At 46.7% G+C, this 1,153,433-nt stretch overlaps 4 protein-coding genes and 1 pseudogene across 5 annotated transcripts; 4 read left to right on the top strand and 1 right to left on the bottom strand.

The window, feature by feature from the left end:
- The first annotated feature begins 68,287 nt into the window (after positions 1-68,287).
- Positions 68,288-147,826, top strand: LOC146863580 (uncharacterized). 2 transcript variants are annotated; one of them, XM_085627374.1, is made up of 5 exons: positions 68,288-72,044; positions 104,931-105,065; positions 105,636-105,680; positions 109,842-110,223; positions 145,005-147,826. In XM_085627374.1, the coding sequence occupies exons 4-5, from the start codon at positions 110,055-110,057 to the stop codon at positions 147,704-147,706; spliced, it is 2,871 nt and encodes a 956-aa protein (XP_085483500.1). In that variant the 5' UTR covers positions 68,288-72,044; positions 104,931-105,065; positions 105,636-105,680; positions 109,842-110,054; the 3' UTR covers positions 147,707-147,826. The 2 variants fall into 2 exon arrangements, with proteins under 2 accessions (XP_085483500.1, XP_085483491.1); XM_085627365.1 differs by lacking the exon at positions 109,842-110,223 and having other exon boundaries at positions 68,289-72,044.
- A 106,354-nt stretch (positions 147,827-254,180) lies between these two features.
- On the top strand, positions 254,181-254,786 carry LOC146863579 (uncharacterized). Its single transcript, XM_085640886.1, has one exon. The coding sequence runs from the start codon at positions 254,181-254,183 to the stop codon at positions 254,784-254,786; it is 606 nt and encodes a 201-aa protein (XP_085497012.1).
- Positions 254,787-257,031: 2,245 nt separating this feature from the next.
- Positions 257,032-276,026, top strand: LOC146863578 (uncharacterized; annotated as a pseudogene).
- Positions 276,027-322,778: 46,752 nt separating this feature from the next.
- On the bottom strand, positions 322,779-872,352 carry LOC146863577 (vomeronasal type-2 receptor 26-like). The gene is made up of 5 exons (XM_085640885.1): positions 870,899-872,352; positions 819,216-819,507; positions 577,380-578,144; positions 326,683-326,806; positions 322,779-323,692 (listed from the first exon to the last, which is right to left on the bottom strand). Exons 1-5 carry the CDS (start codon positions 872,350-872,352, stop codon positions 322,779-322,781), a joined length of 3,549 nt encoding a protein of 1,182 aa, XP_085497011.1.
- Positions 872,353-1,123,715: 251,363 nt separating this feature from the next.
- On the top strand, positions 1,123,716-1,125,254 carry LOC146863576 (uncharacterized). The gene has a single exon (XM_085640884.1). The coding sequence runs from the start codon at positions 1,123,716-1,123,718 to the stop codon at positions 1,125,252-1,125,254; it is 1,539 nt and encodes a 512-aa protein (XP_085497010.1).
- Positions 1,125,255-1,153,433: the final 28,179 nt, after the last annotated feature.

Below are 1,153,433 nucleotides of genomic sequence, written 5' to 3'. Positions count from 1 at the left end.
GCACTACCTGGCTGATGGCCCTGGTGTCACGCCGGTATGCGTCCATGATGTTGCGTATGTGTGACATACCGGTCCCTTCAGCTGGCTGGTCAGGTACTCGCCTCCGCCTGCCTCCACTCCCACCACCCCTGCCCACACGAGCCTGGCCTGCCGTTGTGGGCACATCGGGTCTACGGGACCCCTGAGGGATGGCAGTTGCGGGGTTGTCTGCCTCCTCCTAGGTGCCCGGAGAACCTTCTCCCTCCAGGTCAGACTGGCTCAGTTGTTCAGTGCGGGCAGGGCTCCTGGGTGTCTCCTGGGATGTGGCAGGAATGGGGGTGGTGGTTGGCACAGATGTACCTGAGGCAGGTGCTGCAGGGGCTTGGACACCAGAGGGTCCAGGTGGGTTGGGGTCATCCGCGGAGTGTTGAGAGGCGTCGCTGCCGGTGGGATCAGGTTCCTCCCGAGCCTGGGACTGTGATTCTTCCCCCCCATTGTTGGGGGGAGATCCATGACGTTGCCCTGTGTGTGAGAGAGAGACAATGTTAATGCTGTTTCATGCGACATCCATGTTTCATACATATTCAAGTTGGCACAGTTCCTCCAGGTAGTTGTATGTGCCTAGCATTCCCCTCACTGTTCACTTGTGGATGGGTATGTTGCGGGGGACAGATTGATATGTTCTCCTGAGTGTTTGCCATGTAGATTTTTGGCTTGGATGCTTCTTTGGCTATGGATTGATCTTGTTGTGTCACATGTCCATTGTGAGAGTGGGTAAATCAATTGCCTGCCCCGGGGGTGTGTGCTTGTGTAAGGGGTGTGTGTGACAGGGCCTGCTGGTGGGTGTAGTGTGATTTGGCTGTGGTTCTCCCAGGTGATGCATCTGTCCCCTCATGGTGCATGCTGGCATGACAGTGAGTGTGAGTTCCTGTCCTAGATATCTGAGCTTTTGGTGTTGGTGTTTGAGTTTACAGTGGTCACAGGAGGGCCTTGTGCTGGCTACAGCAGGGCCAAGTGTCAGTTACCTTGTCAGTACTTTGCCAGTCCCTGTGCATTGAGCATGGTGCATGGGTATGTACCTGGGCCATATGGGCTGAGGGCAATGGTGTCTGATTCAGAGTTGAACAATGTGTTTTGTGAGCCCCACCCTCCCAGCATCCCGGACATCCAGTCTTGGGTTTGTGCTTCGTGTAGCCTGGGACATGGCATGGCCTTGCTTTGTGGATGTGGCATACACGTTAGTGGTATGAGCGTTGTTTTTGAGTGTGGTATTGTCCGGTGAGGGCTTGGGGGTAGTTGCGTGCATTTGGTGTAGTTGGGGTGTGGATGCCATTACCCCCATGTTACGTAAGTTGTTTGTGTACTCACCAGGCTCTGCAACTCCTTCGACTCCGTGTACTCCCACCGGCAGAAGCAGGGCCATCACCTTCTCCTCCCAGGGATGGTACTGTACCGGTCTGCGGGGCAGCCCACCTCCAGTGATGTTGCTCTGGGTGTAGTCCTCGTTCATTTTGCGCTTGACTGCCCTCCGCAGATCGTACCACCTGGCTTGGCATTAATTCCTGGTCCTTCTGATGGGCGCAACAGCATTCACCCTATCGACGATCCTCTACCACAGGCATGATTTTTCTGCTGTGCTGGTCTGTCTGACCAATGTTCCAAAGAGCTGTGGCTCTTTGGAACGTGTGTGTAAAGGTGTATATGTTAAGGTGTATGGGTGCAGTTGTTGGGGTGTGCTCTGTAGCTGCAGTGAGTCTGTTGCAAAGGCTCATGGTTTGTGTGTGTGGGCCCTTTTTATTGGTCCATTTGTGGGTGGGCCTGAGTTTGAATTTTTGGTGGTTGTGTTATAAGAGGTGGTTGTGAGTTTGGGCCTCTGTTTACCTGTTTGGATGTGCCAGGTCAGTCATTTTGATGTTTTTTGTACTGTAGATGTGTTTTGTGGTGTTGTGCGAGTCGAATTGACCCTCCTTTTGCTGTTTTACAGTGTCCTGGTTCAGTACGAGTCGTTTTCGCGTATGTAAGGTGCGTCCATACGCGATGTTGTTGTACTGTGCTCGCATACGCAATGTTGTTGTAAGGTCCGTACATACGCGATGCTGGGGGATGGTGCTGGGGTACGGTGCGTCCAAGTACGGGGCTGGGGTACAGTGCTGGGGTACGGTGCGTCCATGTATGGGGCTGGGGTACGGTGCGTCCAAGTACGGGGCTGCGGTACGGTGCTGGGGTGCAGTGTGTACAAGTACGGGGCTGGGGTACGGTGCGCCCATGTACGTGGCTGGAGTACCGTGGGTCCAAGTACCGGACTGGGGTACGGTGCTGGGGTACTGTGCGTCCATGTACGGTGCTGGGGTACGGTGCGTCCAAGTACAGGGCTGGGGTACTGTGCTGGGGTACGGTGCGTCCTAGTACGGGGCTGGGGTACGGTGCTGGGGTACGGTGCGTCCAAGTACGGGGCTGGGGTACGGTGCTGGGGTACGGTGCGTCCAAGTACGGGGCTGGGGTATGGTGCTGGGGTACGGTGCGTCCATGTATGGGGCTGGGGTACAGTGCGTCCAAGTACAGGGCTGGGGTACGGTGCTGGGGTACGGTGCGTCCATGTACGGGGCTGGGGTACGGTGCGTCCAAGTACGGGGCTGGGGTACGGTGCTGGGGTACGATGCGTCCATGTACGGGGCTGGGGTACGGTGCGTCCAAGTATGGGGCTGGGGTACGGTGCTGGGGTACGGTGCGTCCAAGTACGGGGCTGGGGTACGGTGCTGGGGTACGGTGCATCCATGTACGGGGCTGGGGTACGGTGCGTCCAAGTACGGGGCTGGGGTACGGTGCTGGGGTAAGATGCGTCCAAGTACGGGGCTGGGGTACGAAGCTGGGGTACGGTGCGTACAAGTACAGGGCTGGGGAACGGTGCTGGGGTACGGTGCGTATAAGTACGGGGCTGGGTTACGGTGCTGGGGTACGGTGCGTACAAGTACAGGGCTGGGGTACGGTGCTGGGGTACGGTGCGGCCATGTACGGGGCTGGGGTATGGTGCGTCCAAGTACGGGGCTGGAGTACGGTGCTGGGGTACGGTGCGTCCAAGTACGGGGCTGGGGTAGGGTGCTGGGGTACGGTGCGTACAAGTACGGGGCTGGGGTACAGTGCGGACATGGGGGGTACGGTGCTGACATACGGGGGGTACGGTGCTGACATACGGGGGGACGTGCGGACATACGCGGGGGGTGGGGGGGCTGTACGACTCGTATCCCGGGCACAAGTTTACACGGGATACGAGTGGTACAGAGATCGCTCCGTACGGGACGTTTTACATACGCTTGCATATTCGGAAGGGCATTATGGATCGTACTTGTGCGCTCGGACTTCAGTTTTATGATTTGTATGTAAAACTGTCCGGGTACGTCTCGTAGACCTTTTCCCGAAGCGATTTGTATGTATTTTTCACGTACGGATCGTACTTCACCGTTTGAAGAAATATAAACTCCTTCTCAGAGGTCTCACTGATACTTAGTCCATTCAAACCAATAATAAAGAATTTGGCACAGAAGCTGAAATATAAAAGAACATTTTTATTAATCTGAATGAGGTAGTCCCTAGAATGGTCTTACTTCACGTCTTATATACTCTTTATCCTGCCCCAGGCATATAAGGGAGTTGTACCAATTACATTCCTAAACAAATGGAAAATCTGGAGGGTCAGCAGGTGAGTAGCCTTTGGGGTTTTAACAGGATATGGGCAAAACATTATAATTACATAGTTCACAAAGGTTAATCTGATTTAGATGGCACTGAAGGGCATGGCATGATTACATGTACAGTATCCCAACCCAAAAGTTAATTATTAGGGATGGTACTGTACCGGTCTGCGGGGCAGCCCACCTTCAGTGATGTTGCTCTGGGCGTAGTCCTCGTTCATTTTGCGCTTGACTGCCCTCCGCAGATCGTACCACGTGGCTTGGCATTCATTCCTGGTCCTTCTGATGGGCGCAACAGCATTCACCCTATCGACGATCCTCTGCCACAGGCATGATTTTTCTGCTGTGCTGGTCTGTCTGACCAATGTTCCAAAGAGCTGTGGCTCGACTCTGCTGACTTCGTTGACAAGAAAGTCCAGCTCCTCCCTTGTGAACTTTGGATTCTTGTCTGTGGGCATGGTGTGGGGTGAGGGTGTGGATGGTTGTGGGTGTGTGGGTGGGAATGTGAAGGTGTGTGTGGGAATGTGGAGAGGGGGTTTGTGTGAAGGAGTGTGTGTAAAGGTGTATATGTTAAGGTGTATGGGTGCAGTTGTTGGGGTGTGCTCTGTAGCTGCAGTGAGTCTGTTGCAAAGGCTCATGGTTTGTGTGTGTGGCCCCTTTTTATTGGTCCATTTGTGGGTGGGCCTGAGTTTGAATTTTTGGTGGGTGTGTTATAAGAGGTGGTTGTGAGTTTGGGCCTCTGTTTACCTGTTTGGATGTGCCAGGTCAGTCATTTTGATGTTTTTTGTACTGTAGACATGTTTTGTGGTGTTGTGCGAGTCGAATTGACCCTCCTTGTGCTGTTTTACAGTGTCCTGGTTCAGTACGAGTCGTTTTCGCGTATGTAAGGTGCGTCCATACGCGATGTTGTTGTACCGTGCTCGCATACGCAATGTTGTTGTAAGGTCCGTATATACGCGATGCTGGGGGATGGTGCTGGGGTACGGTGCATCCAAGTACGGGGCTGGGGTACGGTGCTGGGGTACGGTGCGTCCAAGTACGGGCTGGGGCACGGTGCTGGGGTACTGTGCGTCCATGTACGGGGCTGGGGTACAGTGCGTCCAAGTACAGGGCTGGGGTACGGTGCTGGGGTACGGTGCGTCCATGTACGGGGCTGGGGTATGGTGCGTCCAAGTACGGGGCTGGGGTACGGTGCTGGGGTACGATGCGTCCATGTACGGGGCTGGGGTACGGTGCATCCAAGTATGGGGCTGGGGTACGGTGCTAGGGTACGGTGCGTCCAAGTACGGGGCTGGGGTACGGTGCTGGGGTACGGTGTATCCATGTACGGGGCTGGGGTACGGTGCGTCCAAGTATGGGGCTGGGGTACGGTGCTGGGGTACGGTGCGTACAAGTACGGGGCTGGGGAACGGTGCTGGGGTACGGTGCGTATAAGTACGGGGCTGGGGTACGGTGCTGGGGTACGGTGCGTACAAGTACGGGGCTGGGGTACGGTGCTGGGGTACGGTGCAGCCATGTACGGGGCTGGGGTATGGTGCGTCCAAGTACGGGGCTGGAGTACGGTGCTGGGGTACGGTGCGTACAAGTACGGGGCTGGGGTAGGGTGCTGGGGTACGGTGTGTACAAGTACGGGGCTGGGGTACGGTGCGGACATGGGGGGGTACGGTGCTGACATACGGGGGTACGGTGCTGACATACAGGGACGTGCGGACATACGCGGGGGTGGAGGGGGCTGTACGACTCGTATCCCGGGCACAAGTTTACCGGGATACGAGTGGTACAGAGTTCGCTCCGTACGGGACATTTTACATACGCTTGTATATTCGGAAGGGCGTTACGGATCGTACTTGTGCGCTCGGACTTCAGTTTTACGATTTGTATGTAAAACTGTCCGGGTACGTCTCGTAGACCTTTTCCCGAAGCGATTTGTATGTATTTTTCACGTACGGATCGTACTTCACCGTTTGAAGAAATAAAAACTCCTTCTCAGGGGTCTCACTGATACTTAGTCCATTCAAACCAATAATAAAGAATTTGGCACAGAAGCTGAAATATAAAAGAACATTTTTATTAAACTCAAATGAGTGTGACTACGTCACACAGAAGCCGTAGCAACTGAATGAGGTAGTCCCTAGAATGGTCTTACTTCACGTCTTATATACTCTTTATCCTGCCCCAGGCATGTAAGGGAGTTGTACCAATTACATTCCTAAACAAATGGAAAAACTTGAGGGTCAGCAGGTGAGTAGCCTTTGGGGTTTTAACAGGATATGGGCAAAACATTATAATTACATAGTTCACAAAGGTTAATCTGATTTAGATGGCACTGAAGGGCATGGCATGATTACATGTACAGTATCCCAACCCAAAAGTTAATCATTAGGAATGTCCCAAATTCAATCTCCAAAAGCCGGACAAACCTATAATTGAAAGCATAACCCATGTAATGAAGAAACATAAAAAAAGAAACAGTAACAGATGATGAACAAGATAAGGCATGTGCAAGGAAACTAAAAGTTAACGATGTCCTGAACATTGTTTGGCAATCTCAGACAAAGATCGATCAGGGAAATTGGCTTTGCAAGGTCAGTTTCAGGTGAAGAGGCCAGTTTCTTACAGTTAATTCCAGAGTCAGAAAGAAACCTAGTTAGGTGCCAATTCCGATCCTGTAAAACCCGGGTACGAACCGTCGGACGGAGCGTTTTCTCCGTCCGATTCGTACCCGGGAAAAACACCTTACAAACCCGCAAGTACGATTCGTACGGAAACACCATTTCCGTACGAATCGTAAAAAACACCGACCGGCTAAAAGATAACCACAAATCGGATCCGGGACACCGCGTACGCGACATTCGCACGGAGTCAGGCAGCGTTTTACGGATCAGCAAGTACGATTCGTACCCACAGCACTTCGGACGGCAACATTTTTACGGGACCCAAAAAGTGCCGGAAAAGCTAAGTACGCCGCGATGCATGACGAAAAAAGGGCCCGGTGCGCACCGTACCCCCATCCCTACACGTCTTAACCGTACCCCCAGCCCCCCCCGTACGTCTGGAGCGTACCCCCAGCCCCCCGTAGGTACGGTGCGTACCCCCACCCCCGTAGGTACGGAGCGTACCCCCACCCCCGTAGGTACGGAGCGTACCCCCAGCCCCCCCGTAGGTACGGTGCGGACCCCCACCCCCATAGGTACGGAGCGTACCCCCAGCCCCCCGTAGGTACGGTGCGGATCCCCACCCCCGCACCGTACCTACGGGGGTGGGGGTACGCTCCGTACCTACGGGGGTGGGGGTCCGCACCGTACCTACGGGGGTGGGGGTCCGCACCGTACCTACGGGGGTGGGGGTACGCTCTGTACCTACGGGGGTGGGGGTATGCTCCGTACCTACAAGGGTGGGGGTATGCTCCGTACCTACGGGGGTGGGGGTACGCTCCGTACCTACGGGGGTGGGAGTACGGCGCGTACATGGGGGGCTGGGGGTACGGCGCGTACTTAGGAGGGTGGGCTGGGGGGGGTGTTCGGCGCATATGCAGGCACATGTTTGGACGTCTCCATGGTTGCCATGGGAGTTCGCGTCGTACGGTGTTTTTTCCATACGGTTGTGCATTCGGACGGACGGGACGGATCGTACTTGCGCGCTCGGACTTAAGTTTACCGATTCGTACGTAAAACTGTCCGGGGACGTGTCGGACACTTTTTTCGTACGTAAAAAAATCCGGATACGATTCGTACGGGGAATTTTTTTCACGGATCGGAATCGGCACCTTAATGTATACATAGACTAAGAAGGCCAGGCCACTTTGTTCGCCAGGCTACCTTCACAGGCCTACGTGAGGGCAACACAAAATGGTGGCACAATATAAAATGGAGTCAGTCTCGAGAATTACAGAACCTCACGGTGGGACGGGACTTGTACGATTCGTACGTAAAAATATACGGATACGAGTCGTCCGGGAATTTTTTTTACCCGATCGGAATCGGCACCATAATATATAATATATATACTTACTTAATAATCAGTTTTGATAATTATTTTAATAACTTATAAATTATTTAAAATTATTATAAATTACAAATACATCATACACATAAAACAATAACATGAATAAAAATTAAATAATTATATATAACACATTAAAAAAATTACATTTAATTTGAATATTGTTAAAATTAATTATATATTACATTAGCTAAAATAATACAAAAAATATTAAATAGCACAGACAATGAAACTACTACTCCAGCTCCAAACAATACAACAGTAAGGAAAATGTTGGATAGCGTAGGGCTAAAAATTACTATTTCCACTCCAGGGAGTGTAAAAATAGGGAAAGTGTTGGATAACGTAGAGGTATAAATTACTATTCCCACTCCAGGGAGTGCAACAGTAAGGAAAGTGTTGGATAGCGTAGGGGTAAAAATGACTATTCCAACTCCAGAGAGTGCAACAGTAGGGAAAGTGTTGGATAGCGTAGGGGTAAAAATTACTATTCCCACTCCAGAGAGTGCAACAGTAGGGAAAGTGTTGGATAACGTAAGGGTAAAAATTACTATTCCAACTCCAGACAGTGCAACAATAGGGAAAGTGTTGGATAGCGTAGGGGTAAAAATTACTATTCCAACTCCAGAGAGTGCAACAGTAGAGAAAGTGTTGGATAGCGTAGGGGTAAAAATTACTATTCCAACTCCAGAGAGTGCAACTGTAGAGAAAGTGTTGGATAGCGTAGGGAAAAAAATTACTATTCCCACTCCAGAGAGTGCAACAGTAGGGAATGTGTTGGATAGCGTAGGGGTAAAAATTACTATGCACACTCCAGAGAGTGCAACAGTAGGGAAAGTGTTGGATAGCGTAAGGGTCAAAATTACTATTCCAACTCCAGAGAGTGCAACAGTACGGAAAGTGTTGGATAGCGTAGAAGGTAAAAATAACATACTTATAAATAAAATAATTATTTAAAATATTTAGTGATTTAATTATTAAATAACTCACAATTATTTACAAATACCAATAAATAATTATTACAAACATAACTACCAATGAATAATTAATTAACAATAAATTAATAATAAATACTAATAAATAATAATGAATACATGTTAATTACCAAATAATAAATCTTAAATAATATTTTTCATAACCAAAAACATATGAATTATTAAAAAGTAATTACCAATTAAAAAATATTGAACAATTAATTTTTTTATACCAGAAAATAATAATTATTAAACATTACCAATAAAAAAATATTGAACTATTTAATATTTTTTATACCCCAAAATAATAATTATTAAACATTAATTACCAATTAATAATTACTTATTAATATATTAATTAGATATATCAATACATAGGTGCCGATTCCGATCCTGTAAAACCCGGGTACGAATGGTCGTACGGAGCGTATTCTCCGTACGACTCGTACCCGGGAAATCCTCCTTACAAACCAGCAAGTACGATTCGTACAGAAATACCATTTCCGTACGATTCTTAGAAAACTACGTGCGGCTAAAAAATACCCACAATTCCAAACCGGGACATCGCGTACGTGACGTCCGGACGGAGTCAGGCAGCGTTTTACGGACCAGCAAGTACGATTCGTGCCTACGTCACTCCGCACGGCTCATTTTTTACAGCAGCCAAAAACTCCCGGGAAATTGAGGACGACGCGAAGAAGGAGCACCTGTACGTGACAGACAGCCATGGACCCCATCCTACGTGTAATCCCGGCCCTCCTAGCCTACGACCTGGTGCACAGAAACCGACGCAGACGCTGCAGAAGGTCAGAACAACACCCATGGTCAAAGGGGGAGGGAGCGAGGGGCATGAAACTTAACCCCTACCCAAAGTATACCACATATATCATGTACATACAGTACCTCCAGGGTTTGGTCACTTCGGCGGGCGTGTCCACCAATCCCTGCGTCCCGCCACAACGGAAATGGACGTGGACGCGTCCCGTCACCACAACAATGGTGGTACGGCCCGTACCCACGCTCTGAGGGCGTGGGTACGTGCCGTACCACCATTGTTGGGGTGATGTAGGGGTACGCGTGGCATACCACCATTGTTGTGGTGACGTAGGGGTACGGCCAGTACCCACGCTCTGAGGGCGTGCGTACGGGTCGTACCACGCGTACCCCTATGTTACCCCAACAATGGTGGTACGGCCCATACCCACGCCCTCAGAGCGTGGGTATGGGCCGTACCCCTACGTCACCACAACAATGGTGGTACGGCCCGTACCCACGCTCTGAGGGCGTGGGTACAGGCCGTACCACAATTGTTGGGGTGACATAGGGGTACGCGTGGTACGACCCGTACCCACGATCTGAGGGCGTGGGTACGGGCCGTACCACCATTGTTGTGGTGATGTAGGGGTACGGCCCGTACCCACGCTCTGAGGGCGTGGGTACGGGCCGTACCACCATTGTTGTGGTGACATAGGGGTACGGCCCGTACCCACGCCCTCAGAGCGTGTGTATGGTCCGTACCACCATAGTTGTGGTGATGTAGGGGTACGGACCGTACCCACACTCTGAGAGCGTGGGTACGGACCGCATCACGCGTACCCCTAGGGCACCAGTACATTAGTGATACAAGGCGTACACACGCCACGAATGTTGTCATAGGGCCTGGTGCAGCATCTAACCAGTATATTGGGGGGGGTGTATGCCCAGGAGAGCAGTGTACTGCACCAAGGGTGCAGGCGGGTGGGTGGGTGTCTGCCTAGGATTCACATCAGTGGACAGAGACATGTGAGGGGTGGGTGCCTATCACTCCCAGCAGGGGACAGAGACATGTGAGGGGTGGGTGCCTATCACTCCCAGCAGTGGACAGAGACATGGGGGTGGGTGCAGAGGAGTACCAGCAGTGGACAGAGACATGGGGGTGTGTACATCATCCTCAGATGACCACAACTCCATGGGTGTATGAACGCATCCCCAATGTGCGACTATTTTGAGAGTGCCATAACAACACATCACTGACAGCAGTGTCCCACTCCCATGAGGATGGATGTCCTTTCCCCACTGCATGACACACCACATGTGTGTGTGATGACAAATGACACATGCACACCCACCCCTGGTGGATGCAGCACAATACACACACTGAGATCATGCCACAAGACTGTATAGTCATGTTAAAGCCCACTAAACTAAGAGAGCCAAAGGGAACACACACTGTCACACACATTCCAGGACTGATAGGAATGTACAGGTGCTGGGACAGCCACCAAGTTGTTGTCTCCCATGGAAGGAATAGGGTTGAGTTCCCACAGATACAATGTCCACAATTGTGAGTCAGGTGCCCAAATACCCAGCAGAACAAGTAACATATGTGTGCTAGGCTGGGAGTACACACATGCATAGTGCGTAAAAGGGACAATTTCTACATGAAGGCATGGCAACATACTCTATACACAAGTACAGTGACTACCAAGGATGGCACAGACGATGCAGGCGGAGACATTGCTCAGCAGGCATGGCCATAGTTGAAGGGATCCGTCACCCACCAAGGAAATGTAGACACAGGTCAGCACAACAATTGTGCAACTCCCTGCAGGGAAGATGTCAGGTGCCACAGAGGAAGGAACACTCCTTGGGACAATGTCTCCAAACACAAAGAGCATACACGACCAAAGAATCTTTGCAGAGACCTTGTGATGGCACGCAGATACCAGGGTCCACTCCATGAGCAGCAGACTACAACATTTCCCAGACACCTAACACATTATCACCACCCCAACTCATGGAGCATCAGCACCAACATCAATACCAGAGAAGCAATAGTGTTCAAAGGAAAAACAAAATGCTTTAATCAGCATTAAATTAAAACGTATAAAAGGACACTATTTACAAAGGCCATAGGCCAGTCCAGATGCGAAGTCCTGGGGGGGGGGGGGGGACACATGGCCACGCGTCTCCCCTAGCTTGCCTGCACATTAGACACTTCATGTTCATCGACTGGGGGGGCATCATGTGGGGAAGGACCAGGCACCGCAGGGACAGGAGGGGGAAGGGTAGGTGTTGTGGGTGCAGGGACGGACGACTCCAACACAGGGGGTGGGGCAGCGCCAAAGGTGGTGGTTAGCACGGCGCTACACACTTCCACAAGCTCGTCCAGCGTCTCCCCTGCACCCGAAGAAACCACAGGCCCCATGGAGGGGGGGGTCGGAGGGATGGGTTGCAGCGCTACTGGGGGAGGTGGTGGACACGGGGGGGACTCAACTCCCCTATCCGTGGGTGCCTTGCCCGTTTGCGGGCTGGTGAACCAGTGGGGCTGAGGCCCAGCACAGCCAAGTAGGTCTCCTTCTCAGATTGTGGGGCAGGGGAGCCGAGGGTAGTGACATTGGAGGGACTGGGGAGTGAGGAATGCGGACTCCGACTGTGGCTGCGTGTCTGCCTGTGTGCCCCAGACCCAGTGGGTGTGCCTTCTTCCCCCTGAGTGTACGTGACAGGAGGTGTGCGTTTGCCCTTCCGTGTTGGCGTGCGTGCCTGGGAATGTCTGGGTGTGCTTGGGACAGGCATGGGAGTGGGAAGTGTGCATGGTGCAGGGGTAGGGGGGGGACGAAGCGCTGCAGGAGACTCACTGCTGCCGACAGTGACGAGTCCATGGACCTCAGCAACATCCGTTGGTTAGACATCGCTGATGACATGCCCTCCATGTACGACACCATCTGTGTCAGCAGTCTGGTGTGGCCATGGAGGACACTCAGCAGCGATGTCTGGCCAACCTGCAACTGCCGCTGAATGTCCACAGACTCGGCAGTGAGGGCAGCAGGGGAGACAGGGGCAGGGGGTGCGGTGCCTGGCACGAAGGAGACATGTTGTTGCCCTACATGGACAGAAGGGACCGGAGCAACTGGGAGGGCGGTGATGGGAATGGAGGGGGCGGTGACAGATGTAGTGCTGCTGCCAGCTGTTTGAGCAGCCTCCGCCCCCTCTGGGAGTTCAGCCTCGGACCCGTCAGCGTCATAGTCGGTGTTGGTACTAGACAGGTCCTCCGCCTGACTCCCCTCGCCCTCCGTGCCACTTGCTGCGCCAGACTCGCCAGCACTGGTGGCACCGGTGCTGGATCCCTCCTCCACGTCCGTGCAGGTGTCTCCCTCGGTGTCTCCCGATGATGCTGTGGGCAAGGTGAAGAGACAGGAAATAATCAGACACCTGTATACATATGACACATGAGTCCAAACAAAATAGGTCACAGTGCATATCAGGAAATGCATCATGAGTAACATCTAGAATACTCCGCTCATATGTAAGCCCTGCACTCCCCAATTGGTTGACCCATCATGCCACTTGGAAACAATGAAAATTAGGACACAACAGCAAATAGCTCGATATCCAATTATACAGAGGATATGGTGTCTGGGAATTGTTGAACACAGCCAGACTATGAAGGGATGCCACCTCTTGTTCACTGTGAAAGAAACAGTATTGGTGCACCCAAGGCCAAATAACAGACGCCAATGCTGAAGGTGTCCCCACACTCAGAGACCTGTGAGTAATTTGGAAAGCCAAAAGAAATACATTGTGAACCCTTGGGAATCACAACACTTTACACAATCGGCGTGTTTGGAATGTGTGAATGTGCCACTTTTTGATCAGAACACACATGTGCCTGTATAACAGAAGTCACACAAGGAGGTGCACAGAAAACTACATTTACACAGTCATTGTATGAGCTGGCAGCCTAAATCAAATAAGCCACTGTAAAGAAGAAATGGGGTATCAGTAAGTACATATACATGGCACCACGGTGGTCTGGATGACTTGACACTCGTAAGTTGGTATCAGCAACAACCAAGGACTTACCCAAATGCAACCACACTGTGGGAACATGTATATGTATTGTCTCTAAACACATTTTTTCCTAACTGTGCCTTTGTTTTAAATGTGCCAGCATGTCCCAGAAAAGTGTAAAGGTGGTGTCTTGTGCACTTCCTTCGGAGACATCTGTCATTCAGGCACATTATTGTCATTCACCACAAAACATCAAAGTAATGCATATCAACTATTGAGACATGTTGACAAGTGTAGTGAGTGCCAACGTACAAGACTTCTTGACTAACAACTTGAATCATGCCACCTGTCACATGGCCATCCGTACCATGATGACACATTTGGCAACACATCTGACCCACTACCTGTCATGTGGAGTGGCACACATGTCCAAACACAGGACAATGCATTAGCTAATGGCCCTGCAATTGTGTCGTAATAAGGAGCTCCTGCACTCAGGAGACACCCTCATGGGAACCAAGATTGTCCACACAGATGTCAGCACACACAGACCAAACTACGCAGCATCTGGACCACACACCGGTGCCAAAAATGGATGAGCAGGAACCATGTCTTTTAACTTTTGACACATGCTGCAAAGCACAAACATTAAACCCTGCACAACATGACTGGGTCACTGCATGTTGAGTGTCTGTCCAGACAATTATCACACACAGGTCAGACCTGGCAAGGAGACATAAGTTTTGGACATGTAGGCCTTGCCCGCACAAACCCCCCCCTACCTGAGACAATGTGATTGAGACAGAGGAAGTACTTACACCTCTTAATCTGGGTTTACTAAAATGTGCATCAAGAACTCCTAAATGTACTCAACATCACCTCGTAAGGCTGACCACACATATTAGTGACAAACAACCATCATCAGATAGTTGTACATAGACACACAGGCACTGGCCAGTGTGAGTATGCACAAGCCAAATGGGGTCACCCTGTACAGTGGACACATGTAGCACACTTTACGTAAATACAAATGAGGCCAGGGAACAATGCCACAGAGGCCAACCTATGCTGAACACACCGAGAATGGGCACAGTGTTGGATGACACACATGATTCCTAGGAAAAGGTGTCTCAGGGGACTGTAGTGGGCACACTGCTCCATGGTCCTGGAATGATCTGACTGTAACAGGAGCAACCGTCCCGGCACTATGCATATCTCTCACTCATGCACATCATGTCTGAGGCCACAACATCGGTCATGCATGCTGCAAGTCTGTTCATTTTAAACCTCACACTCCTATGTTGAGACTCAGCATCAGTGCTAACAATTATGGACCCCCAAATTATTGAACAGGACAGGGCACAGGCAAGGTACCAACACATGTCACAGACCACCCCCACACATGATGCAGCAAGCATTGTGCACTTGGATTAACTGGCAGCCTAGATGACCATGTGCAAGAGTGATTACACATAGACCAGGGAACACATGTCAAGGCGGGGAAGGGAGGAAGAACAGCCCCGGTTGACTTGGGGCAACAGGATATGCACTGCACATATAAACCCTGGCAGTGTATCCATGCGACTGAGCACTTCCTAAAGGTGGTGACACACAACAAACACACATGTACCTACCCCCTCCTTGCTGCTGTCCCTCCTGTAACCACCTATCCATGTCAGGGAAGACCACCGCCAGGACACGCTTCATCTGGTGGGTCAGTCGTCGACGCCCACCGTAGGGGCGTGGAGGTGAGTCCCCCAGCAGGACCCGGGCGATCCTCCTGGTCCAGCACCGGATGTCCTGCCAGCGCTTCCTCACTTGGGCTAGGCGCCGACTGCGACCCTCCACCGACATCACGGCCCTGACGGCCCGCTTCCAAATTCTCCCCTTCTCGTAGGCGGTTACCTGTGAGGATGACAAAGTGAGACAACATCACTACACCTGCTCCATGTCACAGAGACACACATATTAACATCTTTGATTTTTTGAACAGGGCATAGTATGCTGCCAACTAATAGCACCTTTGTTATAGGGACATTAGCCTCTGGGGAAGCCCCAATGCACTACATGGCATTGAAAGTACACAGGTGGCATGAGGGGTGCGACACACTCCCTGATCATGGCACACACTGCGCATCACAAGCAACACAAGGCTGATGGACAGCACCTCAAAGCAGTCACATGCCCCAGGCCACTGACGCAACCTCAGCAGAGTACACAGACACACACAGGGACAGATCAATCACCTGCCATTGGCAACAGCGGATACAAACCTCACTCTGCACATGTGCCACTTGCCTGGGGGTGTCACAGGTGTGGGGCTAGCTCAGCACGTCAGACACACAGCACGGCTTCCTTCCCACATCAGATGGGTAGAGCAGTTGCCTCCTCCAAGCAGCTGTGGTGCAACACTCGACATAGACACTCACCCACATGACAAGGAACATTCACACACATCAATGTCCAGGGGGCGTACACATCATTTGGACACTCTCACCACAGCTCCACTCAACTCACACACATCTGTGGGTACAGTCACCTGTCACACCGGGGGGGACCACTGAATCACCTCAGGACTATAGAACAAAAATGCCCAAGAGGATTAGCCAGGCTAAATGTGCCATGCACCATGAAGTGATTGTCACAGTAAGCACAATGCAAGTGAGGAGTGCAGACATGAACTACATCATGCTCTGCATGAGAGACATAAGGCATTCCCCCCCCCTGGGACCCACTCTAAACAACATTGCATGTCTGTCACACCTGGACACAATGCCAGAAGTGACAGTCACAAAAAAGGTGCACAGTCAAAGCTAGTGGAGTCAGCACTCACCTGCTCCCCTGGTCTCCCATACAGGCTGGGGTACTGTGGGAGGATGACGTCCAGCAATGCCTCATTCTCCTCCTGGGTGAAAGGCTGGGCCCTCTCCACAGACCTGGACATGGTGACAGAGGAAGCAATGACTGCAGCAGTGGTGTCCAATGACATGTTGTGCAGGCAAGTGCCCTCTCATGGGTTCTGGCTGCCTTATATCTGCCTTGCTGGGCTGTTTCATTTACAGGAGTACGGAGTGATTGGTCAGACTCATTTGCATCCTACGTTTCCTCCAATCCCTTTAAACATACACCAGTGAGTGCCTTTGCATGGTTCAAAATGTGAGCATCATGTCAAGTCAACAACCACTTTGCAACATTGTATATTGTCTCCAACCGACTTTTGCTGGCCACCTGATGGAAAAATTTGAACTGGAAACTCGGTCTCCATGACAACCAGCATGCATTTAGGCCTTAATACTTGTCCCTCATGTGTCCCCTATGTAATTTTACAATCCACACACAGGTACGGTGCGTTTCACACGTACCCCTACGGCACCAGTTACACAGTGCGTTTGACACGTACGTGTACACACTGGTCGTACACGTACATGTACACACTGATGGTACACATACGTGTTCCGGACCGTACACACGTACGTGTACGACCAGTGTGTACACGTACGTGTACAACGGTAGTACACGGACGTGTACTATGGTAGTACACGTACGTGTACACACTGGTCGTACACGTACGTGTACCACCAGTGCGTACGTGTACCACCAGTGTGTACACGTACGTGTATGACCAGTGTGTACACACGGTGGTACACGTACGTGTACGACCAGTGAGTACACGTACGTGTACTACCATAGTACACGTCCGTGTACTACCGTTGTACACGTACGTGTACACACTGGTCGTACAAGTACGTGTGTACGGTCCGTACACACATGCGTACTCCTACGCCAACACCAATATAGTGATACGGACCATACACACGCCCTCAGAGCGTGTGTATGGTGCGTTTCACATCTTCCACTGGTGATAGGAGGTGCACAGGAAAGGAATGGAGGTCTCAGACTTGCACAAGGCTGTACATCAAGTCATTGTCAGTGCAGTCCTTCTTGTGCAGGGCCTATGTGTGTCAGGCAGTGATATGGCACATGTCTCCTCATGTTTTTGCACAATAGATGTGTGATGACCTGTGTACACATGACATGTGTGATGGGGCACTATGTGGCACACTTCCCCTTCACATTTTGCACATGTTTGCATGTAGTACAAATGTGTCAAGCACTGCATCACTGGTATGGCACAGTCACCAACACCCGCAACTGTCCCCTGATGCCAGGGACAGGGACACTAACACCTGACATCTCACTACCAGCGTGCCCCGATGTGACTATGTCGTGTGTGTCCTGTGTTCCCATGAGCTTGCTGTTGGTGTTCCTTCAACTGCATCTGCTGTTGCTGCATCCAACACGTGTCTGTGCGTAGATGGCCATGGCACACATATACACACACCATGCCACATGTGGATTCACACGTTACGTGTGTCTGGATGCTTCGAGCATGTTCTTTTGACATGAGGACATATCTGCGTCGTCTCTATGTCTGTGTTTTCTTTTTTCATGTGTACCCCTTCATCGCAATGTGTGTGAGCTGCTAATTTTTAATGACATGTGCCCTGTGCGTCTAGCTTGCCGCCAGCTGTCTGTATGAGATGACATCCTTCAAATGCAGATATGTGGATGTATGTCACTCCTGTGATGTCTCTGGCTGTTCACTTACACTGGCCCACAGCTTGTTTCAGGACATGTAATGTAGAACTTGACAATCAACGGTTGTAGCTGGCTCTCCATAGGAGTCTCACCTGGCTGGCATACGTGTCCTGGATGTATTGCACAGAACAGACTCTGTATTTAGCAGATGTGTATTAGCTGTTGAACATGTGCTCAGTTTATTGACATTGGTGTTGTAATGTACTCACTCTTCGTTATTCCTTCCAAATTTCTGCAGGGCACCGCCTCTCCCCCGACCAATGCCAGACTTGGCTGCCATGAGGGAACGTGACTGCATAAGACGCTACCGCTTCTCGCAAGAGTTGATTGAGCACTTGACCGCCCGGCAGGAACCACACCTCCAACCGCTACACAGGTATCCTCCTGCGCTGACCCCCAAGATGAAGGTGATGACAGCCCTAAATTTTTTTGCCACCGGTACGTTTCAATTCACCATAGCTGATGTTGGTGGCATGTCCCAGACCATGTTAAGCCGTGTCCTGCATGATGTTTTAGAAGCCATGTTGGAGCACCTGGATGAATTCATCCATTTTCCGACTCATGAACAGTTGACAGGTGTCAAGGGTGAGTTCTATGCCCTGGGAGGGATGCCCCATGTAATTGGGTCCATTGATGGGACACATGTGGCTTTGGTACCACCACAGGCACAGGAGGTAGCTTATCGAAACCGAAAACGTTATCACTCTGTTAATGCCCTTGTGGTGTGTCTACCTAACATGCTGTGCACGTTTTCCAGGGTCAGCACACGATGCCTACATCATGAGGCATAGCAGGGTGCCACAAATGATGCTGCGGCTGCACAACGAACTAGCATGTCTTGTTGGTGGGTATACTCTGTTTGTCCTGTGTGTTGCGGTATCTCTGGCTCTTACGGCATCTCCTGACCCACTTATTTACATGATGTTTCCATGTAGGGGAATCTGGCTATCCCAACATGCCATGGCTGATGACGCCTCTCCGCAACCCTAGAACAGCAGCAGATCACCGTTACAACACTACCCATGGGCAGACCAGGCGAGTGATTGAGAGGACGTTTGGCCTCCTGAAGAGCCGATTCCGGTGCCTTCACAAGACAGGCGGCTCCCTCCCATATGCACCGGTGAAGGTCTGCAAAATCTTCATCGTGTGCTGCATGCTGCACAACATGGCAGTGGAGAAAGCTGTGTCACTCATCCTGGATCCGGATGAGCAGGAACATCCACCTGTGGAGGATGAAGGGCTTGGTCACGAGGCAAGTGAGGAGGAGGAGGAGGAGGAGGAGGAGGAGGACATCCAGAGTCAGCTCATATACGCAACTTCTTTTCATAATGGTGAGGCCCTGGGTCTGAGTGTGCACGCTTTGAGCCTTGTGTGGCATGTGTTGCAATGTGTGTGTCCAGCTGACTGTATGCTAAGTGACTTAGAGGTGTGTACTGATGTGTCACTCGAGTGATGATGTCATTCCACACATTGTAGCTGAGACAGTAAATTTAAAACTAGCATGGTTACAACCTTATTCCTGTAGAATAAATGACCATGCATGCGGTTGACTATCTTTTCACTGACTTCTTGTGTGTCTGTCATCCCCAGGTAGTTGCGCATGCTGTCTGCTCGTGGCATCGTTGGGCTCCTGCTATTCCTCATGAGTATTGCAACGTGTGCTGAATCAGCGTTACATGCACGGACATGGTGAAAAGTCTCCTTTGGGTAAGGATTGCATCAAGGCATTTTGGGTGTGGTAGTTGTTTGGAATGTGTGGGCACTGCTCCTGTGCAGGTTTTGTTACTATGCATACATGTCAACTCACCCTGGGGCACATGACATGTAGCATGACTCCCATGAATTGATAGTCACCCTACGTGACGGTCATCTGTAATGGGACTGTGGATTGTGATGAAGGCATCAATGTGTGTAAAACTTCCCTCTGAAACATACGGGAGGCTAGATTAGCAACATGCATGCTGTTCTTCATGGATTAGAATCTCTATTTTGCATGATATCCATGGTTGTGTATGTATTTGGGCATGTTGGTCCCCAAAACGGGCCCTCATCACCTGCTGAGGGTTTTTTTTCTTGTACGCAACTCGGTCTTCAGTTTCCTGATCCGGTGTCAGTCATCTTTGGTGATTGTGCATTCAACGGGCCCGATTCACAGAATGAACTTAAGACAAAATCCTAAACTTACTACTTTTGGTATTCACAGAATGCACTTACTACTTTTGATATTCACAGAATGAACTTACTACTTTTGGTATTCACAGAATGGATTTACGACTACTAACTTTACGTCCGCACTCGGGCCAGAAATTCCGGCCCGGAGGCGCAGCTTCCGGCCCGGAGGCGGAGTTTCCGGGCCGGAGGCGGAGTTTCCGGGCCAGAGGCGGGGCTTCCGGGCTGGAGGCAGAGCTTCCGGCCAGGAGGTGGACATTTTGGCCATGGCTAAATCTCCGCCACTGGCCGGAATCCCCACCTCCGGGCCGGAAGCTCCGCCTCCGGCCCGGAATTTCCGGCCCAAGTGCGGACGTAAAGTTAGTAGTCGTAAATCCATTCTGTGAATACCAAAAGTAGTAAGTGCATTCTGTGAATACCAGTAGTAGTAAGTGCATTCTGTGAATACCAAAAGTAGTAAGTTTAGGATTTTGTCTTAAGTTAATTCTGTGAATCGGGCCCATTGTCTCTGGGTGTGCCATGGAAAACCGGACACTCCTTCCTTTACATACGCCTGTTGCAGTTGTCCTTTCTGACATCCTTGTCTTTGTGTGCAACTTGTGGCATATTTTCCAGGACATGCCGCCTGCTGCTGCAGCCCCTGCAGCAAGGGCGCACAGAGTTTCCAGATTTGGCAACACACGCCTCAAAGATGCTCCTCCCTTCCTCCCTCCACCCATTCATTTGGCTGTCATCAGCTTGTCTGTGCCACTGTTGCGGCCACGCGGTGCCAAAGGCTGGACCGTCTGCACATGCAACGTGCACATTGCACGACCCTCATGTCCTTGCATGACCCACATCACACTACAGTCTGATGTTGCAGCCACCCTCCAAGCAATGTCCATCCGCATATCTACCGCCTGCTCTCAGGCATACACTAAGCACACACAACACCTTTGCATGATGAGTGTGCAACTCCGACTGCCTACACAGCGCTGCCACGCCTTCCAGGCCCTGTCACACCAACCAGGTCATGTCCCTCCTACTCCCCACCGGCTCTGTACCCCAGCAAGGTCATGGGAGTGGGACTCAAGGCTTCTGCATGTAGTATGGTGTCGTCGTCTGGCACATGGCACAGGTAGCATCTCTCAGCGTGTCAATCTACAATGTGTCCAGGACCCCCCTCACCACCATCACATGCGCACAGCACCTCATCATCAGCTCGTATGCCATTGACAGCTAGGTGCTCCTCACCCTCACCAAAGATGCCGACATGGCCAGTTCTAATATTCAAGAATGCATGAGATCCATTAATGAATGGCTGAACATCAGCCACCTGAGGCTGGACTTGTACAGGTCTGAGTTAATCATCTGTGGATTGTCCCCTTACAGCTGCGTCAACTGCTTGTGTCCCACCCGCAAGAGCCCTGCACAAGCACCCAGTGGGCACGCACACAAGATGGTGTGCATCATGTATTGCTCGCTCACATTTGCCATGCTAATCACCAGCATCTGTATCTCAGGCTGCAACACCCTCTGCATTATGCACATGATCCACAGATAGATCCACTCCAAGGAAAGACAGACCATCCCCCAGGTCCACGACAACATCCGTGTCAAATACTGCCCTGCCCTCTACGGAGCAAGTACATCCAAACTCCCGGAAACCTTGTACACATCCAGGGTGCATCTGCACTCCTCAGCTTCAACATCCGGCGCCCCAGCCACATCACCGTCCAGCAGAGATAGCTGCAATGGATCACTGTCTGCTGCAGGATGACCTTCAGACTCCCCACCCACACTCAGGAGGCAGGCCACAACCCCGACCCCAAACCAACTTTGTACCACTGTCATCCGAGACCCCGTTGGGCCATCTCCATGCATCCAACCTTGCCCTGGCCACCATTCTTCACATCCACCGTACTCCAGCATGCAGGACATAGTTCTCCCACCTGGCAAAACATACCTGGGACTCCCTCCCCGGGAACCTCCACATGAGCCATGACCTCTACGCCTTAATGATACTCTTCCAAATAGGTCTGTCCGCACAGTATTGCAAGCCCCCCCTCAGCAGCTTGAGGCCATCACAAGTGAGTATTGTGCTCCATGGCTGCATTGAATGATACATTGTGACCCATGTGTGTCCTGTACCAGACTCAGATCCCAGGGTATGGATGGGTGGAGTTAGTTCAACACTCAGGCATAGTTTGACATTTACACACACATATGTTGTGGACTAATGCAAAATGACTGCAACATCTCATTAAAAAAGAAAATCTTTTTATTTGCGGTGGGGTACGTGTTTTGGTAGATAAAATAAGGTGCTCTACCGGGTGCATGGAATGCAAAGTTCACAGGGGGAGATGGTATCCTTGGGGGGGCATTTTGCAGACACCAGGCAACGGCGAGGAAGCCACAAGGCAGCACTTACTTGGGGCACCTGGGGTCCAGCAGCAGCACCAGGCCCGCCGACGCTGCTTGTCGCTCTATCAGCGACCTGACACCCACGGCGGCAGGGTTGTACTACATCTCCCACCCTGCTGAGCGGCGCTCTGGGACTTCCGCCCGTAGTCGCGCCCGGAGGCGCTTAAAACAGCGAGGCTCCCTTGGTGGAGCGGGGGGCATTTTGCAGACACCAGGCAACGGCGAGGAAGCCACAAGGCAGCACTTACTTGGGGCACCTGGGGTCCCGCAGCCGCACCAGGCCCGCCGACGCTGCTTGTCGCCCTATCAGCGACCTGACACCCACGGCGGCAGGGTTGTACTACATCTCCCACCCTGCTGAGCGGCGCTCTGGGACTTCCGCCCGTAGTCGCGCCCGGAGGCGCTTAAAACAGCGAGGCTCCCTTGGTGGAGCGGGGGGCATTTTGCAGACACCAGGCAACGGCGAGGAAGCCACAAGGCAGCACTTACTTGGGGCACCTGGGGTCCCGCAGCAGCACCAGGCCCGCCGACGCTGCTTGTCGCCCTATCAGCGACCTGACACCCACGGCGGCAGGGTTGTACTACATCTCCCACCCTGCTGAGCGGCGCTCTGGGACTTCTGCCCGTAGTCGCGCCCGGAGGGGCTTAAAACAACGAGGCTCCCTCCGCGTCGCGGGACGCGCGTGGGTGGCGCCGGGAGAAGCCCGGGACAAGGGCGGGACCGTCTGTGGCCGTCCGGGGCCGACGGAGGCTGGGCTGGGCCACGTTACTAACTCCTGTGTCCCGTGTTGGAAGCGCTACTTATCTTCATCCTTGGGCATCCTTCCATAAGGTACTGTATTACTATTGAGGGGCTTGTCCCTGGCTTTTGATCTGAGAAAACTGTATAACAGCACACTAGCTTGCGTATGGTCGGGCGATTGTGAGAGGACTAAGATGGGTAAAAGAAAGATGTCCGCAGTTAATGGGGGTGCGGCTAGCTTAACTGGCAATAAGGGCAAAAGGAACAAGGCCAGAAAGCTGACCAAAAAATCTATGCCTGCTACAACGCTAGACCGAATTGTCTCCTTAGTAGACGATTGCACCACCATTTTAGATCCAGATATATCTCCCACACCCCCACTTCCATTGTCTCCATCTAATCACTGTCCAAGCTCTGTCACCATTCCCCAAATGTTTATGAAAAAACCTCTTGCACGGGAAGGGTTGCAGAGTTACAGTGTCAATCCCATACCAGCCACTGAAGAAGCAAGCCTTTGTGCCCCTCCTACTAATCCAGTACCTCTTGACCCTATTGTCATTGTTTGCTCAAATCGCTTCAAGCCACTAGCTGACATTGATAATGAATATGCTGAGCCTATTGCCAGTACTGCTAGCTTTGATGTACCTGTAACAACCACTTTGTGTACAGATCGGGGTTTTGGACCGGGGTCACAGCTAGATGGGGATAGGTTGCTCCACGAAGTACCAGGAAGCACTGCTACAGCTACAGGTCCAATTTTGGAAACTATTATGTCCCTGAAGCTTGAAATCAGTGACTTAAAAGCATTAGTAACGGAATTACTGCTAATAGTCAAAAAATTCCCTAGTCAGCCATTGCAACCACCAATAACCTTACCTACCACTGCTCACCATCCAAAGCTAAAAATACCTTTTTTTCCAATCCCCGATTCTACTTTATCTGCAGTGCCGCAGACGCCATCCTCATTTCTGCAGGATGGATCAAACCCTTTACCACTCACTAGAGCTCGGACTATTCCCTCTAATATTAACTTGAAGTCTCATTCAATTGCGAACTCTCATGCTGCCACTAGTTAGCCTCATTCTGCCCATAGACAAAGAGTCGACGCCCCGTCTCTTCTATCTTTTGCAGTACAAAGGCCGAGGTCCAGTATACAACCCATTGTCTATATGGTGGGTGTTCCTACGACTGCCGCCCACGAGAATGAAGAATCCCTAAAAAATAAGGTCATACACTGGATCTGCCAGGTTAGAGGCTGTCAATCTCTTATAAGAGATGATCTACTTAGGGTCCGTAGACTCAGACATGATAATTGCCTTACTGACACAATAGAGCTGACCCTAGCTAATCATCTCCTAGCTGATGGCCTTATAGCGCTTGAATATAGATCCTCCTCCCCGGATTCCTCTTCCATACAATTTAGACGCTCCTTCTCATTAGGCCAAGACTGCATGGAGAGGCGGGGGGGACTGCTAAATCATGGTTCTGAGGGTGTATCCAACTTGGAACAAAATGATTGACTTATCCCGGCAATAGATATTCTATCTATCTTTGGTAGAGAGCCCTATGTACCCTCGACTGCCAATTGTAGCTCGCCTACCCAAATACTTTCTCCTATAATTTTTAATGGGGCTAGGGGAGAAGGCGGGATACAATCTATAGTTCCAATTTTATCCACTCTCGACACTGACCTTACTCTATCTTTAGCTCCACTAACGAACTATAAAATAATCTCATGGAATATCGCCGGCTTGAAAGCTAAACTACCATTGCCGGATTGGAACAATTTTATTTCCACTTTTGACATCTGTATATTCCAAGAGACTTGGAGCCTAACACCTCTCTACAAATCTGGCTATACCTGCTATTGTGTTCCTGCCCGATCCACTGGCCGTGGCCGTCCCTCTGGAGGCCTCATAATATGGATAAATGTTGCCCTTCCCTGTAGAGCCCGTGAGGTACAAAGTCCTTCTCCGGACGTAATGCATATAACTTTGAGTGGGCTGCAAGGGGGGTTCTCTATTGATCTTTTTAACATTTATGTCAGAGGCACACAAGGAGGATCTAAATCACCGATTGTCACCACCTTAGAAGAAGAGCTTTCTTCTTGTCCATCTAATTCACTAATTATGGTTGCAGGAGATTTGAACTGTACTTACGAGCCCCTTGCCTCAGAAGATATCTTAGAGGTTGATGAGGAAGATGCCAGATGGGGGATACCCTCCTTGCTTGTTCCTCCTGTGAAGAGATGGACACCGGTGATAATTCAGTTAAATGCTCTGGCTCTGGAATTTGGCCTAAGAGCTGCTAACGGTCGGCTCCCTTCCGACCTTCAAGCAGCTTTTACTTTTAATAGAGTCTCCAGTCCATCTCGAATCGATTACATCTTAATCGATCGTAGACTCTGGCACTATGCAGTGGACTTGGTTATAGTTCCAACGATCGATAGTGACCATAACCCACTGTGCCTAACGTTAAAGAATCCGTGGCCATAAAATCAACCAATTTCTGACCCCTGTTTTATACTGCCCACCAAAGATATAATTCCATCGAATTGCAAAAGATTTCTGAAATGGCCCAAAATCGCCCTAGATGAACAAAAACTTCTTTCTATAAAATAAATATTGTTATCTAAAACTGCAGAACTTAGGGAAGCTCTCGAGGAATCTGATCAGAGCTCAAGGGCAACATCCATACATGTAGCCACAACCGAGCTGATCGGAGCACTTTTTATATCTTCTTCCATTACTAAAACCAATAAACACAAATCACCCGGTTCTTGGTTTAGCTCTGAGTGCAGGTCAAGTAAGAAGGAGCTTATAATTGCCATCAAAACTAAGGATTGCTCCTTTATTAAACATGCCAGGTCTGTTTAAAGGAAGGCTGTCACCAAAGCAAAGTCTGCTTGGGAGGAATCTCATTGGCAAGCTTTAACAACTGCTAGTCTAGCTAGGGATGGAACCACATTTTGGAACCTGTGTGGATACTCAAGAGGCTCTGACCCTGATGCAATTTCCAACCACATTACAAACCAAGAATGGTTTGTTCATTTTACAAATCTTTACTCAGGCGAAGACAATCAAACTTTGAGTATACCTTTCCCTATTGCTCCTACAAACTCTATTTTGGCTAACTATGATTTGTTTACAGAGGCAGAAGTTGTGACTGCCATTAATAGACTGGTCCCAGCTAAAGCTCCAGGCCCTGATGGCCTGCCTGGTGACCTGTTCCGCTCCAACCCTAAATCTTGGGCTGCTTACTTTACCATCTTACTTAACGCTCTTCTCAAGGGGTCTTCTATCCCTGAGTCATGGAAAGGAGCGGAAGTAGTACCAGTATATAAGAAGGGCTCTCGAGAAGACCCTGCCAACTACCGACCAATAAGTCTTATTGATGTTGGCCAGAAAGTGGTTGGCAGGGTGCTTTTGGAGCGTATATTGTCTTGGGCCACTGAGCATAGCGTCCTGTCGCACTTCCAGGCTGGGTTCAGACCGAATACGAGCACGATCGACCAGGTCTTTAGGCTGCTTTTGCTATACTGGAAGGTTGTCTCGATTGGTAAGGGCAGCCTTCATCTGGCCTTTATAGATCTGAGGTCCGCCTTTGATCTGGTCCTTCGTGACCGTCTTTGGTCTGTCCTCCAGTAAATGGGTCTCCCGCCTCCTCTTTTGGACCTTCTGGTCCGACTGCATGAGGGCAATTTCGCAAGGGTGCGGTGGGGAACTCAAGCACAGAAAACTGAAAAGATCCCAGTCAAGAGAGGTGTCCGCCAGGGTTGCATATTGGCGCCCACCCTCTTCTCCTTGTTTGTGAATGGAGTGGTGAAATTTTTGCAAGATGTTCCAGCTGACGCCCCCGCCCTGGCGGGCGAAAAAGTTCCCACCCTCCTTTTTGCGGATGACACCCTCTTGATTTCTAAGACACCAGCAGGCCTACAGAAGCTCTTAGATAGGTTTCATTTGTTCTGTTCATTGAGAGGTTTAGCTATTAATACATCAAAAACCAAGCTCCTCTCCTTCAAATCACGTAAATCACCCAGCGTATCTATTATGTCTGACGGAACCCCCCTAGAATATGTCAAATTTTTTGACTATCTAGGAATTAGAGTTTCCGACACTTTAAGCTGGAAACCCCATATTGCCAAGATGCTACTAAATTTTAAACGAGCCACGGGAGTGATTGCTAAAGAACATCGCTCCTCGAGGAGCAAGCCTATCACTCCCGCATTAATGATCTATCAGGCGAAAGCAGTTGGTTCGGCCCTTTATGGTGCCGAACTATGGGGTTTTGATAATCTTGAAGATATCACTCTGTCCGAGAACAAATTTATGAGAGACTTACTCTCAATGCCCAGGGGTACTCCTCTAAAACCACTTTTCAGCGATCTGGGTAGGCGCTCGATCAAAGATATTGCAAGGCTGCATCCTTTGCTATTCTGGGCCCGCCTATGGCGTACCCCGGAGCTAGAAAAATATACAGAGGGCTTGAGAGAAATCATGAACACTGCAGGCTCCCATAAAATAAGCTGGCTCCGCAACATCAAAAAATCCCTAAAACAACTTGATTTAAACGATGCCTGGGATCATGGAGCTCCCATGAGCAAGGCAGATCTCAAAAGAGTATATTGGGCCTGGATTGACAACGAGGACCTTAGCAACTCCAATGCAGGCAGGTTGACGGAAGCATTTTATATTCATAAGCAGTCTATTAGCTTTGAGCCTTATCTTGAGTTCGTTCAAAAACCTAGGGATAGATCTTTGTATCTCCAGTTCAGACTCGAGATTCTTCCAACTCGAGAGTTTACCAGCAAATGGAAGCCTCCCCACCAGACACCTGATACTTGTCTGATTTGTGTGGAGAAGGTCGAAAGCATTGCTCATATTATGTTTGAATGCCCAGTGTACAGTAATCCAAGAAGGAGATGGTTAGGCCCAGCCTGTCGCCTTCTGGGCATTTCAAACTATCGCGCTGCTTTACGCATCCTACAATCTGATACAAGCTTGGTGCTAGTCTGTGCCGTGGCGAAATTCCTGGGCTGGTCCTGGAACATTAGAAGTAAACTTACTAGCCCCAGCAGATGATTTTGTCTATAGTATTTTTATTCTTGTTTTTTAATTTTTTAACAAATTCTAATACTTTTTATCCAATTTATTTAATCAGTCAATAAGCTATTAGATTGAGAGCATTTCTTCAATTATTGTGGCCTTTTGTAAATACTGCTCTCCCGATGAATCGTTTGCTTTTATATGTTTGTATGTATATGCTTTTATGATAATTTTTATCGAAATAAAGCTTTTTTGACTTGACTTGACTTGTATCCTTGGCATTTGAAGTCATCAGAGTCCAGACAACAGTGTTGGTCATCATTGGTCAGACTGTGACCAGCAAGTCCATGTGGCAGAGAATGTCATTGGATGTGGTGCTGCTGTTGCGCCAGATGGCCAGGTGCCAGGCCAGGTGACCTGGGAGAAGTGGATGGTCCGCTGCCTCTCACGGTCTTTTCCGTGGACGACCGACCTTCCTCCGGGGACCCTCAGATGCAGGCCTTGACGATGTTTGGGACGCTCCGTCGGATGAATCTTCGTCCTCCTCCTCCCTCCCTGTGGCTGGTGCTGGTCTGCGCCTGGTGTCACAGGGAGGGTTGCCCATGTTGTCGGCGATCCGACGGAGTGAATGGCTTATGTCCCTTTGCACTGCCAGGAGCTCAGCCAGTCTTGCCTCCATCCGTCCTTGGTGTTGTTGTTGACTGGCATGTTGCTCGGCCTGCAGGTTCTTCATCTCGTTGAGGGTCCTCTACATCTCTGTGAGGCTCCCCACTACCTGGCTGATGCCCCTGGTGTCACGCCGGTATGTGTCCAGGATGTGGCGTATGTGTGACATACCGGTTCCATCAGCTGGCTGGTCAGGTTCGCGCCTCCGCCTGCCTCCACTCCCACCACCCCTGCCCACACGAGCCTGGCCTGCCGTTGTGGGCACATCGGGTCTACGGGACCCCTGAGGGATGGCATTTGCGGGGTTGCCTGCCTCCTCCTGGGTGCCCCGGAGAACCTTGTCCCTCCTGGTCAGACTGGCTCTGTTGTTCAGTGCGAGCAGGGCTCCTGGGTGTCTCCTGGGATGTGGCAGGAATGGGGGTGGTGGTTGGCACAGATGTACCTGAAGCAGGTGCTGCAGGGGCTTGGGCACCAGAGGGTCCAGGTTGGTCGGGGTCATCCACGGAGTGGTGAGAGTCATCGCTGCCGGTGGGATCATCTTCACGCCGAGCCTGGGACTGTAATTGTTCCCCCCCCCATTGTTGGGCGGAGATCCATGACGTTGTCCTGTGTGTGAGAGAGAGAGAATGTCAATGCTGTTTCATGCAACATCCATGTTTCATACATATTCAAGTTGGCACAGTTCCTCCAGGTAGTTGGATGTGCCTAGCATTCCTCTCAATGTCCACTTGTGGATGGGTATGTTGCGGGGGACAGATTGATATGTTCTCCTGAGTGTTTGACCTGTAGAATTGTGGCTAGGAGGCTTATTTGGCTCTGGATTGATCTTGTTGTGTCACATGTCCATTGTGAGAGTGGGTAAATCCGTTGCCTGCCCCAGGGGTGTGTGCTTGTGTAAGGGGGGGTTGTGACCGGGCCTGCTGTTGTGTGTAGTGTGATTTGTCATTGGGTCTCCCCGGTGATGTGTCTGTCCCCTCATGGTGCATGCTGGCATGACAGTGAGTGTGAGTTCCTGTGCTAGATATCTGAGCTTGTGGAGTTGGTGTTTGAGTGCACAGTGGTCACAGGAGGGCCTTGTGCTGCATACAGCAGGGCCAAGTGTCAGCTACCCTGTCAGTACTTTGCCAGTCCCTGTGCCTTGGGCATGGTGCATGGGTATGTACCTAGGCCATATGGGCTGAGGGCATTGGTGTCTGCTTCTGAGTGTCATAATGTGTTTTGTGAGGCCCACCCTCCCAGCATCCCGGACATCCAGTCTTGGGTTTGTGGTTCGTGTAGCCTGGGACATGGCATGGCCTTGCTTTGTGAATGGGGCATGGACATGTTAGTGGCATGAGCGTGCTTTTTGAGTGTGGTTGTGTCCGGTGAGGGCTTGGGGGTAGTTGCGTGCATTTGGTGTATTTGGGGTGTGGATGCCATTGCCCCCATGTTACGTAAGTAGTTTGTGTACACACCAGGCTCTGCGACTCCTTCGACTCCGTGTACTCCCACCGGCGGAAGCAGGGCCATCACCTTCTCCTCCCATGGATGGTAATGTACGGGTCTGCGGGGCAGCCCACCGCCAGTGATGTTGCTCTGGGCATATTCCTCGTTCATTTTCCGCTTGACTGCCCTGCGCAGATCGTACCACCTGGCTTGGCATTCATGCCTGGTCCTTTGGATGGGCGCAACAGCATTCACCTTATCGACGATCCTCTGCCACAGGCTAGTTTTTTGGGCTATGCTGATCTGTCTGACCAATGTTCCAAACAGCTGTGGCTCGACTCTGATGACTTCGTTGACAAGGAGGTCCAGCTCCACCCTTGTGAACTTTGGATTCTTGTCTGTGGGCATGGTGTGGGGTGTGGGTGTGGATGGTTGTGGGTGTGTGGGTGTGAATGTGACGGTGTGTGTGTGAATGTGAAGAGAGGGTGTTTGTGAAGGAGGTTGTGTGAAGGTGTGTAAGTTAAGGTGTAGTTAAGGTGTAAGTAAGGTGCAGTTGTTTGTCTGTGGGGTCTGGCAGCAGTGGGTCTGTTGCAAAGGCTCATGGGTTGTGTGTGTGGGCCCTTTTTATTGGTCCATTTGTGGGTGTGGCTGGGTTTGAATTTTTGGTGGGTGTGTTATAAGAGGTGGTTGTGATTTTGGGCCTCTGTTTGCCTGTTTGGATTTGCCAGGTCAGTCATTGAGATGTATTTTGTCATGTAGACGTGTTTTGTGGTGTTGTGCGAGTCGAATTGACCCTCCTTGTGCTGTTTTACAGTGTCCTGGTTCTGTACGAGTCTTTTTCGCGTAGGTAAGGTCCGTACACACGCGATGCAGGGTGAGGGTGCTGGGGTACGGTGTTGGGGTACGGTGCGTACAGGTACGGTGCTGGGGTAAGGGCCTGGGGTACGGTGCGTACAGGTACGGGGCTGGGGTATGGGCCTGGGGTGCGGCGTGTACAGGCACTACGGGCCTGGGGTACGGTGCGTACAGGTACGGGGCTGGGGTACGCGCCTGGGGTGCGGGGCGTACAGGTGCGGGGCTGGGGTATGGGCCTGGGGTATGGTGCGTACAGGTACGGGGCGGGGGTACGTGCCTGGGGTGGGGCATGTACAGGTGCGGGGCTGGTGTACGGTGCGTACAGGTACAGGGCTGGGGTACGCGCCTGGGGTGCGGCGCGTACAGGTGCGGGGCTGGGGTACGGGCCTGGGGTACGGTGCGTACAGGTACAGGGCTGGGATACGGGCCTGGGGTGCGGCATGTACAGGTGCGGGGCTGGGTATGGTCCTGGGGTATGGTGTGTACAGGTACGGGGCTGGGGTATGCACCTGTGGTGCGGCACATACAGGTGCGGGGCTGGGGTACGGGCCTGGGTACGGTGCGTACAGGTACGGGGCTGGGATGCAGGCCTGGGGTGCGGCGCGTACAGGTGCGGGGCTGGGGTACGGTGCGTACAGGTACGGGGCTGGGGTATGCGCCTGGGGTGTGGCGCGTACAGGTGCGGGGCTGGGGTACGGGCCTGGGGTACGGTGCGTACAGGTACGGGGCTGGGATACGGGCCTGGGGTGCAGCACATACAGGTGCGGGGCTGGGGTACGGTCCTAGGGTACGCTGCGTACAGGTACGGGGCTGGGGTATGCGCCTGGGGTGCGGCGCGTACAGGTGCGGGGCTGGGGTACGGGCCTGGGGTACGGTGCGTACAGGTATGGGGCTGGGATACGGGCCTGGGGTGCGGCGCGTACAGGTTCGGGGCAGGGGTACGGTCCTGGGGTACGGTGCGTACAGGTACGGGGCTGGGGTACGCGCCTGGGGTGCAGCGCGTACAGGTGCGGGGCTGGGGTATGGGCCTGGGGTACGATGCATACAGGTACGGGGCTGGGGTACAGTGCTGACAGTGGGGGGGTACGGTGCTGACATACGGGGGTACGGTGCTGACATATGCGGGGGGAGGGGGGCCTGTACGACTCGTATCCGGGCACAAGTTTACCCGTGTACATGTGTGCTACTGCGTTCACTCCGTACGGGGCCTTTTACATGCGGTTGTGTATTCGGACGGGCGGTACGGATCGTACTTGCGTGCTAGGACTTCGGTTTTACGATTTGCACATAAAAATGTCCGGCTCCCTCTCGTACACTTTTCCCTACGCTATTCATATGTATTTTTAACGTACGAATCGTACTTCGCCGGTTGTAGGGCACTTGTACGAATCGTACGTAAAAATATACGGATACGAGTCGTACGCAATTTTTTTTAACGGATCGGAATCGGCACCATAATATTTAATCATAATTAATTAACAATTAAATATTTTAAAATATTTGCCAATTAATAATTCATGTCCAATTAATTAATTATCCATACCCAACAACAAATGTAATAATTACTTAATTAGATTTCAATTACTTCCAACACTATTCCCCTATAAACGCACAACACACTCCAATAATAAAATAATACACTTAACATAATTATCAATTAATCAATTAATAAAAACTAATTACCAATTAATAACAATTAATTACCAATTAATACTTAATTAACAATAATATAATTATGAATACCAATAAATGAAAATAAATTATTCCTTAATTACAATTAAATTACTTCCCACCCTATTCCCCTATAAACCCACAACCCGCTACAGAACTTAAACGCAAAAATTAATTAAAATTAATTTATAATTCCTAAAAATGTATAATTAATTTGATATAATTAAATTACTTCCCACCCTATTCCCCTATAAACCCACCACCCGCTACGGTACTAAAACACATAATTGACTTAAAAAACCATTATTAACATATAAAAAGTGTATAAATATATTTTAAAACCAGTAGAACACTTAACAAAAAACATTTAACACATGTATATTAAATACATAATAAAATACATAACAATAATATAAATATCGATATTAGTAACTTCAAAATTAGTAACATCGATATAGTTGATATCGATATTACTAGCTTCGATATTACTAACATCGATATAAAAATACTTACCTTGGGGTCGATATTCTGTCCATAGAAATTATTGACATCGATATTCTGTCCCTTCGATATTGTCAACTCAATATTAGTGTAGGTAGATATTTTATTTTTTATATTTTGACTGCTCACCCAGTTTGTGCTGGTACTCATTTGTTTGCAAGCATTTGAGAGAACGAACAGGCACACCCATAGGAAGCAGGCAGTCCAAGGCAACCATAATTGCTTTAAATATGACAGTCATCAAATTGTGTACAGTAACTCCGTACAGGCAAACCAGACGGAGCTCATCTGTAACCTCTACCACTAATAAATGATGTAACACCAAGGTGCCGAATCCGATCCGTTAAAATAAATTACCGTACGACTCGTATCCGTACAAACGGCGAAGTACGATTCGTACGTGAAAAATACATACGAATCACTTCGGGAAAAGTCTACGAGACGTCTGCGGACAGTTTTACATACAAATCATAAAACTGAAGTCCGAGCGCGCAAGTACGATCCGTACCGCCCGTCCGAAAACACAAGCGCATGGAAAAGGCCCCTTACGGAGCGAACGCCATACCACTGGTATCCGGGTAAACTTGTGCCTGGGATACGAGTCGTACAGCCCCCTCTCGCCCACCATATGTCAGCACCGTACCCCCCATGTCCACACTCTACCCCAGCCTCGTACGTGTACGCACCGTACCCCACCACCGTACCCCAGCCCCGTACATGTACGCACCGTACCCCAGTGCCGTACCCTGGCCCCGTACATGTTATTATTATTATTATTATTATTATTATTTATTTTTGTAGAGCGCATAGTCACCCTGAGGTATCCCAGCGCTAAAAAAACCCTAACTCTTCAGTTCAGTGGGCCAGGGGCAAGCAAGAGGTGAAGAGGGGGGGAGGGGACAAAGAATCAGTGTAAGGGAAGGCGTGAGTCATTGGGGAAAAAGATGAGTCTTTAGCTGCTTCCTGAAGCGAAGGTATTGTGGTTCGAGTCGCAAGTCACGAGGGAGCGAGTTCCAAAGACGTTCGGTTTGAACTGAGAAGCGTCTTCCTCCAGCTCGGGCTTTCTTGAATCTGGGGGTAGTGATGAAATTTTCTGTGTCAGACCGGAGGGATCTTGTGGCTTTATAGGGAGTGATGAGTTTACTAAGAACTGGGGGGGCCTTGATTTTGCCGTAGTTTGTGGGCTAGGCATAAAGCCTTGAATTTGACTCGCTCCCTTATGGGAAGCCAATGGAGGAGTTTTAGAGCAGGTTTAGCGGAAGTTCTGACAGGGGTATTTGTGATAATCCGGGCTGCGGTATTCTGGATTCTCTGAAGCTTGTTGAGGGTCGCTTCAGGAGCACCCAGATAAATCACATTGCTGTAGTCAAGCCTCGATAGTATAAGGCCTTGAATTAGCAATTTTTGGGAGTTGAAGGGTAAGAGGGGCAGGACTTTCCTCAGGGATTTCAGGAGCCCGAAACAGGTCCCGGCTACTTTCTTTGCCTGTACTGTAAATGAGAGGTCAGTGTCGATCCACACCCCCAGACTTTTAACCTCTTCTTTTGGGTCGGGGGGGGGGGCCCAGGCAGGCTGGCCAGATGTTAGGGGAGAGTGAGAGACCTTTCGGGCCGAGGAGCAGGACTTCAGTTTTTGTCCCGTTTAATTTTAGAGCTGACTTATTCATCCAACAATGGACCTGCGTAAGGCAGTTGAATAGGTCTGCTGACATGTACGCACCGTACCCCAATACCGTACCCCAGCCCCGTACTGGTACGCACCGTACCCCACCACCGTACCCCAGGCCCGTACTTGGATGCACCGTACCCCACCACCGTACCCCAGCATCACGTATGTATGAACCGTACAACAACATTGCATATGTGAGCACTGTACTACAACAGCGCGTATGTACGCACCTCACATACGCTAAAACGACTCGTACAGAACCAGGACACTGTAAAACAGCACAAGGAGGGTCAATTCGCCTCGCACAACAGCACAAAACACGTCTACAGTACAAAAAACATCTAAAAGACTGACCTGGCACATCCAAACAGGCAAACAGAGGCCCAAACTCACAACCACCTCTTATAAGACACCCACCAAAAGTTCAAACTCAGCCACACCCACAAATGGACCAATAAAAAGGGCCCACACTCACAAACCATGAGCCTTTGCAACAGACCCACTGCTGACAGACACCACACACAAACAACTGCACCCATACACCTTAACTTACACACCTTCACACAACCTCCTTCACACATACCCCCTCTACACATTCACACACACACCTACACATTCATACCCACACACCCACAACCATCCACACCCACACCCCACACCATGCCCACAGACAAGAATCCAAAGTTCACAAGGGAGGAGCTGGACTTCCTTGTCAACGAAGTCATCAGAGTCGAGCCACAGCTCTTTGGAACATTGGTCAGACAGACCAGCATAGCCGAAAAATCACGCCTGTGGCAGAGGATCGTCGATCGGCTGAATGCTGTTGCGCCCATCAGAAGGACCAGAAATGAATGCCAAGCCAGGTGGTACGATCTGCGGAGGGCAGTCAAGCGCAAAATGAACGAGGACTACGCCCAGAGTAACATCACTGGAGGTGGGCTGCCCCGCAGACCGGTACATTACCATCCCTGGGAGGAGAAGGTGATGGCCCTGCTTCCGCCGGTGAGAGTACACGGAGTCGAAGGAGTTCCAGAGCCTGGTGAGTACACAAACAACTTATGTAACAAGGGGGTAATGGCATCCACACCCCAACTACAACAAATGCACTCACCTACCCCCAAGCCCTCACCGGACACAACCACACTCAAAACCAACGCTCATGACACTAACATGTGTATGCCCCATTCACAAAGCAAGGCCATGCCATGTCCCAGCCTACATCAACCACAAACCCAAGACTGGATGTCCGAGATGCTGGGAGGGTGGGGATCACTAAACATATTGTACAACTCAGAAACAGACACCATTGTCCTCAGCCCATATGGCCCAGGTACATACCCATGCACCATGAGCAATGCACAGGGACTGGCAAAGTACTGACAAGGTAACTGACACTTGGCCCTGCTGTAGGCAGCACAAGGCCCTCCTGTGACAAATGCAAACTCTAACACAAACACAACAAGCTCAGATATCTAGGACAGAATCTCACACTCATTGACAAGGCAGCATGCTCCATGGGGGGACAGATGCATCACCTGGGAGACCCACTGCCAAATCACACTACACCCACCAGCAGGCACCGTCAATCAATCAACAATCGTTCAGGGTACTTGTAAGGCGTGCTACTTACCTGTGAGGGTCTGAAGGCGCTGAGGGGGGGGGGGGGTTCTACCACTGCTCGAAGAGCCAGGTCTTGAGGAGTCTTCTGAAGGCAAGTAGGTCTTGGGTCAGTCGTAGGTGGGTTGGGAGAGTGTTCCAAGTCTTGGCGGCGAGGTAGGAGAAGGATCTCCCACAGGCGGTCGTACGTTGGATGCGGGGGATAGCTGCGAGGGCGAGGCTGCCGGAGCGGAGCTGGCGGGTGGGGGTGTAGAAGCTGAGTCTGATGTTCAGGTAGGGATCACTGGCATAATATCGACTACAAAAATATAGACTTACAAAACTATCGATGCCAAAATATAGAATACCAAAATATCGACTCCCTATCTCCAAACAGGAAAGTACAAAAATATAGAATCCAAAATATCGTTGTAAATAATATAGTTAGTCAAAATATCGAATTTTTAAAATGTTTTAAAAGTAATATAAAATTTATGAAATAATACATATAATTAACTGACACATACTTAAAAATACTTAAATAACATTAAAATTAATAAATATTTAATGTAAGTAAAAAAAATAATTAATACATATATATTAACGTAATATTTATTAAAAATATTCAATCTTTTCTGCGTAGGATAGTGGGCGGGTAAAATTTACTATTACCACTCCAGTAAGTGCAATAGTAGGGAAAGCGTTGGATAGCGGGAGGGTAAAAATGACTATTCCCACTCCAGAGAATGCAACACTAGGGAAAGCGTTGGATAGCGGGAGAGTAAAAATTACTATTCCCACTCCAGAGAGTGCAACAGTAGGGAAAGCGTTGGATAGCGGGAGGGTAAAAACTTACTATTCCCACTCCAGAGAATGCAACAGTACGGAAAGCGTTGGATAGCGTAGGGGTAAAAATTACTATTCTAACTCCAGTGAGTGCAACAGTAGGGAAAGCATTGGATAGCGTAGGGGTAAAAATTACTATTCCCACTCCAGAGAGTGCAACAGTAGGGAAAGCGTTGGATAGCGTAGGGATAAAAATTACTATTCCCACACCAGAGAGTGCAACAGTAGGGAAAGCGTTGGATAGCGGGAGTTCAAAATTTACTATTCCCACTCCAGTGATTACAACAGTAGAGAAAACGTCAAATGGCGTAGGGGTAAAAATTACTATTCCCACTCCAAAGAGTGCAACAGTAGGGAAAGCGTTGGATAGCGTAGGGATAAAAATTACTATTCCCACTCCAGAGAGTGCAACAGTAGGGAAAGCGTTGGATAGCGGGAGGGTAAAATTTACTATTCCCACTCCAGCGAGTGCAACAGTAGGGAAAGCGTTGGATAGCGTAGGGGTAAAAATTACTATTCCCACTCCAGAGAGTGCAACAGTAGGGAAAGCATTGGATAGCGTAGGGATACAAATTACTATTCCCACTCCAGAGAGTGCAACAGTAGGGAAAGCATTGGATAGCGTAGTGATAAAAATTACTATTCCCACTCCAGAGAGTGCAACAGTAGGGAAAGCATTGGATAGCGTAGGGATAAAAATTACTATTCCCACTCCAGAGAGTGCAACAGTAGGGAAAACGTTGGAAAGCGGTAGGGTAAAAATTACTATTCCCACTCCAGAGAGTGCAACAGTAGGGAAAGCGTTGGATAGCGGTAGGGTAAAAATGACTATTCCCACTCCAGAGAGTGCAATAATAGGGAAACCATTGGATAGCGTAGGGGTAAAAATTACTATTCCCACTCAAGTAAGTGCAAAAGTAGGGAAAATAATAAATTAATATTTTGTTAAAAATTAATTAATTATTAATACCAAAACAAGTATTACAATTAATTACCAATCACACAAGATTTAATAATTGATTATTTATAAATACCAATATATTTTTGTTTAATTAATTACCTATTAATAATTAATTAACAACCAATTGTTTTTCAATAACAAACATTAATAAATGCTAATAATACCAATTAATCATTAATTAATAATATATTGATTAACGATATACACAAATTATTTAAATAATTAATTTTTTACAATTATATTACTTCCCACCATATTCCCCTATAAACACACTACCCGCTAAAAATATTAAATGAATACAATTAACATAATTATCAATTAAACAATTAATACAAATTAATTACCAATTAATACAAATTATTTACCAATTAATAATTAATCAACAACCAATTAATTTTCAATACCAATTAATAATTAACTAATAACAATTAAATTACTTCCCACCCTATTCCCCTATAAACCCACAACCCGCTACAGAAGTAAAACGCTAAATTAAATTAAAGATATATTAATTAACAATATACACACATCAATTAAATAATGAATTATTTACAATTATATTACTTCCCACCACATTCCCCTATAAACACACTACCCGCTACAAATATTAAATGAATACAATTAACATAATTATCAATTAAACAATTAATACAAATTAATTACCAATTAATACAAATTATTTACCAATTAATAATTAATCAACAACCAATTAATTTTCAATACCAATTAATAATTAACTCATAACAATTAAATTACTTCCCACCCTATTCCCCTATAAACCCACAACCCGCTACAGAAGTAAAACGCAAAATTAAATTAAAAATTATTAATAATTCCTATAAATTTTTATTTAATGTACTATAATTAAATTACTTCCCGCCCTACTCCCCTATAAACCCACAACCCGCTACGGAATTAAATTACACAAAAATAAAATAACATAAAATTCATTACTTTAAAAATATTCTAACATACATTACAATATTAATACATACTTTTAACACCTATACTAACACTTAAAACACTATAAAAAATTCGATATTTTCAACAACTATATTATGACTGTCGATATTACTTACTTCTATATTATTGCAATCGATATTTCTTACCTGTTTTTCGATATTCTTCACCACTATATTTTGGCAATTCGATATTCTGTCCATTCTATATTTAAAACTCGATATTCTGTCCACTCGATATTTTTTTTTCGATATTATGTCTATTTACCTCAGGTAGGCTTGTCCGGAGTTGTGGAGTGCCTTGTGTGCGTGGGTGAGGAGCTTGAAGGTGATCCTCTTGTCGATGTGGAACCAGTGCAGGTCACTCAGGAGGGCGGTGATGTGCCTGTGGCGGGGGTGTTGACGATCAGTCGTGCGGAGGCGTTTCAGAAGCGTTGTAGCCGCCGTTGCTGTTTGGATGGGAGTCCTGCGTAGAGTGCATTGCCGTAGTCCAGTCAGCTGCTGTCGAGGGCCTGTGTCACTGTTCTACTTGTTTCGGTCGGGATCCACCAGTAGATCCGGCGGAGCGTGCGTAGGGTGTCGTAGCAGGAGGAGGAGACGGCGTTGACCTGCTTGGACATGGAGAGGGAGGATGTGAGGATCAATCCTAGAATGCGTGCGTGGTGGGTGGGTGTCGGTGCTGTCCCCAGAGCGATCGGCCACCAGGAGTTGTCCCAGGCTGAGGGTGCAGATCCCAGGATGAGGACCTCCGTCTTGTCCGAGTTCTGTTTCAGATGGCCGCTCCGCATGTTTGTTTTGGCGGTGTGAGGGTCCTTGGTGAGGGAGAGGATGAGCTGGGTGTCATCGGCGTAGGAGATGTTTTAGAGCTTGTGTTGGCGAGCCACTTGTGTGAGGGGGGCCATGTGGATGTTGAACAGCGTCGGGCTGAGGGATGATCACTCACCCCTTACACAAGCACACACCCCCGGGGCAGCCAATAGAGTTACCCACTCTCACAATGGACATGTGACACAACAAGATCAAGCCACAGCCAAATAAGCATCCAAGCCCAAATTCGACATGTCAAACACCCTGGAGAACATTTCAATCAGTCCCCTGCAACATACCCATCCACAAGTGAACATTGATGTGAATGCTAGGCACATACAACTACCTGGAGGAACTGTGGCAACTAGAATATGTATGAAACATGGATGTCGCATTAAACAGCATTAACATTGTCTCTCTCTCACACAGGGCAACATCATGGATCTCCCCCCAACAATGGGGGGGAAGTACCACAGTCCCAGGCTCGAGAGGAACCTGATCCCACCGGCAGCGACACCTCACAACACTCCGCAGATGACCCCAACCCAACTGGACCCTCTGGTGTCCCAGCCCCTGCTGCACCTGCTTCAGGTACATCTGTGCCAACCACCACCCCCATTCCTGCCACATGCCAGGAGACACCCAGGAGCCCTGCCCACACTGAATAACTGATCCAGTCTGACCTGGAGGGACAAGGTTCGCCGGGCACCCAGGAGGAGGCAGCCAACACCGACACTGCCATCCCTCAGGTGTCCCATAGACCCGATGTTCCCACAACGGCAGGCCAGGCTCGTGTGGGCAGGGGTGGTGGGAGGGGAGGCAGGCGGAGGCGAGAACCTGACCAGACAGCTGAAGGGACCGGTATGTCACACGTACGCAACATCATGGAGGCATACCGGCGTGACAGCAGGGCCATCAGTCAGGTAGTGGCGACCCTCACAGACATTAAGAATCAGCAGGCCGAGCAACACGCCAGTCAACAACAACACCAAGGACGGATGGAGGCAAGACTGGCTGAGCTCCTGGCGGTGCAAAGGGACATAAGCCATTCACTCCGTCGGATCGCCGACAACATGGGCAACCCTCCCTGTGACACCAGGCGCAGACCAGCACCAGCCACAGGGAGGGAGGAGGAGGAGGAGGATTCGTCCGACGGAGCGTCCCAAACATCGTCAAGGCCTGCATCTGAGGGTCCCCGGAGGAAGGTGGGTCGTCCACGGAAAAGACCGTGAGAGGCAGCGGACCATCCACATCTCCCAGGTCACCTGGCCTGGCACCTGGCCTTCATGCGCAACAGCAGCACATCATTCACTGACATTCTCTGCCACATGGACTTGCTGGTCACAGTCTGACCAATGATGACCAACACTGTGGTCTGGACTCTGATGACTTCAAATGCCAAGGATCCCATCTCCCCCTGTGAACTTTGGATTCGATGCACCCGGTAGAGCACCTACGTTTTTTCTACCAAAACACGCACCCCACCGAGAATAAAACTATTCTTTTGTCATGAGATGTTGCAGTCATTTTGCATTAGTCCACAACATACGTGTGGGTAAATGTCAAACTATGCTTGAGTGTTGAACTAACTCCAGCCATGCATACCCTGGGATCTAAGTCCGGTACAGGACACACATGGGTCACAATGTATCATCCGATACAGCCTGGGAGCCCAATACTCCCCCGTGATGGCCTCAAGCTGCTGAGGGGGGGCTTGAAATACTGTGCGGACACACCAATCAGGAAGAGGATGATGAAGACCTAGAGGTCATGGCTCATGTGGAGGTTCCCGGGGAGGGAGTCCCAGCTATGTTTGTCCAGGCATGAGAACGATCTCCTTCATGCTGGAGTGTTGTGGATGTGAAGAATGGTGGCCAGGCCAAGTTCGGATGCATAGAGTTGGGCCAACGGGGTCTTGGATGACAGACGTACAAGGTTGATTTTGGGGTCTGGGGTTGTTGACTCCTGAGTGTGGGTAAGGAGTGTGAAGGTCATCCTGCAGCACACAGTGATTCCTTGCAGCTATCTCAGGTGGACGGTGATGTTGATGGGGTGCGGGATGTTGAAGCTGAGTAGTGCAGATGCACCCTGGATGTGGACAAGTTTCCCGTGAGTTTGGATGTACTTGCTCCGTAGAGGTTGGGGCAGTAGTTGACACGGCTGGTGTCGTGGACCTGGGGGATGGTCTGTCTTTCCTTGGAGTGGATCTATCTGAGGATCATGTGCATCATGCAGAGGGTGTTGCAGCATGAGGTACAGATGCTGGTGATTTGCATGGCAAATGTGAGTGACAAATCCATGATGCACACCATCTTGTGTGCGTGGCCACTGGGTGCTTGTGTAGGGCCCCTGCGGGTGGGACACAAGGAGTTGAGTCTGCTGTAAGGGGACAATCCTCCGATGCTTACCTCAGTCCTGTACAAGTCCAGCATCAAGTGGCTGATGTTCAGCCATTCAACCCCTGACCTCATGCCTTCTTGAATGTTGGAACTGGCAATGGCTGCGTCTTTGGTGGGGGTGAGGAGCACCTGGGTGTCAATGGCATAGGACATGATGATGAGGTTGTGTGCGCATGTGATGGTGGAGAGGGGGGTCCTGGACACATTGAAGATTGACACGCTGAGAGGTGATCCCTGGGCCATGTGCCTGATGACGCCACTATACCACATGCTGAAGGCTTGAGTCCCACTCCCATGGCCTTGCTGGTGGACGGAGCTGGTGTGGAGCAGGAGGGACATGATCTAGTTGGTGTGACAGGGCCTGGAAGGCGGGGCAGCGCTGTGTAGGCAGTTGGAGTTGCACACTCAGCATGCAAAGGTGTCGTGTGTGCGCTTAGGGTATGCCTGAGAGCAGGCGGTTGAGTTTCGGATAGACATTGCTTGGAGGGTGGCTACAACATCAGACTGTAGTGTGATGTGGGTCATGCAAGGACATGAGGGTCGTGCAATGTGCACGTTGCATGTGCTGACGGTCCTGCCTTTGGCACCGCGTGGCCGCAACAGTGGCACAGACAAGATGATGACAGCCAAATGAATGGGTGGAGGGAGGCAGGGAGGAGCATCTTTGAGGCGTGTGTGTTGCAGAATCCCGCCACTTTGTGGGCCCTTGCTGCAGGGGCTGCAGCAGCAGGCGGCCTGTCCTGGAAACCATGCCAAAAGTAGCACACAAAGACAAGGATGTCAGAAAGGACAACTGCAACAGGCGTATGTAAAGGAAGGAGTGTCCGGTTACCCATGGCACACCCAGAGAAAATGGATGCACAATCACGAAAGATGACTGACACAGGATCAGGAAACAGAAGGCAGAGCCGCGGACAGGAGACACACCCTCAGCAGGTGTTGACGGCCCGTCGTGGGGACCAACATGCCCAAATACATACACAACCATGGACTTCATGCACAATCGAGATTCTAACCCATGGAGAACTGCATGCATGTAGACAAACTACACATAGACTCATATGCACAATCTTTGACAACTATGCCAGAGATGCCGCATGCAAAGTGGCAAGAGACCTTCATTGACAGAGATGAGGCACCTTGGAGGGTGAGGAACCCCTTTATTACTCAGGCTCACACTGAGGGAAATGCATCAAGATGAACAGACACACAGGTCATTTGGCTGAACATGTGGGACCCACACTGGACACCCCCTTCACAACACAGATGTAGCAAATCCAAATGGCCTGGCACACAAGTTAAGGGGATGATCCAAACACACCCTTCTGCACACGGAGAGGCTGCAATTCCCCATTGAGCCTGTTATGGGGATGTCCCACACCATGTCCACCCGTAGCATCCCGTGTGTTTCTGAGGGAAGTTATACACACATTGATGCCATCATCAGAATCCATAAACCATTAGAGATGACTGTCACGAAGGTTGACTATCAATTCATGGGAGTCATGCTACATGTCATGTGCCTCATGGTGAGTCGACATGTATGCATGGTAACCCAACATGCACAGGAGCAGTCCCCACACATTCCAAACACGTAACACCCCCAAAATGCCTTGCTGCAATCCTCACCCAAAATGACTTTTCACCATGTCCGTGCATGGAACGCTGATTCAGCACACGTTGCAATACTCATGAGGAATAGCAGGAGGCCAACGATGACACGACCAGACAACATGCGCAAGAACCTGTGGATGACAGACACACAAGAAGTCAGCTAACAGATTGTTATCCGCATACATGGTCATTTACTCTAAAGGAATAATGTTGTTACCATGCGATTGGAAAAATTAGGGTCACAGCTAAAATGAGTGGAATGACATCATCACTCGAGTGATACATCAAAACACACATCTAAGTCACTTAGCATACAGTCAGCTGGACACACACATTGCAACACATGCCACACAAGGCTCCAAGCTTGCACACTCAGACCCAGTGACTCACCATTATGAGAAGAAGTTGCATATGAGCTGACTCCGGATATCCTCCTCCTCCTCCTCCTCACTTGCCTCGTGACCAAGCTCTTCATACTCCACGGGTGGATGTTCCTGCTCATGCTGCTCCAGGATAAGTGGCACTGCCTTCTCCACTGCCATGTTGTGCAGCATGCAGCACACGAGGAAGATTTTGCAGACCTTCGCCGGTGCATATGGGAGGGACCCGCCTGTCTTGTGAAGGCACCGGAATCGGCTCTTCAGGAGGCTAAACGTCCTCTCAATCACTCGCCTGGTCTGCCTGTGTGCATTGTTGTAACGGTGATCTGCAGCTGATCTTGGGTTGCGGAGAGGCGTCATCAGCCATGGCATGTTGGGATAGCCCGAGTCCCCTACATGGAAACATCATGTAAAAAAGTGGGTCAGGAGATGCCGTAAGATACAAAGATACCGCAAAACACAGGACAAACAGAGTATACCCACCAACAAGACATGCTCGTTCGTTGTGCAGCCGCAGCATCATTTGTGGCACCCTGCTACGCCTCATGATGTAGGCATCGTGTGCTGACCCTGGAAAACGTGCACAGACATGGGAAATCAGCATGTTAGCAAGACACACCACATGGGCATTTATAGAGTGGTAGTGTTTACGGTTGCGATAGGCGACCTCCTGTGCCTGTGGTGGTACCAAAGCCACATGTGTCCCATCAATGGACCCAATGATATGGGGCATCCCTCCCAGGGCATAGAAATCACCCTTGACACCTGTCAACTCCTCAGGAGTCGGAAAATGGATGAATTCATCAAGGTGCTCCAACATGCCTGCCAAAACATCATGCAGGACACGGCTGAACATCGTCTGGGACATGCCACCAACATCAGCTATGGTGAATTGAAACGTACCGGTGGCAAAAAAATGTAGGGCGGCCATCACCTTCATCTTGGGGGTCAGCACAGTAGGATACCTGTGTCGCGGTTGGAGGTGTGGTGCCAGCCTGTTTGTCAGGTCCTCAATCAACTGTTGGGTGAATCTGTAACGGCGTATGCAGTCACGTTCCCTCATGGCACCCAAGTCTGTCATTGGTCTGGGGACAGGCGATGCCCTGCAGAAAATTGGAATGAATAACGAAGAGTGAGAACATAACAACATCAATGTCAATGAACTGAGCACATGCTCAACTGCTAATACACATCTGCTAAATACAGAGTCTGGTCTGTGCAATACATCCAGGATACGTATGCCAGCCAGGTGATACTCCTTCGAAATCCAGCTACACCCGTTGATTGTCAAGTCTACATGACATGCCCTGAAACGAGCTGTTGGACAGTGTCAGTGAACAGCCAGAGACATCACAAGAGTGACATACATCCACATATCAGCATTTGAAGGATGTCATCTCATACAGACAGCTGACGGCAAGCTAGACGCACAGATCACATGGAATGTCAAATGTACAGATCACACACATTGCGATGAAGGGGTACACGTGAAAACAGAAAACACAGACATTGAGACGACGCAGATATGTCCTCATGTCAAAATATCAAGTTCGAGGCATACAGACACACGTTACATGGAATTCCACATGTGGCATGGTGTGGGTAGATGTGTGCCATGCCCATCTAAACACAGACACATGTTGGATGAAGCAACAGCAGATGCAGTTGACAGAACACCAACAGCAGGCTCATGGGAACACATGACACACACATGACATAGTCACATCGGTGCACGCTGGTCGTTAAATGTCAGTTGTTAGTGTACCTGTCCCTGGCATCAGGAGACAGTTGCGGGTGGTGGTGACTGTGCCATACCAGTGATTCTGTGCTTGACACGTTTGTACTACATGCACACATGTGCAAAGTGTGAAGGGGAAGTGTGCCACATAGTGCCCCATCACACATGACATGTGTACACAGGTCATCACACATCAGTTGTGCAAATACATGAGGAGAAATGTGCAATATCACAGCCTGACACACCTAGGCCCTGCACATGTAGGACAGCAATGACAATGACTTGATGTACATCCTTGTGCGAGTCTGAGACCTCCATTCCTTTTGTGTGTGCATCCTATCAACAGTGTAAGCATGTGAAACGCACCGTACACACGCTCTGAGGGCGTGTGTACGGTCCGTATCACTAGAGTTGTGTGGACGTAGGAGTACGCGTGGTACGGACCGTACAAGTACGGTCTGTATCACTATAGTAGTGGTGCCATAGGAGCACGCATGGTACGGACCATACACACGTACGTGTACTACCAGTGCCCACACGTACATGTACTACCAGTGCCTACACGTACGTATACTACCAGTGCCTACACGTACGTGTAGGCACTGGTAGTACACGTATGGGTACGTGTACTACCAGTGCCTACACGTACGTGTACGCACTGGTAGTACATGTACGGGTATGTGTACTACCAGTGCTTACACGTACACACTGGTAGTACACGTACGTGTAGGCACTGATAGTACACGTACGGGTATGTGTACTACCAGTGCCTACACGTACGGGTAGGCCCTGGTAGTACACGTACGGGTACGTGTACCACCAGTGCCTACACATACGTGTACGCACTGGTAGTACACGTATGTGTAGGCACTGGTAGTACACGTACCCGTACGTGTACTACCAGTGCCTACACGTACGTGTCAAACGCACTGTGCAACTGGTGCCGTAGGGGTACGTGTGAAACGCACCCTACCTGTGTGTGGATTTGAAAATTACATAGGGGACACATAAGGGACAAGTATTAGGCACTGAATGCATGCTGGTTGTCATGGATACAGAGTTTTCACTTCAACTTTTTCCATCAGGTGGCCTGGAAAAGTCAGTTGGCCACAAAATACAATGTTGGAAAGTGGTTGTTGACTTGACATGATGCTCAAAATTTGAACGATGCAAATGCTGTCACTGGTGTATGTGGAAAGGGATTGGAGTAAACGTAAGATGCAAATGAATCTGACCAATCACTATGTACTCCTCCAAATGAATGCCCCTCAGCAAGACCGATATAAGTCAGCCAGAACCCATGAGAGGGCACTTGCCTGCACAACTTTCCTGTCGACAACACTGATGCTGTCTGTGCTTCCTCTGGCACCATGTCAAGGTCTGTGGAGAGGGCCCAGCTATTCACCCAGGAGGAGAATGAGGCATTGCTGGATGTCATCCTCCCACAGTACCCCAGCCTGTATGGGAGACCAGGGGAGCAGGTGAGTGCTGACTCCACTAGCTTTGACTGTGCACCTTTTTTGTGACTGTCACTTCTGGCATTGTGTCCAGGTGTGACAGACATGCAAGGTAAGTTTAAGTAAATATAAATATGCAGAATGGGCGGATCTGCAAGAACCTACAAAGATTTAACAATTTTTTAACCACTTCTGTGCTCAGGATGGCTCCCAGCCATCATGAGTCACAGTAGTCGTGTGCTCATGATGGTCGGGAGCTGTCCGACCATTGCCGCTCCGCCCACGCGCAGCTAATTCCCCGCCTATGCGGGTGAATTAATCAGTGGGTGGAGTTCGGACGGCTCCCAGCCGTCATGAGCACACGCCCACCGTGATTCATGACGGCCGGGAGCCGTCCTGAGTACCTGGGCGCCACGCTCAGCCACACCCCCCCTCGCACTGCGGCATAATTTGCCGCACGTGTAAGGGGTTATGCAGCTGTGCAGAGAGAAGCATAGATGTGCAACATATTTATGTACATATGTTGCATCCCTGTGCTTCGGAATTACTATAGCACACTGCAGTTAAAGAGGTTACTGTGTGATGCTGCAGCACTTCCTCATAGTTCTGCATTACATTCACCATACACTATTAATGCATTCATTCAGTCAATTACATTCTACACATACATTCATCTAAACTTTCACACACCAACAAACAAGTATATAGCTCTTTTTTTAAACCAGGAATGTTAGTTCTTAGAAGAACTTTTTTTTTCTTTTATATTTTTTTTTGTTTTTTGGAACAATTTTAAAATGTTGGGGGATTTTCCTTTTTTTAAAAAAAGGAAAAAATAGAACTGGAGGAAAAAAACAATGAACTTCAGGGAGAAAAAAAACAAAAAACTAGCAATGGTGACTTTCTTGCTTGCGGCAGATCAGACGATAGACTGCTCCCCGTAGCATAAAGTTGCATTGCATTTAGTGCAGAGCACTTTAAAAAATTGGAATTGTGGACGGATGTCCAAATGTTGTGCAGAAGGATCCACTCTTGAAGTGCTTGGCACTGATGAATCCGTAGGAGCAGGAGCGACTCTCATCCTTCGGCATTCCTCCCGAGCAAGATTTACTGGATGAAGGGTCCTCAGATGTTTCATCATGCTCGCCGTTCCGCATGAATATTTCTTATTTGGATCCCCACGAGACAGCACTCTCTGGCAGATGTGACCAAGGTGGCATTGGTCTTTGTTTGCCCCTCTGGATAAGTGAAAAATTTCCACACCACAGATGAAAAACGTGGCGTGCGTGCTGGCTCTTCGAAAAATTCATCCTCAGATGAATGAGGAGATCCAGGAGACGCCTGCTGCCCTGAAGCCATTGTTTGGTTTGAAAAAAGTTAGAGCTAAGTGTAAACTTAGTCCAAAAAAGCTTCTTCTCTGCAAAGAGATGCTCCTCCAAAGAAGGTCAAAGAAGAATGATTGAAATGGGTGGGGTCAAAATTTAGAACAGGAAGTGTAATGAACCAATCAAATCTCTTTTTTCCAGGTCACATGGGATCCGCGCACCGTGCGCATACGCAGCACGCACCCAGTGCGCATCCGCGAAATTGAATTTAAAAGGAATATAGTATTAAATGTAAAAATATATTACTTTTATGAGTAGTTTAGAGTTTGTGTTCAATTAATATTCACATAAAATACATATATATATGTTTTTTTAAATGTTAAATATTTCGTGGGATTCGCGCACCCACCGCGTCTTGCACGCACATCACGCATCGCGGAAGCGCGCAAGCGTCACGTAACGTGCATCGTACGTGTCGCGTATACGCTTGGAGTCGCGCACCAAACACGTACCAAACGCTTACCGTACGTGGATGCTTTCGCGTAGGGGTCGTGAAGGGTGCGCATAGGGTGCGCGGATCCCCAAAAAATGGAGAAAAAAAATAAAAAAAATAAAATTAAGTTTTGAAAATATAGTTTAAAAAATATTTTAAAAATATATAAAAATATATTTTAAAACATGAACATCTTAAAAAAAACAATATAAAGAAATAATATTTTTTAATTTTTAAAAGAATTAATTGAAAAAATATGTAAGAAAAAGAAGGTGATAAAATGAATTAAAAAAACCATAATTAAAGGAATTGACACACTGAAATTGAAAAATTTAGAAATCCAATGAAAATCATTAAACCTCATAGCTTTAGTGATAAATTATAGATAGAAATTAGCATTTAAAAAACCTTTGAAATTCACTGAAAAAACCATAGGTTTCATGCACGTTATAGTTAGGAATTGGCATTTAAAAAACCTTAGAAATTCAGTGAAAAAACCATAGGTTTCAGGGGCGTTATAGTTAGCTGGACATTTCCCTCGTACAAAACCCTAAAAATTCCCCCGTTATAGTTAGTTCAGCTAACTATAACTCGCGCGCCCCCGCAATGCACTGCTGATGACGTCACATATTACATCACTCATGACATGGTCAGTGACATCACTGATGACATCACTGATGACATCTCAAATGACATCACTGATGACATCACTGATGACGTCATCCATGTAATAAATAAGTGCATCTTCTCACACCCTAATATAACCTTTCATACACCAACTCAAAATTTCAGACGGCCATTCACAATACCATAGATACTCCAATACCAATAACTACATACCCACTCATTGACTCTTAGGTCTACACACACCTCCACTCACTCACCTGTAGAGTCACTCATACTTACAGTCACTCAGTACTGGACTATCATATGCATTTATACACCTATATAGACACTCAGACATCGCCAATCATCCATAGACATACTCACACACCTAGTCAATCATGCAAATAAATAATCACACTCCAATTTACTCACCTATACAGTTATACACACAAAAGTTCACTTACTCATGAAAATACTACCACATTCTTATGCTCTTATATAATTACTGATACAAGCACACACTCATCCATACAGCCACTCTCACAATCACACACTTTCACATATACCCAGTTATATACTCTTACACACATATACCCTGCCTTTCACATATGTAGTTACTCACACATGTACCACTGAGATATACATTCAATCACTAACACACCCATACACACACTCACCCAACCATATAGTCCATCACAGATGCACTCTTAAAACCATGCACCCATAGAACCACCCACTCACACATCTATGCACAGAGTCACACACACCCTACCCACACAAACACTCAGGCACCCATACAGATACTCAGACAACCAATCAATAACCCATATAGACACTCATATAGCTATTCACAAAACCATGCAGCCACTTATACAGCAACAGACAGACAGATACAGACATTCACACAGTTTTGTTACTAGTCTGCAGTAAGATACATTTCATGACTCACTTATAGAGTCAGTCACACACCTAGAAAATCATCCATTCACACACTTATACACCCACTCATTCTTCCATAGGTCTTTCCCTATATATATTAAACATATTAAAACTTTAAGAAACACACATTCACTGGATTATGTCATCAGTGATGTCATCAGTGATGTCATTTCAGATGTCATCAGTGATGTCATCAGTGATGTCACTGACCATGCTATGAGTGATGTAATATGTGACGTCATCAGCAGTGCATTGCGGGGGTGCGCGAGTTATAGTTAGCTGAACTAACTATAACGGGGGAATTTCTAGGTTTTTGTACGAGGGAAATGTCCAGCTAACTATAACGCCCCTGAAACCTATGGCCTTTAAAAATTTGGCCCAGAGGTGGCGATCCCCGGAGCTGCGGGGGAGCTGCGTGCCCCCCCCGCAAATCATTAACCAAGCCTCGGGGAGGTGGCGGTCCCTGGGGCAGTGTGGGGGGATTGGGGCCCCCCACACTTTTTTTTTCTCTGCCCCCAGGACCTGGCCCACCCGGGGGCTAAATATTAACTAAGCTCTGGGTGTTTCTACCCTGCCCCCTTTTCTTGTTTTTCGCATTTCTTTTTCTGTTTTCTTGTGCTTTGGTTCTTCCGAGGCACAAGATGGCTGCCAACACTTCCTGGTTTGGAGTGTTGACAGACAATTAGCATGAAGCTTGTGATCGGGAGGGTGCGTGGATCTTCTATATTTATTTCTTAATTTCTCAAAAACTACTGAACGAATTTACACCATTTTTCACACTGTCGTTTTCTGAGCCAAGCAGTACCTTTTTGCCAAATTTGGTGTAATTCCGTTCAGCAGTTTTTGCTATAACCGTGTCTAAACTTTCCTATGGGAAGTTGATTTTTTTACCTCTATTTTTTTAATTTCTCAGGAACTACTGAACGGATATACACCATTTAAAAAAAGGGTGCTTTCTGGACCAAGGGCTACCTTTTTGCAAAATTTGGTGTAATTCCGTTCAGTAGTTCGGCTGTAGCTGTGTCTAAAATTTCCTACGGGAAATAACATGGGGAAATGCGTTTTGGGACCCCCCTTTTTTCTCGGCCCCTGCTTCATGAATCACCCCCAAACTTTCAGGATAGGAGCTGACCGGAACGGGCCATTAGTTATAAAAGTTTTGCGAAGATTCGTCAACCGACGCCAAAGTTATTGGGAATAGAATGTTACGATTTTCCTATAGATAATAGGTCCTAACTATAACTATCTACTGGCGACCGCCAGTAGATAATACATATATATATTTAAAAAAATTGTGAATAATTTTTAGTAAGGAAAACTATATTCATTCTTTTTTTAAAAAAAATATTATACAGAAGTTGCTCACCCATTGCGCACCCTACACGATGGCAGTGTGCATCCCGGTAGCAATTTTGAAAATTTGCGCTGGGGTCACGATTTCGGCGTAGTTTGTAAAGTGGCGCTTACGTGAAGCACCTTGTGGGCTAGTTAGCCCCCAGGGGCCCTCAGGATTGAAGGGGAATGATTTCTCCAACTTAAAACACGCCATAGGGCGTGTTTGCACACGTCACCTCAGTCCCCGTCCCCTCCCTTCCCCACTGTGTAAACACGCCTTATGGCCGTTTTAAGTTGGGAGATTAAGTCCCCTTGAATCCTGAGGGTCCTTAGGGGCAAATTAGCCCACTGGTTATCTCCAGTAAGCACCATTGCAGAGAGGTGTAAAAAGGGGCACGGCGTGCACCACCTCTCTGCAACGCAGAGCAGTGGCACTTACTGGAAGCACCTGGTGGACTAGTTGGCCCCCAGGGTCCCTCAGGATTGAAGGGGAGTTTTTTCCCCAACTTAAAAAGCACCACAGGGCGTGTTTGCACATGTCACCTCAGGCCCCGTCCCCTCCCTTCACCACTGTGTAAACGCACCCTGTGGCCGTACTAAGTTGGGAGATTAAGTCACCTTGAATCCTGAGGGTCCCTAGGCTCAAACTAGCCCTCTAGGAACCTCCAATAAGCGCCACAGAGCTGCATTGCAGAGAGGTGTAAAAAGGGGCTTGGCCTCTGAACACCTGTCTGCAACGCAGCTCCCTGGCGCATACGGGAGATACCTGTTGGGCTAGTTGGCCCTCAGGGACCCTCAGTATTAAAAGAGAATTAATTCCCCAACTTAAAACGCGCCACGGTGCGCGTTTGCACAGTGGTGAAGGAAGGGGGCGTGGCCTGAGGTGACATGTCTGCAAACATGCCCTGTGGCGCGTTTCAAGTTAGAGAATTAATTCCTCCTCAATCCTGTGGGTCCCTGGGTGCCAACTAGCCCACCAGGTACCTTCAGTATGCACCAGGGGGCTGTGTTGCAGAGAGGTGTTCAGAGGCCACACCCCTTTTTACAACACTCTGCAACGCAGCTCCGTGGCACTTACTGGAGTTACCTGGTGGCCTAGTTGGCCCCCAGGGAACCTCAGGATTGACGAGGAATTAATTCCCCATCTTAAACCGCGCCACAGGGTGTATTTGCACACATGTGAACTCAGACCCCGCACTCTCCCTTCACCACTGGGCAAACGCGCACCGTGGTGCATTTTAAATTGGGGGATTAACTCCCCTTGAATACTGAGGGTCCCTAGGGTGCAACTAGCCCACCAGCTACCTCCAGTAAGTGCCACAGAGCTGCGTTGCAGAGAGGTGTAAAAAGAGGCGTGGCCTCAGAACACCTCTCTGCAACGCAGCCCCCTGGCGCATACTGGAGGTTCCTGGTGGGCTAGTTGGTCCACAGAGACCCCCAGTATTCAAGGGGAATTTGTTCCCCCTCTGCAAAGCGGCCAGGGGGCTCGTTGGCAGAGTGCTGCAAGAAGGGGGCGTGGCTTCCGGAGAGATGCCGGTCTTTTTCTTTTTTTTTGTTTTAAGAAGAGGCGTTGTGTGGCCCCCCTTCTTTTCCTAATATTGTGGCTCTGGGGAACCCATCCCCCAGGGCCTGCCCCCCAATTTTTCTTTAAATCAAAAATTGGAAAGGGGGCCGCGTGGCCCCCCTCCCGAGGCTTTAATCGCCCCGGGGACCCCATTCCCCGGGGCATGGCCTTTCTTTTTTTTATAAAATTCTTTTGGAGGGGGGCTGCGTTTCCCCCCTCCTTAGGCCACTTAAGGCATTGCTTTTCCACATGGAGAGCTGCTAAGATGCAGCTCCCCGTGTGGAAAAGCAATTTGGTTTGAATTTTGAAAGAGACAGCAGTTTTCCTGCTCTCTCTTTCAAAATTCAAACCAAGTTTGCTTTGGCAGGGCGGGAGCCTCGCGGCACCCGCCCTGCCATAGCAAACTACAGTGTCCCGGGGGTGGGCACCCCGGGACACTGCAGGAGCCGGCCCTGGGTTGTGGCAGTCCCCAGGGCCATCAATGGCTCCAGGAGGGGGGGCCGTGCGCCCCTCCTCCTCACATTTTCAAGGCCTAGGGGGGTGGTGGTCCCCAGGGCTGGGTGGTCTGTCACGGACCCCCCAATCTAAATATTTAGGGCCCGGGGAGGTGGCGGTCCCTAGGGCGTGTGGGAGGGCAGTGTGCCCCCTCGCAATCAAAATTAAATCAAGCCCCGGGGGGTGGCGGTCCCCAGGGCTGCGGGGGGCAGCGTGCACCCTCGAAATCAAAATTAAATCGAGCCCCGGGGGGTGGCAGTCCCCAGGGCTGGGGGGGCCTGAGAGCCCCCCGCAACTAATTTAAAGAAGCCCTGGGGTGGCGGTCCCTGGGGCTGGGGGGGCCTAAGAGCCCCACACCTAATGTAGAGAAGCCCCGGGGTGGCAGTACCCGGGGCTGGGGGGCCTGAGAGCCCCCCCACCTAATTCAAAGAAGCCCCGGGGGTGGCGGTCCCCGGGGCTGGGGGGTGCCTGAGAGCCCCCCACCTAATGTCGAGAAGCCCTGGGGGTGGCGGTCTCCAGGGCTGGGGGGCCTGAGAGCCCCCCCACCTAATTCAAAGAAGCCCCAGCGGGTGGCGGTCTCTGAGCCCCCTTTACATAATAAGTATTGTCCCTGGGATTTGGCCCCCTCGGGGGCTAAGTAACAATGAAGCGCTGGAGGACGAGCTTCTTTTATTAAAAAATTTCAGCCGAAATTCACGCTGGGTGCGTGAATCTCGCCGATTTTTTTTTTAATGCTTTTTTGGACCCTGGGGGTCCTTGTGGGACCCCCTGAGCAGGCCTAGAGGGTCAGGGTGTTTCTACCCTGCCCCCTTTTTGCATTTTGCGAGTTTATTTTCTGCTTTCTTGTGCCTCGGTTCTACCGAGGCACAAGATGGCTGCCAACACTTCCTGGTTTGGAGTGTTGACAGCCAATTAGCATACAGCTCGTGCTCGGCAGGGTGTGTGGATCCACCGCTACCGTAGATATATATGTGATTTTAATCACGAGTGAAATGTCCAGATAACTATAACAGCCCTGAAACCTATGGAATTTCAAAGGTTTTTGAAGTGATAATTTTTAAATGTAATAATAGTTATATGTATTTTTTTATACTGATTTTCTACAGTTTTTTAACTGTTTATTTTTACATATTTTATTTTTTAAATTACATTATATATTTTTAATATAATTTGAAATAAAAATATTTTATAAAATATTGAAACTGAAATATTGTTTTTTTTGTTTTATATTTTTATTTTAATATATTTATATTATTTTCTTTATTGTTTTTTTTCACATTTTTTATGGAGTCGCACACCCAATCGTACCATTCTCGATCACTACGTGTAACCTAGCTGCCATTTTAGAAATGTTGTGAAGGGGCCGCGTAGGGTGTGCAATGGGTGCGTATTTTCTGAGATGTGCGCGATCGCTATGTGACTAGTACGTGACTCCAGCTCTGGCGCATTTGCGACACATGCGCATTGCTGTGACGCTCACGCGCTTCCACATGACGTCATATACTTGTTCGACGTGGTGGGTGCGCGACTCCCGCGAAAGTTTTTTTATGTCTAAAATGATATATATATGTCTTTAATATGCATATTAGGGCAAGATATTATCTAAGCTAGTCATACAAATAATATTTTTTTACTTGTAATAAACTTATATTACTTTTAAATGCAATTTGGCGAAGTCGTGTTGGGTGTGTCCTGCCTGTGCGCAGGGTGCGCGGACCCCATGTGACCTGAAAAAAAAGATTTGATTGGTTCATAACATTTACCATTCTAACTATTGAAGGAACCCACCCATTTCCATCATTCTTCTTTGAGCTTTTTTGGAGAGTGATCTCTGAGCTTGGAAGAACCTCTTCCCATTACTTTTTTTTGTGTGTTTTTGAGAATAAAATCAACATCATGGCTTCAACAGCCACAGGACCAGGAGGAACATTCTTCAGAGGAAGAATTTTTACCGGAAGCTTCACAACCACAAAGGCCAGTATTGGTGGTGTGGACGTTTCTCACCTTTCCGGAGGGGCAGAAGAAAGTGAACCCCTCCAAAGTAACCTGCAAGATCTGTGAGCGTGTCATGTTCTGAGGTAGTGCTGAGAAAAAATACTCTTGCAGTACTGCCTCGATGTATAAGCACCTGAAGACTCTGCATCCAGTGAATCTGTCTCGGGAGGAGTGCAGGAGAGCACAACGGAACCCCTCACCTGCAGTGCCTGGTACCTCTGGCAGTTCTACATCACCCTCACCACCGGACATACGTCCTGAATTTCCTCTACTGAAGCAGCACTGCGTAAAGTGCAACAAACTAAAATCCTATGGAGAGCAGTCTGTTGAAGCAGTGTGTGTGGCGCAACGAAATCATCGTTGTTAGACTTTTGTTTGCAATTTTTTTGTTGGGAAAGGCTGTTAATTCCTGAAGATTCCTGTTTTTTTCGTTCCTTTTTTCATTTTTTTTTGTTGAAAAAACACCAAACCAATAACAAAAACGTTCATAAAAATACAAAAAAATATAAAAGAAAAAAAGAAGAAAAAAAAGTTCTTCTCAGAACTAACTTCTCTGGTTAAAAAAAAAAATTATATTTGTATGTTAATGTGTGAAAGTTTGTTTGAATGTATGTGTATAGCTTAATTGAGTGAAAGAATGCATTAGTAGTGTATGGTGTGTGTTGGTTAGTTAGGGGACTGCATGCATAGTGGATAGGGGTTTGAAGCAGTCCATGTGCTAAGGCCTGGCTCACTGCATGAGTACTTAGTTACTGACTGAATGATTGGAGTACTGCAAGGAGAGTGCCTGGGTGAATTTCTAAGTGGTTGGGTTTTTGCGCAGTGAATGGATTAGTACATGGTGCTGAATGGGACACTAGAGGAGTGCAAGGGGAGTGACAGGGTGTTTGCTGGAAGTGTATGGATACTGACTGGGGAATTGAAGGTGTGAAAGACAAGCGTGTAGGTGGTTACAGGAGTGCATGCATAGTGGATAGTTGTTTGAAGCGGTCCATGTGCTAAGGCCTGGCTCAGTGCATGAGTACTTGGGTACTGACTGAATGATTAGAGTACTGCAAGGAGAGTGCCGGGGTGAATTTATAAGTGTTTGGGTTTTGGCGCAGTGAATGGATTAGTACATAGTGCTGAATGGGTCACTAGAGGAGTGCAAGGGGAGTGACAGGGTGTTTGCTGGAAGAGTATGGATACTGACTGGAGAATTGAAGGTGTGAAAGACAACTGTGTAGGTGGTTAGACGACTGCATGCAAAGTGGATAGGGGTTTGAAGAAGTCCATGTGCTAAGTCCTGGCTCACTGAATGAGTACTTAGGTACTGACTGAATGATTAGAGTACTGCAAGGAGAGTGCCTGGTTGAATTTATAAGTGGTTGGGTTTTGTTGCAGTGAATGGATTAGTACATGGTGCTGAATGGGTCACTAGAGGAGTGCAAGGGGAGTGACAGGGTGATTGCTGGAGTGTATGGATACTGACTGGGGAATTGAAGGTGTGAAAGACAAGTGTGTAGGTGGTTAGAGGACTGCATGCATAGTGGATATGCGTTTGAAGCAGTCCATCTGCTAAGGCCTGGCTCGGTGCATGAGTACTTGGGTACTGACTGAATGATTAGAGTACTGCAAAGAGAGTGCCTGGGTGAATTTATTAGTATTTGGGTTTTGGCGCAGTGAATGGATTAGACCATGGTGCTGAATGGGTCACTAGAGGAGTGCAAGGGGAGTGACAGGGTGTTTGCTGGAAGTGTATGGATACTGACTGGAGAATTGAAGGTGTGAAAGACAAATGTGTATGTGGGTAGAAGACTGCATGCATAGTGGATAGTGGTTTGAAGCAGTCCATGTGCTAAGGCCTGGGTCACTGGATGAGTACTTGGATACTGACTGAATGATTAGAGTACTGCAAGGAGAGTGCCTGGGTGAATTTATAAGTGTTTGGGTTTTGGCGCAGTGAATGGATTAGACAATGGTGCTGAATGAGTCACTAGAGGAGTGCAAGGGGAGTGAGTCCTAGAGCCAGTGCTATGCTAAAAGACACTTGGAATACAGTTAAAACACCTACATACACTAGGGAACACTATGCGTTGGGGTACCCCTGTAATTAGAATGACCTCCTCTGTAAGCCCCTAGTACATAACAGGGCAGGGGGATTAAAACTACCTCTTAAAACGAGCCACAGGGCGCATTTTCACACTGGTGAAGGGGGGGGCTAAGTCAGTCCTTAAGCGCGGTGCGAGGCAGCCAGTACGACGCGGCTGGGTGAAGAGTACTCCACCTTTCAGCGCGATTGCAGCTTTGACATCAGCGGCAGGGTGCGCGGTGATCAGTGCAGCTCGAAGGGGTGAAACGAAGTGCGGTGCGGGGTCAATCTGTCACGGTGCAAGCTACGGCTCGTTGACGGTGCTTGTGCGGCTCGTTGGGCTCAGAGTCGTGTTGCTTGAGGCGGACGGCTTGGCACCGGGTTTCACAGAGTTCGAGTAGATCCTACGAGGCGCACACAGCTCCCTGCGTCAGCGCTATGGGGAAAACAGCATTTCCAGCAGCTCTCCTCAAGGCGGGTGAAGTCCACCTGTCCTGGGACTTCGTTCAGGGGGCAAGCTCACTCACAAGCCCTTGGAGATCTTTGGCACAAGTTAAAAATAAAGTCTTTGAGTCTTTCTCCTCTCCTTCAGCAGCAAAGCAACCACTCAAGGCCAATCCCCCAGGTCAGGGACAGTATTCCTCCTTCAGCTTTCCCAGTTCCTTCTTTTCAGGCAGAGGTTTCTTCTTGGCAAATCTAGATCTAATTTCTTGGGAGCAGGGTCCCAATACTTATAACCCTAATTCCTTTGTTCCTCTGGGGTAGAGGGGCCTTTGCCCAGCCAGAACCAGTTGCTGAGCACTTTGTTGACATGTCTCTGACTTTCCATTCAGGGTGCAGGGCAGAGACATCAGACGTTCCACAGGAGGTGGACCCAGCATTGTGGTGGCAGAGCACAGCCCTATTCAGAGTCCAGGTGTACTCCTCCCACCCATCTGGATGTAAATCTCTCTATTCACCATCAGGCTACCTAGCCCTGCCCTCTGGAATCCCCCAGCCCTGTCACTCACAGAAACCAGACAGTAGATACACATCATAGCAGAGGCGGGCTGAAATGGTTAGGCAAGCAAATACCTGCTTTCTAAAAGTGGTATTTGCAAACACAGAATATTAAAATAAACTTTACTAAAAGATGTATTTTATTATTCTGAGTTCAGGCATACTAAACTCGAATTTCTACCATGTTCCCTGGGTCTGTTAGGATCATAGAATGTAACAATTCTAACCAAACCAATAACAAAAACGTTCATAAAAATACAAAAAAATATAAAAGAAAAAAAGAAGAAAAAAAAGTTCTTCTCAGAACTAACTTCTCTGGTTAAAAAAAAAAATTATATTTGTATGTTAATGTGTGAAAGTTTGTTTGAATGTATGTGTATAGCTTAATTGAGTGAAAGAATGCATTAGTAGTGTATGGTGTGTGTTGGTTAGTTAGGGGACTGCATGCATAGTGGATAGGGGTTTGAAGCAGTCCATGTGCTAAGGCCTGGCTCACTGCATGAGTACTTAGTTACTGACTGAATGATTGGAGTACTGCAAGGAGAGTGCCTGGGTGAATTTCTAAGTGGTTGGGTTTTTGCGCAGTGAATGGATTAGTACATGGTGCTGAATGGGACACTAGAGGAGTGCAAGGGGAGTGACAGGGTGTTTGCTGGAAGTGTATGGATACTGACTGGGGAATTGAAGGTGTGAAAGACAAGCGTGTAGGTGGTTACAGGAGTGCATGCATAGTGGATAGTTGTTTGAAGCGGTCCATGTGCTAAGGCCTGGCTCAGTGCATGAGTACTTGGGTACTGACTGAATGATTAGAGTACTGCAAGGAGAGTGCCGGGGTGAATTTATAAGTGTTTGGGTTTTGGCGCAGTGAATGGATTAGTACATAGTGCTGAATGGGTCACTAGAGGAGTGCAAGGGGAGTGACAGGGTGTTTGCTGGAAGAGTATGGATACTGACTGGAGAATTGAAGGTGTGAAAGACAACTGTGTAGGTGGTTAGACGACTGCATGCAAAGTGGATAGGGGTTTGAAGAAGTCCATGTGCTAAGTCCTGGCTCACTGAATGAGTACTTAGGTACTGACTGAATGATTAGAGTACTGCAAGGAGAGTGCCTGGTTGAATTTATAAGTGGTTGGGTTTTGTTGCAGTGAATGGATTAGTACATGGTGCTGAATGGGTCACTAGAGGAGTGCAAGGGGAGTGACAGGGTGATTGCTGGAGTGTATGGATACTGACTGGGGAATTGAAGGTGTGAAAGACAAGTGTGTAGGTGGTTAGAGGACTGCATGCATAGTGGATATGCGTTTGAAGCAGTCCATCTGCTAAGGCCTGGCTCGGTGCATGAGTACTTGGGTACTGACTGAATGATTAGAGTACTGCAAAGAGAGTGCCTGGGTGAATTTATTAGTATTTGGGTTTTGGCGCAGTGAATGGATTAGACCATGGTGCTGAATGGGTCACTAGAGGAGTGCAAGGGGAGTGACAGGGTGTTTGCTGGAAGTGTATGGATACTGACTGGAGAATTGAAGGTGTGAAAGACAAATGTGTATGTGGGTAGAAGACTGCATGCATAGTGGATAGTGGTTTGAAGCAGTCCATGTGCTAAGGCCTGGGTCACTGGATGAGTACTTGGATACTGACTGAATGATTAGAGTACTGCAAGGAGAGTGCCTGGGTGAATTTATAAGTGTTTGGGTTTTGGCGCAGTGAATGGATTAGACAATGGTGCTGAATGAGTCACTAGAGGAGTGCAAGGGGAGTGAGTCCTAGAGCCAGTGCTATGCTAAAAGACACTTGGAATACAGTTAAAACACCTACATACACTAGGGAACACTATGCGTTGGGGTACCCCTGTAATTAGAATGACCTCCTCTGTAAGCCCCTAGTACATAACAGGGCAGGGGGATTAAAACTACCTCTTAAAACGAGCCACAGGGCGCATTTTCACACTGGTGAAGGGGGGGGCTAAGTCAGTCCTTAAGCGCGGTGCGAGGCAGCCAGTACGACGCGGCTGGGTGAAGAGTACTCCACCTTTCAGCGCGATTGCAGCTTTGACATCAGCGGCAGGGTGCGCGGTGATCAGTGCAGCTCGAAGGGGTGAAACGAAGTGCGGTGCGGGGTCAATCTGTCACGGTGCAAGCTACGGCTCGTTGACGGTGCTTGTGCGGCTCGTTGGGCTCAGAGTCGTGTTGCTTGAGGCGGACGGCTTGGCACCGGGTTTCACAGAGTTCGAGTAGATCCTACGAGGCGCACACAGCTCCCTGCGTCAGCGCTATGGGGAAAACAGCATTTCCAGCAGCTCTCCTCAAGGCGGGTGAAGTCCACCTGTCCTGGGACTTCGTTCAGGGGGCAAGCTCACTCACAAGCCCTTGGAGATCTTTGGCACAAGTTAAAAATAAAGTCTTTGAGTCTTTCTCCTCTCCTTCAGCAGCAAAGCAACCACTCAAGGCCAATCCCCCAGGTCAGGGACAGTATTCCTCCTTCAGCTTTCCCAGTTCCTTCTTTTCAGGCAGAGGTTTCTTCTTGGCAAATCTAGATCTAATTTCTTGGGAGCAGGGTCCCAATACTTATAACCCTAATTCCTTTGTTCCTCTGGGGTAGAGGGGCCTTTGCCCAGCCAGAACCAGTTGCTGAGCACTTTGTTGACATGTCTCTGACTTTCCATTCAGGGTGCAGGGCAGAGACATCAGACGTTCCACAGGAGGTGGACCCAGCATTGTGGTGGCAGAGCACAGCCCTATTCAGAGTCCAGGTGTACTCCTCCCACCCATCTGGATGTAAATCTCTCTATTCACCATCAGGCTACCTAGCCCTGCCCTCTGGAATCCCCCAGCCCTGTCACTCACAGAAACCAGACAGTAGATACACATCATAGCAGAGGCGGGCTGAAATGGTTAGGCAAGCAAATACCTGCTTTCTAAAAGTGGTATTTGCAAACACAGAATATTAAAATAAACTTTACTAAAAGATGTATTTTATTATTCTGAGTTCAGGCATACTAAACTCGAATTTCTACCATGTTCCCTGGGTCTGTTAGGATCATAGAATGTAACAATTCTAACAGCCCATTCTGGCCTATGGGAACAGGTAGCCTTGCAATAGTGAAAAACGAAAATGGCTGTAATTCACTATTAGGACATGCCACACACATCAGGGCTTGTCCTACCTTATGCTTACAATGCACCCTGCCCTTGGGCCTACCATAGGGTTGACTCACATGAAGTAAAGGGAAGGTTTAGGGACTGGCAAGTGGGTGCACTTGCCCAGTCAGCATGACAGTACCACTGCACGCCGGTTCTGCAATGGCAGACCTTAGGCACACTTTACAAGGCTGCTTCTGTGGGTGGCACAACCAGTGCTGCAAGCCCACTAGCAGCATTTGGATTTACAAGCCCTGGGCACTCCTGGTGCACTGTACTAGGGTCTGACAGTAAACCAAATAAGCCAATCATGGAATCCAATCAATATAGCAATTTACACAGGGAGCACTTGCACGGTGGCACTGGTTGGCAGTGGCACAGTGCTCTGAGCAGCTAACACCAGCAAAACACATGAGGCAACAGCAAAAAATGGAAGGGAGACCCACTCCAATGGTGCCAGGTCTAACAGCCCCCATGGGCCCTCAGGATTGAAGGGGAATTAATTCCCCAACTTAAAACACGCCACAGGGCGTGCTTGCACACGTCACCTCAGGCCCCGTCCCCTCCCTTCACCACTGTGTAAACGCGCCCTGTGTCCGTTCTAAGTTGGGAAATTAAGTCCCTTTGAATCCTTAGGGTCCCTAGGGTCAAACTAGCCCACTAGCTACCTCCAGTAAGCGCCACAGAGCTGCGTTGCAGAGAGGTGTAAAAAGGGGCGTGGTCTCTGAACACCTGTCTGCAACGCAGCTCCCTGGCGCATACTGGAGATGTATCAAAGAACAACCTGAGCTAGTCAAGTTAAAAGAACCTAACCTAGGGGGATGGGAGGTGCCAGAAAACAACTTGATTCTGAAATACACCAATTAAAGAAAAAGGAAAAGATTGTCTTTTTCTTGAGTCCCCTCACTCACCAGGGTTTCCCCACGGTGACATGCTTCATCATTGGGGTCCTCCCAGTCCTCTACGGACTGAGGCGTGCTGCGACTTGCGAATTACGTAGGAGCACTAAAAGATCAGACTATGTGTAGTGCAAGTGAAAGAGTGGAGTGGGATTTAAAAATAATCAGCTAGTGGGCCAAATAAACTTTATTGATGCTCTTAGCTGATAGGTTTAAAAATGGGGTGATATGCTAAGGCCCCTAGTTATAATGAATAGGTGTGCCTAGCATATGGTATGGTCAACTAGTTTCGAGCTTCCCCAGCTCTTCTTCAGGACAACACCGGGACCAGCCCAGTGTGACAGTGCCACTCCTAGTTAACCTAAATAAGGTGCAAAATGTGAGACGCTGCAACTATAAGGCATGCGTAACAGTTGATACATACGTAATGTACGTCAGGCAATTTTTTTTAAAAGACAATAATGTGCCTCATGGTCAACGGAGGGGGAGTGGCGATCTTGTACATTTGTACATGGACAGCCACGCTTCTGAACACCTACTTGGGCCAAAACCTACCGGACCGCATTGGAGATACCTGGTGGGCTAGTTGGCCCTCTGGGACCCTCAGTATTGAAGAGTCATTTGTGGGACCCCGTAAACAGGCCTAGGGGGTCAGGGTGTTTTTACCCTGCCCCCTTTTCGTGTTTTACGCTGTTTTTTTCTGTTTTCTTGTGCCTCGGTTCTAGATGGCTGCCAACACTTCCTGGTTTGGAGTGTTGACAGCCAATTAGCAGAAAGCTTGTGCTCGGAAGGATCCGCGGCCCTAGATATATATGTGTTTTTACTTTTGAATTTCTCAGCATCTACTGAACAGAGTTACACCATTTAAAAAAAGGGTTCTTTCTGAACCAAGAACTTTTTGCCAAATTTGGTGTAATTCCGTTCAGCAGTTCGGGCTGTAGCCGTGGCTAAAGTTTCCTATGGGAAATTGCATGGGGAAAACACGTTTTGGGACCCCGCTTTTTTCTTAGTCCCCGCTTGCCGAATCACACCGAAACTTTCAAGATGGAGCGGACCGGAGCGCCCAACGAGTTTTGAAAATTTCGCGAAGATTCGTCAACCGGCGCCAAAGTTATTGGGAATGGAATGTTGCGAATTTCCTATGGATAATAGGTTTTAACTATAACTATCTACTGGCGACCGCCAGTAGATAATATATATATAAAAATGTCGTTCACTCTTCCACTGCATCAAACCCCCTGTCCACGACCGGCTCCGGTAGGGATTTTCCGACATTTAAAGACAGCCCTGCACCCACAGCCCCCAGCCCCCAGGCATTGGGGAGCCCGACCAACGGTGTCCAGGAGACTCTCTACATTTCTGAACGTAACTGCCCATGCACCGGTTTCCTTCATTCAGCTTCCTGGCCCAAGCCTGAAGCCTTTGTTTGAGACAGTCATCCTCCATTGATTTCTATTGGTACCCAATGCTGAGTTGGCACTCTGCACTTCACCCAGGCACCCCAGTGCAGCTGATGGTGTATGTGTGATGTTGGCTAATGGCCCCCGTGCTTGTCCTAACTTCTGGAGGTTTACCTCCAGCTTTGCTTTACCTACCTGTAATTGGGCCTTCGACTCTGAATCTGACCTCTGCACCTGGTCGCCCTAGTGCAGCTGGTGTTGCAGTCTTGGTGTTCACTAGAACTTCGCCCTGTGTTAACCTTATCTGCTGAAGACTGGGTTTGTGAGTAAAGTACTTTACCTGTGAAATGTAATTTCTATTTTCCTCCCATAGGATAACATTGCTCATTTGAAATAGGGCACAAACTGAATTTAACTGCTGAACTGAAGTCCTGCACTAAGTATTGATTTACTACCTTGAAAAATATTACCAGTTTGAAAACTGTCCTTATCTGCAACTAAGTTTCTTTGGCTCTAGAATTAAAAGTGACAGAAGTATATTTTTACAAACAATTGGTCTTGGATTTAGTCATGGAGTGTGTGTAATCATTTCTTGACTTGGTGTGTACAACAAATGATTAACACAATCCTCTGATAAGCTTAACTGTTCAACCGCACTACCACCTAAGAGTGCATGTGTGTTATCAACTTTAGCCTCTGGAGACCCGCTGGACTCTGTGCGCACTATACCTTATTTTGGTATAGTACGTACAGAGCCAGCCTCCTGCAACTAGGACCAGAGACCAAACTAACAAGAAAGATTGAACATTAGTTTCTTCAATGCTGGTAGACCAGGTTTTAAAGCTTCTACGATGAAAAGCAGAGTTATTGCATAGCTCAAATCATCCTTTTCTGTATTTGTCCATCCTTAATATATCCCTGTCTCGAAGAGTAGTTGTGTGACATTTGTGGAAATATTGCATTTGAAATATTTCATGACGTAATATCCATTTAAGAATAGGCAGCTTAGTACTTCGAGGCATTGCTGTGAAGAGTTGTCCATAACCGCAAGGATAAAGGTTTCAACCCTGGCGGGGCCTTTCATCTGTCTGAGGTCAGGCAACAAATTGCTTTTGAGTTTGCAATCCAGATGCAAACATTCCACCAGACCCGACTCAGGTGGGAGACTCCAGATATTTTAAGGAATAAATGTCTTCATTTTGGCTGCCTGACTCCCACCTGAAATTGACTGTGTTTCGATTGTAGTCAATGGAGAAATACATTTCCCCGGTTATTTTTTTTAATTTCCTACTTTCTGCTTCTAGAACGTTGGCCTTTCTGCAGATATTACTGAGAAACGGATGATCCAGTCCTCAGGACTCAATTATCAATCAATCAATCAGTTACATTTATAAAGCGCGCTACTCACCCGTAAGGGTCTCAAGGCGCTGGGGGGGAGGGGGGGGTCAGTGCTCGTAGAGCCAGGTCTTGAGCTGCCTTCTGAAGGAGAGGTGGTCCTGTATGGCGCGAAGGTGGCTGGGAAGGGAGTTCCAGGTCTTCGCTGCCAGAAAAGAGAAAGATCTTCCTCCGGCGGTGGCTTTGCGGATGCGGGGTACGGCTGCCAGGGCTTGTCCGGTCGAGCGTAGGGTGCGCGGAGGAGTGTAGAAGGAGACGCGGTGGTTGATGAGTTTTGGTCCGAGGTTGTGCAGGGCTTTGTGTGCGTGGGTGAGGAGTCTGAAGGTGATCCTCTTGTCGACTGGGAGCCAGTGAAGTTTCTTCAGGTGTCCGGAGATGTGGTGGTGGCGGGGTATGTTCAGGATGAGTCGTGCGGCAGCGTTCTGGATTCGTTGCAGTTTCCTCTGCAGCTTGATGGTGATGCCGGCGTACAGAGTGTTCCCTTAGTCCAAGCGACTGGTGACGAGGGCGTGGGTGACGGTCTTCCTGGTGTCGGTGGGGATCCAGCGGAAGATCTTGCGGAGCATGCGGAGGGTGTTGAAGCATGCCGAGGTCACCGAGTTGACCTTTCTGGTCATGGAGAGGGATGAGTCCAGGATGAAGCCGAGGTTGCGTGCGTGGTCGGTGGGTTGGGGAGTGCTGCCCAGGGCGGGAGGCCACCAGAAGTCGTCCCAGGCGGAGGATGTAGGGCCGAGTATGAGGACCTCCGTCTTCTCTGTGTTCAGTTTAAGCCGGCTGTCTGTCATCCAGTTCGCTACTTCCTTCATGCCTTCGTGTAGTCTGGTTCCAGCTGAGGTGGGGTTGTTGGTGAGGGATAAGATGAGCTGGGTGTCGTCGGCGTAGGATATGAGGTCGAGTCCGTGTTTTCGTGCGATGTTCGCCAGTGGGGGTAATGTAGATGTCGAATCAATCAATCAATTCTTTAATCGGATACAAAAATATCCAGAAAAGTACAAGATAAAACCAGCACAATACATACAGGACTCAATTATCAAAGTGCTGTCTTGTGGATTGTGGCCTACGGTCACTTAATTTGCGCAAACGTACCCCGCAAGTTTTGGGGTGCACATTGGTTTGCAGGTCCTATATTTGGCATAAAAAGGTAAAATGACATAAATAAAATTACCGTGGGTGGGGATGGGGAGAAAGGACCGTAATAAGCACACTGCAGAGCTGCAAACAGCCCTGTGCTTGCGTGACCCCTTCCAGGTGAATGTCAGGCTGCATTCTGTAATTTTACTAGACCATTGCTCAAGCAAAGGAGCGTTTTCTTTTTTGTTGTTGCTTAAAAGGAGCATTGTCTAATATTTCTATCATTACGTGGGGAGAGCAGCTTTATTGTCCTGACAGTGAAGTGTGTCACGTGAGCGCACATGGACCGGTCACCCATGATCAAACGCCGGATCTTCGGGGTGTTATTGACCTGCGGCGCAAAGAAGTGAAAGCGGCCATATTTGTGAGGGGGACGGGATACCTGCGGCTCACTCTAGCGCCGCGGCGGCCATCTTTGCGAGGGATACCAAATCTCTAACGATGTAGGCTAGTTTCATGGCGGCCATCTTTGTGGTGGTAACAAGATCCTTGAGGTCTATTCTCGCCCCGCGGCGGCCATCTTGGCGATGAGAACACAAACCTTGAGGTCTATTCCAGCGCCGCGGCGGCCATAATTGAGAAGGAAACAGAATCCTTGAGGTCTAGCTGGTTTCGAGGCGGACATCTTCGTGAGAGGCACGGATTCCTTTAAATGTACCCTAGTACCGTCGCGCCCATCTTTTTACAGGAACGGGACACTTGAGGCCTATTCTAGCGCCATGGCGGCCATCTTTGTGAGGGGTCCGGGATCTTTGAAGTCTCGTCTAATGTCAAACGGCCATCTTTGTGGGGGGACGGGATCCTTGCGGTCTATTTTTGCGGCTAGGCGGCCATAATTGGGGGTTTTCTACTCGGGGTTGCCCCTGCTGCGCCTGTGTAGTATTGGATCTTCTTTTTTAGCGGCAGCATCCTGCCGGGGCAAGTGGTGCTTGTGAACCCACCAAGGAAGCCGTGACCCCTCTCCTGCATGGGTAGGAGCGCCTTCTGTGGATAGACAGTGTGCTTCAGAATGGAGACTATGGCCATGGCTAGCCCACTGACTCCTAACTGCTTATTCCGAAGACACATCAGTGACTGCCTCCTGCTAAGAGACCCAGGGTCTGCTGATACCCCTCAGTGACTGCTTCCTGCTTACAGATCAAGGATCTGCAGACATCCCTCAGTGACTGCTTCCAGCTCACATATCCAGGGTCTGCAGATGCCCCTCAGTGACTGCTTCTATCTTACAGATCTGCAGACACCCCTCAGTGACTGCTTTCTGCTCACAGTCTGCATACACCCCTCAATGACCGCTTCCTGCTCAGAGATCCAGGCACACACCCCTCAGTGACTGCTTCCTGCTCACAGATCCAGGGTCTGCAGTTACCCCTTCAGAGACTGCTTCCTGTTCACAGATCCTGAGTCTGCAGATACCCTTAGTGACCACTTCCTGCTCACAGATCCACAGTCTGTAGATGCCCCTCAGTGACTGCTTCCTGCTCACAGATCCAGAGTCTGCAAACACCCCTCAGTGACTGCTTCCTGCTCCTAGACCCACAGTCTGCAGATGCCCCTCAGTGACTGCTTCCTGCTCACAGAACCAGGGTCACCATACACCCCTCAGCGACTGCTTCATTCTCACAGATCCACTGTCTGTAGATACCCATAAATGACTGCTTCTTTCTCACAGATCCAGGGTCTGCAGATACCCCTCAGTGACTGCATCTTGCTCACAGATCCAGGGTCTGCATATGCCCCTCAGTGACTGTTTCCTGCACCCAGATCCAGGGTCTGCAGATACCCCTCTGTGACTGTTTCCTGTTCACAGATCCAAGGTCTGCACATGCCCCTCAGTGACTGCTTCCTGCTCACAGATCCAGGGTCTGCAGATACCCCTCAGTGACTGCTTCCTTCTCACTGATCCATGGTCTGCATATGCCCCTCAGTGACTGTTTCCTGCCCCCAGATCCAGGGTCTGCAGATACTCCTCTGTGACTGTTTCCTGTTCACAGATCCAAGGTCTGCAGATGCCCCTCAGTGACTTCTGCCTGCTTACAGATCCAGGGTCTGCAGATACCCCTCAGTGACGGCTTCCTGCTGATAGATCCAGGGTGTGCAGATGTCCCACAGTGACTGCTTCCTGCTCACAGGTCCAGGGTCTGCAGATGCCTCTGAAGTGACTGCTTCCTGCCCACAGATCCAGGGCTTGCAGATACCCCTCACTGACTGCTCCCTGCTCACAGATCCAGGGGCTGCAGATACCCCTCAGTGACTACTTCCTGCTCACAGATCCAGGGTCTGCAGATACCCTTCAGTGTCTGCCTCCTGCTCACAGATCCAGGTTCTGCTGATACCCGTCAGTGACTGCTTTCTGTTCACAGATTCTGGGCCTGCAGATACCCCTCAGTGACTGCTTCCCGCTCACAGAGCCAGGGTTTGCAGATGCCCCTCAGTGACTGCTTCCTGCTCACAGATCCGGGGTCTGCAGATACCCCTCCCCTCGGTGACTGCTTCCTGCTCACAGATCCAGGGCTTGCAGATAACTCTCAGTTACTGCTTCCTGATTACAGATCCAGGGTTTGCAGATACCCCTCAGTGACTGCTTCCTGCTCACAGATCCAGGGTTTGCAGATACCCCTCAGTGACTGCTTCCTGCTTACAGATCCAGGGTTTGCAGATGCCCATTCAGTGACTGATCCCTGCTCACAGATTCAGGGTTTGCAGATACCCCTCAGTGACTGATTCCTGCTCACAGATCCATGGTCTGCTGATGCCCCTCAGTGACTGCCTCTGCTCACAGATCCAGAGTCTGCAGATACCCCTCAGTGACTGCTTCCTGCTTACAGATCCAGGGTGTGCAGATGCCCATTCAGTGACTGCTCCCTGCTCACAGATTCAGGGTTTGCAAATGCTCCTCATTGACTGGTTCTTGCTCACAGATCCAGTGTCTGCAGATTCCCCTCAGTGACTGCTTCCTGCCCACAAATCCAGGGTCTGCAGATACCCCTCAGTGACTGCTTCTATCTCACAGATCCAGATTCTGCAGATACCCTCCAGTGACTACTTCTATCTCACAGATCCACAGTGTGCAGATACTTTTAGTGACTGCTTCCTGCCCACAGACCCATTGTCTGCAGATACCCCTCAGTGACTGCTTCCTGCCCACAAATCCAGGGTCTGCATATACTCCCCAGTGACTACTTTTATCTTGTAGCTCCACAATGTGCAGATGCCCCTCAGTGACTGCTTCCTGCTCACAGACCCATATGTTACTGTTCCTGTTCACTTGTGATGGCTTTCAGCTCATGGACTCTCCATCCTGTAGACCAGCAGGTGGACTTCAGCCTCACAGGCACATGAAGTGTTATCAAAACGGAAATCACAGTTTGTTTCTAAATTCTTCTGAAGACATGTCAGGCCTGGTTCCTCCTCACAAACCCACAGTGTGTAAAGACCCGTAGTGACTGCTTCCTACGCTCAGATCCCGGGTCTGCAGATACCCCTCAGTGACCGCTTCCTGCACACAAATCCAGGGTCTGCAGATACCCCTCAGTGACTGCTCCCATCGCACAGATCCAAAGTCGGCAGATAGCCCTCAGTGACTGCTTTCTGCTCACAGATCAAGGGTCTGCATATACCCCTCTGTGACTGCTTCCTGCGCACAGATCCAGGGTCTAAATGCACCCTCAGTGACTGATTCCTGGTCACAAATCATCAATCAACAGATGTTCAACATTATATCTTCCTGCTCATACATCCGCATTGTGCAGATACGCCTCTGTGACTATTTCCTACTCACAGGTCCACAGTGTGCAGATACCCTCAGTGACCGCTTCCTGCTCACAGATCCACAGTCTCCAGCTGACCCTCAGTGACTGCTTCTTGATTACAGATCCACAGTCGGCAGATACCTTCAGTGACTGCGTCCTGCCCACAGATCCACAGTGTGCAGATACCCCTCAGTGACCGCTTCCTGCTAACGGATCCAGTGTCTGCAGATACCCTAAATAACTCCTTCCTGCCCACAGATCCAGGGTCTGCAGATACCCCTCAGTGACTACTTCCTGCTCACAGATCAAGGGTCTCCAGATACCCACAGTGACTGCTTCCTGCTTACAGATTCAGGGTCTGCAGATACCTCTCAGTGACTGCTTCCTGCTCACAGATCCAGAGTCTGCAGATACCTCTCAGTGACTGCTTCCTGCTCACAGATCCAGAGTTTGCAGATACCCCTCAGTGACTGCTTCCTGCTCACACATCCACAGTGTGCGGATTCACAGTGACCTCCAGCTCACAGACTGGTGTTCAGAAAGGCTTCATTACAGAGGTTGTACTCCTAATTCCAGAACCATGGAATGCGATGAAGCAGGTAACAACATTTTCTTTTGGTTAAAATGTGCTGCAGCCAGTCATTTGGACTGTGCAGTTTATTCTCTGGGAGCTGAGGGGGGCCACAACTGGAGTTTGTTTTGTCACTGGATCTGAAGATGCTTTGAGTGTGCTCTTTATTGAATCACAAGAAGTTTATTCTCCTGGGTGCTGATGGGGCTCAGAGTGAGGCGGTTGTTTTGTTACGGAAGCTGATAGAACTTCAGGCTTCAGTTTATACTCATAAAGGAGTCGACGGGGCTCAGTGGGTGGATACTTCTATATTTGAAACTGATGGGTCTGAGACGGTGCAGTTTATTCTATCACAGGATCTGATGGGAATCAGGTTTGGAGGTTGCTTTGTCACTGGAACTGATAGAAGCTCAAGCTGTTGTTCTGTTACAGGAGGTGGATGGGCTCATACTGTGCATTTTAGTTTTTCACAGGACTGGTGGGGGCTGATAGAGCACAGACTGTGCAGTCTATTCTGTTACTTGAGCTGTTAGAGGTTCACTGCAACGTTTCCTTCTCAGGAGCTGTCCGGGCTCAGACGGTGCAGTTTATCCTCTCCTAGTGGCCTGAGGACCTCAGACCGTGCTGTTTATTCCATCACAGCAGACGAGGAGGCTCAGACTGTATAATTTATTCCATCACAGCAGCCCAGGAGACTCAGACTGTGCACTTTATTCTATCACACCGCTGACTGTGCAGGTTATTCCATCCCAGTAGCCCAGGAGGCTCAGACTGTGCAGGTTATTCCATCACAGCAGCCCAGGAGGCTCAGACTTTGCAGTTTATTCTACGACAGCAGCCCAGGAGGCTCAGATTGTGCACTTTATTCTATCAAAGCAGCCCAGGAGGCTCTGACTGTGCAGTTTATTCTAACATAGCAGCCCAGGAGGCTCAGACTGTGCAGTTTATTCTATCACAGCAGCCAAGGAGGCTCAGACTGTGCAGGGTATTCCATCCCAGCAGCCCGGGAGGCTCAGACTGTGCAGTGTATTCCATCACAGCAGCCCAGGAGGCTCTGACTGTGCAGGTCATTCCATCACAGCAGCCACGGAGGATCAGACTGTGCAAGTAATTCCATCACAGCAGCCCAGGAGGCTCAGACTGTGCAGGTCATTCCATCACAGCAGCCCAGGAGGCTTGGATTGTGCAGATCATTCCATCACAGCAGATGAGGAGGCTCAGACTGTGCAGGTTATTCCATCACAGTAGCCCAGGAGGCTGGGACTGTGCAAGTTATTCCATCACAGCAGCCCAGGAGGATCGGACCGTGCAGGTTCTTTCATCACAGTAGCCCAGGAGGCTCAGACTGTGCAGTTTATTCTATCACAGCAGCCGAGGAGGCTCAGACTGTGCAGGGTATTCCATCACAGCTGCTGAGGCGGCTCAGACAGAACAGGTTATTTTATCACAGCAGCCCAGGAGGCTTAGACTGTGCACAGTTCATTTTATCACAGCAGCTGAGGAGGCTCCGACTGTGCAGGTTATTCCATCCCAGCAGCCCAGGAGGCTCAGACTGTGCAGGTTATTCCATCCGAGCAGCACAGGAGGCTCAGACTGTGCAGTTTATTCTATCACAGCAGCCCAGGAGGCGCTGGCTGTGCAGTTTATTCCATCACAGCAGATGAGGAGGCTCAGACTGTACAATTTATTCCATCACAGCAGCCCAGGAGGCTCAGGCTGTAGGTTATTCCATCACGCTAGAGAAAAAGAACGAGGAAACCCTTACAGTCAAAAGGGACCAAGGGCAGTAGTTAATTTCAAGACACAACGGTCCCTTACAAGGTAAATAGTTAGATTCAAACATACCACAATATTACAATGAAGATGTGATCCTACCCTGTCCTTGAAATAAAAGGGGAGGCCCTGTGCCAGCCCAGTTGTCTTATTCCTCAAATCTCACTCCAAGGGTGAAAAGAAAGAAATTAGGTTTTGTGTGGTCTATAATGGCCTCAATGCTGTGACGGAAACCGATGCAGAAACTTGATCTCCTGTTCACTAACACATCTAATAATAAAGTGGAACCCCCTATCCCCTTGATCTGGTCGGATCATAGTCTATTGAAATTTTCTTTACAAATAGCTACTACTAACAACAATCCTAATATTGAACAGAAATGGAGCCGGCCCTGGAGGAAAGTCAGTTTAGCTACCTTTTCTCCCTACTTCAGCCCCCGCTCTTAACAAGCACTGATAATATACATCACGCAGTAGATGCCTTTGAGAAAGCAATCACCCAGGCCCTCGACATCTCTGCATCCTTGTCAATGGTCAAGCTTATGTCCATAGTGCCACCTTGGTTTATTAAATTCCTAAAATCGGAAAACTAGCCAGTAGGAAAACCGAACGCAAATTGAGGTAAACCAAAAGCACTGAGGACAGACAGGGGTACAAACTCATCTACAGACTGTTAGAATTGGGGATCTCTGGTTGACACAGGTAGGGACTTGTGTCAAGCAGGGATCCTCTCCTCTAGACAGGGTAAGGGGTTACGCTCCTAACACAACCCCTGCTCACCCTCTAGGTAGCTTGGCGCGAGCAGACAGGGCTTATCTCAGGGCGCAATGGTTAAGCATTTGTGACCACATACAGTAACTCAATGGCAACCCCACAAATGGACTCCACACTGGGATTATCAAAAATAGGTATTTTATATATAGGCAGGCTTAGCACAAGACCAAATAACGATAAACAGGCTCACAATACTTTTGGCAACAAGCAGTTCTTGATTTACGCGTACTTTTAAAGTTCTGTGCGGTTCGTTCTTCGTACGGTTCGTACGGGGACACGAGATGCTTCAGAGCGGGTCTCACAACGCTGCAGATGCTCCGGTGCGAAGCGTACACTCTGCGGTGTTTACGAATGGGGCTCACAACGCTGCAGACGCTCCGGTGCGAAGCGTACACCCTACGGTGCTTAAGAACGGGTCTCACAACGCCGCAGACGCTCCAGTGCGAAGCGTACACCCTGCGGTGCTTAACATACACAGTACCTTGTCTTGGAGAGTTCGTCACGGACGATGCGGTGAAAAACCAGCGCGTTGTACGTTGCCATGTCCTCCTGTTACGGTGCGAGCTACGGCTCGTAGGGGGCCTTAGTCACGATGTTCGAGGGGACGGTGCGTAGGTACGGTGCTCTGGCTGTTCGTTTCGGCGTACGAGCCGTACCTTGAGAGCGGCGTCTTTTCTTAAAGCGCGGTATGAAGCAGGCAGTACGCCCTGATTGTGAGCGACATACCAACCACTCTACGCGCCGCAGCCTGCCCACAACAGGGGTAGGGGGGCACGCTTGAGCAGTACGATGCGAAGAGGGGGAATCAAAGTGCGGCACGAAGTCCTCCCTTCACGGTGCGTAGGGGGCCTTAGTCGCGTTGTTTGGGCCGGACAGCTGGGCACATGCTTTCCAGTGTACGTGCCGATCTAGGAGGCGCACACTTCTCTCGGCTTCGGTTTCACGGTGAGAACGGCGGTTCTCAGCGGCGGTTCCCAAGGGGGTGAAGTCCACTGGTCCTGAGACTTCGTTCAGGGTGGCAAGCTCAGTCACAAGCCCTTGGAGATCTTAAAAGCACAAGTTGAAATAAAGTTTCTCAGCAATCTTTCTCCTCTCCTTCAGCAGCAAGGCAACCACTGCAGGCCAATCCCCCAGGTCAGGGACAGTACTCCTTCTACAGCTTTCCCGGTTCCTTCTCCTCAGGCAGAGGTTCGTCTTGTCAGCAGAATCTGATTTCTTGGGAGCAAGGTCCCAATACTTATAGTGCAATTCTTTTGTTCTTGCAGGCCAGGGGGGCCCTTGCCTAGTTCGGTCCGGTTTCTGAGCACTTTGTTGACATGGTGCAGGCTTCTGCTTTCAGTGTGCAGGGCAGAGACATCAGACGCTCCACAGGAGGTGGAGCCAGCATTGTTGTGGCAGAGCACAGCCCTATTCAGAGTCCAGGTGCACTCCTCCCACCCATCCTGGTGTAATCTTCCTATTCACCACCTGGCTGCCCAGACTGTCTCTTGGAATTCCCCAGCCCTGCCCCTCACACAAACCAGACAGCAGATACACATCAGCACAGAGGCGGGCTGAAATGGTTAGGCAAGCAAATGCCAACTTTCTAAAAGTGTCATTTGGAAACACAGAGCATTAAAATAAACTTTGCTAAAATATGTATTTTATTATTCTGAGTTCAGGCATACTAAACTCGAATTTCTACCATGTTCCCTGGGTCTGTTAGGATCATAGAATGTAAAAATTCTAACAGCCCATTATGGCCTATGAGAACAGGTAGCCTTACAATAGTGAAAAACGAATATGGCTGTAATTCACTATTAGGACATGCCACACACATCAGGGCTTGTCCTACCTTATGCTTGCAATGCACCCTGCCCTTGGGCCTACCATAGGGGTGACTCACATGAAGTAAAGGGAAGGTTTAGGGACTGGCAAGTGGGTGCACTTGCCCAGTCAGCATGACAGTACCAGACTGCACGCAGGTCCTGTAAAGGCAGACCTTAGACACATTTTACTAGGCCGCTTCTGTGGGTGGCACAACCAGTGCTGCAAGCCCACCAGCAGCATTTGTATTTACAAGCCTTGGGCACTCCTGGTGCACTTTACTGGGGTCTGACAGTAAACCAAATAAGCCAATCATGGAATCCAACCAACATATACATTTTATATAGGGAGCATTTGCACTGTGGCCCTGGTTGGTAGTGGCGCAGTGCTCTGAGCAGCCAACACCAGCAAAACACATGAGGCACAGCAACAAAAAAGTGGAAGGGAGACTCACGCCAAGGTGCCAGGTTTAACACGTGTCCACTCCAGCTGAAATGTGGGGAGAACTACCCTACCCCAGGGAGTTCCTCATCACTAAGGCAGAAAAATCTGGACAGACCGTCAGCATTGGCGTGATCTGTACCAGGGCGATGTTCCACCGTGAAATCCATACCCTGTAGGGAAATGGACCACCTCAACAGCTTTGGATTCTCACCCCTCATATGCATCAACCATCTGAGGGGCCTGTGGTCTGTCTGAACCCGGAAGTGAGACCCAAACAGGTATGGTCTTAGCTTCTTCAGTGCCCAGACCACAGCAAATGCCTCGCGCTCAATAGCACTCCATCTCTGTTCCCGTGGAAGTAACCTCCTGCTAAGGAAGGCTACAGGTTGATCTAGGCCCTCTTCATTAATCTGTGAAAGAACAGCCCCCACACCATGCTCTGAAGCGTCTGTCTGAACGATAAACTCTTTGGAGAAGTTGGGAGCCAAGAGCACGGGCGCCGCGCACATAGCAGCTTTCAGGGCCTCAAAAGCTTTCTGACAGGTGTCAGTCCAAATCACTTTCCGGGGCAGCTTCCTAGAAGTCAGCGCTGTCTAGGGGGCAACAATGTTGCCATACCCCTTGACAAACCTCCTGTAGTACCCGGTGAGACCTAGGAAGGCTCTCACCTCTGTCTGGGTTTTGGGCGACTCCCAATTCAGGATGGTTTCTATCTTGGGTTGAAGGGGCGCCACCTGGCTGCTCCCAACCTTCTGCCCCAAGTACACCACGGAACCCTGCCCGATCTGGCACTTACTTGCCTTGATCGTGAGGCCTGCCCGCTGCAGCGCCATCAACACTTCCCAGAGGTGGTGCAGGTGTTCTTCCCAAGTGGAGCTGAACACCGCAATGTCATCCAGGTAGGCAGCACTGAACGAATCCAGTCCAACGAGCACCTGGTTGACCAACCTCTGGAAGGTGGCAGGGGCATTCTTCATCCCAAAGGGCATAACCCGGAACTGGTAATGCCCATCTGGGGTGGAAAATGCTGACCTCTCTTTGGCCCCATCGGTCAAGGCGATCTGCCAGTACCCAGACGTTAAATCAAACGTGCTGAGGTAGTTGGCAGCCCCTAGCCGATCTATGAGCTCATCAGCTCTGGGGATGGGGTGTGCGTCAGTCCTGGTGGCTGAATTGAGTCCTCTGTAGTCCACACAGAACCAGAGTTCGGGTGTGGCTCCCGGCGCTGCAGCCTTTGGGACCAAGACCACTGGGCTGGCCCAAGGACTTCTGGAGGACTCAATTACCCCGAGTGCAAACATCTTGGAGACCTCCTCCTTGATGCACGCCCTCACCCTGTCAGTCACCCTGTAGGCCTTGTGCCTCAAAGGCGTACTATCCCCAGTGTCCACATCATGGATGCACCAATCAGTGACACCGGGAACCAGGGAAAACAGATCAGAAAATTGTCCCAGCAGCTGGTGACAATCATTCTGTTGCTCAGGGGTCAGGGTGGAAGAGAGGATGACACCATCCACTGACCCATCTTGCTCCAGGGCTGACAGGAGGTCAGGAAGAGGCTCGGTCTCCTCTTCCATCCCAGCATCTGTTGCCAAGAGCATGCCCACTTGGGACCTCTCCAAGTGGGGCTTCAGGCGGTTGACATGTAGGACCCTCAAGGGGTTCCTGGGAGACCGCAAGTCCACCAAATAGGTAACAGGACTCTTGCGCGCCACAACCTCAAAGGGACCGGTCCATTTATCCTGGAGCGCACAAGGCTCCACGGGGGCCAAGACCCACACCTTCTGTCCAGGCTGAAGCTCTACCAGAGTGGCATTCTGGTCATACCACCGCTTCATCTCCTCCTGGCTGGCTTCCAGATTTGCCTCAGCAAGTTGCCTGAATTGCCTAGTCTAATTCCTGAAGGCCAGCATGTAGCTATATACATTCTGGGGAGGTTTCCTGGTAGATTGCTCCCAGCCTTCCTTGGCCAGACTTAGAGGTCCTCTCACTGGGTGGCCATACAGGAGCTCAAAGGGGCTGAACCCTAGAGACTTCTGTGGCACCCCGCAGTAAGCAAAGAGAAGGCATGGTAAGAGGACGTCCCACTTAAGCCTCATGGGTTCTTCCAGACCCATTATCATGCCTTTGAGGGTACGGTTGAATCTCTCAACCAACCCATTTCCTTGGGGGTGGTAAGGTGTGGTAAACTTGTATGTTACACCACACTCTTGCCAAAGGGATTTCATATACTTGGATATGAAATTGGAACCCCGGTCAGACACCACCTCTAGAGGGAATCCCACTCTGGAGAAAATTCCCATCAGTGCACGTCCCACCACGGGGGCCGTCACTGTCCTCAGAGGGATGGCTTCCGGGTACCGGGTGGCATGGTCCACCAGGACCAGGATAAACCTGTTGCCCATGGCTGTCCTGGGGTCCAGTGGCCCCACAATGTCAATCCCCACTCGCTGGAATGGGGTACTGACCACAGGGAATGGCGGGAGAGGAGCCTTCTGCTTCCTCCCACTCTTTCCACTTGCCTGGCAAGTCTGACAGGTCCTGCAGTGAGTGTCTGAACTCCTGCGCATTTGAGGCCAATAAAAGTGAGTGACAAGCCTTTCAAAGGTCTTGTCCTGCCCCAAATGTCCTGCCAATGGCACATCGTGAGCCCGTGAGCCAGCCCCAGTAGGAAGGCTCTGAAGCTCTGTGGTACCACCAGCACACAGGCTGACCCAGGCTCAGCAACCTTAGGCTCTGTATACAGGAGGTCGTTCTCCCAGTAAATGAAATGTGACCACGACTAATCACCTGCGGCCTGGTCTGCAGCCTGCTGCCGAATACCCACAAGAGAAGGGCATTCTTTCTGCGCCTTAAAAAGTCCTCCCTGGAGGGCCCTCCTTCTTGCTGCCAATGGGTCAGCTCAGGCAGGTCCCCCAGTTCAGCTATCTGTTCTCCTGTCGGCTCCAGGCATCCCCCCTCAATGTCTGCTTCCTCCTGGACCGTGGGAACTTCAGGGGCCGGTTTCCCGCACCCCCTGCCTCCTCTCTCTAAGGCCGGTCCCTGGGCCTCCCTCTCAGGCTCCAGGACCTCTTGAGCACCTCTACTTGCTGCCATGGACCGTGTGGTGACACACGCCCAATCCGGCATGCCCAACATCTCCAGGTGAGCACTCCGCTCCACCTTAGCCCAAGGTGAGCTCTCCAAATCGTTCCCTAACAGACAGTCTACAGGCATGGCGGGCCTCACAGCTACCTGAAGAGTACCAGATACCCCCCCCCCCCCCACTCAAAGGGAACCTGAGCCACCTTGCAGTGACTCTCTGTGTTGTCAGCGGCAACAACCGGATAGAATGCTCCTGGGACCACCTGCTCTTGAGACACCAGGTGACACTTGACAGCTGTCACACTGGCTCCTGTATCTCTCAGAGCATCCACCCTACGGCCATTGATGGTCACCCACTGCCTGTATTTCTTAGTGTTATCAGGCAGCTGGGTTTGGGGGACCATCTCACAGTCCCCTAATGAGACAAGGGACATCTCTGCGGGACCCCACCCACCTTGGACTGCCCTCTCCTCCCCCAAGGCTACACTAGCCATCTGCCGGGGTGGAGCACCAGTGGGGGCTGGTTTACCAACAAAGGACACTTTTAATCAGAGGCAAAATGACCTATGTTACCGCACTTGTAACGTTTTATGGGCCCCTTTTGAACAGGTGGACCTGTCAGGGCCCCGGTCGGTTTCTGGGGTGGGGGAGGCTGAGAACCTTTCCCTTGGTTCCCTTTGGGGATTCCTTTGGGGCCTTCTTGGGAACTCCCTCTGTTTACCCCTGTCCCCCCAACTCTTCTGCTGGGCACCCTGCCCACCTTTGGCGGAGTCTCCCACGTGACTGTTGTGGACCCTGGTACTGACCCAGCGGTCCGCCTCCTCAGCAAGCTTCCTAGGGTTAGTCAGCCTATTATCAATCAGGTGCTGACGTAGCTCAGGAAAACAATTACTGGACAAGTGCTCCCATGCCATTAAATCAAGAAGCCCTTGAAAATCATCAACCTTGCTACCCTTCACCCAACCATCCAGTGCTCTGCAGAAAAAAGTTACATACTCAACATACGTAATGTTTGGAATCTTTGTGCAACCCCTGAACCTTTGCCTATACATCTCAGGGGTTAACCCATACCTAGTCATCAAAGCTTCCTTCATATGGGGATAAGAATTATAAACATCTGAAGGTAAATCTAGCAGTGTGTCCCGCCCCTCACTAAGGAACCGTCCCCACAACCCCGCTCCCCAATCCTTCTCAGGGACCCGGTGGGAAGACATGGCTACCTCATAGGCTTTGAACCACTGCCCTATGTCATCATTCTTAAAAAAAATCTTTTACTACATCTTTTGGTATGTACACCCTTGATTCTACCTGCACTGACGGTGTGCTGCCACCAGAGGGAGTAGACTCTAAACTTTTAGCTTTTAGATCTAATTCCCTTAACTTCATGTCATGCTCCATTTGGATTCTTCTTTCTTCCAGAGCTTTTTGCTTTCCAGCTCCAGTTGCCCATTCAATTTGAGCTTTGCCATCTCCATTTCATGCATCCTGGTTTCTTTCCTGTCTGCCAACTCTTCTGACGACAGGCCTCTGCCAAAGTTATGGACGCTTTCTGCTGGTTCAATTACTACCACATCCTCAGGTGACCTTGACTCAATCCAGGTCCTCAGCGCCTTGAGTAGGTCTGCTTTGACCTTGCATCCAGCATGGGGAACTTTGAACTTTTTTCAGAAGCCCTTCAGCTGGGCCTTGGTGTAGCTCTCTAGTCTCTCCTCTTCCCATTCTACTTCTTCGCTTTCAGAGACTACAGATGGCGCTTTCTCAACAATGACTGAACCAGGCATGATTCTTCAAAAAATGGATATTTCTTGGCAAACAAAAATCAAAAAGTATGTGGCTGCGTTATTGGTCTGAACTCACTAAGTGGCGTTCACCAAATCACTGTACATGAATCACAAATGCAAATTCAGAATCCTCACCGCTTACCACCAATGTTAGAATTGGGGATCTCTGGTTGACACAGGTAGGGACTTGTGTCAAGCAGGGATCCTCTCCTCTAGTCAGAGTAAGGGGTTACGCTCCTAACACAACCCCTGCTCACCCTCTAGGTAGCTTGGCGCGAGGAGACAATGCTTATCTCAGGGAGCAATGGTTAAGCATTTGTGACCACATACAGTAACTCAATGGCAACCCCACAAATAGACTCCACACTGGGATTATCAAAAATAGGTATTTTATATATAGGCAGGCTTAGCACAAGACCAAATAACGATAATCAGGCTCACAATACTTTTGGCAATAAGCAGTTCTCGATTTACGCGTACTTTCACAGTTCTGTGCGGTTCGTTCTTCTTCGTACGGGGACACGAGATGCTTCAGAGTGGGTCTCACAACGCTGCAGATGCTCTGGTGCGAAGCGTACACCCTGCGGTGCTTACGAACGGGGCTCACAACGCTGCAGACGCTCCGGTGCGAAGCGTACACCTGCGGTGCTTAAGAACGGGTCTCACAACGCCGCAGACGCTCCGGTGCGAAGCGTACACCCTGCGGTGCTTAACATACACAGTACCTTGTCTTGGAGAGTTCGTCACGGACGATGCGGTGAAAAACCAGCCCGTTGTACGTTGCGATGTCCTCCTGTTACGGTGCGAGCTGCGGCTCGTAGGGGGCCTTAGTCACGATGTTCGAGGGGACGGTGCGTAGGTACGGTGCTCTGGCTGTTCGTTGCGGCATACGAGCCGTACCTTGAGAGCGGCGCCTTTTCTTTAAGCGCGGTGCGAAGCAGGCAGTACGCTCCGATTGTGAGCGACGTACCAACCACTCTACGCTCCGCAGCCTGCCCACAACAGGGGTAGGGGGGCACGCTTGAGCAGTACGATGCGAAGAGGGGGAATCAAAGTGTGGCACGAAGTCCTTCCTTCACGGTGCGAGCTACGGCTCGTAGGGGGCCTTAGTCGCGTTGTTTGGGCCGGACAGCTGGGCACAGGCTTTCCAGTGTACGCGCCGATCTAGGAGGCGCACACTTCTCTCGGCGTCGGTTTCACGGTGAGAACGGCGGTTCTCAAGGGGGTGAAGTCCACTGGTCCTGGGACTTTGTTCAGGGGGCAAGCTCAGTCACACGCCCTTGGAGATCTTAAAAGCGCAAGTTGAAATAAAGTTTCTCAGCAATCTTTCTCCTCTCCTTCAGCAGCAAGGCAACCACTGCAGACCAATCCCCCAGGTCAGGGACAGTACTCCTCCTACAGCTTTCCTGGTTCCTTCTCCTCAGGCAGAGGTTCGTCTTGTCAGCAGGATCTGATTTCTTGGGAGCAGGGTCCCAATACTTATAGTGCAATTATTTTGTTCTTGCAGGTCAGGGGGGCTCTTGCCTAGTTCGGTCCGGTTTCTGAGCACTTTGTTGACATGAGGCAGGCTTCTGCTCTCAGTGTGCAGGGCAGAGACATCAGACGCTCCACAGGAGGTGGAGCCAGCATTGTGGTGGCAGAGCACAGTTGTGAGAAGTTGGCCTGGTATATGATGTTCACTAGTTAAAGTGACCACCTTGTACCATGCCAAGCAACCCTTATGGTGTGGTTGTAAGTCAACCTTTTCGGACTAGCTGCCCTAGTGGTAGCGTAGGCTAAGCAGTCTTTGAGGCTAAACTCGTTAAAGCGTGTTAAGCAGGCTGTTTTACCATATGTAACCCCCCTTTATACCAATGAAAGGACACCACACAGATATATATTCAAAATATATATGTATTTATTACTCAAAGTATCCCCTAGACTCTTTATGAGCACAGGAGCACAAATCGTTAAACAAGAAAGTATTACAATATACAGAAGTTGCACTTTATATGGATGGGCCCTGGTGGCCACTCAAACCATATACTAAAATAGTGGTATAAGTACCACGAACAGGAAAGGGAAAAGGCCTAGGGCCTCTAGAATCGCTGGGCCTACAAGGAGCTAACTTCAGTTAGTGACCAGGAGGTCCACGGGTCGCGTGTGCAGTGAGGAAAGTTACACGCGGGCTCCCATAGGTTTTCAATGGGTGCGTAAAAGTTTAAAAGTTACTGCAGAAAGGGTCTTCTGGATGGACTACGAATTTAAGACTTAAAACACAGACACTAGAGATGTTTCTCTACACTTGGGCACCGGAGTGCCAGCTTTACCTCACCCACAGGAAGCGGGTGCATAGGTCTCGAAGTGCGTCGGGTTTCGTCTATCTGTTCAATGGAGCCTGATGACAAAGATGCTGCAGGCGGTCAGTCCAGAAGAGATGCGGTGGATCCAAGGGTGGATCGGAGTTGTAGAAGACCTGTAAGCAGAGGGGACAGTGTTCACAGTCACTAGCCAGTGACCAGCGTGGCACCAGGTAGGTGCCAGGCGATGTCGGGTGCAAACAGGTGATGAGGGGTAGCTTGTCTCCGCAGCCACGTGGTCCCTGAAGGTCGACGACGTCCAGGAGTTGATTCACGAGCTGTCCCACGCAGGCTCTCGCTGTCGGCGGTGTCGGCGACTCGAAGGAAGCAAACAAGCCTTGGCAAAAGCAGAAGTCGTGAAGAATAAAGAAAGCTGTTTACTCTGACCAGCAAGGTCAGAGGGGCTGCTCCTTTGGAGGGCAGCAGGGGCCAGTCTGGAGCAACCAGACCAGTGTCGTAGATTTCAAAGTTCGTCGCCAAAATGGCCACTAGCCAACGGACCAGGGACCGGGCAGGCGCGTCGACTTGCAAAGTGCAGAGGGGCCCCACGCAGATCGTGGAGATGCTGGAGGTCTCACCTTTGGTGCAGATGCTGCTCGGATGTTGGGCTTCTCAGGACCCAAAGCACAACTTGGAGGGAGCCTCTGTTGTCGCGCTTGCAGCTTGTCGTGGGTCTTTCAAGATGGCTGGCTCCACGTGTCTCGGTGCCTCCACGGGTTCCTTCTTTGCAGGGACTGTGGATCGGGCTGTGAGAGGTCTGGAGGTCCAGTTCTTGTTGGGCTCTGGGCTCGGGCTCCGGCAGGAGGCGGCGGCAAAGCAGACGTCGAGTAGCTGGTTGGTGCTTGCGTTAGCAAGATGGTCACTCCCTGACCATAGGGGAGATTTCCTTCTCTCCTCTGTGCAGCAGAGCGTCGAAGTTCCCGTCTTCTTCTTGTAGTTAAGTTGATTCCAGGATGTCTGAAGTCTTAGGACACAGCTCCTACCTTTAAGCGGATTCTAGGGGCCGGACTACCTGCTAGGTCCCTCCCTAAGGGTGGGACCAGGAAGGGGGGTGGTTACACCCCCAATCCTTTGTCCAGCTCGCCCCAGGTCCGGGGCTGGTGTGCCCCAGGACCGGTTTGAACTGGCATATGCACCGAGGCTCCTTGTGAGCCTCAGGCATGTCTGATTCCATTCAAGCCCTACCTGACCAATACACAAAATCCTGTCTGGGGTGGTGCACGCACCTCCTCTGGCAGGAAACCCTTTGTCCACGTCTCCCAAGCTGGAAGGACTCCCAGCAGCAGGAGGGCAGACTTGTGTCTGTGGTGGCAGCGTCCATTTTGTGGAGCTGAGGCTATGTCTGATTTTACCCGAGTTTCAGGATCTGTACATGTCGTGTCCCTCTAGAAGGGTGGAATGCTAACCCCATCGCCAGAATTGGCGAGGGGTTAGTATTCCAATTCGTATGACACCTTACTCGACATGTTTTGATAAAGCCAAACCAAAGTTAGCATTTAACCGCGAGGTTCATAATGCACTTAAGAGTATATGGGATGGCGATATCTGGAAACGGTAGAAGGAAGTTGTTCCGACTACTGCAGACAGGCTCAGCTCATGCCAGAGCACCATCTCACATGGAACCAAGCACTCTGCCTTCAGGATTGTTAAGGCCTGCCATAGGAGTGACTTATAGGTTAACATGTGCTCCATTTAAGGTTAGGTATAGGTATACTACACCTAAGTAAGAGGTGGATACACCAACTTACCCCAGCTGAGTGATCAGCCAGTTGTGTCAAATTGCTAGGCCAGGCCAGGGGTGGCACAATACATGCTTCAGCCCCTGGTAGGCCTTAGATACACCAATGCCCTGGGTTCCTAGTGTACACTGGTACAGGGGCTCACAGGGTGATCTAGTTCCAATGGGTTATGCACCTAGGGTACATGGAGTCCATTTTAAAGAGAGAGCAGATAGGCTGAGATCCTGAATGGCAGGATCTCAGGCCAACGAAGTCGAAAAACCATCTAGACACTAGGCAAAAATTTGGGGGTAACCATAGTCAGATATCCACCTTCCTACACAACCCCCCCCCCCCCAACGAAGGGAGATAAGGCTGACCTTGACCAGGTAAGCCTATATTGCCTAAGTGGCCATATAAGGAAGAACCAGCACTGGCATGGTTACCCCCTGTCTCATGGTCCACTAAGCAATCCCTCACCCTAAAGGTATCATAGGGTCTCCACCATAGGGAATCTCTACCTTTGGTGTGTCTTTGCAAAGTAAAAGGCTGGTGTTGAGATGGAGTACTGAAGGGAGTGTCCTCAAAGTGAGGCCTCCGCTTCCTCCAATCATCCTCCACCATGGATGCCTTTCTTTCCTTAACTGAGTTGCACTGTGCTCTCAGGGTCAGCCTCTGGCTACCTAAAGCTGGAGGCTGGGTCCCTTTTGTGGGTTTACTGGAGGGACAGGTCATGTTTGGGGCCCTAAGGTCCCAGGTTTGCCTGTGCCCAACATAATCCCTCTGGGGGAGGTCCCTAACTACCTGTAAAGGGGATCCTTCAGGAATGTGTTTAACCATCACCTGGCTAGGGCTACTAGCCAGGCAATCCTCATTCTTTTGATGGGGTGGTTCTTGTGGACAGGGGCCCTCTTGGGGGCCACTGGCCTCCCTGACCTCTGCAGCTCTGGGCTGACTGAGGCAGGGTAGAGAGAGGCAGGCTACCTGCACCAGACTGGGTCCCACCTTGGAAAGGTCCACTGACATCAGTGGCTCTGCCAGGCCAGGCCTGGCTACCTCTGGGGCAGTTCTTTCACAAGGGGTGGGGTCAGATCCCTGAGGAGGCTGACCTTTTCCTAATGTCTGGGGAGAGGGAGACTTTTCTTCCTCCCCACTACTCTCTGTTTGTGTGGAGTGATCCATAGTTTCAGGCTTCACTACACCTATGTCAGTCTGAGTATGGACTGAGACTATTACAGTCCTGCCACCCTTTTCAGGGGGCACTCAGTTTGGGTTTGAGCTGTGACTGTCACAGCTCTGCCAGGCTCTACAGGGAAGTCTGTCTTTGCCTGGGCTGTGGCTACCACTGCCCTTCGAACCTTTTCAGGGAGGAAATCTACTTGGACAGGGGTTGTGGCTGGCACAACCCCACTACCCTTTTGTGAAAGGCCTACCATTTTAGAATGGGTGTCTTGTTCAACTCCAGCCCAAGCTGAGAGTTCTAAGTCATTCCCCAGTAAGCAGTCTACAGGCAAGGTTGGGGACACTGCCACCCTTTTAGGGCCAGTGACACCTCCCCAGCTGAGACACACCTCTGCCATGGGATGACTGTTCTGTTTGCCATCAATGTTAGTTACCTGGTAGGAGTAACCAGGCAAAAGCTGCTCACAGGGAACTAGCCAATGGGCCACCATAGTGATGCTAGCTCCAGTGTCTCTGTAGGCCTCAGCTTTTCTACCATTGATGTAGGGCTCCTGTCTGTACCTACCCAAAGTGTTGGGCCAGGCAGTGAAGTTGGCAAACCCCATGCCACCATCACAGACAAGAGTAGTTGCTGTAGGGGAATTGGCTAAGCTAGGGTCCCCCTGTGTTCCCCAAGTAAACCCACCCAAATTTCTGGGGGCACTCCCACCACCTGGGGGATTACTGCTGACAGTAATAGGTGGTGTGACAGGAGTAATTGGAGGAACAGTTTTGTTTTTAGCCTTTGGGCAACTGCTGTCAGTTTTCCAATGCCCAGGAATTTTACATTCATGGCAGTAAGGCTTTTTACCTGTGGTAGAGGAGGGAGCTTGGGACCCACCACCCTGTGTGGAGTTTTGGGGCCCTGAGGAAGATTTTTCTTTTGTTTTATCCCCACCCTTCTCTTGAGGTTTGGTGGTATCTTTCTTTTGGTCACCACCCTGATTTTTAGGCCTGATCCTGGTCCTGACCCATTTATCTGCCCTCTTTCCCAATTCTTGGGGAGAGGTCAAATCTGAGTCTACCAGGTGTTGATGGAGGAGCTGGTTTTGACAGTTACTTAAAATCTGTTCTCTCATCATCAAATCGTACAATCCTGTATAATCTGAAACCTTACTTCCCAGCAACCAACCCTCCAAAGCCTTAGTGGCACATTCAACATATTCAGACCAGTCCTGAGTCTGTGCCTTCTGGGTATCTCTGAACATTAACCTGTACTGTTCAGTGGTTAAGCCTAACCCATCAACCAGGACACTCTTCAGGGCTCTGTAGTTTCTGACATCCTCCTCTCTAACAGTGAGGAGTCTGTCTCTGCCTCTACCTTCAAAGGAGAGCCATAAGATTGCTGCCCACTGGTCCTCAGGAACCTGCTGCACTTTGCAGGCTCTCTCAAGAGCAGTCATCCACTTGTGGATATCATCCCCACTTTTGTAGGGGGGCACAACCTTGGACAGGTTCCTATTATCAAAGGCCCTATCTTTGTCCCTAGGGACAATGCTGCCACCAGTGGGTATAGACCCACTCGCTCTAGGTTGCCTAGCCTTGTTCAGTTTCTCTTCCATCAGGGCTACTTCTAGCTCCTGTTTCCTGATCCTCAGCTGAGCTTCCTGCATTCTGGCCTCATGCTCCCTCCTCTGAGGGCTGGTCATCCTTCTTCTGGAGTGACCCTGAGAGCCTCTAGAGGCATGAGAGGCATTAGAGTCACCTGAGTGATTCCTCTGTCTCCCAAACCCCTGGTTAAGTCCACTAGGGAGATTCAATGGGGGGAACCCATTGTCAGTCCCACGTAGTCTTAAGTTAGCTGAGCCAGGTATAGCACCTGGCACTGGGCTATTTCTCCCATCAGAACTACTACTACTATCAGACTCACCCCCTTTGTCATCCCTGTCCCTATGCTGATCCTCATCATCTGTAGTCTGATTCTCAACTAAGGGGCGACTGTTAGAAAGGGGTACTTCAGTAGCATCTTCAGAAGGAGGGCCTCCTGTTCCAGTCCCTGAGGGGTCTAACTGGGAGGCTTTCTTGAGAGCTCTCTGATCTTCATCAGCTTGTAAGAGTTCTCTGAGTTCAGCAGAGGTAGGGTTCCTGGGCTGTTTAAGGCCCCTGATATTTGCCAACTGCCTGAGCTCATTCTGGTTTGGGGTAGCAAAGATGGTTGGTGCCCTCTGGGGGTCACTCTCGACAGATATGGGTACATTGGACCCCTCTGCCCCAGCCATTGCTCTTAAGTGTGGGTGGATGTGTTGCAACTACCTACACTTGGGTTTTCCTACTAAACCTATCTAGTAGTTGTAGTCAGGGTGTGCTACTCCCTTTGCTCTACAACAACTAAGTTCAGTAGAACTTAAGTATATCTAATCTTGTTTTATATGTAGCTACAGGTACCTATGTGATCTTTCAATTGGTAACAAAGAGATTACAATGGTAAAACACAGCAAGCTCAAATCCCACCGCTGCCACCGATGTGAGAAGTTGGCCTGGTATATGATGTTCACTAGTTAAAGTGACCACCTTGTACCATGCCAAGCAACCCTTATGGTGTGGTTGTAAGTCAACCTTTTCGGACTAGCTGCCCTAGTGGTAGCGTAGGCTAAGCAGTCTTTGAGGCTAAACTCGTTAAAGCGTGTTAAGCAGGCTGTTTTACCATATGTAACCCCCCTTTATACCAATGAAAGGACACCACACAGATATATATTCAAAATATATATGTATTTATTACTCAAAGTATATCCTAGACTCTTTATGAGCACAGGAGCACAAATCGTTAAACAAGAAAGTATTACAATATACAGAAGTTGCACTTTATATGGATGGGCCCTGGTGGCCACTCAAACCATATACTAAAATAGTGGTATAAGTACCACGAACAGGAAAGGGAAAAGGCCTAGGGCCTCTAGAATCGCTGGACCTACAAGGAGCTAACTTCAGTTAGTGACCAGGAGGTCCACGGGTCGCGTGTGCAGTGAGGAAAGTTACACGCGGGCTCCCATAGGTTTTCAATGGGTGCGTAAAAGTTTAAAAGTTACTGCAGAAAGGGTCTTCTGGATGGACTACGAATTTAAGACTTAAAACACAGACACTAGAGATGTTTCTCTACACTTGGGCACCGGAGTGCCAGCTTTACCTCACCCACAGGAAGCGGGTGCATAGGTCTCGAAGTGCGTCGGGTTTCGTCTATCTGTTCAATGGAGCCTGATGACAAAGATGCTGCAGGTGGTCGGTCCAGAAGAGATGCGGTGGATCCAAGGGTGGATCGGAGTTGTAGAAGACCTGTAAGCAGAGGGGACAGTGTTCACAGTCACTAGCCAGTGACCAGCGTGGCACCAGGTAGGTGCCAGGCGATGTCGGGTGCAAACAGGTGATGAGGGGTAGCTTGTCTCCGCAGCCACGTGGTCCTTGAAGGCCGACGACGTCCAGGAGTCGATTCACGAGCTGTCCCACGCAGGCTCTCGCTGTCGGCGGTGTCGGCGACTCGAAGGAAGCAAACAAGCCTTGGCAAAAGCAGAAGTCGTGAAGAATAAAGAAAGCTGATTACTCTGACCAGCAAGGTCAGAGGGGCTGCTCCTTTGGAGGGCAGCAGGGGCCAGTCTGGAGCAACCAGACCAGCATCGTAGATTTCAAAGTTCGTCGCCAAAATGGCCACTAGCCAACGGACCAGGGACCGGGCAGGCGCGTCGAGTTGCAAAGTGCAGAGGGGCCCCACGCAGATCGTGGAGATGCTGGAGGGCTCACCTTTGGTGCAGATGCTGCTCGGATGTTGGGCTTCTCAGGACCCAAAGCACAACTTGGAGGGAGCCTCTGTTGTCGCGCTTGCAGCTTGTCGTGGGTCTTTCAAGATGGCTGGCTCCACGTGTCTCGGTGCCTCCACGGGTTCCTTCTTTGCAGGGACTGTGGATCGGGCTGTGAGAGGTCTGGAGGTCCAGTTCTTGTCGGGCTCTGGGCTCAGGCTCCGGCAGGAGGCGGCGGCAAAGCAGACGTCGAGTAGCTGGTTGGTGCTTGCGTTAGCAAGATGGTCACTCCCTGACCATAGGGGAGATTTCCTTCTGTCCTCTGTGCAACAGAGCGTCGAAGTTCTCGTCTTCTTCTTGTAGTTAAGTTGATTCCAGGATGTCTGAAGTCTTAGGACACAGCTCCTACCTTTAAGCGGATTCTAGGGGCCGGACTACCTGCTAGGTCCCTCCCTAAGGGTGGGACCAGGAAGGGGGGTGGTTACACCCCCAATCCTTTGTCCACCTCGCCCCAGGTCCGGGGCTGGTGTGCCCCAGGACCGGTTTGAACTGGCATAAGGCCCGGGGCTCCTTGTGAGCCTCAGGCATGTCTGATTCCATTCAAGCCCTACCTGACCAATACACAAAATCCTGTCTGGGGTGGTGCACGCACCTCCCCTGGCAGAAAACCCTTTGTCCACGTCTCCCAAGCTGGAAGGACTCCCAGCAGCAGGAGGGCAGACTTGTGTCTGTGGTGGCAGCGTCCATTTTGTGGAGCTGAGGCTATGTCTGATTTTACCCGGGTTTCAGGATCTGTACATGTCGTGTCCCTCTAGAAGGGTGGAATGCTAACCCCGTCGCCAGAATTGGCGAGGGGTTAGTATTCCAATTCGTATGACACCTTACTCGACATGTTTTGATAAAGCCAAACCAAAGTTAGCATTTAACCGCGAGGTTCATAATGCACTTAAGAGTATATGGGATGGCGATATCTGGAAACGGTAGAAGGAAGTTGTTCTGACCACTGCAGACAGGCTCAGCTCATGCTAGAGCACCATCTCACATGGAACCAAGCACTCTGCCTTCAGGATTGTTAAGGTCTGCCATAGGAGTGACTTATAGGTTAACATGTGTTCCATTTAAGGTTAGGTATAGGTATACTACACCTAAGTAAGAGGTGGATACACCAACTTACCCCAGCTGAGTGATCAGCCAGTTGTGTCAAATTGCTAGGCCAGGCCAGGGGTGGCACAATACATGCTTCAGCCCCTGGTAGGCCTTAGATACACCAATGCCCTGGGTACCTAGTGTACACTGGTACAGGGGCTCACAGGGTGATCTAGTTCCAATGGGTTATGCACCTAGGGTACATGGAGTCCATTTTAAAGAGAGAGCAGATAGGCTGAGATCCTGAATGGCAGGATCTCAGGCCAACTAAGTCGAAAAACCAGCTACATACTAGGCAAAAATTTGGGGGTAACCATAGTCAGATATCCACCTTCCTACAACAGCCCTATTCAGAGTCCAGGTGCACTCCTCCCACCCATCCTGGTGTAATCTTCCTATTCACCACCTGGCTGCCCAGACTGTCTCATGGAATTCCCCAGCCCTGCCACTCACACAAACCAGACAGCAGATACACATCAGCGCAGAGGCGGGCTGAAATGGTTAGGCAAGCAAATGCCAACTTTCTAAAAGTGGCATTTGCAAACACAGAACATTAAAATAAACTTTGCTAAAAGATGTATTTTATTATTCTGAGTTCAGGCATACTAAACTCGATTTACTACCATGTTCCCTGGGTCTGTTAGGATCATAGAATGTAACAATTCTAACAGCCCATTCTGGCCTATGGAGAACAGGTAGCCTTACAATAGTGAAAACCGAAAATGGCTGTAATTCACTATTAGGACATGCCACACACATCAGGGCTTGTCCTACCTTATGCTTACAATGCACCCTGCCCTTGGGCCTATCATAGGGTTGACTCACATGAAGTAAAGGGAAGGTTTAGGGACTGGCAAGTGGGTGCACTTGCCCAGTCAGCATGACAGTACCAGACTGCACGCAGGTTCTGCAATGGCAGACCTTAGACACATTTTAGTAGGCCGCTTCTGTGGGTGTCACAACCAGTGCTGCAAGCCCACCAGCAGCATTTGTATTTACAAGCCCTGGGCACTCCTGGTGCACTTTACTGGGGTCTGACATTAAACCAAATAAGCCAATCATGGAATCCAACCAACATATACATTTTATATAGGGAGCACTTGCACTGTGGCACTGGTTGGCAGTGGCACAGTGCTCTGAGCAGCCAACACCAGCAAAACACATGAGGCACAGCAACAAAAAAGTGGAAGGAAGACTCCCGCCAAAGTGCCAGGTCTAACACAGATGTTACCAAAAAAACGTATATTAGTAACAGAATCAACAAGGCTGCTAACTTCAAAAAGGAGCTTTACAAAATACTAAAAGAATTTACTAACCCGCCCTCCTGTCAGTCCGATAATCCCTCTTCAAAAGACTGGCTGGACTCGTTATCCACCTTCTTTGAGGACAAGATCAACAATATTTATAACTCCTTTCACAATCATACTACCGAAAATCATTATAATGAACCCAACAGAAATCAGATATCTGCTACTACACTCCTAGAAGAGTTCACCATATTCACTCAAGAAGATGTTAGCACTGCCCTCTCCAAGGTGAACTCGGGTTCCCCGGTCGACCCAGTTTCAACACACATTTTGTCCACCATTGCCCCCGCGCTCCTCAGGTGTCTCACTGGCCTCTTCAAGGTGAACTCGGGTTCCCCGGTCGACCCAGTTTCAACACACATTTTGTCCACCATTGCCCCCGCGCTCCTCAGGTGTCTCACTGACCTCTTCAACTTGTTCTTAAACGAAGCAACAGTCCCTATAAAATGGAAAGCAGTCATGGTCAAACCAGTTTTGAAAAAGCCTTCTGCAGATCTCAAGGAACCAAGCAACTATCGCCCTATTTCTCTCCTTCCTCTGATTGGAAAGGTACTCGAGTCCCTCATCAACAAGCAACTCACAACCTATCTAGAAAGCCACAAACTGTTGGACTCCTCCCAATCATGGTTCAGGGCTGCCCACAGCACTGAAACATCGCTGGTAGAGGTAGTTAACAATATAAGACTTGCCCAGGACAGCGGGTAGTCAGCCATGCTTGTCCTACTAGACCTGTCGGCTGCTTTTGACACCATCTCCCACAGGATTTTAGAGCATCGACTGTGGAAGATGGGAGTCAGGGGAACGGCCCTAGGCTGGTTTAAGAACTATCTAACTGACCAAACTTCAACGGTACAACTGGGCACTCTGGTCTCTCACACCTGGTCGGTAGATAAGGGAGTCCCCCAAGGATCCGTTCTAAATCCCATGCTTTTTAACCTTTATGTGGCACCTTTGGCCAAGGTGATTAGATCCTATGGATTCGACACAGTGTCATACGCTGATGACACACACCTACTGATCACTCTTGGTCCCAATCCAACTGACACTAGACTCAGATATATTAACTGCATGACAACATTAGCACCTGGATGCAAACCAACCACCTTCAACTTAATGCCAGCAAGACTGAGATCGTCCTTTCGGGAAGGCTCATGAATTCTGGTCTAATGACTGGTGGTCACAGAGTCTTGGTCCGTGTCCTTCTCCCAAGCCCATGGTACGCAACCTTGGAATGAAGATCGACAACAAGCTGTCTATGAAAGATCACGTAAACCATATAACGGCCACTTGCTATGGACTAATGTGAAGCCTATGTAAGATCTTTCAATGGATCCCAGTTGAATCAAGGAACCCGCTTGTCCAGGATCTAAGGCTCGACTACAGAAATGCCCTGTTGGTCTCCATCAATGAAGATCCTCTCACCAGACTCCAGGTCTTACAGAACGCTGCCGCTAGACTGCTGCTAAATCTTCCTTCACGGTCCACGTCGGCACCTAGTGTGGAAGCTCTACACTGGCTTCCCATCAGGAAGCAAATCTGTATTAAGATCATTTGTCTGGTACATAAGACTATGTATGGAAACAGGCCTAGTTACTTTGCCAAAAAACTAAATTGGTACTTACCTAATAGGACTCTTAGGTGAGGAACCAAACATCTTCTCAAGTCCCAGGAATGGCGGCAGATCCTTTTCTCATCTGGCCCCAGCTTTCTGGGTCGAGCTCCCATTGCAGCTTCCTATGGTCATCGTTCACAAACAGTTTTGGAAAAGGTTAAAAACTTGGCTGTTTTGATCACTCTCCTCTCCCTTTGTCGTCTTTTTTTCCCTTAACCGGCTTTTTCGCTAGAGCTTTGAGACACGCAGGTGATATGTTGTGCTTAATATAATCCTATGACTGATGACGTATGCACACCCAATCTCTAGAGCAGATGAATTAACTGATGAGTTAGGGGCAGCCAAATGTCTCAGTACCTTTGATCTCATATCAGGGTACTGGCAAATAGGTCTGACCCCTGGAGTCAAATTAAAATCAGCATCGTCCACTCCAAGTGAGCACTTCCAGTTTATGGTGATATCCTTTGGATTAAATAATGCCCCCGCCACATTCAAACTGTTGGTGAACAAAGTCTTTGCAGGGCTGGAATCCTTTAGTGCAACTTATCTTGATAATATTGATGTCTACAGGTCCCCCTGGAAGGATCACCTGGTTACCATGTCAAGGTCTTTGAGGCTCTGAAGTGCAGGCTTCACTATCGAATCAAGTAAGTGCCAGATAGGGCAGGGAAATGTTATGTACTTGGGTCACCTGGTAGGTGAAGGCCAATTTCAGCCACTCCAATCCAAGATCCACACCATTCTGGACTGGGTAGCTCCCACCACCCAAACCCAAGTCAGGGCATTCCTTGGCTTGACTGGGTACTATAGGAGGTTTGTAAAGGATTATGGGCTCATAATGACTCTCCTCACAGAACGTACCTCCAAGAAGATGCCCAAGACAGTGAGCTGTCAAATGGCTATTGGCACACTTAAGGATGCAATGTTCCCCCTCCCCAGTCCTAAAAGCCCCAGACTACTCCAAGCAGTTCATTGTGCAGACAGATGCCTCTGAGCATGGTATAGGCGGAGCCCTAGCCCAAACAAATGAAGAGGGATGTGACCAACCTGTTGCTTTTATAAGCAGAAGACTACTCCCTAGAGAACAGCGTTGGAGTGCCATAGAGAGGGAAGCATTTGCTGTGGTCTGGGCCCTGAAGAAATTGAGGCCATAACTGTTTGGCATTCTTTTCATAGTTCAGACAGACCACAGGCCTCTCAGATTGCTACAACAGATTACATTCCCAAACTGCTAAGGTGGTCCATCTCCCTACAGGGAATGGACTTTGTAGTGGAACTGCCCATGCCAATATAGAAGGTGTTGGAGCCGGCCTCGTGGCGTGGTCCTGTTCCCCCTCGCCAAGCCGCACAAGGTCCCCTGCACCTCGGGGCTCCTCCATTTTGGATTGTACGTAACCCTGCGCGCCAGCCTACGTGACCCCGCTCAACCCGACCTCGGCCCCAGCAAGCCCCGACATCAACGCACCAACAACTGGCCAGGGGGTACCACGTGAACACTTCCCCACTACCGGCGGAGGGCGGTATCGATGGGACCCCCCACCATCCTCCCACACCTAGGTGCGATCGCCCCACAGCTCTCTTGGGCCTGGCACCTCTCCCGCTGGGCGTCTGGCCTCTCCCAGCCCGGCCTCTCCGCCCCCCCGGCGCAAGGGTCCGGACATCAAAGGGCTCCAGACCTATATCTGGGGCGACCCTGCAACAGGACAGCAGTTGTATCCCGGAGTCGAGAGCCCTGCTGATTGAATCGCGGCCGACCCAACGGAGAAGAACTCTTGCTTGAGACTCTACCACGAGCCCTGCTGACTGCGTCGCGGCTCCACCTTATTGAGGTCACGAAGCCCCACGGAACATCGGAGCCCTGCTGACGCTGTCGCGGCCCAACCTCGCTGAAACCTCCTCGGAGCCCTGCTGACGTCGTCGCGGCTCGAGCTGAACCAAGACACCGTAAGAGCCCTGCTGACCTGGTCGCGGCTCGAACTCCAAGGACTGAACACCAGAGCCCTGCTGACGCCGTCGCGGCTCGACCCCTCCAAGATCCGGAGGCCCTCCAGCGTGGGGAGAAGAACTGGGCCCCAGGTACCCTCGTACCAAGCTGCTGCTAAAGACTGTCCCGCTACCCCGTCCCTACCAAAGACTTTGAGACTCTTGTGGATCCCTCGATCCCCCCTTGTAAATATTGATAACCGTAACTTCATAAGTGCCGATAAAGAACTGCTCGTCTTGCTGAATCCCCTCGAGTCCTGTGTGGTGGTGTTACTGTGCTAGTACGTTATAGGAGAAGGACCTCTCCCCGGAGGCTTCTCAGCAGCGCTCGGCTACTTCGTGCAGTGTGGGGGCCCCTCTGGGTGGTCTCTCCGACCCCCCGAGGCCCGCCTTCCAACAGAAGGCCTTTCCAGGTTCTTCTGCTTAGAAGATGAAGATTCTCCAGGGGGAGGTTAGATTCATCCTCTTTTATTTGTGGAGGGGCACATATGAGAAATTGCCTCTTTTGTCATGGTTAGCCCCCACATTTTGCCTGGTTTTGATGAGGTTTCAATTGTAGTGCACAGGCTCCCTGCCAATCAGGTCCCCTGTGCCAGTGCTTATTTCCAAAAACAAATCCACAATTGGCCCTTCAAGCCCCTTTAAGCCCTAGTAAAAGGTACCTGGGTACCGAGGGCATGGGAACTGAAGAGGTCCCACAGGGACCCCTCACCTAGATCATTCAGACTGCCACTGCTGCATGCATGGCCTGGTGTAGACGAAAACAATGAAGTCAACATGGCACACTGTCTGTGTGCCATGCCAACAATCACTGCCTAAGATGTAGGTAAGCCGCCCTCTAGCAGGCCTTACCAGCCCTAAGACAGGGTGCACTATATCTAAGGTGAGGGCATATCTGCATAGGCAGATATGCCTCTATAGTATTGGGGTCCATTCCTTAATATTGTAAGTGCCGGGAAACCATAGAGAGTACATGAGCTGGGAACTCGACAACTCCAGATCCACAGTACCATGATGGCTTCACTAAGCACAGGAGTGTTTGATCCCAAACAACTCCTCTCAATAGGTCCACACTGATGCCAGCGTGAGACGTATTTTACCATGTACCCAGAGGGACCCTCAGAGGGTCCCCTGGAAACCTACCAACCCTGGTGTGGTCACTGACCGGCTATAGGCAGCCAGCCACCACCAGACATTTTCTGGACCCCTGGGTGGACAGCTCCCTGCTCTCTGGGACCAGAAACAATGCACATCATGGACAGAGGTGTACAACTCCTTCCCTAGGGTAGGCCAGTGCTGGAAGGGGATGCTTCAAAGGCCTGCCTCCTTTGTAATGTGACCCCGGCCTCTGCTGCTAGCAGCAGATGGCATTTCCTGGTTTACACTCCCACTTTGAATGGGAAAACCGGCAGGAAAACCTAAGAAGAGCTAGGAGGTGTGCCCACCTTTGCCAACTCCACCCCTCAGGTGCAGGAGGCTAAGTTAGGCACGCTTTTCAGTCCCCTCCATCTTGAAGATGAGGGGACTCCTCCAATCAGGGCTAGGTCTCTGCATCCTCCCACAGGAAGGTGGAACAATAATGGGTGTAGTCCTCCCAGGTAAGGTGCCCATTGGCCCTACCTACTACTCCCCTAAGAACGCCCCCTAAATTTAGTATTTAGGTGGCTTCCCCAGACCTAGAGAGTAGATTCCTGCAACATACAAAGAAGAGGCTTTGCAGCAAAGCTTGAAGACGACAACTGCCTTGGCCCCAGCCCTACTGGCCTGTATCCAGCTTGAAGAGCCTGCATAGAAGACAACACTTTTGGGGAACCCCTGGACTCTGTGCTCGGTATAACCAGCTAGTGGCAATATCATATACAGTGCCAGCTTCCTATAGACTTCCACTGTCAAAAACAGATGTAGCACACTCATTAACAGAACCCCACTTGTGTCTTTTTAGTCATCCAGACGCTAGTTGCAGTGGGAAGGGGGTAGCTGCTCCCGGAACTAGTTTGTATTGACCTAGGAGGAGGGGGTTGCTTATTATCATGACCACACGTCTGGGTGGGCACACGGGTGAAAAGCTTTTTCCATCTTTGTATTTGTGAATAGGGGCATAGTGGTATTGTTTGCAGTAGGGCACACTGGTACTGTTGCAAAAGTGGGTACGGGACTTTGACCCTTTTGGTTAGGGAGGGGTCAGGAGTTACCCCCACCTCCAGACTAGTGCCATGGATAAACGTGGCAACCCATGGCATTCTCCTCAGAACACTAGTGGACCTACGGAAGAACAGAAGAAGGACTGCATCTGCTATTTGAGATCTGTGAGGAGACCCGAAGGGCTGGACATGTTCCCACTAGTACACAGAACAAAAAAGCAAACTCCACGGGTCATTTGGCTTACCTCCTGCTTGGCTACAGTGACAGGACAACCTGCTTGAAGCCTTTTCCAGAGGAGCTCGGCTGACCAGTTCCAACTGGACCTGTCCTTGACCCTGGAGTGAGTGATGACCTTTAAGTGCTGTTTCTAAAATCCTGGGACCCTTGGCTGTGTCTAAATGTCCTCCTCCTAACACCTACAATACAAGGGACGTAGAAACGTTTTGGCTCTAAAGACCTTCTGAGAACCAGGATAAACCTGCCAAGTCGATCAGCTAAAGGTGCGATGCTGCTGGGCTGAAGATACTGGATTCTCCTTTTCACAGTTGTTCTGCAATAAGCATACAAAACCGTGATGGATGGAATGCTTGAATTAATCTCAGCGACTGGTAATCACTCAGGGACACATCCCAGTCCATTGTTATTTTGTACACAATGCCACCTCAGTTTGGACCCAGCTATATGCAAATCAGTCTTGACCCTTCTCTAATAGAACAGTCCAGCCGAACTGCTAAGCCAGGTCTAATAGAAAAAGTCCAGCCGGGACTGCCAAGCCAGGTCCTCCCTCAACCAGAAAACAAGCAACCCAGGAGCGGTTATGCCCTAGTAGTGAGTTCATCAGCTGGGTACAGCTTGGTCCCAGTGACACAGTGTGCAGGGGACCCACATCTGAGCATACCCGTCCCACTTTGAGCGACACAATAAGTATCAACCGGTCCTGGGTTGCTTGTGTTCTGGTTCAGGGAGTATCTAGCTTGGAAATTCAGGCTTGACTATTCTTATTGGAACAGGGTGAAAACTGATTAAAACAATTCTTTAAAATATATATGGTCTTTCTGTAAATGTGCAGAACATACATGTATCACAGTATTAATAGAAGTGGATTTCCAAAACATTCTAGTTTGAAGAGTATCTTTTTCAATATAGAGTTCCACATCCATGTGTTGCAGGGATTCTGCTTAGAAACATAACTATTCCTGGAATCACAGAACGTCAGTATGTAGGGACTGAGTCACCATACCACATCAGTACCTATGAGCCCAATCCAGACTAGCTCATAGTGCTTTATCTGCCCTTGTAACCTTCTTGGAGTGACAGGTAAGCTAGCACCCCAGAACACAACACTGTACTCCCCTCAGGGAACCTTGGAAACAGACCATTAACCTTCCGCTATCTCACTCATGCATGTCCATATTAAACAAAAAAGACAAGAGAACAGTTTATGATATTTATAGAAATGTATTATGTACTATTATAAAACATCTGCGCTGCAACTAGAAAAAATATGCATGCTGACAGCGTGAGGAGCATTACAAGAAGACTGTAAACAATAAGAAGTCCTAACGTGGTGAGTTATTTATCTGTTTGAGCCCACCCCCTCTATGGAAAAACAGTGTTATATTATTGATCTCTGGGTTTAGTGGCGAACCCCGTACCTGCTATGCACCTGGAGTTGTTCTACATCTCAGGCAGTGCTTCTCTCTCTCGTCGGGCCTTTGTTGTTCTTGCATGCCTTTCTGTTTTCAAAATGGCCCGTCTCTGTGTATATGTTACGAGGTGTCTTCTTGAAAACAGCAGATGTGAATGTATGTTGTGTCTAAGTGCCATGCTACTTTTACTAACCATTCACAAAAGACCGGGCACGGTGTTGTTTGACCTTGTAAAAGATGCTCAGACATGTGCAGTTCTTTTCTAAAATAATGTTGTGGCACAAAAATACTTGTGCCGACCGTAATGTGTGCAAGCAAAGAAGCCTCAAGTAAAATATGAGCAAACTAAGCGGGCCTGAATGGGAACACATGACACATGTTTTCCCTTTTATGATTAATTTCCAAACTCAACTTTACATTATAATCATTCTGATTCAAATATTCATGATATTTCTTCAATTCTAACGCACTCCCTATCCAAATCATAAGAATATCATTGATATACCTTTCCCAGTATATCACTGTTTCAGTAAAAAAAGAGATGGTTATTCCAAGCTTACTCTCTCTCATAACACCCCATAAATAGGTTAGCATCAAATGGAGCAACCCTAGAACCCACTGCTGTGTCTCATTTTTGTTGATACAGTCTATCTTGGTATAAGAAAAAAATAATCTCAAGGACATACTTTGTAAGGTCCAATAACATTGTTGAAAGTGCTAGATTGCTAGCCGATTTCATAAACAAAAAAGATTTGGTTGCATCTAACCCTTTACCATGCTCTGTACTAGTACATAAACTCAGCTCATCCATTGTGATTAGAAGATACTCATGGTCTCATGGCATATCCATGATTTGGTTTAACATATCTTTGATGTACGAGGGAAGAGTAGACACCATAGATGCCAAATAGACATTGATATACTCAGACACACTCTCTCTGTGATTCAACACCTGAAAAAATCGGGCGTCTTGGAAGTACCCTACCCTCCTCATGGATCTTGAGGAAGAAATACATTATTTGAATTTTAGTATTTTTAACATCTAGGTTTCTAAATGTATCATCATTTAGTAATCCAACATGATGATATTCCAACAGCTTAATGTGTAACTTTAGTTAGTTTAGACTCTTTTATGACAGAAACATTGGTTGGCATATAGTTCTCGACATTATTTAACTGCCTTTTAGCTTTAATGTCCTAATCTGAGTAATTCATTACAACAACATTATCCCCCTTACCAACCTGTCTGATAATTATTGAGGTTTGCTCCTTCAACCTTTTCAATGCTGCAAACTCATCTATATTCAAATTAGAATGTTGTTTTACATAAGTGAATGCCTGACAATCTTGCAGTATCAACTCATAAACAATATCGATTACATTATCTATTTGTATTTCTGGAGTAATGCTAGGCCTGGATTTGAGATCGCTTTCTTTTGGATACGTTAAACTATTTCCAACTGAGTTGCTAGATCTTCAATATCCATATGTGCACCATCCTCCAAGCTCATCAGTATGGTTGTATCTACCAAATCTTTTATAGATTTATCGCTTCTATCCTCTTTAATCTCCACGTGACCTTTGTTCTGGCAATCTGTCAACAATTGTTTTTTTTGTGTCAATCAACGAACAAATCTAAATAAATCAACTTTATTCTATTATTGAATAAGGTGTTTCAAAGGAGCAAAGTCTAGTCCTCTTTTCAGAAGATCAAATTCATTTTTATCTAAGGATCAGTCAGATGCGTTTGTCACTATATTTTCTTGAAATCCCCTTTCCTTTGAACTCTTGTTCTTCTCCCTCTTTTTCACAGGGCTCTTCTGTTGATCCAACCCCTTAGCCCCTATATTATCTCTCGTAGTTGTTCTTGTTGACCTTGTGAGCCCTCACCTGTCTTTCCTTTTATTAGCATTCTCTGTTCCAACAATCCCATTTGCTTCAATTCCTCTAAACAAGCAGAGAATGCCATCAATGCATCATCCCTGTTGGAGCCCATCTGATTACAAGCAACACGAATTTCCGAGTCAGTTCCACTTAAATTTCGTTCTTTGCCAGATAATATACTGACACTCTGGATCTCAATATTGTGTTTACTAGTTTCTTCACTTTCTACATTCTTCTTACAAATGGTATTTTTGTATCTACTTGCATAGGTATACACTCTACCAGACAAATAGTCCCTTACATCATATAAAACTTGGATTTCTGTCTATTGCTGCTCTCTTCCTGAAATTTCAATATCACCTTTACTAATATAGCAAAATTCACCTCTTCTGTCTCTTTAGTAATTCTCAATCTTTGTGCATCTGTCTGATCTATAACCATAAACATAAAACCTCTGGAGGTTTCTCTTAGTTTTTTCTCCCATCTTTCAGCACTATCATTATTGAAATCTTCAACAGCGAAAGAATGTTGATCCTAAGAACCCTAACTATGTACAATCAACCTCTAGCTGCTTTGTCAGTGTTACGGAGTCCCACCATTTCGATGATTCTCGCTTCGGTAGTCTCTCCAATTTAAAGAATCAATCCTTGAGTCCTCTTGGTTTTCAACCATCTTTACTCATTTTCTTCTCAGACAGTTTGGAAAGTAGTTCATTGGCCAATGCCTTGTGTCTACTCATATGTTTTACCTTAATGATAAATTATTGTTAATTACAAATTAGTAATCCAATTAAGTCCAAAGGTGGAATATTGGCTGCTTTGCTTCTCCTTTGCTGCAAATGACACAGTTAAAGAGGGTCAGGAGAAAACCTCTCCTCCAGCACCAAAACCTTCACCGGTGCATTCCAAATGAAATCTTCTCTTTATTGGAGGATGCATAAATCATACCAGAAAATGTTTCCAATAACAGTATACATCCATTTCCGTGCTTCTATTTCTTTTTTTTGTTTTTGTTTAAAATCAATCTGCAGACAAAATATTCAAACAGAAAACTCCACCTATGTACTTAAAATATGCTGTGCGTCACCTGTTAATTTTACCACTCTGGCTAGACCCAAATGACCATGTTGTGAAGAACATGGTCATTTGGGTCTCGCCAGAGTGGTAAATTAACAGTTGATGCACAGCATATTTTAAGTACATAGGTAGAGTTTTCAGTTTAAATATTTTGTCTGCATTTATCTCCCCTGCTTCTCTACCTTTAATTAATATCAGGGGTCCCCTTATTCATGAGTAGTTAAAAATCAATCTGCACTCAGCAAACATGTGTTTCGAGTCCCCACCTCTTTTTCAAGGCTGTAGTAGAAATATAAATTCATGTATGAGTTTAAAATTAATAGAAAATATGTATATAATTGTATTACCTCTCAGTTCTAATTATATTATATAAATTACTTTACTCAAAATTCTTGTTTTTTTCACGTGATTAGGTATTCATACCCCTACAACAGAGAATAACATTCAAACTACCCTCAAACATATCAATCACAACAACTAAACACAGTTTCATAGCCTGTTCAAATGCAATTCTCATGATGTTATCTCTTCTCTTTGATTAGGTTCATTATAATGTTTCAATCATTCTCCAAAATAGTTGTAGTAACCAGTAGCTTTGAGACAGTGATGAAAAGATGAGTGTAAGACGGACGGGAGTTTGGGACTACAGTCTGCTAATTTCATTTTTATTTTTATTAGCTGCCGTGAAAAATTGTTAAAGGCAGGACGGGAGTTTGAGGCTACAGTGTGCTAATTTCAGGTTTAGTTTTTGCACCATTGCCTCATTCCCACATTAACTCATCCACAAAGCCACATGCAGAAATTTGAAAATGAGTGAAGAACCGCTTTCACTATAAACAGATCAGAGCTATTAGATGGACGAATGCTTGTTTACCACTAGCGATCTCTTTCAGACCGCCTAGGTGGGAAGTTAGACTGAATCAGCCTTGGCATCACATTTGCCTGGGCACCCATTTCATTAATATTCTTTTTTTAGTTTTATTTCATGTTTACTTGCAACCCATGCACCACCTCAGCCTGTTCTTCTATGACCATCAGCCTTTTAAATCTAAAGAGTCCACTGTTTTCAGCTGTGAGGAGGCGACTTCTTTCACAGCCACACATCGTCAGCCCTCACAACCAGAGAAGCCAGGCAGTGTGGAGGGGTCTTTAAGACACTTCTTTCACAGTTTGCCAACCTCTAAACATATCCTCTGGTGCCGGATTCAGCATGTATGGTCCGTCCTGGTCTCGTGTTTGTGGAGCAGTGAGGGCCATCCACTCAAAAAGCTTTACAGTATGGTTGCTCAAAATTCATGCACTTTTCGTTCTTCTGAGACATTGTTTCGATGCCTAAGTGAGGACTTGCATCGGTCTGTGCTGGTTGTATCACTGAATGACTTTATCTCTATATGCAGAACAAGTACCTACATCTAGACATACATATGACTTTCTCTTCTCTCACACAGATGAGAAGTGCCTTCCTGAACATGTGGACGACGTCCCGGAGGCTCCCACACAGTACATCCAGCTGAGACACCCGAGCAAAGTGTCCCATCAACCGCCCACAGGCGTGGTGGCAAAGTTGATGATCGTGCCACCTGGTAGGCAGAGCTCTCCTCTGTGTGATCATTGAATTGTTGTCGGAGTCTTATTTGAAGTTTCCCAGATACTTCACAGTAGCAGAATGATGTCTATTCCCCATGCCTCCCTGAGTTTACATCAACGCTCCCAAAGCATATTTCTGGAAGTATGAAGAAACTCCCAGGGGGGAAAAGGGTTGGGGACAGAGAAGAGACAGCCTCGTCTTCTATTTTCTGGTGTCTTCTATACTGTTACTTCTATCTTGCTTCTTGCGCTGTTTCTTTCAGTTTCTTAGACACTGTAATACAAACAACAAATTACTAAGATCTAAACAATTTTTTAACAGCTTAGTATTTATGTATTTCACACCCTCATACAACGTACCCTTAGAGACTGAGCTATTGCCTCTCTTCTATTGGTTATTTATGCGTTTAATACATAAACTCCACTATGGTGTGAAATGGAGCATAGCGATATCCTGTTGAAAAGCAATGACAATTTTAGTTCCTCTTAGACAGACAATAACACTCTAATTGTCTATTTAGTGCTGTAGGTAAATCTAATAACCTTTATTTTCTTTGATTTTACAGGTGGATGTATGGACACAGAATGCCCTTCAGGAACAGTTTCTTCAGGTAAGTTTATCTCCACTAACTCTAGACTTGTCTTAACTGAAATAACGGTTTGTGGTTTGATTATTTTAGCCCAGCAGAAACGGAATACTTATGAGTGAGATAGATACTCTGTAGCAGTGATGTGTGTACTAAATAGTTTTCCCTGAACGGGTACGTGTGTGACTGGGGCATCTCTGTCAGAGACGAAGCACTCCGGAATGCGTCAGGAATTTCTTCTGGTAATTCAAGAAAGCAACTTGAGCCTTTTTCCTTGAAAGCTTCTTTCAAACACCCAACGCGTTGAGAAATGCTTTTCTACCGCCGCAGAAAACAAAACGGACACTCACACTCTCTACCCTATTCTAAAGTTGCCATGGACGAGAAGGCAAGCACTGCTGCTCGCCTAACGGTCCTGGTGAAGTGCGCACAGCTGAGGGAGAGCGCGAGCCTCAGCTGTGCTGGAATCCTCGTGCTCACTGCTGGAAGGCTGCAGCGCTAACCTTAGCGCTTGCTGCCATCTTAGAAGACCATACATGTACCAATACAGTCCAGGACAGGTCATGTGGTTCCCTGAGGAAGCATGGGGCTCAGAAACTCCTTTTACTGTAAACGATTGTGGCCCCTACTAGCTGGCATTTATTCTTGGATTGTGGACACAGATTCCTGACAATTGTGTGTTTGATTATTATCAACTATCAGAGCAGACAGATGGGCACCTCAGTGTTCAAGATGTTCTCTGGCGTGCCCCTTCCATGGGCCATTGGCATTGCTTGTGAGATTATTGGCACTTTATACGGCAGGGAATCTGATGAAACCTCTGGTCCTGAAGAATTGCAGAGTTCATTTTTAACAAGGAAGCACTTGAACGGGGCAAAGTGTAACCCCACTGCCTTAGCGAATTACAAGTCCTGAATGCCGGCTCCGTAGCCTAGGCAGGCGGTCTCCTGCCTCTGCAGCTGTGCCGTAGAGGTCATGTGATATGTAGGTCCTATGCATTTCCTGTGCACGTATTGCTAAGTTTGGATATTAGCATTGTCACAGTTGTTCTTAAGAACGTTATTGTTTTGTATTCAGAGCTTTTGCTTTTCGTGACTTGCTAAGACAGGGTGTAGGTAAGGTATTTTCTAATCTCAGTGGCACATTATCAGGGTGTTCCTTATTCACAACTCAGTGGGTTTCCGTTAAATCGTAGGTAATCCTAGTAGAGGAACTCATCAGCACGAGCGAAGAAAATGAACAAGTTATGACCTACATATCCCCTCAAACGTACCTGAAGACAACGTGTGTAAAGCATGTGCAATACCTTTCGGACTCTCTGCAGGTATTTGTTTTCAGTTTCTGGCATCCTTCCCCAAAGTGAGCGCAAATAAATCCACCTTGAGTGGAATGCACTAGACGTGATATTTGCACAACTTCCGTAATCCCTAATAACTGATGATGAACACATTCCCAAAAGTTGTGGCCTGGTGCCATGTTAGCAATAGTGTTAACAACATGATATTTCCTTGCACACGATGTGATGACGTTTGTGGCTTTAGCTCTTGTATAACAGGGTATGGTGAAGAATATTCAAGAAGAGTGTGCATGTGCACCATCCTCAAAAAATAGTCAACACTTTAATCCATAAAACGAGGAAGGAGGTGCTGCAGAAACCCTACTGTGAATCCATGGAGGACGAATTACTTGACGCTTCCCCAGAACCCAGTAATCCTTAATTTGCGTCAGTCTCTTATTTAAGACATTGGCCGTCCCGGGAAGAGATGGAAAGAGGCCCCCTTGTTTCTTCAGGATCACCTCCCTACGCTGCTGCTTCTTGCAGTTGAAGAGAATGTTTCACTGTGATTCTTGTGGTGGTGCTGACGCAGAAGATGTTAAAGCCACTGATCGCACCAAATCAGGATTGGATTGTGGTAAAACTGGAGACTCAGCATCCCTCCAATATGAGAAACCATTCTTATCTTGGCTGTTTTGTTGTCAGTGAACTTCTATATTGGTCGTATCTGGAGGCCCTTATGTCTTGGTGGGGACCCGCTGAATAGTAATGGTAAACAGCCATTAATACGCGACTGTTTGTTCGCATACCATTGCAACGCGTAGCCTTTACTACGCATGCTATTACTTCGCATGCGTGGTTACAATGCATGCCTTGTAGTGCGTGTATGGCTGCGACTGAGGACCCGGCCAGATGGCAGCGATGACGGAAGTAGGGGAGAGGCACTGGTTCATGAGCGGGAGCTGGCAACATCTTTTTCCTGCTTCAGCCTTGAGGGTGCACTTCAGGGTCAAGAGACCCAGTATTTGTCCTTGGGCTGGTGATTCTGACCCTGGGGATGTGGTCTCCGATCCCAGTGGGAGTCTGGGGAGGGGGACCCATGCACGTCCCCTCCCTTTAAAAAATAATGAAATAAAACTTGCGAAGACCCCTGGGCACTGCCCCCATGTTCGTAGTTAGGGGAGAGGCGCTGGTGCCTGCATGTGTGCAATTCTGCTGCGAGTGAGGACCCGATGACGAAAGTAAGGGAGAGGCGCTGGTGCCTGGGGCGTATCTGCAGGCTCCTGTGTGCTGAATGGAGGCATTTTCGATTGAAAACGCTTGCAGCCGAGGACAAGGGACGTGCACAGTGGAGAGAGAGGTAAGAGGGGCTCTGTATTTTTAACGGTTTTGTGTTTGAGGAGTAGTGTTTTAGGGTTTAGGGCAATGTCGGGGGGGTTGTGCAGGGTAGTGTTTCAGTGTAGGGAGCGGACTGGGGGTAGGGGAGGGTCGTGCTGGGGTTAGTGTTTTAGGGTTTAGGGTAGTGTTGTAGTGTTTGTGTAGGGTAGTGTTTTAGGGTTTAGGGTAGTTTCGGGGGGGTCGTGCAGGGTAGTGTTTCAGTGTAGGGAGCAGACTGGGGGTAGGGGAGGGTCATGCTGGGGTTAATGTTTTAGGGTTTAGGGTAGTGTTGTAGTGTTTGTGTAGTGTAGGGTAGTGTTTTAGGGTTTAGGCTAGTGTTGGGGGGGTCGTGGGTAGTGTTTCAGCGTAGGGAGCGGACTGGGGGTAAGGGGAGGGTCGTGCTTGGGGTAGTGTTATAGGGTTTAGGGTAGTGTTTAGGGTAGTGTAGGGTAGTGTTTTAGGGTTTAGGGTAGTGTCAGGGGGTCATGTAGGGTAGTGTTTCAGTGTAGGGGACAGACTGGAGGTAGGGCCAGGGTTGTGTAGGGGGTAGTGTTTTAGGGTTTAGGATAGTGTAGTGTTGTGTAGTGTAGGGTAGTGTTTTAGGGTAGTGTTGTGGAGTGTGTGTTATGTAGGGTAGTGTGTATGGATGTAGAAATTAGTGTACTGTTGGGGGGTTAGTTCTTTAAAAAATTGCGTTGTAAACCTATGCGGGGAATTGGGATCCGTTGTAATGACATTTATTATGCATTTTAAAGCTAATGCGAAGTAATGGTTTTCGTTGTTGAAAAATGCGTTGTAACGGTACTTGCGAACTAAAAACAACGTTGTAAAAGTATGTGTTGTTTTAGTTTGCGAAGTATCGTCATATATTCAATAGTAATGCCTACATTATGCGGCTCGGTGTGTATCTTCGACACCTTTCTATTCTTCTTAGCATCAGGCAGTGGTAGTTGGATGATGGTCCGAGTGCTTTCTACTCTGAGAGCGGGAAACAGGTGGTCAGTGTGACTGACCAAAACATGTTTTTCAGCTATTTTCTCCTAGACTAATTCTGATGTTTTTTGGAACCACCCGTAAGTAGCTTTAATTTTGAAAGCAGCATCTGGAGAACTTTTCATTGTAGTGGGTTCTTCTATTGAGTGTTAGAGATTCTGCAGAGATCAGCACACAAACCAGTCTGTCACTGCACCTGTCCAGAGAGTATTGAGTCAAGGTGAAACATGAATGCCCATTTTAAGAGTTTGCATGGTATGGGACCATTAGGTATACCCCGTGGAAAATTGAGTGATTTTGAGCCTTATAGAGGATGTGCTACCATTACAATACTGTGTCCAGCACTCACAGTATACCGCAAAAGGAGAGATAGAGGTTTTCAGTTATCAGGCATCCTCCTAACATCAAACACAAAAGTCCACAACTGATACAATACCCTATGTCACGAAGTCCCCCTTACCGTTGGTCATACTGGTGGGATAAAACATGAATGGCGGCATATTCATAGAAACCACAATCCTCTCCCTTTTCATTCACAGACGGAGGATTCCCCTGATTGGTTCATTCCACAGGATCGAGACTCATCCAGAGAAAGGAGCGGCTCCTTTAACTGGGAGCAAGGTTCAACAAACCACGCTCCCTTGCCTGGCGTCATTAGCCCTAATCCAATTGAGGACGGAGCTCGGGAGGCGACGACGGACTGGGAGAGATGCTTGAACTGGGAAGACGCCGAGTACCGAACCCAGTGGGAGATGTCGAGAAAGGAGGGGGATACCGTGTGCAGAGCCCGGGAAGAGAAGTCGGGAAAGGATACCAGTGTTGACTGCCGAACGAGGAACCACCGGAACGGCGGAAGAACCAGGAGACCAACGTATTCGCGCATCATCCAGCCACACTCCAGGAGGAATGTGGCTCTCCCAGGTGCGTGCACAGATTTCGGGGTGGGCTGGGCGGCGGGCGAAGGTCGGCGGTGAGAAAACAGGCTAAAATCCCGTAGCGCTACCACCAACCCAATAACCCCCTCCCTTCACTCATACACCTTCCCCAGTGAAAGAGCACCGGGTGTCTCCTCACTCCTTTTTCCCCTTTGGTGACGGTGTGACGGTGTGAAAGAGAAGTCATAATCTCACACCATTTTTGTTTTTGTTTTTGGTATTTTTTTTTTTGAGGAAAAAGCCTGAAGGAAGTCTGCACTCTTGCAACTGAACCAGGATTCGTGGACACTGTAAAAGCCCAAGAAGTGGTGGATAAGGACACTAATTACGAAGGACAATTCTGGCATAATCAATTAAACGTGTATAGAAAATAAATCCCATTGAAACCTCTCTTGTTGTGGACGTCACTGATTCATCCCGCTCACACCATATCAGATCAGTCCATAATCGTAAACATAAGGGTCAAAGGGAATCAGTCATATTTAGAATGGAAGAGAAAGCCTCACCTGCATCACTGTTGCATGCTCATCGCAGGCTAACTCATCCCACACGGATAAGGTTATACTATCAGAGCGAAAACCAAAGGAAATGATGGACGGAGTGTTGAACATTGCAAGCACTCACCCCCAGTCAACTGATCTGGGTTTAATCCATCACCGTTCATTAGCCCACTCTGCCACCCCAGTACAGACATGGCCATATGCAAATCAGTCTGACCCTGTGCCTCATGGGAACAGTCCAGCCCGAACTGCCAAGCCATGTCTTCCCTGGACCGGAAACAAGCTTCCTAGGACCGGTTTCTGGCATTTCAGCCGTCTTCAGCCAGGCTTGCTTGAATCCAGTGGCAAAGTGAGCAAGGGACTCACGTCTGAGCATACCCTGCCAACTTATGGCGAACAAAGCAAAAACCAAAGGAAATGATGGACGGAGTGTTGAACATTGCAAGCACTCACCCCCAGTCAACTGATCTGGGTTTAATCCATCACCGTTCTTTAGCCCACTCTGCCACCCCAGTACAGACATGGCCATATGCAAATCAGTCTGACCCTGTGCCTCATGGGAACAGTCCAGCTTGAACTGCCAAGCCATGTCTTCCCTGGACCGGAAACAAGCTTCCTAGGACCGGTTTCTGGCATTTCAGCCGTCTTCAGCCAGGCTTGCTTGAATCCAGTGGCAAAGTGAGCAAGGGACTCACGTCTGAGCATACCCTGCCAACTTATGGCGAACAAAGCAAAAACCAAAGGAAATGATGGACGGAGTGTTGAACATTGCAAGCACTCACCCCCAGTCAACTGATCTGGGTTTAATCCATCACCGTTCTTTAGCCCACTCTGCCACCCCAGTACAGACATGGCCATATGCAAATCAGTCTGACCCTGTGCCTCATGGGAACAGTCCAGCCCGAACTGCCAAGCCATGTCTTCCTTGGACCGGAAACAAGCTTCCTAGGACCGGTTTCTGGCATTTCAGCCGTCTTCAGCCAGGCTTGCTTGAATCCAGTGGCAAAGTGAGCAAGGGACTCACGTCTGAGCATACCCTGCCAACTTATGGCGAACAAAGCAAAAACCAAAGGAAATGATGGACGGAGTGTTGAACATTGCAAGCACTCACCCCCAGTCAACTGATCTGGGTTTAATCCATCACCGTTCTTTAGCCCACTCTGCCACCCCAGTACAGACATGGCCATATGCAAATCAGTCTGACCCTGTGCCTCATGGGAACAGTCCAGCCCGAACTGCCAAGCCATGTCTTCCCTGGACCGGAAACAAGCTTCCTAGGACCGGTTTCTGGCATTTCAGCCGTCTTCAGCCAGGCTTGCTTGAATCCAGTGGCAAAGTGAGCAAGGGACTCACGTCTGAGCATACCCTGCCAACTTATGGCGAACAAAGCGGTACAAAAGGGGGTGGTGATGGATGGAGCATCAGAACCAATCAAACACTCACACCCAGTCAACAGATCTGAGTCCCTTGCTCACTTTGCCACTGGATTCAAGCAAGCCTGGCTGAAGACGGCTGAAATGCCAGAAACCGGTCCTGGGAAGCTTGTTTCCGGTCCAGGGAAGGCATGGCTTGGCAGTTCGGGCTGGACTGTTTCCATGAGGCACAGGGTCAGACTGATTTGCATATGGCCATGTCTGAACTGGGGTGGCAGAGTGGGCTAAAGAACGGTGATGGATCAAACCCAGATCTGTTGACTGGGTGTGAGTGTTTGATTGGTTCTGATGCTCCGTCCATCACCACCCCCTTTTGTACCGCTTTGTTCGCCATAAGTTGGCAGGGTATGCTCAGACGTGAGTCCCTTGCTCACTTTGCCACTGGATTCAAGCAAGCCTGGCTGAAGACGGCTGAAATGCCAGAAACTGGTCCTAGGAAGCTTGTTTCCGGTCCAGGAAAGGCATGGCTTGGCAGTTCGGGCTGGACTGTTCCCATGAGTCACAGGGTCAGACTGATTTGCATATGGCCATGTCTGAACTGGGGTGGCAGAGTGGGCTAAAGAACGGTGATGGATCAAACCCAGATCTGTTGACTGGGTGTGAGTGTTTGATTGGTTCTGATGCTCCGTCCATCACCACCCCCTTTTGTACCGCTTTATACTATCAGAGCGGCCTTAATCTCAGTAAGAGGGAGTTCACAATAACTATTGCTGGAAATGTGAGGGATCCAGATTATTACTAAAACTGCCTCTATGTATGCCTAAATGTCTTGCCTCCACTTAGGGGACACAGGGCATGGTTGAAAATCAGAAAGAGGGTGAGCCGTGAGAATGATGTCTCTGCTATTAAAGTGCGAAAACATGTTTCGGCCAGCTACAGCCCTTACAGAGTCTCAGGCATTCGTCAGGGCTGATGGGACCCTATTCTAACTATGTTGTGTATCCTTTTACAGCAGTAGAAATAGGACTTATTTTTCCTTTACAAAAGTGTTATCTCCTAAAGCTTAATGAGACAAACTATTGTATGTTATAGAGTAGTTTATAATCTGTGTTCTTTATGCATGCGATACGCATCTATGGTTATATTATACAGACCATTGGTTATCCATATTGTTTCGTAAACATAACCCACAAATAGATGCTGCTCCACTCAAAGGGCTAAAACCCAGAATGTGTGGTTTACCCAGGATCTTAGACAACTAAAGAAACAACTAAACAAGGTAACAAAACAAGATAAAGCACTAGCTACGCATCCGACTAATGGAAGGTTGCAAACATTATGCAAAGAATATAAGCAGAAGAAATGGGAAGCAAAGAGGGTTTACAAGAAATCACACTTGGTGAAGATTGTCGGAACTAGTAGAACACGCTCAATAAGGGACTTCTGAGCATTCATAAACAGAGTTGGTTTCCAGCCCTCCCTAACACAGGACATCACCATCTCTGAACCACTATGGACATCCCTCATAGAGGCAATATACGCAGATCATAGACAGGAGTAGCTTCATCCATTTACACCGGCTCATGCCCCTTCCCTAGTGAAGGACAAAGTGTTAAGAAAGATAGTGCTCCAAATCAGACACCCTCTGGGTCCCAGTGGCCTCCTGACCAGTCTGTTTAAATTTAACTTGACTTACTGGTTACCAATTTTAACAAATATAGCATCTTATGCTCTTGAGACCCAGTACGTTCCTACCTCACATTAGGGGTCTATTATAAATCTATACGAATGGCGATCCTAATATACCTGGTAGTTGTTGTATGAGTGGCCTGTTTGATGTAGAGGCTACATTCTATGCGAAAATACTTTTAAAAGAATTGGAATCCTGAGCCGAATTTACTAACCTAAATCCTCCCTCACAAACTTGTTTCATGGGAGTCAGCAGTACTTGAGACAACATTCTCATACTCTCGCTGGTTATTCAGGAGTCGCGAAAGGTAAAACGAACCAGCTTGTTTGCCTGCTCCATAGATTATCATATGGCTTTCGATGGAGTAAATCGTTCGATTCTATGGTCGATATTACAGAAATTGGGGGTTCCCGCCACTGTTTTCGAGAGCCATACAGTCTCAATACTGGAATACTTGGGTGCAAGTGAAATTGACATATAACAGACATATTTTGAAAAAGATTAAAACTAACAGCAGGCTTAAACAAGGGTGCGTGAGCCCCACTGCGTTGTATTCGTTACTAATCAGAATTGCCAGGCGCTGTCAAAGTACCAGCGACCTTTCCACCTAAATAAGCATCACTGCAATTTCAGTTCCTGCAGGATACAGACGAGACGGCGATTTTGGTTCAGATCATAACAGGTCTACAAAAACCTCTCCATGCACAAAACTCCTACAATGTATCCAGTGATCTAAGGTTGAACTTTACCTGGCATGCTGTACTAGTGTTCAGAAATAGGCACTGCAAGTTAACCCAGTGGGCTAACGGGGGCCAGTTTGCAGCTATACAAAGAAAGTACCACTACGCAGGGGCCTGGTTTGATGACAAAGGCTGCTCTAGACGGCATTTTGACAATTTAAACACTAAAAAAGATATGCTTATGTTCACCATCAAATGGCTCTATAGTAAAATTGAAGCCCCTTTTTTTTAAACCTTTACTATGGTTATACTTGCAAAGTACCTGCCAGCGCTGTAAATGGTCTCCCGGGAATGGGCATTATGTAGCTTAATAGGCTACTTTACAAACATTATTTAAGTACACCTTTCAACTTCGCAATTCTGCAAGCCAGTGCCACATAAGGCTAGAATTCTGCCAGACTCAGCCAGCATTGCTGTTTATGCTTCAGTTTTTTGTCCCTTGCCACCAGTTGTGATCATCCAGTGCACCTCCGTCGTAGACGGCAATCTGGTCTGCACTCTCTTCAGCTTCTGCCAGCCACCCCCCTGGAAAAATTACTTTAAACTGGCATTGCATACTCTACAGGCTGACAACTTCTGGGCCCTTTCGAAATCCATGTTACAGTTTAAGAAAGTTCTTAGGAAACAAGTGAAAGATATTTCACATGCGGCTGACATGAACGCTTTAAAAGGCAAAAAGAGTTTCCCATTCACCAATGACTCCTCCAAATGTTATGTTGTGTTAACAACACTTATATAGCGCAGATATACCACAGGTCTCTTGGTGCTTATCTAAAGATTATGATACCATATTGCAAAAGATATTCCTATGATGAGAAACTTAATCTCTTCCAAAAGCCTGTTCAAATAACAAGGTTTTCAATCTCGACCGGATTCTCTCCTCTGGTAATCCATAACAGAGCTGTGATATCAGAACTGAAAAAGCCCAACCGCCCAAGGTAGTTTTATTAAAGCGTGGGCAGGTCAGCAATATCGCCTCAGAGGAACGGAGACGCCGTCCAGGCACATAGTGCCTCAGCCACTCCTCAATATAGGCTGGTTCCGTGCCATACAAAGATAATGCCAGTCAATCAATTAGTATATTTTTTAGAGCTCGTCTTGTCTCCCGTGACGATATCCAGGCACTGTCATCCAGGCATATTTGGCATCCACTATGTCTAAAAAGGTCAGATACTTTGTTTTAACTCTTGCAGCTTTTTCCAGTCCCAATACTAGAATTCTAGCAAGTGTTATCTATATATATATATATATCCAGTAAAATACTACTTGCCTCTTAAATGGCTGTAAGAACGAGTCTCTGGCACACATTGTATCCATCTGTCCTTACCTCCTTCCTGAAAGAGTTAAATGGCTAAGGCCTATTTTTTTTAAAAGTTGATTGCCGAAGGGCCAGTGAGGCCTTAGTGTATGCCTTACACCTCTGGGATTGAGGTCAGCCCTTGTCCGGCCTCCTAGTACTCTCCATCGCGCTCAGCACTACCCTCCTTCACTCCTTGGCAAGGAACTCTCACTGCCCGCGCCCCAGGGGATCCGGCATGGCCCACTGAAGTGGGCGCTATTAACTGAAGCTCATCTAGGCAGCGGCACCACCCCACGGATATGGTGAAACCCCAAAGAATCAAAATGCAACACATGGGAGGTGGTGCCGCTGGAATGGACCCTTTGCTAGGGAACAAGACTCTTAGTAGCCTTCAACACCTCATGAAGACTCTCCAGGTTAATACGGTGCAGTTTAATAAGGTCCCCTAAGCCATGCTGGACCCAAAGACTTCCTTGGAGGCTCGCATTGAATCAGTCTCAGTCGAGGTAAACCTACTGCGTCCCAATCACTGCAAATTGAGAGACCGATTGGATGAGACCGAGTCTGCACTGGCAGTCCTTCACCCCTCAAACAAGGAACTTCAGGAGCGCCTAAAGAAGGTAGAGGACGGAGTTCACCCTCTTACAGTACAGAGCAGAAGATGCCGAGGGCAGGTCCAGGTACAACAACATCCACCTGATGGGCTTTCCGGAACGGTCAGCGGGCCCCAGCATAGAGATGTTATTAGAGAAATGGCTAGTGAAAAATGTCCTTGATGAAAAGGCACCAAACTTCTTTTTGGTTGAGAGGGCACACCGCACTCCGGGTCGTCCTCCATCCTGGGAGCTCATCCCCGCCCAATCATAGAGCGTCTCCTCAACTACCGAGACAGTTACCTGCTCCTGCAGCACTGCCGCGCCAAAAGCACATGGTCCTTTGAGAATGCTCAGATAGCCTTTCCTGATTTCACATTGAAAGTGTAGCGTTGTTGCGGATCGTTCCTGCGAGTCAAGCAGCGCCTCCGGGAGCTTCATTTCAAATATGCACTCTTATTTCCTGCTAAACTATGCACCGTTGATGGGGACATGACCCACATTTTTCAATCCCCAGACGACACTTGGACATGGCTCCATGCAAAGGATCGGCTGAAATCAACATCCTCGGAATGACCTGAGGATGCTTGGCTAGATCCCAAGCCATGGCGGCGTCTCCCCGGAACATGACCCTCCAAAGATCAGCGGAGGAGCAAGCCCGTGAGGTGATGGAGGCCACTTTTCACAGTGCAAACCCCTTTGCCCCCCTTCAGGACAGACACCCTCCCGAGTCGGGATCAGACTCGGGTGGCTCTCCCTCCTCATCAGGCGGTGTTCACCACAGACCGAAGGTTACTCCTAGGTCGGCAGATGATCTGTAAATACAGACCCAAATCTGGGGCAGTGGCCCGGCGCTGGTTGGTACCCTCGCACCACCTGCTGATGTCATGTAAGTAACGCACCATGGGCAGGGGACTGAGAGATATTTACAACTGCAGGGCCCACACCACTGTTCCACTAAACATTGTTGTTACCGTGTCGACTACATCCCCAACTCCGATGCCATGCCACCAACGAACTCCTACGTGGACTCCATGTCTCAATGCTTTATTGTTTCCTCTTTCATATTTATTATTACCTTCGTTGAATAGTTTTGGGGTGTTTAATTGGTCTCGACCGTAGAGTCCATTGTACTGGCGGGGATTATGTTATTACGTTGCTGTTATGATCTCACGAGCTGCTTTACAAGTGTCTGGAATGAACCTCATCACCTGCCGACATGCCCTGAATCTATTCTACACCGCACAGGAATTCCTGGGTTTGGCTGGGGGGTTGGAGAGTGTACTGCGTTCCCTTCACCTTTGATTCATGGCATGAATCACATGGCTATCACACAGACAAACACACATGTTCCCGAATATCATATGGCTTGGAACGTATGGGGCATGGCCACTTCATCGAAGGGTCACCGCCTCTACGCTTACCTCAAAAGACGACATGTCCACATAGTGATGCTTCAAGAAACACACCTCACCGCCGCTGAATTACACAAACTCCGTCCTTAGTGGCGGGGACATGTACATGGCACCACTGTCTTTGCCTTTGCCCCCGGGGTCCTCGTATGGATAGCGCCAGAGGTACCATATGTCGTTACTACTCAGAAAGTAGACGCAGTGGGTATATATGTGGTGCTGGAGAGGCAGCTGGACGGCTCTCCCCTAGCACTAACTGCAATATGTGCTCCCAACACCCGCCAGTGTGAGTTCCTTGACACCCTGATCCCGGCAATTTTGAGCGACTCGTCCTCCCCCGTGCTTTGTGGCGGAGACTTAACTGTGTCTCAGATGTGGTTTTAGATCGCTCTACACCCCCGCTCCGAGTGGCACCATCTGAATGCGCCAATCACCATCTACGCTAATGGGCAACCCACAAGTGACTTTGTGATGCTTGGCGGCTCATACACCTGACAGACAGTGAATATTCTTTCTATTCTGTACATGAATTTGATACCACAATTGATCTCCTACTCTGCACATCCTACCTCGGCGCTCAACTGGCCATAGTGGAATATCTGTTGCGCACCCTGTCCGACTATTCCCCATTACTGCTCACCATACTGCCCAATGCGTAGTGCGCTGCTTATTGCTTAACAATGGTACTGCATCATCTCGCACTGTTGAATGGGATGCTCACAAGGTGGTAGTGCGGGCCACTGTTTATCGACCACATGGGGGATACACAAGAGACTATCAGAGGACCTTCTGATTCTAGTACATGACCTCCGTCTCATGGAGGCGCGAATGGCCAATCAGACGGCTTCCACTGACCAACTCCAACAATTGCACAGGCAGCGCTCTGAAGTGGAACAAACTCTGAGCAAACATGACTATAAGCACCGGGAAACTGTTGGCGTGGCTGGCAGGCGATGACCAGCAGCGCACCCACATGGGCTCAATAAGATCGGTTGATGGTGAGCTGCTGGCCACGCAATTGGTTATCAACGGGGCCTTCCAGGATTACTATTGTGGACTTTACTCTGCCCGACCTCCCCACAACCTGCAGGATTTCTTTGGTGCTCTACACTTGAGGTGTCTGAATGCCTTATGAAGGACTGAGCTGGATGAACCCCTACAGTTGGAGGAGGTGGGCACTGCCGTATCTCAGATCGCCCGAAGTAAAACCCCGGGCTCCGATGGCCTAACCATCTTGTATTATGCTACATTCTTCACCCAGACCACACAACGCCTCTTTGACGTCCTTAATAAGGCCAGGGAGCACAGTCCCTTGCAGACACGCTCTGTGAGGCCCTGGTAAGGGTCCCCTCGATGTCCGCTCATATCATCCCTTAGCCCTGCTTAACATAGATTGCAAATTACTGGGCAGGATCCTGGCTAAACGTCTTTTTCCCCTCGTACAATCACTGGTCTACCCAGACCAATCTGTGTTAATCCTGGGCTGCAACACATTCCTCAACGTATGTCGCCTCCTGCAAAGTACCCCACCGGATGCTCACGACCGGGTTGAGGTGTCATTGAGCATAGAGAAAGCATTCAACACTCTAGGCTGGGAATACTTATTCTCAGCCTTTACCAACATGGGGTTCGGCCCGGGATTCCTAAGTTGGGTGTCCACCCTCTATGCCGATCCGGAGGTGCGTGTTAAAACGGGACAGGTGATCTCCAATAAGTTCACCATCTGCAGAGGCACGAGACAGGATTGCCTCCTGTCTCCCCTCATCTTTGACCTTGCTCAAAACAGGACCTCGAGGACAATCTGTACAGGGCTATTGGATCCATTCGCCGCTCGCTCCCCTTCTGTCAATCACTTCCATTGTCTCCATTGGGTCGGGTCGCAATCTCCAATATGCCTATACTGCCCACCTGTTGTACTGGTACGCAGCCCTATCCATCGTGCTCTCCAGAAGCCTCTTCTGCGATCTGCATAGATTGTTGCTGGAGTTAATTCGGAGCTTGGGCCACCTTCGGGTTACTCTGTCTGTCCTGTAGCGCCCACTCACTGAGGGCAGGTTGGAGGTACCCAATTTCAAGCTATATTACATTGAAGCACAACTACTGTGTCTATGTCCTGGTTGGGCGCCCAACCCACCCTGAATCCTTGCTTGTAGTTACGGCATTGCAGAGAACTAACATTTTTAACTGGCTATCTGATTCCACCAATCAGCCTGTGCTCGAATTTCGACAAATTACGGTAGCCCGCACCTACTGGCATAGGTATCTGCATCCCAAAAGGCCCATCCTTCCTTACTCTTCCTTTATCCCCATCTGGGACTTGCTGTGGCAGACACCGAGGCATATCGACTCGGCCCTTTGGACCGAGGTTACATTCAAACAAGCAGGGGATGTCTACAACAAAGGAATGCTCATGTAATTCGCCAGAGATAGTTGAAACGTATGGACTGCATGCTGGCCATGTCTTAACATATTGCATCCTACGACAGGTGGTCCACAAGACATGGGTTAATGGGGAAGCTGAGCCGCCAGCGTCTCAGGCCCTGTGCATATTATTGACGACCGACACCACACGCCATGCCATCACATTCTTGTATTCCGCTCTTAAGGCTGCCCGACCTGATCATGCCGCGAGGACACGTCCCAAATGAGACACCTCCTGCAACAACTTCTCACTGACGCAGCATTGGCTCGTGCCCTGACAGTTGACTAAGAATGTCTCCCGCAACCCCAGGTTTCGATTCACCTAGTTTAACTACATACACCACACGCATGTTCCCTACGCTCTCCCTGGATGCCCCCATTGCAAACTGCAGAACACAGATTTCATGCACATGATATGGACTTGCACACCACTATCATAGACATGGGCAGAACTTACCACATCGGTGGCGGAACTGTCTACGCACCCTCTCCCACCTCCCCCTAATCCGGACTACTGAGATTGCGAACCTGTGCGAAGTGGGACAAACACGTGCATCGCTTCATCAACCTAGCCTTTGTTCTATTTAAACCTAACATAGCTATGGCTTGGAAGTCCCCCGCTCCCCTGGTATCTGAGGATGTCTTTGAGTGCTGCTGACGTGGACCAGAGCTGAGAGACACATTTTCAGATTACTCCGCATGAGGGGCGATTCCCACACGGGGGGGTTAAGAGTGGGAGAAGTTCTCAGGGGTGTGGAATTTAATGAAATATCTACTTGTCCATGGGGCAGGTTGCTTCATTATTCTACTTGTCCTGTGAAAAAAATCCACTTGTCCCTTTGTGCAATGTAACGCTGTGACCAATTATGGCAGCAAAATCATTATATAGGAGGTCTGAAATAGCCTCTCTGATTATGCCAGGGCTCCTTGCATAGTAGTGTTCGAATATTAGCAATTCCCTTACATTGCCACGTTTCCACAGATGTACATACTGGGGCTGAATGTAGTGGTAAGCAATAGTTACAGGGTTGGAATGCCCTTTTGAGTTTGTGCAAACCTACTAACTTGCATGTTTTAAGGGTTTTCACCAAGTCTTCTCTAATCTTTTCCCATACTGAGAAAGGTTGGACAATGACAGACATACATCTTCTTCCAGGGTTGGGAAAAAAGTGGTTGGAGGGAAAGTGAAGTTGCAAACACTCAGATTTTCGCATGAGCAAATCTACACCTGCATATTTGCTCGTGCTAAAATGCAGTTCAGAAATATTTTCTAGGAGTACTATTTCTTGGCCTACTTCTGTAAAGTCTTGTGAATTCATGAAAGTCACATATCTGCACTTAATGCAAGGACATTTACCATGGGTGCACTTTGGAGACTATTTAATAATTGGCCCCCTAATGAGGTTTGGTGTTAACCATGACGTTTTGTGTTTATTAAAATTCTCTCTCTCTATCGGCCAGCTTCACTGTAAGTCACAGAAATCTGTTCTTTCACAAGGAGCATATCAACACAGTCCTATTTGTCCATTGCCAGGTACTACTGTGGCAATGTGTGCTTTTTGAGACCAAAACTATTTTTGCTTTTGCCAATGTTTGTTGTAATGGTAAGTGTCTGTCAGCTCCCACACCAATACGGTTTTACATAAGCCATGCCAAAACAAGTCACACATTGAAAAAACCAAAAAGCTGACCAACAATTGCAAACCTACTGGCTTTACCAGTGCTTGTTTATTTTTGTTTCCCATAATCTTATTAAAACTGGTTACACTGATTTTCCATTATGGATATTTTAGGGAAATACTAGCATACATCAACTTATTTTACTAAATGATGCTGTAAGGAAATGGTACCTGAAATTTTACAGAAGTTTAGCTAAATGTTTTTGCATTTTTTTGTGAACATTTTATTTTGAAAGCAAAGAATCATCAATCCTGCTTTTAGCTTCTGCAAATATTTGCTTCTAATGAGAGAGCATTCTGGGAGCATTATACATAGCCTCATATTGCTAAACACTGAAAACGTGTGTACACATTTGTATACTGGAACCACTGTCAGCAGTGCTGTCAGAGCTTACAACATTTACTTAGAGCGCTCACCCTAATGATAAAGACTTTGCATTAATGAGCAATAAATACAAGTTTGAAAAGCACTAACATATGGACACAAATATTACCTTAACTGCAGACAATGCCCTCTCCTGATCCATAACGTGGCACTGTAATCTGGCAGCCAAAGGGTTTGTGCTGTAGGGGGTTGGGCCTACTTGTCCCAAGGACAAAATACACATGAAAACTTGTTGCCCTTGACCCCAAACAATATGCCCCAGGCGTCGGGCTATAGAAATTCCACATCCCTGCGTTCTTGATTACAGTTGAAGTCAAGACTGACGTACGTCCACCTTGAACACATTGAGTAATGCACACTCTCCTACTAGAAGCATTGATGGGCAACACCCTGATGATCATGCTGTCACTTCTCTTCACACCCAATGTCACTTAACCTCTGCGCTATATCCATGCACCCCCTGCAATATCCCCCCCATGTGCGACTACCCCATCCCACAGATCTTCTCCAGGGACCCAGTCTGCCCTTCACTTTCTCACTTACGGCACGATTGGTGACTAACGGACATGCCCACCTGTCACCACTACGTAGCGACACACACACACATGCTGGACTGCAGCATAGCTCTCCGTCGTAACTGGGACATGTGGCTGTGTGGACTCAGTATCTCAAAATGTAAACTTTGCGGACCGTAGAGCTCTTACATTGTTGTATTGTTGTTTTCCGTCTCTTCTTCCTGTCTCTCCCCCCGTCCCTTTTCCCCTCCACTTTCTCCCTCCACTTTCTTCACATGGCAGTGGGCCACTCAAACAACTTATCAATCTGTGTGTAGTGCTTGATCGTTAAATGCTAAACGTGTATCTTGTTGACTCCCTGCATATGCAAGTAACAGGCTGAGAGCTCCACTGTTAACTGTTGCTCACTGTAATTTGTGTTGTTAATAAACAACATTTACTAAAAAAAAAAATATATATGTTGTGAATATATTAATGAAAAAATCCAAAGTGTACAGCTCCCAGGAAAAAAGAATTATGGATAATACCCTTGGTGTCTCCTTGAGAGATGTAGAGGTCGATAGTATTGTACATAGATTATGCTCTATCTCCAGCTGTAAGTCTACAGGCAGTTATACATTGTGAACCGTATATTGACCATTGACTCCATTTTCTTTTAAGTACATTTGTGAGCACGGTTTCGTCTAGTGTCTGTCTAACCCTGTCTTTCAGCTGCGAACACAGGCAGGCCCAGGTTACTTGCGCACACAGGTTGTTTATGTTTCTCACTTCACTGAGCGAGAGAGATAAGCTGCTGAAACATACGGGGTGGGATGCGTACAGTGTCCAAAGATGAGAATGTGAAGAATTCTGCCTCAGCTCTCATCGGAGTCTGACAAGCTCTGTTGAGTGACCTTGACGCAGAGAGTGTAGCAAGCACCTACATTTCAGATGGAGGAAGGGGAAGCTTCTCTGTGTTAGTAAAGACTATAAAGAAGGAGACCTCTTTGCACTTTGCCAGGAACTCTCAGCCTGTGAAGTATTCCAAGTTTTAATTACTTATTCTTGTGTATAAACAGTTATTTTTCCATACATTTAATCAATTGTAATATACCTTCATTACATGAATGTATGTGTATTGTTGCCGTTTGATATATGGGAACTTGCTGCAATAAATATTCCCCTTTACTTGGCAAATAAGTATTAAGCTTTGTTCACGTTGTATTTTGATATTCTAAAGTGTGTAGAGTCCTATTTTGAAGAGTGTCCTGGTGTTTTGAAGTCTTGCTTAGGTGTCCTGAATAGAAAGCAAGACATTTTGGTGTCAAGAACAGTCTACAAAGTGAAAGGGGCAGAAAGTTTGGCAGAAAAATGGAAATGGATGAAGCAGGTTTCCTTATACTAAATGAATACCAGGATGAGAATTAGTTCCATATAGTCAGTTTGCTCATGAGTGGTCGCAGTGAGAAATGGAGTGCGTGTATGTCTGATGCGCTGCCAGAATATGTATTAATTTGCTTGCAAAAGGTGCCAATGGAACAAGGGAAAGAGTTTTGTGTTTTAGGCCAAAGAACCTGCCCCATTGCCGCTGGTGGTGCAACTCGATTGCACATCTAGACCTTGGGGAACATTGGCCCTAACCCCGAAAACTCCCATCCGTAAGTCGGGTACTTACCCGAGAAACCGCTTACACTTTTCTCCCATAGAAACCCATGTTAAGAGATTTTGGGCCTAAAATCTTTTAAGTGTTGAACTGATGTTTGTATGGAGAAAAGAGAACTCAAGTGTAAAGTATAAAAAGTCTTACTTACCTTGTATTGGGAGATCCTTAAAATGTCTTGCATTTAAGAGCGTATTTTACTCACCTGTGCCAAGTCCTGGTTGGTTCACAAATAAAACATAAGTATACCATTTTCATATTGGGTTCAGTCTCTGAGTGTGTGTATCAGTCCTTGATGGAGTGAATGCAATAAATGCTTAACACACCCTCTGGATAAGCCTAACTGCTCGGCCACGCTACCACAAAGAAAGCTTTTAGTACTTACCTAATTTAGCCTCTGCTATACCTCTTAAGACTCCCTGGAATCTGTGCACACTATACCTTACTTTGGTATAGTATATACAGAGCTAGCTTCCTACAAACAGGCAATCCCTTGTCTCAGGTGCTTGAGGCAGTTCATGAATTAAGTTCAATGGCATCAGGGACACAGAGGTGGTGCCGCAAGTGAGATAAAATATTAAAGAATTTGCTGTGCCACCTGCTGCCAGGCCGCCCCGAAACGCACCCAAGAACCCTTCTCCTGCCGGAACTGCAGCTTCACCAGCATCCGGCCCGCCAACCCGCCCAACATGGAAACCAACTTCCTCAGATATATCCTGCTCAACACCCGCTCCGCCCGCAAACACGCCGTCGAACTCTGGGACCTACTCGACACCAACGCCCCAGACGTTGCCCTCCTGACGGAGACCTGGCTGACCCCCTCCTCGGCACCTGACATCGCCATAGCCATACCGGAAGGCTACAAGATCCCCCGCAAGGACCGCTCCAACGGAATAGGAGAGGGAATTGCCATCGTTCACAGAAACACTCTCAAAATCTCGACACACGCCGATGACACCCTCAGCACCGCCGAACACCTGCACTTCCAGATCCACACCGACCCAAACACCACCCTCAGAGGCACCCTCATCTACAGACCCCCCCAGACCCTGACCGCAGTTCAGCGACTCCATCACCGACCTCGTCAGCACACATGGCTTCGCCTCCACGGACTACATCCTCCTCGGGGACCTGAACTTCCACCTCGAGAACAACGACGCCAACTCCTCCACCCTGATCTGATCGACAACCTCACCAACCTCGGACTCAGACAACTCGTCACAGCACCCACTCACTCCGCCGGCCACACGCTTGACCCCATCTTCTCAGCGAGCACCCAAGTCTCCTTCGACTGCACCACCAAACTCCACTGGACTGACCACCGCTGCATCCACTTCACCTTCCAGAAACCCACCACACACCACCGCACCCAGCAGATGCCTCATTGCAGCTGGGGCAAGATCACCGAGGACCAGCAAACCGCCACCCTCGCCCAGAGCCCACCCGCAGACCCGACCGCCCCGACGCCGCAGCCCACAGCCTCAGACAATGGATCAACGACTGCGCCAACACCCTCGCACCGCTCAAGAAGCCCCCCAACACCCACACCAGCCTTCAGAGACCGCCTAGACAACAACGCACACAACAGCAAAGAGCTCTTCAGCATCGTGAAGGAACTCTCCAACCCCAGCTCCAACACCAACGACATCCCACCGTCACAATACCTGTGCGACTCGCTGGCCACCTTCTTCCATCGCAAGTTCGCAGACATCCACGACAGCTTCGACACCGTCACCACCCCGGCAAAATCCGACACCCCCGCTCTCACAACCACCACTCGCACCAACCGCCTGCTCGCCTGGACCAACATCAACGACGACGACACCATCAAGATCATGAACACCGTCCACTCCGGATCCCCGGAAGACCCATGCCCACACCACATCTTCAACAAAGCCAGCAGCACCATCGCACCCCACCTCTGGAAAACCATCAACATCTCCTTCGAGACAGCGACCTTCCCGGAGAGCTGGAAGTACACAGAGATCAACGCCTTACTAAAGAAACTCAAAGCGGACCCCAAGGACCTCAAGAACCTCCGACCCATCTCTCTGCTCCCGTTCCCGGCGAAGGTCATCGAAAAGGCCGTCAACAAACAACTGACCATCTTCCTCGAAGAGAACAACATCTTGGACCCGTCCCAATCCGGGTTCCGCAGCAACCACAGCACCGAAACTGCCCTCATCGCCGCCACCGACTGCATCAGGATCATGCTCGACAACGGCGAAACCGCGGCCCTCATCCTCCTGGACCTGTCAGCAGCTTTCGTCACAGTCTGCCACCGCACACTAAGAGCACGCCTCCACGACGCTGGAATCCAAGAGAAGGCCCTGGACTGGACCACCTCCTTCCTCTCCGGGAGAACCCAGAGCGTCCACCTCCCCCCCTTCCGCTCCGAAGCCACCGAGATCATCTGCGGCGTACCCCAAGGCTCATCTCTCAGCCCAATGTTGTTCACGTCTACATGGCACCACTCGCCCACGTCGCCCGACAGCATGACCTAAACATCATCTCCTAAGCCGACGACAACCAACTGATCCTCTCGCTCACCAAGGACCCCCACACTGCCAAAACCAACCTCCACGAAGGAATGAAGGCCGTCGCCGACTGGATGAGGAACAGCCGGCTGAAGCTGAATTCGGACAAGACGGAGGTCCTCATCCTCGGCTCCACCCCCTCGGCCTGGGACGACTCCTGGTAGCCGACGGCACTAGGAGCACCCCCTACACCCACCAACCACGCACGAAACCTAGGGATCATCCTCGACTCCACACTCTCCATGACAAAGCAGGTCAACACCGTCTCCTCCTCCTGCTTCAACACCCTCCGCATGCTTCGCAGGATCTTCAAGTGGATCCCCACCGAAACTAGAAGGACGGTCACCCAGGCCCTCGTCAGCAGTAGACTGGACTACGGCAACGCACTCTACGCAGGAGCCCCGGCCAAACTCCTGAAACGACTCCAACACATCCAGAACACCTCCGCATGCCTGATCCTCGACATACCCCGCCTCAGCCACATCACACCCCACCTGAAAGACCTGCACTGGCTCCCCATCAACAAGAGGATAACTTTTAAGCTCCCCACCCACGCAAACAAGGCACTCCATGACACCGGACCAGCGTACCTCAACAGACAACTCGGCCTCTACACCCCCGCCCGCCAGCTCCGCTCCACAGACCACGCCCTCGCCACCGTCCCCCGCATCCGAAGAGTGACCGCTGGCGGCAGATCATTCTCCCACCTCGCCGCCAAGACGTGGAACGCCCTCCCGATCCGCCTACGGCAGACCGAAGAACTTCTAACCTTCAGGAGACTCCTCAAGACCTGGGTCTTCGAACAGTAGCAGCATTTCCCCCCCTAGCACCTTGAGACCCTCACGGGTATGTAGAGCGCTTAACAAATGATATGATTGATTGATTAATTGATTGACACGAAACAGGAAGGAAGCTCGAAGGTTTATTGGATTGTTTGGTTTTTGGAGACAACATATCCCTCACTTAAGTCAGATTTTGGTCACATTGTACAAGATTATGCGAAAGAAACATGCGTTTGAGTGGTTAGAGCAGCAACAGAATGCATTTGAATCCCCAAAGGAGGCTATGCAGCGTGCCTTAGAGTTTTGGCCAGAACGAGAGGGTGAGGGGGAGCTGAATGTGACAGCCCAGGGGCAGTATGACAATTGGAGTTTGTGGCAGACACAAGAAAAGAAGAGGATGCTTCTAGGATTTTGGGCTAACAAGTTACTAGATGCTGGAGAGCGGTACACTCCATTTGAAAAGCAGTTAACTGCATGTTATTAGGCCCAGGTGGACACTGAGCAGTTGACCCTGGGGTACAATGTGATTTTGAGATATAAGGTAATGGGTAAAAAGTTACCCCAATACTCATAGAACAGGGCATGTGCAGGAAGCCGGCATTATCAAGTCGAAGTGGTATATAGAAGACAGGGCCCGAGTAGGTCCCAAAGGTACTGCAGTGATGCATAAGCAGGTGGCGCAGGCCCCAGTGGAAGATGCAAAGGTGTAACTGGATGTGCCTAAAATACAGGGGTCCCCTGTGAAGTGGGGTCAACCGTCTGCAGCATTGTCTTTAGAAGGCAAGAGACATGTATGGAAGAGACGTGTATGGTTTACTGTTGGTTCAGCCAGGTATGTGGGGGCTAAGAGGCATTGGAAAGCAGTATCATACAATACTACCACAGAGGGAAAGAGTAGCCAGTTGCAGAATTGTATGCTGTGCATCGGGCTTTGAAACAAGAATTACCTGGAAAGTGTTATATTTACACACACTCGTGGTCTACTTCCAAAGGTTAGCCACCTGGCTTCCACATGGCATGCACATAGCTGGATGATCCATTCAAAAGAGGTGTAGGGTAAGGAGTCAGTTGCAAGAGATCTGGGAAATGTTACCACAAAGCTCAGTTACTGTGTATCACATAGATATCCACTGCTCAACAGACTCATTACAAGGGTGGAGTAATCCTTTGCAAATTAAAATGCCAAGATTTTGGAGGACGAGGTGGCGACGCAAGATTCTGATTTGGTGGGAATGGCTAAGTGGGCACACCTAAAATGTGGACACCTGGGAGAGAATGCCACTAACAGGTGGGCAGAGAATAGAGGGATGCATATTCCCCTAGATTTGATCAAAACTGTGATTATGCAATGTCCCATTTGTCAGCATGCACAACATAGACCAATCCCACAGGTGGTGAGAGGTCAGCTATGCATAAATCCAGTAAGATTGATGCTGTTTAATTCTCAATGTTTTAAAGAACAAGAGCAACCCATATGTCCTTGTGAACTGGGTAAGCACTAATGCTAAAGAGACAAGTGTTCACAAGGAACTCATTGAATCATTAAAAAAAATAAATATGCAAAATGTAAATTTTTGCTCAGATTTGATCTTAGTCAAACTAGTAATATCCAATAAGACCTCTTGATTGGGTCACAGTATAGTTTACCTTGGATTGTATCTAAAAAAAGTCCATCACAGTAGTAGTCACCTATTACTTACTTCAGCCGAAGTAAGTGACATTTATTTCGCTTTTTCAATTATACCACATAAACATTTCATTGTAATTGAAACATTGACATTTTTTTTTTTTATAAATACATTGTGAGTGATTTGTGAGTCCCAGTGAAGTGACCCTAACCAAACTTAGTGAATCATAAAATAAGAAAGGTAACAAGTGAGGAATTGGTTATTGGGAAAATATTAGAAGGAGAGCTATATACAATAGACAGTGAATTATTTTAGGCTCTCTCTTCTATTTTGTCGACGGCGTTTTGACCCACTCTTGATACGGGGTCTCTTCAGGACAACGATTCTAGGGACTAAATGAGGGGAAAATTACGTTGTGGAAATTTAATACGTGGTGATGGTGACTAGAGCTAAAGTAACCACAAGGCATCTATTTCATGTAGATTCCTGGAAATTGCGTGTTGTTGGAAAGGGATCCAAGTTGGCTCTTGAGAAACTCAATAAAACTATACAGGAATTTAATTCATTTGAACTAAAGAAAAAGGCAGATAAAGTACAGAAGGACATTACTGCTTACAGTAAAGAGAGAGCTTTTCCATATCTACAAGAAGACTTCTACGCACAACCCCAGCAATTCAAGAAAAGCGTCACAAGGGGGGTAGATACAAAAACAACAATCTCATTGGCTTCTCAGACTCATCAGCAGGTTCTGAGTCATCTGAAGACGGAGGTGAAGGCACGAGTGGATTTCAAAAAAAGCAACAACAGCCTTTTTTAGGACAACCACAGAGGGGCAGAGGAACCAACCGGAGGAACCAAAGGAGAGTATGGCACCAGTTTACAGGAGAAAGACAAACGCGCATCTAACAGTACTATTTCTTTTCCAACACCATGCTACACTTATCTTGCATCAATACCTGTCCCATACTGTACTCAACGAGACCTGTTCACAAAGGCCTTTGGAGTACATTAAAACCTGCTCCTGTGGTACTCTGTAGACTTACATCTCTTTGTGATTCCGCTCCAAAATGCCCATCTCTCTATTAGTAAAGTGGAAAGATGGCACAGCCCTTTCTCTTTGTACTAATTGTGCATGAATATTTCCTTAATATTCTCATTTTACAACTCTTATAAATGAATACATAAATATAGGTATTGCACCAAATTAAACAGGTGCAGTAAAAGGGGCAGAAAAATTGGAACACAAAAGAAGTGTGTTGTATCCAGATGGCTCGCTTGCATATTCACAGGGTGTATGATGTTCAGTACTTGCATCTCTACTTTCAGCACATCCTTGACACCAACCCTTCAAGATGTAAATGTGGTGGGCCCAAGGCTTCAACCAGTTTGGTGCTAGAGGGAACACATTGCATCTGAGAGTACACACCAAAATACAAAAAAGAAACTTAGGCAGCCTCAGGTAGGAATAAGGCGAATACCAGGGCTCTGAGAAAGTAGTTCCAAAACAACAGAAATAGAACAGTACATTCTGAAATGAGTTTCTACATCGCACCTGTTTCACAAGTAGCAATTGCAGAGAGGAATCCTTTGGGCTGGTTGGTCAAATGTTTTCTGCTTTTACATTGTGTAAACAATGGGGTCTATTTGGCTGATGTGAGCGACTCAAGAATAAACGCTTACTATGTAAGGTCCCCACAGCCTGTCATTTGGATGCTCTTTTGTGATAAGGTGCCGGTTGGCATTTTGACACCTCTTTTGAGTGTTTTTCAGCTTTGTCAGTTTTTCACATTTTATATGATCACACTTACAATCTTAACTTCAGATTAATTCACATTTTTTACTTTATTGCGCACTTATATAAAAATAAATCAAGACCATATGTGTAGGAGAGTAGGATCTGCTTCACATGGGAACCCCCACTTTTTGCTGGTGTTTCACTGTTTTTCGACCTTAGTCTGGCTGTGGCCCTGCTAATCAGGACCACAGCCTAGCTGCTTCCTCTCTAAAACGGTTTCCATGTACAATACATACATATCCACTTGGATTCTGGAGTGCCCTATAAGCCCCTAGTATATGGTATACTATGTACCTAGGGCATAGGTACCTCAGAGACCTACCAGGGGCTGCAGCATGTATTATGCCACCCCTGGGAAGCACTCCAAAATGACACCACAGGTCTGCTACTGCGGCCTGGGTAAGGGTGTGCTTGCACCCCTTACTGTGGTATAGTCTACCTATATCACTATCATTGCACACACATATAAAACCTATAAGTCACTCCTATCGCAGGCCTTATCAATCCTGAAGGCAGAGTGGTTGGTTTTTATGTGAGAGCGTTCTCCTCTGATGCTGTTTGTGGTGCAGCCTGACCATATACTTTTAAGTGCATTATAACCTTGGGGTAAATGCTATCTTTGGGATGGCTGCAGCAAACATGTTTGGTGTCAAACGCTTTGGAATACTACCCCACCGCCAGTTCTGGCGGCGGGGGTAGCATTCCGCCTTCTAGAGGGAGAGACATGTTCACACTGGTCTAACCCGGTAGGACTTTCTTGAGCCCTGGCATCACAAAATGGATGCCTCTGCCACAGACACGGGTCTGGACTCCTGCTGCTGACCGAAACTCCGCCAGGGGAGGCCTGGACAATAGGTTTCCTGTCCCACGGAGGTGTAACCACCTCCCCAGACAGGCTGATGTGTATTGGGGCTGGGCAGGAGCACTCTCTGGTGCTTTGAAGTCCTGCACTGGGGGCACACTTGGTGTCCCTGTGCATACTCCAGTTCAAACCTGTTGCAGGGGCTAGCTGCCCCTGCTCTGGTGCGAAACTGGACAAAGGAAATGGGTGTAACCATACTTAGTATAAGTATGGGTACCCAGTCCTTGCGACTTTAGATTACCCTGGACGAAACTCTGCAATATATATCCTGGACTTTCGACGTTCTATCCTGACTAGAAGACTGAAGAAATCTCCCTTGGGGTCAAGGAGTGACTCCCCTGCGTGGCAGGCACCAAAGAAGCAACTGACCAGTCTACATCGCTGAAGCTCCTGCCGGACGGCGAAGTCTTTGCATCAGCAGAGGTGGATTTCCAGACTTCACCAGAGGCTACCCTGAGTCCACAGCAAAGCTGAGGCCCGAGGCTATCGTGGGTGACGTGGAACCTGGACCCCTGGACACCTTGAACGTTTGCAGCAACACTATCTTCTGGGACTTCCTCGAAGTTGTGCTTTGGGCTCCGAGTAGCCCCAGCCTTGAGCACCTCCTGCACCGAAGATTGCTGGCCTCCATTCCACGAGTGACCTGTGGGCCAGTTTCAAGTGCGACCGCTCGAGGCTCCTTCGAGATCGCTAGCCTGTTGGCTAGTAGGTCCCCATGAAGGCAACTCCTCTTCTAATTGGGCTTTCCTGGTTGCTCCAGACGTGCCCTGACTTACCCTCGCTGGGTGAGTCCCTCAGACCTTGCTGGTCTGCACCACAGTCCTTTCTCTGAATTCCAGTGACTTGCCGTTGCCAAGGCTTGTTGGGTCCATTCTGGTCGCCGACACCCCAGCACTCGACAGACTTCGTGGGACAGCTCGAATCCGGCTCGTGGACTTCGTCGATGCCTCCTGGACCTCGTGGCTGAAGAGTCAAGACACCCATCAACTCACCTGAAGCACCCGACATCTGTGGGCATTGGTCCATCCTGCCCTCGGTCACTGGCTAGTGACCAAGACTCTGTCCCCTCTGCTTTCAGGTTCCTTCCATCCTAGATCCAGGCTTAGATCTCTTTGGACACTTCTCCTCTTCACGGCAGCAGCAGTTCTTCGCCAGCTTCCATTGTAATCGACGACGTGACCCGCCACCAAAAGACACCTATGCACCTGGCTTCCCTGGGTGAGGTAACTCGAGTTCTCCGGTGCTCCCGTGGGTGCTAGCCCTAGAACTTCTTAAGTCCAAAAGGGTTTGGTCCTGACTCGATTCCAAGTGTCCCTAATCTTTAAATTTCCAACCGCGACATTGCCCATAGAAGCTAACGTGGTTGTGTTTACACACTGCATAGAGTCCCCTGTGTCACTACCTTGGGTGGTTCCTTGGGGTCCCAGCAATTCTACAGGCTCTAGACCTTGTGTCTGTTTCAGTTGTCGTTCTTATACCAATTTTTTGGTATATGGTTTGGTGCGCCCCTAGCGCCCAAATGTGTAATTGTGCTATTACTGTTGCTTGCTAACGTGTAAATTAGGTACCTCGAGTTCCAGTCTCATAAAGAGACTAGAGGGGCGTGTTTTATCTTAAATACATATATTTTAAATATATACCGGGTGTGGTTTTCTTTTCATTTGATCATTCATGAGATTATAGACTGGTAAAACAAGCTGCTTTACATTCCTTCAAGACTTAGCCTGAAGGCTGCTCTCCATAGCTACCACTAGGATAGCTTTCAATAAAGGTTGTCTTTAACCTATCACCATAAGGGGTTGTTTGGACTGATGCAAGGTGCCTACTAGAACTAGTGGACAGCATATATCAGGCCACCTTCTCACAATATGCACAAACATATTTTTACATCATAATTCAACTGTGTCTAAACTAACAGTTTGTCTTGCTTTTTCTTCAGAACACCTGTGCAAGACTTCAAAACACCAGGACACAATGTGAACACTCTTCAAAATAGGACTCTACACACAGAGTATAAAATACAACATAAACAAAAGCCCAACACTCATTTGCTAAGTAAATGGGAATATTTATTGCAGTAAGTTCCCATATATCAAAAGGCAAACATGCACAATTCAAATGAGTGCATATAGTGAACGTATATACACAAGAATAAATGCATAGATAACTGCATGACCACAAAAATGAGTCATTAAAACTTGGAATAATTCACTGGTTGTCTGTCTTGCATCATCCTGCCAGCAGGACTGGGGAACTGACAGTCTCAACAAGAGCTCTCAGCCGGAAAAGGGCTCTAGGCAGTGTGTCCACTCCTAGAAGAGTTCCTGTCAAAGCGCCAAGAGGTCTCCGTCTTTATATTCTTTAACACAGAGAGAGACTTCTAGAAGCTCCCCCTCCCTTCATCTGCACTGTAGGTGCTGGCTACACTCTCTGCGTCTAGGTCACTCAATGGAGCTGGCCAGGCTCCAATGAGAGTTGAGGCAGAATTCTTAATTTTTTCATCCTTGGACACTGGACACCACCCACACTGTCTGTGCTACCAGCTTATCTCTTTCGCTCGGTGAAGTGAAAAACATAAGCAGTTCTGTGTGCGAAAGTAGCCTGGGGCCTGCCTGCATTCGCAGCTGTATGGCAGATACAAGATGAAACCGTGCTCAGAAATTTAATTAAAGCAACTTTGGCTCAATGTCCAAAACAGAGATGCACCTAAGTACACACAGTCCAAGTCACAGAGCTAAATCTCTTCTTTGTAAGGTTCTGTTGTAATGATCAAATCCAGTCCACACAAGTCAAATTCTTCCACATCGTTTTTTACTTCAAAGATGAATTTTCATACAGTGTTGTCCAACAACCGCAGCCCACACGTGTTTCATCCTCCTGGACTTTTTCAAGGCTATGCATATGGAGACAAGTCCATACTATTCTTGCAGTCTCTCCAAATTAGGTGTATAGAAGGTGTAGAGGCAATTCCGTCTGTCTGGAGCCTCTGAATAATGGTTGTCCCAGTAGTAGACGATCCGTAGAATAATTCCCCAACTTGTGGTTGCTTCAGTACGAATTCTCATGAGGAACGGCACAGCTCTGATAAGCATGGCGTTCTGCAGTTTCCTGGGCCGTAAAACGCCGTATTTGCGAGGCAGTATGAAAATTTGTCTTTGAAGTAAAAAACAAAGTGGAAGAATTTGACTTGTGTGGATTGGATTTGCTCAGTACAACAGAACCTTACAAAGAAGAGATTTATATTTGTGATTTGGACTATGTGTGCAAGTTCGGACAATTTGCGCCACAGGCGGCTTGGAGCTTAGCACGACAGCACCACTAAATGCTTGAACATTAGAAATTGTGTTTGTTTTTTTACAGCCAATAACTAAAGATAGATGTGCAGACATTTGGCTTAGTCACCAGTTTTTGTTCTCAACTTGGGTCAATGGTCAACACATGATCTCACAATATACAAATGCCTGTAGCATTACACTCCACTCCTTGAGCATTGACTAATAATTAGCATAATCTATAGTTGTAAAGTCATAGTTCTAGGACAAAACAAGGGTATAAAATTAGTCACACATTGCATAAAGCAACACATAGAAATCAAAATACAAATTATAATGACAAAGACACTTAAAATATAGCGATGTTGTCCAAAATTAGGCAACCATCAAAAGAACCAATCCCACCACCACTTGACTAATTCATGAACGCATTAAGATGCGAAGGGATTGATGTGGAATGGTCAGACAAATTGAAACTACACAATTCTTCAAACTCAGCTCAGCCATGGTTATGTTTTAAAAGCAAATAATCAATAGGAGACCTATTTTGTAAAGCAACTTTTGTTGTTCCCTGAACATCCAACAGTAATTCAGCTAAAGCAGTAGAAGTTTTTTTTTTTTCACCATTAAACATGCAAGCTTGTTTATTATTCTAGTATTGTACACAGTTAACCCAGGAACGCCTACCATGGACGCAGCTAGACTCATATATTAAGTTTTGGATAAGAAGGTAATTTCAGAATCAATTAGACAATCGAAATGCATCTCTAGCATAGCGAAAATGTAAAACTGAATGCAAAGGAAACATCATAAGTCCTGATCGTGTTAAAGCACATGGTCCACCAGCCAGGTTTGCTGGAATGTAGGTGTATGTTATGTTATGTTATTATGTTATTTAGATTTATAAGGCGCACAGCTACCTCAGGGGTTTCCCGGCACCAGCCAGGTAGGAAAGGGAGAAAACGAGGAACTTACTGGTTAAATAGTCATGTCTTCACTCTTCTACAGAAGCTGCCAAAAACGGTTTCCTCCTGTATTGCAATAGGAAGAGAGTTCCAAAGGGAGGGTCCAAGAAAGAAAAAGGACTTACCGCACATCAGAGAGAGTTTGATTCTAGGGATAGTGAATTTTGACTGTCCGGCAGAGCGCAGCAGACGAGAAGGTATATAGAGTTGGGCTAAAGATTGCAAGTATTGTGGGGCCGTTTCAGATTTAATTTTGAACATAAACCTCAAGGCTTTGAATTTCACACGATTCTCCACTTTTAGCCAATGAAGATTGCGAAGAGGGCTGGCAACTGACAGTCCTCGGGACCCGACAAAGCAGCCTGGCAGCTGCATTTTGTACCACCTGCAGTCTTTGTACCATAGCATTGTTTGAGCTTAAATATAGAACATTGCCATTGTCTAGCCTGGATGTAATCAGGGCATGGACTACCGTTCTTTGAACAGAGAGGGGTAACCTCCACAACATTTTCTTTAACCATTTTAGAATGGTAAAGCAAGTTGAGGCCACCTTTGGTGACTTGCTGTTTCATTGACAGGTGGTCGTCAATGATGAATCCCAGGTTGCGAACTTGATGTACCGGTTGAGGTAGGGCACCCATTTCAGAAGGCCAGTGTTGTGATCCCCTGAGATCTTGTTCTTTTCCTAGAATCATGACTTCAGTTTTCTCTCCATTCAATTTGAGTGAGTTATTTTGCATCCAAGACGCAAGTTTTCTCAAACCAGCCTGCAGAGCAGATGAATCAGATCCCTTAGATGAAGTGAGGAAAAAGGTTATCTGCTTATCATCAGCATAGGAGAATATGGACAACCCCGCCTCTTCGGCAATATCTGCCAAGGGATGAACGTAAACATTAAACAGCAATGGACTCAGCACCGGGCCTTGGGGAACTCCATAAGGAGAAGGGTGGAGATTAGAGCTTGCTGAGGTAGAAAAAACCTGAGAAGTGCGGTCAGTTAAGAAAGAGCGGAGCCACTGAAGGGCTGAACCTCCAAGGCCCAAGACATGCAGGGCTCTCAACAGAACAGTGTGAGACACTGTATCAAAGCGGCGCTGAGGTGGAGTAAAATGAGAGCCACCGTATGACCTTGGTCCAGTTGATGTCTCAGCATTTCGGTGACTCCAAGTTGAGTAGATGCCATAGAGAATCCTACTCTAAAACCCGACCTAGAGGGGTAAAGGAAGTTCTGAGACTCGATGAAAGATGTCAGCTGGGAATTAACATGTTTTTAGAGGATCTTGTAAAAGCAACAAAATAGGCCGGTAGTTCGATGGCACAGTTGGGTCCACGTTGGATTTCTTTAAAAGAGGGAGCACCATGGCATGTTTCCATTCCGGAGGAAAAAAAACTTAAGGGAAAGAGGCATTGAGGAGGTCCATGATCAGCAAGAGCGTGTGGGCATCGAGCTGTTTCATCACAGAATTAGGAAGAAGGTCACAGGGGGAGCCCGATTTAATGCTTGCCAGGAGTCGGTTGAAGGTGCTGATATCCAAAAGGGACCACACTTCCTGTTTAACTGTGGGTTTGACCTTACCGTGTATCTGAGTCACCCCAGTGCTGGTAACAGTAGGTGTGGTGTCAATAGTGTGTAAGGTCATTAATAAGTTTTCACTGGCCAGTGCAGAATATTTTTTTTTAACTTTATCCACAAAGAAGAGAGCGAGGCTTTCACATTGCTTTTTAGTTAGAGCAAGAGGGGTGGTCTGAGTATTAGACCCGGATCATTTTTTAAATACCTTAAAAGAGTTTTAGGGCAGTTCTGAGCTTGAGTGTTTTTTTAGAGAGATGAACTCAGTGCGAGCTGCTTTGCATAGTCTGTGATAGTCACTTAAGACCTACTTATAGGCCAGCTTGGCATCTATCTGGTAATGTTTCCTCCACTGCCTTTCAAGAGTTTTGCATCTGGATTTCTCAGTCCTAAGCTTCTCAGTAAACCAAGGGGCTGGCAACTGATGGGTACCGAAACGTTTGTTGGAGAGGGGAAGGCAGGTATCTAGTACTAGAGAGATCCAGCTTTGGATAGCACCCAAATCATAAGTCTGGTCCAGATGGCTGGTCTGGAGTCATCTAGGAGATTGTTTAAGTCTTCAAGATCAAGCTTCGCCCAATTTCGGACTTTGGGTTTTAGTCCAGTGGTGCCTACCAACGGGCAGCCTGCTACTTTCAACAGAAGAGTAACCGCAAAATGATCGGACCAACACAGGGAAAAGGCGGGGGACAGGTAAGATCCGACAAATTGGAAAAAATTGGGTCAAGCAGGTGGCCTGCTGCATGGGTGGGACCTGAATTACAGAGATGAATATTCATTACTTCTAGGTCAACGAAGAAAGCCGCACTTTTAGTACATGCGGAATCTCCTGCGTGTAGATTCAGGTCACCCAAGATAGTAAAATTGGCGGCATTCAAAACATATGAGGTTATTAGGTAAGGGAAGGACAGTGCCCAAGATCCAACCCGGCCAGGAGGACAATCCACTAGCATACCAGACAAAGAAAACTTAGGTGTGAGCGTGAGTTTGAATAATAAGGCTTCGCAGTCACTGGCAGATAAATCCTCACAGTTGCATTCAATAGATTTTTTGTGGATAACGGCAATACCACCCCCCATTCTTAAATTTCTATCCTTCCTGAAGATGGAGTAATTCATTGGGAGTGCTGCTGCCACATCGGGCCCTGGGCTATCATGTAACCAGGTTTCTGTTAGAAAGACGGCATCAGGTTGGATATTGAATAAAAGATCAAAAATGTCATCTTTATGTTTCGGGAACGATCGACAATTAATACTGTAAAATGTAAAGTGTTGTTGTAGTAGAGGTGTGGCTATGTGTGTAGTCTTCCCTGATAAATCATTGTGTTTGGAGATCTCAGGTTCATTACTTAGGGGACGAGCCCACTCATTGTGGTCATTGTATAATGCACATGTGAAGGAGAAACTACAGTGCTGGCAGGTCATAAGAGCTTTGCCTAGAGCAATCTTTTGACAATAGGGAAAAGGGGGCAGACAAAATTCTAACAGTTGTTTAGTGGCGTATCTTATTTTCATTGTGTTGAATTGACATGAGGTCATGGTCCCTGGTCCAGCGCGGAAAGGGCGCAGGTGGGCTTGCCTTTTGGCGCGCCATCGGTGCGTCCGCTGTGCGTCCGCTCCAGGGCCTTTAATTAGAGGTCCGAGGGAGCCGCCGCGTAAAAGCTGGACCGCTAATTGGAGCGGAACGTGAGGCACAACAAGATGGCATTCACGGGGGAGGAGCCTCATTGTCTAAAGTACATGTGCAAAGAGTTACAGAAAAGCAAAGTTCAGGTCAAATTTAAAAAATATTGCATCACATTTGAAAATGCATTAAAAAATACTGAGTATAACATGCTCAGAAACATGCGAATAAAAACCAGATTAAAACATAAAACAAGCTATTCCGAGTTCCCGTAATTCAATCTATTTAAAAGCTATTCCGAGTTCCCGTGAATTCAATGTATTTACAAGCAGAGATGGCAATCAGAGTATAAGAGGAGCCTACCAAGTGCTGCATGTCCGCTCCCGGGCCATTAAGTAGTGGTCCGAGGGGAGCTGCAGCGTAAAAGCTGGACCGCTAAGTGGAGTGGAACGTGAGGCATAACAAGATGGCCTTCACGGGGGAGGTGCCCCGTCATCTAAAGTGCAGGTGCAAAGAGTTGCAGAAAAGCAAAGTTCAGGTCACATTTAAAATATATTGCATCACATTTAAAAATGCATTAAAAAATACTGAGTATAACACACTCAGAAACATGCAAATAAAAATCAGATTAAAACATGACATAATGCCACATGAAAAGAGCCATCCCTTGGGTAATTTAACATGAATTTGATACTGGCGATTGAATTGCTTGGCTGTGGGCATCCTTGGACACTCCCGGTCCCTTCCGGACACACCCAAACACAGTCCAAATAGAGCAATCAGGACGTAAACATGCCATGCTGTGATCTATAAGAACAGAGAACAAACATGTCTTATTCATTTTAGCAAATAGCATTTATCAGCAGACACATGCTCCCATTTCTCCTCTCCAGGTCTCATTAAAACTAGGATGTTGTCTTTTCCTGTAGCTATGATTTCAACAGGCTCGGGGTTGTTGGGGGATTCAATCCATACTTTGGCTCAGTGGAGCTGAACTCTTCTTGTCCTCACACAGTAACAAGGGCTGGGGCAGTCCCCTTCTTAACAATTCCTCCATAAACTGGCATGATGATAATCTGAGCAGAGAGGGGCAATCAATCCAAAATGCTCTAGGGGAATCTTAATTCCAACCCCAGTTTCAATTAAAGCGATATCTCTGGATTCAGTCTGGGAATCCGCAAAGCATGTAAATCAAGACCTGCAGCCTCTGGTTTGGCCCGATATGGAGCCAAGGCTCCAAGAGTTGTCACCCTGTACAAGATAGCGTTGAGGGCCACGTGAGGCAGAATCTGCAAAGCTGGTGTCAACATTCGCATTAAGGAAGTTTCTGCATTTGTCAAAGGCCTGTTGTTCAAAATGAACAATGCATCATGCAAGTTATCTCTCCAAACTTTTAATGACCCATTGAACAATGTTTTCAGTATCCACTCTATGTTGTGCTTTGTACAAAATCCTGCACCAATTTGCCTTTGAAATGAAAAGCATTGTCACTTTGGATCCGCAATAGAATGACATAATACGAAACAAGTAAATTGAATGTTTCCAAAGTATTCTGCTGAGTGGCACGTTTACACGGAAAGGCTATCAAGTAGCCAGAGTAAGTATCCACCCCTGTACATGCATACTGGCAACCCTGACTAATTGGCATTGGCCCAATGTAGTTGATCTGCCATATCTGTCGTGGCAACTTTCCCCTACCTAGCTTACCTCTCACCACCTGTGGGATTGGTCTGTGTTGTGTATGCTGACAAATGGGACATTGCATAATTAAAGTTTTGATCAAATCTAGGGGAATATGCATCCTTCTATTCTCTGCCCAACTGTTAGTGGCTTTCTCTCCCAGGTGTTCACATTTTTGGTGTGCCCACTTAGCCATTCCCACCAAATCAGAATCCTGTGTTGTCATGTGGCCTCCAAAATCAGCAAAGGAATTACTCCACCGTTGTTATGAGTCTATTGAGCAGTGGACATCTACGTGATATACAGTAACTGAGCTTTGTGGTAACATTTCCCAGATCTCTTGCCACAACTCCTTACCCTACACCTCTTTTGAATGGATCATCCAGCTATGGGCATGCCATGTGGAAGCCAGGTGGCTAACCTTTGGAAGTAGACCACGAGTGTGTGTAAATATAACACTTTCCAGGTAATTATTGTTTCAAAGCCCGATGCACAGCATACAATTCTGCAACTGGCTACTCTTTCCCTCTGTGGTAGTATTGTATGATACTGCTTTCCAATGCATCTTAGCCCCTACATACCTTGGTGAACCAACAGTAAACCATACATGTCTCTTGTCTTCTGAAGACAATGCTGCAGACGGTTGACCCCTTCTTCACAGGGTACTCCTGTATCTCAGGCACATCCTGTAACACCTCTGCATCTTCCACTGGGGCCTGTGCCACCTGCTTATGCAATACTGCATTGACTTTGGGACCTACTCAGGCCCTGTCTTCTATGTACCACTTGGACTTCATAATGCTGGCTTCCTGCACATGCTCTATTCTATGAGTCTTGGGGTAACTTATCACCCATTGCATTATGGGAATCACTGCTCTCAAAATCACATTGTGCCCCCGGGTCAACTGCTCAGTATCCTCCAGAGCCCAATAACCTGCTTTTCAAATGGAGTGCAGCACTCTCCAGCATCTGGTAACTTCTTTGCCTAAAATCCTAAAGGCACCCTCTTCTTTCCCTGCTTGAACATTCCTTGCCACAAACTCCAATTAGCATACTGCCCTTGGACTGTCACATTTAGCTCAACATCCCCCTCTCATTCTGGCCAAAACTCGAAGGCACGCTGTATAGCCTCCTTTGCTGATTCGAATGCATTCTGTTGCTGCTCTCTCCACTCAAACTCATGTTTCTTACGAGTAACCTTGTACAAAGGAGCCAAAATCTTTATCTTATTTCTCACTGATAGCAATACATTCATCAAATCCTAAGGAACACCTATTAAAATTGCAATCTTTATTACATCCTCATTCATTCTCTGCATTGCGTCCCTTAGTGTAAACCAGGGCTTATCAGTTGGCGGCCAATTTGACTCTATTGGGAATTTGCGTGAAATCCATCTGCCGCTAACTGCAGTAAAGTGGTCTGCGCATTTCCCTGAAACTTCCTAAACTCGTCTTGCACAACAGGATCATTGCTTAGTATACAAAATTTTGCTGCATCTCCATGTTCTAAATGCACTCTATGTGCCCCTAAATCAAACAAGCCCACTGTCTATGCAATCAATGTTTTACCCGACCCCTGTCGTAATCTATCTACACTCACTTCTGCTCTTTCAGCCACAAGCTGATACGTTTACAACTTATCATGCAACAATCTATTCTGACATGACAGCATTACAGAAGTATTCTTGGCTTCCACTAGCTGTTTTTCCATTGCTTCACACTCCTTTCCTAACTGAATACATTTTTCATGCATTTACATAACCATTTAAGAGGATCCAGCCTTTTTGACCCAATGTACACAACTCTTTTCCTTTTTTTATTGGCACTTTTTGCAAGCAAATTAATACATCTTCTGGCTGCGCATTAGACATACACACACTCCAGTTCTCACTCAACCAGCACAATGTAACCACTCATGAGCAAGCTGACTATGTGGAACTAATTCCCATCCTGGTATTTCATTTGGTATCTGCGAACCTGCTTTATCCATTTTTGTTTTTCTACCAAACATTCTGCCCCTTTCACTTCTTATCCTGCTAGTGACGCTAAAATGTTTTGCTTTTTCATTAGAATACCTGAGCAATAATTCAAAACACAAGGACACAAAGTGAACTCTCTTCAAAATAGGACTGCGCACACTGTAAAGTACCGAAATGCAACATAAACAAAATCCCAACACTCATTTGCTAAGTGAAGGGGAATATTTATTGCAGTAAGTTCCCATATATCAAAAAGCAATAATGAGCAAGTAAAATAAATGCATATAGTGAACATATATAAACAAGAATAAATGCATAGAGGGATAACTGCATGTACACAAAAAAGAGTAATTAAAACTTGGAATACTTCACAGGCTGTCTGTCTGGCATCATCTTGCCAGCAGGACTGGGGAACCCGTTGACAGTCTCAGCAAGAGCTCTCAACCAGGAAATGGCTCTAGGCAGTGCGCTCACTTCTAGAAGAGTTCCTGTCAAAGCGCCTAGCGGTCTCCATCTTTATACACTTTACTAACACGGAGACAGACTTCTAGAACCACCCCCCCTTCATCTGCACTGTTGGTGCTGGCTACACTCTCTGCTTCGAGGTCACTCAACATCGCTGCCAGGCTCCGATGAGAGCCGAGGCAGAATTCTTCGCTTCCTCAACCTTGGATACTGTACACCTCTCACACTGTCTGTTCTAACAGCTTATCTCTCTCAGTGAGGTGAAAAGCTTAAGCAGTTCAGTGCGCGCAAGTAACCTGGGGCCTGCCAGTGTTCACAGCTGAAAGGCAAGGGTAGACAGATACAAGATGAAACCATGCTCACAAATGTAATTAAAGCAACATAGTCAATTGATAACACATGATCTCACAATATATAAATGCCTGTAACATTACATAGTTTTATATATTTCTTGTGTATTTATATAACAACCTCGTATGTAAATAACACACTGATTCTAACTATCTTTCCATGAAGCTATATATATATTGTTCACAATTCAAACTAAATCTATGAAAATATATATATTTCACAATTTTTCACCAATCTCTTATTGCACTGAGATTGCTTGACAAATCATTTTATACTAAGATGATTTTATACTAAGATGATTAGTATCCCTTTCGCATTTTCATGATGTTGTTTACATTCCTAGTAAAAAGGAAATCGAGAGTGTAAATTCCTCCCTCTGCTTCCTTTATACAGTGAAGCCAAACTTTCATGGAGGGCGTTAATCTTCTCCAATGTTTTGTTAGGCATCTTACACTAGTAATGGACGGTTTGATCCATGTGGCAAATGTTGGATTCTCCCCTTCTACTTAACTCTACCTATAGTTGGCCATGTGATCTAGCATTTCCAAAACACTTTAACTCCTCCCATGAAGTCCCCTCCCTAAACACATCCACAGTTTGTGGTCAGAGGTGATCTCTATTGGTGCCTAGCGCTATATTCAATCGAAGTTGATCTTGGTGATGGTGAGAGCCCGCCAGAGTTGTGCTTAAGGAGTAGAGCTGCCAGAGAGAATGGTCTAGCCACAGTTCTTTCACGCAGTTAAGCTGCACTTGAAAAGTGAACGGGTGAGGAAATTGAAACATTCCCAAGGAGTGGCCAAAGCAGAACGCAGGATACAGACCCTGGAATCGGGATTGTCAATACTTTACACTAAGTATTCTGTGAACTCAGGGTGCTCTTAACAGCTGAGGTATATATTTATTCTCTATTGGGTGATGTAGTGTGTTCTCTAATTGTGTTGTACTTTATAGTTCTAGCGATCTCTTACTGTCACATTATAAACAAATCTCACATTCTTCTTCATTTGAACAGAAATGGAAAGCAGGAGTTTGCATCAGAACCAAGAACAAAGCTGTGATGAACCCAGGCTAAAGGCAGCATTCATCGGAGAAGATAAAGCGGTGGTTATGCAGAGAGTTAGCAATAACATACCATACAAAACAAGGAGAGTGAAAACAGCCCCTGGAAAAAACAGAGCTGATCAATATATAGGAAGTGATGGTGATAAATTAAAGCTGATTGGCCAGAGAAAGAACACATCTAATGGAAAATATATGTGCTCTGAATGTGGGAAAATCTTTAGTGAAAAGTATATTCTCATTGAACATAAGAAGATTCATACCGATGGGAAACTGTATCCTTCTGACGAATGTGGAACCACATTTCAAAGTAACTCAATCTTAATTCGACATAGAAGGGCACGTTCTGACCTTCAGTTATTTTCGTCAAAATATAAAGAGAGTTCTACTGAGATTCAAAACCCTAAACTACAGCGCAAGCAAGCCAAACCTAAAGTCTATAAATGCAGTGAATGTGAAAAGAGATTTTCTTCTTTGTCCAATCTTCATGTACACCATAAAGTACACACAGGAGAGAAACCCCATAAATGCTTGGAATGTGGAAAGCGTTTTCCCTATTTTTCATATCTGAAGATTCACCAGCGGCTTCACACAGGAGAGAAACCTTTTGTATGCACTGAATGTGGAAAACGTTTCCGTCACTCTGGATATCTTATCTGCCATAGAAAAATTCACAAAGGAGAGAAACCTTACAAGTGTGAGTGTGGAAGGCGTTTCAATAGAGTAGATGGTCTGAAAAGCCACAGGCTCCAACATGCTGGAGAGAAAAGAGAGAAACCATACTTATGTAGTGAATGTGAAAAGAGTTTCTATTCTTTACCACTTCTTCGCTTACACCAGAGAATACACACAGGGGAGAAACCTTATTCATGTGACACATGTGGGAATAGTTTCAGGCAGTCATCACACCTAATAAGGCACAAGCGAGTACACACTGGTGAAAAACCATATATATGCACAGAATGTGAAAAAGGATTCAGCGATGCCATGAGTCTAAAAATTCACCATCGTGTGCATACCGGCGAAAAACCATTTAAATGTAATAAATGTGGAAAGCGTTTTGTGGTTTCATCTCATCTGGCGGTTCATCAACGCCTTCACACAGGAGAGAAACCCTTTGCATGCACTGAATGTGGAAAATGTTTCAGCTATTCCGCAAGTCTGGTTACCCATTTGACAATCCACACAGGAGAGAAACCTTATGAGTGTAGTGAGTGTGGAAGGCGTTTTAATCGGCTAGACAGTCTGAAAAAACACCAGAACATACATACAGGAGTGAAACCATACCCTTGCACTGAATGTAAAAAGGCATTCTCTCGAAAAGACATCCTAGAAAATCACCAGAAAATGCACACAGTAGTGACAGGTGAGACAGATAAAACATACGCATGTAATGAGCGTGGAAAGCTATTCAGAGACTCAGCTCATCTAAAATGGCATGGAAAAATACGTACCCAAACAGTGAAACTTCATATATGTATCGAATGTGGGAAGTGTTTATGCTCTCAGTCATCCCTGAGAAGGCATGAGAGAACACACACGGGAGAAAGGCCATTTACATGTAGTAAATGTAGTAGTAGTTTCAGCCGGTTAGATCAATTGACAAAACATCTTTTGAAACACTCAGAAGACAAATCATTTTCATACAGTGCCTGTGGGAAGAGCTTCATTTCATCAGCAACATTGAAATCTCATGAGAGATTGCACACAGGAGAGAAATCCTTTAAATGCACTGAATGCGGGAAGAGTTTAAGTTCCGAGACAGCCTTTAGAATTCATGTGAGAACTCACACTGGAGAAAATTCATATGCATGCAGTGACTGTGGGAAGAACTTCATTTCACCAGAACAATTGAAATCACACAAGAGATTGCATACGGAAGAGAAGCCCTTTAAGTGCACAGAATGCTGTAAGAGTTTCAGAGACCAGGCATCTCTGAGAAAGCATGAGAGAACACACACAGGAGAAAAGCCATTTATATGTAGTGAATGTAGTAGGGGTTTCAGCCAGCTAGGAAATTTGATGAAACATCAAATGATACACTCAGGAAACAAACCATTTTCATGCAATGACTGTGGAAAGAGCTTTATTTCATCAGGAGAATTGAAATCACACCAAAGATTGCACACAGGAGAGAAGCCCTTCAAATGTACAGAGTGTGGGAAGAGTTTCCGATTTTCCCAAAACCTAAACCAACACCTTCGAATCCATACAGGTGTGAAACCCTATCTGTGCAACAGATGTGGGAAGAGTTTTGCTGACTCTGGAGATTTGACTAAGCACAAGCGAATACACACAGGTGAAAAACCATATATTTGTGCTGAATGTGGACGCGGGTTCAGTGTACTATGTTCATTGAAATCACATCAAAAGGTACACACTGGGGAGAAGCCTCATAAATGTATTGAATGTGGGAAACGCTTTGCATTCTTGTCAAACATGTTTGTACACCATCGAACACACACTGGAGAGAAACCCTACGCTTGCATTGAATGTGGGAAAAGATTTGCTGACTCTAGTTCCTTGACAAAACACATTCGAATACACACTGGAGAGAAACGCTTTGTGTGCAACACATGTGGGAAGAAATATGCAGAGCGTAAATACCTGACCGAACACATGAAAATGCATATAAAAGACAAGAATGATCAGTGATGTCAAATATTGCTTTCGCCAAAATGAACAATACTTCCCTATCTTTGAGTAGTATATGGTATGTAGTTATTGTTACAGAAAGAATATAAGGGCAGATTAAATGAGTTGAGAAAGCTCAAATTGAATTTTTATTGAAGTAAAGACTTTTTGATGCATAAAGTCAGCATGTCCTCCATGCACCATACTGTGACAATTCTGTGTATGTTTGATTGACCATCTTACAGTGGAGTATTACATTTTTTAGGTTGGGCCTGGACAGTGCTTGCTCAGTTGCTTAGCGACCTGTTGTAGATGGTTTGTGGAGTTAAACTCCAGCCATTGCTTGCTATTTGTCTCTCTGAGTGTCCTTTATAAATCCTTGCATGCTAGTGGTTAGTCCTGCCTCTTTGTCCCTCCTTTTTCTCTTCCGTTCCTCCCATGAGCAGGGACTACGTACTGTCTCATTACGCTATGGTTCTTTATCTGATCTTTGGGGGACTATTTTTTTCTTGGTTTCTTGTTCTGTTACTGTTTGCCTGTGTTCAGCTTCGGCACCATAGCTGCTTACATTTTAATTTAGCATTCCTCTCTTCCACCTACTCTTAATGCCACTGTTGTATTAGTGCTGCCTCCTGCATCATGCCTCCTGCTCGTTGCTTCTATTTTATTAACCTTTTTTGCAATTTTGGATGTTGACTGTCAGTTGGGCTCCTTTTAGCAAAATATTAGTTTGTTTTTTGGCAGCCTTTTAAGGGGGAATGGGCTACTTTTTAGCCTTTTTTCACAGCGAGGAAACACAAATTCACGCCTGTCATAACTGCAGCCAGGTAGATCAGGGTGGTACTGAGCAGCGGGGCCTCCTTCCACGTGCCTCCTGCCGGTTGCTTTTATTTTTTTGCTGTTTTGTTATTTCAGCAGTCAGTTGGGCTTCTTTTGGTAGGATATTTGTTTGGTTTTGGGTTTCCTTTTAAGGGGGATTGGGCTTGTTATTAGCCTTTTTTCACAGTGACAAAACTCAAATTCATGAGCTATTGGGGCAGTAGTAAGCAGCGGGTCCTCCTTCCATAAAGCCAGGTCCTCCTTCCATAAAGCTATATGTTAGTCTGTTATTTGGATTGTGAAGAATAGTGGGGGAATAAAAGAGGGAAAAGCTTTGCATTTATATAGCGCTTGCTGCCCCTGATGAGGTGTTGCAGCGTTTTTAGGTAAGTAGCACGCTAATTTGGAACCAAAAAACGATTAGTGGTGAATTAGTCTGGGGAAATAAGAAATTAATTTGAGCGCTGGACGTGTTAGTCTGTTTTTTGGATTTAAAAGGATAGGGGAGGTATGGAAGAGGAAAGGGTTTTCATTTACATAGTGCTTGCTACCCCTGATGAGGTGTTGACATGCGTTTTGGCGGGTAGTATGGTACTCCGGAACCCAAAGAGTATTAATGGGGAATTAGTATAGGGAAATATGAAATTAATTTGTGGTGGACATGTTAGTCTATTATTTGGATTGAAAAGGAATAGTGATAGGAATATAGTAATATCCACATTTGTAAAGCACGAACAATCACCTGTAAGGGTCTCTAGGCGCTGGGGGCCGTCGGGAAGATTAAGCAAGCTATTGCCCGGAGTCACATGGTACTGGGCTAATCTGCCGCCGGCGCCGGGTATCGAACCGTGATCCCCAGATTCCAGTGTCAGTCGCCCTGGCCGCGGCTCCACACCTCTTCCCTAGTGGAGTGATAGAAGAGGGAACGGTCTAGAGAGTTTGTTTTTTTGGAGTTCATAGCAGTAGGAGTAAAGGGGAATAGGAGGGATAAGAGTCAGAGGAAGGTTTTGGAAAGGTTTGTTTGGGAGAGCTGAATAGTAAAAGAGGTATGAGATGATGAAAGGAGGGGTAAGGGTGGGAAGAGTCTAGAAAGGGTTATTTAAGGGATCATAGTAGTAGTAGTATGGGGTTTGGGATGAATGAGAGTGAAGGTAAAGGATATATTGATAGAGGTATAGGGTGACAAATAGGATAGTGAATTGGAAAGAGTAGTAGAATGAGTTTTGAGATGAGTCAGAGAGCTGAGGTAGATTATATACTGAGAGTGGTATAAGGTGAGAAATAGGGCAGTGCATTTGAGAGAGTAGTTCCTTGGATATGCTGAATTAGACGCTAAGTAATAAACATAAAGATACATAAGTACATGGAAGGAATATATATGCCTAAGGAGGGTAATATATGAATAATAAAGTTGCACTTAATAAACTCAGACTTTCAAGTGTTATACATTAAATTAATGTATTTGTTTTTCTTTTTTGTAGTTCAATAATGAAGCAATTGTAGATAAATTGTTATGATAAAAGATTTACTTATTTATGCAGTCAATTATATACATGTCAACCCCTTCGGTGCTCATGACGGAACGGTTCTGCCATGATCACCAGTGGACGTGTGCTGATGACAGAACTGTTGCGTCATAGCACCCCCCTCTGGGGAAAGTGCTGGTGCCCCCCCATGGGCCGCCCATCTAACCCCTCCAAACAGGGATGGCAGCAGAAAAATGTTTCAGCTGCCACCCGACCCCCCCCCCCCACATCAGCGCTCACGGCACGTGCAGACGTCATCAGGAACCACTGGACTTGTTGGAAGCCATTTGGTTTTCAGACATCGGAGGGGAAGGTAGGTTTTTCCTGCCAAGTGTTGGTTTTATCATGCACAGAGGCATCGGGGTAGAGGAAAGAGATTTTCCTCTCCCCCGATGTCTCTTTGCAGGGCATTCCTGCTGCACAATCACGCATGCGGTCGCGATCGTGCAGCAGGAATGCCCCCACTAGCACCAAGGATTTTATTTTAGGGAATGGAAGCGACCATTTTCTGTCAGCCATTTTCTGCCCCCTCTGGGGACAGATCGGCCCAATTTTGAGGTCTATGTGCCCCCTCAGAAAACCCCACTAGCACCAGGGATTTATAATGTTTGTGTTTGTTGATACTTGTGGCCATTCCCTCCCTCCCATCCCCCCCCAGCGGCGGATCGGCCATATTTGAAGGCCCATTGGCCCCGGGGGGTGGGGGTAGGGTAGAAAACCCACTAGCACCAGGGATTTTATTTTTTGTAAATGGAACCGACCCCTTGGGCAAGGATCGCTTCCAAAGGGGGGCATTTTGTGTTGGCTGTTTTCTGCCCCCTGGGACGGATCGGGCCACTTTTGAGGCCCATGTACCCCCGGGGGGCATGAAACACCACTAGCACCAGGGATTTATAATGTTTGTGCATGTGGGTGATTCCTTGGGTAAGGATCATGCCCCAATTAGTTTCTGATACTTGTGGGCGTTTTTTTCTGCCGCCCTGGCGGTGGATCGGCCATCTTTGAAGGCCCATCTGCACCTGGGTGGGGGGGTAGAAAACCCACTAGCACCAGGGATATATATATTTATTTTTGGGGGTGGCGCCTTGGGTAATGGTTGCCCCTATTGGCGCTAAAAGTTTTTAAAAATTACTTTTGGCCATTTTCTGCCTGCTCAGGGGGCAGAACGGCCCTATTTTGAGGTCCATCTGCCCCCAGGCGACAACCCACCAGCACCAAGGATATGTATATATTTATGTTTGGGGGTGGCCCGTGGGGTAAGGGTTGCCCCAATGGTATGGGGCATTGGTTATTATTTACTTTTGGCTGTTTTTCTGTCCCCCTTGGTGGCAGATTTGTGATTACTGACATAGCGTGTTATAATGTTAATTGTTTTATTTCTTGTCATTTGCAATTTTAATTTTTTATTTCTCCTTTTTATTCTAGTTCAATGCTTTTGCTCTTCTGACTGATAATCCAGGTGGTGATTTCGTCACAATTAATTCTTCAGTTTGTGTAGTTGCATGTGTTTGCTAAGAAAACTTGTTTTGTACTATTTACTCTAAATGAGTTTAATTTCCCTGCATGAATGTGTTTTTGTAAATGGTGTAATAATAGCAGTATGCTTAGCTTCTGTTTTATTGTGTGTGAAAATCTTTTAGCATTTGTTCTCGATGTGTTTTAAGGCAGTACATTCCTAGCAAGAGGACACGTTATGGAATTAAGATGTATATGCTGTTTGAGAGTAGAACTGGATAGGTCTATAATTTCACAGTGTACACTGGTAGAGATTCCAGGATTGACCCCCTGGTTGTTCGTCCACTCTCAAAGTGAGTGAGAAAATTGTGTGGGAACTTGGTAGAGATCACCATTTATATGTAGACAACATCTACACTGGTGTGCAGTTGTTCAGGGAATTGGTCAAAGTGGACTCTGTTGCTTGTGGCACAATCCACACTAACTGTAAAGGTTTCCCATAAGAACTTGTTTGCCGAAAGCATGAGCAGGGACAGTGCAGTGCATTGCCTAGTGAGGAACCTCTACCTGTGAAGTTTGCAGGCAGGAGAGATATCTACATGCTGACTACCATCCATGATGAAAGTACATCACCTGTCACGGTTTGGGGTCAGGTTGCTGAAGTGTGCAAACCTTTGTGCATTTTAGATTATAATAGACACATGGGTGGTGTTGATAGAGTAGATCAGAGATTGGAACCTTACACTGCTCTTTGTAAGGCTTACATTTGGTGTAAGAAGTTGGCTATCCATCTTTTCCACTTAGCAACTTTTAATGCTTTTGTTATGTTCAAGAAATGTTCTCCTGAGTCAAGGATGACTTTTGTTAAGTTTTATGGAGTCTGTGAAAGGCAGCCTTGTAGTGGCACAGGCAAGTTTTCTTAGAAATGGAGTGGTGGAGGATGTGGCTAGATTGAAAGATCGCCACTTTGCTGATCACATTCCTCCCAAGCCCAAAAAAGATTTTCTCAGTAGGAGATGTAGAGTCTGTATGCGAAGAAGAACTCGGCAGGAGACTCGTACTGCCCTTACTGTCCTAAACATGCACTGTGTGTGCCTGCGTGTTTTAGAATGTCCCGCACGCATAAGCGTTTTTGGGATCATCCACGATTGTTAAAGTAAACTGCCTGGTCTGTATTGTTTTATTTTTTTTTGTGCAGTTTCAACGTTGGCCTTAGTGCAGTTATTTAGTAACCGCTTTTGTGTTTGCAGTTTTGTATCTACTTATAATTTGTTTGTGTTCTCTTCTTTTTTTGTGTGCGTGAACTGGCGCTTGGCTGGCGGTGTGTGTAGACTGGCACTTGGCTGGTGGTGTGTGTGGACTGGCCCTTGGCTGACGGTGTGTGTGAACTGGCGCTTGACTGGCCGTGTGCGTAGAGCGGCATTTGGCTAGCGGTGCGTGTTGACTGGAGCTTTACTGGCGGTGCGTGTGGACTGAAACTTGGCTGGCGGTGTGTGAGGACTGGATCTTGGCTGTCAGTGTGGGTGGACTGGCGCTTAGCTGCTGGTGTGCGTGGACTGAGGCTTTGCTGGTGATGTGTGTGGACTGGAGCTTGCCTGGCGGTGTATGTGTACTTGCACATGGCGGGAGGTGTGTGTGGACTGGCGCTTGGTTGGCAGTGTGCGTGGACTGGTGCTTGGCAGGCGGTGTGTGAATAAGGACTTGCTGCTGGTCACTACACACACTGGTAGCCAAACACCAGTCCACACAATCTGTCCGCCGGTGTGGTTGCTGTGTCAGGCATGTGCGCATATGAAAGTGATGAGCCCTTGAATGGCGCTGTCTGTTGATGTGAGTGCTGTAATGTGCTGGGCCCTCGGCTGGAGGTGTGAATGGCTTTGTGTGTGTCACACGTTTGAAAGGTGTATGAATGGCCTGTACAGAGGTTGGTGCCTTGTCGTGGCTTTGCACCAACTATTACCAGTACATTTCATTTTTGTAAAATCTGTCATTAATAAAATGTTATATATTGAACCATCACTCACCCTTGTGCCAAATCCAACCAGTATGTTTGTGTACTTGAGGAATAGATGGTTGTGCAGTAATATTTGTCTTTTCTGTCTTTCTTTGGCAGGGTGTACATAGTCTCTTTATGTGAATGATGTAATGTGTTGGTTCCGCTGCTGGCAATGTGAATGGTCTTGTGTGTATCACATATGAAAGGTGTGTGAATGGCCTGTAAAGCGGTTAGGAACTTGACACGGCTTTACAGCTCACGAGCTGTGAATCACTGGTTCAGTTTTTTGTCCTTCCTTTCACTTCTTAACAGTGCATTTTATTTTTGTGAAATCTCTTGTTAATAACATTTTATATATTGAACCATCACTCCCCCTACTGCCAAATCCAAGCAGTATATGTGTCTGCTTGAGGAATAGATGGTTGTGCAGTAATAATTGTCTTTCTCTGCCAAGGTGTACATTCCCTCTAGGTGATCCCACAACCTTCCTACGCAGAAATGTGAGGAAAATGTGATTGTTTTAGCTAATTTTAGGTTTGCTTGGGATTCTGGGTAGGAAAACTTTGGGGGATTCACGCAACCTATATCTCCCTGGACTCCCCCGGGTGTCTAGTTTTCAGAAATGTCTGGGTTAGGTATGTTTCCCTAGATCGCTGCCGAGCCCGGGACCAAAAAAGCAGGTGCCCCCCTTGCAAAACCAGGTCGTTCTGTGATAATTTTGATGTCGCCTGTGAGAAAGTGGGTTTCTGTTGCAGCTACCCCACCCGCCCTTTTTAGATCTTGGCCTGACGAAAGCAGCGCATGCACTGCTCTCGTCATACGAGAGCTTCTTGGAATCGATACGATTCCAGAAGCTTGCTTTCTGCTCCGCCCGTGTTTTGCATTGGTGCGCGTCATTTTGCGTCACCAATTATGCAAAACCGGGTGTTTTGATTGTCCAGGAGGGTTTTTAGTCTCTCCTGGTTACCACCCTGTCTCCTTTTCACCCCGCCCACCGGGATAGCATCTTTTACTGGCGGCGGGAGACAGTGTCTCCTAATTAGCCGCCAGGCACTTTTTTTTGTTATCAGTCAGCTTTTGCAAAAGCAGCCGTGTGTTTAATTTTGCATCGCGCTTTCACTTAAAGTGAAAGTGCGATGCAATTATAAACAAGCGGCTGCCTTTGCCAAAGCCGAGAGCTTGTTCCACTAGAAGTGCCGCGCATCATGTGACACGAGCTGAGAGAGCCACAGAAGTTCACGGGAGAGCCGTTCCGAGGTGCACGCCGATGTCTAGGCACAGAGCGCTTGGGAGCTGCTTTCAGTATGCTAAGAGTGTGTTTAGATGAGGGGATACGAACAGCAACTTGTCTGACACCCGCATCACTTATTTACAGATCGGTTGTTGGGGGCATTGTATCCGGGCTTAGGGGGGGTATATTTGGAGTGGGGCGGTCAGAATGTTCCTGAAATGTATGATTTCGGCTGTTAAATGGTTTGATGTAGGGAATGATGTTCCACTTTCACAAGACTTCAGTGTGTGCCTAGAATGACCGTCTCTGTGTGTTAGATATGTTTGGTGGCGGGGGTCACACGAACCAATGGAACTCGAGAAAGGGGGCATGTTTTGCCAGTATTCAAGATTTCGTGTTTCCCTTGTTGTGCGGGTGCCTGGCTCGGGCGGGCTCCCTAGAAGAGGCCCCTTGAGGGTCCTGGTTCACGAGGCAATTTGGGGCTTTGATATTGTCTCCCCGCTTCCTGTGCCTGTTGGGTGGGAGGAGGCGAGGTGGCAGGCCATTACAGGGTCTGAAACAGAGCGGGGTTGCCTTTACACGTGAAACTTTGCATTTCTTTTGCACGTTGAACACTGAATGGTTAGGAGACGGAGCCATCATTGTGAGGTGTCTGGGAGGGAAGGAGGTGAGTGAATGTGTAGTAGGCGGCGCGTGCTGCCCGGTGGACCGCACTGAAGTCCGTACATGAGGAGCAGAACATGTCTGTGTGAAGCTCCCGAGCATGCTAGTGCATTTCTTGTTTGTGAAGGGGGTGGGCGTGGCTCGTGCACTCACTGTGATTGCCAGGCACGTGTTGGGACGGGGGCAGACATGCATCTGTAGGGGTCAGACAGGGCAGCCCCCTCACCCGCTGGTCTGTGTGGGAATCCTCACTAGGGCACCTTCACGTGTCCTGCGGGAGAAGGCACGGCTAGTGGCAGACGCTCCCGGCTTCACTCATCAAGTGTGAGCCTCAGGCTTTGGCGAGCAGCCAAGCTTCCCCTGGCTCGGACTCTTACATGGAGTCTCACACCTAGACATTGTAATTTTTGTTCAAATCTGGAAGCAGCCATGGTGCCTGGATAGACAGGGGGGGTTTCTGTAGGGGTTTTCTTGGAGATGGTCGGTTTGTGAAACTGACCTAGTTGGGGTGAATGATTGTGGTCTTGGTGAGGTTAGGGGTGGTGTCAATATGCGGATGTAGGAGAGATGAGTAGGGTCTGGGTGCAGACATAGGGTCACAGGGTCCAGACACAAGACAAGAGGGGCTGATGATGTCAGAGGAGGCTGGGGGGCTCAGGCGCAGGGTGCACCCTCACTTGTGCGAGAAGAATGTGAGGGACAGTGGGGAATACCTGCGTTCAGGTGAGGGGGGTGCTCAAAATACCAGTTGAAAGCTCTGGGTACCTGTGGATTACGGACATTGCGTACTACAGGTGCACGAAAGTAAGTTTAGTTTCGAGAAAGAGGGTCTGTTTGTGCGGAGTTCAGGGTGGGGGAATGGGGGATTCACCTGCCCACATACAAAGCCACCTTTAATATAAGTGCAATTCGGGCACATGCATCTTCAAACCTCGGCTTTACTACAACCACACACCCCTCCACCCAAAGATCCACCTATGTAATGACTGGACTGCGAGTACACCGATGCTAGTGTCAGTTCAACGCTATACAAACACTCTATAACATGATGGAATCTAGCGCTTGCAAAACCAGGACATCCTGTTTGTCTTGGTGCGCTATATAAGGTCACTATCATGCTATAGGGTATGAAGCGAGGGTACCTGCCTGCTGACCTGGGCACTGTGTACATATGGAGTCTAGAGGGAGCGCGCGCAGTACCACGGTAGCAATCAGTAAGTGCACGTGCGCGCTGATCTGCCGCTCTCCAATACGTTTCCATTACTAAACCATATACTGGTGAATTCTAACCTCACCTGCCACTATCCAGCATGGTTCACCACTAAATGGTATGATGCACAGACAAATGCAATGTCAATGGATCACTTTGACTCAGGTGAGCGACTGTACCTTGTCCATAAAGGGTACCCAGATTCCGAAAGCACCACAGGGCGGTGCACAATGTAATAAGCGCTACATAAAAGCACATGACATAACGAGGGTGGCACTGCCCCGTAGGGCAGGTACCGTGGCATCGTATCCGAGGGATGGCATGGGGCACCCCTGCTTCTGCCCTAGAGCATGTCTTGGGGCATGTGGCGCTGAGAGGCGGAAAAGCGCTATAGAAAAGCCCATGACATAACATGGGTGGCACTGCTCTGCAGGGCAGTTACCCTGGCATCTTATTGGATGGATGGCATGGGGCACCTCTGTTGCTGGCTGAGAGCGTGTTTCGGGGCATGTGGTGCTGAGAGGCGGTGAAGCGCTATATAAAAGCACATGACATAACGTGGGTGGCACTGGCTTTCTATCTGAGGGATGGCATGGGGCGCCTCTGTTGCTGCCTGAGAGCGCTTCTCGAGACAGGTCGACGGGAGAGACCTGTGGCCGGCGCCCGCTGCTCCTCTTTCAGTCAGACCTGGCTGTGGGCAGTACAGGCTCAAACTCAGAAATGACGGCTCTACACACAGTCTTAATATCCATGCACTGTAAAAACGCACCCTCTACACCAAACCTTAAAACCAACAAGCGCTTCCGGATTTCTGGGAAGCGCTGTTTGTTTCTCAGTGAAGAAAACATGCAGTAGGCGGGTGGGGGAGGGAGAAACATCCACAGACATATGGGTTTAATTGAAAGAAAGGAAATGCCAGAGGAAGACCGAATGTGTGTGTTTTTTTTCCCTTTACAGAAGCAGCCTTCTTTTAAAGCTGAACGCAGGAGGGTTGCATTCCAACGTCATTGTGGTTTTCTTTTTACATTAATGCCCCTTGTTGTGCCCCCTACCAGTAATTATGCAAAGCAGGACTTTTATGAAGTGTTTAGTTTGTAAAATACTAAGTGCTGGTGCCCAAAGCTTTTGTTAGTAGCGCTCGGCTGGTTCTGCTGTGGGTCGGAGGTGCCCATTACTGAGACCTAGTTGTCTTGGTTCCACATCATATTAAAGCATAAAAAAAATTGATGGATGGAACGCTGGAATTAATCTCAGCCACTGATAATCACTTGGCCGCATCTCAAACTATCCTTGTTATTGCACACCATGCCACCTCAGTTTGGACCCAGCTATATGCAAATCAGTCGTGACCCTGCTCCAATCAGAACAGTCTGTCCCGAACTGCCAAGCCAGGTCCTCCCTGAACCAGAACCCTAGCAAGCCAGGACTGGTTTCCCGCTAGTTATTGGCTCATCGGCTGGGTACAACGTGGTTCCAGTTACACACATCTGCGCACACCCGTCCCACTTAGGGCAGCACACTAAAGTATACAAAAATGTGATGGATGGAATGCTTGAATTATTCTCAGCCACTCGTAATCACGTAGCATCTTGCCGATTTCTTCGACACCCTACCTTTCCTTCCCCATTTATCTTACTCTTATGGTCTCTTTTTCTTTCCTGCTTTCTCTCGTTGTCTGTTTTTTCAACTTTCTGAAAAATAGTCTGCAGATCATAAAAAAGTATATATAAAGAGTGGTTGTATTAAGTATAGAGCAAACAGGCCATGTTACAATGTTAGGTTGTACTCCTTGTTTTCTATTATATCTGCAGAGATTTATATTATTGCTGCCGCAGATGTTAACTTTTGTTACAGAGGCAAATGCAGCAAAGTCCTTTTGATGACAAAGCCAGCAATGTCTCAAAAGACAAGCCTACGCTGATATTGTAGTTCTTGAAGGCCACTTGTTAGATAAGGATACAGCCGACATGTGTTTCGACTTTTAGACGTCTTCTTTGCTTTTCAATCCTAGAAACAGCTTGTACAGTGACTAATAAGTGGATGTCAGTTGTGAGGGGCTATGTGCCGCTCATGAAATTGAGTGAAGAATTGTGAAATGGTGGTAATTTCTAAGAAAGTCGTATAAATAGCTAAGAAGTTGAGTGGAGAGCTTGTGGTAGCAAGGCCTTTAGGCCTTTATGGGTTGTAAGCCTCAGTTTCTGTTTTTTCACCCTCCACAGCCCACGCCAGGAGTGCCTCAGGGCCTGTAAAGGCACACCGGGCACTGAGGCTTTCATCCACCGCCCCACTCACTGCAGAGGCCGGGTACTGCTAGGCATGGCCAAGCTTACATTACACACGTGAAGGTATTCAGATACACAGTGTCCCGGAGACGCTGTGCCATCACACACTAGTTTAACGAACTGCATACTGGGAGTTTTAGCTCAGGTTCATTTCAGCAGAAGCAATTTGACTCGAGTTCTAAAATCTAAAGGTTTGTGATCAGAAAACTTAGCTTGGAATATAGTGTCAACGATAACCCTATTTAAAGGAGATATATTGAAATATAGAAAAAGCACCGATAAAGACAAACGACCATATTTTGTGTACACTGCAAAAATGTTTACTCAACTTCACACAAGCAAAATAAATAAACCCATAATCTAGCAAGACTATTTTAGCGGGTGATACTGTCCAGCAAAGAGGGCACCTGGAGCTGAAAGCACTTCTCAAACTCGATATGCGTGATTATTTTCTTGACGATAAACTTTTGCAATTTGGACTTTTTATACACATTTTGAGTGCATAGGAAAAAATAACTAACTTCTTTATTCAAAATGTTGTTCTTCGACACCACTTTTTGAAGCAAGTTTCAAATGTATCAACTAACACAGGTTTTCACATAAGCCAGAAACAAAACAAAAAAGCATTGGCATAGCATTTATATATCTATATATACACACATATATACATATTAATCTGCATATTAATATAAATGCACATCTAAAACATGCACACAGATGCATATATGGTTACACATATATACATATATATGCACATTGATATATGTGTATATATGTACACAAATATATATATACACATCTATATATAAACGAGCAGTAAAAATGCAATAGGTCTCGCCTTTTCTTAAGTTAAAGTTAAGTTTAAGCCATTTGCTTTGCTATACAATACAACTAGCAAAGCAAATGGCTTCAACTTAAAGGCGAGACCTATTGCATTTTTAATGCTTGTTTTTGTTGCCAGACTACTGATGCTCTTTGACTTGATGTGCTCTGGGGCCCTGCCAATCAGGACCCCAGGGCCTGTGTTCTTTCCCCAAAACAAAACCCAATTGGCATCTCTGGCCACATATCAGCCCCTGGTAAATGGTACCATAGGTACCCAGGGCACTGTGACCAGAGAAGGTCCCTAAGGACTGCAGCATTTATTGTGTCCCCCTTAGAGGCCATGTACCCTGACACACACCCACTGCCTTTACAGGCTGGGTGGGAAGTTTGGTATCAAACTTCTCAGCACATTAAACCCACACTGATGCCAGTGTGGGATTTAATGTAAAATGCACCACAGAGGGCATCTTAGAGATGCCCCCCTGAAAAACGACCAACTACCAGTGACCTGACTGAGTGGCTGCGCAGGCTGCCACCACCACACATGTTTCTGGACCCCTGGGTTGAGAGCCTGCTGCTCTCGAGGGCCTGAAACAATGCACATCCTGGGACGAGGTGCCAAGCCTCCTCCCCCACGATGGGCAGGGTTCACGAAAGGAGAAGCATCAAAGGCATGCTGCCTTTGTGAGCCTCTCCAGACCATTTGCTGCTTTCAGCAACTAGTCCCCACTGGTTCTACCCCCCACTTTGGGCAGGAGAACCGACGGGAAAAACAAGTGTGGAAAAGAGGTGTGCCCACCTCTGCCAACTCCACCCATAAGGTGGGGGAGGCGAGGTGAAGCACAACCTCGAGTCCCCGCCATCTTGAGGATGGGGGGACCCAACCAACCAGGGACAGGCTCCTACTCCCCTCCCACTGGAGAGTAGCAGAATAGTGGGTGTACCCACCCTAGGGAAGTGACCCATTGGTCCCTGTCCTTTACCTACCTGTAACACCCCTAAATTTAGTATTTAGGGGCACCCTGAACCTTCCTTCCTCAGATCCAGCAACCACAAGAAAAGAAGAAGGACGAAAAGCCGTGCAGAGCTAACAAGAGGACGACGCCCACTGACTTGGCCCCATCCCTACAGGCCTGTCTCCCCTCGAACCTGCTCCTGTGAAACCCCGGCATGTTCAGCGGCCAGCAACCTCAAAAACCCCGGAGGCCCTGCCTGCCTTCACTCTCCAAGCTGTTTCTCCCGAGAACACCAGACGTGTTTAAACTGCAGTTTCAGGTGCCAGCCAGGAACCGCAAATCCAGCACACTCTGCACCCGCCGAGCCCGGCCCGTGTTTGAGTGAACAAACACCACAAGGAGGTCCCCCCGGCGATCCTCACCCGAGATCCGGCGATCCCTGACCTGCCTCAAGCCTCCAAACGACGCCTGCAGCCTCAATCCAGAGGACCCCCCCTACCGCGACCAGAGCGGGTAAGAAAATCTGACATCCAAAGGCACCCCTGCACCAGACGCCCCACGGCCTTGTATGCCCAACCCCGTGGTGCCTAACCATCCCTCTACATCCCAACTTAGCCCTCGAAGTGGTGGTCACTCCTGGAAAATCCTCGTCCCCGAGCCAGCAGTGTTTCTTTGTCCTGGAGAATCTCCATTGAAATCAACAGGGCACCCGACTTCAAAACAGAACCCTGCACCCAGCTGCCTTGCGCCGCTGAGGGTGCCCCTTTGGTGCTAACTTGGTCCCCAACTTGCCCTGAGCTTAACCCTAGGAGCTTTGCTCCCACAACCCCGTGGCCTGCTTGCCAGCCGCCACCAACCGGAGCCCACCTATCCTCCATAGGATAACATTGGGCCTCAACACTCTGTACCTGGCCGCCCTAGTGCCACTGGGGGTGCAACAACTGTTCATCACTGACCCTGGGAGACCCCTGAGTCTAACTCCAGAACCCTAACTCAAAAGAGCGATTACTTACCTCGAGACCGATAACTCACTTTTCCTCATAGGATAAATTGACACTTTTTCTCCCAAAAAGTTTGTGTCGAGTTTTGAAAACTAAGAATATTCCTTAAAAATCGCACAAATAACCTAACCGAATTTTGTCAACTGTTTGCTGGAAAGGTCCCAGTGCTGAACCCTGCTGTCCAGCACTGAGTAAGAACAGTAACTAAAAAGTAACTTACCTGTGAATTGAATTTCCTTCCATAGGATAACATTTGGGGTTCTTTGTGAAAAAGTTTCTAAGTGTCAACTTTTGAAATACAAGAATATTCTTTAAAAATCTAAATAAACTGCAAAAACGTAATTACTTACCCGTTTTAAGTAGATGTCTCAGTGCTGAATCTAGGAGTCCAGCACTGGATTACAAAAGTAACGCAAAAGTAACTTACCTGCTAAGTGAATTTCCTCCCGTAGGATAGCATTGGTGACTATGTGAAAAAGTTTCTAAGTGTCAACTTTTTGAAATGAACTAATATTCCTTAAAAATCATACCTTTAACCAAAACGCATTTAATCACCTGTTTTCAGGAAATGTCCCAGGGCTGAATCTAGGATCCAGTCCTGTGTTAGCAAAAGTAATCTGAAAAGTAATTAACTGGATTTTTCTTAAAAGCCCATTCATTTGAATGTACTATACCTGCAATGTGTTGCAAACTGCTTACTTAAAACTGTAACCAAAACCAGTACAAGTATTACTGCAGTTTTGAACTGTGTTCATACAAGTAATTTACTACTGCAAAGTATTTATATGCGTACCTGTACCAGGCATGCTTGGTTCTAGAAATAAAACAACAGTATATTTTTTTATGCAAAACAATTGACCTAGAGTTCAGTTCTTGAGTGTGTGAGACCCTTTGCTGACTGAGTGTGTACATCAAATGCTTTACACTGTCCTCTGATACTGCCTTACTGCTCAACCAAGCTACCACTTAAGAGAGTAAGGTTCTATCCAACTTTCACCTCTGCCAAACCTTTGCAGACCCTTGGACTCTATACACACTGTACCTCACTTTGGTGCAGTATATATAGAGCCAGTTTCTTACATTGGTGGATCAGCGATGGGATACAAACTTGCATTTGTTGGACTACTTGGTTACCATCTGATCACACAACAGAACTCTTAAATTGCCTTTAGAATTCTGATTTTAACGGGGGGCGCTAGGTGGTGCGCTAGCAAGATGGACATCGGAGCGTGAAGCTCCTGCCATCGGGTGCCGGGATCCTGACAATTCTCCTGCTTCTGGTGCGGGTGGCCGCGACATAAGATGCCGGCCGCGGGCCAGATACCTCCCGCATCTCCAGGGCAGCGATCGGAGCCGGAGACAGCCTGTGGGCCCCGGCCGAGCCACGCTGAGACTGGAGCCGGCAGGAGGCGCGAAGCGGGGCCTCGACCTCAGCCGGCCGCGGGAGCTACTTCAGCTCGCGGCTTGACACGAGGCGGGTGGGCCGCAGGGGCGGTGCTCTCGATTGTGGAGTTGCGGCGGCGATCGGCCGTCAGGGGCACAGAGGTTGGTGCTGGCGGAGGAGGACAGCGACGGCCCTGGTTACTACTGGCATGCCTCGGGGATCCAGCCAGCAGGTTTGCAGTGGCACAGCAGGCGGCGCAAATACGAGCGAGGCGGCAGCTCACTGCAGGCCCTGTGGGCCCTGCGCAGGCGGAGTGCCGCCACGGAATGAGTTGGGGAGGCCGCCCCGGAGGCCCTACGCACGACCATGGCCCTGCGAACTGAGTCGAGTGATCTGGACGCCTCCCCCCTGCCGGAACTGCCCGGGTGAGTTGCGTGGGCCTATCCCCAGTACCCCGGAGGGGGCGTAAGGCGCGGCGAGAAGGCCCGGGAGTGAGGTGGGCCTCCTTGAAGACTGCGGCACCGTGGGGGGCACAGCGACGGCTGCAGCGATCGACTGGGGAGTGTCAGGGTGCCCCATCCCTGGCGGACACAACATTGAGGTCCAGGGGCCTGCGGGACTGGTGGCTGGTGTCCTGACCATTGCAGCCAGCACAAGTGGCACACGACAGAGGAGGCTGAGGGGAGCAGCTTGGCCCCAAAACGAGACTGGTGGCGGCGTTTGGTGAGCACCTACATGAGGCTGGCACACTGAGGAGGGACTTGCGCCCCTGAGTACCCCGTGCACCCGGGGGGCTTTTCAGCTGGGGGCGATGGTGTAGAGGGCCCGGCCCTGGACGACACTCAAGGCCCTACCTGGACTGCACAGCCATTTATGCGCCGCTGGCGGTAAAAGAAGAGTGACCAATTCGCTAGTGGCCTGGGCGCAGTGGGCATTGGCGGTGGAGTTGGTATAGTGACTAGCCTGACAGCTGCGGGATACGGATGCTGTGTTGGAGGAGCGGTGCCAAGCTGGGGATAACGGTCCCTGATGTGGGCGATGTGAGGTGACGCCGGCGACCCCGGGGCTTGGCAGATACCGAGTAGTGGGTATTGGACAGCAGGTGCCCGAAACATTCCGAGGGGGTCTTTGCCTTCCTCCCACCCTTCCTCCCTATTCCTGCGTCAGCAAGGAGAACGTGGTGATCTTTCCGTTGCACCTTGGCAGGGCGGACAGAGGCGACTGAACAGCACGCCGGGGACGGGTGTTGGCGTCCCATGCCCTCCGCACAGCAACTGGCCATGGGCCGACTACGGAACAAGCTGCCTGTGGGTCGGTCACAGACGGAGAAGCTGGGCACCACGCCTGGGCGTCCGGACAGTGATATGACGCTTCCGGCGACGGCGCTCGAGGTGATAATGGACACAGTACTGGCGGCGGTGGAGCGTCTGGGTACTACAATGGAGCAGACTAGGGCCTCATTGGAGTCCCGGATAGATAAAGTCACGGTGGACTTCACCCTCCTTCACGCGGACCATCGTAAATTGGCATATTCTGTCACCCAGGAATGCCAAATGCTCCAGGAGGTCCACCCCGTGGTGCGCCACCACACTGCGGCCTTGCAGGACTTGATCGACCGTGTCCATGCCTTGAAGGACCGTGCTGAAGATGCGGAAGGGCGCTCTCGGCGCAATAATGTCCGAGTGGTGGGTCTGCCAGAAGGTGCGGAGGGGTGGAATCCGGAGCAGTTCGTTGAAGGGTGGATTTGCGACATCCTTCCCCCGGGGGTGCTTTCTCAGCAGTTCGTGGTGGAGCGCGCACACCAGGTCCCGGCGCGGAATCCTCAGCCCGGGGCGCTACCACGCCCCTTTCTCTTCAGACTCCTCAACTTCCGAGACAGGGATGTGGTGCTTCGTGAGGCCAGGAAACTGGACGCCATCACAGTAGGCGGAGGACAGGTGATGTTTTTTCGGATTACACTTCCACAGTCCAAAAACTGAGAAGTTTACTATCTGGCGGTGAAGCTCCAGTTGCGGGACCTGGGGATCCCATATTCCTTGCTGTTCCCGTCACGTCCCAGAGTGATTACGAAAGACGGGACCCGGTTCTTCGATGCCCCAGCCGACGTCTGGGACTGGCTGGAGGAGGCAGGATTGAGCGGGGGCCGGAGACCTATGGACCCGGGAGCTAACGGCCGCCAGGAGAAGAGACCAAGACGGCGACGTCGGAAGGAGGCCCGCGGGGCAGCGGGGCCAAGCCCCGCCGTGGCGCCCAGCCCGGAAAGGATGCGACAAGAGTGACAGGAAGCCCTGGAAGCGGTGGCAATCCTGGGGTCCGCGAGCAGCCAGGGTGCAGCAGCTGGTCATGAACATAGTGAATCTGAGGCTAGCAGGTCCTCTTCCCCGTCCACCGTACTTTCAGATGATCAGGTCCTCCCGCTGGTGATGCCCCAAACTGCTGACCATATTGTATGAGCCCAGGGGGTTGGGGCGGTGGCAACTGCTGATATGAGGGCCGATCTAACTGGGGCAAGATGCAGTGGAGACTGCTTGGGGGGTGTCTCCCTTTCCTCCTGTAAGATGTGGTGCAGTGTTGGACGTGGGCATGCACAAGTCTGCTAGATCCTGCTAGGTGGATGGGGTGGGGGTGGGAGCTTCAGCCCGGGGGGGAGGAGGGGGGGGATTGAATGCGGTGGGGGGTTGGCGGCAGGCGGTGTCGGGAGGAGCGGTGGGGCCATTCGCGCACGCTTTACACCACTGGTGATATCAGAGGCACACCCGGTGAATGTGGGAGTAGCGCAGGGAAAGTGCAGGTTGCCTTAGCTACAGCCACATCGTGCACCCGTTAGTCATTAACTGGCTTAGTTTTGCTCAATAAGCGTTTAGCTTGCATTTTGGACGAATGCCTGTGTTGGGGTTTGGCCTGGTAGTTTCACTGTTACTGTTCTTTATTACATGCACACATCAGTTCGTAAGAGTTTGAGTTTGAGTTTGAAAGTATTTATAGAGCGCACGTATACCAGCGGTTTCTTGGCGCTATGGCTGACGGGAAACTGAGGTTAAAAAAAACAGGGAGGGAAGGGGGAGCGTTTATACAAGAGATTTAGCGAATAAGTGGGTTTTAAGGCATTTGCGGAACTGTGAATAGAGGGTGATGGAACGAAGTTCAAGGGGAAGGGAATTCCAGAGGGTAGGGGCAAGGATAGCAAATTTAGATCCTCCCCACTTCTTTCTCCGGAAGCGTGGGATGGTGAGGAGGAACTGGGAGGAGGAACGTAAAGTCCTGGTGGGGATATAAGAGGCAATTTCAGAAGAAATGAAGGCTGGCGCCAAGCCCGATCGGGCCAAAAAGGTAATGGATGCGAGCTTGAATTGAATTCTAGCTCGCACGGGGAGCCAATGTAGTGAATTCAGAAGTGGGGTGGAATGGTGAAATTTAGGGAGATTGAAGACCAGGCGAGCCGCCTGGTTTTGTATCTGTTGTAGGCGACGCAAACTGTATGCGGGGATACCGGCATACAGGGCGTTCCCATAGTCCAGGCGGGACATCACCATGGCCAAGATAATGAGTTTGAGGGCAGAGAAAGTGAAGAAGCGGGACACCCTGCGTATAGTGCGCAGAGAGAGGAAAGAAGAGGATACCACAGAGCTGACCTGGGAGTGAAGGGTGAGTTGAGAATTAAGTTTTATGCCTAAAGTTTTAACTGAGGAAGAGGGAGCAGGAGAGGGACCAAGGGCGGGGGGCCAGGAAAGAGGGGACCAGGGGCTGGATGAACCGCCCGTCAGCACCAACTCGGTTTTATCAGGGTTGAGTTTCAGGTGGTTGTGGTTCATCCAGTCCCTGATGTGAAGCATGACAGTTTGGAAGTTAAGGACAGCAGAGGGAGAAGAGAGATTAAAGACCAGCTGGAGGTCATCCGCATAATTGAAAACGGTGACCTCCATCTGTTGAAGAGAAAAAATTAAAGGGGCAATATACAAATTAAACAGAAGGGGAGAGAGAGAGGAACCTTGGGGGACCCCGCACTGAACTTTCCGGGTGTCCGCTGTGAATTCACCCAGGCGGACAGCCTGGGTGCGGTTGCTCAGGAAGGAGGATAGCCAGACCAGGGCAGTCCCCCCGATCCCCGCCGCCCCGATACGGGAAAGTAGAATGTTATGATCCACTGTATCAAAGGCGGCTGAGAGATCGAGGAGCACAAGGGCCTGGTGCTGATTAGTATCCATGCCCTCCCTGAGGGTGTCTAGAACCGACATAACAACGGACTCCGTAGAGTGTGCGGGGCGGAAGCCAGCTTGGCGGGAGGCAAGGGCTCCGTGCTTCTCCACAAAGGAACTCAGGGCGCGAGTGACGTGGTGCTCGAGCACTTTAGCCAAAAATGGCAAAAGGGAGATGGGGCGGAAATTGGCTGGGACAGAAGGGTCTGCCCCCGGTTTTTTCAAGATGGGCACAATTACTGCGGATTTCAGGGAGCTGGGGACTATACCTTGAGAGAGGGAGCTATTTAGGAGATGAAGGGGAGGGTCTGGGCAAGAGACAAAGATGTGGCGGAGGATATGGGCAGGACAGGGATCGTGTGGGGAGCCAGATTTGATCAAAGGGATCAGAAAGGTGAGATTTTCCTTAGTGATTGGAGGAAGGGTGGTCAGTGCGCCCTTGGGGGGAGGACATCGAGGAGCATCAAAAGAGGGGGAAGGAGGAGGGATGTTGGCCTTGATGGTTAAAATTTTGTGAATGAAATAATCATTGAGAGAGAGGCAAAGATCTTCAGACGGGACTGGTTTTAGAGTAATTCGGTCTGAGAACGCCAGGTTGTGAACGATGGTAAAAATCTCCTTAGACTGGTTCTCTGCTGCCAAAATCTTGGAGGAGAAATAAGATGTTTTAGTCTCCAAGATGTCTTTTTTGTACTGGCTCAGGATGTTAGAGTATTCCAGTTTGAAAGTGGGGCAATAGTTTCTCCTCCGGGCCCGCTCCGCGCGACGGACTGCTAATTTGGTGGTTTTGAGCTCTTTATTAAACCACCGATTAGCGTCTTTGTCGCATTTGGAAGAGATGCGCTTGAGCGGGGCAACAGAGTCGCAGCTATGGGAGAGCCACTGATCTATGGTATCAACCTGGGAGGCGGTGGTAAGGCCCTGAAGAGAGGGGAGAGAGCGGGTAAGAAGAGAGGAGAGATTCTCGAGGTTGACACGGCCCCATGAGCCGTGTTCTTTTGTTCGGGTGGGTTCTGTCACAGCACACTGACATGACACATAGAGTACATATTCGCCCCACCATCCGACTCGCCCCTGCCCCAGTGACCGCTGTGGATCTCAATCGCTCTAGATGGTTGCCACTGACGTAATCACATGGAATATACGGGGGATGCACACCCCTGCACGCCGATACTCCATTTTCGCTTACTTGCAGCGGCATAAGGCGGCCATTGCCCTTCTCCAAGAGACTCACATGACACAGCCCGAGCTCGACCGGCTGCGCGCTCGTTGGAGGGGTCAGCTATTTGGGACCATGTACTCTGCACATGCTCGTGGTACATTAATCTGGATGAGGGCGGGCACTCTGTTCACATGCATGGAGGTAGTGGTTGACACAGCTGGGCGGTACACTCTGGTGCGTGGGAAACTGAACGGCCAACATATGTTACTGGGCTCAGTCTACGCCCCGAATGTCGACCAACCGTCGTTTCTGGCCCACTTGTCCGCAGTACTGGCGCCATATGCGGGTCTTCCCTGGCTACTGGGTGGGGACTTTAATTCTGTCCTAGACACATGACTGGATAGGTCCTTTCCACCCCTCCGCAACACACAGGCGGTCTCTAATGCGCGGACCCTCACCGACTGGCTGTCGCGATGGGCGTTATACGATCTGTGGCGCACATTGCACCCTGATGACCGCGTCTACTCGTATTACTCAGCGGTGCATGATCTACACGTTCGTATAGACAGGGTGTGGGCTCTCATTCTCTGACTCCTCTGATGGGCCAGGCGGAGTATCTGGGTCGGACCCATTCAGACCACAACCCTCTTAGGTTGCGTCTAGTATGGGATTCCGGGCGGCCCCCTGTCCCTACGTGGCGGCTCCAACCGGCTGTTTTTTAGGACGCTGAATTTCGCGCTTCCCTAGGCACAGCGATTGAACAATTCTTTGACCTGAACGAGGGGACGGCGAGTAATGAGTTAGTAGAGTGGGATGCCCACAAATCCACTATCCGGGGACACTGTCTGGGTGCGACGTGGAATATCCGACGGCGGCTCGCGCTGTCGCTTGCGGGTCTGGAGTCGCGCCTTCTCTCTTGTAAGCGTCATGGTGAGGGTGGGGGTCATGACTCGGCACGGTTGATGCGACTTCGGGCACGCCATGCTGAGCTGCTGGAGCGCTTACGCTGCCACAATTACGCTGCCCATTCAGCTCGCGTTCCCGCCATGTCGGATAGGGTGGGACGATTGCTGGCCTGGCTGCTCCGACAGGAGTCCGCTCACGTGCCGATAGACGCACTTAGCAGGTCTGATGGGTCGCTCGTGCACACGCAGTGGGAAATACATCAGGTAATGACGGAACATTATGCGGCCCTATATCGTTCGACAGGGCGCTGGCAGGCGCAGGACCTGGATAGGTTTTTGGAGGATGCCTGCCTGCCCACGGTCCCTGAGGAGTATCAGGAAACGCTTGAATGCCCCCTCACCGTGGAGGAGATCGGGGATGCGGTGTCCTCTTTGGCCTCTGGGAAGGCGCCGGGGCCGGACGGGCTCCCAGCAGAATACTATAAGACTTACCGGGAGGCACTGGAGCCCAGGTACAATGCTCTTTACTTTGCGGCCCTTGAGGAGTGCACCTTGCCTGCTTCTATGCGAGAGGCCCACTTGGTGTCCCTGCTCAAACCTGGACGGGATCCCACCAGCCTGGGATCATATCGCCCTCTCGCTCTGCTTAACGTGGATTATAACATTTTGGCTAAGGTGCTGGCGGAACGGCTGGCCCCAGCGGTGTCGGCACTGGTACATGGGGACCAAAATGGCTTTGTACCCAAGCGTAGCACCTTTCTTAATTTGCGGCGGTTTTTCCGGGTGGCACATGACAGTGCGCAGCAGTGGCCTAGGACGGGCTGCCTGGTCCTAGACCTTGAGAAGGCATTTGATTGCCTGGAGTGGGGTTACTTAGTAGCGGCACTGTCCCACTTTGGGCTAGGCCTCGGGTTTCTACAAATGGCGGCCCTATTGTACAAGGACCCCACGGTGAGGGTGAGAACACGGCCATATATATCGGATGCCATTCGGATATGTCGTGGCACCAGGCAGGGGTGCCCGCTCTCACCCCTCCTGTTCGCACTGGCAATATAACCCCTTGCCGCCACGCTTCGCAAGATGCTGGCCATTGGAATTCCGTTAGGAGACGCGACACATCAGGTATCGCTTTACGCGGAAGACCTGCTGGTCTTGTCAGGGATGTGGCACACATCCCAGCCGAATTGGTGCGAATTCTACTTGACTTCGCCACTCTCTCGGGCCTCAGGGTGAACGCTGCTAAATCATGCCTCTACGCGTTTCAAGCCGACACCCAGGACCCGAACTACCATCTTGGAGGCGTGCAGGTTAAATGGCAGCCGGACACCTTCCGTTACCTGGGTATCCAGATATATAGACGACCAGTGGATCTCGTGGAGGGCAACCTGGGCATGGCTGTGACAGCGGTCAGGACCCAGATGCGGTTCTGGGGCACCCTCCCCCTGGCGGTCACGCGGCGAATTGCCCTGGTCAAAATGGTGATTCTACCCCGGCTCCTGAACTACTTCGCTAATTTGCCCACTTATATCCCGGCTTCCTTCTTTACAGCCCTCACACGGTCCCTCCGGGAATTCATATGGAGTAACGCCCGTCATAGAGTCACGTTGCCTAAGCTATATCTCCCCACCAACCAGATAGGCCTTGCGATGCCGTGTTTTGAGCATTATTACCTGGCCGCGCAGGTGCAATGGATAGCCCGGTGGTTAGCTGAAAGAGGGCGGGACGATACGATGACGACGGCGCCCCCCCTCCCTCTGGCTGGCCTCCTCAACCTATTCCACCCGGCTGCGAAAACGGTCAGGCCTGTGCCCCTCCTTATGGTGGTGGCCTACAAGTGCTACCGTCGAGCTCTTTACCTTACGTGGGCTCGAACCCCTTACGCTCCGGCTATTAGCGGGCTGGGTGTGCTTAGCGCCTCGGAGCGGGCGGACTGGACCGCGGCAGATATACAAACGATGGGGGACCTTTACCGAGATGGTGTTCTCCTCCTGTTCGCCTCTCTGGTGGAGGAGACTGGGCTTCCACCTGGCCACTTCCTTCGCCACCGGTGCCTGGTGGAGACGCTCGCGAATCGATGGGGAGATCTTCGGGAGGAACCAGAACAGTATCTCATGATACAATACCTTCATGTGATGGGGCGAGGGAGGCACCTGGTCAGATGGTTCGCGGCCTCCCTGCGCGCACATGCTACGATCAACCTGACCCCACTGCGCAGTAAGTGGGAGGCGGATCTGGTCCAACCCCTGACTGATAAAGAGTGGGGCGAAGTGTTGCAGGGCCCGACGAAGATTCCCCGGAACATGCGCTTCTGCCAAATACAATTGTTTATTTTACATGGAGCGTACCTTACGCCCGAATCCATCAACAGATATTTCCATTGTGCGGACGCGGGTTGTCCTCGTTGTGCAGAACTAGATGCCGGATTGGTTCACATGTTATGGAGCTGTCCCGCGCTGTGCTCGTACTGGCATGCACAGGGCATACCATCCCGTTCGAATGGTGCACCTACCTGCTGCATCTTTTCCGCAGGACTCCCTCCACGAAAACCGCCGCTCGGTTTATCGACCTGGGGATGGTGGTAGCGAAGCGACTGTTCACTAAGCGATGGAAAGCAGCTGACCCACCTCATGCGCACGCATGGCGGGGATCATTCCTAGTGTGGGCCAAGGCGGAGGGTATGGCTCTTTCAAGGGAGGAAATATTTGGTCTCAGGAAGACGCCTATAGCGCATCAGTGGGAGGCACTATTGCAGTCCATGGTGAGACCAGACGAGGAGAGTACAGGGGTCGGTCACGATCGCGGTATGAGCACTCTCCTAGAGAGGCCTGATAGTGGCCAGCCCAGGGCTGGGGTGGACAGTGTTGCGATGAGGACATAGACACGCGGGTGGGGCGCGCAGCGAATAGGATGTTGCCAACCGAGTGGTTACACAGGGGACATCGGGATGGGGAGGATGGATCGGGGGTCTGAGTTAAGCGACGTGAAAACATGAGTCAGATGCTGCTGGGGCTGTTGTTGTTTCGTTTGGGTATCTGATGTTCTACCCCATTATGTCCTGGTTCACTAACTGTTTATGGAACGGCTTCTGGGGAAGGTAGCCGGAATATTGACAGGCTCCTATGGGAGGAAAGTTTCTCGGCGGCAAGACATTGACAGGGACTTTATGGTTCCCCACAGCCGAAATGCCTCGCCTACTGCTTCGAGAGTTGGACATATGCCTGTCTTACGATACTTTATGTGTTTCTGCTTGGGTTAATGCCGTGGACATTGCTATTGCTTAAAGTTGCTCTGGCTTTAATGCGTGCTGTAAACCTTGATAAATGGCAATAAACAGATTATATAATAATAGAATTCTGATTTTAACAAATTTGCATTTTTTTCAAACTACTAAAAGTCTTGCTAGGGCCTTGCTTAAGTCCCTTTAGAATTTTAGAAAATAAAAAGTCACTATAGTCAAGGGTAGAGGGGTTATTACATTTTGTTAGAATGTCTCAAAAAAAGAACCCAGCTATTAGTGAAGATAACCAAGATAACATACAGGACATGGTTGAGGAGCTTGACCTCACCCCTTACCTTCACTTGTCTTTCAAGGAGTTAAGGTCCTTATGTAAAATTAAAAATATACCAGTGGGCCAGCATCCAACCAAACAAGGGCTCCAGGAGCTCCTGGCTGAGTATGCACAGGCCCACCCATCTGAAAATGGTGATGACCAGTCAGATGAGGAAAGGGATGAGGAGGACAGGGCTGGTAGCCCACCCCCAATAATCCCTGGATAGGAAAGGGTCTCCAGACTCTTAACTCCAAGAAACAACCCCTGGGGGCCTAGAGGTCACACAGGTGGTACAGGTCCCAGTGAGGACATTGAGGCCAGCCTCAATGAGGAGTACAGCCTGTTAGCAAGGCTGGCCAAAAGATTGGATCTAGAGTCTAGACTCCTGGCTCTAGAAAAAGAAAGGAGATGGGTTTAGCACCCATCAATGGTGGCAGCAACACAAATAATAAGGACACAGAGCAATCTTATGATCCTAAAATCCCCAAAGGGATTGTCCCTAAATATGAGGATGGTGATGATATCACCAAGTGGTTCACAGCCTTTGAGAGGGATTGTGAAGCCAGGAGGGCGAAGAAGACTTTCTGGGGGGCACTCCTGTGGGAACTGTTCTCTGGTAACTGCAGAGACAGGCTTCTGATCGTCTCTGGGCCAGATGCTGGGTCATATGACCTCCTGAAGAGAACTCTGATTGTGGATTTGGACTCACCACTGAGGAGTATAGAATTAGAGTCAGGGGGGCTCACAAAACCCAGAACCGGTATGGATTGATTTTGTAGACTACTCAGTAAAGACACTGGGTGGCTGGTTAACTGGAAACAATGTGCATGACTTTAATGGAATTTACAACCTGTTTATGAAGGAACACATATTAAGTAACTGCATTGATGAAAAGTTGCATCAGTATCTGGTAGACCTAGGTCCACTTTCTCCCCAAGAATTGGGAAAGAAGGCAGACCACTGGGTCAAAACAAGAGTAACTAGGACGGCCACTGGGGGTGACCAAAAGAAAGGGATCACAAAGCCTTCCCAGAAGAAAGATAGTGAACCCCTTAAAGAAAAGAGTAAGGAGTCCCAGGTAGCCCCCCAAAAACCTGTCCAGTACGGTGGGCCCAAAGACATCTCACAATCTAAGCCAGGGTACCAAGGCAAGAATTGGGAACCCAACAGAGTCTGGTGTCACAACTGCCAAAAGGCTGGACACCACACTAAGGTCCCTAGCTGTCCTAAAAGCAAGGCCCCTAATGCAGCCCCAGGGGTTACTACTGTGACTCCAGGGGGGATGTATGTTCATACATCGCGAAGGATTACAACACGTGCTTTTACCACACGTGTAAAACATCGCAAAGACCATGACATCGGCATTTGTAACAACGCACGGCGTTTCAACGCCAATGCGTCATTTCCTATTGCAAGTGTAATACCTCGCACACTGCCAATGCGCATGCCATTACAACGCAGTCCTACTACAGTTTCAGATGGTCATGTTGAAAAAGCGTGATCCTGCCTCTAACCCCCGGCCCCCACTGCCCCCCCTTCCCACGACGCTAACTCTTTTCTATTTTTTTGGTTTGCGACCAAAAATTCTAAAATTGAAAAGCGTACATTACCTCAATGTTTCCCTTCACATCCCTAAAAACTTAATGGGGCAAAGTCAATAGGCCTGGGTCTATGCTTCAAGTGAAGCGGGTTGGTGTGCATGAGTGGGGGCTGAAAGTGGGGTTACTCTCAGAAGTGCAAAGATGGTAAGTCTGTAAGCAGAGCACAGAAGTACACTATCATTTACTTTAGTACTGGCACACAATCTGCAACTGCACGAGCAGTGAGTTACTCTAGAACACTACAACCGTGGGGAGGGACGCCCACAACATCCAAGGGGTTTAAGGAATGGATGCAATAAACCACAACTGAATACAAAAGCAAAGTTGTCCTGGAGAAGGAAGAGGTTGGTCTTGAGGAGGTAGATGAAGGGAATTGAAGCAATTCATATCAGAGAAACTGCCCAAAAGAGGGCCAGCTTCTTAGCAATCTGCTCAGATATAATTACAGCGGTACTCATATATAATGATATTAACAAACGCTGCCTGAGTGTGGCTGCTTTCAGCCAGGCCTCCAGGAGGGGAGTCAAAGGTAGGTTCTGGGCGGACCTGATTGTCACCCCATCCACTCTCTACGTAAAGTATGTCCATCTAGATTTGTTGCATACAAGTCTACCGTATGTGTATGTAGATACCATGAGAACCTAGCATACATGTGACCCTCCTGGACCTGCGTTGGGCACTCACTGGCTGCACAATAATACACACCAGGCTACATGGTTATGGAAAGTTCACGTTCTGTCTTCTGGTGTTGATGGCTTGAAAGGGGGCTGCTGCAGCATAAGAAGGTTTGCTGTCCGCCACCGGAGGCTCTTCTGGCAGGTCATCTTAGTCGGGAATCGGATCCGCTAGCACCAAGACACCGCCTGGGTGTGTTTTATAAATATGCAAACAGACAGGCAGATGCCCACGGAGCTGTGGGGCAGCTTGAGAGATAGCTCTCCGGAGACAGCTCCACTGTCGGGTATTCCTGAGGGCTGTGTAACCCCAAAGAGAGCTCTCTCTGCGGACTCGGGTCTTCTCGCCAGAGGTGCACCAGAGCATCCTGCCTGATGCTGGACGTGTCATCCAAGAACTGACAGTCGAGTGCTTTTCTGCCACCCCCACTGACCGCTGCGGTGTGCCGCTCCTACCACGTCACCATCAAGATCTGCGTCACATGAAACACTGTGATAGGGGGCCAAAAACCAGACCACCTGCGAGGCTGTGCAGCGCAAGGAGCTGGGACAGCGCAGTGCAAGAAGGAGCTGGGACAGCACAGCGCAACGTAAAGAGTTGGGACAGTGCAGAGCAACGCAAGGAGCTGGGGACACGCAGCTCAAGGAGCAGGGACAGTGCAGCGCAACGCAAGGAGCTGGGGCTGCGCAGCGCAAGTAGCTGGGTCAGCGCAGCACAAGGAGCTGGGACAGCACAGCGCAAGGAGCTGGGACAGCACAGCGCAAGGAACTGTGACAGCGCAGCGCAAGGAGCTGGGACAGCACAACGCAAGGAACTGTGACAGCGCAGCGCAAGGAGCTGGGACAGGGCATTGCAACGCATGGAGCTGGGTCAGGGCAGCTCAATGCAAGGAGCTGGGACAATGTGGATAGTGCCACCCAATTAATGTTATACAAATGCGTCATAGTAATGATCAATATTTGTGCCACCCAATTGTGCCGTAAATACAATCAGAAGAGGACTATGACGTCACCATACGTAGTAACCCATTACGCTGTGTTGTCAATATGACCGTCGTAGTAGCACGCGGTAACGCTGTGTTGTCAATATGTTCACTGTCCCCAATTAATGTTAACTGTCCATAATGTAACGCTGTGTTGTCAATATGTTCACTGTCCTAAATTAATGTTAACTGCCCATAAGGTAACGCTGTGTTGTCAGTATTACCGTATAGCATACGGTGTAGAAAACCGCGATGTAACAGCATGCGTTGTTTCCTAATGCAATTTTTTATTAGCATTTCAGAATCATTAAACAAAAATAAGAAAACTCAAATACAAGTAATAAGGGTAAGGATCATATGATAGAGATTAAAAAGTAAATTCATATATAAAACAATATTTAATATTATGCTATCTAGGACAACAAATATATATAACAATATATAAAGGAAAGAGTAAAAAAGCATACACAATCAAGTTTTAAAAACGAAATGATAACAAATACAAACATGTTAAGAAAGTAAAAAAGGATTCCATATCTGTGAAAATAACTCTAGTTGAAATATAATCCTTTCGTGCGAAGCATTTTGAATCATAGCAGATAACCAGGACTCTTGAGATGGTGGAGTGGAAGATTTCCATTGTCTTAATATACAGATTTTAGCAGTTGCAAGCGCGGTATGTAGGAAACGAGATTGTGGTTTAGAAAGAGTGGGAACATTTCTGAAATCATGTAATATAATATTAGCTGCGGAGAGGGGTAAATGCAGTGAGATAGACTTATGTAAGGTCTGACCTATGTAAGACCAATAATGTTTAACCAATGGACACGTGCAAAGAATATGAACAATATCACATCCAGAAGCATTACATCTCCAACAATTGGAATGCGGTAACAAGCCTGCCTTATATAATCTAATCGGAGACCAATGCCAGTCATGTAGAATTTTAAATAAGCAAAACTTTAAACGAGCTTCTCGAGCTCCCTTATCCAAACCATCTAGTATATTCATCCATTCCATATCTGAAAAAGAAGTCTGTAAACGTGTTTGCCATTTATGACGGAGATCGCAGGATAATGGGTGTGAAAATAATTGAGATGTAATTGTTTTGTAGAGACCTGAAATGACACCTTTCTGTTTGCCCCAAATTTGTAAATAAAACACTATTGGTGATATAGATAATGACCAAGGTGTGGCACCAAGAGCTTGGAGAAGAGATTTTCTAAGTTGATCGTATTTGGCATGCTGCAGCGGGGATAAGTTGAATTCATCCGTTAACTGTGATAGAGGTTTAAGATCCCCGTCATGGAGAATTTGGTCTAGTGTGAGAATGCCTGCCAATTTCCATTGAGGCCATAGAAAGCTTTTACCTTTAATGCGTATTCTGGAGTTGTTCCATATAGGAGCCTTTACATGTAAACGAGAATTAATGCCCAAGATACGATGCGCTCTTTGCCATATCTTACGCATTGCAGACAATAGGGGGTTACGTGGATCTATTCGGCTTGAACCAGATCCATATAAAACTGCAAGACCATTTGTTGCAGAGAGAAGATGTCGCTCAACATGGACCCAATGTGGTGTATTTAAATTATCTTGGAGCATGTATGAGAGCTGAGATAAATGCAAGGCAATGGTATAATGTTCAATGGAGGGAAGACTGAGACCACCATAGGAATGAGGAGCATTTAATTTATGTATAGCCAGACGAGGTTTAATAGAACCCCATATGAAAGATTTAATTTTGGAATCTATAAGGCGCAAAGCGGATAAGGGAACATGAAGAGGACGCATACCAAGAATATAAAAAAGCGCGGTAACGTAACCATCTTCACCGTTTGAACTCTACCCCATAAAGACAGACCCAGCGCTTTCCATTTATCAAAATCTCGTTGCATCTGAATGATTAAAGGCCCTAAATTATCTGATACCATGGCGCCCAATCCCTTATTTACCAAGATACCTAAATATTTTAACCGAGAAGGTTGCCAATGAAATGGGTATCCCTGTATCACATCCCTTGAGGTGCCATCTGAAATGGGAAGTGCTTCACTCTTATCCCAATTTATTTTATACCCAGAAAAAGAAGAAATTTCCTCTATAATTTGAAGTAACGATGGTAAAGATCTGTTTAAATCAGTAATAGTGAGCAGTATATCATCCGCATATAGATAAAGTTTAGATTCACCCACCGGTAAGGAAATACCAACCACATTGGAAGATTGCCGAATAGCGGCCGCTAAAGGTTCAATGGCTAATAAAAATAAAAGCGGGGAGAGGGGGCATTCCTGGCGGGTGCCTCGCTGTATAGTAAAAGTATCAGAAGTAAATCCTCCACAATTGACCAGTGCAGTGGGTTGTTCATATAACAATTTAATCTTTCTTATAAATTGTTCTCCCAAACCAAATTTTTCTAAGATTAGGAATAAATAATCCCACTCCACTCTATCAAATGCCTTTTCAGCGTCTAATGATAATGCCAAAGCATCATCCTGTAAAGATTTAGCAGTATGCAGAGTGTGAGCTAGGGAGTGTAAATGATTTCTGGAAGATCGACCAGGTACAAAGCCCACCTGGGTATTATGAATGAGAGAGGGAATAACTCTGCGCAGACGAGAAGCAAGAATACTAGCTAGAATTTTAATGTCACAGTTAAGAAGTGAAATGGGACGATAACTGCTACAAAGAAGTGGATCTTTTCCTGGTTTTGGTAAAACTGCTATTACTGCTTTATTAGATATATAACCTAAGGTGGAAGTACGTTCGGCTTCTTGAAATGCCGCATGCAAACAGTCTATAATTTTATCTCCGGACCAGCGATAAAATTCTGCTGGAAAACCATCCTCTCCTGGTGCTTTGTGATAAGGAAGTTTAAGGATAGCGTGAGAAATCTCTTCTTTACTAATGTCTTCATCCAGTATGGATCTATCTTCATCAGAAAGAGATGGTAGTTCTAATCCATTTAAAAAAGACAACATTTTACCCTGATCTATATGGGCGTCTGGAGTGTATAAAGATTTATAGTATGTGGCAAATTCATTAGCAATATCCTGAGGACATGTTAACATGGAACCCTTAGAGGATTGTAAAGCAGGGATAGCCATAGCAACCTCTCTTTGCTTCAATTGTGCTGCTAGAAGTCTACCCGCTTTTTCACCCTGTTCATAATGTCTTCCTTTCATTTTTTGTAAGGCATATTCCGCCTTGGAGGTGAAAAGAGAATTTAATGCCATGCGTGATTGTTCCAGTAATTTTCGATTTTGTAAAGTAGGGCTTTTAGTATATGAACGTGTGAAATTGGTAATGTCTTGTTCCAATTGATTTTGTTTAGCAATATTGTTGAACTGGGCTGCATCTCGCATAAGTCTACCACGAATATCAGCTTTAGCAGCAGCCCATATGACCCTGTGAGAATCCACTGAATTTTGATTAAATGTGAGATAATCATGAAGATGTTCTTGCAATTGTTTTTTACCAAGGGGTGTTTTATGACGTTGGATGTTCATTCTCCAGGGTTTACGACCTGGTTTGGGTGTCCCAGTCTGTAGGCACAAGAGGACCGGAGAATGATCAGAGATGGATGCCTCCAAAATACAAGAATCTTGGCTTGATTGGACCGTTCTTTGAGAAATTAAAAATTAATCCAATCTTGATAAGGTGCCATGGGAGGGAGATGTGAATGTATATTCAACATCATTTGGGTGTGATAAGCGCCAATGATCTATAAGGCCGTTGTCTGCAATGATATCATTCATAAGCGCTCTGTCCGCTGCATTATTCTTATCAAGAGGTCCAGTTTTGTCCAAAACTGGATCTCTCACCAGGTTCCAATCGCCTCCGATGATGTATTGTGAGGCATCAATCTCCGACAGCAAACGATGCAAACGTAGAAAGAAATCTTTTTTAGCACCAGTAGGAGCATAAACTGAACCCACACATATATGAATATTACCAATTCACATTTTTGCAAAAACATATCTGCCTTGTGAGTCTTCCCATGTTTTACGTACACGAACTGGTAATGTTTTTCTGATAAGGATTGCTGCCCCACATTTTCGAGTAGGGCCTGCTTCTGAAGAAGACCCATTGCTGATACTACTGTGGATAACTTTACCCACCCAATCTCTACGAAGTTTTTCAGACTCGAGTGTATTTATATGAGTCTCTTGAAGAAGAGCCACATCCACCTTTTTAGATTGTAAATAGGAAAGAACCTTCTTCCGTTTGATATAGTGTGTTAATCCATTGACATTCCAGGATATAGCAAATAAATCATGAGCAAGGACCATGTTAGAAATAAAAATAAATAAATAAAATAAAATTAAAAAAAAAAAAAAAAAAGAGAGAGACTTGCAAAAAGATGTGATGGAAATGGATATAGAAGAGGAAAGGAAAAAAGCCACCAATAAGAAAGATAAAGTATAGAAAGCAAATAAAGAAAGATTTATAGACTACAAAAGAATAATAGAAAGAGTATAATAGAATAACAATAGACTTTTAACCGCGGGTCTGGGCGCACTATAGCACCGCTCTGGGCCGGGACTCCATTAATAAGGAAAATCCAGGGCTAGAACATTTAAAGAGAGAAAAAAGAAGGAAAAAAAAAAGCAATTTAAAGTGGCCAATAACATTGATATGAGAAGCTAGGAAAGAAAACCCTGAAAGAATAAAATAAAGTAAAAATAGAAAATGTGAACTAAGCTGGTAAGGAATATAAAGGGATATAAAATCTGCCCTTTAAAGGATAGCATATTAAGAGAGCATAACATTTATATTATAACATTTTGGAAATATATTAGAAGATTTAAGTCACAGTAAACTAAATATTGATAAAGATATAGGATTTTAAATATATAAATATCTAAGAATAGGTCAAATAGTCATCATAGATAAAATAACTATATTGCATGTGATAGATAAATCATGCACTAATAACCTATAAAGGACATCATCAAGAAATATAATAGTAGTGAATAATCAAAATCCATAACCTAAATAATAGCCCTAATAAAAGATAAGCATGAAAAGTTAATACTGAGACATTTTGATGACTAATATATGTAAAATGTTACAGAGTTGTGACTATCTATTCATGAATACAGGAAAATAAATAGAACATTCCAAAAGGACAAGAGAATTTAACCAGTAAAACAGCACAGAGATCATCTATATCTGTCAATTAGAGAGACATAAGCAAAAGTACCTGCAACCTATGACTTAATAAGTTATATAGGAGCCATGACATCAAAATTATTTCTCATTAGAGGCAGACTTTAGAGGAGAACGGGACTTATCTCGACGTTGTTCCTGAGTTAAGGTGGAGACAGTGTTTAAGGCGGAAGATGTATCATCTTGACTGCGAATAGACCGTTCAAATTCTCTGCCTCTTTGACGGGATTGATGTAGATTGCGACGCATGTCATCCACAGATGTGGGAATAGCTTGAGGATTCCGAGAAGGAGCAGGGGTAGGAGCAGACTGTGTGTCCATGTCTTGAGATGTCATGTCAACCAAAAAACGTTGTAATTCATCTGGATTGTAGAAGTCTCTGGTGTCCCTATTCTTAGAGACTCGAAAGCGTGCTGGATCAAACAAACCATACTTAATGTCTAATTTCCTCAATTGAGGTCTCATGGAGAGAAACGCTTTCCTTCTTTCATTGGTGTCACGGGAAAAATCAGCTGCCAATCGTATTTCATAACCGTCATAAGAGTAGGAACCCTGAGTACGTGCTTCTATCAGTAGTTGTCGAACTTGCTCATGCCTTAGGAAACAAGCAATAAGGGGTCTTGGACATGTGTCTTTACCGTGCCGTGGATGACCTAATCGATGTGCTCTCTGGATCTCAAGCGGTGGATCGAAATGTATGCCAACTAATTTAGGGAGTACATCACACAAAAAGGCTCTGGTATTCTGGCCTTCAATTTTTTCTGGAAATCCAAAAAAACGAATATTGTCTCTTCTGCTGCGGTCTTCTAAATCCACCAACTTACTACGCAGAAAAAGAAGTTCTTCATCTCTAGACTGCGTTGATGCGATTTTATTTTCAACAATTGTCAAACGTTGATCAAGACCCTCTGTTTTAGCATGGAATAGTGCTATGTCAGCTCGTATTGATTTAGTTTCTGAGGTAAGAGATGAAATGTTTATATCCATGTCTGTTAGCCGACAGCTGATTGTTGAAATTTCTTGGAAAAGACGATCCATGGCAGCATTGGATACCGCCAAGGAAGTATTATGTGCCTTATTAGAAGTTGATGCAGTGGAGTTTTTTCCAGACATCTTGCGTGGTTGTTTTAATACATCAGCAACTAAAAGTGAATGAGAAGGTGTGTTTCCACTCTTGTTATTAGACATTCACTTCTAACTTCAAATGTCGGGGAATATTTAAACTGCAGACAAACAACCCTTCAAATAGAGCAATCCAAAAAGCAAGATATAATCAAGTGCTACTGGAGTAAAAAAGCATTGAGGAAAATATCGCAGCAGTTTTATGTAGATTAGAAAAGTAAGCAACCAGTAAACCTGCAGCTGGAAAATCTCCTTATTTTAATGAAAATTATCACGAGAGAAATACTTAAGTTGTGAGCAGAAAAATAAATGAGGAGTTTGCGCTATATGAATAGCATTGATGCATATTGATGTACATGCAGACAGCATTAAACCTTTCAGGGAATGCTGGAAAAATCACTGCAACAATGATTTCCCTCACTTTCTTTCAGTAATAATCCTCATGTGAGAGAAAAAAAAGCAGATTGCGCAGTTCTGCACTTTGATTATGTTAAGCCTCAAGTGGAGTTGTCATTCATCATATATAAAATATGAGACCGGGAATATTACATCCAGACTGAGACCTGCAACAATTGTAGCCCAATTAGCAGGTAAGCAGTGAATATAATGTGCTATCAACTCACTTCCTTTTTTAAACACATGTCTGTACACGATTACTTTTAGCCAAAAGTAAAGCTGCCTTTTTTCATAAATAAATTTTCCTTTGTTAATCCATTTAGCAGAGGAGTCAGCAGGAATACAAGTCACACATGCTCCAGGAAACATAAATTATTACTGGGCCCGGCAGCCATGTGTTGAAGCAATGTTTCTTATTTCACTGAAGCAGTTGAAAGAACAATTGTTACTTACCTGTAAATATTCCCCGTCGTCGGAGTGGGAGTCCCACGGTAAATAAAATAGCAATATATATATATATAGTAACATATACATAAATAATCACATAAATAGGGCTATACAGGTGTAAAAAAACACCAATAATGTACCTATATGAAAACTCCATAGGGATACATGGAGAGAGAAAAAAGACATTTGCAGTCTATCACTGTCATTATGTCAGTCCGAACTCCGGCCAATCAGGCGCCAGCACCTCCCCAGAACCTTCTCCTCAGAGCTCCTCACCTCAGATTTTCGTAGCACCAAAGAGACTCTTAGAGTGTATGAGGAAAGGAGAGCCTCTGAAGGGAGGAGGGAGGGTCGCATGTGAATCTATGAAAGACACCAATACTGGAGAACCACCTGTTTACAGGTAAGTAACAATTGTTCTTCTCCAGTATTGGGGTGTCTTTCATAGATTCACATGCTTGAATATGAATAGAAAGCAGTAACGCTATATTGTTTCCATAACAACATCCACGTGAGATCGCAGTGAACATAAACTCTCTTTTTAAGAAAACATCTCGTACATTCACCTCTATATCCATATATATATATATATTACCTACTGGCGGTCGCCAGTAGGTAGTTATAGTTAGGACCCCTTTTCCATAGGAAATCCGCAACATTCTATTTTGAATAACTTTGGCGCCGGTCGATGAATCCTCGCGAATTTCTCAAAATAGGTGGGGCGCTACGCTCCGCTCCTACCCTGAAAGTCTCGGGGGGATCCGTCAAGCGGGGGCTGAGATAAAAGGGGGGTCCCAAAACGCGTTTTTCCCATGCGTTTTTCCATAGGACCTTTAGAACGAGCTACAGCCCGAACGGCTGAACAGAATTACTCGAAATTTGGCAGAGAGGTAGTCCCTAGGTCAAGGAAGTGCCTTTTGTAGGTTTGGTGTAAATCTGTTCAGTAGATTCTGAGAAAATAGCCTTTAAATCAATATATATATCTGAGCCCGCTTACGGTACGCTTACCGTACGCTTACCGTAAGCGTACGGTGGCGTGCGCGAGCGCGATTCTGATTGGCTCTTAGATCTTAGTAAACATTCGAATCGGCCGAAACCAGGAAGCGGCGGCCGCCATTTTGTGTATTTCACTCTGAAAAAAAAGAGTGAAAACAAGAAAAGGGGGCAATGAGGAGAGTTACAGACCCCCTAACATTTGTAAGGGGGTCAAAGAAGGACAGAAAAGTACAAAAAAAACATTTATTGATTTTTAAAAAAATCACGGGGTACGCGTACGGTAAGCTTACGGTAAGCGTACGGTAAAAAAAATAAAAAAAAATAAATGAAAAGCAGATTTAAGAGTTTAGATATTAGGGAGCTCTAAAAAGAGCTGTTGTGTTTATGAAGTCATTTTTTTGTGGTACCTACAAGTAAGTACCGATGCAGAGTCTAAGGTTCAAAAGGAAGACTCTGTTCCCTTCATCATTGAAGTGCACACCATCTCCTCTATAAATGTCTTGCATGTCATAACGCAAGTTGTTGTGGTAAATGGCACCCATACCATAGTCACGGAGGAAAGCAGAAACAGATTTGTTGACGTGCTTTCTTGCTTTGTCAATCTGTGGACAGAAATGATTGGACCAGTTCCATTTTTGCCTTTGGCATATGTTGGAAAACACAAAGGCAGTTTTAGGGAAAAGTGAAAACAGTTGTGCAAAGGTGTCCTTCATAAGCATTTCCAGACCTACCCCAGTCAAAGTGCCTAGGTCATTGCCACCACAGTGCACTATTATGAGGTCAGGGTGTTGGATTTGCATGAAGGATTTCACCAATGGCATCAATTGGTGCCACTTTAACCCTCTCTGACCAATCCATTTAATGTCTACATTTGGCAAAGCAAGGTCTCTCACCATATCTGTTTTCTCTGCAAACTTTTCACTCCAGAAGACATAGCTGTGCCCTACAATCCACACTGTGAACATCTTCAAAGGAGATCTGGATGCACTCAGGAGGTGTCTTTCAGTAGAATGGCAATATGAAAAGAAAGACAGTTTGGAAATGGAGGCATACATATTTTTTTCAAAACAAAAAGAACTGATTGGCTGTTTCATACCATTCTAGAATAAAAACTAGGCTGTATGTGTAAATTAATAGAAGCATGTTTTGTATTGGTACAAAAAATGTGTAACCAAAGAACAGTACTATGGATTTGCTGTTAGGTTTGAAAAGTCAAGCACTCTTGCTCTGTGGAATTGAAACATTGTTTGGCGAACTTCTGACCTAACTCAACACAGCAGTGTTCCATGAGCTGTTGCTATGGTAGCAGGCAGAAGTCAAGTTGGGGGAAGGGTACTAGGCAGAAGTCAAGTTAGGGGAAGGGTACTTTTGGAAAAGGGTTGGTTTTCAACCAATAGAAATGTGTGATTACATTTGAAAAAAAGGGGGAAGCACTGAGATTTGAAACTTACATGTATATGTGTGGAAAAAGAGAGGGAAAGTTTGCCATTATCTGGTTCTGCTGAGAGGAGAGAGGTGAACACAACAGAGATCCTGGCTCTGATAATCTGCTGTTTGAGTGTCACATTTCTTTCACAACTAACTAATTTTAAAGGTGAGTTTACAGTTTGAGAGGGGATGTATGTGGTAACTTAAGAAATGAATAATAGAAATGGAAATTGTTTTTGTTGTAGTTGCGTTTATCATTTTCTGTTTTGGGAGAAATTTAAATGTGAGGAACATGTAAAATAATATGGAGTATGTTTTCACAATAAATTAAGGTGTACTGGAAAAAAAAAGAATAGTTTAAGGGTTTGAGGTTGGACTCAGTAATGCAAATACATTCAGCATCACTAAGGCTGGTTGCCCTTGCTGGAGTGTAGGCAGTCACCGAGAATACACATGGTGGTGGTCTGAAAAAACAGTTTGGACATGTGCATTTAAATAAATCAAAAAAAGTGGTTTCATAATGTGTCAGTCTGTAAAAGTGATTTTCACTTGCCCCGAAAAAAAAAGAGCAGTAAGTGTGCTTTCAAATTGGCAAAGAAATTTCGTTTTGGGACTAATGTGAAAACATGACTCTGTGTGCAGAGAGGAATTATAGGCAGAGATTTATTGCGTATTGCTCTGGTGATTCCACAGTTGCATTAGATGGAAAGGGAGAGCGAATTTTTGGGGGAAGAAGCAGACTCTTAGCACACACCCATGTGCTTGCCATGTATAATCATGCACAGTATTTACAAGCGAGTGGGGTTTTCAGGTTTCAGTCTGTAATGCAAATACATTCAGCATCACTAAGGCTGGTTGCCCTTGCTGGAGTGTAGGCAGTCACCGAGAATACACATGGTGGTGGTCTGAAAAAACAGTTTGGACATGTGCATTTAAATAAATCAAAAAAAGTGGTTTCATAATGTGTCAGTCTGTAAAAGTGATTTTCACTTGCCCCGAAAAAAAAAAGAGCAGTAAGTGTGCTTTCAAATTGGCAAAGAAATTTCGTTTTGGGACTAATGTGAAAACATGACTCTGTGTGCAGAGAGGAATTATAGGCAGAGATTTATTGCGTATTGCTCTGGTGATTTCACAGTTGCATTAGATGGAAAGGGGGAGCGAATTTTTGGGGGAAGAAGCAGACTCTTAGCACACACCCATGTGCTTGCCATGTATAATCATGCACAGTATTTACAAGCGAGTGGGGTTTTCAGGTTTCAGTCTGTAATGCAAATACATTCAGCATCACTAAGGCTGGTTGCCCTTGCTGGAGTGTAGGCAGTCACCGAGAATACACATGGTGGTGGTCTGAAAAAACAGTTTGGACATGTGCATTTAAATAAATCAAAAAAAGTGGTTTCATAATGTGTCAGTCTGTAAAAGTGATTTTCACTTGCCCCGAAAAAGAAAAGAGCAGTAAGTGTGCTTTCAAATTGGCAAAGAAATTTCGTTTTGGGACTAATGTGAAAACATGACTCTGTGTGCAGAGAGGAATTATAGGCAGAGATTTATTGCGTATTGCTCTGGTTATTTCACAGTTGCATTAGATGGAAAGGGGGAGCGAATTTTTGGGGGAAGAAGCAGACTCTTAGCACACACCCATGTGCTTGCCATGTATAATCATGCACAGTATTTACAAGCGAGTGGGGTTTTCAGGTTTCAGTCTGTAATGCAAATACATTCAGCATCACTAAGGCTGGTTGCCCTTGCTGGAGTGTAGGCAGTCACCGAGAATACACATGGTGGTGGTCTGAAAAAACAGTTTGGACATGTGCATTTAAATAAATCAAAAAAAGTGGTTTCATAATGTGTCAGTCTGTAAAAGTGATTTTCACTTGCCCCGAAAAAAAAAAGAGCAGTAAGTGTGCTTTCAAATTGGCAAAGAAATTTCGTTTTGTGACTAATGTGAAAACATGACTCTGTGTGCAAATAGGAATTACAGGCAGAGAACCATTTTTAAAGCAATTTTTAAAAAAAACAAATGAATAAATATTTTTTTGAGTGGGTATGGTAAGTCAATAATAATAATTGTACTCTCAAAGACCTTGTAATGTGATAATTGATTTTTAGTGTTTTTTAAAAAAAAAAAAAAAAAGGTACGCGCACCGTACGCGTACGGTAAAAAAAAAAAAAAAAAAATTTTAAAAAACATATGTAAAAAAAAGATGAAAGATAAGGTTGGCTCTTAAAAGAACCGTTGTGTTCATGCAGGGACAGAGGAAAGAAAGAATGGGAAAATTATTCAAAGCGACAAGTGTGCTGATCTATTTTGTTGTTCACTAGGGAAACACTGGTCTCCCTATAGCAAATTAGATCTTGACAAAATGTGCATCGAATATCAACCTTCCGAAATCGAGGGTTGATTTCCAGAGGGCCAGCAAAAGGAGATTCTCCCCCCACAGATGAAGGGCTCACCTGACCTGCAGAAGAAGGAGTCAGCCCTGCAGATGATGGTCCAGGCTGAGCTGCTGTGGATGTACTGGCTTGTCTTTCTGAAGAGTTACCTCCAAAAAGATGACCATGTGTCCTTCTGTGTACATCCTGGAGGTGTCTCTTCATGGTGTGATTCCCAAAGGAATACTTCCTGTTAGGATTACCTCTAGAAAGTACACGCTTACACAGCTTACAAGTCACTAAGGGTGCATTTACCTTTTGCTGGCCTTCAGGAAAAGTAAAATAATCCCATACATAAGAGGGCTTTTGTTTCCTCGATCTCTGCCTCAAGACAGTGCTGCTAGTGCTAGCCTCACTCTCAGAAGAGCTCTGCTGTTCTGCCATCGTATCCCAAAGACAAACCAGCTCCTTCTCCTAAGGGATCACAAGCAGAAATGAGGGGAATGGGTGTGGTGTAGGAGAGTTCTAGAACTGAAAGTAGTTTCAACCAATCAAAAGTTGTGTTTCATGATCACATGACCTACCGTACGCTTACGGTACGCTTACGGCAAAAGTGCGCATGCGCGTAAAAAAGACACGCGCTTGCGCGCATGCGCATAACAGTCACTCCCGGCACTTCCGCGTAACGTGCGCGTGTAGCGTACACGCGTACGCGTTCCACGCGGAGTACGCGCGGCTACGCAAATTGCGTAACTATACGCAAGCAGCGTAGGAAAATTACGGACGTTGCGTAAACCGTACGCTTACCGTGAGCTTACGGTACGCGTACTAAAAAAATTTAAAAAAAATAGAAAAAAAGTACTGCAAATAAATTTTACATGTTTATTTTAAAAAATATATAAAAAAAAACATATTAAAGAATTTTAAAAATTTAATCATAGTCTTTATAAAAGGTAAGAAAATTAAAATAAAAATATGTTAGAAAAAATAGAAGAAAAAAAAAAATTTAGCATTTAAAAAACCTTGAAAATTCACTGAAAAAACCATGGGTTTCACACACGTTATAGTTAGGAATTAGCATTTAAAAAACCTTGCAAATTCACTGAAAAAACCATGGGTTTCACACACGTTATAGTTAGGAATTAGCATTTAAAAAACCTTAGAAATTCAGTGAAAAAACCATAGGTTTCACACACGTTATAGTTAGGAATTAGCATTTAAAAAACCTTAGAAATTCAGTGAAAAAACCATAGGTTTCACACATGTTATAGTTAGCTGGACATTTTACTCGTAAAAAACCAATGAAATTCCCCCGTTATAGTTAGTTCAGCTAACTATAACTCGCGCGCCCGCACTGCACTGCTCATGACGTCACATATTACATCACTCATGACATGGTCAGTGACATCACTCATGACATCACTGATGACATCTCAAATGACATCACTGATGACATCACTGATGACATCATTCAGTGAATGTGTGTTTTTCTGAAAATTAAATATGTTTTATATATGTATATCTCAAGGTCGATGGAAGAATAAATGGGTATATTACTGTCTAAATGGATGATTTCTTTTTGAAAAATTGATTGTGTAACTGACTGATTAAGTGTATCATAGTGAATACATGGCTTAGTGAGTAATGTTTAAATATATAAATATCTGTATCAGTCTCTCACTTTGTGTATAAGTGGCTGCATGGGTTGGAGAGTAGCTACATGGGTGTCTATATAGGTTATTAGTTGGTTTTTTGAGTATCAGTATGAGTGTCTGCATGGTTCGGTGGGGGGTATGACGTAGTGCATAGGTGCATGAATGAGTGACTCACTGTTTGTATGTGTTGAACAGAGCATGTGTGCAGGACTGCATGGGTGGATGAGTGTGTGTATGGGTGTGTTAGTGAGTGAATGACTGTCTCAATAGTGTCTTTATGAGTAACTACATATGTTTAAAACTAGTATATGTGACTATTGGTTTATATATGTGAGTATATGTGAGAGTGAGAGATTGAAAGAGTTCCTGTATGAATAAGTATGTATTTCTATAAATAATTGTTTAAAAGACTAAGGGCCTCATGTAGGTAGCCAAATACCGGTCGGTAACGGCCGATTTTCGGTAATTATACCGTTACCGACCGGTATTTTGGCTATTGGTATGTAGGGGGTCAATTTCTGAAATCGGAATTTACCGATTCGGTAAAACTACCGAATCGGTAAAATTACCGAATCGGTAACGTTACCGATGTGGTAATTTTACCGATTCGGTAATTTTACCGAATCGGTAAATTCCGATTTCAGAAATGATATGTAGGGGGAGTGTGTGTGTGTGTTTAGGAGTCGGTATTTACCACCAACTTATAGTTGGTGGTAAATAATTAATGTATGTGTGTATGCATTTTGAAGCGCGTAGCAGTGTGCAATGTGGCATACATACATGCCCTTAGGGTATGTATGTGTGCCACATGTGCACACATGGCCGAATCAGGGGTGCAACAGGGTGTCAATGTGACACCCTGCCACCCTTGCATTTTCTCCACCATTACCGAATCGGTATTTACCGATTCGGTAATGAGGCATACCTTCCCCTCAATGGGAAGGTATGCCTCATTACCGAATCGGTAAATACCGATTCGGTAATTACCGAATTGTAACGAATCGGTAAAAAATACCGACTCATTACCTACATACGAGTTACCACTTCTAAAATACCGATTCGGTAACGTTCGGTATTTTAGAAGTGGTAACTGGTATGCTACCTACATGAGGCCCTAAGTATGTGTAAGTTTCCGTAGAAGTAAGTGTGGTGGTGTGTGTATAACTGTATATGCAAGTAAATGTATGTTTGATTCTTTATTAGCATGAGTGACTATGTGTGTGAGTAGCTCTATGGATGAGTGGCATTGTGTAACAGGATGTATAGGTGTATGAGTACATATGATAAGTGAGTACATGTATGAGTGACTGTATTGGACTGTTGGTGAATGAGTGGATGTGTATGTGGATCTTAGAATTACTGAAGAGGTTGTTGTAACTGTTATTGGTATGTCCATTGTTTTGTAAATTTTAGTCTCTATTTTTGAATGTGTGTATCAAAGGTTTTATTAGGGGAAGAGGAGGTCTGCCACTCTATCACAAGGATGATGTCATCAGTGAGGTCATCAGTGATGTCATTTGAGATGTCATCAGTGATGTCATGAGTGATGTCACTGACCATGTCATGAGTGATGTAATATGTGACGTCATGAGCAGTGCATTGCGGGCGCGCGAGTTATAGTTAGCTGAACTAACTATAACGGGGGAATTTCATTGATTTTTTATGAGTAAAATGTCCAGCTAACTATAACATGTGTGAAACCTATGGTTTTTTCACTGAATATATATATATATATATATATATATATATATATATATATATATATTTCTACATACACTTGTAGACATACAGCATGAGTATAAATACAATGAATCGTATTGAGAAAAAAACAGTCAATGGAAACAATATGGAGGCGGGAGGAAGAGGCTCACCTTATTTAAAGAGATTGGGCAGCACTGCCTGTCCCACTGCAGTGTCCTCCTCACTTAAGGCTGCCAAGCAGTAGTGCTTAGTAAACGTGTGTCTGGTCGACCACGTAGCTGCTCTGCAGATGTGTTGCAAAGGTACTCCAGCAAATAAGGCGGTAGATGATGATACTGCCCTAGTGGAGTGTGCTCTCACTGAAGACTGAAGGGGTTTGTTTGCCTTCTGGTGGCAGAAAACAATAGCTGCCGAAATCCAGCGTGCAATCGTCGGTTTAGTAACCTGACGTCCTTTATGACAACGTCCATATGCTATAAAAAGTTGATCGGATTTTCGAAACGAAGCTGTCTTACTAATGTAGAACTTTAGGCATCGCTTCACGTCCAAAGAATGCAATCTTTGCTCTGCAGGTGTCTGAGGATTAGCAAAAAAGGTCTTTAATATTACTGGCTCATTAATATGAAAATCAGGAGGCACCTTGGGTAGGAATGATGGATTAGTGCGTAACACTACAGCATCCGGTTTGAACTGCAGGAACGGAGGTTTGATGGTAAAAGCATGAATGTCACTGACACGACGTGAAGACGTTAGTGCCAGAAGTAGTGCCACCTTCCAAGTTAGATATTTTAAGTCGGCTTTGTGAATGGGCTCAAACGGAGGTCTCATCAATTGCGTCAACACAATGTTAAGATGCCACAACGGAGGAGGGCGCCGAATTGGCGGGAATTTCCGAAACAAACCCTTAAAAAATTGGCGGATTATTCTTGAGGAACAAAGGGAATTTGATCCATCCTGCCGGAAACGGGAAATAGCTGCTAGGAAAACCCGTAAGGTTGCATGAGACAGTCCAGCATTAGCTAGGTGCAAGAAAAAAGGTAGTAATTGGTGCGCCTTGGAATGTATCGGGTGGACTCCGTTAGAAGCACACCAGTGGCAGAATCTTTTCCATTTGAACTTGTACGTCCTGACTGTAGAGGGTGCTCTTGCTTGGGCCAAAATATCCCTACAATCCTGGGGGATGTCTAGATGGGCGAACTCATGGTGTTCAGGTTCCAGGCCGATAAGCTCAGTGAGGAGGGATTTGGATGACAAATTCTCCCTTCGCTCATTGTGAGCAGATCTGTCCGATGTTGAAGGAGGATTGGTTGACATTGGGACATCAGGAGCAGTTCTGAGAACCATGTCTGCCGGGGCCAGCGTGGGGCTATTAGAATCAGGTGGCAAGGTTGTCTCTTCATCTTCCAAAGGACCCGAGGTATGAGGGGAATTGGAGGAAAGGCATACGCAAATAGATTGCACCAATTTATCAAAAGGGCATTCCCCTGCGATTCTTTGTGGGGATGCCAGCTTGCATAATTCCGGCATTTCCGGTTCTCCGGCGTAGCAAAGAGATCCAGTTGCGGACGACCCCATAGTTGGAATATCCTCTCTAGAGTGGGTTGGTGTAATTCCCACTCGTGGGTTGATGAGGAGGACCTGCTCAGGGAATCCGCTAGGACATTGGATACTCCTGGTAGATGTACTGCTGTAATCATGATTTGATGACTGAGAGACCAGTCCCAAATTCTTTGAGCCAACCTGGACAGACTTGGGGATTTTGTTCCGCCCTGTTTGTTCACATAGTGCATACAAGTTGTGTTGTCTGTCTGTATTAGCACTGATTCTCCTTGGATCAAGGGTAGAAATGACTTTAGAGCGAGGTAAATCGCCATTAACTCCAACCTGTTGATGTGCCAAGTTCTTTGATGTGTTGACCATCTCCCTTTTACCGAGAGATCCTCCAAATGCGCGCCCCATCCCTCTAATGAGGCGTCTGTCGTGATTGTCCTGTCCGGCGGCACCGCCAGAAAAGACGTGCCTTCTGTCAAGTTGGCTGGATTTGTCCACCATACGAGTGCTGACCTCATTTGATCTGTGACACGTACCCTGTCGTGGAAAGAACCCGTTACTTGACGCCACTGAACATCCAGTGCTTCCTGAATAGGACGTGTCCTCAGCCTGCAATGAGGAACCAAGGCAATGGAGGATGACGCCATCCCCAGAAACGATTTTAACAATCTCACAGAAACTGACTCTTTTGACCTGATCAAAGCCACCAGCCGTAGAATCTTTTGCAGGCGCTCTTGGGAGAGAAACGCTCTTGCTGATACCGTTTCCAGAGTTGCTCCCAGAAAATCCCTTTGCTGAGCAGGATGAAGTTGGGATTTCGCTGCATTTATGGACAGCCCTAATGAGCGAAACACGTCCTGGCACAGAAATATGTGTTGTCGCAGGTGAGTGCTTGACTGAGATTTCAGGAGAAAATCGTCCAGATATGGAAAAATTTGCACTCCCTGGAGTCGCAGAAACGCTATCACTGGAGCTAGTACCTTCGTGAACACACGAGGGGCCGAGCGCAGGCCAAACGGTAACACCTTGAATTGGTAATCGTGTTGACCCACTCGAAAACGCAGGAACTTCCGATGCCTTTGTAATATAGGAATATGAAAATAGGCATCCTGGAGATCTATTGTTGCCATGAAATCTTCCTGCGAGAGTAAACGCAAGATGTCTACTAGCGTCATCATACGAAAGGATTGGCTCTTTAGGTATTTGTTTAATGCTCTTAGATCGAGGATGGGCCTCCACTCTCCGTTTTTCTTTGTGATCAGAAAGAATCGGGAATAAAACCCCTTTCCCCTCTGAGATATTGGCACCAATTCTACAGCTCCCTTTTGCTTTAGAAGTCGAATTTGATGTAAAAGTTCTTTCATTTGAGCTGGTGGTGGTCCGGAGGGTGGTGTGGAAGGAGGGAATTTGGTGAATTCTAAGGCGTGCCCTTTTTTCACAATGTCCAAAACCCAACGGTCCCTTGTGATGGAGGACCATTGAGAAAAGAACAGAGAGATTCGACCTCCAACCTTGCATGTCCGGAACGAGTCACTGCCTTTTAGACGCGTTTCCTCTGTATGAGGATTTCCCTCTATACGACTTGGAGGCCTGCTGTCGTGATGATTGCTGTTGCTGGCCATACGAATAACGGTTGGATCCTTGATTATAGGGTCTGTATTGATTATTGCCCCTTCGAAAATTGGAGGAGGTGCCGCGTCCGCGTGCACCACGAAAATTTTGCCTTTGAAATTGTAGATTTCCTAAAGATCTAGCTGTCTCAGTATCCTTCTTTATGGACTGGAGTGCCTCATCAACGTGACTTCCAAATAACGCCTCGCCGTCATAAGCCATGTTAAGGATCATGGACTGTACCTCCTGACGAAAGGATGTTGATCTTAACCATCCTTGCCTGCGCAGAACAGCCGCTCCGGCAAGCTGACGGAAACCCGTGCAGGCGATGTCTACTGCACAATCAATTATCTCCGCCGATGCAGCTTCTCCCTCTTGGAGCAACTTCATTGCTTCCCCCTTAGATGGCTCCGGCAACTCTTGCAGCACATCTGAAATATCAGCCCACACTTGTCGGTCATAACGACCCAAGATGGCCAAGGCATTAGCTGCTCTAACCACAGTAGAGGCCATTGAGGAGAACTTACGCCCTATGGCATCCATTCGACGTCCGTCACGATCCGGTGGTGCGGTGATAGTCGACGCAGGATTTTTCGCCTTACGCTGCGCTGCCTGCGTAACGACTGACTCAGGTTTAGCCTGACCCGTGAGGCATGCTGGGGTTCCTATTGGTGCCTTATATTTCTTTTCTAATCGAGGTACCTGTGCCGGCAAGGTATTCGGTGTTTGCATCAACTTCTTGCCTTCTTCCCAAATAAATTCCACAATAGGAATAGCATGAGTCTGTTTAAAAGGTTGACTCTTGAAATCATAAAGGAAACAATCTTCCTCTCTGCGCTCCGTTGTCAGTTTAAAACGGTGCGACGCCCTCTCCATTAGTTGGTGAAAATTCGCTATGTCCACTGGAGGTGAATCCCCTGTTACTATCTGAGAGGGGGATGGTGTTTGCGCTTGGTAATTGTCCCACTCCGCCATATCATCGTTATCCACATCCCCATTATCATCTGGGATTTCACCCTCTTCTGTTTCTTGCGGGACTTCCTCCGCAGGATCATAGTGAGGCAACAACCTCTCTGGAACCTGTCTTGGTGGTGCAGACGGTAGCAGAGGTAAAGGATCTTACAATTGGTATCGGTGGTATAGTTGCCGGAACCACAGGAGTTGCCGGCACCTCAGAATGTTGTGGAGATAGAGGAAAACGTTGGTTATAGTCGTACAACATACGTTGGAGATTAGTTATGAGCGACAATGGAAGAGTCGCCGTTGTATGCTTCGCAGGGACCTGCTGCATGTAAACTGGATCTTCATCCTCACTGCTGTCATCCTGGCACTTAATTATTAAGTCGGATGGGCTTTGCGCCGTTCCAAAAGACTCGGTAAACCCTTCTTCTTCGTCGACGGGGTGGACGCCGACGAGGTCGACGACGTCTTCGTCGACGACACGGTTAGCGTCAACGGTACCTTTACCTTCTTCGTCGACGACGATGTAATGGGCAAAATAGAAGTCACCGCCCTTGTAGTGCTGATGGTCACCGTCGACGAGGATAGCGTCGACAGAACACTCGTCGACGACGAGGCAGCTGAAGTCGTCGTCGGAGTCACCGTCGACGAACCTGATACTGCAGATCTCGTCGTCGGCAGCATCGTCGACGAGGCGGCCAGTCTTTTTCCTGAGGACTGGGAAGTAGACGCCTCTACAGCCTGAGAACTATGTCCCGAAGGCGACAAAACAGTAGGTGAGACAGCAGATGTGACAGCTGTCAGAGTCAAAGACAGTTTCTTTTTCTTCAGGAATGGAGATGGTAATTCCTGCACACTACTGCGCTTAGAGGCTGTCTGAGAACGGCCAGAAAGAAGACTTTCCATGTCTGAAACTGGGTCTTCTTTATCCTTGAGTCTCTGTAGCCATATTAAGAGACGGCCTTCTCTGTCTTTTAAAGTCTTTGTAGAAAAGGTTCTACAAAACTTACATTTTGCCACTTCATGATCTGGGTACAAACAGTAAATACACTTACTGTGTGGGTCCTCAGAAAATAAACGCAGCTTTCCACACGAAGAACAAGGTCTAAACAAAGATCTCTTACTTGAAGACATTCTGACTGACTAGAAAAAACTGAGCAGAGCTCAGGGAGACTCCCTGTCACACGACGTGCGGTAGAAAATCTGAGGTGAGGAACTCTGAGGAGAAGGTTCTGGAGAGGTGCTGGCGCCTGATTGGCCGGAGTTCGGACTAACATAATGACAGTGATAGACTTCAAATGTCTTTTGTCTTTGTTCGCCCTCCAGGGGTTGCCAGTATTGCATTGGAGGAAGGTTCCTCAGATGAGGAGGTCCTCCTAGCCTTCAACTGGAGTATGGGCCCAAACATTAAGCAGGAAATTCCAGAGGGGAGTAGACACTTCCACCACCTACTGGTGAATAGAATCCCAGCCACTGCTCTGAGAGACACCTGTGCCCGTCACACTGTGGTGCATGCCAGGGTAGTTCTCTCTAACCAGTATATCCCAGGGGAAACCAGGAGAGCAAGGACTGTCCCAGGGGGAGTCACTGTTAGGCCTGTAGCTGTAGTGCCCCTAGAAGTAGCTGGGTGCCTTAGATGGAGAAAGGTGGTAGTTAGTAGGGACCTCCCCTTGATTGTCTCCTTGGGAATGACCACCCAGGGGTTGGTCTGAGCCAAAGAGAGGTACTGGCCCAGTGCCAGACCTCACCCAAGAAACCTGGGGGGACTGACTCTGCAGTTAGTGCAGCCAAGCCCCACAAGAAAAAGAGGAAGCAGTGTAGGAAAGGTGAGCAACTGTTAGCCACAGTTCCAGTGGGCCAGGGAGATTCTATCCCAGTAAGGGAGAACCCCAAAATTGGCACTGGTAAAGTACCCCCTAGCCAACAAAAAGACCTGACTACTCAGGCAACTGTTCCGTCTGAGTTGGTGGCTCCTCAGCTGGCAGAACAAAGGGTGGAAGAAGGGTGTTCACTACCAAGTGTGGTGACCCCCCTCCCTAAAACAGCAGACAGGCCCCCCCAACCCAAGGAAGCCTGTGAGTTAGCTACTTCACCTATCAGAGAAGAGCTAAAAGGGTGCCCCTGACCCTATTGGTCATGGTGGGGTTGCTCAAGTTGTGGGTAACCTCTGTGTGTAAGCTGGGACTTGACCCAGCTAAGTTAGAATTTGCAGAGGTGTGCACCTCTGAACTTAAACTAAAAAGATGGGGTGAGGAGCTAGGAGAGGAGCATTGGGGATTAGGCCCTGCAACTGTTGAGGTAGGCCAGCTCCCAAAAGGGACTGACCTGGACGAAAGGATGTAAGTCAGTGTAGGCCCTGCAACTTTCAAACCACTTCCCCTACTCTTTCTCGCCTGAAAGACTAGGAAGACTCACCCAGCTTTGGCTGAGTCTCCTGGCCTTTGGGCTGGGGGGAGCTTGTGTGAGAAAGTGGGTTTCTGTTGCAGTAAACCCCTCCTTTTTTTTGTTGCCAGACGACTGATGCTCTTTGACTTGATGTGCTCTGGGGCCCTGTCAATCAGGACCCCAGGGCCTGTGTTCTTTCCCCAAAACAAAACCCAATTGGCATCTCTGGCCACATGTCAGCCCCTGGTAAATGGTACCGTAGGTACCCAGGGCACTGTTACCAGCGAAAGCCCCTAAGGACGGCAGCACTTATTGTGTCCCCCTTAGAGGCCCTGTACCCTGATACACACGCACTGCTTTTGCAGGCTGAGTGTCTGGGTGCAGAACAAAACAAAGAGTCAACATGGCACACATCCCTGTGTGCCATGCCCACAAACCACTGTCCAGGCATACATCAGTCACCCCTCTAGCTGGGTGCCCTATGCCAGTGGTGAGGATACAGGTGCATGAGCCCTGTACCCCTACATAGCCCAGGTCCATTCCTGGGCCCCGTAAGTGCAGTGCTGCCATTAAGAGTATATGGTGCTGGGAGGTTGTCATTACGAACTCCACAGCACCATAATGGCTACACTCAAGACTGGGAAGTTTGGTATCAAACTTCTCAGCACATTAAACCCACACTGATGCCAGTGTGGGATTTAATGTAAAATGCACCACAGAGGGCATCTTAGAGATGCCACCTGAAAAACGACCAACTACCAGTGACCTGACTGAGTGGTGGCGCAGGCTGCCACCACCAGACATGTTTCTGGACCCCTGGGTCGAGAGCTTGCTGCTCTCGGGGGTCTGAGACAATGCACATCCTGGGACGAGGTGCCAAGCCTCCTCCTCCAGGATGAGCAGTGTTCACAAGGAGAAGCTTCAAAGGCATGCCGCCTTTCTGAGCCTCTCCAGGCCATTTGCTGCTTTCAGCAACTGGTCCCCACTGGTTCTACCCCCCACTTTGGGTAGGAGAACCGGCGGGAAAAACAAGTGAGGAAGAGAGGTGTGCCCACCTCTGCTAACTCCACCCCCAAGGTGAGTGAGGTGAGGTGAAGCACAACCTCGAGTCCCCGCCATCTTGAGGATGGGGGGACCCAGCCAACCAGGGACAGGCTCCTGCCCTCCTCCCACTGGAGAGTAGCAGAATAAGGGGTGTACCCACCCCAGGTAAGGGACCCATTGGTTCCTGCCCTTTACCTACCTGTAACGCCCCATAAGTTAGTATTTAGGGGCACCCTGAACCTTCCTTCCTCAGATCCAGCAACCACAAGAAAAGAAGAAGGATGAAAAGCCATGCACAGCTAACAAGAGGATGACACCCACTGACTTGGCCCCAGCGCTACAGGCCTGTCTTCCCCTCGAACCTGCTCCTGTGAAACCCCGGCGTGTCCGGCAGCCAGCAACAGCGAAAACCCCGGAGGACATGCCTGTCTTCACTCTCCAAGCTGTTTCTCCCGAGAACACCCGATGTGTTTAAACTGCAGCTTCTGGTGCCAGCCAGGAACCGCGAATCCAGCACACACTGCACCCGCTGAGCCCGTCCCGTGTTTGAGTGAACAAACACCATGAGGAGGTCCCCCCGGCGATCCTGACCCGAGATCCGGCGATCCCTGGCCTACCTCAAGCCTCCATACGACCCCTGCAGCCTCAATCCAGAGGAACCCCCTACCGCGACCAGAGCGGGTAAGAAAATCCGACATCCAAAGGCACCCCTGCACCAGACTCCCCACGGCCTTTTGTGCCCAACCCAGTGGTGCCTAACCATCCCTCTACATCCCAACTTACCCCTCAAAGTGGTGGTAACTCCTGGAAGATCCTCGTCCCCCAGCCTGCAGTGTTTCTTTGTCCCGTAGAATCTCCATTGAAATCAACAGGGCACCCGACCTCAAAACAGCACCATGCACCCGGCTGCCATAGCGCCGCTGAGGGTGCCCCTTTGGTGCTAACTTGGTCCCCAACTTGCCCTGAGCTTAACCCTAGGAGCTTTGCTCCCACAACCCTGTGGCCTGCTTGCCAGCCGCCTCCAACTGGAGCCCCCCTATCCTCCATTGGATAACATTTGGCCTCAACACTCTGCACTGGGCCGCCCTAGTGCCACTGGGGGTGCAACAACAGTTCATCACTGACCCTGGGAGACCTTTGAGTCTAACCCCATAACCCTAACTCAAAAAAACGATTACTTACCTCGAGACCGATAACTCACTTTTCCTCATAGGATAACATTGACACTTTTTCTCCCAAAAAGTTTGTGTCGACTTTTGAAAACTAATAATATTCCTTACAAATCGCACAAATAACCTAACCGAATTTTGTCAACTGTTTGCTGGAAAGGTCCCCGTGCTGAACCCTGCTGTCCAGCACTGAGTAAGAAAAGTAACTAAAAAGTAACTTACCTGTGAATTGAATTTCCTTCTATAAGATAACATTGGGGGTTCTTTGTGAAAATGTTTCTAGGTGTCAACTTTGAAATACAACAATATTCTTTAAAAATCTAAAAAAACTGCAAAAACATAATTACTTACCCATTTTAAGTAGATGTCCCAGTGCTGAATCTAGGAGTCCAGCACTGGATTATAAAAGTAACGCAAAAGTAACTTATCTGCTAAGTGAATTTCCTCCCGTAGGATAGCATTGGTGACTATGTGAAAAAGTTTCTAAGTGTCAACTTTTTGAAATGAAATAATATCCCTTTAAAATCATACCTTTAACCAAAACGCATTTACTCACCTGTTTTCAGGAAATGTCCCAGGGCTGAATCTAGGATCCAGTCCTGTGTTAGCAAAAGTAATCTGAAAAGTAATTAACTGGATTTTTCTTAAAAGCCCATTCATTTGAATGTACTATACCTGCAATGTGTTGCAAACTGCTTATTTAAAACTGTAACCAAAACCAGTACAAGTCATACTGCAATTTTGAACTGTGTTCATACAAGTAATTTACTACTGCAAAGTATTTATATGCGTACCTGTACCAGGCTTGCTTGGTTCTAGAAATAAAACAACAGTATATATTTTTATGCAAAACAATTGGCCTAGAGTTCAGTTCTTGAGTGTGTGAGACCCTTTGCTGACTGAGTGTGTACATCAAATGCTTTACACTGTCCTCTGATACTGCCTTACTGCTCGACCAAGCTACCACTTTAGAGAGTAAGGTTATATCTAACTTTAGCCTCTGCCAAACCTCTGGAGACCCTTGGACTCTATACACATACACACTGTACCTCACTTTGGTGCAGTATATATAGAGCCAGTTTCTTACATTGGTGGATCAGCGGTGGGATACAAACTTGCATTTGTTGGACTACTTGGTTACCATCTGATCACATGACAGAACTCTTAAATTGCCTTTAGAATTCAGATTTTTACAAATTTGCATTATTTTCAACCTACTAAAAGTCTTGTTACGGCCTTGCTTAAGTCCCTTTAGAATTTTAGAAAATAAAAAGTCACTATAGTCAAGGGTAGAGGGGTTATTACATTTTGTTAGAATGTCTCAAAAAAGAACCCAGCTATTAGTGAAGATAACCAAGATAACATACAGGACATGGTTGAGGAGCTCGACCTCACCCCTTACCTTCACTTGACTTTCAAGGAGTTAAGGTCCTTATGTAAGATTAAAAATATACCAGTGGGCTAGCATACAACCAAACAAGGGCTCCAGGAGCTCCTGGCTGAGTATGCACAGGCCCACCCATCTGAGAATGGTGATGATCAGTCAGACGAGGACAGGGATGAGGAGGACAGGGCTGGGAGCCCACCCCCAATTATCCCTGGGAAGGAAAGGGACTCCAGACCCTTAACTCCAAGAAACAACCCCTGGGGGTCTAGAGGTCACACAGGTGGTACAGGTCCCAGTGAGGACATTGAGGCCAGCCTCAATGAGGAGGACAGCCTGTTGGCAAGGCTGGCCAAAAGATTGGATCTAGAGTCCAGACTCCTGGCTCTAGAAAAAGAAAGGAGATGGGTTTAGCACCCATCAATGGTGGCAGCAATACAAATAATAAGGACACAGAGCAATCTTATGATCCTAAAATCCCCAAAGGGATTGTCCCTAAATATGAGAAGGGTGATGATATCACCAAGTGGTTTACAGCCTTTGAGAGGGCTTGTGAAGCCAGGAGGGTGAAGAAGACTTTCTGGGGGGCACTCTTGTGGGAACTGTTCTCTGGTAACTGCAGAGACAGGCTTCTGATCGTCTCTGGGCCAGATGCTGGGTCATATGACCTCCTGAAGAGAACTCTGATTGTGGATTTGGACTCACCACTGAGGAGTATAGAATTAGAGTCAGGGGGGCTCACAAAACCCAGAACCAGTATGGATTGATTTTGTAGACTATTCAGTAAAGACACTGGGTGGCTGGTTAACTGGAAACAATGTGCATGACTTTAATGGAATTTATAACCTGTTTATGAAGGAACACATATTAAGTAACTGCATTCATGAAAAGTTGCATCAGTATCTGGTAGACCTAGGTCCACTTTCTCCCCAAGAATTGGGAAAGAAGGCAGACCACTGGGTCAAAACAAGAGTAACTAGGACGGCCACTGTGGGTGACCAAAAGAAAGGGATCACAAAGCCTTCCCAGAAGAAAGATAGTGAACCCCTTAAAGAAAAGAGTAAGGAGTCCCAGGTAGCCCCCCAAAAACCTGTCCAGGAGGGTGGGTCCAAAGACACCTCACAACCTAAGCCAGGGTACCAAGGCAAGAATTGGGAACACAACAGAGTCTGGTGTCACAACTGCCAAAAGGCTGGACACCACACTAAGGACCCTAGCTGTCTTAAAAGCAAGGCCCCTAATGCAGCCCCAGGGGTTACTACTGTGACTCCAGGGGTTGCCAGTATTGCATTGGAGGAAGGTTCCTCAGATGAGGAGGTCCTCCTAGCCTTCAACTGGAGTATGGGCCCAAACATTAAGCAGGAAATTCCAGAGGGGAGCAGACACTTCCACCACCTACTGGTGAATAGAATCCCAGCCACTGCTCTGAGAGACACCTGTGCCCGTCACACTGTGGTGCATGCCAGGGTAGTTCTCTCAGACCAGTATATCCCAGGGGAAACCAGGAGAGTAAGGACTGTCCCAGGGGGAGTCACTGTTAGGCCTGAGGCTGTAGTGCCCCTAGAAGTAGCTGGGTGCCTTAGATGGAGAAAGGTGGTAGTTAGTAGGGACCTCCCCTTGATTGTCTCTTTGGGAATGACCACCCAGGGGTTGGTCTGAGCCAAAGAGAGGTACTGGCCCAGTGCCAGACCTCACCCAAGAAACCTGGGGGGACTGACTCTGCAGTTAGTGCAGCCAAGACCCACAAGAAAAAGAGGAAGCAGTGTAGGAAAGGTGAGCAACTGTTAGCCACAGTTCCAGTGGGCCAGGGAGATTCTATCCCAGTAAGGGAGAACCCCAAAATTGGCACTGGTAAAGTACCACCTAGCCAACAAAAAGACCTGACTACTCAGGCAACGGTCCCGTCTGAGTTGGTGGCTCCTCAGCTGGCAGAACAAAGGGTGGAAGAAGGGTGTTCACTACCAAGTGTGGTGACCCCCCCCCCCCCCTAAAACAGCAGACAGGCCCACCCAACCCAAGGAAGCCTGTGAGTTTGCTACTTCACCTATCAGAGAAGAGCTAAAAGGGTGCCCCCTGCCCCTATTGGTCATGGTGGGGTTGCTCAAGTTGTGGGTATCCTCTGTGTGTAAGCTGGGACTTGCCCCAGGTAAGTTAGAATTTGCAGAGGTGTGCACCTATGAACTTAAACTAAAAAGATGGGGTGAGGAGCTAGGAGAGGAGCATTGGGGATTAGGCCCTGCAACTGTTGAGGTAGGCCAGCTCACAAAAGGGACTGACCTGGACGAAAGGATGTAAGTCAGTGTAGGCCCTGCAACTTTCCAACCACTTCCCCTACTCTTCCTCGCCTGAAAGACTAGGAAGGCTCACCCAGCGTTGGCTGAGTCTCCTGGCCTTTGGGCTGGGGGGGAGCTTGTGTGAGAAAGTGGGTTTCTGTTGCAGTAATCCCCCCCTTCTTTTTATGCCAGACGACTGATGCTCTTTGACTTGATGTGCTCTGGGGCCCTGCCAATCAGTACCCCAGGGCCTGTGTTCTTTCCCCAAAGCAAAACCCAATTGGCATCTCTGGCCACATGTCAGCCCCTGGTAAATGGTACCATAGGTACCCAGGGCACTGTGACCAGCAAAAGCCCCTAAGGACGGCAGTACTTTTTGTGTCCCCCTTAGAGGCCCTGTACCCTGACACACACCCACTGCCTTTGCAGGCTGAGTGTCTGGGTGCAGAACAAAACAAAGAGTCAACATTGCACACATTCCTGTGTGCCATGCCCACAAACCACTGCCCTGGCATACATCATTCACCCCTCTGGCTGGGTGCCCTATGCCAGTGGTGAGGGTACAGGTGCATGAGCCCTTTACCCCTACAGTGCCCAGGTCCATTCCTGGGCCCCGTAAGTGCAGTGCTGCCATTAAGAGTATATGGTGCTGGGAGGTTGTCATTACGAACTCCACAGCACCATAATGGCTGCACTCAAGACTGGGAAGTTTGGTATCAAACTTCTCAGCACATTAAACCCACACTGATGCCAGTGTGGGATTTAATGTAAAATGCACCACAGAGGGCATCTTAGAGATGCCCCCTGAAAAACGACCAACTACCAGTGACCTGACCGAGTGGCTGCGCAGGCTGCCACCACCAGACATGTTTCTGGACTCCTGGGTCGAGAGCCTGCTGCTCTCGGGGGCCTGAAACAATGCACGTCCTGGGACGAGGTGCCAAGCCTCCTCCTCCAGGATGAGCAGGGTTCACAAGGAGAAGCTTCAAAGGCATGCCACCTTTGTGAGCCTCTCCAGACCATTTGCTGCTTTCAGCAACTGGTCCCCACTGGTTCTACCCCCCTCTTTGGGCAAGAGAACCGTCGGGAAAAACAAGTGAGGAAGAGAGGTGTGCCCAGCCATGCCAACTCCACCCCTAAGGTGAGTTAGGCGAGGTGAAGCACAACCTCGTGTCCCCGCCATCTTGAGGATGGGGGGACCCAGCCAACCAGCGACAGGCTCCTGTCCTTCTCCCACTGGAGAGTAGCAGAATAGGGGGTGTACCCACCCCAGGGAAGGGACCCATTAGTCCCTTCCCTTTACCTACCTGTAACGCCCCTAAAGTTAGTATTTAGGGGCACCCTAAACCTTCCTTCCTCAGATCCAGCAACCACAAGAAAAGAAGACAAGAAGAAGGATGAAAAGCTGTGCAGAGCTAACAAGAGGATGGCGCCCACTGACTTGGCCCCAGCCCTACATGCCTGTCTTCCCCTCAAACCTGCTCCTGTGAAACCCCGGCGTGTCCAGCAGCCAGCAACCTCAAAAACCCCGGAGGACATGCCTGTCTTCACTCTCCAAGCTGTTTCTCCCGAGAACACCCGACGTGTATAAACTGCAGCTTCTGGTGCCAGCTAGGAACCACGAATCCAGCACACACTGCACCCGCCGAGCCCGTCCGTGTTTGAGTGAACAAACACCATGAGGAGGTCTCCCCAGCGATCCTGACCCGAGATCCGGCGACCCCTGGCCTGCCTCAAGCCTCCAGACGACGCCTGCAGCCTCAATCCAGAGGACCCCCCTACCACGACCAGAGTGGGTAAGAAAATCCGACATCCAAAGGCACCCCTGCACCCGACACCCCACGGCCTTTTGTGCCCAACCCAGTGGTGCCTAACCATCCCTCTACATCCCAACTTACCCCTCGAAGTGGTGGTCACTTCTGGAAGATGCTCATCCCCGAGCCTGCAGTGTTTCTTTGTCCTGGAGAATCTCCATTGAAATCAACAGGGCACCCGACCTCAAAACAGCACCCTGCTCCCGGCTGCCATAGCGCCGCTGAGGGTGCCCCTTTGGTGCTAACTTGGTCCCCATCTTGCCCTGAGCTTAACCCTAGGAGCTTTGCTCCCACAACCCCGTGGCCTGCTTGTCAGCCGCCTCCAACTGGAGCCCCCCTATCCTCCATTGGATAACATTTGGCCTCAACACTCTGCACTGGGCCGCCCTAGTGCCACTGGGGGTGCAACAACAGTGCATCACTGACCCTGGGAGACCCCTGAGTCTAACCCCAGAACCCTAACTCAAAAGACCGATTACTTACCTCGAGACCGATAACTCACTTTTCCTCATCCGATAACACTGACACTTTATCTCCCAAAACGTTTCTAAGTGTCAACTTTTGAAAACTAAGAATATTCCTTAACAAGCATTTGCAATGCATCGGTCTCACCTTTGGGACCTTATATGTATTTAGCAATTCAGCATATTAGCATGGGTGCTGAAACATCTGCTGTTCTTTAACCTAGAAGCTAACTTGCCTGCTGAGAGGGAAGGAGTGCACAAACCCTGCAGGATGTGTGAACGTCTAAGACGAGCCAGAAGCAGCTGACCACGGAGCTGAGGAGTCATCTACCTAGAGAGAAATGTGCGTGCTCCTGGATTGGAGTGCAGTCTTTTCTCTGAGCGTCTGCACCACAGCACATTTGTGAAGTAGGAGGGCAACACTTTTAAATACCCCTTTTTATTTGCAATTCGAAATTAGAAGCATGACCCCTTTGACAAGTCGGAAAAACTTTACTGACTAGTAAAAGTGATTTTGCAGATAACAAAATACTCTTTTGCACTTGCAAAACATATTTATACATTGATGGTTCCGACTACGAACGATGATCTGTTGAAATGCAGCTATAAAATTAGCAAGAGTGTTTGCCAAAGTGTTTTTCTCCTTCCCCAATGAGCGATTCTGTGAGACCTGCCCTCCCGACCAGCAAGCCACCCTACAACCGCACCTGATCCCCGATGTCAGACTTCCGGCCACCATGGCCCAACATCCCGATGGCCGGCCGGGCCCCAGCAACACCCCAGACCCCACCACGCATTCCCGGCCGAGGGAGAGAGAACCCCCAAGCCAGACCCGGAGGCGCCGTCCCTGTCACACCTCTGGTCTCCTCCCCAAGGAGGGTTTCGATCGGCCACCGGGCCCCCGGCGAGCGGGCGCCTCGCCTGCTGGGCGTCTGGAGTCCCTCCCAGACCCACCTGAACAGATCAAAGGGACGAGCGACCGGGAATCCCGATGCACCGCCCCCAGGCACGAAGACCCCTCTCAGCGAGGGCTCCGGACTTCAAAGAGGAGGGGGAGTATAACAAGGGGTGCTGAAGGGACGGGAGGAGAAGAAGACCTGAACCATCTGAGCCCTGATGACGCTGTCGCGGCTCCCCGAACTCTGAACCATCTGAGCCCTGCTGTCGCGGCTCCCCGAACTCTGAACCATCTGAGCCCTGCTGACGCTGTCGCGGCTCCCCGAACTCTGAACCATCTGAGCCCTGCTGACGCTGTTGCGGCTCCCCGAACTCTGAACCGTCTGAGCCCTGCTGACGCTGTCGCGGCTCCCCGAACTCTGAACCATCTGAGCCCTGCTGACGCTGTCGCGGCTCCCCGACTCCGAAACCACCTGTGCCTGCTGAGTGACTCGCGGCACTCTCCTCCAGGAGAATCGGCAGAGATTGCCGAGAGAAACAACATCCCCCGGCTCGAGGATTGAGAGCTGTGCGAAGGATACTCTGCAGAGACACTGAACTCAAAGACTGTCCCGCTACCCCCCAACCCCCAACACGAGATCGCCGCCGCTTACGGCTCTGATTCAATACCTGTATTTCGGATCATAAAGATCCCGTAAAACTAACGATAAAGAATACTGTCTTACGAAGAACTACTGTGTGGTGTCCCTCTGTCAGGGAGTGCAAGCTCAGCGCGTGCGATCCTAGGTACGAGACCCTTCCAGGAATGGCCTCCCCGCCCTTGCTCGGCCTAACTCTGGGAGAGGTGGGTCAACGGGTGGTCAAGAACATATTCCAAAGCCCCCCGGAGAACGCCTTTCCAACAGATTCCATTTTACAAACCCCACTGTTTGAGAGGAATCAACTTGCAAGTGAAAGGATATTGATGATAGTATAATGATGTTAATGAAAGAGGGTCCCTTGTCACATGCCCAGCATACCAGAGGCCTTTTAGATTTAAAATGCCTGCACATGGAGTAAGTGGTAAAAAAGACAAACATGGTTTTAATTAAAATATCTAAGCTTATAAATGTGTGTTTCCAAGCGTTGCACATATTTCTACCGTCTGCCAATTGAAATCAGTAGAATGATTTACACATCTGTTAAGATCTTGATATTTATATACATATACTGTATGAATTAGAAGTCAGAAAAGTAAAAAGGACACAGTGTGCAATGAATATAGTAATACAAAAATAAACACCTGAAATCATGATCCCCTGCAATGCAAACTATACAACGTATATACGAAGCTTTAATGTTTGCGACGCTCTGGAGTCCACTGGTGATCAAAACATATGTGCTCTGCAGAGACACTGAACTCAAAGACTGTCCCGCTACCCCCCAACCCCCAACACGAGATCGCCGCCGCTTACGGCTCTGATTCAATACCTGTATTTCGGATCATAAAGATCCCGTAAAACTAACGATAAAGAATACTGTCTTACGAAGAACTACTGTGTGGTGTCCCTCTGTCAGGGAGTGCAAGCTCAGCGCGTGCGATCCTAGGTACGAGACCCTACCAGGAAGGGCCTCCCCGCCCTTGCTCGGCCTAACTCTGGGAGAGGTGGGTCAACGGGTGGTCCAGAACATATTCCGAAGCCCCCCGGAGAACGCCTTTCCAACATTTGGTGGCAGACGACGGGATCCGAGCCGACACCTAGAGATCGTGCAGTAAACGGCTGTAGCAGTACCGAAAAGAGATGGAAGGAGAAACCTCCCTAGGTGCCGCAGGTACCAACACAAGCCCAACATTCCGAGAGGACCAGTTGGAATATTATGCGCATCGAGAATTAAAACAATTCTGCAAAGATCTTGGAATCGCTACCACCGGATTAAGCACGAAAGAGGATTTCCAGAGAGCACTGAAGACCTGGGTCGAGACAGGAGCTTCCCGGGCCCAAACAGAAGGAGAGTCGCCAAACGAACCACGAAGCATCCCGGGGAGGAGCAGCGCCCCAGAGGGGGGCCTATCCCCGGAGGAGCTAGCGGACCGAGAAAGGGGCCGCAACCACGAACTAGAGCTAGCAAAACTGAAAATTGAGGGACAGCTAAAACTGGCCGAGAAAAAGTTGGCAGTAGAACAATTACGCCTACAAGGAGAACTCGAGGAAAAGAAACGACAGAGAGAACACGAAGAAAGAAAACTCCAACTAGAACACGAACGCAGCCTGAAAGAGATCGAGCTCAAGGCCAAGAGTGAGGAGTCCAGACCCTCGGGAAATCAACCACCCCCCTCCACCGTGGAACCAAATGTCCACATCCCCAAGGATGTTGTGAAAGAATATTACAAGAACGACGACATCCAGCAATGGTTCAAGGCCTACGAGGTGGCCATGACCTCCCACCGAGTTCCACAGAAAGACTGGGGGGCTGGTTTGTGGGGCCGGTTCCTGAGCGAAGGGAGAGACACCCTGTTGGACCTGCCATCCACGATGCTGAACTCCTACAGTCACATGAAAGAGGCCCTAGTAGCCAGATATGGGCTCACCCCCGAAATGTACCGGCAACGGTTTCGAGAGTGCAAAAAGATACCCGGTACCACATGGGTGGAGTACGTGAACTTTTACAGCCGGGCCTTGGACGGGTGGATCAAGGGCAGCAAGGTCTCCACCTTTGAGGAGCTGTTCGACCTAATCGCATGGGAACACTTGTCCGCCAATTGCTTTGTGGAGTTACGCCAGCACCTCCTGGACAGCAAGCTCACTGACCCTCGAAAACGGGCCGTCGAAGCTGACCGATGGGTGAACACCCGGGCCTCCCGGGGTCCCGTGGGAGACTACGGTCGCCACAGTCAGGGACCCCCCCGCCAGAGGGGCGGAGGGAACCAAGGCCGGCCGAGAGAATTCCCGGGGGGCCCCCAGCACAGTCCCCCCATAGGCCAACCTCCGCACTTTCCAGCCCCACCTCCAGCCAGTACCGGGCCACCGGGGAGGTCGGGACCCCGAGTCAAGATCACCTGTTTCCGCTGCCAACAGAACGGACACTATGCCAGTGACCCCCAGTGTCCCATGTACCAACGACCCGCAACGACAACCCCTCCGGCTCGACAAATGGCCTCCGTAGCCCTAGGAGAAGAGATGGAAGACTCCGAAGAGTGGGAACCAGCCGCAATGGCCCTGGTCTCCCTAGGGGACTGAGAGATGGTCCCTGGAACACCCCCACCCGCCAACACGAAGAAGTACCGACAGCAGGTGACGGTCAACGGTCACCGCGTCGAGGGCCTCCGCGACACCGGAGCGATTGTCACGGCGGTCCACTGCCACCTGGTCTCCGAAGATCAGATCCTGCCCGACACCTTTTGTCCAGTCATATCGTCGGACAATTCCGAGAGCCTATGCCGGATGGCCCTGGTACCCTTCGAATGGGGGGGAGTCACCGGTAAATTGAGGGTGGCAGTCCGAACCTCCCAACCCGTAGACTGCCTCCTGGGCAACGACCTTGAGAGTTCCCCGTGGGGACAAGTGGAACGAAGAGCCCATCTCGAGATGATGGGCCTACCTGAATGGGTATGCGCCTTCACGCGCTCTATGACTAACCGACTGCCTTCCTCCGAGGGGGTTGAGGCCATACCGCTGAACACAGTTGCCGTCCCCGAGGTCCGGGACGCACTGCCCGAGCCCACCGACCCTCTTCCGGAAGAAGAAAACATTCCCGATGACGGGTCAGTGCATCCAGATCCCGAACCACTGACCGAGCTCGGGGACCTGCCCGAGATGGCCCAGTGGCCCTGCGAGGGAGGTCCCCCACGAGAAGAATTCTGCCAGGAACAAGCCACCTGCCCTTCCCTCATTGGACCCCGACAACAGGCCGAAGCCCAAGCAGCAGGCGACCAGTCCGGAGGCCACTGGATATACTGGGAAAACGGCCTCCTGTACAGCGAACAGAAGTTGGCCGAGCTGGGATCGGCCCGAGTACTGGTGGTACCCCTGCGCTTCCGAAGTCTCCTCCTGGGCCTGGCCCATGACGTACCCCTGGCAGGACACTTAGGCCAAGACAAGACCTACCAGCGACTAGTTACCCACTTCTATTGGCCCAAGATGCGAGCGAATGTGGAGGCCCACTGCAAGTCGTGCCTCACGTGCCAGGCCAGCGGAAAGAGCGGGGTGAAGCGCAAGGCCCCGCTACAACCCTTCCCCGTCGTTAGTACCCCTTTTGAGCGGGTGGGAATCGACATCGTGGGTCCCCTGGATCCAAAGACCGCCCAGGGCCACCGATTCATCCTCGTCCTGGTGGACCATGCCACCCGCTACCCCAAGGCCATTCCCCTCCGCACCGTGACGGCCCCCGTGGTAGGCCGGGCCTTGATGGGGTTCTTCTCCCGCGTGGGATTCCCCCGCGAAGTCGTGAGTGATCGGGGCACAAACTTTATCTCCAAATACATGAGGTCCCTATGGCAGCAGTGCGGGGTATCGTACAAGTTCACCACCCCATACCACCCCCAAGGGAATGGCCTAGTCGAGCGATTTAACAGGACCCTGAAAGGGATGATCATGGGCCTCGAAGAACCCCTACGCCGGATATGGGACGTCCTCCTCCCTTGACTCCTGTTAGCCTACCGAGAGGTTCCCCAAAAATCTCTGGGGTTCAGCCCGTTCGAACTACTTTACGGACACCCCGTCCGGGGGCCCCTGAGCCTGGTCATGGAGGGCTGGGAAACGACTCTCCGGGGGACCTCTCCTGATGTGTTCCGCTATATCCTGGCGCTCCGCAACCAGACCCGGAAATTCCGAGAACTCGCAGAGGCAAACCTCGAGGCTAGCCAGGAAGAGATTAAGCGCTGGTATGACCAGAATGCCACGTTGGTCGAGTTTCAACGTGGCCAACAGGTCTGGGTCATGGCCCCGGTGAAACCCTGCGCCCTCCAAGACAAATGGACTGGTCCCTTCAAGGTGGTCGAGCGGAAGAGCCAAGTCACCTATCTAGTTGATGTACAGTCCCCGCGGAACCCCCTCCGGGTCCTCCACAGGAACCGCCTCAAACCCCACTTTGTGAGGACAGAGTTGAGTTTGCTCCTGGCCACCGACGATGGGACCGAAGAAGACACCGAGCCCCTTCCAGACCCCCTGTGTGCTCAAGAAACAGATGGCTCCGTAGAGGGGGTGAGACTGTCAACCACCCTCACTCCCCAACAATCCGACGACTTTCGCCGGCTACTAAGACAATTCACAGACCTCTTCTCCCTAACCCCTAGGGTCACCAACTGGTGTGTACACGACGAAGACACCGGCGACAGCCTGCCAGTGAGACACCGAGCCTACCGGGTCCCTGATCGGGTCCGAACCTGCATCCAGACCGAAGTAGCCAAAATGTTGGCCCTCGGGGTGATTGAACCCTCCGACAGCCCCTGGGCCAGCCCGGTAGTCCTGGTCCCGAAAGCGGCCGCCCCGGGTGTCGCCCCCGAGCTGAGATTCTGTGTGGACTACCGGGGACTCAATGCGGTCACCTGAGCGGACGCTCACCCTATCCCCCGTGCAGACGAGCTCATTGACTGCCTCGGGGCCGCTCGCTACCTCAGCACCTTCGACCTAACCTGCGGATACTGGCAGATTGCGCTCACTGAGGGAGCCAAGGAGCGCTCCGCCTTCTCCATCCCGGACGGGCACTACCGCTTTAGGGTGATGCCGTTTGGAATGAAAAATGCCCCGGCCACCTTCCAGCGGCTGGTGAATAGGGTCCTGTCCGGACTAGAGGGGTTCAGCGCCTCGTACCTCGACGATATAGCAGTATTCAGCTCCCAATGGACCGAGCACCTCCAGCACCTCCGACAAGTACTGCTGGCCCTGCGCCAGGCCGGCCTAACCATCAAAGCCAGCAAATGTCAAATTGGACAAGGCTCAGTGATCTATCTGGGACACCAGGTGGGAAGCGGGCAGGTCACCCCCCTCCAGCCGAAGATCGACGCCATCCTGTCCTGGGAACCCCCAACGACCCAAACGGAAGTCCGGGCCTTCCTGGGCCTCACCGGTTACTACCGAAGGTTTATTAAGAACTATGGCAGCATCGCAGGCACCCTCACAGAGCTAACCTCCAAAAAGCACCCGAAGAAAATACAATGGACTCCCCCGTGCCAAAAGGCGTTCGACGCCTTGAAAGCCGCTATCTGTACTGCTCCGGTACTCAAAGCCCCCGACTACTCTCAGGAGTTCGTGGTCCAGACGGACGCCTCGGAGCACGGCATCGGGGCCGTCCTCTCACAGTTCAACGACAAGGGCATAGATCAGCCCATAGCCTTCATCAGCCGAAGGTTGCTACCTCGAGAACAACGGTGGAGCACCATTGAAAGAGAAACCTTCGCAGTAGTCTGGGCCCTCAAAAAGCTACGGCCCTACTTGTTCGGAACCCACTTCCGGGTTCAAACGGGTCATCGACCCTTGCGGTGGCTGATGCAAATGAGAGGAGAAAACCCCAAGCTGCTACGATGGTCAATCTCCCTCCAGGGGATGGACTTCACTGTGGAGCATCGCCCCGGGACTGACTACGCCAACGCGGACGGCCTGTCCCGATTCTTCCGCTTCAGCGAGGAGAACCCCCAAGTGGGTGGGTAGTTCTCCCCGCCTTTCAGCTGGGGGGGGCACGTGTGAGACCGGCCTCGTGGCGTGGGCCCTCCCGACCAGCAAGCCACCCTACAACTGCACCTGATCCCCGATGTCAGACTTCTGGCCACCATGGCCCAACATCCCGATGGCCGGCCGGGCCCCAGCAACACCCCAGACCCCACCACGCATGCCCGGCCGAGGGAGAGAGAACTCCCAAGCCAGACCCGGAGGCGCCGTCCCTGTCACACCTCTGGTCTCCTCCCCAAGGAGGGTTTCGATCGGCCACCGGGCCCCCGGCGAGTGGGCGCCTCGCCTGCTGGGCGTCTGGAGTCCCTCCCAGACCCACCTGAACAGATCAAAGGGACGAGCGACCGGGAATCCCGATGCACCGCCCCCAGGCACGAAGACCCCTCTCAGCGAGGGCTCCGGACTTCAAAGAGGAGGGGGAGTATAACAAGGGGTGCTGAAGGGACGGGAGGAGAAGAAGACCTGAACCATCTGAGCCCTGCTGACGCTGTCGCGGCTCCCCGAACTCTGAACCATCTGAGCCGTGCTGACGCTGTCGCGGCTCCCCGAACTCTGAACCATCTGAGCCCTGCTGACGCTGTTGCGGCTCCCCGAACTCTGAACCATCTGAGCCCTGCTGACGCTGTCGCGGCTCCCCAAACTCTGAACCATCTGAGCCCTGCTGACGCTGTCGCGGCTCCCCGAACTCTGAACCATCTGAGCCCTGCTGACGCTGTCGCGGCTCCCCGACTCCGAAACCACCTGTGCCTGCTGAGTGACTCGTGGCACTCTCCTCCAGGAGAATCGGCAGAGATTGCCGAGAGAAACAACATCCCCGGCTCGAGGATTGAGAGCTGTGCGAAGGATACTCTGCAGAGACACTGAACTCAAAGATTGTCCCGCTACCCCCCAACCCCCAACACGAGATCGCCGCCGCTTACGGCTCTGATTCAATACCTGTATTTCGGATCATAAAGATCCCGTAAAACTAACGATAAAGAATACTGTCTTACGAAGAACTACTGTGTGGTGTCCCTCTGTCAGGGAGTGCAAGCTCAGCGCGTGCGATCCTAGGTACGAGACCCTTCCAGGAATGGCCTCCCCGCCCTTGCTCGGCCTAACTCTGGGAGAGGTGGGTCAACGGGTGGTCAAGAACATATTCCGAAGCCCCCCGGAGAACGCCTTTCCAACAGATTCCATTTTACAAACCCCACTGTTTGAGAGGAATCAACTTGCAAGTGAAAGGATATTGATGATAGTATAATGATGTTAATGAAAGAGGGTCCCTTGTCACATGCCCAGCATACCAGAGGCCTTTTAGATTTAAAATGCCTGCACATGGAGTAAGTGGTAAAAAAGACAAACATGGTTTTAATTAAAATATCTAAGCTTATAAATGTGTGTTTCCAAGCGTTGCACATATTTCTACCGTCTGCCAATTGAAATCAGTAGAATGATTTACACATCTGTTAAGATCTTGATATTTATATACATATACTGTATGAATTAGAAGTCAGAAAAGTAAAAAGTACACAGTGTGCAATGAATATAGTAATACAAAAATAAACAGCTGAAATCATGATCCCCTGCAATGCAAACTATACAACGTATATACGAAGCTTTAATGTTTGCGACGCTCTGGAGTCCACTGGTGATCAAAACATATGTGCGATCAACAGACTGTAGTGTAGGTGTGCATCAGGTGGGGAAACACGTCTGAAAGAAATTATTCGTAAAACCGGACTATGAAACATGCGTTATGGTGACATGCTGTGTTTTCCAAATTGAGATACGATAGGACAGTACACAATATCTCGCCTGCTTGAAACTTAATCTCCTCTGTAAGGACTGATGTTTTAGGCCAATGTCTTGGGAATGCTGCTTTTCATGGTCAGTACAGATTATGGGGTCTCCCCACCTTAAGGTTTTGAGCAGGGGTACCACCACAAGACGTCTAATACAAATCTGCATGAGAGAGCCCCGCACTTCCTGGCACTTAGTGGAGAAACCCGGTCCAGGAGGGATTGACTTGCTAATGATTGACATTATTATTAATTAGTCAATCACCTGTTGTGTTGAACACTATCAGTAACAGAATGGAGCTACGCCTTCAGGGCATGAGGGCTTTTGGCACCGTGCACATGCCAGAATGGAATATTCCTGCCCGATTCCGCTTTCATTGCAAAAACTAATGAGACAAACGCCCCTCTCTTTTAGTGGAAGTTGGTGATCTCAAATGGGAAACTAAAGAGCGGGTTTTCACTTCACTTGACTAAAACGTCCGCACCTAAACTTAAAACTTATGGTACCAACAGTGTAGGGGGATACATTAATTCATGTTCATTACAATTTTAATCTCATCCCTTGAGACCAATTCCTCCCAAATTAGTGAATGTTTTCAATTATTGAAATTCTCACATTAACGTTTCAAGAGAGCCAAAAAGTGCACCACATTTTCAAACGGGGGCAGATTGGCATTTATAAAAACGCACTGTCTAGGTGTTTTTCAGAATACGTGCGACTGAATATTTAGTTTGTGTTAGGCTCAGGCATCTTACGGTAATATATCTAATGTAGAAACAGCTTAAACACATGGTTTGACTGCCACGCGTCTTCCATTATTTACAGATGTGTAAGCGTGCTCCAAAGAGCAGTGGTGCTAATCAGCTTGCCAGCGTCTCGTTAACCTTATGTTTGGACATCGTCTGGTATTAAGTTTTTTAAGCATGATGACCGGGATAAACTGCACGAATCCGAAAGTTAACGAGAGGGTATTGAGCTTACTAGCACCATTGCTTATTGGCGAGCGAATCTCCTCCCTGGGCTAAAGAAAACCAGACAGTCTCTTGAACTTCCAGAAAAGTCGCATTATCGTAACAATAGCGCGAGTTTCACTTTCATGGCTTCTTTATTTTTCACCTTTATCCGATTGTGGGCAAATTCATGGGCATTAGCTTGTAACGTGCACAGTTTCAAAGCACTACGATTAACAGATGATAATGCCCCGATTACTTACCGGTAATCTTCTCTGTCTTTCCCGTGGCCTCGGGGTCTCCTTTATGCCTTTCCCCCTTTTCCCTTGATTCCTCGGGTCCTCTGCAAGATCCGTTTGGACCGGGCCCTGGTGCTCTTGGTGGTTTCCGGTTGGGTGCGCCGCTCCTGGTATCCTCTCCTGGGCAAACTGGCGATTCGGTCTTGCTGGCCGATTCCGGATCACCCGTTCCCCTTGCGGGGGCCTCCTCTTCCCGGGGCGGTGTTGCACCGGCTCCAACTGCAGGCTTGGCTGTTGAGTGGGTGACCTTGTTGGCCCAGGGGTGTTCCCCGGGGGTGGTTGCTTTATTGCAGGGGTCCTGGAGGTCTTCGACCTTGATGTCTTATTCTCGTCACTGGTCCTCCTTCTCCCGTTGGTGCAACCTGCTGGGTTCTGACCCGGTGTCTGTGGATCCCATGAGGGTTCTGGATTTCTTGGCGGAGGGTTTTTCCCTGGGGTTGGCTACCTCCACTCTGAGGGCTCAGTGGGCTGCCCTGCGGATCTTCCGCAGTCCGGACCTGGACCTCCTGGATTCCTTGGTGGCCTGCTTGCTGCGGAGCTTTTCTCTGCGGCGGCCTCGGGCTGTTTGCCTGTCTCCTCCTTGGGACCTTCCTTTGGTCCTGCGGGCTCTGCAGGGTCCCCCCTTTGAGCCCCTTCAGTCGGTGGATCCGAAGTTTCTCATCTTCAAGGTGTTTTTCTTGGTCGCCATTGTCTCGGCCGGCCGCATGGGCGAGCTGGGGTCCTTCCTTCGGTCTCCCCCCTTCTTGAGGGTCCTGCCGGACCGGCTGGTCCTGCGTCATGATCCCCGCTTTCTGCCTAAGATTCCCTCCCTGGCTAACCGCTCTCGTGAGGTTTCTTTGCCTTCCTTTTCCCCCGCGGTGGGTGTCCCCCTGTCCTTGTTGGATGTCCGTCGTGCGGTGGAAATTTACTTGGATCGCACCTCCTCTTTTTGTCAATGTGACAGCTTGTTTGTGACCTTTGGCCCGGTGCGTTCTGGTCACAAGCCTTCGGTTTCCACTCTGAGTCGCTGGCTGAAGCAGGCTATCCTGCTGGCTTACGACTCCCAGGGGACTGACCTCCCGGAGGTTGTCCAGGGTCGTTCCACCCGGAGTGTCTCGGTGTCTTGGGCCTCGTTTAAGGGTGTGTCCACTGAGGAGATTTGCCGGGCGGCTACGTGGTCCTCTCCCCACATGTTTATGGAGCACTACGGGGTGGTCCTGGGGGGCTCTCCTCCTGGGGATTTTGTGGGGGCTGTTCTGAGTGCGGGTTCTGATGCCCCTTGATTTGTTCTTTGTTGGGCTGTGTTAATTCTGTGGTTTTCATTACACAATGGATTAAAGTTGTTTTGTTAACCTTTTGACGCCTTGGTGGTGTTTTCTTGTATACCATGAAGCCTTTTTGGCTTGGGTATGTGCTCACTTCGTTAGTCATGCGGCGAGGATGACTAACGAGGAGGTAATGCCCCGATTACTTACCGGTAATCTTCATTACTCCGAGTTAGTCGTCCTCGCCACATGAGTTTCCGTCCCTCCCTCACTGTCTGGCTATCGGCTTCATGTTTGGCTTGGTAGTTTCAGGCTTTGGGGTTGGGCCGGCCCGCCTCTTGTAGTGGCCAGGGGGTGTAGGGGTCAGCCATATTAGGAAGGGATGGGAGGCATGGGAGGCTAACTTTTGCTTTGGAGGGTTCTGGTGTGGAGCTGAAGCTCACTTCGTTAGTCATGTGGCAAGGATGACTAACGAGGAGGTAATGGTCACTGAACTAACCTGGCAGCGAAGACTGACTGCAGTCGGAACTTGATTAACCTGCGGTGAGAGGCTTTCTAAAGCAATCCATGACTTCATGTGAGCCCGCTGCTTTACCACCTTATCACAGGTGCAAGTGCGTTCAGCGATGGCTGCTGTGACCACTCCCAGTGACAAATTGCGAAAGGTGGACCCATGCTGATTGACACACAGCCTCAGGAAGCACCGGGCTTAAGCCTACAGTGCCCGTGCTGTGTTCAATCATTGAGGGCGATGTGAGTCACTGGCGGGTGTGGCTCGAAGCATTGCTGGATGCCAAGGCACTAAGGCTGATATTAGGCAAGCCCAGAAAAAGCTGCGACGGAACACTTGCGCACTAGAAAATGAGTCTGTCTGACCCTTGCGCAGAGCGAGGGTCAGAGACTAGTGACGATCTGATTGCACACTGCCTGAAATACAACTTTAAAAAGTAGTAATAGGAGGAAGGAAATAGGGGGAGGGGCGCAGCCCTGATGCCCGTATTGAGTAGCCGCTGATGATGTCACATCTCACCTGTGCAGCAGCCGGAGAGGTCAGGGTCGAGGGAAAGGCTGGATGCCAAGCTGCTGGACGTGCACTTAGATGCCTGGTGGAGGGAGTGAGAGAGGAGACTGAGGAGGGGCGGAGAAATGAGACAAGGAGCCGAGGGGAAATTCACACTAGAAGGGGCGTGTGAAAGGGGCTTTAAGAACCGGAATCCGGCTGCTCAGAAAGTGAAAGCGCACTCAGCACGCTAAACGTAAGCAAAGCACGTCCTGACGTGTACATAAATAGTGCTTACAAGAATAAAAAACAAACTTTGGCAATGCAATAGGACTCGCATTTACGTGAGGCCTATTGCATTGAAAACAAAAGTGCGGGGTGGCAAAAAGGCGCGAACGGTAGTGGTGGGGGGGCAATGGGGAGTGAGAAGTCACAAACTGAGGGAGGGGGCGGGGGGATACAGGGAAGGAAATAGTGTTAGGAGTAAAGGGGCCAATAGCCGTGGAAGGATACAAATGATAAATGAGGAGGGACGAACAAGCCTCAAACCAATCAGAAAGCAGCATTTAAGACAAAAGCCAATGGGCAGAGAGTGGGCAGAGCTTCCATGAAGCTTCCACTCTACAGTATATACTGCATGCCTCGCAAAGCGATGGCAGCGCTTTCGCGCTGCAACGCAATGCAAAGCGAGACCTCAAAATCGCATGTTGGACTTGGCCCTTTTCCCTGAATTTTTTCGCTTTTATGGGAAACCGCATGTTACGTGAATGCATGTTAAATGCAAATATTGAATGCTGTGCGATGGTGTACGCAGACTGAGTTTCCCCATTTAAACATGTAACTTTTAAAATGGATGCCATGGCTGTGTGGTTGTGCCGGCTGACTGAGCTGGGTTACCAGTCTAGTTGTTATTTCCCAGCAACCCCAGCTTTTGGAGGGAAGCCTGGCACCCAGGGTGTTCTACCCCTCCCCCTGTGCCAGTTAGAACCGGTTTTGCCCAGACGCTTCTGGAAGCTCTGGCACTGTCGTGTAGGCGGATCTGGGCTGCCATGTGCTCAGTCAGAGCATGGACCTGAGAGAGAGGGGACCTGCTGCCAGGGGATACCGCCACGTGGGCCTGTGTGCTGGGCCCTGAGCTTATCTGCACCCCTCTGCTGTCCGCAGGGCCAGGGAGAGCCATAGTTGGGGCGACGCTGACCTGGGGGAACCTACGCAGGAGACTTAGGCGGTAGGGCCTAGTCAGGTACCTATACCACTGGGAGTGACAGGGCTTAGGTGCTGCCTTCCAAGCTGTGTGAGGAACACTGGACTAGCCCACTGATCTGGCCCGGCGGGAGGGGAACCCAGGGACGACCTGCAGAGACTGACTAATCTGCCTTCAGCCACCAACTCAACCCCTCCCCCTCAAGAAACCATCAACCAAGGGCGCAGGAACCAGCAAGCGCCTCGTGGGACCCTGACCGCATGCCCTGCGCAAGGTGAGCGCTATATTTGGTGGGCGCTACGCGGGAGTGAATGTTTCCTGCCTGCTACCTAGCGCTTGGTGTGGGTGGCGCTACGTGCTGAGTGCCCCGGAGAAAAGGAGCACCGTCTTATGCCCCTGGAGGTGAGGGGGCTGCCTAGCGCCTGTTAAGCGCTATACTCCGTGACCCAGTAGCGCTGTGTGGCCAGGACGAGCTGTTTTATTTCCAAGCGCCACGGGAGCCAACCCCACGTAATAGCGATTCTCTGCGCATTGTCAAGTTAAGCGGGTGCCCACCCCGCGTGATTGCCGCCCTTTGCTCAATTGAAACAGCGGGAGCCTACCCCGTGTTTCGGCCGCCTGTGTACTTCTTTTTTTTTACAGCGGGTGCCCACCCCGCATATTGCTGCCGAGGAAGAGAAAAAGAATCACCGACGCCGGCCTGGGAGTGCTGCGCGGGCTTCCCGTGACGTCAGGGGAGCTGCGCAGCGATTGGTGTCGGCTGGAGCGCCGCCAGGAAGTCCCGCCTCGCATTGAGGGCGCCGCGGCTGCAGAGGCGCCAGGCGGGAGCCCACCCTGCGCTGGTGAAGACCCGAGGAGGAGGACGGGAGCCTACCCCGCCTCCCCCAAGTCACGGAAGTCCCCTTAAAGTCCCGGGTCCCAGGAGGGGGCCCAGGTGAAGCCAGGAACCCGGAGGCAGCGGAAGTGCTGCTGGTTGTCGGCACGGCTCCCGTGGTGAAGGGAGAGCCCTGCGAGCCGTGCCTAAAAGTCCCGTGTCCCATGAGGGGGCCCGGGTGAAGTCTGGCGAGGTGCTAACGTTGGCGGGGCTCCCCGTGAGCAGAGGAGAGCCCTGCATGAAGCCTGCGCCATCCGGAGCTGGCCCTAAGAGTCCCGGTGAGTGAGGGCCTCAGTGGGGGACTGTTGGTGAAGGAGGGGGGGTAGCGGGGCACAGTGTCGGTGCCCGCCCCCGTTGGGCCTTCCTCGGAGACACCGGGAGTGTCCGTGCCGGCCCGGTCTTTTCAGCTGCCCCGACTGCCAGTGGGCAGCTGCAACGCGCCGCCATAATTGCCCGGAAGCCCCGTGGGGCTCCCCTACAGACAGGGCCACAGGGCCCCAGGGGCTACACAGCGACGCCGCAGTGGCGGGTCGCTGCAACGATTGAGGCATTCTTGAGCCTCGGGCCCGGAAGAGGGACTACACCGCCGTCCCAGTGTTGTTTTGGGGGCCTCCCACGTGACTGTACTGACTGGGACTGCTAACTTGTTGGGGAGTGCCTGTATTTACAGGAATGTGTTGCTCATGATTAACGCCCCTGCTGATGGTGTTACATTGAGGCCTAAGGACCCTACCCCTGTGTTGATGAGGCTTATGCCTAATGCCTGAGTTTATAATGCGAATGGGTTCTTTTCCCTAAGGCGACAGCGTTGGTGTTCTGCCTCAGGAGCTCTGCCTAATTTTTATGCACACAGTTTCAGGCTCGAGAGTAATGCCTTATGCAATGCTAATGCCTAATGTGATGTTGCCTGGCGTTTTACCCTAATGAGAATGCTTCATGCCTGCTATGTTTATGCCCACAGGTGGATGCCTAATGTTGTCCCCTTACAGCTTTCCTACCTCTGAGGTGTTCATGCCGTTTACACTTATGGTGATGTCATGATGTTTTATTGCAGGCGTTCCGGCCTAATGCCTAATGTTATGCCCTGATGTGTTTTATTGCAGGATTGCGGCTGATGGACTTTACCTTTATTCCTCACGTACATTTGTCCTATCTGTATGTCGCAATGGTTCCGGCAGAAGCCCGATTGGCCCTGCCATGTATATAATTCCCCCCCTGTAAATTTTGACCGGGCACCAGTTGGCGCAGTATAGAGATTACTAAAAATACCTGGTGTTTCTATAATACAACAGTTTTTCTTACACAAACCTGTGTAGCGTCTCTTTTTGTAGTGTGCATGGTGTGTCGCCGGTGTGTACTGCGTGGATGCTTTACACATTTCCTCCAGAGTTTGGCCCCCCCGCTGTGCACCACGCTACCTGTTTCCAACATTGGTGTTCAGCGGTGGGATAGGACTTGTGTTTGCGCAGTACCACAGCGACAACGGGTCGCACTGCAAACTGAGCCTTAAAGTAATCTCAGGTTTTGGGGGACTATTGGTTTTCTGATTGTGCTTTCCTCCTGGAAGTGGTGTTTTTGAATTGTGTTCCCCTGTTGCACTGGGGGTGGTGTGTCCCGGGTGTACCTTGCCAGGATGGGGTGGACCTACGATGAGGTTTACCTTATGGAGTACACGGAGCAGGAAGTGATGGATCTCTGCAGAGAGAGAGAGGGATACCCCCAGTAGGCAACACGCGCAGGAAGCTATTTCTCTATGAGGCCCTCAAGAGGGGGGAACCCTTAGAGCCCGGTGGGGACCTGTCAGATTACCCCTCTGCATATTTAAAGGGTGGATTTAGTGGAGACCCGGAGGAGGACCTCCAGTGTGGGGAGGACTCTGAGAGTGACGGGGCCCAGTCCATAACCCAGTAGGGTGGTGACACTGACGAGGAGGAAGAAGATGACTGGGTGGAGACGCCAGTAGCGAGTGAGGACACCAGAGTTAGGGAGTCCCGTGCTGGGTCCAGTCCCGGGGGCACTGCCCTGTCCCTTTCCCTGTCCCCAGAAGAGTGGGTGGATAGGAGGGAAGAAAGGGAGCATCAGCTGGCGCTGGAAAGACTCAGAGTGGAGCTAGCGCGGCTGAGTGTGGAGGAGAAGAGGCTAGAGACTGAGAAGGTCCTAGCGTAGGAACGGATGGCTGAGGCAGAGAGGGCCTTTGCCATGGAGAGACTAGCTCGGGAGGGTAGGTTGTCCCCTGAGAGTGGTTTCTGTGGTCTAGATTCACCAGGGAGGGTGGGATCCAGTGGTGGCAGCGAGAGTAGATCCAATGTAGGGTGTCCCACTCCCAGAGCCCGGGAGACGGTACCTGATTCCCAGGAGGAGGGGGACAGGTTAGAGTTCAGGGGCAGGGGAAAACTGTCCCACCAGTCCTGGGGGGAGTTTGCGGAGGTGTGTTGGACTGCATTGGAGGATTGGATGGTGAGGAGTGCAGTGAATGATTGGGAAGGGCTGTGCCAGGTAGTCATCAAGGAGCACATGCTCAGGAATTGTTTCCCAAGGTTGCGTCACCACCTGTTACAGTGCGGGTTATCCGACCCCAGGGAGCTTGCACGGGAGGCAGACCTCTGGGTGAGTGCCAGGGTGTCTGAGGAGGCACTGGAGGGTGACCCTGAAGGAAGTGGTGCAGGGATCTTCCAACCCAGCGAGGTAGGAGAGGTGGCGAATAGCCCAGCTAGGTCCCAGGGAAGTGAGAGGGTTGTAGGGCCTCACGTCCTATCTACAGGAAGGAGTGAGACGGGGAGGTGTCCCGAGGTGCCCCAACCGCAGTCTCAGGGCCTGGAGAGTTCCATAAAGGAGCCCCAGGTTGGGAGCCTAGGCTGTCCTGATGTGCCGTCCGGTGAAGGGGATCCCCTAGTGTCAGGAGAACCAGGGGCGACTGTCATCAGAGCTCCTGAGGTTCTGGGGTCGGCCCAGTCGCAGGGTTTAGATCCTGGGCTGGGATGCCAGGTTCAGGTACTGCCTGACCTGGCGGGTGGGACATCTGTAAGCAGTGTCCCCCCAGAATTGACTTCCAGGGGTACTTCTCCAGGTGGGAGGGTGCGGAACTCTGGAAGGGGGTGCAGAGGGAGGAAGGTCTCACCTCTGCCACCGGCTCAGCCACAGGGCTTAGATCCTGGGTTGGGAGGCCAGGGACAGGTACTGCCTGACCTGGCGGGTGGGACATCTGTAAGCAGTGTCCCCCTAGAATTGTCTTCCAGGGGTACTACTCCCGTTGGGAAGGGTGGGGAACTCTGGGAGGGGGTGCAGGGGGAGGGAGGACTCGCCCCTGGCACCGGTGCAGCCTACGGGTTTAGACCCTAGGTTAGGGAACCAGTTGCAGGGTCAAGGCCCTGGACTGGGGAGAGAGTGGTGGTCTGAGGGTGCCTCGCATGGGAGGAGGGTGAGGAACCCCAGAAGGAGAGGTAGGGGTGGAGAGCCACACCCTTGACGGGTGGTCAGCCTGAGGGTGCGGACCCGATGTGGGAGGACCAGTGGCAGTTTGGGACTGCAAGAAGGAGGAGGAGAGTGGTCAACGGGTACTACGGGCCTGGGGCTACTGCCCCCCACTCTGTGAGACCGCAAGGGCCAGAGTCATCTGGACGGCCATGGGGCCGGTCCTGGCCACAACCAGCTAGGGAACCCCAGTGGGGTGGCTTAGTTGGTCAAGGGAGGTTTGAGAGAGGGAACCATTGGGTTCCAGAGTGGAGGAGAACCTGTGGGTGCTCCTGCAGTTGTGGGCCTGCGTCCACGTTCTCTCGCCCCAAGCAGGGAAGCCCATCAAGGCATTGATCGGTCTACCCTGGCTTTTGGCTGGGAGGGGGTTGTGTTGGACTTGGCCCTTTTCCCTGAATTTTTTCGCTTTTATGGGAAACCGCATGTTACGGGAATGCATGTTAAATGCAAATATTGAATGCTGTGCGATGGTGTACGCAGACTGAGTTTCCCCATTCAAACATCTAACTTTTAAAATGGATGCCATGGCTGTGTGGTTGTGCCGCCTGACTGAGCTGGGTTACCAGTCTAGTTGTTGTTTCTCAGCAACCCCAGCTTTTGGAGGGAAGCCTGGCACCCAGGGTGCTCTACCCCTCCCCCTGTGCCAGTTAGAACCGGTTTTCCCCAGACGCTTATGGAAGCTCTGGCACTGTCTGGTAGGCGGAGCTGGGTTGCCATGTGCTCAGTCAGAGCGTGGACCTGAGAGAGGGCACCTGCTGCCAGGGGATACCGCCACGTGGGCCTGTGTGCTGGGCCCTGAGCTTATCTGCACCCCTCTGCTGTCCACAGGGCCAGGGAGAGCCATAGTTGGGGCGACGCTGACCTGGGGGAACCTACGCAGGAGACTTAGGCAGTAGGGCCTAGTCAGGGACCTATACCACTGGGAGTGACAGGGCTTAGGTGCTGCCTTCCAAGCTGTGTGAGGAACACTGGACTAGCCCACTGATCTGGCCCGGCAGGAGGGGAACCCTGGGCCGACCTGAAGAGACTGACTAATCTGCCTTCAGCCACCAACTCAACCCCCTCCCTCAAGAAACCATCAACCAAGGGCACAGGAACCAGCAAGCGCCTCGTGGGACCCTGACCGCATGCCCTGCGCAAGTTGAGCGCTATTTTTGGTGGGCGCTACGCGGGAATGACTGTGTCCTGCCTGCTACCTAGTGCTTGGTGTGGGTGGCACTACATGCTGAGTGCCTCGGAGAAAAGGAGCACCGTCTTATGCCCCTGGAGCTGAGGGGGCTGCCTAGCTCCTGTTAAGCGCTATACTCCGTGACCCAGTAGCGCTGTGTGGCCAGGACGAGCTGTTTTATTTGCAAGCGCCACGGGAGCCAACCCCACATAATAGCGACGCTCTGCGCATTGTTAAGTTAAGCGGGTGCCCACCCCGCGTGATTCGTGATTGCCGCCCTTTGCCCAATTGAAACAGCGGGAGCCTACCCCGTGTTTCGGCCGCCTGTGTACTTCTTTTTTTTTACAGCGGGTGCCCACCCCGCATATTGCCGCCGAGGAAAGGAAAAAGAATTACCGCCGCCAGCCCGGGAGTTCTGCGCGGACTTCCCCGTGATGTCAGGGGAGCCGCGCAGCGATTGGTGCCGGCTGGAGCGCCGCCAGGAAGTCCCGCCTCGCATTGAGGGCGCCGCGGCTGCAGAGGCGCCAGGCGGGAGCCCACCCCGCGCTGGTGAAGACCCGAGGAGGAGGACGGGAGCCTACCCCGCCTCCCCCAAGTCACGGACGTCTTGTTAAAGTCCCGGGTCCCAGGAGGGGGCCCAGGTGAAGCCAGGAACCCGGAGGCAGCGGAAGTGCTGCTGGTTGTTGGCAGGGCTCCCGTGGTGGAGGGAGAGCCCCGCGAGCCATGGCTAAAAGTCCCGGGTCCCAGGAGGGGGCCCGGGTGAAGTCTGGTGAGGTGCTGACGTTGGCAGGGCTCCCCGTGAGCAGAGGAGAGCCCCGCATGAAGCCTGCGCCGTCCGGAGCCGGCCGTAAGAGTCCCGGTGAGTGAGGGCCTCAGTGGGGGAATGTTGGTGAAGGAGGGGGGTAGCGGGGCACAGTGTCGGTACCCGCCCCCGTTGGGCCTTCAGGCGACAGCGTTGGTGTTCTGCCTCAGGAGCTCTGCCTAATTTTTATGCACACAGTTTCAGGCTCGAGAGTAATGCCTTATGCAATGCTAATGCCTAATGTGATGTTGCCTGGCGTTTTACCCTAATGAGAATGCTTCATGCCTGCTATGTTTATGCCCACAAGTGGAGGCCTAATGTTGTCCCCTTACAGCTTTCCTGCCTCGGGGGTGTTCATGCCGTTTACATATATGGTGATGTCATGATGTTTTATTGCAGGCGTTCCGGCCTAATGCCTAATGTTATGCCCTGATGTGTTTTATTGCAGGATTGAGGCTGATGAACTTTACCTTTATTCCTCACGTACATTTGTCCTATCTGTATGTCGCAATGGTTCCGGCAGGGGCCCGATTGGCCCTGCCATGTATATAATTCTCCCCCTGTAAATTTTGACCGGGCTCCAGTTGGCGCAGTATAGAGATTACTAAAAATACCTGGTGTTTCTATAATACAACAGTTATTCTTACACAAACCTGTGTAGCGTCTCTTTTTGTAGTGTGCCTGGTGTGAGAAGTTGGCCTGATGTATGATGTCACTAGTTATAGTGTACACCTTATATCAGTCCAAATACCCTTATGGTGATTGGTTGTAAAGTCAACCTTATAGACCAGCTATCCTAGTGGTAGCATGGACAAGAGCAGTCTTAGGCTAAACTCTGAATGGCATGTGAAGCCAGCTGTGATACCATATATAATCCCTTGAATACCAAATGAAAGGACACCACAACAGATATATATAAAATAAAGTGTATTTATTCTAAGCAAACCCTCAGCACTCTTTATGAGATTAGAGGTAAGTACAACACAGTCTTATTTAAGCATACATTAAGTCACACCGGTAAGTAATACAGTTAGGCCCTAGGGGCCACGCAAACCATATACTAAGTAAGTGGTATAAGGACCACTGTCACGGAAATAGAATAGGCCTAGGCCTAGGGAATCGCTGGGGCTACACTATACTAGCAACAGTTAGGAAGTGGGAGGCCCACGGGATTCGTATGCAGAGTGGAAACACTCACGCGTAATGCGTAAAAGTCACTAGCAATAGTACAGTTTAGAAATAGATAGATTTAGGACACTTCCGGAGTAGCTAGGAAGTTGAGACTTGAAACTTAGACACTAGGATAGTCACTATCCTGATGAGCACCGGAGTACCCAAGTTACCTAGCCCACAGGCTGCGGGTGCATAGGGTTGAAGTTGCGTCGGGTTTCGTCGTCGACTCCTATGGATGCCTGAAGAAAGATGCTGACAGGCAGTCAGTGAAGAGTGTCCGGTGGATCCCAAGGCTGGGATCAAGAAGAGAAGAGACCTGCAAGCAGAGGGGACAGAGTCAAGATCACTAGCCAGTGACCACGTGGAACCAGGAAGGAACCAGACGATGTCGTGAAGAGTTGCAGGTGAAGGTGAAGCTTGTCGCTGCAGCCAGGAGGACCAGGAGGCGTCGAGGACGACCAGGACCAGGAGGCGAGCTGTCCCACGAAGGCTCTTGCTGTCGGCGGCGTCGAAGCTGGGCTAGGACTCACCAGGCCTTGGCAAGCGGAACCCACGAAGAACGGAGGACTTGCTTCAGGATCAGACCAGGAAGGTCTGGGGTGCTTCTTCTTTGCAGGGAAGCAGGAGCCAGTCTGGAGGAGCCAAACCAGCGCAGAAGATTTCGGGATGCATCGTCACAAAGGCCACTAGCCAGCGGGCAAGCAACCGGACAGACGCGGCAAGCAGGATAATGCTGAAGGGCCCCACGCAGGACTCGTTGAGTGTGGGGGGCTGGTCTTCGGTGCAGTTGGTGCTTGGGGGTGGGGCTTCTCAATCCCCGGTGCACAACTTCGAGGGTACCTCAGAAGCTGCTCTGTAAGTTACTAGCCACTTTTTCCAGGTAGCCGGTCCCACGTCGCTCGTCGCCTCCACGGATCTCAGCTCTGCTGCAGATGTGGATGAGGGTCGGAGAAGTCTGAGAGTCAAGGCTCTGGTCGGGCTCTGCAGTCGGTTCCTCGTAGAACGTTCACAAAGCAAAGGGTAGTCTCTTGATGGTGCCTGTTTGCACAGGGTAGCCACTCCTTGGCCACAAGGGAGATTCTTCAGTCTTCTTCTTTCGTCGAATGTCGAAGGTCCAGAGTTTCTGTTCAAGTTGCAGGTTCAGGATAATCTAATGTCTTGAGGCCCAACTCCCACTCTTATACTAATCTGGGGGGCTGGGATACCTGCTAGGTCACGCCTTATGGGTGGGACCTGGGAGGGGGTGGTTACACCCACTTCCCTTTGTCCAGTTTCGCGCCAGGACTGGGGCTGGTGTGCCCCAGCACCGGTTTGAACTGGACTATGCATGGGACACCTTGTGTGCCCCAGGCATGTCTCCTTCCTTTCAGCCCACCCTGCCCCAATACACTAAAGGCTGTCTGGGGAGGTGCTAGCACCTCTCCAAGCAGGAAACCTATTGTCCAGGCCTCCCTGGCTGGGATCACTCCCAGCAGCAGGAGGTCAGACTTGTGTCTGTGGCAGCAGCATCCATTTTGTGATGCTGAGGCTTTGGTCAGAGGTTACACAGCAAAGTAGGATTTTAACATGTCTCTCCCTCTAGAAGGGAGGAATAATATCCTCATCACCAGAAATGGTATGGGGGTATTATTCCAAAGTGTTAGACACCTTACACGACATGTTTTGATACAGCCCAACCATAGTTACCATAACCGTTTAAGATTATAAGGCACTTTAAGAGTATATGGTAGGCTATATCATAGAACAGCTATAAGGACATGGTGCCGAAAGCTGCAGACAGGCTCAGCTCATGCTAGAGCACCATCTCACATGTTACCAAGCACTCTGCCTCCAGGATTGTTAAGGCCTGCCATAGGAGTGACTGATAGGTACACATGTGTCTATATAGAAGGGTAGATATAGGCATACTATATCTAAGCAAGGGGTGATTACACGACCTTGCCCCAGCTGAGTGATCAGCCAGTTGTGTCTGATTGGAAGGCCAGACCAGGGGTGGCATAATACATGCTGCAGCCCCTGGGAGGCCTAGGGTACACCTATGCCCTGGGTACCTAGGGTACACTGTACAGGGTCCAATAAGGTGATCCTTACCAATTGTGTATGTACCTAGGGTACATGGAGTCCATTTTAAGGAGAGAGCAGACAGCCTGAGACCCTGAATGGCAGGATCTCAGGCCAACTAAGTCGAAAAACCAGCTAGACACTAGGCAAAAAGTTGGGGGTAACCATAGTCAGATATCCACCTTCCTACACCTGGTGTATCGCCTGTGTGTACTGCGTGGATGCTTTACACATTTCCTCCAGAGTTTGGCCCCCCTGCTCTGCACCACGCTACCCGTTTCCAACATCGCACAAATAACCTAACTGAATTTTCTCAACTGTTTGCAGGAAAGGTCCCAGTGCTGAACCCTGGTGTCCAGCACTGAGTAAGAAAAGTAACTAAAAAGTAACTTACCTGTGAATTGAATTTCCTTCCATAGGATAACATTGGGGGTTCTTTGTGAAAAAGTTTGTAAGTGTCAACTTTTGAAATACAAGAATATTCTTTAAAAATCGTACAAACTGCAAAAATGTAATTACTTACCTGTTTTAAGTAGATGTCCCAGTGCTAAATCTAGGAGTCCAGCACTGGATTACAAAAGTAACGCAAAAGTAACTTACCTGCTAAGTGAATTTCCTCCCATAGGATAACATTGGTGATTATATGTGAAAACGTTTCTGTCAACTTTTGAAATACAATAATATTCCTTACAAATCGTACCTTTAACCAAAATGCATTTACTCACCTGTTTTCAGGAAATGTCCCCGGGCTTAATCTAGGATCCAGTCCTGTGTTAGCAAAAGTAATCTGAAAAGTAATTAACTGCATTTTTCTTAAAAAGCCCATTCATTTGAATGTACTATACCTGCAATGTGTTGCAAACTGCTTACTTAAAACTGTAACCATAACCAGTACAAGTCATACTGCAATTTTGAACTGTGTTCATACAAGTAATTTACTACTGCAAAGTATTTATATGCGTACCTGTACCAGGCTTGCTTGGTTCTAGAAATAAAACAACAGTATATTTGTTTTTGCAAAACAATTGGCCTAGAGTTCAGTTCTTGAGTGTGTGAGACCCTTTGCTGACTGAGTGTGTACAACAAATGCTTTACACTGTCCTCTGATACTGCCTTACTGCTCGACCAAGCTACCACTTTAGAGAGTAAGGTTATATCTAACTTTAACCTCTGCCAAACCTTTGGAGACCCTTGGACTCTATACACACTGTACCTCACTTTGGTGCAGTATATATAGAACCAGTTTCTTACATTGCCACAATACATTTTGGGCCTTTTCCTGCCGTGGGTAGTTGGCCCACCCACACAAGTGTGGTACCATTTTTATCGGGAGACTTGGGGAAATGCTGGGTGGGTGGAAGTTTGCGGCTCCCCACAGATTCCAGAACTTTCTATCACATAAATCTGAGGAAATCTGTTTTTGTTTTTTACAAAGTTTGAGGTTTACAAGGGATTCTGGGTAACAGAACCTGATTAGAGCCACACAAGTCACCCCATCCTGTATTCCCCTGGATGTCTTGTTTTAAAAAATGTACAGGTTTGCTAGTTTCCCTAGGTGCCAGCTGAGCTAGGGTCCAAAATCCACAGCTAGGCACATTGTAAAAAGAGGGTCAGTTTTCACTGGGAAAATGTGATATGCCTATGTTTCTTTTTGGACCGTTTCCTGTTGTGAGCACTAGGTCTAGCCACACAAGTGAGGTTCCATTTTTATCGGGAGAATTGGGGGGATGCTGGGTGGGTGGAAGTTTGTAGCTCCCCGCAGATTCCTTAACTTTCCATCACAGCAATGTGACAAAAATGTGTTTTTTTAAAATAAAGTTTGAGATTTGCAGGGGATTCTGGGTAACAGAACCTGGTGAGAACCACACACTTCACCCCATCTTAGATTCCCCTGGGTGTCTAGTTGAAAAAAATTTACATGTCTAGTATGTTCCCTAGATGCTGGCTGAGTTACGGTCCAAAATTCACGGCTTGTAACATTGCGAACAAAGGGTCAGTTTCAGTGGAAAAAAGTGATGTGTTCACGTTGCAATTTGGGCTGTTTCCTGTCACGGGCACTAGGCCTATCAATCAATCAATCATAGCATTTGTAAAGCGCACTACATACCCGCGAGGGTCTCAAGGCGCTGGGGGGGGGAGGAATGCTGCTACTGTTCGAAGAGCCAGGTCTTGAGGAGTCTCCTGAAGGTTAGGAGGTCTTCGGTCTGCCGTAGGCGGATGGGGAGGGTGTTCCACGTCTTGGCGGCGAGGTGGGAGAATGATCTGCCGCCGGCAGTCGCTCTTCGGATGCGGGGGATGGTGGCGAGGGCACGGTCTGCTGAGCGGAGCTGGCGGGTGGGGGTGTAGATTCTGAATCAGCTGTTGAGGTATGCTGGTCCGGTGTTGTGGAGTGCCTTGTGTGCGTGGGTGAGGAGCTTGAAGGTTATTCTATTGTTGATGGGGAGCCAGTGCAGGCCTCTCAGGTGGGGTATGATGTGGCTGCGGCGGGGGATGTCGAGGATCAGGCGTGCGGAGGCGTTCTGGATGCGTTGGAGTCGTTTCAGGAGTTTCGCCGGGGCTCCTGCGTAGAGTGCGTTGCCGTAGTCCAGTCTTCTGCTGACGAGGGCCTGGGTGACCGTCCTTCTAGTTTCGGTGGGGATCCACTTGAAGATCCTGCAAAGCATGTGGAGGGTGTTGAAGCAGGAGGAGGAGACGGCGTTGACTGCCTCATCATGGAGAGGGTGGAGTTGAGAATGACCCCTAGGTTGCGTGCGTGGTCGGTGGGCGTAGGGGGTGCTCCTAGTGCAGTCGACCACCAAGAGTCATCCCAGGCCGAGGAGGTGAAACCGAGGATGAGGACCTCCGTCTTGTCCGAGTTCAGCTTCAGTCGGCTGTTTCTCATCCAGTTGGCGACGGCCTTCATTCCTTCGTGGAAGTTGGTTATGGCGGTGTGGGGGTCGTTGGTGAGGGAGAGGATCAGCTGGGTGTCGTCGGTGTAGGAGAGGATGTTGAGGTCGTGCCGACGGGCGATGTGGGCGAACAGAGCCATGTAGACGTTGAACAACGTGGGGCTGAGGGATGAGCCTTGGGGTATGCTGCAGATGATCTCGGTGGCTTCGGAGCGGAAGGGGGAGGCGGACGCTCTGAGTTCTGCCAGAGAGGAAGGAGGTGGTCCAGTCCAGGACCTTTTCTTGGATTCCGGGGTCGTGGAGGCGTGCTCTTAGTGTGCGGTGGCAGACCGTGTCGAAAGTGGCTGACAGGTCCAGGAGGATGATGGCCGCAGTTTCTCCGTTGTCGAGCAGGGTCCTGATGTCGTCGGTGGTGGCGATGAGGGCAGTTTCGGTGCTGTGGTTGCTGCGGAACCCGGACTGGGACGGGTCAAGGATGTTGTTCTCTTCGAGGAAGCTGGTCAGTTGTTTGTTGATGGCCTTTTCAATGACCTTTGCAGGGAACGGGAGCAGGGAGATGGGTCGGAAGTTCTTGAGGTCCTTGGGTTCCGCCTTGGGTTTCTTGAGTAAGGCGTTGATCTCTGCGTGCTTCCAGCTCTCCGGGAAGGTCACTGTCTCGAAGGAGATGTTGATGGTTTTCCGGAGGTGGGGTCCGATGGTTCTGCTGGCTTTGTTGAAGATGTGGTGTGGGCAGGGGTCTTCCGAGGATCCGGAGTGGACGGTGTTCATGATCTTGATGGTGTCCTCGTCGTTGATGTTGGTCTAGGCGAGCAGGCAGTTGGTGTGGGTGGTGGTCGTGTGAGCGGGGGAATCGGCGGTTGCCGGGGTGGTGACGGCGTCGAAGCTGTCGTGGATGTCTGCGATCTTGCAATAGAAGAAGGTGGCCAGCGAGTCGCACAGGTCTTGTGACGGTGGGACGTCGTTGGTGTTGGAGCTGGGGTTGGAGAGTTCCTTCACGATGCTGAAGAGCTCTTTGCTGTTGTGTGCATTCTTGTCTAGGCGGTCTTTGGCGGCGGTCCTTTAGGCGGATCTAATGAGGTGGTGGTGTTCCTGTGGGCTGTGTAGCTTTCTGGTGTTCTTTCGCGGGTCCAGATTTTTTCTAGTTTTTGGCAGGTTTGCTTGGAGGCCTGGATGTGAGACCGGCCTCACGGCGTATGCCCTCCCGATCATCCAGCCAACCTGCAACCACCCCCAAGGCACGGCCTCTCCGACTCCGGCCGCCCCAGCCACACAGACCCGAGGGCCGGCCAGAGTCCCCGACAGACTTGACACCCTACCACGCATGTCCGACCGAGGGAGCGGGAACCCCCGAGCCAGACCAAGAGGCGCCAGCCCAGTCACACCTCGGATCGCCTTCCCCGGGAGGACTCGATCGGCCACCAGGCCCCTGGGGAGCAGGCACCTCACCTGCCGAGCGTCTGGGGACCCTCCCAGACCCACCTGAAAAGACCAAAGAAACGAGCGGCAGGAAATCCCGCCGAACCCCCTCAGTCACCAAAGGCCCCTCTCTGCGAGGACTCCGGACTTCAAAGGGCAGGGGGAGTATAATAGGGGGTGCCGGAGGAACGAATGGCAGAGAAGACCTGGAACCATCGAAGCCTGCTGACGCTGTAGCGGCTCCCGAATACCGAACCACCTGGGCCTGCTGAGTGACTCGCGGACCCCAGCCATTGAACCATCTGAGCCCTGCTGACGAGATCGCGGCTCCCGAACTCCGAACCACCTGGGCCTGCTGAGTGACTCGCGGCCCCCAGCCATTGAACCATCTGAGCCCTGCTGACGAGATCGCGGCTCCCGAACTCCGAACCACCTGGGCCTGCTGAGGGACTCGCGGCCCCCAGCCATTGAACCATCTGAGCCCTGCGGACGAGATCGCGGCTCCCGAACTCCGACTACCTGTGCCTGCTGAGTGACTCGCGGCGCTCCCCTCGAGGACGAATTGGCAAGAGATCGCCCAGAGAAACAACACCCTCCAGCTCGAGGATTGTGAGCTATCCGCAGGGTACTTTGCAGAGACACTACCTTCAAAGACTGTCCCGCTACCCCCATTCCCCTACCACCGATTTGTAGTATCTTGTGTCGCTGATATACTACTTACACCTTGGATCATAAAGATCCCTTGAAACCTTCGATAAAAGAACCTATCGTCCTACAAAGAATACGTGTGGTGTCACTCTGTTCGTAGTGTGAGCTCAGGGTGTGCGCGCCTGGTTCGGCCTACTTGGGAGAGGTGGGTCAAAGGGGTGGGCACGACGTGTATCGAATCCCCCTCCGGCAAACGCCTTTCCAACATTTGGTAGCAACGACGGGATCCGAGCCGACACCGAAAGAGAGCGTGCAGTGAACGACTGACGCACTACCAAACAGAGATGGAAGGAGAAACCTCCCTGGGTGCCGCAGGTACCGAAATGAGCTCACCGTTCCGAGAGGATCAATTGGACTATTATACGCATAGAGAACTAAAACAATTTTGCAAAGACCTTGGAATCGCTACCACCGGATTAAGCACAAAGGAAGACTTCCAGAAAGTATTGAAGACCTGGGTCGAGACGGGGGCGCCCCCGACCCAAACGGAAGGAGACTCCGCCCATGAACCACAAAGCATCCCGGTGAGAAACAACGGGCCAGAGGGGAACCTGTCCTCCGAGGAACTAGCAGACCGAGAGAGAAGCCGCAACCACGAACTTGAACTGGCCAAGCTGAAAATCGAGGGAGAAATAAAACTGGCCGAGAAAAAGTTAGCCGTCGAGCAGTTACGGCTACAAGGGGAACTCGAGGAAAAGAGACGCCAAAGAGAGCACGACGAAAAGAAACTCCAGCTGGAACATGAACGCAGCCTGAAAGAGATCGAGTTGAGGGCTAAAAGCGAAAAGTCACCACCTTCCGGGAATCTACCATCCGCTCCCACCGTGGAAGCCAAAGTCCACATCCCCAAGGATGTGGTAAAGGAGTATTACAAAAACGACAATATCCAGCAGTGGTTTAAGGCCTACGAAGTCGCCATGACCTCTCACCGAGTCCCGCAGAAGGATTGGGGGGCTGGCCTATGGGGCCGGTTCTTAAGCGAAGGAAGAGATACCCTGCTGGATCTGCCCTCCACGGTCATGAACTCCTACAGCCACATGAAAGAAGCCCTCGTGGGCCGGTATGGACTCACCCCCGAGATGTACCGGCAACGGTTCCGAGATTGCAAAAAGATACCGGGCACCACATGGGTAGAATACGTGAACTTTTACAGCCGGGCCTTGGACGGGTGGATCAAGGGCAGCAAGGTCTCCACCTTCGAAGAGCTGTTTGATCTGATCGCCTGGGAACATTTAGCGGCCAATTGCTTTGTAGAACTGCGCCAACATCTCCTGGACAGTAAACTCACCGACCCTCGAAAGCTGGCCGCCGAGGCTGACCGTTGGGTGAACACCCGGGCCACCCGAGGCCCCGTGGGAGACTACGGTCGCCACAGTCAAGGACCCCCCCGCCAGAGGGGCGGAGGAAACCACGGCCGACCGAGAGACTTCCCAGGGGGGCCCCCGCACAGCCCTCCCAGCAGCCCACCAGCGGCAGGTCCAGCCCCGTCCCCAGCCAGCACCGGAGCCCCGGGGCGGCTAGGGCCACGAACCAGGATCACCTGCTTCCGCTGCCAACAGCCCGGACACTACGCCAATGACCCCCAGTGTCCCCAGTATCAACGAACCGCAACGACCAACCCCCCGGCCCGGCAGATGGCCTCCGTGGCCCTAGGGGAAGAGATAGAGGACTCCGAAGAGTGGGAACCAGCTGCCATGGCCCTGGTCTCCCTTGGTGATCGAGAAATGGTCCCCGGGACACCCTTGCCCGCCAACACGAAGAAGTACCGACAGCAGGTGACCATCAACGGCCACCGAGTCGAGGGCCTCCGCGATACCGGGGCAAGTGCCTCCGCGGTCCACCGCAGCCTAATCTCTGAAGACCAGATCCTACCCGGTGCCCTCTGTCCGGTCATATCCTCCGACAATTCTGAGAGCCTCTGCCAGATGGCTCTGGTGCCTTTCGAGTGGGGAGGAGTCTCCGGAGAATTGAAGGTAGCCGTCCGAACATCCCAGCCCGTAGACTGCCTCCTGGGCAACGACCTTGAGAGTTCCCCGTTGGGGCAAGTGGAACGAAGAGCCCATCTCGAGATGATGGGCCTACCCGAATGGGTCTGCGCCACCACGCGCTCCATGACCGCGCGATTGCCTCTCTCCGAGGGCGGTGAGGCCCTCCCACCGAACACTGTCCCCGAGAATCGGGACACCCTACCAGAAACGGACAACCCTCCTTCGGAGGGAGGAGAAGACACTAACCCGGGAGAAGGGCCGGAACCTTCCGCCCCTGAGGCACTGACGGAGCTCGGAGAACTGCCCGAGATGGCCCAGTGGCGCTGTGAGGGAGGGCCCTCCCGTGAAGAGTTCTGCCAGGAACAGGCCACCTGCCCTTCCCTCGTGGGACTCAGACAACAAGCCAAAGCCCAGACCGCCGGTGACCGGACCGGAACCCACTGGGTCTATTGGGACAATGGCCTCCTATACAGCGAACAAAAGTCAGCCGAGCTAGGCGCAGCCCGAGTACTGGTGGTACCCCTGCGCTTCAGAAGCCTCCTCCTGGGCCTGGCCCACGATGTACCCTTGGCAGGACACTTAGGCCAAGACAAGACATATCAGTGATTAGTTACCCACTTCTATTGGCCCAAGATGCGAGCAAATGTAGAAGTCCACTTTAAATCCTGCCTCACGTGCCAGGGCAGTGGGAAAAGTGGCGGAAAGCGCAAGGCTCCATTACAACCCTTTCCCGTTGTGAGTACCCCGTTTGAGCAGGTCGGCATCGAAATCGTGGGACCCCTGGATCCGAAGACCGCCCAGGGCCACAGATTCATACTCGTCCTGGTGGACCATGCCACCCGCTACCCCGAGGCCATTCCCCTCCGCACCGTGACGGCTCCCGTGGTGGGCCGGGCTCTCATGGGGATCTTCTCCCGTGTCGGAATCCCTCGCGAGGTTGTGAGTGATCGCGGCACTAACTTCATATCCCGCTACATGAAGTCCCTGTGGCAGCAGTGCAGAGTAACATATAAGTTCACGACCCCCTACCACCCCCAGGGCAACGGCCTGGTGGAACGCTTCAACCGAACCCTGAAGGGGATGATCCTGGGCCTCGAGGAGCCCCTGCGCCGAAGATGGGACGTCCTCCTCCCTTGCCTCCTGTTCGCGTACCGGGAAGTTCCCCAAAAGTCCCTGTGGTTCAGCCCATTCGAACTACTATACGGACACCCCGTCCGGGGGCCCCTGAGCCTGGTCAAAGAGGGCTGGGAGACAAGCCCCCGGGGAACCCCCCCTGATGTGTTCCGCTACATCCTGGCGCTCCGCAACCAGACCCGGAAGTTCAGAGAACTCGCAGAGGCTAACCTCGAGGCCAGCCAAGAAGAAATGAAGCGCTGGTATGACCAGAACGCAACTCTGGTCGAGTTCCAGCCGGGCCAGCAGGTTTGGGTCATGGCCCCGGTGAAACCCTGCGCCCTGCAGGACAAATGGACTGGCCCCTTCAAGGTGATCGAGCGGAAGAGTCAGGTCACGTACCTGATCGATGTACAGTCCCCACGGAACCCCCTCCGGGTCCTCCACGTGAACCGTCTCAAGCCCCACTTTGTGAGAACGGAGTTGAGTTTGCTACTGGCCACCGATGATGGGGCGGAAGAAGACACTGAACCCCTGCCCGACCCCCTGTGCGCTAAAGACCTGGATGGTTCCGTGGAGGGAGTGAACCTGTCGACCACCCTCACTCCCCAACAGTCCGACGACTGTCGCCAGCTGCTCAGACAATTCGCAGACCTCTTCTCCCTCATCCCAAGGGTCACCGACTGGTGTGTCCACGACGTGGACACCGGCGACAGCCCACCTGTGAGACACCGAGCCTACCGGGTGCCTGACCGGGTCCGCACCTGCATCAAGACCGAAGTATAGAAGATGTTAACCCTTGGAGTGATCGAACCCTCCGACAGCCCCTGGGCCAGCCCGGTAGTCCTGGTCCCGAAAGCGGCCGCCCCTGGGGTCGCCCCTGAACTAAGACTCTGTGTGGACTACCGGGGGCTCAATGCGGTCACCCGAGCGGACGCTCACCCTATTCCCCGCGCCGACGAGCTCATCGACCGCCTTGGGGCCGCACGTTTCCTCAGCACCTTCGACCTAACCTGCGGTGACTGGCAGATTGCGCTCACGGAGAGAGCAAAAGAACGCTCCGCCTTCTCCACACCCGATGGACACTACCGCTTCAGGGTCATGCCGTTCGGGATGAAAAATGCCCCGGCCACTTTCCAGCGGTTGGTAAACAAGGTCCTGGCCGGCCTCGAGGAGTTCAGCGCAGCGTACCTTGACGACATAGCAGTATTCAGCTCTCAATGGCACGAGCATCTCCAGCACCTCCGGCAAGTACTGCTGGCCCTGCGCCAAGCCGGCCTAACAGTGAAGGCCATCAAATGCCAGCTCGGGCAAGGCTCCGTGGTCTACCTGGGGCATCAGGTGGGCAGCGGGCAGGTCGCCCCCCTCCAACCAAAGATCGACGCCATCAAGTCCTGGGAGCCCCCCACCACTCAGACGGAAGTCCGGGCCTTCCTGGGCCTCACAGGATACTACCGGCGGTTCATTAAAAACTATGGTAGCCTCGCAGGGCCTCTCACGGAGTTGACCTCCAAAAAGCTCCCGAAGAAGGTGCAGTGGACCCCCCCGTGCCAACAGGCGTTCGACGCATTGAAAACCGCCATGTGCACCGCCCCAGTACTCAAGGCCCCCGACTACTCCCAAGAGTTTGTGGTCCAGACCGACGCATCCGAACACGGCATCGGAGCCGTCCTCTCGCAGTTCAACGACAAGGGCATAGATCAGCCCATAGCCTTCATCAGCCGAAGGCTGCTGCCTCGAGAACAGCGTTGGAGTACCATAGAACGAGAGACCTTCGCCGTAGTCTGGGCCCTCAAGAAACTACGGCCCTACTTGTTCGGAACCCACTTCCGAGTACAGACGGACCACCGGCCCTTGCGGTGGCTGATGCAGATGAGGGGAGAGAACCCCAAGCTATTACGATGGTCAATCTCCCTCCAAGGGATGGACTTCACTGTCGAGCATCGCCCCGGGACGGATCATGCCAACGCCGACGGCCTGTCCCAGTTCTTCCGCTTCGGCGAGGAGAACCCCCCAGTGGATGGGTAGTTCTCCACGCCTTTCAGCTGGGGGGGACGCGTGTGAGACCGGCCTCACGGCGTATGCCCTCCCGATCATCCAGCCAACCTGCAACCACCCCAAGACACGGCATCTCCGACTCCGGCCGCCCCAGCCACACAGACCCGAGGGCCGGCCAGAGTCCCCGACAGACTCGACACCCTACCACGCATGTCCGACCGAGGGAGCGGGAACCCCCGAGCCAGACCAAGAGGCGCCAGCCCAGTCACACCTCGGATCGCCTTCCCCCGGGAGGACTCGATCGGCCACCAGGCCCCTGGGGAGCAGGCGCCTCGCCTGCCGAGCGTCTGGGGACCCTCCCAGACCCACCTGAAAAGACCAAAGAAACGAGCGGCAGGAAATCCCGCCGAACCCACTCAGTCACCAAAGACCCCTCTCTGCGAGGACTCCGGACTTCAAAGGGCAGGGGGAGTATAATAGGGGGTGCCGGAGGAACGAATGGCAGAGAAGACCTGGAACCATCGAAGCCTGCTGACGCTGTCGTGGCTCCCGAATACCGAACCACCTGGGCCTGCTGAGTGACTCGCGGCCCCCAGCCATTGAACCATCTGAGCCCTGCTGACGAGATCGCGGCTCCCGAACTCCGAACCACCTGGGCCTGCTGAGTGACTCGCGGCCCCCAGCCATTGAACCATCTGAGCCCTGCTGACGAGATCGCGGCTCCTGAACTCCGAACCACCTGGGCCTGCTGAGGGACTCGCGGCCCCCAGCCATTGAACCATCTGAGCCCTGCTGACGAGATCGCGGCTCCCGAACTCCGACTACCTGTGCCTGCTGAGTGACTCGCGGCGCTCCCCTCGAGGACGAATTGGCAAGAGATCGCCCAGAGAAACAACACCCTCCAGCTCGAGGATTGTGAGCTATCCGCAGGGTACTTTGCAGAGACACTACCTTCAAAGACTGTCCCGCTACCCCCATTCCCCTACCACCGATTTGTAGTATCTTGTGTCGCTGATATACTACTTACACCTTGGATCATAAAGATCCCTTGAAACCTTCGATAAAAGAACCTATCGTCCTACAAAGAATACGTGTGGTGTCACTCTGTTCGTAGTGTGAGCTCAGGGTGTGCGCGCCTGGTTCGGCCTACTTGGGAGAGGTGGGTCAAAGGGGTGGGCACGACGTGTATCGAATCCCCCTCCGGCGAACGCCTTTCCAACACTGGAGGTCTTCGGTGAACCAGCTGGCTCTCTTGCTGGTGTGGGTGTTGGGGGGTTTCTTTAGAGGGGCGTGGGTGTTGGCGCAGTCGTCGATCCATAGTCTGAGGCTGCGGGCTGCGGTGTCGGGTCAGTGGGGTCTGCGGGTGGGCTGCGGGTGAGGGCGGTAGTTAGCTGGTCCTCAGTGACCTTGCTCCAGCTGCGGCGAGGCATCTGCTGGGTGCGGTGGTGTGTGGTGGGTTTCCGGAAGGTGAAGTGGATGCAGCGGTGGTCAGTCCAGTGGAGTTCGGTGGTGCGGTTGAAGAAGACGTGGGTGCTTGCTGAGAAGATGGGGTCAAGCGTGTGGCCGGCGGAGTGGGTGGGTGTTGTGACGAGTTGTCTGAGTCCGAGGTTGTCGAGGTTGTCGATCAGGGTGGAGGAGTTGGAGTCGTTGTTGTTCTCGAGGTGGAAGTTCAGGTCCCCGAGGAGGATGTAGTCCGTGGAGGCGAGGTTGTGTGTGCTGATGAAGTCGGCGATGGAGTCTCTGAACTGCGGTCGAGGTCCGGGGGGTCTGTAGATGAGGGTGCCTCTGAGGGTGGTGTTGGGGTCAGTGTGGATCTGGAAGTGCAGGTGTTTGGCGGTGCTGAGGGTGTCGTCGGCGTCTGTCGAGATTTTGAGAGTGTTTCTGTGGACGATGGCAATTCCTCCTCCTGCTCCGTTGGTGTGGTCCTTGCGGGTGATTTTGTAGCCTTCCGGGAGGGCTATGGCAGTGTCTGGTGCCGAGGAGGGGGTCAGCCAGGTTTCCGTCAGGAAGGCGACGTCTGGGGTGTTGGTGTCGAGTAGGTCCCAGAGTTCTACGGCATGTTTGCGGACGGAGCGGGTGTTGAGCAGGATGCATCTGAGGAAATTGGGTTCTTCATTGGGTGGGTTGGCCGGCCGGGGGCTGGTGAAGCTGCAGTTCTGGCAGGAGAAGGGTCCTTGGGTGCGCTTCGGGGTGGCCAGGCAGCAGGTGCGTGATCGTCCGGCGTTGAGTGTGTGGAGAGTGCTGGGGTTCGTAGCGGAGGCGTTCGTCGTGGCGTTTGCGCAGGCCGGGGGTCCTGGCGCTGGGCACGGTCCAGGCGCAGACGGGCGCAGACGGGCTTGCCTTAGGTGCGCCCGCTTCGCTGCTGCTGCACGACCTCCATATGAGGGGTGTAGGAGGGAGGAGCAGCTTGGAGGCGAGAGCGGGGTGGCGAATGGGCTTGCAGGGGGACGGGGTCGCAGGGGACACAGTGGCGGGAATCCTGAAGGGGAGAGTGGGCGGGGGTCACGGAAGGCAAGGGGACACAAGGGAAATGGGGGCACGAGAAAAAAGAGGGGGCATAAGGGTGGAAAACAGGAAGAGAAAAACAGAGGGAGCACAGTGATACAGTTATGGCAAAAGTCAGGCAGTAAACACAAACCAATAACGAGTGGCGGCAGCACAGGGAGGAAGCGGGCACAAGGGTGGAAAACAGGAAGAGAAAACAGAGGAAGGACAATAGTACAGTTACAGCAAAAATGCATGCAGTAGACACAAACCAATAACGAGTGGCGGCAGCACAGGGGGGCTCAGGTCACACAGGGGGCTGCGTGGCGTTGAGGTGAGCGACCTGCCTGGTGACAGGGTCAAGGGTCGCTCCATCACAAGTACCACAAGTGAGGTACAAGTACCACAAGGGAGTTACCATTTTTATCGGGAAACTTAGGGAAATGCTAGTTGGGTGGAAGTTTGTGGCTCCCCACAGATTCCAGAACTTTTTTGCATCACAGAAATGTGAGGAAAATGTTTTTTTTTAAAGTTTGCAAGGGATTCTGGGTAACAGACCCTGGCGAGAGCCAATCAAGTCACACCATCCTGGATTCCTCAGGTTTGCTAGGATTCTGTAGGTGCTGGCTGAGCTAGGGTCCAAAATCCAGAGCTCGGCACGATGTGAAAAAAGGGTCTGTTTTCACTGGAAAAATGTGATGTTCCCACGTTGCGTTTTAGGCCATTTCCTGTTGCGGGCACTAAGCCTAACCACACAAGTGAAGTACCATTTTTATCGTGAGACTTGGGGGAATGCTGAGTGGATGGAAGCTCATGGATTCCCACAGATTCCTGAACTTTCCATCACAGAAATGTGAGGAAAATTAGTTTTTTTGTTTTACACAGTTTGAGGTTTGCTAGGGAGTCTTGGTTACAGAACCATGTGAGAGACACACAGGTAGCCCCATCCTGGATTCCCATGGGTGTCTAGGTTTCAAAAATGTGTAGGTTTGCTAGGTTTCCCTAGGTGCCAGCTGAGCTAGGGTCCAAAATCCACAGCTAGGCACAATGTGATAAAAGGGTCAGTTATTACTGAAAAAATGTGATGTGTCCATGTTGCGTTTTGGGCCGTTTCCGGTCGTGTGCACTCGGCCTACCCACACAAGTGAGGTACCACTTTTATCGGGAGACGTAGGGGAAGACAAAATTGTAGAACACGTGTTATTACCAATTGACATTCTCCTGCATTTCTGCCTTCCAAATTGCAATTTCAGAGCTGTGCAAATAACTACTGCTTCTAAGCTCTATATTTTGTTCCCATGTTGGAAATACATAGGTGTCCTTGATACTTATTTTTCACTCTTTCTATTTTACCAAGTGGATTGCTATACGCCCGGCACAAAATGAAAAACCATTGCAAGGCGCGGCTCAGTTATTGGCTCTGGGTGCCTCAGGTTCTTGGTGAACCTACAAGTCCTATATATCACCACAACCAGAAAGTTCCGGCGGAATTTCAAAAATCTGCCATATTTAGAAGAAGTTATAGGTGAAAACATTGGCACAAATGGCTGTTTTTTTCAACTCTGTTTCAATATTTTTTTTATTTCAACTGCTCATTTCTATAGGAAAACCTTGAAGGATCTTCACAGATGACCACTTGCTGAATTCAGAATGTTATTTACTTTTCAGAAATGTATAGCTTTCCGGGATCCATTATTGCTTTCATACACATTTCTACCAGTAACTGGAAGGACATTGAAAACACAAAAAATAGGAAAAATAGGCTGTGTCCCAGTAATATGCCAAAACTGTGTAGAATATTTTGGTTCTCTGACAAATGTCTGCCTGTTCCTTAAAACTGGGAAGATGGTGATTTTAGCACCACAAACCCTTTGTTGATACCATTTGCAGAGGAAAAAAAGACGCTTTCTTCTGCAGCACTTTTTCCCAATTTTTCCCCCAAACCCCCCAAATTTAGCTGTATTTTGGCTAATGTCTGGGTCCCCTCTGGGGAAATTCACAAACACTGGGTACCTTTAGAATCCTCAGGATGTTGGAAGAAAAAGACGTACATTTAATGTGGATATCTTATGTGGACAAAAAGTTACAGGGGCCTAAGCACGAACTACCCCAAATAGCTAAAAAGAGGCTTAGCACAGGGTGGGTAAAGGTCTAGAAGCAAAGGGGTTAAACATAGAATAAGGTAACTATAAATAATATGTACATTTATAAAGCAGAACTAACGAATATCTATATGTTTAAAAACATCATTATTATACATGTTTATACAAAGCAATACTCGTATGTAGATACACATGTATAGTCCAAATAAATGCTTATATACTGAGGGATTTGCTGTATATTATGTTCGAGTATGGTGGTTATGTGGGGAATAGCCAATTCTGGAGTAGTCTTCTGAAGATAAGGTGGTTGTCCGTTTATCTTATGTTCGGGGATAAAGGGTTCCATAGTTTGTCTGCTTGAGCAGAGAAGGATGTGCCACCCATTTTTTTTTTCTTATACGGTGGGATTTTGAGGGGAGGTGCTCTCTAGGTCAGAGGTTTGTTTGTTGAATGTATTTTGTTATTGTATTTCTGCTGAAGACCGGTCCTGTTCCATGTATCGCTTTTTCAGTTGTACAAAGCAGTTTGAATGTGGATCTTCTGGCAACCGATAACCAATGTAGGGCTTTCAAGGCAGGGGAGATGTGGGCTTGTGGCTTTATAGGCAAGAGTAGCCTGGCAGAAGTGTTCTGAATCCGTTGTAGTCTTTTCATAGCTGGACCTTGTGTGTAATTCCCAGGTGGGGGAAGATGCGTTCCAGCATTTTTATAGTAACAAAGCTTGATCTTGCTAATTTTCCCACTTGAGCATTCATCAAAAGCTTGGAGTCCATGGTCATTCCGAGGTGTCTTACTTCCTTCGATACTTTATGTGGTGATCCCAGATCATCCACCCATGCAGCGAATGGGTCATAATTTTTCCAATCGCCACAAGTGAGTATTTGCGTTTTGGAAGCATTCAATTTGAGATGGCTTAACATCATCCATTGATCCACGGCTCTGAGGCAACTGAAAATTGGTGAGCTTCCAATGTCTTTGGGGCATTCCAGTGGAAGGAGGATTTGTGTGTCATCTGCATAGTTATAGCATGTGAGGTGAAATTAATGTCCAGTAATGTGTTCATGAAAATGTTAAAAAGCATGGGTGAGATGATAGAGCTTTGAGGGACCCCTGATTTTGTGAAGTACGGTTTGAAAGATTAAGGGGAGTATGGATGACATTAGTTCTGTTATGAAAGTAGGCTGCGATCCAGTCTAGAGCAGTCCCCAATATGCCGGCTTTGCAGAGTCTTTGTACCAGAGTGTAATGGTCAACTGTGTCAGAGATAGCTGAGAAGTCCAAGAGAAGTGGTGCAGCAACCCTGTTGCAGTCAACTGTGTTTCTAAGGTCATCACAGATGGTAACGAGGGCAGATTCTGTGCCTCTTCCCGGAAAGAATCCTGGTTGGAAGTCTGAAATTATGGCATTATCTTCAATGAATTGTGAATCTGGGTGAATTATGCTCTTTCTATCAGTTTGCCCAGTAAAGATCCATTTATAATCGGTCTGTAGTTGTTGATATTCAGCGGGTCCAGGTTTGTTTTCTTTAGTAATGCTCATATGCTTGACTTTGTTAGATCTTTTGGAAACATTCCCGTAGTAAAGGCATTGTTAATAATTCTTCTCACTGGTGTGGCAGCAGAGGTTGTTAGAATAATTCTCCTGAAGGTTTGTGGTGGACACGAGTCGAAAGGGCTGCCGGCAGGCCTGCTTGCTTTGACCAGGTCCATAAATTCATAGTTTGAAATTTTTTGGAAGGAATGGAGAGGCTGGGTTAGAGGATCCTTTGTTGCATTGTTGTTTTAGAAAAGGGTCAGAGCTGGTACTTTTTCTTTGTTTTAAATATGAATCCAATGTGTCTGCATTGGCCGTGTAATGATTTGCCAGTTAGTCTGTGAAATCTTGAGTAACGGGATGTGCTCATTCTAGGCCATTTGGTTTACGAAATTCAGTGAGAATTTTATAGAATTCTTTATTTGCACATTTAGCATTTTGAATTCTGTCTGAATAGTACCTTTTCTGAGCTTTTTTGATAGCTCACTTGTATAATCTGTTAAGTTTCTGTAGGCAAAGTTTGTCTTGATTGGTGTTTGTTCTGAGCCAGGCACGTTGCAGCTTTCTAATTTGCTGTTTTATCTCTGTATTTCTCCAAAGTGCCTGTTTTCTTTTTCTCTGTTGTGTCATTTTTAGTGGTATTAGGATATCAAAAGCTCCCTGTAGCCCCTCATAGTTTTTTAAAAGAATTTATTGTCTCTAGATCTTTACTGGATGTTATCTGTGTTTCTAAGTGTTCCAAACTGAGTTTATTCCACGGTTGATAGGTGGATGCACATAAGGTGGGTTTAGGTGTGTCGCGTTGTGTTGTTTTATGTTGGAAAGCAAGCAAATGGGGGCTAACCATGTGAGTGGAGGTATTGCTTGAAAGGTAACTAGTTCTGTATTTGCAGAAATGGCTTCTAGGATGTGTACAGCAATGTGTCTGGGTTTATGGACGATCTAATTTAGTGTCAGTGTGTCTAGGCCAGTGATTATTGTTTTCTGACGGGGCATATTTGGTTTGTCAAACCAAATGTTGAGGTCCCCCAGAATGCACAGGTTGGAGTGTAGTGTTATCAGGTTTGAAACTGTGTCTAGAAGTGTGTCTGGTAATGTTGCATTGCTAGGTGGAGGTCTGTGAAGGAGCAGGAAGTTACAGTATAAAGATGGTGTAGGATTGCATCTGGTGAAAAGGGCCTTACAACCTTGTATGGAGATTTTGCCAGCTTTAGTGATATGTAATGTTTGCCTGAACACAATATTTAGGCCACCTTCTCCTTTGCCTATACGAGTTTGTGTGAGAGTTTGATAGCCTAGAGGAATGGCTTCATGCACGACTGGAGCCATATCATCTCCCAACCATGATTCATTTATGAAGAGTATATCAGGTTTTGTGTCAGTGAGAAGATTGTGGATGTGATGCTTGTTTTTAGGGAGCGCTCAACCATTTATTAGTAGGCTGTTTAGAGAATATGCTTTGGTGATGGTTTGACATTGTTTTGTAGACGAGTGAGCAGTATTTTGTGGGCTTGTAGCAGGTGTGTCCTTAGTGCTGGTATTAGCTGTATGAGGAGAGCAATAGTTTAGCTGTTCGGTATTGTGTTTATCGTCCAGCAGGCTAAGAAGCCATTTTGATGAGTCTGCATGTGTAGGTGGTGGAGACGGTGGTTGGGAGTGAGTTGGTAAGGTATGTTGTTTTTATAGTGTAACCTTGTGCATTAGTCCTGGAAAAGCGAAGTTGTGAGGAATGGCATGTTGCTTATTTTGTTTGCATCTGTATAGAGTAGAAGGTTTATGAGTTAGGGGTGGTGGTGCAGCATGTGGGTCAAGTAGTAATGTTCTAAATTGTTCAATGAATGGGAGGCGGTTAAAAGAGTTGCTGTGCTGCTGTATCTGTGTTAGGTGTGGGGGAAGAGAGAAAGCTTGGCATTGTAGTTTGTTCATGGTGTGGATCATTTGTGTAGTCTGGAAGGTGGGAGTGGGTGTAGGTTTGTAGTTTGCGATGGAAAGTAATATGAGATGTTGTACGGGAGCGATTTTGTTGTGCTGGTGTGTGTGTTATGTTTTGAGGGTTGGTGAAAGGAGTTGCTGATGTATTTGTTTTCTGAGAAGGATTTGTATGTAAAGTATTGTTGGTGAGTAGGAGTTGTAAGGAAAATGGGGTGGTGATGTGTGTGTGAATAGAGTGTATGTTATGTGTAAGAGGAGATGAACTAGAGTTAAGAGTATTAGTGTTATATTTGATTGCTTAAAGACGTAATATGTGTGGTGCAGTACAGTGTACGTGTTGTGCCGTTGTGTTATTGTGGTAGAGGGTGGTGTTGGGTGAAAAGATGAAAGGATGAGTATAGGTTTGTTAGTGACAAAAAAGGGTCTGTTAGGATTAAATAGAGGAGGGAGCGTATGTCTGGATGGGATATAAGTTGTTTTTTTTGTTTGAGTTTTATATAGCGCAAACTAGACCCGAGACATCAGGTATCAGAGCGCTTTACATAGCACCAGTCTCATTTCAGAAGTACAAATTCATTTTTGTTGGGCACGGGGAGATTAAGTGATTTGCCCAGCTTCAAGGTCGACCGCTCTGGCCGTAAGGCTACATCCTCTACCCAGTTAAGTATGGTTTGAAATTGGGTTGTGTAGGTGATGAGTGGATTGGTTAGTGGTATAGGATAGAGTTGTGTGTCGCTTGTAAGTGAGAGTGTGTAGGTGTGGTTTCTGGGGTTTTGTAGTGGGTTCAGAGACATTGAGCTTTGTCTAGGGGTAGTTTGTAGTAAATGAGTAGAGTACATGTGCTGCGAGTTAATGTGGATAGGGTTGGGCGGGTGCTGGTAAATTTAAGTTTGGGCAGGATTTGTGGACCTAGGCCTGACCAGTCTCGAACAGGCTCAAGCAGGCATCTGCCCTTGTCCTCGACGCTCAGGCTGAGACGTCCTGAACCCTCAGCTTAAATAGCTCTAGTAATCAGGTGACACCTTTGGCCAATGGGAACCCTAACCATTCACAACACTAGCCCTAAATCCTACAGCCAATAGGACACCAGCCTCTTGCAGCCAATCACAGCCCTAGTCCCAGCAGCCATCCAATACCGAAGCCCTACGTCCAATTGAAACCCTAGTCCCAGCCCTATTACCAGCATCCAGTCAGGCACGAAACTCTAAGCCCTACGTCCAATAGAAACCCTAACCCCAGGAACCAATCAGAAAATCTAAACCTATCCACCAATCAGATCACTAACCCTAAGCTCTACCTCCAATAGAATCACTGACCCACGAACCAATTAGAACCCGCACATTTTCAGCCAATAAGAAGACTAATTCTAATCCAATAGAAGCACCAATTAGTGCCCAGATGTAGCATCCAATAGCAGCTTATACAAGGTACCTGCGACCTCAGGCACAGGCTGCTGGGCAGGGGGCTGGAACCTGCTCCTCAATTACTTCCTAGGAGACAGACAGATAGGCTCAATCCACACTCTGGAGTTGTGCAGGTAAGGGCCTACACTTTGCCCTTTTACGATACTGCTTTTCCAACACTTAATCAACTCACTCTCCAAGCCAAAATCAAGGGTTTCAATACATTTTGAAACACAGCTTAAACAACTAACAGCAGATTACTGCAGTCTCAAAGCAACCTCTGCTCTGTCTCTGATGTATGATCTCTTTGTTTCTGGGGGAGGGCTAATCTGGATTCACTCACTTGCTAAGACAAAATGGGAGCTGGGGGTGAATTGCTTAACACACAGGTCTGAGCCCAGATTAAGAGAGAAACTAGGAGGGAAAATCAGGTATTTATTGGCAATTGCAAAAACAACAGATTTTGGACTACAAAGCCCACAATGCAAAAGGTAAAAGGAGGCACAACCACAAAGAAAATGCAGCCACAGGTAGAGGAAAATCGCTTTTAAATTTCAGGAAAGAGGCAGCACAAAGTCTGCTTTCTTACACCTTCTGGTCCTTGGTTTACTGCAATCTTGGGCACAGGGAAGCTGCAGCTCACAACATGGAGGTGAATGTTTTGGGGTTCACACAGCAAACCCTTAAGGGGCTTGTGTAGGTGTGAGAGGAGGGCTCAGGGTTGTTTGGGAGCTAGGCACCCAACCAGCGAGCTCAGGCTGCCGGGCATGGGGCTGGAAGCTGTTCCTCAATTCATAATCTCCTAGAAGAGAGACAGGCTCAATCCACACTCTGGAGTTCTGCAGGTAAGGGCCTAAACTTTGCCCTCTAACAATACTGCGTTTCCAACACTTAAACTCACTTTCCTAGCCAAAAACGAGTGTTGCAATCCTTTTCCAAACACAGCTTAAGCAACTAACAGCAGATTGCTGCAGTTTGAAAGTACCCTCTGCTCTGCCTCTGATGTATGAGGGGGGGTTTAATCTAGTTTCACTCGCTTGCTAAGACAAAATGGGCGCTGGGGGTGGATTGCTTTACACACAGGTCTGAGTACAGATAAAGAGAGAAACTAGGAGGGAAAATTAGGTAGTCACGGGCAACTGCAAACACAACAGATTTTGGACTACAAAGCCCACAATGGAACAGGTAAAAGGAGGCAGTCACATGCAGGCAAAACTTCAATTTTTACACTGTGACAACCAAAAACAAACCAGGTGAAAATTATGATGTCACGCGTAGAGGAAAATCGCTTTTAAATTTCAGGAAAGAGCACAAAGTCTGCCTTCTTACCACCTCCTGGTCCTTGGTTCACAGCAACATGCGCCACCTTGTGGGTGCGTAGTTAAAGGTAATAGGCTTTGCCCTGCTGGCTGTGCACATTTTGTTCAGAAACAGTGGTTCAATAGTTGTCAGTGAGAATGTTTTTGCGGGCTAGTTGCCAAGCAGGCTTATTTCAAAAACACAGAATCTTATTTTCTACTGGCCTTTGACCACGTTGTCTGCAGAGGGGGTCTGGTAATGTCTCTCACCTGCCCCTTCCAACCAAGCTCCCGGTCCCCCTCCCCCCCCCGCTTTCATGTTTTAGTTTGCTTCCTCAGGCGGATCAGGCATAGGCATAGAGAAAGGACATCTTCTTTTCTCTGACGTTGCAAGCAGAGGCTTGTGAGAAGTGGCTGCTCTTTGACTGCATAAAAAAAGCTAAATTAATTGTCCCAGCTGCCAAAATAGACCATGCAAGACTTTCCGCTATCTGGGTCATTTGCCTAAACAGGATTATGTGTAGTTTTATACAGCATGCCCACACTTAACAAACTCAGCAAGTCTGTGGATCATTATCTCTCATTTAGTCTCCTGCTGCAACATCTCACTTTGCTCTTTCTTGCCACACCCCCTCAATAAATAACTAAATAAAGCCTGCAGTGGGGGCAATGCAGAGCATGGCTCACGTTAATGTTCTTATAATACTTTTCAGGTGTAATAGCCCATCAATAACTTCCATGCTTTGAGGAGCTCCTGGAATGTATGGTCATAGAAAACTCTACCTCGATTTTTCGGATTTGAGGTTGCTGTCCCACTTTGAGTATTGATTCAGCATTATACATTCAAAGTTCCTTTTAATTTTGGGCACTATTGTCGGAAATGAATATTTTTAGCTTTTGTCTGTCCATGTGCTACTCAGCAGGCCTTTAATGTTATTGGACACGCGTGCCAACTACTTGATCCCCTCGATCAAATATATCCATGGCGATGGTAAATGATTAAATAGCATTATTTTCCTTTTGATGGGTCCATGTGCTTTTTCATTTTCATGGGTGACCTAATTTTATATTCTGTCAAAAATACGGAGTACCAAACTCCCCTACTCATTGCACATACTTGCTTTTGCATCAGCTTAAAGTAATGCTGTATTTCACGCCCTCATGTCACAGAAATACCGTGCACAACTTTTAGTGGCATATTGTCAACGTCAGTCAAACACAAGCAGAAAAACACCCAGTGACGGTGATACCGCATGTTATTTAGTAACTAGGTTTGCGCAGCATACATTCTGCCATGTATTTCTATAAATAAACTGGGAGGCAATACTGACCGGCAAGATTACCACCTCTTTTGTATTTTAGTAAAAATATTTCTATAGTGCCCAACCATCAAGGCGGGCAGTGTATAGCATAACAGCAGGGTGATGGAACCATTATAGAATCTATAGGAGAAATATTACAGGAGCTGTATCAGCCAAGAACCTCCCCCTGGTACCTTCCAGATGTCCCCAGGCCTATTAATGAAGTCCCATTCAGACAATCCTGCACCTTTTGATGTTTGGTCTTGCACCTTGTTGTGCTTCAGCAGCGCACCTTCAGTTTAAAAGCCCTAAAAGGCGTGCGATACATCACTTGGAGAACTCAGACCCCCCAGGATATAGCGGCATGGATTAGCAAATTTAGCGGCACAAATATGGAAATTTAGCGGCACAAATATGGAAATTTAGCGGCAATTTAGCGGCGTTTTATTTGGCAGTTTTACCTACAACAAACACAGATCTCTTTGTTTTTTGAGTTATTTAACAACATGAAGCTATGTATATTTGGTTTATTTACAATGTAGACACTTTGTTTGTCTTCAAGACTACATATAGGACATAAACCTGTTACTGAATACATGCCCAGGGTACCTGTATGCTTGTCGTGTTAATCTTGCAGTTCTTCTGAGCAGTCCAAATCTGGGGGGTCTGATTAACAAACCGACCATGCACTAGGTGACCCCAGCACTTGGTATCAGAGTCACAATGGTTCCTCCCTCTACACCGAGCACCCCCCACACATGCCCCTCACCCACGCTGCACAACAAACATGGGAAAGGTATACCTGGTTTATAGAGCTTTTAACTCCTGTTGGCGACCTGATCTGAACTGCAGACATCAACTGACCCAGACAGGAGCGAGATGCATCGAAAAACGAATGTGTTTGCCAGCTGTCCGGCGGACCCATCAAGAGACAAACAGACCTCCAGCCAGAATCCAGGATTGAGCAGGGCTGCCCCTCAGCCCAAGACTACTTAGCATATATGATAATGATCTGCCGGTTGCCCCGGGCTGCTGTTGCCTGGCACGGAGGCATGATGCCCGCTCCAAGCGGATTACTTGGTTACCGGGCCTCCAGCTCGTGACGGCGCTCAGTGAACCCGGAGATGGTGAGACCGGGTGCAAATCACGAGCCCTGCAGATGCATCCGGAGAGAACTAGAATGAGATCTTTTAAAGTGAGGCCAGCAAGGCGACGAAAACAAACTCCCTTGTTGTACCAAACACGCGTGGGTAAAAGACGGTCTGAACTCTGGGCACCTCAGTCTGTGACCTTCAAACAAGCTGTCACGTGACATCAAAGTCCGAAGACACAGACTCCAATGTAAATCTCCTTTCATAGGAGCCGACCTGAACTTAACCCCTCTCACAGCACGTGCCCTCAACTACGTCACGGCCACGAATAGCATATTAACTCTGGCCTAAGATGGTGGGAAGTGGCTGTGGGTGGATTCAGGAGTTACTCGTAGGAGATTACAAAAGTGCCGAGTCCAGCACCAGCCAGGCAGGTGAGTCGTGTGAGTCGTCAGCAGCAGTGAAAGAACAGCACAGCAGGCAGGTGAGGGGTGTAGATAATCATCACACCTCGCGCCTGCCTGCTGTGAGGACCCCCCTTCTATTGGCCCCGTGGCAAAGAGCCACTGGGCCAATAGAAGAGGGGAGGGGGCGGGTCTGCTCTGGATGCCAGGATTTCGCGGGCACTTTTGTAAAAATCGCGGCATTTTTACAAAAGTGCCGATTTCGCGATTTTTTTGCAAATCGCGAAATCGCGAAATCCTGGAGGGTCTGCATGAGTAATGTAGTGAGCAGCTACCATGGCAGATGCAACTTGTGAAGCATGACGTATTCTGCGCCCACCTTAGTAATGATAGTGTAGAAAGGATGTATTGTATTCCAGGATGTCTGATGAACAGGACGTGCCCTCCAAAAGGAAATTTACTGTAAACTTTCCAAAGGTTATGTTTGCTATTTTAGTACAAAGCAATGAATCACACATGAAGCAAACTATGTTTGTACTGTTTTAGCTGTTTATATAATAACGGATGAGAGAACACGAGAACAACAGATCGTATAAGTGCAGTGAATGTGAAAAGAGTTTTTCTTCTTTGTCCAATCTTCATGTACACCATCAACTACACACAGGAGAGAAACCCTATAAATGCGATGAGTGTGGAAAGTGTTTCACTTATTTTTCACTTCTGAAGGTTCACCACCGGCTTCACACAGGAGAGAAACCCTTTGCATGCAATGAATGTGGAAAATGTTTCTGCCATTCTGGAGATCTTATCTGCCATAGAGGAATTCACAGAGGAGAGAAACCTTATCAGTGTGAGTGTGGAATGTGGTCAATAGAATAGATGGTCTGAAAAGCCACAGGTTCCAACATGCTGGAGAGAAACAATACATATGTAGGGAATGTGAAAAGTGTTTCTATTCATCATCTCTTCCTTCGCCTACACCAGAGAATACACACAGGGGTGAAACCTTATTCATGTGACAACTGTAGGAATAGTTTCAGGCAGTCATCACACCTAATAAGGCACAAGCAAGTGCACACTGGTGAAAAACCATATATACGCACAGAGTGTGAAAAAGGATTCAGCGATGACATAGGTCTGAAAATTCACCATCGTGTGCACAGTGGAGAGAAACCCTTTAAATGTGATAAATGTGGAAAGCGTTTTAGGGCTTCATCATATCTAACGGTTCATCAATACCTTCACAAAGGAGAGAAACCAAATAGATGCACTAAATATGGAAAATGTTTCAGCTATTCCCCAAGTCTGGTTACCCAGTTTAAAATTCACACAGGAGAGAAACCTTATGAGTGTAGTGAGTGTGGCAGGCTTCTCAATCAGATAGACAGTCTGAATAAACACCAGCACATACATACAGGGGAGAAACCATACCCTTGCGTTGAATGTGAAAAAGCTTTCTCTCGAAAAGACCGCCTAGCAAATCACCAGAAAATGCCCAGTGTCGACAGCTGAGATAGATGAGCGTGGAAAGCTATTCAGAGACTCTGCTCATTGTTAGATCTGGCACCATTGGCATGGGTCTCCCTTCCATCTTTCGCTTTTGTCTCCTCTGTGTTTGCTGGTGTTAGAAGCTCTGGGCGCTGTGCCACTGCCATTCAGTGCCACAGCGCGAATGCTCCCTAGTGTATAATGACTGTCTGAATTGGTGTTCCCCTAACCCTAGCTGACCCAGGGAACATGTTTGAAGAATCGAATTTGGTATGCCTGAGCTCAGAATGTTAGAGTGCGTCTTTTGGTGGGGATTATTTTTATATTCTGTGTGTGGGAGTGCCACTTTTGAGAAGTGGGTATTTTCTTCCCTAAGTCTTCCTGTGTGCTCTGCTGTTATGTGTATTGGTTGTCTGGTTTTGGAGGGACAAGACAGGCTGAGCCCGACCTGGATTGAACATTGAGATCTGCAGTTGGAGTATGGGGAGGGGTGACCCTTTGATCTGAGCAGGGCTGTGCCTGGCAAGGTGAATAATGGCTCCACCTCCCACTGTGCGTCTGATGGCAGATGCCGCCTCGTAAAGAACGTGCTCCAGGACCACACCAAACTGGTTCTGGCTGGGTTCAGTGACTTGTGACTTTTGAGAAAAAAGACTTTTTGGGTATAAATATCTGTGCTAAAACCCCTACACGGTGTGTTACTTCAGGATGTCTGTCTGTGTAACTAGAGGAAAAGGACTTTGAAACTTTTTATCTATCTTGCTGAAGCAACTGCCCAAGGGCCTAATTTGAGCTTGCCTCCTGCCGAAGTCTCAGGGACATTAGACTTCACCCATCAGCCTTCCGAATACCCGTTGATGGGGATTCTACTCGCAGGTGAGGTTTCTGTTGAGAATTCCAGAGCCTCTGAGTCTACTGCGGGGAAAGTGGGCCGAAAATCATTGCTATTGTGGCCCGCTGCAGCTGAGGAGCTGTTGGTGCTGAGAGCCCGCATTTGCCTGTGCTACGAGAATCATCGCTATCGCTATTGTGGGCCGCTGCAGCTGATGAGCTGTTGCCGCTGAGTGCCCGCATTTGCCTGTGCTACGAGAATCATCGCTATTGTGGGCCGCTGCAGCTGAGGAGCTGTTACCGCTGAGAGCCCATCTTTGCCTCTGCTACGAGAATCATCGCTATCGCTATTGTGGGCCACTGCAGCTGAGGAGCTGTGCTGCTGAGTGCCCGCCCTCTCATCCCCGCCTCAGTATCACCGTGAGCACCTGCCGCGGACCGCCGCAGCTGGGGGCTGTGGCCACTGCGAGTCCACCTGCCATCATCGCGGCTTCCTCACGAAGCTGCGTGCCGTGCCCCTTTCACCTTCAGGTACATTGTGCATCACCGGGTCGCATAGACCGCGACCCTCGAACTAAGTTCGTTTCACCCGCTTGTGATTGCTGTGATTGCTTTTTAAGTGACTTTGTATTTATGTGCATTGTGGCTCCTTGATCGCTTTTGAGCCGTGTTTTAAGCCTATATAAAGATTCTTCTTTTTCGATAACTACTTGTATGGTGTCCCTTCATAGTGTCTTCAATGCGTTATTGTGTATGGTCATAAATGCTTCACACACTGCCTCTGAGATAGGCCTGTCCGCTCGTGCTACGTTATCAAAGGGTTGAGCAGGGGTTATCAAAGGGTGTAGCCCCCTTACTCTGACTTAGGAAGAAGGGTCCTTATTTGGACATTGGCGCCAGCCACTGCCCACTAGAGATGCCCATTTCTAACATTGGTGGTCAGCGGTGAGGATCAAGACTTGCATTTGTGATCCGCATACAATAACTGGTGTACACTACTAGTGAGTTCAGATCTAAAACGCAACCACATACGTTTTTAATTTAGTTCAATTTTTGATCGTAATTGCCAGTTATTTCTACAATGGGTAAGCCAACATCCAATGCTTCGGAGTATCTCACCTTTGAGTAAGAGAGGTTAGAAACCTACACTGCCAAACAGCTAAAGTCTTTTTGCAAGCAATTCACCGTCCCTATTGCAGGTCTCTCTAGGAAGAAGGGGTATCAGAAGGCGCTAAAGGCCTCGTTAGAGGCAAGGGAGTCCCCTGGGAATGGGGGAGAGCCTGTGGACGGGGGAGAGAATGCTGGAGGGCAGCAGGATGACGAAGTGGATTTAGTGGGAGGTAAAGCACTTTCCAGTCCAGGTACTAGTGTGTCCTCAAAGAGCCTGTCTCCAGAGGAGATGGAGGACAGGCAGAGAGATAGGAGGCATAGTTTCGAGATGGCCAAATTAGAAGGTCAGAAGGACATAGAGAGTAAAAAGTTGGATATTGAGAATAACAGGTTGGCATTTGAACTTGATAAAATGAAACTGGAGCATGAGAGAGTATTGAGGGAGCTGGAGATCAAGGCTAAGAGTCTAGAGATCTTCCCCTCTGGTGGCAGCATACCTTTAGTACCTATCGAGAGTAGAGTTTATATACCCAAGGATGTCATCAAGGATTTCCGTAAGAGTGAAGATATTGGGCAATGGGTTGCCGCCTACGAGATAGCTATGGTGTGCCACCGGGGCCCTAAGAAGGATTGGGGAGCGGGGTTGTGGGGACGCTTTGTGAGTGATGGGAGGGATACCCTGTTGGATCTGCCTGAAGAGAGCAGGATAGTGTATGCCCATATGAAAGAGGCCTTGTTGACGCGATATGGTTTGTCCCCAGAAATGTGCAGGCAGAGATTTAGAACCTATAAGAAGTTAGATGGTACCACTTGAATATGTGTCTTTTTTCAGAGCAATGGATTGCTGAGTAAAAGGAAGCAAAGTAGAAACTTTTGAGCAACTGTATGATTTGTTTGCATGGGAGCATTTAGCTAGTAACTGTTTTCCAGAGCTACGCCAGCACCTTGTTGATAGCAAGCTAACTAACCCTGGGAAGCTTGCTGAGGATCCGCTGTGTGAGCACCCAGGTTCGCAAGGGTCATGTGGGAGACTTCGCCAAAGGTGGGCAGGGTCCCCAGCAGAGAAGTGGGGGGGACAGGGGTAAACAGAGGGAGTTCCAGAGAGGGCCCCAAAGTAATTCCCAAGAGAACCAAGGAGTGGTGTCCCAGTCTCCGCCTAAGAAGAAGCCAGTGCCCCCGAAAGGTAGGCCTGTTCATAGGGGGCCGCTTACTTGTTTTAAGTTTGGTCAAGTGGGCCACCAGTATTATGATCCCCTGTGTCCCCAGAGGTACCTCAATGCACCCCCCCGTGCACCAACCCGCCAGCTTGCTAGTGTAGCCCTGGGAGGGGAGGAGATGGGTGCCCAAGAGGGGTGGGATCCTATAGAATTGACCCTTAACTCGCTAGGAGACTTTGAGAAGGTCCCTAACCCCACACTGCCTGATAACACTAAGAAGTACAGGCAGTGGGTGACCATCAATGACCATAGGGTGGAGGCTCTGAGGGACACAGGAGCTAGTGTGACTGCTGTCAGGTCCTGGTTGGTGTCCCCAGAGCAGGTTGTCCCCCATGCATTCTGCCCAGTAGTGTCCGCAGACAACTCTGAGAGCCAGTGTGAGATGGCTCAAGTTCCCTTTGAGTGGGGGGGCGGTCTCAGGAACTCTTCAAGTAACTGTGAGAACCGCCATGCAGGTAGACTGTCCTTTGGGCAACGATCTAGAGAACTCCCCATGGGCTACGGTGGAGAGGAAATCTCACTTGGAAATGCTGGGTCTGCCGGAGAGGGCGTGCGCGACCACTCGGTCCATGGCAGCCAGTAAGGATGTTCAGAAGGACCTGGAGCCTGAAAGTATGGCCCAAGCCCTTGCCTTAAAGAGAAAGGGTAGGGGGCGTGAGAAACCGGCCCTCATAGTTCCCACGGTCCAGGAGGGAGCAGACGATGAAGAGGATGCCCTGGAGCCTACAGGGAACCAAGTAGCCAAACTGGGGGACCTGCCTGGGCTGACCCATTGGCAGCAGGAAGGAGGGCCCACCAGGGAGGAATTTTGTGACCAGCAGAGAACGTGCCCTTCTCTTGAGAGGCTGCGGCGACAGGCTGCAGCCCAGGCAGCAGGTGATCAGTCAGGGTCCCATCTGGTCAATTGGGAGAATGACCTCCTTTACAGCGAGCCTAAGGTTGCTGAGCCTGGGTCAGCCTGTGTGCTGGTGGTACCCCAGTGCTTCAGAGCCTTCCTACTCGGGTTGGCTCATGATGTGCCATTGGCAGGACATCTGGGGCAGACCAAGACCTTCTAGAGGCTGGTCACCCACTTTTATTGGACCCAGATCCGCAGAAGCTCAGATGCTCACTGCAGGACATGTGAAACTTGCCAGGCAAGTGTGGGGGGAAGATCAAAGCCCCACTCCAGCCTTTTCCAGTTGTCAGTACCCCATTCGAGAGAGTGGGCATTGACATTGTGGCGCCTCTGGACCCCAAGACAGTCATGGGCAACAGGTTCATCCTGATCTTGGTGGACCATGCCACCCGGTACCCTGAAGCCATCCACCTGTGGAAATGTGGATTTTCCTGATCAGTTATGTCCCCTATCTTGGACCCCAACGGTTCTATGTGCATGTCACAAGTACATGTATGTTCCCTCCAGTTCCAGTTTCCAAACGCAAACATATGTGCGTCCACCGCCAACATGTTCTCTGTCAGATCCGCCATCAATGGGCTGGATATTCGATTCCTAAGTATGAAAGGCCACCGACTTTATATGGCTAAGTTACTCCATTTTTACAGTTCAGGCAAGTAGGCCCGATTCTGTCCTCAAAGCCTTCCCTGCTCTCTGTCTCTGACAGCTTCAGCTTGAGCTCGCATCTGTATCCATGAACTTTGTCCTACTCCCTGTGCAGCTAACGGTGCCAGCCTCGGCCAGTTTTGCCTGCCTGCCAAGAAGCTGTATTTCACCTTCGAATTATCTACTTTGCTCTTCAGCCGATGCATTCCTGTCCAGTGATTTAGGTAAACATTTCCTTTAGCTCGCAAGCAAAGGACTCGGCCTTTCCGTCCTCCTGCAAGTAATTCATAGCCCTGTTGCCATGGAAAGTTTTCTGCCCCTCGCATCTCATATAGACACTTAGACGCTTGTACACACACACAGTCAGTATAGAATAGATTCTGTCCGAGAGTCTTTTCTTGTGGATAACATAGTTCTCTAAACATAGGATGTTAGATATGATTTGGGATTAGGTTGACTTGACCCCCCAGACTTCTCGTCTCCACATGTAGAGCTAAATGTCAAGTCCCCTTCACCTCCTAGTTGCACGTCAATCACACGTCATGCTGCTGCGCGCGCATCTATGTTAAGTATTATCTTATAGATCCACCTATGCATGATAATCAGAGCCAATCATGTTTCTTTCTGCTCCTTATTACGCCTAGTTTCGATTACGTACCAATATGTCATTTCTCTTATCAATTGTTACGCCTTTTGCATTCGTTTCATTGTAATGTGTGACCTATAAAAGTTACTTCTTGTCAATAAAGTATTGTACTTCACTTCCTGAACCCTCGTGGTGACGGAACCTGAAGGCCACCACTCGAGTCGGCCATTTTGGAATAAAGCCCATTCAGAAAATCTCTTATACCACGGATTCTGCCTCTTGTTATTTTGAGCTATTCTACTTTGTTTCAGATTCAGTATGAAATTCAGTCAAGGTAAAAAGAATATTTACCACATAATGGCGCCCGAACAGGGACACTTTCTCATCTCACACGCCGGCGGTGCGTTGCAGGCCCGGTCTCCTGCCACAGCTGGACGGACCATAAACGCGTACCAGCAGGATTTCCTGTAAGCTCCCTCCGGTCAAGCGGGGGCGACTGAGGCTGCGATCAACCCAGACGAGGCGGTGAGAAGTGCGAAGTATCCCGACCAGAGCCTAGCTGAGAGAGCAAGATCCGAGGTATACAGAGGCCCACCAGGTTTTCGAAATCCCGATGTCCAGAGGGTCCGCTGTCCGCAGTCATCGAGTCCCGTTCATTCTCTGAGGCCTTCCGTTTCAAGGAGCTACTCGGTGAGTACCATCGCCGGGGAGGCGTGTTGACAGCACATAGGTTGTGCCGGTCAAGACGGATTTGGGTACACAAATCCGGTCTGCACTGTTTAGCAGTGTATATGTACTGTTTAGCAGTATATCAAGTATTCCGAAGTATTCAGTTATTGTCAGGAATTCAGCTTGGTGATTAGTTATGCAGACTGTCATCATCGTCGGTCATTTTTAAAATGTTTAATGTTTAATGTTTAAAGTGTTCGAATGTCTTGCATATTGTGGTGTGAATGATTGTTCATTGTTCACCGTTCATTATTGTGTTTTTCGTATTAAGTGAATTCAAGAGTAAGTATCAGATCAGTTGTCAAGATGCCGCTCTTCTCGAAGTTAAGACAGATTACTACCAGAAAAGGGGTGCTTGAAGAAGCCGTCCCTATTCCTCCTAGGGACACTCCAGGGCATTTTATGTATCACAAGCATGGCTTAGATGCCATATTGTTTCTTGATCTATGGGTAGATTATACCAAGGGATTGCCGGAAAGTCAAAGGTGGCCCGCAGCGGGAACCTGGGATGCAGAGTGCATCATGAAAGTGGAGGAAGAGTTATGGAAAAGAAAAGTCAGACAGTCACAGAAAGACGCTGTTGAGTTATGGCGTAAAGAATCTCATAGACGTACAGAAAAAGCACGTAGACAAGAAGAGAGGAGTAAAGAGAGTTCAAAGGAAGTTCAAGAAAATGTATTAATTGAGGAAGGTATCCGAGTGAAATCAGAACAAGTAGATAGACAAAGAAACGCTCTTATGAGTGGTATGTACCCCCTCCTAGCCGAAGGACTACCTAAGGCTGTTCCAGAGATGCCAAAAGACTTGCCACCCCCATTATTTCCAATTAAGGTACATCCAAAAGGGCATCCCAGAACCGCAGAAGATGTTTTTCTTTCCTCATATCTAGATGACGCAGCTCCCGAGTATGCTAACCCCACACCACATAGACCGTCTGGCGGAGGGGTTCAACGTCAGGATCAGGTATCTGTCCCCGTGCAACAGCAAGTCCCGACACGAGCTCCGGCAAGCACATCTGTTTCCGCATCTGTCCCCGCAATCGATTCTACAGTGGTATCGACACCTATAGTTGCTGTATCACGTTCGACGAATCCATTTCACACCCGACACCCCTGAAGGGGCCACGGGAGGTGCAAGCAATACTTTTACGCCACCTAGAATAAATAAACTTGTTTTTCAAGAATCAGCGCATTCACGTACACCCAAATTCGTAAGTGAACGTACGCTTAAGGAACTCCTTATAGATTGTAGATATGACCCGGTGGTCGGTAAAGAGGACGAAATGGTCCTGGCATCATTACGTATCAGACGAGCCGCAGAGTATTTAGCGAGGTTACCAGGAATGATTACGCATCTAGATAAAATATATCATTTTGTCCAAACAGGGCGAGACCCAGAATGTATTAACAGAGCTATGGAATTCCAGAAAGTAGAGATACAGGGGGAACTGTTACGTTTCCTCATAAACTGCGTGATCAGAAATCAAGACCGTCCGGGGGTAGACCCGAATACAATGCTTATTCTTACAAAATGGAGCCAGAATATATCAGAAGGGAGACACGATAAGAAAAACTGTATAATAGCCATGTGCCGAAAAATCCGTAGGGAAATAGAACGTATTCATGAAGAAAGATTGGAAACAGACGAGTTCGAGCAAGATGAAGTCTCCGAATCAGGGAATTCCGCAAGACAGTCAGAAACCATAGCATACGTAGGCAGAGGAAGATCCTGTAATAATACTAGATGCTTTTCTGATCCCATACACTCTGTATGTCCAAATAATAGCAGAACGTATCCGACGCCTGTAATAAATTTAAAGTCTCCTGAACATTTGTTCCAAGCCGCAGATAAAATACTACGAGAACGAAGGGGTTACCATCTCCTCGATTCCATGGATGAGCAAGAATTAGCCAGATCAGCCGTTCACTGGATTGACAGTCCTGAAAAATACGGTGATGAGACCGTAGCACACACGTTTTTTAACCTCAGTGCAGATGAACAACGTTTAGCTGGAATCTATATGATTCAGCAACTCCTTATACTATATAAGAGCCAACATGCTGACCCTGGTCCTTTACCTGATATATTAACGGAACTACTCACGAACAGATGGAGAGGTTCTAGTAACAAGTTAATTAAGGAAATATTAGTGTCACGTAAACAGTATGTCCTTTTTGTAAATCCGGATTCTTTCTCACTGCCCCGCAGAGAAAGAACGCCGTATTATATGGATAGACAAAATCCCTTACGAGAAGTGCACCCAATAAAAGGCGAAGACAATGAGTTTCACCGTGTATTTGTATACACACCCATATCAAAAATTGAATTGTTAGAAATGAAGAAAGTAGTACCAAGTCATGACAAAGACCCAGCGGGTTTACACCGAGAAATTAAGGACATGTTGCTGATGGGAGAGTATACCTATCCTGATATTATGACGATATTAAAGGTGCTCTTACCTGCTGGCATTTATGAAAAACTGAAAGAAAAAGAGTGGGAAGTGGGAGACCAAAAGATAGATTGGACAGCATTAGAAACGGAAGAAAAGGCCCGAGCTGCAGGTTCAGGGCTCGGGGATAAAGTCAAAGCATTACCAGGTTTACTAGTACAAGTACTGCCACGTTTATTAACTACGAAAAAGGAAGATTGGGGTGCAATCACGGCCTGTAAACAAAAGCATGATGAAGACACAAGTGACTATTATGCCCGATTTGAAAAATGTTTTGGAATAAATAGTGGTATAAAAACAAGTAGTGAGTCGTATCCACATTTATTTGTGACAAAATTAGTAGAAAATGCTTTACCTCCAGTAAAGAATAGAATATTGAAATTCGAGAGTACCTGGCAAAGTAACACTCCGTCACAAATGCTACAAATGTTACAGTATCATCACAATAGAATTAGAGATGAACAAGAACACGAACAAAGACGTATGAAAGATACAAAAATGAAAATGCTAGTGTCTCAGACAGTACCGGCTGAAGGACATAAAAAGGGTATGACACAGTCCGATTCAGCAGGACCAGTAAAAGGGACATGCAATTATTGCAAAAAGCCAGGTCATTACGTACACGATTGTCCAGTTTTAAAACATAATATCGCCATAGGTAAAACACAAGAAAGATCACGGCCACACAGACAAGATCAGAATGAACAAGGAGCTATGCCGCATTCCCAGGCCATGCCAGCCGCACAACAGCCAATACAGTTTGTGCCAGCTGCACCACCGTTGCCTGTTACTGCCACACAAACCACAACACGACAAATGTATCAGACTGCACAGTATGAATATCCTGAGTATCAGCGTTACGCATGAACCAGCCTAGAGAGGGAAGTTGACTTACCGCTTATCGAGATTCCTGTAGATCAAGACGGACCTTATGTACATAGTGAATTATTAGGTCAAGATAGAAAATTCTTACTCGATACAGGGGCAAGTCGAACAACTATAAAACGTAGTGAAGTTCCAGGGGCACCCCTCTCAGACTCTCAAAATGTTTCCCTTGGTTTTTCAGGAAAACCTATTGTTAATGAAGTATCACAGCCTCTTCCACTTACGATAGGACCTTTGACACAAACTACAGATTTATTGCTTACTAAATCATGCCCAGAAAATCTGTTAGGAATTAAAACTCTGAAAGCCCTAGGAGCCATAATATGTTGTTCTCCGGGAGGAATAAGGTTGTTTTTACGTGATTTTAAAGGTCACTATGTGTCTAGAGACATGGATCCCCGACTACAGACTTTACCAGCGCATCTATGGGCACAAGGCCCTACTGATGTTGGTTACATGAACATTACACCATACCGAGTTACACTCAAGGCAGGAGTGGTATTACCACGAATGCGACAATACAAGTTACCGCAAGATGCTGTAGTGGCTTTGTTGAAAATCATTGATGAGCTAATTGCCCAAGGAGTAGTTGTAGAAACAGACTCCAATGTATGTAATTCGCCGATAATTCCGATTCTTAAACGAACTGACCCTACTGCTCCGCCAGTATACCGATTGGTTATTGATTTGCGTGAACTAAACAAGTGCATTGTGCCACAATTTCCTGTGGTCCCCGATATATCATCATTATTGACAGCAATTGATTCCGAAGCAACATTCTTTACTGTAATTGATCTCAAGAATGCCTTTTTTAGCGTCCCAATAGATCCGGAAAGCCAATATTTGTTCGGATTCAGTTTAAATGGGCGCAGCTTTAAATTCTCACGCGCTCCCCAAGGATTCACAGAAAGCCCCAGCATCTACAGCCAAGCACTGAAAAGAGAACTTGACAGTATCCACATGCCAGTTAACACTGCACTGCTTCAATATGTCGATGAGCTGCTGATCACCGCGAGAAGCGAACCTGAATGTGAAAAGGCTTCTCTGACAGTTTTACATTTTCTAGCCGACAAGGGGCACAAGGTGTCTCCTTCTAAGCTGCAATTCTGTGTCCAGCGAGTTATTTATCTTGGTCACTCGCTGTCCAAGGAGGGAAGGCAGCTTACACCAGATCGCATCCAGTTAATTGCTAACATGTCAATACCCCAGACACAAAAGGAGGTGCGGGCTTTCATAGGCCTCACTTCATATTGTAGGCAGTGGATCCCTCAGTACGCATTTCTAGCAAAACCACTCATTCAGTTAACCACACAGGAGGCAGCCACATCGACTGTTCTCCCCTGGACTCAGGAACATACACAAGCTTTTGAAAGCCTAAAGGAAGCTTTATGCCAAGCACCTGTTTTAGCAACACCATGTTATAGCAAACATTTTACACTCTTTGTTACAGAACGCGAAGGTACTGCTTTGTCAGTACTCACTCAAGATCAAGCAGGATCACGCAAGCCATGTGCTTATTTTTCCAGTACATTAGATCCCGTAGCTCAGGCTTTGCCCGCGTGCCTGAAATCAGTGGCAGCAACAGCTTTAGCAATCAGACAAAGCGATGCCATAGTGTTAGGACATCCATTGACAGTACAAGTACCACATGCAGTAGAAGTTCTTGTGAACCGAACACAAACACAACACTTGACCATAGCAAGACTTACCGGTTATGAACTGACATTGTTTCAGCCACACATAGAGATCCGACGGTGTAATACATTGAATCCTGCTACACTATTACCTGTAATTGGAACAGACCCACTAGCTCATGATTGTGTTGAAATTATTGAAATAAAGACGAAACCTAGACAAGACTTGACAGACGTTCCATTGTTAGATCCAGACCTGACGTTGTATGTAGACGGATCGTGCATGAGAGCAAGTACAGGAGACTTAGTGGCCGCGTATGCAGTCACAACAGACACTGAAGTTATTGAGACAAATTGTATAGATACTTTGTCAGCCCAAGCAGCAGAACTTATTGCCCTAACACAAGCCTGTATTCAAGCCACAAATAAGAAAGTTAATGTATACACTGACTCACGTTATGCATTCGGAGTTGTACACGACTTCGGCGTGCTGTGGCGAGAGAGAGGTTATTTAACCTCCCATGGTGCCCACATTCAGCACGGAACCCTCATTCATGCCTTGTTAGACGCAATACATCTACCAACTGCCATATCGATTATGAAATGTAAAGCACACACGAAGGTTACTGATATCATTTCTCAAGGCAATGATTTAGCTGACAGAACAGCTAAACAGACTGCTCAGAATCGCACATTAGACATGACAAAGCCAATAGTTCAGACACCAACACAGTGTATGACAATTAAGGATCCCGCACTTGACGTAATTGACATACAGACACATGCTACTGCAGAAGAATTAAAGAAATGGACTGAACTAGGAGGGATCCAGACAGATCAGGGATGGATGACGAAGGAGAAATCTGTATGGTTTCTTCCTGACTCTATGGTCCAAGCCATTATAGCTACAATTCACAGCCCAGCGCATTTAGGAGAGAAAGCTATGCTAGATAGCATTCAACACATTTGGTTCAACAAACATTTACGAGCAGCAGCTAAACAAAAAGTCCGTACCTGTATGATATGTTGTCAGTTCAACCCAGGAAAAAGTGTTCCCGTAGAACAGGGTGGATTCCAGACTCCTGATCATCCTTTTGAAGTACTCCAAATGGATTATATCCAGATGGAACGATGTCGAGGATTCAAATATGTTCTGGTAGTTGTCTGCGCTCTCTCCCGATGGACTGAGGCGTACCCAGTATCAGATTACACGGCCCCGACTACTGCCAAACAGTTAGTTCGAGAATTCTTCCCGCGGTACGGTTTGCCACGTGTTGTATATTCAGATAACGGCCAGCCTTTCTCATCCGAATTAATGAAACATGTCTCACTTTTGTTGGGATATCAGTGGAAATTCCACTGTGTCCGACACCCCGAGGCAGCAGGTCTCGTGGAACGACATAATCAAATTTTGAAAATCAGATTGTCTAAAATATGTAAGGAGAAAGGTGTTGACTGGATAGTAGCATTACCAGTTGCACTATTTTACATAAGAATGGTAGCACACTCTCGAACAGGGCTATCCCCGTATGAGGTGATCTTCGGAAGGCCACCAAATATGTGGGGGACGCCTATACCACGTAAAATAACTGATGTCAATTGTAATATGCTGACAGATTACTTGGCTTCCTTGATGTCTGCACTACAATCTTGTCGTTCACAGGTAGCTGCAGCTTTTCCTGACAACACTGAGGTGAAACCCCATGACGTTGCTCCGGGGGATCTGGTGTTTGTGAGAAATTTTGATCGGAAGACCCAGTTGGAGCCCAGGTGGAAAGCACCGAAGCTAGTCCTGCTGACCACAAGAACAGCCGTGAAAGTTGAGGGCCGCAAGGGCTGGATACACTCCAGCCATATTAAGAAATTTCATGGACTATCCTCGGATATAGACACTGTGCCCTGCACTCCCTCACAGACTGATTCAAAACTTCCTTTTGTTGAACAGAATGACTCTCAGTGCTATAAATTAAAGCTTAGGCCCAAACAGTCGAGCAATTTGATTGTTTAAGTCCTCTCCAAGGTGAAGCGGTTGAATTGTCTCCGACATGTATCCCTTGGACCTGAGTAGAGAAAATACCCGAGAAATGTTGAAACAACAGGCGTATTGTAAATCACTGCGTAGCTACTGTATGAGGACATTATTAATTTTGTTTTTATTGAGTGTTTTAATAATTATTACGAGTGTGATTTTGCACATATATCATCCTATTTCTAGACATGTTTATAATGTTGCTGCTGAACATTCTTTTAGTGACCTACCGCCACATGAATTATCTTATAGACTTGCGCTGCGCAATAACACTTTCATTAGTATGTTACATCATTCCCATCAGACTAGTAATGCCACCAATTGTTGGGTGTGTGGCCGACTCCCTCCCTATCAGAATAACAAAGGAGTTCTGCCTTTCTTTCCACATCCGTTCACACACAATGGCTCCTGTGGAGCATGGTTTAGTTTACTAAATTCCATAGACCCAGACACAGCAGTTTATCAACAACATTGGATATGGGGAAATCTGAATCTAGTTTTATTCAAAGTCTGTCATCCTAATAAGGAGGGCCACCCCAGTAGAACAGGAACTGATCTAGAAAACGAAGTGTATAAATTAGGTAATTTTACACCTAATCTTATGATTCTGAATGTCAAATCCGAAATTGAACTAATTCTGCCCACTATGTCAGTATTTCCAGTTAAGGGTGAATTATGTGTAAGAAAAGTTGGTTCCATACATATGGGCCATAGCCAATGCGTTACTACAGTAGAATATAGTGATCAAGGTAAATCTTCATTTAGAGCTTCTCGCCATTCTTACTTTATATGTGGTCAGACGGCATATATGCGTCTGCCTCTAGATTGGGATGGTACCTGTTACATAGCATTCCTTCTGCCACCTGTTTTCCTAGCCCCCCCTGATTATTATCGGAATGTTCATTTAGTACACAATAGAGAGCGAAGAGATCTCCCAGTTGTCGATTATACTGAGACGGCATGGGACAAGTATGTAGATTTCAATAAAGGTATCTTTCCCTATATAGGTACAATATCAAATAGTAAGCTGATACGTAGACTAACCAAGACTCTCGAAGCTGTAGTAAACGAGACTATAGCTGCCCTAGGCAATCTGACAGAGGAACAATCAGTGATGAGAATTGTTGTTCTCCAGAATCGTCTTGTCCTTGACGTCATCCTGGCCGATAGGGGCGGAGCTTGCAGGGTCATCGGATCCAGCTGCTGCATATTCATACCAGAAAATTCGCCATCTGTATATAAAGCTATAACACGCCTTCATAAGATTGTGAGCCAGATACACGAGAATCCAGGCACTTGGACGTGGTCCGGGTGGTTTTGGAGTGTAATATCAGCTTGGGGATGGAGAGTTCTATCGTTCCTAGGTATTGGCCTTCTTATGCTCTTTAGTTGTTGTTTATGCCTGCAATGTGGACCAGCGATTTGTGGTCTGTGTGCCACATCATGCATCCCATATCAAAGTTCTCGTTCAGAATGCCGGAAGAAGAAGGAAGAAGAAATGATGCTCCATGAGCAAATCGATGGAATGATGAAGATTGATATCTCTTGAAGGGCAAGTAGGGGACAAGGAGGGAATGTGGAAATGTGGATTTTCCTGATCAGTTATGTCCCCTATCTTGGACCCCAACGGTTCTATGTGCATGTCACAAGTACATGTATGTTCCCTCCAGTTCCAGTTTCCAAACGCAAACATATGTGCGTCCACCGCCAACATGTTCTCTGTCAGATCCGCCATCAATGGGCTGGATATTCGATTCCTAAGTATGAAAGGCCACCGACTTTATATGGCTAAGTTACTCCATTTTTACAGTTCAGGCAAGTAGGCCCGATTCTGTCCTCAAAGCCTTCCCTGCTCTCTGTCTCTGACAGCTTCAGCTTGAGCTCGCATCTGTATCCATGAACTTTGTCCTACTCCCTGTGCAGCTAACGGTGCCTGCCTCGGCCAGTTTTGCCTGCCTGCCAAGAAGCTGTATTTCACCTTCGAATTATCTACTTTGCTCTTCAGCCGATGCATTCCTGTCCAGTGATTTAGGTAAACATTTCCTTTAGCTCGCAAGCAAAGGACTCGGCCTTTCCGTCCTCCTGCAAGTAATTCATAGCCCTGTTGCCATGGAAAGTTTTCTGCCCCTCGCATCTCATATAGACACTTAGACGCTTGTACACGCACACAGTCAGTATAGAATAGATTCTGTCCGAGAGTCTTTTCTTGTGGATAACATAGTTCTCTAAACATAGGATGTTAGATATGATTTGGGATTAGGTTGACTTGACCCCCCAGACTTCTCGTCTCCACATGTAGAGCTAAATGTCAAGTCCCCTTCACCTCCTAGTTGCACGTCAATCACACGTCATGCTGCTGCGCGCGCATCTATGTTAAGTATTATCTTATAGATCCACCTATGCATGATAATCAGAGCCAATCATGTTTCTTTCTGCTCCTTATTACGCCTAGTTTCGATTACGTACCAATATGTCATTTCTCTTATCAATTGTTACGCCTTTTGCATTCGTTTCATTGTAATGTGTGACCTATAAAAGTTACTTCTTGTCAATAAAGTATTGTACTTCACTTCCTGAACCCTCGTGGTGACGGAACCTGAAGGCCACCACTCGAGTCGGCCATTTTGGAATAAAGCCCATTCAGAAAATCTCTTATACCACGGATTCTGCCTCTTGTTATTTTGAGCTATTCTACTTTGTTTCAGATTCAGTATGAAATTCAGTCAAGGTAAAAAGAATATTTACCACACACCTCCGGAGAGTGACGGCCCCCATGGTGAGACGTGCACCGATGGGGATTTTCTCCCATGTGGGGTTCCCTAGAGCGGTGGTGTCTGATAGGGGTACTAACTTCATTTCCAAATATATGAAGTCTCTGTGGGAGGAGTGTGGGGTAACTTATAAGTTTGCCATCCCTTACCACCCCCAAGATATTGGGCTGGTTGAGAGATTCAACCGGACCCTCAAAGGCATTATTATGGGCCTGGAAGAGTCCATGGGGCATTGTTGTTTGCCACAGAAGTCCCTAGGGTGCCACAGAAGTCCCTAGGGTTCAGCCCCTTTGAACTGCTTTATGGTCACCCGGTAAGAGGGCCTCTGAGTCTGGTCAAGGAAGGCTGGGAGCAATCTCCCAGGAAACCTCCCCAGGATGTGTTTAGTAACATGCTGGCCTTCAGGAACCAGACTCGGCGTTTCAGAAAGCTTTCTGAGGAAGCCAGCCAGGAGGAGATGAAACGCTGGCATGATCAGAATGCCACTCTGATTGAGTTTCAGCCTGGTCAAAAGGTTTTGGTCATGGCCCCAGTGGAGCCCTGTGTGCTCCAAGGTAAGTGGACCGGACCATTTGAGGTGGTGGAGCGCAAGAGTCCTGTTACCCACTTGGTGGACTTGCTGTCTCCCCGGAACCCCTTGCGGGTCCTGCATGTCAACCGCCTGAACCCCCACTTTGAGAGGTCCGAAGTGGGCATGCTCCTGGCCACAGATGCTGAGATGGAGTAGGAGAATGAACCTCTCCCTGACCTCCTTTGTGCAAAGGAGCAAGATGGGTCAGTGAAGGGTGTGGTTGTCTCCATCGCACTGACCCCTGAGCAGCAGAGTGATTGTCGCCAACAGTTGGGGCAATTCAGTGATCTGTTCTCCCTGGTGCCTAGTGTCAGTGATTGGTGTGTCCATGAAGTGGACACTGGGGACAGTCCTCCTGTTAAGCACAAGGCTTACCGAGTGGCTGACCGGGTTAGGGCATGCATTAAGGAGGAGGTTTCCAAAATGTGTGCTTTAGGGGTGATTGAGTCCTCTAGCAGCCCCTGGTCCAGCCCAGTGGTCTTGGTACCAAAAGCTGCAGCGCCTGGTGCCACCGCTGAACTTCGGTTCTGCGTGGACTACCGAGGTCTCAATTCAGTCACGAAGACTGATGCACATCCCATCCCTAGAGCTAATGAGCTCATCGATTGGCTAGGGGCTGCACGGTGCCTCAGCACGTTTGATTTGACGTCTGGGTACTGGCGGATCGCTTTGACTGATGGGGCAAAGGAGAGGTCAGCATTCTCTACACCGAATGGGCACTACCAGTTCAGGGTGATGCCCATTGGGATGAAGAATGCCCCTGCCACCTTTCAGAGGTTGGTCAACAGGGTGTTGGTTAGGCTGGAGGATTTCAGCGCCGCCTACCTGGATGACATTGCAGTGTTTAGTTCCTCATGGGAGGAACACTTGCGCCACCTCTGGGAAGTGTTGATGGCGCTGCGCAGAGCAGGCCTCCCAATCAAGGCCAGTAAGTGCCAGATTGGGCAGGGTTCTGTGGTGTACTTAGGACACCAGGTAGGGAGTGGCCAGGTGGCACCCCTACAGCCCAAGATTGAAACCATCCTGGCTTGGGAACCCCCAAAAACCCAGACACAGGTAAGAGCCTTTTTAGGACTCACGGGTTATTACAGGAGGATTGTCAAGGGGTATGGCAGCATTGTTGCACCCTTGACTGAGCTGACTTCTAAGAAGCAGCCAAAGATCTTGAACTGGACTGACACCTGTCAGGAAGCTTTCGACGCCCTGAAGACTGCCAAGTGCACCGCACCTGTCCTTCAGGCACCCAACTTTTCAGAAGAATTTGTTGTCCAGACAGACGCCTCAGAGCATGGTGTGGGTGCTGTTCTGCCACACATCAATGAGGAGGGCCTAGACCAACCGGTAGCCTTTATTAGTAGGAGGTTACTTCCCTGGGAACAGAGGTGGAATGCCATTGAGTGTGAGGCATTTTCTGCGGTCTGGGCACTGAAGAAGTTGAGACCATACCTGTTTGGGACTCACTTCCAGGTTCAGATGGACCACATGCAGCTCAGATGGTTGATGCAGATAAGGGGTGAAAATCCAAAGCTGTTGAGGTGGTCTATTTCCCTACCGGGTATGGACTTTACGGTGGAACACCCCCCTGGTACAGAACACGCCAATGCTGACGGTCTGTCCAGATTTATCTGCCTGAGTGATGAGAACCCCCAAGTGGGTGGGTAGTTCTCCCCACATTCCAGCTGGAGGGGATACATGTTAGACCAGGCACCATTGGCATGGGTCTCCCTTCCATCTTTCGCTTTTGTTTCCTCTGTGTTTGCTGGAGTAAGAAGCTCTGGGCGCTGTGCCACTGCCATTCAGTGCCACAGCGCGAATGCTCCCTAGTGTTTAATGACTGTCTGAATTGGTATTCCCTTAACCGTAGCTGACCCATGGAACATGTTTGAAGAATCGAATTTGGTATGCCTGAGCTCAGAATGTTAGAGTGAGTCTTTTGGTGGGGATTATTTTTATATTCTGTGTGTGGGAGTGCCACTTTGGAGAAGTGGGTATTTTCTTGCCTAAGTCTTCCCGTGCGCTCTGCTGTTATGTGTATTGGTTGTCTGGTTTTGGAGGGACAGGGCAGGCTGAGCCCAACCTGGATTGAACAGAGAGATCTGCAGTTGGAGTATGGGGAGGGGTGACCCTTTGATCTGAGCAGGGCTGTGCCTGGCAAGGTGAATGATGGCTCCACCTCCCACTGTGCGTCTGATGGCAGACCCCCTCTTCCTGAAAGGCAGGATGCCGCTTCGTAAACAACGTGCTTTAGGAGGACCCCGAACTGGTTCTGGCTGGGTTCCGTGACTTGTGACTTTTGAGAACAAAGACTTTTGGGATATAAATATCTGTGCTAAAACCCCTACACGGTGTGTTACTTCGAGATGTCAAGACGAACCTCTGTCCGTGTAACTAGAGGAAAAGGACTTTGAAACTTTTATCTATCTTGCTGAAGCAACTACCCAAGGGCCTGATTTGAGCTTGCCTCCTGCCGAAGTCTCAGGGACATTAGACTTCACCCATCAGCCTTCCGAATTCCCATTGAGGTTGATTCAACTCGCAGGTGAGATTTCTGTCGAGAATTCCAGAGCCTCTGGGTCTACTACGGGGAACATGCGCCGAAAATCATCGCTATCGCGGGCCTCTGCAGCTGAGGAGCTGTTGTCGCTGAGAGCCCGCATTTGTCTGTGCTACGAAAATCATTGCTATCGCTATTGTGGGCCGCTGCAGCTGAGGAGCTGTTGCCGCTGAGAGCCCATTTTTGCCTGTGCTACGAGAATCATTGCTATTGTGGGCCGCTGCAGCTGAGGAGCTGTTGCCGCTGAGAGCCCGCATTTGCCTGTGCTACAAGAATCATCGCTATCGCTATTGTGGGCTGCTACAGCTGTTGAGCTGTTGTGCTGAGAGCCCGCATTTGCCTGTGCTACGAAAATCATTGCTATCGCTATTGTGGGTCGCTGCAGCTGAGGAGCTGTTGCCGCTGAGAGCCCGCATTTGCCTGTGCTACGAGAATCATTGCTATTGTGGGCCGCTGCAACTGAGGAGCTGTTGCCACTGAGAGCCCGCATTTGTCTGTGCTACGAGAATCATCGCTATCGCGGGCCGCTGCAGCTGAGGAGCTGTTGCCGCTGAGAGCCCGCATTTGCCTGTGCTACGAGAATCATTGCTATCACTATTGTGGGCCGCTGCAGCTGAGGAGCTGTTGCCGCTGAGAGCCCGCATCTGTCTGTGCTACGAGAATCATCGCTATCACTAATGTGGGCCACTGCAGCTGAGGAGCTGTTGGTGCTGAGTGCCCGCCTTTCATCCCCGCCTCAGGATCATCGTGAGCGCATGCCGTGGACCGCCGCAGCTGGGGGCTGTGGCCGCTGCGAGTCCGCCTGTCATCATCGCGGCTTCCTCACGAAGCTGCGTGCCGTGGCCCTTTCTCCTTCATGTACATCGTGCATCACCGGGTCGCATAGACCCCGGCCTCGAACTAAGTTCGTTTCACTCGCTTTTGATTGCTGTGATTGCTTTTTAAGTGACTCCGTATTTACGTGCATTGTGGCTCCTTGATCGCTTTTGAGCCGTGTTTTAAGCCTATATAAAGATTCTTATTTTTCGCTAACTACTTGTGTGGTATCCCTTTTTAGTGTCTTCACTGAGTTATTGTGTATGGTTATAAATGCATCACACACTGCCTCTGAGATAGGCCTGTCTGCTCGTGCTACGTTACCACAGGGTTGAGTAGGGGTTATCAAAGGGTGTAGCCCCCTAACTCTAATTTAGGAAGAAGGGTCTCTATTTGGACATTGGCGCCAGCCACTGCCCACTAGAGATCCCCATTTCTAACACTCATCTAAAATGGCATGGAAAAATACGTACCCAAACAGTGAAACTTAATACATGTATCGAATGTGGAAAGTGTTTACGCTCTCAGTCACCCCCGAGAAGGCATGAGAGAACACACATGTTAGAAAAGCCATTTACATGTAGTAAATGTAGTAGTACTTTCAGCCGGTTAGATCAATTGATAAAACATCCATTGAAACACTCAGGAGACAAATTATTTTCATGCAGTGCCTGTGGGAAGAGCTTCATTTCATCAGCAACATTGAAATCTCATGAGACATTGCACACAGGAGAGAAACCCTTCAAATGCACTGACTGTGGGAAGAGTTTAAGTGCCGAACCATCTCCTAGAATTCATGAGAGAACTCGCACTAGAGAAAAGCCAAATGCATGCAGTGACTGTGGGAATTGCTTTCTTTCATCAGTAAAATTGAAATCACACAAGAGATTGCATACGGGAGAGAAGCCTTTCAAGTGCACAGAATGCTGTAAGAGTTTCAGATACCAGGCTTCTCTGAGAAAGCATGAGAGAACACACACAGGAGAAAAGCCATTTTTTTGTAGTGAATGTAGTAGGGGTTTCAGCCAGCTAGGAAATTTGATGAAACATCAAATGATACACTCAGGAAACAAATTATTTTCCTGCAGTGACTGTGGGAAGAGATTAATATCATCAGGAGAATTGAAATCACATCAAAGATTGCACACAGGAGAGAAGCCATTCAAATGTACTGAATGTGGGAAGAGTTTCCGATTTGTACAAAAGCTAAACCAACACTTTTGAATCCATACAGGTGTGAAACCCTATCTGTGCAACAGATGTGGGAAGAGTTTTGCTGACTCTGGAGATTTGACTAAGCACAAGCGAATTCACACAGGTGAAAAACCATATATTTGTGCTGAATGTGGACGCGGGTTCAGGATACTATGATCACTGAAATCACATCAAAAGGTGCACACCGGGGAGAAGCCTCATAAATGTATTGAATGTGAGAAGTGCTTTGCGTTCATGTCCAACATGTTTGTACACCATTGAACACACACTGGAGAGAAACCCTACGCTTGCATTGAATGTGGGAAAGGATTTACTGACTCTTGATCCTTGACAAAACACATTAGAATACACACTGGAGAGAAACGCTTTGTGTGCAACACATGTGGGAAGAAATATGCAGAGCGTAAATACCTGACCGAACACATGAAAATGCATATAAAAGACATGAATGATCAGTGATGCCAAATATCGCTTTTTTTAAAATGAACAATATTTCCCTATCTTTGAGTAGTATATGGTACGTAGTTATTGCTACAGAAAGAATATACAAGCAGATAACATTAAATGAGTTGAGAAAGCTCAAATTGAATTTTTATTGAAGTAAAGACTTTTTGATGCATAAAGTCAGCATGTCCTCCATGCACATACTGTGACAATTCTGTGTATGTTTGATTGACCATCTTACAGTGGAGTATTACATTTTTAGGTCGAGCCTGGACAGTGCTTGCTCTGTTGCTTAGCGACCTGTTGTAGATGGTTTGTGGAGTTAAACTCCACCCATTGCTTGCTATTTGTCTCTCTGAGTGTCCTTTATAAATCATTGCATGCTAGTGGTTAGTCCTGCCTCTTTGTCCCTCCTTTTTCTCTTCCGTTCCTCCCATGGAGCAGGGACTACATACTGTCTCATTACGCTATGGTTCTTTATCTGTTCTTTGGGGGACTATTTTTTTCTTGGTTTCTTGTTCTGTTACTGTTTGCCTGTGTTCAGCTTCGGCAACATAGCGGCTTACATTTTAATTTAGCATTTCATCGCAGCACAGACCAGTATGAGCCCAAAAGCAGCCCAAAATTGCAACTCTCAAATTAGGCAAAAATAGCCTTTAGGGAGCATTTTAAGCATATTTCTAATTTCTATTCAATATGTGCATAGTGGAGGAGGTTCAATGCCACAATAATGTCCAAACCTATTAATAACTGCTGATTTTGAATTTCAATCCCCCACTGTGACCTTCTAACTAGCAGTTCGGTCACCGCAAATCCAAACCTGAACCTGGAATTGATGAATGAACTTTACAAGAGCAGAGTATAACCCACCATAATGAAGTCCAAGTGTGAGAACGTTAAACTCTTTTAGCAACGGCTCTTAAAAGAGTATGTTCAACTGATCTCGGATGATTAACACCACACAATTGTTCATGTATAAAGAAACCACCCAAGGGTTAAAGCAATTCCCGAATGACCCTGTTTGGCAATCTGCACGGGCAGCCACAGTAAGACGAGAGACCCACTACCTTCAGTTAAACTGTACAAAGGCCTGAAAAGAGAGTCACTCTGACATGTCCCTGGCCTTCACTCCAAAGTCCTTCCCCATGATCACATACTTTGGCACTTAAAGGTATGTTGCAGCAAAGATTAGACTAACACTCCCAGTTTTGGGATGAACTAGATGGGTTTGTTTGGGGCCAAATGAAGGCAAGGCTCTTGGAGCGGAAAGGAAAGGAAAGGCCCCTTTCCCAAATCTTTCAACAATACCCTTCCTTCAGCATTTCTGCATTAACTCTCCCTCAACTCTGCTGACACTGTCATCACTCCTCTTTTCCCATCACACACCATTCCCCGTTATAATTAGTACTGCACCACTCTAATTCCACCGTTGACCTCGCTAATCACAGGCTGTGATGCTCCTTCACTCCTATCACCCACCCAGGGCTTTAAGTGTGACAGGACCTCAAAGTTACTTGGTGTAGGAAAGTGCCTCCTTTGACATGGTTAGCCACCACTATTTGCCTCGTGTATGATGTGACTTCGAATTGAAAGTGCACTGGGTACCTGCTAACCAGGTTCCCAGTGCCAGATCTCTTTCCTAAAACTGTACCACGATTGGAACAAATTTAGGAACCCCTTTAAGTCCCTTGTAAATGGTACCCCTGATACCTGGGCATTGAACTAAACAGGGTCCTCTAGAGCTGCAGCACAAATTGTGCCACCCAGAGACCCTCACCAAGACCATGCAAACTACCATTGCAGGCTGCGTGTCTTGGTGCAGAGGGAAGTGAAGAGTCAATATGGCACACAGCCCTGTGTGCCATGCCCCATACACTGTATGAGGTATAGGTAAGTCACCCCTACTGCAGGCCTTCTAGCCCTAAGGAAGGGTGCACTATATCCTATATGTGGCCGTATCTGCATGAATTGATATAACTCTATAATATCTAAGTCCGTTCTTGGATATTGTATGTGCACAGGGAAGCCATAGAGAGTACATGAACTGGATACTTGAATGAATGAATGGACATTTCTAAAGCGCACAGCTACCTCTTCGGAGGTGTCCCGACGCTGACGGCAAACTAACACGAGGGTCAGGCTGGCAGTTATGTCTTTAGTGCTCTTCAAAATTCTATTTCTAATTCCAACAGCTGAAGGTGAGGTGGAAGAGAGTTCCAGAATTTTGCAGGTTGTACTGCAAAAGATCTGCCTCCCAGTCGGGCTCTGCAGAAGTGTGGAACTCCTAGAAGTTGTAGATGTTTGTGATCTGAACACCCAATCTCGATGGTATTGATTCAACCTCTTCCGGAGGTACATAGGTCCCAAGTCTCTGGTAGCACAAAAAGCAAAGATTAGCGACTTGAACTCCATCCTCTTAATTACTGGGAGCCGATGAAGCTGTCTCAGATGAAGAGGAATGCAGTGATGAAAAATTACCCGCCTGATCAATCTTGTGCGGAGTTTTGGATAATTTGTAGCCTAGGAGTCAGGTATGCAGGTAGACCCAAATATAGGCTGTTTGCCTAATCCAAGTGTGAGGTAACCAAATCATGGACCACTTTCTTCCGATGTTTCTCTGGCCAGAAGCATTTGAATTTCATTGCTGTTCTCATCTTCCAAAAACACACAGAGGCGATATATCGTGCCTGAGCAGTGAAAGACAGATCCTTATCCAGCCTAATTCTCAAATGTCTGGCTGAATCTGACAGGATTGGGGGTGGATTCAGTTGTGATGGCCAACCGAGATTAGGCCAAGGGGGTTATGCCCGGCTAAAAAAACAAGACTTCCGGGGGCATGGCTTGCTACGCAGGAAGATGGGCGCTTCCTTTTTTTTTTTTTTTTTTAATATCTTTATGACATTTATTATCGTTTTCCTGAAACAGACAATCTAAGCATTGGTACATGGCGCACTTTTTACAAGAACATTGTTGCTATATCCCTGCATATACAATTCTAGGTATTATCATCCTATAACCATAACATAAGCAGTATCTGTATCGCAGGAGTTGACGTGCATTTGCATATTAGCGTGGGTATCTACAACCCACGCATACCGTCACCTCTAATTGAGGAGCTGGGCTTGTTGATCACATGTGACTCCTCACAACGGTAATTACCCATATGCAGACACAACAAATATTACAGAGGTGCAAGGCCCATACGTAGTGTAGTTTTAGGATTACAGCAGACAATAGCGCATGGGTGATAGGAAGTGGATATCATGACTGATTACAAGACATCTTCGTTTTTAACATTTTAACCACAACTGATAAAAATAAAGCAAAAGAAAAGGAGATATCTAATGCTTAAAGGAACGTGTATCAAGTGTAGTATGCGCCTTTCGATTGAAGTCATGCCGAGGGCCGTGTGTACATAGCGGATGTGAGTTACTTTTTTTGTACTGTGCATAGTCGCATGGACACTAAGGTATCTTGCGTCTGAAGTTATGTCTATGAAGTGTCATGTTGGAATGTGAGGTCATTGCCCAACCCGACAGCCATGGCCAAGGCGTCTTATGAGTACAGCCTGTCAGTTCCACCCAGACAAGACGCTAGGCATCATCTCCCGCCTGTTGCATGGGAGGTGTATGTGACATAGCATTAGTCTGTGTAAGGGCTTTCAGAATATCATCCCAGGCCTGTGCAATGGGAAACATATGCAACCCAGCCGTTTCTTCCCTATGAAGAATAGTGCTCTCCGCCTGTGCCCAGATCTCTAGGGATTTTAACCAGTGGGGTACCTCCGGAGGGTCTTTGTGCTTCCATCTCTTGGTTATCAATCGCTTCGCAGTTATTAGGCCTAAGTTGCGAAATCTAGTGCTTACTTTGTTAGCTTTTGTACGTTTGTAAAGTCCCAGGATACAAACCTCCCACGTGTTCGGTACCTCGGTGTTGGTGCTGCTTGTGATTGTTTCCGTTATCGTGTGCCAGTAGGAAAGAAGGAGGGGGAAGGACCATAGTATATGCAGTAGGTCAGCATCTAGAAGATGGCATCTCGGACAATCAGAGGAGGTGATGTTAAAGTATTTATTGATCTTGTCTGGCGAAAGATACACTCTATGCAATATGTATGTTTGTATAAGTTTAAATCGTGAGTTGCGTGGTATGTGTGTGGCACCGGCTAAGACATGTTCCCATTCTTTATCAGTCCAGGGTCGACCTCTATCCTCAGTCAGCTTTGCACGGAGTCTCTGTGGTGATTTTCACACATGTGTAGCAGGGCCTGCACCAGCCAATGGATCACATGTGATCCCTCCCCCATCACATGCAAATACTGCAACAACTGATGTGTCGCCGGCTCGATTGCCAGGTATCCCCATGTTAGTGTCAGCGTCCGCATGATGGCTGCATGCAGGAGGAACTGACCCACAGGCAAACCAGTATCTGCCGTTAGGGTCGCAAAAGGCAACAGGGCACCGTCCACGTATAGGTCTCCTAGTGTCTCCACTCCTGCTTCAGTCCAGGGCCTCAATACTACATCTGTTACAAAATCTCTACCTCTAGGTGTCCCGATAAGTGGCTGTATTGGGGCATAAGGAATTGTGTCTTTTGTAAGTTGAAGGCTCCTCCGGTAGCATCTATGGGCCAATTCCATATGTATCTGTGTTGGGCGGGGAAGTTTCACCAGTGGATGAAATAAACGATAGATTTGAGTCTGTGTCCAGGATGATGACTCGGTGGCAGTATCCATCAGATTCCTGCCACTCAGCCATTTTGCGACCCATTGTAGCTGCGCCGCCATGTAATATAATTCTAAATGAGGAACTGCTAAGCCCCCACTTTCCGGTGGTGCATATAATTTCTGCAGTGCTATCCTGGGCCGCCCCGAATTCCAGATTAGACCTCTGACTAATCCCTCCAGCTCTCGAAACAGTCACACCGGAACATATACCGGGAGGTTTGAAAAATAATATAACAGTCTTGGTAACACTATCATCTTGGTTAAAGTAATACAGCTCATCACATTGAGCGGTAGGGTCTTCCAGAATTGTATCTGCACCCTTACAGAGGCGATGGCGCGCACCAGGTTACTTTCCAGTATGTCTGTCGGGTGCCCAGGTATCTGAACGTGGTCGCAAGCCCAGTCCCATTGATAATTATGTCTGTCGCGACCACATCCTCGTGGAAAGAATAGGCGCCCGATTTAGCCCAATTTACCTTAAGGCCTGACACTTCCTCGAAGCTACGGAATATCGCGGCTATGGCTGGCGGTATAGCATGCAGGTCCCTTATGTACAGCAACAGGTCATCAGCATATAGGGACACCATGTGGAGACCATCATCCAAGGGAATACCCCAGTCTGCGCTGCTCTCCCGGAGCAGAGCTGCTAGAGGTTCCATGGCAAGGGAGAAAAGCAATGGGGACAAAGGGCATCTTTGCCTAGTTCCATGTCTGACCCTGATTGTGTCAGAGATGAGCCTACCCGTGCGGGCTCGTACTGTGGGTCGCTGATACAGTAATTGCACCAGCTGCAAGTACTCAGCTCCTAACTCATATTTAGGCAGAATTGCTGCAAGATAGGGCCACTCCAACGAAACTAAGGCCTTCTCTAGGTCTAGCACTAAGCATCCAGATCGTGGCCAGTTCTTCGTTGCGTATTTCTGAACTCTAAATAATCTGCGGATATTAAGAGGGGTGCTCCTGGTTGGGACAAATCCGTTTTGATCGCTATGAACCAAATCCGGTACAAACGGGGCTATTCGTTTAGCAAGAGCGGAGATGAGTATTTTATAGTCTGTGTTCAGCAGAGCCAGTGGACGATAAGAACCAAGGATTTCAGGGTCCCTGCCCAGCTTTAAGAGGGAGATCAGTGTCGCTTCATTTTGCGTGAGTGTGAGGGCCGAATCATCTAGGGCCGCTGTGTATACCTGCAACAATTCCGGTTTTAATATATCTAAGTAGGGTTTATAAAATTCAGCCGGTAGTCCGTCCGGACCCGGAGATTTGCCATTTGATGGGGAGAAAATACTATCACGTATTTCATCCGGTTGTAAAGGAGCACCCAGTTCCTCTTGCTGATGCTCAGCCAGTTGCGTCAGCGTCAGGGCAGAAAGAAACTCCCATATGACCGCGTCTGTAGCTAGCAAAAAAGACCCGTACATCGTGGAACAGTGTTCTACAAAGGCATTGTGTATAGCCCTCTGGGTATGTACTATGTCGCTGTGTGCGTTCTGTATAAACGTCACGGGTGTGGTGACTTCATCCTGTCGTATCAGCCACGACAGCAACTTGTCAAGTTTGTCCCTCATATGGTGGGTGCGCGCCGAGTGTGCTGCATAGTTTAGATGACGGAGCCGGTCTAGCAATCTGGAATGTTCCACTCTAATTCGCACCAAGGACCCATCGTTGCCTTCTAGTGCCTCTCCCTCCCTTTGGAGCAGGTCATTTTCAAGATGTGTGAGTTCAGTCTCCAACTGTCTTCGCATGCCTGCTTGTACACAGAGACATTCACCCCTAACCACTACTTTAAACGCGTCCCATTCAACTTGAGGCGTCGTGACTGTGCCAGTATTCTCTTCAAAGTATTGTGTGATGTTTGTGGCTAGCAGGCTCCGGAAGGGTGCATCCAATAACATATCTGGTTGTAGCCTCCAAGTTGGAGTTGCCGTCTGGGGGCGTTCCCATGATACCTCCAATATATGCGGGTTATGATCTGAATGTGTCCTGCCTAAAGAATAGACTGCGGGTATATGTGGGAGCAGCTCTTCCGAAAGCATGTAGCGGTCTAACCGTACATACAGCTCATGAGCACCGGAGTAGTAGGAATACACCCTGTCGTAGGGGTGACGGTGTCTTCAGATATCTCTGAGACGCCATTGCCTTGCCCAGTTAGTTAGTGCCTTCATGGCAATGTGTGTGTTTGTGCTTGGAAGGGGTGGAAAGGAGCGGTCCAGTGAGTTGTCAAGTACGCTGTTGTAATCTCCCTCAAGAAAATAGGTATGTCATGCCATGGCGCCAGGATGCGCGACATATCATAAAAAAAAACTGCCTGGTCTGTGTTGGGAGCATATAGTGATGCGATTACAACCTGCCGGCCATCTAATGTGCCCTTAACCACAACATATCTACACTCCGTGTCTGTCAACGATTGTGTGATTTTAAGTGGGACCCCTGGCCGCACCCAGATCAGCATAAGCTGAATACCCCGTGGCATACAGTTGGCCACGCCAGCGGCAGTGCAAGTGCTGGATTTCTGATTTGGCCAAGTGTGTCACTTGCAAAAGAGCTATTTGTATGTTATGTCATCTGAGGTACGAGTATATCTGATACCTATGTGATGGTGTGTGCATGCCCTGCACATTCCATGTACCAATTTTAAGTGCAGACATAGTTTTTACAATGTATTAAGTGGCCATGTGTCTGCAGCAGCCCAACGAGCATGTGCAGCATAGATGACCCGGCAATGTACTACGACTTCCCCAGCATAGTGACTTGTGGAATTTTGTGCTGTATGAGAACGGCATACAATAAAAGATATCTCATAATGAAACCAAAACAAGGACATAAACATGAAGAATTCCAAAAGAGCGATAGTGCAACTAGCAATCGTCCAAACTCTCAATAGAGGTAACAGTCAAAAACGACCTGGGGGGATGCGCTGCGTATTACGTACAGATATCTTACAATATGTGTGTCCAGTGTTTCAGAGGCTCCCCGTCTTCAGGCATAATACAGTATAATGAAAGCAAACTGTGTACCCCAGCTCAGGAACACCCGCCAGGCAAACAATGTGTGCTGGTGCCTGCGCAGTAGCGACAGAGCATGAGATCAGGTCCCACCCTCCCCTCCTATGTCATGATGCCACTCACCGTTCCATGCGGTACTCGGAATCACAGCAGTGGCTATTACATATGACTACATCGTTAACGACTGCACACTCCTATACATAAATCACAATACCTTCGGTCACAGTCCAATTAAGGATAGGATCTCGCAATGTTCATATGATTGTGTCAGCTGTCTGCGGAGTGACGTCCGGCAGCTCAGTCGAGTCCTGTGAGTTTTGCAGGCCATATACTCACTCGTTGTCGCTGGACAGGTCACGCTGACTAGAGTTGATGCGTCTTCAGCCACCAAAGAGCCGCTGATCCCCGCCACCGCCTGTAGAGCGTCCCGTTGTCCACTAAGAATCAAATCCGTGTGTGGTCCCACCGCAGGCTAGGGCGGCGTCCGGGCCTCTGACGATCTTCGCTCTCTCTGCCGGCGGGCGAAGGGGCCCCTCAGTTTCAGTAGGGTCATCATCGCAGAGGCGTCCCAAGGTCCCGCAGCAGTAAAGGTGTGTAGCCAGTCCTCTGCCTCTTCCGATGTGGCAAAGAAATGCATCTTATCGCTTGCTATCACCAGCAAGCGCGCCGGGAAGAGCAGAGAATATTTCAGGTTGTGCTGCCGGAGACGCTTCTTCACTGCCATAAATGAGAACCTTTGCCTCTGCACCTGGATGGTATAGTCCAGAAAGAACATTATTTTATGATTGTCTATTTGAATATCCTACAGCTTCCTGGTTTCCTGCAAGATGGAATCTCGATCTCGATAATTTAGAAGTCGGAGGAGCATGGGCCGCGGGTTCGATCCCATGGGAGGGGGTCTCGTTGGGACACTGTGCGCACGTTCTATGATAAAGTGAGGCGAGAGGGTTCCTACTGGTAGTAGGTCTCTGAGCCATTTTTCCATGTGTAGAGTGGGCTCCCTTCCTTCCCTGCGTTCTGGCACACCCACTATGCGCACGTTGTTTCTTCGCACCCGCCCTTCAGCGTCCTCGGCCCTGTCCTCCAGAAACTCCACTCGATTGAGCAAGTCCTGTACATGTTTGTCTGTCTGGGCCACTTGCGGTTTGATGTCAGTAAGCGCAGTTTCCAGAACGGTAGTGCGGTCTGTTAGCTTCCGGTGATCTGCAAGGAGATGAGTGAGGTCGATGGCCACCTTATCGATCTTGGATTCCAGGGAGGTGCGGGTCTGATTGAGGGTTTCTTCCATTCGCTACATTGCAGCAAGCACCGCATCCAGTTTATTCGCAGTATGATCCGCGTTTCCGTGCTTCGCCATTTTGTCTGTTTTAGGCTTAGGTGGCAGCTGTGGGGCCTGTGCACCTCCCTTTCAGGTCCGCGCCTGGGTACCATCCGACATGAGTCATTGAGGTCGCACTCCTGTGCCGCTCCGTGTATGGCAGGATCTTAAAACAATGCCCCCAGGGCATGAATCTCACAGCGGGGCCCACACCGACGTCAGGAGGTCATGAGCAGCAGCAGCAACTACCTCGCAGCCAGTGACTTTAGTGGCAGGGCATTCCCTCTGTGTACAGGTATCTCCACAGCGACACAATTACCATCCACACCTCGCAGTCATGTGGGTCGTTCCAGATGTCGGCGTTGATTCTCGTCTCAGGGAGGGCCAGGTCCTGGCCGCGTCTGTGGCGCAACTATCCGTGGGCACCAGCAAATCTTACCTCCGTGCACCACCCAGGCGAACCGCACAGTATCGTTCAGGTACGGCACGCCATTGCGGAAACGTCCCCGCGCCAGTAGTTCAAAAATGGGCAGGTCAGCAGTGTGTGTCTCTTCACCGGTACAGAGCCCAGGGTGTTATATGCCTGAATGAAGTCTATACGACTGCGCAGCGGCAGCTCAGAGGGTTCACTAACGCCGTCACTCTCGGGCATCAGGCGGGGCAGGCTCGGGCCCCCGCCATTTATTGCCACACAGCTCTCACAGGGGCACCAGCAGTTCACTCATCACGCAGCCACAAAAATAGTTTAAGACATCTGCACCACAGTTAGCAGTACCTTAAGCAGCATCATGGAGGGCATTGGCAGTTCAAGAACGGATCTACAGGTTGTAGCAGGCAGCTTTGCAGTGGGGGTTCACCTCATTTGATCATGCCATGAGGGCAGTTACGGTGACAGCAATCCGGGCAGCCTCATCGCCCGCTACCTTCCTCCAGTGCCAGCACCGGTCAGCAGCTCGCCCGGGGGACTCACACAGTGGCTACTTACAGGCATGTCAGTGGGAGCCCCAGCCGCACTCCATTACACAACTATAGGAGGCAATCAGGACGGGGCAGGGCAGGCAACCGCAGCTCTCTTCTGTTTGTGGGGACTCCTCCGCTGCAATACAGACGTGAGGGCATCCCAGGCGATCCAGACAGTGATCGCGCCTGCCACCCTGCCTCACGCGTCGTGGCAGCCAGCAGCCAATATAGGGGGTGCCGCGCAGTGAAAAAGGCAGAACCGGCCCAGCAGGGGCCTCAGTCTCACTTAGCCGCCCGTCTGTGGACCTGTCCTCGATGGCGGGGTGAGCAGCCTCCGGTGTCCTCTGCCGGCGGGGGTCCACAGATCACAGCTGTGCTGTGAGGGCAACAGCAAAGCGAGCAATCCAGGAAGATGGCCGCTTCCTTGATCAGCTCAGTTTCGCGGCACGAGACGAGAGAAGTGTGAAAGTCTCATAGCTGTGCCCTTTATGAGGATCCGACGTCGGATTGCTGGACTATCTGACCCGGGGCCGTGTGGGAATCCTAAACCACCAACCTTGCGTCGCGCGTGAGATTAAGGCCCCTGCGATGCCACAGCAGAGGCACCCCCCACATGGTCGCTCCACCCGAATCCCAGCCACCACGAGTTTGTGTTTTTATGGAAGAATTGAGGCCGCAGTTTATTAGGCATTTTCAACTTACAAGCGATCCTTTACACATCATTACTTTGTCCAGAGAGCCTGTGTCCTTACCCCATAAGCTCTGCACTGTGCCTTGCCTTGCCTTCAGTGCAGCTCACCTTGCCCCGGGCGACCTATCCCCCTGGGAACGCAACCCTTCCCTTTCACTCAGGGCAAGCCTCTGCTTCCAGCCTGACCGGGTAACCTTTTTACTTCCGGTTGCCACACACTCCTTGGGTAAGCGTCTGCTTCCAACCCAACCGGATGACCCTTTGCCTTCCGGTGCCCACACACTCCCGGGTAACCAGCCGGTTCCCACCCGGCCGGGTGACCTTTCACTTCCGGTGTCCAAACATTTCCTTCCGGGTAAGCGTTTGTTCCCAGCCCAACCCTGTGCTTCTTCCGTCCCGGTGTGTACCCTCTTTATTACCTTGGCAAGCCAATGTGCTTCCCGCCCGCCAACCTGGTTGACTGTTCCCATACCCCTCTCTGCGAAGGTGACCCGGTAACCGTTATCCCACTTCTTCCATGCTACAGGCTCTGCCCTCCGTTGCGTAATTAATTGTTTACTTCCGGTTCACCAGAACAAAGGGGCTTGAGGAGCTTGCCAGTTCCCACTGGGTCCTGACTGCCCCGTTTGCGGTCTGTGCCCCCTTCCAACCTGTTTCTTGTATTCCTCTTGGATCGCTTTGTAAGTACCGCCATGCCTCGCTGGGAGCTATCGCTGCCAGAGAGGACCCCCATGCCATAGCTGCGGCCCAATTATTGAGAACTACCAACAGCCCCTTGCATTCATTGCCGAACTTTATGGCCGCCGCGGTACTCCATTCCTGGGATCACCCCGCTAGATCCTGCTTCTTCGTTCGCCGCTAGTTCCAGGCTGCCGCCTTGAGAAAGTCCCTCCTCTCCCATCATGCTCTGGCGTGTCCAGGAGCACTCCTTTTCCCGGGCTGACCTAAAATTCAAAATGATGTTAACTTTGCAAGGGATGTATGTCGTTACAACGCACACTTTTACAACGCATGCACTTACAACGCATTTTTTACAACGCACAATCCATTACAACGCATGACATTACAACGCATGACACTACAACGCATTTTTAAAAACTACCTTTACAACGCATTCCATTACAACGCATACTACCATTACAACGCATACCATTACAACGCATAATATTAAATTGCATTTAAGGTAAGTATTAGATAGTATAGGGGTAAAAATTACTTTTCAAACTCCAGGGGGTGCAACAGTAGGGTAAGTGTTGGATAGTATAGGGGTTAAAATTACTATTCTAACTCCAGGGGGTGCAACAGTAGGGTAAGTGTTGGATAGTATAGGGGTAAAAATTACTATTCTAACTCCAGGGGGTGCAACAGTAGGGTAAGTGTTGGATAGTATAGGGGTAAAAATTACTATTCTAACTCCAGGGGGTGCAACAGTAGGGTAAGTGTTGGATAGTATAGGGGTAAAAATTACTATTCTAACTCCAGGGGGTGCAACAGTAGGGTAAGTGTTGGATAGTATAGGGGTAAAAATTACTATTCTAACTCCAGGGGGTGCAACAGTAGGGTAAGTGTTGGATAGTATAGGGGTAAAAATTACTATTCTAACTCCAGGGGGTGCAACAGTAGGGAAAGTGTTGGATAGTATAGGGGTAAAAATTACTATTCTAACTCCAGGGGGTGCAACAGTAGGGTAAGTGTTGGATAGTATAGGGGTAAAAATTACTATTCTAACTCCAGGGGGTGCAACAGTAGGGTAAGTGTTGGATAGTATAGGGGTAAAAATTACTATTCTAACTCCAGGGGGTGCAACAGTAGGGAAAGTGTTGGATAGTATAGGGGTAAAAATTACTATTCTAACTCCAGGGGGTGCAACAGTAGGGTAAGTGTTGGATAGTATAGGGGTAAAAATTACTATTCTAACTCCAGGGGGTGCAACAGTAGGGTAAGTGTTGGATAGTGTAGTGTAATATTATGCGTTGTAATGGTATGCGTTGTAATGGTAGTATGCGTTGTAATGGAATGCGTTGTAAAGGTAGTTTTTAAAAATGCGTTGTAGTGTCATGCGTTGTAATGTCATGCGTTGTAATGGATTGTGCGTTGTAAAAAATGCGTTGTAAGTGTAGTGCATTGTAAAAGTTGCGTTGTAAAGGTTGTTCCCCCTTTGCAAGCGGTGGCTGTGATTACCTTAGTGTGTGGATACCTATTAACTCAACTATGGGCCCTGGCCTAGAGGTGCCTACCCCGGGTACCACCCCCCCCCCCCACCCCCTCTTTGACGGAGGCGTGCTGGGGAAGGGGGCGGAAGGGGTAAGGAGCTCACCATTCTTCCAAACCTCCCACCCCAAACCCCCAGCATGTGCCTTGTACATTCTCCCCAAGGCCGGGGGGGGGGGGGGCGGGCAGATGGACCCCCTCCCATTCCGAGAACACTGTCCCCCACACGGTCCCCTTATAGTAAGCTTTTTTTTTTTTTTTCTTTTTTGCCACAACAACAGTCTACTCGCCACTGAAGGGAACCCTCCTGCGTGCAACACCAGTCATTACTGGTGTCCCTTCTCGACCACCTTGTTTGTACCAAATATCAAAGTGCTTTACATGAGCACGAACTGTGTTTCCTACCGCTACCAGTACCCATGTCCGCCCAGATCTTTACACGACCATCCTCTACCCAACCAAACAACAACGTCCTACGTAAACCTGGTTCTAAACTGAATTGGAACCCGCCCTAGCCAGTGAGCTATATTACCCCCATGCCTTTATCCCCTTATCCCTTTAACTTTCACCTGTAGTTGTGCGATTTGTGTTCCCACTATCTTTCCGCAGCTTGCGCCTTTTTTTTTTGTCTCCACATGCACCCAACTGTGCTGCATTATACCGCATACTTTGCCTTTTTTTTGCCGCATAATTTTTTATCCCTGCCGCATAATTTAGCCCAAGCCATAGTTGCTGCTTATTTATCTTATGCAACTAACAACCATTGACAACGCCAATAGACCCGACTTATTGTCAGAATGCTGCTACTTCCTGTATCATCTATCTGGATGCAATGATAGAAACAGCAAAATACAAGTCATGCGTCACACTCTAGCTTTTCCGTTAGCTTCTCTGTCACGTGACCCGAAAGTATGGCGGCGCCCTATGCTACAGTGCTGGATGATCTTTGGCTTACAGGGCACGTCAATGCTTTAGCCTCTGTTTCTCCCGATCTGCGTAAATAACAATAAACTGAGGTAAGAGAGTACCATGGGCAGAACCGACCAGGAATCCTGAGTTTAAAATACAAGGAGGGGTGCTTTTTATCGGGGCGGAATGGGGGGTTCTAAGTAAGGCATTCTATTCCTGCGTGCACCGAGGCGGGGTCATACATACAGCAAGTTTTAAAGGGTTATAGTAGCACTTGGCCTCGGAATGGGTAAGAACTGCACCACGATCCCTAAGCATAGTCGCTTCGTGCTGTAAGAGGGGGCTGAGTGGAGAGTGTTAGACCTGGCACCATTGGCGTGAGTCTCCCTTCCATTTTTCGCTGTGTCTCCTCTGTTTGTGCTGGTTATAGATGCTCTGGGCGCTGTGCCACTGCCATTCAGTGCCACAGCCCGAATGCTCCCTCTGTAAAGATGACATGTGAATTGGTACATCCATGATTGGCTTATTTGGTTTACCTGTTAGTCCCTAGTAGCGTGGCCTGTGTGTGCCCAGGGCTGGTAAACCGAATACTGCTGGTGGGCCTGCAGCACTGGTTTGTGCCACCCACAGAAGCAGCCCTTCAAAGGTAACTCAGACCTGCCACTGCAGTGTCTGCGTGCAGTCCAGAACTGCCATCTTGGCTGTGAAGTGCACCCACTTCCCAGCCCCTAAACCTTCCCTTGGCATCCTGTAAGCCCCTCTTATGATAGGGCGCATTGTATGCATAAGGTAGGACATGCCCTGATGTGTGTAGCATGTCCTAGTAGTGCATTACACCCAATTTCGTTTTTCACTACTGTAAGGCTACCTGTTCTCCATAGGCCAGAATGGGAGGCCTGGGCTATTACATTTCATAGTCCTATCTGACCCACAGAACATGGTAGAAAAACGAATTTAGTATGCCTGAGCTCAGAATATTAAAATACATCTTTTAGTGAAGGTTATTTTTATATTCTGTGTTTGAAACTACCACTTTTAGAGTATAGGTACTTTCTTGCCTAAGCCTTCCAGTTTGCTCTGCTATTATGTGTATTGGCTGTCTGGTTTTGGAGGGATAGGGCAGGCTGAGTCAGACCTGGGTTGAATAGAGCAACCTGCCTTGGTGTGAGGGGAGGGGTAGCTCCTGCACTTGAATAGGGCTGTGCCTGGCAAGGTGAATGCTGGCTCCACCTCCCACTGTGCGTCTGAGGCAGACCCCCTCTTTCTGAAAGGAAGGATGCAGCCTGATCAACAAAGTGCTCCAGGGCTGGGCAGAATTGGTTCTGGCTGGGTTCAGAGACTTGGGACCCCTAAGAACAAAGACTTTGGGGGTATAAATATTTGTGCACAAACCCCTACAAATGGTATTGCTCCTGGACAAGAAGAAGAAGAACCTCTGTCCGTGTGACTACAGGAATCTGCAGGAGAAGGACTGTCCTTGTGCTGGTGTGCTGTTTCTGGGACTGGCCTGCAGTTGTTACTACTGGACTCAAGAGAAGAGGAAAGAAACTTGGATTGAACTTTTATTTTAGCTACAGCAACTACCCAAGGGCTAGATGAGAGCTAGCCTCCTGCTGGAGTCTCAGGCACATCAGACTCCACCATCAACCTCCTGTTTCCTCCCAGCGAGGATTTCTATCGGCAGGTGAGGCTCCTGTGAGTTCCAGGGCCTCTAGTTTACTGTTGAGAAGAGAGCGCTGAAAATCGCCGCTAACCCCCGTTAGCGAGCTGCTGCAGCTGGTGAGCGTGAGGAAAATCGCGGCTCCGCTGTCGCCGAGTGCTCGCTAACCCTGAAGATCGTCGCAGCACCTGTCTGCGGGCCTGAAAACGCCCGCTATCCGAAGATCGTCGCAGCACCTGTCTGCGGGCCTGAAAACGCCCGCTATCCGAGGATTGTCGCATTGTTTGTTAGCGGGCCCCAAAGCGCTCGCTAACCCCAAATCATCGCATCAAGCTCATCGCAGCGCGGACGCGAGCGTTCGCCATTTTCCCCGCATCGTATCCAGATCGTCGCTCCCTCGCGGAGCGCCATTTTCTTCAACGCAGCAGAATCGCACACGCAACAGGCTCGGTGCATCATCCTCCCTTCGCGGCAAGGATTTTACCGCATCACCGGCTTAGCGTGAGGAAGTTTGTCGCTTTGTCCTTCCCGCAACCCAGCGCATCATCCTCCCTTGCGGTAAGGATTCAACGCATCGCTGGTTAGCGTGAGGAAATTTCTCGCTACAACTCCTTAGCGACATTTTTGTTGCTTTGCTCCAGGAACCAGATACTTTGTGAGTAAAAGGGTCGCAGTGACCCCTGCCTTGAACTAGACATCATTTTGTGCATCCTGAACTATTTTTCCTTGCAGCATTTCTAAAGTAATTATATTTTTATAGTATTGTGGATTTGTTTACTGTTATTGGTCTTGTGATTAAGTCTATATAAAAATACCTATTTTTCATAACTACTCGAGTGGTGTTCATTTGTAGTGTTCCTCATTATATTACTGTGTATGGTCATAAATGCTTCACACACTGCCTCTGAGATAAGCCTAGCTGCTCGTGCTACGTTACCACAGGGTTGAGCAGAGGTTGTCAAAGGGTGTAGGCTGCTTACTCTGACTTAGGAAGAAGGGTCCCTGCTTGGACAGTGGCCAGCCATTGCCAACTAGAGACCCCCATTTCTAACAGAGAGTAATTTTTTTTTTTGTGGTATGTGTTTACTGGCAAAGGTAGCTCGAGCAGAGGTGGGAAACGCAGAGCAGCGCATGCTGCACTTGGACCTACAGCGGACATTTGAAGCTCTTATGCAGAGTGCAGGAGCGAGCAGTGCAGCATTCACTGACTATCTTTCGGCAGCTTGCGCCTCTTTGGTCCTCCCCTGCCCCCAATGTGCTGCATTAAACCGCATAACTTCTTCTCTTTTTGCCGCCTATCTAACGCTCTTTGCAAGGCACAGAAGGCATGTGTGCCGACATGACAACCCTCCCGATTCCGCCCTGGCTCCTGCTACCAAATTAATGGCGCCAACCACTAACTCTGGGAGCCAAGCCCCCTGCAGTGCCCCGCGTTGCAACCCCCCCCACCCGATGCGAGGTAACGCCCATTGGATCCCGGGCGTGGCCCTACCCATCCACCCCTTCCCCAAATTCCTCCTCCTGGGCAGGCCAAAGACCTCCCCCCACCTTTGCAATGAAACCTCGTGCCGCCCCCTCCCCATGCTACCGAGCCACGGGGTCGGCTCCACTGGCCCCCGCCACCGTCTAGGGCCCCAACCTTTGCACTTCTTCAACACCACTGCATTGTGACCATAAGGGCCCCTAGCCACCAATGAAAGAATGTACCCCCCCCCAAAGACCCTCTGTCACCTTGCCCACTCCTGGAGCCCAGCATGTCATCTACTCCTAAATCCTCCAAACCCAAACGCCATCCGTCAGACCCACCCTCTTTCACAAGCGAAGGCACTCCGGGCCCCGTCCCCCCGAGAGCGCTGTAGGAATCCAGAGCGCCATGCCTGCCCCCCCACCCTCTTTCACGAGCGAAGGCACTCCGGGCCCCGTGCCCCCGAGAGCGCTGTAGGAATCCAGAGCGCCATGCCTGCCCCCCCACCCTCTTTCACGAGCGAAGGCACTCCGGGCCCCGTCCCCCCGAGAACCCTGTAGGAATCAAGAGTGCCATGCCTGCCCCCCAACCCTCATTCATGAGCGAAGGCACTCCGGGCCCAGTTCCCCCGAGAACACTGTAGGAATCAAGAGAGCCATGCCTGCCCCCCCACCCTCTTTCATGAGCGAAGGCACTCCGGGCCCCGTCCCCCTGAGAGCCCAGCCACCACCTCCATCATCCCCACTGCGCCCTGAGATGTATGATGATACAACGCGTACCATCACAACGCGGTATGTTACATCGCGGTTTTGACAATGCAAGTCGTTACATTGACTTGCGTTGGAGGGCGCTGGATTTAGGAATAGTGTGAATTACTATTCCAACTCCAGTCTACGTACAGTAGGGAAGGTGTTGGAATAGTAATACACACTATTCCTTAGTCTAGAGCGCCCTCCAGTGAAAGTCGGTGTAACGACTTTCGTTGTAAAAACCACAATGTAACCATACCGCGTTGTAATGGTTGCGTGGTAAAGGATGTTTCCCGCGCCCTGCCCTGGGACTGACAGCCTTTGCATCTGCCCTCGTAGGGCTTCCACTCCCGTACTAGCGGACAACTTCACCAATAATGGTCTTGCAACATCCTTATTTAACCCTCAATTAATTTCATTTTCCAAATCCACCGGACAAACGGGGGTAGAGGGGGGGGCAGGGCCTGCATTCTTTGCACACACTCCCTGCCCCACCATCCCGGCTCCCCCCCGCCATGCCTATTGCCCTCCCCATAGGAAGGTGATCAGCCGCTCTGTACCCCTGCGCAAACAACCCCCGTCCCTCGGGTCGGAGACATGGCCCACTCCACGCAGACCCGTCCCCTCACATCTCTCCCTGTGCACCCACCCCGCCTCAGCTGAATCACAGCGGCACCCTATAAACCACCTCTCTACTGCAAGCCGCCCGTGCCTCATGTGTACCTCCCACCTCAAGGAATCCACCGTGCTCGTGCTCCGCCAGCATGACGGACGGCCAACCCTCCCGTAAGTCTGCCCCAGCCTGCGTGAATCACAACTGGGCTGCCCCTGCATCAACCCCGCCGATTTCTGCCCCTCCCGTTGCACAGAGCCCCCATGCCCCCGGGACCGACCTGAAGGTATCGCCGCGAGCCTGCCTTCTCCCACCCAGCGCCATGCACTGCCAACAGGCACAGAACCTTCCCGCCTGGCACCCCATCCCTCCCACAGCCCTCGGCTCCCCTAGCCCAACCCAACCCCGCCCCTCACCTCGCACAATGCAGCAGCGCCTCTCTTCTCCTCTTCTCTTTACAAATTTCCCAGGAGAAAGAGGGCCTTGTGCCCGGTGCCCACCTTTAAATACCCCTGCCTCCCTAACACATTCCTACCCTAGATTTACGGCTGATCTGGCCCAGCCCTAATACCAGCCCTATCCTCTGGTGGTCCCACTTCCTTGTCTCTCATCCCTTATCTCTACCCAATCCGGTCCTTGGTGTTTGGGCTCTGCTTCCCGGGGGTGACCTCCACTGAGGCCCCTGGTCCAGCCACAATCCCCCTTCCCCTGGGGAGCGGGGGGCTGAACCAAGGGGCAGAGCAATTACTGGTGTGCAGACGTCAAGTGGGCGAAGGTGCCACGGATCAGCTCTTTCAAGGAAATCTGCTGCTGCATCCGGTCGCTCCGAGTAGACCGGGCGCCGAGTGCCAGCATCTCTGAGGCCTGGTCTGGACGAGGCCGAGGTCTACCACGTCGCAGAGTCTTTCCACCCCTCCCTGCTCTCCGGGCGGGACTGTACGGGGGAGAGTAGAGGTGGCATTGAGAGGCGCCCAGAGGCTGTTAGGAGGATCCACCAAGTGAAAGAGGCTCCCATAGAAGTGGGGGAGGGAAGGGGGACGCGGAGGGCCCCCCTAGCAAAACAGCAACGGTGGTTGTGGTGTAGCGGTCTAGTCTGCGGGCGCACACTGCGTGTGACGTCAGCGGACTTCCGGTAGCGGCCATTTCCTCGGGAGAAGCGCGCCGATTCCGAACTGTAAGGAGCTCCGCTCCGGCGCTCCCGCACAAGTTGTGAAATAAATAACGTGCATAACACCTAAGCTTGAGTGTGGTCTTTACCAGCAGGCCCCCCACCCACACAGGAACCACCTACATTACAATGGCGACGAGGTGGTGAGAGAGTGACAGGCACTCCGGAACCGGCCCACGTGGGGAGCAGTGAGCCCAGCAAGACACGACACGTGCACGACGACGGGAGCGCGGCAGAGCAGCGGGGAGCTCGCCCTGGAGCAGCAACTGGCAGACACAGCGCTCCAGAGACACCAGACACTGGTCACCCGGCAGGGAGAACTCGTGCCTACTGTCCCCACGACGCCGGAGGGGGAAGAGTGTACCGGCCTTGATCCCCGGGACGGGAGGTGCACTGCATCCTGGAGGAGGTCAGTGAAAGTCACACGGAGAGTGGGGAGTCCAGCCAGGAAGACGACACGAGGGGCAGGGACGCCCAAGAGGTGGAGACACCTGACAATTCCACCCCTAGGAAAAGGCGCACCTACGGCAGAGAGAAGTTGAGCTCCCAGACCTTCTCACTGATGAACCCAGTGCCCTTCTTGGCAAAAGCCGGAGAACCCGAGATGCCGTGGGAGGACTGGAAAAGGTATTTCTTAAACTACCTCTCAGCTCTAGAAGAAGAGGGCGAGGTGCCGTTCACGAGTACGCGACAGAAGAAAATTCTCCTCCATCATTTGGGCCCGGCGGGACAAAGAGTATACCAAGACCTGGTAAAAGCAGATAGGCCAGGAGCGGACGATGATGTGTTCCAACACGCAATAGATGACCTAGACGCCCACTACCGCCCGGTAGTATGCACAGCAATAGATAGGTATAACTTCTACCACCGGAAGCAAAATAAAGGGGAGTCGGTCGATGAATACGTGGCGGCCCTACAGAAATTGGTGCTAACGTGTAAATTTGGAACCTTACAAGAAGATCTGATAAGAGACCAAATCATCATGCATACGGTGAATTCCTCCATCCAAGAGAAGCTGTGGACAAATGGCGACGCACCGTTGAAGACAGTCGTGGCCTTGGTAAAGAAGGCGGAATTGACCAGGAGGTGCGCAGAGGCGGCCAAACGCGAAAGCCACCCAGATCAAGCAGTGTGCAAAGTGGAGGACCGAAAGACTACGGACAGCAAGCAACCGGCAGGCCAACAAGGAACACGGAACTACAAAAGATTCAATACCAGGACGACAAGACCACAAGGGCAACGGCAGTGGAGTAAGAACGCCTGCTACAGGTGCGGCAGCGGCACGCATACTGCCAACGACAAGGGCTGTCCGGCATTTGGTGCTAAATGCGCATACTGTGGGCTAGTAGGACACTATGAAAGGCGTGCAAAGGAAATCCCCGCGACAAGAAATAAAGTATGTGGTACAAGGAACACGCAAGGAGGAAGAAGAAGAGAACGAAGAGGAGGACGACGAGATCTTGATAGTGGAGGAACAAGTACTGGGCATAGAGAGCTCAGCTGGCAAGAAACCAAAGTGCAAAATGATGATTGGAGGAGTAAGAGTCCCCATGGTAGCGGACTCGGGGTCGTCCTACACGATTATACAAAGGAAGAAATGGGAGGAAGATTTCGCGACGAGAACAAAGTATCACTTGAGGCCCACTGACATCCATCCAGTGACGTTCACGGGGGAGCCCATACCCATGGCGGGATACTGCCCTTTATCTTTTGAGTTCAGAGGCAGAACGTGCAACGGGAAATTGTACGTGGCCGAAAAAGGACCATCGGTACTGGGCTGGAGAGACCAGGGAGCCTTAGGAATGAAGCTGAACCCAGGGGGACACACGCAAGTTCTCATGACCGAAGAAGGACCAGAATATGAAGCACGAAGATGGAAGGAAGAGTTCCCGGAAGTGTTCAAGGACACCATCGGCCGCATGGCGAAGTTCACACACAGAATCCATCTCAGAGAGGGAGCTCGACCGGTGTCCCACAAAGTGCGCAACATTCCGTTCCGTACCAGGGCTGCAGTACAGGAAGAGTTGCAGAGACTGGAAGACAACGGTGTGATTGAGGCGATCGATAACGCGGAGTGGTTAGCTCCCTTAGTGGTGGCGCAGAAACCCAACGGGAAGGTGAGGTTATGTGTTGATCTAAGGGAACTTAACAAGAACATTGTAGTGGACAAGTTCCTGCTTCCCAGGATCAACGAAATGTTAGCCAAGACCCAAGGGGCACAATGGGTCGCCACCATAGATTTGACGTCTGCCTACCATCAGATTGCCTTACATCGATCATGCAACCACCTGACGTCATTTATCACGCCGTTCGGGTGCTACAAGTTCCTGAGGATGCCGTTTGGACTTGCCTCTGCGGCAGCAGTTTTTCAAAAACTGATGCACAGGTTGTTCCACAAGAAGGTCGGTATCCAATATTTCCAGGACGACATATTGGTAATGGGAACCTCCAAAGCAGATCACAACAGGAAGCTGGGAGAAGTTTTAACTGTGTTAAGGCAAAACGGACTCACCGCCCAATGGGACAAATGCAAGTTCGGAATGAACAAAGTCACGTATTTAGGGCACGAGATAAGTCAACACGGTATTGAACCGAAAGCGTCCAACGTCGCAGCAATAAAGGATGCACCTACGCCCACGAGTAAAGAAGATGTCCGGACCTTCCTGGGGATGGCAGAGTTTTATAGTAAGTTCGTACCACACTTTGCCTCCAAGACGCACCATTTAAGGTCACTGCTGAAGGACAAGTCTGTATTCTAATGGACTGAAGAACAACAACAAGAATTTGAGGACGTGAAAAGACACATCAGCGAGGCCGTGCCCATACAAGGATTCGACCCAACTGCACAAACCATGTTAACCACGGACGACAGTGACCGAGGACTAGGGGCAGTGCTCACGCAAAGGACCACAGAAGGAGTGATCACCACGATAAGTTTCGCGTCCCGAGCGCTAGCTCCCAATGAGAGTAAGTTTAGTGTCATTGAGAAGGAAATGCTTGCGGCAGTGTGGGCAATAGAGAGATTCCGGCAATTCCTGTGGGGCGGAAGGTTCCTTTTGTGCACGGACCACAAGCCGTTGGTGAAGGTCCTCACGTCCTGCGGGCATGATCATGCCACCCCACGAATCACCAAGATGACGCTGAGGCTACTGGACTACGTATATGATGTGGAGTATCTACCGGGACACAAGAACAAGGTGACTGACTTCTTGAGTAGAGCAGCATCCAAAGAAGCCACGGAAGCCCAGGATGAAGGAGGATGGGAGGACTACGCAGTAGCGTTCGCAGGAGATCACGAAAGAGCAATAAGTGCCCAGGAATGGGAGAACGAATACGACAAGGACGAGAAAATAAGCGCTGTAAAGGTGTATGTAACCAATGGATGGCCGGACAAGAGGTTGCTGGAGGAAGAATTGAAACAGTATTGGGAAGTCCGGGAAGAACTGTCGGTAGGAGACAAACCATGGTTCTTGCTACGAGGCAGTAAAGTGGTCCCTCCGCACACATTGAGGCATCGCATTGTTGCCATCGCACATGAAGGCCACCTAGGAATAGTGAAATCTAAATGGAGAGCAAAGGAAGACTACTGGTGGCCGGGGATGGACATCGCTATAGAACGCCATGTGAGAGCATGTGAGCAATGCAGCAATGCGGACAAGACCCAAAAAGTGTTACGTCCGCCCCTGGGGCGATACGAATGACCGGAGAACCCATGGAAGAGATCTCCATCGACATCCTGGGACCAATACAAGACACGAATGACATCCAGAAATACATCACAGTGGTAATTGACCGTTACTCCAAGTGGCCGGAAGTCCACGTAGCAGATAACGCGGAAACAGAGACAATACTAGAATTCCTGACGGATGTCTTCATAAGGGAAGGCATCCCCAAAGGGATCCTGAGTGACAATGGCCCACAATTCACATCAAGTAAGTGGGAAACTTTCATGGACAGGAATGGCATCGCAATACGACATACGCCGATATACCACCCAGCAGGAAATGGGTTGGCGGAAAGATTTAACCGGGTGATCATGGGTTCAGTGCAGGCAGCGATCAGCCAAGGTGTCAATTGGGAAAAGGAGTTAAAACGGCTGATGTGGGCCTATCGGATAACCCCTACCACCACGGGGTACAGTCCGTTCCTAGTGTTGAGAGGAAGAGAACCCTTCACTAATGATAATGTGGCCTGGAAACGCCTCACGGTGCAAAGCCACTGGTCCCCAGCGGTGGTACGCAAGAACTTGGAGAGAGCGCAGCCAGTGTACACGGAGCATTATGATAAGAGGCACAACACCAAAGAGGTCGCACTCGAGAAGGGTGAATGGGTGAGAATCAGAATACCTACCCAAAGAAAGAAAGGAGACAGTAAGTTCACCCCCCGTTTCAAGTGATGGAACCATATTCCAGGTCAGCTCTTCTCAGTGACGGGAAGATATGGTCCCAAGACCGCATGGCAAGATGCACACCTACGGATGGGAGGAAGACAAATGGGGAGTCAGACAATACGGGTGCAGCCAGCGCCAAAAGGGGCCCGGAGGCAGAACGGGAGAGTCCCAAGGAAGGAGAGAGCAGTCCCCGGTCGGGAACAGGTCACAGAGGAAGAGAGGAAACGAGTGGACAGGCGTCCAACACCCAGGAGGGGACAGAGCTGGAAGTGTGGAGAGACGCTGGACTAAGGAGCGGCGAAGAGGCGCCCAGCCTGAGCGAGGTCATCGCCACTCCAAAAACCGGCGAGAGCAGTAGGTGGACCCGGTGTGGCAGGAGAGTCATGCTGCCCAGGAGGTTCGGGGAGTTCAGTATGGACAGCAAGTAAGACTGTATAAGTTCTAAGGGGGGTGTTATGTTATGAGTTGTTATAAAGGGGGAGATGTGGTGTAGCGGTCTAGTCTGCGGGTACACACTGCGTGTGACGTCAGCAGACTTCCGGTAGCGGCCATTTCCTCGGGAGAAGCGCGCCGATTCCGAACTGTAAGGAGCTCCGCTCCGGCGCTCCCGCACAAGTTGTGAAATAAATAACGTGCATAACACCTAAGCGTGAGTGTGGTCTTTACCAGCAGGCCCCCCACCCACACAGGAACCACCTACATTACAGTGGTGAAATCACCAAAAGGCAAACTGATTGGTGGAAGGCAGAGACTGGCAACAGTAGGAAACTGAGACAACTCCTCACTCAAGGGAAAAGGTTGGCGAAGGAGGGCTGAACTAACAAGCGGGTGGTAAACAAGAGAACCCAGAGGCAGACCGGAGTGCAGAAAACCAGGAATATAAAGGGACGGCGTCTGAGGGGCAAAAGCTGGGAAGACGGTTCGGCGGGATGTTCGCCTAAATGCAGGTTATATATGCGGTTGTGGGAGAACACCCAGCCTAACCTACTTGGCCAAGCAGAAGCCCCCAGACATGAAACCTGCTGCAGGAGTAATTGAGTGGCCAAAACGAAAAAGACTGGGAGGGAGCCCTCAAGAAAGTCCCAGCACAACAAGGAGCTTGCTGATAACTGCGTCGTTCACTGGCCAGAGAGAGGGAGAGGACCGATGTTTGGGGGAAACAGGGTGTAAACCTGACAGGCCACAGGGGTCGCCCCAGTTACCCCTGGCAGGCGGCAGAGGTGCACCCAGGGTCCCCAAAGGAAAACCCACGTGGGCTGGAAGAACGTCAAAAACTTCCAGCAAACCAAGCTAGATAAGTATGTCCTCCCAAAAGGAATTGTAGTCCAAGATCCCCCACACGAACGCCTACCCACGGAGGCTCAGGCAGCACCCAACAAAGGTACATTATCCCTGCATGACATTATGGTGACGACAAGTGGAATTGGTGGTTCAAGACTATTGGCATAAAATTGTATAATGCATGTTGGGGGTGGTGGGAGACGAGCTGGTACTATCGCCCAAGTGGGGCCGGTTAAATGTGTGGGTGGACACAAACCTCGTACAAGCGGACCAAACTTGGGTTACCCTGGGTCTTATGCTAGCGCCACTGGGGAGCTGCACTCCCGCCCACACTTACCGACTGCAAGAGGGATATGGATTGGTTCACGGAGAAATCTGTAAAATTTGGAACAAGTGGAACGAATTTAGGGGGAACCCATGTACGCCTCTAGGTGAGATACATTTTTCCATGAGCCGGTCAGAGACTACGGAACTGTGGGAATGACCATGGGCGAGGGGGACGGTGACCTGGTAGAGCTCTTTGAGGATGCCCTAGGGTGGGTGGGGGGTGGTGGAGTTTGGTTGCGTATGCAATAACAATAATGTAAGATGTGTTTCTGCTCTGTTATGATAATAAAAAGATCTTTTTTAACCCCTTGAGTGCCCGCCCCTTTCCCCGCCCTGTGCTGGCCGTTGCATTAGCGGGCGGGGTCTATGACGAGCTGGACTCGTCATGGGCACAGCGCAACCGCGGCCCATGACGAGTCCAGCTCGTCATGGGCACTCAAGGGGTTAAATCAAGACTTCTTTTTTTTCTGCGTTCAATTTCAGGCAGTTTTTTATTCATTCATACCAAGATGTTTTTAAGGCATTCCTTGAAATTGTGAAAAGTCGCCACTGAGTTCTTTAAAAGAGAACACCAGCTGCGTATCGTCTGCATAAAAGACCACCTTCAAACCCCAAGATTCCATCAGAGTAGCCAATGGGATGAGGTAGGGGTTAAAAAGCTTAATGCCGAGCCCTGCGGATAAACACCTGTTGGGGGCAATTCTCCAGGAATGAGCGCAGCCAGGACAACGCTCTGCCACACACTCCCACCTGATTTCATCTCCTAAGCATGATAGGGTGCGCTAGAGTATCAAATGCTGCCGATAAATCTAGCAGCATCAACATGGCAGAAGCACCTTGGTCCACTGGCTCTCGTACCGCTTCAGAGACTTCTACAGGAGCTGTCTCCGTACCATGGCCAGGAAACGGCCTGAACAATGATTTTTTAACAACGAGTGTCCTCAACAACGACTCCTGAACAATAACCTGGAACTGAACCACGACTCCCTCAACAACTACTTCATTAAACAACGAGTGGCCCTAACAACAACTCCGACCTTTAAACACAAACAAAAATGTAATTAATTTAAAGATCACTTCGAATGAAAACTCTTTTTAATAAACAAACTTGAACAGAGACAGTTTTCATTTACCTTCTCAGGCCAGTAGATGGCACTGTAGGATTTTTTTCAACTGATGTTTTTATGCTGACGTGTTTTTTTAGGTCTCGCTGAGACAGCGAAAGCTGTCTCTTTGAGACATTTTGTAAGTGAGTTTTTGAAAGTGCTTCCCCTGGCATAGAGCTACAGTGCACGAGGCGTGCACGCGCGCAAAGCAGCCATATGGCTTTACGTCGCTCTCCCTCGTAGCCCCTCTCCGCCCCCTTCCCTGCTGCTATTTCACACCAGTTTATCTCACTTCGCCACGACGCCCGCTTCAGGGGATGTGGCGATTTATTACAACTGTGGCCACACCACTGTGCCCGCCCCCACCCCCCCTCCCACTCCCTCCTCGTCAGCTTCAGCGCGCGCTTGTTTTACTATGTTGCTGGGAACGATGCCGCCCCTTTGCTTTGTGTGAAATCATGAAGGGCAGCAGCGGGCATTAGCAGCCGCAGAGCGCCATGCACCACCTCCCCCACCCCCCCCGTGCGGAACCCATGACACATTACTACCGTCCCTCCAGGCAGAGCACATCCGGCGTCATGTATTCCAAAACCCATGATGCGGATCTGTGTGCGCATTTATCTCTGCACCAGACCGGTCGTACCTGTTTGAAGCCATGTTACAGATAAATATATTGCTTCACTTTGCTCTCATAACAAACCGGTGCGGATGAGAGTGCATGAATGAAAGCATAACCCCCGTGTCTGTCCTTCCCTGACTCCTCTGCCGACTGTGCGTGCTGCTGAAGGTTGACTTTCAACCCAACCAGAAACCTACGCTCGCATTCCAGTTTAAAAAGAAAACTGTGATCCTCGGCACATTCCCTTGTCTACATCTGCCTTGGTTCCATTATTGCCCCCGCTATGAAAAGACTGCGCGCTGTTATTCAGCTTACTTAATAAATAACAAGCATTACTTTCAGTCGGTCTCCTTTTTGGTTACTTTCATTCATCATCCGCTCCTTTTCGTCAGTTTCATTCATCATCCGCCCCTTTGGCCCTTGCATTCCCCTCTGTCCCAAGCATTTCAACCCTTCCTTGTACCCTATCCTTTTGAGGGTCAGGTCACATCTCTCTCCATTTCCTAAGAATCCAAATGTGCATGCAAACTCCGTCCAAATATTACATTACACCACACACGCAATGAGACGCTCTGCCGCAGTCACTTGTTGTAAATTAGATCAGTTGTTAACCACAGATTAATTCAAATTGGAATGCAAACAGCGTCCACATTTTACATTAGACCACAGACGCAATGAGATGCTCTGCTGCAGTCACTTTTTGTGCATTACGAAAGGTGTTACCCACAGATTACTCAAAATTAGGTTTAGATTGCATTTTTGGAAGTGTACAAATATAACGACACTCGGTTGTGCCCTTCCTGCATTCGTTTACAGATTGTACTTGATGTAAGAGTCGATGTAAGAGTAAGTGTATTAGAATACAATTTACAAAAAGAGTGGGATATACAAACACAACACTGTCATGTTTTTTTAAGGATGTTTTACAAATTAGACATTGGTCACATTTTTAAGACAACACACAAGATACTAGCAGAATGTCTCACGCATTATCGGGCGCTTGAATCTTTAATTCGCTCCGGAAACAGACTACAGGCGCCACAGGGCTTGAAGGCACACAGAGCCATCGGGGTGAATTAATGCCTTTGCATTCCCATGTGTTTGCAGTAAACATGGCCGAGGCGCCAGCCGAGCGCAAGGCACATGGTGACATACTTCTGCATTGTTTACTGCGCCGCTCTGCTCGCATCTCCCTCCTCCCTCTCTTTCATTCGGTCTCCTTTTCGTCAGTTTCATTTAGCTCCGCTCCAAGCATTTCAATCCTCCCTTTCTTCGCCCAGCCTTGCGCAGCTCTGCTTGCATCTCTCTCTTCCCTTTCTTTCACTTTCAATCTGTCTTCTTCTCGTCACTTTCATTCAGCATACGTTCCTCTGGCCTTTGCATTACACTCTGATCCAAGCATTCCACACTTCCCTTCTCGCACAGCCTTGCTCTGCTCGCATCTCCTTCCTCCCTTTTCCTCACTTTCATTCGGTCTCCTTTTCGTCTGTATCATTTATCATCCGCTCATTTGGCCCTTGCATTCCCCTCTGCTACAAGGATTCCATCCCTTCCTTGTAGCCCATCCTTTTGATGGTCTGGTCGCATCTCTCTCCATTTTCGAAGAATCCAAATGTGCATGCAAACTGCGTCCAGATATTACACTTCTCCACACACTCAATGAGACGCTCTGCTGCAGTCACTTTTTGTGCATTACGAAAGGTGTTAGTTACCCACAGATTACTCAAAATTATGTTTAGATTGCCACCTGGGTAAACCGCTATCAATACTGTAATTTTCAATGCCCAGTACAGGCAAATATATCTGGGGGCAAATATTAAACACGTAAACAGTGTTTTTTTTTTTTTTTTTAAACATTACGTTGCTTTAAGTTACTGTGCCACCTGGGTAAACTGCTATCAGTACTATAATTTACAATACCCAGTACAAGCAGATATATCTGGGGGCAAGTATTATGCACGCAAACGGTGTTTTTATTACTGAAAACATTACGTTTTTTTAAGTTGCAAAATAAATACAATTATTTAAGCAACTAAAAGATACACTGCTGTTTTAAAACCAGAGCAGCCAGCGGGAGGTCCACCTCTGGCAGCATTTCAAGTTGTCATTCCTCAAATGAATTGTTTACCCTGCAATCCTAAAGGCAGCTTTACCACCAGAGTTCTATGTTTTGCTGTGGCGCAATGTCTCAGCATGGTGTAAACAGCATAACACTTTGCTTTTAGCTGCTAACTGATCACTAACAAAAGGTGATAATATAGAAAACGTTCAAAGACATGCATACCAGACAGTAAACAAATGCTGGAGGGCATGTATCTGTCCCGTAAGAAGTATCTCCTGGGAGAGGCAGCAGGGAAGTGTTAGGAAGTGTAAATGTTTGCTTGACACAGGGGAAACAACATCACATTATTTAAACTTACAAAATATATAAAATTATTTAAGCACCACACACTGCTATCGCTACTGTAATGTATAATATTATAAAAACAAACGAAGCCCAACTGCAAACCAACAGGCAACGAGCCTGGCAACATCGCTTTGTACAGTAATAGGAGTGACAGGGTTTTTTTATTTTCACTGGGAGACTCTCTTAACACGAGACAGCACAATCAGGGCCTCCTCCCATGGTGCTTTAATTAAACAGCATATATTTTGTTGTTGCATACATCAAAGCAGCATCCGTTGACATCTTTGAATAAGAACAAAGGAAGCTGTGCTGCAAAGAAATAGGTGACGAGCCTGGGAACATCTCTGTGTATGGTGATAGGAGTGACAGGGTGTTTCTATTTAACATCTTAGACTCTGCTACTGCTGTAGAGCACAATTTCGACTTCCTCCCGCCCTGCTTTAATTAAACAACATATATTTTGGTGTGTATTATGCACGTAAAAATTTTTGGGGGGTGAAAACATTATGTTGTATTAAGTTACAAAATCTATAAAATTATTTAAGCACCTAACAAATACACTGCCCTTTAAAAACCAGAGCAGTCCGCGGGAGCTCCTCCTTTAGCAGCGTTTTGCATTAACCTTTCACCTACGGTCATTATAAATAACAAACCTCTTATCTATTTGTTGGTTTTAAAAACAAATACATAAAGGACATTGCCATTTACAATACCAATAACTTTAAACTTTGAAAATGCGAGACCTATTGCATTGCAAATGCTTGTTTAAATTGCTTTAAATAGTGCATGAAGAGCCAGTGAGACCTGCCTGCTGCCCCAGCCCTGTCGGCTCACAGGATCCACCAATGGTCGGGAGCCGAGGGCAATCTTACCAGGAAGGATAGAAACTTATGGATCGCATCACAAACGCAAGTCCACCAGTAATGTGGGTAGCATCAACGCCCGTTTCTGCAGCACATAGAAGCAGCAAAACAGACAGATACAGCTCTATTAGAAACTTGTTTTTTAAATTATAATAAATGCACAAGACTCAGAAAGCTGTTATACCAATCTTACAGCCTCTCAGCACCATAGTGCCAGCAGATTGGAGTGACCCGGTGAGAAGGTCCATGTCTGGAGAGGGCACCAGCAAAGTGTGTTGTGTGTAAAGCCATCCAAAGCCGCCACAACCAAACCAACAGAGCCAGCGAGCTCAACCCTCACAACATAAATGTGGAAAAGCAGCGGTCACGCACTCCGCCTGGGAGCACAGGCTCTCCATTGGATTGGAAGAGAAGTCCTGTGTTTTACCGTCAGCTCGTATGTACACTGCTACTGTGGGACACAGGCTGATGGGTGGGAGCATGGAGAGACAGAACACTGCTTAGCATGAATTTGGCAGTCCGGAGATGCGGGAAGCTATTGTAGTGGCCTTGTTTTTGTGTTTTTGTGTTTTTGTTTCACTGAGATGAGCGCGTAAGAGTTATTAGTACAAGTCTGCTGGCCAGAGAGTGCAACCGGACGTCGTAGAGTTAAGGGGTAGACAAGTGAGAAGTAAAATGTGTTGTTACGTACAACTTGCCTGAATAACAAGTTTACTGTGTACTATAGCCAACGATCAAATGTTTTCTGATGTGCTGTAAATAATTGCCGATATGCAATGTAACTGGATATGCCTAACAAGCATAGTATGTGTTGTATTCTTTGGAAAAGAAAATGCATATAAATAAAGTTTAAAAAAAATAATTTTTGCAAGAAATTAAAAATGGTTTTGGTATCTGCGTTGTGTACAATCTCTACTTCAGGTCATTTGGAAAAATGATCAACAAGCACAATGAGGAAAACCTGTTCACTGTTCTCCCAGATGGGGACACAAATGTCTGTACCTAATCTGACCCAGGGCATACTGGGGCTGGAAAGGGGTTGTAGGTGTGGCCTAAAAGTGTGTTGAGATTTGTCAGAATTCTCACAAGCAGAGCTGTTCCTAACCTTTTTTTCCATCTCTAGATCAAAACCTGGCCACCAATAGGAATTTTTCATTCTACTTTAAGTTTTTCCTATGCCTAAATGTCCTTCATGACAAATGTCAAGAAGTTTGGAATGAAGGGAAACAGGAGGTATGACCTTTTCATTTCTTAGAATAAGACCTCCTTTGCATGACAATTTGTGTCTTAGCTCCCAGAAAGTGCGTAAATGTGTAGACACATCTTTTTTAGCGGGCCAACCATCTTTGATATGCCTTTTGACTTCACCTAAATTGGTATCATCTTCTTGGGCTGACATCCATTCAGACTGGGAAATGCAGGGTACATCTTCTAGAAAGAATGATTCAATATCGGAGGTAGGTTCGCCCACATCAGGCAATGGCAAACGACTTAGACAATCACCGACAGTGTTCTTGATACCTGGAACGTACTGTACTTCATAATTGAAGTCCATCATTCTGACGCATATGCGTGCAAGGTGGGGAGAGGCACTTTGTAGTCTCTTGGTGGTGAGGACCTTGACAAGGGGTTTATGATCACTTCTGAGAGTGACATGATACCCCCATATATAATGCCTACAGTGTTCTAAACCCCATGCGGATGCCAGAGCCTCATGCTCTATCACGGAGTACCTTTCTTCTGTTTCCTTGCCTGTGTTATCGGTTTGGGTCAAAACAGCTCCAAGGCCTCTACCACTTGCGTCAGTGGTGACGATGCTGTGTAAGGAGGGATTAAACCCCTGTAGGGGTGGAGCATTGCAAATATTGTTCTTGATTCCGCTAAAAGCTTCTTCACAAGCACTGTACCATTCGATCTTACCTTTTTGTTTTATAAGCTGTCTTACAGTGAAGGTTTTAGTGGAGAAATCTTTAATAAACTTTGCGTAAAATTCCGAGAGGCCTAGGAAGGGTCTTAGCTTGTCTTTATTTTTGGGGGACGGGGCTTCTCTTATGGCAGATAGTAGTTCTTTTTTTGGTTTGATACCATCTCCACAAATTTCGTGTCCTAAGTATGTAACACTAGTCTCTGCGAATTTGCATTTACGAACATCAGCAGTGAGACCATGGTTTTCCAGGATACTTAACACTTTGGTTAATTTAGCATCATGTTCCTCTCTGTTGGTACCCATAACCATAATGTCATCATGAAAGATTAGAAGATTAGGTTCATCTTTAAAAAGTATTTGCATTAATCTCTGGAACATGGCCATAGTGGAGGCCAATCCAAAGGGTACACTTTTAAATCTTAAGCAACTGAAGGGTTTTACAAAAGTGGTAATGTATCTACTGTTGAGGTGTAGTGCGACCTGGTGGTATGCTGCAGTGAGGGCAATTGTGGAAAACCACTTGATGCCATTGGTGTGTGATAACATCCTCGCTGATTTTGGGTAAGTGGAATTGATCAACGAGGATGTTTTTGTTGAGATCGCGGAGCACACATAAGCGGAGTTTACCGTTGGATTTCCTAGCCACAACTAAGAGTGTGACCCACTCATTCAATTCAACTGGTTCAATAATTCCAGATTTTTGCAATTTGAGAAGTTCAGCTTCAACTTCCCTTATGATGGAGAAAGGAATATTTCTGGACTTATGAACGCATGGTACGGTGTTTTTTTTAAGTTTGATCTCATGATGGAACCCTTTAAGTTTGACAATGTTAACACTTGAGGATACCTTCAACAATGAAGTTCTTGTACTCATCATCAGTTTGTAAGGAAAGCACAGGATCTGGGCTATTAGCATCAAGAATTATGCCTAACTTTCCTTGGTCAATCCAACCAAGTACTGAAGGATCGACAGCAGAAACATGCAATTTACCCAGCATTTGTCGATCTTTGAATTGGAAACACAGTTCCCTGTATCCTAACACATCAATGGGTTCACCAGTGAACGTTTTGGGTGAAATATCAGGATTGACCAGTATGACGGGTACAAATTTTCCTAGCCTTATTGACAATTGTATACGGTGAACCGGAGTCTGCTACTATGGAGATTTCGACACCACCAATGTTTAGATCACACATGGGCTTTTTACATTTACCATGCACATTTTCATCAACTTGTAAAACAAAGAGATTCATGTCATCATCATCAGAAGAATATATTTTATCTTGGTCTTCTGATACAACAAGTTTTCTATTTGTGATTATTTTTTTTTACACATTTTGAAGAAATTACCAACCATGCCACATTTTGAATTTTTTTGTTTAAGTGCGGGGCATGTTTTATCATTTGTCAAGTGATATTTGCTACCACACCTAAAACATTTCCTATCCCCAGATAATTTGGTTTTGGGACTAAAATCCTTGCCCTGTGAAGCATTCGAATTGGATTTTTGAACCGGGCTTTTGAAGTTCCTGACTCTAGCAATAGTAGGTTGTTCCTCCACAATGGTTTTGTTCTTATCATCTGACAAAACTGCTTTGGCACACCTCCTAGTTAATTCTGCACACTTGACAATGTCAATGACTTCCTGAAGTGAAGATTCACCCTTTGCCCATAATTTTTCTTGGATGTTGCGATTGGCAGCTCGCATAACAATGTGGTTGTGGATGAATTTGTCATGCAGTGTGCCAAAGCGACAGGAAATTCTTTGGTGCAGCAATGAAATCCTCAACTGACTCTTCAGAACTTTGTTTGCGATTAAAGAATTTGAGTCTGTTAACGTGCACACATACTGTGGGTTGGAAGTAAAACAGATAAATCTTCAAGGTTGGTGTAGACATCCCCTTGACCCTCTGTTCTGGGTTTCTTATTAATTTGATTGTAAATTTTCATTGCTGGTGCACCTAAATAATGTAGTAATACTTTCTTCTTTCTTTCTGGAGTAAGATCTTCGTCATCTTCGAATGTAGAGATGTGGGGGCATATGATCAAGGCCAGGCGATAAATTTATCGCCGCTTTAGCGTCCGTTTTTGAGCGTAAAGCGGCGATAACTTTATTGCCTAATAAGCAAATACACGCTAGCACGTGTTTTGCTGACTTAGCCCCCGTTTCCAACACTCCTAACTTTGCATCGCTAATGAGATGCAACGTAGGCGTGGCTGTGAAACCAACCAGGGAAAATATCGCGAAGGCAGCTTTGCGATATTATCAGGGAAGGGTAGCGATTTTTTAAATCACGTTAAGTATCCCTTAACGCAGGAATTTAATGTCTGTTAAATTCCTGACTAAGGCATGCTTAACATGGGGGGTGGATTGTGTGGCTAAGACCACAGGCCCCTATCATCAAGGGTATCACCGTTTTCCATGGAACATCGCTGGGAAACCAGCGATGTTCCATGGAAAACATCGCTATTGCTAGGATAATTATTGCCATTGCGCTGAGCATTGTTAATACAGCGCTAGCATGGCGATAATTATCTGCGGTAGCCGGCATTAAACATTTTAACGCTAAGGGCGGCCAGCGTTAATTATTGCTGGCCATCGATAATATGCCCCGTAGTTCCTAAAGTATTCTCGCCATTCTTCCCATTTAAGAGAAGAATCCCGTCGAGGGAATAAAAGATTGTGGGGGAGAAAGATTCCAAACATTTCCAGAGGCCATAGTGAGGGTAAGAAGGTAAGTAAGAAAGAAGAGAATGGATGAAAGAAAGAGAATGCAATAATGTAGGTAAAGTAGTATGAGATGAGGCTGAGGAATAGAAGTGCGAAGATGCACAGAATCGGTGGAAATGAGGAAGAATAACCGTGAAACAAAGCTGTACGTGAAAGTGAATGGAGATGTAGCAGTGCACTAGCTGGAAACGACAGTTGGAAAAGTAAAGTGATAATTGTACTGCGAGGAGGGCAGCAGAATGGAAAACTGGCACCAAATGTCAATGATGATGGTTGCACTTGGTAGAGTGTGTGCATCACTGAGGTAAAATCATCATAGAGGGTAACATAATATGTTACTATAAGAGTTTGAGAGGTAACAGGTGGGAGTTGATACAAAACGTGTACAAATAATAGTTGGATGCGCTTAGAAGTGTGCGCATCACTGTGGTAACAGGAATGCTACAAATGACCTAGGCTGGATATGCTTTGAAGTGTGTGCGTGACTGATGAAGAGAAATGCATGTGCGCGTTGGTGACACAAATGTTATAATGACTCAGGCTAGATGCGCTTTGAAGTGTGCGCATCACTCGTGAAAAGAAATGTTCGTTGGTAACACAGGTGTTACTATAGACGAAGGCTGGGTGCACTTTGAAGTGTGCCCGTCACTGGTGGAGACAAATGCACGTTGGGAACACAGTGTTACTTAAAATGGCTGCCACGTATAGTTACGTAGCCCAAAGTGAAATGGCCGGCACGGCCTGCATTTCAATGACGTCATGCACGTAATGGAAGTGTACAGTTGGGCCTCTGGGAGAAGTCTTGAGGGGAAGTGCTTGCGAGGTGCAGAGTGAGGCTGGAAGACGGCTCACTGACGTAGCGCACAAAATGGAGTTGCGCAGTCAGGCCTTCGGGCGGAGCTCTGAGGAGACCTCCTTGCGGGGTGTGACGTGAGGTGAACACACAGCAAGGGAACACCAGCAAGCATGTGAAGAGATAAAAGAGTCAAGAGCCACAACGCAGGAGCAGTGAGGATGTAACAGCCAGCAGTATGAGCCTCAATGGAGGAGTTAACGCTAATGAGAAGGGAGCAGTCGCGGGTCGCGCTGATCTCACCGCAAGAGTATGCATCTTGATGGTCCGTATGCCAAGAGGCAATCGTCACACCAACAGGGCAGCAACTTCAATGCTGAGCAGGAGAGGCAGAGAGGAAAGCCCTTGTAGAAGTAACAACGAGGCAGGCAGAAGGGTACACTCGAGGGTCCTTTGTGGTGTCAGGGCAGCTCGTCACCAAAATTGTAAAGACTGGAAGCAGACATCTGATAAGTAGAGCAGCCTTTATTGAAGAAAGCCACTGACACCAGTGAGGGCGTCTTTTCAGGACAGAGGTTCAGCTCCAACTGTCCCTCAAACTGCCACCCATACAAAAGGTTCTACCACAGAACGCATGGACGTCATAGAACCCTGGGTGTAGGCTTGCGGCAGAGCCACCCATGCCCAAGGTTCTACCACAGAACGCATGGACGTCATATAACCTTGTGTGTGGGCTTGTGGCAGCATCACCCATGCCCATGGTTCGACCACAGAACACATGGACGTCATAGAACCCTGGCCGCGGGCTCGCAGCAGCGTCACCCATGCCCAAGGTTCTACCCCACAATGCATGAACGTCAGAGAACCCTGGCCACGGGCTCGCAGCAGCGCCACCCATGCCCAAGGTTCTACCACAGAACGCATGGACTTCATAGAACACTGGCCGCAGGCTTGCGGCAGTGCCACCCATGCCTAAGGTTCTTCCCCACAACGCATGGACGTCATAGAACTCTGGCTGCGGTCTTGCGGCAGCACCACCCATGCCCAAGGTTCTACCACAGAACGCATGGACTTCATAGAACCCTGGCTGCGGGCTTGCGGCAGCGCCACCCATGCCCAAGGTTCTACCCCAGAACGCAAGGATGTCATAGAACCCTGGCCGTGGGCTCACAGGCTCGTGGCAGCACCACCCATGCCCAAGGTTCTACCACAGAACGCATGGACGTCATAGAACCCTAGCTGCAGGCTCGCGGCAGCGCCACCCATGCCCAAGGTTCTACCACAGAATGCATGGACGTCATAGAACCCTGGCCGTGGGCTCACGGGCTCGTGGCAGCACCACCCATGCCCAAGGTTCTACCACAGAACGCATGGACGTCATAGAACCCTAGCTGCAGGCTCGGGGCAGCGCCATCTATGCCCAAGGTTCTACCACAGAACGCATGGACATCATAGATCTCTGGGCGCGGGCTCGAGGCAGCACCACCCATGCCCAAGGTTCTACCACAGAATGCAAGGATGTCATAGAACCCTGGCCGTGGGCTTGCGGCAGCACCACCCATGCCCAAGGTTCTACCACGGAATGCAAGGACGTCATAGAACCCTGGGCATGGGTTTGCGGCAGGAGAGACGGCGCGAGACCGGTCACTAGACCGATGCAGTGCACACAACTGCAGGTAAAACAGTTAGGAGAAATATAATAAACACAACAGCCAGCCCATCACCCCAAGTCTAGCAAGTTCTGCAAGCAAGATGGACTGCGTCACGGTGTCAAATAAAGCGGGTAAGGCCTCAGCAGAGTGACCTTCGACCCATGCTGAATTTAATGAATTCGGTAACTTCAAGCAGCGCAGTCGCCATTATTGTGAACTGGACTGCGTGAGAGGCCGGAGCCTGCGTTGTTCTAGCTAGTTCGATGGCTGGCAGTAAAATAACTGTTCGAGCCTTTTGGAGGCGCCGGAAGCGGTTATATTGAGAGAAAGATGTTGTAAAGAGTGGAGCAGCACAGATGCTTCCAGCAGTCAGGGGTCATCTCCAGAGATGATTAAACAGTTGAGCTTCGATTGGGGATCAGTAGGGCCTTCTTGAACACTTGTTGGGTACGAGGTCAAAGGGGAGCCAGACCTGCACCTCAGCAAGGCTAAGGCCGGAGCCTCCAGCGAAATGATGATACATTGAGAGAGGTGCGACCCAGGAGGAGAGTCGGCCATAATAGGCCAGACATCAATGTTAACTGGAGAATCCAGAAAATCCAGGTGCGTTGTCTCACTCTTGTCATGATAGAACTCTGACAGGCGTTCAGAAAGATCAGCCGAGGGAGTGATGGCAGGGTTGAACATCTGGGGATTAAATGTAACTTTACAGCTGTAAAAATGTCATTAGGGCCATTATGGGCCTCAGTAACTTTCTGTGTGTAGAAATCTGCCTTTGTCTTCCTGATGGGTGTGCAACAATTTTTCAAGCCGATGTGTAGGTGTATTCATCGCACATGACATCATTCCTTCTCCATGTACTTCTTCCTGTAAGGCTTGTGAGAACCAGGAGGCTGATATGGAGCAAAGATCTGAAGCTTTTACTTTAGGGGAGGCCAAGGTATTTAGAGTTGATGATATCCAGTTGTTGACACACTTCAAAATATCCTTAAGAGAAACCTCCAATGAGGATGAGGATGCAGCTAAAGCTTCAATTAGGGGCTGTTCAGAAATTGCGCTCCATGCCCAAGATCATTTAAAACGAAGGTGTTGGAGAGGATCCCCTTGATTCGATCCATTCCTGTTGCAGGTGTAAGGCCCAGCCACACAAGTGGGGCAGAGTTTTTATTGGCACATGTAGTATAACGCTGTGTGGTAGCAATCGGACTCCTACTGATTCTGGACATTTCCATCACAGAAAAGTAAGCAAAATGCGTACTTTTAGACAAAGTTTGAGGTTTGCAAATTGCAAGGCACGCCACCCTGGAATCCCCTGTTGTCTAGTTTAAAAAAATATCTATGGTTAGCAGGTTTGCATATGTGGTGACACAAAACTGCCCCAAATACTGCAGAAATCTCTATTCCTTATCTCTCAACGTAGCCCTTTGGGGCCTTTTGTATGTCGGTCTCTTGAACCAGCCGCACAAGTGGGTTAATGTTCTTATTGGGAGACGCTCAGGAACTCATCACCCAGAGGAAAAAACCATAGGAAATTTGTGGCTCACTGCAGATTCCAGTATTTTCTATCAAAGAAATGTGAGGAAAATGTGTTTTTTGCCAAAGTTTGAGGTTTGCAAGGACTTCTGCATACATTTACCTAGTGAGAGCCATGCAAGCCACCCCTCTGTGGAATTCCCTAGGTGTCAAGTTTTAAAAAGTATACATGTTTGCTCTGTTTTCTTAGTTGCCGGCTGAGCTAGGGCTCAAAACCCACTGCCATTCACTTTACAAAAAAAACGGCCAGTTTTCACTGGTAAAATGTGGAGTCCACTTTGCGTTTTGAGCACTTTTCTCTTTTGTGGGCACTAGCCACACAAGGAAGGCACCATTTTTATCGGAAGACAAGTGGAAACAGAATTTTTCACTGGGAAGGCGCAGTATTTGATCACATTCCCTAGTGTTATAAATCTGGGAATGTGCCAAAATCCATGGTTGGTTGAGTAAGAACTGCTCCCAAGTTTAAATGTAACGTAGCAGCTGCGTAGAATTACATTTCTTTGCAAAGCCACGTGAGTCGGTGCAAATCCCTCCACGTGCTGCTTTGTAAATATTACTGAGGGCTTTCCATCGTCCGTGCACCGCCTTGCATGCCGCAAGGACAGCGTAAATGCTCCATAGGTCTGGGCCGGTGTCTTTATGTTACGGATCTGATTGATTATCTGGATCTGTCGAATTCGCCCGTCATTCTTCTCACTTTCCCTCCTTCACTCTCTCTTCTTTGGTCGTTTCCCTCTTGCGATCTCGTTTTGAAGCTTGTATTAACTGCTTATTAGTTACATAACCTGATTCATTATTACCCCTCCTCTTTCTCTTACTAATCTGGAATGATTTCATTTTATTGAGCTATGGATGTATATGGTGTGTTTTTTTATTCAATGTAATAATGTTTTCAAATGTAAAGAAAAAAGGCCTCTTCCTCCAAAGTTGAAGGTTCAAGTCTGACTTGTGGAGCGCGCTGGAGCGGCAGACTTCACGTCAGTTTCTTAAGTTTGACATATTTCCCTTTTATTTTAGAGTTAAATGGTTTAACCCGCTTGAGCAGTGGACATTGTAAGTCAGTACCTTAGAGCTTCTGAAGACAGATAAAGCCGGAGAGAGCAGACCCCAGGCCCGGTCGCCCGGGCTGCTGCTTCGCCCTTGCTTCTGTCTTCTCGCTTCTTCCCCTGTTTTTTGAGGGCCTTCTCCTCATTTTCCCTCACTTTCACTGCGTTCTGCTTGTTTTTCCCTCATTGCTGTTCCAGCCGGTTTCCACGTCTCCCACCTAGCCCTACCCACCACCTCATATCTCCCCTCCCTCCTCCCGGGACCTGCTTAAGGGAAGCCACAGCGCCCCCCATTGGTAGCCCCAGGCCCGGTCGCCCGGGCTGCTGCTTCGCTCTTGCTTCTGTCTTCTCGCTTCTTCCCCTGTTTTTTGAGGGCCTTCTCCTCCTTTTCCCTCATTTTCACTGCGTTCTGCTTGTTTTTCCCTCATTGTGACTGAATGAACAGTTCACCATGAAGCAGTTAGCAACTCCAGTGCCTGAGACCCTCAGGGGTGATTTGCGTCGCTTTATAAATCCTGATTGATGAAAGTTTCCTTTCCATCCTCGTATTTGAATGTTCTTTTGAGATGAGAATCCTGTGTTGAGATGTTAAGGGTGATGTTTGAGTTCAAACAATCATTATTTGGCATGGTGCCATAAAAGCCACAATTCATTCCTACAATTTACGGTAAAACACATAAGATGTATCAGGATTTCCGGTAAGATTTCTGATTTAAAAAAATATATGTACATAAAAGTTTCCTCAAGGTTAAAGCTAATTTAAAAAGAAGTAAAACGCATGAGAGATCTCTGAAGTACGGAGACTTTGCAACAGTTCTAGTCCCAACAAGTCATTTCTGACCGTTGAGCTCCACCAGACTGAGGCCAAAAAACATTGACGTGGACCTTAATACAGAGGGCGAAGCGTAATAAAGTGGGGTTGCACCGGGTAGGGCCTTTTTTGGTGGGGCCCACCCGGGATGTGCTTCTTGCTGTCCTTTACCATGTTGCGTTTTGGCTGCCTGGGGCTGTTGCTCTGCGGCGCGGTCCTGGGGCTGTTGCTCTGCGGCGCGGTCCTGAGGCTGTTGCTCTGCGGCGCGGTCCTGGGGCTGTTGCTCTGCGGCGCGGTCCTGGGGCTGTTGCTCTGCGGCGCGGTCCTGGGGCTGTTGCTCTGCGGCGCGGTCCTGAGGCTGTTGCTCTGCGGCGCGGTCCTGGGGCTGTTGCTCTGCGGCGCGGTCCTGAGGCTGTTGGGGTCCCAGGTCCCTCTGTTGCCTGGTCTTGGTTCCCCCTGTGATGCTCCGCTGTGAGTGTTTCTTCTTTATTTATTTTTTTATAAATCTTTTTATTAAACATACATCGGTAAATGGTACATTACAGCGGACCAGGCGGATCTTTCGGATGCTGGTTTTCTTTCGGGTGCTCAGGCCTGCTCCCTTCTGGCTGTTGGGGCCTTGTGGGGCGGCGTTCCAGGGGTTGTGTTTGTGTTTCCCCGGTTTTCTTGTGTGTGCCTTGGCCTTTGCCTCTTGACCTGTCCCGGGGCTCCCGTTCTGGCTCCGTCTATCGGGCTGGGTGCTTGATGGTTGTCGTGTGTCAGCTCTGGTGGTTGGCGCTGGCCGTTCTTCCTGGGGCCTGGTCCTCCTCTGTGGGATTTAAGTGGCACTGTCCTCTGGGCTCTCCAGGGGGCGAGGTCGTTCTGGTTTGGGGGGATGTTGCTTGGCCGGTGCTTCCCACCCTTCCTGGTTTGGTCTGGGTGGTCCTGCCCTTGGTTGGTCCATTGGGCTTATGCCTTTGCCCTGGTGGCCTGCCCTCTCCTGCCGGGTCGGTGTGGCTGCCTGGTGGTGCTGGGCTTGTCGGCCATTTGTCTGGTGGACGCCCTTGGTTGTTTTTTTTGTGTCCTGTTGGGGCTTTGGCTTCTCTGGTCCACTGGTTTCCAGTGGTGTTGGTTACTTTGGACTCTGTTTCACTTCTGGAGCTTTGCCATTGGGGTCTTGTTGGGTGCCTCACTTTTGGCCTAAGTTTCTTGGCCTGTTCGCCTTCATGGCATGCTCCCTTCCGCCTGGGGGTTTGGGGTTTGCCTTTTGTTGGGGCTTTGGGTTTCCCTTGGTCCTGGTTTCCAGTCCTCGGTTGTGTCCCTGTTGGCCTGTTTCTGGCTTGCTGGCCAGTTTGTCCACTTGGGGTCTTCCTCCATGTGTGTTCTCCTCGCTGTCCTTCTGTTGTTGACTGCCTCTGGTGGGTTTGGCAGGTTCTCCTCATTCCATGTTGGCTCGGGGAGTTCCTGGTGTGTGTTGGATACCCTCTGTGGGTTTTCCTCTTCTTCATCTTGGTTGTTTCCGGTTTGTTTTGGTGGGGTGACCCTGCTTTGTGGTGGGGTGCTTTCCTGACTAGGTGCTCTGCCTGTTGCTTCCTGCGGTTCTCCCTTTTTGCTTCCCTTGGGTTGCTGCCTTTGGTGTGGTTTCCTGTGTGTGCTTGAGGGTTTTGAAAGGCTGGGTTTTTGGCTTTGGTATTCTCCACTTTGTCATGAATGGGACGAGGACAGGATGGACCTGGGGGTAATGCTCTATTACTTACCGGAATTCTTCATTACTCCTGGCCCCATTGTCCTCGTCTCATTCACTACGTCCCACCCTCCCTCCCGGCCGGCCGCCCTTGCTTTTGGGGGCTTGGTAGTTGAGGAGGATTGCTGGGTAAGTCCTGCTTATGTACTCCTAGTGGGAGGGGCTGGGATTAGGGTCTAAGCATTCCTCTGTTCTTTTTTTTCTGTCGGGAGATGATTATCTCCACTTTGTCATGAATGGGATTAGGAAAACGGGCCCAGGAAAAATGAAGATTACCAGTAAGTAATAAGACATTACTGGACACAACCTTTTTATTCCTCCTGATTTTTCTATATATCTTATTTGTATCCCTCTGCATTTCTGTTACAGATGAAACATACTTCCTTCATCATTTCCACACCTGGCATTACTCAAGACCTTTTGTTTTTAGTAAAAGTATTTGTATGGTATATTATCGGGGATTTAGTGGAAGAGGTGTGGCGCAGTGGTCAGGCTGCCTGACTCCGGACTATGGGGTTCACGGTTCGTTCTCCGGTGCCGGCGGCAGGCTAGCCCAGCACCATGTGACTTTGGTCAATAGCTTGCTTAATCTTCCCGACGGCCCCCAGCGCCAGAACACCACTTCGGAGGTAGCTGTGCTCTTTACAAATACTGGTATTTCATTTCACCCGAAATCCTCATCCACTGGTATGATATTGTGTCATTCACATTCCACCCATGGCAGCATACAGCTCAGGTCAGTGGGTCAGTCCTCTTCAGCTATTGGCTAACTTACCTGTGAGTGACAGCAGTCTGCCCTTCCACAAGGAGCACATCAACACAAAGACGTTCCCTTCAGTGTCAGGGGCCACTATGGCTGTGTGTGCTTTTGCTACCAAAAAGGATTTGTTTCAGCTAATTTGTTGTGTTTAGTGAGGGCTTGGAAGCTCTTACAACAATCTATTATAAAAACCATACCATTCGAAAACAAAAAAAGCATTGACAAAGCCAAGAGACTGGCAGCCATCACCAGGGGACAGCTCTGATGCTTGTTCACCATCCCTTAGTTTATCAGGCGGCGGTGCTGTCGCAGGAGTTCCTTGGCCCTAAAGCAAGCAGGGAATATGGGCTTTCCTGACACCCTGTGGGTACTAAAAGACACCGGTCATTAGGGTACAGAGAGAGCTTTACACCCTTGGGTCCTGAGATGCTGCACCATTGATTGTGACGGCCCTGGCAGGCAACCAGCCTTCAACTCTTCTACTCCCTCCTGTGACGTGGAGGCCTCCCCTCATAGGACTACAACATGCATATCACTGTTTCATTTCAACTGTGGCTACACAATGTTTGGTTGACCTGCTGACTCTGTGAATGGTGCTGGGGGAGCTCTGTTTGAGGTCTCACCTACAGCTTTAGCCATGGAAGAGCTACTCTCTGTAATACAACACATTCTTACCAGACGGTAGGCTTTGGGGCACTTGCTTCTCACTGGATGGCCTTCTTCTGTAATCTTATTCGACTGCTTTCTTGATTATTCTTTCTTCGTCCTTCCCAGGACCACGTCTTCTTCAATGTGTTCTGCTTGGAAAGCTTGAGGTCTTTCACTGCATCTGGTTGCTATACATGCTGTCTTGCTCACTCATTAACTCATTGAGGGCAAATGCCTAAATGACTGAAAACAATCAGTGTTCATCAGATCATGCAGATCTGTCTTCATGCAGATCCGTAGTCATGCAGAAAATGCAGATCCTTGCTCATGCAGATCATGCAGAATTGTGGTCATGTAGATCTGGGTTCATGCAGATCATGCAGACCAGTGTTAATGCAGATCGGTGTGCATGCAAATCTGCGGTCATGCAGATCTATGCTCATGCCAGATCTGTATCTATGCAGATCCATGTTCATGCAGATAATGCAGATCCCTGGTCATGCAGATATGTGTTTATTTAGTTCATGGAGACCTCTGTCCATGCAGACCTGTGCTCATGCAGATCATGCAGACCTGTACTCGTGCAGATCCATAGTAATGCAGATCTGTGTTCATACAGATCATACAGATCCATGGTCATGCAGATCTGTACTCACGCAGATCTGTTTTCATGCACATCCATGTTCATGCAGCTCTGTGGTCATGCAGATCCATGCTCATGCACATCTGTGGTCATGCAGATCGTGCAGACCTGGGTTCATACAGATGTGGCGTTCACTCTGCTCTTTCTTCCCTCCACGCACCTCCTGAATTCGCTGGATGAGGCTGTGTCGTTGATTTCTCTACAGCATTTGATAAGGTTAATAGACATACCCTTGGAGAAAACTGGTTAATCTGGGGATCCCAAGAGATTTATCAGGACTTATTATTGCACTTTAAACATCCACCTGGTGTAGAGTTTTAAAGGGGGGGGGAGGGGGCCAAGCAGCTGAATCCTAACAGGGCTGTATTTTAGCTCCTCTTTCGTTTTCAATTTACCTTAGTGATTTATCAGACGGTTTTAACAATATTCATAATTTTCCTCCTCGAATGGCACTTCAAAATGTGCATGTTCTATTGTACGCTGATGACGTAGTCGTCTTTGATCTCGCGCCTATTGGTCCTCAGCAGATCTCGATGTTCTTTGTAAGCACGTGGAGGATACCTTCCTGCAAATGAATGTTGCTAAGACCAAGGCGTTGCCTTTCAGAGGAAGGGGTGGTATCGCCCTTTTAATTAGAGGTTGGGTGGAAGGCCACTGTATACAGTAAAAACATACACATCCCTAGGAAGGGTCTTTTCTCAGTCTCTACAAGATACATCTCATCTTTTCCACAGAGGCTTCAAGGCAGTAGCGCCTATAGGTTCTTTAAAAAAGTTGTCCTGTTCCTCCGATGGGCAACATTTTATAACCCTCTTAGATATTTATAGGGCGATTGTACCTCTCATTTTACCTCCTGCCCTAGAGCGTATTCCCATAAGCAAATGGTCTAGTTAATTTTATTTGAAGCGAAGCTTCTCCTGAAGATAACATCGTTAGGCCAAGCTGAGGCAGGAAACTTTCAATGGAGAAGTAAGAAGGGATACCTTTAAAGATAATCTGAAGGCTGCACTAGGGCAGTTCCAGTGCACTCTTGCCCCTTGCAGCTGCGGACACCAGCACCACTCACAGTCTGCCAGAACAAGCTACACTCATGTCCGCTGTTAGGAACATATAAGCCTTACCCTGACAGTATATCTTTTCAACAGAATCAAGAATATTTGAAGTTTTCTATGAAAATAGTGTCAGGCGCTTTGTTCTCACGTTAAGATTGGGCACCTTACCTTTAGATCATTTCAAAAAGCACTGGTCTGATAAAGGAAATGCGACTGGAATGTGTGAACTGTGGAATGGTGGGACACAGGTTATTAAGCACACTCTTTTGTTTGTACCACTACGCTGGTGAAGGAAGCTAGAAAGCCATTTTTGAAACCTTTGTGTCTTAAATATAACATTCTCAAAGCTGACAAACTGATTGCCCCGGCAAAGGCTCCTCCCGATGAATTTGTTTTTTACAATTCGCACTAGTTTTTTAAATCATTTTTACCAATGTATTTATTGTGAGGTTTGCACTGAGACTGTCAGGCCTTTTTTCTGTACATTGAATTGTAATGATTTATAATTGTAAATATTGTAGCTCTCTGCCTAGATCTAAATCAATAAAATTTGAATTTTGAGGTTAGAAACAGTAATTTCTGTAAATACAAATATACATTCTTATAACAAATTACCATTGCTGAATAGAAAGAATGGTATACACATATTTTATTTTCTAGATTAATTGCATGTTCTAATTATATACTTTGAATTCCTGAAGCGGATGGAGCAGACAGTGCAGTGTTTGAAGATACATTCTCAATAACAAATGATATATTTTTCTACTTCCTCTTTTCTGATCTCTGGCTTTAAGTGTATGCGATGCGTTGCGGCATAGAAGAGCGCAGCGCTGCTCATAACTTTCTACTTTTGATGCAGATTTTTTATTTTCATTAGTTGTTCTTTGGTGTTTAATTCTGGCCTCAGTAAGATAATGTAACACTTCGGAATGAATATGCAGCCCAACAGTCCAGCACTGGAGGCCAGAACGGCGAATATCTCCACGGCCACCATGTACCTGCCCTTTGTGCTCAGGTACGCTGGGATGAAGGAGACCCAGACGCTGCAGAACACCAGCATGCTGAAGGAGATGTGATGAGCCTCGTTAAAACTGTCTGGTAAGTTCCGCACCTTGAAAGCCACCATAAAGCTCAACAAAGCCACAAGACCAACGTACCCAACCACACAATAGAACGCAGTGACAGACCCTTCGTTGCAGAGCAGGATCATCTTCCCAGATTCAGTCTTTGTGTCAAGGTCTGGGAACGGAGGCCAATGGGCCAGCCACACTGTACAGATGATGACTTCCCATAGTGTGCAGAGAAGGATAAGGCTGTAGGATACCCTGGAGTCTACCCACATTCGTAACTTACTGCCGGGCTTTGTAGCACTGAAAGCAATGGCAACGGTGATAGTTTTCGCCAGAACGGAGGAAACAGCAACAGAAAAAATCATACCAAAGGCAACCTGTCGGAGGAGGCAGGTCACCTTCCGAGGACGTCCAATAAATAACAAGGAGCAGAGGAAGGAAAGCATGAGAGACAGGAGGAGGATGTAGGTGAGATCCCGGTTATTAGCTTTCACAATTGCGCTCTCCCTGTGTTTCAGGAAGATTGCCAGCACAGCAACAGTGATTATTGAGAAGGAGATGCTGATGGAAGCCAAACTCGCACCGAAGGGATCGTCGTAAGAAAGGAACTCAATAGTTCTGGGGATGCAAGAGTCTTTCTTCTCGTTGGACCACTGGTCTTCTGGGCATGCTATACAACTGTCCATATCTGGAAACAATTGAATAAATTATAATATTAGTTTTATGTTTTAGACATAAACTTTAGGGCTATGTGTTGAAGTCAGACCATTGGCGGAATAACCCAGGCACTGTGGCATGGTCTGGGCAGGTTCAGGGAATATCATGTTGTCGCTAAATATTTGCAATGAGAATTTGCACTTGAACCCTCTAAGTTGACTAATCATTGGTGGGTATCAACACATTTATAAAACCAAAGGGGATGATAGACGGAGTGTTGAACATTGCAAGCACTCACCCCCAGTCAACTGATCTGAGTTTAATCCATCATCATTCTTTAGCTCACTCCACCACCCCAGTTCAGACATGGCCATATGCAAATCAGTCTGAGCCTGTGCCTCATGGGAACAGTCCAGCCCGAACTGCCAAGCCATGTCTTCCCTGGACCGTAAACAAGCATCCTGGGGCCGGTTTCTGGCTAATCAGCCATCATCAGCCAGGCTAGCTTGAATCCAGTGGCAAAGTAAGCAAGGGACCCACGGCTGGGTATACCCTGCCAACTTAGGGCAAACAAAGCAAAACCAAAGGAGAGGATGGACAGAGTGATGAACATTGCAAACACTCACCCCCAGTCAACTGATCTGGGTTTAATCCATCATCGTTCTTTAGCTCACTCTGCCACCCCAGTTCAGACATGGCCATATGCAAATCAGTCTGACCCTGTGCCTCATGGGAACAGTCCAGCCCGAACTGCCAAGCCATGTCTTCCCTGGACCGGAAACAAGCATCCTGGGACAGGTTTCTGGGTAGTCAGCCGTCATTAGCCAGGGCCAGGCTAGCTTGAATCCAGTGAAACAGTGAGCAAGGGACCCACGTCTGGGCATACCCTGCCAACTTAGGGTGAACAAAGCAAAACCAAAGGGGAAAATGGACAGAATGTTGAACATTGCAAGCACTCACCCCCAGTCAACTGATCTGGATTTAATCCATCATCATTCTTTAGCTCACTCCGCCACCCCAGTTCAGACATGGGCATATGCAAATCAGTCTGACCCTGTGCCTCATGGGAACAGTCCAGCCCGAACTGCCAAGCCATGTCTTCCCTGGACCGGAAACAAGCATCCTGGGACCGGTTTCTGGCTAATCAGCCGTCATCAGTCAGGCTTGCTTGAATCCAGTGAATCAGTGAGCAAAGGACCCACGTCTGGGCATACCCTGCCAAATTAGGGCGAACAAAGCAAAACCAAAGGGGATGATGGACGGAGTGTTAAACATTGCAAGCACTCACCCCCGTCAACTGATCTGAGTTTAATCCATCATCAATCTTTAGCTCACTCTGCCACCCCAGTTCAGACATGGCCATGTGCAAATCAGTCTGATCCTGTGCCTCATGGGAACAGTTGGTTTTGCTTTATCAACACATTTATGCCTACTCGCCTTCATTCACCATTCTAAGGGAATTCTCATGGTCTGGCTTTCATGGGTCAATAGTGATGGGATAGTTTGGTACTACAAACTGATGCACTACCTGAGCTTTCTTTCAACCCAGCAGAACAGTTAATACCAGTGTTAAGAAAAAAACTGGGCTCTGAAGTCTATGTTCTTCACTTCTGGTAGTGAGCTCGAACAACAAAGCCAAAGCTGTGCACAAGGTGATGGTGAAAAGGGATACAGAATTACACATTCCAGTACACTATGAGCTATGTCAAGATGGCCACCCAGAAATGGTTCCTAAAATATAAATAATTAGGAAATCATTCAAATACAGATCTGTGCATTGCAAATTGTTTGGATATAACTCCAACTGTGCCAGGGAAAAATAATAGGAATTTGAAAACTTAAGTCACAATGTCACAAGTTGGATAATGATATTACAGTCTGCTCTTATTGCACTAGAACCTCATGGTTGTGCCCAAGAAGGATCCTGCAGCCTAGCACCAGCAACACAGACGGAGTGGTCTCCATGGAAGCAGTGTGGGTACTCACCATCATTGAATTAGGACAGAAACCGTGGCTTTCTGCACTTAGGCTGTTTGGGCATCCCAAGTGGGGCAGGTATGCCCAGACGTGGGTCCCATGCTCTCCATGCCACTAAATTCAAGCTAGCCTGGCTGATGAGGGGTGATACCCCGAACCTAGTCCCAGGATGCTTGTTTCCAGTCCAGGGAGGGTCTGGCCTGGCAGTTGGGGCTGGACTGTTCCCATGGGGAGCATGGTCAAGGTTGATTTGCATATGGCTGGGTCCAAACTAGAATGGCATAGTGAGCAAAAAAATGATGGGGTGAATGTATGACATTGTTGTGCATTCTGTCCATCAATTGTTCCTTTTGAGTTTGTCACCCCGAGTGGGATGGGTATGCCCCGACGTGGGTCCAGTGCTCTCCATGCCCCTTGAGTCAAGTAATCCTGGCTGATGAGGGGTGAAACCCCAAAAACGGTCCTAGGATGCTTGTTTCCAGTCCAGGGAGGACCTGGCCTGGCAGTTCGGGATGGACTTTCCCATTGGGCACAGGGTCAAGACTGACTTGCACATGGCCGAGTCAAAACTGGAATGGCACGGTGAGCAAAAAAATTATGGATTTATGCCCAGATCTCTGTACTGGGGTGAATGTATGACATTGTTCAGCATTCCATCCGTCAATTGTTCTTTTTGCTTTTGTAGGATTGATAGCACATATTCAACATATATTGTTTGCTTTATTATAGATTGAAAGCCCACCAATTATTCATATATATGTATTAATGCGACATAGAATGTGTAATAAAATTTAGTGAACATGCAACATAATTCATATGCTAATTATTGTATTTTACTTTATTCATCTCGAGGCCTGAGAATTTCAAAATAATCAGAAAGGTGTATTTAAGACATAGAACCCTCTCACAGTTGACTGCCAGGTGTGGATGCCAGGACTGAGACCCTCTCCAGCCTGTTAATTTTTCCTAGCGTTCTTGCTGGGGCAGCACACAGGTACCAGGTGCCAGCTTCTTTTTCCTGTGCTAATGATAAAGGTCACATACCTGTTTGATTGGACATTTCGCCATCTGAGCAGGACACACAGTCATAGCAGCAGATTGGTTGGTCATTCCGGATGGCTTTTCTGGTTCCAGAGGGGCATCTGTCACAGCACAGAGAGCTGGGGGTCTGTGAGAAAGAAGACAATATCGTAGAATCAAAACAACAAGCATTTGCAATGCAATAGGTCTCGCATTCACACGATTTTGAGCTATTGGCATTGTACATGACAATGCCTTCTATTTATGTTTTGGGGTTTAAAACATAAATACAAGGCATTATTATTTCCAATACTAATAGCTTAAAAGCGTGTGAATGCGAGACCTATTGCATTGCAAATGCTTGACAATGGTGTATGATAAAATAGTGAAATACAACTTCCACAGATTGAGCCGCACTGCACTGCATATTTTTTATTTTCTTCCCACAGAATTTAATTTACCCTGCCACATAACTTGGTCTTCCATTGCTGCATAATTTCAGTAACCTTGCATATAAAGAGAAAGCGAGACAGGCATCTGGTGGAGGTGTTGATTAAATAAAGGGCTGAAGATGGACGGCCGGGTAGCCGTGTGGCTAGTTGAATAAGTAACTATGTAGAAAAGGTGAAAAGGCCCCTTTTCCACAGCTACTACACGTGTATGGTTTTTGTCATTTAGGATTTTTGAATGTTAAGTCACGTTTCTTTAAAAATATAGCGAACAGAACTGGGGGTTCTTCTCTGCTGCCATGAAGGCTAGCTAACTGAATGCCTGGAGATTGGCATGGCCTTCGGGGGATGAAGCCTGCAGCAATAGTTGGTGACACAGTAGAAGACATTTTTTTACCTGTAACACTGATTTGCAGCTTGCTTTCTCTTACACAGTCCCCCACGCTATTCATTTCTTTTTTATCTGTGCTATTGCACTGTGTAATTATAGCACCTGCTATTTATAGGGCTCTGAATGACAGCAGTGCGCTATAAAGCGCTTATACAAAATGACGAAGTACTATTTTGACTTTAGAAGAGTAGGCCTGGCACATAAACGTGCATGTGATTCAGGCTGCAGAAACAACTGACTTGGGCAGCTGGGGCCTCTGGCTGGACCGTCACCTGCAGCAGGGAGAGCCAAGCGCTGTGGAGGGCACAGGCTCTGATGGGAGCAGACAGCCCCTCTACAGGAGCCGGCATGTGTCTGATCGAGGGGGACAAAAGCCCTGGGAACCGGCGGACTCGGTGGACTCGGCGGCAATTATTCCTCGACGCTGAGGGTGGATTAGAGCCCTGGAAAGAAGAATATGTTTTGCCCGGGGCTACACTGCCCCCTGGCTGGGCTAAGAGAAAGAGAGCCGGGCAGAAAGGCCAAGCAGCCTCTATCAACTGCAGCAGGGTCTGACACCCCCATAAAATGGCTAATAGCGATCAGGAGAGGGGGCAAGGGTCACGCCGCTCAGAGAGGGGACGTGGGTGATAAATATGAATAGGGGTGCGGGCGGGGCTTCCCACAATGCACCTTGAGCTGTGTGGGCTCAGCCTGTAATGCGAGGGCTCCGCCATGAATATATGTGTCCCAGAAGATGCACTCTGCGGGGAGCCCGCGGGGACAATGCCACTCAGGCCCACCAAAACCCAGCCAATAAAGAAACCTTTCACGCTGTAATTACTTTCAGAAAGACAAATGAGTATCAACTTCTGGGCTGGGCTCCAGAAAAATAGGCCTCTGCATTTTTTTGTAACAAAATAAAAAGGCTAAAGCGTGTGTAATGCTGGAATTGGTATACGCACTCTTTCCTGTAGTAATGCTAGAATCGGAATATTTTTAATTAAAAGTAATCTCTGGGAGATGTCGGGCAAACTGTACACGTACCAAGGGTTTAATTTCAGAAAGAAGGCGGCATCATGAGCAGAAAAGTTCAGGACAGCCAGGCTACGTATTGCAGTAATACCCTCCGCTGTAACAAACAAGTGCGCCACGCTAATTAGAAACAGATGGCCCTCTAAAAATAAGAAATTTCTTCACGACAGCCGTGAAGTAGACGAACCAGTCCGGATGGGCCGGACGAAAAGGAGAAAGGGCGGTAACGAAAAGGCTTCCTTTTCAATGGGAAGCCAGCGTTTAGCATAAACGCTGATGCGACCCAATGAAAATGATGGGCGGGGCTTCAAGTCCCCTTCTGAAATCTCCTCATACGCAATGGGGCAGATTTATGTTTCCTGGCGCATCCCTGCAAATCAGCAAGGATGCGCCAGGAATGATGCGTCACGCAAGTTTACCCTTGCGCCACACATGATGTGCCGCATTTACAATGCGGCGCATCATGGCGCAGGAATAAACAGATGCGTGACGCATCCGATGGCGTAAGGTTGGCGCAATGCTTCAGTTGCGTCGCTAGCGCGACGCAACTCCAGCACTGTTCCAACCTACCCTATCCCTAACATGGTGCGTCAAGCCTTACGCCTGCTTCAAGCAGGCGCAGGGTTTTGGCGCATCAGCGTTGGGAAAGTGACTCAGTCAAATCTTATAGATTTGACTGAGTCACTTTTCAGGGGCGTTCCTGCGACGGAACGCCCCCCCCTCTGTCGACACGCCCACGTGAAACCTGAAGCAAGTTTTACGTGGCGCAGGGCTTTACATCGTGACGCATCTCCATAGATGCGTCACGATGTAAATATGGCGCAACGTGGTGCAGGGTTTACACCGCCACTGCGTCACAAAAGTGACGCAACGGCGGCGTAAAAGTGGCGCATCTCCAATATAGATCTGCCCCAATATATCTTTCAGAGCGAGCAGCGCATGCGGGCTGCAACGCTAAGCGACACCTAAAAATGCTATCACTGTGCACCCTGCTATCTATTATCGGGTTACCCTGTGTTCTACAGGGCTCTAAATATCTTATCACATTAAATGGTTCTGCAGATTAACTTTATATTTATAGAAGGAAGATATTGCAAAAACACACACAGGAGTTAAAAGCTATAGGTGACAATCTATGAAAACAATGCACCAATCAATTTAACGATGGTTTTCGCTGATGGGGCAAAAGTGCTTTGTCTGTGCAAAAATTGGTGTATAAAACATATTGAAAAACATAAACAACATTCACATTTGTTTTATATGAAAGCCTGGTCAAAGGACATAGTTCATAATATTTCTACATTCGGGACATTTCTGATTAATTTCCAAGGACTATGTTGGACCAGCTAAGCTGTGAACGCATATCAGTTGTGCATCAAAAAGCGTCTTCTTCAGGACAGTTAAAAAGGAACACCCAAGTAGCCTGACAATATGGCTTAGTTAGGTGTATTGCTTGGTCAGGAAAAAAGTCCATGTCATTGTTGGAGAAAGAAAGTTAGGGCCGGATTTAGATCTTGACGGACGGGTTAAATTGTCACAGCGATGACAGATATCCTCGCCGCCAACATATATATCGCATGAGATTTATATTTCAGCGGGCGGTATATCTGTAACTGTTGTGACAGAGTAACCTGCCCATAGAGATCTAATTCAGGCCCTTAGTTGGGGTCAAGGGGATTGATCCCAAATTATCTGAAATGGATACGAGGAGCTGGGTACAGAAGCAGAAGGTCACTTCTTTGGAGATCATTTTGAAAGACTATTTCCGCCTATGTGCTAACATTCATGCATTAGATAAGGCACAACAAAACCTAAAAAACGTTTTCTTGCCTCGTGTTTTTCAAAAAGTCAGTTGAGAGAGAGAGCGAGAGAGAGAGAGAGCTCCTCTGGCTTGCCTCAAAAGAGCTAATTCCTACCATCATTCTATGCCCCCAGTTGAGGCCATACTGCTGGATTCAGTGACAGAGCAGGATATACCTCATTCTTTACTTACAGTGACAACTAATACAGAGGAAAGTTTCAACAAGGGAGAGGAAAAGCTTGTGCCAATCCAGGTAGGTCATATCAATTTAATTCTTTTGGATGGCTGAATTGCCTTCTTTTATCACATCAGACCAATGGGTGGTACATACAATACTAGGTTAAACAATAGAGTGTGATGCTACCCCAGTGTAGTTAATTCCTCCCTGTCCATGGGTTTCTCAGTACTGGAAAAAGAAGTGATTGCCCAAGATGTTCAAGTGTTACTCTCAAAGAGCACACTTCAGGAAGTTTCTCTCTACTCCAAAGGTTTCCTCTTCTTAGTCTGGGGGTGTTGCCCGTTCATGAATCTAAAACATTTGAACAACTTTGTCCAATGCAGACACTTCACAATTGAGAGGATACAATATTTAAGGGACACTCCAAACGGGACTGGTTGGTGAAGACATATCTCAAAGATGCTTTCATTCATAACACACACATTATCTCAAGATTTTCTGGAATAGAAGCAAATCCTAGTTCAAATCACTTCCTTTTGTCTTGGGCCATAAATTAACACTTGGAGACAGGGGTATACAGGTCATCAGAAACCTTGTCTTGTCGTATGGCCGTTGGGGACATTGTCGACATTGCTAAGTTAGCATGAGCTCTGCTGCCATGATGCTGCTTTTGCGCACGTTACTACATGACTTTATTATGCAAGTCTCTGTTTGTGCTTTTCACATGAGAACTGTCTGCTCTCTGCGTTCTCTGCCTGTTCCTGGAGTTTAGTCTGAAGACGATGTGCAAGGTCGATAAACAATACCCCTTGTTATTCTGTTCTGGTCAGTCCCTAGCACTTACACAAAACCAGCTACACAGCTGCAGCTGCTGGAAACCTGTGCTTTGATTTTATGGGATTACGTATTGGTTTAACACACACTTGGAGAGGGACCTTTCAAGGGAGAAGTGCTCTGCAGTTCCTATGATGTAAAACTACCATCTAGGCACTAAGGTATGGGGTCTGCTGACAAAGCCCAGAGATCTTCCTTTATATAATAAAACTTCTTCTTTCCAAGGGGAGGGTGGTTAGGCCTTATTGTCCTTTATCCACTGTCTGTATACGATAATTTCCCCTTTCATAGTCCTTGGACTTGCTGCAATGCTAACCGTGTTAGGTTTATGCGTTTTGCTGCTGGTAGTGGCTCGTATACTGCATTATAGAGCACGATAGTTAAAAATAAACATTTTGAACTATAACAGTGACTCTGTCTAATATCATTGTGGATAAGTAAGAGTGAGTGAGCGCAAGGGTACGTCTTGCTACCACAATTCCTGAGAGAGTTGGGAGTGTTGTGTTCTGGGTCGTCTAATCACGTGAATATGTAGGAGAACAAATGAGACATTATACCTAGTCGGTTCTGGGATTTTAGGTACTTAGGCTGTAGGAAGGCTTAGCCCCTACACACGAGGTCCTGTTTTCCTGTGCATAGTTCTGTGCATGTGCAGAATCCCCACAACAAGGCGCCGCCAACGTTTGGTCTGGTACTTATCTGCGAGATGCCTGAGTAGTGCTTGTGCTTGTCCGCAAACCCCTCACTTCTGTTTCCGGAGACGGTTGTCACGGTGTAGCCTCCTATATTGTGATATTTAATAGGTTTTTCAAGCATGAATTTTAAAAGGTCTTTCTCTTTCTTTTTACCCGTTATTGCGCTGACACAAATAAGTTGTTATTTTCTACAGTTGATTATGGCGGTTGCCATAGCACCTCCTAACTGCGCACCAGTCACGGCTTATTTGACTCAATATGGAATCCCTGACGCTTATTTTTGTTGATGAAGCGGATGCAGCTCACCGCTTTGAGGTATTTTATTCTTGGGTCACATTTCCGGCAGTCGATGGGACAGATAAGTTGTTCCACAAGTATACTGCCACTGCCCTTCTGCAGAATTATCGACCTTATAGATCTCTTGAAGTTCCGCTAATGGCTTAGCAACATACTATATGGTTCAATGACGCCCTTCTTCACCCTGTAACTGCTGTCCGTTTAGGCCCCTTGTCAATTGATCGGGCCACATGACCCATTTTGGCTGGGTATACCCCACATCCAAATTACCTCAATGTTCCAGTCGCAGAGCTAAGCATATTACACACTTCATTAATACGTATACATAGAGCTGTTATTCGGTTTGAGTTGCGCAAGTTCCAGGTGGGACCACCTGACGTTGCTGCACAACCACCGGGACCTGGTGGCGTAATCATCCGTCCCGTCATGATTAATTCAGTAATGGCCAAGCGACTGCAAAATAAGGACGAACTTCCTTATTGGCTTGCTGAAAAAATTGGACAACTCGAAGCTGTTTTTCCAAATACCACACCAGTGGAGAAACACAGAATGACAATGAGTTTACCTATAGGTCTTGTTCCTGAGTTAGCTGATTGTAACACTTGGGTCAGAGTGTTTGCAGCGGTTTTTTCGATGTGTTTCGGCACCCCCTCAATGACCGTTCTCCCATACATGATTAAACGTGGGCACGATGAACATGGGGCCGAGGTGGCACTGGAGGGAGTGTTCGATATTGTTTGCGATATGAATCTTGCTAATGTTAAGGGTGATGCAGTAAGCTTGCAGGTGGCGCAACGCTTGGAGGCTGTTGCAGACACAGAAAAACAGCGCAAATTGCTGAAGATTATTGCTAAAGCTTATAAAATCTTAGGGTGCAATAGTCTAGGAATTAAGCCTTTTACTCAACCGCAACCTCAAAATCAATATCAACAGAAAGCCCAACCTGAGAAGGAAGGGCGACCATTCTTTCCTAAAAAGAACTAGTTAACCAAAAAACAGGGGCAGCAGCAAGAGAAGCAGGGTTCGCGTGCTGGTTCACCGACACCCGAAGCTTCTTAGCAAACTTATGATTTGCACAATCACTCGAAAATTAAGTCTCCTGATAGATTTCAAATCCCTGATCAGCGCTCTCCTCATTCTTTACAGGACTCATCGGACTCTCGAGTCGGTGGAGGAGAGCGTCATGATTGTGGCAAAGGTGCGACCACACAGCAGGGACGGGATCAATCTTGCATGTTTGACGTGAAAGCCAAACAAGAGGGACTGCCTCATTTTGGACCCCCGTATCAAAAGAAAAAGGTTGCCGCTTTAACAGCAAAATATGCCTCAGTAGGTTAGGATGTTACTCCTAGACTGACGATGGGCAGTGACTCTGCTCAACACCGCAGCGGAGGTTACCATAGTGCAGGAGGCACTGTGTCCCTGTCTAGAGGCGAGAGCAACTGATACATTTATTACAGTAGAAACAGCAGATACTCGAGTTGCTCCCCCCGGATAGACTCTATGAGATAGTCCTCCAAATTGAGGGTGATATATAGCGTACAATTACAGCGTTTTTTTGGGAAAATCTCACTTCTTCCTATAATGTTTTGTTGGTGGAGGCAGATTGGCCTCCACCATTTTTGTTGCCCACTTCTAGAGGGGAGGACGTGATACTTCTGAGTTTTTCACTATAGGTCCCTGAAGAACATGCAAAGGCTTTCGCAGCGGAGTGGGCTTTGGCCCTTGCCCCGGCAGTGTACTGTAATCAAGTGGGCTGGGATAAAGATTCCCCGGCACATGAGATTCCATTATGGTCAAATCTGCAGCCACAACCGCAATATCCAATCATATGGGAAGCTACAGCTCCTGTTTGTGACATTCTGACTCAATTGGAATAGCAAGGGGCAAATGAATCCTGTATATCACTGATGAATAATCTTCTTTTTACGGTATCAAAACCAGACGGTTCATATTGCATTGTATTAGATTATCAAAATTTGAATAGTCATTGTCGTACATTTGCGGTACAGAACACCCACAGCTCTGTGCTAGTGAACAGCATAGTTCCTAAAAAATATAAGACGACACGGTACATATCCAATGGTTTCTACAGTCACAACTTGGCTCATGAGAGCCATGACTTGACAGCATTTACCGGCGTCGGAAATCAGAAAAAATGTACACGCTTGCCTATGGGGTATAAGAAAAACCCTAGGGCTTTTGCTGCATGTGTTTTGTCTCTATTACACAGCATAGACTCTGATGTGTTCTTGTACATTGATGATATTTATCTGACAGATGATGAGCTGATGCCCCATCTAGTCCGAGTGGACCAAATTATACTATCGCTTGCCGACTATGAGTGCAAATGCAATTTTGCAAACTCACACATCGCTTGCTTAGCGGTGCTCTTACTGGGCTATGAGCTCAACAATGAAGGTAGGGCTTAACCCCCCACTTTCTGGAGAAATGTGTACAATTGTAACCTCCTTCTACACCTAAGAAACTTCAGTCTTTGCTGGGATTTTTAAATTTCGGGAGGAGATTCATTCCTGATTATGCCCAGCATATCAAACCGCTCTATGCATTGATACAACCTACATTTACTTCTGCCTGCTGGTTACTGGAACATACCTCTATTCTACGATCTTTGCAGTCTGATCTGCTAGAGACTACCTTCTTGTTGACACGTGATAATTCTACGAACCTAGTCATACATTTTGTACCAGGGACGGTGGGTTTCATGTACCTAACGTTCAATGAAGGGGACACAGTACCTATTGCATACAAATCACATCTGTGCACAGCAGTGGAAATGCGTTTTTCCAATGTAAATTTTTTTTTGACGGCAGTCCAAATGGCGATTCTGAAAGAAAGCTCGCTGGCCCAGGGAAAGGCATTCTAATGGTTTTGCTTATCCCTGCTCTAGAAGCGGTGACTAAGGCAAGTTTACCAAACTCTAAAGCTTTACATCCCCATTGGATCCAAAGGGCTACTTCTTTGACATCGGCTGATGTCATGTTTATCTGTGATCCTGCTCATTCGACAAAGGAGTTTTTACAGTATGAACATGTTCATCCTCCTCCGTTGTCTTTGCTTCCTTTGGAAGATTACAAATGTATCATTTACACCGACGGCTCGGCTCAACTGGCCATTGGGTCCAAACATGCTTATTCTGCATCTTGCACGATTCGTGCTGATTCGATTGTGTATGGCGAATTTAAGTCTTCCATTGTGCATACACAAGCACTTGGGGACTGTACAGCACAATTGGCGGAGCTGCGTGCTCTTGTTCTTGCTCTCGAGTTTGCTGATCCTAATGTGAGTACTCTTATTGTGTGCGATTCTTACTATTGTGTCCAGTCCTTTAATGACAACTTATTCTTTTGGTCTCAAAATGATTATCGAGACTCTAAGGGTCGCTCAATAAAGCATAAAATGCTATGGGTTTGAGTGGCGGAGCTTAAAAAACCCACTCACACACGTTATTCATACTCTTGGCCATCAGCATGTGGTAGCACATGCTTTTGGTAATTCTTTGGCTGACAAGGCGGCCAAATCTGCAGTAGCCATGTGTTTCGTTGCAGCAGTTGCAAGGTCCATGACTAAGATAGATAATGAAATTCTGGCAGCTATTGCTACCATGAAAGATGGAACGGCTTACCCACAGGGCTTCTCATCTAAATAGTCTTATAATTGATCTCCTGAACAAGTTCCTTATGCTTCAATTCCGTCGGTTGGGGATCGGCTGATTCCCAACATGGACCGCAGACTTCCATTGATCATAGCAGGACATGAAGGCATGGCTTCTGCACATGCTGGGGTGTCCGCGACAGTGTCTATTCTACAGCAACGTTATTGGTGGTGTAGTTTATATAAACAAACTCATAGTTATGTGCTTTCTTGTGACATTTGTCAACAAATCAAACCAACTACGGTTTCACGTCCACCGCAGACACAGCTACATATATCAAATAAGGCATTCGGCTGTATATATCTTGATCACTGTGGTCCATTGACTTCTGATACTGCATATAAGTATATTTTTGTTGCAGTTGATTTGTACACTAGATTCCTCTGGGTTTCGCCACAACACAGTGCTGACGCTCGAAATGTCATTAGAGATTTGCGTGTCTTTGTCGGGATGTTTGCCTGTGGCACCTTCCATTCGGACCAAGGTCCAGTGTTCGCCTCCAAGGCGTACAAGGACACGATGAAGTCTTTGGAGGTGCTGGTGCAGTTTTCGTCTCCATATTGGCCTGAGGGCAATTCTATAGTGGAGCAAATGAACTGTGTTTTAAAGCAATCTTTGCCAGCTAGAGTCTTAGGTACTGGCATAAACTGGCTGGCCCATTTGTATGAGGTACAACGTGCACTTAATAATCTCCCACGAAGATCTCTGGGTGGGCGGACCCCATACGAAATGCACTTTGGCATCAAAATGTTTGTGCCTGACCTTGATGGTCTAGACGTGGTGGGGGCAGCTGCCACATTTGACGTAGATAATCATTCTACTATGTTACAGGACCTTCAAAAGACTAGTGACAGCTATGCTACTGAACATAAATCCTCTTACACTGACACAGCAATGCTGATTCCTGTCGCCAGCTGGCTTCCTAAGATTGGCGATCTGGTACGAGAAAAGCTGGAGAACAAAAAGAATTTGTTTCCTCTTATCTAGCACCGGTCCTGGTTTTTGGATTGAAGGGTACTCGTACACAGATACTGCCACCTATGCCTGGTTGTAAAGACAATAGATAAATTTAAATTGACAATGTCAAGCTACAGCATCTGGCCGATTCTGAATAGTGTGACTCCGAGTGTTTCATGCAGGAAAACTGAAACAGGAGTAAACCCGTTATCCCAGTTGAGACCGGTAAAGCAATATAGCAATAGAACAATGACTCAACTGGTATATCAAGCAAGGGACTGTTCAAAAATTATATCAATCACAAAGAAAAGGGGACAAGGGAGACCAAAGCAAAGTGAGAAGTGTGTTATTTGCATATAGAAGCACAAATTTACAACTAAATTGCGGTAACCATAACAACCAATTGTGCAATGAAAGTGTTGCAGTGAGTAAACAGCTCAGTGACACAAGTGATTATGAAACAACGTGAGGCGGCGCGAAAAAATTATATACAGTGGGGGTCAAACAAAAGTATTTTCAATACACGGGTAAAATTTCATTGTTTGTAAAGAGACTCTTTGATTGCCGCAAATGGCGTTGTGGAGTCGACGGCGTTTCAACCAATATAACTAAAGGTCATCATCAGGACGATGGTCACATGGTTCTTGAAATGTGCTCTGAGATCATAGTGAGGGATGGGAATCCAAGGGTGCACTCTGTTAGTCTGGGATACTTCACTATTAGGGCACAGCGTTCAGGGCTGGAATTTGGACTGTTGGAAGATCAATCAAGGGGGCGGCGGTTAAACAACCGGGCTGGAAATGAACCGGGCTGCAGGAGTAATTCCGGGGTGAGGGCCGGTCAGTAAATTAGTGTCAAGAAATCCGGCATCAATGACCTCAGAGCACATTTCAAGAACCATGTGACCATCGTCCTGATGATGACCTTTAGTTATATAGGTTGAAATGCCGTCGACTCCACAACGCCATTTGCGGCAATCAAGGGGTCTCTTTACAAACAATGAAATTGTACCCGTGTATTGAAAATACTTTCGTTTGACCTCCACTGCATATATTTTTTTGCGCCACCTTACGTTGTTTCATAATCACTTGTGTCACTGTGCCGTTTACTCACTGCAACACTTTCAGTGCACAATTGGTTGTTATGGTTACCGCAATTTAGTTGTAAATTTGTTCTTCTCTATGTAAATAACAACCTTCTCACCTGGCTTTGGTCTCCCATGTCCCCTTTTCTTTGTGATTGATATCATTTTTGAACAGTCCCTTGCTTGATATACCAGTTGAGTCATTGTTCTATTGCTATATTCGAGTGTTTCATGCAACGCTATTGCTTTGAATCTGGTGATGCCTGCATCTTCAACTAATCCCCGTGTCGTTGATGGTGAGATAGAAAGTCTGGCTAGTCTTTTACCTGCTGTCCCTTCATCCACAGTGCCTTCCAACATGGACGTTGAGTACACTTATCCTGCTGATGAGTTCCATATTGAGGTACCGGACAGTCCTTTACAACATGATGCTAATGCTGCACTACCACCGTTGCTGAACGTGGGTGCAAGCGGTTATTTTGCACACCGTATGAGTTTCTCATATGACTCTTCTTCCTCTTCTTCTGTGACATCGCCTCCATCAAAGAGAAGTGTTTTTTTCTCTTGGTTCAATAATACTTATCTGGTCTCACCCTGGACTTACATCGGGTTGGTGCTTATCCTGATTTTTCTTTTTCTGTTGAATGAAATTGTGACAGTGTTCTTCTTGCTCATCAATGGTTATTATTTGCCAGAATGCTTTGCTGTAAAGTTGTTGGTATTCTGGCTCCACACACGTTATCCCATATCATGAAACAGGAACAAGCCCTTGTGAACATTTCGGCTTTCCCAGTTGCAGAAGGCATCGTTTGGAATAAAGTGGCATTCGAAATTCATGGCCCAACGGAGGTCCTCAAGATGCTATACGTGTTTTGCGTCTCCTTAGGAGATGTGGTAACACAGGACATACATTTTGATCATTGGAATGTACAGGCAGTGAATTCATTGTTTTCCGATTTGAAATATTATGCTGCTTTTGAAGCTGAAGATTTGTATTTAAATACTGCCAATTATGCTGATTTATTCTGTTATCAACATTATGGGCACCATTTCTTGCAGTAGACAAACACGTTAAGACGTACTTTTAATTACACTCAGTGGGAATATTGTCCATCTCCCTTACGGGATAGTTCAAAAACACTTAAAAATAGGTTCACTTACTTCACTGATTAAAACACGTCCAATCCAGACTTCTATTTCTTTAAATTGAAATTGCAGACTCACTCTAAATTAATTTTGACGCACACACAAAGTTAATATATTCAAGCAATTTTAGGACTGACTTGGCCTTACAGGGTTATGATCACTGGAAAAATACCATGGATTTAAAGTCGATTTGGGGCTCTAAGATTTGCAGGTGCAAGGAACAGAGGGTTTGCATTGTGCATGTCTGATACCGACTCAAATATTGTTTTTGAATGACATGGTGTACCAAACTACTTGTTTTTGCCTGGCTACTGCCAAAAATTGAAATACTCCTTCTATTCCGTCATTGGCGGAATTTGATAATTGGCGTAATCACCCCAATTATACAATAGATGTCCTACAAGCTCTGTTTCAAAATGACAGTTTCAATATCTCTGATGTTGACCCTTCGGAATGGTTGTTGTGGCAAACCAATTCTAATGCTTGTCAACTGCGTTTTTATAATGCGACGACGGGTTTCACACAAACTAGACCTGATCCCTGGTACCCACATTCACACTCGGTCCCCACATATTCAGTGAGAAAATTGTGTCAAAAGTGGTTAGAACATTCCACTCTGTCACCTGTGAAACAATATCCGTCACTTGTCAAGCGACATCAACTTGTCTGATTTTCTCTTGGATCCTAAATCTCCTAGATCGAAAAGATTTATCTATGCAACATACAATGAGTTATGGACTAACTTTTTGCTTTGCCTACTTCACTTGCGTGCAACCCGTGTTTTACTGCCAGCGATGCCCTTTTTATTGGGCTTTGGATTTATGCCTTTCCAATGCGCCATGCACTGACCCGGATTATGATCTGTTAATGGGTCCCTTAGTGGCCCATGACCAGGCCTGTTCACAGGATGGCCGCATGGCATGTGCTGCTGCGCTTGGAGTGCTGGCTGAATGGAATATCTGTGCGGTGGCACAGCACCTCTTGCAACGGAGTTTCATCGCATATCACGCAAGTTGCCCAGATATGCTCTTGGAGGCATCGGATTATGAGGATTATCGAAACTTTTTCTTTTTCAAATTTCTCAGGAACTACTGAACGGATCTGCACCATTTAACACAAGTATTGGCATAGCCAACAGGTCTCGCCTTTGGGACCTTATAAGTGTTTAGCCATGCAACAGTTGCATAACTAAATACTTATAAGGTCCCAAAAGCAAGACCTATTGGCTATGCAAAGCAGCCGTGGGGCCCCGAAAGTGAAAGTAATCGCGGTAAAGTGCGGCGCGCGCGCGCACATGCACTGTAGCTCTAGGCTGGCCTGGTAGCACTTTTTGGAGCCCTCTAAATAAGTCTCGCCAGACCAGCAAATGCGCTGGGTCAGGCGAGACCTACAAAAGGGCTCTTTCTGAACCAAGGACTACATTTTTGCCAAATTTGGTGTATTTCCGTTCCGCAGTTTAGGCTGTAGCTGTGTCTAAAGTTTCCTATGGAAAATTACATGGGGAAAAAAAGTTTTGGGATCCCCCTTTATTCTCAGCCCCAGCTTGTCGAATCACCCCAAAACGTTCAAGACAGGAGCTGACCAGAGCGGGCCACTAGTTTTGAAAATTTCGCAAAGATTCGTCAACAGGCGCCAAAGAAATTGAGAAAACAAAAAACACTTTTCCTATGGAAACTAGGTCCTAGCTATAACTACCTACTGGCGACTGCCAGTAGGTAATATATATATGTATATATATATACATATATATATGCATTATCTACTGGCGGTCACCAGTAGATAGTTATAGTTAGGACCTATTTTCCATAGGAAATCTGCAACATTCTATTCCCAATAACTTTGGCGCCGGTCGACGAATCTTCGCGAAATTTTCAAAACTTTTGGCCAGCTCCCGTCCGCTCCTATCCTGAAAGTCTCGGGGTGATTCAGCAAGCGAGGACTGAGAAAAAAGGGGGTCCCAAAACGCGTTTTCCCCATGCAATTTCCTATAGGAACCTAGAGGTGCCGATTACGATCCGGTAAAAAATTTCCCCGTGCGACTCGTATCCGGTCTTTTTACTGTACGAATCGTACAAGTGCCGTACGAACTGGCAATCACGATTTGCATGGTAAAAAGTCCATACGAACCGCATTGGGAATCATTCCCCACACGTCCTCGGGTCGGAAAATGTGTCCGACACGTCCTCGTACGATTTACCATACAAATGTGAAAGGTGAAGTCCGACCGAGGAATCACGATCCATCCCGTGCGTCCGAGGTTACAACCGGATGGAAAAAACACCGTCCGCACCGAACTCCCATAGCAACCATGGAGACGTGCCCGCATACGCGCCGACCCCCCCCAACCCCCGTATGTACGCGCCGACCCCCCCCCAGCCCCCGTACGTACGCGCCGAACCCCCCATGTATGTACACCCGTGTACGTTCGAGTCGAACCCCCTGTGTACGTTCGAGTCGAACCCCCCATGTACGTTCGAGTCGAACCCCCCGTGTACGTTCGAGTCGAACCCCCCCGTGTATGTACACCCGTGTACGTTCGAGTCGAACCCCTCGTGTACGTTCGAGTCGAACCCCCCCCGTGTACGTTCGAGTCGAACCCCCCCGTGTATGTACACCCGTGTACGTTCGAGTCGAACCCCCCCGTGTACGTTCGAGTCGAACCCCCCCGTGTACGTTCGAGTAGAACCCCCCCGTGTACGTTCGAGTCGAACCCCCCCGTGTATGTACACCCGTGTACGTTCGAGTCGAACCCCCCGTGTACGTTCGAGTCGAACCCCCCGTGTACGTTCGAGTCGAACCCCCCCCGTGTATGTACACCCGTGTACGTTCGAGTCGAACCCCCCCGTGTACGTTCGAGTCAAACCCCCCCGTGTACGTTCGAGTCAAACCCCCGTGTATGTACACCCGTGTACGTTCGAGTCGAACCCCCCGTGTACGTTCGAGTCGAACCCCCTGTGTATGTACACCCGTGTACGTTCGAGTCGAACCCCCCGTGTACGTTCGAGTCGAACCCCCCCGTGTACGTTCGAGTCGAACCCCCCGTGTACGTTCGAGTCGAACCCCCGTGTACGTTCGAGTCGAACCCCCGTGTACGTTCGAGTCGTACCCCCCCGTGTACGTTCGAGTCGAACCCCCCCGTGTATGTACACCCGTGTACGTTCGAGTCGTACCCCCACCCGTGTACGCGCTGGGGGTACGCTGGGGGTACGCACCGTACATACACGGGTGGGGGTACGACTCGAACGTACACGGGTGTACATACACGGGGGGGTTCGACTCGAACGTACACGGGGGGGTTCGACTCGAACGTACACGGGGGGGTTCGACTCGAACGTACACGGGGGGGTTCGATTCGAACGTACACGGGGGGTTCGACTCGAACGTACACGGGGGGGTTCGACTCGAACGTACACGGGTGGGTTTGACTCAAACGTACACGGGGGGGTTCGACTCGAACGTACACGGGGGGGTTCGACTCGAACGTACACGGGTGGGTTCGACTCGAATGTACACGGGTGTACATACACAGGGGGTTCGGCGCGTATGTACGGGGGCTGGGGGGGTACGGTGCGTACCGGGCCACCTACTCTGGTCGAATCGCGCCGTACTTCGCTTTTCCGGCACTTTTTGGGTGCCGTGAAAATATTGCCGTCCGGACTGCTGTCGGTTCGAATCGTAATTCCTGGGTCGTGAAACGCTGCCTGAAAGCGTCCCGACGTCACGTCGCAGCATTCCCGGATCACATTCGTATGTATGTTTTCGTCGGTCGGTGTTTTTTACGATTCGTACGGAAATGGTGTTTCCGTGCGAATCGTAATTTCATGTTTGTAAAGTTTTACGACCGGGTACGAGTCGGACGGGGAAAACGCTCCGACCGACGGTTCGTACCCGGTTTTTACCGGATCGTAATCGGCACCTTAGTCGCAGCTACAGCCCGAGCTGCTGAATGGAATTACACCAAATTTGGCAAAAAGGTAGCCCTTGGTTCAGTCGTGCCTTTTTTAGGTCTTGCATAGGGCAGCGCATGCGCTGCCTCTACGAGGCATTAAGTAATTAGTATTAAGGGTGAAACTCCACCCATTGCGTTTTTTTTGTTTCGTCCCTTGCCATTGGTTTAAATGTGGCATTGCTGTTTTAACCTCTCTCATTATTGGATGGTGGGCCGGTGCGTCACTTCTGCTTTCTTCCGTTTTCGGAGGAAGCAGCATCGACCAACTATAGTGCCCTGACACTGCAGGGCAGTATCTTTCAATTGTAGGCACTAGTTTGTTGTTGCCTGGTGCCTCCTCTCACGCCCAGACAGGACCAGGACGCACTTGTTTTAATACATTTCATAACGATCACTTTCTACAATTCTCTGCGCACTTCCATACAGGAAACACAAGTGGGGCATTCAACTCGCATGAGGGCAGTGCCGTGGTCCCGCGCCTTGGTATCCGCAAACCAACATGCCCGCATCCGGTCCTTCTCAACTCGCAAGGTTTTCACATATTTTTAGCTCTCTGATGTTTTCCGCCCCATTACTATCGAACCGTAATGTAAGCAAGTCTACCCCTCCCCCTCCCGACATAAACACTTAGGATCGCAGGAGCGCGTCTGGATAATCAGAAACAGGCATTTGTCCTCAATCGCATGTTTCTGCTGTCAGTGTTGGGCGCAGTGCTGGGGGGTCCCACTGATGGGCTATTTCACAAAGCCGCTTTAAGAGATGCGTGGAATTGCGTCAGTATGTGGGCAACGAGGGCGGCGTTCTCACAATGCTTTGTTCCGTTTACCACGGAAAAAACCACAAACTTGTAATAAAAGCAAGTGTACCCCCCCTCCCGACATAAACACGCATGACACCTTTAGGAACAGTTGACACGTTCTGTAGTGTGCACACCATGCACACACTTGTTCAGGCTGATGTCTTCACGCGTTCATGCCATCTGTCAATGCCTTTACAACACCCAGCGCCGGAAATGAAAGGTGATATCTCGATTCTCTCTCACTGCAGTTTTCTTTTTTTCACGTTTTAACCTAAGCGATACTGTTGTCTTCTGAATCTAGTTTCTTAGGGGGATGGTCCGTCGGCTGCGCTGCTGCCTCTGGTGCAGGAAACCAGGCTTCGAGCCTCGAGGTCACGTCCACATCCTGTGATTCTGGGCAAATCACTTAATCTCCCCGTGCCTGAATGTGTAATGTAAATACGGTGCTATGTAAAGCGCTCCAATACCTTCGGGTCGAGTTCGCGCTATATAAATATGCAAAATCAGTCGAATGCGCTTCACAAATGGTACCAGCTCGCCCCGACTTATGTTTTGTGTTTTTTGTTTGAACCCCAAAGACAGCACAGCAGCCTGGTTTGCAAAGATATCTTGGGGATATTATAAAAGCTTCCCCGGAAATAGTCAGTTGTTTACCATTGGCTTTGTGGTTTGGAACACATTTGCTTGCTATCTATTTGCTGGCTTTTAAAAAAAATAATATATGGAGTGTCCAGCATATCTTTGCTCCCCCCATGATTCTTGTATTCTCCCAGGAGTGTTCGCTTTCTGTAAACAGGCCTTCGCATTTTGTTCTTATCTTATTTTGTATGTGTGGGTGGGAGACATTCTTCAAGCTGTTGCCCTTTATCAGTGCAGAGCACTGCGCTGACACCAGATCTGAAATATCAGTTAACGAACACAGGACCAGGAAGGATTTAGAAAGGAGTGGTTGGGCTGTGATGAGGCGTCGGTGTTGGATTTTGTGACAGTATCATACGTGTTTGGGGAGGAGACGGAAGTTCTGCCGTGCAATTACATGTAATGCAATGTGATACCAATGGCAGGCTGTACACTTACCTCATATGCACAAGGGATTCGTGAGCATAAGAAATGTGCACACATAAAGAACAAGCATTCTTAAAAAGCATATGCACATATCAGTAACACAACTTGCACATGAAGGGAGCACGAGTTAAAAAAATAAATAAAAGCTCAAGCAAGCAACACAAAATAAACACAAAAAAGCAAAATCACATGAAAAGCCAACGTACAAGTGGAGCAGGCCATACAATAAAAATACGCTCAAGTGGACCCACATATGATGTTCCGCAAAGATAAAGCACACACCAGGGCCAACTCACGTAAAGAAGCACACATAAGTACCATAGTGGGACAAGATAACAAAGCTACGATAACAAAATGGTGGCAGAACAGAATGTTTAGTTATGCGTGAGCCACAAGCGGGGGCGAACAGGTGAGCATGTGAACTATGCGCGTGAACGTCTGTTGTTTCCCTGCACAAAGGACGGCATAAGACCCGTGAAGTCATATTGTCCTACACTCATCCTAATTCTTAGTTCCACTGTATGGAGACATTCCACAAACCTTTAGCCCAGATATCTTCATCAAGAAAATGCAGCAAAGAAACCTGCAATCCACAAAGCAACAGAAGGTCACTCCTTATATGGTGTTATTTTTTTCCTATCTTACTGTGATATGAAATACACAAAAGAGATCAGGTCCCACCCACCGCTGAACTTCTACTGTGCGAGACACTGTGCAAATATAGTCAACTTCCCATGTAAGACCAAGTACATCGAGTTTGGGTCAGCAGGGGTTAAGTGCAGTCATGCTTGTGTCTACTGCTAGGTGATCCCTTCAGTAAGTGCTTTAAGTGGCGAGAACAAGCATTTGCAATGTAATAGGTCTCGCATTTGTGAGAGTTTGAGCTATTGGCATTGTAAATGATAATGCCTTTTATTTATGCGTTTGAAAACCTGCAAGCTGTGCATAAAGAAGCACTTTGTACTTATAGTGCTTGCTTACTGCCAGCATTGCTTCTCGTAAGCAAGGACTATACGTACAAAGTGCGTGTTTATGCACCGCTTGCAGGTTTTCGAAACAAATGAATAAAAGGCATTGCCATTTACAATGCAAATAGCTCCAACTCTCGCAAATGCGAGACCTATTGCATTGTAAATGCTTATTTTAAATGGTGTAAATCCATTCAGTAGTTGCTGAGAAATTCAAAAGTAATAACATATATATAGCTAGGGCCGCGGATCCTCCCGAGCACGAGCTTTATGCTAATTGGCTGTCAACACTTCAAACTAGGAAGTGTTGGCAGCCATCTTGTGCCTCAGTAGAACCGAGGCACAAGAAAGCAGAGAAAAAAGCACGCAAAACGCAAAAAGGGGGCAGGGTAGAAACACCCTAACCCCCTAGGCCTGCTCAGGGGGTCCCACAAGGACCCCCAAGGCCAAAAATATCTACTGGCGATTGCCAGTAGATAGTTATAGTTAGGACCGTGTTTCCATAGGAAATCTCAAAATTCTATTTTGAATAACTTTGGCGCCAGTTGACGAATCCTCGCGAAATTTTCAATTTTGATTGGTGGTTACATGTCAGTCAACATTCGAATCGGTCGAAATCAGGAAGTGTCGGCCGCCATTTTGTGTGTTTGGTGTGTGACAGCGAAAAAGAAAGGTGGAGAACATGAAAAAGGGGCAGGGTACAGAGTTCCTGACCCCCTAGCCTTTGTCAGGGGGTCACTGAAGGACCCCGAAGGGTGAAAAAAACATTTTATTTTTTTTTCAAAAAATCGCGAGGTGCGCGCACCGTGCGCGCACGGCAGAAAAAAATCATTAAAAAAATAGAATTAAAAATCAAGTGTAAGTGTCTGGATGTTAGGTGGCTCTAAAAAGAGCCGTTGTGTTCATTGAGTGTTTTTTGGTACCTACAAGTAAGTACCGATGCAGAGTCGAAAGTTCAAGAGGAAGACTCTGTTCCCTTCATCATTGAAATGTACACCGTCTCCTCTATAAATGCCTTGCATGTTGTAACGCAAGTTGTTGTGGTATATAGAACCCATACCATAGTCTCTGAGGAAAGCAGAAACAGACTTATTGACGTGCTTTCTTGCTTTGTCAATCTGCGGACAATATTGGTTGGACCAGTTCCACTTTTGCCTTTGGCATATATTAGAATATACAAAGGTAGTTTGTGGAAAAAGTGACATCAATTGCACAAAGGTGTCCTTAACAAGCATTTCCAGACCAACCCCAGTTAAAGTGCCTAGGTCATTTCCACCACAGTGCACGATTATAAGGTTAGGCTGTGGGAGATGTAGAAAGGATTTCACCAAAGGCATTAATTGGTGCCACTTTAACCCTCTCTGACCAATCCATTTAATGTCTACATTTGGCAAAGCAAGGTCTTTCACAATACCTCTTTTTTCTGCATACTTTTCACTCCAGAAGACATAGCTATGACCTACAATCCACACTGTGAACATCTTTCAAGGAGATCTGGATGCACTCAGAAGGTGTCTTTCAGTAGAATGGCAATATGAAAAGAAAGATAGTTGTAAAATGGAGGCTTCCAAACTTTTTTTAAATAAAAAGAACTCATTGGCTGTTTCAGACCATTTCACACTAAAAACTAGGCTGTATGTTTACATTTTTAGAAGCATGTTTTGTATTAGTTCAGAAAAATGTGTTCCCATAGAACATTAGTTTGGATTTGCTGCTATGTTTGAAAAGTCAAGCACTCTTGCTCTTTGGATTAGAAACATTGTGTGCTGAACTTCTGACCTCTCTGCTCACACCAGTGTTCGATGACCTGTTGCTATGGTAGCAGGCAGAAGTGATGTTGGGGGTAGGAATGATTTGGAAAAGGGTTGAAATTTGCAACCAATAGAAATGTGTGTTTCAATTTGAAAAAATGTGGGAAGCAATGTGATTTGAGGTTAACATGTATATGTGTGAAAAAAGAGAGGGAAAGTTTGCCATTTACTGGTTCTGGTGAGAGGTGTACAGCTCAGAGATTCTGACTCTGATAATCTGCTGTGCGAGTGCCACATTTCTTTCTCAACTAACTACTTTTAAAGGTGAGTTATGAATTTGAGAGGGGATGTATGTGGTGTATTTTGATATAAATAATAGAAATGTGTTTCTTCTTTTAAAGTTGTGTTTTACATTTTAAGTTTTGGAAGACATTTTACTGCCTTGAACTTGTAAGATATTATGGAGTATGTCTTCAGCATAAGTTAAGGTGTACTGGTATCACCCAGGAATACTGTTTTGTGCCTAGAATCACACCATGAGTCTGTGTGCACACAGAAATTGTTGTCAGAGATTTAATTCGTGTTGCTCTTGTTCTGTAAGACTTGCACTCGAAGGAAAGGGGCAGCTTGTTTTCTTGAACTGTGATGGTTAGCATTCAGCACAAATCAGTATCTCACAGATGCGAGGCAAATGCTAACACATTTGAAAACAACAGGGTAGATTTTCCTTCCACTCCTGCAATGGGTGAGGTAGTTCCTACATGTTCAAAACTCCAATTAACCCTTACCACACATGTACTCTTATATACATCCCTGCAGTCTTCATGCAGTTGTGCAAGCGTCAATGCAGATCTCTCTTGCACCTGACAATACACAGTCTCCAGAAACACACTTTTAGCACACAGGCAGCTGCTTCTCCTGCACTCACCTGCTAAGTATTCAGCACTGTGTGGTATTTCGGATAGCAGTGTGTAACGCTAACACATTCAACATCACTAAGGCTCATTTCCTTTGCTCTAGTCTAATCACTCACCCAGGTAACACATGCTCATGGTCTCAAGTAGCTGTTAGGACATGTGCTCTTTTCTGCCTCTCTAAAATATAAGGAAAATGTGTCAGGCTGTTACAGTAATTATCACTTGCTCTACCACAGTAGTAAATGTTCTTTGAAATTGCCAATGAAATATCGTTTTCTGTCTAGAATCACACCATGAGTCTCTCTGCACACAGGAATTGTTGTCAGAGATTTAATTTGTGTTGCTGTTGTTCTGTAAGACTTGCACTCGTAGGAAAGGGGCAGCTTGTTTTCTTGAACTGTGATGGTTAGCATTCAGCACAAATCACTATCTCACAAATGAAAGGCAAATGCTAACACATTTGAAATCAACATGGTAGATTTTCCTTCCACTCCTGCAATGGGTGAGGTAGTTCCTACATGTTCAAAACTCCAAATAAACCCTTACCACACATGTACTCTTATATGCATGTCTGCAGTCTTCATGCAGTTGTGGAAGCGTCCATGCAGATCTCTCTTGCACCTGACAATACACAGTCTCCAGAAACACACTTTTAGCACACAGGCAGTTGCTTCTCCTGCAGTCCCATGCTAAGTATTCAGCACTGTGTGGTATTTCAGATAGCAGTGTGTAACGCTAACACATTCAACATCACTAAGGCTCATTTCCTTTGCTCTAGTCTAATCACTCACCCAGGTAACACATGCTCATGGTCTCAAGTAGCTGTTAGGACATGTGCTCTTTTCTGCCTCTCTAAAATATAAGGAAAATGTGTCAGGCTGTTACAGTAATTATCACTTGCTCTACCACAGTAGTAAATGTTCTTTGAAATTGCCAATGAAATATCGTTTTCTGTCTAGAATCACACCATGAGTCTCTCTGCACACAGGAATTGTTGTTACAGATTTAATTTGTGTTGCTGTTGTTCTGAAAGACTTGCACTCGTAGGAAAGGGCAGCTTGTTTTCTTGAACTGTGATGGTTATCATTCAGCACAAATCACTATCTTACAAATGAAAGGCAAATGCTAACACATTTGAAATCAACATGGTAGATTTTCCTTCCACTCCTGCAATGGGTGAGGTAGTTCCTACATGTTCAAAACTCCAAATAAATCCTTACCACACATGTACTCTTATATACATGTCTGTAGTCTTCATGCAGTTGTGGAAGCGTCCATGCAGATCTCTCTTGCACCTGACAATACACAGTCTCCAGAAACACACTTTTAGCACACAGGCAGCTGCTTCTCCTGTACTCCCATGCTAAGTATTTAGCACTGTGTGGTATTTCAGATAGCAGTGTGTAACGCTAACACATTCAACGTCACTAAGGCTCATTTCCTTTGCTCTAGTCTAATCACTCACCCAGGTAACACATGCTCATGGTCTCAAGTAGCTGTTAGGACATGTGCTCTTTTCTGCCTCTCTAAAATATAAGGAAAATGTGTCAGGCTGTTACAGTAATTATCACTTTCTCTATCACAGTAGTAAATGTGCTTTGAAATTGCCAATGAAATATCGTTTTCTGCCTAGAATCACACCATGAGTCTGTCTGCACACAGGAATGTTGTCAGAGATTTAATTTGTGTTGCTGTTGTTCTGTAAGACTTGCACTCGTAGGAAAGGGGCAGCTTGTTTTCTTGAACTGTGATGGTTAGCATTCAGCACAAATCACTATCTCACAAATGAAAGGCAAATGCTAACACATTTGAAATCAACATGGTAGATTTTCCTTCCACTCCTGCAATGGGTGAGGTAGTTCCTACATGTTCAAAACTCCAAATAAACCCTTACCACACATGTACTCTTATATGCATGTCTGCAGTCTTCATGCAGTTGTGGAAGCGTCCATGCAGATCTCTCTTGCACCTGACAATACACAGTCTCCAGAAACACACTTTTAGCACACAGGCAGTTGCTTCTCCTGCAGTCCCATGCTAAGTATTCAGCACTGTGTGGTATTTCAGATAGCAGTATGTAACGCTAACACATTCAACATCACCAAGGCTCATTTCCTTTGCTCTAGTCTAATCACCCACCCAGGTAACACATGCTCATGGTCTCAAGTAGCTGTTAGGACATGTGCTCTTTTCTGCCTCTCTAAAATATAAGGAAAATGTGTCAGGCTGTTACAGTAATTATCACTTGCTCTACCACAGTAGTAAATGTGCTTTGAAATTGCCAATGAAATATCGTTTTCTGCCTAGAATCACACCATGAGTCTGTCTGCACACAGGAATTGTTGTCAGAGATTTAATTCGTGTTGCTGTTGTTCTGTAAGACTTGCACTCGTAGGAAACTTTTGGCCAGCTCCCGTCCGCTCCTATCCTGAAAGTCTCGGGGTGATTCAGCAAGCGAGGACTGAGAAAAAAGGGGGTCCCAAAACGCGTTTTCCCCATGCAATTTCCTATAGGAACCTAGAGGTGCCGATTACGATCCGGTAAAAAATTTCCCCGTGCGACTCGTATCCGGTCTTTTTACTGTACGAATCGTACAAGTGCCGTACGAACTGGCAATCACGATTTGCATGGTAAAAAGTCCATACGAACCGCATTGGGAATCATTCCCCACACGTCCTCGGGTCGGAAAATGTGTCCGACACGTCCTCGTACGATTTACCATACAAATGTGAAAGGTGAAGTCCGACCGAGGAATCACGATCCATCCCGTGCGTCCGAGGTTACAACCGGATGGAAAAAACACCGTCCGCACCGAACTCCCATAGCAACCATGGAGACGTGCCCGCATACGCGCCGACCCCCCCAGCCCCCGTATGTACGCGCCGACCCCCCCCAGCCCCCGTACGTACGTGCCGAACCCCCGTGTATGTACACCCGTGTACGTTCGAGTCGAACCCCCCGTGTACGTTCGAGTCGAACCCCCCATGTACGTTCGAGTCGAACCCCCCGTGTACGTTCGAGTCGAACCCCCCCGTGTATGTACACCCGTGTACGTTCGAGTCGAACCCCCCGTGTACGTTCGAGTCGAACCCACCCGTGTACGTTCGAGTCGAACCCCCCCGTGTATGTACACCCGTGTACGTTCGAGTCGAACCCCCCGTGTACGTTCGAGTCGAACCCCCCCGTGTACGTTCGAGTCGAACCCCCCCGTGTATGTACACCCGTGTATGTTCGAGTCGAACCCCCCTGTGTACGTTCGAGTCGAACCCCCCGTGTACGTTCGAGTCGAACCCCCCCGTGTATGTACACCTGTGTACGTTCGAGTCGAACCCCCGTGTACGTTCGAGTCGAACCCCCCGTGTACGTTCGAGTCGAACCCCCGTGTATGTACACCTGTGTACGTTCGAGTCGAACCCCCCGTGTACGTTCGAGTCGAACCCCCCCGTGTACGTTCGACTCGAACCCCCGTGTATGTACACCCGTGTACGTTCGAGTCGAACCCCCGTGTACGTTCGAGTCGAACCCCCCGTGTGTGTACACCCGTGTACGTTCGAGTCGAACCCCCGTGTACGTTCGAGTCGAACCCCCCGTGTACGTTCGAGTCGAACCCCCCGTGTACGTTTGAGTCGAACCCCCGTGTACGTTCGAGTCGAACCCCCGTGTACATTCGAGTCGAACCCCCCCGTGTACGTTCGAGTCGAACCCCCCCGTGTATGTACACCCGTGTACGTTCGAGTCGTACCCCCACCCGTGTACGCGCTGGGGGTACGCTGGGGGTACGCACCGTACATACACGGGTGGGGGTACGACTCAAACGTACACGGGTGTACATACACGGGGGGGTTCGACTCGAACGTACACGGGGGGTTTCGACTCGAACGTACACGGGGGGTTCGACTCGAACGTACACGGGGGGGTTCGACTCGAACGTACACGGGGGGTTCGACTCGAACGTACACGGGGGGTTCGACTCGAACGTACACGGGGGGTTCGACTCGAACGTACACGGGGGGTTCGACTCGAACATACACGGGTGGGTTCGACTCAAACGTACATGGGGGGTTCGACTCGAACGTACACGGGGGGTTCGACTCGAACGTACACGGGTGGGTTCGACTCGAATGTACACGGGTGTACATACACAGGGGGTTCGGCGCGTACGTACGGGGGCTGGGGGGGGTACGGTGCGTACCGGGCCACCTACTCTGGTCGAATCGCGCCGTACTTCGCTTTTCCGGCACTTTTTGGGTGCCGTGAAAATATTGCCGTCCGGACTGCTGTCGGTTCGAACCTTATTTCATGGGTCGTGAAACGCTGCCTGAAAGCGTCCCGACGTCACGTCGCAGCATTCCCGTATCACATTCGTATGTATGTTTTCGTCGGTCGGTGTTTTTTACGATTCGTACGGAAATGGTGTTTCCGTGCGAATCGTAATTTCATGTTTGTAAAGTTTTACGACCGGGTACGAGTCGGACGGGGAAAACGCTCCGACCGACGGTTCGTACCCGGTTTTTACCGGATCGTAATCGGCACCTTAGTCGCAGCTACAGCCCGAGCTGCTGAATGGAATTACACCAAATTTGGCAAAAAGGTAGCCCTTGGTTCAGTCGTGCCTTTTTTAGGTCTTGCATAGGGCAGCGCATGCGCTGCCTCTACGAGGCATTAAGTAATTAGTATTAAGGGTGAAACTCCACCCATTGCGTTTTTTTTGTTTCGTCCCTTGCCATTGGTTTAAATGTGGCATTGCTGTTTTAACCTCTCTCATTATTGGATGGTGGGCCGGTGCGTCACTTCTGCTTTCTTCCGTTTTCGGAGGAAGCAGCATCGACCAACTATAGTGCCCTGACACTGCAGGGCAGTATCTTTCAATTGTAGGCACTAGTTTGTTGTTGCCTGGTGCCTCCTCTCACGCCCAGACAGGACCAGGACGCACTTGTTTTAATACATTTCATAACGATCACTTTCTACAATTCTCTGCGCACTTCCATACAGGAAACACAAGTGGGGCATTCAACTCGCATGAGGGCAGTGCCGTGGTCCCGGGCCTTGGTATCCGCAAACCAACATGCCCGCATCCGGTCCTTCTCAACTCGCAAGGTTTTCACATATTTTTAGCTCTCTGATGTTTTCCGCCCCATTACTATCGAACCGTAATGTAAGCAAGTCTACCCCTCCCCCTCCCGACATAAACACTTAGGATCGCAGGAGCGCGTCTGGATAATCAGAAACAGGCATTTGTCCTCAATCGCATGTTTCTGCTGTCAGTGTTGGGCGCAGTGCTGGGGGGTCCCACTGATGGGCTATTTCACAAAGCCGCTTTAAGAGATGCGTGGAATTGCGTCAGTATGTGGGCAACGAGGGCGGCGTTCTCACAATGCTTTGTTCCGTTTACCACGGAAAAAACCACAAACTTGTAATAAAAGCAAGTGTACCCCCCCTCCCGACATAAACACGCATGACACCTTTAGGAACAGTTGACACGTTCTGTAGTGTGCACACCATGCACACACTTGTTCAGGCTGATGTCTTCACGCGTTCATGCCATCTGTCAATGCCTTTACAACACCCAGCGCCGGAAATGAAAGGTGATATCTCGATTCTCTCTCACTGCAGTTTTCTTTTTTTCACGTTTTAACCTAAGCGATACTGTTGTCTTCTGAATCTAGTTTCTTAGGGGGATGGTCCGTCGGCTGCGCTGCTGCCTCTGGTGCAGGAAACCAGGCTTCGAGCCTCGAGGTCACGTCCACATCCTGTGATTCTGGGCAAATCACTTAATCTCCCCGTGCCTGAATGTGTAATGTAAATACGGTGCTATGTAAAGCGCTCCAATACCTTCGGGTCGAGTTCGCGCTATATAAATATGCAAAATCAGTCGAATGCGCTTCACAAATGGTACCAGCTCGCCCCGACTTATGTTTTTTTTTTTTTGTTTGAACCCCAAAGACAGCACAGCAGCCTGGTTTGCAAAGATATCTTGGGGATATTATAAAAGCTTCCCCGGAAATAGTCAGTTGTTTACCATTGGCTTTGTGGTTTGGAACACATTTGCTTGCTATCTATTTGCTGGCTTTTAAAAAAAATAATATATGGAGTGTCCAGCATATCTTTGCTCCCCCCATGATTCTTGTATTCTCCCAGGAGTGTTCGCTTTCTGTAAACAGGCCTTCGCATTTTGTTCTTATCTTATTTTGTATGTGTGGGTGGGAGACATTCTTCAAGCTGTTGCCCTTTATCAGTGCAGAGCACTGCGCTGACACCAGATCTGAAATATCAGTTAACGAACACAGGACCAGGAAGGATTTAGAAAGGAGTGGTTGGGCTGTGATGAGGCGTCGGTGTTGGATTTTGTGACAGTATCATACGTGTTTGGGGAGGAGACGGAAGTTCTGCCGTGCAATTACATGTAATGCAATGTGATACCAATGGCAGGCTGTACACTTACCTCATATGCACAAGGGATTCGTGAGCATAAGAAATGTGCACACATAAAGAACAAGCATTCTTAAAAAGCATATGCACATATCAGTAACACAACTTGCACATGAAGGGAGCACGAGTTAAAAAAATAAATAAAAGCTCAAGCAAGCAACACAAAATAAACACAAAAAAGCAAAATCACATGAAAAGCCAACGTACAAGTGGAGCAGGCCATACAAGAAAATACGCTCAAGTGGACCCACATATGATGTTCCGCAAAGATAAAGCACACACCAGGGCCAACTCACGTAAAGAAGCACACATAAGTACCATAGTGGGACAAGATAACAAAGCTACGATAACAAAATGGTGGCAGAACAGAATGTTTAGTTATGCGTGAGCCACAAGCGGGGGCGAACAGGTGAGCATGTGAACTATGCGCGTGAACGTCTGTTGTTTCCCTGCACAAAGGACGGCATAAGACCCGTGAAGTCATATTGTCCTACACTCATCCTAATTCTTAGTTCCACTGTATGGAGACATTCCACAAACCTTTAGCCCAGATATCTTCATCAAGAAAATGCAGCAAAGAAACCTGCAATCCACAAAGCAACAGAAGGTCACTCCTTATATGGTGTTATTTTTTTCCTATCTTACTGTGATATGAAATACACAAAAGAGATCAGGTCCCACCCACCGCTGAACTTCTACTGTGCGAGACACTGTGCAAATATAGTCAACTTCCCATGTAAGACCAAGTACATCGAGTTTGGGTCAGCAGGGGTTAAGTGCAGTCATGCTTGTGTCTACTGCTAGGTGATCCCTTCAGTAAGTGCTTTAAGTGGCGAGAACAAACATTTGCAATGTAATAGGTCTCGCATTTGTGAGAGTTTGAGCTATTGGCATTGTAAATGATAATGCCTTTTATTTATGCGTTTGAAAACCTGCAAGCTGTGCATAAAGAAGCACTTTGTACTTATAGTGCTTGCTTACTGACAGCATTACTTCTCGTAAGCAAGGACTATACGTACAAAGTGCGTGTTTATGCACCGCTTGCAGGTTTTCGAAACAAATGAATAAAAGGCATTGCCATTTACAATGCAAATAGCTCCAACTCTCGCAAATGCGAGACCTATTGCATTGTAAATGCTTATTTTAAATGGTGTAAATCCATTCAGTAGTTGCTGAGAAATTCAAAAGTAATAACATATATATAGCTAGGGCCGCGGATCCTCCCGAGCACGAGCTTTATGCTAATTGGCTGTCAACACTTCAAACTAGGAAGTGTTGGCAGCCATCTTGTGCCTCAGTAGAACCGAGGCACAAGAAAGCAGAGAAAAAAGCACGCAAAACGCAAAAAGGGGGCAGGGTAGAAACACCCTAACCCCCTAGGCCTGCTCAGGGGGTCCCACAAGGACCCCCAAGGCCAAAAATATCTACTGGCGATTGCCAGTAGATAGTTATAGTTAGGACCGTGTTTCCATAGGAAATCTCAAAATTCTATTTTGAATAACTTTTGCGCCAGTTGACGAATCCTCGCGACATTTTCAAAACTAATGGGGCGCTCCGCTCAGCTCCTACCCTGAAAGTCTCGGGGTGATTCGTCAAGCGGGGGCCGAGAAAAAAAGGGGGTCCCAAAACGCGTTTTCCCCATGCATTTTCCCATAGGACCTTTAGTCGAAGGTACAGCCCGAACGGCTGAACAGAATTACTTGAAATTTGGCAGAGAGGTAGTCCTCAGGTCAGGCATGTGCCTTATGGTGTCAATCTGTTCAGTAGTTCCTGAGAAAATTGCAGTTAAAAGTACATATATATCTATATGCGCGCACCGTGCGCGCACCACAACGTGCGCGAGCGTAATTCTGATTGGTGGTTACATGTCAGTCAACATTCGAATCGGTCGAAATCAGGAAGTGTCGGCCGCCATTTTGTGTGTTTGGTGTGTGACAGCGAAAAAAGAAAGGTGGAGAACATGAAAAAGGGGCAGGGTACAGAGGTCCTGACCCCCTAGCCTTTGTCAGGGGGTCCCTGAAGGACCCCGAAGGGTGAAAAAAACATTTTATTTTTTTTTCAAAAAATCGCGAGGTGCGCGCACCGTGCGCGCACCGTGCGCGCACGGCAGAAAAAAATCATTAAAAAATAGAATTAAAAATCAAGTGTAAGTGTCTGGATGTTAGGTGGCTCTAAAAAGAGCCGTTGTGTTCATTGAGTGTTTTTTGGTACCTACAAGTAAGTACCGATGCAGAGTCGAAAGTTCAAGAGGAAGACTCTGTTCCCTTCATCATTGAAATGTACACCGTCTCCTCTATAAATGCCTTGCATGTTGTAACGCAAGTTGTTGTGGTATATAGAACCCATACCATAGTCTCTGAGGAAAGCAGAAACAGACTTATTGACGTGCTTTCTTGCTTTGTCAATCTGCGGACAATATTGGTTGGACCAGTTCCACTTTTGCCTTTGGCATATATTAGAATATACAAAGGTAGTTTGTGGAAAAAGTGACATCAATTGCACAAAGGTGTCCTTAACAAGCATTTCCAGACCAACCCCAGTTAAAGTGCCTAGGTCATTTCCACCACAGTGCACGATTATAAGGTTAGGCTGTGGGAGATGTAGAAAGGATTTCACCAAAGGCATTAATTGGTGCCACTTTAACCCTCTCTGACCAATCCATTTAATGTCTACATTTGGCAAAGCAAGGTCTTTCACAATACCTCTTTTTTCTGCATACTTTTCACTCCAGAAGACATAGCTATGACCTACAATCCACACTGTGAACATCTTTCAAGGAGATCTGGATGCACTCAGAAGGTGTCTTTCAGTAGAATGGCAATATGAAAAGAAAGATAGTTGTAAAATGGAGGCTTCCAAACTTTTTTTAAATAAAAAGAACTCATTGGCTGTTTCAGACCATTTCACACTAAAAACTAGGCTGTATGTTTACATTTTTAGAAGCATGTTTTGTATTGGTTCAGAAAAATGTGTTCCCATAGAACATTAGTTTGGATTTGCTGCTATGTTTGAAAAGTCAAGCACTCTTGCTCTTTGGATTAGAAACATTGTGTGCTGAACTTCTGACCTCTCTGCTCACACCAGTGTTCGATGACCTGTTGCTATGGTAGCAGGCAGAAGTGATGTTGGGGGTAGGAATGATTTGGAAAAGGGTTGAAATTTGCAACCAATAGAAATGTGTGTTTCAATTTGAAAAAATGTGGGAAGCAATGTGATTTGAGGTTAACATGTATATGTGTGAAAAAAGAGAGGGAAAGTTTGCAATTTACTGGTTCTGGTGAGAGGTGTACAGCTCAGAGATTCTGACTCTGATAATCTGCTGTGCGAGTGCCACATTTCTTTCTCAACTAACTACTTTTAAAGGTGAGTTATGAATTTGAGAGGGGATGTATGTGGTGTATTTTGATATAAATAATAGAAATGTGTTTCTTCTTTTAAAGTTGTGTTTTACATTTTAAGTTTTGGAAGACATTTTACTGCCTTGAACTTGTAAGATATTATGGAGTATGTCTTCAGCATAAGTTAAGGTGTACTGGTATCACCCAGGAATACTGTTTTGTGCCTAGAATCACACCATGAGTCTGTGTGCACACAGAAATTGTTGTCAGAGATTTAATTAGTGTTGCTCTTGTTCTGTAAGACTTGCACTCGAAGGAAAGGGGCAGCTTGTTTTCTTGAACTGTGATGGTTAGCATTCAGCACAAATCAGTATCTCACAGATGCGAGGCAAATGCTAACACATTTGAAAACAACAGGGTAGATTTTCCTTCCACTCCTGCAATGGGTGAGGTAGTTCCTACATGTTCAAAACTCCAATTAACCCTTACCACACATGTACTCTTATATACATCCCTGCAGTCTTCATGCAGTTGTGCAAGCGTCAATGCAGATCTCTCTTGCACCTGACAATACACAGTCTCCAGAAACACACTTTTAGCACACAGGCAGCTGCTTCTCCTGCACTCCCATGCTAAGTATTCAGCACTGTGTGGTATTTCAGATAGCAGTGTGTAACGCTAACACATTCAACATCACTAAGGCTCATTTCCTTTGCTCTAGTCTAATCACTCACCCAGGTAACACATGCTCATGGTCTCAAGTAGCTGTTAGGACATGTGCTCTTTTCTGCCTCTCTAAAATATAAGGAAAATGTGTCAGGCTGTTACAGTAATTATCACTTGCTCTACCACAGTAGTAAATGTTCTTTGAAATTACCAATGAAATATCGTTTTCTGTCTAGAATCACACCATGAGTCTCTCTGCACACAGGAATTGTTGTTACAGATTTAATTTGTGTTGCTGTTGTTCTGAAAGACTTGCACTCGAAGGAAAGGGCAGCTTGTTTTCTTGAACTGTGATGGTTATCATTCAGCACAAATCACTATCTTACAAATGAAAGGCAAATGCTAACACATTTGAAATCAACATGGTAGATTTTCCTTCCACTCCTGCAATGGGTGAGGTAGTTCCTACATGTTCAAAACTCCAAATACATCCTTACCACACATGTACTCTTATATACATGTCTGTAGTCTTCATGCAGTTGTGGAAGCGTCCATGCAGATCTCTCTTGCACCTGACAATACACAGTCTCCAGAAACACACTTTTAGCACACAGGCAGCTGCTTCTCCTGTACTCCCATGCTAAGTATTTAGCACTGTGTGGTATTTCAGATAGCAGTGTGTAACGCTAACACATTCAACGTCACTAAGGCTCATTTCCTTTGCTCTAGTCTAATCACTCACCCAGGTAACACATGCTCATGGTCTCAAGTAGCTGTTAGGACATGTGCTCTTTTCTGCCTCTCTAAAATATAAGGAAAATGTGTCAGGCTGTTACAGTAATTATCACTTTCTCTATCACAGTAGTAAATGTGCTTTGAAATTGCCAATGAAATATCGTTTTCTGCCTAGAATCACACCATGAGTCTGTCTGCACACAGGAATGTTGTCAGAGATTTAATTTGTGTTGCTGTTGTTCTGTAAGACTTGCACTCGTAGGAAAGGGGCAGCCTGTTTTCTTGAACTGTGATGGTTAGCATTCAGCACAAATCACTATCTCACAAATGAAAGGCAAATGCTAACACATTTGAAATCAACATGGTAGATTTTCCTTCCACTCCTGCAATGGGTGAGGTAGTTCCTACATGTTCAAAACTCCAAATAAACCCTTACCACACATGTACTCTTATATGCATGTCTGCAGTCTTCATGCAGTTGTGGAAGCGTCCATGCAGATCTCTCTTGCACCTGACAATACACAGTCTCCAGAAACACACTTTTAGCACACAGGCAGTTGCTTCTCCTGCAGTCCCATGCTAAGTATTCAGCACTGTGTGGTATTTCAGATAGCAGTATGTAACGCTAACACATTCAACATCACCAAGGCTCATTTCCTTTGCTCTAGTCTAATCACCCACCCAGGTAACACATGCTCATGGTCTCAAGTAGCTGTTAGGACATGTGCTCTTTTCTGCCTCTCTAAACTATAAGGAAAATGTGTCAGGCTGTTACAGTAATTATGACTTGCTCTGCCACAGTAGTAAATGTGCTTTGAAATTGCCAATCAAATATCGTTTTCTGCCTAAAATCACACCATGAGTCTGTGTGCACACAGGAATTGTTGTCAGAGATTTAATTTGTGTTGCTCTTGTTCTGTAAGACTTGCACTCGTACGAAAGGGGCAGTTTGTTTTCTTGAACCGTGATGGTTAGCATTCAGCACAAATCACTATCTCACAGATGAGAGGCAAATGTTAACACATTTGAAAACAACAGGGTAGATTTTCCTTCCACTCCTGCAATGGGTGAGGTAGTTCCTACATGTTCAAAACTCCAATTAACCCTTACCACAGGTGATCTTACATACATCTCTGCAGTCTTCATGCAGTTGTGCAAGCGTCCATGCAGATCTCTCTTGCACCTGACAATACACAGTCTCCAGAAACACACTCTTAGCACACAGGCAGCTGCTTCTCCTGCACTCCCATGCTTACTATTCAGCACTGTGTGGTATTTCAGATAGCAGTGTGTAACGCTAACACATTCAACATCACCAAGGCTCATTTCCTTTGCTCTAGTCTAATCACTCACCCAGGTTCCACATGCTCATGGTCTCAAGTAGCTGTTAGGACATGTGCTCTTTTCTGCCTCTCTAAACTATAAGGAAAATGTGTCAGGCTGTTACAGTAATTATGACTTGCTCTGCCACAGTAGTAAATGTGCTTTGAAATTGCCAATCAAATATCGTTTTCTGCCTAGAATCACACCATGAGTCTGTGCACACAGGAATTGTTGTCAGAGATTTAATTTGTGTTGCTCTTGTTCTGTAAGACTTGCACTCGTAGGAAAGGGGCAGCTTGTTTTCTTGAACTGTGATGGTTAGCATGCAGCACACATCACCATCTCACAGATGAGAGGCAAATGCTAACACATTTAAAAACAACAGGGTAAATTTTCCTTGCAGTACTGTAATGAGTGAGGTAGTTCCTACATGTTCATAAGCCAAATGAACCCTTACCACATGTGCTCTTTCATACATCTCTGCAGTCTTCATGCAGTTGTACAAGCGTCCATGCAGATCTCTCTTGCACCTGACAATACACAGTCTCCAGAAACACACTCTTAGCACACAGGCAGATGCTTCTCCTGCATTCCCATGCTTACTATTCAGCACTGTGTGGTATTTCAGATAGCAGTGTGTAACGCTAACACATTCAACATCACCAAGGCTCATTTCCTTTGCTCTAGTCTAATCACTCACCCAGGTTCCACATGCTCATGGCCTCAAGTAGCTGTTAGGACATGTGCTCTTTTTTGCCTCTTTAAACTATAAGGAAAATGTGTCAGGCTGTTACAGTAATTATCACTTGCTCTACCACAGTAGTAAATGTGCTTTGAAATTGCCAATCAAATATCGTTTTCTGCCTAGAATCACACCATGAGTCTGTCTGCACACAGGAATTGTTGTCAGAGATTTAATTTGTGTTGCTCTTGTTCTGTAAGACTTGTACTCGTAGGAAAGGGGCAGCTCATATGATAGGATTTGAAAAGCTCAAAAAAAATATAATAATATATTTAAATTACATAAAGGTATTTTTTTGTTTAGTTTCCTTTAGGTATTGCTGAACAACACTGAAATAAATTAAACATGCCTATAAAATCAAGAAAGAGAAAAGAACAGCAAAAACATCTATATTTGAAGACAACTGGACAACAAAAATTAGTTGAAGAACTCATGTTGGAAAAAAGAAAAAGTCTTCTGGTAAGCAGACTAAGGATTTTTTAAAAAATATCCTCAAACATAGAAAAAATGTACAAAGTATATCCACTGCAAATAGTGTTACAAGAAGAAAACAACAAGACAATAGAAAGAAAATACTAAATGCTAATGTACAATCTGAAGCAAGAAATAATGACTTAAAAAGAAAAGCAGAATTTCAAAACATTCGAAAAAAAAATGTTTCAGAGAAGAGTGGTGTTCATTTTGCTAAAGGATGTGAAAAAATATAGGAAGAAAGCAATATTTTATAAGAAAAAGAAACATATTGAATCAATTGTTGCAAAGGCTTTGGAATTAAAAAGAAAACTATTCATTTTAATTTTGAACAGGATCCGTACATTAGATAAAATAGTCAATGTAATGAAGTCAAAAAGCAAAAGGAAAAGAGTAGTGAAAAAAAATAACTTTTGTAATGTGTTCTTAGGAGAATGGAAGCATAGTTCAAGTACTGAACCATTTTTTAATGAAGAGAGTTATCTTCAAAGTAATAGTTAGGGGTGGGCGGAATTTGCGAAATCCACTTTCGCAAATTATCGCGAAAATGTTTAAAATTATCGCAAACCAGCGGAAATATCGCGAAGATGCGGAAGTTTTTTTCCTGCATGTTCGCGAGATTTTCTGCATGGTTGCGGGTCGCCAACTTACCCATCTGGTTGCTCGCGGGCGCGGCCATCTTGTTTTGAGTTGTCTCGCGGTGCATGATCGCGAGAAGAAAGACGTGATCGCGCGACGCATGACGTCACTGCGGGCGCGAACTGTCGCGAGACAGCGCAAATGGCTAAAAACAATACAACATCTCATGGAGAACGCGACCGGATCCAGAAAACTTGTCGGCGAACGCAGGGATTCAGGTAAGGCGATCGCGCGCGCGCGAGAATGTATTATTTTACAGCGCGAGCAAGAAACAAATTATCGCCAAGCAGAACGCGAAAATGTCAAATTATTGCAATTTCCGCCAACGGAACGAAATTTTAGCCCAGGCCTAGTAATAGTTTGCTGCATGCAGTTGACAACAGTGGTCGTACTTATGAAGTTAAAGATGGTTGTGTAATGGAAAAGGAGAAAATGGTTCCAAGAAATGAGGAAGAAGTGTTAGCTGATGAGGTTATGGGGAAACGTCCTAAAGCCCCAGTGTGCACTTGGAATTGTAGTAGTATTTGAACTGTACGACAAGAATCTATTGATAAATTACGTGACTTTCTAAGAGAATATAGTAAAAAAAAGTGTTAAACAGAAGATTAAGGTGCTTCAAAGACTAGATCCATGCAGAGTGAGAAAGAATACTGGTTTGCAAGGACATTCTCTGGCTTGTCTTTCTAGGAAAGTTTGTCAAAGTGTTTTTCACCATTTTAGGATGCTGGCAGTACATCATACTGAAATGAGAAAGTTTGTGAGAAGATTGTATTTTGCTAAAAGTCCAGCACTAAAGTTAAATGAGTTAAATAGTGCTCTGTTGCGTGGATCTGTATCAGATGTAGAGAAGGTTACTGATGATATTCAGTTTTGTTACTTTGGTCCAGAACAAGAAAGTGCAGGAAATGACACAGTTATTGAAGAAAATGTGGAAGAGAATGTAGAACCCACTGTTAGTAAAATTTTTGAAGATCAAATTACAAAATTTACTATCATCTCTAATGAAAGACCAAATATTACTTGTATTTGTTGCCGGAGAAGCCATTATAAAACTCAAACAAGGAATGTTGATCTCTATAAAAAAAATGAAAAAGAAAATAATTATGAGTGGAAGGATTTTGCTACATATTTGTTTCTGGAAAATTGTTTTGATTTGGGTGAAGATCAGCGTATTTGTAAATACTGTTATAACAAGTTAGAAGAAAATAAAATGCCAGCTAGAGCTGTACATAATAATTTAGAATTGGTTGATATTCCTGCAGAACTTTCTGATTTAAATACGTATGAGTCTATACTCATTCAATGTGTCCATCCGTTTCAGACTATAGTTCGTATGGAGCCCAAAACAGGTAAATGACCTCCTTCAGATTTACAAAGAGGTTTAAAAGGAAGAGTTGTCTATTTGCCATTAGATTTGAAAAAAAATATTGAAACAATTGATGCAGATAGTTTGGAAACTGACCCATTAGTTATTCTGGTTAATTGTGTACCTACAAAGAATAAGAAAATTTGTCAGGAGCTGGTAGATGTACGAAAAGTACAAAGAGCAAATTTATATTTGAAAAGAAATAATAAATGGTATGAATCCATTTATATGGATGAAGATGAAGAAGTTTTACAAGCAGACACAGGAATACCAACTGGGCAAATTGAAAAAGTGGATAAGTCAAAAGAAGAAGAAATTTATGAACATTTCAGCATACATCCTCTTCATTCTAAAGAAGTTATGGGAAACACTATTGATTTGTTTCAGATGAAAAAAGCAAAAGGAACTCCCGTGAGTGTATGGGAGGAGAGCTTGGAAGCTCGTTGTTTTCCCCAGCTGTTTCCTACATGAAAAGGTGGACGATATGATGAACGTCCAGTACAGATTCCTGCTTCTGAGTATCGGACTACAAGATTATATGCAGAAGATCCAAGATTTCGTCAAAGTATTCCTTATTTGTTCCATCTTTTATTTGAAAGTGACTTGTCTGCACTATCTTATGCAGTAAATCACATTTTAAAAACTGCAGTACATCTACATAATGTACTTAAACAAAGGGATCCACCCGCATGTATAACATATCAAGAGATTCCCATTCATACCATGTGTGTCCCACGGTCGTGGAGAATACACATCTGTTGTTAAAATACCCCTCACACACCAAAAGGGCCCTTGGTGTCATGCTTCATCATAGGGGTCTTCCCGCCCCTCTACGGGACGGGGCGTGCTACGACCAGCGTGTACGTGGGAGCACTGTTCTTGGTAGGACTACTATGTGTAGTGCAGGGGTGTGCAAGGAAGGGTCATGAGCTCATTTACCGGGTGGTTGAAGTGCCAAAATAGGCTACGCCTCCTAGGATCAATGTCCTGCTGGAAAAACCACCTCGGTCGGTGGTTTTTCCAGCAGGACATTGATCCTAGGAGGCGTAGCCTATTTTGGCACTTCAACCACCCGGTAAATGAGCTCATGAGGAAATTATCCTTTTTGCAGCAAGTTACAAGGAGCACGTAAGACCCAGTGGGGCGGTACCAACTTTTGGAGGCTATTTACCTCCTATGTTTATTTATTTATTTTTTCACCCACTATTTCTCACCACATCACAGTGCATTGTTGGAAGGGATCTTCTTAGGTCCTGACGAAGAAGCTTGGGGTAAGCTTCGAAACATGTCGACACCAGGAGGTCAAGCTCATTGAGGCATACACCCTCCATCCCCACATTTTTATTAATACCAGCTTAGATGGCAGAATAAAAATTTTTTCCTAGTCCAGTAAGCCAGGTATTTTTTAACATCACTCTCCACTCACTCCTGACCCTTCCTTGCACACCCCTGCACTACACATAGTAGTCCTACCAAGAACAGTGCTCCCACGTACACGCTGGTCGTAGCACGCCCCGTCCCGTAGAGGGGCGGGAAGACCCCTATGATGAAGCATGACACCAAGGGCCCTTTTGGTGTGTGAGGGGTATTTTAACAACAGATGTGTATTCTCCACGACCGTGGGACACACATGGTATGAATGGGAATCTCTTGATATGTTATACATGCGGGTGGATCCCTTTGTTTAAGTACGCTTTGTTGGGAGGAAGTATCCACCTCCACCACTCGTTGAGTGGAACCTCTCTACTCCCCCCCCTTGTTTCTCTTTCCATCTACATAATGTGTCTGCAAAGGATTTTCTGAACAAAGTGCAACAGCGAGATGATCATTTGGAATCACAATTGATTAATCTGATGGCTTGTCAGCGTGGGACTAATGAATATTGCTACCGACGCCATGGAGAATTGAAATGTATGTTACGGAATTTAGGAACTCCTACATGGTTCCTTACCCTAAATTGTGCTGAGTAAGCTTGGGATGATTTACTGGATTTTCTTCGAGAGGCAAATTCAAATATTGAAAACATCCAATACAAGACAGCAGGAGAATTGTGCTCATTGGATCCGGTTAATGTTTGCAGATATTTCAATCATAGATTTGAGGCTATGATGTCCCTCATCTGCAATAAAAAAAATCCACCTCTTGGAGAAGTTGTGGATTTCTTTTGGAGAATAGAGTACCAAGCAAGAGGTGCTCCTCATATTCATATGCTGTTGTGGATCAAGGATGCCCCAAAATTTGGAACAGATTCTGATGATGCAGTTTTATCTTTCATTGAAGAATATGCAACATGTGCTATACCTAAAAGCACAGAAGAAAAAAACTTAAAAGAGCAAGTTTTACGTTTCCAAAGTCATCGGTGTGGAAATACTGTCGACGAAAGTACAAGAGTAAAGATAAATTCTACACAAAATGTCGATTTGGATTTCCACGACCTGTTCTTTCAAAAGGAAGAGTAAACAGTTTTATGTCAGCTGTGCGACATACTATTACAAGAAAATCGCCTAAAAATACCTACAACCTAAGAAGAAAAGAAGAGTCAAAATATATAAATGACTACAACCCAGTCATTTTATCCGTGTGGAATGCTAACATGGATATTCAGTATGTAGCTGACAATTCTATTGCTGTTGCTCGGTATGTCACATCTTACATCACTAAATCTGAGAAAATGGAATTGAAAGAAATGTGGGAAGAGATTTCTCACGAGAAGACTGTCAGTAAAAAGCTATACAGTTTCAGTTTAAAGACGTTATCGCATCGAGAAATTGGGTCATACGAATGCTCAGATAGGTTATCATCTGCAAGTCTGTACTCCAAATCCAGAAGAATAATTTGGGTAAGTTTAGGCCTTGCAGGAATGCGAAATCGGGTATTGAAATCTATTCGAGAAATTGAATATTTAGCAGAGTACGAACCAGAAAGTACAGACATTTTAAGAACAAACATGTTGGACACATATTACCCAAAGAGAAGTCATCATCTTGAGAACATGTGTCTCTATGAAGTGCTGCAGAACTACATTTTTAAACGGAATGCCACAGAAGACATCAACAATGGAAAATATAAAGTCATTGGTGAGGAAGGATGTTTGGTGAAACAAACAAAAGGAAGTTTGATTAATCACAGAAAGCTGAGTTGCGACACTACTGACAAGAAGGAATTTTACTACTTAGCACTTTTACAGTTGTTTAAACCATGGCCCTCAGAGGATGAATTACTTGGACATTTTCAGAGCTATGAAGATTCCTTTAATGCATGCAAAGATAGCATAGAATGCAGTACTTTCACAACTTATGTACAAATGTTAAATGAAGAAATTGAACAAGAAGCAACAATTGCAGCTGAAGTAGCTAGAGACAGTTCTCAAGACAGTCAAAGTTCTGGGACGCTCAGTCAAGATCCTCTAGGACAACCAATCGTAGAAAATGAAGCTGCAATAGCCATGACTGAAGTGGAACCAGCTATGAATCAAGCTCAGGAAGATTTAATAAACTTACCAAATTTGGAACAACAACTGAATGATGAACAACAACAAATTTATGAGGAAGTCACCAAACAAATTGATCATGGAATACTACATGAAAATAAAGAGTGCTCATGCACATCATTTGAACCAATCAGAATGTATGTGAGTGGACAAGCTGGAACTGGAAAACATTTCTTAATTAAAGTAATTAGAAGCTAAGTACAGAAAAAAAACTGATTCAACTTTGTCTTGTGTTGTTACTGCTCCAACTGGGTTAGCAGCATATAACATAAAAGGAATTACCTTACATCGTTTGCTAATGTTACCAGTGGAGCATGAGAACAAAATACAATACCACAAGCTAACAGGAGAAGCATGTTTTGAAGTTTCAAGAGTATTGAAGAAAATGAAAGTTCTCATTATTGATGAGGTAAGCATGGTATCAAACTTAATGCTTGCCTTTGTGCATTTAAGAATGCAGCAAATTCTAAAGACAGACTATGACGTGTTATTTGGAGGAAAACATGTTATAGTTTTTGGGTCTCTACTGCAGCTCACTCCAGTTAAAGGACAACCAGTATTTCATACTCTTACACATGAAGACACGAAAAAGTCGTTAGGAAGTATAGGTAATGTGAATATTTGGACATACTTTCAGTACAAAGAACTCATTACCAATATGCGGCAAGCAAATGATGAAGATTATGCAAGTATTCTCAAAGATATCAGAATTGGACTACTCACAGAACATGGCAGAAAAGCTTTACAGAGTCGATTGCTATGTAATTTGTTTCCAACAGAACAGATAGTTCCAGAGAATATATACAAGAAAATTGCAGAAAAAAATACTGTAATCTGCTTAATGCCAACACTACATGAATGCTCTATATTCAATCAAGAACTTTTGAAATTGGAAAATGAAGAGATTATAAAACTGGAAGCTGTGGATAAAATACCTTTAGTAACAACAAGAGCACCCAAAGAAAGTCAACTAGGGACCCTGGGAATTAAGTAATTCTAAGTAACAAATGTCCCTAGACATAGGAAGAGTAAAGTTAGTGATAAATAAGGACCCAATCAGTACTTATAATTTGAGAGACTTGTCCAGCCGGACAGAGGTCATGAGTTTTACTAATATAGAAAAATTACCAAACAATTAGAAGATTCATAAAGTGGGACACAAGCCTGCGTCCCACTTTATGTCAAAGAGACAAGAAGGTTCAGGCATAAAACATAGTTTGTTATTGTTAGACCCGGCCTCGTAGCATGGCTCTTCCTGTCCTCGCACTACCTAACCTGGTACCTGGGACCCCAAGCACACGGCCCAGCCGATCCTTCCCACCAGAACACCCACACGCGACCTGGGCATCCCCGTCCATGGCCTCTCTCCTTTCGGCCACCCCGGGCACGCGTGCCCACTTCATGCACCAAGATGGCCGCCCGGCCCCAGCACAACCCGGGCCTAGAGGCGCCACTCCGGCTGGAGGACATCACGCTTCCAGGGGATGAGAGAGGGAGGAGCCGTTTCTATCGCACCTCTGAACTCCCCTGGGATGATGGGTTTCGATCGGCCCTCCGGCCTCCCTGAGGGCTGGCTCCACACCTGCTGGGTGTCTGGGACTCCTCCCGACCCGGCCCTGAAAGGATCAAAAGACAATGGCAGGAAACCTCGACAAGCGACCCCCAGGTGACAAGACCCCTGCCTGCACAGACTCCGGACATCAAAGAGGGGTCGACCTATAACAAGGGGTGCTCTGGGACTGTCCGGCAGATTCGCCTTGGAACATCTGAGCCCTGCTGAGTGACTCGCGGCTCCCTGAAGATCGTAAGACCTGCGAACTTGTGCTTGAGCCCTGCTGAGTGACTCGCGGCTCCCTGAAGATCGTAAGACCTCCGAACTTGTGCTTGAGCCCTGCTGAGTGACTCGCGGCTCCCCGAAGATCGTAAGACCTCCGAACTTGTACCTGAGCCTGCTGAGTGACTCGCGGCTCCCTGAAGATCGTAAGACCTCCGAACTTGTACCTGAGCCTGCTGAGTGACTCGCGGCTCCCTGAAGATCGTAAGACCTCCGAACTTGTGCTTGAGCCCTGCTGAGTGACTCGCGGCTCCCTGAAGATCGTAAGACCTCCGAACTTGTGCTTGAGCCTGCTGAGTGACTCGCGGCTCCCCCAGACTCTCTTTGGTCCCGCCGGACCCCACGACGACAAGCGTATCCCCCAGCTCGAGGATTGTGAGCTGTGCGCCGGGTACGCTCCTGCATTTGATCCATATCCCCCCAAAGACTGTCCTGCTACCTCGTACCCCCGCCAAGACTCTGTGAGCCCACGCTCTGCTTGTAAATATCTGCCTTGCTGATCATAAAGATCCTACCACTTCGATTTGATAAAGCTTGAATCCTAAAAACCCTCGGTGTGGTGTCTCTTTGTCGTGTGGTGCCGAGTGTACGATCCTAGATACGAGATTCCTCCCCTGCGGAGTCTCCCGCCAGTGCCCGGCTACGATACTTTGAGGGTGGGTCTCAGGACAGTCAGGGCCCCCTCCGGGCCCCTCTGAGGTCGCCTTCTAACATTGGTGGCAAGCGACGGGATTCGGGCCCATAACCTAGAGATCGTACCATGAACGACTGACACACTACCGACAAAAATGGCAGAAGGAAGTGCCATGAGCCCCGCAGAAACCAACACCAACAGGGTGTTCCAGGTGGAACAACTAGAAGAATACACGCACAAAGAACTGAAGCAATTCTGCAAAGAACTTAAAATCGCTACCACCGGTCTCAACACCAAAGAAGATTTGCAGAAAGCACTGAAAGCTTGGGTGGATGCCGGGGCCTCCCGCCCAGAAGGCATGGGGGAGCGACATGACGAAGCAGAACCCCCCCAAGGCGAAAGCAGCAGCAATCAGGTGCGAGGCTTCGTGCCAGACGGGGGCCTTTCCCCGGAAGAACTCGCAGACAGAGAGAGAAGTCGCAATCACGAACTCGAGTTAGCCAAACTCAAAATCGAAGGCGAATTGAAATTAGCGGAAAAAAAGCTAGCAGTAGAACAAATGCGCGTACAAGGCGAATTGGAAGAGAAGAAGCTCCAACGGGAGCACGAAGGAAGGAAGCTCCAACTAGAGCACGAACGCAGCTTGAAGGAGATCGAGCTCAAAGCCAGAAACGAGGAAGGGAGGCCCCCGGGGAACCGAGAGGCGGCCTCCCCGCGGAACAGAAGGTCCACATCCCCAAGGACGTGGTCAAAGAATATTATAAAAATGATGACATTCAACAATGGTTCAGGGCCTACGAGGTCGCCATGACCTCTCATCGGGTCCCGCAGAAGGACTGGGGGGCAGGGCTGTGGGGACGGTTTCTGAGCGAAGGAAGGGACACCCTGCTCGACCTACCCATCTCCCTGCAGACCTCCTACAGCCACATGAAAGAGGCTCTCCTCACCAGGTACGGCCTCACCCCAGAGATGTACCGTCAGCGATTCCGGGACTGCAGGAAGATCCCGGGCACCACCTGGGTGGAGTATGTAAACTTTTTCAGTCGGGCCTTCGATGGGTGGATCAAGGGCAGCAAGGTCACCACCCTCGAGGAACTCACCGACCTCATGTTGTGGGAACACCTGGCTGCGAACTGCTTTGTGGAACTACGCCAGCATCTGCTCGACAGCAAACTCACCGATCCCAGGAAGCTGGCTGTGGAAGCAGACCGCTGGACCAACACCCGGGTCCCCCGGAGCATTGTAGGAGAATACCCCCGAGCCAGTCAGGGACCACCCCGCCAGAGAGGGGGAGGGAACCAGGGAGGGCAGAGAGAGTCCCAGTCGAGTCCCCCGAAGACCCAACCTCCACCTTTCCCGGCGCCCCCCCACCAGTCTCCGGACCCCCCGGGAGACGGGGGCACCGGGTAACCATCACTTGTTTCCGTTGTCAGAAGCCCGGGCACTACGCCAATGACCCGGAGTGCCCCATGGCCCCCCAGGTCCCCCCTGCTGCAAACCCTGCTAGACAGATAGCCAACGTAGCCCTGGGGGAGGAGGTTGAGGACACCGGGGAGTGGGAACCCGCAGCTATGGCCCTAGTATCCCTGGGAGATAGAGAGATGGTCCCTGGTAGCCTCCTGCCCTCCAACACGAAGAAGTACGGGCAGCTCGTCAAGATCAATGGCCACCAAATAGAAGCCCTGCGAGACACCGGGGCCAGCATCACCGGTGTCCTCAGGCACTTAGTCCCCGAGGAGCAGATCCTACCCAACGTCTTTTGCCCCGTAATTTCCGCAGATAATAGAGAGAGTATGTGTCAGGTAGCCCTGGTGCCGTTTGAGTGGGGAGGGGTGATAGGTAAACTGAGGGTTGCCGTAAGAACCTCCCAGCCGGTCGACTGCCTCTTGGGGAACGACCTGGAGAGTTCTCCCTGGAAGTACGTCGAGCGCAAGGCCCACCTAGGAATGATGGGACTCCCCGAGTGGGTGTGCGCCACCACCCGATCTATGTCCGCCCGACTCACCCCCCTGGGGGAAGTCAAGGACACCCCGACCGAGGGAGTCAGAGCAGTCCCCGCCGAGGGTCCTCCCGTCCCCCCATCGGGAGGGTCAGTCGCCAGCGACGAACCCTCACCGTCCGACACCACCCCGGTCCCCGAGATAGGCGATCTGGCCGAATTGGCCCCGTGGCGCCACGAGGGCGGGCCCACCCGGGAGGAGTTCTGCCGGGAGCAAGCCACCTGTCCTTCCCTGGTCGGACTGCGGCACCAGGCCGAGGGCCAAGCCGCAGGCGACCAAACCGGAACGCACCGAGTTTATTGGGAGAATAACCTCTTGTACAGTGAGCAGAAGTCGGTGGAGCTAGGATCCGGCCGGGTGCTGGTGGTACCCCTACGCTTCCGAGACTTCCTCCTGGGCTTGGCCCACGACGTCCCCCTCGCCGGCCACCTGGGTCAGGACAAGACCTACAGCCGTCTCGTGACTCACTTTTACTGGCCTAGGATGAAAGCAGCTGTAGAAGCCCACTGCAAGTCCTGACCCACGTGCCAGGCTAGTGGGAAGAGTGGGGGGAAGCGCAAGGCTCCCCTCCAACCCTTCCGGGTCATCAGTACCCCATTCGAACGAGTCGGGATCGACATCGTGGGGCCCCTGGATCCCCCCACCTCCCAAGGTCACCGTTTCATCCTGGTCCTAGTGGATCACGCCACCCGATACCCTGAGGCGGTCCCCCTACGCACCGTCACGGCTCCCGTGGTGGGCCGAGCCCTGATGGGGATCTTTTCCCGGGTGGGTTTTCCCCGCGAGGTCGTGAGCGATCGCAGCACTAATTTTATCTCAAAATACATGACGTCCCTGTGGCAACAATGTGGAGTGTCCTATAAGTTCACCACCCCGTACCATCCCCAAGGGAACGGCCTAGTAGAAAGGTTTAACCAGACTCTGAAAGGGATGATCAACGGCCTAGAAGAACCCCTCCGGCGTAAGTGGGACGTCCTGCTCCCCTGCCTCCTGTTCGCTTACCGGGAAGTCCCACAGAAGTCCTTGGGGTTCAGCCCGTTTGAATTACTATATGGACACCCCGTCCGAGGTCCCCTCAGCTTGGTAAAGAAGGGTGGGAGGCAGCACCCCAGACCACCCCACGAGATGTGTTCCAATACGTTCTGGCCCTCCGGAACCAGACCAGGAAGTTCCGAGAGCTGGCCGAGGCCAACCTGGAGGCAAGCCAAGAAGAGATGAAGCGCTGGTACGACCAGAATGCCACTCTGGTCGAGTTCCAGCCGGGCCAGCAGGTATGGGTCATGGCCCCGTGAAGCCTGGCGCCCTCCAGGACAAGTGGACCGGGCCCTTCAAAGTGATTGAGCGGAAGAGTCCAGTCACGTACTTGGTGGACGTCCAGTCGCCCCGGGATCCCCTGTGGGTCCTACACGTGAACCGCCTCAAGCCTCACTTCGTGCGGACAGAACTGAGCCTCCTGCTGGCCACCGATGACGGGGCCGAAGATGAGTCCGATCCCCTCCCGGACCTCCTGTGTGTCAAGGAGAAGGATGGCTCCGTGGAAGGAGTGAACCTCTCCCCATCCCTCACTGACCAACAACAAGCGGACTGTCGCCAGCTCCTAGGACAATTCTCCGACCTCTTCTCCCTGATCCCCCGAGTCACCGACTGGTGTGTCCATGACGTGGACACCGAGGACAGCCCGCCAGTAAGACACCGAGCCTACCGAGTCCCTGACCGGGTCCGGTCCTGCATTCAAGCTGAAGTCTCGAAGATGTTGACCCTGGGGGTGATCGAGCCATCCGATAGTCCCTGGGCCAGCCCTGTGGTCCTAGTTCCGAAGGCAGCGGCCCCCGGTGTCGCCCCCGAGCTCCGATTCTGCGTGGACTACCGGGGGCTCAATGACGTCACCCGGGCCGATGTCTACCCCATTCCCCGAGCCGACGAGCTCATTGACCGACTCGGGGCGGCCCGGTTCCTCAGCACATTCGACCTCACCTGCGGATACTGGCAGATTGCGCTCACAGAGGAAGCCAAGGAGCGGTCCGCCTTCTCCACCCCAGATGGGCATTATCGCTTCCGCGTAATGCCCTTCGGAATGAAAAATGCCCCGGCCACCTTCCAGCGACTGGTGAATAGGGTCCTGGCCGGGATGGAACAGTTCAGTGCGGCCTATCAAGACGACATCGCCGTTTTCAGTTCCGGATGGAGTGAGCACCTCCAGCACCTCCGGAGAGTGCTAACCGCCCTGCGCCAGGCAGGCCTCACAGTAAAAGCCAGCAAGTGCCAGATTGGGCAAGGATCAGTAGTCTACCTGGGGCACCAGGTCGGGAGCGGTCAGGTCGCCCCTCTACAGCCGAAGATCGACGCCATACTAGCCTGGGAACCACCCACCACCCAAACGGAGGTCCGAGCCTTCCTGGGCCTCACTGGCTACTACCGAAGATTCATCCGGGGGTATGGCAGCCTGGTTGGCCCCCTCACCGAACTCACATCCAAAAAACAGCCCAAGAGGGTGCAGTGGACGACTGCCTGCCAGGAAGCGTTTGATGCCCTAAAGTAGGCCATGTGCATGGCCCCTGTCCTCCAGGCTCCCGACTACTCCAAGGAGTTTGTAGTCCAGACCGATGCCTCCGAGCATGGCATTGGAGCCGTCCTGTCCCAGGTGAATGACCAAGGCCTAGACCAGCCCATCGCCTTCCTCAGCCGGCGGCTGTTGCCCAGAGAACAGAGGTGGAGCACCATTGAGCGCGAAGCATTTGCCGTAGTCTGGGCCCTCAAGAAGCTGCGCCCTTACCTGTTTGGCACCCATTTCAAAGTCCAAACCGACCATCGGCCCTTGCGATGGCTCATGCAGATGCGAGGAGGAAACCCCAAGCTACTGCGGTGGTCAATCTCCCTCCAGGGGATGGATTTCACCGTAGAACATCGCCCTGGTATGGACCACGCCAACGCTGACGGCCTCTCCCGGGTCTTCCGCCTCAGCGAAGAGAACCCCCCAAGATGATGGGTAGTTCTCTCCGGCTTTCAGCTGGAGGGGACGCGTGTTAGACCCGGCCTCGTAGCATGGCTCTTCCTGTCCTCGCACTACCTAACCTGGTACCTGGGACCCCAAGCACACGGCCCAGCCGATCCTTCCCACCAGAACACCCACACGCGACCCGGGCATCCCCGTCCATGGCCTCTCTCCTTTCGGCCACCCCGGGCACGCGTGCCCACTTCATGCACCAAGATGGCCGCCCGGCCCCAGCACAACCCGGGCCTAGAGGCGCCACTCCGGCTGGAGGACATCACGCTTCCAGGGGATGAGAGAGGGAGGAGCCGTTTCTATCGCACCTCTGAACTCCCCTGGGACGATGGGTTTCGATCGGCCCTCCGGCCTCCCTGAGGGCTGGCTCCACGCCTGCTGGGTGTCTGGGACTCCTCCCGACCCGGCCCTGAAAGGATCAAAAGACAATGGCAGGAAACCTAGACAAGCGACCCCCAGGTGACAAGACCCCTGCCTGCACATACTCCGGACATCAAAGAGGGGTCAACCTATAACAAGGGGTGCTCTGGGACTGTCCGGCAGATTCGCCTTGGAACATCTGAGCCCTGCTGAGTGACTCGCGGCTCCCTGAAGATCGTAAGACCTACGAACTTGTGCTTGAGCCCTGCTGAGTGACTCGCGGCTCCCTGAAGATCGTAAGACCTCCGAACTTGTGCTTGAGCCCTGCTGAGTGACTCGCGGCTCCCCGAAGATCGTAAGACCTCCGAACTTGTACCTGAGCCTGCTGAGTGACTCGCGGCTCCCTGAAGATCGTAAGACCTCCGAACTTGTACCTGAGCCTGCTGAGTGACTCGCGGCTCCCTGAAGATCGTAAGACCTCCGAACTTGTGCTTGAGCCCTGCTGAGTGACTCGCGGCTCCCTGAAGATCGTAAGACCTCCGAACTTGTGCTTGAGCCTGCTGAGTGACTCGCGGCTCCCCCAGACTCTCTTTGGTCCCGCCGGACCCCACGACGACAAGCGTATCCCCCAGCTCGAGGATTGTGAGCTGTGCGCCGGGTACGCTCCTGCATTTGATCCATATCCCCCCAAAGACTGTCCCGCTACCTCCTATCCCCGCCAAGACTCTGTGAGCCCACGCTCTGCTTGTAAATATCTGCCTTGCTGATCATAAAGATCCTACCACTTCGATTTGATAAAGATTGAATCCTAAAAACCCTCGGTGTGGTGTCTCTTTGTCGTGTGGTGCCGAGTGTACGATCCTAGATACGAGATTCCTCCCCTGCGGAGTCTCCCGCCAGTGCCCGGCTACGATACTTTGAGGGTGGGTCTCAGGACAGTCAGGGCCCCCTCCGGGCCCCTCTGAGGTCGCCTTCTAACAGTTATAGATATCATAGATAATTGAGAAACAAACATTTGAAACAACACCCTTATGTGTCAAAAACACGGTTTTTACAACATATCGGGTATTTGTGAGTGTCGACGGCGTTTCGATCCTACTAAGTAAATGCAAGGATCATAACCAGGACAAGGGACAACAATGCCTGTAAGGTACAACCTGAATAACCTTGAAGAGAAGGGGAAGGAAGAAGGAGAAGGTATTATGAACATTATGGACTCAGAGGAGCCATGACTTAAAATGGTGACAACAAAGACCTACACATTACAATTTGTACCACGTGCTAGTAGTGATACTAAGGCGGAAGGAGGAGCAATACCGTGGGTATAAAAGTAAACACATTATTACTTCAAGTGGATGGTGAAACAATAAGGAGTGAAATTGAAACTCAAATTATTGTAGAGAATATACACGTTGCTAATGCCAATTATTATTTAAGAGTCAAACAGCATAATAATGTGGAGACAGTTGCCAGGCAGGCGTGAAATCACTGATCAGCCGAGGCGTGTGCATTCGAGTACATGCTATATTGGTTGCGGTAACGGGTGACAAATGCCTAAAGTTGTGCTCGTGATAGCCTTAGAGCGGAACCGCTACAGTGAAACGGAGTAAAAAGTGAAGGTCGATGGCTTACCGCGGCCGCGGTTATATCAGAGACGAATTCTGGAGTAAGAGAGGGGACGAATCAGTGTAGTGAATCAAGGTGGTTGGAACATAAGCGCTAAGCGCGAGGGAATGTTGAAACTTACTTTATGTATAAAAAGGAGAGTCGTGGCCGATGGGCTGGGATATTGTAATATATTCCTCGTCTTGGCTCGAAGGTCAAGGATCAACGGACCTTGGAAGAGGTTACTACGGAGTTAGACGAAGGAGGACAAGGTAAGGGAATAGTTGCGGGTAGTGAGGAGGGTTGACAAGCATGTGTGAACAGGCACGGGGCACTTACCGGAGTTAGTACGATAGTGAGACAAACCGACGGTGCGGGAGCAGGATTCCGACAATACGGCTGCTAACAGGAACCGGGGAGCATGCGTGTATTAAAAGCGTGATGGTGGGCCGGGCTACGGCTGATTCAGGGAGAGAGTGAAAGGACTCTGACAGATATGTAAACTAGCGGCCATCTTGAGATGGTGAGTAAGGGAGTAAGGAAGGTTAGCCATCGTACAATGAAAGCCATATATTGGACCGGAACCATTGTATGACAAAGTTATAAGTACAGAAATATGATGAGCATGTAGTACAGAACCCAAGGGGTCAGTTAACCCAATGGGGAGAGAGAGAGATTAAAGGATAACATTATAGAAGAATTACATAGTGAATGAAGAAATTACATGAGCACATAATAGGTACATAATGGTGGGTAGATGGAATAATCCACAGTTCCGGGATTTCAAGGAAGAAATTACTTTGGAATCAGATAATAGTAGTCCAATCCTCAAGTCGATTCAGCCCCGTATTCAGGCTATCAGTTTTATGGATCCATTTGAGCTCTTCTTTGTTTAGAATTTTAGTAATGTCGCCTCCCCTCGGTGGTAGCTTTACGACAGAAATCACAGTCCAGCGAAGTTGGTCCTCAGAGTGGTTCTTTTCAAGAAAATGTTCCACCAAGGGGGCAGTAAGAATTTTGTAACGAATTGTGCTCCTATGTTGAGAGATTCGCAAACGGATCTTTTGCGTAGTTTGACCGACATAAATTTTGACGCACGGACAAAAAATAGCATAAATTACATTGGTAGAGTTACAGTTGGTAAACAGTTTTAATTCGTTTCTGATGTCACCAAAAACAAACACTTTACATTCAATAGTCAATGAGCATACAGCACAGTTCCCACATTTAGCGTGACCTGTTAGTGGTGGAAGTGACCAAAGTTCATTCAAAGTGTTCATAGTACCCTTATTCTTGAATGCAAACAACGGTCGATCGAGACCGAGATTACCTGCATTCAAGATTGGCCAATTGTGTAGAATAGTTTTACGTATGACACTAGAGACTGTGGAGAATGTTGTAAAAACAGACTAGTCGATTGGAGTCCAGTTTGGTTTTGGGTTCTAAAAGAGTTTCACGGGGACAGTACCATGCGCGTTTCATAGAATTACGCACTAGTCTGCGTGGGTAGCCTCTTTAGAGCAGTTTTTGGCAGAGTATTTTAGCTTCATGAAAGTAATCTGTCTTTAAACAGCAGTTTCTTCGAATTCTTAAAAATTGTGAAAATGGCAGGGAATCTCTAAGAGCACGAGGGTGGCTGCTGTTATAGCTAAGTAAGCTATTTCGTTCAGTGGGCTTACGGAAGAGGCTGGTTATAAGATAGCCAACCTTATGTTTAATTGTCAAATCAAGGAAGGGAATTGATTCTTTGTCGTGTGACATGGTAAATTTGAGGCCACCGCAGTTATTGTTTAGCCAATGAAGGAAAGGCGAAAGTAAATTCTCATCGCCCTGCCAGATCATGAATATGTCGTCTATGTATCTTTTCCACTTATAGATACATGACGAAAAAGGGTTGTCTGTGGTAAGTATATGTCCCATTTCCAATGTGTCCATGTAAAGAATAGCCAGATTAGATGCAAAAATTGCACCCATGGAAGTGCCTTTGACCTGTTGAAAGAACTGCTGTTCAAAGGTGAAAAAGTTCCTAGTGAGGCATACTTCCAATAGTTGCAATATAAAGTTGGTCGGAACTGCATGGGGACGAAGTCTTTGGTTGAGAATAGTTTCAATGACGAGTAATGAATCCCTTTGAGGTATATTAGTGTAAAGGGATTCAACATCCAGAGTGCATAGGGTATTAGAATCAGGATCATATGGATGATTCTCTATCATATTTATCATTGCCATGCTGTCACGAATATAACAGTGGGTATTAGGAACAAAATCTTTAATGAAGAAGTTGACATAGTGGCCCAATGGCTCCAGAATGGAACCACAACCGGAAACAATAGGACGGCCAGGGGGTTTCTCAAGACTTTTATGAATCTTGGGGAGCGTATAGATTACAGGCAACCTTGGGTTTTTTGTGTTTAGGAATTGGTATTCTAACTTGCTCAGGAAGCCCTGGTTTAAGCCTTCATCAGTGATCTGTCTAATCAGGGTTTGTAGTTCTTTGGTCGGGTTAGTGAAGAGTTTACAGTAATGATCTGTATTTGCCAATTGCCGATTTACTTCAGCTTTATAGTCATTTATCTCCTGTAAAACTATACCTCCCCCCTTGTCTGCCGGTTTGATTATCAGATTCGTATTGTCACGGAGAGATGATATGGCTGCCTTTTCATCCCTGGTTATGTTATAGGGAATGTAGTGATGTGCTGCAGAGATATTCATTACTTCTTTTAGTACCAGCTTTTCAAATGTAATGATCTCACTGGGGATCAAATTAACGGGTGGTGAAAATGTAGATGGAAGTCTAAGCGGGGTGTTAGATGCTTTAGGAATCAAGGGATTCACTTGGAAGTAGCTGTGAAGTCTTAACTTTCGAAAGAACCTTAAGAGTTCCGTTTGGAGATCTAGGAAGTTGGGGTAAGTAGTTGGAACAAATGACAGCCCTTTGCTCAGTAGTGAAATCTCATGGCTAGATAGTACATGTGCTGAGAGATTGAAAAGGGGAATTGTTAAAGTTTCGTCAGTCATATTAGCTTGCAGTGTGGAGTTTACCAACGGTAAAACTTCTGTCGCGTTTGGCGTTCTCCTGGGGGATTGTACCAGCGAGAACGTTGTCTCCCCCCGCCTCTCCTTGGTGGGTCTTGTTGGTCTCGACCTAAAAAAAGGGGGTTTGGGGTTCTGGTGATGTTACTCGTGCCCTCTCCTGGATCTGAATTATCAGATGACTCTGCTGATGTATCAGAGAACCCTACTAAATTCTGCCGTTTATTGAAACTTTGTTTCTTTGACCTAATGTATGTACTGGACGCAGGCTTGTGTCCCACTTTATGAATCTTCTAATTGTTTGGTCATTTTTCTATATTAGTAAAACTCATGACCTCTGTCCGGCTGGACAAGTCTCTCAAATTATAAGTACTGATTGGGTCCTTATTTATCACTAACTTTACTCTTCCTATGTCTGTGGATAAAATACAGCATGAAGGAATAACTATTATATTGACAAGCAAATTGACAACTAAATTGGATTCTCTAGAGAAAAACATATCGAAAACATCTGGTTTAGAAAAGAATCTTTATGTATGTATGAACTGTCGAGTAATTTTAAGACGTAATTTGGATGTAGATAAAGGTTTAGTGAATGGAGCTACGGATAAAGTTGTGGGTTTTGTTAATTACCAGAAAAAAGATGGAATTTAATTTTTAAAAATAAAATTTGATCAGATTGAAGAGGTTAAAGACATTAGTCGTTGTTCAGTTCGTTTTTTGCTTGTGAAAGACTTATATGTACGTAGGAAGCAGTTTCCGTTTTCTCTAGCATATGCTGTAACTATTCACAAATCTCAAGGATTAACTGTAGATAGTGCTTTTGTAAACATTGGATCTAGTGTGTTTAAAGAAGGTATGGCATATGTTGCTTTGTCACGCGTGAAAAAAATATCTGGTTTATTCATGATAGACTTTGATGAGTCAAAAGTTAGTGCTGATGCAAATTGTGTAAAGGAGTATAATAGATTAAGAAGAAGCTATGCTCCTCATTTAGGTCAGTATCTTGTGTTTGAAAAACGTGTTGTTTGTCGGAAAAGGAGAATTGAGAATATCTGTAATGAGGATGTACAGAAGAGTAAACAAATAGAGACTGATGTGATTGCAAGCAAAAAGAAAAAGGACAATGTTGAAGAGGTTGTTGGTTGTCATTTTGAAAATAGCTCTGGTGTCAACTGCTACGCTAATGTAGTGCTGAATGTTGTATTTTATCTTGAAAGTTTGATAGAGCAGATAATACTGAATCATGAAAAAAGATTCTGTTCTCTGCTGAGTTTCCTTTATGAGAAGCTGAGTAATGATAAAACTAAAATAGAAAGTGCTTCTGATGTTAGAAATCTTTTAGATGTATGTTCTGAATGTATACAGTTTACAGAAAATGTCCAGCAAGATGCACAGGAATTCTTAATGTATATGCTTATGGTACTGGAAGATGAAGGGGTAGAAATAGAAAATATGTTTGGTCTCTCTTATAAATGGGAACATTCTTGTGAACATTGTTTGAACACATGCAGCACTAATGTTGATTCTGAAAGGTTCATATATTTAACATTACCAGAGAGTAAATCAGTGACTTTTAGTAAATTAGTTAAAGATGCAAATCACAACATGGAATGTTCTCAATGTAAATTAGAAATGTTATCAACGTTATTTTTACAGAAATATGGACAGTATGTAATTTTAATGATACAACGTTGTAGAGCTGATGGAACAAAATTAGACACTTTAATAAAGAAGTTTGTAGGAAATCAATTATCAATATCAGGAAAAACTTTTGTTGTAGTTGCAATAATTTTTCATGATGGGCCTTCTATAACTTCTGGTCATTACACAGTTTATCTAAAATGTGGAAAAGGCTGGACACTGTGTAATGATTCTCAATTGATTTTCAAGCAACGTTTGCCTGCAGAATTACGAAATTGTTACTTAATTTTTGTAATACCAAAATTTTAGATACAAATTGCAGCATCTGAAGAAACCATTATTTCAATTTTATTTGATTAACATTGGATATTTCACTTAAAAAGGATTTAAAAATTACCATTTGGCCTAATGGAAAGGTAAATCTTGGTATTGTGGACTTCTTTGACAGATATTATTTTGGTGTATGTGCTTAAGCAACAAGATTTACAGACGTTATATATTGCAAATAGTTATTGTTCTTAGAAGATATTTTTAATATATATGTTACATTTCTATCAAGGTATGTTTTACTGAGGATACATTCAGGGCTTTTTTAAATAATCTTTCAGATTGTTTATTTTTTTGCCCGCTGTTAAGTGATGAATACAATTGATATCACTATTTTCAGTGAAGTTCAATATATTCTGAAAACAGCAAAAAAAGGGCAAAAATTACTTTGTAAAAAATGAAAATATATCTACTGTTTGCAAAAATGTATTGTTGAATATTAATACTTTTTTTCTTTTTTTTCAGATCTAGAAAGAAAATTTAGGAAATTGAATCCATTTTTCTTGCAATAAAAAAAAAAAAAAATTCTAATTAAGTTATTGTGTTGGTCAGGTAAGTTTAAAATATGTGTATTTCTCACCCCTGCACTTTCATGATCCCTTTTCTTCACTTCTCCTCACTCTGCTTTTCTCATTCCCCTTCCCTCTCTCTTCTTCTTTTTCTGCTCTTTCGTAACTCCTTCACTCCTTCTCTACTACTCCCCTAGGTTTACTGCCTCCATCACTATTTTTTCAACCATGTTTCTCTCCCTGTCTCCATATGTCTCAGTCATTCTAACTGCCTTACTCCTTCTCAGTTCTTTGCTCTCTGTCTCTGTTTCTGTCTCTCTCCCTTTGTCTGTCTTACCCTTATTTTCCTTTACATCTCTGGGGCAGATTTATAAGCCCCCTGCGCCATCACTACGTGACTTTTCATGACATACTGGTGGCGCAGGGGGCTCCTCCATATTTACAAGGAGAGGAAAAGCCACTCTGTGTGACTTTTCCTCTCCTCGTAAATACGGCCACTTCACACGCAGCACTGTGTGTAGAAGGGGCGTTTCATGGGTGTTGTTGTTGGTGTTCACACGCAACACCCATAGAACTAGACACATCTCCAGATTTACGAGAAATTGTAACTCTGGAGATGCGTGTGAATGCTATGCCACCCTAGAGGTGGTGTAGCAAGACACAACGAGGAGAAATGTTTTTATTTCTCCTCGTTTTTTCCTCTTTTAGTGCGTGCTCCATTCTACAGCACGCATTGAAAGAGCAAAAAACCTCTTGTGATTGTTTTTGTGCAGGAAGGTGTCCCTTCCTGCACAAGAACAATCTCCCCACCACGCAGGCATCCTTGCACCATGGTGCAAGGGAGCCTGCGCCGGCGCATGACTGCAGTTTGTACGCCTGCGCAGGGGAAGCATAGAGATGCGACAAAAAAATCGTAAAAAAAATAGAATTAAAAATCAAGTTTAAGTGTTTGGATGTTGGTTGGCTCTAAAAAGAGCCGTTGTGTTCATTGAGTGTTTTTTGGTACCTACAAGTAAGTACCGATGCAGAGTCGAAAGTTCAAGAGGAAGACTCTGTTCCCTTCATCTGTGAAATGTACACCGTCTACTCTATAAATGCCTTGCCAATCCCCTCACTATTTCTTCTTATTTCGTGGGACAAGGAGCAGACCAGGTATCAATTTTAGTTGAAAATGGCAGAAGAGCACTCTACTTCAGGGAGTGAGGAGGAGATCTGGATGCACTCAGAAGCATTGGTTCATAGTAGTTTCTCTTCCAGAATCTTCAAACACCACAGCCACTCCCCTCACTATTTCTTCTTATTTCCTGGGACAAGGAGCTGAACAGCTATCAATTTTACTTGAAAATGTTAGAACAGCAGTATACTTCAGGGAGTGAGGAAGAGACCTGGATGCACTCAGAAGGTGTCTTTCAGTAGAATGGCAATATGAAATGAAAGATAGGTGTAAAAAGGAGGCTTATATACTTTTTTTAAATAAAAAGAACTCATTGGCTGTTTAAGACCATTTTACACTAAAAACTAGACTGTATGTTTACATTTTTGAAAGCATGTTTTGTATTGGTTCAGAAAAATGTGTTCCCACAGAACATTACTTTGGATTTGCTGTTAGGTTTGAAAAGTTAAGCAATCTTGCTCTTTGGATTAGAAACATTGTTTGCTGAACTTCTGACGTCTCTGCTCACACCAGTGTTCCATGATCTGTTGCTATGCTAGCAGGCAGAAGTCATGTTTGGGGTAGGAATCATTTGGAAAGGGTTGAAATTTGCAACCAAAAGAAATGTGTGTTTCCATTTAAAAGAAAGGTGGAGAACGTGAAAAGGGGGCAGGGTACAGAGTTCCTGACCCTCTAGCCTTTGTCAGGGGGTCCCTGAAGGATCCCAAAGGGTGAAAAAAAACTTTAATTTTTTCCCCAAAAATCATGAGGTGCGCGCATGGCGGAAAAAAACTCATTAAAAAAATAGAACAAAAAAAAAAAGTACGTGTTTGGATGTTAGGTGGCTCTAAAAAGAGCCGTTGTGTTAATTGAGGAACAGAGGAAAAAAAAAATGAAAAAAATTATGGGGTGCCGCATGTGTGCTGCTGTATCTTGCTCTCTATTAGGGGAATGCTGGTGTCACCATAAGAGAGAAGAGCATTGCACGCATTGCACCGTATATGCACCCTCTGGAACAGAGGGTGAATATCCAGAGGAACAGAAGCAGGTGAAGCTGCCGTCGCAGATGAAGTGCTCGGCTGAGCTGCCGATGATGTGCTCGGCTGAGCTGCTGTGGATGTGCTCGGCTGAGCTGCTGGAGGGTTGCCTCTAGCAGCTCGAGCAAAAGCCACAGGATGTAATCCTTTAACATGCCTTATCATAGAGAAAATACTAAAAGAATATTTCTTTTTAGGATCTCCTCTTGATAAGACAACACCACAAATGGTGCAGGTGACTTTTGGAGCATTCACCTTCTTTTGCCCCTGTGGAAATGTAAAAAATTGCCATATGAAAGAGTCTTTCTGTTTCCTCTGTCTCTGTAGCACAAGGGACTCCTGCTCACTCCCAGAAGAAGACTGCTGCTCTGCAGTTCTGAAGTACTGGAGTACTAGAAAAGCTGCTCAGCTCCTTCTCCCAGGGAATCTGAAGTAATAATGAGGGGAGTGGGTGTGGTGTAGGAAGTTTCTGGAACTGAAACTACTATAAACCAATGAAAAGTGTTGTTTCTTAATCACATGACCTGAAACTACTATAAACCAATGAAAAGTGTTGCTTCTTAATCACATGACTTGCCGAGCGCGCACCGTGCACGCACGGTGCGTGCACGGTACAAGCACGCATGCGTGTACGGAGCACGGGCGCATGCGCGTACGCAGCACGTGCGTACGGAGCACGTGCGCATGCGTGTACGGAGCATGCGCGTGAAAAAACCATAGGTTTCACACACGTTATAGTTAGGCATTAGCATTTAAAAAACCTTGGAACTTCACTGAAAAAACCATAGGTTTCACACACGTTATAGTTAGCTGGACATTTCACTTGAAAAAAAAATTGAAATTCCCCCGTTATAGTTAGTTCAGCTAACTATAACTCGCGCGCCCGCAATCCACTGCTGATGACGTCACATATTACATCACTCATGACATGGTCAGTGACATCACTGATGACATCACTGATGACATCTCAAATGACATCACTGATGACATCACTGATGACATCATCAATGTGATAAATTACTGCATCTTCTCACACCCTAATTTAACCGTTGATACACGAACTCAAAATTTCAGACGTCCATTCTCAAAACCATACATACTCCAATACCAATAACTACATACCCACTTATTAACTCTTAGGTCTACATACACCTCCACTCATTCACATGTACAGTCACTCATACTTACAGTCACTCCGCACAAGACTATCATATGCATTTATGCACCTACATAGACACTCACACACAACCAATCATCCATAGAGGTACTGTCACACCGAGTCAGTCATGCAAATAATTAATCACAATCCCATTTACTCACCTATGCAGTTATACACACTCAAGTTCACTTACTCATAAAAATAGTACAACATTCTTACGCTCTTATACAATCATTGATACAAGCACACACTCATCCATACAGCCACTCTCACAATCACACACTCTCACATATACCCACTTATATACTCTTACACGCATATATACTGCCATTCACATATGGAGTTAGTCACAAATGTACCACTGAGATATACATTCAATCCCTAACACACCCATACATACACTCACTCAACCATACAGTTGATCACAGATGCACTCTTAAAACCATGCACCCATAGAATCACCCACTCACACATCTATGCACAGAGTCACACACAGCCTACCCACACAAACACTCAAGCACCCATACAGATACTCAGACAACCAATCGATAACCCACATAGACACTCATATAGCTATTCACAAAACCATGCAGCCACTTATACACCAACAGACAGAAACATGAAGTCATTCATACAGTTTAGTCACTAGTCTGCAGTAAGATACATTTAATGACTCACTTATACAGTCAGTTACGCACCTAGAAAATCATCCATTCACACACTTGTACAGCCACTCATTCTTCCACAGGCCTTTCACTATAAATGTATAAAACATATTTAAACTTTACAGAAACACACAGTCACTGGATGATGTCATCAGTGATGTCATTTGAGATGTCATCAGTGATGTCACTGACCATGTCATGAGTATTGAATATTTGACGTCATCAGCAGTGGATTGCGGGCGCGTGAGTTATAGTTAGCTGAACTAACTAAAACGGGGGGATTTCAATGGTTTTTTTCGAGTGAAATGTCCAGCTAACTATAACATGTGTGAAACCTATGTTTTTTTCAGTGAATTTCCATGGTTTTTTAAATGCTAATTCCTAACTATAACGTGTGTGAAACCTATGTTTTTTTCAGTGAATATATATATATATATATTTTTTAAATCGCAGGATGCGCTTAGGATCCGCACATCCCGCTGCCGGATAAAAAAACTAAGTGTGGGCTCCCGCGCTTCGTTTCTCATTAGCCCCCGGGGGGCCAAGTAACGGGGGCAATATAATATAGTAATGAGAGGCCCAGAGGGGACCACCACCCACCGGGGCTTTATAAAATTATCACCAGGACTGCGGCTTATGGGAGAGCCTGTCCCCACTGCCTGCCCTGCCACAGCACCGCATGGGGCTGCTGCCCAAGCACGTCTACATGGGAGGCCAGCAGCAGCACCCACACTCGCAGCACCCGGCGCTGCTGGGCCTGCTGCACCCGTGGGAGGCAGGGGTGGAGGCCTCTACGGGTACCCCATGTACAGCTACTGTGCGGCTGCGCTGCACCCCGCGCTCTCCTACTACTCGCAGCACCTGCCGCCGGGCACCGCGCACCACTCTGCGCCCGCAGAGCCCCTAAAGATCAGTGCCCAGCACCTTCCAGCTTGAGCAGTGGCTGAGGGTCTCCACCGCCGGCATGATGCTGCCCAAGATGCCCGACTTCAACTGTGAGTACCGCAGTGCATACACAGAGTGTGGCATGCATGCATGCATGTAACGCAGGGGGCGAGGGGCTTTGCACTGTACACCAAAGACAGTGACATGCGCGGGGAGTGGTAGGCCATGCAGCTTGTGTGTATACTCCAAGAGCGAGGCACTAGGTCATGTATGTGTATACCCTGTGAATGGAACAGATATCTATAGAGAGAGAGACCTGTGCAGTGAAAACAAAAGACTGGGTGCAAAGTGGAAGGGCATGCAGTGTGTGTGTACATTCCAGGAGTGAGACAGTATATAATGTGCTGTGTATACCCGTCGAGAGCGGGGCACATACCAGGTGTCGAAGAGGCCGGTACTTCTGCTGTCTTCACATAGGGAGCCGGGGGCATACATGAGGAATGGCAAGGCACGCGCGGTATACACATTAAGGATAAATAATGGGGTACTTGGACAGATAGGTTTTGTGTGCGCGCCGAAAGTGGAGCACAAGCCCAGAGGGCAAGATAGGTTTATAACGTGTACATCAAAAGATAGCTAGAGTTCATGCAGGCACTCAAGGGAAATAGTGAGTATATACAGCCAGAGACTTGTGCTGTGAATGCCCAGAGAGTGAAGCACACGCTCAGGCGTAAAATTATACTTACGCTGATTATATGGAGAGCCAGGGGCATACACGAAAGTTGTTAGGGAAGATTGCTATCAGAGGGAGGCCTGAGCGTAAAGAGAGGAGTGGGCCTTTGCCACCTATATCAAGAGAGAGAGGCGAGCACAAAAGGGATATGTGAGTGATTGACTGGCACACAGAGGTACATGAACAGAGATGGTGCTTCTAGAAAGGGCCTGGAGTGGTGTACCCTGGGCAAGCGAGAGGGGTATCACTGACTAGTGCGACACATTCACTTAGAGGGCACGTGTATGTGCTGCATATACCCACGTGGACAATTGCAGCTGTTATTTACGTCAAGGGAGGTCGGCACACACACAAAGGTCACTTGTGTCGTTTCAAAGAGTAAGGTACATACAGACAGAAGAGCATGTGCTGTGTCTACTGTGGAGAGAGGCCGAGTCACAGGGAGTCGTTTCAATGTTTTCTGTATTCGGAGCGAGTAGCGGCACCAAATGAAAAACCTGGCAATTGGATCGACTGGTGCATATGCTGCAGATCGGCGCATATAAATTCTCCCTACTTCCACGGACAGAGTAAACCTACAGTCACACGCACAGACACTCATCAAACGCTAGGGCCCATCACACTAACATTCATTCTATTACTCTATCCACACTGAATATATGAGAGAAACCTAAACCAATCTGCATCTAGAACGAGGTCAATGCGACCATAAAGAAATTGTCCTGAGTCATGATTTTAAACATAGGAAATACATTTGAAACTCAATAAATGACAAAGAATTAACCACCCGACACTGGAATTCAAACAAATAGTTGTTTATCTAAATCAATTCAAATGTAAGTCAATCAATAGCAAGATCATTATTCTCATAATTACCTATTCTAGCTAAATGGGTCAGGACAGGTCTCTCAGTAAAGTCTCTCGAGTCACCGTCCTCATGATCAGCATCGGTCCTCACGAACATAGGTTCAGGAAGAAGTGGCTTCAAATGCAAAATGCTGCAGACCCTCTCTAGTCTAGTAATATTTATAACAAAACTAGCGAAATAAAAGTAACAAACAAACTCTGTACGTCCGTTGAGCCGCTGAGCAGAGCGAGCAGGAAAGGATGTCGCCTGGCAACATTTAGAAAACCTCCGCTCAGAAAAATCACAAAAATAAAAACACGGAAGAAGGAAACTCGAGTTAGGCAATCGAAATATTTATGAATGCTCTTCCTTGGATCCATAGCGAAGCCACCACACGCTATCAAAGTTCATTGTGGCTTTATTCTTTTCCAAGGGCACTTGGAAGCAAACCCGGAGCTGCTGTCCTCACGGAAACTTTTAATTCAGACAGAGGCTGTGGTCAGGTGACTTCCAACCATGTTCAGCAAGGCCTCTTGTTTTATCTCAGTCACTCGAGTGCAGGCTGCAAATAGCGGCCATCTTGGTTTAGGCCAAAACGGACCATCTTAATTAAAATAAACACAAAACAACGTTACCACATCGTAATGATTATACAGTGTTAATTCCCACTAATACCCTTATGTGTATGTAATTACCTAGCCATCTGCGACACAAGGAAGCATTATAGCACGTTATTTTAAAAACGTAAACACGGAACAAATTGCACTTTAACAACACTTATTTAATAAATTGCACACCAACTTAGTTCACGTATTATTAAGCAACATATGTGCATTCCCACGTGTAATTTCTCTCATTAGTAATGTTGGTTAATCAAGACTTTAACAAAACTAATAATTAATGATTATAAATTAGTAATTTTAATCATAACATATAAACAAAACTGGAGCTTAAAACACAATAAATTTTCAACAGAAAACTCTGCTCCAGCAATCCCCCCTTTGGTGATATATCATCACCACAAAAACCAACCCAAAAAAAAAAATGTAGTCCCAATTTTAGGAGAAATTGAAAATGTCTTTTATAACACAACATTAAACACCAGACTCTCTCTCATCATCCCTCTTCGACTCCAAATAAACACTCTCCCTCAATTCTTCTAATTCTATTTCTTGTGGGTCTCTCTTTGACCTCTTTTGTTTCTTTGCAGTATTTCCTCCAATTATTTTCTTTTTCCCTCCCCTGTTTTTACAACACAAACACCCCAATCTTAGTATCAATAAAGCAACAATCACACATGTCAATGGAAATAAAATTTTACCAATAATGGTACTACCTATTTTAGCAATAAAACTCTTAACAGCAACTATCTTATTAGCTATTTTAGTCCAGATACTTTCAGCTTCCAGTGGTACTAATTCTTCATGCAAATCAGTAATATTTTTGATATAGACCTTTAGATCTTTACTTTCATCAGGAATGTAAGTGCAACAATGTTGAACTTTCAGCATTCCACAAACTCCACCCTCCTTGGCCAATAGAATATCAAGGGCAAGTCGATTTTGCATAGACATGGCACGTATGGCAATCATCTCCGTATTTACCAAAAGAAACCCTCCAGCGGTACTTGTCGATAAGCGATCCACCACTGTTGACAGTTTCCGAATCCCATATGCATTTAAAGAAATTCCCACTGCTGGAATTAAAGCTCCAAAAATATCACCCACAATTTCTGACTAAGTTTCTCTCTTAAAACGTGTTAGTAGATTAATGTGTTCTACATCTTCTATCCTATCTATATGAAAAATCTTTGGAAAAACCAGGCCCACATAACACGTGCCATACCAATGGTCAGGCAACTTGTAATAAGCCTTGTTCCCACAAACATAATACACTCCTGGGAAAACTGGATCTTCTCCACCTTTAAAACCCCATCCTGTCGCAATGAAGTATGTATCATGACACTCACTAGTCCCAACAAAATACCTATCATATTGGGATTTCTTTCTGGTAATGCATAGTTTACCCTTCTGTGGTGCATCTAAAGCTAAAGTTGGACTGGCCCCATTCTTCAACTCCTTTCCCATCTCAATATCCCATATTGTCTCACTCACTTTATATTTCCCTGCCTTTTCATGCATGGTCATTCTCCTTTCCTCTACCATGTCTAGGAAAGCCTTCTCCTCTTCTTTCAAACTGCAAGTTAAATTGTTTCTAAAAATGTAATCTAAGGTTAATTCTTCTTTCTCAATAAAAATCTCACCAAAAATGTTAGCTTCTTTAGCTGGATTCAGCTTCTTATTCATAGGCAATTGCCCAAAAATGTTATCTTTGTTAGACATTTCATAATCTACTTTCCCTAACAAATAAAAAACACTACTTAACACACTACATGAAATCCCATACGTAGCTGGTAAATGGTGATAAGTAACACCTTGTGAAACGGACGCAGGGAATTGCATACAAACGTAGCAATCCCTTACTTCCATTGTCTTTACGTATTCGTACAACAACTTTGAAAAAACATTACTAGAAAAATCATTAATTGACCTATCTTTATGTATGTAAATGTTACTAATTCTAGTTGGAACTACTTTCTGTGAATTCTTCTCTATGTTAGTTATATTCTCAGCATGTATTCCAAAAGTGTCTATTGTAACCCTAAAGGTAACTAGTAAAGCTAGTACACCCCATAATAGCATTAATAATCCAGTACAGCAGCACCACATTCTACACCATCTTTTCAAGAAGGCACATCTACTTTGATTATTCTCTGTGTTAGCCATTTCACTACTTTGGCAGTGTCTTTTGACTTAGCCTCTTCTACTCCACTACTGAGTTTCTTAAACTCTAGATTATTTCAAACAGCTAATTTAGATTTTCTACTTTTCACTTTTCTCCTAGTGACTCCTTTTGTTCACTCAATTTGGAACTTCATCACTTTTCACTTCTTCTTCAGCAACATCAAATTGTATCAGATCTTCAACAACATCCTGTGCATCCGACTCTTCTCCAATGTCAGTCAGGATAACTTTCAGGATTCCAACAGTTTTCTCCTCAACCACTTCTCGTACGGTCCCCTCTGGATTTCCTTGACTTTCTGCCTCTTCACCTTCAGACAGTGCCACATACGTCCATTCCGGTGACCTATACTTCTGGTTAGGTTTTCTGATTCTCTTGATCTCCTCTGGTTCTTTTGAGACTTTTTCTTTTTCACCTTTTGCTTGATTCTGACTAGACACCTCGTTCACCTGTTCAGCTTTCGATGAATTTGCTCGTGTCAGTCTGTATCTCAGTCTCTTTATCCTGTTAGGCCAAAGATCTCCTCTTACAACCCTCTTTGGTCTCACTTCCTTATTATTTCTTTCTCCAATCCAAGTTCTCTTTCTCAGAACTCGACCCTCTGATTTCTCATTCTCACTCTCATCTGATTCTGTCTCATTTACCTCTTGTCCATGAACAATTCTCTTTTGCTCCACAGTCTTTTCCACCACCGATTGAGATTTCCCTAATTCTGTCCCTCCTCGGGTCTCCGACACGCAATCTTCTTGCTGTCTACTTGTCCGTTCACCTAGCTTATCAGAAGTGTCCCCTACACCTCCTTGGGGGTCTTCCGCAATCTGGCCCTCTCTATCTTCTACTAACCCTGCTTCTTCAGGTGTTATCGGAAGTGGATTTTCAACCTCCTCATTTGACTCAGGTGTAGTCCCTGTGGAATTACTCTCTTCTTCTCTTTCTTCTCCACTGTTCGTTGGAACTTCAGGCACTCTTACAGAATCTGATCTCTCCTCTGAGACTCTCAATGTTTCTCTTGAAGCCTCTCTTGGAAAGAAAAAAGAATCACCTGCCTCTCTTTCTCCTTCACCCCTTTCAGGATTCTTTTTTCTTCTCACTGGTTCAGTCTCTGCATCATCACTGGAATCTGACTCTTCAAAATACTCTTTACCAGTCCCTTCTTTTGGATTTGGAACTCTCAGAGTATGACTTGCATGCACCCAGTTTTTCACACCAGCACACTTTACTGCAGTTGTCGTAGTCAGAATGACTTGTCTTGGCCTTCCCCACCTTGGAACCAAGCAATTTCTTTGCCTGTGCACCTTAATCCTCACCCAGTCCCCTGGACTCAGATCATGAGCTTGCTTCTTCTCATGTGTGGTAGCATCTTCTCCAACCTGGTGAAACACAGAATGAACTGCGTCAGCCAGGCCTTTACAGTAATCCAAAATCATGTCATCAGTTATTGTCATCAACTTGTTGACAGGCACAAATGCATGTCTCATTGCACGTCCCATTAATATTTCGTGTGGACTCAAACCTGTTGTTCTATCTGGAGTAGACCTAATAGTCATAAGCACTAGAGGCAAGACATCAGGCCATTTCATTCCAGTGGCTAAACACATCTTACCAATTCGGTTTTTTATTGTGCCATTCATCTGCTCAACAACGTCAGAAGCCTCTGGCCTGTATGCACAATGTAGCTTCTGCTGTATGCTCAATGCTTCACAAATTAAACCCATGAGCTCATTGTAGAAGTGTCCACCTCTGTCTGACTCAATTGTCACTGGGAACCCGTACCTAGGAATCAACTCTCTTAACAGTAACTTTGCCACTGTTATTCCATCATTTCTCCTAGTCGGATAGGCCTCCACCCATCTTGAGAACAAACAGACTACCACTAGACCATACCTCAATCTGTTCACTTGGGGCATTTCAATGAAATCTATTTGCATTCTGGTAAAAGGACCTCCTTCTCTGCCTATTGTTCCTAGACTCACCACTGTCTTTTTCCCAGTATTGAACTGCTGACAAATCAAACATCTCTGACAGATGCTTTCTGCAATCAACCTGAACTTTGCATTGTACCAGGTTTGCTTGAATGACCTAATCATTGCGTCCCTCCCCAGATGTCCCTGGCCATGATACATTCTTGCCATTGTTGACAGCATGGAATTAGGCATGACTGGTCTACCGTCTCTATAGATCCAAACATGATCTGTTTCTCTCGGGGCACAACCTGCCTTAATCCAATCTCTTATTTCCTCATCTCCTGCTTCATCCTGCAACTGTTTCACTTCATCCCACGTTTCTAGGACATTAGTAAACATCACAGAACAAAAAGACATTTCCTTTTCTCGTCCCTTGTTAATCGAATTATTGTTCTTTGCACAATACTGTGCTATGTCATTGGCAAAACGATTACCAAGAGTAACAAAATCATCTCCTTGTCCATGAGCAGCACACTTCACAACTGCTAATTCTTTAGGCAGCTGTATCGCCTCAAGCAATTTTCCAATCACTTCAGCATTCTTTATTGGAGTCCCACTCGACATCAAGAAACCTCTCTGCAGCCAAAGTTGGCCGAAATCATGAACGACTCCAAATCCATACTGACTATCAGTCATCACAGTCACTCTCAGATTTTTCCCAATCTTGCAAGCTTTCGTCAATGCCACCAATTCAGCCACTTGAGCAGATCTTACTCCTTTCAAAGACGAAGCTTCCATAACTTCTGAAACTTTGCACACTGCATATGCTGCACTCAGCACACCATCATCAGTTCTTAGACATGATCCATCCACAAACAACACATGATCACTCTCAGGCAGTGGCAAATCTCTTATGTCTGGTCTAGGTTTTGTGCAGTAATCAAGCACATCCAAACAATCATGATCAACATCATCTCCCACATTCACATTTTCAGCATCTGGTAGAAGTGTTGCTGGATTCACATTCACACATCTCTCAAGAGTCACATTTGATGCTCCCAGAATGATTTTCTCATATTTAGTCAACCGACTGTGTGACATATACTGAGTCCTGCTTCTCGTCAAAAGAATTGCCACATCATGAGGTACGAATACCCTTACAGGATATCCCATTATTATACCCTCACTCTGTTCCAAGCTTCTGCATGTAGCAGCTACTGCTTTCAGGCAACCTGGCAAACCCACAGCTACGGGGTCAAGTGTCGATGAGAAGTACGCAATCTGCCTTCTCAGTTGTCCATGTTTCTGAATTAACACTGAAAGTGCACATCCATTTCTCTCACTGCAGTACAACTCAAACTCTTTCTCATAGTCTGGCATTCCCAAAGCAGGGGCTTCACACATTCTGCTCTTTAACTCTTCAAATGCAGCCATTTGTTCTGCGTCCAATTCCAATGGGTCTTTCACTTCACTTTTTGTCAGTTTAATCAGTGGCTTTGCTATCAGGGAGAAATTACTTATCCACTGACGACAATAACCCACCATCCCCAGAAACATCCTCACTTCTCTCTGGGTCATTGGGGCTCTCATTCCTCTGATAATTTTGATCCTGTCATCGGTCACCTTTCTCAGACCTTTTTCAATATTGTGTCCAAGATAATGCACCTCTTTCTTGCAAAATTGCAATTTGGCTGGAGATACCTTTAACCCTCCATCTGCCAGATGATTCAGTAAAGTTATGGTATCTACTTCACAAGCTTCACGTGTCTTTGATGCCACAAGTAGGTCATCAATGTACTGCACTAGTACTGAGCTTTCAGGCATGATCAAACTCTCCAATGATTTCTTCAACAACTGATTGAATATCGAAGGACTCTCTGTATACCCCTGTGGGATACGACACCATGCTAAAATACGCTGTCCAAACCGAAATGCAAAAATCGGCTGGCTATCATGATGCAATGGAATTGAAAAGAAAGCATGACACAAATCAATCACTGTGTACCACTCAGCATCATGAGGAATCTGATACAAAATCACTGACGGATTTGGCACAATGGGACAACATGCCACCACAATTTTGTTAACCTTTCTCAAATCTTGTACAATCCTGAACTTTCCATTAGGTTTCTTTAGCCCCATTATCGGTGAATTACACGGGCTACTCAGTAACTCTCTCAAAACACCCTGTTGAATCATCTTGTCAATTATAGGAGTTATCCCCTCAATTATCTCTGGTGTCAATCTGTACTGAGGAATATTAGGATAAACAATCCCCTCTTTCACTGAAATCTTCACTGGATCTACATTATTCATCAATCCCACATCTTCTCCAGTAAAATCCCAAACCGCTGTTTTTACTGTGTGTCTCAACTCCTGAGGCAAATCATCTGGATTAAACTCAGCATATGTACCAACAATCTCACTTTCTCTATTATCTAGAGTCATCCTGTACAAAACATCCTCATCTGGTGTCTCAAAAGCTATTCCATCTGGAGTACAGAAAATTGTGCAATTCATCTTGCACAATAGGTCCCTACCTAACAAGTTCACTGGACTAGTGTCACAGACTACAAACCTGTGCATGTCTGAAAATGTCCCTATTCTTACCCTTACTGGTTCGGTAAGGCGAGTCTTAATCTGTGTATTGGCTACACCAACCACTTGGATTGCTTCGTCCGAGAGAGGAAGATTTCTAATATCTGCTGACCTGACTGTTGATCTCGTCGCTCCTGTGTCTACCAAAAAAGTAACACTCTCCCCATTTATTTTTCCATCTACAAAGGGTCCTGCCTGGTCTATTTCTAGAGTTGCACCAAGTATGCACTCTTCCTCCTCTCTTCGGCACCGTCAATAGTCCCCTTCAGACTCACTCCCCTCATTCTTTAACCAGTACTGCTGTACCGGGTTTGAACGTCTCGGTTTGTTTACCTGCTCATCATTGTAGAATCCTGAGTCCTGGTTATACTTTTGGGACCCTCTATTCTGCGGCAAGGGCGGTTTTGGCTCTTGGCTCTGCTGTCTGACAACCTTCTGCTGTTGTTGTTGATGATTACACCCCTCGTTCTGCACCTGTTGATTCAAGGGTTTATTCTCATTACTCACTAATGGTGGATTGGTACACTCGGATCTCCAATGCCCCAATTGTCCACAGTTGTGACAAGGGAACTTCTTCTTTGCTTCCTCTAGATTTCCCTTTCCTTTTCCTGCATATCTGGGTCTATTTCCTGGATTATTTGCCTGTTCCACCAACTGTGCTTCTTGTCTTTCAGCAACCTTCACCTGTGCCCACATTGCTTTTTCTTTCAGCTTTCTCTGTTTTGCTTCAATCTCATCACTGAAGTACTTTGCATGTCTCAAGATGTCATCAATCTTTTTACTCTGCCAATCAACTGTATGCTCACGTATTCTTTCACTGATTTCAGGTCTCAAGCCATATACAAATCTGTATACAAAATGACTCAAATCCTTGTCACCCAGGTGTTCATCTCCACTGAACTGTTTGAAAGCCAGTATCAGCCTTTCATAAAAAGCATGAACTGATTCTTTTGCTTCCTGATGTGTTCGATCTATCTTAACCCAGTCTGTCTCCTTTGGGGTTACCTTATTTTTCAGGAACACAATAACCTGATCATATTTCTTCATGACCTCTGGATCTGGAGCTCCCGTTTTCGGATCTCTTGGATACTCCTTAGCAGGCCAATCTACAACTATTTTACACTCTGCCCACAAGTCTGCTGGAACAATTATATCAAACAGACTATTCAGGTCAATCCACAGCACTTTTGACAATTTCACAAACCTGTCTACCTGCCTATACCACTCGACGGGCTTTTCTCTCAGTCGAGGGAAATCATTCGTAAATGACAACATATCCTGTCTAGTCCATGGGACATGTACATATCCTCCTCCAGGAATCTCTCTCATAGGATAAGCATCCACTGTTTTTTCCTTTTCTCTCATGGGAAAAGCTGAATAAGTCCTGTCCACTGAATCTTCCCTTTTCTTGTACCACATATCCTTCCATTTTTCCACATCACCCCATTTTCGCAATAAGGCAATCATTTCCTTAATCTGCCCTGTTCTACCAACTCCATTTAGATTTTCAATATCCTTGTCAGTGAAATCCACCCTGTAAGGCTTCTGCAAAGCTTTTACCTTATCCATGTCAACTCCTTGTTCACTCGCTATTGCTTTTAACCTATCATGTGTACTTTTAGCCCTCCAGGTGATACTCTTGCACATAAATAACAACTCTCCATCATGATGGTTCTTTAATATTTCTGTTGGAATTGTTCCTGCAATAAGCTCTTCTAATTCTATGCGCAACCTGGCTACATCAATTGCCTGTGAATCTTTATCCTTCTTTTGAAGAACTTTCAACCAATCATTCAAATCTTCAGCTGTTATTTCAGTAGACTTTTTCACTGCACCCACTTGTTCTGCCATCCTCTGTGGTTCCAAAATCGTTCCTCCCAAACAATCAGTATTCAATCCTGAATTAGACTGTACATCTGATCCTCCACTACATATGTCATGTTTCGACTGTCTCAAATTATTTCCTCCCGTTCTCATTCCTGATTCCTCCAAAGAACAAGTACCAACCAAACCATTTCCAACATAGGGAACTGTCAAACCATTTTCACCCATTCTTTGCTTATCAAAAATAGGCACAACCGGACCTATGGTTACAGGCACTGTAACAGCTTCTAGATTTTTCGTCAGCTCTCTAATTTTCTCAGTCAGCTCAGATGTGGTTCTGGCTAATTCTCTTGTTTTCTCGTCACTGACTCGATTCTCTCTCTCTCGCTCTCTCTCTCTCTCCCTTTCCGTGAAAGAGCTACCACTTTTCAAATCAGGTGTCATAACCTCAGTTTTAATAATTCGCAAAGTATCTCTTATTGGAGTAGCAACTGGCGTGCTCTCTTCTGGTTCTGGTCTATATGGAGGTGGTCTCTTGTAAATCATGTCATCCAAGACCTCATCCTCATAATCATTAGCCCCATACCTTCTCACCTCTGCATCAGGCACCTTTTCTGTACCCTTCTTCCCTTCCACTTCCTCAATAGTTCTCATAGGATATAATCCCTCTGACATACTAGCATCTCGCCATCTCCTCATTCGATCATGATGAGTTTCACGATCATATTTTCTCCCGAACATATACCTATAATTGCCTCCACTCCTCTGCTTTTCTCGCTCATGCACCTCATCTTCCCAATACACCAATGCCTCGAACTGTGTCGGCCTTGGTCTAGGCTCTAGACACATCATTTTCTCCCGTAAATTTCTCAACACGGCCAGATTAAATGAACCATGTTCCGGGAACGCTAAGACACGTAGTAAGGGCAACACACATTACAGGAACACAGCAATGGAAAACATTCCTGCAGTAACGTGCTTGCATCTGTATGGCAAAGCTGCGCACGCAATATTGGGGTGAATATTTTTGTGCAGCATGTTTGGGTTGCCCTATACTGCATTTAGTTGGCACTTTTGGGCTTCTGAACTGGCATTCCAACTTTTGGAAGAGACAATCAGTTTATTTACTTGCAGTACCCCAGGGCGTGTGGGGCAAGATGCCTTTTTTTGTTTTTCAATAACATCCTCTATAAGGAGAAAAATCCACTCTAGTTCAAAACACATGGGTAAATTACATTCTCATTTGTAGCACCAATACCTCTAGCTCCCACAAATGCGAGACCTTGCAAATGCTTGTTTAAATCGCGTTAAATTTGCCTTAACGCAGGAATTTAACGCAGGAATTTAACGTTTGTTAAATTCCTGACTAAGGCACACTTAACATGGGGGGTGGATTCTGTGGCTAAGACCACAGGCCCTATCATCTAGGATATCGCCATTTTCCACCATAGAAAACGGCGATATCCACACCATCTCGGGAATTTGTATCGCCTCGGCGATGCGCGTTGTTGATAACGCGCTAACCGGGCAATACATTCCAGAGATACCCGGCGATAAATATGTAAGCGCTAAGCGCGCTTTGCGATATTTATCGCTGGCCCTTGTTGATATGCCCCCAAGATACATATTCCAGTACAAAATATATAAATAAAGAGAGCACAGATGTATTTCACAATTCCCCTCATTAACAACGGAAATGCATTAGTATACTTAGCCCAGTTATCCAACCATATACAGGTATGATACCCATATTTCGCAACCATGAAGGATGCAGGAGTTCTTGTCGGAGGTAGCAATTCACCTTCTCTAGTTATTATGTTTTTATCCTTGTCGAACCATCTTTTAATTTTACCGAACAAGGATTTCTTTTTCTTTTCCTCCGGTTGATAATACATTTTCGCGCTTACTACAACCCTCTAGTCCTTTCCGCAACTGTACGATCTTTTGTCCAATAACAGCGCGACTCACACCAACGCACCAATCCTGGAGCGTCTACGTCACCCTGTACTCCTTCCAATCCCTGCGCGGCTCACACTAACGCACCAATCCTAGCGCGAGCTGATCCACTACCCAATCACAGCGCGGTCTGTCTCTGACGTCAGCAGTTGCTGCAGTCGCTTCTGCTCTGTCTCCTGTCACTCGTCTACCCCTCCTTTACAAAGCCTTCTCAGTAGACTTCGTTTCAGATTCCACAAAATCTATTAGTTACAACATATAAACATCTCCATTGTCTGCTTCGCTAACCACAGAATAGTAAAGAAAATTCTTTCTCACAAGAATCCCGCTTCTCTCTAGAACAGCGCTTACCTCTGCTCTACCACGGAATAATTACTTTCGTTGACACAGTAGCACATCCCTCTACTCTGCCCTTCTAACATGCATCCATTAACTGTTTCCTCTAGGACTGCTCCAAAGAGTCTCACAATCAACTAAATGCTCATACATTCACGCACTTTCACACCAGAAAATGTAGCACATGCACACAGAATCCTGCCTTTACTGAGAACAGCGAACAGTCTGTCCCACTACAGAATTATAACACGTGTTAACCAAGCAGCGCTTACCTCTGCCCAGTCCTTCAGACAAGCTCAGAGAATACCTATTACTTCTCCAGCAGTAAGCTTTAACGGCGAACCTTACGGATCCCTGGGACTTAAGACCAGAGTTTCACAGACAACCTTCGCTACCATACGCACTCCTTTTATACCGAAAATATGTCCCTAGTAGTAACACACGACGATGTCACTGATTCTGAACCCAGACAATGCGACGCGCAACTTCAATTGTCACACGTTTTTCCTGCATACATACAGGTAATTCCAACAATCCCGTTTTTCCCGAGAGCAGCACTCACTTCCCTCTGCCCTACTACGGAACCGTCACCAGCTCCCAAGTTCCAGAAGCCGTACACACTACACAGAACTCAATACGACGACCTCAACATATAGTATTAGTACATATACCAACATCAATCAATAAATCAATAAATTCAAAAGCCTATGTACAAGCAATCTATCAGATCAAGACAATAATCTAAAACCATCATACTGCTACCAGGAAACTGCTGCAGATCGGCGCATATAAATTCTCCCTACTTCCACGGACAGAGTAAACCTACAGTCACACGCACAGACACTCATCAAATGCTAGGGCCCCTCACACTAACATTCATTCTATTACTCTATCCACACTGAATATATGAGAGAAACCTAAACCAATCTGCATCTAGAACGAGGTCAATGCGACCATAAAGAAATTGTCCTGAGTCATGATTTTAAACATAGGAAATACATTTGAAACTCAATAAATGACAAAGAATTAACCACCCGACACTGGAATTCAAACAAATAGTTGTTTATCTAAATCAATTCAAATGTAAGTCAATCAATAGCAAGATCATTATTCTCATAATTACCTATTCTAGCTAAATGGGTCAGGACAGGTCTCTCAGTAAAGTCTCTCGAGTCACCGTCCTCACGATCAGCATCGGTCCTCACGAACATAGGTTCAGGAAGAAGTGGCTTCAAATGCAAAATGCTGCAGACCCTCTCTAGTCTAGTAATATTTATAACAAAACTATCGAAATAAAAGTAACAAACAAACTCTGTACGTCCGTTGAGCCGCTGAGCAGAGCGAGCAGGAAAGGATGTCGCCTGGCAACATTTAGAAAACCTCGGCTCAGAAAAATCACAAAAATAAAAACACGGAAGAAGGAAACTCGAGTTAGGCAATCGAAACATTTATGAATGCTCTTCCTTGGATCCATAGCGAAGCCACCACACGCTATCAAAGTTCATTGTGGCTTTATTCTTTTCCAAGGGCACTTGGAAGCAAGCCCGGAGCCGCTGTCCTCACGGAAACTTTTAATTCAGACAGAGGCTGTGGTCAGGTGACTTCCAACCATGTTCAGCAAGGCCTCTTGTCAAATCTCAGTCACTCGAGTGCAGGCTGCAAATAGCGGCCATCTTGGTTTAGGCCAAAACGGACCATCTTAATTAAAAGAAACACAAAACAACGTTACCACATCGTAATGATTATACAGTGTTAATCCCCACTAATACCCTTATGTGTATGTAATTACCTAACCATCTGCGACACAAGGAAGCATTATAGCACGTTATTTTAAAAACGTAAACACGGAACAAATAGCACTTTAACAACACTTATTTAATAAATTGCACACCAACTTAGTTCACGTATTATTAAGCAACATATATGCATTCCCACGTGTAATTTCTCTCATTAGTAATGTTGGTTAATCAAGACTTTAACAAAACTAATAATTAATGATTATAAATTAGTAATTTTAATCATAACATTTAAACAAAACTGGAGCTTAAAACACAATAAATTTTCAACAGAAAACTCTGCTCCAGCACATACATGACAACCGACGCATGCGCAGAGGAGGGGCGCGAGCTGCATTCTCGGGAAAACACATACATAAAATGGGACAGGAATATGTGTTGCTCGTCAAATCCACAGCGTGAGACAGTAGTATATGGTATAGAAAACAGCCGAGTTTAACAGAGTCCACTCGTATGTACACGTGTACATCAAAGAAACTCGGGCATAAACTACAGCGCCCTCTACAACAACTCATAGTACCACAGAATCCGCGGAACTAAGAAATCACATGTTAACATCAGAACAAGACATGACAATGAATCAGACAGCACAGCACGTGAAAAGAGGGCTTCATTTACAATATGCACACCCAAACAGAGCATTATTACAATACGTTGTGCCGACAGCCTGTGTAAAATGGACACACATAACTCGAGATTGGTGACACGTTCAGTTGATATTGATTATAATGTAAGTAGGACAGGAAAATAAAGTATCTAAAATTACAAAGAGACTGCATAATTTGTTAAATGTTCAAAATAAAACCACAAACATATTTAAAAGTATATACAGTTCACAAAGTATAAATCCAATACAGTGTTTTCCGTTTGACACATTCATTTTAAGTTTTGTTTACAAAATATAAGAATATTTTAGAAGAACATTTTATCTGAGCCCGTTTTAAGTGTGTTACATAATATTTCACAATAAACGTAGATAGAACCCGTGGCTACTCATTGCCGTCGAAATCTATTGCAAGTAGCATTTGTGCTGTGGCACGGGAATAAATAACATGTTTGCTGCACGTGCCTCCAGATAGATTTGTTAAAACATACTCTAGTTCGCCCCCACAAACTGGGTAAGGATTTTGTACGTTAAACGCTCTAATATTTCAAACTATGGGGCATATTATCAAGGCGGCGCTATGAAATTATCGCCGCTTTTGCGTCCGTTTTCGGGCAAAAAGCAGCTATAATTTCATCGACTTATCAGCAAAGACACGCGTGTTTTGCTGACTTAGCGCCCGTTTCCAGCACGCCTAACTTTGCATCAGTAATGAGATGCAAAGTAGGCTTGGCTGTGAAACCAACCAGGGAAAATATCGCGAAGGCAGCTTCGTGATATTAGCAAGGAAGGGTAGCGATTTTTAGGTCTCGCCTAGGCAGCGCTTGCGCTGTCTCGTTGAGACATGCAGTATACACTATTAGTGGGGAAGCTTCGTGGAAGCTCCGCCCACTCTCCACCCATTATTTTCATTGGCTTGTGTCTTAAATGCTGCCTTCAAATTGGCTGTAGGCTTGTTAGTCCCTCCTTATGATGGACATGTCTTCATTTGTGTCCTTCCACGGCTATTGGCCCCTCTACTGCAGACTACTTTCTTTCTGTGCCTCGTGCATACCCCTCTCCCCCTGCAGTCTGATGCATTGTTTGCCTTTATCATGTTGGAGCAATCTTTCTCGGAGCGCTTTATAGGAGCACCAGTTACCGTTATGCATGGACACATTCAGGTGCCAGGAGATCAAGTGACATTGAGCCGACGCCGAGGCTCGAACTCAGTTCCCCAGCGCCTAAATCAGCAGTCTACCTCTCCCCTTTCAACAACTTTGAAGATACGGGGACGGAGATTAAGTGACGTTGTGCTGACGCCGACATTCATTATTTGGTAGGCGCGGGGAGATTAAGTGTATACGAGCACCAATTACCATTATGCACGGACACACTCATTATTTGGTAGGCGCTGGGAGATTAAGTGTATACGAGCATCAATTACAATTATGCACGGACACACTCATTATTTGGTAGGCGCCGGGAGATTAAGTGACGCTGAGCCGACGCTGAGGCTCGAACTCAGTTCCCCAGCGCCTAAATCAGCAGTCTAGCTCTCCCCTTTCAACAACTTTGAAGATACGGGGACAATAGTGGTAGGCGTGTTTTTGAAGGAAAAAGGGGTGGAGAGAGAAATCATCGGGCCGGTTCAAAATTCCCTTCAATTTGGTAAAACGGTGAGTTAATATAATGGGATGACTTTGTGTTCCAATCTCTTCACCCCCCTCTCAGGGTAATACTTCACTGGACGTTATTGCCACCTTTCAAGAAATGCGTATACACAAATAATAATCCCCCCCCGCCCGCCTGCAGTCTGATGTCAGGTTTGCCTTTATCATCTCCGAACAAACTTTATTTTTGCATTTTTATATAGCGCGAACGGTAGAGTTATTGGAGCGCTTGATACGAGCACCATTTACCATTATGCAAGGACACATTCATCATTTGGTAGGCGCCGGGAGATTAAGTGATGTTGAGCCGGATCCGAGGCTCGAACTCAGTTCCCCAGCGCCTAAATCAGCAGCCTTGCTCACTCCCCTTTCAACAACTTTCAAGCTACGGGGACGATAGTGGTAGGCGTGTTTTTGAAGGAAAAAGGGGTGGAGAGAGAAATCATCGGGTCCGTTTAAAATGTCCTTTAATCTGGTTAACTGGTGTGAGTGGCTCACAGTTTTTATTCCAGCACACAAAGTCCTAGAAATGCACGGACCATAAAAAGCTAATTCTATTTTGTTGGTGAATATTTCCGCTGTGGTAGTGTTTCTTCCAGTTCTAGCGTACCTTGAACGAGATGAGGTAATGGAGCTGTTTCATTAACTTGCGCTCTCTGTTCTAGCCAATGGGGAACCGAGGTTGTCACATCGGAGCGCACCACTGGTGTCTGCTCAAGCTAATGGCGTCGTTGTTTGAAATGCCTTCCGAGGAGTTAGAGTTGAATGCAAATTCTAGAGGTTTCTTGACTTGCCCCTGTTGGTTTCCCTTCCGGGATGGCGCATGTGAGAAGGACTGTGCTGGACCCTGAACAAGCCTCCGATGAAGCGTGAGTGAGTGCAACGGGACTGGGGTATTCCTTGACTACTTTACTAATCAGTCTTCTGCCCATCTCTTACGCCACACTTTGTGATAAGTTCACTATTTTAAGGTTTTTAGCAACCACGTTTTGGAATATTTAAGTCCTTAGATATACGCAAAATCGCAGGTACTAGAATGCCATAAAAAAGTTATTTGGGGAAGGGTGGGGGGGACGGGGTTTAAACATCGGCATAGACAGGGTGCAGTCATGTGACCGAGAGGCACACTGAAAGTCTAATATGGGGTTTATGATTCTCTTTAATGGGAACAAACCGAGATTCACGTGATATAAACGCGCACATGAACAACTGTTTACTGCTCGCAAACACCCTGGTGCCCCAACTGCCAACTTTGTATTTAAGTGAAAGTGCTGTGGACCTGGGTGATGTGAGAAAGAAAGGCTTGTTACAGAGAAAACCCGTCTGTGCACTTTCTCAATCTGTGTCCCTCTGCCCCAGCCTGGTTGGGTGGCATTCCTTCCGTAGTTATCAGATCTTGAGTTTGCACAAGTGTGGTGCACGACCGGACGTTACTGCTCTGAAGTGCCTTTGTTTACCATAGACCCATCATCGGCGCAGCACTAGAAGGGCAGAAACCTGTTGTGAGCGTGGCATGTACGGAATATTTGGGTGCATTGCAACCTTCCCCAAAACAGTCCCTAAGGGTTATATTTTATTTGAACACCTGCCCGGGAATAATTTGCTGAAAGATTATAATCCAACAGATATTTAAAAATAATGATCAAAATGATGGAACCGCAGGGTCCAAGTTTTTTCCAACATCAGCCCTCTCTCCCAAGCCCTTCCTCCTCCTCTCACTCCTAAAATTCAGCTGCGTCTTTCCCGGGCCCAAACTCAAGCTGTACAGGAAGATTAACGCTTTGTGGCGGAGACTTTTTCACCACCAACTCAGACTTTATTAGAAGCCGCTTTGTCCATCTGCATTAATCTAAGGCAGTAAGTACACTTTGACATTTTCATTTGCAGGAATGTTTCCCTTAGAAGTAGTCATTTTACTTTAGAGTTCTCTAAAAGGCAGTGTGACTTGCCAGGCATCACTTGTTATTTATAAGAGTAATTTAAAACTAAGTCTGTGCTCAGAAACGTTCCTTTTTGTGAGTAACGTTAAAGGAGCCAGTGTGCGCCTTGGAAAGCGCTTTTCAAAGTCATGTTGTTAAACCTTAGAAAGGACCAGTTAAACTCTACTTAATATTTGATTGTATCAAATTATTTACACAAGTAAACACACTTCATTATTAATAAATGAAGCAGCTTTCAAAAGCACTTTAGCCCAAAACATTGGCAGGGCGCTACATTTTTCATGTTGTGGCCCAGTTATTTGTTTATTTAGCACACGTAGTAAGGGCAACACACATTACAGGAACACAGCAATGGAAAACATTCCTGCAGTAACGTGCTTGCATCTGTATGGCAAAGCTGCGCACGCAATATTGGGGTGAATATTTTTGTGCAGCATGTTTGGGTTGCCCTATACTGCATTTAGTTGGCACTTTTGGGCTTCTGAACTGGCCTTTCAACTTTTGGAAGAGACAATCAGTTTATTTACTTGCAGTACCCCAGGGTGTGTGGGGCAAGATGCCTTTTTTTGTTTTTCAATAACATCCTCTATAAGGAGAAAAATCCACTCTAGTTCAAAACACATGGGTAAATGACATTCTCATTTGTAGCACCAATACCTCTAGCTCCCACAAATGCGAGACCTTGCAAATGCTTGTTTAAATCGCGTTAAGTTTGCCTTAACGCAGGAATTTAACGCAGGAATTTAACGTTTGTTAAATTCCTGACTAAGGCACACTTAACATGGGGGGTGGATTCTGTGGCTAAGACCACAGGCCCTATCATCTAGGATATCGCCATTTTCCACCATAGAAAACGGCGATATCCACACCATCTCGGGAATTTGTATCGCCTCGGCGATGCGCGTTGTTGATAACGCGCTAACCGGGCAATACATTCCAGAGATACCCGGCGATAAATATGTAAGCGCTAAGCGCGCTTTGCAATATTTATCGCTGGCCCTTGTTGATATGCCCCCAAGATGCATATTCCAGTACAAAATATATAAATAAAGAGAGCACAGATGTATTTCACAATTCCCCTCATTAACAACGGAAATGCATTTAAATTGTGCAACAGATCAATCCAAAAAAGAATGCCGGAAGCGATTGAAAGACGCGGCCTGATTGTTGAGATCGCGCGGTCTGTGCACATCTTACAGTCACAGTATTTATCCGCAGTGAGTCGCTTCATATATGACTCCTCTGCCTCTGTTTTCCGTCACATTCAGTTTGACATTCACTGTATTTGCTGATGTGAAAAGCTGCTGGAAATCCGAATTATTGCTATCTATATTACCCCTATCTAGGCCGTCTTTAATAGAGCGCCTTGAAGAATGAAAAAGAACTCCCTTTTAGCAGCGAGGGCGCTTTCTCACAACATACGTAAACGTGAGCACACAAGCGATGTGACACTGTGGTGCTGTCGCTCTTTCCAAGACGCTGTTAGATGCTTGTGTGATACAAATGATTTCCATACAAACCTGCACGGTGTCGTTTCTCCACCTCCAATGCCCCCCCCCTCCCCCATGCATCTTCAGTGCCGCCGGGTTGTGAGGCCATGTTCATGATACATAGTACCCCCAGGGGCACCCCGCTGTCCCCCCTCCCCCATGGTAGGTTACCCAAATGACACACACGAGACAGTTGGTGTTGGGTAACAATGCTGCAGGTTTATTACATAATTCCAGAATATGTAATGGGTGGGTTATCTTACGGGCGATCCAAGGGCAGGCAACCAACTGGGTCGCCTGCCCGCCTGATGAGCCGGGCACTGCGGGAGCGATGCCCGCTGATGCTGCCATCCATGTGATTCTTTCTACGATCACGTGCCGTTGGTAACTTCTACTCACGCCCCCCTATCGGGGCGGAGCGTCGCTTAACAAGCCCCCGGTTGTTCAGGCCCACAACTGCCAGGACGAGTGGGGCGCCGACACGGCTTCCGGGACCCTCCCATGAGGCTCCTCGGTTTTGGCTCAGGCACCCCCAATGGTGCCGCGCAGAGGTACCCTTTGTACCGGCCTGCTTCCAGACCGCCCTGTAACTCCACCACAGCCCTGGAGGCGGCTCACTGTCGCAGTCAGGGCCCCCCACCAAACCTTGTTCTTACCTTCACCCTCTCATCTCTAATGCTTCACTTAAATCTAATAGAAACAGGTCCATGCCTACTTGGGACAGGTGTACCCCATCTAAATCGAAGTACCACTTCACATTCCCCCTAATCATCTCGTGGCGAATAAAACCTAATCCCCTTTGTGCCGTAAACTTTCGCATTGCTCCGTTAATACGCCTTCTCGAATGTTTGACCGCCTCTAATGATTTAGCCCCCCGCCAGGACCTTCGTGGGACGATCTCCGACCAAACAACCTCGCATTGGCCTAGTCGCTTGCAAATTTCCCCCAAGTCCCTTTTCATGGCTAGCAGCAACAGTCTCCTTCCCAGGGTAATGAGGTCATTCCCCCCAAGGTGAATCACCAACGCGTGAGGGAGGGTGGAGCCTTGCGATCTTAATCTCTGCTCAAGCTTGTTCCTTAGCTCAAACCATCTCATGCCAGGGAAACCCATCCACTCCACCTGAGTCTGTGGGAAGTGCCGCATCCAGTTTCGGTGCGACGCCCATTGGGCCGCCCGGGCGACAAATGAATGCCCGATCACCCACACCAAGCGCCCTAATAAAACAGGAGACATGGTGTACACACAGGGTTATTTAATCATAGTGGGTTAATGACAAATCACGATAAATCACTGTGCAAACACACAAATCACTGGAAAGCCAACATCACGGGCGAACATATCTTTTATAGCAGTCGGATTCCCAGCGCCCTACTTTCTTTACCTGGGCAGGCGCTAAACCCGCCTGGTCGAGCCCCGCTCTGGACAGACTGGCCCTGATCATCTGCTCAAACTGGTATCTAGTTACCGGGGCAAGGTCCCTATGTAACAGCAGGTATCCGGGGGAGGGGGCTCTGCACTCCAAAAACACCTTTACCCAATGCACTGGGCAGAACCTGTGGTCGCCGAGGGGCTGAAGAACCACATTAATCCCCCGCCCTGCCTGATCAGTCTTGGACTTCCGTAGGTGAATGGACAGGGAGTCAGAGACGGACACATCCGAAATAGCCAGGGCATCCCCTGAACAGTCGTCCTTAGACCTGGCCACTAGCTCGCTAATTCTGAATGCCCCGAAAAAGGCTAGGCAAAATGCTACTGAAAACAGCGTGGCCTCATAAGGTGAGTGGGTGACCACCCCGAGAGCGCCCAGCATGCCCTTCAGAATCTCGAAGTCGATGGGTGCTCGGTTGTCTGGTACCCTGGGCTCCTCCCTAGCCCAACCCTTCATGGCGGCCCGGATGGCAAAGGAATTAGTGGGGACACCGGACAACCTGGTGTCGTGGCTCACAGCCGCCAAGTGGCTACCCACCCAAGAGTGGCTTTTTCCCTGTTCCCTTGCCCATACTATAAACGCTCAGACTGTGATCACCATTGTGGCCCCTGAAGTGCCCAGCGCCAAGAATGCCGCTTTAAAGGTTGCCATGTGCGCGCCATAACGCTTCCTGGTACCTGGGGCCAACGCTCTCTCTCCCATTGCTTTCAGGCGCTGTCCCACTGCAGGATCCTCCATAGACATTCCGGGCATGGGGTCATCTGTGCTCTCGCCCGCGGCCAGGCCTCCTTGAATCGGAGCCACTGAAAACGAGAAAGAGCATCAGCTGCCACATTTTTCACGCCTTCAATTTGCCTGGCCTTAAACTCTACATTGATGCGCAGGCAGGCCCTAACCAGTTCCCTTAGCAAGCATAGCACCAGCCGGCACCTGGCAGTCTGGCTGTTGATTGCCTGGATGACCGCCATGTTGTCCGACCAGAATAGTACCTTTCTATCTGACAACGCCGCGGGCCAGATGTGCAGGGCAACAACGATGGGGAAGAGCTCAAGTACAGTAACGTTTTTCGTGATCCTGCGCCTGCGCCAGACGGTGAGCCATTCCTGAGCACACCAGTCCTCACCCAGGATGGCCCCGAAGCCCTCCCTACCCGAGCCATCCGTGAATAGACACAGCTCCTGACTGTCCACCCACGGCTGCTTCCATATTACTGATCCATTGAAACAGGCTAGGAACTCGTCCCAAACAACCAGGTCTTGTTTCAACCCTGACCCCAGCTTGACCCAGTGATGCTTCTTCCTTATCCCTGCTGTGGCCCTGGCTAGCCTGCGGGTGAAGACCCTGCCCATGGGTATGACCTTCACCGCAAAGTTCAGCTTCCCTAACAAGCATTGGATTTCACCCAGTGTAGCCTTGTCTCTACCCAGCAGACCGTGAATATCCTGCCGCAAGGCCTGTACCTTATCCGCAGGGAGTCTGGACTCGCCCTTGACTGTGTCCAACTCGATGCCCAAGAATACCAAAACCTGTGCTGGACCCTCGGTCTTACCTGGAGCTAAAGGCATGCCTAAGTGTCCTGCCAATTCCTGGAAACACTGCAATGCCCTTGCGCACTCCTGTGAGTCAGCTCCCCCGATGAACAGGAAATCATCCAGGTAGTGGGTCACTCCCTCTACCCCATACCTGCTCGTTAGGGCCCACTGGAGGAAGGAGCTGAATGCCTCGAAGTACGCGCATGACACTGAGCAACCCATGGGCATACATCTGTCGTAAAATACTTTGTCCTCCCACCTGAAGCCCAAAAGGTGTTGGCTATCAGGGTGTACCGGCAGCAGCCTGAAAGCCGATTCTATATCCGATTTAGCTAGCCAGGCTCCCTCCCCCGCCCTCCTGACCATGTCTATAGCCAGGTCTAAGGAGCAGTAGGACACCGAGCACCTCCCTTCGTCAAGCCAAGAATTCACGGAGTACCCTTCTGGGTGTGACAAGTTGTGAATCAAACGAAATGCTCCAGGCTCCTTTTTTGGCACCACCCCCAAGGGGGAGATCACAAAATGCGGCAATGGGGGGCTGGAAAACGGGTCCGCCACCCTGCCCAAGGACACCTCCTTTGCTATTTTGGCCTGCACTATCTCCGGGTGGTCCCTAGCAGATTTAAGGTTCTCCGCATCCCTGCTCACTAAGGGGCCTTGGTAAGGGATGTGGAAACCCTCTACGAAGCCCTCTGCAATGAGGGTCCCTTCGCTGGTGTTGTGGTATCCGCGGATGGCGGTAGGAAGGTTAGTTATACTGATTGGGGAGGGGCCTCTCGCGAAGTCGTGCGGGGCGAGGACAAGCACGCTGTTAGTCACATTAGCCAGGGGCCAGTGGGCAGGGGGGCGGGGCGGAGGAGGGGCCTGTGCCCGCCACCGGCTACTTGCTGGAAGAGGGCTGGCCTGGGCTGTTGCGCTTGGAACATGAGGTAGCGGCGTGGGGGGCTCCGCAATTGCTGCAGATTTGAGCGAACCGGCACGCTTTGCCCCAGGAGCAAGACCCTGCGTTAAAAAGCCTGCAGGTGCCGGAGGACTGTGCCCTAAAGCCCGGCTTGCAGCCCCCCCCTCGGCCGCCTCGAAAGGGCTTCCTGTTCTGCACTTTCCCTTCCTGCTTGTTTTCCTTGCTCTTCTCGCTAATCCTTGTGCCTGATTTTGTTGATGCCTCTATCGTGTGCTTGCCCATGTGCTTCACCCATAATCTGACTTCCAACTGATCCCACTCAAGTTCTGGACAGATAGCCCTCTTCTTCCGGAAGTCACAATCATAATGGTACCACCCCATGCCCCCGCACTTGGCAGCCTCCTCTGTGATGACGCTCGCGTAGTGGAAGAGACCTGGCCCTTCATCTGGGTATTTCTCCACTATCACAGCTGCCATGATGGCGAAAGCCTGACCCCAGTTCACAATGTTTTTCTCAGGCCAGGCATGGAAACGCACCTTCCTGTCTTCCTCCTTGGTGCCCATCCTTCTGGCATCTACCCCCTCTGCCCCATGCATGAGAAGGGTGAATATATCTATGAATTCCCTACGCCAAATACCTTCTTTGGCCACTAATGGAACCTGCCAAGCTAGGGAGCAGCGGCCAGATACTAGCAGAGCAGTGGTAACCAGCGACTTGGGTACCACAGCCAGAGTCTGCGCCGGGGGGACCCCCGTTGGTAAGTTGAGTGTGCTTGCCACAGCACCTGACATTACATTCGTTGCGGGGGTGGGCAGCGGGGGGGTGCCACCGTTGCAGCAGACTGGTCACTCAAGGGTGAAACGTCGGCGGCCAACAGACCCCCCGCCACCCGGTGGGACATGGCTGCTGCCCCTTTCCCCCCAAACTTGTGTGAACACCCCCATCCCCGGGGCCACGCTCGGTGGGGCTGGGGCGGACGGCCCGACCCCTGTGGGTGACCTGACTAGCATCAAGCCTGATCTGACCTCCTCCATAAAGTTTTTCAAGGTGTCCGAGAGCTTACCCAGGTCATCCGATGTCGCAAATGTCACCTGGGATGGGCCGGGGGGGTGTAGGGAGCGGCCCTGTGCACACGGGGAGGTTCGCCTGGGGGGCCAATGCGGCCCTAGGGGGAGCAGCGGCTCTGATCCGTGCCGGTTGTTCAGCCGGAAAGTCTTTAATTGTGGGGCGGCGAATCCTCTTTGACCGCGAGGGGCCTGCGTCGTCTCCCAAGTCCCTGTCAACGGGCGGAACGTCACTGGCTATACCAGAGTCAGAGGGGTTATTGGCTTTCAACAGTTCCGTTGCCCAAGCCAAACCCTTGGTCTTTGCCAAATCTAAGAAGGCGGCAATACGGGCGTCCTCCGATGTGCCTGCCTGGGTCTCCTCGACTTGGGGCCCTGTCGTAAACAGCGGAGGGGAGGATCCTTGACTGTCCATCTTATTGCGGCGGCACTCTATCCGTCTGTAAGGAGGAAAAGAGATCATTTAACGGTATGCTCCTCCCCTGCGGTACTCATCGCCATGCTCCTTGGACTAAGGATTCAACTCCTGGCCCCCCCCCCACCAGCCCGTACTTACTCCCTGAAACGATGGTAATTGCAAAGAGCGTCCGATGGCGTTCGCTGTTCCGTTAATTAGCTGCGTCCGATCGTAATCTGGCCAGAGCGGAACTGTAAAACAAACCATTGTGAGACAAAGAGCCAACACATGACCACGAACGCACATGACCAGAAGGGGGGGAGGGGTGAGAGACGGGTGCAATATGTGCAACGGCAATATACAGAAACGTCATGAATCAGCAAGCCACGTTAGCTTGGCACCCATCACCACTTCGCACCTTTGGTTAGCAGACCGCGCGATCAGTAGGAAAGATGGCCACGTTATACCGACCCATCCTGAATCAGGGGGCATTCCCTAAGCAGTGGCAGCCGAGCACGCTACCTGTCCTTTCCGTGTCATGATAAAGATTGAGCTCTACAGTGGCACCCTTTATCTATCGCAGCGGTATTGGAGCGCTTCACCCAGTACCGCGCCTGGAGCTGAGGCGCCCTATCGTGTCACACGAAAGCCTGCACTGTTCGCAAAGGTGCTCATGTTATGCTAACTTTACTTGATCCTCCAAGCCACTGCGAAATTAATGCTCCCTTAAGTAGCCCCGCCTCTCTATCCGGTGCGAACGCGAACCGAAGGTGTTGGAGCGCTTTACATAAACCCCGTATTGACATTACTGTTTAGGCACAGGGAGATAAGTAATTAGCCCCGATTCACATGAAAGGACACGACCTTTGCACGAACTCGTGTTCCGGCACCGGGAGGTTAGAATATTGCATGCCAACAGTGTGCCTAACATCGCGTGCACTCGGGCTGGCAATTCATGGGGGGGGGGGTGCGGGATGTATGGCCTGCAAGCGCTGAGCTCCCATTATGGTTTTTAGGCCCCAGGGCTCATGCACGCATACCGACGCCCGTTCCCCTCCGCACCCTTGACGACAGCGCCCACGATGCCCAGGACCATGCGGCACGCTGTATGCCCCCCCATGCCCTCCGCGGCAGCGTAGCCGAGGGGGGGGGCGATAACCTTATTATCTAGGGAGCGACCGCGAGGCTGGCACCGTCCGCGCCCCCTGGGACCCAGGTAGGCCCAATCCAACTTCGCAGTGCTTGTGATGGGGGTCGTATACACACGCTAAATCAATGGCCCCAGACACACGGTATACCGGTATGGGCACGAAAGGGCCTCGTGCGGCCACCCCCCCATTTATTTGCTCGCGTGGGAGCGACATAACGAGCCCACGCCGAGGGGTAAGATGCGCTGCTAGCTCACTACAGATTATATCCTGGGAAGCCCGGACCCAATTCGAGACACGGGAATTGAGTGAATCGCCCCGGATAAGGACGCGACCGCGAGGCTCGCGACCTGCTGGCCTGCACTAAAGGCGGCAGCACCCGCGAGGCTCACGACCTGCTGGCCTGCACTAAACCCGTCCCGGAGCTCACTCGATTAAAATTGTATTCCAATTATCCCGGGCCGTGCGGGCAGTGGGGGATTAGTAGCGCTTTACACAAACGCCTGCTACGTTACATATTCCGGCACGGGAAAGGATGTGGACGCCACCCCGAGGGACGAACTCCTCTCACCAGCCCCTAGTCAGCAGTCTAGCCGAAGGACACGCCATTATTTAATAGTGTGTACTCGTCCGGACGGTATTGGAGCGCTTTACATCTTACCGCATTACGCTGAGTGCGACGCGGGGGCAGGGGATGATTCAGACCGTGCCCGCGAAACCCCGTACCCTAGCTCAATGTGCGGGAGGGGGGGAATCATTAGCCCGGGATGGCAGGATGACAAACCGCTTCAGGGCCACCGCCATCGGAGATTACGCGTTCAAATCACGCAACCCTTTCGCGCCATTTTTCGCGCACCACAAGGGGCCCCACTAATCGGGCTAAGTCCCTGACTACGCTGCTGTTAACCGCTCTTTGCCGGCACCACCGACGGACCGCTGCATCTGCCAATTACACCACCCATGCCCCCATCTTGCGCCCCTTCCGCCCGTAGCCATCCGAGCCACAGGGCCCCATCAACCTGGTACTGCCCAGGGACAGGGCCGGGGCGGAGTGGGTGCAGCAAGACTCACCGTTGATCCTTTAACCAGCGACGAGCGACGACCGAAGCGGCGTGGATCTGGGGACACAGCAACGAGACGAGCCAACGGCCGACGATGTGGCGAGGTGGGCGACAAAGAGGTCACCAGGAGGGTGGGGGAAATAGCCTCCCCCTCACACCAGGGCCAGGAAGTGACACGCATTGCGCGTCACTTCCGGCCAACCCGAGGAGGGGGGCTCCGGTCAGCGTCCCCGCCCCCTCCCAGTGGGAGGGGGTGGGGAGGGGTGACCGGTGCCCCGGGGGCACTAAGGCGCCGACCGCTGATTGGCCCCCTGCAGGGGCCGCGGTCAGCGGCAGGGTCACAGTAAGAAGAACAGCGAAGCATTCAAACTGTATGCGATGTGGACTGGAAGTCATCTTAATAACCAGGGGGCATATTATCAATCCAGGCGATAAAATTATCGCCGCTTTAGCGGCAGAAAACTGCCGCTAAAAGCGGTGATAATGGGCTTGATAATATGCCATAGAGCCTTCCAATAGAAGCCCATGTTTTGGTGTGAACCTGGGCTTCTATGGGAATTCTCTGCGGCATATTATCAAGCCCATTATCGCCGCTTTAGCGGCAGTTTTCTGCAGCTAAAGCGGCGATATTTTTAACTCCATGCTTGATAATATGCCCCTTGGTGCCGGTCATGCATGTTCGTTAGCTTCCTTGGACCGGTGATCCCTTTAATCCTCGATGGCCCTCTGGAAGACAACGAGCTGTATCTTTGCGTCATTTCCGGCAGAGCTTCCCTTGTGCATTACAATTAGGATTGGCTGTATACATCGAGGATTGCAAGGGCCATAAGGATCTGCACCGCGTCATCCAAGCAGGCCACGTGGGAGCTCAGACTCCGATAGTGCAGGGGTGGCCAGTGGACGTCACTCTAGTCTCACAACAGGCAGTGCATGGACGGCTTCTGGAAGTGTCACTGCATCTCTACAGGCGGGGCGGCCCCACGGGTATGGAACAGCACTGTGGCCTGTCTGCTGGTGGACGTGGGGGGGTGCCACTAAACTCTATCAAACAGGGCCCATTATGCACCTGACAACATGTTTGTATTACCTGTGACAATAGAAGCCAGGCCACAAGCCGCGGATAATCCTTCAAATACCCACTTTAAACATCACACAACCCCACAGGAACCGAGCCCTCTCTCATCCAGGGGGGTTTCTACTTCAGAGAGCCTTTGGGTTGTTTCAGCCATGGAGTGTGTCCTCACTTCAAGAATTCACCAATGAGCACACGCTGCGCCCAGAGAAAGCTGCATTGTTCGCTCTGAATGGGGTTTGTTTGAAAAGTAACACCGTCGGGAAAAACAATTAGCAGAGCTGTCAGAAACCTGCAGCCGCAAACAAGCAATGTCAGCAGTGAAGACAACTAATGACACAGGCGAGAAAAATCACATGGCGACGAGGAAATGTAGACCGTGTGACTGAGCTCAGGACACCAGGCAGGTTCGAGCAGTGTGCATTGCGGCCTCCCTCACAGTCCTGCTTGAGGCCTAAAGCTGAAAACAGTTCTATTTATTCACTGTTTTGTTGTTCTCGACTCTATGGGGCTTATCAGCAACACGCGCCGATAATTATCGCTCGGCGCTCTTAGCGTGAGGATAGTTATCGCCGGGTAACGTGGATTTTTATCGCTGAGATTATTATTATTATTTATTATTTATAAATTTATAAAGCGCCTGGTGACCCGGAGGCATCCCCGCGCTATAGAGCTGTGATATCCCAAGAGGAGGGGGGACCGGAAGATTATTTGGGGAATAAGAAAGTTTTTAGTTTTTTCCGGAAGAGGGCGTGGCAGGGTTCCAGACGCAAGTGGCGAGGCAGTGCGTTCCAGCCTGAGGAGGCTTTGACCGAAAAGCGACGGCCACCGGTCCGAGCCTTCTTAAATTTAGGGACGATGGCCAAATGCTCGTCGTCCGAGCGCAGTGCCCTAGGGGCTTTGTAGGGGGCGACAAGGTCTTTCAGGGCGGCAGGGCCGGCACCATTAATGAGTTTGTGACTGGTGCACATTGCCTTAAACTCAACTCGTTGGCGGACAGGGAGCCAGTGCAGGGCCTTGAGGGCTGATTTGGCAGAGGCTCTGGGGGGGAGGTCCATTATAATCCTTGCCGCGGCGTTTTGTGCCCGTTGGAGTTTGGCTAAGGTAAACTCCGGTGCACCGAGGTAGACGGCGTTGCTATAGTCGAGTCTGGCTAGGATGAGCCCTTGAACCAGCAGTTTCCTGGATATTGGAGGAAGGAGAGGGAGAATTTTTCGGGTTGACCGCAGGAGGCCAAAACATGATCCAGCGGTCTTGGTTGCCTGGGTCTTCATGGTGAGGCTTGGTTCCAGCCAAACGCCTAGCGTTTTAACTTCTGACTTTGGAGTGGGTATCTCACCAAAGGTGTCCGGCCACACCGAGGCGGGGATTGATGACCATTTGTTGCCCAGGAGCATAATTTCGGTTTTAGAACCGTTCAATTTTAGGGAAGATTCGCACATCCAGGAGTAGATGTCTTGGAGGCAGTTCCGCAGGCTGTCTGGGTGTTTGTCCAGCTGGGAGAGGGAGACGACAAGTTGGGTGTCGTCAGCGTAGTTGACAATTTTGATCCCATAGGGGGTCACGACGTCTTCCAGGGGGGCCATGTAAACATTAAACAGGGTGGGACTAAGCGAGGACCCCTGCGGGACTCCACAAGTCAGTGGGAGCGGGTCTGAGCGAGAGTTGCCGTCCCACACCTGAAATGAACGGCCTGATAGGAAGGAGTTAATCCAGGCGTGTGCTGAGCCCACAATTCCTGCCCTGGCCAGGCGATGTAGAAGGACACGGTGATCCACCGTGTCAAAGGCGGCACTGAGGTCCAGGAGGATCACTGCCACTGATCCTCCTGAATCCAGAATGCGCCTTGATTCCTCAATGACGGAGAGGAGGGCTGTGTCCGTGCCCTGGCCGGGCCTAAAGCCAGTTTGAGATGGGCGCAGGATTTTGTTGGTCTCAAGGAATTGGGAGAGTTGGGAATTAACTAGTTTCTCCGCCATCTTGCTGATGCAGGGAAGGAGTGATATGCTATTAGCAACGCTTATCTCCTCAGCGATAAAAATCCTCACGCTAACTGCCTAACGTGAGATTATCGCTGGAAACACAGCGATAATCTCACGCAATGTGGCGTTAGCTTGTTGATAGGGCCTCACAAACTTAGCCATGATATCGACCCTCCATAGGGTATCATGGCTAAATCAGTTCTGAAGCAGGCGTATGGAAAGTAGCGATAACAGGGGTTATCGCTACTTTTCCTGACGCTATGCTTCATAGCGTGGGGCTTGATGATAGGAGAAATGTCGCTTAGCGACATTTCTACTGTCATGTCAGGTCAGGAACGCCCACTTTGCATCTCATTAGAGATGCAAAGCTGGGCGTTAGGAATCCCCACGCTAAAGCAAGGTTTCACGCGTTAGCGTGGCCTTGCTAATTAGGCGATAAAATTATCGCCGCTTTTCGTCCGAAAACGGCCGCAAAAGCGGCGATAATTTTTGATCGCCCGCTTGTAAATATGCCCCTATGATGGGCATTAAGGCGCTACACAACTGGCATAGCGGGATATCAGCAAGGACCTCCGATAATTATCGCTCAGCGCTCTTAGCGCGAGGATAATTATCGCTGGCGAACTCTGAATTTTATCGCGGAGATAGTGTGCTATTAGCAACGCTTATCTCCAAAGCGATAAAATTCAGAGCGCAAGCTGCCAATTGTAAGATTATCGCTGGAAATATAGCGATAATCCCACAAGGTTTGGCGATAGCTTGCTGATAGGGATAGACATACTTAGCCATGATATCCACCTTACATAGGATATCATGGCTAAGTCAGAAAAATCTTGAAACAAGGAGAGGGGGCTCTCAAAGCCAAAAGGCTGGAGCACCCAGTAATACAAGTAAAAGAATATGTGTACCTTTTGGCTATTGGTCAAAGATCGCAATTCTTTCAGTCATCACACAACTTGATATCTGCACTATCATAACCCACTTCACACTGAATCTGTTTGAAGCACTTGTCGTGAAACAACTTGATATGATTGGTTCACTCCCTTGATAGTCTGTGTCGCTAATCGTCGACGCATGTATATCCCTCCTTTATAAAGGATTTTTGATGAATTCACAATGATTATTAAAGTATAAATATTTTTGATATCAAGTTGTTTCACGACAAGTGCTTCAAACAGATTCAGTGTGGAGTGGGTTATGATAGTGCAGATATCAAGTTGTGTGATGATTGAAAGAATTGCGATCTTTGACCAATAGCCAAAAGGTACACATATTCTTTTACTAAGTCAGAAAAATACCAGACATAAAAAAGCAGCGTTAACCGCAGTTAGCGCTGCTTTTTTTTAATCTCTAACAGGGTTAACGATATCCTTGATAATAAGAGAAATGTCGCTTAGCTGTCGCTAACAGCAGTTAGCGACAGCTTTTAGGCGATAGAGACCGGTTTGGGGCCCGCTTTGCATGCCAGCGATATTTATTGCTAATGACATGCAAAGTGGGCATACCGAAACTGTTAGCGACTGAAAGCAGTCGCTAACACAGCTATCACCTATTAGCAAGGCAGGCGTAGCGATAAAAAAGTCACGCTAAGCGAGATTATCGCTATAAACTAACGCCTGCTAAAAACATGACTTACCTGTTTCCTCAGTGGGAGGCGGGTCTTCAGGTTAAGTACCCATTGGCGTTAATGCGTGAACATCGCTGGAATTCCAGCGATATTCACGCATTTCGCCACTATCGCTGGATATTTTAGCACAATGGAGAAAAACGTTGCTAATAGCATGTTTTCCCCGCTAAAATATCCAGCGATAGGCAGCGATAAAAATGAACGCGCTAAGCGCGTTTTGCGATAAATATCTCAACTTCTTGCTAATAGGCCCCTAAATCCCTAAGCGTGTCCGGAGCATAATTGAAAAACTAGCTGGAGAAGAGAACATCTGGTGCGGAATATATGATCATGTGGAGAAATCACATGGTATGCGCTGCACATTTTTCACGGCCTAGGGGGCATATCAACAACAAACGCCGATAATTATCGCTAAGCGCACTTAGCGCTAGGATAATTATCGCTGGCTAGTGTGGATTTTTATCGCTGAGATAGCGTGCTATTAGCAACGCTTATCTCAAAAGTGATAAAAATCCTCACGCTAACTGCCAAACGTGAGATTATCGCTGGAAACCCAGCGATAATCTCACGTTGAAAGAAAGTAGCGATAACAGGGGTTATCGCTACTTTTCCTAACGCTATGCTTCATAGCGTGGGGCTTGATGATAGGAGAAATGTCGCTTAGCGACATTTCTCCTGTCATGTCAGGTCAGGAACGCCCACTTTGCATCTCATTAGAGATGCAAAGCTGGGCGGTAGGAATCCCTGCGCTAAAGCAAGGTTTCACGCGTTAGCGTGAGCTTGCTAATTAGGCGATAGAATTATCGCCGCTTTTCGTCCGAAAACGGCTACTAAAGCGGCGATAATTTATTATCGCCTCCTTGTAAATATGCCCCTTAATTTGTTTAGTGCATGGCACGATCCCTTATGGAGATTTTCGGCGACGGTTTGAAGGGTGAAGTACAAATGACCCAACTGCAGCGGCCGATCTCCCATATTACCGCTACTTCCCTTAATCACGGTATAAATTAGGGCCGGCTCTTTCCCCCTCGGTGGTCTTCAGCCCCTGCACTCTAGGGGGGCGTCCGGGCAGGACGTGTAATCCCCTTAGTTAAAGAACAATTCAATGGAGTGTGGAATCCCCCGAGCACGCGCAAGTATATATCTTTTAATTAAGGCCCTAATGTATGGCCGGCCTGGGAGTCGGCCTTACTCCGATGACTACATCAAGGGCGTTTGCCGTGGATGGGCAAAGTGTCCATCCCTCGGGGGCAGCTTTCCTTCATTGCACGGCCCCTGAGGGGCTCCTGGGAAATCAAGGTATCCCTTCTACGTTTGCATTTTCAGCAGAGAAAACAGGGCTGAAAATTACGGAATCAGCAAAATACGCCCCCCCTACACATGAATTGAGAAACTTCTGCATCCCTGTCTCTCGTTTGCCTCCCGATTACCTTTTGTTGCCATGTTAACTCACTTTAATGCAAATTCACAATGCAACACATCTCACAATCTACAATGTACACACTCATCTCTGTTCAATCTTCTCAGGTGTCTGGCTGTCCGAGGGACTGGCAAACAGACGATGTGTTTGTTTAACTAGAACGTGTGTGTACAGATATTACCTACTGGCGGTCGCCAGTAGGTAGTTATAGTTAGGACCGTGTTTCCATAGGAAATCTCAAAATTCTATTTTGAATAACTTTGGCGCCGGTTGACGAATCCTCGCGAAATTTTCAAAACTAATGGGGCGCTACGCTCCGCTCCTACCCTGAAAGTCTCGGGGTGATTCGTCAAGCGGGGGCTGAGAAAAAAGGGGGGTCCCAAAACGCGTTTTCCCCATGCATTTTTTCATAGGACCTTTAGACACAGCTACACCCCGAACGGCTGAACAGAATTACTTGTAATTTGGCAGAGAGGTAGCCATAAGGTCAAGGAAGTGCCTTTTGCAGGTGTGGTGTAAATCTGTTCAGTAGTTCCTGAGAAAATAGCATTTAAATCAATATATATATCTGTAAGCGCGCTCCGTGCGCTTACGGTAAGCTTACCGTACGCGTACGGTGCCGTGCGCGAGCTCAAATCTGATTGGTTGTCACATGACTGTAAACATTCAAATCGGACGAAATCAGGAAGTGTCGGCCGCCATTTCGTGTGTTTCACACAGAAAAAAAAAGGGAGATAACGTGAAAAGGGGGCAAGGAAGAGAGTTAAAGACCCCCTAACATTTGAAAGGGGGTCAAAGAAGGACAGAAAAGTACGAAAAAAACATTTATTAATTTTTTTAAAAATTCGCGGGGTACGCGTACGGTAAGCTTACCGTACGCGTACGGTACAAAAAAAAATAAAAAATGAAATAAAATTCAGATTTAAGTGTTTAGATATTAGGGGGCTCTAAAAAGAGCCGGTGTGTTTATGAAGTGATTTTTTAGTGGTACCTACAAGTAAGTACCGATGCAGAGTCTAAGGTTCAAGAGGAAGACTCTGTTCCCTTCATCAGTGAAGTGTACACCATCTCCTCTATAAATGTCTTGCATGTTGTAACGCAAGTTGTTGTGGTAAATGGAACCCATACCATAGTCTCGGAGGAAAGCAGAAACAGATTTGTTGACGTGCTTTCTTGCTTTGTCAATCTGTGGACAAAAATGATTGGACCAGTTCCATTTTTGCCTTTGGCATATGTTAGAAAACGCAAAGGCAGTTTTAGGGAAAAGTGAAAACAGTTGTGCAAAGGTCTCCTTCATAAGCATTTCCAGACCTACCCCAGTCAAAGTGCCTAGGTCATTGCCACCACAGTGCACTATTATGAGGTCAGGGTGTTGGATTTGCATGAAGGATTTCACCAATGGCATCAATTGGTGCCACTTTAACCCTCTCTGACCAATCCATTTAATGTCTACATTTGGCAAAGCAAGGTCTCTCACCATACCTGTTTTCTCTGCATACTTTTCACTCCAGAAGACATAGCTGTGCCCTACAATCCACACTGTGAACATCTTCAAAGGAGATCTGGATGCACTCAGGAGGTGTATTTCAGTAGAATGGGAAAAAGAAATGAAAGACAGTTTGGAAATGGAGGCATACATATTTTTTTAAAATAAAAAGAACTCATTGGCTGTTTCATACCATTCTACACTAAAAACTAGGCTGTATGTGTCAATTTATAGAAGCATGTTTTGTATTGGTACAGAAAAATGTGTTACCAAAGAACATTACTATGGATTTGCTGTTAGGTTTGAAAAGTCAAGCACTCTTGCTCTTTGAAAATGAAACATTGTGTGGTGAACTTCTGACCTGAGTCCAAACAGCAGTGTTCCATGAGCTGTTGCTATGGTAGCAGGCAGAAGTCAAGTTGGGCGAAGGGTACTAGGCAGAAGTCAAGTTGAGGGAAGGGTACTTTTGGAAAAGGGTTGGTTTTGAACCAATAGAAATGTGTGATTACATTTGAAAAAAAGGGGGAAGCACTGAGATTTGAAATTAACATGTATATGTGTGGAAAAAGAGAGGGAAACATTGCCATTATCTGGTTCTGCTGAGAGGAGAGAGGTGTACAGAACAGAGATCCTGGCTCTGATAATCTGCTGTTTGAGTGCCACATTTCTTTCACAACTAACTAATTTTAAAGGTGAGTTAAGAGTTTGAGAGGGGATGTATGTGGTAAATTAAGAAATGAATAATAGAATTGGAATTCCTTTTGTTGAAGTTATGTTTATCATTTTGTGTTTTGGGAGAAATTTAAATGTAAGGAACATGTAAAATATTATGGACTATGTTTTCACCATAAATTAAGGTGTACTGGTATAAATGAGGAATACTGTTTACTGCATAGAATCAGAAGATGACTCTGTGTGCAAAGAGGAATTGTTGACAGAGATTTATTGCGTATTACTCTGGTAATTATAGATTTGCATTAGTAGGAAAGGGGCAGCTATTTTTCTGCAGAAGCAGACTCTTAGCACACACCCAGCTGCTTACCCTGTAGAATCATGCATAGTATTCACAACCGAGTGGGGTTTGAGGTTGCAGTGAGTAATGCAAATACATTCAACATCACTAAGGCTGGTTGCCTTTGCTGGAGTGTAGTCATTCACCCAGGTTACACATGTTCCTGGTCTCAAAAAGCTGTTTGGACATGTGCTGTTTTCAGAATCTGAAAAGTGGATTGAAAATGTGTCAGACTGTAAAAGTACTTATCACTTGCCAAAAAATGAGTAGTAAGTGTGCTTTCTAAATGGCAAAGAAATTTCGTTTTCTGCCTAATATCAAACCATGACTCTGTGTGCAAAGGGGAATTGTTGACAGAGATTTATTGCGTATTACTCTGGTAATTTTACATTTGCATTAGTAGGAAAAGGGGCAGCTATTTTTCTGCAGAAGCAGACTCTTAGCACACACCCAGCTGCTTACCCTGTAGAATCATGCATAGTATTCACAACTGAGTGGGGTTTGAGGTTGCAGTGAGTAATGCAAATACATTCAGCATCACTAAGGCTGGTTGCCCTTGCTGGAGTGTAGTCATTCACCCAGGTTACACATGTTCATGGTCTCAAAAAGCTGTTTGGCCATGTGCTGTTTTCAGAATCTGAAAAGTGGATTGAAAATGTGTCAGACTGTAAAAGTACTTATCACCTGCTAAAAAAATGAGTAGTAAGTGTGCTTTCAAATTGGCAAAGCAATTTCGTTTTCTGCCTAATATCAAACCATGACTCTGTGTGCAAAGAGGAATTGTTGACAGAGATTTATTGCGTATTACTCTGGTAATTTTACATTTGCATTAGTAGGAAAAGGGGCAGCTATTTTTCTGCAGAAGCAGACTCTTTGCACACACCCAGCTGCTTACCCTGTAGAATCATGCATAGTATTCACAACCGAGTGGGGTTTGAGGTTGCAGTGAGTAATGCAAATACATTCAGCATCACTAAGGCTGGTTGCCCTTGCTGGAGTGTAGTCATTCACCCAGGTTACACATGTTCCTGGACTCAAAAAGCTGTTTGGACATGTGCTGTTTTCAGAATCTGAAAAGTGGATTGAAAATGTGTCAGACTGTAAAAGTACTTATCACTTGCTAAAAAAATGAGTAGTAAGTGTGCTTTCAAATTGGCAAAGAAATTTCGTTTTCTGCTTAATATCAAACCATGACTCTGTGTGCACACAGGAATTGTTTTTAGATATTTAATTTGTGATGGTTTTATTGTGATTTTCACTTGTAGGAAAGGGGTACATAGTATTTTAAGATTTGAAAAGATCGTAAAAAATATAGTAATATATTTAAATAAAATAAAGGAATTTTTTTAAAGTTTTTTTCAGGTGTTGCTGAAGAGCAGTGAACAAAATTTAAGATGCCTACAAAATCCAGACTAAGGAAAAACCACAAAAAAAATCTATATTTGAAGACAACTGGAGGACCTAAGTTAGTTGGAGATGCTCATGTTGGGAAAAAGAGAAAGTCTTCTGGTAAGCAGACAAAAGATTTTTTTAAAAATATCTTCAAAAAAAGGAAAAATGTACAAAATGTCTGTACTGGAAATAATGTTTTAAATAGAAAACAACAGGAAAAAATTGAGCATTTAGTTAATGCAAATATACCTTCAGAAACAATAAAGATTAACTTAAAAAGAAAAACAGCGTTTAAAGAGATTCGTAGAAAAATGTTTCAGAGAAGAGTTATGTCCAATTTGATAAAGGATGTGAAGAAATATAAGAAAAAAACAAAATTTTATAAGAGAAAAAAGGAAATTGAAGCCATTGTAGGAAAGGCTTTAGAATTAAAAAGGAAACTATTCATTTTAATTTTGAACAGGATGCGTACATTAGATAAAATTGTCAATGTACTGAAATCACAAAGCAAAAGGAAAAGACTAGTGAAAAGAACAAACTTTTGTAAAGTGTTTTTAGGAGAATGGATGCATAGTTCAAGTAGTGAACCTTTTTTTAATGAAGAGAGTTATCTTCAAAGTAATAGTTTGCTGCATGCAGTTGACACCAGAGGTCGTGCTTATGAAGTGAAAAATGGTTGTATAATGGAGAAGGAGAAAATGGTTCCAAGAGATGAGGAACAAGTGATGGCGGATGAGGTTATGGGGAGACGTCCTAAAGCCCCAGTGTATACTTGGAATTGTAGTAGTATTTGCACTGTGCGTCAGGAATCTATTGATAAATTTCATGAGTTTCTAAGAGAATATAGTAAAAAAAAGTGTTAAACAGAAGATTAAGGTGCTTCACAGTCTAGATCCATGCAGAGTGAGAGAGAATACTGGTTTGCAGGGACATTCTCTGGCTTGTCTATCTAGAAAAGTGTGTAAAAGTGTTTTTCATCATTTTAGGATGCTGGCTGTTCATCATACTGAAATGAGAAAGTTTGTGAGACGATTGTATTTTGCTAAAAGTCCAGCAATAAAGTTAGATGAATTGAATAGGGCTCTGTTCCGTGGATCGGTATCAGATGTAGAGAAGGTTACTGATGAAATTCAGTTTAGTTACTTTGGTCCAGAACAAGACAGTACAAGTAATGACACAGTTATTGAGGAAGATGTGCAAGAGAATGTAGAACCCTCTGTAAGTAAGAAATTTGATGATCAAATGACAAAATTTACAATAATCTCTAATGAAAGACCAAATATTACTTGTATTTGTTGCCTCAGAACTCATTATAGAAAACAAACCAGGAATGTTGATCTCTACAGAAAAAGTGAAAATGAAGATAATTATAAGTGGAAGGATTTTGCAACATATATATTTCTTGAAAATTGTTTTGAATTGGGTGAAGATCAGCATATTTGTAAATACTGTTATAATAAGTTAGAAGAAAATAGAATGCCGACTAGAGCTGTACATAATAATTTAGAATTGGATGCTATTCCTGCCGAACTTTCTGAATTAAATACATATGAGTCTATACTCATTCAATGTGTTCATCCGTTCCAGACCATAGTACGTATGGAGCCCAAAACTGGTAAATTACCTCCTTCAGATTTACTGAGAGGTTTAAAAGGTAGAGTGGTGTATTTGCCCTTGGATTTGAAAAAAAATATGGAAACTATTGATGCAGATACTTTGGAAACTGAACCATTAGTTATTCTGGTTAATGGTGTACCTACAAAGAATAAGAAGATTTGGCAAGAGCTGGTAGATGTACGGAAAGTACAAAGAGCAAATTTGTATTTGAAAAGGAATAACAAATGGTATGAATCAATTTATATAGAAGAAGAAGAAGAAGAAGATTTACAAGAAGACACAGAAACACCAACTGGACAAATTGAAAAAGTGGACAAGTCAAAGGAAGAAGAAATTTATGAACATTTTAGCATACATCCTCTTCATTCAAAAGAAGTTATGGGAGACACTATTGATCTGTTTCAGATGAAGAAAGCAAAAGGAACTCCCGTGAGTGTATGGGAGGAGAGCTTGGAAGCTCGTTGTTTTCCCCAGCTGTTTCCTACAGGAAAAGGAGGATGATACAATGAACGTCCAGAACAGATTCCAGCTTCTGAGTATCGGACTACAAGACTATATGCAGAAGATCCAAGATTTCGACAAAGTATTCCTTATTTGTTCCATCTTTTATTTGAAAGCGACTTGTCTGCATTATCGTATGCAGTAAATCACATTTTAAAAAGTGGAGTACATTTTCAAAATGTGTCTGCTAAGGATTTTATGGAGAAAGTGCAGCACCGAGATGATCATTTGGAAACACAACTGATCAATCTGATGGCTTGTCAGCGTGGGACAAATGAATAGTGGTACCGACGCCATGGTGAATTAAAATGCATGTTACGGAACTTAGGAACTCCAACATGGTTCCTTACCCTAAGCTGTGCCGAGTACGCTTGGGATGATTTACTGGATTTTCTACGAGAGGCAAATTCAAACATTAAAAACATCGAATACAAGACAGCAGGAGAACTGTGCTCATTGGATCCGGTTAATGTTTGCAGATATTTCAATCATAGATTTGAGGCCATGATGTGCTTCATCTGCAATAAAAAAAATCCACCTCTTGGAGAAGTAGTGGATTTCTTTTGGAGAAAAGAGTACCAGGCAAGAGGTGCTCCTCATATTCATATGCTGTTGTGGATCAAGGATGCCCCAAAGTTTGGAACAGATACTGATGAAGCAGTGTTATCTTTCATTGAAGAATATGCAACATGTGCTATACCAAAAAGCACAGAAGAGAAAAAGTTAAAGGAGCAAGTTTTACGTTTCCAAAGTCATCGGTGTGGAAAATACTGTCGACGGAAATACAAGAGCAAAGATAAATTCTACACTAAATGTCGATTTGGATTTCCTAGACCTGTTCTTTCAAAAGGAAGAGTAAACAGTTTTATGTCAGCTGTGAGACATACTATTACAAGAAAATCACCTAAGAATACCTACAACCTAAAAAGAAAAGAAGAATCAAAAAATATAAATGACTACAACCCAGTCATTTTATCCATGTGGAATGCTAACATGGATATACAGTATGTAGCTGACAATTCCATTGCTGTTGCTCGATATGTAACGTCTTATATTACTAAATCAGAAAAAACTGAATTGAAAGAAATGTGGGAAGAGATTTCTCACGAGAAGACTGTCAGTAAGAAGCTGTACAGTTTCAGTTTAAAGATGTTATCGCATCGAGAAATTGGATCCTACGAATGTTCAGATAGGTTATCTTCTGTAAGTCTCTACTCGAAATCAAGAAGAATAATTTGGGCAAGTTTAGGCCTTGCAGCAATGAGAAATCGGGTACTGAAATCTGTTGGAGAAATTGAATATTTGGCCGAGAATGACCCAGAAAGTACCGATATTTTGAAATCAAACATGTTGGAAACATATTACCCAAAGAGAAGTCATCATCTTGAGAACATGTGTCTCTATGAAGTGCTGCAGAACTACATTTATTCACGGAAAGCCACAGAGGACATCAACAATGGAAAATATAAAGTCATTGGTGAGGAAGGATGTTTGGTGAAGCAAACAAAAGGAAGTTTGATAAATCACAGGAAGCTGAGTTGCGACACTACTGACAAAAAGGAATTTTACTACTTGGCTCTTTTACAGCTGTTTAAACCATGGCGTTCAGAGGACGAACTACTGGGAGAATTTCAAAGCTATGAAGATTCCTTTAATGCTTGCAAAGACAGCATAGAATGCAGTACTTTCATAACTTATGTCCAAATGTTAAATGAAGAAATTGAACAGGAAACTACAATTGCAGCTGAAGTAGCTAGAGACAGTTCTCAAGACAGCCAAAGTTCTGGAACACTCAGTCAAGATCCCCTAGGACAACCGATCGTAGAAAATGAAGCTGCAGTAGCTATGACTGAAGTGGAAACGGCTATGAATCAAGCTCAAGAAGAATTAATAGACTTACCAAATTTGGAAAGACAACTGAATGAAGAGCAGCAACAAATTTATGAAGAGATCAGAAACAAAATTGATCACGGATTACTACATGAAAAAAAAGAGTGCTCATGCACATCATGTCAACCAATCAGGATGTATGTAAGCGGACAAGCTGGAACTGGAAAAAGTTTCTTAATAAAAGTCATCCGAAGCTACCTACAGCAAAAAACGGATTCAACTTTGTCTTGTGTGGTTACTGCTCCAACTGGGTTAGCAGCATATAACATAAAAGGAATCACCTTACATCGTTTGCTAATGTTACCAGTGGAGCATGAGAACAAAATACAATACCACAAGCTAACTGGAGAAGCATGCTTGGAAGTTTCAAGAGTATTGAAGAAGATGCAAGTTCTCATTATTGATGAGGTGAGCATGGTATCAAACTTAATGCTTTCCTTTGTGCATTTAAGAATGCAGCAAATTCTAAGGAGAGACTATGACGTGTTATTTGGTGGAAAACATGTCATAGTTTTTGGGGATCTTCTACAGCTTACTCCAGTTAAAGGACAACCAGTGTTTAATAGTGTGACACATGAAGACACAAAGAAGTCATTGGGAAGCATTGGTAATGCAAATATTTGGTCCTTCTTTGAGTACAAGGAACTTACTACTAATATGAGGCAAGCAAACGATGAAGAATATGGAAGTATTCTGAAAGATATCAGAATTGGACTACTCACTGAAGCTGGCACGAAAGCATTACAGAGTCGGTTGCTACATAATTTATTCCCAAAGGAAGAAATAGTTGCAGAGAAAATATACAAGAACATTGCAGAAAAGAAAAGTGTAATCTGCTTAATGCCAACTCTACGTGAATGCTCAATATTCAATGAGGAACTTTTGAAATTGGAAAAGGAAGAGATTAGGAAATTGGAAGCAGTGGACAAAATTCAGCATGAAAGAATTACTATTACATTAACAGGCCAACTGAAAAATAAATTGGATTCACTAGAGAAGAACATTTCCAAAACTGCTGGATTAGAAAAAAATCTATATGTTTGCATGAACTGTAGAGTATTTTTAAGGAGAAATTTGGATGTTGAAAAAGGTTTAGTGAATGGAGCTATGGGAAGAGTTGTGGGTTTTATTAATTACCAGAAAAAAGAAGGAATTGAATGTTTAAAAATAAAATTTGATCAGATAGAAGAAGTTATAGACATTTGTCGTTGTACAGTTCGTTTCATGCTTGTGAAAGACTTATATGTACGTAGGAAGCAGTTTCCGTTTTCTCTAGCATATGCTGTAACTAGTCTCAAGGATTGACTGTAGATTGTGCTTTTGTGAACAGTGGTTCAACTGTGTTCAAAGAAGGTATGGCTTATGTTGCTTTGTCACAAGTGAAAACATTATCTGGTTTATTTATGATAGACTTTGATGACTCAAAAGTTAGTGCTGATGCAAATTGTGTAAAGGAGTATAATAGATTAAGAAGAACCTATGCTCCTCATTTAGGTCAGTATCCTGTGTTGAAAAACGTGTTGTTTCTCGAAAAAGGAGAATTGAGAATATCTGTAATGAGGATGTAGAGAGGAGAAAAAAAAAGAAGAGTGATGTAATTGCAAGCAAAAAGAAAAAGGAAAATGTTGAAGAGGTTGTTGGTTGTCATTTTGAAAATAGCTCTGGTGTCAACTGCTACGCTAATGTAGTGCTGAATGTTGTATTTTATCTTGAAAGTTTGCAAGAGCAGATAAAAGTAAATCAGAGAAAAAGATTCTGTTCTGAGTTGAGTCTCCTTTTCGAAAAGCTGAGTAATGATAAAACTAAAATAGAAAGTGCTACTGAAATTAGAAAACTTTTAGATGTATGTTCAGGATGTACACAGTTTTCTCAAAATGTACAGCAAGACGCACAGGAATTCTTGATGTATTTTCTTCAGGTACTGGAAGAAGAAGGGGTACAAATTGAAAATATGTTTGGTCTCTCTTATAAATGGGAACATAGTTGTGAAAACTGTTTCAATACATGTGGCTCTAATGTTGATTCTGAAAGGTTTATTTATTTAACATTGCCAGAGAGTAAAACAGTCACTTTTGCAAAATTAGTTAAAGATGCAAATCATAGCATGGAATGCAGTGAGTGTAAATCTGACATGTTTTCAACGTTAATTTTAAAGGAATACGGACAGTATGTAATTTTAATGATGCAACGATGTAGAGCTGATGGTTCAAAATTGGATACTTTAATAAAGAAGTTTACAGGACAGCAATTATCAATTTCAGGAAAAACTTTTGTAACAGTTTCAATAATTTTCCATGATGGACCTACTGTAACTTCTGGTCATTACACAGTTTATCTAAAATGTAAAAAAGGCTCGACAATGTGTAATGATTGTCAATTAGTTTTTAAGCAACGTTTGCCTTTTGATTTAGCAAATTCCTATCTAATCTTCCTGAAACCTAAATTTTAGAGAGAATTGGCAACATCTGTACAAAACAATTTTACCATTTTATTGGATTACCATTGGAATTTTCAAATAAAAAGATTTTTAAAATTACCATTTGGCCTAAAGGAAAGGTAACCAATTGTATTGTGGACTTATTTAATTCCTAATTAATCTATCGGAAACCAAAATTTTAGAGAGAATCGGTAACATCTGTACAATTTAAATTTGGGAATTTTATTGGATTACCATTGGAAATTTAATCAAAAAAGATTTTTAAAATTACCATTTGGCCTAAAGGAAAGGTAACCAATTGTATTGTGGACTTATTTAATTCCTAATTAATCTTTCGTTATCCAAAATTTTAGAGAGAATCGGTAACATCTGTAAAATTTAAATTTTGGAATTTTATTGGATTACCATTGGAAATTTAATCAAAAAAGAATTTTAAAATTAGCATTTGGCCTAAAGGAAAGGTAACCAGATGTATTGTGGAGTTATTTGAGATATATTATTTTTGTGATTATGCTTCTGTAACAAAATTGTCAGACGGTATTTTTTAGAAATAGTTATTGTTATTAGATGATATTTTTTTTGAATATTTTGCATTTCTATAATGTTATGTTTAAGTGAGAAGAGATTCTGGGCTTTTTTAAAACAATCTTTGAGATTGTTATTTTTTTTTTGCCCGCTGTTAAGTGATGAATGCAATTGCTTTCACGATTTATAGTGAAATGCAATATATTCTGAAAACAGCAAAAAAATGGCAAAAAATTGTTTTTGGAAAATACGTAAATACGTGTACTGTATTATAAAATGTTTTATTAAATATTAATACTTTTTTCTTTTTTTTCAGATTGAGAAAGAAAATTTTCGAAAAATAAAACCATTTTTTCAAGCAATTTCAATAAAATTTAAATTGATAATTAAATTTTTGGGTGGGTCAGGTAAGTCAGAAATTTGATGGTCCCTTTTTTCCACTTCTCCTCAAACAGATTTTCAGTATTTCGTTATTAATCCCTCAAGGACCTTGTAATGTGGTAATTGTTTTTTAGTGTTTTTAAAAAAAAAAAAAAAAATACGCTTACCGTACGCGTACGGTAAAAAAAAAAAAAAAAGTTTTTAAGAATTTTTTTTAAAAAGTTGAGAGGTAAGGTTGGCTCTTAAAAGAGCCGTTGTGTTCATGCAGGGACAGAGGAAAGGAAGAATGGGAATATTAGCTGGTAGGACAAATGTGCTGGTCTATTCTGTTGTTAATTAGGGGAACACTGGTCTCCCCATGAACAATTAGACCATGGCAATTTGAGCACCGCATTGTAACCCTCGCAAATCGATGGTTAGTTTCCAGAGGACCAGAAAAAGGTGAATCTCCCCCCACAGATGAAGGGCTCAGCTGAGCTGCCGAAGATGGACTCAGCTGAGCTGCTGTGGATGTGCTTGGTCGACTTACTGAAGGGTTTCCTCCAGTATGTCGAGCATGTGTCCTAGGGTGTACATCCTCAAGGTGTCTTAACATAGTGTGATTCCCGAAGGAATACTTCTTGTTAGGATTACCTCTAGAAAGTACACGCTGGCAAAGCTTGCAAGTCACTAAAGCAGCATTTACTTTTTTCTGGCCCTCAGGAAACGTAAAATACTCCCATATAAAAGAGCTCTTCTGTTTCCTCCTTCTCTGCCTGATGGTGGTGCTGCTAGCCTCACTCTCAGAAGAGGAGTGCTGGTCTGCCATCGTATCCCAAAGACAACTCAGCTCCTTCTCCTAAGGGATCACAAGCAGAAATGAGGGGAATGGGTGTGGTGTAGGAGAGTTCTAGAACTGAAAGTACTTTAAACCAATCAAAAGTTTTGTTTCTTGATCACATGACCCACCGTGCGCGTACGTTACGCTTACGGAGCGCTTACGGAGCGCTTACGGTGCTCTTACGGTAAAAGTACGCATGCGCGTATAAAAGACACGCGCACGCGCGCATGCGCATAACAGGCACGCCCCAACACTTCCGCGTAACGTACGCGTGTAACGTATGCGCTTACGCGCCGCGTACGCAGTACGCACGTCTACGTAAATTGCGTAACCATACGCAAAAAGAGTAGAAATATTATGTACATTACGCAAAACGTACGCTTACCGTAAGCTTACGGTACGCGCACGTAAAAAAAAAAAAAAAGAAAAAAAAAGAAAAAAAGAATCACTATGTTATACTAATAGATCTTACCTGTTTGGTAAAAAAAAATGAGAACAAATAATATATTGCAGAATTTTTAAAATGTAAGCATAGTGTTTAAAGAGAATATAAAGTAAAAATAAAAAGAGGTAAAAAACCTTGCAAAAAAAAAATAAAAATCACACGTTTAATATAAGAATTTGTATTTAAAAAACCATACAAAATCACTGAAGAAACCATGGGTTTCACACACGTTATAGGTAAGAATTAGCATTTAAAAAACCATACAAATTCAGTGAAAAAACCATGGGTTTCACACACGTTATAGTTAGGAATTAGCATTTAAAAAACCTTGCAAATTCAGTGAAAAAACCATGGGTTTCACACACGTTATAGTTAGGAATTAGCATTTAAAAAACCTTGCAAATTCAGTGAAAAAACCATAGGTTTCACACACGTTATAGTTAGCTGGACATTTCACTCGTAAAAAACCAATGAAATTTCCCCGTTATAGTTAGTTAAGCTAACTATAACTCGCGCACCCGCAATCCACTGCTGATGACGTCACATATTACATCACTCATGACATGGTCAAGTCATTTGAGATGTCATCAGTGATGTCATGAGTGATGTCACTGACCATGTCATGAGTGATGTAATATGTGACGTCATCAGCAGTGGATTGCGGGTGCGCGAGTTATAGTTAGCTTAACTAACTATAACGGGGAAATTTCATTGGTTTTTTACGAGTGAAATGTCCAGCTAACTATAACGTGTGTAAAACCTATGGTTTTTTCACTGAATTTGCAAGGTTTTTTAAATGCTAATTCCTAACTATAACGTGTGTGAAACCCATGGTTTTTTCACTGAATTTGCAAGGTTTTTTTACATGCTAATTCCTAACTATAACGTGTGTGAAACCCATGTTTTTTTCACTGAATACATATATATATATATTCACTGAAAAAACCATAGGTTTCAGGGGCGTTATAGTTAGCTGGACTTTTCACTCGTACAAAACCATTGAAATTCCCCCGTTATAGTTAGTTCAGCTAACTATAACTCGCGCGCCCGCAATATACTGCTGATGACGTCACATATTACATCACTCATGACATGGTCAGTGACATCACTCATGACATCACTGAACTATAACGGGGGAATTTCAATGGTTTTGTACGAGTGAAAAGTACAGCTAACTATAACGCCCCTGAAACCTATGGTTTTTTCAGTGAATTTCTAAGGTTTTTTAAATGCTAATTCCTAACTATAACGTGCCTAAAACCTATGGTTTTGTCAGTGAATTTCAAAGGTTTTTAAAATGCTAATTTCTAACTATGCCTACAGAGATAGGACATGTGAAGAAAGAAGAAAAAATGCACAAAAAGAAGAAAAGAAATGAAGAAAGAAGCAACAGAAGTCCTCAAAGATGAAGAAAAGTGCAGGAAGAAGGATAACGTGCAGAAAGAACAAACAGAAGAGCAGAAAGAAGCCTTCTTGCAAAATCATCCTGTACCCTCAACTTTTTCAGACGGATACTGGTGGTAAGTGAGTCTGACTAACCAGTCCTAGAGCCAGTGCTATGTTAAAAGACACTCAGAATACAGTGAAACCACCTACATACACTAGGGAACACTATGCGTTGGGATCACCGTGTGATCAGCATGACCTCCTCTGTTCGCCCCTAGTATATAATAGGGCAGGGGATTAAAACTACCTCTTAAAACGCGCCACAGGCCCGTCCCCTCACTTCCCCACTGTGTAAACACGCCATGTGGCTGTTTTAAGTTGGGAGATTAAGTCCCCTTGAATCCTGAGGGTCCCTAGGGTCCAACTAGACCACTAGGTACCTCCAGTAAGCGCCACAGAGCTGCGTTGCAGAGAGATGTAAAAAGGGGCACGGCCTAGACCACCTCAATGCAACGCAGCGCAGTGGCGCTTACTGGAAGCACCTGGTGGACTAGTTGGCCCCCAGGGTCCCTCAGGATTGAAAGGGAATTATTTCCCCAACTTAAAACGCGCCACAGGGCGTGTTTGCACACGTCACCTCAGGCCCCGTCCCCTCCCTTCACCACTGTGTAAACGCGCCCTGTGGCCGTTCTAAGTTGAGAGATTAAGTCCCCTTGAATCCTAAGGGTCCCTAGGGTCAAACTAGCCCACTAGGTACCTCCAGTAAGCGCCACAGAGCTGCGTTGCATAGAGGTGTAAAAAGGGGCGTGGCCTCAGAACACTTGTCTGCAACGTAGCTCCCTGGCGCATACTGGAGATACCTGGTGGGCTAGTTGGCCCTCAGGGACCCTCAGTATTGAAGGGGAATTAATTCCCCAACTTACAACTGGCCAGGGGGCGCGTTTGCAGAGTGCTGCAAGGAGGGGCGTGGCCTCCGGCGCGATGCCGGTCTTTTATTTATTTTATTTTTTAAGAAGGAGGGCTGTGCGGCCCCCCTTCTTTTTCTAATTACTGGCCCTGGGGACCCCATCCCCCAGGGTCTGCACCCTAATTTTTTTTGTGGAAAAAAATTAATTTGGCCATCCCAAGGTCTTAATCGGCCCCGGGGACCCCAACCCCCGGGTCATAGCCTTTTTTTTTTTTTATTCTTTAGGAGGGGGCTGCAAGGCCCCCCTCCTCAGGCCACTTATGGCCCCGGGGACCCCAGGGCCTGTCTCCTAATTATATTTTTTTGACCCCAATCCCCAGGGCCGGCCACTGTTTTTTATTATTTAAAAAAAATATATATTTATAGAAACACCTAGGACATGCTGGACAAACCGTATGTACCTATCACCATGATGATTTGCGTGGTATTCATTAAAAGGCGACTATGCATAGAATGAATCCACGTGGAATGTATTTACACCACTAGTGAAGCTCTGACGTGTCTGATGACCCACCGTGCCTAATCCTGGCGTCCCCGCCAGTGGGTACTCTCCAAGTAGGCACCCTTGTCGTTTATTTATACAAACATGGATAGCTATTCACGGGCACATTTAATATACACGCACACCAAGCCATTCAAAGGGGATTCGACAAAAATTCGACCAAACTATGCAAGAAACCCCCCTCACTTGAGAGTCACAACGTGCTCCGGGCTGAGCCCAATGCTGTGTTACACCCACCGGTGCCCGCCGAGTGCCTCACACCTCTGTGTTGTATTCCACCAGCTAATGCGTATGCTATGACACTCTGTAGCCCATGTGCACTGTAACACCACCCCGTGAATATGTCATGCCATACTTGCCTTCGCACAGGTTATATTGCCCCATCTAACGTGCCTTCCTCGATGCCTATGTTATAACGCACAGCGCTATGCCATACATATTACAACCTGGGATCCATATCTTTGTCACAGTGCATATGCAACGTTACACTCCCCAGCACATATTTTATATTACAACTTTAGAGACTAGTTAGGTTACACAACAATGCCCTGTGCATATTACACTCCAAGGCGCATATTGCATAGCACACGCTAGTGCCTGTGCTATCTCGCGCTCTCCAATGAATCTGTCATTGCGCACAATGTATTGCATATAATATTTCAAGCCCCGGTTCATCTTATATCACACTTTTTGGTGCATAGTTTATACCATATACTATATCTAGATTTCATTTTCAACCGTGCTCTCTGGACTATGTTCTATATAACACTGCGTCCACCTACCCTTTTCACGGGCATTACATTTTGCGATGGGGGGTGGAGGGTCAGGGGGTGTTTCTACCAAGTGAGCCCGGAGTCACAGTCACAAACGTCCTCTTCTTCCTGAATAAAAGTGAGATTATGCTGCATACTTGTTCATATTTTAAGTAGTTCGCACAGACACACATTTTAAAAACAATAAAGTTCCTAATACCCACCTTCTCTGAACAGTTAGCTTGCTGCCCCATCCACCTCCTCCCTATCCTCTGTTGTCTGAATCCATGGACTAGCCTCCTCCCTCCTGCCATGCATGGTCTGATGTGCTGCCACTGCCCTCCATTTAGCATGATGTACCAGTCCACTCCACCTGCCCTCCATTGCCCAATTCTATGGCCCATCATTGACCTCCTGCTTAGCCTCTGTGCTTAGCTTGCCGCCCCTATTCTCCTTCCACCTGCCCTCCGATGTCTTTGTGCATGCCCCTGCTCCATCCTTTTTGCCCACCATGTACCATGGACCTCCCACTTCTATCTACTCTGAGTCTTCTGTTGAGCTGCCACTCCCCTCCCACCTGCCTAGCATTGTCAGATGACTGTAACTTGTCCCTGCCACCTCCACCCTGCCTGTCCACATGCCATTGCCCCTATCCCCTTCCTCCTGTCCTCGAAGGTCCATTTTACTGCCACACCCTTCTGCCCTCCCTGGTCTGTTGTGCTGCAACTGCTCCTCCAGCCTGCCCCGCGCGCCTGTTGAGAAGCCCCTTCCCCTGAACTCCCTTGTCTGTGCCAGGTCCTGACCCTCCCTTCTATCCTCCATGGTCCTTTGTGCATGCCCCTGCACCCTCCTTCCTGCCCATCATAGCCATTGTGCTGCCACTAACCCTCCCGCTTGCCATGCATGGTCTTCTGTGCTGCCATGGCCCCTCCCACCTTCCCTGTGTGGTCAGCTTGCTGCCCCTGCCCCCCTCCCACCTTCCCTCCATGGTCTGTGTGTATGCCATCATAGTCTCATTGTTGCTCTCCATGGTGTGTCTTGTTTCTAGTGCCCATCCTGCCTGACCTCCATGGTCATCTTGCTGCTCCTGCCCTGCCCCCTTGCCCCCAGCCCTCTGTTTCCATGTGCAGACCCCTATTCCCTCCCTCCTGGCTTGTCTGTTCCATTGTAATGCCCCTGATCCGTCCCTCCGCCATTTATGGTCTGTTATGCTGCAGATTTCTCTCCTGTCTGTCCATTATGGTCAGCTAGCTACCATTGCCTCTTTCCCCTCTGTTCTCTGTTGTCCATGTGCATGGTCCTGTCCCCTCCCTATTGCTTTCTATGGATTGTTGTGCTGCACTCCCGTCCCGCATGCGCTGTGTGGTGTATTGTGCTGCTGCAAACCCTGATGCCTGCCCTGTAGGGTCAGTTTGGTGCACCTCTCCATGTCCCTCCTGTCCTCTGTTATCCAAGTCCATGTCCCTACCCCAACTCCTCCTGCCTACCATGATCCAATGTACCATACTTGCGAACATTTTGAACTTGGTAAGAGGGAGATTTTGAAATAAACTGAGGTATTGATTTTCCCCTTTGAGTTACATTGAAAAAGAGGAGATTGTAGACAGGAGACAGATCAAATAAAGCCCATTTGAGCTTAAAACGATTGGACGTTTCCTGGCTGAAACGGGTCTGTTGGCATGTATGGTTGTACTACCACTGCCTCTTCCTTCTGCCCACAACGGTCTATTATATTGCCACAGCCTCTCTTGCCAGTCCTGTATTGTTGGTTTGTTGCCCCTGCCCCCCTTTCCACTGCCCTCCATAGTCTATTGTGCTGCCACTGCCCTTCCTGCCTGCCCAGTGTGGTAAAATTGTTGCCTCTGCACTCTCCTACCTGCCTTCAATTATCAGAGTCCGTGCCCCTGGCCTCTGCCTCTCAACAGTATCCCAATGAACAACTAGATTGCTAACATTCTATATTTATTACAAAAGTGTGGAACGCCTGACGTCATCTTGATGTAATCAAAACTGTAATACCTAGAGTATTTCCTTTAGAAATTACATATATGAGAGGGTCTTATTTGCATCAAAATTATGGTTAGTGCTCTAAAAAACTAAAATGAGGACATATTTTCTGAGTTTTCAAATAGCAACAAAGAACTTTTAAATTATTTGTAATCTTTATGTTTTTTTATCCAGTTGACCACTTGATTAAATGTTTCACCCAGGGGGGAGGATGTGGTGTTACTTCCAGAGCTGCAGACTTTGCAACTGGGGAACCAGGTTGGAGTTTCTGCTTCAGCTCAACATTCTGTGATTCTGGTCAAATCACTTAATCTCCCTATGTCTACAACCAAAATGAATTTGATCTTGTGTGATGTAACCAATGCTCATGTAAAGCACTCCAATACCTGACAAGTCTGCACTATATAGAACTGCAAATACACAAAAAATAAGTGTTTTGCACACTTCTGTCATTGAGCTACATGTGGGCTACATCTGGGTGATATTTGTGCTGCATTTGGGCTCTTTTGTCTCTGGTGGCCATCTTGGGAGATTTATTTGTTATGAAGTTTCCTAATTTCCTCATTTACTGCAGTCTCCTCAGTGGGAATACTTTCCGTTTTTTATTTTGGTTCCATCAAGAAGGCATTCAGATGTGTCACACATTTGCCATAAATTCTGAATGTTAGCACTCTAGTTGCTCATTAGATCACTGTAGTAACACTACTGCTCACCAGGGAAATCTGCTGCTGGTATTCAAAGTGCATGTGTCAGTCTGCATGTCAGAATTTGTTTATGAAATAGAAGAGGATTTGAGAAGTCAAAATGTGCCCTAATTTTTTTTTCTGCAGAACTAATCATAATTTCTATGGCAAAATGAACCCCCTCATTTTGTTCCTTTGTAAATTAAATGTTTTAAGTGTTACCACTTTATTCCAATCAAGATGGCTTCAGGTGTGCCATACTTTTGTCATAAGTAAGACTGTTAGCGCTCTAGTTGTTCGTTAGAACACTCTGGGACATTCTGTCATTGGGCTATACTTGGGCTACATCTGGGTGATATTTGGGCTACATTTGGGCTCTTTTGTCTCTGGTGGCCATCTTGGGAGATTTATTTGTTATGAAGTTTCCTAATTTCCTCATTTACTGCAGTCTCCTCAGTAGGAAATACTTTCAGTTTTTTACTTTGGTTCCATCAAGAAGGCATTCAGATGTGTCACACATTTGCCATAAATTCTGAATGTTAGCACTCTAGTTGCTCATTAGATCACTGTAGTAAAGCTACTGCTCACCAGGGAAGTCTGCTGCTGGTATTCAAAGTGCATGTTTCAGTCTGCATGTCAGAATTGTTTTATGAAATAGAAGAGGATTTGAGAAGTCAAAATGTGCCCTAATTTTTTTTTCTGCAGCACTAATCATATTTTCTATGGCAAAATGAACCCCCTCATTTTGTTCCTTTGTAAATTAAATGTTTTAAGTGTTACCACTTTATTCCAATCAAGATGGCTTCAGGTGTGCCATACTTTTGTCATAAGTAAGACTGTTAGCAATCTTGTTGTTCGTTAGAACACTCTGGGATATTCTGTCATTAGGCTATACTTGGGCTACATCTTGGTGATATTTGGGCTACATTTGGGCTCTTTTGTCTCTAGTGGCCATTTTGGGAGACTTATTTGTTATGATGTTTCCTAATTTCCTCATTTACTACAGTCTCCTCAGTAGGAAAAACTTTCAGTTTTTTACTTTGATTCCATTAAGAAGGCATTCAGATGTGTCACACATTTGCCATAAATTCAGAATGTTAGCACACTAGTTGCTTATTAGATCACTGTAGTAAAGCTACTGCTGACCAGGGAAGTCTACTGCTGGTATTGAAAGTGCATGTTTCAGTCTGCATGTCAGAATCTTTTAATGAAATAGAAGAGGATTTGAGAAGTCACTCAAAATGTGCCCTAATTTTTCTTTCTGCAGCACTAATCATACTTTCTATGGCAAAATGAACCCCCTCATTTTGTTACTTTTTACATTAAATGTTTTAAGAGTTACCACTTTATTCCAACCAAGATGGCTTCAGTTGTGCCATACGTTTGTCATAAGTAGGACTGTTACCGGTCTAGTTGTTCTTTAGAACACTCTGGGAAGCTGCAGTAGAACACAAAGGAATCAACTGACAGTCTCTGCCCTTGTTGGATGTACATGTTTTATTGAGAATGTCAGACTTCATTCTCACGTGACTGAGAAAGATAATGTGAATTTACAGAAAATATGCTCTCAGTTTAGCTTATAGATCACCTTTCAAACCTCTGTGGGAAAAGCATGAGAAAATAGTTTTCTCTCAAACATGATTCATGATATCACAGCAGAAGGCTTTTTCACATGGTAAAATCACCTTAGAACACTCCACAATTCCTAAAATGAGTATGGTACCATCAACAAATGATTTATAATGTAACTAAAGTCTTAAAACCTTCTATTAACTGCAATGCTTTTTAATGAGGTGCTATCATGTATATTGGTCCCAAGATGGCTGCCAACACTTCTTGGATGAAGTGCTGACAGCCAATCAGATCTCACGATGAGATGTGTAGTTAGGCTCCGCCCAGATATATATGTGATTTTACTTTTGATTTTCTCAGAAACTACTGAACAGATTGACACCATATATGCAAAAGGCACATGCCTGACCTGAGGACTACCTCTTTGCCAAATTTCAAGTCATTCTGTTTAGCCGTTCGGGCTGTACCTTCGACTAAAGGTCCCATGGGAAAATGCATGGGGGAAACGTGTTTTTGGACCCCCCTTTTTTCTCAGCCCCCGCCTGACGAATCACCCCGAGACTTTCAGGGTAGGAGCTGAGCGGAGCGCCCCATTAGTTTTGAAAATTTCACGAAGATAAGTCAACCGGCGCCAAAGTTATTCAAAATAGAATTTTCAGATTTCCTATGGGAACTCGGTCCTAACTATAACTATCTACTGGCGACCGTCAGTAGATAATATATATATATATATTCCCTCTCTCGCTCTCTCTCTCTCTCTCTCTCTCTCTCTCTCTCTCTCTCTCTCTCTCTCCCTCTCTCTCTCTCTTTCTCGTTCTCTCTCTCTCTCCCCTTCTCTCTCTCTGTCTCTCTTTCCTTCTCTCTCTCTCTCCTTCTCTCTCTCCCCTCTCTCTCTCCCTCTCTCTCTCTCTCTTTCTCCTTCTCTCTCTCTCTCTCTCTCTCTCCCCCTTTCTCTCTCTCTCTCCCCCTTTCTCTCTCTCTCTCCCTCTCTCTCTCTATATATATATATATATATTCAAATTAACGCTCATCTGCAATTATAGAAAAAAGTGAATTAATATATTTCCATCGCTGCATGCAGTTTATTCCGCTCAGGTGTAGTTTCCGTTCAATATGTTGTGAGGTGTACAATTCAAAGAACCGTTTTAAATGCCCTTTGGGTTTTTGTGATAAATTCAGTGTGTATCGCAATGAAGTGCTAATGTGTAAAACTGGGCAGCACGGGTCCAGTTTCAAACCTGTAGTCGATGTGTTTATTTCTAATACACTTTCTAATCTGCAAGCGTATGAATGCTTTTAATAGGCGCTTATGTTTGGCGGAGCTTGTTACTGTTTCCGACTCATTAAGACAAACGTATTTCAAAAAATGACGTAAAATGAACGAGCCAGTCCCAGGATTAACACAAAATGTAATTGTTAGAATCCGGGTTCTCTGGTTGGCACAGGTAGGTACTTGTGACAAGCAGGGAACCTTTCCTTTAGTCAGGGTAAGGGGTTACACTACTAAAACAACCCCTCCTCACCCTCTAGGTAGCTTGGCGCGAGCAGACAAGGCTTATCTCAGAGCGTTATAGGTTAAGCATTTGTGAACACATACAGTAACCAAGTGACAACTCTACAAATGGACACCACACAGGTATTTATATTTAAAATAAGGATTCTTTATATAGGATTATCACAAGACCATTAAACGATTAAAAAGTACACAATACGGTTGCTTAGTTGGTAGAAGATTGCTTAGTTTCTCTTAAGTTCTTAAATGCGACACTTTAAGTCAATGTACCTTAGATGCGACAGGCAGGGCAACAAAAGTGTTGCAGCGATGCAGATGCGTTGAAGTTCTTGGTGCAAAAGAAATAAAGACGGGATCTTCCAGATGCGTTACGCTTCTCCGATGTTGCGAGAAGGCTCGACTTGATGCGTCAGCTACAGCGGCGTCACCCTTGACGAGATGCGACGACAGCACCCTGGGCAGTGGCACTCTTCTCCGACGTTGCGAGGTGCTTCCGCTCGATGCGATGCTGCAGCGGCGACACCCCTTCTGCGAGATGCGACGACAGCGGCTCCGACGGTGGCACGCTTCTCCGTGGATGCGAGGCACTTTTCTGGATTCGGTGCAATGCGACAACTACGATGGCTGCGATGGCGACACGCTTCCTCCTCGATGCGAGACTCTTCTCTCGATGCGGTGCAATGCGACAGCTACGATGGCTGCGATGGCGAAACGCTTCTTCGGCGTTGAGAGACACTTCCGGAATGATGCGAGACGCTTCCGCTCGATGCGATGCTGCAGCGGCGACACTCTCTGCGAGATGCGACGGCAACACCTCCGACGGCAGCACGCTTCTCTTCCTTGCGTCGCGCTTCCAGCTCCTTGCGACACGTAGTCCCTCAGAAGGCCCAACAACAGCAGCAGGCACTTCCAAAAGACTCTGGGGAGCTGGGGGTGAAGTCCACTGGTCCTGGGACTTCGTTCAGGGGGCAAGCTCAGTTCAAGCCCTTGGAGATCTTTTCAAAGCACAAGTTGAAGCAACGTCTTTAGTAGTCTTTCTCCTCTCCTTCAGCAGCAAGGCAACCACTGCAGGTCAATCCCCCAGGTCAGGGACAGTACTCCTCCTACAGCTTTCCCAGTTCCTTCCCCTCTGGCAGAGGTTCTTCTTGTTTCAGCAGGATCTAATTTCTTGGGAGCAGGGTCCCAATACTTATACCCCTAATTCCTTTGTTCCTCTGGGGTTGAGGGGCCTTTGCCCAGTCCAAACCAGTTCTTGAGCACTCTGTTGACATGACTCTGCCTTTCTATTCAGGGTGAACAGTTAGCTTGCTGCCCCATCCACCTCCTCCCTATCCTCTGTTGTCTGAATCCATGGACTAGCCTCCTCCCTCCTGCCATGCATGGTCTGATGTGCTGCCACTGCCCTCCATTTAGCATGATGTACCAGTCCACTCCACCTGCCCTCCATTGCCCAATTCTATGGCCCATCATTGACCTCCTGCTTAGCCTCTGTGCTTAGCTTGCCGCCCCTATTCTCCTTCCACCTGCCCTCCGATGTCTTTGTGCATGCCCCTGCTCCATCCTTTTTGCCCACCATGTACCATGGACCTCCCACTTCTATCTACTCTGAGTCTTCTGTTGAGCTGCCACTCCCCTCCCACCTGCCTAGCATTGTCAGATGACTGTAACTTGTCCCTGCCACCTCCACCCTGCCTGTCCACATGCCATTGCCCCTATCCCCTTCCTCCTGTCCTCGAAGGTCCATTTTACTGCCACACCCTTCTGCCCTCCCTGGTCTGTTGTGCTGCAACTGCTCCTCCAGCCTGCCCCGCGCGCCTGTTGAGAAGCCCCTTCCCCTGAACTCCCTTGTCTGTGCCAGGTCCTGACCCTCCCTTCTATCCTCCATGGTCCTTTGTGCATGCCCCTGCACCCTCCTTCCTGCCCATCATAGCCATTGTGCTGCCACTAACCCTCCCGCTTGCCATGCATGGTCTTCTGTGCTGCCATGGCCCCTCCCACCTTCCCTGTGTGGTCAGCTTGCTGCCCCTGACCCCCTCCCACCTTCCCTCCATGGTCTGTGTGTATGCCATCATAGTCTCATTGTTGCTCTCCATGGTGTGTCTTGTTTCTAGTGCCCATCCTGCCTGACCTCCATGGTCATCTTGCTGCTCCTGCCCTGCCCCCTTGCCCCCAGCCCTCTGTTTCCATGTGCAGACCCCTATTCCCTCCCTCCTGGCATGTCTGTTCCATTGTAATGCCCCTGATCCGTCCCTCCACCATTTATGGTCTGTTATGCTGCAGATTTCTCTCCTGTCTGTCCATTATGGTCAGCTAGCTACCATTGCCTCTTTCCCCTCTGTTCTCTGTTGTCCATGTGCATGGTCCTGTCCCCTCCCTATTGCTTTCTATGGATTGTTGTGCTGCACTCCCGTCCCGCATGCGCTGTGTGGTGTATTGTGCTGCTGCAAACCCTGATGCCTGCCCTGTAGGGTCAGTTTGGTGCACCTCTCCATGTCCCTCCTGTCCTCTGTTATCCAAGTCCATGTCCCTACCCCAACTCCTCCTGCCTACCATGATCCAATGTACCATACTTGCGAACATTTTGAACTTGGTAAGAGGGAGATTTTGAAATAAACTGAGGTATTGATTTTCCCCTTTGAGTTACATTGAAAAAGAGGAGATTGTAGACAGGAGACAGATCAAATAAAGCCCATTTGAGCTTAAAACGATTGGACCTTTCCTGGCTGAAACGGGTCTGTTGGCATGTATGGTTGTACTACCACTGCCTCTTCCTTCTGCCCACAACGGTCTATTATATTGCCACAGCCTCTCTTGCCAGTCCTGTATTGTTGGTTTGTTGCCCCTGCCCCCCTTTCCACTGCCCTCCATAGTCTATTGTGCTGCCACTGCCCTTCCTGCCTGCCCAGTGTGGTAAAATTGTTGCCTCTGCACTCTCCTACCTGCCTTCAATTATCAGAGTCCGTGCCCCTGGCCTCTGCCTCTCAACAGTATCCCAATGAACAACTAGATTGCTAACATTCTATATTTATTACAAAAGTGTGGAACGCCTGACGTCATCTTGATGTAATCAAAACTGTAATACCTAGAGTATTTCCTTTAGAAATTACATATATGAGAGGGTCTTATTTGCATCAAAATTATGGTTAGTGCTCTAAAAAACTAAAATGAGGACATATTTTCTGAGTTTTCAAATAGCAACAAAGAACTTTTAAATTATTTGTAATCTTTATGTTTTTTTATCCAGTTGACCACTTGATTAAATGTTTCACCCAGGGGGGAGGATGTGGTGTTACTTCCAGAGCTGCAGACTTTGCAACTGGGGAACCAGGTTGGAGTTTCTGCTTCAGCTCAACATTCTGTGATTCTGGTCAAATCACTTAATCTCCCTATGTCTACAACCAAAATGAATTTGATCTTGTGTGATGTAACCAATGCTCATGTAAAGCACTCCAATACCTGACAAGTCTGCACTATATAGAACTGCAAATACACAAAAAATAAGTGTTTTGCACACTTCTGTCATTGAGCTACATGTGGGCTACATCTGGGTGATATTTGTGCTGCATTTGGGCTCTTTTGTCTCTGGTGGCCATCTTGGGAGATTTATTTGTTATGAAGTTTCCTAATTTCCTCATTTACTGCAGTCTCCTCAGTGGGAATACTTTCCGTTTTTTATTTTGGTTCCATCAAGAAGGCATTCAGATGTGTCACACATTTGCCATAAATTCTGAATGTTAGCACTCTAGTTGCTCATTAGATCACTGTAGTAACACTACTGCTCACCAGGGAAATCTGCTGCTGGTATTCAAAGTGCATGTGTCAGTCTGCATGTCAGAATTTGTTTATGAAATAGAAGAGGATTTGAGAAGTCAAAATGTGCCCTAATTTTTTTTTCTGCAGAACTAATCATAATTTCTATGGCAAAATGAACCCCCTCATTTTGTTCCTTTGTAAATTAAATGTTTTAAGTGTTACCACTTTATTCCAATCAAGATGGCTTCAGGTGTGCCATACTTTTGTCATAAGTAAGACTGTTAGCGCTCTAGTTGTTCGTTAGAACACTCTGGGACATTCTGTCATTGGGCTATACTTGGGCTACATCTGGGTGATATTTGGGCTACATTTGGGCTCTTTTGTCTCTGGTGGCCATCTTGGGAGATTTATTTGTTATGAAGTTTCCTAATTTCCTCATTTACTGCAGTCTCCTCAGTAGGAAATACTTTCAGTTTTTTACTTTGGTTCCATCAAGAAGGCATTCAGATGTGTCACACATTTGCCATAAATTCTGAATGTTAGCACTCTAGTTGCTCATTAGATCACTGTAGTAAAGCTACTGCTCACCAGGGAAGTCTGCTGCTGGTATTCAAAGTGCATGTTTCAGTCTGCATGTCAGAATTTTTTTATGAAATAGAAGAGGATTTGAGAAGTCAAAATGTGCCCTAATTTTTTTTTCTGCAGCACTAATCATATTTTCTATGGCAAAATGAACCCCCTCATTTTGTTCCTTTGTAAATTAAATGTTTTAAGTGTTACCACTTTATTCCAATCAAGATGGCTTCAGGTGTGCCATACTTTTGTCATAAGTAAGACTGTTAGCAATCTTGTTGTTCGTTAGAACACTCTGGGATATTCTGTCATTAGGCTATACTTGGGCTACATCTTGGTGATATTTGGGCTACATTTGGGCTCTTTTGTCTCTAGTGGCCATTTTGGGAGACTTATTTGTTATGATGTTTCCTAATTTCCTCATTTACTACAGTCTCCTCAGTAGGAAAAACTTTCAGTTTTTTACTTTGATTCCATTAAGAAGGCATTCAGATGTGTCACACATTTGCCATAAATTCAGAATGTTAGCACACTAGTTGCTTATTAGATCACTGTAGTAAAGCTACTGCTGACCAGGGAAGTCTACTGCTGGTATTGAAAGTGCATGTTTCAGTCTGCATGTCAGAATCTTTTAATGAAATAGAAGAGGATTTGAGAAGTCACTCAAAATGTGCCCTAATTTTTCTTTCTGCAGCACTAATCATACTTTCTATGGCAAAATGAACCCCCTCATTTTGTTACTTTTTACATTAAATGTTTTAAGAGTTACCACTTTATTCCAACCAAGATGGCTTCAGTTGTGCCATACGTTTGTCATAAGTAGGACTGTTACCGGTCTAGTTGTTCTTTAGAACACTCTGGGAAGCTGCAGTAGAACACAAAGGAATCAACTGACAGTCTCTGCCCTTGTTGGATGTACATGTTTTATTGAGAATGTCAGACTTCATTCTCACGTGACTGAGAAAGATAATGTGAATTTACAGAAAATATGCTCTCAGTTTAGCTTATAGATCACCTTTCAAACCTCTGTGGGAAAAGCATGAGAAAATAGTTTTCTCTCAAACATGATTCATGATATCACAGCAGAAGGCTTTTTCACATGGTAAAATCACCTTAGAACACTCCACAATTCCTAAAATGAGTATGGTACCATCAACAAATGATTTATAATGTAACTAAAGTCTTAAAACCTTCTATTAACTGCAATGCTTTTTAATGAGGTGTTATCATGTATATTGGTCCCAAGATGGCTGCCAACACTTCTTGGATGAAGTGCTGACAGCCAATCAGATCTCACGATGAGATGTGTAGTTAGGCTCCGCCCAGATATATATGTGATTTTCTCAGAAACTACTGAACAGATTGACACCATATATGCAAAAGGCACATGCCTGACCTGAGGACTACCTCTTTGCCAAATTTCAAGTCATTCTGTTTAGCCGTTCGGGCTGTACCTTCGACTAAAGGTCCCATGGGAAAATGCATGGGGGAAACGTGTTTTTGGACCCCCCTTTTTTCTCAGCCCCCGCCTGACGAATCACCCCGAGACTTTCAGGGTAGGAGCTGAGCGGAGCGCCCCATTAGTTTTGAAAATTTCACGAAGATAAGTCAACCGGCGCCAAAGTTATTCAAAATAGAATTTTCAGATTTCCTATGGGAACTCGGTCCTAACTATAACTATCTACTGGCGACCGTCAGTAGATAATATATATATATATATTCCCTCTCTCGCTCTCTCTCTCTCTCTCTCTCTCTCTCTCTCTCTCTCTCTCTCTCTCTCTCTCTCTCCCTCTCTCTCTCTCTTTCTCGTTCTCTCTCTCTCTCCCCTTCTCTCTCTCTGTCTCTCTTTCCTTCTCTCTCTCTCTCCTTCTCTCTCTCCCCTCTCTCTCTCCCTCTCTCTCTCTCTCTTTCTCCTTCTCTCTCTCTCTCTCTCTCTCTCTCTCCCCCTTTCTCTCTCTCTCTCCCCCTTTCTCTCTCTCTCTCCCTCTCTCTCTCTCTCTCTATATATATATATATATATTCAAATTAACGCTCATCTGCAATTATAGAAAAAAGTGAATTAATATATTTCCATCGCTGCATGCAGTTTATTCCGCTCAGGTGTAGTTTCCGTTCAATATGTTGTGAGGTGTACAATTCAAAGAACCGTTTTAAATGCCCTTTGGGTTTTTGTGATAAATTCAGTGTGTATCGCAATGAAGTGCTAATGTGTAAAACTGGGCAGCACGGGTCCAGTTTCAAACCTGTAGTCGATGTGTTTATTTCTAATACACTTTCTAATCTGCAAGCGTATGAATGCTTTTAATAGGCGCTTATGTTTGGCGGAGCTTGTTACTGTTTCCGACTCATTAAGACAAACGTATTTCAAAAAATGACGTAAAATGAACGAGCCAGTCCCAGGATTAACACAAAATGTAATTGTTAGAATCCGGGTTCTCTGGTTGGCACAGGTAGGTACTTGTGACAAGCAGGGAACCTTTCCTTTAGTCAGGGTAAGGGGTTACACTACTAAAACAACCCCTCCTCACCCTCTAGGTAGCTTGGCGCGAGCAGACAAGGCTTATCTCAGAGCGTTATAGGTTAAGCATTTGTGAACACATACAGTAACCAAGTGACAACTCTACAAATGGACACCACACAGGTATTTATATTTAAAATAAGGATTCTTTATATAGGATTATCACAAGACCATTAAACGATTAAAAAGTACACAATACGGTTGCTTAGTTGGTAGAAGATTGCTTAGTTTCTCTTAAGTTCTTAAATGCGACACTTTAAGTCAATGTACCTTAGATGCGACAGGCAGGGCAACAAAAGTGTTGCAGCGATGCAGATGCGTTGAAGTTCTTGGTGCAAAAGAAATAAAGACGGGATCTTCCAGATGCGTTACGCTTCTCCGATGTTGCGAGAAGGCTCGACTTGATGCGTCAGCTACAGCGGCGTCACCCTTGACGAGATGCGACGACAGCACCCTGGGCAGCGGCACTCTTCTCCGACGTTGCGAGGTGCTTCCGCTCGATGCGATGCTGCAGCGGCGACACCCCTTCTGCGAGATGCGACGACAGCGGCTCCGACGGTGGCACGCTTCTCCGTGGATGCGAGGCACTTTTCTGGATTCGGTGCAATGCGACAACTACGATGGCTGCGATGGCGACACGCTTCCTCCTCGATGCGAGACTCTTCTCTCGATGCGGTGCAATGCGACAGCTACGATGGCTGCGATGGCGAAACGCTTCTTCGGCGTTGAGAGACACTTCCGGAATGATGCGAGACGCTTCCGCTCGATGCGATGCTGCAGCGGCGACACTCTCTGCGAGATGCGACGGCAACACCTCCGACGGCAGCACGCTTCTCTTCCTTGCGTCGCGCTTCCAGCTCCTTGCGACACGTAGTCCCTCAGAAGGCCCAACAACAGCAGCAGGCACTTCCAAAAGACTCTGGGGAGCTGGGGGTGAAGTCCACTGGTCCTGGGACTTCGTTCAGGGGGCAAGCTCAGTTCAAGCCCTTGGAGATCTTTTCAAAGCACAAGTTGAAGCAACGTCTTTAGTAGTCTTTCTCCTCTCCTTCAGCAGCAAGGCAACCACTGCAGGTCAATCCCCCAGGTCAGGGACAGTACTCCTCCTACAGCTTTCCCAGTTCCTTCCCCTCTGGCAGAGGTTCTTCTTGTTTCAGCAGGATCTAATTTCTTGGGAGCAGGGTCCCAATACTTATACCCCTAATTCCTTTGTTCCTCTGGGGTTGAGGGGCCTTTGCCCAGTCCAAACCAGTTCTTGAGCACTCTGTTGACATGACTCTGCCTTTCTATTCAGGGTGCAGGGCAGAGACATCAGCCGCTCCGCAGGAGGTGGAGCCAGCATTGTGGTAGCAGAGCACAACCCTATTCAGAGCCCAGGGGTACTCCTCCCACCCATCTGACTGCCAATCTTCCTATTCACCACCAGGCTACCTAGCCCTGCCCCTCTGGGTTTCCCCAGCCCTGTCACTCACACAATCAGACAGGCAGATACACATCATAGCAGAGGCGGGCTGAAATGGTCAGGCAAGCAAATAACAACTTTCTAAAAGTGGTATTTGCAAACACAGAATATTAAAATAAACTTTACTAAAAGATGTATTTTATTATTCTGAGTTCAGGCATACCAAACTCGAATTTCTACCATGTTCCCTGGGTCTGTTAGGATCATAGAATGTAACAATTCTAACAGCCCATTCTGGCCTATGGAGAACAGGTAGCATTACAATAGTGAAAAACGAAAATGGCTGTAATTCACTATTAGGACATGCCACACACATCAGGGTTTGTCCTACCCTATGCTTATAATGCACCCTGCCCTTGGGCCTACCATAGGGGTGACTGATATGAAGTTAAGGGAAGGTTTAGGGACTGGCAAGTGTGTGCACTTACCCAGTCAGCATGACAGTACCAGACTGCACGCAGGTTCTGCAATGGCAGACCTTAGATACATTTTACCAGGCTGCTTCTGTGGGTGGCACAACCAGTGCTGCAAGCCCACCAGCAGCATTTGTATTTACAAGCCCTGGCACTCCTGGTGCACTTTACTGGGGTCTGACAGTAAACCAAATAAGCCAATCATGGAATCCAACCAACATATACATTTTAAATAGGGAGCACTTGCACTGTGGCACTGCTTGGCAGTGGCACAGTGCTCTGAGCAGCTAACACCAGCAAAACACATGAGGCACAGCAAAAAAAAGTAGAAGGGTGACTCACGCCAAGGTGCCCGGTCTAACAGTAATAGATATATATACGTTTTCAGGATCTCCTTACTTAACCGTAGGTCTTCTGTGCCCGAGTTGTGAATAATTGTCCATGAAGGGTATTTATGTTACATGAATTCGATAAAATAGGTTGCATATGTCTATATACAACAGCCTTTGCCGTAGAGCGCAGGGCAGCGCGGTGTGTGTTGACGTGTTGTTCCGGGCAGAGAAATAACCCCTTTCCACTAATTGTTGTCCATCTTTTCTCTGCAGCCCAGGCGCAGTCCAAGCTGTTGGGGAAGTGCCGGAGGCCTCGCACCGCCTTCAACAGCCAGCAGCTGCTGGCGCTGGAGCACCAGTTCAAGCTCAACACGTACCTGTCAAGGCCCAGGCGCTTCGAGGTGGCCACGTCCGTCATGCTGACGGAGACACAGGTACGTAGCGCTGAGAGGAGGGGTGCACCACACCCTGTGCAGCGGGGCAGGGCAGAGGGGTGTCTCCACATCCAGGGGGTGTTACAAGCACTGAAGGGGGATGTTAGAAGTACAGACGGGTGTATCCGTCCAGGGGGTGTTAGAAGCAGAGACGGCTGTCTCCGGCCAGGGGATGTTAGAAGCAGAGACGGATGTCTCCGGGTGTCTCCAGCCAGGGATTGTTAGAAGTACAGATGGGTGTCTCCAGCCAGGGAATGTTAGAAGCACAGACAGCTTCAAACCCCTATCCACTATGCATGCAGTCCTCTAACCACCTACACACTTGTCTTTCACTCCTTCAATTCCCCAGTCAGTATCCATACACTTCCGGGAACCACCCTGTCACTCCTCTTCCACTCCTCTAGTGACCCATTCAGAACCATGTACTAATCCATTCACTGCACCAAAACCCAACCACTTATAAATTCACCCAGGCACTCTCCTTGCAGTACTCTAATCATTCAGTCAGTACCCAAGTACTCATGCAGTAAGCCAGGCCTTAGCACATGGACTGCTTCAAACCCCTATCCCCTATGCATGCAGCATTCTAACCACCTACACACTTGTCTTTCACTCCTTCAATTCCTCAGTCAGTATCCATACACTTCTGGGAACCACCCTGTCACTCCTCTTGCACTCCTCTAGTGACCCATTCAGCACCATGTACTAATCCATTCACTGCGCCAAAACCCAAACACTTATAAATTCACCCAGACACTCTCCTTGCAGTACGCTAATCATTCAGTCAGTACCCAAGTGCTCATGTAGTGACCCAGGCCTTAGCACATGGAATGCTTCAAACCCCTATCCACTATGCATGCCGTTCTCTAACCACCTACACACTTGTCTTTCACACCTTCAATTTCCTAGTCAGTATCCACACACTTCCAGCAAACACCCTTTCACTCCCCTTGCACTCCTCCAGTGACCTATTCAGCACCATGTATTAATCCATTCACTGCGCCAAAACCCAAACACTTATAAATTCACCCAGACACTCTCCTTGCAGTACGCTAATCATTCAGTCAGTACCCAAGTGCTCATGCAGTGACCCAGGCCTTAGCACATGGAATGCTTCAAACCCCTATCCACTATGCATGCCGTTCTCTAACCACCTACACACTTGTCTTTCACACCTTCAATTCCCTAGTCAGTATCCACACACTTCCAGCAAACACCCTTTCACTCCCCTTGCACTCCTCCAGTGACCCATTCAGCGCCATGTACTAATGCATTCACTGCGCCAAAACCCAACCATTTATAAATTCACCCAGGCACTCTCCTTGCAGTTCTCTAATCATTCAGTCAGTATCCCCGTACTCATGCAGCGAGCCAGGCCTTAGCACATGGGCTGCTTCAAACCCCTATCCACTATGCATGCAGCCCTCTAACCACTTACACACTTGTCTTTCACACCTTCAATTCCCTAGTCAGTATCCATACACTTCCAGCACACACCCTGTCACTCCCCTTGCACTCCTCCAGTGACCCATTCAGCACCATGTACTAATGCATTCACTGCGCCAAAACACACCCATTTATACATTCACCCTGGCACTCTCCTTGCAGTACTCCAATCATTCAGTCAGTACCCAAGTACTTATGCAGTGAGCCAGGCCTTAGCACATGGACTGCTTCAAACCCCTATCCACTATGCATGCAGTCCTCTAACCACCTACACACTTGTCTTTCACACCTTCAATTCCCTGGTCAGTATGCATACACTCCAGCAAACACCCTATCACTCCCCTTGCACTCCTCCAGTGACTCATTCACCACCATGTACTAATCCATTCACTGCGGCAAAACCCAACCACTTATAAATTCACCCAGGCGCTCTCCTTGTAGTACTCTAATCATTCAGGAGGTACCCAAGTACTCATGCACTGAGCCAGGCCTTAGCATTTGGACTGCTTCAAACATCTATCCACTATACATGCAGTCCTCTAACCACCTACACACTTGTTTTCACACCTTCATTTCCCCAGTCAGTATACATACACTCCAGCAAACACCCTATCACTCCCCTTGCACTCCTCCAGTGACTCATTCGCCACCATGTACTAATCCATTCACTGCGGCAAAACCCAACCACTTATAAATTCACTCAGGCACTCTCCTTACAGTACTCTAATCATTCAGTCAGTACCCAAGTACTCATGCAGTGAGCCAGGCCTTAGCACATGGACTGCTTCAAATGCCTATCCAGTATGCATGCAGTCCTCTAACCACCTACATACTTGTCTTTCACACCTTCAATTCCCCAGTGAGTATCCATACACTTCCAGCAATCACCCTGTCACTCCCCTTGCACTCCTCTAGTGATCCATTCAGCACCATGTAATAATCCATTCACTGCGCCAAAACCCAAACACTTAGAAATTCACCAAGGCACTCTCCTTGCAGTACTCTAATCATTCAGTCAGTAACCAAGTACTCATGCAGCAAGCCAGGCCTTAGCACATGGACTGCTTCAAACCCCTATCCACTATGCATGCAGTCTTCTAACCACCTACACACTTGTCTTTCACACCTTCAATTCCCCAGTCAGTATACATACACTCCAGCAAACACCCTGTCAATCCCCTTGCACTCCTCCAGTGACCCATTCAGCACCATGTACTAATCCATTCACTGCGCCAAAATCCAACCACTTATAAATTCACCCAGTCACTCTCCTTGCGGTACTCTAATCATTCAGTCAGGATCCAAGTACTCATCCAAAATTTCAGTTTCAATATTTTAAAAAACATTTTTATTTCAATTTATATTAAAAATATATAATATAATTAAAAAAATAAAAAAAGTAAAAATAAACAGCTAAAAAACTGTAGAAAATCAGTATAAAAAAATACATATAACTAGTATTACATTTAAAAATTATTATTTAAAAAACCTTTGAAATTCACTGAAAAATACCCATAGGTTGCAGACATGTTCAAGTGAGGAATTCGCATTTAAAGAAAACCTTAGAAATTCACTAAAACAACTAGAGGTTTCAGGGCTGTTATAATTAGCTAGACATTTCACTCGTACAAAACCATTGAAATTCCTCCGTTATAGTTAGTTTTGCTAACTATAACTTGCGCGCCCGCAATCCACTGCTGATGGTGTCACATATTACATCATTCATGACATGGTCAGTGACATCACTGATGACATCTCAAATGATATCACTGATGACATTATCCACATCACAATCAGATACACCTCATCATACACTGGTATAACCTTTCATCACTCACTGTAAAATACAGAGTATCATATTTGAATCCATTGACACACTGATCCAAGTTTCTAAAAACCCACTCAATGATTCCTAGATCTACACAAATATCTAATCACTTACCTATAGATTCACTCATACATGCTGTCAATGATTAATAGAACACTATCAAATATACTTATACACCTATATCGACATTACACACCAGCACACAACCTATTCACTTATGCAGTCATCCTACTCACTTATGCAAACAATGGATCATACTTACATTTAGTCAGCTACACACTTATACAAACACCACTTCATTCATTCATATAGATAGTAGCTCATACTTAGTGTGTTCTAAAATTACTATTACAAGTATACAGTTATCCATACAGTCACTCATGCAATCACTGAGTTTTATGTATACTTATTTATATTCAACAACTGTCACATAAACTGCCTTTTATTTTTTTAGTTTGTTGGACATGTACCATTGAGAGATATATTTGCTCATAATCACACCCTTAAAGATATTCACTCACCCAAACAACAGTTATAACATGCAGTCTTAACCTCATATACCTACTGAATCAACTATTCACACATCTTTGGGCAATCACACCCCCCCCACCGAACCACTCACACATTTATTCGCCCATAAAATACTCAGTTAACTAGTCAATAACTAATATAGACTTTCACATAGCTAGCAACCAACTGGTGCAGCAGTTTACAAAACAACTGACAAACTGATACAGATATTCACACAGTTTAGTCCCTATCCAATATATTTAGTGAGACACTATAAATTAGTCAAGTAAACAGTCAATCACAATGCTACTAAATCCTCCATCCAGATATTTATATATCCGCTCATTCTTCATTGCAGATTGATATATATATAATACATATTTAAATAACGAACCAAACCACATTCACTGGATGATGTCATTAGTGATGTCATCAGTGATGTCATTTGAGATGTCATCAGTGATGTCATCAGTGATGTCACTGACCATGTCATGAATGATGTAATATGTGACATCATCAGCAGTGGATTGAGGGCGCGCGAGTTATAGTTAGCAGAACTAACTATAACGGAGGAATTTCAATGGTTTTGTACGAGTGAAATGTCCAGCTAACTATAACAGCCCTGAAACCTATGGTTTTTTCAGTGAATTTCTAAGGTTTTTGAAATGCTAATTCCTAACTATAACATGTCTGAAACCTATGGTTTTTTCCGTGAATTTCAAAGATTTTTTAAATGATAATTTTTAAATGTAATAATAGTTATATTTTTTTAGATACTGATTTTCTACAGTTTTTTAACTGTTTATTTTTACATATTTTATTTTTTAAATTACATTATATATTTTTAATATAAATGGAAATAAAAATGTTTTTTAAAATATTGAAACTGAAATGCTGTTTTTTGTCAAGGTCACTGGATGAGTACTTGGGTACTGACTGAATGATTAGAGTACTGCAAGGAGAGTGCCTGGGTGAATTTATAAGTGTTTGGGTTTTGGCGCAGTGAATGGATTAGGACATGGTGCTGAATGGGTCTTTAGAGGAGTGCAAGGGGAGTGACAGCGTGTTTGCTGGAAGTGTATGGATACTGATTGGGTAATTGAAGGTGTGAAAGACAAGTGTGTAGGTGGTTAGAAGACTGCATACATAGTGGATAGGCATTTGAGCAGTCCACGTGCTAAGGCCTGGCTCACTGCATGAGTACTTGGGTACTGACTGAATGATTAGAGTACTGCAAGGAGAGTGCCTGGGTGACTTTATAAGTGGTTGGGTTATGGCGCAGTGAATGGATTAGTACATGGTGCCAAATGGATCACTAGAGGAGTGCAAGGTGAGTGACAGGGTGTTTGCTGGAAGTGTATGGATGCTGACTAGATAATTGAAGGTGTGAAAGACAAGTGTGTAGGTGGTTACAGGACTGCATGCATAGTGGATAGGCATTTGAAGCAGTCCATGTGCTAAGAACTGGCTCAGTGCATGAGTACTTGGGTACTGACTGAATGATTAGAGTACTGCAAGGAGAGTGCCTGGGTGACTTTATAAGTGGTTGGGATGTGGCGCAGTGAATGGATTAGTACATGGTGCCGAATGGATCACAAGAGGAGTGCAAGGTGAGTGACAGGGTGTTTGCTGGAAGTGTATGGATACTGACTAGATAATTGAAGGTGTGAAAGACAAATATGTAGGTGGTTAGAGGACTGCATGCATAGTGGATAGGTGTTTGAACTAGTCCATGTGCTAAGGCCTGGCTCAGTGCATGAGTACTTGGGTACTGACTGAATGATTAGAGTACTGCAAGGAGAGTGCCTGGGTGACTTTATAAGTGGTTGGGATATGGCGCAGTGAATGGATTAGTACATGGTGCCGAATGGATCACAAGAGGAGTGCAAGGGGAGTGACAGGGTGTTTGCTGGAAGTTTATGGATAATGACTGGGGAACTGAAGGTGTGAAAGACAAGTATGTAGGTGGTTAGAAGACTGCATGCATAGTGGATAGGGGTCGAAGCAGTCCAAGTGCTAAGGCCTGGGTCACTGAATGAGTACTTGGGTACTGACTGAATGATTAGAGTACTGCAAGGAGAGTGCCTGGGTGAATTTATAAGTGGTTGGGTTTTGGCGCAGTGAATGGATTAGTAGAATGTGCTGAATGGATCACAAGAGGAGTGCAAGGGGAGTGACAGGGTGTTTGCTGGAAGTGTATGGATACTGACTGGAGAATTGAAGGTGTGAAAGACAAGTGTGTAGGTGGTTACAGGACTGTATGCATAGTGAATAGGCATTTGAAGCAGTCCATGTGCTAAGGCCTGGCTTAGTGCATGAGTACTTGGGTACTGACTGAATGATTAGAGTACTGCAAGGAGAGTGCCTGGTCAAATTTATAAGTGTTTGGGTTTTGGCGCAGTGACTGGATTAGTACATGGTGCTGAATGGGTCACTACAGGAATGCGAGGGGAGTGACAGGGTGTTTGCTGGAAGTGTATGGATACTGACTGGACAATTGAAGGTGTGAAAGACAAGTGTTTAGGTAGTTACAGGACTGCATGCATAGTGGATAGGTGTTTGAAGCAGTCCATGTGTTAAGGCCTGGCTCAGTGCATGAGTACTTGGGTACTGACTGAATGATTAGAGTACTGCAAGGAGAGTGCCTAGGTGAATTTATAAGTGGTTGGGTTTTGGCGCAGTGACTGGATTAGTACATGGTGCTGAATGGGTCTCTACAGGAATGCGAGGGGAGTGACAGGGTGTTTGCTGGAAGTGTGTGGATACTGACTGGGGAATTGAAGGTGTGAAAGACAAGTGTGTAGATGGTTAGAGGACTACATGCATAGTGGATAGGGGTTTGAAGCAGTCCATGTGCTAAGGCCTGGCTCACTGCATGAATACTTGGGTACTGACTGAATGATTAGAGTACTGCAAGGAGAGTGCCTGGGTGAATTTATAAGTATTTGGGTTTTGGAGAAGTGAATGGATTAGTACATGATGCTGAATGGGTCACTAGAGGAGTGCAAGGGGAGTGACAGGGTGTTTGCTGGAAGTGTATGGATATTGACTGGAGAATTGAAGGTGCGAAAGACAAGTGTGTAGGTGGTTACAGGACTGCTTGCATAGTGGATAGGCATTTGAAGCAGTTCATGTGCTAAGGCCTGGCTCAGTGCACGAGTCCTTGGGTACTGACTGAATGATTAGAGTACTGCAAGGAGAGTACCTGGGTGAATTTATAAGTGGTTGGATTTTGGGGCAGCGAATAGATTAGTACATGGTGCTGAATGGGTCACTGGAGGAGGGTAAGGGGAGTGACAGGGTGTTTGTAGGAGTGTATGTATACTGACTGGGGAATTGAAGGTGTGAAAGACAAGTGTGTAGGAGGTTAGAGGACTTCATGCCTAGTGGATAGGGGTTTGAAGAAGTCCATGTGGTAAGGCCTGGCTCACTGCACGAGTACTTGGATACTGACTGAATGATTAGAGTACTGAAAGGAGAGTGCCTGGGTGAATTTATAACTGTGTGGATTTTGGCGCAGTGAATGGATTAGTACATGTTGCTGAATGGGTCACTAGAGTAGTGCAAGAGGATTGACAGGGTGTTTGCTGGAAGTGTATGGATACTGGATGGGGAATTGAAGGTGTGAAATACAATTGTGTAGGTGGTTAGAAGACTGCATGCATAGTGGATAGGGATTTGAAGCAGTCCATGTCCTAAGGCCTGGGTCACTGCATGAGTCCTTGGGTACTGACTGAATGATTAGAGTACTGCAAGGAGAGTGCTTGGGTGAATTTATAAGTGGTTAGGTTTTGCCACAGTGAATGGATTAGTACATGGTGCTGAATGGGTCACTAAAGGAGTGCAAGGGGAGTGACAGGGTGATTGCTGGAAGTGTATGGATACAGACTGGGGAATTGAAGGTGTGAAAGACAAGTGTGTAGGTGGTTAGACGACTGCATGCATAGTGGATAGGGATTTGAAGCAGTCCATGTGCTAAGGCCTGGGTCACTGGATGAGTACTTGGGTACTGACTGAATGATTGGAGTACTGCAAGCAGAGTGCCTGGGTGAATTTATAAGTGCTTGGGTTTTTGTGGAGTAAATGGATTAGTACATGGTGCTGAATGGATCAGTAGAGGAGTGCAAGGGGATTGACAGGGTGTTTGCTGGAAGTGTATGGATACTGACTAGTGAATCGAAGGTGTGAAAGACAAGTGGTGGTTAGAGGACTGCATGCATAGTGGATAGGCGTTTGAAGCTGTCCATGTGCTAGGCGTGGCTCACTGCATGAGTACTTGGGTACTGAATGAATGATTAGAGTACTGCAAGGAGAGTGCCTGGGTGAATTTATAAGTGTTTGGGTTTTGGCGCAGTGAATGTATTAGTACATGGTGCTGAATGGGTCAATGGAGGTGTGCAAGGGGAGTGACAGGGTGTTTGCTGTTGTGTATAGATATTGACTGGGGACCTGAAGGTGTGAAAGACAAGTGTGTTGGTGGTTAGAGGACTGCATGCATAGTGGATAGGTGTTTGAAGCAGTCTATGTGCTAAGGTCTGGGTCACTGGATGAGTACTTGGGTACTGACTGAATGATTAGAGTACTGCAAGGAGAGTGCCTGAGTGAATTTATAAGTGGTTGGGTTTTGGCGCAGTGAATGGATTTGTACATGGTGCTGAATGGGTCACTGGAGGAGTGCAAGGGGAGTGACAGGGTGTTTGCTGGAAGTGTATGGATACTGACTGGGGAATTGGAGGTGTGAAAGATAAGTGTGTAGGTGGTTAGAGAACGGCATGCATAGTGGATAGGCGTTTGAAGCATTCCAGGTGCTAAGGCCTGGCTCAGTGCATGAGTACTTGGGTACTGACTGAATGATTAGAGTACTGCAAGGAGAGTGCCTGGTTTGAATTTATAAATGGTTGGGGTTTCGCACAGTGACTGGATTAGTACATGGTGCTGAATGGGTCAGCAGAGGAGTGCAAGGGGAGTGACAGGGTGTTTGCTGGAAATGTATGGATACTGATTGGGGAATTGAAGGTATGAAAGATAAGTGTGTAGGTGGTTACAGGATTGCATGCATAGTGGATAGACATTTGAAGTAGTCCATGTGCTAAGGCCTGGCTCTCTGCACGAGTATTTGGCCACTGAATGAATATTTAGAGTACTGCAAGGAGAGTGCCTGGGTGAATTTATAAATGGTTGGGTTTTGACGCAGTGAATGGATTAGTACATGGTGCTGAACGGGTCACTGGAGGAGTGCAAGGGGAGTGACAGGGTGTTTGCTGGAGTTTATGGATACTGACTGGGAAATTGAAGGTGTGAAAGACAAGTGCGTAGGTGGATAGAGGACTGCATGCATAGTGGATAGGGGTTTGAAGCAGTCCATGTGCTAAGGCCTGGCTCGCTGCATGAATACTTGAGTACTGACTGAATGATTAGAGTACTGCAAGGAGAGTGCCTGGGTGAATTTATACGTTTTTGGGTTTTGGCGCAGTCAATGGATCAGTACATTGTGCTCAATGGGTCACTAGAGGAGTGCAAGGGGAGTGACAGGATGTTTGCTGGAAAAGTTTGGATACTGATTGGGGAATTGAAGGTGTGAAGGACAAGTGTGTAGGTGGTTAGAAGACTGCATGCATAGTGGATAGGTGTTTGAAGCAGTCCATGTGCTAAGGCCTGGCTCACTGCATGAGTACTTTGTACTGACTGAATTATTAGAGTACTGCAAGGAGAATGCCTGGGTGGATTTATAAGTGTTTGGGTTTTGGCAGAGTGAATTGATTAGTACATGGTGCTGAATGGGTCACTAGAAGAGTGCAAGTAGAGGGACATGGTGTTTGCTGGAAGTGTATGGATACTGACTGGGGAATTGAAGATGTGAAAGACAAGTGTGTAGGTGGTTACAGGACTGCATGCATAGTGGATAGGCATTTGAAGCAGTCCATGTGCTGAGGCCTGGCTCAGTGCATGAGTACTTGGGTACTGACTGAATGATTAGAGTACTGCAAGGAAAGTGCCTCTGTGAATTTATAAGTGGTTGGGTTTTGACGCAGTGAATGGATTAGTACATGGTGCTGAATGGGTCACTGGAAGAGTGCAAGGGGACTGACTGGGTGTTTGCTGGAGTTTATGTATACTGACTGGGGAATTGAAGGTGTGAAAGACAAGTGTGTAGGTGGTTAGAGGACTGCATGCGTAATGGATAGGGGTTTGAAGCAGTCCATGTGCTAAGGCCTGGCTCGCTGCATGAATACTTGGGCACTGACTGAATGATTAGAGTACTGCAAGGAAAGTGCCTCGGTGAATTTATAAGTGGTTGGGTTTTGACGCAGTGAATGGATTAGTACATGGTGCTGAATGGGTCACTGGAAGAGTGCAAGGGGACTGACTGGGTGTTTGCTGGAGTTTATGTATACTGACTGGGGAATTGAAGGTGTGAAAGACAAGTGTGTAGGTGGTTAGAGGACTGCATGCGTAATGGATAGGGGTTTGAAGCAGTCCATGTGCTAAGGCCTGGCTCGCTGCATGAATACTTGGGCACTGACTGAATGATTAGAGTACTGCAAGGAGAGTGCCTGGGTTAATTTATAAGTGGTTGGGTTTTGGCACAGTCAATGGATTAGTACATGGTGCTGAATGGGTCACGAGAGGAGTGCAAGGGGAGTGACAGGATGTTTGCTGGAAAAGTATGGATACTGATTGGGGAATTGAAGGTGTGAAAGACAAGTGTGTAGGTGGTTAGAAGACTGCATGCATAGTGGATAGGTGTTTGAAGCAGTCCATGTGCTAAGGCCTGGCTCACTGCATGAGTACTTGGGTACTGACTGAATTATTAGAGTACTGCAAGGAGAATGCCTGGGTGAATTTATAAGTGTTTGGGTTTTGGCAGAGTGAATGGATTAGTACGTGATGCTGAATGGATCACTAGAGGAGTGCAAGGGGAGTGACAGGTTGTTTGCTGGAAGTGTATGGATACTGACTAGAGAATAGAAGGTGTGAGAGACAAGTGTGTAGGTGGTTACAGGACTGCATACATAGTGAATAGGCATTTGAAGCAGTCCATGTGCTAAGGCCTGGCTCACTGCATTAGTACTTGGGTACTGACTGAATTATTAGAGTACTGCAAGGAGAGTGCCTGGGTGAATTTTGTAAGTTGTTGGGTTTTGGCGCAGTGAATGGATTAGTACATGGTGCTGAATGGGTCACTGGAGGAGTGCAAGGGGAGTGACAGAATGTTTGCTGGAGTGTATGGATACTGACTGGGGAATTGAAGGTAAGAAAGACAAGTGTGTAGGTGGGTAGAGGACTGCATGCATAGTGGATAGCGGTTTGAAGCAGTCCATGTGCTAAGGCCTGGCTCGCTGCCTGAATACTTGGGTACTGACTGAATGATTAGAGTACTGTAAGGAGAGTGCCTGGGTGAATTCATAAGTGGTTGGGTTTTGGTGCAGTCAATAGATTAGTACATGGTGCTGAATGGGTCACTAGAGGAGAGCAAGGGGAGTGACAGGATGTTTCCTGGAAAAGTATGGATACTCATTGGGGAATTGAAGGTGTGAAAGACAAGTGTGTAGGTCGTTACAGGACTGCATGCATAGTGGATAGGCGTTTGAAGCAGTCTATGTGCTAAGGCCTGGTCACTGCATGAGTACTTGGGTACTGACTGAATTATTAGAGTACTGCAAGGATAATGCCTGGGTAAATTTATAAGTGTTTGGGTTTTGGCAGAGTGAATGAATTAGTACATGATGCTGAATGGGTCACTAGAGGAGTGCAAGGGGAGTGACAGGGTGTTTGCTAAAAGTGTATGGATACTTACTATGTAATTGAAGGTGTGAAAGACAAGTGTGTAGGTGGTTAGAGGACTGCATGCATAGTGGATAGGCATTTGAAGCAGTCCATGTGCTAAGGCCTGGCTCAGTGCATGAGTACTTGGGTACTGACTGAATGATGAGAGTACTGCAAGGAGAGTGCCTGGGTGAATTTGTAAGTGGTTGGGTTTCAGCGCAGTGAATGGATTAGTACATGTGCTGAATGGGTCACTAGAGGAGTACAAGGGGAGTGACAGGGTGTTTGCTGGAAGTGTATGGATACTGACTGGGGAATTGAAGGTGTGAAAGACAAGTGGGTGGGTGGATAGAGGACTGCATGCATAGTGCATAGGCGTATGAATCAGTCCATGTGCTAAGGCCTGGCTCACTGCATGAGTACTTGGGTATTGACTGAATCATTAGTGTACTGCAAGGAGAGTGCCTGGGTGAAATTATAAGTGTTTGGGCTTTGGCGCAGTGGATGGATAAGTATATGGTGCTGAATCTGTCACTAGAGGAGTGCAAGGGGAGTGACAGGGTGTTTGCTGGAAGTATATGGATACTGACTGGAGAATTGAAGGTGTGAAAGCCAAGTGTGTAGTTGGTTAGAAGACTGCATGCATAGTGGATAGGCGTTTGAAGCTTTCCATGTGCTAAGGCCTGGCTCAGTGCATGAGTAGTTGGGTACTGACTGAATGATTATAGTACTGAAGGAGAGTGCCTGGGTGAATTTATAAGTGGTTGTGTTTTGGCGCAGTGAATGGATTAGTACATGTGCTGAATGGGTCACTACAGGAGTGCAAGGGGAGTGACAGGGTGTTTGCTGGAAGTGCATGGATACTGACTGGGGATTTGAAGGTGTGAAAGAAAAGTGTGTAAGTGGTTAGAGGACTGCATGTATAGTGGATAGGGGTTTGAAGCAGTCCATGTGCTAAGGCCTGGCTCACTGCATGAATACTTTGGTACTGACTGAATGATTAGAGTAGTGGAAGGAGAGTGCCTGGGTGACTTTATAAGTGTTTGGCTTTTGGCACAGTGAATGGATTAGTACATCGTGCTGAATGGGTCACTAGAGGAGTGCAAGGAGAGTGACAGGTTGTTTGCTGGAAGTGTATGGATACTGACTGGAGAATTAAAAGTGTGAAAGACAAGTGTGTAGTTGGTTAGAAGACTGCATGCATAGTGGATAGGGGTTTGAAGCAGTCCATGCGCTGAGGCCTGGGTCACTGTATGAATACTTGGTTACTGACTGTGTGATTAGAGTACTGCAAGGAGAGTGCCTGGGTGAATTTATAAGTGGTTGTGTATTGGCGCAGTGAATGGACTAGTACATGGTTCTGAATTGTCATTGGAGGAGTGCAAGGGGAGTCACAGGGTGTTTGCTGGAAGTGTATGTATACTGACTGGGGAAATGAATGTGTGAAAGAAATGTGTGTAGGTGGTTAGAGGACTGCATGTATAGTGGTTAGTGGTTTGAAGCAGTCCATGTGCTAAGGCCTGGCTCAGTGCATGAGTACTTGGGTACTGACTGAATGATTAGAGTACTGCAAGGAAAGTGCCTCAGTGAATTTATAAGTGGTTGGGTTTTGACTCAGTGAATGGATTAGTACATGGTGCTGAATGGGTCACTGGAAGAGTGCAAGGGGACTGACTGGGTGTTTGCTGGAGTTTATGTATACTGACTGGGGAATTGAAGGTGTGAAAGACAAGTGTGTAGGTGGTTAGAGGACTGCATGCGTAATGGATAGGGGTTGCAAGCAGTCCATGTGCTAAGGCCTGGCTCGCTGCATGAATACTTGGGCACTGACTGAATGATTAGAGTACTGCAAGGAGAGTGCCTGGGTTAATTTATAAGTGGTTGGGTTTTGGCACAGTCAATGGATTAGTACATGGTGCTGAATGGGTCACGAGAGGAGTGCAAGGGGAGTGACAGGATGTTTGCTGGAAAAGTATGGATACTGATTGGGGAATTGAAGGTGTGAAAGACAAGTGTGTAGGTGGTTAGAAGACTGCATGCATAGTGGATAGGTGTTTGAAGCAGTCCATGTGCTAAGGCCTGGCTCAGTGCATGAGTACTTGGGTACTGACTGAATTATTAGAGTACTGCAAGGAGAATGCCTGGGTGAATTTATAAGTGTTTGGGTTTTGGCAGAGTGAATGGATTAGTATGTGATGCTGAATGGATCACTAGAGGAGTGCAAGGGGAGTGACAGGTTGTTTGCTGGAAGTGTATGGATACTGACTAGAGAATAGAAGGTGTGAGAGACAAGTGTGTAGGTGGTTACAGGACTGCATACATAGTGAATAGGCATTTGAAGCAGTCCATGTGCTAAGGCCTGGCTCACTGCATTAGTACTTGGGTACTGACTGAATTATTAGAGTACTGCAAGGAGAGTGCCTGGGTGAATTTTGTAAGTTGTTGGGTTTTGGCGCAGTGAATGGATTAGTACATGGTGCTGAATGGGTCACTGGAGGAGTGCAAGGGGAGTGACAGAATGTTTGCTGGAGTGTATGGATACTGACTGGGGAATTGAAGGTAAGAAAGACAAGTGTGTAGGTGGGTAGAGGACTGCATGCATAGTGGATAGCGGTTTGAAGCAGTCCATGTGCTAAGGCCTGGCTCGCTGCCTGAATACTTGGGTACTGACTGAATGATTAGAGTACTGTAAGGAGAGTGCCTGGGTGAATTCATAAGTGGTTGGGTTTTGGTGCAGTCAATAGATTAGTACATGGTGCTGAATGGGTCACTAGAGGAGAGCAAGGGGAGTGACAGGATGTTTCCTGGAAAAGTATGGATACTCATTGGGGAATTGAAGGTGTGAAAGACAAGTGTGTAGGTCGTTACAGGACTGCATGCATAGTGGATAGGCGTTTGAAGCAGTCTATGTGCTAAGGCCTGGCTCACTGCATGAGTACTTGGGTACTGACTGAATTATTAGAGTACTGCAAGGAGAATGCCTGGGTAAATTTATAAGTGTTTGGGTTTTGGCAGAGTGAATGAATTAGTACATGATGCTGAATGGGTCACTAGAGGAGTGCAAGGGGAGTGACAGGGTGTTTGCTAAAAGTGTATGGATACTTACTATGTAATTGAAGGTGTGAAAGACAAGTGTGTAGGTGGTTAGAGGACTGCATGCATAGTGGATAGGCATTTGAAGCAGTCCATGTGCTAAGGCCTGGCTCAGTGCATGAGTACTTGGGTACTGACTGAATGATGAGAGTACTGCAAGGAGAGTGCCTGGGTGAATTTGTAAGTGGTTGGGTTTCAGCGCAGTGAATGGATTAGTACATGATGCTGAATGGGTCACTAGAGGAGTGCAAGGGGAGTGACAGGGTGTTTGCTGGAAGTATATGGATACTGACTGGGGAATTGAAGGTGTGAAAGACAAGTGGGTGGGTGGATAGAGGACTGCATGCATAGTGCATAGGCGTATGAATCTGTCCATGTGCTAAGGCCTGGCTCACTGCATGAGTACTTGGGTATTGACTGAATCATGAGTGTACTGCAAGGAGAGTCCCTGGGTGAAATTATAAGTGTTTGGGCTTTGGCGCAGTGGATGGATAAGTATATGGTGCTGAATGTGTCACTAGAGGAGTGCAAGGGGAGTGACAGGGTGTTTGCTGGAAGTGTATGTATACTGACTGGGGAAATGAATGTGTGAAAGAAATGTGTGTAGGTGGTTAGAGGACTGCATGTATAGTGGGTAGTGGTTTGAAGCAGTCCATGTGCTAAGGCCTGGCTCAGTGCATGAGTACTTGGGTAGTAACTGAATGATTAGAGTCCTGCAAGGAGAGTGCCTGGGTAAATTTATGAGTGTTTGGGTTTTGTTGCAGTTTAAAAAAAAAAATCAGATGGGTACTAGTGGTGACTGACTCTGACTAACCAGTCCTAGAGCCAGTGCTATGCTAAAAGACATTTAGAATACAGTTAAAACACCTACATACAATATGGAACACTATGCGTTCGGGTACCCCTGTGATTAGAATGACCTACTCTGTAAGCCCCTAGTACATAATAGGGCAGGGGGATTAAAACTACCTCTTAAAACGCACCACAGGGCACGTTTGCACACTGGTGAAGTGATGTGGAGGTGAGCTGACATGTGCGTTGCAGAGAGGGGTAAAAAGGGGCACGGCCTGGGCCACCTCTCTGAAACACAGCGCAATGGCACTTACTGGAAGCACCTATTGGGCTAGTTGGCCCCCAGGGGCCTCAGGATTGAAGGGAAATTATTTCCCTAACTTAAAACGCACCACAGGGCGTGTTTTCACAATTCACCTCGGGCCCTGTCCCCTCCATTCACCACTGTGTAAATGCACCCTGTGCACGTCCTAAGTTGGGAAATTAAGGGGCATATTATCAAGCCAGGTGATTAAATTATGGAATTCCAATTGAAGCCCATGTTAGACGCCCTTCACATTTAACATGGGCTTCAATTGGAATTCCATAGAGTATATTATCAAGCCCATTATAGCCGTTTTAGCTGCCGTTTTCTGCCGCTAAAGCGGCGATAATTTTATCGCCGGGCTTGATAATATGCCCCATAGTCACCTTGAATCGTAAGGGTCTCTAGGGTCAAACAAGCCCACTAGATAGCTCCAGTAAGCGCCACAGAGCTGCGTTGCAGAGAGGTGTAAAAAGGGGCATAGTCTCTGAACACCTGTCTGCAACACAGCTCCGTGGCGCATACTGGAGGTACCTGGTGGGCTAGTTGGCCCTTAGGGACCCTCAGTATTGCAAGATAATTAATTCCCCAACTTACAACTCACCACGGGGCGCGTTTGCACAATGGTGATGGAAGGGGGCGTGGCCTGAGGTGACATGTCTGCAAACACGCCCTGTGGCGGGTTTTAAGTTGGAGAATTAATTCCTCCTCAATCCTGAGGGTCCCTGTGGGCCAATTAGCCCACCAGGTACCTCCAGTATGCGCCAGAGAGGTGTTCAGAGGCCATGCACTTTTTAGAATACTCTGCAATGCAGCTCCGTGGCGCTTACTGAAGGTATCTGGTGGGCTAGTTGGCCCCCAGGGACCCTCAGGATTGAAGAGGTATTAATTCCTCAACTTAAAATGCGCCACAGGGCGTGTTTGCACACATGTCACCTCAGGCCCCGCCCCCTCCCTTCACCACTGTGCAAATGCGCCCCCCTCCCGGACCACTTGTAGCCCTGGAGACGCCATCCCCGGGGCTGGCTCTCTCCGTTGGGGACCGTGGGGGGGTCCCCAATCCCCCCACGGTCCCGCCGGCTCCCCGCCTCCTGCGGGAGCCGGCATTGCTTTTCCACATGGGGAGCTGCTAAGATGCAGCTCTCCGTGTGGAAAAGCAATTTGGTATGAATTTTGAAAGAGAGAGCAGGTTTCCTGCTCTCTCTTTAAAAATCCAAACCAAGTTTGCTATGGCAGGGCGGGAGCCGCGAGGCTCCCTCCCTTCCATAGCAAACTATAGTGTCCCAGGGGTGGACACCCCAGGACACTGCAGGAGCCAGCCCTGGAGGGTGGTGGTCCCCTGGGCCATGACACAGCTCCAGGAGGGGGCCACGTGGCCCTCCTCCCACAATTTACAAAGCCCCGGGGGGTGGCTTGAGCCCCCCACACAGGTTTTTTTTAAAAGCACAAGCCCCGGGGGTGGTGGTCCCCGGAGCTGTGGGGGGGGCCATGAGCCTCCGCATATATTAGCATAAAGCCCCAGGGGTGGCGGTCCCCGGAGTTTGGGGGGCTGAGAGCCCCCCACATATTTCAGAAAAGCCCCAGGGGTGGTGGTCCCTGGGGCTGGGGGGGCCCCTCTGGGCCACGATTACTATAATATATTTCCCCCGGACTTGGCCACCCCGGGGGCTAATTAGAAACGAAGTGCGGGAGCCCGCGCTTCGCTTTTTTTTCCGAGGCGTGATGCGCGGATCCTACACGCAACCCATGATTTAAAAAAAAAATCATTTTTTAGGGGGCCTTGGGGGTACTTGTGGGACCCCCTGAGCATGCCTAGCGGATTAGGGTGCTTCTACCCTGCCCCCTTTTTGGGTTTTGCGTGTTTGTTTCACTGCTTTCTTGTGCCTTGGTTCTACCGAGGCACAAGATGGCTGCCAACACTTCCTGGTTTGAAGTGTTGACAGCCAATTTGCATAAAGCTCGTGCTCGGGAGGATCCAAGGCCCTAGATGTATATATGTTTTTACTTTTGCATTTCTCAACAACTACTGAACGGATTTACACCATTTAACAAAAATGCACGACTCTGAACCCAGGGCTACCTCTTTGCCAAATTTGGTGTAATTCCATTCAGCAGTTCGGGCTGTAGCTGCGGCTAAAGTTTCCTATGGGAAATTGCATGGGGAAAGCACAGTAGGTAATTATCTACTGGCGGTCGCCAGTAGATAGTTATAGTTAGGACCGTGTTTCCATAAGAAATCCGCAACAATTTATTAGGAATAACTTTGGCGCAGCTTGACGAATCCTCGCGAAATTTTCAAAATAGGTGGGGCGCTCCACTCCGCTCCTACCCTGAAAGTCTCGGGGGGATTCGTCAAGCGGGGGCTGAGAAAAAAGGGGGGTCCCAAAACGCGTTTTCCCAATGCAATTTTCCATAGGGACCTTTAGTCGAAGGTACAGCCCGAACGGCTGAACAGAATTACTTGAAATTTGGCAGAGAGGTAGTCCTCAGGTCAGAGAAGTGCCTTTTGCAGGTCTGGTGTCAATCTGTTCAGTAGTTCCTGAGGAAATCAAAAGTAAAATCATATACATATGTGGGCGGAGCCTAACCACACATCTCATCCTGAGATCTGATTGGCTGTTAGCACTTCATCCAAGAAGTGTTGGCAGCCATCTTGGGACCAATATACATGATAGCACCTCATTAAAAAGCATTGCAGTTAATAGAAGGTTTTAAGACTTTAGTTACATTATAAATCATTTGTTGATGGTACCATACTCATTTTAGGAATTGTGGTATGTTCTAAGGTGATTTCACCATGTGAAAAAGCCTTCTGCTGGGACATCATGATTGAGAGAAAAATATTTTCTCATGCTTTTCCCACAGAGGTTTGGAAGGTGATCTATAAGCTATACTGAGAGCTTATTTTCAGTAAATTCACATTATCTTTCTCAGTCATGTGAGAATGAAGTCTGACATTCTCAGTAAAACATGTACATCCAACAAGGGCAGAGACTGTCAGTTGATTCCTTTGTGTTCTACTGCAGCTTCCCAGAGTGTTCCAAAGAACAACTAGAGCGCTAACAGTCCTACTTATGATAAACGTATGGCACACCTGAAGCCATCTTGCTTGGATTAAAGTGGTAACTCTTAAAACATTTAATTTAAAAAGGAACAAAATGAGGGGGTTCATTTTTCCATAAAAAGTGTGATTAGTGCTGCAGAAAGAAAATTAGGGCACATTTTGAGTGACTTCTCAAATCCTCTTCTATTTCATTAAAAAATTCTGACATGCAGACTGAAACATGCACTTTCAATACCAGCAGCAGTTTTCCCTGGTGAGCAGTAGCTTTACTACAGTGATCTAATGAGCAAAACGAGTGCTAACATTCTGAATTTATGGCAAATGTGTGACACATCTGAATGCCTTCTTGATGGAATCAAAGTAAAAAACTGAAAGTATTTCCTAGTGTGGGGAGACTGCAGTAAATGAGGAAATTAGGAAACTTCATAACAAATAAGTCTCCCAAGATGGCCACCAGAGACAAAAGAGCCCAAATGTAGCCCAAATATCACCCAGATGTAGCCCAAGTATAGCCCAATGACAGAATGTCCCAGAGTGTTCTTAAAAACAACTAGAGTGCTTACTGTCTGCATTATGACAAAAGTATGGCACACCTGAAGCCATCTTGATTGGAATAAACTGGTAACACTTAAAACATTTAATTTAAAAAGGAACACAATGAGGGGGTTCATTTTGCCATAGAAATTATGATTAATGCTGAAGAAAGAAAATGAAGGCACATTTTGAGTGACTTCTCAAAACCTCTTCTATTTCATTAAAAAAATTCTGACATGCAGACTGAAACATGCACTTTTAATACCAGGAGCAGACTTCCATGGTGAACAGTAGTTTTACTACAGTGATCTAATGAGCAACTAGAGTGCTAACATTCAGAATTTATGGCAAATGTGTGACATATCTGAATACCTTCATGATGGAATCAAAGTAAAAAACTGAAAGCATTTCCTACTGAGGAGACTGCAGTACATGAGGAAATTAGGAAACTTCATAACAAATAAATCTCCCAAGATGGCCACCGGAGACAAAAGAGCCCAAATGTAGCCCAAAATCACCCAGATGTAGCCCAAATATAGCTCAATGACAGAAGTGTGCAAAACACTTATTATTTTGTGTTTTTGCAGTGTTATATAGTGCAGACTTGTCAGGTATTGGAGTGCTTTACATGAGCATTGGTTAAATCACACAAGAACAAATTCATTTTGGTTGTAGACATGGGGAGACTAAGTGATTTGACCAGAATCACAGAATGTCGAGCTGAAGCAGAAACTCCAACCTGGTTCCCCAGTTGCAAAGTCTGCAGTTCTGGAAGTAACACCACATCCTCTCCCCTAAGTGCAACATTTAATCAAGTGGTCAACTGGATAAACAACATAAAGATAACAAATAATTTAAAAGTGCTTTGTCGCTATTTGAAAACTCAGAAAATATGTCCTTATTTTAGTCTTTTAGAGCACTAACCATAATTTTGATGCCAATAAGACCCTCTCATATATGTAGTTTCTAAAGGAAATGCTCTAGGTATTACAGTTTTGATTACATCAAGATGACGTCAGGCGTTCCACACTTTTGTAATAAATATAGAATGTTAGCAATCTAGTTGTTCATTAGGATACTGTTGAGAGGCAGAGGCCAGGGGCACGGACTCTGAAAATTGAAGGCAGGTAGGAGGGTGCAAAGGCAACAATTTAACCACACTGAGCAGGCAGGAAGGGCCGTGGCAGCACACCAGACTATGGAGGGCAGTGGAAGGGGGGCAGGGGCAACAAACCAACAATACAGGACTTGCAAGAGAGGCTGTGGCAATGTAATAGACCATTGTGGGCAGAAGGAAGCGGCAATGGTAGTACAACCATACATGCCAACAGACCCGATTCAGCCAGGAAACGTCCAATGTTTTTAAGCTCAAATGGGCTTTATTTGATCTGTCTCCTGTCTACAATCTCCTCTTTTTCAATGTAACTCAAAGAGGAAAATCAATACCCCAGTTTTTTTTCAAAATCTCCCTCTTACCAAGTTCAAAATGTTCGCAAGTATGGTACATTGGATCATGGAAGGAAATGGGGTAGGGACATGGACTTGGATAACAGAGGACAGGAGGGACATGGAGAGGTGCACCAAACTGACCCTGCAGGGCAGGCATCAGGGTTTGCAGCAGCACAATACACCACACAGGGCATGCGGGACGGGAGTGCAGCACAACAATCCATAGAAAGCAAGAGGGAGGGGACAGGACCATGCACATGGACAACAGAGAACAGAGGGGCAAGAGGCAATGGTAGCTAGCTGACCATAATGGACAGACAGGAGAGAAAGCTGCAGCATAACAGACCATAAAGGGCAGGAGGGACGGATCAGGGGCATTACAATGGAACAGACACGCCAGGAGGGAGGGAGTAGGGGTCTGCACATGTAAACAGAGGGCTGGGGGCAAGGGGGCAGGGCAGGAGCATCAAGATAGCCATGGTGGTCAGGCAGGATGGGCACTAGAAGCAAGACACACCATGAAGAGCAACACTGAGACTGTGATGGCATACACACAGACCATGGAGGGAAGGTGGGAGGGGGTCAGGGGCAGCTAACTGACCACACAGGGAAGGGGAGGGGCCATGGCAGCACAGAAGACCATGCATGGCAAGTGGGAGGGTTAGTGGCAGCACAATGGCTATGATGGGCAAGAAGGAGGGTGCAGGGGCATGCACAAAGGACGATGGAGGATAGAAGGGAGAGTCAGGACCTGGGCACAGACAAGAAAGTTCAGGGGAAGGGGCCTCACAACAGACCGCACGGGGCAGGCAGGAGGAGCAGTTGCAGCACAACAGACCAGGGAGGGCAGAAGGGTGTGGCAGTACAATGGACCATGTAGGACAGGAGGAAGAGGATAGGGGCATGGCATGTGGACAGGCAGGGTGGAGGTGGCAGGGGCAGGTTACAGTCATCTGACAATGCTAGGCAGGTGGGAGGGGAGTCGCAGCTCAACAGAACACTCAGAGTAGATAAGAGTGGTCCATGGAACATGGTGGGCAAAAAGGATGGAGCAGGGGCATGCACAAAGACATCAGAGGGCAGGGGGAAGGAGAATAGGGGCAGCAAGCTAAGCACAGAGTTTAAGCAGGAGGTCAATGATGGGGCATAGAATTGGGCGATGGAGGGCAGGAGGAGTGGACTGGTACATCATACTAAATTGAGGGCAGTGGCAGCACATCAGACCATGCATGGCAGGAGGGAGGAGGCTAGTCCATGGATTCACACAACAGAGGATAGGGAGGAGGGGGATGGGGCAGCAAGCTAACTGTTCAGAGAAGGCGGGTATTAGGAACTTTATTGTTTTAAAAACGTGTGTCTGTGCGAACTACTTAAAATATGAACAAGTATGCAGCATAATCTCACTTTTATTCAGGAAGAAGAGGACGTTTGTGACTGTGACTCCGGGCTCACTTGGCAGAAACACCCCCTGACCCTCCACCCCCTATCGCAAAATGTAATGCCCATGAAAAGGGTAGGTGAACACAGTGTTATATAGAACATATTCCTGAGAGCACGATTGAAAATGAAAACTAGATATAGTGTATGGTATAAACTATGCACCAAAAAGTGTGATATAAGATGAACCGGGCGTGAAATATAATATGCAATACATTGTGCGCAATTACAGATTCATTGGAGAGCGCGAGATAGCACAGGCACTAGCGCGTGCTATGCGATATGCGCCTTGGAGTGTAATATGCACAGGGCAGTGTTGTGTAACCTAACTAGTCTCTAAAGTTGTAATATAAAATATGTGCTGGGGAGTGTAACATTGCATATGCACTGTGACAAAGATATGGATCCCAGATTGTAATATGTATGGCAGAGCACTGTGCGTTATAACATAGGCATCGAGGAAGGCACGTTAGATGGGGCAATATGACCCGTGCGAAGACAAGTGTGGCATGACATATTCACGGGGTGGTGTTACAGTGCACATGGGCTAGAGAGTGTCATAGCATATGCACTAGCTAGTGGAATACAACACAGAGGTGTGTGGCACTCAGCAGGCAATGGTGGGTGTAACACAGCATTGGGCTCTGCCAGGAGCGCGCTGTGACTCTCAAGTGATGTTCGTCCCCTTTCCAGAGAGTAAAATAAAAAGTATTACACATCCGGCAGTGGATGTGTGTTTTATTAACCGTGAGGGGAGTTTCTTGCATAGCTTTGGTCGAATTTTTGTCGAATCCCCTTTGAATGGCTTGGTGTGCATGTGTATTAAATGTGCCCATCAATAGCTACCCATGTTTGTATAAATAAATGACAAGGGTGTCTACCGGGATTAGGCACGGTAGGGCATCAGACATGTCAGAGCTTCACTAGTGGTGTAAATACATTCCACGTGGATTCATTGTATGCATAGTCGCCTATTAATGAATATCACGCAAATCGTCATGGTGATAGGTACGTACGGTTTGTCCAGCATGTCCTAGGTGTGTCTATAAATATATATTTTTTTAAAATAATAAAAAACAGTGGCCGGCCCTGGGGATTGGGGTCAAAAAAATATAATTAGGAGACAGGCCCTGGGGGATGGGGTCATCAGGGCCAATAAATTAGAATAAGAAGGGGAACCACACAGCCCCCCTTCTTAAAAAATTAAAATAAATAAAAGACTGGCATCGTGCCGGAGGTCACGCCCCCTCCTTGCAGCACTCTGCAAACGCGCCCCCTGGCGAATTGTAAGTTGGGGAATTAATTCCTCTTCAATACTGAGGGTCCCTGAGGGCCAACTAGCCCAACAGGCATCTCCAGTATGCGCCAGGGAGCTGCGCTGCAGACAGGTGTTCTGAGGCCAAGCCCCTTTTTACACCTCTCTGCAACGCAGCTCTGTGGCGCTTACTGGAGGTACCTAGTGGTCTAGTTTGACTTAGGATTCAAGGGGACTTAATCTCTCAACTTAGAACAGCCACAGGGCACGTTTACACAGTGGTGAAGGGAGGGGACGAGGCCTGAGGTGACGTGTGCAAACACGCACTATGGCACGTTTTAAATTGGGGACATAATTTCCCTTCAATACTGAGGGCCCTTGGGGGCTAACTAGCCCACCAAGTGCTTCCAGTAAGCGCCACTGAGCTGCATTGCAGAGAGGTGGTCCAGGCCGTGCCACGTTTTACACCTCTCTGCAACGCAGCTCTGTGGCACTTACTGGAGGTACCTAGTGGGCTAGTTGGACCCTAGGGACCCTCAGGATTCAAATGAACTTAATCTCCCAACTAAAAACGGACACAGGGCGTGTTTACACAGTGGTGAAGGGAGGGGACGGGGCCTGAGTTAACGTGTGCAAAAATGCCCTGTGGCCTGTTTTAAGAGGTAGTTTTAATCCCCCTGCCCTATTATATACTAGGGGCTTACAGAGGAGGTCATGCTAATCACAGGTGGACCCCAACGCATAATGTTCCCTAGAGCATGTAGGTGTTTTCACTGTATTCTAAGTGTCTTTTAACATAGCACTGGCTCTAGGACTGGTTAGTCAGACTCAGTTACCACCAGTATCCGTCTGAAAAAGTTGAGGGTACAGGATTATTTTGCAACAAGGCTTCTTTCTGCTCTTCTTTTTGTTCTTTCTGCACTTTATCCTTCTTCCTGCACTTTTCTTCGTCTTTGAGGACTTCTGTTGCTTCTTTCTGCACTTCTTTTTTTTCTTTCTGTGCATTTTTTCTTCTTTCTTCACATGTCCTATCTCTGTAGGCATAGTTAGAAATTAGCATTTAAAAAAAACCTTTGAAATTCACAGAAAAAACCATAGGTTTCAGGCACGTTATAGTTAGGAATTAGCATTTAAAAAACCTCAGAAATTCACTGAAAAAACCATAGGTTTCAGGGGTGTTCTAGCTAGCTGGACTTTTCACTTGTACAAAACCATTAAACTTCCCCCGTTATAGTTCAGCTAACTATAACTCGCGCGCCCGCAATGCACTGCTGATGACGTCACATATTACATCACTCATGACATGGTCAGTGACATCACTCATGACATCACTGATGACATCTCAAATGACATCACTGATGACATCACTGATGACATCATCCTTGTGATAGAGTGGCAGACCTCCTCTCACCCTAATATAACCTTTGATACACACATTCAAAAATAGAGACTAAAATTTTCAAAACAATGGACATGCCAATACCAGTTACAGCAACCTCTTCAGTAATTCTAAGATCCACATACACATCCACTCATTCACCAACAGTCCTATACAGTCACTCATACATGTACTCACTCATCATATGGACTCATACACCTATACATCCTGTTACACAATGCCACTCATCCATAGAGTTACTCACACACATAGTCACTCATGCTAATAAAGAATCAAACATACATTTACTTGCATATACAGTTATACACACACCACCACACTTACTTCTACAGAAACTTACACATACTTAGTCTTTTAAACAATCACTTATAGAAACACATACTTATTCATACAGGAACTCTTTCAATCTCTCACTCTCACATATACTCACTTATATACACCAATAGTCACATATACTAGTTTAAAACATATGTAGTTACTCATAAAGACACTATTGAGACAGTCATTCACTCACTAACACACCCATGCACACACTCATCCACCCATACAGTCCTGCACACATGCTGTCTTCAACACATACAAACAGTGAGTCACTCATTCATGCACCTATGCACTACGTAATACCCCCCACCGAACCATGCAGACACTCAGACTGATACTCAAAAAACCAACTAATAACCTATATAGACACCCATGTAGCTACTCACCAACCCATGCAGCCACTTATACACAAAGTGAGAGACTGATACAGATATTTACATATTTAAACATTACTCACTAAGCCATGTATTCACTATGATACACTTAATCAGTCAGTTACACAATCAATTTTTCAAAAACAAATCATCCATTTAGACACTTATATACCCATTTATTCTTCCATCGACCTTGAGATATACATATATAAAACATATTTAATTTTCAGAAAAACACACATTCACTGGATAATGTCATCAGTGATGTCATCAGTGTTGTCATTTGAGATGTCATCAGTGATGTCATGAGTGATGTCACTGACCATGTCATGAGTGATGTAATATGTGACGTCATCAGCAGTGCATTGCGGGCGCGCGAGTTATAGTTAGCTGAACTAACTATAACGGGGGAATTTCAATGGTTTTGTACAAGTGAAAAGTCCAGCTAACTATAACACCCCTGAAACCTATGGTTTTTTCAGTGAATTTCTGAGGTTTTTTACATGCTAATTCCTAACTATAACGTGCCTGAAACCTATGTTTTTTTCTGTGAATATATATATATATATATATTCACAGAAAAAACCATAGGTTTCAGGGGTGTTATAGTTAGCTGCCCATTTCAATCGTACAAAACCATAGAAATTCCTCCGTTATAGTTAGTTCTGCTAACTATAACTCACGCGCCCGCAATGCACTGCTGATGATGTCACATATTGCATCATTCATGACATGGTCAGTGACATCACTGATGACATCACTGATGACATCTCAAATGACATCACTGATGACATCACTGATGACATCATCCACTGAATGTGGTTTAGTTTGAAATTTAAATATGTATTATATATATACCAATCTGTATTGAAGATTGAGTGGATATATAACTGTCTGGATGGAGGATTTAGTAGCTGTCTGACTGTCTTTTTAAGTGAGTAATTAAAAGTGTCTCACTTAATACATGAATTAGTAACGAAACTATGTGAATGTGTGCAGCACTGTCTCTGTTGTTGTATAACATGCTGCCTCAGTTGGTCACTAACTACATGAGTGTGTTTATTAGTTATTGATTAGTTGGGTGAGTATTTGTATGAGACACTGAGTTTGTGTGTGGTTGGATCAGGTGTGTGTAACTCTATGCATAGATGTGTGAATGGTTGATTGACTAGGTGTATGGGTTTAAGAGTGCATGTGGAAACAGTTGTTTGGGTGACTGAGTGTATTTATTTGTGTGTTGGTGAGCGAATATATGTTTAGTTGTACATCTTCAACAAAGTAAAAAAATAAAAGGCATTGTATGTGAAAGTTGGTGTATATAAATAAGTTTGTGTAAGAGTCAGTGATTGTGAGAGTAAATATATGAATGAGTGTATAATTGTAATCGTGCTTTCTTAACATATTAACGATGAGTTACTATGTGTTTGAATAAATGAGGTGTCGTTGGATAATTGTGTAAGTGAGTAAATTTAAGTGCGATACATTTTTTTCATGAGTGAGTAGGATGACTGCATAACCGACTAAGATGACTGCTGATGTGTCAATGTCTATAGATGTGTATAAGGGCATTTGATAGTGTTCTATTAATTAATGACTGCATGTATAGATGATTCTGTTGTTGAATGGGTAGTTGTGTGTGTAGACTTAGGAATCAGTGAGTGGGTATGTAGTAACTGGTATTGGTGTGTCAATGGTTTCAAATATGGTACTCTGTATTTTACAGTGAGTGATGAAAGGTTATAATAGTGTATGATGTGGTGTATCGGATTGTCAAGTGGATGATGTAATCAGTGATGTCATTTGAGATGTCACTGACCATGTCATGAATGATGCAATATGTGACATCATCAGCAGTGCATTGCGGGCGCGTGAGTTATAGTTAGCAGAACTAACTATAACGGAGGAATTTCTATGGTTTTGTACGAGTGAAATGGGCAGCTAACTATAACACCCCTGAAACCTATGGTTTTTTCTGTGAATTTCTAAGGTTTTTTAAATGCTAATTTCTAACTATAACGTCTCTGAAACCTATGTTTTTTTTCAGTGAATTTTAAAGGTTTTTTAAATGCTAACTTTTAAGTGTGATAGTAGTTATATCTATTTTTTTGTACTGATTTTCTACAGTTATTTAAATGTTTATTTATAAATATTTAATTCATTAAATAACATATATTTTTCTGAAAATTGCAAAAAAACATTTTTTAATTAAAACTGAAATATTGATTAATTTTCTTGTTTTCATTTTATATTTTAATATATTTATATAATTTTCTTTAAAAAAAACAAATCAATTTTTTTTCGCAGTCGCGCACTCAAAGTGTATACATCATGGTGGGTGCGCGCATTCTAGCTGCCATTTCTAGTCATGAAGGATCTGCGTATGGTGTGCGACGGCTGCGTGTTTTTCAGTTACATCATATACATTTAATATCACGTGATATGCGCGATTGGTATGCGACCAGTCTGCGACTCCTGCTCCCGCGCATTCGCGACACATGCGCATTATGGTACAAGATGTTTGCGCGCTTGTGGGTCCCGCGTGACATCATATACGTGCTGGGGCGCGCTGGGTGCGCGACTCCCGCAAAAAAAATTATGTTCCAAAATGATATGTATGTGTGTTTAACATACATATTAAGGCAAGAGATTATGTAAGATATTCATCAAAATAATATATTTGTACTTATAAGAAACTTATATTATTTTTAAATATATTTTCGCGAAGTCGGGTGCGTGCGTCGTGAGTGCAGAAAACCAGGTCAGCAGAGTTGCTGTAGAGCCAGAGGACCAGGTCAGCAGAGCTGCTCTAGAGCCTAAGAACTAGGTCAGCAGAGCTGCTCTAGAGTCAGAGAACCAGGTCAGCAGTGCTGCTGTAGAGCCAGAGAAACCAGGTCAGCAGAGCTGCTTTAGAGGGAGAGAACCAGGTCAGCAGAGCTGCTTTAGAGCCAGAGAACCAGGCCAGCAGAGCTGCTTTAGAGCCAGAGAACCAGGTTAGCAGAGCTGCTTTAGAGCCAGAGAACCAGGTCAGCAGAGCTACTCTAGAGCCAGAGAACCAAATCAGCAGAGCTGCTTTAGAGCCATAGAACCAGGTCAGCAGAGCTGCTTTAGAGCCAGAGAACCAGGTCAGTAGAGCTGCTCTAGATCCTAAGAACCATGTCAACAGAGCTGCTCTAGAGCAAGAGAACCAGGTCAGCAGAGCTGCTGCAGAGCCAGAGAAACCAGGTCAGTAGAGCTGCTTTAGAGGGAGAGAACCAGGTCAGCAGAGCTTCTATAGAGCCAGAGAACCATGTCAGCAGAACTGCTTCAGAGCCATAGAACTGGGTCAACGGAGCTGCTTTAGAGCCAGAGAACCAGGTCAGTAGAGCTGCTCTAGAGCCTAAGAACCATGTCAACAGAGCTGCTCTAGAGCAAGAGAACCAGGTCAGCAGAGCTGCTGCAGAGCCAGAGAAACCAGGTCAGTAGAGCTGCTTTAGAGGGAGAGAACCAGGTCAGCAGAGCTTCTATAGAGCCAGAGAACCATGTCAGCAGAACTGCTTCAGAGCCATAGAACTGGGTCAACGGAGCTGCTTTAGAGCCAGAGAACCAGGTCTGCAGAGCTGTTGTAGAGCCAGAGAACTAGATCAGCAGAGCTGCTCTGTAGCATAAAAACTAGGTCAGCAGGGCTGCTCTAGAGCCAGAGAACCAGGTCAGCAGACCTGCTGTAGAGCCAGAGAAACCAGGTCAGCAGAGCTGCTTTAGAGAGAGAGAACCAGGTCAGCAGAGCTGCTTTAGAGCCAGAGAACCAGGTCAGCAGAGCTGCTCTAGCTGACACTGACTGACTGACACTGACTGACTGACACTGACTGACTGACACTGACTGACACTGATTGACACTGACTGACACTGATTGACTGACACTGACTGACTGACACTGATTGACTGACACTGACTGACACTGATTGACTGACACTGACTGACACTGATTGACTGACACTGACAGACTGACTGACACTGACTGACTGACATTGACTGACAATGACTGACACTGACTGACTACTCTCTACTACTCTACTACTGACTCTCTACTACTCTCTACTACTCTCTCTCTACTACTCACTCGTTACTACTCACTCTCTACTACTCACTCTCTACTACTCTCTACTACTCACTCTCTACTATACTACTCTCTACTACTCACTCTCAACTACTCACTCTCAACTACTCACTCTCTACTACTCTACTACTCACTCTCTACTACTCACTCGCTACTACTCTCTACTACTCACTCGCTACTACTCTCTCTCAACTACTCACGCTCTACTACTCACGCTGTACTACTCTCTTCTACTCACTCTCTACTACTCTCTACTATTCACTCTCTACTACTCACTCTACTACTTTCTACAACTCTCTACCACTCACTCTCTACTACTCTACTACTCACTCTCTACCACTCTCTACTACTCACTCGCTACTACTCTCTACTACTCACTCTCTACTACACTCTCTACTACTCTCTCTCTCTACTACTCTCTACTACTACTCTCTACTATTCACTCTCTACTACTCACTCTCTACTACTCACTCTCTACTACTCTCTACTACTCACTCTACTACTCTCTGCTGCTCTCTAGCACTCACTCTCCACTACTCTACTACTCTCTCTCTACTACTCACTCTCTACTACTATCTCTCTACTACTCTCTACTACTCACTCTACTACTCTCTACTACACACTATCTCTCTACTACTCACTCTCTACTATTCACTCTCTACTACTCACTCTCTACTACTCGCTCTCTACTACTCACTCTCCACTACTCACTCTCTACTACTCGCTCTCTACTACTCTCTACTACTCACTCTCTACTACTCACTCTCTACTACTCTCTACTACACTCTCTACTACTCACTCTCTACTACTCACTCTCTACTACTCACTCTCTACTACTCTACTACTCTCTACTACTCGCTCTACTACTCACTCTCTACTATTCTCTACTACTCACTCTACTACTCTCTCCTACTCTCTACCACTCACTCTCTACTACACTACTACTCACTCTCTACTACTCTCGCTCTACTACTCACTCTCTACTACTCACTCTCTACTATTCTATACTACTCACTCTGTACTACTCTCTACTACTCACTCTCTACTACTCACTCTCTACTACTCTCTACTGCTCACTCTCCACTACTGATTCTCTACTAGTCACTCTCAACTACTCTCTACTACTCACTCTCTACTACTCCACTACTCTCTCTACTTCTCACTCTCTACTACTCTCTCTACTACTCACTCTCTACTACACATTCTCTACTACTTGCTCTCTGCTACTCGCTCTCAACTACTCTCTAATACTCACTCTCTACTACTCACTCTCTACTACTCCACTACTCTCTACTACTCACTCTCTACTACTCCACTACTCTCTACTACTCACTCTCTACTACTCACGCTCTACTACTCTACTACTCTCTACTACTCTCTCTCTACTACTCACTCTCTACTACTCACTCTCTACTACTCTCTACTACTCACTTTCTACTACTCACTTTCTACTACTCACTCTCTACTACTCACACTCTACTACTCTCTACTACTCACTCTCTACTACTCACTCTCTACTACTCTCTACTACTCACTCTCTACTACTCTCTCTACCACTCTCTACTACTCTCTACTACTCACTCTCTACTACTCACTCTCTACTACTCTCTACTACTCACTCTCTACTACTCACTCTCTACTACTCTCTACTACTCTCTACTACTCACTCTACTACTCACTCTCTACTTCTCTCTACTACTCACTCTCTAATACTCACTCTCTACTACTCACTCTCTACTACTCACTTTACTACTCTCTACTACTCACTCTCTGATACTTTCTCTACTACTCTCTACTACTTACTCTCTACTCTCTATTACTCGCTCTCTACTCTCTACCTCTCTCTCTACTACTCTCTACCTCTCTACATCTACCTCTCTACCTCTACACCTCTACCAATACACCTCTCTGTACATGCACACATATGCACATATATATATGCATATATATGCATATGCATTTATATATGTATGTGTATATAACAATAATAATAATAATAATACTGATATTTGTAGAGCGCGAACAGCTACCTCAAGAGGAGGTGTCCCGGCGCTATAGACCGCTGGGGAACCCGTCCTGGTTATCCCCGTGAGATGGTCCCTTTCTGGGTATCTCCAAGGTGAAACCAGGCATCCCCAGCGTCTGTGGGGGGCCGTTGTAGAGATAAGGCAAGCTTAATGCCCAGAGTTGCCGAGTGTGTTCCTGGTTAGAGTAGGTACCGAGGCGAGAATTATCGAGTCCGTTTTGACCCTGGTCCACAACCCTGCCGCGTCGGGAATTGAACCCTGGTCCCTGGCCAATTCTCTGCTTACGGGTCTGCCGCCTCTAACCAGTGAGCCACACCTCTCCACTGAAAAAACCATAGGTTTCACACATGTTATAGTTAGCTGGACATTTCACTCGTACAAAACCAATGAAATTCCCCCGTTATAGTTAGTTCAGCTAACTATAACTCGCGCGCCCGCAATCCACTGCTGATGACGTCACATATTACATCACTCATGACATGGTCAGTGACATCACTCATGACATCACTGATGACATCTCAAATAACATCACTGATGACATAATTGATGACGTCTTCAATTGACTATGTGTTTTTGAATAATTTTAATATGTTTAATATATATAGGGAAAGCTCTGTTGAACAATAAGTGGTTGTAAAAGTGAGTGAATGGATATATTACTATGTGCTTAATTGACTCTATAAGTGAGTCATTAAATGTATCTTAATGCATACTAGTTACTAAACTGTGTGAATGTTTGTATGTGTCTGTGTGTTGGTGTGTAAGTGGTTGCATGGATTTGTGAATAGCTATATGAGTGTCTATATGGGTTATTCTTTGGTTGTTTGAGTATCTGTATGGGTGTCTGAGTGTTTGTGTGGGTAGGGTGTGTGTGATTCTGTGACTAGATGTGTGAGTGGGTGATTCTGTGGGTTCATGGTTTTAAGAGTGGATCTGTGGTGGACTGTATGGTTGACTGAGTGTATGTATGGGTGTGTTAGTGATTGAATGTATATTTCACTGGTACATTTGTGACTAACTACATATGTGAAAGGCAGTATATATGTGTGTAAGAGTATATAAGTGGGTAGATGCGAGAGTCTGTGATTGTGAGAGTGACTGTATGGATGAGTGTGTGCTTGTATCTATGATTCTATTAGAGCGTAAGAATGTGGTACTATTTTTATGAGTAAGTTAACTTGAGTGTGTATAACCGCATAGGTAAGTAAATGGGAGTGTGATTATTTGCATGACTGACTAGGTGTGAAAGTACCTCTATGGATGATTGATGGTGTGTGACTGACTATATAGATGTATAAAAGCATGTGCTAGTCTTATATGGAGTGACTGTAAGTATGAGTGACTGTACAGGTGAATGAGTGGAGGTGTATGTAGACCTTAGAGTTAATAAGTAGATATTGGAATGGTTTTGACAATATAACTCTAAATTTTGATTTGTTGTATCAAAGGTTATATTAGGGTGTGAGAAGATGTGGTAATTTTTCTTATGGATGACGTCATCACTGATGTTATTTGAGATGTCATCAGTGATGTCATGAGTGATGTCACTGACCATGTCATGAGTGATGTAATATGTGACGTCATCAGCAGTGGATTGCGGGCGCGCGAGTTATAGTTAGCTGAACTAACTATAACGGGGGAATTTCATTGGTTTTGTACGAGTGAAATGTCCAGCTAACTATAACATGTGTGAAACCTATGGTTTTTTCAGTGAATTCATGCACCTATGCACTACGTAATACCCCCCACCGAACCATGCAGATACTCAGACTGATACTCAAAAAACCAACTAATAACCTATATAGACACCCATGTAGCTACTCACCAACCCATGCAGCCACTTATACACAAAGTGAGAGACTGATACATATATTTACATATTTAAACATTACTCACTAAGCCATGTATTCACTATGATACACTTAATCAGTCAGTTACACAATCAATTTTTAAAAAACAAATCATCCATTTAGACACTTATATACCCATTTATTCTTCCATCGACCTTGAGATATACATATATAAAACATATTTAATTCTCAGAAAAACACACATTCACTGGATAATGTCATCAGTGATGTCATCAGTGTTGTCATTTGAGATGTCATCAGTGATGTCATGAGTGATGTCACTGACCATGTCATGAGTGATGTAATATGTGACGTCATCAGCAGTGCATTGCGGGCGCGCGAGTTATAGTTAGCTGAACTAACTATAACGGGGGAATTTCAATGGTTTTGTACAAGTGAAAAGTCCAGCTAACTATAACACCCCTGAAACCTATGGTTTTTTCAGTGAATTTCTGAGGTTTTTTACATGCTAATTCCTAACTATAACGTGCCTGAAACCTATGTTTTTTTCTGTGAATATATATATATATTCACAGAAAAAACCATAGGTTTCAGGGGTGTTATAGTTAGCTGCCCATTTCAATCGTACAAAACCATAGAAATTCCTCCGTTATAGTTAGTTCTGCTAACTATAACTCACGCGCCCGCAATGCACTGCTGATGATGTCACATATTGCATCATTCATGACATGGTCAGTGACATCACTGATGACATCACTGATGACATCTCAAATGACATCACTGATGACATCACTGATGACATCAACCACTGAATGTGGTTTAGTTTGAAATTTAAATATGTATTATATATATACCAATCTGTATTGAAGATTGAGTGGATATATAACTGTCTGGATGGAGGATTTAGTAGCTGTCTGACTGTCTTTTTAAGTGAGTAATTAAAAGTGTCTCACTTAATACATGAATTAGTAACGAAACTATGTGAATGTGTGCAGCACTGTCTCTGTTGTTGTATAACATGCTGCCTCAGTTGGTCACTAACTACATGAGTGTGTATATTAGTTATTGATTAGTTGGGTGAGTATTTGTATGAGACACTGAGTTTGTGTGTGGTTGGATCAGGTGTGTGTAACTCTATGCATAGATGTGTGAATAGTTGATTGACTAGGTGTATGGGTTTAAGAGTGCATGTGGAAACAGTTGTTTGGGTGACTGAGTGTATTTATTTGTGTGTTGGTGAGCGAATATATGTTTAGTTGTACATCTTCAACAAAGTAAAAAAATAAAAGGCATTGTATGTGAAAGTTGGTGTATATAAATAAGTTTGTGTAAGAGTCAGTGATTGTGAGAGTAAATATATGAATGAGTGTATAATTGTAATCGTGCTTTCTTAACATATTAACGATGAGTTACTATGTGTTTGAATAAATGAGGTGTCGTTGGATAATTGTGTAAGTGAGTAAATTTAAGTGCGATACATTTTTTTCATGAGTGAGTAGGATGACTGCATAACCCACTAAGATGACTGCTGATGTGTCAATGTCTATAGATGTGTATAAGTGCATTTGATAGTGTTCTATTAATTAATGACTGCATGTATAGATGATTCTGTTGTTGAATGGGTAGTTGTGTGTGTAGACTTAGGAATCAGTGAGTGGGTATGTAGTAACTGGTATTGGTGTGTCAATGGTTTCAAATATGGTACTCTGTATTTTACAGTGAGTGATGAAAGGTTATAATAGTGTATGATGTGGTGTATCGGATTGTCAAGTGGATGATGTAATCAGTGATGTCATTTGAGATGTCACTTACCATGTCATGAATGATGCAATATGTGACATCATCAGCAGTGCATTGCGGGCGCGTGAGTTATAGTTAGCAGAACTAACTATAATGGAGGAATTTCTATGGTTTTGTACGAGTGAAATGGGCAGCTAACTATAACACCCCTGAAACCTATGGTTTTTTCTGTGAATTTCTAAGGTTTTTTTAAATGCTAATTTCTAACTATAACGTCTCTGAAACCTATGTTTTTTTTCAGTGAATTTTAAAGGTTTTTTAAATGCTAACTTTTAAGTGTGATAGTAGTTATATCTATTTTTTTGTACTGATTTTCTACAGTTTTTTAACTGTTTATTTATAAATATTTAATTCATTAAATAACATATATTTTTCTGAAAATTGCAAAAAAAAATTTTTAATTAAAACTGAAATATTGATTAATTTTCTTGTTTTCATTTTATATTTTAATATATTTATATCATTTTCTTTAAAAAAACAAATACATTTTTTTTCGCAGTCGCGCACTCAAAGTGTACACATCATGGTGGGTGCGCGCATTCTAGCCGCCACTTCTAGTCATGAAGGATCTGCGTATGGTGTGCGACGGCTGCGTGTTTTTCAGTTACATCATATACATTTAATATCACGTGATATGCGCAATTGGTATGCGACCAGTCTGCGACTCCTGCTCCCGCGCATTCGCGACACATGCGCATTACGGTACAAGATGTTTGCGCGCTTGCGGGTCCCGCGTGACATCATATACGTGCTGGGGCGCGCTGGGTGCGCGACTCCCGCAAAAACAAAATTATGTTCCAAAATGATATGTATGTGTGTTTAATATACATATTAAGGCAAGAGATTATGTAAGATATTCATCAAAATAATATATTTGTTCTTAGAAGAAACTTATATTATTTTTAAATATATTTTCGCGAAGTCGGGTGCGTGCGTCGTGAGTGCAGAAAACCAGGTCAGCAGAGTTGCTGTAGAGCCAGAGGACCAGGTCAGCAGAGCTGCTCTAGAGCCTAAGAACTAGGTCAGCAGAGCTGCTCTAGAGTCAGAGAACCAGGTCAGCAGTGCTGCTGTAGAGCCAGAGAAACCAGGTCAGCAGAGCTGCTTTAGAGGGAGAGAACCAGGTCAGCAGAGCTGCTTTAGAGCCAGAGAACCAGGCCAGCAGAGCTGCTTTAGAGACAGAGAACCAGGTTAGCAGAGCTGCTTTAGAGCCAGAGAACCAGGTCAGCAGAGCTACTCTAGAGCCAGAGAACCAAATCAGCAGAGGTGCTTTAGAGCCATAGAACCAGGTCAGCAGAGCTGCTTTAGAGCCAGAGAACCAGGTCAGTAGAGCTGCTCTAGAGCCTAAGAACCATGTCAACAGAGCTGCTCTAGAGCAAGAGAACCAGGTCAGCAGAGCTGCTGCAGAGCCAGAGAAACCAGGTCAGTAGAGCTGCTTTAGAGGGAGAGAACCAGGTCAGCAGAGCTTCTATAGAGCCAGAGAACCATGTCAGCAGAACTGCTTCAGAGCCATAGAACTGGGTCAACGGAGCTGCTTTAGAGCCAGAGAACCAGGTCTGCAGAGCTGTTGTAGAGCCAGAGAACTAGATCAGCAGAGCTGCTCTGTAGCATAAGAACTAGGTCAGCAGAGCTGCTCTAGAGCCAGAGAACCAGGTCAGCAGAGCTGCTTTAGAGAGAGAGAACCAGGTCAGCAGAGCTGCTTTAGAGCCAGAGAACCAGGTCAGCAGAGCTGCTCTAGCTGACACTGACTGACTGACACTGACTGACTGACACTGACTGACTGACACTGACTGACACTGATTGACACTGACTGACACTGATTGACTGACACTGACTGACTGACACTGATTGACTGACACTGACTGACACTGATTGACTGACACTGACTGACTGACATTGACTGACATTGACTGACACTGACTGACTACTCTCTACTACTCTACTACTGACTCTCTACTACTCTCTACTACTCTCTCTCTACTACTCACTCTCTACTACTCACTCTCTACTACTCACTCTCTACTACTCTCTACTACTCACTCTCTACTATACTACTCACTCTCAACTACTCACTCTCAACTACTCACTCTCTACTACTCTACTACTCACTCTCTACTACTCACTCGCTACTACTCTCTACTACTCACTCGCTACTACTCTCTCTCAACTACTCACTCTCTACTACTCGCGCTCTACTACTCTCTACTACTCACTCTCTACTACTCTCTACTATTCACTCTCTGCTACTCACTCTACTACTTTCTACAACTCTCTACCACTCACTCTCTACTACTCTACTACTCACTCTCTACCACTCTCTACTACTCACTCGCTACTACTCTCTACTACTCACTCTCTACTACACTCTCTACTACTCTCTCTCTCTACTACTCTCTACTACTACTCTCTACTATTCACTCTCTACTACTCACTCTCTACTACTCACTCTCTACTACTCTCTACTACTCACTCTACTACTCTCTGCTGCTCTCTAGCACTCACTCTCTACTACTCTACTACTCTCTCTCTACTACTATCTCTCTACTACTCTCTACTACTCACTCTACTACTCTCTACTACACACTCTCTACTACTCTCTCACTACTACTCACTCTCTACTATTCACTCTCTACTACTCACTCTCTACTACTCGCTCTCTACTACTCACTCTCCACTACTCACTCTCTACTACTCGCTCTCTACTACTCTCTACTACTCACTCTCTACTACTCACTCTCTACTACTCTCTACTACACTCTCTACTACTCACTCTCTACTACTCACTCTCTACTACTCTACTACTCTCTACTACTCGCTCTACTACTCACTCTCTACTATTCTCTACTACTCACTCTACTTCTCTCTCCTACTCCCTACCACTCACTCTCTACTACTCTACTACTCACTCTCTACTACTCTCTCTCTACTACTCACTCTCTACTACTCACTCTCTACTACTCTATACTACTCACTCTGTACTACTCTCTACTACTCACTCTGTACTACTCACTCTCTACTACTCTCTACTGCTCACTCTCCACTGCTGATTCTCTACTACTCACTCTCAACTACTCTCTACTACTCACTCTCTACTACTCCACTACTCTCTCTACTTCTCACTCTCTACTACTCTCTCTACTACTCACTCTCTACTACACACTCTCTACTACTTGCTCTCTGCTACTCGCTCTCTACTACTCTCTAATACTCACTCTCTACTACTCACTCTCTACCACTCCACTACTCTCTACTACTCACTCTCTACTACTCCACTACTCTCTACTACTCACTCTCTACTACTTACGCTCTACTACTCTACTACTCTCTACTACTCTCTCTCTACTACTCACTCTCTACTACTCACTCTCTACTACTCACTTTCTACTACTCACTTTCTACTACTCACTCTCTACTACTCACTCTCTACTACTCTCTACTACTCACTCTCTACTACTCACTCTCTACTACTCTCTACTACTCACTCTCTACTACTCTCTCTACCACTCTCTACTACTCTCTACTACTCACTCTCTACTACTCACTCTCTACTACTCTCTACTACTCTCTACTACTCACTCTCTACTACTCACTCTCTACTACTCTCTACTACTTTCTACTACTCACTCTACTACTCACTCTCTACTACTCTCTACTACTCACTCTCTAATACTCACTCTCTACTACTCACTCTCTACTACTCACTCTACTACTCTCTACTACTCACTCTCTGATACTTTCTCTACTACTCTCTACTACTTACTCTCTACTCTCTATTACTCGCTCTCTACTCTCTACCTCTCTCTCTACTACTCTCTACCTCTCTACATCTACCTCTCTACCTCTACACCTCTACCTATACACCTCTACCAATACACCTCTCTGTACATGCACACATATGCACATATATATATGCATATATATGCATATGCATTTATATATGTATGTGTATATATATTCACTGAAAAAACCATAGGTTTCACACATGTTATAGTTAGCTGGACATTTCACTCGTACAAAACCAATGAAATTCCCCCGTTATAGTTAGTTCAGCTAACTATAACTCGCGCGCCCGCAATCCACTGCTGATGACGTCACATATTACATCACTCATGACATGGTCAGTGACATCACTCATGACATCACTGATGACATCTCAAATAACATCGCTGATGACATAATTGATGACGTCTTCAATTGACTATGTGTTTCTGAATAATTTTAATATGTTTAATATATATAGGGAAAGCTCTGTTGAACAATAAGTGGTTGTAAAAGTGAGTGAATGGATATATTACTATGTGCTTAATTGACTCTATAAGTGAGTCATTAAATGTATCTTAATGCATACTAGTTACTAAACTGTGTGAATGTTTGTATGTGTCTGTGTGTTGGTGTGTAAGTGGTTGCATGGTTTTGTGAATAGCTATATGAGTGTCTATATGGGTTATTCTTTGGTTGTTTGAGTATCTGTATGGGTGTCTGAGTGTTTGTGTGGGTAGGGTGTGTGTGATTCTGTGACTAGATGTGTGAGTGGGTGATTCTGTGGGTTCATGGTTTTAAGAGTGGATCTGTGGTGGACTGTATGGTTGACTGAGTGTATGTATGGGTGTGTTAGTGATTGAATGTATATTTCACTGGTACATTTGTGACTAACTACATATGTGAAAGGCAGTATATATGTGTGTAAGAGTATATAAGTGGGTAGATGCGAGAGTCTGTGATTGTGAGAGTGACTGTATGGATGAGTGTGTACTTGTATCTATGATTCTATTAGAGCGTAAGAATGTGGTACTATTTTTATGAGTAAGTTAACTTGAGTGTGTATAACCGCATAGGTAAGTAAATGGGAGTGTGATTATTTGCATGACTGACTAGGTGTGAAAGTACCTCTATGGATGATTGATGGTGTGTGACTGACTATATAGATGTATAAAAGCATGTGCTAGTCTTGTATGGAGTGACTGTAAGTATGAGTGACTGTACAGGTGAATGAGTGGAGGTGTATGTAGACCTTAGAGTTAATAAGTAGATATTGGAATGGTTTTGACAATATAACTCTAAATTTTGATTTGTTGTATCAAAGGTTATATTAGGGTGTGAGAAGATGTGGTAATTTTTCTTATGGATGACGTCATCACTGATGTTATTTGAGATGTCATCAGTGATGTCATGAGTGATGTCACTGACCATGTCATGAGTGATGTAATATGTGACGTCATCAGCAGTGGATTGCGGGCGCGCGAGTTATAGTTAGCTGAACTAACCATAACGGGGGAATTTCATTGGTTTTGTACGAGTGAAATGTCCAGCTAACTATAACATGTGTGAAACCTATGGTTTTTTCAGTGAATTTGCAAGGTTTTTTAAATGCTAATTCCTAACTATAATGTGTGTGAAACCTATGGTTTTTTCAGTGAATTTGCAAGGTTTTTTAAATGCTAAGTTATGTATTTTTTAATTATATTTTTTAAATATTTGTTTTTTAAAACATTTCCTATGTATTCATTTATATATTATCTGTATCCTTTAATTTTGTTTGGCTCATTTTTTTAAAAAATTTCAATTAGGATAAATTTGAACAGCATAGTTAATATTTTCTATTAAGTTATGTCCACTTTTTTTTTTTATATTAATTCTTAGGGTGCGCGCTCAGAGCGCGCACCTAGTACGTTTGCGTAAGTTTATTATGAATTCCGTTTTACGTTATTTACGCACGCATACATACGTTTTTTTTCGCGCTCGGAGCGCGCACCCAGTACACATGCGTACGTACACGTCCGTACGCATGCGTGCGTACGCATGCGTACGTACGCATGCGTGCGTCGTACGTGCTCCACGCGGTACACTTTCTTATACGCGTAGAGTACGCGCGCTGACATTCGCGTATACGCGTGTGCTACGTATGCGTGTTACGTACGCGCATACCATGTATGCGCATGCGCTCGTACGTGTTCGCGCATGCGTAATTGCCCGGTGCGCGCTCCGAGCTTGCTCTGTGCGCGCACCTCGGGTTATGTGCATAATAAAACAACACTTCTAATTGGTTTTCATTACTTTCAGTTTCTGATTGTTTCAACACCACACCCAATCCCCTCATGGCAAGTCATGTGATCAACAATAATCACTTTTGATTGGTTTGAAGTACTTTCAGTTCCAGATTCTTCCAACACCACTCCCACTTTCTTCATTATTAGTTCTGATTCCCTTGGAGAAGGAGCTAATCTGTTGTTGAGAGACAATGGCTGAGCAGCAACCATCTTCAGAGAGTGAACAGGACACTCTTGAGAGACAGTGGAACAGGAAGCAGAAAGACAGCTTTATATGGCAGTTTTTTACTTTCCCTGAGGGACAAAAAAACGTGAATGCACCGAAAGTTACTTGTGTATTGTGTCAAAAAGTCTTATCACGTGGGAATGCTAACAAGAAGTATTCTTTTAGCATACACACAATGACGAGGCATGTTGAGGCAATGCATCCAGTGACTTTTTGTCGAGCTTCTGGAGCAAACCCTCCACCTGCTCAGCCGACGACATCTGCAGCAGCTCAGCCGAGCACATCTTCGGCAGCTCAGGCAAGCACTTCTTCTGCGATGGTGCCTTCACCTTTTTCTACACCTCTTGTTGGTCCACCTTGTTTGGCGAGGTTGTCTACACGGTGCACTGATTGCGGTAGTCTTATTTCTGTGGGGGAGACCAGTCTTGATCTCCTTCAGCGAAAATTTGATGCGCATCAGTGCACTAGGCCATAGATGTTTTTTCTTTTTTTCATTTTTCTCTTCCTGTTTCCCTACATTAACTCAAGGGCTCTTTCAGAGCCACCTAAAAACTAAACCCAAAAATATTTTTGGGGGATTTTTTTTGTTTTTTTTTGTTTTGGGGGTGCGCGCACGCTGCGGGCACCCGAGGAGGTTTTTAAAAAAAACAAATTTTTATTTTTATTTTAATGAACAAAGAGAGGTGAAGAAAAGGAAGCATGAAAAGGAAGGATTAAGAAATACAAATATGTTTAACTTATCTTATTTTTAAAATAACTTAGAGCTGAGTACTAAGCATGGGAGTGTTGGAGAAGCTGCTGCGTGTGTGCCAAGAGTGTGTTTCTGGAGACTGTGTATTATCTGGTGCAAGAGAAATGAGCAAAGAGACTTCCAAAACTGCATGAAGACTGCTGGGATGTATGTAACAGTGCATGTGTGGTAAGGGTTAATTTGAGTTTTGAAAACAGACTGCCCCTTTCTTGGGTCTGCAATTCTTACAGAACAACAACTTCACAAATTAAATCTCAGACAACAATTCCTATATGCACACAGACTCATGCTGTGATTTTAGGCACAAAACACAGGCTGCCCCTTTCCTGGGACTGCAATTCTTACAGAACTAATGCTAATTTCAACTGTGTTGGCATTTTCCTCTCATTTCTTTCTGCTAAATCCTAACCATCACAGTTAAAAAGAAGCTGTCCTTTTCTTTCAACTGCAAATCTTACTTTTCAACAGCAACATAAATTAAATCTCTGTCAACAATTCCTCTCTGCACACAGACTCATGGTTTGATGGTAGGCACAAAACAGTATTCCTCATTGTTACCAGTACACATTAACTTATGGTGAAAACATACTCCATAATATTTAACTAGTTAAAGACAGTTAAATATCTCCCAAACCTCAAAATGTAAAACATAACTTTTAAAGAAGATTCACAATTCTAATATTTATATCAAAAATCACCACATACATCCCCTCTCAAACTCATAACTCACCTTTAAAATTAGTTAGTTGTGAAAGAAATATGCCACTCAAACAGCAGACTATCAGAGTCAGAATATCAGAGCTCTACACCTCTCTCCTCTCTCCAGAACCAGTAAATGGCAATGTTTCCCTCTCTTTTTTCACACATATACATGTTAATTTCAAATCTCAGTGCTTCCCACTTTTTTTCAAATGAAATCACACATTTCTATTGGTTGAAAACTTCAACCCCTTTCCAAATGTACCCTTCCCCCAACTTGACTTCTGCCTGCTACCATAGCAACAGCTCATGGAACACTGCTGTGAGGAGAGAGGTCAAAAGTTCAGCACACAATGTTTCAAATCCAAAGAGGAAGAGTGGTTCACCTGTCCAACCTAACAGCAAATCCAAACTAATCTTCTGTGGGAACACAATTTTCTGAACCAATACAAAACATGCTTCTAAAAATGTACACATGCAGCCTACTTTTTACTGTAAAAAGATATGAATCAGCCAATGAGTTCTTTTTATTTAAAAAAAATATGCATGCCTCCATTTTACAACTGTCTTTCATTTCATATTGCCATTCTACTGAAAGACACCTCCTGAGTGCATCCAGATCTCCTTGGAAGATGTTCACAGTGTGGATTGTAGGTCACAGCTATGTCTTCTGGAGTGAAAAATATGCAGAAAAAAGAGGTATGGTGAGAGACCTTGCTTTGCCAAATGTAGACATTAAATGGATTGGTCAGAGAGGGTTAAAGTGGCACCAATTAATGCCATTGGTGAAATCTTTTCTTCATCTCCAACAGCCTAACCTTATTATTGTGCACTGTGGTGGAAATGACCTAGGCACTTTAACTGGGGTAGGTCTGGAAATGCTTATTAAGGACACCTTTGTGCAATTGATGGCGCTTTTCCCACAAACTACCTTTGTATATTCTAATATATGCCAAAGGCAAAAGTGGAACTGGTCCAACCAATTTTGTCCACAGATTGACAAAGCAAGGAAGCACGTCAACAAATCTATTTCTGCTTTCCTCAGAGACTATGGTATGGGTTCTATATACCACAACAACTTGCGTTACAACATGCAAGACATTTATAGAGGAGATGGTGTACACTTCACTGATGAAGGCAACAGAGTCTTCCTCTTGAACTTAAGACTCTGCATCGGTACTTACTTGTAGGTACCAAAAAACACTCAATGAACACAAGGGCTCTTTTTAGAGCCACCTTATATCTAAACACTTAAATGTGATTTTTTAAAAAAAGTTTTTTTTCGGGTGCGCGCTGGGTGCGCGCACTCGGCGATATTTTTTAAAAAAATATAAATCTTTTTTTTTGCCCTACAAGGTCCTACTGTGACCCCCTGACAATGCCTAGTGGGTCAATATCTCCCCACTCTGCCCCCTTTACACGTTCTCCCCCTTTGTTTCTCACCCCCTCAAAATGCGAGAGACAAAATGGCGGCCGCCGCTTCCTGATTTCCACTGATTCGAATGTTTACTTACATCCAACAACCAATCAGAAGTGCGCTCGCGCACTGCCGAGTGCGCGCACCCAGCGCGTACGCTGCGCGCGTACAGATATATATATTGATTTAAATGCTTTTTTCTCTGGAAATACTAAACAGATTTACACCAAACCTGCAAAAGGCACTTCATGGACCTTTTAGCTACCTCTCTGCCAAATTTCACATAATTATGTTAAGCCGTTCAGGCTGTAGCTGCGACTAAAGTCCCTATGGAAAAATCCATGGGGAAAACGCGTTTTGGGACCCCCCTTTTTCTCGGCCCCCGCTTGACGAATCACCCCGAGACTTCCAGGGTAGGAGCTGAGCGGAGCGCCCCATTAGTTTTGAAAATTTCGCGAGCATTCGCCAATCGGCGCCAAAGTTATTCAAAATAGAATTTTGAGATTTCCTATTGAAACTCGGTCCTAACTATAACTATCTACTGGCGACCGCCAGTAGATAATATATACATATATAAACATATATTCTGCATATCTATATAAATATAAATTCATGCAAACATATACATATACATATATGCATACATATGCATGGTATGTATATGAAATTTTGAAAAACACTAATAAAAGCAAAGCTAAAAAGCCACCTAATTATAAACAGAATTGCTTTAACTTAAACGAGGGCGAGACCTATTGCATTTTCAATGCTTGTTTACTTTGGTTCCATCAAGAAGGCATTCAGATGTGACACATTTGCCATAAATTCTGAATGGTAGCACTCTAGTTCCTCATTAGATCACTGTAGCAAAGCTACTGCTCGCCATGGAAGTCTGCTGCTGATATTCAAAGTGCATGTTTCAGTCTGCATGTCAGAACTTTTTAATGAAATAGAAGAGGATTTGAGAAGTCAAAATGTGCCCTAAGTTTTCTTTCTGCAGCACTAATCATAATTTCTATGGCAAAATGAACCCCCTCATGTTGTTCCTTTGCAAATTAAATGTTTTAAATGTTACCACTTTATTCCAATCAAGATGGCTTCAGGTGTGCCATACCTTTGTCATAAGTAAGACTGTTAGCGCTCTAGTTGTTCTTTAAAACACTCTGGGATTTCTGTCATTGGGCTATACTTGGGCTACATCTCGGTGATTTTGTGCTACATTCGGGCTCTTTTGTCTCTGGTGGCCATCTTGGGAACCTTGTTATGAAGATTCCTAATTTCCTCATTTACTGCAGTCTCCTCAGTAGGCATACTGTCAGTTTTTTACTTTGATTCAATGAAGAAGGCCTTCAGATGTGTCACACATTTGCCATAAAATCAGAATGTTAGCACTCTAGTCGCTCATTAGATCACTGTAGTAAAGCTACTGCTCACCAGGGAAGTCTGCTGCTGGTATTGAAAGTGCATGTTTCAGTCTGCATGTCAGAATTCTTTAATGAAATAGAAGAGGATTTGAGAAGTCACTCAAAATGTGCCCTAATTTTTCTTTCTGCAGCACTAATCATACATTCTATGGCAAAATGAACCCTCTCATTTTGTTCCTTTTTAAATTAAATGTTTTGAATGTTACCACTTTATTCCAATCAAGATGGCTTCAGGTGTGCCATACCTTTGTCATAAGTAAGACTGTTAGCGCTCTAGTTGTTCTTTGGAACACTCTGGGAAGCTGCAGTAGAACACAAAGGAATCAACTGACAGTCTCTGCCCTTGTTGGATGTACATGTTTTACTGAGAATGTCAGACTTCATTCTCACATGACTGAGAAAGATAATGTGCATTTACAGAAAATATGCTCTCAGTTTAGCTTATAGATCACCTTCCAAACCTCTGTGGGAAAAACATGTGAAAATAGTTTTCTCTCAAACATGATTCATGATATCCCAGCAGAAGGCTTTTTCTCATGGTAAAATCACCTTAGAACATACCACAATTCCTAAAATGAGTATGGTACCATCAACAAATGATTTATAATGTAACTAAAGTCTTAAAACCTTCTATTAACTGCAATGCTTTTTAATGAGGTGTTATCATGTATATTGGTCCCAAGATGGCTGCCAACACTTCTTGGATGAAGTGCTGACAGCCAATCAGATCTCACAATGAGATGTGTGGTTAGGCTCCGCCCAGATATGTATATGATTTTACTTTTGATTTTCATAGGAACTACTGAACGGATTTACACCATATATGCAAAAGGCACATGCCTGACCTGAGGACTATCTCTTTGCCAAATTTCACGTAATTCTGTTCAGCCGTTCGAGCTGTACCTTCGACTAAAGGTCCTATGGAAAAATGCATGGGGAAAACGTGTTTTGGGACCCCCCCTTTTTCTCGGCCCCCGCTTGACGAATCACCCCGAGACTTTCAGGGTAGGAGCTGAACGGAGCGCCCCATTTGTTTTGAAAATTTCGCGAAGATTCGTCAACCGGCGTCAAAGTTATTCAAAATAGAATTTAGAGATTTCTTATGGAAACTAGGTTGTAACTATAACTATCTACTGGCGACCGCCAGTAGATAATATATATATATATATATATATTACCTACTGGCGGTCGCCAGTAGGTAGTTATAGTTAGGACCCCTTTTCCATAGGAAATCCGCAACATTCTATTTTGAATAACTTTGGCGCCGGTCGATGAATCCTCGCGAATTTCTCAAAATAGGTGGGGCGCTACGCTCCGCTCCTACCCTGAAAGTCTCGGGGGGATACGTCAAGCGGGGGCTGAGATAAAAGGGGGGTCCCAAAACGCGTTTTTCCCATGCATTTTTCCATAGGACCTTTAGAACGAGCTACAGCCCGAATGGCTGAACAGAATTACTAGAAATTTGGCAGAGAGGTAGTCCCTATGTCAAGGAAGTGCCTTTTGTAGGTTTGGTGTAAATCTGTTCAGTAGATTCTGAGAAAATAGCCTTTAAATCAATATATATATCTGAGCCCGCTTACGGTACGCTTACCGTACGCTTACGGTAAGCTTACGGTACGCGTACGGTGGCGTGCGCGAGCGCGATTCTGATTGGCTGTTAGATCTTAGTAAACATTCGAATCGGCCGAAACCAGGAAGCGGCGGCCGCCATTTTGTGTGTTTCACTCAGAAAAAAAAGAGTGAAAACAAGAAAAGGGGGCAATGAGGAGAGTTACAGACCCCCTTACATTTGTGAGGGGGTCAAAGAAGGACAGAAAAGTACAAAGAAAACATTTATGGATTTTAAAAAAAATCACGGGGTACGCGTACGGTAAGCTTACGGTAAGCGTACGGTAGAAAAAAAAAATAAAAAAATTAATGAAATTCAGATTTAAGTGTTTAGATATTAGGGGGCTCTAAAAAGAGCCGTTGTGTTTATGAAATGATTTTTTAGTGGTACCTACAAGTAAGTACCGATGCAGAGTCTAAGGTTCAAGAGGAAGACTCTGTTCCCTTCATCATTGAAGTGCACACCATCTCCTCTATAAATGTCTTGCATGTCATAACGCAAGTTACTGTGGTAAATGGCACCCATACCATAGTCACGGAGGAAAGCAGAAACAGATTTGTTGACGTGCTTTCTTGCTTTGTCAATCTGCGGACAGAAATGATTGGACCAGTTCCATTTTTGCCTTTGGCATATGTTGGAAAACACAAAGGCAGTTTTAGGGAAAAGTGAAAACAGTTGTGCAAAGGTGTCCTTCATAAGCATTTCCAGACCTACCCCAGTCAAAGTGCCTAGGTCATTGCCACCACAGTGCACTATTATGAGGTCAGGGTGTTGGATTTGCATGAAGGATTTCACCAATGGCATCAATTGGTGCCATTTTAACCCTCTCTGACCAATCCATTTAATGTCTACATTTGGCAAAGCAAGGTCTCTCACCATATCTGTTTTCTCTGCAAACTTTTCACTCCAGAAGACATAGCTGTGCCCTACAATCCACACTGTGAACATCTTCAAAGGAGAACTGGATGCACTCAGGAGGTGTCTTTCAGTAGAATGGCAATATGAAAAGAAAGACAGTTTGGAAATGGAGGCATACATATTTTTTACAAAACAAAAAGAACTGATTGGCTGTTTCATACCATTCTAGAATAAAAACTAGGCTGTATGTGTAAATTAATAGAAGCATGTTTTGTATTGGTACAAAAAAATTTGTTGCCAAAGAACAGTACTATGGATTTGCTGTTAGGTTTGAAAAGTCAAGCACTCTTGCTCTGTGGAATTGAAACATTGTGTGGCGAACTTCTGACCTAACTCCACACAGCAGTGTTCCATGAGCTGTTGCTATGGTAGCAGGCAGAAGTCAAGTTGGGGGAAGGGTACTAGGCAGAAGTCAAGTTGGGGGCAGGGTACTTTTGGAAAAGGGTTGGTTTTCAACCAATAGAAATGTGTGATTACATTTGAAAAAAAGGGGGAAGCACTGAGATTTGAAACTTACATGTATATGTGTGGAAAAATAGAGGGAAAGTTTGCCATTATCTGGTTCTGCTGAGAGGAGAGAGGTGAACAGAACAGAGATCCTGGCTCTGATAATCTGCTGTTTGAGTGCCACATTTCTTTCACAACTAACTAATTTTAAAGGTGAGGATAGAGTTTGAGAGGAGATGTATATGGTAAATTAAGAAATGAATAATAGAAATGGAAATTCTTTTTGTTGAAGTTGCGTTTATCATTTTCTGTTTTGGGAGAAATTTAAATGTGAGGAACATGTAAAATAATATGGACTATGTTTTCACGATAAATTAAGGTGTACTGGAAAAAAAAAGAATAGTTTAAGGGTTTGAGGTTGGACTCAGTAATGCAAATACATTCAGCATCACTAAGGCTGGTTGCCCTTGCTGGAATGTAGGCAGCCACCCAGGTTACACATGGTGGTGGTCTGAAAAAGCAGTTTGGACATGTGCATTTAAAAAAATCAAAAAAGTGGTTTCATAATGTGTCAGTCTGTAAAAGTGATTTTCACTTGCCAAAAAAAAAGAGCAGTAAGTGTGCATTCAAATTGGCAAAGAAATTTCGTTTTGGGACTAATGTGAAAACATGACTCTGTGTGGAAATAGGAATTACAGGCAGAGATTTATTGCGTTTTTTTCTGGTGATTTCACAGTTGCATTAGTAGGAAAAAGGGGGAGCGATTTTTTGGGGTAAGAAGCTGACTCTTAGCACACACCCATGTGCTTGCCATGTATAATCATGCACAGTATTTACAAGCGAGTGGGGTTTTCAGGTTTCAGTCTGTAATGCAAATACATTCAGCATCACTAAGGCTGGTTGCCCTTGCTGGAATGTAGGCAGCCACCCAGGTTACACATGGTGGTGGTATGAAAAAGCAGTTTGGACATGTGCATTTAAAAAAATCAAAAAAGTGGTTTCATAATGTGTCAGTCTTTAAAAGTGATTTTCACTTGCCAAAAAAAAAGAGCAGTAAGTGTGCATTCAAATTGGCAAAGAAATTTCGTTTTGGGACTAATGTGAAAACATGACTCTGTGTGGAAATAGGAATTACAGGCAGAGATTTATTGCGTTTTTTTCTGGTGATTTCACAGTTGCATTAGTAGGAAAAAGGGGGAGCGATTTTTTGGGGGAAGAAGCTGACTCTTAGCACACACCCATGTGCTTGCCATGTATAATCATGCACAGTATTTACAAGCGAGTGGGGTTTTCAGGTTTCAGTCTGTAATGCAAATACATTCAGCATCACTAAGGCTGGTTGCCCTTGCTGGAATGTAGGCAGCCACCCAGGTTACACATGGTGGTGGTATGAAAAAGCAGTTTGGACATGTGCATTTAAAAAAATCAAAAAAGTGGTTTCATAATGTGTCAGTCTTTAAAAGTGATTTTCACTTGCCAAAAAAAAAGAGCAGTAAGTGTGCATTCAAATTGGCAAAGAAATTTCGTTTTGGGACTAATGTGAAAACATGACTCTGTGTGGAAATAGGAATTACAGGCAGAGATTTATTGCGTTTTTTTCTGGTGATTTCACAGTTGCATTAGTAGGAAAAAGGGGGAGCGATTTTTTGGGGGAAGAAGCAGACTCTTAGCACACACCCATCTGCTTGCCATGTATAATCATGCACAGTATTTACAAGCGAGTGGGGTTTTCAGGTTTCAGTCTGTAATGCAAATACATTCAGCATCACTAAGGCTGGTTGCCCTTGCTGGAATGTAGGCAGCCACCCAGGTTACACATGGTGGTGGTCTGAAAAAGCAGTTTGGACATGGGCTTTTTAAAAAAACTGAAAAGTGGTTTTATAATGTGTCAGTCTGTAAAAGTGATTTTCACTTGCCAAAAAAAAAGAGCAGTAAGTGTGCATTCAAATTGGCAAAGAAATTTCGTTTTGGGACTAATGTGAAAACATGACTCTGTGTGGAAATAGGAATTACAGGCAGAGATTTATTGCGTTTTTTTCTGGTGATTTCACAGTTGCATTAGTAGGAAAAAGGGGGAGCGATTTTTTGGGGGAAGAAGCAGACTCTTAGCACACACCCATCTGCTTGCCATGTATAATCATGCACAGTATTTACAAGCGAGTGGGGTTTTCAGGTTTCAGTCTGTAATGCAAATACATTCAGCATCACTAAGGCTGGTTGCCCTTGCTGGAATGTAGGCAGCCACCCAGGTTACACATGGTGGTGGTCTGAAAAAGCAGTTTGGACATGGGCTTTTTAAAAAAACTGAAAAGTGGTTTCATAATGTGTCAGTCTGTAAAAGTGATTTTCACTTGCCAAAAAAAAAGAACAGTAAGTGTGCATTCAAATTGGCAAAGAAATTTCGTTTTGGGACTAATGTGAAAACATGACTCTGTGTGGAAATAGGAATTACAGGCAGAGATTTAATGCGTTTTGCTCTGGTGATTTCACAGTTGCATTAGTAGGAAAAAGGGGGAGCGATTTTTTGGGGGAAGAAGCAGACTCTTAGCACACACTCAGCTCCTTTCCATGTATAATCATGCACAGTATTTACAAGCGAGTGGGGTTTTCAGGTTTCAGTCTGTAATGCAAATACATTCAGCATCACTAAGGCTGGTTGCCCTTGCTGGAATGTAGGCAGCCACCCAGGTTACACATGGTGGTGGTCTGAAAAAGCAGTTTGGACATGTGCATTTAAAAAAATCAAAAAAGTGGTTTCATAATGTGTCAGTCTGTAAAAGTGATTTTCACTTGCCAAAAAAAAAGAGCAGTAAGTGTGCTTTCAAATTGGCAAAGAAATTTCGTTTTGGGACTAATGTGAAAACATGACTCTGTGTGGAAGTAGGAATTACAGGCAGAGATTTATTGCGTTTTTTTCTGGTGATTTCACAGTTGCATTAGTAGGAAAAATGGGGGAGCAATTTTTTGGGGGAAGAAGCAGACTCTTAGCACACACCCATCTGCTTACCCTGTGGAATCATGCACAGTATTTACAAGCGAGTGGGGTTTTCAGGTTTCAGTCTGTAATGCAAATACATTCAGCATCACTAAGGCTGGTTGCCCTTGCTGGAATGTAGGCAGCCACCCAGGTTACACATGGTGGTGGTCTGAAAAAGCAGTTTGGACATGTGCATTTAAAAAAATCAAAAAAGTGGTTTCATAATGTGTCAGTCTGTAAAAGTGATTTTCACTTGCCAAAAAAAAAGAGCAGTAAGTGTGCTTTCAAATTGGCAAAGAAATTTCGTTTTGGGACTAATGTGAAAACATGACTCTGTGTGGAAATAGGAATTACAGGCAGAGATTTATTGCGTTTTTTTCTGGTGATTTCACAGTTGCATTAGTAGGAAAAAGGGGGAGCGATTTTTTGGGGGAAGAAGCTGACTCTTAGCACACACCCATCTGCTTGCCATGTATAATCATGCACAGTATTTACAAGCGAGTGGGGTTTTCAGGTTTCAGTCTGTAATGCAAATACATTCAGCATCACTAAGGCTGGTTGCCCTTGCAGGAATGTAGGCAGCCACCCAGGTTACACATGGTGGTGGTCTGAAAAAGCAGTTTGGACATGTGCATTTAAAAAAATCAAAAAAGTGGTTTCATAATGTGTCAGTCTGTAAAAGTGATTTTCACTTGCCAAAAAAAAAGAGCAGTAAGTGTGCATTCAAATTGGCAAAGAAATTTCGTTTTGGGACTAATGTGAAAACATGACTCTGTCCGGAAATAGGAATTACAGGCAGAGATTTAATGCGTTTTGCTCTGGTGATTTCACAGTTGCATTAGTAGGAAAAAGGGGGAGCGATTTTTTGGGGGAAGAAGCAGACTCTTAGCACACACCCAGCTCCTTTCCATGTATAATCATGCACAGTATTTACAAGCGAGTGGGGTTTTCAGGTTTCAGTCTGTAATGCAAATACATTCAGCATCACTAAGGCTGGTTGCCCTTGCTGGAATGTAGGCAGCCACGCAGGTTACACATGGTGGTGGTCTGAAAAAGCAGTTTGGACATGTGCATTTCAAAAAATCAAAAAAGTGGTTTCATAATGTGTCAGTCTGTAAAAGTGATTTTCACTTGCCAAAAAAAAGAGCAGTAAGTGTGCATTTAAATTGGCAAAGAAATTTCGTTTTGGGACTAATGTAAAAACATGACTCTGTGTGGAAATAGGAATTACAGGCAGAGATTTATTGCGTTTTTTTCTGGTGATTTCACAGTTGCATTAGTAGGAAAAAGGGGGAGCGATTTTTTGGTGCAGAAGCTGACTCTTAGCACACACCCATCTGCTTACCCTGTGGATTCATGCACAGTATTTACAAGCGAGTGGGGTTTTCAGGTTTCAGTCTGTAATGCAAATACATTCAGCATCACTAAGGCTGGTTGCCCTTGCTGGAATGTAGGCAGCCACCCAGGTTACACATGGTGGTGGTCTGAAAAAGCAGTTTGGACATGTGCATTTAAAAAAAACAAAAAAGTGGTTTCATAATGTGTCAGTCTGTAAAAGTGATTTTCACTTGCCAAAAAAAAAGAGCAGTAAGTGTGCATTTAAATTGGCAAAGAAATTTCGTTTTGGGACTAATGTAAAAACATGACTCTGTGTGGAAATAGGAATTACAGGCAGAGATTTATTGCGTTTTTTTCTGGTGATTTCACAGTTGCATTAGTAGGAAAAAGGGGGAGCGATTTTTTGGGGGAAGAAGCAGACTCTTAGCACACACCCAGCTCCTTTCCATGTATAATCATGCACAGTATTTACAAGCGAGTGGGGTTTTCAGGTTTCAGTCTGTAATGCAAATACATTCAGCATCACTAAGGCTGGTTGCCCTTGCTGGAATGTAGGCAGCCACCCAGGTTACACATGGTGGTGGTCTGAAAAAGCAGTTTGGACATGTGCATTTAAAAAAATCAAAAAAGTGGTTTCATAATGTGTCAGTCTGTAAAAGTGATTTTCACTTGCCAAAAAAAAAGAGCAGTAAGTGTGCATTCAAATTGGCAAAGAAATTTCGTTTTGTGACTATTGTGAAAAGAAATGTAGTAATATATTTAAATAAAATAAAGGAATTTTTTTTTAGTTTTTTTCAGGTATTGCTGAAGAGCAGTGAACAAAATTTAAGATGCCTACAAAATCCAGAGTTCAAAAAACGCTAAAAAAAAAACTATATTTGAAGACAACTAGAGGACCAAAGTTAGTAGAAGATGCTGATGTTGGGAAAAAGAAAAAATCTTCTGGTAAGCAAAAAAAACAATTTCTTAAAAATATATTCAAAAGAATGAAAAATGTACAAAATGTCTGTACTCGAAAGGATGTTTTTAAAAAAAAAGAAGAGGAAAAAATTGACAATTTAGTTAATGCAAATATACCTTCAGCAACTGAAAAGATTTATATAAATAGAAAAACAGCGTTTAAAGAGATACGTAGAAAAATGTTTCAGAGAAGAGTTATGTCTAATTTGATGAAGGATGTGAAGAAATATAAGACAAAGACAAAGTTTTTTAAGAGAAAAAAAGAAATTTAAGCCATTGCAGCTAAGGCATTAGAATTAAAAAGGAAACTATTCATTTTAATTTTGAATAGGATGCGTACATTAGACAAAATGGTTAATGTACTGAAATCACATAGCAAAAGGAAAAGAGTAGTGAACAGAACAAACTTTTGTAAAGTGTTTTTAGGGAAATGGATGCATAGTTCAAGTAGTGAACCTTTTTTTAATGAAGAGAGTTATTTTCAAAGTAATAGTTTGCTGCATGCAGTTGACACCAGAGGTCGTGCTTATGAAGTGAAAAATGGTTGCATAATGGAGAAGGAGATAATGGTTCCAAGAGATGAGGTACAAGTGATGGCGGATGAGGCTATGGGGAGACGTCCTAGTATTTGCACTGTGCGTCAGGAATCTATTGATAAATTTCGTGAGTTTCTAAGAGAATAGAGCAAAAAAAGTGTGAAACAGAAGATTAAGGTGCTTCAAAGTCTAGATCCATGCAGAGTGAGAGAGAATACTGGTTTGCAGGGTCATTCTCTGGCTTGTCTATCTAGAAAAGTGTGTAATAGTGTTTTCCATCATTTTAGGATGCTGGCTGTTCATCATACTGAAATGCGAAAGTTTGTGAGACGGTTGTATTTTGCTAAAAGTCCAGCACTAAAGTTAGATGAATTGAATAGGGTTCTGTTCCGTGGAACGGTATCAAATGTAGAGAAGGTTGTTGATGAAATTCAGTTTTGTTACTTTGGTCCTGAACAAAACAGTGCAGAGAAGGACACAGTAAATGAGGAAGAAGTGGAAGAGAATGTAGAACCCTTTGTAAGTAAGACATTTAATGATCACATAACAAAATTTGCAATAATCTCTAATGAAAGACCAAATATAACTTGTATTTGTTGCCGCAGAACTCATTATAGAAAACAAACCAGGTATGTTGATCTCTACAGAAAGAGTGAAAAAGATGCACAGGAATTCTTGATGTATTTTCTTCAGGTACTGGAAGAGGAAGGGGTACAAATACAAAATATGTTTGGTCTCTCTTATAAATGGGAACATAGTTGTGAAAACTGTTATAATATATGTGGCTCTAATGTTGATTCTGAAAGGTTTATTTATTTAACATTGCCAGAGAGTAAAACAGTCACTTTTGCTAAATTAGTTAAAGATGCTAATCATAGCATGCAATGCAGTGAGTGTAAATCTGACATGTTTTCAACATTAATTTTAAAGGAATACGGACAGTATGTAATTTTAATGATGCAACGATGTAGAGCTGATGGTTCAAAATTGGATACTTTAATAAAGAAGTTTACAGGACAGCAATTATCAATTTCAGGAAAAACTTTTGTAACTGTTGCAATAATTTTCCATGATGGACCTACTGTTACTTCTGGACATTACACAGTTTATCTAAAATGTGAAAAAGGCTGGACACTGTGTAATGATTCCCAATTGATTTTCAAACAACGTTTGCCTTTTGATTTAGCAAATTCCTATCTAATCTTCCTGAAACCTAAATTTTAGAGAGATTTGGCAAGATCTGGACAAAATAATTTTACCATTTTACTGGATTACCATTGCAATTTTGTAAAAAAAAGATTTTTTAAATTATCATTTGGCCTAATGGAAAGATAACCAATTGTAATGTGGACTTTTTTAATTTTTAATGAAACTTTCAAAAACCAATAATTTAGAGATAATCGGTAACATCTGCACAATTTAAATTTTGGAATGTTATTGGACTGCCATTGGAAATTTTTTCAAAAATGATTTAAAAAATTACTATTTGGCCATGTGGAAAAGTAACCAATTCTATTGTGGACTTAATAAATTATTCAAAAAATTTTCGTGAGCCAAAATGTTACAGAGAATCAGTGAGATCTGAACAAATTAAACTTTAGAATTTTATTGGATTACCGTTGGAAATTTATTCCCAAAAAAAATTTAAAATTATTATTTGGCCTAAAGGAAATGGAATCAGATGTATTGTGGAGTTATTTGAGATATAATATTGTGATTATACTTCTGAAACAAAAATATCAGACGGTATTTTAAAGAAATAAGTATTGGTATTAGATGATATTTTTTTAGATAATTATGCATTTCTATAATGTTAAGTTTAAGTAAAAAGAGATTCTGGGCTTTTTTAATACAATCTTTGTGATTGTTATTTTTTTTTGCCCGCTGTAAAATGATGAATGCAATTGCTTTCACAATTTATAGTGAAATGCAATATATTCTGAAAACAGCAAAAATAAGGCAAAAATATTTTTTGAAAAATATGTAAATATGTGTACTGTATTATAAAATGTTTTAAAAATATTAATACTTTTTTCTTTTTTTTCAGATTGATATAGAAAAATTTCGAAAACTAGAACCATTTTTAAAGCTATTTTTTTAAAAAACAAATGAATAAATATTTTTTTGAGTGGGTATGGTAAGTCAATAATAATAATTGTAGTCTCTCAAGGACCTTGTAATGTGAATATTGATTTTTAGTGTTTTAAAAAAAAAAAAAAAAAAAAAGTACGCGCATCGTACGCGTACGGTAAAAAAAAAAAAAAAAAAAAGTTTTTAAAAACATATGTAAAAAAAAGATGAAAGATAAGGTTGGCTCTTAAAAGAACCGTTGTGTTCATGCAGGGACAGAGGAAAGAAAGAATGGGAAAATTATTCAAAGCGACAAGTGTGCTGATCTATTTTGTTGTTCACTAGGGAAACACTGGTCTCCCTATGGCAAATTAGATCTTGACAAAAGGCGCATCGAATATCAACCCTCCGAAATCGAGGGTTCATTTCCAGAGGGCCAGCAAAAGGAGATGCTCCCCCCACAGATGAAGGGCTCACCTGACCTGCAGAAGAAGGAGTCAGCTCTGCAGATGATGGTCCAGGCTGAGCTGCTGTGGATGTACTTGCTTGTCTTTCTGAAGAGTTACCTCCAAAAAGATGACCATGTGTCCTTTTGTGTACATCCTTGAGGTGTCTCTTCATGGTATGATTCCCAAAGGAATACTTCCTGTCAGGATTACCTCTTGAAAGTACACGCTGACACAGCTTGCAAGTTACTAAGGGTGCATTTACCTTTAGCTGGCCTTCAGGAAAAGTAAAATAATCCCATACATAAGAGGGCTTTTGTTTCCTCGCTCTCTGCCTCAAAACAGTGCTGCTAGTGCTAGCCTCACTCTCAGAAGAGCTCTGCTGTTCTGCCATCGTATCACAAAGACAACCCAGCTCCTTCTCCTAAGGGATCACAAGCAGAAATGAGGGGAATGGGTGTGGTGTAGGAGAGTTCTAGAACTGAAAGTAGTTTCAACCAATCAAAAGTTGTGTTTCATGATCACATGACCTACCGTACGCTTACGGTGCGCTTACGGTACGCTTACGTCAAAAGTGCGCATGCGCGTAAAAAAGACACGAGCTTGCGCGCATGCGCATAACAGACACTACCCGACACTTCCGCGTAACGTGCGCGTGTAGCGTACGCGCGCACGCGTCCCACGCGGAGTACGCGCGGCTACGCAAATTGCGTAACTATACGCAAGCAGCGTAGAAAAATTACGAGCGTTGCGAAAACCGCACGCTTACCGTAAGCTTACGGTACGCGTACTAAAAAAATAATAAAAAAAAAAAAAAAGTACTGCAAATAAATTTTACATGTTTATTTTAAAAAATATATTAAAAAAAAAACATATTAAAGAATTTTAAAAATTTAGCCATAGTCTTTATAAAAGGTAAGAAAAATAAAAAAAAAATAAGTTAAAAAAAATAGAAGAAAAAAAAAACAATTAGCATTTAAAAAACCTTGCAAATTCACTGAAAAAACCATGGGTTTCACACACGTTATAGTTAGGAATTAGCATTTAAAAAACCTTAGAAATTCAGTGAAAAAACCATAGGTTTCACACACGTTATAGTTAGGAATTAGCATTTAAAAAACCTTAGAAATTCAGTGAAAAAACCATAGGTTTCACACATGTTATAGTTAGCTGGACATTTTACTCGTAAAAAACCAATGAAATTCCCCCGTTATAGTTAGTTCAGCTAACTATAACTCGCGCGCCCGCAATGCACTGCTGATGACGTCACATATTACATCACTCATGACATGGTCAGTGACATCACTCATGACATCACTGATGACATCTCAAATGACATCACTGATGACATCACTGATGACATCATCCTTGTGATAGAGTGGCAGACCTCCTCTCACCCTAATAAAACCTTTGATACACGCATTCAAAAATAGAGACTACAATTTTCAAAACAAAGGACATACCAATAACAGTTACAACAACCTCTTCAGTAATTCTAAGATCCACATACACATCCACTCCTTCACCAACAGTCCTATACAGTCACTCATACATGTACTCACTTATCATATGTACTCATACACCTATACATCCTGTTACACAACGCCACTCATCCATAGAGTTACTCACACACATAGTCACTCATGCTAATAAAGAATCAAACATCCATTTACTTGCATATACAGTTATACACACACCACCACACTTACTTCTACGGAAACTTACACATACTTAGTCTTTTAAACAATCACTTATAGAAATACATACTTATTCATACAGGAACTCTTTCAATCTCTCACTCTCACATATACTCACATATATAAACCAATAGTCACATACACTAGTTTTAAACATATGTAGTTACTCATAAAGACACTATTGAGACAGTCATTCACTCACTAACACACCCATACACACACGCATCCACCCATGCAGTCCTGCACACATGCTCTGTTCAACACATACAAACAGTGAGTCACTCATTCATGCACCTATGCACTACGTCATACCCCCCACCGAACCATGCAGACACTCAGACTAATACTCAAAAAACCAACTAATAACCTATATAGACACCCATGTAGCTACTCACCAACCCATGCAGCCACTTATACACAAAGTGAAAAAATGAAACAGATATTTACATATTTAAATATTACTCACTAAGCCATGTATTCACTATGATACACTTAATCAGTCAGTTACACAATCAATTTTTCAAAAAGAAATCATCCATTTAGACAGTAATATACCCATTTATTCTTCTATCAACCTTGAGATATACATATATAAAACATATTTAATTTTCAGAAAAACACACATTCACTGGATGATGTTATCAGTGATGTCATCAGTGATGTCATTTGAGATGTCATCAGTGATGTCATGAGTGATGTCACTGACCATGTCATGAGTGATGTAATATGTGACGTCATCAGCAGTGCATTGCGGGCGCGCGAGTTATAGTTAGCTGAACTAACTATAACGGGGGAATTTCATTGGTTTTTTACGAGTAAAATGTCCAGCTAACTATAACATGTGTGAAACCTATGGTTTTTTCACTGAATTTCTAAGGTTTTTTAAATGCTAATTCCTAACTATAACGTGTGTGAAACCTATGGTTTTTTCACTGAATATATATATATATATATATATATCACTGAAAAAACATAGGTTTCACACATGTTATAGTTAGCTGGTTATTTTACTCGTAAAAAACCAATGAAATTCCCCCGTTATAGTTAGTTCAGATAACTATAACTCGCGCGACCGCAATCCACTGCTTATGACGTCACATATTACATCACTCATGACATGGGCAGTGGCATCCCTCATGACATCACTGATGACATCATCCTTGTGATAGAGTGGCGGCCGCGCGAGTTATAGTTATCTGAACTAACTATAACGGGGGAATTTCATTGGTTTTTTACGAGTAAAATGTCCAGCTAACTATAACATGTGTGAAACCTATGGTTTTTTCAGTGAATTTGCAAGGTTTTTTAAATGCTATTTCCTAACTATAACGTGTGTGAAACCTATGGTTTTTTCAGTAAATTTGCAGGTTTTTTAAATGCTAATTCCTAACTATAACGTGTGTGAAACCTATGGTTTTTTCAATGAATTTCAAAGGTTTTTTAAATGCTAATTTTAGAATTTTTTAATATATTTTTTATATATTTCTTTTACAAAAATTTCCCTATGTATACATTTACAAATTATCTGTATCCTTTAATTTGGTGTGGCAAATTTTTTTTTTACTTTGAATTTGGATAAATATGTTCTATTATTATGGCCACTTAATTTCTTTTTTTTTTTTCTATAAATTTTTAGGGTGCGCGCCCTGAGCGCACACCTAGTACGCATGCGTACGTTTTTCATGTACGCCTGCGTATGTTATCTACGTACGCAGACATACGTTTTAGTGCGCACTCGCAGCGCGCACCTAGTACGCATGCGTACGTTTTTTGTGTACGCATGCGTACGTTATATACGTACGCATACGTACGTTTTAGTACGCGCTCGCAGCGCGCACCCAGTATGCATGCGTACGTACGCTTGCGTGTGTCGTACGTGCTCCGCGTGCTACACTCGCGCATACGCGCGAAGTACGCGCGCTGACGTTCGCGCTTGCGCGCGTGCTGCATATGCGCGTTACGTACGCGCATAATACATATGCGCATGCACGCGTACGCGTTCGCGCATGCGTAATTGCACCGTGCGCGCTCTGAGCTTGCTCCGTGCGCGCACCTCGAGTTATGTGATTAATAAAACAACACTTTTAATTGGTTTTCATTACTTTCAGTTTCAGATTGTTTCAACACCACACCCAATCCCCTCATGGCAAGTCATGTGATCAAGAAACATCACTTTTCATTGGTTCAAAGTACTTTCAGTTCCAGATTCTTCCAAAATCACACCCACTCCCCTCATTGTTAGTTCTGATTCCCTTGGAGAAGGAGCTACTCTGTTTTTCTGAGACAATGGCAGAGCACCAGCCACCTTCTGAGAGTGAACAGGACACTCTTGAGAGACAGAGGCAGAGGAAGCAGAAAGACTCCTTTATATGGCAGTTTTTCACTTTTCCTGAGGGACAAAAGAAGGTGAATGCACCAAAAGTCACCTGCATACTTTGTCAGCGCACCTTATCACGTGGGAATGCTAATAAGAAATACTCTTTTAGTATTCACACAATATTGAGGCACGTTGAGAAAATGCATCCTGTGACTTTTCGTCAAGCTTCTGGAGCAAACCCTCCACCTGCTCAGCCGACAACATCTGCAGCAGCTCAGCCGAGCACATCTTTGGCAGCTCAGCCGAGCACTTCTTCTGCGATGTTGCCTTCACCTTCTTACACACCTCTGGATATTCGTCCTTATTTTGGGAGGATGAGTACACACTGCATGGATTGTGGTACTCTTATTACTATGGGTGAGAGCAGTGTTGATCTCATTCAGAGAAAATTTGAGGAGCACTATTGCAGTGAGCCATAGTTTTGTTATTTTTTTTTCGTTTTTCTCTTCCTCTGTCCCTACATTAACTCAAGGGCTCTTTTTAGAGCCACCTAAAATCTAAACACAAAAACTTGTTTTTTGAATCTATTTGTCATTTTTTTTTGGGGTGCGCGCACGCTGCGCGCACCCAATGATGTTTTTTAAACAAAATATTCATTTTTTTCACCTTTAGTAAACCTTCAGGGACTCCCTGACAAAGAGAGGGGAGTGGCAAAGTAATTAAAAAAGAGATGGTGTACATTTCAATGATGAAGGGAACAGAGTCTTCCTCTTGAACTTTAGACTCTGCATCGGTACTTACTTGTAGGTACCGAAAAACACTCAATAAACACAAGGGCTCTTTTTAGAGCCACCTAATATCTAAACACTTAAACTTGATTTTTATTTCTATTTTTTTTAATGTTTTTTTCAGGTGCGCGCAGAGTGCGCGCACCTCGCGATGTTTTTTAAAAAAATTAAAATCTTTTTTTTTGCCCTTCGTGGTTCTACTGTGACCCCCTGACAATGGCTAGGGGGTCAAGAACTTCCTATTCTGCCCCCTATTCACGTTCTCCACCTTTCCTTTTCAGTGCGACAGACAAAATGGCGGCTGACACTTCCTGATTTCGACCGTTTTGAATGTTTACTGACATCTAACAACCAATCAGAATTACGCTCGCGCGCGGCAGGGTGCGCGCACAGGGCTTGAACAGTGCGCGCACCCTGCGCGAGTATAGATATTGATATGCTTTTAAATGCTATTTTCTCAGGAAATACTGAACAGATTTACACCAGACCTGCGAAAGGCACTTCCTTGACCTTATGGCTACCTCTCTGCCAAATTTCACGTAATTCTGTTCAGCCGTTCGGGCTGTAGCTGCGACTAAAGGTCCTATTGAAAAACTGCATGGGGAAAACGCGTTTTGGGACCCCCCTTTTTCTCGGCCCCCGCTTGACGAATCACCCCGAGACTTTCCGGGTAGGAGCTGAGCGGAGCGCCCCATTAGTTTTGAAAATTTCGCGAGGATTCGTCAACCGGCGCCAAAGTTATTCAAAATAGAATTTTGAGATTTCCTATGGAAACTCGGTCCTAACTATAACTATCTACTGGCGACCGCCAGTAGATAATATTCACTTAAAAAACCATAGGTTTCACACATGTTATAGTTAGCTGGACATTTCCCTCGAAATTCCCCCGTTATAGTTAGTGCAGGCAACTATAACTCACGCGACCGCAATCCTCTGCTGATGACGTCAGATATTACATCACTGATTAAATATGTGTCTTTCTGAAAAATAAATATTTGTAATATATGTATAGCTAAAGATTAATGGAAGAAGACATGGGTAAATAGGTGTCTAAATACAGTGATGTAATATCTGACTTCATCATATATATATATATATATTATCTACTGGCGGTCATTTGTTGATGGTACCATACTCATTTTAGGAATTGTGGTATGTTCTAAGGTGATTTCACCATGTGAAAAAGCCTTCTGCTGGGATATCATGAGTGAGAGAAAAATATTTTCTCATGCTTTTCCCACAGAGGTTTGGAAGGTGATCTATAAGCTAAACTGAGAGCTTATTTTCTGTAAATTCACATTATCTTTCTCAGTCATGTGAGAATGAAGTCTGACATTCTCAGTAAAACATGTACATCCAACAAGGGCAGAGACTGTCAGTTGATTCCTTTGTGTTCTACTGCAGCTTCCCAGAGTGTTCCAAAGAACAACTAGAGCGCTAACAGTCCTACGTATGATAAACGTATGGCACACCTGAAGCCATCTTGCTTGGATTAAAGTGGTAACTCTTATAACATTTAATTTAAAAAGGAACAAAATGAGGGGGTTCATTTTTCCATAACAAGTATGATTAGTGCTGCAGAAAGAAAAACTAGGGCACAATTTGACTTCTGAAATCCTCTTTTATTTCATTAAAAAATTCTGACATGCAGACTGAAACATGCACTTTCAATACCAGCAGCAGTTTTCCCTGGTGAGCAGTAGCTTTACTACAGTGATCTAATGAGCAAAAAGAGTGCTAACATTCTGAATTTATGGCAAATGTGTGACACATCTGAATGCCTTCTTGATGGAATCAAAGTAAAAAACTGAAAGTATTTCCTACTAAGGAGACTGCAGTAAATGAGGAAATTAGGAAACTTCATAACAAATAAGTCTCCCAAGATGGCCACCAGAGACAAACGAGCCCAAATGTAGCCCAAATATCACCCAGATGTAGCCCAAGTATAGCCCAATGACAGAATGTCCCAGAGTGTTCTTAAAAACAACTAGAGCGCTTACTGTCTTCATTATGACAAAAGTATGGCACACCTGAAGCCATCTTGATTGGAATGAACTGGTAACACTTAAAACATTTAATTTAAAAAGGAACACAATGAGGGGGTTCATTTTTCCATAGAAATTATGATTAATGCTGTAGAAAGAAAATGAGGGCACATTTTGAGTGACTTCTCAAATCCTCTTCTATTTCATTAAAAAATTCTGACATGCAGACTGAAACATGCACTTTTAATACCAGGAGCAGACTTCCATGGTGAACAGTAGTTTTACTACAGTGATCTAATGAGCAACTAGAGTGCTAACTTTCAGAATTTATGGCAAAGGTGTGACATATCTGAATACCTTCATGATGGAATCAAAGTAAAAAACTGAAAGCATTTCCTACTGAGGAGACTGCAGTACATGAGGAAATGAGGAAACTTCATAACAAATAAATCTCCCAAGATGGCCACCGGAGACAAAAGAGCCCAAATGTAGCCCAAAATCACCCAGATGTAGCCCAAATATAGCCCAATGACAGAAGTGTGCAAAACACTTATTATTTTGTGTTTTTGCAGTGTTATATAGTGCAGACTTGTCAGGTATTGGAGTGCTTTACATGAGCATTGGTTACATCACACAAGAACAAATTCATTTTGGTTGTAGACATAGGGAGACTAAGTGATTTGACCAGAATCACAGAATGTCGAGCTGAAGCAGAAACTCCAACCTGGTTCCCCAGTTGCAAAGTCTGCAGTTCTGGAAGTAACAACACATCCTCTCCCCTAAGTGCAACATTTAATCAAGTGGTCAACTGGATAAAAAAACATAAAGATAACAAATAATTTAAAAGTGCTTTGTTGCTATTTGAAAACTCAGAAAATATGTCCTTATTTTAGTCTCTTAGAGCACTAACCATAATTTTGATGCCAATAAGACCCTCTCATATATGTAATTTCTAAAGGAAATGCTCTAGGTGTTACAGTTTTGATTACATCAAGATGACGTCAGGCGTTCCACACTTTTGTAGTAAATATAGAATGTTAGCAATCTAGTTGTTCATTAGGATACTGTTGAGAGGCAGAGGCCAGGGGCACGGACTCTGAAAATTGAAGGCAGGTAGGAGGGTGCAAAGGCAACAATTTACCCACACTGAGCAGGCAGGAAGGGCCGTGGCAGCACACCAGACTATGGAGGGCAGTGGAAGGGGGGCAGGGGCAACAAACCAACAATACAGGACTTGCAAGAGAGGCTGTGGCAATGTAATAGACCATTGTGGGCAGAAGGAAGAGGCAATGGTAGTACAACCATACGTGCCAACAGACCCGATTCAGCCAGGAAACGTCCAATGTTTTTAAGCTCAAATGAGCTTTATTTGATCTGTCTCCTGTCTACAATCTCCTCTTTTTCAATGTAACTCAAAGGGGAAAATCAATACCCCAGTTCTTTTTCAAAATCTCCCTCTTACCAAGTTCAAAATGTTCGCAAGTATGGTACATTGGATCATGGAAGGAAATGGGGTAGGGACATGGACTTGGATAACAGAGGACAGGAGGGACATGGAGAGGTGCACCAAACTGACCCTGCAGGGCAGGCATCAGGGTTTGCAGCAGCACAATACACCACACAGGGCATGCGGGACGGGAGTGCAGCACAAAAATCCATAGAAAGCAAGAGGGAGGGGACAGGACCATGCACATGGACAACAGAGAACAGAGGGGCAAGAGGCAATGGTAGCTAGCTGACCATAATGGACAGACAGGAGAGAAAGCTGCAGCATAACAGACCATAAAGGGCAGGAGGGAAGGATCAGGGGCATTACAATGGAACAGACAAGCCAGGAAGGAGGGAGTAGGGGTCTGCACATGTAAACAGAGGGCTGGGGGCAAGGGGGCAGGGCAGGAGCAGAAAGATAGCCATGGAGGTCAGGCAGGATGGGCACTAGAAGCAAGACACACCATGAAGAGCAACAGTGAGACTGTGATTGCATACACACAGACCATGGAGGGAAGGTGGGAGGGGGTCAGGGGCAGCTAACTGACCACACAGGGAAGGTGGGAGGGGCCATGGCAGTACAGAAGACCATGCATGGCAAGTGGGAGGGTTAGTGGCAGCACAATGGCTATGATGGGCAAGAAGGAGGGTGCAGGGGCATGCACAAAGGACGATGGAGGATAGAAGGGAGGGTCAGGACCTGTGCACAGACAAGAAAGTTCAGGGGAAGGGGCCTCACAACAGACCGCACGGGGCAGGCAGGAGGAGCAGTTGCAGCACAACAGACCAGGGAGGGCAGAAGGGTGTGGCAGTACAATGGACCATGTAGGACAGGAGGAAGAGGATAGGGGCATGGCATGTGGACAGGCATGGTGGAGGTGGCAGGAACAGGTTACAGTCATCTGACAATGCTAGGCAGGTGGGAGGGGAGTGGCAGCTCAACAGAACACTCAGAGTAGATAGGAGTGGCAGGTCCATGGAACATGGTGGGCAAAAAGGATGGAGCAGGGGCATGCACAAAGACATCGGAGGGCAGGGGGAAGGAGAATAGGGGCAGCAAGCTAAGCACAGAGTTTAAGCAGGAGGTCAATGATGGGGCATAGAATTGGGCAATGGAGGGCAGGAGGAGGGGACTGGTACATCATACTAAATTGAGGGCAGTGGCAGCACATCAGACCATGCATGGCAGGAGGGAGGAGGCTAGTCCATGGATTCAGACAACAGAGGATAGGGAGGAGGGGGATGGGGCAGCAAGCTAACTGTTCAGAGAAGGCGGGTATTAGGAACTTTATTGTTTTTAAAACTTGTGTCTGTGCGAACTACTTAAAATATGAACAAGTATGCAGCATAATCTCACTTTTATTCAGGAAGAAGAGGACGTTTGTGACTGTGACTCCGGGCTCACTTGGCAGAAACACCCCCTGACCCTCCACCCCCTATCGCAAAATGTAATGCCCGTGAAAAGGGTAGGTGAACACAGTGTTATATAGAACATAGTCCTGAGAGCACGATTGAAAATGAAAACTAGATATAGTGTATGGTATAAACTATGCACCAAAAAGTGTGATATAAGATGAACCGGGCGTGAAATATAATATGCAATACATTGTGCGCAATGACAGATTCATTGGAGAGCGCGAGATAGCACAGGCACTAGCGCGTGCTATGCGATGTGCGCCTTGGAGTGTAATATGCACAGGGCAGTGTTGTGTAACCTAACTAGTCTCTAAAGTTGTAATAGAAAATATGTGCTGGGGAGTGTAACGTTGCATATGCACTGTGACAAAGATATGGATCCCAGATTGTAATATGTATGGCATAGCACTGTGCGTTATAACATAGGCATCGAGGAAGGCACGTTAGATGGGGCAATATAACCCGTGTGAAGACAAGTGTGGCATGACATATTCACGGGGTGGTGTTACAGTGCACATGGGCTAGAGAGTGTCATAGCATATGCACTAGCTGGTGGAATACAACACAGAGGTGTGTGGCACTCGGCAGGCAATGGTGGGTGTAACACAGCATTGGGCTCTGCCAGGAGCGCGCTGTGACTCTCAAGTGATGTTCGTCCCCTTTCCAGAGAGTAAAATAAAAAGTATTACACATCCGGCAGTGGATGTGTGTTTTATTAACCGTGAGGGGGGTTTCTTGCATAGTTTTGGTCGAATTTTTGTCGAATCCCCTTTGAATGGCTTGGTGTGCATGTGTATTAAATGTGCCCGTCAATAGCTACCCATGTTTGTATAAATAAACGACAAGGGTGTCTACTGGGATTAGGTACAGTAGGGCATCAGACATGTCAGAGCTTCACTAGTGGTGTAAATACATTCCACGTGGATTCATTGTATGCATAGTCAACTTTTAATGAATATCACTCAAATCGTCATGGTGATAGGTACGTACGGTTTGTCCAGCATGTCCTAGGTGTGTCTATAAATATAATTTTTTTTAAAATAATAAAAAACAGTGGCCGGCCCTGGGGATTGGGGTCAAAAAAATATAATTAGGAGACAGGCCCTGGGGGATGGGGTCATCAGGGCCATCAGGGTCATCAGGGCCAATAAATTAGAATAAGAAGGGGAACCACACAGCCCCTCTTCTTAAAAAACTTAAAATAAATAAAAGACTGGCCCCCTCCTTGCAGCACTCTGCAAACGCGCCCCCTGGCGAGTTGTAAGTTGGGGAATTAATTCCTCTTCAATACTGAGGGTCCCTGAGGGCCAACTAGCCCAACAGGCATCTCCAGTATGCGCCAGGGAGCTGCGCTGCAGACAGGTGTTCTGAGGCCAAGCCCCTTTTTACACCTCTCTGCAACGCAGCTCAGTGGCGCTTACTGGAGGTACCTAGTGGTCTAGTTTGACCCTAGGGACCCTTAGGATTCAAGGGGACCTAATCTCTCAACTTAGAACAGCCACAGGGCGCGTTTACACAGTGGTGAAGGGAGGGGACGGGGCTGAGGTGACGTGTGCAAACACGCACTATGGCACGTTTTAAATTGGGGATATAATTTCCCTTCAATACTGAGGGCCCCTGGGGGCTAACTAGCCCACCAAGTACTTACAGTAAGCGCCACTGAGCTGCATTGCAGAGAGGTGGTCCAGGCTGTGCCACGTTTTACACCTCTCTGCAACAATCAATCAATCAATCAATCATGGAACTTATATCGCGCACTACTCACCCGTAAGGGTCTCAAGGCGCTTGGGGAAGGGGGTCTGCTACTGCTCGAACAGCCAGGTCTTGAGCTGTTTCCTGAAGGCCAGGTGGTCCTGGGTCATCCGCAGGTGGACGGGTAGGGAGTTCCAAGTCTTAGCTGCCAGGTAGGAGAATGACCTTCCTCCAGCGGTGGCTCTCTGGATGCGAGGGACGACGGCGAGGGCGAGGTTAGCGGAACGTAGCCGGCGGGTGGGCGTGTAGAAGGTGAGGCGGCTGTTGAGGTACCCTGGGCCTAGGTCGTGGAGGGACTTGTGTGCGTGGGTGAGGAGTCTGAACGTGATCCTCTTGTTGACAGGGAGCCAGTGCAGGTCTCTCAGGTGGCACGAGATGTGGCTGCGTCGGGGGACGTCCAGGATGAGTCGGGCGGAGGCGTTCTGGATACGCTGAAGTCTTTTCTGAAGCTTGGCTGTAGTACCGGCGTAGAGGGTGTTTCCGTAGTCTAGTCTGCTGGTGACGAGAGCGTGGGTGACCGTCTTCCTGGTCTCGGTCGGGATCCATCGGAAGATCTTTCGGAGCAAGCGGAGGTTGTGGAAGCAAGCTGAGGAGACGGCGTTGACTTGTCTGGTCATCGATAGGGAGGAATCCAGTATGACGCCCAAGTTGCGTGCGTGGTCCGTCGGTTCAGGTGCGGTGCCTAGTGCCGGGGGCCACCAGGAGTCGTCCCATGCGGAGGGTGATGGTCCCAGAATGAGGACTTCTGTCTTGTCCGTGTTCAGTTTCAGGCGGCTGATGTTCATCCATTCAGCGACGTCTGTCATCCCTTCGTGCAGGCTGGCTTTGGCGGTGTCGGGGTCTCTGGAGAGGGAGAGAATCAGCTGGGTGTCATCGGCGTAGGAAATGATGTTGAGGTTGTGTTGGCGTGCGATGGCAGCGAGGGGTTTCATGTAGATGTTGAAGAGAGTAGGGCTGAGCGACGATCCTTGCGGGACGCCGCAGATGACTTCGGTGGCCTCGGAGCGGAACGGAGGGAGGCGTACTCTCTGTGTTCTGCCGGAGAGGTATGAGATGATCCATTCCAGAGCCTTCCCTTGGATGCCGGTGTCGTTGAGGCGTTGGACTAGTGTGCGGTGGCAGACAGTGTCAAATGCTGCGGAGAGGTCTAGGAGGATGAGTGCCGCTGTTTCGCCGTTGTCGAGCAGGGCTCGGATGTCGTCGGTGGCTGCGATGAGGGCTGTCTCGGTGCTGTGGTTGGCTCTGAATCCGGACTGTGATGGGTCGAGGGATCCGTTCGTCTCGAGGAAGGCGGTCAGTTGCTTGTTGACGACCTTCTCGATGACTTTGGCCGGGAAAGGAAGGAGCGAGATGGGGCGGTAGTTCTTGAGGTCGGTCGGGTCCGCTGTTGGTTTCTTCAGCAGAGCGCTGAGTTCGGCGTGCTTCCAGCTCTCCGGGAAGGTTGCTGTGTTGAAGGAGGTGTTGATGATGTCTCGGAGGTGGGGTGCGATGGTAGAGGCTGCCTTGTTGAAGACATGATGGGGGCACGGGTCGGTCGGAGATCCGGAGTGGATGGTGTTCATCATGCGTGACGTGTCTTCGGGGGTCACCTCGGTCCATGTCTGGAGGGTGGCGGCGGGGCGCGAAGGTACAACCGATGGGTGCGGGGGTGAAATGTCGAAGCTGTTGTGGATGTCGGCGATCTTGCGGTGGAAGTACGAGGCGAGGGAGTCGCAGAGGTCCTGTGAGGGAGTGATGTCGTTGTTGCCGGTGCTGGGGTTGGAGAACTCCTTGACGATGTTGAAGAGCTCCTTGCTGTCATGGGCGTTCTTGTCCAGTCGTTCCCGCAGAGATTTCTTCTTGGTGGTGCGGATGAGCTGGTGATGTCTGCGAGTGGCGAGTTTGAGTGCTGTTCTGTTGTCGGCGGTCTTGTTGAGGAGCCAGGCCTTCTCGAGGGTCGATTGATTGATTGATTGATTGATTGATTGTGGTGTGTGTATAACTGTATATGCAAGTAAATGTATGTTTGATTCTTTATTAGCATGAGTGACTATGTGTGTGAGTAACTCTATGGATGAGTGGCATTGTGTAACAGGATGTATAGGTGTATGAGTACATATGATGAGTGAGTACATGTATGAGTGACTGTATAGGACTGTTGGTGAATGAGTGGATGTGTATGTGGATCTTAGAATTACTGAAGAGGTTGTTGTAACTGGTATTGGTATGTCCATTGTTTTGAAAATTTTAGTCTCTATTTTTGAATGTGTGTATCAAAGGTTATATTAGGGTGAGAGGAGGTCTGCCACTCTATCACAAGGATGATGTCATCAGTGATGTCATCAGTGTTGTCATTTGAGATGTCATCAGTGATGTCATGAGTGATGTCACTGACCATGTCATGAGTGATGTAATATGTGACGTCATCAGCAGTGCATTGCGGGCGCACGAGTTATAGTTAGCTGAACTAACTATAACTATAATTTCAATGGTTTTGTACAAGTGAAAAGTCCAGCTAACTATAACACCCCTGAAACCTATGGTTTTTACAGTGAATTTCTGAGGTTTTTTAAATGCTAATTCCTAACTATAATGTGCCTGAAACCTATGGTTTTTTCTGTGAATTTCAAAGGTTTTTTAAATGCTAATTTCTAACTATGCCTACAGAGATAGGACATGTGAAGAAAGAAGAAAAAATGCACAGAAAGAAAAAAAGAAGTGCAGAAAGAAGCAACAGAAGTCCTCAAAGACGAAGAAAAGTGCAGGAAGAAGGATAACGTGCAGAAAGAACAAAAAGAAGAGCAGAAAGAATCCTTGTTGCAAAATCATCCTGTACCCTCAACTTTTTCAGACGGATACTGGTGGTAACTAAGTCTGACTAACCAGTCCTAGAGCCAGTGCTATGTTAAAAGACATTTAGAATACAGTGAAAACACCTACATACACTAGGGAACATAATGCGTTGGGGTCCCCCTGTGATTAGCATGACCTCCTCTGTAAGCCCCTAGTATATAATAGGGCAGGGGGATTAAAACTACCTCTTAAAACAGGCCACCGGGCGTTTTTGCACACGTTAACTCAGGCCCCGTCCCCTCCCTTCACCACTGTGTAAACACGCCCTGTGTCCGTTTTTAGTTGGGAGATTAAGTTCATTTGAATCCTGAGGGTCCCTAGGGTCCAACTAGCCCACTAGATACCTCCAGTAAGTGCCACAGAGCTGCGTTGCAGCTCTGTGGCACTTCTGTATACACACACCACCACACTTACTTCTACGGAAACTTACACATACTTAGTCTTTTAATCAATCACTTATAGAAACACATACTTATTCATACAGGAACTCTTTCAATCTCTCACTCTCACATATACTCACTTATATACACCAATAGTCACATATACTAGTTTAAAACATATGTAGTTACTCATAAAGACACTATTGAGACAGTCATTCACTCACTAACACACCCATACACACACTCATCCACCCATACAGTCCTGCACACATGCTGTCTTCAACACATACAAACAGTGAGTCACTCATTCATGCACCTATGCACTACGTAATACCCCCCACCGAACCATGCAGACACTCAGACTGATACTCAAAAAACCAACTAATAACCTATATAGACACCCATGTAGCTACTCACCAACCCATGCAGCCACTTATACACAAAGTGAGAGACTGATACAGATAGTTACATATTTAAACATTACTCACTAAGCCATGTATTCACTATGATACACTTAATCAGTCAGTTACACAATCAATTTTTCAAAAACAAATCATCCATTTAGACACTTATATACCCATTTATTCTTCCATCGACCTTGAGATATACATATATAAAACATATTTAATTTTCAGAAAAACACACATTCACTGGATGATGTCATCAGTGATATCATCAGTGTTGTCATTTGAGATGTCATCAGTGATGTCATGAGTGATGTCACTGACCATGTCATGAGTGATGTAATATGTGACGTCATCAGCAGTGCATTGCGGGCGCGCGAGTTATAGTTAGCTGAACTAACTATAACGGGGGAATTTCAATGGTTTTGTACAAGTGAAAAGTCCAGCTAACTATAACACCCCTGAAACCTATGGTTTTTCAGTGAATTTCTGAGGTTTTTTAAATGCTGATTCCTAATTATAACGTGCCTGAAACCTATGGTTTTTTCTGTGAATATATATATATATATATATCACGCTTATTCCTCCGTAGCTTTTCCCCGCTGACGGTTCTCCTGAAGAGAAAGGCACGGACCCAACTTGTAGTGCAAATAGTCTTTATTTCTCTGTCGCCATTACGCGTTTCGGCTCGCCTGAGCCTTGATCACATGACAGTGGACTGAGAGAGAGAACACCTTTTTAAAGTGACAGTGCCAATGAGATCGTGACCACGTGATCAGCATACTACGCAAATCTCGTCATAGACATAAACAACAAACACCGCATTTGTAATTGACAAAACAGGTAAGGTTACATAAAATATCAACCTAAATGACTCCATAACAATCTCATCAAATTATTGAGAGATTTTGTCACATGTTTTTATACTTTGTATGCTGTTGTGAAACATCATCCCTGTATTGTCGTCTGGTTAGTGCGTCACGATCAGATTAAAATCAATAACAATAAAAACAACAATTGTTAATTGAAAAAAGTGCTTAAAGTGTTGAGTGCAAAATGTGTGCAAAAACAGCCTAGGAGTGTGTGCTGTGCAAAAATACAATAATTCATTACATTTGGGTTCTTTGGTTACATCGATTCAGGGATACTTAATATTTGTTAGATCGTTGTTTTAATAACCATACGTTTATGATGAAAGCAGAAGGACCAGTGGATAGGTAGAAAGATAGATTGTACTATCACCGTATTCTAGTGTATTTTAGTCAAACAGGTTTGAGTATGTTCTGTTAGGACAATATCCAAGCCTCAATGCACCGATACTGGAGTGAGATCAAATGTGCTCTACTCAGGGAGATACTGGTAAGGTCCTAGATCAAAGGGAATATGATGTGTGTATCAATGCTGTTATATAGTCTGTACAAATTAAAGAAAGGTTAGTCTATGACTGAACATAATAGACTGAATAACATTTGTGAAATGTGTTCAGGTCAGAGTCGTAGGATTGTGCAAATTGCTAATAAATAGATAAAAGGTGTTAAAATACCTTTAAATACCTATAAAAATACTTGTAAAAATACTTTAAAAATACTTTTAAAAATACTGTCTCTCTGTCGACCTATCCCTGTAATAAGACATGTGGATAGGTGCCAATTGGAGAGCAAAATTCACAATAAATATATTAAAAGACTAAGAATTCAAAATCTCATAAATACCTTAAAATAATTGTACAAAATATATGACCACATAAAAAAATGTTGTAATCTTCCATTTGCTAATCTATAGGACTGCAAAGTTAAAAAAATGTGTTAAAAAATGTTTGCTAAATACCAGTGTCATTGATGGGTGCTAAGACTGAATCGACTAAATCTGCATGGAGAATATCTTTGAAGTTATATCTATTCCAATCATTTGGTGACCAAATCTTATCTTTCTTAGAGTTAAGTCAAGCATGTGTATAAATCTTCAGTGGCGTTCAGACCGGAAGGGTGTTTGGTATCTAACTGTAAGATATACCGAGTTTCGAGTTTTCTAAGTTTATTCTCTCGGTTGCCACCCCTCCTGCTCGGTGGTACAGTGTCAATTACAAAGTATTTTACTTTGCGATTGTCAGATTGATGACATTCTTTAAAATGTCGTGCAACCGGGTAGGTGTTATCCTGGTTTGTGATTGCCCTGAGGTGCTGAAGGATACGTTTATACACGGGAACTTGGTGCTGCCTATGTAGCGCAGATTACAGGGACATGTCAGTACATATATCGCGAATTCAGTTTTACATGTGAGTAGTTTGGAAATAACATGATTCTGCTTGCTGAATGGGGTTTGATATGTGTTGGTATTTACTCCCTGGATGCATGCTTTACATGTCTTGCATCGAAAGAATCCTTTCATGGTTTGTATCCAACTGCTGCTATCAATCACCTCAGGGCTTGTTTTGACAAGCACATCCCTCATTGAGGGAGCTCTACTGTATGTGATGGACACCCTCTGCGGTAGCAGGGGTCCTATCACGGGGTCACTTCGTACCAAGGGCCAGTTCTGCTGAAGAATTTTGTTTAAGGCTTTGTGCTGTTGGTTATATTGCACAATCAAGCGAAACACATTGTCTTCCTCAGTGCTAATACTCATAGTATTAGTGGAGTTTGCATTAATCAAGATGTTTACAGATTTCTTATCCTTTATGACTTCATCTCTACAGAACGCCATAGATTTTTTAATGGCGTTGTCAATGACTTGTTTTTGGTAGCCCCGTTGTTGGAAGCGAAGTTTGCTTGCTTCCTGTGCTGCCACTAAATCATCATTGTTGTTACAAATGCGTCTAATCCTTAGCATTTCCCCGTAGGGGATGCTATTGATAAGATGTTTAGGATGCGCACTTGACGCATGAAGTGTAGAGTTGCCTGCCGTCTTCTTTCTGAAAAGACGGGTTTCAATTTTGCCATTCTTAATATACACCTGGGTGTCTAAGAATTCAATTTCTGTGGCACTGACTGTGGCAGTAAAGTGTAAATTCATATTGTTGGCATTAATCCTTTCAATGAAGTCAAAAGCTTGCTGGCTAGTACCTTCCCAGATAACAAAAAGATCATCAATATATCTTAACCATACTTTAACATTGGTATTGACATATTCGTGGTGTTCTTGCTTGAGGACCAGCTCCTCCCATCTGCCCATATGCAGGCATGCGTAGCTCGGTGAGAAGCTGGCCCCCATAGCAACGCCTCTAGTTTGCTGGTAAAGTTGACTGTTAAACATGAAAATGTTATTCCGTAAACAAAATTCTGTCATTTCAACCAGCATGCAATTGTGTTCTAGATGCTGCGTAGATCTTTGTGAGAGGTAATGTTGGATCGCTGCTAAGCCAGATACATGTTCAATGCTAGTATATAAAGATGTTACGTCTAATGCAATAAGTAAATAATTTTCCTGCCACACAAAGTTCATGATTTTTCTGAGGAAGTCACTGGTGTCTTTTACATCAGATGGTAATTTTTGTACAAACTCCTGCAGATAATAGTCAATGTATTTGGTAGTGTGTTCCGTCAGACTGTTTCTAGCACTGATGATTGGCCTGCCAGGTGGGTCGTTGTAGTCTTTGTGAATCTTCGGTATGAAGTATATAGTTGGTGTAGTGGGACTGTCATTTTTTAGGAATTTGAATTCATCGTTGTTTATCAGATTGGCATTTTTCCATTTGTTGAGCTTAAGGTGGAAATATTTATAGGTGATTTTCATGTCACTGATAGTTGTTCTCGTGTAACATGTACGATCGTTGAGTTGCTTATATGCTTCCTTGTTGTATGCACTCATTGGCCAAATGACAATATTTCCGCCTTTGTCACTGTTGCGAATGACAATCTCCTTGTTGTTTTTTTGTAGCTTGGATGTTAGTTGCTTGTATTGCCAATCAGCTTTATTATGATGCTTCGTTTTAGATTGTATTTTCATATTCAATTCCTTCAATTGGGTGGTCACTGCTTCATGGAAGATATCAATAGAGTCTCTGATCATGATTGGGTTGAAGGAGGATTTGGGTTTGAATGGACTGGCTTTAAGTGTTAGATCCATTGGGTTACTTTCATTGCTGAGATCTTGTATGACTTGTAAAAGCGGTGCATCAGATTGGGTTAATGAATTTGTTACTCGTTGGACATCTGGAGTGGAGATTTCACCCATAGTTGTTTGGTTGGGTGTGTTTATGAGAAAATGCTTTTTTAGTTTTAATTTGCGTACTCCTTTGTATACATCAATTCTTGTTCTGGCATAATCAAAGTTGTTGCGCGGAGCATATGATAGACCCAATCTCAGAATATTTTTCTCCTGTGCCGTGAGCTCGATATTGGATAAGTTCACTATGGTGTTTTCTGCCTGCTCATCCATTATTGTTTGTTGCGCCAATATCCCCGTCCCCTCCTTTTGCCTTGCCTTTGCTCGTTTGATGTTTGCCTTGCGCCTCTGTCTCCGTTTGAAGTTGATGTGACTGGATTTACCTGGGGTCTTGGGCGCAGAGTTTGTCTGCGCTCTTGACATAAAAAATTGAGCTCTTCACCAGGAGATGGCTTCGACTTGGATCCCATCATTGTAGCCGAGCGCATTTCTGATTCTGATTCACTGCCTGCCCCAGAGCTGCCTTCTGATTGGGTGGTATTAGACTCGCGATTTTCATTTACATTTGGGACTGCTGGCGTTTGCGCAGTGCGGAATTTTGACTTCCTCAGTGCATCATACCGTTTGGCAAAGGTAAAAATTTGGCCCATCTCATAGTCAGTTCTGTCTCTTTGAAATTTGTAAGCCTTTCTTGATTTGATTTTTTCCTCCTCTTTTGATAAGCGGGCCATCATTTCATTTCTTAATTTCTTTTGTTCATCCTTATCTTCAAACTTTTCCAGCTCTTCATTTATGTCATCAATTTCCCCCAGTAACTTAGCTCTGTCAATGTCAGCGTATTTGATTAGGATAAGGGTTAGTTTCCTTGAGGACTCTAAATTGCACTCAGCCCATTCCTTCATTAGATCGGGGTTAGGTTCTTCATAACTGGGTGCTGTTAATATACGCAAGCCACGTGGGATCCTATTGACATCGATGTATCCTTGCAATGACTTAGATTCCCACCACTTAGTCATCTCTGCTTTCATTTTTTTCTCCAGTTTTTTGAATATATCCCTTATTGAGTTATTGACGATGGTTTTGTTCACCCTAGGTTCTGTCATATTACTCGTTGATGGGAGTGCGTCAGAGAACATCTCTGTTGCTGCAGCCTCCCGTGCTCTTGCCACGTCGGCAGACATGAGTCAAATAATACGTAGATACTCCAATTAAACCAGTTTTGTTTGTGGCTATGTTTAATGAAGTATTTGCATACCTCCTCACCCCGCAATACCCAGTTAGGCGCCTACCTGCTAACTTCCGTATTTGTCGAGTCCTCCGACTCGCCTCCTACCAAGGTCGTCAGGTTTTCCGGGCTGGTTTTCAGGGTTGCGGGGGGTCCGGCGGCGAGTATCCTGTGCGGGATGAGTTTAAGCTTCCGGGTCACCCGGGAAGAGAAGTCTCGCTGAGCCGTCGACCGTTGACGAGAAGGGGGTCCGTGAATGGTCGTGCGAGACCAGCAAACGACCAATGAAATCACGCTTATTCCTCCGTAGCTTTTCCCCGCTGACGGTTCTCCTGAAGAGAAAGGCACGGACCCAACTTGTAGTGCAAATAGTCTTTATTTCTCTGTCGCCATTACGCGTTTCGGCTCGCCTGAGCCTTGATCACATGACAGTGGACTGAGAGAGAGAACACCTTTTTAAAGTGACAGTGCCAATGAGATCGTGACCACGTGATCAGCATACTACGCAAATCTCGTCATAGACATAAACAACAAACACCGCATTTGTAATTGACAAAACAGGTAAGGTTACATAAAATATCAACCTATTATATATATATATAAATATATATATATATATATATTCACTGAAAAAACCATAGGTTTCACACAAGTTATAGTTAGCTGTACATTTCACTCGTAAAAAACCAATGAAATTCCACGTTATAGTTAGTGCAGGCAACTATAACTCACGCGACCGCAATCCTCTGCTAATGACCTATGTGTCTTTATGAAAAAAAAATATTTGTAATATATGTATAGCTAAAATTTAATGGAAGAAGACATGGGCAAATAAGTGTCTAAATACAGTATTAGCATCAGCAGAAGATTGCGGTCGCGTGAGTTATAGTTGCCTGCACTAACTATAACGTGGAATTTCATTGGGTTTTTTACGAGTGAAATGTACAGCTAACTATAACTTGTGTGAAACCTATGGTTTTTTCAGTGAATTTGCAAGGTTTTTTAAATGCTAATTCCTAACTATAACGTGTGTGAAACCTATGGTTTTTTCAATCAATTTGTACGGTTTTTTAAATGCTAAGTTACTTTACGCCGTTCGTGCCGTGCGCGCCCACTTCACGCAGTTCGTTCCGTGCGCGCACGGTGCGCTTCGCGCACCGTGCGCGCACAGTGAGCACGCGTCACGCTGGATGGGCCATGTACGCACGATGCCCTTCGTGCACCGTCCGCACACGGAGGACATATTATGCGCTTCGTTGTGAAAGGTTTTCTATTAAATGTTCAGTTCTGTTATATGCCATGCACAAAAGGTGCCCTACAGGCGCATTTTGCACACGGGGGGGGGGGGGGGAAATATGGATTTTTTAATTTTTTAATTTATTTTTTTCCTTACGCGTACGGTAAGCGTATTCGGCGTTTTTTCAAAAAATTTTTTTTTTATTTTTTGGCATTGGATGGCTTTCTGGCACACCATAACCAAGGCTAGGTGGTTAGGAGCTGTCTAGCCTGCCCCCTTTTTATGATATCCAACTTTGTTTTTCCTCCCCCCCTCAGAGTGCGAGAGAGAAAATGGCGGCCGACACTTCCTGGTTTCGACCGATTCGAATGTTTACTAAGATCTAACAGCCAATCAGAATCGCGCTCGTGCACGGCACCGTACGCGTACGGTAAGCTTACGGTACGCGCTCGGAGCGCGCTTACAGATATATATATTGATTTAAATGCTATTTTCTCAGGAACTACTGAACAGATTTACACCAGACCTACAAAAGGCACTTCCTTGACCTGAGGACTACCTCTCTGCCAAATTACAAGTAATTCTGGTCAGCCGTTCGGGCTGTAGCTGTGTCTAAAGGTCCTATGGAAAAATGCATGGGGAAAACGCGTTTTGGGACCCCCCTTTTTTCTCAGCCCCCACTTGACGAATCCCCCCGAGACTTTCAGGGTAGGAGCGGAGCGTAGCGCCTCATTAGTTTTGAAAATTTCGCGAGGATTCGTCGACCGGCGCCAAAGTTATTCCAAATAGAATGTTGCGGATTTCCTATGGAAACAGGGTCCTAACTATAACTACCTACTGGCGACCGCCAGTAGGTAATATATATATATATATATATATATTAACTGAAAAAAACATAGGTTTCACTCACGTTATAGTTAGGAATTAGCATTTAAAAAACCTTGCAAATTTACTGAAAAAACCATAGGTTTCACACATGTTATAGTTAGCTGGACATTTCACTCGTACAAAACCATTGAAATTCCCCCGTTATAGTTAGTTCAGCTAACTATAACTTGCGCGACCACAATCCACTGCTGATGACGTCACATATTACATCACTCATGACATGGTCAGTGACATCACTCATGACATCACTGATGACATCTCAAATGACATCACTGATGACATCATCCAGTGAATATGTGTCGTTCTGAAAAATAAATATTTTTTATATATGTATATCTAAAGGTTAATGGAAGAATAAATGGGTAAATAAGTGTCTAAATGGATGTTTTTTTTTGTAAAATTAATTGTATAACTGACTTATTAACAGTATCTTAGTGAATACAAGTATTAGTGAGTAATGTTTAAATATTTAAATATCTGTATCAGTGTCTCACTTTGTGTATAAGTGGCTGCATGGGTTGGTGAGTAGCTACATGAGTGTGTATATGGGTTATTAGTTCGTTTTTAGAGTATCAGTATGAGTGTCTGTATGGTTCAGTGGGGGATGTTACTTAGCGTATGGATGCATGAATGAGTGACTCACTGTTTGTATGTGTTTTGAAGACAGTATGTGAGCAGGACAGTATGGGTGGATGAGTGTGTGTATGGGTGAGTAAGAGAGTGAATGACTGTCTCAATAGTTTCTTTATGAGTAAGTCCATATGTTTTGAACTAGTATATGTGAGTATTGATGTATATAAGTGAGGATATATGAGAGTGAGAGATTGGAAGAGTTCCTGCATAAATAAGTATGTGTTTCTATAAGTGATTGTTTAAGAGAGTAAGTATGTGTATGTTTCTGTAGAAGTAAGTGTAGTGGTGTGTGTATAGCTGTATATGCAAGTAAATGGATGTTTATTTGAATGTGTGAGTATATGTGTGAGTAACTCTATGTATGAGTGTAGGTGTGTAACAGGATGTATAGGTGTACGAATATATATGATGACTGAGTACATGTATGAGTGACTATATAGAAGTGTTGATGAATGAGTGGATGCGTATGTAGATTTTGGAATTACTGAATAGGTTGTTCTAACTGGTATTGGTATCTCTATAGTTTTCAAAACTTTAGTTTGTATTTTTCAATGTGTGTATCAAAGTTTATATTCGGATAAGAGGAGGTCTGCCACTCTTACACAAGGATGATGTCATCAGTGAGGTCATCAGTGATGTCATTTGAGATGTCATCAGTGATGTCATGAGTGATGTCACTGACCATGTCATGAGTGATGTAATATGTGACGTCATCAGCAGTGGATTGCGGTCACGCGAGTTATAGTTAGCTGAACTAACTATAACAGGGGAATTTCAATGGTTTTGTACGAGTGAAATGTCCAGCTAACTATAACATGTGTGAAACCTATGGTTTTTTCAGTGAATTTGCAAGGTTTTTTAAATGCTAATTCCTAACTATAACGTGTGTGAAACCAATGGTTTTTTCAGTGAATTTGCAAGGTTTTTTAAATGCTAATTCCTAACTATAACGTGTGTGAAACTTATGTTTTTTTCAGTGAATTTGCAAGTTTTTTTAAATGCTAATTCCTAACTATAATGTGTGTGAAACCTATGGTTTTTTAAGTGAATTTGCAAGGTTTTTTAAATGCTGATTTCTAACTATAACGTGTGAGAAAGCTATGGTTTTTTTTGTGATTTTGTAAGGTTTTTTAAATGCTAATTTATCTATGTATTATTATATTTTTTACATATTTATTTTACAATAAACTACCTATGTATGTAGTTATAGATTGACTGTATCCTGTAATATGGAATGGCTCAGCTCTTTTTTTTTAATTTGGATAAAGTTGAACAGCATAGTTAATATCTTCTATAAACTTATAAACAGTTTAAAATGTTTTTTTTTTTTTAAGGGTTTTTCACGGTTCGCGCACCGTGCGCGCACCGTGTGTGCACCGGCAAATTTTTTTATTAAAGGAAATGTTTTTTTTTTATTTACGAGGTCCTTTACGGACCCCCTGAGAAGGTCTAGGGGGTCAGGCAGTGTCTTCCCTGCCTCCTTTTCATGTTTTAGAAATCGGGTTAAAGTAATTGATTTCTGATGCGTGCGAGCACCGGCAATTTATTTCATTAAACAAAATGTTTTTTTTTTATTTACGAGGTCCTTTAGGGACCCCCTGAGAAGGTCTAGGGGGTCAGGGAGTGTCTTCCCTGCCTCCTTTTCATGTTTTAGAAATCGGGTTAAACGTAATTCATTTCTGATGCGTGCGAGCACCGTGCACGCACCGGCAATTTTTTTTATTAAACAAAATGGGTTTTTTTGATTTGCGAGGTCCTTTAGGGACCCCCTGAGAAGGTCTAGGGGGTCAGGGAGTGTCTTCCCTGCCTCTTTTTCATGTTTTAGAAATCGGGTTAAAAGTAATTCATTTCTGATGCGTGCGCGCACGGTGCACGCACGGTGCGTGCATATGTGCGAGCACCGTGCGCGCACGGTGCGTGCATACGTGCGAGCACCATGCGCGCACGGCAAGTCATGTGATAACAAAACAACACTTTTCATTGGTTCATAGTAGTTTCTGTTCTAGAATCTTCAAACACCACACCCACTCACCTCACTATTTCTTCTTACTTCCTGGGACAAGGAGCTGAACAGCTACTCGAGTGAAATCTTACTTGAAAATGGCAGAACAGCAGTCAACTTCAGGGAGTGAGGAGGAGACCTTTGTGTAACCACCAAGGAAGAGCAAGCAAAAACACTCTTTCATCTGGAATTACTTCACCTTTCCAGAGGGCCAAAAGAAGGTGAATGCGCCAAAGGTGACATGCACTATTTGTGGAAGTGTCTTATCTAGAGGAGATCCCAGCAAGAAATACTCCTTTAGTATTTATCCCATGCTGAGACACTTTAAGACAGTGCATCCTGTACGTTATGCTCGTGAAACAACTAGAGCCCTAAGGGACAACCCTCCACCTGCTCAGCCGAGCACATCATCTGTGGCCGCAGATTCACCGTGTACCAGGCCACTGGACATCTGCCCCCTTTTCCAGAAGGTGCACATACATTGCAATGTGTGCAATGCTGTTCTTTGCTACGGTGAGAGCAGTATAAACTTGATTGAAAACAGAATACAGCAGCACACATGCTCCAGCCCATAATTTTTTTCATTTTTTTTTCTGTTCCTGTTGAACAGTTTTTCATTACCAGTTTTTTTTGGTGCTCTAAAAAAATAAAACAAAAATACAAAATTGTTAAAAAACTAAAAAAAAAATACAAAACAAAAAAGACAAAAAAACAGTTCTTTTCAGAACTCACTTCACTTCTCCAAGAAGAGCTATATTCCTAATATACTGTGTTGTAATTTTATTGACTGAATGTGTAGTGTATACATGAATGATTGAAATGATTGAAATGACTGAGTGAAGAGGAGGAAAGGACAGACAGAATGAGTGAGAAAAGGAAAGTATGATCAGTCATTAAAGGGAAGTGAAAGACTGACTGCAACAAAAGGACTAAGGGTAGAGGATACAGGTAAGAAGAGTGAATGAGTAAGGGAATGGCAGTGAGTAATGGAGAGTGATGGAGGGGGAGTGAGAAAAGGGGAGTAAGGGACGGAGATAGGAAAATGGAGTAACAGATGAAGCGGATGAAGTACAGCAGGGTAAAGGGATTGAAAGTAAGAGAAGTGGAGTGATGGTGAGATAAGGGGTATGAGGATTAGAAAAGGGGGTAAGGGAAAGTGACAGATGGGGAGTGAGGGGATGGAGGGATTTAGGAAACTGGAGTGAGAGAAAGGGAGTCAGGATTTCAATGAGCAAAGGAGAGTGAGGGAGAGTGAAGGAAAGAATGCGAAAAGATGACGGGGTGTGAGATACAGACAGGAGGAAGTGAAGTAGGAGAATAGGAGTGACTATGAGTAAAGGATAGTGACAGTTAGGGAAGGTGAGGGAAGGAGAATGACGGAGAAGGTTAAAAAATTAACATAGATGGAAAATGAGTGATGGAGAGAGGAGGAGTGGTAGAAACAGAGATGTTAAGGAAATTAAGGGTAAGACAGACAAAGGGAGAGAGACAGAAACAGAGACAGAGAGCAAGGAACTGAGAAGGAGTAAGGCAGTTAGAATGACTGAGACATATGGAGACAGGGAGAGAAACATGGCTGAAAAAATAGTGATGGAGGCAGTAAACCTAGAGGAGTAGTAGAGAAGGAGTGAGGGAGTTATGAAAGAGCAGTAAAGGAAGAAGAGAGAGGGAAGGGGAATGAGAAAAGCAGAGTGAGGAGAAGTGAAGAAAAGGGAGCATGAAAGTGAAGGGGTGAGAAATACAGATATTTTAAACTTACCTGACCAACAAAATAACTTAATTAGAAATAAATGTTTTTTTTTAATTACAAGAAAAATGGATTCAATTTCCTAAATTTTCTTTCTAGATCTGAAAGAAAAGAAAAAAAGTAGTAATATTTAACAGTACATTTTAGAATACAGTACACATATTTTCATATTTAACAAAGTAATTTTTTGCCCTTTTTTTTGCTGTTTTCAGAATATATTGAATTGCACTGAAAATAGTGATTTCAATTGCATTCATCACTTAACAGCGGGTAAAAAAAAACAATCTGAAAGATTGTTTAAAAAAGCCCTGAATCTATCCTCAGTAAAACATACCTTGATAGAAATGTAACATATATATTAAAAATATCTTCTAAGAACAATAACTGTTTGCAATAAATAACGTCTGTAAATCTTGTTGCTTAAGCATATACACCAAAATAATATCTGTCAAAGAAGTCCACAATAGAAACATTTACCTTTCCATGAGGCCAAATGGTAATTTTTAAATCCTTTTTAGGTGAAATATCCAATGGTAATCCTATAAAATCGAAATAATGGTTTCTTCAGATGCTGCAATTTGTATCTTAAATTTTGGTTTTAGAAAAATTAAGTAGGAATTTGGTAATTCTGCAGGCAAACGTTGCTTGAAAATCAATTGAGAATCATTACACAGTGTCCAGCCTTTTTCACATTTTAGATAAACTGTGTAATGACCAGAAGTTATAGAAGGTCCATCATGGAAAATTATTGCAATTGCAACAAAAGTCTTTCCTGATATTGATAATTGATTTCCTACAAACTTCTTTATTAAAGTGTCCAATTTTGTTCCATCAGCTTTACAACGTTGCATCATTAAAATTACATACTGTCCATATTTCTTTAAAAATAACGTTGATAACATTTCTGATTTACATTGAGAACATTCCATGTTGTGATTTGCATCTTTAACTAATTTACAAAAAGTCACTGATTTACTCTCTGGTAATGTTAAATGTATGAACCTTTCAGAATCAACATTAGTGCTGCATGTGTTCATACAGTTTTCACAACAATGTTTCCATTTATAAGAGAGACTAAACATATTTTCTATTTCTACCCCTTCATCTTCCAGTACCATAAGCATATACATTAAGTATTCCTGTGCATCTTGCTGGACATTTTGTGTAAACTGTGTACATCCAGAACATACATCTAAAAGATTTCTAACATCAGAAGCACTTTCTATTTTAGTTTTATCATTACTCAACTTCTCATAAAGGAAACTCAGCAGAGCACAAAATCTTTTTTCATGATTTAGTATTATCTGCTCTTGCAAACTTTCAAGATAAAATACAACATTCAGCACTACATTAGCGTAGCAGTTGACACCAGAGCTATTTTCAAAATGACAACCAACAACCTCTTCAACATTGACCTTTTTCTTTTTGCTTGCAATCACATCACTCTCCTTTTGTTTTCTCTTCTGTACATCCTCATTACAGATATTCTCAATTCTTTCTTTTCCGACAAACACGTTTTTCAAACACAAGATACTGACCTAAAGGAGGAGCATAGCTTCTTCTTAATCTATTATACTCCTTTACACAATTTGCATCAGCACTAACTTTTGAGTCATCAAAGTCTATCATGAATAAACCAGATAATTTTTTCACTCGTGACAAAGCAACATATGCCATACCTTCTTTAAACACACTAGATCCAATGTTTACAAAAGCACTATCTACAGTTAATCCTTGAGATTTGTGAATAGTTACAGCATATGCTAGAGAAAACGGAAACTGCTTCCTATGTACATATAAGTCTTTCACAAGCAAAAAACGAACTGAACAACGACTAATGTCTTTAACCTCTTCAATCTGATCAAATTTTATTTTTAAAAATTCAATTCCATCTTTTTTCTGATAATTAACAAAACCCACAACTTTACCCATAGCTCCATTCACTAAATCTTTTTCTACATTCAAATTACGTCTTAAAATTACTCGACAGTTCATACATACATAAAGATTCTTTTCTAAACCAGCTGTTTTCGATATGTTTTTCTCTAGAGAATCCAATTTAGTTTTCAATTTGCCTGTCAATATAATAGTTATTCCTTCATGCTGTATTTTATCCACGGCTTCCATTTTCATAATCTCTTCATTTTCCAATTTCAAAAGTTCTTCATTGAATATAGAGCATTCATGTAGTGTTGGCATTAAGCAGATTACAGTATTTTTTTCTGCAATTTCCTTGTATATTTTCTCTGGAACTATTTGTTCTGTTGGAAACAAATTACATAGCAATCGACTCTGTAAAGTTTTTCTGCCATGTTCTGTGAGTAGTCCAATTCTGATATCTTTGAGAATACTTGCATAATCATCATAATTTGCTTGCCGCATATTGGTAATGAGTTCTTTGTACTCAAAGTATGACCAAATATTCACATTACCTATACTTCCTAATGACTTTTTCGTGTCTTCAGGTGCAAGAGTATTAAATACTGGTTGTCCTTTAACTGGAGTGAGCTGCAGTAGATCCCCAAAAACTATAACATGTTTTCCTCCAAATAACACGTCATAGTCTGTCTTTAGAATTTGCTGCATTCTTAACTGCACAAAGGCAAGCATTAAGTTTGATACCATGCTTACCTCATCCATAATGAGAACTTTCATTTTCTTCAACACTCTTGAAACTTCAAAACATGCTTCTCCTGTTAGCATGTGGTATTCTATTTTGTTCTCATGCTCTACTGGTAACATTAGCAAACAATGTAAGGTAATTTATTTTCATGTTATATGCTGCTAACCCAGTTGGAGCAGTAACAACACAAGACAAAGTTGAATCAGTTTTTTTCTGTAGGTAGCTTCTAATTACTTTAATTAAGAAACTTTTTCCAGTTCCAGCTTGCCCACTCACATACATTCTGATTGGTTCAAATGATGTGCATGAGCACTCTTTATTTTCATGTAGTAATCAATGATCGATTTGTTTTGTGACTTCTTCATAAATTTATTGTTGTTCATCATTCAGTTGTTGTTCCAAATTTGGTAAGTCTATTAAATCTTCCTGAGCTTGATTCATAGCTATTTCCACTTCAGTCATGGCTATTGCAGCTTCATTCTGGTTGTCCTAGGGGATCTTGACTGAGCGTACCAGAACTTTGACTGTCTTGAGAACTGTCTCTAGCTACTTCAGCTGCAATTGTAGCTTCTTGTTCAATTTCTTCATTTAACATTTGTACATAATTTGTGAAAGTACTGCATTCTATTCTATCTTTACATGCATTAAAGGAATCTTCATAGCTCTGAAAATCTCCAAGTAATTCATCCTCTGAACGCCATGGTTTAAACAGCTGTAAATGTGCTAAGTAGTAAAATTCCTTTTTGTCAGTAGTTTTGCAACTCAGCTTCCTGTGATTAATCAAACTTCCTTTTGTTTGTTTCACCAAACATCCTTCCTCACCAATGACTTTATATTTTCCATTGTTGATGTCTTCTGTGGCATTCCGTGTAAAAATGTAGTTCTGCAGCACTTCATAGAGACACATGTTCTCAAGATGATGACTTCTGTTTGGGTAATATGTGTCCAACATATTTGTTTTCAAAATGTCTGTACTTTCTGGTTCATTCTCTGCTAAATATTCAATTTCTCGAATAGATTTCAGTACCTGATTTCGCATTCCTGCAAGGCCTAAACTTACCCAAATTATTCTTCTGGATTTGGAGTATAGACTTGCAGATGATAACCTATCTGAGCATTCGTATGACCCAATTTCTCGATGCGATAACATCTTTAAACTGAAAATGTATAGCTTTTTACTGACAATCTTCTCGTGAGAAATCTCTTCCCACATTTCTTTCAATTTCGTTATCTCAGATTTAGTAATGTAAGATGTGATATACCGAGCAACAGCAATAGAATTGTCAGCTACATACTGAATATCCATGTTAGCATTCCACATGGATAAAATGACTGGGTTGCAGTCATTTATATATTTTGACTCTTCTTTTCTTCTTAGGTTGTAGGTATTTTTCGGAGATTTTCTTGTAACGGTATGTCGCACAGCTGACATAAAACTGTTAACTCTTCCTTTTGAAAGAACAGGTCATGGAAATCCAAATCGACATTTTGTGTAGAATTTATCTTTACTCTTGTACTTTCGTCGACAGTATTTTCCACACCGATGACTTTGGAAACGTAAAACTTGCTCTTTTAAGTTTTTTTCTTCTGTGCTTTTAGGTATAGCACATGTTGCATATTCTTCAATGAAAGATAAAACTGCACCATCAGAATCTGTTCCAAATTTTGGGGCATCCTTGATCCACAACAGCATATGAATATGAGGAGCACCTCTTGCTTGGTACTCTTTTCTCCAAAAGAAATCCACAACTTCTCCAAGAGGTGGATTTTTTTTATTGCAGATGAAGGACATCATAGCCTCAAATCTATGATTGAAATATCTGCAAACGTTAACCGGATCCAATGAGCACAATTCTCCTGCTGTCTTGTATTGGATGTTTTCAATATTTGAATTTGCCTCTCGAAGAAAATCCAGTAAATCATCCCAAGCATACTCGGCACAGCTTAGGGTAAGGAACCATGTAGGAGTTCCTAAATTCCGTAACATACATTTCAATTCTCCATGGCGTCGGTACCAATATTCATTAGTTCCACGCTGACAAGCCATCAGATTAATCAATTGAGATTCCAAATGATCATCTCGCTGTTGCACTTTGTTCATAAAATCCTTTGCAGACACATTGGTGCCGATTCCGATCCGTTAAAAATATTCCCCGTACGAATCGTATCCGGATTTTTTTACGTACGAATCGTACAAGTCCCGTACAAACTGGCAAGTACGATTCGTATGTTAAAAAATCTATACGAATCGCATTGGGAAAATTCCCCGACACGTCCTCGGGTCGGAAAAAGTGTCCGACACGTCCCTGGACAGTTTTACGTACGAATCGGTAAACTGAAGTCCGAGCGCGCAAGTACGATCCGTCCCGTCCTTCCGAATGCACAACCGTATGGAAAAAACACCGTACGGAGCGAACTCCCATGGCAACCATGGAGACGTCAAAACATGTGCCTGCATACGCCCCGAACACCCCCAGCCCACCCCCCCAAGTACACGCCGTACCCCCAGCCCCACCCCCAAGTACGCGCCATACCCCCAGCCCCCCCAAGTACGTGCCGTACCCCCAGCCCCACCCCCAAGAACGCGCCGTACCCACACCCCACCCCCATAGGAACGGAGCGTACCCACACCCCTGTAGGTACGGAGCGTACCCCCACCCCCGTAGGTACGGAGCGTACCCCCACCCCCGTAGGTACGGAGCGTACCCACACCCCGTAGGTACGGAGCATACCCACACCCCTGTAGGTACGGAGCATACCCACCCCCCCACACCCCCATAGGTACGGAGCGTACCCACACCCCCGTAGGTACGGAGCATACCCACACCCCCGTAGGTACGGAGCGTACCCCAACCCCCGTAGGTACGGTGCAGACCCCCAGCGCTCTGTACCTACGGGGGTGGGGTGTGGGTACGCTCCGTACCTACGGGGGTGTGGGTACGCTCCATACCTACGCGGGTGGGGGTACGGCGCAGACATGGGGGGGATGCTGGGGTACGGCACGGACATGGGGGGGTGCTGGGGTACGGTGCGGACATGGGGGGGGTGTTGGGGTACGGCACAGATATGGGGGGGTGCTGGGGTACGGCGCGGACGTGTAGGGATGGGGGTACGGTGCGTACCGGGCCCCCTTTTCGCCGTGCATCGTGGCGTACTTAGCTTTTCCGGCACTTTTTGGGTTCTGTAAAAATATTGCCGTGCGAAGTGCTGTGGGTACGAATTGTACTTGCTGGTCCGTAAAACGCTGCCTGACTCCGTGCGAATGTCGCGTACGCGGTGTCCCGGATCGGAATTGTGGGAATGTTTTAGCCGGTCAGTGTTTTTTACGATTCACACAGAAATGGTGTTTCAGTACGAATCGTACTTGCGGATTTGTAAGGTGTTTTTCCCGGGTATGAGTCGGACGGAGAAAACGCTCCGTCCGACGGTTCGTACCCGGGTTTTACAGGATCGGAATCGGCACCATTATGTAGATGTACTCCAGTTTTTAAAATGTGATTTACTGCATGAGATAGTGCAGACAAGTCACATTCAAATAAAAGATGGAACAAATAAGGAATACTTTGACGAAATCTTGGATCTTCTGCATATAATCTTGTAGTCCGATACTCAGAAGCAGGAATCTGTACTGGACGTTCATCATATTGTCCACCTTTTCCTGTAGGAAACAGCTGGGGAAAACAACGAGTTTCCAAGCTCTCCTCCCATACACTCACCGGAGTTCCTTTTGCTTTTTTCATCTGAAACAGATCAATAGTGTTTCCCATAACTTCTTTGGAATGAAGAGGATGTATGCTGAAATGTTCATAAATTTCTTCTTCTTTTGACTTATCCACTTTTTCAATTTGCCCAGTTGGTATTCCTGTGTCTGCTAGTAAAACGTCTTCATCTTCATCCATATAAATTGATTCATAGTACTTATTATTTCTTTTCAAATATAAATTTGCTCTTTGTACTTTTCGTATATCTACTAGCTCCTGCCAAATTTTCTTATTCTTTGTAGGTACACCATTAACCAGAATAACTAATGGTTCAGTTTCCAAACTATCTGCATCAATTGCTTCAATATTTTTTTTCAAAGCTAATGGCAAATAGACAACTCTTTCTTTTAAACCTCTTTGTAAATCTGAAGGAGGTAATTTACCTGTTTTGGACTCCATACGAACTATAGTCTGAAACGGATGGACACATTGGATGAGTATAGACTCATACGTATTTAAATCACTAAGTTCTGCAGGAATATCAACCAATTCTAAATTATTATGTACAGCTCTAGCTGGCATTTTATTTTCTTCTAACTTGTTATAACAGTATTTACAAATACGCTGATCTTCACCCAAATCAAAACAATTTTCCAGAAACAAATATGTAGCAAAATCCTTCCACTCATAATTATTTTCTTTTTCATTTTTTTTATAGAGATCAACATTCCTTGTTTGAGTTTTATAATGGCTTCTCCGGCAACAAATACAAGTAATATTTGGTCTTTCATTAGAGATGATAGTAAATTTTGTAATTTGATCTTCAAAATTTTTACTAACAGTGGGTTCTACATTCTCTTCCACATTTTCTTCAATAACTGTGTCATTTCCTGCACTTTCTTGTTCTGGACCAAAGTAACAAAACTGAATATCATCAGTAACCTTCTCTACATCTGATACAGATCCACGCAACAGAGCACTATTTAACTCATTTAACTTTAGTGCTGAACTTTTAGCAAAATACAATCTTCTCACAAACTTTCTCATTTCAGTATGATGTACTGCCAGCATCCTAAAATGGTGAAAAACACTTTGACAAACTTTCCTAGATAGACAAGCCAGAGAATGTCCTTGCAAACCAGTATTCTTTCTCACTCTGCATGGATCTAGTCTTTGAAGCACCTTAATCTTCTGTTTAACACTTTTTTTTACTATATTCTCTTAGAAAGTCACGTAATTTATCAATAGATTCTTGTCGTACAGTTCAAATACTACTACAATTCCAGGTGTGCACTGGGGCTTTAGGACGTTTCCCCATAACCTCATCAGCTAACACTTCTTCCTCATTTCTTGGAACCATTTTCTCCTTTTCCATTACACAACCATCTTTAACTTCATAAGTACGACCACTGTTGTCAACTGCATGCAGCAAACTGTTACTAGGCCTGGGCTAAAATTTCGTTCCGTTGGCGGAAATTGCGATAATTTGACATTTTTGCGTTCTGCGGAGAGCGCGAAAATGTCAAAAATTCCGCTTTCCGCAGCTTGGCGATAATTTGTTTCTTGCTCGCGCTGTAAAATAATACATTCTCGCGCGATCGCCTTACCTGAATCCCTGCGTTCGCCGACAAGTTTTCTGGATCCGGTCGCGTTCTCCATGAGATGTTGCATTGTTTTTAGCCATTTGCGCTGTCTCGCGACGCAGTGACGTCATGCGTCGCGCGATCACGTCTTTCTTCTCGCGATCATGCACCGCGAAACAACTCAAAACAAGATGGCCGCGCCCGCGAGCAACCAGATGGGTAAGTTGGCGACCCGCAACCATGCAGAAAATCTCGCGAACATGCAGGAAAAAAACTTCCGCATCTTCGCGATATTTCCGCTGGTTTGCGATAATTTTAAACATTTTCGCGATAATTTGCGAAAGTGGATTTCGCAAATTCCGCCCACCCCTAACTATTACTTTGAAGATAACTCTCTTCATTAAAAAATGGTTCAGTACTTGAACTATGCTTCCATTCTCCTAAGAACACATTACAAAAGTTATTTTTTTTCACTACTCTTTTCCTTTTGCTTTTTGACTTCATTACATTGACTATTTTATCTAATGTACGGATCCTGTTTAAAATTAAAATGAATAGTTTTCTTTTTAATTCCAAAGCCTTTGCAACAATTGATTCAATATATTTCTTTTTCTTATAAAATATTGCTTTCTTCCTATATTTTTTCACATCCTTTAGCAAAATGAACACCACTCTTCTCTGAAACATTTTTTTTTCGAATGTTTTGAAATTCTGCTTTTCTTTTTAAGTCATTATTTCTTGCTTCAGATTGTACATTAGCATTTAGTATTTTCTTTCTATTGTCTTGTTGTTTTCTTCTTGTAACACTATTTGCAGTGGATATACTTTGTACATTTTTTCTATGTTTGAGGATATTTTTAAAAAAATCCTTAGTCTGCTTACCAGAAGACTTTTTCTTTTTTCCAACATGAGTTCTTCAACTAATTTTTGTTGTCCAGTTGTCTTCAAATATAGATGTTTTTGCTGTTCTTTTCTCTTTCTTGATTTTATAGGCATGTTTAATTTATTTCAGTGTTGTTCAGCAATACCTAAAGGAAACTAAACAAAAAAATACCTTTATGTAATTTAAATATATTATTATATTTTTTTTGAGCTTTTCAAATCCTATCATATGAGCTGCCCCTTTCCTACGAGTACAAGTCTTACAGAACAAGAGCAACACAAATTAAATCTCTGACAACAATTCCTGTGTGCAGACAGACTCATGGTGTGATTCTAGGCAGAAAACGATATTTGATTGGCAATTTCAAAGCACATTTACTACTGTGGTAGAGCAAGTGATAATTACTGTAACAGCCTGACACATTTTCCTTATAGTTTAGAGAGGCAAAAAAGAGCACATGTCCTAACAGCTACTTGAGGCCATGAGCATGTGGAACCTGGGTGAGTGATTAGACTAGAGCAAAGGAAATGAGCCTTGGTGATGTTGAATGTGTTAGCGTTACACACTGCTATCTGAAATACCACACAGTGCTGAATAGTAAGCATGGGAATGCAGGAGAAGCAGCTGCCTGTGTGCTAAGAGTGTGTTTCTGGAGACTGTGTATTGTCAGGTGCAAGAGAGATCTGCATGGACGCTTGTACAACTGCATGAAGACTGCAGAGATGTATGAAAGAGCACATGTGGTAAGGGTTCATTTGGCTTATGAACATGTAGGAACTACCTCACTCGTTACAGTACTGCAAGGAAAATTTACCCTGTTGTTTTTAAATGTGTTAGCATTTGCCTCTCATCTGTGAGATGGTGATGTGTGCTGCATGCTAACCATCACAGTTCAAGAAAACAAGCTGCCCCTTTCCTACGAGTGCAAGTCTTACAGAACAAGAGCAACACAAATTAAATCTCTGACAACAATTCCTGTGTGCACAGACTCATGGTGTGATTCTAGGCAGAAAACGATATTTGATTGGCAATTTCAAAGCACATTTACTACTGTGGCAGAGCAAGTCATAATTACTGTAACAGCCTGACACATTTTCCTTATAGTTTAGAGAGGCAGAAAAGAGCACATGTCCTAACAGCTACTTGAGACCATGAGCATGTGGAACCTGGGTGAGTGATTAGACTAGAGCAAAGGAAATGAGCCTTGGTGATGTTGAATGTGTTAGCGTTACACACTGCTATCTGAAATACCACACAGTGCTGAATAGTAAGCATGGGAGTGCAGGAGAAGCAGCTGCCTGTGTGCTAAGAGTGTGTTTCTGGAGACTGTGTATTGTCAGGTGCAAGAGAGATCTGCATGGACGCTTGCACAACTGCATGAAGACTGCAGAGATGTATGTAAGATCACCTGTGGTAAGGGTTAATTGGAGTTTTGAACATGTAGGAACTCCCTCACCCATTGCAGGAGTGGAAGGAAAATCTACCCTGTTGTTTTCAAATGTGTTAGCATTTGTCTCTCATCTGTGAGATAGTGATTTGTGCTGAATGCTAACCATCACAGTTCAAGAAAACAAGCTGCCCCTTTCCCATGAGTGCAAGTCTTACAGAACAAGAGCAACACAAATTAAATCTCTGACAACAATTCCTGTGTGCACACAGACTCATGGTGTGATTCTAGGCAGAAAACGATATTTGATTGGCAATTTCAAAGCACATTTACTACTGTGGTAGAGCAAGTGATAATTACTGTAACAGCCTGACACATTTTCCTTATAGTTTAGAGAGGCAGTAAAGAGCACATGTCCTAACAGCTACTTGAGACCATGAGCATGTGGAACCTGGGTGAGTGATTAGACTAGAGCAAAGGAAATGAGCCTTGGTGATGTTGAATGTGTCAGCGTTACACACTGCTATCTGAAATACCACACAGTGCTGAATAGTAAGCATGGGAGTGTAGGAGAAACAGCTGCCTGTGTGCTAAGAGTGTGTTTCTGGAGACTGTGTATTGTCAGGTGCAAGAGAGATCTGCATGGACGCTTACACAACTGCATGAAGACTGCAGAGATGTATGTAAGATCACCTGTGGTAAGGGTTAATTGGAGTTTTGAACATGTAGGAACTACCTCACCCATTGCAGGAGTGGAAGGAAAATCTACCCTTTTGTTTTCAAATGTGTTAGCATTTGTCTCTCATCTGTGAGATAGTGATTTGTGCTGAATGCTAACCATCACAGTTCAAGAAAACAAGCTGCCCCTTTCCTACGAGTGCAAGTCGTACAGAACAAGAGCAACACGAATTAAATCTCTGACAACAATTCCTGAGTGCACACAGACTCATGGTGTGATTCTAGGCACAAAACAGTATTCCTGGGTGATACCAGTCCACCTTAACTTATGGTGAAGACATACTCCATAATATCTTACAAGCTCAAGGCAGTGAAATATCTTCCAAAACATAAAATGTAAAACACAACTTTAAAAGAAGAAACACATTTGTATTATTTATATCAAAATACACCATATACATCCCCTCTCAAATTCATAACTCACCTTTAAGAAAGAAATGTGCCACTCACACAGCAGATTATCAGAGCCAGAATCTCTGAGCTGTACTCCTCTCACCAAAACCACTAAATGGCAAAATTTCCCTCTCTTTTTTCACACATAAACATGTTAACTTCAAATCACATTGCTTCCCACATTTTTTTTAAATGGAAACACACATTTCTATTGGTTGCAAATTTCAACCCTTTCAAAATGATTCCTACCCCCAACATGACTTCTGCCTGCTACTATAGCAACAGATCATGGAACACTGGTGTGAGCAGAGAGGTCAGAAGTTCAGCACACAATGGGGCAGATTTATGAGCCCCTTGCGCCACTTTTGCGTCACTTTTAACATGGGAAAAGTGACGCAAAAGTGGCGCAAGGGGCTCATAAATCTGCCCCAATGTTTCTAATCCAAAGAGCAAGAGTGCTTGACTTTTCAAACCTAACAGCATATCCAAAGTAATCTTCTGTGGGAACACATTTTTCTGAACCAATACAAAACATGCTTTTAAAAATTTAAACATACAGCCTAGTTTTTAGTGTTGAATGGTCTGAAACAGCCAATGAGCTCTTTTTATTAAACAAAAAAGTATGTAAGCCTCCATTTTACAACTATCTTTCTTTTCATATTGCCATTCTACTGAAAGACACCTTCTGAGTGCATCCAGATCTCCTTGAAAGATGTTCACAGTGTGGATTGTAGGTCATAGCTATGTCTACTGGAGTGAAAAGTATGCAGAAAAAAGAGGTATTGTGAAAGACCTTGCTTTGCCAAATGTAGACATTAAGGTGCCAATTACGATCCTGTAAAAACCGGGTACGAACCGTCGGACGGAGCATATTCTCCGTCCGACGCGTACCCAGTCGTAACAATATACAAACATGGAAGTACGATTCGCACGGAAACACCATTTCCGTATGAATCGTACAAAACCCCGACCGATGAAAATAAACATTCAAATGTGATCCGGGAAAGCGCCGACGTGACGTCGGGACGCACGCAGCCTGCCATACACGAACCAGGAATCACGATTCGCACCGACGTCATCCCGCAAGGTGAATATTTTCCGGCAGCCAAAAACTGCCGGGAAATCAGGACGACGCGAACAAGGAGTACCTGTACGCGACGGACAGACATGGACCCAAACCTACGTGTCATCCCGGCCCTCATAGCAGTCGACCTCCTCTACAGGTTCGGACGCAGACGCCGCAGAAGGTCAGAACAATAAAGTGAGGGGGGAAAGGGGAGGGGCAGGACCAGGGGCAGGCCACAAAACCCCCACCAAAGTCACACAGTACACATGCCCTGGACATACCTGACCCCCAGACCCTGGTCACTACGAGGGGGTGGGGGCGTGTCCAGCAAAGCCAGCGTCCGCCACAATGGAAGTGCTTGACGACGCGAACCGGCAATACAACAATACAGGTACGTCCCGTACCTACGCCTTAAGAGCGTGGGTATGAGTCATACCACGCCCACACCTACGTCATCCCAACAATGGCGGGACGGCTGTACCCACATGGCAAAGGCCTGGGTACGGCCTGCACAAGCATCACATAGCGTGGGGACGCATATGTACGGACCGTACCTCCACCCCCGTATGCATGGAGCGTACCCCCACCCCAACAGTGTAAGTACGACCCGTACCCTCACCCGCGGACGTATGGAGCGTACCCCCACCCCAACCGTGTATGTACGACATGTGCCCCCACCCGCGTATGCATGGAGCGTACCCCCACCCCAACAGTGTAAGTACGACCCGTACCCTCACCCGCGGACGTATGGAGCGTACCCCCACCCCAACCGTGTATGTACGACACGTACCCCTACCCGCGTATGCATGTAGCGTACCCCCACCCCAACAGTGTAAGTACGACCTGTACCCTCACCCGCGGACGTATGGAGCATACCCCCACCCCAACCGTGTATGTATGACCCGTACCCTCACCCGCGGACGTATGGAGCGTACCCCCCACCCCAACAGTGTATGTACAACCCGTACCCTCAGCCGTGTATGCATGGAGTGTACCCCCCATGCCAACAGTGTACGTACGGACCGTACCCCCACCTCGTATGCATGGAGCGAACCGACACCCGTGTATGTTCTAAGCATACATATCGTGAAATAGGAGGGGTGGGTGCAGAGTCCTCCCAGCAGTGCCCAGAGACAGGAGGGGTGGGTGCCTATCACTCCCAGCAGTGCCCAGAGACAGGAGGGGTGGGTGCAGAGTCCTCCCAGCAGTGCCCAGAGACAGGAGGGGTGGGTGCCTATCACTCCCAGCAGTGCCCAGACACAGGAGGGGTGGGTGCAGAGTCCTCCCAGCAGTGCCCAGACACAGGAGGGGTGGGTGCCTATCACTCCCAGCAGTGCCCAGAGACAGGAGGGGTGGGTGCAGAGTCCTCCCAGCAGTGCCCAGAGACAGGAGGGGTGGGTGCCTATCACTCCCAGCAGTGCCCAGACACAGGAGGGGTGGGTGCAGAGTCCTCCCAGCAGTGCCCATGGAAAAAAAAGGGTGGAGTACCCACAGATCCAATTGCCACAATTGTCAGTCAGGTGCACAAAGACTACCTGCTTACATGAACAGAGAAACCTAGCTAACACCTTGTGATGGCACACAGATACCAGGGTCCCCCCTATGACCAGCACACTACTACATTTCCCACACACCCAACACATGATCACCACCCAAAATCATGTAGCAGCCCCACCAACAGCAACACCACAAAAGCAGTAGTGTTCTAAGGAAAAACAAAAAGGCTTTATTCAGCATTTCCAAATAATGTGTGTGTGGATAAAGTTCAATATTTACATAGCCCATAGGGCAGTCCATGAGTCACAGCTGGATGGGGGACACAGTGGGACGCGTGTCCCCTAGCTTGCCTGCACAGTCAGACTCCTTCGTCTTCCACAGCGGGGAGGGCATCATGTGGGGGGGGAGGACCAGGCACCGCAGGGACAGGAGGGTGAAGGGTAGGCATCGTGGGTGTAGGGATGGAGGACTCCACCACAGGGGGTGGGGCAGGGCCAAAGGCGGAGGCCAGGATCTCGCTGCACACCTTAGCAAGGTCCTCTAGCGTCTCCCCTGCACCCGAAGGAACCACAGGCCCCAAGGAGGGGGGGGGGGCGGAGGGATAGGTCACAGCGCCACTGGGGGAGGGTGTGGACAGGGGGGGGACTCAACCACCCTGACCGGGTACTCCCTTGACCGCTTGCGAGGTGGTGTCACATTGGGGCTCAGGGACAGAGCGGCCATGAAGGAGTCCTTGCCGGATATGTGGCCAGGAGAGCTGAGGGGAGGGGATTTGGAGGGAGTGGATTTGGTGGAATGCGGACTCCCACTCTGGCTGCGTGACTTACGTTTGCCCCCCGACCCAGTGGATGTGCCTACTTCACCCTGTGTGTGCGTGCCAGGAGGTGTGCGTCTGACCTTCCCTGCTGGTGTGGTGCCTGTGTCTGTTGTGGTGGGTGCATGCTGACGTCTGGGTGTACGTGGGACAGGCATGGGAGTGGGAAGTGTGGATGGGTCAGGGGTAGGGGGTTGGACGAAGCGCTGCAGGAGACCCACTGCTGCAGTCAGTGTCGAGTCAATGGACCTCAGCAACTGGCGTTGGTCAGCCTGCGATGAAAAAATGCCCTCCAAGTATGCCTCCATGTTGGTCAGCACTTGGCTGTGGCCATGGAGGACATTAAGGATCGCAGCCTGACCAAGCTGCAACTGCCGCTGGATGTCCACAGACTCGGCATTGGCGGCAGCAGTGGAGACAGGGGCAGGGGGTGCGGTGCCTGGCAGGAAGGAGACATGTGGTGAGCGGGCACACTGGGAACTGACACGAGCAAGTGGGAGGCGGCTGATGGCAATGGAGGGGGGGGTGAGATGTTGTGCCGCTGGCAGCTGCTGGTGCAGCCTCCGCCCACTCGGAGAGATCATCCTCGGACCCGTCAGCCTCATATTCTGTCGTGCCAGTGGACAGGTCCTCGGCCTCACTCTCCTCCGCCTCAGTGCCACTCAATGTGCCAGCCACGATGTCAACGCTGGCACTGGTGCTCGGTCCCTCCGCTCCGTCTGTGCTCATGTCTCCCTCCGTGTCCCCCGACGAGGCTGTGGGCAAGGTGAAGAGACAGCAATTAATCACACACCTGTATACATATGTCACATGAGTCCAATCTACATAGGTTACAGTGCATAGACTGAAAAGAAAGATCAGTAACATCTACGAAACAAGGTACAGATGTAGGCCATGCAACACACAGTTGGTTGACCCACCATGCCACTGAAAATCCATGGAGAGCATGACACAATAGCAAATGACATGAAATGGAGTTTGACATAGGAGCCAGGCCCTGGGGACAATCCAGCACTGCATCTGCACCAGACAGCGTTGCCGAAAATAGGGATGAGCAGGGACCATATCCATGAACTTGAGGCACATGCTGCATAGGTAATACTGAAAACATGCCCACCATGACTGGCTCACTGCACCTTGAGTGTATGTCCAGACAAACATCACACACTGGCCAGACCTAGCAAGGAGAATTCTGGTTCAGACATGTAGGCTTGGCCCGCACCAACCACCCCCTACATAAGACAATTTGTTGAGACACAGGTGGCACTTATATCTCTTATTCTGGCTGAAATACACAGGGGCTGCATAAATGCAAGATTGGACACCAAATACCCAAGGTGCGCCTGTCCAAATAATCATGTACAAATGGCCATCATCAGATGATTGTAACAAGACACACAGGCACTGGCCACCGTGAGTATGAACAAGGAAAATCAGGTCAGGCTGTACAGTGGACACTTGTACTACATTTTACGTCAATATACATGGTGCCAGGGGACAATGGCACAGAGCACAACCTATGCTGTAGACACTGAGAGTGTCCACGTTTTGTGATGACACACATGACACCTAGGAAAATATGCCCCAGGGGACAGTAGTGCCCACACAACTCCATGGTCCTGAATGGGAATGACTGCAACACACGCCACCATCCCTGCACTATGCGTATCGCACACTCATGCACATTATGTCACAGGCCACAACATAGGATATGCGTGCTGTAAGGCATGACACTTGAGAGACTAACTCCCATGTCTGGACTCAGCATCAGTGCCAACTGACATGGAACCCACATGTACTGAACTGGACAGGGCACAGGCAAGGTCCCAAGACCTGTTACACACCACCCCCACACATGATGCTACAGGCATAGTTCACGTTGAGAAAGCGCCAGCCTACATTACCTTGTGAAGGAGTGACTACACGCAGACCAGGGAACACATTGCAAGGAGGGGAAGGGAGGCAGGAGAGCACCGCTATACTGTGGGTAACAGGATCTGCACAGCACCTTTAAACCCTGGCAGTGTATCCATGCAACTGTGCACTTACAAATGCTGGTGACACACAACAAACACACATGTACCTACCCCCTTCCTGCTGCTGCTTCTCCTGTAAGCGCCTCTCCAAGTCTGGAAATACCACCGCCAGCTCACGCTTGTGGATGTGGGTCAGTCTGCGGCGCCCGCGGTTCTTATGGGTCTCAGGTGAGTCCCCCAGCAGGACCCGTGCGATCCTCCGCATCCAGCACCAGATATCCTGCCAGCGTTTCCTCACCTGGGACAGGCGCCACTTGCGACCATCCGCACTCCTCACGGCACTGACGGCGGTCAGCCATATCTGCTTCTTGGCAGAGGCGCCTACCTGTGAGGATGAACAAGTGACACTACATCAATACACCAGGCACATGTCACAGAGAGACATATTAGCACAAATTTGCTGTTTACAACAAGGCATAGTATGCATCCAATGCATTGCACCTTTGTCATAGGGACATGATCCTCTGTGGAAGGGCAAAAGCAGTACGTGCCATTGAAAGTACACAGGTGGAATGAGGGCAACTACACAAGCAATGATCCAGGCTCACACTGTGCATCACAAGCTACACCAGGATAATGTGCAGCACCTCTAAGCAGTCACATGCCATAGGCCACTGACGCTACCGCAGCAGAGTACACAGACACACACAGGCACAGGACATTCACCTGCCATTGCCAAATGCCGCGACAAACCTCACTCTGCACATGTGCCACTAGATGGGGGGGGGCTCACAGGTGTGGGGCTGGCCCTGCACGTCAGACACACAGCACTGCTCCCTGCTCACATCACATGGGCAGGGTATATCCATCCCTCATGCAGCCCGGGTGCCACACTCCACATATGCACCCACCCACATGACAGGGGACTTACACACACACCGATGTCCAGGGTACGAACACATCATGTGGACCCTCTCAGCACAGGTACACAGAACTAACACACATCTGTGGGTACAATCACCTGTCACACTGGGCTGACCACATAATCACATGAGGACTGTAGAGGCCACATTCCCAGGAGGACAAGACAGGCAGAATGTGGCATGTACCATGCAGTGATTGTCACAGTAAACACAATGCAAGTGAGGACGGCAGACATGCACCACAGCATGCACTGGCTGGGAGACATCAGGCATTCCCCCCCCTGGGACCCCCCCTACAGTACATAGCATGTGTGCCACACCTGGACACAATGCCAGAAGTCACAGTCACAAACAAGGGACACAGTCTGTGCTAGTAGACTCTGCACTCACCTGATACCCTGGTCGGCCATACAGCAGGGGGTACTGTGGGAGGATCACATCCAGCAAAGCCAGGTTCTCCTCCAGGGTGAAAGGCTGTGACCTCTCCACAGCCCTTGACATGGTTCCAGGGAATCAGTAGCAGCAGCTGGGTCGTCGAATACAAAGATGTGCAGGCAAGTGCTCCCTCATGGGACCTGGCTGCCTTATATCTGCCTTGCTGGCCTGTTTCATGCACAGGAGTACAGAGTGATTGGTCACTCACATTTGCATCCTATGTTTCCTCCAATCCCTTCAAACCTAGCACACTCAGTGGGTTCTTATTGTGTTTTTTTCTTGAGCATGATGTCAACTCCAGAACCACATTGCAACAAAGTAGATTCATTCAAACTGACTACAGCTGTGCACCTGCTTAAAAAAATTCAAACTTTAAACTTGGTCTCCATGACAACCAGCATGCATGTAGGCCTTTCTACTTGTCCCTCATGTGTCCCCTATGTAATTTGGAGTTTCACACATAGGTACGGTGTGTCCCGGGGCCCTAGGGCACCACAAATGCATAGCAACGGCCCGTACAGGCGTGTGTACGGTCCGTATCACTATGGGTGTGCTTGCGTATGCGTACCCATGGTGAATATGAGCGTACGCATGCGTGTACGGTCCGTATCACTATGGGTACACATACATGACAACACCCATAGTGATAGTGAGCGTACAGGCGTGTGTACGGTCCGTACCACGTGTTTCAAAAATAATACTGGTACTTTATTGTTTCAACGGAAAAGAAAGAACGTTTTTTGTTGTTCAAACTGAGTTGTAACCAATCTACCAGAGAAGAGAGGTTGCTACAAGGACCAAGTTTTCTAGTGTGTGTGTAGTTTGGAGTATGCATGAGTATATTGGCCAAGATTGTTTGAGGAGTGCATGTATGTTTGTTTTATTCACTTAGGGGATCATGAGTATTATGTTGATGTAGTATATGTTATGTCAGATATGGATTTGTACATAAGATAAATGCGCAATGAAGCAATGTTATAGCGCAAAATGATTTTGAAATGTGAAATTAATTAAAAACATTTCCATCGACTAAAAAGGAAATTTATAAAACCCTCCTCTCATGTTTCATTTCATTTTAGGAGTTATAAAAGCATAAGGTTTAGCCAGTCTTAGCTTGAACTATTTGTTCTGTTTTGCTACATCATGAGGCGTAGCAGGGTGCCTGAAATGATGACGCAGCTGCACAACGAACGAGCATGTGTTGTTGGTGGGTACACTGTCTGTCCTGTATTTTGCGTAGACTTCCAGCACGACCGCTTCTCCTGTCCTACTTATGTCTATGTGCTTTCCATGTAGGGGACGCTGGCTATCCCAACATGCCATGGCTGATCACACCTCTCCGCAACCCCATCACGCCGGCCCAGCTCCGCTACAACACCGCCCATGGCCGGACAAAGCGCGTGATCGAGAGGACATTTGGCCTCCTGAAGAGCCGATTCCCGTGCCTCCACAAGACCGGTGGCGCCCTCCCATATGCCCCGGCGAAGGTCTGCAAAATCTTCATGGTCTGCTGCATGCTGCACAACATGGCAGTTGAGAAAGCTGTGCCACTCATCCTGGATCAAGATGATCAGGACCATCCACCCGTGGAGGACGAAGGGCTTGGCAATGGGGCTAGTGATGTGGAGGATGTGGTTCCGCAAGAGGACATCCGGACTCGGCTCATACGCGACTTCTTTGCTTAGTGGTGAGTACCAGTGTCTGTGTGTGCACGCATTGGTCCCCATGTGGCATGTGTTGCGATGTGTGTGTCCATCTGCATGTATGGCACGTGAGTCAGAGGTGTGTGTGGATGTGTCACTGGAGTGATGGTGCCAGTGATGTGTATTTCCCCAGTCATAATTGTGACCTAGCATGTTGTCATCCTTACATGTGTCGAGTACATGCACATGCAAGTGGCTGTGCTTTTTGTGGCTGACTTCTTGTTTGTCTCTCTACCTCAGGTACTTGCGCATGCCGTCTGCTGCTTGCATTGTTGTGGCACTGCTATTCCTCATGGACACGTCATCGTGTGCTGACTCAGCGTAACACGCACGGACAAGTTTGGAAGTCTCCTTAGGGTAAGGGATGCATCAGGGGTGTATTGGGTGTGGCAGTTGTTTACGATGTATGCACACTGCCCCTGTCGATGTTTGGTTCCTCTGCAGACATGTCGCATCACCATGGTACACATGACATGCAGCTGGGTACACCTGAATAGATGGTCAGACTTGTTGACAGTCATCTGTCATGGGATTGTGGAATGTGATGATGGCATCAATGTGTGTTACACTGCCCTGGGACACATACGGTTTGCATTGGCTTGACATGGTGTGGGATTTCCATATCAGCGGATCAATGGTGTATGGCAGTCTCTCCGTGAGCAGCAGGGGGTGTTTAGCTGTTACCCGACACTTGTGTGCCAGTTCCATGGCTATCACGCATTTGTGCTGCAGAAGGGGGGTTCCAGTGTTGGACCCACATGTTACTCCACATGACCCGTTCATGTGTACTCCGAGTTGCCTCTGCAATCCAGAATACATGACTAATAAAGGTGTCCCTATGCCTCCAAGGTGCCTCTTCTCAGTCAATGCTGGGGTGCATCTGGCATGTCTGGCATGGTTTTCCGTGATAGTGGCTATGTGTCTATGTGTCGAGTAGCAAGATGCAAGCTGTTTGTGTGGGATTAGACTGTGTATTGTGCATGATGTCCATGAGTGTGTGGGTATTGTGACATGTGCCATCCCCATGCATCCAACGTTGGCCAGGCCACCATTCTCTGCATCCACCTGACTCAAGCTTGCAGGACATGGTTCTGCCACCTGTCCACACATACCTGGGTGCCCCACAGGACACTCCACATGATCCCTGACCTCTGCGCTTGGCTGTCGCTGTACTCAAAATGTCTGTCGGCACGGTTGTGCGGCCACCCCCTCAGCTGGTTGGGCCCATCACGGGTGTGTATGGTGCTCCATGTCTGTCTTGCCTAATACAATGTGACCCATGTGTGTCCTGTGCCAGACTCAGGCCCCAGGGTGTGGATGGTTGAAGTCAAATGAGAACTCAGGCATGGTTAGACTTTACAAGACACATGTAAGGTAATAATGCAATGAGTAGGCATCTTCTCTTTATGGTGTGACGTTTTATTTTGGTTGTGGTGGGGGGGGGTTTGACATGAGGGGCTTTCCGGGTGTGTGGAATCCAAAGTTCACTAGGGGAGTTGGTGTCCTTGCCATTGGAAATCCTCAGAGTCCATGCCACAGTCTTTGTCAACATTGGTCAGACAGTGACCAGCAAGTCCATGTGGCAGAGAATGTCTTTTGCTGCTGTGCTGCTGTTGCTCCAGTGGGCCAGGTGCCAGGCAAGGTGTCCTGGGAGATGGTGCTGTTGCGCCAACCCTCACGGTCTTTTCCGTGGACGACCCGCCCTCCTGCGGGGACCCTCGGAAGCAGGCCGTGACGATGTTTGGGATGCTCCGTCGGATGTCTCCTCCTCCTCCTCCTGATCCCTCCCTGTGGGTGGTGATGTTCTACGCCTGATGGCACAGGGAGGGTTGCCCATGTTGTCGGCCATCCGACGGAGTGTACTGTGAATTCCCGTGAACACCGTCACGAGCTCAGCCTGTCTGTCCTCCATCCGCCGTTGGTGTCGCAGTAGACAGGCATGTTGCTCCGCATGTTGCTGGGCCTGCTGGCTCTTGATCTCCTCGAGGATGGACACAACCTGGGCCATGCCCGTGGTGTCCTGCCGGTATGTGTCCAGGATGTTTCGGACATGGGAATATACCGGTTCCCCAGCCAACAGGTCAGGCTCGCGCCTCCGCCGTCCTCCACTCCCACCACCCCTGCCCACTTGCACCTGGCCTGCCCTTGTGGGCACATCGGGTCTCCGGGACACCTGAGGGGTGGCATTGGCGTTGTCGCCTGCCTCCTCCTGGGTGCCCGGGACACCGTGTCCCTCCTGGCCAGCCTGGCTGCATTGTGGTGGTGGGGCAGGGATCCTGGGTGTCTCCTGGGATGTGGCAGGAGTGGGGGTGGTGGTTGGCCCAGTTGTACCTGACGCAGGTGCTGCAGGTCGTTGGACACCAGAGGGGCCAGGTTGGTCGGGGTCGGGTTCGTCCACAGAGTGGTGAGAGTCGTCGCTGCCGGTGGCTCCGTCATCCCGCCGAGCCGGGTCCTGTGAGTCTTCCCCCCAGTGTTGGGGGGTGATCCACGACGTTGACCTGTGTGTGAGAGAGACAATGTTAATTTTGTTCCATGCAACATCCATGTTTCATGGGTTTCTAAGTTGGCACATTTCCTCTGGGAATTTGGGTATGTCTTGCATTCCACTCACAGTGCACTTGTACATGGGTATGTCCCTTGGCCACTGCTTTTGCGACTTTACCTATGTGTGGCACAGTCTTACTTGCTGCATCAATTGTGACTGTAGTCAGCAGTGGAGTGGGCAGGTGTTGCGAGCCATGCATTGGCGCCTTCCGTGTTGCACTGTACGTGGGCACATGGAGTGGTTACACACACTTAGATAATGCAGGTAGCTGGCGTTGTGCTCGTGCACAGGTTGTGACATGGCCCTGTGTTTTGCCATGGAGAAGAGGGGGGGTTCTGGCACTGGCCACCCTTGTCTACATGCACGCAGTCCACCTGCTGACGAGCAGACATTCCCACACCCCACAAGGCTGATTTGCTCTCCCTGTGTGTCCCTTTCTCGCTCCCTCTCTGTCCCCCTGTCCCTCCCTCTGTGTGTCAGCCTCCTCCCTCTGTCCGTCTCCCTGTGTCTCCCTCCCTCTGTGTCCCCCTGTCCCTCCCTCTGTGTGTCAGCCTCCTCCCTCTGTCCATCTCCCTGTGTCTCCCTCCCTCTGTGTCCCCCTGTCCCTCCCTCTGTGTGTCACCCTCTGTCACTTAAGGCCAGCTTCCTGGGCACACACTGTTAGTAGATCTTTGATTGGCCCTTGGCTTGTTGCTGCGAGTTTGTTTCTGATCTCCAGGCACCCATTGGGTGTAGTGTGTGTGTCTGCGCTGCTGCTGTGGTGGTGTGTGCTGCCACTCTTTCACAGTGTTGGCTGTTCATTAGCTGCTGTCATGTGCAAAAAGTGCCTTCACCCCATGTCTTAATGCAAGGCGTGCGCCATTTGCTGGCAAGTCTTTCCTGTGTGGGGACACACTGTTTGTCTGGCTGTGACCTGGGCCATATGGGCAGAGGGCATTGTTGTCTGCTTCTGAGTTGCACTATGTGATTTTTGGGGCCCACACTCCCGCCATCCGGGTTACCGTGTCTTGTGTTGGTGTTTTCTGTGGCCTGTGACTTGGCATTGTCCAGCTGGGTGCATGGGGCATGTTGGCGCCAGTGGCATGTGCGTGTTCATGGAGTGTGGTTGAGTCATGCGATAGCTTGGGGTGGTTGCGTGCCTGTTTGTGAGTTTGGTTGTGGATGACGTTCCCCCCATGTGAGGTGAATTGTTTGTGTACTCACCCGGGTCTCGGAGTCCTTCTTATCCATCCACTGCCACCACCGGCAGTATGGCCATCACCCTCTCCTCCCAGGGATGGTATTCTACGCGTCTGCGGGGCGGCCCTCCTCCAGTGACGTTGGCCTGGTTGTGTTCGTCGTTCATCTTGGCTCGGACCCTCCTCCGCAGATCGTACCACCTGGCTTAGCATTCATGCCTGGTCCTTCTGGTGGCCGCAACAGCATTGACAGCATCGACAATCCTCTGCCACATGGCTGTTTTATCGGAAATGCTGGTCTGTCTGACCAATGTTCCAAAGAGGTGTGGCTCGACTCTGAGGATTTCGTCGACAAGGACCTCCAACTCTCGGCTAGTGAACTTTGGATTCTTGTTAGTGGGCATGGTGAGTGGTGTGGGTGTGGATGGTTGGGGGGGGTGTGGGTGTGGATGGTTGTGGGTGTGTGGGTGTGGTTGTGCAGGTGTGTGTGTGAATGTGATGAGGGGGTGTTTGTGAAGGTGTGTGTGTGAAGGTGTGCAAGTGTAAGGTGTAGTAAATGTTCAAGTATGGTGCTGTAGGTTGTCTGTGGGGTCTGGCAGCAGTGAGTCTGTTTCAAAGGCTCATGGTTTGTGTGTGTGGGCCCTTTTTATTGGTCCATTGGTGGGTGTGGCTGTGTTTGAACTTTGGGTGGGTGTGTTATAAGGAGTGGTTGTGTTTTGGGCCTCTGTTTTGGATTTTGGCAGTTGCAGGTCAGTGATTGTGTTGTTTTTGTGCTTGTTGGACATGTTTAGTGGCTTTGTGCCATTCGAATGGTGTATTCTTGTGTTGTTTTGCTTTGTCCTGGTTGTGTACATGCGTTTTTAACGTGTGTATGGTGTGTACTTCGGGCATTTTGTTGTACAGTGCTGTCCTTGTGTCTGGCTTGGTACGACTCGTACATGCGCGATGTTGTGTGAAGGTGCTGGTGTTGGGGCCTGTGGTGCGCTCCATGCATACGCGGGTGAGGGTACGGGTCGTACATATGAGGTTGGGGTGGGGGTACGCTCCATACATACGCGGGTGAGGGTACGCATCGTACATACACGGTTGGGGTGGGGGGACCGGTCGTACATACACGGTTGGGGTGGGGGTACGCTCCATACATACGCGGGTGAGGGTACGCATCGTACATACACGGTTGGGGTGGGGGGACCGGTCGTACATACACGGTTGGGGTGGGGGTACGCTCCATACATACGCGGGTGAGGGTACGTGTCGTACATACACGGTTGGGGTGGGGGGACCGGTCGTACATACGCGGTTGGGGTGGGGGTACGTCCATACATATGCGGGTGAGGGTACGCATCATACATACACGGTTGGGGTGGGGGGACCGGTCGTACATACACGGTTGGGGTGGGGGTACGCTCCATGCATACGCGGGTGAGGGTACGCGTCGTACATACACAGTTGGGGTGGAGGGACTGGTCGTAGATACACGGTTGGGGTGGGGGGTACGCTCCATACGTCCGCGGGTGTGGGTACGGGTCGTACATACGCGGTTGGGGTGGGGGTATGCTCCATACATACGCGGGTAAGGGTACGCATCGTACATACACTGTTGGGGTGGGGGTACGCTCCATACGTACGCGGGTGAGGGTATGGGTCGTACATACACGGTTGGGGTGGGGGTACGGTCCGTACATACGCGGGTGAGGGTACGCGTCGTACATACACTGTTGGGGTGGGGGTACGCTCCATACGTACGCAGGTGAGGGTACGGGTCGTACATACACAGTTGGGGTGGGGGTACGGTCCGTACATACACGGTTGGGGTGGGGGTACGCTCCATACGTACGCGTGTGAGGGTACGCGTCGTACATACACTGTTGGGGTGGGGGGTACGCTCCATACATCCGCGGGTGTGGGTACGGGTTGTACATTCATGGTTGGGGTGGGGGTACGGTCCGTACATACACGGTTGGGGTGGGGGTACGCTCCATACGTACGCTGGTGAGGGTACGGGTCGTACATACACGGTTGGGGTGGGGGTACGGGTCGTACATACACGGGTGGGGATTCGACTCGTACATAGGAGGGCTGGGGGGGTGTTGGGCGCGTATGCGGGCACATGTCTCCATGGTTGCTATGGGAGTTCGGTGCGGACGGTGTTTTTTCCATCCGGTTGTAACATCGGACGCACGGGATGGATCGTGATTCCGCGGTCGGACTTCACTTTTCACATTTGTACGGTAAATCGTCCGAGGACGTGTCGGACACATTTTCCGACCCGAGGACGTGTGGGGAATAATTCCCAATGCGGTTCGTATGGACTTTTTACAATGCGAATCGTGATTGCCAGTTTGTACGGCACTTGTACGATTCGTACGGTAAAAAGACCGGATACGAGTCGGACGGGCAATTTTTTTACTGGATCGTGATCGGCACCTATATGGATTGGTCAGAGAGGGTTAAAGTGGCACCAATTAATTCCATTTAAATTCTTTCTACATCTCCCACAGCCTGACCTTATAATTGTGCACTGTGGTGGAAATGACCTAGGCACTTTAACTGGGGTAGGTCTCGAAATGCTTGTTAAGGACACCTTTGTGCAATTGATGTCACTTTTTCCACAAACTACCTTTGTATATTCTAATATATGCCAAAGGCAAAAGTGGAACTGGTCCAACCAATATTGTCCGCAGTTTGAGAAAGCAAAAAAGCACGTCAATAAGTCTGTTTCTGCTTTCCTCAGAGACTATGGTATGGGTTCTATATACCACAACAACGTTACAACATGCAAGGCATTTATAGAGGAGACGGTGTTCATTTCACAGATGAAGGGAACAGAGTCTTCCTCTTGAACTTTAGACTCTGCATCGGTACTTACTTGTAGGTACAAAAAACACTCAATGAACACAACGGCTCTTTTTAGAGCCAACCAACATCTAAACACTTAAACTTGATTTTTGATTCTATTTTTTATATGAATTTTTTGCCGCCGTGCACGCACCGTGCGCGCACCGCGCAATATTTATATATATTTTTTTTTTTTTGGGACCTTAGGGGTCTTTCATGGTCCCCCTAAGAAGGCCTAGGGGGTCAGGAACTCTCTACCCTGCCCCCTTTTCACGTTCTCCACCTTTCTTTTTCACTGCCACACACAAAATGACGTCCGACACTTCCTGATTTTGACCGATTCGAATGTTGACTGACATCTAACCACCAATCAGAATTACGCTCGTGCACGGCACCGTGCGCGCACGGTGCTCGCACCGTGCGCGCACAGTGCGCGCAAATAGATATTTATGTACTTTTAACTGCAATTTTCTCTGGAACTACTGAACAGATTGACACCATATATGCAAAAGGCACATCCCTGACCTGAGGACTACCTCTTTGCCAAATTTCAAGTAATTCTGTTCACCCGTTCGGGCTGTACCTTCGACTAAAGGTCCTATGGGAAGATGCATGGGGAAAACGCGTTTTGGGACCCCCCTTTTTTCTCAGCCCCCAGCTTGATGAATCACCCCGAGACTTTCAGGGTAGGAGCTGAGCGGAGTGCCCCATTAGTTTTGAAAATTTCACAAAGATAAGTCAACCGGCGCCAAAGTTATTCAAAATTGAATTTTCAGGTTTCCTATGGGAACTCGGTCCTAACTATAACTATCTACTGGCGACCGCCAGTAGATAATATATATATACATTTACTGAAAAACCATAGGTTTCAGGCACGTTATAGTTAGGAATTTGCATTTTAAAAACCTTAGAAATTCACTGAAAAAAACATAGGTTTCAGGGGCGTTATAGTTAGCTGGACTTTTCACTCATACAAAACCATTGAAATTCCCCCGTTATAGTTAGTGCAGCTAACTATAACTCACGCGCCCGCAATGAACTGCTGATGACGTCACATATTACATCACTCATGACATGGTCAGTGACATCACTCATGACATCACTGATAACATCTCAAATGACATCACTGATGACATCACTGATGACATCATCCAGTGAATGTGTGTTTTTCTGAAAATTACATATGTTTTATATATGTATATCTCAAGGTCGATGGAAGAATAAATGGGTATATAAGTGTCTAAATGGATGATTTGTTTTTGAAAAATTGATTGTATAACTGACTGATTAAGTGTATCTTAGTGAATACATGGCTTAGTGAGTAATGTTTAAATATGTAAGTAAACTTTGTGTATAAGTGGCTGCATGGGTTGGTGAGTTGCTACATGAGTGTCTATATAGGTTATTAGTTGGTTTTTTGAGTATCAGTATGAGTGTCTGAGTGTCTGTATGGTTCGGTGGGGGGTATTACGTAGTGCATAGGTGCATGAATGAGTGACTCACTGATTGTATGTGTTGAAGACAGCATGTGTGTAGAACTGTATTGGAGGATGAGTGTGTGCATGGGTGTGTTAGTGAGTGAATGTCTCAATAGTGTCTTTATGAGTAACTACATATGTTTTAAACTAGTATATGTGACTATTGGTGTATATAAGTGAGTATATGTGAGAGTGAGAGATTGGAAGAGTTCCTGTATGAATAAGTATGTGTTTCTATAAGTGATTTTTTTAAAGACTAATTATGTGTACGTTTCTGTAGAAGTAAGTATGGTGGTGTGTGTATAACTGCATATGCAAGTAAATGGATGTTTGATACTTTATTTGCATGAGTGACTATGTATGTGAGTAACTCTATGGATGAGTGGCGTTGTGTAACAGGATGTATAGGTATATGAGTACATATGATGAATGAGTACATGTATGAGTGACTGTATAGGACTGTTGGTGAATGAGTGGATGTGTATGTGGATCTTAGATTTACTGAATAGGTTGTTGTAACTGGTATTGGTATGTCCATTGTTTTGAAAATGTTATTTTCTATTTTTGAATGTGTGTATCAAAGGTTATATTAGGGGGAGAGGAGGTCTGCCACTCTATCACAAGGATGATGTCATCAGTGATGTCATCAGTGATGTCATTTGAGATGTCATCAGTGATGTCATGAGTGATGTCACTGACCATGTCATGAGTGTAATATGTGACGTCATCAGCAGTGCATTGCGGGCGCGCGAGTTATAGTTAGCTGAACTAACTATAACGGGGGAATTTCAATGGTTTTGTACGAGTGAAATGTCCAGCTAACTATAACGCCCCTGAAACCTATGGTTTTTTCAGTGAATTTCTAAGGTTTTTAAAATGCTAATTCCTAACTATAACGTGCCTGAAACCTATGGTTTTTTCAGTGAATTTAAAAGGTTTTTTAAATGCTAATTTCTAACTATGCCTACAGAGATAGGACATGTGAAGAAAGAAGAAAAAACGCACAGAAAGAAAAAAAAGAAATGCAGAAAGAAGCAACAGAAGTCATCAAAGATGAAGAAAAGTTCAGGAAGAAGGATAACGTGCAGGAAGAACAAACAGAAGAGCAGAAAGAAGCCTTGTTGCAAAATCATCCTGTACCCTCAACTTTTTCAGACGGATACTGGTGGTAACTGAGTCTGACTAACCAGTCCTAGAGCCAGTGCTATGTTAAAAGAAACTCAGAATACAGTGAAAACACCTACATACACTAGGGAACACTATGCGTTTGGGTCCCACTGTGATTAGCATGACCTCCTCTGTAAGCTCCTAGTATATAATAGGGCAGGGGATTAAAACTACCTCTTAAAACGAGCCACAGGGCGTGTTTGCACACGTCACCTCAGGCCCCGTCCCCTCCCTTCCCCACTGTGTAAACATGCCCTGTGGCCGTTTTAAGTTGGGAGATTAAGTCCCCTTGAATCCTGAGGGTCCCTAGGGTCCAACTAGACCACTAGGTACCTCCAGTAAGCGCCACAGAGCTGCGTTGCAGAGAGATGTAATAAGGGGCACGGCCTAGACCACCTCTCTGCAACGCAGCGCAGTGGCGCTTACTGGAAGCACCTGGTGGGCTGGTTGGCCCCCAGGGTCCCTCAAGATTGAAGGGGAATTATTTCCCCAACATAAAACGCGTCAAAGGGCGTGTTTGCACATGTTAACTCAGGCCCCGTCCCCTCCCTTCACCACTGTGTAAACACGCCCTGTGGCCGTTTTTAGTTGGGAGATTAAGTTCATTTGAATCCTGAGGGTCCCTAGGGTCCAACTAGCCCACTAGGTACCTCCAGTAAGTGCCACAGAGCTGCGTTGCAGAGAGGTGTAAAAAGTGGCACGGCCTGGACCACCTCTCTGCAACGCAGCTCAGTGGCGCTTACTGGAAGCACCTGGTGGGCTAGTTAGCCTCCAGGGGCCTTCAGCATTGAAGGGGAATTATTTCCCCAACTTAAAACGCGGCATAGGGCGTATTTGCACACGTTACCTCAGGCCCCGTCCCCTCCCTTCCTCACTGTGTAAACACGCCCTGTGGCCGTTTTAAGTTGGGAGATTAAGTCCCCTTGAATCCTGAGGGTCCCTATGGGCAAAATAGCCCACTAGGTACGTCCAGTAAGCGCCATTGCAGAGAGGTGTAAAAAGGGGCACGGCCTGCACCACCTCTCTGCAACGCAGAGCAGTGGCGCTTACTGGAAGCACCTGGTGGGCTAGTTGGCCCCCAGGGTCCCTCAGGATTGAAAGGGAATTATTTCCCCAACTTAAAACGCGACACAGGGTGTGTTTGCACACGTTACCTCAGGTCCCGTCCCCTCCCTTCACCACTGTGTAAACGCGCCCTGTGGCCGTTCTAAGTTGAGAGATTAAGTCCCCTTGAATCCTAAGGGTCCCTAGGGTCAAACTAGCCCACTAGGTACCTCCAGTAAGCGCCACAGAGTTGCGTTGCATAGAGGTGTAAAAAGGGGCGTGGCCTCAGAACACCTGTCTGCAACGCAGCTCCCTGGCGCATACTGGAGATAACTGTTGGGCTAGCTGGCCCTCAGGTACCCTCAGTATTGAAGGAGAATTAATTCCCCAAAGTACAACTGGCCAGGGGGCGCGTTTGCAGAGTGCTGCAAGGAGGGGGCGTGGCCTCCGGCGCGATGCCGGTCTTTTATTTTTTTTATTTTTTTTAGAAGGAGGGCTGTGTGGCCCCCCTTCTTTTTCTAATTTATTGGCCCTGGGGACCTCATCCCCCAGGGCCTGCACCCTAATTTTTTTTGCTGAAAAAAATTAATTTGGAAGGGGGCTGCATGGCCCCCCTCCCAAGGCCTTAATCGGCCCCGGGGACCCCAACCCCCGGGTCATGGACTTTTTTTTTTTTTTAATTCATTAGGGCGGTGGGCTGCGTTGCCCCCCTCCTCAGGCCACTTATGGCCCCGGGGACCCCATCCCCCGGGGCCGGCCTTTGTTTTTTACTATTACCTACCACCATAACGATTTGCGTGATATTCATTAAAAGGCGACTATGCATACAATGAATCCACGTGGAATGTATTTACACCACTAGTGAAGCTCTGACGTGTCTGACGTCCTACCGTGCCTAATCCCGGCGCCCCCGCCGGTGGGTACTCTCCAAGTAGACACCCTTGGCGTTTATTTATACAAACATGGGTAGCTATTGACGGGCACATTTAATACACACGCACACCAAGCCATTCAAAGGGGATTCGACAAAAATTCGACCAAACTATGCAAGAAACCCCCCTCACGGTTAATAAAACACACATCCACCGCCGGATGTGTAATACCTTTTATCTTACTCTCTGGAAAGGAGATGAACCTTACTTGAGAGTCACAGCATGCTCCTGGCTGAGCCCAATGCTGTGTTACACCCACCAGTGCCCGCCGAGTGCCACACACCTCTGTGTTGTATTACACCAGCTAGTGCGTATGCTATGACACTCTCTAGCCCATGTGCACTGTAACACCACCCCGTGAATATGTCATGCCACACTTGCCTTCGCACGGGTTATATTGCCCCATCTAACGTGCCTTCCTCGATGCCTATGTTATAACCCACAGCGCTATGACATACATATTGCAATCTGGGATCCATATCTTTGTCACAGTGCATATGCAACGTTACACTCCCCAGCACATATTTTATATTACAACTTTAGAGACTAGTTAGGTTACACAACACTGCCCTATGCATATTACACTCCAAGGCGCACATCGCATAGCACGCGCTAGTGCCTGTGCTATCTCGCGCTCTCCAATGAATCTGTCATTGCGCACAATGTATTGCATATTATATTTCACGCCCCGGTTGATTTTATATCACACTTTTTGGTGCATAGTTTATACCATATACTATATCTAGTTTTCATTTTCAATCGTGCTCTCAGGACTATGTCCTATATTACACTGCGTCCACCTACCCTTTTCACGGTGAACGACCAAAATATAGAATCCAAAATATAGACAGGACAAAATATCAATTCTAAAATATAGATAGGACAGAATATCGAATTATCAAAATATAGATAGGTCAGAATATCGAAATTGGGGTATGAAATATCGATTTCCATAATATAGAATTTAAAAATATAGAATTCCGTAATATTGAATTTTAAAATATAGATTACCATAATATTGAATTTAAAAATATAGATATCTATAATATTGAATTTTTTTTAGTGTTATGTATGGTAGTATATGTGTTAAAATTATGTATTATTTTTGTAATGTATGATTAATTTTTTTAAACTAATGAATGTTATGTAATTTAATTCCGTAGCGGGTTGTGGGTTTATAGGGAATTGGGTGGGAAGTAATTTAATTATGGTTAATTAAATATAAATTATATTTATATGTTTTGATAATTAATTGATTGATTATTTATTATTAATTGGTAATTAATGATTTATTAATTGGTGATTAATTTATATTAATTGATACATTGATAATTATGTTAAGTGTATTTTTTATTATTAGGAGCGGGTTGTGGGTTTATAGGGGAATTGGGTGGGAAGTAATGTAATTGTAATAAAGCATATATTATTTTTTTTATTTATGTGTATTGATAATTAATTGATAATTAATTATTAATTGGTAATTAATTTGTATTAATGGGTAATTAATTTGTATGAATTGCTAATTAATTTTTATTAATTGCTAAATAATTTGTATTAATTGATTAATTGATAATAATGTTTATTGTATTTATTATTATTGGGAGTGGGTTGTGGGTTATAGGGGAATTGGGTGAGAAGTAAATTAATTGTAATAAAGTAAATATTAATTTTTATTTATATGTATTGATAATTAATTGATAATTAAATATTAATTGGTGATTAATTTTTATTAATTGTTAATTAATTATTTTCAATTGTAATTAATTTTTATTAATTGGTAATTATTTTTAATTAACTTTTTATTGGTATTGATAATTAATGTAATCTTATTTTAAAATTAAATCATTACTTTCCCTACTTTTGCACTCTCAGGAGTGGGAATAGTATTTTTTACCCTCCCGCTATCCAACTCTTTCCCTACTGTTGCACTCACTGGAGTGGGAATAGTAATTTTTACCCTCCTGCTATCCAACGCTTTCCCTACTGTTACACTCTTTGGAGTGGGAATAGTAATTTTTACCCCTACACTATCCAGCGTTTTCCCTACTGTTGCATTCACTGGAGTGGGAATAGTAATTGTTACCCCTACGCTATCCAACGCTTTCCCTACTGTTACACTCACTGGAGTGGGAATAGTAATTTTTCCCTTCCCGCTATCCAACGCTTTCCCTACTGTTGCACTCTCTGGAGTGGGAATAGTAAATGTTATCCTCTCGCTATCCAACGCTTTCCCTACTGTTGCACTCTTTGGAGTGGGAATAGTAATTTTTACCCCTACGCTATCCAACGTTTTCCCTACTGTTGCACTCACTGGAGTGGGAATAGTAATTTTTACCCCTACGCTATCCAGCGCTTTCCCTACTGTTGCACTCATTGGAGTGGGAATAGTATTTTTTCCCTTCCTGCTATGCAATGCTTTTTGTACTGTTGCACTCTCTGGAGTGGGAATAGTAATTTTTACCCCTACGCTATCCAATGCTTTCCCTACTGTTGGAGTCACTGGAGTGGGAATAGTAATTTTTCCCTTCCCGCTATCCAACGATTTCCCTACTGTTGCACTCTCTGGAGTCGGAATAGTAATTTTTACTCTCCCGCTATCCAATGCTTTCCCTACTGTTGCACTCTGGAGTGGGAATAGTAATTTTTACCCCTACGCTATCCAAAGTTTTCCCTACTGTTGCACTCTTTGGAGTGGGAATAGTAATTTTTACCCCTACGCCATCCAACGTTTTCCCTACTGTTGCACTCACTGGAGTGGGAATAGTAATTTTTAAGCTCTCACTATCCAACAAAATCTCTACTTTTTTTACATTACTTTTATTATGTTTACATTTTAAGCTTTTTTATATTATATTATGTATGTTTTATTTAATTGTTTTTAATATTTAGTTACTTTTATATTATTTTTAATACATTTAAAAAATTCGATATTTTAGCTAACTATATTTTAACATTCTATATTTTGGAATCGATATTTTAGTACTTACCTGTTTGTAGATAGGGAGTCGATATTCTGTCCTTCTATATTTTGGCGTCGATATTTTGGGCATTCTACATTATGTCCCTCGATATTTAGTCACTAAACCCTTTTCACAGGCATTACATTTTGCAATGGGGGGTGGAGGGTCAGGTGGTGTTTCTGCCAAGTGAGCCTAGTGTCACAGTCACAAACGTCTTCTTCTTCCTGAATAAAAGTGAGATTATGCTGCATACTTGTTCATATTTTAAGTAATTCGCACAGACACACATTTTAAAAACAATAAAGTTCCTAATACACACCTTCTCTGAACAGATAGCTTGCTGCGCCATCCACCTCCTTCCTATCCTCTGTTGTCTGAATCCATGGACTAGCCTCCTCCCTCCTGCCATGCATGGTCTGATGTGCTGCCACTGCCCTCCATTTAGCATGATGTACCAGTCCTCTCCTCCTGCCCTCCATTGCCCAATTTTATGGCCCATCATTGACCTCCTGCTTAGCCTCTGTGCTTAGCTGGCTGCCCCTATTCTCCTTCCCCCTGCCCTCCGGTGTCTTTGTGCATGCCCCTGCTCCATCCTTTTTGCCCACCATGTTCCATGGACATGCCACTCCTATCTACTCTGAGTGTTCTGTTGAGCTGCCACTCCCCTCCCACCTGCCTAGCATTGTCAGATGACTGTAACCTGTCCCTACCACCTACACCCTGCCTGTCCACATGCCATGCCCCTATCCCCTTCCTCCTGTCCTCCATGGTCCATTTTACTGCCACACCCTTCTGCCCTCCCTGGTCTGTTGTGCTGCAACTGCTCCTCATTCCTTCCACCCGCTCGGTCTGTTGTGAGGCCCCTTCCCCTGAACTCTCTTGTCTGTGCCCAGGTCCTGACCCTCCCTTCTATCCTCCATGGTCCTTTGTGCATGCCCCTGCACCCTCCTTCTTGCCCATCATAGCCATTGTGCTGTCACTAACCCTCCCGCTTGCCATGCATGATCTTCTGTGCTGCCATGGCCCCTCCCACCTTCCCTGTGTGGTCAGCTAGCTGCCCCTGACCCCCTCCCACCTTCCCTCCATGGTCTGTGTGTATGCCATCATAGTCTCACTATTGCTCTCCATGGTGTGTCTTGTTTCTAGTGCCGATCCTGCCTGACCTCCATGGTAATCTTGCTGCTCCTGCCCTGCCCCCTTGCCCCCAGCCCTCTGTTTCCATGTGCAGACCTCTATTCCCTCCCTCCTGGCTTGTCTGTTCCATTGTAATGCCCCTCATCCGTCCCTCCTGCCCTTTATGGTCTGTTCTGCTGCAGCTTTCTCTCCTGTCTGTCCATTATGGTCAGCTAGCTACCATTGCCTCTTTCCCCTCTGGTCTCTGTTGTCCATGTGCATGGTCCTGTCCCCTCCCTATTGCTTTCTATGGATTGTTGTACTGCACTCCCGTCCCACATGCCCTGTGGGGTGTATTGTGCTGCTGCAAACCCTGATTCCTGCCCTGTAGGGTCAGTTTGGTGCACCTCTCCATGTCCCTCCTGTCCTCTGTTATCCGAGTCCATGTCCCTACCCCAATTCCTCCTGCCTACCAATGTACCATACTTGCGAACATTTTGAACTTGGTAAGACGGAGATTTTAAAAAAAACTGGGGTATTGACTTTCCCCTTTGAGTTACATTGAAAAAGAGGAGATTGTAGACAGGAGATCAAATAAAGCCCATTTGAGCTTAAAAACATTGGACGTTTCCTGGCTGAAATGGGTCTGCTGGCATGTATGGCTGTACTACCACTGCCTCTTCCTTCTGCCCACAATGGTCTATTATATTGCCACAGCCTCTCTTGCCAGTCCTGTATTGTTGCTGTGTTGCCCCTGCCCCCCTTTCCACTGCCCTCCATAGTCTGTTGTGCTGCCACTGCCCTTCCTGCCTGCCCAGTGTGGTCAAATTGTTGCCTCTGCACTCTCCTACCTGCCTTCAATTTTCAGAGTCCGTGCCCCTGGCCTCTGCCTCTCAACAGTATCCCAATGAACAACTAGATTGCTAACATTCTATATTTATTAAAAAAGTGTGGAACGCCTGACGTCATCTTGATGTAATCAAAACTGTAATACCTAGAGCATTTCCTTTAGAAATTACATATATGAGAGGGTCTTATTTGCATCAAAATTATGGGTAGTGCTCTAAAAAACTAAAATGAGGACATATTTTCTGAGTTTTCAAATAGCGATAAAGAACTTTTAAATTATTTGTAATCTTTACGTTTTTGTATCCAGTTGACCACTTGATTAAATGTTGCACTTAGGGGAGAGGATGTGGTGTTACTTCCAGAGCTGCAGACTTTGCAACTTGGAAACCAGGTTGGAGTTTCTGCTTCAGCTCAACATTCTGTGATTCCGGTCAAATCACTTAATCTCCCCATGTCTAAAACCAAAATGAATTTGATCTTGTGTGGTGTAACCAATTCTCATGTAAAGCACTCCAATACCTGACAAGTCTGCACTATATAAAACTGCAAATACACAAAAAATACGTGTTTTGCACACTTCTGTCGTTGGGCTACATGTGGGCTACATCTGGGTGATATTTGTGCTGCATTTGGGCTCTTTTGTCTCTGTTGGCCATCTTGGGAGATTTATTTGTTATGAAGTTTCCTAATTTCCTCATTTACTGTAGTCTCCTCAGTAGGAAATACTTTCAGTTTTTTACTTTGGTTCCATCAAGAAGGCATTCAGATGTGTCACACATTTGCCATAAATTCTGAATGTTAGCAGTCTAGTTGCTTATTAGATCACTGTAGTAAAGCTACTGCTCACCAGGGAAGTCTGCTGCTGGTATTGAAAGTGCATGTTTCAGTCTGCATGTCAGAATCTTTTAATGAAATAGAAGAGGATTTGAGAAGTCACTCAAAATGTGCCCTAATTTTTCTTTCTGCAGCACTAATCATACTTTCTATGGCAAAATGAACCCCCTCATTGTGTTCCTTTTTAAATTAAATGTTTTAAGAGTTACCACTTTATTCCAATCAAGATGGCTTCAGGTGTGCAATACGTTTGTCATAAGTAGGACTGTTAGCGCTCTGGTTGTTCTTTAGAACACTGGGAAACTGCAGTAGAACACAAAGGAATCAACTGACAGTCTCTGCCCTTGTTGGATATACATGTTTTACTGAGAATGTCAGACTTCATTCTCACATGACTGAGAAAGATAATGTGAATTTACAGAAAATATGCTCTCAGTTTAGCTTATAGATCACCTTCCAAACCTCTGTGGGAAAAGCATGAGAAAACAGTTTTCTCTCAAACATGATTCATGATATCCCAGCAGAAGGCTTTTACACATGGTAAAATCACCTTAGAACACACCACAATTCCTAAAATGAGTATGGTACCATCAACAAATGATTTATAATGTAACTAAAGGCTTAAAACCTTCTATTAACTGCAATGCTTTTTAATGAGGTGCTATCATGTATATTGGTCCCAAGATGGCTGCCAACACTTCTTGGATGAAGTACTGACAGCAAATCAGATCTCACGATGAGATGTGTGTTTAGGCTCCGCCCAGATATATCTATCTTTTTAACTCTAATTTTCTCAGGAACTACTGAACTGATTTACACCATTTAAGCAAAAGGCAGGAGTCTGAACTCAGGACTACCTCTTTGCCAAATTTGGTGTAATTCCGTTCAGCAGTTCGGGCTGTAGCTGCGTCAACAGGTGCTATGGGAAAATGCATGGGGAAAACGTGTTTTGGGACCCCCCTTTTTTCTCGGCCCCTGCTTGACTAATCACTGTGAAAATTTCAGGATAGGAGCGGACCGGAGCTGGCCAAAAGTTTGGAAAAGTTCGCGAAGATTAGTCAATCGGCGCCAACGTTATTCCAAATAGAATGTTGCGGATTTCCTATGGAAAATAGGTCTTAACTATAACTACCTACTGGCGACTGCCAGTAGGTAATATATATATATAAATTTAAAATACGATATTTAATACAACGATATTAATGACATTGATATTTTGTTTTTGATATTTTTGTGCTTATCATTATAAGTATAGTATGCCAATGATATTTTTGTCACAATATTTTTTTTAAAGATATTTTGAGGTCGATAATCTGTCAGTGAACCCTTAATCCTTTCTCATCCCACGCTAACCCTCTTCTATTTGGTGTCCCTCGGCAGTCTATATCACCTGATCTGAAGCTACTTCATTGGCTGCCTGTTAAAAAGCAAATTCAATTCAAAGCCCATACTCTTGCTTTAGGGCAAGGGCCCTGCCTATTTGAGAAAGAAAATTTGCCCATACAAGCAATGTTAATCACTTAGGTAGAATAATCTTTTATTCTTGCATGTCGCAAAAGTCACAGACGAGGAGGAAGACCCTTTGCGGTTCTGATATCTAAACTATGGAAGGCGCTCTGAGTTAGGCTCCACAGAGCCACTTCGTCTCAACCTTCAAGAAGGATCTGCAAACCTGTCTTTTCAATAAAGAATAGCACATTGTGCATTTCTCGTTTCAGTGGTCACTATCCTCTTTTTAGCAGCAGGGCGCTTCAGGTGAAGCAGGTGTGCACTATATGAATGTTATTTGATTGTTTTATTGTTGATGGATTGAAATGAGCAAATGCACCACATGGAGGGCACATAAAAGCCATTTATGGCAAAATATATGACAGTGGTACAGAGGCAGGGAACAAGTTATTTATCAAGCACAAATCTTGAATTTTCCTACCTGCGTCCTATTTGGTCCCCAGAGGATGTGGGATTCATTGATGAAAATCTGTTCACTTTGGTTGGGCGAGAAAACATAATGTCCGACTTTGGTTTTCCTCACAGTTCCATCAGCCGCAATGAAAAGATTTAAAATATCCAAGCGAGCGGGAGATTCACCATTTTCTTGGAAATGAACCTCATCCCCTGATGCTGTCTGAAAATGAACGTTCTTCATATACTGGTTGAGCTGAAGGAGAGAGGATATGTCAATCAGTACAGTTCATTGAAGGGCACTGTTTGGTACCTTATGCCAGCTGATCACCTGTGACCCACCCTGAGGAGCAATAGCTTGTACCTTATGCTTCCTGTTTCATCCATGACCAACCTTGATGAGGACTATCTTACACCATACGCCAGCTGTTTCACCTCTGACCCCCACTCCAAGGAGGACTACTTAAGACCTTATGCCACCTGTTCCACATGTGACCCATTCTGAGGATGACTATCTTGTACCTTATGCCAGCTGTTCCACCTGTGACCCTGCTCCTGACCCCAAGGACATCTTGACGCAAGCCGCCCGGCTGCCCTACCTGCTCTGCACCTGGCCTAACTGGCCATGGTTATGATAATCCAGCTGTGCATCCATGGTCCTGAGGCCTTTGTGACCTGTTTCCTCAAGTGGAACCCATGGGACTTACCTTTTAGTCCCTTTGTGCAGCATGCTTTCAAGTGGCCTCCTTCTTTGTAGCTCACCAGCTACCAACGACCTCTGCACCCTGCTCCCGGCCGAATCCAGGATGCTCCTGAGAATCCGCTGGTGGAACATTGGTGCTGGACTTGCTACTCTTTTAAATCCCAAAGGTGAACCTTGATATCCAACTGTGTGATTTTTTATTACACAGAAAGTGTGAAACATAAAATGGTGATAAAATGATTTTATTACTATTTTATTTTATACTCTGCAGTCGTGAGTGTTATTGCGGGGCAGGACCAATGGGCCACTGCTGCTGATTGGCAGCAGTGAGTATTGGCCACTTCAGTTTGAAGTCCACATGTCAGTTTGGCCAGCTATCTGGCGGGGCCAGCTTGACATGCGCAGTTCAAACCTCTCCAAGCCGGCTGTCTTAGAGCGCTGGGTGGAGAGCAGGCACAGTCCTCCTGTGCCTTTAGGAGCGTGAGAGAAGCATCTGCATTGGATAAGGGAGTTGGCTGTGGGACCTCACGCTTGAAGGAGTCGGCGCCAGGGACTGGAGCACATCGAGGTACATGCTGGGAGATGCTGCCAGCTGCTAACGTAAGCTAAACTTTCATATTTCTTTGTAAAATGTTTAATTTTGTATTTAAATAATGTAACGGAACTGGGGCTCACTTTAAGCTCTGCAATACCGGGTCAAGTTCTGCTTGACTGCACCTCCAATTTTGTATGTCACCAAGCGCCAGTGGTCTGATGGTCATCCGTGTCTGCTGCTGGGTGACTCTAGCTTTTCCTCTACAGGATTTGCAACGGCATCAGAACATGGCCTCACATTATTCTTCATTAATCCTTTTATTGCACCTGGAGATATGTGTGTGTGAGGACACCTACCTTCCAGGGGTGGAAGTTCTTCTTCAGGCTGGAGACAACGGTAAACTCTCCTCTCTGATACATGTCGTGCAGTGCGTGTGCCACCGCGTACACTGCCTTGTATACGTTGTACGTCACCCGGAAATTGTTCACATCGTAAAGTGAAACATCCACTGTTTGAAGATACTTATTCCCACTGCAACTTTTGACGCTGCAAGCAAATTCAGAAAGCCATAAATCTTTTAGAAATGGGTTTGAGGGGTATAAGGCAGGGGTAGCTCTGTAAAGAAACTCCTTCAATCCTGGTATCTCCCCCTGAGAAAAGGAGAGCATCAAGGAGCCATTGAAGACCGCCCAGTCTGTGTCGGCATCGGTGAAGATGTCCATGGCTAGCGAGACAATCCAGACTTTGTTAGCCAGAGAGCTCCAGCCGTCGCTGTACATGAATGGGCCGAAGTACATCAGACTGCTGTAAACAACGACCACTGTTGACGAGCTGTTGTGGATGGCTTTGATCGCCTCTTCATAGCTCGCCAGGCTTGTTCCGGAGCAGGTTATAACATATTCCAAGCAGATCCCCTCCTTGCTGAGCTTCTCTCTTAGACCTTGGCTGGCTCTCTGACTGCTGTCTTCCACCGAGACGATGAGTCCCACCCACTTCCATCCGAAGTGCCGCAGTAACTGGACGATGGCATCCTGCTCATAGCGTTCATCTGGGACCATCCGGTAAAACGATGGAAACTGAAGCCGATCGCGGAGTACTGAGTCCGTTGCACCATAACTTATCTATAGAGGAGAAAGCACATGTAGGACATTCAGTTACGGCAATGTATGCTAGTGGCAGAAAAGTTTGCCATATGTGGCTATATCACCTCTTAATGTTTCAATTAAAATCTCCCCCACACTGTGACTCTTGCCTGAACCAGTGTTGTCACAAAAGTATTCTCTTGTTAAGATCTTTTAGTCACATTGCAATCCTGAGCAGAGGAGGATAAAGGTCCATTCTTCCAGTATTTTTCCTATTCCCTTCATCTTGATTCCATTGGGTTATCCCTGTGATCCGGAATAGGAATTGGACCCTTGTCTATTGTTGTCACTCTCTGGACCCCATCATCTAACATAAGAGAAATCCAACTCACCTGGAACAGGTGCTGCTCACCCATGAAAGAAAAGGGCACCTCATGAGTGGATCACTGAACTGTGTTGGGAGCCCAGTCCTCTACTGTATTTTTATTCTTGTATTTACTATTCTTTGATTGGGCGCTGACACAGATTCCCGTATTTAGGCATTTTAGATCAAATAACTATACTGGTTATTCAACGAGCCAAAGCAATGCATTTATTCAACTATTACCAACAGTTCAGTTTCATTGTGAAGCAAGAATATCCCATAAATGATTGTCCAAGAACAGCTCTTGGAATGACAACTCTTGCCATAATAGTACTGATTAGTGGTTGCGTATAGGAATGGGTGGGTGAAGATCGCAGGCCTGGTGGTTGAGGTTCACTGTCCCGGGAAAGAGGAACAGGTTCTTTACTCCAGGAAGGCTTGGAATAGGTGGGTTTCCAGGAAGAGGAGATGGTAAATTAGGTTGAGATAGTTTGGTTTCCAGGAAGAGGAGATGGTAAATTAGGTTGGTATAGGTGGGTTTCCAGGAAGAGGAGATCGTATTGTATTGTGATTGCATTTATATAGCGCTTGCTACCCCTGATGAGGTGTTGAAGTGCTTTTTTGGCAAGAAGCCCGCTCCTCTGGAACCCATAAAGTATTAGTGGTGAATTAGTATAGTGAATTATCAAACTAATTTGACTAGTGGACATGTTGGTCTGTTATTTGAATTGAAAAGCATAGTGGAGGGATAGAAGAGAGAAGGATTTAGAAATTTATTTTTTGTTTTTTGTTTGTTTTGGAGCTTATGGCAGGAGAAGAAGGCTTCGGATGACTAAGATGGAGGTGGAGGGGTACTAGATTTGGGGGTCTCTAGTTGGCAGAGGTAGGTACCTTTGTCCAAGTAGAGGCCCTTGCGTTTAGTCAGGATAAGGGAGTACATTCCTAAAATAATCCCTGCTCACCCCCTTGGTAGCTTGGCACGAGCAGACAGGCCTATCGCAGAGGCAGTGTGTAAAGCATTTGTGAGCACATACAGTAATCAAGTGACAACACTACAGATGGACATCACACAAGTTTTATATAAAAAAATAAGTATTCTTTATATAGACTTATCACAAGACCACAAACGACAAAAATCCACAATACTATACTTAAAATATCGTAATACAATGAAAGTGTTGCAGGGGAGGTGATGCGTCGGTTCCTTACATGCAAGAACAGTGATGCGTCGGGTCCCTACTGCTGCGTAGGGGATGCGTTGGTTCTTCTTTGCGAGGGGAGGTGATGCGTCGGTTCCTTACTGCGCTTCCGTGGTGATGCAGCACGCAACACCGTGATGCAATGAAACAAAGATGGTGTATTTCTTTTGATGCAACACGATGCGGACCGCGACAGGCCCTATGACACGTTTCTCGGTGATGTGGCGGTATCTGCTGCAACATCGATCCTATTCTTAGCTGATGCGAGATGCTGTGACAACGATGTGAGCCTCAACAGGCCCTGCGACACGCTTCCCGGTGATGCGGCGGCATCTGATGCGACGTCGATCCTCTTCTCTGGCGATCCGAGGTGCTTTGACAAAAATGAGAGCCACGACAGGCCCTGCGACACGCTTCCCGGTGATGCGGCGGTGTCTGCTGCGACATCGATCCTCTTCTCCGGTGATGCAAGGCGCTTCGGGGACCCTGCGATGACTCAACAGTTCTTTTGGGCCGTGACAGGCCCTGCGACATGCTTCCCGGTGATGCGGCGGCGTCTGATGCGACGTAGATTCTCTTCTCCGGCAATGCAAGGCGCTTTCTCGTTGTGAAGCATCAGCGGCAGTTCAGCGACACGCTTCTTGCTCGTGAGTCGCGCTTCCAGCTCCTTGTGACACGCAGTCCCTCAGAAAGCCTCGCAAAACAGCAGGCACTTCCAAAGAACTCTTGGGGGGCTGGTGGGTGAAGTCTGTTGTCCCTGAGACTTCAGCAGGAGGAAAGCTCTTTTCTCAAGCCCTTGGAGATCCTTCACAAGTTGAATAAAGTATACACAAAGTTCCTTTCTCCTCTCTTTGGCAGTCAGGCAACGACTGCACGCCAATCCCTCAAGCCTATGGATAGTCTCTCCTCAGTCTCTCTGGTTCCTCTCCTCAGCAAAGGTTTCTTCTTCTTTACCAAAGTGATCTAAAGTTCTTGGGTTTGGGTCCCGATATTTATACACAGTTTTTCTTTGTTCTCTGAAGGCAGAGAGGCCTTTGCCTAGTCCAACCCAGTTCTGGTCAGTCCTGGAGCACTTTGTTGACATGACTCCTTCTTTCCTTTCAGAGAGCAGGGCAGAGACATCAGACGCACCAGAGGAGGTGGAGCCAGCATTGTGGAGGGAAGGCACAGTCCTATTCAGGTCCCAGGTGCAACCCCTCCCACCCATCTAGATGCACATCTCTCTATTCAGCCCTGTGCTGACTCACCCTGTCTCCTGGAATCCCCCAGCCCCTGTCACTCAAACCGCAGACAAGGAATACACAACCTAGCAGAGGCAGGTTTGAATGGCTAGACAAGAAAATACCTACTTTCTAAAAGTGGTATTTTCAAAAACAGAATGTTAAATCCAACTTCACTAAAAGATGTATTTTATCATTCTGAGTTCAGGCATACTAAACTCGACTTTCTACCATGTTCCCTGAGTCAGTTAGGATTATAAAATGTAATAATCAAAAACTGCCCATTCTCTCCTATGGGGAACAGGTAGCCTTGCAATAGTGAAAAACAAAAATGGCTGTAATTCACTATTAGGACATGCCACACACGCCAGGGCATGTCCTACCTTATACTTACAATGCACCCTGCCCTTGGGCCTACCATAGGGGTGGCTGATATAAAGAAAAGGGAAGGTTTAGGGACTGGCAAGTGGGTGCACTTTCCCAGTCAGCATGGCAGTACCAGACTGCACACAGGATCTGCAATGGCAAGCCTGAGACACACTTAAACAGGCTGCTTCTGTGGGTGGCAAAACCAGTGCTGCAAACCCACTAGCAGTATTTGGATTACCAGCCCTGGGCACTCCTGGTGCACTGTACTAGGGTCTGACAGGTAAACCATGTGAGAAGGTGGCCTGATATATGCTGTCCACTAGTTCTAGTGGGCACCTTGTATCAGTCAACCCCTTATCGTGATAGGTTAAAGACAACCTATATTGAAAGTTATCCTAGTGGTAGCTATGGAGAGCAGTCTTCAGGCTAAGTCTTGAAGGAATGTAAAGCAGCTTGTTTTACCAGTCTATAATCTCTTGAATGATCAAATGAAAAGACAACCACACCGGGTATATATTGAAAATATATGTATTTAAGATAAAACACACCCCTCTAGTCTCTTTATGAGACTGGAGTTCGAAGTACTTAGTTTACAAGTCAGCAATCATCAGTAATAGCACAAATACACGTTTGGGCCATAGGGGCGTACCAAACCATATACCAAAAAAGTGGTATAAGAACCACGACTGGGATAGACACTAGGCCTATAGTCTGTAGAATAGCTGGGACCCCAAGGAACCACCCTAAGTAGTGACACAGGGGACCCACAGGGACTGTATACAGTGTGTAAACACAGCTGTGGATTCCCGTTATCTTCTATGGGCAATGTCGAGGTTGGAAATTTAAAGATTAGGGACACTTCTAATCGAGTCAGGACCAAACCCTTTTGGACTTAAGAAGTTCTAGGGCTAGCACTCATGAGAACACCGGAGTACTCAATTTACCTCACCCAGGGAAGCCGGGTGCATAGGTGTCTTTTGGTGTCGAGTCGCGTCATCGATTTCAATGGGAGCCTGCAAAGGACTGCTGCTGCTGTGAAGAGGAGAAGTTACCGCTGAGATTCAAGGCCGGATCTAGGATGGAAGGAACCTGAAAGCAGAGGGGACAGAGTCTGGGTCACTTGCCAGTGATCTAGGGCAGGATGGATCAATGCCCACAGATGTTGGGTGCTTCAGGTGAGTTGATGGGTGTCTTGACTCTTCAGCCACAAGGTTCAGGAGGGGTCCACAAAGTCCAAAAGCCGGATTCGAGCTGTCCCATGAAGTCTGTCGGGTGCTGCGGTGTCGGTGACCAGAATGGACCCAACAAGCCTTGGCAACGGCAAGTCACTGGAATTTAGAGAAAGGACTGCGGTGCAGAACAGCAAGGTCTGAGGGACTCACCCAGTGAGGGTAAGTCAGGGCACATCTGGAACAACCAGGAAAGCCCAAGCAGAAAAGGAGTTGCCTTCGTGGGGACCTGCAAGCCAACGGGCTAGTGATCGTGAAGGAGCCTCGAGTGGTCACACTTGAAGCTGGCCCATGGGTCACTTGTGGAGTAGAGGCCAGCAATCTTCAGTGCAGGAGATGCTCAAGGCTGGGGCCACTTGGAGCCCAAAGCACAACTTCGAGGATGACCAGGAAGATAGTGTTGCTACAAAAGTTCATGGAGTCCAGGGGTCACGGTTCCACATCACCCACGATAGCCACGGGCCTCAGCTTTGCTGTGGACTCAGGGTAGCCTCGGGGAAGTCTGGAAAAACACCTATGGTGATGCAACGACTTCAGCATCCGTCAGGAGCTTCAGCAATGCAGACCAGTCAGTTGCTTCTTTGGTACCGGCCAAGCAAGGGAGTCACTCCTTAACCCCAAGGGAGATTTCTTCTGTCTTCTAGTCATGATAGAAAGTCGGAGGTCCAGGATATATGTTGCAGAGTTTTGTCCAGGGTAATCTAAAGTCCTAGGGGCTGGATTCCTATACTTACAGTAAGTTTAGGGGATGGACTAAATCTAAGGCCCCACCTATGGGTGGGCCTGGAAAGAGGGGTGGTTACACCCATTTCCTTTGTCCAGTTTCGTGCCAGAGCACGGGCAGGTAGCCCCTGCAACCGTTTTGAACTGGGCTATGCACAGGGAGAGCAAACGTGCCCCCAGTGCAGGACGTCAAAGCACCAGAGAGTGCTCCCGCACAGCCCCAATACACATCTGCCTGTCTGGGGAGGTGGTCACACCTCCCTTCGACAGGAAACCTATTGTCCAGGCCTCCCTTGCCGGAGTTTTGGTCAGCAGCAGGAGGCCAGACCCATGTCTGTGGCAGAGGCATCCATTTTGTGATGCCAGGGCTCAGGAAAGTCCTACCGGGTTTAGCCAGTGTGAACATGTCTTTCCCTCTAGAAGGGTGGAATGCTACCCCCGCTGCCAAAATTGGCAGCAGTAGTATTCCAAAGCGGTTGACACCAAACACGACATGTTTTGATACATCCATCCCAAAGTTAGCATTTACCGTGAGGTTATAATGCACTTAAGAGTATATGGTATGGCTGTATCACAGAACAGCCATAAGGAAGTATTTCCGAAAGCTGCACAGGGGCTCAGCTCATGCTTGGGCACCCTCTCATACAAAATCAAGCACTCTGCCTTCAGGATTGTCAAGGCCTGCAATAGGAGTGGCTTATAGCTGTATATGTGTCTGTATAAATGTGTGGATATAGGTAGTCTATACCACAGTAAGGGGTGCAAGCACACCCTTACCCAGGCTGCTGTAGCAGACCTGTGGTGCCATTTTGGAGTGCTTCCCAGGGGTGGCTTAATATATGCTGCAGCCCCTGGTAGGCCTCTGAGGTACCTATGCCCTAGGTACATAGTATACCATATACTATGGGCTTATAAGGCACTCCAGAATCCAATTAGATATGTACCTAATGTACATGCAAACCATTTTACAGAGAAAGCAGATAGACTGGGGCCCTGAATATCAGGATCCCAGCCCAACTAAGTCATAAACCAGCAAAACAGCAGCTAGAAAGTGGGGGCAACCATGTAGTCAGATTCCACCTTCCTACATAACCCCCCCAAACGAAAGGAGATAAGGCTAACCTTTGCCAGTTGAGCCTTTATTGACTAAGTGGCCATATGAGGAAGCACCTGCACTAACATGGTTGCCCCCTGCTGTCTTATGGTCCACTAAGCTGTTCCTCACCCTAAGGGCATCAGTGGATCTCCACCATGGGGAATTACTACCTGTGGTTTGTTTTGGCAAAGTAGAAGGCTGGTGAGGTGTCTGAGTAGAGAAGTGAGGCCCTAATAAAGTTTGCCTCAGCTTCCTCAGGTCACTTGTCACCATGGATGCCACACTTTCCATGACTGAGTTGTACTTTGCTCTAAGGGTCAACCTCTGGCTGCCTACAGCTGGGGGTTGGGTCCCTTTGGTTGGAACACTGGAGGGGCTGGGCAGGTTTGGAACCTCTGGGTCCTATGTTTGCCCTTGCCCAATAGAGTCCTGCTGGGGGAGGTCCCTACACAATGGTAATGGGGATCCCTCAGTGTGTTGAGGAATTCTCACCTGGCTAGGGCTACTAGACTGGGTGCCCCTAATCTGCTGATCGGGTAGTTCCTTTGGACAGGGGGCCCTGTGGGGTCCACTGACCTTCCTGACCTCTGCAGCCCTGGGCTGACTGAGGCAGTGTAGAGAGGGGCAGGTTACCTGCTCCAAAATGGGTACCACCTTGAAAGGTTCCACTGCTATCAGGGGTGTTGCCAGGCTAGGCCTGACTACCTCTGGGACAGTTCCTTCACAAGGGGTAGAATCAGCTCCCTGAGGAGGGTGACCCTTACCTATTGTCTGGGGGGAAGAAGACTTTTCTTCAACCCTTGTGCTCTCTTGTGGAGGAGAGTGGGCCCTTATTTCAGGCTCCATCTCTCCAAACATTTTCTGGGTTTGGGCTGTGGCCATCACAGCCTCACTAACTCTTTCAGGGATGCCCAGCATTCTTAGATGAGTTTGGTGTTCAACTTCAGCCCAGGTTGAAATTTCCAGATCATTGCCCATCAGGCAATCTACAGGCAAGTTTGGGGACACTGCCACTATTTTTGGACCTCTGACCCCTCCCCAGCTGAGATTGACTATGGCCATGGGGTGATCTGTTCTGACACTATCAATGTTGGTCACCTGGTAGTTAAACTCAGGTAAAAGCTGCTGAGGGGGACTAGTTTCCCTGTCACCATGGTGACACTAGCCCCTGTGTCCCTGAAGGCCACAGCTTTCTGAACATTAATCAGTGGCTCCAATCTGTACCTGCCCAATGCATTGGGGCCTGTGGTAAAAGTGGCAAATCCCATCCCACCATCAGAGTCAGAGGAGTCAGGTGAGGAGGCCCTTCCTAAACTGGGGCCTACCTCTGTTCCACTTGCAAAAGCACCTAACTTTTTGGGTGCAATACTACCACCTGGGGGATTACTACTAGTAGTACCAGGAGGAATGGTAGTATTTGTTGGAGGAACATTTTCTTTATTGCCAATCCTGGGGCAACTGGGATAAGTTTTCCAGTGCCCAGGCTTTTTACAGACATGGCAATATGGTTTCTTTTCAGGAGAGGAAGGAGTTTGGGACCCATCCCCAGAAGAAGACTTTTGGGGCCCTGTAGTGGAATTATCTTTAGATTTGTTCCCACCTTTCTCTTGGGGCTTGGTAGAATCTTTCTTCTGGTCACCCCCCTGATTCTCAGGCCTTACCCTGGTTCGACCCATTTGTCTGCCTTCTTTCCCAATTCTTGGGGAGAGGTCAGATCAGAGTTCACCAAGTACTGGTGTAAAAGCTGGTTTTGACAATTACTAAGGATCTGCTCCCTCATAATCAAATTGTACAATCCTGAAAAGTCATGCACTTTGCTGCCATGTATCCAACCTTCCATAGCCTTAGTAGCACAATCAACAAAGTCTACCCAGTCTTGAGTCTGAGCTTTTTTGGTATCTCTGAACTTCAACCTATACTGTTCAGTGGTTAGGCCAAACCCATCAATCAGAGCATTCTTCAAGACCTTGTAATCATCAGCATCCTCTTCTCTTACAGTGAGGAGCTTGTCTCCACATTTGTCTGCAAAGGAGAGCCATAAGATTGCTGCCCACTGACCTTGAGTGACCTTCTGTACTTTACAGGCCCTCTCCAAGGCCGCTATCCATTTGTGGATGTCATCACCACCCTGGTAGGGAGGGACAATCTTACTTAGGTTTCTATGGTCATAAGACCTCTCCCTATCTCTAGGGAAATTGCTGCCACCAAGGGACTCTAGTCCCTCCTTTTTACTAGCTCTGTAGAGCTCCAGGGCTTCTCTATCTAAGGCCATCTGCTGCTTTCTGGGGTTGAACTTGTCTTCCTCATACTTCATCAGTCTCTCTCTCCTCTCCTGTGAGGTTTCCCTCCCTCTGTGAGAAGAAACAGAGGTTCCTATAGAGGAGTTAGACTGGATAGATCCACTTGACAGAAATGTATCCCTTCTAGCCCTGTTGTCAGGCCTACCTGGAGGAATAAAGGAAGTGGAATTATTGTCATCCTCCTCTACCACATCCTGGAGGTCTGTGCTCACCAGAGTCTGGTCATTGTCACCAGTCTGGTCAGCATTAGAGGTAGGGTCAGGAGAGTTTCCACCCCTAGGCCCACCCTCAGGTGCTGCCCCACCCACATTGTCTAGATCATCAGGCCCACTAGGCCCTGTGATATCATCCAGTTTCAGTATATTTATGAGATGCTGGGTGGATGGACTTGTGCCTGTCTTCAGCTTCCTAATGGAACATAAGGTCCTAAGCTGAGCAAAGGAGAGATCCTCATATCTATAGGGAAGAAGCTCAGTGGCTTCTGGCAGGGACCCACTGGTTCCTGGCTGATTAGACATTACTAATGTGGTGGGGTGTATTGTACTACCTACACTAGTGTGGCCTACTAAACTCTCTTGAGTTGTAGAAAGGGTGTGCTACCCCTTAACACACAACTCTAAATTCAGTAGAACTTACTGCAGCTAAACTCGATATTATATGTACCTTAGGTACCTTTAGTGGTTTTCAGTTGATCAATTCAATTGAGATTATCTGGTAAATCAATAGCAAGCTGTAATCCCACACGCTGCACACCAATGTGAGAAGGTGGCCTTATATATGCTGTCCACTAGTTCTAGTGGGCACCTTGTATCTGTCCAAACAACCCCTTATGGTGATAGGTTAAAGACAACCTTTATTAAAAGCTATCCTAGTGGTAGCTATGGAGAGCAGCGTTCAGGCTAAGTCTTGAAGTAATGTAAAGTAGCTTGTTTTACCAGTCTATAATCTCTTGAATGATCAAATGAAAAGCCAACCACACCAAATATATATTCAAAATATATGTATTTAAGATAAAACACACCCCTCTAGTCTCTTTATGAGACTGGAGTTCGAAGTACTTAGTTTACAAGTCAGCAATTATCAGTAATAGCACAAATACACGTTTGGGCCTTTGGGGCGTACCAAACCATATACCAAAAAAGTGGTATAAGAACCACGACTGGGATATACACTAGGCCTATAGCCTCTAGAATCGCTGGGACCCCAAGGAACCACCCAAGGTAGTGACACAGGGAACCCACGGGGACTGTATGCAGTGTGTAAACACAACCGCGGGTTCCCGTTATCTTCTATGGGCAATGTCGCGGTTGGAAATTTAAAGATTAGGGACACTTCTAATCGAGCCAGGACCAAACCCTTTTGGACTTAAGAAGTTCTAGGGCTAGCACCCACGAGAACACCGGAGTACTCCAGTTACCTCACCCAGGGAAGCCGGGTGCATAGGTGTCTTTTGGTGTCGGGTCGCGTCGTCGATTTCAAAGGGAGCATGCAAAGAACTGCTGCTGCCGTGAAGAGGAGAAGTGTCCGCAGAGATACAAGGCCGGATCTAGGATGTAAGGAACCTGAAAGCAGAGGGGACAGAGTCTGGGTCACTTGCCAGTGACCTAGGGCAGGATGGACCAATGCCCACAGATGTTGGGTGCTTCAGGTGAGTTGATGGGTGTCTTGACTCTTCAGCCACGAGGTCCAGGAGTCGTCGAGGAAGTCCACGAGCTGGATTAGATCTTTACCATAAAGTCTGTCGAGTGCTGCGGTGTCGGCGACCAGAATGGACCCAACAAGCCTTGGAAACGGCAAGTCACGGGAATTTAGAGAAAGGACTACGGTGCAGACCAGCAAGGTCTGAGGGACTCACCCAGCAAGGGTAAGTCAGGGCACGTCTGGAGCAACAAGGAAAGCTCAAGCAGAAAAGAAGTTGCCTTTGTGGGGACCTGCTAGCCAACGGGCTAGTGATCACGAAGGAGCTTCAAGTGGTCGTACTTGAAGCTGGCCCACGGGTCACTCGTGGATTGGAGGCCAACAATCTTCAATGCAGGACATGCTGAAGGCTGGGGCTACTCAGAGCCCAAAGCACAACTTCGAGGAGGACCAGGAAGATAGTGTTGCTGCAAAAGTTCACGGTGTCCAGGGGTCACGGTTCCACGTCACCCACGATAGCTATGGGCCTCATCTTGGCTGTGGACTCAGGGTAGCCTCTGGGAAGTCTGGAAATCCACCTCTGGTGATGCAAAGACTTTAGCGTCCGGCGGGAGCTTCAGCGATGCAGACCAGTCAGTTGCTTCTTCGGTGCCTGCCAAGCAGGGGAGTCACTTCTTGACCCCAAGGGAGATTCCTATCATCTTCTAGTCATGATAGAAAGTCGAAGGTCCAGGATATATGTTGCAGAGTTTTGTCCAGGTTAATCTAAAGTCCTAGGGACTGGATTCCTATACTTATAGTACGTTTAGGGGATGGACTAACTCTAAGGCCCCACCTATGGGTGGGCCTGGAAAGAGGGGTGGTTACACCCATTTCCTTTGTCCAGTTTCACACCAGAGCAGGGGCAGGTAGCCCCTGCAACCGGTTTGAACTGGGCTATGCACAGGGACAGCAAACGTGCCCCCAGTGCAAGACTTCAAAGCACCAGAGAGTGCTCCCGCCCAGCCCCAATACACATCTGCCTGTCTGGGGAGGTGGTCACACCTCCCTTCGACAGGAAACCTATTGTACAGGCCTCCCCTGCTGCAGTTTCGGTCAGCAGCAGGAGGCCAGACCCGTGTCTGTGGCAGAGGAATCCATTTTGTGATGCCAGGGCTCAAGAAAGTCCTACCGGGTTTAGCCAGTGTGAACATGTCTCTCCCTCTAGAAGGGTGGAATGCTACCCCGGCCACCAGAATTGGCGGGGGGTAGTATTTCAAAGCGTTTGACACCAAACACGACATGTTTTGATGCAGCCTTCCCAAAGTTAGCATTTACCGCAAGGTTATAATGCACTTAAGAGTATATATTATGGCTGTATCACAGACCAGCCATAAGGAAGTATTTCCGAAAGATGCAGAGGGGCTCAGCTCATGCTTGGGCACCCTCTCACATAAAACCAAGCACTCTCCCTTCAGGATTGTCAAGGCCTGCCATAAGAGTGGCTTATAGTTTTATATGTGTCTTTATTTATGTGTGGATATAGGTAGCCTATACCACAGTAAGGGGTGCAAGCACACTCTTACCCAGGCTGCAGTAGCAGACCTGTGGTGCCATTTTGGAGTGCTTCCCAGGGGTGGCATAATATATGCTGCAGCCCCTGGTAGGCCTCTGAGGTACTTATGCCCATAGTATACCATATACTAGGGGCTTATAAGGCACTCCAGAATCCAATTAAATATGTACCTAATGTATATGCCAACCATTTTACAGAGAAAGCAGATAGACTGGGGCCCTGAATAGCAGGATCCCAGCCCAACTAAGTCATAAACCAGCAAAACACCAGGGAAAACGTGGGGGCAACCATATAGTCAGATTCCACCTTCCTACAAACCAAACCAGCCAATCATGGAATCACTAATCCATACATCAATTTACAATAGGGAGCACTTGCACTGTGGCACTGGATAGCAGTGTCACAGTGCCCAAAGCATCTAACACCAGCAAAAACACATGAGGCAACAGCAAAAAATGGAAGGGAGACCCACGCCAAGGCGCCAGGTCTAACACGTGTCCCCTCCAGCTGAAATGTGGGGAGAACTACCCTACCTCCTAGGAGTTCTCATCACTAAGGCTGAAAAATCTGGACAGACCATCAGCATTGTTGTGCTCTTTACCAGGGCGGTGTTCCACCGTGAAATCCATCCCCTATAGGGAAATGGACCACCTCAACAGCTTTGGATTCTCACCCCTCATCTGTATCAACCATCAGAGGGCCCTGTGGTCTGTCTAAACCTGGAAGTGAGTTCCAAACAGATATGGTCTCAGCTTCTTCAGTGCCCAGACCACAGCAAATGCCTCACGCTCAATCTCACTCCACCTCTGTTTCCGTGGAAGTAACCTCCTACTGATGAAGGCTACGGGTTGATCTAGGCCCTCCTCATTCATCTGTGACAAAACAGCCCCGCACCATGCTCTGAAGTGTCTGTCTGAATGATAAATTCTCTGGAGAAGTTGGGTGCCAGGAGCACGTGCACCTAGCACATAGCAGTTTTCAGATGCTTAAAAGCTTGCTGACAGATGTCAGTCCAAACCACTTTCTTGGGTTGCTTCCTGGAAGTCAGCGCTGTCAAGGGTGCAACAATGCTGCCATACCCCTTGACAAACCTCCTGTAATACCCAGTGAGTCCTAAAAAGGCTCTCACCTCTCTCTGGGTTTTGGGGGGTTCCCAAGCCAGGATGGTTTCAATCTTGGGCTGTAGGGGCACCACCTGGCCGCTCCCAACCTGGTGTCCCAAGTACACCATGGAACCCTGCCCGATCTGGCACTTGCTTGCCTTGATCGTGAGGCCTGCCCTCCGCAGCTCCATCAATACTTCCCAGAGGTGGCGCAGATTTTCTTCCCAACTGGCACTGAACACTGCAATGTCATCCAGGTAAGCAGCACTGAACTCTTCCAGTCCTGCCAACACCTGGTTGACCAACCTCTGAAAGGTGGCAGAGGCATTCTTCATCCCAAAGGGCATAACCCGGAACTGGTAGTGCCCATCTGGTGTCGAGAATGCTGACCTCTCTCTTGTCCCATCAGTCAAGGTGATCTGCCAGTACCCAGATGTTAAGTCAAACGGGCTGAGGTACTGGGCAGCCCCAAACCGATCGATGAGCTCATCAGCTCTGGGAATGAGGTGTGCGTCAGTCCTCATGACTGAATTGAGCCCTCGGTTGTCCACACAGAACCGGAGTTCTGGCGTGGCACTCTTGGGACCAAGACCACTGTGCTGGCCCAAGGGCTGTTAGAGGACTCAATCACCCCTAACGCAAGCATTTTGATGCAAGTTCTCACCCTGTCAGTCACCCTGTATGTTTTGTGCTTCACAGGAGGACTATCTCCAGTGTCCACATCATGGATGCACCAATCAGTGACACTGGGGACCAGGGAGAACAGATCAGAAAACTGGCCCAGCAACTGGCGGCAGTCATTCTGTTGCTCAGGGGTCAGGGTGGAAGAGAGGTTTAAACCATCCACTGACCCATCTCGCTCTGTCGCCGACAGGAGGTCAGGAAGAGTCTCCTCCTCCATTCCAGCATCTGTCGCTAAGAGCATGTCCACTTCGGACCTCTCCAAGTGGGGCTTCAGGCGGTTGACATGCAGGACCCGCAAGGGGTTCCTGGAAGACAGTAAGTCCACCAAGGAGGTAACCGGACTCTTGCGCTCCGCCACCTCATATGGTCTGGTCCACTTATCCTGGAGCGCACAAGGCTCCACGGGGGCCATGACCCACACTTTCTGACCAGGCTGAAGCTCTACCAGAGTGGCATTCTGGTCATACTACCGCTTCATATCCTCCTGGCTGGCTTCCATATTCGCCTCAGCGAGTTGCCTGAAACACCTAGTCTGGTTCCTGAAGGCCAGCATGTAGCTATATACATCCTGGGGATCTTTCCTGGGAGATTGCTCCCAGCCGTCCTTGACCATAATCAGAGGTCCTCTCACAGGGTGGCCATAGAGAAGCTCAAAGGGGCTGAACCCTAGAGATTTCTGTGGCACCTCACGGTAGGCAAAGAGCAGGCATGGTAAGAGGACGTCTCACTTACACCTCATAGGTTCCTCAAGACCCATAATCATGCCTTTTAGGGTTCGGTTGAAACTTTCAACCAACCCATTTCCTTGGGGGTGGTAAGGAGTGGTAAACTTGTAGGTTACACCACACTCCTGCCACAGGGACTTCATATACTTGGAAATGAAGTTGCTATCTCGGTCAGAAACTACCTCTCTAGGGAATCCTACTCGCGAGAAAATTCCCATCAGTGCCCGTCCCACCATGGGGGCCGTCACTGTCCTCAGAGGTGTGGCTTCCGGGTACTGGGTGGCATGGTCCACCAAGACCAGGATGAACCTGTTGCCCATGGCTGTCTTGGGGTCCAGTGACCCCACAATGTCAATACCTACCCGTTCAAAGGGGGTGCTGACCACAGGGAATGGCTGGAGAGGAGCCTTTTGCCTCCTCCCACTCTTTCCACTTGTCTGGCAATTCTGACATGTCCTGCAACGAGTGTCTGAACTCTTGCGCATTTGGGGCCAATAAAAGTGGGTGACAAGCCTCTCAAAGGTCTTGTCCTGCCCCAAATGTCCTGCCAATGGCACATCATGAGACAGCCCCAGTAGGAAGGCTCTGAAGCGCTGGGGTACCACCAGCACACGGGCTGACACAGGCTCAGCAACCTTAGGCTCACTATACAGGAGATCATTCTCCCAGTTGATCCAATGTGATCCAGACTGATCATCTGCTGCCTGGTTTGCAGCCTGCTGCCACAAACCCACAAGAGAAGGGCATTCTTTTTTCTCCTTGCAGAACTCTTCCCTGTAGAGTCCTCCTTCTTGCTACCATTGAGTCAGCTCAGGCAGGTCTCCCAGTTCAGCTACCTGTTCCCCAGTAGGCTCCAGGGCATCCCCCTCAGGGTCTACCTCCTCCTGGGCCGTGGGAACTTTGGGGGCCAGTTTCCCACGACCCCTGCCTCTTCTCTTTAAGGCAGGCTCCTGGGTCTCCCTCTCAGGCTCCAGGTCCTCTTGAGAACCCTTACTGGCTTCCATGGACCGTGTGGTGACACGATCCCAGTCAGGCAGACCCAACATCTCCAAATGAGCACTCCACTCCACCTTCACCCAAGGTGAGCTCTCCAAATCATTCCCTAACAAACAGTCAACAGGCTTGGCAGGCATCACAGCTACCTGAAGAGTACCAGAGGCCCCCCCACTCAAAGGGAACCTGAGCCACTTTGCAGTGGCTCTCTGTGTTGTCAGAGGCAACAACTGGATAGAATGCATTGGGGACAACCTGCTCTTTAGACACCAGGTGACACTTGACAGCTGTCACACTGGCTCCTGTGTCTCTAAGAGCCTCCACTCTATGGCCATTGATGGTCACCCACTGCCTGTACTTATTAGTGTTATCAGGCAGCTGGGTTCTGGGAACCACCTCACAGTCTCCTAAAGAGACAAGGGACATCTCTTCTGGCCCCCACCCACCTTGGACACCCCTCTCCTCCCCCAGGGCTACACTCGCCATCTGCCGGGGTGAAGCACCAGTGGGTGCTGTCTTTCCAAACTGTGGGCTCCGGGGATCATTAGACTTATGGCCCAATTCTCCACACTTGTGGTACTTCAGGGGTCCCTTGTGAACAGGGTCACCTGTCGGGCCCCATGTTTCTTCTCAGGGGGAGGCTGGGAACCTTTCCCTTGGTTCCCTTGGGAATTACTTTGGAGCCCTCTTTAGAACTCCCTCTGCCCCCCCCACTCTTCTGCTGGGGACTCTGATCACTCTTGACTGAGTCTCCCATGTGACCCTTGTGGACCCAGGTGCTCACCCGGCGGTTCGCCTCCTCAGCAAGCTTCCTAGGGTTAGTCAGCCTGCTATCAATCAGGTGCTGGCTTAGCTCTGGAAAACAATTACTTGACAAGTGCTCCCAAGCAATTAAATCAAAGACTGCCTCAAAATCATTCACTTTGCTACCCTTCACCCAACCATCCAATGCTCTGCAAAAGAAAGCTACATATTCTATCCAGGTACTTGATTCCACCTTCTTGCAATTTCTAAACCTCTGTCTATACAACTCAGGAGTCAACCCATACCTGGACATCAATGCTTTCTTCATGTGGCTGTAAGAATTATGGCATTCAGAGGGCAAGTCTAACAGTGTATCCCGCCCCTCACTAAGGAACAGCCCCCACAACCCCGCTCCCCAATCCTTCTCAGTGAACCGGTGGGAAGACATGGCTACCTCATAGGCTTAAACCACTGCCCAATGTCATCATTCTTGTAAAACTCTTTCACCACATCTTTGGGAATATACACTCTAGCTTCCACAGGCATAAACTGTGTGCTGCCACCAGAGGGAGCAATCTCTAAGCTCCTGGCTTTCAATTCCAACTCCCTTAAACTGTTCTCATTATCCAACTGCATTCGCTTTTCCTCTAGGGCCAATTTCCTATTCTCTAACTCCAGTTGCCCACTCAACTTGAGCTTGGCCAACTCCATTTCATGCATCCTACATCTCTCTCTGTCCTCCAACTCCTCTGGAGACAAGCCCTTGGCAGAAACACTGGGGAATATTGGGGAAGTTGCTCTCCTCCCCCCTGGACCCCTTCCTCATCCTCAGGGGTACTCCTTGCTGCGACCCAGGCCCTCAGCACCTCCTGGTACTCATCCTTCTTGGAGAGACCGGTCATTGCAGCTTTGAATCTCCTGCAAAAGTGCTTCAGCTGCTTGACATTGTAGCATTCCAGTTTGTCCTCTTCCTAATCACAATCAACAGATGCTATGGATGTTGCTTCACTCATGGTGGTTAAACTTGGCAGTTCTTTGCAAAAATAGAAAGTCCCAGAAAAAACAATCTACCAAAAAGTATGTGATCGCGTTTTGGTCTGCACTCACAAGTAGTGTTCACCAATCACTGTTTATGAGTCACAAATGCAAGTCAAAATCCTCACCGCTGACCACCAATGTTAGATTTGGGGGTCTCTAGTTAGCAGAGGTAGGTACCTTTGTCCAAGTAGGGGCCCTTGTGTCTAGTCAGGATAAGGGGGTACACTCCTAAAATAACCCCTACTCACCCCCTTGGTAGCTTGGCAAGAGCAGACAGGCTTTTCTCAGAGGCAGTGTGTAAAGCATTTATGAGAACATACAGTAATCAAGTGACAACACTACAGATGCACGCCACACAAGTTTTATATCAAAAATAAGTACTCTTTATGTAGACTTATCACAAGACCACAAACGACAAACATCCACAATATTGTACTTAAAATGGTAGAATTAGCTTAGTTCTCTTCAGAAGTTAAAATGCGACACTTTGAGTTCAATGTACCTTAAGATGCGTAACGCAATACAACGGAAGTGTTGCAGGGGAGGTGATGCGTCGGTTCCTTGCACACAAGAACAGTGATGCGCCAGGTCCCTACTGCTGCGTAGGGGATGCGTTGGTTCTTCTCTGCGAGGGGAGGTGATGCGTCGGTTCCTTACTGTGCTTCTGTGGCGATGCGGCACGCAACGCCATGATGCGATGAAGATCCGGTGCAATGGAACAAAGATGGCGTCTTTCTTTTGATGCAACATGATGCGGACCGCGACAGGCCGTGCGGCACGCTTCTCGATGATGTGGAGGCATCTGCTGCGACGTCGATCCTCTTCTCCGATGATGCGAGACGCTGTCACAACAATGCGAGCCGTGACAGGCCCTGTGACACGCTTCCCAGTGATGCGGCGGCGTCTGTTGCAACGTCGATCCTCTTCTCCGGTGATGCAAGGTGCTTTGACAACGATGCAGCCGCGAAAGGCCCTGCGACACGCTTCCCGGTGATGCAGCGGCATCTGCTGCTCCGTCGAGCCTCTTCTCCCGCGATGCAAGGCACTTCAGGGACCCTGTGATGACTCAATGGTTCTTCTGGGCCGCGACAGGCCCTGCGACATACTTCCCGGTGATGCGGTGGCGTCTGATGTGACGTTGATCCTCTTCTCGGGCGATGCAAGACGCTTTCTCGCTGTAAAGTGACAGTGGCAGTTCGGCGACACGCTTCTTGCTCATGAGTCAAGCTTCCAGCTCCTTGTGACACGCAGTCACTCAGAAAGCCTTGCAAAACAGCAGGCACTTCCAAAGAACTCTTGGGGAGCTGGTGGGTGAAGTCTGTTGTCCCTGAGACTTCAGCAGGAGGCAAGCTCTTTTCTCAAGCCCTTGGAGATCCTTCACAAGTTGAATAAAGTATACACAAAGTTCCTTTCTCCTCTCTTTGGCAGTCAGTCAACCACTGCAGGCCAATCCCTCAAGCTTAGGGATAGTCTCTCCTCAGTTTCTATTTGTTCTCTGAAGGCAGAGAGGCCTTTGCCTAGTCCAAACCAGTTCTGGTCAGTCCTGGAGCACTTTGTTGACATGACTCCTTCTTTCCTTTCAGAGAGCAGAGCAGAGACATCAGACGCACCAGAGGAGGTGGAGCCAGCATTGTGGAGGGAAGGCACAGTCCTAATCAGGTCCCAGGTGCAACCCCTCCCACCCATCTAGATGCAGATCTCTCTATTCAGCCCTGTGCTGACTCACCCTGTCTCCTGGAATCCCCAAGTCCCTGTTACTCAAACTCCAGACAAGGAATACACAACCTAGCAGAGGCAGGTTTGGGTGATTAGACAAGAAAATACCTACTTTCTAAAAGTGGTATTTTCAAACACAGAATGTTAAAACCAACTTCACTAAAATATATAGTTTATCATTCTGAGTTCAGGCATACTAAGCTCGACTTTCTACCATGTTCCCTGAGTCAGTTAGGATTATAAGATGTAATAATCAAAAACTGCCCATTCTGGCCAATGAGGAACAGGTAGCCTTGTAATAGTGAAAAACAAAAATGACTGTAATTCACTATTAGGACATGCCACACACACCAGGGCATGTCCTACCTTATACTTACAATGCACCCTGCCCTTGGGCCTACCATAGGGGTGTCTGATATGAAGAAAAGGGAACGTTTAGGGACTGGTAAGTGGGTGTACTTGCCCAGTCAGCATGGCAGTACCAGACTGCACACAGGCTCTGCAATGGCAAGCCTGAGAGACACTTAAACAGGCTGCTTCTGTGGGTGGCACAACCAGTGCTGCAAGCCCACTAGCAGCATTTGGATTACCAGCCCTGGGCACTCCTGGTGCACTGTACTAGGGTCTGACAGGTAAACCAAACCAGCCAATCATGGAATCGATAATCCATACGTCAATTTACAATAGGGAGCACTTGCACTGTGGCACTGGATAGCAGTGTCACAGTTCCCAAAGCATCTAACACCAGCAAAAACACATGAGGCAACAGAGAGAAATGGAAGGGAGACCCACGCCAAGGTGCCAGGTCTAACAAGGGGGAAGAGTCAGAGGGAAGGGTTTAGAAAGGCTTCTTTTGGGGGATCAGAATAGTAAAAGAGGTTTGAGATGATGCAAGGAGGGGTAGAGGAGGGAAGAGTATAGAAAGGGTCATTTTGTGGATTATATAGTAGTGGTATCAGGTTTTGGATGAATGAGAGAGTGGAGCTAGGGTGAGAAATAGGGTAGTGCATTGAAAAGAGTAGTAGAAAGAGGTTTGAGATGAGTCAGATAGTTGAGGTAGAGGATATATTGAGAGCGGTATAGGGTGAAAAATAGGGTAGTGCATTGGATAAGCTGAATTAGAAGAAAAGTAATACATATATAGATCCATAAGTAAATGGAAGGTATATAGATGTATAAAGGAAGGTAGCATATGTAGGTTAAAGGTGCATTAAATAAACTCTGGCTTTCAAGTGTAGTTGTTGTACTTAAAATGTATTTTATTTATATTATTTATATATATTTGTTTGTAATTCAATAGTGAAGCAATTATAGATAAATAGGTATGATAAAAGATTTACTTATTTATGCAGTCACTTATGTACAAGTTAAAAACATAGAATAATGTAACTATCAGTAATATGTACATTCATTAAGCATAACTAATGAATATCTATATTTTTTTAACATAATCAATCAATCAGGAATTTGTGAAGTGTGCTACTCAGCCGTGATGGTCTTGAGGCGCTCGGGGGGTCATTACGCAGCTCCGTTTTACTTGAAGAGCCAAGTCTTGAGGCTCTTCTTGAAGGCTTGTAGGGTGGGTGAGCATCTAATTCTGATTGGGAGTTCGTTTCAGGTCTTTGCCGTGATGTAGGAGTAGGCTCTTCCACCTATTCTGGCTCTGCGGATGAGGGGGTTGCGGCAAGGGCGAGGGTGGCCAATCGAAGGCTTCTCTTGGGTGCATAGAAAGAGACTCTTTCGTTGAGGTATTGGGGTCTGGTGTTGTGGAAGGATTTGTATGGGTGAGTGAGTAGCTTGAAGGTCACTCTCTTCTTGATGGGGAGCCAGTGGAGCTCTCATAGGTGCTGGGTGATGTGGTCTCGTCGCGGGATGCCGAGGATGAGTCTGGCAGTGGCATTCTGGATGGTCTGGAATCTTCGAAGCAGGGACTTGTTGATTCCAGCATAGAGGGTGTTTCCGTAGTCCAATCTGCTGGTTATGTATGCGTGGGTGACTGTCTTTCTGGATTTGGGAGGAATCCATTTGGAGGTCTTGCGGAGGACGCGGAGGGTGTTGAAGCTCGTGGAGGAGACGGCGTTGATCTGTCGGGTCATGGTGAGGGAGGAGCCGAATATGATGCCAAGGTTGCGTGCGTTGTCCGTGGATGGTGGGGGGGTTGTGGATGGCGAAGGCCATCAGGTGTTGTCCCATGCAGAGGGGAGTGGGTCCGAGGATTTCTGTTTTCTCCGAGTTGAGCTTCAGGCAGCTGCTGCTCATCCAGGATGCAACGTCTTTCCTTCCTTCCTGGAAGCTGAGTCTGGTGGTGTCGGGCTCCTTTGTGAGCGAGAGGATGAGCTGAGTGTCATCGGCGCAGGATACTGTGCTGAGTCCATGCTCTCTGACGATGGCAGTGTAGGGGGGCCATGCAGATGTTGAAGAGCGTTGGGCTGACGATGATCCTTGGGGTACTCCACAGCTGATCTCTGTGGGTTCAGAGAGGAAGGGCAGGAGTCTAATTCTTTGGGTTCGGCCGGTGAGGAACGAGTGGCTCCAGTTGAGGGTGGTTCCCTGTATGCCAGCGTCATGGAGTCTGGAGGTTAGAGTGCGGTGGGAGACGGTGTCAAAGGCCGTAGAGAGGTCTAGTAGGATGAGGGCCGCCATGTGGCCCTGGTAGAGGACAGTGCGGATGTCATCTGTGGCAGCTATAAAGATGGTCTCGGTGCTGTGGTTGCTGCGGAATCGGGATTGGGAGGAGTCGAGGATGGAGTTAGCTTTGATGAAGTTTGTGAGCTGTATGTTGACGATCTTCTCAGTTACTTTAGCTGCGAAGGGGAGGAGAGAGAGGGGTCTGTAGTTTTTTAGGTCATTCGGGTCCACGGAGGGCTTCTTGAGGAGGGGCTTGACTTCTGTGTGTTTCCAGATGTCGGGGAACATGCCGGTTTCGAAGGTGGAGTTAATGGTGCATCGTAATTCAGGTGCTATGGCGGTGGCGGCTTTGTGGAAGATGTGCGGCAGGCAGGGGTCTGTGGGGGCTCCTGAGTTAATGCTCTTCATGGTCGTGACGGTGTCTTCAGTAGTGACCAGGGTCCAGGCGGAGATGCTAGGCTGGCTGGGGGTTGGAGAGTTTTCTGAGTGTGGTATCTGTTTGTTGAAGTTGCCATAGAGGCACTTGATCTTGAGATAGAAGTAGGAGGCCAGTTTGTTGCAGAGGTCCTGGGAGGATGTGACGTCTGAGGCTTCGCTAGGGGGTTTGGTGAATTCCTGTATGATGTTGAAGAGGTCCTCGAGTCGCTGGAGATGGTGAGGATCTTGTTCTGGATGAAATTCCTTTTGGTGGATTTGATGCGTTGTAGGTATTTAGTCATGGTGTTCTTGTAGCCGGTCTCTGCTTCTGGGGTTTTGCTGTTTCTCCAGACTTTCTTGAGACGTCTGCAGGTGCGTCTGGATTCTCGGAGGTCGGTGGAAAACCAGGTGGCTTTTGTGAGTTGCTGTTTGTTGGAGTTCTGGAGGGAGACAACCTTGTCTGCGCTCTTGGTGATTCAGCTGTGGAGTTCGTGGGCTGCAGAGTTGATGTCGGTCATGGCGGGAGGGGGCATGTGGTTGAGGGTGGAGTTGAGGTGCTCTTCGGTGACCTTGCTCCAAATCCTGCGTGGGGGCGTGGTGTAAGTTTGTGTGCAGTGGGTTTGGAAATGGAGAAGTGTGCGCAGTGGTGGTACGTCCAGGATGGTTGCGTGGTGTGGTTGAAGTGGATGCTGTTCTCTCCTGCGACTATGGGGTCGAGGGTGTGTCCTACCTTGTGGGTGGTGACGAGCTGCTTCAGTCCGATGTTGGTGAGGTTGTCCAGAAGGACGGTGGAGTTGGGGTTGCTGAGGTTGTCGAGGGGGAAGTTCAGGTCTCCGAGCAGTATGTAGTCCATGGAGGTGATGGCATAGTGCGCAATGAGGTCAAGGATGGTTGTGGCGAATGCAATTCGTGGTCCGGGAGGTCTGTAGGCGAGGGTACCGCCTAGGGTCATTCTGGGGTTGGTTTGGATCTGGAAATGGAGATGTTCCGTGGGGGCTGAGACGTAATTCGTGCTGAATGTGGTGAGCTCTTGTGTGCGATGGCGAGTCCTCCTCAAGGGTGGTTGAGGCGGTCCTTCCTCTGGATCTTGTATCTGTCGGGGATGGCGGTTGAGATGTCGGGGGTGGAGGTGGCGTTGTCCCAGGTTTCTGTGTGGAAGGCGACTTCAGGTGTTGAGGAAGTCCCAGATTTCCACTGCGTGTCAGTGCAGGGAGCATACGTTGAGGATGATGAAGCTCAGGGGTTTGGGTGTGCTGGTGTCCTGAGGGTGGGGGGCAGCTGTGGTGGTCCGGAGGAGGGTGAAGGTGCGGCAGCAGTGTCTGCAGGAGAACTGGCCATGGGTGGTGTTCGGCATCGACAGCTGGCAGTTGTCGTTTCTTCTGGGGTTGAGGGCGTGGAGGGCCGCTGAGTCGTAGAGGTAGGTGGTCAGAGGGCCAGGGTCTCTGGAGATGATCACGGTCGGGTCGCGCACAGGTGCAGACAGGCTTGGCTTTGGAGCGCCTTTGATGCACCTGTGGCACAGCTGCACAGTGGTCGCCATTAAGTAGGGGTCGGGGGAGGGCGGGACAGCTGAGAGTCAGGAGGGGAAGGGGCTGCGGGGGCACCAGCGACAAAGGGGAGGAGGAAAAAAAGGAAAGGGGAAAGGGAACATAAATGAAAAAAAGGTAAATAAAGAGGATGAGAGAAAAACAAAGGAATGGCAGCAATAGGAAAAAAATGGCAGTACCAAAAAAGTAAAACATGGGCACAGAGAGGAGGATCATACGACCAGGGAGGGGGGTAGGTCCAGAGCAGGAGGCAGTGGACTCAAACCTACCTTGACAGCGCTGGGGGCATACGCTCTTTGGTGGAGCTGTTTGAGGGGAGAGCAATATTCTGACCAGGAGGTAAGAGGTCTTGCTCACACAAATTCAAATCATAATTATTCTACATGTTTATACAAAGCAATACACATATATAGGTACATATCTATAGTACAAATAAAATGCTTATATACAGAGGGATATGCTGTATATTTCTGTTTGTGTATGGTGGTGGTAAGAGCCAATTCTTGAGTAGGTTTCTGAAGATAAGGTGGTTATCTGTGGATCTTGGGCGGTATGTTGGGAGGTAAAGAGTTCCATAGTTTGGGTGCTTGAACAGAGAAGGATGTGCCCCCCCCATGTTTTTTTCCTTGTATCTTGGGATTTTGAAGTGAGGTACCACTCTAGAGCGAAGTTTCCTTTGCTGAATGTGTTTGGTGAATTCATTCCTGATGAAGAGCGGTTCCATTCCATGTATCGCTTGTGGGTGATTTAAAGCACCTTGAACATGGATCTTCTGGCAACCGGAAGGCTTTCAAGGCTGGGGAGATGTGGTCTTGTGGTTTTATATGTAAGAGTAGGCTGGCAGGCGAGTTCTGAATCCGTTGTAGTCTTTTCATGGTCATTAAATGTGATCCGTGGTAGAGGCTATTGGCGTAATCGAGTTTGGACAGAACAAGGGAGATGTAAGCCTGGACTTTGTGTGGAAATCCCAAATGGGGGAAGATTCACCACAGTAACAAAGCTTGATCCTGCTAATTTGTCCACTTGGGCATTCATCGATAGCTTGGAGTCCATAGTAATTCTGAAGATTCTTACTTCTTTAGATACTTTAGGCGGTGTTCCCAGATCATCAGGTAGCGAGTGGGTCATAATTGTTCCGATCCCCAGACATGATTGTTTCCATTTTGGAAGCATTCAATTTGAGATGGCTCCACGTCAACCATTGATCCACGGCTCTGAGACAACTGAAAATTGGTGAGTTTCCAATGCCTTTGGGGCATTCCAGTTGAAGGAGTATTTATGTGTCATCTGCATAGTTATAGCACGTGAAGTGAAATTGATTGATCAGAGCTGGTAATGACTTCATGTAGATGTGCAAAAGCATGGGCGAGGTGATAGAGCGTTGCGAGACCCCTGCTTTTGTGAAGTAAGGTTTGGACGAGGAAGGTAGGGTATGGATGACATTAGTTCTGTTGTGAATGTAGGTGGCCCCAGGTTTACGTGATTTTGTAAATCAATGGGTATTGTGTGGGAGCACCCACTGCAGAGTAAGGCATGGCAGCACTTTGTGCTGCCTTGCCTTACTCCATCTCTATGAGGCCACTCAAAGCCATGCGGGGTGACCTTGCATCACCTCATAGATATGATTGAGAGGCCTGCCCCACCAGCGCATCAAAGAAAGTGACGCACCGGAGGTGCAGGTCTTCTGTATATAACCCCCCCTAGGACCTCATTTACGAGGAAACGATGCAGTGAGGCGCTGCAAGACATTTTGCTGCGCTAAAAGCACAGGGATGTACCGTGTTTACAGCAATGCAGCGCATTCCTGTGCTTTACCTTGCGCCGGCGCTTAAACAGCACCCGTGAGCCAACACAGGCACCCATGCCCATGGAGCAAGGGTGCCTGAGTAGCAGGGATGATTTTTGCTGTGCGGGAAGGGACACATTCCTGCACAAAAACAATCACTACAGGCATTTTCCTCTTTCTATGTGGGCAGCAGAATGCAGCACACATAGAAAGAGGAAAAAATGTAGAGAAATAAAAGTATTTCTCCTCGTTGCATCACTCTTATGCCTTCCCAGAGAGGGCATAGGATTCTGACGCAGTCCCAGGTTTATGAAACATGGTAAATCTTGCAATGCGGTAGAATCCATGGGTGTTGCTTGGGAACACCCACAGCAACACCCATGATACGCCCCCTTCATGCAAAGTAAGGCGTGAAAGGGTCCCATATTTACAAGGCCATGAAAAGCCGCGCAGGGTGGCTTTGTGTGTAATTGAGGGTCAGCGCACTGCACCGCTGGTGTGTCGAAAAAAGTGACGAGCCCCCTCGTTTTCAAAAATGTCCAGGCTCGCTAGGTTTTCCTGGGTTCTCATGAATGAAAGTCATTCAAAATATTCATTTAATATCTACAAACATCTGAAGCAGTATATTGCACAGCAAATGAGAAGAAAATCAGGCTTGGATATCGCATTTAAAAACTTTTTTTTACTAGACTGCTGTGGACCGTAGAATTTCAATAGATTAATATCTAAAAAATCACCAAGTTGAAGAAGGATTGAGCTAATTTCTGTCATGAAATGAGTATTGTTTTTTGAAAGGCCACAAGAAAGTGGCCGAAATCACAGCAACACTCCTTGCAGCCAATGGCTACCCAGCAGAGCAGCAGCAAGCAGAAGGCTACAGCAGGGACCGCGCGCGGGTCCACTGAGCGCAAAGTCCAGAGGCGGTCCCTCACTTCTAGGAAACCTTTAGTATACAGGCAGGAGATGGACAGCGTTGACATATGGGAGCCAAGGGCCCGTATCACACAGCTGTGGGCATCCAGTCTCAAACTCTTCGAACATTCACTATCAAGGGCCGAGGAACCCGTTCTTCAGCCTCTCCTACAAAGGACCCCACCCATCTATCCCCACAGGAGAATATTTACTGGACTAGAAATGAGAAAATCACATCTCAGCAACAGTTCATTCCAGAAGCTCACATTGCTGGACTAAGAGTCATCAACCAGTCGAGGCTCGCAAGCGCCTAGAAGGCGATGCGGAAAGGGTGAGCTCTCTGGGATGGACGGGTCATAAATACAGGTGAAGCTGAATGACGAGCTAAGCGTGGCCTGGCTTGAAATCAGTTTCAACGTAGCTCAAAGGGCGGACAAAGGTCAGTTTCTCAATCCCAAACTCTGCGCCTTTCCATGGATGCTGCGAGTGAAGGACCCGCCAGCAGAGGATGATGAAAGTCCGCAGACAATTCTGAGAATCCTCGGGCTCTGTGGAACGAGGGCTTGAAGGAAGGGGGCGGGTCACTCATACAAGATAACCCAGAGGGTCCTTTAATTGACATTCCCTCTAAACTTATTTAAAACTATGGGGCATATTAACAAGCCAGGCGATAAAATTATCGCCGCTTTAGCGGCAGAAAACGGCCCCTAAAACCAGGCGCGGATCGTCCATTGGGGCGTTGGGGCGTAGCCCCCCCGCCCGCGCCCGCAAGTTCAGAGACGCCGAGGGTGGGGGAGAACTAACTGACAATGCATGTCAGTCAGCATGACGTCGGACCGTGGGCGGTCCGGCGTCATGTTGACTGACATGCATTGTCACAAGCAAGGGAAAGGCAGCACAAGTGCGCATGAGTGGGCATGGAGATTAATTTTTACTCCGTGCCCAGTCATGCGTACTTGTGATTTTACTGCCTTGCGCATGCCCATTAGGAGCCCCTCGGTCTCCTAATGGGCAGGCGGCGGGCGTAGCGTAAGCTGTGCCGTCAGCCAATCCTGGCGCCAGGATTGGCTGAGAGGGGTTGGCAGGCCCCTCCTCCAGTACCGTTACTAGTGAAGGCGCCCAGGGGATCAGAGGTCTGAGAGCGAGGTGGCGTGGACGGGACCGGCTGTGAGGTAATTTTTTTTTTTTATTAAATATTTCATTTCCCCCCCCTGTGCGCGGCCCCAACCCCCCCCCCCCCCCCCGCGCGAGCCGCGACTGGCAGCACCAAGTAGAGAAAGGAAGCAGCCTCCGTGAGCCCTGTTTACTTTCGGTTGTTTGCACTCGATGCCCTTCCCCTGACTCCCCCCAGCAGGAAATAGCGGGCTGCTGGGCACATATTGTGATGCAAACCCAAGTTAGAAGGTGTGAGATTTCCCTTCTGCGGCCCTTGGTATTTTGGTGAATCGGTGTCCCGAGAGATAATTCTCTCCGTAGACCTCAGCAGGGGCCTGAAAGATACGTGTATACATCCCTAGCAAGGCAGACTCCACTTTCCATCCTCTTGTGGTTGGTAAATTGTCTACCATTACATTGGGAATTTACATTGCTTGGAAAGTGTAGAAGTGTGGTATGAAGCGCTATTTAAAAACAAGCATTTGCAATACAATAAGTCTCGCATTTACGCGAGATATTCACATTGCAAATAATAATGCCTGTTATTTTTGTTTTTGTTTTAAAAACATAAATAAAAGGCATTGTTATTTACAATGTCAATAGCTGAAACTCGCGTAACTGCGAGACCTATTGCATTGCAAATGCTTGTTTATAGTTTGGTTTTGGATCACAGGTGTTATCGCATGTGCTTGCTGCTGGCAAAGTTTCGGTTTTACAGGAGGCATAATCTTACAGGTTGCTCGGAGGCTCGCCAATCATAAATAACAAATGGAATAACTTTATTGTTCGCAACACCAGGCCCACGATTAAGTAACCGAGACCCCCTCCACACATCTTTGGAGGGTCTGTGCAGGGGTTGGTGTGTATGTAGGACAGGCTTACATTAAGCAGATGCCCTCCCCGTGCTCCTGTTTTCAGATGGCAGCGTTTATCTGCTTCTGTGCAGTATCGACCATCATAGATGGTTAACACAGAACTTTAAAAAAAGTCACTTTTGTTCCATGTTCTGTTCAATAACACTGTCCACTTCGTTCAGTCTTTTGTTTGAATCCTACAAAGTTCGAGGGTTTGTTTTTCTTTTTTCCAGGGACGTTTTGACTGAAATGTAAATTCAACACTCACAACAATTTCCCCATATATGCTGTTTTGGAAATGTGCTTTCCTTCAGTGACGCCTGGACGGACTAGTGTATTTGGCAATTCGGCAGTGCCAGAAGGGCTGGTCTTCCAGAGTAGTGTATGGACTGGGTTACTGGCTGCTTGTGGGCTTGTTTTATGCTCTGGTGAGAACGTTTTTACTCTCAGTTTTCCTGATATTACGACAAATAATTCCTGCAGCAAGCAGAGAGGTCGAACACCGTGAGCGGACGCCCCCCAACATTAAGGCAGTGAAAACCACCCAGACAGTACTTTTTAGACAGGAATACGAGGGGGTTTATTAATAATATGGTTTTGGAAGGGGCTGTTAGCACTTTGACATGACGGCCTTCTTTGTTAGAGCAATTGAATGTATCCTGGCATTCGTGTGAATCCTTCAGTGTATTACAGTGAGAGGGAGCCATTCTCCACTTCCGGGGAGAGAGACAGGCTGCAAGGTGTGAAGGGTTGAGGCCAGGGCTGCGTGGGGGCACGGGTGAACAAAACCTTTAGATTTTTCGAATCAATATGGCAAAGCTTGTTTTTTCCAATGTAAAATGCTGCACGCAGCACTTTTTATTTTTATTTGTTACTACAAGGAGTGTGAAGACAACACAGATCTTTGACAGTTTTAATACAAAGTTCAAACATGTCTTATGAGGCCCTGTCTACTGCTAAGCGAAGAAGGGTTGTATGAAAACTATAAAATAAACGTACATTCAAGTGAAATATGGGGTGGACGTTCGAGTGTGGTCTATTGGGGGTATGTGATGAATATTCCCATGTGTATAAAATGATTGCCCTCTGACTCACACGTTTTACGGTTTTTTAAAAGGCTGTGTTCCTTAGTAAAATTGCGAAAAATCGTGACAATATAGGACTGCAAAAATGTGATTTTTTTTTTTAGCTTTGAAATTGTTTTGGTCCGTAATTAGTAATGTGGATTTTTCGAATGTTAAGAGACGTGTAGGTTTTATAGTGAAGCAACAAGGCCAGCAATAAGTAAAGCAGACATTTCTTCAGGGTATGGGTACATGTCAGTTTGTGGTGTGCCTGTGTTAGCAGTACACACATTCGCACATGTACGTCACTAGATTGACTGTGCAAAGTAAATGGTGGCAGCGTGAATGCCACTGGTGTCTGACAGACGTGAGCATGCGCTGAGACCTTTGCATTGCTCTTGGTGGTGTTTAATGGTGGAGGTGGAAATGCACTTTGGGGGGTGTGGGTTATTCTGGTTGCTGAAGGTCTGGGGGACTGACGGGGTGGGGGAGGGAAATTGTGCAGGTGATGCGTGCTTCACATTTGCAGCCCCCTGGGAGTGCCAGTTTTGAATGAGAGCCAGATTTGCTGCGAGTCGGTTGGTCCCTTGTACCAGAGTTGCTCAACAGTATGCTTTTGGCAGTGTGGTTGTCTAGTCTATTAATGTCATAACTGCACTTTCACAATTGCTTCATTAACCTTCTTGCTTCTCAAAATTGCTTGAAAATGCACCGTTCACCCAATCGCTCGCCACGGTGCACTCCGACACAAAGTTTGCGCCCACCACTTTCAAATGTCACCAGCCGCCCCTGCCTAAAACGGCAATAATGGGCTTGATAATATGCTCTATGGAATTCCAATTGAAACCCATGTTAGATGTGAAGGACATCTAACATGGGCTTCAATTGGAATTCTCAAGGGCATATTATCAAGCCCATTATCGCCGTTTTAGCGGCAGTTTTCTGCCGCTAAAGCGGCGATAATTTTATCCCCTGGCTTGTTCATATGCCCCTTTATTCCCTCTCTAGCTGACCAGTTCTCTTTAGTTTGGTTCATTTGCTCAAGTCCGCACATTATCACTTTCAAGTCCTGTATTCCTGTTATTTCTTTAGCATCTGAATTCTATTAAAGAGCCACCATCACTGTTAAAATTCAGAACCTGTCCTTTCTAAATACCGATTCGCAAATATATAATGTCCTCAGGAGGCCATAATTCAAGCAGTGTTAGACCTCAGGTTCAGCTGAGGTTTGTTATGGAAGATTACATGTTGCACTGAGAAATAACCTTTTGACTTCAAATAAATGACTTTTTTCAGCAGATTCAGAGGCCTCTGATGCAGGAGGCCTCTGATGCAGGAGGCCTCTGATGCAGGAGGCCTCTGATGCAGGAGGCCTCTGATGCAGGAGGCCTCTGATGCAGGAGGCCTCTGATGCAGGAGGCCTCTGATGCAGGAGGCCTTTGCTCACGGATTTGTGCATTTGTGAGTCAATACATTTGATGGGAAAAAGATTAATGTGAGTCCCAATCCATTCCCTCCTTCTATCACCTATTGGCCATGAGCTATACATGGCACTAAAGTTGTATCAAAGTCCACTGACAGGAGCCTTTTCATGGCTTTTGAGAGTAGCGTCCTCAGGATAGACATTGACGTCACAGGCGATATCCCCCTGCACGCTGATGTCACAGGCGGTATCCCCCCTGCACACTGATGTCACAGGCGGTACCCCCTGCACGCTGATGTCACAGGCGATACCCCCCTGCATGCTGATGTCACAGGCGGTACCCCCCCTGCATGCTGATGTCACAGGTGATACCCCCCTGCACGCTGATGTCACAGGTGATATCCCCCTGCACGCTGATGTCACAGGCGGTACCCACCTGCATGCTGATGTCACAGGCGGTACCCCCCTAAATGCTGATGTCACAGGCGGTACCCCCCTGCATGCTGATGTCACAGGCGGTACCCCCCCTGCACGCTGATGTCACACGCGGTACCCTCCTGCACGCTGATGTCACAGGCGATACCCCCCTGCACGCTGATGTCACAGGCGGTACCCCCCGCACGCTGATGTCACAGACGGTACCCCCCCTGCATGCTGATGTCACAGGCGGTACCCCCCCTGCACGCTGATGTCACAGGCGATACCCCCCTGCACGCTGATGTCACAGGCGGTACCCCCCCTGCATGCTGATGTCACAGGCGGTACCCCCCTGCACGCTGATGTCACAGGTGATACCCCCTGCACGCTGATGTCACAGGCGGTACCCCCCTGCACACTGATGTCGCAGGCGGTACCCTCCCTAAATGCTGATGTCACTGGCGGTACCCCCCGCATGCTGAAGTCACAGGCGGTAACCCCCCTAAATGCTGATGTCACAGGCGGTAACCCCCTGCATGCGGATGTCACAGGCGGTACCCCCCTAAATGCTGATGTCACTGGCGGTACCCCCCGCACGCTGAAGTCACAGGCGGTAACCCCCCTAAATGCTGATGTCACAGGCAGTATCCCCTTATACGTTATGTTGGCATATTTTGTCTAGCGCACAGCTGCCCCAGCAAAGAGGCGTCCCAGCGCTGAAGCAGAACATGGAAGCTGGTAATCAGGAGAAGGCACTAGAGTGAGGGGAAAAGATGAGTTTTGATGGCCCTACGAAAGGCCATGTAGTTGTTCATGGCACGGATGGACATAGCAAAGCGTTGCAAAGCTTGGCAGCCAGTAAACGGAAGGAGCGCCTGCCCGATCGTGCCCTTCTCATACGAGGCACGGTCGCCATATGTCCCATCGCTCGAAGTTGGCATGGAGGAGACTAGAATGAAAGCAAGTTAGATAGAATGCCTGGAAAGGAGGATTTCAGAATCTTGAACGCAATGCAAAGGACCTTAAATTCCACTTGGCTGCAACAGGCAGCCAGTGTAGCCGACAAATTGTCCTAGAGGTGGGGCAGGTTCTAGGGAGGCCCAGAAGGGTTCTATCCGCAGTGTTTTGAACTTGCTGTAGTCTCAGGGTTTCGGTCTTGTTTACTCCTAAATACAGTGCGTTGGCATAGTCCAGTCTTGACAAAATGGAGGCCTGGATAATTACTTGCCTGATGGACGGGTCAAAAAACCCATGCAACGGTTTAAGCCCCTGAAGTATGCCAAAGCAAGTCCCTGCAACTTTCTTTGTTTGAAACTGAAAGCTGAGGGCCAAATCTAACCAGATGCCTAGATCTTTCACCACCTGCTTAGGGGTAGCTGCACAGCCCAGTATGGCTGGCCACCACCGTCCCCCCCCCACAGCTCTTGATGTTTTCCTACCAACAGGACCTCTGACATGCTGGAGTTAATTTGGAGACAGTTGACAATCATCCACTCGGCGACAGCCGTAAGATCGTCCTGAAACTTGGATGCTGCCCCCACGGTGTCGTCAGAGAGAATGACAACCAGCTGTGTGTCATCGGCATATGACACGATGGTGAGCCCTCTGCTCCTTGCCAGTACCACCAGAGGTTGGACATAACAGTTAAAAAGCACGGAGCTCAATGCAGAGCCCTGAGGAACCCCTTGTTTGTTGGCATGGAGCGTGGAGACAAACGGAGGGGCCACAACCTGGAAGGTCCTATTGGAAAGAAAGGAAGCAAACCAATCTAGAGCCAAGCCCACAACACCTGCCTCCTCCAACCTGCGCAGCAGGATCTGATGAGAGACCGTATCAAATGCGGCGCTGAGGTCTAAGAGAATCAGAGCCCATGTACGTCCCTCATCTAGAGCGTGCCTAGGATGTTCAATGACAGCCAGGAGAGCAGACTCCATGCTGTGGCCTGAGCGGAAGCCATTCTGAGAGATGTCCAAGCAGTTGTCCACTTCCAGAAATCTAGTAAGAATACAGGTAATGTGGGCCTCAGTAATCTTGGCGATCCACGGGAGGAGAGAGATCGGGTGATAGTTTTCCAGTTTGGCTGCGTCAAGGGAAGGCTTCTTGAGCAGATGGAGGGACCACCCTGGCTTGCTTCCAAGTTCTGGGAACGACAGCATTAGACATGGGTTTGTTAATCACCTGGCTCAGAGGTGACAAGAGCACAGGTAGCGATCTCATGAACTGGTCAGGTTTAAGAGGGTCAGAAGGGGAGCCAGATTTAATCTTGTTACATAGAGACTGTAGCTCCTCCAGGGAGACTAGTGGGAAAGCAGCCAGTGTATGAGGAGGGATGTGAGTGAAGGTCTTATAAATGTTTTCCACCTTTTCGACAAAAAAGGTGGCAAGAGTCTCACACTGCTCATCAGATGATATATGAGACCCTGTAGGGACACCCAGCTATTTCAAGCCTTTCAGTATGGAAAAGATGGTTTTGGAGGGATTCCCGCTGCTCCTAATTTCGCCGGCGAAATAAGCTGCCCTCGCTGTATGGATGGCCCTATGATAGTTTTTAATTGCTGCTTGATAACACTGCTTCTGCAATGGGTCATACTCCCGTCTCCACACCCGTTCCAGTCTTTTGCAGGTTTTGCGCAAAGTAGCGAGATCATCATTATACCATGTGTTGGATTTGGAGTTACGACTGACTGACTACTTTGCCGGAATAAGTGTATCAAGAGGACTGCGAATCCAGTCTGAAAGTGCTTTATCAGCGGCATCGGGATCGTCTGGCATGCTGAAGGCATTCATGGAAAGAAGAACATGAAATTGGTCAAGATCAAGTTTAAGCCAGGGGCGTTTAAAAACCACCTTCTGACGTTGCTTCCGCGAAGGGACAACCCCTGAGAGAGACATGGGTACCAAGTAATGATCTGACCAACAGACCGGAATAGGAATGTGAACTGATAGAAGAGGAAGATTCGAAAACACTGGGTCCAGCAGATGGGCTGCAGAGTGAGTGGGACTCTGGACCAGTTGCAGCAGCTGACAAGCACATAGATCAGCTAAGAAATTAATTACACAACTCCATTTCCATTTCCTGGGGATTGTCTAAGTGCAGATTCAGATCCCCAATAACACTAAAATTGTCCGTCCTAATATCCAGAATACTAACAGTTTCCACAAGCGCCGTCCTAAACTCTTTAGAGGGTCCGGGCGGACGATATATTAGTAGCCCTGACATGGTGTAACAGGCGTTCAGGGAGAGCCCGAAACGTGTCTCTTTAACGAAAGAGCAGGTATAACAAGATTTAAATATCAGAGCAATGCCACCCCCTCTAGACTCTCTATTAAGGGTCACAATGTTAAAGCCCTGAGGGAGGGCCAAACCTAACAATGACTCCGTGTCGGCGGAAAGCCACGTCTCGGTTAAGAAAAGGGCATCAGGGGATTCCTCAGATAGCAAATCATAGATGTTGGAATGGTGTTTAACTAATGAACGACAGTTAAGACTGAATAGTTGAATATCATTGTTAGAGCGTAGAAAATGAGAAGGGGGTGAGATCAGTGCCCAGGAATTAAATCCACAGTTCAAGCAGCAGAAAGGGCCCTCTGGAAGGAGACCTAAAGGGTGATTGCAGGGGCGCAGAGATTTCCGAATATCCAGGAGATTGGCCGGGGCATAGGTAAGCCTGTTTTTAGAAAAACTGACAGCATGCCCGGCATCTGGCGTCGTCCGGGCGCGGACGGGCGCAGACGGGCTTGCCTTAGGTGCACCCGCTGCACGCGTCCACTGTGTGCTTGCGATCTCCTCATCTAAAATAGGGGAGATCACTAGGCTAGTCCCGCCCTCTTCAGCTCACCCGGAAGTACATCGCAATTGCAGGGAAGCAGAATAGAAAGAGCCCGCCCTCCACAACAAACGGCAAGCCGCGGTGGACCTGAGCGAGGCTCAAGAGTAGGTGAGAGATTAGAACTGACAAAGAGTCAGTAAAAGTATTTTAAACACCTAAAAAGAGGTCACACAATAATCAGATAATTTAAAAGCAATTAAAAAGAGGTCAACAACACATGTTAAAAATGAGTGCCAAGTGCGAGAGGAGAGATGCGCAACCTCACCAGTATCCGCTGCACGCTTGTGATCTCCTCATCTAAAATAGGGTAGATCGCCAGGCTAGTCCCGCCCTCCGGAGCCCACCTGAAAGTACGTTGCAATTGCAGGGAAGCGAAATAGAAAGAGCCCTCCCTCCACAACAAACGGCAAGCCGTGGTGGACCTGAGAGAGGCTCAAGAGTAGGAGAGAGATTAGAAGTGACAAAGAGTCAGTAAAAGTATTTTAAACACTTAAAAAGAGGTCACACAATAATCAGGTAATTTAAAAGCAATTAAAAAGAGGTCACCAACATATGTTAAAAACGAGTGCCAAGTGCGAGAGGAGAAACGTGCAGCCTCACCACGTATCCCCCTGTACGCTGATGTCAGAGGTGGTATCCCCCTATACGATAATGTCAGAGGGGTATCCCCCTATACGCTGATGTCACAGGCAGTATCCCCCTATACACTGATGTCACAGGCAGTATCTCACCTCTATGCTGATGTCACAGGCGGTATCCCCCTATTCCCTGATGTCACAGGCGGTGTTGGACCTGGCCCTTTTTGCAGGGTCATCCCTAAACTTTTTGCCTTCCTCCTGTATTTTTCCTGACCTGTTGTTGGCTGATTTATGACTCTGGGCACCTTACCACTGCTGACCAGTGCTTAGGTGCATATGCTCTCCCTATGGTAAAATGTATACATTGATTGGTGTCCATGATTGGTTCATTTGGTTTACTGTCAGCCCCTAGTAAAGTGCACCAGGAGTGCCAGGGCTTGTAAATACAAATACCGCTGGTGGGCTTGCAGCACTGGTTGTGCCACCCACAGAAGCGGCCTAGTAAAATGTGTCTAGGGTCTGCCATTGCAGAACCTGCGTGCAGTCGGGTACTGTCGCGCTGACTGCGCAAGTGCCCTCACTTGCCAGTCCCTAAACCTTCCCTTAACTTCATATCAGTCACCCCTATGGTAGGCCCAAGGGCAGGGTGCGTTGTAAGCATAAGGTAGGACAAGCCCTGATGTGTGTGGCATGTCCTCATAGTGAATTACAGCCATATTCGTTTTTCACTATGTAAGGCTACCCTGTTCTCATTGGCCAGAATGGGCTGTTAAGATTGTTACATCCTATGATCCTAACAGGCCCAGTGAACATGGTAGGAGAGCGAGTTTAGTATGCCTGAACTCAGAATAACAAGGTACACCTTCTCGTAAGGTTTATTTTAATATTCCGCGTTTGCAAATGCCGCTTTTAGAAAGCTGGCCTTTGCTTGCCTAAAACCATTTCAGCCGCCTCTGCGCGATGTGTATCTGCTGTCTGGCTGCGTGAGTGACAGGACTGGAAGCACCCAGATGGGCAGGGCTAGGTAGGCCAGTAATGAATAGGACGATTGACAGGTAGATGGGTGGGAGGAGTGCACCTGAGCTCTGAATGGAACTGTGCTCTGCCACCTCAATGCCGGCTCCGCCCCCTGTGGAGCGTCTGATGACTCTGCCCTGCATCTTGAATGAAAGAGCCTGCATTGCGTAAACAAAGTGCTCCAGAACTGGAATGAGCTAGGCAAGGGCCCCCCTGGCCTGAGAGAACAAAAGAATTATGGTATACATGAAGGAGCCCTGCTCCTAAGAAATTAGATCCTGCTACAAGACGAACCTCTGCCTGAGGAGAAGGAACAAGGGAAACTGTAGGAGGAGTACTGTCCCTGACCTGGGGGATTGGCCTGCAGTGGTTGCCCTGCTGCTGAAGGAGAGGAGAAAGACTGCTGAGAAACTTTGCTTCAACTTGTGCTGTTTAAGGGCTCCAAGGGCTTGTGCTGAGCTTGCCCCCTGAACGAAGTCCCAGGACCAGTGGACTTCACACCCTTTGAGAACCGCCGTTCTCCCTGCCAAGCTGACGCCGAGAAGCAGTGTGCGCCATCCGAACTCGGCGCGTACTGTCGCAAGCCTGTGCCCCCTGACCGGCCCGAGCACCGTGACTAAGGCCCCCGAGCCGTAGCTCGCAACGCAAAGGAAGGACTTCGTGACACCTGATTTGCCCCTCTGTGTCGTGCCGCTCTGTGTGCCCCCTACCCGTGCTGAGGGCAGGCTGTGGTTCGTAGAGTGACCGGTACGCGGCTCCCCTTCGGAGCGTGCTGCCGGCTTCGCAGTGTGCTGAGAACAGGGGCGCTGTCCTCAAGGGCCCGGCTCGAACGCCGCAACTAAGAGCCAGCGCATTGAACGTCGGCACCGTCCCCCTGACTGCGCTGCACGCACGCGCTGAGGATTATTGTGCCGTCCCTGACGAACTTCAACCAAGACTAAGGTACTGTGCCCCCTTCGCACCGCAAGGTGCGCGTGTCACCCGGAGTGTCTGCCAAACGCTTGTGAGCCGCTCACAAGCCTCTTACTGCCGCACGCACCGGCCAACGCGCACGAAGCACACAGGACACCTGAATTGAACTGAAACCAAGAACGCTTTGAACAAACAGTATTGTGGGCCCGTGTTACACGTTATTGGGTCTTGTGATTAAGTCTGCTTATATAAAGAAGTCTATTTTTGATACACCCAGTGTGGAGTCCATTTGTGGGGGTAACATTGAATTGATGTATGTGATCACAACTGCTTAACCATTATGCCTACGATAACGCCTTGTCTGCTCGCGCCAAGCTACCTAGAGGGTGAGCAGGGGTTATTAAAGGAGTGTAACCCCTTACCCTGACTGGAAGAAAGGTTCCCTGCTTGGCATTAGTACCCACTGGTGCTAACTAGAGAATCTGGATTCTAACATTGGTGGTCAGCGGTGGGATTCTGAATTTACATTTGTGATTTATGTACAGCAATTTTTCGTGAAACACCACGTACTGAGTTCAGACCCATAACGTAGCCACACACATACTTTTTTTTTCGTTTTGCTGGAAATCGCCAATTGTTAAAGAAATCATGCCTGGTTCAGCCGTGGTGGAGAGAGCAGAATCTGTAGTCTCTGACATTGAAGGTATTGAATGGGAAGAAGAGAGACTAGAGACCTACACCAAGAACCAGCTGAGAGGCTTCTGCAGGAGATTCAAGGTCCCCACTGTTGGTTGTAAACTCAAGACCGATTTACTCAAGGCGCTGAGGGCCTGGATTGAGTCAAGGGCCCCAGGAGATGTGGTAATTGTTGAACCAGCAGAAAGTGTCCAGAGTTTTGGAAGAGGCCTGTCGCCAGAGGAGTTGGCCGACAGGAAGGAAACCAGAGCTCATGAAATGGAGATGGCAAAACTAAAATTGAATGGGCAACTGGAGCTAGAGAGCAAGAATCTGGCTCTGGCAGAAAAGAAAATGCAAATGGAGCATGACTTGAGAATGAAGAAACTTGATATGGAGCTCGAGAGGCTTGAGACCATGAGTGTCTCAGCCCAGCAACCAGAAAGGTGCGTAGTTCAGAGATTGAGTTTTTCTGAGTGGGAGGAGGAATCCAGCTCAGATGGTGGCAGCAATACTGAATTTTCGAGTGCTGAGAGAGTAGTACGCACACCCAGAGATCTGGCGCCTGACTTGAAGGAGGGGGTTAACACACACCAGGAGGTTCAAGGGCATGAGGTAGCTCCAGTAGTGTGCAGTATCCCTGAAGGGAATAGGGTAACTGGCGCAGGTGTTCATAGTCCTAGTGGAGGGAGGGACACTCTACTGACTCTAGCTGAGAGGTACAGGGAGAGGGGTTCCCCCAAAATTGAAGTCCTGGTGGGTGAGTGTGAAGACCGCCCAGAAGAGTGTGGGTTGTGTGACAGAGACAATCAGATACTGTCTTGCCAGTCTCAGGAGAGTGGTGTGGAGTACGTGTGTGAGGCACTGGATGGTAAGGTGAAGGATAGTTTGGTTAACCCTGCTAGGGGGCTGTGTGATCCAATTGTGGGAGAGCATATTTTAAGTCCCTGTTTTCCAGAGCTATGTCAACACCTGTTGGAGAGTGAGTTCTCTGACCGCAGGGAGCACACATTGGAGGCAGACCTTTTGGTGGATTCCAGAGGGTCTGGAGAGGCATCGGGGAGTGACCCCGTGGGGAGTGGCTCAGGTATCTTCCAACCCAGAGTGGTGGAAGTGGTGCAGAGTAGCCCAGTTAGGTCCCATGGTAGCGGGAGGGGTGTAGGGGCTCACGTCCTGTCTCAGTGGAGAAGGAGTGAGTGTGGGGCTGCGTGCCCACAGGTGCCCGAAACCCAGTCTCAGGGCCTGGATGGTTCTTTAAGGGAACATCAGGCGGGGAGCCTAGGCTGTCCTGATGGGCCGCCCGTTGAGGGGGATCCCCTAGTGTCTAGTGGACGGGGAGTGTCTGTAAGCAGGCCTCCCTCGGTTCTGGTGTCTGGCAGTACCGCTCCAGTTGGGAGGGTGCAGAAGTCCAGAGTGAGGGGTGAGAGGGGGAAAGAGTCCCCAGTGAAAGAACCAGTGGGTCAGGGGCCAGCCAGAAGGGCTGCGTCACCAGTGAAGGACCATGGTGACACCACTTCTGTCCTGGGGGATCTTCAGGCACTGTCGGATGGACAGGGGTCGGGAGATCAGCGCCAGGCAGACTGTCACACGACACATAAGTTATGTGTCACCCTCAGGGGGGGTATGCGTGCTCCCCGGGAAGTCCTGGTGCGCCAGGCTTGCGTTCAACCGCATGGGTTGGTCCCAGGGTTGGGAAGCCAGGTTCAGGTGTTGTCTGACCTGGAGGGTGGGACAACTGTAATCAGTGTCCTGACCCATGTTGCTTCTAGGGGTACCACGCCAGTTGGGAGTGGGCAGTACTCTGGAAGGGGGTGCAGAGGGAGGGAGTCCTCGCCTCTGACCTCGGCTCAACTGAAGGGTTTAGATCCTAGGTTGGAGGGCCAGGTTCAGGGTGTCCCCCCTGACCTGGACGCCCAGTTGCAGGATAGAACCCCTGAACTGGTGGGCGAATTGCGCAGGACACCTGCCCCAGGTGCCCTGGCAATTCTGGAAGGGGGTACCACTCCAGGTGGGAGGGTACAGAGCCCCAAGGAGGAGGACCGGGTGTGGGAGAGGCCACCCCAGTCTTTGGTCCAGCCGCCGGGTACAGTCCGGGGGCTGGTGGGTCAGTGCCAGGATGTCATACCTGACCTGACAAGGGGGAGGATGGACAAAGGGTGCCAAGCACCTGGGGCTACTGCCCCCCGCTCCCTGGCGCCACAGAGGATTGAGAGCCCTGGGAGGCATAAGGCCTGGGTCTCCTCCCTGACTACTGTCAGTGGTCACTGTAGCATTTTGCTGTCTGTCTGTTGGGACACACCTGTGGGCCAGTTAAGGTTAGGTGCTGCACAGGTGGTGTCCACAGGTGAGGAGAAGGGTTCCCCATGGATTGGCTTGGTGGACCCTGAGAGTATGGACAGAGGAAGTCCAATAGGTTCATATTGGCGTAGAACTGGAGTCTGCCCCTGCAGTTGCGGGCCATGTCCTTGTTCTATCGCCCCAAGCAGGGAAGACCATCATGGTGGTGATTGGTCTACCCTGCGTTTTGGCTGGAAGGGGGTTGTGTTGGACCTGGCCCTTTTTGCAGGGTCATCCCTAAACTTTTTGCCTTCCTCCTGTATTTTTCCTGACCTGTTGTTGGCTGATTTATGACTCTGGGCACCTTACCACTGCTGACCAGTGCAAAGGTGCATATGCTCTCCCTATGGTAAAATGTATACATTGATTGGTGTCCATGATTGGTTCATTTGGTTTACTGTCAGCCCCTAGTAAAGTGCACCAGGAGTGCCAGGGCTTGTAAATACAAATACCGCTGGTGGGCTTGCAGCACTGGTTGTGCCACCCACAGAAGCGGCCTAGTAAAATGTGTCTAGGGTCTGCCATTGCAGAACCTGCGTGCAGTCGGGTACTTTCGCGCTGACTGCGCAAGTGCCCCCACTTGCCAGTCCCTAAACCTTCCCTTAACTTCATATCAGTCACCCCTATGGTAGGCCCAAGGGCAGGGTGCGTTGTAAGCATAAGGTAGGACAAGCCCTGATGTGTGTGGCATGTCCTCATAGTGAATTACAGCCATATTCGTTTTTCACTATGTAAGGCTACCCTGTTCTCATAGGCCAGAATGGGCTGTTAAGGTTGTTACATCCTATGATCCTAACAGGCCCAGTGAACATGGTAGGAGAGCGAGTTTAGTATGCCTGAGCTCAGAATAACAAGGTACACCTTCTCGTAAGGTTTATTTTAATATTCCGCGTTTGCAAATGCCGCTTTTAGAAAGCTGGCCTTTGCTTGCCTAAAACCATTTCAGCCGCCTCTGCGCGATGTGTATCTGCTGTCTGGCTGCGTGAGTGACAGGACTGGAAGCACCCAGATGGGCAGGGCAAGGTAGGCCAGTAATGAATAGGACGATTGACAGGTAGATGGGTGGGAGGAGTGCACCTGAGCTCTGAATGGAACTGTGCTCTGCCACCTCAGTGCCGGCTCCGCCCCCTGTGGAGCGTCTGATGACTCTGCCCTGCACCTTGAATGAAAGAGCCTGCATCGTGTAAACAAAGTGCTCCAGAACTGGAATGAGCTAGGCAAGGGCCTCTCCTGGCCTGAGAGAACAAAAAAATTATGGTATAAATGAAGGATTTAGGTCCGGCGGCAGGGGTAGGTCTTTCATCCCACGCGTCGAACGACGCAGGACCCACGTTGGGAGTCCTTTTTACCCGCCGGAGACTGCTGCAAGATTGTCTTGCTAATACAAGAGGTTACTCCTGAGCACCTCTCGGGTATGTAAAACACACATACCTTTGTTGTAGATAGTCTATGTTTTTTGATCCTGACGAATTGCCGTGACCACTTACTGGCTTTATAGGCAAGAAACATGTTGATCTTTTTGAGAGTAGGGCATACACAACTAGCGTCATAACCACTAGTAGCTATCCCCACCTCACTTTTCTCATTTCTTTTAATTAGGCTGTTTACCACTCCATTAAATACATTTTTTTGTGGACTAACAGTACCTATTTTATCCTTACACCACATCTACACATTCTAGGGCCCCTTACCCCCACAGCACCCTTCGGCAGGAACAGAAGATCCCCGCCAAAGAGCCCCATTATTGGGAGCCCGTCAGGAATTGCAGCGCCGACCTGACGAGGGGCAGGCTCAAATGATGAAGCAAGACACCTAGCTTGCTGGGTGTGTGAGGGCCCTAGTTCCAACTAAGGGTTTCCCCCTATCCATGACATACGACATTTTTTGCTGAAACCATAACTTTTTCTTCTCTGACCTGAGGAACTTTGTACCCTTTTTGTCTCATCAGTCTTTTGGGTATGTACACTGGACCTCGTTAATCTTACCCACCTATCCCTCTCTTTGTTGACACATAAATGAAGGAGCCCTGCTCCTAAGAAATTAGATCCTGCTACAAGACGAACCTCTGCCTGAGGAGAAGGAACCAAGGAAACTGTAGGAGGAGTACTGTCCCTGACCTGGGGGATTGGCCTGCAGTGGTTGCCCTGCTGCTGAAGGAGAGGAGAAAGACTGCTGAGAAACTTTGCTTCAACTTGTGCTGTTTAAGGTCTCCAAGGGCTTGTGCTGAGCTTGCCCCCTGAACGAAGTCCCAGGACCAGTGGACTTCACACCCTTTGAGAACCGCCGTTCTCCCTGCCAAGCTGACGCCGAGAAGCAGTGTGCGCCATCCGAACTCGGCGCGTACTGTCGCAAGCCTGTGCCCCCTGACCGGCCCGAGCACCGTGACTAAGGCCCCCGAGCCGTAGCTCGCAACGCAAAGGAAGGACTTCGTGACACCTGATTTGCCCCTCTGTGTCGTGCCGCTCTGTGTGCCCCCTACCCGTGCTGAGGGCAGGCTGTGGTTCGTAGAGTGACCGGTACGCGGCTCCCCTTCGGAGCGTGCTTCTGGCTTCGCAGTGTGCTGAGAACAGAGGCGCTGTCCTCAAGGGCCCGGCTCGAATGCCGCAACTAAGAGCCAGCGCATCGTACGTCGGCACCGTCCCCCTGAGCACCGCGACTGAGGCCCCCTTCGAGCCGTAGCTCGCACCGGGATTGAGAGGACCGTGCGCTGCACGCACGCGCTGAGGATTATTGTGCCGTCCCTGACGAACTTCAACCAAGACTAAGGTACTGTGCCCCCTTCGCACCGCAAGGTGCGCGTGTCACCCGGAGTGTCTGCCAAACGCTCGTGAGCCGCTCACAAGCCTCTTACTGGCGCACGCACCGGCCAACGCGCACGAAGCGCACAGAACACCTGAATTGAACTGAAACCAAGAACGCTTTGAACAAACAGTATTGTGGGCCCGTGTTACACGTTATTGGGTCTTGTGATTAAGTCTGCTTATATAAAGAAGTCTATTTTTGATACACCCAGTGTGGAGTCCATTTGTGGGGGTGACATTGAATTGATGTATGTCATCACAACTGCTTAACCATTACGCCTACGATAACGCCTTGTCTGCTTGCGCCAAGCTACCTAGAGGGTGAGCAGGGGTTATTAAAGGAGTGTAACCCCTTACCCTGACTGGAAGAAAGGTTCCCTGCTTGGCATTAGTACCCACTGGTGCCAACTAGAGAATCTGGATTCTAACATGCGGTATCCCCCTAAACACTGATGTCACAGGCAGAATCCCCCTATATGCTGATGTCACAAGCGGTACTCCCAAAGAGCCTGAGAGAAGCTAGGAAAGCCTGCAACAATTCGTGGGAGTTTGCACTGGGGTGTAAAAGTGACAGTACCTCTAGTAGAGTAACACTTTTCAGTACATGTACCCCTGTATTCGATGTCAGTCAAAGATCCTGAATGTTGGGGTTTATGAGCAGCAGTCAAGAGCACCATACCTGGGGTCACATTTCCCCCAAATTATTGGGGTCATACCAGGTAGATTTTCCAAGCACCACAAGAAGGATCCATCCTTTCCTCAGTCCTGTGGGAGTTATGTTCATGCAGGCGAGAGAGTTAGGAGTGAGCCGAAACCTGTCGGAGAGACTTCAGAAGTGGTACGTAGAGCCTCGCCGTGAACCTCGACATCAGTCCGCACACAATATCGGTGGTATGTCTCAGTATATGATTGTGTATTATTTATTAATCTGCAAATCCTGCGCATTAAAATGATTGTAGATTTTGTGAATAACTAGGCAATTATTATATGTATTAGGTTTGATAAGTTCCAATCATATTTCATCACACATCTTCCAGCGCCTCGAGACCCTCGTGGGTGATTTACCACGCTCTATAAATGTTTGATTGATTGATTGATTGATCCTGTTAGACCTGGTACCTTCGCGTGAGTTTCCCTTCCACTTTTTGCTGATGTGCCTCATGTGTTTTGTTGGTGTTGGCTGCTCAGAGCACTGTGCCACTGCCAATCAGCGCCACAGTGCAAGTGCTCCCTTTTGTAAAATGTATACATTGATTGGTGTCCATGTTTGGCTTATTTGGTTTACTATCAGCCCCTAGTAAAGTGCACCAGGAGTGCCAGGGCTTGTAAATGCAAATGCTGCTGGTGGGCTTGCAGCACTGGTTGTGCCACCCACAGAAGCGGCCTAGTAAAATGTGTCTAAGGTCTGCCACTGCAGAACCTGCGTGCAATCTGGTACTGTCGCGCTGACTGCGCAAGTGCCCCCACTTGCCAGTCCCTAAACCTTCCCTTAACTACATATTAGTCACCCCTCTGGTAGGCCCAAGGGCAGGGTGCATTGTAGGCATAAGGCAGGACATGCCCTGATGTGTGTGGCATGTCTTAATAGTGAATTACAGCCATTTTTGTTTTTCACTATTGAAGGCTACCTGCTCTCCATAGGCCAGAATGGGCTGCTGGAATTACTACACGCTGTAATCCCAGTGGACTCATAGAGCATGGTAGAAAGTCAAGTTTAGTATGCCTGAACTCAGAATAATAAAATACTTCTTTTAGTAAAGTTTATTTTAATATCCTGTGTTTGTAAATACTACTTTTAGAAAGTTAGTATTTACTGACCTGGCCATTTCAGTCCGCCTCTGCTGTGTGTGTGTGTGCTGCCTACTTTCAGTGGGGAGCAGGGCTGGGGAATTCCAGGAGACAGGCTGGCTGCCAGGTGGTGGGTAGAGAGATTACACCAGGATGGGTGGGAGGAGTACTCCTTGACTCTGAATAGACCTGTGCTCTGCCACCACAATGCCGGCTCCGCCCCCTGTGGAGCGGCTGATGTCCCTGCCCTGCTGCTGAGAGGAAAGAGCAGAGTCACCACAACAAAGTGCTCCAAAACCGGACTGAGCCAGGCCCAGGCCCCCTGGCGACAAAGAACAAAAGAATTGCTGTATAAAAGAAGGAGCCTTGCTCCTAAGAAATCAGATCCTGTTTGTGCCAAGAAGAAACTCTGCCTTAAGAGAAGGACCTGGAAAAGCTGCATGGAGGAGTACTGTCTCTAAGCCTGAGAGACTGGCCTGTGGTGGGTGCCTTGCTGCTGGAAGGAGAGGAAAAGACTGAAGAAGAAACTTTTATTCAACTTGTGCTTTACAAACAATCTCCAAGGGCTTGTGTGTGAACTTGCCCCCTGAACTGCGCCCCAGGAACAGTGGGCGCTACCTTTCCCCTGGAAGAAGAGAAGCTGCTGGAGGTGATTCTGCAAACGCTGACCCCAGAGAACCTGTGTGCCCCTCATCTCACTGAGCACCGCGACTTCTGCCACCGGGGCTGCTGTGAGCACAGTAAAGGCCTGCCTGCCTGGCCCGAGCACAGCAAGCAACTGCCCCCTGAGCCGTAGCTCCCAAAGTAAGGAAGAGACTGACAAGGCTCCAAGCGCCGAGCCTCTGCGACCCCTGGCCGTGGAGATCCCTGTAAGGACCTGCGACGCACTGTTCGCCATCTGAGTAAAGCCGACCGCGCTGCAACGCGCTAGAAATCACCCCCGAGCTGCCCCTCCTGCTTCCAACCTCGTTGTGTCCCTGGGAACGTCCTGAAGCGCTCCACGAAGCATCGCCGCCCACTGACCACGAGGTACGACAACGCGACGTGGGACACTCCTCTGTGGACTCCTGAGGCCGCCACGAACATTGCCCCCGAAGAATAAGGTACTGTCAGCTGCAGCGCCCCTGTACGCAGCTTCCTTCGCTGTGTACTGCGCCATCGTCCCGCTACGCTTCACACGCGTGAAGCGTGAGTTTTGGAACCGTGCGAACCAGCTGTACGAGGCGTCCCAACGAAGGTACGGCCCGTACAGCATTAAATACATAGACGGTGCTCACGCGAGAAGCGTGAGGTTCGGCAAGAGGCGTACCAGACTTATACGACGCGTACCTACGAGGGTACGGTCCGTAGGGCTACAGTCCAGCGTACGCATGCTCACGCGAGAAGCGTGGGAAACGGCACGACGCATCCAAACAGCGGTACGAAGCGTACCGGAGGCGCTATGAAGCGCACGGACCCCCAAGGAAGCATATTTTGACCAGAAAATTGCCATTTTGAGAACTGTGGACTGCCTAAAAGTAATACAAGTAACTGGAAACTTATTTAAGTGAAGACCTGTATTTTGGAAAGCCTGCGTAAAGAAATCTTTTATATAAAGAACTTTATTTTTACATAAATACAGCCTTGTATCTCTGTGTGGTGGGTTGGTGATTGTTGTGTGGGACGTCTTGAATGCTTAACCTTATGCCCTCTGGAATCTAGCCTGACTGCTCGCGCCACGTTACCTAGAGGGTGAGCAGGGGTTATTTTTAAAGAGGTGATCCTACGCCCTGACTTAGATGAAAAGGGTCCCTGCTTGTCGCAAGTGCATACCTGCGCCAACCAGAGACCCCGGATTGTAACAGATCCCTACTCAGTCTGAGCCCCACCGAAGTCTGCTAGCTGTCTGTCAGCATTGCTGTATGAGACTGCAATCATGTCCCAGGGTAGGTAAACCTCTCTGCGCCCCTTATTGTGCAGTGAGCCTTGAAGTCTGAACCCTGTGCTTGAGAATCCCTACAGCAGCCCATCCGAGCATGGGCCCTCCCCCCTGCACCGGTACCTTATATACGGTTCTTATGTTTGGTGCTCTGTGGAGCGGGGAGGGGTCCGCTCAAGCTCAGCTCCTGTGGACAGTACACTGTACTTTTTCATTTGTTCATGCATTCGTTATAGTGGTCGTGTTTATGGAAGAGCATGAGAGAATGGACAATTTCCTTCTCTAGCATGTTAAATCTCAGCACAACATGCGAGTCGGGCACACATTGTATTAGCAGCGTGAGTGAACAGGTCTCTGTAGAGAATGAGGAGGCCTGCCTTCTAGACCCTAGACTTTCCCCACACATTCTAACACATTTCACACTCACACACAGTGACCATGCTAGCATACAACCAGGCCTTTATTGCATGTACCATTATTAAATATGGAAATGCATATAGCAGGTTTGCACATATATTTATGAACTTGTCACGCAGCACAGCAGTCACTGCGCTGCACTGCACTGCGTGACAGGGAAAGGGCAAGAATGTTCTTTATTTAAGGTAACACGGCACATTGATGCCTTTCCCCCTACACTGGTGCTATGTATGCAGTCTAGCGCCAATGCAGGTACCCTTGCACCATGATATAAGGGTGCCTGCACTATATGCAGGATTGTTTTTGTACAGGAAGGCACACCTTGTGCAACACACATAGAAAGAGGAAGCAACAAGGAAAAACAGAGATATTTCTCCTTGTTACGCCCCTCCTGGTGCATTCCCAGGTTTATCAGTTCTGGTCAATCAGGGAATGCGTCAAAAACCATCGGATTTGTGGGAACACCCACGCATGTGATGACTTCCCAGGGCAGAGTAAGGCAACGCAGCAATTTGCGTTGTGTTGTGTTGAGTTACTCCAGATTTATGGAGCCACTCAGGGCCATGCAAAGAGTCTGTTGCGTGGCTTCATAAATCACATTTAAGGTTTGCGTTGTTCTTGCACCACGCTGCGTGGCGCAAAAACGACGACAAACCAGCTCATAAGGAGGCCCCTTAGATGCTCATTTATGAAGAAATCACGCAGCGCAGCACAGCGCATCAAGTCACCTTCCTGCACTGCACTACGTGACAGGGAAAGGACAGGAATGTGCTGTATGTAAGGCAATCCATAATATTCCTGTCATTTCCAATGTGCTTTTTTGGCAGCCTAACACAAACATAGGCACCCTTGCACCATAGTAGAAGGGGGCCTGTGTTGCAAGGAGGCACCTTCCTACACAAGAACAATCCTGAGAGACTTATTCCACTTTCTATGCGTGCTGCAGAATACAGGACACATAGAAAGAAGAAGAAACAAGGACACACAGAGATATTTCTCCTCGTTAGGCCTCCTCTGGAATGGCGTATCTTTTTGCTGCATTCAAAGGTTTACTAGTCCTGGTAAATGTGGGAATGTGCAAAGAACCATGGGAGTTGCATGGGGACACCCACACAACGCCCATGGAACGCCTTTCAAGGGCAGGGCAACACAACATAGCGATTTGTGCTGCGTTGAGTTACTCTAGATTTATGAAGCCAGTCAGGGCCACACAAAATGTAATTGCGTGGCCTCAAAAGTCTTACTTAAGGTTTGCGCCGTGCATGTGCCACGTTGCATGGTGCAAACATGGCACACACACCTCCTCATGAACATACCAAATAGTATTCATGTATTTTTTGTATGTCACATGCAATACAGACTTCTATTGTTTGACCATGCTCTAGGCAAGATTATACAAACCCCTCCCAGTCACTAGTTACTGGTCCGTATGAGTTGCGGCCGGCATGATACATGGGTTGGGGGTGGGAGGGTCGCGCGGGGTGGGAGGTCACGCTGGGAGGGGGGAAGGTTTAATTTAAAATTAAAATATTTTTTAAAAAAGTTTACTTACCTTTGCCAGCTCGGTCCCGCGTCGTGTCAACTCCTCTCCTGGAAGCAGGAAGCCTCAAACTCCTCAACTAAACCTATCACAACGGAGCAATGGCAGCATTGTGTTTGGTCGGGACGCTGACCAGCCAGGCCGATGGGGAGGCCACTTTCTCCATGTAGGCTGCATGCAGCCTATATGGAGAAAAGGCAGAGTGCGCATGACTGGTTTGGTCGGCCCTAGAGGGCCAACCATACAGCGCCCTCAGCAGTGGGCAAGCCTCTCCTCCCCTGCCCTCGAGCAGGACCGCACACCCACCCGCCCCCAACCAAACCCTTCTGCTTTCTCGCAGTCTGAGAAGCAGAAACATAAAATGGTATTTATAATACCATTTTATGTTTCTGCTACTTGTGCTGCGAGAAAGCAGTGGGTCGACGCTCCTCCGCCCTAGTGGAGGAGCTGCCCCTGGTCCATATGTAGCTGCTACTAAGTAGTGACAAAGGTGACCTTGGTTCACACCCCTCACGAAGAAGCAGCCACACTATCTTGCATGGAGCACAATCTGTCATTGTGCATTGTTTGGCATTAGTGTGTACATCATGGAACACCAGAGTGCATGTGGGACACCTGGAGAGAGCACTATTCTGATCTTGCAACCCCTTTCCACAAGCCACAGACGGGTACAGAACAGTTCTTTGTGGGAGCGAAGGAATAGCGTAGACCCATCCCTCCAGAATAGACATTAGAAATTACAATTGAAAGTAAGGCCTCATATTTTGGAGCATAAAATAATCCTTAGTTATGAATAGGATTTAAGAAAGGATTTCCCTTATGACACATTTGGGAATCTAGATGAGCTCATTAAGATCTGCGAGTAATAGTAGAAAATAGTATAGAACAATTACGATAGAAGCCCACAATATGTAAACTAAGCGCTATTTTCAAGGTCTTGCTTTCAGAAGCGTTTTAGCTGTCTGCCTGCAAAAGATCTCCTGTCGGCCATGCCAGAAAACTCCAGTGGTATCAGAGTCTGACACTGCTCGCCAGTTATCGGTTTTATTGTCGCTCTCATTGCTTGCTTCTTTGTTTGTTGGCTTGTCACTAGGGGTGGGCGGAAATATCGCGAAGATGCAGAAGTATTTTTACCGCCCGTTTGCGGTATTTTCTGCGTTGTCGCGGCTCGCCAACTTACCCCATGCGGTTGCTTGTGGGCGCGGCCATCTTGTTTTCACTTGCCTCGCGTGCATGATCGCGAGAAGGAAGACGTGATCGCGCGACGAATGACGTTACTGCGGGCGCGAACAGTCGCGAGACAGCGCAAATGGCTACCAACAATCCAACATCTCGTGGAGAACGCGACCGGATCGGGAAAACTTGACGACGAACTCGGGGATTCAGGTAAGATGATCGCGCGCACGTGAGAATGTATTATTTTACAGCGCGAGCAAGCAAAAAATTTCCGGTAAAGTGCGGATTGCGGAAATTTTGACATTTTCCGCTCTCCGCGGAACGCGAAAATGTCAAATTATCGCAATTTGCGAGAGCGGAACGGAATTTTAGCCCAGGCCTACTTGTCACCTCTGTTCTTGTGTTTGCCCCTATCTCCTTTTAATTGGCTGACTTGTATCCTTCCATCACTCAGATTTTAGGAGCTACTTTTTTATTTTTCTTACTCTCTCTTGTGCATCTGCTCCCCCCCCCCCTCCAAAACCTGCCCCTACTGCTTCTCCTAGCCCCATCATATCCTGTCCTCCTTGCTCCCCTGCCTGGTAGGGTCCTTAAGCATAGGCTTTCATTCACATTTTTGGGAGGACCCAGGATCTGCTGTTTACTACCAGGGCGTTTCCTGTGCCTCCGTTGCTCTCCTGACCACAGCCCTCTCCCCACAGCCCCCTCTCCACAGCTTCCCTCCCCACAGCCCCCTCCCCACAGCCCTCTCCCCGCAGCGCTCTCCCTGCAGCTCCCCTCCCCACAGCCCTCTCCCCACAACCCTTTCTCCACAGCCCCCTCCCCACAGCCCCCTCCCCACAGCCCTCTCCCCGCAGCTCCCCTCCCCACAGCCCTCTCCCCACAGCCCTCTCCCCGCAGCTCCCCTCCCCACAGCCCTCTCCCCACAGCCCTTTTCCCACAGCCCCCTCCCCACAGCCCTCTCCCCACAGCCCTCTCCCCGCAGCTCCCCTCCCCACAGCCCTCTCCCCACAGCCCCCTCTCCACAGCTCCCCTCCCCACAGCCCCCTCTCCACAGCTCCCCTCCCCACAGCCCCCTACCACAGCCCTCTCCCCACAGCCCTTTCCCCGCAGCCCCCTCCCCACAGCCCCCTCCCCACAGCCCTCTCCCCACAGCCCTCTCCCCGCAGCTCCCCCTCTCCCCGCAGCTCCCCTCCCCACAGCCCTCTCCCCACAGCCCTATCCCCACAGCCCCCTCCCCACAGCCCTCTCCCCACATCCCCTCCACACAGCCCTCTCCCCGCAGCTCCCCTCCCCAGAGAGAGAGAGAAAGAGAGAGAGCGAGAGACAGAGAGAGAGAGAAAGAAAGACAGAGAGAGAGAGAGAGAGAGAGAGAGAGAAAGAAAGACAGAGAGAGAGGGAGAGAGAGAGAGAGAGAGAAAGAAAGAGAGAGAGAAAGAGAGAGAGATAGAGAGACAGAGAGAGAGAGAGAGGGAGAGCGAGAGAAAGAGAGACTGAAAGAGAGAGAGAAAGAGAGAGAGATAAAGAGAGAGAGATAGAGAGAGAGAAAGAAAGACAGAGAAAGAGAAAGAGAGAGAGAGAGGGAAAGAAAGAGAGAGACACAGAGAGAGAGAGAGAGAGAGAGGGAGAGAGAGAGAAAGAGAGACAGAGAGAGAGAGAAAGAGAGAGAGAGACAGAGAGAGAGATAGACAGACAGAGAGAGAGAGCGAGAGGGAGAGAGAAAGAAAGAGAGACAGAGAGAAGAGAGAGATAGACAGAGAGAGAAAGAGAGAGAGAGAGAGAGAGAGACAGAGAGAGAGAGAGAGAGAGTGTGGTAAATAAAATTCCTTTACCGGGACTTAATTTGATGCGGAAACATAATAAAATAGCTCAGTAAAATGAGAGGCAGAATCCGTGGTATTAGAGGTTCGGAATGGGCTTTATTCCAATGAACGATTATAATCGGTTGCTCCAAGTTCCGTCACCACGAAGGTTCAGGAAGTGAAGTACATACTTTATTGACAAGAAATGACTTTTATAGTACATACATTACAATGAAGCGAATACAGTAGGCGTAACAATTGATAAGGAAAATGACGATTCATATGCGTAACCGAAAATGGGTGTAATAAGGAGTAAAAAGGAACATAATTGGTTATGATGTCATATATAGGTGGATCTATAAGATAATACTTGGCATAGATGCGCGCGCAGCAGCATGACGTGTGATTGACGTGCAACTAGGGGGTGAAGAGGACTTGACATTTAGCTCTACATGTGGAGACGAAAAGTCTGGGGGGTCAAGTCAACCTAATCCCAAATCATATCTAACATCCTATGTTTAAAGAACTAGGTTATCCATAAAAGAAGGACTCTCGGACAGAATCTATTCTATACTGACTATACTGACTGTTAGTGCGTGCACAAGCGTCTAAGTGTCTACACTAAATGCGAGGGCGGAATCTTCCATAGTAACAAGGCTATGAATTACTTGCATAAAGACAGAGAAGCCGAGCCTTTGCTCGGTAGCTGGAAGAATGTTTACTTAAACTACTAGACAGGAATGCATCGGGCAGGGAACGGAGCAGATAATTTTGAAGGTGAAATACAGTTCTTGGCAGGCAGCAAGCTGATGTCAGGCTTCGTGAGCCGCGCAGAGAATGAGACAAAGTTCATGGTCACAGATGCAGGCTCAGACTGGAGTTTTCAGAGGCAGAAGGCAAGAAGAGTTCGATGACAGAATCAGGGCCTACTTGCCTGGACTGTGAAATGGCATAAGTGAACCATATAAAGGCGGTGGCCTTTCGTACTTAGGAATGGAATATCCGGCCCATTCATGGCGGATCAACAGAGGACATGTTAACGGTGGACGCACATGTATTTGCGTCTTCATAACTGGAACTGGAGGGAGCATACATGTACTTGTAACATGCACATAGAACCGTTGGGGTCCAAGATAGGGGACATAACTGACCAGAAAAATCCATATTTCCACATGTGGTAAATAAAATTCCTTTACCGGGACTTAATTTGATGCGGAAACATAATAAAATAGCTCAGTAAAATGAGAGGCAGAATCCGTGGTATTAGAGGTTCGGAATGGGCTTTATTCCAATGAACGATTATAATCGGTTGCTCCAAGTTCCGTCACCACGAAGGTTCAGGAAGTGAAGTACATACTTTATTGACAAGAAATGACTTTTATAGTACATACATTACAATGAAGCGAATACAGTAGGCGTAACAATTGATAAGGAAAATGACGATTCATATGCGTAACCGAAAATGGGTGTAATAAGGAGTAAAAAGGAACATAATTGTTTATGATGTCATATATAGGTGGATCTATAAGATAATACTTGGCATAGATGCGCGCGCAGCAGCATGACGTGTGATTGACGTGCAACTAGGGGGTGAAGGGGACTTGACATTTAGCTCTACATGTGGAGACGAAAAGTCTGGGGGGTCAAGTCAACCTAATCCCAAATCATATCTAACATCCTATGTTTAAAGAACTAGGTTATCCATAAAAGAAGGACTCTCGGACAGAATCTATTCTATACTGACTATACTGACTGTTAGTGCGTGCACAAGCGTCTAAGTGTCTACACTAAATGCGAGGGCGGAATCTTCCATAGTAACAAGGCTATGAATTACTTGCATAAAGACAGAGAAGCCGAGCCTTTGCTCGGTAGCTGGAAGAATGTTTACTTAAACTACTAGACAGGAATGCATCGGGCAGGGAACGGAGCAGATAATTTTGAAGGTGAAATACAGTTCTTGGCAGGCAGCAAGCTGATGTCAGGCTTCGTGAGCCGCGCAGAGAATGAGACAAAGTTCATGGTCACAGATGCAGGCTCAGACTGGAGTTTTCAGAGGCAGAAGGCAAGAAGAGTTCGATGACAGAATCAGGGCCTACTTGCCTGGACTGTGAAATGGCATAAGTGAACCATATAAAGGCGGTGGCCTTTCGTACTTAGGAATGGAATATCCGGCCCATTCATGGCGGATCAACAGAGGACATGTTAACGGTGGACGCACATGTATTTGCGACTTCATAACTGGAACTGGAGGGAGCATACATGTACTTGTAACATGCACATAGAACCGTTGGGGTCCAAGATAGGGGACATAACTGACCAGAAAAATCCATATTTCCACATTCCCTCCTTGTCCCCTACTTGCCCGTCAAGAGATATCAATCTTCATTAATCCATTGATCTGTTCATATAGCATCATTTGTTCTTCTTTCTTCTTCCGGGATCTTGAATGAAAATCTTGATGTGGAATGCACGATGTGGCACACAGACCACAAATCGCTGGTCCACATTGCAGGCATAAGCAGCAACTGAATAATATGAGAAGGCCAATACCTAGGAAGGATAGGACTCTCCATCCCCAGGCTGATATCACACTCCAAAACCAACCGGACCAAGTCCAGGTGCCTGGGTTCTGGTGTATCTGGCTTACAATCTTATGAAGGCGAGTTATAGCTTTATATACAGATGGCGAATTTTCTGGTATGAATACGCAGCAGCTTGATCCGATGACCCTACAAGCTCCGCCCCTATCAGCCAGGATGACGTCAAGGACAAGACGATTTTGAAGCACAACAATCCGCATAGCAGACTGCTCTTCTGTTAAATTGCCTAAGGCGGAAATAGTTTCATTTACTACTGCTTCAAGGGTTCTAGTTAATCTACGTATCAGCTTACTATTAGTAACAGTACCTATATAGGGAAAGATGCCTTTATTGAAATCTGTGTATTTTTCCCATGCTGTTTCAGTGTAATCGACTATCGGGAGATCTCTCCGCTCTCTGTTGTGTACTAAATGAATATTTCTATAATAATCAGGAGGAGCTAGGAAAACAGGTGGCAAAAGGAATGCAATGTAGCAGGTACCATCCCAATCTAGAGGTAGACGCATATATGCAGTCTGACCACATATAAAGTAGGAGTGGCGATAAGCTCTAAATGAAGATTTGCCTTGATCACTGAATGGCGCCCGAATAGGGACACTTTCTCATCTCACGCGCCGGCGGTGAGTTGCAGGCCCGGTTTCCTGCCACAGCTGGACGGACAATAACGCGTACCAGCAGGATTTCCTGTATCTCCCTCCGGTCAAGCGGGGGCGACTGAGGCTGCGATCAACACCCAGACGAGGCGGTGAGAAGTGCGAAGTATCCCGACCAGAGCCTAGCTGAGAGAGCAAGATCCGAGGTATACAGAGGCCCACCAGTTTCCGAAGTCCCAAGTCGAGTCCAGTGTCCAACAAGTCGAGTCGAGTCCAGTCCGGTCCAAGTTCAGTCTCCGAGGCCTTCCGTTTCCGAAGCTACCCGGTGAGTACCATTGCTGGGGAGGCATTTCTGACGTGCACATAGGTTGTGCCGGTCAAGACGGGTTTGGGTACACAAATCCGGTCTACACTGTTTTAGCAGTGTATATGTACTGTTTAGCAGTATATCAAGTATTCCGAAGTATCTAGTTATTGTCAAAGAATTATGCTTGGTGATTAGTTATGCAGACGATCATCATTGTAGGTTATTTTTAAAGGTTAAAAAAAATGTTTAATGTTTAATGTTTAATGTGTTAAACGTCCGGCATATTGTGGTATGAATGGTTGTTCATTATTGTGCTTTTGTACTAAGTGTGTTCAAGATTAAGTATCAGATCAGTTCTCAATATGCCGCTCTTTTCGAAACTAAGACAGATCACTACAAGAAAAGGGGTACTCGAAGAAGCCGTTCCTATTCCTCCTAGGGACACTCCAGGGTACTTCATGTATCATAAACATGGCTTAGATGCTATATTATTTCTTGATCTATGGGTAGACTACACCAAGGAATTACCAGAAAGTCAGAGGTGGCCCGCAGCGGGGACCTGGGATGCAGAGTGCATCGTGAAAGTAGAGGAAGAATTATGGAAAAAGAAAGCTAGACAATCACAGAAAGATGCCATTGAATTATGGCGTAAAGAATCACATAGACGAACAGAAAAAGCACGTAGACAGGAAGAGAAGAGTAAAGAGAATTCCAATAAAGTTCAAGAAAATCTATTAATTGAGGAAGGTATCCGAGTGAAATCAGAACAAGTAGACAGACAAAGAAATGCCCTTATGAATGGTATGTATCCCCTTCTGGCCGAAGGATTACCTAAGGCTACTCCAGAGATACCGAAAGACTTGCCACCCCCATTATTCCCAATAAAGGTACATCCTAAGGGGCATCCTAGAACCGCAGAAGATGTTTTTCTTTCCTCATATTTAGATGACGCAGCTCCCGAGTATGCTAATTCCGCCCCACATAGACCACCTATCAGGGAGGTTCAACGCCAAGATCCGGTACCCGTATCTCTACAGCAACGAGTTCCGGCAAGCACATCTGTTTCTACATCTGTTCCCACAGCTGCTTCTATAGCTGTGTCCACACCTATAGTTGCTGTGTCACGTTCGACGAATCCTTTCACGCCCGACACCCCAGATGGGGCTACGGGAGGTGCTAGCAACATCTTTTCTACGCCACCCAGAATAAATAAACTTACTTTTCAAGAGTCAGCACATTCACGTACACCCAAACTCATAAATGCCCGTACGCTTAAGGAACTTCTGATAGATTGTAGATATGACCCTGTGCCCGGAAAAGAGGACGAAATGACCCTAGCATCATTACGTATCAGACGAGCCGCAGTGTATTTAGGGAAATTACCAGGAATGACTGCACATCTAGATAAAATATACCATTTTGTCCAAACAGGGCGAGATCCAGAATGTATTAACAGAGCTATGGAATACCAGAAAGTGGAAATACAGGGGGAACTGTTGCGTTTCCTTATAAATTGTGTGATCAGAAATGAAGACCGACCGGGGGTAGACCCGGAAGCAATGCAAATTCTTACCAGATGGAGTCAGAATATATCAGAAGGAAGACATGATAAGCAGAATTGTATAATAGCCATGTGCCGAAAGATCCGTAAAGAAATAGAACGCCTACACGAAGAAAGATTAGCGGTAGACGAGTTCGAACAAAACGAGGAGGAAGGGTCAGGACTGCCCACAGGACAGTCAGAAACTATAGCCTATGTAGGTAGAGGAAGATCTTGTAATAGTAATAGATGTCTTATTGACCCGATACGTCCGATATGTCCAGACAATAACAGGGGTTTCCCAACACCCATAGTCCATATAAGGTCTAACGAGCATTCGTTCCAAGCCGCCGACAAACTACTCCGAGAACGAAGGGGTTATCATTTTCTCGATTCTATGGATGAACAAGAATTAGCCAGGTCAGCTGTCCATTGGGTTGACAGTCCCGGAAAATATAGTGATGATACAGTAGCACGCACATTTTTGAATCTCACCCCAGATGAACAGCGTTTAGCTGGGATTTATATGATTCAACAACTCATTATACTATATCAGAGTCAACATTCAGATCCTGGTCCCTTACCTGATATATTGACTGAATTACTCATGAATAGATGGAGAGGTTCAGGTACTAAATTAATTAAAGAAATTCTAGAATCAAGAAAGCAGTATATTCTTTTTGTATGTTCAGACCGTGTCTCATTGCCCATCAAGGAAAGAACCACGTATTACATGGATAGACAGAATCCCTTACGAGAAGTGCACCCAATAAAGGGCGAGGACAACGAGTTTAAGCGCGTATTTGTATATACGCCCATATCAAAAATAGAATTGTTAGAAATGAAGAAAGTGGTACCCAGTCATGACAAAGATCCAGCGGGTTTTCACCGAGAAATTAAAGACATGCTACTCATGGGAGAGTATACCTATCCCGACATTATGACAATATTAAAGGTATTGATGCCTGCTGGCATTTATGAGAAACTCAGAGAAAAAGAGTGGGAGGTAGGAGACCAAAAGATAGAATGGTCAGTATTAGAAGCAGAAGAAAAGGCCCGAACTGCAGGAGCAGGACTTGGGGATAAAACTAAAGCACTACCAGGTTTATTAGTACAGGTACTGCCACGTTTATTAACTACGAAAAAGGAAGATTGGGGTACAATTTCAGCCTGTAAACAGAAGCAAGATGAAGACACTAGTGATTACTATGCCTGATTTGAAAAATGTTTTGGTATAAATAGTGGCATAAAAGCGAGTAGCGAATCATACCCACATCTGTTTGTAACAAAATTAGTAGAAAATGCCCTGCCCCAAGTAAAGAATAGAGTATTAAAATTCGAGAGTACCTGGCAAGGTAACACTCCATCACAAATGTTACAAATGTTACAGTACCATCACAATAGAATCAGAGAGGAACAAGATCATGAACAAAGACGCATGAAAGACACGAAAATGAAAATGCTAGTCTCTCAGACAGTTCCAGCTGAAGGACATAAGAAGGGTATGACACATTCCGGTGATTCAGCCGGACCTGTAAAAGGGACATGCAATTATTGTAAAAAGCCAGGTCATTACGTACACGATTGTCCAGTTTTGAAACATAATATCGCCATAGGTAAAACACAAGAAAGATCACGGCCACCTAGACAGGACCAGAATGAACAAGGAGCTCCGCAGCATGCACAGTCCATGCCAGCTTCACAACAGTCTATACAGTTCGTGCCAGCTGCACCAGCGCTGCCTGTTGCTGCCACACAAACCACGACACGACAACTGTACCAGACCGCACAGTACGACTATCCTGATTATCAACGATACGCATGAACCAGCCTAGAGAGGGAAGTTGACTTACCCCTTATCGAGATCCCTGTAGATCAAGAAGGACCTTATGTACATAGTGAATTATTAGGCCAAGACAGAAAATTTTTACTCGATACAGGGGCAAGTCGAACAACCATAAAACGTAGTGAAGTTCCAGGGGCACCCCTCTCAGGCTCACAGAATATTTCCCTTGGTTTTTCAGGAAAACCTATTGTTAATGAAGTATCACAGCCTCTTCCACTTACGATAGGACCTTTGACCCGAACTACAGATTTATTGCTTACTAAATCATGTCCAGAAAACCTGTTAGGAATAAAGACACTGAAGGCTCTAGGAGCTATAATATGTTGTTCTCCGGAAGGAGTAAGATTGTTTTTACGTGATTTTAAAGGTCACTATGTATCTAGAGACATGGACCCCCGACTGCAGACTTTACCTACACATCTATGGGCACAAGGCCCTACTGATGTTGGTTGCATGAATATTACACCATATCGAGTCACATTAAAGGCAGGAGTGGTACTACCACGAATGCGACAATACAAGTTACCACCAGATGCTGTAGTGGCTTTACTACAAATCATTGACGAGCTCATTGCCCAAGGAGTGGTTGTAGAAACAGACTCCAATGTATGTAATTCACCGATAATTCCGATTCTTAAACGAACAGATCCAAAGGCCCCGCCAGTATATCGATTGGTTATTGATCTGCGCGAATTAAACAAGTGCATTGTGCCACAATTCCCTGTGGTCCCCGATATCTCATCATTATTGACAGCCATTGATTCCGAAGCGACATTCTTTACTGTAATCGATCTCAAGAATGCCTTTTTCAGCGTCCCAATAGATCCGGAAAGCCAATATTTGTTCGGATTTAGTTTAAATGGACGTAGCTTTAAATTCTCACGCGCACCTCAAGGATTTACAGAAAGCCCCAGCATCTATAGCCAAGCACTGAAACGAGAACTTGACAGTATCCACATGCCAGTTAACACTGCCTTGCTTCAATATGTCGATGATCTGCTGATCACCGCCCGAAGCGAACCCGAATGTGAAAAAGCATCACTGACAGTTTTACAATTTCTAGCCGAAAAGGGGCACAAGGTGTCCCCTTCTAAGCTGCAATTCTGTGTCCAGCGAGTTATTTACCTTGGTCACTCGCTGTCCAAGGAGGGAAGGCAGCTTACACCAGACCGCATTCAGTTAATAGCTAACATGCCAATACCCAAGACACAAAAGGAGGTGCGGGCTTTCATAGGCCTCACTTCATATTGTAGACAGTGGATCCCTCAATACGCATTTCTAGCAAAACCACTCATTCAGTTGACAACACAGGAGGCAGCCACATCGACTGTTCTCCCTTGGACTCAGGAACATACACAAGCTTTTGAAAGCCTAAAGAAAGCTTTATGTCAAGCACCTGTTTTAGCAACACCATGTTACAGAAAATAGTTTACACTCTTTGTTACAGAACGCGAAGGTACTGCCCTGTCAGTACTCACACAGGAACAAGCAGGAGCACACAAACCATGTGCTTATTTTTCTAGCACATTAGATCCAGTAGCTCAGGCTTTGCCTGCGTGCCTGAAATCAGTGGCAGCGACAGCATTAGCAATCAGACAAAGCGATGCCATAGTGTTAGGACATCCATTGACAGTTCAAGTACCACATGCAGTAGAGGTTCTTGTAAATAGAACGCAAACACAACACTTGACTATAGCGCGACTTACAGGGTACGAACTTACATTGTTTCAACCGCACATAGAAATCAGACGCTGTAACACATTGAATCCTGCCACACTTTTGCCAGTAACCGGAACAGACCCACTAGCCCATGACTGTATTGAAGTTATCACTATCACGACGAAACCCAGACAAGACTTGACAGATGTTCCATTGTCAGATCCAGACCTGACGTTGTATGTAGATGGTTCATGTATGAGAACAAGTACAGGAGAGTTGGTGGCTGCTTACGCAGTCACAACAGATACTGAAGTCATTGAAACTAATCGTATAAATACTTTGTCAGCTCAAGCCGCAGAGCTTATTGCTCTGACACAAGCCTGTATTCAAGCCACAAGTAAAAAAGTCAACATATACACTGATTCACGTTATGCATTCGGAGTTGTACATGACTTCGGCGTGCTGTGGCGAGAGAGAGGTTATTTAACTTCCCACGGTGCCCACATTCAGCACGGACCCCTCATTCATGCCTTATTAGATGCGATACATCTACCGATTGCAATATCGATTATGAAATGCAAAGCACATACGAAGGTTACTGATATCATTTCTCAAGGCAATGATCTAGCCGACAGAACAGCTAAACAGACTGCTCAAACTCAAACATCCGACATGACAAAGACAATAGTCCCGATGCCGACACATTGTATGACAGTTAAAGATCCTACTTTTGACGTAATTGACATCCAGACACATGCTACACCAGATGAAATAAAGAAATGGACCGAATTAGGAGGGACCCAAACGGATCAAGGATGGTTGATGAAGGAAAAGTCTGTGTGGTTCCTCCCTGATTCAATGGTCCAAGTCATTATTAACACTATCCATAGTCCAGCGCATCTAGGAGAGAAAGCTATGCTAGACAGCATTCAACATATTTGGTTCAACAAGCATTTACGAGCTGCAGCCAAACAAAAGGTCCGTACCTGTATGATCTGTTGCCAGTTCAACCCAGGAAAAAGTGTTCCCGTAGAACAAGGTGGATTTCATCCTCCTAATCACCCTTTTGAAGTCCTCCAGATGGATTATATCCAGATGGAACGATGTCGAGGATTCAAATATGTTCTCGTAGTTGTCTGCGCTCTGTCCCGCTGGACGGAGGCATACCCGGTTTCAGATTACACTGCCCCGACTACTGCCAAACAGTTAGTTCGAGAATTCTTCCCACGATACGGTTTACCACGTGTTGTTCACTCAGATAACGGCCAGCCGTTCTCATCCGAATTAATGAAACATGTTTCACTTTTGTTAGGTTATCAGTGGAAATTCCACTGTGTCCGACACCCTGAGGCAGCAGGTCTCGTAGATAGATATAATCAGACACTGAAAATTAGATTGTCCAAAATATGCAGGGAGAAAGGTGTCGACTGGGTAGTAGCACTACCAGTTGCACTCTTTTTCACAAGAATGGTAGCACACTCTCGAACAGGGCTATCCCCGTATGAGGTGATCTTCGGCAGACCACCAAATATGTGGGGGACGCCTATACCACGCAAAATAACTGATATTGACTGTAATATGCTGACAGATTATTTGGCTTCCTTGATGTCTGCACTACAATCTTGTCGTTCACAGGTAGCTGCAGCCTTTCCCGACAACACTGAGGTGAAACCCCATGACGTAATTCCGGGGGACCTCGTCCTTGTGAGGAATTTCGACCGAAAGACTCAGCTGGAGCCCAGGTGGAAGACACCCAAGTTGGTCTTGCTAACCACAAGGACAGCCGTGAAGATTGAAGGCAGGAAAGGATGGATTCACTCAAGTCATATCAAGAAATTTCATGGACTTTCTTCAGATGTAAACAGCCCACCTCGTGTGTCCTCACCAATTGACTCAAAACTACCTTTGGCTGAGGCCGACAGTAAAGAACTCTACAAACTAAAATTAAGGCCTAGGCCGTCGGACGATTTGATTGTTTAAGTCCTCTCCTAGGTGAAGCGGTTGAATCTGTCTCCGACATGTATCGCCTAGACCTGAATCATGGACAGTCGCGAAAAATGATGAAACGACAGGCGTATTGTAAATCACTGCGTAGCCATTGCATAGTGACATTATTAATCTTGTTTTTCTTAAGTCTTTTAATAATTACTGCAAGTATATTGTTGCACATATATTACCCTATTGCCAGAAACGTTTACAATGTTACTGCTGAACATTCTTTTAGTGACTTACCCCCGCATGAATTGTCTTATAGACTTGCGCTGCGCAATAACACTTTCATTAGTATGTTACATCATTCCCATCAGACTAGTAATGCAACTAATTGTTGGGTGTGTGGCCGGCTCCCTCCCTATCAGAATTATGAAGGAGTCCTGCCTTTCTTTCCACATCCGTTTACACATAATGGCTCCTGTGGAGCATGGTTCAGCTTAATCAATTCCATAGACTCAGACACAGCAGTTTATCAAGACCATTGGGTATGGGGAAATCTGAACCTAGTTTTATTCAAAGTCTGTTACCCTGACAAGGAGGGTCGCCCCAAAGGAACAGGAACTGATCTAGAAAATGAAGTATATGGATTAGGTAACTTTACTCCTAATCTCATGGTTCTAAATGTCGAATCCGAAGTTGAACTAGTTTTACCAACCATGTCAGTATTCCCAGCGAAAGGTGAATTGTGTGTAAGAAAAGTTGGTTCCATACATATGGGCCATAGTAAATGCACTACTACAGTAGAATTCAGTGATCAAGGCAAATCTTCATTTAGAGCTTATCGCCACTCCTACTTTATATGTGGTCAGACTGCATATATGCGTCTACCTCTAGATTGGGATGGTACCTGCTACATTGCATTCCTTTTGCCACCTGTTTTCCTAGCTCCTCCTGATTATTATAGAAATATTCATTTAGTACACAACAGAGAGCGGAGAGATCTCCCGATAGTCGATTACACTGAAACAGCATGGGAAAAATACACAGATTTCAATAAAGGCATCTTTCCCTATATAGGTACTGTTACTAATAGTAAGCTGATACGTAGATTAACTAGAACCCTTGAAGCAGTAGTAAATGAAACTATTTCCGCCTTAGGCAATTTAACAGAAGAGCAGTCTGCTATGCGGATTGTTGTGCTTCAAAATCGTCTTGTCCTTGACGTCATCCTGGCTGATAGGGGCGGAGCTTGTAGGGTCATCGGATCAAGCTGCTGCGTATTCATACCAGAAAATTCGCCATCTGTATATAAAGCTATAACTCGCCTTCATAAGATTGTAAGCCAGATACACCAGAACCCAGGCACCTGGACTTGGTCCGGTTGGTTTTGGAGTGTGATATCAGCCTGGGGATGGAGAGTCCTATCCTTCCTAGGTATTGGCCTTCTCATATTATTCAGTTGCTGCTTATGCCTGCAATGTGGACCAGCGATTTGTGGTCTGTGTGCCACATCGTGCATTCCACATCAAGATTTTCATTCAAGATCCCGGAAGAAGAAAGAAGAACAAATGATGCTATATGAACAGATCAATGGATTAATGAAGATTGATATCTCTTGACGGGCAAGTAGGGGACAAGGAGGGAATGTGGAAATATGGATTTTTCTGGTCAGTTATGTCCCCTATCTTGGACCCCAACGGTTCTATGTGCATGTTACAAGTACATGTATGCTCCCTCCAGTTCCAGTTATGAAGACGCAAATACATGTGCGTCCACCGTTAACATGTCCTCTGTTGATCCGCCATGAATGGGCCGGATATTCCATTCCTAAGTACGAAAGGCCACCGCCTTTATATGGTTCACTTATGCCATTTCACAGTCCAGGCAAGTAGGCCCTGATTCTGTCATCGAACTCTTCTTGCCTTCTGCCTCTGAAAACTCCAGTCTGAGCCTGCATCTGTGACCATGAACTTTGTCTCATTCTCTGCGCGGCTCACGAAGCCTGACATCAGCTTGCTGCCTGCCAAGAACTGTATTTCACCTTCAAAATTATCTGCTCCGTTCCCTGCCCGATGCATTCCTGTCTAGTAGTTTAAGTAAACATTCTTCCAGCTACCGAGCAAAGGCTCGGCTTCTCTGTCTTTATGCAAGTAATTCATAGCCTTGTTACTATGGAAGATTCCGCCCTCGCATTTAGTGTAGACACTTAGACGCTTGTGCACGCACTAACAGTCAGTATAGTCAGTATAGAATAGATTCTGTCCGAGAGTCCTTCTTTTATGGATAACCTAGTTCTTTAAACATAGGATGTTAGATATGATTTGGGATTAGGTTGACTTGACCCCCCAGACTTTTCGTCTCCACATGTAGAGCTAAATGTCAAGTCCCCTTCACCCCCTAGTTGCACGTCAATCACACGTCATGCTGCTGCGCGCGCATCTATGCCAAGTATTATCTTATAGATCCACCTATATATGACATCATAACCAATTATGTTCCTTTTTACTCCTTATTACACCCATTTTCGGTTACGCATATGAATCGTCATTTTCCTTATCAATTGTTACGCCTACTGTATTCGCTTCATTGTAATGTATGTACTATAAAAGTCATTTCTTGTCAATAAAGTATGTACTTCACTTCCTGAACCTTCGTGGTGACGGAACTTGGAGCAACCGATTATAATCGTTCATTGGAATAAAGCCCATTCCGAACCTCTAATACCACGGATTCTGCCTCTCATTTTACTGAGCTATTTTATTATGTTTCCGCATCAAATTAAGTCCCGGTAAAGGAATTTTATTTACCACATCCATGCCAGCTTCACAACAGTCTATACAGTTTGTGCCAGCTGCACCAGCGCTGCCTGTTGCTGCCACACAAACCACGACACGACAACTGTACCAGACCGCACAGTACGACTATGTCCATGTGGACGTGCAACTAGGGGGTGTAGAGGTGCTAGCAACATCTTTTCTACGCCACCCAGAATAAATAAACTTACTTTTCAAGAGTCAGCACATTCACGTACACCCAAACTCATAAATGCCCGTACGCTTAAGGAACTTCTGATAGATTGTAGATATGACCCTGTGCCCGGAAAAGAGGACGAAATGACCCTAGCATCATTACGTATCAGACGAGCCGCAGTGTATTTAGGGAAATTACCAGGAATGACTGCACATCTAGATAAAATATACCATTTTGTCCAAACAGGGCGAGATCCAGAATGTATTAACAGAGCTATGGAATACCAGAAAGTGGAAATACAGGGGGAACTGTTGCGTTTCCTTATAAATTGTGTGATCAGAAATGAAGACCGACCGGGGGTAGACCCGGAAGCAATGCAAATTCTTACCAGATGGAGTCAGAATATATCAGAAGGAAGACATGATAAGCAGAATTGTATAATAGCCATGTGCCGAAAGATCCGTAAAGAAATAGAACGCCTACACGAAGAAAGATTAGCGGTAGACGAGTTCGAACAAAACGAGGAGGAAGGGTCAGGACTGCCCACAGGACAGTCAGAAACTATAGCCTATGTAGGTAGAGGAAGATCTTGTAATAGTAATAGATGTCTTATTGACCCGATACGTCCGATATGTCCAGACAATAACAGGGGTTTCCCAACACCCATAGTCCATATAAGGTCTAACGAGCATTCGTTCCAAGCCGCCGACAAACTACTCCGAGAACGAAGGGGTTATCATTTTCTCTATTCTATGGATGAACAAGAATTAGCCAGGTCAGCTGTCCATTGGGTTGACAGTCCCGGAAAATATAGTGATGATACAGTAGCACGCACATTTTTGAATCTCACCCCAGATGAACAGCGTTTAGCTGGGATTTATATGATTCAACAACTCATTATACTATATCAGAGTCAACATTCAGATCCTGGTCCCTTACCTGATATATTGACTGAATTACTCATGAATAGATGGAGAGGTTCAGGTACTAAATTAATTAAAGAAATTCTAGAATCAAGAAAGCAGTATATTCTTTTTGTATGTTCAGACCGTGTCTCATTGCCCATCAAGGAAAGAACCACGTATTACATGGATAGACAGAATCCCTTACGAGAAGTGCACCCAATAAAGGGCGAGGACAACGAGTTTAAGCGCGTATTTGTATATACGCCCATATCAAAAATAGAATTGTTAGAAATGAAGAAAGTGGTACCCAGTCATGACAAAGATCCAGCGGGTTTTCACCGAGAAATTAAAGACATGCTACTCATGGGAGAGTATACCTATCCCGACATTATGACAATATTAAAGGTATTGATGCCTGCTGGCATTTATGAGAAACTCAGAGAAAAAGAGTGGGAGGTAGGAGACCAAAAGATAGAATGGTCAGTATTAGAAGCAGAAGAAAAGTCCCGAACTGCAGGAGCAGGACTTGGGGATAAAACTAAAGCACTACCAGGTTTATTAGTACAGGTACTGCCACGTTTATTAACTACGAAAAAGGAAGATTGGGGTACAATTTCAGCCTGTAAACAGAAGCAAGATGAAGACACTAGTGATTACTATGCCTGATTTGAAAAATGTTTTGGTATAAATAGTGGCATAAAAGCGAGTAGCGAATCATACCCACATCTGTTTGTAACAAAATTAGTAGAAAATGCCCTGCCCCAAGTAAAGAATAGAGTATTAAAATTCGAGAGTACCTGGCAAGGTAACACTCCATCACAAATGTTACAAATGTTACAGTACCATCACAATAGAATCAGAGAGGAACAAGATCATGAACAAAGACGCATGAAAGACACGAAAATGAAAATGCTAGTCTCTCAGACAGTTCCAGCTGAAGGACATAAGAAGGGTATGACACACTCCGGTGATTCAGCCGGACCTGTAAAAGGGACATGCAATTATTGTAAAAAGCCAGGTCATTACGTACACGATTGTCCAGTTTTGAAACATAATATCGCCATAGGTAAAACACAAGAAAGATCACGGCCACCTAGACAGGACCAGAATGAACAAGGAGCTCCGCAGCATGCACAGTCCATGCCAGCTTCACAACAGTCTATACAGTTTGTGCCAGCTGCACCAGCGCTGCCTGTTGCTGCCACACAAACCACGACACGACAACTGTACCAGACCGCACAGTACGACTATCCTGATTATCAACGATACGCATGAACAAGCCTAGAGAGGGAAGTTGACTTACCCCTTATCGAGATCCCTGTAGATCAAGAAGGACCTTATGTACATAGTGAATTATTAGGCCAAGACAGAAAATTTTTACTCGATACAGGGGCAAGTCGAACAACCATAAAACGTAGTGAAGTTCCAGGGGCACCCCTCTCAGGCTCACAGAATATTTCCCTTGGTTTTTCAGGAAAACCTATTGTTAATGAAGTATCACAGCCTCTTCCACTTACGATAGGACCTTTGACCCGAACTACAGATTTATTGCTTACTAAATCATGTCCAGAAAACCTGTTAGGAATAAAGACACTGAAGGCTCTAGGAGCTATAATATGTTGTTCTCCGGAAGGAGTAAGATTGTTTTTACGTGATTTTAAAGGTCACTATGTATCTAGAGACATGGACCCCCGACTGCAGACTTTACCTACACATCTATGGGCACAAGGCCCTACTGATGTTGGTTGCATGAATATTACACCATATCGAGTCACATTAAAGGCAGGAGTGGTACTACCACGAATGCGACAATACAAGTTACCACCAGATGCTGTAGTGGCTTTACTACAAATCATTGACGAGCTCATTGCCCAAGGAGTGGTTGTAGAAACAGACTCCAATGTATGTAATTCACCGATAATTCCGATTCTTAAACGAACAGATCCAAAGGCCCCGCCAGTATATCGATTGGTTATTGATCTGCGCGAATTAAACAAGTGCATTGTGCCACAATTCCCTGTGGTCCCCGATATCTCATCATTATTGACAGCCATTGATTCCGAAGCGACATTCTTTACTGTAATCGATCTCAAGAATGCCTTTTTCAGCGTCCCAATAGATCCGGAAAGCCAATATTTGTTCGGATTTAGTTTAAATGGACGTAGCTTTAAATTCTCACGCGCACCTCAAGGATTTACAGAAAGCCCCAGCATCTATAGCCAAGCACTGAAACGAGAACTTGACAGTATCCACATGCCAGTTAACACTGCCTTGCTTCAATATGTCGATGATCTGCTGATCACCGCCCGAAGCGAACCCGAATGTGAAAAAGCATCACTGACAGTTTTACAATTTCTAGCCGAAAAGGGGCACAAGGTGTCCCCTTCTAAGCTGCAATTCTGTGTCCAGCGAGTTATTTACCTTGGTCACTCGCTGTCCAAGGAGGGAAGGCAGCTTACACCAGACCGCATTCAGTTAATAGCTAACATGCCAATACCCAAGACACAAAAGGAGGTGCGGGCTTTCATAGGCCTCACTTCATATTGTAGACAGTGGATCCCTCAATACGCATTTCTAGCAAAACCACTCATTCAGTTGACAACACAGGAGGCAGCCACATCGACTGTTCTCCCTTGGACTCAGGAACATACACAAGCTTTTGAAAGCCTAAAGAAAGCTTTATGTCAAGCACCTGTTTTAGCAACACCATGTTACAGAAAACAGTTTACACTCTTTGTTACAGAACGCGAAGGTACTGCCCTGTCAGTACTCACACAGGAACAAGCAGGAGCACACAAACCATGTGCTTATTTTTCTAGCACATTAGATCCAGTAGCTCAGGCTTTGCCTGCGTGCCTGAAATCAGTGGCAGCGACAGCATTAGCAATCAGACAAAGCGATGCCATAGTGTTAGGACATCCATTGACAGTTCAAGTACCACATGCAGTAGAGGTTCTTGTAAATAGAACGCAAACACAACACTTGACTATAGCGCGACTTACAGGGTACGAACTTACATTGTTTCAACCGCACATAGAAATCAGACGCTGTAACACATTGAATCCTGCCACACTTTTGCCAGTAACCGGAACAGACCCACTAGCCCATGACTGTATTGAAGTTATCACTATCACGACGAAACCCAGACAAGACTTGACAGATGTTCCATTGTCAGATCCAGACCTGACGTTGTATGTAGATGGTTCATGTATGAGAACAAGTACAGGAGAGTTGGTGGCTGCTTACGCAGTCACAACAGATACTGAAGTCATTGAAACTAATCGTATAAATACTTTGTCAGCTCAAGCCGCAGAGCTTATTGCTCTGACACAAGCCTGTATTCAAGCCACAAGTAAAAAAGTCAACATATACACTGATTCACGTTATGCATTCGGAGTTGTACATGACTTCGGCGTGCTGTGGCGAGAGAGAGGTTATTTAACTTCCCACGGTGCCCACATTCAGCACGGACCCCTCATTCATGCCTTATTAGATGCGATACATCTACCGATTGCAATATCGATTATGAAATGCAAAGCACATACGAAGGTTACTGATATCATTTCTCAAGGCAATGATCTAGCCGACAGAACAGCTAAACAGACTGCTCAAACTCAAACATCCGACATGACAAAGACAATAGTCCCGATGCCGACACATTGTATGACAGTTAAAGATCCTACTTTTGACGTAATTGACATCCAGACACATGCTACACCAGATGAAATACAGAAATGGACCGAATTAGGAGGGACCCAAACGGATCAAGGATGGTTGATGAAGGAAAAGTCTGTGTGGTTCCTCCCTGATTCAATGGTCCAAGTCATTATTAACACTATCCATAGTCCAGCGCATCTAGGAGAGAAAGCTATGCTAGACAGCATTCAACATATTTGGTTCAACAAGCATTTACGAGCTGCAGCCAAACAAAAGGTCCGTACCTGTATGATCTGTTGCCAGTTCAACCCAGGAAAAAGTGTTCCCGTAGAACAAGGTGGATTTCATCCTCCTAATCACCCTTTTGAAGTCCTCCAGATGGATTATATCCAGATGGAACGATGTCGAGGATTCAAATATGTTCTCGTAGTTGTCTGCGCTCTGTCCCGCTGGACGGAGGCATACCCGGTTTCAGATTACACTGCCCCGACTACTGCCAAACAGTTAGTTCGAGAATTCTTCCCACGATACGGTTTACCACGTGTTGTTCACTCAGATAACGGCCAGCCGTTCTCATCCGAATTAATGAAACATGTTTCACTTTTGTTAGGTTATCAGTGGAAATTCCACTGTGTCCGACACCCTGAGGCAGCAGGTCTCGTAGAAAGACATAATCAGACACTGAAAATTAGATTGTCCAAAATATGCAGGGAGAAAGGTGTCGACTGGGTAGTAGCACTACCAGTTGCACTCTTTTTCACAAGAATGGTAGCACACTCTCGAACAGGGCTATCCCCGTATGAGGTGATCTTCGGCAGACCACCAAATATGTGGGGGACGCCTATACCACGCAAAATAACTGATATTGACTGTAATATGCTGACAGATTATTTGGCTTCCTTGATGTCTGCACTACAATCTTGTCGTTCACAGGTAGCTGCAGCCTTTCCCGACAACACTGAGGTGAAACCCCATGACGTAATTCCGGGGGACCTCGTCCTTGTGAGGAATTTCGACCGAAAGACTCAGCTGGAGCCCAGGTGGAAGACACCCAAGTTGGTCTTGCTAACCACAAGGACAGCCGTGAAGATTGAAGGCAGGAAAGGATGGATTCACTCAAGTCATATCAAGAAATTTCATGGACTTTCTTCAGATGTAAACAGCCCACCTCGTGTGTCCTCACCAATTGACTCAAAACTACCTTTGGCTGAGGCCGACAGTAAAGAACTCTACAAACTAAAATTAAGGCCTAGGCCGTCGGACGATTTGATTGTTTAAGTCCTCTCCTAGGTGAAGCGGTTGAATCTGTCTCCGACATGTATCGCCTAGACCTGAATCATGGACAGTCGCGAAAAATGATGAAACGACAGGCGTATTGTAAATCACTGCGTAGCCATTGCATAGTGACATTATTAATCTTGTTTTTCTTAAGTCTTTTAATAATTACTGCAAGTATATTGTTGCACATATATTACCCTATTGCCAGAAACGTTTACAATGTTACTGCTGAACATTCTTTTAGTGACTTACCCCCGCATGAATTGTCTTATAGACTTGCGCTGCGCAATAACACTTTCATTAGTATGTTACATCATTCCCATCAGACTAGTAATGCAACTAATTGTTGGGTGTGTGGCCGGCTCCCTCCCTATCAGAATTATGAAGGAGTCCTGCCTTTCTTTCCACATCCGTTTACACATAATGGCTCCTGTGGAGCATGGTTCAGCTTAATCAATTCCATAGACTCAGACACAGCAGTTTATCAAGACCATTGGGTATGGGGAAATCTGAACCTAGTTTTATTCAAAGTCTGTTACCCTGACAAGGAGGGTCGCCCCAAAGGAACAGGAACTGATCTAGAAAATGAAGTATATGGATTAGGTAACTTTACTCCTAATCTCATGGTTCTAAATGTCGAATCCGAAGTTGAACTAGTTTTACCAACCATGTCAGTATTCCCAGCGAAAGGTGAATTGTGTGTAAGAAAAGTTGGTTCCATACATATGGGCCATAGTAAATGCACTACTACAGTAGAATTCAGTGATCAAGGCAAATCTTCATTTAGAGCTTATCGCCACTCCTACTTTATATGTGGTCAGACTGCATATATGCGTCTACCTCTAGATTGGGATGGTACCTGCTACATTGCATTCCTTTTGCCACCTGTTTTCCTAGCTCCTCCTGATTATTATAGAAATATTCATTTAGTACACAACAGAGAGCGGAGAGATCTCCCGATAGTCGATTACACTGAAACAGCATGGGAAAAATACACAGATTTCAATAAAGGCATCTTTCCCTATATAGGTACTGTTACTAATAGTAAGCTGATACGTAGATTAACTAGAACCCTTGAAGCAGTAGTAAATGAAACTATTTCCGCCTTAGGCAATTTAACAGAAGAGCAGTCTGCTATGCGGATTGTTGTGCTTCAAAATCGTCTTGTCCTTGACGTCATCCTGGCTGATAGGGGCGGAGCTTGTAGGGTCATCGGATCAAGCTGCTGCGTATTCATACCAGAAAATTCGCCATCTGTATATAAAGCTATAACTCGCCTTCATAAGATTGTAAGCCAGATACACCAGAACCCAGGCACCTGGACTTGGTCCGGTTGGTTTTGGAGTGTGATATCAGCCTGGGGATGGAGAGTCCTATCCTTCCTAGGTATTGGCCTTCTCATATTATTCAGTTGCTGCTTATGCCTGCAATGTGGACCAGTTCATATAGCATCATTTGTTCTTCTTTCTTCTTCCGGGATCTTGAATGAAAATCTTGATGTGGAATGCACGATGTGGCACACAGACCACAAATCGCTGGTCCACATTGCAGGCATAAGCAGCAACTGAATAATATGAGAAGGCCAATACCTAGGAAGGATAGGACTCTCCATCCCCAGGCTGATATCACACTCCAAAACCAACCGGACCAAGTCCAGGTGCCTGGGTTCTGGTGTATCTGGCTTACAATCTTATGAAGGCGAGTTATAGCTTTATATACAGATGGCGAATTTTCTGGTATGAATACGCAGCAGCTTGATCCGATGACCCTACAAGCTCCGCCCCTATCAGCCAGGATGACGTCAAGGACAAGACGATTTTGAAGCACAACAATCCGCATAGCAGACTGCTCTTCTGTTAAATTGCCTAAGGCGGAAATAGTTTCATTTACTACTGCTTCAAGGGTTCTAGTTAATCTACGTATCAGCTTACTATTAGTAACAGTACCTATATAGGGAAAGATGCCTTTATTGAAATCTGTGTATTTTTCCCATGCTGTTTCAGTGTAATCGACTATCGGGAGATCTCTCCGCTCTCTGTTGTGTACTAAATGAATTTTTCTATAATAATCAGGAGGAGCTAGGAAAACAGGTGGCAAAAGGAATGCAATGTAGCAGGTACCATCCCAATCTAGAGGTAGACGCATATATGCAGTCTGACCACATATAAAGTAGGAGTGGCGATAAGCTCTAAATGAAGATTTGCCTTGATCACTGAATTCTACTGTAGTAGTGCATTTACTATGGCCCATATGTATGGAACCAACTTTTCTTACACACAATTCACCTTTCGCTGGGAATACTGACATGGTTGGTAAAACTAGTTCAACTTCGGATTCGACATTTAGAACCATGAGATTAGGAGTAAAGTTACCTAATCCATATACTTCATTTTCTAGATCAGTTCCTGTTCCTTTGGGGCGACCCTCCTTGTCAGGGTAACAGACTTTGAATAAAACTAGGTTCAGATTTCCCCATACCCAATGGTCTTGATAAACTGCTGTGTCTGAGTCTATGGAATTGATTAAGCTGAACCATGCTCCACAGGAGCCATTATGTGTAAACGGATGTGGAAAGAAAGGCAGGACTCCTTCATAATTCTGATAGGGAGGGAGCCGGCCACACACCCAACAATTAGTTGCATTACTAGTCTGATGGGAATGATGTAACATACTAATGAAAGTGTTATTGCGCAGCGCAAGTCTATAAGACAATTCATGCGGGGGTAAGTCACTAAAAGAATGTTCAGCAGTAACATTGTAAACGTTTCTGGCAATAGGGTAATATATGTGCAACAATATACTTGCAGTAATTATTAAAAGACTTAAGAAAAACAAGATTAATAATGTCACTATGCAATGGCTACGCAGTGATTTACAATACGCCTGTCGTTTCATCATTTTTCGCGACTGTCCATGATTCAGGTCTAGGCGATACATGTCGGAGACAGATTCAACCGCTTCACCTAGGAGAGGACTTAAACAATCAAATCGTCCGACGGCCTAGGCCTTAATTTTAGTTTGTAGAGTTCTTTACTGTCGGCCTCAGCCAAAGGTAGTTTTGAGTCAATTGGTGAGGACACACGAGGTGGGCTGTTTACATCTGAAGAAAGTCCATGAAATTTCTTGATATGACTTGAGTGAATCCATCCTTTCCTGCCTTCAATCTTCACGGCTGTCCTTGTGGTTAGCAAGACCAACTTGGGTGTCTTCCACCTGGGCTCCAGCTGAGTCTTTCGGTCGAAATTCCTCACAAGGACGAGGTCCCCCGGAATTACGTCATGGGGTTTCACCTCAGTGTTGTCGGGAAAGGCTGCAGCTACCTGTGAACGACAAGATTGTAGTGCAGACATCAAGGAAGCCAAATAATCTGTCAGCATATTACAGTCAATATCAGTTATTTTGCGTGGTATAGGCGTCCCCCACATATTTGGTGGTCTGCCGAAGATCACCTCATACGGGGATAGCCCTGTTCGAGAGTGTGCTACCATTCTTGTGAAAAAGAGTGCAACTGGTAGTGCTACTACCCAGTCGACACCTTTCTCCCTGCATATTTTGGACAATCTAATTTTCAGTGTCTGATTATGTCTTTCTACGAGACCTGCTGCCTCAGGGTGTCGGACACAGTGGAATTTCCACTGATAACCTAACAAAAGTGAAACATGTTTCATTAATTCGGATGAGAACGGCTGGCCGTTATCTGAGTGAACAACACGTGGTAAACCGTATCGTGGGAAGAATTCTCGAACTAACTGTTTGGCAGTAGTCGGGGCAGTGTAATCTGAAACCGGGTATGCCTCCGTCCAGCGGGACAGAGCGCAGACAACTACGAGAACATATTTGAATCCTCGACATCGTTCCATCTGGATATAATCCATCTGGAGGACTTCAAAAGGGTGATTAGGAGGATGAAATCCACCTTGTTCTACGGGAACACTTTTTCCTGGGTTGAACTGGCAACAGATCATACAGGTACGGACCTTTTGTTTGGCTGCAGCTCGTAAATGCTTGTTGAACCAAATATGTTGAATGCTGTCTAGCATAGCTTTCTCTCCTAGATGCGCTGGACTATGGATAGTGTTAATAATGACTTGGACCATTGAATCAGGGAGGAACCACACAGACTTTTCCTTCATCAACCATCCTTGATCCGTTTGGGTCCCTCCTAATTCGGTCCATTTCTTTATTTCATCTGGTGTAGCATGTGTCTGGATGTCAATTACGTCAAAAGTAGGATCTTTAACTGTCATACAATGTGTCGGCATCGGGACTATTGTCTTTGTCATGTCGGATGTTTGAGTTTGAGCAGTCTGTTTAGCTGTTCTGTCGGCTAGATCATTGCCTTGAGAAATGATATCAGTAACCTTCGTATGTGCTTTGCATTTCATAATCGATATTGCAATCGGTAGATGTATCGCATCTAATAAGGCATGAATGAGGGGTCCGTGCTGAATGTGGGCACCGTGGGAAGTTAAATAACCTCTCTCTCGCCACAGCACGCCGAAGTCATGTACAACTCCGAATGCATAACGTGAATCAGTGTATATGTTGACTTTTTTACTTGTGGCTTGAATACAGGCTTGTGTCAGAGCAATAAGCTCTGCGGCTTGAGCTGACAAAGTATTTATACGATTAGTTTCAATGACTTCAGTATCTGTTGTGACTGCGTAAGCAGCCACCAACTCTCCTGTACTTGTTCTCATACATGAACCATCTACATACAACGTCAGGTCTGGATCTGACAATGGAACATCTGTCAAGTCTTGTCTGGGTTTCGTCGTGATAGTGATAACTTCAATACAGTCATGGGCTAGTGGGTCTGTTCCGGTTACTGGCAAAAGTGTGGCAGGATTCAATGTGTTACAGCGTCTGATTTCTATGTGCGGTTGAAACACTGTAAGTTCGTACCCTGTAAGTCGCGCTATAGTCAAGTGTTGTGTTTGCGTTCTATTTACAAGAACCTCTACTGCATGTGGTACTTGAACTGTCAATGGATGTCCTAACACTATGGCATCGCTTTGTCTGATTGCTAATGCTGTCGCTGCCACTGATTTCAGGCACGCAGGCAAAGCCTGAGCTACTGGATCTAATGTGCTAGAAAAATAAGCACATGGTTTGTGTGCTCCTGCTTGTTCCTGTGTGAGTACTGACAGGGCAGTACCTTCGCGTTCTGTAACAAAGAGTGTAAACTGTTTTCTGTAACATGGTGTTGCTAAAACAGGTGCTTGACATAAAGCTTTCTTTAGGCTTTCAAAAGCTTGTGTATGTTCCTGAGTCCAAGGGAGAACAGTCGATGTGGCTGCCTCCTGTGTTGTCAACTGAATGAGTGGTTTTGCTAGAAATGCGTATTGAGGGATCCACTGTCTACAATATGAAGTGAGGCCTATGAAAGCCCGCACCTCCTTTTGTGTCTTGGGTATTGGCATGTTAGCTATTAACTGAATGCGGTCTGGTGTAAGCTGCCTTCCCTCCTTGGACAGCGAGTGACCAAGGTAAATAACTCGCTGGACACAGAATTGCAGCTTAGAAGGGGACACCTTGTGCCCCTTTTCGGCTAGAAATTGTAAAACTGTCAGTGATGCTTTTTCACATTCGGGTTCGCTTCGGGCGGTGATCAGCAGATCATCGACATATTGAAGCAAGGCAGTGTTAACTGGCATGTGGATACTGTCAAGTTCTCGTTTCAGTGCTTGGCTATAGATGCTGGGGCTTTCTGTAAATCCTTGAGGTGCGCGTGAGAATTTAAAGCTACGTCCATTTAAACTAAATCCGAACAAATATTGGCTTTCCGGATCTATTGGGACGCTGAAAAAGGCATTCTTGAGATCGATTACAGTAAAGAATGTCGCTTCGGAATCAATGGCTGTCAATAATGATGAGATATCGGGGACCACAGGGAATTGTGGCACAATGCACTTGTTTAATTCGCGCAGATCAATAACCAATCGATATACTGGCGGGGCCTTTGGATCTGTTCGTTTAAGAATCGGAATTATCGGTGAATTACATACATTGGAGTCTGTTTCTACAACCACTCCTTGGGCAATGAGCTCGTCAATGATTTGTAGTAAAGCCACTACAGCATCTGGTGGTAACTTGTATTGTCGCATTCGTGGTAGTACCACTCCTGCCTTTAATGTGACTCGATATGGTGTAATATTCATGCAACCAACATCAGTAGGGCCTTGTGCCCATAGATGTGTAGGTAAAGTCTGCAGTCGGGGGTCCATGTCTCTAGATACATAGTGACCTTTAAAATCACGTAAAAACAATCTTACTCCTTCCGGAGAACAACATATTATAGCTCCTAGAGCCTTCAGTGTCTTTATTCCTAACAGGTTTTCTGGACATGATTTAGTAAGCAATAAATCTGTAGTTCGGGTCAAAGGTCCTATCGTAAGTGGAAGAGGCTGTGATACTTCATTAACAATAGGTTTTCCTGAAAAACCAAGGGAAATATTCTGTGAGCCTGAGAGGGGTGCCCCTGGAACTTCACTACGTTTTATGGTTGTTCGACTTGCCCCTGTATCGAGTAAAAATTTTCTGTCTTGGCCTAATAATTCACTATGTACATAAGGTCCTTCTTGATCTACAGGGATCTCGATAAGGGGTAAGTCAACTTCCCTCTCTAGGCTGGTTCATGCGTATCGTTGATAATCAGGATAGTCGTACTGTGCGGTCTGGTACAGTTGTCGTGTCGTGGTTTGTGTGGCAGCAACAGGCAGCGCTGGTGCAGCTGGCACAAACTGTATAGACTGTTGTGACGCTGGCATGGACTGTGCATGCTGCGGAGCTCCTTGTTCATTCTGGTCCTGTCTAGGTGGCCGTGATCTTTCTTGTGTTTTACCTATGGCGATATTATGTTTCAAAACTGGACAATCGTGTACGTAATGACCTGGCTTTTTACAATAATTGCATGTCCCTTTTACAGGTCCGGCTGAATCACCGGAATGTGTCATACCCTTCTTATGTCCTTCAGCTGGAACTGTCTGAGAGACTAGCATTTTCATTTTCGTGTCTTTCATGCGTCTTTGTTCATGATCTTGTTCCTCTCTGATTCTATTGTGATGGTACTGTAACATTTGTAACATTTGTGATGGAGTGTTACCTTGCCAGGTACTCTCGAATTTTAATACTCTATTCTTTACTTGGGGCAGGGCATTTTCTACTAATTTTGTTACAAACAGATGTGGGTATGATTCGCTACTCGCTTTTATGCCACTATTTATACCAAAACATTTTTCAAATCGGGCATAGTAATCACTAGTGTCTTCATCTTGCTTCTGTTTACAGGCTGAAATTGTACCCCAATCTTCCTTTTTCGTAGTTAATAAACGTGGCAGTACCTGTACTAATAAACCTGGTAGTGCTTTAGTTTTATCCCCAAGTCCTGCTCCTGCAGTTCGGGCCTTTTCTTCTGCTTCTAATACTGACCATTCTATCTTTTGGTCTCCTACCTCCCACTCTTTTTCTCTGAGTTTCTCATAAATGCCAGCAGGCATCAATACCTTTAATATTGTCATAATGTCGGGATAGGTATACTCCTCTCCATCTATTCATGAGTAATTCAGTCAATATATCAGGTAAGGGACCAGGATCTGAATGTTGACTCTGATATAGTATAATGAGTTGTTGAATCATATAAATCCCAGCTAAACGCTGTTCATCTGGGGTGAGATTCAAAAATGTGCGTGCTACTGTATCATCACTATATTTTCCGGGACTGTCAACCCAATGGACAGCTGACCTGGCTAATTCTTGTTCATCCATAGAATCGAGAAAATGATAACCCCTTCGTTCTCGGAGTAGTTTGTCGGCGGCTTGGAACGAATGCTCGTTAGACCTTATATGGACTATGGGTGTTGGGAAACCCCTGTTATTGTCTGGACATATCGGACGTATCGGGTCAATAAGACATCTATTACTATTACAAGATCTTCCTCTACCTACATAGGCTATAGTTTCTGACTGTCCTGTGGGCAGTCCTGACCCTTCCTCCTCGTTTTGTTCGAACTCGTCTATCGCTAATCTTTCTTCGTGTAGGCGTTCTATTTCTTTACGGATCTTTCGGCACATGGCTATTATACAATTCTGCTTATCATGTCTTCCTTCTGATATATTCTGACTCCATCTGGTAAGAATTTGCATTGCTTCCGGGTCTACCCCCGGTCGGTCTTCATTTCTGATCACACAATTTATAAGGAAACGCAACAGTTCCCCCTGTATTTCCACTTTCTGGTATTCCATAGCTCTGTTAATACATTCTGGATCTCGCCCTGTTTGGACAAAATGGTATATTTTATCTAGATGTGCAGTCATTCCTGGTAATTTCCCTAAATACACTGCGGCTCGTCTGATACGTAATGATGCTAGGGTCATTTCGTCCTCTTTTCCGGGCACAGGGTCATATCTACAATCTATCAGAAGTTCCTTAAGCGTACGGGCATTTATGAGTTTGGGTGTACGTGAATGTGCTGACTCTTGAAAAGTAAGTTTATTTATTCTGGGTGGCGTAGAAAAGATGTTGCTAGCACCTCCCGTAGCCCCATCTGGGGTGTCGGGCGTGAAAGGATTCGTCGAACGTGACACAGCAACTATAGGTGTGGACACAGCTATAGAAGCAGCTGTGGGAACAGATGTAGAAACAGATGTGCTTGCCGGAACTCGTTGCTGTAGAGATACGGGTACCGGATCTTGGCGTTGAACCTCCCTGATAGGTGGTCTATGTGGGGCGGAATTAGCATACTCGGGAGCTGCGTCATCTAAATATGAGGAAAGAAAAACATCTTCTGCGGTTCTAGGATGCCCCTTAGGATGTACCTTTATTGGGAATAATGGGGGTGGCAAGTCTTTCGGTATCTCTGGAGTAGCCTTAGGTAATCCTTCGGCCAGAAGGGGATACATACCATTCATAAGGGCATTTCTTTGTCTGTCTACTTGTTCTGATTTCACTCGGATACCTTCCTCAATTAATAGATTTTCTTGAACTTTATTGGAATTCTCTTTACTCTTCTCTTCCTGTCTACGTGCTTTTTCTGTTCGTCTATGTGATTCTTTACGCCATAATTCAATGGCATCTTTCTGTGATTGTCTAGCTTTCTTTTTCCATAATTCTTCCTCTACTTTCACGATGCACTCTGCATCCCAGGTCCCCGCTGCGGGCCACCTCTGACTTTCTGGTAATTCCTTGGTGTAGTCTACCCATAGATCAAGAAATAATATAGCATCTAAGCCATGTTTATGATACATGAAGTACCCTGGAGTGTCCCTAGGAGGAATAGGAACGGCTTCTTCGAGTACCCCTTTTCTTGTAGTGATCTGTCTTAGTTTCGAAAAGAGCGGCATATTGAGAACTGATCTGATACTTAATCTTGAACACACTTAGTACAAAAGCACAATAATGAACAACCATTCATACCACAATATGCCGGACGTTTAACACATTAAACATTAAACATTAAACATTTTTTTTAACCTTTAAAAATAACCTACAATGATGATCGTCTGCATAACTAATCACCAAGCATAATTCTTTGACAATAACTAGATACTTCGGAATACTTGATATACTGCTAAACAGTACATATACACTGCTAAAACAGTGTAGACCGGATTTGTGTACCCAAACCCGTCTTGACCGGCACAACCTATGTGCACGTCAGAAATGCCTCCCCAGCAATGGTACTCACCGGGTAGCTTCGGAAACGGAAGGCCTCGGAGACTGAACTTGGACCGGACTGGACTCGACTCGACTCGTTGGACACTGGACTCGACTTGGGACTTCGGAAACTGGTGGGCCTCTGTATACCTCGGATCTTGCTCTCTCAGCTAGGCTCTGGTCGGGATACTTCGCACTTCTCACCGCCTCGTCTGGGTGTTGATCGCAGCCTCAGTCGCCCCCGCTTGACCGGAGGGAGATACAGGAAATCCTGCTGGTACGCGTTATTGTCCGTCCAGCTGTGGCAGGAAACCGGGCCTGCAACTCACCGCCGGCGCGTGAGATGAGAAAGTGTCCCTATTCGGGCGCCATTCATGTGGTAAATAAAATTCCTTTACCGGGACTTAATTTGATGCGGAAACATAATAAAATAGCTCAGTAAAATGAGAGGCAGAATCCGTGGTATTAGAGGTTCGGAATGGGCTTTATTCCAATGAACGATTATAATCGGTTGCTCCAAGTTCCGTCACCACGAAGGTTCAGGAAGTGAAGTACATACTTTATTGACAAGAAATGACTTTTATAGTACATACATTACAATGAAGCGAATACAGTAGGCGTAACAATTGATAAGGAAAATGACGATTCATATGCGTAACCGAAAATGGGTGTAATAAGGAGTAAAAAGGAACATAATTGGTTATGATGTCATATATAGGTGGATCTATAAGATAATACTTGGCATAGATGCGCGCGCAGCAGCATGACGTGTGATTGACGTGCAACTAGGGGGTGAAGGGGACTTGACATTTAGCTCTACATGTGGAGACGAAAAGTCTGGGGGGTCAAGTCAACCTAATCCCAAATCATATCTAACATCCTATGTTTAAAGAACTAGGTTATCCATAAAAGAAGGACTCTCGGACAGAATCTATTCTATACTGACTATACTGACTGTTAGTGCGTGCACAAGCGTCTAAGTGTCTACACTAAATGCGAGGGCGGAATCTTCCATAGTAACAAGGCTATGAATTACTTGCATAAAGACAGAGAAGCCAAGCCTTTGCTCGGTAGCTGGAAGAATGTTTACTTAAACTACTAGACAGGAATGCATCGGGCAGGGAACGGAGCAGATAATTTTGAAGGTGAAATACAGTTCTTGGCAGGCAGCAAGCTGATGTCAGGCTTCGTGAGCCGCGCAGAGAATGAGACAAAGTTCATGGTCACAGATGCAGGCTCAGACTGGAGTTTTCAGAGGCAGAAGGCAAGAAGAGTTCGATGACAGAATCAGGGCCTACTTGCCTGGACTGTGAAATGGCATAAGTGAACCATATAAAGGCGGTGGCCTTTCGTACTTAGGAATGGAATATCCGGCCCATTCATGGCGGATCAACAGAGGACATGTTAACGGTGGACGCACATGTATTTGCGTCTTCATAACTGGAACTGGAGGGAGCATACATGTACTTGTAACATGCACATAGAACCGTTGGGGTCCAAGATAGGGGACATAACTGACCAGAAAAATCCATATTTCCACATGGACACGTCAATGGCGCCCGAATAGGGACACTTTCTCATCTCACGCGCCGGCGGTGAGTTGCAGGCCCGGTTTCCTGCCACAGCTGGACGGACAATAACGCGTACCAGCAGGATTTCCTGTATCTCCCTCCGGTCAAGCGGGGGCGACTGAGGCTGCGATCAACACCCAGACGAGGCGGTGAGAAGTGCGAAGTATCCCGACCAGAGCCTAGCTGAGAGAGCAAGATCCGAGGTATACAGAGGCCCACCAGTTTCCGAAGTCCCAAGTCGAGTCCAGTGTCCAACGAGTCGAGTCGAGTCCAGTCCGGTCCAAGTTCAGTCTCCGAGGCCTTCCGTTTCCGAAGCTACCCGGTGAGTACCATTGCTGGGGAGGCATTTCTGACGTGCACATAGGTTGTGCCGGTCAAGACGGGTTTGGGTACACAAATCCAGTCTACACTGTTTTAGCAGTGTATATGTACTGTTTAGCAGTATATCAAGTATTCCGAAGTATCTAGTTATTGTCAAAGAATTATGCTTGGTGATTAGTTATGCAGACGATCATCATTGTAGGTTATTTTTAAAGGTTAAAAAAAATGTTTAATGTTTAATGTTTAATGTGTTAAACGTCCGGCATATTGTGGTATGAATGGTTGTTCATTATTGTGCTTTTGTACTAAGTGTGTTCAAGATTAAGTATCAGATCAGTTCTCAATATGCCGCTCTTTTCGAAACTAAGACAGATCACTACAAGAAAAGGGGTACTCGAAGAAGCCGTTCCTATTCCTCCTAGGGACACTCCAGGGTACTTCATGTATCATAAACATGGCTTAGATGCTATATTATTTCTTGATCTATGGGTATACTACACCAAGGAATTACCAGAAAGTCAGAGGTGGCCCGCAGCGGGGACCTGGGATGCAGAGTGCATCGTGAAAGTAGAGGAAGAATTATGGAAAAAGAAAGCTAGACAATCACAGAAAGATGCCATTGAATTATGGCGTAAAGAATCACATAGACGAACAGAAAAAGCACGTAGACAGGAAGAGAAGAGTAAAGAGAATTCCAATAAAGTTCAAGAAAATCTATTAATTGAGGAAGGTATCCGAGTGAAATCAGAACAAGTAGACAGACAAAGAAATGCCCTTATGAATGGTATGTATCCCCTTCTGGCCGAAGGATTACCTAAGGCTACTCCAGAGATACCGAAAGACTTGCCACCCCCATTATTCCCAATAAAGGTACATCCTAAGGGGCATCCTAGAACCGCAGAAGATGTTTTTCTTTCCTCATATTTAGATGACGCAGCTCCCGAGTATGCTAATTCCGCCCCACATAGACCACCTATCAGGGAGGTTCAACGCCAAGATCCGGTACCCGTATCTCTACAGCAACGAGTTCCGGCAAGCACATCTGTTTCTACATCTGTTCCCACAGCTGCTTCTATAGCTGTGTCCACACCTATAGTTGCTGTGTCACGTTCGACGAATCCTTACACGCCCGACACCCCAGATGGGGCTACGGGAGGTGCTAGCAACATCTTTTCTACGCCACCCAGAATAAATAAACTTACTTTTCAAGAGTCAGCACATTCACGTACACCCAAACTCATAAATGCCCGTACGCTTAAGGAACTTCTGATAGATTGTAGATATGACCCTGTGCCCGGAAAAGAGGACGAAATGACCCTAGCATCATTACGTATCAGACGAGCCGCAGTGTATTTAGGGAAATTACCAGGAATGACTGCACATCTAGATAAAATATACCATTTTGTCCAAACAGGGCGAGATCCAGAATGTATTAACAGAGCTATGGAATACCAGAAAGTGGAAATACAGGGGGAACTGTTGCGTTTCCTTATAAATTGTGTGATCAGAAATGAAGACCGACCGGGGGTAGACCCGGAAGCAATGCAAATTCTTACCAGATGGAGTCAGAATATATCAGAAGGAAGACATGATAAGCAGAATTGTATAATAGCCATGTGCCGAAAGATCCGTAAAGAAATAGAACGCCTACACGAAGAAAGATTAGCGGTAGACGAGTTCGAACAAAACGAGGAGGAAGGGTCAGGACTGCCCACAGGACAGTCAGAAACTATAGCCTATGTAGGTAGAGGAAGATCTTGTAATAGTAATAGATGTCTTATTGACCCGATACGTCCGATATGTCCAGACAATAACAGGGGTTTCCCAACACCCATAGTCCATATAAGGTCTAACGAGCATTCGTTCCAAGCCGCCGACAAACTACTCCGAGAACGAAGGGGTTATCATTTTCTCGATTCTATGGATGAACAAGAATTAGCCAGGTCAGCTGTCCATTGGGTTGACAGTCCCGGAAAATATAGTGATGATACAGTAGCACGCACATTTTTGAATCTCACCCCAGATGAACAGCGTTTAGCTGGGATTTATATGATTCAACAACTCATTATACTATATCAGAGTCAACATTCAGATCCTGGTCCCTTACCTGATATATTGACTGAATTACTCATGAATAGATGGAGAGGTTCAGGTACTAAATTAATTAAAGAAATTCTAGAATCAAGAAAGCAGTATATTCTTTTTGTATGTTCAGACCGTGTCTCATTGCCCATCAAGGAAAGAACCACGTATTACATGGATAGACAGAATCCCTTACGAGAAGTGCACCCAATAAAGGGCGAGGACAACGAGTTTAAGCGCGTATTTGTATATACGCCCATATCAAAAATAGAATTGTTAGAAATGAAGAAAGTGGTACCCAGTCATGACAAAGATCCAGCGGGTTTTCACCGAGAAATTAAAGACATGCTACTCATGGGAGAGTATACCTATCCCGACATTATGACAATATTAAAGGTATTGATGCCTGCTGGCATTTATGAGAAACTCAGAGAAAAAGAGTGGGAGGTAGGAGACCAAAAGATAGAATGGTCAGTATTAGAAGCAGAAGAAAAGGCCCGAACTGCAGGAGCAGGACTTGGGGATAAAACTAAAGCACTACCAGGTTTATTAGTACAGGTACTGCCATTCATGTGGTAAATAAAATTCCTTTACCGGGACTTAATTTGATGCGGAAACATAATAAAATAGCTCAGTAAAATGAGAGGCAGAATCCGTGGTATTAGAGGTTCGGAATGGGCTTTATTCCAATGAACGATTATAATCGGTTGCTCCAAGTTCCGTCACCACGAAGGTTCAGGAAGTGAAGTACATACTTTATTGACAAGAAATGACTTTTATAGTACATACATTACAATGAAGCGAATACAGTAGGCGTAACAATTGATAAGGAAAATGACGATTCATATGCGTAACCGAAAATGGGTGTAATAAGGAGTAAAAAGGAACATAATTGGTTATGATGTCATATATAGGTGGATCTATAAGATAATACTTGGCATAGATGCGCGCGCAGCAGCATGACGTGTGATTGACGTGCAACTAGGGGGTGAAGGGGACTTGACATTTAGCTCTACATGTGGAGACGAAAAGTCTGGGGGGTCAAGTCAACCTAATCCCAAATCATATCTAACATCCTATGTTTAAAGAACTAGGTTATCCATAAAAGAAGGACTCTCGGACAGAATCTATTCTATACTGACTATACTGACTGTTAGTGCGTGCACAAGCGTCTAAGTGTCTACACTAAATGCGAGGGCGGAATCTTCCATAGTAACAAGGCTATGAATTACTTGCATAAAGACAGAGAAGCCGAGCCTTTGCTCGGTAGCTGGAAGAATGTTTACTTAAACTACTAGACAGGAATGCATCGGGCAGGGAACGGAGCAGATAATTTTGAAGGTGAAATACAGTTCTTGGCAGGCAGCAAGCTGATGTCAGGCTAACCACAAGGACAGCCGTGAAGATTGAAGGCAGGAAAGGATTCGTCGAACGTGACACAGCAACTATAGGTGTGGACACAGCTATAGAAGCAGCTGTGGGAACAGATGTAGAAACAGATGTGCTTGCCGGAACTCGTTGCTGTAGAGATACGGGTACCGGATCTTGGCGTTGAACCTCCCTGATAGGTGGTCTATGTGGGGCGGAATTAGCATACTCGGGAGCTGCGTCATCTAAATATGAGGAAAGAAAAACATCTTCTGCGGTTCTAGGATGCCCCTTAGGATGTACCTTTATTGGGAATAATGGGGGTGGCAAGTCTTTCGGTATCTCTGGAGTAGCCTTAGGTAATCCTTCGGCCAGAAGGGGATACATACCATTCATAAGGGCATTTCTTTGTCTGTCTACTTGTTCTGATTTCACTCGGATACCTTCCTCAATTAATAGATTTTCTTGAACTTTATTGGAATTCTCTTTACTCTTCTCTTCCTGTCTACGTGCTTTTTCTGTTCGTCTATGTGATTCTTTACGCCATAATTCAATGGCATCTTTCTGTGATTGTCTAGCTTTCTTTTTCCATAATTCTTCCTCTACTTTCACGATGCACTCTGCATCCCAGGTCCCCGCTGCGGGCCACCTCTGACTTTCTGGTAATTCCTTGGTGTAGTCTACCCATAGATCAAGAAATAATATAGCATCTAAGCCATGTTTATGATACATGAAGTACCCTGGAGTGTCCCTAGGAGGAATAGGAACGGCTTCTTCGAGTACCCCTTTTCTTGTAGTGATCTGTCTTAGTTTCGAAAAGAGCGGCATATTGAGAACTGATCTGATACTTAATCTTGAACACACTTAGTACAAAAGCACAATAATGAACAACCATTCATACCACAATATGCCGGACGTTTAACACATTAAACATTAAACATTAAACATTTTTTTTAACCTTTAAAAATAACCTACAATGATGATCGTCTGCATAACTAATCACCAAGCATAATTCTTTGACAATAACTAGATACTTCGGAATACTTGATATACTGCTAAACAGTACATATACACTGCTAAAACAGTGTAGACCGGATTTGTGTACCCAAACCCGTCTTGACCGGCACAACCTATGTGCACGTCAGAAATGCCTCCCCAGCAATGGTACTCACCGGGTAGCTTCGGAAACGGAAGGCCTCGGAGACTGAACTTGGACCGGACTGGACTCGACTCGACTCGTTGGACACTGGACTCGACTTGGGACTTCGGAAACTGGTGGGCCTCTGTATACCTCGGATCTTGCTCTCTCAGCTAGGCTCTGGTCGGGATACTTCGCACTTCTCACCGCCTCGTCTGGGTGTTGATCGCAGCCTCAGTCGCCCCCGCTTGACCGGAGGGAGATACAGGAAATCCTGCTGGTACGCGTTATTGTCCGTCCAGCTGTGGCAGGAAACCGGGCCTGCAACTCACCGCCGGCGCGTGAGATGAGAAAGTGTCCCTATTCGGGCGCCATAGAGAGAGAGAGAGAGAGAGAGACAGAGAGAGAGAGAGAGAGAGGGAGACAGAAGGAGAGAGCTAGAGAGAGAGAGAGAGAGAGAGAGAGAGAGAAAGAGAGAGAGAGAGAGGGAGAGAGAGAGAAAGAGAAACAGAGAGAGAGAGAGGGAGAGAGAGAAACAGAGACAGAGAAAGATTAACCATAGTTATAGCATGACAGTGTATCACCGTTTCCAGTGAAAGCCACCTCTCTGGCGGAACACTGAAAATTCACTCATCACTCTTGGCCTCCTGGTGTTCACAGCAAACGTAGTCTCTTAGGGCCATATGTAGGAAGCCAAATTGCGATCGCAAATGCTGAAATTCACAGAATTTCACCGTTTGCGATCGCATTTTGGGCAGTGTGCTATGTAGCACACAAAAACCCACACTCAAAATAAGGAATCGCAAAATTTGCGATTCCTTATTTTGCAAATGCATTTAAGGAATCCCAAATTGCGATTCCTTAAATGCAATGTAGGAAGCACCCAAGTTGTGCGATTTTGGCTTAAGGAATCGCAAATTACCACCAGCTTCAGGTTGGTGGTAATTTGCGGTTTATTTGAAAAATGCACTTTTTTGCATTTTTCAAAGTGCCATGTGGCGCACATACATGCCCTTAGCGCATGTATGTGCGCCACATGTGCACACATGTTTATTTCAGGGGTGCAAAAGGGTGTCCTATTGACACCCTTGCAACCTTGAAATTGCATTCTCAATTTGCGATTCTCTAATTGAGAATCGCAAATTGAGAATGTCTTCCTATTCATTCCTATGGGCCGTCTAGCCCATAGGAATGAATGGCAAGGTATTCCTTATTTGCGAATCTCAATTTGCGATTCGCAAATAAGGAATAGGTGGGATTCGCAAAATATTTTGCTAATCCTACCTACATTGCATTTTGCGATTCTCTAATTGCGATTCCCTAAAAATCGCAATTTGAGAATCGCAAAACACGTTTTACATACATATGGCCCTTAGTCTCTGACTGGGCCGGTGGGTTGGCACTCAGATTGTATGGATGGCCTGGCAATTCCTTTCTCCTGATGGCAAGGCCACCCCACTCTCGATCGGATGCTCCTCTCTCTGTCGACAGGAGTTGCTCCCACTACTTTCCTCCAGTGCTGGAGAATGATCATCCTTAAGTCCTTGACTCACATCACTGGCATCCAGTTTGCACCAGAAGCTGTTCTCCACAGCCTCCCTCTCGTCTTCCTGTTGGACTCTCCTGAACCAGGAGGTGTTTTTGGTAACTTTGGTGTTTGCCCTTTTTGTGGTCCCCATACTCCCTTTGACATTTACAACCTTCCAAGTCTCTCTTTCATATGGAGTCCTAAATTTCCACCCTGGGTGGCGATCTCTGATGGCCACATGGTCCCCTGCTCTTAACATCGGCTCCACTGCTTTCCTGTCTCGACTAGCTCTGTCGTTTGTAACCTTCCTTTTCTCTTGGGCTGCATTCTTATCGATGACCGCTTTATGCCAGAAATCACTTGCCGTTGGCAAACCCTAAGTGGGCCTTTTCATTATCAAGCCACTTGGCGCACATCCTGTTGTACTATGGGGTGTTTGGCGGTACACTTTTGAAAACTGATGTAAACAGCAGTTAAGGTTGTCTTTCTGATCTACTCCAATTCGAAGAGCTTTGTTGAGTGTCCGCATAAACCTTTGCACCTCCCAATTTCCTTGCGGGCATTGAGTGGTGATGTTCCAATGCCGAATATTGAGCTGTTGTAGGTACTCTCGAAACTCCAGATCTTGAAAAGGTGGCCCATTGTCTGTTTTGTTCTCATCGGGTATTCCTAGCAGGTCGAATACTCTTACAAGCACAGGCCTGACACATTCAAATGCTGTGGAATGAATTAGTTCTACTGCTTGAAGTTTGGTGTAAATATCGATTAGAACCATCATAAGGCGTTTGTCCGGGAAGCTGCCAAAATCATAGCTCACTGACAACCACGACTGGTTCGGAGCATTTTCGGTGATCACTGGCGCAAATGGTGATTCTGGGCCCGTGATGATGCGGTCCTGGTAATTCTTTACTCGTCCTTCCACCATGCGATCGATCCCCAGAACCCACACCTTCTGCCGTAAATGGGCTTTAATTTGGGCCACGCCCTGGTGTACTTAGTTTGCTAGCTCAATTGTGAGGTCCCAGAGCTTCGTCTGAATCATTATTTGATGGCTTCTTAACACCAGTCCTTCCTCACTTTCACTGAGATCGTCCCGGCAGCACCACAAGTGTGTTCGGTTGCTGTTTTTCTCTGCTGTCAGCTCCCACGCTCCATCAAGGAAGTTTCTCCACCGTGACTCTTAAGGGCGTCAGTCACTCGCATTAGACAAGCATCTTCCTTCGTGGGTTCAACAACCTCCACCACCAACAGATCTTTTGGCCACGCCATTTCTGTGATCATTCGGAGTAGGTCTTCCACTCCTAGATAGACTTCATGTGAACTACTCGGATCTTCAGTCAGAGGGTGGAGTGACAAATTGTCGGCAGGGATGTTCACCCCGGGCCAATAAGCAACCTAAAATGATATTGTTGAAGCTAGACGGCCCATCTCTCGATTCTCAGTGGACCATTACGAGCTGACCCTGCAAATAGCGGTACTAGGGGCTTGTGATCTGTGATTACTTTGAAGTGGTGTGTACAAAAGTGTAGATGGAATACTTGCAGGCTCACCTAATAGACAATGCCCCCCTTTCTATCTGGGCGTAGCGTGTTTCCACTGTTGACAACGTCCTGCTTGTGTGGAAAGGGAACCCATTCACCTTTGCTTTTCGTTTAGAACCACTGCTCCCAGCCCTACTGCACGGGCGTCAGCAATTAGTCCAAATTGATGTCTTTACAAGTTATGGCTCACAGTGGTTTGGTAAGCGTGGCCAGGTTCAAGATAAACCTGCCATAGTAGTTGGCCATTCCTATGAAACTTCGGACTTCTAAGGGATTGTGAGAAACCACTGCTGCTTTGATTGCTTCGATCTTCTTTGGATTCACTTGCAAACCCCCACTCGAAAACTTGTAACCAAAGAATTCGACTTTAATGGCATAAAATAGACATTTCTGTCAATGAAGCATTAATCTGCAATCGACCATTTGCTGCATAGTAGCCCTTAACTGTACATGATTGTCTTCCAGTTTTGTGGAGAATATTAAGATGTCATCACTGACATTGAGCACTCCAACCAGCTGTGAAAGCCCCTTTTCTTATTGCTTCCTGGAACACCCAAACTGAGGAGCTTGAACCTCTGGATCCCCACATGAGTAGAAAACTTTTAGTGTACCTGTTTGACTCCTCCAACATGAGTTGATGATATCCAGAATTGAGGTCCAGTTTAGAGAACCATTTTGCCCCATTCAAATCAGCCACTATTTCATCGATGGTTGGCGTGATGTACTGTTCTCTGTGTATAGCCTTGTTGGGTAGTCTGATGTCTACACATAGCTATAGTGCGCCAGGCTGTTTAGGTTTGGGTGCAATCACCAGTGGGAACACCCACAGATTTGGCCGTTTCACTGTTTCAATCACCCCTGCGAGCTCCAATTGTTCATGTTCCCTTTCCACCTGAAGGCGGAGATGAAAAGCACCCTCCTGTGTTTCCCTGAAAAGGGAAATATTGTGTCATCAATGTTTCAGGCGCTGCAAACCTCGAAAAAGCTCAAGAAACTAGCTCCAGGTCTTCAGCTCTCTGACAGCCTAACAGTGTTCCTGTACTGTCCTTGGTTATGTGGAATTTGGCCTTCATCTTGTCACTTTTACTGACCCCCCTCCATCTCTATGACTCTGTGTAGCAGGAGTGGGAACTGTGCCTGCATAGGTGTATATCCCGGTCTTTGTAGGTATGATTGCGGCCTGGGGTTTAATTTATGGAACTGCTCCGAGTCAATGACATTCACTGACGCCTTTGTGTTAATAAGAACTGAAATCTTCACACCTTCAACCTCAATTTGGCACATTGGTGGCAGCCTCCATCTTTGATTGGTGGGCACTGTGAAGGATATGGTGAAAACATTGTCGTCCTCATCTCCCACCTGGCACCCACCATCCTCAGCAACTGGTTTTGCTCTCACCTTTGCCATCGCACAGTGAGAGCTGTTAGCTGTTCATGGGCCATTTCGGCTTGGCTCCTGGCCTTGTCCCTGTAGCTGCATTGAGACACACTTTTGCAAAGTGATTGGGTTGGCCACACTTAAGTCAACATTTGCCTTAAGCGGGCACCCTCTTGAAGGGTGTTGAGCCATACCGCAGATCCCACATGCCTTGTCAGTGGTTTGAAAAGTGCCACCTGCCTTTGGTCTTATAGGGTGTCGCTGTATTATTATTATTAAGGGAATCTTGTATAGCGCACAGATACCCCAACGGGGTGTCCCGGCGCTTCGATGTGCTCTCCCTTAATTCTCATGCCACTTGTGACGGGAGCAGCTGTAACGGCTCGTGCAAGAGCGTATTCCATGGCTCCCGCCCTACTGTCTGTGAGCTTGTGGGACCTCTCAAGGATGGGGATCTTGTCAAGCAATATGCCAGGTTGGTGCAGGATAAACTTGCGGAGTTTGTACAATCGTCAGCCCTGAATCAGTTGCACTCAACTCTCATCCTGCATGTCTATCATTGTGCACGTGCCCACCAGCTTGTGGAGCCTAGCAAAGTGTCCACAGACTCCCACTTTATTCGATACGCTTGGCGTAATTTGAATCTCTCGTAGTCAGCGTTTATTTGTGGATCAAAGTGTCTATTTAACACAGCCACTGCTGCATCAAAGTCCTCAGGTGCCCCTGTGTTCGGTAAGCTTTAGAATAGGTCATAGAGTTCCTTCCCTCTCATGTGTAGCATCCAGGACTGCTTCATGGCGCTGTCTGTTTCTCGCCTTGCACACAAAAAGTTTTGCAATCTTCCTACCCAGTGGCACCATCTGGGTGTGCCAATTGCAGGATCATCCGATTGGCTGAACAGTGGCAGAGCAAACACTGGGGCCTGTGCACTCTAACTCTGTGCACGTGGCGCCTGAGTTGGTGGTGCAGCCACTTGCTCTGGATCAGTCATCTCTGCCCTGTTTATATTGTGTGCTTGTAGTGAATGTTATTTTTTTTAACCTCTTGCTGCCTCGTGCCTCTACTTGTCTTGCACGCACCTGTCTCTTTGCCACTTTGCCTTGTGCTGTCAGGCTGCCTCCTTCTGGTGTTTGATAGAACTCATGCTTGTGACCTAGCCTTCCTCTGTGGCCTCCTTTCTAGCTGTGCACCCCCTGGAAGGGTCCTTCTGCAGGGAGGGAACGTACCAGCTCCTCTTTCTGGCACCAAAAACTGGACCACCACCCGACTTTTCCTTCATGCCCACTCTCAGCGCAGTGCTGTTTGGGACCAATATCATTTTCAACTTGCTGCCATGTGCCTTAGTGCAGACGGGCAAACCCACTTTGCATGGTCTTGGCTGCCTGTGCATTGCTGACCTCTTGGCTGCCAGCATGTCACCTTACGTAGGGCCGATCCCCTGCTTGTAAAAGGCCCTGCTGCAGGTGTGCAGACCTTCGCGCATGGAGCGCATCAGTGAACACATGGGACACAAAGCAGGCAAGCATGTCTATCGTGTTCTGACCTTGAGCGGTCACTGCATCTTTTATTAATATCTTGGGCCACTCCCAGTGGTCAGATTGCGTGCATGTCCATAACTTACGTGGTGGCCGGGTGGCTCGACAGGCAATTTGCATTGCAAATAGCACTTTTGAAAGAATAAAAATGATTTTTTAGGTCGAGCCTTGACAGCGCAAGACCTGCTGTAATCACTAAAGCCACTCTATTCCCGCCTCCTGCTTACTATTGGTTCATTTCAGCATCCCTCTTCTTTGCTGCCTCATGTCTGGTTCCCTGAGCTGATAGCTCATTTCCGTCGAGGGCTCAGGAGCACCGATAAAGTACAATGTGCTTACTCTGGCCGCCGTTATCTCCTATGTGAAATAACTTTTTTATCTTTTATTTTATATTGATGCTTGTGGCGTCACTGCTTCTACAGTTTTGATTCCCCGCTGCATTATAAGCCCTCCCCCCAGCCTCCGAGCATACACAGCCCCTGCAGCCGGCTTCTTTTGGCATCACTGATCCCCCTTGTCCTCCCCATCCCCCCACCCCTGTGCATACACAGCCCCTGCAGCCGGCTTCTTTTGGCATCACTGATCCCCCTTGTCCTCCCCATCCCCCCACCCCTGTGCATACACAGCCCCTGCAGCGGTCTTCTTTTGGCATCACTGATCCCCCTTGTCCTCCCCATCCCCCCACCCCTGTGCATACACAGCCCCTGCAGCGGTCTTCTTTTGGCATCACTGGTCCCCCCTTGTCCTCCCCACCCCCCCACCCCTGTGCATACACATCCCCTGCAGCGGTCTCCTTTTGGCATCACTGATCCCCCTTGTCCTCCCCATCCCCCCACCCCTGTGCATACACAGCCCGTGCAGCTGTCTTCTTTTGGCATCACTGATCCCCCTTGTCCTCCCCATCCCCCCACCCCTGTGCATACACAGCCCCTGCAGCGGTCTTCTTTTGGCATCACTGGTCCCCCCTTGTCCTCCCCATCCCCCCACCCCTGTGCATACACATTCCCTGCAGCGGTCTCCTTTTGGCATCACTGATCCCCCTTGTCCTCCCCATCCCCCCACCCCTGTGCATACACAGCCCGTGCAGCTGTCTTCTTTTGGCATCACGGGTCCCCCCTTGTCCTCCCCATCCCCCCACCCCTGTGCATACACAGCCCCTGCAGCGGTCTCCTTTTGGCATCACTGGTCCCCCCTTGTCCTCCCCATCCCCCCACCCCTGTGCATACACAGCCCCTGCAGCTGTCTTCTTTGGGCATTGCTGCACATACATTCAACATGCACAGGCACAATGCTTCATATTGTAGCGTGGCACCCGCTTTCATAATTAGTATTGTATTAGCATGGTGGCCTCTTTACGGCCGCTATGCTCCCTACGTTTTTGTTTGTGCACAGGCGCCGCACTTTGTAAAAGCACAGCGCCCGCTTTCATATTTTTCATGCATTTTAAAACAAAAGAATGACTAACACGTGCAGCCGCCAGCCGCCTGCTTTTGTTTGAAAATGCGCGCGCTGTTTAACACTTGCAGCCACCAGCCGCCTGCTTTTGTTTGAAAATGCGCGCGCTGTTTAACACTTGCAGCCACCAGCCGCCTGCTTTTGTTTGAAAATGCGCGCGCTGTTTAACACTTGCAGCCACCAGCCGCCTGCTTTTGTTTGAAAATGCGCGCGCTGTTTAACACTTGCACCCACCAGCAGCGCCAGCCACAGTTCTCATCAGGCTCCGGGGTGTCAATCTGTGCACCCTAGAGCGTCGGCCTCCATCGCTAGACATTTTTTCCGCCGAAATGTGTGTGTTTTAGGTACTGTGCATGCCTGTTGTTATTACTACTAGTTTATTTGTATTTTATTGCATCTACCCATCCTTCTCAGACGGGGCGCCGCTTTAATACAGTATTGCTTAAAAATTAGAATAGAGAGTAATCTGAGCGCAGATCATTTTGTTGCAGCAATATTATTATCCTCTAGCAACTTTTCTGCTCACGTGTTATTTATAGCTCTGCGCTTTTTCGTATAATGTTGTTGTTTTTTCTTTTCAATATCGGAATTCCTGGGTGGTGCAGGGTTTCCTTGAAATAAAGAGGGAGCTATTCATCACCTTCGGGACTTTTGTGAACAAAAGGCACAAAAAAACCAGATTGGTTTTGAACATGCTTTTTGAAAACTAAAGAAAACAAAATCCCAATACTGCAAAGGTGCCAGAGAGAGAAGCGAGCAGAGCCCTTCAGTGCCGTGAGGGTGCGACAGAACTCACAGCCTCACTGTCCCGTGAGGTCGCTAGACTGGTGAAGGGTGAGGACACGCGCAGTGCAGCCCATCGGGGTATACGCTTTCTACGAATACTCTGAAAAGGCACATGAAGGATGCCTTTGTGTGTCTATTTGTTCTGGCGCGGTCATGCAGTGTGCATATTATGAGGAGTAAGTAATTCCTGCCATTTTTAAATCTGTTTATGCATAAAACATCCCTAATCTCTATGCGGATTCACTGCTGCCGCTTACACTCATCATTCATCCATGGGTTCAAGCGCTTCCAATCTCGGTGGTGAGGTCCCATTTCGCGTTCACCATAGAAAACAAAGGGGCATATTTACAAGCCCCGTGCGCCACTTTTGCGCCGCTGTTGCGTCACTTTTGTGACGCAGCGGCGGTGCAAAGCTAGCGCCACGCTGCGACAGATTTACAACGTGACGCATCTAGGGAGATCGAGTCCAATATAGTGCCATAAGTCCACTGTACTCTGCGTGGCACACTTCTCAGCTCCTCGAGTCCACTATAGTGCCATGAACACACTGTACTCTGCATGTCCAGCTCGTGGCCTGGCCCAGGGCACACTTCTCAGCACCTCGAGTCCACTATAGTGCCATGTACACACTGTACTCTGCATGTCCAGCTCGTGGCCTGGCCCAGGACACACTTCTCAGCACCTCGAGTCCACTATAGTGCCATGAACACACTGTACTCTGCATGTCCAGCTCGTGGCCTGGCCCAGGCCACACTTCTCAGCACCTCGAGTCCACTATAGTGCCATGAACACACTGTACTCTGCATGTCCAGCTCGTGGCCTGGCCCAGGCCACACTTCTCAGCACATCGAGTCCAATATAGTGCCATAAGTCCACTGTACTCTGCGTGGCACACTTCTCAGCTCCTCGAGTCCACTATAGTGCCATGAACACACTGTACTCTGCATGTCCAGCTCAGGGCCTGGCCCAGGGCACACTTCTCAGCTCCTCGAGTCCACTATAGTGCCATGAACACACTGTACTCTGCATGTCCAGCTCGTGGCCTGGCCCAGGGCACACTTCTCAGCACCTCGAGTCCACTATAGTGCCATGAACACACTGTACTCTGCATGTCCAGCTCGTGGCCTGGCCCAGGCCACACTTCTCAGCGCATCGAGTCCAATATAGTGCCATAAGTCCACTGTACTCTGCGTGGCACACTTCTCAGCACCTCGAGTCCACTATAGTGCCATGAACACACTGTACTCTTCACAAAGTGGGTGGCGGGTCACATCAGGTGTCCAGAAGAACAAAGAGGGGCGGATCCGAGTTGGTCCCAATTATCTTGTGTGCTGCTCCGGGTGCCGGTGAGGGACGCCTCACTGCCTCCGGACTTGAGGGTGGTTCGACAGTGCTGGGCGCGGTTGGCCAGGAGGGCGCGTGTGATCATTCCTTACGCGCCCGAGATCCCTTTGCGAATGTGTGAGGAGCTACCCCACGGGGGAGACTGGAGCGGTTATTGGCCTGGGAGGAGGCGGGAGTTATGACATTGGGAGACTTATATGACGATGGTAACCTGCTCCCTTTTGACGACTTTAGGGAGCGGCATGATCTCCCGCGGGGGGACTTCCTATTCCATGCAGCCTTGACTGCGGCCGTCAGGAAGCACTGGTGGAAGGGGATGATAGAGCCGGACACCTTTCTTGCCTGTCAGTATGTAGTGATGGCGGCGGGTATCTTTAAGGCGGTGACTTGTCTCTATAGGCGGATTACTGGCGATATGCGGAAACCCCTGGCTGCCCTGCGCGTCAAGTGGGAAGCGGACCTGGGAGCACCTATTACGGACAAAAACTGGGAGGAAATCATGGAGCGCCCTTGGAAGTGTACACGAAATGCACGCTTCCAGCGTATACAGTTTTATGTTTTTCATAGGGCATACCTTACCCCTCACAAGATAGCTGAGTACTTTGGTGGGCCAGATGCTTGCCCCCGATGTGGTCATGGTGGGGCGACTTTTCTTCACATGTTCTGGGACTGCCCGCAGGTGACAGGGTTTTGGGAGGAAGTGGCGACGTTACTCCTGACGGTGACAGAGAGGGACTTGGAGGTAGGCCCGGGGGTCTGCTTGCTACATGGATTTCCGCATACTGCAAAGACTAAGGTCACCAGTAGGTTTATTGGTCTAGGGCTGGTCCTGGCCAAGCGGGAGATTACTTCTCATTGGAAGGCGTGGCAAGGCCCTAATTTATTACGGTGGGCTAGGGAAATGGAGAAATGGGCGAGAAGTGAGGGGACTTGTAGATTGTGTCTGGCTCGACGCAGTGAAAATGAAAGATCGCACGAATGGGCCCGGGCATGGATGGCACTCCTGGACTTGTTCAAACGCTCGGCTGTGGGGGATGGGGGAGATCCGGTGGGGGATGATGGGACCCCGGTTCCTTGAGCGCCCTGTAACAGGCTTCCCCCTCTGCTCTTGAGGTACTCTCTGTTGGGATTGCTGGGAGGCGGACCCGACGTGTGGTGGATGAGGCTTTGATGTACATGTAATTCTGATAAGATACTGGCGACATTCTTGGGTGGGTGGGTAGGGTGGGGGGGTTCGTTAGGGGGGTTGCTGGGGGATGGGGCGGGGGGTATTTTGGCTGTATCGCACACTCACTGTGGATTACTCTTGTGGATGCACTACCTTGTAGCAAGGATACTATTGGGGTGAATGCTGTACAGTCGTAGTTAATGAGGTGGGGTGATCACTGCAATACGTCCTGATTTGGTTGGAGGGCGGAATATTGGGGATGGGGATTGACTGCATTTTGTTCTGTGACCTAATAAAGTCTGTTTGAAAAAAAAAATTAAACAAATGAACACACTGTACTCTGCATGTCCAGCTCGTGGCCTGGCCCAGGGCACACTTCTTAGCACCTCAACTCCACTCTAGTGCCATGTACACACTGTACTCTGCCTGTCCAGCTCGTGGCCTGGCCCAGGGCACATTTCAGAGCACCTCAAGTCCACTCTAGTGCCGTGCACACACTGTATTCTGCCTCTCCAGTCCTGTCTTGGCTCAGGGCACACTTCTCAGTGCCTCCAGTCCACTATAGTGCCATGAACACACTGTACTCTGCCTGTCCAGCTCGTGGCCTGGCCCAGGGCACATTTCAGAGCACCTCAAGTCCACTCTAGTGCCGTGCACACACTGTATTCTGCCTCTCCAGTCCTGTCTTGGCTCAGGGCACACTTCTCAGTGCCTCCAGTCCACTATAGTGCCATGAACACACTGTACTCTGCATGTCCAGCTCGTGGCCTGGCCCAGGGCACACTTCTTAGCACCTCAACTCCACTCTAGTGCCGTGCACACACTTTATTCTTCCTCTCCAGCCCTGTCTTTGCTCAGGGCACACTTAACAGTGCCTCAAGTCCACCATAGTGCCATGAGAACACTGTATTCTGCCGGTCCGGCACTGTCCTGGCTCAGGGCACATTTCACGGCACCTCGAGTCCACTCTAGTGCCATGCACACACTGTATTCTGCCTGTCAGGCACTGTCCTGGCTCAGGGCACACTTCATGGCGCCTCGATTCCACTTTAGTGTCATGCACACACTGTACTCTGCTGCTGACTGTGGAGTACATTCTGTGCACTGTCTGTCCAGGCGGTCCTGGCTCAGGGCTCTTCTCAGTGCCTCCAGTCCACTATAGTGCCATTAACACACTGTACTCCTGTCCAGCTCGTGGCCTGGCCCAGGCCACACTTTTCAGCGCCTCGAGTCCACTCTAGTGCCATGTACACACTGTACTCTGCCTGTTCAGCCATGTCCTGGCCCAGGGCACATGTCTCAGTGCCTCGAGTCCACTCTAGTGCCAGGTACACACTGTACTCTGCCTGTTCAGCCATGTCCTGGCCCAGGGCACATGTCTCAGTGCCTCGAGTCCACTCTAGTGCCATGCACACACTGTACTCTGCCTGTTCAGCCATGTCCTAGCCCAGGGCACACTTCTCAGTGCCTCGAGTCCACTCTAGTGCCATGCACACACTGTACTCTGCCTGTTCAGCCATGTCCTGGCCCAGGGCACACTTCTCAGTGCCTCGAGTCCACTCTAGTGCCATGCACACACTGTACTCTGCCTGTTCAGCCATGTCCTGGCCCAGGGCACATGTCTCAGTGCCTCGAGTCCACTCTAGTGCCATGCACACACTGTACTCTGCCTGTTCAGCCATGTCCTAGCCCAGGGCACACTTCTCAGTGCCTCGAGTCCACTCTAGTGCCATGCACACACTGTACTCTGCCTGTTCAGCCATGTCCTGGCCCAGGGCACATGTCTCAGCGCCTCAAGTCCACTCTAGTGCTATGCACACACTGCACTCTGCCTGTTCAGCCATGTCCTGGCCCTGGGCACACTTCTCAGTGCCTCGAGTCCACTCTAGTGCCAGGTACACACTGTACTCTGCCTGTTCAGCCATGTCCTGGCCCAGGGCACACTTCTCAGCGCCTCGAGTCCACTCTAGTGCCATGCACACACAGTACTCTGCCTGTTCAGCCATGTCCTGGCCCAGGGCACACTTCTCAGCGCCTCGAGTCCACTCTAGTGCCATGCACACACAGTACTCTGCCTGTTCAGCCATGTCCTGGCCCAGGGCACACGTCTCAGTACCTTCGAGTCCACTCTAGTGCCATGCACACACTGTACTCTGCCTGTTCAGCCATGTCCTAGCCCAGGGCACACTTCGCAGCGCCTCATATTTCCAACGCTCCAATCTTCCATCTCCTCACTGCAGTGCCACTGCTTCTGGTGAGAGCTTACCATTCTGGGTTGTGTTATAAACTCAGATATTTTGCAAACCGTAGGACATCATATTTTTTTTATTCTATCTCCTAAGTTATAAATATTTTGAATAAACGGTACTTCGACTTGTTATTATGCCCCACCGTAACCTGCGGTTTTCTTATAATGCATTGTCCCCTCTTGGCTTTATTCAATTTGATAAATTTTCAGCAAGAAAATCACAAATACCAGCGAATTATATCAAAAGAGCTAGCCATATTTTTGTTTTTGTTTTTGAGTCCACTCTGGAAAAAACTTTAAATAACTTCAAGAAGTGTTCCCTCTAATTATTAGGTTGAAGCCTACCACACAGCGCAGCTCTCTGGTTTGCTAACAACGTCTTAGATGCCTGACAAGCAGCGCAGCTCTCTGGTTTGCTAACACCTTCTTCGAGATATACTCAATGCTTTCCTGGGAGTGCATGAAGTCCATTGTTTACCATTGACTTTACTAACTTATGTGGCTACAACTCCACAGGGACACCTAGAAACAACCTGTGGTACTGCACCCTTTCCTTGCTTCCCAGAATATCTTTTATTACTTATACTACTGCTGGGATATTTTTTAACCCAAAAAACAAACATGAGCATTTGCAACACCAATAGCTCAAAGTTTCACTAAAACGAGAACTATGGCTTTGCAAATGCTTGTTTTAAATGTAGCTATCCAATTGGTTTCCACCATCTTAGATCAATAAATAAAAAAAAGAAAATGGCACCCACGCCATTCTGTGGTGTGCACCTGCATGGTAATGCCCGCCCTCATACGTCATGATGCATGCAGGCGAATACAGAATGTGTAGTCCCCTATCAGCGGCTGCACCATCGTGCTCTAACATTTTTTCAAAACATTTTGCATTTTGCCGATGCTGAACGACATTGGCAAACTGCATTGTAATTGTAATTGCACTTATATAGTGCTTACTACCCCTGATGAGTCATCAAATTGCTTTTTCGAGTAGCACGCTACTCTGGAACCCAAAGATTATTGGTGAATTAGTATAGGGAGATATGAAATTAATTTGAGCGATAGACATGTTAGTTTGTATGTTGGACGGAAAAGGAATAGCGGAGGAATAGAAGAGGGAAGGGTCTAGGAAGTGTTTTTTTTTTAGGAGGTCATAGTTTGGGATGTGGCGTTTGGGATGAGTAAAGGGGAGTTGGAGGGGGGAAGAGTTGGAGGGAAGGGTTTAGAAAAGCTTGTTTGGGAGATCTGAATAGTAAAAGAGGTAAGAGATGTTAGAGGAGGGAGAAGTCTAGAAAGGCTTTTTATGGGGATCATAGAAGCAGAATGGGATTTGGGACGAGACAGAGAGTGTAAGTAGAGGCTATGTTGAGAGAGGTATAGGGTGAGATATAGGGTAGTGCATTAGAAATGCTGAATAAAAATATAAAGATACATAAGTACTATGGGGCATATTATCAAGGACGGCGTTAAAAATTATCGCAGGTTTAGCGGCAGAAAACTGCTGCTAAAGCAGCGATAATGGGCTTGATAATATGCCCTAGAGAATTCCAATAGAAGCCCAGGTTCTGGTGTCAACATGGGCTTCTATTGGAATTCTCCAGGGCATATTATCAGGCCCATTATCGCCACTTTAGCGGCAGTTTTCTGCCGCTAAACCGGTGATAATTTTAATGCCGTCCTTGATAATATGCCCCATGGAAGGTATATGTGTATAAGGAAGTTAATATATGTAGATTTAAGTTGTATTTAATAAACTCAGGGCACAATTCACAAAGATAAACAGAGACTTAAGTCTACCTTTACGACATTTCGGTATTCACAAAGGGCATTTACTAGTAGTAAAGTTGGACTTTCGTCTCAGTTTGACTTCAGTTTTGGTCTTAAGTTTAACAGAGCCTAGACTTATGGTCTTAGTTAAACATAAGACCAAAGCGTAAGTCGTAAAGTTAAACTTTGTTAGACGTTGTGAATCGCGCCCTCGGTCTTTCATGCGCGGCTGTACTTTCAGTTAACTTACTTCTTTTTTAATATTTATTTTTTCTTGTAATTCAATAGTGAATCAATTGTAGATAAATAGTTATGATAACGATTTACTTATTTATGCAGGCACCTATATCCATGTTAAACATCGAATAATATAACCATAAGTAATATGTACATTCGTTAAGCAACATAAGTGGTTTGATTCGGGAACTCCACAGTGGACTATTACTGTTTCTCTTTATTTCCATTTCTGACGCTGAAAAGAGGATTAGAACTGTGGTATTTATCTTAAAAATGTTACTGGTGGCGTAACAAGGCCTCTAGGCATTAGGTTTGATGCTCAAGGGCGAACTCTCTTTTTGTGGTGAAACAGTGCCTCGAAGGGTTGGCTTCTGTGGCTCGAGCTCCGTCTCTTGTAGTCATGCATGCTCCCAAAGAAAGCAGGAACCATCAGAGCTCACCTGGAGCTTGGAAAGGCAGAGGAGACTTGGCTGTTCCCAAAATTTCAGAACTCTATTGACTCTCTGGTGTCAACCTGGGCTTCTATTGGAATTCTCTGCGGCATATTATCAAGGGCATTATCGCCGCTCTAGCGGCAGTTTTCTGCCGCTAAAGCGGCGATAATTTTAACGCCGTCCTTGATAATATGCCCCTATGACACCGCAACCTGCAGTGCTCCTGCAGTTGGCAGAAGATATGTTGGTTTTTTTAAATTACATTTTTCTAAAACATTGTTCATTGCATTTTAGCATAATTTTGTCACTTTGACAAATGAGAGCCAATAGAAAATAATACAATATTTACTGTTAGCATGAACTGAACTAGTGCTAGTACTCAAAGGGGGTTCATTTGGGTGGTTCCAAACAGGGCAAAGGTGACGTTTCCTCTAAGGTGATGCACCCACTTTTACTCAAGAAGACCTTGAAAGTTAAGGAAGTTCTGCTTTGTTGTGAATTTGGTATCTTTGCTCTCAGTTGAAGTCCACTGGGATTTTCTAATTTGAGATTCACAAGTCCATGCGTGCTCTGCCCAGAGCTGTTCGTACAGCACGTTGAAGCAAAGTTGGGGAGGCGCTCCAGAGATCTCTCGACTCAGTGATCATGCATGAAAAGCACGCTGCTTCTCACCAGGGATTCCGAACTCTGGACCGCCAGGCTCGCGCGTCAATATCTACTTCTGGTCATTAAAACTTTGTCACTCTGAAGTCAGACAAACAACACCATCCACATATCTGAGCAAGGAGGAGTGAGCACTCTCCAAAACATGTCAATGACAACAATGGGCTCCTAGATACTAGACCTCAGTCATAGGTCCGTGTTTGAGAGGCACCTTAATCTCAACTGTGAACATCTTAAAGACACATCTGAACAACTCAAATAGGAACTTAGTGTCCATGTCTTGCTGTCTATTTATTCTCTAGGTGTCACCTCTTGGTGACCTCTGCAGATGCTCTGGGATACCCTTGTCTGCATCTTCTTGGTCGCGCTCTCCACCTGGGTAGCATCTACACTTTCCCTGGACGGACCTTATTCCATTGCTACTCAGTGGACTCCTACACTACGAGGATTTAAATATCTGCATTCCCTTGTGTGCCACATCTCCATGGTTACCACTAACACCACTTGGGATAACTCCATGGGGAGCAGTGCCTGTCTGTGACAACTCACACCCACCCTCACTCTAGTGCCTTCTCCTGATTACCACCTTCCATGTTCTGCTTCAGCGCTGGGACGCCTCTTTGCTGAGGCAGCTGTGCGCTATAAAAAACATGCTAACATAACACAGCATGTGTGAGAGTGGTGAGTCAACAAGGACGGCACCTCTCTGGGTACAGAGCAGACAGTGTTGTTTGGTCACCCGTTACAAGAAACTGATGGTCCTCAAACCATCTCATCCCCAAATGCACAGGAACTGCCTCTTGTAGGGACAATTACAACCTGCATGCCTTAACACCAATGATTTAATCTCTTTAACTGGTCCCTGCGTAGCTTCAGTTTCACAACTCGGCACCACCCTATCTCTTCCCTCTCCCACTACCTCTCCTTGGTGATCTGCACTCAGCTCCTTCCTGCTCTGCACTCAGCTCCTTGGTGACCTGAACCTAGGTTCTTGGTGACCAGCAATTAGCTCCTTCCTGACCTACACTCAACTCCTTTCTGGCCTGCACTCATCTCCTTGATGACCTGCACTCTGCTTCTTTCTGGTCTGCCCTCAGCACCTTGGTGACCCATACCCAGCTCCTTCCTGACCCGCACTCAGCTCCTTGTTGACCTGCTCTCAGCTCCTTGGTGACCTGCACTCAGCTCCTTCCTGACCCGCACTCAGCTCCTTCCTGACCTGCACTCAGCTCCTTCCTGACCTGAACTCAGCTCCTTTCTGACTTGCCCTCAGCTCCTTCCTGACGTGCACTCATCCCCTTCCTGACCCAGCACTCAGCTCCTTCCTGACCTGCACTCAGATCCTTGGTGACCTGTCCTCAGCTCCTTCTTGACCTGCACTCAGCTCCCAGCTGACCTGCACTCAGATCCTTGGTGACCTGCACTCAGATCCTTGGTGACCTGCACTCAGCTCCTTGGTGACCTGCCCTCAGCTCCTTCCTGGCCTGCCCTCAGCTCTTTTCTGACCTAAACTCATCTCCTTCCTAACCTGCACTCAGCTCCTTGGTGACCTGCCCTCATCTCCTTCCTGAACTGCACTCAGCTCCTTGGTGACCTGTACTTAGCACCTTCCTGACCTGCCCTCAGCTCCTTCTTGACTTGCCCTCAGCTCCTTCCTGACCTGCACTCATCTCCTTCTTGACCTGCACTCAGCTCCTGCCTGACCTGCACTCAGGTCATTTCTGAGCTGCACTCAGCTCCTTCCTGATCTGCACTCAGCTCCGTGGTGTCCTGCACTCTACTCCTTGGTGACCTGTATGCAGCTCCTTCCTGACCTGCACTCAGATCCTTGGTGACCTACCCTCAGATCCTTGGTGACATTCACTCAGGCCGTTCCTGGTCTGCACTCAGCTCCTTACTGGCCAGCACTCAGCTCCTTGGTGACCTGCTCTCAGCTCCTTCCTGACCTGCCCTCAGCTCCTTGGTGACCTGCACTCAGCTCCTTCCGGACCTGCACTCAGTTCCTTCCGAACCTCCCCTCAGCTCCTTGGTGACATGTACTCAGCTCCTTCCTGGTCTGCACTCAGCTACTTCCTGACCAGCACTCAGCTCCTTCCTGACTTGCCCTCAGCTCCTTCCTGACCAGCACTCAGCTCCTTCCTGACCAGCACTCAGCTCCTTCTGACCTGCCCTCAGCTCCTTCCTGAGCAGCACTCAGCACCTTGGTGACCTGCACTCAGCTCCTTGTTGACCTGCACCCAGCTCCTTCCTGACCTGCACTCAGCTCCTTTATGAGCTGCACTCAGCTGCTGCCTGACCTGCACTCAGCTCATTTCTGAGCTGCACTCAGCTACTTCCTGATCTGCACTCAGCTCCTTGGTGTCCTGCACTCTACTCCTTGGTGACCTGCACTCAGCTCCTTGGTGACCTGCCCTCAGCTCCTTGGTGACCTGTACTCAGCTCCTTGGTGTCCTGCACTTATCTCCTTGGTGACCTGCACTCAGCTCCTTGGTGACCTGCACTCATCTCCTTGATGACCAGCATTCAGCTCCTTCTTGACCTCCAGTCGGCTCCTTCCTGACCTGCCCTCAAATCCTTCCTGAGTTGCCCTCAAATGCTTCCTGACCAGCCCTCAGCTCTTTGGTGACCTGCACTCAAATCGTTCCTGGCAGCCACTCAGCTCCTTTCTGGCCTGCACTCAGCTCCTTGCTGGTTTGCACTTACCTCATTGCTGGCCTGCCCTTAGCTCCTTGGTGGCCTGACCTCAGCTCCTTGGTGACCCGCACCCAGCTCCTTCCTGACCTGCAGTGAGCTCCTTGGTGATCTGCACTCAGATCCTTGTTGACCTGCACTCAGATCCTTGGTGACCTTCACTCCAATCCTTCCTGGACTGCACTCAGATCCTTCCTGGCCTGCACTGAGCTCCTTCCTGGCCTGCACTGAGCTACTTGGTGACTTGCCTTCAGCTCCTACCTGACCTGCACTCAGCTCCTTACTGACCTGCACTCTGCTCCTTGGTGACCTGCAGTCAACTCCTTCCTGGCCTGCACTTACCTCCTTCCTGACCTGCACTCAGCTCCTTCCTGGCCTGCACATAGCTCTTTCCTTACCTGCACTCAGCTCCTTTCTGGCCTGCACTCAGCCCCTTGGTGACCTGCCCTCAGCTCCTTCCTGACCTGCACAAAGTTGCTTGGTGACTTGTACTCAGCTCCTTGGTGACCTGCACTCAGATCCTTCCTGACCTGCACTCAGCTCCTTCCTGACTTGCCCTCAGCTACTTCCTGACCTGCACTCAGCTCCTTCTTGACCTGCACTCAGCTCCTTCTTGGCCTGCACTCAGCTCCTTGGTGACCTGCACTCAGATCCTTGGTGGCCTTCACTCAGATCCTTCCTGGCCTACACTCTGTTCCTTCCTGGCCTGCACTCAGCTCCTTCCTGACCTGCACTCAGCTCCTTGGTGTCCTGACCTCAGCTCCTTCCAGAGCTGCACTCAGCTCCTTCCTGATCTGCACTCAGCTCATTGGTGACCTGACCTCAGCTCCTTCCAGACCTGCACTCAGCTCCTTCCTAACCTGCCCTCAGCTACTTTGTGACCTGCACTCAACTCCTTCCTGACCTGCCCTCTGGTCCTTCCTGGCCTGAACTCAGCTCCTTCCTGCCCTGCACTCAGCTCCTTCCTATCCTGCCCTCAGCTACTTTGTGACCTGCACTCAGCTCCTTCCTGACCTGCCCTCAGCTCCTTCCTGCCCTGCATTCGCTCCTTCCTGACCTGCACTCAGATCCTTGGTGACCTGCCCCAGCTCCTTCCTGGCCTGCACTCAACTCCATTCTGGCCTGCCTTCAGCTCCTTGGTGACCTGCCCCAGCTCCTTCCTGGCCTGCACTCAGCTCCTTCCTGACCTGCACTCAGCTCCATTCTGGTCTGCCTTCAGCTCCTTTGTGACCTGCCCTCAGCTCCTTGATTACCTGGACTCAGCACCTTGGTGACTTGCACTCAGCTCCTTGGTGACCTGTACTCAGCTCCTTGGTGTCGTGCACTTTTTTTTCTAGAGGGCCTGCACTCAGCTCCTTCCTGAGCTACACTCAGCTCCTTGGTGACCTGCACTCACCTGCTTCCTGACCTGCACTCAGCTATTTGGTGACCTGCACTCAAATCATTCCTGGCAGCCATTCAGCTCCTTTCTGGCCTGCACGCAACACCTTGCTGGTTTGCACTTACCTCATTGCTGGCCTGCCCTCAGCTCCTTGGTGACCTGACCTCAGCTCCTTGGTGACCCACACCCAGCTCGTTCCTGGCCAGCATTCAACTCCTTCTTGACCTCCAGTCAGCTCCTTCCTTACCTGCCCTCAGCTCCTTCCTTACTTGCCCTCAGCTGCTTCCTGACCTGCACTCAGCTCTTTGGTGACCTGCACTCAAATCCTTCCTGGCAGCCACTCAGCTCCCTTCTGGTCTGCATGCAGCACCTTGCTGGTTTGCACTTCCCTCATTGCTGGCCTGCCCTCAGCTCCTTGGTGACCTGACCTCAGCTCCTTGGTGACCCGCAACCAGCTCCTTCCTGGCCTGCACTCAGCTCCTTCCTGACCTGTGCCCAGCTCCTTAGTGACCTGTCCTCAGATCCTTGGTGGCCTTCACTCAGATCCTTCCTGGACTGCACACAGATCATTCCTGGCCTGCACTGAGCTCCTTCCTGGCCTGCACTGAGCTACTTGGTGACTTATGTGAGAAGGTGGCCTGATATATGCTGTCCACTAGTTCTAGTGGGCACCCTGTATCAGTCCAAACAACCCCTTATGGTGATAGGTTAAAGACAACCTTTATTGAAAGCTATCCTATTGGTAGATATGGAGAGCAGCCTTCAGGCTAAGTCTTGAAGGAATGTAAAGCAGCTTGTTTTACCAGTCTATAATCTCTTGAATGATCAAATGAAAGGACAACCACACCAGGTATATATTCAAAATATATGTATTTAGGTTAAAACACACCCCTCTACTCTCTTTATGAGACTGAAGTTCGAAGTAATTTGTTTACAAGTTAGCAATTATCAGTAATAGCACAAATACACTTTTGGGCCCTAGTGGCGTACCAAACCATATATCAAAAAAGTGGTATAAGAACCATGACTGGAATAGACACAAGGCCTAGAGCCTGTAGAATCGCTGGGACTCCAAGGAACCACCCAAGGTAGTGACACAGGGGACCCACGGGTACTGTTTGCAGTATGTAAACACAACCGTGGGTTCCCGTTAGCTTCTATGGGCAATGTCGCGGTTGGAATTTTAGGTCCTGATTCACAGAACTAACTTAAGACAAAATCCTAAACTTACTACCATTTTGGTATTCACAGAAGGCACTTACTCATTTTGGTATTCACAGAATGCACTTACTCATTTCGGTATTCACAGAAGTTAGGAGTCCTAAACTTTATGACTCTTAAATGCCTTCTGTGAATACCGAAAGTTTTAAAGTTAGGATTTTTCTCAGTTTAGGAGTCCTAAAGTTAAGAGTCCTAACTTTACTACTCCTAAACTGAGAAAAATCCTGACTTTAAGACTTTCGGTATATGCAGAAGGCATTTAGGAGTCCTAAAGTTAGGAGTCCTAACTTCTGTGAATACCGAAATGAGTAAGTGCATTCTGTGAATACCAAAATGAGTAAGTGCCTTCTGTGAATTCCAAAATGGTAGTAAGTTTAGGATTTTGTCTTAAATTAGTTCTGTGAATTGGGCCCTTAAAGATTAGGGACACTTAGAATCGAGTCAGGACCAAACCCTTTTGGACTTAAGAAGTTCTAGGGCTAGCACCCACGAGAGCACTGGAGTACTCGAGTTACCTCACCCAGGGAAACCGGGTGCATAGGTGTCTTTTGGTGTCGTGTCGCGTCATCGATTGCAATGGGAGCCTGCAAAGTACTACTGCTGCCGTGAAGAGGAGAAGTGTTCGAAGAGATCCAAGCCTGGATCTAGGAAGGAAGGGACCTGAAAGCAGAGGGGACAGAGTCTGGGTCACTAGCCAGTGACCAAGGGCAGCATGGACCAGTGCCCACAGATGTCGGGTGCTTCAGGTGAGTTGATGGGTGTCTTGACTCTTCAGCCACGAGGTCCAGGAGGCGTAGACGAAATCCATGAGCCAGATTTGAGCTGTCCCACAAAGTCTGTCGAGTGCTGCCGTGTTGGCGACCAAAATGGACCCAAAAAGCCTTGGCAACGGCATGTCTCGTGGAAAGAGAAAAAGGACGTTGGTGCAGACCAGCAAGGTCTGAGGGAGTCACCCAGTGAGGGTAAGTTGGGGCACGTCTGGAGCAACCAGGAAAGCCCAAGCAGAAGAGGAGTTGCCTTCGTGGGGACCAACTAGCCAACGGGCTAGTGATCGCGAAGGAGCCTTGAGCGGTCGCACTGGAACCTGGCTCACGGGTCACTCGTGGAGTGGAGGCTAGAGATCTTCAGTGCAGTCAGTGCTCCAGGCTGGGGCTACTCGGAGCCCAAAGCAGAACTCCAAGAATAAACAGGAAGTTGATGTACCAGCAATAGTATATGGTGCCCGGGGGTCACGGCTCCTCATCACCCACGATATCCACGGGCCTCAGCTTTGCTGTGGACTCAGGGTAGCCACGGTGACATCAGGAAATCTACCTCTGGTGATGCAAAGACTTCGGCATCCAACGGGAGCTTCGGAATTGCAGACCAGACAGTTGCTTCTTTGGTGCCTGCCAAGCAGAAATCTCCCTTGACCCCAAGGGAGATTTCTTCAGTATTCTAGTCAGGATAGAATGTCGAAGGTCCAGGATATATGTTGCTCAATAAAGATTGTCATTAACCTATTCACCATAAGGGGTTGTTTGAACTGATACAAGGTGCCCACTAGAACTAGTGGACAGCATATATCAGGCCAACTTCTCACACTGAGCTCCTTCCTGGCCTGCACTGAGCTACTTGGTGACTTGCCTTCAGCTCCTACCTGACCTGTACTCAGCTCCTTCCTGACGTGCACTCTGCTCCTTGGTGACCTGCAGTCAGCTCCTTCCTGGCCTGCACTCACCTCCTTTCTGACCTGCACTCAGCTCCTTCCTGGCCTGCACATAGCTCTTTCCTGACCTGCACTCAGCTCCTTTCTGTCCTGCACTCAGCTCCTTGGTGACGTGCCCTCAGCTCATTCCTGACCTGCAAGAAGTTCCTTGGTGACTTGCACTAAGCTCCTTGGTGACCTGCACTCAGGTCCTTCCTGATCTGCACTGAGCTCCTTCCTGACTTGCCCTCAGCTACTTCCTGACCTGCACTCAGCTCCTTCTTGACCTGCACTCAACTCCTCCTTGACCTGCACTCAGCTCCTTGGTGACCTGCACTCAGCTCCTTGGTGGCCTTCACTTGGATCCTTCCTGGCCTGCACTCAGCTCCTTCCTGGCCTGCACTCAGTTCATTCCTGACCTGCACTCAGCTCCTTGGTGACTTGACCTTTGCTACTTGGTGACCTGCACTCAGCTCCTTTCTATCCTGTCCTCAGCTCCTTGGTGAACTGCACTCAGCTCCTTCCTGGCCTGCACTCAGCTCCTTCCTGGCCTGTACTCAGCTCCTTGGTGACCTGCACTCAGCTCCTTGGTGACCTGCCCTCAGCTCCTTCCTGACCTGCGCTCAGCTCCTTGGTGATCTGCACTTAGCTCCTTCCAGACCTTCCCTCAGCTCCTTGGTGACCTGTACTCAGCTCCTTCCTGGCCTGCACTCAGGTCCTTCCTGACCTGCACTCAGCTCCTTCCTGACTTGCCCTCAGCTCCTTCCTGAACAGCCCTCAGCTCCTTCCTGACCAGCACTCAGCTCCTTGCTGACCTGCCCTCAGCTCATTCCTGACCTACACTCTGCTCCTTTGTGACTTGCACTCAGCTCCTTGTTGACCTGCACCCAGCTCATTTCTGCATGCACCCAGCTCCTTCCTGACCTGCACTCAGCTTCTTTCTGGGCGGCACTCAGCTGCTGCCTCATCTGCACTCAGCTCATATCTGAGCTGCACTCAGCTTCTTCCTGACCTGCACTCAGCTCCTTGGTGTCCTGCACTCTACTCCTTGGTGACCGGCACTCAGCTCCTTCTTGGCCTGCACTCAGCTCCCTCCTTACCTGCACTCAGCTCCATTCTGGCCTGCCTTCAGCTCCTTGGTGACGGGCACTCGTCTCCTTCCTGACCTGCATTCAGATCCTTCCTGACCTACAAAGTGATCCTTGGTGACCTGCCCTCAGTTCCTTGATTACCTGAATTACGCTCCTTGGTAACCTGCACTCAGCCTTGGGGACCTGCACTCAGATCCTTTGTGACCTGCACTCAGGTCCTTGGTGACCTTCACTCAGCTCCTTCCTGAGCTGTCCTCAGCTCCTTCCTGACCTGCCCTCAGCTCCTTCCTGACCTCCACTCAGCTCCTAAGTGACCTGCACTCAGATCCTTCCTGACCTGCACTGAGCTCCTTCCTGACCTTCACTTAGCTCCTTCCTGACCTGCACTCAACTCCTTGCTGGCCTGCACCCAGCTCCTTCCTGGCCTGCACTCAGCTCCTTTCTGGCCTGTATTCAGCTCCTTTTTAACTGCACTCATCTCCTTCTTGACCTGCATTCAGCTCCAGCCTGACCTGCACTCAGCTCCTTGGTGACCTGCCCACAGCTCCTTGGTTACCTGCACTCAGCTCCTTGGTGACCTGCACTCAGCTCCTTGGTGACCTACCCTCAACTCCTTCCTGACCAGCACTAATCTTCTTCTTGACCTGCACTCATCTTCTTCTTGACCTGCACTCAGCTCCTTGGTGACCTGCACTCAGCTCCTTCCTAGCCTGCACTCATCTCCTTCCTGACCTGCACTCAGCTGCTTCCTGGCCTGCACCCAGCTCCTTCCTGGCCTGCACTCAGCTCCTTTCTGGCCTGCATTCAGCTCCTTTTTAACTGCACTCATCTCCTTCTTGACCTGCATTCAGCTCCAGCCTGACCTGCATTCAGCTCCAGCCTGACCTGCACTCAGCTCCTTGTTGACCTGCCCTCAGCTCCTTGGTTACCTGCATTCAGCTCCTTGGTTACCTGCCCTCAGCTCCTTCCTGACCTGCACCCATATTCTTCTTGACCTGTACTCAGCTCCTTGGTAACCTGCACTCAGATCCTAGGTGACCTTCACTCAGAACCTTCCTGGCCTGCACTCAGCTCCTTCCTGGCCTGCCCTCAGCACCTTCGTGACCTGCATTCAGCTCCTTGTTGACCTGCACTCAGCTCCTTCCTTACCTGCACTCAGCTCCTTGGTGACCTGCCCTCAGCTCCTTGGTGACCTTCAGGGTGATTCGGCAAGCAGGGGCTGAGAAAAAAGGGGGTCCCAAAACGTGAATTCCCCATGCAATTTCCAAGAAGTACTGAAAGGAATTACACCAAATTAGGCAAAAATGTAGTTCTTGGTTCAGAAAGAACCCTTTTTTTTTTAAATGGTGTAAATCAGTTCAGTAGTTGCTGAGAAATTCAAAAGTAAAAACACATATATATCTAGTGCCGCGGATCTTCCCGAGCACGAGCTTTATGCTAATTGGCTGTCAACACTCCAAACCAGGAAGTGTTGGCAGCCATCTTGTGCCTCTGTGGAACCGAGGCACAAGAAAGAGAAAAAAAACGGGAAAAACAAGAAAAGGGGGCTGGGTAGAAACACCCTGACCCCCTAGACCTGCTCAGGAAGTCCCACAAGGACCCCCAGGGCCCAAAAAAGCATTTTTTTTTTTTAAATCGGCGAGATTCGTGCACCCAGCGCAAATTTCGGACGAAATTATAAAAACAAGCATTTACAATGCAATAGGTCTCAGATTTTGAGCTATTGGCATTGTAAATGGCAATGCCTTTCATAATATTAAAAGGCATTGTAATTTACAATACCAGTAGGTCAAACTTTAGCAAAAGCAAGACCTATTGTATTGTAGAGCGCAGTGTCCGTTCAGCGGACGCAGTGCTCACCAATAAAGTAAACAAAAACAAAAAAGAAAGAAACAGAGCTCGGTGTCCCTGAAGCAAGTGTCGCGCTCAACATTATAGTTAAAAAAAAAGAAAATTGAGTGCAATGTCCTTAAAGCAGGCGTTGTGTTCTTCTAAAAAGTATTAATAATTTAAAAAAAAGCTTTGTCATTGTACGGCGAGTGCTGTGGGGGTAGGGGCAGTCGCTTTTAAAGTTAGAGCTTTTAAAGTTAGAGCAGTATATCTCTCTATATGAAAAGCGGTGTGCGCGCTGCAAATACAGAAAACTAGCCGCCATTGTTTGTCCCTATAGTCAATAACAAAAATAGTGCTCACCCACATGTAACACAGACCGTGTAACAACAGAAGTAAAAGATCCAGTCGTTATGGGAGGTAACAAAAGCAGACAAGGCGGTACCAAGGAGGGACTAACAAGCCTACTTACGAATCAGAAGCCAGCATTTATGAAGGACAATGACAAATATGGGTGGAGAGTGGGCGGAGCTTCTAGTGCATACTCCAATGCAGCATGCTTTGCAGAGCGAGCAGGGCATGTGCGCTGCCCTTAGGCTCGACCTAAAAATGTCCTGCCACAGCCTGAGCTGACCGAATCCTCCTCCCTGGCATCCTGATAGTGAGACATCAGAATAGTGAGACAGTGTCTGTCCTGTCCACATGGGGACTTTACTGACCTGAGTGGCGGAAGCGCCATTGGCCCCATTCTGGTGGAAGGCGCGGAAGATGGAACTGTGTCATTGTCGGGGCCCATTCATGATTCTCCGAGTCCTGCGGCATTCAGAATGAGAAGCCGCCAAAAGCAGGAAAGGTCCATGACAGTAGAGGTGGGCAAAAAAACAGCAACTGTGAGGGAAGGTGTCACCCTTGGAAATTAGTTTGTCTACTAGCACGGAAAGAACTACTGCAGGTCACATGAGCGAGTCTCAGTGGGGTCTCAGCTGCTGAATACAGTCAGCTGAGCCCAGAGCCCACTCCGGCACGAGCCTGAAGCAGTTCTGAGTTACAGGCTGCTGAAATTAAAATATGTTGTATTAATGATCCTCAATCTCTCAACATGTCAGGCAATATTTTATTTATTAGCGCAGGCCTGAGTGGCCAGTATGAGCCTTGTAACACCGCACGCTCACAGCACTCGGATGCCGCGCTGATGTTAATGCAACTCTGACAGTCACGGTCACTCCCTGCTTCTCTCTCACAGTGTGCAGGTGGGTAAGGTGCTAAAATGCGTGATTAATGCATTTTAATGTGGACCACCACCCAGCCTCATAAACCCTCCTATCGGAAGACACCACACACCGCTTTCCCTGTTTGGGTTTCGTTGTTGTCTTTCTCCCTATCACTTCGTTTGCACCTTTCCCTTCTTCACCCCCCTCGGGCAGCCTGGCACCGCCTTTTCTTGCCTGAATTCCAGGCGTTGCACGAGCCCCTTCAACGCCTGGAGACAGTCTCATTGTTTTTAGTCATGAATGAGCAATAAGAAGTAACCGGCACCGGCACTTCCAATAAATGTTTTGATCGGAAAGTTTCTGGGACTTTTTATTTAATAACGATTTGAGCGAATGTCGATGGCTGTATGGCTGAACACTTTTGTTTTTCTTGATGTGTGTAGTATTTTGGGGTAAAACCACCTAAACTAACACCTTTTTTTGACTCTGCACGTCCCCCTTCCTCCTCAACAAGACAGAGGCCGGTTACGTGGTGAATGGGGTTCAGAGTTGGGAGATTTGAATATCAAAAGAAAGTTGAGGCTTTTGTGAAACCATACAATGCGATGCATTTAACAGGATACTAAGCGAGGCAGTGTAGCCCATCGTGTCAACGCGCCTGCTGCTGCTTTGTACAACATTCAGCTTAGACGGACATTCTTACTAGGCCAGCCTTGTCGTTCATCCTTCTGAGTTTGAAATGGGCACGCACTGTGAATTAGGGGTGCTATGCACCCACAGATGCCCTAGTGCTGCATGGTCGTTCCCATGGAATGAGTTACAATATGAAACAATGCCGTGGAGCTTGCCTATTTTATTTATTTATTTATTTAGAAGTTTGTAGAGCGCACAGCTACCTCCGACGGAGGTGTCCCGGCGCTGAAGACAATAACTCGTGAGGTTCATAGAAGTTCAGAAGGAAAGAGGTAGGTTAGATACGGGAAAAGAGCCAGGTCTTAAGTTTCTTCCGGAACAAAGGCTCAGAAGTCAGGAATCTCAGTTCTGTTGGAAGGAGGTTCCACAGTCTGGAAGTGACTACAGCATAAGCCCTTCCACCCGTTCGCACTAGACGAAAGCGGGGACAGATCATTAGACGAAGATGGTTAGATCTGAGATTACGTGATGCTTGTGAGATCTTCAGTCTGTGTCTCAGGTAAGTGGGACCTTGACCATTAAGAGCTCTAAAAGCGAGGGTCAGGGATTTAAACTGAATACGTAGTCTCACTGGGAGCCAGTGAAGTTTGATCAGATGGGGTGAAATAGAGTGACGGTAGGGGACATTACATATCAGCCTGGCCTCAGAATTCTGTACTGTCTGTAATCGATTTATAAGATAAGCCGGGGCTCCCGCGTACAGACTGTTTGCGTAGTCCAAATGGGAAGTAATAAGGGAGTGGACTACAGTCTTGCGTGAGTCTAAAGGCAGGAAATGGATGATTTTTTTAATCATACGAAGCTTTCCAAAACAGGACGCTGTGACTTTGTTAATTTGAGTTTTGCAGGAAAGAGCGGTATCAAATTGGAAGCCCAAATTGCGGGCGGCTTGGACAGGTACAGGGGGGGATCTAATTTAGCTGGCCACCAGAGGCTGGAAGAGATGGGTGATTTCTGGTTGAAGAATAAGACTTCCGTCTTATCTGTATTCAGTTTTAAATTATTAGAGGACATCCAGGAGGAATACAATGGCGAAAGTTTAACAAGGAGCTTTCAGAATGATCTTTGAAGGAGAACACCAGCTGAGTGTCATCGGCGTAGAAGATCACCCTGACACCCCATGATTCGACCACCTTTGCCAGAGGCTTCAGGTATACATTAAACAGGAGCGGGCTAAGGGCAGATCCCTGTGTAACTCCCCATGTCAATGGTTTCTTGGAGGAAAAAAAGGAGCCCAACATCACTTGTTGGAATCTGTCCGTGAGGAATGATTTGACCCAGGTGAGAGGGGTCCCGCCAACTCCTACCTCTTGCAAACGAATGAGTAGTGTTTCATGGGAGATGGTGTCGAATGCCGCTGATAGGTCGAGGAGGACCAGCATGGCCTCCTCTCCCCTATCCGTGCACTCACGAATCGACTCTGATACTTCTAATCGCGCTGATTCAGTACTAAAGCCCGGCCTGAATCCTGACTGAGAGTCATGAAACAGCGAGTTAGACTCAAGGTAGTTGGACAGTTGTTCCTGTACCGCCTTTTCAAGCACTTTGGCTGGCTTGGGTAGGAGTGAAATCGGGCGGTAGTTGCTCAAGCATGTTGGATCGACACAGGCTTTTTTTTGAATGGGGATTAGTAACGCATGTTTCCATTCAGAAGGAACAACTCCTGAATATAAGGAGGAGTTCCAGATTTCAAGCAGAGGGTTAATAACTAGCGGGGCAATCTCATTCAAAATCAGGGCCGGGGCTGGATCCAGTGGTGAGCCTGATCTACATTTTAAAAATAGATTCAGGGTGTACTCCTTGGTGAGTGCATTAAAAGAAGTAAATGCCTTAGGGCAAGTGGTGTCCAGATCTAAGGTGATTTCAGTACGATTCTGCAGAATTGTAGTCGTAATATTGGCAATTTTTTCCGCAAAGAAATCAGATAAGTCTTCACTAAGTGCTTGGGAGGAGGTAACGGGAGCAGACAGAGCAGACGGATTAGTAAAATCTTTAACTATGTTAAAGAGGGCCATAGAGGAATTTTTTGCATTAGCAATAGTTTCTGCCAAGTATACACTCATGGTATTGCGTTTAAGTTTATGAATTTTTTTTAGGGCCTGTCTGTAAAGAGATTTGGAAGCAGGGTCATAGGTCCGACGCCATAGGCGCTCAAGGTTTTTACATTTGCTTCTGTTTTCCCTTAGTTCCGAAGTAAACCAGGGGGCTGACGGTTTTGATCTACGGGAGGTAAAGATCTGTAAAGGCGCGACTTTCTCAATGGCGGTTATGAGATCTTTATTAAATGTAAGGACCGCTTCATTGAGATCGTCAGGGAAAGGAGGTGAGTTATTTTTGTAAAATTGCTCTAGGGCAGTATTTGAGATCTTGTGCCATTTTCTGCCTTGAGCTCTAATGGCAGATTCCTTTTTAAGAGGTTTGAGTAAGAACACCTCGAACGGAATCAAGAAGTGGTCAGACCAAGTCAGAGGTGTGGAGGGAAGAATCTTAAGTTTCGTGCAATTGGAAAAAATTAAATCAAGGGTGTGTCCCGCGACATGTGTGGGGCCCCTAACTCCTTGAGTTAAATTCATACTTTGCATAGAGTCTAAAAGATGGGTGGAGTGGCTGCAGCCACTTACATCAACATGATGGTTAAAGTCTCCCAATACTGTGAAGTGAGGGTGTTTTAGGGACAGATCTGCGGTTACTGCCAATAGTTCGGAAATGGCAGACTGTGGGGTGTTGGGGGGGCTGTAAACCAGGATCCCTGAAAAGATGGCTGTAGTAGACTCGGAGATGGAAAAATATAAAGCCTCTATGGGCCCTATGTTCATGATTTTTCTCGACGTAATCAGCAAGTGAGTCTGTGAAATTACCGCGATGCCGCCGCCCGTCTTGGAACCTTTGCGGCTAATGCCAGTAAGGCAGTAGCCCGGGGGCAAGGCAAGGGAAATGTCAGGGTTGGAGGTGTCTTTAATCCATGTCTCCGTCAGGAATAGTACGTTCAAGGGCATGGAAGACAGCAGCAGCCAAATGTCACTTGCATGGCATGGTAGAGAGCGACAATTCAACAATCCCATAGAATATGTGATTATGGGTAGAGGATGGCTGGCTGATGGATCAAGGGGGCATTGTGTATGAGGGGAGAGAGTGAAAGGACAAATGTTACATTTAAACAGGAGAGGGCTAGTCAGAGAGAGATTGCACTGAGCTATAGGGGAGCAAGTTGACTTTCCTAGATCAATAAGCTGTGATCTAGTCCAAATCTAGTCTAAATCCATCTAGGCAGCACTCCACATTCAAGCCAACATCCTTCAAAAGGGGCATTTTAATTTTTTAAAAACGCAAGTATTACTGCACCACCGTCCATTATCGGTAAAAACAGACATACAAAGGTATACATAAAAACCAATAACTTTTAACCATTTATAAAGTCATGCAATTGATAGTGACCATTTATTGCTTGGCCTCTGTGCCGGAAGCCTGCACAGTGGGCATGTCTTTAAATGCTCGCTGGGAACGGTTGGCAGACAGGGTCTGTCTGAGGGACGGCCAGAGGGTTCACACTGAGGAAATGTTTTATTTTATATGGTGCGCATGTAGTCAAAGTTGACGTCAGAGCGCTTTAATTAAAGGCATAGTAGACATTTGTTACATTCCCAAGTTATTGTATATCTATATATATATATGTGGTCTCTTTAAAGCATGCAACATGTATTTGTATTCATGTGAGCTTTAGAGTTCCATTTGGAGCTTTTGGAGCAAGATGTTCTAATGAGTCAGTTTCCATCTGGTGCCTGACTGCTTAGGATGGTATGCCGTGCTGACAATAAATACTTCTTCACAACTACTTATCTGGAATACGTTTTAATATTTTGGCAACGAGCGGAATGACTCCTGCCTATATTCAGCACGGGAGCGGAGTACATTCACACACGCAATGGGGTATTTTCATCGTTTTAATTACATGGATTAATTCTGAAGCGGCAGTAACGGTGATTGAACGAACAGTCTACAGTTTTGCCAGAGCCACTTTAACTTCATTCATTCGAGCAAGCGGACTCTGCCCTCAAGGAAGATCGTAAGCTTTATGGGCATCGTGAGTACTACTTGACTAAAAATTGCGAGTGCATCAAAATAATGTTTCTTAAAACTGTATGGCTGGCAGAATCGTTTTCCGTTTCTGTGAGGCCGCGAAGTCATGAGCATTGTGCAAAATTTTAGCGTTAAGGAAATATAATTGAAGAGCCGCAGCCTGACTTAAAGTTGAGGCGGGCATCTTTCAAAACAGCGAGCTCCTCAGCAACGCATCGCGGCTCGCTCCAATGCTGATATCTTTCTCTTCCTGTTCTGACATCAGCAATCACATACGCGCGTGTCACCACGCACGCGTTGCAAGCACGTACGGGGGCCATTTTGGATGTTACCTGGCAACGGTAACAACAACGAAGAAAGCGAAGAGAACATTTATGTCGTTTTCAGCGAGGACACAGTATAAAGGCTTAAAATAAAACAAAATTCAACAACAGGCCACAAATATACGACAAACCATTTTAATTTTCTTCTTTCAAATGTATGTGCCTCAATTAGACAAGTAATTATATTTAAATGTGTGTTTAGTGTTATTTACACCAAACATGAAGAATTTCTCATGTGAGTTGCAGAGATTCTAGCCATTGTACTATTGGAAGTTAATTTTTTTTATTGCTTGTTCATGTTAACTCTGCATATAAATTCTCATATCCATATTGTTCACATATAACAACAAGTTTATTTCAGCGGAATTATTATTATTTTTTTTCTTTAACAACATGCAATTTGAAGCTCCTGCAAAATTTCTTCAAAACAAAGATGACCCACCCATACCCTGGCCAAGATGGAAGGAAGAGTTTTTTAATTGTATGAAAGCTATTGATGGGGAACGCATGGGTGCCGAAAGAAAAAAAAGTATTTTACTTCACTGCATAGGTTCTGAGGGCCAAGAAGTTTTCAGATCATTACCCCAAATAGTTCCTCAAGTTGGACAAGGAGACAATGTCAATGTATATACAGAAGCACTATCTAGGTTGGAGAAAAGATTAAAAAAAAACGTCCAACATTGCTTTAAACAGATTTAAATTTTATACCAGAGCACAGAAGGATGATGAATCTTTTGATGACTTTTTGACTGCTTTAAGATCTTTAAGCCTACATTGCAATTTTGGTAACATCACCGATGAAATGATCCGGGATCAAATTATAGTGCATGTTAAAAATAAAAAAATACAAGAAAAACTATGGGTTATGGGAGATCCCAAACTTGAGGAAGCTATAGCTATAGCAAAATCAACTGAACTGTCAGAAAAATGGATGGATGTAGTCAGTCAAAAGGCAAACAAATCGTCCACCGAGGATGAAATTTGCATAGTTAAGTCAAAAGGAGATATAAAAAACCCTAATAATACTCAAGTGAAGTTCAAATCCAACTACAATAATTACTCAGCCAGGAAACAAGAACACACTGGGACTGCATTTGTTTGTTATAGATGTGGGAGCAGATCGCACGTCGCACATCGCCTCATTTCAAGGATGTCCTGCTATGAATAAAGAGTGTAGAGTATCTGGTAGAACAGGACATTTTAGCAATGTCTGCAGAGATAGACGCTTCAACAATCAGACACGTAGTACTACAAATGTGACTTCTGATACCAACAAAATTACTACTGTTAAAGAAATCCAAGACTCTGACAAAGGTTTTGTTGTTTCTATCATTCACACTGGTTCTGAGAACGAGAGTTATGAAATCTCCCAAAGGTTTATTTGATGTGTTAGGATCAGATTTAGAGCTTATGGTGGATTCAGGTTCACCTTGGACAATCATTAGCAAAGAGTATTTTAAGGAAAAACTGCAGGATCGGTGCGATTTTAAGGATTTACAGCAATCTGACATCCATGCGGAAAGTTTTGATGGTTCAAAAATTGATATGGAAGGTTTTTTTACAGTGTCTTTAGGTTTTAGAGGAAGGTCTGCCCATATTAAATTGTACATTGCTACCAAAGGTGTAAACGTGTTAGGTTGGCGAGACCAGTGGGAATTAGGTATTATTCTCAATCCACGTTCTAATGACCCCATTTCATTATGCAGTGAACAGGACATGTGCATGTCCACCACAGTAAGCCAAGTTGTGGAATCCACAAGGGGTATGTTACTTATAACACACAAATATGATAAAGTTTTCTGTGATAACTTAGGAAAACTAAAACACTTTTCACATAAAATTGTTCTAAAAAAGAATGCCATTCCATTCAAACAAAAATTAAGAGGTGTACCAATTAATGTCAGGGATGAATTAAAAGACATGTTACACGAACTGTTGAGGGAAAATATCATTGAACCCATTGAATCCGCTGAATGGGTTTCTCCAATTGTTCTAGTACGTAAGCCTGATCAAAAATTACGCGTGTGTGTTGATTTAAGAGCTCTCAACTCAAATATAATCATAGATTGTCACCCGCTTCCTAACATTAATGAATTGGTTTCATTGTTTGATGGTGCTCACATTTTTTCAACCCTTGACTTAAGGTCTGCGTACCATCAAATTGAGCTCACAGAAGAGTCCAAAAAATATACAGCGTTCATAACACCGTTTGGTCTTTTCCAATACACCAGAATGCCATTTGGGCTCGCATCGGCAGCCTCTGTATTTCAGAGAGTTATGTTTCAAATTTTTAGAGACATTGAGAGTTATGTCAAATGTTTCCAGGATGACATTTTAGTTTTCTCCAAAAATGAAGCTGAACATGAATTACATTTAAATGAAGTTTGTAAAAGGCTAGAAATGTCTGGTCTTACTATCAAAGCACACAAATGTAAATTATTCAAGAGTTCCGTAGAATATTTAGGCTGTACTCTGTCTGGGGATGGTTTAGTTCCTAAGAAGCCCAATGGTGAAGCCATACTAAATGCACCAGCCCCATCGAACAAAGAACAGTTGTTATCATTTGCTGGTATGTGCGAATATTACAGCAAATTTGTTGAAAATTTTGCAACTAAAATGGAACCTTTAAGAAGGTTGTTGAGGCAGAAAGCCGCATTTGAGTGGGGTGATGAACAAAACAAAGCTTTCTTGGTTATCAAAAATGACATTGTTAATGCTCCCACACTTAAACCGTTTAAAATGAAAAAAAACATGCATCATTACTGTAGATGCCAGTTTATCTGGTTTGGGCAGCGTGTTATCACAAAGAGATGAAGGGAAAGAATGGAATGTAGCCTTTTCCTCCAGAACTCTTAATGATACAGAACGCAAGTATGCAGTTATTGAAAGGGAATTACTGGCATGTGTTTGGGCGGTGGAACATTATAGAATGTATGTGTGGGGAAGCAGATTTGTTCCCAGGACAGATCACAAACCGTTAGTTCATATTTTGTCAGCAGGCGGTGGCTAGAATTCCACAGCTAGAATAGCTCGTTTAACATCTAGACTACAAGAATACAATTTTACTGTTGAATACTCACCAGGAAAAAAAAAATGTCACGGCAGATTGTTTATCACGACTTCCATGTGAAAATAGTAACAGTAATATCAATGTAGTTAATGAGACAGATTTTGTTTTAAGCATTTCTGATATTTTTCCTGCACAATACAAAGAAATCACAGAAGAGATTTGGAAGGAAAGCCAAGATAAGGATGATAAATGGGTCTCTCTTAAGAAGTGTGTAATGGAAGGTTGGCCTAGGAAGGATCATGTAGGGTCAGAACTCTTACCGTTCTCCATGGTAGCTGATGAATTGTTTTGTGATGGAGATTTTATTTTTAGAGCGGGAAAATGCATTCCTCCACAGTACATTCAAGAGTTAACCCCTTCGCCGCGGCACGAATTTTGCCGCGGCGCTGGGTGGGTTTGGGGGCAGCGCGGCGCCGCCATGCTCGTAGAGGAACCACTCCGTCATGAGCCACGGGCGCGCTGTGCTCATGACGGAGTGGTTCCGTCACGACTCCGCCCACTCACGCTAATCGCCCACACAGGCGGGGAATCAGCGCCGCGTGTGCGGAGCAGCCGCCAACGGCCGCAGCATGACGGAACCACTCCGTCATGAGCACACGGCACCCGTGGCTCATGACGGAGTGGTTCCGTCATGAGCAGGGAAGGGGTTAATACTCAAATTAGCACACAAGACACACCCGGGCATTTCTGCTATGAAACGCCTTTTAAGATCGTATTTTTGGTGGCCGGGTATGGACAGATTCATTGACCGCACTGTGAGGGAGTGCAATGATTGTTGTTCCAATGATAAGATGTTGAAAGTCAATATTCCTCCTTTAAAGACAGTTAAATGGCCAAAGGAACCATGGAGGAAAGTTGCTTTCGATATTTCTGGGCCATTTTACATGTTACCCGAAAATTCACGTTTTGCTTTGGTCATGATAGACTACCATTCTAAATGGCCTGAAGTCAAGTTCGTTTCAAAGGCAACCACTAGTGCAGTTATTAACTTCTTTAAAGAAGTTTTTTCACGTGAAGGGTGTCCTTGTACTCTGGTCTCAGATAATGGAGTGCAGTTAGTTTCTGGAGAGATGGAAAGTTTCCTCAAAAGTTGTTCTATTCAACACATTTGCACCTCTCTATATGAACCCCACAAGAATGGTCAACTTGAACGGTTCAACCGTGTTTTAAAAAGTTTTGTGATGGAATCATTAAAACTAAAGGGAAATTGGTTGAATGCCCTCAGAGAAAGACTTTGGGTATATCGTATTACTCCACATTCAACCACTGAGATCAGTCCATTCAGGTTATTGAAAGGTAGAGACCCGGCTTCGGATGTTTGCCCTTGGTGGTTTAAAGTGAAATGTAAGGAAGTGTTGGAGCACAAAGATGACATACACGAGATTGCTAACAGAATTGAATGCAAACAAGAAAAGTCCAAACTGTGGTATGACAACAAGTGGAAAACAAAAGTACACAATTGGAGGGTGGGTGATTGGGTTAGGATTTTAAGACCCACACTGATCAATAAAGGTGTTAGTAAATTTGGCAGACCCATACAAATAAAGAAAGTGTTTAAGAACAGTGTAATCACCCAAGATGGTAGAGTTTGGAACTCCAGGAGGGTAGCGAAGTGTCCAATGCAATATGACAGGAATGTAAATAGGTACACCAATGAGGTTGTTGATGACAATAATTTACATATAGCGCAAATGGATGGATCTGTTGCTTCCAGAGTTAAAAGTGATGTGCGTATCAGAACTGCACCTAGATCGCTCAGTGATTATGTTTAATTTAGTTTCATATTGATATTTGTTTTATTAATAAGGGGGATGTGTTACATTCCAAAGTTATTGTATATCTATATATATATATGTGTGGTCCCTTTAAAGCATGCAACATGTATTTGTATTCATGTGAGCTTTAGAGTTCCATTTGGAGCTTTTGGAGCAAGATGTTCTAATGAGTCAGTTTCCATCTGGTGCCTGACTGCTTAGGATGGTATGCCGTGCTGACAATAAATACTTCTTCACAACTACTTATCTGGAATACGTTTTAATAACATTGAAAACTATGCACATTTAGAGTCGAAACAATTGAATCACGACGCTCGTCAGGGGTAGTAAGCGCTATATAAAGTAATAAATAGCCTTGCACTCCTGTGCTTGTCACAGAAGTGCTCTCTCGATGAACGAAGGTTGTGTGTGATGTGTTTGAAAACCCGCAGGACATTTAAAAACCCGCAGGTCGTTTGAAAACCCGCACGGCCGGAAGAGGCGCGAGATAAAAAAAAAAAATGGATATGCGAGACAACCCCTTATCTTGGCCGTGAGAGTCCGGAGGGATGTTGGCCTTGGAGGGTGGCGGGCAGAGACTGGGCATTATCTGCACACACAGGCCCTTCTCCTCTGTGGAGGCCCGCCCCTCCCCCTTCGTACCAGCACATTCTGGGCAGGCCCGGTGCGGTGCTGTGAACTGCTGATAGGAGTTTGCCCCCCCAACCCCTTCAACTCTCTGCCCCCTGTCAAGAGGAGTACGCAGATGGCCAGGAGGTGTTGGTGCCCTGAAGCAGGGGAGGGCAGGCAGATCTCAAAACCGGCCCTACTTGTTCAGGATGGGCTCATCAGACCTACCATACATACCTCCCCAGAAGCACATATGAACTTCCTACTCAAACACCATTTTTATTTTATGCATTTACGCGATTTTTAATAGTGCACATCCTGCCCGTAGGCGTCAAAGTGCATAACAATAAAAAAAAACATTGCACCGCGTTAAAGATGTGCACGAGATTGCCCAAGAGTTACTTAAGTGGCAGGCTGAAAATAAGAACAACATTACACAACAATATAAGCATTTTATACACGTACAGAGTTACACAAACTTTACAAACTATAGAAAGGAGGTTAAGCAAAATAAACTAGTTGCCTGTAATAATTTGTTACAGAAAAGAAGTGAAGTTACATTATCGCACTGCACTGAGCCCCACAGCATGGTAACAGACAAGCGCTCGCCATGCCGTTTTTCATTCGTACACTTTTCTCTTTTAGAGCTGTCCCAGTTGGACTGGCTCGCCAGACTTCCTTTTGTGCTAAAAGGTTTCTTATCTTTATGGGGCCATGTGTTTGGCCCCATAAAGATAACAAACCTTTTACGCCAGCAGTAAGTCATTGCAGGCAGTCCAACTGGGACGGCTCTAAAAGAGAAAAGTGTACGTCACTGGAAGCTCTTTTCCAATGGCTGGCCACCGTTTACCATAAACGGTGACGCCAGCCAATGGAAAAGAGAGGCGGGGCTTACTGCTAGTGAAAGCTACCCTAAATCGTTAAATCTCACCAGCGAGACTGCGCATGTCTGCGCAGCCTACGCCAGGTGAGACCTAAAAACGAAGCGCGGACTCCCGCGCTTAATTATTCTTTAGCCCCCGGGTGGGCCAGGTTCCGGGGCGGAGAAAAAGTGTGGGAGGGCCCCAATCACCCCACACTGCCCCAGGGACCGCCACCTCCCTGGGGCTTTTCTCAAATATTTGTGGGGGGGGCACATAGACCCCCCGGCAGCCCCGGGGACCGCCATCCCCCGGGGCTTTAATTTTAAACATGGGGGCATCCAAGCCTCCCCAAGCCCCGGGGACCGCCACCCCTGGGGCTTTAATTAACTAATTAAGTAGCGGGGACACACAGCCCCCGCCCCCCCGGGGCTTTTTTTTATTAAATAAACCTGTGGGGGGCTTGAGTCCCCCACATGCCCCAGGGTTCGCCACCTCCACGGAGCACTAACTATTTAAATTTGGGGGTCTGTGACGGACCCTCAAACCCCGGGGACCACCACCCCCCGGGGCTTTGAAAAAGGTGGGAGGGGGGCCATGCGGCCCTCCTCCTGGAGCCCTGTGATGGCCCTGGGGACCGCAACCCCCCAGGGCCGGCTCCTGCAGTGTCCCGGCTCCTGCAGTGTCCCGGGGTGCAGGAAACCTGTTCTCTCTTCCAAAAACCAAAGACGATTGTTTTTCCACACAGGGAGCTGCAGCTTAGCAGCTCCCCATGTGGAAAGCAATGCCGGCTCCCGCAGGACACTGGGAGCCGGCGGGGCTGTGGGGGGATTGGGGACCCCCCCACAGTCCCCAACGGAGGGGGCCAGCCCCGGGGAATAAGGTCACCAGGGCTATTAGTGGCCCTGGAGGGGGGCAACGCAGCCCCCCTCACAATTAAATTTAAAAAAAAATGGCCATGCCCCGGGGGATGGGGTCCCCAGGGCCGATTATGGCCTTGGGAGGGGGGGCCACGTGGCCCCCTTCTAAAGATAAAAAAAAATAGGGGCAGGCCCTGGGGAAGGGGTCCCCTGGGCCAATTAATTAGGAAAAGAAGGGGGGCCACACAGCACGCCTTCATAAAAAATAAATTTTGACGCCCCCTCCTTGTAGCACTCTGCAAACACGCCCCCTGGCGCGTTTGCAGATGGGGAATTAATTCTCCTTGAATACTGGAGGTCCCTGGTGGCCAACTAGCCCACCAGTAACCTCCAGTATGCGCCAGGGAGCTGCATTGCAGAGAGGTGTTCTGAGGCCATTCCCCTTTTTACACCTCTCTGCAACGTAGCTCTGTGGCGCTTAATGGAGGTACCTGGTGGGCTGATTGCACCCCAGGGACCCTCGGGATTCAAGGAGCTGCGTTGCACAGTGTTGTAAAAAGGGGCATGGCCTCTGAACACCTCTCTGCAACACAGCTCTCTGGCGCATACTGGAGGTACCTGGTGGGCTAGCTGGCCCCCAGGGACCCTCAGGATTGAAGAGGAATTAACTCCCCAACTTAAAATGCGCCACAGGGCATGTTTGCAGACATGTCACCTCAGGCTCTGCCCCCTTCCTTCCCCATTGTGCAAACGCGCCCCCTGGCGAGTTGTAAGTTGGGGAATTAATTCCTCTTCAATACTGAGGGTGCCTGAGGGCCAACTAGACCACCAGGAACCTCCAGTATGCGCCAGAGAGCTGCGTTGCAGAGAGGTGTTCAGAGGCCACACCCCTTTTTACACCTCTCTGCAACGCAGCTCTGTGGTGCTTACTAGAGGTACCTAGCGGGCGAGTTTGACCCTAGGGACGTTCAGGATGCAAGGGGACTTAATCTCCCAACTTAAAACGGACACAAGGCATGTTTACACAGTGGGGAAGGGAGGAGACGGGCCTGAGGTGACGTGTGCAAACACGCCCTGTGGCACGTTTTAAGTTGGGGAAATAATTCCCCTTCAATCCTGAGGGCCCCTGGGAGCTAACTAGCCCACCAGATGCTTCCAGTAAGCGCCACTGCACTCTGTTGCAGAGAGGTGGTCCAGGCCGTCCCCCTTTTTACACCTCTAATCATTCAGTCAGTACCCAAGTACTCATGCACTGAGCCAGGCCTTAACACATGGACTGCTTCAAACGCCTAACCACTATGCATGCAGTCCTCTAACCACCTACACGCTTGTCTTTCACACCTTCAATTCCGCAGTTAGTATTCATACACTTCCAGCAAACACCCTGTCACTCCTCTTGCACTCCTCTAGTGACCCACTCGGAATCATACTAATCTATTCACTGCACCAAAACCCAAACACTTATAAATTCACCCAGGCACTCTCCTTGCAGTACTCTAATCATTCAGTCATTACCAAAGGACTCATGCACTGAGCCAGGGCTTAACACATGGACTACTTCAAATGGCTATCCACTATGCATGCAGTCCTCTAACCACCTACACTCTTGTTTTTCACACCTTCAATTCCCCAGTCAGTATCCACACACTACCAGCAAACACCCTGTCACTCCCCTTGCACTTCTATAGTGACCCATTCAGCACCATGTACTAATTCATTCACTGTGCCAAAACCCAAACAGTTATAAATTCACCCAAGCACTCTCCTTGTAGTACTGTAATTATTCAGTCACTACCCAAGGACTCATGCACTGAGCCAGGGCTTAGCACATGGATTACTTCAAACGCCTATCCACTATGCATGCAGTTCTGTAACCAAATACACACTTGTCTTTCAAACCTTCAATTCCCCAGTCAGTATCCATACACTTCCAGCAAACACCCTGTCACTCCCCTTGCATTCCTCTAGCGACCCATTCAGCACCATGTACTAATCAATTCACTGCGCGAAAACCCAACCACTTACAAATTCACCCAGGCACTCTCCTTGCAGTACTCTAATCATTCAGTCAGTACCCAATTACTCATGAAGTGAGTCAGGCCTTAGCACATGGACTGCTTCAAACTCCTATCCACTATGCATGCAGTTCTCTAACCACCTACACACGTGTCTTTCACACCTTCAATTCCCTAGTCAGTATCAATACAATTCCAGGAAACACCCTGTCACTCCTCCTGCACTCGTCTAGTGACCCATTCAGCACCATGTACTAATACATTCACTCCGCCAAAACCCAAACATTTATAAATTCACCCAGGCACTCTCCTTGCAGTACTCAAATCATTCAGTCAGTACCCAAGTACTTATGCAGCGAGCCAGGCCTTAGCACAAGTCTTCTTCAAATGCCTCTCCACTATGCATGCAGTCCTCTAACCACCTACACACTTGTCTTTCACACCTTCAATTACCCAGTCAGTATCTATACACTTCCAGCAAACACCCTGTCACTCCCCTTGCATTCCTCTAGTGACCCATTCAGCACCATGTACTAATCCATTCACTGTTCCAAAACCCAAACACTTATAAATTCACCCAGGTACTCTCCTTGCAGTACTCTAATCATTCAGCCAGTACCCAACTATTCATGCAGTGAGCCAGGCCTTAGCACATGGACTGCTTCAAACCCCTATCCACTATGCATGCAATCTTCTAACCACCTACACACTTGTCTTTCATGCATTCAATTTCCCAGTCAGTATCCATACACTTCCACTAAAAACCCTGTCACTTCCCTTGCACTCCTCCAGTGACCCATTCAGCACCATGTACTAATCCATTCAATGCGCCAAAACCCAAACACTTATAGATTCACCCAGGCACTCTCCGTGCAGTACTCTAATCAATCAGTCAGTATCCAAGTACTCATACAGAGAGCCAAGCCTTAGCACATGGACTGCTTCAAACGCCTATCCACTATGTATGCAGTCCTCTTACCACCTACACACTTGTCTTTCACACCATCAATTCTCCAGTCAGTATCCCTACACTTCCAGCAAACACGCTGTCACTCCCCTTGCACTCATCTTGTGACCCATTCAGCAGCATCTACTAATGCATTCAATGCTCCAAAACACAAACACTTATAAATTCACCCAGGCACTCTCCTTGCAGTACTCTAATCATTCAGTCAGTACCCAAGTACTCATCCAGTGACCCAGGCCTTAGCACATGGACTGCTTCAAACCCCTATCCACTATGCATGCAGTATTCTAACCACCTACACACTTGTCTTCACACCTTGAATTCCCCAGTCGGTATCCATACACTTCCAGCAAACACCTTGTCACTCCCCTTGCACTCCTCTAGTGACCCATTCAGCACCATGTACTAATCCATTCACTGTGCCAAAACCCTAACACTTATAAATTCACCCAGGCACTTTCCTTGCAGTACTCTAATCATGCAGTCAGTACCCAAGTACTCACGCAGTGAGGCAGGTTTAGCACATGGACTTCTTCAAACCCGTATCCACTATGCATGCAGTCCCATAACTAACCAACACACTTATAGTTCTGCATTATTTCAGTCAATTAAACTTTACACATACATTCAAACATTCCACACATTAACATACAAATATAGTTATTTCTTTAACCAGAGAAGTTAGTTCTGAGAAAAACATTTTTTAACTGTTTATTTTGACATATTTTATTTTTTAAATTACATTATATATTTTTAATATAAATGGAAATAAAAATGTTTTTTTTTAATTTTGAAACTGAAATATTTTTTTTTGTTTTATATTTTTATTGTAATATATTTATATTATTTTCTTTATTGGTTTTATTTTTCAATTTTCTTTTTGGAGTCGCGCACCCAAAGCGTGCCTTTCTCAATCACTACGCGGAACCTAGCCGTCATTTTAGAAATGTTGTGAAGGATCTGTGTAGGGTGTGCGACGGGTGCGTATTTTCTGCCATGGGCGCGATCTCTATGCGACTGGTACGTGACTCCAACTCCCGCGCATTCGCGACACATGCACATTACTGTACGCCATGCTCGCACGCTTCCGTGTGACGTGGTGGGTGCGTGACTATCCCGAATTTTTTTTATGTCTAAAATGATATATATATGTCTTTAATATACATATTAGGGCAAGACATTATCGAAGCTATTCATAAAAATAATATTTGTTTACTTGTAATGACCTTATATTCCTTTTAAATAAAATTTCGCGAAGTCACGTTGGTTACGTGCTACCTGTGCGCAGGGTGTGCGGACCCCATGTGACCTGAGAAAAATTATTTGATTAGTTCATAACATTTCCCATTCTAACTATTGAGGGACTCCACCCATTTCCATCATTCTTCTTTGGAGAGTGATCTCTGAGCTTGGAAGAACCTAGTCCCATTAATTTTGTTTTGGTGTTTTTGACAATAAAACCAACATCATGGCTTCAGGACAACAGCCACAGGACCAGGATGAACATTCTTCAGAGGAAGAATTTTTACCAGAAGCTCCACGCCCACAAAGGCCAGTATCGGTGGTGTGGAAGTTTTTCACCTTTCCGGAGGGGCAGAAGAAAGTGAACGCCACCAAAGTAACCTGCAAGATCTATGAGCGTGCCTTATCCTGAGTTAGTGCTGAGAAAAAATACTCTTGCGGTACTGCCTCGATGTATAAGCACCTGAAGACTCTGTATCCAGTGAATCTGGCTCGGGAGGAGTGCAGGAGAGCACAACAAAACCCTCCACCTGCAGTGCCTGGTACCTCTGGCAGTTCTACATCACCATCACCACCGGACATAAGTCCTGAATTTGCTCTACTGTAGCAGCCTGCGTAAAGTGCAACAAACTAATATCCTATGGAGAGCAGTCTGTTGAAGCAGTGTGAACAGCTGAACAAAATCATCGTTGTTGGACTTTTGGTTGCTTTTTTTTTGTTGGGAATGACTGATAACTCCTGAAGTTTCCTGATTTTTTGTTCCTTTTTCATTTTTTTGTTGTTGAAAAAACACAAAAAAAATAACAAAATCGTTCATAAAAATAAAAAAGATATATAAAAGAAAAAAAAAAGTTCTTCTCAGAACTAACCTCTCTGGTTAAAGAAACAACTATATTTGTATGTTAATGTGTGAAAGTTTGTTTGAATGTATGTGTATAGCTTAATTGACAGAAAGAATGCATTAGTATTGTATGGTGCATGTATAAGTGCGGAACTATAAGTGTGTTGGTTAGTTAGGGGACTGCATACATAGTGGATAGGGGTTTGAAGCAGTCCATGTGCTAAGGCCTGGGTCACTGGATGAGTGCTTGGGTACTGACTGAATGATTAGAGTACTGCAAGGAGAGTGCCTGACTGAATTTATAAGTGGTTGGGTTTTTTACGTGCATTAAATGGATTAGTACATGGTGCTGAATGGATTAGTAGAGGAGTGCAGGGGGAGTGAAAGGGTGTTTGCTGGAAGTGTATGGATACTGACTAGGGAATTGAAGGTGTGAAAGACAAGTGTGTAGGTGATTAGAGTACTGCATGCATAGTGAATAGGCATTTGAAGCAGTTCATATGCTACCGCCTGACTCACTGCATGAGTACTTGGGTACTGACTGAATGATTAGAGTACTGCAAGGAGAGTGCCTGGATGAAATTATAAGTCTTTGGGTTTTGGTGCAGTGAATGGATTAGTACATGGTGATGAATGGGTCACTGCAGGAGTGCAAGGGGAGTGACAGGGTGTTTGCTGAAGGTGTATGAATACTGACTGGGGAATTGAAGGCATGAAAGACAAGTGTGTAAGTGGTTAGAGGACTGCATGCATAATGGATGGGTATTTAAAGCAGTCCATTTGCTAAGGCATGGCTCACTGCATTTGTAGTTGGGTACTGACTGAATGATTAGAGTACTGCAAGTAGAGTGCCTGGGTGAATTTATAAGTGGTTGGGTTTTGGCTCAGTGAATGGATTAGTACATGGTGCTGAATGGGTCACTGGAGCAGTGCAAGGGGAGTGTCAGGGTGTTTGCTGGTGTGTATGTATACTGACTGGTGAATTGAAGATGTGAAAGACAAGTGTGTAGGTGTTTAGAGGACTGAATGCATAGTGGATAGGGGTTTGAAGCAGTCCATGTGCTAAGGCCTGGCTCGCTGTATGAGTACTTGGATACTGACTGAATGATTAGAGTACTGCAAGGAGAGTGCCTGGGTGAATTTATAAGTGTTTGGGTTTTGGCGCAGTGATTGGGTTAGTACATGGTGCTGAATGGGTCACTAGAGGAGTGCAAGAGGAGTGACAGGGTGGTTCCTGGAAATGTGTGGATACTGACTGGGGAACTGAAGGTGTGAAAGACAAGTGTGTAGGTGGTTAGAGGACTGCATGCATAGTGGATAGGCGTTTGAAGCAGTCCATGTGCTAAGGCCTGGCTCACTTCATGAATACTTGGTACTGACTGAATGATTAGAGTACTGCAAGGAGAGTGCCTGTGTGAATGTATAAGTGTTTGAGTTTTGGCGCAGTGAATGGGTTAGTACATGGTGCTGAATGGGTCACTAGAGGAGTGCAAGAGGAGTGACAGGGTGTTTCCTGGAAGTGTATGGATACTGACTGGGGAATTGAAGGTGTGAAAGACAAGTGTGTAGGTGGTTAGAGGACTGCATGCATAGTGGATAGGCGTTTGAAGCAGTCCATGTGCTAAGGCCTGGCTCAGTGCATGAGTACTTGGATACTGAATGAATGATTAGAGTACTGCTAGGAGAGTGCCTGGGTGAATTTATAAGTGTTTGGTTTTTGGCGCATTGAATGGATTAGTACATGATGCTGAATGGGTCACTAGAGGAGTGCAAAGGGAGTGATATGGTGTTTGCTGCAGTGTATGTATACTGACTGGGGAATTGAAGGTGTGAAAGACAAGTGTGTAGGTAGTTAGGGGACTGCATGCATTGTGGATAGGCGTTTGAAGCAGTCCATTTGCTAAGTCTGTCTCACTACATGAGTACTTGGGTACTAACTGAATGATTAGAGTACTGCAAGGAGAGTGCGTGGGTGAATTTATAAGTGGTTGGGTTTTTCGCGCATTAAATAGATTAGTACATGGTGCTGAAACGATCAGTAGAGGAGTGCAAGGGGAGTGACAGGGTGTTTTCTGGAAGTGTATGGATACTCACTAGGGAATTGAAGGTGTGAAAGACAAGTGTGTAGGTTATTAGAGGACTGCATGCATAGTGGATAGGCGTTTGAAGAAGTCCATGTGCTACCGCCTGACTCACTGCATGAGTACTAGTGTACTGGCTGAATGATTAGAGTACTGTAAGGAGAGTGCCTGGGTGAATTTATAAGTGTTTGGGTTTTGGCGCTGTGAATGGATTAGTACATGGTGCTGAATGGGTCACTGGAGGAGTGCAAGGGGAGTGACAGGGTGTTTGCTGGGGTGTATGGATACTGACTTGGGAATTGAAGGTGTAAAAGACAAGTGTGTAGGTGGTGAGAGGACGGCATGCATAGTGGATAGGCATTTGAAGCAGTCCATGTGCTAAGGCCTGGCTCAGTGCATGAGTACTTGGGTACTGACTGAATGATTAGAGTACTGCAAGGAGAGTGCCTGGGTGAATTTATAAGTGTTTGGTTTTGGTGCAGTGAATGGATTAGTATATGGTGCTGAATGGGTCACTGGAGGAGTGCAAGGGGAGTGACAGGGTGTCTGCTGGAGTGTATGTATACTGACTGGGGAATTGAAGGTATGAAAGACAATTGTGTATGTGGTTAGAGAACTGCATGCATAGAGGATAGGCGTTTGAAGCAGTCCATGTGCTAAGTCCTGCCTCAGTGCATGAGTACTTGGGTACTGACTGAATGATTAGAGTACTGCAAGTTGAGTGGCTGGATGAATTTATAAGTGGTTGGGTTTGGGCGCAGTGAATGGATTAGTACATGGTGCTGAATGGGTCACTGGAGTATTGCAAGGGGAGTGACAGGGTGTTTGCTGGAGTGTATGTATACTGACTGGTGAATTGAAGGTGTGAAAGACAAGTGTGTAGGTGTTTAGAGGACTGCATGCATAGTGGATAGGCGTTTGAAGCAGTCCATGTGCTAAGGCTTGGCTCTCTGTATGAGTACTTGGATACTGACTGATTGATTAGAGTACTGCACGGAGAGTGCCTGGGTGAATCTATAAGTGTTTGGGTTTTGGCGCATTGAATGGATTAGTACATGGTGCTGAATGGGTCACTGGAGGAGTGCAAGGGAAGTGACAGGGTTTTTAGTGGAAGTGTATGGGTACTGACTGGGGAATTGAATGTGTGAAAGACAAGTGTGTAGGTGGTTAGAAGATTGCATGCATAGTGGATAGGGGTTTGAATCAGTCCATGTGCTAAGGCCTGGCACGCTGTATGAGTACTTGGATACTGACTGAACGATGAGAGTACTGCAAGGAGAGTGCCTGTGTGAATTTATAAGTGTTTGGGTTTTGGCGCAGTGAATGGGTTAGTACATGGTGCTGAATGGGTCACTAGAGGAGTGCCAGGGTGGTTCCTGGAAGTGTATGCATACTGACTGGGGAATTGATGGTGTGAAAGACAAGTGTGTAAGTGGTTAGAAGACTGCATGCATAGTGGATAGGCGTTTGAAGCAGTCCATGTGCTAAGGCTTGACTCGCTGTATGAATACTTGGATACTGACTGATTGATTAGAGTACTGCAGGGAGAGTGCCTGGGTGAATTTATAAGTGTTTGGGTTTTGACGCAGTGAATGGATTAGTACATGGTGATGAATGGGTCACTTGAGGAGTGCAAGGGGAGTGACAGGGTGTTTGCTGGAAGTGTATGGATACTGATTAGGGAATTGATGGTGTGAAAGACAAGTGTGTAGGTCATTAGAGGACTGCATGCATAGTGGATAGGGGTTTGAAGCAGTCCATGTGCTACCGCCTGACTCACTGCATGCGTACTTGGGTACTGACTGAATGATGAGAGTACTGCAAGGAGAGTGCCTGGGTGAATTTATAAGTGTTTGGGTTTTGGCGCAGTGAATGGATTAGTACATGGTGCTGAAGGGGTCACTGGAGGAGTGCCAGGGTGGTTCCTGGAAGTGTATGCATACTGACTGGGGAATTGATGGTGTGAAAGTCAAGTGTGTAAGTGGTTAGAAGACTGCATGCATAGTGGATAGGCGTTTGAAGCAGTCCATGTGCTAAGGCTTGACTCGCTGTATGAGTACTTGGATACTGACTGATTGATTAGAGTACTGCAGGGAGAGTGCCTGGGTGAATTTATAAGTGTTTGGGTTTTGACGCAGTGAATGGATTAGTACATGGTGATGAATGGGTCACTTGAGGAGTGCAAGGGGAGTGACAGGGTGTTTGCTGGAAGTGTATGGATACTGATTAGGGAATTGATGGTGTGAAAGACAAGTGTGTAGGTCATTAGAGGACTGCATGCATAGTGGATAGGGGTTTGAAGCAGTCCATGTGCTACCGCCTGACTCACTGCATGCGTACTTGGGTACTGACTGAATGATGAGAGTACTGCAAGGAGAGTGCCTGGGTGAATTTATAAGTGTTTGGGTTTTGGCGCAGTGAATGGATTAGTACATGGTGCTGAAGGGGTCACTGGAGGAGTGCAAGTGGAGTGACAGGGTGTTTGCTGGAGTGTATGGATACTGACTAGGAAATTGAAGGTGTAAAAGACAAGTGTGTAGGTGGTTAGAGGACTGCATGCATAGTGGATAGGGGTTTGAAGCAGTCCATGTGCTAAGGCCTGGCTCGCTGTATGAGTAATTGGATACTGACTGAATGATTAGAGTACTGCTAGTAGAGTGCCTGGGTGAATTTATGAGTGTTTGGGTTTTGGCGCATTGAATGGATTAGTACAAATAATGCTGAATGGGTCACTGGAGTATTGCAAGGGGAGTGACAGGGTGTTTGCTGGAGTGTTTGGATACTGACTGGTGAATTGAAGGTGTGAAAGACAAGTGTGTAGGTGTTTAGAGGACTGCATGCATAGCGGATAGGGGATTGAAGAAGTCCATGTGCTAAGTCCTGGCTCACTGCATGAGTACTTCGGTACTAACTGAATGATTAGAATACTGCAAGGAGAGTGCCTAGGCGAATTTTTAAGTGGTTGGGTTTATCGCGCATTAAATAGATTAGTACATGGTGCTTAACGGATCAGTAGAGGAGTGCAAGGGGAGTGAAAGGGTGTTTGCTGGAAGTGTATGGATACTCACTAGGGGATTGAAGGTGTAAAAGACAAGTGTGTAGGTGGTGAGAGGACGGCATGCACAGAGGATAGGCATTTGAAGCAGTCCATGTGCTAAGGCCTGGCTCAGTGCATGAGTACTTGGGTATTGACTGAATGATTAGAGTACTGCAAGGAGAGTGCCTGGGTGAATTTATAAGTGTTTGGTTTTGGTGCAGTGAATGGATTAGTATATGGTGCTGAATGGGTCACTGGAGGAGTGCAAGGGGAGTGACAGGGTGTTTGCTGGAGTGTATGTATACTGACTGGGGAATTGAAGGTATGAAAGACAATTGTGTATGTGGTTAGAGAACTGCATACATAGAGGATAGGCGTTTGAAGCAGTCCATGTGCTAAGTCCTGACTCAGTGCGTGAATACTTGGGTACTGACTGAATGATTAGAGTACTGCAAGTTGAGTGGCTGGGTGAATTTATAAGTGGTTGGGTTTTGGCGCAGTGAATGGATTAGTACATGGTGCTGAATGGGTCACTGGAGTATTGCAAGGGGAGTGACAGGGTGTTTGCTGGAGTGTATGTATACTGACTGGTGAATTGAAGGTGTGAAAGACAAGTGTGTAGGTGTTTAGAGGACTGCATGCATAGTGGATAGGGTTTTGAAGCAGTCCATGTGCTAAGGCTTGGCTCGCTGTATGAGTACTTGGATACTGACTGATTGATTAGAGTACTGCACGGAGAGTGCCTGGGTGAATTTATAAGTGTTTGGGTTTTGGCGTAGAGAATGGGTTAGTACATGGTGCTGAATGGGTCACTAGAGGAGTGCAAGAGGAGTGACAGGGTGGTTCCTGGAAGTGTATGCATACTGACTGGGGAATTGAAGGTGTGAAAGACAAGTATGTAAGTGCTTAGAAGACTGCATGCATAGTGGATAGGCGTTTGAAGGAGTCCATGTGCTAAGGCCTGACTCACTGCATGCGTACTTGGGTACTGACTGAATGATTAGAGTACTGCAAGGAGAGTGCCTGGGTGAATGTATAAGTGTTTGGGTTTTGGCGGAGTGAATGGATTAGTACATGGTACTGAATGGGTCACGAGAGGAGTGCAAGGGGAGTGACAGGCTGTTTGATGGAGTGTATGGATACTGACTAGGGAACTAAAGGTGTTAAAGACAAGTGTGTAGGTGGTTAGACAACTGTATGCATGGTGGAAAGGGGTTTGAAGCAGTCCATGTGCTAAGGCCTGGCTCGTTGTATGAGTAATTGGATACTGACTGAATGATTAGAGTACTGCTAGTAGAGTGCCTGGGTGAATTTATGAGTGTTTGGGTTTTGGCGCATTGAATGGATTAGTACAAATAATGCTGAATGGGTCACTGGAGTATTGCAAGGGGAGTGACAGGGTGTTTGCTGGAGTGTTTGGATACTGACTGGTGAATTGAAGGTGTGAAAGACAAGTGTGTAGGTGTTTAGAGGACTGCATGCATAGCGGATAGGGGATTGAAGAAGTCCATGTGCTAAGTCCTGGCTCACTGCATGAGTACTTCGGTACTAACTGAATGATTAGAATACTGCAAGGAGAGTGCCTAGGCGAATTTTTAAGTGGTTGGGTTTATCGCGCATTAAATAGATTAGTACATGGTGCTTAACGGATCAGTAGAGGAGTGCAAGGGGAGTGAAAGGGTGTTTGCTGGAAGTGTATGGATACTCACTAGGGGATTGAAGGTGTAAAAGACAAGTGTGTAGGTGGTGAGAGGACGGCATGCACAGAGGATAGGCATTTGAAGCAGTCCATGTGCTAAGGCCTGGCTCAGTGCATGAGTACTTGGGTATTGACTGAATGATTAGAGTACTGCAAGGAGAGTGCCTGGGTGAATTTATAAGTGTTTGGTTTTGGTGCAGTGAATGGATTAGTATATGGTGCTGAATGGGTCACTGGAGGAGTGCAAGGGGAGTGACAGGGTGTTTGCTGGAGTGTATGTATACTGACTGGGGAATTGAAGGTATGAAAGACAATTGTGTATGTGGTTAGAGAACTGCATGCATAGAGGATAGGCGTTTGAAGCAGTCCATGTGCTAAGTCCTGACTCAGTGCGTGAATACTTGGGTACTGACTGAATGATTAGAGTACTGCAAGTTGAGTGGCTGGGTGAATTTATAAGTGGTTGGGTTTTGGCGCAGTGAATGGATTAGTACATGGTGCTGAATGGGTCACTGGAGTATTGCAAGGGGAGTGACAGGGTGTTTGCTGGAGTGTATGTATACTGACTGGTGATTTGAAGGTGTGAAAGACAAGTGTGTAGGTGTTTAGAGGACTGCATGCATAGTGGATAGGGGTTTGAAGCAGTCCATGTGCTAAGGCTTGGCTCTCTGTATGAGTACTTGGATACTGACTGATTGATTAGAGTATTGCACGGAGAGTGCCTGGGTGAATCTATAAGTGTTTGGGTTTTGGCGCATTGAATGGATTAGTACATGGTGCTGAATGGGTCACTGGAGGAGTGCAAGGGGAGTGACAGGGTTTTTAGTGGAAGTGTATAGATACTGACTGGAGAATTGAATGTGTGAAAGACAAGTGTGTAGGTGGTTAGAAGATTGCATGCATAGTGGATAGGGGTTTGAAGCAGTCCATGTGCTAAGGCCTGGCACGCTGTATGAGTACTTGGATACTGACTGAACGATGAGAGTACTGCAAGGAGAGTGCCTGTGTGAATTTATAAGTGTTTGGGTTTTGGCGCAGTGAAGGGGTTAGTACATGATGCTGAATGGGTCACTAGAGGAGTGCAAGAGGAGTGACAGGGTGGTTCCTGGAAGTGTATGGATACTGACTGGGGAATTGAAGGTGTGAAAGACAAGTGTGTAGGTGGTTAGAGGACTGCATGCATAGTGGATAGGCGTTTGAAGCAGTCCATGTGCTAAGGCCTGGCTCACTGCATTAGTACTTGGGTACTGACTGAATGATTAGAGTACTGCAAGGAGAGTGCCTGGGTGAATTTATAAGTGTTTGGGTTTTGGCGCATTGAATGGATTAGTACATGGTGCTGAATGGGTCACTGCAGGAGTGCAAGGGGAGTGACAGGGTGTTTGCTGGAGTGTATGGATACTGACTTGGGAATTGAAGGTGTAAAAGACAAGTGTGTAGGTGGTGAGAGGACAGCATGCATAGTGGATTGGCATTTGAAGCATTCCATGTGGAGAGGCCTGGCTCAGTGCATGAGTACTTGGGTACTGACTGAACGATTAGAGTGCTGCTAGTAGAGTGCCTGGGTGAATTTATAAGTGTTTGGTTTTGGCGCAGTGAATGGATTAGTATATGGTGCTGAATGGGTCACTGGAGTATTGCAAGGGGAGTGACAGGGTGTTTGCTGGAGTGTATGTATACTGACTGGTGAATTGAAGGTGTGAAAGACAAGTGTGTAGGTGTTTAGAGGACTGCATGCATAGTGGATAGGGTTTTGAAGCAGTCCATGTGCTAAGGCTTGGCTCGCTGTATGAGTACTTGGATACTGACTGATTGATTAGAGTACTGCACGGAGAGTGCCTGGGTGAATTTATAAGTGTTTGGGTTTTGGCGTAGAGAATGGGTTAGTACATGGTGCTGAATGGGTCACTAGAGGAGTGCAAGAGGAGTGACAGGGTGGTTCCTGGAAGTGTATGCATACTGACTGGGGAATTGAAGGTGTGAAAGACAAGTGTGTAAGTGGTTAGAAGACTGCATGCATAGTGGATAGGCGTTTGAAGGAGTCCATGTGCTAAGGCCTGGCTCACTGCATTAGTACTTGGGTACTGACTGAATGATTAGAGTACTGCAAGGAGAGTGCCTGGGTGAATGTATAAGTGTTTGGGTTTTGGCGGAGTGAATGGATTAGTACATGGTGCTGAATGGGTCACTGCAGGAGTGCAAGGGGAGTGACAGGGTGTTTGCTGTAGTGTATGGATACTGACTTGGGAATTGAAGGTGTAAAAGACAAGTGTGTAGGTGGTGAGAGGACAGCATGCATAGTGGATTGGCATTTGAAGCATTCCATGTGGAGAGGCCTGGCTCAGTGCATGAGTACTTGGGTACTGACTGAACGATTAGAGTACTGCTAGTAGAGTGCCTGGGTGAATTTATAAGTGTTTGGTTTTGGCGCAGTGAATGGATTAGTATATGGTGCTGAATGGGTCACTGGAGTATTGCAAGGGGAGTGACAGGGTGTTTGCTGGAGTGTATGTATACTGACTGGTGAATTGAAGGTGTGAAAGACAAGTGTGTAGGTGTTTAGAGGACTGCATGCATAGTGGATAGGGTTTTGAAGCAGTCCATGTGCTAAGGCTTGGCTCGCTGTATGAGTACTTGGATACTGACTGATTGATTAGAGTACTGCACGGAGAGTGCCTGGGTGAATTTATAAGTGTTTGGGTTTTGGCGTAGAGAATGGGTTAGTACATGGTGCTGAATGGGTCACTAGAGGAGTGCAAGAGGAGTGACAGGGTGGTTCCTGGAAGTGTATGCATACTGACTGGGGAATTGAAGGTGTGAAAGACAAGTGTGTAAGTGGTTAGAAGACTGCATGCATAGTGGATAGGCGTTTGAAGGAGTCCATGTGCTAAGGCCTGACTCACTGCATGCGTACTTGGGTACTGACTGAATGATTAGAGTACTGCAAGGAGAGTGCCTGGGTGAATGTATAAGTGTTTGGGTTTTGGCGGAGTGAATGGATTAGTACATGGTACTGAATGGGTCACGAGAGGAGTGCAAGGGGAGTGACAGGCTGTTTGATGGAGTGTATGGATACTGACTAGGGAACTAAAGGTGTTAAAGACAAGTGTGTAGGTGGTTAGACAACTGTATGCATAGTGGAAAGGGGTTTGAAGCAGTCCATGTGCTAAGGCCTGGCTCGTTGTATGAGTAATTGGATACTGACTGAATGATTAGAGTACTGCTAGTAGAGTGCCTGGGTGAATTTATAAGTGTTTGGGTTTTGCCGCATTTAATGGATTAGTACATGGTGCTGAATGGGTCACTAGAGGAGTGCAAGGGGAGTGACAGGGTGTTTGCTGGAGTGTATGTATACTGACTGGGGAATTGAAGGTATGAAAGACAAGTGTGTATGTGGTTAGAGAACTGCATGCATAGAGGATAGGCGTTTGAAGCAGTCCATGTACTAAGTCCTGCCTCAGTGCATGAGTACTTGGGTACTGACTGAATGATTAGAGTACTGCTAGTAGAGTGCCTGGGTGAATTTATAAGTGTTTGTGTTTTGACGCAGTGAATGGATTAGTACGTGGTGCTGAATGGGTCACTGGAGGAGTGCAAGGAGAGTGACAGGGTGTTTGCTGGAGTGTATGGATACTGACTGGGGAATTGAAGGTGTAAAAGACAAATGTGTAGGTGGTTAGAGGACTGCATGCATAGTGGATAGGGGTTTGAAGCAGTCCATGTTCTAAGTCTTGCTCACTACATGAGTACTTGTGTCATGACTGAATGATTGGAGTACTGCAAGGAGAGTGCCTGGGTGAATTTATAAGTGGTTGGGTTTTCGCGCAGTAAATGGATTAGTACATGGCGCTGAATGGGTCAGTACAGGAGTGCAAGGGGAGTGACAGGGTGTTTGCTCGAAGTGTATGGATACTGACTAGGGAATTGAAGGTGTGAAAGACAAGTGTGTAGGTGGTTAGAGGACTGAATGCATAGTGGACAGGCGTTTGAAGCAGTCCAAGTGCTAAGGTCTGGCTCAATGCAGGAGTACTTGAGTACTGACTGAATGAATAGAGTACTGAAAGGAGAGTGCCTTGGTGAATTTATAAGTGTTTTGGTTTTGGTGCAGTGAATGGATTAGTACATGGTGCTGAATGGGTCACTGGAGGAGTGCAAGGGGAGTGACAGGGTGTTTGCTGGAGTGTATGGATACTGACTAGGGAATTGAAGGTGTGAAAGACAAGTGTATAGGTGGTTAGAGGACTGCATGCATTGTGGATAAGGTTTTGAAGCAGTCCATGTGCTAAGGCCTGGCTCGCTGCATGAGTACTTGGATACTGATTGAATGATTAGAGTACTGCAAGGTGAGAGCCAGGGTGAATTTATTAGTGTTTGGGTTTTGGCTCAGTGAATGGATTAGTACATGGTGCTGAATGGGTCACTAGAGGAGTTCAAGAGGAGTGACAGGGTGGTTCCTGGACGTGTATGGATACTGACTGGGTAATTGAAGGTGTGAAAGACAAGTGTGTAGGTGGTTAGGGGACTATATGCATAGTGGATAGGCGTTTAAAGCAATCCAAGTGCTAAGGCCTGGCTCAGTGCATGAGTACTTGGGTACTGACTGAATGATTAGAGTACTGCAAGGAGAGTGCCTGGGTAAATTTATAAGTGGTTGGGTTTTGGCGCAGTGAATGGATTAGTACATGGTGCTGAATGGGTCACTAGAGGAGTTCAAGAGGATTGCCACGGTGTTTCCTGGAAGTGTATGGGTAATGACTGGGGAATTGAAGGTGTGAAAGACAAGTGTGTAGGTGGTTAGAGGACTGCTTCCATAGTGGATAGGGGTTTGAAACAGTCCATGTGCTACGGCCTGGCTCACTGCATGAGCACCTGGGTACTGACTGAATGATTAGAGTACTGCAAGCAGAGTGCCTTTGTGAATTTATAAGTGTTTGGGTTTTGGCGCAGTGAATGGATTAGTATATGGTACTGAATGGGTCACTGGAGGAGTGCAAGGGGAGTGACAGGGTGTTTGCTGGAGTGTATGGATACTGACTGAGGAATTGAAGGTATGAAAGACAAGTGTGTAGGTGGTTAGAGGACTGCATGCATAGTGGAGAGGCGTATGAAGCAGTCCATGTGCTAAGGTAACCCTTACTCCTGAGGCGGAAAGCCGGGCGCTGTATTTCCTGTTTTAGCTGTTTTTAAACATTTTAAACCTTTGAGTGTACAGAATTTACCTTGTGTCTCGCCTCTATTGCCCAGGAGCCCGCTGATTACGAGCAGCGCCTCCTCTCACTCTCTGTAAACGCCCTCTGGCCGCCGCCATCGACAGCGTGCAACCAGGTCACGCCCCCTTGCTGGCCACGTCCCCTCCCCTGCCTGCCCACACTATAACATGTGCCACTGGAGGAAGCGCAGCGGACGAGCGCAGCGGGAGCGCCGGATGCGCGCCTAAGGTGCGCCAAAGGCGCTCCCGCCAGACAGAGTCCCTGGTCCAGGGTCCGTCTGGGCCCGTCCGGGCCCAGACGGACCCAGGACCAGGGACTCTGTCTGATGACCCTTATGACCGCGTGGTGTATACTAGAGAAGTGCTTCGCGCACTCCAACCTAAGAAGGTCCTTGCGTGCTACCACACGCACGTTGAAGGTATACCCTTCTCCAATTGTATGCGCTGCTATCCGACTCCCCTGAGCTCGACAAAACCCGGATTGAAGATAGGACTTCTTAACTGCCGCTCCCTTCCTAAACACGCACTCGAAACCAACCTGTTAATCCAAGACCATGATTTCGATCTATTGTTTTTAACGGAAACATGGCTATCAGATAGCTCCGACTCGGACATCGTCACGGCCCTTCCCCCAGGTTACCTTTGCCAAGCCCTACATAGACCCAAAGGGAGGAGAGGGGGGGTAGCCATAATCTTCAGGGAACAATTTACCTGTAGAACCTCCAACGCCCATATTGAGGACTGCGAAAGCTGTCAATTCTCCATCCAAACTATCCCAACCCACTCCCTGTCAGGGCTACTGATCTACCGCCCCCCAGGTGCCCCAGGGAATTTCCTTAATGCCGTCATCGAATCAGTGTCACAACTAGCATCTTCTGCCTCCAAATTCCTTATGCTAGGCGACCTAAACCTCCACTTCATGAACCCTACGGACCGGATAGCCTCTGACCTCCTTCAAGACCTATTGTCACTCAATATCCGACTGGTCAACAACGAGCCTACTCATGAGAAGGGACATCTACTGGATCCCATCCTCACTAATGTAGCAGCTATCACCACCAGTCCACCCGTGACCCTTCCATGGACGGACCATTTTCTTGTCCCTTTCTCCTGGGAAATATCCGCCACGAACCCCCAAACCACTAAAACTCAGGTCACCGACAGAAGGTGGCTTAAACTCACACCTGGGGAATGGGCCGCCGCCCTTGCAGACTCCATCCCCGAGCTCTCAACCGATCCTGCCACAGCCGACAAGCAGTTTAATGAGTGGATTACCTCTTCTCTAGACACACTTCTCCCCAAAACTGCAACCTTTAAACATCCCAAAAGAGTATCCTCTGCTCTATGGTACACCCCCAGAGCTTAAAGCCCTGCGCCAAGAGTGCAAGAGAACGGAACGCACTTGGAGAAAAAACAAATCGGAAATTAACAAAGACTTCTATTCTACCTCCCTCTTAATTTATAAAACCGCTATTCGAAAAACTAAAAGCGCTTTCTTCCAGGAAAGAATAGAGAAAGCGGGATGCTCCAGTAAGGAATCCTACGCCATCCTTAAAGAACTCCTGAAAACCCCAGAACCGGGATCGAGACACCCCACTGACCCTAAAGCTGATCAGGAAAAATGCCAACTGGCTAATTTCTTTCATGATAAAATTCGAAAAATTCTTGATTCAATCCCCCTTGCGAACCCGTGCGAAGAAAACGATCCCCCGCACTCCCTAATACCCACTTGTCTTTCTTCCTGGGGTCAAGTTACAACTGAAGAAGTAGGAAACACGCTAAAATCCATTAAGAGCGGATCTCCCAGGGACCCCGCCCCACTTTGGATCCTTAAGGAGGTAGCTCCCACGATTATTACCCCCCTGACTCATCTGATGAACGCCTCACTCCAACAGGGAGTTGTACCCCCGAGCTGGAAGACGGCCGTCGTAAAAGCTCTATTAAAGAAACCTTCCCTCGACCCCGAAAATCTGGCTAATTACAGGCCCATCTCCCTACTCCCAGGAGTCAGCAAGATTGCGGAAAAACTGGTTAATAGGAAACTCTCCCAGTTCCTGGAGGTCAACAACAAGCTAAAAAGCTCCCAGACGGCCTTTCGTCCAGGTCAGGGCACTGACATCGCCCTCCTGGCAGCGGTAGAGGAGGCCAGAGCACTATTAGACGGAGGAGGATCAGTGGCAGTGATCCTCCTCGACCTAAGTGCGGCATTCGATACCGTCAACCACCAACTTCTCATTAAAAGACTCAAGAGAGTTGGTGTGGAAGGCTCGGCCCTATCCTGGCTCTCATCCTTTCTAGCTCAACGGACCTATCAGGTCTGGGAGAAGAACGCCTGCTCCTCCGAAATTCCCCTCCAATGTGGTGTGCCTCAGGGCTCCTCCCTGAGCCCCACATTATTTAATATCTATATGTCCACATTGGAGGAGGTCATCACCCCATTCGGAGTGAGCGTCGTCAGCTATGCTGACGACACACAACTAGTGGTGTCCTTATCTCACCCCAGACAACAATCAGCAGACTTATTTAACTGCCTTACGCAGGTCCACTGTTGGATGAACAACTCAGCCCTAAAACTAAACGGGACAAAAACTGAAGTCCTGCTTCTCGGCCCGAAAGGACTCTCACTCTCCCCGAACATCTGGCCAGCTTGTCTGGGCCCTCCCCCTGATCCAAAAGAAGAGGTAAAAAGTCTTGGTGTGTGGCTCGACACTGACCTTTCGTTCACTGCGCATGCAAAGAAAGTAGCCGGGACCTGCTTCGGGCTCCTAAAATCATTGAGGAAAGTCCTGCCCCTCCTGCCTTTCAACTCCCAAAAATTGCTAATTCAAGGCCTAATACTCTCGAGGCTTGATTATAGCAATGTGATCTACCTAGGCGCTCCTGAAGCGACCCTTAACAAGCTTCAGAGAATCCAGAACACTGCGGCCCGGATTATCACAAACACCCCTGCCAGAAATTCGGCTAAACCTGCCCTAAAACTCCTCCACTGGCTTCCCATAAGGGAGCGGGTCAAATTCAAGGCCCTGTGCCTAGCCCACAAACTACTACAAAATCAAGGCCCCCCTGTTCTCAGGAATCTCATTACACCCTATAAATCCGCAAGATCCCTCCGTTCGGACTCAGAAAACTTCATCACCACCCCAAGATTCAAGAAAGCCCGCATAGGAGGAAGACGTTTTTCAGTCCATACTGCACGCCTCTGGAACTCGCTCCCCCGCGACCTGCGACTCGAACCACAATACCTTTGCTTCAGGAAGCGGCTCAAGACTCACCTTTTTCCCCAGTGATTCATGCTTACCCACAACCCTGATCTTCTGTCCCCCCCCCCCTTTTTTTCTGCTTTGCCCTCGGCCCGCTGAACTGAAGAGATAGGGTTTCTTTTTTTAGCGCTGGGATACCTCAGGGTGACTACGCGCTCTACAAAAAAAATTAATAATAATAATAATAATAGCTCAGTGTGTGAATACTTAGGTACTGACTAAATGATTAGAGTACTGCAAGGAGAGTGCCTGGGTGAATTTATAAGTGGTTGGGTTTTGGTGCAGGGAACGGATTAGTACATTGTACTAAATGGGTCACTAGAGGAGTGCAAGGGGAGTGACAGGGTGTTTGCATGAGTGTATGGATACCGAATAGGGAATTGAAGGTGTGAAATACAAGTATGTAGGTGGTTAGAGGACTGCATGCCTAGTAGATAGGGGTTTGATGCATTCCATGTGCAAATGCCTGGCTCGCTGCATGAGTACTTTGACTCTGACTGAATTATTAGAGTACTGCAAGGAGAGTGCCTGGGTGAATTTATAAGTGTTTGGCTTTTGGCACAGTGAAGGGATTAGTACATGGTGCTGAATGGGTCACTAGAGGAGTGCAAGGGGAGTGACAAGGTGTTTCCTGGAAGTGTGTGGATACTGACTATGGAATTGAAGGTGTGAAATACAAGTGTGTAGTTGGTTAGAGGACTGCATGCATAGTGGATAGGGGTTTGAAGCAGTCCATATGCTAAGGCCTGGCTCACTGCATAAGTACTTGGGTACTGACTCAATGATTAGAGTGCTGCAAGGGGAGTGTCTGGGTGAATGTATAAGTCGTTGGGTTTTGGTGCAGTGAATGGATTAGTATATGGTGCTGAATGGGTCATTGGAGGAGTGCAAGGGGAGTGACAGGGTGTTTGCTGGAGTGTATAGATACTGACTCTGGAATTGAAGGTGTGAAAGACAAGTGTGTAGGTGGTTAGAGGACTGCATGCATAGTGGATAGAGGTTTGCAGCAGTCCATGGGCTAAGGCCTGGCTCAGTGCATGAGTACTTGGGTACTGACTGAATGATTAGAGTACTGCAAGGAGAGTGCCTGGGTGAATTTATAAGTGTTTGGGTTTTGGCGCAGTGAATGGATTAGTACATGGTGCTGAATGGGTCACTAGAGGAGTGCAAGGGGAGTAACAGGGTGTTTGCTGGAAGTGTGTGGATACTGACTGGGGAATTGAAAGTGTGAAAGACAAGTGTGTAGGTGTTTTTAGGACTGTGCGCATAGTGGATAGGTGTTTAAAGCAGTCCATGTGCTAAGACCTGGCTCAGTGGATGAGTACTTGGCTACTTACTGAATGATTAGAGTACTGCAAGGAGAGTGCCTGGGTAAATTTATAAGTGGTTGGGTTTTGGCGCAGTGAATGGATTAGTACATGGTGCTGAATGGGTCACTAGAGGAGTTCAAGAGGATTGCCACGGTGTTTCCTGGAAGTGTATGGGTAATGACTGGGGAATTGAAGGTGTGAAAGACAAGTGTGTAGGTGGTTAGAGGACTGCTTCCATAGTGGATAGGGGTTTGAAACAGTCCATGTGCTAAGGCCTGGCTCACTGCATGAGCACCTGGGTACTGACTGAATGATTAGAGTACTGCAAGCAGAGTGCCTTTGTGAATTTATAAGTGTTTGGGTTTTGGCGCAGTGAATGGATTAGTACATGGTGCTGAATGGGTCACTAGAGGAGTCCAAGGGGAGTGACAGGGTGTTTGCTGGAAGTGTGTGGATACTGACTGGGGAATTGAAAGTGTGAAAGACAAGTGTGTAGGTGTTTTTAGGACTGCGCGCATAGTGGATAGGCGTTTAAAGCAGTCCATGTGCTAAGACCTGGCTCAGTGGATGAGTACTTGGCTACTTACTGAATGATTAGAGTACTGCAAGGAGAGTGCCTGGGTATATTTATAAGTGGTTGGGTTTTGGCGCAGTGAATGGATTAGTACATGGTGCTGAATGGGTCACTAGAGGAGTTCAAGAGGATTGCCACGGTGTTTCCTGGAAGTGTATGGGTAATGACTGGGGAATTGAAGGTGTGAAAGACAAGTGTGTAGGTGGTTAGAGGACTGCTTCCATAGTGGATAGGGGTTTGAAACAGTCCATGTGCTAAGGCCTGGCTCACTGCATGAGCACCTGGGTACTGACTGAATGATTAGAGTACTGCAAGCAGAGTGCCTTTGTGAATTTATAAGTGTTTGGGTTTTGGCGCAGTGAATGGATTAGTACATGGTGCTGAATGGGTCACTTGAGGAGTGCAAGGGGAGTGACAGGGTGTTTGCTGGAAGTGTGTGGATACTGACTGGGGAATTGAAAGTGTGAAAGACAAGTGTGTAGGTGTTTTTAGGACTGCGCGCATAGTGGATAGGCGTTTAAAGCAGTCCATGTGCTAAGACCTGGCTCAGTGAATGAGTACTTGGCTACTTACTGAATGATTAGAGTACTGCAAGGAGAGTGCCTGGGTAAATTTATAAGTGGTTGGGTTTTGGCGCAGTGAATGGATTAGTACATGGTGCTGAATGGGTCACTAGAGGAGTTCAAGAGGATTGCCACGGTGTTTCCTGGAAGTGTATGGGTAATGACTGGGGAATTGAAGGTGTGAAAGACAAGTGTGTAGGTGGTTAGAGGACTGCTTCCATAGTGGATAGGGGTTTGAAACAGTCCATGTGCTAAGGCCTGGCTCACTGCATGAGCACCTGGGTACTGACTGAATGATTAGAGTACTGCAAGCAGAGTGCCTTTGTGAATTTATAAGTGTTTGGGTTTTGGCGCAGTGAATGGATTAGTATATGGTACTGAATGGGTCACTGGAGGAGTGCAAGGGGAGTGACAGTGTGTTTGCTGGAGTGTATGGATACTGACTGAGGAATTGAAGGTATGAAAGACAAGTGTGTAGGTGGTTAGAGGACTGCATGCATAGTGGAGAGGCGTATGAAGCAGTCCATGTGCTAAGGTATAGCTCAGTGCATGAATACTTAGGTACTGACTAAATGATTAGAGTACTGCAAGGAGAGTGCCTGGGTGAATTTATAAGTGGTTGGGTTTTGGTGCAGGGAACGGATTAGTACATTGTACTAAATTGGTCACTAGAGGAGTGCAAGGGGAGTGACAGGGTGTTTGCTGGAAGTGTGTGGATACTGACTGGGGAATTGAAAGTGTGAAAGACAAGTGTGTAGGTGTTTTTAGGACTGCGCGCATAGTGGATAGGCGTTTAAAGCAGTCCATGTGCTAAAACCTGGCTCAGTGGATGAGTACTTGGCTACTTACTGAATGATTAGAGTACTGCAAGGAGAGTGCCTGGGTGAATTTATAAGTGGTTGGGTTTTGGCGCAGTGAATGGATTAGTACATGGTGCTGAATGGATCGCTAGAGGAGTACAAGGGGAGTGAGTCCTAGAGCCAGTGCTATGCTAAAAGACACTTAGAATACAGTTAAAATACAGTAGGGAAAACTATGCGTTGGGGTACCCCTGTGATTAGAATAACCTCCTCTGTAAGCCCCTAGTACATAGGGCAGCGGGATTAAAACTACCTCTTAAAACGTGCCACAGGGCGCGTTTGCACACTGGTGAAGGGAGGGGGGGAGGTAAGCTGACGTGTGCAAACACGCCCTGTGGCCGTTTTAATTTGGGGGATAAAGTCTTGTTGAATCCTGAGTGTCTCTTGGGTCCAACTAGCCGACCAGGTATCACCAGTTAGCGCCACAGAGCTGCGTTGCAGAGAGGTGTAAAAAGTAGCACGGCCTGGACCCCCTCTCTGCAACGCAGCGCAGTGGCGCTTACTGGAAGCACCTGGTGGACTCATTGGCCCCGAGCGGCCCTCAGGATTGAAGGTGAATTATTTCCCCATCTTAAAACTCACCTCAGGCCCCAACCCCTCCCTTCATCACTGTGTAAATGCGCCCTGTGGCCATTTTAATTTGGGTGATTAAGTCCCCTTGAATCCTGAGGGTCCCTGGGGTCCAAGTAGCCCACTAGGCACCTCCAGTAGGTGCCACAGAGCTGCGTTGCAGAGACGTGTAAAAAGGGGCATGGCCTGGGCCTCCTCTCTAAAACACAGCGCAGTTGGCTAGTTTGACCCAAGGGACCCTCAGGAGTCAAGGGGATTTAATCTCCCAACTTAAAACGGCCACAGGGCGTGTTTACACAATCGCGAAGGGAGGGGACGGGGCCTGAGGTGACGTGTGCAAACACTCCCTGTGGCGTGTTTTAAGTGGGGGAAATAATTCCCCTTCAATCCTAGAAATTAGCATTTAAAAAACCTTAGAAATTCACTGAAAAACCATAGGTTTTAGGGAAAGTTATAGTTAGTTGGATATTTCACTCGTACAGAACCATAGAAATTCCTCCATTATAGTTAGTTCAGCTAACTATAACTAGCGCCCCTGCAATGCACTGCTGATGACGTCACATATTACATCACTCATGACATGGTCAGTGACATCACTGATGACATCTCAAATGACATCACTGATGACATCATTGATGGCATCATTCATGTGATAAATTGATGCATCTTCTCACACCCTAATATAAATTTTGACACACCCACTCTAAATTTCAGACTGCCATTCTCAAAACCATAGACACTCCAACACCAATAATTACATACCCACTCACTGATTCTTAGGTTTACACACACATCCACTCACTTCCCCGTACAGTCACTCATACTTATGGTCACTCAGTACAGGACTATCATCTGCACTCATACACCTATACAGAAACTCACACACCGCCACTTAACCATAGAGGTACTCACACACCTAGTCAGTCATGCAAATAATTAAGCACACTGCCATTTACTCACCTATACAGTTATACACACACCAGCTCACTTACTCATACAAATACTAGCACATACTTACGCTCTTATACAAACACTGATTCAAGCTCAGACTCATCCATACAGCCACTCTCACAATCACACAATCTCACTAATAGCCAATTATATACTCCAACACACATATATACTGCCTTTCACATTTGTAGTTACCAACACATATACAACTGAGATGTACATTCACTCACTAACACACCCATACATGCACTCACCCACCCATTCAGTCCATCACAGATGCATTCTTGAAACCATGCACCCAGTGAATCACCCACTCACACATCTATGTACAGTCACACACACCCCACCCACGCAAACACTCAGACACCCATACAGATACTCAGACAAACAATCAATAACCCATATAGACACTCATGTAGCTATTCGCAAACCCATGCAGCTGCTTACACACCAACAGACAGACAGATAGAGACATTCACACAGTTTAGTCACTAACCCATGCATTCAGTAAGATACGTTTAATCACTCACTTATAGAGTCAGTCACACACCCACTAAAATACTCCATTCAGACACTTATACACCCACTCATTCTTCAATACGCCTTTCCCTATATATATAACACATATTTAAACTTTACAGAAACACACAGTCACTGGATGATGTCATCAGTGATTTCAGCAGTGATGTCATTTGAGATGTCATCAGTAATGTCATGAGTGATGTCACTGACCATGTCATGAGTGATATAATATGTGACGTCATCAGCAGTGCATTGCGGGGGCGCGAGTTATAGTTAGCTGAACCAACTATAACAGGGGAATTTCTATGGTTTTGTGCGAGTGAAATGTCCAACTAACTATAACTTTCCCTAAAACCTATGATTTTGTCAGTGAATTTCTAAGGATTTTTAAATGCTAATTTCTAACTGTAACGTGCCTAAAACCTATGGCTTTTTCAGTGAATACATATTATCTCTAATGGGGCGCTCCGCTCAGCTCCTACTCTGAAAGTCTCGGGGTGATTCGTCAAGCTGGGGCTGAGAAAAAAGGGGGGTCCCAAAACGCGTTTTCCCCATGCATTTTCCCATAGGACCTTTAGTCGAAGGTACAGCCCGAACGGCTGATCAGAATTACTTGAAATTTGGCAAAGAGGTAGTCCTCAGGTCAGGCATGTGCCTTTTGCATATATGGTGTAAATCCGTTCAGTAGTTCCTGAGAAAATCAAAAGTAAAATCATATACATATCTGGGCGGAGCCTAACCACACATCTCATCGTGAGATCTGATTGGCTGTCAGCACTTCATCCAAGAAGTGTTGGCAGCCATCTTGGGACCAACATACATGATAGCACCTCATTAAAAAGCATTGCAGTTAATAGAAGGTTTTAAGACTTTAGTTACATTATAAATCATTTGTTGATGGTACCATACTCATTTTAGGAATTGTGGTATGTTCTAAGGTGATTTTACCATGTGAAAAAGCCTTCTGCTGGGATATCATGAATCATCTTTTAGAGAAAACTATTTTCACATGCTTTTCTCACAGAGGTTTGGAAGGTGATCTATAAGCTAAACTGAGAGCATATTTTCTGTAAATTCACATTATCTTTCTCAGTCATGTGAGAATGAAGTCTGACATTCTCAGTAAAACATGTACATCCAACAAGGGCAGAGACTGTCAGTTGATTCCTTTGTGTTCTACTGCAGCTTCCCAGAGTGTTCCAAAGAACATCTAGAGCGCTAAGTGTCTTACTTATGACAAAGTGGTAACATTTAAAACATTTAATTTGAAAAGGAACAAAATGAGAGGGTTCATTTTGCCATAGAAATTATGATTAGTGCTGCAGAAAGAAAACTTAGGGCACATTTTGACTTCTCAAATCCTCTTCTATTTCATTAAAGAGTTCTGACATGCAGACTGAAACATGCACTTTGAATACCAGCAGCAGACTTCCCTGGTGAGCAGTAGCTTTGCTACAGTGATCTAATGAGGAACTAGAGTGCTACCATTCAGAATTTATGGCAAATGTGTCACATCTGAATGCCTTCTTGATGGAACCAAAGTAAACAAGCATTGAAAATGCAATAGGTCTCGCCCTCGTTTAAGTTAAAGCAATTCTGTTTGTAATTAGGTGGCTTTTTAGCTTTGCTTTTATTAGTGTTTTTCAAAATTTCATGTACATAACATGCATATATGTATATGTATGCATGCATTTATATTTGTATTTATATAGATATGCAGATTATATATATGTTTATATATGTATGTATATATATATATATATATATATATTACCTACTGGCGGTCGCCAGTAGGTAGTTATAGTTAGGACCACGTTTCCATAGGAAAACCTCAACATTCTATTTTGAATAACTTTGGCGCCGGTCGACGAATCCTCGCGAATTTCTCAAAATAGGTGGGGCGCTACGCTCCGCTCCTACCCTGAAAGTCTCGGGGGGATCCGTCAAGCGGGGGCTGAGATAAAAGGGGGGTCCCAAAACGCGTTTTTCCCATGCATTTTTCCATAGGACCTTTAGAACGAGCTACAGCCCGAACGGCTGAACAGAATTACTCAAAATTTGGCAGAGAGGTAGTCCCTAGGTCAAGGAAGTGCCTTTTGTAGGTTTGGTGTAAATCTGTTCAGTAGATTCTGAGAAAATAGCCTTTAAATCAATATATATATCTGAGCCCGCTTACGGTACGCTTACCGTACGCTTACGGTAAGCGTACGGTGGCGTGCGCGAGCGCGATTCTGATTGGCTCTTAGATCTTAGTAAACATTCGAATCGGTCGAAACCAGGAAGCGGCGGCCGCCATTTTGTGTATTTCACTCTGAAAAAAAAGAGTGAAAACAAGGAAAGGGGGCAATGAGGAGAGTTACAGACCCCCTAACATTTGTAAGGGGGTCAAAGAAGGACAGAAAAGTACAAAAAAAACATTTATTGATTTTAAAAAAAATCACGGGGTACGCGTACGGTAAGCTTACGGTAAGCGTACGGTAAAAAAATAAAAAAAAATAAATGAAAAGCAGATTTAAGAGTTTAGATATTAGGGAGCTCTAAAAAGAGTTGTTGTGTTTATGAAGTCATTTTTTAAGTGGTACCTACAAGTAAGTACCGATGCAGAGTCTAAGGTTCAAGAGGAAGACTCTGTTCCCTTCATCATTGAAGTGCACACCATCTCCTCTATAAATGTCTTGCATGTCATAACGCAAGTTGTTGTGGTAAATGGCACCCATACCATAGTCACGGAGGAAAGCAGAAACAGATTTGTTGACGTGCTTTCTTGCTTTGTCAATCTGTGGACAGAAATGATTGGACCAGTTCCATTTTTGCCTTTGGCATATGTTGGAAAACACAAAGGCAGTTTTAGGGAAAAGTGTAAACAGTTGTGCAAAGGTGTCCTTCATAAGCATTTCCAGACCTACCCCAGTCAAAGTGCCTAGGTCATTGCCACCACAGTGCACTATTATGAGGTCAGGGTGTTGGATTTGAATGAAGGATTTCACCAATGGCATCAATTGGTGCCACTTTAACCCTCTCTGACCAATCCATTTAATGTCTACATTTGGCAAAGCAAGGTCTCTCACCATACCTGTTTTCTCTGCAAACTTTTCACTCCAGAAGACATAGCTGTGCCCTACAATCCACACTGTGAACATCTTCAAAGGAGAACTGGATGCACTCAGGAGGTGTCTTTCAGTAGAATGGCAATATGAAAAGAAAGACAGTTTGGAAATGGAGGCATACATATTTTTTTCAAAACAAAAAGAACTGATTGGCTGTTTCATACCATTCTAGAATAAAAACTAGGCTGTATGTGTAAATTAATAGAAGCATGTTTTGTATTGGTAAAAAAAAATGTGTAACCAAAGAACAGTACTATGGATTTGCTGTTAGGTTTGAAAAGTCAAGCACTCTTGCTCTGTGAAATTGAAACATTGTTTGGCGAACTTCTGACCTAACTCAACACAGCAGTGTTCCATGAGCTGTTGCTATGGTAGCAGGCAGAAGTCAAGTTGGGGGAAGGGTACTAGGCAGAAGTCAAGTTGGGGGAAGGGTACTTTTGGAAAAGGGTTGGTTTTCAACCAATAGAAATGTGTGATTACATTTGAAAAAAAGGGGGAAGCACTGAGATTTGAAACTTAAAAGTATATGTGTGGAAAAATAGAGGGAAAGTTTGCCATTATCTGGTTCTGCTGAGAGGAGAGAGGTGAACACAACAGAGATCCTGGCTCTGATAATCTGCTGTTTGAGTGTCACATTTCTTTCACAACTAACTAATTTTAAAGGTGAGTTTACAGTTTGAGAGGGGATGTATGTGGTAACTTAAGAAATGAATAATAGAAATGGAAATTGTTTTTGTTGTAGTTACACATGGTGGTTTCATAATGTGTCAGTCTGTAAAAGTGATTTTCACTTGCCCCGAAAAAAAAAAGAGCAGTAAGTGTGCTTTCAAATTGGCAAAGAAATTTCGTTTTGGGACTAATGTGAAAACATGACTCTGTGTGCAGAGAGGAATTATAGGCAGAGATTTATTGCGTCTTGCTCTGGTGATTTCACAGTTGCATTAGATGGAAAGGGGGAGCGAATTTTTGGGGGAAGAAGCAGAGTCTTAGCACACACCCATGTGCTTGCCATGTATAGTCATGCACAGTATTTACAAGCGAGTGGGGTTTTCAGGTTTCAGTCTGTAATGCAAATACATTCAGCATCACTAAGGCTGGTTGCCCTTGCTGGAGTGTAGGCAGTCACCGAGAATACACATGGTGGTGGTCTGAAAAAACAGTTTGGACATGTGCATTTAAATAAATCAAAAAAAGTGGTTTCATAATGTGTCAGTCTGTAAAAGTGATTTTCACTTGCGCCGAAAAAAAAAAGAGCAGTAAGTGTGCTTTCAAATTGGCAAAGAAATTTCGTTTTGGGACTAATGTGAAAACATGACTCTGTGTGCAGAGAGGAATTATAGGCAGAGATTTATTGCGTCTTGCTCTGGTGATTTCACAGTTGCATTAGATGGAAAGGGGGAGCGAATTTTTGGGGGAAGAAGCAGAGTCTTAGCACACACCCATGTGCTTGCCATGTATAGTCATGCACAGTATTTACAAGCGAGTGGGGTTTTCAGGTTTCAGTCTGTAATGCAAATACATTCAGCATCACTAAGGCTGGTTGCCCTTGCTGTAGTGTAGCAGTCTGGACATGGGCTTTTTAAAAAATCTGAAAAGTGGTTTCATAATGTGACAGTTTGTAAAAGTGATTTTCACTTGCCCAAAAAAAAGAGCAGTTAGTGTGCATTCAAATTGGCATAGAAATTTCGTTTTGTGACTATTGTGAAAAGAAATGTAGTAATATATTTAAATACAATAAAGGAATTGTTACAGAGAATCGGTGAGATCTGTACAAATAAAACTTTAGAATTTTATTGGATTACCATTGGAAATTTAATCAAAAAAGAATTTTAAAATTACTATTTGGTCTAAAGGAAATGAAATCAGATGTATTTTGGAGTTATTTGAGATATAATATTGTGATTATACTTCTGAAACAAACATATCAGACGGTATTTTAAAGAAATAAGTATTGGTATTAGATGATATTTTTTTAGAATATTATGCATTTCTATAATGTTAAGTTTAAGTAAAAAAAGAATCAGGGCTTTTTTAATACAATCTTTGTGATTGTTATTTTTTTTTGCCCGCTGTAAAATGATGAATGCAATTGCTTTCACAATTTATAGTGAAATGCAATATATTCTGAAAACAGCAAAAATAAGGCAAAAATATTTTATGGAAAAAAATGTAAATATGTGTACTGTATTATAAAATGTTTTAAAAATATTAATACTTTTTTCTTTTTTTCCAGATAGATATAGAAAATTTTCGAAAACTACAAACATTTTTAAAACTATTTTTAAAAAAAACAAATTAATAAATATTTTTTCAGTGAGTATGGTAAGTCAATAATAATAATTGTAGTCTCTCAAGGACCTTGTAATGTGTTTATTGATTTTTAGTGTTTTTTTTAAAAAATAAAAAAAAGTACGCGCACCGTACGCGTACGGTAAAAAAAAATAAAAAAAAGTTTTTAAAAACATATGTAAAAAAAAGATGAAAGATAAGGTTGGCTCTTAAAAGAACCGTTGTGTTCATGCAGGGACAGAGGAAAGGAAGCATGGGAAAATTATTCAAAGCGACAAATGTGTTGATCTATTTTGTTGTTCACTAGGGAAACACTGGTCTCCCTATAGCAAATTAGATCTTGACAAAATGTGCATCGAATTTCAACCTTCCGAAATCGAGGGTTGATTTCCAGAGGGCCAGCAAAAGGAGATTCTCCCCCCACAGATGAAGGGCTCACCTGACCTGCAGAAGAAGGAGTCAGCCCTGCAGATGATGGTTCAGGCTGAGCTGCTGTGGATGTACTGGCTTGTCTTTCTGAAGAGTTACCTCCAAAAAGATGACCATGTGTCCTTCTGTGTACATCCTGGAGGTGTCTCTTCATGGTGTGATTCCCAAAGGAATACTTCCTGTTAGGATTACCTCTAGAAAGTACATGCTTACACAGCTTACAAGTCACTCAGGGTGCATTTACCTTTTGCTGGCCTTCAGGAAAAGTAAAATAATCCCATACATAAGAGGGCTTTTGTTTCCTCGATCTCTGCCTCAAGACAGTGCTGCTAGTGCTAGCCTCACTCTCAGAAGAGCTCTGCTGTTCTGCCATCGTATCCCAAAGACAAACCAGCTCCTTCTCCCAAGGGATCACAAGCAGAAATGAGGGGAATGGGTGTGGTGTAGGAGAGTTCTAGAACTGAAAGTAGTTTCAACCAATCAAAAGTTGTGTTTCATGATCACATGACCTACCGTACGCTTACGGTACGCTTACGGTACGCTTACGGCAAAAGTGCGCATGCGCGTAAAAAAGACACGCGCTTGCGCGCATGCGCATAACAGTCACTCCCGGCACTTCCGCGTAATGTGCGCGTGTAGCGTACACGCGTACGCGTCCCACGCGGAGTACGCGCGGCTACGCAAATTGCGTAACTATACGCAAGCAGCGTAGGAAAATTACGGACGTTGCGTAAACCGTACGCTTACCGTGAGCTTACGGTACGCGTACTAAAAAAATTAAAAAAAAAATAGAAAAAAAGTACTGCAAATAAATTTTACATGTTTATTTTAAAAAATATATAAAAAAAAACATATTAAAGAATTTTAAAAATGTAATCATAGTCTTTATAAAAGGTAAGAAAATTAAAATAAAAATATGTTAGAAAAAATAGAAGAAAAAAAAAAATTAGCATTTAAAAAACCTTGCAAATTCACTGAAAAAACCATGGGTTTCACACACGTTATAGTTAGGAATTAGCATTTAAAAAACCTTGCAAATTCACTGAAAAAACCATGGGTTTCACACACGTTATAGTTAGGAATTAGCATTTAAAAAACCTTAGAAATTCACTGAAAAAACCATAGGTTTCACACACGTTATAGTTAGGAATTAGCATTTAAAAAACCTTAGAAATTCAGTGAAAAAACCATAGGTTTCACACATGTTATAGTTAGCTGGACATTTTACTCGTAAAAAACCAATGAAATTGCCCCGTTATAGTTAGTTCAGCTAACTATAACTCGCGCGCCCGCAATGCACTGCTGATGACGTCACATATTACATCACTCATGACATGGTCAGTGACATCACTCATGACATCACTGATGACATCTCAAATGACATCACTGATGACATCACTGATGACATCATCCTTGTGATAGAGTGGTAGACCTCCTCTCACCCTAATATAACCTTTGACACACACATTCAAAAATAGAGACTAAAATTTTCAAAACAATGGACATACCAATACCAGTTACAACAACCTCTTCAGTAATTCTAAGATCCACATACACATCCACTCATTCACCAACAGTCCAATACAGTCACTCATACATGTACTCACTCATCATATGTACTCATACACCTATACATCCTGTTACACAATGCCACTCATGCATAGAGTTACTCACACACATAGTCACTCGTGCTAATAAAGAATCAAACATACATTTACTTGCATATACAGTTATACACACACCACCATACTTACTTCTACGGAAACTTACACATACTTAGTCTTTTAAACAATCACTTATAGAAACACATACCTATTCATACAGGAACTCTTCCAATCTCTCACCCTTGCATATACTCACATATATACACCAATAGTCACATATACTAGTTTTAAACATATGTAGTTACTCATAAAGACACTATTGAGACAGTCATTCACTCACTAACACACCCATACACACACTCATCCACCCATGCAGTCCTGCACACATGGTCTGTTCAACACATACAAACAGTGAGTCACTCATTCATGCACCTATGCACTACGTAATACCCCCCACCGAACCATGCAGACACTCAGACTGATACTCAAAAAACCAACTAATAACCTATATAGACACCCATGTAGCTACTCACCAACCCATGCAGCCACTTATACACAAAGTGAGAGACTGATACAGATATATACATATTTAAACATTACTCACTAAGCCATGTATTCACTAAGATACACTTAATCAGTCAGTTATACAATCAATTATTCAAAAACAAATCATCCATTTAGACACTTATATACCCATTTATTCTGCCATCGACCTTGAGATATACATATATAAAACATATGTAATTTTCAGAAAAACACACATTCACTGGATGATGTCATCAGTGATGTCATCAGTGATGTCATTTGAGATGTCATCAGTGATGTCATGAGTGATGTCACTGACCATGTCATGAGTGATGTAATATGTGACGTCATCAGCAGTGCATTGCGGGCGCGCGAGTTATAGTTAGCTGAACTAACTATAACGGGGCAATTTCATTGGTTTTTTACGAGTAAAATGTCCAGCTAACTATAACATGTGTGAAACCTATGGTTTTTTCACTGAATTTCTAAGGTTTTTTAAATGCTAATTCCTAACTATAACGTGTGTGAAACCTATGGTTTTTTCACTGAATATATATATATATATACATATGCATATATGTGCATATGTGTGCGTGCAGAGAGAGGTAGAGAGAGGTAGAGAGGTAGAGGTGTAGAGGTAGAGACCTAGAGGTAGAGAGGTAGAGGTAAAGAGTAGTAGAGAGAGAGGTAGAGAAAGGTAGAGAGGTAGAGAGTAGAGGATGAGTAATAGAGAGTAGAGAGAGAGTAGTAGAGAGTAGTAGAGAGAGTAGCAGAGAGTGAGTAGGAGAGAGTAGTAGAGTGAGTAGTAGAGAGTTAGTAGTAGAGAGTAGTAGAGAGTGAGAAGTAGAGAGTATTAGAGAGTAGTAGAGAGTGAGTAGCAGAGGGAGTAGTAGAGAGTAGTAGAGAGTGAGTAGTAGAGAGTAGTAGAGAGTGTGTATTAGAGAGTGAGTAGTAGAGAGTAGTAGAGAGTGAGTAGTGGAGACTGAGTAGCAGAGAGAGAGTAGTAGAGAATGTGTAGTAGAGAATGAGTAGTAGAGTGAGTAGTAGAGAGTAGTAGGGAGAGTAGTAGAGAGTGAGTAATAGAGAGTAGTAGAGAGTGAGTAGTATAGAGTAGTAGAGAGAGAGTAGTAGAGAGTGAGTAGTAGAGAGTGAGTAGTAGAGAGTGATTAGTAGAGAGAGAGAGTAGTAGAGAGTGAGTAGTAGAGAGTAGTAGAGAGTGAGTAGTAGAGAGTAGTAGAGAGTGAGTAGTAGAGAGTGATTAGTAGAGAGTAGTGGAGTAGTAGAGAGTGAGTAGTAGAGAGAAGTAGAGAGTGAGTATTAGAGTGAGTAGTAGGGAGTAGTAGAGAGTGAGTAGTAGAGTGAGTAGTAGAGTAAGTAGTAGAGAGCAAGTAGTAGAGAGTGTGTAGTAGAGAGAGAGTAGTAGAGAGTGAGTAGTAGAGAGTGAGTAGTAGAGAGAGTAGTAGAGAGTAGTAGAGTAGTAGAGAGTGAGTAGTAGCGAATGAGTAGTAGACAGTGAGTAGCAGAGAGAGTAGTAGAGAGTAGTAGAGTGAGTAGTAGAGAGTGAGTAGTAGAGAGAGAGAGTAGTAGAGAGTGAGTGATAGAGAGTAGTAGAGTGAGTAGTGGAGAGTAGTAGAGAGTGAGTAGTAGAGAGAGTAGTAGAGTGAGTAGTTGAGAATGAGTAGCAGAGAGTGAGTAGTAGAGAGTAGTAGAGAGTAGTAGAGAGTGAGTAGTAGAGAGTGAGTAGTAGAGAGAGAATAGTAGAGAGTAGTAGAGTAGTAGAGCGTGAGTAGTAGAGAGTGAGTAGTAGAGAGTAGTGGAGTAGTAGAGAGTGAGTAGTAGAGAGTAGTAGAGAGTGAGTATTAGCGTGAGTACTAGAGAGTAGTAGAGAGCGAGTAGCAGAGAGCAAGTAGTAGAGAGTGTGTAGTAGAGAGTGAGTAGTAGAGAGTGAGTAGTAGAGAGAGTAGTAGAGAGTGAGAAGTAGAGAGAGTAGTAGAGTGAGTAGTAGACAGTAGTTGAGAGCGAGTAGTAGAGAATCAGTAGTGGAGAGTGAGCAGTAGAGAGTAGTAGAGAGTGAGTAGTACAGAGTGAGTAGTACAGAGTGAGTAGTAGAGAGTAGTACAGAGTGAGTAGTATAGAGTAGTAGAGTGAGTAGTAGAGAGTGAGTAGTAGAGAGAGAGTAGTAGAGAGTGAGTAGTAGAGTAGTAGAGAGTGAGTGGTAGAGAGTAGGAGAGAGTAGTAGAGTGAGTAGTAGAGAATAGTAGAGAGTGAGTAGTAGAGCGAGTAGTAAAGAGTAGTAGAGTAGTAGAGAGTGAGTAGTAGAGAGTGAGTAGCAGAGAGAGTAGTAGAGAGTAGTAGAGAGTGAGTAGTAGAGAGTGAGTAGTAGAGAGCGAGTAGTAGAGAGTGAGTAGTGGAGAGTGAGTAGTAGAGAGCGAGTAGTAGAGAGTGAGTAGTAGAGAGTGAATAGTAGAGAGTAAGTAGTAGAGAGAGTAGTAGAGAGTGAGTAGTAGAGAGTAGTAGAGTGAGTAGTAGAGAGTGAGTAGTAGAGAGTAGTAGAGAGAGAGTAGTAGAGAGTGAGTAGTAGAGAGAGAGTAGTAGAGTAGTAGAGAGTGAGTGCTAGAGAGCAGCAGAGAGTAGTAGAGTGAGTAGTAGAGAGTAGTAGAGAGTGAGTAGTAGAGAGTGAATAGTAGAGAGTGAGTAGTAGAGAGAGAGTAGTAGAGAGTGTAGTAGAGTGTGAGTAGTAGAGAGTAGAGAGTAGTAGCGAGTGAGTAGTAGAGTGTAGTAGAGAGTGAGTAGTAGAGTAGTAGAGAGTGAGTGGTAGAGAGTAGTAGAAAGTAGTAGAGTGAGTAGTAGAGAATGAGTAGTAGAGAGTGAATAGTAGAGAGTAGTAGAGAGTGAGTAGTAGAGAGTAGTAGAGCGTGAGTAGTAGAGAGAGAGTAGTAGAGAGTGAGTAGTAGAGAGTAGTAGAGAGTGAGTAGTAGAGTAGTAGAGAGTGAGTAGTTGAGAGTGAGTAGTAGAGAGTGAGTAGTAGAGAGTAGTAGAGTAGTAGAGAGTGAGTAGTAGAGTAGTAGAGAGTAGTCAGTCAATGTCAGTCAGTCAGTGTCAGTCAGTCTGTCAGTGTCAGTCAATCAGTGTCAGTCAGTGTCAGTCAATCAGTGTCAGTCAGTCAGTGTCAGTCAATCAGTGTCAGTCAGCCAGTGTCAGTCAGTGTCAATCAGTGTCAGTCAGTGTCAGTCAGTCAGTGTCAGTCAGTCAGTGTCAGCTAGAGCAGCTCTGCTGACCTGGTTCTCTGGCTCTAAAGCAGCTCTGCTGACCTGGTTCTCTCTCTCTAAAGCAGCTCTGCTGACCTGGTTTCTCTGGCTCTACAGCAGGTCTGCTGACCTGGTTCTCTGGCTCTAGAGCAGCTCTGCTGACCTAGTTCTTATGCTACAGAGCAGCTATGCTGATCTAGTTCTCTGGCTCTACAACAGCTCTTCAGAACTGGTTCTCTGGCTCTAAAGCAGCTCCGTTGACCCCGTTCTATGGCTCTGAAGCAGTTCTGCTGACATGGTTCACTGGCTCTATAGAAGCTCTGCTCACCTGGTTCTCTCCCTATAAAGCAGCTCTACTGACCTGGTTTCTCTGGCTCTGCAGCAGCCCTGATGACCTGGTTCTCTGGCTCTAGAGCAGCTCTGTTGACCTGGTTCTTAGGCTCTAGACCAGCTCTACTGACCTGGTTCTCTGGCTCTAAAGCAGCTCTGCTGACCTGGTTCTCTGGCTCTAAAGCAGCTCTGCTAACCTGGTTCTCTGGCTCTAAAGCAGCTCTGCTGGCCTAGTTCTCTGGCTCTAAAGCAGCTCTGCTGACCTGGTTCTCTCCCTCTAAAGCAGCTCTGCTGACCTGGTTTCTCTGGCTCTACAGCAGCTCTGCTGACCTGTTCTCTGACTCTAGAGCAGCTCTGCTGACCTAGTTCTTAGGCTCTAGAGCAGCTCTGCTGACCTGGTTCTCTGGCTCTACAGCAGCTCTGCTGACCTGGTTTTCTGCACTCACGACGCACGCACCCAACTTCGTGAATATATATTTAAAAATAATATAAGTTTCTTATAAGTACAAATATATTATTTTGATGAATATCTTACATAATTTCTTGCCTTAATATGTATATTAAAGACACATACATATCAATTTGGAACATAATTTTTTTTTGCGGGAGTCGCGCACCCAGCGCGCCCTAGCACGTATATGATGTCACGCGGGACCCGCAAGCGTGCAAACATCTCGTACCGTAATGCGCATGTGTCACGAATGCGCGGGAGCAGGAGTCGCAGACTGGTCGCATACCAATCGCGCATATCACGTGATATTAAATGTATATGATGTAACTGAAAAACACGCAGCCGTCGCACACCATACACAGATCCTTCATGACTTTTCTAAAATGGCGGCTATATTGCGCGCACCCACCACGATGTGTACACTTTGAGTGCGCGACAGCGAAAAAAATTGGATTTTTTTTTTAATGAAAATGATATAAATATATTAAAATAAGAAATGAAAACAAGAAAATTAATCAATATTTCAGTTTTAATTAAAAAATGTTTTTTGCAATTTTCAAAAAAATATATAATGTTATTGAATGAATAAAATATTTATAAATAAACAGTTAGAAAACTGTAGAAATCAGTACAAAAAATAGATAACTACTATCACACTTAAAAGTTAGCATTTAAAAAACCTTTGAAATTCACTGAAAAAAAACATAGGTTTCAGAGACGTTATAGTTAAAAATTAGCATTTAAAAAACCTTAGAAATTCGCAGAAAAAACCATAGGTTTCAGGGGTGTTATAGTTAGCTGCCCATTTCACTCGTACAAAACCATAGAAATTCCTTCGTTATAGTTAGTTCTGCTAACTATAACTCACGCGCCCGCAATGCACTGCTGATGATGTTACATATTGCATCATTCATGACATGGTCAGTGACATCACTGATGACATCACTGATGACATCTCAAATGACATCACTGATGACATCATCCACTTGACAATCTGATACACCACATCATACACTAGTATAACCTTTCATCACTCACTGTAAAATACAGAGTACCATATTTGAAACCATTGACACACCAATACCAGTTACTACACACCCACTCACTGATTCCTAAGTCTACACACACAACTACCCATTCAACAACAGAATCATCTATACATGCAGTCATTAATTAATAGAACACTATCAAATGCACTTATACACATATATAGACATTGACACATCAGCAGTCATCTTAGTCGGTTATGCAGTCATCCTACTCACTCATGAAAAAAATGTATCGCACTTAAATTTACTCACTTACACAATTATCCAACGACACCTCATTTATTCAAACACATAGTAACTCATCGTTAATATGTTAAAAAAGCACCATTACAATTATACACTCATTCATATATTTACTCTTACAATCACTGACTCTTACACAAACTTATTTATATACACCAACTCTCACATACAATGCTTTTTATTTTTTTACTTTGTTGAAGATGTACAAATAAAACATATATTCGCTCACCAATACACAAATAAATACACTCAGTCACCCAAACAACTGTTTCCACATGCACTCTTAAACCCATACACCTAGTCAATCAACCATTCACACATCTATGCATAGAGTTACACACACCCCATCCAACCACACACAAACTCAGTGTCCCATACAAATACTCACCCAACTAATCAATAACTAATATACACACTCATGTAGGTAGTGACCAACTGAGGCAGCATGTTATACAACAACAGAGACAGTGCTGCACACATTCACATAGTTTAGTTACTAATCCATGTATTAAGTGAGACACTTTTAATTACTCACTTAAAAAGACAGTTAGACAGCTACTAAATCCTCCATCCAGACAGTTATATATCCACTCAATCTTCAATACAGATTGGAATATATATAATACATATTTAAATTTCAAACTAAACCACATTCAGTGGATGATGTCATCAGTGATGTCATCAGTGATGTCATTTGAGATGTCATCAGTGATGTCATCAGTGATGTCACTGACCATGTCATGAATGATGCAATATGTGACATCATCAGCACTGCATTGCGGGCGCGTGAGTTATAGTTAGCAGAACTAACTATAACGGAGGAATTTCTATGGTTTTGTACGAGTGAAATGGGCAGCTAACTATAACACCTCTGAAACCTATGTTTTTTTCTGTGAATATATATATGTATAAATATATGTATTACCTACTGGCGACCGCCAGTAGGTAGTTATAGTTAGGATCTATTTTCCGCAACATTCTATTCCCAATAACTTTAGCACCGGTTGCCGATTCTTCGCGAAATTTTTAAAACTTTTCGCCAGCTCCGCGCCGCTCCTATCCTGAAAGTCTCGGGGTGATTCGTCAAGCGGGGGCCGAGAAAAAAGGGGGGTCCCAAAACTTGTTTTCCCCATGCAATTTTCCATAGGAACCTTTAGTCGCAGCTACAGCCCGAACTGCTGAATGGAATTACACCAAATTTGGAAAAACGGTAGCCCTTGGTTCAGAGTCGTGCCTTTTGGTTAAATGGTGTAAATCCATTCAGTAGTTCCTGAGAAAATCAAAAGTAAAATCAAATGTATATCTATGGGCGCGGTGGATCAGCGCACCCTGAGCACACCCTGCGCGCACCCTCCCGATCACGAGCTGCATGTTAATTGGCTGTCAACTTGCTGTCAACACTCCAAACCAGGAAGTGTTGGCAGCCATTTTGGCATTTCTTGGCTCTTGGATTTCTTGGCCACAAGAAATCCTTAAAAAAAGTGCGCAAAACGCAAAAAGGGGGCAGGGTAGAAAACCCTGACCACCTAGGCCTGCTTAGGGGGTCCCACAAGGACACCCTGGGCCCCCCAAACATATATATATTTTTTTAAATGGGAAGATGCGCGCAGGGTGTGCGGATCCTGCCTATAAAAAAAAACCGAAGCGTTTCCTTGGTAATTAGCCCCCAGGGGTTCAAGTCCCCGGGGCAATATTATTATGTGAATGGTGGGCCCCAGCCCCGGGGACCGCCACCCCCGGGGCTTCAAGATTCATGGGTTGGGGGGCTCAAAGGCCCCCCAAGCCATGGGAATCGCCACCCCCAGGGATTTTCACACTTAAGCGCACGAGCTTCGCGTAAAGTAATACGTATGAGTCGCGTATGCGTCTGGAGTCGCGTACCGGTCGCATAGCGATTGCGCATGAAAATACACACCCATCGCACATCCTACGCGGATCCTACACAACAATCCTAAAATAGCAGCTAGGTTCCGCGCAGCGATTGAGAAAGGTACGCTTTGGGTGTGCGACTCCGTAAAAAAAAATGAAAAAGAAAGAAAAAATATAAATATATTAAACAATATATAAAACAAAAAAAATTAGTTTCTATATTTAAAAAAAAAAATTCCATTATATTAAAAATATATAATGTAATTTAAAAAATATAATATGCAAAAATAAAGTTAAAAAAATTTAGATAATCAGTATCAAAAAAATAAATATAACTATTATTACATTTAAAAATTGTCATTTAAGAAATCTTTGAAATTCACTGAAAAAACCATAGGTTTCAGACATGTTGGGCCCGATTCACAGAACTAACTTAAGACAAAATCCTAAACTTACTACCATTTTGGTATTCACAGAAGGCACTTACTCATTTTGGTATTCACAGAAGGCACTTACTCATTTCGGTATTCACAGAAGTTAGGAGTCCTAACTTTAGGACTCCTAAATGCCTTCTGTGAATACCGAAAGTCTTAAAATTAGGATTTTTCTCAGTTTAGTAGTAGTATAGTTAGGACTCCTATATAGGTGTATAAGTATATTTGATAGTGTTCTATTGATCTTTGTCAGCATGTATAAGTGAATCTATAGGTAAGTGTTTAGATATGTGTGTAGATCTAGGAAACACTGAGTGGGTTTTTAGAAACTTATATTGGTGTGTCAGAGGTTTCAAATATGGTACTCCGTATTTTATAATGAGTGATGAAAGGTTATACTAGTGTATGATGAGGTGTATCAGATTGTCACGTGGATGATGTCATCAGTGATGTCATTTGAGATGTCATCAGTGATGTCATCAGTGATGTCACTGACCATGTCATGAATGATGTAATATGTGACATCATCAGCAGTGGATTGCTGGCGCGCGAGTTATAGTTAGTAGAACTAACTACAACGAAGGAATTTTAATGGTTTTGTATGAGTGAAATGTCCAGCTAACTGTAACAGCCCTGAAACCTATGGTTTTTTCAGTGAATTTCTAAGGTTTTTTTAAATGCTAATTCCTAACTATAACATGTCTGAAACCTATGGTTTTTTCAGTGAATTTCAAAGGTTTTTTGAATTCTAATTCCTAACTATAACATGTCTGAAAACTATGGGGTTTTTTCAGTGAATTTCAAAGGATTTTTAAATGCTAATGGCTAAATATAACGGGCCCGATCCACAGAACTAACTTAAGACAAAATCCTAAACTTACTACCATTTTGGTATTCACAGAAGGCACTTACTCATTTTGGTATTCACAGAAGGCACTTACTCATTTCGGTATTCACAGAAGTTAGGAGTCCTAACTTTAGGACTCCTAAATGCCTTCTGTGAATACCGAAAGTCTTAAAATTAGGATTTTTCGCAGTTTAGTAGTAGTATAGTTAGGACTAATAACTTTAGGACTCCTAAATGCCTTCTGTGAATACCGAAAGTCTTAAAATTAGGATTTTTCTCAATTTAGTAGTCTAGACTTAGGACTACTAAATTGAGAAAAATCCTAATTTTAAGACTTTCGGTATTCACAGAAGGCATTTAGGAGTCCTAAAGTTAGGAGTCCTTACTATACTACTACTAAACTGAGAAAAATCCTAATTTTAAGGCTTTCGGTAGTCACAGAAGGCATTTAGGAGTCCTAAAGTTAGGAGTCCTAAACTTAGGACTACTAAATTGAGAAAAATCATAATTTTAAGAATTTCGGTATTCACAGAAGGCATTTAGGAGTCCTAAAGTTAGGAGTCCTAACTATACTACTACTAAACTGAGAAAAATCCTAATTTTAAGACTTTCGGTATTCACAGAAGGCATTTAGGAGTCCTAAAGTTAGGACTCCTAACTTCTGTGAATACCGAAATGAGTAAGTGCCTTCTGTGAATACCAAAATGAGTAAGTGCCTTCTGTGAATACCAAAATGGTAGTAAGTTTAGGATTTTGTCTTAAGTTAGTTCTGTGGATCGGGCCCGTTATATTTAGCCATTAGCACTTAAAAATCCTTTGAAATTCACTGAAAAAAACCCATAGTTTTCAGACATGTTATAGTTAGGAATTAGAATTCAAAAAACCTTTGAAATTCACTGAAAAAACCATAGGTTTCAGACATGTTATAGTTAGGAATTAGCATTTAAAAAAACCTTAGAAATTCACTGAAAAAACCATAGGTTTCAGGGCTGTTACAGTTAGCTGGACATTTCACTCATACAAAACCATTAAAATTCCTTCGTTGTAGTTAGTTCTACTAACTATAACTCGCGCGCCAGCAATCCACTGCTGATGATGTCACATATTACATCATTCATGACATGGTCAGTGACATCACTGATGACATCACTGATGACATCTCAAATGACATCACTGATGACATCATCCACGTGACAATCTGATACACCTCATCATACACTAGTATAACCTTTCATCACTCATTATAAAATACGGAGTACCATATTTGAAACCTCTGACACACCAATATAAGTTTCTAAAAACCCACTCAGTGTTTCCTAGATCTACACACATATCTAAACACTTACCTATAGATTCACTTATACATGCTGACAAAGATCAATAGAACACTATCAAATATACTTATACACCTATATCAACATTACACACCAGCACACATCCTATTCATGTATGCAGTCGTCCTAATCACTTATGCAAACAATTGATCATACTTACATTTACTCAGCTACACAATTATACAGACACCACTTCATTTATTCATATAGATAGTGACTCATACTTAGTGTGTTATAAAATCACTATTACAAGTATACAGTTATCCATACAGTCACTCATAGAATCACTGAGTCTTATGTATACTTATTTATATACAACAACTGTCACATACACTGCCTTTTATAGTTCTACTTTGTTGGACATGAATCATTGAGAAATATATTTACTCATCACTACACCCATACAGACATTCACTCACCCAAACAACTGTTTCCACATGCAGTCTTAACTTCATATACCTACTAAATCAACTATTCACACATCTTTGGACAGTCACACAACTCCCACTCAACCACACACACATTCACCCTCCCATAAAAATACTCATTTATCTAATCAATAACTAATATAGACTTTCACATAGCTAGTAACCAACTTATGCAGTAGTTTACACAACAAGAGACAGAGTGATACAGATATTCACACAGTTTAATCACTATCCCATATATTTTGTGAGACTCTTTAAATTTGTTACTTAAACAGCAATAACACTGCTAGTAAATCCTCCATCCAGACACTTATACTTCCACTCATTCTTCAATGCAGATTGCTATATATATAATATATATTTAAATATCGAACCAAACCACATTCACTTGATGATGTCATCAGTGATGTCATCAGTGATATCACTAACCATGTCATGAATGATGTAATATGTGACATCGTCAGCAGTGGATTGTAGGCGCGCGAGTTATAGTTAGTAAAACTAACTATAACGAAGGAATTTCAATGGTTTTGCACGAGTGAAATGGCCAGCTAACTATAACAGCCCTGAAACCTATGGTTTTTTCAGTGAATTTCTAAGATTTTTTAAATGCTAATTCCTAACTATAACATGTCTGAAACCTATGGTTTTTTTTTTGTGAATTTCAAAGGTTTTTTAAATGCTAATTTCTAACTATAACATGTCTGAAACCTATGTTTTTTTCAGTGACTAAATATATATATATATTTTCACTGAAAAAAACACAGGTTTCAAGGACGTTATAGTTAGTTGGACATTTCACTCATACAAAACCAGAGAAAATCAGCTGTTATAGTTAGTTGTGCTGACTATAACTCGGGCCCCCGCAATGCACTCCTGATGACGTCACATATTACATCACTCATGACATGGTGAAACCTGTGGTTTTTTCAGTGAATTTCTGAGGTTTTTTTATGCTAATTTGCAACTAAATAGTCCCTGAAACCTGTGTTTTTTTCAGTTAATATATATATATATATATATACATATTGTCATTCACCGTGCATCCTATATATACATATATATATTTTAAAAAAAATTGAATAACTTTTAGTAAGGAAAACTATATTCATTATTTTTTTTTTAAATATTATACAGAAGTCGCGCACCCTTCGCACACCCTACACGATGGCTGCGTGCATTCCGGAAGCCATTTTGAAAAGTCGTGCTGGGGTCGCGACTTCGGCGTAATTTGTAAAGTATGAAATATCTTTAAATTAATTATAAATAAAAGTTTTCCTTTAAATGTTTGTCTAAATTTCTTAATACACGTATTTTTAAAGTATTATTTTCCAATATAATTTCGACTAAAAATTATTAGATTATTATTGGATTCGGAGGTTAGGAGGGATGGCCATTTTGCTCGATCTGTTTTGCAAGATTTTTTAGTCTAGTCAGGTGGACATCCTCCTCCGGGTGAGGTACGGATTGAGGATTCTATTCAAAAGGTGAGGAATCAACAGGCAGAAGAATCCATCAGAAGAGCAAGTTACTTACCTTTGGTAACGCTTTTTCTGGTGGATACAGTATCTGCCTGTGAATTCCTCACTGTCCCACCCGCCTCCCCGTTGTCAACCTGTGTCTACCAAAAAGATGCTTTTACTGTTTGGCATGAATGTTTTTAATATGTCTTAATCATGCTTATGTTTTATTAGTGAGAAATGCCTGATCTGTTGCTATTTCTTTATGCCTTTATTGGTTATACATTTGTATATTACCTACTGGCAGTCGCCAGTAGGTAGTTATAGTTAGGACCTATTTTCCACAGGAAATCTGCAACATTCTATTTGGAATAACGTTGGCGCCGATTGATGAATCTTCGCGAAATTTTCCAAACTTTTGGTCAGCTCTGGTCCGCTCCTATCCTGAAAATTTCACGATGATTCGTCAAGCGGGGGCTGAGAAAAAAGGGGGGTCCCAAAACGCGTTTTCCCGATTCATTTTCCCAAAGGACCTGTTGACGCAGCTACAGCCCGAATTGCCGAACGGAATTACACCAAATTTGGCAAAGTGGTAGTCCTCAGTTCAGACTCGTGCCTTTTGCTTAAATGGTGTAAATCCGTTCAGTAGTTCCTGAGAAAATTAGAGTTAAAAAGATAGATATATCTGGGTGGATCCTAGCCACACATCTCATCGTGAGATCTGATTGGCTGTCAGTACTTCATCCAAGAAGTGTTGGTAGCCATCTTGGGACCAATATACATGATAGCATCTCATTAAAAAGCATTGCAGTTAATAGAAGGTTTTAAGACTTTAGTTACATTATAAATCATTTGTTGATGGTACCATACTCATTTTAGGAATTGTGGAGTGTTCTAAGGTGATTTTACCATGTGAAAAAGCCTTCTGCTGGGATATCATGAATCATGTTTGAGAGAAAACTATTTTCTCATGCTTTTCCCACAGAGGTTTGGAAGGTGATCTATAAGCTAAACTGAGAGCATATTTTCTGTAAATTTCCCATTATCTTTCTCAGTCATGTGAGAATGAAGTCTGACATTCTCAGTAAAACATGTACATCCAACAAGGACAGAGACTGTCAGTTGATTCCTTTGTGTTCTACTGCAGCTTCCCAGAGTGTTCTAAAGAACAACTAGAGCGCTAACAGTCCTAATTATGACAAACGTATTGCACACCTGAAGCCATTTTGATTGGAATAAAGTGGTAACTCTTAAAACATTTAATTTAAAAAGGAACAAAATGAGGGGGTTCATTTTGCCATAGAAAGTATGATTAGTGCTTCAGAAAGAAAAATTAGGGCACATTTTGAGTGACTTCTCAAATCCTCTTCTATTTCATTAAAACATTCTGACATGCAGACTGAAACATGCACTTTCAATACCAGCAGCAGACTTCCCTGGTGAGCAGTAGCTTTACTACAGTGACCTATTAAGCAACTAGAGTGCTAACATTCTGAATTTATGGCAAATGTGTGACACATCTGAATGCCTTCTTGAGGGAATCAAAGTAAAAAACTGAAAGTATGTATTACTGAGGAGACTGTAGTAAATAAGGAAATTAGGAAACTTCATAACAAATAAGTCTCCCAAAATGGCCACCAGAGACAAAAGAGCCCAAATGTAGCACAAATATCACCCAGATGTAGCCCAAGTATAGCCCAATGACAGAAAGTCCCAGAGTGTTCTAACGAACAACTAGAGCGCTAACAGTCTTATTTATGACAAAAGTATGGCACACCTTAAGCCATCTTGATTGGAATAAACTGGTAACACTTAAAACATTTAAATTAAAAAGGAACTCAATGAGGGGGTTCATTTTGCCATAGAAATTATGATTAGTGCTGAAGAAAGAAAAATTAGTGCACATTTTCTCAAATCCTATTCTATTTCATAAAAAAATTCTGATATGCAGACTGAAACATGCACTTTGAATACCAGCAGTAGACTTCCCTGGTGAGCAGTAGCTTTACTACAGTGATCTAATGAGCAACTAGAGTGCTAACATTCACAATTTATGGCAAATGTGTGACATATCTGAATACCTTCTTGATGGAATCAAAGTAAAAAACTGAAAGCATTTCCTACTGAGGAGACTGCAGTAAATGAGGAAATTAGGAAACTTCATAACAAATAAATCTCCCAAGATGGCTACCAGAGACAAAAGAGCCCAAATGCAGCACAAATATCACCCAGATGTGGCCAAGTTGCAAAGTCTGCGGCTCTGGAAGTAACACCACATCCTCTCCCCTAGGTGCAACATTTAATCAAGTGGTCAACTGGATAAAAAAACATAAAGATTACAAATAATTTAAAAGTTCTTTGTCGCTATTTGAAAACTCAGAAAATATCTCCTCATTTTAGTTTTTTAGAGCACTAACCATAATTTTGATGCAAATAAGACCCTCTCATATATGTAATTTCTAAAGGAAATGCTCTAGGTATTACAGTTTTGATTACATCAAGATGACGTCAGGCGTTCCACACTTTTGTAATAAATATAGAATATTAGCAATCTAGTTGTTCATTGGGACACTGTTGAGAGGCAGAGGCCAGGGGCACGGACTCTGAAAATTGAAGGCAGGTAGGAGAGTGCAGAGGCAACAATTTGACCACACTGGGCAGGCAGGAAGGGCAGTGGCAGCACAACAGACTATGGATGGCAGTGGAAAGGGGGGCAGGGGCAACAAACCAACAGTACAGGGCTGGCAAGAGAGGCTGTGGCAATATAATAGACCATTGTGGGCAGAAGGAAGAGGCAGTGGTAGTACAACCATACATGCCAACAGACCCGTTTCAGCCAGGAAACGTACAATGTTTTTAAGCTCAAATGGGCTTTATTTGATCTGCCTCCTGTCCACAATCTCCTATTTTTCAATGTAACTCAAAGGGGAAAATCAATACCCCAGTTTTTTTTCAAAATCTCCCTCTTACCAAGTTCAAAATGTATGGTACATTGGATCATGGTAGGCAGGAGGAATTGGGGTACGGATATGGACTTGGATAACAGAGGACAGGAGGGACATGGAGAGGTGCACCAAACTGACCCTACAGGGCAGGCATCAGGGTTTGCCGCAGCACAATACACCACACAGGGCATGCGGGACAGGAGTGCAGCACAACAATCCATAGAAAGCAATAGGGAGGGGACAAAACCATGCACATGGACAACAGAGAACAGAGGGGCAAGAGGCAATGGTAGCTAGCTGGCCATAATGGACAGACAGGAGAGAAAGCTGCAGCATAACAGACCATAAAGGGCAGGAGGGATGGATCAGGGGCATTACAATGGAACAGACAAGCCAGGAGGGAGGGAATAGGGGTCTGCACATGGAAACAGAGGGCTGGGGGCAAGGGGGCAGGGCAGGAGCAGCAATATGACCATGGAGGTCAGGCAGGATGGGTACTAGAAACAAGACACACCATGGAGAGCAACAGTGAGACTATGATGGCATACACACAGACCATGGAGGAAAGGTCGGAGGGGGTCAGGGGCAGCTAGCTGACCACACAGGGAAGGTGGGAGGGGCCATGGCAGCACAGAAGACCATGCATGGCAAGCGGGAGGGTTAGTGGCAGCACAATGGCTATGATGGGCAAGAAGGAGGGTGCAGGGGCATGCACAACGGACCATGGAGGATAGAAGGGAGGGTAAGGACCTGGGCACAGACAAGAGAGTTCAGGGGAAGGGGCCTCACAACAGACCGCGTGGGGCAGGCAGGAGGAGCAGTTGCAGCACAACAGACCAGGGAGGGCAGAAGGGTGTGGCAGTAAAATAGACCATGGAGGACAGGAGGAAGGTGATAGGGGCATGGAATGTGGACAGGCAGGGTGGAGGTGGCAGGGACAGGTTACAGTCTTCTGACAATGCAAGGCAGGTGGGAGGGGAGTGGCGGCTCAACAGAACACTCAGAGTATATAGGAGTGGCAGGTCCATGGAACATGGTGGGCAAAAAGGATGAAGCAGGGGCATGCACAAAGACATCGGAGGGCAGGGGGAAAGAGAATAGGGGCAGCAAGCTAAGCACAGAGGCCAAGCAGGAGGTCAATGATGGGCCATAGAATTGGGCAATTGAGGGCAGGAGGAGTGGACTGGTACATCATTCTAAATGGAGGGCAGTGGCAGCACATCAGACCATGCATGGCAGGAGGGTAATATGTATGGCATAGCGCTGTGTGTTATAACATAGGCATCGAGGAAGGCATGTTAGATGGGGCAATATAATTTCTGCTGGCACAGTGAGTACACACGCATTTGCTGACTGGTGAACTGTTTTACAGCATTTGTGGCCCATATTTCGCTCTTAATCATTGCAGTGAGTTCTGGACATATCTAGTTAATTTTATTTCCTTGTAATCATTGGAGGTTTATTTGTTCACCACTTTTTGAGTTTGTTTGTTTGTTTGTTTGCTCTCTCCCCAAACCATGACCTCTTTAAGGTCTGGCAGGAAGGTGGCCCGGGGCAGTCTAGGGGGTCAAGTAACAGGGACTCTAGACAACTTTATTACTAGAGCTGCTCGTGTTCTCGAACACGAGATTATATTAACAGAAAAAAGATTGTCCCTGGAACTATCCGCTAAAAGATCATCCCTTGGCAATATCATGACAGCGGTTTCGCCTGACAACAGCCAGCCCCAACCTCCTTCTAATATGTCAGGTTATACCTCAAATGCACCACCAGTCACTTCTAATCTCTGCCCGTTGGTGGACCTCCATGAGACAATTAGTACCCCAGACACTAGTGGCAATCAAACTATCGATGGCACTTGTATTCAACAGTCCACCTTCGACCAGCCATCTACTGGAGCTACGACCCAGGCCCATAAGCCCAGGTACATTCCAAGTAAAAGGAAACGTACGGGAGCCCCTCCCAAGGGGAAACGTGCTAAAACCTCTAAAGTGTCTAACCCTCATAAATCTGCAATTACCTGCGAAGCTCCCAACCCTACTACGCCTGCTAGTTCCCATTTGGCATCTGATAGTTTAAAGTCCTTGCACCCTCCCTCTGTTCAATCTAATGCAGACCTTTTTACCTCCGACTTTCTCAAGCCTGTAGAGAAGTTATTTAAATCACTACTCCTCCCACTATTAGAGCGAGTTACTCGTCTCGCTACCTCGCTTGGGAAGTTAGAGGGTATGGTATCAGCCAATATGTTCCTACTGGAAAAGATTGCAGTGTCTTCTACTGTTCATGCAACCTCTTCTAACGTAGACATTGTCGACAAATCTAGGCTTGTTTCCACGGCCATCACACCCGTGGATGGAGCACTACTTAATATCCCGGCTCCTAATGTCCAGGTGGTGGATGTTCCTCGTCCCCAGGCCAATATCGAGGTCCTGAGAGAAACAGATCGCCATACCAACACTGCCATTAATTCTAACATCATCTCTACCAGCAAGCCCAACCTAGAGGAAGTTGATTCCCTCCAAAACTTCCCATCCATTAATCTTCCACCCGAGTCCCAGCCTTATACTATCATAATGGTGGGTGTTCCTCGGCTCCCTCAGACAAAGTCCGAGTGTCATAGTGAGCTGAAGAACAAAGTCTCACACTGGTTAAATACCAACCGGCCTTTACCAGCTGGTCTAGGGGCTGAAATAATGACTGTTCGTAGGGTACGTTGGTTGGGCAACGGTGTTAAACAGGTGGAGGGTGATTGTGTGATTATTAATTTCCGCGACCCCAGGGCTGTTAGGCATATTTGTTCCTTTCCCAATACTTTGAGAGGGACCGGCATATCCACAGTGGATTTGTCATACTTTTATCCACATAAACCCTCTGCCGCAACACGTGACATGTCATTTGCTTGGGAAAGGGCTAATAGGACTTCCCACCGTCTGATAAGGCCGGATTTCCATCTCCCACTGTCAAATTTTTATGCACCCCTGAATTCACTAGATGGGGTTGATTGACAGTTATCTTATCAGGAAAACTCGAGTAATTTGCGGGAAGGCTGTCCTGGTCCAGTTAACTTAGTGCACACAGGGAGTGGGGGCTTACGGGGTGGCCAAGTTGGTTTGGTTACTTTCTTTCCTAGTACCCCGTCACCCCAACTAAATAGTTCATCTTCCCGCCTCATTGATCCTCGTCCACCCGAAAGTGAGACCAGGGGCCCAATTAATATTGTATCAACCCCAGTCATCAATGGTCCCGTTCCTGCAGCACCATGTGCCATGCCATCCAGTTCCATGCCCATGACCCTGGTTTCGTGGAATGTTGCGGGCCTTAGTAGTAGGGTAACCTCTGAAGAATGGGTAGGCTGGGTAACTACCCACGACATCCTGGTTTTCCAGGAAACATGGGCGGTGGATCCGATCTATCTTCCTGGGTTTGTAAACTTTTTTAAGGGGGCCATTCGTGGCACCAGGGGCCGCCCGTCCGGCGGGCTCTGTATATGGGTTAAGCAATCCCTTGGGTATTCACTCAAGGAATTAGCTATTGACAGCCCTGACATATTAGTTATCTCCATGCAACACAACAACGATCCCGCAGTTCTAATTATAAATGTCTACAACAGAGGCCTCCCTGGTGGACGTGGTACTAACACCTTTTTATTACTAGATGGGTTTTTGGATACCATTAACATTTCTACCAATGTCTATATTGTGGGCGATCTAAATTGCTGTTTCGAACCTCTGCTCTCTACTCTTGACTCACTAACTGGGGAAGTGGATGCGATTTTAAATATCCCCCCTCTTGATCTCCCTCCCATCAAGAGGTGGACTGAGTCTGCCACCCAGTGGATGGGATTATGTATGGAGCGGGGATTTAGGGCCGCTAATGGGAGGACCACCTCAGATAAGGGTGGAAAGATGACTTTCTCAGATGGCCGGCGTTGTAACAGCAGAATTGATTATGCCCTTGTTAAAGTCGAGTTCTGGACCACTCTAAGTGATATGGCGGTATTAGACCGCCCAGAGAGTGACCACAACCCGTTGGTTTTAAGTCTTTTACTTTGCCCAGCCCATAGATCCAAACCCACTGAAATAGCGACCGCGGAAGCCGTTTTAACTAATGATCGACGGCGTGTACGCTGGGATAAGGTTGTAATTGATGTCGAATTATTGTCCGTGATTAGCTCGAAGGTATCCGGTGCCCTGGTTGATTTACAGTCTCTCCAGAGCACTGAGGATGTTGTTGATAAAACTACACGTATTCACGACCATCTTTTCACTGGCCTCAAATCTCTTTTCTCTAAACCTTGTAAGGCTAAGAAATCTGCCACTCTAAAGCCATCAACTTGGTACAACAAAGCGTGCCGAGAATCATTTAGCAATTTAAAATCTGCTATTGCTAACAAAGATCCTGATAATACTAGACTGGCTAGGAAAATCTACAATAAGGCTAAAGCCAAGGCCAAACAAGAGTGGGATAACGATCACTGGAACAACCTTTTGGCTGCCAGTAAGCACCGGAACCTAACCCTTTTTTGGCACATCGTCAAGTGGGGTAACTCCCAGAACAGTCAGGTCCCTACCAACCATGTCCCTCCGGACGCCTGGGTGACTCATTTTGAAACCCAGTTTTCGGTTTCGCCACAGGTTGAGGGGCTTGCACCAGTTATAACCAGGGATCTTCCCCTCTCCTTGACCTTGACTTTTGATTGTGCCGAGGTTGAAAAGGCCTTAAGTAAGATTCCAAGTGGTAAGGCGCCTGGCATGGACTGTGAACCTACGGATCTCTTTAAATCTGACCTAGGGAATTGGGTGCCTTACATCGCACACCTTGCCAACGCTGTAGCCAGAGGGGCTGATATTCCTGATTCTTGGGGGGGGGCGGAGATTCTCCCCATTTTCAAAAAAGGTGATCGCTCATGCCCGGGGAACTACCGCCCAATTAGTCTTATTGACTCGGTCCAGAAAATTATCGCTAGAATGATCTTGGCACGAATCCAAGCTTGGATTGAGCAGGAGGATATCATCTCTCCCCTCCAAGCTGGCTTCAGACCGTGTACCAGTACCATCGACCAGGCATTCAAATTCCAACTAATTGTCTGGAAAACGGTCTATTTGTGTGGCGGTACTTTATATGCTGCCTTTGTAGATCTTCGGTCAGCATTTGACCTAGTCAATAGGACAAAACTCTGGAGCGTATTGGCTGAGCTAGGGCTTCCTCCCGATCTCCTGAATATCATCATCAGGCTCCATGACAACAACTTTGCTCAAGTTCGCTGGGGGAAACAGGGCCAGGTTACTGATCGGTTCAGGGTCAATCGGGGTGTCAGGCAGGGGTGCGTCCTTGCTCCCACCTTGTTTTTATTGTTTATTAATAGTGTTGTTAAGTATTATTCCAACACGTCGACGGACGCCCCAACGTTGGGCGGTACTAAAATCCCACTCCTTATGTTTGCCGATGACACCCTACTTCTTTCCCAGACCCTGTCTGGACTACAGGTGGCACTCAATGTCTTCACGAATTTTTGTTTTGATTTTGACCTGTCTGTCAATGTGTCCAAAACCAAATACATGGTTTTTAACAAAGGGAGAGGTATAAAGGGCCATGTCTTTATGGACAAAGCCTTGCTGGAACGTACTAATGTTATGACCTATTTAGGGGTAGTCTTTGAAAATAGGTTGGATTGGAGGCCGCAAATTGATGTTTTATCCCTAAAATTTGCTCAGCTTTCTGGTTGCCTAGTTAAAGAACATAAGCATTCCCAGTCGAGAATGATAGGTCCCCCCATCAAAATCTTTAATGTAAGGATCAACTCGGCGATCCTTTATGGCGCTGAACTGTGGGGTTTCGCAGATCTTTCTCTTCTGGTTAAGGCGCAATATAAATTTCTCAGATTGCTCACGGGGCTTCCTTGTTCTACCCCTGTCAAACCCCTTCTGTTGGACCTTGGCTGTCACTCGTTTGAAGATATTGCAAGGTTCAAGCCACTGGCCTTTTGGAGGCGTTTATGGACAGTCCCTGAGTTGGATCTCTATGCCAAGGCCTTTCTCGATGTGCGATCCATCTTGGGGGCCGGCAATATTCCCTGGTTCAAACAGACTAAACAACTCCTGGAATCTATGGGGTTGGGCAATCTATGGTCTGATCCAGCCAATAACCCCTTTCCCTCTAAGAAAGATTTTAAGAGCCTTTATTGGTCAATGATTCAGCAGAAACATTTTAACTCAGCCACTGCAGAGTCCTTGTCAGGAAGGTTCCTAGCCCAAAAAAGAATTCCACTCCTCGAAGCCTACTGGGATACCATCACCAGACCTTGTGACAGGAAACTATACCATCAATTTAGGGTAGGCACACTTCCGACCAACTCCTTCACCAAAAAATGGAAGGGCACGTCCAGCGACTCTTGCAAAAGTTGTTTTGATTGTATAGATTCTGTCGGACATATCTTTTTTGTTTGTCCTGCTTATGCTGCACCCCGAGCTAAATGGCTCAAACCATTATGTCAAATTCTGGGCACTAGACGAGGGTCAGAAGCACTTGAAATGTTGAGATTTGAGCCTAGTGAATATGTTGCTATTGCTGTTGCCAAATTCTTGGCTTGGGTTTGGTTTATTAGAAACAAGAGGCATTAGGGTACCGAAATATTTTTATGTATTCTGTTCATGTTCTTCTTTTTAAATTATGTATTTTTATAATTATGTATTCTTTTATGTATTGTAACTGTCTTTCATGATGTAATACATCGATAATAAAGACTAATGAATGGAATGGAATGGGGCAATATAACCTGTGCGAAGGCAAGTGTGGCATGACATATTCACGGGGTGGTGTTACAGTGCACATGGGCTAGAGAGTGTCATAGCATACGCACTAGCTAGTGGAATACAACACAGAGGTGTGTGGCACTCGGCGGGCACTGGTGGGTGTAACACAGCATTGGGCTCAGCCAGGAGCACGCTATGACTCTCAAGTGAGGTTTGTCTCCTTTCCAGAGAGTAAAAAAAAAAAGTATTACACACCCGGCAGTGGATGTGTGTTTTATTAACCGTGAGGGGGGTTTCTTGCATAGTTTGGTCGAATTTTTGTGGAATCCCCTTTGAATGGCTTGGTGAGCGTGTGTATTAAATGTGCCCGTCAATACCTACCCATGTTTGTATAAATAAACGACAAGAGTGTCTACTTGGAGAGTACCCACCGGCAGGGGCGCCGGGATTAGGCACGGTAGGGCGTCAGACACATCAGAGCTTCACTAGCGGTGTAAATACATTCCACGTGGATTCATTGTATGCATAGTCGCCTTTTAATGAATATCACGCAAATCGTCATGGTGATAGGTACATACGGTTTGTCCAGCATGTCCTAGGGGTTTCTATAAATATATATTTTTTTCAAATAATAAAAAACAAAGGCCGGCCCCGGGGGATGGGGTCCCCGGGCACATAAGTGGTCTGAGGAGGGGGGCAACGCAGCCCCCCTCCTAAAGATTTTTTTTTTAAAATGCCATAACCCGGGGGTTGGGGTCCCCGGGGCCGATTAAGGCCATGGGAGGGCCAAATTAATTTTTTTCAACCAAAAAAATTAGGGTGGAGGCCCTGGGGGATGGGGTCCCCAGGGCCAATAAATTAGAAAAAGAAGGGGGGCCACACAGCCCTCCTTCTTAAAAAAATAAAATAATAAAAGACCGGCATCGCGCCGGAGGCCACGCCCCCTCCTTGCAGCACTCTGCAAACGCGACCCCTGGCCAGTTGTAGGTTGGGGAATGTATTCTCCTTCAATACTGAGGGTCCCTGAGGGCCAACTAGCCCAACAGGTATCTCCAGTATGCACCATGGAGCTGCGTTGCAGACAGGTGTTCTGAGGCCACGCCCCTTTTTACACCTCTATGCAACGCAGCTCTGTGGCGCTTACTGGAGGTACCTAGTGGGCTAGTTTGACCCTAGGGACCCTTAGGATTCAAGGGGACTTAATCTCTCAACTTAGAACGGCCACAGGGCGCGTTTACACAGTGGTGAAGGGAGGGGACGGGGCCTGAGGTGACGTGTGCAAACACGGCCTGTGGCGCGTTTTAAGTTGGGGAAATAATTCCCTTTCAATCCTGACAGACCCTGGGGGCCAACTAGCCCACCAGGTGCTTCCAGTAAGCGCCACTGCTCTGCGTTGCAGAGAGGTGGTCTAGTCCGTGCCCCTTTTTACATCTCTCTGCAACGCAGCTCTGTGGCGCTTACTGGAGGTACCTAGTGGTCTAGTTGGACCCTAGGGACCCTCAGGATTCAAGGGGACTTAATCTCCCAACTTAAAACGGCCACAGGGCGTGTTTACACAGTGGGGAAGGGAGGGGACGGGGCCTGAGGTGACGTGTGCAAACACGCCCTGTGGCACGTTTTAAGAGGTAGTTTTAATCCCCTGCCCTATTATATACTAGGGGCTTACAGAGGAGGTCATGCTAATCACAGGGGGACCCCAACGCATAGTGTTCCCTAGTGTATGTAGGTGTTTTCACTGTATTCTGAGTGTCTTTTAACATAGCACTGTCTCTAGGACTGGTTAGTCAGACTCAGTTACCAGCAGTATCCGTCTGAAAAATTTGAGGGTACAGGATGAGTTTGCAACAAGGCTTCTTTCTGCTCTTCTGTTTGTTCTTTCTGCACGTTATCCTTCTTCCTGCACTTTTCTTCGTCTTTGAGAACTTCTGTTGCTTCTTTCTGCATTTCTTTTTTTTCTTACTGTGTGTTTTTTCTTCTTTCTTCACATGTCCTATCTCTGTAGGCATAGTTATAAATTAGCATTTAAAAAACTTTTGAAATTCACTGAAAAAACCATAGGTTTCAGGCACGTTATAGTTAGGAATTAGCATTTAAAAAACCTTAGAAATTCACTGAGAAAACCATAGGTTTCAGGGGTGTTATAGTTAGCTGGACTTTTCACTCGTACAAAACCATTGAAATTCCCCCATTATGGGGGCATAGTAACAAGGGCCGGCGATAAATATCGCAAAGCGTGCTTAGCGCTTGCATATTTATCGCCGGCTATCTCTGGAATTTATCGCCCGGTTTGCGCGTTATTAACAACGCGCATCGCTGAGGCGATAAAAATTCCAGAGATAGTTGGGATATCGCTGGTGGAAAACGGCGATATCCTAGATGATAGGGCCTGTGGTCCACACCCCATGTTAAGTATGCCTTAGTCAGGAATTTAACAGACGTTAAATTCCTGCGTTAAGGCATACTTAACGCGATTTTAAAAACCGCTACACTCCCTTGTTAATATCGCGAAGCTGCCTTCGTGAAATTTTCCCAAGGGAGTCTTTGCATCTCATTAGCGATGCGATCGGAGGCATGCTGCAAATGGGTGCTAAGTCAGCAAGACACGCGATAGCGTGTCTTTGCTGATAAGGCGATTAAATTATCGCCGCTTTTCGCCCGAAAACGGACGCAAAAGCGGTGATAATTTCATATCGGCGCCTTGTTAATATGCCGCATAGTTAGTTCAGCTAACTATAACTCGCGTGCCCGCAATGCACTGCTGATGACGTCACATATTTCATCACTCATGACATGGTCAGTGACATCACTCATGACATCTCAAATGACATCACTGATGACATCACTGATGACATCATCCTTGTGATAGAGTGGCAGACCTCCTCTCCCCCTAATATAACCTTTGATACACACATTCAAAAATAGAAACTAAAATTTTAAAAACAATGGACATACCAATACCAGTTACAACAACCTATTCAGTCATTCTAAGATCCACATACACATCCACTCATTCACCAACAGTCCTATACAGTCACTCATACATGTACTCACTCATCCTATGTACTCATACACCTATACATCCTGTTACACAACGCCACTCATCCATAGAGTTACTCACACACATAGTCACTCATGCTAATAAAGAATCAAACATCCATTTACTTGCATATACAGTTATACACACACCACCACACTTACTTCTACAGAAACTTACACATACTTAGTCTTTTAAACAATCACTTATAGAAACACATACTTACATACAGGAACTCTTTCAATCTCTCACTCTCACATATACTCACTTATATACACCAATAGTCATATATACTAGTTTAAAACATATGTAGTTACTCATAAAGAGACTATTGAGACAGTCATTCACTCACTAACACACCCACGTACACACTCATCCACCCATACAGTCCTGCACACATGCTGTCTTCAACACATACAAACAGTGAGTCACTCATTCATGCACCTATGCACTACGTAATACCCCCACCGAACCATACAGACACTCAGACACACATACTGATACTCAAAAAACCAACTAATAACCTATATAGACACTCATGTAGCTACTCACCAACCCGCTGCTGCCACTTATACACAAAGTGAGAGACTGATACAGATATTTACATATTTAAACATTACTCACTAAGCCATGTATTCACTAAGATACACTTAATCAGTCAGTTATACAATCAATTTTTCAAAAACAAATCATCCATTTAGACACTTTCATACCCATTTATTCTTCCATCGACCTTGAGATATACATATATATAACATATGTAATTTTCAGAAAAACACACATTAACTGGATGATGTCATCAGTGATGTCATTTGAGATGTCATGAGTGATGTCATGAGTGATGTCACTGACCATGTCATGAGGGACGTAATATGTGACGTCATCAGCAGTGCATTGCGGGCACGCGAGTTATAGTTAGCTGAACTAACTATAATGGGGGAATTTCAATGGTTTTGTAAGAGTGAAAAGTCCAGCTAACTATAGTTAGCTGGACACACCAATACCAGTTACTACGTACCCACTCACTGATTCCTAAGTCTACACACACAACTACCCATTCAACAACAGAATCACCTATAAATGCAGTCACTAATTATTAGAACACTATCAAATGCACTAATTATACACATATATAGACATTGACACATCAGCAGTCATCTTAGTCGATTATGCAGTCATCCTACTCACTCATAAAAAAAATTAATCACACTTACATTTACTCACTTACACAATTATACACACAACACCTCATTTATTCAAACACATAACTCATAGTTAATATGTTAAAAAATCACCATTACAATTATACACTTATTCATATAGTTACTCTCACAATCACTGACTCTTATATAACTTATTTATATACACCAACTCTCACATACAATGCCTTTTATTTTTTTACTTTGTTGAGATGTACAACTAAAACATATATTTGCTCACCAACACACAAATAAATACACTCACTCACCCAAACAACTGTTTCCACATGCACTCCTAAACCTATACACCTAGTCAATCAACCATTCACACATCTAGGCATTAGTTACACACACCCATCCAACCACACACAAACTCAGTGTCCCATACAAATACTCACCCAACTAATCAATAACTAATATACACACTCATGTAGTTAGTGACTAAACTATGTTTTTTTCAGTTAATTTCAAAGCTTTTTTAAATGCTAATTTCTAACTAATACGTATCTGAAACCTATGGGTTTTTTCAGTGAATTTCAAAGGTTTTTTAAATGCTAATTTTTAAGTGTAATAGTGGTTATACCTATTTTTTTGTACTGATTTTCTACAGTTTTTTAAAACTTTTTATTTATAAATATTTTGTTCATTAAATAACATTATGGTGCCGATTCCGATCCGTTCAAAAAAATTACCGTACGACTCGTATCTGTATTTTTTTACGTACGAATCGTACAAGTCCCGTACAACCAGTGAAGTATGATTCGTACATGAAAAATACATATGAACCGCTTCGGGAAAAGTCTATGAGACGTACCCGGACAGTTTTACATACAAATCGTAAAACTGAAGTCCGAGCGCGCAAGTACGATCTGTACCGCCCTTCCGAAAACACAAGCGCATGGAAAAGGCCCCGTACGGAGCGAATGCCGTACCACTCGTATCCGGGTAAACTTGTGCCTGGGATACGAGTCGTACAGACCCCCCTCCCCCCCACATATGTCAGCACCGTACCCCCCCCATGTCCGCACTCTACCCCAGCCTTGTACGTGTACGCGCCGTACCCCACCACCGTAGCCCAGCCCCGTACGTGTATGCACCGTACCCCACCACCGTACCCCAGCCCCGTACTTGTACACACCATACCCCACCACCATACCCCAGCCCCGTACTTGGATGCACCGTACCCCAGCGCTGTACCCCAGGCCCGTACTTGGACACACCATACCCCAGTGCCGTACCCAGGCCCGTACTTGGACGCACCGTACCCCAGCCCCATACCCCAGCACCATACCCCAGCCCCATTCATGTATGCACCGTACCCCAGCACCATACCCCAGCCCCGTACTTGTACACACCGTACCCCAGCGCCGTACCCCAGCCCCGTACTTGGACGCACCATACCCCAGCACCGGATCCCAGGCCCGTACTTGGACGCACCATACCCCAGCACCGTACCCCAACACCGTACCCCAGCCCCATACTTGGACTCACCGTACCCCACCACCGTACCCCAGTCCCGTACTTGGACGCACCGTACCCCAGCACCGTACCCCAACACCATACCCCAGCCCCGTACTTGTATGCACCGTACCCCACCACCGTACCCCAGCCCCGTACTTGGACGCACCGTACCCCAGCACCGTACTTGTACGCACCGTACCCCAAGACCGTACCCCAGCCCCATACTTGGACGCACCGTACCCCACCACCGTACCCCAGCATCGCGTATGTACAAACCGTACAACAACATTGCATATGTGAGCACTGTACAACAACATCGCGTATGTACGCACCTTACATATGCTAAAACGACTCATACAGAACCAGGACACTGTAAAACAGCACAAGGAGGGTCAATTCGACTCGCACAACACCACAAAACAAGTCTACAGTAGAAAAAACATCTAAATGACTGACCTGGCACATCCAAACAGGCAAACAGAGGCCCAAACTCACAACCACCTCTTATAACACACCCACAAAAATCTCAAACCCAGCCACATCCACAAATGGACCAATAAAAAGGGCCCACACTCACAAACCATGAACCTTTGCAACAGACCCACTGCTGACAGACACCACACACAAACAACTGCACCCATACACCTTAACGTACACACATTCACACACCCTCCTTCACACAGACCCCCTCTTCACATTCAGACCCACACCGTCACATTCACACCCACACACCCACAACCATCCACATCCACACCCCACACCATGCCCACAGACAAGAATCCAAAGTTCACAAGGGAGGAGCTGGACATCCTTGTCAACGAAGTCATCAGAGTCGAGCCACAGCTCTTTGGAACATTGGTCAGACAGTCCGGCATAGCCGAAAAATCACGCATGTGGCAGAGGATCGTCGATAGGGTGAATGCTGTTGCGCCCATCAGAAGGACCAGGAATGAATGCCAAGCCAGGTGGTACAATCTGCGGAGGGCAGTCAAGCGCAAAATGAACAAGGACTACGCCCAGAGCAACATCACTGGAGGTGGGCTGCCCCGCAGACCGGTACATTACCATCTAGGGGTGGGCGGAATTTGCGAAAGTGACTTTCGCAAATTATCGCGAAAATGTTAAAAATCTCCGCAAACACGCGGAAATATCGCGAAGATGCGGAAGTTTTTTTCCCGCCCGTTCGCGGTATTTTCTGCGAGGTCGCGGCTCACCAACTTACCCATGCGGTTGCTCGCGGGCAAGGCCATCTTGTTTTCACTCTTCTCGCGGTGCATGATCACGAGAAGAAAGACGTGATCGTGTGACCAATGACATTACTGCGGGCGCGAACTGTCGCGAGACAGCGCAAATGGCTACCAACAATCCAACATCTCGTGGAGAACGCCTGGATCGGGAAAACTTGTCAGTGAACGCGGGGATTCAGGTAAGGCGATCGCGCGCGCGCGAGAATGTATTATTTTACAGCGCGAGCAAGAAACAAATTATCGCTAAGCTGCGGAATGCGGAAATTTTGACATTTTCGCGCTCTCCGTGGAACGCGAAAATGTCAAATTATCGCAATTTCCGCGAGCGGAACGGAAATTTAGCCCAGGCCTATTACCATCCCTGGGAGGAGAAGGTGATGGCCCTACTTCCGCCGGTGGGAGTACACGGAGTCGAAGGAGCTGCAGAGCCTGGTGAGTACACAAACAAGTTACGTAAGATGGGGGTAATGGCATCCACACCCCAACTACACCAAATGCACGCAACTACCCCCAAGCCCTCACCGGACACCACCACACTCAAAAACAACGCTCATACCACTAACATGTGTATGCCCCATCCACAAAGCAAGGCCATGCCATGACCCAGGCTACACAAAGCACAAACCCAAGACTGGATGTCCGGGAGGCTGGGAGGGTGGGGCACACAAAACACATTGTTCAACTCTGAATAAGACACCATTGCCCTCAGCCCATATGGCCCAGGTACATACCCATGCACCATGCTCAATGCACAGGGACTGGCAAAGTACTGACAAGGTAGCTGACACTTGGCCCTGCTGTAGGCAGCACAAGGCCCTCCTGTGACCACTGTAAATTCAAACACCAACACCACAAGCTCAGTTATCTAGGACAGGAACTCACACTCACTGGCATGGCAGCATGCACCATGAGGGGACAGATACATCACCTGGGAGACCCACAGCCAAATCACACTACACCCACCAGCAGGCCCTGTCACACACACCCCTTACCCAAGCACACACCCCCGGGGCAGGCAATGGATTTACCCACTCTCACAATGGACATGTGACACAACAAGATCAATCCATAGCCAAAGAAGCATCACAGCCAAAAATCTACATGCCAAACACTCATGAGAACATATCTATCTGTCCCCCGCAACATACCCATCCACAGGTGAACATTGAGAGGAATGCTAGGCACATCCAACTACCTGGAGGAACTGTGCCAACTTGAATATGTATGAAACATGGATGTCGCATGAAACAGCATTAACATTGTCTCTCTCTCACACACAGGGCAACGTCATGGATCTCCCCCCAACAATGGGGGGGAAGAATTGAGGAAATATGAATTTTGTGATCAGTTATGTCCCCTCTCGTAGACCCCAACGGCTCCATGTACATGCTATAAGTACATGTATGTTCCCTCCTGCTCCAGTTTTGAAAGACGCAAATATATGTGCGTCCACCGTCAACATGTCCTCTTTCAGATCCACCATGAATGGGTCAGATATTCCACTCCTAAGTATGAAAGGCCAACAACTTTATGTGGTTCACTTTCCACATTTTACAGATTCAGGCGAGTAGGCCCGAATTCTGTCATCAAGCCTTTTCCTGTCTTCTGCCTCTGAAAGCTCCAGTCTGAGCCTGCATCTGTGTCCATGAACTTTGTCCTACTCCCTGCGTGGCTAACGGCGCCTGATCCAGCCCGTCGCCTGCCAAAAACTGTATTTCACCTTCAAGATTATCTCCCCCCCTGCATTCCTGTCTAGTAGTTTAGGTAAACATTCCTCCAGCTACCGCGCAAAGGGCCAGGCCTCGCTGTCCTCATGCAAGTAATTCATAGCCCTGTTACCATGGAATATTCCTACCCCCTCGCATCTAGTGTAGACACTTAGACGCTTGTACACGCACTAACAGTCAGTATAGTCAGTATAGAATAAGATTCTATCCTAAGAGACCTCTCTTTTTGGATAACACAGTTCTTTAAACATAGGATACTAGATATGATTTGGGATTAGGTTGACATAACCCCAGACTTCTGTCTCCACATGTAGAGCTAAATGTCAAGTCCCCTTCACCCTCTAGTTGCACGTCAATCACACGTCATGCGGCTGCGCGCGCATCTCTGCCGAATATTTCCGCTGACATTGCAGGATTCTCTTATGGATCCACCCACTTGTGACATCATGTATGATGACGTTTATTAAATTACGCCCATGTATACGCCTCTATTAGCTACGTATGCACAGTTTATCTGTACTATCAGCTGTTACGCCTCTTGCATCTGTTTCACTGTAATGTATTTTCTATAAAACTGCCTATCTGTCAATAATATATGCCCTTCCTTCCTGAACTTTTGTGGTGATGGAATAGAATGCCTACAATTCGAATTGTATTCCTTTGTATAGGAATAAAGCCTTTTAAAACCTCTAATACCACGGATTCTGCCTCTTATATTTACTGAGTTATTCTTAATAGACTTTACCGCATAAAAAATAGTACCGGTAACGAAATATTTACCACATAAATTGGCGCCCGAACAGGGACACTTTCTCATCTCACGCGCCGGCGGTGCGTTGCAGGCCCGGTCTCCTGCCACAGCTGAACGGACAAAAACGCGTATCTGCAGGATTTCCTGTATCTCCCTCCGGCCAAGCGGGGACGACTGAGGCTGCGATCAACACCCAGACGAGGCGGTGAGAAGTGCGAAGTATCCCGACCAGAGCCTAGCTGAGAGAGCAAGATCCGAGGTATACAGAGTCCCGCCAGGTTCCGAAGTTCCGAGTCCAGTCGAGTCGAGTCGAGTCCGGTCCAGTTTCAGTTCCGTTCCGAGGCCTTCCGTTCCGAGCTACCCGGTGAGTACCATTACCGGGGAGGCATTTAACGTGCACATAGTCTGTGCCGGTCAAGACGGGTTTGGGTACACAAATCCGGTCTGCACTGTTTTAGAAGTGTATCTGTACTGTTTAGCAGTATATATAGTATGTTTTGCATATAAATAAGTATAAATAAGTATTATCTAGTGTCAGTATAATGTCAGTAACTAGTTTTCTATTAGTTATCATTGTTCGTAAAACTGTTAAGTGTTAAATGTTTTAAATACGTTCTATATATTGTGGTGTGAATGACTGTTCATTATTGTGTTTTCCTGTATAAAGTGTGTTCTAGTGATACGGTCTAAAAATGCCGCTCTTTTCGAAACTAAGACAGATCAAAACTAGAAAAGGTGTACTCGAAGAAGCTGTTCCCATCCCACCTAGGGACACTCCAGGGTACTTTATGTATCATAAACATGGCCTAGATGCCGTATTATTTCTTGATTTATGGGTGGACTACACCAAAGAATTACCAGAGAGCCAGAGATGGCCCGCAGCGGGGACCTGGGATGCAGATTGCATCATGAGAGTAGAAGAAGAATTATGGAAAAAGAAAGCCAGACAGTCACAGAAAGATGCCATTGAATTATGGCGTAAAGAATCATATAGACGTACAGAAAAAGCACTCAGACAGGAAGAGAAAGGTAGAGAGAATTCAAATAAAACCCGAGAAAATCTATTACTTGAGGAAGGTACCCGAGTAAAATCAGAACAAGTAGATAGACAAGGAAACGCTCTTATGAATGGTATGTATCCTCTTCTGGCCGAAGGATTACCTAAGGCCACTCCGGAAATACCAAAAGATTTAACTCCTCCATTACTCCCGATAAAAGCACATCCTAAAGCACATCCCAAAACAGCAAAGGACGTTTTCCTTTCCTCCTATTTAGATGACGCAGCTCCCGAGTATGCTAATGCCATACCACCCATACCGCTTGCCGATGGTGTTCAACACCAAGAGCATCCTTCTGTGCCCCCGCAGCAACAGACTCCTATGCCAGTCCCGTCCGTTTCTACAGTTTTTCCCGCGTCTACAATCTCTATCCTACGCCCAACGAATCCTTTCGTGCCTAGCACCTCAGATGGAGCTGCAGGAGGTACGACAGACATGTTTGCCACACCGCCGCGAAATAAACAGACCCTTAGAGATTTAGCACTCCAACGTACACCCCAATTAGCGACATCAGACATGTTTAAAGAACAGCTTGTGGATTGTAGATACGACCCAGTACCAGGTAGACAGGATAAATTGCTCATATCATCACTACGTATAAGACGAGCTACATTATATTTAATGACGATACCAGGAATGGGTGAATACCTAGACAATATATATCGCTTTGTCCAAACAGGGCAAGGTCCAGAAAGTATTAACGAAGCTATGGAATACCAGAAAGTGGATGTCCAAAGACAACTACTACGTTTCTTCATAAATTGTGTAATCAGGAATCAAGACAGACCTGGGGCAGATCACGATACCATGCAAAGACTTGCCAAATGGGGTCAGAACATATCAGAAGAGAAACACGATAGACAGGCGTGTATAATCGCCATGTGTCGAAAGATCCGCAAGGAAGCAACAACACAACAGATGTATCAGTACGCACAAACAGATTATCCCGATTATCAGCGATACTCATGAAATAGCCTAGAAAGGGAAGTTGGCTTACCCCTTATTGAGGTTCCTGTAGACCAAGAGGGACCTTATGTACATAGTGAACTATTAGGGGAAGACAGAAAGTTTTTACTTGATACAGGGGCAAGCAGAACAACTATAAGACGCAGTGAAGTTCCAGAGGCACCCCTCTCAGGCTCACAGAATATTTCCCTTGGATTCTCAGGAAAACCTATAATCAATGACGTAACACAACCTCTTCCACTTACAGTCGGTCCATTGACACGTACTACAGATTTATTGCTTACTAAATCATGTCCAGAAAACTTGTTAGGTATAAAAACATTGAAAGCTCTAGGAGCCATAATATGTTGTTCTCCGGAAGGAGTACGACTATTTTTACGTGACTTTAAAGGTCACTACATATCCAGAGACATGGATCACCGACTGCAGAATTTACCTACACATTTATGGGCACAAGGCCCCACTGATGTTGGTTGCATGAACATTACACCATATCGCGTTATACTGAAAACAGGAATAGTACTACCACGAATGCGACAATACAAGTTACCACCAGATGCTGTAGTGGCTTTACTGCAAATCATTGACGAGCTCATTGCACAAGGAGTGGTTGTCGAAACCGACTCCAATGTATGTAATTCCCCGATAATTCCGATTCTTAAAAGAACGGATCCAAAAGCACCACCAGTATATCGATTAGTTGTTGATCTGCGCGAATTAAATAAATGTATTGTACCACAATACCCTGTGGTCCCAGATATCTCTTCATTACTAACAGCTATTGACTCAGAAGCAACGTTCTTCACTGTAATTGATCTCAAAAATGCTTTCTTTAGTGTCCCAATCGATCCGGAAAGTCAATATTTGTTCGGATTCAGTTTAAATGGACGAAGTTTTAAATTCACACGCGCACCTCAAGGATTTACAGAAAGCCCCAGCATCTATAGCCAAGCAGTGAAACGAGAACTTGACAGTATACACATGCCAGTTAACACTGCCTTGCTTCAATATGTCGATGATCTGCTGATCACCGCCCGAAGCGAACCTGAATGTGAAACAGCGTCACTGACGGTTTTAAAATTTCTGGCCGACAAGGGGCACAAGGTGTCCCCTTCTAAGCTGCAATACTGTGTCCAGCGAGTTGTTTACCTTGGGCACTCGCTGTCCAAGGAGGGAAGGCAGCTTACACCTGACCGCATCCAGTTAATTGCTAACATGTCGCCACCCAAGACACAAAAGGAGGTGCGGGCTTTTATAGGCCTCACTTCATACTGTAGGCAGTGGATCCCTCAATATGCATTTCTAGCAAAACCACTCATCCAGTTGACAACACAGGAGGCAGCCACATCGACTGTCCTCCCTTGGACTCAAGAACATACACATGCCTTTGAAAGCTTAAAGAAAGCTTTATGCCAAGCACCTGTCCTAGCAACACCATGTTACAATAAACAGTTTACACTCTTTGTTACAGAACGCGAAGGTACTGCTTTGTCAGTACTCACTCAGGAACAAGCAGGATCACACAAACCATGTGCTTATTTCTCTAGTACATTAGATCCAGTAGCTCAGGCACTTCCAGCGTGCCTGAAATCGGTGGCAGCAACAGCTTTAGCAATCAGACAAAGCGATGCCATAGTGCTAGGACATCAATTGACAGTACAAGTACCACACGCAGTAGAGGTTCTCTTGAACCGCACACAAACACAACACTTGACTATAGCGAGACTCACCGGTTACGAATTGACATTGTTTCAGCCACACATAGAAATCAGACGTTGTAATACGTTAAATCCTGCCACACTGTTACCAGTAGGCGGAACAGATCCATTGGCACATGATTGTGTCGAAGTTATCACTATCACGACAAAACCCAGACAAGACTTGACAGATATCCCTTTGTCAGATCCAGACTTGACACTGTATGTAGATGGATCATGTATGAGAACAAGTACAGGAGAGTTAGTGGCCGCTTACGCAGTCACAACAGACACTGAAGTCATTGAAACAAACTGTATTAACACTTTGTCAGCTCAAGCAGCAGAGCTCATCGCTCTGACACAAGCCTGTATTCAAGCCACAAATAAAAAAGTCAACATATACACAGATTCACGTTATGCATTCGGAGTCGTCCATGACTTCGGCGTACTGTGGCGAGAGAGAGGTTATTTAACTTCTCACGGTGCCCACATCCAACACGGACCCCTCATTCAAGCCCTATTAGACGCGATTCATCTACCTACTGCAATATCGATTATGAAATGCAAAGCCCACACAAAGGTTACCGATATCATTTCTCAGGGTAATGACCTAGCTGACAGAACAGCTAAACAGACTGCTCAGAATCAGACTCACACAACTGACACGACAAAGACAATAGTTCCGACACCAACACATTGCATGACAGTTAAGGATCCCGCTCTTGATGTAATTGACATACAGACACATGCTACACCAGAAGAAATAAAGAAATGGACTGAATTAGGAGGGATCCAAACAGATCAAGGATGGATGACGAAGGAAAAATCTATATGGTTTCTTCCCGACTCAATGGTCCAAGTCATCATTAACACAATACATAGTCCAGCGCACCTAGGAGAAAAAGCTATGCTAGACAGTATTCAGCACATTTGGTTCAACAAACATTTACGAGCAGCAGCTAAACAAAAAGTTCGTACCTGCATGATATGTTGTCAGTTTAATCCAGGTAAAAGCATCCCCGTAGAACAGGGTGGATTTCAAACTCCCGATCATGCTTTTGAAGTCCTCCAGATGGATTATATCCAGATGGAACGATGTCGAGGATTCAAATATGTTCTCGTAGTTGTCTGTGCTCTTTCCCGTTGGACAGAAGCATACCCGGTTTCAGATTACACTGCCCCGACTACTGCCAAACAGTTAGTTCGAGAATTCTTCCCACGGTACGGTTTACCACGTGTTGTCTACTCAGATAACGGCCAGCCGTTCTCATCCGAATTAATGAAACACGTTTCCCTTCTATTAGGCTACCAATGGAGATTCCACTGTGTCCGACATCCCGAGGCGGCAGGTCTCGTGGAACGCCATAATCAAACTTTGAAAATTAGATTGTCCAAAATATGTAGAGAGAAAGGAGTCGATTGGATAGTAGCCTTACCAGTTGCGCTCTTTTACATGAGAATGGTAGCACATTCTCGAACAGGGCTATCCCCGTATGAGGTGATCTTCGGTAGACCACCAAATATGTGGGGGACGCCTATACCTCGCAAAATCACTGATGTTGACTGTAATATGCTGACAGATTACCTGGCCTCCTTGATGTCTGCACTACAATCTTGTCGTTCACAGGTATCTGCAGCTTTTCCCGATAATACTGAGGTGAAGCCCCACGACGTGGTTCCTGGGGACCTGGTGCTGGTCAGGAATTTTGACCGGAAGACCCAACTGGATCCTAGGTGGAAGTCACCGAAGTTGGTTCTACTCACCACAAGGACAGCCGTGAAAATCGAGGGAAGGAAAGGGTGGTTGCACTCGAGTCATATCAAGAAATTTTATGGACTGCCATCCAGTATAGATACTCAACCCTGTATTCCCTCACAGACAGACTCAAAGCTCCCCTTGGCTGAATTAACAAAACCAGAACTTTACAAACTAAAATTGAGGTCTAGTAAGTCAGACAATTTGATTGTTTAAGTCCTCTCCAAGGTGAATCGGTTGAATTTGTCTCTGACATGTATCCTCTAGACCGGAATAGAGAAAGAAATCATCAGATGCAGCTCAAGAAGCATGCGTATTGTAAATCATTTCGTAGTCACTGCACAGTAACATTATTAATTTTGTTTTTTCTAAGTCTTCTGATCATCATTGTCAGCATCCTATTGCACATGTATTACCCTATTCTTAAACGTGCTTACAATGTAACTGCAGAACATTCTTTTAGCGAATTACCTCCGCATGAGTTGTCCTATAGATTTGCGCTGCGCAACAACACATTCATTAGTATGTTACATCATTCCCATCAAACTAGCAATGCCACATATTGTTGGATATGTGGCCGACTCCCTCCCTATCAGAACTATAAGGGAGTTTTGCCCCTCTTTCCCTATCCGTTCACACACAATGGCTCCTGTGGAGCATGGTTTAGTTTGATTAATTCCCTAGATTCAAATTCCGCAGTTTATCAAGACAACTGGGTATGGGGAAACCTGAACTTAGTTTTGCTTAAAGTCTGCTACCCTAACAAGGAGGGACTTCCCAAAAGAACAGGAACTGATCTAGAAAATGAAGTATATAGATTAGGTAATTTTACACTTAACCTCATGATCCTGAACGTTGAATCTGAAGCTACACCAATCTTGCCCGCCACGTCAGTATTCCCAGTAAAAGGGGAATTATGTATAAGAAAGAATGGCTCCATACACATGGGCCATAGTAAATGCACCACTGTAATAAAATTCAGTGATCAAGGCAAGTCTACATTTAGAGCTTCCCGTCATTCCTACTTTATATGTGGCCAGACCGCATATATACGTCTACCTTTAGATTGGGATGGTACCTGTTACATAGCATTCCTTCTGCCACCTGTTTTCCTAGCTCCTCCTGATTATCATAGAAATACCCATTTAGTACACAATAGACAGCAGAGAGATCTCCCAATTGTCGATTACACTGAAACAGCATGGGAAAAGTACACAGATTTCAATAAAGGTTTCTTTCCCTATATAGGTACAGTCACTAATAGTAAGCTGATACGTAGATTAACCAGAACCCTTGAAGCAGTAGTGAACGAAACTATTTCCGCCTTAGGCAATTTACCAGAAGAGCAGTCTGCTATGCGGATTGTTGTGCTTCAAAATCGTCTTGTCCTTGACGTCATCCCGATAGGGGCGGAGCTTGTAGGGTCATCGGATCAAGTTGCTGCATTTTCATACCAGAAAATTCGCCGTCAGTATATAAAGCCATAACCCGCCTTCATAAGATTGTAAGCCAGATACACCAGAGTCCAGGCACCTGGACTTGGTCCGGTTGGTTCTGGGGCGTGTTGTCAGCCTGGGGATGGAGAATCCTATCCTTCCTAGGTATTGGCTTTCTCATACTATTCAGTTGCTGCTTATGTCTACAATGTGGGCCAGCGATTTGTGGTCTGTGTGCCACCTCGTGTATCCCACATCCAAGTTTTCGTTCAAAATCCCGGAAGAAGAAAGAAGAACAAATGATGCTATATGAACAGATCGATGGCTTGATGAAGATCGATATCTCCTGAGGGTCCGTAGGGGACAAGGAGGGAATGAGGAAATATGAATTTTGTGATCAGTTATGTCCCCTATTGTAGACCCCAACGGCTCCATGTACATGCTATAAGTACATGTATGTTCCCTCCTGCTCCAGTTTTGAAAGACGCAAATATATGTGCGTCCACCGTCAACATGTCCTCTTTCAGATCCACCATGAATGGGTCAGATATTCCACTCCTAAGTATGAAAGGCCAACAACTTTATGTGGTTCACTTTCCACATTTTACAGATTCAGGCGAGTAGGCCCGAATTCTGTCATCAAGCCTTTTCCTGTCTTCTGCCTCTGAAAGCTCCAGTCTGAGCCTGCATCTGTGTCCATGAACTTTGTCCTACTCCCTGCGCGGCTAACGGTGCCTGATCCAGCCCGTCGCCTGCCAAAAACTGTATTTCACCTTCAAGATTATCTCCCCCCGCTCCTCATCCGATGCATTCCTGTCTAGTAGTTTAGGTAAACATTCCTCCAGCTACCGCGCAAAGGGCCAGGCCTCGCTGTCCTCATGCAAGTAATTCATAGCCCTGTTACCATGGAATATTCCTACCCCCTCGCATCTAGTGTAGACACTTAGACGCTTGTACACGCACTAACAGTCAGTATAGTCAGTATAGAATAAGATTCTATCCTAAGAGACCTCTCTTTTTGGATAACACAGTTCTTTAAACATAGGATACTAGATATGATTTGGGATTAGGTTGACATAACCCCAGACTTCTGTCTCCACATGTAGAGCTAAATGTCAAGTCCCCTTCACCCTCTAGTTGCACGTCAATCACACGTCATGCGGCTGTGCGCGCATCTCTGCCGAATATTTCCGCTGACATTGCAGGATTCTCTTATGGATCCACCCACTTGTGACATCATGTATGATGACGTTTATTAAATTACGCCCATGTATACGCCTCTATTAGCTACGTATGCACAGTTTATCTGTACTATCAGCTGTTACGCCTCTTGCATCTGTTTCACTGTAATGTATTTTCTATAAAACTGCCTATCTGTCAATAATATATGCCCTTCCTTCCTGAACTTTTGTGGTGATGGAATAGAATGCCTACAATTCGAATTGTATTCCTTTGTATAGGAATAAAGCCTTTTAAAACCTCTAATACCACGGATTCTGCCTCTTATATTTACTGAGTTATTCTTAATAGACTTTACCGCATAAAAAATAGTACCGGTAACGAAATATTTACCACAGAATCACAGTCCCAGGTTCGGCAGGAAGCTGATCCCACCGGCAGCGACGACTCTCAACACTCCGTGGATGACCCCAACCCACCTGGACCCTCTGGTGCCCAAGCCCCTGCAGCACCTGCTTCAGGTACATCTGTGCCAACCACCACCCCCATTCCTGCCACATCCCAGGAGACACCCAGGAGCCCTGCCCGCACTAAACAACTGAGCCAGTCTGGCCTGGAGGGACAAGGTTCTCCGGGTACCCAGGAGGAGGCAGACAACCCCACAAATGCCATCCCTCAGGGGTCCTGTAGACCCGATGTGCCCACAACGGCAGCCAGGCTCGTGTGGGCAGGGGTGGTGGGAGTGGAGGCAGGCGGAGGCGAGAACCTGACCAGCCAGCTGAAGGGACCGGTATGTCCCACATACGCCACATCCTGGACACATACCGGCATGACACCAGGACCATCAGCCAGGTAGTGGAGACCCTCACAGAGATTAAGAACCAGCAGGCCGAGCAACACGCCAGTCAACAGTAACACCAAGGATGGATGGAGGCAAGACTGGCTGAGCTCCTGGCGGTGCAAACGGACATAAGCCGTTCACTCCGTCGGATCGCCGACAACATGGGCAACCCTCCCTGTGCCACCAGGCGAAGACTAGCACCAGCCACAGGGAGGGAGGAGGAGGAGGATTCGTCCGACGGAGCGTCCCAAGCATCGTCAAGGCCTGCATCTGAGGGTCCCCTGAGGAAGGTGGGTCGTCCATGGAAAAGACCGTGAGAGGCAGCGGGCCATCCACATCTCCCAGGTCACATGGCCTGGCACCTGGCCCTCATGCGCAACAGCAGCACCTCATTCAATGACATTCTCTGCCACATGGACTTGCTGGTCACAGTCTGACAAATGATGCCAAACACTGTGGGCTGGACTCTGATGACTTCAAATGACAAGGATCCCATCTCCCCCTGTGAACTTTGGATTCCATGCACACTGTATAGCAACTATTTTTCAACACTAAACACGCCCCCACCTAGAATAAAAGTAAATTTCTTTAATTAGATGTTGCAGTAATTTTGCATGAGTACACAACCTACGTGTGGGGACATGTCAAACTATGCCTGAGTGTTGAACTAACTCCAGCCATCCATACCCTGGGATCTGAGTCTGGTACAGGACACACATGGGTCACAATGTATCATCCAATACAAACATGGCGCACAATACTCACCCGTGATGGCCACAAGCTGCTGAGGGGGGGCTTGCAATACTGTGCGGACAGACCAATTTTGAAGAGTATCATTAAGGCATAGAGGTCATGGCTCATGTGGATGTTCCTGGGGAGGGAGTAGCAGGTATGTTTGGCCAGGTGTGAGAACTATGTCCTGCATGCTGGAGTACGGTGTATGTGAAGAATGGTAGCCAGGGCAAGGTTGGATGCACCGAGTTGGCCCAACGGGGTCTCGGATGACAGACGTCCAAGGTTTGTTTGAGGTCTGGGGTTGTGGACTGCCTCCTGAGTGTGGTTGAGGAGTCTGAAGGTCATCCTGCAGCAGACAGTGATCCATTGCAGCTATCTCAGGTGGACGGTGATGTGGATGGGGTGCGGGATGTTGAAGCTGAGGTGTGCAGATGCACCCTGGATGTGGACAAGTTTCCCGTGAGTTTGGATGTACTTGCTCCGTATAGGGCGGGGCAGTAGTTGACACGGCTGGTGTCGTGGACCTGGGGGATGGTCTGTCTTTCCTTGGAGTGGATCTATCTGTGGATCATGTGCATCATGCAGAAGGTGTTGCAGCATGAGGTACAGATGCTGGTGATTTGCATGGCAAATGTGAGTGACAAATCCATGATGCACACCATCTTGTGTGCGTGGCCACTGGGTGCTGGTGTAGTGCCCTGGCGGGTGGGACACAAGGAGTTGAGCCAGCTGTAAGGGGACAATCCTCAGATGATTACCTCAGTCCTGTACAAGTCCAGCCTCAGGTGGCTGATGTTCAGCCATTCATCCACGGACCTCATGCCTTCTTGAATGTTGGAACTGGCAATGGCTGCGTCTTTGGTGAGGGTGAGGAGCACCTGGCTGTCAATGGCATACGACATGATGATGAGGTTGTGTGCGCATGTGATGGTGGAGAGGGGGGTCCTGGACACATTGAAGATTGACACGCTGAGAGATGATGCCTGGGCCATGTGCCAGATGACGCCACTATACTACATGCTGAAGGCTTGAGTCCCACTCCCATGGCCTTGCTGGTGGACGGAGCCGGTGTGGAGTAGGAGGGACATGACCTGGTTGGTGTGACAGGGCCTGGAAGGCGGGGCAGCGATGTGTAGGCAGTTGGAGTTGCACACTCAGCATGCAAAGGTGTCGTGTGTGTGCGTAGGGTATGCCTGAGAGCAGGCGGTTGATTTTCGGAAGGACATTGCTTGGTGGGTGGCTGCAACATCAGACTGTAGTGTGATGTGGGTCATGCAAGGACATGAGGGTCGTGCAATGTACACGTTGCATGTGCTGATGGTCCTGCCTTTGGCACCGCGTGGCCGCAACAGTGGCACAGACAAGATGATGACAGCCAAATGAATGGGTGGAGGGAGGCAGGGAGCAGCATCTTTGCGGCGTGTGTGTTGCCGGATCCCACTACTTTGTGGGCCTATGCTGCAGGGGCCGCAGCAGCAGGCGGCATGTCCTGGAAACTATGCCAAAAGTAGCACACAAAGACAAGGATGTCAGAAAGGACAACTGAAACAGGCGTATGGAAAGGAAGGAGTGTCCGGTTACCCATGGCACACCCAGAGAAAATGGATGCACAATCACCAAAGATGACTGACACAGGATCAGGAAACAGAAGGCCGAGCTGCGCACAAAAGACACACCCCCAGCAGGCGTTGACGGCCCGTCGTGCAACGCAGCTATGTGGCGCTTACTGGAGGTACCTAGTGGGCTAGTTTGACCCTAGGGACCCTTAGGATTCAAGGGGACTTAATCTCTCAACTTAGAACGGCCACAGGGCGCGTTTACACAGTGGTGAAGGGAGGGGACGGGGCCTGAGGTGATGTGTGCAAACACGGCCTGTGGCGCGTTTTAAGTTGGGGAAATAATTCCCTTTCAATCCTGACAGACCCTGGGGGCCAACTAGCCCACCAGGTGCTTCCAGTAAGCGCCACTGCTCTGCGTTGCAGAGAGGTGGTCTAGTCCGTGCCCCTTTTTACATCTCTCTGCAACACAGCTCTGTGGCGCTTACTGGAGGTACCTAGTGATCTAGTTGGACCCTAGGGACCCTCAGGATTCAAGGGGACTTAATCTCCCAAATTAAAACGGCCACAGGGCGTGTTTACACAGTGGGGAAGGGAGGGGACGGGGCCTGAGGTGACGTGTGCAAACACGCCCTGTGGCGCGTTTTAAGAGGTAGTTTTAATCCCCTGCCCTATTATATACTAGGGGCTTACAGAGGAGGTCATGCTAATCACAGGGGGACCCCAACGCATAGTGTTCCCTAGTGTATGTAGGTGTTTTCACTGTATTCTGAGTGTCTTTTAACATAGCACTGTCTCTAGGACTGGTTAGTCAGACTCAGTTACCAGCAGTATCCGTCTGAAAAATTTGAGGGTACAGGATGAGTTTGCAACAAGGCTTCTTTCTGCTCTTCTGTTTGTTCTTTCTGCACGTTATCCTTCTTCCTGCACTTTTCTTCGTCTTTGAGAACTTCTGTTACTTCTTTCTGCATTTCTTTTTTTTCTTTCTGTGTGTTTTTTCTCCTTTCTTCACATGTCCTATCTCTGTAGGCATAGTTATAAATTAGCGTTTAAAAAACCTTTGAAATTCACTGAAAAAACCATAGGTTTCAGGCACGTTATAGTTAGGAATTAGCATTTAAAAAACCTTAGAAATTCACTGAGAAAACCATAGGTTTCAGGGGTGTTATAGTTAGCTGGACTTTTCACTCGTACAAAACCATTGAAATTCCCCCATTATGGGGGCATAGTAACAAGGGCCGGCGATAAATATCGCAAAGCGTGCTTAGCGCTTGCATATTTATCGCCGGCTATCTCTGGAATTTATCGCCCGGTTTGCGCGTTATTAACAACGCGCATCGCTGAGGCGATAAAAATTCCAGAGATAGTTGGGATATCGCCGTTTTCCATTGTGGAAAACGGCGATATCCTAGATGATAGGGCCTGTGGTCTTAGCCACAAAATCCACACCCCATGTTAAGTATGCCTTAGTCAGGAATTTAACAGACGTTAAATTCCTGCGTTAAGGCATACTTAACGCGATTTTAAAAACCGCTACACTCCCTTGTTAATATCGCGAAGCTGCCTTCGTGAAATTTTCCCAAGGGAGTCTTGTCAGGCACGCCTCCTTTGCATCTCATTAGCGATGCGATCGGAGGCGTGCTGCAAATGGGTGCTAAGTCAGCAAGACACGCGATAGCGTGTCTTTGCTGATAAGGCGATTAAATTATCGCCGCTTTTCGCCCGAAAACGGACGCAAAAGCGGTGATAATTTCATATCGGCGCCTTGTTAATATGCCGCATAGTTAGTTCAGCTAACTATAACTCGCGTGCCCGCAATGCACTGCTGATGACGTCACATATTACATCACTCATGACATGGTCAGTGACATCACTCATGACATCTCAAATGACATCACTGATGACATCACTGATGACATCATCCTTGTGATAGAGTGGCAGACCTCCTCTCCCCCTAATATAACCTTTGATACACACATTCAAAAATAGAAACTAAAATTTTAAAAACAATGGACATACCAATACCAGTTACAACAACCTATTCAGTCATTCTAAGATCCACATACACATCCACTCATTCACCAACAGTCCTATACAGTCACTCATACATGTACTCACTCATCCTATGTACTCATACACCTATACATCCTGTTACACAACGCCACTCATCCATAGAGTTACTCACACACATAGTCACCCATGCTAATAAAGAATCAAACATCCATTTACTTGCATATACAGTTATACACACACCACCACACTTACTTCTACAGAAACTTACACATACTTAGTCTTTTAAACAATCACTTATAGAAACACATACTTACATACAGAACTCTTTCAATCTCTCACTCTCACATATACTCACTTATATACACCAATAGTCATATATACTAGTTTAAAACATATGTAGTTACTCATAAAGACACTATTGAGACAGTCATTCACTCACTAACACACCCATGTACACACTCATCCACCCATACAGTCCTGCACACATGCTGTCTTCAACACATACAAACAGTGAGTCACTCATTCATGCACCTATGCACTACGTAATACCCCCACCGAACCATACAGACACTCAGACACACATACTGATACTAAAAAAACCAACTAATAACCTATATAGACACTCATGTAGCTACTCACCAAACCATGCAGCCACCTATACACAAAGTGAGAGACTGATACAGATATTTACATATTTAAACATTACTCACTAAGCCATGTATTCACTAAGATACACTTAATCAGTCAGTTATACAATCAATTTTTCAAAAACAAATCATCCATTTAGACACTTTCATACCCATTTATTCTTCCATCGACCTTGAGATATACATATATATAACATATGTAATTTTCAGAAAAACACACATTAACTGGATGATGTCATCAGTGATGTCATTTGAGATGTCATGAGTGATGTCATGAGTGATGTCACTGACCATGTCATGAGGGACGTAATATGTGACGTCATCAGCAGTGCATTGCGGGCACGCGAGTTATAGTTAGCTGAACTAACTATAATGGGGGAATTTCAATGGTTTTGTAAGAGTGAAAAGTCCAGCTAACTATAGTTAGCTGGACACACCAATACCAGTTACTACGTACCCACTCACTGATTCCTAAGTCTACACACACAACTACCCATTCAACAACAGAATCACCTATAAATGCAGTCACTAATTATTAGAACACTATCAAATGCACTAATTATACACATATATAGACATTGACACATCAGCAGTCATCGTAGTCGATTATGCAGTCATCCTACTCACTCATAAAAAAAATTAATCACACTTACATTTACTCACTTACACAATTATACACACAACACCTCATTTATTCAAACACATAACTCATAGTTAATATGTTAAAAAATCACCATTACAATTATACACTTATTCATATAGTTACTCTCACAATCACTGACTCTTATATATACTTATTTATATACACCAACTCTCACATACAATGCCTTTTATTTTTTTACTTTGTTGAGATGTACAACTAAAACATATATTTGCTCACCAACACACAAATAAATACACTCACTCACCCAAACAACTGTTTCCACATGCACTCCTAAACCTATACACCTAGTCAATCAACCATTCACACATCTAGGCATTAGTTACACACACCCATCCAACCACACACAAACTCAGTGTCCCATACAAATACTCACCCAACTAATCAATAACTAATATACACACTCATGTAGTTAGTGACTAAACTATGTTTTTTTCAGTTAATTTCAAAGCTTTTTTAAATGCTAATTTCTAACTAATACGTATCTGAAACCTATGGGTTTTTTCAGTGAATTTCAAAGGTTTTTTAAATGCTAATTTTTAAGTGTAATAGTGGTTATACCTATTTTTTTGTACTGATTTTCTACAGTTTTTTAAAACTTTTTATTTATAAATATTTTGTTCATTAAATAACATTATGGTGGCGATTCCGATCCGTTCAAAAAAATTACCGTACGACTCGTATCTGTATTTTTTTTACGTACGAATCGTACAAGTCCCGTACAACCAGTGAAGTATGATTCGTACATGAAAAATACATACGAACCGCTTCGGGAAAAGTCTATGAGACGTACCCGGACAGTTTTACATACAAATCGTAAAACTGAAGTCCGAGCGCGCAAGTACGATCTGTACCGCCCTTCCGAAAACACAAGCGCATGGAAAAGGCCCCGTACGGAGCGAATGCCGTACCACTCGTATCCGGGTAAACTTGTGCCTGGGATACGAGTCGTACAGACCCCCCTCCCCCCCACATATGTCAGCACCGTACCCCCCCCATGTCCGCACTTTACCCCAGCCTTGTACGTGTACGCGCCGTACCCCACCACCGTAGCCCAGCCCCGTACGTGTATGCACCGTACCCCACCACCGTACCCCAGCCCCGTACTTGTACACACCATACCCCACCACCATACCCCAGCCCCGTACTTGGATGCACCGTACCCCAGCGCTGTACCCCAGGCCCGTACTTGGACACACCATACCCCAGTGCCGTACCCAGGCCCGTACTTGGACGCACCGTACCCCAGCCCCATACCCCAGCACCATACCCCAGCCCCATTCATGTACGCACCGTACCCCAGCACCATACCCCAGCCCCGTACTTGTACACACCGTACCCCAGCGCCGTACCCCAGCCCCGTACTTGGACGCACCATACCCCAGCACCGGATCCCAGGCCCGTACTTGGACGCACCATACCCCAGCACCGTACCCCAACACCGTACCCCAGCCCCATACTTGGACTCACCGTACCCCACCACCGTACCCCAGTCCCGTACTTGGATGCACCGTACCCCAGCACCGTACCCCAACACCGTACCCCAGCCCCGTACTTGTATGCACCGTACCCCACCACCGTACCCCAGCCCCGTACTTGGACGCACCGTACCCCAGCACCGTACTTGTACGCACCGTACCCCAAGACCGTACCCCAGCCCCATACTTGGACGCACCGTACCCCACCACCGTACCCCAGCATCGCGTATGTACAAACCGTACAACAACATTGCATATGTGAGCACTGTACAACAACATCGCGTATGTACGCACCTTACATATGCTAAAACGACTCATACAGAACCAGGACACTGTAAAACAGCACAAGGAGGGTCAATTCGACTCGCACAACACCACAAAACAAGTCTACAGTAGAAAAAACATCTAAATGACTGACCTGGCACATCCAAACAGGCAAACAGAGGCCCAAACTCACAACCACCTCTTATAACACACCCACAAAAATCTCAAACCCAGCCACATCCACAAATGGACCAATAAAAAGGGCCCACACTCACAAACCATGAACCTTTGCAACAGACCCACTGCTGACAGACACCACACACAAACAACTGCACCCATACACCTTAACGTACACACATTAACACAACCTCCTTCACACAGACCCCCTCTTCACATTCAGACCCACACCGTCACATTCACACCCACACACCCACAACCATCCACATCCACACCCCACACCATGCCCACAGACAAGAATCCAAAGTTCACAAGGGAGGAGCTGGACATCCTTGTCAACGAAGTCATCAGAGTCGAGCCACAGCTCTTTGGAACATTGGTCAGACAGTCCGGCATAGCCGAAAAATCACGCATGTGGCAGAGGATCGTCGATAGGGTGAATGCTGTTGCGCCCATCAGAAGGACCAGGAATGAATGCCAAGCCAGGTGGTACAATCTGCGGAGGGCAGTCAAGCGCAAAATGAACAAGGACTACGCCCAGAGCAACATCACTGGAGGTGGGCTGCCCCGCAGACCGGTACATTACCATCTAGGGGTGGGCGGAATTTGCGAAAGTGACTTTCGCAAATTATCGCGAAAATGTTAAAAATCTCCGCAAACACGCGGAAATATCGCGAAGATGCGAAAGTTTTTTTCCCGCCCGTTCGCGGTATTTTCTGCGTGGTCGCGGCTCACCAACTTACCCATGCGGTTGCTCGCGGGCACGGCCATCTTGTTTTCACTCTTCTCGCGGTGCATGATCACGAGAAGAAAGACGTGATCGTGTGACCAATGACATTACTGCGGGCGCGAACTGTCGCGAGACAGCGCAAATGGCTACCAACAATCCAACATCTCGTGGAGAACGCCTGGATCGGGAAAACTTGTCAGTGAACGCGGGGATTCAGGTAAGGCGATCGCGCGCGAGAATGTATTATTTTACAGCGCGAGCAAGAAACAAATTATCGCTAAGCTGCGGAATGCTCTCCGTGGAACGCGAAAATGTCAAATTATCGCAATTTCCGCGAGCGGAAAGGAAATTTAGCCCAGGCCTATTACCATCCCTGGGAGGAGAAGGTGATGGCCCTACTTCCGCCGGTGGGAGTACACGGAGTCGAAGGAGCTGCAGAGCCTGGTGAGTACCCAAACAAGTTACGTAAGATGGGGGTAATGGCATCCACACCCCAACTACACCAAATGCACGCAACTACCCCCAAGCCCTCACCGGACACCACCACACTCAAAAACAACGCTCATACCACTAACATGTGTATGCCCCATCCACAAAGCAAGGCCATGCCATGACCCAGGCTACACGAAGCACAAACCCAAGACTGGATGTCCGGGAGGCTGGGAGGGTGGGGCACACAAAACACATTGTTCAACTCTGAATAAGACACCATTGCCCTCAGCCCATATGGCCCAGGTACATACCCATGCACCATGCTCAATGCACAGGGACTGGCAAAGTACTGACAAGGTAGCTGACACTTGGCCCTGCTGTAGGCAGCACAAGGCCCTCCCGTGACCACTGTAAATTCAAACACCAACACCACAAGCTCAGTTATCTAGGACAGGAACTCACACTCACTGGCATGGCAGCATGCACCATGAGGGGACAGATACATCACCTGGGAGACCCACAGCCAAATCACACTACACCCACCAGCAGGCCCTGTCACACACACCCCTTACCCAAGCACACACCCCCGGGGCAGGCAATGGATTTACCCACTCTCACAATGGACATGTGACACAACAAGATCAATCCATAGCCAAAGAAGCATCACAGCCAAAAATCTACATGCCAAACACTCATGAGAACATATCTATCTGTCCCCCGCAACATACCCATCCACAGGTGAACATTGAGAGGAATGCTAGGCACATCCAACTACCTGGAGGAACTGTGCCAACTTGAATATGTATGAAACATGGATGTCGCATGAAACAGCATTAACATTGTCTCTCTCTCACACACAGGGCAACGTCATGGATCTCCCCCCAACAATGGGGGGGAAGAATCACAGTCCCAGGTTTGGCAGGAAGCTGATCCCACCGGCAGCGACGACTCTCAACACTCCGTGGATGACCCCAACCCACCTGGACCCTCTGGTGCCCAAGCCCCTGCAGCACCTGCTTCAGGTACATCTGTGCCAACCACCACCCCCATTCCTGCCACATCCCAGGAGACACCCAGGAGCCCTGCCCGCACTAAACAACTGAGCCAGTCTGGCCTGGAGGGACAAGGTTCTCCGGGTACCCAGGAGGAGGCAGACAACCCCACAAATGCCATCCCTCAGGGGTCCTGTAGACCTGATGTGCCCACAACGGCAGGCCAGGCTCGTGTGGGCAGGGGTGGTGGGAGTGGAGGCAGGCGGAGGCGAGAACCTGACCAGCCAGCTGAAGGGACCAGTATGTCACACATACGCCACATCCTGGACACATACCGACATGACACCAGGACCATCAGCCAGGTAGTGGAGACCCTCACAGAGATTAAGAACCAGCAGGCCGAGCAACACGCCAGTCAACAGTAACACCAAGGATGGATGGAGGCAAGACTGGCTGAGCTCCTGGCGGTGCAAACGGACATAAGCCGTTCACTCCGTCGGATCGCCGACAACATGGGCAACCCTCCCTGTGCCACCAGGCGAAGACTAGCACCAGCCACAGGGAGGGAGGAGGAGGAGGATTCGTCCGATGGAGCGTCCCAAGCATCGTCAAGGCCTGCATCTGAGGGTCCCCTGAGGAAGGTGGGTCGTCCATGGAAAAGACCGTGAGAGGCAGCGGGCCATCCACATCTCCCAGGTCACATGGCCTGGCACCTGGCCCTCATGCGCAACAGCAGCACCTCATTCAATGACATTCTCTGCCACATGGACTTGCTGGTCACAGTCTGACAAATGATGCCAAACACTGTGGGCTGGACTCTGATGACTTCAAATGACAAGGATCCCATCTCCCCCTGTGAACTTTGGATTCCATGCACACTGTATAGCAACTATTTTTCAACACTAAACACGCCCCCACCTAGAATAAAAGTAAATTTCTTTAATTAGATGTTGCAGTAATTTTGCATGAGTACACAACCTACGTGTGGGGACATGTCAAACTATGCCTGAGTGTTGAACTAACTCCAGCCATCCATACCCTGGGATCTGAGTCTGGTACAGGACACACATGGGTCACAATGTATCATCCAATACAAACATGGCGCACAATACTCACCCGTGATGGCCTCAAGCTGCTGAGGGGGGGCTTGCAATACTGTGCGGACAGACCAATTTTGAAGAGTATCATTAAGGCATAGAGGTCATGGCTCATGTGGATGTTCCTGGGGAGGGAGTAGCAGGTATGTTTGGCCAGGTGTGAGAACTATGTCCTGCATGCTGGAGTACGGTGTATGTGAAGAATGGTAGCCAGGGCAAGGTTGGATGCACCGAGTTGGCCCAACGGGGTCTCGGATGACAGACGTCCAAGGTTTGTTTGAGGTCTGGGGTTGTGGACAGCCTCCTGAGTGTGGTTGAGGAGTCTGAAGGTCATCCTGCAGCAGACAGTGATCCATTGCAGCTATCTCAGGTGGACGGTGATGTGGATGGGGTGCGGGATGTTGAAGCTGAGGTGTGCAGATGCACCCTGGATGTGGACAAGTTTCCCGTGAGTTTGGATGTACTTGCTCCGTATAGGGCGGGGCAGTAGTTGACACGGCTGGTGTCGTGGACCTGGGGGATGGTCTGTCTTTCCTTGGAGTGGATATATCTGTGGATCATGTGCATCATGCAGAGGGTGTTGCAGCATGAGGTACAGATGCTGGTGATTTGCATGGCAAATGTGAGTGACAAATCCATGATGCACACCATCTTGTGTGCGTGGCCACTGGGTGCTGGTGTAGTGCCCTGGCGGGTGGGACACAAGGAGTTGAGCCAGCTGTAAGGGGTCAATCCTCAGATGATTACCTCAGTCCTGTACAAGTCCAGCCTCAGGTGGCTGATGTTCAGCCATTCATCCACGGACCTCATGCCTTCTTGAATGTTGGAACTGGCAATGGCTGCGTCTTTGGTGAGGGTGAGGAGCACCTGGCTGTCAATGGCATACGACATGATGATGAGGTTGTGTGCGCATGTGATGGTGGAGAGGGGGGTCCTGGACACATTGAAGATTGACACGCTGAGAGATGATGCCTGGGCCATGTGCCAGATGACGCCACTATACTACATGCTGAAGGCTTGAGTCCCACTCCCATGGCCTTGCTGGTGGACGGAGCCGGTGTGGAGTAGGAGGGACATGACCTGGTTGGTGTGACAGGGCCTGGAAGGCGGGCCAGCGATGTGTAGGCAGTTGGAGTTGCACACTCAGCATGCAAAGGTGTCGTGTGTGTGCGTAGGGTATGCCTGAGAGCAGGCGGTTGATTTTCGGATGGACATTGCTTGGTGGGTGGCTGCAACATCAGACTGTAGTGTGATGTGGGTCATGCAAGGACATGAGGGTCGTGCAATGTACACGTTGCATGTGCTGACGGTCCTGCCTTTGGCACCGCGTGGCCGCAACAGTGGCACAGACAAGATGATGACAGCCAAATGAATGGGTGGAGGGAGGCAGGGAGCAGCATCTTTGCGGCGTGTGTGTTGCCGGATCCCACTACTTTGTGGGCCCATGCTGCAGGGGCCGCAGCAGCAGGCGGCATGTCCTGGAAACTATGCCAAAAGTAGCACACAAAGACAAGGATGTCAGAAAGGACAACTGAAACAGGCGTATGGAAAGGAAGGAGTGTCCGGTTACCCATGGCACACCCAGAGAAAATGGATGCACAATCACCAAAGATGACTGACACAGGATCAGGAAACAGAAGGCCGAGCTGCGCACAAAAGACACACCCTCAGCAGGCGTTGACGGCCCGTCGTGGGGACCAACATGCCCAAATACATACACAACCATGGACTTCATGCACAATAGAGATTCTAACCCATGAAGAACTGCATGCATGTTGCCAAACTACACATAGACTCATATGCGCAATCTTTGACAACTATGCCAGAGATGCCGCATGCAAAGTGGCAAGAGACCTGCATTGACAGAGATGAGGCACCTTGGAGGGTGAGGAACACCTTTATTACTCAGGCTCACACTAAGGGAAATGCATCAATCTGAACAGACTCACAGGTCATTTGGCTGAACATGTGGGACCTACACTGGACACTCCCTTTACAACACAGATGTTGTAAATCCAAATGGCCTGGCACACAAGTTAAGGGGATGAGCCAAACACCCCCTGCTGCACATGGAGAGGCTGCAATTCCCCATTGAGCCTCTTATGGGGATGTCCCACACTATGTCCACCCGTAGCATCCCATATGTTTCTGAGGGAAGTTTTACACACATTGATGCCTTCATTAGAATCCACAGACCCATACAGATGACTGTCACGAAGGTTGACTATCAATTCATGGGAGTCATGCTACATGTCATGTGCCCCATGGTGAGTCAACATGTATGCATGGTAACCCAACATGCACAGGAGCAGTCCCCGCACATTCCAAACACGTAACACCCCCAAAATGCCTTGCTGCAATCCTCACCCAAAATGACTTTTCCCCATGTCCGTGCATGGAACGCTGATTCAGCACACGTTGCAATACTCATGAGGAATAGCAGGAGGCCAACAATGACATGACCAGACAACATGCACAAGAACCTGTGGATGACTGACACACAAGAAGTCAGCTAAAAGATTGTTATCCGCATACATGGTCATTTACTCTACAGGAATAATGTTGTCACTATGCGAATTGAAAATGTAGTGTCTCAGCTAAAATGTGTGGAATGACATCATCACTCGAGTGACACATCAGAACACACATCTAAGTCACTTAGCATACAGTCAGCTGGACACACACATTGCAACACATGCCACACAAGGCTCCGAGCATGCACACTCAGACCCAGTGACTCACCATTATGAGAAGAAGTTGCGTATGAGCTGACTCCGGATATCCTCCTCCTCCTCCTCCTCACTTGCCTCGTGACCAAGCCCTTCATCCTCCACGGGTGGATGTTCCTGCTCATGCTGCTCCAGGATGAGTGGCACTGCCTTCTCCACTGCCATGTTGTGCAGCATGCAGCACACAAGGAAGATTTTGCAGACCTTTGCCGGTGCATATCGGAGGGACCCGCCTGTCTTGTGAAGGCACCGGAATCAGGAGGCCAAACGTCCTCTCAATCACTCGCCTGGTCTGCCCGTGTGCATTGTTGTAATGGTGATCTGCAGCTGATCTTGGGTTGCGGAGAGGCGTCATCAGCCATGGCATGTTGGGATAGCCAGAGTCCCCTACATGGAAACATCATGTAAAGAAGTGGGTCAGGAGATGCCGTAAGAAATGAAATGAAATGAAATGAAATGAAAGAAATTTATAAAGCGCGAGCAGCTGCCCTGAGGCGTCCAGGCGCTAAAGAATAGAATGAACCTTCTGCTGAGGATGGTCAGAGGAGTGAGTTGTTATTAGTTAAAAAGAAAGGTTTTTAACTGTTTACGGAAAGTTTGTAAATTGGAGTTGGACCTTAGATATAAAGGAAGGGAGTTCCATAGTTTGGACGCATTGTAGGAAAAAGATCGACCTCCTACTCTAGATCTTCATATCTGGGGGACAACGGTTAGGAAGGCTTGAGAAGAGCGAAGCTCTTTCTTGGGATGATAAGAGGTGACCAGTGAGTGGTTAATTACGGGTCCAGATTTCCAGAAAGCTTGGTGAGTAATGCACATGGCCTTAAACCTAATTCTTTCTCTGACAGGGAGCCAGTGCAGAGTTTTTAGACCCGGCCCTATCGGAGTTCTGCGGGGGATTCCAAGAAGTGTGCGGGCTGCACAGTTTTGGATCCGCTGTAGTCTATTCAGGCAGTATTCAGGAGCCCCTAGATACAAAGCGTTGCTGAAGTCTATACGGGACTGAATCAAGCCCTGAATAACTACCTGTTTGGCCTCAAAAGGAAGAAGTGGGAGGATTTTTTTCATCATCCTGATGAGCCCAAAACATGTTGCTGATAGTTTGGTGACTTGTGTATTAAATGTTAGGGATTTATCTAGCCATATTCCGAGACTTTTTATATTATCTCTGGGAATAGGAGGGGCACCTAGGCTGGGGGGCCATAGTAGTTCTAAGGTGGAGGGGGCCGATGGCCCGAGAAGCATGAGCTCGGTTTTATCCCCATTGATCTTTAAGCATGACTTCGTCATCCAACTCTTTATCTGCTCCAGGCAGGAAAACAAGCTGGTCTGTGCTTGCTGACTATTCTTGTGCGCAAGAGAGACCACTAGTTGGGTGTTGTCCGCATAAGTGATGATCTTAATACCATGCGGGCGAACAATCCCTGCCAGTGGTCTCATATATGCGTTGAATAATGTGGGGCTTAATGAAGAGCCCTGCGGTACCCCGCAATCCAGAGGCTTGCTTGAGGAGACTAGAGCTCCTTCAAAGACTCGGAAGGTACGATCTTTTAAAAAGGAGGTAAGCCATGCTAGTGCTTCTCCTGATATCCCTAGACTCAGGAGGCGGCGAAGGAGGATTTTATGGTTCACCGTATCAAAGGCGGCGCTCAGGTCCAGGAGGATCACTGCCACTGATCCCCCCTGATCTAGGATCCGCCTTGCTTCCTCTGTGACTGCCACCAAAGCTGTCTCCGTACTGTGTTTAGGGCGAAAGCCCGTCTGGGTGGAGTCCAGCAGATGATTACTCTCGGAAAACCTAGTTAGAGAAGTGTTGATGTGTTTTTCGAGGACCTTACTTGCCCAAGGGAGCAGTGAGATAGGGCGGTAGTTGTTGAGGTTGCCAGGATCGAGGTTGGATTTCTTCAAGAGTGCTCGAACTCTGGCATGTTTCCAGGTTGATGGAACTGTGCTGGTCACTATTGAAGAGTTCAATAAATCCAGTAATGTGGGAAGGATTACCTGGCTGACCGAGGCCAGCATATTCGGTGGTGCAGGGTCGCATGGAGAGCCAGATTTTATTTGGTGCATCAAAGACTCGAGTGTTACTGAGTCTAATTGTGGGAAGTGGGCTAAGATGTTATGAGGCAATTCCTCTGTTTCAGCTACTGGATCATGTCCTTGGAGGAGTAGATCCGAGTCCATGTCCGGGAAAGATGTATAGATTTTATTTACTTTAAGAAAAAAGAAATCAGCCAGATCGTTACATCGGGAGGATATATTGGAGTTGGCAATTAGTGGGGGTGCAATCGTAGTTAGACTTTTTACCACTTGGAAGATTTCTTTAGATTTACCTTTGGCTGACATTATTTTGTTATTATAATAGATTGATTGGGTCAGTTTTATTGCTGATTTGTAGGCTCCAATAGCCTCCCTGTAGGTGGCTTTGTCCGTAGCAGTGTAACTTAGACGCCACTACCTTTCTAGCCTCTTACGACACAAAGATACCACAAAACACAGGACAAACAGAGTATACCCACCAACAAGACATGCTCGTTCGTTGTGCAGCCGCAGCATCACGTACGGGTACGTGTACTACCAGTGCGTACCCGTACGTGTAGGCACTGGTAGTACACGTACGTGTAGGCACTGGTAGTACACGTATGGGTACGTGTACTACCAGTGCGTACCTGTACGTGTAGGCACTGGTAGTACACGTACCCGTACATGTACTACCAGTGCGTACCCGTACATGTAGGCACTGGTAGTACACGTACGGGTACGTGTACTACCAGTGCGTACCCGTTCGTGTAGGCACTGGTAGTACACGTACGTGTAGGCACTGGTAGTACACGTATGTGTACGTGTACTACCAGTGCATACACGTATGTGTAGGCATTGGTAGTACACGTACGGGTACGTGTACTACCAGTGTGTACCCGTACGTGTAGGCACTGGTAGTATACGTACGTGTAGGCTCTGGTAGTACACGTACGGGTACGTGTACTACCAGTGGGTACACGTACGTGTCAAACGCACTGTGCAACTGGTGCTGTAGGGGTACGTGTGAAACGCACCGTACCTGTGTGTGGATTTGAAAATTACATAGGGGACACATAAGGGACAAGTATTAGGCACTAAATGCATGCTGGTTGTCATGGATAACGAGTTTTCTCTTCACATTTTTCCATCAGGTGTCCTGGAAAAGTCAGTTGGCCACAAAATACAATGTTGCAAAGTGGTTGTTGATTTGACATGATGCTCAAAATTTGAACGATGCAAATGCTGTCACTGGTGTATGTGGAAAGGGATTGTAGTAAACGTAAGATGCAAATGAATCTGATCAATCACTATGTACTCCTCCAAATGAATGCCCCTCAGCAAGACAGATATAAGTCAGCCAGAACCCATGAGTGGGCATTTGCCTGCACAACTTTCCTGTTGACAACACTGCTGCTGTGTGTGCTTCCTCTGGCACCATGTCAAGGTCTGTGGAGAGGGCCCAGCCATTCACCCAGGAAGAGAATGAGGCATTGCTGGATGTCATCCTCCCACAGTACACCAGCCTGTATGGCAGACCAGGGGAGCAGGTGAGTGCTGACTCCACTACCTTTGACTGTGTACCTTTTTTGTGACTGTCACTTCTGGCATTGTGTCCAGGTGTGACAGACATGCAATGTTGTTTAGAGTGGGTCCCAGGGGGGGGAATGGCTTATGTCTCCCATGCAGAGCATGATGTAGTTCATGTGTGCACTCCTTACTTGCATTGGGCTTGCTGTGACATTCACTGCATAGTGCATGACACATTCAGCCTGGCCTAATCCTTTGTGGCATTTTTTGTCTATAGTCCTGAGGTGATTCAGTGGTCCCCCCAGTGTGACAGGTGACTGTACCCACAGATGTGTGTGAGTTGAGTGGAGCTGTGGTGAGAGTGTCCAAGTGATGAGTATGCCCCCTGGACATTGATGTGTGTGAATGTTCCTTTTCATGTGGGTGAGTGTCTATGTGAAGTGTTGCACCACAGCTGCATGGAGGAGGCAACAGCTCTACCCATCTGATGTGAGAAGTAAGCCGTGCTGTGTGTCTGACTTGCTGAGCTAGCCCCACACCTGTGACACCCCACAGGCAAGTGGCACATGTGCAGAGTGAGGTTTGTATCTGCTGTTGCCAATGGCAGGTGATTGATCTGTGCCTGTGTGTGTCTGTGTACTCTGCTGAGTCAGTGGCCTGGGGCATGTAACTGCTTGGAGGTGCTGTCCATCAGCCTGGTGTTGCTTGTGATGCACAGTGTGTGCCATGATCATGGAGTGTGTCGCACCCCTCATGCCACCTGTGTACTTTCAATGCCATGTAGTGCATTGGGGCTTCCACAGAGGCCAATGTCCATATGACAAAGATGCTATTCCTTGGCAGCATCCAATGCCCTGTTAAACATATCAAAGATGTTCAAATGTGTGTCTCTCTGACATGGAGCAGGTGTAGTGATGTTGTCTCACTTTGTCATCCTTACAGGTAACTGCCTACGAGAAGGGGGAGATCTGGAAGTGGGAGGTCAGGGCCGTGAGATCGGTGGAGGGTCGCAGTCTGCGCCTAGCCCAAGTCTGAAAACGGTGGCAGAACATCCAGTGCTGGACCCGGAGGATCACCCGGGTCCAGCTGGGGGACTCACCTCCACGCCCCCACGGCAGGTGCCGACGCCTGACCCACCAGATGAGCTGTGTCCTGGCGGTGGTCTTCCCTGACATGAATAGGCAGTTACAGGAGAGACAGCAGCAAGGAGGGGGTAGGTACATGTTATGTTATGTTATGTTACTGGGTATTTGTTGAGAGTGCGGCTACTCCCAAGAGTGTCCCGGCGCTTATCGTAGGACCCGTAACTCAAGAACACTCAGCAGTCAGATACCACAAACAGAGAGCAATTAAAACAACACTGTCTTTAATTTGCGACGGAAGCACAGAAGGTCATTTTCCTGGCGTAGATCAATAGGACGTTTATTCCATAATGAAGATACCAATACCTGAAAGGTACGGCCGCCCTGTCGTGAGAGGTGGAACCTGGGCGTGTAAAACAGGTAGGCAGAAGAGGACCGCAACGAACGTGCAGGTACATAGTGTTGACAGCGAGCTCTTAAATAAGGTGCGCCGATATTATGAGAGGCCTTAAAGGCAAGTACCAATGCTTTAAAGAGAATCCTCTTGCGTATTGGCAGCCAGTGTAGTGTTCTCAGAAGGGGGGTTGTATGGGTGCGTCGATCAGCAAGAAAAATCGCTCGAGCAGCAGCATTCTGAGCCACCTGGAGACGATTAAGTAGGTATTCTGGTAGACCCAGATACAGAACATTCACATGGTCGAGGCGAGACAAGATCAAGGCCCTCACAACTATCCTTCTGTGTGATTGAGAAAGCAGAGGAAGAAAGTTCCGTAACATCCTGAGTAAGCCGAAGCATGAGCCTACCACCGATTGAACCTGGGCATTCATGGAGAGCTTACTATCCAGTTTAACCCCCAGGTTCTTAACCGTGGTAGCCAAGTTGGTCGGCGGAGGCATATTAGGCGGCCACCAATCACGCCAATTTTCATCAGGTGCCCCGCCGAAAAAAATCATTTCAGATTTATCGGAGTTGCATTTCAAGTGATTGGTGTTGAACCAGCTAAAGACTGCCGAAAGGCAGAGCTTGACGTTTTCCCCGTCTAAGATTTCACCCCTGGCACATGTAAATAGCAGTTGAGTATCGTCTGCATAAGAGATGATTCTGGCGGCGAACGACTCAACCAACATTGCCAGAGGAGCCACAAACACATTAAAAAGTGTAGGGCTCAGGATGAAACCCTGGGGGACTCCAACATTCCTAGCTTTAATACGGGCCTCAAAAGGGGGGACCAGACAGTTTGCTGTCTATTAGTTAGATAAGACCGAAACCACTGTAAGGCAAGATGCCCGATGCCGCACCTCCAAAGACGATGGAGGAGAAGGTCATGGGGTACGGTATCGAAAGCTGCCGATAAGTCGAGTAGGACCAACACTGCTCGCCCTCCCTTATCCAAGGTAACCTTAATTAATTCAGAAACCTCAAGGAGAGCGGTTTCGGTGCTATAGTTTGCACGGAAACCAGACTGGCTAGAATGTAGAATGTTATTAGATTCTAAAAATTCTCCGAGGATATGGTTGACATATTTTTCCAAAGTTTTGGACAGGGCAGGGAGCAGTGAGATAGGTCTGTAGTTACTCGCTATCAAGGGGTCAGCGGAAGTTTTTTTTAGCAGGGGGAGAATTTTACCCAGCTTCCATTGCTCCGGAACAGTCCCGTGGAAAGTGAGAGATGTGTGTTTGTTGTGTGTCACCAGCTTTTGGAAGTGCTCAGTCGCCTGGATACACTGCCAGGGTTTATATGTGCAGTGCATATCCTGTTCCCCCAAGTCAACCGGTGCTGTTCTTCCTCCCTTCCCCTCCTTGACATTTGTTCCCTGGTCTGTGTGTAATCACTATTGCACATGGTCATCTAGGCTGCCAGTTAATCCAAGTGCACATTGCTTTCTGCATCATGTGTGGGGGTGGTCTGTGACATGTGTTGGTACCTTGCCTGTGCCCTGTCCTGTTCAGTCATTTGGGGGTCCATATTTGTTGGCACTGATGCTGAGTCTCAACATAGGAGTGTGAGGTTTCAAATGAACAGACTTGCAGCATGCATGACCGATGTTGTGGCCTCAGACATGATGTGCATGAGTGGGAGATATGCATAGTGCCAGGAAGGTTGCTCATGTTACAGTCAGATCATTCCAGGACCATGGAGCAGTGTGCCCACTACAGTCCCCTGAGACACCCTTGCCTCGTAATCATGTGTGTCATCCAACACGGTGCCCATTCTCTGTGTGTTCAGCATAGGTTGGCCTCTGTGGCATTGTTCCCTGGCCTCATTTGTATTTATCTAAAGTGTGCTACATGTGTCCACTGGACAGGGAGACCCCATTTGGCTTGTGCATACTCACACTGGGCAGTGCCTGTGTGTCTATTCACAACTATCTGTTGATGGTTGTTTGTCACAAATATGTGTTGGCAGCCTCACGAGGTGATGTGGAGTACATTTGGGAATTCTTGATGCACCTTTTTGTAAACCCTGATTAAGAGGTGTCACTTCTTGATCTGTCTCAATCACATTGTCTCAGGTATGGGGGGTTTGTGCGGGCGAGGCCTACATGTCCAAACCTTATGTCTCCTTGCCAGGTCTGACCTGTTTGTGATAATTGTCTGGACAGACACTCAACATGCAGTGACCCAATGATGTTGTGCAGGGTTTAATGTTTGTGCTTTGCAGCATGTGTCAATAGTTTAAATACATGACTCCTGCTCATCCATTTTTGGCACCAGTGTGTGGTCCAGATGCTACGTAGTTTTGTCTTTGTGTGCTGACATCTGTGTGGACATTCTGGCTTGCCATGAGGGTGTCTCCTCAGTGCAGGTGTGCCTTATTCCAACACAATTGCAGGCCCATTAGCTTATGCATTGTCCTGTGTTTGGACATGTGTGCCACTCCACATGACAGGCAGTGGGTCAGATGTGTTGCCAACTGTGTCATCATGGTACGGATGGCCATGTGACAGGTGGCATGATTCAAGTTGTTAGTCAAAAAGTCTTGTACCTTGGCACTCACTATACTTGTCAACATGTCTTTATGTTTTCAATGCTTGACTTTGATGTTTTGTTGTGAAAGACAATAATGTGCCTGCATGACAGATGTCTCCCAAGGAAGTGCACAAGAAACCACCTTTACACTTTCAGGGAACACACTGGCACATTTTAAAGAAAGGCACAGTTCGAATAAGACTGTTTTTCAGATTATGCATATCCATGTTCCCACAGTGTGGTGGCATTTGAGTAAGTCAAGTCATCCAGAAAGCTGTGGTGCCATGTATATGTACTTTCTGAAACCCCATTTCTTTCTAACAGTGGCTGCTTTGAATAAGGCTGGCAGCTCATACAATGACTGTGTAAATGTAGTTTTGTGCGCACCTCCTTGTGTGACTTCTTTTATACAGGCACATGTGTGTTCTGTTCACAAAGTGGCACATTCACACATTCTAAACATGTAGATTGTGTAAAGTGGTGTGATTCCCAAGGGATCAAAATGTATTTTGTTTGGGTTTGCAAAAGAACTTACAGGTCTCTGAGTGTGGGGACACCTTTAGTATTGAGGTCTGTTATTTAGCCTTGGGTGCACCAATACTGTTTCTTTCACAGTAAACAAGAGGTGGCATGCCTTCATAGTATTGCTGTGCTCAACTGTTCCCAGACTCTAGCTTCTCAGTATATTTCTAATTCAAGTTTTTGGCTGTTGTGTCCTATTTTTCCTTGTTTCCAAGTGGCATGGTGGGTCAACCAACTGGGGAGTACAGGGCTTACATATGTGCGGAGTAATCTAGATGTTACTCATGATGCATTGCCTGATATGCACTGTGACCTATTTTGTTTGGACTCATGTGTCATATGTCTACAGGTGACTGATTATTTTCTGTATCTTCACCTTGCCCACAGCATCATCGGAGGAAACCGAGGGAGACACCTGCACGGACCTGGAGGAGGGATCCAGCATCGGTGCCACCAGTGCTGGCAAGTCTGCGGGAGCAAGTGGCATGGAGGGCGAGGGGAGTCAGGCGGAGGACCTGTCTGGTGGCGAGACCAACTACGACGCTGACGGGTCCGAGGCTGAACTCATCGAGGGGGCGGAGGCTGCTACAACACCTGGTAGCAGCACAACATCTGTGCCCGCCTCCTCCATTCCCATCACCGCCCTCCCAGTTGATCCGGTCCTTTCTGTCCATGGAGGGGACCACCATGTCTCCTTCGTGCCAGGCACCGCACCCCCTGCCCCTGTCACCCCTGCTGCCCTCACTGCAGATTCTGTGGACATTCAGCGGCAGTTGCAGGTTGGCCAGACATCGATGCTGAATGTCCTCCATGGCCACACCACACTGCTGACACAGATGGTGTCGTTCATGGAGGGCATGTCAGCAACGATGTCTGACCAACGGATGTTGCTGAGGTCCATAGACTCTTCACTGACGGCAGCAGTGAGTCTCCTGCAGCACTTTGTTCCCCCCTACCCCAGCCCCATCCACACTTCCCACTCCCATGCCTGTCCCATGCACACCCAGACATTCCCAAGCATGCACCCCACCAGACACAGGCAGCACACCACCACGTAAGGGCAAGCACACACCTCCTGGCACGCATACTCAGGGGGATAAAGGCACACCCACTGGGTCTGGGGCACACAGACATACACGCAGCCACAGTCTAAGTCCACATGCCTCACTAGCCAGTCCCTCCAAAAGCACTCCCCTTGGCTCCCCTGCCACACAGTCAGACAAGGAGAGCTACATGTCTGTGCTGGGCCTCAGCCCCACTGTGTCACCACCCTGCAAGCGGGCAAGGGACTCCCCGGGCAGGGGAGTTGAGTCCCCCCCATGTCCACCCCTTCCCCCAGAAGCGCTGCACCCCATCCCTTCGACCCCCCTCCTTTGTGCCTGTGGTTTCTTCCGGTGCAGGGGATACTCTGGACGCCCTGGCAGAAGTGTGCAGCGCCGAGCTCACCTCCACCTTTGGCGCTGCCCCACCCCCTGTGGTGGAGGCGTCTGGCCCTGCACCCACCACACCTACCCTTACACCTCCTGTCCCTGCAGTGCCTGGTCCTTCCCCCACATGATGCCCCCCCCAGTCGATGAACCTGAGGGTTCCACTGTGCAGGCAAGCTAGACGAGACGCGTGCCCATGTGTCCCCCCAAGGACTTCTATTCTGGACTGGCCATTGGCCTTTGTATATAGTGTTCTCGAGAAAAAAATAATTATGCTGATTAAAGCATTTTCTTTTTACTTTGAACACTATTGCATTTCAGGTATTGATGTTGGTGCTGATGCTCCAGGAGTTGGGGTTGTGGTAATGTGTTATGTTTCTGGCAAAGGTTCGAGTCTGATGGTCATGAGGTGGACCATGGGTTCTGCAAAGCAATCACAAGGTCTGTGCGAAGGATCTTTGGTCGTGTGTGTTATTTGTTTTTTGAGACATTGTACCAAGGAGTGTTCCTTCCTCCGTGGCACCTGACATCTTCCCTGCAGTTGTTGTGCTGACCTGTGTATGCATTCCCTTTGTTGGTGACGGATCCCTTCAACTATGGCCATGCCTGCTCAGCAATGTCTCCGGCTGCATCGTCTGTGCCATCCTTGCTAGTCACTGTACTTGTGTATTGAGTATGTTGACATGCCTTCATGGAGAAATTCTCACTTTTCCGCACTATGCATGGGTGTAATCCCAGAGTAGCACACATATGGTACTTGTTCTGAAGGGTATTTGGGCACATGACTCACAATTGTGGGCATTGTATCTGTGGGAACTCCACCCTATTCCTTCCATGAGAGACAACATCTTGGTGGCTGTCCCAGCACCTGTACATTCCTATCAGTCCTGGGATGTGCGTGACAGTGTGTGTTCCCTTTGGCTCTCTTAGTTTAGTAGGCATTGACATGACTATACAGTCTAGTGGCATGATCTCTGTGTGTGTATTGTGCTGCATCCGCCAGGGGTGGGTATGCATGTGTCATTTGTCCTCACACCCACATGTGGTGTGTCATGCAGTGGGGGAAAGACATCCATCATCATGGGAGTGGGACACTGCTGTCAGTGATGTGTTGTTATGGCACTATCAACATAGTCGAAAATTAGGGATGCGTACATACACCCATGGAGTTGTGGTCATCTGATAATGATGTACACACCCCCATGTCTCTGTCCACTGCTGGTATTCCTCTGCACCCACCCCTCACATGTCTCTGTCCACTGCTGGGAGTGATAGGCACCCACCCCCATGTCTCTGTCCACTGATGGAAGTGATAGGCACCCACCCCCATGTCTCTGTCCACTGATGGGAGTGATAGGCACCCACCCCCATGTCTCTGTCCACTGCTGGGAGTGATAGGCACCCACCCCTCACATGTCTCTGTCCACTGCTGGGAGTGATAGGCAACCACCCCCATGTCTCTGTCCACTGCTGGTATTCCTATGTACCCACCCCTCACATGTCTCTGTCCACTGCTGGGAGTGATAGGCACCCACCCCTCACATGTCTCTGTCCACTTCTGGGAGTGATAGGCACCCACCCCCATGTCTCTGTCCACTGCTGGGAGTGATAGGCACCCACCCCTCACATGTCTCTGTCCACTGCTGGGAGTGATAGGCACCCACCCCTCACATGTCTCTGTCCACTGCTGGGAGTGATAGGCACCCACCCCCATGTCTCTGTCTACTGATGGGAGTGATAGGCACCCACCCCTCACATGTCTCTGTCCACTGCTGGTATTCCTCTGCACCCACCCCTCACATGTCTCTGTCGACTGCTGGGAGTGATAGGCACCCACCCCTCACATGTCTCTGTCCACTGCTGGGAGTGATAGGCACCCACCCCTCACATGTCTCTGTCCACTGCTGGGAGTGATAGGCACCCACCCCCATGTCTCTGTCCACTGATGGGAGTGATAGGCACCCACCCCCATGTCTCTGTCCACTGATGGGAGTGATAGACACCCACCCCCATGTCTCTGTCCACTGCTGGTATTCCTCTGCACCCACCCCTCCCATGTCTCTGTCCACTGCTGGTATTCCTCTGCACCCACCCCTCACATGTCTCTGTCCACTGCTGGTATTCCTCTGCACCCACCCCTCACATGTCTCTGTCCACTGCTGGGAGTGATAGGCACCCACCCCTCACATGTCTCTGTCCACTGCTGGGAGTGATAGGCACCCACCCCCATGTCTCTGTCCACTGCTGGTATTCCTCTGCACCCACCCCTCACATGTCTCTGTCCACTGCTGGGAGTGATAGGCACCCACCCCTCACATGTCTCTGTTCACTGATGGGAGTGATAGGCACCCACCCCTCATGTCAGGAAGCAAATCAGTGCGACATGTGGAAGACGCCATCAGAGATCCAGAATCCTTGTAAAACCTTCTTTGTGTAACTTGTGGTTCAATGTTTAGGAGAGTTGCACGTTTTAAGATGGCCGCTTGCTTTTCCACTATGCGGCATTGAGTTGAATGCAGTTGTAAATTCTCGCATGACTTTAGGTTTCGAGCCGCGAGACTACGCGCGAATCTGCGCACTTCAATTTGCTTGAGGAGACGAGTAGTCGTGTGAGAACTCTCTCCGTCAAATAATCAATCTTCTGTGAGAAGTTTCGTTTAGACTCTGTGTTTGGCGGTTCGGAAGTGTATCTTCCGTTAGAACTTCTAAGCATACATTTCCTTGGGCGGCGCGTCGCGTCTCAGTAAGACGGACGTCCCCTTTTCCAGCAGTTACCGCTAGGGCGGCGTGAAATAGAAACGCTTCCTAGTGGTGATAGACTTCTGTATCCAGCAAGCGTCAGAGAAACTACCAGTGACTGGTTTCCAGCTCTTGTGCCAGTCTTCCGCTGAGCCCATTCTGCAACAGTGTATCCTGTGACGGGCTCATCTCCGAATTCTCCGTGAGGGAGTTGTACTTCTTCACCAGTCAAGTAAGGTCATTCCAGTAAAGGATTGCATCTTTTCAACTGTCCTGAGCCCTTGCGCTTTTCCTATTCTCGCCTCCCTTTTTTACCTACCTTGTTCCTTTTGCGCGCATCTATAAGAACTCGAACTTTTGAACATTGTCATCTTCATTCACCTCCGAGGAACTGCTCAGTTAAAACCAGTTGGGTAATTCTACCCGCTCAACCAAAAGTGTAATAATCGACAGAAGCTTATAAGCATACAGCAGGTGGGATTATGAGGAGAAGCGAATCATAATTGGGGGGAGGGAAAAGAATGAGTTAACCCATGGTTCTCTTCCCTTGTGTGCATTAGGAATCTTCAGTCCCTAAGTAGAAAACCAAAGCTGCTGTAATAAAGAAGAGAAGCAAGACTCCAGCAGAACCTGGTAGGGAAAAAGATATAGGCTAGAGGCAAGATACCATAGCAAATATATTTAATGAAAGCAATGTTCAGGGAGATTTACTAGGTGCTGTTTTTTGTGTGCATTAGGTGAACTCCAAATCCAGCCATTAGAATAGACCACAGAAGAATTGGCAGGCAGGCGGAGGAAGTCCAGGAGTAATTGGAGTGTCTCTTCTCTGTCCAAATCCCCTTTCCCCCTTTCTGGAACAGCTGCCTGAACCGCAGTGGGTTCTGGGAAGTGGGCATTGGGAACTTGCATCGTTCTGCCTCTGTGAAGAACCCGGACCTTGACAGATTGAAGTGCCCACGTAGTTCTTTCACCCAGGCAGAATGGCGGAGGGTTTTAATTTAAAGGCTGTAGGAGAAATGTTGCTAGGGATTCAGCGTGAGTTAGGAAGTCTCAGTGAGGAAAATAAAAATTTAAGACAAGAAATTCAGGCTTCTCGTCAGGAGACCTTAATATTATCCCAAAGAGTTAATGAGATCACAGGGGGAACATCTAGTTCTGCCCAAACCGTTCCAACTAGTTCCACTTCAGAATTAAATACACGCACTATCACACAAGTACTGCATTCAGTTTCGCCCATTATTCCATTGGCCCCTCCAGAGAAGTTTAGTGGGGATCCCCAAAAGGCCCAACTCTTTTTCACACAATGTTCATTACATTTTATGTGTCGTTCAACACTATTTCCAGATGCGCAGTCTAGAGTGGCATTCATTCTATCTTATTTGAATGGTGATGCTGCAAATTGGGTGATGCCTCTAGTTTCTCAAGATGATCCACTCTTATATGACTTTGATCGGTTTAAGGCTGAATTCCTTCGAATTTTTGACAGACGCAAAATTTCCCAGGCAACGGAAAATGAGCTGTTGGAGCTGCGACAAGGCAATAAAGACTTAATTACATATTTGACTCAGTTTAATAAGTTGCTGGTCGAGACTAATTGGCCAGAAGAGAAGAGAGCAGCCCTGTTCTATAGGGGGTTAAAAGATGAGATTAAAGATACGCTGGCCCAGATCCCGAACCGACCAACTGAATTTTCAGAGTTAGTAGATCTGGTTTTGGAAATCGATTTTCGCAGCTCTGAAAGAAAAGGATAAAAGAAGTTTCGAGAGTTTCTTTGGAACTACCCTCGATTAGACAAAGTTCGTTCAGAGGGAAGTAAGAACTTGGAAAAAACTGCGGAGAGTGAACCTATGCAGATTGGCTCCATACGTGGTCCGTTGAGTAAGGAAGAAAGAGAACAAAGGAGAGTTAAGAAGTTATGTATGTACTGTGGTGGTTCTGGGCATTTTGTGTAGGAATGCCCCAAAAGACCGAAGAGTCCCGCTTCGGGAAACGCGCACAACCATCTGTAGAAGGAGTCGTTCAGATGGCGAAAAGTGAACAGGAGACTCCAACCATCCATCAAGTCATAAATACCCTTCAAACTCAAGCCCCTCATTTAATCTTGCAAATGACTTTAAGATTTGGGGAACAAGAAGTTATGGGAGTGGCTATTATGATTGATTCAGGTGCCACAGGCAATTTCTGCGACATTAAGTATGCCAAGAGAATTGGAATACAAACAGTACTAAAGGATAGAAAAGAATCAGTTCGGGCAGTGGATGGGACTAATCTTTCTTCCGGTCCAATCACTCATCATACTGAAGCTGTTGAACTCATTCAAGCTAATGGACATCGAGAACTAATTCAATTCAACCTTATTGATGCTCCTCAGTTCCAAATCATCTTAGGACTTCCTTGGCTAACCATACACAATCCCACTATTGATTGGGAGAATCGGACAGTGGAAATGGATTCTTTGTTTTGTTTGGAGCATTGTTTCCCTTCGACTTCAGGGAACATGGAATCCCCCTCGCAAGCTGCTTTGCTGGCCTTCAGTCCGGGAGTGATTGGGGTGGTTAAGGCAACCGAGGTTCCGATTGAGTACCAAGAATTTCAAGAAGTCTTTAATGAGAAAGAAGCTGAAAAACTGCCACCGCATCGTTTGTATGACTGCGCTATTGATTTGGAACCGGGTGCGATGTTGCCTTGCAGTAGAATTTATGCATTAACTGAAGCAGAAAATGTCTATTTAAAAGAATATTTAGATCGCTATTTAGCCAATGGATTTATTAGACCATCTCAGTCCCCGGTCTCTTCTCCACTATTTTTTATGCCTAAGAAAGAAGGATCGTTGAGAACGTGCATAGATTACCGAGCCATCAATAGGGTAACTATCAAAAATCGTTATCCTCTTCCATTAATCTCGGTACTGTTGGATCAGATTAAAGAGGCTCAGATTTTTACCAAACTTGATCTTCGATGTGCTTACCACCTTATAAGAATGAAAGAAGGACACGAGTGGAAGACGGCATTCCGAACAAAATATGGGTTGTTCGAATACCAGGTGATGCCATTTGGCCTGTGTAATGCCCCTGCAGCTTTTCAGCATTTCATCAACGACATCATGGGAGATTTGATTGATAAAATAGCTGTGGTCTATTTAGACGACATCTTAATCTTTTCTAAAAATCCACAAGAACATATTCAACATGTCAAATCAGTCCTTGAGAGACTTCGTCAACATCAACTTTTTGTGAAACTGGAAAAATGTGCTTTCAGTATGCAGTCTGTGGAATTCCTTGGATTCATCCTGTCTCCAGAGGGAATCACTATGGATATGAAGAAGGTTCAGTACGTCATCGATTGGCCATCTCCCAAAGATGTAAAGGAGGTTCAGCGGTTCCTGGGATTTGCCAACTTCTACAGGCGATTTATCTTGGCATTTTCACAGAAGATCATTCCCATTACCAAGCTCCTCAAAAAGGGGGTAAAATTCCAATGGGGGGAAGAAGCCGAACAAGCCTTTGCTTTTTTAAAGAAAAGCTTCACCTCAGCCCCGATCTTGCTTCATGCAGACCCCACGGAACCCTTCTATGTGGAAGCTGACGCATCCGATCAAGCGATTGGAGGAGTTTTATCCCAGCGACACAAATCTACGGGGCAATTGCATCCAGTGGCTTTTAGGTCTAGGAAGTTGAACTCCGCAGAAGTCAACTATACTGTGGCTGAGAAGGAGTTGTTGGCTGTGAAAGATGCCTTTGAAGAATGGAGCCATTATCTGCTAGGAGCCAGACATACAATAACTGTGTTCACAGACCATAAGAATCTTCAGTTCTTGAGATCTGCTAAGACTTTAACACCTCAACAGCTCCGTTGGTCCCTTTATTTTGCAGACTTCGATTTTGTGATCACGTATCGCCCTGGGAGCAAGAATGGAAAAGCTGATGCATTGTCTAGGATACAAACTGAGACTTCTGAACATTCAGTGGATCCACAGCCAATCATTCCAACTACTAAATTTGTATGTTCCTTGACCTTGCTCAATTACAAAGAAGAAGTCAGGAAAGGGATGTCTGAGGTAGAGATGAAGGAATGGGTACAATTGGAGGGTGGCAGAGAAATTATTGACTCCTTGCCCTATCATAAGGGCGTTTTGTATTTACCCACCAAAGAACTTCAAGAACGAGCATTGAAAGACTGCCATAATCAACCTTTAGCAGGACATAAAGGCACACTTAAGACCCAAGATCTGATTCAACGCTATTTCTGGTGGCCCAGTATGACTTCTCACATCAAACGCTATGTAGAGTCTTGTGAGATTTGTTCACGGGGGAAGTCCAGTAGACAGGGTCCTCGGGGGCTTTTGCAACCTCTACCCACTCCTAAGCATCCATGGCACACCGTTACGTTGGATTTAATTGTTGACCTGCCCCTGAGTCGAGGGTTCGACACAATATTGGTGGTGGTAAATACCTTTACCAAGATGAGCCATTTTGTCCCTGTAAAAGGGGTTCCCTCTGCCCAAGAATTAGCCAGACTCTTTAGTGAGAACATAGTAAAGATTCATGGAATTCCTAAGGTAGTGGTCTCAGACCATGGCCCCCAGTTCGTGTCCCGCTTTTGGAAGGCATTCATGCAGGGATTGGGGGTGGAAGTTCGACTCTCGACCAGTTACCACCCCGAAACAGATGGACAGACGGAAAGAGTAAATCAAGAATTGGAGCAATACATTCGTTTGTTCCTTCTGGATCGGGGTGGCGAATGGGCGGATGTGTTGTGGATGGCAGAATTCACTCATAACAATGCCACAAATGTATCCACTGGGTTTTCCCCATTCTTTTTGAATTTTGGGTTGCATCCCAATCCTTTTAGCTTCCAGGAAGATTTAGGGGTACCAGCAGTGGAGGACATAGTAGGGAACCTATCCTCAGTCCATAAAATAGCTGAAGCTAACTTGATTAAAGCAAAAGAGAATTACAAGAAGCAGGCAGACAAACATCGAAAAGAAGCACCCACATTTCAAATAGGAGACTTAGTTTGGCTATCGTCTAGAAACCTTCGTTTAAAGGGCAATAGGAAGTTCCAACCCCGTTATGTAGGTCCTTATCCTGTTGAAAAAGTGTTAGGACCAGTGACAGTAAAACTTAAGCTTCCCTCTAGTTTGGGTATTCATTCATTTTTCCATGTTTCCCTTTTGAAGAAGACAGTCCCTCACATTCGGTTAGGCAAACCACCACCTCCTTTGAAGATTGAGGGACATCCAGAGTATGAGGTCAAAGAAATTTTGGACTCAAAAAGAGTGCACAAAAAATTATTCTATTTGGTGGACTGGAAGGGCTATGGCCCAGAAGACAGATCTTGGGAGCCAGTGCAAAATGTACATGCCCCCTTGTTGATCAAACGATTTCATTTACAGCATCCTTCCAAGCCAACACCGATAAATCGGTCATTGAGAGGGGGTACTGTCAGGAAGCAAATCAGTGCGACATGTGGAAGACGCCATCAGAGATCCAGAATCCTTGTAAAACCTTCTTTGTGTAACTTGTGGTTCAATGTTTAGGAGAGTTGCACGTTTTAAGATGGCTGCTTGCTTTTCCACTTTGCGGCATCGAGTTTAATGCAGTTGTAAATTCTCGCGAGACTTTAGGTTTCGAGCCGCGAGACTACGCGCGAATCTGCGCACTTCAATTTGCTTGAGGAGACGAGTAGTCGTGTGAGAACTCTCTCCGTCAAATAATCAATCTTCTGTGAGAAGTTTCGTTTAGACCCTGTGTTTGGCGGTTCGGAAGTGTATCTTCCGTTAGAACTTCTAAGCATACATTTCCTTGGGCGGCGCGGCGCGTCTCAGTAAGACGGACGTCCCCTTTTCCAGCAGTTACCGCTAGGGCGGCGTGAAATAGAAACGCTTCCTAGTGGTGATAGACTTCTGTATCCAGCAAGCGTCAGAGAAACTACCAGTGACTGGTTTCCAGCTCTTGTGCCAGTCTTCCGCTGAGCCCATTCTGCAACATTGTATCCTGTGACGGGCTCATCTCTGAATTCTCCGTGAGGGAGTTGTACTTCTTCACCAGTCAAGTAAGGTCATTCCAGTAAAGGATTGCATCTTTTCAACTGTCCTGAGCTCTTGCGCTTTTCCTATTCTCTCCTCCCTTTTTTACCTACCTTGTTCCTTTTGCGCGCATCTATAAGAACTCGAACTTTTGAACATTGTCATCTTCATTCACCTCCGAGGAACTGCTCAGTTAAAACCAGTTGGGTAATTCTACCCGCTCAACCAAAAGTGTAATAATCGACAGAAGCTTATAAGCATACGGCAGGTGGGATTATGAGGTGAAGCGAATCATAATTGGGGGGAGGGAAAAGAATGAGTTAACCCATGGTTCTCTTCCCTTGTGTGCATTAGGAATCTTCAGTCCCTAAGTAGAAAACCGATGCTGCTGTAATAAAGAAGAGAAGCAAGACTCCAGCAGAACCTGGTAGGGAAAAAGATATAGGCTAGAGGCAAGATACCATAGCAAATATATTTAATTAAAGCAATGTTCAGGGAGATTTACTAGGTGCTGTTTTTTGTGTGCATTAGGTGAACTCCAAATCCAGCCATTAGAATAGACCACAGAAGAATTGGCAGGCAGGCGGAGGAAGTCCAGGAGTAATTGGAGTGTCTCTTCTCTGTCCAAATCCCCTTTCCCCCTTTCTGGAACAGCTGCCTGAACCGCAGTGGGTTCTGGGAAGTGGGCATTGGGAACTTGCATCGTTCTGCCTCTGTGAAGAACCCGGACCTTGACACCTCACATGTCTCTGTCCACTGCTGGGAGTGATAGGCACCCACCCCTCACATGTCTCTGTCCACTGCTGGGAGTGATAGGCACCCATCCCTCACATGTCTCTGTCCACTGCTGGGAGTGATAGGCACCCACTCCTCACATGTCTCTGTCCACTGCTGGGAGTGATAGGCACCCACCCCTATGTCTCTGTCCACTGCTGGTATTCCTCTGCACCCACCCCTCACATGTCTCTGTCCACTGCTGGGAGTGATTGGCACCCACCCCTCACATGTCTCTGTCCACTGCTGGGAGTGATAGGCACCCACCCCATGTCTCTGTCCACTGATGGGAGTGATAGGCACCCACCCCTCACATGTCTCTGTCCACTGCTGGGAGTGATAGGCACCCACCCCTCACATGTCTCTGTCCACTGCTGGGAGTGATAGGCACCCACCCCTCACATGTCTCTGTCCACTGCTGGGAGTGATAGGCACCCACCCCTCACATGTCTCTGTCCACTGCTGGGAGTGATAGGCACCCACCCCTCACATTTCTCTGTCCACTGCTGGGAGTGATAGGCACCCACCCCTCACATGTCTCTGTCCACTGCTGGGAGTGATAGGCACCCACCCCCATGTCTCTGTCCACTGCTGGTATTCCTCTGCACCCACCCCTCACATGTCTCTGTCCACTGCTGGGAGTGATAGGCACCCACCCCTCACAGGTCTCTGTCCACTGCTGGGAGTGATAGGCACCCACCCCTCACATGTCTCTGTCCACTGCTGGGAGTGATAGTCACCCATACCTCACATGTCTTTGTCCACTGCTGGGAATCCTAGGTAGCCACCCACCCACCCACCCGCACCCTTGGTGCAGTACACTGCTGTCCTGGGCATACACACACCCCAATATACTGGTTATATGCTGCACCAGGCCCTAAGCCAACATTCGTGGTGTGTGTACGCCTTGTATCACAAATGTACTGTTGCCATAGGTGTACGGGTGATACGGACTGTACCCCCGCATTCTTAGGGTGGGTACGGTCCGTACCACGCGTACCCCTACGTCACCACTACAATGGTGGTACGGACCGTACCCATGCTCTGAGGGCGTGGGTATGGTCTGTACCACGCGTGCCCCTACGGCACCACTCCAATGGTGGTACGGACCGTACCCACGCCCTCAGAGCACCATCACTACGTTACAAAAAGTAACATACTGGTGGCGCAGGGTGCTTGTAAATCTGCCCCATAAGTGCTTAGGTATTGGCAGACTGATACAATAAGAACATAGTGCTGCATGGGTGATTGAAGAATTGCATGAGACTGACAGGAGGTATCCTATGCTGCATGGTTACTACTTCAGTATTTAATGGAGTGGACCAATAGTATGTATCTGCTTAGAGATTTGTAGGGATTATGCACAGAATATTTTATGTGTACTTGTGTTGGTGCCTAAGTCATTTTATAACAATTCCACTAGTAACTGGAATGATGACAGTGCTGCAAACAGAGTGAACACTTAATTTATAAGTGCTTACGTATTGGGGGAGTGATAGGATAAGTAGATAGTGATATATAAGTGATTAAAGAAGTGCATGGGAAAGACTGGACGATTCCTGTTATGTTATGTTATGTTAAAAGAGACTTATATAGCGCACGTACACCCGAAGGTTTCATGGCGCTGATTGTCACAAGAGGACGCGGCGGATGGACTAGTTGTATGAGAATGCAAACAGCTGTGTTTTAAGGGCCTTTCTGAAACTCAAAAAGTTTTCCTGCACTCGGATGTCCAGAGGTAGCGAGTTCCAGAGGCCAGGTGCGAGGTACGAGAACCTACGCCCTCCCTGGTTTTTCCGTTTAATGGTCGGAGTAGCTAGTAGCATGAGGTTGCCAGACCGTAGAGAGCGGCGTGGTATATATTTCACGATCAGGTTACTAAGAAATTTAGGGCTCTTACAATGCAGAGCTTTGAAAAGAAGGCAGCCGGTCTTGAATGCTGCACGTTGTGCGATTGGGAGCCAATGTAGTTTAGCCAGAAGGGGGGTGGCAGAGTGCCATTTGGGTTGCTTGAGTATTAATCTGGCTGCCTGGTTCTGTACCATTTGAAGACGTTTGAGCAGAAACATGGGCAGGCCAAAGTAGATAGAATTGCTGAAATCGAGACGCGATAGTACAAGGGCGATCACTGCCTGAGTAAGGGCCGAAGGGATAAGTAGGTGAGCGATTTTCTTGAGTTTCCTCACTGCATGAGTACTAACTGGGTATTTAGAAGAGTGTATCAATGGTATGTGGCTAGTTAGAGGTCTGCTTGGATAGTGCACAAAATATTATAGATGTACTTGTGTTAGTAGCTAGGCCATTCCATTAGTTCATGACTAGTAACTAGAATAATAACAGTATTACAAACAGAGTGTATAGTGAATTTATAAGTGCTTAGGTATTGGTGGAGTAATAGGATAAGTAGATAGTGCTGGATGGGTGATTGGAGAAATGCATGGGACAGACAGGAGGATTCCTACACTGCATAGGTACTAACTGGGTATTTAGAAGCGCGTATCAATAGTTTGTAGCTGGTTAGAGGTGTGCATGCATAGTGTACAAAATATTGTACCTGCACTTGTGTTTTTGACTGCACCATTCCTTCAGTATATGACTAATAACTGAAGTAATTTCAGTGTTGCAAAGAAAGTGCGTGCTGAATTTATAAGTGCTTAGGTATTGGTGGAGTGATAGCATACGTAGATAGTGCTGGATGGGTGAATGGAGAAGTGCATGGGACAGACAGATGGATTCCTAGACTGCATAGGTACAAACTGGGTATTTAGAAGAGCATATCAATAGTATGTAGCTAGTTAGAGGTCTGCATGCATAGTGTACAAAATATTGTACCTGCACTTGTGTTAGTGGGTAGGCCATTCCTTAAGTATATGACTAATAACTGGAGTAATTTCAGTGCTGCAAAGAGAGTGCATGCTAAATTTATTAGTGCTTAGGTATTGGCAGAGTGATAGGATACGTAGATAGTGCTGGATGGTTGAATGGAGAAGTGCATGGGACAGACAGAAGGATTCCTAGACTACATAGATACTAACTGAGTATTTAAATGACTGCATCAAAGCTATGTATATGATTAGAGGTCTGCATGCATAGTGCACAGAATATTGTAGCTGTACTAGTATTGGTGTGTCTATGGTTTCGAGAATGGTAGTCTGTATTTTAGGGTATGAGGAGGTGCATCAGATGATCACGTAGATGATGTCATCAGTGATATAATTTGAGATGTCATCATTGATGTCATCAGTGATGTCAATGACCATGTCATGAGTGATGTAATATGTGACGTTATCAGCAGTGCATTACTTTAATGCAAAAAGCTGGTGGCCATATTGGCCTGGTCACGACGTGAAAATTCAGGAATTGATACAATAAAGAGAAGAAAACAAGTGTTAATATGCACACAATGTCATTTTACCATATCTTGCCCCGTGACCGCCATACCTGTATGTTCGTCAACATGACTATTTCATAATAAACATACTTAGAATTGCAAACATCAACATAAACAAAGGACTACTCATTACTTTAAAGTGAAAGGCTATCGGCCATATTAATCTGGGCATGTTGCGTATTATAATGGTTCTTACACAAAATGATGTAATGTTTGAGATCATTAGCAGTAAATTGCAGGGGCGTAAGTTATAGTTAGCTCAGGTAACTATAACTGCTGAATTTCACTGGTTGTGTATGAGTGAAATCTAAGTCTAACTATACCGTCCATGTAATCTTTGTTTTTTTCAGCAAATTTCTAAAAAAATGTTAACGTTAAGTAAGATGCATTTCACAATGGATGGTGGGGGGTTGGAAGCAGGGCCTGGCATTGTGCTGCTCCCACCCAAGCTTGCTGCTCCTGCCTTCCCTCCTCCAAGCCATCCATTGTCCAAGTCCATGGCCCTGCTCCCTTACTACAGCCGTGCGTGGCCGTTGCTCTGCCACTGGTCTTCCCGCCTTCTCTGAACAGTTAGCTTTCTGTCCCATCCACCTCCTCCCTATCCTCTGTTGTCTGAATCCTGAATCCATGGATTAGCCTCCTCCCTCCTGCCATGCATGGTCTGATGTTCTGCCACTGCCCTCCATTTAGCATGCTGTACCAGTCCACTCCTCCTGCCCTCCATTGCCCAATTCTATGCCCCATCATTGACCCCCCTGCTTAGCCTCTGTGCTTAGCTTGCTGCCCCTATTATCCTTCCCCCACCCCTCCGGTGTCTTTGTGCATGCCCCTGTTCCATCCTTTTTGCCCACCATGTTCCATGGACCTCCCCCTCCTTTCTACTCTGAGTGTTCTGTTGAGCTGCCACTCCCCTCCCACCTGCCTAGCATTGTTAGATGACTGTAACCTGTCCCTGCCACCTCCACCCTGCCTGTCCACATTCCATGCCCCTATCCCCTTCCTTCTGTCCTCCATGGTCCATTTTACTGCCACACCCTTCTGCCCTCCCTGGTCTGTTGTGCTGCAACTGCTCCTCCTGCCTGCCCCACGTGGTCTGTTGTGAGGCCCCTTCCCCTGAACTCTCTTGTCTGTGCCCAGGTCCTGACCCTCCCTTCTATCCTCCATGGTCTTTTGTGCATGCCCCTGCACACTCCTTCTTGCCCATCATAGCCATTGTGCTGCCACTAACCCTCCCGCTTGCAATGCGTGGTCTTCTGTTCTTCCACAGCCCTCTCACCTTCCCTGTGTGGTCAGCTAGCTTCCCCTGACCCCCTCTGCATTCCCTCCATGGTCTGTGTGTATGCCATCATAGTCTCACTGTTGCTCTCCATGGTGTGTCTTGCTTCTAGTGCCCATCCTGCCTGACCTCCATGGTCATCTTGCTGCTCCTGCCCTGCCCCCTTGCCCCCAGCCCTCTGTTTCCATGTGCAGACCCATATTCCCTCCCTCCTGGCTTGTCTGTTCCATTGTAATGCCCCTGATCCGTCCCTCCTGCCCTTTATGGTCTGTTATACTGCAGCTTTCTCTCCTGTCTGTCCATTCTGGTCAGCTAGCTACCATTGCCTCTTTCCCCTCTGTTCTCTGTTGTCCATGTGCATGGTTCTGTCCCCTCCCTATTGCTTTCTATAGATTGTTGTGCTGCACTCCCGTCCCGCATGCCCTGTGTGGTCTATTGTGCTGCTGCAAACCCTGATGCCTGCCCTGTAGGGTCAGTTTGGTGCACCTCTCCATGTCCCTCCTGTCCTCTGTTATCCAAGTCCATGTCCCTACCCAAATTCCTCCTGCCTTCCATGATCCAATGTACCATTCTTGCGAACATTTTGAACTTGGTAAGAGGGAGATTTTGAAAAAAAACTGGGGTATTGCTTTTCCCCTTTGAGTTATATTGAAAAAGAGGAGATTGTAGGCAGGAGACAGATCAAATAAAGCCCATTTGAGCTTGAAAACATTGGACGTTTCCTGGCGGAATCGGGTCTGTTGGCATGTACGGTTGTACTACTACTGCCTCTTCCTTCTGCCCACAATGGTCTATTATATTGCCACAGCCTCTCTCGCCAGTCCTGTATTGTTGGTTTGTTGCCCCTGCCCCCCTTTCACTGCCCTCCATAGTCAGTTGTGCTGCCAATGCCCATCCTGCCTGCCCAGTGTGGTCAAATTGTTGCCTCTGCACCCTCCTACCTGCCTTCAATTTTCAGAGTCCGTGCCCCTGGCCTCTGCCTCTCAACAGTATCCTAATGAACAACTAGATTACTAACATTCTATATTTATTACAAAAGTGTGGAACACCAGACGTCAACTTGATATAATCAAAACTGTAATACCTAGAGCATTTCCTTTAGAAATTACATATATGAGATGGTCTTATCTGTATCAAAATTATGGTTAGTGCTCTAAAAAACTAAAATGAGTACATATTTTCTGAGTTTTTAAATAGCGACAAAGCACTTTTAAATTATTTGTTATCTTTATGTTTTTTTATCCAGTTGACCACTTGATTAAATGTTGCACTTAGGGGAGAGGATGTGGTGTTACTTCCAGAGCTGCAGACTTTGCAACTGGGGAACCAGGTTGGAGTTTCTGCTTCAGCTTGACATTCTGTGATTCTGGTCAAATCACTTAATCTCCCCATGTCTACAACCAAAATGAATTTGTTCTTGTGTGATGTAACCAATGCTCATGTAAAGCACTCCAATACCTGACAAGTCTGCACTATATAAAACTGCAAAAACACAAAAAATAAAAAGTGTTTTGCATACTTCTGTCATTGGGCTACATATGGACTATATCTGGATGATATTTGTGCTGCATTTGGGCTCTGGTGGCCATCTTGGAAGATTTATTTGTTATGAAGTTTCCTAATTTCCTCATTTACTGCAGTCTCCTCAGTAGGAAATGCTTTCAGTTTCTTACTTTGATTCCATCAAGAAGGTATTCAGATATGTCACACATTTGTCATAAATTCTGAATGTTAGCACTCTAGTTGCTCATTAGATCACTGTAGTACAGCTACTGCTCACCACGATAGTCTGCTGCTGGTATTAAAAGTGCATGTTTAAGTCTGCATATCAGAATTTCTTAATGAAATAGAAGAGGATTTGAGAAGTCACTCAAAATGTGCCCTACTTTTTCTTTCTTCAGCACTAATAATTTCCATGGCAAAATGAACCCCCTCATTGTGTTCCTTTTTAAATTAAGTGTTTCAAGTGTTACCAGTTTATTCCAATCATGATGGCTTCAGGTGTGCCATACTTTTGTCATAAGTAAGACAGTTAGCGCTCTAGTTGTTCTTTAGAACACTCTGGGACATTCTGTCATGGGCTATACTTGGGCTACATCTGGGTGATATTGTTGCTACAATTGGGCTCTTATGTCTCTGGTGGCCATTTGGGAGACTTATTTGTTATGAAGTTTCCTAATTTCCTCATTTAGTACAGTCTCCTCAGTAGGAAATACTTTCAGTTTTTTACTTTGGTTCCATCAAGAAGGCATTCAGATGTGTCACACATTTGCCATAAATTCTGAATGTTAGCACTCTAGTTGCTCATTAGATCACTGTAGTAAAGCTACTGCTCACCAGGGAAGTATGCTGCTGGTATTGAAAGTGCATGTTTCAGTCTGCATGTCAGAATTTTTTAATGAAATAAAAGAGAATTTGAAAAGTCACTCAAAATGTGCCCTCATTTTTCTTTCTGTAGCACTAATCATACTTTCTATGGCAAAATGAACCCCCTCATTTTGTTCCTTTTTAAATTAAATGTTATTCCAATCAAGATGGCTTCAGGTGTGCAATACGTTTGTCATAAGTAGGACTGTTAGCGCTCTAGTTGTTCTTTAGAACACTCTGGGAAGCTGCAGTAGAACACAAAGGAATCAACTGACAGTAAAATAATATTCTTGACTTGGTCCCTTACACAGAGATATATATATTTTCCACAGTTATGGAGGTCAAGAAATGATTGGCGCTGAATTATAAAGTGCTTCCAGTTAATTCCTTCATTTTTTACACAAACATGTAAGTATCTTGGTTTGTTTTTCACCGGGTGGATAAGTATTCATCATGTATGAGTTGCAGACCTATAGATTTCCTTCCTGTTTTTTCCTTTTTTCCTTTTTAGAATTTTCTCTATACAAGCATTGATTACTACCATGCTTGCTCCCCTTCCTGCGATCAAAAGTAAGTGCGACGCATAATGAAAACATCTTATGCCCCGGAAGTCTTTAAAAGATTGGCTGATTTCTTTGCTTCTCTTTGGTCTTGCACGTTTTTTATTTTTCTTTGTGCATGTTTTAAACACAAACCCAATTTCTGGTGTTACTATTAGGTAGCGAGGTAGTCTCTATATCTTCATTTGTATACACCTATTTAATTTTTTCCTCAATTTTTTCCTTATTTTTCCTTTAATTCTTTCTTCTTATTATTTTTCTTATAATTTTCTTCTTTGGCTCATTTTAAAGAATTGTTTATATGGTATTTTTGTACTTTATAGATTGTTTGGTGGGATGCTCAGCTAATTTTCTGTCCTGAAGGTGACCATGTATTAATGACAAAGGTCGAAACGTCGTCAACGCAGTTTTGGCCGTAACTTATGAAGGACACATTGTTTTGTTTGTTGTAGTTCCAGTGTTGTTCTGGAACTTCTTCTTTTATGTAACCTCTCTTGGTCTGCCACCTGTGTGGTTGTGTATGTTTATCAAATGTTATATGTACCAGCTTATATGTCTGAGCCTCACGATACTTTTTCATTGAATACATTTTGTATGTTTTTCTAGATTTTTCGTATATGGGCTGTATTTTCTATTTTCTCTCTTTTTTCCTTTCACTGTCAGGTATGAATTGTTATATATATAATTCTTGTTTGAGTTAATTATGCTGTTGACATATGTTTGTGCTATGGTAATTTTTTGTACACTTTAAACCATTGTTTGGATACAATATTGATTGCCCCCGGTTCAGGTAGTTAGGGCTGCCCCTGTGGTGGTTTATTATTATTGCAACAATAAGACACAACCACAAATGTGAAGGCTTTGAAGCGAAATACTGCTCTGTTCCTGACTCTACAATGTCTATGGGCCCACCTGCCCTGCAAAGATTGCTCCTCACCTGGGGATACCTGTGGATACCGGAGACCTGTGCCATGACCACAGATGAAGAGGAGAGCATGTGCCCGATGATGGCTGCCAGCATCCCCCTCTTGTAGCAGCTGTACTTGGGAGTTAGTTGGACTGTTCCTGACAGCATCTTCAGAACGCCCTCGACCGCAGTGATGTCTATAGAGCAGGTGTCATACACTTGGAATCCCAGGGTGATGTTGGGGAGCAGTTTGGGATTCTTGTTGATCTCCTCAATGGCGAAGATGAAGGCAAGAAGATGGCAGAGGAAATTGAAGGTTGGGCTGCAAGAGGATGGACATTGAGTTGTAAGACAGATGTGGCAGAAGATGTTTCGATCTTTTCTTACGCCACCTTGTTTCCCCCTCACTATTTGACTGACAGTTTCAAGACAGTTCAGAAACGCAGGGCTGCCCCATATTTACAAGGATATGGTGCAGCCTTGCGTTTCCCCCTGCGCTGGCGTTACACATAGCAGCGGTGTTTGCGTACAAGGGAAGATTGTTTATGTGCAAGAAGGTCCCCATTCCTGCACATACATAATCTTTAAACACCATTTTATCACGTCTATGTGTGCTGCTTCTTGCAGCGCACATGAATGTCATAAAATTGCATTTTTTTTAGTTTGTTCATGTACAGGAAGGGGAACCTTCCTGTACATAAACCGTCCATGGCATTTTTCTTTTTCCATGTGTGCTGCACCAGGCAGCATACATGGGAAAAGCAAAAACGAGGAGAAATAATGCATTTCTCCTTGTTTAACCAACTTAAGACCAGGTTTTCCCTGGTCTTAATTTTGGTGCTGCCTCCTATTTACGCCATCCTTGTAAATAAGGGGCAGCATCAAAATCAGTGGGTATTGTGGTGGAAAACCCACCACAACACCCACTACCCACCCCTTTCACGCTAAGCATAGCATGAAAGGGGGCTTATTTATGAGGCAGCGCCAAGCCACGTTAAGTGGCTTAAATCTGCCTTGTAAATAATGCAAAGCCCTTATCGCCACCACAACGTCACTAAAAGTGATGTTGTGGTGGCAATAGGGGCTTGTACATATGCCCCTATATTCTTTGTCTGTTTGGCAACAAATTGGTGTGATATATGTTGGAATGTGGTTTATTAGTAGGTGTAGGTAAGTACCTATCACTAGTTATTATGCCACAATCATAATATAATATCAATTCAAGTCTCAATAAAATATTACCATGCTCAAACCTTGGTAACTGGCTGCGAGTAGGCAGGATTTACTTATGAGATAGGTGTAGAAAGCATTTAAAAACACCAATGCAATAATCAAGTAAGACACAACACACAATAAAAATCCAACACCAATTTATAAAAACAGGAAGTATTTTTATGATTAAATTGTCACCAAAACAACAAAAAACCAATGTAGGGAAGCGCAGGTGTGAATTTTCAAAGAATGAACACTTTCTAGTGCCTAAAAACAGAAAGTGCAAATTTTGGACATCTGGTTGCGCTAGACCGGGAGAAAGTCAAAGATTCGGGCAGACCGCGATGGCGCGCCATTCGGATACAATGAGCGGTTAAGTTTTCACCTTCTGACTTAGTCACTATTGTGGAGCTTTTTCTCTCGATCTTCAGGCCAGGGTTCAACATCGGCAGCTTGACTCAGCACAAGGCTGTTGTGAAATCCTGGAAGTCTTGAGCTATGCAGCTTTCAGCCGGACAAACCTGAAGTACAGGCTGGGTCATGGTTCGACGTCCATGGCTTGACTCTCGACGATGAGTCGATCAACTTACGGAACTTTTTACCAAACTTCTGGATCTTCTTCAAAAGGGTCATTTTGGATTCCAAAGTGTCCACATACCAATCCAAGGGTCTAGAAGCTCTGAGATGGTTCTTGGGATGGTGGGACTACATCTTCCTGAATAGATCTGGCCAAATCCTTAAAAGCCCCCTTGACGCCTTCCAGATGGTTTCTTCTTGCTGGAGCCGATGCAGGTGGAGCTCTTTTAACCTGTTGCTTTCAGGAAGTCCACTCCTTCTCTTCTTGAAGCAAGGCAAAGTTCTTAGGGCTGTACTTCCAAAGTGTCAGTCCTTCAGAGTGCAATCCTCTTGGTGCAGGCCAGGGTTCTGGCTGGGTAGTCCTTCTTCTTGTTATTTCAAGCAGGGATCTGACTTGCTGGGCAGCTCTCCCATATTTGTCCAATGCTCCTGGGAGACAAGCATGGGTGTCACCCTGACCAATGGGGTGCAGGGTGACACCCAGAAGTATGACAACTTCCTCCAAAGTGGGGCATATTATTGTCCCAGAAAGCACTGTTTGACAAAATTCAAAATGGAAAAACTCTCCTTGAGGTTAAGATCTGGCTAAGCCAACCTACTGGTAACTTGACCTAACACTCCCCTTCCAGCCGCTCTGCTAATCTAATTACTGGGGCTCCTGTCTGGCGGGGGTGCAGGATGTGGTGGTGAGCCTGTGTCCTGTCCTAACTGTTATTCCCTCTTTGAAGACCAGTTTGGCTACTCCACCCCACCTTGCCTTTTGCTCTGCATCTGCAGTCATCTTCCCACCGAATATCCTTAGTCTGTATGCAGGCCACTCCACACCTCATCAGAGCAGTCTGACACAGCCTGTCAAAGGCTGGCCAATCAGGAGAGGCAGCTGGAAGGCTGAATATTAGCAAAGCAGAAAAACAAGTTCTATAACTTATTTTCTGTGATAGTTATAGCAAATCCACACTTGGAAGGTTATTGGATTTATTCTAGCTAGCATTTACATACCTTGAAGTATATTTTTAGCTCACTTCTATCAATAGTATTACTTGATTACAGTATTCCCATGTTACCCTATTCAGGCAATGTGCTACAATGGGGAAAACAAAATTGGCAGTTTTTCCCTCACCAGGTCATATAGAACATATGTTATAATATCCCTGCTAATAGTTACAAGGCACTCTACCCCTGGGGCACCCGCGGGTGACCTTTGGGGTGGCATATCTACAAATGAGGTAGATCACTACTTTAGAAGTACCTTTAATTCCAAAGCCAAATTTGCTTATAATTTACTTTTAAAAGCAGCCTGCAAAGCAGGGCTGCCTTCAGAATGACAGCAGGCACCACAGCAGTGCACACATAAGTGCCTTGAATATATTGAACCTCTATACCTGCATACCTTACCATATACTATGTACTTACAGTTGGATTGTCAGTACCAAACATAATTACACCTAATTACCGTGAACTTTTAATCAGAGCACAGGCCCTGGGTCTGGTTAGCAGAGCTTAGGACACCGTCAGAGCCAGAAAATCAGCATCTAGCAGTCAAAATGAGGGCAAAAAGTGGAGGGGACCCTGCAAACATGTCCTGGTTTCTCACAGTATAAAACAACTAAATGAATGAATAATAAATGATCAACCTTCCTGTTCTCCTCTTCACTCTCTGACATCTTGTCCCAGAAAAGCACAAGAAGCTGCAACTGAAAAAATCTCTACAGAATTAAGTCTTGTTTGAGTCAAAGGGCCTCATTTATGAGGCCCCTTGCGGCACTGGATCGTCACTTTTTTGACGTTTCAGCGCCGCAATGTACCCCGGCATAAATACAAGGCCACATAAAGCTCCTTATGCGGCTGTTCATGACCTTGTGAATATGCGCCCCTTTCATGCAGATTGTGAACACAGCATGAAAGGGACATTCCATGGGTGTTGCTGTTGGCCTTCCACGCAACACCCCTGGAACCTGAAGTATTCCCAGATTTGCGAGAAATCATAAACCTGTGAATGCGTCAGAATCTAACGCCACACCAGGGGTGGCATTAGGGAGGCTCAACGATGAGAACTTTTTTCATTTCTCCTCATTTTTTCCTATTTCAATGTGTGCTTCATTCTGCAGCACCTATAGAAAGAGGAAATCACGGAATTGATTGATTTTGTGCAGAAAGGTATACCTTCCTGCACAAAGTCAATCAGCCCCGCAATGCAGGCACTCTTGCACCATGGTGCAAGGGTGCCTGCATTGGCGAATGGCAGCCCATTGTGCGCCGGGTCTGGGGTAAAGGACAAGAATGCACCGTATCACATAGAAATGGTGCATTCCTGCCCTCTTGTTTGGGCAGCGCAGAAAGATTCCTTGCGGTGCTTCCCTACTCCAAAACCTTATAAATGAGGCCCAAAATATTTTCTCCAAGGAAGGTATGGGCTCTACACTCTACCTGTATCCCCAGCGGTCTAAGACAATGGCCCAAGGGCCATGGCCCGAAGCTGATGTACATCCTGAGGGTAGGGTGATCTTGGTGTGACTGGAGAGAAGCTGCTTCTTCAAATAGCTCCAGTCTTTTTCTCTCTTAGACACTGCTGATATGTTGAATCTGCACATTGAGAAATCACTTCCTAAAACATGAAATGAAATTGTGAGACTAAGCGCTTGATTCTGCCAGGTAAACATACACTTTTGTGTTAGTTTATGATTGTTTGCTATTCACAAAGGGTTTACGAGTAGTGTCTATATGAGTGCGGAGTTACCACACACAAATTGATAGGTGTTTTTATGTGCAGAGACTCCGCACTCATAAAGATACTACTCGTAAACCCTTTGTGAATAGCAAACAATCATTAACTTACACGGAAGGGTATTTTACCTTTGTTGATCCGGCCCTCAGTTTATGAGTGCTAGTCAGTACATCTAAGAATGTATTTATTTTCTCAGCCACAGGAGCACAGCCTGCTTGTTCTTTGCAGGCGAGAGATACAGAAGGTCTGATTCTCTTTGTATTACCTCAGAGTACAGGCACCTTACCTGGAGACTCAGAGAGGAGACAAGAAAGGAATGAGGAATTCAAGCTGGGCACGCTCCTCCTGCTAAATCATCAAAGGGATAGTAAGGCTTTGATGCAAGAATGAGGAGATTTATGTTTTTAGCCTGTTTTCCATCAGAGCCTGAGATCAGAGGTTACAAATCTAGTTTAGGTGAGACCAGCCTTGGTGTTCCATGGGAGGGAATCAATGTAAGTGAAGCCCAGTGTTTGAACATTACTGTCTCTAACCTTCTAAAAGCTTTGTACTTCCCACTGAATTAGCAGGGTCTTTGCCATAGAGAAGAGACTGTTGTAGATTGTGGGAGTGGAATTAGAACAAGGGCATTCATTACCCCTCTGCGAGGTGTTACATCTGATGATGAAAGAAGTGTTATATTTGGACCCAGGTATGCTTCTGCTGCCTGTTGCAAGCAGGTCTGGGACACAGTTTCTCTGCTCAGAGGAAGCAGTGGAGCTTATGTGTGACCTGTCAGCCACCAGAGCCCAGACTTGTAAAACCCCAAGGGGCAAAGTACAGTTCGAAGTCTGAGAATACAGATAGACAGACCCATGCAGGTTTGTGTGGTGCAGGACTCTGAAAAGGACAGAGACAGCTGAACTGTGGGTGGGAGGGTGACCTATCCCCACCAAATCTTGGGTGGATTGTTCTACAAGAGATCAGTGAAGGCTGGCCCCTGTTATTTCATCCACCCATGCAAGAGCACCAAAGGACTCTCTTTAAGATGCAGACCAGTTGGCCAGTTGTAAACAGTCTGGCACTGGACTTGCTGCAGATCAGTTTTGGAACTGGAAAGTGACTGACAAAGATAACTTATAATTACTTTGAAATGGTACCTGGAAAGCGGACTCTGCAGAGGGAGGTGAGGCAGGTGAGTACTTTGGAGTCAACACCAAGGACTAGCCTCGGTGCCAAGGAGGAGAAGAGGGCGGCATGTACTGGCGTAGGTAGACTTGGAAAGACCGGAGAGACTTTGTCTGCTGTAGAGACGCAAGTAAGAGACATCCCCACATGAACTCTGTGAACTTTGGAAACTGTGAACTGCTTACAAAAGGCAAGCGACTCTCATCCAGTCCCTCTGGCCCTACTGAAGTCAAGAGGCAGTGCAGAGCTGGGAGTCCTGCTGAGTGCCTAGAAGGAGAAGAAATCTACAGGTGTCACTTATGAGTATAGCGCAGGAACTTTCACTGATTGTGCATGCAGGATCTGGGTAGAATGGAACTGTCACTTTAAAAAGCTACAACTTTGCAGTGGCTGATCCAATTGTTGTTGTTTTTGTGTTATTTTAATCATAAAACACTTATTCATTTAACTAAAGTGGTTTGGGAAATTTACCAAGAGGCTTCTTGATACAGGTATTGTGCTGGTACTGTGAACACTTAACACACAATCACTGAAACTGCCTTCCCTCTTGTCCTATGCTATTTGCAGGTAGACGAGGCTGTCTTAGAGAAATAGTTTTCGGAGTTATACCATCATTCATATAATCCATCCTAGGAAGCGTTTTTGGAGGCCTTCCGCTTGTCCTGGTACTTGTGGCGGGAATTCTTATTTTAATTTCCCTGCTCTGCAATGGACCTCCCAGTTTAAACTGGAATGGAGATAGCACTGACTGTGCTGCAATGCCGTGAGTGCACGATTCACTGCTTCCGCACACCTCGGCTTCGAGAACTGAATTAGCACTGGTTCTTATCATTCAGGCCTGTGTGGCCTCGTGGCGTACAACCTGTATTCAGCTGCCTGCTTTGCAGTCATGAATACGTACTGGATTTCTGTCTTCGATCACAATTGATTGCTCCATTATTCATTGAAGTACTACTGGACCCATTAAAGTCCCATGGGTATAGTTGTCCCCAGCGTATTCCTATGCGGATGAATGCATTCTTCGATCCACCCTGGGATGCTTTTGCTCCTAGTGAACTGGATATCGGCTCTGCGGAAGGCTTACAGGATTTATTCCCTCCCTCGGCGGCTGCTGTGGGAACAGGATGGAACCACTTTTGCTCCATAAACCTTCTTCAAGGTGCACCTCTGGGAACATCATCTGCGGTTGCAAGCAACAGCAATATTGCAATTACTACTCAGAACATATAAACTATTGGCTTTTCCGAGTGGTAGGAACTATTTGGCCTGTGTTGTAAACAAAATGAATCAAAACTGTGTTTTTCTGCTTTTATTCCAGGCACCATGGCTTCCTGAGTGCTTGGAGTTTCAAAGTATATGATGTAATTTATAAGTATTTTTATTATATTAAAAAAAAAACAACTATTTATAAAAACATAGAAATTCACTGAGAAAAACATAGGTTACAGGGATTATAGTTAGGCTCACATTTCACTCAGACAAAACCATAGACATGTAGTAGTTATAGTTACCTGAGCTAACTATGACTTATGCACCTGCAATGCACTACTTATGACTTCACATAATACATCGCTCATCATCGTCTAAAAAAATGTTTTTTTACCCACTGCGGGCCCTTCTGGGACACCACCACCAGACCTAGGGAATCAGGGTATTCCTACCCTGCCCCCTTTTCTTTATTTTTAACATTATTTTGGGGTTTGACTGAGTTCATCTCCCAGAATGGTTACCAACACTTCCTGGTTGAAGTATTGGCAGTCAATCATATTTCAGCACATGGATTGTTGGATCAGCGAAGAATTTGCGTCCCTTGAAATACACATTTGGTTTTCAGTTAATATCTCTAAAACTACTGAACGGATTTACACCACATCTCAAAAAGCGTACCTTTTGGACCAACAGCTAGCTTTCTGTCAAATTTGGTGTCATTCTGTCCAGAGGTTTGGGCTATAGCTTCGTCTATTAACATGGGGAAAAAACGTTTTTATCCCTCCCTTTTCCTCAGCCACCGCTTGATGGATCACCCTTAAATCTTCAGTGCGCACAGAGAATCCCTCGGGCTAATGTTTGTTGTGAAGATTCGTCATACGGTGCCAAAGATATAGGAAAGTCAAAAAACTATTTTTCTATGGTTACATGGTCCTAACTATAACTACCTACTGCCGACTGCCAGTAGTTGTGAAGATTCGTCATACGGTGCCAAAGATATAGGAAAGTCCAAAAACATTTTTTCTATGGTTACATGGTCCTAACTATAACTACCTACTGGCGACTGCCAGTAGTTGTGAAGATTCATCATACGGTGCCAAAGATATAGGAAAGTCAAAAACCTTTTTTTCTATGATAGCATGGGCCTAACTATAACTACCTACTGGCAACCGCCAGTAGGTAAAACTTATATATATTTTCACTGAAAAACCAAAGGTTAAAGGGACATTATAGTTAGGTTCAGATTTCACCAGTACAAAACCATAGAAATTCAGCAGTTATAGTTACCTGAGCCAACTATAACTTATGCCCACACAAAGCACTGATTATGATCACACATATTACATCACTCATTACATGCTCAGTGAAGACACTGATGACATCACTGATGACATCTCAAATAACAGCCACTCACATACCTACTCCCTCACCCATACAGCCACTCACTTAGCCAATCAGTCACCCATATAGCCAATCACACATTTATGCAGCTGCTTACACAGCCGCTAACTCACCCACACAGCCACTCACATACCCACTCACTCTCCAATGCAGCCACTCAATCACCCATACAGCTACTCACATACCCACTAAAACATCCATATAACCACTCACACACCCATAGAGCCCCTCAGACATACACTCACACAGATACAACTGCTCAGATGAGACTTGTTAGAAGTAGTATGATTATTAACTAATACTGAAAGAATAACAATTTAACCTGTTAATATAGGTGAATGCAATGTCAATGTTCGCTATAACATATGTACATATAACAATGTCAATACGGGTAAGTACGATGTCAATGTGCACCATGACAAATGTACACATTATAATGAGAAAGCCGGTAAACGCAATACCAATGACAGCCATGTTATATGTACACACAATAACGAACTCGTACCATTGCTTTTGAATCCATCCAAGATGACCTCCCCATCAACCTGAGTCAGAGATAAGTGGTCTGACAGGCCCTGCAACCCCATCCCAAGCTTACAAATTGATATGTCACAGGTGGGGTTACACTTAGCTGGAAGACAACTGCGTAAACTGGGAAAACCCAGATCAATCCCACAGATAGGCAGCTGAACTATAAAAGGTCCAGGAGATTGGCCCCAATAAAACACGTTTGGCCAAAAGTGCGCATTCCCAAAATACCACAAAGTCAGATGCGACATGTAGTTAGGAATACTCAGCCAATCAGAACACAACATGCACACTACATGCAGTGATCACACGCTCCCAATGCCGGACATCTGGCCACATACATACTGGCCCACTTTGGGTTTCCCCGAAATCGAGAGCCACCTGTGCCATTCTTATCATATGGTTACATTTATGGTTCATGACTAGGCCTGGAGCTACGTGCTTTACAAGAATGTGTTATTGGTTTATTGTACTTCAAGAACTGTATATAATGCCGGCCAAAATCTCAATACATCGAAACAGTCTTCAGACATGACTCTGTTGCAGCTCTCCTGGGCGCTACATTTAATTAAACCAACTTGTTCCTATTTTGCCAAACCCCTCTTGTCTTTTCATTGTTTCAAAGTAAATTCATATCTGAGCAACATTTTAGTGAGCCAGATAGGAGAGATTGGTGTATCGAGCCTGACTGCTGCCGAAAGATGAGGACCCCTGCCTGAATGGATTGCCATCTGCGCAACAAGACCAGTGAGCAGACACCATAACTGATTAAAAGTTCTGCTGAATCTGCGCTGTGGAGGTCTGTCTGGAGGCCGCTGTCATAAGGGTAGGAGACTACATCTGATCCTTAGTCCCAGCATGTGGCAAACTGTGACAAGAGGGTAGATTTCTTTTTTACCTAGTCAGCACGCTGGGGAAGGTGAAGGTTGTTTATAGTTTAGTTTTCTTGGACCACTGGGCGTGACAGATGGTACGCATAAGCCGTGGGTGTGATATAGGGTCACTTTTTTATTTTCTCTGCTTGAACCGCTAGGCATGACACAGATGGTATGCACAGGACCTAGGCGTGATTCTGACTTGACTCACTTTTTAATTTTTTCGCTTGGACTGCTGGACATGACACAGATGGTATGCATAGGCCCTGGATGTCATACAGAGACACTTATTTATATTCTCCGCTTAGACCACTAGGCTTTACACAGATGGTACAAATAGGCCCTGGGTGTGATGCAGGGTCACCAACCTGATCTTATTGTTTAGTAGAAAGGAGTTTTCTTTGAGACTATCGGTTTCCTAACACTGACAGTGTCTGAAAGAAGTAAAGAGGTATTTTTTTTTGCTTGGACAGCTGGGCATCACACAGATGGTACGCATGATCCCTGGGTGTGATATAGGGTGTAATTTGGATGTTAGGGAATAATTCAGACCTTGGTGAATAAGGTATAGGTTTTGTCTGGCCAGGGAGGACCTAAACTGTCAAGTTGTTCTTTCTTCTTTGTCCCCGAGCCAATACTGACAGACTATCGGGCTCACTTACTTCCGTGTACAGAGCAGAGTATTCCCTCTTTGTCAGATTAGAGGCGCTAGGAGCAGGCTAAGATTTTTGGAACAAAATAATCATTTTTTCTGTCAATCTTTTCTCTTCTATTTTAATGAAGGTTTTCAATTTATACATTGTTGATGTTGTGGTGCTGTTGCATTTTGCAATTGTATTTTATGCTAAAATGTTATGTCCTGTTAGTAAGTTTACTCATCTATGAAATAGTAACCATTTTATCCAACATGTTAGTATTCCATATTTGCTGTTCTGTTGCTGAAAAGCAATTAATTGTTCTGAACTAACCATTACACTTTCTTAAAAGTTGTTATTATTTCATTGCATTGTGTTTGTCTACTGTTAAGTGTTTTTATGTGATGCATCTTTTTCCTTAATAGAGCACATAACGAGTAGTTGTTGCCTGCCTAACCCCATGTACACAGTTTCCCCATGATCAGAGTAGAATTTGGAATTATTTAAAATGCAAGAAAATCAGAAGTATATAAACTCCTTTAATGGTATCCTAAACTCATCATGGAGTCACTGCTAGACCAAATGCAAACTAGATTCACCCACAGTTCAGGAAGCTAGAAAAACACTGCTGCAAGTGGCACGGATATACCAATATACAAAGTGTACGCATTCCCCTGACCTGAGGGGGGACCTTCGATATCAATCAATCAGGCATTTATTAAGCGTGACTACTCACCCGTGAGGATCTCAAGGCGCTGGGGGTAGCAGGCTCCAGTGCCTCAGGGGGGTCATCGAAAAGTCAGGTTTTGAGGTTTCTTACGAAGGTGGGGAGCGCTGCTGTCTGTCTGAGGTGGAGCCTTGGCTGTGAGGAAGGAGAAGGAGCAGCCTCTCGATCTGTTTTTTCTGGTGCATGGGACCACGGCGTAGTGGAGCTGGGCTGATCGCAGGGCTCTTTGGGGTGCTTGGAATTTGAGTCTGCTGTTCATGTATGCTGGTCTGGTGTCATGGAGGGCACTGTGTGCGTGGGTGAGCATTTTGAAGGTGACTCTTGCTTCGATAGGGAGCCAGTGCAGTGTGCGAAGGTGCTGGGAGATATGGCTGTGTTTTGGCAGGTTGAGGACCAGTCTTGCTGTTACGAGGCACTCACCTGTGCTCCAGATTGTTTCACCTTGATGACGATGTGAGGACAGGTCCCCAATCCCTCTAGAAACTAGCAGCGTGATACCAAGATATAACTTAGGATCAGTCCGGTAGTCTCAGGGGGAAAAAGGGGTTGGGATGACAAGAGAAGAGAAACAAGAAGATTCCAGCGGTCTTCTTTTAGGGGGACCAGGGCTTCAGGGGGCTTGAGTATTCACAGGATACAATATACAGGAATGTAACTGGATAGTGGCTTGAGTTTTCTACTAGACTCCTAAGTACAAAACACAGAAGATAAACAATGTGTAAAGCTGTGAGGCAGTATCTTCTTACAGTTATCATAAACTTGTAACCAAAAGTCTCCAATAATTCTTACCTACAGACTACGTAGGTTTCAACAGAATTTTGGGTTGATCTAACAATCTACTTGTCGATTTATGCAATCTGCAATAAACAATAAAATCATTAACATACTGTCAAATAAGTTTAACAATCATGATAGCATTTAGTTATGTTCATCAGCATAGGTACCTGAATCCTTATATGCCCAGCTTAGGATCAGATGCCTTGAGTGCACAGAAGTTCAAATGCTGCCAAAACAACCTTCTGCTATAAAGGAACAAAATACTGCATACAAAATAATAGCAGTCAAAACCACATCTGTGCTGTTGTGATTCTTAAGGCTAACTTTGCTTTGCGATAACTATTTTCACACTTTTAAAAAGGCACAATCTTCTTTGTTTTATAAATGTCAATAGATTCTGGGTACTACGGGAAAACTCGCCGTAACACTTGAGATGAAGTGTTTTCGTTCTGTCCAAGAAATATAGTTCGGATAATTTGCGCAGTTCAAAGAGCAATGTTCCAAGTTCTAAAAACAATGTTCCAAGTTCTAATGTAAGCAGACTCACCGTGGGATAGTTGTATTCCAAAAAATACCTTAAAACATGTTTTCTCTGTGCGCTTCTTTTCAGGGAACACGACACGGAAGAAGACGTCGGACCGGAGACTCAGCCCGGAACCAGGAAGCCAGGAAACTGCTGATGCAAGGCTGTCAAGCAGGAGATGCCGATCGGAAAAGCTGGAGCCAGGTAAGTGTGTTGAAGCAACGAGGCCAAGTACTGAATAGTGAAGAGGAGTGGTTTAAATAGGCTCCTAAGCAGGTGCTGGGTGTGGTCCTGGGTGTGGCCCCACTGTCTTTCAGGCCCAGGGTTTGTGGCAAACTGGGTGTGGCTTTCAACTGTCTTTCAGGCCCAGGGATTACTGGGTGTGGTCCTGGGTGTGGCCCAACTGTCTTTCAGGCCCAAGGTTTGCACAGAATAACTACACATTATTCTATTACTTATGGCATGATAGAGCCACAGTTTAAGAACATGACATAATACATGAACATAATTTACAGTAAACACAAATATGAACAGGATGGTATTCCATGATTTGAAATGGAAGAAGTCCATACATTAACAGGATGCCTTCTACAAGATACCAGTGTTATATTACCATTTACTCTGTTTCTGCTGATATGTGTTCAAATCAAGCTTGCGGCGGCGTTCTGGATGTTCTGTAGCTTGCGGGTGAGGTTTTTGTTTATTCCGGCATAGAGTACGTTGCCGTAATCTAGTCTGCTAGTGACCAAGGCATGCGTGACAGTTTTCCTGTGTTTAGGGGGGATCCATTTGAACGTCTTACGTAGGAGGCGGAGGGTGTGGAAGCAGGAGGACGTGACTGGGTTGATCTGGCGGTCCATTTTGAGCTCGGAGTCCAGGATGATTCCCAGGTTGCGCGCGTGGTCTGTGAGGGTAGGAGGGTTTCCGAGGGTGGGAGGCCACCAGGCATTGGGGTTTGGTCCCATGATGAGTACTTCCGTCTTGTTGGTGTTGAGCTGGAGGCAGTTGTTTTTCATCCATTTGGTGACAGCTTCTATGCCTTCTCGGAAGTTGTGTCTGGCAGTGTCGGGTACGTTGGTTAGGGAGAAGATGAGTTGGGTGTTGTCAGGGTATGACACGATGTTGGGTCCGTAGAATCTGATGATAGTGGCGAGCGGTGCCATGTAGATGTTGAAGAGGGTCGGGCTGAGGGAGGATCCCTGCGGGACTCCTCAGGTGATTGACGTAGGGTGAGAAGTGAAAGGGGGGAGTCTGACTCGCTGAGTTCTGCCAGAGACTCGTTGCCCTGGATCCCTGCGTCGTGAAGTCTGCGTATTAGGGTGCAGTGGGAGTCTGTGTCAAAGGCCGCTGAGAGGTCAAGGAGGATGAGGGCTGCTGTTTCCCCTTTGTCCAGTAGGGTGCGGATGTTATCTGTTGCAGAGAGAAGGGTGGTTTCTGTGCTGTGGTTTTTCCTGAAGTCTGATTGGGAGGAGTCGAGGATGTTGTGCTGCTCGATTGAAGTGGCTAGTTGGCTGTTGATGGCTTTCTCGATGACTTTTGCAAGGAACGGGAGCAGGGAGATGGGTCTGTAGTTTTTGAGGTCGGTAGGGTCCTCCGAGGGTTTCTTCAGGAGGGGGTTGACCTCGGCGTGTTTCCAGTTGTCGGAGAAGGAGGCAGTCGCCAGGGAGCTGTTGATGGTGTGACGGAGCATGGGTACGATGGTGTCAGTGGCTCTGTTGAAGATGTGGTGGGGGCAGGGGTCCGTGGGGACCCCGGAGTGGATTGACTTCATTGTTTTTAGAGTGTCATCGGTGGTGAGGGCTGTCCAGCTGTCTATCGTTGGTTTCCAGGTTTTGGGGGTGGTTGGTGTGGGTTCTGTGTGTTGGCTGTCTACGTCGAAGTTGTAGATGCTCTTGATTTTGTGGTGGAAGAAGGTGCTGAGTTTGTCACAGAGTTCTTGTGTGGGGGATGTCAGTCGATTCGCTGGTGGGTTGGGCGAACTCCTTGATGATGTTGAAGAATTCTTTGCTGTTGTTTGCGTGTGTGGAGATTCTGTCTTCAATCGTTTTTTTCCTTGTTTTCCTGATTAGTTGGTGGCGGCCCTGAAATTGTTGTGAGATTCAGTGGATTTGGTGTTTCTCCAGGCTTTTTTGAGGTGGCGGCCGGTGCGTCTGGACTCTCGGAGTTCGGAGGTGAACCATCTGGCTTTCTTGCCGTGGGTGTTGTTGGGTTTCTTGAGGGGGGCTATGGTGTTGACGCAGTCGGAGATCCATCTGTGCAGGGTTCGGGCTGCTGTGTTGGGCTTGTCGTTTTCCATGATGGTAGGGGTGGAATTGCTGAGTGATGAGGATAGCTGGTCATCGGTGATTCTGGTCCAGTTTCTTCGTGGGAGCAGGTGCTGGTGTCTGTGGGTGCTCTGAAGGAGAAGTGGACCCATCGGTGGTCAGTCCAATGGAGCTCGGTGGTGTGCCTGAAGGTGATGGAGTTTCCTGTTGTGAAGAGGGGGTCAAGGGCGTGTCCTGCTGAGTGCGTGGGTTCGGTCACGATCTGGTAGAGTCCGGTGCTGTGGAGGTTGTCCAGGAGGGATGTGGTGTTGGGGTCCAGTTGGTTGTCGAGGTGGAAATTGAGGTCTCCCAGCAGGGTGTAGTTGGTGGATATGATGGCATGCGGGGAGATGATGTCTGTGATGGCGTTAGAGAAAGGTCCGCGGGAGCCAGGGAGTCGGTAAATAAGGGTTTCTTGGAGGGTGGTGGTAGGGTTGGTCTATAGCTTGAAGTGCAGATGTTCCATTGAGTCCGTTGGCTCGTCGGGGCGAGTGGTCACGTGGAGGGTGGATTTGCTGACGATGGAGATTCCTCCTCCCGGGCAGTCGTGGCGGTCTTTCCTGGTGATTTTGCATCCTTGGGGGATGGCGATGGCAATGTCCGGTCCTGAGGTGTTGTTGGTCTAGGTCTCGGTGAAAAATGCTACGTCCGGGGTGGTGCTGTCGAGAAGATCTCAGATTTCGGTGACGTGTTTGTGGAGGGATCTGACGTTGAGGAGAATGCACTGTAGTGTTTTTGGTTTGGATGTTTCCTTGTTGACGGGGTGTGCTCTCTCTGAGTCACTGGCGGTGCTGTAGGATTGCTGCCAGTGGAGGCAGCTGAAGGGTCCGTGGGTGTCGGATGGTGAGGCTGGGTTGCAGTTGTTGTTGAGGCCTGGGTTGAGTGCATGGAGTGTTGACTAGTCGTGGTATTGGAGGTGCAGGGTCCAGGGGTCCTGGCGCTGGTTGCAGTCCAGTCGTGGCCGAGCACAGACAGGCTTGTCTTTGGTGCGCCAGCGCACGCCATTGGCGTGCCCATTCTGCACGTCCGCTGCGCGTGTCCGCTGCGCGACCATGCAGCGGTCGCCATTATGGAAAGTAGGGAAGGGGGGGCGGAACCAAAGGTAGGGAGGTGGGAGCAGGGACTATGTCGGGGTGAGGGGCCGGGGGGCAGCAGCAGCGGGAAGACAACAACGAGTGAAAAACAGAGCTGAAGGTAACAATAAGGCAGAGGTACAATACAGAATACAGAAATAAAATGCACAGGTACAGGCTAAAGATGCAATGGGGCAGAACCTGTAACCAGGAGGCGAGGGGGAGAAAAAGGCACACGGAGCGCAGCGGGCTAGCGGTACAGCGGCGATGAGGCGAAGCTGCTGGGGAGAGTGTGGCCTGGACGGAGGTCTCGGTCTGACCATACCAACATAATAGAGCACACAAGAACACACATACAGACCAGGTATGTAAGTCAAAAGAGGGCTATGCAAGAGGCCCTACTTGAACTAAGGGCCATCTTCGAAGTGGCCTCATCTTGCAAAGTTGTCTTGGACCCACAAGAAAGGCATTTGCATCTCCCCCACCATACACTGGCAGGAGAGTGATCTCTCTGATGTCTGTCAACCCAGCGGCCCCTACGCTGGGTTACACCAATCCATCAATCGAGGGGGCCTGTGGGCCCCCCACCAGACAGCAAGCCGCCAAACCCAGGGTAGGGCGACTACCAGACCAACCAACCCAGGCGAAACCACCCTCTCCAAGTCTGGTGCAGGGCTCCCTCGAAGATCGACCCCCCCATCCATCGGTCACAGCCCATCAAGCCTCAGTGGAAAGAGGAGCACATTCTCCAAACTGCCCCACAGAATGCTCTAGAGTCAAATGGATGTTCATTGCAGGTCTTAATGATGAAACCACCAGTGGGTGGGGATGGGAGCCCCAGTCCTCTGAGATCTGACATTGAGAGGAGACGCATAGGATATGCTCCCCCAGGGTATGCTCAGGCTGCGGAGGATGCATCAGGGAGTGAGCTTGAGGTTAAAACCCTACCAAGGAGAACCACACACAGCACTTAGTGAAGAATGAAGAACAGGTGGGAGTTAGAGGAGAAGTGTGAGTTGAGAATAGAGAGAAAAAGATCTCTTGCCTGGGAAGCCCAAAGGGAAAGAAGAAAAACGCACCCTCCTCCAAAGGAAGCCAAAGCTAGGCCCTTGGCTCCACATTAGGGTGAGCCTGGGGAAGAGTCAGAAGAGAGGCTCCTAACTGAAACCCAAACTCCTCCTAGTCGTCGGTGTACGAGAGGGGATGACCAAAAATAAGAAATCAGGGAAGCCTAACTGAAACACAATTAAGACACAGGAGAAGCAAAATGGCACCTTTATGCATGCATGAGGAGAGCAACGATTAGGATGTCTGCCACTCCCCCTGAATGTGCTGGTCAGACAGACTGACCCCTAGAGAGATAGTGTCCAGAAAAGAAGGCAATGCCTTGGCAAGACCATTTTGCCACCTGCTAGCCCGCTGGACGGAAAAGGAGGGCCAGTATGATAAACCCTGGCCTGAGGAGGGATCCTTTGAACCAGAAAAAATGGCCATTGATTAAGACTGCATTTGGCACGAAGAGGGAGAACCGCGGTGGAACTCCCTATATATGCAGGAATGTCTTCGAAAATGGGAGCACTACATCGAGGAGAAACCGACAGAGCCGCTTCAGGCCAAAATAGTCCGCTACTACAGAAGGGTGTGTCAGGGACCATCTATGTGCCATGGGCACAGATGGACATAAAAAGGGATCAGGAACAAACTGTCTCCATTGATGGATGGGAGGGCAGGAAAGTGGATCTCATGCTTTGATAAAAAATCAGCAGGAATTAACTTAGCTATAGGTGATGTCAGAAGTCTGCTCAGACCGACATGGGGTTTTCCTGAGCTCAAATTCCCGATGTCATGCTGACCAACACCCAGCATGATAGGTCCACTTCAACTCATTTAGGAACCAGATATGGACGGCTCTGAGGGAGATGTTCCCTGACCACCCAGGCATAGAAGAATTGATGGCAGAGAGCATGAAGCCTGAGAAGAACGTGACTGATTTCTAAGATAGAATGAGGGAACAATGGGGACAAGAGACAGGACAGTCACGGACCGACACGGGTCCCCAGGCCACATTCTTCTACAACATCCTCTAAAAGGGACTACCCACTGAGATACAGAGTGGACTAGATGGAGTAGTAGGGCTAAACACTAAACCTTGGTGAGAAATACAGGCCCACATTTTACATTATTACCGAAAAAGACAGAAGAAGGTTAGGGAAAAGCTGGTCAAACAAAAATGAAAAAAGACTGCCCTTGAGGGGGCCGCGTTGGCAGCAAACTAACAAATAGCACCAGTCTAAAAGGGAGCTCCGCCTCCGAACCCCAGAGGTTATCCATGTAGTCCTAGTGGAGGAACCCAAACCTTCCAGAAAAAGGGCGCAACCCAATCACCCAACTCCATTAGGAAAGAACCTCATTACATGCCACATGCAGAGACCAGATGGACATGCATCAAGCAATGGAAACATCACCATTAGGCACAAAGCCCCTAAAAATTATTACACATCCACTTCCCTTCACATTGCATCATGCATATGCAGGTCAAGAGGATACCCCCCACACCGATAAAAGGATGCACACACACACACACACACACACACAGATTTAAAGGAAGTTGCCTGCAAAGTACTCTCCCATGCCAAAGCAATGGGGTAGGACCAAAGTACCCACAAAATAATGCTAAGGCGACCAAAGCTCACTATTCCCTAAAGTGCTGCCACCTACTTCCATTACCCCTCTAAAAAGATTTGCACATAGTGTAGCTACAGAATACACTCCTAATAAGAAGGCACAGGAGTTTCTTGAAAACTATAATGATATGTGTTTTATCCAAGCTACCCTACAACCTACAGCTCTTATCCAACAGGTCTGAAATCACGCTGCATGTGCACCATTGTTACAACGGCCAACCACCCCTTTAAGCAAAGCTACCAAAAGGGCTTCAACGAGGCCCAATTGCGCAAGAACACAAACTGCAAGCTACCTTTATGGGCACTTTGATATGAACAAACTCATTTTTACACCTCACCAAGACAAAACACTCCTGCGCACCCATACGACTGACATCTCCCCTGGAGACCATCCCATGACTTAAAAATGTTTTCCAAGTTACAAAATTATGTATGTATGTACACTCTCTGTCTCGCATGGGTGCTCTTGCACCCCTCCGAAGCCATAAATATTCCTAATTTCATGAGGCCTACCTCAACATTCTTGCAGCACTTGCATAGGGACCTCTCCCACCTCATTTACACCTACACTGAACTGACCACTAGCATTCCACATGCACTAAGCAGCACATTCTTACACATCCGTGGTATCAGCACATGACAATCATGGGCACCGAAACTACAAACAGGTCGTGTTTCATATGTTCGCTAATACCCCATGTCATAGACGAAGGCAGGCTTTACTTATCCCAAGAGATAACCCCCAAAAAAGCAACATGTCTCATATACCTGTACCTATGTAGGAATAAGACCAAGATACAACCCAATAGAGTAGAACTTTATATAGCAGTAGTAAACATCACCAGGTATGAGACAAGACCCACAGCACTATTCCTTTCCACTGAACCTAGTGGCATTCAACCCATGCTAGACAGGATGAACAGACCATCACTAGGGGACGACACTGTTTGGCCCCGATATTTTGTAGAAAAGAGGTTCTTAAAAGTAGCAAAACCAATGTACCAGTGCACAAATATGTCCACTTCCACCTCAGCCTGTGGTCATAGGGTGGCCCTTAACATATTTGCGGCAACCTTTCTAATTACAAATAGACCCCAGGTATGGAATTCCAGGGTAGGGCCATTCACCTCAATGACTCTAGGGGACATGAGTCCCAGAAGATCTATCTGAGTTGTTCCAACATTCACTACATAAGAAAACAAGTCTGTTGCATCAGGCTCAAAGACGAAGAACTGCTGACTGTTTTGGCCAAGCTCTGTACAAAGACATTTTGGAAGAATTTATACTGTTTACTGACACTCAGATGAATGAAGGAGGGTTCATAGCTTTCTTCATCGTACAAACAAAGGCAAATGCCCACTAGTTATCAATAACCAGGCGGAAACTACTGAAGATAATTAACAATGCTGAGCTCAGCCTAAGTACTATCATGGAAGAGCTAGGGGGCATATTTACAAGGCGGCGATAGAAAATTATTGCCGCTTTTGTGGCTGTTTTCGGCCAAAAAGCGGCGATAATTTTATCGCCTAATTAGCAAGGTCACGCTAACGCATGAAACCTTGCATTAGCGCACTGATTCTTAACGCCCAGCTTTGCATCTCTAATGAGATGCAAAGTGGGCGTTCCTGACCTGGCATGACAGGAGAGATGTCGCTAAGCGACATTTCTCCTATCATCAAGCCCCACGCTATGAAGCATAGCGGCAGGAAAAGTAGCGATAACCCCTGTTATCGCTACTTTCCTTACGCCTGCTTCAGGACTGACTTAGCCATGATATCCTATGGAAGGTGGATATCATGGCTAAGTTTGTGAGTCCCTATCAACAAGCTAACGCCACATTTCGTGAGATTATCGCTGGGTTTCCAGCGATAATCTCACGTTAGGCAGTTAGCGCTAGGATTTTTATCGCTTTTGAGATAAGCGTTGCTAATAGCACGCTATCTCAGCGATAAAAATCCACGCTAGCCGGCGATAATTATCCTAGCGCTAAGTGCGCTTAGCGATAATTATCGCCGGTTGTTGCTGATATGCCCCTAGGAGTCTTCCGCCTCATGGTGCTACAACATCAGTATGTGTTGGACTTGACAGCGACGGAGGGTGAAGTGTGAGCCAAGATTGGTGCTCCCTGTTGCACGTTTGGTCCATGAAGTCATCTAAAAAACAGAAGTCTTGCTTATGCTATCCAAGCACTGCATCATCTATAAGCTGACATGGAGAAGGAGGGAGTTGCCCCTACGCAGGACTGGTTTCATAGTATTTTTTACTGGCTTCCTCTGTGGGTAACCAAACTGTGCACGTCATTGCTTCTGGTTCTCAATTTTGTACTTCTATTGTGTGGTTTCCTACAAGTGGGTGTTTCCTGCTGTAAAACACAGTCCTGAAATTAGGTAGTGTGCAAATAGCTAGAGAGAGGATAACAGACTCAACAAAAACACACCCAGCCTTGAATAATGTGACAGCCATGAATATGAGAAATATGATATAGTTGAAAATTCAACAAGAAGGGGGAATGTTAATATTGGTGAATGTGATAATACTCACAAGAAAAATAAACCCCACTGCCTAGTCAATATTCTAAGATTGCTAGTCGTCACTGATATACAAAACCCACAAAGGTCTCATAATCCCCCAAGAAGGGACACACGAGTGTGCAAATAATGTTTAAACAGGATAGGGAAAACAACAATCCGTTTTTTGGAGTAGATTACCTCAAATTTATTATATCAAATCAAAAAATCATAATAAAATTCAGTAGATAAATAAAAGATTAAAAAAAAATAACAACAAAATACCCAGGCGCAACAAACACACTGTACAACACTCACACAGTCGGACCCAATGCAAACTCATTCATTCCCTCATGCTGCGAAATCAGTAACCTCTAGTGATGAACCCCCTCTGACACAGTAAACAGCACTTGGTTGAACACAAAATGTAGAATGATGAAACAAATGGTGTCAACACAATATATATTTCATTACTTAAGATGACAAATTAATGCAATTCATTTAATAAAATTTTGTTGATATCGTGAATCAAGACTCATGAAGAACAAAGCAACTCCAGCGCCGACGCGCGTTTCGGTGTGTGACCCCGATGGTGGTTCTCACCTTCTTCAGGGCGCAATAATAGAGGGAGACGAAAAAGAGAAGCGCCTAGGCTTGACACACCGGTCGATGACACGTCGGAGATGTGACTGTACGGCCCCAAAATGAGGTGTGAACAGAGATCCCGCAGCACTTACGGTAAGGGAGACATGCAGATTCTGCTGCAGTAAGGAGACTCGGCCAAATGGAGGCCGCCCAGAGTACAGCTCTCAATGGTACAAGGAAACAAACGCCTCAGGACAGACAGTTACTCTGACGGGGGCTATAGCGCAACCCCGAGTGACGCTGCTGTCCAGACCAGAAGGACGTGGAATTTGCATCCAGTTTAAACCAGGTACATCCGTACTTGAGCTTATGGGAATAGGTTTGTGCCTCCAGCATTTATCATCCTTACAACTTCTGTCCTGAGGCGTTTGTTTCCTTTTGTGCATGGCACACAGCAGCTGAAACCAGCGCCGGCGCAAGGTAAAGGGGAGGAGAGAGCCATATGTTTAAAAATGTGGCATTCTCCTGCTCCCTCCCTGTCGCGCAACACAGCGTTGCCTCACGGGGGGCTGCTCTGCAATCCGTGGAGATTTTGAAAATCTCCCCCTCAGTCTTTTGCTTTATCTGACACCTTCGTTGGGTAACCTCGTTTGGTGTACTGTAAACAGGAGTTTTGAATGGCTTCTTCACACCTGGTTGTTTCAGAAGTAATTCTTTTAATCCCGATGAACTGAGATTATGGTAAGTGTCTTTTCAACGATGGAGGATGAAAACCTGTGTAATGAAGGACGTTATTCTTATCTGTTGTCTTTTTGAAAACACTGGTTTGTAACCCTTCGTTTGTAATCTTCAATTGAATGTCCTGGAAATGAATCCTAGTCTGACTCATCTGATGTGTGAATTGAATACGTGGGCTATGCTCATTCAGTTCCTGAATGCTATACATCAATTGTTGTTTATAGGCCTTCCATATTAAAAAAATATCAATAATGTTCTGCAGGTACATTATTAGATTTTCAACCTATGTTTCATTTTGGAGAATGTGTTCATTCTCGAATTTGGCCATCAGAATAATATTGTGGGTTTGATTATTGTCACTGTTTAGTAGCATCCATTCGATTGCCTCTAAACCTTCTCCATGTGGAATCGACGTATATAGTGAGACTACATCTATAGTGCATACCCAGGCTTCCTTTGTGATTGTGTGCTGTAATCCAGTCAGTTGGTTCAGACAATCGGTGGTGTCCTGCACATATGATGCCCAAGCTTTCACTAGTGGTTGTAGAAAAGGATCAAGGTATCTATCTAATGGTTCATTAACCGATCCACATCCTTCCACGATGGTCTAAATGGAGGATGATGGGGTCTTTATGCATTATAGGAAGCATGTACATGCGAGGTCTCGTCGGGTGTTCCGAAATTAAGAATTGTTTGGTATTCTCTGTTATCCAGCCCATCTCAATTGCTTTACTGAGTAAGGATTTAGTGTCACTGCGAAAGCTTCAGTGGGATCCGCTTCCAGTCAAATGTATGTTTCTTTGTTCTTTACATGTGTGTTAACCTTATGTGCATAATATGCACTGTTCATGACTACAAGAGCCCCCCTTATCTTCCGGTTGAAAAATGACTTCAGTGTCCTGGCGTAACCTTTGTAGAGTACTGAGTTCTTTGGGAGATAGGTTTTTGTGTTTGGTGGCACGATATTTCAGGTCATGAGGATCTTTTTCACCAATCTTTCAAAGGCATCTAGTGACTTCTGTGAAAAAGGTGCCCTAGACATGCTCTTGGGTTTGAATTTATGACTTGTTCCTGATATTGATGTTTTCCCGCTTGATGTTGTATTGTGGAAAAAACATCTTAAACGTAGTTTCCACGTGAATTTGCGGGGTATCCAGCTTGAGACCAGGACGGGGTCCCACAGTCTCACTTAAGGTAATGGGGTTGACTAGATCCTAGAGGGATTCTTGGCTTAACACCCACACCCATGCTTAGTACACTTAGGTAAATCTAGATAGGGAGGCATCGTAGGAGTATGCACCTTTTATCATGCATTTTATATACTCTAATGTATTCATGATTTTAGTAAGATGGTAGAACTATACCATCCTTTTACCTTTATAGTACTGTTAATCATTTATATCTTATACTGTCTAACGGTTGTTGCAGCACATCTATTCTACACCAGAATAAATAACAACTGTTCAATAAATGATTATTGAAAACACCCAGCTTGTTTTATTCGGTGTATCTCTCTGAGAAGAACTAGGTGAGCACGAGTGACTGAGCGAGAAGTAGTATATTGTTTCCACGGTCCTGAGGGATCAGGATTGTCATGTTCAATGGTTGCCAGGAACTATTCTCTCCTTAGTAAGAGGAGATTCTAGTGGCACTGTGAGCCAGTTGGTACAAAAGAGCCAGCATACCCGGTGGGGGTGATGAGAGTTCGTCTGACACCAATCCTACAGTGTATGTTGTCTCAACGCACAGATCCTGTATATTTTCTATAGGAAATACACAACAGTAATCTCAGTTTCTAACGTGTTGTTCAGATATGTCGGAACAGATGAAATGCAGTTAAGAACCGTCAATTCCATATTCGTCAATTGTCTATCTGAGATGTTCATCATTAAACTTTCTTCTGGTTCCGTTGTGTCCGTGGATTCTTGATGTTTTTTCTTTTGTCCCCTCCTTGTTTGTTTCCTTTGAGGGCTCCTCTTTCCTCCGGCAGGTAATTTGAGGTTTGACCTGACTCCAAAAAAGAGCCCTCAGTGGTGTTGGTAGTTAACTGCATAGGACTGCATGATGTTGTCAACTCTTGATCCGTGACTACACTCTCTTCAGAAGAAGAGGCTTCTGGTTTTTTGAAGGCTCGACATTGGGCAAATGCATCTGCCCAAGTATATACCTCATCTAACTTATAGTCTATGAAATCCCGCTTAAATTTTCTCAACTTGTGTTCATGCACTTCCGTTGCGTGGGTATCCAATTTTTCATTTATATAGTTGAGAGTTTTGGTCCTATTGTCACCTTCCATTCTTTTTTGCAACTCAGTTTTGAGATCCAGAATCTCCATCCATAAATCCTTGAGAATACACAAAAGTCCTTCAATGATCAAAAGAATCTAGGGGCATATTATCAAGCCAGGCGATAAAATTATCACCGCTTTAGCGGCAGAAAACCTGCCGCTAAAATGGCGATAATGGGCTTGATAATATGCTCTATGGAATTGCAATTGAAGCCCATGTTAGATGTCCTTCACATCTAAAGCGGCGATAATTTTATCGCCTGGCTTGATAATATTCCCCCGAGTTAAGAGAGCACTTGTTTAAAATAGCTTACCACCTGGTCATAAAATTCTTGTTGAACTTGAATAGCATAGGTTTTAAAGAGATCCTAAGACCCCTGAAAATTTGTTTGACCTTATGATATTGTATAAATGTGGTGGCATGTAGTCTTTGATTAACCTCCTTGCGAAGCGTCTATTCCAACTGTTTCATAAGATGATTGACTGTTCCTGGTGTGGCATTAAAGGTTTTGGCTTCTTGAATGAGGGAGTAAATGGATTCTGCTTCTTCTGCTGTGTACACCTTGGGATCTGCCTGATTTGTGGTTAAGTGTGCTACATCTTCGAAAGAAATATTTATTTGGTGGTGCTGACTAAATGGAATGAGCAGTAAAAGTAAACAAATGTTTAAAAAAAGAGTGTTTACCCTGCACACTGTGGGGCATATGTACAAGCCCCTATCGCCACCACAACGTCACTTTTTCCGATGCTCTGGTGGCGATAGGGGCTTAGCCTTATTTACAAGGCAGCATTAAGCCACTTAACGTGGCTTAACACTGCCTTGTAAATAAGCCCCCTTTCATGCTATGGTTAGCGTGAAAGAGGTGGGCAGTGGGTGTTGCGGTGGGTGTTCTACCGCAACACCCATTGATTTTGACGCTGCCCCCTATGTACAAGGGCAGCGCACATAGGAGGCGGCGCCAAAATTAAGACCAGGGAAACCTGGTCTTAACTTGGTGAAGCAAGTGTGCTGCCTTTTGCAACACACATGGAAAAAGCAAACTACCATGGATTGTTTATGTACAGGAAGGTCCCCCTTTCTGTACAGAAACAATCTGAAAATAAAATTATATTTTGTGACTTTTATGTGTGCTGCATAAAGCAGCACACATAAAAGTGACAAAATGGCATTTTAGGATTGTTTATGTGCAGGAGGGGACACCTTCCTGCATATAAACAATCCTCCCCTGCACACAGACACCCTTGCACTATGGTGCAAGGGTGTCTGCGTTGGCGCTACACTGCTAAGTTTAGTGCCAGCACAGGGGGAAACGCACGGCTGCACCATATCCTCGTAAATATGGTGCAGCCTTGCGATTCAGACGTGGAGTGAGGCGTTAAGCCATGACGGCTAACGCCTCACTCCGCCACTTCACTTGTACATATCCTCCTGTGTATTCAAATTTATTTGAGTTTAAATTTAAGTTTGAATACACAGGCTAGACACTCTTTTTTTAAAAAAAAACAAGTCCCCCCAAATGCCAGGCCCTAACCTTTCCTTTTTCTACATATAAGGCACCAGTTAGGCCCAAGGTACTCCCATGGGCAGGGTGTAGTATATATATAAGGTAGGGCATGTACTACTGTATTGTACATGCCCTGACATGGGCTGTTTGTACATTCACTCAAGGCGAGTTTAGGTGTGCCCTGCAGATGTGCCATCATGGGCTGGAATGGTGGGAGGAGTTGTCACTGACACCTGAATAGGTTGTGGCTGCTCTACACAATGCTGTCTACACATCCTGTAGTGAAGCTGGACCAGGGACCACATAACTGTTTTTTCCTGAGCAAAAAAGACTTTTTGCCAAAGGCTTCATAAACAATAGTAATGTAAATATTGGGGCCTTTTACCACAGAACTTTAGAACACCTTTTTGACTAAGGACCCTCCCAAGAAGAAGAGCTGCAACAGCTGCCAGGAGGAGTTCTGCCCATTTGCTATTTGTGGCTTTGTTGGGTTGGCCTGCAGTTGCTGCTTCTGTCTTGAACAGTGAAAGGAATGGACTGAACTTTCTTAAATCCGGCTGTTAAAGTTTCTCCAAGAGCTTGTAGTACAGCTTGCCTCCTGTTGAAAGTCTCAGGTACACCAAAGAATTCACCATCCTCTGGGTACCTGCACCTGGAACTGTGTGTTTCATCTGCCACAGAGGGATTAAGCAACCCAATGCCATCAATGATGCAGCTGCTGGCTATGTGACCTGTTGGCACAGCAACGAGCACCGCCGCACTTTGCACCGCAACCCTGGTCTCACCAATGCCATCCGACGCCGTCACTGAGCCGCTCCTTGCATCGTGATCTGTGGTCACCGCACACCACATCACCTCACTGCACATTGCCACCTTGGTTTTACCAAAGACAACATTTCAAGTTGACCTCGACAACGCTGCCTGCACCTTGGCCTGGGGGCACTGCTCATAAGGTATACGAAGCACCGCCGGCTCCGCAGCCTTGGTCCACTGACACCAGCGCCATTGACTCCAGATAGTCAACCAACACTGCTGCCTGCACCGCATCTGTGGGCCCCGCACAACACAATTCCCCGCTTTGCACCGTAGCTTTGGTTCTACCAGCAACATCGCTTCCGCGATGATGATGCCACTGCTGGCACTGCGACCTGTCAGCGCCACAACGAGCTTTGCCCCACTTCGAACTGCAGCCCTGGTCTCACTGATGCTGATGGACACCGTCTTTTAAGTTATTTCTTGCAAAATTCCTCACCTTATAACTGTATGTTGGGTTTTTATCATTTTGGTATTGTTGTACACAGATACATATTGGCTATTTTTCTAAATCTGGTGTTGTGTCCTTTTGTAGTGTTGTCACTGTATTACTGTGTATTATGAGCAAATACTTTACACATTGACTCTGAGATAAGCCTGACTGCTCGTGCCAAGCTACCAAGGGGGTGAGCAGGGGTTATTTTAGATGTGCAACTCCCTTATCCTGACTAAAAGGAAGAGTCCCTACCTGGACAAGGTGCATGCCTCTGCCAACTAGAGACCCCCATTTCTAACAGGTATGCATTACCAAAATACCACAAAGTCAGATGCCACATGTAGTTAGGAACAGTCAGCCAATCAGAACACAGCAGGCACACTACACACAGTGATCATGCGCTCCCCATGCCAGACATCTGGACACATACACACACTAGCCCACATTGGGTCTCCACTAAGTCGCAAGCCACCTGTGACCCTTATCATTTGGTTGAATTTATGGCTCATGACTAGGCCTCAATCTATGTGCTCTACAAGAATGTGTAATTGGTTTACTATACTTCAAGAACTGTATATAATGGCAGCCAAAACCTCTGTACATCGAGACAGTCTTCAGACACAACTCTGTTGCTACTCTTCCAGTCACTGTGTATAATTAAACCAACTTGTGCCTGTTTTGCCAAATGCCTGTCTTCATTTTTTCAAGGTAAATTCATAGCCGAGCACCAAACTTATGCTGTAGCTTAGTATATATCTTTAAGTCTCAGAAATGTTTTTGAAACACTTACACTCACATCAGTGATATCATCAATGATATCATCTGAGATGTCATCAGGGATCTCATCATTAATGTCACTGACCATGTCATTAGTGGTGTAATATGTGAGGTCTTAAGCAGTGCTTTGTGGGGGCGTAATTTATAGTTAGCTCAGGTAACAATGACTGATGAATTTCTATGGTCTTATACGAGTGAAATCTGAGCCTAATTATAACGTTACTGTAACCTTTGTTATTATATATTCACTGAAAAAACCGTAGGTTTCAGGGACGTTATAGTTAGCTGGACATTTCACTCGTACAAAAACAGAGAATTTTGGCCATTATAATTAGTTGAGCTAACTATAACTCGCGCCCCCGCAATGCACTGCTGATGACGTCACATTTTACATCACTCATGACATGGTCAGTGACATCACTCATGACATAACTGATGACATCATTGATGACATCACTGGTGACATCATCCAGCAAATGTTTTTTTTAAGTTTAATTTATATATATGCCAAGGTGTATTGATGAATGAGTGGGTATTTGAGTCTCTGAATGGATGATTTAGTAGGTGCGTAACTGACTGTATAAGTGAGTGATTAAATTTGTCTTAGTGAATGCATGGGTTAGTGACTAATCTGTGTGAATGTCTGTATCAGTCTTTCAGTTGGTATGTAAGTGGCTGCATGGGTTGGTGAGTATCAACATGACTATCTATATGGGTTAATGATTGGTTGTCTGAGTACCTCTATGCCTGAGTCTCTGTGTGGGTGAGTGTGGGGTGTGTGATTCCCTGCATGGATGTGTGAGTGGGTGATTCACTGGGTGTATGGGTTCATGAGTGCATCTGTGAGGGGTTGTATGGGTTGGTGAGTGTGTGTATGGCTGTGTTGGTGAGTGAATGGATGTCTCACTGTGACATGTGTGAGAAACTACATATGTGAAAGGCAGTTTATGTGAGTGTTGGAGTATATTAGTGACTATATCTGAGAGTGAGTGATTGTGAAAGTGGCTGTATGGATGAGTGTGTGCTTGTGTCAGTGATTGTAGAAGAGAGTAAGTATGTGTTAGTATCTGTATGAATAAGTGAGGTGGTGTGTGTATAACTGTATAATGAGTAAATCGCAGTGTGATTGATTCTTTGGGTGACTGACTAGGTGTGTGAGTAACTCTATGGGTGAGTGGTAGTGTGTGAGAATTTGTATAGGTGTATGAGTGCATATATCAGTGGCTGTATTGATGAGTGACTGCATGTATGAGTAACTGTATGGGTGAGTGGATGTCTCTCTAGACCTATGAATCAGTCAGTGTGTATGTACTAACTGGTATTGGTATGTCTATGGTTCGAGAATGGTAGTTTGTATGAAAGGTTATATTAGGGTGTGATGAGGTGCATCAGATATTAAGCCGATGATATCATCAGTGATGTCATTTGAGATGTCATCAGTGATATCATCAGTAATGTCACTGACCATGTCATGAGTGATGTAATATGTGACATCATCAGCAGTGCATTGCGGGTGCGCGAGTTATAGTTAGCTCAACTAACTATAACAGACAAATGTCTCTGGTTTTGTACGAGTGAAATGTCCAACTAACTATAATGTCCCTGAAACCTGTGAGTTTTTCAGTGAATTTCTATGGCTTTTTAAATGCTAATTTCTAACTATAACGTCCCTGAAACCTATGTTTTTTTCAGTGAATTTTAAAGGTTTTTTAAAACGCTAATTTCTAACTATGCCTACAGAAGTAGGACATGTGCAGAAAGAGGAAGAAAGGCGCAGAAAGAAGCAAGAGAAATGCAGAAAGAGGCAACAGAAGTCCAGAAAGATGAAGAAAGGTGCAGAAAGAAGCAAGAGATATGCAGAAAGAACCAACAGAGTTACAGAAAGAGGTGATGTTGCAAAGTCATCCTGTGCCCCCAACTTTTTGCTGACTGGTACTGGTGGTACCTGACTCTGACTAACCAGGCCCAGGGCCAATGCTAAGGTGAGAGTCACTTAGAATACAGTGAAAACACGTACATACACTAGGGTACACTATGGGTTGGGGTACCCCTGTGATTGGTATGACCTCCCCTGTAAGGCCCTAGTACATAATAGAGAAGATTAAAACTACATCTAACTCAGAGGTGTAGAAAGAGGAAAGAGAAGTGCAGAAAAAAAGCAACAGAGGTGCTGAAAGAGGCAAGTGAGGTGCAGAAAGGGACAATAGATCTGCAGAAAAAAGCAACAGAGGTGCTGAAAGAGGCAATTGAGGTGCAGAAAGAAGCAAGAGAAGTGCAGAAAAAAGCAACAGAGGTGCTGAAAGAGGCGCAAAGGGTACACAAAGAGCAAGAAAAGTGCAGAAAGAGGCAATAGAGGTATAGAAAGAGGCAAGAGAGGTGCACACACAGGCAGGAAAGGTGCAGAAAGATTGAACAGGGATGCAGATAGAGCCAAGGGAGGTGCAGAAAAAGGCAAGAGATCTGCAGAAAAAAGCAACAGAGGTGCTGAAAGAGGCAAGTGAGGTGCAGAAAGGAGCACGAGATCTGCAGGAAAAAGCAACAGAGGTACTGAAAGAGGCAAGTGAGGTGCAGAAAGGAGCACGAGATCTGCAGGAAAAAGCAACAGAGGTACTGAAAGAGGCAAGTGAGGTGCAGAAAGAGGCAACAGAAGTGCAGAAAGAAGCAACAGAGGTGCAGAAAGAGGCAAAAGTGGTGCAGAAAGAGGCAACAGAGGTACAGAAAGAGGCAAGAGAGGTGCAGAAACAGGCAGGAAAGGTGCAGAAACAGGCAGGAAAGGTGCAGAAAGAGGGAACAGGTGTTCAGAAAGAGGCAAGAGAGATGCAAGAAGAGAAAAGAGGGGTACCGAAAGAGGAGAGAGAAGTGCAGAAAGAAGCAAAAGAGGTGCTCAAAGAGACAATACGGATGCAGAAAGAGCCAAGAGTAGTGCAGAAAGAACCAAGAGAAGTCCAGAAAGAAGCAACTGAGGTGCAGAAGGAGGAACGAGGAGTGCGGAAAGAAGGAAGAGAAGTGCAGAAAGAAGCAACAGAGGTGCTGAAAAAGGAACAAAGGGTGCAGAAAGAGGCAAGAGAAGTGTAGAAAGAAGCAACAGAGGGACAAAAAGAGGCAAGAGTGGTGCAGAAAGAGGGAGGAGAGTGGTAGAAAGAGGCTAGAGAGTTGCACAAAGAGGGAAGACGGTGCAGAAAGAGGCAAGAGAGTGCAGAAACAGGCAAGATAACTGTAGAAAAGGCAAGAGAATAGCTGAAAGAAGCAACAGAGGTGTAGAAAAAAGCAAGAAAAGTACAGAAAGAGGCAAGTAAGGTGCAGAAAAATGCAAGAGCAGTGCAGAAAGAATCAACAGAGGTGCAAAAAGAGGCAAGAGGGGAGCAGAAAAAGGTAGGAGGGGTACAAAAAGAGGCAAGAGAGGTACGGAAAGAGGCAGGTGGGGTGCAGAAAGAAACAAGAGAAGTGCAGAAGGAAGTAACAAAGGTGCTGAAAGAGGCGCGAATGGTGCAGAAAGAGCAAGAGAAGTGCAGAAAGAGGCAACAGGTACAGAAAGAGGCAAGAGAGGTGCAGAAACAGGCAGGAAAGGTACAGAAAGAGGGAACAGGGGTGCAGATAGAGGCAAGAGAGGTACAGAAAGAGAAAAGAGGGTGCAGAAACAAGCAAGAGAACTGCTAAAAGAGGCAAGAGTATTGCTGAAAAAAGCAACAGAGGTGTAGAAAGAAGCAGCAAAAGTGCAGAAAGAGGCAAGTGAGATGCAGAAATAGGCAAGAAAGGTACAGAAAGAGAAAAGACGAGTGCAGAAAGAAACAGCAGGGTGCAGAAAGAAACAAGACAGATGCAGAAAGAAGCATGTAAAGTGCAAAATGAAGCAACAGGGGTGCAGAAAGAGGCGAGAGAAGTGCATAAAGAAGCAACAGAGGTGCAGAAAGAGGCAAGAGAACTACAGAAAAAGGCTAGAAAAGTACAGAATAAGGCAAAAGAGATACACAAAGAGCCAACAGGGGTGCAGAAAGAAGCAAGACAGGTGCAGAAAGAAGAATGGAAAGTGCAGAATGAAGCAACAGGGGTGCAGAAAGAGACAATGGAAGTGTAGAAAGAAGCAAGTGAAGTGCAGAAAGAGCCAAGAGAGGAGCAGAAAGAGGCAAGACAATTGCTGAAAGAAGCAACATAGGTGTAGAAAGAAGCATGAAAAGTACAGAAAGAGGCAAGTGAGATGCAGAAACAGGCAAGAAAGGTACAGAAAGAGGGAGAACTGCAGAAAGAAGTAACAAAGGTGCTGAAAGAGGCGCGAAGGGTGCAGAAAGAATAAGAGAAGTGCAGAAAGAGGCAACAGAGGTACAGAAAGAGGCAAGAGAGGTGCAGAAACAGGCAGGAAAGGTGCAGAAAGAGGGAACAGGGGTGCAGATAGAGGCAAGAGAGCTACAGAAAGAGAAAAGATGGGTGCAGAAAGAGGCAAGAAATCTGCAGAAAAAAGCAACAGATGTGCTGAAAGAGGCAAGTGAGGTGCAGAAAGGGGCAAGAGATCTACAGGAAGAGGCAAGAGAGGTGTAGAAAGAGGCTAGAGGGTTGCACAAAGAGGGAAGACAAGTACAGAGGCAAGAGTGTAGAAACAGGCAAGAGAACTGCTGAAAGAGGTAAGAGAATTGCTGAAAGAAGCAACAGAGGTGTAGAAAGAAGCAAAAGGGGTGCAGAAAGAGGCAAGAGAAGAGCATAAAGAAGGCAAGAGAACTGCAGAAAGAGGCAAGAGAGTTACAGAAACAGTCAAAAGAGGTTCAGAAAGAGGAAACAGGTGGGCAGACTGAGGCAAGAGAGGTGCAGAAAGAGGTAAGAGGCGTGCAGAAAAAAGCAAGAGAGATACAGAAATTTGGAACAGGGGTGCAGGAAGAAGCCAGAGCAGTGCTGAAAGAACCATCAGAGGTGCAGAAAGAGGCAAGAGAGGTACAGAACGAGGCAAGTGAAGTGCAGAATGAGGCAAAAGGGGTGCAGAAAGAACCAACAGAGGTGGAAAAAGTGGCAGGAGGGGAGGAGGAAGAGAAGTACAGAAAGACGCAACAGATGTGCTGAAAGAGTCACGAAGGGTGCAGTAAGAGACAACTCAGGTGAAGAAAGAAGGAACAGAGGTACAGAAAGAGGCAAGAGTGGTGCAGAAAGGGGGAAGAGTGGTGTAGAAAGAGGCAAGAGAGTTGCACAAAGAGGCAAGAGAGTTACAGAAAGAGGCAAGTGAAGTGCAGAAGGAGGCAAGAGAACTGCAGAAAGAGGCAATTGAGGTGCAGAAAGAGGCAAGTGAGGTGCAGAAAGAATCAAGATAAATACAGAAAGAAGCAACAGAAGTGCAGAAAAAGGGAAGGGGTAGAGAGAGAGGTAAGAAGGGTTCAGAAAGAAGCAAAACAGGTACAGAAAGAAACAAAAAAGTGCAGAAAGAAGGAACAGAGGTGCAGAAATAGGCAAAAAGGGTGCAGAAAGACATAAGAGGGGTACAGAAAGAAGTAAATGAGGTGCAGAAAGAGGCAACAGATGTGCAGAAAGAGGGAAGAGAGGTGCAGAAAGAAGCAACAGAAATGCAGAACGAACAAGAGAGGCACAAAGGGAAGCAAGAGTGTCTTGTACACCATTAGTACCAATTTAACATGTTTAGCAATAAGTATCAAGTGACCATTCTAGGTTTGCAAAGGGCCTTCCACCATGCTGCAACACTTGTCGCTGCATTTTTGGTAACGTTTGAGCCGTCTGAGCTAGAAACAAGGCTTTTTTGTTCAAATCTGCAAATTAGGGTACACATGATGAACTATGTGGCTAATGTAGAAAATGTATAATTGTTCGAAAGTCGGTGCAGCCAAACAGTCACATAATTCCAGTGGCCCTGCTCATACCTCTGACTAGGTCCACAAGTGCTCCTCAGTGAATCCTTCTGTTTTTTTGTCTCACTGAGTTCATACTTGAGCTTCTATGGAAGCGAGGAAGACTAAACCTGAGGTTACCCCTCCACAACACAGTCTACCATACCACATAATTACTCTCCATAGCACATAATCCCACTCTACATAATTCCTATACACTAAATACCACATACTTTCTATCCACATAATTTCCCTGCACAACATACCACATAATTCCCCTACCAACAACTTACATCCACTCCACTCCAAAAAACATGAGTAAAAAACTTTCCATCTACAACGGCAATAGCTCTAATTCTTGCAAATGCTAAACCTATTACATTGCAAACACTTCTTTAACTAGTAGTCGCGTTTGCAGAGTGGTGGAGAAAGGGTGATAGGCCTCCAACCAGCGCTCAAGGAATTCCGCTGCGTAGGACTTAGGGCTTCTTGGACCCCAAAGTCACTCAGGAGTAAATTGGACTTCATCCCCTATCCCGTAGTCTGCCAGGAGGCGCGTTTGCAGAGTGGTGGAGAAAGAAAGTGGGGTATGGCCTGCTCAAGGGATGAAGTCCACTTGTGTCCTGAGGTCCTCAGGACACAAGTGGACCTCATCGCCCCACCAGCAGTGCGCCAAGAGCCGTGTTTGCAGAGTGGTGTAAAAAGGGGCATGGCCTTGGACCATCTCCCTACAATCCAGCTGTGTGGCGCTTAGTGGAGGTACCTGGTGGGCTAGTTGGCCCCCAGGGACCCTCAGTATTCAAGGGGACTTACTTACCCAACTTAGAACGCGCCAGAAGGTGCGTTTGCAGAGTCATTTAGGGAGGGGGCGGGATCTCCGGCGAGTTGCCGGTGTCTCTTTTCTTTTTTATGACTTCATTTTATCGGAGGGGGGCCGCCTGGCCCCCCTCCCCTGGGCCACTTTTGGCCCCGTGGACCCCATCCCCTGGAGCCTGGCAGACATGTTGTTTTTAAAAAAAAAAATTTGGGGAGGGGGGTCCGCGTGGCTCCCCTCCAGAGGCCAATTATGGCCCTGGGGACCCCATCCCCCAGGGCCTGGCCAGCCTTCTTTTTTTATACATCATTTGGGAGGGGGGCCACGTGGCCCCCCTCCTCAGGCCAATTGTGGCCCCGGGGACCCCATCCCCAGGGCCGGCCTTTCCATTTAAAATATATATATATATATATATATATATTTTAATTGTGCTCTGCGCCACTTTGATGTGCCGAGCAACAAAATACCTGTCTGGGCGAGAAGTACAGAGGGGTGGGGGAAGGGGGAGATTTGCAGAGGATGATTTAATTTGTCTGGTGTTGAAGTGAAAATGTCTATAAAATGCATTTGTGCACATCGAAACCAGAGATTTGAATTCCATGTGCGTCACAAACCGAACATCCCAAAAGAAAGCCTGGATTAAAGGACTCTGGTCTCTTCTACAGTACTAAGAATCGCAGAATGCAATGCATTCGCACCCAGCTATTAGGACCGATATACGGGCAACTGCAACTTTGAACATGAGCACTTAAGGTCAGTATGAAGAAAGAGTAAAGCAATGTAATTGCAAAGCTGAAGTTGTACAGTTGCTAACGCTACAAAAATACATTGCACAGCAAATGAGTGAATGATTGCTGAAGGAAAAATATGTTTAAACAAAATATTTGGTGCACTACAGGTTCGAAGGTTATGTTTTATTGCTACCAACACACGTTTCTGAATTTTGTTTTCCATTTGACTCATTTCCTGACTAATGAAAAGTCGAGAACAGTTGCACATTTGAATATCTGGAAGTAGGGCTGGGAGGGTCTGGAAACATTTCACAGAGGATGAAAGACCCCACTCATTCACTTTCCTACAAGCAGGTAAAACGCTGCTCAGCTTTGCCTGGGCATGATTGGGGTTAAATGGAGTTTTTTTCTGCCTGCAACACACAACCTACAGCTTTTACATCGGAGTCCATACAATCCCCTGCACTGTGCCCAGCAGATAGGATGCCAAAGGGTTTTTTGTTTAATGTGGGAGTGAAGGTGAATGAAGTTATTGAGAAGAGGGGCGCCGAGACCCCAAACTTCCCCTTTAGGTCACCCAACTACGGTCGGTTGACGGGACAGTGTTGGGCGAGATCCACTTGCCCAGGGCTAGTAAAAGCAAGCATTGGCATAGGCAATAGGTCTCGCCTTCGGGACCTTATATGTGTTTAGCCATGCAACGGTTGATGTTGTTGCACCAAGGATATTGTGCTGCAGAACGAAATACTTATAAGGACCCAAAGGCGAGAACTATTTGCTATGTTTTTCAATAGTGAAGGCAGTAAGCCTGGTCATTGGCAGGGTGAATGTGCACACTCAGCAGCATTTGCTGCTGCTTTTGGAAAAGTCCAGGCCTGGTTGCATCTTTTTGTTATTATGGTGGGGAGAAGGGTTTACATTATTTATCAGGTGACATTTGTGTCAGAGGGTGGCGCTCTGTGTCACATGACACCAAGTAGTATAATGTGACCTATCCGTAGCTGCTTCCTGTTGTGTGCTTCATGCGAACTGTAACACCGTGAATCCTGACTTGTTAATCCTAAATACTTGAGCTGCTGTCTCCCTTCATTTCTTTCAACTTTCCCTTTAGATTTATTTATTTCTGAATGGTGAAAATTTCTATGACGTACAGATAAGCCAGAAAGAACCACCACGGAGGTCTCAGTTACTAGCAGTACATGATAGCGATAGTTGGAAACAAAATCTATAGGGGCAGAAAAACGTATTTGGATATAATGACCCGCCACCCATGTATACTGTTTATTCTCGCTTCAGATTGGGGGTTCTGCTGCTGGAGCAGGGTTTTCTATTTAAACCCGAACATCAGCTTATATGCTTATATGTCTTAATTAAAATTACTAATAATTAATTACTAGATATTAAGTTCTGTCAAATGTTTAAACTAATCAACCTTACTAATGAAAGAATTACACGTGGGATGCATTTGCATGGCTTAAATTAATAAGTGAACTAAGTTGGTGAGCAAACTAATTAAATACGTGTGGTTAATGTGCTATTTGTTATGTTATGTTATTTGTTTTAAGCGCAAACGCTTTAAAATAATATGCTTTAATGCCTTTTTTATGTCGCAAATGGCTAGGTAAATACATACACATAAGGGTATTAGTGGGATTAACACTGTATAATCAATACAATGTAGTAACGTTGTTTTGTGTTTCTTTTAATTAAGATTGTCCATTTTGGCCTATTGAAAGATGGCCGACATCTACAGCCTGCATTTGGGTATATGAAATGTGGAGAGAGGCCTCGCTGAATATGGTTGAACATGACCTCGGCCTCTGTCTGAGCTAAGAGTTATGAAAGAACAGCAGCTCCGGGCTAATAGCCAGATATCCTTGGGAAGGAACATTTGACACAAATGAACATTATTTTTTATAAACTTGCAGTGGCTTCACTTTAATTCCGGAGAGGAGCATCCATGGATGTTGCAAACTAGTTGTGACTTCCTTTTTCCGTGTTTTTATTTTCTTATTATTGTATTTTTTGGTGGTCGATGCCCATCCTCACATGCCTGACAAACTCAGATTGCTACCGATCACAGCTGTGAGGAAATGAGGCACCCTCCCTTGTTTACCCTACAGCACTGCGCCTGCTCCTGTAGCATACGACATAGCGCCAAGAGGAGTAAAGAGGAGCTAGACATCCAGGGGAGTTTCAGTACGCTGAGAAAGCGTGTGGCCGGGGACAGAGGAGAGGTACACATAGGAATAGGTGTGTGGCTCTGGAGGTGTACAGACACGGAGGCTGCAAGTGAGTGTTACAAAGCTCGGAGGGTGCACGTCGAAGCACTGCCCTCTGTGGGGTCTGCACGTGAAACAGCTGGGAGACACAATCAGTGTTTATTTATACAACAGTAGCTGCCTTTCATTCAGAAGCCTGAGCATGACGGATTGTGCGTAGTTTGTACATTACAGTACGTCTGAAGTGTGCCTCTCGAGTTTAAACAAGCATCGGCATACAAAGAGAACATGGTGACCCGTACGGGGTTGTTTGCTCTCCCCCACACCCCAGTGACACACTCAGGAGTGACACCCTCAGTAATGACACGCAGTAGTGATACATCCAGGAGTGGTAACCTCAGGAGAGACACATAGGACTGACAAACTTAAGAGTGACATGCCCAGGAGTGACACACTCTGAAGAGTAAGTACATGTGCCCCTGTCCCTGAAGGCTGGACTTATTAAGATGTGGCCTAACGGTTAGAGCGTACGACCTCAAAGTTGGCTGGGTAACCAGGTTCGAGTCTCTGCGGCTCAACCTCTTGAGATTCTGGGCAAGTCACTTCATCTCTCCACGCCTAACAAAACAGGGATGTGCCCGTCTGGAACAGCTGGTGCTCGTGTAAAGCGCCATGATACCTCCGGGTCGAGTTCGAACTATATAAAACTGCAAGACAAAAAACATGGCTCTGCGGATCTTACACGCCCTCACACGTGCACTCACTGTCACATGCCTCAGAGGTGCCCTCGTGCTCGTGGGGGATGCACTCTCCCCCCTCCATAAGTGGCCCGTATGCGGGATGTGGCAAAAAGCAGTGAATGCGCGCGCATTACAATCTAAAAAATCTGCGCACGCTTCCTGCTGCTGCCCACAGCCCCTAGTCAACCCCTGCACCCGCAGAAGACCAACCAAAGGCTTAGCCCTGCCCTGCTTAACTCTCAGTGTCCCGCCCACTGGGCCGGCAACACTGAGCCGCAGCCACCAGTGCCTGCACAGTGCCACTGCACTGAACATTGATTGAGAACAAACGAGCAGTTACAAAGTGAGAGAATAACTTACTAACTTGAACGTGTGTGACTCGTGAAGAAATTCGTCAGTACTTCAACATCAGTCATCAACAACACAACGCAACCAGTACGTAACACTCTAACTAACCTTACGTGGTAGAGCAGCACTCAACTAATTACTATCAAGTATCAAATCAATTACGTGCGGTGCACTAAATGAGTGTAGACCCGGCCTTAATAATTAAGTGCTGGTGCTAAGCACCGGCACAAATTAAGCACTGGTGGGGTCAACTGCCTTGTCTCGTGCCCCTTGGAATGCAGCTATTGTGTTGAGCTGTAACCCTGTGATTGTTGTGTTGTCTTTTGTCCCTAACGACAGGTAACTTGCTATGTTCTGATGTTCTGTCAGTAAAGGGGAAAAATGGCACAATTGGATCACCTTGAATGTGTGCAGAGAGGAGTAAGATTGCTGGAAGCGCGCGACTCGTGACGTGTGAAGAATGGCCTTTGACCTTGAGACGCCTGAGAGGTTTTTATAATCATTAACACCTGCTCCTTCAGACAAATGTATATTATTTGGAAAGCACTCGTCTACCGCCTTGAATACCTGATATGGCATGACCCCACTATTAAATGTAGCGCTTGCACGTTCACAGTAGCAGCTACATTCACACTTCTTAGAACTCTGCTGCGCGTCTCCTGCACTTGAGCTGCCAGAGGAGACGAGGCGGCTTCCATTGTCGACTGCAACAATCTTAGAAGGGAAAAACTGTCTGGACCTGTGTCTTTTGACAGTGACGACTGGTTCCTTAATGCAAATCCAGTCCCTTCAAGTATACTTTGACTGAAATGATTCTCCTGCTTAAATTCACGACTTCTGTCCATGCAGCATTTACATTACAAATAAAGGCAAGCTGCAAGTACGTGCAAGTTCCATCATTACACAGTTTATGTACAGATGACGCTCATTTTAAAAGCTTCACAATAACTTTATTTTACGCAGCAGTGAAGCGCGTCTGCTCTCTTCGCGCAATCTCAAGCACTTCAAGTACATTCGACTGAAACTGTTTCACTGTTTCAAGCCACAGTCATTGTGAATTAAAAAATACAAATAATTCGAAAGCAATGATATATTGTCAAGCCACGATTTCTCTTTTTCAACTCCTGAATGCTCTCACTGAAAGCGACCACATAACGATATCTGTGCAGTAACTTGAGGGCGCAGTCATGAGGAGGCTGAGCATGTTTCGCGAAATGATGCTCCAACGTTACAATTAAACTCTGACAGTTCTGTAGTGAGGTAAATAATGCTGGCAACCTGCACTATCACACAAGGGCAGCATATATGAGTTAATATCAGCACTAAGCAGCTTTCATTTTGACACTGCTAGATGTTATCCAGCCACATGTTTTAAGCTCTATCCCTGAATACTTTTAAGTGTAACGCTGAAATCTACTTACATGGCTGTATATACAGTGATGGTGCTTATGGTCGCTAGGATGTAATCCTAATCCAACGCATGTTGCATGAAGTGAGGTGGCAACATATACCTAATGAAATGTGAATTCCTCTGTATATGTTTTACTGCCTAATATAGCGTTCGCCCACACATCAAACCTCATCAGATATTAAACATTTTAGTCATAGGAAAAGATATATGACATTCTGAAATGGTTGGAATTGACATTCAGACTTGACTCTTTTGGATAATTACTGTCACTAAGATATATTTGAGAACTTTATGCACAAAAGCATCATTTTAGAAAGATACTACAGAGGCTGAGATATGCTTTTGTGTGCAATTGTGGGGCTGATATTAATGTCAAACATTAAAAGTAACGGTACCCTCTCTACGCCACTTCTATTTGCTGACGTTCTTCAGCAATCAAGCAAGATGCCTGTCAAAGGATCTGCTTCTGCATCTAAAGAACCACCTCAACATGCCAACATTTCTTCATAAGGTGATACACTGAATCACATATTACTGGACATTTCTGCATTCAGAAAACGTCTAGAAGGCATGGACACTAACATTTCCTCCTTAACAGTTGAAACCAAGGCAATTGGAGTAGAACTGGCGGGTTTTTGCAAACAGCTCAATTAGAATCGGGCTGTTAGCAAATGTAAAAATGCTTTTTTATATGTACAAAATGCAAAATACGAATGAATAACCTGCCACAGAGCACATTTTGCATTTGCGGTTCAGTATCTGGAAGGGGCGTGTTTACGGCATCCCTGTGAGAAGGTGGCCTGATATATGCTGTCCACTAGTTCTAGTTGGCACCTTGTCTCAGTCCAAACAACCCCTTATGGTGAATGGTTAAAGACAACCTTTATTGAACGCTATCCTAGTGGTAGCTATGGAGAGCAGCCTTCAGGCTAAGTCTTGAAGGAATGTAAAGCAGCTTGTTTTACCAGTCTATAATCTCTTGAATGACCAAATAAAAGGACAAACACACCAGGTATATATTTAAAATATATGTATTTATACTAAACAGACCCCTCTAGTCTCTTTATGAGGCTACAGGCAAAAGCACATAAGTTACACTTCAAATAAACAGTAAAGTAGCACGAAATACACATTAGGCCCTGGGGCGAGCCACGCCATATACTAAAATAGTGGTATAAGAACTACGATTTAACTAGACACAAGGCCTAGAGCCTGTAGAATCGCTGGGACCCCAAGGAACCACCCAAGGTAGTGACACAGGGGACCCACGGGGGCTGTGTGCAGTGTGAGAACACAGCCGCGAGCTCCCGTTAGCTTCTATGGGGAAAGTTGCGGTTAGATTTTTTAAGATTAGGGACACTTAGAGATGGACTAGGACCAAACCCTTTTGGACTAAGGCAGTTCTAGGGTCAACACCCACGGGAGCACCGGACTACTCCAGTTACCTCACCCAGGGAAGCCGGGTGCATAGTTGTCAAATAGACGAATGCCCACTGATGTCGGGTGTTTCAGGTGAAGAAGGTAAAGCTTGACTCTTTAGCCACAAGGACCACGAGGCGTCGAGGACAACCAGGAGCTGGATTCAAGCTGTCCCATGAAGGATATCGAGTGCTGCAGTGTCGTTGCCTGGATTGGACACAACAAGCCTTAGGCACAGCAATCCATGCAGAAAGGAGAAAGATGCTTTGTTGCAGACCTGCAAGGTCTGAGGGGCTCACCACGTGGTGGGAAGTCAGGGCACGTCTGTAGCAACCAGGAAAGCCAAAGAAAATCAGAGTTGCCTTCACAGGGACCTACCAGTCGACGGACCAGGGATCGTGAAGGAGCCTCAAGCGGAAATGCAAGAAGCGGGTTCACGGAACACTTGTGGAGTGTAGGCCCACAATCTTCAGTGCAAAAGGTGCTTTTGGCTTTGGCTACAAGAAAGCCAAAGCACAACTTCAGGAGACGTCGCAAAGTCGATGCACTTCCAAAGGTACACATTGTCCAGGATTTCCAGTTCCACGTCACTCACGAGGGCTGCGGGTCTTTGCTTTGCTGGGGATTCTGGTCGGCCTCTGAGAAGTCTCGAAATCCTCTTCTTGGGCTGCAGGTACTTCGGAGTCCGTCTGTAACTTCGTTGATGCAGACTGGCAATTGCTTCATTGGTGCCTGCCAAGCAGGGGAATCACTCCTTGACCCCAAGGGAGATTTCTTCCATCCTCTAGTCTTGAGTAGAGCATCGAAGTTCCAGGATTCAGTTGCAGAGTTTCGTCCAGGAATATCTAAAGTCCTGTTGCCAGGGGTTCCTACACTCATTTCCTTTGTCCAGTTTCGTGCCAGAGCAGGGGCTGGTAGCCCCTGAACCAGTTTGAGCGAGACTATGCACAGGGACACCAAGTGTGCCCTCAGTGCAGGACTTCAAAGCACTCTTAGAGTGCACCCACCCAGCCCCAATACACTAAAGCCTGTCTGGGAGGTGGTGACACCTCCCTGTGACAGGAAACCTATTGTCCAGGCCTCTCCTGTCGGAGTTTCGGTCAGCAGCAGGAGGCCAGACTCGTGTCTGTGGCTGCAGCATCCATTTTGTGATGCCAGGGCTCTTTTAAGTTGGTACCGGGTATACCGGTGCTGTCATGTCTCTCCCTCTAGAAGGGTGGGATCATACTCTCACAGCAGTTACTGGTGTGGGGGTATGAATTAAAGGTGTTTGACACCAAACACGACATGTTTCCGTGCAGCCTGTCCAAAGTTAGCATTTACCGTTTGATTATAATGCACTTATATGGTCAGGCTGCACCACTGACAACCCCGGAGAAGAGATTCCGAAGGCTGCAGAGGGCTCAGCTCATGCCTGGGCACCCTCTCACATAAAACCACGCACCCTGCCTTCAGGGTTGATAAGGCCTGCCATAGGGGTGACTGATTGGTTTCTATGTGCCGTGATAGGTGAGGTATAGTGAACCTATATCTCAGTTAGGGGTGCAGGCACCACCTTACTCAGGCTGCAGTAGCAGACCTGTGGTATCATTTTGGAGGGCTTTCCATGCTTCAGCCCCTGGTCTGCCTCTGGGGTACCTATGCCCTAGGTACATAGTATACCATATACTAGAGACTTATAAGGGTACCTCAGAATCCATTCTGTTATGTACCTAGGGTACTTGGAATCAATTTAGAGAGGAAGCAGCTAGGCTATCTGTATTTGCATTATGCGCTTTCCTATAGATTCAGCATATTATGGTAATCTATCTTATGCTGTGATGTGTATAATATATGGATTGTCAGTATTTGCTATCCCTTTGTCGGGGCTCCTTTCCGCGGTGGAGCTTCGGAAGAAATAGACCCGCAGTTCACAGTTGAGTATTTTTTGGGCACTTATATTATTCTCTACCAATATCTAAATTATATTTCCCTTATTTTTCTTAATTTTACTGTCTCTACACATTTCCTACTCTCACAACTTCTACTCCCATTTGTGTCTCTTTCTAATCCGTAAATCTCTCCAAGTCACAATATCAAAAACATGGACAGATCCTGAAGGTCGTTATCCACTAACCCGCAATGTGAAGAACTGAGTTCAGCACCTGGCACTCATACATGAGACTCTGAACATGCGCATGTTAGGTCTACTAATGATGTGAATATAGTGAATCTATCTAGACTTGTGCTTTCCCCAGATGCCAGCAATGTTCTTGTTAAAGGTCTTGGTTTCTGTCCAACCACACGACCTCATTTTGTGAACTTACATACCGATTTATTTAAGTTTACCCGTTGTGTCAAATTGAAAAAGTACTTTGAAGAAAATCACATGTCTGTCCAATCTGTGTCCAATTCTGTTCCACTCTGTACCATAAATGATGTGCATAATATACACCTTTTGTTGTCATTAGAAGATGAATCAGACACCATGCTAGATACTTTATCTGATCTTCAGATTAGATCTAACCTTGATGTAGCCAGTGGATGTGAACCCAAATCCAAATTTGTTCCTATTCTATCTTTGAACAATTTTATAGACTCATTTTATAAGGCTGTAACGAAGGATTTGCATAGACTGGAGTATAGTTTTAATAACTCAAAGAAAAACTTTCTTTCAATCTTTTTTTTAACCATATTTTATTTGCATTTGTGCTATAGCAATACATACATTCATACGTATTCTTATACTGGTTCAATCTTGGCGTACTTCACCCAATAACCTTTTCATAACAAACTATCCCCCCTCCCCCCTTGAGTTGCTTGCTAATAGGCGGAATCTGGAAAGTGTGTGCAAAGAGATGGTCAGGCTTAAGGGCCCTGGAAAAAACTTACTTTCAATCTTACTAAGAAAGAACATGTTGCCCTTAAAACACTAGCTGCTAATTCTGATGTTGGGATCAAGGAAGCGGATAAGGGTGGCAATATTGTAGTGATGCAGGATGTAGATTACATCAAGGAGATTGAGAGACAGTTGGGGGACACAACAGCCTAAATTAAACTTACCTCCAACCCGTTAAAAGCTGTCACCAGCCACATCGAGGAAAGACTCACTTTCTGGAAACAACAGGGACTCATCTCAAACATGGAATACAGATTTTGTTTACTCCTTTTCCCAGAGGACCTGGCATATATGTACTTCCAAAGATCCATAAAGCAGGTACTTTTCCTCCTGGGAGGCCAATAGTCTCCGGCATTGGGTCCCCTACTGAACATCTATCAGAGTACATTGATACATTCTTACAGCCCCCAGTATTGAATCTTTCTTCTTATTTGAGGGACACGGGGGCCTTTTAATCAAACTAGAGTACATAGAATGGACAGGAGAACTCGCCTTTGCTTCATTAGATGTATGTTCCCTATATACCAGTATACCGGAAGAGCAGGGGATACAGGCACTTAGGGATACTTTATCTCAAAGAGAACAATGGGACATATGAGCAACAACCGGCGATAATTATCGCTAAGCGCACTTAGCGCTGGGATAATTATCGCCGGCTAGCGTGGATTTTTATCACTGAGATAGCGTGCTATTAGCAACGCTTATCTCAAAAGCAATAAAAATCCTAGCTCTAACTGCCAAACGTGAGATTATCGCTGGAAACCCAGCGATAATCCCACGAAGTTTGGCGATAGCTTGCTGATAGGGCCTCACATACTTAGCCATGATATCCACCTTCCATAGGATATCATGGCTAAGTCAGTTTCAAAGCAGGCGTAAGGAAAGTAGCGATAACAGAGGTCATCGCTACTTTTCTTGTCGCTATGCTGCTTTGCGCAAGGCTTAATAATAGGAGAAATGTCGCTTAGCGACATTTCTCCCGTTATCCTGGGGAGGAAAGCCCACTTTGCATCTCATTAGAGATGCAAAGATGGGCGTTAGGAATATAGGCGCTAAGGCAAGGTTTCACGCGATATTGTGACCCTGCTGATATAGCGATAAAATAATCGCCGTTTTTCGGACGAAAACGGCTGCAAAAGCGGCGATACATTTTTATCGCCGCCTTGTAGATATGCCCCTCAGTCTTTTTACATCTAGGCACATGGTATAAACAATCTATGGGTGTGGCGATGGGCTCAAAATTTTCCCTATCCTTCGCGAATTTGTATATGGGCAGATTTGAAGCCAAGCATTTATGGATCAACGGCCCGACACATTTGACTGGACAGATCGTCTACTGGGGTCATTATATAGATGATATTTTTATCATATGGGCAGGCACGGAATCAGAGTTTAGTACTCTGACCGAACACCTTAATGATAATGACTACAATCTCAGATTCACATCCAACTATAACGGAAATAGAATTTTTAGATGTAGTTGTCTATGCCAAGAACAACAAAATAATGTCTCGAGTGCACATCCCTCAACCCAGATTAATGCAATCCCGCTGGGCGAAATGACCAGAGTGAGAAGGAACTGTAGTGAAGACGTTATTTTCCATTAAGAATTGAGTAATCCACAGGAACGTTTTAGAAATAGGGGATTTTCTGCTACAGTTCTAAAACAATCTAAAAAAAAGATTCTTGGGACATCTAGACACACGTTATTAAGCACTGAGAATAAAAAGAGTCAAAAGAAATACAACAACAAAATCTGCTTTGTGACAGGATATAATTCTCATAGCCCTGCTATATACAAGATTTTCCTTAAACGTTGGCATTTATTAACTATGGATAGATCAGTAGCCGAGCACATCTCCAATAAACCAAGAATAGTGCATATGAGTGGTAAAACCCTTAGTGACATCTTATGCACCAGATATCTTCCCCCGAAATTACAAGTGAATACATGGTTACCAAGTCAACCAAGAGGCTCCTATAGATGCACACAGTGTAATATGTGCCCATATGCATGCAACAAGATTAAGGAATTTAAGTACAACACCCCAACTACATACCAAATTCAATAGTTTATCGAGTGTAATTCTAGATATGTTATGTACTGTATACGTTGCCATTGCGGACTCATATACATTGGGAGCACAATACGTCCTCTTAAGGAGAGGATACAAGAGCATATGAGATCAATAAGCAATAATGATACTAGCTATCCCCTAGCAGTCCACTTTAATACCTGTCATCCTAAATTGAACATGACTAACATTTGCTTTCATGGTATTGCTATGATGCGTATTGACCCTAGGGGTGGAGACAGAACACAGCCTCAGAAGAGCAGAAACACAATGGATTCTGCGTCTTCGTGCTGTAGAGATGGGTCTATATATCGACAGGGAGCTTCATGTTCTCCTCACTGATTAGGCAGATTGACTTCATAATCTGTTTATAGATGTCTCAGTGGTCAATTTGGATACAAGGATTGGGATGAATTATGTGACAACTACTCCCCCATTGGGGAAGATTTCCTAATGAGGGTTTTTTTTTGTGTGTTTTTTTTATCATTTTGTTTTTAGAAAGAAAATGTACAACCAATAAAAACAAAGCATAGACACAGTCCAACCATACACAGCCTTCTGCAGCAAATCCTATATAAACATACCAAGCATATGTCTTAGGATAAATCAAGCAATAATCGGAAAGAGGATTTATAATGAAAACAAAAGAGCAGTCACACCAACTAAACATGCCATAGCACCCTATCCTGCGCATCGTCGTGTGAAGTAGAAAGAGGGAGAGGGGGGGGGGTAGGGGGACAAGGGCAAGCAGTACATAACATAGATAGTACAGTTCCACCAGATCCCAAGAGGGGGGACGTGCCCTCTCCCTGCTCTGCAAGTGCAGGAGACGGTTTCTGGGCTAAATATAGGGCCAAAACAATTTAGGTCTGTTGCGGGGCGGCAATAATTCGCTATAAATTTCGGTTTGTGTACAACAGTAAAGCATGTCTCTAGTCCACTGTGTCAGAGTCGGCTTTGGGCCGCGAAGCCAACAGACCGCTACACATCTCCTCGCAAGCAGCAGCGCCATATCAACAAGGCGTCTATGTTTCTTGGGTGGTGGTTGTGAATAGCCTAGTAGAGCGAGGAGCCGGTCAGGGGACAGGGACATGTCCGTAACGCGGTTAATCTCCAAGAATATATCACCCCAGAAGTGGGCAATCCCCGGGCAGGTCCAAGCCACATGGAAAAAATCAGCTGTAGGCTCTCCGCATCTATCACACTGGGTGCTGTCACGTAGGCCAAAGCGGTGTAATCGCTCCGGTGTGTGGTAAACCCGGTTGAGGAATTTAAAGTGAACCAGTCTGTGGCGCCCATTGAGTGAGATTCGTTTAGTGCTCAGGCAACGGTATCGCCACTTATCATCGGTCAAATCGATCTGCAGGTCTCGTTGCCATGCCAGCCATGGCTTCGCGTATGCGCTGTCTCTAGCAGTTAACGTGGAGTGGTAAATTCTAGAGACCAGCTTAGCCGATGACTGAGCTTTAATAATGGCGGTCAATATCGGGATCTCTGGGGATTCCGCCATATCGTCTCCCAATAGTTCCCTAAGGGCGTGTCTAACTCTATGAAATTGAAAAAGCGCAAGGGGAGTGCCGACTGTATCCCCCCTCAGTGACATCCCTCAGGGAACGGGCAGCACCGTTCTCAAAAAGGTCCCCAATGGTATGTAGATGGAGAGACTGAAGTGCAAGGAGGACACCTCTGTCCCTAGATGGCGCCAGCCAGCTGCACCAGTCCAAGCGGGCTAATGGGGCATACAGAATGTTACCGGTGTGAGCAGCCAGTATATAGTGCCAAGCATGTACAACCGAGTTAAGGGAGTCCATTATGCCCGTGCGCCTGTCACGAGGTGAAAACAGCAAGGCAGGCAGAGGCCTGGGATCGGCAACGATAGTCTCAATTAGCAAGTGTGGTATATCCGAGGGTCCATGTATCCAATAATGTGCGTGTGAGGATTGGGCAGCTCTATAGTACAATTCCAAGTCGGGGGCACTAAGGCCTCCCAACGCATATGGTAGCGTCAGTATCCTCCAGGCAACGCGTGGCTGCCTGCCCCTCCATGCCAGACGCACCAAAAGAGAGCGAAGACGGCTGAAGAATGCCCTGGACAGGACCATGGGAATGTTCAAGAATAGGAAAAGAAAACGCGGTAGAACTATCATTTTCATGAGTGCCACTCTGCCCATCAGAGAGAGCGGAAGGGCAATCCATCTGTCCACATCATCCTCCAGCTTGGAGATGGCAACGCCATAATTTTCCCGGAGAACAACCTCCGAGTCAGTATGGAGCCGGATACCCAGGTATCGTACCGCCTCTGTGGACCATAAAAGGGGGAATTCCGGTTCAAAGCGAGCCGTGGCTGGTGTTAGAGGAAACATTATGGACTTGTTCCAATTAACCCCTATGCCTGAAAGAGAACCGAAGAGGACCACCTCCCTTAATACCGGAGAAAGGTGGGTCTCGGGCTCCCGTACGTAGAGTAGAGTATCGTCCGCATACGTTGATACAATTAGATGATAGTTTGGGAATCGAATTCCTCTGTGGCTGTTGGACTTGGCCCTTTTTCCCTGAATTTTTTCGTTTTTACAGTGTTAAGGTGCAGGTGCTCCCTTCACCCAAGATGGCTGCCACAGGCCCCTGCTACTGCAGAGTGGCCTGTTCTAGTAGCACGCTAGCTTCCAGGAGCTGGCTGGAACCCCACAACAATGTTGCGACACCAGCCCACATTTTTGTCCCATAGGTAGAATGGGGAAGCTCCTGGAATGTGCTGGAACCTTCTAGAAGAGAGGTGGGGTTTTACTTTTGCCGCCTTGGCTAGAGGTCACCTGACCTAGGGCTACTTAAGTGAGGGAGGGAACTTTTTGTAGTTAGTTGGCCAGTGGGGTAAAGCAGAGCTGGAAGAATCCACGCAGGAGTGTAGGCGGTAGGGCCTAGCCAGGGACTTATGCCTCTGAGAGTGACAGGATTGAGGTGCTGCCTCTTAAGTGAGTGAGGGACCCTGTGAAACCCACTGATCTTGCCCAGCAGTAGGAGGACCCAGAGCACCTCTGCCCAGCCTGACTAGGAAGGACCTAGTCGCCAACTCACTCCCTACCCCCCTTTGTAACAGAACCTCTTAAGGGCGCCAGATACATCTGCGCCAACAAGACTTCATCTAACCTCTGAGAACAGAAACTGAATGCTGAGACTGCGTGTCTAGACGGAACTCTAAACTTATATGCCAAGCGCTGAGACTGCGTGTCCAGACTGAACTCTAAACTTATATGCCAAGCGCTGAGACTGCGTGTCCAGACTGAACTCTAAACTTATATGCCAAGCGCTGAGACTGCGTGTCCAGACTGACCCCTGAAACCTGATGCCAAGCCGATTGGAGAACCACCGGGGATCAACCAGGTATTAGCGCTGTGACCCCTGCGCTCCCTGACCTGGCCTGGGACACCTGGCAGCGTGCTCCGCGGAGCGGGGAGCTCCCCTCCTTAATTGGAGCCCCCCCCTGTGACGTGGAAGCCAGCGCGCTCACCGCGGCGGCCCGGAGGCCGGAAGAAGTGCCCTGCAGAGTCACGAGGCCCGTGGAGAAGCCCGGGGCCCCGTCGCTGCCGTCGCAGCTGTGAGTGAAGGTGCGCGAGGCCGTGGACGAGATCCCCCCATCGCCGCTGGAGCGGACGCCTTCCGACGTCGAGAGCAAGGTAAGCCTGGAGGCTGGGAGTGACCCCGGTGCGCCCCCTACTGGTTGGGAGCCACACCGAACCCTGAGCCCGAGTTCCCTCTCCGTGGGAGTCCCCCTTGTCAGCGCGACAGAGAGACCCCGCCGAGGGATCCTTTCCTTGTGCCCCCCTTGAACGGTACTGAAGCGTGGTGCCCTACGAACTGCACCAGAGCCCGAGAGACTCGCTCCTCAAGTCCCGTGCGCTCCCCGCTAAATGCTCCGTTCTTAAATTCTGAACGCTAAGTGATTACGAGCGGCGCTCTGTCCTTCATGTCCCCGCTAAATGCTCCGTTCTGAAGTACTGAACGCTAAGTGGTTACGAGCAGCGCTCTGCCTGTCATGTTCCGTTTTGAAGTATTGAATACTATTGATTACGAGTAGCGCCCTGCTCTTCATGCCCCGATTTGAAATATCGAATGTCATTGTTTACGAGTGGCGCTTTGTTTTACATGCTCCGCTTTAAAGTATTAAGTGTCATTGATTACGAGGAGCGCTTTTTTCTGCATGCTCCGTTTTGAAATGTCCATTGTCATCAATTACGAGTAGTGCTCTGTGCTAGATGCCCCCTTCAGAGGTAGTCACCGCCTAGCGCGCCTAGCGCTGTAATCACCCCTAGGGTGCTACAGGTAGCTGAACCTACTCGTGAATAACGCGCTGGTGAAAGTAAAGAGTGCATATCCACCTCCTTGAATTGCATGTACATCTCCCACAGTGCCAGTATGTTCCCTGAATTGCATTTTATAGATTATGACCTGCATTTACATCTCCTGTCTGGTATGTGTATCTTGAGGGATTGTATTACAACGCATGCATTGCACTGATATCTTATGAACTGCATCTATCTAGCTCTACTTGGATAAACTTGAATTATTTGCATAATTTATACTGTGTGGCGTCACTTATTGTGTGTGTTCCCCGTTCATGAGAGGGGAGTGCATATCCACCTCCTTGAATTGCATGTACATCTCCCGCAGTGCCAGTATATTCCCTGAATTGCATTTTATAGATTATGACCTGCATTTACATCTCCTGTCTGGTATGTGTATCTTGAGGGATTGTATTACAACGCATGCATTGCACTGATATCTTATGAACTGCATCTATCTAGCTCTACTTGGATAAACTTGAATTATTTGCATAATTTATACTGTGTGGCGTCACTTATTGTGTGTGTTCCCCGTTCATGAGAGGGACGTGTTGTATGGTTGCTTTACACAGAGACCTTCGGGTGCCCAGCCGCTCGTGTCACGTTACCGCCCCATAGGGCCTGGAGACCCCAGGTCCTACAGTGGCCATGATACTCCCGGAGCGCATAAGCCAAGGGTTCCGCCGTCAGGGCATACAGTATTGGTGAAAGAGGGCATCCCTGCCGCGTGCCTCTATAAATCTGTATGGGATCAGTGACTAAGGATCCAATCCGAACGCGCGCCGTGGGTGAGTAGTAGAGTGTCGCAAGTAGCTGCAGGAAAACCGTCCCCACCCCCATACGACTCAGGACATGCCGCATGAAAGGCCACTCAACAGAGTCGAAGGCCTTCTCCATGTCCAAGAATACCGCAACCGCCGGGACCTCCGAGCGGGTATGTTGCAAAGCAGCGAAGACAGTGCGCAAATTATTGGTTAAATTACGGCTTGGAACGAAGCCAGCCTGCTCAGGCGCCACCAGGGTGGTGACCAGCGGGCTAAGGCGATTGGCCAGTATCTTTGCGAAGATCTTCGCGTCAACATTCATGAGGGACAACGGACGGTACGAAGCACACTCCTTTGGTCGCTTCCCAGGTTTGAGTATGGCCACCAGTATCGCCTCTCGGATAGTTGGTGGCATACTGCCTGAAGTGCATATATCCCCAAACAGTGTGAGCAAGTGGGGAAGTAGGAGATCCTGGAATGACTTATAGAAGGCCACTGTAAGACCGTCACTTCCCGGAGCACTACCGGCCCTCATCTCCGAGAGGTCCAGCAGTACCTCTTCATGTTCAATTGGCCTCATCAGAAACTCACGGTGCCAGTCAGACAACCAGGGGAGTTTAATATGCGACAGGTAATCCTCTATAAGCTCATCAGAGCAGTAACCGCGAGAAGAGTATAGACCAGCATAACATTCCCGAAATTGCTCCGCCACCTGATCCTCCGCAAGTGGGGGATCACCTTGCTGTAGCCTAATATCGGGGATAGTGGTTCTGGCCCTCCGCTGCTGCAGAATCCGTGCCAGAACCTTACTAGGCCTCTCCCCTTCGTCATAGCTCCGGGCAGTGGCATATTTCCCGAGATGTTTAATCTCAGCATCAGCTTCCTTATGATAGTCTTGTAGAGTTTGCGCCAGGCCCCTGTCAAGTTCCTCGCTATGTATCTGTCCACGAGAGGATTCAAGGTCCTTCAATTTCCGCTCTAAGGCGGTCAGCCTAGTGCGTATCGCCTTAAGAACCCCCGCGTGCTTGGATATGGTCACCCCCCTAATATATGCCTTAAAGGCTTCCCAAACAGTCAGAAAGGAGTCAACTGAACCTATGTTCGTCTCGAAAAAGGCCTCGATGGACGTTGCGATCTCCTCCTTAAAAACAGAATCAAGGAGGGAGAAAGGGGGAAACCGCCACGCAAATGGTGGGATACGTTTCTTTGGGGACGCCAGCGTGAGGAGCAATGGAGAATGATCAGAGAAGGTGCGGGGAAGGATCGTGCACGCCCGGAGCTGGTGAGACAATTGTTGCGAAGCAAACCAGTAGTCTATTCTCGGATGTATGTTGTGGGGTGCAGAATAGTGCGGGTATCCACCCTGCTGAGCGTGTCTATGGCGCCATACATCGTGCATGTCCAACTCCTTCAGGGACGTCTCTACTAGTCTGGCAGATGCCGACGGGCATCTATCCGGGCCATCGGACCTATCCAGAGCAGGGTGCATGACAAAATTAAAGTCCCCGCCCCACAGGAGATTGTCTAGAGTGTATGGTGAGGACATTGCCGTTAAGTTAGCGTAAAAGTCGGGATTACCATAGTTAGGGCCGTAGACATTGAAAATGAAAAGTTCGAGCCCCTTACCACAGCACTTAGACAAAACAAACCTACCCTCACTGTCCGTGTCCAGGGGCGTTAATGAGATTGCAGCCCTCGGATTCACCCACGTCATGACCCCCCTGGTGTATGATGTGAAACCCGCAGCATGGATGTTACCCATCAACCCTCTGGTACGCAGTATGGGGCTGTCCGAGTGAAGGTGGGTCTCCTGCAGGAGGGCCACGTCCACCTTGTGCCTATTTAAGTAGCTTAATATTTTGCAAACCTTACGGTAATCGTTAAGGCCGCGGACGTTCCAGGTCAGCAAAACCAGCGAGTCTAAGGCGTCATCGCGGTGGAGTCTAGGTGTGTCAAGCATATCTGGTAAGACAATATAAGAAGGGCGAAGAGAGTGCAGTACAGATCGTGTCATGCCACAACAAATAACCAAGAAAGAAAGCAGCAAAATTAAAACCATAAACATTCCCATCCCAAACCCACCCCCCCCAATCATGCCCAATCACACATAGAGCATTCAGAAATAAGCATCGCAAGATTCAAACCCTTCCCACCCCCCTCCCACGCCTGCCCAACCCCAACTAGGCTGCGGAACCAACCCACCCACCCAAGAAAAAGAAATCCCACCCAAAGCCAACCATCCAATAACATCCCAGGTGTACTACACGCGGGGGGGATGTAGCCCGCTCAGAGGAAAAAGGGTGTGTGATCAATTGGACCACTGCTCCGCACCCCGCCATAAAGGAAACTTGCAGCCGTGATTAAGTGCGAAAGGGCGTATTATCCTCAGGGGCCAAAGAGGAGCAAGATAAGCAAATTGAACATCCACTTCAGTCCCAGCAACAAACACATAGCAATGAATACAAAGGAGAACAGTCATGACCCCCAATAAAAAGGAGATCAGCAAACTGAACCAAAGCAATAAATGAAAAAAGCAGCCCAACCTCCCCAAGCCGCAGAGGCGAGGGCCTCTCCCCCTACGGCCGCAAGAGTGTAATGTCCCAGCAATATGCAAACCGACAGACATACCGGCCCAGGCGGGTCCCCGCACAGGCCCACCAACATGGAGAAGGGGGGCGGACAACACTCATCAATAAATGGCAACAGTTCCTGACACCAGGAGCAGGTCAGCCCTGCTCATCCAAGGGACCCCCAGTCGCTTCATCCAAGAGCTGTCGATCCAGCGGTGCTCGCCCCTCCCTCGCCCAATCCTTCAGAGCTTTTTGCAGAACCTTCGGATCAGTAAATATATGAGAGTGGCCCTGTCGATTCACTCTCAATTTAGCAGGATATAACATGGCATAATCCGCACCCAGCTCCCGGAGCTGTCTCTTCATGGGAGCAAACAGGCGCCTCGCTTCCTGAACTTTAGCAGTAAAGTCTGGAAAGAGTGAAATCGTTGACCCCTCGAATTGAAGCGGTTGTTTCTCGTGGGCAAGCTTAAGAGCGACGTCGCGGTCCCTATAGTTTAGGAGTTTAGCTATGATTGCCCTGGGAGAGGCGCCCGGCACAGGTCTGGGGCCAAGAGAGCGATGCGCCCTCTCAACCACGAACATGTTTGAAAAGGAGGAATCACCCAATAGTGTTTTCAGAAGCTTTTCTATGAAGAGTTCCATGTTCCCTGTGGGTGCCGACTCCGGCAGGCCCGTGATGCATAGATTGCAGCGCCGAGAGCGGGCCTCCAAGTCCTCCGTCTTGTCCTGGAGGAGCTGCATCACCCTGCCCAGTTGTTTGTGCCCCGCATCCAGGGCGGTCTGCGCCTCCTCAGTCTCCGTCAGTCTGCGTTCCGAGCTGTCCAATCGCTCTGCATGCTTGTCCAAGCGTTCAGCCATGTGGTCCATTCTGTAAGTAAGCGCGTCCATTTTGGCGCCTAAAGAGGTTATCCCACCCTGGAGATTCTTTTCCATGGAGAGCAAGAGGCCGCGAATATCCTGGTGTTGGTCGTCTGAATGCTGGACTCGATCAACGACATCTCCCTCTGCCGCGGATCCGCCAGGCTTGGGTCGCCGAGGGTCAAATGACAGTTTGGATTGCGATTTGTCCGTGCGACCCATCGTATTGTCGTGCAGAGCCCAGCGCCCGAAGGAGTACCAACCAAAGCAAGGCGTCAGGAGCAGCGATCTGGACACAACCGCCAAGCCCCTCACCGCCCACCGCAAGCCCTCAGTATCAACCTAGGCAAGGGCATGCCACAGCTGCAATCCAGTCATTGACCCAGGATACCAACATCACACCGGGCTCACAGCATGTGTGTCACACGAGGGCTGGCGCCAACCACCTCCACGAGCAGAGCCAGCCGTCAGAGCCAAACAGGGGAGCGAAGGGCAGCCTCCAGCGGAACCGCTCCACGCAGCAGAGGTCAGGGCGCAAAGGAACGTCACAGCCCAGCCGGCATCTCGCAGTCAGCCATCGACAAGAGCCCCTGGGGCACCGCGGGGGAGAACTACGCACTCCGGGGCAGCGATCCGAGGGCAATGGACACCGGCAATAACAGGCCTCTCCCCCGGGAGCCAGCCACTCGTCCACAGCAGGGGGCCTAGGTCAGATGTTTCCCGAGTGTACGAGAACAGGCCAGTAGCAGGGGCCGGCCGAACAGCCAGAGCGCCGTTCAGCTGATGTCGCCAGATGAGGCCCCCGCAACCCACAACATATCAGGGCACTGCAAGCGACAGAGGCACATTCATGCGGCCAGATCCAGAGTCCGTTCACCAGGGTCCCCACAGGCGCTCCACAGCACTAGCAAGCAGTTTCCACCCCTCGAAAGCACAGCAATCAGACGGAACCCAGAAGGGTGCACAGCGCAGGCCAGATCAGTCAGCCCCCAATGACAAGGGGAAACGGGAAGCAGGCAGCATTCCTCCTCCCGCGCAAACAGCGGCCTCCTCCCAATCAGCCCGTCGGGGGATCGCAGGGCTGCCCAAACAAGGGGTAGACCCCGCGGCGCGCGGCCTGAGGCGCCCTTGAATGCCCCCAACCACTAGCAGGGCAGCCAAGCGCCAGACGGGAATAGGGCACAGGGCAGGCGAGTGTCTTTGCGTATGACGCCCAGGTCTTCAAGGGCACCTCGCGCGTGTCCGCGCAACCAGGGGGAAGCACAAAGCCCTCCAGGCCTCAAGGCTCCAGACGTCCCCACACTCACCGGGCGCTGCAACGGATCCGCCGCACCAAATGCACAAGGCGCACAAGCTCCCCGCATGCCGTGGAAGGCCAGGGTCCGCTAATCCGGGAGTCTCCGCCTCCAGTAGTCCGAGCAGGCCGAGGGCAACAGCAGCACCGGGACCCAGCCGGCGGAAGCTCCAAGAGCCGGGTCTCAGGTCTGGTCAGGCAGGTCCCCCGTCAGCCAGCCCCGCAAAGATCACTGGTGTCTTTCACATCCATCAGATACTGAGTGCACATTTTCATCTCCAACGCATGGTACCCTCTCTTGTTTGGATCATTTTTTAGTATCACAAAGATTAGTTCAATCCATTCATGAATCTTGTATTGTGGTAGCAGCATTATCTGGCCATTCCCCGGTCCTCTTAGCCATCGAAGTTGGCATACCCAGACCAGGGCGTAAACCCTGCTGCAGGAACATACAACGACACAAGTCTCCAGAGGGTAAACATCAATTACAAATTTTTTTTCAAGACTATATTTCTATGAATCAGGGTTCGGTAACCTTAAATAAAGTGATATGGGCTGCGGTTAAAGCTACTATCAGAGGTCAATGGATGTGCGAGGCGGCATTAGCCAACAACAGAGATGCTGCACATCAACAAGAATTGAAACAGCACATTCAGTCGTATACCCATCAATATACCATAGCACCAACACTGCAAAATCGTAAGTCTCTAGAGCAAGCTTGAATGACGCTAAATGGGCTATTCACATCTAAGGCGGAGTTTGCCCTTCAAAAAATGAAAACAAGACATTAGTAACAAGGTGAAAAGGCAGGTAGATTATTAGCGGCACAACTAAGGCAAAGAGAAGCAGCCATGACTATCCTAGCTATTAAATCATCTCACGGTCCAATGCTTACTAGACCACAGGACATAGTGAATGTGTTTGCTTCCTTTATATGTCCCTCTACACACCAGGCACACAAGTCAACACGGATAGACTAAACGACTTTCTTTCAAAAGTAGATTTCCCATACCTTTCCGATGATGGAAGGGCTTTTTTTGAGGGAGAAATTAGCAGGGATGAAATTGCGCAAGCAATATCTAAATTGCCATACCATAAAGCTCCTGGAGAAGATGGTTTTCCGGCTGAATTCTATTGTTGGGCTGGACATAATATAATTGATTCCCTATATGCTGCTTTTCAAGAAGCAGAGTGAGATAACTCCGTAAATCCTCTTTCTAACAAGGCAATAATTGCAGTACTCCCTAAACCCGGAAAGGACCCTTTGCTTTACCATCCCATTTCACTCCTGAATTGCAATATCAAAATATTTGCTAGCATTTTGGCTTCTCGTCTTAAAAAAGTATTAACTTCCTTAATTCACTCAACTAAATTAGGATTCGTTCCAGGACGTTCCTCTAGGAATCACATACATACACTGGCACATACCCTATGTTATGCTAAAAACCTCCCACAAGACGCATTAGCTTTATCAATAGATGCTGAAAAGGCCTTCGACCACATAGAATGGGACTATCTTTTTAAAGTGCTTGAACGTTTTTGACTTGGAAACCAGTTTATTCAGAAAGTACGATTACTATATGATAATCCTTCCGCACAAGTTAACTGTGGAGGCTTCATATCAGAATCATTTCCGATCCGAAGAGGAACACGTCAGGGAGGTCCTCTATCCCCACTTCTTTTTCTTTTAGCAATGGAGCCTTTAGCAGCCACGATTCGTCAATCAGAAGCAGTTACAGGCATATCCCTCCCTATAAGTGAATCAAAGCTTTATCTATACGCGGATGACATATTACTCACCTTAACAGACCTCCCAAATTCATTGCCATCTTTGCTTCAAATTATAGCCACTTTTTCTTCATTCTCAGGTTACAAAAATAAAGTGGGACAAGAGTGAAGCCTTACCTATTCCTGATGGAACCACTAAAGCGGCTATACACAACTTCCCCTTTCATTGGCAACCCTCACAGCTTTAATATTTGGGTATCTTAGTGAATATGGGTATGGAAGGTATGGCTACAGATAACCTGAACCCACTGATTGTTCAAATGCAACGTGACTTTGATAAGTGGAAAATTTTGAATGTTTCCATGTGGGGTAGAGTTCAAGCTGCTAAAATGGTTATACTTCCTCGTTTTCCATATACCTTAGGTGTGCTCCCTCTTCATATTCCCTTATCTACTTTGAGACTCATAGATTCCAAAATAAAAACTTTTATATGGGGCTCAACAAAACCTCATTTGGTTGTGACAAAATTAAAGGCTCAACATTTTTCTGGAGGTATGAGTCTCCCATCCATTGAACATTATAACTTAGCATTGCAGCTTTCTCAATTATCATATATGTTACCGGGAGTCTCTGATGTTCCCCAATGGGTCCATTTAGAACGCCATCTTTTATCTTCGGGCTCTGATATTTCTGCACTTTATGGCACTACAATTGCACGTCAAAAACCCACAAACCCAATCCTATCAGCCATGTCCAAATTGTGGCAAAGAGCACACTGTTTATGAGCTTTAAACTCCCATATACATGAAAAGGCACCCATATGGAATAATTCCGGTGTTCATATTAATACAAAGGTATTATCATGGCCATAATGGGAAGCAGCAGGTATTCGAACATTAGATCAAATATTTTATAATGGTGACTTTAAAACATTCACACAAACACAAGAGGAATTCGGTCTTCCATTGCATCAATCCCTAAAATATAACCAGCTCAAGTAATGTTTGGAAAAACAATTAGGTTCACATTCTCCGGTGCTGTTAAATTCACAGATGGTATCATACCTAAATACTTGGGGAAAAAATAAAAGAGTGATATCTGGTTTATGCAGAGTTTTTACATCACATCTTTTTTCTCAACCTCTAACACAGACACCACAATTTAAATGGCAGTCACAACTTTCAATTTCTTATACCTCTGATGCATGGGAGACAATAATGGAGAATCTAGATAAAGGAACCCGTGGAGCTCAACTTAAATTTTGCCTATTTAAGATTCTTCATGATTGGCATTGGTCTCCTGCAAGATTAAAGAAAGCTGGTTTAATTTCCCATGCCAATTGCTGGAAATGTGATAACACTAACTGTGACTCAGCACACATTATATGTTATTGTCCGTTGATTCAACCTTTCTGGGCATATGTGGGAAAAATCTTATCTTTTACTATGCCTTTACATCTTCCGTTCACTCCTGCTGTTATTATCCTTCATGACCTTCAGTTATCTCCAAAACTCACCAAACCCCAATGTCGTCTTTTTCACACAGAAATGGCCACACGCAAAAATATGTATTTTACGCCATTGGAAATCTCCACCTCCTCCTTCACAATAAGAATGGTTGTCAACTATGTTCCAAACAGCATCACATGAGAGAATAATTTATAATCTTCAAAATCAAACTGACATATTTCTTCTTGTCCGGTCACCTTTCCTGAACCTGAATAGTGGCATGGATATTGATGATAACACTCCAGGAGTGGATACTAATACCCCTTGATCTGACATTTGACAATATACTTTCTTTCTTCCTCCCTCCTCTCCCTACTTCCACCACGGTTTTTCATGCTTTCCTATTATTATATTTACTTATAGTTTTGTTGTATTATTATTTTATTTTTCTAGTATCTTATTATTCTCTCTTTTCTAATTCTCTTCTATTGTTTTATTCTTACTATATCTTATTGACATCACATTTCTCATTTCTCTTCATATAACTTCTATAGATATGCTTTGTTAGTTCTTATATCACCTATTTTTCTATATTCTATTCAATACTCTTTTCTTGAGTGGAAAACATGGCAGCCGGCTAGTTGCGGGCTGTGAGTGTCTCCCGAGGCGGGTGGTGATTGTAGTGGTTTTCTTACCGAGTGGAGTTTGGCGAGCAGCAGCAAGCAGTCTGAGGATGTGGTGATTTTGTACCCATCGTAATTCCGAGCGTAAAGGCCAGAGTGGGCGCGCTAAACAGTAAAAATTTACCAGGTTCAGTACGTTGGTGGTGTATGGTGGGATCGGCTCTCATGGCCGTACGGAGTCTGGAGAGGCGGGAGGAGGACGTAGAGGAGGAGCCCACAAGCCAAGCGGATCTCAGCTGGGACAGAGCGGCATTTGAGGTTGGCAAGGGGCATCGAGCTGCAGCCAGGATTGTTTTTCAAGGGGGAGGACAGGGGAGAGGTAGGCAGTCTGTTACAAGGAGTGATAAAAGGTCGGAGGAGTGGCTTTCCACGTCAGAGGCACAGGTACACTTTTCTCGCATTCAAGTACAAGACCAGCAACGGTCTTATGAGACTTTACCCGTTAGGGTAAACAGTAAAGATAGGGAAGGTCCCAGGGTTGTGGTCATTTGCAGTCAGCCGGGTTTGGAAAATCCTGTGGAAAGTTCAGTGGGGATTAGCAACCTTGGAGTTGTGGCAGAGGAAGGGGCAGGCGCAAGAGGCATTTCCAGGTATGCTCTAAGGAGTGCGGGGAAAGGGGTGCAGAATTTCAAATTTCATCAGAGGGGCCCTTCTGATTCAAATAACAAGGAGGTAAGGGAGGTGAAGCACAGAGGTAGACAAAGTGCAAAAAACAACAAAGTTCATAACAAATTGGCAACGGGGGACTTGCTAGAGCGCAAGATAAACGTGACACCCTCCCTCAGGTCATACTTTAAGGTGTTACCAAACACTTTGGTGCTGAAGGGGAAATCTCCGACAAAGTTAATAAGGCCAGTGACACCCCCCAGAAGTAAACAGGTACACCAGAATCGTGGGAGCAGTTTGGCTAGTGTTGAGGGTAGTTTGGGTGAGCTGTCTGACTCAGATTTGGTCGACTGGTCTAAACATTTGAGTCCTAAACGATTCCAGGTCCTGTCTTTAGAAATGGGTGATGATATATTACAGATTCAGGATGAGGGTAATTTAAGTATATCACAAATTGGCTCTGGCTTTGAAGCAATTGGCTCTGAAGTAACTGTAGTTTCAGCTGGAACTTTACCAATTACGGGGGATGTACAGTCCGAGCAGGTAGAGCAGGAGAGCAGTGATTTCTCTATAATTACCATGCTTAAAAATCTTAATCTTGAGATGCAGAAGAGATTTGAGACACCAGAGTCAAATCAGGAAAGTATCAGGGCGGCTTGTGGTTTGCTAGAGAAGAAGATTGATGTTTTGAGTAGCCAAACGATTGCATTAGAGGTTGAGGTTAGTACATCGTGATCCCTTCAGGCTGAACCTTAATCGTGCTAAACCCAGGAGAATTCTGATAAATTTGATGACCTTTACTTTGAAGGAGAAGATTCTAGCGAGTGCTCTCAAGAAGAAAAGTTTGGATGTAGACGGGGCTAAAGTTGAGATAAGATCTCCAGCCCTTTTAAAGGTGATGTGGAATAATAAGATGTAATCCTTCCGCTTTGTAGACGATGTAGATAAATTTCTGGAACAGTGTTAACCTGGTAATATTTGAATTTGAAGTTTCAGGATGTTTTTCGTGCCGCTCTGGCTGCTTCTCTAAGGATTTGTTAAGGACTCTACTCATGTATTTTTTATTTTGGATGTAATGTTCATTAAATGCACCGCCCGTTAAGGGGCACTCATAGGGCTTAATAGCCATGGGTAGTTGGAAAGGGTTTTCCTGGGAAAGGGGGTGGGATATAGGTTTTTTTGGGGTGGGGGAGGGAAGGGTAAGGGGTAAACGCAGAAAAATCCTCAGATGCATTTTTGCTGTCAGTGGTAGAGAGGGTATGAGAGTCTTTCTTCTAGGTTGGGATGAGTGGGGGTAGTTTAAACAAATTGAAAATTCGATCATGGAATGTAAATGGATTGCGTGTAAAGAGAAGAAGGGAGTTGATAATGGAATATTTGAAGGATTCTCCGGCACAAATACTTATATTACAGGAGACTCACTTGACTGGGGATGAGAGTAAGAAGCTGTTTTTATCTCAACGGTGGTTGGCTCATGCAGTATATACTCTACAGACAGCTGTGACTAAGGGAGTGGCAGTTTTAATTAAACAAGGCTTGAATATCTCAGTGGAAGGAAAGGCGTCTAATGCAGGAGGGAGATGGTTGATTGTTAAGTTAAAGGTTTTTGGGCAAGTGTTTATTGTGGTGGGATATTATGGCCCGAACCAGGATGACATAGGCCCACTGGATGACCTGGCAAGGGAATTATTGAACTTTCCATGGCAGATTATCATGGCTGGGGATTTTAATACAGTTCTGGATTACAAACTAGATAGATCTCAAAAAAGTAGAGCGGCTGTGAATCTCAAAATGTCAAATAGAGTTAGACTGTTGATGAGCCAGCTGGGTTTATGTGATATTTGGAGAAGTAGGTTTGGTCAGCAGTCAGGATTCACATTTTAAAATAAAAAGTATAATCATGAATCCCGGATTGATTATTTTTTGGTGGACCGTAGGATGGTTGATTCAGTTGCGCAGGTTAGGCATATTAGAGTACATCTTTCAATCAATCAATCAAGGACATTTATAGAGCGCACTACCTACCCATAGGGTCTCAAGGCGCTGGGGGGAGGGGGGTGCCGTTACTGCTCGAACAGCCAGGTCTTCAGCTTCTTCCTGAAGGAGAGGTGGTCTTGGGTCAGGCGCAGGTCGGTCGGGAGGGAGTTCCAGGTCTTGGCGGCCAGGTAGGAGAAGGACCTTCCTCCTGTTGTCGCTCTTCGGATGCGGGGGACGGCAGCGAGGGCGTGGTTGGCTGAGCGGAGGTGGCGTTTGGGAGCGTAGAAGTTGATTCGGTTGTTGAGGTAGCTCGGGCCTTGGTCGTGTAGGGCTTTGTGTGCGTGGGTGAGGAGGCGGAAGGTGATTCTTTTGTTGACGGGGAGCCAATGCAGGTCTCTGAGATGTCCGGAGATGTGGCTGGTTCGTGGGATGTCGAGGATGAGTCTGGCTGAGGCGTTCTGGATCCGCTGGAGTCTCTTCTGGAGCTTGGCGGTGGTACCGGCGTAGAGGGCGTTGCCGTAGTCCAGTCGACTGGTGACGAGGGCCTGGGTGACGGTCTTCCTGGTCTCGGTGGGGATCCACCAGAAGATCTTCCGTAGCATGCGTAGGATGTTGAAGCACGCCGAGGAGACGGTGTTGACTTGCCTGGTCATGGAGAGAGAGGAGTCCAGGATGAAGCCCAGGTTGCGTGCGTGGTCTGTCGGTTTGGGTGCGGTGCCCAGGGCGCGGGGCCACCAGGAGTCGTCCCAGGCGGAGGGTGAAGAGCCTAGGATGAGGACCTCCGTCTTGTCTGAGTTCAGTTTCAGGCGGCTGGTCGTCATCCACTCGGCTACCTCTTTCATCCCTTCGTGCAGATTGGCTCTGGCGGCGGCGGGGTCGTTGGTCAGGGAGAGGATCAGCTGGGTGTCGTCGGCGTAGGAGATTATGTTGAGGTTGTGTTGGCGTGCGATGGCCGCGAGGGGGCTCATGTAGATGTTGAAGAGGGTGGGGCTCAGCGAGGATCCTTGAGGGACGCCGCAGATGACTTTGGTGGCCTCTGACTTGTACGGTGGTAGGCGGACTCTCTGTGTTCTTCCGTCGAGGAAGGAGATGATCCATTCCAGAGCCTTCTCCTGGATTCCGACGTTGCTGAGGCGCTGTACTAGGGTGCGGTGGCAGACAGTGTCGAATGCCGCGGAGAGGTCTAGGAGGATGAGGGCCGCTGTTTCTCCGTTGTCCATCAGGGCTCGGATGTCATCGGTGGCGGCGATGAGGGCGGTCTCGGTGCTTTGGTTGGCTCGGAAGCCAGACTGTGAGGGGTCGAGGGATCCATTCATCTCAAGTAAGGCGGCCAGCTGCTTGTTGACGGTCTTCTCGATGACTTTGGCTGGAAACGGGAGGAGCGAAATGGGGCGGTAATTCTTGAGTTCGGTGGGGTCCGCTGTGGGTTTCTTGAGTAGAGCGCTGAGTTCGGCGTGCTTCCAGCTCTCAGGGAAGGTGGCGGTGTCGAAGGATGTGTTGATGATGTCTCGCAGGTGGGGTGCGATGACAGCGTCGGCTTTGTTGAAGACGTGGTGGGGGCAGGGGTCGGTCGGAGATCCTGAGTGGATGGAGTTCATCGTGCGGACGGTGTCTTCGGTGCTGATCGGAGTCCAGGCGCGGAGGGTGGTGGTGGGGGGTGGTGGTTCGGTCGTGGTGTGCGTTGGTTGGTTGTTGTTCTGATCACTCAGCTATTTCTCTTCGGTTGACTATAGGGGATAGTACATTATCTTCAATCTGGAGGTTGGATCGAACAATACTCTCAGAACAAGAGGCAATGGAGGCTTTGAAGGAGGAGACAAAATCATTTTTTGAAAAGGAATCGGGATTCAGCTAAGACTGAGATCGTTTGGGATGCATACAAGGCTTTTCTGCGAGGGAGACTAGGAGCTTTGGCAGCTAGGAAAAGAAGATTATATCACAATAGGGTCTCAGATGTCGAGGAGAAGATTCGCAAGATGGAGGCGGGTTTAGTAAACGTAGGAAATAGGGGGCTAGTGAAAAGGAGTTACAAGATCTTACTGATTTAAAGGCAGATTTAGTGGGAATTCTGAGAGATAGGGTCAAGGAGAAGTGGGATGCCAGCTTGCTCATTTTGAGTACAGTGAGGGCTGCAACAAGCTTTTAGCTTGGAAAACAAAGAGTGACCAAGTTTGAAATTTGATTAAAGAAGTGAAAAGTGAGGAGACGGGTCTGATTATCACACATAATAAAGGAATAGCTGTAGCTTTTTATGAATATTTTGGAAAGGTATATCAGTAAGATCTGGTGGTGGAAGATCAGGCAGTCTTGAGATGGGTGGAACTTTTGGACCCTTTATTAGAGGATTTTAAAGATGTTTTGAACCAAGAGATCACTGAGGAGAGGTTGAGGAGGTTATGAGAGGGGGAAAAAGAGGCAAGGCACCTGGGCCAGATGGCCTTTCAGCGAAAGTTTATAAAGCTCTGGTTGAAGTTTTAACACCTATCATGACGCAATTGCTTAATGAGATTTTCATGGGAGATAGTTCTCTGCCTCCCTCCTGGAATGAGGCAAATATAACGCTCATCCCTAAGCCAGGGAAATCACGAAAGAGTGTTGAATCATACAGACCTATCTCCCTATTAAACACTGATTATACGTTTTTTGCTAAAATTATTGCAGAGAGGCTGAATAGCGTCATTTCACATTTAGTTCAGGAAGATCAAAAGGCTTTTATCAGAGGCAGACAGCTGAAAGAGCTGACCTTTTCGCTCATTGGCTCTATAGATATGACCTCTTCCTATAATCTTCCCTTGGCGGTTATCGCGTTAGATGCCGCCAAGGCTTTTGATCGAGCCAATTGGGTCTACTTGCACACTCTAGTTCAATATCTTAATTTGGGAACACATCTTTGTAAAACTCTGTCAGCTATTTATCGGACCCCCACAGCAAGAGTGTTGGTGAACGGGATGTTGACGCAGCCAGTATTGATCAGGTGTGGCACTAGGCAAGGGTGCCCGTTGTCACCACTCTTGTTTGATTTATATATAGAGCCACTGGCACGTAAGATAAGGGTTTCATAGAATATTGTGCCTTTTGAGGTTGGAGGTTGGTCCAAGAAGATTGGAATGTATGCAGATGACATAATAATCTACACTCCTAAACTACAACAAACTATGAGGTGTCTCCTAGATATAACGAGAGCGTTCAGGGCTGTTTCAGGCTACGACATTAATAAGGAGAAAACAGAAGTTATGGCCTGGAACATGAACACTGAGGGAATCCTATGTAAAAAAGACATGCGGTATCTTGGAGTTAGGATAACTCATAACATAGCGGATTTTACCAAAATTAATTTTGTTAGGCTTAAAAAGGAGATAAGTGCTAGTCTAAGGGGTTGGTCGCATTTACCACTCACATTGTTTGGTCGTTCAAATCTGGTGAAAATGATGATTTTGCCAAAGTTAACATTTTTGTTTGAAACGGTCCCTCTGTCCTTTAAGAAGGAGTGGGTTTTAAGGCTGCAGAGTGATATTAGCACTTTTCTTTGGGCATCTAAAGGACCGCGCCTTTCTTGGAAGAAGCTTAGGAGACGGTTGGTGAAGGGTGGTCTGGCGGTGCCGGATTTGCAACTTTATTCCTGGGCTTTTTTGTTGAAAAACACTAGGATGCTGCTGGGTATTCCGACTGAGACGGCAATTGGCAAAATGTTTGGAGCGATGCTGAAGAAGCAGGACTATAATGAGAATGGATTTATGTATAAATTTGCTGATCTAAAATTTTTCAAGAAGGTTAGGTTAAAGATTTTAAGAGACTTGGCGGAGACATGGTACAAAATCAGGAGGGCTTTAAAAATTCCATATTACAGTCAGAAGGCTTCAATTTGCGCCAGGATCCCCACTTTTGTCTAGGGATCTGCTGGCTCGACCACTAAAGGAGAGGGGTCTTCAGAGATGGAAGCAGCTATTCCCCGATGGAATTTTAATCACTTGGGGTCAGTGCGAGGAGGTATGGGGTCCCAGTTTCTCTAGATTTAAATATTTACAGATTCAAAGTTGGTCAGCGGCAATGGGCGATCAAATAGGATCCTGCAATGAGCTGGAGGAGAAGCTCTTTTCTAATTGTGTCTTTAAGAAAGAAATAGCACTGTGATATTGGCTGGTGTTAGAAATGGAGGATGGCCCTTTCACGTTACCAGAGACCCTGTGGGGAGACTGCTTGCCGGAGATCGCGACGGAAGACCATTGGCAAGTAACAATGTCTGTGCTCTATAAAATAGTAAAACCCACTTATCTAAGGAGGAATCATTTTTTCACATTGCACAGGGCGTATTGGACTCCTCGAAGACTTTTCAAATTTGGTTCAGGAGGTGTGGTGGTGTGCCCCAAGTGAAAAAGCCCAAATGAAGATGATCTGCACATGTTTCTCAGGTGCCGAAGATTCAGGTTTTTTGGGAGGCTGTGAGTACCTGTTTGTCGACTGTCCTTGGGCTGAGATGGTTATCTTTGGAAGACTGGATCTGCAAGGTAAGGGCACAAATGACAATGTAAAGCTTATTTTCTATGCTGTACTTTTGGCTCGAAGAGAGATATGCAGACAATGGGTTTCGCCGACCCCTCCAACAGAGCTTGATTGGTTACGCTCTATGAGATTTATTGCAAAATTGGATATTTCGGATCAGACAAGTAAAATATTTAAATTTTGGAAACCTTTTTTGGCACACTTTGGGTGAAGGATAGGGTGGTATGGCTAGTAGGAGGTATAGGTCCAATGATTAAGCCTTAGCCTGCCTCAGCTGGTGAAAGTCTTCTTGGTTTACCGGGAAGATTTGGGGTAAGGATTTGATTCGCGGTGGAATGAGGCTCCCCTGTTTCTTTTCCATCGAGGGTGCCTCCTAGAGGGAGCCTCTATTCTAAAACACGTTGGTCTACCCCCCCTCTGCATCCAGTAAATGAGGTCGGAAAGCCCAGGGTGGTTTCGTTGAGTTTTGGGTGGCGATAAGGAAAATGAGGAAAACAAATAAAAAATAAAAAAATAAAAATACTCCTTTCTTGATATATTTTACAATTTTCAATTTTACAAATGAATTACTCCTCGACGGCTGAGGAGATTTGTTATGTTACTATTTTCTATATTTGTAGTTATATATAATGTTTAATTTATACACTCAGTATATATATCTATTGACTTAACCTATGATTGATTCTTTAAGACTTATATCTCTTATATATGTTGCTTACATTGTTTAAATATTTAACGTTTCTCACACCATATTTATTCAATGTATACCTTACTATTTATCTTTATAGTTGTAAGTGTTATTTATTGGTGCATAGTATTTATCATATGTGCATTTTCTCTTTTTCTGTTCCATATATGCCGTACATTTATTCATATCATTCAAATTGTAAGTTATTATTAACTTTATTGTACTTCTGGTGACATTTTCTCAAAATTTCAATAAAAAAAATGATAACACAAAAAAAGGAATCCATGAAAAAAACTGAAAGTATTTCCTACTGAGGAGACTGTAGTAAATGAGGAAATTAGGAAACTTCATAACAAATAAGTCTCCCAAGATGGGAACCAGAGACAAAAGAGCTCAAATGTAGCCAAAATATCACCCAGATGTAGGCCATGTGTAGCCCAATGACAGAAGTGTGCAAAACACTTTTTATTTTTTGTGTTTTTGCAGTTTTATATAGAGCAGACTGGTCAAGTATTTAGAGCTTTACATGAGCTTTGGTTACATCACACCAGGACAAATTCATTTTGGTTTTAGACATGGGGAGATTAAGTGATTTGACCAGAATCACAGAATGTCGAGCTGAAGCAGAAACTCCAACCTGGTTCCCCATTTGCAATGTCTGCAGCTCTGGAAGTAACACCACATCATCTAATCTAAGTGCAACATTTAATCAAGTGGTCAACTGGATTAAAAAAATAAAGATAAGAAATATTTTAAACGTGCTTTGTCGCTATTTGAAAAATATGTCCTCATTTTAGTTTTTTAGAGCACTAACCATAATTTCAATGCAAATAAGACCCTCTCATCTATGTAATTTCTAAAGGAAATACTCTAGGTATTGCAGTACATCAAGATGACGTCAGGCGTTCCACACTTTTGTAATAAATATAGAATGTTAGCAATCTAGTTGTTCATTGGGATACTGTTGAGAGGCAGAGGCCAGGGGCACGGACTCTGAAAATTGAAGGCAGGTAGGAGGGTGCAGAGGCAACAATTTGACCACACTGGGCAGGCAGGATGGGCATTGGCAGCGCGACAGACTATGGAGGGCATCGGAAAAGGGGGGCAGGGGCAACACACCAACAATACAGGACCGGCAAGAGAGGATGTGGCAATATAATAGACCATTGTGGGCAGAAGGAAGAGGCAGTGGTACTACAACCATACATGCCAACAGACCCGATTCAGTCAGGAAACGCCCAATGTTTTTAAGCCCAAATCGGCTTTATTTGATCCGTCTCCTGTCTACAATCTCCTCTTTTTCAATGTAAGTCAATGGGGAAAATCTCCCTTTTACCAAGTTCAAAATGTTAGCAAGTATGGTACATTGGATCATGGAAGGCAGGAGGAATTGGGGTAGGGATATGGACTCGGATAACTGAGGACAGGAGGGACATGGAGAGATGCATCAACATGATCATACAGGGCAGGCATCAGGGTTTGCAGCAGCACAATAGACCACACAGGGCATGCGGGACAGGAGTGCAGCACAACAATCCATAGAAAAGCAATAGGGAGGGGGCAGGACCAATCACATGGACAACAGAGAACAGAGGGGAAGAGGCAATGGCAGCTAGCTGACCATAATGGACAGACAGGAGAGAAAGCTGCAGCATAACGGACCATAAAGGGCAGGAGGGAGGGATCAGGGGCATTACAATGGAACAGACAAGCCAGGGGGCAGGGCAGGAGCAGCAAGCTGACCATGTAGGTCAGGCAGGATGGGCACTAGAAGCAAGACACACCATGGAGAGCAACACTGAGACTATAATGGCATACACACAGACAATGGAGGGAAGGTGGGAGGGGGTCAGGGGCAGCTAGCTGACCACACAGGGAAGGTGGGAGGGGCCATGGCAGCACAGAAGACCATGCATGACAAGTGGGAGGGTTAGTGGCAGCACAATGGCCATGATGGGCAAGAAGGAGGGGGCAGGGGCATGCACAAAGGACCATGGAGGATAGAAGGGAGGGGTAGGTGCTGGGCCCAGACAAGAGAGTTCAGGGGAAGGGGCCTCACAACAGACAAGGGGGGCAGAAGGGTGTGGCAGTAAAATGGACCATGGAGGACAGGAGGAAGGGGATAGGGGCATGGAACGTGGACAGGCAGGGTGGAGGTGGCAGGGACAGGTTACAGTCATTTGACAATGCTAGGCAGGTGGGAGGGGAGTGGCAGCTCAACGGAACACTCAGAGTAGATAGGAGGGGCAGGTCCATGGAAATGGTGGGCAAAAAAGATGGAGCAGGGGCATGCACACAGACATTGGAGGGCAGGGGGAGGAAAGTAGGGGCAACAAGCAAAGCACAGAGGCTGAGCAGGAGGTCAATGACAGGGCATAGAATTGGGCAATGGAGGGCAGGAGGAGTGGACTGGGACATCATGCTACATGGAGGGCTGTGGCAGCACATCAGACCATGGATGGCTGGAGGAAGGAGGCTAGTGCATGGATTCAGACAACAGAGGATAGGGAGGAGGTGGATGTGACAGCAAGCTAACTGTTCAGAGAAGGTGGGAAGGCCAGTGGCAGAACAACGGCCACACAGGGCTGTAATAAGGGAGCAAGGACATGGACTTGGTAATGGATGGCTAGGAGGAGGGGAGGCAGGAGCAGCAAGCTTGGGTGGGAGCAGCACAATGCCAGGCCAGGCCCTGCTTTCAACCCCGTACCATCCATTGTGATATGCATCTTACTTAATGTTAAAAAAAACTAAAAAGTTGCTGAAAAAAACCTAAGATTGCAGGGACGTCATAGTTAGACTCAGATTTCACTCATACACAACCAGTGAAATTCAGCAGTAATAGTTATCTGAGCTAACTATAACTTACGCCATGCAAAGTACTGCTAATGACCTTAGACATTACATCATTCATGACATGGTCAGCTTCATCACTCATGACATTTCGAATGAGCTGTGAATGGAATGGAACTATAATCGCTAGAACATTATTTAGGGATAGTGTGTGTATATTAACACCATAGGTTTCAGTGGTGTTATAGTTAGGAATAATCAATTAAAAAACCTTTGAAATTCACTGAAAAAAACAGAGGTTTCAGGAACGTTATAGTTAGAAATTAGCATTTAAAAAACCTCAGAAATTCACTGAGAAAAAACACAGGTTTCAGGGATGCTATAGTTAGTTGGACATTTCACTCGTACAAAACCAGAGAAATTCGGCTGTTATAGTTAGTTGTGCTAACTATAACTCATGCTCCTGCAATGCACTGCTGATGACGTCACATATTACATCACTCATGACAAGGTGAGTGACATCAATGATGACATCACTGATGATATCACTGATGACATCATCCAGTGACTGTGTGTTTCTGTAAAGTATAAATATGTTTTTATATATATATATATATATTAACTGAAAAAAACATAGGTTTCAGGGCTGTTATAGTTAGCTGGACATTTCACTCGCACAAAACCATTGAAATTCCTCTGTTATAGTTAGTTCTGCTAACTATAACTCGCGCGCCTGCAATCCACTGCTGATGATGTCACATATTACATCATTCATGACATGGTTAGTGACATCACTGATGACATCACTGATGACATCTCAAATGACTTCACTGATGACATCACTGATGACATCATCCAGTGAATGTGGTTTGGTTAATTATTTAAATATGTATTCTATATATATATATAGCAATCTGCATTGAAGAATGAGTGGATATATAAATATAAATATCTGGATGGAGGATTTAGTAGCAGTGTGATTGACTGTTTACTTGACTAATTTATAGTGTCTCACTAAATATATATTGGATAGTGACTAAACTGTGTGAATATCTGTATCACTTTGTCAGTTGTTGTGTAAAGTGCTGCACCAGTTGGTTACTAGCTATGTGAAAGTCTATATTAGTTAATGATTAGTTAACTGAGTATTTGTATGGGAGAGTGAATGTGTGTGTGGTTCGGTGGGGGGTGTGTGACTGCCCAAAGATGTGTGAATATTTGATTCAGTAGGTATATGAGGTTAAGACTACATGTTATAACAGTTGTTTGGGTGAGTGAATATCTTTATGGGTGTGGTGATGAGCAAATATATCTTTCAATGGTACATGTCCAAAAAACTAGAAAAATAAAAGGCAGTGTATGTGACAGTTGTTGTATATAAATAAGTATACATAAGACTCAGTGATTGTATGAGTGACTGTATGGATAACTGTATACTTGTAATAGTGATTTTATAACACACTAAGTATGAGTTACTATCTATATGAATAAATGAAGTGGTGTTTGTATAAGTGTGTAGCTGAGTAAATGTAAGTATGATCCATTGTTTGCATAAATGAGTAGGATGACTGCATAAGTGAATAGGATGTGTGCTGGTGTGTAATGTCGATATAGGTGTATAAGTATATTTGATAGTGTTCTATTGATCATTGACGGCATGTATGAGTGAATCTATAGGTAAGTGATTAGATGTGTGTGTAGATCTAGGAATCACTGAGTGGGTTTTTAGAAACTTGTATTGGTGTGTCAATCGATTCAAAAATGGTACTCTGTATTTTACAGTGAGTGATGAAAAGTTATACTAGTGTATGATGAGGTGTATCTGATTGTCACATGGATGATGTCATCAGTGATTTCATCAGTAATGTCATTTGAGATGTCATCAGTGATGTCACCAGTGATGTCACTGACCATGTCATGAATGATGTAATATGTGACATCATCAGCAGTGGATTGCGGGTGCGCGAGTTATAGTTAGCAGAACTAACTATAACGGAGGAGTTTCAATGGTTTTGTACGAGTGAAATGTCCAGCTAAGTATAACAGCCCTGAAACCTAGGTTTTTTTCAGTGAATTTCTAAGGTTTTGTAAATGCTAATTCCTAACTATAACATGTCTGAAACCCATGGCTTTTTCTGTGAATTTCAAAGGTTTTTTAAATGACAATTTGTAAATGTAATAATAGTTATATGTATTTTTTTAAACTGATTTTCTACAGTTTTTTAACTGTTTATTTTTACATATTTTATTTTTTCAATTATATATTTTTAATATAAATGGAAATAAAAATGTTTTTTAAAATATTGAAACTGAAATATTGTTTTTTTTTTGTTGAATGTATAAGTACAGAACTATAAGTGTGCTGGTTAGTTAGGGGACTGCATGCATAGTGGATAGGGGTTTGAAGCAGTCCATGTGCTAAGGCCTGGCTCACTGCATGAGTACTTGGGTACTGACTGAATGATTAGAGTACTGCAAGGAGAGTGCCTGAGTGAATTTATAAGTGGTTGGCTTTTGGCGCAGTGAATGGATTAGTACATGGTGCTGAATGGGTCACTGGAGGAGTGCAAGGGGAGTCACACAGTGTTTGCTGGAGTGTATGTATACTGACTGGGGAATTGAAGATGTGAAAGACAAGTGTGTAGGTGGTTAGAGGACTGCATGCATATTGGATAGGGTTTTGAAGCAGTGCTTAATTTGTAAAATATGAAGTGCAGGTGCTCAAATGTTTGTCGGAGGGCACACCTACTTTTCTCTGGCTCCACCCACTTCTTCCACTGGCTCCAGCCACTTAAAAGTCACTGAGAGGGTGATGGCTGACCTACTCCTATCAGTTTTTTTTGCACATCATCTCTCATACCAGTATACGGTGTCAGAGCACTTAGCATCATACACACATTGCATAGATACAATCCTACGTGTGTAAATCGGTATATAGGGAATGTTACATCAGGCAGGACTACAAGGTATAGGAGTCACATGTCATCCATGATTATCATTGTAAGCAATATAGTTTAAGAGTTCTAAGTCTGGAAAAGCGCAAAATCAGAATTTAAAACATAACAGCATTGTTAGGGATTCTCTCCAATAAGAATTGATTTCTACCCAAATGAACCTTTTTGCAAGATTCAGATAATGGAAGATTGGTCCAAAAAAACATATAGCTCTAATATATAACTTGCAGTTTGCATGCAGCCCTTTGATGACAGTTAATAGCTTGCTGTTCTATAATGGGATTTGAACTTACAAACTGCAAGTGACAAAAGGATCTCTCTGACAATATATACACTTTTTGATATGCGCGGTAAACGTTCTTTGCAGCAGATATATTAACCATCTGTACTACCTTACAAGCAGTCACAACTTCCCCTAGACAAAACTCCTGTCTCTCTCCAGGAAGACGATAACTCTGATGATTAATCTTGACATTTTAATTTATGCCTGAATATTACTGGAGGCCAGGAAGGAACTCTGTAGCAGGAGGTGCTTTTAAAACAAGAATATAGTGGCAAACTGACACCCCCACAGTGTTACATTAAAGAATGAAACTGAGCTTCGCTAAGGGATCTTACTTTACAGTAACAGTGCAGCCAGTCACAGTGTGTGTCAATTAGAACTTAGATTACTGGTCGGTTCGGGACAGAGACATACACACACACACACAAATTACTGCAGTAGTGCGCAGGCTGCAGCCTTACTTAGGCTGCGGCGCAGCTTTATTTTAACTGATTAGGCCTAGTCTCACCTGGTGACTGGTGCGGTTACTGGCGGGTGGCACTGGCCAGTGTCAGACAGGCCAGTAGTAGTACTCACTCACTGCTGGCAGGGGCTACGTCACTGGGGGCCGGGCTACTCTGAGTCCTCAATGCCAATAAGTCGCCAATGCAGGTTGTCGCACCTCAACAACGTCGTATGGCCTGGCCGTTCACGCTGGCTGCTGGCTTACTTTTCACACTTAAGTTAGAAGTGAACCGATGCTGCTTCACGGTTCTTGTAAATTGTACCCTTGAACGTGAATGGCCATGACTCGGTGGTTGTGAGACTAGAGAGAGGTGAGGCTGTGCGGTTATGCTGGGGTGTGGTTAAGCAGCGAATGCGCGCACATTACCATAAAATAAATCTGCGCATGCTGTTTGCCGCGCACAGCCCCAACGGCCAACCCCTGCAGAATGAGATTTGTCATTTGTGAAACAGAAACTGTAAGTGTAACCAAAACCAAAAGTAACTGAATCCATTCAGGCCAGGCCGGGCTGCCGGCCCGCAACATCAAACTAAGGGCTGCGCGGGCCCGCGGCCGCCGGCCACCACGCCACCATCATCAATCATAATCAGGTGATCGAATAATCATAATCGCCACGCCATCTTCAATCAACATATAATCAGTTGAATAAGCATAAACAGTCGGAGATATTGAAATACATTCATGAGTCTCCCTACTGCTCTCTTGGCTGACAGTGTGCACTGTGCCCGCAACACTCTAATGTGGGACGGGACCCGGACCGGTAAAATGGGACTGTGAGAGTCGTCTAGGACGGGACCTGACTCACCCGGGAGTCTGTCACTTTTAGGCTGCTGCGCACTGCGCAGCTTCATTAACGCGTTAGGCCGTGGCTCCTGCCTGGCCCCTGCCTCACCTGGTGCCCCTTATTGCGCAGCTTTATTTTAAATAATGATGCTTAGGCCTACCAGGCCATGCCTCACCTGGTGCTCCTTATTGCGCAGCTTTATTTGAAATAAATGATGCCTACCAGGCCGTGCCTCACCTGGTGCTGTTGTAAGTATGTACTGTACTCTACTCCTCAACACGGTCAACGTTGTCCAGATCGCGCTCAGGCTCTCACTCAGAGACTTTGAAGCCAAGGGCGGAAGCGGCCGCAGTACCACGATGACTCGGTGAGGTGCGGCCGGTGCGGGTGCAGGTATGCTGGGGCGTGGCAAAAAGCAGTGAATGCGCGCGCATTACAATCTAAAAAATCTGCGCACGCTGCCTGCTGCTGCGCACAGCCCCTAGTCAACCCCTGCACCTGCAGAAGACCAACCAAAGGCTTAGCCCTGCCCTGCTTAACTCTCAGTGTCCCACCCACTGGGCCGGCAACACTGAGCCGCAGCCACCAGTGCCTGCACAGTGCCACTGCATTGAACATTGATTGAGAACAAACGAACAGTTACAAAGTGAGAGAATAACTTACGAACTTGAACGTGTGTGACTCGTGAAGAAATTCGTCAGTACTTCAACATCAGTCATCAGTCATCAACAACACAACGCAACCAGTACGTAACACTCTAACTAACTTTACGCGATAGAGAAGCACTCACCTAATTACTATCAAGTATCAAATCAATTACGTGCGGTGCACTAAATGCATGTAGACCCGGCCCTAATAATTAAGTGCCGGTGCTAAGCACCGGCATAAATCAAGCACTGCTTTGAAGCAGTCCATGTGCTAAGGCCTGGCTCACTGCATGAGTACTTGGGTACTGACTGAATGATTTGAGTACTGCAAGGAGAGTGCCTGGGTGAATTTATAAGTGTTTGGGTTTTGGCACAGTGAATGGATTAGTACATGGTGCTGAATGGGTCACTAGAGGAGTGGAAGGGGAGTGACAGGGTGTTTGCTGGAAGTGTATGGATACTGACTGGGGAATTGAAGGTGTGAAAGACAAGTATGTAGGTGGTTAGAAGACTGCATGCATAGTGGATAGGCATTTGAAGAAGTCCATGTGCTAAGGCCTGGCTCACTACATAAGTACTTGGGTACTGACTGAATGATTAGAGTACTGCAAGGAGAGTGCCTGGGTGAATTTTGTAAGTGGTTGGGTTTTGGCGCAGTGAATAGATTAGTACATGGTGCTGAATGGGTCACTAGAGGAGTGCAAGCGGAGTGAGAGGGTGTTTGCTGGAAGTGTATGGATAGTAACTGGGGAATTGAAGGTGTGAAAGACAAGTGTGTAGGTGGTCAGAGGACTGCACGCATAGTGGATAGGGGTTTGAAGCAGTCCATGTGCTAAGGCCTGGCTCACTGCATTAATACTTGGGTAATGACTGAATGATTAGAGTACTGCAAGGAGAGTGCCTGGGTGAAGTTATAAGTGTTTGGGTTTTGGTGCAGTGATTGGATTAGTACATGATGCTGAATGGGTCACTTGAGGAGTGCAAGGGGAGTGACAAGGTGTTTGCTGGAAGTGTATGGATACTGACTGGGGAATTGAAGGTGTGAAAGACAAGTGTGTAGGTGGTTAGAAAACTGCATGCATAGTGGATAGGCATTTGAAGAAGCCCATGTGCTAAGGCCTGGCTCACTACATAAGTACTTGGGTACTGACTGAATGATTAGAGTACTGCAAGGAGAGTGTCTGGGTGAATTTTGTAAGTGGTTGGGTTTTGGCGCAGTGAATGGATTAGTACATGGTGCTGAATGGGTCACTAGAGGAGTGCAAGGGGAGTGAGAGGGTGTTTGCTGGAAGTGTATGAATACTGACTGGGGAATTGAGTGTGTGAAAGACAAGTGTGTAGGTGGTTAGAGGACTGCATGCATTGTGGATAGGGGTTTGAAGCAGTCCATGTGCTAAGGCCTGGCTCACTGCTTGAATACTTGGGTGCTGATTGAATGATTAGAGTACTGCAAGGAGAGTGCTTGGGTGAATTTATAAGTGGTTGGGTTTTGGCGCAGTGAATGTATTAGTACATAGTGCTGAATGAGTCACTACATGAGTGCAAGGGGAGGGACAGGGTGTTTGCTGAAAGTTTATGGATACTGACTAGAGAATTGAATGGAGAGTGCCTGGGTCAATTTATAAGTGTTTGGGTTTTGACACAGTGAATGGATTAGTACATGGTGCTGAATGGGTCACTAGAGGAGTGCAAGGGGAATGACAAGGTGTTTGCTGGAAGTGTATGGATACTGACTGGGGAATTGAAGGTGTGAAAGGCAAGTGTGTAGGTGGTTAGAGGACTGCATACATAGTGGATAGGCGTTTGAAGCAGTCCATGTGCTAAGGCCTGGCTCAGTACATGAGTACTTGGGTAGTGACTGAATGATTAGAGTACTGCAAGGAGAGTGCCTGGGTGAATTTATAAGTGTTTGGGTTTTGGTGTAGTTTTTACAATTTTTTCAGATGGGTACTGGTGGTAACTGACTCTGACTAACCAGTCCTAGAGCCAGTGCTATTCTAAAAGACACTTAGAATACAGTTAAAACACCTACATACACTAGGGAACACTTTGTGCCACAGGGCATGTTTGCACACTGGTGAAGGGAGGGGAGGGCTGAGCTGACGTGTGCAAACACGGCCTGCGGCCATTTTAATTTGGGAGATTAAGTCCCCTTGAATCCTGAGGGTCCCTAGTGTCCAAGTAGACCACTAGGTACCTCCAGTAAGAGCCACAGAGCTGCATTGCACAGAGGTGTAAAAAAGGGCACGGCCTGGACCACCTCTGTGCAACGCAGCGCAGAGGCGCTTACTGGAAGCACCTGGTGGACTAGTTGGCCCTCAGGGTCCCTCAATATTGAAGGGGAATTATTTCCCCATCTTAAAACCCGCCACAGGGCGTGTTTGCACACGTCACCTCAGGCCCCATTCCCTCTCCTCACCACTGTGTAAACGCGCACTATGTCCGTTTTAATTTGGGAGATTAAGTCCCCTTGAATCCTGAGTGTCCCCAGGGTCCAAGTAGCCCACTAGGTACCTCCAGTATGCGCCACAGAGCTGCGTTGCATAGAGGTGTAAAAAGGGGCACGGCCTGGGCCACCTCTCTGAAACACAGCTCAGTGGTGCTTACTGGAAGCACCTGGTGGACTAGTTGGCCCCCAGGGTCCCTCAGGATTGAAGGGGAATTATTTCCCCATCTTAAAACCCGCCACAGGGCGTGTTTGCACATGTCACCTTAGGCCCCATCTGTGAGAATGTGCCATCTTTCTTGCATGGTATGCCCCCACTTTCTGCTGAATTGCTGATGTGCTTTGACTGAGTGTGCCCTGGGATCCTGCCAATCAGGTGCCCAGGGCATGTGTTCCTTCCCTAAAACTGCATTGAAGCTGAAACCCAATTGGCATGTCTGGCCACATGTCAGCCCCTGGTAAATGGTACCCTAGGTACCCAGGGCATTGTGACCAGAGAAGAACCCTAAGGGCTGCAGCACTTATTGTGTCACCCTTAGGGGCCCTGCACCCTGACACCCACACACTTCCTTTGCAGACTGAGTGTCCAGGTGCAGAACTAAATAAAGAGTCGACATGGCACGCATCCCTGTGTGCCATGCCCACAAACCCACTGCCCTGGCATACATCAGTCACCCCTCTAGCTGGGTGCCCTATGCCAGTGGTGTGGGCACAGGTGCATGAGCCCTGTGCCCCTACAGTACCCAGGGCCATTCCTGGGCACTTTAAGTGCAGTGATGCCATTAAGAGTATATGGTGCTGGGAGGATGTCATTACGAACTCCACAGCACCATAATGGCTACACTGAAGACTGACAAGTATGATATCAAACTTCTCAGCACATTAAACCCACACTGATGCCAGTGTGGGATTCAATGTAAAATGCACTACAGAGGGCAGGGACCCCTGAAACCTAACCTAAAATCCACATCTTGTCCGATAGGCTGCCTAGGCTGCCACACAGCACACATGTTGCTGGACCCCTGGGTGGAGAGCCCCTCCGCTCTCCTAGGCCTGCAACAATGCACATCATGGGCGAGGTGCTAGGTCTCCTCCCCCAGGATGGGCAGGGGGAAGCTTCAAAGGCATACCGCCTTTGTGAACTTCTCCAGACCACTTGCTGTACTCAGCAACTGGCCCCCACCGGTTCTGACCCTCACTCTGGCGGGAAGTCTGGCGGGAAATCCTACGTGAGGAAAGGAGGTGTGCCAGCCTGTGCCAATTCCACCCCTCAGGTGGGAGAGGCGATGTGAAGCACAACATCGGTCCCCGGCCATCTTGAGGATGGGGAGCCCTGCCCAATCAGAGATAGGCTCCTGTCCCCCTCCCACAGGAGAGGGGGTATACTCACCCCAGGACAGGGACCTATTGGTCCCTGACCATTCCCTACCTGTAATTCCCCTAAATGTAGTATTTAGGAGAACCCTGAGCCTTCCTTCCTCAGATCCCGATTTTGAAACAAGAAAGAAGACCAAGAAGAAGAAGACCTGCCATGCAGCTGCTAACAAGAAGACAACACCAACTGACTTGGCCCCAGCCCTACAGGCCTGTTGATCCTTGAACCTGCTCCTGCTAAATCCCGGCGTCTCCTGCAGACAGCAACCTCAAGAGCCCCAGAAGACCTGCCTGCCTTGACCCTCTTAGAGACTGGGACTCCCACGAGCAGTGGCTCTGCTCAAACAGCAACACCACTGGTGACAGCCAGGAACCGCAAATCCAGCCCACTCTGCACCCGACGAGCCCGGCCTGTGCCCGAGTGGACAAAGACCCTGAAGACGTCCCCCCCGGCGATTCTGACCTGGAATTCAGTACCCAAGGACCCTCCTCGATGACCCAGATGACGCCTGCAGACTCAGAACCAGGGACCCTCCAACCACGACCAGCAAAGGGTAAGATTTCCCGACATCCAAAGACACCCCTGCATCCGGCACCCCCTGGCCTCCTGTGCCCAACTCCAGGGTGCCTACCTACCCTCCAAGATCCCAACTTACCCCTCGAAGTGTTGGTCACTCCAGAAGATCCACCGTCCCCGTTTCTGTGTCGATTTTTGAAATTTACAAATATTCCTCTAAAATCAGCCGAACTACGAATTGCGATTTACTCACCCGTTATCAGGAGAGACCTCAGTGCTGCATCTTTGAGCCCAGTGCTGATCCTGAAAAGTAATTTTAACTGTACTTACCAGTAACTTGAATTTCCTTCCATAGTATATCATTGGCTTTTTTTTGCTGAAAAAGTTTCTAAGTGTCAATTTTTGAAACTTACAAATATTCTTCTAAAATCAGCCGAACTACGAATTCCGATTTACTCACCTGTTATCAGGAGAGACCTCAGTGCTGCATCTTTGAGCACAGTACTGATCCTGAAAAGTAATTCTAACCATACTTACCAGTAACTTGAATTTCCTTCCATAGGATATCATTGCCTGCTTTTTGCTGAAAACGTTTCTGTGTCGATTTTTGAAACTTACAAATATTCCTCTAAAATCATCCGACCTACGAATTCCGATTTACTCACCTGTTATCAGGAGAGACGTCAGTGCTGCATCTTTGAGCACAGTACTGATCCTGAAAAGTAATTCTAACCATACTTACCAGTAACTTGAATTTCCTTCCATAGGATATCATTGCCGGCTTTTTGCTGAAAAAGTTTCTGTGTGGATTTTTGAAACTTACAAATATTCCTCTAAAATCAGCCGAACTACGAATTGTGATTTACTCACCTGTTATCAGGAGAGACCTCAGTGCTGCATCTTTGAGCCCAGTACTGATCCTGAAAAGTAATTCTAACAGTACTTACCAGTAACTTGAATTTCCTTCCATAGGATATCATTGCCTGCTTTTTGCTGAAAAAGTTGCTAAGTGTCGATTTTTGAAACTTACATATATTCCTCTAAAAATAGTGCGAACTATAAAAACGTAATACTTGCCTGTTTTAGATAGAGGTCCCAGTGCTGAGCCTGGGAGTCCAGCACTGGATTACAACAGTAACGTGAACATACTTTACCTGCAAATTGAATTTCCTTCCATAGGATGACATTGGTAATTCCAACTGAAAAGTTTCTAAGTGTCAACTTGTAAAATACAATAATATTCCTTAAAAATCACTACTGTAACCAAAACGCTTTTACTTAACTGTTTAAAGTTCATGTCCCGGGACTGAATCTAGGATCCAGTCCTGTGGTAAGAAAAGTAATCTACAAAGTAACTAATTGCATTTAACCAGAAATTCCCATTGAGCTCAATGTTGCATTGTGTTTGAAATTGTGTTGCTTATTGCAACAAACTGTAACTATTGCATTCAAAAAGTCTATTGCCTATTTGAAAAGTATTTAACTAAAGTAACTCATCCTGAGAAAGTATATTTTGATACCTTGTTGGTTCCAAAATAAAACAACTATATCTTTTGATACAAAACAATTGGCCTAGAGTTCAGTTCTTGAGTGTGTGAGACCATTTGCTGACTGAGTGTGTACAACAAATGCTTTACACTGTCCTCTGATACTGCCTTACTGCTCGACCAAGCCGACGCTTTAGACAGTAAGTTTATATCTAACTTTCACCTCTGCCAAACCTCTGGGGACTGTGGACTCTGTGCACACTGAACTTTTCTTTGGTCCAGTATATATAGAGCCACTTTCCTACACCATCCCCTCCCTTCACCACTGTGTAAACGCGCCCTGTGTCCATTTTAATTTGGGAGAGTAAGTCCCCTTGAATCCTGAGTGTCCCTAGGGTCCAAGTAGCCCACTAGGTACCTCCAGTAAGCGCCACAGAGCTGTGTTGCAGAGAGGTGTAAAAAGGGGCACGTCCTGGGCCACCTATCTGAAACACAGTGCAGTGGTGCTTACTGGAAGCACTTAGTGGGCTAGTTAGCCCCCAGGGGCCCTCAGGATTGAAGGGGAATTTTTTCCCCAGCTTAAAACGCCCCACAGGGCGTGTTTTCACACGTCACCTCGGGCCCCATCCCCTCCCTTCACCACTGTGTAAACGCGCCCTGTGGCCGTTTTAATTTGGGAGATTAAGTCCCCTTGAATCCTGAGTGTCCCTAGGGCCCAAGTAGCCCACTCGGTACCTCCAGTAAGTGCTACAGAGCTGCGTTGCAGAGAGGTGTAAAGAGGGGCACGCCCTGGGCCACCCCTCTGAAACACAGCGCAGTGGCGCTCACTGGAAGCACCTGGTGGGCTAGTTGGCCCCCTGCTGCTCTCAGGATTGAAGGGGAATTGTTTCCCCAACTTAAAACGTGCCACAGGATGTGTTTTCACACGTCATCTCAGGCCCCATCCCCTCCCTTCACCACTCTGTAAACGCGCCCTGTGGCCGTTTTAAGTTGGGAGATTAAGTCCCCTTGAATCCTGAGGGTCCCTAGGGTCAAACTAGCCCACTAGGTACCTTCAGTAAGCGCCACAGAGCTGCATAGCAGAGAGGTGTAAAAAGGGGCACGGCCTGGGCCACCTCTCTGAAACACAGCGCAGTGGCGCTTACTGGAAGCACCTGGTGGGCTAGTTGACCCCCTGGGGCTCTCAGGATTGATAGGGGAATTATTTCCCCAACTTAAAACGTGCCACAGGATGTGTTTTCACACGTCATCTCAGGCCCCATCCCCTCCCTTCACCACTCTGTAAACGCGCCCTGTGGCCGTTTTAAGTTGGGAGATTAAGTCCCCTTGAATCCTGAGGGTCCCTAGGGTCAAACTAGCCCACTAGGTACCTCCAGTAAGTGCCACAGAGCTGCGTTGCAGAGAGATGTAAAAAGGGGCGTGGTCTCTGAACACCTGTCTGCAACGCAGCTCCCTGGCGCATACTGGAGATACCTGGTGGACTAGTTGGCCCCCTGGGACCCTCAGTATTGAAGGGGAATTAATTCCCCACCTTACAACTCGCCAGGGGGCGCGTTTGCACAATGGTGAAGGAAGGGGGCGGGGCCTGAGGTGACATGTGTTATATAGTATAACTCGCGCCCCCGCAATGCACTCCTGATGACGTCACATATTACATCACTCATGACATGGTCAGTGACATCACTGATGACATCTCAAATGACATCACTGATGACATCACTGATGACATCATCCAGTGACTGTGTGTTTCTGTAAAGTTTAAATATGTTTAATATATATAGGGAAAGGCGTATTGAAGAATGAGTGGGTGTATAAGTGTCTGACTAGATGATTTAGTAGGTGCGTGACTGACTATATAAGTGAATGATTAAACGTATCTTACTGAATGCATGGGTTAGTGACTAAACTGTGTGAATGTCTGTATCCGTCTGTCTGTTGGTGTGTAAGCGGCTGCATGGGTTTGTGAATAGCCTCATGAGTGTCTATATGGGTTATTGATTGGTTGTCTGAGTATCTGTATGGGTTACTGAGTGTTTGTGTGGGAGGGATGTGTGGGACTCTGTGCATGGATGTGTGATTGGGTGATTCACTGGGTGCATGGTTTCAAGAGTGCATCTGTGATGGACTGTATGGGTGGGTGAGTGTGTGTATGGGTGTGTTAGTGAGTGAATGTATATCTCAGTGGTACATTGTTGAGTAATTACATATGTGAAAGGCATTACATATGTGTGTCGGAGTATATTAAATGGCTATAAGTGAGAGTGTGCGATTGTGAGAGTGGCAGTATGGATGAGTGTGTGCTTTTATCAGTGATTGTACAAGAGCATAAGAATGTGCTATTATTTGTATGAGTAAGTGAGCTGGTGTGTGTATAACTGTATAGGTAAGTAAATGGCAGTGTGATTAAATATTTGCATGACTGACTAGGTGTGTGAGTACCTCTATGGATGAGTGGTGGGGTGTGAGTGTCTATATAGGTATATGAGTGCATATGATAGTCCTGTACTGAGTGACCATAAGTATGAGTGACTGTACGGCTGAGTGAGTGGATGTGTGTGTAAACCTAAGAATCAGTGAGTGGGTATGTAGTTATTGATGATGGAGTGTTGATGGTTTTGAGAATGGCAGTCTGTAATTTAGAGTGGGTGTATCAAAGGTTATATTAGGGTGTGAGAAGATGCATCAAATTATCACACGGATGATGTCATCAGTGATGTTATCAGTGGTGTCATTTGAGATGTCATCAGTGATGTCATCAGTGATGTCACTGCCCATGTCATGAGCGATGTAATATGTGACGTCATCAGCAGTGCAATGCAGGGGCACGTGTTACAGTTAGCTGAACTAACTATAACAGGGGAATTTCTCTGGTTGTGTATGAGTGAAATGTCCAACTAACTATAACGTCCCTGAAACCTATGTTTTTTTCAGTGAATTTCAAAGGTTTTTAAATGCTAGTTTGTAACTATAACGGCCCTGGAACCTATGGTTTTTTCAGTGAATTTCAAAGGTTTTTTAAATGCTAATTTCTATCTATATCCGCACTGAAATCCACTATTAATAATAATAGCGGATACTTGTGTAAGTAACTAGTCCATTCTATCAGTACATGACTAATAACTTGAATAATTACAGTCCTGCAAACGGAGTGCATGGTGAATTTATAAGTGCTTACGTATTGCCTGAATGGGTGATTGGAGAAGTGCATCGGACTCACAGGAGGATTCCTACACTGCATGGGTTATAACTTCGTATTTAGAGGAGTGTATTAATAGTATGTAGGTGGTTAGAGATCTGCATGGATAGTGTACAGAATATTGTAGCTGTACTTGTATTAGTAATTAAGCCATTCCATAAGTACATGACTAGTAACTAGATGATCATAGTGCTGTAAAGAGAGTGCATAGTGTATTTATAAGTGCTTGGGTATTAGTAGACAGATTGCATTAGTGTATAGTATTGGCTGGGTGACTGGAGATGGGTATGGGGAATGACAGTGTCTTTGATATACTGCAAGGGTAGTACCTGGGTGAATTAATCTTACCTGTTTTCAAGTAGATATCAAATTAATAGTAAATTATATTAACTTCTTTTTTTTAATGCAAATGTAAAATATTTTAAACTTTAATAATAAGGTCTGTAAAAGAGAGGAAAGAAATTCTGTTATTACATATGATTTTATAGTTTTTGCAACACAACATATGTATACAATTACATCACATATTCAATTTGGCTTTTTTTTGCTGTCTTCAGATTGTATTGAATTTCACCATAAACAGTGATTTAAATGTTAATCATCAGATGACACCAGCCAAAAAAATACAATCAATAAGATCATTAAAAAAAACATATTTCTCTTCAAAATATCTACAACAAACGCAGCTTGGTATTTACATTTTCACAAATGAACATCCTTAATCACATAGTAAATAACACAAAGATCAAATATATGACCACCTTCTTTCGAACACAATTTTCCAAATGCAATATGAAAGAATAGAATCAATAATTGAATCCATAATTACCAACATCTTCCCAACTGGCCGAATGATGTTTCTGAAAATATTTCCATTAAGTATATTAAAAAGAAATTTTTGAATTCATGTACACACCTTCCCAATAGGCTGAAGGATGTTTCTGAAAACATTTGCAATGAGGATATCCAAGATAGACTTCTAAAATCATATTCACATGCTTCCAATAGTGTGAATGATGTTTCTAAAATCATTTATAGTGGAAATATCCAAAATATAGTCAGTAATTCATGTTGATATCTTCTCAGAATTTTGGCATAAAAAATATTAAATATGAATTCGGTAATTCATTAGGCAACCGAAATTTATACTCTAAATGTGCATCATTACATAGTGTCCATCCTTTATTGCATTTTAAATATACAGTATAGTGTCCAGATGTTGAAGTAGTTCCACCATCGAAAACAATAGCCACTGTTTTAAAAGTTCTTCCTGAAATTGAAACTTGATCTGCCATAACATTTTTATTTTTGGTTTTCAATTTTGTTCCATCTGCTCTACAACGTTGCAGCATTAAAGTAAAATATTGTCCACATCTTTGTACAAATAATGTTGACAACATTTCTGATTTGCACTGAGTACATTCCATATGTTGATTATCTGATTTTACTAAATTGTTGAAAGACACTGTTTTCAAATCTGGCATTGTCCAATATATGAATCGTTCAGTGTTTATTTTAGTAGTACATGAAAATAAACAGCTGTCACATGTATGAACCCATCTGTAACATAGTCCAAACAGATTTTCAATTTGTATACCTTCATCTTCTAATACTGCAAGCATAAACATAAGAAATTCCTGAGCATCTTGCCTTATATTCTGTGTAAATTGTGAAGAACCAGAACATATATCCAGAAGATTTCGCACACCAGAAGCAGTGTGGATTTTCGTTTTATCAGTTTTCAACTTCTCAAAAATATAATGTAACAAAGAACAAAATCTTTTTTCTCGATTTTCCATAATTGCATGCTGTAGATTTTCTAAAAAAAAATAACGTTGACAACTACATTAGCATAGCAGTTGATACCTGAACTATTTTCAAACTGATATTCTACAATATTAGCAACTGTGTTCCCTTCTATTTTCTTTCCAGACTCATCATTCTTTTCAATTCTTTTTTCTTTGCAACCTCAGTAAAATCTTTATCATATTTTCATTTTGGATGTATTAAGCGTTTTTCATGAATAGAATATTCACCTAAGCTAGGAGCATAGAGTTTTCTTAACCTATTGTACTCTTTTACACAATTTACATCTGCACTAATCTTTTCTTCATCAAAATCAATCAAATACAATCCGGATAACGTTCTTACTCGAGATAATGTAACATATGCCATACCCTCCTTAAACAGAACTTCCAATATTTACTAAAGCACTGATTACACATAAACCTTGAGATTTATGAATAGTCACTGCATGTGCTAAACAAAGAGGAAACTGTTTTCTACAAACGTACAAATCTTTTACCAGCAAGAAACGAACAGCGTCCAATATGTTTCACCTCTTCAATCTGATCAAATTTAATCTTAAAAATTTCTATTCCATCCCTATTTGCATAACTAACAAAGTCAACAACTTTCCCCATTGCTCCATTTACTAATCCTTTCTCAACATCTAAATTACGCCGTAATATTACCCGGCAGTTTAGAGAAACATATAAGGTCTTTTCCAAACCAGCAGTCTTAGATATTGATTTTTCCAAAGAGTCTAATTTTAACTGCAATTTCTCTGACAAAAGAATAGTTGCTCCTTCATGTTCTATTTTATCGATAGCTGCCATTTTCATTTTTGGTTCATTCTCCAGTTTCAAGAATATTTCCAAAATCTTCATCATTTGCTTGCCGCATGTTCTTGATATGTTCCTTATATTCAAAATAACTCCAACTGTTCACATTTTTTAGTGTCTTCATGAAGAAGGGTTTTAAAAACTGGTTGGCCTTTCACAGGTGTGAGTTGTAGATCACCAAATACAATTACATGTTTTCCTCCCAAATAAAACATCAGTGAAACAAACGTGAAAAACATGCAAAGGGGGCAGGGTAGAAACACCCTGACCCTCAAGGCCCAAAAAAAATCGCGGGATGCGTTTAGGATCCGCGCATCCCACCTGGGAAAAAAAAAACGAAGCGCACCCTCTCGCGCTTTGTTTCTAATTAGCGTCCGGGGGGCCAAGTCCTGGGGGCAATATATTATAGTAATGGGGGCCCTGAGGTGCCCCCCAGCCCCGGGGCCCGCCACCCCCGGGGCTTTTCTGAAATATGTGGGGCGGCTCTCAGCCCCTCAGCCACCCCAGCCCCGGGGACTGCCACCCCCTGGGGCTTTCAAAAACAAGGGTGGGGGGCTCAAAGGCCCCCCAAGCCCCAGGGACTGACACCCCCTGGGGCTTTATGCTAATATATGTGGGGGCTCACTGCCCCCACGCAGCCCCGGGGACCACCATCCCCGGGGCTTGTTTTAAAAAAAATAAAAACAAAACTTGTGTGGGGGGCTCAAGCACCCCACACGCCCTGGGGACCGCCACCTCCCCGGGGATCTAAATATGCAAATTGAGGGGTCCATGACGGATCCCTAGCCCCGGGGACCACCGTCCCCCAGGGCTTTGTAAATGTTGGGAGGGGGGCCGCGGGGCCCCCCTCCTGGAGCCTTGTCATGGCCCTGAGGACTGCCATCCCCCAGGGCCTGTTCCTGCAGTGTCCCTGGGTGGCCACCCTGGGACACTGTAGTTTGCTATGGCAGGGCGGGAGCCTCATGGCTCCCGCCCTGCCATAGCAAACTTGGTTTGCATTTTGAAAGAGAAAAATGCAAACCAAATTGCTTTTCAACACGGGGAGCTGCATCTTAGCAGCTCCCCATGTGGAAAAGCAATGCCGGCTCCCGCAGGAGGCGGGGAGCCAGCGGGACCGTGGGGGGATTGGGGACCCCTCCACGGCCTCCAACAGAGAGGGCCAGCCCCGGGGGATGGGGTCCCTGGAGCAACAAGTGGCCGGGAGTGGGGCCACGTGGCCCCCTCTCCCCAAAATAAAAAAAAAAGAAAGGCTGGCCCGGGGGATGGGTTCCCCGTGGCTATAAGTGGCCAGAGGAGGGGGGCAAGGCAGCCCCCCTCCAAAACAAATAAAAAACAAAAAAAAGGCCATGCCCTGGGGTCCCCGGGGCCGATTAAGGACTCCGGAGGGGGGCCACACGGGCCCATTCCAAATTATTTAAAAAAAAATAATAATTATGGGGCAGGCCCTGGGGGATTGGGTCTCCAGGGCCAAGAATATTAGGAAAAGAAGGGGGGCCATACAGCCCCCCTTCTTAAAAAATAAAATAATTAAAAGACCGGCATCGCGCCGAGGCCACGCCCTCTACTTTCAGCCCTCTGCAAACGCGACCCCTGGTGCGCTTGCAGTTGGGGAACGAATTCCCCTTGAATACTGGAGGTCCCTGTGGGCCAACTAGCTCACCAGGAACCTCCAGTATGCGCCAGGGGGCTGCGTTGCAGAGAGGTGTCCTGAGGCCATGCCCCTTTTTTCACCTCTCTGCAACGCAGCTCTGTGGCGCTTAATGGAGTTAGCTGGTGGGCTAGTTGTGCCCCAGGGACCCTCAGGATTCAAGGGGAGTTAATCCCTCAACTTAAAACGCACCACGGGGTGCGTTTGCACAGTGGTGAAGGGAGGAGGCGGGCCTGAGGTGACATGTGTGCAAACACGGCCTGTGGCTCGTTTTAAGTTGAGGAATTAATACCTATTCAATCCTGAGGGTCCCTGAGGGCCAACTAGCCCACCTTCAGTAAGTGCCACGGAGCTGCGTTGCAGAGTATTGTAAAAAGGGGTGTGGCCTCTGAACACCTCTCTGCAACACAGCTCTCTGGCGCATACTGGAGGTACCTAGTGGGCTAGTTGGCCCACAGGGACCCTCAGAATTGAGGAGGAATTAATTCTCCAACTTAAAACGTGCCACAGTGCGTGTTTGCAGACATATCACCTCAGGCCACGCCCCCTTTCTTCACCATTGTGCAAACGCGCCCTGTGGCGACTTGTAAGTTGGGGAATTAATTCTCTTTCAATACTGAGGGTCCCTGAGGGCCAACTAGCCCACCAGGTACCTCCAGTATGCGCCACAGAGCTGCATTGCAGACAGGTGTTCAGAGACCACGCCCCTTTTTACATCTCTCTGCAACGCAGCTCTGTGGCGCTTACTGGAGGTACCTAGTGGGCTAGTATGACCCTAGGGACCCTTAGAATTCAAGGAGACTTAATTTCCCAACTTAGAACGGACACAGGGCGCGTTTACACAGTGGTGAAGGGAGGGGACGGGCCCGAGGTGACGTGTGAAAACACGCCCTGTGGCGCATTTTAAGTTAGGGAAATATGTCTCCTTCAGTACTGAGGGCCCCTGGGGGCCAACTAGCCCACCAGGTGCTTCCAGTAAGCGCCACTGCGCTGTGTTTCAGAGAGGTGGCCCAGGCCGTGCCCGTTTTTACACCTCTCAGCAACGCAGCTCTGTGGCGCTTACTGGAGGTACCTAGTGGGTTACTTGGACGCTAGGGACACTCAGGATTCAAGGGGACTTAATATACCAAATTAAAAGGGACACAGGGCGCGTTTACACAGTGGTGAAGGGAGGGGATGAGGCCTGAGGTGACGTGTGCAAACACGCCCTGTGGCGGGTTTTAAGATGGGGAAATAATTCCCCTTCAATCCTGAGGGACCCTGGGGGCCAACTAATCCACCAGGTGCTTTCAGTAAACGCCACTGCGCTGCGTTGCACAGAGGTGGTCCAGGCCGTGGCCTTTTTTACACCTCTCTGCACTGCAGCTCTGTGGCGCTTACTGGAGGTACCTAGTGGGCTACTTGGACCCTAGGGACCCTCAGGATTCAAGGGGACTTAATCTCCCAAATTAAAACGGCCACAGGGCGCGTTTACACAGTGGTGAAGGGAGGGGATGGGGCCTGAGGTGATGTGTGCAAACATGCCCTGTGGCACGTTGTAAGATGGGGAAATAACTCGCCTTCAATCCTGAGGGTCCCTGGGTGCCAACTAGTCCACCAGGTGCTTCCACTAAGCACCACTGCGCTGCGTTGCAGAGAGATAGTCCAGGTCGTGCCACTTTTTACACCTCTCTGCAACGCAGCTCTGTGGCGCTAAGTGGAGATACCTAGTGGGCTAGTTGGACCCAAGGGACACTCTCCCAAATTAAAACGGCCACTGGGAGTGTTTGCACACGTCAGCTCAGCCCCCCCCCTCCCTTCACCAGTGTGCAAACGCACCCTTTGGAGCGTTTTAAGAGGTAGTTTTAATCCGCCTGCCCTATTATATACTAGGGGCTTACAGAGGAGGTCATTCTAATCACAGGGGTACCCCAATGCATACGGTTCCCTAGTGTATGTAGGTGTTTTAACTGTATTCTTAGTGTCTTTTAGCATAGCACTGGCTCTAGGACTGGTTACGCAGAGTCAGTTACCACTAGTACCCATCTGAAAAAATTCTAAAAACTGCACCAGAACCCTAACACTTATAAATTCACCCAGGCACTCCCCTTGCAGTATTCTAATCATTCAGTCAGTACCCAAGTACTCATGCACTGAGCCAGGACTTAGCACATGGACTGCTTCAAATGCCTATCCACTATGCATGCGGTCCTCTAACCACCTACACACTTGTCTTTCACACCTTCACTTCCACAGTCAGTATCCATACACTCCAGCAAACACCCTGTCACTCCCCTTGCACTCTTCCAGTGACCCATTCAGCACCATGCTCTAATCCATTCACTGCGCCAAAACCCAAACACTTATAAATTCACCCAGGCACTCTCCTTGCAGTACTCTAATCATTCAGTCAGTACCCAAGTACTTATGTAGTGAGCCAGGCCTTAGCAAATGGACTGACTCAAACACCTATCCACTATGCATGCAGTCCTCTAACCACCTACACACTTGTCTTTCACACCTTCAAATCCCCAGTCAGTATCCATATACTTCCAGCAAACACCCTGTCACTGCCCTTACACTCCTCTAGTGTCCCATTCAGCATCATGTACTAATACATTCACTGCGCGAAAACCCAAACACTTATAAATTCACCCAGGTACTCTCCTTGCAGTACTCTAATCATTCAGTCAGTACCCAAGTACTCATCCAGTGAGCCAGGCCTTAGCACATGGACTGCCTCAAACACCTATCCACTATGCATGCAGTCCTCTAACCACCTACACACTTGTATTTCACACCTTCAAATCCCCAGTCAGTATCCATATACTTCCAGCAAACACCCTGTCACTGCCCTTACACTCCTCTAGTGACCCATTCAGCATCATGTACTAATACATTCACTGCGCGAAAACCCAAACACTTATAAATTCACCCAGGTACTCTCCTTGCAGGACTCTAATCATTCAGTCAGTACCCAAGTACTCATCCAGTGAGCCAGGGCTTAGCACATGGACTGATTCAAACGCCTATCCACTATGCATGCAGTCCTCTAACCACCTACACACTTGTCTTTCACACCTTCAATTCCCCAGTCAGTATTCATACACTTCCAGCAAACACCCTGTCACTCCCCTTGCACTCCTCCAGTGACCCATTCAGCATCATGTACTAATACATTCACTGCGCGAAAACCCAAACACTTATAAATTCACCCAGGCACTCTCCTTGCAGTAATCTAATCATTCAGTCAGTACTCAAGTACTCATCCAGTGAGCCAGGCCTTAGCACATGGACTGCTTCAAACCCCTATCCACTATGCATTCAGTCCTCTAACCACCTACACACTTGTCTTTCACACATTCAATTCCCCAGTCAATATCTATACACTTCCAGCAAACACCCTGTCACTCCCCTTGCATTCCTCCAGTGACCCATTCAGCACCATGTACTAATCCATTCACTGCGCCAAAACCCAAACACTTATAAATTCACCCAGGCACTCTCCTTGCAGTACTCTAATAATTCAGTCAATACCCAAGTACTCATGCACTGAGCCAGGCCTTAGCACATGGACTGCTTCAAACGCCTATCCACTATGCATGCAGCCCTGTAACCACCTACACACTTGTCTTTCACACCTTCAATTCCCCAGTCAGTATTCATACACTTCCAGCAAACACCCTGTCACTCCCCTTGCACTCCTCTAGTGACCCATTCAGCATCATGTACTAATACATTCACTGCGCCAAAACCCAAACACTTATAAATTCACCCCAGGTACTCTCCTTGCACTACTCTAATCATTCAGTCAGTACCCAAGTACTCATCCAATGAGCCAGGCCTTAGCACATGGACTCCTTCAAACCCCCTATCCACTATGTATGCAGTCCTCTAACCACCTACACACTTGTCTTTCACACATTTAATTCCCCAGTCAATATCTATACACTTCCAGCAAACACCCTGTCACTCCCCTTGCATTCCTACAGTGATCCATTCAGCACCATGTACTAATCCATTCACTGCGCCAAAACCCAAACACTGATAAATTCACCCAGGCACTCTCCTTGCAGTAATCTAATCATTCAGTCAGTATCCAAGTACTCATGCACTGAGCCAGGCCTTAGCACATGGACTGCTTCAAACGCCTATCCACTATGCATGCAGTCCTCTAACCACCTACACACTTGTCTTTCACACCTTCAATTCCCCAGTCGGTATCCATACACTTCCAGGAAACACCCTGTCACTCCTCTTGCACTCCTCTAGTGACCCATTCAGCACCATGTACTAATCCATTCACTGCGCCAAATCCCAACAACTTATAAATTCACCCAGGCACTCTCCTTGCAGTACGCTAATCATTCAGTCAGTATCCAGGTACTCATGCAGCAAGCCAGGCCTTAGCACATGGCCTGCTTCAAACCCATATCCACTATGCATTCAGTCCTCTAACCACCTACACACTTCTTTTACACCTTCAATTCCCCAGTCGGTATCCATACACTCCTGCAAACACCCTGTCACTCACCTTGCACTCCTCCAGTGACCCATTCAGCACCATGTACTAATCCATTCACTGCGCCAAAACCCAAACACTTATAAATTCACCCAGGCACTCTCCTTGCAGTACTCTAATTATTCAGTCAGTACCCAAGTACTCATGCAGTGAGCCAGGCCTTAGCACATGGACTGCTTCAAACACCTATCCACTATGCATGCAGTCCACCTAAACACTTGTCATTCATGTAGGAGAGTAGGATCTGCTTCACATGGGTACCCCCACTTTTTGCTGGTGTTTCACTGTTTTTCGCCTTAGTCTGGCTGTGGCCCTGCTAATCAGGACCCCAGCCTAGCTGCTTCCTCTCTAAAATGGTTTCCATGTACATTAGGTACATTTCTAATTGGTATACTATGTACCTAGGGCATAGGTACCTCAGAGGCCTACCAGGGGCAGAAGCATGTATTATGCCACCCCTGGGAAGCACTCCAAAATGACACCACAGGTCTGCTACTGCAGCGGGGTAAGGTGGTGCTTGCACCCCTTACTGTGGTATAAGCTACCTATATCACTATCATTGCGCACACAGATAAAACCTATAAGTCACTCCTATGGCAGGCCTTAACAATCCTGAAGGCAGAGTGCTTGGTAATTATGTGAGAGGGTGCCCCTGCATGAGCAGAGCCCCTCTGCAGCATTCGGAGTACTTTCTCTGATGCTGTTTGTGATGCAGCCTGACCATATACTCTTACGTGCATTATAACCTCGCAGTAAATGCTAACTTTGGGATGGCTGCATGGAAACATGTCGTGTCTGGTGTCAAACGCGTTGGAATACTACCCCCCCACAAGTTCAGGCGGAGGGGGTAGCATTCCACCCTTCTAGAGGGAGAGACATGTTCACATTGGTCTAACCTGGTAGGACTTTCTACAGCCCTGGCATCACAAAATGGAAGCCTTTGCCACAGACACGGGTATGGCCTCCTGCTGCTGACTGAAACTCCAGCGGGGGAGGCCTGGACAATAGGTTTCCTGTCCCAGGGAGATGTAACCACCTCCCCAGACAGACAGATGTGTATTGGGACTGGGCGGGAGCACTCTCTGGTGCTTTGAAGTCCTGCACTGGGGGCACACTTGGTGTCCCTGTGCATAGTCCAGTTCAAACCGGTTGCAGGGGCTACCTGCCCCTGCTATGGTGTGAAACTGGACAAAGGAAATGGGTGTAACCACCCCTCTTTCCAAACCCTCCCATAGGTAGGCCCCTAGATTATGTCCAACACCTAAACTTAGTATAAGTATGGGAACCCAGTCCTTGCAACTTTAGATTACCCTGGACAAAACTCTGCAATATATATCCCGGACCTTCGACGTTCTTCTTTAACTAGAAGACTGAAGAAATCTCCCTTGGGGTCAAGGAGTGACTCCCCTGCTTGGCAGGTACCAAAGAAGCAACTGACTGGTCTACATCGCTGAAGCTCCCGCCGGACGCCGAAGTAGTCCACTGCAAAGCTGAGGCCTGTGGCTACCGTGGGTGACGTGGAACCAGGATCCCTGGACACGGTAAACTTTTGCAGCAATGTCATCTTACTGGACTTCCTCGAAGTTGTTCTTTGGGCTCTCAGTAGCTCCAGTCCTCAGCATCTCTTGCACTGAAGATTTCTGGCCTCCACTCCACGAGTAACCCATAGGCCAGTTTCAAGTGCGACCGCTCGAGGCTCCTTCGCGATCACTAGCCCGTTGACTAGTAGGTCCCCACGAAGGCAACTCCTCTTCTGATTGGGCTTTCCTGGATGCCCCAGAAGTGCCCCATTTCACCCTGGCTGGGTGAGTCCCCCAGCCCTGGTCTGCACCGCTGTCCTTTCTCTGATTCCAAGTGACTTGCTATTGCCAAGGCGTGTTGGGTCCGATACCGCTGCACTCGACATACTTCGTGGGACAGCTCGAATCCAGTCATCATCGGCACCTCCTGGACCTCGTGGCTGAAGAGTCAAGACACCCATCAACTCACCTGAAGCACCCGACATCTGTGGGCATTGGTCAATCCTGCCCTTGGTCACTGGTAAGTGACCCAGTCTCTGTTCCCTCTGCTTTCAGGTTCCTTCCATCCTAGATCCAGGCTTGGATCGCTTCGGATACTTCTCCTCTTCACGGCAGCAGCACTTCTTCGCCAACTTTCATTGAAATCGACGACGCAACCCGACACCAAAAGACACCTATGCACCCGGCTTCCCTGGGTGAGGTAACACGAGTACTCCGGTGCTCCCGTGGGTGCTAGCCCTAGAACTTCCTATGTCCAAAAGGGTTTGGTCCTGACTCGATTCTAAGTGTCCCTAATCTTTAAATTTCCAACCATGACATTGCCCTAGCAGCTAATGGGAACCGGCGGCTGTGTTCACACACAGCACAAGGCCCCCGTGGGTCCCCTGTGTTACTACCTTCGGTGGTTCCTTGGGGTCCCAGTGATTCTACAGGCTCTACGCCTTGTATCTAGTTCAGTCGTGGTTCTTATACCACTTTATTGGTATATGGTTTGGTACGCCCCTAGGGCCCAAACGTGTGTTTGTGCTATTACTGTTGATTGCTAACTTGTAAATTAAGTACTTCGAACTCAAGTCTCATAAAGAGACTAGAGGGGTGTGTTTTATCTTAAATACATATATTTTAAATATATACCTGGTGTGGTTGTCCTTTCATTTGGTCATTCAAGAGATTATAACAAGCTGCTTTACATTCCTTTAGGACTTAGCCTGAAGGCTGCTCTCCATAGCTACCAATAGGATAGCTTTCAATAAAGGTTGTCTTAAACCTATTCACCATAAGGGGTTGTTTGGACTGATACAAGTTGCCCACTATAATTAGTGGACGGCATATATCAGACCAACTTCTCACATTGGCGTGCAGCGTGTGGGATTCCAGCCTGCTAATGTTTTACCAGATAATCTCAATTGAATTGATCAACTGAAAACCACTAAAGGTACCTTAGGTACATATAATATAAAGTTTAGTATACAGTAAGTTCTACTGAACTTAGAGTTGTATGTTAAGGGATAGCACACCCTTTCTACAACTCAAGAGAGTTTAGTAGGCCACACTAGTGTAGGTAGTGCAATACACCACAACAAATTAGTAATGTCTAAACAGCCAGGACCCATTGGGTCCCTGCCAGAAGCCAGTGAGCTTCTCCCCTATAGATATGAGGATCTCTCCTTTGTACAGCTTAGGGCCTTGTGTTTCATTAGGAAGCTTAAGACAGGCAAAAGCCCAACCACCCAGCATCTCATAAAGATTCTCAAGCTGGATGATCTTCCAGGACCTAGTGGGTCTCAAGGGGTAGACAGAGTGGGTGGGGCAGCAGCTGAGGGTGGGCCTAGGGGTGAAAACTCCCCTGACCCCACCTCTCCTGCTGACCAGACTGATGACAATGATCAGGATCTGGTGAACCCAGCTCCCCTGGATGAGGATGATAACAATGCTCCCCTCTTTGTTCCTCCAGGAAGAGTTGAAAGTAGGGCTAGAAGAGATAGATCTCTCTCAATGGGATCTGTCCAGTCTACCTCATCTGTAGGGACCAACCACCCAGCATCTCATAAAGATACTGAAATTGGATGATATCACAGGGCCTACTGGGTCTGATGATTTAGACAGTGTGGGTGGGGCAGCACCTGAGGGTGGGTCCAGGGGTGGAAACTCCCCTGACCCTAACTCTAATGCTGACCAGACTGGTGACAATGACCAGACTCTGATGAACACAGACCACCAGGATGAGGATGAGGAGGATGACAATAATGCCACTTCCTTTATTCCTCCTGGTAGGCCTGACAACAGGACTAGAAGGGATAGATCTCTGTCAAGGGGATCCATCCAGTCTAACTCCTCTATAGGAACCTCTGTTTCTTCTCACATCACATAGGGAGGGAAAACTCCCAGGAGAGGAGAGAGAGAGACTGCTGCAGTATGAGCAAGACAAGTTCAACCTCAGAAAGCAGCAGATGGCCTTAGATAGGGAAGCCCCGGAGCTCTACAGAGCTAGTAAAAAGGAGGGAATAGAGTCCCTTGGTGGCAGCAATTTTCCTAGAGATAGGAAGAGGTCTTATGACCATAGAAACCTAAGTTGGATTGTCCCTCCCTACCAGAGTGGGGATGACATCCACAAATGGATAACTGCCTTGGAGAGGGCCTGTAAAGTACAGAAGGTCCCTCAAGGTCAGTGGGCAGCAATCTTATGGCTCTCCTTTGCAGACAAAGGTAGAGATAAGCTCCTCACTGTAAGAGAAGAGGATGCTGATGATTACCAGGTCTTGAAAAGTGCACTGATAGATGGGTTTGGCATAACCACTGAACAATACAGCTTAAAGTTCAGAGATACACAAAAAGCGCAAAATCAAGACTGGGTGACTTTGTTGACTGTGCTGCTAAGGCTCTGCAAGGTTGGTTATTAGGCAGTAAAGTGTGTGACTTCATAGAATTGTACAATCTGATAATGAGGGAGCAGATTCTTAATAACTGTCAAAATCAGCTGTTGCACCAGTACCTGGTAGACTCTGATCTGACCTCTCCCCAAGAATTGGGAAAGAAGGTAGACAAATGGGTCAGAACCAGGGTGAGGCAGAAGGTACAGAACCAAGGTGGTGACCCAAAGAAGCAGGATTCTAAGAACTCTGACAAGGGTGGGGACAAGGGTAAAGACCAGAAGTCTTCTCAAGGGCCCCAAAAATCTTCTTCTAATGGGGAGTCACAGTCTAAAAAGGGAAAAGGCCAAAAGAAACCTTGGTGCAAAATCTGTAAACAGAAAACTCACTGGACCAGTGACTGCACCAAAGAATCTACTCCAGCCACCATTGCCCCTAAGGCAACTGTTCCCCCTAGTACAGCTACAATAGGTGGTGGCAATGTTCAGAAGAAGGGTGTAGTAGGGTTGACCCTGGGTTCTGAGATGGACTCTGGCCTAGTCAGAGTTCAACTCAGGCTGTGCTTGTCTGTGATGGGGGCATGGATATGTCCCCCTTTGTGAGTCCCAGTAATCTGGGCAAATACAGACAACAGCCTTTGATAAATGGAGTAGAGGCTTGGGCATTCAGGGACACAGGAGCAAGTGTCACAATAGTGACAAAAGAACTTGTGGATCCTGGGCAGATTATACTTGGTGAAATGTACCAAGTGACCAATGCTAGCAATGTCAGAACAGACCATTCTCTGACAGTTGTTAACTTCTCCTGGGGAGGGGTAACTGGCCTTACGAAGGTTGTGGTAAGTGCAGACCTACCAGTACAGTGCTAGCTTGGTAATGATCTAGAGACTTCAGCTTGGGCTGAAGTGGAGCTCAGGACACATGCAGAAATGTTAGGGATCCCTGCTCATGTCTTTGCTGTGACTAGGTCACAGGTCAAAAACTGTCTAAAGCTGGACAGGTCCTGGATCCTGGAAGAATGGACCAGGTGCCTCACAAGAAGAGGAGCAGTAGGGTTAATTCAGAGCCTTCCCACCTAACTTAGAATGCTGATCAGTCTCCTGAGGGAGATGATCTTGAGCCTGAAGAAGGAACTGTCCCAGAGGAGCTTGAACCTGACCAGGTTGAGTTCTTGGTCTGATATGAGCCAGGTGCAGAAAACCTGCCACTCTCTTGAACCCCTCAGAAAGCAAGCTGCTGATGAGGCTGTTGGAAATGCTAGTGGCACCCATAACGTTTATTGGGAGGATGGACTTCTTTACCCAGAGAGTAGAGACCCCAAGCCTGGTGCATCCACGAGGTTGGTTACACCTCTGAAGTTTAGGGGCTTCCTATTGACACTAGCCCATGATATTCCCCTAGCAGGACACCTGGGCCAGGACAAGACTTGGGACAGAATTGTCCCTCACTTTCACTGGCCCCACATGTCTGAAGACACAAAGGAGTTTTGTCGCTCCTGTGTAACCTGCCGAGCCAGTGGCAAAGTAGGTGGCACTACAAAGGCCCCCCTGATACCACTACCTGTGGTGGGGGTTCCCTTTGAGAGTGTTGGGATTGGCATTGTTGGTCCCATGGATCCTCAAACAGCATCTGGGCACAGATTTATACTGGTGGTGGTAGATCATGCCACCAGGTACCCAGAGGCAATTCCCCTAAGCACCACTACAGCACCTGTGGTGGCAAGAGCTCTCTTGAGTGTATTCTCAAGAGTAGGCTTTCCTAAGGAGGTAGTATCTGACAGGGGTTCAACCTTCATGTCTAGTTACTTGACTGCTATGTGGAAGGAGTGTGGAGTGAACTACAAATGCACCACACCCTATCACCCACAATGCAATGGTTTAGTTGAAAGGTTCAACAAAACCTTAAAGGGCATGATTAAAGGACTTCCAGAAAAGCTTAGGCAAAGATGGGACATACTCTTGCCCTGCCTTTTATTTGCATACAGGGAGGTGCCTCAAATAGGGGTTGGTTACAGCCCTTTTGAACTTTTGTTTGGTCACCCTGTCAGGGGTCCATTGTGTCTGGTTAAGGAAGGATAGGAGTTACCTCTCAAGCCTCCCAAACAGGACATAGTGAATTATGTACTTGGTCTCCGCTCCAGGATAGCTGAGTATATGAAAAAGGCAACCAAAAAATCCTCAAGGCTAGCCAGGAACTGCAAAAAGCCTGCCATGACCATAAGTCCGTACTGACTGTTTACCAGCAAGGACAGAACGTGTGGGTGTTGGAGCCTGTGGCCCCAGCAGCCCTCCAGGACAAATGGAGTGGGCTCTATACAATAGTTGAACAGAAAGGGGAGGTTACCTACTTGGTAGACCTTAGAACCCCTAGGAGTCCCCATAGGGTACTTCATGTCAACAGATTTAAACCATATGTTGACAGGGCAGACATGGGCTTGCTCATGCCTACTGATGAAGAGAGTGACCCACTTCCTGACCTGCTTTCTCAGAACCCTGATGATGGGTCAGTTTATGGTGTAGCCTTGGCAGGCAGCCTCACTGCCCAGCAGCACACTGACTGCAGAAACCTTCTCAGCCAGTTCAGACATATGTTTTCTCTGACTCCAAGTCAGACCACCTGGTGCACCGGGGACAGTCTACCTATGAAGAATAAGATCTACGGGAAACATGACCATGTCAGGCATTGTATAAGGACAGAAGTCCAAAAGATGTTGGATTTGGGAGTGATTGAAACCTCAGTTAGCCCTTGGGCTTGTCCAGTAGTCCTGGTATCTAAACCTCATACCACTGATGGAAAGAGAGAAATGAGGTTTTGTGTAGACTACAGGGGCTCAATGCAGTCACTAGGACTGATGCCCATCCCATCCCCAGCGCAGGTGAGCTAATGAATACTTTGGTCTCAGCCAAGTTTCTAAGCAGATTTGACCTGACAGCTGGCTACTGGCAGATCAGACTAGCTGATGATGCAAAGCCAAAGACAGCATTTTCTACCCCTAGTGGGCACTATCAGTTTGTGGTAATGCCCTTTGGTTTGAAGAATGCACCTGCCACTTTCCAAAGGTTGGTGAATCAAGTCCTTACAGGCCTGGAGCCTGGAAGACTTTGGTGCAGCATATCTAGATGATATTGCTGTCTTTAGCTCCACCTGGGAGGATCACCTGGTCCACCTGAGGAATGTTTTGGAGGCCCTACAAAAGACAGGCCTAACTATCAAGGCTACTAAGCACCAGATAGGGCAGAGTCAGGTTGTGTACCTGGGCCACCTTGTAGGTGGAGGCCAGGTTCAACCACAACAGAGCAAAATCAAGACCATCATGGAATGGTTTGCTCCAATTACCCAGACTCAGGTGAGAGCCTTCTTAGGCCTGACTGGGTACTATAGGAGATTTTTCAAGGGTTATGGACCAGTAGTGACACCCCTGAATGACTTAACTTCTAAAAAGATGCCCAAAAAGGTTCAGTGGACAGCCAGCTGTCAATAGGCATTTGATGACCTGAAGCAGGCCATGTGCACTGCTCCCATTCTGCTGAGTCCTGACTACTCCAAGAAGGTCATTGTCCAAACAGATGCATCTGAATTGGGGGTAGGGGCTGTACTGTCACAATTAAATGATGAAGTTCAGGATCAGCCAGTGGCTTTCATAAGCAGAAGGCTGACCCCTAGAGAGAAACGTTGGTCAGCCATTGTGAGGGAGGCCTTTGCTGTAGTTTGGGCTCTGAAGACGTTGAGGCCATGCTTGTTTGGTACTCACTTCCTTGTTCAGACAGACCATAAGCCCCTCTTATGGCTAAAACAAATGAAGGGTGAAAACCCCAAACTGCTTAGGTGGACCATTTCCCTACAGGGGATGGATTTTACAGTGGCACATAGACCTGGGAGTAATCATGCCAATGCATATGGACTCTCTAGGTATTTCCACTTAGAACATGAAGACTCAACTGGTCAAGGTTAGTTTAATGTCCCTGCGTTTGGGGGGGGGTGTAGGAGAGTAAGATCTGCTTCACATGGGTACCCCCACTTTTTGCTACTGTTTCTCTGTTTTTCAACCTTAGTCTGGCTGTGGCCCTGCTAATCAGGACCCCAGCCTAGCTGCTTCCTCTCTAAAATGGTTTCCATGTACATTAGGTACATTTCTAATTGGATTCTGGAGTGCCTTATAAGATCCTGGTATATGGTATACTATGTACCTAGAGCATAGGTACCTCAGAGGCCTACCAGGGGCGGAAGCATGTATTATGCCACCCCTGGGAAGCACTCCAAAATGACACCACAGGTCTGCTACTGCAGCGTGGGTAAGGTGGTGCTTACACCCCTTACTGTGGTATAGGCTACCTATATCACTATCATTGCACACACATATAAAACCTATAAGTTACTACTATGGCAGGCTTTAACAATCCTGAAGGCAGAGTGCTTGGTTTTTATGTGAGAGGGTGCCCCTGCATGAGCAGAGCCCTTCTGCAGCGTTCGGAGTACCTCCTCTGATGCTGTTTGTGGTGCAGCCTGACCATATACTCTTAAGTGCATTATAGCCTCACTGTAAATGCCAACTTTGGGATGGCTGCACGGAAACATGTTGTGTTTGGTGTTAAACGCTTTGGAATACTACCCCCCAACCAGTTCTGGAGGCGGGGGTAGCATTCCACCCTTCTACAGGGAGAAACATGTTCACACTGGTCTAACCCGGTAGGACTTTCTACCGCCCTGGCATCACAAAATGGATAGCAAAACACACAAGATGATGGACGGAATGTTGCACATTGGCAAAACATTCACCCCCAGTCACAGATCTGGGTTTAATCCATTGTTATTTTGCTCACCACGCCACCCCAGTTCAGACATGGCCATATGCAAATCAGTCTTGACCCTGTGCCTTCTGGGAACAGTCCAGCCCGAACTGCCAAGCCATGTCTTCCCTGGACCGGAATCAAGCATCCTAGGACCGGTTTTGGGGTTTCACCCCTCTTCAGGCAGGATAGCTTGACTCCAGTGGCGTAGTGAGCACACCCTTCCCACATAGGGCGAACAGCAAAACACACAAGATGATGGACGGAATGTTGCACATTGGCAAAACAAAATGGATGCCTCTGCCACAGAAACGGGTATGGCCTCCTGCTGCTGACCGAAACTCCAGCAGGGGAAGCCTGGACAATAGGTTTCCTGTCCCAGGGAGGTGTAACCACCTCCCCAGACAGGCAGATGTGTATTGGGGCTGGGCGGGAGCACTCTCTGGTGCTTTGAAGTCCTGCACTGGGGGCACACTTGGTGTCCCTGTGCATAGTCCAGTTCAAACCGGTTGCAGGGGCTACCTGCCCCTGCTCTGGCATGAAACTGGACAAAGGAAATGGGTGTAAACACCCCTCTTTCCAAACCCTTCCATAGGTGGGTCCCTAGAGTATGTCCAACCCCCAAAATTAGTATAAGTATGGGAACCCAGTCCTTGCGATTTTAGATTACCCTGGACGAAACTCTGCAATATATATCCTGGACCTTCGATGTTCTACTTTGACTAGAAGACTGAAGAAATCTCCCTTGGGGTCAAGGAGTGACTCCCCCGCTTGGCAAGCACCAAAGAAGCAACTGACCGGTCTGCATTGCTGAAGATACCGCCGGACGCCAAAGTCTTTGCATCACCAGAGGTGGATTTCCAGACTTCCCCGAGGCTACCCTGAGTCCAGAGCAAAGCTGAGGCCCATGGCTATCGTGGGTGGCGTGGAACCGGGACCCCTGGACACCGTGAACTTTTGCAGCAACATCCTCTTCCTGGACTTCCAAGAAGTTGTGCATTGGGCTGCAAGTAGCCCCAGCATTGAGCATCTCCTACACCAAAGATTTCTGGCCTCCACTCTACGAGTGACCCGTGGGCCAGTTTCAAGTGCGACCGCTCCTTCGCGATCGCTAGCCCATTGGCTAGTAGGTCCCCACGAAGGCAACTCCTCTTTTGATTGGGCTTTCCTGGTTGCTCCAGATGTGCCCCGACTTAACCTCGCTGGGTGAGTCCCCCAGACCTTGCTGGTCTGCACCGCCGCCCTTTCTCTGATTCCAAGTGACTTGCTGTTGCCAAGGCTTGTTGGGTCTAATCTGGTTGTCGACACTGCAACACTTGACAGACTTCGTGGGACAGCTCGAATCCAGCTCCTGGTCATCATCGGTGCCTCCTGAACCTCGTGGCTGAAGAGTCAAGATACCCATCAACTCACCTGAAGCACCCGACATCTGTGGGCATTGTTCTATCATGCCCTTGGTCACTGGTAAGTGACCCAGACTCTGTCCCCTCTGCTTTCAGGTTCCTTCCATCCTAGATCCAGGCTTGGATCACTTCGGACACTTCTCCTCTTCACGGCAGCAGCACTTCTTCGCCAGTTTCCTTTGAAATCGACGACGCGACCTGACACCAAAAGACACCTATGCACCCGGCTTCCCTGGGTGAGGTAATACGAGTACTCCGGTTCTCCCGTGGGTGCTAGCCCTAGAACTTCCTAAGTCCAAAAGGGTTTGGTCCTAACTCGATTCTAAGTGTCCCTAATCTTTAAATTTCCAACCGTGACATTGCCCATAAAAGCTAACGGGAACTCGCGGCTGTGTTCACACACTGCACAAGGCCCCCGTAGGATCCCTGTGTCACTACCTTGGGTGGTTCCTTGGAGTCCCAGCGATTCTACAGGCTATAGGCCTTGTGTCTAGTTCAGTCGGGGTTATTATACCACTTTATTGGTAAATGGTTTTGTACGCCCCTTGGGCCCAAACGTGTATTTGTGCTATTACTGTTGATTGCGAATTTGTAAATTAACTACTTCGAACTCCAGTCTCATAAAGAGACTAGAGGGGTGTGTTTTATCTTTAATACATATATTTTAAATATATACCTGGTGTGGTTGTCCTTTCATTTGGTCATTCAAGAGATTATAAACTGGTAAAACAAGCTGCTTTACATTCCTTCAAGACTTAGCCTGAAGGTTGTTCTCCATAGCTACCACTAGGATAGCTTTCGATAAAGGTTGTCTTAAACCTATTCACCATAAGGGGTTGTTTGGACTGATACAAGGTGCTCACTATAATTAGTGGAGAGCATATATCAGGCCAACTTCTCACAATTCACACCTGCAATTCCCCAGTCAGTATCCATACACTTCCAGCAAACACCCTGTCACTCCCCTTGCACTCCTCTAGTGACCCATTCAGCATCATGTACCAATCGATTCACTGCGCCAAAACCCAACCCCTTATAAATTCACCCAGACACTCTCCTTGCAGTACTCTAATCATTCAGTCAGTACCCAAGTATTCATGCAGTGAGCCAGGCTTTAGCACATGGACTGCTTCAAAACCCTAGCCACTATGCATGCAGTCCTCTAACCACCTACAAACTTGTCTTTCACACCTTCAATTCCCCAGACAGTATACATACACTCCAGCAAACACCCTGTCACTCCCCTTGCACTCCTCCAGTGACCCATTCAGCACCATGTACTAATATATTTACTGCGCCAAAACCCAACCACTTATAAATTCGCCCAGGCACTCTCCTTGCAGTACTCTAATCATTCAGTCAGTACCCAAGTACTCATCCAGTGACCCTGACAAAAAACAAAATTTCTGTTTCAATATTTTAAAAAACATTTTATTTCCATTTATATTAAAAATATATAATGTAATTTAAAAAATAAAATATTTTTAAAAAAACTTAAAAAACTGTAGAAAATCAGTATCAAAAAAATACATATAACTATTATTACATTTAAAAATTATCATTTAAAAAACCTTCGAAATTCACTGAAAAAACCATAGGTTTCAGGGCTCTTATAGTTAGCTGGACATTTCACTCGTACAAAACCATTGAAATTCCTCTGTTATAGTTAGTTCTGCTAACTATAACTCGCGCACCCGCAATCCACTGCTGATGATGTCACATATTACATCATTCATGACATGGTCAGTGACATCACTGATGGCATCTCAAATGACATCACTGATGACATCTCAAATGACATCACTGATGACATCATCCACGTGACAATCAGATACACCTCATCATACACTAGTATTACCTTTCATCACTCACAAAGTGAGAGACTGATACAGATATTTACATATTTAAACATTACTCACTAAGCCATGTATTCACTATGATACACTTAATCAGTCAGTTACACAATCAATTTTTCAAAAACATATCATCCATTTAGACACTTATAAACCCATTTATTCTTCCATCGACCTTGAGATATACATATATAAAACATATTTAATTTTCAGAAAAACAGACATTCACTGGATGATGTCATCAGTGATGTCATCAGTGATGTCATTTGAGATGTCATCAGTGATGTCATGAGTGATGTCACTGACCATGTCATGAGTGATGTAATATGTGACGTCATCAGCAGTGCATTGCGGGCGCGCGAGTTATAGTTAGCTGAACTAACTATAACGGGGGAATTTCAATGGTTTTGTACAAGTGAAAAGTCCAGCTAACTATAACACCCCTGAAACCTATGGTTTTTTCAGTGAATTTCTGAGGTTTTTTAAATGCTAATTCCTAACTATAACGTGCCTGAAACCTATGGTTTTTTCTGTGAATTTCAAAGGTTTTTTAAATGCTAATTTCTAACTATGCCTACAGAGATAGGACATGTGAAGAAAGAAGAAAAAATGCACAGAAAGAAAAAAAGAAGTGCAGAAAGAAGCAACAGAAGTCCTCAAAGACGAAGAAAAGTGCAGGAAGAAGGATAACGTGCAGAAAGAACAAAAAGAAGAGCAGAAAGAATCCTTGTTGCAAAATCATCCTGTACCCTCAACTTTTTCAGACGGATACTGGTGGTAACTGAGTCTGACTAACCAGTCCTAGATCCAGTGCTATGTTAAAAGACACTTAGAATACAGTGAAAACACGTACATACATTAGGGAACATTATGCGTTGGGGTCCCCCTGTGATTAGCATGACCTCCTCTGTAAGCCCCTAGTATATAATAGGGCAGGGGGATTAAAACTACCTCTTAAAACAGGCCACAGGGCGTTTTTGCACACTTTAACTCAGGCCCCGTCCCCTCCCTTCACCACTGTGTAAACACGCCCTGTGTCCGTTTTTAGTTGGGAGATTAAGATCATTTGAATCCTGAGGGTCCCTAGGGTCCAACTAGCCCACTAGGTACCTCCAGTAAGTGCCACAGAGCTGCGTTGCAGAGAGGTGTAAAAAGTGGCACAGCCTGGACCACCTCTCTGCAATGCAGCTCAGTGGCACTTACTGGAAGCACTTGGTGGGCTAGTTAGCCCCCAGGGGCCCTCAGTATTGAAGGGAAATTATATCCCCAATTTAAAACGTGCCATAGTGCGTGTTTGCACACGTCACCTCAGGCCCCGTCCCCTCCCTTCACCACTGTGTAAACGCGCCCTGTGGCTGTTCTCAGTTGAGAGAATAAGTCCCCTTGAATCCTAAGGGTCCCCAGGGTCAAACTAGACCACTAGGTACCTCCAGTAAGCGCCACAGAGCTGCGTTGCAGAGAGGTGTAAAAAGGGGCTTGGCCTCAGAACACCTGTCTGCAGCGCAGCTCCCTGGCGCATACTGGAGATGCCTGTTGGGCTAGTTGGCCCTCAGGGACCCTCAGTATTGAAGAGGAATTAATTCCCCAATTTACAACTCGCCAGGGGGCGCGTTTGCAGAGTGCTGCAAGGAGGGGGCGAGGCCTCCGGCAAGATGCCAGTCTTTTATTTATTTTAATTTTTTAAGAAGGGGGGCTGTGTGGTTCCCCTTTTTATTCTAATTTATTGGCCCTGATGACCCCATTCCCCAGGGCCTGTCTCCTAATTATATTTTTTTGACCCCAATCCCCAGGGCCGGCCACTATTTTTTATTATTTTAAAAAAATATATATTTATAGACACACCTAGGACATGCTGGACAAACCGTACGTACCTAGCACCATGACGATTTGAGTGATATTCATTAAAAGGCGACTATGCATACAATGAATCCACGTGGAATGTATTTACACCACTAGTGAAGCTCTGACATGTCTGATGCCCTACCGTGCCTAATCCCGGTAGACACCCTTGTCGTTTATTTATACAAACATGGGTAGCTATTGACGGGCACATTTAATACACATGCACACCAAGCCATTCAAAGGGGATTCGACAAAAATTCGACCAAAACTATGTAAGAGACCCCCCTCAAGGTTAATAAAACACACATCCACTGCCGGATGTGTAATACTTTTTATTTTACTCTCTGGAAAGGGGACGAACATCACTTGAGAGTCACAGCGCGCTCCTGGCAGAGCCCAATGCTGTGTTACACCCACCATTGCCTGCCGAGTGCCACACACCTCTGTGTTGAATTCCACCAGCTAGTGCATATGCTATGACACTCTCTAGCCCATGTGCACTGTAACACCACCCCGTGAATATGTCATGCCACACTTGTCTTCGCACGGGTTATATTGCCCCATCTAACGTGCCTTCCTCGATGCCTATGTTATAACGCACAGTGCTATGCCATACATATTACAATCTGGGATCCATATCTTTGTCACAGTGCATATGCAACGTTACACTCCCCAGCACATATTTTATATTACAACTTTAGAGACTAGTTAGGTTACACAACACTGCCCTGTGCATATTACACTCCAAGGCGCACATCGCATAGCACGGGCTAGTGCCTGTGCTATCTCGCGCTCTCCAATGAATCTGTCATTGCGCACAATGTATTGCATATTATATTTCACGCCCGGTTCATCTTATATCACACTTTTTGGTGCATAGTTTATACCATACACTATATCTAGTTTTCATTTTCAATCGTGCTCTCAGGACTATGTTCTATATAACACTGTGTTCACCTACCCTTTTCACGGGCATTACATTTTGCGATAGGGGGTGGAGGGTCAGGGGGTGTTTCTGCCAAGTGAGCCCGGAGTCACAGTCACAAACGTCCTCTTCTTCCTGAATAAAAGTGAGATTATGCTGCATACTTGTTCATATTTTAAGTAGTTCGCACAGACACACGTTTTAAAAACAATAAAGTTCCTAATACCCGCCTTCTCTGAACAGTTAGCTTGCTGCCCCATCCCCCTCCTCCCTATCCTCTGTTGTGTGAATCCATGGACTAGCCTCCTCCCTCCTGCCATGCATGGTCTGATGTGCTGCCACTGCCCTCAATTTAGTATGATGTACCAGTCCCCTCCTCCTGCCCTCCATTGCCCAATTCTATGCCCCATCATTGACCTCCTGCTTAAACTCTGTGCTTAGCTTGCTGCCCCTATTCTCCTTCCCCCTGCCCTCCGATGTCTTTGTGCATGCCCCTGCTCCATCCTTTTTGCCCACCATGTTCCATGGACCTGCCACTCCTATCTACTCTGAGTGTTCTGTTGAGCTGCCACTCCCCTCCCAGCTGCCTAGCATTGTCAGATGACTGTAACCTGTCCCTGCCATCTCCACCCTGCCTGTCCACATGCCATGCCCCTATCCTCTTCCTCCTGTCCTATATGGTCCATTGTACTGCCACATCCTTCTGCCCTCCCTGGTCTGTTGTGCTGCAACTGCTCCTCCTGCCTGCCCCGTGCGGTCTATTGTGAGGCCCCTTCCCCTGAACTTTCTTATCTGTGCACAGGTCCTGACCCTCCCTTCTATCCTCCATCGTCATTTGTGCATGCCCCTGCACCCTCCTTCTTGCCCATCATAGCCATTGTGCTGCCACTAACCCTCCCACTTGCCATGCATGGTCTTCTGTGCTGCCATGGCCCCTCCCACCTTCCCTGTGTGGCCAGTTAGCTGCCCCTAACCCCCACCCACCTTCCCTCCATGGTCTGTGTGTATGCCATCACAGTCTCACTGTTGCTCTTCATGGTGTGTCTTGCTTCTAGTGCCCATCCTGCCTGACCTCCATGGCTATCTTGCTGCTCCTGCCCTGCCCCCTTGCCCCCAGCCCTCTGTTTACATGTGCAGGCCCCTACTCTCTCCCTCCTGGCTTGTCTGTTCCATTGTAATGCCCCTGATCCGTCCCTCCTGCCCTTTATGGTATGTATGCTGCAGCTTTCTCTCCTGTCTGTCCATTATGGTCAGCTAGCTACCATTGCCTCTTGCCCCTCTGTTCTCTGTTGTCCATGTGCATGGTCCTGTCCCCTCCCTCTTGCTTTCCATGGATTGTTGTGCTGCACTCCCGTCCCGCATGCCCTGTGTGGTGTATTGTGCTGCTGCAAACCCTGATGCCTGCCCTGCATGGTCAGTTTGGTGCACCTCTCCATGTCCGTCCTGTCCTCTGTTATCCAAGTCCATGTCCCTACCCCATTTCCTTCCATGATCCAATGTACCATACTTGCGAACATTTTGAACTTGGTAAGAGGGAGATTTTGAAAAAAAACTGGGGTATTGATTTTCCCCTTTGAGTTACATTGAAAAAGAGGAGATTGTAGACAGGAGACAGATCAAATAAAGCCCATTTGAGCTTGAAAACATTGGACGTTTCCTGGCTGAATCGGGTCTGTTGGCATGTATGGTTGTACTACCATTGCCTCTTCCTTCTGCCCACAATGGTCTATTACATTGCCACAGCCTCTCTTGCAAGTCCTGTATTGTTGGTTTGTTGCCCCTGCCCCCCTTTCCACTGCCCTCCATAGTCTGTTGTGCTGCCACGGCCCTTCCTGTCTGCTCAGTGTGGTTAAATTGTTGCCTTTGCACCCTCCTACCTGCCTTCAATTTTCAGAGTCCGTGCCCCTGGCCTCTGCCTCTCAACAGTATCCTAATGAACAACTAGATTGCTAACATTCTATATTTATTACAAAAGTGTGGAACGCCTGATGTCATCTTGATGTAATCAAAACTGTAATACCTAGAGCATTTCCTTTGGAAATTACATATATGAGAGGGTCTTATTGGCATCAAAATCATGGTTAGTGCTCTAAAAGTCTAAAATAAGGACATATTTTCTGAGTTTTCAAATAGCGACAAAGCACTTTTAAATTATTTGTTATCTTTATGTTTTTTTATCCAGTTGACCACTTGATTAAATGTTGCACTTAGGGGAGAGGATGTGGTGTTACTTCCAGAACTGCAGACTTTGCAACTGGGGAACCAGGTTGGAGTTTCTGCTTCAGCTCGACATTCTGTGATTCTGGTCAAATCACTTAGGGCCTCATGTAGGTCGCCAAATACCGGTCGGTAACGGCCGATTTTCGGTAATGATACCGTTACCGACCGGTATTGTGGCTTTTGGCATGTAGGGGGATCATTTTTGAATTCGGTAATTTACCGAATCGGTAAAATTACTGAATCGGTAATTTTACCGATTCGGTAAATTCCGAATACAAAAATGAGATGTAGGGGGAGTGTGTGGGTGATGTTTTGAGTCGGTATTTACCACCAACTAATAGTTGGTGGTAAATAATGTATGGTTGTGTAAACGCATGTGATAGCGCTTAGAAGTGTGCAATGTGGCAGACATACATGCCCTTAGGGCATGTATGTGTGCCACATGTGCACACATGGCCGAATCAGGGGTGCAACAGGGTGTCAATGTGACACCCTGCCACCCTTGCAAGTGTTCCCCCCATTACCGAATCGGTATTTACCGATTCGGTAATGAGGCATACCTTCCCATCAATGGGAAGGTATGCCTCATTACCGAATCGGTAAATACCGATTCGGTAATTACCGAATTTTACCGATTCGGTAATATTTTCCGAAGGATTACCTACATACAAGTTACCACTTCTTAAATACCGATTCGGTAACGTTCGGTATTTAAGAAGTGGTAACTTGTATGCTACCTACATGAGGCCCTTAGTCTCCCCATGTCTACAACCAAAATGAATTTGTTCTTGTGTGATGTAACCAATGCTCATGTAAAGCACTCCAATACCTGACAAGTCTGCACTATATAACACTGCAAAAACACTAAATAATAAGTGTTTTGCACACTTCTGTCATTGGGCTATATTTGGGCTACATCTGGGTGATTTTGGGCTACATTTGGGCTCTTTTGTCTCCGGTGGCCATCTTGGGAGATTTATTTGTTATGAAGTTTCCTAATTTCCTCATGTACTGCAGTCTCCTCAGTAGGAAATGCATTCAGTTTTTTACTTTGATTCCATCATGAAGGTATTCAGATATGTCACACATTTGCCATAAATTCTGAAAGTTAGCACTCTAGTTGCTCATTAGATCACTGTAGTAAAACTACTGTTCACCATGGAAGTCTGCTCCTGGTATTAAAGGTGCATGTTTCAGTCTGCATGTCAGAATTTTTTAATGAAATAGAAGAGGATTTGAGAAGTCACTCAAAATGTGCCCTCATTTTCTTTCTTCAGCATTAATCATAATTTCTATGGCAAAATGAACCCCCTCATTGTGTTCCTTTTTAAATTAAATGTTTTAAGTGTTAGCAGTTTATTCCAATCAAGATGGCTTCAGGTGTGCCATACTTTTGTCATAATGAAGACAGTAAGCGCTCTAGTTGTTTTTAAGAACACTCTGGGACATTCTGTCATTGGGCTATACTTGGGCTACATCTGCGTGATATTTGGGCTACATTTGGGCTCTTTTGTCTCTGGTGGCCATCTTGGGAGACTTATTTGTTATGGAGTTTCCTAATTTCCTCATTTACTGCAGTCTCCTCAGTAGGAAATACTTTCAGTTTTTTACTTTGATTCCATCAAGAAGGCATTCAGATGTGTCACACATTTGCCATAAATTCAGAATGTTAGCACTTTTTTTGCTCATTAGATCACTGTAGTAAAGCTACTGCTCACCAGGGAAAACTGCTGCTGGTATTGAAAGTGCATGTTTCAGTCTGCATGTCAGAATTTTTTAATGAAATAAAAGAGGATTTCAGAAGTCAAAATGTGCCCTAGTTTTTCTTTCTGCAGCACTAATCATACTTGTTATGGAAAAATGAACCCCCTCATTTTGTTCCTTTTTTAATTAAATGTTTTAAGAGTTACCACTTTAATCCAAGCAAGATGGCTTCAGGTGTGCCATACGTTTATCATAAGTAGGACTGTTAGCGCTCTAGTTGTTCTTTTGAACACTCTGGGAAGCTGCAGTAGAACACAAATTAATCAACTGACAGTCTCTGCCCTTGTTGGATGTACATGTTTTACTGAGAATGTCAGACTTTATTCTCACATGACTGAGAAAGATAATGTGAATTTACAGAAAATAAGCTCTCAGTTTAGCTTATAGATCACCTTCCAAACCTCTGTGGGAAAAGCATGAGAAAATATTTTTCTCTCAATCATGATATCCCAGCAGAAGGCTTTTTCACATGGTGAAATCACCTTAGAAAATACCAAAATTCCTAAAATGAGTATGGTACCATCAACAAATGATTTATAATGTAACTAAAGTCTTAAAACCTTCTATAAACTGCAATGCTTTTTAATGAGGTGCTATCATGTATATTGGTCCCAAGATGGCTGCCAACACTTCTTGGATGAAGTGCTGACAGCCAGTCAGATCTCAGGATGAGATGTGTGGTTAGGCTCCGCCCACATATATATGATTTTACTTTTGATTTTCTCAGGAACTACTGAACAGATTGACACCATACCTGCAAAAGGCACTTCCCTGAGCTGAGGACTACCTCTCTGCCAAATTTCAAGTAATTCTGTTCAGCCGTTCGGGCTGTACCTTGGACTAAAGGTCCCTATGGAAAATTGCATGGGGAAAATGTGTTTTGGGACCCCCCTTTTTTCTCAGCCCCCGCTTGACGAATTCCCCAGAGACTTTCAGGGTAGGAGTGGAGCGGAGCGCCCCACCTATTTTGAAAATTTTGCGAGGATTTGTCAACCGGCGCCAAAGTTATTCCAAATAGAATGTTGTGGATTTCCTATGGAAACACGGTCCTAACTATAACTATCTACTGGCGACCGCCAGTAGATAATATATTCACTGAAAAAACCATAGGTTTCAGGGGTGTTATAGTTAGCTGGACTTTTCACTTGTACAAAACCATTGAAATTCCCCCGTTATAGTTAGTTCAGCTAACTATAACTCGCGCGCCCGCAATGCACTGCTGATGACGTCACATATTACATCACTCACGACATGGTCAGTGACATCACTCATGACATCACTGATGACATCTCAAATGACATCACTGATGACATCATCCAGTGAATGTCTGTTTTTCTGAAAATTAAATATGTTTTATATATGTATATCTCAAGGTCGATGGAAGAATAAATGGGTATATAAGTGTCTAAATGGATGATTTGTTTTTGAAAAATTGATTGTGTAACTGACTGATTAAGTGTATCATAGTGAATACATGGCTTAGTGAGTAATGTTTAAATATGTAAATATATGTATCAGTCTCTCACTTTGTGTATAAGTGGCTGCATGGGTTGGTGAGTAGCTACATGGGTGTCTATACAGGTTATTAGTTGGTTTTTTGAGTATCAGTCTGAGTGTCTGCATGGTTCGGTGGGGGGTATTACGTAGTGCATAGGTGCATGAATGAGTGACTCACTGTTTGTATGTGTTGAAGACAGCATGTGTGCAGGACTGTATGGGTGGATGAGTGTGTGTATGGGTGTGTTAGTGAGTGAATGTCTCAATAGTGTCTTTATGAGTAACTACATATGTTTTAAACTAGTATATGTGACTATTGGTGTATATAAGTGAGTATATGTGAGAGTGAGAGATCGAAAGAGTTCCTGTATGAATAAGTATGTGTTTCTTTAAGTGATTGTTTAAAACACTAAGGGCCTTATGTAGGTGGGCTGGCATTTACCACTTCATAAATACCGAATCATACCGATTTGGTATTTATGAAGTGGTAAATGCAATGTAGGTAATGAGTCGGTAAATATTACCGAATCGGAAAAATTCGGTAATTACCGAATCGGTATTTACCGATTCGGTAATGAGGCATACCTTCCCATTGATGGGAAGGTATGCCTCATTACCGAATCGGTAAATACCGATTCGGTAATGGGGGAGCACATGCAAGGGTGGCAGGGTGTCACATTGACACCCTGTTGCACCCCTGATTCGGCCATGTGTGCACATGTGGCGCACATACATGCCCTAAGGGCATGTATGTCTGCCACATTGCACACTTAAACGTGCACAAAAATGCTTTTTTTCACCTATTCGTCATTTACCACCAACCTTTAGTTGGGGGTAAATAACGAATCCCCACACCCACCACACACTCCCCCTACATCTCATTTCATGATTCGGTATTTACCGAATCGGTAAATTTACCGAATCTGTAATATTACCGATTCGGTAATTTTACCGATTCGGTAAATACCGAATCATGAAATTCTCCCCCTACATCTCAAAAGCCAAAATACCGGTCGGTAAAGGTATAATTACCGAAAATCGTCCGTTACCGACCGGTATTTGGCTTCCTACATGAGGCCCTAAGTATGTGTAAGTTTCCGTAGAAGTAAGTGTGGTGGGGTGTGTATAACTGTATATGCAAGTAAATGTATGTTTGATTCTTTATTAGCATGAGTGACTATGTGTGTGAGTAACTCTATGGATGAGTGGCATTGTGTAACAGGATGTATAGGTGTATGAGTACATATGATGAGTGAGTACATGTATGAGTGACTGTATAGGACTTTTGGTGAATGAGTGGATGTGTATGTGGATCTTAGAATTACTGAAGAGGTTGTTGTAACTGGTATTGGTATGTCCATTGTTTTGAAAATTTTAGTCTCTATTTTTGAATGTGTGTATCAAAGGTTATATTAGGGTGAGAGGAGGTCTGCCACTCTATCACAAGGATGATGTCATCAGTGATGTCATCAGTGATGTCATTTGAGATGTCATCAGTGATGTCATGAGTGATGTCACTGACCATGTCATGAGTGATGTAATATGTGACGTCATCAGCAGTGCATTGCGGGCGCGCGAGTTATAGTTAGCTGAACTAACTATAACGGGGGAATTTCAATGGTTTTGTACAAGTGAAAAGTCCAGCTAACTATAACACCCCTGAAACCTATGGTTTTTTCAGTGAATTTCTGAGGTTTTTTAAATGCTAATTCCTAACTATGCCCATAGAGATAGGACATGTGAAGAAAGAAGAAAAAATGCACAGAAAGAAAAAAAGAAGTGCAGAAAGAAGCAACAGAAGTCCTCAAAGACGAAGAAAAGTGCAGGAAGAAGGATAACGTGCAGAAAGAACAAAAAGAAGAGCAGAAAGAATCCTTGTTGCAAAATCATCCTGTACCCTCTACTTTTTCAGACGGATACTGGTGGTAACTGAGTCTGACTAACCAGTCCTAGAGCCAGTGCTATGTTAAAAGACACTTAGAATACAGTGAAAACACGTACATACATTAGGGAACATTATGCGTTGGGGTCCCCCTGTGATTAGGATTAAAACTACCTCTTAAAACAGGCCACAGGGCGTTTTTGCACACGTTAACTCAGGCCCCGTCCCCTCCCTTCACCACTGTGTAAACACGCCCTGTGTCCGTTTTTAGTTGGGAGATTAAGATCATTTGAATCCTGAGGGTCCCTAGGGTCCAACTAGCCCACTAGGTACCTCCAGTAAGTGCCACAGAGCTGCGTTGCAGAGAGGTGTAAAAAGTGGCACAGCCTGGACCACCTCTCTGCAATGCAGCTCAGTGGCGCTTACTCGAAGCACTTGGTGGGCTAGATAGCCCCCAGGGGCCCTCAGTATTGAAGGGAAATTATATCCCCAATTTAAAACGTGCCATAGTGCGTGTTTGCACACGTCACCTCAGGCCCCGTCCCCTCCCTTCACCACTGTGTAAACGCGCCCTGTGGCTGTTCTAAGTTGAGAGATTAAGTCCCCTTGAATCCTAAGGGTCCCTAGGGTCAAACTAGACCACTAGGTACCTCCAGTAAGCGCCACAGAGCTGTGTTGCAGAGAGGTGTAAAAAGGGGCTTGGCCTCAGAACACCTGTCTGCAGCGCAGCTCCCTGGCGCATACTGGAGATGCCTGTTGGGCTAGTTGGCCCTCAGGGACCCTCAGTATTGAAGAGGAATTAATTCCCCAACTTACAACTCACCAGGAGGCGCGTTTGCAGAGTGCTGCAAGGAGGGGGCATGGCCTCCGGCAAGATGCCAGTCTTTTATTTATTTTAGTTTTTTAAGAAGGGGGGCTGTGTGGTTCCCCTTCTTATTCTAATTTATTGGCCCTGATGACCCCATCCCCCAGGGCCTGTCTCCTAATTATATTTTTTTGACCCCAATCCCCAGGGCCGGCCACTATTTTTTATTATTTTTAAAAAATATATATTTATAGACACACCTAGGACATGCTGGACAAACTGTACGTACCTATCACCATGACGATTTGAGTGATATTCATTAAAAGACGACTATGCATACAATGAATCCACATGGAATGTATTTACACCACTAGTGAAGCTCTGATATGTCTGATGCCCTACCGTGCCTAATCCCGGTAGACACCCTTGTCGTTTATTTATACAAACATGGGTAGCTATTGACGGGCACATTTAATACACATGCACACCAAGCCATTCAAAGGGGATTCGACAAAAATTCGACCAAAACTATGTAAGAAACCCCCCTCACGGTTAATAAAACACACATCCACTGCCGGATGTGTAATACTTTTTATTTTACTCTCTGGAAAGGGGACGAACATCACTTGAGAGTCACAGCGCGCTCCTGGCAGAACCCAATGCTGTGTTACACCCACCATTGCCTGCCGAGTGCCACACACCTCTGTGTTGAATTCCACCAGCTAGTGCATATGCTATGACACTCTCTAGCCCATGTGCACTGTAACACCACCCCGTGAATATGTCATGCCACACTTGTCTTCGCACGGGTTATATTGCCCCATCTAACGTGCCTTCCTCGATGCCTATGTTATAACGCACAGTGCTATGCCATACATATTACAATCTGGGATCCATATCTTTGTCACAGTGCATATGCAACGTTACACTCCCCAGCACATATTTTATATTACAACTTTAGAGACTAGTTAGGTTACACAACACTGCCCTGTGCATATTACACTCCAAGGCGCACATCGCATAGCACGCGCTAGTGCCTGTGCTATCTCGCGCTCTCCAATGAATCTGTCATTGCGCACAATGTATTGCATATTATATTTCACGCCCGGTTCATCTTATATCACACTTTTTGGTGCATAGTTTATACCATACACTATATCTAGTTTTCATTTTCAATCGTGCTCTCAGGACTATGTTCTATATAACACTGTGTTCACCTACCCTTTTCACGGGCATTACATTTTGCGATAGGGGGTGGAGGGTCAGGGGGTGTTTCTGCCAAGTGAGCCCGGAGTCACAGTCACAAACGTCCTCTTCTTCCTGAATAAAAGTGAGATTATGCTGCATACTTGTTCATATTTTAAGTAGTTCGCACAGACACACGTTTTAAAAACAATAAAGTTCCTAATACCCGCCTTCTCTGAACAGTTAGCTTGCTGCCCCATCCCCTTCCTCCCTATCCTCTGTTGTGTGAATCCATGGACTAGCCTCCTCCCTCCTGCCATGCATGGTCTGATGTGCTGCCACTGCCCTCAATTTAGTATGATGTACCAGTCCCCTCCTCCTGCCCTCCATTGCCCAATTCTATGCCCCATCATTGACCTCCTGCTTAAACTCTGTGCTTAGCTTGCTGCCCCTATTCTCCTTCCCCCTGCCCTCCGATGTCTTTGTGCATGCCCCTGCTCCATCCTTTTTGCCCACCATGTTCCATGGACCTGCCACTCCTATCTACTCTGAGTGTTCTGTTGAGCTGCCACTCCCCTCCCACCTGCCTAGCATTGTCAGATGACTTTAACCTGTCCCTGCCACCTCCACCCTGCCTGTCCACATGCCATGCCCCTATCCTCTTCCTCCTGTCTTACATGGTCCAATGTACTGCCACACCCTTCTGCCCTCCCTGGTCTGTTGTGCTGCAACTGCTCCTCCTGCCTGCCCCGTGTGGTCTGTTGTGAGGCCCCTTCCCCTGAACTTTCTTGTCTGTGCACAGGTCCTGACCCTCCCTTCTATCCTCCATCGTCCTTTGTGCATGCCCCTGCACCCTCCTTCTTGCCCATCATAGCCATTGTGCTGCCACTAACCCTCCCACTTGCCATGCATGGTCTTCTATGCTGCCATGGCCCCTCCCACCTTCCCTGTGTGGTCAGTTAGCTGCCCCTGACCCCCTCCCACCTTCCCTCCATGGTCTGTGTGTATGCCATCACAGTCTCACTGTTGCTCTTCATGGTGTGTCTTGCTTCTAGTGCCCATCCTGCCTGACCTCCATGGCTATCTTGCTGCTCCTGCCCTGCCCCCTTGCCCCCAGCCCTCTGTTTACATGTGCAGGCCCCTACACCCTCCCCCCTGGCTTGTCTGTTCCATTGTAATGCCCCTGATCCTTCCCTCCTGCCCTTTATGGTCTGTTATGCTGCAGCTTTCTCTCCTGTCTGTCCATTATGGTCAGCTTGCTGCCATTGCCTCTTGCCCCTCTGTTCTCTGTTGTCCATGTGCATGGCCCTGTCCCCTCCCTCTTGCTTTCTATGGATTGTTGTGCTGCACTCCCGTCCCGCATGCCCTGTGTGGTGTATTGTGCAGACCCTGATGCCTGCACTTGCAGGGTCAGTTTGGTGCACCTCTCCATGTCCCTCCTGTCCTCTGTTATCCAAGTCCATGTCCCTACCCCATTTCCTTCCATGATTCAATTTACCATACTTGCGAACATTTTGAACTTGGTAAGAGGGAGATGTTGAAAAAAAACTGGGGTATTGATTTTCCCCTTTGAGTTACATTGAAAAAGAGGAGATTGTAGACAGGAGACAGATAAAATAAAGCCCATTTGAGCTTAAAAACATTGGACGTTTCCTGGCTGAATCGGGTCTGTTGGCATGTATGGTTGTTCTACCATTGCCTCTTCCTTCTGCCCACAATGGTCTATTACATTGCCACAGCCTCTTTTGCAAGTCCTGTATTGTTGGTTTGTTGCCCCTGCCCCCCTTTCCACTGCCCTCCATAGTCTGTTGTGCTGCCACGGCCCTTCCTGCCTGCTCAGTGTGTTAAATTGTTGCCTTTGCACCCTCCTACCTGCCTTCAATTTTCAGAGTCCGTGCCCCTGGCCTCTGCCTCTCAACAGTATCCTAATTAACAACTAGATTGCTAACATTCTATATTTATTACAAAAGTGTGGAATGCCTGATGTCATCTTGATGTAATAAAAACTGTAATACCTAGAGCATTTCCTTTAGAAATTACATATATGAGAGGGTCTTATTGGCATCAAAATTATGGTTAGTGCTCTAAAAGACTAAAATAAGGACATATTTTCTGAGTTTTCAAATAGCGACAAAGCACTTTTAAATTATTTGTTATCTTTATGTTTTTTTATCCAGTTGACCACTTGATTAAATGTTGCACTTAGGGGAGAGGATGTGGTGTTACTTCCAGAACTGCAGACTTTGCAACTGGGGATCCAGGTTGGAGTTTCTGCTTCAGCTCGACATTCTGTGATTCTGGTCAAATCACTTAGTCTCCCCATGTCTACAACCAAAATGAATTTGTTCTTGTGTGATGTAACCAATGCTCATGTAAAGCACTCCAATACCTGACAAGTCTGCACTATATAACACTGCAAAAACACAAAATAATAAGTGTTTTGCACACTTCTGTCATTGGGCTATATTTGGGCTACATCTGGGTGATTTTGGGCTACATTTGGGCTCTTTTGTCTCCGGTGGCCATCTTGGGAGATTTATTTGTTATGAAGTTTCCTAATTTCCTCATGTACTGCAGTCTCCTCAGTAGGAAATGCTTTCAGTTTTTTACTTTGATTCCATCATGAAGGTATTCAGATATGTCACACATTTGCCATAAATTCTGAAAGTTAGCACTCTAGTTGCTCATTAGATCACTGTAGTAAAACTACTGTTCACCATGGAAGTCTGCTCCTGGTATTAAAAGTGCATGTTTCAGTCTGCATGTCCGAATTTTTAAATGAAATAGAAGAGGATTTGAGAAGTCACTCAAAATGTGCCCTCATTTTCTTTCTTCAGCATTAATCATAATTTCTATGGCAAAATGAACCCCCTCATTGTGTTCCTTTTTAAATTAAATGTTTTAAGTGTTACCAGTTTATTCCAATCAAGATGGCTTCAGGTGTGCCATACTTTTGTCATAATGAAGACAGTAAGCGCTCTAGTTGTTTTTAAGAACACTCTGGGACATTCTGTCATTGGGCTATACTTGGGCTACATCTGGGTGATATTTGGGCTACATTTGGGCTCTTTTGTCTCTGGTGGCCATCTTGGGAGACTTATTTGTTATGTAGTTCACTAATTTCCTCATTTACTGCAGTCTCCTCAGTAGGAAATACTTTCAGTTTTTTACTTTGATTCCATCAAGAAGGCATTCAGATGTGTCACACATTTGCCATAAATTCAGAATGTTAGCACTCTTTTTGCTCATTAGATCACTGTAGTAAAGCTACTGCTCACCAGGGAAACCTGCTGCTGGTATTGAAAGTGCATGTTTCAGTCTGCATGTCAGAATTTTTTAATGAAATAGAAGAGAATTTCAGAAGTCAAAATGTGCCCTAGTTTTTCTTTCTGCAGCACTAATCATACTTGTTATGGAAAATGAACCCCCTCATTTTGTTCCTTTTTAAATTAAATGTTTTAAGAGTTACCACTTTAATCCAAGCAAGATGGCTTCAGGTGTGCCATACGTTTATCATAAGTAGGACTGTTAGCGCTCTAGTTGTTCTTTGGAACACTCTGGGAAGCTGCAGTAGAACACAAAGGAATCAACTGACAGTCTCTGCCCTTGTTGGATGTACATGTTTTACTGAGAATGTCAGACTTCATTCTCACATGACTGAGAAGGATAATGTGAATTTACAGAAAATAAGCTCTCAGTTTAGCTTATAGATCACCTTCCAAACCTCTGTGGGAAAAGCATGAGAAAATATTTTTCTCTCAATCATGATATCCCAGCAGAAGGCTTTTTCACATGGTGAAATCACCTTAGAACATACCACAATTCCTAAAATGAGTATGGTACCATCAACAAATGATTTATAATGTAACTAAAGTCTTAAAACCTTCTATTAACTGCAATGCTTTTTAATGAGGTGCTATCATGTATATTGGTCCCAAGATGGCTGCCAACACTTCTTGGATGAAGTGCCGACAGCCAATCAGATCTCAGGATGAGATGTGTGGTTAGGCTCCGCCCACATATATATATGATTTTACTTTTGATTTTCTCAGGAACTACTGAACAGAGTGACACCAGACCTGCAAAAGGCACTTCCCTGAGCTGAGGACTAACTCTCTGCCAAATTTCAAGTAATTCTGTTCAGCCGTTCGGGCTGTACCTTGGACTAAAGGTCCCTATGGAAAATTGCATGGGGAAAACGCGTTTTGGGACCCCCCTTTTTTCTCAGCCCCCGCTTGACGAATCCCCCCGAGACTTTCAGGGTAGGAGCGGAGCGGAGCGCCCCACCTATATTGTAAATTTTGCGAGGATTTGTCAACCGGCGCCAAAGTTATTCCAAATAGAATGTTGCGGATTTCCTATGGAAACATGGTCCTAACTATAACTATCTACTGGCGACCGCCAGTAGATAATATATTCACTTAAAAAACCATAGGTTTCACACATGTTATAGTTAGCTGGACAAAACATAGGATTGAGGTACATTAGACTTACAATTTTTCATTTAAAAAACCTTTGAAATTCGCTGGAAAAACCATCGTTTTCAGGCACGTTATAGTTAGAAATTAGCATTTACAAAACCATAGAAATGAACAGAAAAAAACATAGGTTTCAGAAACGTTGTAGTTAGTTGGACATTTCACTCGTACAAAAACATAGAAATTCCCCCGTTATAGTTAGTTCAGCTAAATATAACTCGCGCCCCCGCAATGCACTGCTGATGATGTCACATATCACATCATTCATGACATGGTCAGTGACATCACTGATGACATCACTGATGACATCTCTAATGACTTCACTGATAACATCATCCTCGTCAAAATCTGATGCACCTCCTCACACTCTAACATAATCTTTTATACACTGTCTCTAAAATACAGACTACCATTTTCAAAACTATCGACACACCAATACCAGTTACTAAATACGCACTCACTGATTCCTAGGTCTACACACATCCACTCATTCACCCATACAATCACTCATACATACAGTCACACATCAATACATCACTATCATATGTACTCATACACCTATACAGACACTCACACACCGCCACTCATCCATGGAGTTACTCACACACCTAGTCAGTCATGCAAATAATCAATCTCCTCCCTTTAATTCGATCTTTGAAAGAAAAAAGGATTAGAACATTCAACTATGCTGACGACCTCCAATTGGTATTTGAAATCAATTCGTCAGCTTCGTCAGTTACTCACTTTCAATCTACCATGATCTTCATTAGGGATTGGATGAATCACAACCAACTCAAGCTCAACCCTGATAAAACCGAGCTGATTCTCACAGGTGGCTCCTCCAACCAATGGCATTCCTACTTCTGGCCCACCTCTCTTGGTAACCCTCTGGAGCCTGCAGATTTGGCCAAATGCTTAGGCATCGTGATTTCAAACGACCTGTCAATGAATGCCCAAATAAGCTCAGTAGTTTCTGTTAGTTTCTTCCAATTACAGAGAATAAGGAAAATCAGCAGATTTCTGTCTAGGGAAGCTCTGACCTTGGTTATTTTAGCCTTGGTGATCTCCCGATTGGATTATGCCAATTCCTTATACTGTGGCATCCCTGTTTATCAACTAAGATGCCTTCAGCTGGTTCAAAACCAAGCCACCAGAATTATCTTTCACCAACCCAAATGGCAGCACGTGACCCCCATAATGAAAAACTTACACTGGCTTCCCGTGGCCAAAAGGTGCGCTTTCAAGTTGGGATGCACCATTTTTAAAGCTCTTCACGGCAGTAGCCCTGTCTTTATTTGGTCTAGGATTCAAAGGTATATCCCTTCTCGGGATCTGCGTTCTTCTCACCATAACCTGCTGACAATTCCCTCTTTTAAACGCAAAAAGCTTGGAGGCCTTCGATTTGCTGTCACTGGCCCACAGTTCTGGAACTCTCTCCCTGTGGAGATGAGACTGACTTCATCCTACGTAGAGTTCAGAAAAATGCTCAAGATCTATTTGTTTGCTCAATCATATGACATTTAATTTCAGCTTCCCGCAACCTTATTTCTGCCCTATAAGCGCCATGAAACCGCATGGTGAACATGCGCTTTATAAAAGTTTTTAACATAACACAACAGTACCTGGGTCACTCCATGAGTACATGGGTACTGAATGGAAGATTAGAGTACTGCAAGGAGAGCGCATGGTGAATTTATAAGTGCATGGGTTGTGGCGGAGTAATTGGATAAGTACATGGTGCTCGCTGGGTGATTGGAGGAGTGCATGGGTAGTGACAGGGCAATGGCTGGACTGCATGGGTACTGCTCAGGGTATTGCAGCTGTGCATGAGTTAGTGCATGGGTCATTGCATGAGTGCATGGGTAGTGACTGGATGATTAGAGTGCTGCAAGGAGAGTGCATGGTGAATTTATAAGTGCTTGGGTTTTGGTGGATTGATTGCATAAGTGCACACATGTCACATCAGGCCCGCCCCCTCCCTTCACCAGTGTGCAAACGCGCCCCCTGGCAGGTTTTAATTTGGGGACTTAATTCCCCTTGAATCCTGAGGGTCCCTGGGGGCCAACTTGTCCACCATGTACCTCCAGTAAGCGCCACAGAGCTGCGTTGCAGAGAGGTGCTCCGAGGCCACGCCCCTTTTTACACCTCTCTGCAACGCAACTCTGTGGCGCTTACTGGACATACCTGGTGGGCTAGTTGGCCCCCAGGGACCCTCAGGATTCAAGGGGACTTAATTCCCCAACTTAAAACGCTCCACATGGGCGTGTTTGCACAATTGTCACATCAGGCCACGCCCCCTCCCTGCACCACTGTGCAAATGAGCCTTGTGGCTGTTTTAAGTTTTAAGCACGTTATCACACAACCGTATCCCGATAGATTTTCTCTGGTTTTAACATCAATAAACGCGGGCGCACTTTCTGCCGTTTATTTCCGGTTAGGATATCGATTCAACTACTATCCCATTAAAGGCTGGTAACTGAGGTTTGGAATGTGACGTATTGTGCTCTCTTTAACACTCTCACTGTTGGCCCTAGGGTTATTTTAAGGTGTCCAGCGTCTCAGCCGTTATCCGTCATCCATTACGGTCTATCTCCATATATGGGACCATTTGGTAAACTTGGTGACGTCACCAGTTTGTTATCTATATCTTCTCTATCCGACCAGTGTTTCTCGTGAGGTTGTCCGTTTTTTCTGTGTCCCGAGCACAGTATAGATAACGGCTGCCATATAAGGGGAGATAGCATCTATATGCTCACCACCTTACGTGTATCTAATATTTTAGGACACAAATTTATTTTTGGAGCCTTTTGCTAGTTTATATACTAATCTCCACACTATTCGACAGTCTAGCTGTATCTACCATCAGTCTTCTAACTATCTGCTTCCTGATTCTTTTTTAGTTCTATATCACATTTCCTGAAGCCATCTTAAGCCTGGTGCCTCCGTCGACAGATTAAACTTTCAAGTAGGTTTATGTCCATCACACTACCTAGTTAAGGTGATTGGTATTCTCTTTTTGTTTACTGTATCTTTCTTTCTTTATTCACTTATCGGTGATTCATTTCATTTTATTTTATTTTGCTGGTTATTGGTTCTCTGGCTTGATAACTTTTTCCTTTCTACGTAACTCCAGCCACATACTATTAATTAGATAGTGAAAGTACTTATCTTGTTTTTTCTTGCCCACAGACCAACAGTTGTCAATATTGAATTTATGTCAGCACCTTCATTACATGACGTTGGAATTCAAGTTTTGTTTAGCATTTGTCGCCTTCTGAAAGACCTATATTGCACGCCCTGAGGAAGGAACCTGTATAGTTTATATAGGATCTCCGAAACGCGCGTAGGCGCTTGTCTTGTGTCTTATTTTATACCTAATTGCCTTGTACATACTGGTTTTTGTCTTAACATTATTGTCATTATTGCTTTCATTGTTCTGGCTTTTGTATTGTATTGTGTTTTAGTGTTATTTATTAATGTCATTATGTTGTGTGCTGCTGATGATATGTTTCATTTTTGTACTATTATTGTGATTTAATATGTATCATATTTAGTCTAAAACCAAAAGCTAAAATGGATATGTATATGTTTTTAAAAAAAATGGAAAAAATTATTCAATAAATGAATTGATAAAAAAACTTTTTTGTACACAGTTGCCCGTGGGTGTGCCTTATTATATGGACATATTGCCCTAAATTGAAGTATATAGGTGTAGGAAGTTTTGTTTTTGTTTTATTCACCCGTCCCCTCCGTGCACCACTGTGCAAATGCACCCCCTTGCGCGTTGTAAATTGGGGGATCAATTCCCCTTGAGTTCTGAGGGTCCCTGGGGGCCTACTAGCCCACCAGGTTCCTCCTGTATGCGCCAGGGAGCTGTGTTGCAGAGAGGTGTTCAGAGGCTACGCCCCTTTTTACACCTCTCTGCAATTTAGCTGCAGAAAGATGGCCGTTAAGGAGGGGGCTCGCTGCTAGAGCTCCAGGGTTTGGGATAACCAAAACGGTTTAAATCCCCTTTTAAACACCGCTATCCACCCGTCCTTCACCCGCCTCTCACCCGCCTGCATTCTACTACAATCTGGATCGTATGAAGAGGGAAATTTTGGCCTACCCTGAGAAGATCGTCCAGCTTGCCGTCCCCTCTCATGATGGTCGCCTGGTAGCCAGCTGATCGCCTACATGCAGCAAGTTAGAGCGGCGATCACCCAGGTTCGTCCCATCGGCATCGGACGGTGAGACGAGCGTGTAATGTCCCTGAGCCGTGACCAGTCGCTGACTCTGACGAATGCAGGTCTGACGATGCGCACCCGCCTCTGAGTTCTCTGTGCGGGGCCGGGCCCTGGTCTGACCGGTAGCCAGCTGATCGCTCGCATGCAGCAAATTGGAGCGGCAATTTTTTAACGCGCTGCATGCCAGCCAATGTGTGGGGGGTCTCCTCTGCAGCATTGCCCACATCGCTGAGACGGAGACATCGGGCGAAAAGTGAGGCAGATTCACGCTGTAACGCGCTGCATGCCAGCTGACGTGTGGGGGGTCCCCTCTGCAGCATCACCCTCATCGCTGAGACGGAGACATCAGGCGAAAAGTGAGGCGGATTCACGCTGCCCAGCAATGCGTGAGTAAAATAGCGAGTCTACCTCATCGTGCTAACTAGATTCTCCCCGTAAGGTTGCAGATTACCGCTTTGCTGGCTGCCTGACTTTAAAATGACAGCCGCCGCGAACATAAATGCAATAGTCTGTATTGAAAACAAGCAATTTAAGGCATCCATAGTCATAGTGTAGCTTGTTTTCTTCCTCTCTCTCTTTACCTAATGCCCAGGCCATCTGGAGAAAAGGGACTGCTCTATATTAACAAATCAACTCAACCCCCCAAAAATGGCAACAACATTGAAAGGGCAACAGAAAGAGGACTGGGCACCGAAATAGCAAAGGACCTCACAGCCATAAGATGAGCCTAAACATCTAAGACAGTGGCCATCTTGGAAGGGTTCAGCATAACTCAACTAAGGGAAATATAAGACCCAGGCGAGCAAAGAGGGAACAGCAACAACAAACAGACCTGCAAGCACCGGAAGACAGATAATGACATACAAGTAAAGTCTCCTCTAGGCGGAAACCAATCTCCTCTCATTAAATAATGGCAGAAATCAATTTAGAACCAGCAGGCACAAACTCCTTTGTCATAAAGCACCCAACTAACTTATCTAAGAATGCAGTCAAAAAATTCAAACACAACCTTATTAGAAAATACCAAGACACGCTGATCTCTGACCCCTACTTCAACCTAAACAAAGGCATAATTATTAACGACTTGTTATTTTTCACCAGACAAACAACTAAATGGCGCACTGTCATTACGAAGATGCTCTACGTAAAGAACATAAACAACATTCCACATGGCACAAAATTTATGGTCGCACCGTCACCGAGACTAAGAGCGGATCTATGCATAACTATCTATAAGAACGGCATTGTACTTATACAAGCAGCTAACAACAAGCTAGAAAAGTTTGACAACCTATTTCCAACGCTAAAAGAGTGTGTAAACAACTCAAGACTATCTGATCAACAACAGACCACACAAGAAGACACACTACTCACCTCCAACAATACCGCCACAGACGCCGCAATCAGAGACCCTCTAGATCCACAAACTACAATGATACCAGGAGGCACAGCGCTAACAGGAGGCTCATTAGATGGAAGTGATACCAAGACAGGTTAAAATTCCACACCATATGTCAATACCGCACCAACGCCACCTCAGCGAGAAGTATCAACGTCTCTATCTCGAGTTTTGACTACATGCAGGACAGCCAACGGGAACCTCCTTCCAGAAATAAAGGATACGAAAGCTAACACCCCTCTCATACCCCACTCAACAGCATCACAAGGTACATCAATGACCTTAAGAAACTCATATCCTCGTAACGTAAGATCAAGAGCACAGGAATTAGGGAGCGCACCCCACCCCACTGTCACTAACCCCCAAACCAATGACAAAAGTAGGAAAAATGAAGGACCCAAAGCTCTAAAGCACCAGGACATAAACAAAACTCGAAATAGGCAGGCACATACTCCCGTGATATCTTCTCAGTCTCAAAAAGAATTCGAAGCTCTTCAAACAAAAGTGGGTAACATGTCAAAGGACATTTCAAGGGCATTACAATCTTTGGAAAAAATACTGGAAATCACGGTAAACACCCACGCCAAAGTCGAAAACGTCCAAAAATTAGTGCATAGCTCTCAAGAAAAGAGTAGATAGACAGCCATGCCAGTATCAAATAGACATAACCGACCAGACAGAAATCTTAAATACCTATCAGACGATGAAACCTTAACCATATTGCGATCATATGAGCTAGAAGCTAGCAGCAGAGGGGAGGAAATTAAATCAGTCCCGATTGATGCTAATAGAAAATCCTGGCCTAAGAATAGGAAACCCAACCTTAACAATCTACAACAAGTCCAGCTAACCGCCAATACTCGAGAAATGAACTCTAGCAATACAGGGAAACCACTACTATGCCTCCTGCTCAACTGTCGGTCCGCAGCAAAACATGCTTCAGACATCGCTGCCCTCATAGTTAGTCAGGAAATCGACGTAACAATTCTTACAGAAACATGGCTGATGGAATCCTACGCCCCGTTTATGGATCTTCTGGTGCCCCCTCGTTATAACATTGTGAGATTAGACAGACGAAATAAGACAGGTGGCGGTATAGCCTGCATACACCGCTCAGACATAGAGATCAACCAAATTCATTTCGACCCTCTCGAATCATGTGAATACCTAGACCCCAATGTAAGAACAGCAGACAATCAAAGATGCAACCTGCATGCGCTTTACCACCCGCCAGGCAATAATGCTATGTTCATAGAACAGTTAATGGAGATCATCACGGCTAACTCTAACAATCACACTAATAACATATTCCTAGGCGACTTCAATTTACACTGGGATGACAATAATGACAAACACAACAACGCTCTTAAAGACTTTTTCACAGATCTAAACCTTATTCAAGCATGCACACAGTCAACCCATTCGAAAAGGGCAACCTTAGTCCAGGTAATCTCAAGGAGGAAAGATATCACAGTCCAATCAATTGCTCCTTGTGATTGGTCAGATCACCATGCCATAACCTTTCTGATACCCACAATAAAAAGAGCAGGATCGGGCAGCCTGTCAAACTGAAAAAGTGGACCCGGGACACCAAAGACCCTAATTTGGAGCTACTAATAGCAAGATGTGAGAAGGGAATAAATCCGCCTAACTACTTGCTGAACGTTAACCAACTCACTGAATACTACACCAAATCAATGACGAATATGGTCAACTCCACCATGCCACTAAAACTAAAAAGAATATCTGAGAAGGATAAAAATCCATGGTTTAATGAGACATTGAATGAAGATAGGCGTAAATTGAGGATTGCAGAAAGGAAATGGAGACAGCACCCATCATCCCCCTGGCTTAAAACACTCAGAAAGATCAGAAACGAGTACAACAAAAAAGTACTAAACTCCAAGAAAGAATTCTTTAGATCGGAACTAGACAGCGCCAAAAACAGACCACGGAAACTATTCGAGATGTTAAAGCAACAATCAAATAAGTTGGCCAAATCTGCACACGAAACCATTAAAACTCAACTGACCTGCGAAGAATTCTTTACATTCCTCACTGACAAGGCCAACACGCTAGAAAGAGAGCTCAGGTGGGCAGCTGACAATCTTCCTAGTCAACTACCAACACAAAACAATGATACCAAGACAAACGATCATGATAGATTGAAAAACAATGCACAATGGGCAACCTTCAAGCTATATGACCATTGACCATTGACAAAACTCTCTCGGATATCAAACCTAACAACCACTACAATGACCCCCTCCCCTCTAAATGCTTAAAAAGAATCAATCATATTGTCATCCCTGTATGGACAAAGATAATAAATGCCTCACTATCTCAAGGGATCTTCCCGGAATGCCTATAAGCAGGTCAAGTACTCCCCATCATCAAAAAAGCGAACCCGGCAGAGCCAAATAACTTTCGCCCAGTAATCAATATTCCAATACTCGCCAAACTAATTGAGAAATGTGTACAAAATCAACTGTCTATTCCATCGGAGCTGGAGAGTGGCCACAGAGGTCTCTGGTAGGAGTTCTGTCAACTACTAATGGTATTTTGACAGACCACCGCACTCCAGACTCACGGAGCCGGTCCCATGAATTTATGGAGATTGGATTTAAGAGGGACACCCCCTCTGCCAGTTAGGGCACCTTAGCGCGTGCCACACATAGACGGTTCTAAACACTCTGCTAGACTCTGTCTTTTTCACTTCTTGCACTTTGGTCCTAATGAAAGCCAGCACCAGTATCTAGGCACTGGCTGAAACATGTTGACCCCACAGGATGGTGGTGGCCATTGATACTCCCTGAACCATCCTTCGCCTTCCTTTTAATACTGCCCATGGCCCATCATTAAACTAATTTACTTGATATCTGGGACCATTGGGACAGCTGTTTTTAAGTTACACATGCACTTCACTTGCACTGCACACTCACCTTACAAAAAAACCCGCTCCGCTGTAGTTCAGGCGTCGCAGCACACCTGGGGTACACTCGGTGCCTCAGGTGGGGGCCGATGATGAAGCATGTCACCAACTAGGTTGGTGGGTGAGGCATTTCCTAAAAAACCTAATGGTTTTTCACTGAACTAATCAGTATTTACGTACACATACCTTTCCCTGTTATCTCTGGGGACCAGTTCTTGTTGATTAATTAAACAAAATCAACTGAGCAGCCACATCGCCAAATTCAAGGTGCTGGACGACTGCCAATCCGGTTTCAGACCAGGCCACAGTGCGGAAACAGCAATCTTACATATAGTGGACGATGCGCTAAAGGCCCTAGATCACAATCAAACATGCCTACTAGTTCTTCTTAACCTGTCGTCTGCCTTTGACACGGTAGACTATGCAAAACTGCTAACCAGGCTTCAAGACAGGATGGGACTATCTGGAATTGTTCTGAAATGGTTTGAATCCTTCCTTCAGAATAGAACTCAAAGATTCCTAGTTAGCCAAACTCTTTCCCCATCATGCCCAAATTCGATTGGAGTCCCTCAAGGATCAACACTATCCCCATCACTATTCAACCTTTATGTCGAACCCCTCACAGAAATTCTCCGAGACGCATGCATACCTTATCACATGTACGTAGATGACACTCAGATCTACATCAAGATAAAATCACTGGAAGACATAAAGAAAAAAAATGAGGCCTTAAAAATATCATTACACTGGTTAACTAGCAATCATATGAAACTAACCACACAAAAAACTGAATTCCTATTAATATCACCACCGAAGAAACCCACAGAAGTGAAGGAATGGACCAAACTGATCACAGTGTTAAACTTCACACCTACACTAGTTGATTCTGCAAAATCAATGGACATCACGCTTGATAAGAACCTAGACTTGAAAGCCCACATCAAATCAATGACAAAAAGTGCCTGGTTTCACCTGAACTATATTAGAAAAATGAAACCTCTCATCTGGCAGTCCAGTCCTTAGTTATTTCAAGGATTGAATATGGATGTACAACTCTAACAGGTCTTTCAAAAATCTCCACAGCTCCACTCAAAGCATGTCTAAATGCGGCGGCAAGACTCATTACTGGATCCAGAAAATACAATCATATCTCCCCTCACCTAAAAGCAGTAAACTGGTTACCATACGAAGCCAGAATTCAATTCAAGCTGGCATGTACCACACACAAAGCACTCCTTACAAATCTCCAAGGTACTTAGCTCAGAAAATAGCAGACCAGGTAGGAGTGCCAAAGAGATGCTGCTGAAACCACCCATCTTTCGGAAGAAGAAAACGTATGACAGAGCTTTCTCCGGAGCAGCCCCAGAATCTGGAACTCACTCCCTCCAAACATTAGAAAAATTCCAAACATAGTAACTTTCAAGAAGGAAGCGAAGATCTTCCTAATGAGCAAATTCCTTCCATAGGCTAGACTGGTCACCTTAGCATCGTGACTAACACCCAAACTTCAACAGTGCATGCGTCTGATGGAGAACTCTTGGAAAGCACATCAGAACCATGTGTATAGAAATACTGTTACACCTTGTAAAAGAAACCGATAAAAAAGTCATGTACAGGAATATTATATATATTAATGCTGCTATTCACACTGTATTAACAAATGTTCCACATGTAACTGTGAAGCGTTCTGATACCCAAGGGTCAAGTCCGCACTATATAAAACTCTATAAATAAATAAAATCCCCCCACCTACAACGCGCCAGGGGGCGCGTTTGCTGAGTGCTGCAGTTAGGGGGCGTGGCCTCCGCTGCGATGCCAGCTTTTTAAATGTATTTATTTTTTAGCAAGGGGGGCTGTGTGGCCCCCCTCCTTTTAAATTATTTGGGGCCCTGGGGGACTGCTTTTAAAAAAAAAAAAAAAAACGGGAAGGGGGCCATGCGGTCCCCCTCCAAAGGCCAATTTCGGCCCCAGGGACCCCATCCCCCAGGGCATGCCCACATTTTTAAAAATCTTTTTTAAAGGAGGGGGGCTGCGTAGCCCCCCTCCTTCTGCCTCAAGTGGCCCCGGAGATCCCATCCCCCGGGGCTGTGCCTCATTTTTTTTTTTTAAATCATTGATGGGGGGCCCTCCCAGGCCACTCATGGCCCTGAGGGCCCCATCCTCTGGGACCTGGTCTCTTTGTTGGGGACCGTGGGGGGAGCCTCAATTCCCCCATGGTCCCCCCGGCTCCCCACCTCCTGCGGCATTGCTTTTCCACACAGGGAGCTGCATGTTTTGTGGGAGAGTAATGTGGTTTGGATTTTGTAAGCGAGAGCACCCCGGGACACTGCAGGGGCCGGCCCTGGGGGGTGGCGGTCCCCAGGGCCATGAAGGGCTCCAGGAGGTAGGCCGCGCTGTCCCCCTCCCACCTAGTGCACAGCACCGAGGAGGTGGTGGTCACCGGGCCTTGGAGGTCCGTAATGGACCCCCACATTTGCATATTAGTGCCCCGGGGAGGTGGCGGTCCCCGGTGCGAGTGGGGGGCTTGAGCCCCCCAACATGTTTATTATTTCATTATAAACCCCCGGGCTGGCGGTCCCCAGGGCAGCGGGGGGGCCATGTTCCCCCTGCAAATAATTAATAAAAGCCCTGGGGTGGCGGTCCCCGTGGCTTGGGGGGCCTTGGAGGCTCCCCACACATTTGAAAATTAGCCCTGGGGGGTTGCGGTCACCGGGGCTGCGGGGGGCTGCGTGCCACCCTGCAACTCATAAATTAAGCCCAGGGGAGGTGGTGGTCTCCGGGGCAGTGTGGGGGGGTTGGGCCCCCCTCACATTTATTTTCAATGCCCCTGGGACCTGGCCCACCTGGGGTTTCAATACAATGAAGTGCGGGATCCCACACTTCGTTTTTTTTTCTCATTCGGATTCGCGACCCCAGCGCGAATTTGGCTGATTTTTTTTTTTTTAAATGCTTTTTTGGGCCCTGCGGGCCCTTGTGGGACCCCCTGAGCAGGCCTAGGGGGTCAGGGTGTTTCTACCCTCCCCCTTTTATTGTTTTACGCGTTTGTATCACTGTTTTCTTGTGACTCGGTTCTACCGAGTCACAAGATGGCTGCCAACACTTCCTAGTTTGGAGTGTTGACAGCCACTCAGAATAAAGTTTGTGGTCGGGAGGGTTCGCGGATCCACCGTGCCTCTAGATATTGATATTTTTATTTTTTGACTTTCTCAGCAACTACTGAACGGATATACACCATTTTTAAAAAGGTTGTTTTCTGAGCCATGCAGTACATTGTTGCCAAATTTGGTGTAATTCCGTTCAGCAGTTCGGGCTGTAGCCTTGGCTAAAGTTTCCTATGGGAAATAGTTTTTTTGACTCTTATTTTTAGGTCTTCAATAGCGAGGTATGCAGTATACACTATAGCTGGTTGAAGCTCCGCCCACTTTCCATTTATAAGTTTCATTGGCTTCCATCATAAATTGAGCATTCTAATTGGTTTTTAGCTTCTTAGTCCCGCCTCCTGACGGCCATGACGTCGTTATTATTCTTCCGAGGCGATCAGCCCCTTTACTGTAAAAACCTTTTTGTTCCCCTGCCTCTACCCATTCCCTCCAGCAGTCCATAATTTTTATGACCACAACTACCCCCCACCCCCTCCCATTTGTGCGTTCTTTAATGCCCGCATTTCTGTTTAAAATGCAACAGGGCTCGTGTAAAATACGAGTCCTGTTCCATTTTCAGTGCTTGTTTGTTTTCTGATTGGTGACTCCATTTGCACTCTTTGTTTCACATGCGCGCGATGCCTTAAATCGCACGCATGCGTGAAAAATCAGTGCCGTTTTTCCAATTGACTGTGGAAGCAGAGACAGCACAAGCAGCAAAGCGGCGTCTGGGGCCCCGCTAAGTCTCACTTAATGTATGCTCTGCATTCTAGATCCGTGCTCTTTGGCACTGTCGGAGGCAGAGACAGCACAAGTCAGTGGAGGGGGACAGTGTAGAGGAGAAGGGGCATGCTGGTCCATGACTCCGTTTCAGTTGGGAGGGAGTCCCTCTCGGAGGGAGAAACTTTGACCCACTGATCTAGACATTGGCAGCTTTTCTTCATATTCCAGCAAGCAGCAGAAGTGGTCGACACCGAGCAGGGTATGCGAGGCACCGCTGCTTTGAATGTTACCCAAAGGAGGTGAATAAATGAAAAAAAAATGTTTGAGCATATTATTGTTTCTTACAAAATGTGTATATTTCGCATTCATTACTTTTCAGCAGAGCATTTTTAGATAGTGAATGTGTATTACGTAAGAAAGGGATCCGAGTAGTGAAGAATGTTAAAATGTGTTTTGTTTTTTCGGGCGGGGAGTTTTTTTACTGCCGCTCGCACATTGCTTTCATCGTTTGGTTTCATACAATTGTTTCTTCTCGCACACTGGGTGATTCCGTTCTCCACTCTGCATGGAAATCCTTCGGCAAGGCAGCGTTGTGTGGCATATTATTTACATATTATAGAGCCGAAGGATTACTGTTTGCCGTGTGATAGGCGCTGCACAAAAACAAAGATGCTTGTCACACAAATAACGCGCCTTTAGTCTCTGTGTGACAGACCCTGTTGGTGTTGCACTTGGTTAAAAAGTAGTCGGAAGTATTAAAAATAGAAGCAGAAGGCAGTGTGTGCTTTATATACATCCCAGGGCCCACACTCTGCAGAATGCCTTTGTTTGGATTCGCAATAAGATTGTTTTCGGTAACCATGTATGAAAAGCAAAAGCCCTTACCAGTCTCTAGATAGGCCTCCACCACATATTCTGTGTGTGAGCATTAGTAAAGGTGGTTCTTTATTTAATTAGCTTCTTTATAGCGCCTTGTGGCCATAACGAAGCAGTGCAACATTGTCTAAGGACGGAGTGTCTGAAGGAATACATGAGCTCCATCCTGTCCTAATGGATATTTTAGAGGTGACCCACAGAGCAGCAGTCAGGCCAGATTACTTTAAAAATTTTCGTTTTCCATTCTGCAGCGCCAAAAAACTTGCTAATTTTAATCGGGTGTTTTGTAAAGCGCCTTGTGTCATTGTATAGCCACTTCAGAGCACTGAATATTCAAGAGAAACAAAACTAAATCCCAGATCACAACCTGGTGGAGAACAGCCTAATGAGAGTTTGAAGAGTTTCCATATACACCTGCATGAAAATTAATGACTAAGCAAATCCAAGGGTTTATTTTTACTAATAATCGTGTTGTACAATACAATTATTGGCTGCTTTTGCGGGCCTTTTTAGTCATTATTACTATTCATTTTACTTTAGTAGTGTTATTCCCCCATCTTGTCCTGCTTTTCTAAGCATCCCAGTATCCTCTCTCTAACGCTTCAAAGCACCAACTGCTTAGAAGCAGCTGTATATTATAAAGGGCAATAGCGCATCTGAATGCCGGAGTTCGTCAATGGAACGTCTGTTCCAGTAGCATTACTTGAACTACATTAAGAGACTGTATATCATAAAGGTTTGAAGTGGTGCAAAAAACCTAGCAAATACTTCACAGTTTACATAAATGAGGGACTGGAAAAAACATTATTAGGAGTTGCACTGTATCATGTACCATGGAGATGATAATTTACCATTCCCCGCTGAAAGGCAATATCTCTCTACATGTGTTCCCATACCTGGCATGTCACGCAGTTTGGTGCTTATTTTCCCTCTATGTTAAAGAATATTAGCTGTTTCAGCACCCAGGCTAATATACTGCATTGCTAAATACATATAAGGTCCCAAAGGCGAGATCGATTGCATTGCAAATGCTTGTTTGAATTTCTCAGCAACTACTGAACGGATTTACACCATTTAAAAAAAAGGTCGCTTTCTGAACCAAGCGCTACCTTTTTGAAAAAATTGGTGTAATTCCGTTCAGCAGTTTGGGCTGTAACCTTGGCTAAAGTTTCCTATGGAAATTAACTTGGAGAAAACACTTTTTGGGACCCCCCCTTTTTATTCAGCCCCCGCTTGACGAATCACCCCCAAACTTTCAGTATAGGAGCTGACCTGGATAAACGTTTTTTGGGAGAACTTCGCAAAGATTTGTCAAATTACGCCAAAGTTATTAGCAAATCAAAAAATGTTTTTCCTATAGAAACTAGGTTCTAACTATAACTACCTACTGGCGACCTCAAGTAGGTAATATATATACACTGAAAAAACCAAAGGTTACGCGGATGTTTACAGTTAGGCTCAGATTTCACTCGTACAAAACCAGTGAAATTCAGCAGTTATAGTTATCTGAGCTAACTATAACTTATCCCCCTGAAATGCACTGCTTATGACTTCACATATTACATCACTCATGACATGGTCAGTGACATCACTGATGACGTCACTGATGACATCTCAAATTACATCACTGATGACATCACTGATGGCATCATCCACAGAATCTCTAATGCACCAACTCACACCCCAATTGACTCTATGAGTGATGAGGTAGGTATGTGAATAGCTCAATGGGCGACTGCCAGTATGTGATTGGCTGTATGGGTGTATGAGTGGATATATCAGTGGCTGTATTAGTGAGTGAGTTGGTGTATGAGTGGCTGTCTGGGTGACTGAGTGGATATATGTGTAGACCTATGAATCAGTGAGTGGGTGTGTTAATACTGGTATGGGTGTGTCAATGGGTTTGAGATGTCATCAATTATGTCATCAGTGATGTCACTGATCATGTCATCAGTGATGTAATATGTAATGCCATAAGTGCATTGCGGTTGCACAAGTTATAGTTAGCCCAGCTAACTATAACTGCTGAATTTCTCTGGTTTTGTATGAGTGAAACCTGAGCTTAACTGTAACATCTCTGTTTTCAGTGAATTTCTAAGTTTTTTTTATTCCATTTCCTAAGTATAATGTCACCTTAACCTTTGTTTTTTTCAGACACTATATTGGAATGATCATAGCAGTGGTCACCAATATGTAGTTATAGGTAGGACCTAGCTTCCATAGGGAAAGCTTTTATTGTTTTGCTAATATTTATGGCACCATTTGACGAATCTTCACAACAATTTTACAATGAGTACGACGCTCGGGTCAGCTGTTCTGTTAAAAGTTTCAGGGCGGTTGTTGAGTGGGGGGAGTGTTATTTGCTGTAAATCAGTTCAGAAGTTTGTGAGATATTTAAAGAAACCCAAATTTGTACATCTAGAGTCGCAAGTATTTGCAACTAGTTCCTGTCGAATTGTAAATTCACGCACCAGCAGGAATGCCGTGATGAGAAGCAGAAAACTGCAGCTGCTATATTATGTAATGTTTCCTTAATTTAAGTAAGTCACTCGTAAGGTTGTCCGCCAAAGCTTAGGAGGTGGATTGCGCTATACTAAAGGTGTGGATATATATGATCATGCATAAATATTCCTACAGAAATCCCTGTAAAGCAAGGTTTTACTGTAAGTGACCGGCACTCCAAAGAGTAACATGGGCTTGCTACTGGGCAAACTTGAGGTAGCCAGCTCTCCTTATAGAACAATTAAATTGAGTAGTGTTTGGTATCAAATACCGTGCTTTTTCACCCCAGCACGATTCTCATAGCGCCTTGTGGCCATAACGAAGCAGTGCAACATTGTCTAAGGACGGAGTGTCTGAAGGAATACATGAGCTCCATCCTGTCCTAATGGATATTTTAGAGGTGACCCACAGAGCAGCAGTCAGGCCAGATTACTTTAAAAATGTTCGTTTTCCATTCTGCAGCGCCAACAAACTTGCTAATATTAATTGGGTGTTTTGTAAAGCGCCTTGTGTCATTGTATAGCCACTTCAGAGCACTGAATATTCAAGAGAAACAAAACTAAATCCCAGAACACAGCCTGGTGGAGAACAGCCTAATGAGAGTTTGAAGAGTTTCCATATAGACCTGCATGAAAATTAATGACTAAGCAAATCCAAGGGTTTATTTTTACTAATAATCGTGTTGTACAATACAATTATTGGCTGCTTTTGCGGGCCTTTTTAGTCATTATTACTATTCGTTTTACTTTAGTAGTGTTATTCCCCCATCTTGTCCTGCTTTTCTAAGCATCCCAGTATCCTCTCTCTAACGCTTCAAAGCACCAACTGCTTAGAAGCAGCTGTATAATATAAAGGGCAATAGCGCATCTGAATGCCGGAGTTCGTAAGTCAATGGAACGTCTGTTCCAGTAGCATTACTTGAGCTACATTAAGAGACTGTACATCATAAAGGTTTGAAGTGGTGCAAAAAACCTAGCAAATACTTCACAGTTTACATAAATGAGGGTCTGGAAAAAACATTATTAGGAGTTGCACTGTATCATGTACCATGGAGATGATAATTTACCATTCCCCGCTGAAAGGCAATATCTCTCTACATGTGTTCCCATACCTGGCATGTCACGCAGTTTGGTGCTTATTTTCCCTCTATGTTAAAGAATATTAGCTGTTTCAGCACCCAGGCTAATATACTGCATTGCTAAATACATATAAGGTCCCAAAGGCGAGATCGATTGCATTGCAAATGCTTGTTTGAATTTCTCAGCAACTACTGAACGGATTTACACCATTTAAAAAAAAGGTCGCTTTCTGAACCAAGCACTACCTTTTTGAAACAATTGGTGTAATTCTGTTCAGCAGTTTGGGCTGTAACCTTGGCTAAAGTTTCCTATGGAAATTAAGTTTGAGAAAACACTTTTTGGGATCCCCCCCCCTTTTTATTCAGCCCCCGCTTGACGAATCACCCCCAAACTTTCAGTATAGGAGCTGACCTGGATAAACATTTTTTGGGAGAACTTCGCAAAGATTTGTCAAATTACGCCAAAGTTATTAGCAAATCAAAAAATGCTTTTCCTATAGAAACTAGGTTCTAACTATAACTACCTACTGGCGACCGCAAGTAGGTAATATATATACACTGAAAAAACCAAAGGTTACGCGGATGTTACAGTTAGGCTCAGATTTCACTCGTACAAAACCAGTGAAATTCAGCAGTTATAGTTATCTGAGCTAACTATAACTTATGCCCTTGAAATGCACTGCTTATGACTTCACATATTACATCACTCATGACATGGTCAGTGACATCACTGATGACGTCACTGATGACATCTCAAATTACATCACTCATGACATCACTGATGGCATCATCCACAGAATCTCTATGGCACCAACTCACACCCCAAGATACTCTATGAGTGATGAGGTAGATATGTGAATAGCTCTATGGGCGACTGCCAGTATGTGATTGGCTGTATGGGTGTATGAGTGGATATATCAGTGGCTGTATTAGTGAGTGAGTTGGTGTATGAGTGGCTGTCTGGGTGACTGAGTGGATATATGTGTAGACCTATGAATCAGTGAGTGGGTGTGTTAATACTGGTATGGGTGTGTCAATGGGTTTGAGATGTCATCAATTATGTCATCAGTGATGTAATATGTAATGCCATAAGTGCATTGCGGTTGCACAAGTTATAGTTAGCCCAGCTAACTATAACTGCTGAATTTCTCTGGTTTTGTATGAGTGAAACCTGAGCTTAACTGTAACATCTCTGTTTTCAGTGAATTTCTAAGATTTTTTGATTCCATTTCCTAAGTATAATGTCACTTTAACCTTTGTTTTTTTTCAGACACTATATTGGAGTGATCATAGCAGTGGTCACCAATATGTAGTTATAGGTAGGACCTAGCTTCCATAGGGAAAGCTTTTATTGTTTTGCTAATATTTATGGCGCCATTTGACAAATCTTCACAACAATTTTACAATGAGTACGACGCTCAGGTCAGCTGTTCTGTTAAAAGTTTCAGGGCGGTTGTTGAGTGGGGGCAGAGAAAAACACTTTTTCTCCATGTTAATTTCCATAGATATTTTAGATACGACTGCAGCCCGAACTGCTGGACAGAATTACACCAATTGTGGCAGAAAGGTAGTTCATGGGCCAGAAAGCACCTTTTTTGTTATTTGGTGTAAATTAGTTCAGAAGTTTGTGAGATATTTAAAGAAACCCAAATTTGTACATCTAGGGTCGCAAAGTATTTGCAACTAGTTCCTGTTGAATTGTAAATTCACGCACCAGCAGGAATGCCGTGATGAGAAGCGGAAAACTGCAGCTGCTATATTATGTAATGTTTCCTTAATGTAAGTAAGTCAATCTTAAGGTTGTCCATCCAAGCTTAGGAGGTGGATTGCGCTATACTAAAGGTGTGGATATATATAATCATGCAGAAATATTCCTACAGAAATCCCTGTAAAGCAAGGTTTTACCGTAAGTGACCGGCACTCCAAAGAGTAACATGGGCTTGCTACTGGGCAAACTTGAGGTAGCCAGCTCTCCTTATAGAACAATCAAATTGAGTAGTGTTTGGTATCAAATACCGTGCTTTTTCACCCAGCACGATTCTCATTTTGAGAGTGAGCTGGCATGCACAGGGGTTTCACCCTGCGTGGATGACCCCTAGGAAACAAAGCTCCTGTGCCTTGGTGGGCTTCCCAAAGCCATTTGCAGGCAAGACAAGAGTCTGCCCTCCTGGTGGAATGTGCTAACACTTACCCAGGACAGAGGCAAAGGCCTGGGCAGGAAGGAGATAACACCTTCACCCTCCCAGAATGGCTAGTGTTTACAGTACTCAAGGTGGTGAGCCTCAAAGTCTTTCACTAACCTTGATATGTAATCTCTTGTCCCCCACGTGAGGACAAATCCCTTCCTGCCCTGTCCAGACTGTCAGGGGGGAAAATTGCTAAATCAGGAGAAACACTTCCAAAAGGCATCCCACACCTTTAGGTCAGGCTAGGAGGTCTGCATAGCTGAAGAAGGGTTCTGCCATTTTGAAGGACCTTAAAATAGAGTATTCTGGGGAGTATAGTGACATACACCCATAGGATGCTTTCACTAAAGGGAGGGCTGGCTGCAGAGAACTGTAGCCTATTGGCCACTGTCCCTTCCACCCTCAACACCCCATAAACTAGGAATTAAGGGGTTGCCCGAACACCAGAACTTCAGTTCTAACTTGGAATCCGAGAAGAGACACGAAGAAGCCGCCGTCACTGAAGACAGGACTTTGGACTCTGCCGCAGTGCAAGAAGAGAGCACCTAGGTGCCCTGAAGAGACCATATACTGGAACCGTGTGTCAACATGTGTCTGTAGTGAAAGCTCATTGCTCACAGCAAGAGGGACTCCAGTGAATGCCAGAAATCCAAAGCACACTCCCCAGACTGGTTGGACCAGTCAACCTCAACCCACAGAGGAATCGATGTGTGGTGTAACAAGAATCATGACCTGCAGAGCCTGCAAGCCCGCAGTGGTAGCAAAAGCTCACACCAAGTTTTGAGGCACTAATCCACTGCTGTCAACCTCCAGCCACCGAAGTACCTGAGGACTACATTTGCCGCAGCCAAGGCTTGGTGATCGCCATTTGGGTGATCGACCTCATCATCTCTATCCTGAAAGCACCTCACAGCAACCCTTCAGCTGTGTTCCTGCATCCTGAAGTTGGAGTCATCCAGCATGTGGTGAAGCATCTTTGGCGCAACCTGCTCCCATGATTGACGGCTGCCAGCTACCTCTGCACCTGGGGCCACCGAGCAAGTTAGAAGAATTCCAGCTGTTGAACTCTGGTCCTGGGACCCTAAAGGCCTTTACTCTTCGATGGTAGAGTGTACCTTTATCGCCACATGTGGATTTGCCAAGTGCTTCATTTTTCGACAGCTCCCACAGTTCTCGTCAGCAGCAAGGACAGCCAAGTAACCACTGCACCCGAACTCCTTTGGCAAGGTAACAAAGCCAAGCCTGTTGAGTCTTAGTCTAGGGACCCACAGACCCTTAACCACAAGATGGTTCATTTGAACTCCCCCTCTAAATATCATTTTGCTAACTTTGTTTTCTCGCATTGACTTTAATGGTGAACGTTTGACAGCTTGAACTGCATTTATTATTTAATGTTTTGAAATTCTATAACTCCTATTATATGCAACATATCAAGTTCATTTTGGTGCCAATAATTATATAAAAATACAGTCTATTTTTGTAAATTAGTGTCAAGATTTCTTTCGAGTCGTGTCCATTACTTATTGTCAATGTTGGTACCTGCCCAAATTGTAGATCAGATGTTATGTCTACATCGTATATACAAAGAAGTGAAAAATACCTTCTATTAATGCTACAATGATGCCGAGCAGATAGATCTAAATTGGATTCCGAAATTACTAACTTCAAACAGGACAAATATCAATATCTGGAAGAGCTTATATTACTATGGCGATCGTCTCTCATGTAGTACTTAATGTAACATCTTAACATTATACAGTCTATTTGAAGAGTGAAAATGGATGGACGGGATACGATGACAGCAACCTTAAATTCAAACAAAATCTGCCATTCAATCTTCTAAATTCTTATCTCTTGTTTCTTAAACCAAAGTTCTAAGGAGGATTTCGTATTAAAAATAAAGTGGGGTACGGTATTGCTTCTACGTGGATTGTCAGAGTTTCAGCCATCATTCGCCCTACATGGGGTGATATTTTCAAAAGGATCTCCAAAATTCAAGTGTGTTATATATCTATTAGTAGTATTCTATCAGTTATAATAATAAAATAGTTATTTTTAACATAGGCTTGTTTAGATTAGTTCAATAACTATAAGTAAATCAATTGAGTAAATAATTGTAATGAGTGCAATGCATAGTTTCTCGTATTTTTTTAAAATTATTTTAGTTGGGCAAACAGATCATACAGAAAAAGTTAATCTATAAATTGTCAGCATAATGGTACAAGATATAAGAATATTTTTTGCAATAAATAATCTCATATTTCATTCCACAATAAATATTATAAATTCATATTACGTTTTACATGGTACATATCCAGCATTACCTATATCAAAAGACGAATTACATACAATGAGGATAAATAAGGGCATAAAACATTACTATATATTGTCAGCATACTGGTACAAGATTAAAAAACATTTCGTAATAAACAATATCATATTTCATTACACAATAAATAGTATGAGTTTCATATTTTCAATTAGCGTGAGTGATCAAAGTATAGTCCTCCCATGCTGCCCTAAATCTACAGAGCGCCCCTAGCCTCTTTGCGTAAGCCTCTTCAAATTGATAGGTCGGTCCAGCTTAGTAAACCACTGGCCAATTGTCGGTACCCTAAATGATCTCCAATTTTGCAACACAAGTGATCTTGCTACCGCTATTGCTATGGAAACAAAATATTGCCGATATTTTGGCAGCTTACCGCCTACATGGGAAAATCCAAAGAAGGCCAGTTACGCTGAGGGGAGGATGACCATGGACATGCAACGACTGATTGAACCTAAATACCTCCTCCCAAAAGTATCGCCATCTAGGACGTGTAAAAAATATGTGTACCCAGTCTCCTACCCCAGCCATAACACAGCGAAAACATTGATTAGGAATTGACGGGAACAGTTTATGCAGTCTAAGGGGAGTGTAATACATCAGCCATCTAGACAAAAAGGACATTCTTTTAAAGTTGGCTGCCCTCAAAGCTTTATTCCCAAACTCACACACTAACTGCCATTCCTTAATATTAAACCAACAGTTTGTTTCCTGGACAATTTTTGGGAGCATTTCCTCAATAACCTTATTATTCCTGCCCTGGCGTAGTATCCGATACCAGTTTCCAACACCACTCAAATTCTTCTCAAAAAATGCTTTTAGGACTGTTTTTTCCCTTTCATTAATCATTGTATAATTGTTCTTAAGGAAACCTGTGATTTGTCTAAAGGTTAACCACAAGCCTCGACTTTAGGGTTCAAATTGTGATGCAAATGATTTCCATGTTATCAAGTGAAAGCTGTTCTTCTTTAACTTACTGCCACTGTTTACCGTTGACCTGCCACACCGCCAACACCAGAAGCCCCACGACAGAGGGCACAGGACTAAATTCACCGCCTTGCTGTGTGGCCGCGCAATGCCACCGTCGCAGGGAGCGCACCCGTAGGCGCATAAGTAGAGCGCAGGCCTCCCGCAGCGCGGTAGCCGTTCTTCTTTAACTTACTACCACTGTTTGCCCTTGACCTGCCACACCGCCAACACCAGAAGGCCCAGGACAGAGGGAACAGGACTACCTGCACTGCCCTGCTGTGTGTTTGTGCAACGCCGCGAGCGTCACAGGGAGCTCTCCCAGAGGCGCATAAATAGAGTGCAGGGCTCCCGCAGCGCGGGACACGCGTGGGCTTGCCCGGGCTGCGCCGAGGCGAAGCCCAGGTCAAGGGTGGGCCCGTCTGCGCCCGTCTGCGCCCGTCAGAGACCGGATTAGGCTGGGCTGGGCCCATCTTCTTGGTTATATTTTTTCGATCTCCCTAAGACCTTCGCTCAGCAGGGTTATCTCTCTCCTGCCATTTTCAACAGCTCAAGTCCCTATCTTAGTGACAGCTGCGGAGAACCAGGTAGGGAGCAATCCAGTTATCATCTATTACTCACCTTGGTGTACTATTTATTGTCTGGAGTACCAGTCTCACTCAGGAAAAGGAGCAGGACCCCCGAAGTATCAGGGTTTATTTAACCGGAATAATAGTCTTGCCCTGGCGAATCCAGTTGACATTATCTTCCATATAATATACACACCTAATTAGAAACCCCTACTTCCTGTTGGTTGGGTGCAAGATTAATCTGGGTGTCCTTGGCCCCATCCCCAAAGGGTCAAGTACTTCAATAATGGGAATGCAGGACCCACAAGTAAATAACCTACATTCAGCAGTTGCACCATGGATGCCTTCCTGCAGGGTGCAGCCGGGGTCCTGGATAAGGAGATCGAGTTGGCTGTCAGACGTTTATCTCGTTCACCTTCTCATCATCCTGCACTGATTTCCCCGACAACCCCACATGTTGGCACCTCTACTCGGCCACAGTCTCCTTTGGAAGACTGGATGAACTTGTCACCAGTTCAGTCGGGTGGTTTTGTTCCCCTCTCCCCGATAGTCACTACCCGGCGCGGCACGGCGTGACCACCTCAGCTCCAGTTCCTGGATCTGGTTTGGGCAAGCTTCCCGGGAATGGTGTGAGTGTAGGAGGTGCAAAGAGGAAGCGTCCCTCGGTAGGGGGGCACTGTAAATGCAGCAAGACAACTAGTCCACAGTTAACTCAAGCAGCACATGCAGAATCGCCCTTCTTGGAGGCCATTTCATTAGATATGCTGCAAGCAACACTATTGTCAGCACTCAACACTAAGGTGCCAATTACGATCCTGTAAAAAAAATTCCCGTACGACTCGTATCCGGTCTTTTTACCGTACGAATCGTATAAGTGCCGTACAAACTGCCAATTACGATTCGCATGGGAAAAACTCCATACGAGTCGCATTGGGAATAATTCCCCACACGTCCTCGGGTCGATTTACCGTACAAACGTGAAAAGTGAAGTCCGACCGTGTAAGTACGATCCATCCCATGCGTCCGATGTCACAACCGTATGGTAAAAACACCGTCCGCACCGAACTCCCATTGCAACCATGGAGACATGTGCCCACATACGTGCCGACCCACCTCCCCCAGCCCCCGTGAGTACGCGCCGTACCCCCCGTGTATGTACACCCCTGTACGTGTCGAACCCCCGTGTATGTACACCCCTGTACGTTCGAGTCGTACCCCCACCCGTGTATGTACACCCCTGTACGTGTCGAACCCCCGTGTATGTACACCCCTGTACATGTCGAACCCCCCGTGTATGTACACCCCTGTACGTGTCGAACCCCCGTGTATGTACACCCCTGTACATACGCGCTGGGGGTATGCACCGTACATACACGGGTGGGGGTACGACTCGAACGTACAGGGGTGTACATACACGGGGGTTCGACACGTACAGGGGTGTACATACACGGGGGGTTCGACACGTACAGGGGTGTACATACACGGGGGTTCGACACGTACAGGGGTGTACATACACGGGGGGGTTCGACACGTACAGGGGTGTACATACACGGGTGGGGGTACGACTCGAACGTACAGGGGTGTACATTCACGGGGGGTTCGACACGTACAGGGGTGTACATACACGGGGGTACGGCACGTACTCACGGGGGCTGGGGGGGGTTCAGCACGTACTAACGGGGGCTGGGGGGGGGTACGGCACGTACCGGGCCCCCTAATCTGGTCGTTTCGCGGCGTACTTCGCTTTTCCGGCACTTTTTGGGTGCCGTAAAAATATTGCCGTCCGGACTGCTGTCGGTTCGAATCGTACTTCCTGGTTCGTGAAACGCTGCCTGAAAGCATCCCGACGTCACGTCGGCGCTTTCCCCGGATCACATTTGTATGTATATTTTCGTCGGTCGGTGTTTTGTACGACTCGTACGGAAATGGTGTTTCCGTGCGAATCGTACTTGCATGTTTGTAAAGTTTTACAACCGGGTACGAGTCGGACGGAGAAAACCCTCCGGTTCGTACCCGGTTTTTACAGGATCGTAATCGGCACCTAAACTGGAACCTATCTTACATCGCCTTGCTGCATTGGAAAATAATCTCAGTGATTTATCAGCCTCTGCATAGGGACCACGCCTCTCTAGCCACAAGGCTTCCTCCTGCAAGACCCACGATTATGACCGCTACTCCTAGTCCCAGCGGCAGTGGCATGGGGGCGGGAGACCCAGTGGCACGCATCCTCACACAACAGTGCAACTTCGAGAAAGCAGTTACAACAATACTCACCAGGACCATGCATGATCCTCAGGCCTGTCCAACTACTCGAAGGGGGGTAGCATCCTGAACTCAGCCTCTCTTCAGCCTCTCCAACCCCAGAGTGTTAATGTAGGTGGTTCGCATCGTCATGACGATGGGAGGAATGGGCCTGATGTCTTACCACCCTCCCTTAACGTTGCTTCGTTTATCTTCCCCCCGAATCCACCCCGCTTGTCGTGGTGTTGGCTAATGTACCGGGCCTTAACCCCGGTGCTAAGGAAGAACAAGGTGGTGCACTGGCTCAATTCCAACATTGCCCTTGGTCCTAGGGTGGAAAATCATATTCTTATGGTGCGCCGGACTTAGTGGGTTGGTAGCACGTACAAATCCTGGCAGGGGGACTGTATTATTGTTAATTTTAATAACACTATCATCGTTGACCACATCCAACATTTAGTAGTACAGTCTGAGAATAGGTCTTGGAACTCTGCAATCTTGGCATTACCATTGAGCTATTTTTATCGACCCAGAACTTTTCATCCTGGATCCCAATGTGAGCAGCCTATTGAGGTGGGTTGTGGGGGCCAAATACGGGGGATTGTTGGAAAGAGTCGACTCCTTCTGGTAAATGTTTACAACGAGGGAGTTTCACACGAGGGGGAGGGTAACATAACGCAAACATTACTGGGTGGCACCTTGAAAGGCCAGAACTTTCATTACATCTTCTTAACTGGGTACTTTAATATCCATATGTGTGGGGACATTAGACAAGGAGGAGTGGAAGCCATGGGCTGCGCCCGACAATCAGATCTTCATATGGAACATACCTCTCAGGGCACCGAGTTTAACTTAATCCTACTTGAATTCGACTTAACATCTGTCTTTCTTTTCCCTAGTCACAGATTTCTCTGTCCAGTCAAGTGAATTCAGTGATCATAACCCCACTTGTGTAGCAACAGGATGGGCTCGAGTACATATATACACTGAGGTGGGTGGGGGGAAGTGTCCCTCTCAAAGTGGCGGAGGGGGGGAAGAGTTTAAAATGGGAGTGTATAGCACCAGAGTCTCTTCACGAATCCCTTGCATTTCAGTGTAGCAGGGAGTTCGCCACCTGTCTTGATGGTGAGGCTAGCACCTCGAACATCCTAAGTGCATTTGGAACTATGTCCACTGTCATACGGAGGCTATTAAGAGCTCTGGTCGGGGACCCTGGTCGGGGGCCGTGAGCCAGTAGGCCCAAGATGGTTCAATTCAGTTTGTTCTCAGGCTTCTAGGAAGTTGAGACAGGCCTTGAGCAACAAGCCCCGAGATATGGTGGTGGTCAAAGAGCTTCGCAGAGCATATAAGGCCGCATTAGCAACTCGTAAGTCCTCCCTGAAAGAGGAGGCCTGGTCTGACTTAGTGGAGGCAAGTACACTGCGTAACAGCCCTAGGTTTTGGGCTATCATTAACAGCCCATTTCTCTCAGAAGAGAACGCTCAATTATTGGTCACCCATATCACTGGGGATGATTGGATCCATCACTTTGAGAGTATTTTTCAACCAGATCCCATGCCTTATGAAGGGCAGGAAAGGGTGGAAGGTAAGGCGGAGCTCGTATTTTCCATCCAAGAGGTGAGAGCTGGTATACTAGGTCTGACCCGAAGAAAGGCCCCAGGGTCAGATGGAATCCCGCCTGACCTCTACATTGCCCACGTAGAATTTTGGGCGCCTGTCCTTACAGCTGTTATTAATGCTGCAGTGAGGGTCGGCATCCTGATTCTTGGGCCTTATCGACTATAGTCCAGGTGGTGAGCAGCCAAAATATCGAAACTAAAATATCTACCTACACAAATATCGAGTTTTAAATATCGAAGGGACAGAATATCGATGTCAATAATATCTATGGACAGAATATCGATCCTAAGGTAAGTATTTTAATATCGATGTTAGTAATATCGAAGTTAGTAATATCGACATCAAATATATCGATTTTACTAATATTGATGTTACTAATATCGATATTTATATTATTGTTATGTATTTTATTATGTATTTAATATGTATGTGTTATATGTTTTTAGTTAAGTGTTCTACTGGTTTTAACATATATGTATACAATTTTTATATGTTAACAATGGTTTTTTAAGTCAATTTTGTGTTTTAGTACCGTAGCGGGTTGTGGGTTTATGGGGGAATAGGGTGGGAAGTAATTTAATTATATGGAATTAATTATACATTTTTAGGAATTATAAATTAATTTTAATTATTTTTTGCGTTTAAGTTCTGTAGCGGGTTGTGGGTTTATAGGGGAATAGGGTGGTAAGTAATTTAATTATATGGAATTAATTGTACATTTTTAGGAATTATAAATTGATTTTAATAAATTTTTGCGTTCAAGTTCTGTAGCGGGTTGTGGGTTTATAGGGGAATAGGGTGGGAAGTAATTTAATTGTAATTAATTAATAATTTATTTTCATTTATTGGTATTGATAATTATATTATTGTTAATTAGGTATTAATTGGTAATTAAGTTTTATTAATTGGCAATTAGTTTTAATTAGTTGATTAATTGATAATTATGTTAAGTGTATTATTTTATTAGTGGAGTGTGTCGTGCGTTTATAGGGGAATAGTGTTGGAAGTAATTGAAATCTAATTAAGTAATTATTAAATTAGTTGTTGGGTATTGATAATTAATTAATTGGACAATAATTATTAATTGGTAAATATTTTAAATTATAATATTTTGGTTATGAAAAATAATTAATTGTTGATTAATCATTAATTGTGAATTAAATATAATTAAATATTATGCATTGATATTTCTAATTAATATATTAATAAGTAATTATTAATTGGTAATTAATGTGTAATATTTATTATTTTGTCGTATGAAAAATATTTAATAGTTCAATATTTTTTAATTGGTAATTAATGTTTCATAATTATTATTATGCGGTATATATTTTTTTAAATGGTTAAATATATTTTAATTGGTATTTACTTTTTAATAATTCATATGTTTTTGGTTATGAAAAATATTTTATCGTTTAATATTTATTATTTGGTAATTAATATTTATTAATTATTATTTATTGGTATTTATTATTAATGTATTGTTAATTAATTATTCTTTGGTAGTTATGTTTGTAATAATTATTTATTGGTATTTGTAAATAATTTTGAGTTATTTAATAATTAAATCACTAATTATTTTAAATAATTATTTTATTTATAACTATGTTATTTTTAACTTCTACGCTATCCAACACTTTCCCTACTGTTGCACCCTCTGGAGTTGGAATAGTAAATTTGATCCCTACGCTACCCAACACTTTCCGTACTGTTGCATTCTCTGGAGTTGGAATAGTAATTTTTACCCCTACGCTATCCAACACTTTCCCTACTGTTGCACTCTCTGGAGTGGGAATAGTAATTTTTACCCCTACGCTATCCAACACTTTCCCTTCTGTTGCACTCTTTGGAGTTGGAATAGTAATTTGTACCCCTACGCTATCCAACACTTTCCCTACTGTTGCACTCTCTGGAGTTGGAATAGTAATTTGTACCCCTACGCTATCCAACACTTTCCCTACTGTTGCACTCTCTGGAGTGGGAATAGTAATTTTTTCCCCTTCGCTATCCAACATTTTCTCTACTGTTGCACTCTCTGGAGTTGGAATAGTAATTTTTACCCCTACACTATCCAACACTTTCCCTACTGTTGCACTCTCTGGAGTGGGAATAGTAATTTTTACCCCTACACTATCCAACACTTTCCCTACTGTTGCACTCTGTGGAGTTGGAATAGTAATTTTTACCCCTACGCTATCCAACACTTTCCGTACTGTTGCACTCTCTGGAGTGGGAATAGTAATTTTTACCCCTACGCTATCCAACACTTTCCCTACTGTTGCACTCTCTGGAGTGGGAATAGTAATTTTTACCCCTACGCTATCCAACACTTTCCCTACTGTTGCACTCTGTGGAATTGGAATAGTAATTTTTACCCCTACGCTATCCAACACTTTCCCTACTATTGCACTCTCTGGAGTTGGAATACTAATTTTTACCCCTCCGCTATCCAACACTTTCCCTACTGTTGCACTCTCTGGAGTGGGAATAGTATTTTTTACCCCTACGCTATCCAACACTTTCCCTATTGTTACACTCCCTGGAGTGGAAATAGTAATTTTTAGCTCTACGCTATCCAACATTTTCTTTACTGTTTTTTTTTGGAGCTGGAGTAGTAGTTTTATTGTCGGTGCTATTTAATATTTTTTGTATTATTTTAGCTAATGTAATATATAATTAATTTTAACAATATTCAAATTAAATGTAATTTTTTAAATGTGTTATATATAAATATTTAATTTTTATTCATGTTATTGTTTTATGTATATGATGTATTTGTAATTTATAATAATTTTTAACAAGTTATAAGTTATTAAAACAATTATTAAAATGTATTATTAAGTAAGTATATATATTATATATTATATGTATATGTTTAATTAATGTTTTATTACATTATATATATTAATTATTAATTTTAAACATTATAACATATATTTAATTATGTTTATTTTATTTATAAGTATTATTTGGTTTATTTTACATATTTTTTTTTAACTAAAAAATACTTTGGTGCCGATCACGATCCGGTAAAAAAATTTCCCGTACGACTCGTATCCGGTCTTTTTACCGTACGAATCGTACAAGTGCCGTACAAACTGTCAATTACGATTCGCATGGTAAAACGTCCATACGAATCGCATTGGGAATCATTCCCCACACGTCCTCGGGTCGGGAAATGTGTCCGACACATCCACGGACGATTTACCGTACAAATGTGAAAAGTGAAGTCCGAGCGCGCAAGTACGATCCGTCCGGTGCGTCCGATGGTACAACCGGACGGAAAAAACACCGTCCGCACCGAACTCACATAGCAACCATGGAGACATGTGCCCGCATACGCGCCCAACACTCCCCCCAGCCCCCGCATGTACGCGCCGACCCCCCCCAGCCCCCGTACATTCGAGTCGAACCCCCCACCCAGCCCCCGTACGTTCGTGTCGAAGCCCCCGTGTATGTACACCCGTGGACGTGTGTAACCCCCCCGTGTATGTACACCCGTGTACGTGTCGAACCCCCCCGTGTATGTACACCCCTGTATGTGTCGAACCCCCATGTATGTACACCCGTGTACGTGTTGATCCCCCGTGTATGTACACCCGTGTACGTGTCGAACCCCCCCGTGTACGTGTCGAACCCCCCGTGAATGAACACCCATGGACGTGTCTAACCCCCGGTGTATGTACACCCGTGTACGTGTCGAACCCCCGTGTATGTACACCCCTGTACGTGTCGAACCCCTACACCCGTGTACGTGTCGAACCCCCCCGTGAATGTACACCCGTGTACGTGTCGAACCCCCTGTGAATGTACACCCGTGGACGTGTCTAACCCCCCGTGTATGTACACCCGTGTACGTGTCGAACCCCCCCGTGTATGTACTCCCCTGTACGTGTCGAACCCCCGGTGTATGTACACCCGTGTACGTGTCGAACCCCCCATGTATGTACACCCCTGTACGTGTCGAACCCCCCGTGTATGTACACCCGTGTACGTGTCGAACCCCCGTGTATGTACACCCGTGTACGTGTCGAACCCCCCCGTGAATGTACACCCATGTACGTGTCGAACCCCCGTGAATGTACACCCGTGTACGTGTCGAACCCCCGTGTATGTACACCCCTGTACGTGTCGAACCCCCATGTATGTACACCCGTGTATGTGTCGAACCCCCGTGTATGTACACCCGTGTACGTGTCGAACCCCCCCGTGAATGTACACCCGTGTACGTGTCGAACCCCCCGTGAATGTACACCCGTGGACGTGTCTAACCCCCCCGTGTATGTACACCCGTGTACGTGTCGAACCCCCCCGTGTATGTACACCCGTGTACGTGTCAAACCCCCGTGTATGTACACCCCTGTACGTGTCAAACCCCCCGTGTATGTACACCCGTGTACGTGTCGAACCCCCGTGTATGTACACCCGTGTACGTGTCGAACCCCCCCATGAATGCACACCCGTGTACGTGTCGAACCCCCGTGAATGTACACCTGTGGACGTGTCTAACCCCCGTGTATGTACACCCGTGTACATGTCGAATCCCCCCATGTACGTGTCGAACCCCCCGTGAATGAACACCCATGGACGTGTCAAACCCCCCGTGTATGTACACCCGTGTACGTGTCGAACCCCCGTGTATGTACACCCCTGTACGTGTCGAACCCCTACACCCGTGTACGTGTCGAACCCCCCCGTGAATGTACACCCGTGTACGTGTCGAACCCCCTGTGAATGTACACCCGTGGACGTGTCTAACCCCCATGTATGTACACCCGTGTACGTGTCGAACCCCCCCGTGTATGTACTCCCCTGTACGTGTCGAACCCCCGGTGTATGTACACCCGTGTACGTGTCGAACCCCCCGTGTATGTACACCCCTGTACGTGTCGAACCCCCCGTGTATGTACACCCGTGTATGTGTCGAACCCCCGTGTATGTACACCCGTGTACGTGTCGAACCCCCCCGTGAATGTACACCCATGTACGTGTCGAACCCCCGTGAATGTACACCCGTGTACGTGTCGAACCCCCGTGAATGTACACCCCTGTACGTGTCTAACCCCCGTGTATGTACACCCGTGTACGTGTCGAACCCCCGTGTATGTACACCCGTGTACGTGTCGAACCCCCCCGTGAATGTACACCCGTGTACGTGTCGAACCCCCCGTGAATGTACACCCGTGGACGTGTCTAACCCCCCCGTGTATGTACACCCGTGTACGTGTCGAACCCCCCGGTGTATGTACACCCGTGTACGTGTCAAACCCCCGTGTATGTACACCCCTGTACGTGTCAAACCCCCCGTGTATGTACACCCGTGTACGTGTCGAACCCCCGTGTATGTACACCCGTGTACGTGTCGAACCCCCCCATTAATGCACACCCGTGTACGTGTCGAACCCCCGTGAATGTACACCTGTGGACGTGTCTAACCCCCGTGTATGTACACCCGTGTACATGTCGAATCCCCCGTGTATGTACACCCCTGTACGTGTCGAACCCCCGTGTATGTACACCCGTGTACGTGTCGAACAACCCCGTGTATGTACACCCCTGTACGTGTCGAACCCCCGTGTATGTACACCCGTGTACGTGTCGAACCCCCCCGTGAATGTACACCCGTGTACGTGTCGAACTCCCCGTGAATGTACACCCGTGTACGTGTCGAACCCCCGTGTATGTACACCCCTGTACGTGTCGAACCCCCCGTGTATGTACACCCGTGTACGTGTCGAACCCCCGTGTATGTACACCCATGTACGTGTCAAACCCCCCCGTGAATGTACACCCGTGTACGTGTCGAACCCCCCGTGAATGTACACCCGTGGACGTGTCTAACCCCCCGTGTATGTACACCCGTGTACGTGTCGAACCCCCCGTGTATGTACACCCCTGTACGTGTCGAACCCCCCTGTGTATGTACACCTGTGTACGTGTCGAACCCCCGTGTATGTACACCCCTGTACGTGTCGAACCCCCCGTGTATGTACACCCGTGTACGTGTCGAACCCCCGTGTATGTACACCCGTGGACGTGTCGAACCCCCCGTGTATGTACACCTGTGTACGTGTCGAACCCCCCATGTATGTACACCCGTGTAGTGTCGAACCCCCCGTGTTTGTACACCCGTGTACGTGTCGAACCCCCGTGTATGTACACCCCTGTACGTTCGAGTCGTACCCCCACCCGTGTACGTGTCGTACCCCCGTGTATGTGCGAACCGTACCCTCACCCGCGGACGTATGGAGCGTACCCCAGGCCCCAACACCAGCACCTTCACACAACATCGCGCATGTACGAGTCGTACCAAGCCAGACACAAGGACAGCACTGTACAACCAAATGGCCGAAGTACACACCGTACACACGTTAAAAACGCACGTACACAACCAGGACAAAGCAAAACAACATAAGAATACACCATTCGAATGGCACAAAGCCACTAAACATGTCCAACAAGCTCAAAAACAACACAATCACTGACCTGCAACTGCCAAAATCCGAAACAGAGGCCCAAAACACAACCACTCCTTATAACACACCCACCCAAAGTTCAAACACAGCCACACCCACCAATGGACCAATAAAAAGGGCCCACACACTCAAACCATGAGCCTTTGCAACAGACTCACTGCTGCCAGACCCCACAGACAACCTACAGCACCATACTAGAAGCTTGACCACACCTCACACTTGCACACCTTCACACACACACCTTCACAAACACCCCCAAATCACATTCACACACACACCCAAACAACCACACCCACACACCCACAACCATCCACACCCCCCCCATCCACACCCACACCCCTCACCATGCCCACTAACAAGAATCCAAAGTTCACTAGCCGAGAGTTGGAGGTCCTTGTCGATGAAATCCTCAGAGTTGAGCCACACCTCTTTGGAACATTGGTCAGACAGACCAGCATTTCTGAAAAAACATCCATATGGCAGACCATCGTCGATGCTGTGAATGCTGTTGCGGACACCAGAAGGACCAGGCATGAATGCCAAGCCAGGTGGTACGATCTGCGGAGGGTCCGAGCCAAAATGACGGACGACCACAACCAGGCCAACGTCACTGGAGGAGGGCCGGCCCGCAGACCCGTACACTACCATCCCTGGGAGGAGAGGGTGATGGCCATACTGCCGGTGGTGGCAGTGGACGGATAAGAAAGAGTCCGAGACCCGGGTGAGTACACAAACAACTCACCTCACATGGGGGGAACGTCATCCACAACCAAACTCACAAACAGGCACGCAACCACCCCAAGCTTTCGCATGACTTAACCACACACCATGAACACGCACATGCCACTAGTGCCACCATGCCCCATACACCCAGCTGGACAATGTCAAGTCACAGGCCACAGAAGACACCAACACAAGACACAGTAACCGGGATGGCGGGAGTGTGGGCCCCAAAAATCACATAGTGCAACTCAGAAGCAGACAACAATGCCCTCTGCCCATATGGCCTAGGTCACAGCCAGACAAACAGTGTGTCCCCACACAGGAAAGACTTGCCAGCAAATGGCGGACGCCTTGCATTAAGACATGGGGGTGAAGGCACTTTTTGCACATGACAGCAGCTAATGAACAGCCAACACTGTGAAAGAGTGGCAGCACACACCACCACAGCAGCAGTGCAGACACAGACACTACACCCAATGGGTGCCTGGAGATCACAAACAAACTCACATCAACAAGCCAAGGGCCATTCAAAGATCTGCTAACAGTCTGTGCCCAGGAAGCTGGGCTGAAGTGACAGAGGGTGACACACAGAGGGAGGGATAGGGGGACAGAGAGGGAGGGAGACACAGGGAGACGGACAGAGGGAGGAGGCCGACACACGGAGGGAGGGAGAGGGGGACAGAGAGGGAGCGAGAAAGGGACACACAGGGAGAGCAAATCAGCCTTGTGGGGTGTGGGAATGTCTGCTCGTCAGCAGGTGGACTGCGTGCATGTAGACAAGGGTGGCCAGTGCCAGAACCCCCCCTCTTCTCCATGGCTAAACACAGAGCCATGTCACAACCTGTGCACGAGCACAACGCCAGCTACCTCCATTATGCCCACGTACAGTGCAACACGGAAGGCGCCAATCCATGGCTCTCCACACCTGCCCACTCCACTGCTGACTGCAGTCACAATTGACGCAGCAAGTAAGACTGTGCCACACATAGGTAAAGTCGCTAAAGCTGTGGCCAAGGGACATACCCATGTACAAGTGCACTGTGAGTGGAATGCAAGACATATCCAAATTCACAGAGGAAATGTGCCAACTTAGAAACCAATGAAACATGGATGTTGCAGGGAACAAAATTAACATTGTCTCTCTCACACACAGGTCAACGTCGTGGATCACCCCCCAACACTGGGGGGGAAGACACACAGGATCCGGCTCGGCGGGATGACGGAGCCACCGGCAGCGACGACTCTCACCACTCTGTGGACGAACCCGACCCCGACCAACCTGGCCCCTCTGGTGTCCAACGACCTGCAGCACCTGCGTCAGGTACAACTGGGCCAACCACCACCCCCACTCCTGCCACATCCCAGGAGACACCCAGGATCCCTGCCTCACCACCACAATGCAGCCAGGCTGGCCAGGAGGGACACGGTGTCCCGGGCACCCAGGAGGAGGCAGGCGACAACGCCAATGCCACCCCTCAGGGGTCCCGGAGACCCGATGTGCCCACAAGGGTAGGCCAGGTGCAAGTGGGCAGGGGTGGAGGACGGCGGAGGTGCGAGCATCCTGGACACATACCGGCAGGACACCACAGGCATGGCCCAGGTTGTGTCCATCCTCGAGGGGATCAAGACCCAGCAGGCCCAGCAACATGCGGAGCAACATGCCTGTCTACTGCAACACCAACGGAGGATGGAGGACAGACAGGCTGAGCTCGTGACGGTGTTCACGGCAATTCACAGTACACTCCGTCAGATGGCCGACAACATGGGCAACCCTCCCTGTGCCATCAGGCGTAGAACATCACCACCCACAGGGAGGGATGAGGAGGAGGAGGAGACATCCGACGGAGCATCCCAAACATCGTCACGGCCTGCTTCTGAGGGTCCCCGCAGGAGGGCGGGTCGTCCACGGAAAAGGCCGTGAGGGTCGGCGCAACAGCACCATCTCCCAGGACACCTGGCCTGGCACCTGGCCCACTGGAGCAACAGCAGAACAGCATCAAAAGACATTCTCTGCCACATGGACTTGCCGGTCACTGTCTGACCAATGTTGACAAAGACTGTGGCATGGACTCTGAGGATTTCAAATGGCAAGGACACCAACTCCCCTAGTGAACATTGGATTCAACACACCCGGAAAGCCCCTCATGTCAACCCCCCCCCCACCCCAACTAAAATAAAAAGTCACACCATAAAGAGAAGATGCCTACTGAGTGCATTATTACCTTACATGTGTCTTGTAAAGTCTAACTATGCCTGAGTTCTCATTTGACTTCAACCATCCACACCCTGGGGCCTGAGTCTGGCACAGGACCCACATGGGTCACATTGTAGTAGGCAAGACAGACATGGAGCACCATACACACCCGTGATGGGCCCAACCAGCTGAGGGGGTGGCCGCACAACCGTGCCGACAGACATATTGAGTACAGCTACAGCCATGCGCAGAGGTCAGGGATCATGTGGAGTGTCCTGGGGGGCACCCAGGTATGTGTGGACAGGTGGCAGAACCATGTCCTGCAAGCGTGAGTCAGGTGGATGCAGTGAATGGTGGCCTGGCCAACGTGGGATGCATGGGGATGGCACATGTCACAATACCCACACAGTCATTGACTACATGCACAATACACAGTCTAATCCCACACAAACAGCTTGCATCTTGCTACTCGACACATAGACACATAGCCACTATCACGGAAAAACATGCCAGACATGCCGGATGCACCGTGGCAACACACCAGCATTGACTGAGAAGAGGCACCTTGGAGGCATAGGGACACCTTTATTTGTCATGTATTCGGGATTGCAGAGGCAACTCGGAGTACACATGAACGGGTAATGTGGAGTTACATGTGGGTCCAACACTGGAACCCCCCTTCTGCAGCCCAAATGCGTGATAGCCATGGAACTGGCACACAAGTGTCGGCCAACAGCTAAACACCCCCTGCTGCTCACGGAGAGACTGCCATACACCATTGATCCGCTGATGTGGAAGTCCCACAGCATGTCAAGCCAAGGCAAACTGTATGTGTCCGAGGGCAGTGTAACACACATTGATGCCATCATCACATTCCACTATCCCATCACTGATGACTGTCAACAAGTCTGACCATCTATTCAGGTGTACCCAGCTGCATGTAATGTGTACCATGGTGATGCGACATGTCTGCAGAGGAACCAAACATCGACAGGGGCAGTGTGCATACATCGTGAACAACTGCCACATCCAATACACCCCTGATGCATCCCTTACCCTAAGGAGACTTCCAAACTCGTCCGTGCGGGTGACGCTGAGTCAGCACACGATGACGTGTCCATGAGGAATAGCAGTGCCACAACAATGCAACCAGCAGACGGCATGCGCAAGTACCTGGGGATATGAGAGACACAAGAAGTCAGCCACAAAAAGCACAGCCACTTGCATGTGCATGTACTCGACACATGTAAGGATGACAACATGCTAGGTCACAATTATGACTGGGGAAATACACTCATCACTGGCACCATCACTCCAGTGACACATCCACACACACCTCTGACTCACGTGCCATACATGCAGATGGACACACACATCGCAACACATGCCACACGGGGACCAATGCGTGCACACTGGTACTCACCACTAAGCAAAGAAGTCGCGTATGAGCCGAGTCCGGATGTCCTCTTGTGGCTCCACATCCTCCACATCACTAGCCCCATTGCCAAGACCTTCGTCCTCCACGGGTGGATGGTCCTGATTATCTTGATCCAGGATGAGTGGCACAGCTTTCTCAACTGCCATGTTGTGCAGCATGCAGCAGACCATGAAGATTTTGCAGACCTTCGCCGGGGCATATGGGAGGGCGCCGCAGGTCTTGTGGAGGCATCGGAATCGGCTCTTCAGGAGGCCAAACGTCCTCTCTATCACTCGCCTTGTCCGGCCATGGGCGGTGTTGTAGCGGAGCTGGGCCGGCGTGATGGGGTTGCGGAGAGGTGTGATCAGCCATGGCATGTTGGGATAGCCAGCGTCCCCTACATGGAAACCACATGGACATAAGTAGGACAGGAGAAGCGGTCGTGCTGGAAGTCTACGCAAGATACAGGACAGACAGACTGTACCCACCAACAACACATGCTCGTTCGTTGCGCAGCTGCGTCATCATTTCAGGCATCCTGCTACGCCTCATGATGTAGGCATCGTGTGCTGATCCTGGAAAACGAGCACAGACATGTGAAATCACCATGTTGGACAGACACACCACAAGGGCATTGATGGAGTGGTAGTGCTTGCGATTCCTGTACGCTACCTCCTGTGCCTGTGGTGGTACCAAAGCCACATGTGTCCCATCTATGGACCCAATTACATGGGGCATCCCTCCCAGGGCATAGAATCCACGCTTGACCCCAGTCAACATTGCAGGGGTTGGGAAATGGATGAAGTCATCCAGGTGAATCAACATGGCCTCTAAGAAATCATGCAGCACACGGCAGAACATGCTCTGGGACATGCCACCAACATGAGCTATGGTATTTTGAAAGGTACCCGTGGCAAGAAAATGTAGGGCTGCCATTACCTTCAGCTTGGGTGTCAGTGCCGTAGGATACCTGTGCAGCGGTTGCAGGTGTGGTGCCAGTCTCGCCGTCAACTCCAGAATCAACCGTTGGGGGAAGCGGTAGCACCGGATACAGTCATTCTCCCGCATGTCAGCCAAGTCCGGAATTGGTCGGTGAAGAGGCGGCGCCCTGCAGTAATTTGGAAGTGACAAGGAAGAGTGAGTGCACTACAACAACAATTTATATGTACTGAGCACATGTTCATCTGTCAATACACATATGCGACATACGGAGTCAGGTATGTGCCACATGCCCTGGACACGTATGGCTGGCAGGTGACACCCCTACCAAGACCAAGCTACACACGGAGATTGGGAACCTCCACATGCCATGGCATGGGATTAGCTGTGTCCCAGTGTAAGTGAACAGCCAGACGCAAGACAGGAGTGACATACATCCACACATCAGCAGAAGTCGGATGTCGATTGCAGAGACTGGTAGCGGAACACTAGAGCCACAGGTCACATGACATTACACTAGGACAGCCCAAACACCTTGCCATGAAGGTGTGCATGTGATGACTCACCACACATTCATAGAGAGGATGCAGACATGTCCTTATTACGCTACTCCGTGTCCCATGCATACATACGCACCTCACATCCAATACCACATGTGCCATGGTGTGCGGAACAGTGTGCCATGTCAATCTACACACAGACACATGTTGGTTGCTGCAACAGCTGCTGCTTTTGAGGGAGCTCCAACATCAACCTAATGGGAACCCCCCACACATACATGACATAGTCACATCGTGCACCGTGGGTAGTGACATGTCAGGTGTGGTAACCCCTGTACCGGGCCTCAGGGGACACTTGCGTGTGTTGTTGTCCGTGCCATGCAAGTGACGCTCATCCCAAGTGTGCAGTACGACATGCACACATGTCAAAGGAGTCAAGGGCATGCCTGGCACACATTGCACCGTCACACATTACATGTGTACACATCTCATCATACATCTGGTGCGTTCTCGACTCAGGAGTAATGTGCCACATCACAGCCTTTCACACCTGTGCCCCACACATGTAGTACTGCCCAGACAATGCCTTGATGTCCATCCATGGACAAGTATGTCAGCCCTATTCCTTCCTGTGTGCTGCCTGTCACCACTGTGATGTGTGAAAAGCACCGTACTTTTGCAAAAATGGCCTGTGTACGTTCCCGTATCACTATGGGAGTGCTGCCGTATGTGTACCCCTAGGGATAGTGAGCGTACGCACGCGTGTACGCTCCATACCACTATGGGTGTTCTCACGTATGCGTACTCATAGTGATAGTGAGCGTACAGGCGTGTGTACGGTCCGTACCACCATGAGTACGCATATGCGAGAACACCCATAGTGGTACGGAGCGTACACACGCGTGTACGGCCCGTCTCACTATGAGTGTTCTCGCGTATGCGTACTCACAGTGATAGTGAGCGTACAGGCGTGTGTACGGTCCGTACCACCAAGAGTACACATACGCGAGAACACCCATAGTGGTACGGAGCGTACACACGCGTGTACGGCCCGTCTCACTATGGGTGTTCCCGCGTATGCGTACTCACAGTGATAGTGAGCGTACAGGCGTGTGTACGGTCCGTACCACCATGAGTACGCATACGCGAGAACACCCATAGTGGTACAGAGCGTACACACGCGTGTACGGCCCGTCTCACTATGGGTGTTCCCGCGTATGCGTACTCACAGTGATAGTGAGCGTACAGGCGTGTGTACGGTCCGTACCACCATGAGTACGCATACGCGAGAACACCCATAGTGGTACGGAGCGTACACACGCCTGTACGGGCCGTTGCTATGCATTTGGGGTGCCCTAGGGCCCCGGAACGCACCGTACCTGTGTGTGAAGCTCCAAATTACATAGGGGACACATGAGGGACAAGTATAAAGGCCTACATGCATGCTGGTTGTCATGGAGACCAAGTTTAAAGTTTGAATTTGTTCCGGAAGGTGCACAGCAGAAGTCAGTTGGAATGAATCTACTTTGTTGCAATGTGGTTCTGGAGTTGACATCATGCTCAAGAAAAAAACACAATAAGAACCCACTGACTGCTAGGTTTGAAGGGATTGGAGGAAACATAGGATGCAAATGTGAGTGACCAATCACTCTGTACTCCTGTGCATGAAACAGGCCAGCAAGGCAGATATAAGGCAGCCAGGTCCCATGAGGGAGCACTTGCCTGCACATCTCTGTATTCCACGAACCAGCTGCTGCTACTGATTCCCTGGAGCCATGTCAAGGGCTGTGGAGAGGTCACAGCCATTCACCCTGGAGGAGAACCTGGCTTTGCTGGATGTGATCCTCCCACAGTACCCCCTGCTGTATGGGCGAGCAGGTTATCAGGTGAGTGCAGAGTCCACTAGCACAGACTGTGTCCCTTTTTTGAGACTGTGACTTCTGGCATTGTGTCCAGGTGTGACACACATGCTATGTACTGTAGGGGGAGTCCCAGGGGGGGAATGCCTGATGTCTCACAGCCAGAACATGCTGTGGTGCATGTCTGCCTTCCTCACTAGCATGGTGTTTACTGTGACAATCACTGCATGGTGCATGCCACATTCTGCCTGTCTTGTCCTCCTGGGAATGTAGCCTCTACAGTCCTCATGTGATTCTGTGGTCAGCCCAGTGTGACAGGTGACTGTACCCACAGATGTGTGTTAGTTCTGTGTACCTGTGCTGAGAGTGTCCACATGATGTGTTCGTACCCTGGACATCGGTGTGTGTGTAAGTCCCCTGTCATGTGGGTGGGTGCATATGTGGAGTGTAGCACCCCATCTGCATGAGGGATGGATATACCCTGGCTATGTGATGTGAGCAGGGAGCAGTGCTGTGTGTCTGACGTGCAGAGCCAGCCCCACACCTGTGAGCCCCCCCCCCCCGTCTAGTGGCACATGTGCAGAGTGAGATATGTCGCTGCATTTGGCAATGGCAGGTGAATGTCCTGTGCCTGTGTGTGTCTGTGTACTCTGCTGCGGTGGCATCAGTGGCCTGTGGCATGTGACTGCTTAGAGGTGCTGCACATTATCCTGGTGTAGCTTGTGATGCACAGTGTGAGCCAGGATCATTGATTGTGTAGTTGCCCTCATTCCACCTGTGTACTTTCAATGGCACATACTGCTTTTGCCCTTCCCCAGAGGATCATGTCCCTATGACAAAGGTGCAATGCGTTGGATGCATACTATGCCTTGTTGTAAACAGCAAATGTGTTTTAATATGTGTCTCTGTGACATGTGCCAGGTGTAATGATGTAGTGTCACTTGTTCATCCTCACAGGTAGGCGCCTCTGCCAAGGAGCAGATATGGCTGACCGCCGTCAGCGCCGTGAGGAGTGCGGATGGTCGGAAGCGGCGCCTGTCCCAGGTGAGGAAACGCTGGCAGGATATCCGGTGCTGGACGCGGAGGATCGCACGGGTCCTGCTGGGGGACTCACCTGAGACCCATAAGAACCGCGGGCGCCACCGACTGACCCACATCCACAAGCGTGTGCTGCCGGTGGTATTTCCAGACTTGGAGAGGCGCTTACAGGAGAAGCAGCAGCAGGAAGGGGGTAGGTACATGTGTGTTTGTTGTGTTTCACCAGCATTTGTAAGTGCACAGTTGCATGGATACACTGCCAGGGTTTAAAGGTGCTATGCAGATCCTGTTAGCCACAGTATAGCTGTGCTCTCCTGCCTCCCTTCCCCTCCTTGCAATGTGTTCCCTGGTCTGTGTGTAGTCACTCCTTCACAAGGTAATGTAGGCTGGCGCTTTCTCCACGTGAACTATGCCTGTAGCATCATGTGTGGGGGTGGTGTGTAACAGGTTTGGGGACCTTGGCTGTGCCCTGTCCAGTTCAGTACATGTGGGTTCCATGTCAGTTGGCACTGATGCAGGGTCCAGACATGGGAGTTAGTCTCACAAGTGTCATGCCTTACAGCGCGCATGTCCTATGTTGTGGCCTGTGACATGATGTGCATGAGTGTGCGATACGCATAGTGCAGGGATGTTGGGGTGTGTTGCAGTCATTCCCATTCAGGACCATGGAGTTGTGTTGCCACTACTGTCCCCTGGGGCATATTTTCCTAGGTGTCATGTGTGTCATCACAAAACGTGGTCACTCTCAGTGTCTACAGCATAGGTTGTGCTCTGTGCCATTGTCCCCTGGCACCATGTATATTGACGTGAAATGTAGTACAGGTGTCCACTGTACAGCCTGACCTGATTTTCCTTGTTCATAGTCACAGTGGCCAGTGCCTGTGTGTCTTGTTACAATCATCTGATGATGGCCATTTGTACATGATTATTTGGACAGGTGCACCTTGGGTATTTGGCGTCCAATCTTGCATTTCTGCAGCCCCTGTGTATTTCACCCAGACTAAGAGATGTAAGTGCCACCTGTGTCTCAACAAATTGTCTCATGTAGGGGGTGGTTGGTGCGGGCCAAGCCTACATGTCAAAACCAGATTTCTCCTTGCTAGGTCTGGCCAGTGTGTGATGTTTGTCTGGACATACACTCAAGGTGCAGTGAGCCAGTCATGGTGGGCATGTTTTCAGTATTACCTATGCAGCATGTGCCTCAAGTTCATGGATATGGTCCCTCCTCATCCCTATAGTCGGCAACGCTGTGTGGTGCAGATGCAGTGCTGGATTGTCCCCAGGGCCTGGCTCCTATGTCAAACTCCATTTCATGTCAGTTGCTATTGTGTCATGCTCTCCATGGGTTTTCATTGGCATGGTGGGTGAACCAACTGTGTGTTGCATGCCCTACATCTGTACCTTGTTTAGTAGATGTTACTGATCTTTCTTTGCAGGCTATGCACTGTAACCTATGTAGATTGGACTCATGTGACATATGTATACAGGTGTGTGATTAATTGCTGTCTCTTCACCTTGCCCACAGCATCGTCGGGGGACACGGAGGGAGACATGAGCACAGACGGAGCGGAGGGACCGAGCACCAGTGCCAGCGTTGACATCGTGGCTGGCACATTGAGTGGCACTGAGGCGGAGGAGAGTGAGGCCGAGGACCTGTCCACTGGCACCACCGAATATGAAGCGGACGGGTCCGAGGATGATCTCACCGAGTGGGCGGAGGCTGCACCACCAGCTGACAGCGGCACAACATCGCACCCCGCCCCCTCCATTGCCATCAGCCGCCTCCCACTTGCTCGTGTCCCTTCCCAACGTGCCCGGTCACCACATGTCTCCTTCCTGCCAGGCACCGCACCCCCTGCCCCTGTCTCCACTGCTGCCGCCAATGCCGAGTCTGTGGACATCCAGCGGCAGTTACAGATTGGTCAGGCTGCGATCCTTAATGTCCTCCATGGCCACAGCCAGGTCCTCAACAACATGGAGGCATACTTGGAGGGCATTCACTCATTGCAGGCTGACCAACGCAGCTTGCTGAGGTCGATAGACTCGACACTGACTGCAGCAGTGGGTCTCCTGCAGCGCTTCATCCAAACCCCTACCCCTGCCCCATCCACACTTCCCACTCCCATGCCTGTCCAAAGCACACCCAGACGTCCCCATGCACGCACACCACCAGACACAGGCACCACACCACCAGGGAAGGCAAAGCGCACACCTCCTGGCACGCACACACAGGGTGAAGTAGGCACACCCACTGGGTTGGGGGGCAAATGTAAGACACGCAGCCAGAGTGGGAGTCTGCATTCCACCAAATCCACTCCCTCCAAATCCCTCCCCTCAGCTCTCCTGGCCACATGTCCAGCAAGGACTCCTTCATGGCCGCTCTGTCCCTGAGCCCCACAGTGACACCACCCCGCAAGGGGCCAAGGGAGTCCCCGGTCAGGGTGGTTGGGTCCCCCCCTGTCTACACCCTCCTCCAGTGGCGCTGCGACCCATCCTTCTGACCCCCCCCCTCCTTGGGGCCTGTGGTTCCTTCGGGTGCAGGGGATTCCCTGGAGGACAAGGTGTGCAGCGAGATCCTGGCCTCCACCTTTGGCCCTGCCCCACCCCCTGTGGTGGAGTCCTCCATCCCTGAACCCACGACGCCTACCCTTCGCCCTCCTGTCCCTGCGGTGCTTGCTCCTTCCCCCCCACATGATGCCCTCACCCCTGTGGAAGACGACGGAATCTAACTGTGCAGGCAAGCTAGGGGACACGCATCCCACTGTGTCCCCATCCAGCTGTGACTTCTGGACTGCCCTATGGGCTTTGTAAATATTGAACTTCCTACAAACCAGATTTTTTGGATCATGCTGAATAAAGCAATTTATTTTTTTCCCTTGGAACACTACTGCTCTGCTGGTATTGCTGTTGGTGGGGCTGCTACATGGTTTTGGGTGGTGTTCATGTGTTGGGTGTGTGGGAAATGTAGTAGTGTGCTGCTCATAGGGGGGACCCTGGGATCTTTGTGCCATCACACGGTGTTAGCTAGGTTTCTCTGTTCATGTAAGCAGTTGCTGCATGGTGACATAGTCCCAAGCTGTGTTCCTTCCTCTGTGTAACCTGACATCTTCCCTGCAGGGTGTTTCCAATATGTGGTGCTGAGCTGTGTCTACATCAGCTGGGTGTGTGACGGACTCCTTCAACTTTGCACATGCATGCTGAGAGATGTCTCCACCTGCATCATTCGTGGCATCCTTGGTAGTCATTGTACTTGTGTATGTGGACTAGTGACATGACTTCATGTGGACATGTTTTCTTTTCGGCGCTATGCATGTGTATACTCCCAGCCTCGCACACATGTGGTACATGTACTGCAGGGTCTTTGTGCACCTGACTGACATTTGTGGCCATGGTATCTGTGGCTACTCCACCCTTTGCGTTCCATGGGCACTGCTGGGAGGACTCTGCACACACCCCTCCTGTCTCTGGGCACTGCTGGGAGTGTTAGGCACACACCCCTCCTGTGTCTGGGCACTGCTGGGAGGACTCTGCACCCACCCCTCCTGTCTCTGGGCACTGCTGGGAGGACTCTTCACACACCCCTCCTGTCTCTGGGCACTGCTGGGAGTGTTAGGCACCCACCCCTCCTGTCTCTGGGCACTGCTGGGAGTGTTAGGCACACACCCCTCCTGTCTCTGGGCACTGCTGGGAGGACTCTGCACACACCCCTCCTATTTCACAATATGTACGCTTAGAACATACACGTGTGTGGGTTCGCTCCATGCATACGAGGTGGGGGTACGTGTCGTACATACATGGTTGGGGTGGGGGGTACGCTCCATGCGTACGCGGGTGAGGGTACGGGTCATACTTACACTGTTGGGGTGGGGGTAGGCTCCATGCATACGCGGGTGGGGTCACGGTCCGTACGTACACTGTTGGCATGGGGGGTACGCTCCATGCGCACGCGGGTGAGGGTACGGGTCGTACTTACACTGTTGGGGTGGGGGGTATGCTCCATACGTACGCGGGGGGTACGGGTCGTACTTACACTGTTGGGGTGGGGGGTACGCTCCATGCATACGTGGGTGTGGGTACAGGTCGTACTTACACTGTTGGGGTGGGGGGTACGCTCCATACGTACGTGGGGGGTACGGGTCGTACTTACACTGTTGGGGTGGGGGTACGCTCCATACGTACGCGGGGGGTACGGGTCGTACTTACACTGTTGGGGTGGGGGGTACGCTCCATGCATACACGGGTGTGGGTACGGGTCGTACTTACACTGTTGGGGTGGGGGGTACGCTCCATATGTACGCGGGGGGTACGGGTCGTACTTACACTGTTGGGGTGGGGGTACGCTCCATATGTACGCGGGGGGGTACGGGTCGTACTTACACTGTTGGGGTGGGGGGTACGCTCCATACGTACGCGGGGGTACGGGTCATACTTACACTGTTGGGGTGGGGGGTACGCTCCATGCATACGCGGCTGTGGGTACGGGTCGTACTTACACTGTTGGGGTGGGGGGTACGCTCCATACGTACGCGGGGGGTACGGGTCGTACTTACACTGTTGGGGTGGGGGGTACGCTCCATGCATACGCGGGTGTGGGTACGGGTCGTACTTACACTGTTGGGGTGGGGGGTACGCTCCATACGTACGCGGGGGGTACGGGTCGTACTTACACTGTTGGGGTGGGGGTACGCTCCATATGTATGCGGGGGGGGGTACGGGTCGTACTTACACTGTTGGGGTGGGGGGTACGCTCCATGCATACGCGGGTGGGGGTACGGTCCGTACATATCCATACCCACGCTGTGGAATGCTTGTGCGGGCCGTACCCAGGCCTTTGCCACGTGGGTACGAGCCGTCCCGCCATTGTTGGGGTGACGTAGGTGTGGGCGTGGTACGACTCGTACCCACGCTCTTAAGGCGTGGGTACGGGACGTACCTGTATTGTTGTGTTGCCGGTTCGCGTCGTCAAGCACTTCCGTTGTGGCGGACCCTGGCTTTGCTGGACACGCCCCCACACCCTCGTAGTGACCAGGGCCTGAGGGTCAGGTATGTCCAGGGCATGTGTGCTGTGTGACTTTGGTGGGGGTTTTGTGGCCTGCCCCTGCTCCTGCCCCCCCCCTTTCCCCCCTCCCTTTGTTGTTCTGACCTTCTGCGGCGTCTGCGTCCGAACCTGTAGAGGAGGTCGACTGCTATGAGGGCCGGGATGACACGTAGGTTCGGGTCCATGTCTGTCCGTCGCGTACAGGTACTCCTTGTTCGCGTCGTCCTGTCTGTCCGTCGCGTACAGGTCCTCCTTGTTCGCGTCGTCCTGATTTCCCGGCAGTTTTTGGCAGCCGGAAAATATTCACAGTGCGGGATGACGTTGGTGCGAATCGTGATTCCTGGTTTGTGAATGGCAGGCTGCGTGCATCCCGACGTCACGTCGGCGCTTTCCCGGATCGCATTTGTACGTTTATTTTCGTCGGTCGGGGTTTTGTACGATTCGTACGGAAATGATGTTTCCGTGCGAATCGTAATTCCATGTTTGTATATTTAGACGACCAGGTACGCGTCGGACGGAGAATATGCTCCGTCCGACGGTTCGTACCCGGTTTTTACCGGATTGTAATTGGCACCTTTATATTTTTAATAACGATATTTTTGACATTCTATATTTTATTTTCGATATTTTTGTACTTACCATGTTGTAGATAGGATCTCGATATTCTTGTCATCGATATTTTTGTGTCGATATTTTTGTAGGTCGATTTTCTGTCCGTCGATATTCTGTAAGACATTCAGTCCAGGTATTTAAAAAGGGTGATTGGGACAGTACCTCATGTTATAGGCCCATTTCCCTCCTAGATTCCGTGGCGAAGGTGGTGGGTCGTATGATTCTTGACAGACTGGTATCTTGGGCGGACGAAAGCAACTTTTTATCTGCAATTCAATATGTTTTCCGCCCTGGTTGATCAACTGTTGGGCAGTGTTTGAACTTATATCTTGTCCTGAGCAAGTACACTGTGGCTCGTTCATGTCCAATATATTTAGCCTTCATGGACCTGTCCTCAGCTTTTGACTGTGCGAACAGGTTCAAGTGATTGCAATTGATGGCATCGATAAACACATCATTTGGTTTTTGCGGGATCTCCAACGAGATTCTAAGGCAGTAGTTCGCTATTCAAAGGACCTGAAAGTGTCCCGTCAGTTTAACATCAAGAGGGGGGTGCACCAGGGGGCATCCTTGCACCCTTCTTCTTCAATTTATACATCAACTCCCTAGAGAAGGCCCTTCTAGTAACTAAATCCGACAGTCCCCAGGTAGGCAAGATTAGCCTGCCAGTCCTTTTATACGTGGTCGACGCTGTCCTCCTGGCGAGGACTGCAAGGGCCTTACAACTTCTCCTTAACTCTTTTGCCTCTTTTATGGAGGAGCTGGACTTGTCGGTGAACCACTCTGAATCATACATCATGCAGGTGGGCCCGGGAAAGGCTATGGTTAAGCAGCTCATTTTTAAACTATGTAGCTCCTTAATACATAAGACAAATGTTTTTTCCTACCTGGGAGTAGTGTTTGATGACTCCATGAGCTGGTGCCCCTTGCTTAATTGTAAGAAAGGGGATCTAGTGAAAGCTTCTGCAGCTGTTTTTAACTTTGCCAGCAGAGTGGGAAGGAAGCCAATAGGGGCCCTCCTGAAGATTTACCAAGCAAAATGTATCTCAAAGGCTAGCTACGGGAGCGAGATATGGGGCCATATCGCGCTCAGTGCTCTGCAGAGCACCGAAAACTCATTTCTGCGAAGAGTTCTTTCTGTCCCTATGTTGTTCATGAGGAACTGGGGATGCCTTTTCTCTCCGACGACCTGGCTTTTCGACCTCTGTCCTTGTGGCTTAAGACATGGGCCAAGCAAGAGAGCGTACTTAGTAAAGACGTTTTTCGGGATTGTCTTTCTCTTGATCAAGTCTCACGTATTAGATGGCTCCAGTACATAAAAGTTGACCTTGCCAGATTAAGAAGAGCAGATCTCTATATGAATCCTGAGGGTATTGGGAAAAGGGACCTCATTTGGGCCAAGGAGTGTTTTTTAAGAATGTGATATTGTGAAAGAGAAGCAAAAGAGCTGTGTAAGCCCAGTGTGCGCAAGTACGTCGTACTGAAAACTGTGCCTACCTCAGAGCCTTATCTTCTAGGGCTGAAAAGCATCCATGCTTGTTTTCTTTTGACGAGGTTCCGGCTCGACCTCTTCCACGATCCCGATGGTTCTCACAGAGATCAGTGCCTCATGCTCTGTGGCTGCGACGGAGAGTCTCCTCAGGACATGATGTACTTTTTAATGTTCGGTACTTTTTATGCTGCTCCCAGAAGGTTATTTATCATTCCTATCTTTAAAAAAATGAGCTTTAGGAGGGTGAGACCCTTTGTTATCTTTTTACAACTTCTCTCTGGTAATACCGTTTTGTACACTCTTACATTTTTACTGGTCGCTATCAGACAAAGGGCAAGTTGTAAACAATATCTGTATTGTAACCCATGCTTTTTATTTTGTGTATAGTTTACTTGGATTTTATTATAATTGTCAATTTGTAGTCTGATTTATGGTATATCGAAGGCCGTATGACTTTTATGGTTTTATCCTTAAAGCCGAATAATGTTTTATTGTATTGTATTGGGTACAATTATAAAAATCACCTAGCTTCAAAATCCTAGATTGTTATAGGACTGAAGTCCCCTTTGAGGAAGCTGGAGACCCCATATCTCACAATCTTGAAGAGAGGTGTATGCGTGGTCTGTTGAAACATTATAGGTTTTATAAAACCACCGAGTACGAGTTGCAATTTGAATTTAAGACCTTATATTTCTTTTCTTTGGTAAGTTTGTTGTACGCAGAAACACTGGTAGCTTAATTGCACTTTCTGTTAGCATATGATTTAACATAAAGTTATCAAATTACGAAGTAGGGGCTACCAATTGAGTTAGTAGACTAACTAACGCAGCTTGGTAATAAGTGGAAACGTGGGGTAATGCTAGCTCCCCCCTGGTCTATGTCTAGTTGTAGAATGGATAGTATAACTCGTGTTTTTCCCCCATGTAAACTTGCAGATAACTTTATCCAACTCCTTAAAATATGAGATAGGTATTTTTAGATGGAGATTCAAAAAACAAAAATACCAACAAGGGAAGGATTGACATTTTATCTAGGGAGACTCCGCCACTATTGACAGAGTTTAGTGAGGGAGTTTCTATAATTTAGTTGAAACAATTGGGAAAGGTCACCTGCAATGTAGAATCCTAAATATCTTATAGGTGATAATGGCAAGAATCTTAGCCCTTCTGGGAGTTGAACCTCTGTAGAAATAAACGAGAGAAACTCCGTTTTGGCCTGGTTAACCTTATATCCCCCCAGAGCTGTAAACGCCTGGATTTCTCCCAGTGCAGTCTGGATGTTTACCTTATCTGCCTTCAAATATAAAATCATATCATCGGCGAACAACTTGATTTTTGCCATCCCTGTTAAAGGGGCCAGAATTGTTGTATTAGAACGGATATTTACCACTAGTGACTCAATAAAAAGAAAGCGTATCCCGGTCTGGTACCGCACCTAACCACCAACTCTCCCACCTATTCCGCATTAATAACTATCTTTGCAACCGCCCCATTATAAATATCCCGTAACATCTCTCTCAAGCGGGCTGGAAAACCAAACTTCCCTAAGATAAAAAAAGAACTGCCAATCCACAAGACTGAGGGCCACATGCATCAAGGAAAATACCGATCGCAAACGGGCAGATTCGCAGAATATGCTCCTTTGCGACCGGTATTTTTGCATTTGGGATGCATCATCCCAAATGCAAAAATCGCAATTTAAGAAATCTCTAAATTGCGATTACTTAAATTGCGATTGCATTTAAGGAATCCCAAATTGAGATTCCTTGAATGCAATGCATTAAAGTTAAAAAAATTGCGATTTTGCTAATAGGGGGAGCAAATTACCATGAAGTTGAACTTCATGGTAATTTGCAAAAAGTTTCATGTTGCGCACACACATGCCCTTAGAGCATGCGTGTGTGCAACATATGTGCACAGATCAATTTCAGGGGTGCAATAGGGTGTCATTTTGACACCCTTGCACCCTTGAAATTGCATGAGCAATTTGCGAGTACCTAATGGTACTCGCAAATTGCTCATGCAATCTCTAATTCATTCCTATGGGCCTGGAGGCCCATAGGAATGAATGGGACGGCATTCCTTAATTGCGACCCGCAATTTGCGAGTCGCAATTAAGGAATGTGTAGGAATCGCTATTTTTATAACGATTCCTACATGCATAGGCTTTTGCAATTCCTTAATTGCGATTCCTTAATAATCGCAATTAAGGAATCGCAAAAGTTTACGTTGATGTATGTGCCTGTGAATGCCTTTTCTGCATCCATCATTAAAAAGGCCGCTTTATCCTTATTGGCTGAAAAATAAAAAATCGCTTGTACCAAAATAAAAGTATTGGTAGCAGCCGACCTAACAGGTGAAACACATGTTTGGTCAGCATGGACCACCTGTTGTACTCATCCTGAGATCGTATTCACCCAGATTCTCATAAAAAGCTTATAATCTACATTTGATAAACTTGTTGGGCGATAGTAGCTCGGGTCGTTTGGATCCTTATCTTTCTTCAAAATGCTATTCACCACTGATTCCTTAAATCTATCAGAAATGGGAATCCCATCCATGATCTTGTTATACAGGGATATTACAAATGGAGAAAGCTCATATAAAAACAAGTTATAAACTTCTACCAGAATTCCGTCATTGCCACTTGCATTAGCACTAGCCATCCCTTTTATGTTTTCAAGCAGCTCTGTAAATTCAATCAGTTTATTCAAGGCCACACTATCATCCCTGGTAAGGTAGCTGGAGTTCGGTAAAAGTTCAGCCTCAGCATAAAGTTGCTTAAAATGAGATACAAATACTTCAGCAATCCTTCCGTTATCACCTACCAGATTTGCTGTGCTGGGGTCTCTTATTTGTGAGATTAATTGCCTACTCTATTGTGTTTTGGTGGACCAAGCTAAAAATGTACCTTCCAGCTGGCTTTTTCATATACTTTCTGCTGAAATGCCTTACTCCCCGAAATCTCTTTTAAGATAAAGAATGTATTTTTTTGCCCTTTTGCTCGTGATAGTTCCTGCTGTGATGCCTTCTCATCAGGGTCTCTTAGCTGCATGGAATTAAGATCTACCCTAGCCCGGTCTCCAGCTAATTGTAGTACTTCAATCTTTCGTTGCCTCTGCTTATATGTTTTAGCTTTATATGCAATCACCTGCCCCCGAAAAGAGGCCTTAAAAGCTTCCCACTCGTTCTCTTTAAAAAAACACTGAATAAACTCCAGAGTTTCTTAGATCCATACTGGATCCGAGAGTAGTGCTTTATCAAAGTGCCACCTGGGATTGTTATATTTAGGGGTGCGTAAGCATATTACCAAGGAAGCTATCGAATGGCCTGAGAAAGAGTTAGCAAACATTTCAGACTCTCCTCTAACAAGTTACTTATTTATCAGGAAAAAGTCAAGACGTGCAGCTGTTTTAAATCTTGCGGAGTAGCATGTAAACTGTGTTGAACCTAGGTGATCTACCCGCCACGGATCTATTAGGGCATGATCTTCTTTCATGATTTTTTAATAATTTCGCAGTCTTTGGTTTTAATTGCTGTTTACACTTATTTGAGGTGTCTTAACCTAAATCTTATATAAAGTTAAAATCCCCTCCAATAACTATAGGGCTATGTGCAGTTGTTAGCATGTCATATATCTGTTTTAAAGCTTTAATATCATCAAAAGTGGCCCATAATAGTTTTAAAAAATGAGACTCACCCGAGTGACTGAAACCTCAATCCAAATCCACCTTGCTTCATCAGCCCAGGTCACTTCTCTCGTCTCTCAGTCCAGTAAAGATGAAAATAAAATACCCACCCCCATGCTGCCCTATAAGCGGAGGCAAAATACGCTTGAGAATACTTCCTGGGGAGTGAATAATTGGGGAAATTGAACTTCGGATGTGTTAACTGCACAATAATCACCTGGGTGGAGAATGAGCCCTACCATTTTAACACTGCCCCCCTTTTATGGACATTTAAAAGACCATTTACATTGCACGAGATTATCTTTAGTGATTGAGACATTCTTCAGGATTAAACATAGCACAGTTATTCAACCCAGGAATACTTATCGCGCCCTTCCCTTTGATATACCGCCTTTTGTATAATAATATTTGTTGGAGTTGGCTCAAACCCCTTGATATCATATAAACCGCAGCGAGCCCCTTCGCCCCTGCACTTATGATTCCAATCTTGTATCTTGACCATTTCTGATCTGCTGTTTGTTCGTCCTTTTTTTTTAATGCTTCACCACGCAAGCCCTCGATCCCCTCGTCCCCCCCACCCACACCCATCTGAAGAAGGGAGTGTCCCTTAACTCCCTTCAGCAGCCCTCCCAACAAACAAGGGCACCTTGGCCTTCCACCTAACCTCACATCTATGCACCCTCCCCCTCCGTGATATTTAGCCTATGTCTTTTAACAACCAGAAAAAAAAAACCTCTGTAAAGTGCTGGAAGCATTACAAAAAAAGTGCTTGTGCTTCATGTGTCTATACAGACCAGAAATAACCATCTATATCTATTTTTATAGGCTGAATCCAGAACTCCATAAAATAAGAAAAAACAAACCAGCTAAATTGTGTGTTTCTTTTTTTAAAACACACATTTTCAAAACCTTGGGTTCATCTCAAATTCATGGACCCTTAAAAAAGCTCTTTTGTACATAGTCCCGGCAAAAAGTGCAATGCGCAAGTGCAAACCTTTATTTCGAAAGTCTTTAAAAACCTGTAATGTAATCCTATTTATGGTACTGATTACCTGTAAAAAAGAGATTAATGCCAACTTTTCCCACAAGAGCATAATAGGTACCAATGGAGATCCCCAAAGGGGAAAAATAGTGCAAAAGTGAACACAGTGTATAAATTGCAAAGTGCAAAGTGCAAGGAACTAAACCTACTGAAATTTGCAGGAGATCATACATAAACTGGACTTAATATATTGAACTGCACTACAAATTCGTATAACTAAATTTCGACCCACAACAGGCTAGTTTACCCCACATGTTTCTACTTTCCACTTGCTTGGGATATCTTTGATAGTATCCCTTGAGCTTCTTCAAGAGTAGAGCAAAGATGGAACTGACCTCTCCATAGGACTTTCAATTTGGACTGTTGAATGATGGATGCCTGCGCTCCTGCGCTCTTAAACTGGCCAATCAGCCCCCCAAATTCTCTCCGCCTACGCACTGCAAATGTTGACCTATCAGAGAACACTCTCACCCTGCCCCATTATATAGGACGATATCCTTCTTTTGTATGGTCTTACTTAAAATATCCTCTCTTAAACGAAAATCAGAAAATTCACATTCATCGTCCTTGGGTGTTTAGCCCCCAAAAGTTTCTGGGAAGGAACCCTATGGACCCTCATTATAGTAAGGTCCTATGGTGCATTCTCAAATATATATGCTCTGTGATCAGCGTCTTGAAATAGGACAAGGGGTTAGACTGGCCATTGAGGCGTTCACTGTCCTCCGGTATCCCTATGAAGCATAGATTTCATCGCCTCACATAGTTCTCCATCTCGTCCATCTTCAACTGTGAAGCCTGCAGCATCTTCTGATGAGAAGCAATAGCGGTAGGTGGGAGCTGCAGCCGGCGAGCCTGATTCCTCGCTGCTGAGTGCACTTCCACTCCTCACCCTATAAAGAAATAGGCAATTCTGGACTGATGACCCCATGACATGAGAAGGAATGCTGAGAGCTGCTCCGGGAGCCTGCATTGTGAGGGAAAGCGTGGAGCCCCTCAGCACTGGGTAGAGTGCGGAGGTAAGGAAGTCTTCCTTGGATTCGGTGAGTCTCTCCACTAGACCTGTCCTGCCCACCTTGTGTCCTGGAGCAAGCACTTCTGTGCTAGGAGTTTTTTTTTACGCTAGTGGAGCAACAGCTTTCATAATTGAAGGGAAAAAAAACGTTACAAAATGTAGACGGCAGTGTCCATGTACAGCATCCATACAGCAAAGGAACAATATATAAATTGTTCTGGGGTCTGGATTGTGAAGCATGAGGCAAATGGTCCTGAGGGGGAAAGGAGTATGAACAGCCTTCATCACTAACTCAGAATGCTAAGAGGAAAGCAGCTCAATCACGCATTCTCAAGGAGAGGAAAAACCACGCAGAAGAGAAGTGGGGCTGTGAATAATTCAATGGATCCGATATCTCCAGGTCCCTCGCCCCAGGTGTTGGCCTTCTTAGGGTCCTCTCCGGAGTTCGCTACCACCGATACGGACACTGGGGTCAGGAATGCTGTGGTACCAGACAGTTCCTTAAAGTTAAGGGAGGTGAGAGATCCAAAGCCCTCCATAAATCTGCAGGAGTATAAGGGCACTCAAAGTGGTACAGTGACTGCACAAACGGCCACAATAAAAGCACTTGAGGAGAAGAATAAAGTGGAAGGGGTGGACAGTCCCCATAATGCTTAAAAAATCGTAAGCAATCCACGAGGACACCAATTTGCAACCTGTAGGCCAGATGCCAGGTGGAGCATCATATAGGGACTCTCTGGCACTAGACTCTCTGGAAATCTTGCCTGGTAACAACCCTGATTCGAGGGGGGCAGTCTATACAAGGGAAAGGTCTGGCTGCACTTTCTCATGACCTAGTAATGCCAGTCAGCCCAGGTCTCTCGCTGTCTTCAGTATCTCTGGGTTTCCCGATAGAGTCCAGGGATAAAGATCTGGGTCTGCAAAATCTAATGGTGGTTGAGATGGCGACTGACCATTCCAGGGAGAGTGTAAGGCTGAGTAAGTGCTCGATGGTCTCGACGCACCAAATGCAACAGATGTTTTAGACTATTCTGGGGGAAATACACAATTGTAAAACCTCTCAGGCCCAAGAACTTACCTTACTTCATCAGAGATTAGATAAAATCAAGAGTATGGTACAGCAAATACCAGAGCGAATCAAAGAACTGGAGCAACGACTATATGATACCCCCCACTGTTCAAGGATGAATCTTTATACAGTACATCATTTATGGTGTGCAAGTATGAAAGCTGTGAGCTGTAAACAAGGAAAATGAAATGTTTTACTATAATGTGAAATACTCTTACAGCATAAGCAATGTGTACTGTTTTTTTCTGAAATTTTGTAAATATAATACTAACTTATAATTATGCTCTATTTCTTTTTCAACAGTGGATGAGGTATATGTCTTTAGATGTGTCAACTTACTCGTAGTGCCACATGAATATTTCTTTGACATACCCCTGGAAAGGGTCTTGATGCATAAAGAGCACTTGCTTTTTATGCATCAAGACCTTCTTATGCTTTGGCACCACTTTCTTTTGTTTGGAGGAGATGCTGAAAAACTCCCATGCAATTGATTGCCCCTATGCTGGCAGGGTTGCTCCTCCAAACTGTGCGCAACAAGGTGTGGCAACTGATCCTCACTGCCACCAGATGCCATTTTATTTGGAAATGAAGTCAAAAAGCAACAAAATTTAAATTAAAAAAAGAAAATAGCTGCTGCTGAATTGAGAAGAATGTTTTTCTTTACAATCTTTATGATTGCTTTTTCCTCACTGTTAAAGGATGGATCCTTACACAGTACTTTGATTATGGTGCACAAGTGCAAACGCTAAGAATACTAAAAAAAGGGACATGGTTTTCTATAGGCCTGTTTGGAGTTCTGTTATGTGGAACTCTGCAAAGTGCTGAAAAAACTCTGCTGTGCTCTGAGGGTTTTTCCGAGTGGCAAAGTACGGTAAGTCGTGCTGCTCGCAATCGTTTTTAGTGCAGGGAGTTTGCCCTGTACTGTAAAATCAACACAAATAGCATCACGCGCAGCACAAGAGGGCCTGCTTCTTTCTGCCGCTTGAGTAGATATTCTACTCAAGCAGCAGTTTTCGCACCCTGAGCGGTAGCAACCTGCCGTGACCGCCCATGTTGAAAAATCTCACAGTGAGGTGGTCTGGTCTATGATTTTTTTGCTCATGCTCACCTCCTTAACATTGGCCAGCTGTGTGAGAGGAAAAACTCCACTCTGCACCGCTTCACAGAGTTTTTCGAAGCTACACGCTCCATGTGGAGTAGGCAAAACCCCGCAAACGCTGCTGGTGGAGTGGAATTTATCACCCACCCCTAGTTTTATGTAGTGTGAAATGCTACTACAGCATAAAAAAGTAGACTGTTTTGTTTCTACTATGAAGTTATGCATTGCAGAAACTAAAAGATTAATGTATATTTTTGTAACAAGTAATACTAACTTATAGCTATGTTCTTTTTGTTTTGTAACAGATGAACCACACCATCTATTGGAGTGAAACTGTATACCAAGAAAGATTGTAATACAGCCACTCATATACCCAGTACCTCACCCTTACAGCTACTCACACAACCACTCACTCACCTAGACAGTGAGTAACACACTGACTCACTTACCAATACATGCAGATACTCAAACACCCACTCACTTGCTCATATAGCTACTAACACACACATTCATTCACCCACACAACCACTCATACTATCACTAAAACACCTAGTCACTCTCCCACATAACCACTAACACACCCATTCACTCACCCATAAAGTTACAAACACATTCACTCACTCACTCAGTCACTCATACACCCAGTTAGTCATCAATACAGCTACTAAAACAGCCAGTCAGTCACCCATACAGCTAGTTCCACACACTTAGTTTCTCATGCAGTCATTGACACAGTCACTCACACACACTGACCCACCCACACAGTCATGCACGCATTAAGTCACTCACCCATAGTAGGAAAGGGCCTCTTTTTGCATGGTTAGCGCCCACTTTTTGCATGATGCCTGGTGTAATTTCGAACTGCAAGTGCGTTGGGTCCCTGCCACCGGGTTCCCAGTACCAGATCTCTTTCCCAAAAGTCTGCACCATTATTGGCTCAACTTCAGCTACCCCGCCTAAGTGGTACCCCTGGCACCTAGGGGATGGGTAATGAAGAGGGTCCTCTGGGGCTGCAGCACTGGTTGTGCCACCCCAGGGCCCACTCACTAAGGCCATGCACTCTATCATTGCAGGCTGCATGGCTTGGTGGAGGAAACTCTTAAGAGTCAACATGGCACCCCATGCACTATATAAGATATTGGTAGGTCACCCCTACTGCAGGCCTATAGCCCTAAGGCAGGGTGCATTATATGCTATGTGTGGGCATATCAGAATGAACAGATATGTCCCTACAATGTCCAACCTATTCTGTGACGTTGCAAGCAAAAAGAGAAGCCATAAAGAGTACATGGACTGGATACTTGCCAAAACGAGTTTCCTACCTACATGATGGCATCCCTAATTTCTAAGATGTCTGGTACCAAACATATTGTCTTAATAAACCCTCACTGATGCCTCTGTGGGACTTATTAATGCATTCACAGAGGAGACCCTTTTAAAGGAGCCCCATAAACTTAACCAAACACTAGTGTTTCTGACCTCATGGGGTAAGAGCCAGTGCTCAGACAGAAAACAATACCTGCTCTGGGCAGTGGTGCTTCACAACTCCTCAAGGGCAGGATGGCCTTACAGGGCAGAAAGTTTCAAAGGCAATGTCGCCCTTGAAATCCAGGTCAGGAACACCCAGATAGTGGGGGAGGTCAAGTCGCCTTTTTTGCTCTACTTTTGGCAGGACGAAAGGTGGGACAATTAGTTAGATGAGAAAGAGGGTCCTCCCTCAGCCTGCACCACTCCTAGGGTAGGGCAGGAGAGTTGAACCCCTCTCCTGATATCCCACCATCTTTGGATGGTGAGGAAACCTCCAATCAGGGCTAGGGTAGAGCCTCTTCCCACAGGAAGTGGTCACTAAAGGGTGCTGACACCCTAAAGGTAGATAGCCCATTGGACATGACCTGTCTCCCCTTGAAATGCCCCTAAATTTAGTATTTAGGTGGGTCCCCAAGACATGAACCTCAGATTCATTAGACCAAAGAAGACCAGGATAAAGAAGACCCTCTGCACGAGAAATGAAGCCCTGCTGCAGAAGAAAAAGATGCCAAACCCTGCCGGCTGCTCCAAGAACTCGACAATCGCTGTCTGCTGTGTTATCCTTAACCTGCAAGAACTCCAAGAACCCAGAGTACCTACAACCTTCGAGAAATCACTGAGAAGCTCCCTTGGAGAGAGGGTATTACTCCCCCGCACATCGCAGGACACAGATCCAGTGAATTCCGGTTTGTTGACTTGCTGCTCCCCAACGACCTTGATGCAGCACTAAAGCATGAAGAGGTAAAACAGTTCCAGAGGACCAGATCTGTGTCCCCGCCAAGTTTGCAGGTGCACACAAACCTATCGGAGTCGCGACATACTAATACCCGGGGTACCAGAACCCCAAAGGTAAAAACCAATAAGAAGAGTACACTACGGACTCCCAAAGCACCAGAAGCAAGCACCCATTGAGGGCTGCCAAGACCCCTGAGACCCACTTCCTGAGTGTCCCAGCTGCCCCGAGACCACCTCTCCAAATTGCCTGCTCCTGACCGCAAGGACCCAGAAGATGCACAATGCCTGGCTGACCTGTTCACTCTGCACCCGGCCCTACCAGCCCCAGCATCAACTAATCAGCTCTGATCCCATGTTCTCCAGGCCCTTGCGACCTCTTCCCTCTACAGAGACCCACCCAACTTACCTGTAAGTCTACCTGTTCAGTACATTTTCAAGTGGCCCCCTTGGTCTTTGCGCACCAGTTTCCAAGACCCTCAGCAGTCTGCTCCTGCCCGAACCATGGCGCTCCTGATCATTTCCTGCTGGAACTTTGGATCTGGTCCCGACATCGACCTAAAATGAGAAGGTGAACTTCGTAAATGCAATGTCTGATTTGATATGAAATTTTCTATTTTCTTCCCATTGATGCCTATGTTGTGTAGTTCCGCACAACCGTGATATATTTTTCAAACTCTTTAAAAATCATAACTCAAAAAGTACTTACCTTAGAACTGTGTTCTTAACCTCTAAAAATACATGAACATCATCTTTATTTTGACAAATTGGTCTCAAATGTATTCTTGATTGTCTGTCCCTTTATCACCTCTGTGTGCGACAACAAATGCTTAACACTACCCTCTGATAAGCCTAACTGCTCGCCCACAGTACCACATGAGGAGCATTCAAATTATCTGCTTTTTCCTTTATGTACCAATTGGGGATTCTCTGGGCTCTCTGCACAGGGTACTTCTTTTTAGTACACTATATAGAGAGCCAGCTTTCTGCATCCATATAGTCACTTATACATCCACTGAGTCACCTATATAATCACTAACACACCCAGTCACTCTCCCATGTAACCACTGACACACCCAATCAATCACCCATACAGTTATAAACAGATCCACTCATTCACCTTTACAGTCACTGACACATCCACTCACTCATCTATACAGCTACTAACACAGGCAGTCGGTCACCCATACAGATAGTGACACACACACTTAGTCTCTCATACAGTCACTGACACAGTTACTCACTCACATTTACAGGCACTCACAAATCCAATCACTCACCCAAAAAGTCACTTATATACCCATGCAGCCACCAATACCGCTACTAATACAGCCAGTCAGTGACCAATACAGCTAGTGACACACACATTCGGTTTGTCAAACAGCCACTGACACAGTCACTCACTCCCCTGTACAGACACTCATACACCCACTCACTCACCCATACAGATACTCACGCACACACTCACCCCTACAGTCATTCATACATCCACTCAGTAACCCATACAATGACTAACACACCCAGTCACTCTCCCATGTACTCACTGTAGGAAAGTGCCTCTTTTAACATGGTTAGCCCCCCTACTTTTTACCTGGAACATGATGAGATTATGACTGAAAGTGCACTGATTCCCTACTAACCAGGTCCATAGTGCCAGATCATTTGCCCTAAAACTGTACCACAATTGGCACAACTTCAGCTACCCCTCTAAGTCCCTAGTAAATGGTACCCCTGGTACCTAGGACATTGTTATGTTATATCATTTAATATAGCGGTCAACTCACCGGGGGCATCTCGGCGCTGTGCGGAAATAGGGATCAGGACACAGAGGATAAAGTTAGAATTGGTGGGATTGGAGGAGTTTCCCGAACTTGCAGTAGTTCGAACACGTAGGAATGTAAAGTGGCAGCTTGTTCCAGTAATGAGGAGCAAGCCTTTCCTCCACTACGCAGTAGACGAATACGGGGGACGCAAAGTATGGCTATGTCACAGGATCTAAGACCGCGTCCTGGGGTATAAGTATTACATTTTTGTTGCAGATATATCAGTCCCTTTCCAATTGGAGAGTTATGGGTGAGGCAGCAGATCTTAAAACAAGACCATTTCTTCACTGGAAGCCAGTGCAGCTCTTTCAACAATGGTGCAGAGGGCGTGCCGGATGGGCGATTAAGAACAAGCATTGCTGCAGTATTTTGGACTACCTGAAGTTTAGCCACTAGAGTCTCGTTGACATCTGCAAAAATAGCGTTGCCATAGTACAATGTACTTATTACCAAGGCTTGTAACAGGGTCTTATGGGCAAAAGCAGGGAGGTAAGGAAAAATTCTGCGCACAAGCCGCATGTTGTAATAGCAAACTTGGGACTGAAGAGGTTCCACTAGGGCTGCAGCACAAATTGTGCCACCCTAGGGACACATCACCAAGACCATGCAAACTGCCATTGCAGGCTGAGTGTCTTGGTGCAGAACAAAATTGAAAAGTCAACATGGCACCCAGCCCTGTGTTCCATGCCCACAGACACTGCGTGAGGTATAGATAAGTTACCCCTACTGGAGGCCTTACAGCTCAAAGGCAGGGTGCACTATATCCCATGTGTGGACATAGATGCATGAGCAGATATGGCCCTACAATGTCTAAGTCCATTCTTGGATGTTGTAATGCTGGATACCCATCATCATGAGTTCCCCAGCACCATGATGGCTTCACTGTACCAAGGGCTGTTTGGTACCAAACATCTCACCTTAATAAATCCACACTGATAGCAGTGTTGGATTTATTGATAAATGCACACAGGGGGCACTTTAAAGGGCCCCCTGAAAACCAACCAAACACGGATGTGGTCTCTGACAAGCCTTAGCCTGCCTGCCACCACTAGACATGTTTCTGACACCATGGAGTGAGAGCCAGCGCATTCAGAGGCTAGGAACAATACCTGCTCTGGACAGAGGTGCGTCCCATCTACTCCATTCCAAGGTGGGGAACTTCGAAGGCAATTCCGCATTTGAAATGAAACTAAGGCATTTCCAGATAGCGGGGATGCTAACCCTCTGTCCTGGTCCACATTAAGGGGGAGGACTGGCAGGAAAATTAGTTATATTAGGAGGTAGGCCCACATTCAGGCAGCACCACCAATAAGGTAAGGCAGGTGATGTGGACCCCACTTTTTTTCAGTTTCCTCCATCTTGTTTTGGAGGGAATTAGCCAATTAGGGTCAGGGTTATGTCCCCTCCCCACCGGAAGTAGTCATATAGAGGGTGTATAGATCCTAAAGGTAAGTAGGCCATTGGCTAGTTCCTGTCTCCTCCTGTAACGTCCCTAAATGTAGTATTTAGGTGGCACCCATGGACCCTGATTTCAGATTTGATGGACCAAAGATGACAAAGGGCAAAGAAGAGCTGCTGAACCCGAGAGCGGAGTGCCTGCTGCAGGATGTGGCTAGATCCCCTGCCTCCTGCTTCAAACCTCAACCACCAAGGTGTACTGTCTTGTCCTGCCGCCATGAGTACTCTACAAACCCCAGAGGACCGTCAGGCCTCTGCAAGTTGCCAGAGAACTCCCTAGGAGTAGATGAACTATTCTCCTGTAACTGCAGGCGCCAAACCCACAGAGTTCAGTTTACCGACTTGCTGCTTGCCAGCGATGACAACACATTAACTGAACCAGCAAAGGCACACCACCTTCAGAGGGTCAGATCTGTCTCCCCACCAAGTGTGAACATATCAGAACCTACCTGAGCTGAGCCGTAGCAATACCCAGGGTACCTGACCCCTGCAACTTGCACCAAGACGAAGATTCTAATATGGATCCCAACTGCGCAGGAAGCAAGCACCCATTGAAGGACTTTGAGACCCCTGATACCCACTTCGTGAGTGGCCCAGCTGTCCCGGAATCATCTATACAACCTGCCTACTCCTGACCACAAAGCCCTCTTGACGCACAGAGCCCGTGTGACCTACCGGCTCTGCACCTAGATATCCGACCTGGGGACCGACAAACCAGCTGTGTTTCCGTGGCCCTTGTGACCTTGCACCTCAATTGGGATCCCTCAGACTTACCTCTAAGTACACTTGTGTGGTGTGTTTTGTGGTGTCCCCCTTCTTCATGGCATATCAGCTACCGACGACCTCAGCACCCAGCTCCCGGTCAAATCCAGGACTCTCCCGACAAACTGCTGGTGGAACATTGGACTTTGACTCTAAATTTCAAAGGTGAACGCATAGAACCAACTATACAATTGTCTATGCACTTTTTAATTTTCTTCCATAGGAATGCATTGTGCGTAATTACGTACAAAAGTGAATTATCTTCCAAACGTTTAAAAATCATATCTAAAGAAGTACTTACCTGTGAACAAAGTTCTTGGTCATAAAAATTATATACAAATCTGTGTTATTTTTGCAAATTGATCTCGGATTTATACTTCAGTGTGTTATTGGCTCTGTGAGTACCACAAATGCCTAGCACTGTAAGCCTAACTGCTTGCCCACACTACGACAAAAAAGCATTAGAATGAACTGCTTTTGCCTCTGTATACTAATCTGGGATTCACTGGACTCTCTGCACAGTGTACTTCATTTTAGTGCACTATGTAGAGAGCCAGCTTCCTACACTCACTCAGTTGCCCACTCAGTCTACAATACAGCAGCTAACACAGTCAGTCTATGAACCATACAACTATTGACACACACACTCAGTTACTCACACACCTACTCATTCACCCAAAAAGTCACTCATCCATCCACTCAGTCACTAACATACCCAGTCACTCTCCCATGCAACCACTGATACACTCAATCACTCACCCATACAGCAACTAACATACCCACTCACTCCTTCATATAGCTGTTTATACACCCACTCAGCTCCCCACAAATTTAGTAACACACTCAGTCACTCTCCCGTGTAACCAACGAGGCACCCAATCCCTCAACCATACAGGCACTCACACACCCATTCATTCACCCATATGCTCACTCATACATCCGTCATACACCATTTATATCCACTCACACACCCAATCACTTACCTATACAAACATTTACACACTCATTCACAAAGCCACTCACACAATGATTCACACAATACAGCTACTCACACACCCACTCAATCATCCATAAAGTCAGTCATGCATCCACTCATTCACCCATAGAGGCACTCATGCAGCTTTTGTCACCCCCATACACCCACCCACATACCCACTCACTCACCAATACAGCCACTCATGCACCCGCTCACATAACCATATAAACACTCACAGACTCATTCACAAACCCATACAGCCTCTATCACACCCACTCATACACCAACACACCCAGTCACTCAAACACCCAATAACTCACTCATGCAGCCAATCACTCACTAACACAGAAACTCACTAATTCATAGTCTTTCTTATAAATACACACACACAGTTCACTTCTTTTTAAACCATGAAAGGTGGTTGTAACAAGAACCTTTTTCACTTACTTTTCAGACTTTGTTTACATTTTGTATTTTTTTAACAAATAAAATGGCAACTAGAATTTTTTTTAACTGAAAACATTAAAAACTGGGGGTAAAAGTGTAATTTAAGCCAAACAAAAACAAAACAAATAACACATTTGGTCTATTTCTGCCACCAGAACTGCAGCAACCGATTGTTCCCCTACAGTGAGGAATTTTTACAGTCCAAACAAAGTCTTCAATCCTTAGGATCTCCTGGGACTTCTCAGGGAGACATTTTTGAACCTCAGCAGCATAGGGTCCCATCGTGCACTTGGTGTTGCACCTGATGTCGATACATCTGCTGCACTGCAATCCCCTCTGGGCTCTCACCAAGTGGTTGCAATGGTATGACTTCAGGTGGGCCAACATACTTGCCGTGTCAATAGAATATTTCTTCAACATACACCTGGTCAGTGACATCACTGATGACATTGAGGAAAATAAAAATCTATGAGGCCTATGTGTCCCCATGTGCCCCCCCCCGAACGCTTATGTGCACATACATGTAACCTATGTATTTCCCCTCCATGGCCTTTCTATCATGATGCTTATGCTATAACGTGGCCTGCCATCATCCAGTCTCCCATGAGAGAAACGACAAATCTGTATTGAGGCCTACACGTTTTTCATCATGTTTTCCTGCATTTTCATGAAGCCCATGTTTATGGCTCAGCCAGAGCCAAAAAGAGGTTTCATGCCTCAGAACGCTCTGAAAGCTACAGCTACGTATCCTTGGCCTTGCACACTTGGGCCTCAGCCAAAGGGGCCCGACCGAGGTGTCGAGACAGTATTGAGCACGGTTATCTGCTTACTCTTACTGAAACCACATTCTTGCCTGGTGAAGGAGGAATGAACGCGACCCATCTGCAAGGAGGGAGCCCAGCCTTACTGTCTCTCTTTGTGAGATTGCAAAGCTCACGTCAGTAAAAAGCCCATAGCCCCCATGTAAGGCCTCTGCAGTAAATGAAGTAAATGAAGAAATAGATGCCACATCGGCTCTTGGTGATGAGCAACCTATGTCACAAATCAGTCCCTGCTCCAGACATCGGATATCAGATAATACAAGATGTGCTGGTCGTCTTGACACTGAAGGCCTCACTCACTGAAGGCCTCACTTCCAGACTTGTCAGGTTGCATAGCAACCCTCCCCACGTCAGTTACACGTCATGCTCGAGTTGAGCACAAGTAAGGCAAAGTTCCAGTACAATTCCAGCAGATCACGCAACCCCCTCCAGGTATCCACCCACACATGACAAATTACCCATTATCATCAAGTGAACGCCCACATGGACGCCCACCTTCACGCCTACTTACACGCCCACATGCTCTTATCTCATTCTCTCTTGCTCTTTTGCTTACGTACAATTGAGAAATGTATATATACTGTACTCTGTGAATAATGTTTTGAGAATATTGAGAATACTTTTGAGTCCCTTTCCAGATCCTTTTTTGGTGATGGTAATATTCTCCCTTTGACTCGAGTTATTGGAATAAAGCCCTTTTAGAACCTGATACCACAGACTCAGCCTCTTGCTTTATGCATGATCCTATTGATATTCTGAAATACATAGAGCGTAATATTTTATTTACCACATAATGGCGCCCGAACAGGGACATCTCTTTCCCCACACGCCGGAGATGAAGGTCCAGTTTTGCCCCCTTCCATAGCCGTGACGGACTTCAAGCGCGCACGTCGCGGGTCTTCCCGCCAACTCCCTCAGGCCAACGAAGGGGACAGACTGCGACCAGGCATCCATACGAGGCGGTGAGGAACGCAGATTGTCCTACCCAGAGCCCACCTGCGAGAGAGCTGTGTCCGAGGTATACAGAGGCCCACCAGATTCCGAAGTTCCGAAGTATCCAAGTCACGAGTCGAGTCCAGTCCAGTCCAGTTTGGTCTAGTCCAGTTCAGTTCCGAGGCCTTCCATTCCGTGCTACCCGGTGAGTACCGTTGCTGGGGAGGCAGTTAGACGTGCACATTAGGTTGTGCCGGTCAAGACGGGTTTGGGTACACAAATCCGGTCTGCACTGTTTCAGCAGTGTATCTGAACTGTTTAGCAGTATATCTAGTATGTCTTGCATATAATTCAGTATTCTCTAGTGTTAGTATTATGTCAGTAACTAGTTTCCTATTAGTTATCATCGTTCGTTAAATGTTAAATGTTAAATGTTTTAATATGTTTTAAAAATTGTGGTATGAATGAGTGTTCATTATTGTGTTTATTGTAATTTATTGTGTTCAAAATCAAGTAGCAAAGTTTAAAGATGCCGTTATTTTCAAAATTAAGACAGATCAAAACTAGAAAAGGGGTACTCGAAGAAGCTGTTCCCATTCCACCTGGGAACACTCCAGGGTACTTTATGTGCCATAAGCATGGCCTAGATGCCGTATTATTTCTTGATTTATGGGTGGACTACACCAAGGATCTAGCCGAAAGTCAGAGGTGGCCCGCAGTTGGGACATGGGATGCAGATTGCATCATGAGAGTAGAAGAAGAATTATGGAAAGAGAAAGCCAGACAGTAACAGAAAGATGCCATTGAGTTTTGGCGCAAGGAGTCACATAGGAGGACAGAGTAAGTGTTTCACGAAGCAGAGAGAAGTAGACTGGAGTCTGGAAAAGCCATGGAAAAGATGTTACAGGAGGAAGTTGAGCAGGTAAAATGAGCGCAGGCTGACAGAGAAAGAAATACTGACGTTGCTGGTATTTATCCCGTCCTTTCAGAGGACCTAGCAAGAGTGGCCCCAGTAGAAAGACCAGTTAGAGTGCCACCGCAAGTACCACGATACATATAATAATGACATAGTAGCCCAAAGGTTCTTGAACCTCCCACCAAACGAACAGCGCATAGCTGGTGTTTTCATGGTCCAACATTTGATTACGTTGTTAAAAGGGACTTGAGAGGGGTGTAGCTAGGGTAATAGCAACACCTGTGATTTGATGACACCCCTAATGTACAAAGTGTTAACGAAAAAATAATTAGTGAAAAGTTTAGCTTGAAAAAAGAATTGTGGGTATTTCGAATTTGCAAATTGTTCAAGAATACAGGTTTGTGTTCTTGGTGGTCCAGTGAGCCAATGTGCTGGGTCAAGTCGGTAAGATTTTGACCCCCTGAGAGCAAATTGTATGTAAAAATAATTTTTCAATTGGGCGAATTATTGCAGTTTTTATGGAATTGAGTAGTCTTTTTGTCTTTGACAGCTTCAGAGTGAGGAGAAGGTGGGGGCTGTGTAGAGCAGTATGTGATACAGAAATCGGAGACAGATTCTGACCTTGTAGCCAGTGTAGGTGGGGGCCGGTGAGAGGAGCAGAACAGAGGCACTGCTTAGAAAGCTTCTCTGACATCGCATCTGTGTAATGCCTGCAGCCGGAACAACAAAAAAGTTGGCTGGCAGCCCAGGCTCAGGCCGCGCTGAGGGGCTATTTTTAGCTTCTCTGATAAGACAGGGCAGCTGAGAAATGTAAGTCGAGAAAGATTCCCTTGGTCTATTCTGTGCTAAACCAGTGCCCCGGGGAAATGTCTATGGAGAAGATTTGTTTTATTTTTTAGCAAATGTTATATTGCTTCTGGCCAGAAAGTAAAATGTTGCTCTTGCTTGGAATTTTAAGGGCTATGTGCCTATATAAAAACGATTTTCAAATTCAGACATTTTTGAATTGTGGCCACAAGCTGCCACCAGTTGCATTGGATAAATGATCCAGTGGTTAAAAGTCTGTGAGGAGAGATGAGAGGTGCGTCTTCGTCTGGGACATTAGGGTACATTGTGTTGACGAAGATGCATAGCTCATTTTTATAAAAAAAAAAAAAACAGGTTCGTGTGTTCTTCGTTTTTGATTATTCTTGCTGATTCTGTGTGTCAGACTTGACACGGTGATTTCAGATGGGGGTGTATAGGGCAGGTAAATAAGTTATTGATTATAAGCCTGACAAATTAAGCAGGCCAGAGTGTTCGCCTCTGAGCTGTAGGTACTATAATTGCGCATCGCTGCTCTTTTATATATGTTAGTGTAATTGTCTATGCTTTCTGTGCTTGGTATACTGATGGCTTGGCATATGTATTTTATATATGTTTTGTTTTTGTGTTGTATTGACCAGTATGTTTGGCATTAATACAAGTTCTCCTGGGCGTTACGGAGATGGACGTGACGACGTAAATCTTGCGCAGCGCTTGGCTGGAACTTGTTCACAATTACTAAATTTCACAGACATGATATTACCTTTATCATGCTGTCAAAATAGCGGACAACACGTTATCAGTGTATGTCTAATTGGTATTGGTGATGAATAAAAGAAGAAAATAGTTATGCAAGACTTAAATATGTATCACATGACTGCCTTTCTCTTATAGACAGGCAGCCTCGGTCATATGTTTCCAGATTGGACATTGAGGAACCATTATGATCTGTGCACTCGCATCTTACCTCTTGAAAGGCCTGTTTTAAATAAGGACTGCCACCCCAGAGTGACAAATGAGGCTCGGTATTTAGGGTAATGAGAAAATATCTGACAGGATTTCCTTTTTAAAGTTTGCTTTAGTAAGCTCATTCTTGTAAGTGGTGGCCCCAAAAGTTGACTTGTTTTTTAAATTAGGCTGTTTTTTGTATAGGTGGAAATTATTGCAAAATGACTGATTTTTTTAGCAGATGAATTATTAATTATCAACATTAACAACTGTTCTTAAACTTGGTTTTCCGAATATTTAGGTAATTTAGCATTCCTATTAGGGCCTCCTAGCATTAATATTGACTTCAGGTTGGTGTAGGTTCATGTAATAGGGACATTTGCATATGAGATGTCATTTGGCCAGCTTATGAGCTAACACAATGAGGTTTGTACATTAATTTGAAGGATTTCTCGCCGTTTCAAATACGCTGTGTATCTCCTATAATTTTGCTTACGCCCAGTAGCTACACACAGGGATTAATAGTGTTGACAAGACACAGGGTTTGATAGTGTTTGACAGCAGTGAAATCTGTTTCAGATTTCCTCCTGTCAAAAAGGGGGGGAAGGAGGAGAATATTGGCTTTCTGCTGGCCCCTGAGGAGGTTCGCTTCTCGCAAGCCCCTTAGAAATTAGCCCCCTTAGAAATTAAGCCGAGGAAATAGGTATGGTGCTTTCCCCTTTTTCTCATGTTTTATTGTGATCTTTCAGGGGAATTAGTCCAAGCCCCTAATACAGCTTCTACTAAAGTCCTCCCTTGGACACAAGAACACACTGTGGCATTTGAAGAATTAAAGAGAGCTTTATGTCAAGCACCAGTTTTAGCAAACCCTGATTACAACAAATCGTTTATGCTTTTTGTGACAGAGCGGGATGGAACAGCACTATCTGTCCTAACACAAGATCATGCAGGAAAACACAAGCCCTGTGCTTATTTTTCTAGTACATTAGACCCAGTAGCACAGGCTTTGCCTGCGTGCCTAAAATCAGTTGCAGCAACGGCCTTAGCCATAAGACAAAGTGACTTGATAGTGCTGGGCCACCCTCTGACAGTACAAGTACCACGCGCAGTAGAGGTTCTCTTGAACCGGACACAAACACAACACCTGACTGTAGCTAGACTGACAGGCTATGAGCCAACGTTATTTCAACCACACATAGAGATCAGACGATGCAACATACTGAATCCTGCTACCCTTTTGCCCTCCAGTAAAGAAAGCGTTTCACCACACGACTGTGTTGAAGTAATACATACCGTGACTAAACCAAGACAAGACTTGACAGACGTTGCACTCCCAGACCCCGACCTAACACTATAAGTTGACGGCTCATGCATGAGGACAGGGGCGGGAGAATTAGTGGCAGCATATGCAGTGACTACTGATACTGTAATAATAGAGACTAAAAGAATAGACATATTGTCAGCACAAGCAGCAGAGCTCATCGCCCTGACACAAGCGTGCATAAGAGCTAAGCACCTGAGAGTAAACATTTACACCGATTCTGTGGCGAGAAAGAGGTTTCTTGACCTCTCATGGGGCCAAGATACAGCATGGCCCCCTTATTCAAGCCCTACTGGAAGCAATACATTTACCAACAGCCATAGCTATCCTAAAATGTAAAGCACATACTAGAGCCACAGATACCATTTCCCAAGGCAATGATCTGGCAGACCGAACAGCTAAACAGACAGCTCAGACCCCACTAGACATGACAAAATCACAGATACTATCACTGTCCAAAGCCATGATAGTTAGGGATCCTTCCAAGGATGTACAAGACATACAGACACATGCTACTATGGACGAATTAAAGAAATGGTCGGAACAAGAAGGGGTACTGACTGATCAGGGTTGGATGAATAAGGGCAAATCCACATGGTTTCTTCCTGATTCAATGGTACAAATAATCATAAATACCGCACATAGTCCTGCACACTTAGGAGAGAAAGCAATGCTAGACAGCTTACAGAATATATGGTTCTCTTTTACATGCGAATGGTAGCTCATTCTAGAACAGGCTTATCTCCCTATGAAGTGGTCTTTGGTAGACCACCAAATATGTGGGGCACTCCAATGCCTAAAAGATTACTGATGCTGACAGATTACCTGGCTTCCTTGATGTCTGCACTACTCTCTTGTTGTTCGCAGGTTGCTGCCGCCTTCCCTGACAACACCCAGGTCAAAGAATACTCCATCGCTCCTGGATGGAAGGCGCCAAAGTCAGTGCTCTGGACCACGGGGACGGCCGTTAAAGTCAAAGGGCGGAAAGGATGGTTGCACCTTCACCACTCTTTTACAAAGGAAAAAGACTTTGAACTTGGACTTTGGACTTTGAACACCATTTTCTAAGAGGAGACTCCCCAGCAGTTTCCACAAAGCTAAACTTAGATCTAAAAAGTCAGAACCCGTTTGATCAATTAAGTCCACTAGGTGGTGAAGCGGTTGAACATGTATTCTGGCTTGCATAAGATCTTGGACAATAACATTGATAAAAAGAGCAAGATGTGCATCACGATAATATGTATCAGCTTAATACTACATGCTATTTTTCCTCCTATTGCCTCACTCTTATACTCCTCCACTAATGATACCATAAAGCACACATTTAGTGATCTGCCATCCTATGAGCTATCATATCGACTTGCCTTACGCAACAATACCTTTATCCAGATACTGCACCATTCACATCAGACTGCTGGGTCTGTGGCCGATTTCCCCCGTATCAGAAGGTAAAGGGAGTGTTGCCTCTTTTTCCTTTTCCGTTCTCCCATAATGGTTCTTGCGGAGCATGGTTTGCCTTAATGACATCCATCAACGGTGATGCCAAAGAATACAAAGCAATAACAAGGCTCCACAAGATTGCCCAAAACATACATCAAGACCCAGGCACGTGGACATGGTCCGGTTGGCTCTGGGGATTAATATCGGCTTGGGGATGGAAAGTGTTGACCGTCTGTGGGTTGATACTATTAATGATATTCAGTTGTTGCCTATGTCTGCAGTGTGGCCCGGCCATTTGTGGCCTGTGTGCTACTGCATGTGTTCCACATCCCTATTTACAAAGCATTGAAAATGGAAAAATAATGCTGCAAGAACAGATCGACTGTCTCATGAAAATAGACGTTACATAGGGGGTTCACTAAGGTACAAGGAGGGAATGAGGAAAATAAAAATCTATGAGGCCTATGTGTCCCCATGTGCCCCCCCGAACGCTTATGTGCACATACATGTAACCTATGTATTTCCCCACCATGGCCTTTCTATCATGATGCTTATGCTATAACGTGGCCTGCCATCATCCAGTCTCCCATGAGAGAAACGACAAATCTGTATTGAGGCCTACACGTTTTTCATCATGTTTTCCTGCATTTTCATGAAGCCCATGTTTATGGCTCAGCCAGAGCCAAAAAGAGGTTTCATGCCTCAGAACGCTCTGAAAGCTACAGCTACGTATCCTTGGCCTTGCACACTTGGGCCTCAGCCAAAGGGGCCCGACCGAGGTGTCGAGACAGTATTGAGCACGGTTATCTGCTTACTCTTACTGAAACCACATTCTTGCCTGGTGAAGGAGGAATGAACGCGACCCATCTGCAAGGAGGGAGCCCAGCCTTACTGTCTCTCTTTGTGAGATTGCAAAGCTCACGTCAGTAAAAAGCCCATAGCCCCCATGTAAGGCCTCTGCAGTAAATGAAGTAAATGAAGAAATAGATGCCACATCGGCTCTTGGTGATGAGCAACCTATGTCACAAATCAGTCCCTGCTCCAGACATCGGATATCAGATAATACAAGATGTGCTGGTCGTCTTGACACTGAAGGCCTCACTCACTGAAGGCCTCACTTCCAGACTTGTCAGGTTGCATAGCAACCCTCCCCACGTCAGTTACACGTCATGCTCGAGTTGAGCACAAGTAAGGCAAAGTTCCAGTACAATTCCAGCAGATCACGCAACCCCCTCCAGGTATCCACCCACACATGACAAATTACCCATTATCATCAAGTGGACGCCCACATGGACGCCCACCTTCACGCCTACTGACACGCCCACATGCTCTTATCTCATTCTCTCTTGCTCTTTTGCTTACGTACAATTGAGAAATGTATATATACTGTACTCTGTGAATAATGTTTTGAGAATATTGAGAATACTTTTGAGTCCCTTTCCAGATCCTTTTTTGGTGATGGTAATATTCTCCCTTTGACTCGAGTTATTGGAATAAAGCCCTTTTAGAACCTGATACCACAGACTCAGCCTCTTGCTTTATGCATGATCCTATTGATATTCTGAAATACATAGAGCGTAATATTTTATTTACCACAACATCTCAAATGATAATTTACATAGCTAGGTATTTTATTAGACCCTAAACTCAGCTGGCAACCGTTAATCAAAAAGACTATTGGTTTCCTTATGAGAGCATGTGCAGGGGTCAATGAATTTTACTACCAGTGAGGCCCACCAAAGTTTTCAAACACCATGGGCTAGACATGAGGGCATGCATGCAAAGCACCAAAATGCAAATAGTGGAGATGCTGCCTCATTCTGAAGATGTCCCTGCGAGAGAAAACAGCACTGCTTGCCGCTCCTTGGCCATAGTGTCTGGGTCAGGGCGCGCTGTGGAGCTCGGAGGTTTAATGATGGTCCAGCCATGGCCGCTTCGGTGTCTGCGAAGGTGCAATTTCTGGCTAGCTTGATCTAATGTGGGTTTGTCGAGTCCCAAGAGTTTGTAGGCTACCAAAAGAGATCGAATTTGCCTGAGCTCCCCCATGGAAATCAGCCTGAATTTATGCCCCCAGGAATATTTTATGCCAGAGTCCTGAAGTTGGAGCGTGATTGGTCTGAAAGACTTGCGCTTGAGAACGGTGGAAGGAGCCAAGTCTTGAAATAAAGTGGGTTTCTGTCCCTGTTACGTGAAGTCTGGGCTTTCAGTGAGACTCACGGAGTATCCTCCCCTGCAGTTGATAGTCATGGACACAAGTTAACAAGTCCGCCGGGGATGTAGGGGCCGCCCTGTGTGGGCCAACTTTGTGAGTACGTTCTAGATTGACCGGGTTCTTCGGAGGTTCCCCTAAAATGGGGCAAAAGAGGCCTGGCACGAAGGCTTCAATGTCGCAGTCGCCATGCACCATACCATGGATGCGGATGTTATTCCGTCTGGACCTGTTTTCTAGTTCCTCGGTATGGGCCTGCAAGTCCAGTTGCTGTTCCTGCAACCGGAGTATTTCTTGTTGGAGGGTCTCAATTTCCTCGTCTCTGCCGGCTTTGTGCTCTTCCAACAAGTGGACTCGCTCTCCCAAGGAGTCCACATCTCTGCGTACGTCCCGCAAATCTGCTTGAAGGTCACGCTTCATGGTAGCCAGGTCGTCCCGGAGGGAGGAAAAGAGGGACTCTAAGTATGAGCGGCTGATCGGGGCCTCCGGGCCCTCACTCCCCTCGGTTTCGTCAGCACGCACTGGACTCGTCTGGCGCTCTGGCTGTGAGGTGGACTTAAGCAGGAGATCTTTGACTGATCTTTCCTTCCTGCCTTTGGGAGCCGCCATGGTTTCTTTGTGTGTGGGATCCGCTGCAGGAATGGGTGCAAAAGGAACAGAGGACAGCCAGTGAAGTAGGCCCAGGATAGGCGGTGGAGGGAGTAGTCTGGTAAGAGGGCCACAGCTGTGCAGCCACTCACTCAGGTCCCCTCCGATCGCCCCGTGGCTGGCCACGCAGCGAGAGTGGGTGGCCGGGGCCTTGTTCCAGGCCTTGTCATCGCAGTGGAGTCACCTAGGCGCCACCTTCACTACCCAGGCGTCTGAGGTTGTGTTCGTCTGCTTCGAGGGCCCCATCACTACCAGGAGGTGCAGGCCGTAGCAACCTGGTCCCAGGAGGTGCAGTGATATGGGAGCGTATAGGAGGAACCCTGCGGCGTCTCCCGGTTGGGAACGACTGTGTCTGCGGAGCGCGGCTGGTGTGGGTCAGTCCGGAGGATTTTGCGCCCACCAAGGCTCACCAGTGGAGTCCCTGCCTAGACAGGGCTGACCATCATCCAGTTGAGCCGCCGGGGAATGTGCTGTGCCAAACTATGAGCCACTATGGGGCGGGAGGCTAATTGCGGTAGCGTGGGGCCCAGGCAGCCCTCCCCGCTGGACCGATGTGTAGGTGGGCTTAGCCAGGTGTCCTCACCACACACACTCACTAACAGGGCCCTGTATATGCTCAGGCCTGGTCTCGAGGCCCTCAAGTCCTCCGGGCCCCTATACATGCTTCTGTGTGTCCCAGCTCCCCGGGTTCGTATTGACGACAGCCCGATATCCAGGGACTCCGAGTGACTCCCTCAGGGAGTAAGTTCAATGGATGGTGCTGGGGAGCACCGGGCACTGTGAAGGCCGTAGGGTGTGGTGGTTTCTCTCTCGCTGAGACCTCAAGGACGAGGCCCTCTCCTACCTTGGCACCGGGGCCTCGCATGCTCGCCACAGCCCGGGTCCTCCGGTATGGCACAGGCGGGCTCCACTGCAGAGTTATCGTGCAGTAGAAGCAGCCCGGCAGCCCCTCCTTGCACACGGGGGCTTCCTCGTGGGATCGGACACCTGCTCTCATCACCGGGATCGTCACAGGCTCCACCGGGTGCCCGACAGCTCCCCACGGTTGTTCGGCCGTAGCAGAACGGCCTCGGGCTGAAGCATCTGCATCGCCACTGCACCCATCCACAGGATTGCTCTGCACCAGCGATGCTTTCTGCCAGGATCGGCACCCCCGTGCCACCAAGATTGCTATGGTAGGCCAGGTGGGAGCAGAGAGCTCAGAAAATGCCTCTTACAGAGACACCATCTTGGCCACGCCCCCCTAAAACCCTTCTTTTTAACACATAATTTTGATCAGGTTAGGCCAGCCTTTTTGTTTTTACAACTTTTAACTTAACAGTCAATTTGTTATAACTTAGCAATGTTTTTTGCAGAGTTTACAAAGCAGCACTGTAAGGAAAACTTTTAGTGGCATTGATTGCTAATATTTTTTATATAACGTTTTGTTGTGCTTTTTTTGTAAAGAACGCTTTTTTAGTTACTTGTATGATTTTATTGCAAAATTGAAGAACGATTATGATAATAATGAGTGTCTGTGTGGCTCTGTAACTGGGTGTGTGAGTGCTTGTGTGAGTATGTGAGTAGATGTGTGAGTGGATGTTTGACTATCTCTGAGTGTGAGTTTTTGCATGGTTCTGTCACTGGATCTATGGGTGTCTGATTTGGTCTGTGAGTGGATGTTTGACTATCTGAGTGGGTCTGTGAGTGGTTTTAAGAGTTTCTGAGTAGATCTGTGAGTAGGTGTGTGAGTGACTGAGTGGGTGGGTCTGTGAGTGGATGTTTGAGTGTCTGTATGGGTCTGTCACTGGGTGTTTGTGTGTCTGAGTGGGTCTGTGAGTGGGTGTGTGAGTGTCTGTATGGGCCAATGAGTAGGTATGTGAATTGCTGTATGGGTCTGTAAGCAGATGTGTGAGTGCCTACATGGGTATATGAGTGGGTTTGTTAGTGTCTAAGTATATTTGTGAGTGGGTGTCTGAGGGTTTGTGCAAGTCTGTGTGTGGGTGTGTATCTGTATGGGTCTGTGAGAATGTCTGTGTGGGTCTGGCACAGGGTGTGTGAGTGTCTGAGTAGGTCTGTGAGTGGGTGTCTGAGTTTCTGAGTAGATCTGTGAGTGGGTATCTGAGTGATTCTGTGAGTGGGTATGTAAGTGTCTGTGAGTGGGTATCTGAGTGCCTGTGTGGGTCTGTAAGTGAGAGTGCTTAAATGGGTATATGAGTGGTTGTGTGATTATCTAAGTGGATTTGGAGTGGGTGTGTGAGTGACTGAGTGGGTCTATGAGTAGATATTTGAGTGCCTGTATGGAACTGTCACTGGGTGTTTGAGTGTCTGAGTGGGTCTGTGAGTGGATGTGTGAGTGTCTGTATGGGCCAGTGAGTAGGTATGTGAATTGCTGTATGGGTCTGTAAGCAGATGTGTGAGTGCCTACATGGGTATATGAGTGGGTTTGTTAGTGTCTAAGTATATTTGTGAGTGGGTGTCTGAGGGTTTGTGCAAGTCTGTGTGTGGGTGTGTATCTGTATGGGTCTGTGAGAATGTCTGTGTGGGTCTGGCACAGGGTGTGTGAGTGTCTGAGTAGGTCTGTGAGTGGGTGTCTGAGTTTCTGAGTAGATCTGTGAGTGGGAATCTGAGTGATTCTGTGAGTGGGTATGTAAGTGTCTGTGAGTGGGTATCTGAGTGCCTGTGTGGGTCTGTAAGTGAGAGTGCTTAAATGGGTATATGAGTGGTTGTGTGATTATCTAAGTGGATTTGGAGTGGGTGTGTGAGTGACTGAGTGGGTCTATGAGTAGATATTTGAGTGCCTGTATGGAACTGTCACTGGGTGTTTGAGTGCCTGAGTGGGTCTGTGAGTGGGTGTCCAAGTGTCTGTATGGGCCTGTGAGTAGGTATGTGAGTGGCTGTGTAGGTCTGTGAGCGGGTGTGCGAGTGCCTACTTGGGTATATGAGTGGGTAGTGTCTAAGTAGATTTGTGAATGGGTGTCTGAGTGTTTGTGTGATTCTGTGAGTGGGTGTGTATCTGTATGGGTCTGTGAGAATGTCTGTGTGGGTTTGTCTCTGGGTGTGTGAGTGTCTGAGTGGGTCTGTGAGTGTGTGTGTGAGTGTCTGAGTAGATCTGTGAGTGGGTATCTAAGTGGTTTCATGAGTGGGTATGTAAGTGTCTGTATGGGTCTGTGAGTGGATGTCTGAGGGTGGGTCTGTAAGTGGGAGTGCTTAAATAGGTATGTGAGTGGTTGTGTGATTGTCTAAGTGGATCTGGAGTGGGTGTCTGAGTGATTCTGTGAGTGGGTGTCTGAGTGTTTGTGTGAGTCTGTGAGTGGGTGTGCAGGTGGATGCATGGGTCTGTGACTGTGTGTGAGTGTCTGTGTGGGTCTCTTAGTGGGTGTGTGAGTGCCTACATGGTTTTGTGAGTGGGTGGGTAAGTATCTAATTGAATCTAAGAGTGGGTGTGAGTGTGTCTGAGTGGGTCTGTGAGTGGGTGTGTGAGTGGCTAAGTAAGTCTGTGAGTGGGTGTGTGAGTGCCTTCATGGATATGTGAGTAGGTGGATGAGTGTCTAAGTGAATCTTTGAGTGAGTGTGAGTGTCTGTGTAGGTCTGAGTATGAAAGCATCTGTATGGGCCTACAAGTGAGTGTGTGAGTGCCTGTGTGGGCCTGTGAGTGGGTGTGTGAGTGCCCACATGGGTATATAAGGGGGTGTGTGAATGTCTAAGTAGATCTGTGAGTGGGTATATGAGTGTCTGAGTGGGTCTGTGAGTGGGTGCCTGAGTGTTTGTGTGGATCTGGGAGTGGGTGTGTACGTTTCTGTATGGGACTGTGAGTAGATGTGTGAGTGCCTATGTGGCTCTGTGACTGGGTATATGAGTGCCTATATAGGACTCTGAGTGGGTGTATGAGTGTCTGAGTATATCTGTGGGTTGTGAGACTGTATAAAATAAAAAACTTATAAATTCACTGAAAAAACACAAAGGTTAATGGGTGAGTGTGTGAGTGGGTGTGTGAGAGGCTGGTTGGGTGTTTGAGTGGTTGTGTAAGTGGCTGTGTGGGTATGTGAGTGACTGTATGGGTGTGTGAGTGGGTGTGAAGTGTCTGCAGGGTCTGTGAGTCAGAGTGTGAAGAGTTGTGCGGGTCTGTAAGTATATATGTGATTGATTGTGCGGGTCTGTGAATAGGTGTGTAAGTGGTCTTGTGAGTCTGTGGCTATGCCAGTGAATACATGGGTATCTGGGTGAGTGTGTGAGAGCCTGGATGGGTGCATGAATGGGTGTGTGAGTGTTTGCGCAGATGTGTGAGTGTTTGTATAGGCATGTAAGTGGGTTGGTGTGTGGCTGTATAGGTGTGTGAGTGGGTGTGTAAGTGTCTGCAGGGTCTGTGAGTTGGTGTGTTGGTCTGTGTGTGGGTTTGTGATTGATTGTGTGGGTCTGTGAATGGGTGTGTGAGTGTTTTTTTATATGTGTGAGTGGCTGTATGGGTGTGTGAGCCAATGTGTGAGTAGTTGTGTGGATCTGTGATGGTGTATGTGATTGATTATATGGTTCTGTGAGTGGCTGTGTGAGTGGGTTTGTGAGTTTATGAGTGGGTGTGTCAATGGCTTCATGGGTGCCTGAGTGAGTGTGGGAGAGCCTGAATGGGTATATGATTAGATGTGTGAGGCTTGTGTAGATATATAAGTGGGTATGTGAGTAGGTGTGTGGTTCTGTGAATAAGTTTGTTAGTGGTTTTGTGGGTGTATGAGTGGGTGTGTGAGTAGCTGCACATGTGTGTGAGTGGCTGTGTGGGTCTGTGAGTGTAGGTGAGAGTGGCTGAATGGGTGTGTGAGCAGATGTCTTAGTGTCTGTGTGGGTGTTTCAGTAGCTATGTGAGAGACTGGGCCAGAATGGAACCTCACCTGCTCCTTTATCCAACAAAAGTCCACAGTTTTGCACAAATTATATACACAACTGGAGTACTTTCTACTGGTTAATTAGTAAGCGCTACCTTGTTGGGTAAATGTCCAGTGTGTATTCAACACTACATCTGCATCATGGACCACAAAGAAATGTCTCCAGTGACCTTGTGTGTGTTTCGGCAATATGATTGTTCTTTGTGTGGCATTATCAAGAAATCTGTGATAACATGAATCATCCTTTTTGAGAAGAGAACAAGACTACAAAGACATAAATCTCCACTAAACAAGGGTACTTCCTCTTAACTATATGAAGTAAGTGCTTCTTTGCTTGGTGGAAATGCCCTCATATTCCTCGGCATCAACAATGTGTCACTGAAAACAGTGGGAAATGCACTGGGTGGCCCCTTTGTTAAGCTGTCCACCGTCCTGGCAAAACGCAGGAAGACCTTTGCAAACTGATAAGGTGGATGGGGCGGGGCAAAATGGTCGAAGCTTCCAGGTGATTTGAACATTTCACACTCATAGTACTATAATGGGACAGCCATGGACTCTGACCTCACCAGGAGAGGCCAAGAAAGAACCCACTCATCACAGTTACCACACCTTGCGTGGCACTGAGTGGATTCATAAATATGGAGCAATGCACAGCAGAGCAAATAGCTGCATTGCGTTACTCTGCCCTGGGAAGGCATTCCATGGGTGTTGTGTGGATGTTCCCACTGAACTCCCATGGTTTTTGACGCATTCCCAGATTTACCAAAAGTGGTAGACCTGGGCATGTGCCAAAAAGATACGTCTTTCCAGGGGTGGCCTACCGGGAAGAAATATCTTAATTTCTCTTCTTTACTTCCTCTTTCTATGTGTGCTGCATTTGCAGCACACATTGATAGGGGAATACGCTTCTCAGGGTTGTTTTTGAGCAGGTAGGTTACCCTTTCTGCTCAATAACAATCCGGCATGCAACACAGGCACCCTTGCACCATGGTGCAAGGGTGCCTGTGTTGATGCCAGGGAGCCAAAATGGTGCCAGTGCAGGGACAAGGAGAGGAATGTGCTGCATTCTGTTAAATACGGTGCATTCCTCCTGGTCAGGGATACTGCACTCCCCTCATGCAGCTCGGTCATTGTGCTGCTGCCCCCCAGCACCTCTGTGCTTGCAGGCAGGTGTTTGAGGCCTTCCTCCATCCACAGGCTCCTGCCTGCGCCTCATTCCTGGCGGTCCAGCGGGAGTTTCTGCCTTTATCTGTGCCTTGTTTGTACAGTTTGTGACTTGTTTGTGCCTGTTTGTCTCCTTGGTCCTTTTTCCTGCCCGTTTGTCTCCTTGTGCTTTTTTCTGCCTGTTTGTCTCCTTGTGCCTTTTCTGTGCCTATTTTCTCTTTGTGCCTTTTTACACAGTTCATTTAACTGTTTGCTGTTTTTGCTCCCTACCTGCCGCTGCTGCCCCTATGGCCCTCCCCCCCTGCCAGTTCTTGCCTCCTAGCTGCACTCTGTTCCCCTGACCCCTACGTAATGCCAGCTGCTATGTGGCCTCGTCGCTGGTGCGCCAAAGGCAAACCAATCTTTGCCCATCCGCGACCCGACCGCGACTAGTGCCAGGAACCATGGTCTGCTGTCCACCACTACGATTCAACTGCCCTCCATGCACTCAACCCAGGAAGAAACAACTGCCAGCTGTCGACGCCGAACACCACCCATGGCCAGTTCTCCTGCAAACACTGCCATTGCACCTTCACCCACCTCCGTACCCCCACGGCTACTTCCCACCCACCGGAACCGTCGCACACAAGCACCTGAACTGCATACTCCTCAATGCACACTACCTGCACAGACACGCAGTAGAAATCTGGGACCTCCTCAACGCCCTGTCACCCGACGTCACCTTCCTCACAGAGACCTGGACCAATGCCAACTCTGCACCCAACATCGCAACAGCCATTCCCCATGGATACAAGATCCAGAGGAAGGACTGCGTCAACCACCCTGGAGGAGGACTCACCATCGTACACAAAAGCTCCCTGCGACTCACTACAGCCAGCACGAACGACTCCTCGTCCCCCATGGAACACCTCCATTTCTAGATCCAGACCAACCCCAGAACGACCCTACGCAGCACCCTCACCTACAGACATCCCAGACCAAGCACCATGTTCACATCAACCATCACAGACTATCACTGGGCCCCACGCCATTGCATCCGTGGACTACGTACTGCTCAGAGTCCTGAATTTCCACCTCGACAACCTCAGCAACCCCAACTCCTCCTCCCTCCTGGACAACCTCACCAACATCTGACTGAAACAGCTCGTCACCACCCCCACCCACAATGTAGGGCACACTCTTGACCCCATCTTTGCAGGAGGAAACAACATCCGCTTCAGTCACAGCACGCAACCCCTCTGGACAGTCCACAACTGTGTACATTTCTCCTTCTCAAAACCCACCGCACCCAAGCCTACTCCATGCCCCCACACAGGAACTGGAGCAAGGTCACCGAAGAGCATCTCTACTCCTCCCTCGACCGCACTTTCCCACCTGTCACGACCGATGCCAACTCTGCAGCCAAAGAACTCCACAGATGGATCACCGAATATGCAAACACTCTCGCCCCTCTCCGGAACTCCGACAGACTATGCCCCACGAAACCCACTTGGATCACCACCGACTTCCGAGAATTCAGACACACATGCAGACATCTCAAGAAAGCATGGAGAAACAGTTAAACCCCGGAACAACACACCACCTACAAAACCGCCATGACAGAATACCACCAACGCATCAGATCCACAAAGAGAAACTTCATCCAGGACAGAATCCTCTCAAGCTCCCTCAACTCGAAGGAATTTTTCAGCATCATACAAGAATTCATCAAACCCCCCCCCCGTGAAACCTCAGACGTCCCCCCTCCCAGGACCTCACAACAAGCTCAGCTCATACTTCCATCACAAGATCAAGTCCCTCTACGACAACTTCAACGAACGGAAACAAGGCACGGACACTACACCTATATCCAGAAACGCACGCTAGCCTACCATCTCCCACAACTGGAAATGCACAGAAGTCAAATCCCTCCTCAAGAAGCTCTCCACAACAGACCTCAAGAACTTCAGACCCATCTCTATCCTCCCTATCCCAGCCAAAGTCAATGAGAAGATCGTCAACATCCAGCTCACGAACTTCATAGAAGCTAACTTGATCCTTGACTACTCCCAATCTGGATTCCACAGCAACCACAGCACCTAGACTGTCACAGATGACATTTGCACTCTCCTCGACCAGGGCCACATGGAGGCCCTCATCCTACTAGACCTCTCTGCAGCCTTCAACACCGTCTCCCACCGCACACTCACCACCAGACTCCATGACACTGGCATACAGGGAACTTCCTTAGACTGGATTCACTCATTCCTCACCGGCCGAACACAAAGAATCAGACTCCCGCCTTTCCTCTCCGAACCCACAGAGCCCAGCTGCGGAGTACCCCAAGGATCATCGCTCAGCCCCACACTCTAAACATCTACATGACCCCCCTCACCACCATCATCAGAAAGCATGGACTTAGCATAGTATCCAACACCGATGACACCCAACTCATCCTCTCCCTCACCAAGGAACCCCACATCACCAGACACAGCTTTCAGGAAGGAATGAAAGACGTCACTTCCTGGATGAGAAGCCGCTGCCTGAAGCTCAACTCTGAGAAAACAGAAGTCCTCATCCTCAGATCTACTCCCTCCACATGGGACAACACCTGGGGGCCCATCATCCTTGGCATCCCCCCACACCCACAGACCCCGCCCGCAACCTCGGCATCATACTCTACACCTCTATCACCATGACCCAACAGATCAAAGCCGTCTTCTCCATGTGCTTCAACACCCTCCGCATCCTCCACAAGACCTTCAAATGGATCATCCCCAAATCCAGAAAGGCCATCACCCACGCACGCATAACCAGCAGTCTGGACTACCGAAATGCCCTCTGTGCTGCGATCAACAAAGCTCTACTCTGCAAACTCCAGACCATCCAGAACACCGCTGCCAGACTCGTCCTTGGCATCCCACGACAAGACCACATCATCCAGCACCTACAAGACCTCCATTGGCTCCCCGTCGAAAAGAGAGTGACCTTCAAACTGCTCACTCACGCCTACAAATCCCTCAACAACATCGGACCCCAATATCTCAACAAAAGAGTCTCCTTCTACGCACCCAAGAGGAGCATCCGCCCCACCAACCTCGCACTGGCCGAGATCCCACGCATCAGCAGAGCCAGAATGGCTCCTACATTGCGGCCAAGACCTGGAACAAACTCCCCCTCAGCATCAGACGATCCCCCACTCTGCATGCATTCAGGAAGAGACTCAAGACCTGGCTCTTTGGATGAGACAGTGCTGCACAAAACCCCTGCCCCCTCCTCCTCCCAGCGCCTTGAGATTCTCATGGGTGAGTGATTGATTGATTGACCAGCCCTTTTCACTGTGATGCAGTGCAGCACAGCAAGGTGACTACGTTGTGCTGCATTACAATCTCATATGCCCTAAAGTTATTTGTTGACCATGCCATCCTTGCCAACCAACCATTATAAGTGGTGGGTAGGTATTGTTGTTTAGAATTTGGAACCACCGTAACCAGTTATTCTGAGAAGTCGATGAAAGACATCTTGCAAGCAGAGAAGTATTTTCGCACCAGACTTGTTTGATGATATATATTTGCACTTGTTTATCTTTAAAGTGTCATCCATTAGGATCATTGACTCATATTTTGCACTTGGTAATTTTTCACAAGGACTCTTCCATCAGACATATGAACCTGTGTTTTGCACTTTGTCATTTTTCACAAAGACTATTCTATCAGGATTGTGAACTTGTATTTTGTACTTTTATTTTGCATAAGCACTCTTCCATCAAGATTATGAATTTGTATTTTGCACTTTATTTTTCACAAGGACCTACATAATGACGTGTGGGAATGGAAGCCTGAAATGCAGGAGCATGTCCATAGGGGGCAGTAGGGTAGAATCTACCAAGATATTTATATATTTAGGTATTTTATTCGATTCTAATGGGTCCTGGCTTCAGGCTGTTAAAAGTAGGAGTTTAATTTTCATGAAATTGATGGCAGCTGTGGCCAACTTCGCAAAAAAATGGGTCGAAGGCCACCATCCCTGCTCCTGCAGATCTATCAAGCTAAATGTGTGAGTATAGCTACTTATGGGGTGGGCGTTTGCGGTTTCCAAGACTCCCAACCCATTCAGAGAGTTGAAAATGCCTTTTTAAAGTTCCTCATGGCGGTCCCAGCTAGTACGTCTGTTTACAATTGCCATAGTGAATTAGGCGTTCCATATATTGCAGACATCGTTAAAGCTCAGCCTGCTCTAGGATTTGGACTTCTACCAGAACTGGTCTTAACCAAGATATCATTAAAGACAGTATGAAGCTGGGCCAGGCTGCTAAGATCGCCTGGTGAAAATACGTAAAAAACTTCGGGGCAGATTTATGTTTCCTGGCGCATCCCTGCAAATCAGCAAGGATGCGCCAGGAATGATGCGTCACGCAAGTTTACCCTTGCGCCACACATGATGCGCCGGCGCAGGAATAAACAGATGCGTGACGCATCCGATGGCGTAAGGTTGGCGCAGTGCTTCAGTTGCGTCGCAAGCGCGACGCAACTCCAGCACTGTTCCAACCTACCCTATCCCTAACATGGTGCGTCAAGCCTTACGCCTGCTTCAAGCAGGCGCAGGGTTTTGGCGCATCAGCGTTGGGAAAGTGACTCAGTCAAATCTTATAGATTTGACTGAGTCACTTTTCAGGGGCGTTCCTGCAACGGAACGCCCCCCCTCTGTCGACACGCCCACGTGAAACCTGACGCAGGTTTTACGTGGCGCAGGGCTTTACATCGTGACGCATCTCCATAGATGCGTCACGATGTAAATATGGCGCAACGTGGTGCAGGGTTTACACCGCCGCTGCGTCACAAAAGTGACGCAACGGCGGCAGAAAAGTGGCGCATCTCCAATATAGATCTGCCCCTTCATGTATGACCTTGGGCACCCTGATTATTATAATTCCCCTGAATCCATAAACTCTGTCTCCAAGAAGAATTTGAAAGACTCACCTGGAGGCAAACAGATTTATTTTAGAAGCAAATAATCCGACAGTACAACGGCACCAATTGATTTTAACTACCCACAAAAATACGGCCGTATATCCTACAGCGGTATATACTGTATAATCTAAGTAGGTATGATAGATATGTTTTGAGTGGGTGTCTGAGTGATTCTGTGAGTGGGTGTCTGAGTGTTTGTGTGAGTCTGTGAGTGGGTGTGCAGGTGGATGCATGGGTCTGTGACTGTGTGTGAGTGTCTGTGTGGGTCTCTTAGTGGGTGTGTGAGTGCCTACATGGTTTTGTGAGTGGGTGGGTAAGTATCTAATTGAATCTAAGAGTGGGTGTGAGTGTGTCTGAGTGGGTCTGTGAGTGGGTGTGTGAGTGGCTAAGTAAGTCTGTGAGTGTGTGTGTGAGTGCCTTCATGGATATGTGAGTAGGTGGATGAGTGTCTAAGTGAATCTTTGAGTGAGTGTGAGTGTCTGTGTAGGTCTGAGTATGAAAGCATCTGTATGGGCCTACAAGTGAGTGTGTGAGTGCCTGTGGGGGCCTGTGAGTGGGTGTGTGAGTGCCCACATGGGTATATAAGGGTGTGTGTGAATGTCTAAGTAGATCTGTGAGTGGGTATATGAGTGTCTGAGTGGGTCTGTGAGTGGGTCTGTGAGTGGGTGCCTGAGTGTTTGTGTGGATCTGGGAGTGGGTGTGTACGTTTCTGTATGGGACTGTGAGTAGATGTGTGAGTGCCTATGTGGCTCTGTGACTGGGTATATGAGTGCCTATATAGGACTCTGAGTGGGTGTATGAGTGTCTGAGTATATCTGTGGGTTGTGAGGCTGTATAAAATAAAAAACTTATAAATTCACTGAAAAAACACAAAGGTTAATGGGTGAGTGTGTGAGTGGGTGTGTGAGAGGCTGGTTGGGTGTTTGAGTGGTTGTGTAAGTGGCTGTGTGGGTATGTGAGTGACTGTATGGGTGTGTGAGTGGGTGTGTAAGTGTCTGCAGGGTCTGTGAGTCAGAGTGTGAAGAGTTGTTCGGGTCTGTAAGTATATATGTGATTGATTGTGCGGGTCTGTGAATAGGTGTGTAAGTGGTCTTGTGAGTCTGTGGCTATGCCAGTGAATACATGGGTATCTGAGTGAGTGTGTGAGAGCCTGGATGGGTGCATGAATGGGTGTGTGAGTGTTTGCGCAGATGTGTGAGTGTTTGTATAGGCATGTAAGTGGGTTGGTGTGTGGCTGTATAGGTGTGTGAGTGGGTGTGTAAGTGTCTGCAGGGTCTGTGAGTTGGTGTGTTGGTCTGTGTGTGGGTTTGTGATTGATTGTGTGGGTCTGTGAATGGGTGTGTGAGTGTTTTTTTATATGTGTGAGTGGCTGTATGGGTGTGTGAGCCAATGTGTGAGTAGTTGTGTGGATCTGTGATGGTGTATGTGATTGATTATATGGTTCTGTGAGTGGCTGTGTGAGTGGGTTTGTGAGTTTATGAGTGGGTGTGTCAATGGCTTCATGGGTGCCTGAGTGAGAGTGGGAAATGCACTGGGTGGCCCCTTTGTTAAGCTGTCCACCGTCCTGGCAAAACGCAGGAAGACCTTTGCATACTGATAAGGTGGATGGGGCGGGGCAAAATGGTCGAAGCTTCCAGGTGATTTGAACATTTCACACTCATAGTACTATAATGGGACAGCCATGGACTCTGACCTCACCAGGAGAGGCCAAGAAAGAACCCACTCATCACAGTTACCACACCTTGCGTGGCACTGAGTGGATTCATAAATATGGAGCAATGCACAGCAGAGCAAATAGCTCTATTGCGTTACTCTGCCCTGGGAAGGCATTCCATGGGTGTTGTGTGGATGTTCCCACTGAACTCCCATGGTTTTTGACGCATTCCCAGATTTACCAAAAGTGGTAGACCTGGGCATGTGCCAAAAAGATACGTCTTTCCAGGGGTGGCCTACCGGGAAGAAATATCTTAATTTCTCTTCTTTACTTCCTCTTTCTATGTGTGCTGCATTTGCAGCACACATTGATAGGGGAATACGCTTCTCAGGGTTGTTTTTGAGCAGGTAGGTTACCCTTTCTGCTCAATAACAATCCGGCATGCAACACAGGCACCCTTGCACCATGGTGCAAGGGTGCCTGTGTTGATGCCAGGGAGCCAAAACGGTGCCAGTGCAGGGACAAGGAGAGGAATGTGCTGCATTCTGTTAAATACGGTGCATTCCTCCTGGTCAGGGATACTGCACTCCCCTCATGCAGCTCGGTCATTGTGCTGCTGCCCCCCAGCACCTCTGTGCTTGCAGGCAGGTGTTTGAGGCCTTCCTCCATCCACAGGCTCCTGCCTGCGCCTCATTCCTGGCGGTCCAGCGGGAGTTTCTGCCTTTATCTGTGCCTTGTTTGTACAGTTTGTGACTTGTTTGTGCCTGTTTGTCTCCTTGGTCCTTTTTCCTGCCCGTTTGTCTCCTTGTGCTTTTTTCTGCCTGTTTGTCTCCTTGTGCCTTTTCTGTGCCTATTTTCTCTTTGTGCCTTTTTACACAGTTCATTTAACTGTTTGCTGTTTTTGCTCCCTACCTGCCGCTGCTGCCCCTATGGCCCTCCCCCCCTGCCAGTTCTCGCCTCCCAGCTGCACTCTGTTCCCCTGACCCCTACTTAATGCCAGCCGCTATGTGGCCTCGTCGCTGGTGCGCCAAAGGCAAACCAATCTTTGCCCATCCGCGACCCGACCGCGACTAGTGCCAGGAACCATGGTCTGCTGCCCACCACTACGATTCAACTGCCCTCCATGCACTCAACCCAGGAAGAAACAACTGCCAGCTGTCGACGCCGAACACCACCCATGGCCAGTTCTCCTGCAAACACTGCCATTGCACCTTCACCCACCTCCGTACCCCCACGGCTACTTCCCACCCACCGGAACCGTCGCACACAAGCACCTGAACTGCATACTCCTCAATGCACACTACCTGCACAGACACGCAATAGAAATCTGGGACCTCCTCAACGTCCTGTCACCCGACGTCACCTTCCTCACAGAGACCTGGACCAATGCCAACTCTGCACCCAACATCGCAACAGCCATTCCCCATGGATACAAGATCCAGAGGAAGGACTGCGTCAACCACCCTGGAGGAGGACTCACCATCGTACACAAAAGCTCCCTCCGACTCACTACAGCCAGCACGAACGACTCCTCGTCCCCCATGGAACACCTCCATTTCTAGATCCAGACCAACCCCAGAACGACCCTACGCAGCACCCTCACCTACAGACATCCCAGACCAAGCACCATGTTCACATCAACCATCACAGACTATCACTGCGCCCCACGCCATTGCATCCGTGGACTACGTACTGCTCAGAGTCCTGAATTTCCACCTCGACAACCTCAGCAACCCCAACTCCTCCTCCCTCCTGGACAACCTCACCAACACCGAAACAGCTCGTCACCACCCCCACCCACAATGTAGGGCACACTCTTGACCCCATCTTTGCAGGAGGAAACAACATCCGCTTCAGTCACAGCACGCAACCCCTCTGGACAGTCCACAACTGTGTACATTTCTCCTTCTCAAAACCCACCGCACCCAAGCCTACTCCATGCCCCCACACAGGAACTGGAGCAAGGTCACCGAAGAGCATCTCTACTCCTCCCTCGACCGCACTTTCCCACCTGTCACGACCGATGCCAACTCTGCAGCCAAAGAACTCCACAGATGGATCACCGAATATGCAAACACTCTCGCCCCTCTCCGGAACTCCGACAGACTATGCCCCACGAAACCCACTTGGTTCACCACCGACTTCCGAGAATTCAGACACACATGCAGACATCTCAAGAAAGCATGGAGAAACAGTTAAACCCCGGAACAACACACCACCTACAAAACCGCCATGACAGAATACCACCAACGCATCAGATCCACAAAGAGAAACTTCATCCAGGACAGAATCCTCTCAAGCTCCCTCAACTCGAAGGAATTTTTCAGCATCATACAAGAATTCATCAAACCCCCCCCCCCCCGTGAAACCTCAGACGTCCCCCCTCCCAGGACCTCACAACAAGCTCAGCTCATACTTCCATCACAAGATCAAGTCCCTCTACGACAACTTCAACGAACAGAAACAAGGCACGGACACTACACCTATATCCAGAAACGCACGCTAGCCTACCATCTCCCACAACTGGAAATGCACAGAAGTCAAATCCCTCCTCAAGAAGCTCTCCACAGACCCAACAGACCTCAAGAACTTCAGACCCATCTCTATCCTCCCTATCCCAGCCAAAGTCAATGAGAAGATCGTCAACATCCAGCTCACGAACTTCATAGAAGCTAACTTGATCCTTGACTACTCCCAATCTGGATTCCACAGCAACCACAGCACCTAGACTGTCACAGATGACATTTGCACTCTCCTCGACCAGGGCCACATGGAGGCCCTCATCCTACTAGACCTCTCTGCAGCCTTCAACACCGTCTCGCACCGCACACTCACCACCAGACTCCATGACACTGGCATACAGGGAACTTCCTTAGACTGGATTCACTCATTCCTCACCGGCCGAACACAAAGAATCAGACTCCCGCCTTTCCTCTCCGAACCCACAGAGCCCAGCTGCGGAGTACCCCAAGGATCATCGCTCAGCCCCACACTCTTCAACATCTACATGACCCCCCTCACCACCATCATCAGAAAGCATGGACTTAGCATAGTATCCAACACCGATGACACCCAAATCATCCTCTCCCTCACCAAGGAACCCCACATCACCAGACACAGCTTTCAGGAAGGAATGAAAGACGTCACTTCCTGGATGAGAAGCCGCTGCCTGAAGCTCAACTCTGAGAAAACAGAAGTCCTCATCCTCAGATCTACTCCCTCCACATGGGACAACACCTGGTGGCCCATCATCCTTCGCATCCCCCCACACCCACAGACCCCGCCCGCAACCTCGGCATCATACTCTACACCTCTATCACCATGACCCAACAGATCAAAGCCGTCTTCTCCATGTGCTTCAACACCCTCCGCATCCTCCACAAGACCTTCAAATGGATCCTCCCCAAATCCAGAAAGGCCATCACCCACGCACGCATAACCAGCAGTCTGGACTACCGAAATGCCCTCTGTGCTGCGATCAACAAAGCTCTACTCTGCATGCCTGGAGGCAGTTGTTGGGGTGTGACATGGAGGAGCCGGCGGAGGTTCAGGAACTGACGTACATAATTAAGAATGACAACCCCCAAGGGTTGATTTCTAAGCTGTACCGAATGGCGCAATCTCATAGGGTGCACGAGTTCGCAAAATGCAGATTGGACTGGCAAAGAGACTTAGGTGTTACAATTGACGATGCTATGTGGGCATACTGCTGCACAGGGATCAGACGCATCTCTCTGCATGGCAGGCATCGACTCGTCCATTTCAAGTTCCTCAACAGGTACTACTACACGCCGGAGCGCTTACATAGATATGGGCTGCGTGAAGACCCTGTATGTGAACGGTGCAAACACCCTACGGCGGTCTTCCTTCACCTAGCGTGGCAATGCCCGGGCATATACAACTACTGGGAGGCGGTATACCACCAGATAGTAGGGGTGACGGGGGTGGAGTTGGCTCCGGACCCGGCAGTGGCGTTATTGGGGCATTCCAGAGTGGTGCCGAAGGCGGCCCGGCGCCTGGTGGATATGGGGAAGCTCGTTGCGAAACGACGAGTTGCGATGAGCTGGATGCGTGGTCCCTTGCCCACGGTGGAGCAGTGGAAGCGCGATGTGCTATACTGCTGCACCCAAGCGGAGAGGTTCAGTGAGTTGCTGCCACCGCGTAGCCGGCCAAAAAACTTCTGGGAATTGTACGTAGACTACCTGAGCGCGCGGGAGACTGCGGCAGAGGGCCCTGATGGGGGTCCTGTTACGGAGATTGCAGAAGAGGAAGCTCCCGGGGGAGGGGTTTGTGTGGGGGACGCAAGATGAAGATGAGTGGCGGCTGAGTGCGGGAAGCGAATGGGGCTGCGACTGACTTAGGACCTCAATTGTTTAGCTGGGGTGGGTGGGTTAGGGGAGTTGAGGGAATCGTGGGGGGAGGGAGGGGGTTTGGTGTTTACGGCCACAAACGCGTGACTGTGCCCTACGTTCTGAGGGAGGAGCACGCTAGAGCCTGGCCGCCGACAGGGGGACTGCCCCGCAAACGAGCGTCGAGGTGGAGAGACACTCGAGAAGCAGTGGGTATTACATCAGTTATGCACGGCGATGCCCGACCTCCGGGATGTGGGATAGCCGATACAGTTGGTTGCTATATGAGAAAAGGTGGCGGGCCCTAGGTTGGTGGCGCACGGATATGTACATTACTGTGCCTTGTTTGCAGTCAATAAAAACATTTAAACAAAAAACAAAGCTCTACTCTGCAAACTCCAGACCATCCAGAACACCGCTGCCAGACTCGTCCTTGGCATCCCACGACAAGACCACATCATCCAGCACCTACAAGACCTCCATTGGCTCCCCGTCGAAAAGAGAGTGACCTTCAAACTGCTCACTCACGCCTACAAATCCCTCAACAACATCGGACCCCAATATCTCAACAAAAGAGTCTCCTTCTACGCACCCAAGAGGAGCATCCGCCCCACCAACCTCGCACTGGCCGAGATCCCACGCATCAGCAGAGCCAGAATGGCTCCTACATTGCAGCCAAGACCTGGAACAAACTCCCCCTCAGCATCAGACGATCCCCCACTCTGTATGCATTCAGGAAGAGACTCAAGACCTGGCTCTTTGGATGAGACAGTGCTGCACAAAACCCCTGCCCCCTCCTCCTCCCAGCGCCTTGAGATTCTCATGGGTGAGTGATTGATTGATTGACCAGCCCTTTTCACTGTGATGCAGTGCAGCACAGCAAGGTGACTACGTTGTGCTGCATTACAATCTCATATGCCCTAAAGTTATTTGTTGACCATGCCATCCTTGCCAACCAACCATTATAAGTGGTGGGTAGGTATTGTTGTTTAGAATTTGGAACCACCGTAACCAGTTATTCTGAGAAGTCGATGAAAGACATCTTGCAAGCAGAGAAGTATTTTCGCACCAGACTTGTTTGATGATATATATTTGCACTTGTTTATCTTTAAAGTGTCATCCATTAGGATCATTGACTCATATTTTGCACTTGGTAATTTTTCACAAGGACTCTTCCATCAGACATATGAACCTGTGTTTTGCACTTTGTCATTTTTCACAAAGACTATTCTATCAGGATTGTGAACTTGTATTTTGTACTTTTATTTTGCATAAGCACTCTTCCATCAAGATTATGAATTTGTATTTTGCACTTTATTTTTCACAAGGACCTACAGAATGACGTGTGGGAATGGAAGCCTGAAATGCAGGAGCATGTCCATAGGGGGCAGTAGGGTAGAATCTACCAAGATATTTATATATTTAGGTATTTTATTCGATTCTAATGGGTCCTGGCTTCAGGCTGTTAAAAGTAGGAGTTTAATTTTCATGAAATTGATGGCAGCTGTGGCCAACTTCGCAAAAAAATGGGTCGAAGGCCACCATCCCTGCTCCTGCAGATCTATCAAGCTAAATGTGTGAGTATAGCTACTTATGGGGTGGGCGTTTGCGGTTTCCAAGACTCCCAACCCATTCAGAGAGTTGAAAATGCCTTTTTAAAGTTCCTCATGGCGGTCCCAGCTAGTACGTCTGTTTACAATTGCCATAGTGAATTAGGCGTTCCATATATTGCAGACATCGTTAAAGCTCAGCCTGCTCTAGGATTTGGACTTCTACCAGAACTGGTCTTAACCAAGATATCATTAAAGACAGTATGAAGCTGGGCCAGGCTGCTAAGATCGCCTGGTGAAAATACGTAAAAAACTTCGGGGCAGATTTATGTTTCCTGGCGCATCCCTGCAAATCAGTAAGGATGCGCCAGGAATGATGCGTCACGCAAGTTTACCCTTGCGCCACACATGATGCGCCGGCGCAGGAATAAACAGATGTGTGACGCATCCGATGGCGTAAGGTTGGCGCAGTGCTTCAGTTGCGTCGCAAGCGCGACGCAACCCCAGCACTGTTCCAACCTACCCTATCCCTAACATGGTGCGTCAAGCCTTACGCCTGCTTCAAGCAGGCGCAGGGTTTTGGCGCATCAGCGTTGGGAAAGTGACTCAGTCAAATCTTATAGATTTGACTGAGTCACTTTTCAGGGGCGTTCCTGCAACGGAACGCCCCCCTCTGTCGACACGCCCACGTGAGACCTGACGCAGGTTTTACGTGGCGCAGGGCTTTACATCGCGACGCATCTCCATAGATGCGTCACGATGTAAATATGGCGCAACGTGGTGCAGGGTTTACACCGCCGCTGCGTCACAAAAGTGACGCAACGGCAGCGGAAAAGTGGCGCATCTCCAATATAGATCTGCCCCTTCATGTATGACCTTGGGCACCCTGATTATTATAATTCCCCTGAATCCATAAACTCTGTCTCCAAGAAGAATTTGAAAGACTCACCTGGAGGCAAACAGATTTATTTTAGAAGCAAATAATCCGACAGTACAACGGCACCAATTGATTTTAACTACCCACAAAAATACGGCCGTATATCCTACAGCGGTATATACTGTATAATCTAAGTAGGTATGATAGATATGTTTTGACCCAATTTAGATTTGGGAACTTTTACCGTCTGATAAGTTTTCCCGAAATAAATAACTGGTCAAAAGAGCTATGCTGTTGTCCATGCGATAATCAGTCGTTGCAATCATCAATGCATGTGGTTTTATTTTGCAAATTTTACAAAAAACAAAGAATGAGGTGGATTTTGCCAATTTTAAGATTAGGGGGGTGGACCCAATGTCGACTAGCGTTTTTATTTCTGCAATTTTTAGACAATTAATGTTTTACCAATGCAATTGCCTGTTTTTTAAAACGTATATTGAGAATCAGAAAGACTATTTCTATCTAAATTTCACACGGACATGTGTTTTTGATACTCTGTGATGAACTTAATTCTGTGAGACATTGTTTTAATTGAGATTTCTTTTTATTTTGTTTGTGCTGTACGCCCATAATTAAGTTTTTTTGTAAGATGAAGTGTTTTTTAATTGTTGTGTCTGCTTTTGTGATTTTACATGTATAAAATTGAATAAAGCCTGTTCTGATTCTGAATCTGATTCACAAGGACTCTTCCATCAGTCTTATGAACTCGTATTTTGCACTCTGTTTTTTCCCACACAGATCCTTCAATCACGTGTATGAGCTTGTATTTTGTACTTATTTATTTCACAAGGAAGCATACTTTAGGATTCAGGACTCAATATTTGTTTGCTTTGTTTCTACACGAGAAGCTAGTGGAGTCACATCTGATATACACTATTTATTGTTCTTAGAACACATATGGTATCACTGTATTGATTAGAACAAGATCATGATTGCTGAAGTGTGTAGGAGTGCTGTTATACCTGGCCCTTTTTGCAGCGTCACCCCTGGATTTGTTGGCTTCTGTTACTGAATTTGTTTTTGTTTTTTGCATTAGAACTATGTGCACTTTTCCAAAACTAACCAGTGCTAAAGTGCTTGTGCTCTCTCCTTTAAACATGGCAACATTGGCTTACACTAGATTGGTACATTTAATTTACTTCTAAGTCCCAAGTAAATGATACTACATGTATCTAGGCCTGTACATTAAAGCTACTAGTGGCCGCCAGCATTTATTGTGCCCCCGCTGACATAATCTTTTAAAACATGTATCAGGCCTGCCACTTTAATCTGCCATTTCGACCTGGCAAAAGAAACCTTTTGCCAGGCCTAATCTTCCTTTTTAATGCATAGGATGCCCTTAAGGTAGGTCTTAAAGGCTCGTAGGACAGGGTGCTTTGTAGTTATAAAGCAGGGCACGTGGGTTTTACATGTCCTGGTAGTGAAAAACTCCTAAAGTCATTTTTCACTACTGTAAGTCCTAGCTTTCTCATTGACGAACTTGTCATTACTTAATTACATTTACTAAGTGTGTGTAAGTTTACATTTGTTGTAGTAACTTTACTACTTTTTGGTATTCACATGCCACAAGTGTAATTTCACTATTAGTAAAATTACTAGTAGCAAAATTGCACTCATAGTTTGTGAATACCAAACCAGTTGTAAAGTTAGGTAAATGTACACTTTTGTGAACATTAACACTTGGGGCCATATGTAGGAAGCCCAATACCGGTCGGTAACGGCCGATTTTCAGTAAAAATCCCGTTACCGACCGGTATTCAGGCTTTTGGTATGTAGGGGGGACATTTCAGGGTTCGGTAATTTCGGTAAATACCGAATCCTGAAATGAGATGTAGGGGGAGTGTGTGGGTGTTGTGTGGATTCGTTATTTACCACCAACTAAAAGTTGGTGGTAAATGACGAATGGCCTAGAAAAAGCATTTTTTGGCACTTAGAAGTGTGCAATGTGGCAGACATACATGCCCTTAGGGCATGTATGTGTGCCACATGTGCACACATGCAGGAATCAGGGGTGCAACAGGGTGTCACTGTGACACCCTGCCACCCTTGATTGTGCTCCCCCCATTACCGAATCGGTATTTACCGATTCGGTAATGGTAACTGGCTTCCCATTGATTCCTATGGGCCTCCTGGCCCATAGGAATCAATGTGAAGCCAGTTACCATTACCGAATCGGTAAATACCGATTCTAAATTACCGACCAATTCCGATTCGGTAATTTTTACCGACTGATTACCTACATAGCATTTACCACTTCATAAATACCGAATCGGTAAAATTCGGTATTTATGAAGTGGTAAATGTTAGGCTACCTACATAAGGCCCCAGATGTGGTAACTTTACTACTGTTTTGGTATTGACAATCAATGAGTATAATTTTACTGCTAGTAATTTTACTAGTAAAAAAATCACACTTGTAAAATTACTGGCCCCACTTACATTTCAAAGGGCTTCCCTCCAGCACACACAAAGGAACCTGGCACTAGACCACTTGGAGCCTTGAGAGGGGAAGAGGAAAAGCTTTCCAGAACAAGATGGGAGTTGCTTGTGGCCTGCCTTGTTCCTCCCGAGGACTGCCTTAGTGCTTGAGGACTGTCCTGCTCTTGAGGCCTGCTCTGATCTTTGGAAGGAAGACTGGACCTTCTCCCTTCCTCCCAGGCTACCCGAGTGATGCCAAGTGTCAATTGGCTTACCTCCTCTTCTGAGCTACAGGGACACAACACACTCCAGAGGCCTCCCTACAACTGACCAGCTGTCCTGTTGCAATGCACCCGCTTGGACCTGCCACTGGACCTGTCTAAGCCCTTCTGGCCTCTGCTAGAGTGAGTTGCTGATCAGACACAATGACTGCCATTTCGAAGATTCAGTGAATCTGACATTTGTGCTACAGCAACCACCCACAGCAACTGTCAACGTGATATCCACACTTTGCACTACATCAGTGACCACCCACGGTCACCGCCAACGTGAAGTTCTAGCAGCAACCATCTGCAATGGCTCACCAGATCTTTCTGTCACAGCGATGATTGACCATGATGTCAGGCCTGCCTTTAGTGATGACCATCTCCCCACTCCTCGCGGCCTCCTCAACAGGGAACGTAACTCTTCATGCCAGAATTTGTAAGGATAACTTTTTCAGCATGACTAACCTGGTCCTGATTCCACCCGCACTCCAGTGCGGTCCGCCTGAACTTGTGACTTTCTACCAGTCTAGCACGACTAGATGATCGTGAGTGCTGCTTTGTGGTGTTAGGCGCTAAACTTACCCAAAACATTGAAGCTCAATCTCTCTGGTTCTATTGATTGGATTTTTGTAATTCTGGTATGTTATTTAATATAGTTTACTCTATTGTTCTATATTCATTTGGGATTTTTCTTGTGAGGTGTTTTCACTTTATAAATGTGTGCAGCATAAATAATTTACACATTGACTCTAATTTAAACCTCACTGTTTTATGCCAAGCTACCAGACAGTTAAACCCAGGTTACATTTTGTGGTTCACCCTGACAAGGATGGTGGTTATTGCATAAGTGGGGATTCCACCAATAACCCAATTTCTCACATGTTGCTTTAATTAATGCATTTCATATTACAATTATACATGTTACAATGAGCATGATTAGAACCACAAAAGGCAATTGCATACATATCTTTTTAGCAAACAACAAATAATAGCTCAGAGTGTTGTTCACAGTTAGTATATCATTTATCATTATATTACAGCTCAGGAGAAATATCAAGTATATTTCCAGAATAGAGAGTATGAAATAAAGACATTGTCAGTAAGTATATAAGATATTACATCACAAGTTGAATACCATCCACGTTTGATACCATAGCCATAGAATACGTTTTCTCTTTCCTTTATCTAACAACCCACCTGCAGATCAATCCCAACTGTGCATCCAGACAGGGCGAGGATATCCGGTGTCTCTGTTTCTCTCACTTGCCCTGTTCCCCTTTCCCTCAATTTACTTCTAGCCTAGATAGAGTTAGTGTAAGGTTAGCTACAGATTAGGAGAGGTTTGGAAGCTCATGTCACTCCTGGGGGATCTGGATTGCAAGGTTACGGCATCTTGATAGATTGATTATCCTACGATAGCATTCCAAACAAAGTGGCGGATTGCTCTATATTGGCGGCACCTCTAGTTCCATGACACCCATTGCAGTGGTACATATGTTGCCCACAAGCAGCATCTAATTTTGGGGCCAATGTGCAATGAGAGTTTGCTCTTTCTAGTGGGCCTCAACCACAAGCACCACTTTCCAGTGGCCTCATGACCCCAAGAGGTGAATGTTCTTCATTCTTTGTTCTCCCTGCCAGTTGAGCATAAAATAGGGTGACACCTCCCAGTAGCAAAACTGCCACCCTGCACAGAATTATATACATGAAAGATGTCAAGTGTCTCTCTAAGAGTATTAGGGCTAGATTTTCAAAACTTTGTGCTGTGTTTGTATCACAAAAGAGATGCAAACCAGCGCAAGTTTATTTGGGGGGATTTACTTTCTAGTGCAAAACTTGAAAAGTTGCCTAAAAGTAACACAAAGCAGCGTGAAGCGCCTATTTGCTTTGTGCCAGAGGGGCGTTTCATAGGTGGTACTTGGGCGCTCCTGTGCTACCACCCATGCTTTTTGATGCAAAACCTTATCTACTAACAATAGTAGACAAGGTTTTGCACCAAACAATACAGCCAACCTAAAACAGGCATTAAAGAGAGAAATACTTTTATTTCTCCTTTCTTTTCTGACTTGGCATGTGTGCTGCACTATACAGCGCACTTACAAAGTAAGAAAAGTTTTAAAGTTTGTCTAAGCATTGTATTTTGAACGGGAGGAGCACCCTTCCAGTACAAAACCTATACTAGCCTCACGCAGACCCTAGCACTATGGTGGAAAGGTGTGTGTGTGGCACACAGAAGCCTGATTGTGTGCCAGCACCAGGGAGAGGGGAGGAGAGTGACATATCTCTGTAAATAAAGATCGCTCCTGCTTTCTTCTTGTCATACAATGCAGCACAGCAACTTTAGGTGCTGCGCTGCGCCGCGTTGCCTAGCATCTTGTGTGCTAGTGTGCTCTATACAACTGGTATGGAATTAGGGAACCATCTGAAAAAATGGTTGAGGTGGTTTTAAGTAGGGGAGGGCGGAAATTGCGTAATCGCGTTACGCAAATCTTCGCGAAAGTGTTAAAAATCTCTGTGAACACGCGGAAATATCGCGAAGACGCAGAAGTTTTTGTCCCGCCTGTTTGCGATGTTTCTTGCGTGATCGCGTTGGAAAGGTGTCGCCAACTTGCCCATGCGGTCGTTACAGGGCGCAGCCATCTTGTTTTCACTTGTCCTGCCCGCTCGCGATGCTATTTCGTGTTCCGGGTCGCGCAATGCATGCTCGCGCCCGTTCGTGATAGGTATTTCCTGTTCGGGAACGCGTATTACGTGTTCGTGACACTTTTTGCGTGCTCGGGGGAAAATATCTCGCGAACTTGCCCATACGGTCGCAATGTGCGCGGCCATCTTGTTTTTCACTCTATGCTATGGTTCTAGGGCCTGCTTTTCAATCCTCCCTCTATCTTTTCAATCCTTAGTTTCTGAAAACTTTTTTTTGATCTTTTTTATTTATTATCTCTCTCTCTATTTTCCTGATTCTATATTTTTAGTTTTTGTCTACTTTTTGTGTGTTTTTTAACTACTTTTTCACTCTTTTTCTATTACCTCCTTTTTTCATTTCTTTTACTCACCTTTTTAATTTTTACCTTATCTTTTCCGCCCCCCGCCTACCCCAGAACCATGGGAAAGGGCCACAGGGCGCATTACAGCCAGAGCCGCGACCGCCTACCTTGCGGAAGGCGGCGCCCACAAGGGGTGCAGGCACAGGCCTTATTTGGGGAGGTGGAGTTGGCCGCACTGGGTTTTTTTGTGCAGCGCCACCTCCCCTTAAGCCTGGCAGCAGGCGGCAGGCCTGGGTCCGGGTACGGGCTCCGGGAGCGTCGGCAGCGGTGGGGAAAGGTGCACCGGGCAGTGTTTTGCTGCTCTGGTGTCCGGCGCAGCCAGAACCAGCTGGCGCACCGGTGGTCCGATATCCTGGACCGGGAGCAGGACCTGCTGGACCTGCTAGGAGTGGAGGCCCCGGTTCTTGGTGAGTAGCTATTTAATTATTACAACTTTGTGTCTGTTCTTCTCCTCTGTGTTATATATTACGAATATATTTTTTTCCGACCAGCTAGAATGCTGCTGCTTACATTACAGGTAATCTACATTTAAAAGTCTTCTGTGATTGTTATGACACAGGTGCTCTGCGCTACTAATCTTGTTATTTGCAACTTTGCGTTTGCGCTCATTTTGCGTGATTATGTAAGAGTTTATTTTAGAAAACTTTAAGTTAAGTAATGCTAGAGTGACTCTAGTTCTTCCTTTGTCCTGTCACTAAGAGATAGGGGTGGATTGATACTTTGGTTTAGTTACTTATTATAAGTTTGTAATTTTTTAGTGGTCTGCGACGCGTGACGCCCCCTCTGTTACGTCACGTGCTGCTGAGTGCTGCTAGTGCTTACCCCAGTCCTTAGTAGAACCTTTTGTAGTTTATTCAGTGAGTGGTAATAGGCTTAGCACTAGCAGAACATCAGCATCAACCAACCAACAATTTGGTGTATGCAATAATGCAGGCATGTGTCCTCCATTTATGCATTTTTGAGGACTAAAAAAAAGTGGAAATGCTTACTTAATGAACAATTGGCACGCCTGGAATAGGTGGGCTAGGTCAGGTGGTACGTACTACTTAGGCTTAGTTAGTATTCTGGAATCAGAATGGAACACTGGATTAGTGTAGATAAATAATAACTAGTCGGTCCGCAAATCCCCAGATACTACTTGTCGACCAGATTAGATAGGTCGATTTTATTGCAATTGTTGTTTACACAAATGTTTTTTTGACAGTCTTATAAAAATATTTTATTTGTTTCACACCAATCATCAATGTTTGTCTCTTTCTTTCTTATATCTTTCATGATCAGCACCCAGGGGCAAGAAGACGGGGGCAGAGTCAGCGGGAGCAGTTCCAGTCGGACAGGAGGACCAGAACAAGGGCTCTGGCCCCAGTAAGTCTTCCTGTTTTTAATATTAATAATTCTTATTCACTAACTTTTCCTGCACCATATTTTTTTCCCCAAACTATTGTTTCCATTTCCTAATGCTATTTTTTACCAACAATTATCCTTCGATCTAGACTATCTGTTTCTAAATTCTTGTTATCCCTTTCTCTAACTGCCTCTGCTATGACTCTCTGTACTACTACTATTAGTCTGTCTGTAGCTAAGCATGCCCAGTTGGCCACTTCTTATTTAAAAGGTTTTAAATAAAACTCAGATTCACCAGTAGCTCTAGCCATTGAGTCCAGTCCTTTGGGTTGTCCTCTTGTACTCCTTCTATTCTTCTTAATCTTTGAGGCTTTATTAATCTTGCAAGTGGTTTGAAGAAAATCCATGGAGGGGAATGGGTGTTTTGGGCCTAGTTTCAGAGTGCGTTTTGACGCGACTTTAGGCCTTTTGGAGCTTGCGGTAATGCACGTTTTTGGGATTTGGGAATGGGTTTAGGGGTTTGGGAGCAATGTTGGGAAGGTCTAGTTTCTGGGAAAAATAGCGGTTTGGTTGTAGGTGGAGGGGAAAGGGTAATTTTGCCGTGTTTCCAAGTTGCATTTTGTGCTATAGGCTAACATTGGCGGGCCCAGAGGTCGCGGTAATGCGGGTTTTTGCGAGGGTATTTGGGGGTGTTCCAGATTTTTGGGAATGGGTTTAAGGGGTCAGGAGTCATGGTGGGAATGTCTAGTTATGGGGAAAAATAGTAGTTTGGTTGTAGGTTGAGGGGAAAGGTGACTTTGGGCCTGTTTTCAAGGTGCACTTTCGTGCCATTGACTAACATTGCCGGTAATGGGTTATTGCAGACGAGAGCCACAAGAGGGCGACTGATGGCTCAATTCCAACCAACAAAATGCCCAACTAGATTTTACTATTTTGATAGGATATGACATACTACTACTGTTGTAGGGATTTTCCACATACAGAACTTTGAACAAGAAAATAGGATGTTGATGATGGGAGGTTGGACCTTCCTCACACCTCAATCAGAACAGAACCCACCACAATCCCTTGCCCGACTAGTTATAATAGTGTTTCATTACTATTAGCTCTCCGAACCCCCCCAAGATACCCAATGAGTAGACAACCCAGAACATAACACTCCCGACCTCTCAGTCGTGGAAGCAATGCACATGCACAGTTTGCACACCCTTCCTTTCGCTCGCTCACTCGTGTAAGTCCGTCCACACCAAATACCACCGAGTCTATGTAAGTTCAACATTTTTATTTGCAACTGACAAGCTCTGTACGTCGTTCTATAATGCAACACCAACAGCAAAATGCATAAGATTAAAACTATAAACATCGTTACACTTAGTTACACTTACAACAACTACAAGTCCATAGAATGAAGAAAAAAATGCGAAATCATGATAACTGAACAGTGGTGGAAGCACCACCATCTCCTTTGTAGGAATATAGTTTATATAAAATTATAAATGAAGATCTCTGAGCGAATTCTGTGGACCCCTCACCTCAGAAGAAGCTAGTACTGGTTACATCATAAGCTCTGCAAAGCTCTGGTTCGTAGAAGGGAATCTTCCATCTGTTAGGAGAAAAATGGTGCGCATTAGTATATTGCAAGCATTTCTCAGTTGTGCCAAAAAGTGTAGCATTTTGGATGAGCAATATGGACTAACACTAGAACTCCATAACAAAGTGGCTTGTTTTGTTTGACCTTGTACGCAGCGCTTAGACAGTAGCAGTATGAGCTCATGTGGGCTCAAAGGCGTCACTCTTTATACAACAAGCTGCAAGGTAACGATGCGTGTGCAAAAATAAAAGACACAAAGGTAAAATGGTAGCATGGCTCGGGCTAACTAAGCAAAGACTCGAATGACCCTAGCGATCATATAACTACTATTGTCTACTCCACTACTACCTGATTTGTACTAGTGATGTATGTTGTATATGTATGTATTACTATTAACTCATTTTTCAATCTTGCTAGTGAAAAATAGGGGGAGGTGGATATGACACCTAAAAAATGTGTAATGTTTTTACAAGGCGCACTACCAACCACCAGTGCCGGGGCCAGCGGTGAAGGCGACGTGGCTGCTGATGGAGGAGAGGATGCGGCAGTTGCAGGAGGAGCTGCAGGGGGTGAGCCAGCAGCAGTGGCGGGCGGTGGTAAGTTAGATTCCTAATCCTTACTTATTGACATTATACTCACTGCAAGGGTGTACTGTGTAATACTGTACAGTTGAGACTTACTAAGTAAGAAGTTGTTGTGAACGGTTGAAGACACCCTTTACTTAGCATTAGTAAAAGCATTAGTGGTGGGAGTGTTGAGTAACCAATGGCCTCTTCTATCTGATTTCAACTCAGCTGTGAAAGTTTTATGGAGAAGACTAAAAGTCAGATCAGATGACCTTGATGGATGGGTTGAACGAAGAGGGAAAGAAGAGTGGAAGGAAGAAGGATGGCGAGATTTAATATTTATGACTGGCAGAGAAGGATTTGTGGGATGCATGCAGCATGCATAGGTGGCTGATAGGAATCAGATGCATGGTTGGTTGAATGCCTGAAACTCCCACAAATGTTAAAGTCCAAGAAAGTGAGAGGATAGATACATACCACAAATGTTATGTACTGTGCTTGCTAGTGCTACCGTGACACTATGTGTAGAAATAATTTGTCTTACTGTTTTGCTAAGAGTATATTTTACAATAGTCTTGTTTTTTCTTCTTCATATATAGCTACTCCTTCCAGGGGGAAACCTGACCGGAAGGAGTTGGCAGCTAAGGCCCGGCGCCGGAAACTGGAGGCCATACAGACTGAATATCGTCGGCTGGTGGTTCTGGAAGAGGAGAAGGAGGAGGAGGCGGCAGCAGCTGCAGCCTCCTCCAATGCCCCGGGCCCCAGCCACCGCCCTCCAGTGGTACGGTGCCACCGTCTGGCAGCCACCCACTGCTGCCCCACCATCAGTGCTGCCCCACCCGTGGATGCAACTGCTGAGCATTGAAGCGCCGTGTTGCCCGCCTGGAGGAGCAAGTTCGTGTCCTCCTGAGTCAAGCCCGCCAAACTTAGACCCTGTTTATTGCCCCTTTTTTAATTATTCTTTGGGTGGGTGGGAATCTTTTGGACAATTGGACATTTTCTTTACGGACATTGGTTGGGGTTAGGGAGAGGGGTGGGTCAGCTGTTGTGGGATTTTTGTACATAGTTTATTTTTGTTAGGTTATTAAATAATATATTTCTACTTTACATACAATGTTGTTAATGTTTTCTGGGTGGGGTTACTGTTTTATATCACACTGTATCCTTCTTTACTTGCTGGTGCAGGGCCGCCCACAGCCAGTGTTTGATTTTAATAATTGCATGACTTTGTAAGACAGAAACAGATAGATGCGGCACCCCTCACTGAGTGACTTGTCCTACTAGTACTGTCAGTCTCTTCTACTCTAGGCACTCTGCAACTGGACTTAAAGGGGTGTGTGAAATTGAATTAATGAAAACATGTCCATTATTAATTATGCCTCCCCCAAACTTCTTTTACCTTTGCTTGATGTTTAACTTAGGCACAGCGAAGGCTGCATGGTGATAATGGTTTTCTTTCCTAACATGCCATGGTTTTGGTGGTGGTAGTAGTAGACACTGGCATCAGAATTTGCAAAAAAAAGAAAATGAGACAGTCAGTAGTCAGAGAGAGACTCTTCGAGGAGTAGTAGAATGAAGTACAGTACAGAACTTACTGCCAAACAATAATATGCAAAAATACAACAAAACATAATGGTGGTGGGGATAGCCTAGTAGTACACAGAGTTATAAACTCAAGTTGTGTCGAGTCACTTGACTAGGCCTACAGTACACTGGACACAAGCGTAACTGTTAGTGCTGTGTAGGAGGATGACAACAAATGAAATCCATTAATCCAATCAATGCCGGCAATTAATGCTGATGTATTAGGTTCCTTTGGTAAAAAAATGACCTCACAAATATACTGCTCATGGCTGTGCAAGCAGAAGAAGATCCCCGCCCTGCCTTGAAATTAAAGTACTGTTGCTTTTGCCACATCCGCCCCAGCAAGCGTGTGATAATTTATTGGTGTCCATTTAATGTAGTCATACCTCAATAAGTCACACAGCCCGGGGGAAGAGGGTTAGGGTTTGTTGAATGGTTGGGAAGGGGGGTTTGGGGAAAGGTTTGAGAAAGAAAAACAGTACGCATGGACAAACATCAAACAACAGAATCTTTGTAGACTACCATATCCATATCAATATGTTAAGTGAGAAAAAGGAAATGCATGCATGATGATGATAAGGAGACCCGGATTACATACAGTTTGTGTTCAGTATTACCGGGGTTACTCTTACAGATAGCAAAGAAAATTTTAAAATATCTGTAGGGATGAATTATAGATAGAGAGCAAACCTAATGATAATAATAGTAATAACAACAAGAACACACTGTTGTAATGATTGTAGACAAAAAAATGAATCGAATTATTTAAAAGATGATGAAAGTTACTACTGTTACTGTGTTATCCTGGTCAAATGGGGAGTTGAATCTCGGCATTCCTCTTGGTCCTCCCTTCCATGGATGCTCCGTCCAGCAATCTAGGGTGATGCCATTGCCTGCCTGGCAGCTGTAGATTCATTGGTAAGGTAAGTGTGTATTGTTTTCCCAAGTATAGCACAGGGTAAGGCCCGGCCTGTAATTGTAGATGCAAAAACAAAAGGGATATTGAGAAACCAAGATGAAAAAAATGCACACATTTTGGTGCAGTGCAACAAGAACACTTTCCGAGGCGGCATGGATGCATCATCTCTACTCTAGTCTGTTTCCAGCATTAACCTACAACACCAACAGGACAGAGCAGGCCCACGGTGATGGCACCCTTTGCACATCCTCCATTTAGCGTACATTTTTTGAAAGAGTTGGACAAAGCACATATCCAGCAACATAGCATTTTACAATTTAAGTGACTAAATCAATGCACCGCAGTCATACCACCGCTACACTTGACTCCACTGCTACACAGACATTTAGGTCTGCTGTGGTTGTTGTTTACTTGTTTACCTTTAATGCCACTCATGAAACGCCCTGACTTGTTCCATCAATCATCTCCGATTCCTGTACTGAGTGACTGTGAAGATACTATGTCACTGTGGTCATCATGATGGTGATGTTCAACTCAGTCTGCAGTGTACCGAGTGAGTCCCCTTCCTATATTCAAAATGGAATGTATTGGCCTTCAGTAGAAGTACAAATTTGTTATTAAAAATACAAGAAGGGAAAAGGGACTTGAGTTACTTTTAGTGTGTAGATTATTACATAAAGTACACAATGAAGTAACTTCATGCACAACAAACAACAACAAAATCACTCAGTCAGCGTCCAATGCATGGCATCATTCATTACCTGTTCCTTCTCATCTTCAGTTAATGGGCAGTCTCTCTCTGATCAGAAAGGAGGATAGCTATAGTAGTCATCATCAATCATGTTCCACTTCTTTTGGAGGGACTAGGAACTATTTTCTTGTTTCTTCTATTTTGCATCATCCAATCATCATCTGTCTTCTTGAGGGCAATTGATTTAGGGAGATTCAGGAGGATTGAGGAGCAGGATTCGGAGGAGTGTACTGTGAGATATGCAGACAGCCGAGACTTGTATGTGGCAATAAAACAATTAGAAGACGTTGGTGATGGATTTGTTGTGATTCGAAGTTTCTAACCAGAAAGACAGACACACAAATAAAAGAAAATAAGGGAGGAAGACAGTAAGAGCTGGAAGTGCAAGCCTAATTGTCAGGGAAGTATAGCTCGTCCTCAAACTCTGGGGGTTCAACCAGAAGTAGGTAATCATCATCTAACACACCACTTCCATCACCTGAGCCGCTGTCCTCATCTTCCTCCCTTGATTCATGTATTGTGTAATTCGGTGGTATAAAGTGCTGATTCATTTTGATCATTGTTAACCTCTCCACGTTTTTGGGCGAGAGACTGGTCCTTCTTACTGTTACAATGGAACCAGCAGCACTGAAAACACGTTCCGAAGAGACACTTGCAACAGGGCAAGCCAAATAGTTTATCGCCAGCCTGCTGAGCAGTGGCCATTGGCCCCTTTTCCCATACCAATACAGCAATGGGTTTTGATCAATGTACACCTCTGTTGGGTCATCCAGATAGGCCTAGACCATCTGCTCAATGTTCAGGGGTGCTAAAAAACTTTTGGGCTCTTTTCTCGTGGCATCAGCACTGGATTTACCAATGCCTTGCTGTAAATACCAATCCTGTAACGATTTTACTGGGCCTGAAGGTCCAGTTTTTGCTGCTGTCAATAGTGTTGGTGAGTGTTCTGAGCCAAACGCACTGCCCTCAGGCTCCGAAGTTGAACTTGACACCGGATGCCCTGCTGCAGTACTTGTTGTGGGTTTATCTAGCGGGTTTTTAAATAGCAGCCGTTCATTTTCCAACTTACTCGCTGACTCAGCTATTCAAGTTTTGTACCGGGCAACATCCATTTCTGAAAAAGGAATTAATGTCTTCAAATGTAATGTTTTTGTGACAAAATCTTATTTTGCACCCTTGTATTGTCAGCTAAGCGACGGGCTAAGCTCTCCACCAACTCATATGCTTCTTTCTTTCCCTCTACATATTTGTATGCTTCAGACTCCTCCAACAGCTGATGTTCTAGCATTTGCAACAATGGGATAGCTTGGCCCATAGTACAGTCCTCCTTGTTGACTTCACGTGTGAAGACCTCGAAAGGAAGAAGCATCTCAGTCAGGCATTTAACTAGGCACCATTGGTCCATCTGAAGGGTCATGCCTTTCACAGTAGCATCCCCTCTTCGCATGACATATTCATTGATTGGCCTGTATTGCTCAAACAAACAGTCAAGCATGTAATAAGTTGAGTTCCAACGTGTTGCCACCTCCTAGATGAGTGCTTTGACTGGCATTCTATAGTCACGTTGAATGATCCTCAGCTGCTTCCAAGCTTTAAAAGAATGGCTGAAATGAGTGCATATTCTTCGGCAGGTGGTCAGTAAGTTGCTGACTATGGCTTCTTTTTTCAGAAAGTCTTGAACAATAATGTTAATGCAGTGCGCCAAACACGGAACCCTGAAATAGGAACCAAGCTCCATGGCCTTAAGTACATTACTATCATTATCTTTGGAAACAAAACCAATCTTAAGCCCTCTTGGGAGCAGCCATTCAAAAACCTTGCTGTGAAACTCTTCCAATATGTTTACAGCAGTATGAGATTTTTCCATGGCGAACATGAATACAGTTGCATGTTTCCGAGTAGCTTTACAAATCTCAGCTGTGTCAACAGCACCTACTTCAGATAGCTTATCTCTAACCCCCACAAATGCTCCCAGCTTGGTTCCCACCGGACAACGCTGCTGCAGGCGTGTGTTTTTTGGTCCCAAAAAACATATTTGCCGGCACACCAGTCGTGGTTAGTGCCTCTTGTTTTTTCTGTTCCTTCTTATTCTCACCGGCAACTTTCTTGGTACTGGAGGACCTGGTACCTTTCATTGGGCCCATTTTCTTCAGAGTTCAGACAGGACGCAGGTGCACAAGTTGCAGAGATGTCTGTGGTCACAGTTGGACGTGATGTGGTGCGCAGCAGGACTTCTGTCTGGCAGTAAAACGGATGATGTTGATAGTTACCTCCTCCTCTATCTTTTTGTGCACCTAAAAGCAAATAAGCCAGGAGAAGAACATCAGTGAAATGTTGCATTTGTTGTTGCGGTTCAATTACTACTAGTACGAACACACAAATAAAAGATATAGTGTAGCCATTTGTGAGACTTTGGCAACAAGGGCTATGGTATACAACTTACTGTGTACAGTGTACACACTACACTCTCAGGAAGGGTAGGAAAGAATAAGAACAACAACCAAAATACAAATGTAATGGAAGGGAGCTGCTGCTGACAAAGGGGATGGATGGAAGCAGTAAGCCAATAGGAAAACCATGCAGACCCATATTAACTCCCACCAGAAAAGGCCACCAGCCACATGGACACTCACATGCAACAAGCAGGAGGCCTGGGAAACAATGAACTGCTAAAAGGCCTATAGAAGAAGCCAGGCAAAAGAGGCATGCTAAACCACACTGCTGTGCCTTTTTAATGCAATAAAATGCAAAAACGAAAATCCACAGGGCAAAACAAGGTCTGCAGGGTGCACATCAACACACCAGGCACACACAACAAAGGCATTTCTTTAACACACACCGAAAAACAGAAATACCCCCCAAAAACCACATTTTCCAACTCAATCCAATGCCATCCATGCCCTAAATGATGTTTGAAAAACATTCAACATACACCAAAGGAACAGTTGCTTCATCATGCACCCACCCATGACTAGCTCTGGGCCTACTGGCTGCCCCAAACAATTTAAAAAAAAGAATGATAAGTACCAAAATTGTAGTTGCAGCAACTGCAATGCCCCCAATCAAACAGACACAACACCAACTTACTTGTAAAATATCAAATTCAAAAGTCCTCAAATCCAATGATAATGATGCAGCAGACACAAAGAGTGATCCTTCCAGCTGAAATCCAAAGGCAGAATGAACTGGATATGGACAAAGCACTGGGAGGAGCCCGATGGACAGGAACAGGAAGTTGGAGACTCTGTGGCACTTCCTCCCTCTCCCCCCAAAAAGGACTCCTTGCACAAAAAAGGACAGCCAAATGTCAATCTGAGGTGTTTTTTCCATCCAAATCATCATTTAGAGAAGGTTTTATGCAGCTAGAGTTAATATTCTTCTCCAAATCGAAAATTTGGCGTGTTCGTGATCGCGAGCTTCACCCCACTTCCGCCGGATGTCGATGGCGCGTCCAAAATGACATGTTCGCGATTTCATGCTCTTTGTCGCGGTGGAGATTGACGTGTTTGCAACCTCACGCTCTCTCTCATGGTGGAAAATGATGTGTTCGCTATCGCAGACTCTCGCGGTGTCTGATGGTGAGAAGACTGACGTGATCGCGTTCGCGAACTCTCACGGGAGAGCGCGACCGGCTATCAACATCTCGTGCAGCACGTGAACGGATTGGAAAACTCGTCGGCGAACGCAGGGATCCCGGTAAGGCGATCGCGCGTGCGAGAACGCATTTTCAAAGCGTGAACATGAAAAAAATCTTCCCACCACGGCAAAAAGCAGAAATTTGGGCATTTTGTGCTCTCCGCGGAACGCGAAAATGTGAAAATACCCCAAATTCCGCGAACGGAACGGAATTTGACGCCCACCCTTAGTTTTAAGACTCATTATTATCAGGGGCAGAGAACTAAGAGACCCCCAGGGACTATGTCATTGTGGAGGGATGCTTGGAAATTAGGTTTTTGTAGTTGACAATTCATGTGTATAGCCTCTTCTTATAGGCGACTTATAGGCAACGTCATTGGGATATAATCCTTCTCCTTTTCTTCTTTCCAGGTCCTACGAGATGGCTGCCACCAGCACCCCTCAAGAACCAGGAGAACATTCAGGTAAGTGAATATAGAGACTGGTGGGAGTACTAAGATGTTATGGGAAGGGTTAGACTTTCCTTATTACGACACTAAGGTGCCGATTCCGATTCTGTAAAACCCGGGTACGAATGGTCGTACGGAGCGTATTCTCCGTACGACTCGTATCCGGGAAATCCTCCTTACAAATCAGCAAGTACGATTTGGACAGAAATACAATTTCCGTACGATTCGTACAAAACTACGTGCGGCTAAAAAATACCCACAATTCCGATCCGGGACATCGCGTACGTGACGTCCGGACGGAGTTAGGCAGTGTTTTACGGACCAGCAAGTACGATTCGTGCCTACGTCACTCCGCACTGCTCATTTTTTACGGCAGCCAAAAACTCCTGGGAAATTGAGGACGACACGAAGAAGGAGCACCTGTACGCGACGGACAGCCATGGACCCCATCCTACGTGTAATCCCGGCCCTCCTAGCCTACGACCTGGTGCACAGAAACCGACGCAGATGCCGCAGAAGGTCAGAACAACACCCATGGTCAAAGGGGGGGGGGGCGAGGGGCATGAAACTTATCCCTTACCCAAATTATACCACATATATCATGTACATACAGTACCTCCAGGGTCTGGTCACTTCGAGGGGCGTGTCCACCAATCCCTGATCCCGCCACAACGGAAGTGGACGTGGACGCGTCCCGTCACCACAACAATGGTGGTACGGCCCGTACCCACGCCCTCAGAGCATGGGTACGGGCCGTACCACGCATACCCCAACATCACCACAACAATGGTGGTACGTCCCGTACCCACGCTCTGAGGGCGTGGGTACGGGCCGTACCACCATTGCTGGGGTGATGTAGGGGTACGCGTGGCATACCACCATTGTTGTGGTGACGTAGGGGTACGGCCCGTACCCACGCTCCGAGGGCGTGGGTACGGGTCGTACCACGCGTACCACTACGTCACCCCAACAATGGTGGTACAGCCCGTAGCCACGCCCTCAGAGCGTGGGTACGGGCCGTACCACTACGTCACCCCAACAATGGTGGTACGGCCCGTACCCACGCCCTCAGAGTGTGGTTATGGGCCGTACCCCTACGTCACCACAACAATGGTGGTACGGCCCGTACCCACGCCCCCAGAGCATGGGTACGGACCGTACCACCATTATTGGGGTGACGTAGGGGTACGCGTGGTACGACCCGAATCCACGCTCTGAGGGCGTGGGTACGGGCCGTACCACCATTGTTGTGGTGATGTAGGGGTACGGCCCGTACCCACGCTCTGAGGGCGTGGGTACGGGCCGTACCACCATTGTTGTGGTGACGTAGGGGTACGGCCCGTACCCACGCTCTGAGGGCATGGGTACGGGCCGTACCACCATTGTTGTGGTGATGTAGGGGTACGGCCCGTACCCACGCTCTGAGGGCGTGGGTACGAGCCGTACCACCAATTGTTGTGGTGATGTAGGGGTACGGCCTGTACCCATGCTCTGAGGGCGTGGGTACGGGCCGTACCACCATAGTTGTGGTGATGTAGGGGTACAGACCGTACCCACACTCTGAGAGCGTGGGTACGGACCGCATCACGCGTACCCCTAGGGCACCAGTACATTAGTCATATAAGGCGTACACACGCCACGAATGTTGTCATAGGGCCTGGTGCAGCATCTAACCAGTATATTGGGGGGGGTGTATGCCCAGGAGAGCAGTGTACTGCACCAAGGGTGCAGGCGGGTGGGTGGGTGTCTGCCTAGGATTCACATCAGTGGACAGAGACATGTGAGCGGTGGGTGCCTATCACTCCCAGCAGTGGACATAAACATGTGAGGGGTGGGTGCCTATCACTCCCAGCAGTGGACAGAGACATGTGAGGGGTGGGTGCCTATCACTCCCAGCAGTGGACAGAGACATGGGGGTGGGTGCAGAGGACTCCCAGCAGTGGACAGAGACATGGGGGTGGGTGCCTATCACTCCCAGCAGTGGACAGTGACATGCGAGGGGTGGGTGCCTATCACTCTCAGCAGTGGACAGAGACATGGGGTGGGTGCAGAGGACTCCCAGCAGTGGACAGAGACATGGGGTGGGTGCCCATCACTCCCAGCAGTGGACAGAGACATGTGAGGGGTGGGTGCCTATCGCTCCCAGCAGTGGACAGAGACATGTGAGGGATGGGTGCCTATCACTCCCAGCAGTGGACAGAGACATGGGGGTGGGTGCAGAGGACTCCCAGCAGTGGGCAGAGACATGGGGGTGGGTGCCCATCACTCCCAACAGTGGACAGAGACATGTGAGGGGTGGGTGCCTATCACTCCCAGCAGTGGACAGAGACATGTGAGGGGTGGGTGCCTATCACTCCCAGCTGTGGCCAGAGACATGGGGGTGGGTGCAGAGGACTCCCAGCAGTGGACCGAGACATGGGGGTGGGTGCCCATCACTCCCAGCAGTGGACAGAGACATGTGAGGGGTGGGTGCCTATCACTCCCAGCAGTGGACAGAGACATGTGAGGGGTGGGTGCCTATCACTCCCAGCAGTGGACAGAGACATGGAGGTGGGTGCAGAGGAATACCAGCAGTGGACAGAGACATGGGGGTGGGTGCCCATTACTCCCAGCAGTGAACAGAGACATGGGGGTGGGTGCAGAGGACTCCCAGCAGTGGACAGAGACATGGGGGTGGGTGCCCATCACTCCCAGCAGTGGACAGAGACATGTGAGGGGTGGGTGCCTATCACTCCCAGCAGGGGACAGAGACATGTGAGGGGTGGGTGCCTATCACTCCCAGCAGTGGACAGAGACATGGGGGTGGGTGCAGAGGAATACCAGCAGTGGACAGAGACATGGGGGTGTGTACATCATCCTCAGATGACCATAACTCCATGGGTGTATGAACGCATCCCCAATGTGCGACTATGTTGAGAGTGCCATAACAACACATCACTGACAGCAGTGTCCCACTCCCATGAGGATGGATGTCCTTCCCCACTGCATGACACACCACATGTGTGTGTGATGACAAATGACACATGCATACCCACCCCTGGCGGATGCAGCACAATACACACACTGAGGTCATGCCACAAGACTGTATAGTCATGTTAAAGCCTACTAAACTAAGAGAGCCAAAGGGAACACACAGTGCCATGCACATTCCAGGACTGATAGGAATGAACAGGTGCTGGGACAGCCACCAAGTTGTTGTCTCCCATGGAAGGAATAGGGTGGAGTTCCCACAGATACAATGCCCACAATTGGGAGTCAGGTGCCCAAATACCCTGCAGAACAAGTAACATATGTGTGCTAGGCTGGGAGTACACACATGCATAGTGCGTAAAAGGGACAATTTCTACATGAAGGCATGGCAACATACTCTATACACAAGTACAGTGACTACCAAGGATGGCACAGATGATGCAGGCGGAGACATTGCTCAGCAGGCATGGCCATAGTTGAAGGGATCCGTCACCCACCAAGGAAATGTAGATACAGGTCAGCACAACAATAGTGCAACTCCCTGCAGGGAAGATGTCAGGTGCCACAGAGGAAGGAACACTCCTTGGGACAATGTCTCTGTTAGACCCGGCCTCGTAGCATGGCTCTTCCTGTCCTCGCACTACCTAACCTGGTACCAGGGACCCCAAGCACACGGCCCAGCCGATCCTTCCCACCAGAACACACACACGCAGCCCGGGCCTCCCCGTCCATGGCCTCTCTCCTTTCGGCCACCCCGGGCACGCGTGCCCACTTCGTGCACCAAGATGGCCGCCCGGCCCCAGCACAACCCAGGGCCTAGAGGCGCCACTCCGGCTGGAGGACATCACGCTTCCAGGGGATGAGAGAGGGAGGAGCAGTTTCTATCGCACCTCTGAACTCCCCTGGGACGATGGGTTTCGATCGGCCCTCCGGCCTCCCTGAGGGCTGGCTCCACGCCTGCTGGGTGTCTGGGACTCCTCCCGACCCGGCCCTGAAAGGATCAAAAGACAATAGCAGGAAACCTTGACAAGCAACCCCCAGGTGACAAGACCCCTGCCTGCACAGACTCCGGACATCAAAGAGGGGTCGACCTATAACAAGGGGTGCTCTAGGACTGTCCGGCAGTTTCGCCTTGGAACATCTGAGCCCTGCTGAGTGACTCGCGGCTCCCCGAAGAACGTAAGACCTCCGAACTTGTGCTTGAGCCCTGCTGAGTGACTCGCGGCTCCCTGAAGATCGTAAGACCTCCGAACTTGTGCTTGAGCCCTGCTGAGTGACTCGCGGCTCCCTGAAGATTGTAAGACCTCCGAACTTGTGCTTGAGCCCTGCTGAGTGACTCGCGGCTCCCCGAAGAACGTAAGACCTCCGAACTTGTGCTTGAGCCTTGCTGAGTGACTCGCGGCTCCCTGAAGATCGTAAGACCTCCGAACTTGTGCTTGAGTCTGCTGAGTGACTCGCGGCTCCCCCTGACTCTCTTTGGTCCCGCCGGACCCCACGACGACAAGCGTATCCCCCAGCTCGAGGATTGTGAGCTGTGCGCCGGGTACGCTCCTGCATTTGATCCGATTCTCCCCAAAGACTGTCCCGCTACCTCCTACCCCCACCAAGACTCTGTGAGCCCACGCTCTGCTTGTAAATATCTGCCTTGCTGATCATAAAGATCCTACCACTTCGATTTGATAAAGCTTGAATCCTAAGATCCCTCGGTGTGGTGTCTCTTTGTCGTGTGGTGCCAAGTGTACGATCCTAGGTACGAGATTCCTCCCCTGCGGAATCTCCCACCAGTGCCCGGCTACGATACCTTGAGGGTGGGTCTCAGGACAGTCAGGGCCCCCTCCGGGCTCCCCTGAGGTCGCCTTCTAACATTGGTGGCAAGCGACGGGATTCGGGCCCATAACCTAGAGATCGTACCGTGAACGACTGACACACTACCGACAAAGATGGCAGAAGGAAGCGCCATGAGCCCCGCAGAAACCAACACCAACAGGGTGTTCCAGGTGGAACAACTAGAAGAATACACGCACAAAGAACTGAAGCAATTCTGCAAAGAACTTAAAATCGCTACCACCGGTCTCAACACCAAAGAAGATTTGCAGAAAGCACTGAAAGCTTGGGTGGATGCCGGGGCCTCCCGCCCAGAAGGCATGGGGGAGCGACACGACGAAGCAGAACCCACCCAAGGCGAAAGCAGCAGCAATCAGGTGCGAGGCTTCGTGCCAGACGGGGGCCTTTCCCCGGAAGAGCTCGCAGACAGAGAGAGAAGTCGCAATCACGAACTCGAGATAGCCAAACTCAAAATCGAAGGCGAATTTAAATTAGCAGAAAAAAAGCTAGCAGAAGAACAAATGCGCGTACAAGGCGAATTGGAGGAGAAGAAGCTCCAACGGGAGCACGAAGGAAGGAAAATCCAACTAGAGCACGAACACAGCTTGAAGGAGATCGAGCTCAAAGCCAGAAACGAGGAAGGGAGGCCCCCGGGGAACCGAGAGGCGACCTCCCCGGCGGAACAGAAGGTCCACATCCCCAAGGACGTGGTCAAAGAATATTATAAAAATGATGACATTCAACAATGGTTCAGGGCCTACGAGGTCGCCATGACCTCCCATCGGGTCCCGCAGAAGGACTGGGGGGCAGGGCTGTGGGGATGGTTTCTGAGCAAAGGAAGGGACACCCTGCTCGACCTACCCCTCTCCCTGCAGACCTCCTACAGCCACATGAAAGAGGCTCTCCTCACTAGGTACGGCCTCACCCCAGAGATGTACCGTCAGCGATTCCGGGACTGCAGGAAGATCCCGGGCACCACCTGGGTGGAGTATGTAAACTTTTTCAGTCGGGCCTTCGATGGGTGGATCAAGGGCAGCAAGGTCACCACCCTCGAGGAACTCACCGACCTCATGTTGTGGGAACACCTGGCGGCGAACTGCTTTGTGGAACTACGCCAGCATCTGCTCGACAGCAAACTCACCGATCCCCGGAAGCTGGCTGTGGAATCAGACCGCTGGACCAACACCCGGGTCCCCCGGAGCAGTGTAGGAGAATACCCCTGAGCCAGTCAGGGACCACCCCGCCAGAGAGGGGGAGGGAACCAGGGAGGGCAGAGAGAGTCCCAGTCGAGTCCCCCGAAGGCCCAACCTCCACCTTTCCAGGCGCCCCCCCCCACCAGTCTCCGGACCCCCCGGGAGACGGGGGCACCGGGTAACCATCACTTGTTTCCGTTGTCAAAGGCCCGGGCACTACGCCAATGACCCGGAGTGACCCATGGCCCCCCAGGTCACCCCTGCTGCAACCCCTGCTAGACAGATAGCCAACGTAGCCCTGGGGGAGGAGGTTGAGGACACCGGGGAGTGGGAACCCACAGCTATGGCCCTAGTGTCCCTGGGAGACAGAGAGACGGTCCCTGGTAGCCTCCTGCCCTCCAACACAAAGAAGTACGGGCAGCTCGTCAAGATCAATGGCCACCAGATAGAAGCCCTGCGAGACACCGGGGCCAGCATCACCGGTGTCCTCAGGCACTTAGTCCCCGAGGAGCAGATCCTACCCAACGTCTTTTGCCCCGTAATTTCCGCAGATAATAGAGAGAGTATGTGTCAGGTAGCCCTGGTGCCGTTTGAGTGGGGAGGGGTGATAGGTAAACTGAGGGTTGCCGTAAGAACCTCCCAGCCGGTCGACTGCCTCTTAGGGAACGACCTGGAGAGTTCTCCCTGGAAGTACGTCGAGCGCAAGGCCCACCTAGAGATGATGGCACTCCCCGAGTGGGTGTGCGCCACCACCCGATCTATGTCCACCCGACTCACCCCCCTGGGGGAAGTCGAGGACCCCCCGACCGAGGGAGTCAGAGCAGTCCCCGCCGAGGGTCCTCCCGTCCCCCCATCGGGAGGGTCAGTCGCCAGCGACGAACCCTCACCATCCGACACCACCCCGGTCCCCGAGTTAGGCGATCTGACCGAATTGGCCCCGTGGCGCCACGAGGGCGGGCCCACCCGGGAGGAGTTCTGCCGGGAGCAAGCCACCTGTCCTTCCCTGGTCGGACTACGGCACCAGGCCGAGGGCCAAGCCGCAGGCGACCAGACCGGAACACACCGAGTTTATTGGGAGAATAACCTCTTGTACAGTGAGCAGAAGTCGGTGGAGCTAGGATCCGGCCGGGTGCTGGTGGTACCCCTACGCTTCCGAGACTTCCTCCTGGGCTTGGCCCACAACGTCCCCCTCGCCGGCCACCTGGGTCAAGACAAAACCTACAGCCGTCTCGTGACTCACTTTTACTGGCCTAGGATGAGAGTAGCTGTAGAAGCCCACTGCAAGTCCTGTCCCACGTGCCAGGCCTGTGGGAAGAGTGGGGGGAAGCGCAAGCCTCCCCTCCAGCCCTTCCCGGTTGTCAGTACCCCATTCGAAAGAGTCAGAATCGACATCGTGGGGCCCCTGGATCCCCCCACCTCCCAAGGTCACCGTTTCATTCTGGTCCTAGTGGATCACACCACCCGATACCCTGAGGCGATCCCCCTACGCACCGTCACGGCTCCCGTGGTGGGCTGAGCCCTGATGGGGATCTTTTCCCGGGTGGGTTTCCCCCGCGAGGTCGTGAGCGATCGCGGCACTAATTTTATCTCAAAATACATGACGTCCCTGTGGCAACAATGTGGGGTGTCCTATAAGTTCACCACCCCGTACCATCCCCAAGGGAACGGCCTAGTAGAAAGGTTTAATCGGACTCTGAAGGGGATGATCAACGGCCTAGAAGAACCCCTCCGGCGTAAGTGGGACGTCCTGCTCCCCTGCCTCCTGTTCGCTTACCGGGAAGTCCCAAAGAAGTCCTTGGGGTTCAGCCTGTTTGAATTACTATATGGGCACCCCGTCCGAGGTCCCCTCAGTTTGGTTAAGGAAGGGTGGGAGGCAGCACCCCAGACCCCCCCATGAGATGTGTTCCAATACGTTCTGGCCCTCCGGAACCAAACCAGGAAGTTCCGAAAGCTGGCCGAGGCCAACCTGGAGGCAAGCCAAGAAGAGATGAAGCGCTGGTACGACCAGAATGCCACTCTGGTCGAGTTCCAGCCGGGCCAGCAGGTATGGGTCATGGCCCCCGTGAAGCCTGGTGCCCTCCAGGACAAGTGGACCGGGCCCTTCAAGGTGATTGAGCAGAAGAGTCCAGTCACGTACTTGGTGGACGTCCAGTCGCCCCGGGATCCCCTGCGGGTCCTACACGTGAACCGCCTCAAGCCTCACTTCGTACGGACAGAACTGAGCCTCCTGCTGGCCACCGATGACGGGGCCGAAGATGAGTCCGATCCCCTCCCGGACCTCCTGTGTGTCAAGGAGAAGGATGGCTCTGTAGAGGGAGTGAACCTCTCCCCATCCCTCACTGACCGGCAACAAGCGGACTGTCGCCAGCTCCTAGGACAATTCTCCGACCTCTTCTCCCTGATCCCCCGAGTCACCGACTGGTGTGTCCATGATGTGGACACCGGGGACAGCCCGCCAGTAGGACACCGAGCCTACCGAGTCCCTGACCGAGTCCGGTCCTGCATTCAAGCTGAAGTCTCGAAGATGTTGACCCTGGGGGTGATCGAGCCATCCGATAGTCCCTGGGCCAGTCCCGTGGTCCTAGTTCCGAAGGCAGCGGCCCCCGGTGTCGCCCCCGAGCTCCGATTCTGCGTGGACTACCGGGGGCTCAATGACGTCACCCGGGCCGATGCCCACCGCATCCCCCGAGCCGACGAGCTCATTGACCGACTCGGGGCGGCCCGGTTCCTCAGCACATTCGACCTCACCTGCGGATACTGGCAGATTGCGCTCACAGAGGAAGCCAAGGAGCGGTCTGCCTTCTCCACCCCAGATGGGCATTATCGCTTCCGCGTAATGCCCTTCGGAATGAAAAATGCCCCGGCCACCTTCCAGCGACTGGTGAATAGGGTCCTGGCCGGGATGGAACAGTTCAGTGCGGCCTATCTAGACGACATCGCTGTTTTCAGTTCCGGATGGAGTGAGCACCTCCAGCACCTCCGGAGAGTGCTAACCGCCCTGCGCCAGGCAGGCCTCACAGTAAAAGCCAGCAAGTGCCAGATTGGGCAAGGATCAGTAGTCTACCTGGGGCACCAGGTCGGGAGCGGTCAGGTCGCCCCTCTGCAGCCAAAGATCGACGCCATCCTAGCCTGGGAACCACCCACCACCCAAACGGAGGTCCGAGCCTTCCTGAGCCTCACTGGCTACTACCGAAGATTCATCCGGGGGTATGGCAGCCTGGTTGGCCCCCTCACCGAACTCACATCAAAAAAACAGCCCAAGAGGGTGCAGTGGACGATTGCCTGCCAGGAAGCGTTCGATGCCCTAAAGAAGGCCATGTGCACGGCCCCCGTCCTCCAGGCTCCCGACTACTCCAAGGAGTTTGTAGTCCAGACCGATGCCTCCGAGCATGGCATTGGAGCCGTCCTGTCCCAGGTGAATGACCAAGGCCTAGACCAGCCCATCGCCTTCCTCAGCCGGCGGCTGTTGCCCAGAGAACAGAGGTGGAGCACCATTGAGCGCGAAGCATTTGCCGTAGTCTGGGCCCACAAAAAGCTGCGCCCTTACCTGTTTGGCACCCATTTCAAAGTACAAACCGACCATCGGCCCTTGCGATGGCTCATGCAGATGCGAGGAGAAAACCCCAAGCTACTGCGGTGGTCAATCTCCCTCCAGGGGATGGATTTCACCGTAGAACATCGCCCTGGTACGGACCACGCCAACGCGGACGGCCTCTCCCGGTTCTTCCGCCTCAGCGAAGAGAACCCCCCAAGATGATGGGTAGTTCTCTCCGGCTTTCAGCTGGGGGGGACGCGTGTTAGACCCGGCCTCGTAGCATGGCTCTTCCTGTCCTCACACTACCTAACCTGGTACCAAGGACCCCAAGCACACGGCCCAGCCGATCCTTCCCACCAGAACACACACACGCAGCCCGGGCCTCCCCGTCCATGGCCTCTCTCCTTTCGGCCACCCCGGGCACGCGTGCCCACTTTGTGCACCAAGATGGCCGCCCGGCCCCAGCACAACCCAGGGCCTAGAGGCGCCACTCCGGCTGGAGGACATCACGCTTCCAGGGGATGAGAGAGGGAGGAGCAGTTTCTATCGCACCTCTGAACTCCCCTGGGACGATGGGTTTCGATCGGCCCTCCGGCCTCCCTGAGGGCTGGCTCCACGCCTGCTGGGTGTCTGGGACTCCTCCCGACCCGGCCCTGAAAGGATCAAAAGACAATAGCAGGAAACCTCGACAAGCAACCCCCAGGTGACAAGACCCCTGCCTGCACAGACTCCGGACATCAAAGAGGGGTCGACCTATAACAAGGGGTGCTCTGGGACTGTCCGGCAGTTTCGCCTTGGAACATCTGAGCCCTGCTGAGTGACTCGCGGCTCCCCGAAGAACGTAAGACCTCCGAACTTGTGCTTGAGCCCTGCTGAGTGACTCGCGGCTCCCTGAAGATCGTAAGACCTCCGAACTTGTGCTTGAGCCCTGCTGAGTGACTCGCGGCTCCCTGAAGATCGTAAGACCTCCGAACTTGTGCTTGAGCCCTGCTGAGTGACTCGCGGCTCCCCGAAGAACGTAAGACCTCCGAACTTGTGCTTGAGCCTTGCTGAGTGACTCGCGGCTCCCTGAAGATCGTAAGACCTCCGAACTTGTGCTTGAGCCTGCTGAGTGACTCGCGGCTCCCCCTGACACTCTTTGGTCCCGCCGGACCCCACGACGACAAGCGTATCCCCCAGCTCGAGGATTGTGAGCTGTGCGCCGGGTACGCTCCTGCATTTGATCCGATTCCCCCCAAAGACTGTCCCGCTACCTCCTACCCCCACCAAGACTCTGTGAGCCCACGCTCTGCTTGTAAATATCTGCCTTGCTGATCATAAAGATCCTACCACTTCGATTTGATAAAGCTTGAATCCTAAGAACCCTCGGTGTGGTGTCTCTTTGTCGTGGGGTGCCAAGTGTACGATCCTAGGTACGAGATTCCTCCCCTGCGGAATCTCCCGCCAGTGCCCGGCTACGATACCTTGAGGGTGGGTCTCAGGACATTCAGGGCCCCCTCCGGGCTCCCCTGAGGTCGCCTTCTAACAGTCTCCAAACACAAAGAGCATACATGACCAAAGAATCTTTGCAGAGACCTTGTGATGGCACGCAGATACCAGGGTCCTTCCCATGAGCAGCAGACTACAACATTTCCTAGACACCTAACACATTATCACCACCCCAACTCATGGAGCATCAGCACCAACATCCATACCAGAAAAGCAATGGTGTTCAAAGGAAAAACAAAATGCTTTATTCAACATTAAATTAAAACGTATAAAAGGACACTATTTACAAAGGCCATAGGCCAGTCCAGATGTGAAGTCCTGGGGGGGGGGGACACTTGGCCACGCGTCACACATTAGACACTTCATGTTCATCGACTGGCGGGGGCATCATGTGGGGAAGGACCAGTCACTGCAGGGACAGGAGGGGGAAGGGTAGGTGTTGTGGGCGCAGGGACGGACGGCTCCACCACAGGGGGTGGGGCAGCGCCAAAGGCGGTGGTTAGCACGGCGCTACACACTTCCACAAGCTCGTCCAGCATCTCCCCTGCACCCGAAGAAACCACAGGCCCCATGGAGGGGGGGGGGGTCGGAGGGATGGGTTGCAGCGCTACTGGGGGAGGTGGTGGACAGGGGGGGGACTCAACTCCCCTACCCGTGGAGTGCCTTGCCCGTTTGCGGGCTGGTGAACCAGTGGGGCTGAGGCCCAGCACAGCCAAGTAGGTCTCCTTCTCAGATTGTGGGGCAGGGGAGCCGAGGGGAGTGACATTGGAGGGACTGGGGAGTGAGGAATGCGGACTCCGACTGTGGCTGCGTGTCTGCCTGTGTGCCCCAGACCCAGTGGGTGTGCCTTCTTCCCCCTGAGTGTGCGTGACAGGAGGTGTGCGCCTGCCCTTCCGTGTTGGTGTGCTGCCTGTGTCTGGTGGGGTGCGTGCCTGGGAATGTATGGGTGTGCTTGGGACAGGCATGGGAGTGGGAAGTGTGGATGGTGCAGGGGTGGAGGGGGACGAAGCGCTGCAGGAGACTCACTGCCACCGTCAGTGACGAGTCCATGGACCTCAGCAACATCCGTTGGTCAGACATCGCTGATGACATGCCCTCCATGTACGACACCATCTGTGTCAGCAGTCTGGTGTGGCCATGGAGGACACTCAGCAGCGATGTCTGGCCAACCTGCAACTGCCACTGAATGTCCACACATGCCTGGCACGAAGGAGACATGTTGTTGCCCTACACAGACAGAAGGGACCGGAGCAACTGGGAGGGCGGTGATGGGAATGGAGGGGGCGGTGACAGATGTAGTGCTGCTGCCAGCTGTTGGAGCAGCCTCCGCCCCCTCTGGGAGTTCAGCCTCGGACCCGTCAGCGTCGTAGTCGGTGTTGGTACTAGACAGGTCCTCCGCCTGACACCCCTCGCCCTCCATGCCGCTTGCTGCGCCAGACTCGCCAGCACTGGTGGCACCGGTGCTGGATCCCTCCTCCACGTCCGTGCAGGTGTCTCCCTCGGTGTCCCCCGATGATGCTGTGGGCAAGGTGAAGAGACAGGAAATAATCAGACACCTGTATACATATGACACATGAGTCCAAACAAAATAGGTCACAGTGCATATCAGGAAATGCATCGTGAGTAACATCTAGAATACTCCGCACATATGTAAGCCCTGCACTCCCCAGTTGGTTGACCCATCATGCCACTTGGAAACAATAAAAATTAGGACACAACAGCAAATAACTCGATATCCAATTATACAGAGGATATGGTGTCTGGGAATTGTTGAGCACAGCCAGACTATGAAGGCATGCCACCTCTTGTTCACTGTGAAAGAAACAGCATTGGTGCACCCAAGGCCAAATAACAAACGCCAATGCTGAAGGTGTCCCCACACTCAGAGACCTGTGAGTAATTTGGAAAGCCAAAAGAAATACATTGTGAACCCTTGGGAATCACAACACTTTACACAATCGACGTGTTTGGAATGTGTGAATGTGCCACTTTTTGATCAGAACACACATGTGCCTGTATAACAGAAGTCACACAAGGAGGTGCACACACAACTACATTTACACAGTCATTGTATGAGCTGGCAGCCTAAATCAAATAAGCCACTGTAAAGAAGAAATGGGGTATCAGTAAGTACATATACATGGCACCACGGTGGTCTGGATGACTTGACACTCGTAAGTTGGTATCAGCAACAACCAAGGACTTACCCAAATGCAACCACACTGTGGGAACATGTATATGTATAATCTCTAAACAAATTTTTTCCTAACTGTGCCTTTGTTTTAAATGTGCCAGCGTGTCCCAGAAGAGTGTAAAGGTGGTGTCTTGTGCACTTCCTTGGAAGACATCTGTCATGCAGGCACATTATTGTCATTCACCACAAAACATCAAAGTCATGCATATCAACTATTGAGACATGTTGACAAGTGTAGTGAGTGCCAACGAACAAGACTTCTTGACTAACAACTTGAATCATGCCACCTGTCACATGGCCATCCGTACCATGATGACACATTTGGCAACACATCTGACCCACTACCTGTCATGTGGAGTGGCACACATGTCCAAACACAGGACAATGCATTAGATAATGGCCCTGCAATTGTGTCGGAATAAGGAGCACCTGCACTGAGGAGACACCCTCATGGGAACCAAGATTGTCCACACATATGTCAGCACACACAGACCAAACTACGTAGCATCTGGACCACACACCGGTGCCAAAAATGGATGAGCAGGAACCATGTCTTTTAACTTTTGACACATGCTGCAAAGCACAAACATTAAACCCTGCACAACATGACTGGGTCACTGCATGTTGAGTGTCTGTCCAGACAATTATCACACACAGGTCAGACCTGGCAAGGAGACATACGTTTTGGACATGTAGGCCTTGCCCGCACAAACCCCCCCCCCACCTGAGACAATGTGATTGAGACAGAGCAAGTACTTACACCTCTTAATCTGGGTTTACTAAAATGTGCATCAAGAACTCTTAAATGTACTCAACATCACCTTGTGAGGATGACCACACATATTAGTGACAAACAACCATCATCAGATAGTTTTACATAGACACACAGGCACTGGCCAGTGTGAGTATGCACAAGCCAAATGGGGTCACCCTGTACAGTGGACACATGTAGCACACTTTACGTAAATACAAATGAGGCCAGGGAACAATGCCACAGAGGCCAACCTATGCTGAACACACCGAGAATGGGCACAGTGTTGGATGACACACATGATTCCTAGGAAAAGGTGTCTCAGGGGACTGTAGTGGGCACACTGCTCCATGGTCCTGGAATGATCTGACTGTAACAGGAGCAACCGTCCCGGCACTATGCATATCTCCCACTCATGCACATCATGTCTGAGGCCACAACATCAGCCATGCATGCTGCAAGTCTGTTCATTTTAAACCTCACACTCCTATGTTGAGACTCAGCATCAGTGCCAACAATTATGGACCCCCAAATTACTGAACAGGACAGGGCACAGGCAAGGTACCAACACATGTCACAGACCACCCCCACACATGATGCAGCAAGCATTGTGCACTAGGATTAACTGGCAGCCTAGATGACCATGTGCAAGAGTGATTACACACAGACCAGGGAACACATGTCAAGGAGGGGAAGGGAGGAAGAACAGCCCCGGTTGACTTGGGGCAACAGGATATGCACTGCACATATAAACCCTGGCAGTGTATCCATGTGACTGTGCACTTCCTAAAGCTGGTGACACACAACAAACACACATGTACCTACCCCCTCCTTGCTGCTGTCCCTCCTGTAACTGCCTATCCATGTCAGGGAAGACCACCACCAGGACACGCTTCATCTGGTGGGTCAGTCGTCGAAGCCCGCCGTGGGGGCGTGGAGGTGAGTCCCCCAGCAGGACCCGGGCGATCCTCCTGGTCCAGCACCGGATGTCCTGCCAGCGTTTCCTCACTTGGGCTAGGCGCCGACTGCGACCCTCCACCGACATCACGGCCCTGACGGCCCGCTTCCAAATTCTCCCCTTCTCGTAGGCGGTTACCTGTGAGGATGACAAAGTGAGACAACATCACTACACCTGCTCCATGTCACAGAGACACACATTTGAACATATTTGATTTTTTGAACAGGGCATAGTATGCTGCCAACTAATAGCACCTTTGTCATAGGGACATTAGCCTCTGGGGAAGCCCCAATGCACTACATGGCATTGAAAGTACACAGGTGGCATGAGGGGTGCAACACACTCCCTGATCATGGCTCACACTGTGCATCACAAGCAACACAAGACTGATGGACAGCACCTCAAAGCAGTCACATGCCCCAGGCCACTGACGCAACCTCAGCAGAGTACACAGACACACACAGGCACAGATCAATCACCTGCCATTGGCAACAGCGGATACAAACCTCAATATGCACATGTGCCACTTGCCTGGGGGTGTCACAGGTGTGGGGCTAGCTCAGCACGTCAGACACAGCACGGCTTCCTTCTCACATCAGATGGGTAGAGCAGTTGCCTCCTCCATGCAGCTGTGGTGCAACACTCCACATAGACACTCACCCACATGACAAGGAACATTCACACACATCAATGTCCAGGGGGCGTACACATCATTTGGACACTCTCACCACAGCTCCACTCAACTCACACACATCTGTGGGTACAGTCACCTGTCACACCGGGGGGACCACTGAATCACCTCAGGACTATAGAACAAAAATGCCCAAGAGGATTAGCCAGGCTGAATGTGCCATGCACCATGCAGTGATTGTCACAGTAAGCACAATGCAAGTGAGGAGTGCAGACATGAACTACATCATGCTCTGCATGAGATACATAAGGCATTACCCCCCCCCCCCCTGGGACCCACTCTAAACAACATTGCATGTCTGTCACACCTGGACACAATGCCAGAAGTGACAGTCACAAAAAAGGTGCACAGTCAAAGCTAGTGGAGTCAGCACTCACCTGCTCCCCTGGTCTCCCATTCAGGCTGGGGTACTGTGGGAGGATGACGTCCAGCAACACCTCATTCTCCTCCTGGGTTAAAGGCTGGGTCCTCTCCACAGACCTGGACATGGTGACAGAGGAAGCAATGACAGCAGCAGTGGTGTCCGGTGACATGTTTTGCAGGCAGGTGCCCTCTCATGGGTTCTGGCTGCCTTATATCTGCCTTGCTGGGCTGTTTCATTTACAGGAGTACAGAGTGATTGGTCAGACTCATTTGCATCCTACGTTTCCTCCAATCCCTTTAAACATACACCAGTGAGTGCCTTGCATGGTTCAAAATTTGAGCATCATGTCAAGTCAACAACCACTTTGCAACATTGTATATTGTCTCCAACCGACTTTTTTCCTGGCCACCTGATGGAAAAATTTGAACTGGAAACTCGGTCTCCATGACAACCAGCATGCATTTAGGCTATAATACTTGTCCCTCAGGTGTCCCTTATGTAATTTTACAATACACACACAGGTACGGTGCGTTTCACACGTACCCCTATGGCACCAGTTGCACAGTGAGTTTGATACGTACGTGTACACACTGGTCGTACACGTACGTGTACCACCAGTGTGTACACGTACGTGTACGACCAGTGTGTACACGTACGTGTACAACACACGACCAGTGTGTACACGTACGTGTACCACCAGTGTGTACATGTACGTGTACCACCAGTGTGTACACATACGTGTACGACACACGACCAGTGTGTACACGTATGTGTACGACACACGACCAGTGTGTACACGTACGTGTACACACATGTGTACTACCGTAGTACACGTACATGTACCACCAGTGTGTACACGTACGTGTACCACCAGTGTGTACATGTACGTGTACTACCGTAGTACACGTACGTGTACACACTGGTCGTACACGTACATGTACACACTGGTCGTACACGTACATGTACCACCAGTGTGTACACGTACGTGTGCCACCTACCGTAGTACACGTCCGTGTACTACCGTTGTACACGTACGTGTACACACTGGTCGTACACGTACGTGTGTACGGTCCGTACACACATGCGTACTCCTACGCCAACACCAATATAGTGATACGGACCGTACACACGCCCTCAGAGCGTGTGTACGGTGCGTTTCACATCTTCCACTGGTGATAGGAGGTGCACAGGAAAGGAATGGAGGTCTCAGACTCGCACAAGGCTGTACATCAAGTCATTGTCAGTGCAATCCTTCTTGTGCAGGGCCTATGTGTGTCAGGCAGTGATATGGCACATGTCTCCTCATGTTTTTTCACAATAGATGTGTGATGACCTGTGTACACATGCCATGTGTGATGGGGCACTATGTGGCACACTTCCCCTTCACATTTTGCACATGTGTGCATGTAGTACAAACGTGTCAAGCACTGCATCACTGGTATGGCACAGTCACCAACGCAACTGTCCCTTGATGCCAGGGACAAGGACATTAACACCTGACATCTCACTACCAGCGTGCCCCGATGTGACTATGTCGTGTGTGTCATGTGTTCCCATGAGCTTGCTGTTGGTGCTCCGTCAACTGCATCTGCTGTTGCTGCATCCAACATGTGTCTGTGCGTAGATGGCCATGGCACACATATACGCACACCATGCCACATGTGGATTCACACGTTACGTGTGTCTGGATGCTTCGAACATGTTCTTTTGACATGAGGACATATCTGCGTCGTCTCCATGTCTGTGTTTTCTTTTTTCACGTGTACCCCTTCATTGCAATGTGTGTGAGCTGCTAATTTTGAAATACATGTGCCCTGTGTGTCTAGCTTGCCGCCAGCTGTCTGTATGAGATGACATCCTTCAAACGCAGATATGTGGATGTATGTCACTCCTGTGATGTCTCTGGCTGTTCACTTACACTGGCCCACAGCTTGTTTCAGGACATGTAATGTAGAACTTGACAATCAACGGTTGTAGCTGGCTCTCTGTAGGAGTCTCACCTGGCTGGCATACGTGTCCTGGATGTATTGCACAGAACAGACTCTGTATTTAGCAGATGTGTCTTAGCTGTTGAACATGTGCTCAGTTTATTGACATTTGTGTTGTAATGTACTCACTCTTCGTTATTCCTTCCAAATTTCTGCAGGGCACCGCCTCTCCCCGACCAATGCCAGACTTGGGTGCCATGAGGGAACGTGATTGCATAAGACGCTACCGCTTCTCACAAGAGTTGATTGAGCACTTGACCGCCCGGCTGGAACCACACCTCCAACCGCTACACAGGTATCCTACTGCGCTGACCCCCAAGATGAAGGTGATGGCAGCCCTACATTTTTTTGCCACCGGTACGTTTCAATTCACCATAGCTGATGTTGGTGGCATGTCCCAGACTATGTTCAGCCGTGTCCTGCATGATGTTTTAGAAGCCATGTTGGAGCACCTGGATGAATTCATCTATTTTCCGACTCATGAGCAGTTGACAGGTGTCAAGGGTGAGTTCTATGCCCTGGGAGGGATGCCCCATGTAATTGGGTCCATTGATGGGACACATGTGGCTTTGGTACCACCACAGGCACAGGAGGTAGCCTATCGAAACCGAAAACATTATCACTCCATTAATGCCCTTGTGGTGTGTCTACCTAACATGCTGATTTCCCATGTCTGTGCACGTTTTCCAGGGTCTGCACATGATGCCTACATCATGAGGCGTAGCAGGGTGCCACAAATGATGCTGCGGCTGCACAACGCACGAGCATGTCTTGTTGGTGGGTATACTCTGTTTGTCCTGTATTTAGCTGTATCTTTGTATCTTACAGCATCTCCTGACCCACTTCTTTACATGATGTTTCCATGTAGGGGACTCTGGCTATCCCTGCATGCCATGGCTGATGACGCCTCTCCGCAACCCCAGAACAGCTGCAGATCACCGTTACAACAACACCCATGGGCAGACCAGGCGAGTGATTGAGAGGACGTTTGGCCTCCTGAAGAGCATGCTGCACAACATGGCAGTGGAGAAAGCTGTGCCACTCATCCTGGATCCGGATGAGCAGGAACATCCACCCATGGAGGATGAAGGGCTTGGTCACGAGGCAAGTGAGGAGGAGGAGGAGGAGGAGGACATCCGGAGTCAGCTCATACGCAACTTCTTCTCATAATGGTGAGTCCCTGGGTCTGAGTGTGCACGCTTTGAGCCTTGTGTGGCATGTGTTGCAATGTGTGTGTCCAGCTGACTGTATGCTAAGTGACTTAGAGGTGTGTTCTGATGTGTCACTCGAGTGATGATGTCATTCCACACATTGTAGCTGAGACAGTGAATTTGAAACTAGCATGGTGACAACCTTATTCCTGTAGAGTAAATGAACATGCATGCGGTTGACTGTCTTTTCGCTGACTTCTTGTGTGTCTGTCATCCCCAGGTAGTTGCGCATACTGTCTGCTCGTGGCATCGTTGGGCTCCTGCTATTCCTCACGAGTATTGCAACGTGTGCTGAATCAGCGTTACATGCACGGACATGGTGAAAAGTCTCCTTTGGTTAAGGATTGCAGCAAGGCATTTTGGGTGTGGTAGTTGTTTGGAATGTGTGGGCACTGCTCCTGTGCAGGTTTTGTTACTATGCATACATGTCGACTCACCCTGGGGCACATGACATGTAGCATGACTCCCATGAATTGATAGTCACCCTACGTGACAGTCATCTGTAATGGGATTGTGGATTGTGATGAAGGCATCAATGTGTGTAAAACTTCCCTCTGAAACATACGGGAGGCTACGGGTGGACATAGTGTGGGACATCCCCATAAGAGGCTCAATGGGGAATTGCAGCCTCTCCGTGTGCAGCAGGGGCTGTTTGGCTCACCCCCTTCACTTGTGTGCCAGTTCAATTGATTTACAGCATCTGTGGTGTGAAGGGGGTGTCCAGTGTAGGTCCCACATGTTCAGCCAAATGACCTGTGAGTCTGTTCATATTGATGCATTTCCCTAGGTGTGAGCCTGAGTAATAAAGGTGTTCCTCACCCTCCAAGGTGCCTCATCTCTGTCAATGCAGGTCTCTTGCCACTGTGCATGCGGCATCTCTGGCATAGTTGTCAAAGATTGTGCATATGAGTCTATGTGTAGATTAGCAACATGCATGCTGTTCTTCATGGATTAGAATCTCTATTGTGCATGAAGTCCATGGTTGTGTATGTATTTGGGCATGTTGGTCCCCACAACGGGCCCTCAACACCTGCTGAGGGTGTGTTTCCTGTGTGCAGCTCGGCCTTCAGTTTCCTGATCCGGTGTCAGTCATCTTTGGTGATTGTGCATCCATTGTCTCTGGGTGTGCAATGGAAAACCGGACACTCCTTCCTTTACATACGCCTGTTGCAGTTGTCCTTTTTGACATCCTTGTCTTTGTGTGCAACTTGTGGCATATTTTCCAGGACATGCCGCCTGCTGCTGCAGCCCCTGCAGCAAGGGCACACAGAGTTTCCGGATTTGGCAACACACACGCCTCAAAGATGCTCCTCCCTTCCTCCCTCCACCCATTCATTTGGCTGTCATCAACTTGTCTGTGCCACTGTTGCGGCCACGCGGTGCCAAAGGCTGGACTGTCTGCACATGCAACGTGCACATTGCACGACCCTCATGTCCTTGCATGACCCACATCTCACTAAAGTCTGATGTTGCAGCCACCCTCCAAGCAATGTCCATCCGCATATCTACTGCCTGCTCTCAGGCATACACTAAGCGCACACACAACACCTTTGCATGATGAGTGTGCAACTCCGAATGCCTACACAGCGCTGCCACGCCTTCCAGTCCCTGTCACACCAACCAGGTCATGTCCCTCCTACTCCCCACCGGCTCTGTATCCCAGCAAGGCCATGGGAGTGGGACTCAAGGCTTCTGCATGTAGTATGGTGTCGTCGTCTGGCACATGGCACAGGTATCATCTCTCAGCGTGACAATCTACAATGTGTCCAGGACCCCCCTCACCACCATCACTATGCGCACAGCACCTCATCGTCAGCTCGTATGCCATTGACAGCCAGGTGCTCCTCACCCTCACCAAAGACGCCGACATTGCCAGTTCCAATATTCAAGAATGCATGAGATCCATTGATGAATGGCTGAACATCAGCCACCTGAGGCTGGACTTCTACAGGACTGAGGTAATCATCTGCAGATTGTCCCCTTACAGCTGGGTCAACTGCTTGTGTCCCACCCGCAATAGCCCTGCACAAGCACCCAGTGGGCACGCACACAAGATGGTGTGCATCATGTATTGCTCGCTCACATTTGCCATGCTAATCACCAGCATCTGTACCTCAGGCTGCAACACCCTCTGCATTATGCACATGATCCACAGATAGATCCACTCCAAGGAAAGACAGACCATCCCCCAGGTCCACGACAACATCCGTGTCAAATACTGCCCTTCCCTCTACGGAGCAAGTACATCCAAACTCCCGGGAAACTTGTACACATCCAGGGTGCATCTGCACACCTCAGCTTCAACATCCGGCGCCCAAGCCACATCACCGTCAAGCAGAGATAGCTGCAATGGATCACTGTCTGCTGCAGGATGACCTTCAGACTCCCCACCCACACTCAGGAGGCAGGCCACAACCCCGACCCCAAACCAACCTTGTACCACTGTCATCCGAGATCCCATTGGACCATCTCCCTACATCCAACCTTGCCCTGGCCACCATTCTTCACATCCACCGTACTCCAGCATGCAGGACATAGTTCTCCCACCTGACAAAGCATACCTGGGACTCCCTCCCCGGGAACCTCCACATGAGCCATGACCTCTACGCCTTAATGATACTCTTCCAAATAGGTCTGTCCGCACAGTATTGCAAGCCCCCCCTCAGCAGCTTGAGGCCATCAGAGGTGAGTACTGTGCTCCATGTCTGCATTGAACGATACATTGTGACCCATGTGTGTCCTGTACCAGACTCAGATCCCAGGGTATGGATGGGTGGAGTTAGTTCAACACTCAGGCATAGTTTGACATTTACACACACATATGTTGTGGACTAATGCAAAATGACTGCAACATCTCATTAAAAAAAAAAATATTTTTATTTGCGGAGGGGTACGTGTTTTGGTAGATAAAATAAGGTGTTCTACCGGGTGCATGGAATCCAAAGTTCACAGGGGGAGATGGTATCCTTGGCATTTGAAGTCAGAGGGCCAGGTGCCAGGCCAGGTGACCTGGGAGATGTGGATGGTCCGCTGCCTCTCACGGCCTTTTCCGTGGACGACCCACCTTCCTCCGGGGACCCTCAGATGCAGGCCTTGACGATGTTTGGGATGCTCCGTCGGACAAATCCTCCTCCTCCTCCTCCTCCCTCCCTGTGGCTGGTGCAGGTCTGCGCCTGGTGTCACAGGGAGGGTTGCCCATGTTGTCGGCGATCCGACGGAATGAATGGCTTATGTCCCTTTGCACCGCCAGGAGCTCAGCCAGTCTTGCCTCCATCCGTCCTTGGTGTTGTTGTTGACTGTCATGTTGCTCGGCCTGCAGGTTCTTCATCTCGTCGAGGGTCCCCTTCATCTCTGTGAGGCTCCCTACTACCTGGCTGATGCCCCCTGGTGTCACGCCGGTATGTGTCCAGGATGTGGCGTATGTGTGACATACCGGTTCCCTCAGCTGGCTGGTCAGGTTCGCACCTCCGCCTGCCTCCACTCCCACCACCCCTGCCCACACGAGCCTGGCCTGCCGTTGTGGGCACATCGGGTCTACAGGACCCCTGAGGGATGGCATTTGCGGGGTTGCCTGCCTCCTCCTGGGTGCCCAGAGAACCTTGTCGCTCCTGGTCAGACTGGCTCTGTTGTTCAGTGCGAGCAGGGCTCCTGGGTGTCTCCTGGGATGTGGCAGGAATGGGGGTGGTGGTTGGCACAGATGTACCTGAAGCAGGTGCTGCAGGGGCTTGGGCACCAGAGGGTCCAGGTTGGTCGGGGTCATCCACGGAGTGGTGAGAGTCGTCGCTGCCGGTGGGATCATCTTCACGCGAGCCTGGGACTGTGATTGTTCCCCCCATTGTTGGGGGGAGATCCATGACGTTGCCCTGTGTGTGAGAGAGAGACAATGTCAATGCTGTTTCATGCGACATCCATGTTTCATACATATTCAAGTTGGCACAGTTCCTCCAGGTAGTTGGATGTGCCGAGCATTCCTCTCAATGTCCACTTGTGGATGGGTATGTTGCGGGGGACAGATTGATATGTTCTCCTGAGTGTTTGACCTGTAGAATTGTGGCTAGGATGCTTATTTGGCTATGGATTGATCTTGTTGTTTCACATGTCCATTGTGAGAGTGGGTAAATCCGTTGCCTGCCCCAGGGGTGTGTGCTTGTGTAAGGGGGGGTTGTGGCCGGGCCTGCTGTTGTGTGTAGTTTGATTTGTCATTGGGTCTCCCAGGTGATGTGTCTGTCCCCTCATGGTGCATGCTGGCATGACAGTGAGTGTGAGTTCCTGTGCTAGATATCTGAGCTTGTGGAGTTGGTGTTTGAGTGTACAGTGGTCACAGGAGGGCCTTGTGCTGCATACAGCAGGGCCAAGTGTCAGCTACCTTGTCAGTACTTTGCCAGTCCCTGTGCCTTGGGCATGGTGCATGGGTATGTACCTAGGCCATATGGGCTGAGGGCATTGGTGTCTGCTTCTGAGTGTCACAATGTGTTTTGTGAGGCCCACCCTCCCAGCATCCTGGACATCCAGTCTTGGGTTTGTGGTTCGTGTAGCCTGAGACATGGCATGGCCTTGCTTTGTGAATGGGGCATGGACATGTTAGTGGCATGAGAGTGCTTTTTGAGTGTGGTTGTGTCCGGTGAGGGCTTGGGGGTCATTGCGTGCATTTGGTGTATATGGGGTGTGGATGCCATTGCCCCCATGTTACGTAAGTAGTTTGTGTACTCACCAGGCTCTGCGACTCCTTCGACTCCGTGTACTCCCACCGGCGGAAGCAGGGCCATCACCTTCTCCTCCCAGGGATGGTAATGTATGGGTCTGCGGGGCAGCCCACCTCCAGTGATGTTGCTCTGGGCGTATTCCTCGTTCATTTTACGCTTGACTGCCCTGCGCAGATCGTACCACCTGGCTTGGCATTCATGCCTGGTCCTTCGGATGGGCGCAACAGCATTCACCTTATCGACGATCCTCTGCCACAGGCTAGTTTTTTGGGCTATGCTGGTCTGTCTGACCAATGTTCCAAACAGCTGTGGCTCGACTCTGATGACTTCGTTGACAAGGAGGTCCAGCTCCACCCTTGTGAACTTTGGATTCTTGTCTGTGGGCATGGTGTGGGGTGTGGGTGTGGATGGTTGTGGGTGTGTGAGTGTGAATGTGACGGTGTGTGTGTGAATGTGAAGAGGGGGTGTTTGTGAAGGAGGTTGTGTGAAGGTGTGTAAGTTAAGGTGTAGTTAAGGTGTAAGTAAGGTGCAGTTGTTTGTCTGTGGGGTCTGGCAGCAGTGGGTCTGTTGCAAAGGCTCATGGGTTGTGTGTGGGCCCTTTTTATTGGTCCATTTGTGGGTGTGGCTGAGTTTGAATTTGTTGTGGGTGTGTTATAAGAGGTGGTTGTGGTTTAGGGCCTCTGTTTGCCTGTTTGGATGTGCCAGGTCAGTCATTGAGATGTATTTTGTCATGTAGATGTGTTTAGTTGTGTTGTGCGAGTCGAATTGACCCTCCTTGTGCTGTTTTACAGTGTCCTGGTTCTGTACGAGTCTTTTTCACGTAGGTAAGGTCTGTACATACGCGATGCTGGGTGAGTGTGCTGGGGTACGGTGTTGGGGTACGGTGCGTACAGGTACGGTGCTGGGGTACGGGCCTGGGGTACGGTGCGTACAGGTACGGGGCTGGGGTACGGGCCTGGGGTGCGGCGCGTACAGGCACTACGGGCCTGGGGTACGGTGCGTACAGGTACAGGGCTGGGATACGGGCCTGGGGTGCGGCACATACAGGTGCCAGTGCATTAAGTGTATGTACAAGAAATCCATCTGGGGACTTTGGGTTCATCTCAGGTATACTATCCAAGCCTTATCACACTATGGGGTATATTCACAAGAACGTGTGATAACTACCGCAAGAGTAGCGCAACACAACTTTCAATATCGCAGCCTATCGCGGGAAAATAACCCTGTGCCAACGTCGAATTCACAACAAGCCGGTAGCATGCAATAGTCACCAAATAACCCACCAAATCTCTGCGTGAAAATCAATGCCACGCCGCATAAATGCGATACGCGAGCGCAAAAAAAATGCGATGAGGCCAACTGTGGTACAAAAAGTAGCGTAAACCAGCCACCGGCCTACAAATCCCACGAGTCTGGTGGAACAATGCACCACAGAAATAATACACCAAAAACAATCCAAAGAGCGTAGCAACATTTATGCACCCTGACACAGCGCAGGGGCAAACTCGAACCCCACAACCCCCACAGACTACCAGCAAGGAACAACGGGGTCAGGGAAGGTCACGGAGAATAGGGAAAGGAACACGGGTGTAGACCGCGGGAAAACAAGACCAGCGTCACGGAGGTGACAGAACACTAACAGCAACTGACCCACTAGCAGACTACCTTGAATGCAGCTGGAGTGTCAAGGAGGCCAACGGAGGAGGTCATGAGGCGCCGGCACGACATGACAACCTAAACCAGGTACAAACCCCCTGCCAACAGGAAGGCAGCAGAGGCGACAGGAGGTGGCAGTCCAGCGCCACAGGAGAAGCTGGAGGAAACCCAGGCCACAGTCATCAGTGTGGAGACGGTGCAAGGAGTAGGGAGTATGGACACAGCTCGAGAGGACCAGACAACATCAACAGGGAAAGTAATGGACAGTGACTGGGTGGCCGGGGGGAGATGGGAACAATTACACACATGCACAACGAGGCATAGCACACTGCACACCCACAATCCCCCAGGATCATGTCCCACATCCCCATGGCACACTGCAGCACACACACATAGCAAGAACAGCACACCCACATCGATGACAATGTGGTACAATGTGCATAGCCAATACTGCAGTACACAATCTGGCTCTGCACGTGCACAGAGACATGCCTACCACATCTGACAGAGCAGGAAACTGTGAAATGGAAATGTATGCGTACGACCTCACATCTGTCATGTAGTCCAAATCCACACTGTCCCGCAGAAGAATCCAGCACCTCACAAACAGTCACAATGTACGTTGACAAACAGTCTGCATGTAAACCAGAACAATGCGCCCACATACATGTCAACACGCATTTTCCCTTCACATTGCAGAGGGGCACTCAAATCCTCCAGCAGAGCACAGAAGATGACACATTTGTGATGCCAGAGAGGACCACCATACCTTCGACACCGACGCCTACAACATCCCATGGATATCTCACGCAAACCACCACCAGGACCAGGGAAGAAAAGCTACTCAGAGGAGAACACAGCCCCTGCAACAGACCACACAGCAGGAAGCACACTTAAGCACATCTGGCCCACAACACTTCACCCACCCACACATGGCCCCCCAATGCCATGTGTCAGCATGCCAAAAGGAGGTGGCCGAACAGGTGTGGGTGGGGTCCTAACCCATGGAAGGTGAACTAGATCACATACATTGGTGTCTATTACCATTCAGGACCACCTACACCCCACAAAGGAGACCCACACTGCCATAGAGACACATGCAGATGCACATTCACAGTACACAACCACGCCCAGGGGCACGTACATATCAGTCACACACCCATGTTGTCATGGCATACAACGGCCCTGGCCACTCCCATTACAACTTGAGTGGGTGATGACATAGCTACATGTCCAAGCTCCAACCCACTGCCTACGGTGACATGTCTGCATCCGATGTACACAGCACACTGTAATGTCCGAGGGCCAAGGGCCCTCATGCATACAACAAGACCACATGGAAACACGTAGATATCATGTCAAACTGGCTACAGGCATGTGCGCCCGGCCCCTTTATTGGCAGGGCCACATGTACAGTGACGCCTGTGCGGGATGTGTGTGGGGTGAGTGTAAGCCAGTCCACACAGAATGCTTGGTGCTGGCAACAACTTGAACATTGGAAACCAGTGCAACGGAAACAGAAAACACATGCATGACAGAGTCAGCTGCACAGCAACATGGTGGGAGCCGGAGTAAGTACAGAGGTCCCCCAATATACAGTCAGGAGGTTCCGTGAGTTGCAGTGCACTGAGGTAGGGGCACTAGAGATGAGCGCGCTCATGTGAAGGAATTGCTAGGATTGTGTCCCTTCGGGTTAGTCCTGATGCAGATGCAGTGGGGTGTGTCACACCTGCATCAACTTCCTCATCAATGTCCCAGGTCTCCCACATTGCGTGAGGTGACAGTTGCAGCCGTAGTCCACAGCGCAATACCCAGTAATGGTTCCAGGTGTGTGGCTTGACTACCACCTCCAGTCTGCATTCCTGCCTTGGGGATGTTGCCTCCTGCCCTCCCATTGTCTGTGCCATCTCCTGTACGCACACTTGACACATCTTCCCCATCATATTCCCAGGTCTTCCACACTGCATGAGGTGACATAGCTGCGCAACATCTCCACAGCACAAAACTCAATCACTAACGGGCAATGGCAGTGGCACCTGGAGTGCTGAGCAGGGTATCAGGCCGATGATGGCATCCACGACCGGACTGAGCAACTCCGTAGGTCTGTCAGGACCACCTTTTCAACTCTGGCAGATAGCGGGTGGAGTTGGTCTTTGCGGTGGTGGCGTGTGCCTCCTGTGGTGATGCGACATCCGGGCTGGTCAGGACCCGAATCTATGTGTGGGCCCTGGTGGCCCGCAGTTGAGTCCGGAGGCTGCAGACAGCGCAGGGCCACAGACACATGGCATTGATGACCCCAAGGCCAATGCTTCAGAGGCCATCAATATCTCAGAAGAAGGGGTCCCGGACCTGACAAGTACAGAGTTAGTGGCCCCGGATGCACAGCGGCCGGCACAGGCACCTACCCACAGGACGATGACTTGCGGTGCAGTCAGATGGGCCATGCGAACTGAGCGGGTCACCATCAATGCCCAAGGTGTATGTTGCAGAGGGTTTCGAGGGACAGTGGAAGGCGTCCTCCAGGGCATGACAACGAAAGGTTTGATTTTATCCGGAAGCAGCAAATAGAGGAGTGGAATGCGACAGCCTCGTTGCCAACACCAATTCGGTTTCAGCTGCATGAGGATGAAAACTGCCCCCTAGTCCATAGACTCAGACGCCACCAAAGTTTGACCAGAGAGTGTCCATGACTGTCGGGAAACGGACTTAGTGGCAACGAGGCTGAGAGGGGATGCTGTCTGCGATAATGCCGGTACGCTGATATGAACTCAGCCATTGCAAAATGAAGAGTCTGTGACCTACTGGATCACAGTGTAGGCCGGAGGCAGCGGTCAGCTGTGGCCCACAGCCAAGTGTCGTTGACTGGTGAGGCACAGAGTTAGTGACACAAGGGCAGTTGTCGGTAGTGTTGGATCACCTCCATAACGATGATCTTGTTCCCTCCGGACTGCAATGCGTCATCCTCTGACGCCTCTCCCTGCATGCGATGACATGTATTCTGCCTTTTAAAAAACCAATGTTCAGTTCCAAATCTGTGACCCACTCTTGGGCAGCATAGGCCGAGGGCAGTAGTCTGCGTAGGGCCACAGACACGTGTCGTTGTGATGCCATGTACAGACTTGTTGGCACCACATCGAAGTGAGTATAGTGACTTGTCCTATGCCTTAAATGGTGTTCACTGCCATGGTGTATTCAAGACTCAGTTCCAAATGTGTGACCTACCTGACCGTGGTGTAGGCCTGAGGCAGCGGTCAGCACGGCCCATTTACCGAGTGGCGCCGGCATAGGTTGGATGGCCCCACAAGCCTCCGTAGTTCAGGTTCAGTGGCACCACGTGTTGGGACACCTCCGTGTATGTAACCCGGGTTTCTTCCGGACAGAGCCGCATCTTCCTCTTACTCCTCTCCGTGGACTCTGCCATTCGTGATTTGCGCCCAGGTGCTGGATGTGAGACCTACTGGTCGGCAGGGTAGTCCTGGTCCCTCATCCACGTATCGCCGGCTGGCATTGAACAGGGTTAGTGGCACCACGTGTCGCAGGTTGGCGTTGAACAGGGTTAGTGGCACCATGTGTTGCAGGCTGGCATTGAACAGGGTTAGTGGCACCACGTGTTGCAGGCTGGCGTTGAACAGGGTTAGTGGCACCATGTGTTGCAGGCTGGCATTGAACAGGGTTAGTGGCACCACGTGTCGCAGGCTGGCATTGAACAGGGTTAGTGGCACCACGTGTGACAAGAAGCCCATATGGAACTATGCCTCACTGATCGTAGGGAGTCTGGTGCTGTTGACACACGCCGGTGTCGACAGGTGATCAGTGAGGCCTGGCTGCGCAGGGGCGGGCCTGATGGGTTTGTGGTCCAGCAGGCGCACAGTGTCGCAGGCAACTCCACTATAGAGGACGGCGTCACCTGGTGGTGGGGTGAGAGGTGCCAGCCTGGCAGAGACGTTGGGCTTTCCGTAAGAGTACCACGCCCAGGGCTACATGCTACTTATTCACAGCCCTATGCTGGCGTGGCGTACGCCGGGCCATCCCACTCCGGTCACGCTTAGGGGGGGCATAACAGGCAAGATTTCCGCGAGGTCCTCCACTGGCTGTGGTGACATGGTTGCGTCCACTGTCCACTACACTCCATGCACCAGAGTGTCGCCATGGATATGGGTGTGTGCTGCATACTGCGGTCTGTCCCGCACATCTCCACCACTCTTGGCATTGTGTACTTTCCCAATCATGGTACTACTGCATCCTTCACACATGCCTGTGTGCCACCTCTCCCCACATTCAGCTGTTGTGTGGCTGAGGTGCCATGCCGTTGACGGCTCATGTTCACGGCTTGGCCAGGTAACCATTGTGAGTTGTTCTGTTGTGTCTGGTGGGTGGGCATGTTGTTGAGAATGTTGGTTGTGATATTGTGATGTGTGCATTGCCAGAGTTGTGATTTGCATGGTTGCTGGTGTTGAGGTGAGTGGGGTGTTCAGTTGGAACTTGCCATGGGGCTGTGCATTTCCCTTGGTGCCATCCTGGGAACGCTGGTTGCTGATGGACTGTTGGAGGATGGAGGAATCATGCACACTGGCTATGTATTTGAAGGCGACATTGTTGGAGGTTCCAGGGTGTTCTGTTGTTGCCTGTACATTGGGGTGGGACGTGTGCTTTCTGTTGTGGTGATTGTGTGCTGTGTCACCAGGGGGCACAGGTGGGACATGTGTGCTGTGGATTGCCCCCAACATGTGCGTGCATCCTGCTATGGCATATGATCCTTGCTTGGTCTCCAGTGTGACCTGCGCATTGTGTTGGACGTATGGGGACTGGGATACCAGGGTGAAGGTGATGTCCAGGACAGGTGTGGAGGACTTGGATGTGGCTGGCAGTGAGGCTCCTCCGACTCTGGCGGGTGTTGGTTGGGGGTGCCAGGAGCCAACAGGTGCAACCAAGCCAGCAGCTTGGTGTGGGGTGGTATGTTGGTTGTCTGCTGTGTTGGTGCCGTAGGCCTGTTGGGCGATGGTGGTCGGGCTGCATGGTTGTCCCTTTCAGCCTGTGGTGGACGGTGACATTGTCAGAGGTTGGGTCTGTGCGGGTTGTACGCTTTTTGGGGGTCCGCTGTCTTTGTCTGCGCTGCGTCTGTGGTGGTCTAGGGGGGTGTTCTGGGTGTAGGTTGCGGTCCTGGGGTAGTGTTGGTGGGTGTTTTGGTCCTCTTGGGTGTCTGGGCCGCATGATGGGTGGCTCCATGGCTTCTGTTGCCCTTCCGATGCGGCCCTGGGCTGGTCTCCCTTTTGTGGTACAGGCAGCCGTCCGACTTTACACCAAGTCAGAGCAAGTGTAGATTTCCTGGTGCTAACGCGCCTTATCGCCTGTTTTGTGTTTTTATCGCAGTTCTGTCTGGTCATTGAGAATGTTGAGGTGTGATGTTGTCCCTGCTTTTGACACGGGAACGCCCACTCTGCATTTCATTAGCGATATTTGCGGGGGGCCTCTGTGGCGATGTTTTTTGCGGCTGCTATCGCATGTAAACTGTTGCTGTGGGCTGTTTACACCGGCTTGTGAATGGGAAGGTATTTTTATCACGACTTTGGTTGCGATATAGTGACGTTGGTTCAGCGATAGTTTCTTGTGAATATGCCCCTATGTTTTCCCTTCTTGGGGTCAGCTTACCACTTCCTAGGCACTCTAAACCAACCTGTGCCCAATGATTCATGCCTCTGATTGCCCTTGGCCTCTTTGGGCCGAATAACCATGTGGGTGTGCTTGAGTGGTCCTTTTCCCCCCTTAAATGCTGGTGTCGGTCCCTCCCTGTTCACTCACCGCCAGAGCCACAACTCTCCAGAGTTACAGCGGGCATGTTCACATGAACTGATGGTGTCTACCATTCCTCTGTCCAGCTCTCCTCATCCTTGTCCTCCTCTGCAATGCCCACTACTTGCGCTGCCTTCCTTACGTCCCAGGACCTTCCAGCTATCAAGCCTTCCACTTCAGGCATTTCCACGCAGTCCTTAGGATTCCTCTCTGCATCGCCGTCTACGTTGTCCTCTAGGTTGGCGTCTCTCTACGCGTCTGAGTCACCATTCTTCCTACTTCTTGAGCAGCGGTGGCTTGTACGCAATGGCGGAGGACCATCGCCCCACTGCTTGGCTCAAAGCCAGCAAATAAAAAATAAAACAATATCATAGTTTTATTTTTCGTTTCCTGGCTCTGAGCCAGCTTGTGCAGGGTGGGCGGGGCATGGGGAGGAGGATTGCTATGTGCCCTCCCTAAGTGTGTATATGTGTTTAGCCGGCCATCTCAGGCCGACCAAAATACACTTGCGCACTTAGGTTTCTCCAGCCCAGCTGCATTGAACAGCCAAGCTGGAGAAACCACCACAGATTCCATGGTCTAAGTGAAGCATTTTTCCAGCCTGCTCCGGCCAATCGCCATGCTGCTCTCATAGAATGAAAGGAGCCAAGAAATTGCAGGGAGTCTGTGACATGGCCCCAGTGCTTGCTGGGACCAGGGAGGATGAGAGGTGACTCAGATCTAGGTAAGTGTTTATTTTTTTATTAAAAAACCCTCCATGTGTGCTCCCACACCTGCGCTCCCCGCACCCTCTCCACCTGCCCCACCACCTATTTAATTGTGGAGACCACCACTGTTCTTCAGACCCCTTCTTGCTGGTCCAGTGTCCTTTTCTTTAGCCTGACTCCTCCCCAACTACTTTGCGAGAGGAAGTCCCTTATCAATTTCAATGTTTTTTTCTTTTGTAGCGCTAGCCCCTGTCCTCTTCTAAGGCAGTGTTTTTTTCTCTAGGTTCCCGGGCATCCATCGGTGACCTCTGTGGGAGCTGCCACCAGCGTATCAGGTAAGTGGGCTGGTCGAGACCGCAGGACAGTCATGCTTTATAATAACTACCCCAAATGGAAGCTTGAGTCACGCTGCGCATGCTAGGGGTGTGCGAATCAGTGAGCATGGCCATTACATTATGGGAAACTGTCACAGCATCAAACATACTCTTTCAAGTCCCAGGACCTCTTGGGCCATGAGTATCACCTGATTGCGGGATTGAGCTAATGTGACAAGTCAATGCCAGCAAATGTCAGTGAACGCTGAAGGCGGGCTGATGCTTCTTCTAAAGCAGCAGGGATGCTTCCTGCTGCATTTCTGTGAATGAAGGAGAACAAATCAAATGGAAACAAACAAGAAGCTGTCAAGATCCTGTGAGCCAATGAGAAGCAACTCTTACCTAAAGCACTGAGGGGACCACCGCCAGGTTCTCAAATCATAATAATATTGGGATGACGAGTACACTCTCAGAGCTCCTCTCAGGATCAGGTCCCCATCCATAAAGTAATTGGTCAGGACGTTGATGCTTCCCAGTTGACAGGCAGCTGGTGAAAGGCATGAAGCAGGTGGCACCAGGAGGACAGCCAGAGCTGCAGGCACCAGCCTCAAGTGCCTGTGGGTAGAAGAGTCTTCACGTCAGAGGCAGCACTGGCATCAGCACAATATCTCAGGCATCATCTGAGAACTGAGAAGACCCCAGTCCTGCAGCGGGTGGGTTTAATGCTTGCAAAGTTTACTGAAAAACAAGTAAGATACAGTACAAACCTGACCCAATGACATGCACCTGCAGAACTTCGACCCCTAACTTTCACCCAATGCCAAGTAACTTGGAGTCACCCTGGACACCATCCTCGCCCTCAAGGAACACATTGCCAAATAAACAAATATGGCCTCGTACCAGATGTGAGAAGCTGACCTGTCATATGACGTCCATTAAGGTAAGTGGGCGCCTTGCACCAGTCCAGACAACCCTTATGGTGATATAGGAGGTCTTAGACAACCTTACAAGCTCTCCAAGTGGGAGCTGTGGTGAGTTAGACTTAGTCCAGAAGGAGTGTACAGCAGCTTGTTTCACCAGAATGTAATCTTATAGTATAGATTAAGTGAAAAAGAACCACACCAAGTATTTATAAAAATATGTATTTATTATATAATTCTTTCTTATATGTTCCAATATCTCCAACACAGAGATAGACACAATGCACACAATACTTTGACAAAGAAACACAGTAAATAGCACGGTATACACAGTGGCCCCAGGGAGCGACCAAACCATATACTCAGAAAGTGGTATAAGAACCACAACTTGAGTCAAGACAGTGTCAAAAGGATGTAGAATCGCTGGGACCCCAAGTAACCACCCAAGGTGAGTAGATGGGGACCCGACGGAGTGTGTGTGCAGTGTGGAAACACGACAGCGTGCTCTGTACAACTCCATGTGCAAGTTGTGGTTGGACTTTTAAAGATTAAGGACCCTTCCCAGCGGACCATGAAGAAACCGCACAGAAAACAGAAGGTTGGAGAGCCACCCCACCCGTGGATACCCTAGTACCCACTTTACCTATACCAGGGAAGCCGGGTGCATACGTGTGAATTGGTGCCGGAAACACGTCAAACCCACCGGAGGACTTCAGGAAGGTTCCGCTGCTGGAAGGGGAGAAAGTGTCCGTAGGAATCCAAACATGGATTCTTGAAGAAGAGTACCTGAAAGCAGAGGGGACAGAGTCTATGCCCCTCAGGAGTGACCAGGAGACTTGGAAGACGAATGCCCTCTGATGTCGGGTGTTTCAGGGAAGATGACAACGACTTTGACTCTGCAGCTGTGAGGACCAGGCGATGCTGAGGAAGACCAGGCCCCAGGTACAAGCTGTCCCACAAAGAATGTCGAGTGCTGAGGGGGTCGGTGTCCGGCTGGAGTACCAGCAAGCCTTGGCAAAGGCAAGCCATGCAGGAATCAAAGAAGGAGCAAAGTCTGGACAAGCAAGGTCCAGTGGACTCACTAAAGGCAGAGGAGTCAGAGCAGAATCTGGAACAACCTCATTGTGTCCATCAGGACCTTCCCCAATACTGCTCCAATTGAAGACTCACCTATTTAAAGAACACTACATCACAACGCATTAACCACCCACAAATAGGATTTTTCTCCTATTACATGTTGACTTCAAGCTTGTCTTTGATCATGTACAGCGCTCGGCAACCTTTTGGCTAGGTTTGCACTATAGAAATACCAAATACATTCAGACATTCAAAGATGTAAGTGGAATAGGGCTCTTGATCACCTCCAGCCAGGGCATATTCTACCATTAGGCAGGTCTAGGCGGCCGCCTAGGGCGGCAAAAGGGGGAGGGCGGCAAATACAAGTTCTTTTGTATCTAAAGAGGGGCTGCTATAATGCACCAGGTACAGCTGCAGTGGCACAAAGTAATTAATAGACGTCACAGTCAGAGTTGTTTCAGAAACAATAGGCGGTCGTCGTGGCAGTTCTTCAGTGCAGCTCAGGAGCAGATCTCAGGCCTCCACAAACGGAGACTGCCAGCCAGAGCCTGTCCCACACTACGATCGGAACAAGGAGAAGCCCGGGTGGTGGCGACTAGGGCAGTGGGGCTGATTATATTGTACCGCTTGCAGGGATAGGCTGAGTCGCTAATAGACTCCTGCCTCTGGGCGCCTGGAGTGGAGCAGGTGCTGCTGCCCCGACTCTGTGAGGGGGGCTAAGGGGCATAGCTACTGGTCCACACGGCAGCAGGGATAAGGTGGAGCGTGGAGGCCACACACTGCTTGGTCTCGGGATCGATAACCTGAGTGCCTGTATTGCAAAGCTGAGAGAGTGAGCAATGCAACGCACCTTGCCCCTCTGCGGTATCAGGGTCCAATACTGGCGATGCCTTTGATGGACTCGACCCACCTCAAACCACCTGGCTCAATGCTACTGGTGGTGCACACTGGCCTGCTGCCTGTCAATGAATATGGCATTGGCAGCACCGCATGCCAACATCCGATATCCTGCCACCGAAGGACCTAGCTGAAGCAGTGTGTCTTGTGTGCTGTCCAGCCGAGAACTCCGTGCCGAGCCAGAATTGCCAACCTGTGACTCGGGCGTGCAACGTCCATTGGGCTGAAAGGGCTTCAGCCCCCCCCCCCGTCATGTGTGTCAGCCAGGGCTGAGACAGCTTTCCGGGCACACACACAGCCGCACCCGAGTACTTCACAGGTCTTTAAAAGACCATTTGCTTGCTAATGAGGTTGTGTTGTTTATTCACCCCTTCTTAGAGTACCTGCATCTCCACTCTGCCTATTGCTGGAAGAATTAGCCCCCCCCGAATGTTTTCTTAGCCCCCCCCTAAATTTGGCTCTAGTTGCACCTCTGCTGTGACTCCGTGCAGCCACCACGAGGCCCGCTATTTGCCGTGGCGCAGGTTCGCTTGCTGGCCTCCCGCCTCCGAAAGAAGTAAGTGTGCCCTCAGAGCCCAGTATCTAGTTACACTTGCTACTTGTAATGGGTGCTATAAAATTGGGTAAATTCTGAGCTGCCTGCCGTGCCTCTGTAGTCTGAGAAGTGTGTAGTCATGCAGTCTTTCTCTGCTCAGTTTGAGCAGTGACACGTTAGCGCACTTTAGTGTAGTGTAACTGAGTCGGGGTAGGGTGCCTGTGCGGGTTGACTAGTGCTGCTTGCAATTCGCCTAGTTATAGTGCCGTGGGCGGCGCCACACGCTAGACAAAACAACGATATCTCCAGCACTGGCCGTCCTGTCCAGCTTAATAGTATGATCAAGTTACAGCAATGCCCTTAAATTTCTGGTACTTTGCAACAGTTTTAAGATCCTCTTAGAGTTTCTCGTTGCTCTGCTCATATGGGTTTCATTTCTGATATTTATGTTTCCGTCGTCTATATTGCTTGATTTTGCTCGCGAGAATGTGTCACACATAGTCATTAAAATGTCACTCATAATTAGCCAGATATTATGAAAATGTCACACATGGCAATCTGAAACCTTGGCAGCTTTGCCCGGCGCTTGACAGCTCAGGCACTATAATGCGTGACTTTGATTTCAGTGCGGTGATGCGGACCACCACACTGAAATGCATTAGTCTAACACATGATGCGTGATTCTTGACAGGGCTGAATGCATTCATTCTTGTAGCCTGGATGACAGGGGGAGAGAGTGATCAGGCCTGAGAGTGATGGTAGTAAAAGGGAGGGGGCGGCATTTTTCAATTCTCGCCTAGGGCGGCAAAACACCTAGAAACGGCCCTGCCTCCAGCTCTATTTTGGGGTACCAAGTAGGCGCTGAAGGATGGGGAAAGGGTGACACTCATGGTCCCAAAATACTGTTTGACTTAAGGTTCAAAAATATTGTTTACAAAAGTGTCACCCCACTGGAGTTCACAATAGAAAATCTACCGCCAGTATGACAATGTTTTTGTGAAGTACATTTAGGACACATTACTTATGCTAGATTACATTTGGATATACAGTATTCTCACATACAACTGGTGAGTGTGTTATGACACACCCTCTGATCCGAGATAACGGTAACTAGTCACAATATCGAAAAAAAAATATCGACTGTACAGAATATCGAGTTTTTAATGTAGAATGGACAGAATATCGAATTGCAAAAATATAGTGGTGCAGAATATTGAAATTAAGGTAAGAAATATCGATTTTCATAATCTCGAAGTTAGTAATATCGACAGTCATAATATAGTTGTTAAAAATATCGATTGTTTTATAGTGTTTTAAGTGTTAATATATGTGTTAAAAGTATGTATTGTTTTTGTAATGTATGTTTGAATTTTTTTAACGTAATGAATTTTATGTTATTTAATTTTTGCGTAATTTAATTCCGTAGTTGGTTTATAGGGGAATAGGGTGGGAAGTAATTTAATTATAGTAAATTAAATATTAATTTTTAGGAATTATTAATTATTTTTAATAGAATTTTGGGTTTTAGTTCTGTAGCGGGTTGTGGGTTTATAGGGGAATAGGGTGGAAAGTAATTTAATTGTAATTAAGTAATTATTTGTTTGTATTTATTGATATTGATAGTTAATTTATTGTTAATTAATTATTAATTGGTAATACATTTTTATTAATTGACAATTCATTTTTATTAATTGATTAATTGAGAATTATATTAATTGTATTCATTTATTATTCGGAGCAGGTTGTGGGTTTATAGGGGAATAGGGTGGGAAGTAAATTAATTGTAATTAAGTAATTATTGAAATTATTTTTGTGTATTGATAATTAATTTATTGTTAATTAATGATTAATTGGTAATTAATTTTCATTAATTGGTAATTATTTTTTATTAATTTATTAATTGAGAATTATATTAATTGTATTAATTTATTATTTGGAGTGGGTTGTGGGTTTATAGGGGAATAGGGTGGGAAGAAATGTAATTGTAATTAAGTAATTATTGAAATTATTTTTATGTATTGATAATTAATTTATTGTTAATTAATTATCAATTGGTATTTTTTATTACTTATTAATTGCTGGTATTGAAAATTAATTTGTTGTTAATTACTTATTAATGGTAATGCATTTTTAATAAATAATATTTATTGGTATTTATAAATAATTAATTATTGAATATTTTGTAATTGGTAATTAATTTTAATTAATTTTTATTGGTATTGATAATTTATTTTTTATTTAATTATTACATCTTGAATTTCCCTACTGTTGCACTCACTGTAGTGGGAATAGTAATTTTTACCCTACGCTATCCAACAATTTCCCTACTGTTGCACTCTCTGGAGTGGGAATAGTAATTTTTACCCCTAAGCTATCCAACACTTTCCCTACTGTTGCACTCACTGGAGTGTGAATAGTAATTTTTTACCCCTACGCTATCCAACACTTTCCCTACTGGTTCACTCACTGGATTGGGAATAGTAATTTTTACCCCTACGCTATCCAACACTTTCCCTACTGTTGCACTCTCTGGAGTGGGAATAGTAATTTTTACCCCTACGCTATCCAACACTTTCCCTACTGTTCCACTCACTGGAGTGGGAATAGTAATTTTTACCCTCCCGATATGCAACGGTTTCCTTACTGTTGCACTCACTGGAGTGGGAATAGTAATTTTTACCCTCCCGCTATCTAACGCTTTCTCTAGTGTTCCACTCACTGGAATGGGAATAGTAAATTTTACCCTCCCGCTATCCAACACTAAAAATATTGAATATTTTTTAATATTATTAAGTTAACATATATATGTATTAAAAAATAAAAATGCATATTTATATTTTTTTAATTTACATTAATTATTATTATTGGTATGTTGTATTACCTATTAATTGCTGGTATTGAAAAGTAATTTGTTGTTAATTACTTATTAATAGGTAATTAATTTTTAATAAATAATATTTATTGGTATTTTTAATTAATTAATTATTATATTTTGTAATTGGTAATTAATTTTAATTAATTTTTATTGGTATTGATAATTTATTTTTAATTTAATTATTACATCTTGAATTTCCCAACTGTTGCGCTCACTGTAGTCGGAATAGTAATTTTTACCCCTAAACTATCCAACAATTTCTCTACTTGCACTCTCTGGAGTGGGAATAGTAATTTTTACCCCTAAGCTATCCAACACTTTCCCTACTGTTGTGCTCACTGGAGTGGGAATAGTAATTTTTACCCCTACGCTATCCAACACTTTCCATACTGGTGCACTCACTGGAGTGGGAATAGTAAGTTTTACCCCTACGCTATCCAACACTTTCCCTACTGTTGCACTCTCTGGAGTGGGAATAATAATTTTTACCCCTATGCTATCCAACACTTTCCCTACTGTTACACTCACTGGAGTGGGAATTGTAATTTTTACCCCTACGCTATCCAACACTTTCCCTACTGTTGCACTCACTGGAGTGGGAATAGTAATTTTTACCCTCCCGATATCCAACTGTTTCCTTACTGTTGCACTCACTGGAGTGGGAATAGTAATTTTTACCCTTCCGCTATCTAACACTTTCTCTAGTGTTCCACTCACTGGAGTGGGAATAGTAAATTTTACCCTCCCGCTATCCAACACTAAAAATATTGAATATTTTTACATATTATTATGTTAACATATATACGTATTAAAAAATAAAAATGCATATTTATATTTTTTTAATTTACATTAATTATTTATTAATTTTAAGGTTATTTAAGTATATTTAAGTATGTTTTACTTAATTATATTCATTATTTCATTATTTTACATTACTTTTAAGACATTTAAAAAATTCGATATTTTAACAAACTATAATATTTACAACGATATTTTGGATTCGATATTTTTGTACTTACCTGTTTGTAGATAGGAATTCGATGTTCTGGTGTTCTATATTTTGTCAGCGATATTCTGGCAGGTCGATATTTTGATCGTCGATATTCTGTCATTGATCCACACCACAGATGTGATCCCTTATCCCACCATGCTCCACTTTAGAACCCTTGTTTGCTTCTTAGGGTCTAAAGGAAGGACAGTGCAGTGGAAACTACAATAAAGTAAACAGGGCTCTTTGAGCAGCTGCCACCTCTGGCTGTCTCTTGTTGACGTCCATGGTCTCACACAGACTCATGTGCACCGCATCCACTCTTCTCACCCTCATACAGACTTGCAGTACGTGCCCTGCACTCACTCTTCTCACTCTCAAACAGACTCATGTGCACTGCATCTACTCTTCTCACCCTCACACAGACTCATGTGCACTGCATCTACTCTTCTCACCCTCACACAGACTCATGTGCACTGCATCCACTCTTCTCACACTCACACAGACTCATGTGCATTGCATCCACTCTTCTCACCCTCACACAGACTCAGGTGCACTGCATCCACTCTTCTCACCCTCACACAGACTCATGTGCACTGCATCTACTCTTCTCACTCTCACACAGAATCATGTGCACTGCATCCACTCTATTCACCCTCACACAGACTCATGGTCACTGAATCCACTCTTCTCACCCTCACACAGACTCATGTGCCCTGCATCTACTCTTCTCACCCTCACACAGACTCATGTTCATAGTCGCTGCTCTACTTCTCCTCACAAACCTTTCTCTAAATTACTGTTTGTGTGCTGCATGAATACTTTATACATTGGCTCTAAGTTAAGCCTGGCTGCTTTTGTGCCAGGCTATCAGAGGGTTAAGTACAGGTTAATTTCCTGACAAGGACTGTAGATGTCGCTTGAGAAGGGCTCACACCCTCATCGACCACAACTCAATTTCTCACATTGGTGCTCAGTGGTGGGATCCAGTACTTGTGTTGGTGCAACACAATACGGTGATTACTGTATCACTGAAATCCCATATACATAATTTGACACCAATTTGATTTTCTTAAATTTCTCCTTGATTGGCCATTTTTGCTTTCTCCAAATTCACTCCCATTCTGCCTGACTGCTTGTGGCTGTGACTATGCCTGCAAACATGGTGTTTGAGCTCAGCAACCTGGAGAGAGCTACAATGCTGCTGGGTTCAGAGAATTCAGCAGGTAAAGGAGTCTGCCAGAAAAAAGGAGCTCCAAGAAGGAATTGCTCCAGAAGGCCCTCAGAGCCTGGGAGAAGGCCCACCATTTGTAAGCCACGGCATATCAACAGGGAGAGGTGGAGGCTATGGAGGAGCAGGAAGAGGACGGGGGAACAGGTCCTGAGCTGCAGCACTCTGGAGAGGAGGAGCCCCTGCCAGGAAAGGGAATGTTGCGCCTGCCAACGTCTGCCCCTAGAGAAGATGGAGGGAAGAAGAGTTGAAATGGCGATCAGGCTGCAACTGCCCAAACTATGACTGGACGCAGCCAAGTTGTAGGCGGCTGCAAAAAGGGTGGTGGAGGAGGTCGTCAGTGCCTGTGAAGAATAGAAGCTGACCCTGGAGAAGAAGACATTGAGAAGAGGAGAATGTCCCACAAGCGAAGCCTCAGAAAGCTAGACCTCAAAGCCAAGCAAGTAGAGTCCAGCAGCAATGGTGGCAGCGTCCCCTCAGTACCCACTGGAGAGGTGATAGTCAGCTGGCTGCAAGGCCTGGTGCCCACCTATGTGGTGGGGGATAATATAGATGAATGTTTTTCAGCACATGAGGTAGCCCTCAGAATGCACATGGTCATAGGGAGGGATTGGGGGACAGGCTTGTGGAACCACATGCCCACAATGGGGAGGGACACCCTTCTAACACTAAGGGGGGGGGGCAGATGCAATATGCTTCAATGAAGGCCATTGTATTCTCTACATTTGGGTTGACCCTTGAAAGGTACCTCCTTGGATTCAGGGACAGTTGTGGCTGGATATTTTTGATTATTCCAGCAAGGAAGGCACTAACTAGGTGGATGAGGGCCAGCAAAGATGATGATTTTACTGAGCTGTACAACCTAATTCTGAGGAAGCACAAACTCAATATCTGTTTTACAGAGATGTACCAACACTTGCGTGACAGTAAGCTCGCTGATTCCATGGAGATGCTAAGGAGGTAGAACTCTGGATCAGTATCAGAATGTCTAAGAAGGTACCTGGGAGTGACCTTAAGAAGGATAATTCAGGTTCCCTCCAGCGGAGTCAGGGGGAGGCTCAGGGAGACAGACAATTCCCAGAATAGGGTGGGAGGAAAGGTTCCCCATGCCACTTCTGGGGAAAATGAGGAGGTTCTGGTGGGCGGTGGCCCACGGCGCCCCTTTCCAGCCCCAGTGCTTTGATTGTTCTGACTTAGGACACAAGGAGAGGGGACTTTCTATGTCCTAAGCAACCACCCAGGGTGGCAACTGTGGCCCTATGGGTAGGTTGTCCCCAGGGGCAGGTGTTATAACATGCCCTCATCTCCCTTAGTTGGCAAATAGACTCAGAGGGTTAGCTTGTGATCCCTGGGGGTTGGAATCCACACTTCCTCCGGGTAACAGTGAATGGGATCCCTGTCACTGCTCTGAGGGATACCAGAGCCAGTCAGACCATGGCAGTGGATGGGCTGGTTCCTCGGATCAGTACAGTGGACAGGTGTAAAGGATGACTCAGGCCAATGGGCAGGACATTTTCCGCCACACGGTTCTGGTATCCCTGGAATAGGGTATGGAGGTGACTCAGAGGATGGTCATAGTCAGTCCCTAGATGCCCATTGGCTGCATTCTGGCGAATGAGTTGCTACCGGTAATAGAGGAGCCGAAGGGTAGGCCTTCCAGGGCATCCTTAAAAGCTCAAGCGTCTGGAGGTATCACTCCCAAACGAAAGGTACAGAGGCCCAGATGGAGGGGAAATGGAACGGAATACTCATCCCAGGCCATGGGGTGCCGTTCCTGGGCTGGAGAACCAGTCTCAGGCTACCACTCCTGGACTGGTGAAGTGGAAGAAGGGTGCCTGCCCCCGCTCTGAGAAACCTCGGAGGTCAGAGAACCCTGGATGGCCTGGGGCCTGGCTTTTGACACTGACAGCTATCAGCGGTCTCTGTTATTTGCTGTCTTTATAGGCAGAGCTTTCCTTGGGCTGGGAACAGACCTCTGATTCAAGGGGTGTAATGGTCCGCATCACATTGTTGGCCATGGTGGCTCTGTCTGCCATTGGGATGTATCTTTGGGCAAGTTAAGGTCAGGTGCTTCACAGATGGCATCCATAGGTGAGGAGGAGGGTGCCCCATGGGCCAGTTCAGTGGCTCGGAAAACTGTTGGCAGAGGGATCCAACTGAGTTCAGAGTGGCGTAGAACTGGCATGAACCTCTGCAGTAGAGAGCCATTGTCCTTGTTCTATCACCTAAGCAGGGAAGTACATCAAGTTATTGATTAGTCTCCCCTTGTTTTTGGTTAGAGGGGTTCATCTTGAACTTGGTCATATTTACAGGGTCATCCCCAAAATATTTGCCTTTTCCTCTCAGAACTAGATGTGGGGGAAGTCTGGAAGTTTCTCCCACTTCAAAGCTAGCACCAGGCATAAATATTGGTCGCTCAGATCCACTCTTCAGTACACTCCTGGACTTGTGGATACTACTGTTGAAGGACTGCCCTGCTGCCAAGGACTGCCCTGCTGCCAAGGACTGCCCCGCTGCCAAGGACTACCCTGCTGCCAAGGACTGCCCTGCTGCCAAGGACTGCCCTGCTGCCAAGGACTGCCCTGCTGCCAAGGACTGCCCTGCTGCCAAGGACGGCCCTGCTGCCAAGGACTGCCCTGCTGCCAAGGACTGCCCTGCTGCCAAGGACTGCCCTGCTGCCAAGGACTACCCTGCTGCCAAGGAATACCCTGCTGCCAAGGACTGCCCTGCTGCCAAGGATTGCCCTGCTGCCAAGGACTGCCCTGCTGCCAAGGATTGCCCTGCTGCCAAGGACTGCCCTGCTGCCAAGGACTGCCCTGCTATCTGAGAACGAGCACTGGACCTGCTCCCTTCAGCCCAGACTGCAGGAGTAACTCCAAGGTTCAGCTGGCTGGCTATGAGCACAGGGATACCGAAAATAGCAAAGTTGAAGGTTGAAGAGATGGGAATTATTGTACAGCCCCAGCCACAGTTCAGCAACTCCAGTTCCATTCTTGAATCCGTTCCATGGGAGAACTCCATCATACAACAATAAGGAGGTGATGGGAGGAAGATAGCACACACCTTCTCCTTTACAACAATGCAGAGGAATGAGTAATACACCCATGTAACATGAACGTAATATACCTCCCATTTAACAATACTGAGACATTCTGAATAAGTACATGAATGACCTGTTAACAGAACTGGGAAAGTTAAACTACAATATTGTTGAAGGAAGCGTACCAACACATAATATAGTAAGGACTTGTAGAGTAAAACACAAAGGAGTAGCTAAGGCTGGTTACCATACTATTTGGTAACATAATCTTTGAGGAATTTTGGGGGAAAAGTAGGTTGAGTACTCATTCTATGTACTCCCACTCTCGCCTGCCCATACCTTATGGAGTCTCTCATCATCTCTGTGACCCTTATTGCTGTACTTAATTCTTTCTGAATGCCAGGGAACTTTACACTCTTGGAGTGTTTCATTATATTTAGCTACTCTCCCCAGGTTCCGGATCCTAACATCTTGCGTTTTCACTGCATTGCAAAATAGTTGCACTACTTTTATTGGTTTGGTGAATTTTGACCATTTAGTGCAACCAGTAGGAGCTTTGACTTTTACCAAGTCTCCTACTCTGAACTCTATATCCTCAGTGTGATGATCACAATCAAATCTTCTTTTCCTTTCTGATTGTAATTTCAACTCTCGCTGCCTTCAAGACTGCCTGATGTCCACATCTATCCATCCCTTCTGCCATTTCATCCAATCATGAACCAAATTGAATTGCGTTTTTTCCCTCTTGACAATTCAAAGGGATTCCTGTTTGTGGTTTGGAAAGGATTCAAACCAAAGAATCTCCTGAACACCTCCTCTCTCCAACATGCTCCATTGGATTTGGCTAACTGAATCCATCCATCATGGTTTTATTGAATTGTTCCACAGCCCAATTGGTTACAGGGTGGTATAGAGCTGTTGGCTAAATGTGAAATTGCTGTTCTCTGGGGAGCAAAGGCTTGTCCAACAAAATCCGCCTGGCTTCAGAGTCTGGCATACCGTAGCGTGCAATCTGAGATTTATGCTTCACTCCAACCTTCAACCTCTAGGCCCCGGGACAGTTGGTGCATTTATCGCTCAAACCTACAAGGCACACTCCTTACACTACAGACTGCCCCTTCGCCCCCGGCCTCCTCACCTGCTGAATAGATTGTAATCAGGCTCCTCTGCCAATCCCCCAGACAGATGCTTCCCCTTCTGCATCCCCGCCGTCTGCGTTACTGTTATCGTATGTGCCTCTTAATCGCCGCCCGTAAACGATGGGTGCTTTATTCCACAGCTTCAACATCGGAACCCAAGCTTTCTTTTATGTATTTTTGTTTTGATTATGTTTTGCTTATTATTAATTGTGTAGTATTGATTTTGTGCTTTGATGTTGTATTGTTTTTCCCCCCCTTTTTGCACCTGCTGATTTATTGAATCATATTATCTCCTGCAGATTTTGGGGTGTGAGTTTCTGTGGTTTGTATTTCTGTTTTTTGATTTATTTTTATTGATGTTTTTGATGTATTCTCTCTTAATTTCAATAAAAACCTTTTTTTTAAAAAAAAAATGTCATGTCCCTAGAACAAAATTGTATACCATTGTCAGAAGGAATGGAGGTAGGTCACCCTTCTCTTTTGAATGGTTCGTCTAAGAACTCAATGACACATTTATTGGTGATGTCAGAGTGTTAGATTTGAGGGTCTCTAGTTGGCAGAGGTAGGTACCTTTGTCCAAGTAGGGGCCCTTGCGTCTAGTCAGGGTAAGGGGGTACACTCCTAAAATAACCCCTGCTCGCCCCCTTGGTAGCTTGGCACGAGCAGACAGGCTTATCTCAGAGGCAGTATGTAAAGCATTTGTGAACACATATAGTAATCAGGTGACAACACTACAGATGGATACCACACAAGTTTTATATCAAAAATAAGTATTCTTTATATAGACTTATCACAAGACCACAAATGAAAAAAATCCACAATACTGTACTTAAAATGGTAGAACTTGCTTAGTTCTCTTTAGATGTTAAAATGCGACACTTTGAGTTCAATGTACCTTAAGATGCGTAACGCAATACAACAAAAGTGTTGCAGGGAAGGTGATGCGTCGGTTCCTTACACGCAAGAACGGTGATGCGTCGGGTTCCTACTGCTGTGTAGGGGATGCGTTGGTTCGTCTCTGCGAGGGAAGGTGATGCGTCAGTTTCGTACTGCGGTTCTGTGGCGATGCGGCACTCAACTCCGTGATGCGATGAAGATCCGGTGCAATGAAACAAAGATGGCGTCTTTTTCTTGGTGCGACATGATGCGGACCGGGACAGGCCCTGCGACACGCTTCTCGGTGATGCGGCGGCATCTGATGCAACGTCGATCCTCTTCTCCGGCGATGCAAGCCGCTTCGGCAATGATGCAAGCTGCGACAGGCCCTGTGACATGCTTCCCGGTGATGCGGCGGCATCTGATGCGACATCGATCCTCTTCTACGGCGATGTGAGATGCTTCGATAATGATGCGAGCCGCGACAGGCCCTATGACACACTACCCGGTGATGCGGCAGCGACTGATGCGACGTAGATCCTCTTCTCCAGCGATGCGAGGCGCTTTCCCATTGTGAAGCGACAGCGGCAGTCAAACGACACGCTTCTTGCTCGTGAGTCGCACTTCCAGCTTCTTGCAACACGCAGTCCCTCAGAAAGCCTCGCAAAACAGCAGGCACTTCCAAAGAACTCTTGGGGAGCTGGTTGGTGAAGTCTGTTGTCCCTGAGACTTCAGCAGGAGGCAAGCTCTGTTCTCAAGCCCTTGGAGATGCTTCACAAGTTGATTAACAGTATACACAAAGTTCCTTTCTCCTCTCTTTGGCAGTCAGGCAACCACTGCAGGCCAATCCCTCAAGCTTAGGGATAGTGTCTCCTCAGTCTCTCTGGTTCCTCTCCTCAGCAAAGGTTTCTTCATGTTTCCCAAAGTGATCTAAAGTTCTTGGGTTTGGGTCCCAATATTTATACTCAGTTTCTCTTTGCTCTCTGAAGGCAGAGATGCCTCTGCCTAGTCCAAACCAGATCTGGTCAGTCCCAGAGCACTCTGTTTACATGACTCCTTCTTTCCTTTCACAGTGCAGGGCAGAGACATCAGACGCACCACAGGAGGTGGAGCCAGCATTGTGGAGGGAAGGCACAGCCCTATTCAGGTCCCAGGTGCAACTCCTCCCACCCATCTACATGCAGATCTCTCTATTCAGCCCTGTGCTGACTTACCCTGTCTCCTGGAATCCCCCAGCCCTTGTCACTCAAACTCCAGACAAGGAATATACAACCTAGTAGAGGCGGCTTGGATGGTTAGACAAGAAAACACCTACATTCCAAAAGTGGTATTTTCAAACACAGAATGTTAAAACTTCACTAAAAGATGTATTTTATCATTCTGAGGTCAGGCATACTAAACTCAAATTTCTACCATGTTCCCTGAGTCAGTTAGGATTATAAGATGTAATAATCAAACTGCCCATTCTGGCCTATGGGGAACAGGTACCCTTGCATGTCCTACCTTATACTTAGAATGCATCCTGCCCTTGGGCCTACCATAGGGGTGGCTGATATGAAGAAAAGGGAAGGTTTAGAGACTGGCAAGTGGGTGCACTTGCCCAGTCAGCATGGCAGTACCAGACTGCACACAGGCTCTGCTATGGCAAGCCTTAGACACACTTTAACAGGCTGCTTCTGTGGGTGGCACAAGCAGTGCTGCAAGCCCACTAGCAGCATTTAAATGTCCAGCCCTGGGCACTCCTGGGGCACTGTACTAGGGTCTTACAGGTAAACCAAACCAGCCAATCATGGAATCACAAATCCATACATCAATTTACAACAGGGAGCACTGTGGCACTGGATAGCAGTGGCACAGTGCCCAAAGCATCTAACACCAGCAAAAACACATGAGGCAAAATCAAAAAAAGGAAGGGAGACCCACGCCAAGGTGCCAGGTCTAACACAGAGGCAAATTTTTCTCTGGCCATCTAGAGTATAGATCTAACAACACTACTATATATTGTGGATTTACCTCACCTGTTCTTCTCCCTATGAAGTTAATGGCTAGTTTTTTCCATGCACCCTCCGGGAGAAGGCGAGAAACCATTAGGGGTTTTCTTGTAACCAGAATGTTGTTGCTTTTATGCCAGAATGACCACTCCCTGACTAACCTTTCAATTTGTATGTCCATAACAGGCCACCAAAAATTAAGCCCTATTCTTTCCTTTGTTCTGCAGATGCCAAAATGGCTTTCATGTGTCAAGTTGATACATTTTTCTCTTAGATTGAAAGGGGGATAATTTTGTGCCGCGAAACAGACATATGGCCAGGTCTAAAGTGGGGTGGTATGGTGAGCAAAAGAATGATGGATTTAACCTAGATCTCTTGATTGGGGGTGAATGTTTTGATTTTCTCTGCATTCCGTCCATCAATAGTATGTCTTTTGCTTTCTCGCTCTAAGTGCGCCGGGTAAGCACAGATGTGGGTCCCGGCCTCACTGTGCCACTGGATTCAAGCTATCCTGGCTGATGAGGGGTAGAACCCCGAAACTGGCCCTATGATGCTTGTTTCTGGTCCAGGGAGAACCTGGCTTGGCACTTCGAGCTGGATTGTTCCCATGAGGCACAGGGTCAAGACTGATTTGCATATGGCCAGGTCTAAACTGGGGTGGCATGGTGAGCAAAAGAATGATGGATTTAACCCAGAGCTCTTTACTGGGGGTGCATGTTTTGATTTGTTGTGCATTCCGTCCATCAATTGTATGTCTTTTGCAACTTCAGCTAGCTCTTCTTTAACCATCCAAAAATGGCCTTACAGATACCCTGTCCTCACTTCCCTGAATCTATTCACAACTCAACATAGTCTTCACCCTTTCTAGAGTAAGTAAAACTTTAAGTAAGAAAAAACTTTATTGCAAGATTATTTAAAATCTTTGCAAAAGAACACATTTAAATGAAGCCACATATACAAATACATTCAATAAAAGAAACCTCAGCATACATTACAATAAGCGTTATTTTAAGAACGTTTGGATAAAAATCTCATATATTATTAGAAAAATTGAATGGGACAAAAAACTGAGAAAGCTCCTGATTTAACTATTATAATCTTAGTCTATGTCCAGTGTGCATGCCCTGCATTCTATTCAGGTGTAACAGTAGGGGGGGGGGGGATATCGAATTATTATATCTAATTAGAAACAGTATATAACAATTTGGATTTTGCAGCTTCTGCCTTTTGAAAATGGCCCTCTATTTAGTCTGTTCTATAACAGTTGAATTTGACATAGCTTTTGCCATGTTTATAAATTTGAATAGTCTGCATGCTAACTGAATGTCTCTTCCATCAAAACAGGCTTTTAATGCTTGCCTGCGAGTTCGGATCCCTCTCTGGTTCCAGAATGGTTTCAATAGCAGTTTGCGCTCTTCGTCTAGGCCCCTGCAGCTAAACAACAAGTGGAGGATATCATCTTTGGAATCGCCACAAATTCTGCAGTTCGTAGTTGTTTCTAACCTTTGCCAAGGAGGGAGGTGCTGGTTTACTGGTAAAACACCCATCCTCAATTTCAAATATGATTCCTTCACGATCTTTGAGAATCCTGTTCCCAAGAAGACTTGTGCGCGGGTCTTATATAACTCTGAATAACAAACCACCCGTGGGCCCTCTTGGTCAGGGCAGATTTATCTTCTTCCAGAGATAATGACTTTACTATTTTATTTACTAATTGTTTAAAGATTTAATGCGGCCCATTGACCTCCCAGAGATCTTGTAGGGCTAGATAGTTTATGCCATTTGTAGATAGACCAAAGCTGGACTGTCTTTGTTCTTGTTCAGCTCTTTCCATAAAAACGAGTTCATAGAACAACTCTCTGATCCCTTTATTTTGTACCAGCACTTGCTGTTTTTGAAGGCCAAATTCTAGCCTCAGCTGCGCTGGAGAGATATACTGAGGGAGGTTAAAAATTATTCAAATTGGTTTCGACACTGCTTTGTCCAGAACTGTCTCGTTGCTTCCTCTCATGCATTCACTTCCGTAAGTGATGGTAGGAAGCAATTTTGCTAGAAAGACTTCCAACAGAGGCGTTAGATCTGGGTCTGTTATTTTTTGCTTAATACTTTTTAGTGCTACGGCCAGTGCAGTCCCTCTTGCTCTGATCGTTGCTTTGTGTTGTCCAAAAGATCCCTTTCTGTCAAAAATGATACCCAGATATTTGCACTCATCAACCACCTCCAGCAATTTGCCCCGAAGTTCCTATCGAGATTGCCGTGTTTGCTTTCGATTCAAGATCATCACTTTTGACTTCTCCAGATTTATTTCTAGCCCGTTTCTGTCTGAAAAGCTGCTTGTAATGCTTATAAGATGTTGAAGGCCAACTGGAGTTCGACTAATCAGTATTAAGTCATCCGCATACAGTAAGTTTGACACTGTTAGGCCTCCTAAATTTGAGGCATGGGCTTGATTTAATGAAGGGTTCATTCTTTGTTCGCTCTAGCCCCCAATAGGCAGTCTTTGTTGATTCTTAATTCCATTTATAGCTAGAGATGTGTTTGATTTAGCATTAGCTGAGCTGAGGCTTTCTAAGATATTCTCCCAGGCCTTGATATTGTCTCCTTCGTTCATTTTGTTTTGTTCCCAGCAAATTTTTACCATCTCCAGAAATTTCTCCAGAGCCCTTATTTTGTATTTCATTCTCTTATGGTTTGATGTTACTGTTAAATCTTGAATTTCAATTGGGAAAGTTTGCGCAGTTTCCTGGGCCTCCAGTATAAGCTCTTGTGGCAAGTGATCGCTACAATCCAGTATTCCAATCTTAAAATCACTAACAAGTTTCAGAAGTGGTAAGGATATAAAAGTGTAATCTATTGCTGAACTTGTCACCATGTTATGGTAGGCTGCTGCTTGAGGGCAATCACCCGGGAGTCTACCATTTAATGCTATCAACCCCAGACTTGTTAATTCCGTCAGTAAGACTTTAGATACTTTGGTTTGGTTACCCCACTTGCTTTCTTCCAGAGGTGAGATCCCCCATTTGAGTAGTTGTTCTTCTGCCGAGTTATCATTACTGGCTTTCCTGGAGAGGGACATGTTGAAATCTCCTGAGACGATGTAATGTAGTGTCGTCACTACTGTCACGATCCTCATCAATTCTGACACTAGAGATTTTGCACCTATTTTTTTCTCGCTGGGATGTATCTAGGTGTTAACCACTACTACATGTTGTTTGTTTTTCTTAGGGCCTGCTATCTCCATCTGAATTGCATTAATCCCGTTGTTTGATGTATACTTCATCGCCAGTTCTTTAACACAGCTTACGTTTTTTATTGAGGCATACGTGGTGAGACCTCCTTTCAGATGACCATACTTCGAACTTCTGCTAGCTGGTAAATGATATGACTTATAGCCTTGAAGGTGGAGTGGTTCTGCCACCCAAGTTTTTCGAAGTAGGATTAGATCGAACTGCTGGAAATACGTTAGTAGCTCTATCAGCGTAATTTTTGACCCTAGACCGTTTATGTTCCAGGAGCAGATTTTTAGTCATGGAGTATCTTCCCCTTGTTACATGGTCTGTCATGGGTCTAGGCGCCTGTTGTTGATTGCTTTGGCTAGCCAGGTCCAATCTTCTGATATTTCCTTCTCGTTTTTTTCCAGATACACGGGCTGGCACTAGCCATAGCTTCTACTGAGGTACTCCGAGCACCTTTCAGCACAGATTGCGTAGATCCACCGGACCTAGTTCTTCTAAGGGGATACCTGTTGTGATCTTGGTCATTTTGGAGTAATGGCTCTGTATGGCCAATATTGTACTGTGGTTTTATACGAATCTCCCATGCTTCTAGTTGGCAGTTGTAGGAAGGTGGAATCTGACTATATGGTTGCCCCCACTTTTTTCCTGGTGTTTGAATGGTTTTTGACTAGTCTGGCTGGGATCCTGCTATCCAGGACCCCAGCTTATCTGCTTACTCCCTTAAATGATTGGTGTGCATATTAGATGCACTAGTGATTGGATACTGTGGTACCTTATGAGCCCATAGTATATGGTACCTTAGGTACCTAGGGCATTGGTACTTCACAGGCCTACCAGGGGCTGCAGCATGTATTATGCCACCCCTGGGAAGCATTCACAATCTGACACCACAGGCCTGCTACTGCAGCCTGTGTGTGGTAGTGTTAGCACTCCTCACTGAGGTATAGGTTCCTATATCTCACCATACACACACATATAAACCTATCAGTCACCCCTCTAGCAGGCCCTAACAATCCTGAGGGCAGGGTACTTGGTTTACTACGTGAGGGGGTGCTTCTGCCTGAGCAGGACCCCTCTGCAGCTAGCAGAGTCTATTCTCTACTGCTGTTTGTGGATGTGGTTAAACCATATACTCTTAAGTGCATTATAACCTCGCGGTAAATGCTAACTTTGAAATGACTGCATCAAAACATGTTGTGTTTGGTGTCAAACAACTTGGAATCCTACCCCCACACCAGTAACTGGTGTGGGAGTAGGATCCCACCCTTCTAGAGGGGATGACATGTACCCACTGTACTACACGGTAGAAATCTTCTAGAGCCCTGGCATCACAAAATGGATGCCACCAGCACAGACACCGGGCTGCCCTCCTGCTGCTGACCGAAACTCGCAGTGGAGGAAGTCCAACAAAGGGTATCCTGTCACAGGGAGGTGTTACCACCTCCCAGACAGGATTTAGTGTATTGGAGCTGGGTGGGTGCACTCTTAGAGTGCCTTTGAAGTCCTGCACTGGGGGAGCAGTAGGCTCCTCTGTGCATATGCCAGCTTATACCGGTTCAGGGGCTACCTGCCCCTGCTCTGGCGCGAAACTGGACAAAGTGAAGTGGGTGTAACCACCCACTACCCTGACCCTCCTAGAGGAGTGGTCATAGAGCTAGTCCCTCCCATCTTTTCACTATAAGATACCAAGCATTGCCAATGCAACTTAGATTACACCTGGACGACGCTCAACTAAGAAGAATCCTGGCCCTTCGATGTTCCACTATCTCTGGAAGACTGAAGAATCTCCCTTGGAGTCAAGGAGTGACTCCCCTGCTTGGCAGGCACCAAAACTCTTCAACAATGGTTGCAAACATTACCGCTCCCGCCGGAGCCCAAAGTCCCTGCATCCCCTGAAGTGGATTTCCTGACCTCTCGACGGCCATTTTGAGTCCCCAGCGAAGCTGTGGCATCTGGACCCCACGAGTGATGAGGAACAGCAATACCAGGGAACCGTGCACTGATTTCGAGTGCAAGCCCTAAACTATGTCCAACGAAGTTGTGCTTTGGACCACTTGTTGTCCAAGTCCCTAGCAGGTCTAGTACTGAATTTCAGCGGCCTACCCCGTCCCGAGTGACCGTGGGCTGTTGTTAAACTTTTCCTGCAAAGGCGTCTTTGCGGTTGCTTACCCGTTGGCTAGTAACTCACCTGAAGACTTCCACATCAACTTCAAGGGCTCGCCTGGTTGCTCTGGGCCTGCCCTCACTTACTCTTGCTGGGTAAGTCCAGCAGACCTTGCTGGTCTGCACCATTGCCAATCTTTACTCCACACGAGACTTGCGGCTGCCAAGGCTTGTTGGCTCCAATCTGGGTGCCGATACCGTCGACAGCTGCAGACAATATGGGACCTCCCGAATCCAGCTGCTGGTCATCGTTGAACCTTCCTGGACCTCGTGAGCGAAGAGACAAAACACCATCAACGACCTGAAGAGACGCGACAGCTGTGGTCATCCATCTTGCTGGCCACCGGTCACTGGCAAGTGACTCTCAACTCTGTCCCCTCAATTTCTAGGTCTTCTGCAACTCCAATCCATCTTCGGATTCCAGCGGACACCTCTCCAGTCGTCACAAGCAGCAAGTCTCCAGTGATCTCCATTGGAAACAGCATCTAGACCCGACACCAAAGGACACCTATGCACCCGGCTTCCCTGGGTGAGGTAACTCGTGCACTCCAGTGCCCAAGTGTGTGTTGGCTCTCGAAATACTTACCCTGTAAGTTGCTTGCCTGTTGACTTTTGCGAAGTGCCCTAAAACTGTAATTTACAAACCGCGACATTTGCCATTGAAACGTATTGAAAACCCGCGTGTGTGTTTAGACACTGCACGCGTCTCCTGTGGGCTGGCTACTTACCTGCTAACACTGCAGAAGTGAAGCCCCAGTGATTCCCAAGGCCCTAGGCCTCTTCATTTTGCAAGTCGAGTTTGTTACACCATTTTTTTAGTATATGGTCTGGTACGCCCCTGGGGCTACAGCCATATTTGTGCTTAATTTATTGAGAACTGTTGATCTTTTGAATGTTTACCTGGCTCTAATCTCATAAAGAGATTAGTAGAGTATATTTAGAAATAAATACATATATATTTGATATATATACCGGTGTGGTGTCTTTTCATTTGGTAATTCAAGAGAATATAAGGTAAAACAAGCTGCTTTACATTCCTCAGAGACTTAGCCTGAAGGCTGATCTCCACAGCTACCACTAGGATAGCTTTCCTTAAAGGTTGTCTTAAACCTATCTACCACAAGAGTCGAATTGGACTGGTGCAAGGTGGCCACTATAACTAGTGACCAGCATATGCCAGGCCAACTTCTCACATTGGTGGGCAGCGTGTGGGATTCCAGCTTGCCATTGTTTTACCAGAAAATCTCTATTTGAATTACTAACAGAAAACCACTTAAGGTACTCAAGGAACATATAAAGTCAAGCTAGTATCAATAAGTTCTACTGAACTTAGAGCTGTTTGTGAAGGGACAAGCACACCCTTGCTACAGCTCAAGCTAGGTCCAGTAGGCCTCAACTAGTGTAGGTAGTACAACACTGCACAACACTAGTATGTCTCACCAAGGTGGAGCCAGTGGGTCCACCCCATCTCAGTACAAAGATATAGCCTACACTGAACTGAAGGCCTTATGCTTTGAAAGACAAGTGAGGGTGGGCAGGAGTCCCACATCACAACACCTGATAGATCTGTTAGTAGCAGATGACCTGAGACAAGCTCTAGGAGCAAGTGGGTCTGCATCAGGGAGTGGGTCAAACATAGGGGCATATCAGCAACAGACGGCGATAAATATCGCAAAGCGCGCTTAGCGCTTTTATATTTATCGCTGCCTATCGCTGTAATTTATCGCCTGGATAACGCGTTATTAACAACGCGTTACTCCAGAGCGATAAAGTTTACATCAAAAGTGGCGTTATGCAGGAATATCGCTGGTAAACCAGCGATATTCCCACAGCGATAGAAGAAACCTTGATGATAGGGAGATGTGGATTCAGCCACTGAATCCACCTCCCATGTCATAGATAGGGTAGTCATGAAAATTAGCAGACGTAAAATACCAGCGATAACAGTGGTTAACGCTGTATTTTACATCGCTAAGGGTGTCCTGGGCCGTATTGTAAATACGGAGTAGGGCAGTTAGAGATCCTTTTCCCTTAGTTTTTGCAGGGAACGCCTACTTTGCATCTCATTAGAGATGCAAAGTGAGGCGTAAACTAAACAGGAGCTGATTCAAGGAAACACGCGATAGCGTGTCCTTGTAAATAATGCGATCAAATTATCGCGGCTTTTCGGCCGAAAACGGCCGCAAAAGCGGCGATAATTTTGTATCGCCTCGTTGTTAATATGCCCCATAGTCTCTGGGTCTGATGATGAAAATCAAGATGACCTGGAGTCTGTGGTTGATGGGCCAGACCCAGAAGGGTCTGAAAAGAACAGAGGAATTCTCCCTAAGAGAACTGACAAAGTGGGAGAAAGGCCTAGGTCCCTTTCAAGGGACTCTGACCATTCATACCACTCTGGAAGAGAATCTGTTCACCAGAGGAACTCCAACTTTCCCAGGGAGTCCTCCTCTGAAAGAAGGTTCAAGATGCTCCAGTATGAGGAAGCTAGGCTTGCCCTCAGAACCAAGCAATTGGCCTTAGATAGTGAAGCCTTCGAGCTCCAAAGAGCTTCTAAGAAGGAGGGGTTAGATACCCCTGGTGGCAGCAACAGTGTCCCTAGAGGCAGGGATTACATTCCAGACCATAGGAACCTGTCCAAGGTTGTTCCTCCCTACCAGAGTGGGGATGATATCCACAAATGGATAACTGGTATGGAGAGGGCCTGTAAAGTTCAACAGGTCCCCCAGAAACAGTGGGCAGCAATCTTGTGGCTCTCCTTTTCAGATAAAGGTAGAGACAAGCTCCTCACTGTTAGAGAAGAGGATGCTAATGACTATGAATCCCTGAAGAGTGCAATAATCGATGGGTTTGACTTAACCACTGAACAATACAGGTTTAAGTTCAGAGACACCCAGAAAGCACAGACTCAGGATTGGGTGGACTTTGTAGATTGTGCTACCAAGGCTCTGGAGGGTTGGATAGTTGGCAGTAGAGTCACTGACTTTAAAGGATTGTATAATTTGATTATGAGAGAGCAGATCCTTAAAAATTGTCAAAACCAACTCTTACACCAGTACCTGGTGGACTCTGATCTGACCTCTCCCCAAGAATTGGGAAAGAAGGCAGACAAATGGGTCAGAACCAGGGTTAGGCCCAAGAACCAAGGTGGTGACCAGAAGAAAGATTCCACTAAGCCCAAAGAGAAAGGTGGGGATAATAAGATAGAAAAGTTCCCTGAAGGGCCCCAAAAACCCAGTTCTGGGGGTGGGTCCCAAAATCCTTCCTCTTCCTATAAGAAACCATATTGCCATGTGTGTAAGCAACCTGGACACTGGAAAACTGACTCCAGCTGTCCAAAGAATGGCAATAAGGAAAATGTTCCTCCCACTGCAGCTCCAACACCCCCTGTTACTACCAGTGGTAATCCCCCAGGTGGTGGGAGTGCACCCAAAAACTTAGTTGGGTTTTCTTGGGGAACTCAGGTGGACTCTGGCCTAACCAGGTCCCCTACACAAGCAACTCTAGTCTGTGATGGTGGCATGGGGTTTGCCAACTTTACCATGAGTCCCAATATCTTGGGCAGGTACAGACAAGAGCCCATGATCAATGGTCAGAAGGCTGTGGCCTACAGGGACACAGGGGCTAGTGTCACCATGGTGACAAGGAGACTAGTGCCCCTAGAACAGCTTTTACCTGAGTTTAGCTATCAGGTGACCAATATTGATGGAATTAGGACAGACCATCCCATGGCAGTAGTAAATCTCAGCTGGGGAGGGGTCACTGGCCCAAAGAGAGTGGCAGTGTCCCCAACCTTGCCTGTGGATTTTCTACTGGGGAATGATCTGGAAATCTCAGCCTGGGCTGAGGTAGAACACAATGCCCATTTAAGAATGTTGGGCATCCCTGAGAGAGTGGATGAGACCATGAGGGCCTCACCTCCACCCCAGGAGACATTAAGGGGAGTGAAGCCTGAAACTATGGATCACTCCACACAAACAGAGAGCATAGGGGGTGGGGAACAGTCCTCCCCCCACCAGACTAAAGGTAAGGGTCAGCTTTCTAAGGGAACTGCCCCTGCCCCTTGTGAAGTAACTGCCCCAGAAGTGGTCAGGCCTGTCCTGGCCACAACTCTGATGGCAGGGGATCCTTCCAAGGTGGCACCCAGTCTGGAGCAGGTACCCTGCCCCTCTCTACTAGGGGTGGGCGGAATTTGCGGAATTAACCTTCGCAAATTATCGCGAGAATGTTTAAAATTATCGCAAACAAGCAGAAATATCGCGAAGATGCGGAAGTTTTTTTCCGGCATGTTCGCGAGATTTTCTGCATGGTTGCGGGTCGCCAACTTACCCATGTGGTTGCTTGCGGGCGCGGCCATCTTGTTTTGAGTTGTTCTCGCGGTGCATGATCGCGAGAAGAAAGACGTGATCGCGCGACGCATGACGTCACTGCGGGCGCGAACTGTCGCGAGACAGCGCAAATGGCTAAAAACAATACAACATCTCATGGAGAACGCGACCGGATCAAGAAAACTTGTCGGCGAACGCAGGGATTCAGGTAAGGCGATCGCGCGCGCGCGAGAATGTATCATTTTACAGCGCGAGCAAGAAACAAATTATCGCCAAGCTGCGGAAACCGGAATTTTTGACATTTTCGCGCTCTCCGCGGAACGCAAAAATGTCAAATTATCGCAATTTCCGCGAACGGAACGAAATTTTTGCCCAGGCCTACTCTCTACCCTGCCTCAGTCAGCCCAGGGCTGCAGAGGTCAGGGAGGTCAGTGGACCCTTAATTGGCCCCTGTCCAGAGGAACCCCCTCATCAGCAGATTAGGGACACCCAGCAGAGTAGTTCTAGCCAGGTGAATATTCCTCTACAAACTGAGGGATCCCCCTTACCCCTAGGTACAGGTACCCCCCAGATGGACTTTGTTGGGCACAGGGAAACCTGGGGCATAGTTGCTCCAAACATTCCAATGCCCTCCACTACTCCAACCAGAGGGACCCAACCCCCAGCTGTAGGCAGCCAGAGGTTGACCCTTAGGGCCAGATATGACACAGTCATGGACAGAAAGGCTTCCATGGTGACCAGTGGGCTGAGGAAGTTGAGACCACCCCAAATAGGGCCTCACTTCCAGACTCAGACACCCCACCAGCCTACTTCTGTACCAGAAAACAATACAGGTAATTTCCCTAGACTTTGGAGAAACTCCAAAACCCCTTGGGGTAGGATCTCCCAAGTGGACCATGAGACAGGGAGCAACCATGCTAGTACAGGTTCTTCCTTATATGGCCACTCAGGAAATAAAGGCTTAACTGGGCAAGGTTAGCCTTATCTCTTTTCGTTTGGGGGGGGGGGGTTATGTAGGAAGGTGGAATCTGACTATATGGTTGCCCCCACTTTTTTCCTGGTGTTTGAATGGTTTTTGATTAGTCTGGCTGGGATCCTGCTATCCAGGACCCCAGCCTATCTGCTTACTCCCTTAAATGATTGGTGTGCATATTAGATACACTAGTGATTGGATACTGTGGTACCTTATGAGCCCCTACTAGATGGTACCTTAGGTACCTAGGGCATTGGTACTTCACAGGCCTACCAGGGGCTGCAGCATGTATTATGCCACCCCTGGGAAGCATTCACAATCTGACACCACAGGCCTGCTACTGCAGCCTGTGTGAGGTAGTGTTAGCACTCCTCATTGAGGTATAGGTTCCTATATCACACCACACACACACATATAAACCTATCAGTCACCCCTCTAGCAGGCCCTAACAATCCTGAGGGCAGGGTGCTTGGTTTACTATGTGAGGGGGTGCTTCTGCCTGAGCAGGACCCCTCTGCAGCTAGCAGAGTCTATTCTCTACTGCTGTTTGTGGATGCGGTTAAACCATATACTCTTAAGTGCATTATAACCTCGCGGTAAATGCTAACTTTGGAATGACTGCATCAAAACATGTCGTGTTTGGTGTCAAACAACTTGGAATCATACCCCCACACCAGTAACTGGTGTGGGAGTAGGATCCCACCCTTCTAGAGGGGACGACATGTACCCACTGTACTACACGGTAGAAATCTTCTAGAGCCCTGGCATCACAAAATGGATGCCACCAGCACAGACACCGGGCTGCCCTCCTGCTGCTGACCGAAACTCGCAGTGGAGGAAGTCCAACAAAGGGTATCCTGTCACAGGGAGGTGTTACCACCTCCCAGACAGGATTTAGTGTATTGGAGCTGGGTGGGTGCACTCTTAGAGTGCCTTTGAAGTCCTGCACTGGGGGAGCAGTAGGCTCCTCTGTGCATATGCCAGTGTTGTAAATTGAAACCACGATGTGATTAAGCATTTACTAAAGACATGAATTCTCCTGCCTTACACATGTCTCTTTCGTTATGTTGACTGAAGTTTGGACTCCATTTTGTATTGTTATGTCTCCACGTGCTCAACACGAGAAGAGTCCTATCTTCGTGTTAGTTGCTCTTGTAATCTGCCTAGTAACAGTCTATAAATAGTCCCTTTGTCCGCCTGGCGCATGCCCAGGCTTGACCACATCTGTTATCAGTTAGTCCTTGCTTGACCATGTTTTCGCGGGCTCAAGGAGTATGTCAGCTCCGCCCACATATTGATCTTGTATCGAAAATGTCCATAAAAGGTAACATTCCTTGCCTCATGTTGTATCCTCCCACTTATGAGCCCCTCTGTTGTGTATAAAAGGGGACCGTGTACGCAAGTTCTTTGTGCTACTCTATGCAATACTGAAGGGTATTGTATGGATTGTAGGACCACCCTTAAGGGTTAATAAACCTTGTCTTTGTACTTTGCAGTTTCCGTGCCAACTTCCTTATAGATTCCATTGCAGAAGAGCGAACCCTTGTGTCCTGTGGGCCTAGCTGGGGCCTGTATACATCAATTGGCGCCCGTCACGTGGGGCTCATCGGCGACTCGGATGCTCGAAGGATTGGTCGCGACGAAGGTGAGGAATTTGGCCGGGGATGTGATCACTGCCAGAGGCACTTTAGTCCTGGCATCCCGAGGTTTTTCTTCCTTCCCTTCCGACCTGACCATCTGGGTGGCGCCGGTCCTCGACTGAGACCTCTTCTGTCGGTCCTGCCGTGATAGCCGTTTGGGTGAATTTTGGAGCTTGGCAGTTGGAATCTGGACTCTTGATTGGTAAGAACCGTTGTACGGTACTTGCTCCGAGTTTTTGAAGCCTGGTTTGGCTATTTGAGTTTGATTTGTGATGACCGGTCATATCTTGTATTGATTATTGTGAGAATATATGCGTTGCAACACATATAGGCAGGTAATGTGGAGATATTTCTCCGGAACTGTGTAACTTTGAACGGCGCAACGTTTAAGTGCCATTTTTTGATAATACTGCATATTTTGCATTATTTCTGAGCATGCCTGCTTTTAGCGCACTCCGTAAGTGGTGCTGCTGTTTTGGAAACCGGTTAAACCTCGAGGAATCTGCTCCAGCCCCCCCTGAGGGGACTCCTAATAGGGATATGTATGTGAAGCATGGTCTTTCCTCCATAATGTACAGCACAGTATGGAGGAAATATACCAGAAAGGATCCTGAGTTACGGTGGCCGTTGTATGGATCGTTTGATATGCGTAAGATTGAGTATGTGGAACAGTGTATGTGTAAGCGGCGTGCTCGTCAAGACATGTTTGAATGTGTGCGACTATGGGTGAAGGAAGTGCGTGAGCGAGAGAAACGTGAGAAAGCGCTGTTTGATAAAGAGCAACGGAAGAATGATCATGCGAGAGCACAGGAAGCAAAGCGTCGGGAGGAAAAAGAACAGACGGAGAGGCAAGAGAAAGAGCGTAGGTTGCAAGTCTCGGGTCAATATGCTGTTCGTCAGTCACTTTATCCTGTCCTTGATAATCATGACGATGATTTTTATTTATTAGATCGTTCTCCGCCTCCTTATGTCGGCGCGTCTGCTCCGAGGCCACAAGATTCTGGATCGGGTTCGGGTAAGGTAGACACGCGGTCCATGTTATCGGCTGAGCGAATGGGTGAGCTTCGGCAAGTTTCCTATTGTGCACTTAAGGGCAAGTTATCCCTTACTGAGTTGTTGAATTCCTGGGAGTTGTGGCAGGATAGAGAGAGGTTGTATTTTTTGGGCCACTTTTCTGAGGAAGTGATTGCTGCTTTCCGGAAATATTCTAGTGTCTTTGAACCTGACGATGTGGTATTAGATGCTAAAGCATTGCGTAATGGTGTTTTCTCTCCCTCTAAGGCGCCTGATGCGGTTCTGCGACTGTTTGCGTTGCGGGATGCGGCGAGGGACCTTAAAGAGAAAGCACGCCAACAAGTCGAGGAGGAGAAGCGGTCGGATTCGCGTACCGGAGATGGCCACTCATCCACCTCTCAGTCAGATAAGAGCGATCTAGTGCATGCTAAACCAATGCGAGAGGCGGCGCCTTTGTATGTTCCTCCTAAAGGAGCGGGGACTAGCTCGGATATTACCTCCGCCGATGCTAAGGGATATTTTGTGTATAATTGGGTTTATACTCCCTGGCACAGGGCTGACGTCATGGCCTTAAAGAATGCGTTGCCTGATCCCCGCAAGAATCCAGCGGCCTTTTACGAAGAAGTCGAGGGGGCCTTGAATTCTTGTACTATGACCTTAGCAGATATAGATTTGTTCTTTGGGCTTATTTTACCACCAGATATGTGGCGATCTGTGCGGAAGGTGGATGATGTTGCCGCTTTCAAGGCTCGGTGGTCTGAGCTTGAGGATGAGGATAGGGAGAGGAAGCCCGCGCAGAAACCACCTCAGCTTATCTTAGATCTCCCTGCTGCTATTCTGACTAAGTTGAAGACAATCATTCCCCCTAAAAAGATTGACTGGAATATGCTAGCCTCGTGTAAGCAGAACGTTGATGAATCAGTTGCAGATTTCTTTACGCGCTTTGAGGAGACGTTTCATGATTTTAGTGGTCAGTCACTTACGGATGATACGGGTCGACACCTCTTTGCGGATAAATATGTGGCGAATTTATTACCGGCGATCGCAGCCCGCCTAAAAGCGAGTGAAAGTTCTTGGTCCACTGCGACCCCGACAGCCCTCCTGACTATAGCTCAGTACTATGAGCGCCAGGAGCAAGAAGCGAAGGGGCAGGAGGAGAAGAAATCGAAGGATTTAAAAACGAAGGTGATGTTAGCACAAGTATATGGTCCGCCCCGACGGGGTGTAAATCGAGGTAGGGGAGGATTTTATGGTCCTCCCTCGGGCCGATCTGATTTGAACAGGAATCAATGTGCGTATTGTAAGCAATCAGGACACTGGGCCAGAGATTGCCCAGCGTTGCATGCTTCGCGTCAGATTGTGCAGGATTTGATTAAGGTGGGAGTAGTGGAAGAAGTTCCCTATAACGTCTGTAATAGCCCGATTCTACCCATCTTGAAAAAGGATACGGATGCCAAAGTCTATCGGTTTATCATTGATTTGAGAGAAGTAAACAAGATCGTGATACCTCAGTACCCAGTGGTTTCTGATATCACGACGTTGCTTACTTTGGTCCCGCCTACGGCGACCACGTTTTCAGTTATTGATTTGAAAAATGCCTTCTTTTCAATTCCTATTCATCCCGATAGTCGATACCTCTTTGGTTTCACTTTAAATAATAGGTCTTATCGATTTTGTAGAATTCCTCAGGGCTACACAGAAAGCCCTAGCATTTACAGTCAAGCTTTGAAAAGACAATTGGATTCCTTTGTTCTGCCCGAGGGTGTCGCCCTCATTCAATATGTCGATGACATCTTGCTGGCGGCCGACACTTCGGAGTTGTGTGAAAGGAGTACGTTGTCCTTGCTTTCCTTTTTGGCATCCCACAATCACAAAGTATCTCGGAAAAAGTTGCAATTCTGTAGACCAAAGGTGACTTATCTGGGTCACCTTTTGTCTAAGGAGGGGCGTGCACTCACACCAGATCGTGTCCAAGTAATTCTGGACACGCCGACGCCGTCCACGCAGAAGGACGTGCGTGCATTTTTGGGTATTGTGTCGTTTTGTAGGCAATGGATACTAGGGTTTTCACACATAGCTAAGCCATTGTTAGCCCTTTTGACAAAAGACACACCTATCCCGCTTCCTTGGACGAATGAGTGTGACACTGCCTTTCAGAATTTGCGACAGGCCCTCTGTTCAGCACCAGTGTTAGGGACTCCTGATTATACCAAACCTTTTTCGCTGTATGTGCATGAGAAAGATGGATGTGCATTATCAGTTTTAGTGCAGATGCACGGCGACAAGCAGCGCCCTTGTGCATATTTTTCGGCTGTACTTGATCCTGTTGCCCGAGCATTGCCTGGTTGTTTTCGCTCGGTTGCGGCAACAGCTGTGTCAATACGCCAAAGCGAGGGAATTGTGTTATCTCATAAGCTGTTGGTATTAGTCCCCCATGCTGTTGATGCCCTGCTTAATCAGACAAAGACGCAGCATTTGACCAGTGCCCGTTTAACGGGATATGAGCTGACGCTTTTGGCTCCTCATATTACGTTAAAGAGGTGCGTAACGTTAAATCCGGCCACATTGTTGCCATACCCCGAGACTCAGTCTGAGGTACGGAAAGCACATGATTGTATCCTTGTGACTGAGGAACAAACAAAGGGTCGTATTGATCTCCAGGATACGCCCTTTTCAGATGTAGATGGAGAACTGTGAGTGGACGGGTCATGCCTGAAGCTACCAGATGGTACGACTTCAGCAGCGTATGCAATTACCACATTGCAAACAATAGTGGAGACAGCACGCATACCACAGAAATCAGCTCAAGCAGCGGAACTGATAGCATTAACACGAGCATGTGAGCTCAGTACAGGATTGTGTGTGAATGTTTATACAGATAGCCGCTATGCCTTCGGAGTAGCGCACGATTTCGGCCTGCTCTGGAAGGAGAGAGGGTTTTTAACGTCACATGGAGTACAAATAATGCATGGGGAGTTAGTTCATAATCTTTTAACTGCATTGACATATCCGAAGTAAATTGCCATCATTAAATGTAGCGCCCATAGGAAGGTAGTCGATAAAGTTGGAGAAGGGAATGCGTTAGCAGACCGGGTGGCACGGGAGACTGCGATGCAGCCCGGTGCTACTGCCATGTATGTAGTGAAGTCACAAGTAGAGAGATGGCATGATGCGAAGGAAGAAGTGCGAGAAATACAGAGGACCGCTTCTGATAAAGAACGGGAGCAATGGTCCAGTGAAGGAGAATTGGATGATGAGGGTTGCTGGAGAAATAAGCAGATGGATAGATGGACATTACCCACGGCTTTTGTACAACCTATGGTTCAGATGGCACATGGGCTAGCACATGTTAGAGCTTCCGCAATTGTAAAATTGCTTACTCAAGTCTGGGAGCATCCAGAGATTGCTAGCACGGCAAAGAGGGTGGTGCAGACCTGTATGATCTGCCTGAGGTACAACCCAGGAAAGGGTACTCGAACCCCAGCAGGAGGATTTGTAACACCTACTGCACCCTTTGAGGTTCTGCAGATGGATTACATCCAGCTTGAGCGCTGTAACAATTTGAAGTATGTTCTAGTAGTGGTTTGTGCCTTTAGCAAATGGGTTGAGGCATACCCTACGAAAGACAATACTGCAATGACTACCGTCAAGATGCTGTTGAAGGAGTTCTTCCCTCGATATGGCGTTTGTAGACTTCTGTGGAGTGATAACGGACCCCACTTTATAGCGGATGTTATAAAGTATGTTTTGAAGGGTCTGGGCATCACCCAGAAGTTCCACGCGGTATTTCACCCTCAATCTGCAGGACTAGTCGAGAAGTATAATGGTACACTGAAGCTCAAGATCGCTAAAATCCAAGCTTCGACGTCTTTGAGTTGGCCAGATGCTTTACCGCTGGCGTTGTTGTCAATTAGGTCGGTACCGCACTCTCGAACCGGTCTTACACCGTACGAGATTGTCTTTGGACGTCCAATGAATATTTGGGGTCCACCAAAACCTAAGACTGTGTATGATGTACCTTGTGTAATGATGAATGATTATCTGGCACAGTTAACGGATAACTTGGTTTCTATTCATCAACAGGTCCGGGAGGCGCTCCCTGATCGGTCCACCGGTGAAGGACATGGTCTCCGGCCTGGCGACCATGTCATGATAAAAATCTTTGACATACAATACTGAAGGGTATTGTATGGATTGTAGGACCACCCTTAAGGGTTAATAAACCTTGTCTTTGTACTTTGCAGTTTCCGTGCCAACTTCCTTATAGATTCCATTGCAGAAGAGCTTAATTTATTGAGAACTGTTGATCTTTTGAATGTTTACCTGGCTCTAATCTCATAAAGAGATTAGTAGAGTATATTTAGAAATAAATACATATATATTTGATATAAATACCGGTGTGGTGTCTTTTCATTTGGTAATTCAAGAGATTATAAGGTAAAACAAGCTGCTTTACATTCCTCAGAGACTTAGCCTGAAGGCTACTCTCCACAGCTACCACTAGGATAGCTTTCTTTAAAGGTTGTCTTAAACCTATCTACCACAAGAGTCGAATTGGACTGGTGCAAGGTGGCCACTATAACTAGTGACCAGCATATGCCAGGCCAACTTCTCACAGCAGTCCTCTTTTAAAATCTTCTCCACTGTCTCCCCTGTAGTCCAAGTGGTTTTTGTTATTTCTTGCTCTGATAGATGATTAAGTCGCACAAATTCTACAGATTCCAGATCTTGAGTGACAATGCCAGCTAGGTTGGTAATAGAGGTTAACAATCGAAGAATGTTACCTCTATTTAGAATGTCTACCGGCCTTTAGATTTAAACTCTGGGATAAATAAAATAGTTTTTAAGTCTTTCCGCCTCGTAGCTTCCTGGGATGTTTCCATTCTTAGCTCAGTTTCCCCCCCTTACGGGTATCTAGGTGGCTGGAGACCATCGCCCGCCTCGTTCCCGAGTTCCAATTTGAAGTTGGGATTAACTGCTTCTATGTGCACTTTTGCTGCTATTTCAGCCATAGGGTCCTGCATGATCGTTTTTGTATTTTTTGTCTTTTCCGAGCCCAGTCTAATTTGGACGGTTGGGCTTTTTGTTATTTGAATTTTGTTATCTATCCAGACTTTTTTCCCTGCTTCTCCTTTGGGGTTAGTTATCGTTGTTTTTCCCTTTTTCACTTTACTTTGGGCAGTTTCTGAAAGATGTTCGGCTTGTTTGAACTCACTTTCTCTCGGGTCGATTTGCTTTCACATAGGGGTGGGTGGTTTTCCCTTATCTTCAGGACCCCCTGGTGAAGGTTCATTAGTTACTATCATTCTCTCTTGTTGAGTTGGCATTACATTAGTGCCGCTTTGTTCTGGAGATCCCTTTGGGCTCTTGCACACTGGTTAGAAGAAAGCCTGAATGGAGGTGGTTTTGTTCCTCCCTTTTCTTCTTATTTTACGTCGTTGTTTCGATGATTGTATTTTGAAGAACTGTATGTCACCATCTCAGGGCTTGCTTAATGGCTCTACGGGGCTGCCCAAGTGCTGCTCTTCCTTTTGAGGATTGGACTTGAGCTCTGTTTGATTTGGCCCCTTAGGCTTACGCACCTCAGAGCATCCTTGTTGCCAAGATGCTGCTTGTTGTGTAGCTTCACTGGTTTTTCCTTGTCCGAGTTTGTCGTCTTTTCCTTCTTCGCCGGGCGATGCATTCGTGTGCTTACTTCCCTTAATTAATTTGGGGTAATTCAAAGCCTCTTTAGTCGGATTGTTATAGGATTCCTTCCCTGGAGTGCTGCCTTCCCCTCTTCCTTCTCTTTTAGTTTCAGCTTCTTGAATTCCATTATTGTTTTTGATGTTATTTACTTCCTTTATTTCAGTTAGGAGATCTCCCATTACTGTCGGTAGCTATTTTGTCAATAATTTAATAACATGCGCAACTTGGGGGGCTTATTGCTGTTTCGGATTGGACTCTCTTAATCAGATTATTCAGTTCCAGGAGTTTATTATTAATGCTTGCAACATTGGTTACTAAGCAATTGAGAAGAGTTAGCTGGATGTCCATCTTATCCAAATGATATTCCATGGCTTTTGTGGAAAGTTGCATAGTGTTTAACAGGGACTCCCAAAACTTATTCTGTTCTGTTGGTACTTCCTCAATTTTGACTTTTATGGCGGACCCTTCATTAAGATATGACTTGTCACTTTTTTCCTAGGTGTATGTATTGACCGGCTTTTCCCATTCTTCTGTTGTAAGAGAGGATTTTTTCCTGCCTTGGAGGCTATAGGTCTCCTCGCTTTTGGCTAAAGATTCCTCCGGATTGCTATTGGAACACTCGGGCGTTGAGATTGTTTGATGTCCTTTCGAGACTTGACCTGGGTTGGGCAATGATCATTAAGTCTATTTCCGGGACCTGGGGGTGCTGTGTTCTGGTGTCCAGTCTGATATGGGCGGGGGACAGTTCTTCAAGACTCTTTTGGGAGGCCTTATCTTCCTCAGGTTTTGTTAATAGTTCAGCTAACGTAGCGTTGACCACTTTCTGCTCCAAAGAAATATCAGAACGGGAAGATGGTGTAGTTATTTCAGGATGTTGCTTCGCTATTTATTTCTTTAATTGATGAACAGTCCGGATTAAGATTGATGGTTCCAGGGGGACTCTCAGTGCCTCTAGGGAACAGCTAGAAAATAGGGTGCCCGAAAATTGGCTAGATCCCTTATTCGCTATTCCAATCCGGTTGGTAAAAGGGTCCTCATTAAAGGCAAGGCTATCTTTGCTATGACCGCCGGGTATACCCCTGCCACCATTGCCACCGTTGTCTCCGACACCCCTGACACCGCTGACGCCTTCAACATTAGTTACTACTGGATGCAGACTCTGCTGTCTCCCGTTGTTGTTTTCCTGGGCAAACTTAGGTGATGGACTTCTTGTGTCTGTTCCTGTTCCTCTCCTTGTTCCCTCGATTCCTGGTAGCATAGGTTTTTCTGGAATTAGAGGAGAGGGGAGACCCCACTGTGTTTCATTAGTGTAATTTAGCACTGTCCCCCGCATCTTTTACGAAGAAGAACTTAGAATAAAGTTTGGGTTGATGACAAGTTTTTTGTGCTTTCTCGAGTGGTGATCCACTGCTTAGTTTTACCAACGTTTCTGTCACTGCATTGGCCGTCTGGCCTGCTGCTACTGTGTTCTCCAAGCAGCCGGAAGGTACATTACCAGGTGGGTAAGTAGGTACTTTAAGAACCTTGTTCTTCTTTTTCCGACTGTTAATTACGCTTGTGACGCTCCGCCTTTCTTTACCCGATCACATCCTGTTAGACCAATCTGGCTACCAGTCCGCACGTATTTCTTTTTCTCCCAACACTGCAGCTAAATAACTGTGGGGCATATTATCAACGGCCAGCGAAAATTATCACTGGACACTCTTAGCGTTAAAATGTTTAACGCCGGCTATTGTAGATAATTATCGCCATGCTAGCACTGTATTAACAACGCTCAGCGCAATGGCGATAATTATCCTAGCATTTGCGATGTTTTCCATGGAACATCGCTGGTTTCCCAGCGATGTTCCATGGAAAACGGTGATACCCTTGATGATAGGGGCCTGTGGTCTTAGCCACACAATCCACCCCCCATGTTAAGCATGCCTTAGTCAGGAATTTAACAGACGTTAAATTCCTGCGTTAAGGCATACTTAACGCGATTTAAAAAATCGCTACCCTTCCTTGATAATATCGCGCAGCTGCCTTCGCGATATTTTCCCTGGTTGGTTTCACAGCCATGCCTACTTTGCATCTCATTAGCGATGCAAAGTTAGGCGTGCTGGAAATGGGGGCTAAGTCAGCAAAACACGCGTTGATTAGGCGATAAAGTTATCGCCGCTTTACGCCCGAAAACGGACGCTAAAGCGGCAATAAGTTTATCGCCTGACCTTGATCATATGCCCCTGGATTTCTTGAGAGTGTTCCAGTTCTTCTGATGGACTCTGGTTGCTTGACTTGACTTAGCAGCCTTCAGTTATGTTGAAAGTCTGTCTGCGCTGGCTGGGTTGGCTGGGTTGGGCTTTAGACGAGTACATAGTGCTAAGCGCGTGGTTGGGGACTTCTGCAGGGGATATGCTAGTCTGGAGACCTGAGTCCTGAAGGCTATATCAGTCAAACAGGAAGGGAGGAGAAGGAAGGAGAGAGAAGGGAAGGGAAGGGAGAGTTCTAGTTTCCAGGTTAGCTCACCTCTCAATTCCGTATCCTCTCCTCATCTGTAACTCTGTAACTCTGATTTCCTTGTGCTCCCCTGCACGAATCCGCTCACAAGAGGGATGAGACATAGATTGTGGCGTAGATTGTGAGGTGCTCCGATCCTGCTCCTTATTCCCAACTCCCTGCTCCCTTCTTCGGAACTCGCGGCCTCCGCTACCGCCGCGGTTTTCTCGGGCCTGCGGCCCGCAGTCTTGTTCCTTGCTGCTCTCGGCCACGAGATGGTGGAAGGAAAACTTGGCAAGGACCTCCACACAGGGAGCAGGATGCCGGGTAGGAAGCTGGATAGAGAGGACAACAGTGCATCATGCAAAGCTGCAGGCGGCTGGCAAGAAAGCCAAGGAGACCCGAGAAACCACTGGGATCCAGTCTCAGCTGAGTCCGGCTCCACCGCTTCCCACCGCGGGCCCCACGGGCAGGGCCGCCCGGACCGCCCGGGAAAGCCCCTGGGAAAACAAGGTCTGAGGTCCTATCTGGGTTCAGCCAGGAACGGAGCCAGCGCTGACCGCGGCGTTATTTTGGGCGTTAAGGGCAGCCGCTGCGGCAGCGCAGCACCTCTCCACCTCGGACTCCTGCGTTCCCGCTCTGCTCTGCTCTAAGAGGGATGAGGTTTTTGTCAATAACCATTCCATCTTTCCAAACTTCTTCTGAAACTTCTCCCCCAGTATAATGATACAAAACTCTTCAATTGTCCAATCATTTTCATCAATTATCTCAGCGTTCTTATTCTCTGCTATTCCCTCCTCTGTTAATCTCGATAGACTATCAACCTCCCTGTTTCAATACCAGATAGATATTCTACATCAAAAGTGAATTCTACAGCAGGAGCGGAGGCGAGGATTATGCATTACTTTCCTCACTTTATTTTCAACAGCAAGTTAAAAGACACAATATAAAAACAAAAGACCACAACTCCCATGAAGCTTAGGAGTAACCGTGGCAACCAGTAGTCCAATCATAGCAACGATGCATCCCATAAACAGTAGCAGTCTCCATAGTCCTTCCTCTTTCTTCACTGCTGGCCCGTCAGTTAAGTCCCTTCTCTCCTTACTGTGGGTTTGGGTCTTGGCTGCATGGGCTCTGTGTAGCGTTTATTCTTCATTATTGCTTAATTCTGTTCGTTTTCCACTGTGTACTATAGCGAGCTTCTCTCTCGCTGTGAGTCGCGCGGGAGGCTTCGGCCCGAGCGCGTTTCTTCTGGATACGGAGCGGGTCCGCTAGGTGGCGCTATTTCGCGCTTGTAACGCAACGGAGCCTCAGGCGCCGGTGAAGCTCCGTGTGTGAGGCTTCTGCCTCGGAGTTTCGAGCGCTCGCTCCTATTCAGGTTATACCCCTCGCCTGACACCGCTTTCGCGGTAAGACTGACGGGCATAGCCCTAGTGTTTATTTGCTGAGCTGCCTCCTCCGCGTGTGGTGTACATCACCAGGGAGGTGTCAACTCCTGGGCACCGGCGAGGGGAGAGCCCCCCTTAACTTCTTTGGGGCATTTTGAACTGGTGCCCTCACCTCATATTATGATGCATGCTCAGAGAGAGCACGATTACACCCCATCTTTGTCCTCTGAAGAGGACCGGCTGTCCCAGGTGCGCAGACCTGCAGAGGCGGACAGGCTCCTCTCTTCGGCCATCGCCCAGGCGCTTGCCCCTCTACAGGAAAGCGTTAACCGTTTGTCCGCCCATGTGTTCAGGGGCACAGGCATTTTGGGGGACGGGGAGGCCGGGCCTAGCGGGGCGCCTATTTCTATCCCGCGCAAGGCCCACAAGCGTGACGCGGGGCACCTTGAGGGCTTCAGCCGTCTGGCGGAAGCCTTTCAGAAAAGTGCGCGCACGCTTCGTGATGCACCCTACCGGGAGGAAGTTGTACCCGGAGAAAACGGCGACGAAGGCGCCACGGATTACGACCCTGATGAAGGGTTTCCCGAATTGGGAGAGGTGGAATGCGAGGATGATGGGGATTCCTCGGATGGGGACCAGGAGCATGACCGGTCTTGGCGTCCTCAGTCTTCTGCCCCTTCAGTAGGAGAGGGGGAAGGTCCCTCAAGTGATATGTTTAATCCCATGTGTATTTATAGACCCCGGTCCACGGAATGGGTTCCCGACAAAAAGGTGGCTGATTATGTAGCCGACAAAATTCGGCGTCCGCTCAATAAAGAGGTTAGGGCCCGTCTTCGGTCCGAATGTCCCAGACCCTCCCTGCCCAATGGAGTCACTTTGACCCCCGAGATTGATCCCAGATTGTGCACCTTCTTTTCTAAATCTATGAAAGATCCCAAGAAAGGGATAAATAGATCATGGCGGGCTTGCCAGGTCAAGCTCCTAGATGTAGTGGGCCCTTTGACTAAAGTGATAGAATTAGCGGAGAGGTCCCGTATTTCTGGGGAGCCCCTGCAGGCAGAAGAGGTGACGGGATGGGCACAGCGGGCGATGTGCCTGCTAGGCAATGCGAATTGCGCCCTCTCGGCCGAGCGCCGGCGTTCCCTGTTGCTGAAGATAGATCCCAAACTTGGTGAGCTCTCCTCCTCAGAGGCAGGTCCGATAGCCCAGGGTTCCCTGTTTGGCGATCCCTTCGTCAAGGAGTTAGGGAGGTTTGTGGCTACCTTTTCGGCCCTGGACAAGGCGCAGGCTTCAATGAAGAAAATTTTCCCGGGGAAGGTTTTCGGTGGGGCCGGACGAGGCAGGGGTCGCTCCTCCGGCCGACAATCGAATCAAGGCCCTAATAGAACCCAAGCCAAGCGTAATAATGGATGGCAGGACGGTCGCCAAGGGACCTTCTACCCCTCCCGGGGCGGCAGAGGAAAGAACACCCGAGGCCGGGGAGGCGCCCACACCAACACCAGAGGATACAGCGGTAAGCGTACCTTTGTTAACCCCGGTCCGGTTGGGGGGAGAATTGCCCTGTTCTATCACAGGTGGGCGGAGATTACTCACGATCCTTGGGTGCTGGAGACGGTCAGAGGATTTCACATAGAGTTCTACGGAACTCCGGTTCAAGGGGTCAGGCCCAGACCCTTGGTGTTTTCTTCTCAGGACGAGTCTCTCATAGACCAAGAGGTTTAAGAGCTTTTATCCAAAGGGGCCACCGGCCCTTCGGATCTTCAACCCACGGGGTATTTGAGCAACATTTTCCTGGTGGAAAAAAAGGACAAGGGTTACCGTCCCGTTATCAACCTCAGGGACTTCAACGAGTGGCTAGTCTATCGCCACTTCAAGATGGAGGGCATCCATCTTCTCAGAGACCTTTTGTTGCAGGACGATTGGCTGGTGCGTCTGGACCTCAAGGACGCCTACCTCTCGGGCCCCATTTTTCCCCCACACCGCAGGTTCCTCCAGTTTCGGTGGCGGACACAGGTTTTCGAGTTTCTGACTCTTCCCTTCGGCCTGTCTTCGGCTCCGTGGTGCTTTACGAAGCTCCTCATGCCGGTGATGGAGCATCTCCGGACTCTGGGCATTCGGTTGATCATTTATTTGGATGACATCCTGATAATGGATCAGTCCAGGTCACATCTTCTCTCCCACTTACAGACTGTAATCTCCCTCCTACAGAGCTTGGGGTTTACCATCAATCAGGTGAAGTCGGACTTGGTCCCGCGGCAGAGCATGACCTTTTTGGGGTTCAGGATAGACTCCAGGTCGGCGACCCTACACCTCCCGAAACAGAAGATCGGGAAGATCAAGAACGAATTGAGGAAGGTCCTGCGGAGGGACAGGATCTCCTTGCGGCAGTTAGCCAGGATTGTTGGCCTATTATCTTCATCGATTCAGGCCATCTTCAGGGGCCCCTGCACTACCGTGCCCTCCAGAGACTGAAGGCGTCCCATCTACAGAGGGGCCTTACCTACTCCCAATTGATCTATCTGAATCAGGAATCCAGAGGGGAGCTCCAGTGGTGGATCGACCACATGGAGGCGTGGAATGGCAGAGCGATCTTTGGGTCGCAGCCGGATCTGGTGATAGAGTCGGACGCCAGTCGCCTCGGTTGGGGAGCCCGTTGCGGCTCCACCTCAGTGGGGGGCAGGTGGACAGAGGAGGAGCTTTCCCTGCATATCAACTGTTTGGAACTCCTGGCGGGATCCTTTGCTATTCGATCCTTCACGACGGACAGAGTGTCTTGTTGTGTGCTCCTCCGGATGGACAACACGACGGCGGTGCAGTACATCAACCGCTTGGGCGGCACGAGGTCAAGGGTTCTGGTGGACCTAGCCAAGGGCTTCTGGCATTATTGCCTTCAACGTCAGATTTCGGTGACGGCCTAGTACCTCCCGGGAGCTCAGAACTCGGTGGCGGGCATTTCTGGGACGCCATCGATTGGAGACTGGATGCGACAGTCTTCAGCTCTCTGATGAACTCATGGGGTCCCTGCCAAGTGGATCTCTTCGCTTCCAGATGCAACGCCCAGCTTCCAAGGTACTTCAGCTGGAAACCGGATCCCGGGGAAGCGGCGGTGGACGCTTTTCTCCAGGTCTGGTCTTTGATACCAGCTTATGCCTTTCCGCCATTCTTGTTCATCCAGAGAGTGGCGGCCCAGGTTCGGCGGCAGAGAGCCTCTTTGATCCTGGTGACTCCGATTTGGCGCTCTCAAGCGTGGTTCCCTTCTCTACTAGAGCTGAGCTGGGACCTTCCAGTTCGTCTGCCTGTCTTCGACAAGGTCTTGGTGGATCCCCTGGGCAGTCCTCACCCCCTGGTTCTTCAGGGCCATCTTCAACTTATGGCGTGGAGGATTTCAGGCGACGTTGGTCGGACGGAGCTCTTTCGCGGGAGGCTGAATTCCTCATCCAGCAGGCATGGGCCCCGGCGACCATCAAAAGGTACAGATCAGCTTGGAGGCGATGGGTACGTTGGTGTATGGCGAAACACCTGGATCCTGTGGGCTCCAGCGTTTCGGATGTCATCAATTTCTTAACGGAGCTTTTCCAGGAGGGGCTGGCTTATTGTACCATTAACTCATTTCGATCTGCCATTTCGGCGGGCCATGTTCCCATTGATAACAATCGGTTGGGAGAACATCCCTGGGTATGTAAACTCTTGAAGGGCATTAGAATTTCTCGCTCCCCTGAGCCCCGTTATGCAGGTCTCTGGGATGTCAACCTGGTTTTACGTCTACTGATGTCCTGGCAAGACAATCAGTATCTGTCTAGAAAGGAGATCTCGGCGAAATTGGCTATGTTGTTATGCCTTATTTCATGCAAGAGGGCGTCAGATGTCAGAGCTTTGGATCTCACAGCACGGATCTTTACCCCGGAAGGGGTCACCTTTACCATCTCCAGGAGAACTAAGACGAGTACAAGGTCAGTATCTTATCCTGCTTTTCCAGACTCCCCAAAATTGTGTGTAGTGAGATGCCTCAAGGCCTATGAGGATATGACATTGGAGGTACGGCCTCCGGGCGAACGGCAACTTCTGATTGCCATTAAGAAACCGTTTAAGGCGGTATCTTCCCCGACCATTGCCAGATGGGTCAGGTGGATTATGACTGAGGCCGGTATTGACACTACTGAGTTTGGCGCACACTCTACCAGGGGAGCAATGGCTTCTAAGGCCATTCAGGTAGGGGGTAGATTGGAGGGCATTATGAATGCGGCGGATTGGTCTTCAGATTCAACTTTTAAAAAGTTCTACTTTAAACCAATCCATGAAGCGGCCGCTCTGGTGGTAAGGAGGCTTTGAACATGCATAATCCTCGCCTCCGCTCCTGCTGTAGAATGAGAAATTTCCTAGTTAGCACAAAGGAAAGTTTCAATTCTAATAAGGAGGCGGAGGCGAGGATTATCCCACCCAGGCACGTTTCTCTTATGCCTTCCCGCCCTTGGTAAATTCTGGTAAGGAATCTAGGAGCGGAGTGATTCAGAGTTTCGTATCAGGGAAGTAACCTTTGAGACTTTTATTGTAAATGATTATTGATGATGTTCAATACTTTGTTTGCATTCAGTTTCAGGGTTTGATGTTATATCATGCTGTGGCATTCTCGTATTATATGTCTGTTTCTGATTGTTTTGAGCAAAGTTTGCAATTGTATTGATAGCATACGTAGCAGGTTGACCTTGATAAATGTCATGGTTTGTAGCAGTCTTCAATATTTGTACTTGTCATCCTAGGTTCTGACTCCAAGGCGGAATAGGACCCGCAGGGCTTAACTTCCTGCAGCAGAGAAAGAGGAAGGACTATGGAGACTGCTACTGTTTATGGGATGCATCGTTGCTATGATTGGACTACTGGTTGCCACGGTTACTCCTAAGCTTCATGGGAGTTGTGGTCTTTTGTTTTTATATTGTGTCTTTTAACTTGCTGTTGAAAATAAAGTAAGGAAAGTAATGCATAATCCTCGCCTCCGCCTCCTTATTAGAATTGAAACTTTCCTTCGTGCTAACTAGGAAATTTCTCATTCTTGTACATTTACTATACATCTCCTAATATAGCTGGAAGTCCAAACCTTTCTTCAAAAATACTTCGAGTGGTTTGTGATCTGTGTACTGTAAGTTTATTTCCTCAAAAAAAGCTTCTGAACTTTTGCAATGCCCTGACCACAGCTAACACCTCCCTCTCAATCACTGAATAGTGAACTTCAGCCCCTTTCAAATATCTTGAAGGGAAGGCTATAGTTTTTTCTCCACTATCAGTTTGTGATAACCCAGCCCCAAATCCTTTAGAGCTTGCTTCTGTGGTGACTGTGACATCTTTTCAAGACATGAGCATTCCCAATTTAGGTGTGAGAGGTATAGAATTTTTCACTTCTGTAAATTCATTTTCACATGCTACATTCTATTAGAATAGTACATTACCCTATGACAGTGCTCTCATGTGATACATTTTGCTGACTAGGTTTTGTGCAAATTTGCTGTAAAACTCTACCATGCCGCAAAACTACCTCAATTCTTCTTTGTTTTCTAGTGCAACAAATTTTAAGGTGGCATTAACTAATTCTTCTTTTGGTTCAATTCCTTTCACACTCTCTTTGTATCCTGAGTCGGTGATTTACCCTTGTCCAAATTTGTATTCCTTTTATTTTACTGTCAATCTGTGTTTTTTTTAAATAACTCTAGGCCCATCCTCACCCTTTCGTCATGTTCTGACTTGTTCTACCACATACCAATTAATTTTCCTGCTAATAAAATATACAAGGTGTGGATCCTAGCATGGAAGACATGGCTCTCTGTAACATGGATGCTGCTGAAACAAGTCAATCAATCAATCAATCAAGGGCTCATAGAACATGGCTACTCACCTGTTAGGGTCTCCAGGTGCTGGGAGACTGGGGCTGCTAGACGGAGTGAATGGAGGATCATTCAAAGAGCCAGGGGGCACATGCATCAAAGGTTTTTGCGATCGCAAACAGTGCAATTCGCAAAAATCGGCCGTTTGCGATCGCAAATTAGCCTTTGGAGATGCATGAAAGTGTTTCCTATGCGCAATTTAAGAATTCACAATTATTTGTGAATTCCTAAATTGCGATTGCATTTAAGAAATCGCAATTTGCGATTCCTTAAATGGAATGCTAGAAGCACTTTCAAATAGCGATTTCGCTATTTGAGACCGCAAATTACAGCCAAATCAAACTTGTCTGTAATCTGCAAAAACTTTGAAAAATGCACTAAAATGCATTTTTTTAAGTTTTAGGTTACACACACATATGCCCTTGGGGCACATCACAATTTCAGGGGTGCAACAGGGTGTCATTTTGACACCCTTGCACCCTTGAAATTGCTTGAGCAATTTGCGAGTACCTACTGGTACTCGCAAATTGCGCATGCAATCTCCCATTCATTCCTATGGGCCTGTGGGGCCATAGGAATGAATAGAAAGGCATTCCTTAATTGTGACTCGCAATTTGCGAGTCGCAATTAAGGAATGTTTAGGAATCGCTATTTTTAAAGCGATTCCTACATGCATAGGCTTTTGCGATTCCTTAATTGCGATTCCTTAATAATCGCAATTAAGGAATCGCAAAAGCCTTCCTTGATGCATGTGCCAGCAGGTCTTGAGAATTGGGTCGGTGACGAGAATTGCCTAAGGTGCAGGGGCAGGGTGTTCCAGATCTTGGCAGCGAGGTAGGAGAGCTATCTTCCTCTGGTTAAGGTCTTCTGGATCCTGGGGATGGAGGCGAGGGTGAGTTGGGATGATCAGCGTTGTCTGGTGGGTACGTGAAAGTTGAGGCAGTGGTGCAGGTAAGCTGGTCCTTCATCGTGTAGGGCCTCCAACGGGCATGTGCTTTAATTTGTATTCAATTTATATGCCCCAAAAGGTCTAACAAATGCAGTAAACTCCTGCGAGTTTAGTTGTAGTCATACCTGCTAGTAAGCAGAGGCTAATTCAAGTTTTGATTTTTTTTTTGCTCCAGCTAGAGTGGTAAGCATCTCTGACATGATAGGTAATGGAAACTTTTCAACCACTACTTCCTTGTCAAGAGCCTTTAAATCAACACCCAACCTAATGATTTGGTCAGCTTTGCGTGCTACCATAATATAACCCAGCCATTCTGATGCTTCTGCCGGCTCTATGTTCAGTTTGTATAATCTCAACAATTCTTCCTTGACAGCTTCTAGCATGCACATGTGTAACTTTCTAACTTCTGAAACCACAGGATTGGCACCTTACCTCAGTTTGATCTTATGTACATAATTTTTGAGGCATCCAAGATCCTTGCTAAACACTTCTTGGTACTCTTTCTCGAAGCTTACACTTTCATGTATTGTTTGTATCTGAACTTGCGGCTCAACATTTGGCTCCAGAAATACCCTTAGATACTTTTGCACTGGCCAACCAAGAATATTAGCCCCTCTCGCTGGTACATATACCTTTATAACTGCAAGTCTATTTTTATATTCAAGTTTCCCTTGGCAAAAACCTTTTATTTTAATAGGTTGACTACCATATCCTTAGGTGCATATGTCCACTTTATGAAGTTTCACATTCATATCAAACAATTTCCTGAAAACCATTTCTGAGAGAATAGTTAACCTAGAACATGAGTCAAACTTGGCTTCACCCTCTCAGTCATAAATCACTGCTTTATCTTTAGGATTGCCGGTATTAGTGTTCTTATTTGTAGAATTATCTCATCACATATTTCTTTAAAATTACAACAGGCGTTTCCTTTAGTAAGTTTGTAACTTGTACAATATTCCATATAGTATCCTTTCTTACAGAATAGATCTCTTTACAATGCATGCTTTAGATCGCATGCCATTACAATGAGGTCGCTACAACAACCGTGTTGTTACAACACAAACCATTACATCGCAAGTCATTACAAAGACTTGCTTTAAGGGGCGTGTTGAATTTAGGAATATTATAATTTACTATTCCTCCTCCAATTTGTGCAACAGCAGGGAAGGTGTTGGATTGTAAATCCAACATCTTCTGCCCCCTACAAGTCGTTATAACGACTTGCGATGTAATAGTTCGCGTTGTAACAACACGGTCATTGTAACAACCGCGTTGTAATGGCATGCGATCTAAAGCATGCGTTGTAAACGCCGTCTCCCTTTCTTGCATCATTTGTTACATGTAACCTTATCTGCTGGACAATCTCTAAAGTTTGCCATGTGTCCCTCTTGGCCACACCTAAAACACTTCCCTTCGAAAATATATTCACCTCTTTTGTTTACATCAATTTTCTTTTCTTTGACAAAACATATTGTATCTTTATCTTCAGGAACTTTACTTTCTTTGTCATGCTTTATTACTTTATAGCCTGGCTGACGAGGGTTATGAACACGAAACCGGTCCCAGGATGCTTGTTTCCGGTCCAGGGAAGACATGGCTTGGCAGTTCGGGCTGGACTTTTCCCATGAGGCACAGGGTCAGACTGATTTGCATATGGCCATGTCTGAACTGGGGTGGTGGAGTGAGCTAAAGAATGATGATGGATTAAACCCAGATCAGTTGACTGGGGGTGAGCGTTTGATTTGCTCAAGCGCTCCGTCCATCATCCCCTTTGGTATCGCTTTGTTTGCCCTAAGTTGGCAGGGTATGCCCAGACGTGGGTCCCTTGCTCACTTTACCACTGGATTCAAGATAGCCTGGCTGACGAGGGTTATGGACCCGAAACCGGTCCCAGGATGCTTGTTTCCGGTCCAGGGAAGACATGGCTTGGCAGTTCGGGCTGGACTTTTCCCATGAGGCACAGGGTCAGACTGATTTGCATATGGCCATGTCTGAACTGGGGTGGTGGAGTGAGCTAAAGAATGATGATGGATTAAACCCAGATCAGTTGACTGGGGGTGAGTGTTTGATTTGCTCAAGCGCTCCGTCCATCATCCCCTTTGGTATCGCTATGCTTTATTACTTTAACACACAACAACATGTGTTAAACCTGTTTTGCTACAATTAACACCTCATTAAATGGGGGGGTTCGTCTTTCAATCACAACTCCTCCCGTACTCTTTCTATATTGCAAGTAATTAAAAATTAGTCTCTTATGCGCTCTTCTGTCAGTGCTCAGAACTTACAAATAGCAGCCAATTTTATGAGCACTGATATAAAATCCTCAAAAGTTTCACCTTCCCTCAGAAACCTCCCATCAAAATGGTACCTTTCTAATTCAGTACTTATGTGAAGCAATAAATGCTTGTCGAGTGTTTTATGCAGATTTTAAAAGCATTGAGCCGCCTCGCCTCCTCCCCACTCAACTCTGGTGGGTGCTCTAAAAAAATGTGCCCTTCCGCTCTCAATGTTGTAGAAGAACATAGGGGCATATTATCAAGGGCCTTATCTCCGCTTTTTTGGCTTTAAAAGCCAAAAGAAGCGGAGATAATGTTTTCGCCCTATTAACAAGGCAGTGCTAACATGCATTAGCGCATGTTAGCAGCCTTGTTACCGACGCCTCGCTTTGTATATCTAATGAGATGCAAAGTGGGCATCACTGGGCAGTACAACTTTGCAAATATCGCTGATGTGCTCATCGCAATATTTACAAGGCTGCCCCAGCATTTAAGCAGACGTTAGTTTTTGGAGAAAACCGATGTTTTCACCAAAAACTAACGTCTGCTAAAATGCAGACTTACCTATTCCTAACATTGGGGTGGATTATGCTGATACGACCAGTGTCGTATCAGCAAGGTTATCGCCGTTTTGCAGGGAACATCGCTGGGAAACCAGCGATGTTTCCTGCAAAACGGCGAATTCCCCGCTGTCGCTGGAATTTTTATCGCCCTGGAGAAACGCGTTGTTAAGAACGCGCTACCAGGGCGATAAATTCCAACGATGGACGGCGATGAATAAAAAAGCGCTAAGCGTGCTTTGTGTTATTTATCGCCGTCCCTAGATAATATGCCCCATATTTTCTTTATAAACCTAAATTTGGGCTACACACAGTAACATAGCTATTAAAATCCTTTTTTCATTTGCTTCAATTCGTCATGGGTTCTCCTGCCCTGGATAAAATGAATGGTGGAGGAATTACATTCTGCATTTTTCCTTTCTTTCCAATATGACCCTTGACTATACCCCAACACAAGTTAGTATAACCACAAGTCAATTGTAGATAACACAATGCTTTTAAATGCAACTGGTCACTTATTTTTTAGTTTATGGGTCTCTGTAGGTGCAGTAATCCACGCCTAGCGTGTGAATCACTGAGCATGACTTGGAGGGAATGGTACTGTAGGAAAGTGCCTCTTTTGACATTGTTAGCCCCCACTTTTTGCCTGGTGTATGATGTGATTTTGAATGAAAGTGTACTGGGTCTCTGCTAACCGGTTTCCCAGTGTCAGATCTGTTTCCCTAAAACTGTACCACAATAGACACCACTTCAGCAACACTTGTAAGTCCCTAGTAAAAGGTACTCCTGGTACCTAGGGCATTGGGACTGAAGAGGCCCACTAGGGCTGCAGTACCAAATGTGCCACCCTAGGAACCCCTCACCAAGACCATGCACACTGCCATTGAAGGCTGCGTGTCTTGGCGCAAAGCAAACTGAAGAGTTGGCATGGCACACAGCCCTGTGTGCAAAGCTCACATAAACTGCATGAGGTATACGTAAGCCATCCCTTCTGCAGGCCTTACAGCCCTAAGGCATTGTGCACTGTATCCCATGTGTGCACAGATCTGCATGAGCAGATATGCTCCTGCAATATCTAAGTCCATTCTTGGATGGTTTAAGTACACAGGGAAGCCTTAGAGAGAACATGGGCTGGACGCCCTTCATTAGGGGTTCCCCAGCACCATGATGGCTTCACTGTACCCAGCGGTGTTTGGTATCAAACATCTCCTCTAAATAAATCCACACTAAGGGCAGTGTTGGATTTATTAATAAATGCGCACAGAGGGCACCTTAGAACCAGCGCTCTCAGAGGCAGGGAACACAGCCTGCTCTTGGCAGAGGTACTTCACACCTCCTTCAGACCAGGATGGCATTCCAAGGTGGGAAGCTTCAAAGGTGATGTCGCCTTTGATATGCAACCTAGGCATCTCCAGATAGTCGAGGATGACAACCCCCCCTGTCCTGCTCCACATTTGACTGAGGGATAGGCAGGAAAATCAGTCAAATTAGGAGGTGGGCCCACATTTAGCCAGCTCCACCCTAAGGTGGGGCAAGTGATGTGGACCTCAATTCAGTATCCCCCACCTTGTTTTTGAGGGAATTAGCAAATTAGGGTCAGGGTTGTGCCCACTCCCCAATGGAAGTGATCACATAGAAGGTGTGGACACCCTAAATGTAGGTAGCCCAGTGACTACTACCTGTTTCCTCCAATAATGCCTCTAAATGTAGTATTTAGGTGGCACCCCTGACCCTGAACTTTAGATTCAACCGTCCAAAGAAGTCAAAGGACAAAGAAGTGCCGCTGAACCCAAGGACGAAGTGCCTGCTGCAGAATTTTGGTGTAAAACCCTGCCTCCTGCTTCACAACTTGACCATCGCACAGTGCTGTCTCATCCTGCCACTGTGAGGACTTTACTAACCGCAGAGCACCTTCAGCCCTTGTCAAATCACAAGAGAACCCCCTAGGAATAGAGGAACTGCTCCCCGGCAGCCACAGGCACTGAACCCGCGGAGTACGGTTTACCAATTTCTGTTCCTTGGCGACCCTGATGCAGCAACTGAACCAGCAAAAGTACACCAGCTTTGGAGGGTCTGATCTGTCTCTGCACCAAGTGTGAAGACAGCAGGACCTACTGGAGCTGTTCCTTAGCAATACCCGGAGTACTGGACCCCTGCAACTTGCACCATGACAAATCCAGATTCCAACTTCCCAGGAAGCAAGCACCAATTGAGGGACTTTGAAACCCCCAGACCCACTTTGTGAGTGGTGAAGCTGATCCAGAATCATCTCTATAACCTGCCTGCTCCTGACCACGGAAGACCATCTTGACGCACAGAGCCCGGTTGACCTACCTGCTCTGCATGCGGCCCACCCTGTCTGGGGACCGGTGAACCAGCTGTGCTCCTTTGGCCCTTGCGACCGCATCCCTTGTTTGGGATCCCTTGAACTTACCTCTAAGGCCCCTTGTGCAGTGTGCTTTGTGGTGGCTCCCTTCTCTGTAGCACTTGAGCTACCAACGACCTCAGCACCCAGCTTCCGGTCGAATCCGGGACTCTCCTGATGAACTGCTGGTGGAACATTGGACCTTGTCCTGCTGCCACACTAAATCTCGAAGGTGAACTGACTGAACGATTTTCTATGCATTTTTTAATTTTCTTTCATTGGAATGAATGGTGCGTAATTGTGCACACATTTCAAAAATCATATCTACAGAGGTACTTACCTGTGCAGGAAGTTCTTAGTCTTAAAAAGTATATAAAAATCTGTGTTATTTTTTTAAATTGGTTTCGGATGTATTCTTGAGCGTGCGTCTCATTCATTGCCTCTGTGAGTACAACACATGCTACCACTTCCCTCTGATAAGCTTAACTACTCATCATACACTACTCCAGGAGGGAGAAAAAGGGTCTGAGGGAAAGTTTACCGACCAAGCTACAGTTCCAATCCCCAAAACCTATAACAAACAAACAGTGAGGAACTGGTGGTCTAATGAAACAAAACTTGTAGGGAACAGAACTACCAACATCCCAAACACAAAGATGAACTTAACTACATGGGATTATACCTATGTACAGCAGAAATCACAAAAAGTTGTCAGGATTTCCATCAACTGCCAAGAGAGGCCAGTGTCATCATCTGGTCATCCTTCAATCTTAGCCACTCTTCCTCAAATCCTTGAGGGAAATCGTGTAGCAATAAGATTGCAACTGAACAAACAGAGTCTAGTCGCAGAAGGAGAGAAGCAAAAGGTGGCTGATCAGTGTGATCACGAAAGATAGTAAATTATCTCTTGCTTGATGGAAATAGTATTAGTGCAGTGCAGGACAGTGAAATTTAAAAAGGAGTTGGAAAAGAGAGAAACAGCCTTTAATCACCATCTCTGTACCAATCCTATTAAAAACATATTAAAGCAACTTTGAACAGATAGGTTGCTTCACAGTGGGTCAACTAGTTTCAGCCTAGATGGAACTGTGTCCGGCTTTCTTCAGGACCTATATATCAAATGGAGCTACTGCAACAGTGAAATAGTGGTTTAAAACAAAATTGTCAAATGTACAACCTTGAGTGATGAGATCTCAGAAAAGGCAGGGTGAACTTCACTCCTGCACCTTTCTAGATACAGACCTCACCTGGTCACTAACTCAGGGATGGGAGACCCCGCTCTATCCGTCGGTGCCTCGCGCCAGGAGTGAAGAGTGGCTAAGATTGAAGGATGACCAGATGATGACACTGGCCTCTCTTGGCAGTTGATGGAAATCCTGACAACTTTTTGTGATTTATGCTGTACATAGGTATAATCCCATGTAGTTAAGTTCATCTTTGTGTTTGGGATGTTGGTAGTTCTGTTCCCTACAAGTTTTGTTTCATTAGACCACCAGTTCCACACTGTTTGTTTGTTATAAGCTTAACTACTCACCCACACGACCAAAAAAATAGCATTAGTATTATCTTATTTTGCCTCTTTGTGCCAATTTGGCATCCACTGGACTCTCTGCACACTGTGCTCCATTTTAGCCCACTATGTAGAGAGCCAGCTTCCTACAGGTACAAATTACATGCTGTTATATTTTCGTTGTAGGTCTGTATCTTTGGAATTGCAGAAATCCACCCCAGCTCCTTGAGACCCTCACGGGTGAGTAGCGCGCTTATAAACCTGTGATTGATTGATTGATTGATTGATTTGCAAAGCACAGTAACTCAGGTTAAGTGCATGGATCACGGTATAACACCCTGAAGGTATTAGTGTGTTACACTTCCTCGTTGGCTGTCCCAGTGTGCGGATCACTGTGTGAAACAACAAAGACTGAAAATCTCCTTTGGGCACTAATATTCATTTCCTCTAATTTTTCGGTGCTGATCTTCCTTAACACCACTAAATGGCACGGCTTTCCTTCTCCTGATATAGCTCGACTCGTGATGGGAGGAAGATACCACACTGACCTACCATTCTGAGTTACAGAGACACAACAAGCTCCAGAGGCCAACCTGCAACTGCCCGGCTGACCTGCTCCATTGGACCTCCCTGGATCTGTAACTGGACCTGCCTGAGCCCTGCTGGCCTCTGCTGGAGTGAGTTCCTGATACTTAAGTGGTACCTCCCTAGGTTCTGGGCCCTTGGCTGGCATCAGAGAGAGCTTTTTTTGTCCTCACTGAAGTTTACACCAAAACTGTTGTGGAGCCCCACAATGCCTCACTGCACAGCTGCAAATTTCACCGGAACCAAAGCTGAGCTTTTTCACTCCCTTTTGGAGTCCCACAGGGTTCATTGTTGAGCCCCAATCTTTTTAACTTGTATGTTACTCCCCTGGCCAAGCTAAAAAAAAGCTTTGGCTTTACGTTGGTGTCTTACGGGGATGACACACAGATAATAGTGTCCATCAACAGCTCGTCTGATGACACTGCATCCCGATTTAATGACTGCATGAGCCACATAGGAAAGTAGATGCAGGATAACTGTTTAAAGCTTAATATATCTAAATCGGAGGTCATGCTCTTTGACAACCTGTCAGTAATCTGGTCAGACAGCTGGTGGCCGAATCATATGGGCTCTCCTCCGATACCCGCAAACAAAGTAAAAAATCTTGGAGTTCCCTTCGACACTAAGATGTCCTTCGAAACCCAGATCAATCACACTACTGCGGCTTGCTTTTTCATTCTCAAAATTTTGACGAAAGTACTTCTGTTTATTCCATTTGAGCTAAGAAAAACAGTAGTCACAGCGCTAATTGCATCCAGGCTAGACTACTGCAAAGACCTTTTCACCAGTGCGAGTGAGCGAAGCATACATAAACTTCAGATGACTCAGAAAGCTGCAGCTAGAGTCCTGTTTGGGCTCACTGGCTATGACTCGGCCTCCAAGGCTCTCACAGAGCTACACTGGTTGTCCATCAGCAAACGTATTCATTACAAAGCGCTATGTATTGCGTTTAAAACCAGACACGGCCTCGGTGCTTGGCAACTGTCGCAATTTTTCAAACCCTACATCCCAGCTAGATCACTAAGATCATCAGACAGCGGCAATTTGCTCATCCCCAAGGCACACAGAGTAAAACGGGGAGGAAAAAGCTTTGCTTACACCACTGTCAAACTCTGGAACTCCCTGCCTATTTCTCTCAAAAAAAGAATCCAATTTGTTTAAATGCAGGAGGCTCTTAAAAACCTGGCCTGCATGCTCATTTAAGCGCCTAGACAACTCTGGATGCATGTAGTGCTATACAAATTCTAAAAAAAAAGAAAAAGGTGGATTCCCTGCTTCTAGGGTTACTGGGGCTGCCACCATAAGACTCTAGTCCCAACCTTTTCTTAGCCTTCTGTACTTCTAAGGCCTCCTTATCGATGGCCAACTGATCTCGCCTGAGCTTGAGTCTCAAGGTCTTGAGCTTGACCCTTTGGTATTCGCTGTCTAAGGAGTTATCCCTCTTTGTGAGAAGTTGGCCTGATATATGCTGTCCACTAGTTCTAGGAGGCACCTTGTATCAGTACAAACAACCCCTTATGGTGATAGGTTAAAGACAACCTTTATTGAAAGCTATCCTAGTGGTAGCTATGGAGAGCAGCCTTCAGGCTAAGTCTTGAAGGAATGTAAAGCAGCTTGTTTTACCAGTCTATAATCTCTTGAATGACCAAATGAAAGGACAACCACACCAGGTATATATTTAAAATATATGTATTTAAGATTAAAAACACCCCTTCTAGTCTCTTTATTAGACTGGAGTTCGAAGTACTTAAGTTACAAGTGAGCAATCAACAGTAATAGCACAAATACACGTTTGAGCCCTAGGGTGTACCAAACCATATACCAATAAAGTAGTATAAGAACCACAACTGAACTAGACACAAGGCCTAGAGCCTGTAGAATCGCTGGGACCCCAAGGAACCACCCAAGGTAGTGACACAGGGGACCCACGGGGACCGTGTGCAGTGTGTGAACACAGCCGCGGGTTCCTGTTATCTTCTATGGGCAATGTCGCGGTTGGAAATTTAAAGATTAGGGACCCTTAGAAAGGAGTCAGGACCAAGCCCTTTTGGACTTAGGAAGTTCTAGGGCTAGCACCCACAGGAGCACCAGAGTACTTGTGTTACCTCACCCAGGGACACCGGGTGCATAGGTGTCTTTTAGTGTCGGGTCGCGTCGTCGATTTCAATGGAAGCTGGCGAAGAAGTGCTGCTGCCGTGAAGAGGAGAAGTGTCCGAAGTGATCCAAGCCTGGATCTAGGATGGAAGGAAACTGAAAGAAGAGGGGACAGATTCTAGGTCACTTGCCAGTGACGAAGGGCACGATAGACCAATGCCCACAGATGTTGGGTGCTTCAGGTGAGTTGACGGGTGTCTTGACTCTTCAGCCACGAGGTCCACGAGGTGCCAATGATGACCAGGAGCTGAATTCGAGCTGTCCCACAAAGTCTGTCGAGTGCTGCGGTGTAGGGGACCAGATTGGACCTAACAAGCCTTGGCAACTGCAAGTCACTTGGAATCAGAGAAAGGACGGCGGTGCAGACCAGCAAGGTCTGGGAGACTCACCCAGTGAGAGTAAGTCAGGGCACGTCTGGAGAAACCAGGAAAGCCCAATCAGAAGAGTAGTTGCCTTCGTGGGGACCTACTAGCCAACGGACTAGCGATCACGAAGGGGTCTCGAGCGGTCGCACTGGAAACTGGCCCACGGGTCACTCGTGGAGTGGAGGCCAGAAATCTTCAGTGCAGGAGATGCTCAAGGCTGGGGCTACTCGGAGCCCAAAGCACAACTTTGAGGAAGACCAGGAAGATGATGTTGCTGCAAAAGTTCATGGTGTCCAGGGGTCACGGTTCCATGTCACCCACGATAGCCACGGGCCTCAGCTTTGCTGTGGACTCAGGGTAGCCTCGGGGAAGTCTGGAAATCCACCTCTGGTGATGAAAAGACTTCAGCCGCCTTGACCCCAAGAGAGATTTCTTCAGTCTTCTAAGCAAAGTAGAATGTCGAAGGTCCAGGATATATATTGCAGATTTTCGTCCAGGGTAATCTAAAGTCGCATGGACTGGGTTCCCATACTTATACAATGTTTAGGGTTTTGGACATACTCTAGGGACCCACCTATGGGAGGGTTTGGAAAGAGGGGTGGTTACACCCATTTCCTTTGTCCAGCTTCACGCCAGAGCAGGGGCAGGTAGCCCCTGCAACTGGTTTGAACTGGACTATGCACAGGGACACCAAGTGTGGACCCAGTGCAGGACTTCAAAGCCCCAGAGAGTGCTCCTGCCCAGCCCCAATACACATCTGCCTGTCTGGGGAAGTGGTTACACCTCACTGGGACAGGAAACCCATTGTCCAGGCCTACGCTGCTGGAGTTCCGGTCAGCAGTAGGAGGCCAGACCCGTGTCTGTGGCAGTGGCATCCATTTTGTGATGCCAGGGCTTTAGAAAGTCTTTACTGGGTAGACCAGTGTGAACATGTCTCTCCCTCTAGAAGGGTGGAATGCTACCCCGCTGGCAGAACTGGCGGGGGGGGGGGGTAGTATTCCAAAGCATTTGATACCAAACACAACATGTTTCCGTGCAGCCAGTCCAAAGTTAGCATTTACCGCGAGGTTATAATGCACTTAAGAGTATATGGTCAGGCTGCACCACAAACAGCATCAGAGGAGGTACTCCGAACGCTGCAGAGGGGCTCAGCTCATGCTTGGGCACCCTCTCACACAAAACCAAGCACTCTGCCTTCAGGATTGTCAAGGCCTGCCATAGAAGTGACATATAGGTTTATATGTGTCTGTGTATATATGTGGATATAGGTAGCGTATACCACTGTAAGGGGTGCAAGCACACCCTTACCCAGGCTGCAGTAGCAGACCTGTGGTGCCATTTTGGAGTGCTTCCCAGGGGTGGCATAATACATGCTTCAGCCCCTGGTAGGCCTCTGAGGTACCCATGCCCTAGGTACATAGTATGCCATATACTAGGGGCTCATAAGGCACTCCAGAATCCGATTAGACATGTACCTAATGTGCATGCACACCATTTTAGAGAGGAAGCAGCCAGGATGTGGTGCTGATTAGCAGGGCCACAGCCAGACTAAGGTCGAAAAACAATGAAACACCAGCACAAATTGGGGTTACTCATGTGAAGCAGATCCTACTCTCCTACACAACCCCCCCCCCCCCAATTCAGGGACATTAAACGAACCTTGACCAGTTGACTCTTCATATTCTAAGTGGAAATACCTAGAGAGTCCATCTGCATTGGCATGGTTACTCCCAGGTCGATGTTCCACTATAAAGCCATCCCCTGTAGGGAAATGGACCACCTAAGCAGTTTGGGGTTTTCATCCTTCATTTGTTTTAGCCATAAGAGGGGCTTATGGCCTGTCTGAACAAGGAAGTGAGTACCAAAGAAGTATGGCCTCAACTTCTTCAGAGCCCAAACCAAACCAAAGGCCTCCCTCTCAATGGCTGACCAACGTTTCTCTCTAGGGGTCAGCCTTCTGCTTATGAAAGCTACTGGCTGATCCTGACCTTCATCATTCAACTGTTACAGTACAGCCCCTACCCCCAATTCAGACGCATCTGTTTGGACAATGACCTTCTTGGAGTAGTCAGGACTCTGCAGAATGGGAGCAGTGCACATGGCCTGCTTCAGGTCATCAAATGCCTTTTGACAGCTAGCTGTCCACTGAACCTTTTTGGGCATCGTTTTAGAAGTTAAGTCATTCAAGGGTGTCACTATTGATCCATACCCTTTGACAAATCTCCTATAGTACCCAATCAGGCCTAAGAAGGCTCTCACCTGAGTCTAGGTAGTTGGAGCAATCCATTCCATTATGGTCTGGATTTTGCTCTGCAATGGTTGAACCTGGCCTCCACCTACAAGGTGGCCGAGGTACACAAACTGACTCTGCCCTTTCTGACACTTAGCAGCCTTGATAGTGAGGCCTGCTCTTTGCAGGGCCTCCAAAACATTCCTCAGGTGGACCAGGTGATCCTCCCAGGTGGAGCTAAAGACAGCAATATAATCTAGATATGCTGCACTAAAGTCTTCCAGGCCTGTAAGGACTTGATTCACCAACCTTTGGAAAGTGACAGGTGCATTCTTCAAACCAAAGGGCATTACCACAAATTGATAGTGCCCACTAAAGGTAGAAAATTCTGTCTTTGGCTTTGCATCATCAGCTAGTCTGATCTGCCAGTAGCCAGCTGTTAGGTCAAATGTGCTTAGCAACTTGGCTGAGGCCAAAGTATCTATCAGCTCTGCTGCCCTAGGGATGGGATGGGCATCAGTCCTAGTGACTGCATTGAGACCGCTGTAGTCTACACAAAACCTCATCTCTCTCTTCCCACGACTGGTGTGAGGTTTTGGTACCAGGACTACTGGACTAGCCCAAGGGCTAACTGAGGGTTCAATCACACCCAAATCCAACATCTTTTGGACTTCTGTCCTTATACAGTCCCTGACATGGTCAAGTTGCCTGTAGATCTTATTCTTCACAGGCAGACTGTCCCCAGTGTCCACTTCATGAGTGCACCATGTGGTCTGACTTGGAGTCAGAGAAAGCATATGTCTAAACAAGCTGAGAAGGTTTCTGCAGTCAGTTTGCTGCTGGGCAGTGAGGCTTCCTGCCAAGGCTACACCATCAACTGACCCATCATTAGGGTTCTGAGAAAGCAGGTCAGGGAGTGGGTCACACTCTTTCTCCTGTCTTTCATCAGTGGCCATGAGCAAGCCCTTGTCTGCCCTGTCAACATATGGCTTTAGTATGTTGACATGAAGTACCCTATGGGGACTCCAAGGGGTTCCAAGGTCTGCCAAGTAGGTAACCTCCCCTTTCTGTTCGACAATAGTGTGGGGTCCACTCTACTTGTCTTGGAGAGCTGCTGGGCCACAAACTCCAACACCCATACCTTCTGTCCTGGCTGGTAAACAATCAGTACAGCCTTTTTGTTCATTTCAGGCTTTTTGCAGTTCCTGGCTAGCCTCAAGTTTTTTGTTTGCCTTTTTCATGTACTCAGCCATCCTGGAGCGGAGACCAAGTACATAGTCCACTATGTCTTGCTTTGGGGGCTTGAGAGGTAACTCCCATCCTTCCTTCACCAAACACAATGGACGCCTGACAGGGCGACCAAACAAAAGTTCAAATGGGCTGTAACCAACCCCCTTTTGAGGCACCTCCCTGTATGCAAATAAAAGGCAGGGCAAGAGCAGGTCCCATTTTCGCCTAAGCTTCTCTGGGAGTCCTTTGATTATGCCCTTTAAGGTTTTGTTGAATCTCTCAACTAAACCATTGCATTGTGGGTGATAGGGTGTAGTGAACTTGTAGTTCACTCCACACTCCTTCCACATAGCAGTTAAGTAACTGGACATGAAGTTTGCATCCCTGTCAGATACTACCTTCTTAGGAAAGCCTACTCTTGAGAACACACTCAAGAGAGCTCTTGCCACTACAGGTACTGTAGTGGTCCTTAGGGGAATTGCTTCTGGATACCTGGTGGCATGATCCACTACCACCAGTATAAATCTGTGCCCAGATGCTGTTTGGGGATCAATGAGACCAACAATGTCAATCCCTACCCTTTCAAAGGGCACCCCACGACAGGTGGTGGTATCAGGGGGGCCTTTGTAGTGCCACCTGCTTTGCCACTGGCTTGGCAGGTTACACAGGAGCGACAAAACTCCTTTGTGTCTTCAGACATGTGGGGCCAGTGAAAGTGAGGAACAATTCTGCCCCAAGTCTTGTTCTGGCCCAGGTGTCCTGCTAGGGGAATATCATGGGCTAGTGTCAATAGGAAGCCCCTAAACTTCAGAGGTATAACCAACCTCCTGGATGCACCAGGCTTGGGATCTCTACTCTCTGAGTATAAGAGTCCATCATCCCAATAAACTTTATGGGTGTGACGAGCATTCCCAGCAGCCTCATCAGCAGCTTGCTTTCTGAGGGGTTCAAGAGAGGGGCAGGGTTTCTGCTCCTGGCTCAGATCAGACCTGGAAGGGCCCCCTGTCCCCAAGAACTCAACCTAGTCAGGTTCAAGATCATCTGGGACAGTTCCTTCTTCAGGCTCAAGATCATCTCCCTGAGGAGACTGATCAGCATTCTGAGTCAGGTGGGAAGGCTCTGCCTTAACCCTACTGCTCCTCCTCTTGTGACGCACCTGGTCCATTATTCCAGAATCCAGGGCCTGTCCAGTTGTAGACTTTTTTGCCTGTGACCTGGTCACAGCAAAGACATGTGCAGGGATCCCTAACATTTCTGCATGTGTCCTGAGCTCCACTTCAGCCCAAGCTGAAGTCTCTAGATAATTGCCAAGCAAGCACTGTACTGGTAGGTCCGCACTTACCACAACCTTCTTAAGGCCAGTTACCCCACCCCAGGAAAAGTTAACAACTGCCAGAGAATGGTCTGTTCTGACATTGCTAGCATTGGTCACTTTGTACATTTCACCAAGTATAATCTGCCCAAGATCCACAAGATCATTTGTCACCATTGTGACACTTGCTCCTGTGTCCCTGAATGCCCTAGCTTCTACTCCATTTATCAAAGACTGCTGTCTGTATCTGCCCAAGTTACTGGGAGTCACAAAGAGGGGCATATCCATGCCCCCATCACTGACAAGCACAGCCTGAGTTGGTACTCTGACTAGGCCAGAGTCCATCTCAGATCCCAGGGTCAACCCTACTACACCCTTATTCTGTGTATTCCCACCACCAATTGTAACTGCACTAGGGGAAGCAGGTGCCTTAGGGGCATTGGTGGGGGCTGGAGTATTTTCTTTGGCCGTGGTGCAGTCACTAGTCCAGTGAGTTTTCTGCTTACAGATTTTGCACCAAGGTTTCTTTTTGCCTTTACCCTTTCCTGACTGTGAATCCCCACCTGAAGAAGATTTGTGGGGCCCTTGAGAAGACTTCTGGTCTTTACCCTTGTCCCCACCCTTTTCAGAGTTTTTGGAATCTTGCTTCTTTGGGTCACCACTTTGGTTCTGTACCTTCTGCCTCACCCTGGTTCTGACCCATTTGTCTGCCTTCTTTCCCAATTCTTGGGGAGAGGTCAGGTCAGAGTCTACCAGGTACTGGTGCAACAGCTGGTTTTGACAGTTATTAAGAATCTGCTCCTTCATTATCAGATTGTACAATCCTTTGAAGTCACACACTTTACTGCCCAATAACCAACCTTCCAGAGCCTTAGCAGCACAGTCAACAAAGTCAACCCAGTCTTGATTTTGTGCTTTCTGGGTGTCTCTGAACTTTAACCTGTATTGTTCAGTGGTTAGGCCAAACCCATCTATTAGTGCACTTTTCAAGACCTGGTAATCATCGGCATCCTCTTCTCTTACAGTGAGGAGCTTGTCTCTACCTTTGTCTGCAAAGGAGAGCCATAACACTGCTGCCCACTGACCTTGAGGGACATTCTGTACTTTACAGGCCCTCTCCAAGGCAGTTATCCATTTGTGGATGTCATCCCCACTCTGGTAGGGAGGGACAATCTTACTTAGGTTTCTATGGTCATAAGACCTCTCCCTATCTCTAGGGAAATTGCTGCCACCAAGGGACTCTAGTCCCTCCTTTTTACTAGCTCTGTAGAGCTCTAGAGCTTCCCTATCTAAGGCCATCTGCTGCTTTCTGAGGTTGAACTTGTGTTGCTCATACTTCAACAGTCTCTCTCTCCTCTCCTGGGAGGTTTCCCTCCCTCTGTGAGAAGAGACAGAGGTCCCTATAGAGGAGTTAGACTAAACAGAGCCCCTTGACAGAGATCTATCCCTTCTAGCCCTGTTGTCAGGTCTACCTGGAGGAATAAAGGAAGGAGCACTATTGTCATCCTCCTCATCCTCATCCAGGAGATCTGGGTTCACCAGAGTCTGGTCATTGTCACCAGTCTGGTAACCATCAGAGGTAGGGTCAGGGGAGTTTCCACCCCTAGGCCCACCCTCAGCTGCTGCCCCACCCACACTGTCTATCCCATCAGGCCCACTAGGCCCTGTGAGATCATCCAGCTTAAGTATCTTTATGAGATGCTGCGTGGATGGACTTTTGCCTGTCTTCAGCTTCCTAATGTAACATAAGGCCCTAAGCTGAGCAAAGGAGAGATCCTCATATTTATAGGGAAGGAGCTCACTGGTTCCTGGTAGAGACCCACTGGTTCCTGGCTGGTTAGAAATTACTAATGTGGTGTGGTGTATTGCACTACCTACACTAGTGTGGCCTACTAAACTCTCTTGAGTTGTAGAAAGGGTGTGCTATCCCTTAACACACAACTCTAAGTTCAGTAGAACTTACTGTAGCTAAACTTGATATTATATGTACCTCAGGTACCTTTAGTGATTTTCAGTTGATCAATTCAATTGAGATTATCTGGTAAAACAATAGCAAGCTGGAATCCCACACGCTGCACGCCAATGTGAGAAGGTGGCCTGATATATGCTGTCCACTAGTTCTAGTGGGCACCTTGTATCAGTCCAAACAACCCCTTATGGTGATAGGTTAAAAATAACCTTTATTGAAAGCTATCCTAGTGGTAGCTATGGAGAGCAGCCTTCAGGCTAAGTCTTGAAGGAATGTAAAGCAGCTTGTTTTACCAGTCTATAATCTCTTGAATGATCAAATGAAAGGACAACCACACCAGGTATATATTTAAAATATATGTATTTAAGTTAACACACACCCCCTCCAGTCTTTTTATGAGACTGGAGTTCAGAGTACTTTGTTTACAAGTTAGCAATTATCAGTAATAGCACAAATAAACGTTTGGGCCCTAGGGGCATACCAAACCATATACCAAAAAAGTGGTATGAGAACCACGACTGGGATAGACACAAGGTCTAGAGCCTGTAGAATCGCTGGGACCCCAAGGAACCGCCTAAGGTAGTGACACAGCGGACCCACGGGGACTGTATGCAGTGTGTAAACATAACCGCTGGTTCCCGTTAGCTTCTATGGGCAATGTCGCGGTTGAAAATTTAAAGACTAGGGACACTTAGAATCGAGTCAGGACCAAACTCTTTTGGACTTAAGAAGTTCTAGGGCTAGCACCCACGGGAGCACCGGAGTACTCGAGTTACCTCACCCAGAAGAGCCGGGTGCATAGGTGTCTTTTGGTGTCGGGTCGCGTCGTCCATTTCAATGGAAGCCTGCAAAGAACTGCTGCTGCCGTGAAGAGGAGAAGTGTCCGAAGAGATCCAAGCCTGGATCTAGGATGGAAGGAACCTGAAAGCAGAGGGGACAGAGTCTGGGTCACTAGCCAGTGACCAGGAAGACGATAGGTGGATGCCCATCGATGTTGGGTGTTTCAGGTGAAGAAGGTGAAGCTTGACTCTTCAGCCACGAGGACCAGGAGGCCTCGAAGACAACCAGGAGCTGGATTCGAGCTGTCCCACGAAGGATGTTGAGTGCTGCAGCATTGGTGCCCGGATTTGACACAACAAGCCTTGGCAAAAGCAACCCATGCAGAAAGGAGAAAGATGCTTCGGTGCAGACCAGCAACGTCTGAGGGACTCCAATTGGTTGGGAGTTAGGGCACATCTGGTGAAACCAGGGAAGCCCAAGGAAAATCAAAGTCACCCCCTCAGGGACTCACCAGCTGGATGGACCAATGCCCACAGATGTCGGGTGCTTCAAGTGAGTTGATGGGTGTCTTGACCACTGTTCCCAGTAAGCTGGACACCGGTGCGCCCGCGCACCCCTCTCACCTCGAGCGCGCAGTGTGGCGTTTGAAGCGCACAGAGCGGCAGATAAGTTCAGCAGCACGTGCCTCCTGCACTCGCTGCATTTCTTTTGTTAAAGGGCGCGGCCGTGGGGGAGATTGTCTGCCTTTGAAAAAGTATTCATGTTAATCGCAGCGCCCGATAATGCATTGCAATTAACATGATTACCTTCACAAAGACACACAATCAGCCCTGCAGCTGTGCCCTATTAACAAATGAAAAGCAGCCAGTCTACAATCACGACGTGTGCTTTCAGGTGATTGTGAAATCACGCGTTGTGCTTCTAGGCTTCCTGCCTTTCTTTTGTTAATAGAGCGGGGCAAATTGAGTGTGAAAAGAATGCCTGGGGCAAGACTGGACAAAACAGGACAACGCAACGACAGCAACCTCTGGATTGGACGTTTCTTGTACCTCAGCAGTTACACTACTTTCGGGGAACTTTGCATTATAAAACATCAACAGAAGGCCACATTTTCAAACTGCGCTTTGCAGGATAGGTTGTTAGTAATCCTTCATTCATTAAGCCTCCTGGGATGGAATTGACATGTGTACGTGAACACATTTAATTTGATTTGGTGTGTGAAGAACTGGCGTGTTTTATACACACGCCACTGCCTGCTTCCTTCTTTTACAGTTGGTTGCCTCCTGCCACTTCTCTCTGCGCTCTAAACGTCTCCGTTTCACTGAAACTAATGTATCTCCCTTCGTAACCTATAAAGCACTTCACCTGTGGTGACGGGAGGGCTTTAAGTGGGCCGGGTCCTGCCGGTTTTTGCCATCAGCCTCAGAATGAAGAAACTCGTAACTCTGCAGCAGCGCTGCCTTTTGATGTCACTAAAAAAAAAGGCGTTATAGTTCTTTCAGTCTCATCATGTCAGACCTGAAGCATTTTCAATATTATATACAACAAAGCCATAGTTGTTGCCTATTTATCTTATGCAACTAACAACCACTGACAAAGCCAATAGTCCTGGCTTGTTGTAGGTGTAAATTTACTTGTTATATTATATATCTGGATGCACTGACAAAAGCAGCAAAAATACCTGTATGCTAAGCACAGATTTTAAGCTTACTGTACTTTTAAGCCGCGCCCTTAAGTACATTGGCCACGCCCCTTTGAGAGACCCCTTAGTTTGTTCATCCCACTTAAATCCCGGGTGATGGCGTGTGATACTAGGCTCCTTGAGAAACCCACTGATTGAGCAGCATAATACCAGTGGGGCAGCACATTATGCTAAGTACAGATTTTTAACTTAAGTGTTTTAAGCCACTCCCTTAATTACGTTGGCCACGCCCCTATGAGAGCCCCCCCCAGTTTTTTCATCCCACTCAAAGCCCTGACTACAAGCATGACGTGCTTTGACGTGCCATCCCGTGGTGTCAAAGGACTTTCTTCACGCCTGTGACTCGCTGCAGGGGAGAGCGAACAGACACAGTATATTATTGTTTCAAAAGGACCAGCTTCAAAGTTCTTTGCCTTCAGCAATTTTCAGGCAGTAATAAATATGTCAAGATAACTCTGGTGATTAATGTTCTGCCTAGAGAGAGATAGGATGTTTGTTCTAGTGGAAGTTATAAAGTAGCGCAGAGGGTTCATATGCCTGCTGCAAAGAACGTGTACCATGCAGATAACATAGAATGAAAATTGGTTAGCGTGTTACTACTTTTGACAGAGAGATAATTTTGTTACTTGCAGTTTATAAGTTAAAATCCTAATACAGAACAGTGAACTAATAATAGTCATCAAAGAACTTCATGCATACTGCGAGGTGTAGGTTAGAGTGTTCTGATTCTTTCCCAGCCGTTCATTATCCTAATGTTGCAGAAAGGGTTCATTTGGGTACAAAGCGATTCTTATTATAGAGAAACCCTAACCTTGGTTTTACATTTTAAATTCCAAGTTTGTTCTTCTCCAGACAAAGCACTCTTAAACTATACTGCCTACCAGTATGAATGACATGTCACTCCTTCACCTTGCAGTTCTCTGTCATATGTAACATTTCTTACACACTGATTTACATTCCTATGATTGATTGTCTCTGTTTAATGCGTGTGCAATGTAAAGTACACCCTAGACTTTTATGAGTGTCGCTATAAAACTGAATAAGTGCATCTCAGAGAGAGGGTAATGGAGACTTGAGGGGCACTGTTAAAGGGTAATAGTGAGGGAATCAAAGGCGGGGTAGTCATTTGGGGGCGCCAACAAACTTTGTCACACAGGGTGCCACCAGCGCAAAGGCCGGCTGCGTGCAGGGCATATTATGTGCCTCTGAGAAAGTATTCATGTTAATTGCAGTGCATGACTGGTGCTGCGATTAACATGAATACTCACACAATCTGCACTGATATTTGTCGCTGCACCCACACGTGCGTTCGGGTTCCTGGCGCACATTACCTTGGCTATAGCGCACAGAGACCTTATACTGCCGCACACAGAGGAAAAAAATTAGAGGGAACATTGGTCTTGACTCTTCAGCCACGAGGTCCAGGAAGTGTCAACGAAGTCCACGAGCCGAATTCGAGCTGTTCCACAAAGTCTGTCGATTGCTGCGGTATCGGCAACCAGAATGGACCCAACAAGCCTTGGCAAAGGCAAGTCACAGGAATTTAGAGAAAGGACTGCGGTGCAGACCAGCAAGGTCTGAGGGACTCACCCAGCAAGGGTAAGTCAGGGCACGTGCTAGCCAACGGGCTAGTGATCATGAAGGAGCCTTGAGCGGTCGCACTTGGAACTGGTCCACGGGTAACTCATGGAGTGGATGCCAGCAATCGTCTGTGCAGGAGGTGCTCAAGGCTGGGGCTACTTGGAGCCCAAAGCACAACTTTGAGGAATTCCCAGAAGATAGTGTTGCTGCAAAAGTTCACAGTGTCCAGGGGTCACAGTTCCACGTCACCCACAATAGCCACGGGCCTCAGCTTCGCTGTGGACTCAGGGTAGCCTCGGGGAAGTCTGTAAATCCACCTTTGGTGATGCAAAGACTTTGGCCTCCGGCGGGAGCTTCAGCGATGCAGACCAGTCAGATGCATCTTTGGTGCCTGACAAGCAGGGAGTCACTCCTTGACCCCAAGGACCTATATCCCTGTTACCTTTGCTGGGCAAGCAACTGGAAACCATAATAAATAGGCAATTAAGTTCCTACCTAGAATCTAATAAGATCTTAGATCCCTCACAGTGTGGATTTTGCCCAGGTTTTAGCACGGAGACAGCCATTTTGGCAGTCACTGACTCCGTGAGGCAGGTTATGGATGAGGGAGGATTAGTGGTGCTGATCCTCCTAGATCTCTCAGCGGCATTCAATACCATCTACCATCGACTGCTAGTGGAGAGACTACACGCATGTGGCATCCGAGGACTACTCCTAAAATGGCTCATAAACTTTTTGTCAGACAGATGGCAAACCATAATGTTGGGACAGTATTTGTCCCAGAAATTTTGGCTAGACAAGGGTGTGCCTCAGGGCTCCTGTTTAAGCCCCACACTCTTTAATGTTTACATGGCCCCTCTGGCCAAAATTGTTGAACCATTTGGGTTCGAAATAATCTCTTACGCTGACGATACTCAGCTGATATTCCCAATCGGTTCGAATCCTGAAGATGAGAAAACACGATTCTCAGCTGGTATGCTTGCCATCTCAAACTGTATGACGAAAAATTGCCTCCAGCTAAACCCCGGCTCTTGGGTAAAGCTTCCACTATCTGGACGGCTGATTGGTGGCCTGAGCAGTTGGGAGTGGCCCCTAACCCAACTCATTCAGTAACAAACCTTGGATTAAAATTGGACCAGACCCTTACGATGAAGGACCACATCACAACCACCATTAGTTCCTGTTACTACAGTTTACGCCTTCTACGCAAGATACTCCCCTATTTGCCATTGAAACATCGAAGATCCGTGGTCCAGGTGATGGTGATGAGTTGTAAGGACTACAGAAACGCACTTTTAGCGGAAGTGGGCGAGACATTGCTAGCCAAGCTGCAAGTGATCTAAAACACTGCGGCAAGGATGATATTGAACCGCCCTCCTGGCTCCCCTTCACTCCCTTTATTGAGAGAGCTTCGCTGGTTGCCAGTGAAAAAACTATCCTTTTTCAAGATCTGCTGCCTTACCTTTAATGCGTTGAATGGTAAGGGTCCTCTCTACTTACAAAAGAAACTCATAAAACAGATTTCGGGTTGTAATCTCAGATCCAACTCACTAGCTCTACTAAAGGTCCCCCGTATACGTCTCAGCCGTACCGGGGGTAGAGCCTTTTCGTACATTGCCCTTAGGTACTGGAATCAGCTCCCAATGGCCCTACATAATGCACTTCCTACCTGGTTTTTAGGAAACAGTTAAAAACTTTTTTGCTCTTACTCATACCCATTAATTGATACCGACTTGTTTGTCTCTCTTTTCGCTAGGTAAGCGCCGAGATGCCCCCGGGTGAGTCGTGCGCTATAGAAGTGCAGCTAACATAACATAACATAACAAGGTGCCTGCTGCAGCAGGGGAGTAATTCCTTTACTCCAAGGGAGATTCTTCAGTCGTCCAGCGAAGTGTAGATCGTCGAAGTACTTGGTTCTGTAGCAGAGTTTAGTCCAGGTAAAATATAAAGTCCTGTAGTCAGGGTTCCTACTTTATACCCAAGGTAGGGGTGGGACAAACTCTGTGTGCCCACCTATGGGAGGGTCAGGACAGAGGGGTGGCTACACCCATGTCCTTTGTCCAGTTTCACGCCAGAGCAGGAGCAAATGGCTCCTACAACCAGTTTTAACTGGACTATGCACAGGGACACCAAATGCGACCCCAGTGCAGACTTTCAAACCCTCTCAGAGTGCACCCACCCAGCCACAATACACTAAATCTTGTCTTGGAGGTGGTCACTCCTTCCTGTGACAGGAAACCTATTGTCAAGCCTTCCCCTGCTCGAGCTTGGCTCAGCAGCAGGAGGGCAGACCCGTGTCGGTGGCTGGCAACATCCATTTTGTGATGCCCAGGTCGAGAAAGCTGGTACCGGGTGTACCGGTGTTTCACATAAGTCCCTCTAGAAGGGTGGAATCATACTTCCCACACCAGTTACTGGTGTGGGGGTATGATTCCAAGGTGTTTGACACCAAACACA

The sequence above is a fragment of the Triturus cristatus genome, chromosome 2_1 (assembly GCF_964204655.1).
Source record: "Triturus cristatus chromosome 2_1, aTriCri1.1, whole genome shotgun sequence".
Taxonomy (NCBI): Eukaryota; Metazoa; Chordata; class Amphibia; order Caudata; family Salamandridae; genus Triturus; species Triturus cristatus.
Note: the sequence above shows the minus strand (reverse complement) of the source record. Positions and strands in the feature narration are given on the sequence as shown.

Excerpts from the sequence above, each read along its gene's own strand:
- LOC146863577 (XM_085640885.1), bottom strand. The coding sequence starts at position 872,352 with ATGTCCTCACCATACACTCTAGACAATCTCCTGTGGGGCGGGGACTTT. Across the intron at positions 819,508-870,898 it reads GTTGAGTGGCCTTTCATGCG|CCCAACCTTCAATTTCCTCT; the intron begins GCATGTCCTGAG and ends ATCCTCTTGCAG. Across the intron at positions 326,807-577,379 it reads AGAACTTCCACCCCTGGAAG|ACCCCCAGCTCTCTGTGCTG; the intron begins GTAGGTGTCCTC and ends TCTTTCTCACAG.
- LOC146863579 (XM_085640886.1), top strand. The coding sequence starts at position 254,181 with ATGCTGGAGAGAAACAATACATATGTAGGGAATGTGAAAAGTGTTTCT.
- LOC146863576 (XM_085640884.1), top strand. The coding sequence starts at position 1,123,716 with ATGCATGCTCAGAGAGAGCACGATTACACCCCATCTTTGTCCTCTGAA.
- LOC146863580 (XM_085627365.1), top strand. Across the intron at positions 105,066-105,635 it reads GTTGATGATCGTGCCACCTG|GTGGATGTATGGACACAGAA; the intron begins GTAGGCAGAGCT and ends TTGATTTTACAG. Across the intron at positions 105,681-145,004 it reads TTCAGGAACAGTTTCTTCAG|AAATGGAAAGCAGGAGTTTG; the intron begins GTAAGTTTATCT and ends TCATTTGAACAG.